The 1,153,433-nt window shown below is 34.2% G+C and overlaps 1 protein-coding gene, 2 long non-coding RNA genes and 2 pseudogenes across 10 annotated transcripts, besides 13 other annotated features; 3 read left to right on the top strand and 2 right to left on the bottom strand.

Moving 5' to 3' along the window:
* The first annotated feature begins 82,832 nt into the window (after positions 1–82,832).
* On the top strand, positions 82,833–129,534 carry TARDBPP5 (TARDBP pseudogene 5; annotated as a pseudogene).
* Positions 183,975–184,144: an enhancer, noted in NCBI's record as "experimental_87198 CRE fragment used in MPRA reporter constructs". NCBI's record gives its function as "activates a minimal promoter by MPRAs in K562 erythroleukemia cells, with activity observed for both the introgressed and non-introgressed 6:102800715 variant alleles {active_cell/tissue: K562}" and the evidence as "EXISTENCE:reporter gene assay evidence [ECO:0000049][PMID:34662402]".
* Positions 311,533–375,922, bottom strand: LOC105377913 (uncharacterized). Its single transcript, XR_942820.3, has 8 exons — positions 375,783–375,922; positions 374,956–375,113; positions 317,628–317,763; positions 316,323–316,477; positions 313,182–313,372; positions 312,592–312,784; positions 312,072–312,175; positions 311,533–311,725 (listed from the first exon to the last, which is right to left on the bottom strand). It is a non-coding gene; the product is annotated as an uncharacterized LOC105377913 (long non-coding RNA).
* Positions 352,183–352,352: an enhancer, noted in NCBI's record as "experimental_87095 CRE fragment used in MPRA reporter constructs". NCBI's record gives its function as "activates a minimal promoter by MPRAs in K562 erythroleukemia cells, with activity observed for both the introgressed and non-introgressed 6:102632507 variant alleles {active_cell/tissue: K562}" and the evidence as "EXISTENCE:reporter gene assay evidence [ECO:0000049][PMID:34662402]".
* Positions 366,193–366,809: an enhancer, noted in NCBI's record as "NANOG-H3K27ac-H3K4me1 hESC enhancer chr6:102617965-102618581 (GRCh37/hg19 assembly coordinates)". NCBI's record gives its function as "activates a minimal SCP1, AML or CMV promoter by ChIP-STARR-seq in naive and primed H9 embryonic stem cells {active_cell/tissue: H9 hESC(naive and primed)}" and the evidence as "EXISTENCE:reporter gene assay evidence [ECO:0000049][PMID:30033119]".
* Positions 366,810–367,427: an enhancer, noted in NCBI's record as "NANOG-H3K27ac-H3K4me1 hESC enhancer chr6:102617347-102617964 (GRCh37/hg19 assembly coordinates)". NCBI's record gives its function as "activates a minimal SCP1, AML or CMV promoter by ChIP-STARR-seq in naive H9 embryonic stem cells {active_cell/tissue: H9 hESC(naive)}" and the evidence as "EXISTENCE:reporter gene assay evidence [ECO:0000049][PMID:30033119]".
* Positions 372,151–372,320: an enhancer, noted in NCBI's record as "experimental_87080 CRE fragment used in MPRA reporter constructs". NCBI's record gives its function as "activates a minimal promoter by MPRAs in K562 erythroleukemia cells, with activity observed for both the introgressed and non-introgressed 6:102612539 variant alleles {active_cell/tissue: K562}" and the evidence as "EXISTENCE:reporter gene assay evidence [ECO:0000049][PMID:34662402]".
* Positions 428,063–428,956: an enhancer, noted in NCBI's record as "OCT4-NANOG-H3K27ac hESC enhancer chr6:102555818-102556711 (GRCh37/hg19 assembly coordinates)". NCBI's record gives its function as "activates a minimal SCP1, AML or CMV promoter by ChIP-STARR-seq in naive H9 embryonic stem cells {active_cell/tissue: H9 hESC(naive)}" and the evidence as "EXISTENCE:reporter gene assay evidence [ECO:0000049][PMID:30033119]".
* Positions 428,957–429,851: an enhancer, noted in NCBI's record as "OCT4-NANOG-H3K27ac hESC enhancer chr6:102554923-102555817 (GRCh37/hg19 assembly coordinates)". NCBI's record gives its function as "activates a minimal SCP1, AML or CMV promoter by ChIP-STARR-seq in naive H9 embryonic stem cells {active_cell/tissue: H9 hESC(naive)}" and the evidence as "EXISTENCE:reporter gene assay evidence [ECO:0000049][PMID:30033119]".
* Positions 462,500–463,699: an enhancer, noted in NCBI's record as "MED14-independent group 3 enhancer chr6:102521075-102522274 (GRCh37/hg19 assembly coordinates)". NCBI's record gives its function as "activates an origin of replication core promoter dependent on BRD2, BRD4, P300/CBP and CDK7 cofactors, and independent of MED14, by STARR-seq in HCT116 cells {active_cell/tissue: HCT116}" and the evidence as "EXISTENCE:reporter gene assay evidence [ECO:0000049][PMID:35650434]".
* Positions 466,816–1,143,191, bottom strand: GRIK2 (glutamate ionotropic receptor kainate type subunit 2). Of its 8 annotated transcripts, XM_047418682.1 has the most exons (18): positions 1,143,062–1,143,191; positions 1,137,507–1,137,914; positions 914,783–914,950; positions 910,262–910,519; positions 860,095–860,276; positions 854,293–854,346; positions 850,546–850,719; positions 737,108–737,251; positions 734,461–734,568; positions 718,416–718,529; positions 677,406–677,612; positions 647,036–647,259; positions 612,180–612,298; positions 608,267–608,484; positions 501,333–501,558; positions 481,319–481,569; positions 472,851–472,937; positions 471,016–471,102 (listed from the first exon to the last, which is right to left on the bottom strand). In XM_047418682.1, the coding sequence occupies exons 2-17, from the start codon at positions 1,137,619–1,137,621 to the stop codon at positions 472,890–472,892; spliced, it is 2,610 nt and encodes an 869-aa protein (XP_047274638.1). In that variant the 5' UTR covers positions 1,137,622–1,137,914; positions 1,143,062–1,143,191; the 3' UTR covers positions 471,016–471,102; positions 472,851–472,889. The 8 variants fall into 8 exon arrangements, with proteins under 8 accessions (XP_047274637.1, NP_068775.1, NP_786944.1 ...); XM_047418681.1 differs by lacking the exons at positions 471,016–471,102; positions 472,851–472,937 and adding an exon at positions 466,816–468,552 and having other exon boundaries at positions 1,142,547–1,143,191; NM_021956.5 differs by lacking the exons at positions 471,016–471,102; positions 472,851–472,937 and adding an exon at positions 466,816–468,552.
* Positions 795,036–795,571: an enhancer, noted in NCBI's record as "OCT4-NANOG hESC enhancer chr6:102189203-102189738 (GRCh37/hg19 assembly coordinates)". NCBI's record gives its function as "activates a minimal SCP1, AML or CMV promoter by ChIP-STARR-seq in naive H9 embryonic stem cells {active_cell/tissue: H9 hESC(naive)}" and the evidence as "EXISTENCE:reporter gene assay evidence [ECO:0000049][PMID:30033119]".
* Positions 819,463–820,005: an enhancer, noted in NCBI's record as "OCT4-NANOG hESC enhancer chr6:102164769-102165311 (GRCh37/hg19 assembly coordinates)". NCBI's record gives its function as "activates a minimal SCP1, AML or CMV promoter by ChIP-STARR-seq in primed H9 embryonic stem cells {active_cell/tissue: H9 hESC(primed)}" and the evidence as "EXISTENCE:reporter gene assay evidence [ECO:0000049][PMID:30033119]".
* Positions 921,455–922,318: an enhancer, noted in NCBI's record as "OCT4-NANOG hESC enhancer chr6:102062456-102063319 (GRCh37/hg19 assembly coordinates)". NCBI's record gives its function as "activates a minimal SCP1, AML or CMV promoter by ChIP-STARR-seq in naive H9 embryonic stem cells {active_cell/tissue: H9 hESC(naive)}" and the evidence as "EXISTENCE:reporter gene assay evidence [ECO:0000049][PMID:30033119]".
* Positions 1,082,699–1,083,982, top strand: LOC101927388 (uncharacterized). The gene is made up of 2 exons (XR_245565.4): positions 1,082,699–1,082,816; positions 1,083,620–1,083,982. It is a non-coding gene; the product is annotated as an uncharacterized LOC101927388 (long non-coding RNA).
* Positions 1,105,580–1,106,488, top strand: ACTG1P18 (actin gamma 1 pseudogene 18; annotated as a pseudogene).
* Positions 1,106,163–1,106,664: an enhancer, noted in NCBI's record as "H3K27ac hESC enhancer chr6:101878111-101878612 (GRCh37/hg19 assembly coordinates)". NCBI's record gives its function as "activates a minimal SCP1, AML or CMV promoter by ChIP-STARR-seq in naive H9 embryonic stem cells {active_cell/tissue: H9 hESC(naive)}" and the evidence as "EXISTENCE:reporter gene assay evidence [ECO:0000049][PMID:30033119]".
* Positions 1,137,529–1,138,413: an enhancer, noted in NCBI's record as "H3K4me1 hESC enhancer chr6:101846362-101847246 (GRCh37/hg19 assembly coordinates)". NCBI's record gives its function as "activates a minimal SCP1, AML or CMV promoter by ChIP-STARR-seq in primed H9 embryonic stem cells {active_cell/tissue: H9 hESC(primed)}" and the evidence as "EXISTENCE:reporter gene assay evidence [ECO:0000049][PMID:30033119]".

Below are 1,153,433 nucleotides of genomic sequence, written 5' to 3'. Positions count from 1 at the left end.
TTGGTTTTTTGTTCTTGCGATAGTTTACTGAGAATGATGATTTCCAATTTCATCCATGTCCCTACAAAGGACATGAACTCATCATTTTTTATGGCTGCATAGTATTCCACGGTGTATATGTGCCACATTTTCTTAATCCAGTCTATCATTGTTGGACATTTGGGTTGGTTCCAAGTCTTTGCTATTGTGAATAATGCCGCAATAAACATATGTGTGCATGTGTCTTTATAGCAGCATGATTTATAGTCCTTTGAGTATATACCCAGTAATGGGATGGCTGGGTCAAATGGTATTGCTAGTTCTAGATCCCTGAGGAATCGCCACACTGACTTCCACAATGGTTGAACTAGTTTACAGTCCCACCAACAGTGTAAAAGTGTTCCTATTTCTCCACATCCTCTCCAGCACCTGTTGTTTCCTGACTTTTTAATGATCGCCATTCTAACTGGTGTGAGATGGTATCTCATTGTGGTTTTGATTTGCATTTCTCTGATGGCCAGTGATGGTGAACATTTTTTCATGTGTTTTTTGGCTGCATAAATGTCTTCTTTTGAGAAGTGTCTGTTCATGTCCTTTGCCCACTTTTTGATGGGGTTGTTTGTTTTTTTCTTGTAAATTTGTTTGAGTTCATTGTAGATTCTGGATATTAGCCCTTTGTCAGATGAGTAGGTTGCGAACATTTTCTCCCATTTTGTAGGTTGCCTGTTCACTCTGATGGTAGTTTCTTTTGCTGTGCAGAAGCTCTTTAGTTTAATTAGATCCCATTTGTCAATTTTGTCTTTAGTTGCCATTGGTTTTGGTGAGTGAACTCCCATTCACAATTGCTTCAAAGAGAATAAAATACCTAGGAATCCAACTTACAAGGGATGTGAAGGACCTCTTCAAGGAGAACTACAAACTGCTGCTCAAGGAAATAAAAGAGGATACAAACAAATGGAAGAACATTCCATGCTCATGGGTAGGAAGAATCAATATCGTGAAAATGGCCAAACTGCCCAAGGTAATTTACAGATTCAGTGCCATCCCCATCAAGCTACCAATGCCTTTCTTCACAGAATTGGAAAAAACTACTTTAAAGTTCATATGGAACCAAAAAAGAGCCCGCATCGCCAAGTCAATCCTAAGCCAGAAGAACAAAGCTGGAGGCATCACACTACCTGACTTCAAACTATACTACAAGGCTACAGTAACCAAAACAGCATGGTACTGGTACCAAAACAGAGATATAGATCAATGGAACAGAACAGAGCCCTCAGAAATAACACCACATATCTACAACTATCTGATCTTTGACAAACCTGAGAAAAACAAGCAATGGGGAAAGGATTCCCTATTTAATAAATGGTGCTGGGAAAACTGGCTAGCCATATGTAGAAAGCTGAAACTGGATCCCTTCCTTACACCTTACACAAAAATCAATTCAAGATGGATTAAAGACTTAAACGTTAGACCTAAAACCATAAAAACCCTAGAAGAAAACCTAGGCATTACCATTCAGGACATAGGCATGGGCAATTACTTTTTAAAACACACCTGAGAGACAATATATATATCATCATGAAGGCTTCTTTCTCATGTGTCATGAGGTGGCTTTCAAATAGCATGGAATTAAGAACCAATGCTTGCTGATATGTGTAGAAGAGAGATTTAACATGATTTTTCTCTTTGTGTTTTTATATTACCCTCAAAGCTTTTACCCAACAAAAAGTCTTGCAATCAATTTTATTTGTTTCCATTTCTTTATTCCTCAAACTCAGTTAAATTTTTTAACTGATTTTTTATTTTATTTTTAATTTTTTTTTTTAATTAGCTTTATGTAAAGGAGACACTGCAAGAAGGCATTGCTTTGCTAGCCTCATATTCTGATGAACAAGAAAAAAATTTTTTGGATGAAATGTTTTATGATCAAATCAGGATAATTATCATAGCTATCACCTCAAACATTTTTTGGAACAAGGAAAAAATTTTTTGGATACAATGTTTTGTTATCAAATCAGGGTAATTAGCATATCCATCACCTTAAACATTTATTATTTATTTGTGTTGGGAACGTTTGAAATTCTCCTGGTTATTTTAAAATATGCACCAAATTATTGTTAAGTAGTGTCACTCTACAGTGCTGTAGAACACTAGCACTTATTCCTCCTATCTAGTTGTAGCTTTTGTCTACTAACTATCCTCTTTCTATTCCCACCTCTGTGTTATTCCTCTCAGGCCCTAGTAACTATAATTCTACTCTCTATTGACTGAACATTTTTATCTCCTGCTTATGAGTGAGAATATGTAATATTTATATTTCTGTGCTTGACTTACTTCACTTAACATAATGTCCTCCAGGCTCAGCAGTGTTATCACAAAGTACAGGATTTTGCTCTTTTTTATGGCTGAGTAGTATTCTATTGTATATTTCCATTCATCCATTGATGAACATGTAGGTTAATTCCATGTCTTTGCTATTGTGAATAGTGCTGCAATAAATATGTGAGTGCAGATATCTCTGACGTACTCATTTTATTTTCTTTGGATAGATACCTAGTAGTGAGATTGCTGCCTTGCCTGATAGTTCTACTTTTAGTTATTTGAGGAATCTCCATACTATTTTCCATAATGGTTGTACTAATTTACATGCCCACCAATAGCATATAAGAATTCCCTTTTTCCCACATTCTCACCAGCATTTGTTAGGTTCTGTCATTTTGATAATACCTGTTCTAACTGGGGTGAGGTGATATCTCACTGTAGTTTTAATTTGCATTTTCCTGATCATATGTGATGTTCAGCAGATTTTATACACTTGTTGTTCATTTGTATGTGTTCTTTTGATAAATATTATTCAGACTATTTTCCAGTTTTTTAAGTCTGATTATTTGTTTTCTTGCTATTGAGTTGTTTGAGCTCCTTCTATTTTCTGGATGCTAATCCCTTGTCAGATGAATTATTTACAAATATATTTTTTTTCATTCTGTAGGTTGTCCCTTCATTATACTGATTGTTTTATTTTTTGCTGTGCAAAAACATTTTAGTTTGATATAATCCATTTGTCTATTTTTGCTTTTGTTGCTAATGCTTTTGGAGTTTTTTCCATAACATCTTTTCCCAGACCAATATCTCAAAATATTGTCCCTATGTTTACTTCTAGGAATTTAATAGTTTTGAGTGTTACACTTAAACCTTTAATTTGAGTATATGGTGAGAGACAGAGATCCAGTTTTATTCTTCGGTGTTTGGATATCCAGTTTTCCCAGCACCATTTATTGATGAGACTGTCCTCTTCCAAAGCATATTCTTGTTTTTTTTAATCAAAAATCAGTTGAATGCAAGTATTAACATTTATTTCTTTGTTCTCTATTCTGTTCCATTAGTTTATGTGTCTGTTTTTCTACCAATACCATACTGTTTTGGTCACTATAGCTTTGTAGTATATTTTGAAGTCATGTAGTGCGATGCCTACAGCTTTATTCCTTTTGATCAGGATTGCTTTGGGTATTTTCAGTATTTTGCACTTCCATATGAATTTTAGGATTGTTTTGTTTATTTCTGTGAAGAATGCCATTGATATTCTGATCTATGTATTACTTTGTGTAGTATGGTCATTTTGACAATATTAAATTTTTAATCCATGAACATAGATGTTTTTTCCACTTTCTTTTTGTCTTCTTCAATTAATCCATCAGTATTTTGTAGTTTCCATTTTAGGAAATAAACATTGAGTGAAGAGGACACAAAACTGTTTCTGGTTTTGAAGACTGACAAACCAGTTTTTCTCAGATGAAATCCAAATGTCAAACCAAGAATCTCTTTTGACACATAGCTACAATTTAATGTTTTTATTTTTAAAAATTGATACACTGGTGTTCCTTTAGTTCCCTCTATGATTGTTTTCTGATTTACTTTCACATAGACTACCTTTGTATTATTTAATTTAATAACTTTTATTTTAGTAGTTTAAACAAAGCATATATCTTAAGAAATGCTTTATTTTTAATTTATATGCTTTTTTTTTCCTGCCCCATTACATTCCTATCTTGGCTTCAAACAAGCAAATTTTCTCAATTTTGAATTTAACCCTCTCCTGCTTTTATTCATAGTTTAACCACATAAAGATGAACTGGTATTTTATTTAGTTTGCCAATTTATATGATTTATATAAAATGCCAAATTGTATAACTTATATAAAATCATACACTTAAATGTACATCTATAATTTTGTTTTTAAATCTAATATTATGATTTTGAAACTTACTTATAATTAAACATATGACATTTGTCCATTCACTCGTTTATGACATTTTCATTGATTTATTCATTTACATATATATAGCATTTTTAAAATGTTTTACATATATAATTAACAAATAGAAATTGAATATATTCTAAGTGTACACTGTGATTATTTTAAATATGTACACATTCTGAAGAGATTACCACAATCAACACATCCATCGCTATACATGCTGTACACTAAATCCCCAGAACTTGTGTTATAACTGAAAGTCTGAACCCTCTGACCAATATTTCCCCACCGCCTCTGCTCTCAGGCCCCTAGCAACCACCATTCTAATCTCTGCCTCTTTGAGCTCAAGTTTTTATAATTTTTAAAAATTTTTGTGGATATATAGTAAGTATAAGTTCTTTAGATTCCACGTATCAGTGAGGTTATACAGTATTTGTCTTTTGTTCTGGCTTAGTTCACTTGTATAATGTTCATCCATGTTGTTGCAGATGGGAGGATTTTTTTCTTTTTTATGGCTGAATATACTCAGTATTCCATTGTGTATAGATACCACGTTTCTTTATTCACTCATCCATCAATGGACTTTCAAGTTATTTCCATATCTTGGCTATGGTGAATAATGCTTCAGTGACTATGAGAGTGCAGATATCTCTTTGATAGGCTTATTTTATTTCCTTTGGATATATGTCAAGAAGTATGATTGCTGGCTGTTATTATAATTCTATTTTTAATTTTTTGAGGAACCTCCAAACTCTTTTCCTTAATGGTTGTACCAATTTATATTTCTACTCACGTCGTGCAAAGATTTTCTTTTTTTCTATAACCTTACCAACATGTATCTCTTGTCTGTCTAATAATAGGTAAGAGATGATATCTCATTATAGTTTTGATATGCCTTTCTCTGATGATTAGTGATGTTGAGCACCTTTTCCTATATGTTAGTCACTTGTATGTTTTCTTCAGAGATATGTTCATTCCAGTATTTTGCCAATGTTTTAATCAAGCTGTTTGTTTTGCAGTTGTGTTGTATGAGTTTGTTTTGTATTTTGAGTATTAACTCTTTCTCAGATACATGATTTTCTAATATTCTCTCCCATTCTATAAGATATTTTTCATTTTCCTTTGTTTGCTGTGCAGAAGTTTGGTAGTTTAATGTAGTCCCACTCTTTAATTTTGCTTTTATTTTCTGTGCTTTTGGTATTATATCCAAAAATTCATTGTAAAGACAAATATCAAGTAGTTTGCTTTTATGTTTTCTTCTTGAAGTTTTATAATTCCAGACTTCACATTTAAGTCTTTAATCTATTTTAATTTTTGTATATGATATAGGACAAGGACTCAATTTCATTCTTTTCCATGTGGATATCCAGTTCTCCTAACAGTAATCATTTGAAAGACTTTTCTTTCCCAGTTGGTCTCATATAAAGAAAATCCTAACACTCCACAAAATTAAGTTTTGTAAAGTTGCAGAATACAAAATTTACATACAAAATTCACATACAAAAATTTGTTGTGTTCCCATACATTAACAAAGAACTATAAAAAAATAAATTAAGAAAACAATGTCATCACAATGGCATCAAAAATGTAATACTTAGAAATAAATTTAACCAAGGAGGCAAAGGATATTTGTACTGAAAACTATAAGGCATTGATGAGGTAAATTAAAGGATACACAAATAAATGGAAAGATAGCTCGTGTTCATGAACTGGAAGAATTAACATGGTTACAATGTCTATACTACCCAAAGTGATCTGCTGATTCAATACAATTCCTATCTAAATTCCAATGATGTTTTTCCACACAAATAGAAGGAAACTAAAATTCATATGGAATCATAGCAAATAGTCAAAATAATTTTAAGAAAAAAAAGAAAAAAGATGGAGACATCACACTTCCTGGTTTCACATTATATTACAAAACTGTAGTAATTTAAAAAGTATGTTACTGCCATGAAAGGTAGACACATAGACCAATGGAACAGAAGAGTGGACCCAGAAATAAACCCATGTATATATAATCAACTATTATTTGACAAGGAAACTAAAATATTTTAATTTAAAATTTTGGTATTGATAATTGCCATTTAATAGATTTACAGTTGTGTTGCTTTAAAAAATATGCTGCTTAAATATTCTGCAGGTACACATGTGTAGCAAATGTAAAATTTCTGGGTATTAAGGGCAAGAAGTTTTACTTTTTTAGATGACGTATTGAGTTTTAGCAGACACATTTTAAAGAAAATGTCAGTCAATGGTTTAAAAAATATATATGAGTTAAAAAGTCCTCCAGGTAGAAAGTATAGTATGTATTAAGTCTCTGAGTAGAGTTATGTCTGAAATATTGATGATGGCCAGAAAGGTTGGCAATAAAGCCATGGAGAAGATGTAAGATAAACAGTATAAGTCCTTACATGTTTACTGGCGATTTTAAATGTTTTACTTCAGTCAGTGAGGACCTACTGATTTAATAATCATCTAAAACTAAAATCATTACTTGATTGAATTTTTTAAAATATCACTAAACTCCTATATGGAGATGTGAATGGGAAATATAGTAGACATGTATTTATCAATTAAGTGTCTAAGGTGGTGTAATATAACAAACAATGAATGCTTTTTAAAAATTATATTTTGGCAATATAGACAGAAAATGATGGACAAATATAAGTGATATTAAGGGGAAGTAATGCAATTATATAAGGGTTGAGAGAGAGGTGAAGGGAGTTGTTAATATTTGTAAGTTTTCTGACCCAAGCAAATAAGTGCATGCTGATTGAATTTGCTGAAATAGGGAATATTGAAATGGATAAGTTGAACAAGAGACACTGTGTTAATGATTTGACAACAGTTTTGAACGTAGCATGTTGAGGTCCACTGGTTCATCTAAATTGAGATTTTGAGTATGTAACTAGTTATACAAATCTAAAACTAAGATGACAGGACAAGACTGAAAAATATGTATGTAAACACATATGATTTTTAATCAATACCCTAAGAATAAAAGCAATAACCTAGATAAATGGTATAGGTGGATAAGAAATGTATGGCCAGAAAACAAATTTGAGATCTTCTATTACTTGATGATTGACTTGCCAAACAAGAGTTGGCAAGAAAGATATGTAAGGAACACCAAGAAAGGTAAGAGGATGCCATGAGGAGCCTGTTATTCTTCTAGACTAGGGAAGAATGTGTTTAAAGATGAGTAGCCAGCTATACTAAATGCTGCTTTGCAGTCCAGTAGGTTAGAGAGTGAGGTCTACCCATTAGACTTAGTGGTACAGACATTATTGACTGTTTTCTTTGAGAGCATTATCTATAATATAAAGATAAGCTCAATAAGCAAGCCCCTGATCCCTCTGCATGAGGCTCTCATCATGTCTAAATAAAAGGTTTAGGGTATTTTAGACACAAAAATCAGAAGCAACTCAGAATATCAAATACATTCCACTTAAAAACAAATATATTCTTCCAAAACAAATGAACCACCGCCACCACCACCACCACCACAACAACAAAAACATCACTGGCCTTTTATTTGTTTCAAATGTTTCAAAGAAAAATTTCAATTTGTACACGTGCAAAAACAACAAAAACCCCAAACTAGGACTGACTAGAAAAAAATATTTCAAATTGTAATATTTACCAGAAATCATTATCAAGTCTAACTTGCCTAATAGTGTTATCCATTTTCACAAACTCTATTTCCAGCAGAATTCATAAGGAATTGGTGCAAACTGATGATAAAGGTCTCTTTCAGGGGGTTAGACTGTGTTGGATGACGCATAAAGGAATCATTTCAGTAAAAATAGGTAAACAATTTGGAATGTATTATTTTTCTATTATCCCTGGGGCATCATTTTAGTAGACGATTACAACCAAATGAATATTATCTTATAATTTTCTCATGAGCAGCAGAAGCTTTTATGTTAGCTCCAGATTGCTATTTATTCTCTAATGATATTTTACAGAATCCTATCAGTTCGGAGGAAAAGCTCAGGGGATCTTCAATGATAGCTAGGAGGTTCTTTTTGTTTTCTTTTTTCTTCAAATTTGCATATCTAAAATGCAAATATTTAATAGAATTGGTTAACGAGTTGTTATTTTCCGGTAATAAATGGAAAAATTGGGCTTAGGACATCAGGTCCCTCTCTTGCCTCTCTACAGTTTCAAGAAGTACTTGTCTTTGAATTATTTTCTGCCACCATCTCACTCAAAAAAAGCAGGCTACTTTCTTGCAGCACAGAGTTTACATGCCATTCCGTCATTTGAAATATCTTTAGCCTAATTTTTATAAATTATTCCTATTTAAAAATACCCAAGGCAACATTTCTACAAAAGTTATTCATTTTTTCAAAGCCAGAAAAAAGTCTTACTCCGTTGTTTTATGTGTACTAAATGCAACTTCAATTCCGTATGTAAGTTGTTCTTACAATTTCACTTAAACCTCGTCCTTTCTCCTGAAGTCAAATTAATTTTTGTAGTTTTGCTTGTTTGCTTTGTTTTATTTTTGGCATATTCTCCCATAACATCTTTTCCATTTGGGCCTCCATATCACTGGACTAACAGATGCAATTTTTCATGCTTCCTTGTGTTCTATCTTACTATCCTTTTGCTACATCCACTCCTAACCAAAAATCTTCAGCACACAAGAACTGTTTGTCACTAATTATTGTGTTACACTTGCTTGTGTACTTAAAAATGTAAAAAATAATTAGAAGTATAATTTTAGTTTTCATTATATGTAGAGAGATATAATGAGATATACACATATAGATAAAATGATATATATGTAATAGTAATACACACACACATGCACACACACAGGGTAGTTCTCCTTTATCCGTAGTTTTGCCTTTCTTAGTTTCAGTTACCTGTCAAATAAACTATTCATAAATTTAAAATTGTGTGTCATTCTGTGTATTGTTATAGTTGTTCCATTTTATTATTAGTTATCCTTGTTAATCTCTAACTGTGCCTAAATGATAAATTAAGCCATAGGGGGGAAAAACATAGTATATATAGTGTTTGGCACTAACTGCAGTTTCAAGCATTCATTAAGGGTCTTAAAACATATCCCTTTTGAATAAAGGGGACTGCTGTATACAGCAGAAAGCATTTCGCATACTCTTGTTCTTATTCTGTCTTCTTTTCCATATCTCTCCCAAAAAGGAGAGATACGCATCTCTTCTCTCTCCAAGATGTTTACTCCTATTGTATTATACTCCCATTTTCTTATTCTCCTTTTCAGTTTCTTAATCCAATTTATTCTGTGTCCCAAAATATAGTTTGCTATTATAATTTCCTCGGAGTCATTTTTATAATAGGACATTTATGAAACCAAGAGGATTTGATTTCAAAAACTTTCTCTGACACTACACAAATTTGGGTAAGTTGCTATTTATACTCCAAATTAACAAAATGAAAATAATAGTGCCCCTGTAGGGCATTACTTACATGAGTAAATTAAATTGATTCATAATTGATATTTGATAAATTATTATTAAATTTAAACCTGACAGTTTTCACATTTCAGATTTCTCTATTTCATATTACTTCAAGACTTCATTACAGGTATTAGGTAATGTAATTCTTCTTGTAATAGGGATATGAAGATTTCGTTTGTAGAGTTTCAATTAATCAAATGTCATATAACAAAGTTCATTTATTTCTTTAAACTAAAAATGGACAATATAGATTTCATTCCCATAAAAATAACTTAAATATATTATATGAGCAAGTAGCCCAGCTCTTCCACTTTCATCCTGCTGCCAACATTTTGTTGATGGCACTCAATTCTGTATGATACATAGATATTATAAGATGTAAGTGCAGCTGGCCTAGAGTGTGAGAAATGAAGCTGCTTCTGTTAGTTCCTATCCATCATGCACGTTGACATGACACATGTTACTCTCAGTGTGGACATGATTGGACATTAGCAGTAACTTATTTAGTATTATGTGGTGGTATGTTTAGCAGTGGAGGCTGCCTCAGCATCCAAGAATTTATGCAAGATATGAAAAACTAAAATAGAACATTTATTCTATACTACTGTATAGAGCTATGTATGTATTTTATCTAAACCAAATGTAATGTCACTCACCTGTTATTTTTTAATCCAAAGTCATACATCTATTTTTAAATTTTTTGACTTAATTTTTAAATGAGCTCAATAGTCATAGGCTACGCTTCTCCAAAACCTACTTAATTTTTCAATATGAGAGATACCTCTACTAAAATGGCCTGTTATGGTTTTCTTTAAACAAATTTTGATCTTGACAAACAATCTCACAATAGAGAAAACTTCGTTTTAAAAATGAACAAAATGTGTTTCTAATAAATGCATCCAGTAAATTAACCACGCTTAACATAGTTATAGTAATCTCTTTATTTTGCACATTGTAATCAGGATTTAGTTGAATTGCATGCTATTTAACAGACTGCACACCACCAATTCTTAGTGGCAACACAGCTGGATTCATTTTTCAGGATGAAAGATCATCCACTATAAACTTGCACTGCTGGTGAGACTGAAAAATACTCAGATGTAAGCTATAAATTGGCTAAAAGGGTAGATATTTCCTTGGCAACCCCTGTGTGGTATATTAAGCAAAACTGAAACATTTAATTTTAATTAGAATATTGAATTAGATTCTAAGTCAAATCTAGGACAGAGTTACAAAGGGAGCTGTCTCATTGTAGTTAAAAGTGTTCAAATGAATGTGCTGTACCCCAAATAGAACATTTAGAGAATTTCAACTAGAAAGCTATGATGGAAAGTGAATGATAAGAGATGCTAAAAATTGCCCCATGGGAAGAAAACTATGAAGGATTAAAATACTTCAAAAAGAATATAAGTGGACATTTAGATAATAATTTTCCATGCAAATCCAATAATACAACGTTTTAACATTGGTTTTTAAATAGTTTTTCTTAACTAGCCTAAATAATACAATCTTTAGTATGGTTAATATCCTTGATTTGGTAAACCTGCCTTAAGTACACATGAGAATCTAATTGATTGCATTGGACAGCTCTTGTAATCCTTTTCAAGTACTTTCATTCACACTACCTGCTTCTGCCAGTCTTGCAGCTTCTACCAGCTTCAGAACAACCTAACAGTTCTTTGCATTTGGCCCACAGCCACATAGCTCTTGCTTCCTTCTCTTGTGCTTCCTCGAGATAGAGAAATGAGATGCTGGGAGAATCCATTCAAGATTAAAATATGGACATTTTAGAAGTTCACGGCTACCTCTGAGACCCCATAACCAATAATGAATGGAAGTCAGTGGGTACTATCATTCAAAGAATGATGTACTGGTCCTGGATCAGTTGGCAGTCACCACAAAGGCTTCTTAAACTAATTTTCCATCTGTTCTTGTTTGATATCTTCTGTTACTCACTACTGCTTCCTAAAATAATTTCCCAAGTAAACAACTTCCATCTAAGCCTATGTCTTATAATGAATTTTCAGAGTTCCCAGGCTGAAATATATTTCAGAGAATAAGCAAAGACTTAAAAGAAATAGTTAAATTTCTTTTATCACCATAACAATTAGTGGTACTTAAAATATATGATAAATACCTTTTAATGTTTAGGCAATGAGTATATTATCTTCCGATATTCCTTCTTTTACATGCATCTAATTTATCTATAAATATCCAATGATTGTTTTGTGCATTGACAGTAGTCAGTTTCATCAGATTAAGGTAATTTATGTTCTTGTGCAAGCCATTGCAAATCAAAGATATTTATCAAGGTTGAATTTCCACAAAATCAATGTGGTAACATAGGCATGCTGCAGAAAATCCCTTTGATTGATAAAGAATGAAGGTAGTCGAGATAGTCATGGAATCTCCCAGTTGTATTGTACTACTTCCAAAATGAGAGTCTAACCTTTCTGGTTGAGCTGACTGTGTTTACTGTAGTTGTGATTATGATCATTGTGGGAGTCAATGATCCTCCTGAGGCAGCCACTGAGGTTTCTTGGTATATAGTTTTAATTTGTGGTATATTTCATTTGTAGTGTTTATTGAAGAATGACAGTGCTCAAGGCACTGCAACATACACTATTTTAAACGTATATAACAATGATTTTGGGAGATGATTCTTATACTTAAATAATAGAAAGAAAAAGGTAAATAATGTAACCATTTCACATTGGTAGAAAGCCACTGATTGAGATTCAAACATATATTTACCACTTCAGACCCAAGATATCTTCCCTTTTTCTTTGCTCTGATATAAGCTGGCTGCTATTCATTTCTAAGATACTCAAATTTTTCCAGAGCAATGTATTCTTTTGTAAGTTGGAATTCTGGTTCATAGTTTTGTTTCACCAATAAGTGATGGAAAAATACCCTATTCTGGCTCTACCAACTGTGTAGAGAATCATGATTTGTTGTTCCAGTTCACCTTGTACTTTTTATCACTAGTAACATTTAATAGATATATAACAGTAGTAATGGTACCCTATGTTTCCTATAGATAAATAATCATAAACTTTTTCTAATAATTACTATCAACCTTATAAACAATTGCAATTTCAGGTGACAGTAATTTCATGAAACGTTCTTTGCTTTTACATGTAGAGATAGTTGTGATCCCACTTGCATATCAAGCTCGTTAATTTATTCTGGAATCCAATATTTTCTTCCCAGTCAACTTCCTTGTCACCTGTTCTAACTGTCCTTTCATGTGAACTAACTTTCCTCACGTTATTGGTGCTCAAGGGGACACTATTCACTTAAACCTAATGAAAATGGCATCCTGTATTTGGGCAACATAGCCCGTGAATTCTATGGGGTTTGGTATTTTCTTCTGGAAAAATCATGTATCAGTTGGTGATTCTGATCTGTATTAGCCTGTTCTCACATTACTATAAAGAAATACTTGAGACTAGTTAATTTATAAGGAAAAGAGGTTTAATTGTCTCATGGTTTTGCAGGCTGTAGGGCAGCTTTTGCTTCTGGGAAGGCCTCAAGGAGCTTTTACACATGGCAGAAGCCAAAGCAAGAGCAAGCATGTCACATGGCAGGAGCAGAAGCAAGAGAGAGGAAGGTGGGAGGTGCTACTAACTTGTGGGATCTCACTATCACAAGAACAGCACCAAGGGGATGAAGCCAAACTATTCATGCGAAACCGCCCCCAAGATCCAATCACCTCTCACCAGGCCCAATTTACAACATTAGGGATTGCTATTCAATGAGAGATTTGGTGGGGACACATATCCAAGCCATATTATGCATAACTACATACCCATTGATAATATCAACTTTCTGAAGAGGGAATTACGATGAAGCCCTTAAAGTTTTATTTCAAACTCATTCAATTTACATTATATTTAACAATATGTTTATAAAATTTTAAGTATATGGATGGTAACTTTGCTAGCTTACAGTTCTTATTTTGTATCATTTATACATTTGTTGAAGATATAATATAGCAGAATAAATAAGTTCATTTACAATGTAACTTACTCAAAGAAGTTTTTCTTCAGGCATAATTTTGTCAAATATACTTATTGTCACTGTTCACTAGGCTGTCTAGGAACTTCTCTCAGTTTTTAGACAGAATGTAGTATTCAGTTGCTTTTTCTTTCTTAGGACCAAGCTGAACTATCTACAGACTTCAGATCATAAGCCACTGCATTAATGTTGTTTTAGCACTTGACATCCAGAAATCAAACTGGAAAGATGGTGGCATAAAAAATAGTTAATGCCTGTACAGAAATTCCCAGTGAGGAACAAAACAGATAGAATCAAGAGTAGAAGCATTAACAGAAAATATGACAAATTTAAAGAATATTTAAAGAATACATGGAAGTATACTGCTAGGTAGAGATTATTAAAAACTTTTTGGGGGGATCCCTTTTGTCATCCACAGAGATGAAAACCAATTTTTTATTCTGGTTGTGATGAGAAAACGAATGGAGGGCAATCTTGAGAACCACACTTAAAAGAACAAAGGCGGGCAAATGTGACGATATAAGAAAGATTTTGGCACCTGCCATCTAGTCATGTTAGCTAATACAATCAAATAGCATACTGATGCATTAGGGATGGAGCAAGAAATGATAAAATATAGTTGTAATATAAGTTTTTTCTACCTCTTAACTAAAATATTGCTTAGTGAGGAAATAAGAGACATAGAGAAGAGATCCATTTACTTGAAAATAACTATAGTCATTGAAGTTTTCTAGAACCCAAATTCTCTCCAGTGAAGATGAGTTTCCCCTAATCTGGAAGCAGAGAACCTCTCTGGAAATTAGCAAAGGTCATGAGACCACCTCTGTAAGCAAGCACTACATCAGTGTGAACAAAATTTACCACAACATTTACCAGAAAGACAACTATTTTAAACAAAAAAACCCTTCAGATATAATGGTAGTTCATAACAGACTAATTTAAAAATTAGAAAACTCTTTGAAGAGAAAATACTCAGCTACCAATTTGCCAGCATGATATACCTTGGCCAAACTTTTTAGCCCCAATCATTTCATTTCTGCACTTCTGAAAGTATATATTCTGATTAACTGAATTATATTTTTACCTCTGTAAGATTCAGTTTTCTTATAGGTAATCAAAAAAATGATAGTACTTATTTTACAGGCTTGTTGGGGTTAATCCATATGTTAATGCATGTAAAGCAGTCAAAGCAAGGTTAGGCATACAGTAAGCACTTTATAAATGAAGTATACACAGGCATATGACCAAAGATATTTATCATTGTCAATGAGAAAAACTAATAGAAGTATGAATGTGCTAAAATAATAAGTGAATTACTTATATCTATCTTACATGTATATGTTGTAATAATGTGCAGTAGTTAAAAAAGATATTTATTTAATTTATTGACATAAAAATATGTCCCTTTTAAACTGTTAAGTAAATGAAATTAGTCAAAAAGTATTATAAAGTTTTCTATCATTCTAAACATATGCCTATACATTTGCATGTATGCATGCATGCATATATATATTATATATATATGAAGTTTTGAAGTTTGCATGACAATATTTGATTCTGTGTTTTTTTCTTAGTTGGTGTATAACTCAGACTTCTTTATATCTTTAATTTTGTGTGTGTGTATATTTACAATGAGCATGTGTTTTCCTTTAAATTACAAGAAAGCTACTTGGGTTTAATTTAAATTAAATTAATAATAAAAAAATATCATTCTTTGTCTAAAAATTGGCACAGATATACAAACTAGAGTGATTAAAAGCAGTCTATAAAACAGTGCACGAGGATTAAATTTGCGTTATGTACTAGGATACCATCTCATTAAGAAAACTTTTTCATCATACAATAAAACATTCTGGAAATAAGTGAATACGGAGGGAAAATGTACATTCACGGCCAAAATGTTCAGACAAAGCTGGAGAATTTAAATTTGGTAAAAACAAAAAAAAATCCAGTCAGAATACCAGGTTACCAGCAGGCTTATTGCACAAGAGCAGAGTCCAAACTTCTATAGCCTTGGCATGTAAAGCATTTCAGATGCTGAGATGACAGAACTGCTCATAAAACCATCTGCTATTTCCTGATCCATCTGTTGGTCAGCATAGAGCCATCTGAACTCAAAAATTTTTTGGTCTCAGAAATAGCACAATTGCCATTTTTTTAAGTTGGAAAATAACAGTAGTGACTTTCAGAACAGTATTTTATTACAGTAGACCACAAAATACTCCTAATATTTTGGCTACAAATGCTTACAATTTGTACTCTTACATGATTTATAATTAAGAAAATCTAGCACTGCATTATGCCTATAAATACAAACATATGTATAAAGATATTAAGTTAAAAGCTTAGATATAGGTTAATTAACAGTAAATATTTCACAAATATATTTCACAAAGAAAAATATAAAAAGGACCAATAAGCACATAAAACAGCAAAGACTATAGACTCTCAAAATCCAAATTAAAGCCATATTGAGAAAGATACTCATAGAATGGCAAAAATAAATATAAATACTAACAACATCAATGGTTTTCAAAAATAGAGAGCAAACGGAAGTATGAAACATTGCTCTTGGAGATATAAAATGGTATAACAACTATAAAAATAATTTTGCAATTCCCTGAAAAATTAAACATTCACCTACTATATTATTCACCGATTTTACTCCTAAAAAATTAAGTCCACACAAAGACTTGTAATGAATATTCATGGTAGTTATACATAATATGAAAAAACTTGGGAAAAAAGCAACATTCAAAAGTAGGTGTATAGATAAATTGCGGTGTATTTACACAATTGACTACTATTCAATAATAAAATGAGGAAGACTACTGATACATACAAAAACATAATATGCAGTAGTATTTTGTTGATTGAAAGAAACAAGGCATAGAAAAGTATGGATTGCCAAATTTCATTTACACAAAATTTAAAAACAGTCAAAACTAATCTATGGTAACACAATGCTATATGAAGAGAGGTTGACTGTGGTGGTGGGTGGGTGGAGGTTACCGTAAGAGTGGGAATTGACTACAAGGAGGCATGAGAACTTTCTCAAGAGATAGAATTGTTTTAGATATTGATTTCAGTAGTGGCTACACAGATGTGTTTGCTTGCCAAAACATGTCTACTTGTATAATTAAGAATTGCACATTTTACTGTATAAAACTTAACAACGTTTTTTAAAGTTCCTATTTTGATCACTCTAGATACCGTCTAAAACAAAAAGACTCCTATGCACAAATAAAAAAAAAAGTGACCTTTTCTATTGCTACAGAATGAAAACACACAAAGGAACATATGTCAGTTAGGGGAAATAATGTTAGTTAATGTACCCAAAACCCATAATTTCACTGATGTAATAAAAGTTTATTTCTCATCCATATAACATAAAAAAATATAGCCAGATGTCTCCCCTAAGGATTTTGATTCCAAGCTCAGTCTTAGTTATCTTGACTCCTCTCCTTTTATCTTGTAGCTCTGGTATCCGAAATTATTTCTTTCAACTGAAGAAATGAGAGCTTGGTAACACATGATAGAGGTTAGTCTTGAAATTGATATAAATCACTTCTGTACCTTATATTGGCTAGATTTAATTATATGACATATGGATAATTATATATAGATACAGATACCTGTACAGATATAGATAGATAGATAGATAGATAGATAGATAGATAATGTAGACAGAGATTAATATAGATATATAGGAAGAGATAGATCAACATATAGATAGCCCAGCAAGGGAAGCTAGATATATAACTTTAATACATATGCCAGAAAGAGAAAAGGGAGAATTTAGCATCTAACGCTTCTCTACCAAAGAACATACTACTGCTTTTTTACAATGCTCACATTAGAGAGTAATAAAGCACATATGTAGCCTTGTTCTAACTAAGAAATGTCTTTTCTACAAATGTGTAATTTGTAGCAAATATTTTGATCAGTGCAATAGAATAAAATAAACAAACTTAAAAACCTTGTTTATGAAGAATTGGCAACAAAAATTATTTAATGTGAATTTAAAGCAATTCAAAATGTGGAATGCATTAAAAAATAATCATATAACTCAAATGTCCAGTAATTAAGAATCTGTAGGTGGTAAAGATTTCATATTAGTATATACATCTTAAATCAGAAACAGATGGCCACTGTTGTTTTACTGCCAATCATCTGACAGGCATCTATTCCATATCCTGAACCCCAAAGTCCCCACTGCTACTTTGTCATTACTTCTTTGTAAAGGGCAATGCTGCCTAGAGTGCCTCCTCTAAGGAATAAGCTGCAAAAGATTTAAAGAGTTATAAATAGTGCTTCATTGCTTTCAATACTCACAAACCAAGGGCTACCCTACGTTCAACTCAAATATGTTAATTTCTCCATAGAGCTGAAAACTCATAGGACCATGTACCAAAGACAAGATGTTAGGATAATCTTTGCATATCCTTTTCATGATTGTCTTTCAGCCTAGAAACATATGCATTAAACTTTTCCTCCACTATTTCCTCATCATATGTAAATAAGTAGTGGCTGGTAAGTTGATCAATACTGCTGATTTAAGATTAGTCAGAGCCATCCCACTAAACTAATAAAATTCCTGCTATAAGATATGGAAAATAAACAAAACATATAGGGAAGGACTTTTAAAATAAAATAGATAATATCAAAATAGAAAATATTATTTTAGTTATATGGTTTTAGGGTTTTCACCAGCTACAGAGTGAAAAGCAAATGAGACCTTATAGTATTAGCAGACTTTAGGCCAATCATTGTGTGTGTGTTTGTTTGCATATAAGTGTATGCATTAAATGGTACCTACAATATGTATTCATATGTAAGTAAATTTTATGTAGGTTAAGTGCTATACATACACTACCCAGTAGAAATTCTTAAATGTTTAACTAATGTCTGTAACAATAATTATTGCAGATAGTGATTGAGATAACAATCTGAACCGAAGGCTCTTTATTAAAATTAACATGCTGGCGCTCAGAATGTGAAGAATATTTGTAACATTTTTCCACTGCATATAAAAATATATATGTGTTGTGACAAATTATAAGACATGTCACAAGTATTTGCTATTGTTAATAAGATCACTATAAAGACTAAATATTTTAAATAAGCATATTCCATTTGTCACATTTTTGTTGTTATTTTAAGTTTTAGGTAAGAAATAGTCATAAAGGGTAACAAAATATGAAAGAGTTAAGAATAACTTCTATACATATAATTACTTTAACGAAAGTTATTTACCTAAACATATGATGACCATTACATTTTCTTTTGTTTCATCTAATTTTAATTGAAATAAACTATTCAGTAGTATCTTGCTTGGGTTTGTACCAAAACCTGCCTTTTTCTCAAGAAATACTATTTCATATTTAACCACTAACGTGGAGTACGTGATTTTCCTTTTCCAGCATGCTATTGTTGTTTCTATGATTTAGATCTAGTCTCATTTGAGATCCTCCATTATAGCTGGACAGCAACTTTCTAGTTTGAATCTAGCTGACCACTTCTTAATATAGACATACCCCTTTGTGCTGTTCCCGTTGCATCAAACTAACTTCACATGCTTAACATTACTTTTTCTGATAAATAATTTTGACTTGGCTCTGTACAGTATCTGTTCTTAAGTAGCATAAAATAGAAAGATTAACAGCCTATAATATAGTTTTTTTGTTTTATTTTGCTTTGTTTTAAATATTAATGGTTATTTTCACTATTTCATTCATTCAATCAGGTAATAAAAAATTCATTTTCTAATCTAACTTTCAGTTTCATTATTCTTTAAATGTAAAGAAAAACAAATGTTGTACATTTTCATTAAATTAAAACAGTGTTTTCCAAAGTTATCATTTTCTATTGGATTTGTAGTTTAATTTACACATGATGAAAACATGATTTTCAAATGGAAAGTGACTTTATAAGAAGAAAATCTAAAATCAATGTGTAGCCATTCAGTTTGGCGATTATAGCAGAAAATGAAAATTTCAGACTGATTTTCTTGGAAATAATTTTAAAGAGACAGAAAAGATAAGAAATAAAAGTCTTAAGTTCATTTTCAGTGAAACAAGGAAACAGCTAAAGCCTAACACTATGATTTAGGTTGGAATCTCACGAAACACAGTACAAATCACTGAGCAGTGTTCCTTTGGGAAGAAACAGAGAACTATCAAGGGACAGAAGATACTTTGCTTCAAAGTTCAGAAATAGCCAGTAAAACTATTAATTATATTTGTCAACAGTGGCAGATACGACGTGAGTCACTAAACCTACTGTGTGTGTATATGTGTGTGTGTGCAGATTGCAACAATGGGAACAGTAAATACAGACTATAGTATGGATTGGAGTAGGCAGAAGATTCTCTGTGTAAAGTGAGATTCTCAGAAGTATAAATCTATAAAATATTCCATAATAATTTTAAAAAGAGAATCAATAAATCTCCATGACAGAAGGATAATGTATAAAATTGTTGCCAAGAAGCAAAGAAAATTCTGGCCCAAAACATTGAAAACAAAAATAAATACAATAAAAAAAGACTTAATTGAATAATCATCTTTATGAAGCCGTGGTGGCACAAAAGCAAGATACAAAACCTCAGGGAATTGACTGCAGGGCAGCAAGACATGAAGAAATGTAAGTAGGAAGAGCTAAGGATAGCAAAGAAAATATTGCAGTACTGGAGGTAAAACTGGAAGAGCAAGGTACATCAGCCACTGTTCAAATAGTAATAATGAACTTTATAAAGGTTAGAAACAAGGCAATCAAGTACAGTGAAAGACAAATAAAGAGATAAAAGTCAGCCGAGAAAATAGAGTTAAAAATTAAAGAAGGTTCAAAGCATTGAAGTCCTCAAAAAAAAAAAAAAGGTAAAGATAAAATATTTAAAATAAAGCCTTCTGGTGCATATTGAAAAGATGTAGAGCCCAAGAGAAAACTAGCCCAAAATTGTGAACTGTGGCTATAATATAGTAAAGTTAATGAACTCTAATACATATAAATAATTCTTTGGGAAGCCAGGCCAAAGAGAAAATATTTTATAAGAGGAAAACACACCGTGGCCTCAAATTTTTCATAGCAATATTTAGTACGAGATGACACTGAAGCAATACCAACAAAATTCCTAGGAAAGGAAGCATGATCTGAGAATTTTATACAGTTTAAATGTCCCTTAAAAATGGAGGCAAATAAAATTATTAACACACTGGAACTAAGAAAATACTGTATTGCTCTAATAAACCTTACTCAATATACCAAGTAGCTTTAACAGAATATATGTGTTACAGTCTCTGAATATATAGAAATGAAATGATTAACATAAATTGAGAAGTAAGTGGCAAATGAAGTTTAAATGGGAAATGAAGTAAATATGTTAAATTTATTTTCATTTATAGCTGAAGTACAAGGATATCATTTAAGATAAAAAATGTATGTGTGGATACTTTTAAGATTAAGAAGAAATATATTCATGACTAAAAATCACAATAAAATTTAATAAAATTAAATGATAGAGTACAAAGTGGAGTAGGAAAAGAGATTTACTAATGCTATAATTGGTTATAGTAAGAAAAAATAATTACTAGAACAAAAATGCAAACCTTCCTAAATAACAAAATAAATAAGCACAAATGAAGAAAAACAGAAAACATCAAATTGTTGAATGTTTTTAAGTATAAAATTAGAAAGTAGAACACAAAATAACATTGTAGAAATAATGTAAATATAATTCTTAATGCATTAAATTGACCTATTATAAGATGAAGACTTGCATTTTTCTGAACAAAAGTAAATCTATAAACCATATACAAACATGTCTAAAGAAAAGCGATACATAATAATTGAAAATAAAATGTTTGCTTTTCCAACTATACACTCAAATTTAAAAGCAGCAAAAAAGTAAAAGCCAAATTCTACTACATTAAAACAGCATTAAACAGAATAAAACACCTATTTTCAGTGTCAGACATTGAAGAGTAATTATCACTTGTGTCACAAAAAATAATAATTAACCATAGTATATAAAAAACTCTTAAAATAAAGAAGAAAAACATGATCAGATGGACCAAACACATGGACATTTTATATACACACACATGCATACACAACCCTGCCCCTTACTTGAAATTGCAAATGACCCTGTTAGGCTGAAAGTGCACTGCTAAATGTGTCCAATTCCTAATTCACTGATTTTGCAAATATTATACCTAAATGGCAAAACAGACTTTGCAAGCTGGGATTAAGTTAAGAATTTTAGAGATGAGCAGATTATCCTGAATTATTACAGTAGGGCCAATGTAAAAATGATTTTTATAAGCAGATGACAAAAGGGTCAGTGCAAAAGAAAAAAAAAAAAAAGAGAGAGATACGGCACCAGAAGCAGAGGTCAAACAAAGAGAAAGGTATTTAAGTTCTAAACTTCTGTCTTTGAAAGTAAAGGAAGTAACCAACATCAAGGAATGCATAATCTGGACATTTACAATCTGGAAAAGGCAAACAATACCAAAAACCACACACACACACACACACACACACACACACACACACACACAACTTTCCTGTACCTTCCAAAAGAAACATGGCCCAGCTGAGACTGTGATTTTAAGATGTTTGACATTTAGAACTGTAAGACAATAAATGTACGCTGTTTTAAGCCAATAAGTATGTAATAATTTGTAACAGTAGCTATAGAAAATTAATGCAATCAACATATTTTTGAAAATTTGTTCTTCAAAAGATGTCAATTTAAAAAATAAAATAAACTATAGAGTGGGATAATAAAATACTAGTGTGTAGAATGTATTGTGACCTCTAACTAGTCCCTATTAGGAAGATAAACCACCAAGATATGAAGATGCCATCACATACTAGAATTGCTATAACCCAAAAGCATAAAATACTAAATGTTGGAAAAGAGGTGCAGAAACTGAATCCTCATATATTATTGATGGAAAAGTGATTTTTCAAAGAAAAGTAAAATATACACTTGTCATATAATTATTTCCACTAGGTAACTTATCTGAAAGGAGTAAAAACATAGGTCCACACAAAACTTGTTCACAGCAGAATTATTCATAATAGCCAACAAATAGAAACTTTCAAAACGCCTGTCAGCTGGTGAATGGAAAACAAAATGTGATATAACCATTCAGAAGTAAAAGTATGAACTACCAGTATGTGCAAAATTACAAAATCCCTATGGAGGACAATTTGACACTGTAGCAAAATTACTGAGTAATTTGTTCCTTAACTTAGCGTTAACAAATAGAAAAAATATACTAGATACTGAGACATCAACACTAGTTACAAAAGAGAAAAAAAGGGACATGTATACAAGTTTCGTTTTATGCAGCATTTTTTATAATAGCCAAAGCTTGAAAATAACCCAAATATCTAGCTGAGGAGGAAATGATTAATAAAATATAACAAAGTATTATGTTGACATAAAAAATGAGCAGAATCCTTGTGAACTGATAAAGAATTCCCTAATACACATGCACACACACACATATTAAAATTCTGACTTTTAAAACTATACTTTTGAAGTAATAACAGAAACACATATTAGTGTTTATTTGTGTGGGAGTGTAATTGAAGAACAAGAAAACAATAAAATGTTTAGGGACTGCTGTATATAGTGTATATATGGCATTTTATAAAATGTAATGCATTAACCAACAAGCAGAAAGTAAAAAGACATTACATTCATTAAAACAGAGTAAAGCTGAAAGCTGACTTCTTTACAAAAGTAATAGATGAGGAAAAATTAAAATAATATATTTGAACTGTTGCATATATATCTTAATTAATATTGTTTATGTAAAAAATAGAGAAATATTTGGGGATGGGGATAAAGTGATGAGGGGCCACACATAAAATAAAGGTCACAAACTCAGTATGATTAAAGATAATCCAACTAAGACCAGAGACAAGGCAAGGTTGTCTTCCCTCACTGGTGCTTTTTAATATTATACTGGAAGTCCCAGTTAATACAGTAAGACAAGAAAAGGAAATAAGAAGTGCATATGTCAGCAAGGAACAAATAAAACTGTTATTGTTTAAAGATGCCATGATTATCTATACAGGAAATTTTAAAGAATTAACAAAAAAAAAATCTCCTGGAACTGATAAGCAATAATGGCAAATTTGCAGACTAGAAGATCAAGACAAAATTCAATCACTTTCCTATATGCCAGATATTAACAGATAAAATGTGATATTAGAAACACAATACCATTTGTATTAGAAATCAAAATATGAAATACTTAAGTATAAATCTAACAATATATGTACAAAATGTCTACTGGAAAAATTATGAAACTCTGATGAAATAAATCAAAGAAGAAATAAATAAATGGAAAGATATTTCATGTTCATCAATATGAAGACCCATTATTGTCAGGATATCAGTTCTTTCCAATGTATTTTATAGATTTAATATAATATCAATAAAAATTTCAGCAGTTTATTTTGTGGATATCAACAAACTGATTCTAAAGTTTATATAGAATGGGAAAATATCCAGAACAGCAATCACAATATTAAAGAAGAATAAAGCTGGAGGACTGACAGTTCCTGACTTCAAGTCCTGTAACAAAGCTACAGTAATGAAGACAGCATAGTATTGGTCAAGGAATAAGCAGATTAATGGAACAGAATATAACTCAGAAGTAGATCTACATAAAAGTAGTCAACTGGTGTATGATAACGGAACAAAGGCAATGCAATGAAGCAAAAATAGTCTTTTCAACAAATTGTGCTGGAACAAATAGATATCCATACACAAAATTTAATCTTGATATAGACTTTACGTTCTTCAGAAATAATTGAAAATGAATTGCAGACCTAAATGAACAATAAAAATTCTAGAATATAACACAGGAAAAATATAGATGACCTTACATTTGGTGATTACTTTTTAGTTACAACACCAAAGGCACAATCTAAGAAAAAAATGAGTGATAGGGCATGCTAAAACTTTGTCAAAATTAAAAATTTATGCCCTGCAAAAGACACTGTCAGGAGAATGCAAAGACAGGCCACAGCTTGGGAAAAATATTTGCAAAACATGTATCAATAGAAGACTGTTTTTTAAAACAGACAACTCTTAAAACTCAACAATAAGAATGCAGACAACACAATTAAAAAATAGGCCAAAGACTTTAACAAATGTCTCATCATTGAAGATATACAGATGGCAAATAAGTGTATGAAAATATGCCCCCACTTATATGTTACCAGGAAAATGGTAATTAAAACAATGAGATACCACTACACACCTATTAGAATGGCCAAAATCCCAAACAGTGGCAACATCAAATTCTCTCTGTTATGTGTATGGACAGGATCGCTCATTAATTGATGGTGCGAATGTAAAATGGTACAACCACTTTAGGAAACAGTTTGGTGTTTCTTACAAAAACAAATATACTCTTACCATACTCACCTGCAATTGTGCTCCTTGATACTCATAGGAGTTTAAAAGCCAATGTCCACCCCAAAACATGCACATGACAGTTCATAGCAATGTTATACATAATTGCCAAAATGAAAGCACTCAAGATGTCCTTCAGCAGGTGAATGGATAAACTGTGGCACATCCAAACAATAGAATGTTATTCAGTGCTAAAAAGAAATGAGCTATTGAGCCATGAAAAGACATGGAGGAAACGTAAATGCATATTAATGAGTGAAAGAACAATCTAAAAATGCTACCTACTGTGTGATTCCAACAATATGACATTCTAGAAGAAGCAAAACAATGAAAACAATAAAAATATTACTGGTTGACAAAGATTAGGGGAAAGAAAGAATGAGTAGGTGAAGCACAGAGCATTTTTAGAGAAGTGAACATATTCCATATGACACTAGAATGATAGATTGATGTAATTATATATTTGTTCAAACACATAGAATATATGACACCAAGAGCGAACCCTGATATTGTCTATAGAACCTGGTTGATTTTTAAAAATTCAGTAGTTACCTAGATCTTTTTTGGATAAACTTACAAATAAATAGGATACCTCTAAAAGGGGAGCTGTTTGACAATGTCAAACATCTGGAAGATAGTGTCAAAGGATATCTTGAAGAATGGCAGAAATCAAATTTATGAGAAATTTGCTTGTCTGTAGTTTGGTTCAGAGTCATCGGTATATGCACATTTTGACTACAAAAATTTTATGTTCAAGCATAAAAATGTTAATAGTAAACTGAAGTCTATGTAAATGTGGATATTATAAGAAAAGTATAATTAGGATAACTCAGTTTCTAACTAGTGACACATATCTTGCCTATATATGCAAGCACTTAAAAATAAGGAAGTGTAACATGAAGAAGCAGCATTATCTTCTGGGGATAAAAATAAATATGAAATTAAGAAAATATCAATAAAATTATGAGAAAGGAAATTACGAAGCCTGTGAATCTTTTTCTCTTGATTACAAGAACTGTTTTTTTTCTGTTTTCTATTTCAGAATATCACCAGAAGTTATCAAGGTAAACTGATCAATCACTTTAGAGTCGCTCAGTAGAAATTTAACTTACTAAATTATACCTCGAAGTTTTCTGTGTTTTCATGAAATGTGTAAAGTCTACTTTTTAACAAACTTTCTCCCTTAGTAAAGCAAACAAATACAAAGAAACACCTTTAAAGATATATATTCTAATACAAATCTTTTAAAAATTAAAGTCATTCCTCATGATCTCTGATCTTTACTCCCCACATTATCAAGTTTAAGTTTTATAGAATGGTTTCTCTTTTTGATTTTTCTGTACCCCCGATCAATACTCTCTCAAAAGTTCTATTAATAACATTTGGACTAGGACTTGAATGCTAATATACTACTTCTTTTTAATTGTTAATGCCAAAGAGTATGAGATCCATTGTTATTTTTTGTGCTACTAATAATTATTTGCATGCCATCTATTGAAGGTTCAGGTCAATTTTGGAGATGTTACAATGCCATAAAACAATAACAATAATAACAGTAATTATAAAAGCTATATGTTTCTTAGAATCAATAAAGAACCATATAAGTTGAAATGTACTTTCCTGTAAATCTGTCTGACAGATACTAGGATTTGCAGAAGAAAATATGTTAATTAATAACAAAACTTAGGAAATAATAGAAAAGCTTAAAACTAAAAGAGAATATCAGATGATAGCATAAAATTAAATATTTTTACACATACAAATCAATGCAATTATATTGTTCAGAAAAAGCAACTCTTTCTTTTTTTTTTTTTTTTTTTTTTTGAAATGGAGTTTCGCTCTTGTTTCCCAGGCTGGAGTGCAGTGGCGTGATCTCGGCTCACCGCAGCCTCCACCTCCCAGGTTCAAGCAATTCTCCTGCCTCAGCCTCCCCAGTAGCTGGGATTACAGGCATGTACCACCACGCCCGGCTAATTTTGTATTTTTAGTAGAGATGGGGTTTCTCCATGTTGAGGCTGGTCTTGAACTCCTGACCTCAGGTGATCCACCCGCCTCGGCCTCCCAAAGTGCTGGGATTACAGGCGTGAGCCACCACGCCCGGCCAACTTTTTCTAGCAAATTTACATCATCATTGCACATTAGTAACATATTTATATAATTATTTTCTGGAAATGTAATCAAATTAAAAGATCTATCTCAAATTATAAAATCAAAAAAACTTCCTTTGATGACAAATTTTCATTCTTTTATCCATAATGTATTTTTTCTGAAAATCATAAGCAAATGCTCTATTTTTATAATTTTAAAGGAAATTTAGTCATTTAAATATTATAGCAGTCATTCTTTTCTTAGCTATTTGTGATAATTTATAAAAAAAGAATTCCAAGAAAATAGATCAGTTTATAGAATCTCTATTAATATATCTTTATTTGCTGTAACCACTCTGTTTTCATTATGGACCTTTATTCTTTGCTTTAATATCTGATAAGTCAAACCATTATCTTATGCTTGTTAATATTTCAAAAAAGTATATGTTACTATTTCACATTTCCTCTTCCATATCATTTATTCCCAAGTGTCTGAAAAGCTCATTCAAGAACATGGTATGTCATTGCACTTATGTAAATATACACTAAGGTCTTTAGTAATAATTTTTTCTATGATTTTATACTTTCTATTATATTTTTATTCAATGTTTATAAACATATTGCTATATTGAAAGAAATCTTTCTTTATACAGTCATGTGCCACACAATAACATTTCAGTGAATGATGGACAGCATATACCAAGATGATCCCATAAAATTATAATATTGTATTCTTACTGTAACATTTTTATGTTGAGATATGTTTAGATATGCAAATACTTATCATTGCATTATAATTGCCTAAAATATTCAGTACAGTAACATACTGTGCAGGTTTGTAGCTTAGGAGCAATAGGTTATACCATATAGCCTAGGTATGTGGTAGTCTATACCATATACCATCTAGGTTTGTGTAAATACACTCTGATATTCATACAGTGATAAAATTGCCTAAAAATGCATTTCTCAGAAGGTACTCCCATTGTTAATTGATACATGGTTGTAATTATATTTTCATACTGGTTATTAGTGAATTTTTTTGATTTTCATATATTGGTTTTGAATTAGGCCACATTTCTGATACCTCATATTTGTTATCATATATTCTCTGAGAGTTTCTAAGTAAAATTGAATATTATTTGTGAATGTAAATATTGTTCCTTGATTTCTAAAATATGTAACTAAATTATTTGTCATGTTTTATAGCTTTGAATACAAATAAAATATTGTTGACTTTATTTCGTGATGCTTCTCATTTTTTATTATGTATAATGATTATTATAAGTTCTGTTTAAATATGAATTTATAGGTTGAAGAAGCTTCTTCTTATCCTATTTTTAATAAGGTATTATTTTCATCAGAATGGAAATTAACATGTATCAAATTGTTTTTGCATCTATTTGTTTATCTGTGAGGGTTTTATTTTAGTTTAATCTGTTAACTCATTTATAAAATATATAATTTCTGATTGAGAACCTTTATACATCCCTTCAATAATATGTTCTTTATAATAAATTCCTTCAATAATATGCCATTATTACAGATATGGTCATAAATTTATTTTTTTCTAGTTTTCTTTGTTAGTTTTAGTAATACTTTGTAACGATTTCTATTTATACAATTTGTGACTTTAATAATACATGGGATTATTTATTTTTAAAATTTGGTAGTTACACTTTAATATTAGTTTATTCTCTTAATTTTTCTCTTTGCAGAATTTCTAATTTTTAACCAAAGTTATTTATATTTTCTTAATAAAACAACTTTTGAATATGATTGCAAAATTACATAAATAAAATAATACATTAATTTTTAAGTTTTAATTTTTCTCTGTATTTCTACTTGTATATACTTAATTATATGTTTGTGCTTTTTGGCACAGTATATTTTTTGTGTCTTCTCACTATTATATGTGCCAGAATTATATTGATGTTATTATTTATTTTAATGAATTGAGTTATATTTCAAAGATTTACTGAAACTCAGAGGTTTTCTACATTTTTTTTATTAAGTTCTTCCTTATGCTTTCTAGCCCCTGGAGTCAACAACTCATTGTTATACTACTGGGACACTGTCAATCACTGAAGTCCATACTTGATGGCATAGCCTATGAACAAAAGCCACTGCTGTTTTTTGCTCATTACACATAGCATTCTCTCTGTGTCTATGAAGTAGAATAACAATCATTCCACTGAAACTACTTTAAAACATATATAATCCTTTTTCCCCAAGGTTCATTCCCACTGTTTGTTTTCTCAACTCTTTAGTTGATTCTGAGTCTACAACTGACTCAACATTATTCTTTATGTACAGTCTCATAATAGCCTTCTGTAATGGTACTCTCCTGTGTGAGAATTGGTGTGTGGTTTTCTCCAGTTATTTATTTATAGATCTTCTATTGTTTGCTTTCTATTTTTCAGGGATTTTCCCAGTTTTTAGGCCAACACGTATACGTAATGCTGTCACCTAAGATTGTTATTGACTTAGCATTTACAAAAAAATATGTTTCTCATTTCATAGGATTTGAGCAAGTAAATCTGTGTTTAATGGATCATGTTGTCTCAATCTCTCACATAGAGTTTATATGCTATAACAATAACATAAACATTCTCTATGCTTTAAAATATTCTTATGTAAGGTAAATTTCAATCACTACCAACTGAGTAATTGCAATAAGCATAATATATTTTATTTAATCAATTTTTCATTATTACATTTAATATGTTCCATCAATCATATAAGATGGAACACATCATAAGATATATAACATATCTAATTTTATAAGTGCTTCAAATAAATTATCTTACACAACACATTTCACATATTTTAAATGGTTCATCAGAGTAAAGATCTACCAGCAGAAATGCTGAATAAAGGATATAAGTATCTGAACATGTTTAAATATATATCAGATATGCTTTTATGTTTTTATTCCTAAAAATCTCAGATGTTATAATTTATTACAACATTTAGATTGCTGTTTTAATTTTAACTCAGCATAACTTATGGGACCAATATTTATAGGAATGTTTCCTTAACCATCTAATAACTTTGTCTATTATTGTCTCACTGAAACTATCTAATAAACACAAAAAATACCCCAACACACACACACGCGCGCGCACACGCACACACACACAAACACACATATGAATAACATATTGTATCTTCAATGTTTGTCATTAATGCTTCCATATTTAACCCAGTTAAGTTTAGGAAAATAATATTTTTTCATCCTCTTTGGTTTCAAGTGTCACATGTAGACTATAGAAGGATCTGTGAAGATGTTCAATAGGAAGCACCAGGAAGCAATCTCTCTACTAAGACAATAATTGCGCTAGCAGAATCTGTCTGATGTAACCAACTTGGAACTCTGGACTCTATTGAAAACTTCCAACTCCTAGGGGAAGGCTTGAGATGTAAATTGTGGTTAGTTTACTCAATTTCAATTCTTAGCACTGTAGTAACTCCCCATCCCCGTCTCCCTAGCTCCATGACAAGGAGCCATGCTTTCAGCTATAGTATTTTCAGCTATGGAATTTTGATTTGGTTTCTTTTTAGGTTTTCTATTTTTTAATTAATATAAACATTGTAGTTATACATCATTTTCTTCACTTTCTCCATGTCTTCCTCTAGTTATCTGAACATCTTTAAGACAGTAGTTTCCAAAGTCTTTCCCTAGAAAATGTGTCATCTGATCTTTGTTGGGGAACTTTTCCATTGATTTATATTTTTTTTCCTTTGATTGGTCCGTGCTTTCTAGTTTCCTTGTGTGTTTTGTAATTTTTTGTTTAAAACTGGACATTTGTATCCAATAATGTGGTAACTCTAGAATCAGATTCTCCTACTTGCCTAGGGTTTGCTGCTTTTTGTTTTTGTTTTTTGTTTTCTTTTGATAGTTGTAGGCTGTCTCTGTGCTAAAAATCATCTTGAACTGTTAATTTAAGATTTTCTCAGGTCTTTTCTGAGCCCGTGTCTTTCGCTGGGAATGTGTGATATCTTTCTAATTACCTGTATATGTGCAATTACTTTTGATTATCCTAGTCTTTAATGTATGGCTCCTAAAGGGGGAAAAGAGAAAAAAATGATTAGAAAAGAAGGTGTTTACTCTTTAAATTCCCTGAAATTTACTTCAGCTAGAGAGAACGGAGGTTACAACAGTGTGGGGAGGGTCAAAACCAATGTTCGCCTGCCTCTTTGTCTATACGTTTATGACTGGAAGCAGCAATCTGTGATCAGATAAAAGATCTTGATATTTAAAGGGCAGTTTGTCTTTTGAACACCCCGGCTCTTGCAAGCTGTGTGCAACTGAATAGGTTGGGGATAGATGTGTAAAGAAGCTATTTTACTATTGAGGTAAATTGATATAAATTCAAATTAGAGTATGATTACTTTAGGTTGTAAAATATAATTCATGTGTTTACCACAAAAAATACCTATAGAAAATACACAATAGAAAATTTAAAAACAAATTAAACATTCACTACAAAAAATTAGCTAAATACAAAAAGAGACAGTAATGCATACCATGAGGAATGCAATAGCTATAAGCTACATAGAAAACAAATAGCTAAAGTAAATAAGTAAGTCCCTTCTTATCAGTAATGACTTTAAATGTAAATGGATTAAACTCTCCAGTCAAAATACAGATTGGCAGAATGTATGAGACCAATGATCTAACTAAATATAATTTACAAGAGACTCACTTTAGAACTAAATATACAAATAGACAGAAAGTAAATAGATGAGAAATGATATTCTATGCACATAGTAGCCAAAAGAAAGCAGGGATGGCTATATTAATATCAAGAAAAATATACTTTAAAGAAAAGATGAGATAAATAAGCAAAAATATATAACAATAATAAAAATTTACAATCCAAATAACAAGAAAATGTTTAAATGAAACTGACAGAATTGAAGGAATAAATAGACAATTTTACAATAATAGTTGGAGACTTCCATAACCCACTGTTTTAATAAATGGAACAACCAGATAGAAGATAAGAAAGGAAATAAGAACATGAACAACATGATAAACCAACTGTATCTAACATATATATAGACCAATCTACCCAACAACAACAGCATACACATTCTACTGAAGTGCACGTGGAAACTTTTCTAAGATTAATAATATATTAGGCCAAAAATTATGTCTCAATCAATTAAGAAAGAAAAATATCATGCAAAATATTTTCTTCAACCACAACAGTATGAAGTTGGAAATCAATAATAGATGTGAAACCAAAAAATTCATTAATATGTGAAAATTAAGCAGTGCATTCTTAAACAACCAATGGATCACATGAGAAATCACAAGGATATTTAGAAGTACTTGGGAATAAATCAAAATAAAAACATAACATACCAAAACTTATGGAACACGATGAGATAATTGCTAATGGGAAATTTATAGTGGTAAAGACTCACATTTAAAAGAAGCAATTTAGATCTTAAATCAACAATTTAAGAAACTTGGGGAAAAAAAGAACAAACTAAGCCTAGAGTTATTAGAGGAAGGAAATAATAAAGATTGGAACAGAGATGAACAAAGTAGAGAAAATCAACAAACCAAAAGATTACTTTGTTGTGGGAAGTCAGGGACCCCAAATGGAGGGACTGGCTGAAGCCATGGCAAAAGAACATAAATTGTGAAGATTTCATGGACATTTACCAGTTCCCAAAAAATACTTTCATAATTTCTTATGCCTGTCTTAATTTAATCTCTTAATCCTATTATCTTTGTAAGCTGAGGATGTACATCACCTCAGGGCCACTATGATAATTGTGTTAACTGTACAAATTGGTTGTAAAACTTATGTGTTTGAACAATATGAAATCAGTGCACCTTGAAAAAGAACAGAATAACAGCGATTTTAGGGAACAAGGGAAGACAACCATAAGGTCTGACTGCCTGCAGGGTTGGGCAGAATAGAGCCATATTTTTCTTCTTGCAGAGAGCCTATAAATGGATATGGAAGTAGGGAAGATATCACTATATTCTTTTCCTAGCAAGGAATATTAATAATTAATACCCTGGGGAAGGAAGGCATTCCTTGGGGGAGATCTATAAATGGCTGCTCTGGGAGTGTCTGTCTTATGCGGTTGAGATAAGGACTGAAATGCACCCTGGTCTCCTGCAGTACCCTCAGGCTTACTAGTATTGGGGAACTCCACCCTGGTAAATTTGAGGTCAGACTGGTTCTCTGGTCTCAAACCCTGTTTTCTGTTGTTTAAGATGTTTATCAAGACAATACATGCATTGCTGAACATAGACCCTTATCAGTAATTCTGCTTTTGCCCTTTGCCTTGTGATCTTTGCTGGACCCTTATCAGGAGTTTGTGATTTTGCCTTTGTCCTGTTTCCTCAGAAGCATGTGATCTTTGTTCTCCTTTTGCCCTTTGAAGCATGTGATCTTGTGACCTACTCCCTGTTCTTGCACCCCCTCCCCTTTTGAAATCCTCAATAAAACTTGCTGGTTTTGTGGCTCAGGTGGGCATCACGGTCCTACCAATATGTGATGTCACCCCCAGCAGCCCAGCTGTAAAATTCCTCTCTTTGTACTATTTCTCTTTATTTCTCAGACTGGCTGACACTTAGGAAAAATAGAACCTACATTGAAATATTGGGGGTGGGTTCCCCCGATATTACTTCTTCAAAAAGAATAATAAAATTGACAACCCTAGAGCTATATGGACTAAGAAAAAAAGAAAGATGAATTACTAAAATAAGAAATTACAGTGGAGATATTGTTCATTACTCCAGATGAAAAAATTATTTAAAATACTATGAATTATCATATGCCAACAAATTGGATAATCTAGATTAAATGAATAAATTCCTAGAAACATGAAGCCAACAAAAACTAAATTACAAAGAAATAGAAAATCTGAAAAGACCTATTTACTAGTGAGGAGATTGAATCAGAAACCAAAAATTTCCCAACAAACAAGAGCCCTGGACCTCATAGCTTCACTGATGAATTCTAGCAGATATTTAAAGAAGCACTAATAGAGTTGGGAAAACTAACCTTTTTTAAGTTTTCCAAAAACATAAAGAAGGAAAACACATCCTAATTCATGTTGTAAAGCCAGCATTGCCAGGATATCAAATTGTCTGTAGGCAAAGACATTGCAGAAAAATAAAAATAGAAACCAATATCCTGTATGAACATTGACGCCAAAATTCTTAACAAAATACTAGAAAATAAAATTCACCAGCATAATTAAAAGAATTATGTACTATGACCCAGTGGAATTTATTTCTGGAGTACAAGGATGCTTCGACACATGAAAATAAATCATGATAATATACCACATTAACAGAATGAAGGAAGAAAACCCACATAATTATTTAAATTGATGCAGAAAAAGCACTTGACACAATTTAGCAATCTTTCATGATTAAAACATAAAAAACTAGGAATTAGAGATAACCCACCTCAACATAATAAAAGTCATATATGAAAAGCTCACTGCAAACATCATGCTTAATAGTGAAAGATGAAATAAAAACTTCCCTTCACGTTAAGAACAGCAAAAGATCCCCACTATTGCCTGCTATTCAACATACTATTGGAAGTTCTAGTGAAGCAATCAGTCAAGAAAATGAAATAAAAGACATAAGAGAAAAGAAGTAAAATTATGTATATTTGCAGATGATATGATCTTATATGTATAAAACACACAATAGAGTATTATTCTGCCTTAAAATGAGGGGAAGTCTTACATAAGTGATGATATGAATGAACCATGAAGATACTGTTCTAAGTGAAATGCAATAGTCATAAAAAGAAATACTGTGTGATTCTACTTATATGGGGTACTTAAGAGTAGTCAAAACCACAGAGACAAAAAGTAGGATGGTGATTTCCAGGGGCCAGGGATAGGGAGCAAGGAGGAGTTAATTTTTAATGAGTATAGAGTTTCAGTTCCTCAAGATGTAATGTTCTGGAGATGGGTGGTGGTGATACTGGCACAACAATGTAAATGTACTTAATGCCACTGAACTGTACACTTAAAAATCGCTGAGATTGTGAGTTTTATGTTATGTATGTTTTACACAATAAAAATTGGAAAAATATCACACAGAGAAGAATAAGGGATTTCATATTTTTAACCTAACTTTCTTTCAGTGTACTCTTCAAGTCATTTCCTACTCCTTTATGAATGCTCCTACATAAAAACAAACTCTTAACTAAGAAAAATACGTACTATTTTGGGTGGCTGTAATATACTACCTCTTCTCACTCTCTTTCAAAGCCTACATTGACATCATTGAGATACCAATGGCTTTCTATTCTCCTTACTATAAAAGATCTGGTGTCATGTGTTTTAAAATGCTTTAAGGTTGTGCCCATCAGCATATACAAGAGCAGAAAATCTACCACACACTACTCTGAGAATCCACCACATATTACATGTTATGTGTTAGATATTACAAGAAGAATAGGGAACCACTCCTACTCATGAAGACTTCAAAGTTTCACAGAAAAAAAATGAAGTTTAAAGACAACTGTAATGTCTCTGAATAAGTAAATATATGGGAATAATATATGGAGTGTTTATGAAGGCACAGAGAAAAATTAGTTGTCTGCAGAAAGCAAATTTGCTTCAAAGGAGCTACTATTTGAACAGATTTTTTAATGTAATAAATCACTAGACAAGAAGGAGAGAAAAAGATAGTCTAACAAAATAAGCAATTTGCACTAAAGGACAGAAGTATGATTTAGACAGGACAGCCTGGAGACCATTGTTTCTGGGCATGATTCTTGTAAACATACATTGTGAAAGAGGAAGACAGTTTAGTAAATAAAAACAGATATATGAGAACCAGTCTTTGAAAGTTCTATATTAAGTTGAGGAGCTTGATCTTTGCTGTAGAGACAATAAAAAACCAGATAACCTTTTAAAAAGTAAAGAAACATATACCACATTGTGTTTTAGAAAAGTAGATTTAAGCATATTAGTCAGGGAGAATGGGTGAAGTAGGTATCATGCCACACTTGGGGTAATAATGAATGTGGTTTTGTTGCTGGTAGGCTGGTTCAGGTTCTCGACTTCACTGCACAAAAGAATTTGAGAGCAAGTCCAAAGTAAGAGTAGGCAAAAAAGTTTATTGCAAAGTAGAAGTATACTTTTGACAGCTAGGTCAGGGCTGGTTGCTGGAGAATGAGACAGTGCTGACTAGCACTGGGGAAACTTCTTTTATGAGAGTCTTACATGATTATTCACAAAGGGGCAGGAATGTTGTTAAGCATTGTGTGGGTGGTCTATTGGGTCCGCATGCAGCATCACTGTAAATGGTAGTACGTACATGACTTGTCTCATTAGTATTTTAAATCTCCATCCAAGGGTATATTTTTACTATTATTATGAGCAAAGTTCACCATAAGGATATGGTTCTCTGCTACTATGCATGCTTGGTCTTTCGGACTTTCTTTAACAGTCATTCCTCTTTGAACAAGGAAGCTGCCAACCATAGGTGACCACAGACATTGCCCTAGCCCCTTTCTGGAACATCTGTTTTTGACTGGGGTCCTTGTATTAACCTATTTGACCCTGTTTGTATTGCTGTTAGCCACCTGCAAGTGATCATGTCTTATTCCTTCACTAACTGCCTGACTCATTTTCCCCCTCAGAGAATTTAGGGCCCATAATCATATAGGTCATTGAGGGGCTAGGTCATTTCTTCTGTGACTTCCAGAAGCTTAGAGGGCCTGTAGTTTCTGCCTAGCCTGGGCCCAAAATTCTCTCCCTGCCTGATCTAAAGTTTCTAAAGGTCTTTTCTCCACATGTGGATGAGGAACTGGCTGGTATCCCTGTAACAATATTACTGTTAATGAATTAACAGTAATCATTATATTTGATATATTATTAATAATTAGTATAATATAATATATTAATTATAATATTATTAATATAAACAGTAATATTAGATGGAATTATTGTAATCTAGAAAAAACAAGTTTTACAGGAAGTTAAGCAAGCAAGGACCAAAAATTAGCAGTAATAAGATAACTATTAAAAGTCTGAACATAATTATATTTAGTAGAGATAAAAGAAGAAAGCTGTAGAAAAACAAAGAGGGCTCCTATAAAGAGAACTAAGATGGGGCTACCTTATGTTGAGGTAATAGCAATCTCTTTAGTCTTGGGTTCTGTGTTTACTTTTGAGAATTATACCCAGTAAGGGCACAGTTATTGCTTCCCACAGGTGGGACAAACTCACATCAGTAAAAGTAAAAGATGAACAGGCAGAGAATTAGGAAGATTAATACTACCTCCAACCTTATTCAGAGCATCATTTTGTAGTAGGAGGCTCCCAAGGATTCCTTCTGAAAAGGAGCATAGAGTTTTTTTAATTTTTTATTTATTTATTTTATTTTACTTATTTATTTATTTATTTATTTTTAAGACAGAGTCTCTCTCTGTCACCCAGGCTGGAGTGCAGTGGCATGATCTCGGCTCACTGCAGGCTCTGCCTCCCGGGTTCATGCCATTCTCCTGCCTCAGCCTCCCGAGTAGCTGGGACTACAGGTGCCCGCCACCACACCCAGCTAATTTTTTGTATTTTTAGTAGAGACGTGGTTTCACCGTGTTAACCAGGATAGTCTATATCTCCTGACCCTGTAATCCGCCAGCCTCGGCCTCCCCAAGTGCTGGGATTACCGGCGTGAGCCACTGCACCCGGTCAAGCGTAGCTCCCAGGAGTATTCCAGATCTTCAGTTGTTGATAGAGAATCCTGTGGAGGTTAAGGCGAAACAGATTTTATTCTAGAGAAATGTACTCAGCTGGCAATTCCTGGTAGTTTATGTTTGAAGTACTCAGAAACACTTGGTATGGATCTTCCTATTTTGTTAGAAGTTGGTCATCTGGTGACCTTTTTTTCATGTTTTCATGTAAATCATGTCTCCTGGTCTGACCCTGGGGATGACTTCTCCCTCAGAGTCAGGCTCAGGAAGGCCCTGGTTCCTGGGGTAGAAAAGAAGTCTTGCCCCAGTAAAGGAGTGAATCATTCTGGCATGACTAGAAATTTGTAATTATCAGGTAGTGTCAGTCTACTAGTTATAGGAAAAATAAATGGTCTTCTTTGGGGTTTGCCACTAACTACAGTGACAATGAGGAAACTAGAGGATAGAGGTCCTGAGTGGCAGGTCAAAACAAAAAGACAGGCTCCCATGTCTAACAAGAAATCACAATTCTTGACAGAACTAGAAAAAAACAATCCCAAAATTCATATGGAACTAAAAAAGAGCCCATAGAGCCATAGCAATACTAAGCAATTAGAACATATCTGGAGGCATCACATTACTCGACTTCAAATTATGCCACAAGGCTATAGTTACCAAAACAGCATGGTACTGGTATAAAAATAGGCCTGTACACCAATTGAACAGAATAGATAACCCATAAATAAAGCCAAATACATACAACAAACTGATCTTCAACAAAGCATACAAAAACAAAAAATGGGGAAAGGACACCCTATTCAATAAATGATGCTAGGAAAACTGTCAAGCCACATGAAGAAGAATGAAACTGCATCCCCATCTCTGAATGCCAAAAGAGAGTTGCTTATACTAAAAGCAACACAAGATAGATCAAAGACTTAAACCTAAGACCTGAAATCATAAACAATTCTAGATGATAGCACCAGAAAAAACTCTTCTGGACATTGGATTAGGCCAAGAATTTATGACTAAGACTCCAAAAGCAAATGCAACAAAAACTAAATAAATAAATGGTACCTAATTAAACTAAAAAGCTTCTGCACAGCCAAAGAAATAATCAGCAAACAGACAACCCACATAACAGGAGGAAATATTCACAAACTATGCATCTGACTAAGGAGTACTATCCAGAATCTACGAGGAACTCAAATGAATCAGCAAGAAAAAAACAAATAATTCCATCAAAAAGTGGACAAAACATGAATAGACATTTCTCAAAAGAAGAGATACAAATGGCCAACAAACATGAAAAAATCCTCAACATCACTAATCATCAGGAAAATGGAAATTAAAAACACAATGAGATATCACCTTACTCTTGTAAGCATGGACATAATTAAAAAGTCAAAAAACAATAGATGCTGGCATGGATGTGGTCAAAAGGGAACACTTTCACACTGCTGGTGGAAATGCATATTAGCACAAACACTGTGAAAAACAATATGGAGATTCCTTACAGAACTAAAAGTAGAACTGCCATTTGATCCAGCAATTCCATTCCTGGGTATCTACCCAAAAGAAAAGAAATCATTGTATTAAAAAAGACACATTTACATGCATGTTTATAACAGCACAATTTACAATTGCAAAGATATGGAACGTATCTGAGTGCCCATCAACCAATGAGTGGATAAAGAAAATGTGATATATATATACCATGGAATATTATTCAGTCATAAAGAGGAACAAAATAACATCTTTTGAAGCAACTTGGATGGAGCTGGAGGCCATTATTCTGAGTGAAGTAACTTAGGAGTGGAAAACCAAATATCACATATTCTCATTTATAAGTAGGAGCTAAGCAATGGAGATGCAAAGGCATAAGAATGATATAATAGAATGTCAGGACTCAGAGTGGGGAAGGTTCCGAGGGAGGGCAAAGGATAAAGACTACATATGTGGTACAGTGTACACTGCTCGGGTGACAGGTGCACTAAAATTTCAGAAATCACCACTAAAAAGCTCATCCTTGTAACCATAAACCACCTGTACCCCCAAAATTATTAAAATTTTTAAAAAAGAAATTTTCAAAACTAAAAAAAAAATCAATATGTTGCCTGCCACATCTAAACTTCATTAGTAATAAGAATCTTTTGGAATGGGGAGCTGTCAGGAGCTTTAGCCTCCTCCAGTCCTCACTTATGGTCAGTATAGCATTGGGTGCACCTTTCTCGCTTTGGAGTTAAGAACAGTTCCTCTTCCAGTTGCCTTTTCTTTTGCACTGAGGACAAGGTCCAGGTGGGATACCTTGACGGGGACAATTCTTGCTTGAGTGTCCTGGCTTCCTGCATATATAGTAATGGTCTCTTTGGCCTCATTAAAGTGGCCTTGCCCAGGGCAGCCTCATGTTGGCGGGTTGCCTGTCATGGCTAAGGCAAACAACTGTGCCTCCTGCTTGTCTCTTTCCTCTTCACATTGATCCCACTGAGCCTCTTCCACTCTGTTATGATTGTTGAAGATGTCAAATGCTACATTTACTAATTCATTCTTTGGGGTCTGGGGACCCATGGCTATTTTTTGTATTTTCCTCCTAATGTCTGTGGCAGACTGACTAATGAAGTGTGTCCCTAAGAGGACTGCCCTGCCTCAGAGATAGAGTCCACATTGGTGTATTTCTTTACTGCCTCTACAAGGTGTTTCTGAAACAATGTGGGATTCTCATCCTTTCCCTGAATTATTTCTTTGTTTATTGTAGTTATCTGGTTGGGTAGCCTACTTCCTCATTTCTTCTAAAAGATATTTTATGATCCTGTTTCTCCTATGCAAGTCTCTGCTACCCTCTTGGTAGTTCCTGTTAGGGTCCTGGTTGGGGACTGCAATGCCCCTACACGGTGAGTGACATCTAATGCATGTTTCCTGTCAGCATGGGCTTGTGCCTTGGCCCAGATTCTTTGCTTTTCCTCGTGTGTGCAACTGGTGAATAGAATCACATGCATGTCCTCCCTCCCATGTAAGTTCAAATGGCAGAGATAGAGCTTGGAATATTTCTATATACTTAGTGGGGCCCCTTTGAGAGCTGTCCTAGCCTTTGTTTGCACTGACCTAAGACTGACATAGAAAAAGGGACATGAAATCACATAGTTCTGGTTTCCCTATTCACCACTTCCCTAAGGAGAAACAACTTGGATTGAGTTGGAAAGTCCCTGTGAGACTTGAGTCCTCTGGTAAAAAACCATAAATAGGTTGATAAGGAGAAGGTAAAGGCAAAGCAGGGGTTTGAGGACTGAAAGTATTAGAATCCCCTGAAAAAGTCAAAACAGGGATAAGTGGTGTTGGTTCTGGGCTTAAAGATGGGGAACTTGAAGGAAGAAAGTTACCTAACATGGGGTCATTCATTATGTCCAGCTCCTTCAAACCCCTTTGAGTCAAGTCAGCATGACACATCCTGCACTGATCTCTAAGGGGTTTGTCTTGGTACTGAGCCATCAAGGCTTGTACATAGAGAATTTCAGACAATTTCCCTTCCCTTTTACAAAGTGAATCCACTTGCAGGATGGATTATATTTTAGTGCCTCACTGGTTGCCCAGACCTCCTGAGATTCTAATGGAGGTTTTGACTAAACAGTGTTACAATAAAAGATGAACTTCTTTCTTTTTAGTCATCGAGTTTGAAGTATGCCCAATTGTGCAGAATGTGCTCAAGTGAGGACACTGTAGGGACTAAGAATTGATTTCTCATTTGACCTTTTAAGGATATGCTGATGGAGAAATCACTGTCTTTTTATCAACCTACAGGTTCTGGCATTAAGAGTCTCCCACATAGATTAGATTTGTCCTTCACCTGACCCAAAAAAGAGAGAGAAAGAAACTAGAAAGGTGCACTGATGGGAAAATAGGAGTCCAGTCTTGCGGTCAAGCCAGGGATATCATGTGTCACTGTCCTCTTAGACTTACTGCCCAGCACTCAGGCATCCCTGGGGCCCACCCTGAGCAGATCCCTCTTGGAGGGAGCACTCATTGCCTAAGTGTCTGCAGCCCTTGGGACTTTGGAAATGAAAAGGCTTTTGGGGTCATGTAGGACAAGTAGTAGGCTAGATTTTATGATGACAGGAATGTTGGTTTCCAACTGAATTGACTCCTGTTTTTATGTTTCCTAGAAGGTGTAAATAGTCCTACCCACAGGCTTCATAGGTCCCACAAAGGGAGTCTGGAAGAAAAGATGTTTTATCCAGCAATTAAAGGCTCCCTGTATGCATGGACAAAAACTGCATTAGCCCCAGCTGAAAGCAGAGGAATCTTGACTCTTGACGTATACAGCAGAAAAGGGACAATGTATATCAGCCGTATGGGTCAGAGACAAAAGGGAAGAATGGACAAAAGTCTCTGAATACAAGCAGACCAATAAAGTCAAAACATGATTGAGGCATCAAAAGATCTTTGAAAGACAATAGGGTTAAAGGGTGAGGGACATGGAAAATGATGTCCTGAATCTAGGGTACTATTCTATCTAAAACTGAAATAATAGTGAGATCGTGTAAAGAGTCTGCACTCAGTGCCCACCGTTGAGTGCCGTATGTCTAAATTTACAGAGAAATTAAATCCCCATGCGTTGGTGCATGGGCAGTCAAGGCAATGGACCAAGAAGCAAGACAAGTTTCCACAGAGGGACACAGCTCGAGTGGGGGGCAGAATGCGGGGGAGCACAGCACAACAGTGGGCTTTACGAAGGTGATATGGATGCTTAAAATGAAGAAAAAAGTGTACAAAGGGAAGGTGGGGACACAATATAGAGAACACTAGTGGCGCTCTGGTTGACAAGAGACTGAAATCATATGTTTGAACAGCTGTTATTAGTAAGAAAAAGTAAAGATCTCCAGACATTGCACAGCCTGGACTTAAACCCTGCCACCCTCACAAGCCTCCCATCAGGAAGGGCCATGGTGGCCTAGATCTACTCGGTGTGGACTTTGAAGTCTTCCCACCTCTGCCTGTCACCTGTCAGGATGAACTGAGAAATCAGCCAGAGGGAGCAAATTCATAGAGGCTGAGGGGAATTGTTCTGGAGATTTACAAGCAAGTGAAAGAAAAAGAGGAAAGGAAAAAACTCAGTGATGAAAAATAGAATCTCTAGCCTTAAAGTGGTGAAGTTTTTCTTACCTGGTGATTCAGTCTACCAGTCCTACCTTCTGTGGTTACCAAGGTATGTTGTCAGTGGGCCGGTTCAGGTTCTTGACTTCGCCTCACAAAAGGAATTTCAGAGTGAGTCCAAAGTGAGAGTAGGCAAAGAAGCTTACTACAAAGTGAAAGTACACTCTGATAGCTGGGTCAGAGCAGGCTGCTAGAGAATGGGTAGCACTATTTGGTACTGGGGAAACTCCTTTTTTTTTACTTGATTTTTCCTGAAGGCACCAGAATGAGCGTTGTTGTTAAGCATGTTGTGGGTGGTCTTCTGGCGCCACATGTACAGTCACTGCACATGCTAGTATATACATCACATGTCTCATTAGTATGTTAACTCTCCACCCACAGGTATGTTTTTACTATTATAATGACCAAAGTTCACCATAAGGACATGGTTCTTTTCTACTGTGGATGCTTAGCTTTTAGGACTTTCCCTCCATCAGCCTTTCCTCCTTTGACAAGGAAGTTGCCAACTACAAGTGACCACAGATATCTGCCCTAGACCCTTTCTGGAACATACGTTTCTGACTGGAGGCATTGTGCTCATTTGTTTGACCTCATTTGTATGCTCTTATCCACCAGCAAGTAATCATGCCCCACACCCTCTCTAACTGCCTGCCTCAGTTGTAGTAGGCAAAAGGAGAAAGATGATGATGACTTAACCAGGAGAGGTGTAGGGAGGAAAGAAAGAGAAGATGTCTTATATTTTAAAATATTTTTTGTGTCTTTAAATAACAGTGTTACCACATTAAAGGAAAATTAATCATTATTAGGAATGAGGACAGAGGTTTTACGGATGTGAGTCCAGAGAGATCCTCTCAACACTAAATGGACAGCTCCTAACCATGCCTAGGAGCAAGAGAAGGAGATTTTGTGGAGACTACTACCTGCATGAATTCTGGAAGCATTCTACTCCCAGAGTAGAAAAGAAATACAACTGAAAATTCATGAACCTATTCATTCAGATATGAAAAACTGAGAAGTAGGAAAAATAGATGTTACGTTTGTAAACACTGTTGGTGACTTTTTCTTTCCCAGTTTTCTCCAATATTTTGAATAGTTTAGGAAAATAAACAGAATGAACAAGGACGTTGATAAAAATTTGACTTGTTTAATAAACATATCAAATTCTAGATATTTTCAATTGAGTTTCGTATCCATTCTTTTATGCAACTACCTAATACCAAATCCATTCAAATTATGAGATTTAGCTTTCATTTGTATTTCATAGGAATTTTCTGAATAACACTAAAAGCTTTTAACTTGGCTAGTGGCCAGCAAGTCCACCGCCATGTTTATTTAGGCAGATTTCCTTCTTGCATCAATTAAATAAAAAAAAATATGAAATTACCTGGAACTCACTGATTACTGTTAGTGTGTATGCATGACTGTATTGGAATACTTCTTTCGATAAGCCTTTTTATAGTAAGATTTAATTTGGCTCCAAATCAGGACAAAGCCTTTAGGAAAGCTGTTAAGTTTTTAAGGGAGATTTTTCCCTTTTCAATTTGATAATTACACATTAAAGAACAAAATCTCCAAGTGCTTCCACATTACCTTTTCCTGGCAATGGACGATGTTAGCTGTTTCTCAGGGGTGCTGTTGTGCTCTTTTTACTGGAGCACTTTAAATGATAAAAACACAATAACAGGCTCAAAGCAAAGACCAACCTCACCAATTCTCTGAACATATTACAATGTTAAAGACTCAGATGAAGAAAGAAACCCCTCTAGATCTAACTTCTCAAGTAAACTGCTCTCTGAGATATTGGCCCTAGGGACACTACCCTTATCTTCCATTTCGATCAGATGTCAATGTTAAATGTGCAACGCCCTTGGGGATATGATCAATCTAAATAATAGCCCCTGTGGGTTGAAAGAGGTTGGATACCTGCTTCATTTACAGTCTGTGCTCAGTATGTGATTGTTTCATTACAGTCCCCTGACTATTCCCTGTTGTAATATTAGCTGCCAAAGGATGAGTTTTTTCCAGACAGAAGCTAAGAACAAGTTCAAAGCCAGCTACTCTTACAATATTCAGGTACAATATTCAGCACAGTCTTTAGGCTGATTTTAGAGAGTGGTAAAGAAAGTACCTATGATGCCAGCCTTTATTTGTTCTCCAGTTTTAATCACATGAGAAAAATATAAAGCATTACTAAAGTAGGAGAGGAGATTAAAAAAGATACCATTTATTTGGGTTAGAATAGTCAGAAAAAAATTAAAAATGTTAGGACTTTCAGTTTCGGGGGGGAACTAATACAAGAAATATATTCATAAAATATCATCCAAATCCATATAGGAAAAAAATGAGAAAATTATGCGTCTTAATTAACAAAGGAAAGAAATAATTTGAAAATTATAAATAAAATTGCTTATCAAGCTGGAAATAATTCTGGAAAAGATTTCTGAGGACTTTAAAAAACATACATCCCCAGATGTTGGTAGAAGAAAATACTCTAGCACCTGTTTCTGAGAATTATCCTCATAATTTATGTGAAAATATAGCCAGTTAATAGATGATTAATGAAAGTCCCTATTATTTCACCAATTTTATAATTGCCACTGGCATAATGTCAACTTCTCTAAAAATTTTACATGATAATTTTTTCGTTTGCTTCATTAAAGTCTTTTATTGGGACTCTACCATACCACTTGTGTTTATGGTAGATAAAACCCAAAATAAAATGTTCAGAGTTTATTGACTAAATTATTACTGGCCTGAGGAAATGGTCTCTACTTGTTTCTTCTAAAACTTACTCATGGAAGTGTTAAATAGAAGACCTACCAGAGGCATTTTCGTATGTTAATAGAAAAAAATAACTAATTCACTTATAAATCTAAAAATTAAAATAAAAATCTCAAAACATCCCTGGAATGGATATTATCTTCTTTTCTTATTATGATAAATCATATAAAATACATTTTATCATTTGAAGAAATATTTTTTAAAAAGATTATCTCTGAATGCACATAATAACATGATTGTCTTACTACATTTTCAATCACCTACCTATCTCAACAAAGTTAGAGAAAGACACTGTGTAAGTCATAATTTTCTGTCCTTGCCAATTGCTCATGTAGTCAAATCTTCTGTTAAGTGATGAGAGCTACTGTGTGAAGGTTCCCTGCAGCACAGAAGAAGCCATAGAAGTGTTCTCAACACCTTTTGTTTCATTGGCTGATGAGGGTGTCACAGCAGTACTCAAGGTCTAGCAACTACCCAAAAAAATTTATATATAAAATTATATATATAATATATATATTATATATATACACACACACACGCGCACACACACACAAACACACATATATATCCCTCCCTCTAGTTATACACTCTGGGATTCCATTTCTTCCTATGTCTTTAGGTCTGAAGCATACATGGTCATAATCAACTACAAGAAGTTAATCTTGAGTGAGGAAGGAAACACAGTGAATTTTATTGATGATTAATCAAAGAAAGCTTCAAAGAGGAACTGATGTTTTACTTGAGACTTAAAAATAGTTTATTCTACACCAAGTAAAAAAGAGTGTAACTGCATTAAAAAAAATTAAACTAAAAGTTATTTTATATTATTATTTTGTATTATCTGTAGATTCACAGATTCTGCATTTTAAAAAATTAAACTGAAAGTTATTTTTTATTATTATTTTGTGTTTTTCTGGAGATTCACATGAAGCTGTAAGAAATAACAAAGAGATTCCATTTACCTTTACCCAGGTTCCCCAGATGTCAACATCTTTAAAACTATAAAACGCTGTGAACAGAATATTGGCATTAATATAGGCAAGATAGTGACAACTTCCATCATCAGAAGGATCCCTCATCTTGTGCTGTTATAGCCACACCCACTTCTTTCTCACTTCTACTTCCTCTGTAACTGGCAACCGTTAATCTCTTTTTCATTTCTATAGTCTTGTCATTTTGAGAATGTTTTATAAATAGAGCTTATCAAAGTACATCCTTCAATTTTTTTCACTCAGCATAATTCTCTGAAGATTGGTCTAAATTGTGTTTTAAATCAATAATTTCTTCATTTTTATTGCAAGTAGTATTCCATTGCATTGATATATACTAGTTTGTTTCCCTACTCACCTGTTCAAGGATATCTGGGTTGTTTTCAGTGTGGAGCTATCACAAGTAAGGATGCTGTGAACATTGATGTATAGGTTTTTATGTTAACATAACTTTTCAATTCTCTGGGATAAATGCCCAGGAATGCAATCTCTGAGTCATATGCTAGTTGCATGTTTAGCTTAGTTTTAAGATACAGCCAAATTGTTTTACAGAGTGGTTATATTATTTTACCTTCTCACCATAAATACATAAGTAGTCCAGTTGTTTCACATCCTTGTCAGGATTTGGTGTTGTAAATATATATATATATATATATATATATATATATATATATATATATATATATTTGCCATTCTGATAAGTGTGTAATCATGTTTTATGGTGATTGTAACTTGCATTTCTCGGTTGACAAATAAAGTTGAGTATGAGTTAATGTGTTTGTTTGCCATCTGTATATCTGTATTACTTCTCTCTTTTTACTTTCTGATACTTTGACATCTGGACTTTACTGACCCTGGAAAACTATCCCTCCTAGGGCTAGCCAATTCCTGGAGATACTAAACACAACCCATCTGAAAGTGTATCTTTCACACCAAACTAACCAATCCAGAGCCTGCCCACTCTACCTTCTCAATTAGGCTTGTAAACTCTGGACTGCTATTATCCTGCTCCAATCACTCCAGGGCCAGGTACTAGACATCTTAAGACAATACCTATATTCCAGAGCCCACTACAATTATTAAGACTAGTCAATTCACCAGCGTACTCTGGCTTGCTCATTCCTTCCCACAGAAACCACAAGAAAAACTCTTGCCAAGTTTTTCCTCTCACTCCCTGTGACTCCTAACAGACCCCACTGCTTGCCAATGTGGCTCTGCATGTACACTGCGCTTCCTCCTCTTGGGAACTGTGAGTGACAAAATATCTTTTTAGTGATAATCATCTCCTGATATGTTGGCTTCATCATATCTAAGAGTAATAAAATAATTTCTCTTTGTTGAATGTCTCTTTGTGTCTTTTTTTCCATTATCTATTATTTTTTGTCTTTATTATAGAGTTTATTGTAGAGTTTAGGGAGTTCTCTATGCTAACACGTTGTTGGATATGTGTCAGCTATTATCTCCAAGCTTATAGCTTGCTTTTCTTTTTGTCCTTTTAACAGGGTTTTCATGGAGCAAAACATTTTAATTTTGACAAAGTGCATTTTTTGTTTTTTTTTTTCCATTTATTGATTTTGCTTTCAGTGTCAAAGTTAAGAACTCTTTGTCTAGCCATAGGCCCTAAAGAATTTTCTCTTACTGTTTTCAAAAAGTTTTATAATTTTACACTTTTTTATTTAGCGTATGGTCTATTATGAGTTAATAAATGTATGATTGCTCTGGCTGTACCTGTTGGAAGGCTGTCATTTCTCCATTCAGCCATTCAGATGGTTTTGCACCTTTGCCAAAAGCCAGTGGGAGTATTTGTGCAGGTGTATTTCTTGATTCCCTCTTCTATTCCACTCATCTATCTATCTGTCCATCTAATTTTCCAATAACAAAATACTTGTTTATTTTATGAAATAAACTGCATAAAAAGCTATATAGTATGTGTTTTGGGAATGGGTAGACTGATCCCTCCCACTTTAGTCTCCCTTTATTTCCCCAAATATTTGTTAGCTCTTAAAGTTTTTTCTCTAATTATATGCAAATTAGAATGACTTTGTCTATATCTACAAAAAATCTTGCTGGGATTTTGATGGGAACTGTAGTTTGGTAACATTCTTCATCCAGTTGGGATCAAATCATAGCTCTCTGCCTGGCCTTTCCTGATACCACTCAAGCAAGGATGTTGAGGTATCTTTTCACAGCCCAATTAGTGTCAAAGTCCAGGCTCCCCACTCAGCTTTTGTTGATGTGTGTCGGGGTGGGGCCACACTTTTTCCGTGATGTTTGGGTAGAATAGAGTAGTTAGGTCTTACAATGTTTTGTTTTTATGTTTTATTTTTGTTTCCCTAGGAAACCCGTTTTGCTAGAGAGAACAGGTTTTTGAGGGGGAATATATTTTGTCTGAATTTGTTAGTGTTTCCAGATTGTCAATTTATTCAGCTCCAAGTTTGGAATAAATGAGGCAAAAACCAAACTAAAATAAAAAAATATATAACCTAGAAAATTCATCACCATTTATTTCCTCTCCTTCCCATCCCCCACTATGTTCCTGGCCAGTGTGGCTTTTTTCCTCATCTTTCAGAATCTTATGTTAACTTTCCATATGTCATTCAGGTTTTTTTGGTGGTTCATTTGTTTTGTTTTGTTTTTACACATATGGAAGAATAGGAAAAAGTATGTATAGTCCTTCTTTCTAGAAATGGAAGACACACACATTACAGATAAATTGATAAGGAAAATGTTGTACATACACAAAATGGAGTACTATTCAGCCATAAGAAGAACAACATCCTGTCATTTGCAAAAACATGGATGGAAACAGAGATCATCATAAAAGTGAAATAAGCCAGGCACAGAAAGACAAACTTCACATCTTCTCATATACTTGTGGGATCTACAAAATAAAACAATTGAACTCATGGAGATAGAGAGTAGAAGAATGATTACCAGAGGCTAGGAAGGGCAGTGGCAGGTGGAGTGGGGAAGGGAGAGAAGTGGGGATAGCTAATGGGTTCTAAAATAGTTAGAAGGAACGAATAAAAACTAATATTTTATAGGACCACAGGTGATTACAGTCAATAATGATAGTGATTTAATTTTACATTTTATAATAACTAAGAGAGTGTAATTGGATTATTTGTAACACAAAGGATAATGCTTGAGGGGATGGATACTCCATTAACTCTGATGTGGTTATTATGCATTGCATGCCTATGTCAAAATATATCCTGCACACCATAAATATATACACCTACTATACACCAACAAAAATTAAAAATTAAAATAAAAAGTATGTCTGGTTCTTCTTTCTGGAAATGAAAGTCACACACATTCTGGAGGTTTTAATATGATATTTTTAAGGCTGATAATCTATTTTTACATATGTACTCATTTAACTTTCAAACCTTTCTGAAATGAAATAAATGCTTCAGTCAAATGTGATTATATATTATAATATTCAAATTTTACAGTGCTCTGCCAAAATATCAAATATATCGGTCAAGGAATTACATGAACATATACTTCTGAACTTTTCACATAATGAAAGTACTATTCAAGAAAGAAAGACATGAGATTTAAGGAATAGTAGAATTAACCTAGGAAAGCAATAAAATTAAGTTTTAAAAAATGTCAATAATAATAACTGTGTATCAGACCTATATTGTGTGTTTAAGAATAGAATAGGAAGTTAAATAATTGTATACCCTCCAAATTAAGTCCCTTTTAAAATACTATTATTTATAATTTATATAATTTCAGTATAAAACTGGTGGGATAGTATAATAAATACTTAAATATGTCAAAATTGATAATAGAGTGGCTTCCTTTCCTCTCTTTCTTTCCATATTTGCAGTTTTATGATTACTCACAGAGTATTTTTATGACATATAAGTCCAACTTATCTGTTGTTTTAGATGCATTACTAAATTTTAGGTATATTGTAATATACGCACAATCCATTAAATGCTGATTATGGAAGAAATTAGTTCTTTGTAAGCTTTTTAATGAATAAAACATGACCTAGATAAAATTTAAAATGAAAAAAAATTTTGGACAAAAATGTCTTAAATAATAAAATAGGTAATGGTATTTCAAAATTTATCAAGAATGTAAAGTAATGCCTTAAAAAGGGTAAAATGTAAAGTTAAAGAAGAAACGGAAAATATAATTTGACTCATAATAAAAATGCAAATAGTATTCCCAAACCTAGCACTACCCCACACCTACCAAATTCCTCCTTTTTGAATTTTTTTAGAACATTGATAAACCATGTTTTCTGAAAAAAAAAAAAATTCTGCCTTGAAATTTTGCCATGCCATAGAAAATGAAGAAAAATTTAATTACACAGTCTACTTTGTTGGATTACCATTGAAAACCTGCTTTGAAAACCAGAGTCATCCATGGGCAATCTGGAGCAAAGTTAACTAATTATATTATGCAGGCACAATAGACTTAAATAAGCAAACAGATACCAGATGGCAATAAAAGGGCAATTATCAATAACTCAGCAAGAAAGAAGTCGCCCATATTAATTAAATCTATCAAACCAGTAGGTAGGAAAATAAATAAGTTAATTTGCATGCATCTTTAATTTCCAGATATATAAACATTTAGATAAAATATCCATCTATCTGTCAGTAGGCTTCCTGCATTACTCAAGACTGACATTCTATTTAAACACATTGGCCAGAGTAAAGGTTTTTAATTGATTAAAAATGAGATCTCAATTTATGGCTACTTATTTTGCTATATTATGACTAGCAGAAGACTATGTGGCACAGAAGGTTTTACCGTGGTCAAAATATAAAGATCTAAATATTCAATATGCTCTTGAAAATCTACAAGTATGATTAAGACCATGGTAAAACTTCCTGGAAACCAAGTTTTATCTCAATTGAATATCTACTTACTGTTATTGTCACAGTCTTCATCACAGTAGCAACATAAAAAGAATCAAAATATGACATTTGAACGGCAGTTTTGTGGGATCAAAAAGAAAACCATTTTTAAAAAGCTCATTTGGCAGCATTTGATTAAATTCAGGCCCATATGTTAGTTTAACCATGTATACCTGATGCTTTTTTGTTATGGTAACAGTAAAATCAGTCTTAGAAAAGTTGTAGAGAAAGATTCAATTTGGATAGTAGCTATACTTTCACACTGACTGCTATTTAGTTACAAGTTTATTTTCTGGTCATGATCATGGGAATTTTTTTTTCATAGAAATATGTTTAATTAACCAAAACAAGTTGAGCTAGAAAGAATATGAATGAACTTATGTCAGACTAGTTAGGCTTAATATCTGGTCATTAATAAGAGAGTGTGTGTAAAGTTAAATAAGCCAGGCACATAAAGACATATTCCTCATGATCTTACACATACGTGGTATCTTAAAAAATTGATCTTACAGAAGTAGAGAGTTGAAAAATGGTTGCTAGAGGCTGGGATGCATGGAGGGGAAAGGGAAATGAGAAGAGGTTGGACAATAAGCACAAAGTTATAATTAGATAAGAGGAATAAGCTCTAGTGTTTCATTGCACACTGGGGTGGCTATAATTAGCAATAATATATTGTATATTTCAAAATAGCTAGGAGAAGATTTTGAATGGTCTCAACACAAAGAAATAATAAATTTTTGAGGTGATGGATATCTTAACTACACTAATTTGATCATTCCACATTGTATACATATATTAAAACATTACACTGTACCCTATAAATATGTACAATTATGTTTTAATTAAAAATGAAACCAAACCAAACAAAAAAAGACAGCTTGTATTTATGGCCCAAGAAGCACTATTTGGAAAACTAATTGTCTTTTGCCTGTAATCTAATATAAAATGATATTTCAAAACCAAAAGTAACCTTGAAGACAAAGAACTTATGACACAGAAAGTTAACATTGAACATGATGAGGTCATGGGCTTAAGTTCAATCTAAAATTTGAAAAATGTAAAAGCTGGATTTAATAATGCATGGTCATTTGGATCAACGTTAACAAATGCCATTGTTTACAACTTACTCTGCCAGTCATTAGGATAAGGTAGTTTCATTTAAATCTTACGTTATGTGGCATATTATGTATTAGTGCAGTTTTTTTTCCCGTCAACTTAGGATTCAGTCTTACTACCTAAGGAGGATGTTCATTAAAGACTGTCATATAAACATTGAGAGGAATTTTGAAATCTACACAATGATTTAGGTGTTTAGCTGCCTAAAATTTGAGATAAACCTTCCTGTAAAAACTTACTGGATTATTGCAAAGTGGACTTGACCAAGTTAGTTACTTCTTACTTGGAAAATATTTATGGTTACTGAAAAAGATATCTACAAAGTGTATTTGCATTACCCCATTTGATTTCCTCAACATTACTTTGAGATAAATGAATTGTATTAACCTTGTTAAAACACTCAGAAATGGAGGCTCAAAATTTAAATAATTATCCAAATCTGTCCAACTTGAATGTGATAGGTTTAGGTTTATGCTTAATATTCAAATGACATTTAATGCCTTCCTTTTGAAAACATTTTTATGTTCATATATTTTTAACAGCAGAAAATCAGTATGTTTAATGAAACTTATTATTTATATTATTATTAGTTTAGAAAATACCTCTGTAAATATTTAAAATAGTATAATTTATAATCACCAGAAAATATAAACAACCCAAACATCTATCATCTGGCATCTGGTGAGGGTCAGTACAATGTGGGACATTCACATGGTAGAATACTACTCAGAAATAAAAAGAACCGACTACCAGCAAACTCAGCAACATAGGTGAATCTTAAATTTAAGCCAAACTCAGAAGTGAAGTGCGAAGGTTACCTATTATGTGTTCTATTTATATAAAATTTTGAAAATGTCAAAATTACAGAGACAGAAAAGAAATCAGTAGGTGCCACAGGCTGTTATCGGAGGAATAAATTGACACTAAAGTGGCAGAGAGGAAAGTTTTTAATGGTGATGGAATTATTCTAATTCTTTATTGTTCCAGGCTCCATAATTGTGTACATTTATAATGACTCATATAACTGTGCATCCAAAAAAGGTAAATTTTAACTGTAAATTCTATTTTGATAAATCTGAATTAAAAATTATATTTGTAAATTTTCTGAGTAGATGAAGATATGCAATTTTGATAATTTTTATATCTAAAGTGGAGAAATACATAATATTTTGATCTAAAAAAAGCCAGCCTCAAACATGTTCATTGACATCATTAGCAGATTTTTATTTAGAATTAACTATAGATTTGAAATATATTTTAACACAAGAAGAAATACATCAATTATAAATCTTAGTAAACAAGACAATTTTGAAGTTATTTAAAATTGTGGGTTTACAAAACATATTTTTAATTTTTTGATACAAAGTTGGTGTATATATTTATGGAATATGTAGGATATTTTGATACAGGCATACAGTGTATAATAATCACATCACGGTAAATGAGGTATCCATCACCTCAAGCATTTATCCTTCATAAACAATCCAATTATACTCTTCAGTTATTTTAAAATGTACAATTAAATTATTATTTAATATAGTCCCCCTGTTGTGCTGACAAATACAGGGGAAAGGCATCTTGAAAGTTCTACTTGGTCATTTTAGTAATGAATAGCTTATAAAATCTATAGGAAAATAAATTTTATTCTGAATCTTTTGCTCAATTATTACCCCTTTATGAATCACCTGTGTTTGTTATTGCATACAGTTTCTCAGGGTTTTGATGTTGCCTAACTTTCCAGCCTTATGCATCTTAAGTTCAAATCACTCCCATAAGTGCTATGTTCTCTTTCACTCCTATATCCTATGCTTATTCTTCCTTCTACTATCATCCTTATGTCCTCAAAGCTTTCTGGTTAACTTTTATTCATATTTCAAGATTCAACTGATATCATGGACTCTGCAAAATACTATCCTGATGCCTAGTCCCCAATCTAAATAGGGTTCCACTGCATTAGCAAAACATTCTCCTTCAATCAAAATCATATAATGGCTAATTTTTTATCCCATCACCCACCTACCCAAGATCATGAGCTCAAAGAAATTCGGGACTGTATATTATATTATATTATATTATATTATATTATATTATATTATATTATATATTATATTATATATTATATTATATTATATTATATTATATTATATTATATTATATTATACATTTATTTTTTTGAGACAGAGTCTCACTTCATCACCCTGGCTGGATTGCAGTGGCGCGATCTCGGCTCACTGCAACCTCCGCCTCCCGAGATCAAGCGATTCCTCTGCCTCAGCCTCCCGAGTAGCTGGGTTTACAGGCATGTGCCCCCACGCCTGGCTAATTATTTGAATTTTTAGTAGAGACGAGGTTTCACCATGTTGGCCAGGCTGGTTTTGAACTCCTGACCTCAAATGATCCACCTGCCTCGGCTTCCCAAAGTGCTGGGATTATGGGCGTGAGCCACTGCGCCCAGCCAGAACAATATTTTCTTTTCATATTTCAGAGGCTAGCTTAGTGCTAATTTTTTAGTTTCATGTTTGTTTAGAAAGATACATATCAATGAGCAGTTAAGAGTATAACACAAAAATAATGAGTTTCAAATTGGTGATGTATTGTCTACACCAGAAAGAATAATTGAGATAAGCTGTTCTTTTAGAAAATAGTTCTTAGACAAATATGTAGATTCATAGATATATATTACATATATAATATCTAAATTAAATGTAAAGAAAATGGTTTAGCAAAAAATTAACTTCAAAGAAAATATTACAGAGTGTTACTAAGATGAGAACCTCACTAGAAATGTCTTAACTAGAGCATGTACATATACATTAAAAAAAAAGACTGGTTCGTTTTATCATACTATATCCATATAAAAGTTTTACACAGAAGAGATTTGGTTACTAAAGTTTTTGGAATTATTAGAGCTTTAAATTTGAGAACTATTAGGACAATTTCAGAAAGGGAGAGGATAAAAATAAGTAAATAAAGGCTCATTATTTTGAAAGTTTTAAAAAGAAAAGAATTGGACCAATACTGTAGTTGTGAATTACTTTAGCAGTATATCTAATACAAAAATATGTGATACAAGTAGATTAGTGTATTATGATATTTCTGACTTGTTTAATGACATAGTTTCTAATTGTGACATGTGCTCCTTTAAGTTGTCTATAGAAAAATGATATTTAATCATGCTTGAATTTTCTACTAACTTTCTCCACTGCCCTATTATCTTTGTCATATTATGGACATGATCTTAAAATGTGTCAATCACTGTACAACTACAGCACCTTTAACTTTAGAGTTATTCTTTTGATACATTCTTCATAAGACTGACATTAATTTCTCACTCTTGGAGTATTTGAATTCTGAGAAAAAAAGTCAAATATTTACTTTTTAAGAAAATATTATGTCATATTATTACACTTAAATAGAAATCTCAAGATCAAAATAATTTAGGATCTAAGAAAATACTAATATCCTGTCAATGGTAATGTTACCCGCATGCCATCATCAGCGGGAAAGTAAGACAAGTGACCTCAAACAATGGCATAATTATTTTTTTACTACGGTCTATCTTCTGGTCTTTCAGTTTATGAGATTAAAACATAATTAATTTATATAAACACAATTCAAGATATTGATATATGTAATATCAGAATAACAAATCAGAAATGAGAGATTCTACTCATTGTCAATATGATAAATGTGTACATTCCTCTGTTAATATATTTACGAAAAGGAAAACATTAACTAAGATTGGAGTACATGAGGAAGGATAATTAATAAGTATAATGTTTAATAAAATCTCTAAGACAACAATGCGGATACTTTAAAATATGTATTGTTCTGCCAATATGGCAAGGGAAAACCTAGATAATGAATATACATGCCAATGGAACTGAACGACCAAAGTTTTATTTGCTAAAGCTGCAAGACTCTCTGGAGAAAGCTTGGATAGGAATAGTCATTATTAAGCTGAGACTCTTCTTTTTTACATTCCACGGTAACTAAGCCCCCTTTATTTTGATAAATGTTCTCTTTATGCATATTGAAATATTTAATCAGATTGGATTCCAATTTTCTTAGAATAGAAACTAATTCTGTCCATTTTATGTAAACATTGAACCAGGCAAGCTATTTGGGAAAAACACTGTGTTTTGTGATATTCCATAGAGCATTGTAGCTAAGATCATAGATGTCAGGATCAATTAAATCCTTCCTATTTAAAACAATTTAATTGCTGTGTGGATTTCAGCAAATAATCTAACATATTTCATCTTTATTGATGTCATAAGTATAATGAAATAAGAATAGTATCTATATCAGATCATGTTTTTTAAATGGAATGAGATAATGCTTGCGAATGTACGTGGCACATAATAACTCCTGGATAAATATCAGCAATCATTATCATGGACATTGTTAATCTATGCCAGTGAAAGTGTTATTGAATCCCAGAGAGATACTTCATATCAGACAAACAGACACACCTCATTTTATTAAGCTTTGCTTGTGCTTCACTTTTTTTTAAACAAATTGAACGTTTCTGCAACCTGTGTCAATTAAGTCTACAGACAACATGTTTCCACTAACATATATTTACTCCGTGTCTCTGTGTCACATTTGGTATTTCTTACAAAATACTTCAAACTATTACTATTATTATATCTGTTATGGTGATGTGAGATCAGTGATCTTTGATGTTACTATTGCAACTGTTTTGTGGCATCACAAACTGTACCCATGGAAGGCGGTGAACTTAATCCATAAAATTATGTGGTCTGATTGCTCCACTATACAGCCATTCTCTGTCTCACTCCCTTTCCTCAGGCTTTCTTATTCCCCGAGAAACAACGATACTAAAATTAGGCCAATTAATAACCCTACAATGATCTCTAAGAGTTTAAATGAAAGGAAGAATCACACATCTCTTACTTTAAATGAAAAACTAGAAATGATTAAGATTAGTGAAGAAGGTACGTTGATATCCTAGATAGGCAGAAATGCAGGCTTCTTGTACCAAAAAGCCCAGTTGTGAATGCAAAGGAAAAGTTCTTAAAGGAAATTAGAAGTTTTACTTCATGAACACATAAATGATAAGAAACAGTAATAGCTGTATTGCTGATAGGGAGAAAGTTTCAATGGCCTGAACAGAAGATGAAACCAGTCACAACATTTCCATAAGCTAAAGCCTAATCCACAGCAAGGTCATAGCTCTTTTCAATTCTATGAAGCCTGAGATAGGTGAGGAAACTGCAGCAGAAAAATTGGAAGCTAGCAGAAGTTGGTTCATGAGGCATAGGGGAGAAAGCCCTCTTCATAACATAAAACTGCAAGGTAAAATAGCAGATCTTGATGGAGAAGCTTCAACAAGTTATCCAGGAGATCTAGCTAAAATCATTAATAAATGTGGCTATACTAAACAACAACATAACAAATTTCTTGCAGATGAAACAGGCTTCTATTGGAAAGAGGATGCTATCTAGAACTTTCATAGATAGACAGAAGTTAATACCTGCTTCAGAGAACAGCCTGACTGTCTTGTTAGGGGCCAACACAACTGGCAACTTTACGTTGAAACCAATTTTAACTCACTTAGCATTCTGAAAATTCTAGGACACTTAAGAATCATGCTAAATCTACTGTACCTATGTTTTACAAATGGAACAACAAAGCCTGATGATAGCACAACTGCTTATAGTACAATTTTTTGAATATTTTAAGCCCATCACTGAGATCCACTGCTCAGAAAACAAACGCCTGTCAAAATATTACTGCTCATTGGCAATGCACCAAAAGCTCTGATGGAAATATAAAGAGACTAAATTTTTATGCCTGCTACTACATCCACCTATTCTGCAGCCCAAGAATCAAGGAGTCATTTTGGCTTCCAAGTCGTATTAGGAAATACATACATTCTATAAGGTGATATCCCACCATAGGTAGTGATTCTTGTGAAGGATCTAGGCAAAGTAAAGTGATAACCTTCTGGAAAGACTCACGATTCTAGATACCAACAAGAAAATTTGTAGTTCATGGGAGGAAGTCAAAATGTAAACATTAACAGAAGTCTGGAAGAAGTTCATTTCAATCATCCTTCTGGATGTCTTTTGGGGGTTCAACACTTCAGCAGAGAAAGTAGTGGCAGATGTGGTGAAAATAGCCAAAGAACTTGAATTAGGCGTGGAGCCTAAAGGTATGACTCAATTGCTGCAATCTCATGATAAAATTTGAATGGCTGAGAATTTCTTCTTATGGCTCTGCAAAAAAGGTGGTTTCATAAGATGTAATCTACCCATGATGAATATGTTGTGGAAGTTGTTTATTCCAGGAATAAAGCCTACTTGATCATGCTGAATTAACTTTTTCATGTGCTGCTGGATGTATTTTACTAGTATTTTGTTGAGGACTTTTGCATCTATGTTTATCAAGGATATTGGCCTGAAGTTTTCTTTCCTCATCATGTCTTTGCTAGATTTTGGCATTAGGCTGATTCTGGCTTCATAGAATTAGTTAATGAGAGTCCCTCCTCCTCGACTTTTCAGAATAGTTTAAGTCAAAATATTATCAGTTCTTCTTTATATTTCTGGTAGAGTTTGGCTGTGTATCCATCTGGTTTAGGGAATTTTTGGTTGGCAGGGTTTTTTTATTACTGATTCAATTTCAGAAATCAATACTGACCTATTCAGAGTTTCAATATCTTTCTTATTCAAACTCAGGAGATTGTATGTTTCCGTGAATTTAACCATTTCCTCTAGATGAAGGATGTTCAATCTTATAGCTTCCCTGGGCCACATTGGAAGAAGAACTGTCTTGGTCCACACATAAAATACACTAACACTAACAATAGCTGAGGAACCAATCTCTTAATGTTTTAAGAAAGTTCACAAATTTATTTTGGGCCAAATTCAAATCTGCCCTGGGCTCATGAGGCCTACAGGCCGTGAGTTGGAAAAGCTTGCTCTAGATTTTCTAATTTGTGTGCATAGAGTTTTTCATACTATTCTCTGTGGATCTTTTGTATTTCTGTGAGATCAGTTGTAATGTCATCATTGCCATTTTGACTGTAATTATTTGGATCTATTTGTTGTTGTTAATCTAGCTAATGGTCTATCAATCTTGTTTTTTTTTTATAACCAATTCTTGGATTCGTTAATATTTTGTATCTCAATTTCACTTTTGCATCTAAATTTCATTAACTTATTTTCAAATTTTAGTTATTCTTATTCTTCTGCTAGTTTGGGAGTTGGTTTATTCTTTATATTCTGGTTTATTTAACTGCAAATTTAGATTGTTAACTTGAGATCATTCTAACTTATTGATGAAGTTGTTTAGGGCTATAAACTTTTTTATTAATACTCCTTTTGCTGCATCTGAGAGATTTTGGTACGTACACAATTTTCATCAATTTCATTTTTTTATTTTTACCTTAATTTCAATATTCATCCAGGAGTTATTCAGGAGCAAGTTGTTTAATTTCCATGTTTTGGAGGTTTTCTTGATGTTAGTTTCTATTTTTATTGTACTGTGGTCTGAAGGTTTTCTTGATATGATTTAGTTTTTTTTTAATTTATTGAGACTTGCTTTATGTCTGAGCATGTGGTCAATCTTAGAATATGTTATATGTGAACCTGAGAAAAGAATGTATATTCTTTGGTTACTGGGAGGAGTGTTCTGTGGATGTCTATTAGGTCCAATTACTCAAATATCAAGTTTTAAGTCCAGAGTTTTTTGTAAGTTTTCTACCTTAATAATCTGCCTAATACTCTCAATGGGGTGTTGAAGTTATTATTGTGTGTTTATGTATGTATTTTCATGGGCCAAGAAGAACTTATTTTATAGATCCAAGTGCTCCAATGTTAGATGTTTATATATTTAGAATAGGTAATTCTTGTTGGGTTTTACCCTTTATCATTATGTAATGCCCTAATTGTCCTTCTTAATTTCTATTGTTTTAAGAAAATAATACAGTAGTTACAACTCTTGTTCTTTTTTGTTTTTCTTTTGCATGGCATCTCCAAAGACTGCAAACTTTAATGACTGGCTCATAAACTACAAATACATTGAAGAAATCCAGAGTAGCCCATCAAAAGGCAAAGGATTTTAACATCAGAAAGTGAGTTTCCAAATTAAACACAGCAAGTAAATAACTTGAAACAATTTGGTTTCTTTTTACTAAGAAAAGGAAAAGATTTAAACCAGAAACTTCTAACTTACCATTTATAACTTGAATGATATGATCTAAACTTAGCATTATATTATTAAAACAAGATAAAATTAAAAGGTGAGACTTGTTCTCAAGAGAGAAGTAAATCAACTGTGTCAAATATTAAGAAGCATCTTATTTTCTGATTAAAGCTAGGAGGACTATTATAAAGCACGATTATAACTATCTTCAATGAGTAACACAAAACATAGTTTCAACACATGAAAATCTCCTCACAGAAATAGCAATCAGGAGAGAAACAAAAACAATAAAAAATGTATCTTGGTGGATGTATGAATAATTTGATGTTGGATATATTCCAAAGAGTAGAACTGCTGGGTTGTGGCTCCTGCCTACATTCAGTTTTAGTACAGGTTTCTCATCTATCAGATGTACATGAAAGTTTTCATTATTTCTATATCTATATCCTCAGCAAAACTTAAGCATTTGTTTTGCATAATAGGTACCTAGCATCTCATTTTGGTTAAATTTTTCATTTTCTGAAGGACTAATTATAGTAACTTTTAATAAGCTTTCTGGTAATTAAATGTGTTATTTTGTGATGTCCCTCCCAAATAATTTTCCAATTTTTAAAGATTTGCTTTCTCCACTTTTTTTCTGCAGAAGAATAGCCTTTTTGATATGTACATTAATATTTGATCATGTCACTTCTGGAATGTTTTCTGATTTGATAAAATCCAAACTTTCAAATATGGCTCCTAAGTTGTGACATAATGTGGCATTTCATTTGCTATCCAAGTTCATCTCTCACTCTGCCCTACTTGCACTTAACTCTACCAATTGTATTGAGGTTTCTTCAATAAACTGAATTATCTGTGCACCTCTGAGTCCTCTATGAGTAATAAGTAGTGCATATAAAGACTAGGCTTGATCAGACACAAATTTTATGTACCTTCTCAAGTTCTGCAACAACCTTTCATTTCCAAAGGCACAGTGTGAGTCTCACCTTGGAGAAGCTGCCCAAGCTGGTTGGAGTTTCCCCAGCTAGCATTCCCTGAATGTCCCACATGATGGGTGGAGTCACTCCTCCACTGCCACCTGAATAAAAAAGCACACCACACGATAGAGTATAGTGACCACTGCAATGAATCATTCATATACCCATTCCAAAAACAGGAAACATTTCTTTAGAGGCTGTACCTATTGCCTGCTAACAACAAAGCTAAGGCTAATCTGGGTATGAGTGCTGCTTATAATAGAAAGCACTGCCTACACAAAGGTTACACATTCACCCTGTTTGCAGCCTGTGTCCAATGCCTGGTTGATAGAGAAATACTAAAACCTGGCTCCTTTTATTCATATCATGATTACTGTGAATGGCGCTATAGCTGGGCTGAGTATTCTGTTGTAATTGCATAGCTTTTCTACTTCCTCTTTCATAATTGTTTCTGAGAGCACTACCAAAGAAATTTCCTGAAAGCAAATTTCCTTCTCAGCTTCTGTTTTCTGGGGACTCTCATCTATACTCTTGAGCATCCATAGAGGGTTTTGACGATGCAATGTCATTATCAAATTTAGTGTAGTAGAGTTTGCTCCACCTTAGGGTTAACTTTGAAAATGGGAAATGAAGGTAAGGAAAGAGCTTAGCCAGTGTCTCTCCCTTCGCCCTTATCTAGATTTCACCACAGTGTGGTTTCTCCTTGTAAACTTCAGTACATTTCTCTTCACGGCTCACATGGTCATCTTTTATCATCCTGTGGCACTCTTTCTATTTCATCTTGGCTCATATTATCTTTCCCCCTCCACTCTCTGTATTCGCACATCCAAAACAATAATTATGATAATGATCAAGACTTAACGTTCTGCTTTACAGAGGACCTGAGTTAGGACAGCGACTTTTAGAGTGCAAGTAGAAATATTCTCATTTCTTTCCCACCCACAAATATCTGATAATATCACTGCCCCTTATGTAACATCTGAGACTGGCCTTAAATCTGTTCAATTACCTTGAGTTAATTAAAAACCTTTTGACAATGGCGGTAACAATATATATTTTTAAGAATCCTCTATTTGTGCTTGTCTTGTCATATTTGTACTTCTACATATGGTACACAATACTTTTGCATTAAATTAAAATAATGATAAAGACTTTTAAAATGTATATGTAGATATATACAGTGTCTGATGCTCATCTTGTAGATTTGTGCTTTCATCTGGTTATAGTTGTCATTAGCCTGAAAAACTTATTTTTAGCATATCTTTCAATGGAGATGTGCTAGAAAGAAATTCACACTGCTACTCTATGTCCAGAGAAAAAGAATCTTAATTTTGTCTTCATTTTCCCTCCTATTTTATAAGGTATTATTTACATATAGTAGAATTCATTACTTTTAAGTAAACAGGTTAATATATTTTGGTAATTTTCTATAATTACGTTACCACACCTAAAATCAAGATATAAAAATTCCCTCACTCTAACAAATGTTCCCATGCTCCTTTTCACTTTTCAGGTTTTGGGCAACCGCCAATTTGCTTTCTGTTTTTATTGTATTTTTTTCCTAGAATCTAATGTAAATGGAATTATACAGTATATAAATTTTGCATTTTTCTTTTCTCAATTAGCATACTCTCTTCTAGAAAGATCCATGTTGTTTGAATGTATGTTTCATTCATTTTTTTTTACTGAGCACTATTCTAAAGAGTAGATATGCAACAATTTACTAATTTATCTCTTGTTAGACATTTGAGTTGCTTCTAATTTGGGTTATTGTGATTAATAATAAAGACATTCGTACTTATACCTCTTTGTATGTACATATGGTTTCTTTTCTCTTAGCTAAATACAAAAGAATGAGATTGCAGGGCCATATGGTAAATTAATGTTTAATTTTATGAGGCACTGCCATACTGTTTTCCAAAGTTGCACCATTTTGCATTCCCATAATTCCCATCATCAATGTATATGAATTATATTTGCTTCGTATCATTGGTAACACATGGTTTCATCAGCATTTTTAGTTTTAGCCATTATACTGAGTGTGATGGTTAATACCGAGTGTCAACTTGATTGGATTGACAGATACAAGTATTAACCCTGGGTATGTCTCTGTGGGTGTTGCCAAAAGAGATTAACACTTAAGTCAGTGGGCTGGGGAAGTCAGGTCCACCCTTAATCTGGTGGGTACAATCTAATCAGCTTCCAGTGAATAGAAAGCAGGCAGAAAAACGTGAAAAGGAAAGATGTGCAAAGATAGACCTCTTTCTGGGCCAGAAAATAAATCGTTTTAACAATAATCAAATTTACAAAAATAGAAATCATACAATATCTGTTCTCAGACAAGAATAGAACTGAACTACAGATCAATAACAGAAAAACGATTGGAAAAATCTCCAAATTTTTAAGACATTTAACAGCATACATCACAACAATACATGGGTCAAATTTAGAAAAATTAATAAAAAATTTAAAGTATTTTGAACTGGATGGAAATAAAAATGCAGCTTATAAAATACTGGGGAACGCAGCCAGAGCAGTGCTTAGAGGAAAATTAATAGCATTGGATGCATATTAAGAAAAAAAGACAATATAAAAATCAGTACTTGAAGCTTCAAATTTAAGAAACAAGAAAAAGTAGAAGAAATTAGATTCAAGTAAGTATAAGAAAATGAATAATAAATAAAATTCAAACAGAAATCAATTGAATTACAAAGAGAAAATCAATTGAACCCAAAAAGTGGTGTTTTTAAAAAATCAAAAATTTATAAGCTTATAGCAAGGCTAAAAACAAAATACAGAAGACACAGTATCAAAAATAAAAAAGCATCACTACAGATTTTATTAACATCAGAAGGGTAAAAAAGAAACAACATGAGGAATTCTATATTTACAAATTTTATAACCTACATGAAATAGACCAATTCCAAGAAAGACACAACCCAACAAGCTCACAACCACAAAAAAGTAAGCCTATCTATAGTAAATTAATTGAATGAATACTCTTCTGACACAGAAAGCATTAGTCCCATATTACTTTGCTGGTAAAGTCTACCAAATATTTAAGGAAGAAATTATTCTAGTTACCTATATCTCTTCCAGAAGCTAGTAGCAGAGGAAATACTCCCTAACTCATTTTTATCAGGATAGCATTTCTCTAATAGCCAAAATAGACAAAGACATTACAATAAAACTGTAGATGAGTATCACTCATGAACACCAATGCAAAAATCCCTAACAAAGTGTTATCAAATCAAATGCCACAATATATAAAATAAACTATATACCACAACTAAGTGGGAGATATCCCATGTATGCAAGTCTGGTTCAATATGTAAAAATCAATTAGGTCAATTGGCAAGGGAAAAAACTTACAAGGTCATATCAACAGATGCAGAAAAATCATTTGACAACATTTGACAGAATCCCCATTTATGATAAAAAGCCTCTGTAAACTAGGAATAGAAGTGAACTTCCTTGTTTTTATAAATAATATTGTTTTAAAGTCTATAGCTAACAGCCTACTTAATGATAAGAAGCTCAAAGCTTTCTCACTAAGATCAGAAACAAGGCAAGAATGTCTCCTTTCATGACTGCTTTTAAACATTGTTCAGGAAGTCCTTGTTATGTAATAAAGCAAGAAAAAAAGAAGGTGCTTGTATTGGAAAGTAAAAAGAAGAAAACTCTCTTTATTTGCAGATGACATTATCAGCTATGTAGGAACTCCAAAAAAATCAACAACAACAAAAAATCCTGGGGATAATAAGTCACCATAGCAGAGTTACAAAATACAGGTTAGTATACAAAAGCCAGTAGCTTTCCTATAGCTCAACAATAAAAAAGTTGATTTTGAAATTAAAAATATATATATACCATTTGCATTAGTACTCCCATAAAAGATACACTTAGGTATAAATCTAACAAAATATCTAGTAGATCTATATGAGAAAAACTACAAAACTCTAATATAAGAAGTCAAAAAAGGCTAAATAAATGAAGAGATATTCCATTTTCATGGACAGGAGACATTATTGTCAAGATATCTCTTTTTCCCAAGTTGATATATAGATTCAGCATGAACTCAATCAGAATACCAGAAAGTTATTTTGTAATAATCAACAAACTCATTTTTAAGTTTGTGTGGAGGGGCAAAAGACACAAAAGAGCCAATAAAATATTGATAAATAAGAATAAAGTTGGATGACTGACACTATCCAACTTTAAGGCTTATTATGATACTACAGTATTCAGAACAGTATATTGGGAAAGAATACATGAACAGATCGAAGGAATAGAATAGAAAGCTCAGAAATAGATCTGTGGAAATATGGTCAATTGACTGTTGCAAAGAACAAAGTTAATACATTGGAGAAAACATAATCTTTCAACAAACGGTGCTGAAACTTAACTAGACATATGCTGCAAAAAATAATATCAGACTATGTTCTCTTTTCAAAAATGAACTAAAAATAGATCACCAATCTAAATGTAAAATTCAAAACTATAACATTCCTAGAAGATAACATAGAAGAAATTCTAGAAGAACTTGGATATGGTAATGACTTTTTAGATACAATACCAAAGGCAAAATCCATGAAAGAAATAACTGATAAGTTAAATGAATTAAGGATTTAAAATTTTTGATCTGGTAAAGAGCTTGATCAGGCAAGCCACAAACTGTGAGAAAATATTTTTCACAAGTCACAACTGATAATAGAACATCACCTATCATACATTAAAAAAAAAACCACTTAAAATCCAACAATAAGCAAATGAACAACCCAATTAAAAAATGGGCAAAATACCTGAATAAACACCTTATCAAAGAAGAGATACAGATGGCAAATAAGCATATAAAAAGGTGTTCTATATTATATGGAATTAGGAAATTGCAAATGAAAACATGAAATACCACTAAACATCTATTAGCGGGGTTAAAATAAAAACACAAACACAACATCAAATGCTGGTAAAGATATGGAACAAAAGAAACTCTCACTCAATGTTGATGGAAGTGTAAAATTATACAACTACTTTGTAAGGCAGTTTGGAAGTTTCTTAAAAAACTAAACATACTCTTACCATACAATCCAATTACCACACTCCTTGTATTTATCCAAAAGTGTTAAAAAGTTGGGTCCATACAACAACCCATACATGGAAGTTTGTAACAGTTTATTCAAAATTCCCCAAACTTTGATGCTACCACAGTGTTCTTCGTTATGAGAATATATACATAAAATGTGGTACATCTGGTCAATGAAATATTATTCAGCATTAAAAAGAAATAACCTATCAAGCCATGAAAAGGCATGGAGAAACCTTAAGTGACTAAGTGAAATAAGTCAGTCTGGAAAGGTTGTATACTGTACGATTCCAAAAATAGGACTTGCTGCAAATAGCAGAATTATGGCAACAGTAAAAAGATCAGATGCCAGGGGTTAGGGAAAAGGAAGGGATGAATAAGCAGAATACAAAATGTTTAGGGCAATGACACAATTTTGTATGATACTATATTGTAAGACTCATGTCATTATACATCTATCAATAATACCCAAAGAATGTACAACACCAAGAGTGAACCCAAATGTAAACCATAAATTTTGGGTGATAATGATGTGGTAATTAAAGTTTATAAGTTGTTAACAAATGTAGCACTGTGGCATAGGGTGTCAACAGCGAGAGAGGCAGTACATGTGTGGAGCAGAGGGTTTATGGGAACTATCTGTACATTCCATTAAATTTTTCTGTGAACCTAAAATTGCTCTAAAAATCAATGTCTATTAAACAAAATGTCTGCTAAAAGAAGTAGATGTTCTTTAATTCAACAATTTGGAAAAGCAAAAAGGTAAGTTGGAAATTTTGTTGAAAAAATTGAAAAAAAAAAAAGAATTCACAGGAAGAGTGAAGGCAAGGCAATTTTGTACAGCCATTCTAGACAGCAATCTGGCAGACCATTAAATTAACTTGTGAATGTACCGAAACCCAGAAATCGCACTCTTGAATTAACATGCCAATGAAACTTTCACAAGAAGCTCTAAAGATATTTTATTCAAGGATATTCATTTCAGTTCTATATGAGTTAGTGGGAATGATAAGCACCCTTCTTGAATGTCTAAGTAAAATATAATTGAGTTTGATTCAACACAATGTAAGTCTATGCTTCCATCAAAAGTAACAATTGATACATACAATGTAAACATTTGGTAAGAAAAAAAGCCTTCAGTGAAAGCAGAAGAAATAAGAGCATTATTATTTAAGGTGGAGTAGATTTTATAAAGTTGGTATAAATTCTAAGTACATTCCCTCATAAACCATAATTACATATTTTTATGATGAATATACATTTAAGGATTTATACTAAAATAATAAAAAAGATGTTTATTGTTATGAAATAAGATTTAAAATAAGCAGTGAGAAGAAAAACATAAATTGTATGCCATGAATTAAGTATTAGTACTGATTTTACTCTTCCTGACAACCTCTGTTAATGGAGGAATTTATATTACAGGTTTTTATGCTACTGGGCCATTTCATAAGTATAAAGCCCTTCCCATAAAGATGAATCCTAATATTCATTCTGCACAAAGAAGAGTAAGTACACTCGGCTGGGTCTTGAGAAGATACACAAACAAAAGAGTAAAAGCCAGACACAGTCCATTAAAATTAAGAACTTTTCTATAGAGTTTGTGATTATCTTTGAGGATTAATAGTTTTTCACTCAAGACATGCAGCATGTTTAATTTATCCATTTACATATTGAATGAATATGAATAAGTATTCATTTTAAGTAAAAAACTTTTATTGAATACCTGTGGTTCCAGATGCAAGACCAAGTACCTGAGAGGCAAAACTTTGTTCTTGACCTCCACAAATAAAGTTGAGAATATAGACAAATATCAACTGATACAATATATAACAATGTAGTTTGCTAAAGTGTAACAGAAAGAATGAGCAGAGTGTTTTAGGAGATAAGACAAATATATAAAACTATAATAGTATATTAGGAATACATTACCCTGCAAATAAGAAATCTTGACTAATGATGATTTAAACTAAATGGCTACTAATGGTGATTCTGGCAATAATTTTGGATCTCAATAATGTCTTATCTGGGAATACATTATTTTGATTTTTTTTTCTTTTCCTTCTTGGTTCATAGTCATAAATTGACCACTGCTGCTTCTCTAGGTACCATGTCCTGATCCATGTTCAAAAAAAATTTTTTTAATAAAAGGTAAAGGGCTCTTTGTACCTGAGGTTTTATCTTGATATCCCTGAAGGAAATTCTCCCTATATGATTTCTGATTGCAACTCATTGGCCAGAATTAACACATGCTCTCCTCTAGCAGTGAGGATGCTTGATTAGTTAGTATTTCCTTAGAATACTCTCCTTATAGAAGAGGGAGATAAAGAAAAAGAAATTACAGATTGGCATTGCATAAGCCAAATTCATTCTTTGTTGCATAGGAAAAGAAAAAAAATAGATGGATGATAGATAGATAGACAGACAGACAGATAGATAGTAGAAGGTGTTGTTTGAGCTTCATTTTCAGTGATAGGTGAAGTATAATCTCACAAATATTTATGGTGGACAAGGGAAGAAAAACATCCCAAGAGGAGAGACACAATTGAAAAAAAATCATGAGCCCTCACTAAAACTACAGTTAAATCTCTGTAGATGGACAAAGAAGTGTTGTTAATAGGGGTGGCACTTGAGGCTAGAATGGTAGGAAATAATTATGTCATGAGATGCCTTCTGAAATAAGTTAAGGAATTTAAACTTTAGCATAAAAGTATAGCAAATCATTAAAATATCCTTAATAACCATGCTACATGGTCTAATATGCACTGTAGAAAATTTGTTCTCATAGATGGTGAAGGAAAAATTAAAGAATTGCCAGACAGATGCCATGTAAGAAATCATTAGAGACAGAAACAAGAATAGTGAAAATGCAATTGAAGTCTTGGCATGGTGGCTCATGCGTGTAATCCCAGTGCTTTGGGAGGCCCAGGCAGGTGGATCGCCTGAGGCCAGGAGTTCGACACCAGCCTGGCCAACATGGTGAAACCCTGTCTCTACTAAAAATACAAAAATTAGCCGGGCATGGTGGTGGGCGCCTGTAATCCCAGCTACACAGGAGGCTGAGGCAGGAGAATCGCTTGAACCCAGGAGACAGAGGCTGCTGTGAGCCGAGATAGCATCACAACACTCCAGCCTGGGTGACAGAGCAAACCTCCATCTCAAAAGATAAAACTGAAGTTGGTGAAATATACTTAAGACATATTAAAGATATTGATTCCATAGGATACAGTAAATGACTAGATAATAAGTTGATGAGATAAATTGATAAAGAGAAATCTAGGATGACTGCCACGATTGTAAATTAATAAATGAGTGTCAAGTCATTATAAAACAGGAAATGCAAAAGAAGAATAAATACTGAAAGAGATGAAATTCATTTTTGTATTTGTATAGTTATAAGTGTCTCTAAATATCTAAATGTAGGTGAGAAGGTGTTAAATCAGCAGGGGCAATGGATTTTGGAATAAGCGTAATAGTTGGAACATTGGTTATAGATGAGGTTTACTATAGATTTTTATACAGAGAACTAATAATCATGCCTTAGGAAAAATAGCAATGTTCAAGGGCTATGTAAAAGATGATGGACCCATGAACAATACTTAGATGGACTTTTCGAGATATCTCAAGAATACTGGAAGGGTTTAGGGTTGCAGAATATGGCAAGAAGCATAGTAAAGTGGTTGAAATGATATGCAGAAGTCAATAATTACATAAAATAGCCTGTTAAGAATGCAGTATCGAATGTGTTAGAGAAAGTATTAGTGAGCACCATTTTACTAGAGTGTTGAGGGAAAAGCTAGACACAAGAGTGGGAAATAGAAGTGAATGTGAAGAAATAGAACCATGACTGTAGAGTATGCTCTTAAAAAATAATTTCTTAATCATATGTATATTAACTATGAGACAGTTCATACATCTCATTATACTGCCTTATTTGAATGCTTGCATTTTTAGTAAAAAAACCCTACATTTAAATGAGCTCCTTGCAGGCAGATGTATTATACCACACATACAGCAATTTTCATTTTATCTATTTAAAAACATTGCCAGAAGTCTTACTCTAGAAGAGTATGTCAAAAAAAGGTATTAATAACATGCTTTCAGTGTCATTATTTTCTTCATTATTTATTGGATTTTAAAATTTTGCTGCCTTCATATAACTTCACATCACTTATTGGGTTACATTTTAAGAAAATTGCTAGCAGCTGTGGAGATGAATTATGTCTCAATCAAAAAATAATACTAATAAAGCAAAAGTAGAAAATTGGAGAATGTATGTGAAGCTGGACTTTACAGATGAGTGCTTCTAAACTTTGAATAATGTTCAGATTTTAAAAAAAATCTTTAAATTTTATTGTCACTTTATTACATCAGATAAAATTAAATGTAATGACATTTTAGCTCTCATTCAACTATATACATTTCATTCATATATAAAAATATGTTTCATATATAATATATACATATATAAACATACAAAACAAATCTAAAAGCAAAGAATTTCAAATTATTTTTATCAGTATAATGTGATATATAATGTATTACAGCTCTCAAACAGAGCTGCAACTGAGAGCTGTAATGTGATATTAACTGAAACTAAATGTTCTTCTGAGTTTGGCATGTTATATTGTCTTTGAATTCTTCTTTAACAGTTATCTATTTCATTATAATACAATGTGCAACTTTACTTACATATTTAGATGAACACTTGTTGATTATGTTCACTTTTTTTCCTCCTCTACAATATTTCTTCACAATAGATACAGGAGCACTTGATGCTAAATATATTTTAAGTACGGATGAAAATGCATATTGACCTGAAGCAGTAGTTTTCCCTTTTGAAGTGGTTACCCAGATGATCTAAAATTTATATGTACATCTATGTAATTACTGAAAAGCCTCACAAAATTCAAACATTTCATAAAGAATTTACAAAATCACTAAAGATATGTATACTGATGATCCTGCTGGGTTCATGAAACACAGTTGGAGATTCACAGGAGATGACAAATCTAAAATTAGACAATCTTCGAATCCTAAATCTAGCTCTCACTAGTGATGTGATCAAGGAAAAGTTAAACAACCTTTATAAGACTTATTTTGTTCATATGTACAGTGGGTAAAAATAGTAATACTACCTACCCAAGAAGATCAAGTTGTTTACCATACTCCCTTTTATTCATTATGTACTTAAAATATTAGCTATTATGTTAGTTGTTCTATATCCTTATCTCTTAGAAGAAAGGATGAGGATTGGCCAGCAAGACTATGGACAGTACTAAAGAAGTTGTATTGAGCTAGCCTGGACTATAGACTTATTTAAACTGGAGAAGTTTAAATTCTGCTACATTCTAAATTAATGGAATTTTAAAAGTTGACAGTACATATTGTAGATTTCAATAGCGTACTAACCTTTACCAAGGTTAGCGTACTAACCTTTACCAAGGTTAGCGTACTAACCTTTACCAAGGTTAGCGTACTAACCTTTACCAAGGTTAGCGTACTAACCTTTACCAAGGTTAGCGTACTAACCTTTACCAAGGTTAGCGTACTAACCTTTACCAAGGTTAGCGTACTAACCTTTACCAAGGTTAGCGTACTAACCTTTACCAAGGTTAGCGTACTAACCTTTACCAAGGTTAGCGTACTAACCTTTACCAAGGTTAGCGTACTAACCTTTACCAAGGTTAGCGTACTAACCTTTACCAAGGTTAGCGTACTAACCTTTACCAAGGTTAGCGTACTAACCTTTACCAAGGTTAGCGTACTAACCTTTACCAAGGTTAGCGTACTAACCTTTACCAAGGTTAGCGTACTAACCTTTACCAAGGTTAGCGTACTAACCTTTACCAAGGTTAGCGTACTAACCTTTACCAAGGTTAGCGTACTAACCTTTACCAAGGGTAGCGTACTAACCTTTACCAAGGGTAGCGTACTAACCTTTACCAAGGGTAGCGTACTAACCTTTACCAAGGGTAGCGTACTAACCTTTACCAAGGGTAGCGTACTAACCTTTACCAAGGGTAGCGTACTAACCTTTACCAAGGGTAGCGTACTAACCTTTTCCATGTAAAATGTTACATGAAGCAAAGGGTTGATACCTTCAGTATTTTTTAATATACTTCTCCTCATCTGTGTTTTTCCTGTTGTTTTTATTCCCCCAATTGATTGCCCATCTAGCTGCAAAGTAAGTCTTTGTATTATTTGAACTATCAATAAACTATTATAGATTTCAGTCAATCATTAAATCAATATTGATGACTTCAGCCCACTCTACCCCATGAATGTGGTGTTATTTCAAAACCAAATAAAGTAATCATATTAAGACAGTTTATATTAATTTTTAAAGGACCAAAATGTCACCCACGGTATCGTTGCTTCTTGACAGTTTATTAATCTGATAAGATTTCTATTGGTAGAATATAGAAGGGATGTATTTGAACGTGGGCCTTCCTGGGATTTGCTATCACCACAGTTTCTGTCACATTCAGTTACCAGGATCTAGACATCTTATTTTCCTTATAAATGCCAAATTCATTATCTTTAGTATCTATTCCTTTAAAAAATAATAAAACACAGATATGACATGTGAGAGTTTATGAGTCAGTGCAAGGTCGAAACCTAAAGACCAGAAATGTCACAAATTTGTTTTATTTTTAGTCCCATGTCCTTTTTTCAACTTAACATAGCATCACACACATATCAGAAAAATAATATGTGGATGTAAATTAATCTAAATTAATTGTACAATCACAAACATTTACTTTGCGGTAGATAAAAAGATCTTACAAATGACCATGATCAGAGCTCAAATGCAGAATATTCTTGAGTGCATAATTACAACCCATGAGTGCTATAAGAATTAGTGAGTTAAAAGTGATTGGAAATATTTTGATGAGAAATGCCATTAAGTTCTTTATAATCTCAACTTTTTAATTAAATTTCCCAAGGAATATCATTCTACTGCTGTCAAATTCAAGTACAGAGTGTCCCTCCAATATGACCTATAGTATAGAATTAAAGCTTTTACCTCTGGAAATTACAAAGACAGTAAAGGGTGTTTTTTGTTTTGTTTTGTTTTGTTTCTTCAAAGTTAAATACATAAGATTAAAATCTGAAAAAAAGGGGACTTTCTTCACCTAGAAAAAAAAATCATGTTAATCCATTTTAGAACATGGACCTTACCTGAGAAGAGGCTGCTAAAATATCAAAATACATAAAGATCATTGAATACAGTATTTAGCAATTTACAAAACACCAGTGAAAATATAATTTCTAGGTAGAAACTAAACAAATGCCTGACTTGAAACTCAGCGGAAGTAACTGATGTTCAAACATTAAATTTGTGTAGTTAAATAGTAGAAGAGCTCTCTAGGGAGGAAATAGTTATGAAAACCTTTGTGAATAAGACATTTCCACATTTTAAGATATACATAAGGCAAATAATCTGTTTCTTTATGGTGTGTTCAGCCCAAGACACATTTATATGAATGGCACATTCAGTGATCATAGCAATTGTAATTTTATAAAATATATGAGAAAGCTAAAATTTAAATTATATTTATTTTATTGGTACCAGTACTAATTTTCATAATTCATAGAATTTAGAACTCTATCTAGGCAATAATAGCTTGGTAGCATTAAATTAAAATTAATTAAATAGCATTAAATAGCTTGGTTATGTCATTTAGTGAGTTTCTTCTTTAATTTCTTCACTAAGAACTAGTTCAAATTATCTATTAAAAAATCACAAAACAACACCATCCATCATCAAGTCAGAAGCCTGTCTAAAATTAGTACTATTATGATTTAAATTATTATAAGTTTTAACTCATAAAATGGATAACATTGAATATGTTAATAAATCTTGTTTGCTACAAAGAAAATTTTACTTTTTTAGCTTTTTCTTTTTTCTTGAGACAGTTTTGCTCTTGTTGCCCAGGCTAGAGTGCAATGGCACGGTCTTGGCTCACTGCAACCTCTGCCTCCTGGGTTCAAGTGATTCTCCTACCTCAGCCTCTGAGTAGCTGGGATTACAAGCATGCGCCACCACACCCAGCTAATTTTGTATTTTTAGTAGAGACGGGGTTTCTCCATGTTGGTCAGGCTGGTCTCGAACTCCCAGCCTCAGGTGATTCGCCCACCTCGACCTCCAAAAGTGCTGGAATTACAGGTGTGAGCCATGGCACCTGGCCTTTTTTTTTAAATTTTACTTTAAGATCTGGGATATATGTCCAGAATGTGCAGGTTTATTACAAAGGTATATATGTGCCAAGGTGGTTTGCTGCACCTGTCAACCCATCATCTAGGTTTTATGTCCCACATGTATTAGGTATTTTCCTAATGCTTTCCCTCCCCTTGTTCCCCAGCCCCCAACAGGCCCTGGTGTGTACTCTTCCCCAACTTGTGTGTGTTTTCATTGTTCAGCTCCCACTATGAGTGAGAATATGCGGTGTTTTCTGTTCCTGTGTTAGTCTGCTGAGGGTGATGGCTTCCAGCTTCATCCATTCCCCTGCAAAGTACATAATCTCATTCTGTTTTATGGCTGCATAGTATTCCATGCTGTATATGTACCACATTTTCTTTATCCAAATGTCCATTGATGGACATTTGGGTCGGTTCTATGCCTTTGCTATTGTAAATAGTGTGCAATAAACATACATGTGCATGTGTCTTTATAGTAGAATGATTTATAATCCTTTGAGTATATACCCAGTAATGGGATTGCTGGTTCAAATGGTATTTCTAGTTCTAGATCCTTGAGGAATCACCACACTTCTTCCACAATGGTTGAACTAATTTGTACTCCCACCAACAGTGTAAAAGCATTCCTATTTCTCCACAGCCTCCCCGGCATCTATTGTTTCTTGACTTTTTAATAATCACCATTCCGACTGGCGTGAGATGGTATCTCATTGTGGTTTTGATTTGCATTACTCTAATGATCGGCCATGATGAGCTTTTGTCCATAGATTTCTTGGCCACATAAATGTATTATTTTAAGGAGTGTCTGTTCATATGCTTTGCCCACTTTTTGATGGGGTTGTTTGTTTTTTTCTAGTAAATTTGTTTAAGTACTTGTAGATTCTGGATGTTAGACCTTTGTCAGATGGGTAGCTTGAAAAAATTTTCTCCCATTCTGTAGGTTACCTGTTCACTCTGGTGCTAGTTTCTTTTGCTGTGCAGAGGCTCTTTAGTTTAAGTAGATCCCATTGTCAATTTTGGCTTTTATTGTAGTTGCTTTTGGTGTTTTCTTCATGAAGTCTATGCTCATGCCTATGCCCTAAGTGGTACTGCCTAGGTTTTCTTCTAGAGTTTTTATGGTTTTGAGTTTTACATTTAAGTCTTTAATCCATCTTGAGTTAATTTTTGTATAAGGTTAACATAAGGGGTCAATTTTTTTTCTGCATATGGATAGCCAGTTTTCCAAGCACCATACATTAAATAAGGGATACTTTCACCATTGCTTATTTTTGTCAGCTTTGTCAAAGATCAGATCATTGTAGACGTGTGGTGTTATTTCTGAGGTCTCTGTACTGTACCATGGTAGTGGTACCAAAACAAACATATAGACCAATGTCTGTTTTGGTACCAGTGCTATGCTGTTTTGGTTACTGTAGCCTTGTAGTGTAATTTGAAGTCAGGTAGTCTGATGCCTCCAGGTTTGTTCTTTTTGCTTAGAATTGTCTTGGCTATATGGGTTCTTTTTTGGTTCCATATGAAATTTAAAGTATTTTCTCTAACTCTGTGAAGAAAGTCAATGGTAGTTTGATGGAAATAGCATTGAATCTATAAGTTACTTTGGGCAATATGGCCATTTTCATGATATTGATTCTTCCTATCCATGAGGATGGAATGTTTTTCCATTTGTTTGTCTCCTCTCTTACTTCATTGAGCAGTGGTTTGTAGTTCTCCTTGAAGAGGTTCTTCACGTCTCTTGTAAGCTGTATTTCTAGATATGTTATTCTCTTTGTAGCAGTTGTGAATGGGAGTTCATTCATGATTTGGCTCTCTTCTTGTCCAGTGCTGGTGTATAGGAATGCTTGTAATTTTTGCACATTGATTTTGTATCCTGAGACTTTCCTGAAGTTACTTATCAGCTTAAGGAGTTTTTGGACTGTGACGATTGAGACCATGGGGTTTTCTAAATATAGAATCATGTCATCTGCAGAGACAATTTGACTTCCTCTCTTCCTATTCAAATGCCCCATTATTTATTTCTCTTACCTGATTGCCCTGGCCAGAATTTCCAATATTATGTTGAATAAGAGTGAAGGAAACGGCATCCTTGTCTTGGACCTGTTTTCAAAGGGAATGCTTCCAGCTTTTGCCCATTCAGTGTGATATTGGCTATGGGTTTGTTATAAATAGCTCTTATTATTTGCCTGGGTATCACCAGTGGAGGCTGCAGAACAGCAAATATTGCTGCCTGCTCTTTCCCGTGGAAGCTTTGTCCCAGAGGGGCACCAGCCTGATGCCAGATGGAGCTCTCCTATATGAGGTGTCTGTCAACCCCTGTTGGGAGGTCTCTCCCAGTCAGGAGGCACAGGGATCAGGGACCTGCTTAAGGAGGCAGTCTGTCCCTTAGCAGAGCTGGTGCGCTGTGCTGGGAGAATCTCTCTTGTTAGGATCGGCTGCTCTCTTCAGAGCTGGCAGGCAGGAAAGATTAAGTTCACTGAACCTGAGGCTGCAGCTGCCCCTCCTGCCAGGTGCTCTGTCCCAAGGAGATGAGAGTTTTGTCTGTGAGAGCTCCTGACTGGAGCTGCCGGGTTTTCTGCAGAAACGCCCTGCTCAGTGAAGAGGAATCTAGAGGAGCAGTCTGGCCACAGTCACTTTGCTGCACTGTGGTGAATTCTGCCAAGTCCAAACCTCCCAGTCTCAGCACTATCAGGGGAAAACCACCTACTAAAGCCACAGTAATGGCAGACCACTCACCCCCCTACCAAGTTCAATCCTCCCAGACTGCTTTGCTAGCAGTGAGAATTTCAAACCAGTGGTTCTTAGCTTGCTGGGCTCCATGGGAATGAAACCAGCTGAGTGAGACCACTTGGCTCCCTGGCTTCAGTCCCCTTTCCAAGGAAGTAGATGGTTCTCCTGTCTCATTGGAGTTTCAGGCATTGCTGGAGTATGAAAAAAACGACTGTAGCTCAGTCCCTACCCAGTCACCCAGTTTTGTGATTGAAACCCAGGGCCTTGGTGGTGTAGGCTCACGAAGGAATCCCCTGATCTGTGGATTGCAAAAATCTGTGGGAAAAGTGTAGTATCCCGGGTGGGTAGCACAGTCCCTCACTGCTTCCCTTGGCTTGGGGAGGGAAGTCCCCTGGCTCCCTGCACTTCCCAGGTGAAGTGTCAGCCCACCCTGAAGAAGCAGAAGCCCACCCTGCAGAGGCTTACTTTCCGTGGGTTCCACCCACTGCTTAACCAGTCCCAATGAGATGAACTGGGTACCTCAGTTGGAAATGCAGACATTACCTACCTTCTGCATTGGTCTTGCTGGGAGCTGCAGACCAAAGCTGTTTCTATTCAGCCATCTTGCCCCCGCCCCCAGAAATTTTACTTTTCTTATTGACATATTTTATTTTAAATGATGCAGTCAGAAAAGTGGTATATTGTCTTAGTGGCTTGATGAAGGAGAAAAATGCCTTCAAAGCATTGAATCGATTCAAACATTTGAACTCTGGCTTTAGAGAGATGTCTGTGTTAACAGATAATTTACGTAACTTATACAAATCTTACCTATCAAATATCAGTGGAAGCATTTAACCATAAAAAAGGGATTTATGTGCTTTAATGTCTCTACTATTTGGACAGACAATGTTAAACATTTACTTTTGACACATTAAAGGGCTGTAAAAATATGACTTTATGTAGTTTCATTCTATGTGTAGAAAATCTAAAGATTTTTGTTACCATCTTCCCCAATAAAAGGTGCTGAAGTTTTTCTATTACTAGATACATTTATATCAGAATATCATGTGACTAAATTCTGTCCCAAAGAATATGGGAAGAAGTAATATATGGCATTTCTGGGCCCCAAAGTAGTCTGTAGTGCTCGTCCCGAAACACTCTCCCCATCTGCAGGTTAAACACAGAGAAGGAGGAGGCTCTACAAGTGAAATAATCACATGAAAAAAGGAGTCAAGATCAATAAATGGCTATGTCCTGAAAACTCTCCAAACTGTATGAGACTGAGGCTCAAGTGAGAAATTTCTATTTCATAAAATTTCTGAATGTTAGGTATTGATTTTATAATAGTTAGTCTACCTAGACTAATACAAGAGCTAACTCATGGTTTCTTTCTCCAGCTTCTATGCTTCTGCCATCTCAGTGGCTTTCATAGTCATAAGGATGGTGAATAGATGGAAGGGTTGGCCTTGGTAAACCCAAAGTTCATGAATAATATCCAAGATTTCAGAGGTAAATAGAATATGTGTTTTGGGGCATTGGTAAACATTTCTAAGAATGATTTTGTAATAGTTTTGTACAATATTATTTTATTATAAGTGGAATTTTTTCTTAATTTTCTTTTTAGATGCTCATTGATATTGCACAGAAATGCAACTGATTTTCTTCTGTTGATTTTGCTTCCCGTAAGCTTATGGAAACCATTTATTAGTTCTGACAGGTTTATGTGTGTGTGTGTGTGTGTGTCTTTAGTATTTTCTACATATAAAATCATGTCGTCTGCAAACATAGATAATTTAGTTTTTCTTGCTTATTTGGATGCATTTTATTTATTTAATTGTCTATTTACTTTGGCTAGGATTTCCTGTACTATGTGAGAGTGAGCATCAGTAATTAAAACAGAAAAATACTGGCATAAATACAGAAAGACAGGCACATAGTAATGGAACAGAATAGAGGGCCAAGAAATAAACACACACATACAGTAAACTAATCTTTGGTGAGGGTACCAAGAATACACAAAAGGTAAAGATAGTCTCTTCAATAAATGTTGTTGGGAAAAGTGTATATCCACATGCAAAAGAATAAAGCTGAACTCCTATCTTACACTGTACATAAAATTTAACTAAAAATGGATTAAAGACTTAAACATAAAACTCCTAGAAGAAAACACAGGGGAAAATCTTCTTAACATTGGCCCTATGATGATGTATGAATATGACACCAAAAGCACAATAAATAAAAGTAAAAACAGATGAGTGGGGATTTATCAAACTAAAAAGCTTCCCTACAGCAAAGGAAACAATCAACAGAAGAAAAAGAAAAACATGAAATGGGAAAAATATTTGCAAACCATATGTTTAATAAAGGATTAACAGTCAAAATATGTAAGACACTTCTCTACAACTCAATAGAAAACAAACAACAAGACAAAGGGCTTGAATAGATATTACTTCAGAGAAGATATAGAATGACCAATAGTTATATAAAAAGATGCTCCCTATCACTAATCATTGGGGAAATGTAGATCAATAGCAAAACGAGCTCTCATCTCACACTCATTAGAATAGCTATTATCAAAATAGTGATATCAAAGATACGAAGAAAGTAAAACCATTTACACTGTTGTTGGAAATATAAAATGTTGAAGCTTCTGTGGAAAAGAGTATGGAGTTCCTCAAAAAATTAAAAATAGGACTACTGTATTATCTAACAATTCTGCTTCTGAGTATATATGCAAAGAAACTACAACCAGAATCTCAAAGAGGTATCTGTATTCCCATATTAATTACAGTGTTACTTACATAAAAAAGATATGGAAGCCACATAAATGTTCATGGCAGAAGTATGGATACAGAAAATTTGGTATATATGTACAGTGGAATATTTTTCAGCTTTGTAAAAGCAGGAAATCCTGCCATTTGTGACAATATGGATGAACTTCAAGAGGTTATGCTAAGTAAAATAAACCAGTAATGGTAAAACAAACACTACATAATGCCACTTCTATGATAACTTTGAAATAGTCAAACAAATCGATGCATATAATAGAAAGGTGGCTACCGGGGGTGGAAGGAAAGGGAAATAGGGTAATATTACATAAAGAGTACAAAGTTTCACTTATGCAAGATGAATAAATCCTAGAGGTCTACGATGAAGCATAGTGTCTATAGTCAACAATATTGTATTGTATATATAAACATTACTAAGACTGTGGATCTTGTTAAGTATTCTAATCACACAAAAAAATAATAATAACAATAAATAAACAGGGTGTAAATAGATGACAGATATGTTTATGGCATAGATTTTGGTCATGGTTTCATAGGTTTATACTTGTCTCTAGACTCATCAAGTTGCATAAATTAAGTATGTATGACTCTTTGGATTTCAATTATACCTCAATAAAAGTGTTTAAAAGTAAAATAAAATATTTACTCAAATAATATGTACAGCCACCAAATATCCAAAATACTTTGACTACATAGATTATATTATAATATTGTTAATTATATGAATAATTAGTAATAAGTTCATAATTTAAAATCATCTACCCCTGTTAAAGAGAAGGTAGAAGTAAAATATAAAATTAGAAAGTTTGATGGAGAATGGGTCTTCTCGTACTTAACTGGACACAGCTCATTACTTGATTTATTTTCCTGGTAGAAAGAGTTTTTAAAAAAGACATGCAAAATTTTATTAGGAAGACTAAATATAAATTATTGAATATGATTTACCTAAACACACACATACACACACACACACACACACACTCACACACGCATATGCACACAGAGAGAAAAATACAAGTAGAAAAAGTCCTATTTAGCAAACTGAAAGTATGATTTTAGCAGAAATAATTCAGTGAAGATAGTAACCAAATCCCTTTAAAAGGATTTAAGCAGACATTAAAAGACAGAGAAGCACAACTCACCACTTCACAATTTTGCATCAAATTGTGTGAGGCAATATGCAGAGAACTGATAAGCAAATGAGTGAAAAATTGAACAAATAAGAGTACACAGTTTAATATTTTTTTCTGATAAAACTAGCCAAAGTATTCTCAGTATGAAATTCATCAGGTGCCTTAATGGAAGTCTGAAGGTAACCTTGAAAATGAGAGGTGCTGAATGACCCAATGATAATCTGATTAGTACAAAAATGTGTCAATCATGGAATAATTCACCTGCTTTGGCTGTTAATGTTAGTGAATTTCCCTTTAACAAAATAAAATATTGATGCATTTTAATAATAACATAAATTTATTTCCCTCTTAATTTGAGTAGAGAAATTCTTAATATGAAGTCACACTGTGAATAAAATATAACATTAAAGAATACAGTGTTAAGTACAAGAGTTTATTTGTTTCAAGAATAAAATAATCTATTACTTTGTGAATAGTTTATATACCACCATTCTTTTAAGAGAAGCTTTACACAACTTAACTGTATTGATTTCAGGGTGTTTACTGGGATATTCTTTAGTAGTAAAATGTTACACTGAACTCAAAATATGTCTTTGAATGTAATTTATCCAAATAAATATGACATTATACAGCATGAGAAGAGATGAAAATATGTGGTAGATTCAGACAAATGACTATTTTATTTGCTAAAAGATACAAATTTTTGATACTCTTCATAACATGAATGAATATTCCAGATTTTAGGCTTGGTTAAAAAAGTCGGAACCAGAAGATTCCATATGGTATGCTTCTGAGGTATATGAGCATGGGTTGGCAAGGAAGGCCAGGAGAGAACATGGTTCAGAATTTTGTGAGAAAGAAGAAGTAGCTGGGCTGCTGTTGGATCTGTAGCTGCCTCAGTGGCCCTACTGGGCTTCCTAGCAGTGGCCTAGCAGAAAAATAAAAAATATCTGCATGTATTCAGGTAACTAGAGACAAGAATTATGAGCCCATTGAAATACCATCAGAAGATGATAGAACAGTGCTGCTGCCCACGGTTACAGTCCAGTTTCCAGGGGCATGTGGGCTCCCCTACAGGATTCCAGTGTCTCAGGTATTAGGAGTGTCTGCTGGTAGAAGGAATTCTGCATGCCCCCAGTGCTGGCTGGGGAAATTTGGTGTACGTTGTCAACTATTCTGTAGATAACTACAGAAAAAGGGAAAAGACAGATACTTCATTAGCCATAAAAGTGAAAAGAGCAGTCCAGAAAACATCTGCTTTAGCAGTGTTGGGTCTCCCATGGAAAACAACTGAACAGGATCTGAAAGAATATTTCAGTACCTTTGGAGAAATTCTTATGGTTCAGGTCAAGAAGGATGTTAGAACTGGCTATTCAAAGGGGTTTGGCTTTGTTCATTTTATAAAATATGAAACCCAGGTGAAAGAATGTCACAGCAACATAAGACAGATAGATGATGGTGTGACTGTACAGTTCCTAACTCTAAAGCAAACACTGAATGAGACTTTGAGAAGCAAAAAGATGTTTGTGGGGTGTTGTACAGAGATTATGAATTCTGATAAGCTGCAGCAGTTCTTTGGTCATTGCAGAGAAGTGATAGATGTCTTCATTTCCAAACCATTCAGGGACTTTGCCTTTCTTACATTGCAGATGATTAGCTTGCCCAGTCTCTTTGTGGAGAGGACTTGATTATTAAGGGAATCAGCATACATATATCCAATGCAAGTGTAAGCACAATAGCAATAGACAGAAAAAGGTGGAAGATTTGGTGGTTTCCAGGTAGCTTTGGGAATCAGAGCGGATTTGGTAACTGTAGTGGGAGTGGAGCAGACCTGAGAAACAATCAAGGTAGAACATGGAGGGTGGAATGAACTGCAGGGTCAGGCAGTGGTTTTAACTGAGACTTTAGCTCAAGTATGGGTTCTAAGTCTTCTGGCTGGAAAATACAGACTTGGGGGGTATGGTTGGTTGGAATCAAACGGTGAAATTACAAATTTTTCTAAACTCATGGTAAGTATACATAAAATACATATGTACTAAGAACTTTCAAAATTGGTTTGTCACATGTGGAGTATATTCAGCAGTATTTTTAACATTTTTCTTTAAAAAAAGAGGAATAGCTAATGGGATTTTATAAATTTTGTTACATAAAGGGTTGAAATATTGAGTGATTGAAAGTGAAATGTGTTAGCCTAACTTGACAAATAAATAGTATATAATTGATATCAAAAGGATTCCTCTATAACATTTTATCCGTGGACATGTCAATTCTGTCCTCATTCAAAATGGAAACCATTGATTAAACTATATTCTTTTCTTCTTGTTTTAATTTAAACCCCATCATATGAATTTTTTTTCCTTAAGAAAATCTCTTTTGGAGAGATCATGGTGTCAAGTGTTTAGTTCTTTTGTTTTCGTTTTTACAAATCTCATCTTGAATTGTAGCTCCCACAATTTCCATGTGTTGTGGGAAGGACCCAGTGGGAAATAATTGAATCATGGGAGCAGTTTCCCCATACTGTTCTCAAGGTAGTGAACAAGTCTCACCAGATGTGATGGTTTTATAAGGGGAAATCCTTTTTGCTTGCTTTCATTCTCTCTTGCTACTGCCAGGTAAGAAGTGCCTTTAGCCTTCTGCCATGATTGTGAGACCTCCCCAGCCACATGGAACTGTGAGTCCATTAAACTGCTTTTTCTTTATAAAATACCCAGTCTTGGGTATGTCTTTATCAGCAGCCTGAAAACAGACTAATACAGTAAATTGGTACTGGTAGAGTGGGGTGCTTCTCTGAAGATACCCAAAACTGTGGCAGTGACTTTGGAACTGGGTAACAGGCAGAGATTGGAATACTTTGGAGGGCTCAGAAGAAGACAAGAAAATGGGGGAAAGTTTGGAACTTTCTAGAGACTTGTTGAATGGCTTTGACCAAAATACTGATAATGAGATGGACAATGAAATCCAGGCTGAGGTGGTCTCAGATGGAGATGAGGAACTTGTCAGGAATTGGAGTAAAGGTGACTCTTGCTATTGTCTAGCAAAGAGACTGTTGGCATTTTGCGTCTGCCCTAGAGATTTTGTGAAACTTTGAACTTGAGGGAGATGACTTAGGGTATCTGGCAGAAGAAATTTCTAAGTACCAAAGCATTCAAGAGGTAATGTTGGGTTCTGTTAACAGCATTCAGCTTTAAAAGGGAAACAGAGTATAAAAATTTGGAAAATTTGCAGCCTGACCATGCAATAGAAAAGAAACAGCCATTTTCTAAGGAAAAATTTAAGTTGCTGCAGAAATGTACATAAGTAATGAGGAGCCAAAAGTTAACCACCAAGACAATGGGAAAAATGTCTGCAGGGCATGTCAGAGCTATTTATGGCAGCCCCTCCCATAATAGGCCCAGAGGCCTAGGAGAAAAAAATGGTTTTGTGAGCTGGACCCAGGAGCCCCTGCCTGCTATATACAGACTTGTACTTGGTGCCCTGCATCCCAGCCACTCTAGCCATGGCTAAAAGGGGCTAAGGTACAGCTCTGACCATGGCTTCAGAGGATGTAAGTCACAAGCCTTTTCAGCTTCCACGTGGTGCTGAGCCTGCGGGTACACAGAAGCCAAGAATTGGGGTTTGGGAACCTCTGCCTCAATTTCAGAGAATGTATGGAAACACATGGATATCCAAGCAGATGTTTGCTGCAGGGGTGGGGCTCTCATGGAGAACCTCTGTTAGGGCATTGTGGAAAGGAAATGTGGGGTGGGAGTCCCACGTAGAGTCCCTACTGGGGCACTGCCTAGTGGAGCTGTGAGAAGAGCACCACCATCCTCCAGACCCCATAATGGTAGATCCACTGACAGCTTCCATCATGCACCTGGAAAAGCCACAGACACTCAATGCCAGCCTCTGAAAGCAGCCTGGAGAGAGGCTGTACTCTGCAAAGCCACAGGGGTAGAGCTGACCAGGACCATGTGAACCCACCTTTTGCATCAGCTTGACCTGGATGTGAGACATGGAGTCAAAGGAGATCATTTTGGAGCTTTAATATTTGACTGCCCTGCTGGATTTTGGGCTTGCATGGGGCCTTTAGCCACTTTGTTTTGGCTCATTTTTCCAATTTGGAGTGAGCGTATTTATCCAAATGCCTGTACCCCATTGTATGCAGGAAGTAACTAACTTGCTTTTGATTTTACAGGCTCATAGGCCAAAGGGACTTGCCTTGTCTCAGATGAGACTTCAGACTGTGGACTTTTAAGTTAATGCTGAAATTAGTGAAGACTTTGGAGGACTGTTGGGAAAGAATGATTGGTTTTGAAATGTAAGGACATGAGATTTGAGAAAGGCTAGGTGCAGAAAGATATGGTTTGCCTGTGTCTCCACCCAAATCTCATCTTGAACTGTGGTTCCCATAATTCCCATGTGTTGTAGGCAGGACCCAGTGGGAGATAACTGAATCACAGGGGCAGTTTTCCCCATATTGTTCTGGAGGTATTGAATATGTCTCACCAGATCTAATGGTTTTATAAGGGGAAAACTCTTGCTTGGTTTCATTCTCTCTCTCTTCTCACCATGTAAGAAGTGTCTTTTACCTTCTGCCATGATTGTGAGGCATCCCCGGGCATGTGGAACTGTCCATTAAATCTCTTTTTATAAATTACCCACACTTGGATATGTCTTTATCAGCCACGTGAAAATGAACTATTACACCATCATATACAAAAGTTCAATATGAAGCCTTCATTTAATCTCTGTAGTTAACCTCATTTCAAATTTTTCTGGAAGTACTTTATTGAAAGTAGTGCTGTAAAATTTTGCCATAGGTATACTTCTGTTTACATGCTTTCTCATTCAATAATTTGTCATCATGTGTCATAGGCCGCATCTTTGACAGTGGGTGTCCCATTTTTATCCATTACTGTTTATTTCATGGAGTTGTATCAATGCTGTGGATGCAAGGCTGTAATATGGAATCAGAAAGCTTTTTGAAGTTTTGCAACTTTGTGTGTGATTGATGGTGGTGCCAAGGCATGAAAAGCTAGTATGAGCGAGAAAAGGAGAAAGCACATGCAAAGACTTAGTGGAGCATAATGAATACTTTTTAACTTGGCAAGACATATATCTCTAACTTGTGGCTTTGGTGAGAGAGTGTGCAGAAAGCAATGACAGCAAATAATGTATGAATGTGTTTTGCATTCAAAGGACATCCACATCTGTTGGAAAACTTTAAGTGAAACTTTTAGTGACTTTTTTCTTATATAACCCACATTAGTTGAATGCGTTAAGTGAAACAATACGTGTATTCCCCCTACCACTTTGTCAAGTTCTGTGAATGCTGTATGGTGTGTGTTTCTTTCTGTTACTGATATGTAATTTTGCTAATGCGAACTGAAGCTGTTGGGAGAACACTGAGAACATGGACTGAACTTGTGTGCTTTGCAGGAGTACTTGGAAGCCGAGTTCGTGAGTGAGGTCAGGCATCTCAAAGAAGGGTTGAAGTTCTAATGTCTGTTAGCTACCCATAAGACTGGTGCTAGCTGCAGTTCTGTGTCCCATGCTTGGATGCTTTTTATAAGAGTTGTCAATATTGAAAATTCTTAAATAAAACTGATTTAAATAACAAATAAAAATATTTATGGATACATAATAGTTCTATGTTTTTATGGGGTACATGTGATATTTTGATACAATCTTATGGGTAATAATCAAATTAGGGTAATTGGGATATCCACCACTTCAAATATTTATCATTTATTTCTGTTGGGAACATTCCCATTCCGTTTTTCTAGTTCTTTTGATATATACAATAAATTGTTGTTAACTGTGGATATCCTATTGTGCTATAAAACACTAGATATGGTTCTTTCTATTTCAGTGTATATCTCTCACTTATTAACTAACCCCTCTTTATACCCTTTTCCCACTACCCTTCCTGGCTTCTGGTAACAATCATTCTACTTCCTACCTCTATAAGGTTAATTGTTTTAGCTCCCATATATGAGTGAAAATATGTGATATTTGTCTCTGTGTGCCTGGATTATTTTACTGAACATAATGTCTTCCAGTTCCATCCATGTTGCTGAAAATGACAGGATTTCCATCTTTTCAGCTGAATAATATTTCATTGTGCATATAAACCACATTTTCTTTATTCATTCATCCACTGATGGACACTTTGTTTTATTCCATATCTTGGCTATTGTGAATAGTGCTGCAATAAACATTGGAGTGCAGATCTTTCTTTTATATACAGAGGTAACATTTTATGTTGTTATGAACTGAATTTTCTTGAGTATGGGTTACACAGACAAATGAATATTTCAAACTTCATCTAAGAGCACACTTAAGATTTGTGCATTACACTTAACATATATAAGTGCTAATAAGAAATAAAGTGCACTCAACTAGAGTTGAATCTTGAACAACATGGGTATTAGGGTTGCTGAACTTGTGTAGTCAGAAACCCACACATAACTTTTGATTTCCCAAAAACTTAACTGCTAATAGCCTGCTGATCACCAGAAGCCTTATTGAAAACAATAAAGTCAATTAACACAGATTTTGTATTTTATGTTATATGCATTATTACCTGTATTCTTACAATTAAGTAAGCTGTAAAAATGTTGCTATAAAAATGAAAAAAAGAAAATCATAAAAAAGAAAAAATATATTTACTATTTATCAAGTTGAAGCAGATCATCATAAATGTCTTCATCCTCATCATCTTCACATTGAGTAGGCCGAGGAGGAAAAGCAGTAGGTTTGGTCTTGCCTCAGATGTGGCAAAGCCAGAAGGAGATCTATGTATAAGTTGTCCTGTACATTTCAAACCCGTGTTGCTCAAGAAAAAAGTATATATGTAAATGAATACTAAGTCATAAGCAAATACCTAAATGTAAAATGACTACAAGCAAATATTACTTTTTAGTTTCTAAGTTTGATACTCTCTGGAGTATTGTTTAGCAATCATAAAACTGCTGCATAGTGTGAGTCTGAGCAAATGAGTAATATTATTGAAGATAATAATATGTGCATTTCTCACTGTTGGGAAAGGGAGGTGCAAATTGTTTTATAAAGGGGAAAAATCAGAACAAACTCCGAGATGCTGGTTTGGAATTATGGGAATTCCTGGCTTTAAACATAGATCCTTAAGTGTATGTATAAATAATTATATGTATATGTATTATTATTTTTATTGAATAATTATTATGTGTATTAAATAACTATATGTATATGTATATATAAATAATTATATAAATGTATACGTACATTTATAAACATATAATGTATACCTACTTTATAGATAGATAAATAGAGAAATTGAGAGATAGATAGTTTATAGATGATCTACACATAATCTGTAAATACTTTGCTGATAAGATGTAGAAGCAATGGTGTGCAAGTAGCAATGAGTATCTTACCATCATTGGCTTATAAATATCATTCTAAAGTATGTAGTATCTGGCTCCTTAAAGATTTGAATGATTCCAGAACTGAGGCATAAAAAGCATCTTATGAGTTAACAACAACTTGCTATTCCAGAAACTAAAAAGGAGGGCAAATGAGGTAATGCACCTTTTCATTAACTAGATTTAACTATTCTATAATGCATATATATTATATTATGTTGTACATAATAAATACATACTATTTTATCTTCTGATTGAAAAAAAATTTTTTTTAAATCAGGGAGCCAGCTTGAAGAGGCTCCCGCTGGTCAGATATGGGACAAGTTATGCCTTAAAATAGTGATCGTATTGGCTTATACCTTTTAATATTTTCTCTGGCCAGGGGATATGCAGCATTTCTTGCAATAGCTCCTACCTGTGCCAGTAATCAATATGACTGAATTATCAGCATCTAAAAGGAGGTGCAACACTTTCTTTTAACTTTTATTTCTTTGGGATTAACATGGAAGAGCCCTGGTTCTTAATATTCATTAACATACATGTTCAGTTGCTTTAACATTCAATATCACTGCAACCAAGTAATGTACATATTTAAACTTTAAATCAACACTCACGATTTTAATTATATTATACAATTGTCTAGTGAGTTTTAAAAAAGAATTTTACTACAAAAAGAAAAAAGAAGAAGAATGAAAAGCCATTACCAAAGTCATTTTTTCAGGCACTCTTGGTAAAATGATAAGAGTGTGCAATTAGAAATCCTGGATTTGGGATTTGAGTCTGATACTTTAAAGAGCTGTGGCATTGGAGAAATCATTTAATATCTAAAATTTATTATACCTCAAAATGTGGGCAATACAAATAGCAATCATGTCTATTATAACCCCATCCCAGAGTTTTTGTGAAAGTTGTTAGGAAGCTTTTCTTAGAACTGTGTGACCGTGTCTTACTTTAGCCCTCCTTCAAGGTCCCAGTAAAATCTCTGTCATCAACGAGACCTCACCGTTATTCCAAAGTCTTCAATAAAATGTATCATTGGATATTAAATCACAAGGAAAATTCTTTGCTTTATTATAAATTCAAAGAAGCCATTGTAAAAGAAAACAAAAGCCCAAAGAAAAGTATTAATTAGTAGAGTCATGAGCTAAGTATTTAGCTCCTCAGTTTTTTTCTATTTATATTTTTGTGAGTGTATTACAAATTATTCATGCAAGAGTAATTGAATGGAAAAGAAAAATGTCCAAATATTTCTAAGTTAGTTTTATACAAGAGATGTAAAGTGTCTTTAATACTCAATATTTGAATTTTAAAAGCCAGTCACATTAGATTTCATTACAAAGACACATAAACACAAACCTATACCCATATCCCCATATCCCATTGGTGATTCATGTTTTATACCCAAATAAAACATGCTGTGATATATGCACTTGTCAATGAAAGAATAAAGTACATTTTGTCATAATTCCCAGTGAAAAAACCATTTTTCAAATAGGTTCCATGCTGAAATGATAATATAACATCCTAATGTTCTATTTTAGCAGATTCAAAATGAATACTTGGTACTCTCTCCATAGGATAATATAAATAAATGCAAATATAAATGGCTTATTCTAGTTCCACAGGTTTACAATGATTCTCAAGTGTCTCTTAAGATATGTCTCTTAAGATTATAATAATGTTATAGCTTAAAATTAAAACTTAATTTAAGCTTAGAATAGATACGTAAAATAGTACAAAGTTTTTTATTTAGATTTGTAAATACTGCGGATTTATAAGCATATTTAATCCAGTTTATTTTTTTCTCTTTAGCATGAGTTTTATTATCAAAAAATTTGATTGAACAAAAATTATTTCAAATATTAGGAAAAAAATCCTAAAATCTATATGGAACAAAAAAAGAACCCAAAGCCAAAGCAATTCTAAGCAAAAAGAACAAATGTAGAGGCATCACATTACACAGCTTCAAATTATACTACAAGGCTATAGTAAATAAAACAGCATGATACTGATATAAAAGTAGATGCATAGAGCAATGGAACCTATAACCCAGAAATAAAGTCAAATATTTACAACAAACTTGTTTTCAACAAAGAATACAAGAACATAAATTGGGGAAAGGACAGCCTATTCAATAAATGGTGCTGGGAAAGCTGGATAGCGCATGTAGAAAAAAATGAAACTTGATTCCCGTCTCTCACTGTGTGCAAAATCAACTCAAGATGAATCACATATTTATTTCTAAGACCTGAAATCATAAAAATTCTAGCAGAAAACCTAGGATAAACTCTTCTGGACATTAGCCTAGGCAAAGAATTTTTGACTAAGACCAAAAAAGCAAATGCAACGAAAACAAAAATAAATACATGGAACCTAATTAAACTGAAAAGCTTCTCCACAGCAAAAGAAATAATTATCAGAGTGAGAAGACAACCCACAGAATGGGAAAAGATATTTGCAAACTATGCATCTGACAAAGGACTAATGCTCAGAATTCATAAGGGACTCAGATCAGCAATAAAACAAACAAACAAACAAATAATTCCATCAAAAAGTGGGCAAATTACATAAATAAACATTTCCCAAAAGAAGATATAAAAATGGCCAACAAACATATGAAAAAATGCTCAACATCACGAATCATCAGGGGGATGCAAATTAAAAAAAGAATAATATACTGCTTTACCCCAGCCAGAATGGTAATTATTAAAAATTCAAAAAACAACAGATTTTAGCATAGATGTGGTAAAAAGTAAACACTTATACACTTATATGCTGCTGATGGTAATGTAAATTAGTACAATCTCAGTGAAAAACAAAATGGAGATTTCTCATAGAATTAAAAGAAGATCTACCATTCAATTCAGCAATCCCACTACTAGGTATCTACCCAAAGGAAGTAATTATGTAAAAAAGACATCTGCACACATATAGTTATCAGTATGCAATTTGCAATTGCAAAGATATGGAGCCAACCTAAGTACCTATCAACCTACGAATGGATAAAGAAAATGTGGTATATATACACCATGGAGTTCTACTCATCCATAATAAATGATAAAATAATGCCTTTTAAAGCTACTTGGATGAAACCGAAGGCCATTATTCTAAGTGAAGTAACTCTGGAAATGGAGAACCCAATATTGCATATTCTCACTTATAAGTGGGAGCTAAGCAATGAGTATACAATAGCATATGAGCCAGTGTAATGGACATTGGAGACTCACAAGGGAGGAGGGCTTGAGAGGGGTGAAGGATATAAACTACATATTCTGTACAATGTACACTACTGTGGTGATGAGTGCACTAAAATCTCAAACTTCTCCTCTAAACAATGCATCCATGTAACCAAAAACCACTTGCACCACTAAAGCTACGGAAATTTAACAAAGAAAAGAAAAAGAAAAACACCTTTAGGAGAAAAATGGCTCACAGTAGTCAACCTTACCTCTCTAGATTGCTGACTTCTCTTAGTTCCCCCTGGTTCTGTTATTCTTCACTGCCTTTTGGATATCTAATACCTTCATGTATTTTTTAATCTCATATTTGATATTTGTCCTTAAGGGAAAGGTTATAGAATTCTCGTTTTCCATTTTCAAAATCAGATATCATTTTATATTATTGATTGATTATATAAGTATAAATGTAGATATTGGTAAGATTAAATTTGAGTCCAGTTTACCAATTGCTTGCATTAAGAGTAGCTTCATTTTTATTTTCTTTTAAATGTAATAAAACATAGAAGTTCAATAAAAAGAATGTTAGTAAATACATTATGTAGGGAATAAATGTCTATTTTCTTCACACATTGGCCTCTAAAACCATTTCCAGTGCCACTAGAGAGCAATTTCCTATGCATTCAAGCTTTTCCTATGCATATACAGTATTAGATTGTTAGATAAATAAAGGCAGATGTGGATAGATATTTATAATATATAATATATATTTAAAATATATAATATTTATATATAATATATATTTAACACATAGTATATACATTTAAAAATGTAGATTTTATATATATATATATTTTAGATCTATATAAATATATAGTCCTTGGCATGTTTTAATGGGATTAAATGATACTCAATCTTCTATAATTTGAATTTATTCTCAGACAAAATATTATATTATTTGAAAAAATAATAATGCCATTTCTTTTATTTGTATATTAACAGCCACACTTTTATGGAAAAAGTAATTAAGGGAGCAGATGCCTGTTTAATTTGTGGGGACATTTTTTGGGTCCAGGGAAACAACAATGTATTTGATAGCCCATGTTTCAAAGGTTACACTGTGTTAGGGATCAAACTATGCTCTACTATATTGGGGGGGGACAGAGGACCATTTTTGTTTCATGGATTGATGATCTTGAGAAATATTTTTGTGGCACAATCATTTACACTCTCATGAAGTGCACTAAGTAGTAGCAATAATTGTTCTCCTTCAAGTGGCTTCTTGATGAATATACACTGATAAATGGAAAGCAGTTCATGAGATAAATGGATATAATGCCTTGTAGTAACTGTAGCTGAGAGACTATCTATGGACAAACATAATAGAAACAACTGAGGAGTATCTCCAGGGAAAGAAGTGGATAGAAATCCTAAATAATTAGGTAGAGTAAAAAAATCCAGGTACTTAATGGTATTGAAATAATACCACTTGATTTTTGTCCATAAACACAAACTAAGGAATCAAGCAATCAGTTTATTGAAATGATATGTGTGTATATGTGCAATTGTATTAGTTTGCAAGAAGTTTCCCTCAATATAATACTCAACTAAGAGTGGCTTCATCGAGATGGGCTTATTTTGTGTCATGAACAAGTATTCTGAACATAGAAAATAATTGGCAATGCTTCAATTGCTCAACACTGTAGAGCTACTGGGAAGTTACTTCTGCAATTCTGTTCACATTTCCTATAGAGTGCTTGAATTCATCTTTAAGCAGTAACGAAGTGCTTGGGAACAAGGCAAAAATGGACCTTACTTTATATCATAGTAAGTTAGCTTTCCCCAAAGCCCCATCAAATTTACCCTTACATCTCATTGGAAACAGTTGGTCAAATGACCACACTTACATTGCAATGGAGGTTGAGAAAGTCACCACATGACCATGGGAAAAAGAAGTACCTCATTTGTGTAGCGATATCAAAGTCACTACTAACGGCCGCACAGAAAATCTTTAAGCATGAAAGAAGGAAATAGGAAATGCCTGTTGAATAGGCAATAAATGCCACCTTACAAAAAAAGACTCCTTTAAATCAGTGGAATCTAAGGGAGGATTCCCTCCATGAAATGAGTTACGTAAGTCATAAAAAATTCAAATTCTAAGCCACTTCTGCCGCTTCTTTACGTTATATACTAGAATTTTTCGTCTTTTACTTAAAAACAAAAACAACAACAAAAAAATAGGGCCAGGAGCAGAGGCTCCCACCTGTAATCCCAGCACTTTGGGTGGCTGAGACGAGCAGATTGCTTGAGCGTAGGCATTCAAGACCAGCTTGGGCAACACGGCAAAATCTCATCTCTACAAAAAATACAAAAATTAGCCAGGCCTGGTAGCACACGCTTGTAGTCCCAGCTACTTGGGAGGCTAAGGTGGAAGAATTACTTGATCCTGGGAGGTGGAGGCTGCAGTGGGCCATGATCCAGCCATGGCACTGCAGTGACATAGTGAGACCCTGTCTCAAAAAAAGAAAGTAAAAGTAAATAAAATAAAATAAAATAAAAATTAGATGTTATTACTAACAATAAAGATTTGTAAAGTTACCCATATTTACTAATATTTAGTTGATCATTTTATTGTTTGAATCTCTTATTGTTTTTCTATTTGTTCATGTATGTGAAGCTCTGTTAGTAGAAACTCCATTGATTTTGTTTGAGAAAAAATATAATTTTGCTTACATGCAAAACAGAATTTTTTCTAAATAAGAAATACTAATGCTAAGTTGATGGTTACATTCTCTCAGTCGTTGAATGTGCTTTCATTGTCCTCAAGCTTCCTTGCTGTTTTCAAGAATTTAATTATCAGTCTGATAACAACTTATCTATTGAAACTCAATTATCTTCTCTGGCTGTCTTTTTTTCTTTGTTTTTCCGATTCAGAAGTTTCCATATGCATATAGATATGAATTTATTTATATTATTGCTTCTTCTTAAGATTCACTAGGCTTTCTGAATCTGAGAATTTTCAAAATATTCATCATAATCACAACTGCTGCTTCTTTACTTTTCTTCATTATCTCCTTATGAAAATGTGACTGTGTATGCATTAGACCATCTCATTCTCTCCTCAATATCCCTTAACTACTCTTTTATATATTTTTTCTCCTATCCACTCTAAAGTATCTGTAATATATTAAAATCCATCTTTTCATTCAGTAACTCTCTCTTTTAATATTTTGAATCTATGCTTTAGGATGTTTCTTTCATTTATAATTTACTGTATCATTTTTAATCTGTATAAAATTTGTTGCCCTTTTTCATATCTGGTTAATTCACTTTGATGATATCTTGTTGCTTAATAACATTGTGATATATTATATATACTTAATATTCTGTAGCAGATAATTCTAGTGACCATAGTCTTAGCAGGTACAATTCTAAATTAGTAGCTCTTTCAAGCTATCATTTACAGTTCCTTGTTTTCTCATGAATTCTTGACTTTTCTATCATGAGCTCATATTACTTCCAATTTTAATAATACATTTTTTGAGACCTCACTACAAACTATATTATTGCAGAGAGGATTTGGTTTTTCTTCTCATAAGTGCTTGTTAGAAACAAACAAAAAATGACCACTTTAGTCATCAACTTGTTTATTTCAGAAGTACAGGATATTAAGTTTTCTAGTTCCAAATCCTTTTAAGAGTGGACTTTTCTTAGAAACTGTAAGGAGATACTTTCATTTTTTTTCACCTTCACAGTGTGAGACAAATATTTCTCTAATCAAAGCAAGGAATTTTGTGTATTTGTTATTTATTTTGTGCTAGATTTGATGGTGGAAGGTGAACTATGGTTTAGGAATCTCTGAATCAAATTCACCCTTATATTGGCCCTAGGCATTGTCTCCTCCTCCTGTGCAGAACACATCTTAATGAGAGTAATGCTCTAGGATATCACCAGAAATCAGGTGATAAGAAGCCCTTAGAACAATTACCAGTTCCTTTACAAATTCATTTCTCCCCACTTACGTTTTTATCATGCTTTTGTCCTCTCATTTCTTCCTTATTTTAGACCTAGTAATACATTAAAAAATATGACTTCTTGTATTTCATCCAGTTTGTTCTCAGGACTTTTGAATCACATGAATTAAGACTCAGTTTAAAATTATAAATACAGACTGCCTAGGTTTGAATCTTAGCTCGGCCTTTTGCCAGCTATCAGACCCTGAACAAATTCCATAATTAGATGATCCTCAGTTTCTTCATCTGTAATTGGATTGGGGGGGGTGGCAAATAATAATATCTGCATAATGATTTGACTGTGAAAGATGCATTAGCTAACTTATTTAAAATACTTAGGACTCAATACTGCGGGAATACCTGAGAATATTGTAGAAAGAAAAAGGTCCTGTTATTTTTTTTCAATAAAATAAAATAACCAGATTTCAGAATCAAAATTAGAAAAAGTACTAATTGAATAAACATAGGTGTTTAAGAAATATAAACAATCCTCTAGGGATTAACGTAAGGATGATTTTAAATTGGTCCATTATGTAGAATCACTGATTTCAGAGAAGCACAACTGATTATAATTGGTAAGTCGGTTGAGAGTTACCATATTGCAAAATATCGTAATTCTGCCCTTTCATCATAATGTAAGGAAACAGGATTTTTAACTTTAAAGACATGGAATAAGGCTTTCCAATGTTAGAGAGTTATTAAGATGCTTATGGCCTTTAAATGTTGGAATCAGAACTCTTGTGTTTCTTTTTTTCCTCAAAGTAATTAAAGCAGTTGCTGTATTTTATGAAACATGAAAAAACCCCAACTTCTGCAGTACATTATATTTCCAAAAGAACACTTTTCTAATGAAGAAAATATATTTTGAGAATTTAATGCCTGGGTTTGGAAATCATTATCTCCTCTGGAATGTCATAACATGAAATAAGTGTATTAATATATTAGTGTGGTGATATGGGATCAATAGATTTCTCTGGTTGATTTGAGATTTCAAATAAAAGTCACAGTTAAGATGATTTTAAGGGAAAAATAATATAATATACAAACTTTTAAAACATCAGTTCACACAAACAAAAGAAAGGGAAATACTGCTTAAAACATTTTATGTGGTAACCACTTGTCACTTTTGTTATTTAACAACTATCCATCATTTTAAATTTAAAAAATTCTTAAGTTTAAGAAAACTTGTCATCTAGAAGTAAAAATAAAAAAGAATCTTTTATTTCAGGTAAGTCATTAGGATGACTCAATCACTGGGTTTGGTATGCTAGTTGCTCACTAAATATTTATAAATAAATCCATGAATGAATTATTACAGTGAATTGAAGAGGTGAATTTTCTGAACATTACCATTGTCATAAACTTTATGATATTCCAAAATTTTACTTGGTTAACTTAATTTCATTGTGAATAGTTCTCTATTCTTGCATTTTACAAAATAAGATATATACTACTTTGTATTACTTGGCTATTATTTTCCAGTTAACCTGTCTTTCTTTATTGCTTCTTTTAATCTTAAATGATTTATATCAGTTTCCAAAATACATGAATTTCACAATCATAATGCTTGAAGTTACCCTCTTTTTTTTTCCTCTCTTTTCTGCATGGAGCTATGCATAAACTATATTGCTAAAATCCATTTCATGGAGTGTTCATTTTTTAAAATATGGGATGAATAATTACATGTTCTTCTTTAAATCTGCTTCTTGTTCAATGATACCATTGAATTCTTGACCAAATATTTTAAACTCTAGAGAAATATTGTATATTCATTTATTCAACTACTTTTCAGAAGCATCTATCTCAGCAATTTTATCAGATATGCCATAATAAGGTCTGTCCTCTATTATCTATGCAATTACCTATGCTTCCATTTTTCCAAAGAAGTTTCATAGTGAAAATTATTCTCTTTTATGGAATTAGGGCAACAAGTGGCAACAGATGCACTCACATGTAATGAAGCACAAGACCCCAGTCTGGCATTGCTAGTCAAGCATTTCCACTTATAGGAGATGTCACTTTTTGCACTCAACAAGCTATCCTGCTAAATTAATCTTTGGTTGGCATTTATGTCTACTTGAAACTAGCTTGCCACTTCCTCAGTATGGCATCACGACAACCTAACAGATGGGCCAAAGGACATGCATGCCAGATGATCTGAATGACAACCAGGTTTAAATATTATGGGAAGTATTCTTTTATTCAAATGCTGTAATAATGACCTACACCAATTATATATATATTAAAAAAATGAGAAAGTGAATACTATTTCAGCTTTATATGTATAGATATTTTTAAAGTATATGTCAAATTTAAAGATAAATTACAGCCATAATTACACCTATGTGTATGCCTGTGCAGATACCAGTTAAATGAAATTAAGGCCAAGCTCAGAATGCCCAGTCCTTAGAATTACAAAGAATATTAATAGCACCTTCCCTTAGGTGAAGCGTTGAAATGCCCAAAGTCACCTACCTGGTTTATTAATCAGTGTTCTTCCCAAATATCTTATCTCAATATAGACTAAATTCTGTCCTACTCCTTGGACACTGTGCATCTTCTGGCTCCTGATTTACTGGACTCTAGATAATTCACTTTTCCTTACTTCTTACTACATATCTCTTTCATATTTCTGTCTCTTCATCTAGCTTTTAACCCTTGTGATTACCACAACTTCTAGGAACCCTGATTTTTCATGATCAGTCTGTTTGGACTTATTTTAATTTACTGCTATTATTATTTAATTTTTTATTGCTTTTTGGCATGTTAACTTCCCCTTTGAATTCATGCTCTTAGCTATTGCATCCAGTGTTTAACTGGCTTTTATTACTAGTACTTTGCATGTCTTTATCTCACTTTAGTTTTCTCTTTTTAAGTTTTTGGCCTATTGTTTATTCCTGTGAAGAAATCTCTAATTTTTTGTATTTCCCATTCTTAGTGACAACATTAGGAAAATTGTTTATAATATGTAAGCAGATTAATGCTTCAAGGTTATATTGTTAAATCTGAATATGCTTCCAAAATCATCATATTTTCTCCTGAGAGGTAGGAAGATTTAAATGTTTTATGATTTGGCTGGGTTTACCCAATACAGGTTAAAATAGAAATCTAAGGCAATTAAATAATTTGGAATCGAAAGCATTTCCAATAAAACATAATTTTGCATAATCTTATATATAATATAAATGTTTTATTGTCCTGATTCTTCTCAACTTTAAACTTGGATTTCCACTATATATTCATAACATTTTATAATTTAATTATAAAGGAATTTACATTATAATTTAGCACTTTACTTTCAAGAAGCTAAGGTTGCATGCCATTTTATAGGTTATATAAATAATCTCAAAGAGCTTAAATGTTTCCTATAGGGTCCCCAAGGAGCATCTTAAGAAAGCCTATTGTCCATTCTTCTTCACATCTTCTGTAAATTCTTTCCAGTATACTTATATATACAGCTCATTTTAAATAAATATTTTCATAGGTATTATTCAACTTCTATTAACTATATTAATTCTTAAATTGCCCAATTGTCTGGCAAGTAATAATGGCTTGATGATAAATTGTAACATTTTTCTTTAAACATCATTTAAAATAATGTTTAAAGATAAATTAAATAATTATATTAGCATCAATTTAAAGCATAGTTGACATTTGGAGAGAGAATGATTCATAGAATTAGTCAAATGTAGCCTGTTTTCTTGGGCTCTCTTGACTATCTCCAGTATTATTTTTGTAAACCACTGGAATCTTTAGTACTTCAACTTTTTCCTCTTGAATATAGACATTTTTATAACTGCTTATTGCATGACATTTTACCTAACCAATCTTTGTGATAACTAAGTTTTAGAGCCACAGTGTTATTTGAAGTTCGTGCTTAACCAAGAGAGGGAAGCATCACCTACAAGAAGCAGGCTACACACCTGGGCCAGCCCAATCCTATGACGATACCTTAGTGCGAATCGGGTTATTACATTCCACCAACTGGGCCTCACTCCTGAAGTCTCCGGATTTCTGCTATTATTACTTTAGAGATAATCAGAATTTGAAGTGGGTGCTCATTTACATTAACAAAACACAAAGAGACTGATAAAAATGCTAATAATGACAATGAATTTATATGCAGTTAAATACAATGAACAAGTGAATTGAATATGCATTTACCAATTTGCTTATTTTCTCCTTGTGGACGAATCCATATAAGAAGGCAAATTTTAATTGTAAGACTTCTTAGTGAACTTGGAAGCAGAGCAATGGCTATAATATAATGTTAACACCTACTGTCATCTATGTCAACTACTAGTTAGTATAGGCTGCTAAAAGGGCCCCACATTCATATTTAGGACATCCTCCACTCTAGCCAGAGCTTTAAGAAATGTTGCTTTATAGCTGGGCGCAGTGGTTCACGCCTGTAATTCCAGCACTTTGGGAGGCTGAGGCGGGCAGATCATGAGGTCAGGAGATCAAGACCATCCTGGCTAACAGTGAAACTCCGTCTCTACTAAAAATACAAAAAATTAGCCGGACGTGGTAGAGGGCGCCTGTAGTCCCAGCTACTCGGGAAGCTGAGGCAGGAGAATGAGATCGCGCCATTGCACTCCAGCCTGGGCGACAGAGTGAGATTCCGACTCAAAAAAAAAAAAAAGAAAAAAAAAAAAGAAATACCGCTTTGTGTATGTATGTATTTATTTATTTTCCAACCTCCCCTTGTCTGTGCCAGCACTGGCTCTGATGGACTCTTTCCTTCTTTTAGCTATTAATAATTTTATTTAGACTACCGTCAACACTTAGACGTGTTCTTTATTCTGTAAGAGTACATATTTTATTGCTTATCTCTCAGAGGGAAAAATCACTGCCCTCTCAGCTGTTTGGTTTGGAAAACTTTATTGATGATAATAACTTTCTAGCAATGTGAAAAAATAAATATTTTCTTAAATGTGTACGACTTACACACCTGGGCCATCAGAGGCTGAACTTCCAGCCTAAACTTTTACTTCAACATTTTCTTATATTTTCTAAAGTTCAATACAATGAATCATCAAAGCCTTTTAACTTTCCTCAACTCCACGCTCTCTGACTAGGTCACTGTAGGAGGCTAAAAGCCTTGCTAAGACCCTGCAGTTCTAAAAAACAAAATTAAATTTTGTAAATCTGTTTATACTTGCTTTTCCTATAAGTTTGAGTCTTACATTAGTCCCTTGAGACAGACATATCCCAACCAATTCACCATGTTTATCATAAATTCATCTTGTATTGCCTACTCTTACTGTATCAGGCCCCTTCCGCCTTCTTGTGCCTGTGGTTTTGTTTTCTCAGCAATTTCTAAAAACCAGGTATGGGCTTTTAGATATCTAATTCTAATATCTATGGACTAAACTTCAACATGTTTTTAATTAATATCACCGTCTTTGATCCCCTTTTATCTTCTTTGGTAAAGAAAAAGCCTTCTTTATTTTATTGTACTGATGACTTGGGTTCTCTTAAATAAGTGAAGAATTTTCACATACCATTGGATTTGGGCCTCATCTATTTTATAAATGCTTTAGAGGCCTGAGAATATCTTCAATTCCAAGAAAAATGTCTACATACTTGTCAGCCATCATCTCTTCTCTACCAGTTGAACATGCTATACCTAGGAAATCTGTCAATGCATTCATTTCTTTGACATTACTATTGCCTAACATTTCTTTATAAACTGAAAAAGTGACAGCACTTGTGAAATCCATATATGTGGTTGGCATGTGTCCCCTTCTTCATTCTTGCAAAGGAGCATAAGGAAATCTAGACGAAAGGTAAAGGTGCTACACATGGATCCATGTTATGTGACTAACTCCTAACCAGGAGAGAAAAGGAAAGCGATCAGAGTTTTAGCGTAACACCCCACACTGCATTTTCTACAATAAGAATAATAGCATCTGTCTGCAACCATCTCACTTAGTGGCTACCAAGAAAACAATAAGTTGAAGAAACATGTAATGTCCTCTGAAATTGTTCGAAGGAGAAAAACTCGAGTGTCATTCCAGGGAGAAGTTTAATTTACATGTCATGCAACAATAGTGGTATCATTTTTTGTTTTCTTAGTTTGTGACTTTGCTATATACATTCTTAGATTTTTGCCAGTGGACTCTCTTGGTCCCCTATCTTCTCCTCAAAAAAGGAAACAAAACAATGAAAAAAACTACACATGTACACAGACACATGCATACAAACACATCATTAGAGTAAACCTTACAATTACTCCATTCATATCTTCTTATCTAGAAATGCGATCTCATTATTTGAGGAGACAGCTAAAGTGTTCTAGGTAAAGTTTGTATAAAATTTCCATTGCTGTTAGAACTCAGTAACTTATTTTTTTAATTCTGGAAAGCAAAATCACACTGAATATTGTAATTAGCCAACTAGTAGACAGATTTGTGATTTCTAAAAGCCCAAGAAGTGAGATTGTATTGATATTAGTGACACTAGAAGGAATTCCTGCTCACTTGAAATCCCACAGCACTATATTTGCAATTCTTTATTATTTTACCTTGTATTACAATAATGATTTACCTTATTAGGCTGTGTGCTCCTTGAATATTGAGTCCACATCACATGCAAATTAATATCACTTACAGTGCCTTACACTTGGAATGAGCTTACTCATTATCATTGATATAATTTATATCAACAATTGATATCAACTCATACTCCTTGATACCAATGAACATCAATATTTGTTGTATAAGTGTCTAAGAGCAATAAACAAGGATCATCTCTATCTTGAGGTAAAATAAAATATAATAGTATGAGCATGGATCATAAAGTTGCTTTGCCAACCTTTACCATCTGAAATTGAACATGCTCAAAGTTTTTCCAGAATGTTAGGTTTACAGTATATAATGTGTGAAAATATTGTATGTAAGTTTAGAGAAATCTTGCCAAGCAGATAGGTCTTAACTTTGAGTACCTCCATCGTGGTCTAAACCTTAGCTACTTGTGTATCTATTCCATGACTTGCCATAACCTCCTAACAAAAAAGTACAGAAGGAGAGACCATGAGTTCCTGACTACCATTTGGAGAGACAATTAAAGGGGGAAAATATGTATCTATATAAACATACATATATATACACACATATATATGTATGTATATATATAACATGATTCTACAAGCAAGCTTTTAGTTCTTGCACTAATGTCCCTGACAGGTTATATCCTAGATGGGATGGATCGGAGTCTCTGTCACGCTGATAAATTGAAGAGTATTTAAGTAGACTTTTTTTTTTTTTTTTGAGATGGTGTCTCGCTCTGTTTCCCAGGATGGAGCAGAATTGCACGATCTCGGCTCACTGCAACCTCCACAGCCTGGGTTCAAGCAATTATCCTGCCTCAGCCTGCTGGATAGCTGAGATTACAGGCACACACCACCATTCCCGGTTAATTTTTGTATTTTTAGTAGAGATGGGTTTTCGTCATGTTGGCCAGGCTGGTCTCAAACTCCTGACCTCAGGTGATCCAACCACTTCGGCCTCCCAAAGTGCTGGGATTACAGGCCTGAGCCATCAGGCCCGGACTTTAAGTAGACTTTTTGAATTTTATATTTCATAGTTTCAGAGTCTAGGTACAGTCCTTTAGGTTTTTGAAGTAAGTTGGCCAAAGATGTGTAGAAATGAAGATATCTTGGGACTTGGCAATATTTGAAGGCTTGCTTGTCACCTGATCTTCAGAGATGCATGCTGTGATCCAAGCTTAAGCTATTCTGTGTGACTGTACTGGGCAAAGATGGTGTTTAATTGACACTGATTGAGCAGTGATTAACACAGGAATATTGAAAACATCTTCTAATATTTGTTTCTTTGAGAAGAAATTTGAGGGACTCTACTGAACCTTGAAAAGCATATGATTATATATATAAAATCATAATATACATAATCATAATATATATTTATATATTTATATATAACTTAGTAAAGAAGAAATCTTATACATGGTTGAAAGGAATTTTTCCCAGAGGAAGTGTCAGAACATAGAGAGCCACAGAACTAAAGTGAAGTGGACTTAGACTTCTAAATGGATTAGCCTTGGTTAAGGCCCAATTATTTGAAGAATTGAAACATGACAGAAATAAGGAGAAGCTAAGAAATAAAAGGACGATGACCAGAAAAAAAAAAAAATAAAGGATTTACTTCCCTCATTGCAAAAACAATACAGGCATTTATGGAGACTGAGGGAAGTAGTGAAAGAGTTCTCTAAAAGGATAGTCTGTTTTATGTATGCAAAGGCAAAGAATATATCACTGTTAGGGGGTTAGACATCCTATTTGAAACCTAATCATAACCTCTGTAAGAAAGTATAATTAAAAATGAACTAAAAACATCTTGTACAGATACCATTCTAGACGGATAAAAGAAACAAAGCACTGGTGGCTTCTAGAAAGTGGCAACAGCAGGCACTGAATGCTGCCGGTAAACCAAGAAAACCCAACCAGGAAACTGGACGAGACAGATGGGGAATCATGCCTCCCTGAAAAATGAATAGGAAATCTCTCCCACATTATTCCAGGTTGAACTCAATGTATGCAGGTCTCAGTTGCCAAAGTAAATGTCCTTATTGGTGAGTGTAACATTCCAAAAATAGAATGTATGCATCTTAAGCTCTGTGGGATTCTCTGTCAATGGCTTTGCCTCAGGGCTCCACATCTGCCAATCCTGGATCAAAAAGATCAAGGGCAAAAGAAGGGGAAGTGTATTAGAGAAGGGAGTGATTCATTGACCTTTCAGATAAAGTTAACTAAAAAAAAAAAAAAAAAAGAGAAGAACACCTATGAGTAAATGGTACCTGCAATAGTTTCTAGAAATATATAATATTTTTTGATTATAAAAAACTCTGCTTAATGCTGTGTGAATTTCATTTTATTTTATTTTTTGTCTAGAGGGCAAAATATGTTTCTCTGAGATAAACGCTAACTTGGAAAAGAATCTGTAAATGTTCATAAAATGCAGTATTAAGAGATTGCAGAGTTTAAAAATATATTTGATAATTTGGGAAAGTCACCTTCAGATGAATGACTGGTACTGCTTAACTGGAAACAGAAAATCCCATTGTTAAAATTGTGAGTTTTTGTGCATGTGCTTGGTCTATGTGTCTCCTCATTAGAATCTTCATGTTTTTGTCAGCTTGTTATTTCTTACTTTCCTCAATGGAATAAGATGGAGCTTTTTAGCAGTAAAAGTGTACACATACTAATATGATTATTACAATCAGCAGATTATTTTACTGGAAAATGAGTTTAAATAATTATATCAATTTTTCATATGGATTAAATATGCTTAATCAACATTTAACTTTCTCACATATAATAATTTTTCCCTTTCGTGGCAATTCCATTTTGCATTTCACATGTGATTTCTTGATTTTTGACACTTGATGCTGCTTTAGTTAGTATTATTATTTTTATGGCTGGTTTTATATTTCAAGAGTAATATTCCTGCCTTTCAGGAAATGATTTTTCTTTCATGTTAAAAGCAGAAATTATGTAGAGCTGGAAATTAGTCAGAGATAAAGAGCTAGAAATGTTAAACATTTCTAGCTTATATCTCTTACTAGTCAGGTAAACACTTTTATGTCTCTTTGGAATCTTGCATTGTGGCTCAAGGTATAAATCAAAGGAAATCAAACAACTGCCTCCCTTCTTTAGAAACAACAGCCTAAAATAAGTAATTTTAAGAAGTTTCTACTGTTATTTTATATTAAAAATAAAAGATGAGAATAGTGCAAAGCATTTTAATGAATAAAATTGTTATTTTTCACCTCTGAGATGTTCTTACCTGAATATGTCAACTAAAATAACCTGATTTTATGTTTGGTGACTTTGGATATGTGTAAGTGAACATATGAGTTTGTGTGTGTGTCTGAGCATTACTTTAAAACAAATAAATTTTATATTATATGGAAAAATTACAGTACTATTACTAGAGAATGCTACATTATTGCATGCAAAAGTTTTGGAGAGCTGCTAGGTAACAAATCCGAGATATTAACTTTTTCTTTATGTAAAAGACTTTGTACATACACCCAAAATGTCTGAAAATAGCAAAGTATAAATATAATGTGAATCTTATTAATATTTACATAATTAAACACATTATCATCCACACATATTGTATCCTTAAAAATTGCTAGTATAAGATTATAGTATGATGTAGGAACAATTCAGTGTACACATATTTAACCTTTTAATGGTAGGTTCCAAGTATCCTCAATAACATAACAGCAAAAGAAAATCTGCATTTGTCACGATACTATTTCATAGAAACAGAAATGGAAAGAAAGTTGAGATTCTGTTGAAAGGGATGTGAGCAAAAGAAAGAACTAACTGAGAAATGATATGGCATCACAGGAAGTATTTGAAGTATTCTACAAATACGTTTTATCATAGCTGCCATAATTTGTCAGATCATCTCTTAAGGCAATCTTTAAACTTTCTCTCAAAACCTAGGCTTTCATTTTAGGCTTTGCTATTCTTGCTTATAATATTTTGTCCTGCATAAAACTGACAATAAAGCAGCTATTTTATGTCATCAATTTATCGTTACATATTTATTCTATAACTAGTCACAAAAACTGCATATAGACTTCTCACGTTATATAGTTTGTCATTTTAGTAACCTTTCTAAGTCTAACAAATAATCAATAGAATGTGGTTTCACAGCCTCTCCAGCATCCGTTATTTTTTAAATTTGTAATAATAGCCATTCTGACTAATGTGAGATGGTATCTCATTGTGGTTTTAATGTGCATTTCACTGATGATTAATGATGTTGAGCACTTTTTCATAAGTTTGTAGAATGCTTATGTATCTTTTTTTGAGAAATGTCTGTTCACGACTTTTGCCTACTTTTTAATAGAGTTCTTTGCTTGTTGATTTAAGTTCCTTATAGATTCCGGACATCAGACCTTTGTTAGATGAATACTTTGCAAATATTTTATCCCATTATGTAGGTTGTCTGTTTATTCTGTTTATAGTTTCTTTGCTGTGAAGAAAATATTTACTTTAATTAGGTCCCAATTGTCCATTTTTTGTTGTCGTAATTGCTATTTGGGGACTTAGGAATTCTTTGCCAAGGCCAATGTTTAGATGGCATTTCTTAGGTTTTCTTCTAGAATTTTTGTAGTTTGAGGTCTCACACTTAAATTCTTAATCAATTTTGAATTAATTTTTGTGTGTAGTGAAAGGTAAGGGTCCAGTTTTATTCTCTTGCATATGGCTAAACCAGTTATCCAGGCACCATTTATTGAATAAGTGGTGCTTTTCCCATTGCTTATTTTTGTTAATTTTGTGGAAGATTAAATGGTTGCAGATGTGGTGCTTTATTTCTGTGTTTTTTACTCTGTTCCATTTGTCTAGATGTCTTTTTCTGTACCAGTAGCAAGCTGTTTTGGTTGCTATAGCCTAACAGTATAGCTTGAAGCCGGGTAGTATGATTCTTCCAGCTTTGTTCTTCTTTTAGGATTGCTTTAGCAACTTGGGCTCTTTTTTTGTTCCAGATAAATTTTAAATAGTTTTTTTTTTTTTCTAATTGATGTTTGTAGTTTGTGAGGAATAGCATTAAATCTGTAAATGTCTTTGGATGGTATGGTCATTTTAATGATATTTATTTTTCCAGTCTTTGAGCATGGAAAGTTTTTCTATTTGTTTGCATTATCTATGATTTCTTTCAGCAGTGCATTGTAGTTCTATTTGCAAAGATCTTGCCTCCTTGGTTAGCTCTATTCCTAGGATTGCTTTTGTGTGGCTATTATCAGTGGGATTGCATTCTTGATTTGGTTCTTAGCTTGAACATCATTAGAGTATAGAAACGCTACTGATTTTTGTACATTGATTTTGTGTCTTGAAATTTCCTGAAGTTCTAGGAGCCTTTTGATGCAGTCTTCAGGGTTTTCTATATGCAGAACTATATCATCAGTGAAGAGAGATAATTTGGCTTCTTGTTCTATTTGCATACTTTTTATGTCTTCCACTTGCCTGGTTGCTCTGGCTAGGACTTCTAGTACTATGTTGAATAGGAGTGGTGAGATTGGGCATCCTTGTCTTGTTCCTTGTCTTAAGTAAAAGGCTTCCAACTTTTGCCTGTTCAGTATAATGTTGGCTGTGGGTTTCCCATGGAAGGCTGTTATTGTTTTGAAGTATATTCCTTCAATGCCTAGTCTGTTGAGAGTTTTTATCATGAAATAATGATGGATTTTATTGAAAGCTTTTTCTGCATCCATTGAGGTGATCATTTTTTAATTCTGATAAGATGGTAAATCACATTTATTGATTTGCATATGTTGAACAAACCTTGCATCTCAGGAATAAAGCCTGCTTCATCATGGAGAGTACCTGTACTATACTGAATTACTTTGGCACTCTGTATAAAATTAGTTGTCTGTGGGGGTCCAACTCTGGATGCTCTACTTTTACTCATTGATGTATTTGTTCATTCTTTTGCCAATACCATACTGTTTTGGTTATGAAAACTTTTTAATAATTTCTTGAAATAGAGTAGTTTGATTTGTCTATGATGCAATTTAATTATACTGTTTACAATAGTATATAGTACAACATACAGAATTATATACTGTATAGTGTGTTTATGTGGAAAGATATTGCAAGTTATTTGAGAGCATCAACATGATCTAGTGATTTGAAGGTTCTTATGCTAATGCTCTATTAGTAACACAAGAAACCATTTACTAGGGATGCATCTAGTCCTTTTAATGTATCTGTATTCATAAGCATCCATATGTTGGTTCACTCACTTTTACATCTTGATAGAAATCAGAGCTTTTGATGGAATAATGGCATGACATCACAAACATGGACAAAAGCAACATAAATCTTACCAATTTTGTTTTGCCTGGAAACAAAAATATTTTAAAATATACTTTGACTTGTGTTGAAAATAAAAACAAAAATGCAATTTAGAAAGAATATCCACTGGAAAACTAATTACTAAAATTTGCATATATAAATCTAAGTACATGTTATATATGCATGCATGCACTTTCACATGCCTCCTCCTTGTTAGATGTAAATGTAGATATTGCTGTTGCTTTTTAACAATTAAATTACCACAGATTGTAAAATTTGGGGGTGGGGGCACAGGCATGTCACATTGTAACCTATAAGAAGTATCATTTTATAAATTATTAATGGAATAGACCTAAGTCATTATAACAGTAATAATATAAAATTGTAACAAAAATACTGGTTTCTAAAATCAACTAAAATGCTATATGTAAATGAATCTTTCCTTGGTAGAAAGGACAACATATAAAAGTAGATTTGAAAATTCATAGTTTTATCATGTTAATTTTAAGTAAAGGAATATTGGAAGGAGGTATTTCCTTTACCTAGATATATAGTCTAGTTAGTCTAGTTGACTATATCTTTATCTATATATATTAGAAGCATATATACCTAGATCTACATCTAGATCTAGATCTATATATATTGGAATGATATATATCCTTCTAGTCAACTGGACTATTTAGGCTATATATCTAGATAGTCAAATTGACTATCTAGACTCTAAAGTAGTTTGGCACTGTGAAGATAAATTCTGTACAATTGTTTGCAGATGTATTATTTTTGTCAATAGTGTCTTACTATACATCTCTTTTATACCAAGTGTATTTTTAATAAAATGCTTAGTTCCTCCTAAGTCACATTTACTTTTGTTCTCTGTAAAGCAATCTGTTAATCATCAGGGATGCTTCCTGTGGAAGTGTTCTAAAGTATCCAGCCAACTTTTTTTTTATTTTTATTTTTTGTTTGTTTTTGAGAGGGAGTCTCGCTCTGTTGCCCAGGCTCCAGTGCAGTGGCGCAATCTCCACTCACTGCAAGCTCCGCCTCCCGAGTTCACACCATTCTCCTGCCTCAGCCTCTGGAGTAGCTGGGACTACAGGCGCCTGCCACCACGCCTGGCTAATTGTTTTTTGTATTTTTAGTAGAGACGGGGTTTCACCATGTTAGCCAGGATGGTCTCGATCTCCTGACCTCGTGATCCTCCCGCCTTGGCCTCCCAAAGTGGTGGGATTACAGGTGTGAGCCACCGCACCCGGCCCCAGCCAATTTTAAAAGGGAAGAATCACAGGTACAATTACAGTGAAAAATCTGAAACTGATGATGGTCTTAACCCACTACAACATCTGGAGTTTATTTTTTTAAATGGTCCAAACGACTACCACTTTTACATTTTAGCATTAGTATAGAGAAATATTAAGTTACAGATGGCATAGTTATTTTTATATATGACCAGAGATCTTTAATATATCATATTACATTGAAATGGTTCAGACATATGAGCTTCCCCAAACATAAAATTCATTATGTAATTCCTGGGTCATGTTCTCAGAGGTTAGCATAACATGGAGCTCAAGTATTATTAACCTTGAAACATAAGGACAATATGAAATATAAGGGAAATAAAGAGAAAATCAATTCTCTTTAAGAAACTTGGTACACTTGTCATATATTTTTTCTAAAAAATAATGCCTGTATTCCAATTAACTTTAATGTATTTCAGTATAATTACTGTAAAATTAAACAGATTTATAGTTAGATGCATAGATAGATATGACTATTTTCAGAAAGCATACTACCTTTCTGGGCTTTTATATTATATTATATATTTATTTATTAAAATACGGGCTTAAGGCAAGGCGTGGTGGCTCATGTCTGTAATCCCACCACTTTGGGAGGCTGAAGTGGGCAGATCACAAGGTCAAGAGATCGAGACCATCCTGACCAACATGGTGAAACCCCATCTCTACTAAAAACACAAAAATTAGCTGGGCATGGTGGTGCACGCCTGTAGTTCCAGCTACTCGGGAGGCTGAGGCAGGAGAATCACTTGAACCTGGGAGGTAGAGGTTGCAGTTAGCTGAGATGGTACCACTGCACTCCAGTCTGGTGACAGAGTGAGACTCAATCTCAAAAATAAAAATAAAAATAAATAAATAAAAAATACAGGCTTCAATATATATATATACGAAGAAAGAAAAGCTGCAAATCTTCTAGTAATCTTGATGATTAGTAAAATTGTAGATAAAACATAAAAATAAGTAATAATATAAAAACAGCAAAATAAAAAATATATAAATATAAAATAGTGAATCAATTAAATATTTAAATATAGCATATCAACAAAGGCATGAGTTGTTTCTTGAATACATTTAAAAAATTGATAAATCCCTGGGTAGATTACTCTAAAATCAATGAAATTGTTAAAATAATTCTTACTTTCAGTATAAAAGCCACAACACAGCCTACAAATATACAAAATTAATAATATTATGAATATTATGAACCTATGCTTATGATAAATTTGTCAACAAACTTAAAATGAAAAATTGCTTCAAAATACAATGTTATAAAATTTACAGAAATCATGAAAATATGCAATTACAAAATTAAGATAATTTAATCCATTATTAAGCTTTATTCATAAAAAAATCACCAGCAAAGTAAATTCACCATTGAATTATTTCAATCATTGAAAAAAGAAATAACACCAATCTTACCCCCAACTTCCCAGGTAATAAAAGAAAATTAAAAAAAAATTTGCAAGGTATTTTATAAATCCATCATAACCTTGAAACTAAAATCTGACAGACATTATAAAAAGACAAAAGTCAAATATCTATATGTACATATACTTATCTCATGGGTAAATATAGTAAATTCCTAAACAAACTCATGTAATATATAACAGGAGATTTATGAAAAGAAATGATATGTAAAAATGATAATCTATCAAGATCCATGGAATTTATTTCTCAAATTCATGCATGATATGAAATTTCAAAAATAAAGAAAAAAAGCTATGTAATTTTCTCAGTGAATTCAGAAGCCATCTGTACTGAAATAAATTTGTGTTAACTTTCAACAGAAGTGATCTAATTTCTTTTTGAATTTTTATGGGTACATATTATGTGTATATATTTATGGGGTACATTATTGCCTGTCTTCTGGATAAAAGCCGTTTTAACTGGGGTGAGATGATATCTCATTGTAGTTTTAATTTGCATTTATCTGATACTCAGTGCTGTTGGGTACCTTTGAATATACCTGTTTGCCATTTGTATTATTCTTGGAGAAATGTCTATTTAGATATTTTGCCTATTTATTAATTAGATTATTAGATTTTTTAACATAAAGTTGTTTGAGCTTCTTATAGATTCTGATTATTAATCCCTTGTCAGATAAATAGTTTGCAAATACTTTTTTTTCCCATTCTGTGAGTTGTATCTTCACTTTGTTGATTGTTTCCTTTGCTATGTAGAATCTTTTACCCTTGATGTGATTCCATTTGTCCATTTTTGCTTTGGTTGCCTGTGCTTTGGGGTATTACTCAAAAAATCTTTGCCCAGAGCAATGTCTTTCATAGTTTAGTAGTTGCAGGTCTTAGATTTCAGTCTTTAATTAATTTCGATTTTTTTTTGTACATGGTGAAAGTCTAGTTTCATTCTTCTGCATATGGAATATGCAGAATGTACATCATTCTTCTGCATATGGAATATGCAGAATGTACATCATTCTTCTGCATATGGGGTATTCAGTTTTCCCTGCACTATTTATTTAAGAGACTGTATTTTTCCCAATAAAGTCTCTTGGTACTTCTGTTTATATGAATTCACTGTTATGAATTTATTTCTGGCTTCTCTATTCTGTTCCATTGGTCTTTGTGTCTGCTTTTATGCCAGTACCATGCTGTTTGGTTACTATTGCACTGTAGTATAATTTGAAGTCAAGTAACATACTTCCTCTAGTTTTGTTCTTTTTGCTCAGGATGTTTTTGGCTGTTCTGGGTTTTTTCTGATTCCATATCAATTTTAGAATTATTTTTCTATTTCTCTTTTTTTGCTTTTTTCCATCTTTTATTTTAGATTCAAGGGTTTCATGTAGAGGTTTGTTACATGGGTAAATTGTGTCAGTTAATTTTGTCACTCAGGTAATCTGCATACTACTCGACAGTTTTTAAAACCTCACTCTCCTCCCATCCTCTGCCCATAAGTAGACCTTGGTGTCTATTGTTCCCTTCTTTGTGTTCATTTGTACCAAATATAAGTGAGAAAAGACAGTATTTGGTTTTATGTTTCTGCATTAATTCACTTAGGATAATGGCCTCCAGCTCCATCCATGTTGCTGAAAAGGATATTATTTCATTCTTTTTTATGGCTGTGTAGTATTCCATGGTGTATATGTACCACAGTTTCTTTATCTAGCCAACCACTGACGGACATTTATTAAATTGGCACAAATGTAATTGCCAACCCATAGGATGATTCAGTGTCTTCGCTATTGTGAACAGTGTTGCAATGAACATACACATGCGTGTGTCTTTATAATAGAACGACTTATATTCCTTTGGGTATATACCCAGTAATGGGATTACTAACTCGAATGGTAGTGCTGCCTTTAGCTCTTTGAGGAATCACCATAATGCTTTCCACAATGATTGGACTAATTTACATTCCCACCAACAGTGTATGAGTGTTTTCTTTTCTCCACAACCTCACCAGCATCTGTTTCTTTGGCTCTTTAGTAATAGCCATTGTGACTGGTGTCAGATGGTATCTCATTGTGGTTTTGATTTGAATTTCCCTAATGATTAATGATGTTGAGAACATTTTGTTATGCTTGTGCCTATGTGTATGTCTTCCCTTAAGAAGTATCTGTTCATGTCCTTTGCCTTTTTTATGGGGCTGTTTGTCTTTTGCTTGTTAATTTAAGTTCCTTATAGATTATGGGTTATTTGTTCTTCGTGGGATACATAGTTTGCAAATATTTTCTCCCATTCTGTGGGTTGTCTGTTTACTTTTGATTTTTTCTTTTGCTTTGCAGAAGTTATTTAATTGGGTCTCATTTCTCCATTTTTATTTCTGTTGCAATTGCTTTCGATGTCTTCATCACAAAGTCTTTGCCACGGCCAATATCCAGAATGGTATTTCCCAGGTTTTCTTCTAGAGATTTTATAGTTTTAGGTTTTACAACTAAGTCTTTACTCCATGTTGATTTTATTTTTGTATATGGTGAAAATTAGGGGTCCAGTTTCAATTTTCTGCATATGGCTAGCCATTTATCCAGCACAACTTATTGAACAGTGAATTTTTTTCCATTGATTTTTATTGTTGGCTTTGTTGAAGATCAGATAGTTGTAGTTGCATAATTTTGTTTCTGCATTCTCTATCGTGTTCCATTGGTTTAGGTGTTTGTTTGTAACAGTACCATACTACTTTGGTTAATGTAATCTTATAACATAGTTTGAATATGGGCAATGTGATGCCTCTGGCTTTACTGGTTTTGCTTAATATTGATTTGGCTATTTGGGCTCTTTTTTGGTTCCAAATAAATTTTAGAATAGTTTTTTTTTATTCTGTAAATATATCATTGGTAATTTTTGATAGAATTGCATTGAATCTATGAATGGCTTTGGGCAATATAGCCATTTTAATAATATTGATTCTTACTATCCATAAGCATGGAAAGTTTCTCCATTTGTTTGTGCCATCTCTGATTTCTTTCAACAGTGTTTTTAATTCTGATTTTAGACATCTTTCACCTCTCATGTTACCTGTATTCCCAGGTGTGTGTGTGTGTGTGTGTGTGTCTATTGTGAATGAGGTTGTGTTCTTGATCTGGCTCTCAGCTTTGCCATTATTGGTGTATAGATGCTGCTGATTTTTGCACCTTGATTCTTTATCCTAAAGCATGCTGAAGTCGTTTATCAAATGTAGGATTCCGGGTAGAAATTATATGGTTTTCTAAGTATAGAATCATATCATCTACAAAAAAAAGATGGTTTCACTTCCTTTCTTCCTATTTGGGTACTTTTTATTTATTTCTCTTACCAGATTGCTCCATCTTGGTCTTCTAGTACTATGTTAAATAGAAGTGGTGAGAATGGGCATCCTTGTCTGGTTCTAGTTCTCATGGGGAATGCTTCTAGCTTTTGCCCATTCAGTATGACAGTGGGTCTACCATAAATGGCTGTTCGTATTTTGAAGTATGTTTCTTTAATGCCTAGTCCTTTAGGGGTTTTCACATGAAGGGATGTTGGATTTTATCAAAAGCCTTTTCTGTTTCTATTGAGATCTTCCTTTGGTTTTTGTTTATAATTCTATTTATGTGATGAATCACATTTATAAGTTTGCTTATGTTAAACCAAACTTTAATTCTAGGAATAATGCCTATGCACTCATGTGAATTAGTTTTGTGATGTTCTTTTGGATTTGTTTTACAAGTATTTTATTGAGGATTTTTGCTTCCATGTTAATCAGAGATATTGGCTTTCTTTTTTATTGTGTCTTTTTTATAATATTTCTTTTTTTACTGTGCCTCTCCAGGTTTTGGTATCAGAATGATGCTGGCCTCATAGAAGGAGTTAGGGAGGAATCCCGCCTCCTTGATTTTTTGTAATCATTTCAATAGCATTGGTATCAGCTCTTCTTTTGTCTTCTGGTAGAATTTGGTTATGAATCCATCTGATCCAAGGCATTTTCAGGTTGGTAAGATTTTTTTTTAATTCATTCATTTTTTGAACTCATTATTGGTCTGTTTGGTTTTCAGTTTCTTCCTGATTCATCTTGAGAGGTTGTATGTTGTTAGGAATTTATCTATTACTTCTATGTTTTCCAGTTTGTATGCATGGAAGTGTTCATAATAGCTCCCAGTAAAATTTTTATATTTCTGTATTGTTGGTGGTAATGGTCCCTTTGTCATTTGTGATTGTGTTAATTTGTATCTTTTCCTCTTTCCTTATTAGTCTAGTTAGCACCCACCAAGCTAACACCACCTCCAATGCAACAATCTTATTTATTCTTTCAAATAACAAAGTTTTGCCTTTGTTGATCTTCTGTTTGTTTTTCTCATTTTCATTTCATTTAGTTCAGCTCTAATTTTGGACATCTATTTTCTTCTGCTAGCTATTGGGTTAGTTTGCTTTTGTTTTTCCAGTTCCTCTGGATGTGATTTTAGGTTGTTAATTTGAGATTTTCCTAACTTGTTGATGTGTATGTTTAGTGCTATAAACTTTCTTCTTAACAACGCTTTAGCTGTGTGCAAGAGATTGTGGTATGTCATATCTTTATTTTCATTAGTTTCAAGCAATTTTTTGATTTCTGCCTTGATTTCATTGTTCACCCAAAATTCATTCAGGACCAGATTGTTTAATTTCCATTTAATTTCACGGTTTTGAGAGATCTTCTTGGTACTAATTTTCATTTTTGTTGCACTGTGGTCTGTCAGTGTGTTTCGTATGATATCAAATTTTTTAAACTTGGTTGAGTTTTTTTATAGCTAAGTGTGTGGCCAATTTTAGAGCATATTCCATGGGCAGATAGTCAGAACTTATATTCTGTTGTTGTTGAGTGGAGTTTTCCACAGTTTTTTTTGTTTGTTTGTTTGTCTTAGATGGAGTCTTCCTCTGTCGCACAGGCTGGAGTGTAGTGGTGCAATCTCGGCTCACTGCAACCTTCACCTCCTGGGTTCAAGTGATTCTCCTACTTCAGCCTCCTGAGTAGCTGGGATTACAGATGCGCGCTACCATGCCCAGCTAATTTTTTGTATTTTTAGTAGAGACGGGTTTCACCATGTTGGCCAGGCTGGTCTCAAACTCCTGACCTCAAGTGATCTGCCCAACTTGGCCTTTCAAAGTGCTGGGACTACAGGCTTTAGCCACCGTACCTGGCTCATACATATTCTTAAGTCCATTTGATCATTTGATTAAGTGTAGAGTTTAGGTCCCAAATATCTTTTTATATATACATATATATGTGTGTGTGTGTATATATATATACACACATATATATAAATATATGCATATATAAATATATATACATATATAAATATATATACATATATAAATATATACATATAAATATATACACAAATATATACATATAAATATATATACACAAATATATACATATAAATATATATACACACGTACATTCATATATGTATATAAGATATAAGTATATATACATATATACTTACATATACAAATATATAAGATATACATATATATAAATATGTGTGTGTATGTGTGTGTGTGTATATATATATATATATATATGGTGTCTCATTCTGTTGCCCAGGATGGAGTGCAATGGCATAATCTTGGCTCACTGCAACCTCAACCCTACAGGTTCAAGCGATTCTTCTACCTCAGCCTCCCAGGTAGCTGGGAGTATAGGTGTGTGCCACCACGTCCAGATAAGTTTTGTATTTTTAGTAGAGACAGGGTATTGCCATGTTGGCCAGGATGATCTTAAACTCCTGATCTCTCAAGTGATCCACTTGCCTTGGCCTCCCAAAGTGCTGGGATTATAAACGTAAGCCACTGCGCCCAGCCAGGTCCCAAATATCTTTGATACTATTCTACCTTGATGATCTGTCTAATACTGTCAGTGGGGTATTGATTATGTAGTTGCTTCTTAGTCCTAATGGTCTATGTACCTAAGTAGGATATTGTGGTGGCTGGTAATGGTCTTTCTTTTCCATATTTAGCACTCCTTTATGAAACTCTTGTAAGGCAAGTCTAGTGGTAATAAATTTCCTTAGCATTTGCTTATCTAAAAAGGATTTTATTTCTCCTTTGCTTATGAAGCTTAGTTTGTCTGGAGATAAAATTCTTGGTTGGAATATCTTTTCTTTAGAGATGCTGAACATGGGCCTTCAACCTCTTCTGACTTCTAAGGTTTCTGCTGAAAGGTCCACTGTTAGCAAGATGGAATTCCGTCTGTAGGTGATGCATCCCTTCTCTCTAGCTTCCCTTAAGATTTTTTCTTTAGCATTGAGCCTGGAGAATCTGATGACTATTTGTTATGAAGATGATCATCTTCTATAGTATCTTGTAGGGGTTCTCTGAATTTCCTGTATTTGGATGTCGACACCTCTAGTGAGGTTGGTGAAACTTTCATGGACAGTATTATTAAATATATTTTCCAAATTGTTTACTCTCTCTTCCTGTCTTTCAGGGACACTAATGAGTCATAGGTTTGGTCTCTTTACATGATCTCATATTTGGGGGAGTTTTTCTTCCTTTTTAAAATCATTTTTTTCTTTATTTTAGTCTGAATGAGTTAAAGAACTGACCTTCAAGCTCTGAGATTTTTTTCCTCTGCTTCATCTATAGTCCTGTCAATAATTTTAATTGTGTTATGAAATTCTTGTAGTGAGATTTTTAGCTATATTAGATTTGTTGGATTATTTCTTAAAATCGTTATTTTGTCTTCCATTGCTTGAATTATTTAACTGGATTCTTTAGAATCCTTGGAATAGATTCAACTTTCTCCTAAATCCCAATGATCTTCATTGTCATCCTGATTCTGACTTCTGTGTCACTCATTTGAACCACTACATTCTGGTTATGAACCACTGCTGGGGACCTAGTGTTGTATTTGGTAGTCAAAGAGACACTCTGGCTTTTATTGTTACTAGAGTTCTTGTGCTGGCTCTTTCTCATCTGTGTAAGCTGACTTTCCTTTAACTGTCATGCAATTTTTGAGTAGTCAGTTGGCTCTGTTTCTGGATGCTTAGAGAGAGCCAAAGTTATTTGCAGTCTTTATTCTTGGTTGAATTATTGGCCTTGGTTTCACAGGGTAGTATAAAATAACAAAGTACTTTTGATGTTGAAGCTTGGGCTGCAATCCAGTAGATGGCATTTAAGTGTAATGGCTGTTAGACAGGCTCTTAACCACCCAGCTACTTTGTATTTCTTTGCATTTGCAACTCTGCTTTCTCTCAGTGCTCTGAGAGTCTGGATTCATCTCTTACTTAAGTGCTGATAACAGATCTTGGGGGTTGGAACTTCCGGGCCACAAACCACAGCACTGGTGTGTGCTTAGGCTTTTTGTTCCTTCCTCAGCTTGGGGGAAGAGGAACTTGGACTTTGGTAGTGGCAATGGCAGAAGGCTTTTTATTTGTCGACTAGGGCTCCACCCAAGAGAAATGACGAGGAATTGCCAATCAGAACGATCAGCCAGGAGTTGAGCAACTGTGTTTCAGGCCTAAGCAATAGGGCCCTGCCTGATGAAGAGCAGGGAGGGCAGGGAGCTTATGGGAAAGATAGTCTGACCTCTTCCCTGTAAGGCAGCTTCTGCATGCTGGAGGTAGGGCTAAAGTCAAAAATTAACCAATGGTAACAAGAACACCCCGTGGTTAGATATTGATTGGTCCTTAATACCATTCTCCAATAACAGAAAACAAAGCTCCTTGGATAAATGACTTATTTTAGGGCTGTGATATAGAATATACATGGTAAGTCTGGAGCATTTTGCAGCATGCCAGTAAGCAAAAACTTGCTCCCTCACTCATCCCCCAAAAACCCATAATCATAGTATTATGCCAAAGGGATACAAGGACCAAATGAATGATAATAATGGACAAATCTGGGGAAATTTGAACAGCAATATATGTAATATGGTATTAGATTGTACTACCTTATATTAATATGTTGCTATAAAGTAAATATCCATTAACCCATACTGACATAAAAAATGACTACAGAAAAATTTTTTAAAAAGATAGAATATTTACAAAACACAGCAGAAAAATTCTAAATAAAATATGTAGATATTCCCCACTCTAGGAGGTGAGTCATAACTTTCCACTCTTAAATGTGGACTGGGCATTGTGATTTCCTTCTTGAGTACAATATTAAAAAGGGGGAAGGAGAGAGTTATTTTAGAGTAAAAAAACCTGAAAAAATACTATTTCAGCCAATGGAATAAGGAGAATATAAAACATGAAAAGTCAAATTGATAGCATGTATCCTTGTTGTGACATGTTGAGTATGGCACTTTATCTCTGTGGCCTTCTTTACCAAATCCCTCATACCATTTAATCATGAGGAAAACATCAGAAAAATCCAAATTGTGGGGCATTCCATAAAACACTTCAGCAGTGTTCTTCCCCACCATCAAGGTCATCAAAAATATGAAAAGTGTGAAAAACTGTTACAGCCAAAATGAGGCTGAGATTTAACATAATTAAATGTAATGTGGCATCCTGGATAGGATCCTAGAACACAAAAATGGCCTTAGGTAAAAACTAAGGTAATTTGAAAAAGTACAAACTTTAATTAGTAATGATGTATGAGTATTGATTCATTAGCTGTGACAAATTTAGCATACTAATGTGATATGTTAACAATACAGAAAAACAAGTTTGGAGCATATGAGAACTCACAATGCTTTTGTAAATCTAAAACTATGATAAAATTAAGTTCATTTTAAAATGTAATATAATTTGTCATTTTAATAGACTTTAAATATTCACATAATTAAATCACAGTATTTAATGCATAAAAAAGTATTAGACAATATTCAGCATATATTCAAGTTAAAAATTCTTAGCTGAGTATGGTAGCTTTTGTCTGTAATCCCAGCATTTTGGAACGCTGAGGAGGGAGGATTTATTGAGTTCAGGAGTTGGAGACCAGCCTGGGCCTGGACAACATGGCAAGAAATTGTCTCTACAAATATATATATAAATATAAATAAATAAATAAATAAATATGTGTGTATATATAAATATATATGTATATATACACACATACACACACACACACACATATATAATATATATATAAATTAGTCAGGCAAGGTGACACATGCCTGTAATCCCAGATACATGGGATGCTGCTGAGGTGGGAGGATCGCTTGAGCCCAGAAGGTCAAGATTGCAGTAAGCTTTGTTCTTGCCACTGCATTCCAGCCTAGATGACAGAGCAAGACCCTGTCTCAAAATAAATAAATAAACAAAAAAGCAACAAGCTAAATAAATAAATAAATAAAACTTCTCAGCAAACATGGAATAGAATAAAATGTTCTTATTCTGACAAAAAGTATCTGAAACATACCTATAGTCAATGTTATATTTTACAGTAATAGATGAAATATTTTACCCCTAAGATCAGGCAGAAAGAAGGCTAGAATGTTCTGTCTCAGAACCTGTACTTAACATTTTGTTGAAAGTTTTAGCAGAGCATTAAGATAAAAAACAAAGAAAATAAATACAAGCATATTGGAAAGGAAGAAATAAAATTTCCCACATTACAGATGACAATACTAACCTAGAAAATCCTACATAATCTGCAAAAGAAAAGCCCTGAATTAGTAAATGAGTTTAGTAAATTCATAGCATACAATGTAAAAAAATGTATAAATACATCTTATTTCTATATACTAACACTGACAAGTGGAAAGGAAAATTTTTAAAAACACTATTAGTGATAGGCCAAAAATCTAAATGCTGAGATATAAGTAACAAAATATGTGCAGGATCTGTGAACTGAAAACAAGAAACCAAAGACCCAAATAAATAGAGAAATAAACCATATACATGGATTGAAGACTAAAAGTATTGAAGAAGTCAGCTCTCCCCAAATAAGTAGATAAATGCAATATGTTTTGTTCTGTAGATAAAATGCAATGACAATAAAATCAACTAAGGATTTCCTTTTTATTTATCAGCAAGCCATTCCCAAATTTCTAATTAACGGTGTATGAACTAAACTTGCTAAAACCTTTTGAGAAAGCAAAATATAGTCAAGCGACTCTCATAAGTGAATATCAAACAAACTGTAATGTTACAATAATCAAAACAGTATGGTATTAGCAAAGTATAGACACAAAGATTGATGTAACGGAATAGAGAATCCAGAAAAAAGACCCACAAAAAAACATGGTTAGTTGATTTTTGACAGTAGGGAAAAAGTATAGCAATGAAAATGGGTAGCATTTTCAATAACTTGTGCTAATTATATTTATATACAATTTTAGAAATTGCAAACTAATCTATAGTGCCAGAAAACAGATCAAGGATTGCCTTGTAATTAGAAAATATGGAAGGTTGCATCGTTGAAGAAGGATTGAGATGTTTGATGTTTTTCTTTTATTAATGATTTATTGGGGCATATGTCAAAGCTTAACACATTTTCTACTTTAAATATATATAGTCTGTTGCTAAAGCTATAAACATAAAAAATTATAATAAGCAAAAATATCTTCATATTGTTATTTTAGTTTATGGTATTCATTAATTGTAAACTTTTAAAGATATATTTTAGCATATATAATATTTTTGAAAAGAATAAAATAATTATTGGACAAATATCTATCAGACTGTTTATTCGTGCTTATACCCTTTAATCCTTATTATTTATCTTCGAGACAGTAACTTTATTTTAGACATAGAGTCAGAGGTTCAGATAAATTAAGCAACCAACTACAATTCACAAAACAATATCAGAAGATTTTTGAAAAATATTTAACTGAACTTTTCTAATTACATGTATATCTCCTTAAGAATATTGGTTATATATCTGCATAGAAAATCATCCATATTTGTTACTTGAAAATATCACTCTAACTTTAATGTGAAGAACATGCTGAAAGGATGTGGTGGAAACAATTGGTTGCAGGAAGACCAACTAGGAGGCTATTTCGTTACTCAACGGAGATGACTCAATTGTAGTATAGACTAGGATAGTGGAATTGAAGAGAAATGAACGTATCCAAAATATATTTGTAAGAAATCTCATTTATGCCTATCCTAGTGACTCCAAAAGAGCATAAGAAAGTGGTTTGCATTGTGAAGAACAAGTGAAATTATTAATAATAACATCAATCATCTTTGTTTAACTTATTTGGGATTATTGCAATATATTAAAGTTACAGCCTCTAAATATTGCTTTTCTCCACTCTATCACTTAATTTAACTTACATTTATTAAGATCCTGTCTTGGCCAGGCACAGTGGCTCACGCCTGTAATCCCAGCACTTTGGGAGGCTGAGGCAGGCAGATCACCTGAGGTCAGGAGTCTGAGACCAGCCTTACCAATATGGAGAAACCCCATCTCTGCTAAAAATGCAAAATTAGCTGGGCGTGGTGGCGTATGCCTGTGATCCCAGGTACTTGGGAGGCTGAAGCAAGAGAATTGCTTGAACCCGGGAGGCAGATGTTGCAGTTAGCCAAGATCACGCCATTGCACTCCAGCTTGGTCAACAAGAGGAAAACTCTGAAAAAAAAAAAAAAAAAAAAAAAAAAAAACCACCTATCTTATTTATACTACTTAGCTAAGAAAATATAATTAAAAGCATGTTATTGCATACAAAATCTTAACAAATACCAAATCCAAAAACATTATTATCTGTGTGAATTACAGTTATAAATTTAATATCAACACCATCTGCTTTTGGAAATTACAATGCCTCAATCCCCTTTTTGTGTGATTCCTGGATACAGCCTGCGAATGAGAGGCACTAGTGAGGTATTTGTGAAGTGGAAGAAAAAGGGGGACTGTTATCCTCGAGAGGCAGTTGTAGACCTAGGGAATGTTCAAACAGCTCCAGGAAAGCTCTTGTGAAGCAATTGTTTTAGTGCTGTGGCTACTAAGGTGGCTGGCAGGGGCTTCCTCAGAATCATCGGTGCCCATGGTAATGGGGGAGCTTTCAGTAGGTTCTTGATATTCAGAACAGCTGCTGTGGAAGACCTCTAGTAAAACCAGTTGATTTGTTGCAGCAGAATAAGCCCTTCGATAGCAGCTTGTGGCTTCCTTGATCTTTCCTTTGCTCAACTCTTACAGCAGGTAAGCTTCTAGTTCCCTGTGTGCAACCTTGCATACTGGGAATACAAATAGTACCTTCTCCTCCTTACTGGATCCCATCTAATACAGTATCTAATTTCAGAAATTGCCAGACTACATAAAGCCCAGATCAGATGCATTGTTTGGTGTTTATTGTGCTTTCTCTTCATTCAGTATACTTGTATAAAACTTCTACAAGTGTTTACTAGACTTTTGAAAAATATATAGAGTTCTTTCCATTAGACTTACAATTTTTAAGCACTGAGATCTTTAACTTTGGATTTACAGTCCCTAGCACTGCAGGGCCTCTGCCTATTATCAGCAAATGTTGTGTATATTAAATGATAATTCAAATGTTTATAGTGTTAAGTGAATTTATCTTCACCCAGTTATCTACTATTATGCTGTGTATTTTGCAAATAATAAAAAGGGTGTATGACAATACTCACATGGACTGGAAAAGTATAAAGATGTGTTTTATGTAAAATTTTATATTATCCCAGCCTGGAATATAATAAAAGAATCTCTGAAACAAATATTGGGGAATTAATGGTGTGAAGCCACAGCTTGATTATTTTCAACACGTCTAAAGTTTGAGTAACCCATAATAGTTTTTGATAACTTAAAAAAGCGGGAACTTCTTTTATTCACTTAAAAGAGAAATGTGAAATGAATTCCATGAAGAAAAAACTACCCGAGGGATATTCTGAATTCTGCTATATAAAAGGTTCACCCATTTTCCTTTTATTAGCTTTGTAGACAGAAATGCAAAATTAACTAACCATGAAATTCAACACCACACCAAACAGTAACAGATGCCTGACTTTGCAGTTGCTGGAGCAAAAACCAACGAATATATTTCAAGAATTGGAAGAGAGAACATTTTGCTTCCTTTGAAAATTCAAACATTTGCATGCTTTAAACATACCCATTTAGAAAATATTCATTTTAAATGTACACTCTAGATCATTGGTGCAATATAGGAAACATTTCAAAACTCATTGGAGCATTGATCATATGTCAGACTTGCTATTATACATTGTAGACAACAGTGATAATCACATATACTTTACTGAATATAATTAAATACCGCATCTTTATGTGTGTTATTGTAGATCCACCTGCAAGGACTACATCTCTTTCAGATGAGATATTAAAATTAAGCAAAAATTTTATCTGTATTTAATGTGATGATTAAAGTTTTTTTGTACAATCACAGAATTATCAATATTAATTCTATAAAGAATTATATTGCTGTTGTGCTTAATGTTCTTTTAGAATACTTAAACTTTGTATAAAAATAACTTTGAAATTAATGATAATAAATTTAGTTTATTTATAAATCAACTGCTGCCTTAAAAATAATATCATACTCTTTGATCCAGGTATCCAATTCTTAGGACCTTATTTTAAAGCCAGATATTTAAAAAATACAATAAGATTTATATACGAACATATTCAATTAAAGCCTAAAAATAAGCTAGGTATCCAGTGATAATGAAATGATTAAATATAATTTATCTGTATATTATACAATGCAGCCATAAGAATCTGTATTTTAGAAGTAACTACAAACCAACATCAGAGGAAATTCTTACATTACAATAATGAATCAAACAACAACAATTTTTAAGAGGTTATACAATATCACCTCCCACTTGAGTATTTAACACAAATTTACTAAGAAACACTTACATACACTCAAAATCTATAATTAGTATATATAAAGCAAAATGTTAACAGTGGTAATTTGTGAGAGTTGGGAAGATATGTAATAGGTCTTTTCTTTATCTCCCCCTTTGCACATTTCTGCCTCTGAAAATGTCCTATCATAAATATTTGCAACATCAAATTAAATTTAAATTATTTTAAATTTAAATTTGATTGCCATTGTTTTACAAATAGAACTTAGTTTGACCTGCCAATAATTTATAAAATAAGCCAGATATATACTATTTAGGGAATTTATTATTATATGAAATGTGTAAATGACATTATGATACCAGTAGTTATGTAAAATCCCGACTTAGAAATTAAGAGATCACACAATTTTTATATAATGATCAGGCATACAGCTTCATAATGCTGAAATATTTTCAAGCAAATTCAGTAAAATCATGCAAATATCAATTTCTTAATAATATGCTACAAGTAGAAATTCAATGGTATAAAAAATAGGCACATTACATGCTGTCATAGATATTATACTATGGTGAAGATTATATATTTTTTAATTTATATGATTTAAACATTTTAATAATCCAAAATATTATCAGACAGACTTAGGCACAGGAGAACTGAAAAAAAGTGTACCTATCCATAAATAAAAAGTAGAGTCTACTTTGTGAATCCTTCTGGGAAAAAGAAATGAGTTCAGACATGAAGGATAAATCAAATAAAAGAGCATTCTGAATAGAAAATAGCATTAGCTAAATGCAAAATAGAAATAGTAAGAATATAAGGACCTATGAAATCCCATCATTAGAATGAAGATGACATTGATAAAGTAACACAAGCTACTGCTAGAGAGCTTGGTGGGTTCTCTTCAGGCAAAGTCTTCTAAATCATCTGAAACACACTGTCTTTTTTTCTTGGGACAATGAGAATCCACTGCCTAGTATTTTTGCCTAGTAGAGAAGTGGCATTATCTGATGTTTTAAAAAGATTATTTTCTCTGCACTGTGCAGACTGGACCAAAGAAAGGGCAGGAAATAAATGTTATAAGATTACCAAAATAAATTGAGTGTGACGATACCTGGACTATGGTTGTATCAATAAAGATGGAGTGTCATAGGCAAATCTGTGAGATTTGGAGCTGATGGAGTAGGAGAAATCATGCATGACTCAGAGGCTTCAAGCTCGAGCAACTGGGTAAATCATGGTGCTATTTCTTAAAAAACTTAACAACAGATGTGGAGAAGATTTAGAAGAAGATAATAACTCCAGTTTAACATGTTCAACTTGATGTATCTTTGTGATATGTAAGTGGAGATTTTGAGTAGGTGATTTAATGCTTAGGAATGGAATTCTCAAAAATGTCTGTGTTAGGAATTTACAAGTATCACTGAAGATCAGACAAATTTCTCTTTATGGTCTTGGACATTCCTTACAACTTGCCATTCAAATAAAATTTCTTACTTTTCTTTCCTTGGAAAAAATATAAAATTAACAAACTGAATATTAAGTAAAATACACAAATGTGTTTCTTCCAAATAACTGTGTTTCTTTCAAATATTGCTACAAAGGAAATAATAATCATGTCAAAATTCTGATGCAAAGGTTGTCTTATACATGTTCAATTACAAATAAAGTCAGACAAGTATATCTCTTATAAATGAGATAGCCAGGTTTGGATGTTACCAATAAATATATCTCAAATATTAATAGAAGTATGTGATATTTGGGGACTGTTTTTTCTGACTAAGGACTATAATTATAAAATAGGTCAAACACTGTCCAATTTGAAACAGGTTCCAAGCCTTACCATCGGAGCTTGTCTATCAGTTACAGGTAAATCCCTCTTTGCACACCTGCTTATTAAAATTAGCTTTAGTTGTTTAGAAGCCAGGAGTATTTGGAAATCTCTGCTTCGATAGAATGCTGAAAGCAGTGCTGATAGGAATTTATTGAAGAAAAAGCAAATTGTGCATTTGAAACTCATTTGTTGGGAACAAAACAAACATACAAACTCCATTATGCAATATCTGGAAACATGCTTTTCATTATGCATAAAACAATCAGTGTAAATTCTATATCTTTATTAACGCTTCTACTTTATAAAACATAAATTCTTAGGAATTTTATTTTACCTGAGGACCCAAATGTTTTAGAATATTTCCTTATGAATTAAAGTTGGTTAAATATCAGTTTCTTGAAGCATACTTTCTACTTTCCAAAAATATATAGACAGGATTCCACTATTTCCAAACTTTAAATGTAATTGTGGAGAAGTCTAAGGTCAACCTGCTTTATTTACCCATGTCATCAACATGCTTTTCTTTTTCTCTCTCTGATAGCTTGTATTCTGTTCCAATATTTCAAAGCTCTACAGCTTCACCTGAATACGTCTTGATGTTGCCGATTCTCTGTGTGCTTTTCTTCCGAAACATTGTATTTCCTTTCTATCAACAGATTTTGTTTTCCATAGGAAGGAAGAAAGGAAAGAAGGAAGGAGAGAGGGAGGAGGGAGGGAGGGAATGAAGAAGGAAGGAAGGAAGGAAGGAAGGAAGGAAGGAAGGAAGGAAGGAAGGAGAAGTAAGGAAGGAAGGGAGGAAGGGAAGGGAAAGGGAGGATAGGAAAGGCAAAGGAAAGGGAAGGGAAGGGGAGGGAAGGGGAAGGGGAGCAAAGGGAAGGGAAGGAAAATGAGAAAGAGAGAGAGAAGGAAGGAAAGAAAGAAGGAAAGAAAAAGAACGAAAGAAAAAGAAAGAGAAAGAAAGAAAGGAGGGAAAGAAAGAAAGGAAAGAAAGAAAGAAAGAAAAAGAGAAAGAAAGAAAGGGAGGGAGGGAAGGAAGGAAGAGAGAAAGAAAAAAACATAAAAATAAAAAGAAAAAAATAATAAAAATGTTTCCTCTAGTTTGGTTTTTATTCTCATATATATATGACATATATGACATATATGATATATATGATATATGAGATATATATGATATATATGATATACATATAAAATTTGTTTGTATTTTATTCCATGCTTCGCTTACATGAGTCACTGTGATGTTGAATCACCCTTTTAGTCACCATTCCTGCTATACTCTAATCCCTCTCATCTGCATAATTTTTCCTCTCCCTAATTTATCTGTTTATCTCAGACCTTTCCTCCACATCATTAATTCATTCTCATGCTGTGTCTAGTGTCCTTTGTTTTGTTGTAGTATTTATTTATTTCTAAGTTCTATAATAGTTTTGCTCCAGTTGTACTGTTTTTCAACTTTTAATCTTTTATATCTCTTTTATATTGTATTTTATAGGCCTCAAATTCTCGTATATTCTACTTTTTAACCTTTAATATTACTGATAATATAAAATATTTATTGTGAAAAATTGTGTGTCTTTCTGTAGGTTGGATTGTTCATGTCTTTTTCATATTTTATATTACTTTTTAATTTTGCAATATTTTTGTGTGATCATTATATTTCTGTTTTTTCAAATCAGAGAGTAAGTGAATGTTTTTAATCTAATTCTATTTTGTTTTACCCCCAGATATTTTATTGGTGGACTGTCTTTCTTACTTTTACTATCATGACATGTTATTTGTACAATTACTTAAAATCACCAGTTTGAAGACTATGAGCTGATGGTCTTTATCCTCTTCTAATATAGCTTGAGGAGACTGGGCCAGAGAATGGGGAACTATTTGCACTTATTCTAGTCTTTGCTCAGCTGTCGGAGTCTCTTGGGGAAAGCATTTTTGTTTTGGAGTACTTATCGATAGTGGGTGCAACAATAAGCCCATGAACCTTTTCTGGACAACCATTCTCTTCTTCAAATTTACCTACCATCTTTCAGTCACCTTTTCATTCTATTTGCAGCTAGAATAAGGGTAAATAGGCAACAGTTAGGTATGTTTTTATTTTGGCCTTATCTGTTTTATAGTAATTTGTGTAATGCAAAGGTAGTTGCTTGCTCAAAATCACTCTATTGGTGGGACACATGGCTTATTTGAAGAAACGCAAGTCCGATGTGAATGGAAATCAGAGAAGGGAGATAATGGGTGAAACAACCAATTGAGATTGGAAGAATACATAGTGGCCAGTCTGCAGGACTTGCAGAAACACCTAAGTATTTGAAAGAGTTTTATCAGGTATTACAATCTTCATGGTTAACTTTGTACTTTTAAAAAGATACATTGCAGCATGAACAGTAGATTAAAGAGGTCACTTTAGATAAGGCAGTCAGGTCTAGGATAATGATCACATTTATTTGATAGTAATGAAAACTGACAGAAGCAGGTGAGTATGAGATTGATTTAGTGGGCGAGATGATAGGATGCAGAGAAGCTTGATTAAGAAAGATAAATGAGAAAGGCAGGGTGCGGTGGCTCACACCTGTAATCCCAGCACTTTGGGAGGCTGAGGCGGGCAGATCATGAGGTCAGGAGATCGAGACCATCCTGGCTAGCACGGTGAAACCCCGTCTCTACTAAAAATACACACACACACACACACACACAAATTAGCCAGGTGTGGTGGCGGGTGCCTGTAGTCCCAGCTACTCGGGAGGCTGAAGCAGGAGAATGGCGTGAACCCGGTAGGCGGAGCTTGCAGATCACACCACTGCACTCCAGCCTGGGTGACAGAGCGAGACTCCGTCTCAAAAAAAAAAAGAAATATAAATGAGTTAAGTATTGTTATCTTTAGTAATTAAAGCTATGAGTATGAGCTCCCCTCAAAAATCTAATATTGATTGAAAAAAGCTGGGGGCTTAAATATGAGGCTTGTTTTCCAGTATGCAAAAAGATGACAAAGAAAAGTAGGGAGAAAAAGACTGCAAAAGTTTGCTTAGAAAAGACTGCAAAAGTTTGCTTAGAAAAAGACTGCAAAAGTTTGCTTAGAAAGTTAGAATGTCAGTTATTTCCTTTAGACTAGATTGGCTTCCTTAAGTAAAATATTTTCTATGCAGTAGTTTTACAGAGGGCATTAGGCTGAAGTGGTTAAGAGTAAGAGTTCTGGGCATCAGATAATTGGTCTGCATCAAACCCTGGCTCTAGATTCTCACTGTGTGTCACTGTGTGACATGTTATAAACCTCTCTATTTCTCAGTTCCCCTTGAGTATAATAATTACTTTTCATACGATAGAGTTATGAGAGTTAAAATATGTGCTTGACATACAGTAATGCTGGCAAGTGACAGCAGCCATAGCTGCAATGTCTGCCATAACTGTGAACTCTAGTGCTATGTTATAAATCTCACATTCTCTGTCAGAAACAAGCTAAAATACATAGTTATCAAGGCAAGGATTATATTTGTAAAATAATTCTAAAATTATAACTATAAAAATTACATATTCAAAGATTATTTCAATTCAATAAAGGGAAAGCATTTGGAAGTCTATGGTAATTAGAAAAGTCTGTGTGATAGTTATCAATAGGAGTTGCTTCAAATGAAGTGCTGGGTTTTAAGTATAAAGAGAGATTATTGGTATCAATTGTCTGCTACTGAATTAAAAAAAAAAACCCAGCCCAAAGAGAAATGATCATTTAATTTGCTCATAATTCTGCAAGTTAGTCATTTGGGTCAAGTTCAGATGGATGGTTCTTCTGCTGATTTCAACTAGAGTCACTCATGTTCCTTCAGACATCTGTAGGACTGCCTAAAGGCTGATGCCTTTGGTTTCATGTTTGATTCTTGAGGCTTGCTATAAGATGATTGATGTGGAGAGGCTCAGATGAGGTGATTTCTCTCTGCTCTACTCAGTTTCTCATCGTCTAATCAGATAGGCTGAGCATCCTCACAGATAGACTTAGGGCAGCAATCCAAGAAAGTAAAAATGGCATCTGTAAGGCTTCTCAAAGCTTAGGCTTAGTACTACCACAACTTCTCTTTCTCTGTACTCTGTCAAAGAAAGTCACAAGCCATCAAGAGAATAAAGAAATGGATTCCACTTCCTGTTGGGAAGAACAGCAAAGTTCAGTTGAAGAAAATAAATGCATACAGAGATGGGAGAAAATGTTTTTGAAGGGATATTTTAAATAACAAAGACGAGAGGAGCAAAGACATAACAGTAACACGAGCTATTGCATGTTGAAGAGTTGAGATAGGCTGGTCTGCTTGGGGTGAAAATCCCTTGTGAGAGATCTTTAAGATAGATAAAGTATTCACTCATTGAGTTTTTAGAACAACTCTGTCCAAGAGAAAAATATTGTGTGCCACAAATATAAGCTAAATATAAAATTTTAAATTTTAAACCATTTTAAAAAGTAAAAGGAAGCAAGTGGTAAAAGCGATATATTTGACTCTATATTAATATTTAATTATTATTATTTAAGTGGATAATCAATATTCTTAAACTGTTAGAGATATTTTACATTCCTTTGTTTGTACCAAATATTTTAAATTAGGTATGATTTTCTACTCATAGCATATCTCAATTCAGACTACACACTTTTTACCTGCACAACAGCCAGGTGTAGCTAGTAGTCAATATTTTGGGAAGTTCAGCTATAGAATGCTGCGTTTAGAATCTTTCATTTGAATATTTTAGAAATATATAGTTTCCAGCTTGGAGTCACAAAAATTACTAGCCCAGAATTATGATACCTGGCCTCTATCTCTGGCTAGGCCCCTAATGTGTATTTTTATTATAATAGCTATTAAATATCTTCATTTCTTCCTTGAAAGTAAGTGTATTGGCCAGTATTTAATGTATTTTGGACCTCTAATATTACATAATCCTCTTATTCTTAGACAGAGTCTAAAAAAATTTTGGTTTCACTGTAACGAATGTGTATAGAACTGAATTATAGAGCAACTAAAGCAAGACCGCCAATTAGGAAATGGCAATATGTTGAGTACGTGCTGAAAACAGAGAGGAAGAGGAAAGACAATAGCTAATCCTCGGAGAGAAAGGAACTGAGCCTGAGCCTAAACTTGTTAAAAGTGTTATTGACTGATTGAAAAAGAAGCAAGAAATATAAACTAGTTATCAGAAAGAGTGAATTTCAAAGTTCAGAGAGACTGGATGTCTTTACATAGTGATTGTAATTGAAACCATGGTAAAGAATCCAGAGAAACTTTTCTCCTAAAAGAAGTAAAGGAAAAAAAAATAGAACAATGTCTATACTTGGTGCCAAGGAAAAACATTAAACTATAATCAATGACAAAAGAAAAGAGCCAGCCTAGAGTACTGTAAAGGAAAAGCTAAGAAAAATTTAAAGAAGAAAAAGTAATATTTAACATTTTGAAAAGCTATATAAAATTAAGGAAGTTGACAATTAAAAGAAAAGCTAGGTTTTATAATAAAAAAGTAATTAATGATATTTAAAAGAGAGATGGGCATGAGACCCATTAACAAAACTGCTTATTCTATTTTGATGAAATGGGAGCAATGACTGTAAATTATTTCTTGAGAAGTTTTGTGGATAGTGAACAATATCTACTGACCACTGTCCATAAAAAGTAGATAAAATCACCTCAACATTGTCTATAAAAATAAAAACAATAATGGAAGTGCTAAATTATTAATTGAATTGGAAAAATATATATATATATCAAAGATTGTAGATAAGAAAGAATTAGTTAAGGAAGTACTTACAAATATACAATGATACTTTCTATGACATGCAAACTTCTTAGCGGTGATAACTTATTTCCAGATTATTTATTTTTATTTTAAAAAATCATGTGGAAGTTTTGTAAATAACAGAGACCTATCTAATTTTTACCAATTTCTCTTATATTCTTTCACACACTTAGGAATATCTGGATGAACAGACTGAAAGTAATTGATTAAAAATCAAACATCGCCCTCATTGATAAGAAACTTACTAATCCCCAAACCCTTGTGTGAAACAATTAGCAAACATTTGAGCGCTGATGTTTCTTAATGGTAAGGGAGCATCACCAGGAGTTAAGATTGCCTCTTTATTATGTGAGTAAATAGTAGTTGTCTATGCGTTTCATAACTGATTCAAATACTGTACTTTATCACCATTGAGACTCTGAAGCAAGCAGATAATGTATTTTTAACAACAGTTTCACTTTCTCTGAAACCTATATAGCTAGCCCACAGCAACAGTGCCAAACACAGTGCTGGAGGAAAAAGGACTCCTAATAGTATTATTTTTTTCCTACCTCTCATCTAACTTTACAAATGGATAAATGTTAGGAAAACAGGTAAAGAAAGGGAAGGAAACAAGAATCTGGTCTTAGAGTTTGGTGCATTATTAAAGCCTGAATATGGCTTAAAAGTAGAGTATGGTCTGAAACAGTTGCAGTTGAAGAGACAGCAGGAAGCATCACACTGACTTGGGAAAGTGTATTAGTTCTAGAGCTTACATGTATATTGCTCCTACACCATCTGGTTCCATCACATTTACCTCAGGTTGTTCACAGGCTTCCTATTGTGCATATGGACACTTCTCATAATAAATCAACCTGTTTATGCAGATAAAACTTTTATATAAACTCAGTTGCTGAACTGCTAAATTAGGACTTAGAAATATAATTAACATCTAATTGCAGGTATGTGAATTGATGTTTTGCTAAATTATAAATATTGTTCATTAAATATGACAGATATGTTCCTGGCAAGCTACTCCATAAATTTCCTCTCCTATGTGACCTAAAACTCTAAAAATATTTTTACTTATAATTAAATGATTAAAACTATTATTAGCACTATACTGTCAAATGGAAACTGTAAAAAAATTAACTGACAGATGGTAGTATAAGACATATTAATGTAACTAACTGAAAAATCTAAGGATCCCAATTTAGCAGCCTGGAAAATTCGAATAAAGAGCAATAATTGAGGTAAAGTGAGTGTCTAAGACACAATTTCAGAGTAAGAAAATATAAATAGGTAAGTTAAATAAATTTTAAAGACTCCTATTGTGCATTAAAGAGTAAACTACTAAGGTTAGAAAAAATTATTAAGAAAAATTAGATTTGAGATTATTCCATGTGGATATATTAACATGTTAATAAATCCCCTGTTATCTATTTTTGAAATTTTATTATAGTACTTAAATTAATAGGCATTAAACTTTGAAAATGGACTAATTCTTAGAATTTTGAAAGCATATATATGGTTTATAGTCACAAAACAATTAAATAATCTAGGCTTAGGAAATCCTGTCAACCATATAAAGAACACTGAAATATTATTTGGAATAAAATCTCAAGTTCACATCTACTTGGCCCCTGATACTTTGAAACTCCTACTAGTTCTGCTAATATATCTTCACAGTGAGTCCTAGCTAACACCTGTTCATGACTAGCACTGACTTGCTGCTGACCTCTTTTCTATGGACAGCAGAATTGGTGCTGATAAAGGTATGTAACTTTGGTTCATCTGCTAATATGCACAGTGTAACTGTGTTTCTTGACTCCTCTTACTGTCATAGCAGCAGAGCCCTTAGAATTTGAGAAAAGTCATCTGCTCTAATGATTACAGATATTAATCCAAATCTGAATTGTGTTTCCCTCACTATTACAGATCGGTAAGCAAGCAAGCCCTTTACTTGCTTTTAGTGAGTACTCTTGTTTTTCATTTTAAAACCCTATTCATCAAGATACCTGGAAGATATTTGCGGGGTACCTCTTAGTACTGTCTCACACATTCTTCACTCATTCTTAAGTGATTTCGCAGCCTGCGTCACATGAGTTTGGACTGCTTCCTATTCAGAGAAGTTTCTTCCGTGCTACTCTTCTAAGAGACTAGACCATTGTGCCCTCCTACTCTTCACGTGTTACTCTCCATACGCACATCACCATTTCTCCCAAAGGTTAGGTGCTCGAAAAAGTATACCTGTTGGTGGCATAGCTTGAAAATTTCTGAGTCCCATAATAAACATGTTGAGTAATGCTACACCTTCTATTCCTTCACCCTTCACTACTTGACACCATCTCTAATGAGATTCTGACATATTTATCTTACCTCATAAGTGTATAGTCAACACAGAAATTCATCCATTTAATATAATTTCTGTCTATAGAAAAAGTGGAAAAGTGGCATGAGTTCTGTTCTTTATACATCTACACTTACATGTTTGTTATTTCAAATCATATTAATTTATAAGGAAGAGATTTATTGGGCATGTTCTTAGACAGATCATTCTCTAGATTTGGAGATATGTCCAAATAAATTACTCTGACACAGTTACAGCTTAGTGTATCTTCACAAAATGACCAAATTATCACAGGTTTTTTTAAACAGAAAATTATACCCTAAAATGTCCTTCTTAGACTTGCATTTTAAATACCAATTTCACATGACATTTTCATAGTTGTCATAATGTTCTCCATGACAAGTTTAAGCTTCTTTGACAGAAGAAATAATGATTTTCTAATTCAGGCTGCATTGTAAAAACAGTGGGAAATTTTATATTTAAGAAAAATACACTTATTACCTTCTAGAAACTGAAAGCTAATCCGTTCAAAGTAAATTTATGATACAATCTGAAAAGGTAATATTGAATAAAGACTATAGATTTATCTCACTTATGTGTAGGATAAACATATAACTTCTAAGTCAAACTGTGAAACATTTGAGAGTAAAATGACGTGCTATTGAGATTACGATAGAAGAATAGGCATAAAATTTAGGCTGTCTTGATAAAACAATACATAGTCACCCTGGTTGTATAATTTTTGAAGTACTTGAAGTACTAAAGTATTAATTGAGTGATAATAAACACATCACTTCCAAGCAAGGAAGTGATTTTATAACACTGTTCTTGATTCAAGTAAACCATTGGGAGATACAAGCTTGATTTAATAACATTATTAGTTATGAAAGCAAGGAGAAAGAAAATAAAGTACTGAATCACTTTAAGGTCTGCATTAATTATCAGATATATACTAATAGTTGGAACTTAAATGTGCTGAAATTGCACATCTTCGAATTAAGAAAAACCATATTATAAATGTAGTATATTATACCATGTTAAGTCAGCAAATAATTTAAGACAATATGAAAATTGTAATAAATAGAGAAGATATTTTTAAAAATATAACATATATTTATTTCTTTTGAAAGACAACAAAAAATTGAAGACAAATATTTCCATAAAAATATATTTATTTCAAATTGTCATATTTCAAATGTGATACTTAACAATCCTCTACAAAAAGTACAGAAAAAGTCATCTTTTATTTCTTATTCTAGTGAGACTACCATCAAGCTATTTCAGCCATGTTTTTAAAAATGATAAACTTTCAGAGAAATCAAACCTTCATAATAGATATTTGATACTCACCTCATCTCTACTGAACTCATCAAAAAAATACAAAAATAGGATGATAAGAGGAAGTTCCAGGGTGAAAGCTAAGGAACAGTGCCTTCTTAATGTCAGGAATTTATTTTAGCTTAATCACATTTGACACCAAATTAAATAATAATACCTAAGGATGGATTGCATTTTTACTCTGAGAGAGTAATTTAAATTCTTTAGAATACATATTCCCTGTAGGGATAGTAACACCCTCAAAGAGGGGTTCCTTAGGATTGAAACCATATGTATATATGTTAAAATCATTTTATCTTTCTTTAAGGTCATAGTACATACATATGTATGCAGTATATCTCTGGTATTAAAATTTCAAAGGAAGTCCAGAAAATAATGTTTTAAAAGACTTCTAAGAAAGGTGACTATAATGGGAAAAAAGGCTATAATGGAGAAAAAAAGGGAAAAAGAGAAAAACTGAGAAACACTGCTCTAAAAATAGGTAAAAGAGTTTGTGGCTAGAAGAGGAAGTATGGGAGTTAGACGTAGGGACTCTCTGTGCACAGATTTTTTTGGTTACTGTGGAATTCACAACCAACTGTGGCAGGGATCTCAGGAAACAGACAGATACGCAAAAGTATTGAATCTCACCTGTGTTGAGCAGGTAAAATGGTGCTGGGGGATTTCACAAACAAGCCAAAGAAGCAATAGCTATGAAGAATCTAGGCAGAATTTGAGGGTGGATGTTAGAAAAGGATAGGGACTTGTTTGGACATGTCAAGTAGCAGATTACTGTTTTCAGTGGCATGGGTTTTGGAAGAGCTTTTCCTCAGATAATATTGATAGATACTTCATGTGCAGATTAAAAATAGTGGCCAAAGGATTTGTCACTGAAAGGAGACATTTTTGACTGCATAGAGAACTAGCCACAGCAATTCTAGCATTTGGACAGCAACTTTGCTGAATACAAACAACAACAACAAAAACAGCTGAGAGCAAGTTCTTTCAATGGTTGAAGATAAAAATGCTTGCTGAAGAAATACATTTGAATAAATAGAATACCTATTTGAAAAACAAACCTAATTACCAACTTTCTAAATACTGATTTTCTAATGACCTCATCTGATGGGAAGAAACTGCCTCTGTTATATACAATGCTGAAAAACAATGGGCCAAAATTTATACCACATGTTACTGATTCTAGTGAGGAGGGTTGTGGAGGAAGTGGGGATGGGTAAGGAGTACCAATAAAATGACTAGAAAGAATAAGACCTAGTTTTTGATAGCACAACAGTGTGACTACAGTCAATAATTTAATTGTACATTTTAAAATAACTAAAAGATTATAATTGGATTGTTTGTAACACAAAGAATAAATGCTTGAGGGGATTAATACCACATTTTCCATGGTGTGATTATTATGCATTAGATGCTGGTATCAAAATATCTCATGTACTCCATAAATATATACACTTACTATGTACCCCAGAAATAAAATAAAATTAAAATTAAAAATGTATATTGGGCATGCATTTACTCAATGCTATATCAAATAAAACTTCCCTGCATTGAGAATGGCATATCATCATTTAATACCTTTTATAAACAAAGACTAATGACTGACTACATATGTGTTTAGTATTTTAATAAGTGTACATAATTTATTTGGCAATTGAAAAAATCAATTCTAAAATAATTTCTGTAAAACATTTATTAACATTCCCATAGAATACATTGTTAGAAATATTTGATTAGTTTAAAATAATAAATTATTGCTTTTAGAGAAAAGTAAATAGTTAATCTGTTCTCACAAACACAAAAATAATGCTTTCTATATAATTTCCAAATTACTACTTTCATTCTGGTTAAGAGATATTTAATATGAATAGTATTAATCACCTCAAAAGTATCATAATTTCTGAGTATTTCTCTTTAAGCAAGTGAATCTCCTCTGAGTTGGAAAGAGGCTAACATTTAAAATGTTAAAAAATATGTGCTGAAAGATTGTAGCATCATGAAATGCTGTTAATTATTATATCATTGAAGTTTCCCTAATTAAGAAAAGACAATTAAATTTTAAAGAAAATCCTTGACTTTCTCTTCTCAAAAGAGGAGACACTCCATCCAATATGAGAGTGTTTCCATATGAAATATTTGTATAAGGTGAAGTGCAGAGCATTAATTCTATAAACCGAGAGCAATTTTGGACTATACTTTGTACCCCATCATTTGATTCTAATACTTACAAAATAATAATACTTATATAGCCTTATCACATAGACTAATAGTGAACATTATAAGGTTATTTAGAAGAATATGACTAAAAGGGAAAAACTGAGAAAAAAACTAATACAGTTTTAAACAGAATGCCTGGCCGGTTAGAATGTGATGATTTGGCAAAATATTAACAAACGTAACATTTGAATTATAACTTGAAAAAACAAACAGCTCTCCAAAATGGACTATAGTTTCAGGCAATAATTCAAGGTGCTACTATAATTATGCTTATTGCTAGGTATCATGAATAACCAGAATTATATACAATTCATTTACTATTGTCAACAAAATTGAACCCATATTAATCGCAGTTGTCTGTACTGGTACCTATCTGCTTATTATTGAAGTGTTTATATTTTAAGGAAGTTATTATAAATGTAACATTTTAAACAATTGCTGATGATAGTACTTAATGCTAAGACTGACAATTTTAAGCAACTTTCAAGGTAAAAATATTGTATTTCTTATCACAAATATGAACATCTATAAGTACATCTTGAAAGAGTGGTTACGGAGTGTTGTCATGGAAACATTTGTTTCTATGCTACTACTCCGAGAGGCTGTGGCAAAATTTCCCAAACTCCACTTGCTCGCAATAGCCTCAATAATAAGCAATAATGCCACTGATGGGTGCATTCCTCTTTGTAACACAAGTGTTGAAATTGCTGTACAATCCCTTATATTCTATCTAAAAGTGAAAAAAAAATCTATATGAATTGATGGCAAAACAGTTTTAATTCTTATATTAGTGATGGTTTACTGACAAAGATACTAGAATATAACAAATTAGTATTTTTGTAGTATATTTTTAAATGACCTATATATAATGTGTTATATTTGCTTATATATCCACATAATGGGTTATATTTGTTTTTAATTATTGATTATATATCCTTATATTTACTCTTACTTACTGATTTATACTTAGAATGTTGTCACAAGCTAGATCTAAATTTGCAATAACATGTTGGGATAGTCATGATTCATGGTAGAATTTGAATCTGAGTGATGTACATTAATAATAATTAAAATTAACTTCCACAATGCTGGACTTAACTTATTGATTTTTTTCCCAAACCATTTAACACCCAGCTTGCTCTCATCTCTTAGCCTTCATAGGAAATATTTCAGATGATGACTGTTTTGTATATTTTGAACAGTCATTCTATTAAGCAAACATTTAAAATTTCCTAATATGGTTTATCTTTGGGAATGATAATCATGTAAATAATAATTATAACACTATTGAGGTTATGCGTGATGAAAAATGAGTAGACAGACAATAATAATAACAATGCTAATATATCATGAGTATTTTCCATGTTACAGGCAGTTTGGCACTTTGCAAGCCTCTGTTCAATTTCTTAAGATGAGATTTTCTTCCTATTATAAACTTAAAAGTTCAGGCTCAGGAAGATTATATAATATGCCTAATATTATAAAATTATGTAATGATGATTACGGAAGTAGAGCGACAATTTATCTGACCCAACAGTCAATATTTTTAGCACTAATATGTACTGATTTTCAGAGCAACAGACTGGTTATTATAGTTGTGGCTAGCTTCAAGCAGGATACAAACATTAATTTGGGTTTTAAAATATAAGTAATAATGTGTCAGGCAAAAGGAATCAGTAACATGTGGTATAAATTTTGCCCTATTATTTATCCGCATTGTCAAAGAAGCCAGATACAAAAAGCATATATTGCTTATGATTCAAATTTTAAGATATTCTGGAAAAGGCTAAACTATAGTGGCAGAAAACAAAAACATAGTTACAAGTAGTCATATGTAGAAGGAGGAGATTGACCACAAAGAGCTGCAGGGACCCACTGGCGGTGATGGAAATGATTTATATCTTCGTTGTGTTGGTGTTAATATTCTGTGTACGCTTGTCAAAATTATTCAAACTAGCCATAAATTATACCTCAATAAAATGTAAGACAAGGAAAATATAATAAAAATATACTGAAATGTTTATAAGTATGATCTTTTTAAAAATATGTTCTGGAAAGAAGAAGCAATGCCCAAACTAGACACAGTTTTATGTTTGTCATCTATAGACGACTTGCATCTACCTATTTGGAGCAATCTCATTTTATACAAAATTATATCAACTATTTTCATTTAAACTGTTTGCCATAACTTTGGATATGTAACTATATCACTGATGTGTGGTACACTCATCCTTTCACAGAGATAATTCACAAAGAAAAAGATATATGACAACAATATTTCTTTACCTTAGTCCTTTACAGACAGGTGAGGAGTAATGTAAATGTGACCATGATTAATCTATTTATTCTCTTAATCATATATGTAAAATATCTAGAATTATATTTTAGGTTTTAATTTTAATTTATTAGGCCTGTTATATTTACATCTGTTCGGTGTAAATCATATATCCAGAGAGACTCACCTGTTCCTTGATTGAGCAAATATTTTTCTTTGCCTACAGTTTATGTTATACTCCCTAATTCCCCTCCATTACCAGACACACACTCATTTTAAAATGAGATTGGGCTACCTAGGAAAATATGACCTCACCAAATGAACTAAATAAGGCATCAGAAACCAATCCCAGAGAAATAGAGATATGGGATCTTTTAGACAAAGAATTCAAAATAGCTGTGTTGAGGACACTCAAAGAAATTCAAAATAACACAGAGAAGGAATTCAGAATTCTATCAGATAAATTTATAAAATAGATTGAAATAATTTAAAAAAGCAAAAATTTTGGAAATGAAAAATGCAATTGGCATACTGAAGAATGCATTAGAGCCCTTTAATAGCAGAATTGACCAAGCAGAAGAAACAATTAGTGAGCCTGAAGGCAGGCTATTTGAAAATTCATAAGTAAGAAGACAGAATATTTGGATTTCTATTCCTGAGTTACTTCACTTAGAATAATGACCTCCAGCTCCATCCAAGTTGCTGCAAAACACATTATTTTTTTTCCTTTTCATGACTGTGTAGTATTCCATGATATATATACCACATACTCTTTATCTATTCACTGGTTGATGGGCACTTACGTAGGTTGGTTCCATATTTTTTCAACTGTGAATTGTGCTGCTATAAACATGTATGTACATGTGTCTTTTTTATATAATGATTTCTTTTCTTTTGGGTAGATAACCAGGAATGGGATTGCCGGATCAAACGGCAGTTCTACTTTTAGTTCTTAAAGGAATCTCCATAATGTTTTCCATAGTGGTTGTACTAATGTACATTTCCACCAGCAGTGTGAAAGTATTCCCCTTCAACCACATCCATACCAACATCTATTATTTTTTTGACTTTTTAATTATGGTCATTCTTGCAGGGGTAAGGTGGGATCTCATTATAGTTTTAATTTGCATTTTCCTGATGATTAGTGATGTTGAGCATTTTTTCATGTGTTTGTTGGCCATTTGTATATCTTTTTCAAGAAATGTTTATTGATGTATTTTTCCCACATTTGATGAGATAATTTGTTTTTTACTTGCTGATTTGTTTGAGTTTCTTGTAGATTCTGGATACCAGTCCTTTGTTGAATGCATAGTTTGAGAATACTTTCTCCCACTCTGTGGGTTGTCTGTTTACTATACTGATTATTTATTTTGCTGTACAGAAGCTTTTTAATTGAATTAGGCCCTATTTATTTATTTTTGTTTTTGTTGCATTGGTTTTTGGAGTCTTAGACTAAAATTCTTTGTGTAAGCCAATGTCTAGAAGAGTTTTTTCAATGTTATCTTCCATAATTTTTATGGTTTCCGGTATTAAATTTAAGTCTTTGCTATATCTTGTGTCGATTTTTGTATAAGGTGACAAATGGGGACCCAGTTTAATTTTTCTACATATGGCTTGCCAGTTTTCCCAGCTCCATTTATTAAATAGAGTGTCCTTTCTCAATTTATTTTTTTACATGGTTTGTTGAAAATCAGTTAGCTCTCTGTATCTGGCTTTTATTTCTGGGTTCTCTATTCTGTTTCATTGGTCTACATGCCTATTTTTATACCAGTACCATGCTGTTTTGGTAACTATACTCTTGCAGTATAATTTGAAGTTGAGTAATTTGATGCCTCCAGATTTTTTTTGTTTTTGCTTAGTTTTGCTTTGGCTATCTGAGCTCTTTTTGATTCTGTATGAATATTAGGATTGTTTCTTCCATTTTTATGAAGAATGACGGTATTTTGATGGGAATTCCATTAAATCTGTACACTACTTTGGGCAATATGGTCATTTTCACACTATTTTTCCCACTCACGAGCATGGGATATGTTTCCATTTGTGTCATCTATTATTTCTTTCATCAGTGTTTGTAGTTTTCCTTGTAGAGATCTTTCATCTCCTTGGTTAAGTATATTACTAAGTATTTTATTTTTTGCAGCTGTCATTAAGGGAATTGGGTTCTTGATTTAATTACTGGCTTGGTCACTTTTGGTGCATAGCAGTGCTACTGATTTGTGTAGATTGATTTTGTATCTTGAGATTTTACTGAATGCATTCATCATATCTAGCAGCTTTCGGGATAAGTCTTTAGGGTTTTATAGGTGATTGATCATATCGTCAGCGAACAGTGAGAATTTGACTTCCTCTTTTCCAATTTGGATGCCCTTTATTTATCTCTCTTGTCTGACTGCTCTGGTTAGGACTTCCAGTACTATGTTGAATAGAAGTATTGAAAGTGGCATCCTTGTCTTTTTCCAGTTTTTTGGGGGAATTCTTTCAACATTCCTTCAATAAATATTAATATAATATTGAGTGTGGATTTGTCATAGATGGCTTTTATTACTTTGAGGTAAATCTCTTCTGTGTCTATTTTGTTGAGGGTTTTTATTATAAAAGGATGCTGGATTTTATCAAATGCTTTTTCTGTGACTATTGAGATGGTAATATGATTTTTGTTTTTACTTCTGTTTATGTGATGTATCACATTTATTTACTTGCATATGTTAAACCATCCCTGGTATGAAACCCACTTCATCATGGTATAGTATTCTTTTGTTATGCTGTTTGATTCCATTAGCTAATATTTTGTTGAGGATTATTGTATCTATATTCAGTATTTATTTTTGATCATACTGTGTTTTTTATTTCTTTTTTTCCTCTTAAGGATCTGATTTTAATGTTTATAGTTTATTACAACTTAATATGATTCTTGGTGTATTAAGGAGTGAAGACTCTGTATGAGTTCCTTAGTTATAGAAAGTCTTTGTGTGCTGGCTTTCCCACATGCTGGATGTAGTAGTTATTTGTGTGTGCACTAGTTTACTTCTACCATGGGGTTGGAATGGCAGGGATCTCTTGAAGCTTATCTAATTGTCTTATGGTGTACACTTTATTTATTTAATTAATCTTTCCCCATAATTTTATTTACTGAGTTGATGATTCAGGCTTTAGGCCAATATGGGAGATACGCCTGGGTAGGCACCAGTCATAGATAAAGCAGGTAAGTAGATGTAATACCTAACGATAGGCAGAGTTCCCAGCCTTGATGAAGGTGGCTGGGAGAGTTCTCAGTCAGATGTGCTGATGTTTAATGAGAATGAAGAAGGGGAGCTACCCCATCTCCCCGCCAGGTTAGCAGGAAAGCTATCCACCTCACAGCCTCATTCATGTCCCAGTGTCCTGGCTATTCATGGTTATTCAAATCAGACAGGCACCTCTTTTAATCTGTCAGAATGTTGATGTTCCAAGTAGGGAGCGATTGCGACAGGTCTGAATCTGGGGAGACCCTCTCTTGTGTGGCTGCAGTCGCCTTGAATTTTTCCAAGAAGGCTCTCTACAGGTCCATCCATGCTGTGTTTTCATGGGAGAAGATCCAGCTGTGTCTACAGTGGGTGTACCAGAGGTGACCAAGGACTCCTTCTGCAAGACTCTTCATGGTCACAGAGGTTGCCTGCCTGTTGGGGTAGAGATACAGACTTTTCCTACTGCACCCAGCACTGCAATTGTGTCTCTGCTGTAAGAAAGGTCCCACCAGCAGAAAGATCTGGGATTCAAGGACTGTTATTCACTTCCTTTTGTCCCGTAGGCTGTTCCCTTGATGTGGTGCTGTCTGCCTTCCCCTAGGAATGGGACTTTCTGAGAACCAGACTATGCGATTGTTATTGCTCTTCTGGATCTAGCCACCCAGTGAGGCTAACAGACTCCAGGCTGGTGCTGGGGAATGTCTGCAAGGGATTCAGTAATATGACCTGTCTTCAAGTCTCCCAGCAGTGGATACCAGCACCTGAGCTAATGAAAGTGGCAGGGGAATGATGTAGACTCTGTGAGATTCCTTGGTTGTAGATGGGTTTAGTGAGCTGGTTTTCTGGAATACTGGTTATACTAGTAGTGAACTTGTCCTGTGGACAGACTTAGGACCTGTGGTTAGCCAGGGTGTTACAGGCAAATGTATCACACAACCATTTTCCCCTTCTTGTGTACAGTGTTATGCTATGGAGAGGTGCTGTAATGGCCTGTGTTGGTTGGCCTCCAGCCAGGAGATGGTTCTTGCAAGAGAGCACCAGCTGCTGTAGTAGCAGTGGGGTTTGAGCTTGCCCTAAGGTGCCCAGGGAAAGTATTCTGGTTTCTCAGATGATAGGTGGGCCTATAAAGCTCTCAAAGTTCGATGTCCTTTGTGTTAAGCTACCAGGATTGGCAGAGAAATACCTACCAGATGGGGGCAAGGTTAGGCGGGTCTGAGCTCAGACTCTCTTTCGGCGGAGCAGGCCATGGTCCCTGTGGGGGATAGAGTTGGTTCTCAGGCCACTGGGGTTAATGTTTGAGAAGAGAGTATAACTGCCTCTCCTGCACAGAAGAGTTCACAAAGGGAGTGGGGAGTAGCAGGCGCAGCAAGTCCCACACTGCTTACACACAGTTGGCAAGGCCAGTCTGGCTCCTGTAGCGCTCTACTGACAGCGATGAATTTAGATCTAGACAGTCTGTGCATAGAACTCAGACCTGCCGCAGGCCATACACTTCATCGCAGAGATAGTAATCACGGCTTTCAGGCCACTCTCCTCCCTGTATCTCTGCAAGGCCAGGCCATTGCTAGTTCCTGTGCTTGTGGCTGCAGCATACTTCCCTCTTGCCCCCACACAAAGTTCTATTTAAGGGAGTTCATCCTCACTTGAGATTGTATCACAAAATTCAGTTGGGAGTTTATTTTACCCTGATTACCTGAATGGCCAGGCTAAAAGAGCTGCAACACAAACAGGGCTGAATCACGCCCCATTTGCTCACCATGTTGTGGGTGATGAGAAGGAGAGAAGAGAGAAGAGAAGAGCTGCGGTCCTCTGGGGAGACCAGACCTAGAAGCTCCCAGAGCCAGGGCTGTGACACTCTCTTTGGGGCTCTGTGGTTCTGGTGTCAAGCTTCTGGGCGCCACCACGTTCCCCAGTGCCAGCCGTGGAAGCTGCTTTGCAGTATACCTGGTCCAGCCGCAGCCTCACAGGGAGCCACTGCCCATGTCGACACCTAGAGCTGCCCACTGCATCCCTGGCTGTGTATAGTGGCCAGACCCCACACTCACTCGCTCACACACCACTAGCCGCTCCGATTGCTCTTGGCAGCTTATCAGGCCGGTAGCATAAGCCAAGCACAGCCTGCCAGGCCAACTGGGCCCAGTGGGACCGAGCAAAACTCCAGCAAAAGCGCCACTGGCTGCAGAGGTTTCCAGCTGGAAAAGCAACACAAAAAGGATCCTGTAACAGTACTTTCCTTAGAATCTATTTCTCATAATCAACTTCTTATATTTAAAAATATTTTAATAAGTATAATTTTCTCTAGTCAGTTTTCTCTCCTGTACTTTGTCCCCATCCATATACTACACTCCAAATTCAGTCTCTCAGTATCTTAAATTTGTTTTTTTATGATCATTTGCAATTGAGTTTTTACATTTATTGAAGTTTTATTATCATTATTATGGTTCTTACAGAATTTAAATAATGATCTGGTATAAACTTCGAAATACAAAGTTTTTATATGCAAAGGCATATTTTTCTCTTTAATGTTATGCTCTTATTTTAGGCAAATTTTGATTATTGAGAATTAAATTTATTTACTAATGAGAAAAAATTGTCATAAACCTTGCACTTATAAGCCACTCAAAGTTAGCTAGTGTTAATTCAAAATTGTTTTAATTAATGTGAGTTTTAAATTATTTACTTCTTTAGAACCAAGAAAAATAAAATAAATTTACTAAAATATTCAGAAATTCAAAAATAACAATAAGATACAATTAGCGTCTTTCATATAAATTGACCCTTGAACAACACGGTTTTGAACTGTGCAGGTTCATTTACACATGGATTTCTTCTGCCTCTGCCACTCTGGGGACAGCAAAATCAACCCATCCTTTCTTTTCTTCTCTTCAGCCTACTCAATGTGAAGAGAAGGAGGATGAAGACCCTTATAATGATCCACTCCAACTTATTGAATAGTAAATATATTTTCTTTTCCTTATGATTTTCTTAATTAATAACATTTTCTTTTCTCTAGCTTACTTCATTGTAAGGATATAGTATATAATATATATAACATATAAAATGTGTGTTAATTGACTGTTTATGTTATTAGTAAGGCTTCCAGTACAGTTTATGTTATTAGTAAGGCTACTAGCAGTTAAGTTTCAGGAAGTCAAAAGTTATACAGAAATTTTCAACAAGTTGGCAATTCTAGCCCCCATGTTGTTCAAGGGTCAACTGTATTGGGAATCTAAAACAAACTTGTAATTAACCATTTTACTCACTTTATTTACTTTAAAAGTTTTCTTTTTTATACGTGAGGTTATTTAAATAAGAATTAATCTGTCTTTCCTATAGTAACATTTGTACATTTGTAACATTCTTGTCTTGTACGCACATTATTTGTAGATAAGACTATTTTCCTCATTAGAATGTAAGTTTCTAAAAGGCAGTAATAATGTTTTATTCATTCTTAACTTCTCGGACATTATTTTTTACTTATTTATATACTTTACTCCCACTTATTACAGTAAAGTGTTTGATTTGACTTTGGGTAAATTTCTTAACCTTTTTTTGCTTGATTTCTTCATCTATACAATGATGATAATAATGTGTCTAGCTCAAGTAATCACTGGGATAATTAATAATATATGTAGAAAACTCAATAAATATGATTATTTAAAAAGAGAAGGAGGAGAGAGGAGGAGGCATGCAATAAATAGTTTTGAAATTAAACTTAATTTGATGTGACTCTAATGCGATCTTTTCAATGGAATCATCTGTTTAGGTTAATTAGTTAGTGTATGGTCTATGGCAGGAGACATGCATAAAGCATAAAGGTCTTTATTCTCTAGTGAGCAACTCCTATGTGCCAAACTGCCTACACATGTCACTAACATTATTATTAATAATAATACGACCTAATACTAATTGAACAATGACTATATGTCAGGCATTGTGTTAAGGTGTTTCTATGTATTTAATTTTCTAAGCAAATCCTATAAAGCAAGTACTTTATTGTTTCTGAACATACAGATGTAAAAACTGAGGCTCAAAGTGCTTTGTCCAAGATTGCAGATGTATACAGTGGGAAAACTGGAATTCAAATCCAAAATTATCTGTCTCAGTGCCTCTGCTCTTAATTAAATGTATACTGCCTCCAGCAGACTCTACATAAAATATAAGATTGGTATGCCCTTCCAGTTTAATATGTAAACAGGGTGAAGAGGTTAATTTTCTGTGAAGTACATTTTTTTCTTACCTGAAAATACACATAAAACATATCTACCTCAGGTGTCTGGCTCATAGTAAATCATCAGTGCATTCTAATATTTTTAAAATGTTGTCATCCTTAAGGAATTTAGTATTTGGACAAACTACAGTTTCAGCCAAGGTTCTCTGTTCCAGATTCATTCATTCTTACTGCCAAAAATGTAGAACATTTATTCATTTATTCCAGTTCCTTCAGTGTTACATGTATAAATTATAACAGATTTAGCCTTCTTGGCCATGGCCATGAGAAAAGATTACCTCAATATTAGGTTAGTTTCTTCGGGCACATAAAGTAAAAATAAAAAGGCTCACTTGTCTAAGACACTTTCCTATTTGACTCTATTAACATCTTTGTCACTAAACAATCCTGTTATTCCAAGTTGTAACTTGTAGCTTCTGTCCCAAGGTTGACATTGCTGATCACTGAATCACAGAATATTTTCTTTTCTAATCATGCTCCAGTTACTTTTTACATTATCCTGGGTTGTGCTCCAAGGAGATTTTAGGAATTAACATTAATCCTGAAGCGTTATTAGCTTAGAGCTAATAAAAAAACTCAGATATTCATTTTTATCATACTGTAAGTAGCTAAAATACACTAGAATTTTATGAAAATAGTTTTCAGACTTATAAATATTACACTATTATTTTTTACATTGTAATCTCAAAATAACTCTAAGGAGGCATTATGGCCTGATGGATTTTGGCACAGAATAGGCTTGGCACAATACATGCTCTCTCAAATAGTACTAATTGTGTGATCCCTACATTGTTACTTTAATTTTAGCTTTTGATGTCTACTTTTCCCTAGCTATAAAGTAGGCTAATAAAAAGGTACCTTGCCTGTGTTGATGATTAGAGATGGTATATGAATAGTCATTCTATAAATAGTAGCTATTATAAATTCAAGTTTTGTTTCTCAAAGCCACATCCTATGATATAATAATTTTTGGCTTTTTAAATTTTGTTTATTTTAATTAATCTGTGAGAGAGTTTGGAGAGAATTATTTTGATAAAAATAAAATTATTTGTTAGTATTTTTCTGTCAACACTTTTAATGTTAGCATAATTTTTTGTCAGTTATCATCATCATCATCATCACCATCATATTTTTCCCAGTAGCCTAATGGAAAATTCATAATGAGTCATAAATCTACATGAAAGTCCAACTATGTAGAAGCTATTAATATTTTATTGGCAACATAGCTGCAGCTGTCTTTACAAAAATTTAATCTTAAGAGAAGTTTTTGATTGATTTTTCTCCATTAAACAATAGAGGATATATCTATTTTCATTTTTTTCTAATATGACTTTTAACTTTACCTCTGTCATTGGATTCAGAATGGAACATTCAATCATATTTAATGGAAATAACTTATTAAATATTATAGAGAGATGACTTTGATGATACTTTCATTAATTGAAGGTTGCCATAACAACTGAAGGTCTATATTCACCACCTCATAGTTACAAAGGAAACTAGCTCCCTTATATTACCTTTATTGTAATTTGTAACACTAGCACATATGTGGAATGCCTAATTTATCTCAAGATTTTAGTGAGGTGAAAAGGACATGATAAAAAATGCAAATATAGAGGAATTATGTCTATTTTTGTTAGCACAAAGTATCACAAGTTAACTCTTTTTTTGTCCCTGAATGTCTTACAAAGTATTTACTGTTTGCAGACATAATTGCACCCTACAAATGTTTCTAAAATTGGATCTTTATGAGATTTTCTGGATAAGTTATCTATGAATTTCTTTTTAACTAAACTGAAATCCAAATATTAGATACTTTATGCAACACTTGCATGTTCATTGAATGAATATCTCATTAGAAATTAGAGAATTAATTAACAAACAAATATAAATAATTAATTATCTCTAGAGATTAACATAAATTAGGGCAGCCAGCTAATAGTCATAGTAGCAGTAGGTGATATGTCGCTCATTTACCAAATACTGAAGCAAGATATGTGGCAAAAAAAAATCTATATGATTTATTTAAAAAAATATATATTCTGATTTCAAATCCTCATTTGAATCAACTGATTCAAAATTTAAATTCAGCTTTCCCTGGGACTGTTTCTCCTATCTGCAGGACTGGTGATTATATTTAATCACACATAAAACTAAACAATGAGAAATTTTCTCTGTGATTCTATTTCAGTATGGTCAAAGGCCTTACTTTCCCTTAAATAATTTGATAGCTGCTATTAGCACACCATAATTCTCCCATTACTGTAATACTCATTTAGATTGAATTTCATTATTATTAAGAGATTCCTGGGTAGAAAAGTAAAGTCTTAATTAGTCATTTACACCTTTGTTCAAACATTTTAATAGGACCTACACTCCTCTAAAGCACCAGGCCTGCCTACCTCACCTGAACTTCTCTGATCACAATTTCCTCTGCCACCATAGCTCCAGACATACTGGTATTTTCTCATTTTTGAAAATATATTTTACTTTTTCTTGCCTCAATTCTATATAGAATTCTTCTCCCTTCATTTAAACTGTCTCCAGCTCAGTGTGATGGAGGCTTAAGCAGATAGGTCCAAGAAGACGAGGTTACCACTAACAGCTTCTAGTCTAAGGAGATGGTTCCTGTGGGAAGGGCAGGTGACCAGCATTTCTTATGTCTCCAGCCAAGGTTGCAGGGGCTTTACTTGATGAAAATACAACTGAGATGAATGGTGCTTCTTTCCTCCATCCCAGCCTCAACTTGTAGGGTAGAAGCTTTACCTTAGCTATGGAAGGCCAGGGACACTGGGCTTTGACTGTTCTCATCCAAACTGGCTCTTAGGGTAGGAGTTCTGTGCCAAGAGAGGCCACCTGAGAAGATCAAGGACTACCATCACTACTCAGTGCCTCACTAGTAATATAGACATGTCACCCCCCAGAGAAGCAGGCCACTGTCTCTACCCCAACACTGGTAAGCAGTGGTACAAAGATTCTGTCCAGGAAGAGCTGCAGACTATAATAACACAAAGTTCTGTAGTTCTTTCTAAGGTAACTGTATTTATTTGCAAGAAAGCTTAAGACATTCAAGCCTAAAGGCTCTGCCAAAATCATGGAGATATTGGTGGTGAGAAATTAAGAGGAGTATGGTCACTCCATGATAGCAATAAAATGAATGGTAGAGAGGCAAAAAATTTAAGAGAGAGGACAAAAGAGTGAGACACATAACAAGATCTCTGCTTGGATTCTAGCATGTCTCAAAAATTGACCTCAAAACTACCCCTATAAAGGGTCTAATTATCAAATGGATCAGATTGTGGGGCAATTTATGCCCCAAGGTAATGCCAAAGGTTAGAGTAGTCTGATATAGGGTACCGATAAAGGGATGCTAATATCCGGGAATGATACCAATAGAGCCAGACCCTCTAGAAGTTTTACGGAAGGACTGGGGAGAGAGGCATTCAAACAGAGTTTAGCTAAAAACCACAGGCATTCTCAGAAGTGGAAGTGAGGAGTCAGGAAGGCTGTATACATGACCAAGACTCTGCCTTCTGAGGGCTGACATGAGAGGCTGCACAAGGCAAGGTAAAGGCACTTCGGTGAAATAATTCAGCCAAGTCATTAAAACACTAAATAAGCAAACAGCAATGATAACAATGCCCAGTGAAGGAAGATCAGTACATAGAGTTGCTACAATGCAATATTTTAAATATTCTATTTGCAACACAAATTATGAGATATGCAAAATGACTATTTATATAGTTGGCCTAATAGCTACCACAATTTTAACTATCTTCTGTTTATTGCCTTTTTTATTTCCTTCTGTTCTCTCTGTTTTCTCCCTTCTGTTGTTTTACTTTTGAATATTTTATTTGATTTCATCATAACTGCTCACTTATCACATCCATAATATTTAAAAAAAATATTTAAGTAGTTTCCAATGAGTTTGCAATGTGCCTTTTTAAACATTCTAAGTCCTTCTTTAAGTAACACTATAGTACTTTCATATGTAGGTGTAGATGATGGGAATCATTCTGTAAACTTATGAGTAAGTCTCAGTTCTCTGGTGGGACTTGTCTTTGAGCCTGTGTCACAAGTGTGTCTCTAGTGTGACAGCTTCCCCCATCCTCCATAAGTGAGACAGGAAGTCTAAAGGGGGCTGATATGGGAGAAATATTTTCTTCTAGGTGGGAAAAATTCTTACATTTTCCCCTGGAGAGTTTTACAGGGATTATTGTAAAATAATCTGTATTTTATAGAGATCTGAGATCTCTAAGATCTTCACTAAGCACGAACCTGGAGGGGATTATTGCTGGTATAACCCATATAAATACTAGGGTCCTGTAAGATTGTGGTTCCCAGGACTTTCTCACTATCATACTAGGTCACACTGTCTCCAGCAATTCATAAGTTACCATTTACATGTTCCTACCAGTTTATTGCCAGCTTTTCATCTAGATAAGTAGCTATTAGCCATACCTCTCTGGATGTTCCTTTCTCTTAAAATTTCTGGGTGGCAGTTTACCCTGCAATCTCAGTCATCTGATGGGTTTATGAAAAGTCACTTCAGTTTGTTCAGTTTTTCTTGCTTTAAGAATAAGACTGACAATGCAGGGCATGGTGGTTCATGCCTATAATCCCAACATTTTGGGAGACTGAGGTGGGTGGATCACTTGAGGTCAGGAGTTCAAGATCAGCCTGGCCAATATGGTGAAACCTTGTCTCTACTAAAAATACAAAAATTAGCTGGGCATGGTGGTATGCACCTGTAATCCCAGCCAATCCGGAAGCTGAGGCTGGAAAATCGCTTGAACCGAGGAGGCAGAGGTTGCAGTGAGCCAAGATCATGCCACCACTGCCCTACTGCCTGGGTGACAGAGCAAGACTCCATCTAAAATAATAATAATAATAATAATAATAATAATAATAATAAATAATAAGACTGACAACTTCCAAACACTTTACATGCAATCTGAAAGCAGAAGTGACTCTGGGATTTTTTGGAGGGCAATACAAATACTCTAAAATTAGATTATGGTAATGGTTGCACTGCTTTATGAATATATTTTAAAAATCCACAGCATTGAATAGTTCATATTAAATATGTCACTATATGTCATGTGAATTACATCTCATTAAATGTGTGTAAAAATAGGTCTATTCAGAACATGTCCATAATATAACCAATAGCAATTTAATTTATTAATGGGTCTGAAGCCAACAAGAAGAGTAATACATCTAAATCATGTCTACTGTTCATCAAATTTGGCTTGGGAAAATTATTAACCCCTATTTTCTAGACTAGATATTGTAGAATTTGGTCTCCTTATGATCAATTTGCATCTCTTCATGATTCCTTAGGTATGATTGTTATTATTTACATTTCCTGAACACTATATTTTCAAATGTTTTGTAGATGCACTACAGTCTTTATTTAACATCTAATTAGAAGCTCCTATATATTCATTTGGAAGCAAAATACGTTTTACTTGTCTACTAAAACAGTGTAAAAATATAACTCTGGATTTCATCTCTGTTTTGAGATGTTTCATTCTACTTAACTTTAGTACAAGAAATCTAAAGAAACTTATGAAGCTCAACAGAACCATATTATGCTTTCTTAATGTCATTCAGTTCCAAACCACTCACTCTGGATTCCCGGAATGAATGCCTCTCAGCTTCATTCTTCAATCTCAACAAATATCTTTATTTCTCCTTCATCCTATTGCCATTTTTCTTGATAATGAGAAAAATTTCTCATTTTCTTTCCTTATGCATGAATCCAGAGTGTCTATTGGATATAGTTTAATTGTGATAACATTGTATTTTAAATGAAAACAACAACAATTTATTTGATATATTTTTTAAAGTGCATGCAACACACTGAGCAACATAGAGTGCATAGCGCAAAAATTCTGAGAACATATATGCTGGTCAGAAATCGGGGTTTCTATGTGAATGTATTCAATTTTATAATATAACTCAGTTTTAGTATAATTTACTGTGTTAGTCTGCTTGGACTACCACAACAAAATGCTGTACACTGTGTGGCCTAAACAACAGAAATTTACATCTTACAGTTCTGAAGGCTGGGAACTACCAGATCAAGGTGCTAGCAAGTAGATTTCATTCTGAGGTTTGTTCTCTTGGCTTGTAGGTGGTGACTACTTTCTCATTGTATACTCGTGTGAACTCTTTGTGTGTGAATAGAGAGGGCACTCTCTTTTCTTCTCTTATAAAGTTACCTTTTCTGTTTTATTAGGGTCCTACCCCTTATCAACTGAGTTAACCTTAATAACCTTCTGAAGACCTGAGCTCCAAACACAGTCACACTGGGGGTTAGAGTTTCAAGGTAAAAGTTTTGCGGGGACAGAATTCAGTCCATAGTATTTATAGTGGACTTTTACTTTATATGAACTTGAATATTCAGCTATTGCAGTAGTAGGAGTCTATTTAAATACTTCATATCATTGAAAATGTTTATTGGTGAAATTTTTAACCCTGATGCAGTTTAATACCTGACCTCTCTTTCCTTTTAGGATGATTACCAAGTGATTTATAATCTCTGCTATGACTAATTTTATAGTCACTTTTATAGCATAGTCATCATCTCTTAGCAGTTTCTGAATGCTTTTCTAAGGATATTTCATGTGTTGAGCCTGAAAATATCCCAATGTGATATTTGCTCCCAATTTCATTGTAGGATTTTCAAATGTAACTGAAAAAAATGGATTAAAACTGAATGTAATAAACAACTTCAAGTTCATCTGGGAGATGTATATAGAAGTTTGCAAATGGCAGAGGTCTAAAATACATGAGCAAATATTAAGTATTAGCCTAAGGGCATAATTGAAATGATTTGGATTCTAATATTTAAGCTAATGCTAACACAGTTTTTATGTGCAAAAATGTCAAATGTTTTAAGCATAGTAATATATGCAACATTGGAATTGTTATTTTCCTCTAAATTGCTAAAACAAAGAGTAACTGGAAATAACATAAAATTTTAGCCAACTGTTTTATTAGAGGAGATTTATTACAACTTCTAGGAAATAAAAACGAAACTAAGCAATAAAAAGATAACAGTAAAAAGACAAAGAAGAGCAAATGGTTTCAAGAATAACAGAGTAAATTAATCTGTAAATACTACTAAGACAATAAATCTTACTTTTGATCATTGTAATTAACAGGCATTTTTAAATTAAAAAATAGCTACATTGTTTAGATATTAAATAGTTAAAACTGAAGTATCTAACATCCAGGCATTTGAGATTCCAATACTTAAGTTCTTTTTCCTTAACTAAACTTGTGATGGGAATTAAGAAATTATTTTTAAGTATGTTAAGTTTTGAGTTACAAATGTTTTCTTTAAGGGGATAGTGTTAGCTGTCCAGGTAATTAACAGCTCTTTATTTTGTCATTTAATTCTATCAAAATACATTCAAATTAAGAAAAATAATCTATTCGACTTTACTTTGTTATTGATATTTAAAACTGTGTCCTTTATGGCAACACAACAAACTAAACGTTTAAAGTTAGAAGCAAAACATCTTCATGTGACTTGATGTTTCAAAACAGTTTTTCATACATTCCTATTTGTAGTGTTCTCAACGTGCTCTTTTTATGCTAATATTTCTTAGTTTGGCTCATGAACATTTCAAGCATAATTACAATAATTTGTTCTGTATTGGAATATTCAAAGAAGCATAGATAGCCTGTTCTGATTAAACCAAATTGAAGGAGGACATTTTTAGTTGCTCTAAATCACATGTCTCCTCAAGTTATATTCCATTTCAAAGGGTATAATTTCTCTATTTTGATTTTCAATGAAGTGGGGCATGGATTGAGACCTATATCTTAACTACTTATCCTCATGGCACACTTTCTACATAATTATATAGAGATCATAAAGTTTAAATTGAGACTTATATTCTTATAAATGGACATTAATAGAAACTGCTGACAGTGTTGTCCCAGAATAAGAGCAAAATATAAAGGAGATAAAACTATATCACGTGGGAAGACAATATAAAGGATTACCTCTCATAACTCTTCATATATTAAGAAACCAGCAATCTTCCAACAAAAAGGATGTAGTTTAAAGGGGGTAATTATCCCAAATCCAAATCCCAGCTAGCTATTTTGTAGATATTGACATATGAATTTAAAGTGCATACAAAAAGGCAAAGGTCTAGAATAGCCAACATAGTACTGAAAAAGAACAAAGTTAGAAGACTGACATTACCTGATTTCAATACTTATAAAGCCATAGTATATCAATATAGCATAGAATGGTGAAAGAATAGACACATGGATGAATAAAATCCAAAAGAAAAACTCAGAAATAGAAGAATACAAATATAGTTACCTGATATTTGGCAGAGATGCAAAGGCAATTCAATGGAGAAAAAAACATTTTCAACAGATGGTGATTAATGCAAAGTCCGTGTTCAGAAAAGAAACTTACCTAGACATAGAACTCATAGCTTATACATCACACAAAATAGATGTATCAGAACGACCTTATAATCCAGCAAAAATACATACCTTCTGGGGATATATCCAAAGGAAATAAAATCAATATCTCCAAGAGATATCTGCACTCCCACATTCATATTGGTATTATTTACAATAGCCACATATGAAAATAATCTAAATGTCTGTCAGAGGGTGAATACATACAGAAAATGTGTATGTTCAATGGAATATTATTTAGCCTTAAAAAGAAGAAAATCAATCAATTTGTGAAAACATACATGAAGTAAAGTGAAATATACAAGACAGAACAACAAATGATTTCTCTTATATGTGAAATCAAAATAAAATTTTTAAAACATAGAAACAAAAAAGAGAATAAAATGCTGTGAAAATCTAATCCTGCTTTATTATTATAAGGACATAAATGGGCATTATTTGCTTCTTGTATGATGCAACAGTAAGCATATAGCACTATGTGTTATTCCTTAAAAAAAAAAAAGACAAAGTCATATCTGAATCTATTTAATTCAACCTCTATATATAACCAGATCTAACTAGAGGTTGAATTAGATAGATTCAGGTATGTTCTTTTTCTTTCAATAAAGATCTAATACCTTTGTTGAAAATTTGATAACAGATTTTTTTGTTTGTTTCTTTCTTTGTTTTTTGAGACAGGGTCTCACTCTGGTTGCCCAGGCAGGAGAAGCGCAGCAGTGCCATCTTGGCCCACTGCAACCTCATCTCATGGGCTCAGGTGATTCTCCCACCTCAGCTTCCCAAGTAGCTGGGACTACAGGCACCCACCACCATGCACCACTAATTTTTTTGTGTTTTAAATAGGGTCAGGGTCTTGCTATGTTGCCCAGGCTGGTTTTGAGCTCCTGGACTCAGGCAATCCACCTGCCTCTGCATCCCAAAATGCTGAGATTACAAACATAAGCCACTAAGCCCAGCCTGAGAATTGACTTTCATAAGTGGTACCATAAGGTTATAATCACCAAATCCTGAATATGGGAAATTCTTCAGGGCAACTAATACATGTTTGTTTATTTATTTATTTATTTATTTTGGACAAACAAATGGCATTTTTCTCAAGAAAAATATCATTCATTACTTTATTTTGAATTCTGATTTTCAAAAAGCCAATTTTAAAATGCCATTCTTAAAACAAAGACAATTGTATACAGACTCGTTATTAGAAAAATTAAAGAATTAATGTTAAATTTTTTAGCTATGATAAAATATGTTCAAACAAAAATGGCTGTTTTTAAAAGAGCTTTATCAGTTGGAACCAGCATAAACTAAATTATTTATGAGTGAATAAATATGATATCTGATACTTGCTTTAAATTATTCCAGTTCCTTGCCTTTGCATGTATTCACTGCACCACCTTTCCCAAAAAAAAAAGAATGACAGTGGATAAATAAAAGAAGCAGGAGTGGTAAAATGACAAAATGTTGATAAATGTTAAAGCTGATTGATAGACACTAGAGGTTTTAATTATACTGTCATAACTCTCTGGTTTTATTATTAAATTTCCTTATTAAACTTTTTTGAAAAGAAAGGAAAAATATTTTCTGAAGAAACTTGGGTTTGATGTTGAGTTTTTAGACGTGATGCCAAAAGAACAATTCATCCATGAAAGAACAAATATACAAGGCAGAATTTCTTAAAATTAAAAAATTCTATTATGTAAAAGAAACCGTTAAGAAATAAAAAGAAAATGAGATATTTTCAAAACAAATATCTGAAAAAGATGTGTGCCAAAAACATACCAAGAACTCTTAAAACTTAACTTAAAATAATAAACTTAATTTTAAAATGGGCAAAATATTTAAACAAACACCTCACCAAAGACATACAGAATGCAAAGAAGTTTATGAAAAAAATGCTCAAAATCATTTACTGGTCATTAGGAAACACAGATTAAAACAATGAACTACCTCTTCACACCTATTAGAACTGCTGAAATTCAAAAACTTCACAATATCAGTTGCTGTGAGGATACCAGAGCAACAGGAGTGCAAAATAATACAGACATTTTGGAATATATTTTGGCAATTTCTTTAAAAACTAAAGTGCACTATTCACAATAGTAAAGACACAATCAACCTAGGTGGCCCTTCAGTGGTGGACTGGGTAAAGAAACTATGGTACATATACACCATGTAATACTACGCAGACATTAAAAAGAATGAAATCATGTCCTATGCAGCAACATGGATGTAGCTGGAGGCCATAATCCTAAGGAAATTAATGCAGGAACAAAAAAAAATACCACTTGTAAGTCAGAGCTAAACATTGAGCACACACGGACATAAACATGAGAACAATAGACACTGTGGACTACTAGAGAGGGGAGGAAGGGAAGGAGGCATGGGTTGAAAAACTAGATATTGGGTACAAAACTCACTACCTGTGTGATGGGATTCATACCCCAAACCTTAGTATCACATAATTTGCCCAGGTAACAAACCTCCACATTTGCCCCCTGCATCTAAAATAAAAGTTGAAATTTTGAAAAAAAAAAAAAAAAAGAAAAAGTTACATTTACATGATTCTGTTATCTATTGAGTATGCAATAAAATCATGTCTGAAAGAATCGTGTATAGAATAGTGTATATACCTTAATTATGCAGTGGCTCATGACTATAACTTTAGTATTTTCGAAAGCTGAGGAGGGAGTATTGCTTGACCCCAGGAGTTCAAGACCAGCCTGGGCAATATTGGAAGACCATGTCTCTATAAAAATATAAAATAACAAATTAGTCCAGCATGCTGGTGTGTGCCTGCAGTCCCAGCTGCTTGGGAGGCTGAATTGGGAGGATTGCTTGAGCTCAGAGGAGCTCAAGGCTGTAGTGAACTGTATCCATGCCACTGCATTCCAGCCTGTGCAACAAAGCAAGATTGTTTAGAAAACAAGAGAAAAGGCAAAACAAAATCAGTCAGTTTATTGCTACAAAATGCTGTGATCATCTGAGCTTTCAGCAAGTTTTAAACTTTTGTCTTGTGCAGGTACTTGCCTCTGTGTTGATGGCTGCTGACTGATCAGGAGGGTGTTGCTGAAGGCTGGGATGGCTGTGGCAATTTCTTAAAATAAGAGAACAATGAAGTTTATCATATCAATTGACTCTTCCTTTCATGTAAGTTCTCTCTGCAGCATGCAATACTGTTTTGTACCATTGTAGCCACAGTAGAACTTTCAAAATTGGAGTCAATCTTCTCTAATACTGCTGCTGCTTTACCAACTAAGTGTATGTAATATTCTAAATCCTTTGTTGTCATTTCAACAATGTTCACAGCATCTTCACCAAGAGTAGTTTCCTTCTCAAGTAATTACTTTCTTGGTTCATACACAAGAAGCAACTCCTCATTCACTTGAACTTTACCATGAGATTGTAGCAATCCAGTCACATCTTCAGGCTCTACTTCTAATTCTGGTTCTCTTGCTATTTCTATCATATCTGTCATTACTTCTTCTACTGAAGTCTAGAGCCCCTCAAAATTATCCATGAGTACTGGAACCAATGTCTTCCAAACTCCTGTTAATGTTGATATCTTGATCTCCTCCCATGAACCATAACTGGTCTTAATAACATCTAGAATAGTGAATCTTTTCCAGATGGTTTTCAATTTACTTTGCCCTAGTCAAGAAGAGGAATAATAGTCTATGGCAGCTATAGCCTTACAAAACTTATTTATTAAATAATAAGACTTGAAAGTCAAAATTACTCTTTGACCCATGGACTGGCTACAGAATGGATTTTTCTTTAGCAGGCAAGAAAATAACACTAATCTCTTCATAGTGTTATTTTAGCAGGCAAGAAAATAACACTAATCTCTTCAGAGGTCTTGTGTGACCAAGTGTGTTGTCAACAAGCAGTAATATTTTAAAAGACATTATTTCTTCCAAACAGTGGGCTTAAAATATGAAATAAACAATATCTAAACAGATGTGCTATCATTCATGCTTTGTTGTTTTATTTAAGGAGCACCGGCAAAGCATAATTGTTAAGGGCAGTAGGATTTTGGAAATGGTAAATGAGTATTGGCTTTAACTTAAAGTCACTACCAGCATTAGCCCTTAGCAAGAGGGTCAGCCTACCCTTTGAAGCTTTGAAGCTAGGCATTGACTTATCCTCTCTAGCTATGAAAGTCCTTAATGGCATCTTCTTCCAATATATGGCCATTTCATCTACATTAAAAATACATTGTTCATTGTAGCCACCTTCATCAATGATCTTCCCTGTATCTGGATAACTTGGTGCAACTTCATCAGCACTTACTTCTTTCCCTTTTACTTTTATATTACAAAGATGGCCTTTGTTCTTAACCCTCATTAACTAATCTCTGCTATCTTCCATCTTTTTTTTCTGGAGCTTCCACATCTCTCTCAGCCTTTATAGAATTGAAGAGAATTAGAGCCTTGTTCTGTATTTGGCTTTGGCTAAGGGAATGTTGTAGCTGGTTTTATCTGCTATCCAGACCACTCAAACTTTCTCCATATTAGCACTAAATCTGTCTCACTTTCTTATCTTCCATGTTGAATTATAGTGGCACTTTTAATTTCCTCAATAACTTTTCCTTTGCATTCACAATTTGGCTGTTCGGCACAAGAGGCTTATTTTTTTTTTTTTCCAATATAGGCTTTCCATATGCCTTCCTCACTAAACTGAATTATTTATAGCTTTTGATTTAAAATGAGATATCTGAAACTCTTTCATTCACTTGAACACTTAGAAGCCATTTTAGGGCTATTGGTTGACCTAACTTCAAAATTGCTGTGTGTCAGGGCCTAAGGAAGCTGGAGTAGAAGGAGAAAGATTGGGGGAAAGTCCATCAGTGGAGCAGTCAGAACACACACATTTATCAATTAAGTTCGTCATTTCATATGAGCATGGCTCATGGTTCCCCAAAAGAATTACAATGAAAACATCAAAAATCAGTTATCACAGATTACTAGAACAAATATAATAACAATAAAGTTTGCAGTATTTTGAGAATTACCAAAATGTGACACAGATATACAAAATTAGAGCATGCTGTTGGAAAAAATGCTGCCAATAGACTTGCTGGGTTGCCACAGCCTTCAATGTGTAAAAAATCACAATCTCTGCTAAGTGTAATAAAGGGAAGTATACCCATAAATGAAGTATTCCTGTAGATATTTATGTATAGATACTGGCTAGCATATACACGTGCATTTCTTTTCTGCCAGTTGAGATGTCCTAAATGCAATAACAAGGAGCGCGCCTAGCTCGTGGATTTTAATTTCTATTACCATTCCCTAATAAAAGAAACTAGAGATGCTTTGATAAATGGTGATTCTAAGACTGGGGCAGGAAATATACAAGATGAGCTTGGATCGCCTTGTTTCAGAAAGTAAGAAAATGCTCAAACAAAACAAAAACATAATGATGAGAGTATGTCAAATGGACACATGTGCCAATGTAAAAGCTTCCAATTGCCCAAACATGAGAATTTTGAATAAAATTGGTAAAGAAGTGTTGAGTCTTAGTGTATAATTTAATGTATAACATGCATATGCATGAGCTCATACTAATATAAATAAAAGGTTGCATAAATTAATTAATACCACCTATTCAGAATAATTCCAAATGATTTATATAGACATTATGCCTCTATGAGTTGAAGCACAATAACTCTCTCCTTAACAGTGGGCTGCACATTGTGACTTCCTTCCACAGAAGGAAGTATAAAAGGTAGAGGAGGAGAGGGGAGAGTTACTGTACAGTAGAAAATCCTGACAAATGCTACCTTAGATAGGTTATTCTATTAGTCTGTTTTGACACTGCTATAAAGATACTGCCTGAGACCAGGTAATTTATGATGAAAAAATGCTTAATTGACTCCAGCATGGCTGGAGAGGCCTCAGAAAAGTTACAATCATGGGGGAAGGTAAAGCGGAAGCAAGGCACATCTTACATGGTGCTGAGAGAGAGAGAAAGAGCGAGGGAGGAAGTGTCACACTTTAAACTATAAGATCTCCTGAGATCTCATATAAAATAAAATGCATAAACCTTTGAAAATTATAAAACCCGAAGGAAATACATAAAAGCGGAGCCTAAGTATATACCAGATGGTAATAAATGCTTTATTCCTATTATGGTATATAATCTCAAAAATGATTTATTGCTATTATCCCTGTAATATTTGTATAAATATATATAACCATAATACATTGATAATTAAGTATTAAAACCCCTGGAAAAATTATATAAAGAATTGAGTTGTAAAATCATATCACAAATATATATATTTATATAAATATATATAAATATATATATAAATATAATAAAATACAATACAATAAAATAAAAATATATAAATATATAAAAATATGTATGTATAAATATATATATTTATGTATAAATATATATTTATGTATAAATATATATATTTATGTATAAATATATATATATAAAATGCTACTTGAAGCCTCTATTGTAAGCTTTCCTGCTGGTAGGAAATGGTATTCTGATATTATCTAAATCTAATATATTAAATAATACCACCTTTAGTACATGTATCAGTGTCACATTAAACAACTCTTATATAATAAACCCCTCCAGTTTTCTTATAAATCCGAGAGCTATTTCCCTATTGCAAAACACATGAAATAGAACATTTATTGCTGTTATGCCAAATAAATGAGGTGAAACAACAAAGAAGGCTTTAAGTGAACTGTATTTTATGTCTTAAGTACACAGAAGATTAAATGAAAACCCAACTTGAAATTGATTCAGCCATTTTATTTATTCATTTTTCTGTGTAAGAAAGCGTAATCCACTCACAATAGAAAAAGCCATAGGTTTTAGTGTTCCATTATTTTGGTAGAATTAAGAAAGAATTAAACTAAAAGTAAAGAAAATAGACATGGATATAAAATCTGAATTATACAATTTATATTACAGAGAGGAAAAAGAAGAAAAGCTAATAATTTAACTCCATTGTAGATATAATAAAACCAAAGGGATTTAAATTTTATTGGGATAGTTTGCTTATATTTAAGTATATATTACAACCATATATAACATATTTTAAATATCCTATTTAAAATTTGACTTCTTGGAAATTTTGTTTCTAAACTTTTAAATGTGATTTTTTTCGGGGAGGGGTAAAGTATGCATTTGTTTTTTCATATATTGATAAATGTTTGCTGTCCTATTTCCTTAATCTGGATCTCCTCTTTATGCATTATTCTTATTTATCTAAAAGATCCATGTTCCCATAAAATAAATTTGATTGTATGAAAACATTAATTTGCGTGGACCCTGGTCAATGTTGACTGTTAAAAATGTAGCATATACTGTCACAAGCTATTGCCGAAAATCTGTTGTCACACATACTGAAAATCAGTTCAGTATTGAAATGGGTCACAATGATATGTTATTCATCTCTCCTTAAAATATTTTAACAACTATAAATCAGTTTTCTAGGACTATAGTATTATTTACATATGACACCAACAGAGTGCTCATTGAATAGTTCTGTTGATTATTCTCAAGTCTTTTTATTTTTTAATGGTAAAACTAGAAGGAGAAATTTGCTTGCCAATGACCTCTTTGTCTCTCTCAGTGATGCTAGGTTTTGTTCTCTCTTTAAAGTATTTCTCCCTTTCCATTCAACTATTGGAAAAAACGTATACAATTTTTTAAAAGAGAGAGGTAGGAAGGAACTTAGCTAACACCATTGCCTATACTAGCTACTGCTATATACTTTTTTTCTTACTGATAATCTATCTGGAAAACAAAACTAGTTTATTTCAAATTCTCCAGTCTTTCCTCTTTCAATTCCTTACTTTTTTCCCTACCTAATTGCCTGAGGAATCCATCACAGTCTCCTTCATGGAATTTATCATTACCTTAGCTTTCAGTGCATTATATTTTCCAAGTTCTTACTGTATTTATAATAGATGTTCCTAGTTCCCTCAATGTCTCATATTATTTTCCTAACCGCATTTCCAACAATACTCTGAGGTATCATTCCAGGTTAATCAGTCAAAGCAGTTGACCAACCTCATTTTTATCAGTGTCTGTATATCCTGTATGAGTAGCAAACTGGTTTAAATCTTCCCTTATCTCTTTCATTTGTTTCATCCTTTTGTTTCAGTAATATATTGTAAAATGATTATTTATAGTACTGACATTATTTCTGGAAATTTTTATTGGTAGGTTACCTAAAATGGGATGAGCATTACATACTTATGCTGTAGGATCTAGAATTCATTCAAAAATTGTAGAACTGGATCTTATCTTCCAAGTGACTGCAAACATGTTAGTTGAAATATAAAAAAAAAATTGGTATTCTGTCTGCCAAGGACGTACTGCATCATGGATTCTGTTTTTCATTCCATACATGAGAACTCTATATGAATCCAAAAAAAATCAGCCATTTCGGATAATGACATGCCTGGCTTCTAAGGATACCCAACTCTTGAAGTCTCAAAGGTTGAAGATCTGAAGCGCAGCAATAAAAAGGAGATAGTTTTATTGACAACATTTTTAAAGATATATACTCATGAATAATGTTACTTGATACTACATCACAAGATATTCCAGCCAAAATTAGCAGGCCTATCATGGCTCCTTCCGGACCATACAAATTATCTAACTAAATTGTACTTCCAACTAAGATTTGTCCTAAAGCAGGATTTACCACAGTTTCAGTCACGCTAAACCATAATCCAAATGTGTTAATACTATTGCATTACCTATGATCTCTAATTCTTATAGTTTTTACTTTCACTTCAGACCCATTAATCAATCAATCAAAATAATATGCAAAACAGAGCCGTGATGTGGGCCCATTTGGGATTTAAACTGACAGCCTTGTCTCCAGCACAAGTTTTTGTAAGATTGTTCTTACATGAACCAAGAAGCATGACCTCAGTGTATAATAGAGGACGGGGGGGACAGATGGAAAAAAACTACAGGGAATTGACTTTCTTTTTTGTAGGTTGTTTGAAAATAAATTATTATAGAGGTCTCCATTCTAGAATGGCATGAGTGGGATGTTGTCAGCTATGCACAATACCTATAACATTTTTAAAGTGGTTCAGAAAATAAAAACAATGTGTGTGTATGTGTGTGCACACACATATTTAGAGGAATAGAGATAATAAAGCCAAAGATGGAAAGAAAACCAAGTAGTACAAAATGAAAACAATGTGTAATATAGGTAAATAATATATTGGAGCTTCTTGTACTAGTCTTGCAACATTTTTAGGTGTTTCAAAATAATATGAAACATTAATTTCTAAAAACAATTTTTTAAATGTTGAAGAAAAAGATTAAGCAAGATGGAGAAGAGCCCGAGATTAGTTTGGAGAAATAGATAGGAATGGTATCTTCTATGGCCTTGTGGGGCATAGCTCATTAAGCTTCAACTTGAATAAGGTTTTTGTTTGTTTGTTTTTATTTGTTGGCTTTGTTATTGTTTAGGGTTTTCATAATAACAGCTATCAGCTGTATTATGTCAACTTTGTTTCCCAGTGGAAAGTAAGTTCATTTATTGACGTAAGTCTAACTCATAGCTTTTCCGTTGCTTTTAGATTTCACAAGTGTCTGGCTACAAAGCTTCTCCGTGTCCTGTTATGGCTCCCAAAGCATTGAGTAGACGATTGGAAAACTCTCTCATCTTACATTATTCCTCTCTGCTGTAAGTTCTGAGAGAAGAGATTGAGAAACAAAGGCAGTTCCTTCGTTGCAGCTTTTGGTGAGTTGACTTTTTTACTTATTTTTTAGACTCAATGTTTCTGAATGAGAGCAACAAAGAATATAGTCATGATAGTGAACAAGCGGAGCCATTTGTGCTACCTCTGATTACATATTAAGCTTTGTTTTTACTAAAAGAATTTAACTTTAGTTAACATTTTTTTTGTCTTTGTTAAGGCCAGCTAAATATTTTCCTCATGGTTAAATTTGATTGTATTTGTCATTTGTAACTAAAAAGTACTGTTTTAGAAAGTAGAATAGTTAGAATAGGCTTCTATTCAAGTAGTATATTTAAAAGATAAAAGTTCACATACATACCTAAAGTAATAGACAATAATATTTTAAGGCTTACAAAATTTATTATTTGATATGTAAAATACAGATATGACTAAGCAATTTATATCGTATATAAAATTATGGATATGACTGATACAGAAAATTAAATAGCAAGAAAAATAACAAAATTATGATGAACTTTTACTACGAACCTACATATGTAAATCATTAATCTTTTTAAACTGTGTCCTAGAATTGTCCATTTAAATAAAATGCCAAACCCAACATAAAATATATGAAATCTACTATGATCTGGTAAAAGTATTAATGACAGTCCTGACACCCCACCTCTTCAGATCTTCCCAATTCCCATCACCTTTAGAGATTCCTCAATTAACTTCAGAGATCTGTGGAGAAAATTTTAATACTAACCTAAATGATACTCAGTGTTTCCTATATTTCTCATTTTTCTGCCTAAGAAAATGTAAAAAAAAATAGTGTTTATAAAAAATTATATCATGGGATATTATAAAGTAAATAACACACTAGAAAACAAAATGCTTTTGATATTTTTAGAAAAACAAAATGCTATTGATATTATAGTTTTAAAAAATCAGTATATAAAATGTACCTAAAATATGATCTCTTAGAAAAACAAGAATGCTATTGATATTATAGTTTTAAAAAATCAAGATATAAAATATATTTACAATACAATTTCAATTTTATAAAAGACTACACTGAAATATTAAGTATATGAAAGTTGACAAAAATGTTAATAATTTGTATCTCTGCATTATGGAATTCTGAAATGAGGTTTACTTTATTTTGAAAATGCGTATGTTTTCTCTATTCTTTACAATGTATCACATCAATCTAACAATATTAGAAAAAGAATTAAATTTAGATCGCTCTCAATGATCACTGTAAAAATTTTGTTTAAATTTGATTTCAATTGTCTTTTTAACTCAAATTTTTTTCTAATAAAATTAATGCTGAAATCATAAAACATTACAGTTGAAGGAAAAATGTAGTTTATATATATATTATATATTTTTTTTACTTGAGTCTAGATAACATGAATGTCCCACAAAACACTGTTATTACATATTCAAACGATTTGGAAAATACCACATACTATCATTTACCTTTAGAGATGAATAATGATATTAGAATTTTTTAAGGTGAAAAAAACATATTTTTTACTTGTAGTATGAGTTAGAAGAGATTTTTAACCTAGGGCTAAAAGTCTGTGGATACAGCCCAATGCTTAGTACCCTGCTCTATTATTTTCAGAAAATGTACCTGGATGTTAAAGGCACACTAAAATGTTTATCATATACAGACAAATCATTAAATTTTATTTTTAAAAATGTATTAAATTTGCCAGAGATTTCAAAAATTATCACAAATTTGTGGACTCTCATTCTATTGCAATAATTAACTTTAAATAAGTACCTTTCAAGCCAGGTAAGCAATAAATGGGAGATGAGAAAGTGAGCAAGAAGAAAAATAAACTAAATGTGAATAATTTACTTAAAAACAATCAGAAGGAAGGCTTACCGTGTATCTGCATATGTGTTTAATTTCAATTAAATGTTTTGTTTTATGTTATTAACAATATTTTTTCATATTTTTACATATTTTAGAGGAACATTCACTCATATTCAAATGGTTACTGTTTTTTTTTTCCTTTTTCACATGAGAATTTTTATCAGTGCTTAAGTACGTAGATACCATGATGTCCTAAGGAAATTTTGCTTGTTATAACTATCTCTTTAGGGAAATAAAATTCCTACATGCTTATGAAAGATTCCATGGTCTATATTTCCCTGGAAAAAAATCTCCACTTATTTACTTTTCTTTAAAGTAAATACTACTGTCCCAATTTTATTTTTCATTCTCCAAATAAACAGTTTTTTAAAAAATAATTTGCACAAACATTATGGACTAAAGTTATAAACAACAACAAGAACAGATAATGAATTGTTCTTTCAAATGGTAGTTTAATGATCTTGCATGTGACCTTAGCAAACTTATCTTCCTCTAGATTAAACCTGGCTCTGAGCAGGTCATGTATTCTCTCGCACACGTGCAGAGTATGATGGAACAAATTCATTTTTTTAACCTGATAAATTCCAAGTTTCTCTTAAATAGCCCACTCCACTATTACCTACTCTACTCTATAAAACATTCGGTACCATTGGACAGAATTAATATATTTCCACACTGTGCTCTCAGGACACTGAACAAAAGTAACCAGTGACAAAACGTAAAATAAACTTTTTAAAACAACTCTCTCTAAGGAGTGCTGACTCTAAGGATTATTACTCTAAGGATTATTACTCTAAGGATTATTACTCTAAGGACTAATCTTAAATTATCCATTCGAGCAGATCACGTATTCAAAAATGGCCACAGAAATATTTTCAGTATCATGATCTTCCAGAAATGAGTTGGAATCTGCCTTATGTCCTCCCTTTGAATCTGGACAGAACTTCGTGTCTTAAGAAATATGTAGAAATGATGTTGTATTACTTCCTAGTCTAGGTTATAAAAAGTGATATGGCTTTCTTCTCTCTTTCCTCTTCTTCTTGCTCTCTCTTTCTCTCCCAACACATTTCCCACTGGAAATCACCTACTATGCTGTGAGAAAGCCCAAACTGGCACTCACAAAGAGAATGCATAAACAGAGGAATGGGGCCTCTAGCCAAGAGCCAGCAACACCCACTAGACATATGAGTGCACAAGCCATCAGATGACTCCAGCCTCCAGGTATCAACTCTTGCGTCTGTGCCCCAGCACATTGTGGAGTAGAGACAAGGCAATCCCACTACACTCTGTCCAAATTCCTGACTTACAAAAATCTAAGGGTATAATAAATGTTTGTAATATACTACTAAGTTTTGGGAAAATTTGTTAAACAGCCAGAGTAACAAAAATACACAATGTGGATACTAAAAGCCAGAAGACTGACGTGTTTTAGATATTTATTAAAAATAATATAAAAAAGAATTAGAGATGTGTGGAGTCAATAGAGTTGAGAATAACTAACACATACAATGAACTTAGATCTATATCGCAATATTGATAAAAGAAACAAAACTAGTAAAAGACACAACTTACAAGTCCAAATTCTTTGTTTTCTAAAATAATTTATAATTATTTTATTCATAAAAATTAGCAAAAATTCTTAATTTTTGGTAGTAAAGGAAAATTTCTTTACTCTGTTTATGTTAATATATTTTGAAAGTTCTGTTCCTTCTCTTTTGTTCATTCCTTGATTTTTTTTTCACGTGTAAATATATACTGGCATATCCATCCCTTCTATAATATCCATATTCTCTGTCATTATTAATAAACACCCTCAAAACTCACCACAAATACAGTTTAAATCAATCAAATTGCAAGCAGTTTGAATACCTGCAACATGTCTGTAAAATAGTTGGCCATATACTACCAGCTAGCTTTAGAGTGGCTTTTCTTTGTATCTTTGTGACCCTACAGCTTTCTGATCTTAGTTCTATGCCCAGGGTCAGGATATTGTGTCCTGCCAATGCTGTGGTGATGGTAGGAATTAATTCTCATTCTGTTCAACTATAAAAGTACCTTCCTGTGTTATAAGGTGATGACTGCCTTTCCCAATTGGACAGTACAAGAATGACATGACACTATCTATGTGGCATTGTAAATAGCGTTTCTGGTTGAGGGAGCTCAAAAATGTTGTTTTTTAGTTTTTTGCTGTTTTTTTGTTTGTTTTTTATTCTCAGTCACCTCTGTAATAGAAACTATGAAACCAAATTATTCTTTATTTTGTTATTATCCACCTGGCTAGAATTTAACCTTCATAATAGCAAAAAACTTGCCCCATCTTCACTTCTGTAATGCTAAGGACAATTTATTATATACAGAAAATGCTCAGTACATATTTTTGAGTAAATGTTTTGTATGGAAATCTTAAAATTAAAATTAATATCTGAAAAGAATGCTGTTCTTTCCATTCTTTCCCTCAATTATTCACTGTGCAGGTGTTCTTTAACCTATTCAACATCTGGTTTCTAACTTCACCTTTTTCTCTCAATCTATTAGACCCTATCATGTATTGTTATTTTCCCATGTAAGCTATTCTTCTTGTAGATCAATTCAACTAAGCCTCTATGTATACTCACAACTGCAGTATGTAAAACCACCAGTCCAGGGTAACTAAACTACATGCTATTTTCACCCCTTCACCAAGGCAACTGAACCTGACCAAAGAAAAATTTCATTGTGTATACAACGGATTTTTAACACCAGAAAATTTGAGGTTCGGCCTCCATGGTCTTTTAGTGTTACCATACAATTGTTCTGTTTTCCCAATAAGTTTAATCTATCATTATTTTCCAGGGTTCTTTCAAACCTTCTTCACTTACTCCACTCCCTACACCTACCACCTTTCCTCACTCTAAATAGATTATCTCTGATTTACTGAGAAGATAGAATCTATCAAACATAATCATTCCTCTGTGCCCATGTAGAAACTGATTGCCTTTTATGCCCAAAATTCCATCCATCTGTCCACACATCCTTTTTTCATATCTAATAAGTCACATTTGTCTTTCTCCACTTATGTTCTGGATAAAATCTACCATGTAAGTCAGCTACCACTTTACTAAAGATCTCCTGACAAAGTATTCCAAGTCTTTTATTATCTGGCATCTGTTACTATTGGCTCTTTAACATTTAAACACATGTTTTCTTGCACATTCTCTGAAAAATAGTTAATTTCTATATTCTGTACCTTATTCTAGGTACCAGCCTATATCTCTACATTCTTTCAGAAATTTGCTTTTTTACTTGAGGTTTTGCCTTCCATACTTCTAATGAATTCCTAAACTACTTCACTCTTTCTTTCCTTTGTTTCATTACCCAACCACTTCTTCATTGAAATAGTCAACTACTATAGCAAAAGTAAAAATGACATTATCATTTTTCTGTTTTGAAACCAGATAACACTTTAGCTTTCTACTTTTAATTGTGTCTTGATATTTTCCCTTTAATTTATTCCAGTAACACCATTCTGGATTTCCTGCTACTTCTCTAGCCACTTCTAAATTTAATTAATATGTTTCTTTTTCTCTTTAAACACTCTCAGTGCTTGTTGTCCTCTGGTAACAACCTGTTTTTCCTCTTGTTACTTTATTTCCTTGGGTGATATCTATATCCTCTTTTATTATTTAAATGATGATAAATTCTAAATATATATGTTTATCCCAGATCTATTTCATGAACTCCAGACCCATATATCCAGTTGCCTAATAGACATCTTAAACTTGGGTTTTCCATAAGCATCTTAATTATTAAAAACTCTAAAATTACCTCATAATTTTCATATCCCTTAAATTTTATTCATGACCCTATGTCTTAAATAGTTAAGCAATTAAGAGGACCTCCTATAAGGACCTTATGTTCTTAGTCTTACCAAACATCCAAAAGGAAAAGAAGATAATGCAGAATCCAAAAAGGAAAAAGTATAGGGATAATAAAATTTAACATTTCAATAAATAGCTCTGTTATGTGTATACAAACTTAAACCACATTGTAATGAATTTATTTTGAATTAACATGGGAGGCCTACAATAATGCTCTTGTCCCTTTAAAAGGATATCCCAATCATTCACATTTAAGAAACATGAAAATTGGCTACATTCTATTTCTCTCACATGAAAAAGCTTTAAAGAAAAACTGTAAACCAATCATAGACATGGTCTAAATCTGAGAAAGCTAATACTTATGGATGGACACACGACCCAAACTACAGCTGCAAGGTTTTACCCATAGTACCCCAAGGCAATGGTATACTGTAACCTCTAAGTCCACAACTCCTCCTGAGTGAGTGAGCTTAGACTTCTATCATGTAGGTTCATTGCTCATCTCTCCCTCCAAGATTTTCATTGTTCATCTTACTCCCAAGATTGCTGAATTCCCCATGGCTCTCAACCTCCATGTTATAGGACCCAATATTCTTCACCTTCAATCCACTTGCACCTTTATCTTCCTAATTCTATTTACTTTCTTGTCACTGACCCAGTATTCAATTTCCCTATTTCTGAACAATTTACACTTACCTTCTGGAGCTCTCTCTGATATTTAGCAAGTATTCTAAACACTCAGTCTCTTTTCACTTCCACCTTCTTCCTTTAAGCAAAGCGGAAGGTTTGGCTGAGGACACTCTCTCCCTTATGACCTTGAAGTGCTGATTCTTTATTGGTTCCTTTCACCATATACTTCAGAAATAACAGGCTACTCAGCTGTTGCCAGACTCTGTTCCCCTATAAAGAGCTTTTGTTCTGAGGCTTACTACCATTTTTTAGAACATTCTCTCCCTTTTCCTTCTGACATCATGTAATATTCCAGGCACTCTTGTTCATTTAATTAAGTCCTGGTAACCTAGATTTTATGTTTATTTGCTACCTGCCATCTCTATAATTCACAAATCCATTAGACTACTTACTCCTCAGTTTACCTATGTCTTATTTTCAATAAGTTTTCCTCTACTACCTTATTTATGTTCAAACCTGTCCACAGTGGTGACTTTTATACCTTCAAACCAGTATTTACCTTTTTGATCACAAATCTTTTCTATAAGCTTGCTTTACAGAATTCAGAACACAATCAGCTTTGGACTTCTTCAGGACCTACAGATTATTTCACCTGAATTTGCTTACTACCCATTGGAGAAGGCCTTAATGTTCCCATCAGCTTGACTAAATGTTAGAAAAGTTTACTTCTAACTGTAGGCACCTGAGTCCCATTTTCTTAGAGTACTTATTTTATAAAAGTTGCAATTGCATATTCTTTCTCTGTCCCTTTGAGGTGTAAATATTCTTCCACACTTTTGACAATTTTACAAGCCAGGAATGTCTTTCTCTAGGACATTCTAAGACATCCTTTGAGATCTAATCATCAAGAAAGATAGTGGCCCCGTTTCCCAGTATCTGTAGGAGTTTAAGAAGGCCAATTCACAAACAAATGGCCTAACACATTGACCAACTTCTTGTGTAAAATCCTTGAGTATTTTTCCATTGGCTCATCGCAGCACTTAAAACCTCTCCTGACTTTTGTTTTCAGTGGTTTTTCCATTCAATCTCTCTTCCCCATTGCAATAGTCTTAAATAAAGGCTTCCTTTCTGGTTTAACTTCGTTAGTGCAATTTTCCTTTGGCATCATTAATATAAACAAATTTATTTCTCAAACTGTTGAATTTCCTCAACATTCCTATGAAGAAATAAAACCAGAACATATCAACTTAAAAAAAGAGAAACCTATTACAAATCTTTTTACTTAAATAAATATGTATATATACATATATACACACTTATATATGTGTGTACATATATATAACTATTATCCTGATTCATATCATGTTCTTGTCTAAACTATCATTAGTTTTTACCTAAATTAGAGCAATAGCCTTTAAACTGGTTACATCCATTGTTGTACCTCTCTGATCAAGTCTTCATATAGCAGCCATATTCTTTATTGCAATGTAAATTTGACTATATTCTTTATCATCTTAAAAATTTTCATTGTAACCTATTTCCCTTGGAATAAAAATTACAATTTTTAACGTTTCACAAGAACTTGAAATATTTAGTCCCTGCCTATTTCTCTAACTTTATATTTTTCCTATGCTCATCCTTAGTCCATATGTTTTAATCACATTATCGTTCTTTCACTGTTAATCAAGCTACCAAAACTATTATTTTCTTAGGAACTCTGCAGATAATGCTTGATTTCCCTGAAAAGCTAAGTTGCACAAAAGTTTACCTTCATCCTAATTCTCACTCTTCCTTCAGATCATAGCTTATTTTCTCAGATGATCTTATGAATGAATAAATGAATGAATGAATGGATTAATGAATGAATGAAGAATTCAGCAAAGGCAGATATAATAGGAGGATGTCACCATTAAAATGACAGTATAATGGACATCGGGAGAATTTGATGATAAGTAAACAATGGTATGCCACTGAATAAGTTTCTCTGAAAAAAACTTGTTTGCAGATATTGGATACCTTGGAGTATTATTAGTAATTTGGCACAAGGTACTAAATTCGGAAGAATAAAATATTAAAATAAGTAATTGGTGGGGGTACAAGTTTTTGGACATGAGTGAGCTATTTTAAGAGATCGGGAAGAAGCCAAATAAAACCCAGGTCATTCTGATAGAGAAACGATCGGCAAGGAATCAAAATCTGTGTGCTGTATACGGATTGTGGATCTCTTTGATTGTAGGAGTCCGTAAATTCATTGTTCAAACCACCAGAGAAGAGATATGTTTTGGATTTAATATTTTTTTCCAGATTTTAGAAAACTATTAGAGTACATGAATTGGTTATTACTAAACAACTCTGACAAATTCTGACTCAACACTCTGTAATCATATGACTTAAATAAAATATGTGAGTATTCACACTAATTGGGATAAATATAAACTTAAATAGCCTCATTCAGGTCAGGTTTTCTATCCAAATACAATTATGACAAACTTCAAAAAATTGTATGTTATAGTTTTAGAAACTTTTAAGTTTTTAAATCACAGAAAAAAACAAAGAATATCAGCCTGTATTTTTTGAGAAACAGAATACGGAGAACAAATTGGAAATGAAGGTTAAGAGCTTCTATAAATAATTGAAAATGTAGATATATAATCCCTAGACTGTGTACAGTACGTTAAATCAGACTAGAAAGAATTACCTTCATGAAATTTACTTTTAAGATCAAATGAAAATGTGACAAAACAAAGTGAAAGAAAACAATGAGTGACTATAGTACATTCTTAAAAATCCAGAGCATTTAATTGTGCGGTAATATCCTGGTTTAATCATCAGACACTGAGTGTTTCACTTGCCTAATTTCTAAAATGGAAAACTGTCTCTGACATATCTAATGTCTGGAAAAAATATTTAATCTCAAAGTATATGCACTACAATTTGAAGGTTATGGACTCAAAACAGGAATTTTATGAAAATTAAGAAATATTCGATTAATAATATGTTTTGCACTTATGTGGAAATAATTGAGCTTTAATAAATTTAGAATAAAATAATTAAGAACTTTTATTTCCAATGGGAAACATTATTTTTATGAAAATATAATATTAAAATGTTTTTTCTGAAATACATATTATCATAGATTTTTAAATATTTAAAATGTTATGAAGTTATAATAAACCACCAAACTTAAAAGATTAATGAACATGATTAGCTTAAGTAATGCTGTCAATGTGGTTTTATATGCAAGAGCTTGATTTAAAATATCAAGTTAATTCCTTTATCACAGGGCATACAAAGATTTTTATGGAGTGCTTCCCTTTTATTTTCTATATAAAATTAATTCTTCTTCTCACGAATTTGTAGTTTAGTTGCTAATTTAATTTCAGTTCAAGATTGTATATGCCTTTTTAAATTTTTGGTCATAAACTCCCCATGCTCTTATTAACTTTGCATATTAGAGACCCCTTTTATACCTGGTATACTCTAAAAGAATCCTGAAATCTGTTTTTATCTCTACATTCAATCCTCTACTGCCATAGCACATGATCTCATGCCACTTGGATTGTTGTGGTATTTTCCTATTCAATGTTCTTTAATTTTTATAGGGTTCTGTACATGGAAATAAATAACTACTAAAATGTGTGTTTTATTTATTACTCAATTTATTGAAAACATTTGTCCAAAACCAAAACACTTAAATTAAAAAATCAAATTTATTTTGCTTTAAAATATATATGAAAAATTTGATAAATTAAAATTTCTAAAATTTGTCTATTTCACATTCATTCAGATGATTCTTTTGAAAACAGCATGTTCATTGTTAATATTAAGAAAGAAAGACACATCATCACCAGAGAAACTACAGATGCTAAAACATTTATAAGGCAATGTTAACAACACAAGTATATCAATAATTTTGACCACCTAGAACAAGGGTCAGCAAACCACATTCCATGGTCCAGTTCTTCCCACTGCCTATTTTGTATATTAGCTCATGGACTACAATCAATAGAAGAATAATATTTGAGATGTGGAAATTACATAAAATTCACATCAGTGCCCATGAATAAAGTTTCATTGTAACATAGCCACACATATCATTTTTATATATAGAAATGACAACTTTGATAACTTTCATTCTACAATGGCAGAGTTGAGTGGCTGCTATACAGACTTTTTATGTCATTGTATCACACTACTCTTCTGCATACTACAGATTTCAGTGAAGCAGTTGTAACTCTACAGTGTTTTAAGTTCAATTCCAAGTAATTGAAATATAATCCCTCAAAAGAAGAAACTAATTATTCTTATTCATTGACCTGTATTACCCAGTGTAGTAGATCTGTAATACATAAAAATATACTCTATTATCACTATTTATGAAATTTATTTTTTATTACATAAATATTTAGTTAATAATCTTGATGTTGACTCTTGGCCTACCAAGCTTAAAACATTTACTATCTGGCCCTTTAGAGAAATTTTTCTGACCCCTGGCCAGGATAAAATAGGCAAATTATTTGAAATACGAATATTTTGCCAATAAAGTGTAAGAAGAAATAGAAAATCTAAGTAATTTTTTATCTATTAAATAAATTGAATTTACAACTTAACAATTTTCCACAGAGAAAACTGCAGACACAGATGGCTTCACCAATAAAATTCCATAAACTATTTAAGGAAAATTTATAGTAATTCTATATAAACCCTCAGAAAATAGAGAAAGAGTATTTCCCAATTTATAAGACTAATATTTCTATGAACGGAAAAAATCATCACAAGAGAGAAAAACTATGGAACTATGACATTCATGAGCTTAACCTCAAAAGGAAATATATTAGCAAACCAAATCCAGGCATATATAAGATGAATAATGCTTCATGTCCAAGTGGGGTTTATTCAAATAAAGCAAGTTTTGGTTTATTATAAAAAATTCAGTGTAATTCACCATATTAAAAAGTAAAGGGGAGAAATTAGATGCCCATATTAGTAGGTAAAAACAGTTGATTAATTTAACACCTATTCACCTGAAAAATTAGGCAAACTAGCAATGTAAATAAAATTTCTGAATCTCATAATGATAGCTCTAGTTTTCATTATGCTTAATGGTGAAAGACTAAATGGTGTCCCCTTAAAATGGAGAATAAGTTTCAGAAATCTACTTATGTTCTAATCTGTTCCATAGACCTATATGATTCCCCTTATGATAATGTCAATGCCACCCTGCCTTGGTTGCTATACCTTTACCCAGTATGTCTTCAAATAAGACATTATGAATGCTCAAAATTAATTCTTTTGTGAAAGGTACTTTTTACATATAAATTTTAGAATGACATGGTCAATTTCTAATTATAAAATGCTATTGGTAGTGTGCTGAGCCTGTACACAGATTTGGAGAGAGCTGGCTTCTTAATATTATTGCTTAACATTTTATTTGCCAATTTTTTATTGCTAACAGTATATAGAAATAATGATTTTTTATAATTTTGTATTTTCCAACCTTGTTAAATTCACTCATTTCTAGTGACTTTTTATTAAGATCCTTCAAGATTTTCTAAATGCACAATTACATACTCTGTGAATAAATCAGGTTTCTTATCCCATTTTAATCTGGCTGTTTTCACTTCCTTTGATGCCTGATTGCACCAGTTAGAACTACCAATATATCAAATGCCACATAATAATGTTACATTTTACCTATATTTCTGCCATTTTTAGTGCTACGTATAACATACAAAATATCTTATGTTTTTGAGCTGCTAATCTCTAATTTGATCCTAAATACTTTCTCATTGTTTAATATTTTTACTTCCCATTTTTATGGCAATTCATATAATTAAGAGGAGCCAAAAACTTTCAAATTTTGTAAGAGTACTTACCAAAAACCCTCCACACTCAAGCCTCATCTCCAAAGACTTTCTCCCTCTATCTAGTTACCACAGTGACTTTGTCAGTGTTTCTAAAGCATGCATGCACCCTCTCAATTGTGAGTCTTCACCTTTGCTGTTTTCTCTCCATGGAACGTACTTACCCCAAGCAAGCCACATAACTCATCCTCTCATTTATTTTAGGTCTGGGCTCATACCTCCTTGTCAGTGAAATCTACCAAGACTATCCAATTTAAACATATCAATCCCTGTCGACGGCTCCCTACTCCTGCCAAGTTTTATTTTTCTCAATGTCACTTATTAACATTTGGCAAATACTTGTTTCCTTTCCATATTAGAATTTAAGTATTCTAAGTACAGGAGCAATTTGTTTGGCTCACTGTGAAATTCTCATAAATTGTAATAGTGTCTGACAAATTAAGGGTGCTCAACCAATATTGTATAGAAAAAAATGGGTGAATGACTAATATATTTATTATTGCAATGAGAACTCAAAATATTTTAAGTAGGCTCATTCAATATATTAAGTGTTAATTATAGTAATCTAATGTGCAAAATAATTTGAAGATTTATAGAAGGCTGTTTAAAATACAATATTTTGATAAACATTAAATATGTACAGAAATTATCCGAACCAAATGTAGCACTGGACATGTACTTTCAAAGTGAAATGACTGGCATGTTCCATGAGTTTATAGAATAAAAATATGAGAAACAAAATATTTCTTGGATTCTTTATGAAGCTGAAACCTCTCACCTAATATGGGCCAGAGATTTTGACATATGAGAAAGCATAGTCCTCCTTTTCTAATATTACAGAAAAACCTCTTCTCACACATTTCCTAGACGAGAAAGACTTGCTTATTTCTTTCGGTGAATAACTGAATATAATACATCCACCTTCATTTTTATAACCCAGGCTTATTTATTTACACCCCATAAAATTACTAGATTTTTTAAGTTGCAGAACGATTCATTAGAGTGCTCCTGAAATGATTACATGGTCAGCAGCAGTAGCAGAGTAATGATAGATCCAAATAGAGAGATGTAAGGAAGATAATGTTGCTGCATGGAGATGAACCCACCCAACAGGAAGCAACACAATGTATTCCCAGCCGGAGGTCAGCCTTGCAGGTTCCTCAAGGTTTATACAAGGTCATACCGCTGCCTGTGATGAGACAGCTGAGTTTGAAGGGGTCGCCAGAGAACTCCCAACCAGCTTGTAAACTGGGAGAAGTGTGCACTGGGATGGAGCCTTCGGAAGTTCGTCCAATTTGCAGCTGGGAGGAGCCTGGCCCCTCCTCCTCCTGGGTGGAACCTGGGATTCAATCTGCGAGGCGGGAAGTTCACTGGCAGGACTCTGGCTTCGCAGAGGGTCCCTGTTTCCCTTTTTTTACCCTTTTTGCCCAATAAATTGCATTTTTTCCTCACTCTCCAAAGTGTCTTGCAAGCCTAATCTCTCATGGCCATGAGACAAGACCCTGACTCGTAGGCGAACTAAGGAAAAAGCTCTACAACAGCTTTGGTTCCCAGAACATGGGGCTTGAGAAGGGGTGAGGGAAATGGGGACTCAAAACCTCACTGTCCCTGCTAAGCCTTTTCATCCTCAGACTTCTGAGGGTAGGGGAAACCATGCCCCCACCCCTGTTGCTCCTGGAGGTTGGGGGTCTTTACATGGCCTTTTCCTTCTTTTTTGGTGGTGGACAGTCAAGCGGGGGTTCCTCACTCCCCCACCCCTCCCAGCTGGGTATAGGGAAGGCCTTGCTTCCATGGCATCTTCCCCTTCCTTGGCCAAGTGGTTTAACTCCATAGGACAGTAATTAAGCTTCTCTCCCCTGGTGAAGGAACCATTTACATAAGAATAAGAGGTTCTTCCCCCAGGAATCATGTTTTCTTCTTCAACCAGATAGCAATTAACTTTTAAACCAGTTCTCTTTTCCTTTTAGAAGATGTACTTAGGATTGCCAAAATGATGGTCAATCTTCTTTAGGTTATTTTTTGTGAATAATGCTAATATATGTTCCAAAGTTGTATGGGATTTCTAAAATTCTAATGTCTGCATATATGCTATCAGTCATAATTAAGGTTGTTACGTTAAGTTATTGTAAACAACAAAGATAACCAAACTTCGTCAGTTCTGTTTCTAACATAAATACCCTGTACATTCTTCTATTTACAGACAATTGTATTGTTTTAATCCTTTTCAAAAGATGGTTTATAATAAACCATAGAACTTTGACAGGTCCTCTCAAGACAGGCTTCTGATAACTTTGGATATTGTGACATTGGAATAAAGGAAAATGTACAGGATTCATGAAGTGCTGAAATGTTCACGAATATCAAGCAAAACAAGTATTAACTAAATGGACTGAACTCAGGAAACTGAAGCAAATCTTTTTGGCTTTTGCTTGGAATATTGCTTTTTCTCATTTTGTTTTTCTGAGTCAAGGAAACTTATTTTGAACTATTTATGGCCTTTAATAATTGAGTAAGGTATATTCCTGTGAACAAAATTTGGAGCATATTTGATTCTCTCTGCTTGGTTCCTCTAGAATTTGAACAACTATCTGTGAGTATTCTTAACTTATGGCAATATAGTTGTTTGAGTCAGTGCAATAATAATCCATTTTTCTTTTTCAACAGGACACACTTGGAGAAACTGGTCATCTTACCAAGGCTTTGACTGGAAGGCTATGCTTCCCTTTAAGGAGTCAATCTCGACTTGCAGAGCCAATGAAAGCCCCTTGGAGAGACTGGCCTTATACCCTTGCCTATGCAGTCCCTATACAGGGTTCCTGACTGCAATCAGAGTAAAGAATGTCACTTTCTGACAGGTCTAGGAACTCAAAGTTTATCCTGGGACCTTAAGAGAAGAGGATCATCCAATTCACAGGTATTTGAGGATACAAACCTGTGGCTGGGTTCAGCTTTAAAAGTTCTTATCTGAGATTCCTTCTGGAATAGAGTTCCTTTAAAGCCAATACAAAAGACCTGTGTAGAAATAGTTATTATTGCTGCACTTTATGCAAATAATCAGGCTAAATATAAGACTAAAGTCTATTTTGCAAATGTAAGACTAAAGTCTATATAAAGTTGTTTGCAAAAATTATTGATTTTTGTTTTCATCAAGATCATAGATGATTTGTTTCCTTAACAAAAATGAGGACTGGAGAGAGAGAAATTATGTTTTAAAAGTTATCATACATTTGTCATTAAATTCTAAACTCATTAGTTGTTTTTAAGTTTTTGCCTACATTTTTAGATAAACCCTGCTTGTTCCTGTGAACCAACCAGCAATCTCTGGCTGCAGCTGAGAAAGAACAAAAGGGGATGGGTAAGGTAAAAGCCTGGATCAATATTCTAGTTCTGAGCAATTGTGCTGCAAATCTTGCCAGATAATGGGAATAAACAGGATGTCCATAACTTGGAGGTTTCCTTTTTGGGAAAGTAAGACTAAGGGAGCTGAACAAAGCCAAGCACCATGCCCCCAAATCCTAACAAGCATACCTATAGCCACCAGTTATCTGGGTGTGTCACAAGACATCCTTTTCCTTGTCAGAGGAGGAGTCAATTCCATAGCTTCACCTTAGCATTTGGCTTATGATAAGGAATCCACGCAACCCCCCTGTAAGACATATTTTTATCCCAAACTAATTTCTAAGCTTTGGGTCAAAGCCCTAGGAAGGGAAATTGGAACTAAGGGATCCAGAGAGAGACAATTACAGAGGTTAAAAGGCACAGCACAGGTGAGCATGGCTAATTCCTGCCAATTAAGACAGGCCTCTGGATAAAAGTCATGCTAGTATCCATGGCATAAATGAGGTCTAGGGAACTCTGAGGCTACTGTCAGTAGGTGGGATAGAGACATAGGTGAGAGCAGATAATTCCTATTCTCTAGGCCCTTTATGCTTCATGGGTGCAAGCCGCTTTGGCACCCATGGCAGCACCTGCCAAGGTCACTGGGTCTCGGGAATACAAGAATGGAAGAGAGAAAGAGGAAACTCTTCTCTCCCTCATGCACCCTGGCTATCTGCCAGGAAGAGACGGGCACCAGGGATGCCTGCTCTCCTCTCTCTAGATGGGTAGCCATTCTTCTTCAGTCTGTACCCCTTTCGAATGCATCCTGAACCTCTGGGACTCCTAAAAATGCCTTCATTTTTCTATCCTCCTCCTCTGTTCTCTCTTCGCTAACAGATAATTATGTCTCGGTACTACAGGATACTCCCCTCAGATGCATCCTTCAAACCGGAAAGAGTTAATTTCCCAAACCTTAAACTGATTGGTTTAGGATTGGTCTCAGGGGAAGGGAATCCAAAAGCCCAACCTGCCAGCGAAAAGGTAAAGTTTTGTTTGTTTGTTTGTTTTTTTCAGTTGGGCTTTTGGCCTCCCTCTCGCCATGCAAACTGGTAAAAGAGCCTGGGATTTTTGGTCTGTCCTTACCCCTCCCCTCATTTCATTTTGATACAGTTTTCCAATAACCTGGTTTGTCTGTTCTTGCCTTCATGCCATCAAACTCCAAAGGGACATGCAACGGGAGACTCAGATGACCCCTTTTGCTGGGCACCCTTAGATCGGCCTCTGAGGGAGATCTGACTGCTGTCTTTTCAAAACAGTACCCTCTGTCAGCAGAAAGCAGTTAGGATAGATATTTGTCCTTATCCTTATCTTTATTCCGAAGGCAGTTAGATGTACTTCTTTAGAGGGGGGAAAGAGACAGCCAAGTATAAAGGGGTTACTGAGAACCCCCCACTGCCTGTGCACTGGGAGGAGTGTGCACTGGGGTAGAGCCTCAGCAAGTTCATGCTGTTTGCAGTGCAGTGGAGCCTGGTCCCTCCTCTTCCTGGGTGGCAACAGGGATTCAATCTGCGAGACAGGAAGTTCACTGGCAGGACTTTGGCTTTGTGGAGGGTCCCTGTTTCCCCTTTTTTTCCCAATAAATTCCTTTTTTTCTCACTTTTCAAAGTGTCTGCGAGTCTAATCTCTGACGAAGAACCTGGCTGTCAGCCGAACTAAGGAAAAAGTCCTACAACTGTGATACTTGCCTATGCCTGGTGAATTCCATCTCAGCTTCAAAAAGTTGATGATTTCTGGCTAGGAAGCTGCCCTTTTATCATTATTCTAAAAGAACTGACATTAATAATCTATTACTTTTTAATGAAATGTAAACAATAGAAAGCCTTTATTATCAACAAAGACACACTTTTTTTTTCTGTAGTTACGGAAATAATTTGTGAGGAAAACAGAAGAGGTATACAAGTATCCTTAAACAGATTCTTTACCTTCTGCTATAAAGCATCTAAGAAAATCTACTTACCAAGTAAAATGTATAAACCTGTAAAAAGACAAAACTCACAATACAATGTGCTGATAGTAAAGTCTATGTATATATATTTCGCTAGGTAAGTATTAAAATAATAGGACAGGTCAAAAAATTGAAAGATATAAAACTTAGATATTTTTAAAATGTACACTTCAAAAAGAGTGAACGATATTATAGGAAAAAAAGCAACAAATAACAAATAATGCAGTGAAATTTCTTCCCACTATCATTAGATCATTATTTGATTTCTGACACCAAAATTATTGCCCCACCATTTATATATATGTGTGTTTATCAGTACACACACACACATACATACACGTACATACAAGATTTATATATATATATATACACTCTTAGTAGATGGAAGGTAAATTGTTTGTCTTCAAAAACTAGAGTGTTATTTAGCAAGCAAGCTGGAGGATTTACTTATTATTTACTTTTATAACTATTTCTGTGAGTTAGGTCCACATGCTGCTGTTTAGTGTTGCCAACATTAACATTATTCAGCCCTTTTGGTAATAATAGTTCCAGGATAATTATGTAGATAAAGTACGTCTTTATTATAGGGTTTTCTATAATGTAGAGCCTTATAATGTAGAACTATTTAACTCTCTTTTGTCTCATCTTTAATACCTCTTTTCATTGAGAAACTTTAGACAACTCCGGGTTGAAACTGAGTAAAAATCAACTAAATTTAAAAATAAAAGTTTAATTTCAGAGTGGCAAGTGTCTCATTTTTAAGAAATGAATACTTGTAAGTGAACTTCAGGAAACATATATTTTTATAAAAAAACACCTGAATGAAATTATCTACTATTAAAAACATTATCGATGCAATTTTATGTAAGTATAGATTTTTAACTTTACAAGAAAGTCCTTTGACATATTATTATATTTTCATAATACCGGTAGGATTTTTTTCTGATTAACAGTATTTGTGAACCATTTATTGAAAACAGAAGCATTTTTTTCTGATTAACAGTATTTATGAACCATTTATTGAAAGCAGTAGCTTTTTTTTCTGATTAACAGTATTTATGAACCACTTATTGAAAACAAGGGAAATTGGAAAAAGATGGAGAAATCTCAATGAAGAATTGGTAAACATGGAAGCAGAAATGTAAAGGTCAAAATTAGCATTCCTAGCCAGATACCTTAAGATCTTTTATTATTTTACTCAATCTGTTTAAATATTTTTATGTTAAAAAGTCAGAGTGGTACATATTAAAATTTTACAGTGCAGTTCGTCTTCCACAAGCACAGGCCAACAAAAAACTGAGACACAGAGAGAAACCAGAGTTACTATAAGTTAGATTGTCAAATTAACTATGACATGCTACATCTTTTGTATTCTAGACTTAAATTTTAAGAAGGAACCTTACATACCCAATATGATAGGCAGAATAAGAACTTCCCACTCAGATGCTGGCATCTGTCCACATCTTAATTCTGGAACATATGAACATATTATATCATATGACAGAGAAGAAGTAATGTGGCAGAAGGAATTAAGGTTGCTAATCAGATGAATTTAATATAGATAGATTATATTGGATTATCTAGGTGGGCCCAATAATCACGAGGATGTTAAATGCAAAAGAGGAGAGAAGTGACAGTATTTGAGTGACACAATGAGAGAAAGACCACTGGATATTGCTTAGACAATCGAAAAGGCCAGGAGTCAGGGAAATGCAGGCAGTCTGTGAAAGCTATGAAAGGTAAGAAATCAGTTTCTCCTTTTAGAGCCCCTTGGGGGAAAAAAAAATGCTCTACTAACACATTGGTTTTTAGCTCAGTTAGATGGGAGGTGAATTCATGTAAGATTTCTGACCTACAGACTGTAAAATAACAAATTCTTGTTACTAAATGTGTAATAATTTGTTACAGCAGCAATGGAAAATGAGTAATTCACCAGAAACATGTAAATATTAAAGAAAAGATTTGGTGTGAACCAAATTTATAAACTATTTTTGTAAAAATTAATGTATAATAAACTGAAAAATTAAAACTAGTCATTAAGCTGTTTTTGAATGTATTTTTATATCTACACGTTTTAAGATTCTCATTTCCTGTGTTAGCTCAGATCACTTCTGAAAAGCTCAAGATAAAACTAACATGTCACATTGTTCAGGTTTGTATGAAATTATATAAAACTACTTTTGAGATGTAATACCTAATATTCACATAATCAAATGTAAAAATCTTAAGTGAATAGTTTATATTTAATTAATATTTAAATTTTGAGTGATTTAGAACATTAACTGGCTTTAGAACCTTAAATGGATTTATATCATTAAAAACCTCACATCTTTTTTATTCTTCCTCCCAGCTAATATTTCTATGGCAATAAACTACTATTTTGAGTTGTAGTATTTTGATTTGTTTTGACAGTTTTTGAACTTTATTTATGTAAATGAAATCCGCACAGTATGCACTCTTTTTTTCCTAGGATCTATGGCTTAATTTCATATATGCCTTAATCATTATGTTGTTGTTTCAAGTAGTTCATTCTTTTTGATTGCTGTAAGGTATTTTGATGTATGGATTTATTATAATACAGAGGAAATTAAGGTTGCTAATCAGTCGACATGAAAATATAGAGAGTATTCTGAATTATCCAGGTGGTCCCAGTGTAATCAATCATAAGGATCCTCAAATGTGGAAGAGGATGCTACATGCACATACACACTCCTGTTGGGATTATGATGAATGCGTCGAATCGTTGAAAAATTGACATCTTTAAAATATGATCATCTTTTCAATGTGTCCTCCAATCTATAAAATGTTATTACCTCCATTTATTTAGGGTTTTAATTTATTTTAAATATCTCTTATATGTTTTCTTGTATCTAATGTTCATACATAAAGAAGACAACAAAGATAAAAATTCATACTCAGGACTCAGTCACTCTGGTACTATAGAATTTTAAATTTGTACCAGTGATATTATTTGAAATACTTTTCTGTGATAAGAAAATGGTAACTGAACACAAAATTTCAATGATCTATTTTATATATTTTGAAAAAATTTCAATATATATTGAAAAAAATTTCAGTGATCTATTTTATATATTTTGATGCTAAAATAGATTATTAATTTTATCAACTGCAAACAAGGGCTTAATAACACCAAATTTAACCATGTATATATGTGGTAGAAGACATACCTTTTTGTGACATTCTGCTGTACTTGTAAAGGAAAATTATTCTGCAATTGTAAATTACATTTTTCCATCTATGCTGTCTTAAAACCTGCAATATAACCTATAATTTCTCTGATTGGAATGATTGCTTGAAAAATAGTGTCTGTGTATGAAATGACACTTCTATGAAATTACATGATAAAAAGTTAAACAGTATATACCTTTCACTTTTTGCTTCCTCTTTTTGTTCTTCTAACTAAACATATATGTATATATAAATAAACTAGATATTATACACATCTATAAATATATATGCAGTATATTTATACATCCTCTTCTAGAAGACATTTGGTGAGGATATTATTATTCATTCTTGAATTGATCTCTCCATTCTCAACAACTAATTCATCATTGTCATTTCTGGAGTTAACAATTATTTATTTCTTTTTCAAAATTTTTCTATTAATTACTATTTTTTCTTAATTTCTGTATCAGCTTTTCAAATACATGAAAATGTTTTATTCTTTTACAAATGCCTAAACATATTGACAACCTACCAGTTTCAGAGCTCACAGTGTCCTGTTCTAATCTGAAATGTAGGTAAATTTCCAAACCTGGTTCTAGGACTTCCATCCGTTATTCTTTTCCTCCTTTTGACACTTGATTCTTTTTTAAAGCAATGTGTATTAGTCCATTTTCTCAGTGCTATAAAGAACTACCTGAGACTGGGTAATTCATTAAAAATAGAGGTTTAATTAATTCACAGTTCCACATGGCTGGGGAGGCCTCAGGAAATTTACAATCGTGGTGGAAGGTAAAGGGGAAGCAAGGCATGTTTTCTCAATGGCAGCAGGAGAGAGAGAAAGAGAGAGAAAGAGAGCAAGAAGGTAGAAGTATCACACACTTTCAAACAACCAGATCTTGTGAGAAGTCACTCACTATCACAAGAACAGCAAGAGGAAAGTTCACCCCCATGATTCAATTACCTCCCATCAGGCCCCTCCTCAACACATGGAAATTACAATAGGAGATGAGATTTGGGTGGGGACACAGAGCCAAACCATATTACAATATTATTTTTTTTTCTTGGTTCATCTTTTGTTTTCTGAATCAGAATACTTGATTCATAGGGACAGCTATACAGGACATAAAATTTTGAATCTTTTTACACCATTTTTTAAAATGTTTAAAGTTCAGGGGTAAATGTGCAGGATGTGCAGGTTTGTTTTGTAAGTAAACATGTGCCATGGGGGTTTGTTGTACAGATGACTTCATCACCCAGGTATTAAGCCTAGTATCCATTAGTTATTTTTCCTAATCATTTCCCTCCTCCCACCTTCCACCCTCCAGTAGGCCCCAGTGTATGGTGTTCCCCTCTATGTGCCCTTGTGTTCTCATCATTTAGCTCCCACTTATAAGTAAGAACCTACCTTATTTGGCTTTCTCTTCCTGCGTTAGTTTGCTAAGGACAACATCCGTCATCTTCATTTGTATCCCTGCAAAAGATATAATCTCATTCTTTTTCTGGCTGCATAGTATTCCATGGTGTATATGCACCACATTTTCTTTACCCAATCTATCATTAATTAGCATTTAGGTTGATTCCACATCTTTACTATTGTGAATAGTGCTGCAAAGAACATTCATGTCCATGTGTCCTGTGGTAGAATGATTTATATTCCTCTGGGTATGCACCAAGTAATGGGATTGCTGGATCCAATAGTAGTTCTGCTTTTAGCTCTTTGAGGAATTGCTGTACTGCTTCCCACAATGGTTTGACTAATTTACACTCCCAACAACAGTGTATGAGTGTTCACTTTTCTCTGCAACCTCTTAAGCATCTGTTATTTTTTGTCTTTTTAATAATAGCCATTCTGATTGTGTGAGATGGTATCTCATTGTGGTTTGGGTTTGCATTTCTCTAATAATCAGTAATTTTGAACTTTTTTTCATATGTTTGTTGGCCACATGTATGTCTTCTTTTGAAAAGTGTCTGTTCATGTCCTTTGCCGACCTTTTAATGCAGTTGTTTGTTTTTCTCTTGTAAATTTGTTTAAGTTCCTTATAGATGCTGGATATTAAACCTTTATTTTTTGGCCTATTCTCTGTCTTTGTCATTTATTCTGTTACCTTGAACTTATATGACAATTTTATTTAAACATTTTAGTATGTCCTAAATGTTTAAAGGTGATGTCCTCAAAATATTTGTTATAGCATTATAATCTTGTTTTACAGAAACAAAAATATCTTACTTCTCTGAATATACTCCTTATATTAAGTTTTGTTCCTTCTGAACGTGTGTTTGGTTTTTTTGTTTGTTTTTTCATTTTGATTTGTTCTTCACTTCCTTTCAAGTGCAAGGAGCTACTTAAATGTTAAGTGATCTTCAACTCTCTTTGCTATTTAATATTGAAGCACTGAACAGGTGACTGGGAGCTCCGTGTATATAGAATAGTGTGTGAAGGATTTGACAACCAGTGGGCTTTCATGGTTTGTGTAATTCAACATTCTTATTTGCAGACTCCCAGGTCCCAGATGTGAAAATCTATTTTCGAAGTGTAGTTCCATTTCTGCAAGTTTTGGGGATAGGGGAAATGGGCTATATGCCCGTTTATCTATTTTAAGAAAGTAAAATAGGAAAAGGAAGGCCAAAACTTCCATAGTTCACTTTATAAAATATAATTAAATATAACTTCAAACCCCTTGTCCTGTGCCTGACATGAATTTAGTGGCCTCTGTTGTCTGGAGTCCTCAGGTTTAATGTCTCCTGTGAATAAACCTCTATTTTCCTATTAAGAACACAAAGGCTTAGGTATCTGGATACTTGGTAGATAATATTTTGTTTACTTCAAGTTCAGAGTATTTCAGGGGTTCTGTAAGTAAACTGATACCTATATTAATCTCCTCCTTTTACATACTTCAATTATAACTTCTTTGGCTCTCATAGTCAATTCACATTTTTCCTTCTAGTTTCTATCTTCAAATAGTATTTTAAATATTTTATTCACTTATTTCTCTCTCTGCTTCTCTTTATTATTGTGGGATAATAAAACCTTTATTCCTCAAATACCAATGTATTAAGGTTTGTGAACAATCAGCTATTAAATGTGTACCACATTTTTCTGGAAATCTGCCTCTATGTTCCTTACAAAGAAATCTCAACAATTATTATAGGTTTAAAAGTTCCAAATCTATGCAGGTAATTCCCAACCTGACACTCCAGTCATGTCATCACTATTATCTATTCTACTGTATACATGACATCTCATTAGTCTGTTGTCACTTCAAATGCTACATGCTTTAATACAAATGTGTAAATTCTCCAACTTCTTACTCCTTATATATTTGCTTTGTTTTGGTTAATGATATCACTTTTGTCTCTATTCTCTGCATAAAACATATTTTTGGTGGTTTTTATTCTTGCTCCATAGTTAGTCACAATGCTTTATTAATTCATCTTTCTTTCCTGTCTCAGTGCCATTGTCTTATTTCCAAGATCTCTTATTCCATGCTTCATTAAGCACTTAACCAGAGTTTAGTGTCGTTATTTGTAAATGAAAAAGGTAGGACCCAAAAGCAGTAAATATTACTTTTTATACCAAGCAAATATATATGCTTTACATGCACAACTTACTTTAATGCTCACAATGTTCTTGTGATATACTTTTTCTCATTTTGGAGATCAATCCTGATCTCCAAGCACTAAGTGTATTCACTATTCTGACTTCAGACACTAATAAATAATTTTACCTGATCTTCATATAAAATGTATATCATACTGTAATGTAAAATCATACCACATGTATTCTTTGGGTATGACTTGTTTTGCTGGAAAAGAATGTCTGTAGCTTTATCCCTGTCATTATAGTTATGTATTTTTTGCTTTATCTGTTCTCTTATTAATGACATTTAATTTTTTTCCATTTTAAAATATTATGAGTATTATTGTTATTAATATTCTTGTACATGTGATTTGATGGATATACATAACATTTCTTAAGTATTTAGAAATAATATTAGTAGCTTAAGTGTGTTTTTCAATTATTGCTGCTTCTGTTTAACTGTGTCTAGAATCATTTAAATACTCAATGGACCTAGATATTAAAAATAACTTAATCACGTGACTTATACTGAATCCTGACTGTCACTGATATGAACACTGAGATCCAGGAGGGAGTTCCCAAAAGTAAGCTTTCCAAATATCAAGGAGGAAGTTGCAAGGCTTCAGATGACATAGCCTTAGAAGTTTCAAAAAAATCGCAACTGCTTCATTCAATTGTTTCAGCCAGCAACAAAGGGCAGGCCAAATTCAACTACAATTAACACAAAGGTCTGAATAGTAGGAGTCACAGTACATTAAGAAGTCATTGTTAGAGATGAACTAACAAACATATGTTTACCGTTTGTAAACTGTTGAACAGTTTTTCAAAATAGTTGCACCAATACATGGGTGTTGCAGTTCCTCCACACCCTAATTAATACTTGAAGTTTTCAGTACACACTTTCAATTTTATCCATCCTAGTGAATGTAAATAAGCATATTTTTGAGGCTATAATCTGCATTTTTAAAATGAGTATGTTGCTGAGGAGGTCAGGATTCTTACTGACCACTTGAAAATCTTCTTATGTGGCATATCTATATAAATTTGTCCCCTGTTTCTGTGTTTTAATTCTTCTGCATATTTATTTTTAGGAGCTCTTTATATATTTGAGGTATACATTCCATGTTAAATATATCCTTTGCTCATGTTGTATGCTAGTATGTGGCTTGTTTTGCTTCTTCATAATTGTATCTTTTAGGAGAAAAGTTTTAATTATAATAAGGTCCACAATATGTTTCTTTTATATCTAGTGTTTTGTATTCTATTTAGGATATTTTGACCAGGCGCAGTGTTTCATGCCTGTAATCTCAGCACTGTACTTTGGGAGCCCAAGGCAGGATGATTGCTTGAGTTCAGGAGTTGAAAACCAGCCTGAGCAACATACTGAGACCTCATCTTAAAAAAAGTAATAATAAAAATTAGACAGGCATGGTAGCACATGCCTGTAGTTCTGGCTACTAATGATGCTGAGGTGGAAGGATAGCCTGAGTCCAAGAGGTCAAGGCTGCAATAAGCCATGATTGCACCATTTTAGCATAGATGACAGAGCAAGACTTTCTCTCTCTCTCTCTCTCTCTCTCTCTATATATATATATAGAGAGAGAGAGTATATAGAGAGTATACATATATATAATATACTCTATTATACATCATATATATAATATACTCTATTATACATCATATATAATATACTCTATTATACATCATATATAATATACTCTATTATACATCATATATAATATACTCTATTATACATCATATATAATATACTCTATTATACATCATATATAATATACTCTATTATACATCATATATAATATACTCTATTATACATCATATATAATATACTCTATTATACATCATATATAATATACTCTATTATACATCATATATAATATACTCTATTATATATCATATATAATATACTCTATTGTATATTATATAATATACTCTATTGTATATTATATAATATACTCTATTGTATATTATATAATATACTCTATTGTATATTATATAATATACTCTATTGTATATTATATAATAAACTCTATTATATATTATAAAATATACTCTATTATATATTATATATAATATACTCATATATTATATACTATACTAAAATATACTATATATAATATACTCTATATAGAGAGTATATATAATATATAGAGAGTATATATAGAGTGTATATATAATATATATAATTATATATATTATGTATATAGAGTGTATACATAATGTATGTAATTATATATTATGTATATACAGAGTATATATAGAGTATATAATATACTCTATATATATAGAGAGTATATATATAATATACTCTATATATAGAGAGAGTATATATATAATATACTCTATATATAGAGATAATATATATATTATACATAGAGAGTATATATATAGTGTATATATATAGTGTATATGTATATGTGTATATATATAGTGTATATGTATGTGTGTGTATATATACATATATATACATATACACACATACACAGAGAGAGAGAGAGAGAGCCTACTTCAAGGAAGGCCATGAAGATATTTCAAATGTTTAAATCCTAGAATTATTATGATTTATGTTTTTATTAAGGCCAATAACCTGTCTCCAATTATATTTTTGTGTAGCTTTGCAAGCAAATAAAATTTCATCTATAAAAAAATCTTTGAATGCTCTATTTACTGAAAGAAATATCCTTTAAAAAAAGTGAAGGAATAGAAGTGGCTGCCTTATAGGCAGAGCAGTGACAAGCCATTGGCATTAGCCTTAAAGAGATATTATTTCTCCTTCAAATTTCAGTAGAACTTTTGTTGTAAGCCATATAAATACAGGTCTATTTCTAGAGTTTTAATTACCTTCTCCGCATCTATTTGTCTATATACTTTGCATATGTTTTGTTATGTTGAATTTTTATGCATATGCTGGTAGTGTTTTAGCCTCTAAGAAAATAGTAACTGATAAAGTCTAATCTCCATAAAATTAACAGCTGGAAAATGATAGAACAAGGCTTTATGCCCAATCCTGTGTGCCTGTACAATTTGTGTTAGTAATACTTTACAATAAAAATTTCTATGAGAATATCACTTTCACATGGAATGGTTGTATGGTTCAAACAGAATAATGAAAGTGAATTTTTATGAGTTAGAAAGCACTAAAATGACCAAATAACAAATTATTAAGATGTGGATGCAGCACTTTTCACTGGATCAGAAGACAGTTACGGGTTCTGAATGTCTCTATTAACTATATGTCATTGAGTGAGTCACTATTTCTGCAATGTAGGATATTTGGCTTCAAAAATTTATTTTGCTTACTTCTTGGCATAAAGTTAGACTACATATGTTCTAGCATCTTTTGTAGTTAATTACATTTATGTGACTAAGTTTTGACCAAAGAAATATGTGCAATAGTAATGTACACCTCTTCCAGTTCTGGCTAATAGAATCTTCCCATGAATTGTCCTCCATTACCTTCTTTATCCTATCTGCTGGTTAGATGTTAACTTACAGGATAAATCCAGAAGCCACATATTGAAAGCAGCAGAGACTCTGTAAAACTGCATTCTGAAATGTCGTTGTGAACCAGAAAACATCCTCTCATATCCCATCCTCCAAGCTGCTATCAAAACAGCATAAGCAAAAAATGAACATCCTTTAAATTAACACTTTAAGGCTCTAAGTTGTATGTATTTCAGTAGGTAAAATTGCCCTAACAAATAGATCCAAATTTCAGTGTTCAGTAAAGCAGGATAATCTTAACTATATATAAGGCTCTTATGAAAATTTAAAAACTGATAAATATTCATAAAATTACACAAATGTGTATGCAAAGTATACATATTTCTGTTATTAAAGTTTTAGGAATCCATATCATTTCTTCAAGCAGCTTTAACATAGAAAAAGTAGGGATTATATAATAAATTTTTTTTGTTACTTAAAGCAACTATATAAAGCTTTAAAGCCTTATACATAGTAGATGACTTATTTTATTGAATAATGTTATGGTAATAAATCATGTTGATGTAGAGTAAGACATTCTGGCCTCCAAATACCATCATCTTTTTATTATTTATTTATTTATATTAAATTACCAATATATTTGTATTATAATCTGTATACTAATTGGCATTTAATTTTGTGCTGATAGAGATATTTTTGAATATTTATGATTTTTAAAGTTTACCCTTTATGTGTAAATTTGTTCTTTTACTCATTACAACATCTTTAAATAACATATTAGAGTACTAGCAAAACAAAAATTACAGAATTGACACTATCTTTGCATCACAAAGAGGAAAAATGTTTTAATAATCAAGTACTTACAGTAAATTTTAGATAAAATATATATTAAAAATGCTACCTTCTATGTGTATTGCCTTTTATTATATACTATAAATTCTAATATCAGTTACAACTGTATATATAATAAAGTTCTTAAAATATAAGCATTTGTTTCAATGTCAAACCAGGTACACTAATATAAAATTTTATAATAAACTTTTAAAGTGGAAGATAATTTCTCTGTTTTATTTATATTGGAGCTTTATATTGAGGCTCTTTTCTGAGATAAAAATTATTTATGGAAGAATTCATGTGTAAAGTATAGGGGTTCAGAAAATATTCTGTAACCTTAAGCCATCATACAATTTTTGAATTTAAAGTGTCTGGTTACATCTTTTCTAGTTTGCGAAATGTCTAAAATGAACAAGAGATTTAAAAGACTAAAGAAGGTGGCATGTATGTTTCTGATTTATTTGTACCATTTTTTTTCTCTTTTTCTCTACCAGCATCAGAGTCATAAAGTGTAAAAAGTAGCATATAGCAAGTAGTTGCGTAGCTATTACATCTGTCTGTTCAGGAGCATAATTGACAGTGGTGCCAGCATCTTAGATGTTGCCTGTGGCTCTGTCAACGATTAATCTCTTGAAGGATAAACTGTCTTTAATACATTGCTCTTTCATAATCGCTTAGATTTCTGTGATATTACATTATACTACAACTCTTACTTCAAAGAGCGCAGAGTGCCTCACAGATGTTGTATATTAATTCTCAACCTCCCTCCAAGGCCAAATCTACAAAGAATTATGTCTTCTTTTTTTTGTGATAGGATTACTTTAAGCCTGCAGCAACCATAATAAAATGTTCATTCTAAATAATGTTAAATCTTTAGTCATAATTATGTGAGGGAATATGCAAAAGTAAAAATAATCCTGAGATAATTGTAATACATTTTCCATTTTATGAAATAAATAATCACATTTACTAACATAACAAAAGTAACAAAGCTGTTCACAGTAAGAATTAATTTAAGGGATACACATATCTGAATAATGAAGGTTTTACAAAGTTATTGCATAATACTATTTAGATATGTAAATTCTTTAAAGTTAATTATATATTTTTCTAAAGATATAATATGTTTTCATGAAAATATATTTTATTTGTTTTTGAGTCAGTTTTCCTCAATATGAGGTACATTAATTACATACTACCTAGGGCTTTGTCCACTCTAAGTGATTACTTAGATTAGCCCAAACCCAGTCCATGAAATGCAAAATAGAAAAAATATTTATACAGAGATGTGAACATAGTTTTGTTTTAAAATTACAGATAATTGAAGCCAATTTATAACAGATACCATTGAGGAGCATCTGCACGTACCAGGAAAATAAAATATATAATCTCAATTCACTAAGAACTATAAAAATAATATTTTAAAAATTAATTCATTGAGTAACTAGGCTAAGTGACTTCTCTAATTTATCTGGTAAGTAAATTAGCTGAAATGTGAACTAAATGTTGCATAATTTTAAACTTCCTGTGTGACTTTAATGATTTCTGTTATCCAGTGAATACCTCAAACAGATATATTTGAAGGAAAAAGCCAGAAATACACATAAAGTTGCCTTCAAAATATATGCTGAAATATCTACTATTCTCTACCAGCAGTAATAGCTGTGGGCTTGAAAAGATGATCACACTTCTGAAACACAATAGGCTTTACTCAGCACCAAGTTTATGTAGCTTTAATAATAGAGGACAACGAATACAGCACAATCAACAGAAGAGCGGAGGTCTCATGACTTTCAGAGAAGCTTCTGAACGTCCTCATGACTCAGCTATGAAACACAAGTGATCAAGATAATTGGAGCCAAGTGGATGCGGAACATCTCAGCTTAAGAAATAATCATTTTTGACATCCCTTCAAGCTTCATACCCTCTGATTAGATAGTCCCATCAGAAGTACATGACTAGCCCCCACTCGCTAGTGAAGGGCCATCCCATCAATTGTTCATTATTCATTAATTTCTGGTGGTTAATAAACAATCTCAACAACCAGATGGCTACATGGCAAACTCAACAGGATGGTCTTTATTTTGTATCTGGTATATTCCTATATATCACTTAAATACGTTTTGTAAGATTTAAACTAAGGGTCAAATTCTCAAATACCCTTGTTGTCAGAGAAAAGACTTACCAGGCAGCTGTTTAACCATTTCTTTCCAGGTCTACCAAGCTTATGTAGTTGAATTAATTGGAAATACATAAAGCTGATTCCTTACTGTCAAAGGCTCCCATAAATGTCATTTCTATTTTCTTGTGGAATGTTAAATTGTTTTAATGTTCATATAAAATCTATTCATCTAAATGTGTTTTTGTTTGTTTGTTTGTTTTTGTTTTTGTTTTGAGACAGAGTATGACTCTGTCGTCCAGGCTGGAGTGCAGTAGCGTGATCTTGGCTCACGGCAACTTCCACCTCCTGGGTTCAAGTGATTCTTAAGCCTCAGCATCCGAGTACCTGGGATTACAGGCATTGGCCACCATGTCAGGCTAATTTTTGTATTTTTAGTAGAGACAGGGTTTTACCATGTTGGCCAGGCTGTTCTCAAACTCCTGATCTCAAGTGATCCACCTGCCTCAACCTCCCAAAATGCTGGGATTACAGGCATGAGCCACCACACTGACCATAAAATCTATTCGTATATGCCTATTCCTGTCTGTTTAGGCTGAAAAGCGTTCTGAGGGTAAAGATCTGACATTAAGAATTTTTCTGTTCCCAATATTGCCTAGTTTAATGTGAAAGAAGAAAAATAAACTAGGAGGATAGGGACCTATTTTCTAATACTATTCACTAACTTTCGGACATTACAGACCTCTGATTTTTAATCTGTAAAACAAATGGGATTGACTAGATAATATCAAATGCTTTTTATACATTAAACATACTATTCGTCTCTGAGGCTAGCAAAACATCTCACACAGGTGTAACATTACTTGGGTGGGAATTTTGGAATGCATTCTTTATGGAGTGTACATTTTTCTTGCTGATAGGTAGAAAGAAAATATTTGGGCGCTAGAAAGACACCTGTGCTGTTTTGTATCTTAATTATTTATTATTTACATGCTGAGTCCCTGTAAGAAGACTGCACATCCCTGACCATTGCCATCATAGGGCTTTCTTGTGGGAGGAGTACAATTCTCTTTTCTGTTGTTAGACTTGGCCACATAAATTTGTTTGGGGTAAGAAAATCTGAGTGGAAGTAATATATGGCAATTCTGAAGAGAACCTTTAATAGTGATTATATATTTTAGTAATTTAGTTAAATTTTTCCATATGCTATAAAGAGAGCATGTCCCCAATACCGTTAATCCCATTGAAAAGACATAGTGCAGAAGCACAGCAAACTTGCAGTTTACATGTAATGATAGAGAAAAATAAACCTTTGCTTTGAAAGCCACTGAGATTACAGTTGACATCAATTACAGGTTACTTATCAATTCCAGATTATTCAATAAAGAATCTCAAAAACTATATTTATACATAGCAACAGCTCAGTAATATACATCTTAAAGGAGATTCAGAGTTATATGTATCTCATTTCACAAAAATTTATAACACTGTATAATTTAACCTCCCCAAAATATACATACTTGTATCTGGACATAATAATGTAATTCAGCCTGACATAATAACATAGAAATAATATTAACATTTGATATTAATGCATCAGATGAAAGTAAGATGCCTCAGTGGATTGTAGTTAAATTAATAAGACTTTCCCATTTGGATTTAGTAACCTTTGAAAAACCACAAACTAGATTGTTAAAACTGGAAGGTTGAAATAGACAAATTAATTTAAAAATTTCCTCACTTCAATAACTCCCTACGATTGTCCCCCAAAAATTTTGTTAGCATTGTTATTGTTAGAGATTGATAAAAATTCATTAGTAATAGATTATAATAAAGGAATAGATATATTGAATGTTCAATCAATCTCAGAATTCTTTTACAGGCTCCAAAATGTACTCAGATGAAACATAGACAATAACATTAAGTACATCTAATCAATAATTTTAAATGGTGCATATACTTTTGGATACTTTTTCCAGATTGTTTAGAATAATACATGATGAAAATACTACTTGTAGATGGTATCTGAAAATGCAGATCTTATTGTAGTTATTATATTGAAAATAGTCACTTTACCGGCTTACGTATAAAGATAAGTATAAAAGAAATACGGATATATTACTAAGTTTAAAAATTAAAAGTAAAACTTTTATTTTGAATAGTTTTTCTAAGTGGAAAAAAACTGTTTTTAGTACTTAAAAATTAGTCAATATTGTATGATTTTATAAGTATAATATAATCTTTCATCCATATGCTGTTGCCACATCAAAGTATACTCTTCAGATATATTTCCAGCTTTTATTCTTGCATTTAGTACATGAAAAAGACAAATGCCTGAATCATTTATTAATATTTCAGTAGGCAGAATAATTCTTCCCCTCAAAGATGTTTATGCATCTATTCCTCCGTTTAGACTGAAAAAATTTCTGAGGAAAAGATCTTACCCTTTTAATGCCCAGAATCTTGAATATGTTAGGTTAGATGGCAAAGGGAAATTAAAGTCACAGATGGAATTAAATTTGCTAATCAACTGATGTTAAGGTACATAGATTATCCTTAATTATCCAGGTGGGCCCATATAATTACAAGGAAACTTAAAAGTAGAAGAGGGAATCAAGAGGGAGAGCCATGGCTGCATGGGAAGGATGTGTCCTGATATTGCTGACTTTGAAGATGGAAGGAAGAGGGCAAGCAACGAAAAAAAACGGGAGGCCTCTAGAACCAGAAAAAGACAAGGAAACAGATCCTAAAGCCTCCTTTCAGAAAGGAATGCGGACATCTTAATACTAGTCCAGTGAGATCCATGTCAGACATCTGATCCACAGAACCATAAGATAAATTTGTGTTATGTTAAGCCACTAAATTTACTGTAATTTATCCCAGCAACTTCAGTAAATTAATGCAATTATCTAATAAATCTCATCGTAATTCTTGAGCAGTACACAACTTTTCTATGTTCAAATTTCATTGACAATGAAAATAAAAAGAAGAAAATAGAAAACTTGAATTAATAAAATTGAAATTAATTACATTATATCTCTAACAAATATCCCTCTCTTCACATTTTTATTAGACTTTATTCATCTACAGTTGGCAATTCACTATTGTAAATAACTGGTGTAATTTAAATAGCCTCCTAAATTATAATTTATTTAGTAAACTGCTACCAAATTTACTTTTAAAAACGCTTTGTATTTCATTGTTTCATATTTTCTCGGAAATATTTACTAGCTTTCCATTCACCAAGTAAAAAAATACATATATTTTTATATGGTACTTCATATATCTGATATCTATATTTACCTTTATGACATCTCTTAGGTTATTAAAAAAATAATTTTTGTTCCAGTTGATTTAGTCTGCTCACTAATACACAACTAACATACATTTTTTCCCCAACATTTTTCATATTGGTTATCTTTTTCAACGCTCCACCTCCGCTCAATATCTACTGTTCCTTGAGGTTCTGATGGTCATTCATTTACTCATTCAACAAATATATATCAAAGATCTAATACATATTGATTAAATAGGGTAACTTCAATAAAAGGAAAATGAAAAGAGTATAGGTTGTTATTATTTTATAAAGCAAGACAGATAGAGTATTAATTTCAATACAGTGTGATATGGAAACTTTAAGAAGTATATATAGGAGTGATAAGGACAGAAGGCAGGAAAATACTAACTAGAAAAGGGTGGGGTTCCAGGTAAGGGCTCCACCCTCAAGCCTGGAACTGTGGCCCAAAGTGAGAACTTGCTATCCCTGTTTTCTGGCTTGACTGTTGCCTTTTTGGCCTGCCCGCCCCCATCCTGTACCCATAAAAACCCCAGACTCCACTGGCAGAGCAGTAAAGGACAGAAGAGAAGCAGCCAAATGTAGGAGAGAAGCAGCTTGACTTCAGAGGGATGGCTTGATGGTGGGACTTTGGAGAAGAGCTCAGCCGGGGACAGACTCTCCTTTCCAGCTCCCCTTCCCACTGAAAGCCACTTTCTTTCCTTTTTTTTTAATTTTATTTATTATTATTATACTTTAAGCTTTAGGGTACATGTGCACAATGTGCAGGTTAGTTACATACATATACATGTGCCATGCTGGTGCGCTGCACCCACCAACTCATCATCTAGCATTAGGTATATCTCCCAATGCTATCCCTCCCCCCTCCCCCTACCCCACAACAGTCCCCAGAGTGTGATGTTCCCCTTCCTGTGTCCATGTGTTCTCATTGTTCAATTCCCACCTATGAGTGAGAAAATGCGGTGTTTGGTTTTTTGTTCTTGCGATAGTTTACTGAGAATGATGATTTCCAATTTCATCCATGTCCCTACAAAGGACATGAACTCATCATTTTTATGGCTGCATAGTATTCCATGGTGTATATGTGCCACATTTTCTTAATCCAGTCTATCATTGTTGGACATTTGGGTTGGTTCCAAGTCTTTGCTATTGTGAATAATGCCGCAATAAACATACGTGTGCATGTGTCTTTATAGCAGCATGATTTATAGTCCTTTGGGTATATACCAAGTAATGGGATGGCTGGGTCAAATGGTATTTCTAGTTCTAGATCCCTGAGGAATCACCACACTGACTTCCACAATGGTTGAACTAGTTTACAGTCCCACCAACAGTGTAAAAGTGTTCCTGTTTCTCCACATCCTTTCCAGCACCTGTTGTTTCCTGACTTTTTAATGATTACCATTCTAACTGGTGTGAGATGGTATCTCACTGTGGTTTTGATTTGCATTTCTCTGATGGCCAGTGATGGTGAGCATTTTTTCATGTGTTTTTTGGCTGCATAAATGTCTTCTTTTGAGAAGTGTCTGTTCATGTCCTTTGCCCACTTTTTGATGGGGTTGTTTTTTTCTTGTAAATTTGTTTGAGTTCATTGTAGATTCTGGATATTAGCCCTTTGTCGGATGAGTAGGTTGCGAAAAGCCACTTTCGTTGGCAATAAAATCCTCCGTATTCACCACCGCTCAATTTGTTCATGTGATCTGATTCTTCCTGGACGCCAAACAAGAGCTCTCGGGAGCTACAGGTGCAGACATGAGCTATTTAACACTTAACTGTCCACAGAGTGCAAAGCTAAAAGAGCACTGTAACACATGTCCTCTGGGACTCCAAAGGTGGCGGGTAACCCACTAGATGCTGCCGCCGGAGTGCACAGAGTTCTGCTCCTGCCAGTGCCCAGAAGGGCTCATCACAACTCTTGCACTCACTTGCCCCTGTGTTCTCCTCACACAAGGGGTTGAGAGCTGCAAGGTGAGGAAAGTAGTCACTCCTGTGGCAAGACCCATAAAGGGGTCAAGGCAAATTTCCCGTTTCAGGAGCACAGATGGATGGGGTAGAAAAATCACACTGTGGAAGTACTTTCAAAATTAATTGATATTTGAATAAGCTAATAGAATTATATAAATGTAATAGCATTAGTAGGAAAAGGTTAGGGAGAGTGTTCCAGACTGAGAGATTTGTAACCCTGTGGTTGCTTTGGGAAAGAAAACACAGACACAGTGTTGGAAAACATTTTAACATAAAAACTAAAAAGTTTTTTTTTTCTTTAATTTACTTCAATAGGCTCTTTTGTTGTCTGCTGAGAAATTCGAAGTAAATAATAAATCACTTGGGAAATATGGAATTATTTTAAGTAAAAGAATCCCATTATTCATTTAATGTCTTATAATTTACTGTGACAGTAGTACAGAGATTAAAATGTTGAAAAGGATAGCTAGGCCAGATATCAGGAGACTGGTTTTGAGGCTGTTTACCTCAAAGAAAGAAAAATACAAAAAATTTGCATACTTCTTTATTAATGAATTTCAAAGTAGTAATGAATATAAACAATATGTTCAGATATCTGCAACATATGTATTGTGATATTAAAATATCTGCTATTTCTATTGGCGACAAAGCAGTTAGTTATGGATAATACCACGGTGATTTGGAGAAGGCAACCATAATTTTAAAAGTGCTAAATTTTGTTAGATATAAGTGAAAAAAAATGTCTTTTTTTTTTCTATTCATGTTCAGGCATTTTCCAAATCGTATGTATAAACCTCAGGTTAAGTACCCTTTGATTCTAGTCCAGGTCTAGGGGTCCAGGATTAGCTACTATTCAATGCCAGCCAGAAACAAATATAATGCCTCTCTGGAGAATATTATATCATTTTCAGGCATCAAATTATATAGGTAATTTTTATACTATTAGTCTGAATATTCAAACAAAAATAATCAGAGAATATTCCAATGAAAAACAGTAAACTGCACATTCTTTTCATGACTATATAAAATTACCAAGATAGACCATAGTGTAGGCCATAAAATAACCTGAACAAGTTTTAAAATATATAAATAGTGCAAAGAATGTTCTTAGACCATAGTTTTATTAACTATAAATCAGTAACAGAAGCATAGATAGAAATTCCCAAATAATAGAAAATTAAACAATACACTTTTAAGTAGTCCACGGACCAAGTGGGAAGATTCAAATTAAATTAAAATTATTTTAACCAAATATAAATGAAAACCCAATATCAAGTTTCTGATATGCAACTGAAGCAGAGATTTGAGTGAAATTTACTGCATGAAAATACTTATGTTAGAAAAATATAACAAATCTGAAGGAAAAGCAAATTAAACCCAAAGAAAGCAGGAGGAAAATAAGAGCAGTTAGCACAGAAATCAATAAAAATAAAACCAAAAACAATACAGTAAATCATTAAAAGCAACATCTGGATCTTTGAAAAGAACATTGTCATTCATAACATTTAGTCAAAGTAATCCAAAGAAAAAGAAAGGAATAAGACAAAAATGCGAACATCGGGATGAAAGAAGTTATATCACTACTGATCTCATAGACATTAAAAAAATGATAAAGAAATACTAGCAACAATTCGATACACATGAACTTGACAATTTAGCTACAATAAACCAATTCCTCTATAAATGCAAAGTACCAGCATTCACTGAAGAAGTAAATAACCTGACTACTTTTGAATCTATTAAAGAAATTGAATTTTTTGCTTGAGAAAATAAAAAATAATAATTCTAGTCCCAAATGACTGCACTGCCAAATTCTTCTAAATAAGAAATAAATAATAAAATTTTTAACAGTATCTTCTAGGATACAGAGTAGAAGTTACCCTAGCATAAAAAGCAAATAAATGCACTAGAAAAAAACTACAGACCAATAAACTTCATGAAATATATGCGAGAATTCTCAAAATATTAGAATAAACTAATTTCATTTTAATAGATATATAATAGACAAATGTTGAAATAAATATGGATATTTGTATGTAAGTGTATGTTTGTATATATATATTTACTAGTTCTTTGCCTTAAGAACCAAAAACAAGCAGTGACATCCTACTCAGGAGAAATAATCCTAGGTCTCAGATCTTGGTTTCTCAATGCTATTCTCTAATAAAAAGTACCAAGATTCCTTGAAGAAATTACTGATTCAAATAACAGGAAAAGGAACAGCCAAGATGGGCCAGGAACATTTTGCAGTGTAATAAAGTAAGGAGGTTATCAAACAGAAAAATAAACGTAAAAGGACTTATGGCATGTCAAAAGAACAAAGGATCCAACCTCTAAGAACTACTAATGGCCAAAGCCAAAACTATCAGAACAATAAAATAAATAGCCATAATTTTTATTATATCTCAAAGAATAAAATAAATATCCATATATTCGTGAATATGAATTCAAATTAATATAGATATATGATTGAATAAAGAAAATGAAAAAAAGTTTAAATCTTCATTACAGAAAAATTCCAAACAAAAATTGTTGAAAGAATGAAGTCATAGAAAATCACCATTAGTATACCACAGTAATGATTACTGCAAGTAACATCTATTTATACATAATAAAATGGAAGCCTAATATTAAGGAGAAACACAATATTTGCATATCTCTGAATAACCTTTCTCAAAATCTATTAATTGCTGTGGTAGTTTATCATGTATTTAAAAATTTATTAATCCCACTAAAGTTGAACCATAAATTTCTTCTTTTTAAATGTTGGCTGGACTTAGTGAATTGTTCTAACAATACAGTGGTAAAAGTGAAAAATAGTAACTTTAGAGTAGAAAAATCTGGATGACACCACATCTTAACCTATGAAGTTTAACATCACTAGTGAAAAGTCTTGTTGAAATGTGTCCTCTGATATGATGTGATGAGAAGGGCATATCGCCTTTGTGTTATTATTCTAATCATAAGAAAACATCAGACAAACTCAAATGAGAGGCATTCTACAAAATTGGACCACTATTCTTCAAAATTATCGAAGTAAAAGCAGAATGAGAAACTCTCACAGATAGGAGAAAGCCGAATAGATATCACAACTGAATTCAATGTGATTTTACGGAATGTATTTTGTGGAAGAAGTCAATGGAAAGACTGGAGAATTCTGCATAATATGCATAATTAATTAACAGTATTTACCAATGCTTACTTTTTAGTTTTGATAAATGTACTGTGTTTATGTAAGCTATTAACATTTGAGAAAGCTGGATGAAAAGTGTATAGGATTTCTCTGTACTAAATTTGGAATTATTCTATTTATCAAAAATTATTTCAAAACACAAACATTTAAAAAGATGAACCACAAAAGTAACCAGAGATGAAATAAGCCAAAACTACCTAACGGAAAAATAGACGATGGGAATAGACATGGATAGAATCCAGATAATTCAATCACCCTATTCAGACTTTAGAGTAACTATAATTAAGTAAGCATGATAAAAAAAAGAAAATTTAAAATGTCAACAATAGACTGTAAACTGTTAAAGAAGTATGAAATCTTTGTTTTACGACTTGAAACTACAATAACTGGAATTAAAATCACCAAACACCATAACACTGCTTTGTTGATAAAACACTTCTCTGCTCCTATTTTACTTGACTTTCCAGAGCATTTGAAACTGTTGGCTCACTGGTTCTACTGTTCTTACTGCTTCCTATCAATTTTCCTCTTGGGCATCCAGTTTTTCACTCAGGCTTTAAAATCTGTGCCTACTAAAATTCTCCCATTATGTGACTTCAAATCTATATGCCCAAGATTTCCAAAGAAGTGTTTTATCTCATCCTACACAATTTCTGATCAGTTGCTTTGTAATGTGTATAGTATTATATTTATTACAAATTTGGCAAGCATTTACTTCTCAGATTTCTTTTACTTTTTTATCTTATGTTTTTCCAAAAAGAAAGCTGTTTGCAGACTTGTGTTCCTTTGAAAACTTAAAACTTTCAATGCTGTGATTTGCACCACATACTCAAAATATATCGACAAATGCAATTTTACAAGGAGCCTAACTATATTTTAGTGCTACATTATTACCATCCAAGAACTAATGCAAATATTCTTAGTATTTATGTCAATATCAGGTTTTCGAAATTAATCTTTAATAATCTCTTTCACTATAATGAAATCATTTAAATTGTTAATGTTTTAGAAATGACCTACTTGGAAAATCAAAATGTCACTTTTAAAAAATCTGTTATGCAAAGCAGAATTTCTGATTTATAGTTCTAAATCTTGAAGTAAAATAGATTATTTTTCTCATATTATTATATTTTACCACTTTAATTATTGAATGTGTCCAGAGATTAAAATGACTATGAAAACGAAATGCTTTTTTTCCACAATAAATATTGAATACTTAATGACTATTTTTGCTCTAAGAGGTACTTTGGGAATGAAACACAGTTGTTCAGTGCTTACACTCTACTTATCCTCTGACTTGCTAGACACCATCACTAAATATCCACTTATGCAGCAGAAGAACTAATATTGCTTGTGAGGGCAATAAGTAAGGGCAATAAATAAGGCAATCTGTATTCCTACCACAGAGCATTTACAAGCAGAATGAAAAACACTAATCAAGCTAACTAGGCTGTGCAATGATAAAATGAGATAAAGTATGAGTTCACTTTCCAAGTGGGAATGCAACCCAGAAATATAAATAATGGAAGCATAGGAACTTTTACAGTTTCTATTTAACTATTTGTCTAATTTACATATCTATTCAAATTTTTGATTAAAATCTTTGGCAAGAAGGCATTGGGAGTGGGCGGAGGGAGGATGCAGACTTTGGGCTGAAATGGGAGGAAGCTGGGAATCCTGAACAGGGTTGCTGAGCACCAGGACTCATTCCTGGCCCTGAGTGGGAAGAGGGGAGTAAAAGAGGCATGGAGTGACCTACTCACATCATCGACCTCCAGGGTATTAGCTGTAGGAAACTTTGAGACCCCCACAGGCACTTGAACTGGTAGGGAGAATTGTCCAGAGACTTGGTAAAGACAGAACTTCAGCCTGCACAGAGCATAGAGGGGATAACTGCAGTGGAGCATGGACATGTGTGCCCATCCCACAAGGCTCATCATACTCATCCAGGTGGCTGTACTTGGCCATTCTTGCATTGTTATAAAGATATACCTGAGACCGGGTAATTTATAAAGTAAAAAGGTTTAATTGGCTCACCACAGTTCTTCAAGCTGTACAGGAAGCAGGAGCATGACACCTGCATCCCCTCAGTTTCTGGGGAGGCTTCAGGGAGCTTTTTCTCATGGCAGAAGGTGAAGCAGGAGCAGGCACATCACATGACAGGAGAAGGAGCAGGAGATGGTGGAACAGGAGGTGTCCCACTTTACAACAAGCAGATCTCATGTGAACTCACTATCATGAGGACAGCACTAAATCGTGAGGAATCCACCCTTGTGACCCAAACATTTCCCACCAGGCCTCGCCTCCAGCACTGGGGATTATAATTCAACATGAGATTTGGGTGGGGACAAATATCCAAAGTATATCAGCGGCTTTAGCTTTTGTTGGTTTCTGGATCTGAACAGAGCAGGAATATTTTGTTCATGCCATGGGGCCAGTCGGATCTGAGCACTCCTGTCTGCCAGTCTGTTCCAGGGTCACTGACTGGCCACACCTGCTTGTAGCATATCCTTGGCTGCTCAGCCAAGCCACTTGCCAGCAGCCACAACTGTAACTCTTTTACAAGCAGACCACGCCTAATAGAGAGATTCTGTGATGCGTCCCCCAGGCATGCACCACCTACAGTCTCCTCCTGAGGTGCTGACTCCACCCCCACCCACCACCAGTGCTCATGCATGTGTAGGACTGTTACTGCCCCAGTGGGCATATGCAAACAGGACCCACAGCTGGCACACACATGTGTGGGACCCACCACCTCCCAGCTGCCAGCACACATTCATATGTGAGATATCAGTTACCACACCACCATTCTGCCAAAGTGTGTTTGCCAGCAACCCACCTCTGTCAATGCTATTGCCAGTGGACTGAGAACACCTCGGCCCTTCCAGTGCAACAGATGCTTAACCTTGAGAGGCCAAAGAAAAGAACCACAGACTTCCAGCCCTGCAGGGATAGAGCACACAGCACAGGAGTGATGAGCTGAGCCTTGGCCCCCTAAAATAATCTGGAAATGAAGACAATCAACTAGACCCAAGTTATACCACAGTCAAAACCTCAAAGGCATCAAATAATACAAAAGGAAAAAGCCCCACACAGAGGAGAGCAACTTCAAATGTTAATGGAACATCAGGCCACACAGATGAGAAAGAACCAGCACACAAACTCTGACAACTCTAAAAGTCAGAGTGTCTTCTTACCTGTAAATTCCCACACTAGATGCCCAGCAATTGAAATATCTGAAATGAAAGACATAGAATTCAGTAACTGTATGGCAACAAAGATCATTGAGATTAAAGAGAAAGTTGAAACCTAATTCAAGGATTCTAAGGAATCCAGTAAAATGATGCAAGAGCTAAAGACAAAATAGCCATTTTAATAGCCATTTGGTTGTTTCTTAAACAACCAAATTTATTTTCTATAGTTGAAAAACTCACTATAAGGATTTCATAACACAACTAGAAGTATACACAGCAAGACAAATCAAGCTGAAGAAAGAATCTCAGTGCTCGAAGACCAGTTATTGAAATCAACTCAATTAGACAAAAATAAAGAAAAAAAACTTTAAAAATTGAACAAAATTGGCCGGGTGCAGTGGCTCATGCCTGTAATCCCAGCACTTTGGGAGGCCGAGATGGGCGGACCACAAGGTCAGGAGTTCGAGACCTGGCTAACACGGTGAAACCCCATCTCTACTAAAAATACAAAAAATTAGCCTAGCGTGGTGGTGGGCACCTGTAGTCCCAGCTACTTGGGAGGCTGAGGCAGGAGAATGGCGTGAACCTGGGAAGGCAGAGCTTGCAGTGAGCCAAGATTGGGCCACTGCACTCCAGCCTGGGCAACACACCAAGACTCCGTCTCAGAAAAAAACAAAACAAAAAAAAAAAAATTGAACAAAACCTCAAAGAAAGATAAGATTATGGAAAGACACCAAACCTATAACTCATTAGCATCCCAGAAATGAAGTGAGAGAAAATAAGCAACTTGGAAAGCATATTTAAGGATATTGTCCATGAAAATTTCCTGAACTCCTCTAAAGAGGCTGACATGCAAACCTCAGGAAATTCAGACACATCCAGTGAGACACTACATTAGACAATAACCACAAAGCCACATAGTTATCAGATTATCCAAGGTAAACATGAAAGAAAAAAATACTAAAGGCAACTAGAGAGTAGGAATAGGTCACATACAAAGGAACATTATTAGGCTACCACTGGACCTTTTAGTGGAAAACTTACAAACCAGAAGAGATTGGGTGCCTATATGCAGCATCCTTAAAGAAGAGAAATTCCAACCAATATTTCACATCCATCCGTACTAACTTTCATAAGCAAAGGAGAAATAAAATTATTTTCAGAGAAGCAAACACTGAGGGAGTTCATTACCACCAGATCTTCCCTACAAGAGGTACTTAAGGGGGTGCTAAACATGGAAATGAAAAACTGTTACCTGTTACCACAAAAACATACTCAAGTACATAGCCCAGTCACACTATAAAGCAACTGTACAATCAAGTCTACATAACAACAATAGTTAACAATAGTTAACTATAATCCTATAGTTAACAATAGGATGAGAGGATCAAATTCTCATATATAAATATTAACCTTGAACATAAATAGGCTAAATGCCTTATAAGGCACAGAGTGGCAAGTTGGATAAATAAGCAAGACCTGACTATATGCTGTCTTTAAAAGACCCGTCCCATATGCAAGGACATTCATACGCTCAAAGTAAGGGGATAAGGAAAGATCCACAAGAAAATGGCAAGCCGAAAAGAGCAGGGATTGCCATTCTTATTTCGGACAAAAGAGACTTTAAACCAATGATGATCAAAAAGCAAAAAGAAGGGCATTACATAATGATAACAGGTTCAATTCAACAAGAAGATTTAACTGTTCTAAATACTGGAGCACTCAGATACATACAAGTTCTCAGAGCCCCGTGAAGACAGTTATATAATGACACAATAACAGTAAGAGACTATAACACTCCACTGACAGTGTTATATTATCAAGGCAGAAAACTAACAAAGGTATTCGGACCTAAACACAACACTTGACCAAATGGACCTAACAGAAATCTACAGAAAACTCCACCCAACAACTGCAGAATATAGGTTCTTCTCATCTGTCAATGGAAAATTCTCTAAGATAGACCATATACCAAATCTCAACAAATTAAAAAAAAAACTTACTATTAACCACACTTTTGGACCATAGTAAAATAAAAATAGAAATTAATACCAAGAAGATCTCTCAAAACCATACCATTGTATGTAAATTAAACAGCCTACTCCTGAATGACTTTTGGTTAAACAATAAAATTGAGGCAGAAATCAAGAAATTATTTGAGACTATTGAAAACAAAGATACAACATAACAGACTCTGAGACACAGCTAAAGCATTGCTAAGAGGAAACTTTATAGCACTAAATGGCTACATTAAAAAGCTACAAAGATCTCAATTAACAACCTAAAATTACACCCAGAGGAATTTGAAAAACAAGAAAAAATGGGCCGGGCGCGGTGGCTCACGCCTGTAATCCCAGCACTTTGGGAGGCCGAGGCGGGCAGATCACGAGGTCGGGAGATCGAGACCATCCTGGCTAACACGGTGAAACCTCCGTCTCTACTAACAATTCATTTCATAGAAAATGAAATTACATAATGTAAAACAAATAAGACATATATATCTATATGGGTAACCCTATTTGCTATAATTATCTTTCAGTTATATAATCTGTTGAATTTGAAATTAACCTGACAGTAAACAATTTTTTTAAAGTTACTCAAAACTTTTCAGAAGTTATATATAGTGAAAACATTAGGATGAGAGAGAGACAGAGATAGAAAGATTATATTCAAATAATGGAGGGCATTTTCTCTAATTGTTTGAAGCATAAGTTAGCATAGCGAAACTTACTCATTGACTACCTGCCCTTTATTCTCAGAACCAAAGTAGCATGAAAAGTAGAAAATCAGAAAAGAAAATTTAACTCACCCACTCATTTTGCCTTTAAAACCCCCTGCTGCCAGTACTCTCTATTGACCAATTTAGTGGCACCCAACCACACACTGAAATATAACTATCTCCTGAAACAGTATTTATCAAATACTCTCTCTCAAACTTTTCACTCTACATTCTTTTGAGATACCAGCTATTAGTACCCAACCCTCTAACAGCACAGTGAAATTTGGAGTTATAATTCTCCAATGCAATGTGAAACTCTTCAAAGGAAATAGAAAGAGGGAAAGATTGTGGTAAAACCATTTTGATGGATATGGAGCTGAAAGAACTTTAGATTGCATGTAATATTCTAATTTCCCAGAAAAAATTAACATTTGCCAAAGAAATAGGCACCACCTCAGCTCAACAGACAACTCAATTAATGATATTGTCAATTAGGACCTGGAATTTTGATCAGGAGCCATGTACATCAATGTCCTCTCCAAGTATACATCTGAGATACAAAATTTACTATTGCCCAAACTGAAACTATGGGTGACATGAAACGTTCAACTCATATTGTTTCTTGGCAGAGGCTGGTTTTAATTTATCCCATTTCTTAGCAAATGTCTAGCTAATGTATATATAAAATGAATACTTTTTTTAAAAAAATCATAATTAGGAGACCATATAAAAGGCAAATTAACAAATGCCAAAATAATATTCTTCTAAAGATTCAGTACAAAACATATATTTTACTTGTGTTATATATAATTGAGACCAGTCTTAGAAAAAATACATAGAAAAAGATAAAATAATTTAGACCAAATGTAAATCTCTCTCGAAATATAAACATTTACTAGCAATTATCAAAATAGCATATATACTTAATTTAAAAAAATAAAGCAAATGGTGAAGGAGACCATCAGCAAACACAAGGTGAAGATCTAGGCTGGGATATTTTTATGCTTAAATAAAAATGTTTAATCATAGAACTCAATTATTCATATTTAATTAATAACAAAAATTATTTTAATAATAAAGCTTGTTTTTTACAGAACTGTATTTTTTAAAAGGATCATTGTATATTGCCTGTGAGAACTAAAGTGGTGGAAATTTCTTTAAAACAAAGCAAATTAACATGGCAATACCATTTTACTGAGAGGTGTACTTACTTCAACATGGCTTCTAGAAAAATTAGAAATAATAACACTATTAATCTAAAATATATATAATGCAATACATAAATAATAATGTTATAAATGACAGTTAATATTTCTTGACTGCTTTATACATAGCAGGAAATGAAATAAATATTTTTAAGTAAGTCTTGGGAATCAGAAGATTTTAGTTTCAGATTTGAGTTTTGTCACTTATTAGCTATATGACCTTAGGCAATAACTTAATCTCTGTATAATTTAGGAAGTTCACCTTTAAAGTGTAATAATAATAACAAATAACAAGAAGTGCGTTGTATAGATTAAATAAGCAGTACACATGGAAACACCTGCCAAAAAGCTTATTTTCCTTTCATTAGCATTTCTGATCTAAGAAATAGGCTGAAGCCTGGTTAATATTTTCAACTCAATGGTTTCAGTGTTTATATTTATTGTAAGATTTGCTGCCACTTTAAACATCGAAACAAACACTTAAATTTCAGAAGAAGTCAGTTTCTAAGTGTTGCTCAAAGATAAATTATATAAGCAAGGATATTTGTTCACAGCTACACTACACATTTAGAGTCAACACCAAATGCCTGCCTAAAGAGAAGAAAATAAGTAGGAAGTCAAATCATCAAAAAATGTCTCTTACGAATAGGAACATTCAAGACGTGGTAAGACACTTCAAAAGACAAAGGGATGCTGACTGCAATTGTGAGTCTTTTCTTCTTTTTTTCTCAAATCTCAAAAGATTAGAAACTAGAAAGGTGAAAATGTGTAATATGGGAAAATATAATTGAGACCATAGTCTTAGAAAAAATATGTAGAAAAAAGATAAAATGATTTAGATGAAATGTAAATCTCTCTCTTGAATAAGCAAGGCAATCAAGAATGAAGAGTTCATCTGAAACTTTAACAAGGTTAAAGGATGAACACTCTCCTAACTCATATAAACTTATTGCATTATACCTTGTTACCACACTCAAACAAGAACAATCCAAGAGAGGAAATGTAATGACTGTAGTAATTAATATGTATTTTAGTTATTGTTATAAAAGCTATTCCAAAATGAGTGGCATAAAATAACCATTTTGTTGTATGGGGCAGGAAATCTGACAGGGTACATCTAGGAACATTTTTGTGGTATCTGGAACTCAACTGAAAGACTTGACTAACTATAGGTGAGTTGTGCAACAGGGGACAAGAATTATCTAGGTTGAGATAACCTGTGGACCAGTATCAGCTAGGAATGGCATTCTACTTCTTTTATGAATTCAAAGACTCCTCTGTTTTATGAGGTATAATTAACATATAATAAACTGTAAATATGTAAAATATACAATTTGATATATAAACCATTGAACTTATCACCACAAATAAGATAATTAACATAGCCATTATCCCCAAAGTTTTCTTGTGCCTCATTTTAATTTCTTCCTTCTGTTTCTACCTACGTTATTATCCCTAGGTAACCACCCGTGTGGTTTGTGTCAGCATAGATCATTTTGCATTTTCTATAAGTTTATGTAAACAGAATCCTACTGTATGTACACACTTTTGTTCTGCTACTTTTACTTCCTGTATTTTGAGACTTATTCATTTGGTTGTTAAGTATTAATAGTCTATTACTTTTTAATGTGAAACAGTATTCCATTGTGGTAGGTCAATTTGCCCATTGACAACATTGGCTTGTTTTCAGTTTTTCTATTGTAAATGAAACGACTACTAACATTTGTGTTTTTGTGTGGATACATGCATTTCTTTCTCTTAAGTAAATAGAAATAGGAAGAGAATATCAAGTATTATGGTAAATGTGTAGGCAGTATTTTAAGAAACCGCCCATTTTTTTTTTTTTTTTTTTTTGGAAATTGTGCACCATTTTATCTTGCCAGTAGCAGTGTATGAGAGTTTCAGTTGTTTCACATCACTGCTAACACTTGTTTTGCTGAGGCTTTTTAATTTTAGCTGCTCTAGTAGGTATATAATGGTATTGCATTGTGGTTTACTGTTCATTTCTTATATGACTGTGTTGAGTATTGTTCTTGAGTTTACTAGCCATTATTATATTTTATGTGCTGAAGTCAGCTCAAATCTTTTGCTTGGTATTTTTAAATTGCTTTATCTTAATAGTGAGTTCAAAGAATTCACTATATACATGCTATATGAAAGTCCTTGTCAGATATGTTTTAGAAATAATTAAAGTCCATTCTGTAGCTTTCTGGTCTACTGGTATGACAGCACCTTTGCTATGAACTATGTTTGCAGGCATTTGAAAAAATATGTATTTAGTTGTTATTGGACAGAGTGTCCCATAAATATCAATTAGGTAAAGTTGACTGATAGTAGTGTTCACATCATCTGTATCCTTATACATTTACTGTCTACTTTTTCTGGTATTGAAATCTGACTATTAATTATAGACTTTTTTCATGTATTTTAAATTCTGTATTAGGTTCATGAACATTAGAATGTTATGTGTTCTTGATTAATTGGCCCTTTTGCCACTAATAAATAACTTTAGTTTTCTCTGTTATTATTCCTCCTAGAAATTTCTGAGTCCGAGATGAATTTTACCACTATAGATGTCTAATTGATTAGTGTAGTCATGGTGTATCATTCCCCTTCTTTTCACTTTTAACCTATTTATTTCTTTAGATTTAAAGTTGATTTCTTGCTGACAGCCTATATTGAGGCTTTCTCTTTCATTTGATCTGACAGTCTTTACTTTATAACTAGGATATTTAGACAATTTATTTGTAATATGATTATTGATATGGCCAGATTTAAATTTACCAACTGGGCAGTAGTTCTTAACTTTTTCCATCTGTATTTGTTTCCTTTCCTTCACCACCCCAATCCTTTGTTTTTGCCTTTCTTCTGGATTAATTAAGTAATCTTATGATTGCATTTTATCTCCTTTTTGGCTTATTGCCTATGTTGGGAGTCCCCAAGACCACCATCAGGTTAAATGATTCACTCAAAAAACTCACAGAACTCAGAAAACTATTGTACTCGTGCTTGCTGGTTATTATAGTTAAAAGATACATATTAAAATAAGCAAAGGGAAAATGTGCATATAGCAGAATTCCAGAGAAACCACGTGTGATCGTCCAGTTTTGTGCTCCAAGTGAAGTTGTACAGAGAGTGCTTAATTCCCCCAGAAATGATGTTTGACAACACATGGAGTGTTGCTATCTAGGAAAGCTCACCTGAGCCCTGTTGTCCAATCTTTTATTTCAGGTCAGTTACTGTAATAGTCCATTTTCATGCTGCTAAAAAAGACATAACTGGGACTGGGCAATTTACAAAAGGAAGAGTTTTATTGGATTCACAGTTCCAAATTGCTGGGGAAGCCTCACAATCATGGTGGAAGGTGAAAGGCACTTTTTACATGGCAGTGTCAAGAGAGAAGAGAGCATGTGCAAGAAAACTCTCCTTTTTAAAACTATCAGATCTTATGAAACTCATTAGCTATCATGCAAACAGTACATGAAGGACCTGCTCGCATTATTCAATTATCTCCTACCAAGTCCCTCCCATAACACATGGGAATTATGGGAACTATAAGATGAAATTTGGGTGGGGACACAGAGCCAAACCATATCAGTCACATAGGTATAAAACACCTGGATGACTGACCTTAACTAATCAGTTTTTAGCCCTAGGTTTCCAGGCCTGTGATGGCAGGGCCTGCTGCAAAGGTTTCTGACATGCTCTAGAGATATTTTTCCCATTGTCTTGGTGATTAACATTTGGCTCCTTGTTACATATAAAAAATATCTTTAGCTGGCTTGATTTATCCTCGGAAAATGGGATTTTTCTTTTCCATCATATTGTCAGGCTGCAAATTTTCTGAACTTTTATTCTCTATTTCCCTTTTAAAACTGAATGCCTTTAACAGCATCCAGGTCACCTCTTGAATACTTTGCTGTTTAGAAATTTCTTCTGACACATACCCTGAATCATCTCAAGTTCAAAGTTCCACCCATTGAGGGCAGGGCAAAATGCCAGCAGTCTCTTTGCTAAAACATAACAAGAGTCACCATTACTCCAGTTCTCAACAAGTTCCTCATCTCCATCTGAGACCACCTCATCTGGATTTCGTTGTCCATGTTATTATCAGTATTTTGGTCAAAGCCGTTCAACAAGTCTCTAGGAAGTTCCAAACTTTCACACATTTTCCTTTCTTCTTCTGAGCCTCCAAACTGTTTCATACTCCACCTGTTACTCAGTTCCAAAGTTGCTTCCACATTTTTGGGTATCTTTACAGCAGCACCCCACTCTACTTGTACCAATTTATTGTATTAGTTTGTTTTCACGTTGCTGATAAAGACATACCAAAGACTGGGCAATTTACAAAAGAAAGAGGTTTATTGGACTCACAGTTCCACATTGCTGGGGAGGCCTCACAATCATGGTAGAAGGTGAAAGGTGCTTTTTACATGGCAGCAGCAAGAGAAAAGAGAGCTTGTGTAGGGAAACTCCTCTTTTTAAAACTATCAGATCTGGTGAGATTCATTTGCTATCACAAGAACAGCATGGGAAAGACCTGCCCCCATGATTCAATTATCTCCCACTGGGTCTCTCCCATAACACATGGGAATTATGGGAGGTAGAAGATGATATTTGGATGGGGACACAGAGCCAAACCATACCAGTAACATAGGCATAGAACACCTGATGACTGACCTTGACTACTCAGTTTTTAGCCACCACCCCCACAGAGGTCAAACTGATATAGTGTCCCAGGGTCCCAGAAGAACAAAAGCTGGCATTCAGCATAAATGAAATTGTTAGCATAAATTATCTGGCGTGGTCCAAGACCCCAGATTTACAATATTTTTCAGGCAGGATATTCCAGGAGTTTATTTGTTGTCTCCTAGGAGCTGATCAAGATCCAGTCATTTGTTTTTAATGTGCAGAGTTTAAACACCCCAAGATTACTGCAAAGCACATATAACTCTTAGTATGTGTGCTTACTTTAGAGTTTATAAACTCTAAATATAAATTTTAAATTATCGTAGTCTACTTTAAGGTAATATTATACATTTTTGCCTATAAGTATTAGTAACATATAAAACCATGAAGCATTCTACTTAAAAGGAAGCAATTGTCAAAACCAGCCCAACAATACGAAATATGGTAAAGATTAAATGGAGTGGAAAAATATAACATGGGCATGTAAATAGTTACAATTAAATTGAATAATGATTTGCCATTTTTTTAGATTGAACATAAGCATAGTTTATAATTTTGTTGTCCCATTTTAGATGTATATCTTAGATAAACATATACATATTCATATACATAAGCTATATGCTTATAGTAACATTGCTTATGGCAGCAAAACTATCCTTCAAAAAGAGAATGAATATTAACAAAAGACTATTACAGGGCTGTTAAAATAAGCCACAGCAATATGTATCGACAATTATGAAATGTATATATAAAATGTGATGCAAATTTGTTCAAAAAATTTAAGCATCTTTAGAGATTAATATTTACAAATGTGTACATATATGTAATTGAATATAGGTAGAAAAATAATGCAATGAATAATTCAATACTATATTTTGCTCTGGGGAGAAATGTTAGCTGAACTAAATTCAAGAAGTGTGAAAATGGAACTTCAGGAGTACTGATATATTCTCCTCTCTTAGGTTGGAAACTGGGTTTGGTTAGAGGTTTGGTGATAAAAATAAAAGAAAACTAAAGAAACAAAGGTCTCATTGAAATAAGATTCTATCAAAGAATCACAAAAATGATGGCTTTATTTTAGTAAAAGTAAAAAGCAGGAACTGATCCCTCACAAAGCAATAAGAAAGTCAGCCACGTCTCTAATTCTCCATTCCTCCATATCCCCACCTGAGATCACCAACTATATTGGGTTAGGACAATCAAACAAAAATAATAAATATCCTGGTCAGGAGGTCAAAAAGTATTAAGAACATGACCATATAACAAATATAATTAAACAGTTGCAGATATAAAAATTACATGAAACAGAAGTTCAAAATTCAAGACAGAACCAGACAAAGAAAGTAAGAAGGAGCTCAGGACAGAGGCTAATAATAAAAAGAAAAAAATCACTTTAGTAATAAAAAAGAGATCAATTAAAGGCAACAAAAGGAAAATAACTATAATACTGAAAAGCACAATAAAGGATAAAGAGGAGATGAAGAAACAAATAATTAGGCCAAATATGTATATAATTAAAAATAAAGAAAAAGATAAAAGAGTTCAGAAAAAATATGAATATTTAGAAGATCTAGCATACAAAACAGTGGAGTATCTGAACAAGAAAATCATAGCAAAAAACAGAACTACCAATTACTATTACTACTAATTCAAAAAAAATTACTGTTAATGTACTACTAATTCAATAAAACTTTTTAGGAATAAACAAAGACTTGCATCTATAGATGTACATAAAATATCAAACAAAGAGTCAGTTCTGATACATACATATTAAACTATGAGAATTAAATATTTTTAAATAACAAAATATGAGACCCTAGGCATCCAGGTGATCCAAGTCCTAGATAAAGTATAGAAAATCATGATGGCAGTATGTATCCATGAGTAACGTACAAAAATTACAGCAGCTTTTCAACATATCCAAAAAAATTCATATATATGATATGTGAGTTAAGGATTATAGACCCAGATAAACTCTTTTCATTTGTCTAAGTTTTAAAAATAACACTTAAATGTGCAGGAACACAGGGAATAATGTACCTATGACCTAGGAATCTAACCTAGTGTCTCAATTTTGGACTCTTGTTTGCATTCTAGGACTAATAATTAATGATGAGATCTGGAACATGTAAGGTTACAAAGTGAGCATGGAATATTTATTATGTGAAAGAAAGTAAGAAAACAAAAGGTAGTGAGGATAGAAAAAAAAAAGACACAGAACCCAGTTTGAAGTGCCTCATACTGGCAAAAGTTACAGCTTAAGCATTAAAAATAATGCCTTTAATTAATAGCTATAAATAAAACTTAAAAATTCTGTGCTTCCATACAGATATGCAAAAAAAGAAAAGAAAGAAAAACTTCCCTGACAATCATTTGTAGTAATTATGATACTAGCTCCTTAATCTGAAAATAGGTGATTAAAAGAAACAAATTAAGCTTTAATTCTCAATCTCAGTTGATGAGGACAGCTTTTCTTATGGAAGAAAGCCAGCTAATTAACACATAAGAAATAGCATAATTTTTTAATGTCCATTTTGCAGTGTCTGATAAAACAGTTTACTCAGGCCAGGATTATCAATAGAAACCATTAGATATTCACGTGGTGCGAAAATAACACCCTACACATTTTTTGCTATTCACAAGGTGAAATGTGTACTTTAAAATTGAAAGATATGTTAGTTACCATCTCAATCAAGTAATGTTATATAGCATTGCTAACAGATGGTCTGCACAACCTCATGTGTTTCCAGATGGACCATCACCTGTGAAGGGTTCACACCAAATAAAGCTTCACCTGAGTCTAATCAATTTTTTAAACCTACCTTCCATTTTCTTGGAATTAACACAAGATGGAGAAATCCATTTAACACTTCAAGACACAATCAGACAAATCCAGACTGTGTGACATTTTACAAGACAACAGCACTTGTCTCTTCAAAGAAGTAATGCCGTGTGGAAAATGTAAGGGAGTGGTCTGTTTCTAGATTAAAGGAGGCTAAAGAAATATTTAGTATACAAGGTGTGAACATTGAGAAAATCTTAGGCATTTTTGAGGCAATTATGATAATTTGAATATGGACTGAATATTAACCATTTTAGAGAAATAGTAATAATAGTCTTTGCTTAAATGGAATTATTATTATTTATGAAATATCATTTTTTAGTAGATGTAGGCTGAATTGTTGTTTCATGTATATGTAGCAAATGTGGCAATATGTTTAAAAATATTGTATCTAGCTGACATGCATTTAGATGTTCATTGAACTAACCACTCAGCTTGTCTATATTTTTGAAACTTTTTATTTTAAAATGTTGAAAAATTTTCTACCTCCAGCTTTTCTGTCTTCATAGACTCTTCACATTGCTGATGGAATTACCTTACTAAAGTAGAGATTCAATCAAGCTGTTTATTTCTCTAGGCTTAATTTAAGTAGTACCTCTTCTGAGATGCTTTATTTAACTCTCATAAATAATCAATTGTGTGTGTGTGTGCGTGTGTGTGTGTATGTAAGATCCCATAATTGCTTCATCTGACAATTACACAGTCCATATTCTATTTCAGTCTAGTTTTATATTTGTTTTTTAAATTATTGCTTCTTAGCTCTAATGTCTTTTGGTATTCAACTGAACTCTTAAGATTTAGTCTTTCTAAAGATCAATATTTAAGATCTATAATATCCCAGGCTCTAAAAAGTTTATTTTCTTAAGTTACTAGATTATCTAATGTAATGTGTCTGTGTTCAATTTGTTACACAAACATATTGTATATTAAAAATAATAAGCACACTGGAATAAACACATTCCAAATGTTTTTTAAAACACTTTAGCATATTATTTGAACATGGAATCAAATAACAATACCACTAAATCAAAAAACATTGTAATTATTGTATCAAATACTAAATGCAGATTTTATAATATTTATTGAAAAAATGTCAAAGGTTTAATACATTAGTTAAGATGAGAAATATCTACATTAAATTTATTATCAAAGAGTATGATACACAGACTCATACATTCAGACAATGTGTTACTATGTAGACTGAGACTCAGAATTTTAAGTTTTTCTTTTAAAACTTTTTTTTCTGACATTACTAGACTTTGTTTTTTACTTTTGTTTTAGGTTTGGGGTCTCATGTGAAGGTTACACAGGTAAACACCTGTCACAGGGATTTGTTGTACATGTTATTTCACAAACCAGGTAGTAAGCCCAGTATCTAATAGTTATCTTTTCTGTCCCTCTCCCTCCTTCCACCCTCCCCACCCAGTAGACCCCAGTGTCTGTTGTTTCCTTCTTTTTATTCTTAAGTTCTTATCGTTTATCTCTCATTTGTAAGTGAGAACATACGTATTTGGGTTTCTGTTCCTGGAATATTACAGATATGAGATGATGCCCCTGAATATGATGCCCCTGAAGATGATGGAAATTCCCATCATCTAAGCTACTCTAATATGATTCTGTTTGTGGGCCATTGAACCTATTGCTTCAGGCTTCCTAAATTGTTATTATTATTGACATTTTAATACTGTACTTTGTTGAGTGAAAATTTAGGTAATGAGTGACAATTTAGGTTAATGAGAAGTTTTGTATTTACTTAGTTCTCATTGATGTTATAGTTTGGATGACAAATCAATTCACTTAATATACAGATCTAAAAAAAAACACTACCTTATATGTGCTATTGTTTTCCCTTATTTTTTGCTGTCTCACTTGTATCTTTCTTTAATATATTTTCTTGTCATGCTCGTATTTCAGTAAGCTCCCAGCCACAGTTGCAACCATACAAGAGTCCTTAAAATGAAACAAGCACACTCCTTTTGCTGACCTTCCTGGCCTTAGCTTAGAATTAGACAACTTATTCTCTCTCTTATACCCATGGCAGAGCTACTGCCATCATGAAAAGCTGCCACATCCATATGCATTAGACAAGGCATAAATCACTGGCTGCTATGTAATGCTTTTCTAGCAGATAGAACTTGCTCACTGCTTACATCTTAACTCAGGAGACAAACAAAAGGCTTAAGAAGTCTTCTATTTGTTCTGAGGTCTTAGTTTACTCTGCCAAGTAGAACTACAAAGGATTTATATTTCTATATACTTTTTGATGATGATTCTTCACAGAAAATAATTTATATTGCTTCCCTCCTGATATGTTCCCTCTTACTCAAAAGAAATACACTTAGAAATAATAGGTATAGTTAAATTAAACAGACACTCAAATATGCTCCCAGACTCTAGTCTTTCCTCTATAGGCTAACTCTCTATAAGGATTCTGTGATTATACAACATAAATAAACATTACTGTCTAAATTGGTAGTGAAACAAATGAGAAGGCAGTCAGGCCTTTTTCTCTTATTAAATTATATTATTCCATAATTGAGGAATAGCAGCATACCTATACTGAAACATTCTTATGGTATCAACCACAATGACAGTAAAACTATGACCTTTTCTATAATCTTTTCTATTTTATAATGTATACGATGGAATCTGTGATATATGTAAATATTTAATTTTACATTTGCTAATAGTAGGACTGAGAGACCTCTTAGGTCAAGTAATTTCTCAATGTTAAGAAAACTATTAATTGACAGACCACTCTTTTATCTTCCAGATGCCACTTTTCTAGAGGCAATATACGATTATGCTAATGATTTTCATTCCGAAATCAGACTGTCTGGGTTTTTGTTTTTGTTTGTTTTCTTATTACAAATTCTAACAATTAGTAGTTGTGTAACTTTTGACAGTTTACTTAAACTTTCCATGTCTCAGTTTTCTCATATCTCATGAGATAATTAACAACTGCTCTGCACGCTTGATAGAATCAGTAAAGTGAATAGTTGTTGTGTAGGGGAGGGTAATGGGACTGTGTGCCGTTTGGTTTTCCTTGATTTGGTTTGCCTTCTTTTGTTTTCTGATGTCCTTTCTTTATTATTGTTGTGGAATTTTACCTCACTCTTTCTAGTCACCAGTGTTATACCACAGAAGCCACTGCCCAGATTTGTACTTTGTTCCATGTTCTTCAAGGCAGCAGGCATTTGAGCCGGTGCAGCATGGCAGCCTATGGTGGAGCCATTGTGAAAGGAGTGAAGGAAGGGGATGTGTTCAGGGACTCCCATGGTCCAGGGGGAGTAGGAGTGGAACCTGGCATGTACTAATTATGTATTATATGTCCAAACTACCTCACACACGTGTTTTTTTAATTTAAATTCCAAAATCCCCAGAACAAAAGGAAAAGAATGGAAATAAAAAGATTTTTCCTGTAGTTGTATATAGGTCTTCTGTTTAACTAACTAATGTTGTATTTGTCTATAAAGTATAAATATGTATTGCTGTCTTTATTTGGATATGTCAAAAGGCATATACATAGATGGGAATGCCATGTTATGGCAAAACTGGTACAATTAAACTCTGACAAAAGTAGAAAGAACAGTCATTACTATTTCTCATACATGATAATTGGGTAGGCAAAAGGATCTACTCTTCTTCTAACCTCTAGCATTTTATTTACTTCACATTAAGTCTACACTAAAAGCATCCTTGAGGCCCCTCAGGTGTCTTAACCACATCCTCATGGCCCTCCTATATTCTGTCTTCTGTCCACTGCCCATTCTCAAAGCAAATGCCATGCAGTTTTTGCTTACTTTTGTTTTGTTATTTTAATGGCAGTACCCCATACCAAATTTCTATGTCAAATATTATTTCTATGTAACAAATTACCTCTAAACTTGACATTGTAAAACAACCACTTATTTTGCTCATGATTTTGTGAGACAGGGATTTATAACAACTAAGCTAGGCAGTTCTCAATTGTTATCTCTCTTGTAGTCACTTGTCAGCTGGGGCTCTAGTCATCAGAACTTTCTAGTGGGCTGGACCATTAAGATGGCTCACTTGCATGTCCAGCAGGCTGTAAGCTGAGAGCTCAGCTGAGGCTGTTGATAAGAGCATCGGGGCATTGCCTCCCCAGCATGGTGGTGTCAGACTTCTTATACAGCCTGTTTAGGATCCAAGTAGCAAAAGAGGCAGAAGTTACCTTGCCCTTCATGACTTAGCCTCATAAGTAACACAGCATCAACTCTTGTCACATATTGTAGGTTACAAGTGTGACACAAGCCCACCCAGAATCAAGGGAAAGGAATATAAATCTCATCTTTTGATGGGAGGGTGGAGAGCTTAAAATGTAAAAATGAGTATGTGGGATTGGGAGTGTCACTGTGACCACATTTTGTAAAATATAATCTGTGAAAATATGGAATACACTTTTAGTCTTTAAAAAGTTAGTACTTTTAAATTCTGTTCTTCTCCCTAAAAAATATACTTTAAACTTTCCTAGACCAGTAATTGTTTAAATATACAAGACATAAATGATTCTCCATGTATGTGTAAATATTTTTATTTTATTATAGCAAATAATTATGTTGGCAAGCAATAAGTTTGAAAATGAAGGAAGCTTATGAAAAAATTGTGTTATAATGAGTGTAATGTCTCTTAAAATTTGATAATAAAATATAATATAGAAATCATTTCAACATAACTTCCTTGACATACATTTTTTAAGCCTTATACTTTTTCTTTTAATCAAACACCAGAATAACAACAAGGAAGTCTTTCTAGAAATCTCTTCATCCACATTGCACTAATTACCTCAAGATCAAGATTAATCAGGAGCTGGGTAAATAGTATTAGAAGATATTAATATTGTGAAACCACATGGTCATTGCAAGAGATACATAGGATATTTTAAATTAATTTGACCTATTCTCAACAAATTAATGGAGTTGCAAAAGATTTCAGTGGTAAACACTTACATACCTGGGAATTTTACAAGATAGTAAAAGGAGCTGTGGTGTGCAAAATTAGATTTATGGATCAAAATGTTACTACGTGTTACAGAGCTTTTGAAATTAATAATTATACAACTACATTTTCCTAGATGGCACAGCTACATTTTTGACATGATGAAAGTTTATCTAGCTAACAATGCATTTTAAATTGGAATCATAATAAAGTAATATGCTCTGTTTAAAAGCATGTGTTATTTCAATGGTTTAACAATTTCACACTTCCAACAAAAATATAAACAAGCTCTAGGTGAACAGGCTGGTATTTTGTATCAATTATGACTATCTTAGATAATATGGAAAAACATAACAAAAACAAAAGGTAGGCTTATCTTTCATGATGGTTGAAACCCACAGTGAGAAGTAGCTAATTTAGGAGACCAAAGCTTGGAGCTTGGTAAAGTGAAAAGCTGAGAACAGACACCGAAGATTAACAAAAATAAATAAATAAATAAAGCTGAAGAGAGTTTTGTTTGAGAAAATTTGATACCTTTTTGGGAGTATTTAAGTAGCAGAATCAGCAGCAGATGTGTATTAATTTTTTTAATACTGTTTCTTCAGCCGTAGATTAGTATAAGCAAAAAAGATGGCAAGAAAAGGAAAAATGACCCAAGATCCTGGGTAATAATGAATATTAAAAATCTAAAACAAGCAACAAAATAAATGAGATGAAAATGAGAGCTATGGTTAATAATACGGTCCAGTTTCAGATTAGAGTTGTGTTTCTTTTGAATTCTAACATCTTTCATCAGTTGTTTAACCAAGAGTTAAACAAAAAACATTATATAAATGTCCAAGAATATTATTTTTATACATTTGAAAGCACAGTTAAGTAAGCCAAACATATTCAAATGAGGTTAGATATCTCTGGTTTCCACTTCTATCCTTGTTGGATATATCTTTTCTACTTAACCCAATTATTTGTATATGGTATGACTATTTAATTCATGACAAACTTTCATACCAAAGGGAGAAACTAAAATGACCTATTTATAATTTCTACCAAAATCATACATTAGGTAATTAGGAAATCTTATCCTGTTTCTATTTTATAAGTAGTTCTGTTTTTTATTTATTTATTTATTTATTTATTTATTTATTTATTTATTTATAGAGAGGGGTCTCACTCTATCATCCAGGCTAGAGTGCAATGGCATGATCACAGCTCACTGTACCCTCAAACTCCTGGGATCAAGGAATCCTCCTGCCTCAGCTGCCCTAGTAGCAGGGACTATGGACATCCATGTCACCATGTGCCCTTAATTTTTTAATGTTTTCGCAGAGATGGGTCTTGCTATGTTGCCCAGGTTGGTCTCAAACTCCTGGCCTCAAGCAATCCTCCTGCTCAGAACTTTTTTATTAATACACGTATTTTTATATATTTATGGGGAACATGCAAAATTTTGTTACATGCGATGAATGTGTAATCATCAAGTCATGGTATTTAGGGTATCCATCATCTCCAGTGTTTTTCATTGCCGTATGTTAGAAACATTTCCAGTCTTCCATTCCACCTGTTTGGAAATATATAATACATTGTCATTAACTATATCACTGATATGGTTTTGCTGTGTCCCCACCCAAATCTCATCTTGAATTGTAACTACCACAATTCCCATGTGTTGTGGGAGGAATCTGGTGGGAGGTAATTGAATTATGGGGTGAGTCTTTCCTGTGCTGTTCTCATGATTGTGAGTATGTCTCATGAAACAGATGGTTTTAAAAACAGGAGTTGCTCTTCACAAGCTCTTTCTTTTTGCCTGCTTCCATCCATGTAAGATGTGACTTGCTCCTCCTTATCTTCCACCATGATTGTGAGGTTTCCCCAGCCATATGGAACTCTAAGTCCATTAAACCTCTTTCTTTGGTGAATTGCCTAGTCTTAGGTATGTCTTTATCAGCAGCATAAAAATGAATGAATACAGTAAATTAGTACTGAGAGTGGGGTGCTGCTGTAGATACCCAAAAATGTGGAAGTGATTTTGGAGATGGGTAATAGGCAGAGCTTTGAACAGTTTGGAAGGCTCAGAAGAAGACAGGATAATGTGGGAAAGTTTGAAACTCCCTAGAGACTTGTTGAATGGCTTTGGCCAAAATGCTGATAATGATATGGACAATGAAATCCAGTCTGAGGTGGTCTCAGATGGACATGAGGAACATGTTGTGAACTGGAGCAAAGGTAACTCTTGTTATGTTTCAGCAATGAGCCTGGCAGCATTTTGCCCCTGCCCTAGAGATTTATGAAACTTTGGACTTGAGAGAGATGATTTAGGGTATCTGGCAGAAGAAATTTCTAGGTAGGAAAGTATTCAAGATGTGACTTGGGTGCTGTTAAAAGCATTCAGTTTTATAAGAGAAGCAGATCATAAAAGTTTGGAAAATGTGGAGCCTGACAATGCTACAGAAAATAAAATCCCATTTTCTGGGGAGAAATTCAAGCCAGCTGCAGACATTTGCATAAGTAATGAGGACCTGAATGTTAATCACCAAGACAATGGAGGAAAATATCTCCAGGGCATGTCAGAGGTCTTCACAGCAGCCCCATCCATTACAGGCCTGGAGGCATAGAAAGAAAAAGTGTTTTTGTGGGCCAGGCCCAGGGTCTCCTGCTGTGTGCAGCCTAGGGACTTGATGCCCTGCGTCCCAGCTGCTCTAGCCATGGCTGAAAGGGGCCAACAAGCCAACATAGAGCTTGGAGTGTGGCTTCAGAGGGTACAAGCCTCAAGCCTTGGCAGCTTCCATGTGATGTTAAGCCTGACAGTGTGCAGAAGTCAAGAATTGTGGTTTGGGAACCTGCGCCTAGATTTCAGAAAATATGTGGAAGCACCTGGATGTCTAGGCAGAAATTTTCTGCAGTGGCAGGGCACTCATGGAGAACTTCTGCTAGGGTGATGCAGGAGGAAAATGTGGGGTTTGAGCCCCCACACAGGGTCCCTACTGGGACACCACCTTGTGGAGGTGTGAGAAGAGGGCCACCATCCTCCAGACCCCAGAATGGTAGATTCAATGACAGCTTGCACTGTGTGTCTGAAAAAGCTGCAGACACTCAACGACGGCCCATGAAAGCATCCAGGGGGGAGGTTTCACCATGCAAAACCACAGGGGTGGAGCTGCCCAAGACCATGGGAACCCATCTCTTGCATCAGCATGACCTGGATGTGAGACATGGAGTCATGGGAGATCATATTGAAGCTTTAAGATTTGACTGTCCCACTGGGTTTCAGACTTGCATGAAGCCTGAAGCCCCTTTGTTTTGGTCAATTTCTCCCATTTGGAAAGATGGTATTTACCAAATGCCTGTACCCACATTGTATCTAGGAAGTAACTAACTTGCTTTCGATTTTACAGGCTCATAGGGAGAAGGGACTTGCCTTGTCTGGATGAGACTTTGGACTGTGGACTTTTGAGTTAATGCTGATGAATTAACTCTTTATGGGACTGTTGAGAAGTCATGATTGGTTTTGAAACGTGAGGACGAGATTTGGGAGGGTCCGGGGTGGAATTATATGGTTTATCTACATCCCAACCCAAATCTCATCTTCAATTGTAACTCTTAAAATTCCCACGTCATGGGAGGAACCTGATGGAAGGTAATTATGGGGGCAGGTCTTTCCTGTGCTGTTCTCATGATAGTGAATAAATATCACAAGTTCTGATGAATTTAAAAATGGGAGTTTCTCTGCACAAGGTCTCTCTTTTCACCTGCTGCCATCCATGTAAGATGTGACTTCCACCATGATTGTGAGACCTCCTCAGCCTTGTGAAACTGTAAGTCCATTAAACATCTTTCTTCTGTAAACTGCCCAGTCTCGGTTATGTCTATCAAGAGCATGAAAATGGACTAATACAGTCACCCTACCTGCTATCAAACATTATAACATTCCTCTATGTAACTGTATGTTTGTATTAACCAACCTGTCTTCATTCCCACTACCTTCAATCACATACCCTTCCCAGCCTCTGGTAACTACCATCCTACTTTCTACCTCCACGAGATCAATTTTTAAGCTCTAAAATATGAGTGAGACCGTATGATATTTGTCTTTCTGTACCTAGTTTATTTCACTTAACATCATAACTTCCAATTTCATCAATGTTGCTGCAACTGACAGAATTTCATTATTTTTTATGGCTGAATAGTATTTCATTCTGTATATATGCCATGTTTTCCTTATATGTTAATCCAATGATAAACACTTAGGTTGATTCCATATCTTTATTTTTGTAAAGAGCACTGCAATAAACATGGTGGGTACAGATATCCATTTCTTACACTGTTATGGGTACACAGTAGGTGGATATATTTATGGGATACATGAGCTATTTTAACACAGGCATACAATGTGTAATAATCACATCAGGGTAAATGGGGTATTTATCACCTCAAACATTTATCATTTATTTGTGTTACAAACATTTCAATTATACTCTTATTTTAACATGTAAAATAGATTATTGTTGACTGTATTCACCACGTTGTGCTATGAAAAACTAAATCATTTTATCTAACTATATTTTTTTAACAATTAACCATCCCCAATTCCCCTATCCATTACCCTTCCCAGGCTCTAGTAATCATCATTTTATACTTTATCTCCATGAATTCAATTATTTTAATTCTTAGCTCTTACAAAAAAATGAAAGGATGTGAACTTTGTCATTTTGTGCTTGGCTTATTTTACTTATAATGCCCTCCAGTTGCATCTATGTTGTGGCAGAGAACAGGATTTCATTCTTCTGTATGGCTAAGTAGTACTGTATTTTCTTTATCCATTCATCTGTTTATAGACAAAGGTGGCTTCCAAATCTTAGCTATTGTGTACAGTGGTGCAATAAACATGGGAGTGCAGATGACTTTTTGATGCACTATTTTCCTTTCTTTGGGGGGTATACCTAGAAATGAGATTGCTGGATCACATGGTAGCTCAATTTTTAGTTTTTTGAGGAACTTCCAAACTGTTCTCCATAGTGATTGTACTAACTTACGTTCTCAACAACAGTGTATGAGGGCTCCATTTTCTCCCTTTTTTGCCAGCAATTGTTATTGCCTGACTTTTGAATGAAAGCCATTTTAACTTGAGTGAGATGATATCTCTGTAGTTTTGATTTGCATTTCTCTGATGATCAGTGATATTAAGCACATTTTTATACACCTGTTTACCATTTGTATGTCTTATTTAGATAAATGGCTGTTCAGACTTTTGCCCATTTTTAAATCAGATTGTTAGATTTTTTCCAATAGAGTTGAGGTTCTTATTTATTCTGGCTATTAATCCTTTGTCAGATAGATGGTTTGTAAATATTTTCTGCCATTCAGTGGGTTGTCTTTTCACCTTGTTGATTGTTCTTTGTGCTATGGAGATGCTTTTTACTTTGATATGACCCCATTTGTTCATTTTTGCTTTGGTTGTCTGTGCTTTTGGTGTATTGCTCATGAAATCTTTGCTCAGTCTCATGTCCTAGAGAGTTCCTCCAATGTTTTCTCGTAACAGTTTCATTGTTTGAGGTCTCAAATTTAATTATTTAATCCATTTTAATTTGATTGTTATAAATGGCAAAAGATAGGGGTTTTGTTTCATTATCCTGCATATGGATACTAGTTTTCCTGGCATCATTTAGTGAATCGACTATTTTTTTCCCAATGTAGGTCCTTGGCACCTTTGTTAAAAAATTAGCTCACTGCAGATATATAGATTTATTTCTGGGTGTTCTGTTCTGTTCCATACGTCTATGTGTCTGTTTTTATGCCAATACCATGCTGTTTTAGTTAATAAAGGTCTGTAGTATATTCTGAAGTATTATAATGTAATTGCTCCAGTTACATTATCTTTGCTTGGGATGCCTTTGGCTATTCTGGATTTTGTAGATCCCCATACATTTTAGAATTATTATTTTTTCTATTTCTGTGAAGAATGTTACTGGTATGCCAATAAGGATTGCATTGAATCTGTAGAATGCTTTGGGTAGTATGGACTTTTAAAAAATATAGATCTTTCAATCCATGCACGTGGAGTACTTTTCCATTTTTTGTGTCCTCATAAGTTTCTTGCATCAATATTTTATAATTATTATTGTAGGTATCTTTCACTTCTTCAGTTAATTCCTAGGCATTTTATTCTATTTGTAGCCATTATAAATAAGATTACTTTCCTGATACTTTCTCAGATTGACAGCTCTTGGCATATAGAAATGCTACTAATTTTTGTATGTCTCTTTTGTAATCTCCAACTTTACTGAATTTATCAACACTAATAGTTTTTTGGTGGAGTCTTTAGGTTTTTCTAAATAAAAGATTACATCATCTGAAAATACAAGTAAATTGACTTCTTATTTTTCAGTTTGGATGCTCTTTATTTTTTCCCCTTTTCTGATTGCTCTAGCAAGGACTTCTAGTTCTATGTTGAATAACAGCATCCTTATTGTGTTCCATATCTTAGAGAAAATGCTTTCAGTTTTCCCCAGTTTAGCATGATACTACCTGAGGGTCTGTGATATAAGGCTTTTATTATGTTGAGGTATGTCCCTTCTATATGCAGTTTTTTAAAAGTGTTTTTAACATGGAGGAATATTGAATTTTATCAAATGCTTTTTCAGCATCAATTGAAAAGATTATATGTTATTTGTCCTTCATTCTGTTGAGATGATGGGTAACATTGATTGATTCACAGATGTTGAACCATCCTTCCATCCCTGGGATGAATTCTACTTGGTGATGATGAATCATCTTTTGAATGTGCTGTTGAATTCAGTTTTGCTAGTATTTTGTTGAGGATTTCCGCATCAATGGTCATCAAAGATATTGGCCTGTAGTTTTTTTGTTTTTGTTTGTTTGTTTGTTTTTGATGATGTGTCTTTGTCTGGTTTTGGTATCTAGGTTATACTGGCATTGTTGAATCACTTTGGAAGTACTCCTTCCTCCTTTATTTTATGGAATATATTGAGTAAGATTGGCGTTAGTCCTTTCTCATATGTTTGATAAAATTCAGCAGTGAAGCCTTCTGTCCCTGGGCTTTTCTTTGATGGGAGACTTTTTATTATAGGCTTTGATCTCATTTCTTGTTATTGGTCTATTCAGCTTTTTGATTTCTTTATAATTCAATCATGGTATGTTGTATGTGTTTAGAAATTTATCCATTTCTTCTTGGTTTTCCAATTTACTGATATATAGCTGCTCATTTTAGTCTCTAAAGATCCCTTGAATTTCTGGGGTATAAGATGTAATACATTTTTTAGTCTCTCACTTTTTCTTCTCTCTTCCATTCTTGGTCTGTCTAAAGGTTAGTAAATTTTGTTTATTTTTAAAATAAACCTACTTTTCATTTCATTGATATTTTGTATTTTTTGTTTCAATGTTATTTATTTATGCTGTGATTTTTATTTATTTATTTTTTTACTAATATTTGGGTTGCTTTGCTCTTGCTTTTCTAGTTCTTGAAGATGCCTCACTAGTTTCTTTATTTGAAGTTTTTCTAGTTTTTTAATGTACACACATTGCTATAATCTTTCTTCTGCTGCTTTTGCTCTACCCCATAGGTTTTGGTATGTTGTGTTTCCATTTTCATTTGTTTCAAGTAACTGTTTCAATTTTTTTCTTAATCTCTTCATTGACCCACTGGTAATTAAGGAGCATATTCTTTAATTTTTATGTGTTTGCACAGTTTCCAGTGTTCTTGTTATTGATTTCCAGTTTTGTTCCACTGTGGTCAGAGAAGATACTTGATATGATACCAATTTTTTAAATGTTTAGGACTTATTTTGTGGCATAACATATGGTCTATTCTTGAGAATGTTCCATGTGCTGAGGAGAAGAATGTGTATTCTGCAACTGTTGTGTAAAATGTTTTGTAAACATCTATGAGGCCCATTTTTTCTATATTTTAGATTAAGTCCAATTTTCCAATGTTTCTTTGTTGATTTTCTGTCTGGATGATCTGTTCAATGCTAAAAGTGAACTGCTGAAGTCCCCAATTATTATTGTATTGACATCTAACTCTCTATTTAGCTCTTATAATATTTACTTTAATAACCTGGGTGTTCTGTTGTTGAGTACATATATATTTATAATTATTTTATGTTCTTCCTGAATTAACCACTTTATCATTATATAATGATGGTCTTTGTCTCTTTTAATGGTTTTCCTTTAAAATCTATTTTATCTAATATAAGCATAGCTGCTCCTCTTTTTGTGTTTCCATTTGCATGGAACATCATTTTCCATCATTTTATTAATATTTTCATCTATGTGTGTCTATATAAGTAAAGTATGTTTCTTGCAGGCAGCAGATAGTTGGAGCTCATTTTTGTATTCATTCAGTCACTCTATGTCTTGATTGGAGAATTTAGTTCATTTACATTCTACATTATGATTGATAGGTAAAGATTTACTACAGACATTTTGTTATTTGTTTTCTGATTATTCTGTGGTCTTCCCTTCCTTCCTTCTTCTGAAAGTAATTTTCTCTGGTGATATATTTTAATTTCTTGCTTTTTATTTTTACTTTGTATCTTTTGTAGTTTTTTTTAATTTGTGGTTAACACGAGGATTACAAATAACATATTACAACCCATTATTTTAAACTAATGACAACTTAATACTAGTTGCATAAAAAAACTAACAAACTAGCAAAGAGCAAATTAATAAAAATTCTAGTCTGGGCATGGTGGCTCATGCCTGTAATCCCAGGACTTTGGGAGGCCAAAGCAGGAGGATTGCTTGAGCTCAGGAGTTTGAGACTAGCCTCGGTGACGTAGTGAGACTCCATCTCTAAAACAACATCAACACCACCCTCTATACTTTAACGTAATCTCCCTCGCTTTTTAACTTTTGGTTGTTTCTATTTATGTATTATTATGATATGTCTTTAAAAGTTGTAGCTATTATTTTTGATAAGTTTATCTTTACTCTTCTTAGTCAAACTATGAGTAGTTTACACACCACAATTACAGTGTTATTCTGAATTTTGGTGTGTACTTACTATTACCAGTGACTTTTGTACCTTCAGATGATTTCTGATTTCTCATAAATGTCCCATTTTTTCTGATTGAAATACTCCCATTAGCATTTCATATATAACAGGTCTAGTCTTGATGAAATCCTTCAGCTTTTGTTTTTCTGGGAAAGTCTTTATTTCTCCTTCAGGTTTGAAGGATATTTTCATGGAATATACTATTCTAGGATAAAAGAGTTTTTTCTTTGTTTTGTTTTGTTTTGTTTGCTTCAGCACTTTATATATATCCTATCTTCTAAATATGTCCATATTCAAATATGTCATATCTCCTGGTCTGTAAAGTTTCCAATGAGAAATCTGGTACCAGATGTATTGGAGCTTTTTTGCATGTTATTTGTTTCTTTTCTATTGTTGCCTTTGAGATACTTTCTTTATCCTTGAGCTTTTGGAGCTTGATTATTAAATGTGTTGAGATACTTCTATTTGGGTTAATCTGATTGATGTTCTATAACTTTCTTGTTCTTGAATACTGATATATTTCTCTAGGTTTCGAAAGCTCTTTGTTGTTTTCTCTTTGAATAAACATTCCATCCCTATCTCACTGTCTACCTGCTCTATAAGGCCATTAACTCTTAGATTTGCCTCTTTTAGCATATTTCTAGTTCTCGTAGGCATGCTTTATTGTTTTTTATTCTTTTTTCTTTTGTCTCCTCTGACTGTATCTTCAAATAGCCTGTCTTAAAGCTCCCTATGTTTTCTTCTGCTTGATCAATTCTGCTTTTGAGACACTCTGATGCATTCTTTGTCATTGGGTTTTTCAACCCCAGAATTTCCAATTTATTTTTTAAAATTATTTTAATCTCTTTATAAAATTTGTCTAATAAGATTCTGAATTCCTTCTCAGTGTTATCTTGAATTCTGGTGAATTTCCTCAAAAGAGCTATTTTGAATTATTTTTTCTGCTCTGAAATGTCACATATGTCTGTTACTCTGGGATTGGTCACTGGTTCCTTTTTAAGTTCATTTAGTGAGGTCATGTTTTCCTGGATAGTTGTGATGCTTTTGTATGTTTGTCAATATCTGGACATTGAAGATTTAGGTATTTATCATTATCTTCACAGTCTGGGCTAGGTCATACCCCTCACTTTTGAGAAGGCTTCCCAAGTATTCAAATGTAACTGAGTATTGTGATCTAAAACTTTGGACTTTGCAGCCATATCTGCTTTGCAGCAGCATCAAAGTGCACCAAAACCCAGTAATATTCTCAGTCTTTAGATTCATAGAGATAATCTCATTAGTTGTCTCAGGTAAGATCTGGGAGAATTCTTTGGATTTCCAGTCAGTCTCTTGTTCTCTTCCCTTACCTTCCCCCCAAACAAATGATGTCTCTCTTCATGCTAAGTTGTCTGGAGTTGGTGGAGGTGTGAAACAGGTACCACTGTGGTCACCACCACTGGAGCTATGCTGAGTCAGACCTGAAGCCAGCATAGTACTGGCTCTTGCCCAAGACCTGCAGTGACTACTGCCTGGCTAACGCTGATTTTTATTCAAAGTTCAAGTGCACTTTAGTCAGCAGGTAGTGAGTCCAGCTGTGTCTTTCCTTTAGGGAGGGAGCTCCATTTTGTCCCATTACGGGTCTAGAAATGCTATCCAAGAAGTCTGGCGTGAGGGTGGCAAGAGGGAGAGACTCTTTCTGCCCAAGGAAAAGAGAAGGAAGAGTAAACAGGGCTTTGTTTTACAACTTGGGCACCATCTAGTCACAATAAAATAAAGCACCAAGTAGATTCCTAAAGTTTCTGACTCCAGGCTCTACCTCCTGGATAGCATTTCTAGACCCATGATGGGCCAAAATGGAACTCCCTCCGTAAAGGAAAAGACACACCATCACGCCACTGCAGCCTTTCAAATGTACCTGAAAGATATCAGTAGGGCTTCAGGGATGTGGGGATGTCTGGGCTGTTGGGACCCAGGAAATTATGCAGTGTGGTGGTGGCCAGGGCCTCAAAATGGTGCCACGTTGCAGTTGCAAAGTTCTCAGGACTGTGTGGTCTCCAGAATTGGCTCTTACTCTGGAGCAATGTCTTCATGCTGTCTCTAGACAGCTCCCTCTGCTAGTCTCAGGGTCTGCAAGGATGAAGGAGCTCTCCTATGGGTAGGATGGCAGGAGTCCACAGTGGGCATGTTGACCACTGTAGATCTCTCATTTACCTTTTTCCCACCTTGGGTAATTTCTCTAGGCTTTCCCCGTTTCTAGCAGAGCAGATTGCCTCACTTCCATTTCTTTCGATGCCTTCAGCGTTTCCTATCACTTCTCTATTGTGTTTCAGTGTTCTTCTTTAGGTGTTCTATTAAAGTGTGATTATCTACTTGATATTAGGGCTCTTATTTGTGTAGGTGGTGAGTGCTAGATACCTCTGGTCAGCCATCTTGAAGCTCCCTCTAATTCTGTTATTTACATAGAGTATTTACATACAATTTATCACACAATAATAAATAATTTTGTCACTTTTATAACACAGATTATTTTTAAATATAACAAGCTCTGGAGCTTGGGGAAAAATGCTAAAGCAATAGTTTCATTAACTAATTTCAATAAAGTCAAATCTTGTATAATAATTGTCATGGTGTTCAATCAATGCTGAATACAATTACAGAGTTATCTGCAGTTATACATAACTGCAGAGTTATGTATAAAATGCCTTCTACATCTCATCAATTTGTGTTTCCTGTAAGAGTTGCCTTAATAGTATGTCTCTAAATCCAATAGACCTCCCAGCTATTTGAAGAACTTGGTCCTTTCCCTTCCCTGAATTGAGGTTCTTTAGAAATAAGGATGAGGGAAAACAATTGATCAAAATAATTGCATTTGCCTCAAGCAGTTCAGTCAACTTTCTTATCCTTTGTGGTTCCCTCTTGTTTTAATTTCACTGCAGATTCCCTGCCCTAGTAAGGAAATGGTTCTGGCCCTCCCATGATCTTTCAGTTCCATAACTTAACCGTATTGTCTGCTTGCCAAACTCTAGTGATCAACAATTTAAAAAGCAAGCAAACCAAAAATACCTTACCCTTGTAATATACAGTAATTATTGATGGTTGAATATGTGGAGTAGCTCAATACATTAGCAATTTCCTTTATTTCCACCATATTTTACGATCATATTCTTTTTCTCTTTTATTTAAGGATAGATAGACTAGTAGATCTCAATCTTTTCTGTGGCTATTATCTGAGGAATGTAGCATATTTCTATTATTTTCAGTGAATCATCACTTAATAATTCTAATGGCAAGTGTGTGTGTGTGTGTGTGTGTGTTTGTGGGGAGGGGAGAATTAGAGTATAATTAGATGTATGTAAAGAAAATAAACTCAAAAACATTGCACCTTTATTTACAGGGAATGTGTATTGGTTGAAAAATTCATCCCACCCGACTCTCTACCACTGTGATTTTGATGAAGCTTCATTTTCTTAGTCACTGATAAATAGCAATGCAGAAGCATGAGCAAAGAGTTTTGGACCTCCACAAGGAAGGGTCAATGTTCAACATTACACTGCATCCATAACTGTTCTTCCCTTCCTGTACTCTCAGTTACATTTGGCCAGCTCCTTTCATGACACACAAATAATATTTTATCACATTTTTTGTTGTCCTTCACCAAAGTTTGACTGCTATTGTCCCTCTTCAGTTTTTCTGTTTGTACATAAAGCCAACTTTCCAATGAGAACATTTGAGTAGATGCCCATTTAGGTGCTTCAAGTACACTGACAAGAAGGTCTTGTGTGCTCAGAACAGATGGGTGTTATCTGATCCACAGTTGGCACATAAAAGTGTATATGTCAGCCAAAAAAAAAAGAAAGAAAAAAAAAGAAATGTCATCACAAGTATACTAGAGTCTTGAAAGCTTCTTCTTTTTTTTTTTTTTTTCTCTCCATGGCAAAAAACATAGTTAACTCTGGATTTAAATCTAAAAAAAATTGTAGATAAAATTGATTCTTAATGGTTGCACATAGACTAGTATGTTTAAAAGTATCTGTTGTTCACACTAGATAACCATCTCTTTAGGGACAAGGGAAAATGCTCTCTCTCCATTTTTATTAGCTAAAGTATTTTTCCATATTTTTGTCAAATATTTAAGGAAGATTTTATTGGACATGTTGCTAAAAGTTAGACTCTTCCATCTGAATATTACACTATAGTTGCTTACAAAAAACAATTAAGCCAATCAGTTTAATACCTTTCCATAACTACCAGGATGAGGTATACATAGTGTTCCATGGGGGCCCAAGGAGATACAAGAAATCCATGTGTGGATAAATCTACATGTGGATCCAGAAGACAAAGTTTTCTGGAAGAGATGATACATGAAATGAGTTTTGAAAGTTAGTAAGAGGCAGGTGAATAAAGTATGCAAAAGAGTAGGGAAGGGAGATGAAGTGCAATTCAGGAAAGTGCAAAAACATCAGAAGGAACAGGTATGTTTGAGGAAGCAAATGTAGAGAGGCCAGGTTGAGCTTGAGAGGGAGAACAGCAGGAAGGGCCTTGTTCTTTATTCTGAAGCATATGGGACCACAGAAGGATTTCTTTTACATCATCATATTTGAATTTTATAAATATCCCTTTTTCAGTAGTGTGGAAAATTCATAGGAGTGGATCAAGACTGGAGGTCCAGGTACAAGTTATACTTTGTTAAATATATCATACTGGTTTTCATGCATGTCCATGTGAAGAGACTACCAAACAGGCTTTGGGTGAGCAACATGGCTGTTTATTTCACGTGGGTGCAGGCAGGCTGAGTCCGAAAAGAGAGTCAGCAAAGGGAGATGGGGGGGGGGGGCATTTTATAGGATTTGGGAAAGTAATGGAAAATTACAGTCAAAAGGGGTTGTTCTCTGGTGGGCAGGGGCAGGGGGTCACAAGGTGCTCAGTGGGGGAGCTTCTGAGCCAGGAGAAGGAAATTCACAGGGTTAATCACTCAGTTAAGGTGGGGCAGGAACAAATCACAAAGGTGGAATGTTATCAGTTAAGGCGGGACAGGGTCTTTTCACTTCTTTTGTGATTCTTCAGTTTCTTCAGGGCATCTGGGCATATACGTGCAAGTCACAGGGGATGCAATAGCTTGGCTTGGGCTCAGAGGCCTGACATTCCTGCCTTCTTATATTAATAAGAAAAATAAAACAAAATAGTGTTGAAGTGTTGGGGCGGTGAAAATTTTTGGGGGGTGGTATGGAGGGAGAATGGGCGATGTTTCTCAGGGCTGCTTCGAGCATGATTAGGGGCGGTGTGGGAACCTAGAGTGGGAGAGATTAAGCTGAAGGGAGATCTTGTGGTAAGGGGTGATATTGTGGGGTTGTTAGAAGAAACATTTGTCGTATAGAATGATTGGTGATGGCCTGGATACGGTTTTGTATGAATTGAAAAACTAAATGGAATAAGAGAAGGAGAAAAATAGGTATAAAAGGACTAAGAATTGGGAGGACCTAGGACATCTAATTAGAGAGTGCCTAAGGAGATTCAGCATAGTCCTGCCAGCAAAGATTATTTATTTACTTCAAGAGTTTAGAGTGGCAGTTTGGGGATAGCACCAGGAGATATCAGCTGTAATGGCTTGGAGAAACAGTGTAAACTGGCAGTGTAAACAAGAGCAGGGCATGTATGAGTAGTTGAGAACGGTGAATAGGAGTATGACTAACAGATGAGGAAGAAATTGGGCTTGACTGAAGTAATGGGGGCTGTCTGTGAAGCCTTGCGGCAGTATAGCCCAGGTAATTTGCTGAGCCTAATGGGTGTCAGGGTCAGTCTAAGTGAAGGCAAAGAGAGGCTGGGATGAAGGGTGCAAAGGAATAGTAAAGAAAGCATGTTTGAGATCCAGAACAGAATAACAGGTAGTAGAGGGAGGTATTGAGGATAGGAGAGTATATGGGTTTGGCACCACGGGGTGGATAGGGAAAACAATTTGGTTGATAAGGCACAGATTCTGAACTAACTTGTAAGCCTTTTCTGGTTTTAGGACAGGTAAAATGGGGGAATTGTAAGGAGAGTTTATAGGTTTTAGAAGCCCATGCTGTAGCAGGTGAGTGATAACAGGCTTTAATCCTTTTAATGCGTGTTGTGGGATGGGATATTGGCATTGAGCGGGGTAAGGGTGATTAGGTTTTAATGGGATGGTAATGGGCATGTGATCGGTTGCCAGGGAAGGAGTAGAGATGTCCTATACTTGTGGGTTAAGCTGGGGGGATATGAGAGGAAGATGTGAAGGAGGCTTTGGGTTGGGGAGAAGGGTGGCAATGAGGTGCAGCTGTAGCTCAGGAATAGTCAGGGAAGCAGATAATTTAGTTAAAGTGTCTTGGCCTAATAAGGGAACTGGGCAGGTGGGGATAAGTAAAAAGGAGTGCTTAAAAGAGTATTGTCTAAGTTGGCACCAGATTTCAGGAGTTTTTAAGAGGTTTAGAAGCCTGGCCGTCAATACCCACAACAGTTATGGAGGCAAGGGAAACAGGCCCTTGAAAAGAAGGTAATGTGGAGTGGGTAGCCTCCGTATTGATTAAGAAGGGGACGGGCTTACTTTCCACTGTGAGAGTTACCTGAAGCTCCGCGTCCCTGATGGTCTAGGGGGCTTCTGAGGCAATCGGGCAGTGTCAGTCTTCAGCTGCTAAGGCGAGAAGATCTGGGAAGGAGTGAGTCAGAGAGCCTTGGGCCAGAGTTCCAGGGGCTCTGGGAGTGGCTGCCAGGTGAGTTGAACAGTCCGATTTTCAGTGGGGTCCTACACAGATGGGATGTGGCTTAGGAGGAATCCTGGGCTGTGGGCATTCCTTGGCCCAGTGGCCAGATTTCTGGCACGTGTAGCAGGCTGCTGTGGGAGGAGGTTCTGGAGGAATGCCTGGCCGCTGCGGTTCAGGCTTTTGGAAGTTCTTGTGTGCTGGAGATGTGGCTGGGGTTTGTCTCACAGTGGAGGCAAGGAATTGCAACTTTTTTCTATTATTGTACACCTTGAAGGCGAGGTTAATTTAATCCTGTTGTGGAGTTTGAGGGCCGGAATTTAATTTTTGGAGTTTTATTTAATGTTGGGAGCAGATTGGGTAATAAAATGTATATTGAGAATAAGATGGCCTTTTGACCTTTTAGGGTCTAAGTCTGTAAAGCGTCTCAGGGTTGCTGCCGAATGAGCCATGAACTGGGATGGGTTTTTATGTTTGATGAAAAAGAGCCTAAATGCTATCTGATTTGGGATAAAGAAAAAGGAGCATTAACTTTGACTATGCCTTTGGCTCCAGCCACCTTTTTAAGAGTAAATTGCTGGGCAGGTGGGGGAGGGCTAGTCACGGAACAAAACTGTAAGCCAGACCAGGTGTGAGGAGGGGAGGCGATAAAAAGATTACAGGGTGGAGGAGCGGAGGCTGAGGAAGATTTGGGACATAGCTTGGGCTGGCGAGGAGGGGAGAGGTCAGATGGGTCTGTAGAAAAGGAAGATTAGAAAGACTCAGTGACACTTGGGGTTGGGACTGAGGGGACAGGTGGGAGGGAAAGAAGGAAGATTTGGGACAAGTTGCACTGGGCACAGAGACTAGGAAGGGACTGATGTGTAAAAGAATGCCTGGATGTCAGGCATCTCAGACCGTTTGCCTATTTTATGACAAGAATTATTTAGATTTTGCAGGATGGAAAAATTCAAAGTGCCATTTTCTGGCTATTTGGAACTACTGTTGAGTTTGTATTGGGGTCAAGCAGCATTTAGGTTTTAGGTCAGGTGTGAGTTGAAGAGGTTTTAAGTTTTTGAGAACACAGGCCAAGGGAGAAGAAGGAGGAATGGAGGGTGGAAAGTTGACAATAGTGAAGGAAGCAAGCCTAGAGAAAAGAGAGAGTAGAGAAACAGAGGGAAGGGGTTCGGGGGTTCTTACCTTCCAGAAAAGTTGGAAAAGGGGTTGGGGCACAGAGATAAGAGGTCGGGATGCAGAAATAAGGGATTGGGGTGCAGAGATATAAGAGGTTGGGGCGTAGAGATATAAGAGGTTGGGGCATGGAAATAAGGGATGGGGTGCAGAGATAAGAGGTCGGGGTGTGGAAATAAGGGATTGGGGCACAGAGATAAGAGGTTGGGGCACAGAAATAAGGGATTGGGGTGCAGAGATAAGAGGTTGGGGCACAGAAATAAGGGATTGGGGCACAGAGATAAGAGGTTGGGGCATGGAAATAAGGAATTGGGGGTTCTTGCCCCGTAGAAAGCAGGACTTGCCGCTAAGGGTGAAGGAGAAGGGGTTGAGGGGTACTTGCCCCTCTCCCAGAAAAATGGGACTTGCCACTAAGGGTGAAGGAGAAGGGGTTGAGGGGTACTTGCCCCTGCCCCAGGAAAGTGGGACTTGACACTAAGGGTGAAGGAGAAGGGGTTGAGGGGTACTTGCCCCTCCCCCAGAAAAGCGAGACTTGCTGCTAAGGGTAAAGGACAAAGGCAGGCATCCCTGCGTGGTCTGACACCTTTGAAACGTGGGTGAATAATCAGAGAGGTGTCCCTGCAATGATTAAACACCAAAGGAAGGCTGCCTTCCCAGTCCGTGACCGGCGCCGGAGTTTTGGGTCCACAGATAAAACGTGTCTCCTTTGTGTCTACCAAAGGAATTGAAAGGAATTGAAATTAAGAGAAGGGAGAGATTGAAGTGTGGCACCAAGATTGAAAGGAGAAAGAGGTTGAGGGATAGTGAGGGAGGTTGGAGAAGAGAGTAAAAATAGGCCGCTTACCGGATTTGAAATTGGTGAGATGTTTCTTGGGCTGGTCGGTCTGAGGACCCGAGGTCATAGGTGGATCTTTCTCATGGAGCAAAGAACAAGAGGACAGGGGATTGATTTCCCAAGGGAGGTCCCCCGATCCGAGTCACGGCACCAAATTTCATGCACGTCCGTATGAAGAGACCACCAAACAGGCTTTGTGTGAGCAACATGGCTGTTTATTTCACCTGGGTGCAGGCGGGCTGAGTCTGAAAAGAGAGTCAGCAAAGGGGGATAAGGGTGGGGCCGTTTTATAGGATTTGGGAAGGTAATGGAAAATTACAGTCAAAGGGGGTTGTTCTCTGGGGGGCAGGGGCGGGGGTCACAAGGTGCTCAGTGGGGGAGCTTCTGAGCCAGGAGAGGGAAATTCACAGGGTTAATCACTCAGTTAAGGTGGGGCAGGAACAAATCACAATGGTGGAATGTCATCAGTTAAGGCGGAGCAGGGCCTTTTCACTTCTTTTGTGATTCTTCAGTTACTTCAGGGCATCTGGGCATATACGTGCAAGTCACAGGGGATGCGATGGCTTGGCTTGGGCTCAGAGGCCTGACACTGGTAGGGGTAGGTTATTGTGTCCCATATACTTTTAAATTGGCCCAGATTGTTTATATTCTTACCAAAGTATTATTATTAAAATAAGCCAAAATTGGTTTGATAATTTGTACTTCAAGCTCTAACATGGTCTTGTCTGGTAATACGGGAGATCCATGTTGCAGTTAAGAGTGCTCACATAGACACATGGTGAAATCTGACTGATCTCTATTTCCCCTACTCTGTTAAGAATCAATGTAACAAGAGCCTCTCTTTTAAGAACAGAGAGCAGGGCATTCACTAATAAAATCACAAAGAAAAATGACAAAATATGAGCAATAACATATTCTCTGTTGGTGGTGGTAAGAGAAGCATCAGTGGCACAGCAATATGTTGTACCAAAGTGACCAGTGACTTGACCTACAGGTGGTATGAGGCCCACTGCTCAACAGGCCAGGATTTGATGAAACCACTTGGGTATGAAAAGGTATTTTAGGACTACATGAAATATGTGTACAAATCCTCAAGTTTCCTATTTGCACTACAAAATATCTTAAGTTGTAGGAAGAGTCTTTTCATGGAAGTCCTATTTTTAATTTGGTAAATATCTGTTCTACAGCAAAATAGAAAAGATTTGATAAAGCCTATAATTTTGCAATGCATGAATTTGGGAGACTATTCAAAAGAAGCATGCAGGGAACTTCTTTGTTTCATTTCATAAAAATATTATTATAAAAAGCACTTTGTTGACTAAAAAAAATGGTGCCTGTGCAAAAATTTACATATTTAAAGGGAAAATCTTAAATTGAGATTACCCTTTATTTAGCAGCATTTGTTTTGAGCTTAGTTGAATTTCCATTAAAAAACAAAAGGAGGTGGGTTAACCCCTTAGATTGGGTTCCCTAAAAATAGACAGTGTTCTTGTGAAAGGAATTGACTGAGGTCATGCTCTCAGGAGAAGATTGTAGGAAGCAGGGAAAAATCACAAAAAGGAAGAAGGTAAAACAAGAATGTTTTCTTGGCATGGAGATTAATCACAGGAAAGCTCTGGAGTACAAATTATACCAAATAACTGAAACCTTCTCACTCCATGGGGCTAGAGTTTTGTACTTCTTTGGTGGAGAGGGTAATATTCTTCAACATTCTTGTTTCACCTTCCTTCCTGCGATTTTCCCTGCTTCCTACACTCTTCTCCTAAGGGCATGCCCTCAGTCAATCCCTTTCACAATACCACGGAGAGGTATTCTCTATCTGTTGAGAACTATTCTCCGGGAAGATGAGGGACCCCTGAGAGTTGTGTATTTCATTACATTTGAGTCTTCCGTAGGATGACATTTACTATAGACATGCTGGTGCATTTTAAAATGTATCAAATCTTTAAATGGTAGCTTAAAAATCATGAAAATACCTTCATATACCTATTCATCACTTTAACCAATTATTTTTTCCATTATAATTGCAGAAATGTACAGTTACCCTTTAAACATTGAGTGCTAATTTTCAAATTTTCATAGTACCGGTTAAAACCTTGAAAAATAAGGTTACATTGGAAGTGATGAAAAGTTAATTATAGCACTGGGAAAAGTAGTGCTCTAACAGCTAAACAGTAGATTTTACTTCAAGTGAAGAAACAATAAAATTGTAAACCATGAAATTCAAGTGGAGGGATGAGACATATGTCTCATGCATTCAGCCTCAACTACAGTGACAACAGAAACAGTTGGATTCTTTTTTTATAAAGACTTGAAAACGCTAATGAACATAATATACTATACAGCTCAGAAATGAAATATACAGTTTGGACTCTATTGAGACAGTGAAAATTCTAGGATTAACTCACCATGTAAAGTCCCTCTATTTTGCTTTCATACCTTCATGTTGAATTCCTTTCCATGCTGGCATGGAGGATCCTGGTGTACTCTTCCTTCTGTCTTTCTCTGGAATTCATTACCTGTGCTGATTTCTGTCCCTTATCTGACTCATACCAGATGTACAACCAGGATACACAAAACGTGCCAGGAGCACCTTCTCGTCAAGTACCAGCCCATGATTTCATAACAATTGGTCTCCAGTCCTAGTAGTTCTTTCACTTCACAAAAAAAGTATTAAAAAATTTTAAAACAGTATTTTGTAAGATAACAGCATTAAATAGTGTAGTTTTACATTCTCAGCAGTCTAGATATGTTTTATTTACAGTAGCGGGAAACTCGCATTTAATTGTACACTGACATATAATTGATACTTGCAGATTCAGTAAATAGATTTAATGTGTATAACTATCAACAGGAAGGGGGAAGAAAAGCAGAATGGCTAGAGAATGAACAACAGGTACAAAGCTACAATTAGATAGGAGAAATAAGTTCTGGTGATCTATTACATAGTAGGATGACTAGAATTAACAATAATATTCTGTATTGCCAAATAGCTAGAAAAGAGGTTTGTTTGTTTGTTTTGTTTTTGTTTTGCGACAGGGTCTCATTCTGTAGTAGCGGTGTGATCTCAGCTTACTGCAGACTCAACCTCTCAGGCTAAAGCAATCTTCTTACCTCAGCCTCCCAGGTAGCTGGGACTACAGGTGGATGCCACCATGTCCAACTAACTTTTTAAAAAAATTTTTGTAGAAACAACCTCATAGACTGGTCTCCAACTCCTGGGCTCAAGCAATTCCCCCACTTCAGTCTCCCACAATGCTGGGATTACAGGTGTGAGCCACTCACTGTGCCTGACCCAAAGAGAGGTATTTGAATATCTGCATCACAAAGAAGGTGATGGATATTCTAATTACTCTGATTTGATCACTATATATATATATTAGAGGTATCAAAACCATAAATATGTACAACTATTATGTGTCGGTCATAAATAAAATTAAATATAATTTCAAAAAATAATTGAGATACCTTTGAACGGCACTTCTCTGTGCCTAGTTCTAACATTCTTCAAAAGTCACCTCATCCAGTAGCTTAGTATTTTTTTTTTAATTTCACACATTTCTTCCAATAAGGTAAAATTTGATAACCAATAACTGAGCCAACAATTTCAACAATTTGTGTGTCATACTGATGCTTGAAAACCTCTACCTAATCAAAATCATGGGCATGGTAACTCAAATTTTTAAAATTCCTGCCATGAATTTATGCACATAAAATTTTCTAAAAAGTTTTTAAGTCAATGCTTTATTTTGTGATATCAAGTTATAAAAATTTCAGTGGCATTTAATTTATATTTTAGGTCTCTTGCCATATTAGAGTATTATAATATATCAAAATTAGTCTTTTAAATTGTAGCACAGTTGTATTCTAAATCAAATAACTTTATCAGGTATAAATAAATGCATCTTCAGTGTGCATTAAAGACAGATTATAAGTCGTTAAAAGAAATCCTTTTTCTTATTTATTTCCCTTGGCACATGAGTTTCCCAGTAGTATATCCAGGCCCATTTCTAAGAGCTCAAGTCACTGTGATTTGGTTCTTTTTAATTTTTTTTTCAGAAGTGATACAAATTTAAAACACCAAAGAATTTAATCATTCAGAATCCGTAGCAAAAGAAATAACTAAAACATTTTCACATTTACAATTATTTATTTTTCTTTGAGGACTAAGTTAAAAGATTTTTCAAAAAGGAATAATTGTTTATTAAATAAGGATTGAAGGCCTTCTGAGAAATAGGCAAGCAAGACTATTTGTCCTTTGAGATCACTGTGGTTATAAGCCATGAAGAGCTAAAACAGCTATACAAAACTAAATTAATCTGTTATATTCAGTATCAAATTTTCCCTAAAAATTAGATTAAAATGCAAGCATAACTGCAAGATACATCTCTTGGTCATGACATAAATTATTTTATTCTTAAAATCTGTGCTTTAAAAATGTCTATCACATACAGGATAGCTATCACACTCTAACATCTTTTTGTTACATTCTGCAATCTAGTGGAACACATTTGAAAAGGAATGATGTACCTGAGGTTTGCATTTTTCTCCCCTGGTTTTGCTGTCTGAGGTTTTTCATTTAAATTACATGGCCTTCGGTTTTCAACACATAAATATTAATATATTATGTATATATTATGCAAGTATATAAATATCATATATACATGGCTATATATATTATATATGCATTGCATATATATTAAATATATGTAGTATATATGAGTGTAAACATACATATAAATATGTGTATGTATATATATGCATATATACATATATGTTTTACACGCACCACATGTCTTACACAAATCTTATTTTAAATCACATAAATATGGATTAAGTCCATTCATCACAATGGAATCCAAATTTATTTTTACAGTTTTAATTTCCCCAATATTTACTACTTTTTTTAATATAATAAGAGGAGTTAGTCATTAATACACTAATAAAAGTCATATTATGGCCTTTAAATTACTGGAATTCCATCTGATTAACAATTTTTTTTCATTTTTATGACTGAATAGTATCTCATTGTGTATATGTACTGCATTTTATTTATTCTTTCATCCGTTTATGAACACTCAGATTTTTTCCATTTCTTGGCTATTGTGAATAGCATTACAGTAAGCATGGGGATGCAGATGTCTCTTCAATATATTAATTTCATATCCTTTTGATAAATACCCAGTAGGGATTGCTGGACAATATTGTAGTTCTATTTTTAGTTTTTTGAGAAACCTCCAGATTATTTTCTATGATGGCTGCCCTAATTTAAATTCTCAAGCAGAGTGTATAAAAGTTCCTTTTCTCTGAATCCTCACTAGCATTTATTTTTTATTTTTGATAGTAACCATTCTAACTAGGACGAGAGGATATTTCATTGTGGTTTTAATTTTCATTTCCCTGATGGTTAGTAATGTTGAACATTTTTTTCTCCCTATTTTTATTTTTTACTTCAACTTTTATTTTATGTTTGGGGAACATGTGCAGGATGTGCAGGTTTGCTATACAGGTAAATATGTGCCATGGTGGTTTGCTGCACAGATTATCCCATCGCCTAAGTATTAAGCCCAGCATTCATTAGCTATTCTTCCTGATGCCCTTCCTCTTCACCACCTACCTCTGACAGGTCCCAGTGTGTGTTGTTCCCCACCATGTGTCAATGTGATCTCATCATTCAGCTCCCACTTATAAGTGAGAACATGTGGTGTTTGGTTTTCTGTCCCTGTGTTAGTTTGCTGAGGATAATGGCTTCCAACTCCATTCATGTCCCTGCAAAGGATATGATCTCATTCCTTTTTATGGCTGTATAGTATTTCATGGTGTATATGTACCACATTTTCTTTATCCAGTCTATAACTGATGGGCATTTGGGTAGATTCCATGACTTAGCAATTGTGAGTAGGGCAGCAATGAACATGCGCTGCATGTATCTTCATCATAGAATGATGTATATTCCTTTGGGTATATTTCCAGTAATGGGATTGCTGGGTCAAATGGTATTTCTGCCTCTAAGTCTTTAATCCATCTTGAGTTAATTTTTGCATATGATATAAGGAAGGGGTCCAGATTCAATTTTCTGCATATTGCCAGCCAGTTCTCCCAGCACTATTTATTAAATAGAGAATCCTTTCCCCTTTGCTTGCATTTGTCAGTCAAAGATCAGATGGTTGTAGGTGTGAGGACTTATTTCTGAGTTCTCTGTTTTGTTCCATTCGTCTATGTGTCTGTCCTTGTTCCAGTACCTTGTTGTTTTGGTTACTGTAGCTTTGTAGGAGTTTGAAGTCAGGTACCATGATGCTTCCAGCTTTCTTCTTTTTGCTTAGGATTATCCGGGCTATTTGGGCTGTTTTTTTTTTTTTTTTTTTTTTTTTTTTTTTTTGGGTCCATATGAATTTTAGAGTAGTTTCTTCTAATTCTGTGAAGAATGTCAATGGTAGTTTTTAATGGGAATAGAACTGAAACTATAAATTAATTTGGGCAGTATGGCCATTTTCATGATATTGATTCTTCTTATCCATGAGCATGGAATGTTTTTCCATTTTTCTGTGTTCTCTCTGATGTCTTTGAGCAGTAGCTTTTAATTCTCCTGGAAGAGGTACTTCACTTACCTGGTTAGCTCTATTCCTAGGTATTTTATTCTTTTTGTAGCAATTATGAATGGGAATTCATTTATGATTTGGCTCTCTGCTTGTTGATGGTGTTTAGGAATGCAGATTATTTCTGCACGTTGATTTTTGTTTCTTCAGATTGTGCTGAAGTTGCTTATCAGCTTAAGAAGATTTGGGGCTAAGACAATGGGGTTTTCTAGATCTAGGATCATGTCATCTGCAAACAAATATAATTTGACTTCCTCTTTTTCTATTTGAATACCCTTTATTTCTTTCTCCTGCCTGATTGCCCTGGCCATAACTTCCAATATGTTGAATAAGAGTGGTGAGAGAGGGGATTCTTGTTTTGTGCTGGTTTTCAAGGGGAACACCTCTGGCTTTTGCCCATTCAATATGATATTGGCTATGAGTTTGTCATATATGGCTATTATTTTGAGGTATATTTCTTTAATATCTAGTCTACTGAGAGTTTTTAACATGAAGCAATATTAAATTTTATTGAAAGTCTTATCTGCATCTATTGAGATAAACGTGTTTTTTTCATTTAATTCTGTTTATGTGATAATTCACATTTATTGATTTGCATACTTTGAACCAATTTTGCATCCTAGGGATGAAGCCAACTTCATCATGGTAGATAAGCTTTTTGATGTGCTGCTGGATTAGGCCTAACAGTATTTTCTTGAGAATTTTTGCATTTGTGTTCATCAAGGATATTTGCCTAAAGTTTTCATTTTGTTGTATCTCTGCCTGGTTTTTGTATCTGGATGATGCTGACCTCATAGAATGAGTTAGGGAGGAGTACCTCCTTTTCAATTTTTTGGAATAGTTTCAGTAGAAATGGTACTAGCCCTTCTTTGTACCTCTGGTAGAATTCAGCTGTGAATCTGTGTGGTACTGGGCTTTTTTTTTTTTTTTCGGTTTGTAGGCTATATATTACTGCCTCAATTTCAGAACTCATTATTGATTTATTCAGGGATTCAGTTTTTTCTTCTTTCAGTCTTGGAAGGGTGAATATGTCCAGAAACTTACCAATTTTATTTTGTTTTTCAAGTTATGTGCATAGTGGTGTTTATAGCATTCTCTGGTGCTTGTTTGTATTTCTGTGGGGTCAGTGGTGATATTCCCTTATCATTTCTGATTGCATTTATTTGATTTGTTTTTCTTTTTTATTAGTCTATCTGGTGTTCTATCTAATTTATTAATGTTTTTCAAAAAAACAGCTCCTGCTTTCATTGATTTTTGAAGTTTCTCATGTCTCTATCTCCTCTGATCTTGATTATTTATTGTCTTCAGCTAGCTTTGGGGTTCGTTTGCTTTTGGTTCTCTAGTTCTTTTAGTTGTGATGTTAGGTTGCTAATTTGAGATCTTTCTAGCTTTTTGATGTGGGCATTTAGGGCTATAAATTTCCCTCAACACTGCTCTAGCTGCATCCTTGAGATACTGGTGTGCTGTCTCTTTGTTCTTATTAGTTTCAGAAAATGTCTTCATTTCTACCTTAATTTTATTATTTACCCAAGAGTTATTCAGGATCAGGTTGTTCAATTTCCATGTAGTTGTGTAGTTTTGAATAAATTTCTTAATATTGAGTTCTAAGTTTATTGTGCTGTTGTCTGAGAGACTGTTTATATGATTTTAGTTTTTAGCATTTACTGAAGAGTGTTTTACTTTCTATTGTGTGATCAATTTTAGAGTAAGTGCTGTGTGGCAAAGAGAAGAATGTATATTCAATATTTTGGGAGTGGAGAGTTCTGTAGACATGTATCAGGTCCACTGGAACCAGAGCTGAGTTCAGGTCCTGAGTATCTTTGTTAATTTTCTGTCTCAATGATCTAATATTGTCATTTGGGTATTAAAATCTCCCACTACTAATGTGTGGGAGTCTAAGTCTCTTTGTAGGTCTCTAAGACCTTGCTTTATGAATCTGGATGCTCCAGTATTGGGTGCCTATATGTTTAGGATAATTATAGGATAATTAGCTTTTCTTGTTGAATTGAAACCTTTAATATTATGTAATGTCCTTCTTTTTTTTTTCTTTTTTTTGATCCTTGTTGGTTTAAAGTCTATTTTGTCTGAAACTAGAATTGCAAACCCTGCTTTTTTTGGTTTTCCCTTTGCTTGGTGAATTTTCCTCTATTTCTTTGTATTGAGCCTATATGTGTCTTTGTCCATGAGATGAGTCTCTTGAAGACAGCATATTGATGAGTCTTGGCTCTTTATCCAGCTTGCCATTCTGTGTCTTTTAATTGGGGCACTTAGCCCATTTACATTTAAGATTAGTATTGTTATGCATGAATTTGATCCTGTCATCATGATGTTAGCTGGTTATTTTGCCGACTATTTTATGTGGTTGCTTCGTAGTTTCATAGTGTCTCTGGTCTACGTACTTCAGTGTTTTTTTTTCCTTTTCTGAGTGTTTTTTAATATATCTATTGGCCATTTGTATGTCTTCTTTTGAGAAATACCCATTTCTGTCCTTTGCCCACTGTTTAATGGGATTTTTTGTTGTTGTTGAGTCATTGATTTCCTTATATATTATGTAATTTATACCAACATTGGTAAAACTGGAGGTCATTATGTTAAGGCTTAACACAAACAGATGATAAATATTTGAGTTGATGGATAACATAAATATCCTGATTTGATTATTACTCATTCTATGCATCTATAAAAATATCACATGGAGCCCATAAATATATACAAATATTATGTGTCAAAAATAAAAATAACAATCTAGTTTCTTTATGGCAGATATGGGAAAAAGACAGAACATGCATATTATTTTAGACATGCAGTATGAGATATTTATGAGCATCTCCACTAGGAAAAAGGGCCAAAAGGCAGGACATCTCTTCTGCTCCTGTGAATTGTAGAAAAATGACAGAGAAAACTGACTCCAAACATCCAGTAGCATTGTGAAATGAAGGGTGAAGATTTTCAAGAAGGTAGAGAGAGGACATGCTGTGCTCCCCTTCATGTTTTGCTAGGTAGGGCCTCTTTCAGTTCCTGTGTCACATAAATGGCATTCAGAAGTTGTTCTGTGCTCTATGGAAGAATGTATGAAATCTGAGGGTGCTGTTAGTCAAGCTCGCTGGGGATTTTGCTGAAGTAAGTGTGAAGCTACCCTGAAACTAAAAGCTGCAGGACAGATAATTTGGGTCAGAACTATGGGAATATAAAATGCTGGCAATAGCCAAGGTGAGGTGATGTGACTCCTCTGGGAAACCAGATTACAGATTGCAGAATCCACCAACTTTGCCTGCAGAATGCCCAAGAATAGGTTTTGCCCAACATCTTCACTGAAAACACTAGCCAGTATACATTCCCCAAGACATGATTATACAAACTTTCATACACAGATACTATATTGGAAAGAGTCAGAGGAAATATTTGAATATGAAATACTGAAATGTCATGAACAGATTGGATTGCATAAACTAATGATGCAAATCATTTGGCCATTCTAAGTTTCTCAAGTCTCACAATACTACACGTGCAGTGTGTGTCTGTGTGTGTATGTGTACCTGAGTGTGAGTATATTTAATAGTATACTTTCCTGTAATTTCAGAGAGGAACCCATGGGAGAAGAACAAATCAATTATATAAGAGCTAAGCTAAATTTTTTTTTTGCCATCTAAATACAATGGGAGTAAATTTGCAACCTCATCATAGAAATTTAGAAATTTCAATTGAGATGACAATTCTCAAACAAAAATATAAAATGTGAGTTTGGGACATCTAGAGTCCTTTGTGCCTGATTCCCGTCACTTCCCTGGCTATCACCCCCAAAATTAGGAGAGATTTGCCCTTTCAATTTTTAATTCGGATTGAAATCAAGTCATTCAAAACATAGTATTTTTATTAGTAGCCAAATAATCAAAATACAAGGGTCTCATGATATAAATTTCCCACAAAAATTAGATTTAGCTTTAAAATATACCTTAAACAATAAATACCATTTGCAAAATTCCTTCTTTCATCTATTCCATCTCAATAATGCATTAATACTGAAAAAATGTGTTAATCCATTGTACAGAGGAAAAGACTGAGGCTCTCAATATTATATAACTTGTCTGTATTCACAGAGCCAGAAGGTCAGGATCTGGGGTCTGAATGAAGAGACAATGGCCTTTGTTTTCTATATAGTACTAATAATATCACACTTATAAGATCAGGAAAAGTACTTGAGAATTTGGTAACAGTTAAGAGGTAGTATCGGGGGAAAGGTGGAAGAAAGTCCTTGTACTGACAGACTATGGAAAAAAAGGATGTAGAAGACAGAGGTTGGGAACAATATAACTGGAGAAAAAAATGTAAAGGCGAATATAAGTTGTGGATAGTACATAAAATTAATTATTAGAATTGCTTTACAATTTAATATCCAATAAGAGCTAATGACAAAATTTTTAAATAAGTCAAAATAACTTCACTAGTCATTACCTGATCATATATATATACATATGTATATATGTATATATGTATATATATGTATTTATGTATATATGTATATATGTGTGTATATATATATGGTATATGTGTGTATTGTGTATAATCCAAATACCAATTATACATATATTATATATATAATGTATATATTATATATGTAATAAATATATATCTAAGTATATAATTGGTACTTAGATTATTGGTCCCCAGTCAGTTCATATGAAGCATAGAACAACTACGTACATTCCCAGATGCATGTCAATAAAAATTGCCATTGTCATTTTAAGGAACTTGTATTTCCTTAAAAATAGCAACATGAAATATATAAAAGTATAATACTCATTAGTAAAAGATAAATATATAGTCAAATACAGAATACTGTAATACTATAATGGTGGTGTGTAAATCACTTTTATCTTATTATAAGGGCTAAAAGACAAAAAGTATTAAGAATAATAGCTACAACAATTTATTGATCGATACACTATATAAAATAATATATATTATGACATCAATAACATAAAATGGGGGGATGTAAAAGTGAAGAGAGTTATTGTATGTGATTGAAATTAAATTATTATCACATAAAGTAGACTATTATAACTATGAAATGTTTTATGAAGCATTGGAGTATCTGAAAAATAATTTTTATAGAAGATACACAAAATATAAAGGTAATGGAATCAAAGCATATCGCTACAAAAAAAATCAACAGAACACAAAGGAAGACAAAAGGAGAAAAAAATGAGTAGCAAAAGAAGAATAAGGCATACAGAAAATAATTAACAAAATGCCAGTAATGAGTTTTTCACTATCAATCATTTCTTTAAATGCTAAGTGAATTAAAGCCCCCAATTATAAGACACAGATGGATTAAAAACACTCAATTGATTAAAAAATGAGATCCAAATTCATGTTGTCTACAAGACACTCACTTCAGATTTAAAGACACACATGGCCGGGTGCGGTGGCTCATTCCTGTAATCCCAGCACTTTGGGAGGCTGAGGTGGGTGGATCACAAGGTCAGGAGTTCGAGACCAGCCTGGTCAACATGGTGAAATCCCCTCTCTACTAAAAAAATACAAAAATTAGCTGGGCATGGTGGCGTGTGCATGTAATCCTAGCAACTCTGGAGGCTGAGGCAGGAGAATTGCTTGAACCTGGGAGGCAGAGGTTGCAGTGAGCTTAGCCACTGCACTCCAGCCTGGATGACAGAGCAAGACTCCGTCTCAAAAATAAATAGAAATAAATACATAAATAAATAAATAAAGACACACATATGCTGCAAGTGAAGGAATGGAAAAATATCTATGCAAATGTTAAACAAAAGACAACAGATTTGGCTGCACTTTTATCAGACAAAATATATTTTAAATCAGAAACTGTCACAGGACAATGAAGGAAGCTATATAATGATAAAAGGTCAGTTTCCCAGGAAAGTATAACAATTATAAGTATATATGCATTCAACATTAGAGCACCTAAATATATAAAAAAAAAATTCACAGAACTGAAGGGAGAGACAGCAATACAATACTAGTAAGAGACTTGAATATCTCACATTCAACAGTGGCTAGAATATCTAGACAGAAAATCAATAAGGAAATAGTGGACTTCACCAACACCGTAGATCAAATGAACCTAACAAACATATACAGAATATTCCACCCAACAGCAGCAGAATTCACTTTATTCTCAAGTGCATAAGAAACATTCTCCAATATAACATGTTTGGTCACAAAACAAGTCTTAGGAAATTGAAGAAGATAGAAATTATATCAACTGTCTTTCTCAATCATTATGGAAAGAAGCTGGAAATTAGTAACAGAAAGAAAATTTGAAAAAATAAAAAATATCTAGAAATTAAATAACACACTCCTGAAACCAATTGGTCAAAAAATTAAAAAAGAAAAGAAAAGAAAGCAAAAATATTGAACATACACACAGACACACACACATATACACACACACATTCTCACACACATACAACACAGACGCATACACGCACACACAGAGATAAATGCGTTTCTAACAAACTAAAAAGGATATACTCATGACAGTTACAATAATCATTTCTATTAAAAATAAAAGAGATCTGAATCTGCACTAAAACTTTTCCTTACTGAGAAAGGCAATTAGTTGCTAGAAAGGTAGCCATAAACAGCTGTCAACCCCAAAGGACTAGATTTTTGTTTATTCTTGTTGCATGGGCTTCTATTTCTTCCCGTATTTCTGACTGCATATATAATTTTACATTACAAATTTCTACAAACAAAAAAGTTTAATATAATGGAATTAATGGGATTTTATTCTTTATAAAGTGAAAAAGTAAAATATTAAAGAAAAATGTAGACAGATGATTATCAAAACAATTTGCATATGAAATATTTTCCACTGGAGTATATTAAAAAATCAAGAGAGATTAAACATATAAAGGGGAAACAATGATCCAATAACACTCAGAACACCACCAGAATTTGCCACATTCTTAAAACTTATTCAGAATTCAGTGGAATAGGAAATGAGAAAATATAGTAATGCAATCCTACATAAAAAATGTAGGCAAATAAACAATTCACAAATGTGGCAAAGCTTGATATAAGAAAAATGAAAATTGATATTTAAAACTCTATTTTCTGACAAATTAAGTGTAGTTTTAAAAAATTACATGCTTATATGTGTGTACCTCAGCAACTTTTCTTGATTACTACGTGTCATTTGTAAAGAATCCCTTAAAATTTAATACATATTACCACATAGAAAGAATTCCAAACATTGTTATTTACCTAAGTAATCAAATAGCCAGATTAAATGTGAAAGATTCTACATGTAATTATTGCAACTAAATCAACAAACTTTAAAAATATTTTTAAATGGCCTTTCATAGTTTATGAGTGAAAAACTTATTGAAAGCAGATAATAGGATAAGAATATTGTTTACTTTTGTGGCTAACTTACTATAAAAATTGCCTGTTAGGAAATATCCCATAGTACTATGCACACATTTAAACCAATCACGTTATGTTGCAATTATTTCTTTACAGTAACAAGACACAACACAAATAAATGGAAAAAATATTCCATGCTCATGGATTCAAAGAATCAATATTGTTAAAATGACCATACTGCCCAAAGCAATTTATAAATTAAATGTTATTCCTCTCAAACTACTAACATCATTCTTCACAAAATTAGAAAATAAAAACTATTCTAAAATTCATAGACAACCTAAAAAGAACCAAATAGCCAAAGCAATCCTAAACAAAAAGGACAAAGCCAGAGGCTTCACACTACCTGATTTCAGACTACACTATAAAGCTACAGTAACAAAACAGCTTGGTACTTGTACAAAAGCAGACAGATAGACTAATGGGAAAACTCAGAAATAAAGTCACACACCCTGCAACGATTTGATCTTCGACACGACCAACAAAAACAAGCAATGAGGAAAGCCCTCCCTATTCAATAAATGGTGTTGGGATAACTGGTTAGCCATATACAACAGATCAAAGCTGAACCCCTATGTTTCACCATATATAAAAATTATCTCAAAATGGATTAATGATTTAAATGTGAGACCTGAAACTATAAAAATTCTGTAAGACAACCTTGAAAATATTTTTCTCAACATCAGTCTTGGCAAACAATTTTTGGCTAAGTACCCAAAATAAATTGCAACAAAACAAAAATAGACAAATGGGATATAATTAAACTAAAGAGCTTTTGTACAGAAAAGGAAACTATCAATAGAGAAAGCAGACAACCTGCAGTATGGGAGAAGATATTCACAAACTATGTATCTGACTAAGGTATAATATCTAGAATCTATAGGAAACTTAAACCAACAAGAGAAAAATAAGTCCATTAAAAAATGGGCAAATTACATGAACAGACACTTCTCAAAAGAAGACATACAGATGGCCAACAATATATGTACATATATTTCATATAGCTAATCATCAGACAATGCAAATCAAAACCACAATGGGATACCATTTCACACCAGCCAGGATAACTATTATTACAAAGTCAAAAAACAACACTGTGAATAAAGGGGAATACTTATAAACTGTTGATGGAAATGTAAATTGGTTGAGCCACTGGTGAAAACAGTTTGGCGATTTCCCAAAGAACTTAAAAAAGGGCTACTGTTCAAACCAACAATCCCATTACTGAGTATATATACTTGAAAGAAAATATATCATTCTGCCAAAAAAAAACCACGTGCACTCATATGTTCATCAATGCACTATTCACATTAGCAAAGACATGGAATATCAAACCAGGTGCCCACCAATAATAGAATGGATAAACATGTACACCATAGAATACTATGCAGCCATGAAAAAGAATGACATTATGCCCTTTGCAGCAACATGGATAGAGCTGGAGGCCATAATACTGAGGAAATTAATGCAGGAATAGAAAACCAAATACCACATGTTCTCACTTATAAGTGGGAGATAAGCATTGAGCTCACATGGACATAAACATGGGAACAATAGACACTGTGGACTATTAGAATGTGGAGGGAGGAGGGTGGTTTTAAAAACTATGTATTGGGTATTATGCCTACTACTAGGGTGAAGGATCCATTTTCCAAACCTCAGTCATTCAATATTCTAATGTAACAAATCTGTGCAGATACCTCTTGTAACTAACAACACAAGTTAAATTTTTAGAAAATAATAAATACAAAATTAGTATTAATCATAAAAAATAATATAACTAATTAAAATACTTCTATAAGTTGAAATCACAGCCAGAAATTTATCTTTAAATCAATTCAGGAATATCCATTGTCAACAATAAATGGTATTTCAATGACTATATTCCAGATTGCCCTGGCCAGAACTTCCAACATTATGTTGAATAGGAGTGGTGAGAGAGGGCATCCCTGTCTTGTGCCAGTTTTCAAAGGGAATGCTTCCAGTTTTTGCCCATTCAGGATGATATTGGCTGTGGGTTTGTCATAAATAGCTCTTACTATTTTGAGATACGTCCCATCAATACCTAATTTATTGAGAGTTTTTAGCTTGAAGGGGTGTTGAATTTTATCAAAGGCTTTTTCTGCATCTATTGAGATAATCATGTGGTTTTTGTCTTTGGTTCTGTTTATATGCTGGATTACGTTTATTGATTTGTGTATGTTGAACCAGCCTTGCAGCCCAGGGATGGAGCCCACTTGATCATGGTGGATAAGCTTTTTGATGTGCTGCTGGATTCGGTTTGCCAGTATTTTATTGAGGATTTTTGCATCGATGCTCATCAGGGATATTGGTCTAAAATTCTCTTTTTTGGTTGTGTCTCTGCCAGGCTTTGGTATCAGGATGATGCTGGCCTCATAAAATGAGTTAGGGAGGATTCCCTCTTTTTCTATTGATTGGAATAGTTTCAGAAGGAATGGTACCAGCTCCTCCTTGTATCTCTGGTAGAATTCGGCCGTGACTCTGTCTGGTCCTGGACTTTTTTTGGTTGGTAGGCTATTAATTCTTGCCTCAATTTCAGAGCCTGTTATCGGTCTATTCAGGGATTCAACTTCTTGCTGGTTTAGTCTTGGGAGGGTGTATGTGTCGAGGAATTTATCCATTTCTTCTAGATTTTCTAGTTTATTTGCATAGAGGTGTTTAAATTATTCTCTGATGGTAGTGTATATTTCTGTGGGATCCGTGGGAAGTTCTGGCCAGGGCAATCAGACAGGAGAAAGGAATAAAGGGTATTCAATTAGGAAAAGAGGAAGTCAAATTGTCCCTGTTTGCAGACGACATGATTGTATATTTAGAAGACCCAATCCTCTCAGCCCAAAATCTCCTTAAGCTGATAACCAACTACAGCAAAGTCTCAGGATACAAAATCAATGTGCAAAAACCACAAGCATTCTTACACACCAATAACAGACAAACAGAGAACCAAATCATGAGTGAACTCCCATTCACAATTGCTAAAAAGAGAATAAAATACCTAGGAATCCAACTTACAAGGAATGTGAAGGACCTCTTCAAGGAGAACTACAAACCACTGCTCAACGAAATAAAAAAGGACACAAACAAATGGAAGAACATTCCACGATCATGGATAGAAAGAACCAATATCATGAAAATGGCCATACCGCCCAAGGTAATTTATAGATTCAATGCCATCCCCATCAAGCTACCAATGACTTTCTTCACAGAATTGGAAAAAAACTACTTTAAAGTTTGTATGGAACCAAAAAAGAGCCCGCATTGCCAGGTCAATCCTAAGCCAAAAGAACAAAGCTGGAGGCATCACACTACCTGACTTCAAACTATACTACAAGGTTACAGTAACTAAAACAGCATAGTACCGGTACCAAAACAGAGATATAGATCAATGGAACAGAACAGAGCCCTCAGAAATAATACCACACATCTACAACCATCTGATCTTTGACAAACCTGACAAAAACAAGCAATGGGGAAATGATTCCCTATTTAATAAATGGTGCTGGGAAAACTGGCTAGCCATATGCAGAAAGCTGAAACTGGATCCCTTCCTTACACCTTATACAAAAATTAATTCAAGATGGATTAAAGACTTAAATGTTAGACCTAAAACCATAAAAACCCTAGAAGAAAACCTACGCAATACCATTCAGGACATAGGCATGGGCAAGGACTTCATGTCTGAAACACCAAAAGCAATGGCAACAAAAGCCAAAATTGACAAATGGGATCTAATTAAACTAAAGAGCTTCTGCACAGCAAAAGAAACCATCATCAGAGTGAACAGGCAACCTACAGAATGGGAGAAAATGTTTGCAATCTACTCATCTGACAAAGGGCTAATATCCAGAATCTACAAAGAACTCAAACAAATTTACAAGAAAAAAACAACACCATCAAAAAGTGGGCGAAGGATATGAACAGACACTTCTCAAAAGAAGACATTTATGCAGCCAACAGACACATGAAAAAATGCTCACCATCACTGGCCATCAGAGAAATGCAAATCAAAACCACAATGAGATACCATCTCACACCAGTTAGAATGGCGATCATTAAAAAGTCAGGAAACAACAGATGCTGGAGAGGATGTGGAGAAATAGGAACGCTTTTGCACTGTTGGTGGGAGTGTAAATTAGTTCAACCATTGTGGAAGACAGTGTGGTGATTCCTCAAGGATCTAGAACTAGAAATACCATTTGACCCAGCCATCCCATTACTGGGTATATACCCAAAGGACTATAAATCATGCTGCTATAAAGACACATGCACACGTATGTTTATTGCGGCATTGTTCACAATAGCAAAGACTTGGAACCAACCCAAATGTCCAACAATGATAGACTGGATTAAGAAAATGTGGAACAGATACACCATGGAATACTATGCAGCCATAAAACAGGATGGTTTCGTGTCCTTTATAGGGACATGGATGAAGCTGGAAACCATCATTCTCAGCAAACTATCGCCAGGCCAAAAAACCAAACACCGCATGTTCTCACTCATAGGTGGGAATTGAACAATGAGAACACATGGACACAGGAAGGGGAACATCACACACCGGGGCCTGTCGTGGAGTGGGGGGAGGGGGGAGGGATAGCATTAGGAGATATACTTAATGTAAATGTTGAGTTAATGTGTGCAGCACACCAACATGGCACATGTATGCATATGTAACAAACCTGCACATTGTGCACATGTACCCTAGAACTTAAAGTATAATTTTAAAAAAATGACTATATTCCTGAACTCTTTTCCATAATTCCAAAACCTACCCAACCTACAGGTCACTCCAGATTGTGGTTCAGGTTGGGAATGAATAATTCCAGGCTGTACATGACAGGACAACTTCATTCAGTATTCTTAGCAAAATATCCAATTAATGAGAAGAAATTTCCCCCTTCATAAGTTGCTTTACTTTAGCTATATCAATTGCAGGAAAAAGCATTTTGAAATATCATTTCTATGTTCAAGTTTTCTAAGGAACCAGGCAGTTAAAAGAAGAAAGTACAATGCCAATTGTATTAAATAAATTCTTTAATACATTTCATTATTATATTATAGACAAAAAAATAAAAAAAAATGCAGCATAAATATTTTCCATATTTTTTGTTCTGTTAAGATAAAAAGTAGAGTGTCATTTTACCATTGTATGAAAAGAATTGGACTAGGTAGATAAAACACTCTTCTCAGAATAATAGGAAAGTGTTAAAGTGCTACTTAATACATTTGCTCTAAGAGTGTTCTATTAATATTTAAAGATAACTCAAGATTTTAGAAGCCAGTGGTTTCCAAATTAGGCAGTAGCCCCAAGCAGAGCTGTGAATAGATTTCATAAGGTATCAGGGTTTGAAGACTCCTTTAAAGGCTTCTAGTAAGTGCTTACACAATGTTTGGATTTCTTCTACTAGATCCCCACCAAGTGGTTGCAGTCTATGCCCCAAATACTATAGTGGCAGAGAACTCACCATCTCTTGAGGCAGCACCTTCCCATCAAGACTATTACAGAGTTCATCTTTTGAACCAAAATTTATCTTCATGTAATCATGTAATTATTTTTTATTTTTTATTTGTAACGGAGTCTCGCTCTATTGCCCAGGCTGGAGGTCAGTGGCACCATCTCGGCTCACTACAAGTTCCGCCTCGTGGGTTCACACCATTCTGCTGCCTTGGCCTCCCGAGTAGCTGGGACTACTGGCGCCTGCCACCACACCCGGCTAATTTTTTGTATTTTTAGTAGAGACGAGGTTTCACCATGTTAGCCAGGATGGTCTTGATCTCCTGACCTCGTTATCTGCTCGCATCGGCCTCCCAAAGTGCTGGGATTACAGGCGTGAGCGACCAGGCCCGACCATCTTCATGTAATTTTTAGTAACTATATCTCATTGGACCACATAAAACAATTTCACTTGTGTTTCTATTATGCAATTGTAAGCAATATGTTGACTTATGTTTCTTTGCTTTTCTGTCTACTCATTATTTTGTGAAGTACTGGAAGGCTTGATCCTCAGTTTAGTAATCTTTGTATCCCTAGCACTTAATATGGAGCCAGACACACAGTGGCTATACAGAATAAAAGATTCTTAAATAAATGAATTATATCCAAAATGCAAGCTTATTCAAAAAGCATTTTGCCAGAAAAGTGGTATTGAGAATGTGAGAAATCCTAAAAGAGTTAGTGAGGAGTGAATTAAGGGACTGCTGTTGAGAGGCATGATCAACATTGCAAACCTCTTCTTGACATTGAATCCAAAGCAAGGTCTGGAAGCCAGAAGATGTTTTATGTGGTCACTTGGGGCAGTGATTATATCCAAACAGGAAAGAATGTTCTTAGGTTGGTGGGTGTTTAAAGAGAAGTAGTAATCAAGAGTACAATGTTCTGATACTATTTTGTTTTAAGATTCACTGAGAAATTATGATAATATCAAAATTTAATGAGATTTTATATCTATTTTCTTGTGGATGCAGAATTAATTCCAAAATGTGTCAAAAAACTTTTTAATTTTTTTTTTCTATTTTGACTGTATGAATGCTTATATCCTGCCTGTGATATACTATAGTTTTAGAATATGTCACCATTGGAATAAACTGAGTAAAGAGTGCATGGGATCTCTCCGTACTATTCCTTCAAATTTTCATGTGAATTGGCCGGGCGCGGTGGCTCAGGCCTGTAATCCCAGCACTTTGGGAGGCCGAGGTGGGCGGATCACGAGGTTAGGAGATCGAGACCATCCTGGCTAACATGGTGAAATTCCGTCTCTACTAAAAAATACAAAAAAATTAGCCGGGCGTGGTGGCGGGAGCCTGTAGTCCCAGCTACTCGGAGAGGCTGAGGCAGGAGAATGGCATGAACCCGAGAGGCAGAGCTTTCAGTGAGCCGAGATGGTGCCACTGCACTCCAGCCTGGGCGACAGAACAAGACTCCGTCTCAAAAAACAAACAAACAAAAATTCATGGGAATCTAAAATTATCTCAAAATTAAATGTTTATTTTTAAACATATGTAAAAAACACAATAAGAAAGATCAAAACTATAACAAACATGAAATAGATTCATTGCATGACATACCTAGAATTTTTAAAAATGTGTTTAGACATGATCCCCAAAAAGTGGACCAAGCATCATGATACTTTTTTTTACTTGTTACTGCTACTATTGTTTACAAACTGCCTGTTATACCCACTGGCAGAAGAGGACAAGCTTCTGTGATATCCAGTTCTCCAAACCAGTGGTTATCAACCACTATGTCATAACACTGTGACAGGCAGTGAAGGACTGAGAGAAAGGGGGTGAATTAGAGCACAGCATTACATGTGCTCCAGGTCTCAGTCTTATCTCGGCTATTTATGACTATGTCTCACCCACAAGAATGAGTTGCACACTGAACACTGTCCTACGTGTAAGTCACAGCCTCAACACTGTCAAGACTGATTCAGATACACATATACCTTTCTCTTCACCATCAACAAAGTGGTTTGTAATTTAAGAATTTGAGCAAAGGTGACATTGGCTTTATTACTTACATTTACATGCCCTCAAATACCTCTGCCACTAAATAACATTTTGCTATTTCTTTAGGCATTGCTTATTTCATAAGGAATTGAAGAAATTTTAATGAACTTGAATGTCTGGTTCAAGAGAAGAGTATGAATAATTTTGTTTACTTTCTTCCATTAAAGTAATTAAATAAACAAATAAGTAAATATCCTCTTATATCAACAGAAAATATTATCAACAGGGAAAAATCCTGCAACGCAACTGATATTTGAAATAGATGCAATCAGTAGATTTCTGGAAATAGATAATATATAAGATCATCATACTAATGGGTAAAATGATATATGGAATTACAAGGGAGGAAAGAAAGAAAGCAGTTGTTTCCATAAGGGAACTACAGAAAGTGCTGTATTTAGATTACAAAGTCATTCTAAAATTGGCATTTAGACTGAGTAGGTCCACAGCCTGCTTGTCTATTCCTCTACCCATGCATTTTTTAAATGAAGACTGTAAGACTATTTTTCTTCCAGTTTTACAGTGTGCCTCCAATTTGGGGAGAGACAAATTGGAGACTTCTGATTTCAAAATGAAAAGACAAGAGTTGTCTATACCAATGGCATATTCTTTTATTCACAAATTTGGAGGGGTAGCATGAATTACAAAAGAATCACATCTAGGCATGCTTTGGTTAAATTTTAGAAAATCAAAATATAGCTCAGGTCCTGATAGATCACAGAAAGGAAAATGCAGAACCAGGTTCTTCATCAGCAATACTATGTGCAAATAATAATAATAAGAGAAAATGTTGCTCAAATTTCTGAGGAATAAAAGTATTTTCTTCAACCTATAATTGTGTACCATGAAAAATTGAGAATGCATTTTTGGACATAAAATATTTCAGAATTTTTCAGAAATATGTTAAGTAATTACTCTGGGATTTCAGAGGTAAAGTATATTGTGGATTTGCTGAGACATTTTTTAAAACTGTGATACTAACTATATAGATTTACATATACATATATGACTGTGTGTATATATATCTGGGCATGTTTTTGCATATAACTATATATGCACATAAACAAATTTGTGGTGACAGATGTATAAGAAAGCCACAAGGAAATTATCTTAAATTAGATGAGAAATTTGGAACAATACATGAAAAATAGCTTCAAGAAGAAAATGTATTGAACATCGAACACAGTGTTTCTAGTTAAAACAGAAAGCTAGTTACAGCTTTGGCTGTGTCCCTACCCCAATCTCATCTTGAATTGTAGCTCTCATTATTCCCACATGTTGTGGGGGGAAACTGGTGGGAGATAATTGGATCATGGGGGCTGTTTTCCCCATACTGTTCTTGTGGTAGTGAGTAAGTCTCACGAAATCTGACGGTTTTATAAGGAGAAGCCCCTTTCACTTGGTTCTCTTTCTCTCTCTTGCCTGCCACCATGTAATATGTGCATTTTGCCTTCTGCCATGATTGTGAGGCCTCCCCAGCCATGTGGAACTGTGAGTCACTAAACCTCTTTTCCTTCATAAATTATCCAATCTCAGGTATGTCTTTATCAGCAGTGTGAGAATGGACTAATACATAGAGTTTGTACAATAATAATAAACAGAAGAAATAGAATTGCAAACTCCAAAAAATAGAGAAGTCATGATATAATCAATATTAAAATTAAATAAAACTTTCTGTAATTTATAAATAGTCATAGCACTTAAGAAAAAAATAATCCATTGTTTAAATCTTAGAATGTTCTCCATGATTTGATTCAAAGTTGATAGCTTGTAACATAGATGATTAACTATCTTCATATTACTTTTTTTGACCTATTACTTTCATGTGTATTTATTTACTATTATCACAATAATACTATATGTATGTTAAAAAATTAAGGATTATAGAATAGCTGATTATGTTATGATGAATATTCTAATTACTATTGCTACAAAAGTAATTACTGCATAACTTAGAGGCTTAAAAGAAGCACTTTATATGATACTGAGTGTATTAATTAGAATTTGTTTAAAGTTTCCTTCTATTTTTAAATTACCTCTTTTTTCCCCTCTAGATTAACTTGTTTATTTTTCTTTGTCATGCTAGTGACATTCCCCGTATATCAAGTGAATATAATAATATCATCATGGTTATAAATAAAAGAAAAATAGTGGGAGCGGGTTCCCTCTGCTATTAGATGAATACTACTACCTTGATTGGCCTCTCTATTGAAAATAAACTCTGAGTGATATGCAAGTTTTGTGAGATGGCAGCATTCAGTTTACAACGCATGGTCCTAAATGTGTTGTAAGGCCAGGAAGGACTGGCCTTGTTCTGAGGCATTCACAGCAATACTAGCATTATTTCTATAGAAAATTATTAATTTTTTTAAATTTCACATAAAGTACATAGAGATTTTGTCAGGTAATAAACCCCTTATTAGCTCTACTCTGGGGAGGAGAGTTTAGGATGGCCAAGAAACATAGTTACACTATATAGTACTTCAAGTAACCCTTCTCAGTCCCACTCTCAGTTGTCCCTGCTGATGTCAGGACAAATAGCTAGCATTGCAATAACCAAATTGCTTCCTGCTGTTATTGCAGACACATGTTGAGGCCTTCTATTCTATCACATGTATTCTATTTCCTCTGACAAAAATAAGTAAAAATATTTTGCTGTCAATGACTACTTTTCCCATTATTTAATTATTATGGGGCCATCCACGTCTTCCTAATCTGTTTATCTCCAATGATGAGCAGAGTTAATTATGTCATTTCATAATAAAGGTGACTATAGGGAAAACTAAATATGTCGTGTGTGTGTGTGTGTGTGTGTGTGTGTGTGTGTGTTGAGGGTGGGGGATGGGTGTGCATATACATATAAACTCAAAGAATTGAAAAAGAAGGAAAAGAGTTGGGTGTCTGTAGAAATGTACTAAATTCCTCATAGTTTTATTTATGAGAGAAAAAAATAATACCAAATGAATAAATAAAAAAATAGAGGTAAAAGCTTTAGAGATAAAAATAATTACAAAAAAATTAGAAGCGAAACAACTATCTCTTTTTTTATTATTATTATACTTTAAGTTCTGGAATACATGTGCAGAATGTGCACATTTGTTACATAGGTATACATGTGCCATGGTGGTTTGCTGCACCCGTTAACCTGTCATCTACATTAGGTATTTCTCCTTATGCTATCCCTCCCCTATCCTCCCGTCCCCAACAGGCCTCAATGTGTGATTTTTACCTCCCTGTGTCCATGTGTTCTCATTGTTCAACTCCCACTTATGTGTGAGAACATGCAGTGTTTGGGTTTCTGTTCCTGTGTTGGTATGCTGAGGATGATGGCTTCCAGTTTCATCCATGCCCCTGGAAAGGACATAATCTCATTATTTTTTAGGACTGCATACTGTTCCATGGTGTATATGTGCCACATTTTCTTTATCCAGTCTATCATTGATGGGCATTTGGGTTGGTTCCAAGTCTTTGATATTGTGAACACTCTTTCAATAAACATATGTGTGCATGTGTCTTCAGAGTAGAATGATTTATAAACCTTTGGGTATATACCCAGTAATGGGATTGCTGGGTCAAATGGTATTTCTAGTTCTAGATCCTTGAGGAATCACCACACTGTCTTCCACAATGGTTGAACTAATTTACACTCCCACCAACAGTGCAAAAGCGTTCCTATTTCTCCACATCCTCTCCAGCATCTGTTGTTTCCTGACTTTTTAATGATCACCATTCTGACTGGCCTGAGATGGTATCTCATTGTGGTTTTGATTTGCATTTCTCTGATGGCCGGTGATGATGAGCATTTTTTCATGTGTCTATTGGCTGCATAAATGTCTTCTTTTGAGAAGTGTCTGTTCATATCCTTTGCCCATTTTTAATAGGGTTGTTTTGTTCTTGTAAATTTGTTTAAGGTCCTTGTAGATTCTGGATATTAGCCCTTTGTCAGATGAGTAGATTGCAAAAATTTTCTCCATTCTGTAGGCTGCCTGTTCATTCTGATAATAGTTTGTTTTGCTTTGTAGAAGCTCTTTGGTTTAATTAGATCCCATTTGTCAATTTTGGCTTTTGTTGCATTTGCTTTTGGTGTTTTAGTAATAAAGTATTTGCCCATGCCTATGTCCTGAATGGTATTGCCTAGGTTTTCTTCTAGAGTTTTTATGGATTTCGGTCTTACATTTAAGTCTTTAATCCATCTTGAGTTAATTTTTGTATAAGGTGTAAGGAAGGGGTCCAGTTTCAGTTTTCTGCGTATGGCTAGCCAGTTTTCCCAGCACCATTTATTAAATAGGGAATCCTTTCCCATTTCTTGTTTTTGTCAGGTTTGTCAAAGATCAGATGGTTGTAGATGTGTGTTATTATTTCTGAGGCCTCTGTTCTGTTCCATTGGTCTATATATCTGTTTTGGTACCAGTACCATGCTGTTTTGGTTACTGTTGCCTTGTAGTACGGTTTGAGGTTAGGTAGTGTGATGCCTCCAATGCTTTGTTTTTGTTTTTGTTTTTGTTTTGCTTAGAATTGTTTTGTCTATATGGGCCTTTTTTTGGTTCCACATTAATTTAAAAGTAGATTTTTCTAATTCTGTGAAGACAGTCTTTGGTAGTTTGATGGGAATAGCATTGAATCTGTAAGTTACCTTGGGCAGTATGGCCATTTTCATGACTTTGATTCTTTCTATCCATGAACATGGAACATTTTTTCATGTGTTTGTGTCCTTTCTTATTTCCTTGAGCAGTGGTTTGTAGTTCTCCTTGAAGGGGTTCCTCACATCCCTTCTAAGTTATATTCCTAGGTATTTTATTCTCTTTGTAGCAACTGTGTATGGGAGTTCACTGATGATTTGGCTCTCTGTTTCTCTATTATTGGTGTATAGGAATGCTTGTGATTTTTCACCTTGATTTTGTATCATGAGACTTTGCTGAATTTGCTTACCAGCTTAAGGAGAGTTTGGACTGAGACGATGGGGTTTTCTAAATATAAAATCATATCATCTGCAAACAGAGATAATTTGACTTCCTCTCTTCCTATTTGAATATCTTTATTTCTTTCGCTTGCCCGATTGCCCTGGCCGAAACTTCCAATACTGTGTTGAATAGGAGTGGTGAGAAAGGGCATCCTTGTCTTGTGCAGGTTTTCAATGGGAATGCTTTCAGCTTTTGCCCATTCAGTATAATATTGGCTCCGGGTTTGTCATAAACAGCTCTTATTATTTTGAGATATTTTCCATCAATACCTAGTTTATTGAGAGTTTTTAGCATGAAGGGATGTTGAATTTTATCGAAGGCCTTTTCTGCATCTATTGAGATAATCACATGGTTTTTGTCATTGGTTCTGTTTATGTGATGGATTACACTTATTGATTTGCATATGTTGAACCAGCCTTGCATCCCAGGGATGAAGCCAACTTTACCGTGGTGGATAAGCTTTTTGATGTGCTGCTGGGTTCGGTTTGCCAGTGTTTTATTGAGGACTTTTGCATCGATGTTCATCAGGTCTAAAATTCTCTTTTTTTGTTTTGTCCCTGCCAGACTTTGGTATCAGGATGATGCTGGCCTCATAAAATGAATTAGGGAGGATTCTCTCTTTTTCTATTGTTTAGAATAGTTTCAGAAGGAATGGTACCAGCTCCTCTTTGTACCTCTGGTAGCATCGGCTGTGAATTTTTCTGGCCCTGGGCTTTTTTTTTGGTTGGTTGGGTATTAATTACTGCCTCAATTTCAGAACTTGTTATTGGTCTATTCAGGGATTCGACCTCTTCCTGGTTTAGTCTTGGGAGGGTGTATGAGTCCAGTAATTTATCCATTTCTTCTAGATTTTCTCGTTTACTTGAGTAGAGGTATTTATAGTATTCTCTGATGGTAGTTTGTATTTCTGTGGGATCAGTGGTGATATCACCTTTATCATTTTTTATTGTGTCTATTTGATTCTTTTCTCTTTTCTTCCTTATTAGTCTAGCTAGCTATTTGTTAATCTTTTCAAAAAACCAGTTCCTGGATCCACTGATTTTTTTGAGTGTTTTTTCGTGTCTTTATCTCATTTAGTTCTGCTCAAAACAACTATCAATTGAGAGTGGTTTCAGGCTGAGGACAGAGGGAAGATGGAGAGATCTGGAGAGTTTTATTACATTTTAAATTATTTTAAAATTTATTTTTTACATTTAAAGTGTCTTTGCTATATTCTTCAAGTATGTATGTTTGCATTTATAATTGAATAAGATAAAATAAGACAGTGCCTACCTAGCACTATCTGGGGCATAAGGAACCTCAGCTATCAGATATTTAGCATTTCATCTCATTATAATGCCTTTCCTAAAGAGGTGATAGATATAGTTGGTTGTGGCTGATGTATTTAAGTTTTTCAATCTCAGCTGCAAATGTAATTTTTATTTTAAATATATTAATCATTTGTCATATCTTAGTAATATCAAACACTTTATATATTTAACTTTTTCTGTTCTGACTCCAAACATAGTAAGAAATCTTCTGACTTATTATATTTACTATGTACAAAGTGGATCTGCTTGCCCATGGAAAGAAATGTGATCAACATGTTGGTTTTAAGAATCGAAAATTTGGTAAAAATAAATTGACAAATGAATAAAAGTATCTAATGTATCAGTAAAAATACTGATATTTTTGTCCTTCTTTACCATCTAAGAAACATACAATGAGACTTAAAATATATGGATAGAAAATAGAACCTAATTAGCACTTATCATCTCATTATTAGTTTTCAGATTCAAATATTATCATTCCAGTGTAGACTGTATTTCTCTTAAAATTAAGACAAACTAATTTTGTTTGATTATGTGTTCATGTGTCAGTTTAATGCCATATTACAAACTGTGTTATATCATCTCTCATAAACTTACTTTATTTTATAATATAGAATCTCATAAAAATATTAAAAATTCTCACTGTACACCTTATAACCTTTGGTTCATATTTTAGATTAATTTCCAAATAACTGCTCTTATAAAAAGTTATAAAAAGAAACTTTATAATCTTAATGAGGAACATTTTACCAATGACACTGCTGGAACTAGAGATTACAATTTTTTTTTAATTTTTTTATTTTAGTACAAAAATGTACTATGATATGATATTTTAGTATAAAACATATTAGGCTAATATAATTAGCTTACTTTCATGATAAATATTTCAAAATATACTTTCAAAATATACAGGTAATTGAGTAGTGAAGTAGTGTTTTTATCTATATCAGCATAGATGTATTTTGGTTTGCTAAAAATGTTTAGCAAATCCTGGTTATTTTATAATCCTTCTATTCCAGATCAAATATGGGTCTTAAGGCATAAAAATGACAATATAATTTAAAAATTGTTTTAAAGTAAGAACAATGTTATCCAAGTAAAAACAAAGTCTAAGTCAATCAAATTTAATATTGACATCTAACATAATTTTAAGAATGCTTTGACTTCCCATTTTCTGAGGATTGAAAACTGTGGTGATGCTGTATTTCTTAAAACTATTTATTTATTACTAATAATTTTTATGTTTTTTCATTTATTTTACAGACTAAAGTTCACCATTTGTTTTTGTTTGTTGTTGTTGTTGTTTTCTTTTGGAAACCTCAGTATTTCATTTTGAAAAAAGAAAATACTCATGCTGCCAGGTTGCATGGATTGTGCTTGTACTGGTCTGTTCTAGAAGCCAAAAGGAAGAAAAGAGTTAACAGGTACCTTCTGGGCTTTCGCCTAGCCCCAGGGATGTCTGAAGATTTTAACCTCCATTAAATCTTCGCTGAAAAAATTACTCAATAATTTTATGAGCATTCATATTCCAGGACCACATAAATGAAAGTATTTCAGGGGTTATAATATATAGGAACAAGTAAATATTTCTTATTATCAAGATTATTTATCAAGCACAGAGGGAAAAAAGTGTTGGTGAACTATAATTGTGCCAGATAATGGAAGCTGGACTTGTCCCCCTGAAGAAGTTACATATTTATCATGAGGAAATAAAAGTTAAGGAGCTGATGGCTTCTCTCATTTGGCATAGTCTGCATAAGCTCAGTATGTCCAAAGTCACAGTGACCTGGGTACATCAGCATCTATGCCTGGGAACCACAAGACCTCTGCTCTACTGTGGCTGAAGTCTATGTATATGTGGTGCTCATTGAAGGCTATTGTGTTTCACACTTTTAATTTTTAACCTAAACTCAAGAACTACTGTTGGTCAGGTAGAGGGGAAATTTTACCAAGCAAAGTTTTCCTTCATAGTTTGTTTGCTCTAAACCTAGAATAACACAACATGCATTTGGGCCAAACTAAGCCAAACAAAACAGAACAAAATAAAGCACATCACACATTTTAAAAATTATATTAAAGTATCAAATTGTTTTTTTATGTTACTTGTAGGCATTTAATTGCTAGACTCCAATAAATATTTTTTTAAACTGGGAAAAATTTAAGTTAAATCTACATTTAGGTAAGACTCAAGTCCATTTTAAGAGATCTAAAATATGTAAAGAGTTTTGCTTATTAAAGTTAGCATTCTTGGAAAACTTTGGTCAAAGATTATTTTATGTAATGTTAATTTGCAGACTGCACATCCTTCTATGCCTTTGCAAAGTAATCAAAGTTCCTATGTTCACTAGGCTAGCTCTTATGGCACCAAAAATGTGAGAATTTATGAAGTGAAAAAGTCATCAGATATAATTAGCAGAACTGTTAAACATATGGCTCATATGCCTTAATGAAATTTCATATTTTAAATGCCTATCTTTTGTTTTAATCTACATATTTTGATGAATTATATGCTTTTTAAATTCTTAATCACTGATCTATATATCAATCAAATAATCTTTATGAAAACCTACATAATTACAAGAGATTCAACTATATATTTAATATTTATAATATATTTAATATTTATATGACTTACTTTGCATTGAAGAGACATTTAAAAGTAGAACAAATTTACTGCTAAGTTCATGTAGCATAAATATAAGAAATTTAGCTAAAGGGATTTTTAGATCAATACATTTGGTAAAGAGACTTAATTAAACACACACACACACACACACACAAGAACATGTAGTTGAAGTCCAAGTTTTTAAAAGATAAAATTCAAAATACTTATTCAGCAAATATTTCAAAATAGAATTTTCAAAATTAGATTGTTAGCTCCACAGAATTTAATTTTCCTACCTTCCTGTAATTACTTCAAATGTTTAAAGCCATATATTTAAGAACAGATGCTGTATTGAGCTATATGCTCTTGTGCCTGTACCAAACAAGAATTATAAGGATATATAATAGAATTTTCATTTTCTGGGTAATTAGTCTGCCAGAGGCCACAAGACAAGCATTTTACTTTGTTAAGTTCATTCAAACGGAGGAAAAACATTTTTGAAAAATGAAAATGGAAGTACTTACTTTGTAAGGATAATTACTTTATTCCAGAAATAATATTCCCAAAAGCATAGCTTTTATAAGGCCACAACAGTTGTTTTTCAAATTTACAGAAACCCCATAAAACATACATTAGATGGTCAATAAAGAACACTCCTGGGTTTAATCAATATCTGAAATTATCCTTAATTACACTTTATATTCTAGGTTCACTTTTTTCTTCTATGCTCACTTTAAATAAGGGGCATTTGAGGGAATTTAGTTTTTCTGTATGTATCTTGGTAGCCTTATTAATGGAAGTCATTCTTTAGCTTCAGCAGTGAAGTGAGCAAGCAGGCTCCTATCAGGCCTTGAAAGCCAGTGGTTAATGTTCAGGAATTTTGTGAGCACACTGGTAGTTTGAAATTGGAAATAGGATATTTGTACTATGTATCTTGGTAGCCTTATTAATGGAAGTCATTCTTTAGCTTCAGCAGTGAAGTGAACAAGCAGGCTCCTATCAGGCCTTGAGAGCCAGCGGTTAATGTTCAGGAATCTTGTGAGCACACTGGTAGTTGGAAATTGGAAATAGTATATTTGTACCATGTATATTGGCAAGTATAATAAATTGATTTTTTTTGTTTGCTTCCTTGTTTTCCTTTTTCTTTTCTGAAGAAACAGTTATTAATTTTTCACCAGCACAGAACTAGTGTGTTGTTCCCAATACTCAAATGTGTGAGAAATTTTTCTGCTGGCTGTGATTATAAACGGGGTGATTAGTGAATTTCTTTGTGAATTAATCATTTTTTGCTCATAAAATTCTACCCCTTCTTCTTTACTTTCTTCACTTTGTGTAAGGCCAGCTTCCACATTCCAAATATTATTTTTTACAAAGCCATCAGACACATCTCCCTAGAATGACCCTTTCAGCATAATTTCTCTGCTCCTTTACCTGATGCTTTTGTTCAGTTGAGCTCTGGTGCTAAAATTCTCTCTTCAATTTTCTGTTTCTTTGCATAGTATTCTTTGCTCCAGCCAACTCGTTCAGTTTGCTAATGCCATTGTTTTTTGTTTGTTTGTTTGTTTTTTGTTTTTGTTTTTTCTATAACATTACCCTTTTCCTTACTTAGAAATCTCTTTATGTTTTCTGAAATATTTGACTCCTACCCATTTATCAACAGTCAAACTAGTTTTTGTTTCACTGGCAGAAAAAAATAAGAGAATATCACGAAATTACCTGAATGCAAATTTATTTTTCCGCCTAGTAGTTAACCAAATGTTACGAGTAAATCATATATGATTTGAGAGGTACTTGTTAGGATAAAGAATACACAATATTAAATGTGAAATGATGTTTTGGTGACCATGAAAATGCACTTCTCAGACATCCTGCTGCAGGAAATACAGGTGACCTGATAGGGGAGGAAAAAGATTGTGCACTAGAGGAGCTGCAAGAATTGGCAACATTTAGTAACAGAAGCCAGGAGAGTATCCTGGGATTGGATTTTTAGGGTGTTATATTGGTAGGAAATGAAGTTAGAACTTAAGAGTAGATAGACCAGACATCCATTTAGGGATGCTTTCTCATGACATGGGATTACACATTCTAGAAATAACTCCAGGAGCAGTGGCTCTATATTAGAAACCAAAAAAAAAAATAAAAAATGATGATGAATACTGAGCAAAACAAAAATGCCTAAATTTCTCTGGAAGATGGTACAGGAGAATAAGGGAAAGTAAATACACTGTAATAGACATTTTGTGTGGTGCCAGAAGACACGCCAGGGATTATGTTCCATGAGATGACCAAGAGGACATGCCACTCACAAAGCCATTAGAAATCTGCTGGTAAGAGTACAAACAAAACCACTAAGCATTCAATAATGTCTCCTCTCAGCAGGACAGTGATGAATTAGGAGAGGTATTAACAGATTTGGACTCCTTAATATAGAGGGATGATGAGGTCCTGAAGTAATAGAGGCCCTATGGCAGCACTTAATCACCAGAAGCCGGGAGGCCATAGTTGCCATGATAAATAATGGCAGTTCAGAGGGACAAACAAAGAAGCTAAATCTTATGATTACAACAGTTTGGTAACCCTGAGAGAGAAATGAATGCGCAGAGAACAAGGGAACTTCTTGACATTCATAACCAGAAGACAAGAATAAAGGTGCAGGAGGCTAAGGGCAATCATTCCAACAAAATGTTATGAATCACTTGCTCAGTTCTCAGATTTGAACCAATTTTCAGATTCAAAATCCATTGACTAAAGAGGTGGCTAGGATCCCAGAAAAAAAAATCACTGCAACACCAGAATAACTATATAAAGTACTGATGCCATTTCTTTTCCAAGGGGACCTATGACTATTGAATGACCCTATGAACTAAAGAAAGATGAATATCAAGACATTTTAAGGCCTGTTTGAAACAACTGATATCGAGAAATCCAATCTACCATCATGTCCCACTTGTCAGAGTCAAGATTTTCAGGGACCAAATAATAAATGAATTCTGGCTGAAGTCTAACTCACTTGTTCTATGGACTGAGTCCATGATCATTTTCCCACTCCTGGATATATAATTAGAGTTGACATATCTGGAAGTTAAGTAACTACCACATTTTTTTTGCCCTTTGAGAATAAGCTATTACAGTGGGGAAACCCAAGTGGAAACCTCTGAGACTAAATTATAATCAATATTGCCTTCTAGAGGGATGGTTGGCAAAAATTAGTGCCAACATTAAAGACTATGCAGGAGCAGTGGTCCCTGTCATGTCATGGTTTGACTTACAATAAAATCCCTGCAGAAACAGAATGGATCCTGGAGAATCACTGTAATGAGGTCTTATTGCTAGAGAAGATTACTAGGCTGTACTGCAAACATAGGTACATGCCATAGAGCCATGGGATTGGTGAACACATTATTTCCTATTTCACTTACAAAAGAGAATCAGAAATAGTTTTAATTCATATAGAGTAGAAAATAATAGCTATTTGCCATTTTACCTGAGGAATATGAACCATTTTATCTTACAACACAATAGAGTCTGAAGAGATTTTTACCACCTGGATATCTCATGTAACATTATGCTTTATATTACAGCCATTACCTTAGCAACATCATGTTGATCCAACAGATGACGCCTGGAGACCTTGGTAAGACACATAATATCCAAAAGACACATGTTAAACCTACAAAGTTTCAGGAGCATTCAGTGAAGTTTTAGGTTCGTGTATGTAGGAGCATGCCAAGATATCTTCCTTAATGTAAAAAGCAGATCAACACATGCTGCATCCTCTACCACAAAGAAGAAGGTACTACGGAAATGACATGATGAACACATGAAAAGAGTGGCCACATAGGCAGGTCATATATAGGCCTGAGAGCATAGACTCCAAATTACCAATGCCAGCTTAGTTACTATGGCCAATAAATATCCAAATTATTAGCAACAGAGATCAGTATTCAATCTTCAAACAAAACTATCCTTGAAAGAGATCGACTTGTAACTTTGTAGTAAGTTGTTTATATTGAGTCCCTTCTATCCTAGAGGGAAAAAAATTGTCTTTATAGGAATAAATATCTCCTCTGAGTATAGGTATTTATTCCTGCATTTACAGCCTTAGCCAGCATGGAACTTATGGAATGCCAGATCCACAGGAGTAAGCATAGCATCTAAATAGGCCTCTCACTTTACAGCAGAGGAGAGAGGCCCATGACCATGGGACCTATCAGTGTGTCACCCAGAAGCAGCCATCCACGTGGAAGCCTGGAATGATCTGCTCAAGACATAGCTAAATTCGTAGTTTGGAGGCAATCTTCTGAAAGAAAGAAGTGTCATCCTTCCATATACTGAGTATTCATTAAATCAGAGATCTTTAAGTGATGTCATGTTCCCAATAAAAATAATATATTGGTCCAGGAATGAAAGGCTAAAATAGAAGTAACCTGTTTTTCTATCACCTCCAATAACTCATGGTGGAAATTTGTGGGAAAATTTCAGTCCCCACAACTTCTAGCTCTTTAGGTTTAGATATCCCCCAGGCTCCCAAAGGAGAAAGGCTCTCTCCAGGGCACACAAAGGCCACATTAAACTATAAGCTATGGCAGCCAACAAGATAGGGATTCCTCATATCCAAATACCAGCAGATTTTACTCAAGAGTTAAAGAGAAAAAAATATATGTGGAGCACAGGAGATCAATTATTGTGTCTCCTAGCACTCAATTGTCCTGTTATATCTGTAAACGAATGGGCACAGCACCAGCCTGAGAAGGGTAAGATTTGTCTCAGACTGCTCTGGAATGTTGGTTTGAATCACATCACCGGGTGATAGATGGGGGTGAGTTTAATTTCAGATGCATAGTGGAAGACCAAGAAGATGAATACCAGCGGCACCCCTAGGCCACCCCAAGGCCAACTATAGTATCAGGATCCATAGTTCATCACACTAACCTCCCTCTTTTAAGTTTACACTTGAAAGAGGGTCACATGGTAGCAATGGAGGGGCTATTTTTCAAACCTACATGAAAAAGGAGATTTTGAAACATAAGGGGTGAAATATAGTGACCATAGAAATGTACCACTCAGATTTACTGCTTTGGGGCACATACTTGACTAATAGCTCCAGCTATCATCCTGCTAATTTACCTCTGTATTCATGCCAAGGACACACTTCTCCTAGGCCACTCCTAACCAGTAACAGAGCTTGGCAGAGGAAATAGTTCTGAACCCTTCCTATGGGAAATGAAACTCCTCTCACGGGCAATTGGGGTGCATATAATTCTTAGAAATTTTCTTACATTTTGGAAAATTTCTATCAAGTATTTTCAGACATGAACTGTTACAGATAAACCTTCTATCATACAGCTACTACAGTTGTGTTCTTTACAAACTTAGGAGTCCTTCTAAATTATTTATTTAGAAAGAAAGAAAAAATATGGAAATCTAGCATGTATATGATTTTTATGCTACATTACTGAATGACAGAAAAAGGGATCAATTTTCATTAGGCATCAGTAAGAACTAATTCCTCACACTGACAATGTTATTTATGTGATAAATAGAAGAATAGTCCAAAGATTAGCTTCTGACTCTGTATGTCTCAAATCCTATTTCTCTTCCACAAATACATACTGCTGTTGCCAAACAACAAAAACTATGTTAATACAAGACTACGTGATTTTGTGTCACATTGTAGGTATGTTGACACACACTGGACAAAATAAATATTTCTGAAAGTTATTTGTACAAGAGGATAGCTGACTATTTTTTAAAAATCTGAATATAGAAATGTCTGTAGCCATATCACTCTCTAAAAATTAACTGTATCTCCAACTCAAATCCTCCTTAGTCAAATCCCACTAATACTCTAGCCTATACAATGTATGCCAGCAGCATAATAAGAAGTGTGACAGACTTTTTAATGATCACCTTTCTAACTGGTGTGAGATGATATCTCATTGTGGTTTTGATTTTCATGTCTCTAATGACTAGTGATGATGAGCTTTTTTTCATATGTTTGCTGGCCATATAAATGTTTTCTTTTCATAAGTGTCTGTTCATATCCTTTGCCCACTTTTTAATAGGTTTGTTTGTTTTTTTCTTGTAAATTTGTTTAAGTTCCTTGTAGATTCTGGAAATTACCTTTGTTAGCTGTATAGATTGTGAACATTTTCTCCCATTCTGTAGGTTGTCTGTTCACTCTGATGATAGTTTCTTTTGCTGTACAGAAGCTCTTTAGTTTAATTAGATCCCATTTGTCAATTTTGGCTTTTATTGCAATTGCTTTTGGTGTTTTAGTCATGAAGTCTTTGTGCATGCCTATGCCCTGAATGGTATTGCCTAGGTTTTCTTCCAGGGTTTTTATGGTTTTAGGTTTTAAATTTAAGTTTATAATCCATCTTGAGTTAATTTTTGTATAAGGTGGAAGGAAGCGGTGCAGTTTCAGTTTTCTGCATATGGCTAGCCAGTTTTCCCAACACCATTTACTAAATAGGGAATCCTTTCCCCAATGCTTTTGTCAGGTTTGTCGAAGATCAGATGGTTGTAGATGTGTGGTGTTATTTCTGGAGAGGATGTGGAGAAATAGGAATGCTTTTACACTGTTTGTGGGAGTGTAAATTAGTTCAACCGTTATGAAAGACAATGTGGCAATTCCTCAAGGATCTAGAACAAGAAAGACCATTTGACTCAGCAATCTCATTACTGGGTATATAACCAAAGGATTGTAAATCATTCTATTATGAAGACACTTGCACACGTATGTTTATTGCAGGACTATTCACAATAGCAAAGACATGGAACCAGCCCAAAGCCCATGAATGACAGACTGGATAAAGAAAATGTGGCACATATACACCATGGAATGCTATGCAGCCATAAAAAAGAATGAGTTCATGTCCTTTGTAGGGAAATGAATGAAGCTGGAAACCATCATTCTCAGCAAACTAACACAGGAACAGAAAACCAAACACCACATGTTCTCATTCATAAGTGGGAGTAGAACAATGAGAACATACAGACACATGGAGGGGAACATCACAGACTTGGGCCTGTTGTGGGGACAAGGGGAGGGAGAGAATTAGGACAAATACCTAATGCATGCAGGGCTTAAATCCTACATGACTGGTTGATGGGTGCAGCAAACCACCATGGTACATGTATACCTATGTAACAAACCTGAACATTCTTCACATGTATCCCAGAACTTAGAGTATAATAAATTACAAAAATAAGTGTGACAGAAGGGTAGTTTGGGTGGAAAAAAGATAGCAACCATAATGAGTTCAAATTAAAATACTTAAGCAAATTTTAAAAAATATATGAAATATAAACAATACATAATCCTGTGAATTCATTTCTACGAAGACCACCACCTAGGATCTTGGAAAAGGTCTGGAAAAACAGGTGGCCCTGAAGTTTGCATCTGAATGTAATCTTATTTTTTTTCCTTTGCCCCCAACTGATTGACTTATTTACTTCTACTTTTGTATTGCCTACCTCTATTAATAAGATCATCTCAGGCTCAAGATAGAACCCTCAAACTCATGCCTTATTTCTACCTATCATTTTTTTTTTCTTTTATCCAGGCTGTCAGAGAATTATTTATGTCTCTCTCAAACATTTTATAGACCCTATTTTTTGTCATTCTTTTTAATATACCTTATTCCTAGTCCTTTCTCTTGCTTAGAATGGTAGAAAATTGCTATACTCTCACTGAATTCTCATACTGATGCTAGAGTCACCTAGCATCAAGGAAGAGTTGCTCATATTATTCCCACACAAAACGCTGAAGGAGAATAAAGTTTAAACTACTCAGCAAGGAGTGGAAAGAGCATACCAAATTGTTTTTATTTTCCAGCTACTTTACCAAATGTGGCATGGTAAAATCTTTCAAATATCTATGCCTTGTGTTTATTCATTTCTTACACAGAATTTTTTTTTATCCTTTTATGATTTGACAAACTCCTGACATCTATCAAGAGCTAGGTCTTATGTCATCATCTGCTTCATGAAGAAGGATCATTTTTCTTCTCTCATGTCACAGACTTACTTTGTGTTTTCAATGTAATGGTATTTGTATGATATTGCTTTATACTATGATTCAATATTTTTGTTACACGAACTCTAAATTTAGAGACTGTGCCTTGTTGCCATTTATGTTTGAAGTACCTAGTAAAAATTTCATTAACTACTTCTTTAATAAATGACATAATTTCCTTACATTTAATAACACGTTGAATGCCATTTCATTTTTCTAGTGTTTGAGTCATCTTGCCAATCTGATTCTAAATTTTTGTGTGTGGAAAAAAGTTTCAGACCAAGTAAGTCTTTGTATTCCTATAATTTTGAACATATGTCTATTTTGTCTTTATTTTTCATCACTAAAAAGAAACAAACACACAAATAACTATAATAAGACAAATGTTAACAGGAGTGGACATTCGAAAGGATGAATAGTGTGCACTTAATGGACTTTGCTATTAATTACCGTGTAGATCTAGGTACCTTAGAGTGTAATAAATTATCATTATTCAACTTGCTATATGCCAAATGTTTAAAATTACTCTAATTGTCATATTTGATATGAAAATATAAACCCAAGTCCATTAGTCAAAAGGGAGTTAGGGAAAAGGGACTGCCATTTATTTAGCATTGTATTTTCACTAGCCAATATATAAAGGTTTTAAGTTGTTTGATGGTATTTTAATGATATCAATGCAAAAGGAAATATCTTTAGATACAATGGATGTTATTTTAGGTAATAATAAATGAATATAGGCAGTAGACACTGAGAGATGACAAATAGTGAATAAGAACAATAAGAAAGATAATGACACACATTTGAGAGATTAACAAAGGTAGAATAATCTGTACTCCAGGACAGATTAGATGCGGTACTGACATGGACCAAAATGGAAAAAGGCAAATGTCACATTCAAGGTATTCCTTTTTGAGGTTGAACTTACTATTTAGAATGGAGTGTAATTTGGCAAAAAAAATTAATGGCATCTCAAAAAAGATGATCAAAAGAAAATGAATAATAGTTCCTTCTCAGTGGAGTAATAGTGCTATGACCCATTTCACTTCTGTTTCTTTTACAGTTCTGTTCTCTTTGCTCTAAGGACTGCATTGTCTTTTTGAATCTCTTCTACTTTATGGATCTAGATTGAGATATATCTATTCCTCTCATCTTTACTCTTGTACGTTATTACAATTTTTTGTTAACCTGAATTGAAATATGGTTTCATTTCACACACAGGATAGCACAACCAAGTTGAAATATGGTATCAATTGGGTTAAAACAGGTGAGTTATTACAGCCACAATACAGGATCATACAGAAAGACCAAGTCTGGCATGGTAAGCGGCCAAGTGGACTAGAAGCCGGGGAGATGTTTAGAAGCTTGAATATATTTGTTTTTCCTTCAACAGAAACCAGAAAGAGAATATAGGATTAGGAATACATCACAAGTGAAGATTCCAGAAAACTGTTCAAAGGGAGAAAAGATGGTAGTAATGCAATACTGGACTCCTGAATACCCAATGGAAAGTTCAGTGTCTAGAAATACTGACTACACAGCAAAATCCTCATGTGTCATCAACCTCCATACAATACAGAAGCAAAATTAATTTCTACCACCAAATATTTACTTACCGCAAAAATTAACCTGCAAGAGTGACTGAACCCAAAGTATGTGAATTCTTTTAGGCATTGTAACAAAATAGAAATACATATTGCAGCATGTTTTCTAACCTCAGTAAACTTTAAATCCAAGAAAATGGCCCAAAATATAATAATAAAACATGCAAATAGTAATATGTAACATGAGAGAAGACTAAACAGAGAGTAAAAGGAAAAGCAGTCCCATTATGTGCCTTTAAGCAAGAAAGCCAAAGAAACAAGTATTATCAAATTCTACCTTTTTTTACTTGTATGTAACAAAGAAAATGTTACATCATTCACATTTATTGCACTTTCTGTATACCGAAGTTGAGATAAGTGGTAGTGAATGTAGAGACTTACCCTATATTTAAAAAGAAATGTAGCCATAATGATTAATTTTTTGTAGCAACTTGACTAGGCCCCAAAATGCCCATTTGTTCAAATGTTATTCTGGTGTATCTTTGAGAGTATTTCTTGATAAGATTAATATTTGAATCTGTAGACTGAGTAAAACAGATTAACCTCTCTAATGGGGGTGGGCCTCATCCAATAAATTGAAGACCTAAATAGAACAAAAAGGCTGAGTAAAGGTCCTGTGTGACTGCTTTGAGCTGGGACATCTGTCTTCTCCTGCCTTCAGGCTCAAACTAAGACATCAGCCTTTCTTGGGTCTTATTCCTGCCAGCTTTCAGACTGAACTATACCATCAGCTCTCCTGGATCCCTAACTTGCAAACTGTACATCTTTGGAATTCTCAGGCTCTGTGATCACATGAGCAAGTTTCTTATAATAACTAACTCAATAGCCTATTGGTTCTACTTCTCTGGAGAACCTGACTAATGCAGCCTGGTTCCAAATACCGTGTTCTCTGATTTTTCCCTAAATGTTTATTGTTGTTGTTGTTTGTTTTTTTGTTTTCTTTTTGCATATAGCTGGATACATACATACACATATACTAACTATATAGATTCTAACTATATGAATCACTTTGGTACACCTAATGACAAATTGGAAAGAATGTGCATCTTTTTTTTTTGGTTCTAGTATTCAATGCCTTCCTTTCTATCTTTTAAGACTCATTTATTTTTTTATTTTATTATGACTTTTTTTGAGACGGATTCTCACTCTGTCACCCAGGCTGGAGTGCTGTGGCACAATCTCGGCTCACTGCAACCTCCGCCTTCTGGGTTCAAGCAATTCTCTGCCTCAGCCTCCCGAGTAGCTGGTATTACAGGTGCCAACCACCACCACCCTAGCTAACTTCTTTGTATTTTTAGTAGAGACGAGGTTTCACGCTGTGGGTCAGGTTGGTCTTGAACTCCTGACCTCGTGATTCACCTGCCTCCACCTCCCAAAGTGTTAGGATTACAGGCGTGAGCCACCGCACCCAGCCAAGACTCATTTTACATAGAAAACCCTGCTTTTTTTTTATTGTCTGTACTAATTTTTGTTGAATCTACACTTGCTTTATAATGCTTTATTTGCTATCGCTTACAATGAATGCCTATAAATCTTATTGTTTGTGTTTTTATATGGCATAGCACTTGAATCCATATGCCATCACATTTCTCCTTAAGTAGATGGTAAATTGATATTTTAAGCCACCAATCAATCTCAGTATATTACAAATAAAATGTAATAATGTAATATTTTCTTAATTAGCTATCATATTAAAATGGTAAAACTTGGTAATATTTGGTGTTCTCTTATTTAGCTGTTTTATTCATCTTGTTTTTAATCAGAAAGCAAATAGGGTGCTCTTTGATTCCTTACCTGACACTACATACTGTATACATAGCTATGTATGTGTGTGTGTATGTGCACACGTGTCTTTATAACCACACATATTGTTGCATGTCAATTTATAATAATTACTTAAGCTAACTGTTATAAATATGAATTTCTAACCATAGAAAGCAATCCTGACTGGCTAAGGCAAATGCAAACCAGCTCTTTAATACTTGCCTGTCTTCCACTATAAAGGCTATAAAAAGCTAGGTAATTGCTTTGGTAGACTCTCTTATAGCTAGTGGTGCCAATGTGACACTTGTACCTACAATATGTAAAGAAATCTTATAATTTAGTAATAATAAGGGGAAACAATGCATAAAAGCAGATAAAATATTTGAACGAATATTTCATAAAAGACGTAAGTGGGCAATAAACACATTTTAAAATGATAAACATTAGACATCTGAGAAATACATATTAAAACCAAATTGAAATATTACTACACATCCACTAGGACTGACACTATCATGTGTTGGCGAGATTGCGAGGCAATTGGAATTTCATTTATTATTGCTTGGATGATAAAATTGTACAACCACTTTGGCAGATTATTATAATCATAATGTGTTAGGCCTTTCTCATGTTGCTGTAAGTAAATATGTGAGACCGCATAATTTACAAGGAAAAGAGGTTTAATTAGCTGGTGGTTCCACAGGCTGCACAGGAACGATGCTGTCATCTGCTTGACTTCTGGGGAGGTGTCAGGAAACTTCCAATCATGGCAGAAGGGGAAGGGGGAGCAGGCATGTCACATGGCTGGAGCAGCAAGAGAGAGAGAAAGGGGAGGTGCTACACACTTTTAAGCAACCAGATCTCCTGAGAACTCACTCACTATCACAAGAATAGCACCAAGAAGATAGTGCTAAACAATTCATGAGAAACTGCTTCCGTGATCTAATCACCTCCCACCAAACCTCACCTCCAACATTGTGGATTACAGTTCGACATGAGATTTGGGGAGGGACACAGATCCAAACCATATCAGTTAAACATACACTTACCATTATATACGAGCAATTTCACTGATAGGCATTTTCCCAAAAGAAATTAAAATATGTGCTCAAAAAAGACTGGTAAATGAATGTTTCTAACAGTTATTTTTTAATAGCCCCAAATGGAAAACAATTCAAATGCTCATCAACAAATAAATAAATAAATACAGGTAGAGTCATTTAATTAAAATTAAAGTCAAAAGGAATGACTTACTGATAAATACAGCACTATGAACAAATTAAAAAACATTATGTTGCACAAAAGAAGCCAGTCAGAGAAATGGTACCTACTGTACGATTTCATTAATATGAAATTTTAAAATCCTCAAAGTTAACCTATAGTGATAGGAAACAAAGCAGTGGTTACCAAGGGTCAGAGTGAAAGTGAGATTAACTGTGAAGAGGCAAAGGACATTTCTCGGAGTGAAGGAAATATTCAATATTTTGATTACAGTGGTAGCTACCAAAGTACATTTATTTGTCAAAATGAATCACAATATACATTTAAAATAGGGTACATTTTATTATAGGTAAATTATAGCTCAACAAAGTTGATTTAAAAGATAAAAATAATCATAGAACATTATTAGTCAGATTATCTGATATTTATAACTATTATATGTCATAAATAAAGCATTAGGTTTTAAGATGCTCTTCTTTAATATGCATTTATAGATTTTGATCTCTCTAGTTAAACATCTGTGTTAAATAGGATCATAAAATGTGTATTGTATGTGTATATGTTTTCATTTTTACCATTTCTACTATCAGAATTTAGCCAAGTATTTGAGGAGGAATAGAAATTAGTTTAACTATAGGTTTCTCTTATTTTAAATTTTGTCGAATAAGACTATTAAAAGCCAATATGAACTTCAAGAATATTCATCCCCACGGAAGCTTTTTAGTCTGCTTCAGGAGGTGAATACAAATGCAATAGTAATGTAACAATAATTGTGATAGAGGAAGTATGCACACTTCTACAGCTGATAGAAGAGTAAAATGCTTTACACTCATGCAACTACAGTAATTGGTTTGTTCTGCTCTGAGTTCAATTTAAAATGGCAATTATTTTTGAATGTGTGATTTAAGTCTTTCAAGATACATTACAGTGAAAAGGAAAAGGCTTTAGAATTGAAATGTAGACTCACACAACTAGTTATGGAGGAGAAAATTAGTGTCCATGAGATAACACTTGAACTTTATGTAGTGACTTCAATCAAGAATGAATTTGAATTTTTAGAATGTATTATAAAAGCATATGAATATATAAGACCAACCATTTAAAAATGACTTTTAACTTAAAGTTAAACTGTAATTAAAGAGAGTAAATGAGGTCTCATTCAATATGGTCAGCTGCACCACACTCTGAATACAAAAATGTCTATCTAAGTCTGTTCCAAGTGTTTTTAAATTCATGTTTTTGCAACTGTATCATTTTATATTGCAGGTAAGACTACCTAGGTTAAATGATCTCAGATTTATTCCTTTTTATCACAAATATGTGCAAATGTCATGTTTTAATTACAGAGATTTTATGTTTTAGTATCAATCTTTTCCCACTTCATTGATTCTCTTTTATCATAATTTCCCTTTTTATCCACGCAAATTTCTTCCAAATGAACTTTGTAATCCATTGCTCTAGCTCGGAAGAAAATTCTGGTTATGACTTAAAGATAAGTGATATTTTTATGACATTATATCTACCTATCCAGGAACATAGTATGTCTTTGCATTTGTTCAAGTCTTCTGCCTTTCAAGAGCACTTTATTATAGGTCTCATATATGTTTTCCACATTTTTTATTAAGTTTGCATTTACAGTTTTTATTCTGTTTTGTTTTCAAATTCTCTTTTCTGTTATCTGTAGACAAATTTTCATCATTCCTTTAAAAAATTTTTGTTGTTATGTTGATTTTATAATTTCTTATATTATTAATTCTCTTTGATTTTTTTGTGGTGGTTTTCCCTTGAATTCTTTGTATTTTCCACATACAATTATACCATCTAACCTTTCCAATTATTATGCCTCTAATTTGTTTTGTTGTGTCAAATGGCATTCTGTAATACCTCCACATAACACCAAATAGGAAGATAATGAGCATCCCTGTCTTACTCCTAATTACGTCATTTCCCAACTAAGATACTGCTTTTCATACCAAATATACATATTAATTTATATGTAATGTATAAATATTTATAGTGTGTATTACACATATGAAAATATTTGTCTATTCTTATTGAGGCTTTTGTAATAGAAAAAAGTATTGGATGTTGACAAATGCCTTATCTAGATTAATGAAGATAATATGACTTTTTCCTACTGAGCTCTATTAATATTTTAATTATATTCATTGATTTCAAAATATTGAACTAACTTTGCATTTTTTTCTTTTTTATTATTATGCTTCAAGGTTCTGGGATACATGTGCAGAACATGCAGGTTTGTTACATAGGTATACACGTGCCATGGTGGTCTGCAACACCCATCAACCCATCACCTACGTTAGATATTTCTCCTAATGCTATCGCTCCCCTAGCCACCCACCCCGAAAGGGCCGCAGTGTGTGGTGTTTCCCTTCCTGTGTCCATGTGTTCTCATTGTTCAACTCCCACTTATGAGTAAGAACATGTGGTGTTTGGTTTTCTATTCTTGTGTTAGTTTGCTGAGAATGATGGTTTCCAACTTCATCCATGTCCCTGGAAAGGACATGAACTCATCCTTTTTTATGGCTGCATAGTATTCCATGGTTTATATGTGCCACATTTACTTTATCCAGTCTATCACTGATGGGCATTTGGGTTGGTTCCAAGTCTTTGCTATTGTGAACAGTGCTGCAATAAACATACTTGTGCATGTGTCTTTATAGTAGAATGTTTTATAATCCTCTGGGTATATACCCAGTAATGGGATTGCTGGGTCAAATGGTATTTCTAGTTCTAGATCCTTGAGGAATCAGCACACTGTCTTCCACAATGGTTGAACTAATTTACATTCCCACCAACAGTGTAAAAGCATTCCTATTTCTCTACATCCTCTTCAGCCTCTGTTGTTTCTTGACTTTTTAATGATCACCATTCTAACTGGTGTGAGATGGTATCTCATTATGGTTTTGATTTGCATTTCTCTAATGACCAGTGATGATGAGCTTTTTGTCATATGTTTGTTGACTGCGTAAGTGTCTTCTTTTGAGAAATGTCTGTTCATATCCTTTGCCCACTTTTTGATGGGTTTTTTTTTTCCTTGTAAATTTGTTTAAGTTCTTAGAAGATTCTGGATATTAGACTTTCGTTAGATGGATAGATTGCAAAAATTTTCTCCCGTTCTGTAGGTGGCCTGTTCATTCTGATGATAGTTTGTTTTGCTGTGCAGAAACTCTTTAGTTTAATTAGATGCCATTTTTCAATTATGGCTTTTATTGCCATTGCTTTTGGTGTTTTAGTCATGAAGTCTTTGCCCACTCCTATATCCTGAATGGTATTGCCTACATTTTTTTCTAGGGTTTTTTATTGTTTTAGGTCTTACATTTAATCTTCAATCCATCTTGAGTTAATTTTTGTATGAGGTGTGAGGAAGGGGTCCAGTTTCTGTTTTCTGCATATGGCTAGGCAGTTTTACCAACAGCATTTATTAAATAGGGACTCCTTTCCCCATTGCTTGTTTTTGTCAGGTTTGTGAAGGATCTGATGGTTGTAATCTGTGGCACTATTTCTGAGGCCACTGTTCTGTTCCATTGGTCTATGTATCTGTTTTGGTAGCAGTACCATGCTCTTTTGCTTACTGTAGCCTAGTAGTAGAGTTTGAAGTCAGGTAGCATGATGCCTCCAGCTTTGTTCTTTTTGCTGAGGATTGTCTCGGCTATGCAGGCTCTTTTTTGGTTTCACATGAAATTTACTGTAGTTTTTTCCAATTCTGTGAAGAAAGTCAATGGTAACTTGATGGGTATAGAATTGAATGTATAAATTACTTAGGGCAGTATGGGCATTTTCATGATATTGATTCTTCCTATCCATGAGTATGGAATGTTTTTCCATTTGTTTGTGTCCTCTCTGATTTCCTTGAGCAGTGGTTTGTAGTTCTCCTTGAAGAGGTCTTTCACATCCCTTGTAAGTTGTATTCCTAGGTATTTTATTCTCTTTGTAGCAATTGTGAATGGGAGTTTTCTTATGATTTGGCCCTCTGTTTGTGTGTTATTGGTGTATAGGAATGCTTGTGATTTTTGTACCTTGATTTTGAGACTTGCTGAATTTGCTTATCAGCTTAAGGAGATTTGGGGCTGAGACGATGGGGTTTTCTAAATATACAATCTTATCATCTGCAAATAGAGACAGTTTGACTTCCTCTTTCCCTATTTGAATATCCTTTACTTCTTTCTCTTGCCTGATTGCCCTGGCCAGAGCTTCCAATACTGTGTTAAATAGGAGTGGTGACAACAGGACATCCTTGTCTTGTGTACCTTTGCATTTTTAGAATAACCCCACCTGGTCATGATGTATGAAGATTATATAAATGTAATATTTAAATAGAATTAGTTGATAAAATATGCACCAAACAATATCAAATTAATATCAAATTTCAATATGAAGTTGGATTAATTTTGCTAATAATTAAATAGAAAATTCTACAGATATATTTCCATCTTTGAGAAGCTAAAATCCATTATCCTATCTTTTAGAACAGGCCAAAACCAGCAAGTTAATTAAAAATAAAATTTCTATCTTTAAATCAATAGATTTTGGGGAAATTTTTAAAAAATTCTAATGTAAAAATCCAGCGAACCAAGCCAATATGATGTTGGCCAAATATTAAGAAACCAGAGTTTTAGATGACTATTGACAAGAAACCCACAGCATGTTCTCTCAAACATATTATGCTCGTCCTGTTAAAAACAATTGTGTGCTTGGTAAGAGATTAGGCTGATGACTTTTCATTCAGGAAGGATGTATAATTTAGAAACCAGGTGGAGATTGACTTTTTTGTAGCTGCACTTGGAGGAATTTTCTGGCCGCTAATTTGGAGAGCATTGACTAGAAGTAGCATACTTAAAAGTTCTCATCTTTTATTGAATCTCATATTTCTTGATCAAACATATCACCAATTTGTCAGAATAGCAAAGTAACTTGATTATTTACTCTCACTTGTTTTAAGATTTGTCTCTGAATTAATCAAGACCTTTATTAACAATTTCTCATTGCCACTGATCACATCATGTGGAGTTTAATCAGAGGGATTTCTTAATTATTTATAACTATGAGGTTCTCTTCAAATCTCCTTGGTGACATTCAACTGTTTTTATTCATTTGTTTAACCCTTGATCAATGTAGGTAAAATTTTGTTTGCTTTTCCCCTTTCTTGATAGCAAAAGAAAACAAAAACACACCAAAACAAACAAACAAACAAACAAAACAAGAAAAACTCAATGCAATAGTACTTGGAAAAACAATGTATAAACTTAATTTTTTAATAAGAGAAGTGTATGAACTGAATTTAAATACATGTCCTTAAATAATAAAGGAATGTGCAGCATTTAAAAATAGTAATAACTATTAATATATGCCATGAATATTCATTATAGAAGTAACTCTTTCAATAAGAGACTTATCTTCAGATTAATTTCACTGGAAATTAACTATTTTTCCCAAGGTCCTAAAATAATAAGTTGCTCTGCACAAATTCAAATTTATGCTCACTCTAGAGAAGGCAGGTTGTGTGGATAAACTGTATCAAGAAAAATAAAGCAGAGGCTTGCATAAACAAAGTTATACATATACTGATTGATAAATATCTCTATTAAACACAAAAACAAAATGAAGTCAAACAAACAAAAAAGAGAGAGCCCTGGACACATAATCAAATAGAAAAAGGTAGAAACAAAGCAAAAATTAAAACGGATCATGAGCTGCCAGTGGCCTTTAAATGTGACAGTGTAAAGGCTACATTCTTAGGCTTACCTTGGCTACTTGGTAATTCTGTAATTTAAAAAAAAAATGAAAAATACAGATACATCAATAAAAATAAAGGCTAGAGTAAACTGGAGAGCATAATATAGAGAGCTTAATGACCTATGGTGAGCAAGATAATTCTCTATTTTAGCTGTAGCATTTCAAGAAGAGGCAGAGACCACTGGAGTTCCACAAGCATTACTATTTAAGCTTATTAGAAAATAACTGGAAAAACAGATGACAAAATATGGAAGAAATGAAAAAATAAAATTATTATTCACTTATTCAATGTATAACTTTTTTTTTTTTTTTTGAGGTGGAGTCTCGCTCTTTCTTCCAGGCTGGGGTGTAGTGGGGCGATTTTGGCTCACTGCAACCTCTGCCTCCCAGGTTCAAGCAATTCTCCTGTCTCAGCCTCCCAAATAGCTGGGATTACAGCCCCCTGCCACCATGCCCACCTAATTTTTTTTGTGTTTTTAGTAGAAATGGGTTTTCATCGTGTTGGCCAGGCTGGTCTCCAACTCCTGACCTCAAGTGATCTGCCCACCTCAGCCTCCCAAAGTATTGGGATTATAGGCGTGAGCCATAGCACCTGGCCTTCAGTGTATAACAGTTAAGCACTAAATATTTCAGGCACTGTTTTAGGTTCTGGGGAGGATGATGTATAAGACAGAATCCTTGCTAATTAACCCCATTCTTGAGGTGTGACTTCTATGTTGATCACAGAACATGAAGAAATAGTTGACTTCCAACCATTATGTGTGTGTGTGTGTATATATATATATATGTACACATATACATATATATACATATACATATATATATACACATATATATACACACACACACACATATATGTATGTATATATATATATATCCACTAAACTTCAAATCCTTTCTGTTCTCACTGTTAGCATCACACAGGGCCTTGGTAGTTGCAGAGAAAGGGAAGATATTCTGTAAACACTTTAGATATCTTGCACAAGCATTCTGGCATCATCTCAGAAATATTCAGAAATTCTCCCATTTACCAGGTGTGGAAAGAGAATGGAGAAGGACAAGTAAAAATAATTCCAAGGAATAACCTTGACCTATAGGAAAACATATTGGAACATTTACTTCTATACTCTCCAGAGGAGAGACTAGGAACAGTCACCAAAATAAAGCTGATAATTAGTAATCCTAACTCACTAGGGGCTAAAAAATAGTAAAGTCAGAGTCACATGTTAGGTGGGTGTTTTAGTCCATTTTCACAATGCTATAAAGAAATACCTGAGACTGGGTGACTTATAAAGAAAAGAGGTTTAATTGACTCAATGTTCTGCATGGCTGGAGAGGCCTCAGGAAACTTACAAACATGCCAGAAGGCAAATGGGAAGCAAGGCACATCTTACATAGCAGTAGGCAAGAGAGTATGTGAAGGAGGAACTGTTCAACACTTATAAAAGCACCATACCTCAGGAGAACTCGCTACCATGAGAACAGCATGGGGAAAACAGCCCCAGTGGTCCAATCACCTCCCATCAGGTTCCTACCTCAACACATGGGGATTATGGGGATTACAATTCAGATGTGATTTGGTTAGGGACACAGAAACAAACCATATCAGTGGTAATACAAAAATCAGGAGACACATAGAAATGTTAAAATTTAAAAAAAGGGGAAAGGGAGTAGAAGGAGGAGGGCTTGCAGAAGAATGAAGAAACTAGAATCTAGAAGGAACTTATTCATGTGATGATGGAGTGGGGACAATTAGTTATCCTCATATTTAAAAAGAAAAATCTTTCACCCTGAGTCTTGATTTATCAACTCAAAGTAACCTTTGAGAAAAATATTCATATAGTCTTGTTCTATTTTTAGTGCTGCAGTTTTGGTTATGGTGAACTCAATGCAGTATAGATGTCCAAGTTCTAATTTTTTTAGGAGAGAAAGTTTGGATATAGTAATTATTTCTATGGTTTTACCGGTTATCAAATTACTGGCTCTTCATTAATATTCACCCTTTTTTTTTCTCCTTTGCAATACTCGATATGGGCTATGGCACACCATTGGCTTCCAGAGAATTTTTGCAATACTTTATTGAGTAGATTCCCAACAACTCTAGCCAGCACCCCAGTGGGACGCTTTCTGCTCTCCACTACAGCAAATTTCTCTTCAGTTAACTTTGTTATGAAGTGTGCTAAAGCAATAAGCTCTGTTTTAGGGTATTGGAGGTAAGAGGTTAAAATTGATTTAACACATTTTAACTTTAGCTTCAGATACTAGAGGTAGGAGGTTGGTGACTCTCCCAAGTCTTTTTCTTCCTTAGGTAATCTACTTCAGCCCCAGTAGTTCTGACTGTACCTTCATATCTGCTATTCCTGTTTCTTATAAATGTATGTTTATTTTTATTAGTAGCTAATTCCCCTTTACTATTTAACACATTGACATTGAATTTTCCCTGTTCAAATTACTGGTATAATTTTGCCTCCTGATGGGACCTTGATTGATATAATAAGGATGCAAATATTTATTATTAATAGATTGTTCTGTGTTAGTTATTTGAGATTAACAATTGTTCCTGCTTTTTCTAATTATTTTCCCCACCCCATCATAATAAAATCAGATGAATCACTCGGTCTTCTTTACCTTAGAGGAAGGATGCACCAGGACAAAAAGTATAATTAAAACTAAATTTGCTGTGCCAAACTGCTTAATCTATAGCAAGCTGCAAAAGATTTCTAATATAGATTAAAAGGCTGTAGAATTAACACAAGGTTAAAGTATTCCCTTATACCCTACATATGCCAACTCTCAGTCTAGATAAAAATGTTACCTTTTGTTTAAGATAAAAAGTACAGAAAGAAAAGGATGAGGGAAGAAATGGAACTGTGCCCCAAGGCCTTGACTGTTTAAAAATTTCTCTGTTGCATTTATGACTGAAAGGAAATTTGACTGGAAAATTATTGAGTTCAATGCTAATTCATTCAGACCTTACTTAACTTTTTTGAATGTGTATATACAGGCTATGCAGCCATCTGACACATTCTCTTTTATGGACTTGATGTTTTTTCCTTCATGCTTAAAAAAAGAAAAAAACTTAGTCAAAATCTAAGTAATGTTGATTAGATTGAATTGAATTTTTCATTAGCGTGATATATTGTCTTAAATGTGTAGATTCTGTTATTTCTTCATTTAAGACAACTTTTTATCTATAACACTTTTAAGATTGTTGGTATATAATCTTTTATCTAGTTATAAAATACTCTCAGCCTCTGTGATCTGTCTCGATTACCTGTCTTTGAAAACTACTATCTCCTCCAATTGTTTTTTTCTTTGCTGTGCATTTATCATTACCAAGAACCTTTTCTAATTATCTGATTGAGTTTTCTGCCTGGTGATTTTTGTTCCTCTATTGATTATATAATAATAATCTCTTTGGAGTCAAATACATTTTTTAATTATATAATTTTGCTTTTTCATCCTAATCAGTTTTCTTTTAATTGATTTTGCAATCCTTATTGCATCACCTTTTCCATTGCGTTGAGTTAGAAGTATCTATTAGAGGAGGAAAATACTTTCTTTCTTCAATATATCACTTCTACAAAAGATTCTTTCCTTCTTTACCATGCAATGTTATTTATCAGTTCATTCCCATTTTAAGTTATGTTAATATGTAAATGTTTTGCTGACTCTCCCATTACATATATTTTCTTCGAATTCATCTTTGACGTGGGTAATTCAGTCTTGTTTTATTTTGGGCCCAAATTCATTGTTGATGGCTAATCCTTGATTCAATTTCTTAATGTTCTTTGTGACTTCTTCACATAGTCTGTTTATAGTCAGAATTAATTATGAAGTATATAAATAGTTTCTTCAAATTTGATGTCATATATTTCAAACACTCAAAGACTATATACAGAGAGAGTGCTGGGAAGGCACATGAACCTGATAAAAACACATTTATCCTCGGAAAATTAATGATCTGAATAAGGTAGTATGAAACTACCAAAAGGACTTTACAAGTCTTGAGGAGAGCCAATACTGTTTTTTTTTTTTTTAATACAGAGAATATCAAGCTCAATTTGATGCAGAAGTTTTTTTTTTCCTGTCTGGGTTCAGGCTTTCCTGAAGGTAGTTGAATCCATGGTCTTAACTTAGCTGCAGAGATTATCCCCACCACTGCTTCCCTTGATGTTTCACACTTGAATAATTAGAAAGGTGCTTTAACGAAAAGTTGGAGCTGTGGATTTAGATAATATTGGAGAAAACTCCCAGTAAATTGCAAATATCTTTGGGAAGTGGTCTCATGTTAAGTCATCCATTAAAATATTAGTTTGGATTTAGAAAATCATAATGAAGCAGTGTATGTGTTTATTAGGATTATGAGTGAGATCTTTATAAAGTACCTCTCTAAATTACACTATAAAGTAGACCAGTGTGTTTAGAAAAGTGTGCGTAGCATATTTTGTCGTAAATGTACCATCTAACTCCTTAGACAAAGACTTCACTATTGACAAATTAGATATTATATAGCATTTGTTTAGCAAAAGTATATGATATCTTATATTTCTATTACCTTATTTCTAATCAACAACATTTTTAGATGTAAGGTTAGTGAATAAAATAAAATATAAAACTTGATTATAATATAAAAAGAAAAAATGCAGAAAAGAAAAATAAATCACCAACAAGAGAAAGCTCTATTAGCTTTGATGTATTTATTGCTAGACTCCCTCTTTTTCCAAGTTTAATGTGATATTTGCTTTTAATTACCATACATTATAACATAAGAATGTTGCAAGGTTATTACAAATTCTCAAGTATGTTGCTCCATCCTAAGATCTTACCTTTATCCATTTTATTACTGTTGGTTATTATAAAATTATTAGTGTAAATAAAACTACAATGCATGTTGTAGAGCATAATCTTTTGTTAAAATGTAATTTTCAAAATGTTAAAATATGAGTATCATGCAAATATAATCAATCACTCATCAAATATTTTATTCAACTTGTTGATCAATGAGGAAACCATTAAGATGTTAAGTACTGCAAAGGAAAATTTGAAAACCAGAGATAAATAAAAACAATTAGAAATGTTCAACTTAATATGTTAATAATGTAATTTTGTTTAATATCCTCTGAGAATATAAAATGTAATTGTTAGGGTTATGTTTTTGAGGTGATAAGCCCTTTTTATCTGTAGTGGATGGCATCCATTTGCTTTGCTAAGGATAAGAGTAATTTGTATTATCATTATTCAACAAAACAGCTTGTACACTTACAGAGCTATCAACTAGACTAGACATTAGAATGAAAATCGAAAGTGCAAATGCTTATATCCTAATAAATACTACGGTTCACATCCTAATTAATTTCCTTATATTAGATTATCTTAGAAGAGGCTATTATAAAGTATCTACAAAAGGATACCCAGTAGTCTCTTTTGCCCACATCTAAGTCTCAGAATATTTTTCTGACACCGATTGGCAATTCTAGCTAGTTTCAACAATAGATTTCTCAGGAATAAAATTATCACACTAAATAGAATTAATAAATAAATTAATTAATATACTAAAAAATTTACAAGATGTTTTAACAAATATAACTCCTACTGATATTACTTGAAACTACCTTTTTTTTTTTTTTTTGAGACAGGGTCTCACTCTTTCGCCCAGGCTGGAGTGCAGTGGCGTGATGTCAGCTCACTGCAGCCTCTGCCTCCCAGGTTCAAGAGATTCTCCTGCCTCAGACTCCTAGTAGTGGGGACTACAGGCATGCACCACCACACCTGGCTAATTTTTGTATTGTTAGTAGAGACAGGTTTTCACCATGTTGGCCAGGATGGTCTCGATCTCCTGACCTCATGATCCTCCTGCCTTGGCCTCCCAAAGTGCTGGGATTACAGGTATGAGCCACCGTGCCTGGCCAAAACTATCTTTATTGACATTACTAAATGGAATTAAATATTATAATATTATAATGTTTCCAAATTTTGTTAATTTTCTAGGTATAGAAAAATTTTTAATGATTATTATTTTATTTTATTATTTTCCTGAAGCTGAACATTGAAAAATATTTGAAAGCCCTTTGTATTTTTTATATAGATGTTCTCTTTCTGATCTATGTTTTTTCTAGTTAAGCTTGTATCAGTGTCTTTATTGATTGATATGAATTTATTTATTATAAATATTGATCATCTTCATACTTGTGGCAAAAATTTTTCACCTAAATTAGTGTTGGTCCTTTCATTTTAATTATAAGTTCATTGTGGTTCTGTGGTTATTATTTTGACAGAAACTTTTAAATGTTTATAGGGGCAAATCTGTTAATCTTATTTTGGTTGATTCTGCTTTTAAACACAACAGTAATATTTTCTATATATTGAGTATATAAGAATTATATATAGTAAGTTTAACTCTATTCCACCTGCTACTTTGTGCATGCTGAATATTTGTGTGTATGTTTTGGGCTGATGACCTGGATATGTATTTCCTTCTCAGATAATTCAGTCTCTTGTACAACTATTATTCTTTTGTGCTAATATAAAATTTGTACATGAATTAGTATTTATTTCTGGGAAGTTATGTCAAACTATGCTACTATGGAGTCATGACTACATTGTATTAGCATTGCTCTTCTAAGGAGAAGCTGTTTTCATTGCTTCCTGTTCCATAACATAGTTAAGTACAGTTAGAGGATAAAGGGAAAATTTCTTCCCTACTCAAGGGTGTTTATTTAACCTCCTTGTATTGGAATACACAGAGTCATTTCTCTTTAATTTTACTTATGCTAAACCCAAATCAGAATAAAACAACCCCTGAAAAATCATTCAGAAATGGATCTGTTGGTTTTATCTCAGTCTCATCAATCCATCAACAGAAAGGTAGTCACAAGGACCCCACATATTCCCATTTTGTTTCTCCACCACCTCACATTGAACAAGAGGAAAATAGTCCTCTATTTTTCAAGTAAGAATGTGAAAAATAAAGTAAATATATATTTTAATATATTACGTATGTATATAACTTGTTTATACATTTATGTAAACAGATAATTTATATATTTAGAAATGTACACATGTATCTCTTTATATGTTAATATATTTATATGTTATATGTACATATTATATATAACATACAATATATAATTGCATAAGTTATATAACATTATATGTGATTCCATTTATATATAAATGTTCCATATCTGCCATCGTCTTTTCCTCCTTTCTCTTAATTAACATCAATTACAATATTATGTAACTTCATTTAGCTGAGAAATTTATAAAGAAAAAATTGTATTTCAAAGCAAAAGTAGGTGATTACTTAAAAGAAACAACATGGGAAAAATGTAAAGCAAAATATTCCTTTGGTTTCTATTTTCATCAGCTATGATGGATGTTACAACCTACAAACCCGGAAAGAGAACGCTGGGATGAATGACAATGTTTACTTCTCCCTGTAACAGCAAATATGTGAAAAATTGGTAATTCTAAAACACTATGTAAGAGTGTATATTTTTTCAGAATTGTGAGATTTTAATATATCCATTTATATTTTAAAGGAATCATTTGTCATCCTACCTGGCTGTTGTATTTGGGCTATATGATTATTTCGACTCTGTTGACATTTTCCTGGTTGTAAGGATGTGGCATCTTTCAGGTACTGTGGCACTATATATAGTATCTTAACCATCGTCTCAACTGTGCCATAGATAGAAGGGTCATAACCCACTAGCTTCATAACATAATGTCTCTATGTACCCTAGGGTGTATTTCTTTACTCAAATATTGTTTCTTTGATTGTTCTTCCACAGCCAATGTATTTTTCTAGGGTTCATCTATCACAAAACAATTTACAGTGCCTCCCAAACCTCCACTACCTTGGAACGAATGAATTTATGTTTTCTTTGTCTCAAAGTGAGTGGCTCAAGTAATACCATATCCCTGAGGCCTTGTTCTTTAGGTTCTTTCCATTTAAAGAAAATACATTTAGGTCAGATACTGAAAAAAGGAACTGTGTTTAGATAGCTGTGAGAACTGGTGAAAAATTGCTTGGCAAGCAAACTTTGTTAGCAAAAGTTTGCTGAACTTAAGAGGCTTAAATCTTAAGTCTGCAGCTTTACATCCTTTAAGATTGCAGAATCTGAAAAGTTAATTTTAAGTAAAATAACGAAAATCTTTAATTAATAAAATAATAAAATGTTGTTATGATTTTTCAACTGTGTCAATGATACTTCTCCTCCATGAGTCTAGAAAGAAATGACACATTGTTTTCTCTCCTGTGACATTTTTATTTTATTTCATTTATTGAGACAAAGTTTCACTCTTGTTGCCCAGGCTGGAGTGCAATGGCAGGATCTGGTCTCACTGCAACCTCTGCCTCCTGGGTTCAAGCGATTCTTCCGCCTCAGCCTCCGGAGTAGCTGGGATTACAGAATGTGCCACCACACCTGGCTAATTTTGTATTTTCAGTAGAGACGAGATTTCACCATGTTGGTCAGTCTGGTCTCAAACACATGACCTCAGGTGATCCTCCTGCCTCAGCCTCCCAAAGTGCTGGGATTACAGGCATGAACCACTGCAACCGGTCTCCTGTGACATGTTTAAATGGGCTTAATACGTAATTATATACTTGACCGGCACTACTGGTCTATCGCGTAAGAATGTATTAATATGAAGAACCTCAAGGCACATTAAAAAATTATTTTGCCAATGTAATTTTGTAACCACAGAGTCAGAATGATAAGTCTATATAGTACAGTGGGGTTTTCAAATCATTGTAAATTATTTTGTGGTTAGTTGAAGTTAAATTGCAATTATATTGTCTGATTTTCGTTCCCTGTGTGGTTCTAGGTTAGGCTTGGTCACAAGAGAAATTTGTGCTAGATTTGGAAAGTGGAAGTAAAGGAGCAGTAAGTTTTCCCAACAATCAGGGCAGAGCCAAAGGCATCACTGCAGCTCACATTTACTAATTTGGCTCTGAGGTGGACAACTAGATTACATGTCCTTCTACACCTGCAAGATCTCCTCCTTTAGTTTAAGTCCCAGATTAAGCACATGTGCAGTTCTGTATAAAAGGGCACTTAGTATTTTTTGCAAGTCTTTCATGTTATCAGTGTTAAATATCAGGAGACACTGAAGTGGGTTCCAGCTCATTCTCAGAAATTCCACTTTGTCTTTGTAGATTACAATTTTTGTTTGTTTGTTTTTTGTTTTGTCATCCTGTCTGTTCTACTTTTTCCCTATTTTGCTTGAGCTTATTTTCTTATCTACTTGTATGGCTTACCTACAACACCTTCAGATTAACCACCAGATGCAGATACAGCAGCCTTCTGTAGGCTTCTTCATCAGCAGCTCTTCGGTCTTTGTTTAGTGTCTTTTTTTCCATGTCCAATAAGTCAATGCTACCACCACAGCTGCTCTCAGACTTGTGTAAGATTGAATCCCAATTATATGTTCTTTATTTTATTTTATTTTTATTTTTTGAGACGGACTCTCACTCTGTTGCCCTGGCTGGAGTTCAGTGGTGCATCTTGGCTCACTGAAACCTCCACCTCCCGGGTTCAAGCGATTCTCCTGCCTCAGCCTCCTGAGTAGCTAGGATTACAGGCATGCACTACCACGCCTGGCTAGCACCACACCTGGTCGAACTCCTGACCTCGTGATCTGCCTGCCTCCACCTCCCAAAGTGCTGGAATTACAGGTATGAGCTACTGCGCCCAGCCCCAGTCATATATTCTTAACTGTATTTCACTCATAGTGGTTCTGCCTTTCTACTCTAAGCATACTGACACATTTGGTGACAAGAAAGGGAAACTGAGACTGAGACTGTAGCCAATCATTAAAGTTAATTCCTCATGTTTCCTGGGCCCAAAGCTACAATATATTCCTCAGAATTCTCTGCAGTTTGGTAAGAAGATATTTGTCTGACTCCATAAAAAAATTTGGTAGGATTCTGTAATGCTCTCATCACTCTTCTTACTGATGAATGTAGAAGGTCCAGTGGAGGATTCTGAAGACCATGAGGATGACTGAAACATGAAAAGAAAGGAACTTGGACCCCTGAATGATGACATAGAGTGTTCCTCTCTTCCAGTTCATACTGTCTTATAACATGAGTAAGAAATAACCCTTCTTTAAGTAAATCTCTATGATTTTAGAGGTTTTTGTAACAGCAGTTAATATATTCTATCTAAAATGTTTGGAATAAAAGACTAAAGTCAGAGCTTACAGATACCCATTTTTGAAGATTTATTTTGTTAATTAAGGGAATAGATAAACTTTCTTAAAGGAGTGAGAATAAACAAATATAAACAAATCAAAGTAGAGCTTCTGAATTAATGTGGATTAGGCAGATACATTGAATCCCTTAAAAATGGACATTGTGCAAGTTAACTGTGTATCCTTATCTATATAAATCTACCCACATCCATAAGCATATCCATGTCTACAAAAACCAAAGGAAATTTGAAAGTTTCATAAACAAGCAAAATTGTTAATAATTTCTAAATAAGTAGATTGATAAGAATGAAGATGCTAGTAAAATCTTCCAAAAAATAAAAACAATGTATTTCAGCATAATGGAAATAAAGTTAACATCAGTAGATGCCAGAAGAGTTTAGAAAAATTTCTTCTAAGGTATACATGGGCAAAATAATGATACTTTGGAAATTTTAGAGTTATATTTACTATACGTCCTTTTAAAAAAATTTTAAAAGGATATTTGCTGGGCAATACCCAGGAAAAATTAATGAAAGCAAAGTAAAGACCTGGAATTTAAGATAAGGGGAAAGATAAAAATTACAGTTAAGTATAAGTTTTTCTAATAGACACAAAATATATCATTTTCATATGTAGAATTATATAACATTAAATTATATGAGCTTTGATTTTTAAAATGCATATATTACATGCAATTCCAGTCATGATTTCAATAATATCAAATTAAATAGATGTAAAATTTATGTAGAAAAATTAAAATTTACAATATAAGGCCCACAGTTTTTTAAATAGAGAAAATATCAGGATTTACCCTATCAGATTTTAAATATCCTACAAAGTTATAATAATAAAAATATTGTACTGGAACAAAGAAATAAAACAATAAAATTACATAACCCAGAAATGGACCTAGATATCAAAAGCAACAAAATAACTGATAGAAATTGTGTAAAAAATCACTGGGAGACAACACTGATGACATTGTATAACTAGATCACTTTATAAAATATAATTACCATATAAATAATAAGTTCCCAGTAGATTATACCAAATGAGATTGCAATTATGGATAACAAACCAAAACAGTAACTTAAAAAATGTAGAACTGAGTGGGAAAAAGATTTATCATAATACCCACAAAACAGAAGCAACAAAGAAAAAACAAAGGTCTTGTGTTCTGTGAAAAATAACACAACCAAAATTATTTCATAAATCACAGATCTGGAAGAGCTATTTGTAATCTCTAAAATCTTGAAACTGTAATCTTAAAAATTCACAATAAATGGATAAAGGAAGAAGAAGTTATAGAGAAATGTGTATGTATGTGTGTGTGTGTTTATTGGGTGAGTGTGGGGTACAAGGGCTAAAGGAAAATCTTTCAAAGTAAAAAGAAAAATATTAAAAACATGACAAATGCACAAAGTATTTAAATTGATAGCAGGCTGAAAAATATAAAATGAATAATAAGTATAAAAGAAGCTCTAAATCTTGAACCAAATCCTGGAAACACATCAAAACAGAACCTCTTTAAAGTATAAATCACACAGGACCTATGAAACAAAAATACAAATTAAAAAACAAAAACAAGGCACACAGGGGAAAAAATAGCACGATGAATGGAATGGTACCTCACATCTCAATACTAATATTGAATGTAAATGGCCTAAATGCTCCACTTAAAAGATATGGAACCACAGAATGGATAAGAACTGACCAACCAACTATCTGCTGCCTTCAGGAGACTCACCTAACACATAGCTACTCACATAAACTTAAAGTAAAGGGGTGGAAAAAGGCATTTCATGCAAATGGACACCAAAAACAAGCAGGGTAGCTATTCTTGTATCAGACAAAACAACCCTTAAAGCAACAGTAGTTAAAAGAGACAAAGAAGGACATTATATCATGGTAAAAGACCTTGTCCAACAGGAAAATATCACAATCCTAAACATATATGCCCCTAACACTGGAGCTCCCAAATGTCTACAAAGATTACTAATAGACCTAAGAAATGAGATAGACAGCAACACAATACTAGTGGGGGGACTTCAATACTCCACTGACAGCACTAGACAGGTCGTCAAGACAGAAAGTCAACAAAGAAACAAGGGATTTGCTTTTAGAAAATTCAAACCTATGTGTTAAATAGCCTAGGAACCAAGGGAAAAATTGTTTGAAAGTGAGGTCAAGAGAATATATACACATTAAATGATAAACTTATTAAAGAACTATCACAAAAGTGAGGGACACATAAGTAAGCTATAAAATCTAGTGATATAGACTGAGAAATTAAAAGTATAGATTAATGAAAGGCATTTATATTTTGGAGAATAGAAGGAAATTAGGTTTAGGATAGATCACACTGAGGGACTATGTTATTTATTTATTTATTTATTTATTTATTTTTTTTATTTTTTTTTATTTTTTGAGACGGAGTCTCACTCTGTCACCCAGGCTGGAGTCAGTGGCGCGATCTCAGCTCACTGCAACCCCAGCCTCCTGGGTTCAAGCAATTCTCCTGCCTCAGCCTCCTGAGTAGATGGGACTACAGGCACGTACCACTATGCCTGGCTTAGTTCCAAGTTTTTTGTATTCTTAGCAGAGACAGGGTTTCTTCATATTGGCCAGACTAGTCTCCAACTCCTGACCTGGTGATCTGCCTGCCTGGACCTCCCAAAGTGCTGGGGTTAAAGGTGTGAGCCACCACGCCCAGCCCAGGACTATTTTCTTGACCTGGGTGATGGTTACAAATATTTTCACCTTGAATTCTACATTACTTCGTGTGACCTTTGAAATCTGTTTTTTTGTTTTGTAATAAAATAGTTTATATAAAAATAAAAAGAGCCCATAAGTGCATACATTGCTCAAATTAATCAGCCAGCTCTGGTTCAGGCCAAATCAATGTTTGAAACATTATCTCTCATACCTGATACTTTTTTAGGCCACAGGAAAATTCTTCACATCTTTTGCCCTATGTCTTTAAAACAAATTTAATTGTTTCAAAATGCCAGTAAATTCTCTCTTTATATTTACTCAAAGAATAGTTTACAGATATGCACAAAAGGAGGCATGCAAGCTACTGTAAAACTTAAGCATTTTTCCATCTATTTGAAACATTCTATATGTTTATCAATAAAATATTTGGATTAAGAAGGTTTTAAAACAAAATATAAATATCTGAAAGACATATTTTTGAGAAACCAAATATTACCAAGATGAATTACAGCTATATACTATTCATGTAAAAGAAAAATAATACCAACTATAATATATAATGCAACGTGTTGACTGGGCATATGCTTATGTTGTCACAGGCATAGAAAATATATTTACAATGCTACATCCCAAACTATCAGTAATCAAATAACATTCCTCTTTTTAACATTTAAAAAATATATTTTGGAAGGAAAATGTATTTCAGTGTTACTTTCAAAATCAAATAAATTTTAAAAGTTAGTATAATCCCAATCAAAATTCCAAAAGATTTTTATGAATCCCATGATGTGCTTCACAAAGAAAATGAATTAAAATATTTTAAAATTGGAAAATTTGTTGATAACACAAGAGTTAACACATATAATGCTATGTGCTAAACAACATTGTAAACACTATACATATATTCATTTAATCATTATGCCAATCTTATATGATATACTTATTATACCCATTTTATAAGATGAGAATCTAAAAACAGAGAAATAATGGAACTTGCCTAAGATCACATAATTAGCAATTGGTAGGGTTAAGGTTCAAACACCGTATTGCTAATTATGTGATCTTAGGGAAGTTCCCATTTATCTTTCTAGGATCCATATCCGAATCAGGGTTCTATATTTCATTCCTGAGTGGGATCATATTATTTTATATATATCATAGCTGTGTGATATTTATGCAAAATAGACAAATGTATATGTGTGTATACATATACAAATATATGTGAGCTTTGCTTGTGATAAATGTGTCATTTCACATTTAGTGAACAAGGAAAGTTCTCTTTAGTATTATTAAGATAATCATCTACTTATTTATATTAAAAAAGTGTATCTTACCCCATTCCAAAACTAAATTTCAGATAAATAAAAGAATCTTGTGCTCATATGTGAATTCTAGGTTAAAAAAGATCTCACAAAGTCAGGCAAAGGATAAAGAAACCACAAATAAATTATTTTTTAATCTATAAATTTCTCAAAAACAAAATACATCTTTAAAAAGATAAAGGAGGCCTGGTATGGTGGCTCATGCCTGCAATCATAGCACTCAGGAAGACTAAGATAGAAAAATTGCTTGAACCCAGGAATTTAGAAACCAGCAACATAGTGAGACCCATCTCTACAATTTTCTTTTTAATTTAAACATAAAGAGTGTTGGCCTTACATGAAAACTGTATTTTTTTTCAGTAATTATACATTTGAAGTATTTTTATCTGACACTATTTTGAAAAGTTAAGAAAGTAAAGTTTCTTCAGGGTTTTGGGATAGGTGGGCTGGCTGATTTCCTATTTTAAGATGGTCTAAGGAAAAGGATAAAAGCCCTTCAATCAAGCTCTAGCTTATCTAACCCACAGCCAATCAGTAACAAAAGGCTCAGTAAGCTATTAATTGTAAGTTTCTATTTCAGGGGCTAACGACTTTCCTGGAGCCCCACATGTGCAGTTAGACTTTAACCTAAAGTTACCTTTTCCTCATTTTAATGCTAAGATTCATGCTGAGGGGTAGAGATTTAAAATGCCAATGTTACATGCAATGTATGAAGAAGCATGTTGATCAACTGCACAAGTGCTAGAAGACTCCTCTTATACATGCCCTGAAGTGACTCTTCCCTATGAAAAGACTCTGAGCTACGCACCACCCTCATGGAGCAGCCTGCTCCTTTTTCCTGTCTAGGGACTAGTTCCCTTGTGCACAAGCTAATAAAATCTCCTTTAATGCTATGTTTGGTAATCTTTAAAACTATTTTGCATTGTTAAATCAATAAAATTAACCACACACTTTCTTATAAACATCATATTTACTATGCACATGAAACTGACATGTCCAGAGTTTTCCTATTCATTTATCTGATCTAGTTTTTATTGAAGTAATAAAATAAATCACTACCATTTAAATTTAAAATCTAATCTTCGAAAGAGTTTTCTGAAAATAGTAAATGATTTTGATTTCTCTAACCATTTACAGTTTAAAATTTCTTTTCCAAAGAGAGTGCCTGGTGCTTTATAAACCGTAATTCTGAATTTAAAAAAAAAAAGTTTATTGAAAATCATGGATCAGGTTTGTGATAGTTTAGTACCTAATGTTATTCTTAGAAAATTTCTTCATATTTTACAATATCAAGTTAAATGAAATCTTACAAACACTGTCTGTACCTTACAAACAATACTCTATTTAACAATCATTTACATTAAAACGGACTTAAGTGAAGTTCACACAAATGCAAGTTTTCAATAAATAAGTAATGGGTATTCAGCCTGACATCAGGAATTACTGGCTGCCCAACTTGCTCTGAGGATTCAGAATATTGAGCAAAAAAATACACATTTTAGGGTTACCAATCTCAAGAATCTTGTACTTGTGTTATGCTTTAATCTTAATTAAAAAAAAAAAACTGGAAAAATAAATTCGGGCAAAATCAGGAATGGGAAACCTTATGAGAAAAATTTAATGTTAAACTTATCTATATTTTCTAAAATGCTCAAAAGCTGCCAAAATGCCCTATTTATTAACAAATATAAAATTTTAGTTTAAACTATTTTTGCACAAGTGGTTCTCGCTTGAGGATTTACCAATTTATTAATCTATTGAAGAATGTAAACTAATATCCTAAAAAACTATTTTGAATATTTTGTATTACTTAAAAGCAATTTAGACAGAATGAGGACTGAAGAATTGTGCAATTTGAATGTAAAATTTGAATCCTTAACCTTCTTAATAAAAATAATTTCTCAAAATTTTCTCATCATATTTCACAAAGGATATGAATTCGCTTTTTCTCAAACATAACAAACCAGAGAAGTGCTCCAAATGAAAACCCTAACAAGATTTATCATCCACATTGCTTGAAATTCAACAAATCAAGCTTCAAATAAAGATTTTATTAAAATATACTCAAAATTTATATATTATGATAAAACTAAATGACAAAATAACTACATAAATACTCTGAGGACAAAATAATAAAAATTAATTATGAAACTGCTCAAAATGTGAGTCAAAAATGAATTAAGTTTCGTATATATAAAGAGTGTGATGAAACTAGCAAAATCTCACGTCGGCATTAATTTAGAGTTTTACGACATTTTAAGAACTTTTTCAGTTTTCATGCCTATGTTATCTTTTGCAATTTTCCAAACAATTTCCTTCTCATCATTTTCTTGACATTTCAGTTATCTTCACAAAAAAAAAAATCTACTTTTTGCTAAATAAAAGTTGTTTTTCCTGCCACAGGGAAAAAAAATTCCTTAACTGGAGGCAATTTGAAAATCTGAACAGGCAAAGAATATGTATTTCCTATTCTGTATTGTGTAAATTCAATATGATTATCTTGCATATATTTTACTTCTCTCAGTACTGACCTTGGAGGAATCCCATCTTATTTGTGCCTTTCTCAATTAAGTGGGGGAAAGCATTTGCGCATCTCAGTGCCTAGATTTCAATACATAAAACACAATGGCTATAAGCTTCATTAATGTTTTACCAATTTGTTCCTAATATTAACTCTGAGATAGTTTTACTTCTTATAATTTGGCTTATTCCAAGCATACTATGTAAAGCATTGTTGTATACTGTGTTTCTGAAATTTCTCGAGTGGAATGCAATTTTAAACTCTGAAATATATTATCACATAGAAATTTAAGGAATCACATTATCCTCAAATAAATCTATTGTATATTATAGGGAAAGTTATTGAGTATGTTAATTATTTAAATCCTTCTTACTGCAATTCCAATCCTTCTTATTGCAAAGTTAATAGATGTAGTTTTTATTTAAAAAGCATTATGTATAACTTTATTAAAATAGATATTCAAACATTAGAATTTTAGGAGATGTATTCAGGCTAATTGAAAAAAATAGTGTGTATTAACCGTGTACCGAGCACTGTGCTATTTACCAAATATACAGAAAGTCTTATAAAATAGTTATCTCCACCAAAATAGGAGATCAGTCTAAGCTATTCATTTGATACCTCGGTTAAATATACAAAAATGGTTAATCTTATCTTGATAGATAATGGTGATTGATTAAATAACTCCCTATATTACTGAGCACTAGAACTGTCCATTCCTTAAGCAATCTGTGCTCTAGATGACCTTTGGAGAAGCAGCTAGAAAACAGTGGTCTTTAGGCACATCGCTTAAAACTCTTGGGCTTAGGTCTCACCATCTAGGTAATGAGAAGATTTTTCCAGGTGAACATTTGAGGAAAAATATCTTACATTGTATCTCTCTCTCCCTGCTAGTAGTTTGAGTGATTTCTTCAGTACCAAACAGATTCCTACACTAATTCCTCATGAACAGGTTGCATAGTTTCACTATTATGCAGTATGAGAAAATTGTGTGATTGTAATTTTATCAAATTTTATCAAATAATTGTCTGTGAAAACAAAACTTTTATTTGCTTTCACAGGTAAACATGTAAGTGGTCCCATAATAAGAATGACACCTTATCTTTTATTTTATATTTTTCCTTTAAATGTTTATTTTTATAATAATTTTTGGGGTTGAATCATAATCCTGAAAAATACAGTGCTGAATGCAAAAATACCAAATGTCAAAATCTCAAAATATCAAAATCTTTAAAGTCTAAATCATTAAAGTCAAAAATCGCTAATGTCTGAAATCCCCACAATCACAATCACAGCATAACATCATCATGTTATATGTTAGATAGAACTAGTAACTTGTCATTGTCTTTACTTGAAAATTAAGTTTGATGCATATGGATGCCAAGCTGACAGTGGGTGGACTAGTTGAATTAATTTTAGATGTTAATTTGAGATTAAGAAATATCTAGAACCTGGTAAAACAATTTGTTATGCTATGTATTTAATCTTTGCATCATTTTCCAATAACAGAGGTGTAAACTCTGTATAGAATTTTAGAAAATTCTTATTCATTTTATGCACTTATATATGTAAATGCAATGTTTGTATGATATATGTTTGTGCCCCCAGTTTCTTTCCTTGCCTTTTTTTTTGAGACAGAGTCCCGCCCTGCTGCCCAGGCTGGAGTGAAATGGCATGATGTAGGCTCAGTGCAAACTCCGCCTGCCAGGTTCAAGCAATTCTCCCTGCCTCAGCCTCCCGAGTAGCTGAGACTGCAGGTGCTCGCCACCACGCTGGGCTAATTTTTGTATTTTTAGTAGAGACTGGGTTTCTCCGTGTTGGCCAGGCTGGTGTCAAATGCCTGATCTCAGGCATCCCAAAGTGCTCAGATTACAGGCATAAGCCATGTGCCCCCAGTTTCTAACACAGAGCTCCTAAAACTCTCCTAATCTCTTGAGTTATAGGGGTGCTAAAATAGTATTTTAAAAAATATTTAGTCTTTGACATCAGTTTCACACACAGAGCTCCTTGGAACCTCCTGGGTAATAGGAGCATTTTTTCTTCCAATGAAGCAACTCTTGTTGGGCTTCTGGATAGGGGCTGGTCACCAAAAGGATTCAGCCATAATTATTGAAGATCGGAATTTTCAGCCCACTTAATACTCTGGGAATTGGAGAAAAGCTGGAGACTGAGTTAATTATTGATTACGCTGTGATTAAGCCTCAAAAAAAAAAAAAAAACCTGAAGTACAAGGTTTGGAGAGCTTCCATAATTCATACTCTGAACAAAATTGTTTCAGGTTGGTGAACATATCCACATGCCAGGAGGGTTGTGCACCTCAACTCCACTGGGACAGAAACTCCTGCAATAGAAACCCTCCTAGATCTCCATCTACATACCTTTTCATGACTATTTATCTGTATCCTTTATCCCATCCTTCGTGATAAATTGGTAAATGTCAGTATATGTTCCCCTGAGTTGCATGAGCCATTCTAGCATATTATAAAGTTTTAGGAGGAGGTTGTAGGAATGCCTGATTTGCAGGCAGTCTGTTAGACACACAAGTGACAATCTGGACTTGTAATTGGTGTCTGAGGTCAGGGATAGTCTTGTGGGACTGAACCGTTAACCTGTGGGATAGGCATTAAATCCATAAAGTTAGTGTCAGAATTGAGTTAGACTGTAGGATACTCAATCAGTGTCCACTAAGAATTGGAGAATCACTTGGTGTGGCAAAACCCCCACACATCTGGTGTCAGCTTTAAAAAATTGACAAGCTTTAAAAAATGTCGCCAGATTCTTAAACAACAAAAATCGAAGGCCTTCCCCCTCCCCAATAATATTGCAATCTTTGGAGAGATTTCATCAGATTTTTTGTATGACTTTATGCTTTCAAAAACCTCTCCCTGTAAATCATTGTGCATTTTTACATCTTCCATAAATACAAAAGGATTTAAACAAATTATTACTCTATACCTCTCATGTTAAATACTTTACTCCAGTAAAAGGATAAGTAAACCCACTTCTTTGCTCATTGCTGATCGGTTCTTCAAATGTGTCCTCAACGTTCCATAGAGAACCTACATTTGAAGAGTATATGTCAGTCATTCCTTATAATGTAAAAAATAGTGCTCAGTTTTCACAATGAAAAAGTTAATTGAGCCATTCTAAATGCAGTTAATCCTTAACAATGCAGGGTTTAGGGGCGCAGATCCCCTTCCAACTGTTGTCACAGTTGAAAATCCATTTATAAATTTTGGCTCCCAACAACATCTCTACTAATAGTTTATGTTGACTGGAAGCCTTATGGATAACATAGTCATTTAACATACATTTTGTATGTTATATGTATTATATACATATTTTGTACATTATATGTATTATATATATTCTTACAATAAGGTAAGCTAAAGAAAAGAAATGTTATTAAGACATTATAAGAAAGAGAAAATGTATTTACAGTACTTTACTGTATTTATTGATACCATAATTTTACCTTATCTCTTTATAAGATGAATCGTCTGCCTGAAATGGCAGGCAATCACAGCTGCAGACCTCAATCTCTGGTACACATCAAGCAATTTTCTTGTAATGTCATGACGTTTCTCTGCTTCTTGGAAGCACTTCCAGCATCACTAGTGGCACTTTGCATGAGTTCCGTGATGTTACTCAACGTTTACAGTATTGCACTAAACACAATGAAAAATACGTGAGAACCACGAGAGATCACTTTATATGTGATATGCAATTTACTGGAGAAATGAACTGCTCATGCAGAGATGATTAGCATCACACGGTGTTTTAAGCATATACTCGCAACACTTAAGCTCACTGCAATAGCAATGAGAAACAGCTATGGAATTATTACAGCAGTACAGTATGTACTATGGTTGATTTTATGCAGTTGTAATTTAATACTGCATCTTTATATTTGTTTACATTTCTCTCCACTGCAAATGGCACCATGTACTGTCTGTGTTTGTGCGTGTTAAGTTTTTATAAATGTTACATTTTTATTAAAATCTGTGTATAATTTGTGGTGGGAAATGATACCACAGACTTATATCTACATATATTTTTGCATACATGAAATACATAACAGTTTCTTATTTTTTGATATATCCAGGGTCGCAGTTCATCTGTGAGTTTTCTCAAGTTGTCACAAATCTCCAAAAATTATTCCCGTATGTTTATTTTTAAAAATCCATGCATAAGTGGACCTGCACAGTTCAAACCCACTTTGTTCAAGGTCCAGTGCACTCTAGCAGATGCATAATCTAATGAAATAAAAGATAACAAATTTTATTGTTTTGAATTTACAATCTGCTTTTAAGATTTTTTAAGCAAGATAGACGAAATATATTTGATTTTTTACATACTCTGAATAAAATTATTATATTACTTTGAATAACCAGTGAGTAATTTTCTCTTTTTTATTTCAAATAATATATAAACTTACTATTAAAATACAGACATGATTACATTTTAACAGCCAATTGAATGCATATTACATTTTATTTATTAAATCATTGTTTTGTTATTTGTGTTATTTTTCAAAAGCTTTTAGCAATGCAGTTTTTAAGATAAAAGCATATTATAACAAAATAACAATATACTAATACTTTCAACATTTCTTCTCTGAGGTATAAAGCATGCGAGAGCCCTCTACTAGGTAGGAGAAGAACTAGATTGTAGTTAGGAAATCACTAGTTGATTGCCATGGAAAAATGTCTTAACCTCTCAAAAACTCATTTTCTTCTTCTGACTTTGTACATAGAATAAGCTCCAGACAATCTTACAAAAATTAAATACTAGATTATAGAGATTTCTCCCAATTCATTATAAGAATTCACCCAGTTGGCAATTATCATAAGATATTTTAAAAGATTAAGAAGCAAAATTGTTGCATTTTGTGGCCATCATTGAGTCCAGTTTAGTATACCAAAATCTTACAAAATTTGTGGGCCCACTTTAAGAAAAATAATTCAAACTAAGCACAGAGTCTTGGAAGCAGCCCATGCAAATGAGAGACTCTGAAGCTTAAATTTTATTAGCTTTTGCAACATTTATAATAAAAAAAGGAGCTAGATTAGAAAGAGATGCTTAGATAAAAGTTGGATACAGTGAGAAAGAAGGAAATGTGTTCCACGACCCTGTGGTTGAAGGCAGTATAGTGTGTTCAATGAAATGAAAAAAAAAGAAAAACAAAACAAAACAAAAAAACCCTGTGTGGCTGGAATGGATGCAGCTTAGGAGAATGTGAGCATTAAACCAGATAGGTGTAAAAAAAAAAAAGTGCTTTATAGTTGATAAAAGGTATTGCAAATATTAAGAACAATTATATATTTAATATTGTCTGTAAGTTGAACAAGAGTAAATGTGCTTTGCAAAGAGGCCAGTGAGGTACACGTGGCCCTCAAAATGTAAGACTATTGTAGGCCATTTTAAGAAATTCTGTCTGCACTTTAAAACAAATATAACTCTCAGAAATTTTTAAATTGGATAGACAGGAATGAGGGTGGGGCCAATGAATGCCATCAGATTTGTGTTTCATCAAGAGTACTGTGGTGTGTTTAAACATGAATTAGGTAAATTAGATAATAATAAGAGGCTGATGAAGCAAAACAGGTAGAAATAGTAGTTAGACTGAGTGGTTTCTGGTAGATACCAGGGAAGTGATCTGATTTGAGATGTCCTTTGAAGGGAAAGTCCGCAGGAAAGTTGAAGAGGGCATTGTCTGATAACTCCTGGATTTTCCATTTACATAATAGACAAGTTGTAGAATCTAGAAGAAATGCAAATTTGAATAGGAGGAAGATGAATTCAGTCTGATTCCTTTAGCGAGAGGTGGTATGCAGACATTCAAGAGGTAAGGCCAAATAGACTGTTGGGAGGTCTACATCTGTATGGTCCAATCAGTAGCCAGTAGACATGTAGTTATTAAAATAAAATTTAAAGTTCAGTTTTTCAATCTCACTAGCTTCATGTCAAGTGCCCTATAGCCAAGTGTAGCTAATGGCTACTGTTTTAGTCAGTTCCAATATAAAAAATTTCCATCTTAGTGGATAATTCTGTGGGAGTACACTGGTCTAGGTAAAAATTCAATTTGTGATTTTCCTGCAGAAAGGGGTAAATAAAGGTGTTAGAGGAAGAGTAACGAATAGAGCTGCTACTTGCAGAATGCTATCTTTAAACAGAAGAGAAATAATGACCAGACAAGTAATGTGGAAGACCAAGGAGTTTGCATTATTAAACTCAAGGACATAAAACACTTCAAAATATGGGAAATGGTGAACAGGTCTGAATGCTGTTAAGAAGCAAAGGCAGGCCGGGTGCAGTGGCTCATGCCTGTAATCCCAGCACTTTGGGTGACCGAGGCGGGGGGATCACTTTAGGTCAGGAGTTCGAGACCAGCCTGGCCAACATAGTGAAACCCTGTCTCTGCTAAAAATACAAAAATTAGTCGGGCGTGGTGGCAGACACCTGTAATCCCAGCTACTAGGGAAGCTGAGACAGGAGAATTGCTTGAACCAAAGAGGCAGAAGTTGCAGTGAACTGAGATCGCGCCACTGCACTCCAGCCTGGGCGACAGAGCAAGACTCCATCTCAAAAAAAGAAGCAAAGGCAGATGAAATAATCAATTGTGTGCAGTAACAAGTATTTGAAAAAATAGTGAGATTTCCCATTTTCAGAAGAGTGTTATGGTGAAAGCAAGAAGGGAGTGGTTTGAAGAGTTAATGAGAGATTGGAGAATTAGTACAACATTATGGATAAAATCTTCAATACTTGGTTGTGAAAGAAAACAGACAAAGTGCAATAACTCCGGGACCATGAGTTGTCAAGTGGGAGATCTGTATATCTACATATGTATGTACATATCTATCTATCCATTTATCTATCTATACATTCAGCTTCATTGAAAGAATGTGAATGAATTGAATAAATGAATTTAACTTAAAGGATAATTATCCATTGGGAGGGAAAAGAGGTAAATATACAAGAGTGAGAATAAATAATCTATGATGTAAAATCCTGAGGAAAGAGAAGAGATATAATACAAAGCAAAAAGTGGGAAGATTATCCTGGGATAGATTAATACAATTTACCAGAGTTCCTGTGATTTTAATATTTGAGTCATCTTTGAATTCATTGGTTTTGCTTTTGTTTTTCTAGTATGAAGCAATCCAAACACCTGGTTTCCACATGCACAAAATGTATTTTACTTACAGGTATTTCTATTTCCATGCTTGTCTGTTGTTTATATTTGCTTTTCCGTGATAATTTCGGCTAACTGAGTTAATGAAGCTTAGTGAATCATGCAAGACTCCTCTGTATTTCTCCCACATAGCAGTTACTTTCCAAATGTTAACTCCTTTCCCTGTCTGAGTAAATGGAACACTATCAATGATTTAGAGTTAATAATTACATGGTCAGATTTTTGTTTTGGGTAATTTCTTCTTCAGTTAAGTAGACAATATTTCTAAGCCAAGAAAAGACTGAAGTTAGGGCAGATAGTCATAGGTAAATGCAATAAACCAGCAGAGAAATGACAAAAGCCAGTGTTGTCAGGGATGTAAATGAGAAAAGTCAAGACAATGAAATAAATAGCCACCCCCACCCAAAAAAAGAAACTGGAATGTAGAATTATCTACAATACTAAGAATTATGTTGGCTTCCTGTTTGTATTTTTTAAATCACTTAGTCTAAGATTTAATGTTAGTAACAGCATTACAGCGTGTGTTAGTTTTGTCTATTTTTGTATGCATTGATCCAGTACATAACATATGCCTACATATTGAATAGATATACATAGTATATGCCTATATATTGAATAAATACCGATTATATATCATACTCATATTAAAATCAAATTTGTATCAAAATATACCAAATACTTATTTCATGAGTGTGTAGACTTAAATTTTTTATCTCTATACAGTTTCAATTTTTTAGATATATTTGGAGATTCATACATGAATCAAGTAAACAGATATCAACCAATAAGTTCAAAATATTTCAGAAACTTGAAATAGTTAGCTCAGCTAAGTCATTATAGAGGAAGTCGTTAGTATAGATGAAGTGTAATGCTTGGATTCATTACATTTTAGAATATATAGGGATAAAATTATAGATGAAAATTATAGAAAGGAGTAAAAAATCAAGAATATTTAACAATAATAAGAATTTAATAATCTAAAATGTATTTATACATTTCAGCATGTTGTGTTTTTCTAAAATGAAAAACTATGTCTTTCTTGGATTTTCATGCTCCTCACAGAATTGGCTAGGGCTTAAGTTACTTCTTTGTCATCTTAATATTCTGCTAATTGGACAGTTTAGTCTTGAGCCTTTGCCTAGCTTTGGATTTAGTTGTATTATGATACAACTAAATGTCTCCATTGTACTGCATTTTTATTAATCATCTGAATTACCTCAAAATACCACAAATGGAACCAATCATATCATAAAATGAACATGTTCTTACTATCCATTTCTTATCTTGGCTAGTGTCATAAGTATATACTCAGTTACCAAGTCCTGAAACTTGAGGGTTCTACTGGATTCCATCTTTTTATTTATTCCACTCTTTTAGTCAGAGGTTGTGATTCATTTAAAATTTCTGTTCTGTGAGAATCTTGTTCCACTCCAGTCCACATGGCACTATTTCCTTTGATGACAAAGAAAGAGAGAAACATAAGCTTACTTAAAGGTTTCTGTAAAATGTATTTCCAATATGTTAGCTATCTCTATTTTCAATTATGCAGATTGTAAAGCCCCTACAGCCTCCAACATATTCTGAGTACCAAAGCCTAGGAATAGAGTCCATCCTGTGTTCCTGCTAAGATTCTGTGTGTACTCTCTCATCTCTTCCTTTGCCTTAATAAAATAATTGTAATGCTCTTGGAATTTTGATGGGGAAGTAATGCCTAGATTGATTTTGAACTGAAAATGTCTCTCAAATTGCATGAAGTGCCTCAGCTACAAACTCCAAGATTTTAAAAAATGACCATAACATTTAGTCTTTATTCTCTTTCTTCAAAATTTAGCCCCCAAATTTCAAGAACATATTTGGATATATTCAACATATTTTATAGTCTATGATTTTGAATATTACTTTTGTTCAACACTACCTATTTAGCAAATGCATTGTGTTTGATTCTTCCATTCATTTATTGCAAACAATGCAATATAATCCCTTTCTTTTGTTTCTTACTGCAGTCATTTCTACTACTTCAGAAAATGGAAAGGAAATATTAAAAAAAATCACCTTATTTTTCCCAAACTGTCTGGAATGAAGGATCACCTTATTCTTCCCAAACATGAATGAATATACACTGAATGATCCCAAGGTCATCATAGTATACTATTTAGAAATGTGTGCTGAAAAGTCAAGCAGGACTAAATTTAAATGCCAACTACCACAAACCAACTGGAAATATTTACAAAAAACAATAAATATTTTCAGATGTGATTTTATGCAAGAATGTGTTGTAAACACTTTAGATAAATAAGAGTCAATTTTCCTGTGATGAGGTCGCTGAAGTTAGGTCTCTTCCAAACCTCCATGGAAACCAACAACTGCTGAGCTCTCAGGCAGCCAACCTTGTATGAGGCTGAGATGAAGGACTGAGACACCGGCCCAGTAAGTTGTACTGATGCAATCACATGTCTGAGAACCCAGCCTTCTGATCACACCATGTTGCTTCTCCACACGTATTTCTCTAACCACGGATGCTGATCTGGGAAATTAGGTCTTGCACTAACATTCTGCCCATCAGAGTGCTATAGAATTTTACCTTGGAGGGGATGGTGATTTTTAATTATGCAGTTTAAATAGCCCCACAGCCCAAGGGCTGGGTCCCTCTCCCAGAACCTAACATCCGTTCTTGCTTTATCCCTTGACCTTAACCCAAAATTAAATCGTTTACAGAAGAGCCACACTCTTACCGATGATCCAGTCTCATACCTCCAGTCATTATGTGTATGTTCTCTGACCATATATTTGAAGTCTGTTGACTCGGTACTACATTCTCAGTTTTCGTTGTTATTTTCCATAATATTCTTCTACATGCAAAGTCATAACCCAGCATTATAGTTTTCCTCTATGGCTTTACACCAACTTCCGGTTCTGCCCCAAATATCCTTTTCCTCTGCTCAGTAAATACCTATTCCTTAGGTGTTTCCTTAGAAGCCAAGTTAGATGTCACTTTTTCCTTTGTGTTTTATATTGCTTTCTGAATAGAAATGTTAATAGATGAAGATAATCACTGTACCTGGTACCAGTTTTGTTTCTACATATTTCTAGAAAAACATATAAAATAATAATTTTAATTGTTTATTTGAAAGTTTTGCTCTCTCAGCAAAATAAAAGTTTTGTAAGGGCAGGCAACATTCATCATTTTATCCCCATCTCTTAGCAAGATGCCAAATCAGAGTTGACATTTTATAAATTTGTGTAAACTAAAATCTGCCATAAAAACACCACTCAGAATCTATTGTGACACAAATAACCAAAATATTTAGATAATAAAGTTCAAAGCTACAATTTGAATGAAAATGATGCCACCATCTGGCTCATCACAAAGAGAAAGAGTTACAAAAATAATCTTTCAGAGTACTGATTACAAAGTCAAAATATACTTGATAACCCTTTGAGGGAAATAAAAATTTTACCAGTTATGCTTTCTTAAAATGTCTCTTATAATTTCAAAATAATATTGAAATATTTGGATTTGAACAATGATCTAACTTTCATGGCATTGTATGGGGCATATGAGGTCTATTGAATGGCTTCTTATAGTCACAACATCTGATCTATTGGCCCAAAAGAGTACAAATTACTGCTGTCATTTTGATCTTTTATTTTTTATTTATATAGTTGAGTCTTCTTCCTAAGTTGGTAGCTTAAAACAATTGATTTAAAAAGTTGATTCCTATCCTGTCGTTTATCTAACAAAATATCTCCCTGAAATCATGGGTTGCAGTTATTTCTTAAAATACTGGCATATCTTGTACTACATGCCACATATTCTATTTTTCATGAATATTCATCTCTTCCTATACCATACTGCATATTTCTAGTTGATTGATAATAATTTATAAAGATATTTGATATTTAGTTTTCTCATTTTGGTATGTAGGTATGAGATTCAAGCACGTAGAATACATGGAAGTTTTCCTTTTCACATGGGAATGATTATATAAATAAATATTCAAAAAAAGTGCTTCAGGGAAGAGGAAAATCCAAGTGGTTGCAAAAACAGTGAAGGGGAGACAGATGCCAAGTTTGCTCATCTGTGAGGGGCACTTAAAACTAGAGATCACATTCACTAAGCATGTTAACTATTCACAGTTTTACCAGCAGAGGCACTGCCCTTAGACTGAAATTAAAATAAGAATAAAAACCAACAAGAACAAATATACCTAGAGAAAACTCATCTCAGCCTAATTAATTTTTCATTGAGCATATAAATTCACAAATGGATTTTTAAGCCAAATGTCGCATGGTACATTTTAGTTAAACCAAAAAAAGCGATTTATTTTATTACCTAAATCACAGATATAACTATAATTCCAAAATGTTCTGTAAACTGGAAATTTTCTAAAGCCATCTGAAGACAGAGAAAAACTCCAGAAAAGTCAGAAATGTTTAGTAATTTTTTAGAAATAAATAATGTATTCTCTACTTCAGCCAGAAGTTGACAAGGAAGCAAGTCTCTTTTTGTGTACAATTTTCATCATTAGAAAAGTTGCATCACAATCCCACCAAACACTTAAGCAAATGAGTTAGCATAAAATATCAAGTTGTCAAATGAGACACACAAATCAGAGACTTTACTGTTTCAAGCTTTCTTAATAATTTCAAGTAAACAAGCTTTTAAGAGGCATAGATGAAACAAGAGGTGAGGATTTTCTACGTGCCTTTCTACACACACTGGATACACCCTCTTGGCCAAGTTGAAAGTTGAGGTCTAAAGTTAAGGAAGTGTGTGGTCTCCTTACTGACACAATCTGAAGCCAATTCAGTCATGAACTATCTCCATTTATTATTCAGATAAATAAATAAATCGTGTGGCATTTTCCAGAGAGCCATCCCCTAGCAATCCAAAGATTCCAGATTTATTTATAGTAAGCAATCTTAGATCAGGGACATCTGACATTCAAGATGTTTACAGGAGCATATTTTCTAGGCTCATATAAAGACTCTTGCTGGCATATGTTATTAGTTTGCCAGAAGGTCAGTTATTAGTGTGCTCACTAGGCGATTAGACCGGGATCACCTGCCTTCTTTCTATCTCAAGTGTGTCCCCCAACCTCATGAATAGGAGCAAAATGAATTGTGAGTTGTTCCTTAACATTTTTTTTTTTTATCTAGCATACATTTAACACACCTGGTGTGAAGTGACAGCAAATATTAGCATTCCATCACCCACTTTAATTGGAAATTGGACTGACCCAATGCAGGAAACTATTAGAAACTTCATGTACCAACATGCAACAGTAAGTCACTGGATATTGGCGGTAAACTATTAACATTAAGATAAAAATTGCAAACATGGAAGGTACAAAATGTCTTTACCTTCACAGTGAACTGCTCAAGGATCTGCTACATAGCAGAAGCATGATCATATTTGTCAATTTGATTTTTTTTATCCAGAGACAACTTTTAGTTTTGAAAGAAAAAAACTTCAATTTAAAGATTCAAATTAGCTTTCCTATATTTCAATTTAAACCTCTAAAATATTTTAAATCACACTATTTAAGAATATGTAAGTTGACTTTGACAAGTTTTAGCAGTATTAAACTTGTTTTAGTTGTAATAAAAAATACGTAAATTTTCTGTAGGTACCGCATAAAAGCGTATAAAACTGGCAGAAAAAGTAATGCTGCTGATTTCAAGTTTTAAAAGGCATGTTCCAAAAATGGATAGTGAAAGTAGAATGAACATTATGCAATAAAAAGAAAAATATGCTTAACAGAAGTTTTTAATTGACTCCTACTGTCTATTATTAAATAGCATAAGTGTTAACTACAATCAGTCATACTTTAAGCTGTTGGTTTAATTTACTTAAAAATGTTATTACTTATATTTATTATTGTTTTAAACAAATTTGTATCAATTTCCTTAACGATGGGCATTTTTGAAAATTATTTGGCTGCTCTTTTGTAAAAACAGAAACAACAAAAAGGTTTATCAATACCAATATTTATTTAGCAAATGACTTTTTAAAAATTGCTTTTCTTCTAAAACTAATGAGCCCAAGGTGACACCACAAATAAATAAAATGAGTAATATAAATTAGTAGAATCAGATGTTTCAAAATTAAATTTGGGGGAATGCAATAAAAAATATTCATTCTGGCTTATAAACCTCTCATAAATGCAAACAAATATAAGTGAAGAATAATTATGATTAATATGAATTTATACTTTACTTTTATCTTTATTGAATTTATTAAAATATGTGTTCTTTCACTGCAACAGAACTCCTCAGGTTATATGATAATTTAGGAATGAGTAAATATTTTTTGAAATAATTTTAAGATTTTGAGAAATACATGATTTAAAAACTTTTTCAGCCGAGTGCAATGACTCACACCTGTAATCCTAGCATTTTGAGAGGCCAAGGCGAGTGGATTGCTTTAGGCCAGGAGTTTGAGACTGACCTGGGCAACATGATGAAACCCCACCTCTACTGAAAAAGTAAACATATAAATAAAATACAGAAACTGAGGCAGGAGAATCACCAGAGCCTGGAGAGGCAGTGAGCCATGATTGCACCAGTGTACCCCAGCCTGGACAACAGAGTGACAGACCATTCAAAAAAATAAATTGCCCCATTGCAGTCAAGCACTGCTTAATGACAGAAATATGTTCTGAGAAATGTGTTGTTAGGCAATTTCATCATTGTGTGAATATCAAGGAGTTTACTTACACAAACCTAGATGATGCAGTCTACCATACACCTAGGCTATATGATATAGCCTATTGCTCCTACAACCCTGTACAACATGTTACTCTACTGAATACTGCAGGCAGTTGTAACACAATGGTAAATATTGTGCATTTAAAAATTTAAAAGTTTCAGTAAAAATATATTACAATCTTTCAGGACCATTTTCTTATATGTGGTTCATTGTTGACCAAAATGCCATTAGGCAATGCATGACAGTATTTTATATTTGTTCTTGATTTTTTGCACATAATTTTTGAGCAAACCAAGATGAGCATGTAAAACTGTAGGCTCCCTGTGGTCACTATTTTTGGTGCCAATTTGAGAATTTGTGTTTTTATTATTTCCGCTAACATATTGTTGTGAAATCTTATAAACATTCAGAGTAAGTTTTGTTTTCACTGATTTAGGAGTAGCTATTAGAATTTCAAGATTGCTGAGGTTTACTAGTTTTATTTATACAGCCATATTTATATAGTAGTAGTTATTTACATCTAGCATACTTACAGATAGTAAACTCTAAAGTTTAAATATCACATATATGTTCAGAAAAAGAATTATTCATATGTTCAGCCATAAGGAAATATGACATTTAAAAAAATTATCATGGATAAATAAATCAAGGTATATTACAGCATTCTGTTAAAGCCAAAATGATACAGAAAGTAAAAATATCAGTGATCGCTTGCCAGGGGCTGGGTAGGATGGAAGAATGAATATGCAGAGCACAGAGGAATTTTAAGGCAGCGAAAATATCCTATGATACTAGAGTAGTGGATGCATGTCATTGTGCATTTGTTCAAACCAATAGAAGGTACAGTAGCAATAGTGAGCCATAATGTAAACCATGGATTGTGGGTGATTATAATACAGCAGTGTAGGTTAATCAATTATAACAAATGTGGCACTCTGGTGGCTCTGGTTGGGTATTTTAATAATGGAAGAAGCTATGCATGGGTAGGGACAAAGGAGCATATGAGAAATCTCCATACCTTCCTTTGAATTTTGCTGTGAACCTAAAACTACTCTAAAAAGACAATAAAGTAACAGAAAATTATTATATCATTGTAAAATTTTTCTGTGCTGTGTTCAAAATGATTTTAAAATTTTTATAATGATGAATATTGCATTAGTCAGGGATCTTTAGAGAAATAGAAACAGTAGGAGATACACACACAAACACACACACACACACACACACAAATTATATATAATTCAGTTATAGAGAAATAGATACATAGGTTTTGTTGTTGTTGTTGTTGTTGTTGTTGTTTTTCTTTTTTTGATGGAGTCTTGCTCTGTCTCCAAGGTTGAAGTGTCTTCGCACAGTCTCGGCTTACTGAGGCCTCTGCTTCCTGGGTTCAAGCAATTCTCCCACCTCAGTCTCCCAGGTAACTGGGACTACAGGCCCATGCCACCACACCTGGCTAATTTCTGTATTTTTAGTAGATACGAGATTTCACCATGTTGGCCAGGCTGGTCTCTAACTCCTGACCTCAAGTGATCTGCCCACCTCAGACTCTCAAAGTGCTGAAATTACAGGCATGAGCCACCATGCCTGGCCCAATTATATATATTATATACAGAATATTATGTGAGATAATTCTAATATATATATATGTTATTGTGAGGAATTGGCTCACATACTTGTGGAAGTTGAGAGGTCCCAAGATATGCTGTCTGTAAGGTGGAGATTTAAGAAAGCTGATGGTATAATTCCTTACACCTGAATCTGAGGGTCTGAGAACCAGGGCAGTCCACAGTGTAAAATTCAGTCCAAGGGCCAGAGGAGCTGGGATGAGATGTTCTAGCTCAGTCACTGAGACAGGGAAAGAGAAGTGACTTCTTCCTTTTTCCACCTTTGTTCTATTTAGCTTTCAAGGGATTGGATGGTGCCTACTCACACTGGGGAGTACAATCTGCTTTACTCAACCTAAAGATTCAAATGCCAATCTCCTCCAAGAACACTGTCACAGAAATACCCAGAAATAACGTTTAATCTCAGCACCCTATAGACAGTCAAGTTGATGAGTAAAATTAACCATCACAATGTCTGAAATTACATTATATATATAATATATGATATATATACATTTTTTACTGTGCTTTGATTATTAGGCCACAGAGACATTTATTTTAAGTTGACTCTGAGAAACTTTTCAGTCTATTCTTTGATCTCACATGACATTGACAAGGGCCAGATGATCTATGTATTCAGTTATATTGTAATTTACCTTTGGGATATTTTAGTGGTTTTCTTTTATTTTTAATTTGCATAGCTTTAAAAACATGTAATTTAAGGTTTAAAGGAAAATTAATCTAGAAGAAGGAGACAAATTACATTTATTTTTACTATGTATGTGTTAAAAAAGACAATATATTTTTGGATAGAAACTATAATACATTCTAAGTTGTTTATAAAGTATGGTACTAATATATATTAAGTAGAAAAAAGTCAAGAAAAATAGTTTTTACATTTTTTAATACATGTTTCTCTGTAATCTCAAATTATTTGACATTTTAGTACATAACTTGAAAATGAAGTGAGAAAGCATACATGTATTAAGCATGGCCATAATGACCACTTAAAATATTCTTAAAGATATTTTTAAAAACTCCCTTTTGTTTAGTTACCACCATTTGGAAACCACTGACACAACGTATTACATCAGGGTTGGCATGCAAGCATGTGGAATAGATTACAACCAATATAATAAATTTTCAGTTGCCCTCATTAATAAATAAAATAATAACTCCTTAAATTTAAGAGCTAAATATTTGTTTCTTAAGCTTCAGTCTTTTATAACAGAATAAAAGGAAATATATATTAGTCAAATCACATACGAAGGTTTTTAAATTTTTTTGCAAGTGTATAAATGAATTTCTGTGGCAGAAACTAGAAAGACAGAAATTTAGGATCAAATATTGGTAGGAGAAGGGCCCTAATAATTTTACTTAGGTTCTGGCTTGTAAACAGTGTTGACTTGTAAACTTGATATGTAGAATATGCTTCACCATTAACAAAATGGGCCTCTAACAGACTGTGAAAGATTATTTAATTTTGTTACAGTTCTTCCACCCTTTCTCAACATTAACTATCACAGTTAACTGGGCCTATAATATAATTTTCACCCATTGCAGTTGGTTATTGTATTAATCCCTTTTCACAATGCCGATAAAGACATACCACAGACTGGGAAGAAAAAGAGGTTCAATGAACTTACAGTTTCACATGGCTGGGGATGCCTCACAATCATGGTGGAAGGCAAGGAGGAGCAGGTCATGTCTTACATGGATGGTGGCAGGCAAAAAGAGAGCTTGTGCAGAGAAACTCGTGTTTATAAAACCACCAGATCTCATGAGACTCATTCACTATTATGAGAACAGTGCAGGAAAGACCTGCCCCCATAATGCAATCACCTCCCACTGGGATCCTCCCACAAAACCTGGGAATTGTGGGAGTTACAATTCAAGATGAGATTTGTGTGGGGATGCAACCAAACCGTATCATTCCACTCCTGCCCCCTCCCAAATCTCATGTCCTCACATTTCAAAACCAATCATGCCTTTGCAACAGTCCCCCAAAGTCTTAACTCATTTCAGCATTAACTCAAAAGTTCACAGTCCAATGTCTCATCTGAGACAAGGCAAGTCCCTTCAGCCTATGAGCCTGTAAAATCAAAAGCAGGTTAGTTATTTCCTGGATATAATAGGGTTACAGGCATTGGATAAATACAGCTATTCCAAATGGGAGAAATTGGCTAAAACAAAGGGGCTAAAGGCCCCATGCAAGTTCAAAATCCAGTGGGGCAGTCAAATCTTAAAGCTCCAAAATGATCTCCTTTGACTCTATATCTCACATCCAGGTCATGCTGATGAAAGAAGTGGGTTCCCATGGTCTTGAGCAGCACAACCCCTGTGGCTGTGCAGGGTACAGCTTCCTTCTTGGCTGCTTTTATGGGCTGCCATTGAGTGTCTTTGCTTTTGCAGGTGCACGGTACAAGTTGTCAATGGATCTACCATTCTGGGATCTAGAGGAAAGTGGCCCTCTTCTGACAGCTTCACTAGGAAGTGCCCCAGTAGGGACTCTGTGTGGGGACTCTGACCCCACATTTCCCTTCTGCACTGCCCTAACAGAGGCTCTCCATGAGTGCCTGCCACCCCAGCAAACTTCTGCCTGGACATCTAGGCATTTCCATACATCCTCTGAAATCTAGACAGAGGTTTCCAAACACTAATTCTTGACTTCTGTGCACTCACAGGCTCAACACCACATGGAAGCTTCCAAGGCTTGCAGCTTGCATCCTCTGAAGTCATGGCCTAAGCTTTACCTTGGCCCCTTTTAGTCAAGTCTGGATCAGCTTGAGCACAGAGCACCAAGTCCTAGACTGCACACAGCACAGGGGCCCTGGGCCTGGCCAGTGAAACCACTTTTTCCTCCTAGGCCTCTGGTTCTGTGACGTGAGGGGCTGCTGTGAAGACCCCTGACATGCCCTGGAGATATTTTCCTCATTGTATTTAGGATTAACATTTGGCTCCCTGTTACTTATGCAAATTTCTGTGCAGGCTTGGATTTCTCCTCAGAAAGTGGGATTTCCTTTTCTATCTCATTATCAGGCTGCAAATTTTCTGAACTTTTATGCTCTGTTTCCCTTTTCAAACTGAATGCCTTTAACAGCACCCAAGTCACCTCTTGAACGCTTTGCTGCTTAGAACTTTCTTCCATCAGATACTCTAAGTCACCTCTCTGAAGTTCAAAGTTCCACAAATCTCGAGGGCAGGGCAAAATGCTGCCAATCTCTTCATTAAAACATAACAAGAGCCACCTTTACTCCGATTTCCAACAAGTTCCTCATCTCCATCTGAGACCACCTCAGCCTGAACCTTATTGTTCATATCACAATCAGCATTCTTGTCAAAGCCATTCAACAAGTCTCTAGGGAGTTCCAAAATTTCACACATTTTCCTGTTTTCTTCTGAGCCCTCCAAACTGTTTCAACCTCTGCCTGTTACCCAGTTCAAGTCGCTTCCACATTTTCGGATATCTTTTCAGCAGTGCCCCACTCTACTGGTACCAATGTACTGTATTAGTCCCTTTCCATGCTGCTGACCAAGACATACATGAGACTGGGAAGAGAAGGATATTTAATGGAAGTACAGTTCCACATTGCCTGGGAGACCTCACAATCATGGTGGAAGGCAAGAAGGATCAAGTCATGTCTTCCATGGATGGCAGCAGGCAAAAAGAGATCTTGTGCAGGGAAACTCCCATTTGTAAAACTATCAGATCTCATCAGACTCATTCACTATCAAGAGAACAGTGCAGGAAAGACCCGCCCCTATACTTCAATCACCTCCCTCTGGGTTCCTCCCACACCACGTGGGAATTGTGGCAGTTACAATTCAAGATGAGATTTGGGGGGGGGACAAAGTCAAACAATATCAGGTATCCATATGATTTGTTTGGGCCAATGGAAGGTGTGTAGAAGAAAGAAAATGATTAGTACCAAGCTGAACACTTAATAGCTATTGCCTGTTCTCATTTGCACCTATAATGGTTCTGCCATTTGCTGTGAGAATGCATGTACTAGGAAGGTGTTAGTCAAAGAGATAAAGGAGACATTTGAGGTACATCTGTATCTAAATGTCATCCCTGCTTCTGGCCAACATGTGAGTGAGAAAATACTAATTTTGTTTGTTGCCAGCCAATGAGATTTTGATGCCGTTTGCTATGAACATTATTGCAGTAACAGTTGAACTCCAATCAATTTCTCCTTTAGCTAAATTAACCAGCCATGATAACACATTCTTCTATCTATATTTGAACATGGGTATATTGAAAAACTTACAGTGTGTTAATATGTGTGTGTGTGTGTGTGTAAGAGAAAGCTGAGTCTTTGTCCATGCATTGCTATGCTGCTTTTCCCTTCATACACTGAGAAAGCACCCACTCACTTTTGCAATGCCACATTCACACTCTTTAGAATATTTTACATAACCTACGCATACTTTTTTCCCATCCCTGCTTCTTGAAAACATTTTATTTTGTTGTTTGCTATAAAGTTTAACGTGACATTCAGGGCTTTTCACATGATCCTAACATGCAAGTCTATGCTTATGCTTTTCCTCTTCGATTCATACAAGGCAGCTCAGTTAAGGATGCCCAAATCTGTCCAAAATTTCTCACAGTTTTGCCTTTACTTATGTCATTTTCTTCACTTGGAAATTTTTCCATGTTCTAGCTTTTATATTCACCACACTTAATTTCTTGCATCAGAACCAAGGTGCCAAAGAGCTTAAATTGAACTGGATGTAACATTATATATTCCTACCTTAAAAATAAAATGCCAACTTAGAAATGATATATATAGAAAGAAAGTAAAAACAATTTTTCTCTTTTGTTTTCTTTTGTAAAGAGAAAAAAAATCAAAGAAAATAAAAGATGATTATAAGAAAGATATTGAAAAATCCTGGTTTACTTCCCACTCCCTAAAAAAAAAAATCTGAAGAAAAACATATCAAAGTAAACAGCGGATATTCTAGAAAATCTACAGTGAATACAGAGCAAAACAGAAGGTCATTTCTGTATGCAGTCTTGCCCAAAGCCAAGAAATAAAACCATAAATTATTTTTGAGATTTTGTTTTAAAGATCAAAAATAAAAAATACAAGCTATTATATTCTAGGATAAAAATCTCTTTTCATTTACTTTAGTTTCTGGCATTGTACATGTCTTTACTTTTCTTGGCATTAGTGTTCATTATTCAGAACAAACCAGTTTTAATATCTGTATCAAAGATTGATGATAAAGTAAAATTAGCTAAGTAAAAACTGTCACTTAAGCTTTATATATTTCATAGAACTTTCAGATTTGCTGGAATTTTGATAATAATAGACTAGTATAAATTTTCACATGTTAAAAATAATTTATATATCTATTACATATGGTCTTTCATAAAAATATGTGAATATAAAATTGCAAATGGCTTTTTTATGATATTGGAAAATATATATTTGCTTCAGTATAGAATCTAATTAATACTAATTATATAATTGTTTATATCAGAGCAAAACTTTAAGTTTTCATTTCCTAACCTCTATATCTGTACAAAGCAATTTTTAAGCTTATAAATTTAATATGTATTAAGAATGTGTTATATCCTTTTCAAATAAAATGCATTTTGATCTTGTATTTGACTACAATGAAGTGAACGATTGAAGAAAGTTTTAGAGTTTTTATTTCTGGTTAAGAAACATAGTAATCTGTGCAAGAGGGCATGAAGTTAAAATGATGAGATTCTATTAAATGGAGCTTAAGGAAGGTAAAGGTTGACTCTAAGAAAATTTGGTTGGGTTTTACAGAGAAACACATATCTGTGTGACATTTTACAGGCTAAAAACTTTAATAAAATAAAAGGTATTGCCATTTTAAAAGGTATTCATAGAAAATCTTCTAATATTTCAGAATTACAGAAAAACATTTGATATTTATAATTTAAAAAATTGATGTATTTTAGATAACTATCACACTTCTTAATTTAGTAACCTTAACAAAAGATCTAACAGTAAACAAAAGAAATCAATCTAATATTCTTATGAAGTCCATAGGTAAATTAAAATGGCCAAAAATTTTGAGCACTGAGTAAAGGTAGCTGACTAAAGCCTGAAGACAGACAATGAGGGAGAGACCATGTCTTGGGGTTCAATGTTCCAGGCAGAGGGAAGAGTGGGTGAAAAGCCTTTGAAGCAGGAGCATGCCTGATGTGTTCAAGAAACAGCAAAGAAGACAGTGTGGCTGGAGCAGACGATACAAGACAGAAGCAACAGGAGATGCGTTCAGACAGGAGCCAACCATGCACATCCCTGTATTTGGTGGTGGAGAATTTGATGTTTTACTCAGAATAATTTGCAATCAGTAGAGAGTTTTGAATAGAGGATTAACATGAACTGGATTACATTTAACAAGAAGCCCGTAGCTGAAGTGTTGGGAATGAATTGAACAGGAGCAAAGACAAAAGCAGGGAGATCAAAAAATAGTATTAAGTTTTCGTGATGTCCATGCCAAAAATTAAAGGAAAATGTGGACCATGGGTTAGAACCAGAATCAAATTAAAGGTGTTATGACCAGCAACCTACAGTATTTAGCAAAGCATACCACATATTTGTTAAAAATTAAAGTCACTTAAGCAAAATTTACTAACAGTTTTTACCAAATCTAACTAAAATAATTTTTAAATGTAGGATTTAAAATAAATGAAATTCAAGTAAAGCAGTTAAGAAACTGTTGATATAGTATAGCAGAGACAGAATATATATTTGGATTGTGGTGATGAACATGAAGAAATCAGCCAGGGTTTAAAAATATTTAGAACATACTGATCAATAGAATATTGCCATGGCTTACCTATGCCTTGAAGCATTAAGGAAGAGAGGCCAGGGTTTAGAATGTACTCAACTTCTAGGCTTCTGATTTGTGAAATAGAACTGATATTCAAAGGAAGAAATCTGGTACCTTGTCCCATCTACTGTTATATAAGCATGAAAATGAAAAAAAATGTACAGATATTAGGTTGGTGCAAAAATAATTGCCATTTTTGCCGTTACTTTTAATGTCAAAAACTGCAATCACTTTTGTACCAATCCAATAGAGGATCTACAACATATATCATTCTAGGTATAAACATATAGTGATGGTTTTAACACACATAGAAAGAAATGCCAAGTTGCCAGGTCTTCATTAATAGAAAGTGTATTTAATTAATATAATCATTTATAATTATTTTGACTACAGGTGATAAACTCATGGGTATGGCTGAGAGCATGTAGAGATCAAATATAAAACAAGAGAACCTAATTCAAGCAGGTGTTCTAATATTTTCTGCCATGGTGCAGATAGGATTGGCATGGAGATAGAAACATAAGGTCATCTTGTAACTGCATTTTCTATGGAAGCAATGTGGCATCCAGGGAAGCATGGGATATCTTGGCAGGATCACACTAACTTTTCCTAATTTATCCACGCCTCAAAACATGAGTAGACCACAGACCTGACAGAGAATATGATAATTGAAATTATTATCACTACACAGATTCAAAAGCATCTGAATAGAGAGGAAAACGGATTATCCAATGCCTGACAAAGTGGTTGGGGTTTTCCCTGATGCTCCAGAAAGGCAATTGAGTTTAGCTATGAAACAGATACAAGGATAGCTGGCAAGAAAGCGAGGTCAATCATAAAGCTAAATGCAGCGTCCTTGCTCCCAGGGCAACCACCTCATCAACACAGAAAGTAAACTATGCAGAAATGAAATTCCTCTGTTAGAATTGCCCAGAGCTATGGTTCCCTTGCTGTTTGAGTCACTTTGCTAAATTGCTATACAGGAAATGTAAATTTAGATCAACAAGGCTTCCAGCATATGATCTGAGGAGAGCCCTAAAATAGCAGGTAGGTAAACAGTAAGGAAATTTAACAACATACACCAACACTAATTATAATATATACAAGATGGGGTGTATATAGAAATTCAAATGTAAATGAACAGTCACAAAATACCTTAAAGAAGGAAAGAACAAAATAAGGAAAAGGGATAAATGTGTTTTGGGCTGTAAAATGTTCTGTAACATAAAAGAAGTTATCATAGACAGAAAGATTTTGTGAAGAATAATTACAAAATGCCAGCAATTATTCCTATCTTTGTAACCATCACCCTTGTTATGGAACTTTAAGGGCACTCTCAATCTGACTCTGTGCCCTGTCCTGTGATTTGCTTTCCAATGGGACATCAGTGAATGAGAGGTAAGTATTTAAAAAACGATTGTGTCTTGCAGATTATCCTCTCTTGCTGCTCATGGAATGCTGATGCTCTATAAGAGGTATGGACTAACTAGCTGGATATGAGGAACAAGTGGTCCTAGTCATGTCTATGCCACAACCCACAGCCAACCAACTGCAAGACATGTGAGTAAAGCCTTCAACAATTAGCCAGATGAAAGATACTAGCCTAGATCACCTGCACCTGAATAATCCCTAGGAAAATCATCAGCTTACGTACCTTTAAGTCCCCAAGTTTAAAGTGATTTATGTGAAATTAAAACCAAGTGATACAGATATTTATGCATATTTTTGTTTCTAACAAAAGTACAAAAAGGATGTAATCCACCTTAACTCTGTGATTATGTATTTACCTATGATTATTGTATTAGTTCATCTTCACACTGCTAATAATTACTCGAAACTGGGTAATTTATAAAGAAAAAGAGGTTTAATGGATTCACAGTTCCGTGTAGCTGGGGAGGCCTCACAGTCATGGCAGAAGGCATGGTGGCATCATACATGGCAGCAGGCAAGAGAGAATGAGAGAGCCAAGCAAAAGGGGTTTTTCCTTATAAAACCATTAGATCTTGTGAAACTTATTTACTACACCAAAACAGTATGGGGGAAACAACCCCCATGATTCATTTATCTCCCACCAGGTCCCTCCCAAAACACAAGAGGTTTATGGGAGCTACAATTCACGATGAGATTTGGGTGGGGACATTGACAAACCATATCATTCCAAACCTGTCCCCTCTCAAATCTCATGTCCTCACATTTCAAAACCAATCATGCCTTCCCAACAGTCCCCCAAAGTCTTCTTTTTTTTATTATTATACTTTAAGTTTTAGGGTACATGTGCACAATGTGCAGGTTTGTTACATATGTATACACGTGCCATGTTAGTGTGCTGCACCCAGTAGCTCATCATTTAACATTAGGTATATCTCATAATGCTATCCCTCCCCCCTCCCCTCACCCCACAACAGGCCCTCGTGTGTGATATTCCCCTTCCGGTGTCCTTGTTCAGTTCTCACCTATGAGTGAGAACATGCAGTGTTTGGTTTTTTGTCCTTGCAAAAGTTTGCTGAGAATGATGGTTTCCAGCTTCATCCAAGTCCCTACAAAAGACATGAACTCATCATCTCTTATGGCTGCATAGTATTCCATGGTGTATATGTGCCACATTTTCTTAATCCATTCTATCATTGTTGGACATTTGGGTTGGTTCCAAGTCTTTGCTATTGTGAATAGTGCCTCAATAAACATACGTGTGCATGTGTCTTTATAGCAGCATGATTTATAATCCTTTGGGTATATACCTGGTAATGGGATTGCTGGGTCAAATGGTATTTCTAGTTCTAGATCCCTGAGGAATTGCCACACTGACTTCCACAATGATTGAACTAGTTTACAGTCCCACCAACAGTGTAAAAGTATTCCTATTTCTCCACATCCTCTCCAGCACCTGTTGTTTCCTGACTTTTTAGTGATCGCCATTCTAACTGGTGTGAGCCCTCAGAAATAATGCCACATATCTACAACTATCTGATCGTTGACAAACCTGACAAAAACAAGAAATGGGGAAAGGATTCCCTGTTTAATAGACGGTGCTGGGAAAACTGGCTAGCCATATGTAGAAAGCTGAAACTGGATCCCTTCCTTACACCTTACACTAAAATTAATTCAAGAAGGATTAAAGATTTAAATGTTAGACCTAAAACCATAAAAACCTTAGAAGAAAACCTAGGCTAAAATACCATTCAGGACATAGGCAATGGGCAAGGACTTCATGTCTAAAACACCAAAAGCAATGGCAACAAAAGCCAAAATTGACAAATCGGATCTAATTAAACTAAAGAGCTTCTGCACAGCAAAAGAAACTACCATCAGAGTGAACAGGCAACCTACAGAATGGGAGAAAATGTTTGCAATCTACTCATCTGACAAAGGGCTAATATCCAGAATCTACAAAGAACTCAAACAAATTTACAAGAAAAAAACAAACAACCCTATCAACAAGTGGGTGAAGAACATGAACAGACACTTCTCAAAAGAAGACATTTATGCAGCCAAAAGACACATGAAAAGATGCTCATCATCACTGGCTATCAAAGTCTTAACTCATTTCAGCATTAACACAAAAGTCCACAGTCCAAAGTCTTGTCTGAGACAAGTCAAGTTCCTTCTACTCAAGAACTTGTGAAAACAAAAGCAAGTTAGTTACTTCCTAAATACAAGAAAGGTACAGACATTAGATAAGTACACTCATTCCAAAAGAGAGGAATTGGCCAAAACAAAGGGGCTAAAGTCCCTCTGCAAGTCCAAAATCTAGCAGTGCAGTCAAATCTTAAAGCTTGAAAATGTTCTCTTTTGACTTTATGTCTCACACCCAAGCAAAAATGGAAATCCCTTTTAAAACCATCAGATCTCGTAAGACTTATTTACTACCATGACAGCAGTATGGAGAAAACTTCCCCCATGATTTAATTATCTATCTCTGGGTCCCTCCGACAACACATGAGAATTATGGGAGCTACAATTCAAGATGAGATTTGGTTGGGAACTCAGCCAAACCATACCAATTATGATCTAGTTGATACAAATCTGTGGAAAATGAGACAAAATTGGGGAGTCATGCCTTATTAGAAAGACAGAGAGATATTTTTAAACCAGTGACACTAAATGTAAGAAGTTTTTAAATATGTTGAAAACTGAATATGTAACAATTGCAAACAACAACAAAAAAATCCCAAAATAAAAAAATGAGAACAGTAATAATAAAGGTCTAAAGCCCATATTATATTAATGAAAAGCAATAAAAAAGAATATGAGTCAGTAGAAAAAGGAAATGGCATACTTTATATTTGGATTGATACATTAGGAACTCAAAACACACATTCTTGATTAACATAATTAATAAAATATAAATCAGATGAATGATGTGTTTAGTAAATATTATTACTAGTAGACCTAAAAATAGTATATATAGCTAAGAACCTCAATCAAAGCAAAGCATGTGTAGCTATATGAAAACACAGACATATAAATTATGTGATGATAAATGTGAGGCAAATAGATTATGCAAATACAACAAAAGAAAACTAGGTCACTCAAATAATGTAAGAAAAATAAAATTAAAGGCAAAAATCATTAAAAGGTACAGTCATTTGATTTTTATAGATAGTATAACCTACAATGCAGATATAATACCATAAACTTTCAGTTCACAAGTTGAACAAAGATTGATAGAACAAAAGCAAACTTCTAACACATCAACTTAGAAGAAGAAATTAACATAATTATATGGTTGTAGAAGACTGTACCTCACTACTTCTTCCCTCTAGATATACAAATAAATAAGAAATCACAGAATCTGAGTTATTCAAATAATTTTAAGTACTAGAAAATGAAGTTTTAAAAATTAGAGTGTATTTATATTTAAATTATTATTAAAGATACCAACATGAAGAACCCAACCACCTGAAAATATTTAAACTTAAATATTTCTGAAAAAGCAAACCACAAAATTGTGATTGTACATGTTTAAAAAATAATGGTATGTCAAAAATGTTTAGAATGAATCCCAAACTATATTTAAATAAAAATGCTCAGTTTAAAGTACAGTAAGTCCTCACTTAATGATATCAATAGGGTCTTGAAAACTGCAACTTTAAGCAAAACATCTTCCAGTAGGTCCTTTAAAAACAACATTTCGTTTTTAGTGTTGTTTCATTGTGACATTGATGAGAAAAACAATTTGTTTTGTTATATATAGCTTTGCTTAAAGTCACAGTTCCCAAGAACCTATTGACGACATTAAGTGAAGACTTACTGTAGTTTCCTTCTCGAATTACAAAGAATATAACAACGTTAAGCAATCAAGGCAACGGTTAGAACAATTAAAAATTCAAATTAAGTTTAGTAAATATACACAAGAAGGATAAATGTTTTTTCAGAACATATACAGAGAAAGAATAGAAAGAGAAAATGGAAGAAGTACTCCCTTCTCCCAACCCTTTTATTTATAACATTTATAAGTTAGTCCTCTTATATTCAAATTTTCTAATAGGATTTAATTTGAACAAAGTGTTCAAAAGCTAAAAATTGTTAGAAAACACTGGTTTCAAGCAATGTTACTTGTGCATATTAATACAATTATATTAAATAAATGCCAATCAAATAAAAAATAAAACCAGAGTATATCAGCTATAGTTTTTGATAATCATACAATACCTACCAGTATAAACCTATAAATGGAATGCAAAACTTGCATTAGTCAAAAGGTATAAAAAGAAATAAAAAAGATCTTCAGGGACATAAAAATGAATTCAAGAAAATTAATTATTCATTACTAATAGAAATATTTTGGTAAATTAGCTGACAAATAATTTTTTAAGTCAGAAATAAGACAAAATGTTTATATTACTCCTATTATTTAAAATAGATTTGGGAATTCTAGCTAATACAACAGAAGAAGTAAAATATCCAATAAATGTAACTGTTGAAAAGAAGGAAATAGAATAAATATTCTATGCATATTTGGAGTATCTCTTATGAAAACCCAAGAATATCAACTGTAAAACGAAGTGACCAACATAAAAGTTGAATGATATGGATAGTTTTAAAATAGATATAAAACAGCTAGTAGCTATCGTTTCCAACATAAAAACTATAAATAATTTAAAAACAATTTTCATTGGATAATTTAATCATACACAATAACATTAAAATTCCTATGACTACATTTAAAATAAAATAGTAAAACCTATAAAATGAAAATAACAACCTATTAGGGGTAATAAAAGAATTTTTAAATAAACATCAGAAACATTTCATGTTTGTGCATAGGAAGATTAAATATCGTAGAGTTTCTAACTCTCTAAAAATGAAGCTACAAATTTAATGCAATTCCAATTGATTCTTTTTTGCACCTCAAAATATGAAACTTATTGTGTCTGTGTAAACTTGCATAGGTCTATGTGTGCAGGCATACACAAAGACACACGTCTATGAAACATCAATAGATTTGCAAAGTATGGCTTAAATATATTAACACAGCCACTTGGCAACACAAATATATTAGATTTCTTCCTGTTATACACACAATATAAAGAATATCTATGTCTTAAGGAACCATGTAAAAAGGAAATAAAAGGAAAACCACAATAAGTGAAACATGTGCACATATATACAAGGGTTATTGTTTTAATATGGTAATATTTATTTTAAACTATTAAAAAGTGACAAGAATAGAAAAAAAGGTAAAAGATATAAAAAGTTGGATACCCAAAGAAACATATAAACGGCCAATTGGCATTGAAAATTTGTTCAGTTTGGCTTAACTCATCAGGAAGACAGCTTCTTCTCCACGGGGCTAGCTAAACTAAGAGGGCTTGACAATGAAGCTTGCTGCAACCGCTGCTCCTGCTCTCCAGAAAGAAGTTTTGTAAAGACTGACTCATGCAGAGATGTACAGAGCAGAGAAATGGAGAAAGAGTCCCTGGACATGGCTGTGCTAAAAGCCAGAACTGCACAACCCTGAACTTGGGCTAGTGGGACTTTGTAATTAAATGAGGAATCAAAGTATTATTTTAATATTAAAATAAAGTTTATTTTATCTAGGGCTCAGATAAAGATGGTGGTGATTAACAAAGTTTGGAATTAAGAGATCAAATAAATAATTCCAAATTGCCTATTTACATATATAAATGTAAATTGGTAATCCTTTTGGAGAGTATTTGGCAATATTTATCAACCAACTCCAAAAATTTAAACTATCTGGACTAGTAAGACCTTTCTTTGAAAAATATCCTATGCAAATAATCACTTTGCACACAAAAATATATGTATAAGAATTTTAGCAATATAATTATTTATAATAGGAATAAAAAGAAAACTATATGTTAATAGTAGGGATTACTTCAATAAATTATGGCAAATTCCTTGAATAATAAGAGCATTTTCAGAAAAATATTTCATAAAATGTTAAAACTTTGCTGATATTCTGTTAATTAAAAATAGGAATTTTATTATGTTTCAATCTTTGTTGTGGGAAGTCAGGGACCCGGAACAGATGGATCAGCTGAAGCCACAGCAGAAGAAGATAAATTGTGAAGATTTCATGGACATTTATTAGTTCCCCAAATTAATACTTTTGTAATTTCTTAAGCCTCTCTTTACTGCAATCTCTGAACATAAACTGTGAAGATTTCATGGACATTTATCACTTCCCCAATCAATACTCATAATTTCCTATGCCTGTCTTTACTTTAATCTCTTAATCCCATCATCTTCGTAAGCTGAGGATGTATGTTGCCTCAGGACCCTGTGATGATTGTGTTATCTGTACAAATTGTTTGTAAAACATGTGTGTGTGAACAATATGAAATCTGGGCATCCTAAAAAAAAGAATAGGAAAACAGCAATTTTCAGGGAACAAGGGAGATAACCATAAGGTCTGACTGCCTTCAGGGCCAAGCAGAACAGAGTCATATTTCTCTTCTTGCAGAAAGCGAATAGGAGAAATACTGCTGAATTCTTTTCCCAGCAAGGAATAACCCTGGGAAAGGAATGCGTTCCCAGGGGAGGTCTCTAAAATGGCCGCTCTGGGAGTGTCTGTCTTATGTGGTTGAGGATAAGGGATGAAGATAAGGAGACCCTGGTCTCCTGCAGTGCCCTCAGGCTTGCTAGGATTAGGAAATTCCAGCCTGAAAAATTCTAGTCAGACTGGTTGTCTGCTCTCCAACCTGGTTTCTTTCCTGTTAAGATGTTTGTCAATAACAAGGCATGCCCAGCAGGACATGGAACTTCATCAGTAATTCTAATTTCGCCCTGGCCTTGTGATCTTGTTCTGCCATTTGCCTTATGATTTTTATTGCCCTATGAAGCATGTGATTTTTGTGACCCACTCCCTATTCATACACTCCTCCCCTTTTGAAATCCCTAATAAAAACTTGCTGGCTTTGCAGCTCAGGTGGGCATCACGGAAACTGCCGACATGTGATGTCTCCCTCCAAGGCCCAGCTGTAAAATTTCTCTCTTTGTACTCTTTCTCTTTGTTTCTCAGACTGGCCGACACTTAGAGAAAATAGAAAAGAACCTACGTTGAAATATTGGGGGCTGGTTCCCCCAACAGATCTTATTTAGAAAGATCTGTTACATCTTTCTAAATTTAAATGTTACAAGAATTACATATATAGAAAAATGGAAAATAAAAATTGATATAATAATATCAAGTATGAATATTAACAGTAATTACATCTCTGTATACAAAATATGTTATCTCAATACTTTCCCATTTAATTGCATTTATGTACCAAATGTATTTCATTGACCATCTACACATTTTTAGTTTTGATAAAAATGAATTTTATTAAAATAAGGAGAAATCCATGGAAGGACTACACAATAGAAAGAGAGAAGAGAAGCTTATCAGTTAAATAAAATAGACCCAGAAAAAAGTGGGGCAAGATGGCAGTTAGTATTCTTCAGCAATTGTCTCTCCACAGAAACATCAATTTAAACTAATATTCATGAACACACATACATATAAACTTCACAACAGCTAAGGAAACCAAGTGACAGATTACAGTACCTGGTTTAGCACAATAATAAGAAAAGACACAATAAAGGTAACAATTTTATGTTACCCATGTCACCCCTCCCCTAAACCCAGGCAGTGCAGGATGGAGAGAATTACCAGCCAACTTAAGGGGCAAAGAGGAAATAAGGATAGGAGTTTGTCTTGAACCCCTAACACCAGTCTATCAGAGTAAAAGCCAGCACTGGGCAGACCCCCACACCAATACCCTGGAATGAGCCTCCATCCCTATTTTGACACCAGCAGGAACCTATAGTCCCTGTGAGGCAAATTCAATCTCCAGTTTACATCAGGGCCAGCTGACTACAGTAGTCTTGGGCTCCAGACAATGCTCAGTAACATACAGGCCTCAATGGCAATGTGCTTCGGGCTTGACCCAGCACTTCACCAATCTACCTGAGACAAGATTCCATCCTTGCACTCCACTGATACCCCAGTGCTTAGGGTTTCTCCCTGTGCGGCAATGACCACAGCAGTCCCAGGATTAGGGACCATGCCAGGTGGGCTCCCCAGAATTTAAGAAAGGGATTACTACTGAAAAAGTTCTCAAAGCCAGTCTGGGAAGTCAGGAATTATGATGCACTTCTTCAAATGTGCAGGTATAAATGCATAGTCACAAGGATCAAGAATAATTCAGAAAACACGAAATCATCAAATGCACATTACAAAGTGCCAGTGACTGATGCTAAAAAAAAGGGAGTCATATGAACAATCTGACAAAGGATTTTGAAATAATTGTTTTTAAGGAAGGTCATTAAACTTCAAAAAATGCATAGAAATGATTCAGTGAAATGAGGAAAACAATAAGTGGCCAGAGAGATTGAAATAATTTTAAAAATCAAGCAGAAATCCTGAAACTGAAAAATACTATGAACAAAATAAAAAATTCAATAGAAAGTATCAATAGCAGAATTGATCAAACATAACAAGAATCTGTGAAAATGAATACAGAGTATTTGAAAAAATATAGTCAGAAAAAAAAGGAAGAAAGAATGTAAACAAAGAATAAAGAAAGCTTCTAGGGAGGCCTCTGGCACCTTACAAACATGGTGGAAGGCAAAGTGGGAGGCAGCACATCACGTGGCAAAAGCAGGAGTAGGAGAGAGAGAGTGCAGGGGAGGTGCCACACACTTAAATGACCAGATCTCACAAGAACTCACAATCACGAAGACAGCATCAAGCCACGAGGAATCTACTAACCATGATCCAAACACCTCCCATCTGACCCCACCTCAGGCACTGGGGATTGCAAGTGATCATGAGATTTGGGCGGGGACAAATATCCAAACTGTATCATTCCTCCTACTGTGTAATAGAACACCAGAACTTACTTCTCCTAACTAATAGTAACTTTACATTCACTGACCAACCTCTCTCCACCCTTCTCTCCCCTCAATTTTCCCTAATCCCTGGTAAAAACTGCTTTACTCTCTGCTTCTATGATACTACTTTTGTTTTTTTCTTCAGGTTCCATATCTGACTGAAATCATGTAGTATTTTTCATTCTACAAAAAAAGATGTTTTTGTTTATCCATTCAACAATAATTTTTGGGGCCTTAGATGATTTATTTAAAACTCCCTTATTAAGTTGTGTTTGTGTGTGTGTGTGAGTGTGTGTATGCGTGTGTGTTGCCTTAAATTTACTAAGGCTTCAATTAATGGTTCTAAAAATTAAAAACAAGACAAAACATGGAGTTAGCTCTGGGTATTGGCCTATATGTGGATATCCCATAAGCTGTTTATAATTTGGTCATTAGAAACCCACATGCTGCTTTGGCTGTTACAAATTTGAAATTAGTCATATTTTTGTGCTTGCAGCAATTTCACTGAAAAAAAAATGTAACTGATTTATATTGATCCAAGTAGTAACAACTACATTTTTGGCTCTCCAGTTGGTTCTTTTAAAAAATTATCCTCTATTTAATTAGTTGCCTTTAATTAATTGCCTTAGTGCCTTCACTAGGAAATTTATTCTGGATTGCTAACCTGTATAATCATAAGAAAAAATATACCAAAAAACCTAGGTATCTGCTCAGGTGACTCACTGAACAGAAATGAAGTGAAATCAGCATTTTCAAGGGATAATCCATACCTTAAAGGGAATGCTTCCATGTCTTCATTTATGTTCTGCCTTCCACCTGGATGCTTTTCCTCTCTCTTTTCCCTAGCTAATGTTTATCATGCATGCATTTGTTTAAGTTTCACTTTCTCAGGAAAATTTAATTATGTCACTAATCTATCCAATCTGACCAATTCCTTCCCCATTCATTAAAGCTAAAGTACAAGGCCCTACTGGATAAACACATGTGTCCTTATTAGATTCCCGACATCACATACCTCACCCTCTCCTTCTCTCACTCCTAACAGTGGGCTATACTGCCTTCCTTGCTGTTTATCAAACATACAAGTCATATTCTTTTCTCAGGGTCATGCCATTGCTGTTCCATCACTGGGTACACTCTGTTCCAGTTGCAACAAATCTAGCTCCCCTACCTCATTTATATCTTTCCTCATATGTCATTTACTTAATTTTGTCTAATCCAAATATTCTATTTAAAATGAAGTTCCCCAATCATGCATCAAACTCATTTCTGACTTTATTTTCCTCCATAACACCCATCATTATCTGTTATATCATACTGTATACTATACCCTAGACTATTAACTTCGAAAAGACAAAAAAATTTTGTCTGTTTCATTGACTGGTGTATCCACACCTACACTCCATAATACTTGGAATAATGCCTGGCTTGTAGTAAGTGCTCAATAATTACTTTTGAGTAAACAAATGAATGGGTGAATTATTTATATTAAGGACTTTTAACCGGAGAATTGTTGATTCTATCTGGTTTACAGATTGGCTTCATAGGCTCAATGAGTCTCTTGAAATTGATTATAAAAAAATATGCCTAAGTCTGCCTGTGTAATTTGTGGGAAATGTGTGGGTAGCTATCATAAATATGAGATATAAGAGACTGCAAATGTAATTTACTTTTCAACATTCAATATGTTTTAGGTGCTCAAAATGATATTTGACATTATTACTATATTGAATGGTATATTCCTGTTTATTCGTGTTTCTTTCAATGTACTACAATAAAAACTTTTCAAAAATTCTGAACTCATGGTATCTAACATGTTTAAACTTATATTATCTCATATTTAAAATAATCTTTATTCTTATATTATCAAGCATAAAGCAAGCTAGTATTGCTCAATAAATATTTGATGAACTGGCTGGATGTGGTGGCTCATGTCTGTAGTCCCAGCACTTTGGGAGGCCAAGGTGGGTGGATCACTTGAGGTCAGGAGTTTGAGACTAGACTGGCCAACATGGAGAAACACCGTCTCTACTAAAAATGTAAAAATTAACCGGGTGTGGTGGTGGGGGCCTGTAATCCCAGCTACTCAGGAGGCTGAGGCAGGAGAATTGCTTGAACTCGGGAGGCAGAGGTTGCAACGAGCAGAAATTGTGCCACTGCACTCAAGCCTGGGGTGACAGAGCAAGAATCTAACTCAAAAAAACAAAAACAAACAAACAAAAAATTGATGAACTCTACAGTATATTTACCTTCCCTTTTTTTTTTTTTTTTTTGAGACGGAGTCTAGCTCTGTCGCCCAGGCTGGAATGCAGTGGCGCCATCTCTGCTCACTGCAAGCTCCACCTCCCGTGTTCATGCCATTCTCCTGCCTCAGCCTCCTGAGTAGCTGGGACTACAGGCGCCCACCACCGCACCCGGCTAATTTTTTGTATTTTTAGTAGAGACGGGGTTTCACCGTGGTCTTGATCTCCTGACCTCGTGATCCGCCCGTCTTGCACTCCCAAAGTGCTGGGATAACAGGCGTGAGCCACTGCGCCTGGCTTTTTTTTTTTTTTTTTTTTTTTTAAGATGAAGTGTCACCCTGTCGCCCAGGCTTGAGTGCAATGGTACGATCTCAGCTCACTGCATCCTCTGCCTCCTGGGTTCTAGCAATTCTCCTGCTTCAGCCTCCTTAGTAGCTGGGATTACAGGCATGCACCACCACGTCTGGCTAATTTTTGTATTTTTAATAGAGATGGGGTTTCACCATGGTGGTCAGGCTGGTCTTGAGCTCCTGACCTCAGGTGATCCACCGGCCTTGGCCTCCCAAAGTGCTGGGATTACATGTACAGTATATTTAAAATGTAATTTAAAAGAAAAATAAAACTAGTTCAATTTGTTACACTGAATGAGTACATGCCCATCTCCTCTTATGCCCAAGACTCCATTAAAAGCAGATAGATGGAACAAAAGTTAAGACAACAACCAAAACGAGAACAGGATGTGACTATTATTGAACACAGAATTGAATTACATTGTTGGAAGATGGACAATGAATAAAGAAGCAATGTCTAACAAAGACGGGTTTAGAAGACTTGGGCCTCTAACTCTCAGAAGGGCTAAAGTATACCTGGGATACTTAGAACTTCAAAAAGGCAGGCATAATATGATAACAGTAAAGAGGAAAACTGAAATCTCAAGATTACTTAAAAATCTATAGCTAAATATTCATTCCCATAAACCTTCCACACATAAACTCCATACTCTACCCTATAACCATTCTTAAAAGTACCTTCGGGACTGATTCCACCACCACCACCACCACCACCACAACAACAAAATAAACCAAGGAAGAGAAAAAAATACAATCTAATAAATTATGGCTGAAGTCCAAGATGTCAAAAGATCATGATGGAGGACTGACATTAGCAAGACGGTGGACTAGGAAGTCTCTTTTTACTCACAGAAACACCAAGTCACAGAAACACCAATATATGGACCATAATGCCACTGCAAGAATGCTAGAGACTGCCTCAATGTATTTGACAAGCTACAGTACTCAGGCAAATGTAAAAGCAAGAAGAGTTTCCACAAAAGGGGAGGGAAAATTCATAATGTTTTGTACATCCATCTATACCCATGTGCAACCAGGAGGAAACTTCTCATATGGGGACTCTTCTTTCATGACAGAGAAGTATAATCTGTGAAATAAAAAAAATCACTAGAAAAATTAAAAGGCAAATTTAAGCAAGCAAAAGCAAAACTCAACAAACTTAAAAATAGGACAATTAAAACTATGGAGTCTAACAGAAAGAAAAAAGACTAAAGAAAACTGAACAGAGCCTATGGGACCCGTGGACGTCATCAAGTATAACAATATACACATCGTGGGAGTCTTAGAAAGGAGCAGAAAGATATTTCAAAAGAAAAATACTCGGAAAAATCCCAAATTTGAGGAAAGACATAAATATTAATATTCAAGAAGCTCAAAGGACTCACTTAAAGAAATCTACACTGGGATACATTTTAATCAAACTTTCAAAGGCCAAAGATTAAAAAAATAATTTTAAGAGCAGCAAGAGAAATGCAACTTTTCAAATACAAAATATTCTCGCTAAAGCTATCTGCAGATTTCTCTTAAGAAATATTGGAGGCCAGAAAGCAGTGAGCTGATTCATTCAAAGTGCTAAAAGAAAATAAACAACATACCCCCCGCTCAAAAAAAAATCCCCATTAACCAAGAATCCTATTATCTGGCAAAACTGTCTTTCAAATTGAGTAAGAAACTAAGACATTTCCAGATAAATAAAAGCTAAGGGTGGTTGTTACCACTAGATCTCCCCTGGAAGAAATGCTAGGAACAGTAATCCTTGGAATCCAGCTTTGAGGAAGTCCAAACTTCCGTATGAAGAGGCCCACATAGAAGAGAACCAGGTGTTTGTTCCACATTGATAAGAAATTAAAACACACATGCTTGAAAAGCTACACACACACATATATTTAAATACATACAGATGCTCCTCAATTTACAGTGGGATCATTTCATGATAAACCCATTTTATGTCCAAAATATATCCCAAGAAACCTATCACAAAGTCAAACAATCATAAGTCAAACCAGGGTAAGTTAAATACTATCAAGATATGCAATATATATTGTCATAATGGATACACATATACATGTTATACTTGAATTCCAAAGCCACATACTTTGTGACTCGATTACTTTACTTCTCCTTATTACTTCTGGAAGACCTTCCTTATCTAATTATTCAAATTCATTTTTAAAATAAATGAAGGCTGGGAGCAGTGGCTCATGCCTATAATCCCAGCACTTTGGGAGGCCGAGACGGGCAGATCACGAAATCAGGAGTTCGAAACCAGTCTGGCCAATATGGTGAAACCCCATCTCTACTAAAAATACAAAAGAAAATTATCCAGGCAAGGTGGTGCCTGCCTGTAATCTCAGCTATTTGGGAGGCTGAGGCAGGAGAATCGCTTGAACCCAGGAGGCGGAGGTTGCAGTGAGCCAAGATCGCACCACTGCACTACAACCTGGACAAGGTCACAAAGCTTACAGTTTATATTTAGTTTATGAATAGAGGTAGTGGTTCCAGAAATCAGAATGACTTAAGTTTGGGCTATGTTGTTATAGGTGGTTGGCCTTGGCATATATCTAAACTGTGGCCTCCATTTTTATTTTTCTTTGACAACATCTTTTAAATATTGTAATAACTAAACTTTCTTATTGTGTTAGCTACCTGAACCATAGACAGATGATACTTGTAGTAAAATAAGAACAGCGTAAAGGTGATGAAGAAGGAATTGGAATGTAAATGTAACGCACAAACTTACATATATTTAACCTTTGTAACAACCCTTATAAATAAATAAATTGGTGTTCAAAGAGTTTATCAAAATAACTGAGATTTAAACTCAAGTATGAGAGTCTTCAAAGTCCCTATTCTTACTACTGTACTCTTGTGTCTTACATGCCCAGCCCACACGATCTTGTAAAATATTAAATAAAATCATGTAGAATCAGGAAGTGTTCCACAGCTAATATATTACAGAAAGTTGAATATAGAATCATGCTTATGCCAAATATTTTATAAAGTACTGCTACACAATGTGCGGTCTGGAAAACCATCATCATCATCTGGATGCTTTTTGGAAATGCAAGACCACCTCTGAGCTACTAAATCAAATATCTGTGATTGGAGCCTAGCAATCTAGTATTACATAAGGTGATACTAATATATTCTCAATTTAGAAACTAATGCCTTACAGTACTTGGAAGACAGAAGCATCCACTTAAAATTTCCTCTTTTCATAGATACAGAGACTAAAGATAAGTATATTTTATCCTTTGAAGTTCTGATAATTAACAAGTGGCAGAGCCAAAATTAAAATCAAGATATTTTGATTACCAGTTAAAGGCAATTCAGTAAGATTTCACTTGAAACATGTCAAAGTTTGACTTTAAATAGCATAAAAGTTTTGTTTCAAACGAAAGAATCAAAATTTTATATACACATATAAACTTATCTAAATATGCTGAAACGACAATTGCTCTTGCAAGGGCATTTGCAGAAAATTGAATCTCACTCAGCAGGCTACCAAATCCAGCTGGAGTAGGGCAACGACCAGGGAGGTTCACAAAAGAAACATGCTAAGGATACATTGAGCCAGCATGAACTGATGAGGCATGATTATAGAGTGTTGAGACATAATCATAGCATAAAGAACAGACTAGAGTACCGAAATCAGAAATATGACCAAAGGCTTTGCAAACATCTGCTTTAACCCAACTCAAGATTACTATTCACATTTGCTCAGGGTAAAACAATCTGCTGGTCACACTTTATCAAACTTAGATGTCAATTTTGAAACATGAGAGTGGAAAGAAATACATATCTGCATATATATTCAAATGTACTTAAATACTCAGAAAAAACATTTTAAATATAGGTAATAGATAAAAACGCAAATATATAGACAGGTATGGCATTTTAGTATTCCTGATGTCATGAAATTTCTATTTTAACTTTGGTAACTTTGGGGAAAAAATTGGATACCATTGTCTTCACTTGGAGATTGGCAAGTACTTTAGCCTATAAATTATCCTTAAAATGTCCAAGAGCAAATAAAACTTTTCTTAAGACTTCATTAACCATTCTTACTTGAACAAGGACTTTTCTAAAATGTCCAAAAAGTATATAGTCTGCCACTAGGGACAGACACCTACCCTATTCTTCTTTTATGTCGGTGTCCCTGCTGCCAGTTCTATCTTTGGAAGAAAAGCAGGACTATATATCCCAAATGCCACTAACAATCCTGTGGAAAGGAAGTCACAGGCTGCTGAGATTGTATATAAAAATATTATGTTTTGGCTTCCCTTAAAAAAATCTAAAAAGAATGCACTTACCTTCCTGCAAGGCAACAATTAACACTGACCTATTAGTGGTTGCCATGTTGCAGAGACAAGGGCTCTTATTTTGCCACAGTGCCCACCTTAGTTAAATTCATTCTATTTTATAATCTGTTTCCCCCTGTACATTTATGAGCTTATCTTTGCTGTGGGACTTATAGAAATAAGAGTTCACTTCAGATAACAAGTCATCCCCAATGATTTAGGTGGAAGTTTGCCCATAATTACTTTGCTACTTCATGAATAAACTACCTTCTGATGATATTGATAGCTTAGAATGCAAATGCTGCTTGTACTCATAGTATTCTTCTCCTGAATATCCAATAACATTACTTCTTACTTTAGGTTGAAAATAGTAAAATAAATAAACTATTGATAACTGTAGTTTAAATTACAAATGTAAATTAAAAACCTTTTCCCCTATGTTTTAATAAGATTATTTAAAAATTATACCACCTCTCCTCTTTGGAAATCTAAATTTCATTAATATTGCCAGCAATGTTATTCCAATCATCTCTTTGTACATAAGGGAATCAGACTGGCATTTGCTTTTATTCTATTTAAACATCTATGAAGAACAAGAGTAAAATGATAAATATGCTAAACGTATATTTGAATTGCAATTTAATACAACGCCTAGATTTTATGTTTGGAGAGTATTCCTTTGGCAATAAAATAATTATCATTTAAAAGAACTAGAAAAGCTGAGAAATAATACATATTATTCAGCTTTCCTCTCTACTCGTTTCTAAGAGCTGTCTTTGTTCTTCCTTCTGGGCATGAAATGAAGATAAGCCACTCTGACTTTCTCCTTCTGCTCATTTGTTTCTTCTGGCTATGGCTGTTCCTGAAGGAAATAGAAAGTGTCAGGAAGCTGAGAAAGCAGCTTATATGTTATCTGGGCTGGTTTTTCTGTTCTCTGCCTGCTCAATAAGAAACTGTGGAATAATTTCCTCTCTTCAGTACTGTTAGGGTTCTTTTGGGCAAAGGGGAAGAAGATACATTCTTTAAAAGTTTCTATGTTGAGATGGTTTTAGGCTCACAGAAAGGTTGCAAGAATAATACTGAGAGTTTTTATATCTATTTCAACTAGCTTCCTCTTAACAACTTATGTGACCGTAGAACTTTTATCAAAACTAAGAAATTAACACTGATATAATCATGATATAATCATATTAGCAAAAACACAAAACATATTTAAATTTCATCAAAGTTTTTCTACTGTTGCCTTTTTTATGATTTAGAATGTAAGCCAGGATCTCACACTGCATATTCTTATTATGCCTTCTTAGTTGCCTCCAATCTAAGAGACAGTATGGGTCTTTTCTTTAAAAAACCTGACATTTTTGAAACATAGTGACCAGTTATTTTTTGGAATGTATTTCAACTTGGATTTATCTGATAGTTTCTCTTGATTAGACTGAAGCTGTGCTTATTTGGACTGACATAGTAGAGCGATATGCCTTTCTCAATTAATCTTATCAGGAAGATATATGATGTTCCTATGTCTTATTACTGATGATATTAACTTTGACCATTAGGCACTTGCTAGGATTCTCCAATGTAAAGTTAACTATTTTTTGCTTTGTAATTATTAAATATTTAATAGGAAATACATCAAGACTATGTAAATATCCTGTTTCTGCTTTAACTTTTTTTCACCAATTTCTACATTGAAAAGTGGATTGGCGATTTTTTAATTCTTGCTTTCCTTCCATCATTAATATATGAAATTCTTCCATAGGAAATATTTGTCTATCTCCTCCATCTATTGATTTATTTTGTCGTTTTTTGTATTATATAGTCCAATGAGTTTTTATTTTATGTTGGGAGGTATAATTTAATACCATTGTTATAGTATAAGGTATTTCAACTTTGGCTATGGGGAGTTGTTTCAGAATAATTCTTGCCTCCTTCTGATATTACCTGTCCTTTTAAAAGCTATTTTTAAGCAGTTCCTTATGTTGAGGCAACATAAAATGCTTCAGGTTCACCTTGTACTTTTCCTGTCTCATTTCTGGAACTGCCGATTTTCCAAGGAGTCCACGTTCCTTTTAAAGTATAATGGTATTTAGAAACCAAAATCTTGTCTGTAGATGATGTGCTCATTGTTACTATGATGTCACTGCTGCTAGCATTTCTGATTGGATAGAGCAAGGGTATATATCTATATATCTCCATATATCATATGTATCATAATATATATCAATATGTTATATAAAATACATATAATGCATAAATATTTCCACACATACACATAAACACAGTAACTAGTTCACTCATACATCTGTATAAATCTCTCTATATACAAAGAGTTTATTTGATGCTTCTCATTTCAATCCAGCATCACAGAATTCATTTTGGCCTTTCCTTTTTTCTGATTTATAACTGCTTATGTGCACGGTGAGAATATCTTTCATTATCTACAATATATTTACTTGTTTGTTCAACCCTAGGAAACAAATAAAGTAGCTTCAGAATTCCTAACTCATAGTCTTACGGAAAACAAATTTACTAACTAGAGTACAATGATTGCATATGATTATTTTTGTCTTATGCTATATAATATGCAGTCAAAATTCTGTTTTCTAAAGTCCGTTAGTTCACTTCCTCTCTTTCCCATCAGTGGAGGAAGTTTTAATAAAGATCTTGAAGAATTTCACTAAATCTAAAGCTAAGAATGCATCTAAACTTCCACAACAACTAGAACCAAAAACCTGAATATTATAAAATATTACTTAACACCAGCTGTTTTCTTACATCACTTTTTCTTGTTCTAAGTAACTAGTACATTGATTTTTCCCCCTTTAGCATTCGTTCTGTATGCAAACCATGTCTTTTCATTCTTCTGTTCTTTCCACATGTTAGGAAACAGGTGCATGTCAAGCCCTGGAATTTTACATGTTAGGCCTTTATCCAGCTCCCTGTTCAAGCCATGGAGAAAGTTGCTGGTAAAACTGGTGCTAGGTGGGTACTAATCTGGCATTCACTTTGGTGATCATCATAATTCATCTTTCCAGCACAATAGTTGTCTGTTATTTTTCATATAAAATTCTCAGAATGTCCCCGCTTACCTTATATTTAAGATTTCTTAAAACTACACCAAAACCACACCAAAAACCTCAAAAAACAACACCAAATCTACTCATCTCTCCCACTATTGGTAGTCACTTATTGCTATGTTTAGTTCAAGACTCCTTGACAGTGTCACAGACAGTATTCTCTGAATCCACACTCTCTATATATTGTTGCTATTTCATCTAGTCAGTCTCAGTCTTTCTTTGATTTACTTCTTCTCTATCTTGAAGCATATGGTCTAAATCAAGGGTCAGCAAACTTTCTTTTCAGCAAGGCCAGTTAGTAAATATTTTAGGCTTGATACTCATACAGCCTCTGTTACTACTACTCAATTGTATCACTGTAGCACTAAAACAGCCATAGCGCCACATAAATAAATGTGTTTTGGTTCCAATAAAATTTATTTATAGACATTGAATGGAATGTGTATTTTATTATATTTGTATGCTATGAAATATTATTATAAAATTTTTCCCACAATTAAAATGTGTAAACCATTTTTAGTTCACAGCTTGTACAAAAACAGGCAGTGGCCAGGATTTGGGCAAAGAGCTTTCATTTGACAATCTCTTGTCTAAATAATAAATTTAGCCACTTTCAAAATACCTGATACACAAAAGTGAAAGAAAAGCAGAATAACCATAGTAAAGAATTCCACTCAGGGAAAGAGATGCATCGTGCCTTGACCATTGATTCTAAATGTCCTATTTAGTAGCTTCTCAAACAGGGATAGTGAATCTCAGAGGTGTGTCCATATTAGCTTGCCTTTCTTAGCAGATTGTTCCCACTGGAAGGCTTTTTCTTATGAAAGTTGAATTGTTTTTCCTACTTTTACCTAGTCATTTTCTACAAATTTACAACAAATATCTATCTCTATCTAGCAGCTTTTATGTACCAAGAACATTTCTAGACCTTTTGGATATAAAGTGAACAAAATAGACAAAAATATCTATATTCGTGAAGCTTACATTCCAGTATGTCTTTTGGTTAGGATTCAGTAGAGACAGATATCAAAGAATAAAAACAATATAAAATTAAATTACATGCTATCTTCTAGGGGTTGAGCATTACGCAAGAGAAAGAGTAAGTGAAAAGAGAGGAGAAATGAGATGGAGGTGGCCAATTTTCAATCAGGTAGTCAGAGCAGATCTCACTGAGAAGGTGACATGAGAACAAATGATTTGAGGAGGTGAGGGAATTAAGCTTAGGAAAATCAAGGACTGAAAGTTTCCAGGAAAGATAAGAGCCATCACAAAAGTCCTAATGTCCCAAGACTAATGTGTCTGAGGCAGAGTGAGGCAAGGCAAGTATAGCAGGAATGGAAGACAGAGGATTGAAACAGAATGTTCTGATTTAATTCCATGGAGACAAATAGCTTAGCTAAACAGGTACAAGCCAGAATATAAAAAGAAAATGGGATAGAGAGAGAGAGAGAGAACTGTTACTCTTTAATAAAGACATGACCTCAGTGATTTAGATGTTAAGGACATTTCATTAATAAAACTTTTGGGCAATCCGTTTCTTCAATTTTACCTCTTGTCTTCTCTCTCCTTTCCTTTAATCTACTTAGGATGTGTATAACCTAGGGACAGATGGAAACCTCAGTCTCATTGAGTAAAAGGGAAAAGGGAGGGAAGGAGGGAGGAGGAAAATAAAGAAGAAAAGGAGGAAAGGAAAAATCAATAAAGGAACAAAAGAAAAGGTAAAAACTGTACTACTTAAAAGAGATTTTTATATATATTAAATAGCCTCAAGTAACATGTAGTAAACTCAAATATTCTCATTCTAACAACTTATTAATATTAGAAACTTCTCTTTAAAATGAGTATAGATCTTTCCATTTTTATCAAGTGTCAATGCTATCTGGTTTGAGGCTGCATTTTGAATAGAACATTAAACAATCCTGATGGTATTAGAATCTGAAGTTTTAATAAAGTTTTCAGAATATGAAATTATTAAAAATGCAAAAATAATAACTCCTTTGAAAATCTATGAGGGATTATTTCTAATTTCACAGAATCATTAGGGCACTCTGTATATTCCTTTGATTTTAGTATCTCCTAGCTCATATGTGAAAATTTTGTTGCCAAGCAAGAAGGTTAATAGTGCATGTTGATTCACTTCTAGGTTTGGTGTTCCCAAGTAATTACAATTTTTATCTTTTCTTTTTGAACAGAAATGAAGTATTTCTAAATATTACACAATCTGAATTTTAATGGCTACCTAGGGCAAAATGGGGCTTATCATAGTTCCATGATCTTTTTGACTATGGAAAGCATGAACTACTACTCGTTAATAAAAACATGACCTCAATGATTTAGATGTTAAGGGCATTTCATTAATAAAAGTTTTGGGCAGTCCATTTCTTGTATTTTACCTCATCTCTTTTCCTATAATCTACTTAGGATGTGTATGATCTAGGGACAGATGGAAACCTCAGACTCTTTGGGTAAACAGTCATATAAACATAAATGCAAAAGAGAAAGCAATGTAGTATGTCATGAAATACTTTCATTTATTACAATAAGCACTTTTTTATTCACAAACTTATTTTACTAACTTTTAAATTATTTTTGCTTTTTACTTCCCATTTCTTCTTTCTGGATACATTTTTTTCTTCTTCCTGAAGTATTTAATGCGCTATCATGAGGGCCCTGATTAGAAATATTTCCAATTTTTTGCGTATTTAAAATTATCTTAATTAGCCCTGGCTCTTGGTTAGGGGATACGGGGTTCATAGTTCTTTTCCTCATCATTTGAAATACATTACTCTGTTGTCTTCTGGCTCCTTAACAACTGATAATAAATTTTAAAATAATAATAAGTTGCAATCTCTAATATATATCAGTTTTTCTCTACATGCCAGGGATGGTTCTGAGGATTAAGTGAGATAATATGTGCAAAGTGCTTAAATGAGGAGTCCAAGGCACAGAAAGATGGAGTAGCAAACAACTGAGCTTGCACAACTTAGAAATCACTGAACAGAATTCGAGTCCAGGGACCTCTAACAACAAATGTGTTGCTCATGTGAGTTGTATTGTCCTGTAGTTAACCTGCCTTTATCACCTGGTAGTTTTAAAGGTTTTTTTTTTTAATTTTTTTCGTTAGTGTTTTACCTTTTTACTAGAAAATGTCTATATCTAAATAGCATTTATTTCTACTTTATCTTCTCAGCACATACTGGTTTTCTTAAATCTAAGTCTCATGTTTCTCTTCGATGCTGCAAAATTCTTAGTCATTATCTGTTTGACTATTGTATTTTTCTCATTCTGCTTTATCTTTATACAGCAAATAATAGTTGTGCAACTGTGCTTCTCATTTTATCCTTCCTCTTTTTATTTTCATTTTTATAATTTTTTTCTTCATTCATCAACAATACGTTTATTCATAGTATGTCTTAGAATATATACTTATTAATTTTTATTAATTTAATAATTTTCTCTCCAGCTGTGTCATATTAGTCTCCAGAAAATAGTCAGATTAGCCAATCTACTCTTCAGATTTTTAATTGAAAAAAATAGTTTTTATTCAACTAATGTAAAAAAATACCTTTTTTCACATTTAAGATTTCTTATTGCTTCTTTTCACATGTGTCTCTTTTTTCTTTGTTTATTGTTTTCTTTTATTTTTTTTGGAAGCCTTTCCTATATTTTGAAGATATAATATATATACATATATAATTTCAGATTATTTTGTTGACTCCAGTTCTTTGGAGTTCTACTCTATTGATTGCCCTTTATGTTGCTGAAATTTCATCAGTGTATTAATGTCTTATAATTTCTGTTTAAGTGTTTATCTTCTGTGGAAATGTTTACCCTTCAGCTTACCTAAATCCTGTTGCTTGGTTGCTTAACCTGGCATACCTACAGGCTGTCATCCATCCATCATTCTTTTATTTAAAGAAGATGTTATTCCAATTTGATACTTTTTATTTTTTTCTTTTTAAATCCTGGCTTCCCCGTGTTTTTCTAATAAAAAAAAACTGTGAAAAATAATTACAGAATGATAATAGAGGATTATTAGCTTGCAGGGAGCCTATATAGTACTATAAATTGTTTCATTCTCTCTTGAAACAGTTCCTCATTGAAATGCATGTTTACTCTGAAAGCACTTGAAAATCTAAAGCTTCTCTTATTTCTGGTGATGTTTTAAAGGTTCTTAAAGATATGTCAGATGCATACACCAAAAAATACCTCTCAGAATCTGAAGTACATTTAGAATAATCCGTATGAAATGACATGGCAATATAAATTCTTTTCTACTTGTAAGTATACCAGGATACAGAACCTAATGGAATATTTATAATATTTTTTAGTTATTTATTATTGTAGAGAATCTTTTAAAATATTAAACTGATATTAAGAGTATTGATGTCTAAGTAAAACATATTATTACAAAACAGTAACTTTGCTCATTGATTTTAGCTAAATTTACAAAGTAAGAGAGCTGCTTCTAATCATTGCAATTGAACTACACTTACTTTTTCAGGATCACTGACAACTCTAGCTGTCATTATAATTTTCTGTGAAATCATAGTAGCAAACTTCTTTTACTATGTAATCAGAATTATAAAAATGAGAAAGAAATTAAAAACAAAGAAAGGGAGAAAAAACAAGGAAAGAAGAAAAAAATAAAATAGATGACTGTCACAGCAATAACATTTTAATAATGTAATATATTTCGTTTCTTCTTTTATATCCTCAAACTTGAATCCCATAAAAATTCACTCATTACTTTTGTTGTAAAGACAACTTCAAAACCAATAAATAATTAAATTTCATAGAAACAATAAAAACCTATCATTGTTTTTAATTCTTCTTCATGATATATTTGGATATAACAATATTATAACTGGTTTGTTTTTCTTCAAATTTAAGCGCAATGATAATTTCATTAGCAATTCAGTGATAAGTGTTTTCTGTTATTACTATTATTTGTTTTACAGTTACAGTTTAACAAATATCTTATATCCAGATTTTAGAATACATTAAAAATAGTTTTTAATAGAATATTTTAATTTCATGGCATTTCTTTGTACACCATCCTTTCTGCTTATTTTCAATTAGGTGTATCTCATCCTTTCTGAGGTAAAAGTTTCCATACTGGTGATCTTTGCATTGCTCTTCTGCAGAATGTCAATAAATATGTTGCCATAGATTTTTTTCTCAAATAAACTTATAAATTTCTGTGTTAAAGCCAATCATGCTTCTGTGTTAGAGAAGATTTTAGAACTTTTAATATAACATACATTGTAATCTTATACATTTTGTAGGACTTTAGCACATTCATTTAACATAAGACCTTTTATTTAAAGAATAATTTAGTATTCAATGACATTTTGAAAAATACTGACATAGGTCATTGTATTGATCAGAATAGTTTGGCTACGCTTCAGTAACAAACCAATCCAAAAACTATAGTGTAAACAAAAGCTTGTTTGTATTTTTTTCTCTTTGATACTACAGGAGAGCTCTGTTTATCCATGATTATTGCTGAGGGAGGCTTCCATTTCAACATACTGCAACATAGTTTGCAATGACAAGGAAAAACAGAGAAAGCTGGAGTGTTGATAGCTAGCAAATAAATGAGTGGTTCCAAAATGACACATGCAACTTTTAGAATTAGATACATGAGCTGGTTATGCCTAAATTCAACAGAAGGGGAAATTTCTCCTCAGCATAATCAGAAGTAGAAGAACGCTGGATATGGGTAAATGTTGGCAATGTTTAATAGGTCTTCTAATGTTGTCTGTAGTATGTTAAATCTCTCTGGATAAAGAGAAGTTTAGGGACTGTATTTTTGTAATACAATGTTAATAAATACAGTATTAATGATAAGTACATTATTGTGAGTTTATTTTGTGCCAAACCTGTATTATGCATTTTCTATGCATTTCTTTTTAAATTTTCACAATAAATTAAAAGAACCGAGCATGGTGGCTGATGACTGTAATCCCAGCAACTTGGGAGGCTGAGGTGGGAAGAGTGCATGAGGCCAATAATTCCAGATGAGCCTGGGCAATATAACAAGACCCCATCTCTAAAAAACAGTCCCTAAAATAATAAGTAATTAAAATATCCTTATAGCATTTAAAAAATATTTATATCATGGATATAGGTAAAGGATGACTGCATGCCTTTTCACAATCACACTAGTGTCTCACATGACTAGCCCAGAGTTCTCTGATTGTCTGAGGTTATATAAATTTTATTTTATTTACTACTGTCTATTGACTGTGTTTTGCAACTCCATAAGCATAGATACTGATTCATATAAAACTGATAGTACTACAGATGCCTCATGTCAGATAGCAATGCAAGTGAATTCTTAGTGAGAACAATGCAAATCGAGATTCAAGCATGCTGAAGATTTTACTCCAAAGCTTTTCATTATTTTTTATCGCCCAATAGAGCACCAACCAGTTTCACCTGTGATTTATAAATTTTATTCCAGCACTCTATATTCCTGTGAAAATAAAAACTTTCTTTTTCTCACATTTTTAAAAGTAATCTTATTATCCTTTTGGTTTCTCATAAGATGTTTAATATATTTTGACATTAATTTATTCTATATTTATATGAGAATTATGCTTTTAACTTTTTGAAAAGGGCTCTTCGAAAATTTAAATGCCCTGATGAGCTGAGGCTAAAAGAAGAAGGTATAAAATTGCTAATGTTGTAAGATAAAGATCCTAGAACTGTTCTTGATCTTGAATACTTCTGTGAACCACACATTGGAAGGAGTAGTGCTCATGTAAGGAGAGATAAGATAGAAAACACACAGAGAAGGCAGAGAAGAAGTGGAAAGAGCTGAGCATGGTGGCTCATGCCTATAATCCCAGCAACTTGAGAAGTTGAGGTAGGAGGATTGCCTGAGACCAGTAGTGAGATGGGCCTGGGTAATATAGCAAGACCCTATCTCTAAAAAATCGTTTTTCAAAAAATTAGCCAGGTGCACGCCTGTAATCTGATAGCTTGAACCCAAAGACTCAAGGCTGCAGTGAGCTATGATCACGCCTGTGAATAGACACTGCAATCTACCTTGGATGATAGATCGAGACCCCATCTCAAAAAACGGAAAGAGTCTTGACATTTTTCAAATAATTGATTCTACTCTTTTTGGAAATTCAGATCCAATGTTTGACTTTCACTAGACAGCCTAGAATCATTATCATAAATTAAGCGTGTCTTAAAGTAAAGTAAATGATTTTATTTGGTTACTTATTTGTAATGCCACCTAAAATACAAAAAACATTAAGGTTTTTCAACTAAAATATACATCAAAATATGTAGATAAGTGAGTGTAAGTGCAATGGATCCAAAGAAGGATTCTGCATAATGGATTGACAAACACTAGCCATTTTGTTCATTCCTATTGTCTCTAGAGCACATGCTAGAGACCCATAGGAACTGGAGGCTTAAAGTGAATGGTATAGACATTACTTTACCAACCCACATATAACAAGTGCCTGAAGTGTGGAAGCCCTGCTCTTGGGGCTTGACAAATATCAATGAACTCAGCTGACAAAAATCTCTCTCCTCACAAGAAGCTTATATTTTGGTAAGGCGTTGCTCTTAGTAAAGCTTGTTCTCTTTACTGTGGCTTGCTTTGCCTGCCCTCAGATATACGTGAGAGAGTACTAGATTACCACCAACTGGAAAGACATTCAGAAACTGGGAGTAAAGTCGATGTGATGGTTAATTTTAGGCATCAACTTGACTGGATTAAGAGATACTTAGACAACTGGTAAAGTATTATTTTGAGGTATGTTTGTGAGGGTGTTTCTGGAGGAGATTGGTATGTGAGTTGGTGAACCGAGGGGAGAAGATCTGCCTTCAATATGGGTGGGCACCTTCCAGTCACCTGGTAACCCAGATAGAACAAAAAGGCAGAGGAAAGGTGAATTCATTCTCTCCTGAAGCAGGAACACTCTTTTTCTCCTGCCCTTGGACATCAGAATTACAGGCTCTCCAGCCACTGAGCTCCAAAACTTGCACCAGCCTCTCTGCAACGCCCACCGGGGTTCTTAGGTCTTTGGCCTTGAACTGAGTTACACCACTGGCTTCCCCAGTTGTGATGCTTTTGGACTTGGACTGAGCTACGCTGTCGGCTTCCCTTGATCTCCAGCTTGCAAGTGGCCTATCATGGGACTTCTCAGCCTCCATAATTATGTGAGCCAATTCCCCTAATAAATCCTCTCTCATATATCAATCTTTGTGTAGATCATATTGTTTCTGTCTCTCTGGAGAACTCTGACTAATACAAGGGATGTTCTAAGTCTTCTAACTCAGTACCATTGCTGGGAATCCTTGCCAAGAGGCAAATGAAAATATATCTAAAGAGAAGACTGAGTCCCCAGGCTTAGTATGAAGAAACAGAGCCAAAATAATGGACTCAAATTAAGCAGCAAGATTTTATAAGATTCATTGATTTCAGTTACCAGCAAATGGAATTCCTTCAAATAAAATTGCTCATCAGTAAAGTTTTAAGGATTAAAAAGTTTAAAGCTAATTGATGCAATTTATATTATTTTTGAATGATTGATATTCTATAGAAGCATCCTGAATTTACTGAAAGCTTTAATTAAAATATGTACATGATTCATATCTTTAGGAGCTTATAATTAGGCTATGTAAAGTTGTGAGGAAATAAATAATGGTACAGAGTAGAAGAGAAAAAAAAGTCCAGAGGGATGAGCAAAGTCGTAGATACTGCAACTGCCAAACAGCCCAGATTTGCTCTAAGCCTGTATCTATACACTTGACATTCAGATTAAAATCAAATCCCACTTTAATGAAATAATTTTATCATCAGTTTCTGTCTTTCCTTATTCAGTAGCTAGCTGGTAATAGCAATATGTTAATAATCTACGTTCAAAGCAAACTTTGAAATAAGGAGTTGTAAAATATAACTTTACTCATGCATCATTACCTTTTTATTAAGCAGATTTTTTAAAAAATCTGTGTCTATTCTTTCTACTATGATTGTATTAGTAAGATAGTCAATGCCTTAGTATCCTGTGGAAAAGATAAGCAAATCCAAGGAAAACAAAAAGGAGAAAGGAATATCTAATTCATAGAATCTCAGAGTGTAGAGGGAAGAGGAAATTTAAATATAGTTTAAATCAACTCCTCTCATTATTAAGATATATATATATATATAAGTAAAGCCCAGATAGATTGGACACATGCATAGAGACAGCAATAGACACAGATATTCGAAGAGTAGAAACTGGAACAGGAGCCAGAAAGACCAGTACAGTCTCACAATTGAAGAAGATACACATACAAACACTCTTAAACTTGTAGAGATGTGCACGCACACACCCACAGACACACACACACACACACTCGCAAACAGATACAAACTCTCTCACACATACAGAGATAAATACACAAACGTGGAAGCTCTTTTTTTTTTTTTTTCAATTTTTTTTTTATTATACTTTAAGTTTTAGGGTACATGTGCACATTGTGCAGGTTAGTTACATATGTATACATGTGCCACGCTGGTGCGCAGCACCCACTAACTCGTCATCTAGCATTAGGTATATCTCCCGATGCTATCCCTCCCCCCTCCCCCCACCCCACGACAGTCCCCAGAGTGTGATATTCCCCTTCCTGTGTCCATGTGATCTCATTGTTCAATTCCCACCTATGAGTGAGAATACGCGGTGTTTGGTTTTTTGTTCTTGCGATAGTTTACTGAGAATGATGATTTCCAATTTCATCCATGTCCCTACAAAGGGCATGAACTCATCATTTTTTATGGCTGCATAGTATTCCATGGTGTATATGTGCCACATTTTCTTAATCCAGTCTATCCTTGTTGGACATTTGGGTTGATTCCAAGTCTTTGCTATTGTGAATAATGCCGCAATAAACATACGTGTACATGTGTCTTTATAGCAGCATGATTTATAGTCCTTTGGGTATATACCCAGTAATGGGGTGGCTGGGTCAAATGGTATTTCCAGTTCTAGATCCCTGAGGAATCGCCACACTGACTTCCACAATGGTTGAACTAGCTTACAGTCCCACCAACAGTGTAAAAGTGTTCCTATTTCTCCACATCCTCTCCAACACCTGTTGTTTCCTGACTTTTTAATGATTGCCATTCTAACTGGTGTGAGATGGTATCTCATTGTGGTTTTGGTTTGCATTTCTCTGATGGCCAGTGATGATGAACATTTTTTCATGTGTTTTTTGGCTGCATAAATGTCTTCTTTTGAGAAGTGTCTGCTCATGTCCTTCGCCCACTTTTTGATGGGGTTGTTTGTTTTTTTCTTGTAAATTTGTTGGAGTTCATCGTAGATTCTGGATATTAGCCCTTTGTCAGATGAGTAGGTTGCAAAAATTTTCTCCCATTTTGTAGGTTGCCTGTTCACTCTGATGGTAGTTTCTTTTGCTGTGCAGAAGCTCTTTAGTTTAATTAGATCCCATTTGTCAATTTTGTCTTTTGTTGCCATTGCTTTTGGTGTTTTAGACATGAAGTCCTTGCTCATGCCTATGTCCTGAATGGTAATGCCTAGGTTTTCTTCTAGGGTTTTTATGGTTTTAGGTCTAACGTTTAAGTCTTTAATCCATCTTGGATTGATTTTTGTATAAGGTGTAAGGAAGGGATCCAGTTTCAGCTTTCTACATATGGCTAGCCAGTTTTCCCAGCACCACTTATTAAATAGGGAATCCTTTCCCCATTGCTTGTTTTTGTCAGGTTTGTCAAAGATCAGATAGTTGTAGATATGTGGTGTTATTTCTGAGGGCTCTGTTCTGTTCCGTTGATCTATATCTCTGTTTTGATACCAGTACCATGCTGTTTTGGTTACTGTAGCCTTGTAGTATAGTTTGAAGTCAGGTAGTGTGATGCCTCCAGCTTTGTTCTTTTGGCTTAGGATTGACTTGGCGATGTGGGCTCTTTTTTGTTTCCATATGAACTTTAAAGTAGTTTTTTCCAATTCTGTGAAGAAAGTCATTGGTAGCTTGATGGGGATGGCATTGAATCTATAAATTACCTTGGGCAGTATTGCCATTTTCACAATATTGATTCTTCCTACCCATGAGCATGGAATGTTCTTCCATTTGTTTGTATCCTCTTTTATTTCCTTGAGCAGTGGTTTGTAGTTCTCCTTGAAGAGGTCCTTCACATCCCTTGTAAGTTGGATTCCTAGGTATTTTATTCTCTTTGAAGCAATTATGCATGGGAGTTCACTCATGATTTGGCTCTCTGTTTGTCTGTTGTTGGTGTATAAGAATGCTTGTGATTTTTGTATATTGATTTTGTATCCTGAGACTTTGCTGAAGTTGCTTATCAGCTTAAGGAGATTTTGGGCTGAGACAATGGGGTTTTCTAGATATACAATCATGTCCTCTGCAAACAGGGACAATTTGACTTCCTCTTTTCCTAATAGAATAACCTTTATTTCCTTCTTCTGCCTAATTGCCCTGGCCAGAACATCCAACACTATGTTGAATAGGAGTGGTGAAAGAGGGCATCCCTGTCTTGTGCCAGTTTTCAAAGGGAATGCTTCCAGTTTTTGCCCATTCAGTATGATATTGGCTGTGGGTTTGTCATAGATAGCTCTTATTATTTTGAAATACGTCCCATCAATACTTAATTTATTGAGAGTTTTTAGCATGAAGGGTTGTTGAATTTCGTCAAAGGCTTTTTCTGCATCTATTGAGATAATCATGTGGTTTTTGTCTTTGGCTCCGTTTATATGCTGGATTCCATTTATTGATTTGCGTATATTGAACCAGCCTTGCATCCCAGGGATGAAGCCCACTTGATCATGGTGGATAAGCTTTTTGATGTGCTGCTGGATTCTGTTTGCCAGTATTTTATTGAGGATTTTTTGCATCAATGTTCATCAAGGATATTGGTCTAAAATTCTCTTTTTTTGTTGTGTCTCTGCCTGGCTTTGGTATCAGAATGATGCTGGCCTCATAAAATGAGTTAGGGAGGATTCCCTCTTTTTCTATTGATTGGAATAGTTTCAGAAGGAATGGTACCAGTTCCTCCTTGTACCTCTGGTAGAATTCGGCTGTGAATCCATCTGGTCCTGGGCTCTTTTTGGTTGGTAAGCTATTGATTATTGCCACAATTTCAGCTCCTGTTATTGGTCTATTCAAAGATTCAACTTCTTCCTGGTTTTGTCTTGGGAGAGTGTATGTGTCCAGGAATTTATCCATTTCTTCTAGATTTTCTAGTTTATTTGCATAGAGGTGTTTGTAGTATTCTCTGATGGTAGTTTGTATTTCTGTGGGATCAGTGGTGATATCCCCTTTATCAATTTTTATTGTATCTATTTGATTCTTCTCTCTTTTTTTCTTTATTAGTCTTGCTAGTGGTCCATCAATTTTGTTGATCCTTTCCAAAAACCAGCTCCTGGATTCATTAATTTTTTGAAGGGTTTTTTGTGTCTCTATTTCCTTCAGTTCTGTTCTGATTTTAGTTATTTCTTGCCTTCTGCTAGCTTTTGAATGTGTTTGTTCTTGCTTTTCTAGTTCTTTTAATTGTGATGTTAGGGTGTCAATTTTGGATCTTTCCTGCTTTCTCTTGTGGGCATTTAGTGCTATAAATTTCCCTCTACACAGTGCTTTGAATGCATCCCAGAGATTCTGGTATGTTGTGTCTTTGTTCTCGTTGGTTTCAAAGAACATCTTTATTTCTGCCTTCATTTCCTTATGTACCCAGTAGTCATTCAGGAGCAGCTTGTTCAGTTTCCATGTAGTTGAGCGGTTTTGAGTGAGATTCTTAATCCTGAGTTCTAGTTTGATTGCACTGTGGTCTGAGAGATAGTTTGTTATAATTTCTGTTCTTTTACATTTGCTGAGGAGAGCTTTACTTCCCAGTATGTGGTCAATTTTGGAATAGGTGTAGTGTGGTGCTGAAAAAAATGTATATTCTGTTAATTTGGGGTGGAGAGTTCTGTAGATGTCTATTAGGTCCGCTTGGTGCAGAGCTGAGTTCAATTCCTGGGTATCCTTGTTGACTTTCTGTCTTGTTGATCTGTCTAATGTTGACAGTGGGGTGTTAAAGTCTCCCATTATTAATATGTGGGAGTCTAAGTCTCTTTGTAGGTCACTCAGGACTTGCTTTATGAATCTGGGTCCTCCCGTATTGGGTGCATATATATTTAGGATAGCTAGCTCTTCTTGTTGAATTGATCCCTTTACCATTATGTAATGGCCTTCTTTGTCTCTTTTAATCTTTGTTGGTTTAAAGTCTGTTTTATCAGAGACTAGGATTGCAACCCCTGCCTTTTTTTGTTTTCCATTTGCTTGGTAGATCTTCCTCCATCCTTTTATTTTGAGCCTATGTGTGTCTCTGCACGTGAGATGGGTTTCCTGAATACACCACACTGATGGGTCTTGACTCTTTATCCAATTTGCCAGTCTGTGTCTTTTAATTGGAGCATTTAGTCCATTTACATTTAAAGTTAATATTGTTATGTGTGAATTTGATCCTGTCATTATGATGTTAGCTGGTTATTTTGCTCGTTAGTTGATGCAGTTTCTTCCTAGTCTCGATGGTCTTTACATTTTGGCATGATTTTGCAGCGGCTGGTACTAGTTGTTCCTTTCCATGTTTAGTGCTTCCTTCAGGAGCTCTTTTAGGGCAGGCCTGGTGGTGACAAAATCTCTCAGCATTTGCTTGTCTGTAAAGGATTTTATTTCTCCTTCACTTATGAAGCTTAGTTTGTCTGGATATGAAATTCTGGGTTGAAAATTCTTTTCTTTAAGAATGTTGAATATTGGCCCCCACTCTCTTCTGGCTTGTAGGGTTTCTGCCGAGAGATCCGCTGTTAGTCTGATGGGCTTCCCTTTGAGGGTAACCCGACCTTTCTCTCTGGCTGCCCTTAACATTTTTTCCTTCATTTCAACTTTGGTGAATCTGACAATTATGTGTCTTGGAGTTGCTCTTCTCGAGGAGTATCTTTGTGGCGTTCTCTGTATTTCCTGAATCTGAACGTTGGCCTGCCTTGATAGATTGGGGAAGTTCTCCTGGATAATATCCTGCAGAGTGTTTTCCCACTTGGTTCCATTCTCCCCATCACTTTCAGGTACACCAATCAGACGTAGATTTGGTCTTTTCACATAGTCCCATATTTCTTGGAGGCTTTGCTCATTTCTTTTTATTCTTTTTTCTCTAACCTTCCCTTCTCGCTTCATTTCATTCATTTCATCTTCCATTGCTGATACCCTTTCTTCCAGTTGATCGCATTGGCTCCTGTGGCTTCTGCATTCTTCACATAGTTCTCGAGCCTTGGTTTTCAGCTCCATCCCAGCTCCTTTAAGCACTTCGCTGTATTGGTTATTCTAGTTATACATTCTTCCAAATTTTTTTCAAAGTTTTCAACTTCTTTGCCTTTGGTTTGAATGTCCTCCCATAGCTCAGAGTAATTTGATCATCTGAAGCCTTCTTCTCTCAGCTTGTCAAAGTCATTCTCCATCCAGCTTTGTTCCGTTGCTGGTGAGGAGCTGCATTCCTTTGGAGGAGGAGAGGTGCTCTGCTTTTTAGAGTTTCCAGTTTTTCTGTTCTGTTTTCTCCCCATCTTTGTGGTTTTATCTACTTTTGGTCTTTGATGATGGTGATGTACAGATGGGTTTTTGGTGTGGATGTCCTTTCTGTTTGTTAGTTTTCCTTCTAACAGAGAGGACCTCAGCTGCAGGTCTGTTGGAATGCCCTGCCGTGTGAGGTGTCAGTGTGCCCCTGCTGGGGGGTGCCTCCCAGTTAGGCTGCTCGGGGGTCAGGGGTCAGGGACCCACTTGAGGAGGCAGTCTGCCCGTTCTCAGATCTCCAGCTGCGTGCTGGGAGAACTACTGCTCTCTTCAAAGCTGTCAGACAGGGACATTTAAGTCTGCAGAGGTTACTGCTGTCTTTTTGTTTGTCTGTGCCCTGCCCCCAGAGGTGGAGCCTACAGAGGCAGGCAGGCCTCCTTGAGCTGTGGTGGGCTCCACCCAGTTGGAGCTTCCTGGCTGCTTTGTTTACCTAAGCAAGCCTGGGCAATGGCGGGCGCCCCTCCCCCAGCCTCGCTGCCGCCTTACAGTTTGATCTCAGACTGCTGTGCTAGCAATCAGTGAGACTCCCTAGGCGTAGGACCCTCCGAGCCAGGTGCGAGATATAATCTCGTGGTGGTGCGCCGTTTTTTAAGCCAGTCGGAAAAGCGCAGTATTCGGATGGGAGTGACCCGATTTTCCAGGTGCCGTCTGTCACCCCTTTCTTTGACTCGGAAAGGGAACTCCCTGACTCCTTGCGAGACGTGGAAGCTCTTTTTAATGTCTGAGGTAAGGATGCATTATTTTCTAATGTATCAAAATATGAAATTTCAATGATTCAGTAAATATGTACCATATTAAGGACCTACCTTAGGCCAGGCACTTTGTTGAGTACTAGAAAATGCAGTACTTGCCAATGTATTTGTCTTTCAAAATAAACAAAACTTGTATGTATAAAGCAAAGGTTATAATTTTTTTTTTATTTTAACTCAGTGTAGCTGTAATAGCAGCCAACATTTATTGAGCAGGTAACACTTACCGGGCACTACATAAAGCACTTTATAATGTTATCTTATTGAATGCTCCTACCCACCCTCTGGAGTAAGCAGTATTACTATCCTAATTTTTGTTGTTCTTGTTTTATTTTATTTGACTTTAAGTTCTGGGATACATGTGCTGAACGTACAGGTTTGCTACATAGGTATACGTGTGCCATGGTGGTTTGCTGCATCTAACAACTCATCATCTAGGTTTTAAGCTCTGCATTCATTAGGTATTTGTCCTAATGCTCACCCTCCTCTTTCCCCTAACCCTAAGACAGGCCCCCGTGTGTGATGTTACCCTCCCTGTGTCCCTGTGTTTTCACTGTTCAGCTCCCACTTATGAGTGAGAACATGCTGTGTTTGGTTTTCTGTTCCTGCGTTAGTTTGCTGAGGATGATGGTTTCCAGCTACATCCATGTCCCTGCAAAGGACATGAACTCATTCTTTTTTATGGGTGCATAGTGTTCCATGGTTTATATGTGTCACATTTCCTTTATCCAGTCTATGATTGATGGGCATTTGGCTTGGTTCCAAGTCTTTCTATTGTAAATAGTGCTGAAATAAACATACATGTACATGTGTCTCTGTAGTAGAATGATTTATAATCCTTTGGGTATATGCCCAGAAATGGGATTACTGAGTCAAATGGTATTTCTGGTTCTAGATCCTTGAGGAATCACCATACTGTCCTCCACAATGGTTGAACTAATTTACACTCCCACCAACCGTGCAAAAGCTTTCCTATTTCTCTGCATCCTCACCAACATCTGTTGTTTCCAGACTTTTTAATGATCGCCATTCTAACTGGCAGGAGGTGATATCTCATTATGGTTTTGATTTGCATTTCTCTAATGACCAGTGATGACGAGCTTTTTTTCATGTTTGTTGGCCACATACCTGTAATCTTTTGAGAAGTGTCTGTTCATATCCTTTGCCCACTTTTCGATGAGGTTGTTTGTTTTTTTCTTGTAAATTTGTTTAAGTTCCTTGTAGATTCTGGATATTAGACCTTTGTCAGAAGGATAGATTACAAAAATTTTCTCCCATGTTTTAGGTTGCCTGTTCACTCTGATGATATTTTATTTTGCTGAGTAGAAACTCTTTAGTTTGATTAGATCCCATTTGTCAATTTTGGCTTTTGTTGTGATTGCTTTTGGTGTTTTAGTCATGAAGTCTTTGCCCATGCCTATGTCCTGAATGGTGTTGCCTAGGTTTTCTTCCAGGATTTTTACAGTTTTAGGTCTTAAATTTAAGTATTCAATCCATCTTAAGTTAATTTTTGTACAGGGTGTAAGGAAGGGATCCAGTTTCTGTTTTCTGCATATGGGTAGCCAGTTTTCTCAGTACCATTTATTTAGTAGGGAATCTTTTCCCTGTTGCTTGTTTTTGTCAGGTTTGTCCAAGAGCAGATGGTTGCAGATGTGTGGCATTATTTCTGAGGCCTCTGTTCTGTTCCATTGGTCAATATATCTGTTTTGGTACCAGCGCCATGCTGTTTTGGGTACTGTTGCCTTGTAGTATAGTTGAAGTCAGGTAGCATGATGCCTTCAGCTTTGTTCTTTTGCTTAGGATTGTCTTGGCTATAAGGGCCCTTTTTTGGTTTCATATGAAATTTAGAGTAATTTTTTTCTAATTCTGTGAAGAAAGTCAATGGTAGTTTGATGGGAATAGCATTGGATCTATAAATTACTTTGGGCAGTATGGCCGTTTTCATGATATAGATTCTTCCTACCCATGAGCATGAATTTTTTTTCCATCTGTTTGTGTCCTCTCTTATTTCCTTGAGCAGTGATTTGTAGTTCTTGAAGAGTTCCTTCACATCCCTTGTAAGTTGTATTTCTAGGTATTTTATTTTATTTGTTGCAATTGTGGATGAGAGTTCACTCATGATTTGGCTCTCTGCTAGTCTATTATTGATGTGTAGGAATCCTTGTGATTTTTGCACATTGATTTTGTATCCTGAGACTTCGCTGAATTTGCTTATCAGCTTAAGGAGATTTTGGGCTGAGACAATGGGGTTTTCTAAATATACAATCATGTCTTCTGCAAACAGAGACAATTTGACTTCCTCTCTTCCTATTTGAATACCTTGTATTTCTTTCTCTTGCTTGATTGCCCTGGCCAGAGCTTCCAATTCTATGTTGAATAGAAGTGGTGAGAGAGGGCATTCTTTTCTTTTGCCGGTTTTCAATGGGAATGCTTCAGATTTTGCCCATTTGATATGATGTTGGCTGTGGGTTTTTCATAAATAGCTCTTATTATTTTGAGTATGTTCCATCAATACCTAGTTTATTGAGAGTTTTTAGCATGAAGTGGTGTTGTATTTTATTGAAGGCCTTTTCTGAATCTATTGAGATAATCATGTGGTTTTTTGTCATTGGTTCTGTTTATGTGGTGGATTATGTGTATTGATTTGTGTATGTTGAACCAGCCCTGCATCCCAGGGATGAAGCCAACTAAGTTTCATAAGTGAAGGAGAAATAAAATATTTTACAGACAAGCAAATGCTGAGGGATTTTGTCACCACTAGTCCTGGCTTACAAGAGCTCCTGAAGGAAGCACTAAATATGGAAAGGAAAACAGTAACAGCCACTGCAAAACACACCAAAGTATAAAGAACAAGAACACTATGAAGAACTACATCAACTAATTTGCAAAATAATCAGCTAGCATCATGATGACAAGATCAAATTCACACATAACAATATTAACCTTAAATATAAATGGGCTAAATTCCCCAGATAAAAGTCAAAGACTGGCAAATTGGATGAATAGTCACAACTCATCGGTGTGCTGTATTTAGGAGACCCAACCCATGTGCAAAGACACACACAGGCTCAAAATAAAGGGATGGAAATGGAAAGCAAATGGAAATGGAAATGGAAACCAAAAAAGCAGGGATTGCAATCCTAGTCTCTGATAAAACAGACTTTAAACCAATAAAGACCAAAACACAAAGAATGGCATCAATGTAACAAAGTAAAGGGATCAATGCAACAAGAAGAGCTAACTGTTGTAAATATATATGCACCCAATACAGGAGCAGCCACATCCATAAAGCAAGTTCTTAGAGACCTACAAAGAGATTTAGACTCTAGTGACCTACAAAGAGACTTAGACTCCCAGACAACAATAATGGGAGACATTAACACCCCACTGTCAATATTAGACAGATTGAGACAGAAAATTAACAAGGATATTCAGGACTTGAACTGACCTCTGGACCAAGCAGACCTAATAGATATCTACATAACACTCCACCACAAATCAACAGAATATATATTCTTCTCAGCACTGCATAGCACTTATTCTAAAATTGACCACATAATTGGAAGTAGCACACTCCTCAGCAAATATAAAATAATGGAAATCATAACAAACAGCCTCTCAGACCACATGCAACCAAGTTACAACTCAGGACTAAGAAACGCACTATAAACTACACAACTACATGGAAACTGAACAACCTGCTCCTGAATGACCACTGTGTAAATAACAAAATTAGACAGAAATAATGAAGTTCTTTGAAATCAATGAGAACAAAGAGACAATGTACCAGAATCTCTTGGACACAGCTAAAGCAGTGTTTAGAGGGAAATTTATAGCAGTAAATGCCCACATCAGAAAGCACGAAACATCTTAAATCAACACCCTAACATCACAATTAAAAGAACTAGAGAAGCAAGAGCAAACAAATTCAAAAGCTAGAAGAAGACAAGAAATAACTAAAGTCAGAGCAGAATTGAAGGAGATAGAGACATGAAAAACTTTTCAAAAAATCGATGAATCCAGGAGTTGGTTTACTGAAAAAATTAGAAAAATAGATAAACTGCTAACTAGACTAATAATGAAGAAAAGGGGGAAGAATCAAATAGACACAGTACAAAATGATAAAGTGGATATCACCACTGACCCCACAGAAATACAAACTACCATCAGAGAATACTATAAACACCTCTACACAAATAAACTAGAAAATCTAGAAGAAATGATTAAATTCCTGGACATATACACCCTCCCAATACTAAATCAAGAAGAAGTCAAATCCTGGAACAGACCAATAATAAGTTCTGAAATTGAGGCAGTAATTAATAACCTACCAATGAAAAATAAGCCCAGGACCAGACAGATTCACAGGCAAATTCTACCAGAGGTACAAAGAGGAACTGGTACCATTCCTTCTGAAACTATTCTAAACAATAGAAAAAGAGGGACTCTTCCCTAACTCATTTTATGAGGCCAGCATCATCCTGATTCCAAAACCTGCCAGCATCATCCTGATTCCAAAACCTGGCAGAGATACAACAAAAAAAGAAAATTTCAGGCCAATATTGCTGATGAACATCGATGCAAAAATCCTCAAAACAACACTGGCAAACCAAATCGAGCAGCACATCAAAAAGCTTATCCACCACAATCAAAGTTTATATTAAGTTTACCTGTACTTTAAGGGTATGATTTCTAATTTTGACTAAAGTCTAATTTTAAAGGAATAAAATATATTCTAAAATAATATTTTCAGAAAATTGAAGTTGTCGACATGAGTAACATGCCATGCTAAAATTTCTTTTAGGAAAAGGCAAATTAAGTTAGAGGTTTAACCAGTCTGGCCAACATAGTGAAACCCCGTCTCTACTAAAAATACAAAAAATTAGCCGAGTGTGGTGGTGATGTGCACCTGTAATCCCAGCTACTCGGGAGGCTGAGGCAGGAGAAACACGTGAACCCGGGAGGCAGAGGTGGCAGGGAGCGGAGATCGCGCCACTGCACTCCCGCCTGAGCAACAGAGCGAGACTCCATCTCAGAAAAAAAAAAAAAAAGAACTTCAAAGCAGAAAGAAGTCACCTATGGTCAGAAAAGTGAGACCTACAATTTGACCATGAGCAAGAGAGCAACTGAGATAGAGTAGACAAATGTGCGCTGATATCTGTGGGAAAAAATTGGGAGCTGGGGTTGTGCCAGCGCATAAGGGGTAGTAATAATTAGCAGAGTGATGAGAAAGGTTTTAGAAATTACAGTAGGGTTACATCCTGGAAGGTCTTTGAAGTTATTTTAAATTTTCATTTTAATTATGTGAAGAATCTGAAGGCCTGTGATCTGTGGACTCAGAATCCAAGTGGCTTTAGAACACTTAATCTGGCAGTCATCTGTGGAATAGATCAAAATGGGAGAAACTGGATGCACACAAATGAATTTTATACCTATTGCAAAGGTCCAGATTAATAAATTTTTATGTTATTACTTCTTATGAGTTTCAATGAAAGAGGATGTAATTTAATATAAAATGATACCCTGGTTCACGTAAACTGGATATTTTATAGTAAACTTCTAAACATCAAACATTTAGTGTTTTAGGAATGTCAAAAGCTGTAATAAAAAATCAATGCAATATTAAATCTCCTATTCTACATTATAGCAAACTCATAACTACTATCAACTAAATGCTTTGAAAGTTCTTTAAGGAACATTATAATAGAGTTTTTAATGGGAAAAAAAGAAGGTCAGTTTCACAGCAAGAGAGGTCTCCACCAAATGATAGGAGAAATTTACAGTTCACTGCCTTTTCTATAGTGCATTTTTTGCTTCTATTTCTTACTTGAGTTTGGGACAGATAACAATGGCGGGTGGAGGTAGCAAAGGTCAAATTGCTTTGAAGGTGATGAACTAAATCATTATTGAGAAAAAAGAAATAATAGAAAAGGCATGAGGAGTATCTCCAGGGACAGAAATCTTAAAATAAACTATTTGCAGCTGTACTACACAAAAACTGGATTTCTATTCTCATAATTTTGCAATCAATCCTTGAATATCTACTCTAATTGGGGAAGTAGTGACAAATTCATTTCTAATTCATTTGTATGAGATGACTGACTCAAGGGCACTTGATAATATTCATAGCCTATTGAGATTCTCAGAGGACCGTGTTCTGATGATCTAATACCAGTATTCCAGTACCGATTTTTAGTTCTCTTAGAATGTCCTTGAGAAAACTGCAAAAAGGAGTGAATAAGGCAGACAAAAGAATATTCCATTTTAATTCATTAACTATAGAAAATAGTACATACATGTCAACATCAACTAAAATACCATTTCGCAGGGCTGTCCTGAAATGTGCTACCTAGACAAAGTTGGGGATTAAATTTTCGAATGGAAACAGGTGATCTTCTAAAAACTTACATAAAATAAAATCTAAATCAACTTATTATATGATGAATTATAGGGTATATATGTCGATTCACAATCCAACTTCAGATACCTACAAATTTTACCATTTCCCATATTTAGATCAGTTATATTTGCAGAAAGTAATCTGTAAGGAGGAGTGAGCTCTCTTTCATTTTACATAGATAAGTATATGTATGTTATTCACAAGTCAATTTTCAATTCTGTTGAAAGTTGTGTATTCTAATTTGAGAAAACAATATGTCAATAATTTGCCTAATAATTTTGCCTAATACTTTGCATACAGTTTGAAGAAGTTCAACAATAACCTAAAATCCTCACCAGTCAAACAGTGAAATTTTTTGTCCCAGGCCTATGGCCTTCAGTTGCAGCCAATGCTTCCCAAATGTTAGGAGGGCCTTGTGTTTTGGAGAGCAGATTTTATCTAAACTTGCCTATCTTCCAGTATGGATAACTGAGAAATGAAAATAATTTTGGTCATATTCATAATTACAAAACAATACTGACATCAACACTTAAAGATTTTATTAAACTTCTTTGTTTAAAATAAGCCTTTTGTTAAAAATAAGTAGGTGAAATAAGTCCGTTGTTTTTTAAGCCATGGATAAAAAAGAAAACGACAGATGTTTTAAATTATGTAATCCAAAGTTGTAAATTTACTATGAAGTTTTCCCTAGGATATGAAGCTCTTAAGAATAAACCTGCTCTAACTAATGTAGTGCTTTTTAATGATGTAGTTCTCTTCAAACAAGCTAGCACTGCTTTTCAGAAAGTAATCCAAAAGTGCCAGCTCTCTCATGCACTTGTCTTTCTCTTCTCTCTCTCTCACTCTCTCTCTCTGTCTGTCTCTCTCTCTGAGTTTAGGTTCGTTATCAGTTTTGGACATCATCTTTATTTATATCTAGCTTTGTGACATACAGGACAATACCTATCTGGGAATCCTAGAGGAAGGGTAAATATGGGAATTTCACCTCTGAGGGAAAACTCGCCAGTGCCCTTGATGTTGTTATCACTGACTTGCCAAAGTGACTAGTCCTCAAAGCAGTTGGAAGATAGTTGAAAAGTAGAAACCCCACTTTGCAAATGTCAAAGTGAACTTTTTGCACCTTTGATGGGATCCGTATACAGGTCAAATGACATCAGAAGCATTGGGATCTGAAGTAGGAAGCTTTTCCTTCCACCTGGGGGTGTTGCTCTGTCTCCTGAGGGCCTTTCTTGCATAGAGAGGAATGTGTGCCTGGGATTTTTGCAATATCTTTCTTAATCATTGCCACCTTGTGATAATGCAGTTGCATATATGTTTTAATGCAAACTAGAAAAATGCTGGCATTCCATTCATAGTAATAATATAAAGTTCAATTTTAAGATATGCAAAAATAGCAATAATATGAAGAAAAATATTAAGTAAATAAAAGTGCAAGTGGTATAAAGACATGGTAAAAATGTCATTGTTTTACCTGAAGAACTGAAATTTGGAAAAGTGATGCAACATTTTTTCAACTGAGGTTTTTCTTCTGGTCCACCACGTTATTCAAATAACTCCTTCTATTTTCTTGATAGTGGTTTCCTCTCTTTACCTGTGCTTCTCAAGAAGTATGCTCCTCTTCTCATTATCCTATATGTGGTGCCAAAACAAAATATAACAAAACAAAAAAGAAACAAAAAACATTGACCCTATGCTATGGTCTGAATATGTGTGTCCCCCTAAAATTCATATGTTGAAAATGGATCCCCAATGTGATGGTATTAAGAGGCAGGGCTTTTGGGAGGTGATTAGGTCATAAAGGCAGAGCTCTCATGAGTAAGATTGGTGCTCTTATAGAAGAGGCTCAAAGGAGCTTGTTTGCTCCTTTGTGAGGAGCATGTTTGCACCATGTGAGGACAGAGTTAGAAAGTGCCATGTATGAAAGAGGAGATGACCTCTCAACAGACATTGCATCTGCCAGTGCTTTGATCTTAGACTTTCCAGGCTCCATAACTGTGACAAACAAATTTTCTCTTTATAAATGCATCAATTTATGGCATTTTGTTGTAGAACTCCAAACAGACTAAGACACTCTATTTTCTCAAAACATATGAATTAATTTTCCCTTTGTGATACCTGCTATTCACTTTAAGCACCTGTTATCTCTCTCTCAGACCAATCCTCTATTCCTCTGCTGGTCCCTGAAAGTCCAGGCATTTCTCTATTTCAGACTTCAAGTCATCTGTTTTCACAAAAGTACTTAATAGTACAGATCAAATAGTACAGAGAACATTTGAAATATTTTTACCTGGTCCTTACCATGTGTGTATCAATTCTCTGGACATCCCCCAAACCTTCATCTCCAACCATACTTAGTACTTGCTTCTCAAAACATCCGATGCACTTTCATAACTTTGCTTCTACATGAAATGCACAATCTCTTTCTTCTGTCTGGTGCACCCTGACTTTTTCTTCATGACTACCTCTTTAAAGAATTCATTCATGATTGTCTAGGTCATAATATGTACTGTCTTCTTAGCCTCCACAGCACTGTAAGTAATTTTTCACATCCATTTTTCATTTACATTGAATTTATTTAGATTCCCTTTGCTTTAATATTTTTAATTTTCCTTTTTTATTTTTTGTGAGTATGTAGTAGGTATATATATTTATGGGTACATGAGATGTTTTGATACAAGCATGCAAAGTGAAATAAGCACATCATGGAGAATGGGGTATCCATCCTCCCAAGCACTTATCCTTTGAGTTATGAACAATCCAATTACACTCTTTAAGTTATTTTAAAACATTCAATTAGTTATTATTGACTATAGTCACCTATTGTGCTATATCTTATTCAAGTATATATTATTTACTCATTCATGAATAGTATGTCTTATTCATTCTTTCTATTTTTTGTACCCATTAACTATCCCCACCTGACCCCACCCCCCACTACCGTTCCCAGCATCTGATCACTATCCTTCTACTCTTTATCTCCATGAGTTTAATTGTTTTAATTTTTAGATCCCACAAATAAGTGAGAAGATGCGATATTTTTCTATGCCTGGCTTATTTCACTTAACATAATGATCTCCAGTTCCTTCCATGCTGTTGCCAATGATTGGATCTAATTATATTTTTATGGCTGAATAGTACTCCATTGTGTATATGTACCACATTTTCTTTATCCATTTATCTGTTGATGGACACTTAGGTTGCTTTCAAATCTTAGCTATTGCAAACAGTGCTTCAACACATATAGAAATGCAGATGTCTCTTCAATATACTGATTTCCCTTCTTTCAGTTATATACCCAGTGGTGGGATTTCTGGATAATATGGTAGCTCAATTTTTAGTTGTTTGAGGAACCTCCAAACTGTTCTCCATAGTGCTTGCACCAATTTACATTCCTCCCAGCAGTGTACAAGTGTTCCCTTTTCTCCATGTACTTGCCAACATTTGTTAATGCCTGTCTTTTGGATATAAGCCATTTTTATCTTTGGTGACATGATATCTCTTTATAGTTTTGATTTGCATTTCTCTGTTGATCAGTGATGTTGAGCACGTTTTCATATGCCTGTTTGTTATTTGTATGCCTTCTTCTGAGAAATGTCTATTCAAATCTTTTGCCCAAATTTTGGCCAAATTCTTAGATTTTCTTTTTTTCTATAGAGTTGTTTGAGTTCCTTATATCTTCTGGTTACGAATCTCTTGTCAGAAGGGTATTTTGCAAATATTTTCTCTCATTCTCTGGGTTGTCTCTTCACTTTGTTGATTGTATTCTTTGCTGTGCAGAAGCTTTTTGACTAGATGTGATTCCATTTGTCTATTTTTGCTTTGGTTGCCTGTGTTTGTTGGGTATTGCTCAAGAAATCTTTGCCCAGACCTATGTCCTGGAGATTTGCCCCAATGTTTTCTAGGAGTAGTTTTATAATTTGAGGCCTAATATTTAAGTCTTTAGTCCATTTTTATTTGATTTTTGAAAACGGTGAGTTAGTTATCTAGTTACATTCCTCTGTGCATGGATATTCACTTTCTGCAGTACCATTTATTAAGGAGACTGTCTTTTCCACATTGTATGTTCTTGACACCTTTGTCAAAAATAGTTTCACTGTAGGTGTGTGTATTTTTTTCTGAGTTCTGTATTCTGTTCCATTGGTCTGTGTGTCTGTTTTTATGCCAGTACCACACTTTTGGTTACTACAGTTCTGTAGTATAATTTGAAGCCTGGTAATGTGATTCTTCCAGTTTTGTTCTTTTTGCTCAGAATATCTTTAGCTATTCTGGGTCTTTTGTGATTCCGTATAAATTTTAGAATTGTTTTTTCTATGTCTGTGAAAAAATGCCATTGGTATTTTGATAGGGATTGCATTTAATCTATAGATTGCTTTGAGCAATATGGACTTTTTAACAGTACTGATTCTTTAAATCCATGAACATGAAATATTTTTTCATTTTTTGGAGCTCTCTTCAATTCCTTTAATCAGTGTTTTATAGTTTAGATTATACAGATCTTTTACTTCTTTGGTTAATTCCTTTGGTTAAACTTCTTTGGTTAATTCTTTGGTATTTAATTTTATGTGGGACTACTGTAACTGGATTATTTTTATTTCTTTTTCAGATCATTCATTGTTTGTATACAGAAATGCTACTGTTTTGGGGTTGATTTTGTATTCTGCAAATTTGCTTTATTTGTTTATCAATTCTAACAGATTTCCTGTGTAGTCTTTAGGCTTTTCCAAATATAAGATCATATCATCTGCAAACAAGGATAATTTGACTACTTCCTTTCTAAGTAGATGTCCTTTATATCCTTCTTTTGTCTGATTTGCTTTAGCTAGGATTCCACTAATATGTCGAATAATACTGGTGACAGTGGGCATTCTTGTTGCATTCCAGATCTTAGAGGTAAGCCTTTCAGTTTTTCACATTCACTATGATACTAACTGTGGGTCTGTCATATATGAATTTTATTATTTTGAGGTATGTTTCATCTATTCTCAGTGTTCTGAGGGTTTTTATCATGAAGGGATGTTGAATTTTATCAAATACTCTTTCAGAAATGATTGAAAATATCATATGGTTTTTAGTCTTTATTCTGTTGATATAGTATACATTGATTAGTATATGCTGAATCACCTTTGCATCTCAGGGATCAATGCGACTTGCTCATGATAAATGATCTTTCTAATGTGTTGTTGAAATCAGTTTGCTAGTATTTTGTTGATGGTTTTTACTTCAATATTTATCAGAGACATTGGCTTGTCATTTGTGTGTGTCAGGGGTGTGTGTGTGTCTGGTTTTGGTATCAGGGTAATATTGGCCTTGTGGAATGGGTTTGGAAGTATCCCTCCTCCTGTATTTTTTGGAATAGCTTGGGTAAGGTTAGTATTAGTTTTTCTTTGAATGTTTGCTAGAATTCAGAATGATGTTATTGGATCTTTCCTGGGAGAATTGTTATTACAGCTTCGACCCCATTACTTCTTATTAGTCTGTTGAGGTTTTGAATTTCTTCCTGGCTTAGTCTTGGTAGGTTGTATGTACCTAGGAATTTGTTCATTTCTTCCAAATTTTCAAATTTATTGACATATCATTGTTCATATTAGCCACTAATGATTCTTTGAATTTCTGTGGTCTCAGTTGTAATGTCTCCTTTTTCATATCTGATTAATTTATTTGAATCTTCTCTCTTGCTCTTTTTTTTTTTTTTTTTTTGCTTAGTCTAGCTAAGGGTTTTTTCAATTTTGTATAACTTTTGAAAAGACCAACATTTTGTCTCATTGATACTTTGTATTCCTTCTTCATTTCAATTTCATTTATTTCTGCTCTATCTTTATCACTTCTTTTCTTCTACTAATATTGGGTTTGATTTGCTCTGGCTTTTCTAGTTCTTCAGGATGCATCATTAGATTGTTTATTAGAAGTTTTTCCCCCGGTTTTTTTTTTTTTTTTTTTTTGATGTAGACACTTACAGCTATAAAATTGCCTCTTAGTACTGCTTTTGCTATAGTCCATAGATTTTAGTATGTTGTGCTTGCAATACCATTTGTTTCTAGACATTTTTCAATTTCCTTCTTAATTTATTTATTGACCTTGTCAATTTTATTGACTGGTCATTCAGGAGCATATTGTTTAATTTCCATTCATTTGTGTAGTTTCAAGTATTCCTCTTGTTATTAATTTCTAGTTTTATTCCATTTTGGTCAGGGAAGGTGTTTGTTATTATTTCCGTTTTTTGAATGCTTTAAGAGTTATTTTGTAACCTAGCATATGGTTTATCCTTGAGAATGATCCAAATGCTAAGGAGAAGAATGTTATTCTGCAGCTCTTGCATGAAATGTTTTTTTAAGTATCTATTAGGTCCATTTGGTCTAGAGTACAGATTAAGTCTAATGTTTCTTTGTTGATTTTCTGTCTGGAATATCTTTCCAATGCTGAAAGTGGGGTGTTGAAGTCTCCAGCTATTATTGTATTGTAGCCTTTAGCTCTAATCATATTTTCTTTATATATCTGGATGCTCCAGTGTTGGGTGCATATATATTTAAAATTCTTAAATCCTCTTGATGAATTGACCTCTTTATCATTATGTGGTGACTGTCTTTGTCCCTTCTGTTAGTTTTTGTCTTAAAATCTACTTTGTCTGATATAAGTATAGAGACTCCTGCTTTTATTTTGGTTTCCATTGGCATAGATTATCTTTTCCCATTTTTTTTATTTTCAGTCTATGTGTGTCTTTGTATGTTATAGGTGGAGTGCATTTCTTGTAGGCAACAGAACAATAGGTCTCTTTTTTAATCCATTCAGTCTGTCTTTTGATTGGAGAGCTTAGTCCATTTACATTCAATGTTATTATTGATGAGTAAGGACTTACTTTTGCCATTCTGTTATTTATTTTCTGGATGTTTTGTAGTCTTCTCTTCCTTTTATGTTTCCTTCCTGTAGGGAAGGTGATCTCTGGCAATATGATTTAGTTTCTTCCTTTTTATTTTTTGTGTGTTCATTGTATATTTTTTGGTTTGAGTTTCCCATGAGGCTTGCAAATACTATCTTATAACCCATTATTTTGACCTGATAACAACTGAACATTATTTGCATAAACAAGCAAACAAGCAAAAAAGTAAACTAATAAAAACTCTATGCCTTAACATTGTCCCCCAGATTCTTAACTTTTTGTTGTTTATATTTCTATCTTATTGTACAGAATATGTCTTGAAAAGTTATTGTAGTTATTAATTTTGATTGGTTCATTGTTTAGTCTTTGTTATTAGGATAAATGTAGTTTACACACAGCAGTTACAGTGTTATAATGTTCTGTGTTTTTCTCTGTGCTATTACCAGTGAGCTTTGTATATTTGGGTGATTATTTATTGCTCATTAATGTCATTTTCTTTCTGATTGAAGTACTCCTTTTAGCAATCCTTGTAGTACAGGTCTAGCTAGTATTAACTAAATCCTTCAGCTTTTGTTTGTCTGGGAAAGTCTTTATTTCCCCTTCGTGTTTGAAGGATATATTTGCTGCATATACTATTCTAAGGTGAAAGGTTTGTTTGTTTGTTTGTTTGTTTGTTTGTTTTCAACACTTTAAATATGTCATGTCATTATTCCTGGCTTGTAAGCTTTCCACTGAAAAGTCTGCTGTCAGGCATCATGGAGCTTCATAGTATGTTATTTGTTTCTTTTCTTTTGCTGCTTTTAGGATTATTTATCTTTGACCTTTGGGAATTTAAAAAGTAAATGCCTTCAGGTAGTATCCTTTGGATTAAATCTGCTTGGTGTTCTATAACCTACTTGTATACTTGTATATTGATGTCTTTCTCTAGGTTTGGGAAGTTCTCTCTCATTATCCCTTTGAAGAAACTTTCTACCTCTATCTCTTTCTTTACCTACTCTTTAAGGCCAATAACTCTTACATTTGCCCTTTTGAGGCTATTTTCTAGATCCTCTATGTGTGCTTCATTGTTTTTTATTCTTTTTCTCCCTCTGACTCTATATTTTCAAATAGCCTGTCTTCAAGCTCACTAATTCTTTATTCTGCTTGATTAATTCTGCTATTAAAGGTCTTTGATGCATTCTTCAGTATGCCGATTGTATTTTTCCCCTCCAGAATTTCTGCTTGATTCTTTTTTTTATTTCAATCACTTTGTTAAATTTATCTGATATAATTCTGAAATTTTTCTGTGTGTTATCTTTAATTTCTTTGAATTTTTCTCAACACAGCTATTTTGAATTATCTACTTGAAAGGCCACAGATCTCTGTTTCTCCAAGATTGTTTCTGTTGCCTTGTTTAGTTAAGCGAGGTCATGTTTTCCTGGATGGTTCTGATGCCAGTAGATGTTCTCTGGTGTCTTGGCATTGAAGAGTTGGGTATTTATTACAGTCCTTGCTATCTGGGCTTATTTTTAGCATCTTTCTTGGGAAGGCTTTTCCAATGTTTGAAAGGACTTGGGTGTTATCTGTATATATAATAAGCTGTATCTACTTTAGGGAGCACCCCAAACTCAGTAATGCTGTGGATCTTATGGATTTATACAAATATCCCCTTGATGATTTTGGACAAGTTCCAGGAGAATTCTCTGGACTACCAGGCAGAGATTCTTTGTTCTCTTCCCTTTCTCCCAGATTCTCACTCTCTCTTTATGAGCCACTTAAAGCTGGCAGTAAAGTGACACAGGCACCCCTGTGGCTACCACCACTATCACTGCACTGAGACAGGCCTGAAGCCAGCACAGCACTGAGTATCACCCAAGTTCTGCTGTAACCACTCCATGGCTACTGCTTATATTAGCTCAAGGCCCTGGGGCTCTACAATCAGCAGGTGGCAAAGCCAGCCAGGTCTGTGTACTTCCCTTTGGGTTGGTGAGGTCCTCAAGCCCATGGGTAGGTCCAAAGTTGCTGGCCAGAAGTCAGATACAAGAGTCAAAAACCTTAAAATTTACCTGGTATTCTGTTGTACTGCATCTGAGCTGGCACTGAAACCACAAGATGGAGTCCTTCCCATTCATCCCTCTCCTTTCCAAAGGCAAAGGAGCTTCACCTCTTAGCCACCACCACCCCAGGCCATGAGTCATACACCAGACTACCAGCCAATGTTCTTTTAAGGCCCAAGGGCTCTTAAATCCCCTTGTGTTGAATGCTGCCTTGCCTGGAGCTCGCCCTTCAGGAAAGTGGGCTCCCCTCTGGCCCAGGCCAGGTCCGGAAAAGCTGTCCAAGAGTCAAGCCCTGGAATCAAGGACCCCAAGGGTCCACTTGGTGCTCTGCCTTCCGAGGTCATGCTGATACTTAAGGTGCAAGTCAAAGACCCCATTTACTTTTCCGTCTGTTCTTCTCAAGCAGAAGGAGTTTTGCCCCATAACCACCCCACCTGGTAATGTGCTGAGTCACAACTGAAGCCAGCAAGTCTCAGAGGTGCATCCAAATCCCTCAATGTAGTACCTGAGTATCACTGCTGATTATTTGGGGCCCAAGGGCTCTTCAGTTGGCAGGTGATAAATGCTGCCAGGACTGGGTTCTTTGCTTCAAGGCAGCAGGTTCCCTTCTAACCCACTGTGTGTCTAGAAATGTCATCTGGGAGCTAGGGTCTGGAACGGGGGCCTCACAACTCTGTGTTGTGCCCTATCCTGCTGTGGTTAAGCTGGTATCCAAGATGCAAGACAAAGTCTTCCCCCCTCTTCCCTCTTTTCTTCTCAAGCAGAAGGAAGGGGGTCTCTTTTGGAGCCACGAGCTGTGCAAACTGGATTTAGGGGAGGAATGATGCCCTCACCCACTTGGCTGTCCTAGTTAGTGTCTCAGTAAGCTGCATGCTCTCTCAGTCCACTGTCTCTGGGCCTAGTTTAGCACTAGGTCTCACCCAAGAGTTGCAGTCTTTATGGCCTAGACAGTCATTCAAATTTACTTGGAAACACAGAGTGCTATAGCCCTTGGTGGCAAGGTTTGCAGGCACTCAAGTTCAAACTACTGGGATCGGTAATTCCTCTCTGTCTACGGTCAGTTTCAATGCTCCCGGTTTTCCTTTCTGCTCTAATAGGACACCACCGAGTTCAGTGTTTCAAAATTGCTATGTTCGTTCTCCCTCAGTGCTCAAGAGACACTCTCTGCAAGCTGTGGCTGCCTGGTGTTGGGGAGGTGTGGCATTGGCAATCACAACTGTGTTTGCTATCTATTCAGTGCCTCTTTCAGTGATAGGAAGGTAAAACCAGGTACTCTGTGTGCTCACCTGATTTTTGTTTTTTATGAAGGTGTTTTTTTATGTGCAGATAGTTGTTAACTTGGTGTCCTTATGCAGGGGAAAATCGAGGGAGCCTTCTATTCTGCCATTTTGCTCTGAATCCCCCCTAGATTCCATTTGTTTTTAGAAAAGCCTGTCATTTTTAATAAAGTTTAAATGTGCACTTTTAAATCGACATTCACATTTCTCCACTTTTTCATACTATTTTCACTCCAAACTTACCTTGTTTTATCCTACTCTTTGTCATTTCTTTCAGACTCAGAATAATTCAGGCATAATTTTTCATTGTTTTTCCTTCCAGATGTTTGAGGAAAGGAGGTGCCATTATGCTGAGAATGAATGTAGTCAAATTATTTTGTGATTATACAGATCTGGTTTTGGATTTTTATCCAGTGCTGCCTGGCTGTGTGAACTTGGTCACCATTCATATCTATTTCAGAGAGAATTGGTTACCATTCATATCAATTTCAAATGAGAATTCCCTTGTTTATAAATAGTTATAATAATACTCACCATTCAGGATTTATTTTATTTTATTTATTTATTTCGAGACAGGTCTCTGTTACCCAGGCTGGAGTGCAGTGGCAAAATGATGGCTCATTGCAGCTTCAACCTCCTGGGCTCAGCAGATTCTCCAACCTCAGCCTCTTGAGTAGCTGAGACCACAGCACGTGTCACCACACCAAGCTACTTTTTTTTTTTAAATTTTTTTGTAGCAATGGAGTTTCCTTACGTTGCCTAGGCTGGTCTCGAACTCCTGTGCTAAAAAGGTCCTGCTGCCTTAGCCCCCCAAATTGCTCAAATTACAGATGGGAGCTGCTGTGCCTGGCACATTATTTGGGATTTTTAAAAGATGTATGGATTAATGGATATTAAATGCTCAGCTAGTAATAGGCATTAGAGTATATTACTTCCTTTTGGTTTCCTCTTGTGTATGTCTCAATACAAGTAAAGAAATAGGCAAAGAATATAAACCATTTAGAGTAACATCTCTACACTGGACTTTAATTACAGCCTTTAGAATTTTTTTATGATTCATACTCTATGATGTTAATATCCTAAGGGTTTTGCCTGTGAGAAACAGGGTGGTACAGTGAAAGAGACTTGAGTTCTAATCCCAGCTGCATCACTCCCTTGTTGTGTGACTCAAGGCAAGTTAATTAAATGCTCTGGGTTTCAGTTTACATATCTATAAAAAAAATGAGTGTAAGAATGCTTACTCCTCAAAGGACTGTTTAAGGTTTAAATAAGATTGTGTTTGATGTATAGTTATGTAAGTATAAATGATGATCTGGGAGAACATAGACCTAAGGTTAAGCTGTTTCACAAAGTAGAATAATATGGCATTCAGACTGTCACTATATTTTATAGAATAACCTAATCACTCCTAGTGGAAGGCTCTACACTCTACTTCCCTCTGTAATGTGCTCATCTTGTCAGCACAGTCAACACAAACAAAAAGTTAGCTGAATCAACATTTTTTACAATCTTATACACTCTTTTCTCTTCATTCTGTTTTTATTTATTCTGTTCTTCTTGCCCCTTGTGAATATATATATTTCTCTATGTATATACTTTTTATTTCTCTCTTTTATTATTCCCATGGTTCACAACTCTGGCTATGTATCAGAATCATCTGAAGAGCTCTAGAGAAAATATGAATGCCTAAGTTGCACTCCAGATCAATTGGGTCAGAATCTCACAATTGTTCTCAAACTTTATTATGCATCAGGATCATCTGGAGTAAGACTCCAATATAAGCACTTTAAAAAAAGTTCTCACAAGATTCTGATGCATACCAATGGTTGAAAACCCCTGTTATGCTTTCCTTGACTTTAAAAGTTACTCATTATTACTTTTTTTTTTTTTTTTTTTTTGGCAGTCCCACCATTTTCAACCCATAAGCCCGGACTTGTTACTTTTGGTTGTCAAGATAGTAGGATTAAGCTCGTTGTCTGTCAAGCAACCCAATCATCTATAGATTATTTTTACATTCATTCAACACTTACAATTGAGATACATTCCTTGCTATGAAGGATTTCCAGGCCTAGTACAAGAAGTAACAAATAAACACAAATTGAAGTATAATATAAATGTGCTTAACCTTTGAGGTGGAAGCTTAAAGAGAAGGCTCATTCTCACTGCATACACCATGCAGTGTTGAACTCAAGTCTCAAATTACAAGTACAAATTTGACAAGTGAGGCATGTAGGGAAGAACATTCTAAAACATATTCTTTGTTTTGTTTTTAATTTTTATTTTCTTAGAAAGATGCAAATTATAGGTACTTAGGTACTTAATTTATTAGAAGAATTTTATCATAAGAGATGCTTGTCACTATGTGATCTAGGCTGACAGTGAGACACTTGGGTGGGGTGTAAGTGGGGAAAGGACAAATACATTTAGTCAAGCTATACTGAAATCTAGTACAGGCTTTAAAGTCAATGTCAGCACAAATCCACATTCTATAACTCAGAATAATCCTTACTTCGCAAAAAGAGCAATAGGACAGAGGTGCAAAAATTTTCATCTAAAAAATTTATCGTTGCTATTTATTGTTGAGCCCCTCTAGTGCCCCCATTGCACTTGGCATCCAGCATTACTTATGCCTGGTCAGTACTAGCCAAGATAGGCTATAAATCAGGCTTCAATCCTGACCTCTGTTGGTGCCACTGAAAGAATAATTAGCACCTGCACCGCAGGCTCAGATTCCCACTTTGCTGCCTGTCTATGCATCATTTCAAGTAACAAACAAACTACTTCTGCTGCCTGCTCTGACCACCTGCCATCCCATTCCTTCATCATTTCTCTAAACATAACCTTTAAAGGTAGTCTAAGATGTGGCAGACAATCTAGCAGCTTTTATTTTGAAATACATAGTTCATGTAGCTTTTCGTTTAAATTCTGAGTGCCTATTTAAGTGATCCTTTGTAATATTGCCTACCTGCTGAATTGTTGCTGCCAGTTCCCATATTTTCGCTATTAACAATTGCTAGTGCTGCCAAGTCCCCTTTTAAATATCTGAAGAGAGTATGCAGTTCAAATACACTTGTTAAAAACACAAGAATGCTTTATTTGTTCGGGTGACTCTAGCACTGATATAAGTAATATCTGCATTGATCCTATCTGATATTTGCAGTGAATATTTAAATCTTTCATCTGCTTTAGTTTCTAATCCCATTTCCCTGAAACATATAACTTGTCTGTGTTTACCAAGTTGGTTCCATCAATAACCTCAAATTGACCTCAACAAATCTACAATATAGAAAAATAATTATATACACCTTTTTTGTAATGCATGCAATGTAAAAATAAATATATTTTGGTTTATATATCCAACATCAAATAGAGTACTTACAAAAATCCAAAATTTTTATACAATCTAGTCTTAATTTACACTTAAAGAAGCCAAGATCCAATACTATTAATAGTGGATCCTCAGTGAAAGAACCAAAATTAAAATGTCAGAGTTTCTGACCTCACATTTAGGAATCTTTTTATTAGTCTTAATTTTCCCAGGGCTTCTTAATAAAACTTCGTAACAATGAGAAAGGTAATGTGTATAACTAAAATAAAATTACAGACTATTAAATTAAAATGTCATCTTTTAAAAATTTTTGAAGTTGTACATGTGCAAAAAAAGTAGTTGATACTTTTGCTATGTCTGTTTATTTGTTAAAGATGCTCTTCCAGAGCTATCATAATTTATTCATTCTGCTTTAATGATGCCATTTTCTTCACTTCTAATTTGACAACAGTATTCACTTGTCTCTTTGGTGGATTATAGACAGCTGCAGAAGAGAGATCCAACTGCATATTGGCAGAAGCTCATAGACATATAAGGCTGTTTTGGGTACAATTGCAGTTTAATTTAGGCTGATGAACAAATACACCAGAGTTTGCTTGTCAGGAATTTGGCCACATATTTTGCTGAATATTTATGTGCTTCTAAATTTCTACAATTCTTAAGAAATATAATTTTTGTCTATTTCACATTTTGTATATTAAAGAGCTTGGAGTTTCCTCATTTCTTTTATAAACTTTCGATTCTAAGGTTACATGGTCCAAGGTAAAGTGTTTACAGATGAGAAAACAGATCCTGAGTGGTTAAGGGATAGTTTCAAAATTACACAGCTAATTCACTGGACATCTAAATTTCAGTATTTCCTGTGTATTCTAACTGCCACCAGACAAAGACTTTTTAGTAGGCATAATTAAGCAAGTATTATGTTTGGAAACTATATATTTTAATATAATTCCTGGCTAAAATAATGTAAACATCATAATTTCTATTTCCCCCTTATTCATTTATCTGACCTCAAATATCATGTAATTTTATAATAAATATGGTGCTCTAACACCAACAAATAATTGTTTTTTTCTCTATTTTGTATAACTGTAGTTAGATATTTACTTATCTAAGAGTCTTAGCATTAGATTAAGTCTGAGAGCTCATCTGTTCCTGTCTCCCTCTAACTTTGTTAATATTCTGCATTATCCTACTGCGTGAGTTAACCAACCTCTCTGAATGCTTTAAGTAGCAACAAGCTCTGTGAGGCAAAATTTCCTTAGCTAGACCACCTTAATAGAACCTGGGATTACTTTATTCAATTAGCATATATTTTTGTCTTACTATGAGCCAGATGATTTGTTAAACACTAAGACAATAAAAGGAGAAATAAGTCATACTTGGAGACATCAGTTGCTCATAGTCTAGAAGAGACAAAAATAATGTTTGCATGCAAATAAGCATAATGCAAATTAAGACTAAGCTTTGTAAAAGCATTTAGTGAAGTATCAAGAGCTAACATTTCCTGAATTTTTTCCTCTGTGCCAAACAATGTCCACGTAAGGGTAATAGGGGCTCAGTGAGGTAGAGACTGTCATCTTCTACATATTATTCATAAAGATGCCAAAGAGCAGAGTGTCAAATACTATATTAAAGCCACACAAAAAGTTGGTGGTGGATCTGGAATTCAAGGTAGATTGTTTCTAAACTAATACTTCCACAATGTAATATCTTACCAATCTTAAAGGAAAAGGAAAATTAATAGAGTCCAACGTGTGTTTAAAAAATTCATGATGTAACAATAAAGTGGACAAAAATTGACAAAAATACCCCTTAGATTATGGACAATAAAAGTATGTCCATTACAATAAGATGACTGTGAGAGAATAAAGCAGGAAATGTGGGCTGCAGCCAGATTACTAAGAATCTAGCATGCCAGCCGAAGGTGTTTGCTATTTATTGAGAAGCTATTGAAATTTTAGAGTGTAAAAAATGACACAATCAGAACAGAGTTTCAGGTAAATTCACTTTGTAGGAGTCTGAGATAATGTTGGATGAAGCCAAAGATGGAAAAGCACATGGGTTCAATGGTGGCAGTGACAATGAGAGTGATTTTTTTTTTTCCATGAGCCAGCATATTTCTCTCCAAGTTTTTGTTATATTCTCGGTTAGGTATCTATCTTCTAGAGTGATACAGGCTATGTGCCCTGATATTTTCTGAGGTTACATGAAAAAATGTATCTTTTGATGTATTCAAATTGCAAGCTATTAAGATTATTTAATACCCTGCTTGCTAAATCTCTCATTCTAGAAACCAAGCATATAAATGAATATATACTTCTAGGTTCCTCTATACAAGTAATATGTACACCAATAGCACCAAGACAGCGGCTATATATCAGATTTATTAATATTTTCAGGATTTATACAAATGTATTAGAAAAAGTTCCTCGATGCATAATTCATAGTAATACATATTTTCACTTGATTAAGTGATTTATGGGAAAGATAGGTGGAGCATTTGTAGTCTGACAATTGGAGTACAGAAAAAAAGTTGTGTGAGATCCAGTAATATGGAAAAATATATAAAAATTGATTATGCCAATTATTAAGGAATTTATAGATTTAGGAGAAAGATAAACATTTACCCTCAATCTATATTGCAAAACTACTTGACATTAGAAACCAAAATCAGTTACAACAAAAAAGATAGTGCTCTAATTTTATAGGTTGTCTGTTTACTTTATCGATAATTCTTTTGTTGTGCATAAGCTCTTTAATTAGGTGACACTCATCATTTTTTGTTTTTGTTGCAAATACTTTTGGAAATAGTCACAAATTATTTGCCAAGGTTGATATCCAGAATGGTATTTCCTAAATTTTGCTCTAGGACTTTTATAGTTTAAATCTTACATTTAAGTCTTTAATACATCTTGGGTTGATTATTGTATATGATGAAAGGAAGGGGTTCAGTTTCAATCTTCTGGATATGGCTAACCAGTTATTACAGCATCACTTATTGAATAGGGAATCTTTTCTTCACTTCTTGTCATTGTCAACTTTGTTGAAGATCAGATGGCTGTAGGTGAGCGGCTTTATTTCTGGATTATCTATCCTGTCCCATTGGTCTATGTGTCTAATATCCATGATCTATAAGGAACTTAAGCCATTCCACAAGCAAAAAGGAATCCCATTAAAAAAATGGGCAAAGGACATGAACAGACAGTTCTCAAAAGAAGACATACATGTGGCCAACAAATACATGAAAAAATGCTCAATGTCTCTAGTCATTAGAGAAATACAAATGTAAACCACAGTGAGATACCATCTCACACCAGTCAAAATTACTATTATTAACAAGTCAAAAAATAACAGATGCTGGTGAAGTTACAGAAAGAAGGGAGCAATATACACTGCTGGTGGGAGTGTAAATTAGTTCAGCCACTGTGGAAAGCAGCTCAGTTTTAAGTTGATATTTCTGTTGTCAATTCTTTGAAATTTCTCAAAGAACTTAAAACAGAACTTCCATTTGACCCAGCAATACTACTGCTGGGAATATACCCAAAGGAAAGTAAATTGTTCTACCAAAAGGACACATGCACTCATTATGCATACTCATGAATATTGCAGCACTATTCACAACAGCAAAGACATGGGATCAGCCTAGATGTCCATTAATAGTGAACTGGACAAGGAAAATGCAATATATATGCCATGGAATACTATGCAGCCATAAAAAGGAATGAAATCATGTCTTTTGCAGCAACAAGGATGTAATTGGAGTCCATTATCCTAAGTGAATCAACGCAGAAACAGAAATTCAAATACCACATGTTCTCACTTATAAGCAAGAGTTAAACATTGAATATACATGGATACAAAGATGGGGAAAATTAGACACAAGGGACGACTTGAGGTGGGAGGCTGGGAGAGGGATGTGAGTTGAAAAACTACCTATCAGTTAGTATGCTCCCTACCTGGATGATGATATCATTTGTACACCAAACCTCAGTGGCATGCAGTTTTTACCCATGTAACAAACCTGCACATATAACCCCCTGAAATTAAAATAAAATAAAATAAATTTAAAAGACAGTGTTATATTTGCTTTATTTATGCATCTATGTATGTATGTATGTATGTATGTATGTATGTATGTATCTATCTATCTATCTATCTATCTATCTATCTATCTATCTATCTATCTATATTTTTCACTTAAAAACTAGATCCTAAGACACTCCTTTTGCCAATCCATTTATTCATTTTAAATATTTTGAGGCTTAGTGGCAAAATCCCTAAGAATGTATACACTAAGTAAACCATCAACCTCAATTTATTCTAAGAATAAAATAATGGATATGTGCCATAATGTTACCATAAAAAAGTTTAGTATATCATTACCAAGAGCAAAGAAAATTGCAGAATTCATTAAATAAGTAGTGCCTGGAAGAATTTAGAAATTATTTTGGTAAACGTATATTTAATAAATTAAAAATATTTCAGATAAAAATTCAGGCTATAAAACAAGGGAATGATATAATTGTGTGTATATCTAACATATATACAATATGTTAATTCCAGTTTTCACTGGGTGGTACCCTCATAATTTCCATGCTTTTATTCATTTAGAAGATTTTCTGCACTAGGACAACTTAGAAAGCTATAGTTTAATAGCTTTCGTCTGAGCTGCAGAAATGCTTTTGTTGAGCTGCAGTGAGCCATCCTTTGAGAATATTTATTTCACTGATGTTTTCTTCAATCATGTTTTTGATTATGACTTCCATTTCAAATTTTCTGCCTTCACAGAAACACATACAATTTTCAGCTCAGATATCTGCTTCTTCCATATATACTAGCCTCTCACTAATCATTTTTGTTCATTTTTAAGCAATCTCTACGAATGTTACCCTGAAAGTACACATTCCAATTTCTACACTATTTATTCATCTTTATATTACTGTGATATTTATATTATGTTGTGATATATTTAGTTGATTTTCATTCATTCATCTCACACACAATGTGTTATTTTTTATCTCAGTTTATATCCTCTTTATGTTATTCATTTCTCTATCATGGCGGGTTGCTTGAATATTATCAATGATGTAAATATATTTCTAAATAATCTTGCTAAGGTAAGTTTTATTAAATAACTTTCAGAGACCTCTGTGATTATACCCTAATCAAGATTATATTTTAGTTATAGAGTGTTCATTAAAGTTTACTGGTTGTTCTGCTCATTCAGAGAAATATATGTACTCCACTTGGTCTGGAACCTTAACTATTGAGGCCTGCTCAAGTCTCCTTCACAGATAAGCTTACAAGCAGGTTGAAAGCATAATTCCTAGCTTGATCCCTAATGTCTAGTAAGCATTCTTGAACCAAGATTATCTTACTAGTGTAGCATAGTTAAGAGCATGGATTTTGAAACCATAGCTTGAGTTCCAACTCTGCTACTTTCTATTTGACCTTGAATAAGTTACCTGAAACCTTTGTGACTCAATATCCTCATTCAAAAATGAAAATAAAAAGAATACCTTCTTTATTGGTTGTTGTGAGAGTTAACTAAATTAATGTGTATAAAGTCCTTATATAATATTTGTCTAGCCAGGTGTGGTGGCAGGTGCCTGTAATCCCAGCTACTGGGGAGGCTGAGGCAGGAGAACCGCTTGAAACTGGAGGCAGAGTTTGCAGTGAGCCGAGATCGCACCATTGCACTCCAACCTGGACAACAAGAGCAAAACTCCACCTCAAAAAAAAAGAAAAAAGTAATAAAAAGAAAATTTGTGATTCCATTTAAAACACAGGCAATTAAATATTCAACTCATTTCTCACTAAAAAATAAAATAAAAATACTGTTTGTCACCTAGAAAGTGCTATAAAAATGTCGGCAACTATTTTTATTTCTCTCCGTCCCTACCTCACCACCACTGTTTCTTGACTCTCTGGAAACCTAATCAGAAAAAGAATAAGAAAAAAGATCATCTAAAGTGTATAATACCTCTTTATTTGGACTCCTCTTCCCTCTCCCCTGACCTGTAGCTTAATAATTGTGAATAATAGACTTTTGGAGAAGTGACTTCCTGCCACACCATCTCATCCAACCTTTTTTTTCCCATTGCTCTATGTCTTGTCCAGATGATTTTGTGATTTGTCATTTTCAGGTGGTTATATATACATACCAACAGGGATAGTGATGGTGGTATGAGAAAAAGCACTCTCAGTCACTCAAAACACAATATACATGATATAGAAATGTTCTAGAATACTTCCATTAATTTCTCCTTTTTATCTATTTTTTGAGCCAAGAATCAGACATGATAAAGAAGTGGAGGATACAAACAAATAAAAGAACATTCCACGCTCATGGGTAGGAAGAATCAATATAGTGAAAATGGCAATACTGCCCAAGGTAATTTATAGATTCAATGCCATCCCCATCAGGCTATCAGTGACTTTCTTCACAGAATTGGAAAAAACTACTTTAAAGTTCATATGGAACCAAAAAAGAGCCCACATTGCCAAGTCAATCCTAAGCCAAAAGAACAAAGCTGGAGGCATCATGCTACCTGACTTCAAACTATACTACAAGGCTACAGTAACCAAAACAGCGATATACACGGATGGAACAGAACAGGGCCCTCAGAAATGATGCCACATATCTACAACCATCTGATCCTTGACAAACCTGACAAATACAAGAAATGGGGAAAGGATTCCCTATTTAATAAATGGTGCTGGAAAAACTGGCTAGCCATATGTAGAAAGCTGAAACTGGATCCCTTCCTTACACCTTACACAAAAATCAATTCAAGATGGATTAAAGACTTAAACGTTAGACCTAAAACCATAAAAACCCTAGAAGAAAACCTAGGCAATACCATTCAGGACATAGGCATGGGCAAGGACTTCATGTCTAAAACACCAAAAGCAATGGCAACAAAAGCCAAAATTGACAAATGGGATCTAATTAAACTAAAGAGCTTCTGCATAGCAAAAGAAACTACCATCAGAGTGAACAGGCAACCTACAGAATGGGAGAAAATTTTTGCAATCTACTTATCTGACAAAGGGCTAATATCCAGAATCTACAATGAACTCAAACAAATTTACAAGAAAAAAACAAACAACCCCATCAACAAGTGGGCAAAGGATATGAACAGACATTTCTCAAAAGAAGACATTTATGCAGCCAAAAGACACATGAAAAAATGCTCATCATCACTGGCCATCAGAGAAATACAAATCAAAACCACAATGAGATACCATCTCACACCAGTTAGAATGGTGATCATTAAAAAGTCAGGAAACAACAGGTGCTGGAGAGGATGTGAAGAAATAGGAACACTTTTACACTGTTGGTGGCACGGTAAACTAGTTCAACCATTGTGGAAGTCAGTGTGGTGATTCCTCAGGGATCTAGAACTAGAAATACCATTTGACCCAGCCATCCCATTACTGGGTATATACCCAAAGGATTATAAATCATGCTGCTATAAAGACACATACACACATATGTTTATTGTGGCACTATTCACAATAGCAAAGAGTTGGAACCAACTCAAATGTCCAGCAATGATAGACTGGGTTAAGAAAATGTGGCACATATGCACCATGGATATTATGCAGCCATAAAAAATAATGAGTTCATGTCCTTTGTAGGGACATGGATGAAGCTGGAAACCATCATTCTCAGCAAACTATCGCAAGGACAAAAAACCAAACACCGCATGTTCTCACTCATAGGTGGGAATTGAACAATGAGAACACGTGGACACAGGAAGGGGAACATCACACACCAGGGCCTGTTGTGGGTTGGGGGGAGGGATAGCATTAGGAGATATACCTAATGTTAAATGACGAGTTAATGGGTGCAGCACACCAACATGGCACATGTATACATATGTAACTAACCTGCACGTTGTGCACATATACCCTAAAACTTAAAGTATAATAAAAAAAAAAGAAAAAAAAAGAAGTGGATTCACTTGTTATCTTTCAGAAAACAGAATTACTACATTTTCCCCATTGTTGTGTGTTTATCTAATTGGTATTTTGTGTGGTTGTTTATTGATTTCTGCAATCCAGATCCATCATTTTTGTTATTAATAGATATGTTTCCTAAATGCTATTAATAGTTCAAATCTCATATCTAGTTTGGGTTTCTGTTCTATGTCTTCTAATTTTGATATATATAGAGAGAGATAAGAGGCAGTAGCAGGTGCTGCTGTTCAGATTTAACTTTAAGATTAATTATAAGAGTCCATTTGCAAGGATTTGGAATTTGGAGTGGCAATTGTTTTTTTTTTTTTGAAAAGCAAGAGTAATGAATTATGATTTAAAACATTTAACACTACCTAGGAAGGTAGCAATTCTGATACATACTAACTTTCCTGACAAGAGGCCGCTAATATAAACAGTGTGAATTCCACAGTGAGTAAGATGAAATTTAGATGGATAGAGAGATCCTCTTCAGATGAACTTTAGTTGATGACATTGATGACTAAATGAAGAAAGCTGCTGAATAGGGACAACAGAAGATTCCTGTTTTTCTAGTGGAGAAATATTGGGTCTTATGTTGTCATTTAATGGGATAACAAATCATATAAAAGACATAGTTTTGGGAATTAATAAGTCAAATTTTAGAAATTCTGGATCTGATATGCCTTTGGGCATCATATTGAAATTGTCAGTAAGCTAATAAGAAAAAGAAAAGGAGTCTGGCCATGTTAGCTCGCATTTTATTTAATAAATATTTTATTTTGCATACTCCATGACAGGTACTGAAAAAAGACTCGTGCTATGACAATGAATAAGGCAAAATCCTCTCTCTCTTTCCTGCCAGAGACTTTATTTAGCAGCATGAGCCAGGAAAAACCACACAGTCTGTCTCTGATAAAAGTAATAAGTTAGGTTTTGTTAATTAAAAAAAGTGTTTTTGTCTATTGTCTACTTTGTTTTATTACTAAACTAGCAAATAATACACAAGAGGTCTTAAAGGATATGTTAAGAGAATGGCTTCCTTGTTTTTTATGGGGTAAGCTCAAAGTTCGAATTGTATGAAATAAGGAGTGAAAAATACACCATGCAGAGCAGCTCAAAACTGAGGACTTACTGTCTTAAACACCATTTTACCCAGAAAGTACTACATTAACATTCAAATTTCTACCTAAGGATATTCTTGCTATGTCATAGTTACACATTTTGCATTCCATTTTTTTAGCATGCCACTGTGTCTATTTGAGGTTTCACAAAAGCAGGCCTAAGTGTTCCAATCACAGATGGCAATAGCAATTGAAACCTAGTAGAGTATATACTTCATGTAAAAGAGAATAATACAGAAGACTAGTCTAGTACATGAGTCATTCATTAATCCAGTCTTGCTAAGGAGAAGCCACAATGACAGCATAATGATATGTCTTGAAGACATGAAAGGCTCTGGAGGATTTACCTTCTGGGAAAAATAAATTGGCATAAACAAAAGTCTAGAATAAAGGAAGAGTTTGGGGATAATTAGGAAACACTGTGTAACTTAATATGGCTACAGTGTGGTCTTCCTTTCCTTGGATCTTCAGAGATAATTAATTTTAAAGGTATACCTTATGCATTGTAATTATAAGGAACAAAATTATTTAGTTTCAACAATTGAACTCTTTAAAAAGTGGCTTCAAATCTTGAAGAAACAGCCAAGAAGAATAGTTAGTAATTTGTGATATGTTCTAATTCAGAGTTTAGTTCCCAGTTCCGCATTCAAATAAACTCCTGCTACTCATTCTGACAATACTAGATACTATTTATTAAATTTTTTAATATATCACCCTTCAGAGTAGGCAGGGTTTTTTTTCAGCATCCATGTGGAAGTTAGCATTTTATGTGAAATGTTTTTTTCTTTAGCAATAATCACGAGTATAGATAAACAATTTTGAACACCTTTTCCCTCCATAATTTGTATACCTCATTATAAGAACAAACGTAGTGTCACAGAATTTCAGAAGTAGAAGAAACTTTAGCTAATCCCTCGTCTGACAAAACTGAAGTCCTAAGAGTAATTAACTCATTTCAATGGTCACATAAAAGTTTGAACATATTCTACTGGCCAGTGTCCACACCATTTTCCAGAACTATATATGTGGTAAAATTATATAACCACCTCTAAGTATATTTCTCTGATATTCCTTTGCTTTTCATATTGAAAATATTTCAGCATCCTATATAAAGATGCAATTCCTGATTGTCGTAAGGGACTTTATAAACAACAATATCCAACTGGCATGGCAGCAACATCATCCCAGGTAATGTTACCTCATTTCCAGTCTTTCTGATCCAGTTGACCAAACATATGAGTGCCCAAACCTTTCTAAAATGCCTTTTTTATCCATTAAAAACATAGTGCTGTAATTACTGCATATAAAATAAGCTTCTATGGTAAGTAATTTGACCTCCAAATATTGTGTCTCAAATAAAATAGAAGTTTGTTTCTTTTATAAAAGTCTAGAAATTGGTAGGCAGTCCAAGATGGATAGACAACTTGGTTCCATAGGATTTTTCTTAGAAACACAGTTAAATTCCAACTTGTTCTGTTATCCTCTAGTGTGTTGTCCTTTTCTGCATGGTCTCAGTTGGCCTTGCTTCACTTTTGTGTTTTTATCCCAAGTAGGTTTGTAGGTGTACATGAAGAAGTGAAGGGACAGTATATTCCCATTAAGCAGATGTAATAGTACAGATTCAAAGAAGCAAAACCAGTAGGATACAAAGACACATAAATGCAATATTTTATAGTTTGGATATTTATCCCTATCCAAATCTCATGTTTAACTGTAGTCCCTAATGCTGGGAGTGGGCCTGGTGGGAGGTGCTTGGATCATGTGAAGCAGATCCCTCCTGGCTTCAGGCTGTCTTCATGATAGTGAATTCTTGTGAGAGGTGGTCATTTAAAAGTGTGTGACACCTCCCCCCTTCACTTTCTTTGTTCCTGCTTTGGCCATGTAAAGTGGCTGCTCCCACTTTACCTTCTGCCATGATTGTAAACATCCTGAGGCCTTCCCAGAAGCCAAGCAGATGACAGGACGAAGCTTTGTATAAAGCCTCAGAACCACGAGGCAATTAAACCTCTTTTGTGTAGTAAGTTACCCAGTTTCAGTTCTTTCTTTATAGCAATTCAAGAATGGCCTAATACAGAAAATTGATACCAAGGAGTGGGGCATTGCTATTAGGTTGGCAGAAAAGTAATGGCAAAAAACACAATTACTCTTGCACTAACCTAATATAAAGATATCTGAAAATGTGGAAGCAGCTTTGAAACTAGGTAACAGGCAGAGGTTGGAAGAGCTTGGAGGGCTCAAAGAAGACAGGAAGATGAGGGAATGTTCAAAATTTCTTTAAGACTGGTTAATTGGTTATGACCAAAATGCTGATAGTGATATGGACAGTGAAATCCAGGCTAAGGAGGTCTCAGATGGAAATGAGGAACTTATTGGGAACTGGAGCAAAGGTCATTTGTGTTATGCCTTAGCAAAGAACTTGGCTGCATTCTCTTCATGCCCATTGGATCTGTGGAAGTTTGAACTTCATAGTGGTGATTTAAGGTATCTGGTGGAAGAAATTTCTAAGCAGCAAACTGTGGTTTGGCTGCTTCTAACTGCCTATGCTTAGATGTAATAGCAAAAGAATGACTTAAATTTGGAACTTATATTTAAAAGGAAAACAGAGAATATAAGTTCGGAAAGTTTGCAGCCTGGCCACGTGGCAGAGAAAGGAAAAGCTTTTTCAGAAGAGGAATTCAGGCAGACTTGGAGCAACCACTTGCTAGAGAAATTGCATAACTTACAGAGAACCAAGTGTGTGCTTAAGCCAGGAGAATGTGAGAAAGGCCTCAATGGCATTTCAGAGACTTTTGCAGCATTCCCTCTCGTCACGGCCCAGAAGCCTAACAGGGAAGAGTATTTTCTTGAGCTAGGCCACAGAAACACTATTCCCTACATCCAGGACACTCTGGCTCCAGTCTCAGCACAAAAGGCCCTAGATACTGCTCATGCCGCTGCTCCAGAGAGCTCAAGCTGCCATAAGTCTTGCCAGCTTCCACGTGGTGTTAAACCTGTGGATATACAGAGTACACGAGTGATGGAATCTTGGCCTCCTCTGCCTAGATTTCAGAGGATGTGTGGAAAACCCTGAGTGCCCAGGCAGAAGTCAGCTACAGGGGCAGAGCCCCCACAGAGAACTTCTACTAGGGCAGTGCCAAGGAGAAATGTAGGGTTGGAGCCCTCACACAGAGTACCCATTGGACACTGCCAAGTGGAGCTCGGAGAATGAGGCACCAGACCCCAGAATGGCAGTTCCACTGGCAGATTGCATGCTGTGCCTGGAAAAGCTGCAGGTACTCAATAACCTGTGAGAGCAGCCTGAGGAACTGAATCCTGCAAAGCCATAGGAGTTGAACTGCCCAAGACCTTGGAGCCCTCCCCTTGCACGAGCGTGTTCTGGATATTAGATGTGGAGTCAAACTAGATTATTTTGGAGCTTTAGGATTTAATGGCTGCTCTGCTAGGTTTCGAACTTGCGTGGGGCCTGTAGCCTCTTTGTTTGGGGAGATTTCTCCCTTTTGGAAGGAAAGTGTTTATCCAATGCCTATACTCCCATCATATTTTGGAAGTAGTTAACTTGTTTTTTCATTTTACAGGCTGATAAATGGAAGAGATTTGTCGTGTCTCAGATGAGACTTTGGAGTTTTGAGTTCATGCTAGAATGAGTTAAGACCTTAGGGGACTATTGGGAAGGCATGATTGTATTTTGAAATGTGAGAAGGATATGAAATTTGGGAAGGGTTGGGGCAGAAAAATATAGTTTGGATATTTGTCCCTGCCCAAATTACACGCAGAGATGTAGTCCCCAGTGTTAGAGGTGGGGCCTAGTAGGAGGTGTTTGGATAATGGGGACAGATCCATCATGAATAGCTTGGGCCATCTCCTTGGTGACAAGTGAGCACTTCCTCTGAGTTCACGTGAGATTTGATCATTTAAAATTGTATGACACCTCTCCCGTCACACGTGTTCTCTTTCTCTCTCGTGCCTGCTTTTGCCATGTGACCTGTGCCCTTCCCCTTCACCTTCCCCTATGATTTCCCCTAAGCTTACTGATGCCACATCAGAAGCTGAGAAGATGCCTATTGCCATGTTTCTTGTACAGCCTACAAAACTGTGAATCAATTAAACTTTTCTTTATAAATTACCCAGTCTCAGGCATTTTCTCAAATCAGTGCAAGAATGGCTTAAACACACCCAGCTGAAAATCCCTTAATTATGGCAGAAGAAAAAAATAGGTTTTGACAAATAACTGGTTGTCCTCCCCTGTTCTAGAAGATTCGTTGGTTAAAATGTTTCAAAATTGGATTAAAATATTTTAATTCACATTATTTTGTCTAGTAAATGTTCATCTCAAGTTTTCTCTGTTTAACCTTTCAATTCCAGTTATTCAGAATTTCTCATTATCTTTTCTGTATAGCTTGTTTCTCCTCAGTCCTTATTCCTGGACTTCACTCTTATCCTTCTTTCTCTTCACCTGAAATATACTTTTTTATTTTTTTCCAGCAATACGGTTGTTTACTTTTCTTAAAATACACAACACAAACATTCACATAAGATCTATCCAATTTATTTCATTCTACACATACCTTTTTCTCATTTGTCATTCCTTCAGCATCAGATATACAGTCATTACTTCAGTATAATATTCATTATTTTAACTTTCTTCTTAAAAGTTTTTATTTAGTGTATTCATTAATCGTATTTTTCTCTTTCCTTTCTCCTTTTCTTTCCATCTCTCTTTAAACCTAGTGTAAGTAAATAAAACAAGATTCACTAGTTGAGTAAGATTTTGAAGTTTTGTTATTAAAAACACTAAATGTTAGCAAGATAAAAAGCTTTATTTGTACATAATTCATGCAAAGCTAATTACAGATGTAAAGCTTCCCCTTAGAATAATAAATCCAGTAAATCCATGATGAAAATTTGCCAGGATAGAGTGAAAAGTTACAATCAAAATATAAGGATTTGTTGCTATCTCTCTCTGAGAGAACCAGCACTTTGGGGTAAAGAGAAAAGTTAAGAAAATACTGACAATGTGATAGTGGAAGTGTGGAGTAGGAAGGAAAATTGAAAAGAAGGGACAGCATGGAGATTAGGGTATGGGTATCTCCAAAAGGCTCTTTTAGATTTATTCTGCTTGAACTCACAAAGCACATAAGGGAAGAGTTGAGAAAGGTTTGCAGTATATTCCAGCTTCTTCCTTATCAACAATTGCCTACTTGTGAATTGCTTTTTACTGTTACCTACCAAACTTTGATGAGATACCTAAGGTATCATGTGAGGACACTTCATCTTTCCAGGCAAATTGTAATGTTCACAAGAATAGGGAACACGCATTTCAGCACTGAGAACTACTGAAGGCACAATTTTATTGAATGTTTATTAGTTACTCAAAAGTGGACAAACTTGTGAGTCAGGACTTTATAATAATCCTTGGACTAATATTCTTTCCTCTGATTATGTGACTCATGTAAACAAGACACTCTTTCCTCCATGTGACTCTTCTGAACACCTTCATAAAGTTCATGATAAGGTACAGAATATTAAGACATTTATAACATTTATCTCACATTTTCTCCTCCACTTACAAGAGGAAAAGAATCAGTAGCTACCTTTAATCTTTCTAAATCCATATACAATCAGCTTCCTTCCATTTCCTGTCCTCCTTTCTAGAGCTTGACCTTTATTTCTGTTCCATTAGTAAATGGGTTTGTGTTTGTTTCTACTGGCCAAAACCTCTTTTGCTTAGAGGGAGGAGAAAGAGATCTTACTTATATCCTCAGAAATCCATTTGCTTGATGGAAAAACTTATACTACAGAAGGCCAGAGAAGAAAACTGCCCTTCTGGGGTATGTGACCTATCCATTGCTGTTCCCTAGATGTTAATAAAATAATACTTTATTTCATAGTAGCATATAGCTTTGAGTGTATATGGAAACCCTATAAAGTAGCAGTCTAAATGATAAGATTAGGAAACTAATATCCTATCCCTGACACCTATCAGCCAGATGAGTAAAAAAGGTCATTGATATAGGTACCAAATTTTCAAAGACAATTCTCATTAATTTTTTTATTATCCTCATTTTGAAATAATGTGACATAACCTGTTGTCATATTAGAGGATGATATCAAGAGCTCTACAAAAATGTGGTTATATTTATTCTTATTTGCATGAGTCAATTATTCAATTTAATTGCTAGCACAAGGGCCAGACATCTATCAGAGTATCCACTATAAAGCCATGTCACACTGACGTTTTTTATTTGTGCACCTATCCCCTTTATTCTTTTTTCTCCCTCTGTACCTTTCTCTTGCTTTCTACCATCCTTCTCATTTTCTTCCTACCCTGTGAATATTTATGCTTTCACAATGAACTCATAGAAACTCCTTACCTCTGTAGCTTAAGAAAAAAGCAGGTGCATACTTAAATTTAGCCCAAAACAGACTGTATTTTCCACTTTTCAACTAGCTGATTTTATATCTCATAAACAACACTCAGATATTCTATTTTGTTTTCCTTTTTATTAAGGCCACTACTGGGCAATAAAGTGGCTGACTCTGTCCTCTCAGCACACTTCAGTGAGGCTACTTTAGCACCATGTGTGAGTTGGCAGCACTTTAAGAGACCAGTGATATGGTGGTATATTGTTGGGAGATTATCAAGCCATATCCACTGAGATTGAAAAATTCTTTAGAAACATTGGATGGAGAAAATTAAATGAACTGACAACCCAGAAGAGTGTGTTACTTAAGGGCCGTGAAAATACTTGAAAACTTAATTATGAAGAAGGATGTGATGATTCTAGGCCAGGAGGTCAACTTCTGACTTTGACTCTCATGGACAAAAAAATCCTTTTATGTGAAATGAAATTCATTAGACATTTTCATTAAGTTTCTTATTACATACTTACTAATTAAAAGGTTTTTTAACCTTTAAATGATAAATTACCAGCAAATACCTCCATAATATTCACATGCCTGGCATAATGTCCTTTAGAGCAAAATGCAGCAGCCATAGCATTATGTATTAAGAAGGGAAATTGAGCTCTTCATAAAGTACTGAAAATATCTTCCTCTGGTATATTCCAAACACAGATCCCTAAGAACACTCAATTAATAATATGTTGAGATATACGGGTGCCTTACTCACTAATCACACGATAAAAACATAACATACATTCTTTTCTGCTTTGTTTTTCTTTTTTTAATGTCTAATCTCAAAATGTAAATTTGCCCCTACAGAGAACATCAAAAGACAAATTCCCTTAGTGGCATTTTACAATTAATTTTAATATCCGTAAATTAAGCAGATAAATTATTCTAGTGGTAGCATATGCAAATATGTTGCTGCATATCTTTGAAGTAGCTGTTATTAAATGTAGATACCATCTCTGCTTGGGGCTGAGTGTTAAAATAGGTTTTACAAAATAACAAAAGATGATGTATGTTATTTTCCAGATAGTTCCTTTTACTCAATAGATTTTCTTAGACAGGAAACACAAAAATGCTGTATCTCAAGTTCCATAACTTATATTCATGGAATGTGAGTGTAAGTGTGAACAAAGATTTTAAAATAAATAATGTCAATATTCAATCTAAAGAAGAAAGACATAATTAATACTGGAAAAATCCATCTCAAATCAAAAATCTTACTTAAGAAATTTGAATTAGATATGTGAATTCATATCTAAATGAATTATCCCACGTGATAAAAACTTGTAATATTTTCTGCACCTGTGTTGCATTTTTAAATATCCCCCCAATTCATAGGAGAATTTTAGTCTAAGCATAGCAAGTTGACCATTAAGTATAACTAAAGAGTTTTCAGGGAGTCATGATATTGAAATCTGGGGCACTAAGGTAATTCCATGGAGTAGACATATTGGTCTTGGCTAGTTTCATTCCAGGCAAATAACACGATAATAAGAGCAATGCTACCGAAAATCTTTAAGCAAAGATTATAGGGTAATGGCAGAAGAAAATATTCATGAATTGTGGAAAATGATTTAGCAAATAAGATTTCCCAAATTCTGGAATTTATTATTAAGTAGGGTACCCCAGAGGCTGTTAAAGCAATAATCGAATCCTCTTCCTATTTTTCAGAGTTAATACATTGGTATATCATCATATTAATATAGATAAGCAAATTTCTATAAAGGATATGGCAATAGTGTGTTAGGCAATTTGGAATTAAGTTAAACAAACATTCTGATGATTCAGTTCCAATGGAAGGTAATAGTTGGTGGAATTCTTTAGCCTTTCTCCATGTCTCTGTCCTGTTTAACATTTTTCTGGTGAACAGGACACAAGCACAGAGGGAATATTTAGTTGAGAGGTGGTTCCCAAGAGTGGTAAGATTAGTTAATGAGTTGTGATTTAAAAAATAATAAAGATTTCAAAAGTCCAGGGCACATATTCATGAGGAAGAAAAACTAGAAAAAAAATGACAGGTACAACTGTGCTCTTATAATTAGGCTTGAAAGCCATATTTCGTCAATAGCTCATGGCCAAAATTGTGGAGAAAAAAAAATCTAGGAAGATGTTTCCATTTCTAACAATATGACAAACTACAAATCCTGAAAAACCTTGCTATTAAAAAGCAACAAAAATAGATAAATATTTTAAAAAATATTTTATTTCACAGATACTAAGGTGAGATATTAATTTCCCCAGGAGCTGGATCTAGTTATTTTTTAAAAATAGCTTCATTGAGGTATAATTGACGTTGAATAAACCACACATATTTAAAGTGAATGACTTGATAACTTTTGAAAAATATATAAACTTATGGAAAACTCACCACATTCAAGATAATAAATGTTTCAATTGCCCTGTAAGTTTTCTTTTGATCCTTTGGAGTTCCTCCCTCATACCCTTTCCCACATCCTACTTCTGAGGAAAACATTGCTTTGCTCTGCCACTATATATTAGTTTGCATTTTCTAACATTGTGTACACATTACAACATACAACATGCACTCTTTTCTTGTTGGACATTTTTAATCAGATTAATTAATATGTGATTCATTCATGCTAAAGCATGTATCAATAGCTCAGTTTTTATTGCTGAATAATATTCTATTATAGGAATATTTCACAGCTTATTTAGCCATTTACCCAGTGACAGGCATTTGATTTATTTCTAGTTTGTGGTTATTACAAATAAAGCTGCAGTGAACATTCATGTACAAGTCTTTGTAGAGATATGTTTTCAATTCTCTTAAGTACATATGTAGGAATAGAGTACCTACATCATGCAGTAAGGATATAATTAACTTTTTAGGATACTGCTAAATTTTCTATAGTTGTAGTAACATATTACATTTCTACTAGCAGTTATACAAGCTCTAGTTCCTCCACAACTTTGCCAACACTTTTATGACCAATCTTTGTTTTTTTAATTGTAGCTATATTAATACTTTTATTCTGGTATTTAATTGTGGTTTTAACTTGCTTTTTACTAGTGACTAATGGTGTTGAGCATCTTTTCATCTGCATATTTGACATCTGCATATCTTCTTTGATGAAGTGACTGTACTATAATTCTTAGCAAAGCATCAAGTCAAACTTTTGGCCCATTATAATTCAGTTATCTGTTGTATTACAAAATTTTAGATTTGTTTATTGTATTACATATTATATATAATGGTTACAGAAAAATATGACACAAATAAAGAGAAAAATTTATCAAAAATGACAGATGTTAGAATTAACAGTTTGGATTGACTGATTTTTCTCCTCATTATGTGTCATAGTTTTCCGATTTTTGCATGCTTTGTAAATTTTATTTGATTCCAATTATTATGGTTTTACCCTTTTAGATATTGGACATTTCTGTGTTTCTATAAATATTCTTGAGCTTTTTCCTGCAATGCAGTCAAGTTACTTGGAAAACACTTAATATTTTTCCAATCTTGCTTTTAGGATCTCTAAATGGGTGCTTAGTCTAGGAACATTTATTCTCCACTTTTGAGTCATTATTCTTTTCTATACTCTATGTAATATCTCATGAATTATGGCTTTTTCCAATCTGGCTGGTAAGAACAGGTACCATTCCTGAACCTTTGTGTGCAATCGGGACTGTGGTCTCTGAACTTTGGAAGACAGATCTTTATACATATATATATATATGGAAACTTCATATGTAACAAGGAGGTATTTATAATCAGTGGTGAAGAAAAATATCAAAAGACATGCTAGAATAAATTTCTAAATAAAAAATGTTTTTCCCTACTAAAGCAAAACAAAACAGAATTATCAGTACCTGCAATTCCAAATGGATTTTTAGTTGAAATGTGAAATACAAATGCTTAAATTACTTCACAACTATGTAGAAAATATATTCATTATTCTGGGGAAAGAAAACTGTTTTGTTTTTATTATGAGCAAGATAGGCAACCTATAATAGGAAAAAATGATAAACTAAATTACAATAAAATTATAAAATTTTGTTATCTTAAGACACTATAAAAATGAAAAGACAAGCTTCACACCCCTTCTACCCCCTGCCAATAGGAAGGAAATATTTCATAAGATGTAACAGAAACTCTTAGTGCATTTGTATACAAACTAGTATAATTGTTTTTTCAAATTAGTAGGATAAAAAGAATCTAATAGGAAACTGAGCAAAGAATATGAGTAGGTGTTTTACTCAAAAGAAACACAAATAATAAATATAAGGAATGATGTTCAACATCAGGAAATGTATATTAAAGCTACAACAGGAAAACATTTTATACTTAACAACTTTGCAAAATTTAAATGTTTGCCGAGGTTGTAGAGAAGAGTAATTAACATACTGACAGTACAAGTGTATATTGATACCAGCGCTTTGGAAAATAATTTATCATTAGTTCTTAAAATTGACTATTTGTCTGCCCTAAACAGGCATGAGTACATGTTGTACATGAGTACAACACAGTAACCAGAAGAATAAATGTGGAAATTCCACTATGCAGAAAAAGTACCTGTTGGTCAGGACCTGGTGGTGAAAGTGTAGGGAAGATAACAAATTTAAGGACAACAATAATCCAACTCATGTGGAAAAGGAGCAGCAGTCTCACTTCAGGTTATCTGAGTAATAGTAATAAAATCTAAGGAAAGATTTAAAAACATAATAGGGTTTCAAAAATTAAGAGGTTTGTATGTGGAATCATTATATTTACTATCTGTGGCCACAGTAGCAAAACTATAGCTAGTGAATAAATGTTCAAAAATGAAATTTTTGCCTAATTAGAGGAAGAATGTTTTTTTAGAAAAATAAGCCTTCAATATATTGCATTTCAAAAATAAAGGGACATAATATCTTCAAGTTTCTCCTAAATAATTTAGAAAACAATTATATATATATACACACACACACACACACATATACAGACTATATATGACATATGTTACATGTCATATCACATATATATTTGTCTGTATATATGTGTGTGTGTGTGTGTGTGTATTTGATCATTGAACAATGGGGGGTTAGGGGTGACAACCCTCTGCTCAGTAGAAAATTCATTTATAACCTTTGATTGCCTAAAAACTTAACTACTAATAGCCTGATGTTAACTGGAAGCCTTATCAATAACATAGTTGATTAACACATATTTTGCATGTTAAATATATGCCATATTCATAAAGGAAGTTAGAGAAAAGAAAATGTTATTAAGAAATAACAAGGAAGAGAAAATATATTTATAGTATCTTGCCGTATTTTCGATACAGTACATAAACTTCTAGAGTTTCAACATAAACTTACAATAGTGTTGTCTGTTTTCAAAATGAGTTGTCTGAAATGGCAGGCAACCACAGCTGCAGACAGCCATCTATGATATATATCACTCAATTCAACTTTTTCTTGTAATGTCATAACTTTTATCTGCTTCTTGGAATCACTTCCAGTATCACTAGGGGCACTTCATATGGGTGTCATGGTGTTATTCAGGTTTATGGTTTTGCACTAAACATGATGAAAGGTATGCGAGAACCAAAACAGATCACCTTTTACTACAATACGCAACTTACTAGAAAGAAAACCTCTCATGGGGAGATGACTATCATCACATGGCGTTTTAAGCTCACAACACTTGTTCTCACCACAATAGCTACAGGAGGTGGCTATGAAATTATTGCAGTAGTACAGTATATATTACAGTAAATTTTATGAAGTTATGAATTAATATTGCATTATGTTTGTTCACATTTCTCTTGCATAACTTCATAAAATTTAATCAAGTCATTATTAACAAAACAGTAATCAAAAAGTTTTTTACTCATGCCAATAGATCTTATGGAAATGTTTATTTTATGATAAAAAATGTTAGAAAAGAAACTTAAATATCTTCAAGTAAGAACTTAAATGAATATGTGAAATTCTAAGATGGTTTCCAAAAGTTCAAAGCAGCAGTCTTAGAAAGTCGTTTTGCATTTTATTGGCAAAATTAATGGTTCTGTAAAGCAGAATGAATATCATCATTTACTTTTTTAGTTTTTTAGTGTGTTTTTTATTGTTTTTGTGGGTACGTAGTAGGTGTATATATTTCTGAGATATTTTGATACAGGCATACAATGCTTAAGTGGAAAGTTTAATGATTGTATATATTAAACCCAAGCAACAAACAAGCACTTACACATCTGTGATAGATAGAATTCTAAGAGGACCCAATGTTTCCTACTCCCTGGTATTCTCACCTTGTGTAATCCCTATTCTCAACATTGAGCGTCATCAAAACCTGTGAATATCGTGGGATATTACTCTCATGATGAGGCTACTAATCAGTTAGTTATGAGTTCATCAAAAGGAAGATCATCTGGTTGGGTCTGATCTAATCAGGGAGCCTTTCTTGTAGTCAGAAGATAAAATGGAACCCTGCAGCAAGAACCTGGGAGGAGAGCTAGGAAATAAGTGCTAAGAGCAAACCCTCTGACAGCCAACCAAACAACAGGGGCATCTACCTTTCCTGAAGCTACAAGGAAATGAAATCTGCCAACAACAATGTGAGCTTGAAAGTGGATCTCAACTTCAGAAAGGAAAGAAGCCGTAGAGACAGATCAACTTGATTGCCTCCTTGTGATACCTTGAATGGAGGACCCAGTTAAATCATGCCTAAACTCAAGACACATGGAAACTGTGAGAAAATAAATTTGTGCTTTAAGTCTGATATGAGTTGGATATTTGTCCCTTCCAAATCCCATGTTGAAATGTGATGCCCAATGTTGGAGGTGGCGCCTAGTGAGGGGTGTTGGATCATGGGGGTGGATCGCTCATGAACGACTTGGGGCCTTCCCCACAAAAACGAATGGCAATGAATTCATGCAAGATCTGGATGTTTAAAAGACTGTGGCAACTACCTCCTCTTTCTCTCTTGCTCCCTATCACGTGATATGCTGGCTCACTCTGCTTTCTGCGTCATCAAAAGCTTCTTGAGGCCTCACCAGAAGCAGACCACATGTTCGTGCCATGCTTATACAGCCTGCGGAACCTCGAGCCAAGTAAATTTCTTTATATATTACCCACCCTCAGGTATTCCTTCATAGCAATGCACAGTGGACTAACACAAAGTAATTAAATTTGTGATAATTTGTTAATATAGCAATGTAAACCTAAATAAGAAAAAAGAATAATGCAAATTATCTTGAAGGATAAAGTGGTGGATTATGTATACAAAGAAATAACCCGACTTTTTAGTTTTCTTGAGAGAAAGGTTTTGCTATTTGTTTTGTTTCAAGCAGTGCTCATGTTAAATGAATGCACCGTGTCCACAACACTGACATAGTTTTTTAGAAAGTTTTCGGAGGTTGTTGTGTTTTTATCAACCTTTCATTTATTTGCAATGCCAGAATCCTGATAAATCTTCCTCACATAGGCAGATCCTATAGAAAATGAAAGAAAGTGCAAAACTCTTAAGCTACAAAAAAAAAGATTGTAGCTTTCCAGTAAAAGTAAAGCTACTGAAGTGGTGTTTTTGTAATACTATGTATCTTAGGAATTCAAAATATTTCATAAAATTTAAGTTTTATGGTTCAATACTTTAATAAATAAAAAATGTACTTTCTAATGCTTTCTCCCTCGCAATTTTTTCATCTTTTTCTCTCACAAATACTAATGACTTACTCCTGCATGGATAACAGTGAGCACTTCAAAGGGCCTTTGTTTACACAGTATGGTGGGAGGTATGTAAAATCCAGCTATTTGAAAGACACAGCTTATCTTTTGTGATAGTGGAAAACAAACCATTTTAACATATCCTATAGTAATATCAATTAGATTTTTATTAAAAGCATCACACTCTCCATTACTTTTGTTTCTCTATAAATATTACATCAAGTTCTTAACTCCTTTTTGTATTGATTCTTCTGTTAAAACATGGAAAGAATCTGCTTTTCACTATCTCCCTCAGGTTTCATACTCAAATAATCTCATTTAGCAGTTTAGGAAAACCTTAACTGCAGTTTACACAATCTTTCTAGCAATTTAATATCGTCATATTAGACAAAATCAGAAGAATTTGGAATCATATTTTCAGGTTTCCTTCCTAGATTAGTCCCGCTTCATTAAATTGGTATTATTATTCCACTGTCACGTTTTTAAAATTAAATATTATAGTTAATACCTGCCAGGAATTTGAGACACACTTATTGCCAACTCACCGTCCAGGATGTCTATACCACCGTAGACTCCCTCCAACATTGTGGGAGTAGAAGTATGTCATTGTCTTGAATTACAACAAAATTGATGATTATTATGTTGTAAATAATCTTCCAGTTTAATACACAACATAAGGGATCTGAAAATACTATTAATGCTGCATTTGTTTATTAGTAATATTGTTACCTATTTTTATGTGTATTCATCATTTATTCTTTCTTCTGTGCTAAATAGATTCATGCCTTTGCCCACCTTAAAATGTTTGCTATTAATTCAATTACTGTGTAAATTTAGACAAGATTCTCAAAAGAACACTTAAACGCTTCTTTTCTATGCTTCTCCAAAAAGACAATGTACAAAGAAAAAATATTTGCTTTCTCAGTGGGATCCATGTTAACATATTTAAAATTATAAAATTACATTTATTTTGTATTGTTAAATTAATAACTGTTCAGTTTGGCAATTATCAATAGACAATGACTCATGATTTGTTCTTTTAAAAATCCATATTTACTGGAAGGTAGTATTCAAAAGATAAAATTACATAATAAAACTTAGCAGAAAGGATTGGTATTTAACTTTATTGATGTTACAATCAATATAATCAAGTTTTCTCATATCTTATCTCTACCACTAAATATTGATTTTTATTCAGCATAAATGATTTTCTTTCAAGTTTTAATATGCTTGCTAATATAATGTATAATAATAATTATTATATGTTTAAGAAATTTACTATCTTTTATATAATTGTTTCTATGCAAGTCTTTTTCTATATCTCTCTTCTTCCCCAGTCCAGGCATTCCAACAGCTAAAAAGGATTGAAACAAAATAGAAATATTTTTGAACAGAGTCTATGGTTATAATGTACTAAGATTTAGCATCTAGATAATTCCAATCTATGAGGTTATAAAGCAAAATAGTCGATGATTTCAATAAGTATTATTATTATACCTGTAATTTAAAAAACATACTGTATACAGTGGGTTTGAAATAAAAATAAGGCACTCCAGCTAAAAAAAATTAAATAATTTATACAGTTTGTGGAAAACATTTATCACTAAAGAAAGTAAACTTATCATAAGTGCTCTAAACTTCTCCTATCCATAATGTGCCAGAGGAGATTACAAATTATCTCTTTATGTTTTCATCATATATGTAATTATATGTATGTATATAATCTGCATTATATATGTGTGTACATCTATCTATATATACAATTTGCATTCACAGATAGTTTTAGGTTTCTAACACCTCAAATTATTTTTAAATGCATATACTTAAAGATATTTATCACTTATTTTAAAGAAAGTATATTAATTTTTTATTGGTGTTGTGACAAATTATTACAAATATAGTGGATTAAGATGACACTCATTTATTTTCTTTTAGTTCTGGAGATTAAAAGTTTGAAATGAGTCTTGCAAGGCTAACTAATATCAAGAGGTTGCCAGGGCTGGTTTCTTCTGAAGGCTTCAGGGAACAATCTGTTCCTTTCCTATTCTAGCTTCCAGAGGCTGCTGGCTTTCCTTAGCTTGTAGCTCCATCACTCCAATTTCTGTTTCCTTGGTCACATCACCAACTTTTCTCTCTTGTTTCTTATTTATTTATTTATTTATTTTTGAGACAGAGTCTCGCTCTGTCACCCAAGCTGGAGTGCAGTGGCAGGTTCAACCTCCACTGCAACGTCCACTGCAACCTCCACCTCCCGGGTTCAAGCAATTCTCAGCCTCCCTAATAGCCTGGATTACAGGAATGTGCCACCACACCCAGCCAATTTTTGTATTTTTACTAGAGACAGGGTTTCGTCATGTTGGCCAGGCTGGTCTTGAACTCCTGACCTCAGGTGATCCGCCTGCCTCGGCCTCCCAAAGTGCTGGGATTACAGGCATGAGCCACCAAGCTCCCGCCTCCTGCTTCCCTTTTATAAGGACTGGTGATTACACTGTACTTGCCTGAATATTCCAATATAATATCACCATCTAAATATCTTTAACCCAATCACAACTGCAAATTCCCTTTACCATATAAAATAACATATTGACACCTTCCAGAGATTAGAACATGGATGTCTGTGAGGGCCATTATTTAGCCTACCACAAGAAGCATCAATTTAACTTTTAAAATGAGAAAATACGATAGAAATTTCTGTCTGGAAATTAGTAAAGTTTTATCTACTCTTTGAAAAAGAGGTCTATTTTTTCACATAATAGACCCTAATGAACTATATATTGCACCATGCAGAAATCTGTCTTATATTTTTTCTTTCTGAAATTTCAACTGTCAAAATATTGTTAATATCCTGAGAACAATTTGATACATTTATAATTGATCTATTTTTGCCCATGCTTTTTTTTTTACTAAATATGTATTATTCTCTTCTACACATACAAATATTCAGAAAATAAGTATAAGGAATTACATTAAGTAAGTGAAGGAAATTCACTCTCAGCTCTTAATATACACTGATTTTTCAGGTTGAAGGCTATCTTTACTACCAGAAGGACTGTAAAGTATGCTTTAAAAAGGGAGCTCGTAGTCTATAGAATTCATAAAATTTGAGGAATATACCTTAATCTAGAGTCTGGGGATTTTCTATCTTCATGGATTTCTTCTGCCTGTACTTATCACACTATTTGGCTTTGAAAGAAAATTATCAGCAAGGTGCTTAAAGAGCAGGAAATATATTAAATAAGTAAGTAAATGTTTATATAAAAATATTCTCAGGTCTGTTGGGTGTTTTCATGTCTCACTATTTAAATACTCCACTTTGAGTTATTCTACTCTGCCCCAGCTTCTGCTGAAAACTTGGAATATAAATATAGTATTAATTGTATTTTGTAGAACACAGTCTTTATTTTAACTAATTGTGATTTATATTCGCAATACAAAATAATTTTTAGCATTTGCTGTTTCTCTTAATGTAACTATTTACTCCCTAGGTGGAAAAGTTAATATAGTAAAGTAGAGAAAAAATTATGTTTTCTTAGATAGACTCAAGTTAACAATATAAGTAAAATATGATATAACATCTTATTATTAATATGATGTTAATAATATTAATTATTATTAATATCAATAATATCAATATTAACAATATAATAAAATATTTCTTAGAAAATGAAACATTTCAATTAAAGTTGAGAATTTTAAAACATAATTTAAAGTAATAGCTAATCAGATATGTTTAAATAAAATTATACACCCAAGTGCCTGCACATAATCATGTTTACTTAATGATATTTAGAAATAATGTATTGACTAACTACTTAATTCATTATAGTAACTACTATTTTCATCCTGTTCAGAAAATATTAATTAATCACCTATTATTTGCTGGGCATTATTTTAGAAACTGGGTAAAGAGCAGTGAATAATCTTACAAAATTCCTACCTACACAGTGTCTGATGGAGCCAGTTAGCATGGCTCATCCTAAGAGCTGATTGTGCTCACCTTGTTACAACCTCAGTGGCACCACATTTATGACTTCCAATTAGCCATGATGGAAGAATTAATGCTAAAGAGTAAATTGTATGGATTTAAATATATCAAGTAGAGATATTGGTGGAGGTGGGAGATTATGAACTTTCTATTGAGATTTTCTTTTTGATTTTTCAGAGATCATAAACTGAGAGTGAGGATGTAGAAGGGAGTTGCTGATTACTTTAGAAGATTAGAAAATGTAAGAACTGATCATCTAGGAGAATGGGAGAAAAGTATTATTGTCAAATAACATTAAGGTTCCTTTTATGTTGCAGATGGAACACTCAAAATAGAATAACTCAAAAAGAATTAATACACAAAGAGGTTATTTACAAAGGTGCAGGTGCAGAGAAACTATAATGGTTAATGCAGTATGTCAGGGGTAGAATGTTCCAGGAATTCACTGCTAGTCTGAAAGACATGAGAAAAAGAATTGCTAAAACTGGGAGAAGCTACTAGTAACTGAGAACACTTACTAGAACTGGTAGAATGGCAGCTATCAATGACATTTCCGCAAAAGACAGACAGCTCAAGATAAATTTGAGGGAGGGAACCAAGAGAATAGATTATCTGTCTTCACTCTCCCCATTTCCCTCTGGTTGCGTCCTAGGGTTTACCATTTGTCAAATCGAAAGTGAAGTTTGAAGATGTAAGGGATCCTGTTGATAGAATCCATATGCCTTGATCTTCTAAGGAAGCATTTAGAAAGTTAAAAAGAGTGGACCTCCTCTTGAGGCAATTAATCATAATTTTAAAGTTAGAAAAATCAATACACTTATTTTCTTCAGCCATGTTTATATTCAGACAAAAAGTAGCAAAAAAGCTGGATTTCAGTGAGGCTGCAAATTATGGCAGTTTGAGAAGACCAAAAGACTTGTTTATGCAAAATAGTGTTTAAAACTCAAGAGTAATCACAAGAAAGTATTATTGTTATTATCATTGTTAACCTTTTGTTAACTCTTAAGGAGAGAACAGAGGACACTCACAAACGAAAGAGAGTAAACCAAAGTTTATAGGTCTTATTGAGGTTGAAGGATTGTTAGAACAGAAGTACTAAAGGGAATAAGCTGCAAAGAAATCAGAAAGTGCTTGGGGGGTGGGATATTTAAAATTGAGATTATGGAGATGTTGCCATTTTAGTAACAACTAGCTCTAGGATATTTTCCTGTTTTAAGTGGCTAAAAAGGTGAAACAAAATCACTGGAAGAGAGGGAAATTTAGAAACTGTAAATCAGGACATTTTAGGAATCAAAGATATCATAATCTGAGTAGTACAAGAATGAGTAACAGCCAGTGTATTAATCAGGAATCTCCAGAGAAACAATCAATAGGATATACGGATGAGAGAGAAAGCGAGAAAGAGATTGAGATTTTAGAGTTGGTTCACATGATCATAGAACCAGCAAGTCTAAAACAACAATAACAAGATTTTTATGAGTTTTTACTCATAAGGTGCTTTTACACATTATCATTTTATTATAATCATTTCATAGGTAGTGTATTTGTACTATGTATTGTTGAGCTTGATCTTCTCTGAATGAAGAGCCGAGAAGTACAGCGTTTCACATTACAGACAGGCATGTCCAATTTAATAATCGCTTTCCAATTTTATCCTTAAGGCCATGCTGTCCTATTATTTAAAAATTGACAGAAAAAATGTTTTAGAGATTTTTAATGAAAGCAGAATTGCAAAGTTGTGATTATGGTGTATTGAGAGTGATTTAATAGATAATAAAAAATGATACAGTCACAGTCCAAAGAATTTCAGCATTTATTTTATGTCTGTAAATATAAGATGATAGCACCAGAGTTTATATACAAGTTTGCAGAAAGGTGACATGTTATTTTAGATATACTTACTTTATGATGTTGAGAGGAAAAAGTTAACCCAGGTGATCATTGAATCTATTGTATTATTTTAAGGATTTAGCTGAGAAGCCTAATTTAAATGTTTCTGGTTTATATTTAAAGGCAGAAAAATAATTACTTCGGTATTAATCCTAAACATTGAATCTTTCCCCAAATCAGGGTGCCATTATTTTTAAAAAACGTACTCAGGTACAATCGGCATACAAAAAATTGTTCCTATTTAATGTATACATTTTGATGATTTGGAGAGATGTATACAGCCATGAAGCCATCACCATTATCTATGCTCTAAGCATATTCATCACCTCCAAGGATTTCCTCCTGCCCTCTGTATTATTTTTTTCTTCAGTCTCATTTTTTTCTTTGTATAGAGAAGTGTAATAAACTAAGGTAGTAATTTTAATTTCAAAATAACTAGCTGAGTATTATCAATATGTTTACTTGAATCTTTTGAACACAATGATACAAACGATTTTGAAAAATAAATTTGTTATTGTTGGGTTTCTGCCACTTAAAATATTCATATTAGGACTAAATATTTCTCTCTATTGTTTAAACATTTTGTAAATTAAATTGTTCTAACACCCTGTTAAACAATTTATTTCCTCTATGTCTTACATTCTACTGTTGAGCCTGTCCACTGAGCTTAATTCAGTTGGTTGTTTTTTCAACAAATAAATATATGCCACTTACGTGACAGGCACTACTGAATCAGAAATGAAGTAAGCACAACATCAGTTCTCAAAGTGATCTCAGCGTAAAGAGAGTGGAACCCCAATGTAGGGGTAATTATATAGAGAAGATGAACTTCTATATACATGAGTAGATTTGGGGACAGGGTGAAAGTCTACTCTACTTTAGAATGTTGTGCAATATTTATATGCGTACGTTTCTCTTGAAAGAGTGACTTCATATGTTTCATTTGAAAAGCAAAAGGCCCATGACTCCCAACAAGTCAAGAACTACTGCCTTAAAGGAGGAGTAAGATTTAACTAGAGTAAGAGAAGGCAGGTAAAGTTTCCTAGGCAGACGGGGCAGGGATGAGTAAAGATACAAAGACACAGAGAATCAGAAATAGATCACAGAGCCCAATGTGCTTATCATAACACTAAACTTTACTTAATCATCAACAGAGAGCTATTGAAAGGATTTAAAGCAAAATAAAAGCATGTTCAAATTTAGGCTTTAGAAAAATCACTTGGACAGTTGCATGGGGGATGAATCAGAGAACTAGACTAGAGGTTTATAGACTAAATAGAAGCTTGATACTATACTCCAGGACAGAGATGATGATGGTCCACATGGAGAAGATTATGTGAGAAGATCTGATAATGTAGGAACTAAGCATCTAGGAGAATGAGAGAAAAGTATTATTGTCCAACAACATTAAGGTTCTTTTCATGTTGCAGATGGAACACTGAAAATAGAATAACTCAAAAAGAATTAATACACGAAGAGGTTATACAGTAAATAGAAGCCTGGTACTATATTCCAGGACAGAGATGATGATGGTCCACATTGAGGCAGTGTAAGTAGGGGTGCAGAAACAGAGATGGATTTCAGATACATTTAGGATAAAAATGATAAGTTGATATGATTGATTGAATAAAAGAAATTTATGAAATCTATAAAAGTCTATATAAAAGTGAACTTTTCCTTCTAGCAATATGGAATAACAGATGCTCTGTTTTAGGATAGTTTCCTTGGAAAACAGCTTAAGGCAAAGCTTATATGCCACGGTTTTATTGAGAGGTGGAATTATAGGTAAGAAAGACAATAATGAGAGGAAAGGTATTGGAAGAAAATGCAATAGACTGGTTAGTTACTGAGTTGGTTCCACTTCACAAGAAAACTACTGTTTGCTCAGTCACATGAGATGTGTAGAAACTCTGCACATCAGAACACCCTGGAGGTTGAGAGAGGCAAAAGGCACTTACACATTCTTTCCCATCTTCTGCTTCACATAGCACAAAGCTTTCCCCAGGAAGCACTAAATCTCTTATGCTTCCGGGATGTGTTAGATAATTTGGTCAGCTGCTGGAGACTGCAGATCCCATGCCCAGAGGGGAGGCAATTCATGTAAGTCCAGAAGTAGCGGAAGAAGTCAAAGCATCCGTGAACCTAGTCATGGCAGGCCTGTGTACTGGAACTCCTTGGGTTTCCACTACAGTTGTCATAATGGGCCTGTAAAAAAGCCCCTAGGCTTAGAGGTTGTGGCAAATTGACTTTCATGGGTGGCCAGACAAGGCCTGGGTGGCAGCAGCCGCTAAATACAGCAACAGAACCATTTAGAGAATCCACGCTTAATACCGCAATCTGAGAAAAAAAAAAAAGGAGGAGAAAGTCCCATTCTTCATCATGGTAGCCAGCTACAATCTCCTAAAAAAGGCATAACTATAATTATGAATCAAAAAATTGCCATCTCTTCTGAATCTTTCTTTGTTGTCACTCTGACTTTAAATCTTTCTCTCTCATCTCCTCCTCATTCTTCCTTTCTTTCTTGTTCTCTCCTCTCCTCCTTTTCTTCTCCCCTTTTCTCTTCTCTTCTTTCTGCTTTTTCCTTCCTTCCTTCCCTCCCTCCCTCCTTTCTTTTTCTCTTTTCTCTCTTTCTTTTTCTTTCTTTCCCTCCCTCCCTTTTTCTTTTTCTTTTTCTTTCCTTCCTTCTTTCTTTCTCTTCCTGTTTGTCTGTCTTTCTTTCCTTCTTTCCTTCCTTCCTTCCTTCCTTCCTTCCTTCCTTCCTTCTTTTTCCATTTCCTTACTTCCTTTTAGTTCCCTTTTATATTCCTAATGGAAAATCGAGGAAGTCACGTCAAGAATCACTGTTATATTGAATGTTAGTAAACTGAGAATATAGACATATCCATGCTTTTTCAAAAAAGCACCATATGAATTTAGATAAATTTCTTTTCCCATGACCTAATTTTAATTTTTATTGTTAAAATTTAATAAGTTGGAAATACCTCACATAACTTCTGTTCACTTTGACTTGGTATTTTGACTCAAACTTAATTATTTGTAGAAGATAATTTTTCTTAATTTTAATATCAAGCAATGAGAAATATATAGTTTATACAGGTGAAAGAGGTTGGAAAATCCATGAAATAGAATGCATCTTTTTATCTGTGGATGTATCTCTACATGTGTGAAGAGGAGCTGGTTCTGTTTCTTTTTTATTTTCATATTATAGAAAAATAAAATGTTAATGTGAAATCAGAGTGTATTTAGAAACTCAATAATTGGAACTTCATGAAAAAGAAAGATAAACAAAAATCTCTTATAAGAGCACATATTTTGAATTGATGGGAGCAAGAAAGACAGGGCAAATGAACCAGAAATCAATATTGAACTTGGATAATTACAAATAGAAACAGATCAGAACTCTCACTATTATCATATAGGACTTAGGTACTTAATACCATGATTAGGAATTTAGCTTTATTTAGCTATTTGTCCATTCTTATGTTCCCTTCCTTCTAAAATGTTTAAATAAGGTTCTGTTTTCATAATTGTTTCACCACCAACATTTGAATATATAGTCAGAAAATGAATATATAGCATGGCCTTTCAGCTACTGTGTTGGGGAGTGTTTGGAGAGGGGTTCAAAGCATGCCACTGTGAATGTCCTCCAAGAGCTGGAAATAAGTAATGTGGCATCTCAATTTGTCAAGCAGTCCATAAACCATAAATAGGTTTATGACTATTGTTTTGTCATATTATTAATATGACACTATTAATAGTGCACCACTCAGTCTCGAATGTGTTCTAGTGTGGATGATAAAAAAAAGAACTCAAAAATGAGGGCAAGAAGATTTCCATTAGGTAATTCAAGTATAAAATTAACAGAATGGTTCAGATTATAGGTAGAAAGACTCATCTTAAAGCTAGAATAAGAAGTAATTAAAGGTAAGCATTCAAAATAGAAAGTAAGAAAGAAAAGTGTTCCTGTTTGAAGATAACATTTGCTTATGTAGAAAACCCTAATGACTCCATAAAAAAAGCTGGTAGAACGAATCAACAAATTCAGTAAATTTGCAGGATACAAATCAACATGGAAAAATCAGTTGTGCTTCCATACAGTAACAATAAACTTTATTTAAAAATTAGAAAAACAATGTAATTTACAATAGCAAAAGGAATAAAATACTTAAACTTAACAAGGAAAAGGGTTGTTTACTAAAAACTACAAAGCACTGATGAAAGAAATTACACTAAACACAAACAACTGGAAAGACATTTTGTGTTCATGAATGGGAAGACTTAATATTGATAAACTGTCCGTGCTGCCTAAAGTGATCTATAAATTTCATGAAGTTCCTATTAAAATCTCAATGGCAAGCCACCATGGCACATGTATCCTGGAACTTAAAGTAAAATAAATAAATAAATAAATAAATAAATAATCAAGTAGAGTTTCTCATCTGAAAAAAATATAAATTATTGTATTTGTCTTTGTATTCAAGAATACGATTCTTGAATTTGTGTTTTTTTCAAGATGGCAGATTATAGGATTTTTGCATACTTCTGCCAATTCGAAATATTGAGATAGTGCATAAAGATCAACTCTGTGAGCTTTAATTCAGGAAGGAAAATGGGAATCCACTGGAATAAGGAAGGATATCCCAGATTCTGGGGAGGAAAATGCAGACAGATAAACCCTGTGATGGCATCCACCTGACAAAGGTGAGTGAGGCCTCAAGACATGAGACATGCACTGTGACTCACCTTTTCACTGGGGATCTAAACAACCCAGGCTATGGGAAAGAACTTTGTTTCTTCCAAGCCCTGGAGCTAACTTGGGAGGGAGACTTAAAGATTCTGTGAGAAAAACACACCAGGAAAAGCTACAGGCATTTTCCCTGACATAAAACTGAGAGCAGCATGTTATTTTTAATCCAGGGACAAAGTCAGCCATTCCTTAGTGCCTCAACAGTGTAGCTGTGCAGGCATTTTAATCTCAGGCCAGAGATTGAAGTGTCTGCTCTGGAGCACAGTAGGGGTTTCCACAGCCAGTACTGTGGAAAGCATCTCAAAAGTAGGTACTTGAATTATACTGTCTTCTGTCACAGGCCTGTGGTGGGAGGAGAGTTGCTACAGTTGTAGTTTCTCCTGGACAATAAGACTTGCAGCCAGGGCCAGCTCGGTGACCTAGAATCAGTCTTCATGTGTCATTGTTGGGTGTCCTAGCCTGTTTCCCTGAGATCCTGGTGTAGCAGGACCCTCTTCACTCTGCCCTAGGTAGAAATCCAAGCATTTAGAGCACTAACTTGCCTGGACCAGAAGCTTGAGCCAACCCACCCTTCCAACCCCGCTACGTGTCTGCTCCACATGTCGGCAGATCTCCAGGCATTTGGAGCACCTGCTCACATGGACTAGCAGCCTGAGTTGGCCTACCTTCCCAGTGCAGAGATCCTGTGCAGGGGGCCCTCTCTGCTTCATGTCCAAGCACATGTTTAGGCACTTGGAGCACTTGCTCACCTGGTTCAGCTGAGCCTCCTCACCCTTCATGGGCATAGATTTTAGTGCAGCAGAGCTCTCTCCACTCCATGTCCAGGCAAATCTCCAGGCATTTGGAACACTCACTCACCTGAATCAGCAGCCTAAGCCACCTCAACCTTCCTGGACATAGATCACAGTGCAATGAGGATCTCTCTACTCTACACCCAAGCAGATCTCCAGGCATTCAAAGCACCTGCTTACCCAGACTAGAAGCCTGAGTCAGCCTACCCTTCCTATGCATATACTCTGGTGCAGGGGAATCCTCTCTGCTTCATGCCCACATAAATCTTTAAGCATTCGGAGCACCTGCTTGCCTGTTTTAGCAGCCTGAGCCACCTCGCCCTTCCTGTGCAGAGATCTGAGTGCAAGGAGGCCCTCTCTGCTTCATGATCAGGAAGATCTCCATGCATCTGGAGCACTCACTCTCCTGGATTAAGTGTTTAGGCTGTCCCCATCTGTGTGCAGAAAATTTGGGGTGAGTTTTCTCAACTCCATACCCAGGCACACCTCTGAACGCTTGGTGGCTGCCCAGTTGATTCTCCCTCAATGCTGGTTCTTGTGCCTGCTATTGAGGGGTCTATAAGAGAACCTGCCTGGTCCAGACCTGCCCATCTTGCCCCATTCCCCCCTGGGCTGAAGAGGGAGCTCAGACCACTGAGTGCTCCATAAGTCAATCCATTGCCTAAGGTAACAGAGAAATTCTCCAGGTAAACAAGGATGAAATATTTACCCAGCAGCACTGACTACCACAAGCTCTGACCCATCGGGGCCCTCTACTGGCTTGTAGGTTGAACTTCACATAATATAAACCTGCTGACAGAAGTGCATAGGGCTATAGAAGCAAAGCCAAAAGACCCTACACAATATTCTCTGCAATCACACCACCTGGTAGGGGGTGGGGCGGAGGGGAGAGAAAGGGGAAGGAAGAAGAAAATAATATCATGGTGATAGAAAGAAAAAAATATCCTACCTGCATGAAAAATTTACAAAAATTACAAGTGCCAGTATCGCAGATGAGAAGGAACCAGAGCAAGAATTCTGCGAAATGAAAAATCTGAATGTAGTGATACCACCAAAGGATCACACTAGATCTCTAGCAATGGTCCCTAACCAAAATGGAAACTCAGAAATGACAGATAAAGAATTCAAAGTATGGATTTCAAGCAAGCTCAATGAGATTCAAGATGAGGTCGAACATCAACACAAATAAACTCTTCAAGCAATCAAGGAAATAAATGAAGAGATAATCATCTCAGAAAGAAATGAATTGGAGATTCTGGAATTAAAAAAACTTATGGAATTTCAAAATACAATTGAAAACTTTATTAATGGACTGGACCAAGCGAAGAAAGAATTTCAGAGCTTGAAGAATGATCTTTCAAACTGATCAACTCAGAGAAAAATAAAAAAGAATTTTTAAAAATGAACAGTTTTGAGAAATATGGGATTTCTCAATACGTAAAGCAATGAAACCTGTGAACTACTTGCATTCCTGAGAAAAATATAAGAAAAAAAACAACAACTGGGAAAACATATTTGAGGGAGTAATTTAAGAAAATTTTCCTAATCTTGCTAGAGAGTTAGACATCCACATTCAAGAAACATCTAGACAACACCTGCAAGATGCTATACAAAACTAACATCACTAAGGCAAATAGTCACCACACTGTTCGAGACCAATGCTAAAAAAAAAAACATAATAAAGGCAGCTAGAGAAAAAGGTCAGATTATGTACAAAGGGAACCACATGAGGCTAAGAGTGGATTTTTCAGCCAAAATCTTAGAAACCAGAAGAGACTGGGTGCCTATTTTCAGCATTCTGAAAGAAAAGAAATTCAAACCAAGAATTTCATATCTCACCAAACTAAGCTTTATAAGTGAAAGATAAATAAAATATTTTCCAGACAAACAAGTGCTAAGGGAATTCATTACCACTAGATAAATTTTATGAGAGATACTTAAGGGAGTTATAAACATAGAAATTAAAAAAAAAAAAGATACTTACTACCACAAGAAACACACTAAAGCATGTAGTTCACAAACCCTATAAAGCAACTACACAATAGAAACTACAAAGCAAACAATTCCATGATAGGATCAAAATCTCATGTATCAATATTAACCTTGAACGCTAATGGTCTAAACACCCCACTTAAAAGGCACAGAGGGCCAAGTAGGATGAACAAAGAAGACCCACCTTTCTGCTGGCTCCAGGAGTGCTATCTCACATGTAACAACACCAATAGGCTCAAAGTAAAGTGTTGGATAAAAATCTGTCACACAAATAGAACACAAAAAAGAGGAAAAGTCACTATTCTCATATCAGATAAAACAGACTTTAAACCAACAACAGTAAAAAGTGACAAAGGAAGTCATTACATAATGATAAAGAATTAAATTCAACAAGAAGATTTAACTATCCTAAATATACATGCAACCAATATTAGAACACCTCGATCTATAAAAAAAATTACCTCTAGACCTAAAAAAGACTTAGACTGCCACAAAATAATCTTGGGAAACTTCATCAACCCACTGACAGCACTAGAAAGATCAGCAAGGCAGAAAGCTAACTAAGAAATTCTGTACTTAAATTCAACACTTGACCAGTTGGACTGAGTAGACATCTACAGAATAATTCACCCAACAGTCACAGAATATACATCCTCTCATCTGCACACGGAACATACTCCAAAACCAACCACATGCTTGGTCATTTAGCAACTCTTAATAAATTAAAAAAATCAAAATCATACCAACAATACCTTCAGACCACTGTAGAATAAAAATAGAAATCACTACGAAGTAGATCTCTAAAGACCACAAAATAACATGGAAATTAAACAACTTGCCCCTCAATGAATTCCAGTTAAACAACAAAATTAAGGCAAAAAAAAATCTTTAAAATAAGTGAAAATAGAGACACAACATACCAAAATCTCTGGGATGTAGCAAAAGCGGCATTAAGAGGAAAGTTTATAGTACTAAATGCCTACATCAAAAAGTTAGAAAAATCTCAAAATAAAGATCCGACATCATAATTTGAGAACTAAAGAAACACGAAAACCTAACCTAAAGCTACCAGAAGAAAAGAAATAATCAAAATTAGAGCAGAATAAAATTGAAACCAAAAAATTCAAACAAAGAATCAGTGAAACAAGGAGTTGGCTGTTTGAATAGATAAACAAGATCAATAGACCACTCTCTAGATTACCAAAGGAAACGAGAAACTGAAGTTATTGATTTTTTTTTTCTAAAAAAGCATTTTGTGTTACAAATTTTCTCCTGTGATTGGATGTAATTGCACTAAACAAATATTGAAATGTTAGGTTTCTATTTTCATTTAGTTTAAAATATGTTTATTTCTCTTTTGATTTTTTTCTTAGGCTCATAAATTGTTTAGAATGTAGTATTTTTCTATTATTTAAATATATTTAAATTCTTGAATACACTGAAATAAAATGTTATTGATATCCAACTCAATTCCATTGTGGACAGAGGATATATTTTGTTTTACTTAAAGGCTATTTAATTTAATAAGACAGTTTGTATGGTTTAATGCATGGTCAATCTTGGTAAATATTCCATGTACACTTAAAAATAATGTGTTCTGTTCTTGTCAGTTGAAGTGTTTTATAAATGTTAATTAGACAAAATTCATTGATGGTAATGTTCAAGTTTTCTATACCCTTACTAATTTTTGACTATAATTGAAAATTTGCCTATTTATGTTTGAAGTTCTGTAAAAACTTGCTAAATATACTTTAAAACTTTGTTAATGGGTATATAAATGTTTAAAATTGCTACATGATCTTGATGAATTGAAACCCTTATTTTCATGAAATAAACTCCTATATCCCTGGTATGATTATTTGATCTGAAATCTATTTTTTTTTCTGATATTAATGTTGCCATTTGAACTTTCTTCTGGTGTTAGCATAGTGTATCTTTCTTTTGTTCTTTGATGGCTGACAGATTATAGTACCTAACTATAAAGTGAGTTTCTTGAATGTAGAAAATATTGTTTATTTTTTATTCAATCTAACAATATTTTCCTTTCAATTGGATAATTTGGAAGTTACATTAATTATGATTATCAATATGTTTGAATTTACATCTACCCTCTTATTATTTGTTTTCTTCTTATTGCGTATGATATTTCTTTCTTTGTTATTTTTCTTCTGATGTTTTGGGATTAATTGAGCAATCCTTTTTAGTTCATTTCAACTCTCTTGTTTGCTTATTAACTATAATTTTGTTGTTTTATATTAGTGGTTGTTTTGCATCTATTGTATATATCTTTAGCTTAATATACTCTCTCTTCAAGTGATATCATGCTACTTCATGTATGGTATAATGACCTCAGAGTAGCTTACTTCAATCTCTCCTCTCCAGAGCTTTGTGTTATTGATGTCATGTATTTTACTTTTCATGTTATATTCCTCAAGAAAACGTTCTTATTAGTTTTGCTTTAAATAGTCAATTATTATTTGAAGATGTTAAAAAATAATGTCTTTTTGTTAACCCATGTAGTTGCCAATTCTAACACTCTTTTATCCCTTTTGTAGATCCAGTTTTCCTCCCCTTATTTTTCTTTTTCTAGAAGACCATTTAACATTTCTTTTGGTGCATATATCCTTTTGTCTGAAAAATGCATTATCCCTCTTTTTTTAGAAAAATATTTTTACTGGGCAAAAAATTCCAAGTTGACAGATATTTTCTTTCATTATTTTAAAGACGTGGCTCCACTGTTTTATGCTACTGAAAGATAAGAATTATACCAAGGTATATTATGCTAGTTAACTTACTTAATAATGCTGGGTATACTAGCATTGTTTCTGAAAAAAAAAAAGCCACTTGTCACCCTTATATTTGCTTTTTTTCCTCTTATTGCTTCTAAGGTTTTCTGTTACTGGGTTTAAGCAATATGACCTTAATGACCTTAGTGGTTCTCATCATGTTTCTTGCTCTTGCAGTTTATTAAGCTGGTTTTATCTGTGGCTTTATAGTTTCACTCAATTTGGATAATTTTCAGCTCTTATTTTATTTCTTCAAATAATTTTTGTCTTCGGTCTTCAGGAACACCATTCACACATCTAGTTGTTCAGTTAAAGTTGTCTCACAGTTCATTGTTGTCTCGATTTTTAAAAAGTTTTTCCTGTCTGTATTCTATTTTGTAAGCTTCATATTGCTAAGTTTTAATTTCACTAATATTTTCTTCTGAAGTGTCTAATCTACCATAAATTTCATCCAGTGTATTTTTTCTCTGACATTGCAGTTTTCATCTCTAGGAGACTGTGTGTATGTGTGTGTGTGTGTGTGTGCGTGTGTGTGTGTGTGTGTGTGTGTGTGACTTCTCGACTTAGGATCTTCATACTTTAATTTCTTTAACATATATATATATGTTTTCAATGCTATTTAAATGATTTTTATCATTTATTTCATTTTTAGGTCAGTTTCTATTGATTTACTTTTCTTTTCACTTGGGTAGTATTTTGCTGCTTCTTTACATATCTAGTAACTTTTTTTGGATGCTGGACATTGTGAATTTTATATTTGTAGATGTTGGATATTATTTCTTCTTGAGATTTCTTTCAGAACACAGTTACGCTATTTGAAAATAACTTGTTATTTTTGAGTCCTGCTTTCATGGCTTTAATTTTTATTTTTTCAAGAGGAAACATTGATCTAGTATTAATTTCCCTCACTGCTGAGAAAGACCCTTATCATACTCTAGCTAACAGACCAGCAAATATTTTTCTGTAAAAGAAACATGTATAATTGTATTTATATATAATAGTGCACAGTTTATGCTTGGTAAGTCATATATGATTTCTGTAACATATTTATTTGTTTCTATGTGTGTATGTTTGCTTTTTACCTCTGTTTAATATGTACAAATTATTTATCTCAAATTCTATCCCAAAATAGATCATAGGTCAGATTTGACTAACAGGCCAAAGTTGCCAAAGCCAGCTCTAACTGATCACTGGAATAAAAAGATTTTCCACTTCAGCTATTGTAAACAGGTATTATTTTCTGCCCTTTGTGAACTTTAAGTATAATTTGCCCTAATTATTTTGTGTGGTTCTTTTGCTACCCTTGTTTAGGTTTCTTATACACATTCATTAATTACATACATTAATTATATACATTAATTAATTAAAATACACATTAATTATACACATTCATTAATTAAAACTATTTACAGATTCCTAAAGAGTAGACTTTACAAATTTCCCAAGTTATTTCCATGTGCAGTTTTCTCTTTTATAGAACTCTTTCCTGTGAACTTTTTCTGCTTTGAAATCCCCAGAGCCACAGCTCTACATCTTCAATTCAGAGACTGCTGACTATTGTACCTCAACAAATTGGTCAAAAATCAATTGTAGATCCACTTCAGGACTCTTTATTCTGTTCAATCAATTCATTTGTTTATCCTCATGCCGATACCACTTTATCTTGATTGCTATAGTTTTATATTACATCCTTAAACTAAATAATATATGCCCTCCAATTTTGACAAGAAATTGTTCATATTTTTTTATTAACATGTATATTTTATATATACATGGGAGATACCAGGGAATGAGTAATTCTCATAGAGGTGAATTTGAATTACAGCTTATATAGCATCGTTAACAAAGTAAAGGAAAATTTTAGAGAAGCGACAAAACAAAGGAAAGGAACTTTGAATGTGCAGAATAGCAACTTGTGGAAAGGTAAACTAAGGGCAATTAACGGCAAGTTAGGAAAGCTGGTTAATGTAGATTCCACTGCTACCATCTCCACCGGCTAATGTTGTCTTAAAGGGTTAACATTTCTTCTCTCTGGTAGGTGAGGGCATGGAAACCCTTTGCCTTTGCACATTTATATCCTGCTTTTAGGCACATGGAGGGCAGAGTGCTTTCCTGCATCTCCTCCTTCATTGCCTTTGGCTCAATCATCCTGTATACCTTGGTGTGGCATATTCTGGTTTCCAATAGGCACAAAAGTTCCCATGTCTTACACCTTACCGGGGTTTTCAAAGCACTACTCAGATGCAGAAAATTTGATATTAACAAGGTTAAGAAGCATCAACCAACCCCTCTCTGTTTCTTGATAGCACCTTTGTTACCGGAAAGGGGCCTTTCATGCGTGTCCCTGTGAAGAGACCACCAAACAGGCTTTGTGTGAGCAACATGGCTGTTTATTTCACCTGGGTGCAGGTGGGCTGAGTGGGAAAAGAGAGTCAGTGAAGGGAGATAAGGGTGGGGCCATTTTATAAGATTTGGGTAGGTAAAGGAAAATTACAGTCAAAGGGGGTTTGTTCTCTGGCGGGCAGGAGTGGGGGTCGCAAGGTGCTCAGTGGGGGTGGTTTTTGAGCCAGGATGAGCCACAGAAAGGACTTTCACAGGGTAATGTCATCACTTAAGTCAAGGACTGGCCATTTACACTTCTTTTGTGGTGAAATGTCATCAGTTAAGGTGGGGCAGGGCATATTCACTTCTTTTGTGATTCTTCAGTTACTTCAGGCCATCTGGACATATATACGTGCAAGTCACAGGGGATGTGATGACTTGGCTTGAGCTCAGAGGCCTGACATTCCTGCCTTCTTATATTAATAAGAAAAATAAAATAAAATAGTGTTGAAGTGTTGGGGCAGCGAAAATTTTTGGGGGGTGGTATGGAGAGAGAGAATGGGTGATGTTTCTCAGGGCTGCTTCCAGTGGGATTAGGGGTGGTGTGGGAACCTAGAGTGGGAGAGATTAAGCTGAAGGAAGATTTTGTGGTAAGGGGTGATATTGTGGGGTTGTTAGAAGAAACATTTGTGTAGAATTATTGATGATGGCCTGGATACGGTTTTGTATGAATTGAAAAACTCAACGGAATAAGAGAAGGAGAAAAACAGGTATAAAAGGTCTAAGAATTGGGAGGACCCAGGACATCTGATTAGAGAGTGCCTAAGGAGATTCAGCATAGTCCTGCCAGCAAAGATTATTTATTTACTTCATGAGTTTAGAGTGGCAGTTTGGGGATAGCACCAGGAAATACCAGCTGTGATGGCTTGGAGAAACAGTGTAAACTGGCAGTGTAAACAAGAGCAGGTCATGTATGAGTAGTTGAGAACGGTGAATAGGAGTATGACTAGACAGAAGATAGTAGGGATGACAACTTTTTGGGGCACAGTCTAAGTTGGTCTGGTGTCTGGAATGAGACTGGGGCCTAATAAAAAGGAGTGTCTATACAGGAGCTTAAATGGGCTGTACCTTGTAGCATCCCAAGGACAGGCCTGAATTCTGAGAAGCGAAAGTGGTAAAAGTATTGTCCAGTCCTTTTTAAGTTGGTGGCTGAGCTTGGTGAGGCATGTTTTTAATAGACCGTTAGTCTGTCACTGAATACTAAGAGCCTGAAAAGATGCCTGGCTGATTTGACTAATAAAGGTTGGTCCGTTATCAGACTGTATAGAGGTGGGAAGGCTAAACTGAGGAATTATGTCTGACAGAAGGGAAGAAATGACTGTGTTGGCCTTCTCAGACCCTGTAGGAAAGGCCTCTACCCATCCAGTGAAAATGTCTACCCAGACTAAGATATATTTTAGTTTTCTGACTCAAGGCATGTGAGTAAAGTCAATTTGCCAGTCCTGGGCAGGGGCAAATCCCAGAGCTTGATGAGTAGGAAAGGGAGGAGGCCTGAACAATCCATGAGGGGTAGTAGAATAGCAGATGGAACACTGAGAAGTGATCTCCTTGAGGATAGATTTCCATGACGGAAAGGAAATGAGACGTTCTAAGAGACGGGCTAGCGGCTTGTAACCTACATGGAAGAGGTTATGAAATGACGACAGAATAGAATGGGACTGTGAGGCTGGAAGGAGATATTTTCCTTGGTCTAAGAACCATTTGCCTTGTGTGGGAAGAGATTGATAGGTGGAAGTTTCAGCAGGGGAGTAGGTGGGAGTGACCGATGTGAAGGAGAAAAACTGGCTGTGAGGGACAGAAGTTGGAGAGCTAGCTGCTTGTCTAGCCACCTTATCAGCATAAACATTGCCTAGAGCAATGGGATCTGATGTCTTTTGATGCCCCTTGCAGTGAATGACCCCAGCTTCCTTTGGAAGTAAAGTGGCCTTGCGTAGAGTTTTTATTAAAAAGGCATTAATGATGGAGGACCCCTTGTGTAGTGAGAAAACCTCTTTCAGCCCATATGACCACATGGTGGTGCAGAATATGAAAGGCATATTTAGAATCAGTATAGATATTGACACGTAGTCCTTTTGCAAGAGTGAGGGCTTAAGGCAACTAGTTCGGCTTGCTGAGAGGTAGTGGAGGGGGGCAGAGTGGTAACCTCAATGATAGATGTGGAAGATACTATAGCATAGCCTGCTTTTTCTGGTGAGTGGCGATTAGTCCTGGTGGAACTTCCATCAATAAACCAAGTGTGATCAGGGTGAGAAACAGGGAAGAAGGAAATGTGGGGAAAGGGGGTGAACGTCAGGTGGATCAGAGAGATGCAGTCATGAGGGTCAGGTGTGGTATCCGGAATAATGTGGGAGGCCGGATTGAAGTCCGGGCCAGGAACAGTGGTAATTGTGGGAGACTCAACAAAGAGTGAGTATAGCTGAAGGAGCTGGGAAGCAGAAATTATATGCGTCAGGTATGAGGAAGAAAATAGATTTTGGAAGTTATGAGAACTGTAGAGAGTGAGTTGAACATAGTTTGTGATTTTGAGGGCCTCTAAATGTATTAAAGCAGTGGCAGCTGCTGCACGCAGACATGAGGGCTAGGCTAAAACAGTAAGGTCAAGTTGTTTGGACAGAAAGGCTACAGGGTGTTTTCCTGGCTCTTGTGTAAGAATTCTGACCATGCTAACCATGCCTAGGAAGGAAAGGAGTTGTTGTTTTGTAGAAGGTACCGGGGTTTGAGAGATCAGTCGGACACGATTGGCAGGGAGAGCACATGTGTTTTTATGAGAATTATGCCGAGATAGGTAACAGATGAGGAAGAAATTTGGGCTTGACTGAAGTAAGGGGGGCTGTCTGTGAAGCTTTGTGGCAGTACAGCCTAGGTAATTTGCTGAGCTTGATGGGTGTCAGGGTCAGTCCAAGTGAAAGCAAAGAGAGGCTGGGATTAAGGGTGCAAAGGAATAGTAAAGAAAGCATGTTTGAGATCTAGAACAGAATAATGGGTTGTAGAGGCAGGTATTGAGGATAGGAGAGTATATGGGTTTGGCATCACGGGGTGGATAGGCAAAACAATTTGGTTGATAAGGCGCAGATCCTGAGCTAACTGTAAGGCTTGTCTGGTTTTAGGACAGGTAAAATTGGGGAATTGTAAGGAGAGTTTATAGGCTTTAAAAGGCCATGCTGTAGCAGGTGAATGATAACAGGCTTTAATCTTTTTAAAGCGTGCTGTGGGATGGGATATTGGCATTGAGTGGGGTAAGGGTGATTAGGTTTTAATGAGATGGTAAGGGGTGCATGATCTGTCACCAAGGAGGGAGTAGAGGTATCCTATACTTGTGGGTTAAGGTGGGGGGATAAAAGAGGAGGATGTGAAGGAGGCTCTGAACTGGGGGAAAAGGTGGCAATGAGGCGCAGCTGTAGCCCAGGAATAGTCAGGGAAGCAGATAATTTAGTTACAGTGTCTCGGCCTAATAAGGGAACTCGGCAGGTGGGGATAACTAAAAAGGAGTGCTTAAAAGAGTATTGTCTAAATTGGCACCAGATTTCAGGAGTTTTAAGAGGTTTACAATCCTGGTCGTCAATACCCACAACAGTTATGGAGGCAAGGGAAACAGGCCCTTGAAAAGAAGGTAATGTGGAGTGGGTAGCCTCCGTATTGATTAAGAAGGGGACAGACTTACCCTCCACTGTGAGAGTTACCCAGAGCGTCTGTGATGGTCCTGTAGGCTTCCGAGGCGATTGGGCGGTGTCAGTCTTCAGCTGCTAAGCTGAGAAGATCTGGGAAGGAATCAGTCAGAGAGCCTTGGGCCAGAGTCCTGGGGGCTCTGGGAGTGGCTGCCAGGTGAGTTGAACAGTCCGATTTTCAGTGGGGTCCCACACAGATGGGACGCAGCTTAGGAGGAATCTCAGGCTGCAGGCATTCCTTGGCCTGGTGGCCAGATTTCTGGCACTTGTAGCAAGCTCCTGGGGGAGGCAGGCCTGGAGGAACGCCTGGCCGCTGCAGTTCAGGCGTTTGGAAGTTCTTGTGTGCTGGAGATATGGCTGCGGTTTGTCTCACAGTGGAGACAAGGAATTGCCTTTTTTCTATTATTTTACACCTTGAAGGCGAGGTTAATTAAGTCCTGTTGTGGAGTTTGAGGGCTGGAATTTAATTTTTGGAGTTTTATTTAAAGTTGGGAGTGGATTGGGTAATAAAATGTATACTGAGAATAAGACGGCCTTTTGACTTTTTGGGTCTAGGGCTGTAAAGCGTCTCAGGGTTGCTGCCAAATGAGCCGTGAACTGGGCTGGGTTCTTCATATTTGATAAAAAAGAGCCGAAACGCTAACTGATTTGGGAGAGGTCGGATACAGAAAAAGGAGCATCAACCTTGACTATGCCTTTAGCTCCAGCCACCTTTTTAAGAGGAAATTGCTGGGCAGGTTGGGGTTGGGGGGCTAGTTGCAGAACAAAACCGTAAGTCTGACCGGGTGTGAGGAGGGGAGGTTATAAAAGGATTATAGGGTGGAGGAATGGAGGCTGAGGAAGAATTGGGACCTAGCTCAGCCAGGCAAGGAGGGGAGATGTCAGATGGGTCTGTAGAAAAGGAAGATTAGAAAGACTCAGCAACACTTGGAGTTGGGACTGAGGGGACAGGCGGGAGGGAAAGGAGGAAGATTTGGGATGAGTTACATTGGGCACAGAGACTAGGAAGGGACCGATGTGTAAAAGAATGCCTGGACGTCAGGCACCTCAGACTGTTTGCCTATTTTACAAGAATTATTTAGATCTTGCAGTATGGAAAAATTGAAAGTGTGGTTTTCTGGCTATTTGGAACTACTGTCGAGTTTGTATTGGGGTCAAGCAGCATTGCAGAAGCAAATAAGGCATTTAGGTTTTAGGTCAGGTGTGAGTTGAAGAGGTTTTAAGTTTTTGGGAACACAAGCTAAGGGAGAAGAAGGAGGAATGGAGGGTGGAAGATTGCCTATAGTGAAGGAGGAAAGTTTAAAGAAAAGGGAGAGTAGAGACACGGAGGGAAGTGGTTCGGGGGTTCTTACCCTCCAGAAAAGCAGGAAAGGGGTTGGGGCGCACAGATACGAAGTTGGGGCACAGAAATAAGGGATCAGGGTGCAGAGATATAAGAGGTTAGGGCGTGAAAATAAGGGATCGGGGTGCAGAGATACGAGGCTGGGGTACTTGCACCTCCCCCAGAAAAGCGGGACTTGCCGCTAAGGGTGAAGGACCAAGGCAGGTGTCCCTGCATGGTCTGACACCTCTGAAACGTGGGTGAATAATCAGAGAGGCTTTCCTGCAATGATTAAACCCCAAGGGAAGACTGCCTTCCCAGTCCGTGACCAGCGCCGGAGTTTTGGGTCCACAGATAAAACGTGTCTCCTTTGTCTCTACCAGAAAATGAAAGGAATTGAAATTAAGAGAAGGGAGAGATTAAAGAGTGGAAAGGAGAAAGTGGTTGAGGGATAGTGAGAGAGGTTGGAGAAGAGAGTAAGAAGAGGCCGCTTACCCGATTTAAAATTGGTGAGATGTTCCTTGGGCTGGTGGGTCTGAGGACCTGAGTTTGCAGGTGGATCTTTTTCATAGAGCAAAGAACAGGAGGACAGGGGATTGATCTCCCAAGGGAGGTCCCCTGATCCAAGTCACAGCACCAAATTTCATGTGCGTCGGTGTGAAGAGACCACCAAACAGGCTTTGTGTGAGCAGCATGGCTGTTTATTTCACCTGGGTGCAGGCGGGCTGAGTCCGAAAAGAGAGTCAGCCAAATTGTTCATATTTTTATATTATACTTGTTCTATATAAATTATAGTGATTTATTGTCCTTCAATCATTATATTGTTAATATGTATTCTCTCTGATTTTTGTGATGTTTTGCTAGAAGTTAATATTTTTAATTTTTTCAAAGAACAAATTATTGGCTTTTAAATGTTTTTCTAATGATTGTTTATTTCCCATTTCATTGATTTCAATGTTTATTATTACTTCAAAATCATTTTGCATACTATCTGCTCTTTTTTAAGCCTATTAATGTGAATGCTTAGATCATTAATTTTATTTTTTTCTTTTCTTGTATAGACACCTAAATTATTATAAACTGTTTTCTACATTCTTTTGTAGTTCTTCTCTGACTATGGCTAATTTATAAGTGTGTTATTTAATTTTCAATTATTTGCAGATGTACTAGATATTACATTATTAATTAAGCTCTTGATTTCTATTAATACCCTGTAGTCAAAGATTACAAAACTTTTAATTTTACTATTAGTTTTTTTATGAGCCAGTGATATAGTTGGATATGTGTCCCTGCCCAAATCTTATGTTGAAATGTAATCCCCAGTATTGGAAATAGAGCCTGGTGGGAGGTAACTGGATCACTGGAGCAGGTTTCTCCTGAATGGTTTAGCACCATCCCCTTGGTGCTATCCTCTCGATAGTGAGTTGCTGCAATGTTTGAGTATTGAAAAGTGTGTGGCATCTTCCCCCTCTCTCTTTCTCCTGCTCTAGCCATTAGATGTGCCTGCTCCCATTTTGCCTACCACCATGAGCAAAAAGCTCCCTGAGGCCTCCCAAGAAGTAGATACGACCATGCTTCTTGTACAGCTTGCAGAACCGTGAGCCAATTAAGTCTCTCTTCTTTGTAAATTTCCCAGTCTCTGATATTTCTTTATAGCAATGTGAGAATAACCTAATACACCAAGAAAATGTTCTTGTTTAGTAAATGTTTCATATGCACAAAATAATGAGAGCTCTACAACTGTTGCATATAGTGTTCCCTAACACTCAATTAGGTCAAATGGATTAATGATTTTCAAATTTTCTACATCCTTGCTGACTTATTTGTTATATGAATTACCAGGAAAGATCTTTAGAATATAGGTTTAAACCATGATTGTTTTCACTGTAATTATGTTTATCTGTGATTGTGAATTTGGATTTATCTATTTCTTGCCTTAGTTCTAAGAATTTTTTGCTGTTACTGATTACATATGCATTTAATAATATTATATCTTCTTAATGAATTAATCATTTTATTATTATGAAATGTTCCTCTTTTTCTCTAGTATTGTTTTCTGCTTTAAATTCTATTGTCTCTGATAATAACATAGATGTATCAGCTTTTCATACATATACATAGCTTGTATATATATATACACTGTGTATATATGTATGTGGGTATATATATATTTGTGTTGTGTGTGTACACACACACAAACTATGCACTTTATTTACTTTAGAAAGAGTCTTGGCTCCCTGGCTTCAGCCCTCTTTCCAGGAGAGTGAACAGTTCTGTCTCGCTGGTGTTCCAGGGACCACCAGGGTATGAAAATAAACTCCTGCAGCTAGCTCGGTGTCTGCCCAAACAGTCACTCAGTTTTGTGCTTAAAACCCGGGGCCCTTGTGGTGTAGGCACCCTAAGAAATCTCCTGGTCTGTGGGTTGTGAAGACCATGGCAAAAGCTAGTATCTGAGCCAGATAGCACCGTCCCTCATGGCATGGTCCCTCACAGCTTCCCTTGGCTAGGGGAGGGAGTTCCCAGACCACTTGTGCTTCCCAGTTGAGGCAATGCCTCACCTGCTTCTGGTTGCCCTCCGTGGGCCGCACCCACTGTCTAACCAGTCCCACTGAGATGAACTGGGTACCTCAGTTGGAAATGCAAAAATCGCCCACCTTCTGTGTTGGTCTCGCTGGGAGCTGCAGACTGGAGCTGTTCCTATTTGGTCATCTTACCTGAAGAACTAGAAAAGCAAGAGCAAATAAATTCAAAAGCTAGAAGAAGACAAGAAATAACTAGGATCAGAGCAGAACTGAAGGAGATAGAGACATAAAAAAGCCTTCAAAAAATCAATGAATCCAGGAGCTGTTTTTTGGAAAGATTAACAAAATAGACCGATAGGAGACTAATAAAGAAGAAAAGAGAAGAATCAAATAGACACAATAAAAAATGATAAAGGAGAGATCACCACAGATCCCACAGAAATACAAACTACCATCACAGAATGCTACAAACACCTCTACACAAATAAACTAGAAAATCTAGAAGAAATGGATAAATTCCTAGTCACATACACCCTCCCAAGACTAAACCAGGAAGAAGTTGAATTCCTGAATAGACCAATAACATGTTCTGAAATTGACGCAGCAATTAATAGCCTACCAACCACAAAAAGCCCAGGACCAGATGGATTGATAGTTAAATTCTACCAGAGGTACAAAGAGAAGGTGGTACCTTTCCTTCTGAAACTATCCCAAACACTAGAAAAAGATTGACTCCTCCCTAATTCATTGTATGAGGCCAGCATCATCCTGATACCAAAACCTGGCAGAGACACAACAAAAAAAAGAAAATTTCAGGCCAATATTGCTGATGAACATCAATGAGAAAATCCTCAATAAAATACTGGCCAACTGAATCCAGCAGCCCTTTAAAAACTTATCCACTCTGATTAAGTTTCTTTCATCCCTGGGATGCAAGGCTGGCTCAACATAGGCAAATCAATAAATATAATCCCTCACATAAACAGAACCAATGAAAAAAACACATGATTATCTCAATAGATGCAAAAAAGGCCTTCAGTAAAACTCAACAGCCCTTCACGCAAAAAACACTCAATAAACTAGGTATTGATAATGGAACATATCTCAAAATAATAAGAGCTATCTATGACAAACCCACAGCCAGTATCATACTGAATGGTCAAAAGCTGGAAGCATTCCCTTTGAAAACTGGCACAAGACAAGGATGACCTCTCTCACCACTCTTATTCAACATAGTATTGGAAGTTCTAGCTAGGGCAATCAGGCAAGAAAAAGAAATAAAGGATATTCAAATAGGAAGAGAGGAAGTCCAATTATCTCTATTTGCAGATGAAAGGATTGCACATTTAGAAAACTCCATCATCTCAGCTCTAAAACTCCTTAAGCTGATAAACAACTTCAGCAAAGTCTTAGGATACAAAATCAATGTGTAAAAATCACATGTATTCCTGTACACCAATAATAGACAAACAGTCAAATGATGAGCAAACTCCCATTCACAATTGCTGCAAAGAGAATAAAATACCTAGGAATACAACTTGCAAGGGATGTAAAGGACCTCTTCAAGGAGAACTACAGGCCACTGCTCAAGGAAATAAGAGAGGACATAAACAAATGGAAAAACATTCCATGCCCATGGATATGAAGAATCAATGTTGTGAAAGTGGCCGTACTGCCCAAAGTAATTAATAGATTAAATGCTATTCCTATCAAACTACCATTGAATTTCTTCACAGAATTAGAAAAAAAATACTTTAAATTTCATATGAAACCAAAAAAAGAGCCCATATAGCCAAGACAATCCTAAGCAAAAAGAACAAAGCTGGAGGCATCACCCTACGTGACTTCAAGCTATACTACTAGGCTACAGTAACCAAAACAGCATGGTAATGGTACCAAAACAGATATATAAACCAATGGAAAAGAACACAGGCCTCAGAAATAACACCATACTTCTACTACCATCTGACTTTGACAAACCTGACACACACAAGCAATGGGGAAAAGATTCCCTAATTAATAAATGATGTTGGGAAAACTGACAAGCCATATGCAGAAAACTGAAACTGGACCCATTCCTTACACCTTATATGAAAATTAACTCAAGATGGAATAAAGATTTAAACATAAGACCTAAAACTATACAAACCCTATAAGAAAACCTAGGCAATACCATTCAGGACATAGGCATGGGCACAGACTTCATGACTAAAACAGCAAAAGCAATGGCAACAAAAACCAAAATTGACAAATGGGATCTAATTAAACTAAAGACCTTCTGGACAGCAAAAGAAACTATCATCAGAGTGAACAGGCAACCTACAGAATGGGAGAAAATTTTTACAATCTACCCATCTGACAAAGGGCAAATATCCAGAATCTACAAGGAACTTAAACATTTACAAGAAAACACAATCCATAAAAAAGTGGGCAAAATATATGAACAGACACTTTTCAAAAGAAGACATTTATGTGGCCAAGAAACATATGAAAAAAAGCTCATCATCACTGGTCATTAGAGAAATGCAAATCAAAGCCACAATGAGATACCATCTCACACCAACTGGAATGGCGATCATTAAAAAGTCAGGAAACAATAGATGCTGAAGAGGATGTGGAGAAATAGGAATGCTTTTACACTGTTAATGGGAGTGTAAATTAGTTCAACCATTGTGGAAGAGAGTGTGCTGATTCCTCAAGGATCTGGAAGTAGAAATACCATCTGACCCAGCAATCCCAGTACTGGTTATATTTCAAAGGATTATAAATCATTCTACTATAAAGACACATGCACACGTATGTCTATTGCAACACTATTTACAACAGCAAAGACTTGGAACCAACCCAAATGCCCATCAATGATAGACTGGGTAAAGAAAATGTGGAATACTATCTAGCCATAAAAAAGAATGAGTTCATGTCCTTTGCAGAAACACAGATGAAGCTGGAAACCATCATTCTCAGCAAACTAACACAGGAACAGAAAACCAAACACCACATGTTCTCACTCATAAGTGGGAGTTGAACAACGAGAACATATGGGCACAGGGAGGGAAACATCACACACAAGGGCCCTTCGGGGGTGGGTGGCTAGGGGAGGGATAGCATTAGGAGAAATACCTACTGTAGATGACAGGTTGATGGTGCTGCAAACCACCATGGCACATGTATACCTGTGTGACAAACCTGCACTTTTTGCACATGTATCCCAGAACTTAAAATATAATTAAAAATTTAAAAAAGCAAGAGTCTTGCTCTGTTGCCCAGACTGGAGTGCATTGATGCCATCTTGGTTTACTGCAACCTCTGCCTCCCAGGCTCAAGTGATTCCCATGCCTCAGCCTCTTGGGTATCTGGGAATACAGGTATGCGCCACCACGCCTGGCCAATTTTTTGTATTTTTAGTAGAGATGGAGTTTATCCATGCTTTCCTGAATGGTCTTGAACTCCTGGCCTCAAATGATCAGCCCACGTCTCCCTCCCAAGGTGCTGGGATTACAGGCGTAAGCCACTGTGCCTGGTCTATATAATTTATTTTCGTCTTTTACTTTCAAACTGCCTTTATATTTATAGTAAGTCACATATAAAAAGTATATCTTTGGAGTTTGCTTTTAAATACTTCGATAATCTCTTTTAAATGGAAAAACAGAAATAATTGACTCTATTGGCATAATTGTACCCATCCCTTGAAAATTCCTGATCTACAATAGCCATGTGCAGTTTCTATTACAATTGTATTACAAGAATCTACCAAATTACTGAGGAAGCTATCTCCTCTCAAAAGAAATGCAAGAGGTTATCTTCCAGAATCAGAAAAGGAAGAATGTTTCTTTAACCATAAACTAATTTCTCTGTGCTGATATTCAGCAGAAACTTTTTTTCTATAGTAATACACTTTCTTATTAATGTCCCATCATAACCGATCTCTTGGCAAGTTTTCATATGTAAAATATGACTTGCAAAATCATTATAATCTGATAAGAATATTGATTTTTCTGTCCTGTGAATTTTTTTAAATTAAATAAAATAAAAAGTCATAAAGCATTTTTATTGTTTATAAACAACAAATATGTTTATAGTTAATTCCTAATATGTACATGAGGAATTTAAACCAAATATAAAGCAAAATATTCTGTGTCATGTATACAAAATAGTAAATGTGTTTACATATGTTGCTGATACAATGTTAAATATAATAATTTTATGAATAGCCCATTCTGCTTTATTTTCTAATAACTGTCATTGGTAGAATTGCTGATTTTATTAGTCTTAGTAATAATGCAATTTGAGTGTGTTCATGTCATTTTAATTTTTTCATAAGCAATTCAAGCATAGATAATACCTCTTTAATTATTTTCTGCCCTCTGCCTTTAAAGGAAAAATAACATATACCATATTTTTTAAAAAGATTATTTTACTTTCTGTTATGGAGAAATACATAGTTTGATTTACTTGCTATCTTGCTTCGTCATATCTGAAAGTTAAGATAAAATCTTTGATAGCATCATTCTATTTCGTAAAAATTATTTTGTAATGGTCAATGCAACAGAAACAGGAACTAAAAAATTACCAGTTCTATAAAGTGTAATCCTCAAATATTTATCAATATAGTTTTATATTGCACTTTACTCTCTGGCTCCCTGAGCACAATCATCACACCTGGAGATTCACTTTCATCAGTGTATACAGAGTCATTTTATATTTAACCTGTTAATCTTTTTACAATTCTGATATTGTTCTACGTTGTGATATTTTATAATTGTATTTACCACCATGTTTATAGTTTGTTAAATTGCTCCTTGGTCACTTACACATTTTTGAAAAGGGAAATTAAAACACAACACACAACAGTCACCATAAATGTTACACATTTAAAACAGTTTGAAAGTACCTGAAATCACATGTCAAGACAGAATGTAATGCAGCCCTATAGCAAATATGCAATCTTCTAAAACTTTGGTTGTTAAATACATTAAGAAGTTTATGAGAATATAATAATCCTATATCATATTTTGCAATGCACGTAAGACAATTATTATTGCATTATTCTATGAAGCAGCCAAACCACTGCAGCTCTTAATAGACTACTGGGAAACACAAATAAATGAATATCAACAAATATTTACATAGAGTTCATTTCAGAATAATGGCTCTCAAATTTTTTATTGATAAACACCTGAGAGTACCACTGTGTGCAAAGTTCCCCAATGAACATTTTATATTAGCTGCTATAGAAAATAATTTATATGAAAATTTTCTGATCTAAATGTAGCTCTTCATCCTCCCACCCTGATTATATCATGGATTTAGATAATTGTCAGGTTTAAAGTTACTTTGAAATTTAGGGTTAAAATATTTTTGTTGGTTTGATTTTATTCATAGTATTTTTTGAGATGTTATACCTTGAATTTTTCTCCAAAAATCAAGAAAAGAAGGCTGGGAGATAAAGACGTAACCACTCCTTTTCTCCCCACAAAATGATCTGAGGGCATGGTACTGGATACGTAAGATATAATTACTTAAAATCCACATAACATTAGAAACTACAGGTGGAAACGCAGAGACCAAGTAATTTACTCAAATTCATACCATTAATTGCTTGGATTCAAATTCATGATTATTAGAATCTGAAACCCTCACGCTGCATTACGTTGCTTCTCAAAGGATAGCAAAGATACAATTTTACACACAGACTAAACTGTGTGTCAAAGTGCAGTTCTTAAACAACTTGTATTGGAATAATTTGGATTACTAGTTTAAAATATAAGGCATTTCAATTTCATTAAACAATATTTCTTACTGAGACCAAATATTAAATTTATCCTCAACCACAGCAATATTTCATTGCTAATATATTGGAGCTCAAACTAAAGTCTACTTTCAATTTGTTCTTTAACTAAATATCAGAAAATTTTTCTTATTCATACCAAATACATTTTTTGGCTTCACAGGGGATAATTTTTAGTTATTGTATTCTTTAAAAATATAGAATTAAAAATGATTTATGTGGTTATCATGCAAGCTGTGGGGTCTACATATGTTCATTTATATGTGGTTTGTGATTTATCCATACATGTTTACAGATTAATTAATCACTGCTCAAGTCCAGTTTTAATCCACTGACATTCATGTATTTATATTCATTTAACTTTCATATCTCCATTTATCAAAAATATTAAATTTTGGCAATTTATTTTAATAGATTTCTAGAACTAGAACTTTATTATTAATACTTTTATTAAGTATAAAACCTCATTTTTTTCTTATTTATAATTTCCTATAGATTCACTTACTTTTGAGATGCATAATAACATTCCTCACCAATTACTGACTGTCCGGATGAGTATTAATTAAACCTAAACACAGATGTGTGGTTCATTGAGAATTGTGACAAACCTTGGAAGAACTCAAAGTATTAATTAAAATTTTTTTTTAATATTATTATACTTTAAGTTTTAGGGTACATGTGCACATTGTGCAGGTTAGTTACATGTGTATACGTGTGCCATGCTGGTGTGCTGCACCCACTAACTCCTCATCTAGCATTAGGTATATCTCCCAATGCTATCCCTCCCCCTCCCCCCACCCCACAACAGTCCCCAGAGTGTGATATTCCCCTTCCTGTGTCCATGTGATCTCATTGTTCAATTCCCACCTATGAGTGAGAATATGCGGTGTTTGGTTTTTTGTTCTTGCGATAGTTTACTGAGAATGATGATTTCCAATTTCATCCATGTCCCTACAAAGTACATGAACTCATCATTTTTTATGGCCGCATAATATTCCATGGTGTATATGTGCCACATTTTCTTAATCCAGTCTATCCTTGTTGGACATTTGGGTTGGTTCCAAGTCTTTGCTATTGTGAATAATGCCGCAATAAACATACGTGTGCGTGTGTCTTTATAGCAGCATGATTTATAGTCCTTTGGGTATATACCCAGTAATGGGATGGCTGGGTCAAATGGTATTTCTAGTTCTAGATCCCTGAGGAATCACCACACTGACTTCCACAATGGTTGAACTAGTTTACAGTCCCACCAACAGTGTAAAAGTGTTCCTATTTCTCCACATCCTCTCCAGCACCTGTTGTTTCCTGACTTTTTAATGATTGCCATTCTAACTGGTGTGAGATGGTATCTCATTGTGGTTTTGATTTGCATTTCTCTGATGGCCAGTGATGATGAACATTTTTTCATGTATTTTTTGGCTGCATAAATGTCTTCTTTTGAGAAGTGTCTGTTCATGTCCTTCACCCACTTTTTGATGGGGTTGTTTGTTTTTTTCTTGTAAATTTGTTGGAGTTCATTGTAGATTCTGGATATTAGCCCTTTGTCAGATGAGTAGGTTGCGAAAATTTTCTCCCATTTTGTAGGTTGCCCGTTCACTCTGATGGTAGTTTCTTTTGCTGTGCAGAAGCTCTTTAGTTTAATTAGATCCCATTTGTCAATTTTTGTCTTTTGTTGCCATTGCTTTTGGTGTTTTAGACATGAAGTCCTTGCCCATGCCTATGTCCTGAATGGTAATGCCTAGGTTTTCTTCTAGGGTTTTTATAGTTTTAGGTCTAACGTTTAAGTCTTTAATCCATCTTGAATTGATTTTTGTATAAGGTGTAAGGAAGGGATCCAGTTTCAGCTTTCTACATATGGCTAGCCAGTTTTCCCAGCACCATTTATTAAATAGGGAATCCTTTCTCTATTGCTTGTTTTTGTCAGGTTTGTCAAAGATCAGATAGTTGTAGATATGTGGCGTTATTTCTGAGGGCTCTGTTCTGTTCCATTGATCTATATCTCTGTTTTGGTACCAGTACCATGCTGTTTTGGTTACGGTAGCCTTGTAGTATAGTTTGAAGTCAGGTAGTGTGATGCCTCCAGCTTTGTTCTTTTGGCTTAGGATTGGCTTGGCGATGTGGGCTCTTTTTTGGTTCCATATGAACTTTAAAGTAGTTTTTTCCAATTCTGTGAAGAAAGTCATTGGTAGCTTGATGGGGATGGCATTGAATCTATAAATTACCTTGGGCAGTATGGCCATTTTCACGATATTGATTCTTCCTACCCATGAGCATGGAATGTTCTTCCATTTATTTGTATCCTCTTTTATTTCCTTGAGCAGTGGATTGTAGTTCTCCTTGAAGAGGTCCTTCACATCCCTTGTAAGTTGGATTCCTAGGTATTTTATTCTCTTTGAAGCAATTGTGAATGGGAGTTCACTCATAATTTGTCTCTCTGTTTGTCTGTTGTTGGTGTATAAGAATGCTTGTGATTTTTGTACATTGATTTTGTATCCTGAGACTTTGCTGAAGTTGCTGCTCAGCTTAAGGAGATTTTGGGCTGAGACAATGGGGTTTTCTAGATATACAATCATGTCATCTGCAAACAGGGACAATTTGACTTCCTCTTTTCCTAATTGAATACCCTTTATTTCCTTCTTCTGCCTAATTGCCCTGGCCAGAACTTCCAACACTATGTTGAATAGGAGTGGTGATAGAGGACATCCCTGTCTTGTGCCAGTTTTCAAAGGGAATGCCTCCAGTTTTTGCCCATTCAGTATGATATTGCCTGTGGGTTTGTCATAGATAGCTCTTATGATTTTGAAATACGTCCCAACAGTACCTAATTTATTGAGAGTTTTTAGCATGAAGGGTTGTTGAATTTTGTCAAAGGCTTTTTCTGCATCTATTGAGATAATCATGTGGTTTTTGTCTTTGGCTCTGTTTATATGCTGGATTACATTTATTGATTTGCGTATATTGAACCAGCCTTGCATCCCAGGGATGAAGCCCACTTGATCATGGTGGATAAGCTTTTTGATGTGCTGCTGGATTCGTTTTGCCAGTATTTTATTGAGGATTTTTGCATCAATGTTCTTCAAGGATATTGGTCTAAAATTCTCTTTTTTTGTTGTGTCTCTGCCTGGCTTTGGTATCAGAATGATGCTGGCCTCATAAAATGAGTTAGGGAGGATTCTCTCTTTTCCTATTGATTGGAATAGTTTCAGAAGGAATGGTACCAGTTCCTCCTTGTACCTCTGGTAGAATTCGGCTGTGAATCCATCTGGTCCTGGACTCTTTTTGGTTGGTAAGCTATTGATTATTGCCACAATTTCAGATCCTGTTATTGGTCTACTCAGAGATTCAACTTCTTCCTGGTTTAGTCTTGGGAGAGTGTATGTGTCGAGGAATTTATCCATTTCTTCTAGATTTTCTAGTTTATTTGCATAGAGGTGTTTGTAGTATTCTCTGATGGTAGTTTGTATTTCTGTGGGATTGGTGGTGATATCCCCTTTATCATTTTTTATTGTATCTATTTGATTCTTCTCTCTTTTTTTCTCTATTAGTCTTGCTAGCAGTCTATCTATTTTGTTGATCCTTTCCAAAAACCAGGTCCTGGATTCATTAATTTTTTGAAGGGTTTTTTGTGTCTCTATTTCCTTCAGTTCTGTTCTGATTTTAGTTATTTCTTGCCTTCTGCTAGCTTTTGAATGTGTTTGTTCTTGCTTTTCTAGTTCTTTTAATTGTGATGTTAGGGTGTCAATTTTGGATCTTTCCTGCTTTCTCTTGTGGGCATTTAGTGCTATAAATTTCCCTCTACACGCTGCTTTGAATGCATCCCAGAGATTCTGGTATGTTGTGTCTTTGTTCTCGTTGGTTTCAAAGAACATCTTTATTTCTGCCTTCATTTCGTTATGTACCCAGTAGTCATTCAGGAGCAGGTTGTTCAGTTTCCACGTAGTTGAGCGGTTTTGAGTGAGATTCTTAATCCTGAGTTCTAGTTTGATTGCACTGTGGTCTGAGAGATAGTTTGTTATAAGTTATGTTCGTTTATATTTGCTGAGGAGAGCTTTACTTCCAAATATGTGATCAATTTTGGAATAGGTGTGGTGTGGTGCTGAAAAAAATGTATATTCTGTTGATTTGGGGTGGAGAGTTCTGTAGATGTCTATTAGGTCTGCTTGGTGCAGAGCTGAGTTCAATTCCTGGGTATCCTTGTTGACTTTCTGTCTCGTTGATCTGTCTAATGTTGACAGTGGGGTGTTAAAGTCTCCCATTATTAATGTGTGGGAGTCTAAGTCTCTTTGTAGGTCACTCAGGACTTGCTTTATGAATCTGGTTGATCCTCTATTGGGTGCATATATATTTAGGATAGTTAGCTCTTCTTGTTGAATTGATCCCTTTACCATTATGTAATGGCCTTCTTTGTCTCTTTTGATCTTTGTTGGTTTAAAGTCTGTTTTATTAGAGACTAGGATTGCAACCCCTGCCTTTTTTTGTTTTCCATTTGCTTGGTAGATCTTCCTTCATCCTTTTATTTTGAGCCTATGTGTGTCTCTGCACGTGAGGTGGGTTTCCTGAATACAGCACACTGATGGGTCTTGACTCTTTATCCAATTTGCCAGTCTGTGTCTTTTAATTGGAGCATTTAGTCCATTTACATTTAAAGTTAATATTGTTATGTGTGAATTTGATCCTGTCATTATGATGTTAGCTGGTTATTTTGCTCGTTAGTTGATGCAGTTTCTTCCTAGTCTCGATGGTCTTTACATTTTGGCATGATTTTGCAGCGGCTGGTACCGGTTGTTCCTTTCCATGTTTAGCACTTCCTTCAGGAGCTCTTTTAGGGCAGGCCTGGTGGTGACAAAATCTCTCAGCATTTGCTTGTCTGTAAAGGATTTTATTTCTCCTTCACTTATGAAACTTAGTTTGGCTGGATATGAAATTCTGGGATGAAAATTCTTTTCTTTAAGAATGTTGAATATTGGCCCCCACTCTCTTCTGGCTTGTAGGGTTTCTGCCGAGAGATCTGCTGTTAGTCTGATGGGCTTCCCTTTGAGGGTAACCCGACCTTTCTCTCTGGCTGCCCTTAACATTTTTTCCTTCATTTCAACTTTGGTGAATCTGACAATTATGTGTCTTGGAATTGCTCTTCTCGAGGAGTATCTTTGTGGCGTTCTCTGTATTTCCTGAATCTGAACGTTGCCCTGCCTTGATAGATTGGGGAAGTTCTCCTGGATAATATCCTGCAGAGTGTTTTCCCACTTAGTTCCATTCTCCCCATCACTTTCAGGTACACCAATCAGACGTAGATTTGGTCTTTTCACATAGTCCCATATTTCTTGGAGGCTTTGCTCATTTCTTTTTATTCTTTTTTCTCTAACCTTCCCTTCTCACTTCATTTCATTCATTTCGTCTTCCATTGCTGATACCCTTTCTTCCAGTTGATTGCATCGGCTCCTGAGACTTCTGCATTCTTCACATAGTTCTCGAGCCTTGGTTTTCAGCTCCATCAACTCCTTTAAGCACTTCTCTGTATTGGTTATTCTAGTTATACATTCTTCTAAATTTTTTTCAAAGTTTTCAACTTCTTTCCCTTTGGTTTGAATGTCCTCCCGTAGCTCAGAGTAATTTGATCGTCTGAAGTCTTCTTCTCTCATCTCCTCAAAGTCATTCTCCATCCAGCTTTGTTCCGTTGCTGGTGAGGAGCTGCATTCCTTTGGAGGAGGAGAGGTGCTCTGCTTTTTAGAGTTTCCAGTTTTTCTGTTCTGTTTTTTCCCCATTTTTGTGGTTTTATCTACTTTTGGTCTTTGATGATGGTGATGTACAGATGGGTTTTTGGTGTGGATGTCCTTTCTGTTTGTTAGTTTTCCTTCTAACAGAGAGGACCCTCAGCTGCAGGTCTGTTGGAGTACCCTGCCGTGTGAGGTGTCAGTGTGCCCCTGCTGGGGGGTGCCTCCCAGTTAGGCTGCTCAGGGGTCAGGGGTCAGGGACCCACTTGAGGAGGCAGTCTGCCCGTTCTCAGATCTCCAGCTGCGTGCTGGGAGAACTACGGCTCTCTTCAAAGCTGTCAGACAGGGACATTTAAGTCTGCAGAGGTTACTGCTGTCTTTTTGTCTGGGCCCTGCCCCCAGAGGTGGAGCCTACAGAGGCAGGCAGGCCTCCTTGAGCTGTGGTGGGCTCCACCCAGTTGGAGCTTCCTGGCTGCTTTGTTTACCTAATCAAGCCTGGGCAATGGCGGGCGCCCCTCCCCCAGCCTCGCTGCCACCTTGCAGTTTGATCTCAGACAGCTGTGCTAGCAATCAGCGAGACTCCGTGGGCGTAGGACCCTCCAAGCGAGGTGCGGGATATAATCTCATGGTGCACTGTTTTTTAAGCCCGTCGGAAAAGCGCAGTATTCGGGTGGGAGTGACCCGATTTTCCAGGTGCTGTCCGTCACCTCTTTCTTTGACTAGGAAAGGGAACTCCCTGACCCCTTGCGCTTCCCGAGTGAGGCAATGCCTCGCCTTGCTTTGGCCCTCGCACGGTGCACGCACCCACTGGCCTGCGCCCACTGTCTGGCACTCCCTAGTGAGATGAGCCCGGTACCTCAGATGGAAATGCAGAAATCACCCATCTTCTGCGTCGCTCATGCTGGGAGCTGTAGATGGGAGCTGTTCCTATTCGGCCATCTTGGCTTCTCCCCCTGATTATGGCATGTACAAATGAGAGTAGCAAATACAAACAACATCAAGGGAGGTTCCCCACAGATAATGGTTGATTTACTGCCTATACTTCTTTTAAATTACTTGTTAATTTTTTGAGTTTACTCAGCAGGTCAAGTGAATTAAAAATAATCACCACTCACAGATCAGTCAATTAAGTCAAAATGATTGAGAAATTGTCTACATGGAAGCATAACAAAAGCTTTTGAAAAGGCTAAGAACTTGGAATGTGTGAATAAAGATGACTTGTGACAGAGAAACTAGTAAAAAAAATTGATAATTGTTTCTCCTTAAAAGAGAAAGAAAGTATGAGGAGGAGTGTAGTCAACCTGAAGCACAGAAAAAGAAAATTCATGGCACAATGCAAGGTATAGTCCATGTGCCTCCAGTGCTTTCCCAGGACATGATGTCCTGGTCCACTGGTAGGAGATTTTATTCTCTTTTCAGGCAGGCGTACAGTGTAGAGATCCCTGATGCAGTTCAGGAAAAAGAGACCTTGATGCTTCAAGCTGCTAAATGCTATAAAACTTACCAACTATAATCTGAGTCTTATATTACCAGCAAGTTTTGTGTCACTTCTGAAAATAATAATTGGCTTCTATGTAGGTTTTCTCAAATGGTAGAGAATATCTGTCAAATCAATATACATTTAAAGTATATTTCACTGACATTTATAATATTTCATTCAAGTTAAAAAAATATTGTGATTTACTTAGATACTGTAAATTGGTACAATCTGAATTCATATCTACAAATGACATGGTTACTGGAGGTAGGATGCTGGAATTGAGAGGCAGATAGAGAGCCTCACAAGGCAATTTTTAATACCAGAGGTTCTCTGACACAGATTGGACGAAGCAGTGAGAGAGATTCATGACAGGCTTATTAGGTCTAATGAAGGAAGGCAGTTTGATGATCAAATTCAGGCAAACCAGATGCAAATGCAAATCCTAAAATGAAAGTAATATAATGATTTACTGTAGTTACTCAAGATTCAATAAATGAAAAAGTTTGGAGAAAAAAATCCTCTTATTCTAGACTTACACAATGTAATAAAGTAGCCACTAGCCTACATGTCACTATTTATACTTAAATTTAAAACAGTTAAAATTAAATGAAATAAAGTTTTCTGTTCTTCAGTCAAACCAGCCATATATCAATGCTTTAGAGCCACATGTGGTTAATGGAGAATTTATTGCACAATGTGGGTCTAGAGCATTTCCATCATCAAAGAGAGTTCTATTAGACAGTGTTGCTACGAACTGATGCCCTTGAACATTGCTAAATAGTATAGTAATTTTCATTTGCATGAATATGTCACCTTGGATTAAAGATAAAGCTCCCAAAAAGACAATTCCACTGAAGCCAAAACCTCTCAAAACAGACGAAATATAATTTCTAAACTTTCAAAACTTGTGATTTGATCTTGGACTGTGGTGACATCAAGGTATTGTGGAAATGTCCATTTTTTTCTCATTGGAGTCTCTCCCTAAAACTTCAACCAATTGGAGAGAGTATATTTCTTCTAATTATTCATGGATTCATTTATTCACTCACTCATTCAAGACATTGAGTGTAAGAAATATTTACTGGACAGTGTGGTAAGAGGTAGAAATACAAAGATAACTGAGATATAGATTATTCCTATAAGAACCTCATAGCACAGACACAGAGACATGCATGCAAGAACATTATTCCAACACATCATTTTTAAACACATAATTTTAAAAAGGGCCATCCTGTTGGAGGGTTTAAGTGAAAATGAGACCAGAGATAAAAAGATAAGTTAATGTACTATGTCTGAACAAAGGCAATGGGAGACATGATAGAAAGATAATAGTTTCAAAAACACTTAGGGGAAAATTAATACAATTTAACGATAACTGAGTGTAGGGGTTAGGGATAATAAGGTGTAAAAGATAATTATCACAAATTTGTTGTGGCCACATATTTTATTATACCATTGTAAGATGTAAGCCTCCACACTGCTGTCCAAGCCAGTAAACCTGAGAGTTATCATTGATTCCTCTCTTATCTTTGCTCTGCAAGCAATTATGTCTTATATACTCTAACTAATTTCTCTTAAAGTTGCTCAAATTTTTTCATTCCTGTTTCCATTGATTTAGGGTTTTGGGGTTTATTTTTCAGTTTTGTTGTGTTTTGTTCTTCCTTACAGAGATTGAACAGCAGTCACCTCTTTTTTCTCTCTTTCTCTCTCCTTCCCTCTCTCTTTCTATTTTCTTTTCTTTCTTTCTGTAGATTTTTTTTCTGGCTTCAATCTAAAGTCCTCAAAATTGAGATCCCTCTAAACCCTTTCTTACCCTGATGCTGAAGTGATTTTTTTTTCTGTAAAATATGAATATAATCAAATCACTCCCATTTAGTATTTCAATGCCTGTTCATTCCCTATTGCGTAAATTTGAATACTACAGAATGACATTCCTTAAGGCCTTTTCCTTCCTTGCCTCATATATATTTACAACTTCAAATGTAACCTTTGGAAGATATTTAAGCTTTAACAGTTTTCTGAATGAGGAATGGTCTTGTTCTTCTTTTTTGTCTTTAGACTTATCCCCCTAGTGGCAATGCTTACCCCAACTCCAACACTGCCTGGTTATCTTTGTTGGTGTATAAATATTTATATTTATGTTGGTGTACAGTCAGCTTATGTGTTACCTCCTGAGGAGGCTTTTCCCATTCGTGCTTCCAGGCCCCCGTCTGGGTTGGATGCCTTCCCTGCAAGGTCATACATTCCTGTGCATGCCTTGTAGGAGCACTTTACACTATGGGTGGTTATCCATTTGCTGTAGTATGTTTAATCTGTGCTCTTCAGCATCTAGTAGAGTGTCTAGTGGTGACTTTAACCAGGTTATGGAACATAGGAAGAGGAGATTGGGTGGGGGGGAATCTATAAATGCCCAATGAGCAGTTTCATTTAGTTATCCAACAATGAGAGAAATATTCTAGGCTTGATACGTAAATGTTGGAGTAATCAAAATCTAGCTTGCAATAAAGTTGCATAAAATGACCATGGAGAAACCGTATGTTTAGAAAGACAAGAAGATAGGCAGTATCCCTACAGGAATTCTTGATTTCCTTTCACTCTAACATAGAAAACACAAAACTGAATAAAAGATTCACTTACATTGGTAACCCATGCTTTCTTCCATCTTTCTATGTAATCATGCTACTTGCTAAGTAATATTAATACAATTTTACATGATATTTTCTTAATATGATTAAGTGTAATTTCCTGAATTTTCAACTTCACTCTCCTAACACTTTCTTGTCACCAAATCACCAGTATAGCCTTATCTGTCACCCTCTGCTTATTCTTTGCCTATTGAGATTTCACTATTAATTAGAGTCTTATTATTCTCTTGAGATGCCACTGTTCATTGTTTTCTTCAACAAGTATTTGTTGAGAGTCTAAGCCTTGAACTTGTTTTGCAGACACACAAAAAAAATTATGTGACAAAGAATAAAACATTGTCTTTATGCTGCTCATTAAACTGAGAATTTTTCTCTAAAGGTAGGCATGAGAAAATTTTCATTTTAACATTTAAATTTCATTTAAAATCAGCAAAATAAGACTTTGTGCCTATAGATACATTCGTTTTAAACATTTTATTTAAGGTGGCAGGTCATGAATGCTTTTATGAGTTTTTTGGAACTCTTTCTAAGAACAAGACTGCCCAAATTATTCTTTAAAAAGTAAAAGTTAATCACGTAACTCCCCTACTTACAATATTTTTGCGCTTCTGATAGCACTTAGGAAAAAATGCTAAATTCTTTTACATGAGTGTCAAGACCACTAACAATCCAGCTGATGGTCAAATTCCAATCTTCATCTCATGTCATTCTTTCCCTGCTATGTTTTGGCTACACAAAACTTCTATTTTTCTTGCCTCTGTGTTCTCATATATGCTATTCCCTGGGCGGTACTTACAAAGAACTTTCTTCCTTCCTCTCTCTTCTCGTCTAATCTCAATTTCATAATTTAAGTTAAACTTAATATTTGATTTACTCAGAGACACCCTTTACTCATGAATATAATTGCATAACCTGTGCTGCTCCGTATTCATTATGCTGAGTAATTGGTTTAACATGTAACAATTTATATTAATCGGTATGATTTTTGTACAATGTTGGCCTGTCACTATACCATAAAGTCTATCAGAAAAATCAACTCTGTGACTGGGCGTGGTGGCTCAACCTGTAATCCCAGCACTCTGGGAGGCCGAGGTGGGAGGATCACCTGAGGTCAGGAGTTCAAGGCCAAACTGGCCGACATAGTGAAACCCCCCGCCATCTCTACTAAAAGATACAAAAATTAGCTGGGTGTGGTGGCATGCGGCTGTAGTCCCAGCTACTCAGGAGTCTGAGGAGGGAGAATCACTTGAATCCAGAAGGTGGATGCTGTAGTGAGCCAAGATCACACCATTGCACTCCAGCTTGGGGAACAGAGTGAGAGTTTGTCTCAAAAAAAAAGAAAGAAAGAAAAAGAAAAGAAGAAAAGAAAAAAAAGAAAAAAGAAAAATCAACTGTGAATGCTAACCATTAAATTTCTACCCAATGGTATAGTATCTGGCTCAGAAGAGGTGTTTGGAAAACATTCATGTAATTAATATTCTTCCAATTTATATTATTTAGAAAGGAATCTATCATAAATCATAATGTATATACTCTCAGCTAGTTTTGACAAAGATAATAATATCAAAGGTGACAAACAGAGTTTACTTCTGTAAAGACTGAATAATAAATTTAAAAAGTCACGAGCATGGCAGCAAAAGCGAATCCTTAAACTATATCATTATCCACTCAATACTATCAAAAGTGACTGATGTGTATCAGTTCTGTGTCTGTTGGTACTATAAGTACAGCAATATTTTCATGCTTTCCCTACTTTAAAACTAATATTTTTAATTTTTGTCAGCCTAGAAAATGCACACACAATCATATCCAAAAGGAAAGTTTACGTGGCCACAATCAGTGAGTGTATACTATATGAAGGACCCTATATTAAATGCTGGAAGGCTTCAAATAGATATCGTTTATGAATGTCTGTGAGCTAGACTGTGAAAAATAAGCAGTGCTCATTTTCAGGAAGATAAAGGGATAAGACTCTTACAGGGAGAGCAAATATAGGATATTAGAAAATTCATGAAAAAATATTATTCAGTTATTTGGTATGTCTAAAACTAAACATACAAAACATACATATGAGTGCAGTTGAGGGAAATAATACTAAAAATACAGTTTGGAATCAATTTGTGGAAGGTTGGAAATGTCTCTAAATGGTATGTCAAAACTAGTATTTATATCATAGATAGTATTTGAAATTCAAAGATTTTTGCAGTTTTCAGCAAAATAAAATTATCAGGGTTCATTTTGTAAACAACTATACTGAGAGTAAATAGTGGACTGAGAAGCATAATGTTGGAAACAGGAAAACTAGATGGAAGATGTTTGTATTAGAATAAACAAAATACAATGAATGCCTTGACTTTGTATAGGCATGTAGAAAAACCCAAATATTTGAGGGTATGTACTCGTTATTTTCTGTGGCTCCATCACAGTTTTTTCCTGGGGACAGATTATAATTTATATGTATCTTTGTAATTTGAGGGTCACCACGGTTTCTAAAACATAGGTAGGTTCAATAAACGTGTTAAATTAAAAAAAAATAAAGAATATTCAAAGGCTATCTACAGGTCAGTATGAGAACCAATAAAAGTGAATAAATAAATCTGACTGTGAACAGGGTCACAAAATTGTTAATATATGTGAGTCTTAAAATATGAAATCACTACTAGAGATGAAAATAATCCAGAGAACAGCATCAGTAGACAAGAAGAGAGATGTATGTACAGGACAGGTGCACAATAGAGACTGGAGATCTAGACAAGTGCTGAGAAGAAAGGGGAAATAATTAGGTGAGGATAATGCTGTAAGAAACAATCTCAAAGGACTGAGGCAAAATGAGTAATGACACATAGGTTGGAAACATTCCCTTTAAAGTTAGGAAAAGAGAAAGATGTTTACCATTACCTATTATAATCAACATTGTATTAGAGTTCACAGACAGCTCAATAAGCAAAAAAGAAGCTTCAGAAAAAAAGAGTGAAAGAAGAAACAAGACATTCATTGTGTGCATATCATGTGACTCTTTACATAGGAAATCCAAAATAATCTAAAAACAAATATGTAGAAATAAAAGAGATTAGCAAGGTGGCTGAATATATTTATATACATAAAATATTGTTTTATTTTAGACACACATAAACATATAAATTGCATTCTTTTATCTAAGCAAGAGAATATAAAATCCGTATTTTTTAAAAGACACTATTTGCAAATGCTACAACACCTATAAATTATAAATTATCTAGGGATAAATAAAATAAATATATGTGGGAACTTTACATAAGAAATTATCAAAAAGAAAAAGACAAGTGCTTGTGGATAAGAAGATAATATCAAACAAATACAAATTCTCCTCAAGTTGATACAGAGATATGATTTCATTCCAAATAAAACTCTAAAAGTTATGATAAACATGTTTGTGTAAATTGGTTTAATCTGAAATTTAGGTGATGTGCCAACTTACTTCCAAAGACAAAGAATAAAAAAGGGGGATTTCCTCTGCCAGAATAAAATAAAATCTTATTATAATGCTTTATTAATTAATTGATGCAGTATTTGTATAGTGAACAATAAATTTCCAAAGGGAATTAAAAATAAAGCCCAGATACAAATCCATGTACAAATGAAATATTGGTATGTTCCAGATGTAGCTTCACAGATCACAAGGGGTACTGTACAACAAATTCGGTTAAGGAAAATGATTATGTAGATGGGGAAAATGAAAGCACATATTGAATCTGAATTAAAACTGAAATCATAAACTAAATTTTTAGAAAAACATATGAATAAATTTCATTTGTTATTAAAGGAAACATTTTTAAATGGGGTATCAAAAGTGCTTAAAGTGTAATAATAGATGGCAAATTTGCTACCATTAAAATTGGCAAACCTCTGTTCATCAAAACACACTTTAAAAAAAGTGAAAGATACAGTTATGCATCACTTAATGGTGGAGATACATTTTGAGAAATACATCGTTAAACACTTTTGCAATTGTGCAAACATCATACTGTGTACTTCACAACCATCTACACCGTGAGAACAAACCTAAATAAAATAGCCTACTACACACCAAAGCTACATGGTATACTCATTATAATTTTATGGGACAATTGGCGGATACGCAGTTAGTTGTTGACTAAAATACTGTTACGCAGTGCATGAGTTGTACGTAGGTAACATGTGGAGGAGAAATTTGCAGCAAGTAAAATAACAGATTAGATAATATCAATAGTACATAGACTTCTAGTAATTGAGAAAAATAAGTCAATAAGAAACTGGGTAAAATACTTGAATAGATTTTTCACAAAATATGAAACACATGTAGCTAACACCCATTGGAAAATATTATTAGCATTAGTCACAAGCAAAAGGAAAATCAAGACCACAATAGCATCTGCACATATTTGATAAACAAAGACCTTTTTTAAAAATCTGACAAGAACACAGGTTGAAGAAGGAATGTATTATCAGATTCCAAAGTGCTGATTGGTACAGCAGCTTTGGCGGTGTTGAGCATTAACATAAACCAAGGCTGGGATACATATGTATATACATAAAATTTTAACTCAAGAATATCAGAAGACTTAACAACAGTATATGTACTAGCAGAGTTTATAACTTAAAATATTCTTAAATACGAACTGGACAATAGATAAGTAATTTATAGTAGGTTCACATCTATTAATAGATATTGTGCAGCAGTGTAAAACAATGAACAAGAGTTATCAGAAGAAAATATAAACAACTCTTAGTAACATAATTTGAAGATTAAACCAGATGTTTCCAAAGACAAAGTATCATACTTGTTCTCTCCTTGTCTCTGCAAATTCTTATTTCCACTGTGTTTCTCCTGGAGGTAAATAGAAGAAGGTAGAATATAATGAAACTACTGAAAAACTTGGGAATGGTGAAGACAACGAGACAAAAATGAGAGTAAAAGACATTTCTGTGGAAATGAAGAACTAAAAAAGATAAAATAGGAGCTTTTGTTCAGAGACAGTAATTTCAGAGTTTGATAACTGAAGATGAGAGCATATTCCTTATGGCACTGAAAGCAAAGATTTGGCTAGATATGGGGGTTACTAAGATGGGTTTGGTGCAAAGGAGCCTCAGGATAGTTATTGGGTCACTATCGGGAATTACAATGTTGGTGGTGGTGGTGGTGATTGTGGGGGTAGTTTGCTTCAAAAAACTGTTATTGGGCCAACCACAGTGTTTCACGCCTGTAATCCCAGTGCTTTGGGACGCTGAGACAGGAGGATCACTTGAGGCCAGGAGTTCAAGACCAGCCTGGCCAACATAGGAAGACCTCATCTCTAAAAAAAATAACAATAATAATAATAAAATAACTGTTATTTTCTATGAATCTTATTTCATAGTCTAAGAGCGTCTCTGAAAATTTATAAATATATGCTATGACTGTATTTATTCAGTGGCCTAAGCCGTGGGAACTGGACCATAGTATCTTTCACCAACTGAGCACTCCAGTCTTCAGTAGCAAATTACCAAAAAAGCATATAGGATATCTGCACACCTTTATACCAATATGCAATATTGGTTGAACAGTAGAAAATATAGCATTTAGAGTGGTGCATTCATCCTAAAACCACTCCAGAACACAGCCTTAACAGCAGGAATCTGTTCTTCCTTTTCAATCTCTTGTAGACCTCTATCTAAGTACAGATATGATCTCTATATAAGTAGAGATCAGGCATTCCTTCTATACATGTTCACAGAAAATTATGCCGTAGATAGGGAAGACTTCCTAGGCCAGCATCAACCATATTTGACCCACCGAGTGAGCTTCCTTATTGTGCAGTATGGCAACTTCCAAATAATATATAGATCTGTGTTACTTAAAACAGTGGTAGGAAGACTAAGCTAAGAACCTTCTTTGCCTGGATTTGGTTGGTTAATGTTCTAGAAGTGAAGTGCAAGTACCAACTTCAGTACAAGATTCTAGCCAATGTTTTAAGAGGATATGACACTGATTTCAGCTTGATTCCATTTTCAGCAATGGCCCAACCTGCCAGCAGATGCTTTTCCCAGATACTCTTCATATTTACAATGTAAATGTCATTACATTTCTTCTGGAAGTCAGGATTAGTGTAACTTAATCATGTTCCCACAGCAAGGAAGTTAAGAATATCTTCATTTTTCCATCTGTAGGGCATTAAGGGCTGCAGACAATTTTCTATCGATCACTCTCTGGGTAACATGGAAAAATGTTAACGTTTTAAAATGTCATAGTCTTATTTCTCTATCTCCTATACAAGCCTCCCCTTCTTACCCAACAGTTAAAGTTTAGAGAGAGTCAATGCTTTCTTCTAGACCCTCATTTCTTCTTACAAGGTATTCTTTACTGAGACAATCTTGTTTACATTCTCTACATCAGTTAATATCTCTAAGATGCTGACTTTGATATACATGTATTTTTTACCAGACTCTAGTTCATGCATTATGATCAATTTCCTACAAAATATTTTTGCTTAGATTTTCAGAGATGTCTCTAAAAACTAAATGCATCCTCTTCCATTCAAATCTAAAATATTATTACATTTTATTCTATTTCCTATTTCAGTTGATAATAGCAGGTGAGACAGCCATAAATCTGGTACAGATTTGCATAGTGTAGTTGGCATCGCTAGTTTTCAAGAAATCAGTTTTTCTCGCCTTCCAGGCTAGAACCCCCTATGGTGCTTGTGAACCCCTTGAAGTAGGTGAGGACCATGTGACTAGGTCCTGCCAAATAGCCCTGAGGGTGACAAAGGAGGAGACCTAATGATGAGATGAGGGGATTGAAAGATTGAAGTAGCCTGGATTTTGAATTATTACCGATGACATTAGCCATAGAGAGACATTCAAAAACCCACAGCAGAATTTTCATGAATGAGAAGTAAGCGTTCATTTTGATAAGCCGTTGCAACGTCATTATAGTTTGTTACTGTGACCAAATATAATGGTTAAGAATATCAGAGTCATTCTGGCTGGTTTTGAAAACTGTAATACTTTAAGAAATTAATTTAAATTCTCCTGTCAGTAGTTTCCTTATTTATATAATGGTGATAATCCCAGTTCTTGCCTAATAGGGTTGATCAGAGAATGGGAGGAGGTAATTTATGCAAAGCTCTCATTATAAGTTACAGAACAAAAATTGTTAGTCATCTTTATATTTATTATTTAATTCACCATGAAATGTGAATTTTTGTCAACTAATTATTTTTTAAATGTGTTTCTGTTTATCTTCAGTGCTACCAGTTGAGTCTAATCTAAACTAACATGTCTTACCTGAACTTACTGATATGGCTTGCTAAAAAATCTTCATCCCATTATCCACTCTGGTACCTTTTAAACCATTCTCCAATTTCCTGCCTGGGTGGTCTTTACAAAATGAAGATATTGTCCAACAATATTCCTTCTGCTTAAGAGATTTAAACAGTTTTCCATTGCTCTTTAGATAAGGATCAGATCACTAAGGTATGAGCTTGCTAAGATCTGGTCCCTAGCTATATTTTAAATGCATCTCCTATTACATGGGGTCATGCTATGGTGTTCTATCGACACTGTCTTTCAGCTCCTCAAGAACATGCCATGCTTCCTCCTGTCACAGAACTTTTATGTAAACTTTGTTAGAATCTGGGAAACTCTTTTGTTGAGAACTTGCTTCTCATTACTCATAGCTCAATGCAAACATCACTTCTTCAGAGAACTCCACTCCATTTCTGTAGCCAAAATAAGGTTCCTTTATTATAAACTCTTGTACAGCAATACACCTTTACTTCCCATTATCTGTGGAAAAAGACTCAAATGCACTTTCCTGTAAACTTTTAGGAAAGGGCTAAATATTTGACCCTTGGCTCTGTTTGTTCCAAAGTTAATTGTTACAGCACAGTTTACTTCTACCTTGCAAGAAAAGCAAGAAACTTTTTTTAAAAGCACTGCTGAAATATTTTATTGTCCCTATGTAAGCACAAAGGAAAACATTCAAACAAACAGGACTAATACAGGTCAGGAAAGAGTTCAGGTAAAGTTATGTTGTCATATTTTGTATATAATGGGAAATTGCCAAACTGAGTAATGGAGGCCAATAATGTACTAATAGCATAGTTTATGTCTCCATGTCTGGAAGAATCGTACCCTATGCCAAGGTTTAAAGCCAATAGAAGTTAGATATGCCTGAGACAAAAACAAAAATCTATAATGTATTGCAGTATACAACTAGATACTTCTCTGTGTGTCCTTCATAAAGACGAACAAGATTTTCATATTTTCAGCTATTAAACGGTACTGCTTGAGTTCCACTTTTTTTTTTTTTTGAGACAGTCTCATTCTGTCCCCCATGCTAGAGTGCAGTGGTGTGATTTCGGCTCACTGCAACCTCCGCCTCCCATGTTTAAGCAATTCTCCTGTCTCAGCCTCCCGAGTAGCTGGGATTACAGGCACGTGCTAGCATGCCAGGCTAATTTTGGATGTTTAGTGGAGACGGGGTTTTGCCCTGTTGGTCAGGCTTGTCTCGAACTCCTGACCTCAGGTGATCTGCCTGCCTTGGCCTCCCAAAGTGCTGGGATTACAGGCGTGAGCCACCGCACCTAGTCGAGAACTTCTTATGACAGCACATTTCAGTTTAATGTATTTAGCAGCTTATTTAATAAAGCTTGGCCTCTTCTTCTAGACTCTAAACTATGAGAGCCAGTGCCATGTCTATTTTTGATCATCATTTTATACCCAGTATCTAACACAAAATCTGGTTTATAATGTATGTCTGCTGATTTTATTTAACACAAATGAAGACATACATCATTGATGGTGGCAGGGCACAGGCCAATGATAATCATGGTTTTTAAAGAAAAAAATCTTGAAAATCAGTAATAGTTAATATAAGGTACATAATTATTGATAACTAAATGAAAGATATTCTGCAGAGCAAAGAGATTGCCAACTTCTTTCTATTATGTTTTAAGACAAATGGCATCATAAGGGAAAATCTAGGTTTCCCTTAGGGAAACAGGTATACGAAATGTAAAAGAAAACAACAAGGTATGAGTGAATCTGAGAAGAACAGAATGGTTGACATAGCACAGTAAATGATCAAAGTAGGGAGGCGTGTCAACAGAATAAGATAGAGTTTGACTAGTGGAGTGAGAGACCAGAAAATACCAAGAAGCACAGAGGCTACAGTTTGTTTTCTCATGTCTGTTTACACTGCTTCTTTAATAATAGAACCCCTGACTTTTACTGACACAATACTGTCTGAATTAAAGTCCACATTACCCAACCTACCTTCCAGCTAGGCGTGGGTGTATGACTGATTTCTGACCAGAGGAATGTGAACCTTGTGGAAATTGTCTTTACAAGGAAAGGGCAAGACTCATTTTTTTCTTTTTTTACTTCCTCTTGTGGAAATGTGGATACAATGTTTGGAGCCACAGCAACTATCTTAAGTCATTTAATGGCCTTAAAGGCTGAGACAGGAGATTAATGTTAAAAAATTCCTTAAAACATTATAGAAGAACATAAGTGTATTGTGTTTTTCAGTAAGAGCCCTTAAAAAAGGCTCTTATTCCAGGTAACAGTGAAGTATTGAATACATGAATCTAATGTTGCTCCCTACTCAACTACGATAATTACAGTAGAAAGATTTTTTAAGTGCATAAAACCTCAAGAACAACAAGAATAAGGAGAAAATGTCAGCCAAATTTTAGAAGTAGAAAAACACATGAACAAATTATAGTTACCTAAGCAGACTTGAAAGGGTTGCATCCCAAATGGGCAGTGGAAAAAGCTGAGAACCAATCAGTTACACCACAGAATCCTCAAAAGGCAGAGGAACCAGCTGTCCAAAGTGCATTAATAACTAGTAGTATAAGTGGGGGCATAAAATAAGGCAGATGTATTAAGTGTAGTTTCAAAACCTTTAACATGGATTTTGATCAAGATGAGTGAAATTTAGGAGAGATTTTTCAATGTGTTAATGATACTAAATTAGACATGAAATTTTGCAAGTTAACCTTAAGGTTAACTGTATTGCTCATTAAGAGTGTTATACTTCTTGCAAGTATAATATTATAGAAATTTTTAGTTGAAATGTAAGAAAACAATAATCATCCTTTGTAAAGAGCAGAAATATATTTGTTTAATGTCTCTTTTATATTAACCTCACCATAAATGTGAAAACAAGATACAGTGTAATGTAATGCATTAAAAAGGAGTCTTAAAAATCTTACAGTTCAGCATGGTTCATTAAGAAAGTATTCCCTATCTACATTGTAACACATGTTTCTTTAGCTTTAGAAAATAGAAACTGGAATATGTTGAATTAGACCTCAGCCCCTAGGGTATAAATTACACTGGCTTCCGAATTTATCATCATTTGACAGATACTAAAATATGAATCTTCCCAGTTTCAAAAATGTTCTTGAACTTCGTTTTGTGATTTAAAAATAAAACTCATATATTCGTTTTATTCTGAAAGTATTTCCTTTATATATAGAATTAGAAACTTATTTGGTGAGAAGAAAATATTGTCAATACTTATTATATCATATTCCTTTCAATTACAAGAACAAGATCTGCTCTGTCTTCACTCTATTTGAACCAGAGTAGTTCTAGTTTTTATTTGCTTCCTGTATTAGATTTCTGCATAATATTTTGTTTAAAGAGAGGGCTCTTATTCCAGGTAACAGTGAAGTATTGAATATATTAATCTAACGTTGCTCCCTACTCAACTATGACAATTACAGTAAGAAGATTTTTTAAATACACGAAACCTCAAGAACAATGAGAATAAGAAAGGAGAAAATTTCAACAAAATTTTAGAAGCAGAAAAACAAACAAATAGTTACCTAAGTAGACTTGAAAGAGTTCTATCAGTATGTTCAGCTCCCCTGTTCTTTGTTCTTCATTTTAAAGTTTAACTTTCTCGTTCTCGTCATCTCCTTGCCCCTAGTTTCAGTAAACAACCCCCTCCTAGCCTCTATCACCTGCTCCATCCTGTGTCACCCCTGGTCACCTGCTCCATCCTGAGACACCCCTGGTCACCTGCTCTGACCTGAGTCATCCTGAGTCACCTGTTCTGTAACTGACCTTCCCGCCAAACTACTCGCCCCACCATTCTGGCTCCTACGCCTGCTCTCTTTAAAATAGCCAATCGGAATTAGCTTTGACTGTGCGTTCCAGCCCTAGCCAACAGGGGAACAACACAACAGTAGGGGCTACCTGTGTCAGGAATAAGAACCCTTTCCTCTCCCTTGCTCAGGTGTGCTCTCACCATTGCTCCATCCACGAGGTACACCCTTCTATAGAAGTGAAATTGCCTGCTGAGACAATTAAAAAAAAAAAAAAGAAAGGGTTGCATCCCAAATGGGCAGTGGAAAAAGCTGAGAACCAACCAGTTACACCAGAGAATACTCAAAAGGCAGAGGAACCAGCTGTACAAAGTACATTAATAGCTAGTAGTATAAGAGAGTACATAAATTAAGGCAGATGTATTAAGTGTAGCTTAAAAATAGTGGATCCTGTGTTACATCCTTCTTCACTCCTAGGAACTTTCCTGCTGCGAATCCAGCAAATCTCTAGAGGAGAACACCAGATTCCATTGAAAGACTGAGCCTTATATTTAAAATAGCTTGATTAAATGACCACAGTCATTCTGAATGCAGAACGCAGAGATCCTAAACTCTCTTAATTGATGTTTAGCAGAATACTGGCCGTCAGAGCCTTAATCTCCAGCCAGGAAAGTAAAAGACACTTCCTGGGGGAATCGAACAGGCCCAAAAGAAAAGACCCAAAGATAGGGACATTTGGAAGGATTCCTCGGCAAATAGGCCACCTGGATTAATCTATGGTAATGCTCAAATTAGGTAAGTATTCTTCCCCATCCTGCTGTAGAGTGATATAGAGCTTCTAAATCAGATTTTAGTTTTTCTTTCTTTATCATAAGCAGGTTGCTAAAATTAATAAACATCTGAAGAAAACTCCTAATATGAAAGACAGAAATCTAACTAAGCAAACAGAATAATGCGACTGAAAGGAAACATCTTTTTGGGAAGAAGGGAATGTCAAAAGATTACCAGTAATGTCTTCAAATATGTAACATATATCACAGCCATAAAACAAGAACTCATAGAATTTAAATCAGTTGGGCAGAAATGAAAAACTCAACACAATATTTGCAAGATAACAATGAAACAAATGAGAAATAGGAGAGCAAAAATAAATTTAGATTCAAAAGTTCAGGAATTCCAATGTTAAAAGAAACCGAGCTGTTTAAAGTGAACAGAGAAAGCAAAGAAATAGTGCAGAAAGTTTTCCTAAAACTGAAATTTTAAAAATCAGCATGAACCCAGGACAATGAATCAAAGTAGATACATGGCTATGATTGGTATAGTTCAGGATGCTAAAGATAAAGAAAAGATCATACAAAATTAAGAAAGTTAATATTTTAAAAATTATATACAAAGAATCATGGATCTAACTTCAGGTTTTCTGCAGTAGACTGATAATAAAAAAAGCAACAGTAGAATGCTTTCAAATTTATCCAGGAAAAATATTTTTTCAACTTAGAATTCTATACTTAGTTTCTATACTTAGCAAAACTATTAATTATTTATTAGGGTATAATGAAAGCATTTTCAGACATGAACTATCTCAAAAAAAAATTGACCTCAGTCACCCCTTCTTTAGAAGACACCAAAAATAGAGAGTAAATGAAGGAAAGGGAGAACACATGTTAGAGACATCAGGAGATTCACCATGGAGAGAGAAAAAGGGAATCACCAGAAGGTGAGAGAGCTGGGAGGAATCTTGCATTAATAATTGTGCTGCAGACACAGAGGCCTGCCTATCAGTCCATATTGAAATAGTGTGACTAAAATTACAGATACGCTGAGGACTGTCATAACCAAAGTCCTCACTGCCATTGTACTATCTTTTAAACCCAAAGACAAATTTTGCAGCTTAGCCTGGCCCATATTATTATTCACACTTTGCTTGGTCACAAACTGGTGAAGTTCTTCTTGTACCTTTCATACCCTGTTCTCTAAAATGACTCGGTACTCTTTTCTCTCTATGGAAGTATTCTGCTTAAATTTATATCTGAAAGTTAGAAATAAGCCAAAATAAGCCTATAATCTGAATACATGGAACAGCCACAGCCCACTTCCTCTGAACAAGTACTTTGGGACCACATTACAGTCAGGTGCCATGATTCTGTTGCACACATGTGTTGTATACATTCTTCTATATATTTTATAATAAACACGCATTTAAAAGTATTGTGGTGCTAAAAATTCTTTGAAATAATTAGTGCTTTATACATACACCCATTCTATAATAGCAATAAGGACATCATACTTTAAAAATATAACTTAGTTGCAAAGTATTTAAAACACTGCAATCAATAAAATATTATCATCCCTTTTACATATTTGTAAAATAATATATGTCCTCTTAGTGTTCCATAGTGGTTAGGGTTATCAGCTATAAATATTTAAATATCTCTTTGGTGTTCTCAGAGTGGTTCAAATTATTTAGGTATGTTAAATGAGAATATAAATCCTCAGTGTTTTCATCCTGATTTGGGTTATTTAGCTGTGGCTTATGTGCCTCCATTGATGACCGAGAGTTTAAGGTTATGTTGCTGATTAGAATACGTGTCCTCTTCCTCTCTCTTACAATTTCAATGTACTTCAGAGAATAATGCTTACTCAAATATACTGCCTTCCCAGAGAAGAGATGCTCTTTCAAAGTTAAATTTTACTTTAAAGGTAATTATAATTTATTGGAATTAATATTAGTACCTCATATTGCATAAGCCCCACAGTAGAAAAATATCTGTTTTGGCAATAATGTAGATACCTTTTAGGACATTGACAAAAAGTAATACTATACATTGTTTATATATTCTATATTACTTGAAAAGTTGAGGGCAGCAGGTTTTTTACACTCTTCAAAGTTCACTAATTTAATTGAATTAAATAAATGTCAAATTTTTGCAAAAATTTAAGTAACTATTTAGTGATTAATTAAACATAATTAAAGTTGTCATTTCCTGCCTATCATTTAAGATTGGATAATACAATACGAAACTGATTTTTAAAAGTGCTTTAAAGTCTAATTAGAATCTGATTTATAAAAAGCTTAATATTATCCAAAATCTGAACATTTTTATGAGGTATGTTATTTGAGGATATTTGCCACCAAACCAATGCTGAGATTTTTAGCAGTGCTTTGTGCAACTCTCTAAAATTATATTTTGAGATAATTATCATTGACATATGAATTTTAACTTAAAATGACCATGAGACTAGAAATTTAGAAAACACTTGGATATTTAATTTAGATGTCAGGCACTTTGATTATGCAACTTTTGTGAGTTAAAAAATACTTCACAGAACTTCTTATTTTTTTCTTTCTGTCAGTGGTTCTGATTATAATTGTTTTGCTTAGCAAAATATATGTTACAATTTATCATTTTAAAAAGTTCCTATTGGTATGTGAACATCTATGCCACATCATCACTAAGTGGAATATTAGACCTATCTCTTTCTCTGTTTTATGCTGAATTACATTAAATTATCAATGTGCAAGGAATTATTAAATAGCATATGAGTTGAACTTTAAATGTTAGTGATCACTGTACAGTCTTATACAACCTAACTTACAAAGTCAATATCCTCTCATTGAAAAGGTAATATCATGTCTGTCACCTCTAGAACTACTGTTTGTCTTATTTTAACTGCTCTGAACTTAAGATTACTTTTTATATCCCAGTCCAGCTTTTCCAGATCTGAGTAGGTCCTCCCCCAAGCATTTTTCTTCTTTTCTTCAGGTAGTTGGGAAGTGGCCATCCTTGATGATCTAGAAATATTTAGGATATGTGCTTCTCTTAATGTAAAGAAGTATATGGTGCATTCATTACACATACAAGAGAAAAATGAAAGACAAAGCTGAAAGTAAAATGAACATAGTTTTAATGATTTTTTTTAATTTTGTGCATTGGATTCAAACAGCAAACTGTGTGCACTCAACTGTTATCACAATGTTGTCAAGAGGTCTGTGTCTTTTACCATTTTACACACAATTGTTCATTACAGTATGTTGTCAGCCTCGTGGAAACCAGGGGTGTGGCATGGTAAGCAGTGGTGGTAGTGCACCTAGCTTTTATATTATCTAACTTGAAAATATTTCTCTTCTATGATTCCTTTTTTCTTGATAAAAATAGTTTTCACCAAACGTTGGTGGTGCACACGCACTACCATTCATGCTTGACATCACACCCCTGACAGGAACACATGTTCTTGTTTTGTTGATAAAAAGTATTACAAAAATTTCCATACAAAAACTATTTTCATAGAAATCTTGCATTTCCACAAATAAACCTGAACATTTTTTGAAAAAAAACTGTTCAAGAATTTTGTTCATTTAACATTGTGACTGTATTGATAAACGCAGTCCACTTCCAAGTTCTCTCACAGATTTTTCTATAGATGACCAGTCCCCTTTCTCGTATCACTGAAATCTGCCCATGCTCCATCAAGTTCATTTACAGCAGGAACAAGGGTTTGGATTGCTATGTCTGAATGTTAGAATGAAAGCTTTAGTCTTCCACACAGCCAATACTCGGCCAGTTTTTACAACTTGAACATTGCAAAACATTATCCTTTTAATTCAGAATCACTGAACCAACTGCTTTTATTATTATTATTATTATTATTATTATTATTATTATTATTATTTGGGATATGGGGGTTAGAGAAAAGGTGTTGGGGGAATAGGAAGGGATCTGGTAGAATTGCATGTTAAATCTTCTGCCTTAGGGAACTTAAGAAAACATTATTTCCTTGATAATTGGCATTTCTATCTCAATCAGTGACACAGACTGTCAAAAAAAAAAATAAGAAAAGAAAAAAGGAAAATAAGTGATGAACATCTGCTTTATATTCCAACTGCCATGGGATTCAAATTTGTTTTGCATTACATTTTTTCACATCCTATAAACACATACTTTGCATTCAGACAATAATTATACTGAGTAGTTGGGGGCTAGTAACATCATCACCTCTATGATCTGGGTGTTCAGAAGACTGTACTGTTTCCTGTAACACTACAGTTTTTGCTGATTCCAAATATTTATATTCTTAGTGACACTTTTATTGGTTGCCCTGTTGGGCATTGATATTCCATCTCCTGGCAACAGTTGAGCTTCAAAAGGAACCTGTAATTTCTCACTGGACTGCATTTGAAATCAGCCACAAAATGCGCATGTTAACATTCACTCAGAAGAAGGGAGGAACCCATGATTAACAGTGTAACCCCGTGTAACTTGGTTGATCCATGATGCTTGTAAATCAAGTCTGATCATTGCAACTGCTTAGATCACAGAGTCTCTAGTTCATAGACACAGCGGCATGAGGTAACTCATTTTATTTTGCACAGGTTGCATATTTCCACAGGAAACATTCTGGCTAAATTGTTTGGAAAAAGACGACAGTTTGTGCTTGGGTGTTTGGCCTCCCAGCTTTATGCCATGGTTTCTTTACCTGGCAACCTTCTGTCGTTAAATGTGTGCATGTTGATAACTTCTTCTGTTTTCACAATAACTGGGGCCTGTGGCTTATGTTTTAACCGACGCTGGCACTTCAGGGACATCCTCAATTCTTCTACCATGGCACTACAGAAGGACCTCTACAGAAGAACACAGAAAAATTAAATATTACAAGATACATAAACTGTAACTGTCCAAGATCAATATTAAAATCATCCTCAACAGACTTGTCACATAACATCCTTGAAGGTTTGAAAATTTTCATTGTAAAAGTTATAACAAATGTCACACTTTAAACACTCAACCCATGATAATTAAAATATTCTATAAAAGTGGGCTAGTTTAAAGAAAATCTCCACCCGATACTGAAATGAACAACCAGCTAGTAATGTATATATTACACATATATTAAATAAAATTTTCCTATGACATTATATAAAAATGATTAGCATGACATAGACATCTACTTTAAAATTTAAATACAATGACAATTCTATACCAGAAACCCATTCTTGATACAAAAAAATAGACAAATCATACTACTTTTCAGATCACAAGATGAGATATGCAAATGTTGTTTGAACATTGATTCTTCATTGTACATCTCAAAACAAAGATAGCACTCACACAGACATAAAATATGGAAAACAATTTCTGGCATTTCATTATGTCTTTTTTGTGATTATGCCTATAGAAACATTGACAGTGATTACAAACAAATATGACTTAATCATGAAATGACAAATTATAGCATGTTAGACATCTACAAACAAATATTAACTTTTTTGTCATCATTAGCTTGATAACTGAGAGCTGATAATTTATCAAATGAGAAAAAATATGACCCTATGTTGCTTTTGTCTTAGTTCCCATCTCATTGGAAATAGATTTGCTAGAACCTCTGTTTATCTGGGGCTTATTGTTACAGCTCCTCAAAATTTATATTGTAGAGTCATATATATGAAACAAAATTTTGTTAGTGTCTCTCCCCAACTGATTGAGATACATGTGAAGACTTATTTGTGCGTTAGCTGCTTTATTGATTATGAACTTAGACTATTTCTAAGACAACATGATGAAAATATTTAAGACCATATGTGTGTCATTTTCCGATACATATTTACAGTTAGGCAGGAAGAAAAATTTCAAGAGCTCTGTTCCACAGCATGGCCACTATAGTTAATAATAATATATTATTGAAAAGTGCTAAAAGAGTGAATAAGTGTTCTCATTGCAAAAATAATAAATATGTGAGGTAATGCATTTGCTAATTAGACATATCTAACCATTCCACAATGTATATATACATCAAAACACGTTATATATGATATATACATACAATTTTATATGTTAACTTAAAAATACATTTAAAAAATTGTTTTCATAACAGTTTGTGCCAGTCTAAACATACTTTGAATTAATTAGGTATCTGTGTGTCAGAGAAAACTGATTCAGAGAGAGGTTGGATAACTTTCTACAGTTCACACCTAAGATTCCAGCAACATATCCTGATATATCTAGTTTTATGATTTTGACACTGCTCTATTACCTTCCTGTCAATCTCTGGCTATATCCTAATTTTCCTTTGATGGACTCCTTAAAGAGTTTCCTTAATGGTCTTCCTAATTCTACGTCTACGCCACTCTTCTGTAAAGGTTCACAATTACCCGGATAATCTATTTTTAAAATATCAATTATTAATAGCATTTTCTCCTTTAGGAAACAAGTCAAACTCAAATCTATTATTTTTTTCCATCATGACTTCTCTGATCTAGCCCTCTTCTCCCTTCCCCACTGCTTCCATCTCTCTCTCTTTCTCCTCACACTCCCTTTATTGGTGGGACTTCCATTAATATTTTTCCTTTGTTTCTCCTTGTTCTGGTACCCTGCTGAGTTCTTTCATCTTTCACATCATCCCAACTTTATCCCCTACCTCAGGACATGGCTCAAGTTTTAACTTAATTAGGAAGCCCTTTCCACTTGACCAGGCACATTCTTTTGTTTTCACAACTTGATTTTGTTTTATTCTGTCAGTATTTTCCACTCATTATCCTGTTTTTCTGTCTGGCCTGCCAGTGCTCTATGTATCTCTCTCCCTGAATTGTGTAGAGCAGAGGTCAAGTTCTCACGGCACTGCTTGTACACACATAAGCTCTTTAAATGTTGATTGAATTAACAATAGATACACAGGACTCTAATATTTTAATTCTTATTTAACAATGTTTCTAATTCAATTGCTTAAAAAATTTTCAGGTTTAGAAACCTAGTGAAAATATATTGCATACAATTAATTTTGCCTAATAAAATTAGGCAAAACTTTAGCATTTGTTTAATAACATTAAATTAATAAAAATATTAATATATTAGCACTTGTAATGGGTGATGATTAAATGTGACTTGTGAATTCCCCATTAACTACAGAGTCATTGCCATGCATTATGTATTATGTGTTAAATTATGCAGTTCTGCAATTCATGAATTATATTTCTATTAAAGGATTTATGTGGCACCTGACAGCCAGTATATGGAAACAGTGTTTCTTGTTGCTTAATACCTACTATTAGATGTACTTATTAAGAACATGATGATAATGATGATGAAGATGGTGATGATGACAACACTGTAGAAATGGAAACTGACTCCAAAATAGGGAGGAATACATAGTCTTGAGGTAACTTAGTCTTGGCTCTCTGTTGAAACATTTAACAGAAGAATTAATTAGATGACATAACATGGTCAAAACTTGATCCCGTTGACATTTAAAATTGTTATAGGACGTGTAACATTGAATCGTTTGAAATAAACCTTCATTTAAAACCAATAAATTTCCCAAATCTTCAAAAATTTATGACACCTTCTTCTTGGCAATCTCAATTTTCAGATATTTTGGTTACATTACTTTCAAAACAGAATAGAGTATAAATGTTAATTAATAATTTGCCTATAGTAAGGGAGTAGGCTAAGTAACTAACTTTCTTAGGAAAAAATCTTACACATGTGCATACAAGCTCAACTATGAAATGACTCAATATTATTTCTAGCAATTTAAGAGGTAAACTCTGTGTTTAGTACCCCATACTTACTTCAGACTACAAATAAGAACATTTAAAACCATTTTAAGCAATTTCATATAATATTAAGTTTATATTGCTGAGTAATAGATAATGTAAATTGAAAAAAGCCCATTCTAATCAATTACCAGAATAGTATTATCTTTTATAATTTGAAATTGTCTTAAATAAATTATATTTACAAATTTTACAACTATCTCAAAATTGTAAACATGTAAATCACCATTGTCGTCATAGACTTTATTTAGCTTACAAAGCCATTAGAAAGTAAAAATTTAATCAAGCAATCTTTCATAAGTCAATCAATGGTCTCGATTACATAATGACAAAATACAAATTTTATTAATTTTCTCTTTGAATAAGATGAATTTTGCCAGCTCTTTTGTTATTTATCAATGTAAGTTTACATGAAAAATAGGTTTATTTAGGTTATTGATAAAGTTACTGTGAGACGATAGGTTCTTTTCTCATTTGTAGAATAATTCTAACCCATTTTAAAACTTGATAATCTTTAGATTTGAGCAAGATTTTACAATTAACATGGCAAATTAAACAAATTCAAGGATATCACAAAGAACTGTTCATTTATGGTACTAGAGCAAATATACATTCTTTTCTTTTTGTTTAAAGGTTTACAAGGCAAATTCCATATCTTGATTTATATAAGTCTCTAAAGCTGAAACTATACAGAGTTTTGTGAAATATAATTGTTTCCCTGTGCTGTACATTGCCCAAAATTTACTGTGTCTAACTTTTAAGTAAAATTCTAACGTATTATCATTAAGTAGAGACAAATTGTCTTTTATACTTTATATAATGATTGAAATTTATTTTAAATCTTTTTATTGGACTATGAAATAAGTCTCAAAACCCAAGTGCACTAGGCAGTAATTTTCCTGGTTATACTAAAAAAAGAAGAAAGAAGAAAAGAAGTGGAGAAAGAAAGAGAGAGAGGGAAAGAGAGAAAGAAAGATGGACAGAGAAAGAGAGAAAGAAAGAAAGGAGGGAGGGAGAGAGAGAGAGAGAAAGGAAAGAAAGAAAGAAAGAAAGAAGGAAGGAAGGAAAGAGGAAAGGAAAGAAAGGAAAGGAAAGGAAGGAGGAGGAGAAGGAGAGGAGAAGGAGGAGAAGGAGAAGAGAAGGAGAAGGAGAGGGAGGAGAAGGAGGAGAAGAAGAAAGGGAAAGCTGGAGGGAAGAAGAAAGAGAAAGACAACTATCTTGCTTTTAAAATCACTATTTAGGGGTGGAAACCCACGCACTGTGTCATTAAATAAGGTCAGTTCCTTAGGATGAAAACAACAATAAAAATGTTTCTCCACATTAATATAACAGACTACAAAAAGAAAAAAGAAAGGCACAAGGATACTAACCATTATTAAAAACCTCTTTTAGTAAGTTTCAAAAGATTACTAAACAGTGTCTGGATGGTATGGTGGCACTAACCAAATAGAAGATTCCTGAAAATGAAAATTTAAATCTTTGAGCTGTTAGCATGTATAATTGCATTTAAATTAGTAAAACTCTTAATAAAATTCATTATATTTAATTAGTCAATTTATATTTACACATCTCTAATTCTTGAAACAATGTAGATCTGGAAATCTTGATAGTATGAACTTGGCCATATTTACATTGCTTTTTTATAGAGCTTTTTTTTTTTAAAGAGCTCTATTTTGTATTTTGGATGTAATAAGAAAATACATAAATAGTCCACAGGTAAATGTTTTCAAGAATATCATTGTTGATGTTACAGAATATTTATTCTTAAAAGCTTAACTTCCTAATTAAAAGATATATTTTTATAATAACATGATGTGACAGCATTTGGAGAAGCACAGATTTCTTTTTATATTAGAAGTGTAGTTGAAATCATGCTCCACATTGATAATTGACATATGTAGCTTCATTTTAAAGTTAAAACCATTATGTTTAGCAATATACTTATTTTTGAAAAACAGTATCTGAAGAAAAATAACCAGCATGATTTAACTTTTATGCTCATCACTCTCTTTTTGAATATATGTATTCATTGGTCAAGAAATATCATAAAATATGTTACTTTCAAGCCTGCATTTAGTATTTATTTTTAAGGAGGAAATCCTATTTTGTGTATCTCGCTGGCCTAATTTTGATAGTATAAAATAACTAAATGATATTTTAGTATTCATTCAGAATAATTCCTAACCATTTCTACATACAATTTCTACTTATCCTACTTGGAGCCTACCAAAATTTGAGCTACTCCTATCAATGGTATCTATAAGATACTATTGTACCTCAGTGGTCTAATATATTCTAGTACATATCAACCAAACTTTTATTTTGTGTTTGTCATTTAAATTATTTGTTAACTAATTATGGATATACTATATATTCTTAGACACTCTCCAATTAATTTCTGACTCTATAGGCCATTTGCCCAAGAATAGTAAGTCACATGTAGTGGAAACAAATCAAAACAGTCACTGTGATTAGTTGCAGAAAATTATTCTACCACATTAGATAATAATAATAACTAAAATGGAAAAAATATTCATAGGATATAAGATATAATATTTTACATAATATTGGTGTGTTAAATAACAAAAATAAATGTCATTTAATGTGACCCGTTAAATTTTTTCTTGTGAATATAACTGTTTTGATTGGCAGCCTTTTAAAAACATCAAACAGTTAATGCTATACATCAGAAGTATGAATTGACCTAAGGCTATATGAATATAACAGTGAAGCAATGAAAGATGGAAAATGACTGGCTAAATCACTCATGTTAAAAAAATATATACAACCTTGTTCTTGATATTTGGTTTTAGAGCAGCTATCTTTAAAAAAAAGTTTTATTATTTACATAAGCTATTCAGCAGTCAAAAGAAACTTTACATGTAGCATCTTTCGTGATCCTACTGATCACTGTAGTTTTATAGCTAGAAAAAATTAAAACTTAAGAAGTCAAGTTATATATCTAACTAGTCTCAGAGCTAAGACAGGAACTCTATTATCTTAACTTCCATCTATGAAAGCTTTATCATATTAGCCTGCCTTATTAATGATGATTTCATTCTCAGCTGAGCTTTTTACCTGGACTCTATTCTTGCTAAATGTAAATTTTTTGAATACTAAATTATACAGCAGACAGAAAAAAATTATGAGGGCAAAAGAAATACATATCTTTCTTAGTGAATTAAATTATAAATCATGTTATGCTTTAGCCTGGATTATTTCACAATGATAAACATTATCAAATATTAAAATATTCTCAGAAACCTTTACTCTAACAGAAACAGTTACCCAATATCCTCATATTGTATTTTGCAAACACAATGGGATGGAGAAAAATTGAGGATCATTATACACTTTTAAATTTCCCCTACTTAAGCTAGTTAAAAAAAAAAATAAGGTCTGACAACACAACTTTAATCAATATAGCTGTGAAATGCATTTTTAGAAAAAATAATACTAATCATCACATTTTTGCTAGTAGTCATAATGATACGATTTTTTTTAAGAGTTACATCCAAATAACTAATGCTTAAGCTAGAAAACTTTCTTTTCATAAGGTGTGGCAGTTAAAATGTATCAGCTTTACAAATAATAATAATGATATTATTTTTAAAAGAGCTGCTTGTTATAAGCCAGTTATGTGCAAAGAAGCCCTCTATGTATATTAACTATCTTAATTAATTCTTAAAACACCGTTTTTATGGATTCATAACTTGTTTATTCATTGTTTCATTTATTTATTTATTTAAAAAGAAGAATAGAGAGGCTAAGTAATTTTATCTAAGGTTAAACAAAGTTATGTTTCCAAGTCTTTTTAATTCCATAACTCATGCTTACTATCTAGGAAGGTGAAATTATTAGGCTGCTTATGACCAAAGCCCATAATCTGTTTATCTAATTCAAACTCCTAATCCATATATTTCCTTAGTGAAAAATTCAAGGAGGAAGAATAGTTAAATATTCTGCCTCCATTCTGTACAGCTTGATATGGTTGAAACACTGTTAGACTAGGCATCTTTGAACTTGGAAAACAACTTCACCCTTGAGATACTTATTATCCTCATCTGTACTATATAGATGATAATATTTACATGGCTCTTAGGGTAGTTTTGTATTCAAATGTGGTATTACACTTTAAAAACTAAAGTCATTTATAAAAATAAGGTGGTAAAATTATCTATTAAGCTATTATTTTAATTAAAAATAATTATTTGTGGGGATACAAAGAGTATGGGTTATCATAAACAAATGACCTAAAAATCCTTTAGCTGATTTGGAAGTAGATCAGTAAGCAAAATGAAGATTGACACCTCATTTCAAAGTACAGTATTTTATATTTGTATATCAAGACATTTTAAAAATTCATCCAATTAGTCATTATATAGATCATTCATGGAAATTGAAAGACACTCAGCTCTCAAAGAAAGGCAGTGATATAAAAACAATAAAAAAATTGACATTTGTCCAAAGTTTATTTATACTTTTTAACTTGTGAAGAACAAGTTAAAAAATTAATACATAAGGTCTGACAAGAATCAACACAACTTTAGTCAATATAGCTGTGAAACGCATTTTAAGAAAAAGTAATATGATATTATTATATAATTATGCTTTACAGCTATAATTTTTACACTGAAAATTTACTTAGAAATTTTAACTTCTGTAAAATTAAGTTCAGCTAAAATTTCTTACATCAAATGTAATTAATAAAAAGTATAGATATCTTATAGTTTCTAAAAAGGCATTACTGGGCAAAACATAAATATTGACATAACATTTTTACTGATAATTTATAACACTGTTTGCATTCCTATACCTTACCCCAAAAGTATATTCTTCTAAAAAGCATTGCTCCTGTTAGAACTAATTATTTAAAATTTTAACAGCAGCTTATACGTAGCTATCTGTAAACAACCTGTTTTCATTCTTCTGTTTCCATGAAATACAGAATTAGTTGGCTTTGCTACGTGTTTTCCTTATAAATGACCTTTAAAATAGGATCCCTAGTCTTGCGTGTTTAAACTAAACCCTCTGATTTTCTTCTTATCATCCCCCAAATTGAAATGTTTTGTTCATTTGTGCTTCTACTACTCTGATTTATAGCTGTATTCCAAATTGGTTATTCCTCTAAACACTGAAGAACATTCTATGTTCCCTCACAAAATGTTTTTGAACTATCAGTGCACCAGAAAAAAATATAATTATTTAGAGATTGTCTTAGGTAAAATTTGCCAGTGTTCTATAATAGAAACAGCTACATTGACCAAAGTAGACTATGTCCTAAAAAAACAACAATACCACATAGATTTAAAAATACATTTTAACCATTTTAAAGACAACAAAAATGTGTGTTCAAGATGGGACACCTATTGCACAAATTCAGTATCTGAGCAATAATTTATATATATATATATTTTATTTCTTAGACATATTTACTTAATTTACACTTAATAAGAAATGGAGTGCTTTTGGCTTCATCTTAAGATTTTTTTTATGTCAGGAAACTCAATAATTTATATCCAGACAGTTCAATAAAAACAATTTGTATAAGCAAATACATTTTCAAATACATGGGAAAAATATTCTTTCTATATACAAAACACACAAAAAGAGATCAAACTATAGAAGTTATGTTGCTGTTCTTGCTGAAAACCTAAAAAAAGAAAAATTATGTATGTCTGTTAAAAGTAGACATATGCAAATATTTAAGAAATGCAGAATTTTAAACAATCCATGTTATAAAAAGTTTATAAAAATTAAAATTATTATATCTTATAATTCTTGCTTACAAAGCCAACATATTATAAATATTATCAGAGAAAACAACAAAATTCAGTATATTAAGCAGCTTGTTATAGCCAAAAGTAAGTCTTAGAAGAGGGACACAAGATCTTTCAACCAAATCCATACACCCAAAGTGTGATAATTGTCTCAGATACACAACAGTTTCTTGGATTGCTTTCTCAGTGAAACTTCAGTAGAAATATCTTTAAAATCACAGAAGAGATAAGGCAAAAAGAAAAATAATTATAAAATGCATGTGTTGATTAGTTACCTTTTCAGACACATTCAGATGAGAAAAGGTTCTGAGTATTTTAAAAGTTTGAATAAATAAAAAGCAATGTGTCCTTGAGGCATTAATATTTACATCACAATTAAAGCCATTTTTTATAAAAATTATGATACACCATCTTGTGGTTATCTGAAAGGAATGCAATTTCCATTTTTAAATGCTTGAAGGTCCACATATTTCAGCTTTATTTTCTGTTTTTATTTTTAACCTGCCCTCATTTAAAAATGTGAAACTTTGCATATTAATCTTTATCCAACAACTTATGAGAAAGCCTATCATTATCAAGAGCTATTTGTTTTCACTAGTATTTACAATATGTATTATAAAAGGCATTTTATTTTCACCCATAAATTAATATATTATAATTTTATCATCATTAAAAGTAAGACTTAATATGGAAAGATATTCATTATTTATAAATTTTATTCACAAAGTTCACATTCAGCTAAACTTCATATATATTATATCTGACATATCTGACAAACTATTTAGTCACCAATACATTCGTGCTTTCCTTCAATGGGCAAAACACAATTCATTGTAGACTTATTTATCAATAAATATTTATTGAGTAAATAATGGATCTCACAAGTGTTTACCTTATTTTTGAAATATAAGACATCTAGGTTAAAGACACAATTATGATAAGTAAAAGTAAACTGAATTTCTGTATGTTCTCAAATGTATGATAAAATCTAGGACTATCGTATGGCTAATTTTAATAAATTAAGTAATGTGTTAAACAGCCATATAGATCATATAGACCAACCTAAATTTTCTTAAGAAAAATGAAGAACTGAGCCCAAGAACCTAATTTATCAGAATAAATAAAATGAATCATTTCCATTAAATCCATAATTATTTAATTTACTATTTTGAATTGTATAGAAAAATAATTTGTTTCTTTATGATACTTTTCTTAAAAAGTTACTGCAATCAACTTCATTCTTAATTTAAATGATAGGTAGATAGGTAGGTAGGTAAATAGATAGACAAATAGATAGATAGGTAGATAGATATTATGCCACCAGGCACTAATTGAGGCCTTGGAGATACAAACAAAAAATACTAGGTATTTGTCCTAACAGCAAGAAGAATTTAATATGTGAAAAGGCACCCATACACAGAAGCCAACAAACAAGAATACAATACTGTTAATGGGATAATGGAGATGTGCTTAGGGGTTCGCAGCGTGAAGATATCTAGACTTAATGCTGAAAATGGTTTGAAATGAGCAAAATACCTTCCCAGCTTTCTCAAAAGGAGATACATGTTTTTAGATTATGACAGTACCTGAAATAAACTAAGTATAAAGATGAGATATATGAGTCACATTTTTTTTCATTGCAATAGGAAATGAAAATCTACTTCCACTTCTTAGAAACAAGCTATGCTCTGTGCCCAAACCCATTATACCTTTTGATTAGGGAAAGCTTTCTGGGCAAGTTAATGTCTCATTTTAAGTGCCTAATATAAAATGTTTGTGAGAGTTTGCAAGGTAAAATAATAGACAAGATTTACTCCAGTCAAAAGGGAGAGTATAAACTTGGGAAATTGAGAGTTAAAATGTAGTGTGGCTGTAGTAAAGGTGCAAATTGGAGAGGAGCAAAAGATAAAGCTACAGCAGTGGACAGGGACAGGTGTGAAAGGGTCTCATCTGCTAACCTAAGGAATTTGGATTTCTTTGTGGCAGCTATGTAGAAACAGTGTGCAAAGCATTGTGAAGTGACTATAATGCTCATGTAATATCCACTCAGTTATTTCTTTCTAGTGCAATGTTAATGCTTCATTGTTTCCGTTTGAAAAGGTACATTAATTTTATTTTTCTAATTTTTAGAGGATCATATAGATCCATAGAATGTCAAGAGATCTGGGTAATATCTGAAAAATTCAACTAAACGTGTTCGTAATAACAATGAAGCACGATACGTTACAAAATTAAATCCTCGCATCATTTGTTTTTGTTTTAACCAGATACTTGTAAAACAAAACTGCACTAAAGATACGGCCTAGCTAAATCAAATGAATGGGACACATAGAGGTAAGCACAATAGAATACCACATATCATCAAGAGACTAATTCGTTTTACTTTAATACTGAGCTATAACTTAAAGAAAATTATTACATATGGATTATTTGAGGTTCCAAGTAGAAAACCCATATTTATTCTATGATTTTCATTCTTATATTACACATTAATGCCTTAAATACCACATTTACTGACAAATTAAACCTGAAATGATAATTAATGAGTTAATATTTCTTCTTTGGTTAGCTCTTTAGATTTAGTTTCAAAGTTCATTTTGACACTTTAAAAATGATTATAACATAAAAAGTGTACTTAGACACACAAATGCAACCAATATTTGAGTTAGCCAAGCAAGCATAAATAACAACCTGAATGTGTTGTGAAAACAAATCATGTTATTTTCTGAATTCTTCAAAAACTTTAATTTGTTATTTCAGTCATAGACAAAATGGGGTTATAAAAATATACATTTATGATAACATTCCTCAGTGTCAAGTACTGTAATCAAGCAAAAATGTACAAATACTGTATCCAAAATTCTGATTCCAGGAAGGATAAATAATTATGACATAAGTTATTAGAGATAAAGGAGCATTTTTATTTTCAAAAATATTTCTAAAGGTACAAACACTTCAAAGAATATTAGAAAAAATATTTACCTGGTATTCCTGTATGGCATTATTTTCAAAATACCTCTTTTTCGCTCTTTGTATTTACCAACTAAAGTTCATAAACCTCTTAAATATTAAAGATTATATCATCTCACTCTGCCACAGTGGTTAAAGTTAAGTCTAAAATATTGTGAGTTTCTTCAAAAACAAAAGAGATGTTTACATACAAAAGATTAAATAATGTACTAGAAGACTTTAAACTGTTGGTTTTGTCATATCCAGAGCAATGAATTTGCATACAAAAAGTATCATGTAGCATCTGAAAGAGTTATTTTCCTAGTCTTCATCATATTTATAAAAATGAGGAAATTATAGCACTAGAAATATAGAATCTGAATGAGGTGACAAACTTTTCAAGGATAATACAAAAAGCATTTATACAAATGACTGCATTCAAATGCAAAATATAGCAATAGCCTCAATATTTTTGAAGTTTATACATATTTTTAGAAGGACTCTGGTACAAAAAAACAAAGAACTGATTAAGAATACTATTAAATGGCAAAAAGAAACTATACTATTTTCACACACTCATTAATGTAGAAAATTAACTGTAATTTCTCCAGTGAAAGCTAATATCTTTCTTAAACTAGAAATTTATTGGACTAAAGCTATTCAGATAAAAACTTACTCTCTAACTTGAAACTGTTAACCCATATTGTATATAAAACCTCATTTTTAATCTGCAGAGTATTTTTTCTTTCATATTAGTTTCTAATTTTTACTCACTTAATTAACTGTATCTCATCATATACCACGATGAAATTCAAACAACAAAAGTTTATTTTTTAAGTCTGTAATAAGAGTAGAAATAGCTATTTTTCCTGAAGCTGGCTACAATTAAACATATTAAAATTAAATAAAAAATCATAAAGGTGACCATGAGTCTTTCTGTGAAATTTCACAAAATATAATATTTTGTTATGTAATGAATGACATAAGACAATTTAGAGCAATAGTTCTATGCATTATCATTAGTTGGTAACATAAAAACTCTTTTGGTTTGTGTTTTATTGTAACAACAAAAATTGTTTTAAATTTAAACTGAAACAAGTAACATTTACCTTTTCCAATTGAGCGTTTTTTTTGGATTTGTATAAAAATTCTCCCACTGCCACAAAAACTGAAAGCACCAAGCCGGCTGCCAGAACAATGAAGATGCCACCAATATTCTGAACCCCCAGGGCACTGGCCTCTTTGCTCTCCTCTTCTGGGCAACCATTGCCCCTCCACCATTTCTCCTTCATCATATGCAGTTTGCCTTCCTCTTGCAGCTGAAGAATTGCTATGGTAATTTTGTCTCGATATGGAGAACCTAAGAAAGGAGAGGTTATGTTAAGTATTTCAAGGAACCTGAAATTTCATAATTAAAGGTTAGCAAGATGAGAGGAGGGCAGAGATTTTTCAAAATGCTTCAAAGTGTGCCAATGTTTTTTCAGAAGAGAAAAACAACTGGAAAAAACACATAGACGTTTAACAAGATCATTAAAATGGATAGCCTTGCTAGATATTGAGGAATTAAATGAATTTTGTTTTAAGAAAGAATATGTCTCCTAAAAGGTGGACTCAGCTTACAGCATTGTAAAACAGTAAGAAAGAATCCACAAAGGAAAACGGATAGAGTGCAAAGATGTTTCATTCATATCTACAATTTATTCTACACTGAAACCAGAGCACTGATAAAACAGCTATCTCTATTTTTAGACCAGAAAAGTTGTGAAAAATTGGTGTTTCCAAAGATTAAATGCAGTAATTTAAGGGAATAATTACTAATAAGCTGTATTCAATGGTATCTTTTACTTAGCAGATAATGGGCAGTCACTAGTATCTGTTATGTGATGTGCATAACAGAAGTCACAGGTTGTATGGACTTAGATAATTTAAAAATCATTATGGTGATTTACTTTATAAATCAAGGGGCATACAGCCACGTATTGTAAACATTTGGGGCGTTGTTCCTTTATCAATTTATTTTATAGGAGACAAGGTTTTATTTTGTTTTTTTCCAGTGGAGGCAACAATATAAATAAAACGTATTGTTTATGCTAATGGAGGTACATACTCATCTGCATTAGATATTACATGATAAGTAATATCTGCTAATTCATTGACCAGAAACATATAAAAATATTGAAGCACATGCATTTTTCTATATCTGTTCCAAGGGATTGGTTTTATTCCTTTCCCCCACCCAGAAATAGCCTGCTTCTAAAGTGTGATCTTTTTCCTAAGACACTATACTGCACATTCCATTTTTTGTGTACAAATTCACCCATAGTGTTTTCCTGCTTCCAGAAAAATATTAAACATTTCAGCTTGTATTCAACATTGCCTGTAATTTTGTTTTGATTTAAATGTGTCCACATCTATACATCTCTTTTAGTGAGAGTAGGCAATGTAAAAGTAGAAAGACGAGAACCATAGAATGTAAGTAACCTGTTTAAAAAGTTGGACAAATGAAGATCTACCAAACTCAACTGAAAAGTTGTTTAACATCATCTTTTCTCTACTTAAAAGCTGTAGAAGTTTATGGCTTCTCTACATTTTTTACAGCCTTCCTAAATAGGGGCATTGCCCATTCCTATAATTAGAACTCAAATATTTTATTTTCATTATGCAAGAATTCTTAAGTATATTAGGGGAATTTCTGCTTCTCAGTTTCTCCCCTGTGCTCTTCTTAAAATACTAATCTAACATGAAGGTGCAGTGTAAATTCTGCCCCTTAACCACTTCAGATTTCAATATATTAGCCCAACTTATACTACTTTCTGTCTTGATCACTCACTGGGCATTCAGCCTAGGTTCCCTGGTATTATTATTTACCTGTTGAGATATGTTCTATTTTCCTAAATACATTACAAGCTTTTTTGTATGGAGGCTATCTATTATCTGTCTGTCTGTCCAATCAGTCCATCCATCCATTTATCCATCCATCCATCCATCTAACAGATATAGAAAGATGCATGTGCTTCATTATTTTTATATGTTTCTGGTCAACAAATTAACAAAAATATCACTTATGTAATATCTAATGCAGATGAATATCTACATCCATTAGCATAAACACTAAAGAACACTAATGAAACATCCATCCATCTGAATTCTCAATCATTTTTCAAATCATAGGCTCTCAGCAAATGTTTGCATATTCTGAGGAGCATAATAACTGACTAAAAGCATTTTAACATAACGTAAGAGCAATAACATGGTGCTTGAGTCTCTGTGATATGTAATAAAACACCATAAACTAAGGTCATTTTGCTTGACTATTCAGTATTTATTAATTTGCTATATCTAGCATGGTGCCAGTTGAAAGATCAATTTTATTCTGATAATGATATATTTTCCCTGCAAAATAAATGCTTACTTAATGGGGAAGAGTATCTCCATTTTAAACAGAATGATAGTTTATCAAATTTCTTTGAATTAGAAACAGTATATGCAACAAATCTTGTGTTGATAGTGTTTGTGAAAATGGCCACACCTGGTTATCAAAAAGTTGTAATTTCTTTTCTTTGTGTGTGTATGTATGTGTGTGTGTGTGTGTGTGTGTTGTTGTTGTTGTTGTTTGTCTTTGTAGACAGAGTCTCGCTCTTTCACCCAGGCTGGAGTGCAGTGGTGGGATCTTGGCTCACTGCAACCTCTGCCTCCCAGGCTCAAGTGATTCTCCTGCCTCAGCATCCTGAGTAGCTGGGATGACAGGTGCCCGCCACCTCATCTGTATTTTTAGTACAGAGGGGGTTTCACCATGTTGCCCAGCTGGCCTTGACCTCCTGAGCTCAAGCAATCCACCTGCCCTGTAAAGTGCTGGGATTACAGGCATGAGCCAAGGTGCCCAGACTGTAATTTCTTTTATATAAATATAATTATAAGCAAGATTTGTGAAGGGTGATTACTTGGAAAGTAGACTTTCAAATATAGAAAATTCTTAATCCACTTAAGTATTTATTTTGTGAGAGCTCATTTCTCATTTTGAGAACTATTGAAAGAATATAATATTATTGCCAACTCACTATATGCACCAACTGCACTGGGATGTCTATTCCAGTATCTTCAAACACTATATTCTCCATTACATTCTCAAGAACAAAATAAGACACAAATAAACAAAAGCAACCTACTTTTCAGCAAGTGAGACACCGCTTGACTTTTCGCCAGCTGAACTTCCTATTTCCAGCATTGAATGTGAATATACAAATTTCCCATTGCTAGCAAACCTCAGCACACTTGCTTTTATGAACATAGGAATGTTTAAATGATATTTGATTTGAATCAAATGTACAAAGTTAATGGGCTTATTAAGGTTTTAAACAAGATGAAATAATATAAGGAATATAATCAATGCCAATAAATCAATGACATGTTTTACTTGTCCTTCCATCATTGATCTAGTTTAAGTATTTTTTAAAAGGACAAGTAATTAAAAATGAATTATTACTTATTTGATACATAATTTGATGCTCCTTTGGAAGTATTTCTACAAATATGCCAGCTGAAGTCAAATGTGGACTGAAATTTCAGCTAGATGAAAAATCTCAAGGACACATTGAGACCAAAGAACGAAAGAATCTTCCATTCTCCCTGTGACATGAACAGCCATGCACTTAACTCTAATGAAGTGAACACTCATTAATTATGTAGATAGAGACAGTTCCTCCCAAGTTCAAACTCCCACATGAATCTGTATGTTGGCAAACAAAGAACTGATGTTGCTGAATGTCAACTGAGAGAAGCTCAGGAGTCACACTGTAAGGTCACCTTCAAGAAATATGTATATGTTTTCAAGGGGCCTCTAACTTTAATTAGAAAACACTAAGGAAATTATAAATGTGTCTATTAGAACATGCATCATTGTAACTTAGAGTCAATTTTCAAACTGTTAGGAGGACAGACAACCATAAATGAGTGGAGGAAGGTAGACAAAAATATCTGGAAAACTGCAACACTCAAAATAGACGGCCTTCAGTTGCAGTTTTACTAAAACCTTGTGAGACTATATGGTCACAGGGTGACCATATATTTTCACTTTTTTGTCAGATCATATGAAATATTTTGTCTAAAATTCACACATTTAAAACATTGACAAATAAATTATTTTAAAAAATTCAGGATAAACCCAACACTTTTAAAGCCAAATTAGGCCTTGAATCTTCATTTCAATCTCTAATCTTTGGTACTTTCTATATCGCTGCTCTCAGTGGGACTTTCTTTGATAATTTAAACAAATTCTCCATATTCACAGTAAGGAACTCATGTTTGTAAATTATCTTTTTACAAGTTGCCAAAAGATCCCTTTTACCAAGTAAAAAAAAGTCCTAGCTTGCAGAGAGTGGAAGGAAGGAAGGAAGGAAGGAAGGAAGGAAGGAAGGAAGGAAGGAAGGAAGGAAGGAAGGGAGGGAGGGAAGCAGGCAGTCATAGTACATACAGTTATTACATAGTGAAACCTCTTCATATGTCAGATGTATAAGACCTGATGCTCCAAATGAGCCCTCAAAGGAGGTATAGAGGCAGTTTCAAGTGACATACAATGACAGCGTATGGATGGGCACATAAAAACTACAAATGTATCTATCCAGAACTTCCTCAACAATAGAGTTATTGTCTCTAAATGTCCCTTTTATGTTAAACTTTAATCAAATATTTTTATGTAATATTGTGATTTCATGAGAATCTCTCCCAAGACATAGATTAAAACTCCTTAAGAGATTAAACTGTGATTATTATAAACAGTAAACACAAATCTCACCAAATATTTCAGAGCTAACTTGCTGGGTTTATTAAATTGAGTTATTCTTATCTTTCTTCTTTATTTCTTTCCTTGCTTCCTTCCTTCCTTCTGTCCTCCCTCCCTCCCTTTCTCCCTCTACCCTCCTTTTCTCCTTTTTTCCCTCCCTACTTTTTCATTCCTCTGTGTTCCCTTTCCTTTTTCTTTTTCTTTTTTTGCCTTTCCTGTACTCTCTTTTTATTTCTTATTCCGTTTTTTTTTTTTTTTTTTTAGACCGAGTTTTGCTCTTGTCGCCCAGGCGCTGGAGTGCAGTGGTGCCATCTTGGCTCACTGCAACCTCCGCCTCCCAGTTTCAAGTGATTCTCCTACCTCAGCCTCCCGAGCAGCTGGGATTACAGGCACCCTACGCCCAGCTAATTTTTGTATTTTTAGTGGAGACGGGGTTTCATCACGTTGGCCAGGATGGTCTCAATCTCTTGACCTCGTGATCCACCCGCCTTGGCCTCCCAAAGTGCTGGGATTACAGGCCTGAGCCACCGTGCTGGGGCCCTGTATTCTTTTGTTCCCTTCCCCTTCCTTCCCTAACTTCCACTTCCCTCCTGTGCTCTTCTCTCCCTTCCCCCTCTATCATTCTTTCCCTTCCCCCTTTTTTCCTTCTTCCTTTCTTTCCTCTCTATCATTCTAGGAACCTTACTTGTAGAATGAAATGTGCACGTAGTTCTAAATACTTAATTTTAAAGTTTAAGTCTATTATATACAATATATTGATTTATTTCTTCTATAGCCCTTTTACTACCCTGTACAAACTCTCAATTTTACATGCCAACATTTTTCTCTTTATCTTATTTCATTACGTCTAGATAATATAGGACTAATAAAGTAAATGCAGTCAGCATTTCTTTTAATTCTGAGGGAGGCTTATTCATTGATAAATAACTTTTCTTTAAAGGTTGCACAGCAAATTGTCCAATAATGAATATACTGAAATCACATTATCCTATATTTAAAAATATATACTGAAATCAATGTATCTTATATTTAACATGCTGAAATTGCATTATCTTACATTCTGGAAACCTCTCATTCAGCCTTTCAAATGTTTCTTTACTTTCAAATCAAGCTTCTGTATGCTTTAATCAATTACAAGGGTCAGAAACAAAATCATTCTTGCTTTTTATAATATATCTCCTTCTAAAACTCTTTACAACAGTATTTCCCAAACTGGCTATTCCCACATGCACTTCTGTTTTTGGTAAATGTACATCTGTTTGATTTGTAAAGGATTACTTGTACAAATAATCTTGATTAATACTACATATCAAATATATCTCATGCAAATTCACATTATACATTAGCAAAGTAAAGGCTTCCATCTATCTATTAAAGGAAAGAACAGAAAAAATTAAATAAAACTTGTTTCTAATGTTTAAATTTATTGTCGGGGAAGAATTTTTCCCTCTCGCTTATTAATGTCCCCATAAATTCTTTTCTTTTAAATTCAATTTGTATGGCTTTAGAAACAATAATTACTATTAATACTTATTGTAAAGTAAGATAACCTTAGATAACAATTACTATTGTTATTACATGTGTTCTCTCTGTGGAAAATATGTTGCCCCTTCATTAGATTTTTCTGTCTGACCCTATGTACTCTCCTTTCTGCCTTTGAACTTACATATTGTGAACTCACAGCTTACCAATTTGTATTTTTTGTAGGTTCCCTTTTTCATCTATTGCTCCATATGCTTCATAAGAATTCACAGCACACTGCTTGTATTAAAACACAGTTCCACAACTGGCTTTGAAGTCTATTTGCAAGATAATTTTGTGGGACAAGAGTTATAAGAACACTTTAAATATAGCTGTATACTAAAATTGATGAAACCAATTTTTGAAAAAAATAATAAAAATATGCTTTTTGTTCTTCCTTAATAGAACCCAAATCCTTCATACATTTTGTTAAAAGTCTAAAGGGCTTACTGGGTATTGCTTTTTTTTCATATGACATATCCTCTCTGGCCACCTCCGAAAGGACATTTGTTTCTTTTATTTTATATTCATTAGTTATTCAGATATTGTAATTATATTATATTACATGCTGTATATGACCTAGCATTAGGTAGTGGTTTGGTACTAGTTGCTCGCTTTGGTTCTGGGAAAATATTTTTATGAAGTAGACTACTAATAATATTACATTTCTTCTAGCTTGTCATTACTCCAATACATTATGTCTTTTTTGTTACAGCTATTCTAACTAGTGTGAGGTGATATGTCACTGTGGTTTTAATTTGCATTTCCCCAATGATTAACAATGGTGAATTATTTTTCATATATCTGTTAGTCATTTGTATGTTTTCTTTTGAGAAATGTCTATTCAGGTCCCTTACTCATTTAAATAATTTTTTCTTGCTATTCAGTTGTCTGAGTTCTTAATATAGTTTTGATTTAACACCTTATTGAGTGTGTGGCTTGCAAATATTTTCTCACAATCTCTAGGTTGTCCCTTCGCACTATTATTTTTTTTCCTTCCTTTGCAGAAACTTTTAGTTTGATGTAATCCCATTTGTCTATTTTTGCTTTTGTTGCCTGCACTTTTGGGTTCAAATCTAAAAAAATATTGCCCAACTCAATGTTGTATAGTTTTTGCCCTATGTTTTCTTCTAGTACTTCTACAATTTCTGACCTTACTTTTAATTCTTTAATGCATTTTGAGTTGATTTTTGTATGTGTTGTGAGAAAAAGACCAAATTACGTCTTCTGCTTGTGGATATCCAGTTTTCTCAACGCCGTTGATTGAAGAACTGTTTTTTTCCATTGGGTGTTCTTGATAGTTTTGACAATTGACCATACAGTGTGGGTTCATTTCTGCACCCTCCATACAGTTCCATTGGTCAATATGTCTATTTTTTTCTTGGGAGGGGGGCAGTACCATGCTATTTTGATTACTATTGATTTGCAGTGTAATTTGAAATCAGATATTGTGATGCCTCTAGCTTTATTTTATTTTGCTCATTATTGCCTTGAGTATTAGGCCTTTTTGTAATTTCACATAATCTATAGGATTGCTTTTCTATTTTTTATGAGAAATTACAATGAAAGTTTAAGAGAGTTTACATTAAAACTGTAGATAGCTTTGGGTAGGAAGAAATATTTTTTTTTTCTTTTTTCTTTGAGATGGAGTCTTGCTCTGCCACCCAGGCTGGGGTGCATTGGTGTGATCTTGGCTCACTGCAACCTCTGCCTCCTGGGTTAAAGCAATTCTCCTGCCTCACCCTCCTGAGTAGCTGGGATTACAGGCTCACACCACCATGCCCAGCTAATTTTTTGTATTTTTAGTAGAGATGGGGTTTCACCATGTTGGCCAGGCTGGTCTCGAACTCCTGACCTTGTGATCCATCCAGCTCGGCCTCCCAAAGTACTGAGATTACAGGCATAAGCCACCGAACCTGGCCAGGAAGAAAATTTTTAACAATATTAATTCTTCCAATCTATGAACATAGATATCTTTCTACTTATTGTGTCTTCAATCTCTTTCAGTAATGCTTTAGAGTTTTCAGTTTAATGCCTTCTTTTTCTTTCTGATTTTGAGTCGCCTCTCTTTTTGCCCTTAGCCTAGTAAAAGGTTTGTCTATTTTGTTTATTTTTTTAAAGAAGTGACTATTGGGTTTTTTTCCTATGGTTTTTCTATTCTCTGTTTGATGTATTTCTGTTCTGATCTTTATTATTTACTTCTGCTAACTTTAGGGTTTAGTTTGTTCTTCCTTTTCTAGCTCCTTGAGGCATAATGTCAGGCTATTTGGGATCTTCGTTCTTTTTAAGTAGAGGCATTTGTTGCTATAAAGTTCCCTTATAGAACTGCTTTTGCTGCATTCTGTAGGTTTTGATATATTATGTTTCTACTGTCATTTGTTTCAATATATTTTTTAACACTCCTTTTGATTTTTTATTTGACCTACTAGTTGTTCAGGAGCATGTTGTTTAATTTCTACATACTTGTTAATTTTCCAAGATTTCTCTTGTTATTGATTTCCAGTTTCATACTGTTGTGGTCAGAAACAATACTATACATAATTTCAACCTTTTTGAATTTGTTAAGATTTGTTTCATGGCCTAAACTATGCCCTGTCTTGGAGAATGTTACATGGACAGTTGAGAAGAAAGCACATTCTACTGTTCTTGAATGGAAAGTTCTATATATGTTTGTTAGGTTCATTCCATATAAAGTTTTAATAGTCCATTTGCACACTGCTATAAAGAACCACTTGAGACTGGGAAATTTATGAAGAAAAGAGTTTTAATTGACTCATAGTTCTGAAGGCTTCACAGGAAGCATGACTGGGAGGCCTCAGGAAACTTACAATCATGGAAGAAGACTAAGGGGAAGCAAGGACCTTCTTCACATGGTGGCAGTGGGTGCAGGTTGTGGGGAGAAGTGTCACACTTTTTAACCATCAGATCTCGTGAGCACTCACTCACTATCACAAGAAGAGCATGGGGGAAATCTGCCCCCATGATCCAATTAATTCCCACCATGTCCCTCCTTAAAATGTGGGGATTACAATTCTACATGAGATTTGGGTGGGGACAGAGCAAAACAATATCAAAAGTGCAGTTCAAGCCCAGTATTTTCTTGTTAATTTGCTGTCTGGTTGATTTACCTATTAATAAAAGTGGGGTATTGGTGCCTTTTACTATTATTTTAATTTCTTTTTTCAGTCCATTAATATTTGCTTTATATATTCAGGTGAATCAATATTTGGTGCATATATATTTACAATTATTATGTCCTCTTGATTTATTTCCTCCTTTATCATTAAATAATGACCTTCTTTGTCTCCTATAAATGTTTTTCACTTGAACTCTAAGTATAGCCATCCCTGCTGACTTTTGGTTACCATGTGCATGGAATACATTTTCCATCACTTCACTTTCAGTTATGAATACTCTTAAAGCTAAAAAGAATCTCTTATATGCAACATGTAATTTGATCTTTTTAAAAATACATGCAGCCACTGTATGTATTTTGATGGAAGAATTAATTTACATTCAAGGTTATTATTGATAGGTAACAACTTACTCTTGCAATTTTTATTCATTGCTTTTTAAATAAAGCATTATTTTAATTTGCATTTCTTTTATGACATATGATATGGAGCATCTTGTCATATGCTCTCTTGGTATGTGTGTATTTCCTTTGATGAGGTGTCTGTTAAGATCTTTGGACCATTTTTTAGTGGGGTTGTTTATTATGATTGTGTTTTAAAAGTTCTTTGCATTATTAGATAATTATTTATTAGGTATGTCTTTAGTACATTTTTTTTCTTCTCTTGATACCAGATGATTTTTAACCTCTCTTCTCTCATTTCTACATGAACAGTGTCATTTATAGTTGGCTAAATTCTTCCATGGTCCTGATATCTTGTACCTCATCCTATCCTCTAAATCTAGAAGAAATGAACAAAATGGATTTGAGATGCTCTCACTATCTTTTTCCTTTTCTATGTACACCTTTCCAAAACTGGAATGTAGATGGAAAGAGAAGAGAGAGAAGTAAGAAAAAGGTAGCAAAAGTAAAAGAAGAGTTATCATTCTTACGCCTGTTATCAAATAGAAGTAATCTTTTTTGCTTACCTTTCCTGAAGACTAATTTATTATAGTTTCATCTGTCACATAATTCTGTAACACATTACCTTGTTTATTTGTAAAAACTTGCTAAATTTTATGTAGTCTTTGTTACACTGAGAACTCTAGCAGGGCAGGGGTCATGGTTATATTGTTCACCATTATATACTTAGGATCTCACAGCTACGCTAAGTAATATTTATGTACTCAACAATAGTGAGACAGTATGGGTAAAAATTGATTCATTTATGGTCCTTGCCATTAGGACACTCATATTATCATCTTAATGGAGAAAAAGATACTTTAAAAATTGTAATATTATATACCAAATACTATATAGGAATATCTGAAAATGTGCTATGGTTCCAAAAGAGAGAGATCATATATATTTCTGTGGCAGCCTAGGAAAAGTGTGTAAAGAGATGAAAAGGTCAGCATAAGAAATTTATTTGGATGAGAGAATTCAACCAGAAAATTGGAGGAAGAGTGAAAAAAGGTAAACTCAGGCAGAAGGAAACCCAACTTGTTTGTATTGTTATCAGGTTAGATGTAGGGAAGAGGGGATAAATTCAGAAAGGAAATGATATGGTTTGGCTCTGTGTCCCCACCCAAATCTCATTTTGAATTGTTCTCCCATAATTCCCATGTATTGTGGGAGGGAGCCAGTGGGAGACAATTGAATCATGTGGGTGGTTCCCCATACTGTTCTCGTGGTAGTGAATAAGTCTCACGAGATCTGATGGTTTCATCAAGAGTTTCTGCTTTTGCATTTTTCTCATTTTTCTCTTGCTGCCAGCATGTAATAATTCTTTCACCTCCCGCCATAAATCAGAGGCCTCCCCAATCATGTGGAAATGTAAGTCCAATTAAACCTCTTTTTATCCCGTCTTGGGTATGTCTTTATCAGCAGCATGAAAACAGACTAATACAGGAATCTTAAGATAGGTAAAAGAAAGGGATTGCATGACATTGTTAGGAGTTAGTATTTTATCTGATAGCTCGAGAGCACCACTAGAAAATTTTCAGCAAGGTACTGATTGAACAGATACACAATGTGAAAAGATTATTAGGTATCAGAAAGATTGGTTCACTTTTATCTGACACCATTTGGTGATTAAAATGTTATGGATTGATATATTTTTAAAGATGAAATTACTCTTTTTGTATCCTTATCATTTTTGCTCATGAATTTCTTATACTTCTATAAAATTAAGGTCTTTCAATGGTATTCCTCTGTATGAGCCCATTTTCATGCTGCTGATAAAGATATACCTGAGACTGTGAAGAAAAATAGGCTTAATGGCCTCACAGCTCTTTGTGGTTAGGGAGGCCTCACAATCACAGAGGAAAGTGAAAAGCACTTTTTACATGGTGGTGGCAAGACAGAATGTGAAAGAAGTAAAAGTGAAAACTCCTTATAAAACCATCAGATCAGGATGTGGAGAAAAGGAAACCCTTGCATACTGTTGGTGGGAATGTGAATTAGTGCAACCATCATGGGAAAGATCCATCAATTTTACTTCTATGTATTTACTCAAAAGATTTGAAATCAGTTTGTCAAAGAGATGTGCACATTCCGTTACTCATTGCAGCACTTTTCACAATAGCCAAGTTATAGGATCAACCTTATATTTATAATGGATCAGAGAATAAAGAAAATGCAGTACATATACACACAATGGAATACTATTCAGCCCTAAAAAATAATGAAATTCTGTCATTTGCGACAACCTAGATGAAACAAGAGAATATTATGCTAAATGAAAGAAGTCAGGCACAAAAAGACGGATATCACATATTCTCACTGACATGTGGGATCTAACACATTTGAACTGATAGAAACAGAAAGCAGAGGCTGGAGGGTTGAGAGAAATGGGGAGATGATGGTCAAAGGGTAAAAAATCTCAGATAAGAGGAACAGGGTCTTTTTAAATCTATTGCACAACATGGTGAATATAATTAGTAACAGTGTACTGTACATTTCAAAAATTCTAATAAATTTCAAATGTTCACACCATAAAAAAGTATCTGAGGTGATTGATATGCTAATTAGTTTAATCATTCCTTATTGTATTCATAAATCACAATGTCACTTTTACGTCATAAATATACACATTATAACTGTTTAGTTTAAAAAATTTTTTTAAATAATATAAACGCATTCTAATTGAAGGAATATTTATAGAATATGCAGGAAAATATTCAGGTACCTAAGATCATAAAGGGAGATGCTTATATATGGCATATAAAATGTATCAATGAAGAATTCAAATTATAGAGTATATGTATTAGACAGTTGCCTTTTATTAATATTCTGTATATCCTCTAACTTGTGAAAAAGAAAATGTTATCAACCTGTAATGAAACAGCCAACTATTTTTACTGGTTCTGACATATTTCATATATATTAGTTAAAAGTGACTGGTGAAATAGATTTGCTGTCATATTTCTTGAGTATTAAACCATGAAACTCTGACACTAAGTATGAAAATAGAAATAATTTTATCCTATAAACCCTACCTTTCTTATGATTTTGCCATCAGCAATCATTAGAATAGTGTTAGGAATGGTTATGTCAGCAATGATTTCCTTACTATTATGCTTTTTTCCAAATCTAATGTAAAATTCCAAGGAAAGAATTATAAGAGTTGGACCATTTTATATTAAATCATTATCCTGATTAATCATTAAGAACCCTAAAATTGGAAGAAAAAAATATATCTTTTTCAAGACAGTGAACTACCCATCCTTTAAGTATTGCTGAAGTCCCTTTTGCAATTTGGTCTGTCTGCTTTGGTCTCACTAAGCTCCAGCTATCTAAGTCCCTGCACTAATAACAGGTATTTGTTTATGTCCAATATTGCATTTTTCTCTATTTTATGTCAAATTTGTTTTTCCTTATCTTTCTTCTAAAAAAGAAAGATGATTTATGTTTATATTTTATGTTCATTATTTTACAGAGCTAAGCAGGAAAGAAAGAGTAATGAAATTCTTGTAGATTGGTCAAATGTAAAGAAAATATACAGGCCTTTGGAGATGATTTTTCTCCTAGTATATCTTGAGCTCTGTTTACTAAAAAGATTGTTTACTAAACATGTCTTTAGAGATGATACTTCTCCTAATACATTTTGAGCTCTGTTACTAAAAGTTCAAGACATGTTTGGAAATGGAAAACCATTTTGCTTGTTCAGATAATGCCTTATGATAGGAATTTTCTTAACTTTATATAGTAGATATCAATCACTCTCTTCCCACAAAATGATAGTTATCTAATTACAATATACTGATTGGCTGATGGTAAAATCCCAGGTAGGTTTCATTAGAAACAGGTTTCCAGCTGGTTAACAGTGGGTCATACTAATACTCTGCTTTCTCGGCTATATATTTAATATCCCTAAACATACAAAGACAAGACAGTTCTAAAAATGTATAAATAGAGACCACTAACATATTCTTTCAATTATTAGAGAACATTTCTTCAAAACACTTTTTTTTTTTAATTTTCTAAAACCTCGTATTAGAAGTGATCAAAACATTTCTTTAAAATTCTTTATGCTACCTATTCTGATTCAAGTACTAAAAATATAATATGCTCAATCTTTATCACAATCCAATTATGTGAACATGGTTATATCTGCTTATACATGAGGACACTAAGTGTAATAGGGACTCAGTAACTTCTTCAGGTTTCATCCAGGTGAAACTAAAATTTGCACACAGGTCATCTGACTACAAAGGCCAAAGACTCCATGCAACATGCTATGAATATGTCTGTCACATGAGGGTCAGCAAATGCAAAGCATTTGGGTTTGGTATTTAGAACAAACATTTGACTAGCTTTTTTCTAATAAGAGTGACTCCTCATTGATCTTACCCACCTCTGCTAACCCAAGGACAACTATCTGACATAGTCTGACAGTCTGTGGCTAACTGATCTAAAGTAAAATTTGAAGCCATGGTCTTGGACTAATAAGTAAATGAATTAAATGATCCAATCTTTGTGTATAAAATCTGTCAGAACTCTGTTTTATGAGAATTATCCATTTCTACATTGTTTGGGTACCATTTGGTCAACATTTACAATATTAATCACGGCTGTTCACAGTGGTGCTCACAATTCATCAAATTCCCTGTTGAAGCCTCCTAGATTGTAGCATGCAGCCTGTTAATGATGTCTGTGGAGCAGGCATAACTTATTGAGATGCTTATGTTTTCAGTGACATATAATCTAGACTTAACAAATATGCCAGGAATGTACAGCTTGAACAGGTGTAATTTGAGTTTATTTGTTAATTCAGTCTCTGAAAATTATTAGATCTAGATTTAGCCCTGCAAAATCACTTCAAATATTAAAATTGTGCTGCTTATGCAAAGGGAAAATAGAATGCATTTTAATGGAAGGGCTGACCTGCAGAAAGATGAATAATTTGCATCAATTTTTGTGCATTATGTTAAACTAATGAAGACAAATGTATTCATTCACTTCAGTAAAGCTGAAAAACGGAAGGCTGGCAATTTTATGCATCTATAATGATGAATATTTCAGTACTTATTATATCATAAATTGAGAATTTTAGAAATGGATGGTGAATAAAACAGGGAACGACATTCTTCTCATACTGATTTCTATTTTTACAAACATTGGCATCTGCCTCAAACAAACAACGTACCTCCACTGGTACCAATTCTACATCTCTTACCTCACCAAATAATGAGAAATTTAAAAATAAAGAGTGAATCTTAAGCATTTAACATTAGAAAACAGAAGTAAAAAAAGGAAATTTCATTTTGTTTATATGTCAAAGTAGTGTACTTCTACCATAAAAACTCAATGTTACATTTTTTACTTTAGGCTAATTATGGGTAAGTACATTATAATTTGATAAAAGTTACTTGAGGATTATTAATGGTACTACTGCTTTTTGATATTCATAGATAATATTGTTTTAAAGCATTAGCTTGTAAAGGTAACATTAAAGTCAATTACTAAATAAAATATACCCTAATATTTCTAATTAAATCAGTAAATATGAGAGAAAATGTATATAACAGCTTTGTGTATGGCTAAAATTATTTTTAAATTTAATCTTCATATTAAAGGGCATTGTAAATATGTCCACTTTATCTTTACATTCTTCATGTATAGTGTGTATTTCAGTAATTCTCTATTATATGACTAATTCATTTTGGGTTTTGTTCACAGAAATAGTTACTCACTGTTAAATAATTATACACTCACTGACTGGAATTCACTATTGATTTAATCCCACAAGTAAAATAGAAACAACTGAAATTATAGAAAATTACATTATTAATAATATGCACAAATATGAGCACAATTCCCTCCATCCCTTTTTCAGCTGCCACATACAATGCTTGTTGTTAAAGTTGTGAGGAACTAATACATGAAAGAAAGAGGACACTAACTCATTGCTAAACATAGAAATCATCTTAATGAGACCCTTCAGTCATTTGATAATATTTCTACCAAATTGCATAAAGCAAAGCAAAATAATACCAACTGGCCCTAATGGAATTTTTTCTAGACTGCTGCTTTCCTACCAGCTCACGGACTGCTGAGTCTGCCTAGTCCTCAAAGTGCAATATGCACTCAACATTTGAAAAAGAGAAACCAAGAAGGCTTTTAAGTACAGGCAGTCAGGAGAGAAGCAATGCAGCCAAAAATGCTATTAAGGAGGAGAAATGTTCCCAGTTCAGATAAATAGATTATCACCTATGGTGAAATAAGAGACAAGACGGCACCTGCTCACACAATTTAGACATTCCTTAATGAAACTGCTATGATTTTGCTCCTTGCTTTTAACTCACTCCGAGCCTTTAAAAATATTGTTTTGAATGAAATAAGAAGTTCAGTTAACTTACCAAGTAAGGTCTCCTGCAACTTCAAAAATCTACCACACAGTAAATGCCACATTAAAATAACGTTGCTGCAGTCAGGAAAACTATGAAGGAATTTAATGTCACTCCAAACTTAATTAAACCTGCTTAAGCTTATTTAGCATTTACTTTCACATCATTGTTGATTGCTCCACTAAGCTATTTTTGTGTAAACAGAGGTTCCTTAATTAAATAGCTTATTCTGAGTCATTCAGCGATCTCACAGCACACTTTGGGCAGTAATGATCACACTCAGAGTGATGAATGGTGATGGGGAGGCCCCTAAATGAATCAATTAGAAGGAGGCATGGCAGGCTAAGAAGATAATATATGAATTTGGGGGAAAATGGGGCAGGGGTGGATATATGCACAATTTTTAATTTTTTTTCTGATTTCCCACTCAAAAAGACTCATAATATTTCCCGTTTTAATCTCCTCATCAAACCACATAGGCTTTCTTGAAAATACCTCAAAATCTGAGCAATAATAAAAGCAAAGAAAAGGAAGTTCCCCTCTTTGATCACATATAGGATATTACTAAAGGTGAAATTTTCACTATGGATTATAGCTCCTGAATATATAAATTAAAAAGCCTGGGGAACTTCTGGAAGTAATCTGAGTTTTTCAGAACCTTAGCCCATATTGCTCTGCTTTGAATATAGCTATTCTCATTAACTCTTGCTGAGAAAGAGCAAGAACCTCAAGGAATATTTTTCACACCTTAATGAATTCCTTTTTTTTGTTGTTGTTTATAATTAAGTACAATTTTTAAAGTAAGTAAGTAAGTAAATATATTAACACACTATTATCATTTTCAGTATGCTTCAGCAATGGTAACATAAAAGGCAAATGCTAATTTCCCAGTTGAGAAATGCAGATTATGATAGTGGCTGAAACAATGAACAGCAAAAGAGAGACAAATAAATATCTCTGCCCTTATCCAGACAATGGAAACCAGGAGAGAGTGATAGCAATATATGAGTCTCATCCAGACGATGCAAACCCGGAGAAAATGGTAGTAATATATGAGTCTCACTCCTTTCAGAAATGATACTAAAACATGGGTTAATTTATTTCAGCTCTTCCCAAATGAAACTATAGGATAATGGCAGCCTAACAGACCCCTGCTTCCACCTCTCATAACTACTTTAAGAGTGTGCCTGATTTTTTGAATGTATTCTAAGACATCAGCTAACCATATTTCTCCATGTAGTCTAGCCTAACTTAGACGAAACTCTGAGAATCTATCAAGCACATTATTTGCCAAATTATTTAGCATTTAAATGGACCTGAGATATACAATCCTCTTCTTTTACTAGTTTAAAAAATTAGAGGCCATAAATTTCAAGTTACTTGTCCAAGAGCACAGTAGTGACAAGAATAAGTTCAGAATATCAGTGTGCAGAATACTGCATGATGATATTCATAGCACATTATCAGCCTCTTCTTTTAAGAGTATATGATTTTTCCTAGGAAAAAACATATTTCAAAAATTATCAAAGAAGTTGTGCATCACAAATTCCAAATAACTGGTGCATTAACTCATGAAGTTTCTGGGTTCAGTATGCATTTCTTATTGAGGGAAAGAACCATAACTGACCTAACTATGCAGAATGCCAAGATTTGAGCACTCCCATCACACAGAGCTAGGGCAATAAACCAAAGCCTTACTGGCGATAAAGGTATAATTTAACACATTTTGAGAAGTAAAAAAATGTTTCTCAGCAATATAATTGTGAAAACACAATCATTTTAATACATTTATAGTATATTAAAATTAATTGCCCAATTTTGAATTTGTACATAATATTGGAATAACAGGGACAAAGCTTGAGGAAGCCTTTCCCTGGTGCAGGTAATAAAGGGGGTATATTTTCTGTGGAGAATTTAAAAACAGTGGCATCCAGTATCATTATGCACTGGGAAGTCTAAAACATGTAAAATATAAAATATTCCTCCTCCAAAATATCTTTTGTTGGTCTAAGTTCTAAACAATTATTGTTGAGTTTTAACAACTGAGCTTTTATTGACTTTTTCAAATTAGCAAATATTTATATTTAATTCTTTAATAAGTATTGTATTCTACCTGGAAATAAAATTGGACAATTCCAATTACACCATTAACCCCTCAATTATGTGGACTCAGCTACACTTGCCTATTTTGGGAGTAAGAACTCGTTTGTTTTTTTTCATTTCAATAATGACTGCACAATTATTCTTTATTATGACTCTACTACATAAATGCAAGAATTAGTATCTCAAAATTTTGTCAAAACTAATTCGAGCTTTTTTTAAACCATAATACATTTCAGATGATTTTCCAAATGTAATATTATTTATTTAATATTAAATTTTTTGGTAGAAAATTATTGGACTTCCTAGACTTTTCAGAGTTGCCAGAAATCAATGATCGGTTTTAACCAAGTCATTGACAAATTTGCAAAAGTAAAGGTCCAAAGCATGTACAGCATTATTAGATATTACTGTGATAAATCATGAATATGTTTTCCCTTTTCTTTCAAAAAGTACATTGATGTAATTAAAATATGCTATGACTTTTTTCCCTCTGTACAATTAGTTTCCTGTTGCTACTCTAAAATATTACCATCAACTTAGTGACTTAAACCAATATAAAATTTATTATCTCACAGTTCTATATGTCAGAAGTCCTAAAAGTGATGTCTCTGAAGGACTGTATTTCTTCTAAAGGTCACCTGGCATTTCTTGGCTCATGGCTTCTTCTTACATCTTCAATACCAAAAAATAATATCTACAAATCTCTCTCCTCTCTCTTCTTTCTCTTTCTCTCTCCCTCTCTCTACTTCTTTCACATCCCTGTCATAATCACATCGTAACTATGACTCAACCCTACACTCTCCCTTTTACAAGAGCTCTTGTGATTACATTGGACGCACCTGGTTAATCCAGGAAAATCTCCCCATCTCAAGATCCTTAACTTAATCGCATCTGCAAAGTATCTTTTGCTATGATACATATTCAAAGCATATGCTATATTCAAAGTATATTGCTATAAAGTAACATATTCAAAGGTTCTGGGGATTAAGACATGGACATCTCTGGGAAGCCATTATTCTGTCCACTACATGTACACATGTACTGTAATGTTTTATATATATATGTGTGTGTGTGTGTGTGTGTGTGTGTGTGTTTACTTACGGCACCATCATATACATATTCATACATGTTTGTATATATATAATCAAGAGTTTTATTATGGTTTTCTGGAAATTACAATTCATTATCTCATTTGATTATTTTGACTAAAAATGATTTGCCATATGAAAGAAGGGGGATGTTAAAAATAATCCTTAGTGTTAAATATTCTAGATATGTCATTGGTAAATAGTCTTCTATTTCTACCTTCTTTTAAGTAAAACAATTCTGATAATATTCATGAGAGCCATTTATGCCTCACTTATTTTCGTTAACTCTCTAAGTCAAATACTATATTTGTAAGCCACAAATTTAAAAAAGTAAATTGTTACAAAAACTTTAGTGTACTCATAAAACATTTTTTGAATTTAAGATTGAAAAGAGAAGGTTAGCTGGGTTATACTGTGTGTTTTTCAACACTGATACAGTAAAAATATCTACTGACCATTTTGATAGAAATTATTTTTTCCTATTTTTGACTTATCTATTCAGAAGAATATGTCCAAAATGATAACCTGCTTTTATACAATCAGAGAGGTAGCAGGATGCATTTGGTAAAAACAAAATTCCTAATGGCATACGTGGACACACTATTTTTCCCCTGTCTTACAGCAACTCAGATTAATGAACAAAGAACAAAGAGCTGACATATAACCTACCCATGGGAGTGCCAACGCCATAACCTTTAGAGTCTATAAGGCCGCCAATCTGTGTCAGGTTACAGTTCCGCTGGGTAACAAACTCGATGGTTGTTGACTCCATTAGGAAAGCATAATCAGAGGTGAGGACTCGCTGGATTCCTTCTTCATTACTTTTGACCAGCACTGACTGCCTTCTGCTACTCATAAAGGCCCACATTTTGTCATACGTGGAGATTTTTGATTTCTGAAGAAAATAAATATAAGTTGGTCACGAGAAAGTTATTCTTTAGTTTCCATGTGCTCCTATAATGCTTAGACACAATGAACTACATTTACTTTACTTGTACCATCTTAATATAATTTTTAAGGAATATATATATATATATATATACCAAAAAAGTCTGAATCTGTATAATGACTGTCTCATAGCAATTTCTCGTCATATTTCTAGGTATAGTATAGATTTATTTAACAAATATATTTTTAAAAATCTTCATGTTTAAAATCACATCCCAGTAAATCACTGAAAGCTATACATACAACAGAAAACAAATGATTTATAAGGAAGTTCTTTGTGCTTGTCTCTTACCTGAGTATTTCATATTTGTCAATATTTCTTTACAACAAACGTGGAAGAGAGAAATACTGCACTCAGATTGACACTGTAAGACTCCAAGAGTTTGTTTGTTTTCCCCCAACTTGGGTTAACGTAACACAGATGCTACATTAACCCCCAGGGATACACAAAAAATGTATGGGTTGAAGAGACGAGCAGAATGTGTTACAAATAAGGATGTTACAAATAAAGATGTCTACATTTCCACTGAGAAACAATTTGATCACCTCAGTACTTCTTTAAGCTGGACTTCAGAAATCTATTATTCAGGCCTACTAAATAACTAAAGATTCCTGGACCAATACAATTGAATAGTGTTTATATCCAACTGAAAATTCTCAGGAGGGCTTTACTAGAATTTTATTACTAAAAGAAGAAAATAGGTTTTGTTCAGAAGGCCCTGGTAAAACATAAACAGGAAAAACGTTAGCATCTGCTCCTTGAAAGTTCATCTGTGAAACCCTTATCATCATTTAATTATTATATTATACAAATACCAAAAATAATCCTGAAGTTACAAACACAGGAAGGATATTCATCATACTGCTTGTATTATCATAAAAAGTTAAAACTCTTTTCAAGCAAATAGATATGGAATATTTTTTACAGTTTAAGTGTGCTTTTATTTCTACATGTGCAAGGAAATAAATGTGATATTACTACTACTTCCACTACAAGGCAGGCCCACAATATTACAGAGAAAAATCCTGGCACTGTTTCAATGATAAAATGGAAATAAGTACCTTATGATTTACTAGGAAAAAGAAAAAGGTACAATGAGTGCTCTATAAAGACAAGGACAGAATCAGGGCTAAGACCGGGTAGAAATGCAAACCTTTGCTCCCCAGTGAAACACTGAACATGCCTGCCTCATCTTCCCAAAGTGCTAGGATTACAAGCATGAGCCACCATGCCTGGCCAAGATAATTATATTTTATAATAGTACACAAATCCATTCATTGTGAATATTTTACTGTAATCCATGTGATAAACACATCAAACATTTTTTTTTAATCACAACTGAAAACCAACCAACTTTAAGACATGTTGCTACTGTATCCTTTACAAATGTATATAGTTTCATGTTAAATTACTAAGAACTATCATATTATTTCACATTTGAAATATCTGATCTACAATACTAACAGTTAATTGGTGTAACAAGAATTTTACAAAACATAAACTCACTTAAAATTCTTGAAATACTTTCCAGCACTGATTTTTCATTTCTTTAAGCATTTCTATTATTTTAATGGCAAAATATATTTAGATAGAAAAGTCACCCAAACTGTTTTAGTTCTCATAATAAATATGAAAGCTCAGTTTAAGAAATATGATTATCTGCTGGTCACCTACCAGGAAATAGGTAACTTTAGAATACACCCTCACTCCACAAATGTCCAGAGATAGTCAGTTCTAGATCCCTTTCAAAGCCAAAATAAACATGGGTTTAAAAAAAGTAGAATTTATTGAAGGGATGTTTTAAAAACAGTTACATTGTTACAGCCTATCTCCGAATAGCATGATGACTCCCCCAACCCACTCAAGCAGGTACTAGAGGTTTTATTCTCTGGAGAGGAAGCAAGAGCATGCTGGACAGTTGAACCAGGGAAGACCATATTAAAACCAGAAGAAATAAGTTGAAATCCATAACCACTGTTGAGACCAGTCAGCCTTATGTCTGTCTTGATTCATATACTTCCTCCAGAAAGAATAATAGAATTTTTTTCAAGCAAAATAAATATTAATAGTAATAATAAAAGTTTACACATATATAAATTTTAGCATGTGCTAGATGCTATTCCAAATTATTTACAAATACTAAAATTTTTAATTTTTATAAAAATATGTAGGTATTTTTGTACCCCTTTTATAAACAAGAAAACCAAAACACAATGATGTTAATGATTTGCCTAAAATTATATGGCTACTTAGTGGCAAAACCAGGACTCAAACATGGGAAGATTTCCTACAAGTTTCATAATCTTAATCAGTGCACTACACCAACTCTATCTAAATATACATTTCATGGATTTTCTAACTAAATTACCCACTATATACCCCACAGTGAAACTCAGTTTTTCAGCTTTGAGTAAGCACCTAGAGTTTGCAGTGAGCCTTTTAAAATCTATTAAATATGATCAAACAGCCAAGGATAACCAGATACTTGAGGAGAGCCTCCAACTGAAAATATAAAGACTAAAGCAAACAGAATGGCATAAATGATCCTCAAAGTGGTAAGAAATATTTTACAAATGCAACAAAACAAAAACTCAAAATGCATTCTCTTGCATTTACAACATCAAGAACTCTCTAATATGAGAGAAAGCACTCAAGAGATGCTACCTTGGATATGAACTCGATGGGAGGGATAATTGAAGAAAGTATTCTTTGGCTGGGGCACCATGAGCTAAGGAACAGAGTGCTAGAAAATGATAGCAAAATAAATAAGGAGTAATGAAGGTGACCTGAAGCCTTCCCTCAGCTTTTTAAACTTTAGGCAGGCTCCTTCTGACCTCCAGGCCCCATCTTAAGCTCACTCAGTCCCTTATATGATTCAGATAGCCTAAGCATCAAGGTATTTTCCCTCCCCTCTCGTAGATAATTTACTGCCGAATTCTTGTAATTGTAAATTCTTTATTTGTCCCTTTTAAATGTAAATCTTTTTGAAAGGCTCTTGGCAGTTTTTCAACACCAGACTGTCTTTCTAAAGGGCCTGGACCCAACCCTTTGAAAGGTAATCATCAAGGAAGGAGGCATCTCTATCTTCCAGTCTCTGTGGAAAGGTAGAAACCTAACTTCAGACAGAGGGTCCCTTCTTCCAAGTTGTAAAACTACTTTCTGTGACGAAGATATGAGAAAGTTTATATTTCCCTTGGATAATCCCAATTAGCAAACACATATGGTCATAATCCCCCATACCCACCCAATTGTTGTTAAAAGCTCTTTCACCCTTAAAAACTCCCAAACCATCCTTTAAAACTCTCCAGAGTTTCAGCCCAGTTCAGAGATTGACTTCTGATCTCTCTCTTCCTTTTTGGAATAGAAAAGTCTTCCTTGTTGGTTTAACTTTTCCCAGTGCAACTTCTGCTTTCACAGAGCCAAGTTACTCTTTTATTTAAAATACGTGTATCACCATAGAATACTACACAGTCATAAAAAAGAACAAAATCATGTCCTTTACAGCAACATGGATGCAGCTGGATGGAGGCCATTATCCTAAGTGAATTAACACAGGAACAGAAAACCAAATATTGCACGTTCTCAGATATAAATGAGAGCTAAACATTGAGTATTCACGGACATAAAGATAGCAACAATAGACACGGGGGATTACCAAGGGAGGAAGATGATGGGGGCAACGGTTGAAAACATATTGCAGACTATGCTCACTACCTAGGTGACATGATCAACTGTACCTCAAACCTCAGCATCACATAATGTACCCATGTAACAAAACTGCACATGTATCTCCTGAATCTAAAATAAGTTGAAATTATTAAAAATTTTTAAAATAAAAATAAATAAGTAAAATATGTGTATTGAATTACTTTCATGTAATAGGCACAATTTTAGACACTGACCAGGGTCCAGGTTTCATAAATAGTTAACATGCAAGAACAAAATATGCCTTAATCATAGGAGCAGTGAGAAGTGAAGGCAATTATGAAGCAGATTGTCTATGGATGATGAAATCAGATTTGCATTTTGAAGAGATCACTAAGACTACAATGGATGTAAAAAGACCATTTAGAAGCACATAGCATCAGTCTAAGGAAACAGTACTTGGACTCTGGAAATGGTGTTGGAGATGGAAAGACATCCAGAAACTCAAAGGGGGTGTGTGTGTGTGTGTGTGTGTGTGTGTGTGTGTGTGTGTGTGTGTGTGTGTAATGCATAATACTTGGTAATTATTGAAATATAAAAAGAAGAGGTTTAGGTTGAACAAGTCCTTGGTTTCTGGTTTACACTTGAGCATTACTGACAGAGGAAAAAACTGAAAGAAGATCAAATTTTAGGGGAGAAAGATTATACCTAGTGAGTTGGGGACCCATGAGGAACATTCAAATGGATCTGTAATATGAAGTTAGACATTAAGTCTGGAGTTCAGAGGGGATATCAAAGCTAAAAATGTAGATTTTGAATGCCATATTAGATACAATTGACCAAGTCGTGGATAGATGTGGAAAAAGACAGGAGAGGAAGATAAGATGAGTCCTAGGATTAAGGCTTGTGGAATTTTGAATTTCACCAGCTGGCATAGGAGGCTGAAACGTAAAAAGAGTAAACAGAGAAGGAAGAAAATCTAAGTACTGCATAAATTAAGGCAAGAGAAAGTTGAGTGAGGAAGTGGTCCCTTGTAGTGATTTTGCTAGAAAACTACAAACAATGAAAACTGAATAATTTCCTTTGGATATGGCAACAGAGAGTTTCTTGGTTATTTTAGCAAGGGCTAATTGAGGGGAGTGAAGCTCTTAGAAGTCACATCAAAGTGGATTAAGAAAGGATTTGAGGAAAGTAAACTGGTAGCAGTAAGTGCCAAAAAGAAAAAAAAAATAAAATAAAAAGTACAACCCTGAAGATGAGCAGATCCAGAATAGCAGATAGAAGAATATTTTGGTTTAAGTAAGATTTTAAAAGATTGAAGAGATTTGAGCATGTTTAAATGCCAATGGCGGATGTTTCAAAAGAAAGGAGAGGTTTAAAATGTCAGAAAAAGAAAGAACAATCAATAATGCAAAGTTCCTTTGGCTAACATCTCCCCATTTCATCCCCTCAAACCCCTGGTAACTACTATTCTACTCCCTGCTTCTATGAGTTCAACTTGTTTTACATTCCATGTGTAAGTGAGATCATGCAGCATTTGTTTTTCTGTGCCTAGCTTATGTCATTTAACATAGTGACTACACATAATTATACTGCAAATTTATACTTGAAAGTTGCTAAGAGAATAGATCTTAAATATTCTCACCACATACACAAAAATACAGGATAATGGATATGTTAATTAAACTGATTATGATAACTTTATATATATGTATGTAGATACAGATAAGATACCAGGAAAGACGCAGGAATTGAGACTCAGCCTGGCTCTGTGCATAGCTGCTGTCAAATTTATTAGGAAAGACTCTCCAACACTGTAAATATATACAGTTTTTATTATTTTATTGAGGTCAACTGTACCTCAGTGAAGCTGAAAAAAAATAAGGCAATGTTCCTAATAAGGTGGGTCCTGAGTAGAATAAACGAGGATTTAGAACACTGCCATTGGCTTGACCTCTGGTTTGAAAATATTTATATTAAACACCCATGGGGTCATACTTCCACTGTAAAATATATTGTGTAAGGGGAAAATAAGAAGACTTAGCTAGATTTATTTTTAATAAAGCAAAAAGTTGTTGAACATTCTCAAAGTTAAATAGATTATAGGAACTTGAAACGTAAAAATCAATAAATGGGAGCTGTACAAGTTAAAGAAAAGGAATAAAAATGCACTTAGGATCAGTGATGAGGTAAAAATGAAATTAATCAAATATTTCTATGTTGAATATGAAAGTTGTATGCAAATTGACATAGAAGAAAGGAAATATAAAGTTGCAGTATAAACTAAAGATTATACGTGGAAAACAACCGGCATGTTGAAGGAGCCACCTGTAAATACATTTTGCTCCATCACCTGTAACAATGGCTAGTGTCTTTCAGTGAAGTAGATACTGATCATTGCCAAGGGACCTGATTAAAATCAAACATAAGGACTAAGCTGATCAGCCAAAATGTCCACAGTCTTTGAAGGTCCTCTGGCCACTGTGATGAGAGAAAGTGAAGACTGAGACAGAACACCAGGAAAGACTCAGGAATTGAGACACATCCTTGCCCTGTCCATAGCTGCTGCCAAATTTATTAGGAAATACTCTCCAAAAGAATGTAGTACCTAAGAGAAATATATAAAATAAAAGACAGGTAGTAAGCTAAGCACATCATAAAATAATTTTCTATTAGCAAATAATTGAGGTAACAACAAATTAGAGGATCATAAAGAGCTCACCTTGAGGGTAGCCAAGTAAAAGATAAGAAATAGTTAAAATATTTTTCTTTCCTACACAGTTGAGAGAACCAAAGCTCCTTGCCTTAAAAAAAAGTGAAAATAGATAAAATTCATGGCATCATGATTTTGCAAAAGAATTTTAATTACATAAAACATAAAAAGATTATAACTTACCTGACAAAAATAAAAAAAACGATTTCTTAATTATTATCCTTATAGTTATATTATACAGAGTAATTAGCCAGATAAAGCCAAGAGAATCAATTAAATAATGTCTCAGAGATATTGCATGAAATGCATATCTTAAAAAAAGCACTGTAAGAAAAATGCATTTTTAAGTTTTCGTAAATCATCTTATTTTCCCACTAAACTTATCCTATCTGCCACTAAAAATACTAGAATGTATTTCTATTTTATTCCTCCTTTCCTTAAAGAAACTTATTTTTCTATGTTATATTAGATGGATTTGGGATGTCAATGTTTAGCAATGTTTATTTTATAAAAATGCCGAGGCTTGTAAGCCGATTTGTTTTTTTCTACATCAGCACAAACCAATAAAATCAGTTCAGAAGACACTATCTGCTTATAATAGCAGTTTTCATGGATTGTGAAACATCAACAAAATAATGTATTTTTGTCAAAAATAAACTTTAAAGGAATAAGAAATACACCCCCTTTTAAAATTCACAATTGCCAAATGATTTTGTGTATTAAAAAGAGCATACAATGTAAATATTTAAAATATTTTAAACACACATCTAACAATTTAAAACTTATAGACATTTTAGTTTAGTTTCTGCTAGAACACTAAATAAAGTTTGCAACCTGGAAATTATTTGGCTCTTTGCAAGTCTCAAATGACTAACAAATTTTAGGGTAAATTTCTTTTCTGAATGTTTTAGTGAACTGGTAAAATATCAGTGTAAGAATAGTGCTTTGCAATTTTGTTTTAAATTTCTTCGAAAATATTATGAAAAGCTAATAAGGTAAGGTTTACTCTTGAACCACTTGCATAGATCTTCTTTTCTTTTACTGGGAGCAACATATTTGACAAATATAAAGGTATCTTCTTTTTAAAGATATCTTAGGTACACAAATGGATTCCTCACCTTTGTTCATTTTGTTTGCTGTCAAAAATAAATTAAAATTTAGAAACCATCTTATGCTCATTGAACTTGCTTTTATGAACCTGACTGTCTAAAAGTGATAAGAAAATAACATTATCAATATTTGTGTAACCTCCTAAAGCAAGGATTTAGAATTAACTTTTTAAGTATGTTCTACAGGAAAGGTTTCTCCATGAATGAAATTTAAAACCTTTAACATTAATTTTGTTTTAAATGTCATAACAACAACACATCCACCATGCAAAGAAAATTGAATACTATATTGTAATATGTTTTGTTATACATAATATTAGAAATGTTGACTTCAGCTCAGACACCTTAAAAAGTTAATCAGGTGGTACAACACCCAAAATATCTTGAAGTAATCTGAAAAAGACTTTATTGTTAACAAATTCTATTTCTCTTGAATTAATAAACAGACATTTATAAATAAAAGTTTTACCTCCTAAATAATCTGGCAGAATTAGTTTAACATTGGTGTATAGATTAATACAGTAAAATTGCTAAAAGCAAACTAATTTCTGACTTTTTAAAATTAACAATGTAAATTTTGTGGTATTTGGTACTAACTCAAATTATTCTTTTTCAATAAATTTTACATGACCAATTTTGTTTATAATGCTAACTTAAATATTTGGCTATAGTGCTATAATAATAATTCTTATTTTGTTATGAAAAAGTTACATGTAATAAGCCCTAATGCTCATAGCAAGGTCTCCCTTGGTAAAAGAGATTCTGGCTGAGATTTCCATTTTAATTTTTTATTACAGAAATAAATTACCAACAATACTGGAACATATGTGCTAGGTAAGAACAGCTGAGCCCTATCTGGACTCATCTGACCTTGGTCACTAGGAAATTAGAGTTAATTCAGGGAAACAAGACTGAAGCCATATGTGGTTCATATCAAAGGTGGATCTGAGTCCAGTGCAGTGATCTGAAAAGCATTCAGTTGTTAGTAAACCTGTCAGCCTTGGGATAATTCTGGCAGTGTTATCTCAAGGCATCTGTAATCTCTTAAAACAGGATATTTGAAGGGAAGGACAATGAAACAGAGAGAATTGCTCTTCTCAGTGTTAGTGTGAGTTAATAGAGGAATAAAAGAAATCAGAGTGACTAAGCATAATAGGATAGGCAGCAAGTTTAGTATCATTTGGTGCAGTTAAAGACAGTTATCCTTTTTAGGTAGTTGAAACAGCATTTGATAGTTCATTGTGTACCATTCCAAGTATCTCATAATGAAGGTTCATTGCATATTATCTTTTAAATGAGATGTCTTCAACTTTCCTGATCAAATATTTTCTTTTCTTATAAATAATAGCCATCAAGAATATATTTTACTGTCATGTGGACAAACTGAAATACAATTAAGAAACTTTACCACACTGGGTCAATGAAGGACCTTGGATAAGCCATAATTTCTTTTCCCTACCTAATGTAATAAAAAGCTTCTTTAACAATATCGTGGAAGTATTGTGATAAATAAATGAGAAAACTCATCTAAAGCCATTTTGACAGTCCATAAAGCTCTGTAAAGATAATCAGAATTTATTCTCGTTGCTTGTTTTACATAATCAATCAAAAGAGAAACACAGTACTTGTACATGAGATGACTGTAGCATATACCTACTGTCTTCATATATATATATATATATATATATATATATATATATATATATATGTAAGTGTATATGTATATGCCTTTACCATTAAAATAATTCTTAATTTTTTAAGGATAAGGAAACTTGTTTTCCCCTCTATTGTTATTTAATCACCCTAGTAAGCAAGAATAGAAAAAGCACCCTGAGCTTTTGCTGAGGTAGGAGCTTTAACCAACATGGCCCTTAACGCCAGGCCTTTTCAGGTGAGGAGACTTAGAGGCACAAAAGTTTTAGTTTAAAACTCAACTTATTCTATTTAATAATTCACTAGATTATTCATTCAATCATTTGATCTATCATTCTAATATATATTGACCACCAGCTTGGTATAAATAACCATGCCACGCACTGTGTGTGCGTAGATTTACCAAAAACAAAACATGACCCCTGTCCTGGCAAAGCTTAAAGTCTTATAATGCATTACAAGTACACTGAGAATTAAAACATATCACAATATGAGTATGTATAAAGTAGTTGATGATTATATTAATCATTAATTTACAGCACATTTTAATTAGGGGTACAATTTAATAGAGGGTCTTTGACTATGCTGTTTTCTCTAGCTGGAATGCATTTTCCCTGCATATCCATGTGCCTCGCTTCTCCACTTCCTCTTGATGTTTGCTGATACATTCCTTTTTCCAGAGAATTTCTAATATTTACCCTATTTAAAATTAAAACCCTCGACTCACCATATATATACCTTATCCTCCGTCTATTTTATTTGTATTCATACCTCTTAATGACTAGGTAGTATATTATGTATTTCCTCTTTATACTTATTTATCTGTTCAATTTCTCTCTCTTCCTACTAGAAGAAAACCTCCATTAATGCAAGGATTTTCCCCTATCCTTATAGCTCTTGTATCTGGAACAGTGTCTAGTATATCATAGATATCAATAGATACTTATTGAATAAATTAGAAAAAAATGGATAAATGAATGACTAGATGCATACAATGAAATTATTCCTATCATGCTGGAGTTTAGAAGACAGGCATATTACTTTCAGCTCTAACATTACAAAGCTAAATGATCTGTAGTGAGTAAGTTTATCTCTCTAGAAGTCAATTTGTTCAATTGTGGAATAAACGGATTAGACTATATAAATTCCAAGATATTTTTCAGTGGAGATGGTCTATATATCCATTAATATTTATTTATTTTTGTTTTTTATTTTTATTTATAAATAATATATATATATATCATGGCACATGTGATAATTTAATACAGTCATATAATTTGTAATGATCAAATCAGTTTAATTAAGAATAACTAGACTTGTACTTATTTTTCTCATATTCTGTTCATGGCTTCATTCAATAAGAAAAATATATGTATATATACCTGACCCAGCTTTAAAGCAAAATAGAAGGATAGCCACATTATTGCTCTACATAAATAATTTTAAATTCTATTTAATTTTGAGTACAGCTTTAATACATTAATGAAAAATGTATTTCACACTCCACATACATCAAGAATGGGAAATGTATCCTTGTTTCTTTCCTACTTCTAAATCACACATTCCACACTCCTCTTGAAAGGAAGCGAAGGTACAAAACCCTGTTCTTTTAAGGTTCGAACCATTCAATATTACTACCTGATTTATTTTACTACAGTCTTCTATTCATTTCCTGGATACAGATGTTTGCTTCTCCTCAGTGATGAACTAGTAAATGTTTAACAGTTGTCTCTCTGGAAAAGGGAGACTTGCCCTGATTTGTAGTGTTTGCCAATTTTTATTTGCTTTATTTTTACTTGTGGTACTTGCTGATTTTATATCCACTATTAATGATTTCAAGCTACAGGTATTATGTCAGCCAAATCATAAAATTTCTGTAAATTTATTTCCTGAAAGTCAGTACAAGTCATTTCCAGCCTACCTCTGTTTCTCTTTCACCAGCTTGAAACTGACAAGTCACTCAGAGTCCTTCACACAGAGTGCCCTTCACACAGGACTCAGAGTGACTTGTCAGTCATTCAAAATCATTACCAACACTTTTTTTAGTGCTTCAGCCAATCATGGTCACATAACACTATTTTCAACACCTGAATTTACTTTACTTTCAAAATGAATTACTCAACTTTCCTGCTCTATGATTTTAGACTCTTTTTTCTCCCCACTTTGTTTATTCAGTTTCTTTACCGGTAATATTTTCCAATCCCACTGGAGCCTCATGCGCATTAAAGACCTACAGTCTTACAATTCATTAGATTTTTCTCCTTTTTTATATTATACCATGTTCAGATGATTTTTCCATGATATAAATCTCAATATTACTTTTGCCAATATCTTAAACTCACTAAACTCTCTCTTTCCTTTGAACTGTTTAACCCAACCCCAGCCCTGGAGTAACTCAACTATCAATGTCTTCTGAATCTGAAGCAGCACAGCATTGCTGGAAAAAGTGGTACTAACAAGAGTGAAACTGAAGCACATGTTCAACCCTGCCCAGAAAGCTTAGTATCTCTTTCAACTTATTCTCTACAACGTCAATTTCAAATTGCTCCTTTCCTGACACTCAAAACTTTCTGTGGACTCAACTCACTTTTAGTAGTTGACCTGGGTTTTACTTTACAGAGAAAAATAAAACCATTTATGGAAACACACTCAAAAATCAATCCAAAACCTTCTTATGTCAAAGACCATCTGTCAAAATCTCTCCTCTTCTCCTTCTGTTTGTTACCCTACAAGCCACAGCGAATCCTTCATTTTCTGCTTTAAATTCCATCACATTCTTACATTACTTACAGGAATCTTATATAATTATTTCTTTCTTTTTTTACCCCTCCCTTTTTACTGACAACATTTAAACATGTTCAAGCCTTTCAGGTCTTATTTTTCTTTCCTCTAGTTAACATACTTTCCACAGTAGTTGCCATACTTTCTCTCTTCCCTTCACAACAGAATTAATCAAAGAATTTTATTCATAATTTCATTCCCTTATTTTCTAATTAGCCCACTAGATTCCTTAGTGAAATAAATCTGAGAAAATATGCCAATGATCACCATATATTTTAAATTTAAATTAATTTTTTTGGACACAGGTTACTTGGCCACTCTCCAGTATGCCATTCTCTTAACCACTCCTGCATTCTTGCAACACTCTAACAACTTCTCACATCCACCACTGTCCTTTTCAATCTGTTCACTACACTGAGACAGGATGATTTTCCTAAATCTCAATCTTGATCATATCAACTCTTACTTTATTAACTCACTTATAAAGCTCTGTTACTCTTAAGATAGAAAACATGGCTCTCTATTATGCTAAAGATTAAAAAAGAAAATAATAACTGATGCCAAAGCTCTAGCAGGCACAGCTAGTTTTCTACCCATTTGCTCTATAAATATTTGAAGAAATGAATGAAGTGACTGAATCAAGTGATGAAGGTACAATGGCAATGGAACACTAGATTATAAAAAATATAATATTGAAGATGTATCTTCAGAAAAAAAATCAATAATACATCTTTCTTAATTCTGACAGTATGAACTTTGCATAAAGTTATTATAGAATAGCTGAAGGAAACATTCAAATTAATCATGAAAATGTATCCAATTTCTTTTGCATTAAGATAAGTTTGTTTGTTTGTTTTTAGAGACATGCCGTCACTCTGCCACACGGGCTGGAATGCAGTGGCACAATCATGGCTTACTCACATTTGGATTACCAAAATGTAAGGTACAATAGTATGCAAAAGTAACTAGGAAACCAGGCTCTCAAAGTATAGTCACAGAAAATGTATGTGTGTACCTGTGAGTGTATGTCTGTATTTAGCCAATTTTATCAAATTTTAGAATAAGAAATAACTACTTCACTGAGAAATGACTCATGGTTTTAATTCATTAACAACTGTGTATGGAGTTTTTTTTTCATGATTTATGGACTCTGTTTTGAAATACTACACAGTTATATGTATATAAGTTACTTGTTAAATTTTTATATATAAATATATGTTGTGTGTGTGTGTGTGTGTGTGTATGTGTGTGTTATATAGACAGACTCATTTAAAAGGAAAGAAAAAGAATGAATTTTAGGAACCAAGAGAACTATGCTTCATAGAGCCAGTGAAGTTTAAAAATAATATAAATTATTTATATTAATATCTAAATCTACCCTTCTAAAAATAAAATTTTTGCATATTTATATCCATAGTTTTTTTTTTTTCCGAATGTATCAGCATCCTGGCCACGTTGTGTTTGAAACAAGTGAAGAAAGGTCTACGCTACTATTTAAAACAAAAGTGACACCCGCTCACAAAACTAACATTTTAAAATTCAAAATTCATTCTAGACTGGGTGAAGTTTCAAGGACACTTTAAAGAAATCATAATTATAATTCAACCTTCTTAATACATAAGCAGGGTAGCTCAGCTGTGACTAAAAATGTATGAGAATTAGATATGGATGAATTTAGTTAAATAAAAGAAACATCACCTGAAAATATGGTGCAAACTGAAAACTGAATATAATATACGAGTCTGAAAAAATACTAATAAGCCTCTAAAAGAACAAACAGTAAAACTCTAGGACATTACCTCTATTATTATTAATGGGTTTTAATATTTTACTTCAAATATTAATTAGCAAACTACTACCTGAAAGCTATTGAATAGCATTAGTGAAAACAGTATTAAATATAAAAATTATCTGAAATAAAACTAAAGTTCAGTCAACATAATGTAGATGATTTATTTGTAATATATTTACATAATTATCTTGTAAAGAATATTATTTTAACTGTCTATTATCAGATAAACTAAAAATAAAGGAACTAGTTTACCCTCAGTTTTCTATGAAATAAAAATTCAGTACTCACATTTATTTCATTTCCTTATAAGGATTTTATAAAAACAAAGATTTATTTACTCTGACACTTAATAACTAGGGAATCAATGCCAGTAATAACAACATCTTAGACTGTAATACAATAGTATTTGAACTTTTACTTTAACTATTTGTCTTTATCATTCAGATTTTCTATCCTTCCTGAGAAAGCTAACATAAAATGTGAAATTTTTCATAAAAAGCATTATCATTTTCATTAGAATGTTTCTTACCATCTTTACTTCCCATATGAGTGTTGTGACCATGTCTAGGAAGCACATAGTTTTCTATAGAATGAAAATTTAAAACAACTTCTTTTTATATGAATATTCTCAAATATGTACATATAAATTGCTGTTCCATTTTTAAAATAGTCACTTTATTTTAAATTTGCTTGAATGTTTCAAGTTCCTCTTTTGAAATTGCCTTCAGATGTTATATTGTTCCTTCGGAATATCCTTATTAATAACAATTCTCACATTAGGATAGTCTTTCTTTTTGAAAAATGTCACGGTATTTTAAGTAAAATAATGCATAAGTTATATACTATTTTTGTAATTGTTCTAAAAGCAGGAATAGCTATTGACAAATATTCTCTGATCAAACTTTCCCAAGGCTTTCGAACCTTCACCTAGGCACATCTATGAACTTCTTTATAAAATCCAGTTTTAGCAAAGAACCCTGTTAAGTCAGTTTAGCAAGAAGCTCCCATTCTTAATGTCCAATGACCCAAAATAGCTCACTGGGTTCCTCATTCTTCATCATCCGGCAAGGGATGTCTGATCACCTTGGCCTGTCTTCAGCAGAATCTTCTTAGGATGGTTTAGCTAGAATCTCCTTACCCTGATGTTTCCTTTTACTAATTTTTCACCTACTGAGCCTCACTCTGCTCCATGGCTATAAATTTCTACTTGCCCATGATGTATTCTGAGTTGATCCCAATATCTCTTCCCTACTACAATATCCCATTGCAGTGAACCCTAAAGCTATAGCAAAGGTCCTGAAGAAAGTCTTCCATACAATGTTTTAACATGTATCACTGATTTTTTTTTCTTTAACACTATAAATAAAGCAACTAATTCTTATGTCATAAGCAAGGGTATTCTAAAAACAATTTCAGAATGAAAGGTCTAAGAGTTTTCTTAGCAATCATATCAAAGACAGGACCCTGAGATACTTACTCTGTGGAATGTCATTTACTTCCTGTAAGGACTCTACATTATTTCTACACAATATAGTCTTTTTAACCTAAAGAGGACTTTTTTAACTAAACATCTTTATTTATATAGCAGAAAACAATATTTTTAAAAATGCTGCATCTGTCTGAAATGTTTTTAGCAACTGTATGGGTAATATGATGATAAATTTGACATTTCAATTGATGCGCAAAGAAATCATGAGCATAATACACTAAGTAAATATGAAATAGACAACCATTAGACATTTCATAGTAGGAGATCTAGAAGCAGTTAGATGGTTAATTTAAAAAGGGATATATAAAGATGATTTTAAAAGATTAAGAGTAGATATGTCAAGGATGATTTGTTAGAAGAGAGCAATGCTCTTGCTGTGATTCCCAATATTCCTTTGCCTTGGTTGGTATGTGTGTAAAAGTAAAGCTCATAATCCTAAACTGGTTGAAAAGTGATAAACTGAAAAGACTGACACAAATCTCATGTATAGATTGACACAAAGAAAGCTTGTACCTCATACAGTTAGGAAAGCTGAAGAGTAAATGCCCACCTGTGAAAAACAACTGCACTCCTTTCATTCCTTTCTGGAAAGGCAGAGAGGTGTTTGAACACTCAGGATAAAATGTGAGCATCTGAGTAAGAATGTTAGTCTGGGGCCATTGTGATAGTAAATTTTCCCAAAAGAGCAGTTGCAGTAGGAAGAGGAAGTGCATTTTACAGTTAGCATAATTTCAGTATTTGCTGAGGTAAATGTCACAGCTACTTCACCAGAGCATTTCTGTTGATTCTAAAAAGGCTGCAGATGTCCAGGAATGCTGCCTTTGCTATGAGGATTTTCCTGTAACACCATCCATCTAAAAGATACCATGTTAAGAAGGTATCAAACCAGATGTTAAAGACTAGTTTTGAGATGGCAGTTTGACTGACTCTAGCCTTAAATTTCAGCTGATGCATCATTTTGACTTGATAAAAGTAAGCAGAACTGCTAGCATAACCAACTGATTTGCCAGAGCAAATGCTACTAACAAAAATCTATTTAAATAAAGCCAAGTCAAATTTTATCTATTTTTAAAAGTTTATATAGCCAACTGAAAACACAATACAAAACTATTATTTCAAACCCCTTCGCAGAAAAAAATAATTTAAAAATTTATTTTAAACAAAAGAAAATGACATGTCTCAGAATATTTTGTGTTGCTTACTTTTAGAAAACAAGCTGCATTCTTACTACAATCATTAAACATTAAGATTTAATTGGTCTTTCCTAGCAACAGTGCCATTTTTAAAAATACTGCTTCCAGCCCAGCATTTAAGGAGCTCAAAAGTCTTTATTATGTCTTACCAAGTAAAAAGGTAAACAAATTGAAGAGTCAACAATGCTTCTTAGATTTTTTAGAGAAGAGATGTCACAGGGCAAACTGCTGTCCCCAACATTAGAGAGCCAGATAGGTGGATATAGAGAACCACAAATTACTGAAGCAGATATCCATGAGTAGAAACCTCAATGGGGACAAGTAACACTGAGGTGGAAAATCCTAAGCTGATAATTAATTGATGAATTGCTGGGTGCCAGAAGTGGGGGGAAACTAAAAGATAAACTCTAGGGGAACCCAGTCATGGTGCAGGACCTATTTTGAAATACTTCACCATATATTTACTGTCCTTTTTAACAAGGCCAGTCCTCAGGAGAAATTCTTTTACCAGAGCCTAAATTGCTGGTGTTATATCAGAGCCTAACATATTTGGCGAGAAGGAAAATACTCAACTCAAGCTCTGTCTATTCTTCCATGGAGTAGAAGGGAAATACACAATTCCAGTTCCTTCCAGTCATTCTGCCTCACCTGAAACAGAGGAGGGATCTGCGAGATTGTAGACCAGAAGCAGAAGCTCACCAAAAGCCTGAGATCTAATAATAGGACTGGAAAAAAGTTACCCTCCCCTTATATCTTCCCACTACATTATTAATAGCCTATTTACTACAGTTACATTTAGTACCTCATGTCTGCCTTCCAACAGAAAGTTACAAGGCATACTAGAATGCAAAAACACAAGTTTGAAGAGACTGAACAATTGTCAGAACAAGAGTCAGATATGGCAGTAAGTTTGGAATTATCCGGCCAAGAACGCCTAAAAACTATGATTATTTTTCTATGGCCTTTAATGGAAAAAGTAAATAACAAGCAAAAAGAGATTGACAATGTAAGCAGAGGGATAGAAATTCTAATAAAGAAATGCTAGAGATCAAAGGCATTGTAAAGAAATGAATAATGAGACTTTCATGGTTTTAGTAGTAGACGGGACACACCTGAGGAAAGAATCTCTGAACTTGAGAATACAACAATGGAAAATTCTCAAACTGAAAAATAAAGAGAGAAATATACTGAAAATAATATCAGAACAAAATATCTAAGAACTGTGGGAAAACTATAAAATATATAATATACACAGAATAAGAATAGCAAAAGGAGAAGAAAGACAGAAAGGGGCAGAAAAAGTGTATGAGGCAATAATGCCTGGGCATTGTCCTCAAGTTAATGTCAGATATCAAACTACATATCCAGAAAGTACAGAGAACACAAAGCAGGACAGATAACAAACCAAACCAAACAAAAAAACTATACCTAGGAATATCATATGCAATTGATATGGTTTGGCTTTATGTCCCCACTCAAGTCTCATCTGGAATTGTAATCACAAGATGTCAAGGGAGGAACCTGGTGGGGAGGTGATGGGATCATAAGGACAGTTTCCACCATGCTGTTCTCATGACAGTGAGTGAGTTCTCACAAAACCTGATGGTTTTAAAAGTGTTTGGCAGTTCCCCCTTCACTCTCTCCATCTCCTGCCACCTTGCTTGTGTGGTGGTTTTATTGTCATCATGTTTTCAGTTGTTTATTATGCCAACTTGTTTGTGTGGTCTAAATATACAAGTGTGTTTTGTAGTGACTAGCAATTGTCTTTCCTTTCCATATTTAGTGCTTCTTTCGGGAACTCTTGTAAGGCAGGTCTAGAGGTAATGAATTCCCTCAGAACTTGCTTGTCTGGAAAGGATCTTATTTTTCCTTTGCTTACGAAGCTTAGATTAGCTGGATATGGAACTCTTGGTTGGGAGTTCTTTTCTTTAAGAATGTTGAATATGAGGCCCCAATCTCTTCTGGCTCATAGAGTTTCTGCTGAGGTGTCCACTGCTAATCTAATGGGCTTCCCTTTGTAGGTTACCTGTCCTTTCTCTATAGCTGCTTTTAACATTTATTTTTTCATTTTGACCTTGGAGAATCTGATGATGATGTGTCTTGAGTATAATCTTCTTGTGAAATATTTTGTGGGAGTTCTCTGCATTTCCTGAATTTGATTGTTGGCCTCTTGAGCTAGATCAGGGAAGTTCTCATGGATCATATCTTGAAATATATTTTCCAAGTTGCTTTTATTCTCCCCGTCTCTTTGAGGGACACCATTGAGTTGTAGATTCAGTCTCCTTATCTAATCCCATATTTTTTGGAGGTTTTGTTTGGCCCTTTTCATTTTTTTTTAAATTTTTTTTGAATTTTTTTATTTATTTTTTTTGTATTATTATTATTATACTTTAAGTTTTAGGGTACATGTGCACAATGTGCAGGTTAGTTACATATGTATACATGTGACATGGTTCATTCTTTTTTTAAAATTCTTTTCTGACTCTCCTATTTCAGAAAAACAGTCTTCAAGCTCTGAGATTCTTTCCTCAGCATGGTCTATTCTGGTGTTAATACTTGCAAATGCAATATAAAATTATTATAGTGTGTTTTTCAGCTTTATCAGATTGGTTATATTCTTTTTCTATACTGGCTATTTTATCTGTCCGCATCTATAATGTTGACTTTGCTTCTTTATATTCGGTTTCAATGTTTACCTGAACCTTGATGATCTTCATTCCTGTTCACTCTCTGAATTCTATTTCTGTCATTTCAGCAATCTCAGCCCAGTTAAGAATCCTTGTTGGACAACTAGTGCAGTCATTTGGAGGAAACACACTCTAGTTTTTTGAGTTGTCAGAGTTCTTGTGCTGTTTTTTTCTCATCTTTGTGGGCTGATGTTCCTTCAGTAGTTAAAGTTGCTGCCCTTTGGATTTTTTTTCTTTTATCCTATTTGATGACCTTGGGGGTTTGATTGTGATATAAGGTGGGTTCAGTCAACTGGCTTCATTACTGGAAGATTTAAGGGTGCCAAGGCTCAGATCAGGACTCCTGGACTGGATTTTCTAAATCTGATTGGGGAGCCATTGATATTAGGTTATAGCTTTGATTTCTGGTTCCTCAAGGTTAGGGACCTGCTGTGCTGGAGGCGGTGAAGTGCTCCTGGACCACTGGTCACAACACTCTGAAGGGTGGTGCCAGCCAAAGCACTTTGCAGGGCAGTGGCAGTGGGATCCATACTCATTTGCATGTGCCAGAAGCAGTAGCAGCAGCAGCACGGTGGAGTACATGCATTTAGCTGCTGTGGGGTGCTAGTGGGTGCCAGGGTGCTGGCCTCTGTACAGGTGTTGGCCGCAGCAACAGTGGCAGTATGATCTGGGGGGCAAAGGACCTGATAGCAACTGTTTGCACATCTGTACTCGTAGCAGTGTTAGCAGTAGGGCAGGGCTCTGGTGTAGGACTGTGTGTGTCCACACATATCAATACTAACCTTGAATGTAAATGGGCTAAATGCCTTTAGTTAAAAGGCACAGAGTGGCAAGTGGGTAAAGAAGCAAGATCCAATGGTATGCTGTCTTCAGGAAACCCATTTCACATGCAATCACAGTAACTGGCTCAAAATAAAGGGATGGAGAAAAATCTACCAAGCAAGAGAAACAAAGAAAAATGCAGGGGTTATAATTCTAATTTCAAACAAAACAGACGTTAAATCAACAAAGATAAAAAAAAAAGAAGGGCATTAAATAATAGTAAAGGGTTCAATTAAACAAGAAGAACTAACTATAATAAATATACATGCACCCAACATAGGAGCACCCAGATTCCTAAATCAAGTTTTTGGAGACATTCAAAGAGACTTAGATTCCCACAAAATAATAGTGGGAAACTTCAACACCTCACTGATAGCATTAGACAGATCATTGAGTCAGAAAATTAACAAAGATATTCAGGACTTGAAAGATATTCAGCAGTTGACCAAATGGATCTGATAGACATCTAAAGAACTCTCCACCCCAAAACAACAGAATATACATTCTTCTCTTCTACACTTGTCATATACTCTAAAATCAACTACATAATCAGATATAAAACAATCCTCAGCAAATGCAAAAGAACCCCCTGTCATACCAACCACTCTCAGGGACCACAGCACAATAAAATAGAATTCAAGACTAAGAAAATTGCTCAAAACCATACAATTAGATGGAAATGAAACAACATGCTCCTGAATGACTTTGCAGTAAATAATGAAACTAAGGCAGAAATCAAGAAGTTCTTTGAAATGAATGAGAACAAAGATATAACATGCCAGAATTTCTGGGACACAGAATTTCTGGGACACATTTATAGCACTAAATGCCCACATCAAAATGTTAGAAAGAACTCAATTTAACAACCTAACATCACAATTAAAAGAACTAGAGAAGCAAGAACAAACCAAGCACAAAAGCTAGGAAAAGACAAGAAATAACCGAAATCAGACCTGCACTGAAAGAAACTGAGATATGAAAACCTATTCAAAAGATCAGTGAAGGCAGGAGTGGGTTTTTTGAAAAAAAAATTAATACATAGACCACTAGCTAGACTAATAAAGAAGAAGGAGAGATGATCCAAATAGCCACAATGAGAAATAATGAAGGGATTATTACCACTGACCCCACAGGAATACAAATAACCATCAAAGACTATTATGAACACCTCCTTGCACACACATGTGAAAATCTAGAAGAAATTGGTAAATTAATGAATAAATTACTGGACACATACAACCTCCAAAAACTAAACCAGGAATAAATTAATTCCCTGAAAAGAACAATAATGAACTCCAAAATTTAATCAGTAATAAGTAGCCTGTCAACCAAAAAACAAGCCCAGGACCAGAGAGAATCATAACCAAATTCTACTAGATGTACAAAGAAGAGCTGGTGCCATTCCTACTGAAACTATTTCAAAAAATTGAGGAGGAAGCGCTCCTCCCTACCTTATTCTATGAGGCTGACATCATTCTGATACCAAAACCTGGCAGAGGTACAACAAAAAAAAGAAAACTTTAGGACAATATCCTTGATGAACACTGATGCAAAATCCTCAACAAAATACTAGTAAATTGAATCTAGCAGCACATCAAAAACAAATCCACCACAATCAAGTAGGCATTTTCCCTGGGATTCAAGGTTGGTTCAGCATACACAAATCAACTAATGTGATTCATCATATAAAAATAACTAAAGACAAAACCACATGATTATCTTAATAGATGCAGAAAAGGCTTCAATAATATTCAACATCTTTTCATGTTAAAAACTCTCAACAAATTAGATATTGAAGCAACATACCTTAAAATAATAAGAGCTATCTAACAAACCCACAGCCAACATCATACTAAATAGGAAAAAGCTGGAAGCATTCCCCTTGAAAACTGGCTCAAGGCAAGGACGCCCTCTCTCACCACTCCTATTCAAAATAGTATTGAAAGTCGTGACAAGAGCAATGTGGCATGAGAAAAAAATAAACGACACCCAAGTAGAAAGAGAGGGATTAAAAGTATCCCTGTTTGTAGATGACATGATTCTATATCTAGAAAGCTCTGCATTCTCAGCCCAAAAGCTCAATAAGTTGGTAAACAACCTCAGCAAGGTTTCAGTTACAAAAACAACATATGAAAATAACTAGCATTCCTATACACAAGCAACAGCCAAGGTAAGAACCAGATTAGGAATGCAATCCCATTCACAACTGCCACAAAAGGAATAAAATATTTAGAAATACAGCAAATCAGGGAGGTAAAAGATCTTTACCGTGAGAATTTCAAAACACTCCTCAAAGAAATCAAAGATGACACAAACAAATAAAGAAACATTCTATACTCATAGATAGGAAAAATCAATATCATTAAAGTGGCTATAATGCCCAGAGCAATTTACAGATTCATGCTCTTCTGATCAAGCTACTAATAACATTCTTCACAGAACTAGAAAAAAACAAAATTTAAAATTCACATGGAACCAAAAAGAGCTTGAATAGTCAAGGCACTCCTAAGCAAAAAGAGCAAAGCTAGAGGTATTACATTACTGACTTCAAACTATACTACAAGGCTACAGTAACCAAAACAGGGTGGTACTGGTACACAAACAGACACATAGACCAATGGAACAGAACAGAGAATCCAGAAATAAGGCCACATACCTACAACCCCCTCTTGGAACCAATAAACAATTAGAACAAGGTTTTAGGATTCAAAGTTAATATACAAATGATAGTTACTTTCCTATATAGCAGCAAATGTAATTTGAAATTAAAAACAAACACATTACTATTTGCATTAGGACCCTCCAAAATGAAATACTTAGGTATAAATCTCACAAAATATGCACAAGGTCTATTTGAGAAAAAGTATAATACTCTGATGAATGATTTCAAAAAAAAGAATCAAATAAATGGGGAGACATTCATGTTCATGGATAGGAAGACTCAATATTGTGAAGGTGTCAGTTTTTTTCAACTTTATCTATAAAGTCAACACAATTCTAACCAAAATCTTAGCAAATTATTATATGCATTGTGGCAAACTGATCCTAAAGTTTATATGGAGAGGCAAAAGGCCCATAATACTCAATTCAAATAAAAAAAGGGAAGAACAAAGTAAGAGGGCTGACACTACCCAGTGTCAACACTTACTGTAAAGTTACAGTGATCAACATAGTGTGGTATTGGTGAAAAAATAGATAAGTTGATCAATAGAACAAAATAAATAGACCAGAAGTATGCCAACATAAATATAGTCACCTAATCTTTGACGGAGGAAAAAAGGCAATACAAAGGAGCAAATAGTGCTAGAAAAACTTTAAAAAAAGAAAAATGAATCTAGACACAGACCTTACACGTTTCACAAAAAATAATACAAAATGGATCATAGAGTGAAATATAAAATACTAACCTATACAAATTATAGAAGATAGCAATGGAGAAAATCTAGGTAACTTTGGGTATGGGGATGACTTTTTAGATATAACACCAAAAGCATTATCCATAAAAGAAATAACTTGGGCCTGGCGTGGTGGCTCACGCCTGTTAATCCCAGCCCTTTGGGAGGCCAAGGCGGGTGGATCACGAGGTCAGGAGATTGAGACCATCCTGGCTAACATGGTGAAACCCCGTCTCTAGTAAAAATACAAAAAAAATTAGCCGGGCGTGGTGGCAGGTGCCTGCAGTCCCAGCTACTCGGAGAGGCTGAGGCAGGAGAATGGCGTGAACCCAGGAGGCGGAGCATACAGTGAGCCGAGATCGCGCCACTGCACTCCAACCTGGGTGACAGAGTGAGACTCTGCCTCAAAAAAAAAAAAAAAAAAAAAAAAGGAAAAGAAAGAAAAAAAAAAGAAATAACTCATAGGCTGGACTTCGTTAAAATTTAAAACCTTGCTCTGCAAAAGACAATGTCAAGAGAATGAGAAGACATGACAGACTGGGAAAAAAATATTTGCAAAAAACCTTCCAATAAAGAACTATTAACCAAAATATTCAGAGAACTCTTAAAATTTATGAACAACGCATTTTAAAAATGGAGAGATCAAAACAGACACCTTACCAAGGAAGAGCTATGGATAGAAAGTAAGCTTATGAAAATTTTTTAGCATCATATATCATTAAGGAATTGCACACTAAAACAACATTAAGATTCCACCACATACCTATTAAAATGGCTAACATCCAGAACACTGACAACATCTAACATTAGTAAGAATCTGGAACAACAAGAACTCTCACTCATTGCTAGTGGGAATGCAAAATGGTGCCATTTTAGAAGACACTTTAGCAGGCAGCTTGACAGTTTCTTATAAAATCAAACTTACTCTTCTCATATAATCCAGCAATCATGTTTCTTGATATTCACCCTAACGAGTTGAAAACTTAGGTTCACTCAAAATCCTATTCATGAATGTTTACAGCAGCTTTATTCATAATTGCCAAGATTTAAAAGCCACCAAGATGTTTTTCATGAGATGGGTGGATAAATAAACTGAGGTACACCAACTCAATGGAATAAGTACTATTTATTAAAAAGAAATGAACTCTCTACCCAAGAAAGAAAACACATGAAAGAAAATAAAATTAATATTACTCAGTGCAAGAAGCCAGTCTTGAAAGACTACTTACTGTATAATTCTAACTGTATGATATTCTGGAAAAGGCAAAACTATGGAGTCATTAAAAAAAAAAAAGTGATTGTTATGGGTTAAGAAGAAGGGAGGGGGCCCGGTGCAGTGTCTCACGCCTGTAATCCCAGCACTTGGGGAGGCAGAGGGGAGAATCATGAGGTCAGGAGATCGGGACCATCCTGGCTAACATGGTGAAACCCAGCCTCTACTAAAAAATACAAAAAAATTAGCTGGGCATGGTGGCACATGACTGTAGTCCCAGCTACTGGGGAGGCTGAGGCAGAAGAATCGCTTGAATTCAGGAGGCGGAGGTTGCAGTGAGCCTAGATTGCACCATTGCACTTCAGCCTGGGCGACAGAGTGAGACTCTGTCTCAAAAGAAAAGAAAAAAGAAAAAGAAGAAGTGGGGGGAGGAGGAGGAGGAGGAAAGGAGGGCGGGATGAATAGGGAGAACACAGGATTAGGGCAGTGAAATTATTTTGCATTACACTATAATGGTAGATAAATATCATTAGACATTTTTCAAAACCCAAAAAATACAATATCAAGAGTGAAACAATATAAACTATGGACATTGGGTGATAATCATGTGCCAGTGTTAAGTCCATCAATAGTAACAAATATAACCATTCTGGTGCAGCATATTGATAGTGGGAGAGATTGCGCATGTGTGTTGACTGGTGAGTATACTGTAACTTTCTCTACTTTCTGTTCAATATTGCTGTGAACTTTAAAATGCTCTAAAATAAAGTTTATTATTTATATATGTATATATATACATGTTGCTTAAGTTTTCATAAAGCTGTAGTTACATATTGCACTCAAGCATTAAAAGCATAAATACATTCACATGCCCTGCTTTTGTATTTCATGGTTTCTAAAATCTTTTAACAAGGTAATACTTATTAATGGTTTTTCCCAGAAGACTGCATACACTCAATTTACCATGCATCTCACACACAATAATATGATTTTCTACCTAATATAGTATAGTTGTTGAGTGTGTCCATGTATCTCATACATAGCAAAATTAGGCAGTTTACACCGTAAGAGTTTGGAAAAGTAAAATCAAGGATGGGGAAACAGGTATAGGCAAGAGTAAACTCATTAGTTTGATAAGGAAACTTAGAGTATCAAAGACTTTTTGTATATAAAGTTTTAGGGAGTAATTAATCCAGAAGACATTTTCTTACATCTAAAAGCCTTGTCAGTCTATTACTTCCCTTTACTGCAGCCACTTGGGGAAAGAGAAGTTCTTCCTTTTTAACAGTTTCTGTTGAAGGTATTTCACAGAGAGAGAAGTGGAGATGCATGAAGAACCTTAACGGAAGTCATATGAACCTGCATTTTAATAATCCAGGACAAGTAATGTTACAGAATTAAAGAGCTATAGTTTCAGGAAATGCAAATAATCTCTTAAATTTAAACAACTAGAAGTAGAAACTGAATAAACTTGAAATTTATATAAAAGCCCAACAAGAAATAATCATTGTAATAATAATAAAGTAAGGCACCATTCAAAATGGAGCAAACAAAAGTAAGTCTGTGATACAGAACCACAAAATGCAAAATCAAAAGGATTCATTAGTTGTACCTGACAATTATTTTTCAATTTATGTGTTCAGAAAACATAAAGTACATATCTACATAAACCATCTAGTAACCATAATAAAAAACAATCTAATAAATACTTAGATATACATTCTCAAAATAACTGGTTGTACAAATTTATTTCAATTAACTTATACCAATAATACTTTTTGATGTTAATTTTAAGTAATTTGATCTAAATCTGTTCTTCTGTTACTTAACGACACTAAAAAGTTTGTTCTTTAAACATAATTTAACTATGGACATGTGTGTATACATGTATATTACATATTATTTATTTACAAAATATGTATAACACAACATTTTGAAGTTTTTTCCTTGAGATTTATATTATAATAGCATGGTTCTGGTTATAAATGGCTGTATAGTAACTATTATTTTTCAAAGTCCTGAAGCACTCACTTTCAGTGAGAGTCACTATGATTCACTAGGAGTTTGCTATGGATTCATTAGGAATCATAAAATTATTTCGATCAGATAAATACTGTTAGAAAATATTTTACAGTTGGAAAAGACAAAAGTGAAGCCTTAAATTGTTCACTTAGTGTTAGCATCTCATGTTTTAGAGGCAAAATTCCTTCTAGAATTCAATTCTTTAAATTCCCAGAGTTTATTATTAATGATGGGTCACACGAGTCTTCTTTGTTAATTGTAATTTGTGCTTACCTCTTGGTGTGTCCATATAAAATATTTTTTACTTTTCTTTATCATTGAAATACTTTGTTACTAGTTCTCTGTCATCAGGCGACATTGCTTTCAACTTTGCTGAAGCCATTAAAATTGGTTCCATCAAACAGCTTATGCCTATCTTGTAAATTCTCAAAACTACTCCATTCTGTTTTTACCCTCTCTGTTCTGTTGCCTGGTCATGTGCTGTTTTGTGTCTTCCAAGTCCTCTTTCTAAAAAGCATGCTTTCTCTTTCTTGTCTTTTTCTATCTTGACCTTTCAAGTTGTTCCTTTCTATTTGTACACTGAAGCTTTAAAGTCACAGACCAATGGTTTCCTCACATTCTTTAGCTAGACTTCATGACATCTGCCCATCTCCTTGGCATAAAACACTTTACTTTTCTGGTTCCACCTTTCTAATCTACTTTAAAATTTTGTTGTTGTTGTTGTTGTTTTTCCTTTTCCCTGCCTTCTAACTTTTGATTTTCTTAATATTCTACCATTGCCTTTTCTTATCAACTTCACCTTGGTAAGACCATCAGTTTAAAAACTAGAATAATAATGTGTTAATGGAACCCCTTTCCCTTACTTATACTTCAAATGTAGGGAGATTTTTTCCTACATTTAGGAAGGATAGAGGTATTCCCCTAAGGGACAATAAAATGTCCAATAATTTATTTAACATTGCCATCTACTTAATCCCAGCCTCTTAAACTAGACCCAGCCCAGAGTGAATTAAACCTCTTTCCTAAGAAAACTTTCTTTTTTGCAATTTGTATTTATATAAATGGCATTACCCTTTTTTACTTTCCTCCACCACTATCATCTAATATGAAAATTTTTGATTCCATCTGTTTCAACAATTGCATTGTTTCAATGCAATTCAATTCTTCAAGCTTAATACAAATGGTTTATGTAATTGTTCTCATGCTATTTGGTGGGAGGAAAACAAAATGTAGTATTGCCACCTCCATAAATACAGGATCAAAAGAAGAATACAACTATTATTGCTGATGATGCAAGGTAGAATGAGTACTGTCACAAAGTGAAGGTGGCAGGAAAAGAATATTCTAACAGCTTGCAAACCCTGCATTTAAATATTTATGTCATTTATCTTTCCTTTATCCAGTTTTCAAATTTTACTTTATTTCAGGACCTAATTACTTCTCACTCAAACTCACACTATGAATTTTCTTACATAGGTCTCATTTCCTCCCATTTCTCTCCTTTTCAATTACCTTCTCAAAATGTATTTTCTTATCTTCTCACTCTGCACAAAACAGTTACAATCATGACTTTCTACAAACTCTCATGGGCTACAACCACACTTCATGTAGAGTTATCTTTAAGGAACCATCCATATTCAATTTGGTATATTACTGTTACTGGAAACAATTGTCTTAAAAACTGGAATACGTTTTGTTTACAATTGTATCATGCACAACACCCAATCTAGCTTTTTATACATAATAGGTTCTTAAAAATATACATTAATTTTCACAGAATTAGGAGTATTTCTAAATTACTGAAAAGGGTCTCATAAAGTTCTTCAACAAAATTAATATTAATTATTTCCATTTAAAATTACCCAGAAAATATGCATTTATTTTTTGTCAAATGTATGTTACACGAACATGATGATAATTATGATAGTAATATCAAACAATAAGATATGATTATTTGCGATTTTATTATATTAGAACTTGCAAATATATAATTCATTTGATCTCCCAAAACATTATTCCATAAACATGCCATGAAAAAAAATGACAGGGCTTGTAGGGGTCAAGGGGCTTAATAAGGATCATTATCTCAGTATGACAGTATGCTGGACCAGGCGCAATGACTCACACCTATAATCTCAGCACTTTGGGAGGCCAAGGCAGGAGAATCACTTGAGCCCAGTTGTTTGGAACCAGCTTGGGCAACATGGCGAAACCCTGTCTCTATAAAAAATACAAAAATTAGCCAGGAGTGGAGGTGTATGCCTGTAGTCCAGCTACTCAAGAGGTTGAGATGACAGAATTGCTTATGCCTGGGAGATCCAGGCTGCAATGAGCTATCATCACACCACTGTACTCCACTGTATGTCTCAAAAAAAAAAAAAATATATATATATATATATATATAAAAGGTTTATCATCTTTTCTCAAATCAAATACCCTTTCTACTAACATTTCCTAACTATTGTACCAAGAAATAAAAGATAGCCTCCTTCATTTTCATTGAATTGCTCTGGGATTCTATTCTACAGAATTAAATAATTTTTGAAAGTATTTATTTTTTATTACACAATGTTATATTTTTTTCTGCACTAATGTTATGAAAAATATTTACTGAGCAGAATTCTTGGTGCTATGGGCTAAATTGTATCCCCCTCAAATTCATTTGTTGACGTCCTAACCCTCAATACCTGAGAATGTGCTTGTATTTGGAGATAGATGCCTTTAAACAGGTAATTAAGTTAAAATAAGGCCATCGCAGTGCACCTTAATCTAACTAAGCTTGAATCTTTATAAGAGGAAATCAGGACACACATGAGACACTAGGGACACGTGTGCATGCAGAAGAGAGACCACATGCATCCACAGAGAAGGTGGCCAAAGAGAGAGGCTTTAGAAGAATCCAACCCTGTCAGCACCTTGATCTTGAACTTCCAGCCTCCAAAACTGACAGAAACTTAATATCTATTGTTTCAGTTACCCAATCTATAATATTCTGTTATAGTAGCCATACCAAAGTAATATAATACACTTGGATAAGAAATAAAATATATTTTCACTGATTACGTTTGAGGTTTGGCGTAAAAGCAAATTTACTGGACTAAATGTTATGCTTTAAGCATTCCAAACAATGATTCAATGAAAAAATTAATGAACAAGATAAGTGTTTAATATACCAAAGATAAAGCTTATTTTTATGGAAAGGTTATATAAATGGAAAGATTTATATAGGAAGGCCAATAAAGAGATTTATTCCCTCAGGGTTATGCATAAGACTGAGTCAACCATCAATTGTTCTTCTTGGCCAAGAATCACACTTAGGCATAGATCCCGAGCTCAATGATTGGACTCTGGCATTTACTCACTTAAATTGTATAATATCAATAAAATTATGCTAATTTATAAATAAGAAGTCCCAAATATATAGCCAAAATAAAGATCACAACTTATAGATTATATATTAATCTTTTATTTGAAGATCAGCATTTTAAAGAACTTCTTTCACAGAGTCTCATATTGTGAATATTTATAAGATTATATGATTGTATGTGTGTATTATGTCTATACACATATATATGTACATATCTTAGAGGGAATTGTGTATATATACTTATATAAATATACATAATATATATACTGCACATATGAAATATTATCCTTCTATTCTAGTCAGTACAAACATAAACCAAAAGATTAAAAATTCAGGAGTAACAAAATATGTAAAAAGAAGTACATGAGAAGCTGCTATTTCTTGACAAGAGTATTAATAAATATAGGCTACTGTTCTCCTGCCACCTACACAAATTAAAAAATATTTTTATGCCAGAAATTAATATTAAAATCTTAATAATTTCCTGGAAATGCAAAAGGAATAGATCCTGCTGTGGACAAAAGAAAGAAAGAAAGAAAAAAAAAATGCACTGGAGAAAGGTGGTGGGGGGGCAGTTTAACTATAACAATATAATGTGAAAAGCTATTCTATATAAATACATTTCTCTCCTTCATAGTAGGCACATTATACTCTGATTCTAAGGAGCTGAAATAACATTAGCTGATCTTTGTATCGAGAAGTGAGAACAAAAACAATGTTGCACTAGAGGGCAGACGGAATGAAGGATGAGCAACAGGTATATATGATGCTTTCACTCCCAAGAATTGAATTGCTTCTGACCCTCTGTGATCATATGGTCATTGTATGGATTTAGTAATTTTAACTTTGAAACATAAATCTTAGAATTAAGCAGGCCTTAAGTGGAGGTATAGAAACATTTTCAAAAGGACATGTTATATTTTAATATAAGGAGGTGTGTGGACAAATGAGACCAGATCATAAAAGCAGTAGATTTGTACTTTGAGGCATCCCCTACCTCACTCTCTAACATCCTAAAAGCTTTATAAGGTATAAACCAGAAACTAGTCTTTTTCTCCCTCCCCTCAGTTTGTTATTATGATCTGAGGTAGATAATGGTTCCAAAAAAAAAAAAAAAATGAACTTACAGGAAAAAAAATGGATATATAAGGGACATAAAGAACTATAAAGGACAGCATACTGAACAAGAGTAGCAAATTAGAATTAATGAAAAATATGAATGTAATATAAAATAAGCATACAAATATAATCAAATAAATAAAACTCAAAAACGGAGTATGAACAAATATAAATGCAAATATAAAATACATTGGTGATACTAGATGATAAAATATGGTAGTTGAAATAATGAAAGAAATAAATGTGCACTTAAAATTAAAGAAAGCTTACATGAATACAAATCTACAGAAACATAGATGGAATTAATAAGAGAGAAAAAAGAAAATATAGTTAACAAAAATAAAACTTTAATACCTAGTCAATATGATTATATTATAAATCAGATTTATAAAGTTTTCAGACTGCTAAGCACTATAGAATTTTTAAAATTAACTTCTAGTTACACTATACAGAAAGTTCTGAATTCTCTTAAAAAGGAAATTATATCAATTAAAAGGAACAATTATTAGATACTTATTGGTTTTCACAACAGCAACTCTAGATGTGAGAAGTCAAAGGAATAATATTGTTGAATAGTTGACAGAAAATATTGTAGTCTAATTTTTTCCAGCAAACTGGCAGATATATGCAATGACAAAATAAAACAGCCTTTGTCATGCAAGGACAGCTTTTGTTAATAAACAATATACTATAGAAAGAAAAAATAATTTCAATATGTCATATATTTGGGATATGAATAACAATAATCACTAAATTATTTGTTAAAGATTAATGCCATCAACATAAATAAGAAACAAAGTTTTAAAATGATTGTAGTATGTTTATTACAATCAAGAAATTTATATAATATCAATATGATATGTGTTTTGGGTGTTGTGATATCAGTGAGCCAGAGGATTCCAAGATGATTCCAGGAAGTAAATAGCAAAATAGAAACATAAGCATGAGTGCGTGTATATATGCACTCGCATTCCATTTGTCCCATGTTTATTCACACATATATGTATATGTGTGCAATTCCATTTATCCCATATATAAATATACATATATATGAATAAACATAGGATAAATGGAATTGTGATAAACAAATGAATATAAAATGGAAAAGCTGTAGTAAATCATAACACAAATGTCATTAAAGCTAATACAACTAAGTTAAACTTATATCAAGGCACTAACTTCAGATTGGATAAGAAAAAATATTCTAGGTTTCTGAAATCTATAAGAGATACAATCAGAAGAACAAAGAAAGTTTAAAAATAAAAGCATTGCAATTTAAATAAGACAATTAAAATCAAAGAATCCTATTCAAGCCACTGTATAATTAAAAATAGAACTTAAGTATACAAATCATAAAGGATAAAGTCAAATTCCATGCAATATTTAAACATAGATGAATAGAATATAACAAGTATAAATCTATATATATATCTAAAAATGTAGCCTTTTTATATATTTATAAATAACAACTGATGAAATTATAGGTAAAAATGAATACATCTGTGATAATAGGTGGGATTGTAATGAGAGTTTTTTTTATCATTGTTCTTTCAGTGACTGAATAATTATGAAGGAATCAATAAAGAAGTGTACAAATATTTGATTATTGTATTCAATATGTTAATGTACATTACCCAAAATAACCAAAAATAATTTTATAGCATAAGTAAACTTAACAAAAATAGACCTTGTAAAGAATACAATGAAAGCATTAATAAATTGCAACACTCAAGAGCAGATAATATGTTCTCAGTGACTCATTAAATAGAATTAAAATGCAATAAAAATAGCTAAAAACATATATCCATACATACACACATATGTGTATATAATTATATATACATATATGTGTATATACTGTGTATGTATATGCTAATATGTATAATATACATATATACATATATATAACATAAATATATACATAATATATACATGCACATATACTACATACATATATAATATATATAGTATGTATATATATACACACACACACACATATATACACACACATACATACACACACACATAATCCAGGCATTTAGCTTAAAAAATCAAGCTCATTGTGATAGAAGGTAGACCAATAAAATCAAAATAATTCCCCTAAATAGTAATAATCAAATATCAATAGGGCTAGTATCATATAAATAATAATATAAATTATCAAATATCTAGGAATAAAGAAGAAAGCTTTAAAACTTTTAAATGGCTTAGACAAAACCTGAAGGAGATAGACATTAATAGCATTCCAAGATAAGTTCACTTTTTTTTAGGTATCCACTCTCAACAAACTTATATGCATTTTAATAAAATATATTAAAACTATTAAGCCTTGTAAGTAAAGAGTCGAAAAACTTTGAAATTAATTTCTGATAAAATTAAATTAGCAATCAAATTAACAGAAAGATAGCTAGAAAATCATTGATTACTTAGAAAATAGCACAATTTCATATAACAAGTGAAGGAAAAAATCAAAAGAGAAATTTAAAAGCATTCTGATCTGAATGAAAATGAAAATAAAATATATAAAATATATCAGTTTTAGGTACAGTAGTAACACTATGTGAAGCAGTAGCACTACACGACCAGACTGGAAAAGATAAGAAAAGATTCAAATCCAGTACTTCAACTTCCACTTAAGTATTCAATGGCAAAGACTTGGAACCAACCCAAATGCCCATCAATGATAGACTGGATAAAGAAAATGTGGCACATATAAACCATGGAATACTATGTAGTCATAAAAAAGAATGAGTTCATGTCCTTTGCAGGGACATGGATGAAGCTGGAAACCTTCATTCTCAGCAAACTAAGAGAGGAACAGAAAACCAAACACCGCATGTTCTCATTCATAAGCGGGAGTTGAGCAATGAGAACACATATACACAGGGAGGGGAACATCACATACTGGGGCCTGTCGGGGGGTGGGGAACAAGGAGAGGGAGAGCATTGGGACAAATACCTAATGCATGTGGTGCTTAAAACCTAGATGACAGGTTGATAGGTTCAGCAAACCACCATGGCACATGTATACCTGTGTAACAAACATGCACGTTCTGCACATGTATCCCGGAACTTAAAGTAAAATGAAAAAAAAAAAAAAATAAAGAAGAAGAATGCCTGGAACAGTGTTGGGCACCTAGCGGGCATTTGGGTTTTTGATTAACTAATTGAATGTTATGTTATGTTATGGCAAATAATGACTTTCACTCACTCACTATTTAGAAGTATCCTGAAGTATCTATATTTTTTCAAAATTCAGCTCAATTATATATTTTATTGGAAGTGGAAATAATATGAGGTAAAGAATGTCAGGATATCAGAAAAAAAAGAATTAGAAAAAGAAAAACAAATGAAACCAACAGTAAGCAGAGAAAGGACATAATATAGATTATAGTGGAAAATGATTAACTAGAAAACAGACATATAGAGAAAATCAATGAAAATCTAAATCTGACTCTTTCAAAATGTCAGTAAAATTTATCAGGCTTAAACTAGATTGATCAGAAACAAAAGAGAGAAACACAAATTACCAGTAGCAGGAATGCGAGAAGTGACACCATTGTAGATTTTACAGATATATTTTTAAAAATACTAATAAGGCAACATTGTAAAAAACATTAAACCAATAAGTTCAACAGCATAGATAAATGGACAAATACTTTGAAAGACACAAATTACCAAAGCTCACTAAAAATAATATGGATAACCTAAGTAATCCTGTAGTTATGAAAAACAGAACTTGTCATTAAAAACAGAAAACCAAATACCTCATGTTCTTACTTCTAAGTGAAAACTAACCATTGAGCACCCCTGGATGTAAATATGGGAACAATAGGCACTGTGGACTACCAGAGGGGTGAGGTAGGGAGGAGGCATAGTACCAACAGGTAGTTGGGTACTATGCTCACTACCCAGGTGATAGGACCATTACCCTAAACTTCAGCTTCAAGCAATATTTCCATGTAACAGACCTGCATGTGTACCCTCCGTATCAAAAAAAAAAAAAAAAAGCCTTCAACAAAGAAAACTCTATGCCCAGGTGATATCACAGTATCATAATAAATTCTACCAAACATTAAAAAAAATTTAAATAAACTATTCCAGAAAATTGAGGATAGAATATTCTTAACATGATATAAAACAAACATAACCGAAAACAGAACTAGCAAACAACAGAAGCAAACTTTAGACCAATATCCCTCATGAACATAGATGTAAAAGGTTTTCAGAAAATGTTAACAAGTAGATTCAACACTATACAAAAAAAAGACCAATTTGAGTTTATCTCAGGAATACAAGGTTGCTTTAACATTAGAATAAAAAAGAATATCATTCATCATATACACAAATGATCATCCCAATAGATTTCTAAAAAGTATAAGATAAATCGAGCTATTGTTCCTGATTTTAAAACACTAAAAAAGAATATTTCAGTAAAGAAGAAAGGAAAATTCCCCAACCCGATATAAGTTACCTATAACAACCTGAAGCTAATATACTTAATTATGTAAAAATGAATGTTTTCCCCTTTGATAGGAAAAAAGGAAAATACATCTTTTCTTACTATTCCTAGTCAAGTTTCCAGTCAATACAGTAAGGCACAAAAAACTTATATAGTCATTTGGATTGGTGGGGAAGAGGAAAACCTTTTTTTTCCATAGACAACATATTACTCTACAAAAAAAAGAAAAATCTTCTTGAACTAATAAGAGAGCTTAACACATGTCTCAGGATACAAGATCACTATTAACAATCAATTGTGTTTCTACAAAAGTGAAGTTTTTGAAAATACCATTTACAATAGCATCAAAATTATGAAATACTTGAGGATAGCTGGAAAATTTGTGTAAGATCTGGAAACTGAAAACTAAAAAAGTATTACTAAGAGAAATTAAACATTAATGATGAAATACAGTCTGTTTATATAGTAAAATTATCAATTTTTAAGATGTCAATTATTCCCCAAATGATCTATAAATTCAATGACATTCCAATGAAATTTTCAGCAAGTATTTTTATAGAATTTGGCTTGCTGACTCTAAAGTTTACATAGAAATGCAAAATATCTAGAATAGTGAAAACAGTTTTGAAAAAGAAAAAAAGTTGAAGGATATATACTACCTGACTTCAATAATTATTACAAACCTACAGTCAACAAGACAGTGTAGTATTGTTATAGAAAAATGCAGCAGATTAAAGAAAAACCCCACTTTGGGAGGCTGAGGCAGGCGGATCACCTGAGGTCAGGAGTTTGAGACCAGCCTGGCAAACATGGTGAAACCTAGTCTCTACTAAAAACACCAAAGTTAGCCAGGTGTGGTGGCACACGCCTGTAATCCCAACTACTTGGGAAGCTGAGGCAGGAGAATCGCTTCAACCAAGGAGGCGGAGGTTGCAGTGAGCCAAGATCATGCCACTGCACTCCAGCCTAGGAGACAGAACGAGACTCCAACTCAAAAAAAAAAAAAAAAAAAGAAAAGAAAAAAGAAAAACTCACACATATACGCTCAAGTGATTTAAACTAAATGCAAAGGAAATTCAGTGAAGAAAGGATAATCTTTTCAAAATAAATACTGTCATGTAACATTATACATTAAGGAAAATTAAGCAAAAACTTTCATCTATACCTTTATCGTGTACAAAAAATTAACTCAAAATGAATCTTAGAACCATTTTTAAGCCTAACCCTATAAAACTTCTAGAAGAAAATATAGCAGGAAATTGTTGTGGGTTTGAATATGGCAAATATTTCCTAAATAAGACAACAAAAACACAATCCGAAACAGCAAAAAAACCCTACATAAATCAGGTTTCATTAAACTTGAGTGATTCCGCTATTCCAGAGCCACTTTTAAGAGGATCAAAAGACAAGTCATAGACTAAGATAAAGTAGCATAGATAAATCTAAAATATTTAAGCAAAATGAAAAAAGAAAGACAAAAAGGAGCACAAATTGAGTACACACAGTAATGTTCCTTTATCTGCTGTTACATGGTTACCTGCAGTCAACTGTGGTCCACAAATACTAAATGGAAAATTTCAGAAACTAACAATTCATAAGTTTTAAATTGTGGCTCACTATACAATTTGATTTATATAAAATTTTAGAAAATGCAAACTAATCTGTACTGACAAAAAGCAGATCAGTAGTTGCCTATGATTAGGAGCAGTATTGAGAAAAGGTGTGTGGTCCATATTACCAAGGGATACAAGGAAGCTTTTGGGAGTGGATAGATATGCTCACTATCTTCACTGTGGTATTTTCTCGCTGATGTATACGTATGTTAAAAATTTCAAATTTACATTTTAAACTTGTGAAGTTTATTGTATGTCAACTTTATCTCAATAAATCTGAAAGCTAAAAATAAAGCAGATTTTTTTAGTTACTTGGCAAATGTATTCCAAAGTTTACATATCATAATAAACTTCCATAGAAGAGCAAATTTTGAAAAAGAAGAAAAAAGAGGAATTAGTCAATATTAAATATCCTACTAAAATTTTTAGTAAAAATAAGTGGAGCTAAATAGAAAAAAAATCAATAGAATGTAATTAAGACTTTGGAAAACAGATCAATGTAGATGATATATAGATGATAGATAATAGACAAATATAGACAGACAGATACTTTGACACATTAACTGGCACCACAAATTGATTAGGAATGAATTAACACTGTGTGGTGACTCTTATTAAAGGATAGTTTCTGACAGCAGGAAGTTGAAGTCAATGAAGTTTCCATCACTAGGAAATAAATACTATGTGATGAGCAGGTACTGTATAAAACTTGTGGATTAGAAACAATTAACAATTAATAATCACATTGAGTGAAAACTAAAACAAATATATACATTTAAAATTTAAAAATACCAAAGATGCATATTAAAAGTACCAGCATATATTCTTTGAGGATATAACCATGATAAAGGACATACACTAATGTACGTTAGAGTGGTTCATTACGTAAAGATAGTGGGGGCATGGGTCTCAATGGGGCTGAGAAGGTAATAATTAAAATTTTTAAAACTATTTTTCAAATAAAAAAGAAAGACCTTGCATAGACTAATAATAGTGCAACTTAGGAGTGAGATTAATCCAACTCACTATACCTATAAATAAAAGAAACAAAAGCAAACTTAATTATTCTTTACCTTAGTTGGTTATTGTAATTTTTTTCTTAGAATTCTACTTTTTACAGAGAAAAAAGATAGAACTAACACTTTTAACAAGTTACACGTTTCTGTAAAATAGCATGGAAAAGAGTATCAACAAATAATTATTTTTTAACAACTCAAATAACAGATGTTATCAGCAGCTCAAATGTGAACAGATAACAACATAACTGAAAGTAATATTTTTAATTGAGTTACATCCAGGGCTTAAAGCCATTTGAGATATCTGAAAAATCGAGAAATTCTATCATTGACAACATTCATGAAAATTGGCCAATGGTGGAGGAAACTAAGTTTCTAAGTAGTGATTCAATATAACAAACCCACGGCCAAGCCTTGGTGAGTAAGTGTAAGGGGCACAGACCTGTGGGGCAGGATTTTAAGGCCAACTACAGGACTCTGTCCCTCACTTCCTGCTTCTTGAATAAAGTACATCAGATTAAGACATAAGCAGATGCAAAATACGTCTACTCTTCAGCAATAACGTGTTTGTCACTGGTGATGCTCTGTCATATATGGGTAATTTTCTAAAAAATACACATTTTGTCCATTTTGTTTAAGTGCTCTGAACAAATGAAAATACCTTTGTGCACAATCCAAACATGAAGATCCTCCTGCTAAGAGATTTTAGTAGAAACAGCACTTTTTGGCATTTTTTTGGTTATCTGTAAAAGTAATTAATGAATAATTTGGCCATGATTATCAAATCCAATAGGAAAGAAAGAAGCATAATTAAAGTAGTTAAAAACATTATTTCTTCACCGTTTGAAATATCCTGACATACACACTCTGTTGTCAAGCATTTATCCCTAAACTATAATGGCCTCTTTTGATAGAAAATCTAATGTAATAAAAAACAGGAAATGAGATCAAAAGTATGAAGTAGTATTTATCAAAATGTTAACTGCCTGCATTACCTTTTATTTTAGAAATGAACTTCGGCATAGCCAGAAATTTAGAACAATTTTAGAACAACCTTAGAACAATGAATTGAGTAACATTAAGGTATTATATGTGGGAGAATCTTCAATAACACTTGAAGGGATCAAATCTGAAACAATTTACTCAGCAAGCTCACGGTGGATTTTTAGTCCAGTCACATGCAGTGATGCTACAAAGACCTTGCCGTTCTTATATTCTCCTTGAAATATCTTCATTTCTAGCATACTATGAATTTATCTAAATAGAATTGTATAAATTTTAAGCCCAAATAGTTATTGGGATTATATAGAAATAATAGTGATGTTAGTATGTTGTTTAAACTAGACTTAAACAATTTTGTGAATAGGTATGACCATAGATTTTTCATTCCTGTCTTTTGCATTCTATAATAGGATTGTCAGATACAATTTTCTCCAGGTAATTTGGAAAGATTATGTGCCATTCACACACATAAATGCACACACACATACACACCCCATCACATCTCGCATATGTATTATATATACATACTCTAGGATTGAAATATTTGAACAAATCTCAACCTCTGTCAGCTCTTTTCTTATTTGGAAATAAATTAGAAGAATAATGATCTATTTTGAAAAGACGTTGATGAGCATTTAAAGCAGTCTGCTCTTTGCTGTCAAGTAGTATCAATAATTATAACTTTCTTGACAAAATAGAGTTTTGAAACTGGATGAAAGAGTCAATATCATTAATGTCAAGAGTTTATTTCTGCAGAGAAATACATTGCCTTCAAAAAAAAGGCATGTTTTAAAATACGTTCAGTTGTCATACCACCAATTTTAAATCTATGGAATCAAATGAAATTTGAAATGTTACTTGGCTTTATAGTCAGTTATTAATTTAATAGGGAACACAGCCTAATGCCCATTTTGATTTGTGGTTCTCCTAGTCAGACCTGCATTCTGATTAATCAGTGGCTGATTAAGCACCCAATCTGACTCAGTTTCCATCAAGCAAGTTACTCTCTGTTCTCATCTCATGTGATGGCTGGCATGTCAAACCTGAGTAGTTTGGAACTACCATGGGTTCATTTTCACATAGTGTAGTGTCTTAAATTTGTGTAGACAACACTCAGAAACATTCATAGACAATTTAGTAGTTTTCAAATAAGATAAAATAATAAGAATCTATATCACAGTAGTGATCAATATTCACAAGGTAAGTTTTCCAACTTGTGAATCATTAAAATGACATATTTTGATGGTAACAAGTTAATATGATCTGATCAACCTTGATATCAAAATTACTTATCCTGGGTATAGCCTACTTCTATTTTTCTCTTATTTCTTACTGTGAGCTATAGTTATGGTTGCCCTATAATTTATTGTTTAAACCAGGACAGGAGAGTGAAATAGGGCACAATTAATTATCAATTCAAGATGCTATGTATTAAGTGAAATTTTCTGGAAAAAATGGGGCATATGTTCATCCTAGCTCTAATGGAAAAAGACAAAGCACAGATGGTCAGGAATCCTAAATTCCAGTGCTAGTTCATCATTTGCTAGGGGAGAAATCCTGCACAAACCCCTTTATCTATCTTAGACAAAATTTCCCCTTTATAAGTCAGAATACTAACTCTTGCTGTGTCTAATTTCCAAGATTATTGTGAGTTTAAAAATCACATAATTTAATAAGAATTCAGTCATTTTTGTGATATAAAAAAAGTATTTAAAATGCTAGTTCATTTCTACCATAATTTTTATAATTCAGGAGCAAGAGAAAAACAAATTATTCACTATTATTGCTTGAAAACCATACATATGCATGAAAAAGATTTATCATTTCATTTGTTATGAATTATTTCATTTAATGAACACTGCTATGTATAACATTATGTACTAAAAATACAAAGGAAGATAAAATGAGGCTAGAAATGTAGTTAAAGGTCCTATCATTTGGAACCTAAAAAAGCAGATGTTGAACTTCGTATCATGGAGAGATTAGGAATGACTATTGGCATAAAGTCCAATTATACAATAATCTAGGATGCTTGAGTGAAGTAATGGGTGGCATTATGAATGGACAGAATGTAATATTTGCCAGTAGAATGTATATATGTATACATTCATTTATAATGTATGTATTTGTATATAATGTATATTAATGTATATATCTGTATATAATGTATATATTTATATACACATTTGTATATATGTATGTATATACATTGTATGTAATGTATATATAGATATATACATTTGTTTATAATGTATATATTCATATTTGTATACAATGTATATTAATATATGTGTGTATAATATATATCAATGTACCTATTTATATTAAATAATAGAGCAAATACATTATTTGCTAGTAGAACATATATATTTATTTTTATTCTGTATGTTAACATATATATTAATATATATATAGAAGCATGCATATATAGCCTAATATGATGGAAGTATAATAGATTTAACTATATTTCAAGAAATAGTATCTATGCATAGATAGATAAATATGTACATATTTCTAAAGGAGAAGAATCAGGAATTTTAAAATTTCTTTCCTCATAGAACTATGGCATTATTTTTGCTATAACCATTTACATAAAGTACTATATTGTTACAGATATCAAAAATGTTCAAATTTATGGTTGCTTATGAAATTGTCATTAGATTTTAAAGCCTGTGAAGAAAAGGCCATACATATTTTATCATCTTTGAATCTTCTATAGTCCTGGAAATATAGTTTACCATGTCAACTTTCAATAAAATGAATTAATAGTAAGTACATCTTAAAATAATCCAGAGAAAAATAAAACTTTAACACTTCAATAAGATAATTGGCAAGTAAGTAAATATATCTTCCTTTTTACTTTGAGAAAATAGAGTCACCTATTTATCCAAAATGTAAATAAGATGGAAGAGATTAATCATAGGTCATGTAATGACACAGTAAGATTTTGTGTTTCTGTTCTTCTTTCCTTCCTCCTCCTCTTCTTATTCCTCCTCATTCTTTTTTTTTCTTCTTCTGCTAGAAAGCAGAAGAAGAATATGTAGAGTAAGAATGGTTTGATAGAGGAAAAGAATGTTATTGGCTCTCTCCCATTCAGGATTTGTCAAAGAGGGATTTAGCAAGCTCAGAATATACAATTTACAGAAACATTTTTAAAGTCTTATAAATATTCAAATCACCTATATTTAATTATGGAAAGTATCTTATAAAGACATCTTTACAATTATATGTGCACACATATGCACATACTGCTCTTCTGTGACATAAAGCAATATCTAAATTATGTGTTAAATAAAATCTGCACACATTTAAAATCTCCTTTTTAAGGAAGCTACTTTAATCTTCCAAAGTAGTGAAATTCTTCAATAAAAGCAAGTTTTATAAGTTTATTTAATCTTTACAAATATTCCTTCCCTTTTCCTGTTGATTTTTTAAAAGTTTAGTTTAGATAGTTCAAACTCAAGTGCCTCTCTTAAAAAGCTCTACTGAGAAGTCATTAAAACTTGCCCACTGTGCTTCTGCAAACTGAATCTGATTTTGTGACCTTCCTATTTCACTTTAAAAAAAATTCAATCTGTCTGAAATCACTAGCTTAGTTCTTTTTTCGTCTTTACCAAAATCCTCTCTATTGACCTCGGTTGGTTTGACCCTCACCCACATACAGTCTGATTAATACCAAAGTGGAGCTGCATTAAGCATTTGCTTTGACGGGCTCATTATTTTTGCTCTTTGTTATTTTTCTTTGAGTCCCTTTTGATATGTATGAATTCGCTGAAAACTGCCAAGAGGCTTATGGTGATCTTATGCCCCACTAAATAGGCTTTTATCTATGCAATTTAAAATGGTACAGCAATATTAGAATATATCACCCTTTTTACTTTGAGAACGTAGAGCAATCTATTTATTCAAAGAAATCAAATAAGAGGGAAGAGATTAATCAGAGGTCATGTAACGGTGTCTTTCCTTGGGAGCAACATCCTGAACCTTTGTAGAAAAGCTGTTTACAGATGATTTCTGCAACTGACTGATCTGCTTCTTTATAGTTCTCTCTTAATTAACATAAATATTAACAATATTAAATACAAGGATGCCTGCACAAATACTAAATACTTCAGTTATTGCAAATAATGCAAATACACTGTGCAGCAATCCAACACTAAATGGCATCCCTGAAAACTTCTACCATTTTTCCAAGCTCAGTACCAGAAACGTAAAGCTATACATTTACATATATCCTCTTTTTCCCCATGACATATATAGTATGCTTCACATGTACAAATATTTCCAGGAAAACTCTGTCATACATGATATAACTTGGCATTTCTTATTCCCCAAAAGCATGTTGATATGGTTGCTAAAGAAGCAAGAGGAAAACATAGAACTTTTAATGTCAGTTATAAACAAGGTATGCAGAAATTTGCATGCTGCTACCAACAACAACAGAATCATATATGCAATATTTTCTTTTTTCTTACTACTGAGTACTAAAGTCTAATTATGAATATGAAAGTATTTTTGTTTTTTCTATTTCACAGATAATAGATTAGGCATTGAATTAAACACCACAGATAATTAGGGGGCAATTGGCTATAATTTTCTGAATTTTTTTGAAAGAATTTTCCATTGGTACATTAAAGGTGTAAAATATTTTCTTTTTAATATTATATTTATTTTGCTAACATAAAAACCTAGTCTTATAAAAAGCTATACAACAAACACTTCTATTTATTTGTGTTTCATATTTTTCAATATTATTATTTACAAAACAAAAGAAAATATGCAACAAATTGTAAAAAAAAAAACATAGCAAATAAGATACTAGGCTTTGGAGTCAGACATTCCAACTTCATACTATTACTTGCCTGTCACTGAACAAGTTACTAAACTTCTTCAAGCTTAAATTTCCTCACTTCTGAAATGGGAATGAAGAGCTGAAAAAAATAATTTATGTGTAAGCTATTTATCATAGTGTCTGGCATACGATAAAGTCTCAATAAAGAGTGAAATTAATAATCATTGTGTGATTGAGACTCACTAGCATTAGAAACTGGGATGATAGTATCACATGGAGGAAAACTATCAGAATCCATACTTGTTATTTTTGTCCAGCTTGTTCTATTATGAATCAGTAAGAGCAGCTTATGGAAAATGACCATTCATGCTTTAGCATGTGCATCTTACATCTATAGAATCTTTCCATGATATCTTTTGTGGTAAATAAATATTTATTGATGTAATTTATTATTTACTTGTAATAAGGCATTTAGTATGCACCTTTACTATTGAAATGAAGCAACATTAGGGTTTTAAAATGTTCCTTTTTATGACATAGTCTCTAAGGAAGGTCAAAAAAATTAAGAAATTAATGACAATGAAATAAGTATCCCCACAATGATCCTATTAACTTATTATTTATGTCCATTGTAATTTTTCATTATTTACTTCCTTAGACATAAGAAAGTGATTTCCAAAACAAGACACTAAGGCACCAGCTGAAAACTAGAAGCACCCTCAAAATCCTCCCTTTCACTTCCCTTAATGAAATTAGAATAAGAATTTTGAAGGAATTGCTGCTCATGAAGTTGCCTGACATGACACACAGACTTACATTTTCATAGCATGTTCTGTCTCTCTCATGCTAAGTTTTCATTTCCTGCCCCAGAGATATTCAGGCTTCAAAGTGTGCAGTTACAAGTGATGAGGTTCATTCATTAGTTTCAAAGAACAAAATATTAAGTGGAAATTGGAGTGAGAAAATGAACAGAGATATAGTACATAGAGGCATGGACTAGAGGCTCTGAAATAAGGCCTGAGTTCAAATACTGGGTCTGGCATTTTAAATCTGTATGACTTTGGGCAAGTCTTTACATCCCATAAACCTTAACTTCTTTATGCTTAAATGTGAATGTGGATAATAGGAATGCTCACATTGCAAGTTGGTTGTAAGAATTGTAAGAAAAAATGCCTGTAAAGTGGCTAACACAGTGCCTGGTGTACAGTGAACACTCACTGAATAAAGACTCACTGTACTATTAGGGTGGCAGCAATAAATCTTTCCTCCCAATAAGAGGGAATGCAAATGTTAGGGGCCACACAGAACAAAATATACTGCAATTACTCAATGTAATATTCACACTGAAATAAAAAATGACAGTTTCAGAGCAACTATTCTTGGAAGATGACTTGTTTCTTTGATCCAATCTCACATTTCCTCTAATGATTGATGAAGCATAATCTAAATTACTATTAAGTCCTTCTTTCCACTGTAGTCATATTTAGTAAATGAGTGCTTTTAAAAATTAATTTGATAAAAGTGTTCAAAAATTATATATATATATAATTTCATGGTTTCCACAAAGGAAATAGAGAAACTAATATTTATTGCATATCAATGAGGAGTTTATTAGCCTTCTTTAAGTGTGCTTTATAATAAAACTGCAATATATACAGAATCCTGCAAAATAAAACTTTTTAGCTCCATGGTGTATTGAAGAAACCAAGGCTCAGGTGAAGCATTTTTACAATGTAACATAGTAATAAATAAAGGTCTGTGAGTTCTTATAAAATAAATCATTACTTAAGGTCACTGAATTTTCTCATATGGACAAAATCCATGGCTAATCCCAAGCTAATTAACTAACTAATTTTTCTGCTTTTCATTTGCTTTTTTTCCTACAAATGAATTCACCTTAAAAAGTGATATCAAGTAAAAATGTCCTAAGTGACATGAAGAATTTAAAAATCTAATGCTTTATCCGGGCAAGCATATCTGAATCCATAATGCAGATGAGATACTCAAAGACTCTAACTTAATTAATAAATACCTTTCGTACAGTAAGAATCTTAAAATATCAAAACCAGTGTGAATTACTGTGAAGTGGACTATTTGCAAGGATATCCAAAAATAATTAATAACCTCCTGAGGGTCTGGTATAAAGGAACATTTTAAAACCCTAATGTTGCTTCATTTCAATAGTAAATATGCATACTAAATGCCTTATTACAAGTAAATAATAAATTATGTCAATAAATATTTATTTACAACAAAACATATCATGGAAAGATTCTATAGATGTTAAGATGCACATGCTAAAGCATGAATGGTCATTCCATAAGTTGCTCTTACTGATTCATAATAGAACAAGATTGACAAAAATAACAAGTATGGACTCTGATAGTTTTCCTCCATGTGATATTATCATCCTAATTACTAGTGCTAGTGAGTCTCAATCACACAATGATTATTAATTTCACTCTTTATTGAGACTTTATCATATGCCAGACACTATGCTAATAACTTCCTGAGGGTCTGGTATAAATTCATTATACTTTGACTTCAAAATTTGGACTGAAAAATAAATCTTGAAATCTATAGTATTTATGCAGTTAACTATTTGATTTTATTCACATTTAACACCCAGACTGTGAATTTGTTGATGTAAATTAAATTTCTCTTTAGATCATCAGGAGTGTATATCCACAGGCATTAATTAAAGTTTAAGATCAATCTTTTTCAAGCCAGTTGGTTAGACCCCTGGCATCCATTAACCACGTATTCTAGGTACTTACAAGAATTGACTGATAAGCCTATGAGGCAAGCACTTTTATTAACCCCATTTTACAGATAAGTCACAGAGCATTAAGTAGCTTGTCCAAGGTCAAACAACTAGTATGTGGTGAACCAGAATTCAATTTAGGCAGTGCAGCCCCAGAGCTAATATTCTTTGTCACTGTATTGTGCTGCCTTTTATAGAGAAAATTAGAGCTAAAAATAACCTCAGACTGCCTGAGATAAAGTATTACAATGCTATATATCTTGTACTGGTAAAATACTACATACTACAGATTCAGATATTAGACTATTCATACAAGAAGTCATTTCAAAAACCAGTTTTTCAACACACAGGTAGTCCCCCAAAATCATAATGGTGTGAGGAAATGTATAAGACATAATGATTAATTTTTAGTAGTCACTCACAAAACATAAACACACATATATCTACACATACTCATGAGAATGCTCTTGCATGTGCGCGCACGCGCGCGCGCGCGCGCGCGCGCACACACACACACACACACACACACACACACACACACACACACTATAATACTGGCATAAGCCCTGAGCTTATCAGTTCTCACAGTACTGAGTTATTTGAAGCAGTAGCTGAAGGAGAAAAAAGGCAGTTTTATGATCCGATAAAAACAAATAGTAAAGAGACGATGCTCTTTAAATAGTTTCCAAGGTAACACGTTATGGACTTGGAATCTATAAATAGGGGTATTGAGGAGTCTAAGCTCAGGAAAAAAGAGAAATTAATGCTACTATTTCAGAAAAATGAATGTAAATCAAATGAAAAAATTTAAATCTGTTAGAAACAGAGAAAAGTTATAGAAATTGTATTTATGTTGATTACCTACACATATTACAAATGTTACAAATCTATAATTACTAGTTTAAAAAATGAAGATATTAAAATATAAATTCATAAATTTAAATTTCCATAAATTGATTAATATAATTAAATATAACTATATACTTATATATTATTGTCTTAATAATTAGTATACATCTAATTAATTGTAATACAGGAAGCTAATAGTGTTTAATAGGATGTCATTAATAGGCTTAGTATATATTTAATTAATCCTATATGTTTAAATTAAATATCATACACCTAATAAGAATTGAAAAGGCAGTTAAATTTTCATTACTTTTACAGAAAGCGAACTTACTATTAAAAAGATCAAAGATATAACTGCATTATGCTTGCAAATAAAACATGATAGAAATTACTAAAGCAAAACTATGTGATTAATAAAGGATTACTACTTCTTTGTTTTCGTTTTGTTTGCATACTATTAGAATTTATTTGCTATGATTCTAAAGAACCAATGTAAAATGTAGCCACAAGTGTTTTTTCACCAATGCCGTCCACACAAAAAATTGTTCCCAAAAATTAGTATAAAGGGAATGATAATATTCATCTCTTGTAGGGATATGTAGACTAAGGTTCTTTTTTATTTTTATTTATTTATTTCAGAGACAATGCCTTTCTCTGTCACCCAGGCTGAAGTGCCGTGGATTGATCATATGATCATAGCTCATTGCAAATTTGAACTCCTGGGCCCAAGCAATCCTCCTGCCTTAGCCTCCTAAGTAGCTAAGTCTACAGTTGCGTGCCACCAGACTCAGCTAATTTTATTTTATTTTTTAATATAGCTGGGGTCTCACTGTTTTGTCAAGGCTGATCTTGAACACCTAGCCTCAAGCAATCCTCCTGGCTTTGCCTCTCAAAGTAGTGGGATTACAGACATGAACCACTGTCCCCGGCCAGTTTTAAAACTAAGATTAGCTTTTAAATGTTTTTCATCTTTGTAATGAACTTCTGTTTTTGAAAGGTTCACTTAGTCAACCAGTGAGTGCTGGGGACTGTTTCAGGCATGAACTGTAATAGAATGAAGCTTTACTAATTGTCTGGTGCCGATACTCATAATCAGGTGTAGACATAATACTCTTCCACAGTTCCGTCAGTTCATGCAAGGAAGTGAAGTACCAATGCATCAAAACAAAACTGAAAATATGAGTTTTTATGCTCAACCATACCTAATAGAAAAAGCAAACAAACCTCTGTATTTTTCATTATGGTATCATTTAAAATGCTTTCATCTCCTTATGACTGTCAAAGCTAATGCAATTAAAAAAGAGAGCTGTCACGTTCAAACTATGCAGAAGAAAATATGAAAACTGAGTAATGTTTGGCTAGCTCAGGTAAAGTAACTAGTAAAATCACACTACCACATTAACTAGTAGCTATATCACTTTTTCTGAGTGTGAAGTATAACTCTCTCACATACACAAAATATAATGAATGTAAAATTAAAAGAATACTTTAAGAATAAATCTCCATTATTCATAATTCTAAATTCTATATTCCTTTGTTACTTGAAGAAATAAAAAATAAGTCTACATTTGGGGGATTTATCATTATAATCCATGAAAATAAAATCATATTTATGAGTGCTCTGAAAGAGTCAAATGGCATTTAAATCACATCACGAGTGCATCTAGTTCAATTTAATTGCTAATTTGCAAGAGGTTGAAATCCAGACATTGAGATAAAAGTGCATAAATTTATATTCAAATGCAGTTTCTCATAGTATAAAATGCATGTGGCATAAACTTTAGGTGGGAAATACTTTTTAATAGCATCAGGACAAAATATGCAATGAGTTTTACAATATATTACATTATATTATTTTCTCTTTTTAGAAAGGTATATGGCATAATTTTGTAATGAGGGGAAAATATTATATATACACAAAATTTGACATGAATTAATTTCCAGATATGTTTACCTTATCATTGACTTCCATTCACCATTTTCTCTATTTTATTATTACTTTCTTTCTTAATTTTATTTTCCACACCCTTCTACTACAATGTATATTATCTGCAACTATTCTAAGAACCTTCTTTTAAGACTATTCTGGATTATACCTTCACATTTTATCCCACCCAGTGATTATCTTTTGACCTCTATTACTAAGGGCTAAGAGTATTATGTGTATTTATAATCCCAGAGTTTGTCTGGTAAGGATGAGCCTCGTTTATGGACAAACTGTGCTTCACTAAGCAAAGCTTACACACAATGCATACCAAATATGGTCCCAAACTTGCAGGGATATATCAGAAGGCACAAGTTCTTCAAATCAAAAGGAGACTTTATACCCTATATTCAAGAAGGATGCCAAAAGCCAGAATGTCACCAGGGAAGATAAGAAACTACTTCTCTACATTGATAAAAGGAGGTGAAACTTTATCATATTATAAGACCTAATATTGAGGTGCTTGCTGGCTTCTGGGATAAATGTTCTAGTTAGAAAGAATAAACAAAGTTTCCTTTAATGATGTAACAGCATGTAGCCTAGAATACAATACAAAAATACCCCTCAAGGACAAAATATAATTTATAGAAGTGTTTTCTTTGGCCTACTTTTTTTTCATTGAATTTTAATCCTTGAGGGAATGGTATGAAGTTTTAAATTTACTTCAATTCTACCACTACTGATTGTCCAGGACTGGCACAATCTACTTCAATTGCTTATTCTCTATTAACCGAGGTTAGTTATGTCTAATTTATAGCAATAAGTTTTCCACTGTGTTATGTGAAGCCTTGGGTTTAACAAAGAAGTCTCTGGGGTTCCACCAGAGAGGAAGATAAGATGTGAAGAAGGAGCAGATCATGGGGCATTGAAGAACTCAACTTACATTCACTGTATATATTGGCTATCTATGTATTACTATTTTATTTTAAAAAGCATGCATTGCTTCTATAAAGAAAAAAGATGTTTTGTAATTGCTGTACTAAAATGTAGTTTAATTTCATTATTGGGGTCCGATATAGGGATCATCTTCCTGAAAAAATGTTATGAAAAGACCATTTTTACTTGCATAACTCTCTTTAGATTGATTCTGAAATAGAGCAGCCTTTTACTGACTTCCTTTACAGAAAAGATGCTGTTAAAGTTGAAGGGTGTGTGTGTGTGTGTGTGTGTGTGTGTGTGTGTGTGTGTGTTTTAATGTGTATTCCTGCACATATAAACCACAAGTATATCTGATTCTACTAGAGTAACTGCATCAGTTTAATTCTTCCTAAGTAACTGTTGCGGAGTATTTCAGAGCTGGAAGGAATCTTAGATGTTCAGTTGTGTCCAGCAAGTATAAATAAATTTAATTAAGTTCCAGTCAACGGGGATGCTAATAAAGATGGATTTTTTGAGGGGACAATTCTTTCCTTGTCAGACACTTATCTTATACCCAAGCAAGGTAGTTAAGAATTCCTTAGGGTGACTGAAAAAAAATCTCATTTCCTACATTTCCCATTGACCTTTCTACTGGGGATGTTAAACCCTCTAGTTTAGAATCACAGGTTATCATTTAAATTGAACATGGGCCAAAGCTCTAGGTTCAAAGTGCTGGTCTTTTCCCATTAAATAAGCACTTATAAGGTAATTCATAAATTAATAATTTAATATTTTGAGAATTTTTAATTATTTTATCCATTTGACATGTGAATATTAAAACTTATTACAAGTTACTTTCATGTAGCTGTAGTATATGTAGAGCACATAAGTTTTTTTGAAAGCCTGGCTTTGTTCTGTCTGTGAAATTACTTAGTTTGCTTTTTTTCTTCAAAATAAATGTCAACGATGTTTATGCTATAAGCAATCTATTTTCCTACCTTGCTATAAGCAAACATATTTCCAAAATTTTCAAAAATATATATATGGTGATTCTCAAATTTGTTTTCTAAAAGTAAAGACCAGTGTATGAATTTTAAGTATTGGAAGTCTAAGGTTTCCAAAAAGTCAACAAACCTAGTTTAAGGGATTAGAAATACATGGTTTCTGTACATTCCTAGGACAACCCTATTCAAACATAATGTATTTTCTTTGAGATTGATAAGAAATTGTAGATATTTCAGGTGAGAAAAGTTAAAATTTCTGTTTTGTGCATACCTTGTATGAAATGTAAGAGGAATACCAAGTAAATCTGCCATTAAAATATATTTTTATCATTGAGTTATATATTTTCTATCCCAGATAATAATATATGCCAATGGGTCATTTAACATTAGAAATTCAATAAAACATGAGGACATGTATTAGTGTGTTTGTAAAATAGAGAAAAACTCTAGGTTTGCAGTTACACTAAGGATTTTTGGTGGATGATCTAAAAGTTGATGACATTCACCAATGTGAATAAAAAACCGGTGATTAGAGACATTGTGGCAATACTCTGCTTGTATTACACACAGACCTGTCTACTCAAGATTGGTATGGCAGAATTAAGATTAAATGCTTAAACTAACATGCAAAAACAACCATCATTTTCTCTAACTAACTTCATTTTGCTCTGGAAATTTTTATTTCCAATGATAATGGGGCATGTGTAGGGAATTTGGGAGTAGGGATAGAAAACCAACCAAAGGCAAATTGCTGAGTAGACTTGCCAAGTTTATTATCTTCCAATTTAAAACTGTCAGTTTACTGTACATATTAAATCAATTGAAAGTTCAAGCTCGTTGATAATAAGGTGGCCATTTATTGTCCAAATGGATAATTTTGCTAAAATAAAGACATTACTTCATTCATAGCAGGTGAAAATTAGGAAAAATGAATATATGGATTCCATCTTTTAGGCATGTTTTTCCCCTCTAAGGGAACTTCCCTGTTCCTCCTTTTTCCAAATATAGAATCAGAGTATAGAAAGAAGCTGATTTACCTTTGTGGAAGTAAAGAGAGGAGCCAAACCATGTTTGGCTCCCATGCTGTCTCTAAGTTCTTACATGCTGCAATGAGATGCCATTCATCCTGTAAGGTAACGGGTACCTGAGGGCTTATGTAAGTGGTGCCACTTGGATCTTTTGAAGCATTTTGCTGTAGTCTACACTTATGTCTAATCCAGACACCTTTTGTTTCAGTTGTGGCACTGAAGAAATTCTGGATTCTCGTACACATTGAAAAAAAAAAAAAGAAGAAGGGGGTAGTAGCAGCTAATTCTGAGGAAACAGATGTTTTGTTGTTGTTGTTTTTAAATTCAATTTTTCTCTTCTTATTCCTGTAAGCTTCACTATCCAGGACCAGAAAGGCTTTCTCCATTTTTGCCTTTTAAATTACACCCACGATTCACACAAAACCGAAAAAGAGAAGCTACTCTTCAGCTTCTTAAATGGCTGCTCAGTCTATTGCCCCAAATTAAAACTGAGCAACTTAACTACCATATCTGCATGATAGAGTGGCTGCATATACAAAAAGCACAGAGTTGTCACTTAACTCCATATAATTTTATTTTTACCAGAAAATTATATTTCTGAAGAGACCATTCAGGTAATGAAGTAATTAGAGAAAGACATGGGAGACAGACATGAAAATTACAGTATTTGCCTTCTAAAAGGAAAAGACTATACTCAAGATATCTGCAACCACAAAAGTTAAGGATTAAAAAGACCACCCACCAATTCTATTTGCTGAAGTTTGATGACAAATTGATATAAGTGGATTTCCCTAGCTCCACCACAAATTGTAAGATTCTAGTATCACTGTGTTCTTCATATTTGGCTTCAAATAGCGAATGTGAAAATATAGTGCCTGGCAGGGACTAATTATTCAAAAAGTGTTTGTTTTTTATATTTTCTATATTTTTCCTCCCATCTATCTAACCAGCTATGCATCCATCTAATTATTCTACCTTTGATTTTCTTTCTCATTTTGCCTAACCATGCACTTCTATCTTTCATCTGCTCAACTAAGAAAATCAAGGCCATCCAAGAGAATTGTACTTTCTCATCTTCAACTTGAAATATACTTTTTTTTTACCTCCACTTTCTTCTCCTTTGCCCATTTTATCTCAGAGGAAGAGAAAGCACTTTCTTTTCCATTTTTTCTTCCCTTAAAAACTTTTCTCTCATGCAAGGCCTTGTTCAAATAATAGATGCTCTGTAATTCTGTCCCCATCTCCCTCCTTTCTTGATTTCCCATTTTGTATTTAACCATCATTTTTTGAATTCCTAGAAAAAGTGCGTCATCGTTGTACTAACTTTCTTTTTTCCTAATACCACTGTATTACATAGCTGAAACCTTTACTAAATTGTAAAATCTTTGAATTAAAAGATAATTTATCTCTTTAACTTGACTATTAGTGTTTAGTAGACTCTGGATAGTGAGGATGCTCAGTTGATCTTTGGGCTGAATGATGAAGATGATACAATCAATGCACTGTATTACCTTTTAAATTGCCACATCCCTGTACCTCCAAGTGAAGGATCTCAGCTGGTTTATCCCAGGCATCTAAAATGTAAAACTGCCTTATATCATGATTTCATTTAGATCAATTCATAAACTAAGAAGCATATCAGAATATTTTTGTTAAAATAGTATTATACAAAGAGAAAAATTTAAGTCCTTCATGCCCAAAAAAGATAAATATATTTATAAACTTGAAACAAAATAGAAGGAGTGAGTGGGATGATGTCATCAACCTGCTTGGGTCTGCTTCTGGGCAGGCATGGCTGGGAATTCAGCTAATGTGGTTAATGGAACACATGTGTTCCAGGCAAGGTGGCAAAATGGAACTTGGATCACTGTTTCACATAACAGATTAAGTGGAATTCTGTTGCCTGGGAATAAGCCTTATAAAAAGCTCCCCAAGTAGGGATCCAAGAAAACAAAAAGGAAAAGATAGTTGACTGATCAGAAACTAATCTAAGTTGCCTGTTCTAAAAAAAAAAAAAAAAAAAGGAAAAAATGGGAGGGTAATGGTTAATTTGTTACTTCAGTGCTTATACTTTTAAGAACTGTAATTTTTATTATTTACTATATGCTCTGTTTATTTTCTTATAACTAATACAAATCTTTTAAATGACTCCACGTGGCATTATAACTGTTTCATAAAACCATGATTAAGCTGTATTAGAAACTTGAAAAGATCTTATTAGATATTTAGAAATCCAAATGAGGCATTTTATACAATATTAATATTATACAAGTATACACATCATATCCTTAAAAAGTTCTGACCAAAGAAATGTGCATAGTTTGGTGGCACATAGTAATGAAATAGGAAATACTACTGACTTACTAATAGTTTAAAGATTGTTGGTTGTACAATTTATTATAGAGATAAGAGCAAAGGTTGTAAAAAGTCTTAAGTTAGCCATAATACTGCTCTTATATTCCTCCCCTGCTTTTCAAATTCTTCTGACACTAACAAAAAATACTTTATAAATCTAAGAAACTCCAATTCTACTGATAGATCTCTAAAATATTGCTTCCCTCAAAAAAGAGCTCTCCCTCTTCTCTCAGACTCAAGAAAAGCAGTTGGATAAGTAAAATGGTAAAACATTCTTCCTTCATCCCACTGGAAAGAATCATTTGTACTTTTCAAATTATCTTTAAAGATTTCCAAAAATATTTGCTCTTTGAACAGCCTCAGAAGCTCTGTGTTTTGGGAGGGTATGGGATATAACAGGGAGTGGAAGAGCACTATGTAGAATGCAGGCTTCAGATCCTTATCCATTCATTTCCTTCTGTCTGACATGTTTCCTCACCCGCTCACCAGCATCCTTTCGAAAAAATGTTAAATGTCACTCCTTCAAAGAAGCCCCTCTGACAACTGAAGCAAATCTAAGCCTCCAGTTACATACTTTCCTGCCAAATGCACTTCTCCACCACAGAAATCGCCACAGCTTTAATTGGTTCTTGCTTGTGAAATAACTGGCTCTGTCTCTTTCCCATACCGTACTCTCTGCTGCAGCAGGAGGACAGAGACTAAGCGCTCGCTGCTGCACCTGATGCTGAGCAGCAACTCAATGAATATTTGATGAGTGAATAAAGAGAAGGTAAAATATTTATGGGCTTAACATATAGAAAATGTCTAACTTAGACAAATTACACTTTTTCGTGTCCCTCTATCACCAAGATGAAGGGGGTGTGCATGCTAGAAGAACTAGCTTCACCAATAGACTTTACCTACCAAGTTAGAGCTCTTGCACATTCCTCCCACAGCAATCCAAAGTGAACCCTGGACAACCTCACCTCCATCAAGAGGGATTAAGAGGGAGCCATTTCTTCTTACCCACCTCTGCTTATACTCCAACACTCACAAGTTTTCCAGGGTGCCCTCTGGCATTCAGCAAATGTCCTTTCATGCTCAATCTCTTCTGTGAACATTCTACTCACCTTCCACCTTTAACAGATAAGTCCTGAAGGTGGTGCTTCCTCCACCATCCTTTGCAGCGGTAGCTATTTGTTTCAATATCATGGGATATTGACTCTCTTTTTCTATCATTGCCCTTTTCACACCATTTTCCTCTGTTCATCTCTAAACTCTAACATGCTTTAAAATCTCATGTTATCAGGTCATAACCTGAGCATTGCCATTACTAAAAACTGCAACTCTTCCATAATAGTTTCCTGTAGTCCACTCTCTGACTACTACTTCCTATTTTTCCAACAATCTTTCAGTCCTAAAACTTTCTTGCTTTCTCTTACCCTTTGTTTGCTATCATATTAACTGAATTTGGGAGCATAAAACTGGCTTGTTCCTGTTTGTTTTTTACTATGCAAAAAACGGTTTATATGATAACTGGATACACTAATTGGTTGAAAATAAGATATGTTATCCAAAACTGACCATGGAAAGTGGGGTATTGTGGCTCATGATTAGGATAACATATGGAGATAGGAATAAAATAGCAGTTGAGAAATATATCCATTTGTCTGCCATTAAGTAGTATTAGAAACTGGGGGAGAGGGGAGATTTAGAGACAGCAGCTTATGCTGCAAAATAATTGTCATTTATTTATTGTTAGTAAATAAATACAGCTTTTCTATTGAATAGAAAACTGATCATTAGCAAATAATTCTAAATATTATATACATAGCTTTTATAAAAGTGAGCCAATTATTATTTATAACCCACTGACATTGTTTAATTCAACTACTTTTTCATAATATTTCTATGGTTGTAGGTATATCAGCAATTCTACCAGAAAAAAACACAGGGAAGTTGGCTTTTATTTTCTAACTTCTTTCTGTCAGAAACTGCCAGATTGCTTCAAATGTATGACACAAGATATTAAAGATACAATGATTACAAAGTGAGTAATGTTCAAGGAGAAAAAAGTAAGATGAATAGTACCAAACAGCTGCCAATCAGAATTAAATGATATGATGAGGTTACTGCCTGACAGTCAAGAAAAGGACAACTCAATAGCAATTATATTACTATATTTAGTCATTTCATAACAAATGCCATTTTTAAAGTTCCAGATCATCCATGGCAGAGATGTGCATATACTATTCTTAAAACTCTTTATAATTACATATAGAAATGTATAATTAAGTGCATATAACAACTCTCAGTTCCCTGATGAAGAGACCACTCCCCTGCCTTTAATCTTGAAACACCTGTGATATACAGACTTTTAACCCATCAAATTTGATCCATAACACACTGATATCCAAGCCATACTCTGCATGAAGATCAGAAGCCACCTGGAAGCTAGGCTTATGGACTTAGTCTCTGACTATAGAAATATGTGGGGCTCAGAAAAAAACCTCCTATCAGGCAGGAATGTAACCATCATGATTTTAAGATTTTTTACATCCAGATTATAATTTAAACCACTTTTTTTCTTCTACAAGTAAGCATATGGATTGCTGCATCTAACTCACAAGAATAACTTTGTTCAGTCCATTTCAAGTATGTTTGTCATATAGTCCACCTCCAGGAAAGTTTCTCGAGGAGCTTTATTTAGTAGGTGTCATTTTCTAAATAGAGTATTTCTAGGAAAGAAAGCAAAACAAACCAAATAAAATAAGTGCGGTCAAAAAAGGCTTAGAGGATTGTGTGGAAGAGGTGGGATGCCTGAGAAGATGAAGCACGCAGGTTTTAGAAGTCTTCCACTAAAATCTCCCTTCCAGAAAATCCTCCGTGGAAGCAGAGTTGGCCGACAGCCTCCAGCACCTTGGGGTCCACAATGGCTTTTACTCCAAAGCCACACATCCTATGCTCTGCTCACAGCCAATGACTAAATATGGTGAGGTCTATAAATCTGGGCCATGCCTGCCTGATGTGGGATTTTTCCAAGGAGAAACATTTGCCTGGGGACTCCACATTGGTCTGGCTGAGGCTTTTGCAGAATGCCCACGTAGTCATGAGTTTCCTACCAAATATCCCTTCCTTCCTTATCTCCTTTCACACATGTCAGGGCTGAATTGCTGTCTGAAGGCATTCTTTGCCTACTTCTGCTTCCTCCCCTTCTTCTTTATCCCCCATAGATAGTTCCCAATAAATCTTGGCTCTTCTAATTCCATCTTGGCATCTGGTTCACAGAAGACTCAGACTCATAACATAACATAACATAACATAACATAACATAACATAACATAACATAGCCACTAATAAATAGGTATATACTACATTCTATTTATTTCCTATTATAGCCTCTCTTGTAAAAAAAAAATAATAAATCCCTCTCCTATTTAGTTCACATCATATGGCTTTATAAATTCCTTTGTCACTTCATTACTGTCACTGCCTACTTGCCTGGTTACTTCCTCACTCATTTAAGTCATTAGTACCTGTGTCATCATGTTTTCCACTCCAATTTTTTATTTGATACCATGACAATTACATGTACACATGGACAGCTAGTTAAAGGCTTAACTTCTTTGTCTTCTGCAAAATTTTCCTCCATTCCACTATTCCACTATTCCACTATTCCCCCACTCTTCAGTAAGTCATTCTACTGCACAACTACAAATTCTGTCCTCTTACTTATCTATTTGGTTTATCCCACTACAGTTGTTTTTTTTTTTTAAACAATGAAATTTCTGTCCACCAGACATTTTTCTCTTCCCTATGCCTCCTCTATTTTCTAATGTCACTTACCTCTATTCTAAATCCATATTCCACAGACCATTTTTTTTCTTTTAAGAAACAGGATGTCTCTTTGTCACCTAGGTTGGAGTGCAGTGGTGGCATGATCATAGCTCACTGCAGCCTCAAACTCCTGGGCTCAATCAATCATCCTGCCTCAGCCTCCCAAATAGCTGGGAATGCAAGTGTGTTACCATGCCTGGCTAATATTTTTATAGAGACACGATTTCTCCATGTTGCCCAGCTGGTCTCGAACTGCTGGGTTCAAGTGATCTTCTCTCCTCAGGCCCACAAAGTGCTGGGTTTACAGGCATGAGCCACCACACCCAGATGCACAGAACACTTTAAACTGCCCTTTTTTTCCAGTAACCTAAATTCCTCAGCTTTGTTATCCTGTTGTCACACTCATCTAAACAATCTGGAAAAAATATAGCCATTTATTCCATGAGTATATATAAGCTACTCAATTCCACTGAGAAAAATATATTACATAACAGAAGATAAATTTCTTCAGTGGTCTCCAAGTTCCACTGAGTGTTCAAAATTGCCCTATGTTTACTGTTACCCAGTGAGTTCATCTCCAATTTCTCACTGTAGATCTTTAAACACTTTCCATTTTCCTGAAATGTCGGATCTTGCTACCTTTCCCTTCACTTTGACCTCTTTTTCCTCCTCTCCTTCTAATACAATGACAGACCCCTCTACCTCTACCCTCCATCCAAAACTAAATGATTTTGTTTTTGTATATCATCCTCTTCAATTTTCTCAGGGATGTTATGTTATCAATTATTCCCTGTCTTTATAGTTTTTAAATCTCTTCTCTCCTTGCTCTTTCATAATTTAACCCCAAAGAAAAATAGATTAAATAGATGACAGTTGAATGGATGGATGGATGGAGGGATAGATAGATAGATAGATAGATAGATAGATAGATAGACAGATAGATAGATAGACAGACAGACAGACAGATAGACACATAGATAAAATAACTGTTTACAAATAAATGGCCTAAAAACTACCTGACTCCACCTGCCCACCTTGACCTTCATTTTTGGCACACTAGGTCTTTTTCCACTCTTAGGCCTTTTCCACTTTTTCCACTCTTATTTTCACACATGCTGTTTCTATTTCCTCAAGTCCAGTTTTTCCTCACTTACCTCAAATTGGGCTTCTGCAATGAATTCCATGTCAGAAAGTCCAATGGATTCCTCTTTATCCTTGTCTTGCTTGACATCTCAGCAGGACGTAACATTCTTGATCACAACACTTTTCTTACAACAAGCCCTTTTCTTGGTTTCCCTGATATCACACTCCACATTACCTATGTATTTGGCTGCTCTCTCAATCTCCTTTTTTGGGTTATTTTCCTATTAAATCTTGGTGAATTAAGTGCCACAGGTCACTGACTAAATACCTGTCTCTTCACCCTACACTTCCCCAGGTGATTTCATCTATTCCCAAGATTTAGATTACTTGAGTTAACAACACCAAACCTAATCTCTCTAGGCCCATATTCTTATATTCTTACTAGATATCTCTGTGTGGAGGGCTCATAGGTATTTCAAAGTTAACAGACCCCAAACTGAAACTACGATTTTTCTCTACTATTTTCCTTTTTGTGGTTCTATAACTCACTCTGTGGAATCAAAAAATCATCCTTGACTCCTTCCTTTTTTTGTGCTTCCTATATAAAAGAAAGAAACAAAATAATCAGCACTATTCTTTTCATGTTTGAATATTTCTATATAAGATTTTTTGTCTTCTTGATCCTACCTTACCCTATAATTTACCCTTAATTTTTACCTAACTCTATTTTTATTTCAAGTCTCAGTTAAATTCAATTCGATTTTTAAATAAAACCTATCTTGAGCTTCCCAGTTTGATTGATTAACTGTTTTATATATGCCCCCTTATATATTGCTGTGATAGTTAGTTTTATGTATCAATCTGGCTAGGTTAGTACCCAGCTATTTAATCAAACACAAATCTAGGTGATGCTTGAAGCTATTTTGTATGTGTGGCTAACATCTACAATCAACTGACTTTAAGTAAAGGAGATTGTCCTTGATGATGTGGATGAGCTTCGACCAATCAGTTGAAAGGCATTGAGAGCAAAATCTAAGATTTCTCAGAAAAGAAATTCTTCCTCAATACTGTAGCATTCCCCTGCCGGAGTTGCCAGCCTGCTGGCTTGCTTACAGATTGAGACTTTCCGAAGTCCCTATAATTGTGTGAGCCAATCCTTTAAATTAAATTTCTTTATGTGTGTGTATGTTCTGTTTTTCTGTAGAACTTTGACTAATGCAGTTTCTATAGCACCCGCCACTTTTTTAGCTAGCATTCAACATATGCCTAATAGTATCTTAACATTTATCTTCTCTATGATATCATAACCTCAAGGAGGGCAGGACGTATATCTACTATTGATCAATTTCCACAGAATCTTGCACATTTTCTGGCAGACATAGTACGTACTCAAAAATTATTTTAAAATAAAGTATAAAAGATTTTGCATGTCTTTTTTTTGTTTGGTACTTTATAATACTCATTGGTATTATTTACATTTTATAAAATGAATTTTTATTCACAATTATTTACAAAAAGACAAGATGGCTAAATTTTCCTAGACATAACCAGTTAGATTTGTATAGTAGAGACTCTATTATTAAAAATAACTTTCAGAACTTGGAAGTAGTATAATTTAATAAAGTATATGTTGATTGCCAATTTAAAGGGACCAATTGTACGAGTCATATAAATTAGTATATCCAAATGTATATTTCTTCTCAATATATTACTATGTATTAGTTGGGCTAAACTGTATTGGGAAGGTTGAGCACTTGTAAGACCTCTCCAGAGCCTTAGATATGTTATTGTGCATTGTGATTCACTGCAATCAGATGTGCTATACAATGCATCATTTCTCACACCTATTTGATAACAATAATGCTTTTAGTTCGTACTGTATCTGAAGGTAATAGGGTTCCAAAGAATGAACTTTGAGTAACACTGATGATTGGATGATTTATTTATAATGCTATTTAGGGCAATTTCCCCCCAATACTTGACAATATTATCACATTCCTGATCCTTTAAAATTATCATTTAATATAAACAATCTTATAATTGGTAGTATGTTTAAAACAAGATCTAAAAGTAAACATCTTGAGGTTCATAAAGATTTCAAAATATCATAGTGATTCTAAATTTCTGAGGAAAAGGCAGCAAAAAACTTTCTCCTGAAAGGTTATGGTAGTGAGAATCTTTCTATGTCTTGCATTATAAGTTTTAATGTGTCTTTCATTGTAGAAGATCTTTATGTTCTTGCATTTTTGGATATTATTGAGATTGAATGTTTATTACGCATACTTACAACTATAGTCATAAATGTATGTAAAAGTGGTGTCATTTATTAAGGAGTTATTGCTTTGAAATTTTAGTGTTTAGAAACATTACTTCAAGTGCTTGCTAAAAATACTGAATTCTAGATCCAACTCTAGAGTTTTTGATACAGTAAATCAGAAAAAAATGGCTCAGATTGTACATTTTTAAAAAGTCTTTCAGATGATTTTTCAGCCGCTGAAGTTTTTATGCCCTATTATGTCTGAGAGATAGGTCATATTTCTATTAGTAACACTGGCTCACTAATTTCATGATTAAACTCTGGGCAGAGAGTTAGTCCCTACTAGACATAGAAAAGTGTATTAGATTTTGGAGCCCAGAGAGCCAAAGTGATCATAAGCAAAAAGAACAAAGCTTGAGGCATCACACTACCTGGCTTCAAACTAAACTATAAGGCTGCAATAATCAAAACAGCATGGTACTGATACAAAAATAGACACATAGATCAATGGAACAGAATAAAGAACCCATAAATAAAACCACACACCTAAAACCATCTGATCTTCAACAAAGCTGACAAAAACAAGCCATGGGAAAGGGACTCTCTATTCAAGAAATGGTGCAGGGATAACTGGCTAGCCATGTGCAGAAGAATAAAACCATACTCCTACCTTTCACCATATATAAAAATCAACCCAAGATTAATTAAAGATTTAAATATAAGACCTTCGACTACAAACCTAGGAAATACTCTTCTTGACATTGACCTTGGCAAATAATTTTGGCCAAGTCCCCAAAAGCAATTGCAATAAAAGTAGGACCAAATTAAAGAAACTATCGACAGAGTAAACAGACAACCTACAGAATAGAAGAAAACATTCACAAACTGCATCCAACAAAGGTCTAAAATCCAGAATCCATAAGGAACTAAAATAAATCAACAAGCAATAAACAAATGATTCCATTAAAAAGTGGGCAAAGGACATGAACCGATACTTCTCAAAAGAAGACATACACGCAGACAATGAATATGAAAAAATGTTCATCACCACTAGTCATCAGAGAAATGTAAATCAAAACCACAATAAGATACCATCTCACACCCGTCAGAACGGTGATTATTAAACAGACAAAAAACAATGATGCTGGTGAGGCTCGGGAGAAATAGGAATGCTTATACACTGTTCGTGAGAATGTAAATTATTAATATTTCAGCCACTGTGGAAAGCCATTTGGAGATTACTCAAAAAACTTAAAAACAGAGCTACCTTTCAACCCAGCAATCCCATTATTGGGTATATGTCCAAAAGAAAATAAATCATTCTACCAAAAAGACACATGCATTCATACATTCATCACAGTGCTGTTCACAATAGCAAAGACATAGAATCAACACAGATGCCAATCAATGGTGGAACAGATAAAGAAAATATGGTGCATATATACCTTGGAATACTATGATGCCAAAAAAAGAACAAAATCATGTCCTTTGCAGCAACATGCATGCAGCTGGAGGCCATAATCCTCGGTGAATTAATGCAAGAACAGAAGGCCAAATACTGTATGTTCTCACTGATGACTGAGAGCTAAACTTTGAGTATACATGGTCATAAAGATGGGAATAATAGACAATGTGAACTACTAGAAGGGGAAGGAATGGAGACAGGCAATGGGTGAAAAACTACCTATTGGACACTATTCTCAATACCTGGGTGACAGGATCATACCCCAAACTTCAGTTACAATTAAAACTATTTGTATCTACCACTGAACAAATGTCACAAATATACCCATGTAACAGATCTGCACGTGTCCTCTGTATCTAAAATAAAAGTTGCAATTATAAAAATAAAAGAAAAAAATAAGAATTTTTGAAGGATGTGACACAAATGTTTAGAAAATAACCTTGACATGCCCACATAACAGAATCTTTCCAATGGATAATACATTTTCCATTCTATCCTATATCATCTCCCACTGGGAGTACCTATTCTTAAGTATATGGAAACATAATACTGCCTTGGTTTACAGATGTTAGACCGGTGTTTCAAAATAAAATGTTTACAAGAAGATTACATTTATTTTCTCTTAATATAAACACATATATCACTGTTGCAGAAATACATTTTTGTTATAATTAGAAAAATGGTTGTAAAACTAAATAATATAACAACAGGAGTACTTTTTAGCTAACAAAATATATTTGAAATAAAAAAGAATGTTTACAGATGTGAATATATCTCATTGGCTTTCTGTTTAATTTGATCTACAAATATTTTCCAATTTCTGAAAAAATTTCAAAATTCACAACTTTTTCTAAAATTTAGAAGTACAAACTCCAAGAGAATTTGAAATACACAGCAAGGAATGCAGTGATAAATACTATGGAAATCATCTGCCTTTCCTACAGTTCCCATTATGCCAAAATAATGCTGAGCTTCTGGAATCATATTTGCCCTTATAAAAACAGAAGATTAATTGACAATGATTGTCATTTGTATCATTTGGATATGCCTTCATTTTTTGCCTTCACTTCTGCAAAATTTGTTTTTTCAACTTAAACTCAAATTGAGGTAGGAGGTGGGACTTGACTCAGGAGGCAGGACTTAACTGCAGAGACAGGACTCAGACATTAGATGAAATTGAGGACCAACTAAATACAATTGCAGGATGTATTTGCAGAAAGAATGTTTACAGATGTTCACATCTGTAAATATTGGGATGGGGCATGAGTAGCTTTCCATAAGACATGCCCACCAGTGTGCCATGTCGTTTACCCTTGCCAGAACAACACTCAGATGTTACTGCTTCTTTAAAGAACATGACAATGACCTGATGACTTGGAAATTACCACCCCTGTCCTATAAATGTCTGCATAATCCACCATTTAATTTTCATATAATAAAAAGTGGGTATAAATACGACAGCCAAACTGCCTCTGAGCTGCTACTTTAGGCACACTGTCTGTGGGGTTGACCTGGTCTGAAAGGAGCAGTACCTCTACAGCTGCTGTATACTGCTACTTCAATAAAATTTGTTGTCTAATAACACTGGCTGCCTAAATTCTTTCCTGGGTGATGGCAAGAACCATCCTGGGCCAAGCCCAAATTTTGGGGCTTGCTTGCCCTAAATTAAAATGTTGAAGCTGCTTGAGATGGCCACATTTTTGCCCCAAAAATCCTAGAGAAAAAAAAAAATCATTACTCTGGCCCTTTGGCATTAGATTTGATTGATTGGTTTATTTTTTAATTTATTAATGAATTCAACAAATTTTTATTGAGGAAAATCTCTGTGTATAAGGTTTCAAACACCAAAAAAAGGGCATAAAATGCTGTAGATATAAAAATAGGCATGTGATTTCAGTGGGATTGGTCTAACAGGCCTTTACAAAGTGCTGACAAAATTGAATTAGGTGAGATGGTTGAGAACATTATAGGAAAAAGAGACAGAGCTACACATGCAGAACACACTCTCCAAGCCATATAATAAATTGAAGATAGTAAAAACAAGAGGGTTAATATGGTGGTTTTAAGCCTAGAGCCATTATTATAACTCCAAGTCTTTCACATACAATTTGCAAACCAAGCAGTTGCTGACCAAACTCGTATGCTGCTCCTTATGATTACTCCAATTTATGTTTTATGTGGACTTATCTAAGACACACAATCCTATATATGTAGTCATTGACATTTCATCTACAAAGATTAATGTGATGGATTAAATATTATGCATTAAGACTAAAAGTATATCCTATGAAGACAAAAATAATTCCATTAGTGAACAAAAACTATCAGTTCGGAAATTATCCTTTCATATGCTCTATCATAGTTGTCAAACAGCGGCAATTGTCTCAGTATTACTCCTTTATTCTTTGTTATTTTTATGAGTTGAAATCAATTATTTGAGGTCATTGTTCATATTTTCATAGGCCTTTCTCTTAAAAAATAACAAGTGAAAATTTGGGGAAAAATGAACCTGAAATTAAAAGTAAGCCACTGAGAAATAACATAAATTAAACAGGCTATAGAACAAATATTTTGAAGCTATACAAATTCAAATATTTTATCATTGAACTAAAAAATGCATAAACATAACTTCTAGCATACTTTCACTATTCATATTTTAAGGAAAAGTGTTACATTCTTCTTCAAATGCATCCTGTGTAGAATATTAATACAATAGCTGTTTGCCACCCACAATCATGCATTTAAAAAATACACAACCCAACTCCTCTTTTCAACAGTTATAAATTATATGTGGTTCATTTTCTTTTATATTGTTGTTCCCTACTTCTATAACATGTTATTCTAAGGAAATATATTTTATGCTTGCAAATATTTTATTCAGTCACTTTATTATAATTCAAAATGTTTATATAGTGTTAAGATTAAATATTACTTAAAATTTATTGTCATGAGTCTTTAATGTTTAAAATATTCTTCTCTATTGAGTTACAATTAAAACTATTTTTAGCCCACAATTGGACAAATGTATTCATTGTGTTATGAACAATGAATAAATTTATATTGGAAATGCATCTATTATGAAGATAAGGGGTAGGTTTACAGTATCCTCATTTTAGAAGTCTTCTTAAACATCAATACTTCTAATTAATATTTTTGTGTATGCCACAGTGATTTTTTCCCCTCAGAGAACACACATTTTTGATGGGTGGATGAAAGTGTGATTTATGTTTACCAAGTTCAAGAAGTGCAAGTGTGAAAGGAAAGTGAGAAGATAAGGCGAACATAAAGTATGTATCTTTATGTTCTCAGCCAAATCAATGTGAAGAAACAAATCTTGAGACTGAGGATCTAGAAATATTAAAATGATTGTTTCATATTGTAGAGTGCTGGATATTACCTGCATACTCTCCGGGGATTGTCTGATTCCATAATGATATGCTCCTTTGACTGACCTTCTATTGACCAGACTAGTAGCAATTTTGTAGGAGTAGAAGTTGTCATGTAAAAAACTGACACTAATGCAAATTATTCTTGTTAATAGCAATGCAAATTTGTTTTATTCAGTAAAGAAAAAAATTGCTTTAACTCTGTAGGAAATATAACTCCTAAACATCTTATTTTATCACATATAAAGGGTTTTAAAAAGCTTTGCATCTATTAGCAAATGCATTTCAGCATTCCTGATTGTGTGTACCTATGTGTTTATGTCCTTAAAATTCTCCTTTGAACCATAATTAATAATTGAATAAAATCTTCATCATGTGTTCAGTTTATATTTGCATAAGATGCATGGTTTTTTTTTAACTTTTGAAAATTATATTTTATTGTTTCACTTGACAGAGCCAAATAAATTGTATTACTGGAGAAGGGCACATTCAAGGATCTTTGAGTGAAGTCACATCTTTTCTAGTTCTCAGAGAGAATCTCAAGCGTCAATAGAACTTTAATTTTCCTGACTCTCCAGTTCTTTTTTCCTCCTATTTCTCCTACTGTTTATATGGTGGGGGGTGGGAGGGGTTGTTGGTTTGTTGTTGTTTTGATTTTTATTTCTAGATCTTGTTGGTGCATAAATTATCCCCCATTAGTGAGAGCAATGACTAAGATTTTGGTTTTCTGTTCTGACCACTTGGTAATTTCTATGAGATGAATAATGAAACTCTATTCGTTATTGGGTTAAACATGAATGAGATTCTGGTTTGTTGGCTTGTTGTTTGTTTACCTGTTTGCGTAGATCTCAAATCAACTGGGAAAGTGTTTCCTGCCCACTGGGAAGGAAAACACCTGATATCCGGACTAGAAAGTTTTTGGTTGGGTTTTCGTGTTCACTTTTGACCCGTGACTGAAGTGATGAGACTGCAGGTACAAGTCGTCTTTGTGACTATGCAACTGTGTTTGAAATTGAGAAAGGTCTTCACTTCTATATCCAGAGGATAAAAGTACATTAAATTGTGGCATCTCTTAAGCTAAAGAATCACTGTTATAATTTATTTTTAAAAAGTGCTTATGTAAATTGAATATTCCCAAATACATAGAATATTTTAAAATAATTTCTAATACATGAATTGTGATAACCTCTAAAAAATTCCCCAAAGGCATTTTCTATAAAATATCAAATCGCAACTGGTTTAATAATGATTTAAAGAAGAAAAACAGTTATATGACTTTATATAAAGTATCAATGTTAAGTAATATACAAGTAGGCAATTTAATTTTTATAAGATTTAGGTTTGGTTCCTCATGAAAAGTCTATTTAATCTGAATTCCTGAAAGTTTGTATACTAGGTTACTAATAAAATAAAAATGTATTCCTATAAAAATGTTTAATATTATAAAAATATATTTTAAAGAAGTTGAATCATAATTCTCTCAATCTTTTTATTTCAACTATAATTTTGTTTTATAGTTTGTCAGCTTGAACAAAATTTTCAAGATCTTTAGGTAACTTAAAACTTAGCTTAATATTACATTGAGTTACTTATCATGAATACATAATATCACAATAAAACACTATAAATTATTGATTACCAAGCATAAAATTAAGTTTATTTTTATTGTCTACAAAACATGAGTACATAACAAGTACTGGAGAGTATAAAAGAGGAAATTGTATTTGCCTTGGATTATAAGACTTAGCTAAAAATCAACCATTAAATTGTTAATATTTTCCCAGTTTGCTCAGTTTTGATGGATTTATTCATAAGATATCCTATCAATCATAATCTCAGGACACAGCTCAGAGCAAGTGAGGAGGGGATGGGCCTGTCAAATATTCGTCCCTCTTCCTTTATCCATTGAATCACTTATGCATTGACAATTTCTTGAGCACCTATCACAGGCCATTGATTGCATTATGTGCTCAGGGGAAACAGATGACTAGAACATTCAGGTCCTCAACATATCCTGTTATAAAAGTTAAGATCTGAACAAATAATTAATTAGAATAAAGTGGATTTAGTAATATGCTTATTTTCTTACAGGAACTCCAGCCTTGTCAAACTCTATTACTTCTGTTACTCTCAAGATCTACTTGGGCATCGCAACATTCATAATATATTTTTTAAATTTCTCCTTTACTTCTGCCCTACAGAAATCAATCACTTCTCAGGACACACCTAAAACTTTTGTGTCTTTTATATTAAACTTCTGCTATAATGCAATTATCTGTTGACATATTTGCATTACCTAAATAAATTGTTTTCTTCCTTAGCTAAACAATTTGTTAAAATACAAAGTACATTGTTTCATAGGGGAGAATAATTAACTTTAATTTGGGAATGCCATGTAAAATATACATTCTGATAATGGCAAAATGACGGTAGACAAAGAATACAATTTTCTGATGAGGAGAAAATTTACAGATTATTTGTATCAAGAATTTGGCACATAAAGTTATACACAAAGTACATGCAGTCACGAAATATTTATTGGTTATATACTAGTTTCTATGCTATCTAATGTGGATTACAAAGAAATCCAAACCACATAACATCATAATTATTATAAAAAGAATAATAGATTATAAACTACCTTTAGGGAAACATATCAGTTATTATTGAAAATTGTTTTATACAGACAAGGATTATTTTATCAAATATATTTTTCTCCAATTAGTTATTATACTCCCTTTCTCCTTCCTTCCTTCCTCCTACCTCCTATACTTTACCTCATTTGAGATTTACTCAAATGAGGTAAAATTAACCAATTCCACAGACTTCAAATTTATGACTGATGCTTTGTTACTAACAAGTAATGGCAAATATACTGTGAAATCAGAAGTATAAAATGTCAATACATTATTGTGTCATTCAAAAACAATTGTGTGTGATAACATGCAAGGAGAATATGTTTTCACTGAGCTATATCTTACATAAATTATTACAAAAATAAACATTACTTTTTTTATTAAGACTAATGTGAAACATTTTACAGAGGTATTATTCAACCCAAGGAACAAACTGCAAAATGAGGGAGAACAATGACAGATAAAGCTGAAGATAGACTCTCTGACTTGTTATAGAAATGGCATGATGAGAGTGACAGATTTGGATATCTGAAAGAAAAACAGGGAACTAAATTGTATTGGATAGCTTTTATGAGCAGACATTGAAAAAATAAGGTTTACAAATTTTTTCTAAGCAAATATGCAAAACAGCACTATACACCTGGTACTTTATCCAGTTTTACAGGAGGACACCTAAGATGCAAAGCAGTTAAGCACATGTCCTGAGATCAAAAAATGAATAATGAAGTATAGTAAATTCTTATAATTTTATGTTGCCTTGGTGTTCATTTTGAATACAGGTTTAAGTTTCTTATAGCAAAAGCAGGGTTTGGTCACCCTTGACTCAGTTTCCAGTTCTACACCACACCCAAATGCCTCAATCCAGAGGCTCCAGATAAGAGCTTAGATGCATCTCTCCTGCCTAGCAGACCAGGTTATCCATTTTCCGGCTACTTCCTTTAAAAAAACTATTCAGGTATTTTCCCGCAAACTTAACATAATCTACACCCTATGCCCTTATGTATCCTGCTAATTGCCACATGTTCTCTCTCTCTCTATGCCTGACTCTACATTTCTGCCTTGCATGACCTGGAGACAGAGAACTGTCCTCCTGACTCATTGTGTTCTCCCTGCCTAGGATCCATAAGTAAAAAGTCTTTGAGCTTGTTTCTTACTGTGGTGGTGTATCAAATTTGCACCTTCCATGCAAAGAACTACAGCTTCCCCAGGCCAGAATTTCCCTGGGATGCCAGGAAGAACAAAAAGTCAGGATCCCAGTGCTGCAGCAATGGTTAGGCAGGCATAAACTGAACAGGGATCAAACAAGAGCCACAAGGGCATCTTCCAATATAAACACCTTTCCTGTGTGCGAGACCCCCTGGTCACGGGTTTGAGAACTAGACATTAGGCTGCCTAGCAGGTAGAAGTAGTATCCCACAAAAGTCACACTGTAAACACCCATGTCTAGTTCTCCTTCATTTCCCAATAGGACAGGGTTGCTAACAGGTCTGGTACTGAAACCCCAATAGCTAGAGGCTCTTAAAACACAAGGAAAATCCACTTCTAACTGGGATCAGAGGACCTTCACAAACCTCCTCTCCAGTGAAACATTCACAATTGATAACAATAATATAATAATATACATATATGTTATATCATACACAAAATCATGTACCTAATTATACATATATGTGTTAGCATTGTTTTATTATATATCATGTATCTATAATCTTATATATGATGTTATATGTGTAATGATATAGTATGTATATATTATACATTAATGAAATATAATTATGTATATATTATATATCTACATTTAAAGTCTCCAGAAATTGTTCTAAGATATACAGCAAATTATATGTATTTTTTTTCAAGAAACACAAATCTCAGTAACAATAGCAAGCATCTATGTAATTTGAACCTTAACCCATACCCTCCTTCCCATTAGCTCCAGAGCAGTGGTGCATATTTTGCCCAAGAAGAGAGCCAGGTAATAAGAACTGAGAATTCTGAAGTTCTGCCCAAAAGAGTTAACTTTATTTAGAAAAGAATGTAGGCAAGTTCAAGTTGAAGGGTACTCTCTGAAATAATGGAAATTTTATTGGTAAGCAATTAAGTGGAGACTGCTAGCTCCATGATGTATTGTTGGGTTTGCAGCATATATAATGATGTATGGTTGGGTTTGGAGCATATATACATATAATATGTACAAAAATTAGAGCATAAAATGGATAAGAGGAAATAGAGCTTTCTAGGATTGTTTCTATATTAAACTAAATAAGTGGCCGGGCGCGGTGGCTCACGCCTGTAATCCCAGCACTTTGGGAGGGCGAGGCGGGTGGATCACGAGGTCAGGAGATCAAGATCATCCTAGCTAACACAGTGAAACCCCATCTCTACTAAAAATACAAAAAAAAAAAAAAAAGAAAGAAAGAAAGAAAAAGAGAAAAAAAAGAAAGGAAAAGAAAAATCAGCCAGGTGCTGTGGCAGGCGCCTGTAGTCCCAGCTACTCGGGAGACTGAGGCAGGAGAATGGCATGAACCCAGGAAGCAGAGCTTGCAGTAAGCTGAGATGGTGCCACTGCACTCCAGCCTGGGCGACAGAGCTAGACTCCATCTCAAAAAAAAAAAAAAAAAAAAAAAAAAAAAAAAAAAAATCCTAAATAAGTATAAATATGAAATAGATTCTTATAAATTAAGATATATAAGTCCTAAATCAACCACAAAGAAAATAACAAAAAATACAAAGAAAAATCATTAAATTAAAATGTTACACAAGAAAATATTATCTTAATGCAAAACTGGTAAAGGAGAGAGGACAAAAGAGACATTAGAAAGATAAAAATTAATTGGCAGATGTAAATTTAACTATATCAATAATAACATTAAATTCTAATCTGTTGTACAATCAAATCAAAAGGCAGTTTATCACACTGGATTAAAAATAAAAAAAAAATTCAACTGCCTGTTTTATCTAGAAAACCCAGTTTATATTCAAAGATACAGGAAGGTTAAAAATAAAGATAGCAAAAGATATGTCAGGCAAATGGCCATCACAAGACAGAGAGGCTATACAGAAATAAGGAATAGTAGGTTTGAAAAACAAAAACAATCACTAGATATAAAAAATATATTTTATAGTTATATTGAGATCAATTTTGTTATTCTAGTTTAATAATGTTAATTTATCAAAAAAGGAACAATTATAAATATATATGCACCAAACAACATAACCCCAAAATATGAAGCAAAAAATTACAGAATTAAAATGTGAAATGGAGAATTAGCAAAAAGAGTTGAGGACTTCAGTAGCTCACTTTCAATAATGGATAAGACAAATAAGCAGAAGTTCTATTAGGAAATAGAAGACTTGAACAACAATAGGATAGATAGAACTAAGAAGTCTTTATGGAACACTCCACCCAAAATAAAGCAAAATATACACCCTTCTCAAGTACACATGGTACTCCAAGGTAGTCTACATTCCAGGCCATGAAACAAGCCTCAATACATTTGAAATAATTCAAAGCACACAGAGCATGTGCCTTGCTACAATGGAATAACATTACAAATTAATAACAGAGTTGAGGTTTTTTTTTTCAAGATGGCTGACTAGAGGCATTGAATGCCAGTTTTCATAAAGAAGAACCAGAGTTGCCAGTTAGTAATCACATCCTGAGTGGAATACCGAGGGAAGAGTGCCACAGTCTATTAAAGAACCCATGGGAAAAAGCTGGGGCACACAAAAAGAAGGAAGCAAGAGTCTGGCAGAGATTGACCCCTGAAGATCTTGGAGTCCCATGGATAAGGTAGATGGGGGTACTTTATGCTCCCCTCACCCCTGTGTCATACTGCTGATTTCTGGAATGTCAGAGAGCCCCTCTGCCCTCATGAACCCAAGTACTGCTGTGGGTTGTGTTTACAAATTTCTTGAGGGCAAAGCACTAGGCTGCTAGCTCATGCAGTTTTACCATCCCTCCACTCTCAAGACCCAAGCTGAGGTAGTAGGTGCCATACCAGTTGGGCACATATTGTGGATCTCTATCCTACCCAAAGAGTCTCAGCTCTTGCCTCAACACCAGTAGATCCCTTATAGACATTCCTTAGAATCTACTTGGACAGCAGCAACCAGAAAGGACCAGCAGGATAAAGGGGAGCTGTGGGATTCCCGGAATTCTAACGTTCAGGGTGAGCTCTCCCTAGGGGAAGGGAGAGTGTCACATGCCGAAGTGCCCTTGGAACAACAAAAACCGGAGTGTGCACTCTCCTCTGCACAAGAGCTCCCCACTTGTGAGCTGAAGATTACTGCGCCCATTGCATGAGAAATGTGGGCATGGTGCTAGGCTATGTCAGGGAGAGTGTGGTTCCATCCCAGCAGCAGGTGGCACTGGTGCCTGGGAACAAAGATGGATAGGGGGACTTCTGCCTGCCGACCCACAGCTGCGGATGCAGCTGCAGCTAGCTGTTCTTTCGTGGGGGGCGTTGGCATGGGTATGCCTAGGGAGAACCATTATAGGACTATTAGGAGGAGTTGCACTCCCACTCCTGGTATGTCCATTAGCCCAGCTTGCAAGAATGGTGGAGTCCATCCCTCACTCTACACAGAACAGCAGCATTCCCGCTGCAGAGTACAGGTGAGTGAGCCACAAAGCTGTCTGTTTGGGGTTGAGGAAAGAGGTTTCTCCCGAGGTCATTTTGTTGGTAGCTATGGGGTAGGGATTTGCTGGAACCCTCAGTTACATTGAGTCCTGAAGATGAACTACAATGTCTATCTGAAATGAAAGTCCTGAGCCCTGGAAGAAGGGTGTGATGTGGAGGTTGACCACTTTCCTGCCTGCCCATGATGTGGAACTGGGAGAAACATGGGAGGCTTTCACTATAACCTCTCCCTGTCACTCCAGTCAAGGTGGATACATTAACTTATCATTGGGGTATCTGAGGGTGAGTTTGGTGGTCCAGCTCTGCCCAGCTTTGTCCCACCTGTACCCTTCAGCAGGGAAGTCAGGACACCAGTCATTTGACAGACCAGCCCACTACATGTGACAACAGAGCCCTTCTCAGTAAACAAAGATCAAGTATATACCACAGACAGCTGTTACCCGTAACTACCACCTAATGAACTGGAGATTGGACTGCACAATCAAATTAAAAATCTTCTGTCAGAAGAGCATTGTGCTGCGGAATAAGGTAAGTTTCCTGAGACTTCCATAACCTCAGTCCCACAGAAGGTGTTAGTCCTGCTCATAGGCCGAGTACATTGCTACTATAATCAGCATTTGAAAAAGCCACCACATAAAGGAACTGTATTTATAACCAAGGTTATCTACAACCAAGGAACTCATACAGAGGCTTGGCCCCTGAAAGCACCCAGAATTGAAGCCAAACAGCCCTACACAACATACATTACAGTTACGCCCTCAAGAGAAAAAATTTAAAAAAGTACCATCTAAAAGAAAGTAAATTAAAAAATAAATGACAATTTCTCCAGGATGAGAAGGAACTAACATAAAAACTATGGCACCATGGAAAAACAGAGTGCTTTAACCCCTCCAAAGGAACACACTAACTGTCTAGCAATGGATCCAAAACTAAATGAAAATTCTGAAATGACAGATAAAGAATTCAAAATATAGATTGTGAGGAAGCTTAATGAGATCCAAGAGAAAGCTAAAAACCAAAGAAATCAGAAGAAAAATCAGGATGTTAATTAAAAATTATTACAGATAATTTTTAAAAAAACAGAACTTCTGAAAATAAAAAAAATTATTGAAATAATTACAAGATACATTTGGAAGCCTTACCATTAGAGCAAGTAGAAGAAAAATAATCAGAGCTTAAAGACAAGCCTTCTGAATTAACCAAGTCAGACAAAAAAAAAAAAACAAAACACTAAAAAAAGGCTTTGAGAAATAAAAGATTACGTAAAGTAACCAAACCTATGAATTATAGGCATTCCTGAGGGAGAAGAAGAAAAAGCTGGGGAAACTTATTTGTGGGAACAATCCAGGAAAATGTCCCTGGTCTGGCCAGGGAATTAGGTATCCAAATACAACAAGCTCAGTGAATACTTGGAACATACTTTACAAGATGAAACTCATTATCACATATAGTTATTAGGTTATCCAAAGCCAATATGAAGGAAAAAAATCCTAAAAGCAGCAAGAGAGAAGTGTCTAATCACTTCTAAAGGGACTCTCAACAAAATTTTCATCGGTGTTAAAAACCTACATTAGAAAGATAGAAATATTCCAAATTAACAACCCTAACAAGTCCCTCAAGGGAATAGAAATTCAAGAGCAGACCAAACCCAAAGCTCAGAGAAGAAAAGAAATAACAAAGATCAGAAAAGAACTAAATGAAATTGAGAACAACAAAAAAATACAAAGGATCAACAAAATAAAAATTGGCTTTTTGAAATCATAAACAATATTGATAGATTGTTAGCTAGATCAACCATGAAAAATGGAGAGAAGTCTTAAGCACAATCAGAAAAGATAAAGGTGTGACTACAAGTGATACCACAGAAATACAAAAGATCATCAAAGACTGCTATGAGTATCACTAGGCATACAAACTAGAAAAACTAGAGAAAATTTCTCCTAAGACTGTAACAAGAAGAAATAGAAATCTTTAACAGACAATAATGAGTAATGACATTGAATCAGTAATGAAAAAATTGTCCAACAGATATGAGCCCAGGACCAGAGGGATGTACAGCCAAATGTTACCAGACATGTGAAGCCATATGATTGCCACATGAAGCCATTGATACCAGTATAAATTTTACTATAAAATTGATCAATTTTATTGATGGTATCAATCAATTTTATGGTATCAATTTTACTATAACTGTTGCATAAAATTGATGAGAAGAGAATCCTCCCTAACTCATTCTATGAAGCCAGTATCACCCTGATACCAAAGCCAGGCAAGAATACCACAAAAATAGAAAACTATAGGCCAATATCCCTGATGAATGTAAACACAATAATCCTCTAAAAAATACTAGCAAGCCAAATGCAACAGTACATCAGAAATGTAATACACCATAATCAAGTGGGTTTTATTTCAGGGATTCAAGAATGGTTCAACACATGCAAATTAATAAATGTGATTCACCACATAAACAGAATTTAAAACAAAAACCATATGCTCATCTCAATAGATTCAGAAAAAATAATTTTATAAAATTCAGCACCCATTAATGATAAAAACACTCAGCACACCAGGTATCATATAAACTTACCTAAAATAATAAAGGCCATATATAACAAACCCATAGGCAACATCATACTAAACAGGAAAAAGTTGAAAACATTCTCTTTAAAAACTGGAACAAGACAAGGATGCACATTTTTACCTCTCATATTCAACATAGTCCTGGAATTTCTAGCTACAGGAATCAAGCAAGAGGAAGAAATAAAAGGCATCCAAATTGGAAAAGAGGACGTCAAATGATATATGTTAACTGATGATAAAATCTTACAACTGGAAAATCCTAAAGACTATCCAAAAGACTTCTAGATTTGTTAAACAACTTCAGAAAAGTTACAGGATACAAAATCAATGTATAAAGGTCAGTAGCATTTCTATAATCAATAACATACAAACTGAGAACCAAACTAAGAATGCAGTCTCACTTGCAATGGACCCACACACACACACACACACACACACACACAAATATGTAGCAATACATTTAAACAAGTAGGTAAAGCTCTCTAAAAGAAAAAATACAAAACATTGATGAAAAAAACTGTAGATGACACAAATGAATGGAAAAACATTCTATGCTCATAGTTTGGAAGAGTCAATATTGTTAAAATGACCATACTTCCTAAAACAATCTACAGATTCAATGCAATTTATATAATTTTTCACAGAATTAGAAAAAACAATCATAGTATTAATATGAAACCAAAATATAGCCTGAATAGCCAAAACAATCCTAAGCAAAAATCAAAGCTTGATGTATCACATTACCTGTCTAAAATATACTACAAGGTTACAGTAACTAAAACAGCATGGTGCTGGTATAAATAGAGACACATAGATCACTGGAATGTAATATAGAATACATCAATAAAGCCACATACCTACAACCAACTGATCTTCAACAAAATTGACAAAAGTATACACTGGAGAAAAGACATCCTATTCAATAAATGGTGCTGGGAAAACTGGATTGCCATACATAGAGGAATGAAACTAGATCCATATCTCTCACCATATACAAATTAACTCAAGATGAATTAAATTCCTGAATGTAAGATCTGAAACTATAAAAATTCCTGAAGGGAACCTTTGAAAATGTCTTCTGGACATTGGCCAAAACAAACAACAAAAAATTATAACTAAGTCCTCAAAAGCAAACACAACTAAAACAAAAACAGACAAAAGGGACTTAAACTAGAAAGTGTCTGCACAGTAAAAAATAAATAAATAAATAAATAATAAAAATAAATAAATAAGAAAATCACAATCAAAAGACTAATAACCTACAGAATGGAAGAAAATGTTTGAAAACTATGTGTGTGACATAGGGCTAATATCCAGAATTTACAAAGAACTCAAACAACTCTATAAGACAAAAACAAGCCCATTAAAAAGTGGGTGAAAGATTTGAAGAGATTTTTCAGAATAAGACATACAAGCAGCCAAAAAAACATGACAAAAATGTTCAACGGCACAAATTATCAGAGAAATGCAAATTAAAACCACAGTGAAATACCATCGTACACCAGACAGAATGGCTATTATTAAAACCTCAAATATTAACACATGTTGTAGCACATTTAGAAAAAAGTGAATGCTTATACACTGTTGGTGGGAATGCAAATTAGCATAACTTCTGTGGAAAACAGTATAGAGGTTACTCAAAGAACTAAAAATAGAACAGTTATTTAATCCAACAGTCACACTACTGGGTATATACCCAAAGGAAAAGAATTCACTATATCAAAAAGACACCTGAACTTACATGTTTGTCACAGCACTATTCACCATAGTAAAGTTGTGGAATAAACCTAAGTGTCCATCAACTGATGATTCGATAAAGAAAATTATATATATATATGTATATATCTATAATTCTTATATATAAAATTCTTATAGATATGTATAATTTTTATTGATATATATAAGAAAATTTTATATATATATACACACATATATACACACACATACACCCCATGTAATACTACTTAGCCATAAAAAAGAATGAAATCATGTCTTTTGCAACAACATAGATAAAGCAGGAGATCAGTATCTTAAGTGAAATAATTCAGAAACAGAAAGTCAAATACCTCATATTCTCATTTAAAAGTAGGAATTAACAATGGGTACACATGGACATAGACAGGGTAATAATAGACACCGGAGCTATGAAAAGGTAGGAGGTTGGGAAGGGAGTGAGGATTGAAAATTACCTATTGTGTACAATGTTCACTATTGGGGCGATGAGCACATTAAAACCAAGACTTCACCACTACGCAATATATCCATGAAACAAAACTGCACTTGTACCCCTGAAATCTTTAAAAATAAATTTAAAAATCTCAAGTTCGTGGATCAAAAGACATAATATTGTTAAGGTAACAATATTCTCCAAATAGATATAAAATTAATATCTCATGTGGCTTTTTGCAGAAATTGGTCAGTTATCCCAAAATTCTGATAGAAATGAGGACTTAGTCATAAGTTTTTTGCTTAGGCCAAAGGGTAAAAACAAAGAATTAATAACAGAAAGAAATAGATTTATGGAAATTTAAAATGCGTTAGTAATTTAAAGATAAAAGAACACATCACACTGACATAAGGACATATTATTAGCTGAATAAAAATACGTGACATAATAAAACTTGTAGGATGAAGTTAAAGCAGTGCTTAGAGAGAAATTTATAAATGTAAATGATTATATTTAAAAAGAAAAATGACCTCATATCAATGACCTAACCTTCAACATAAAGCAGTGGAAAAAGAAGAGCAAAGTACACTCGAATAAAGCAGAAGGAAGAAAATAATAAAAACTAGAATGAAAACTAATGAAGCAACAACTTGAAAAAGAGAGAGAATCAAAGAAACACAAAGCCAAGTCTTTGAAAAGATCAACAATACTTACAAACTTTTAGCAAGAATAACAAAATTATCAATATCAGAAATGAAAGTGAGATGATTGCCTACAATCTAACAGAAAAAAAAAGGATTAAAAGGGAATAATATGTATAGCTGTGTGGCCACAAATTAGACAATATAGATGAAATGGATAAATTCCTTAAAAAACACAAACTACCAAATCTGACTGTAAAAGAAATGGGGGGGAGAGAGAGAGAGAGAGAGAGAGAGAGAGAGAGAGAGAGAAGGCCTTGCTCTGTTGCTCAGGCTGGGACTCTGGGTGTGTGGGAGCATTCCACCATGCCTGTCTGCTTTTTTTTGTTTCTCTTTTAGATATGGGAACTCACCTCACTTTGTTGCCTATGGTAGCTTTGAACTCCTGGATTCAAGCAAACTTCCTGCTTTGGCCTCCCAAAGTGTTAGGATTACAGACATGAGCCACTGTGCCCAGGCTGGATATATAATTGTTAACACTTCCTGGAGATAAAAGCTTAGGACCAAACGGCTTTACTGGTGAAATCCGTCAAACATTTAAAGCAAAATTAATACCATTTCTTCATAAATTATTCCAAAAAGCAAAAGAGGCAGGGACACTTTCCAACTCACTCCATGAGGCCAGTGTCAACCTGATATCAAAACCCCCCAAAAAAATCACAAGAAAAACAAACTACATATCAATATATCTTATGAATATAGATGCAAAATGTATCAACAAAATACCAGCACACTGACTCCAGCATCACAGAAAAATAATTATACACCAAGACCAAGTGGGATTTAATTAAATAATGTGAGGTTGTTTTAAAGTGCACAAACAAATAAATATAATATATTTTATCAGTAAAATAAAGGAAAAATCAGAGGACCATCTCAGTAAACTCAGGAAAAGCATTGACAAATTCAGTACCTCTGGAGTGATTGAAAAGCACTCAATCAATGAAGGAAGGGAATGCCTTCAACATTGTTTAAGGCATCTGTGAAAAATCCACACCTAATGTAATAATGGTGTAAGGAAAAATGTTTTCCCCCGATATTAGGAGCAAGATAACAGTGTACACCTTTCTCATTTACATTCAACATTATACTGTAATTCTCATATTGCCAGGCCATAAAGGCAAGAAAAAAAACACAAAGGCATCCAGATTGGAAAGAAAACCTTAAACTATCTCTCTTTGTAGTTGACAGGATCTTGTATATAGGAAATCCAGATATATCTACTAACACTTTGAGAATTAATAGAAGAGTTCTAACCCACTGCAGTATGTAAAATCACTATACAAAAATCACTTATATTTCTATATATAAAATTGAACTATCAGAAAATGAAATTATAAAAATTGTTATATTTATAATAGTATTGAAGAGAATACAATACAGAGGGATCTATTCTTTAAAGAAGTGCAAGATCTAATAATAAAAGTGAAAACACATTGAAAGAAATTAAAGAAGACCTAAATAATTTGAAAAACATCTCAAGTGCATGGATCAAAAGACTTAATATTGTTAAGATAACAATACTTCCCAAATAAACATAAAATTAATACCTCATGTGGCTTTTTGCAGAAATTTGTCAGTTATCCCAAAATTCTTATAGATGCAGGGAACCTGACATAGTCAAAACAATCTTGAAATAAAAAAGGAAACTGATGATCTTCCTAATTTCCAAACTACAGTAAGCAAGACCATGTGGTATGTAGATATGGATAGACATACAGATTAATTGAAAAGAATTAAAGGTTCAGAAATAAACCCTTACATTATGGTCATTTCTTGTTTTACTAGAGTACCAAAACAATTCAAAGAGGGAAAGAATAGTCTTCAACACACTGTGTTGGGACACTTTGATATCTACATACAAAGGGATGGAATTGTGTTTGTCCTTCACATCATACACAAAAATTAAATCAAAGTGAATTGTAGAACTAAATATAAAAGTTAAAACTATAAAACTCTTAGAAAAAAATATAGTAGTAACTCTTTAGGACCTTGGGTTGGGAAAAGTCTCCTTTGATATAACATCAAAAGCAAGGATCCAAACAATAAATAATTATAATAAATGTCATTAATAGTAAAAGCTTTTGTATATCAAAGGACACGATGAACAAAGTAAAATGATAACCCAAGAATGGAAAAATAACTTTTGCAAATCATATTTCTGATGAGGGATTTCTATCTATAAAATGTAAAAATACTCTTACAATTCAATGATAAAAAGACAACCTAATTTAAAAATGAGCAAAGGATCTGAATAAACATTTCTCCAAAGATATACAAATGGTGAATAAGCACATAAAAGATGCTCAACCACATTAGCTATCAGGGAAGTACAAATCAAAGCCATGAGGAGATAGCACTTTCTCACACTAGGATGGCTATAATCATAAAAACAGAAAATAGTAAGTGTTGGTGAGGATGTGAAGAAACTGGAGCCCTTGTACACTGCTAAAGGCAATGTAAAATTGTGCAGCCATTTAGAAAGTAGTTTGATTTTCCTCAAATGGTTAAACATATATTTACCACTTGACCCATGAATTCTGCTTATAGACCCAAGAAAAATTAAAATATACATCTACCCCAAAACTCATACATTAATATTTATAGCAGTATTATTTATAATATCCAAAAAGTGGAAGCAATTCAAATGTCCATCCTCTGATAAACAGATAAATAAAATTTGTTATATCAATGTAGTACAATATTATTCTGCAAAAAGAAGAATAAAATTTTGATACACACTGAAACACAGATGAAAGTTCAGTTAAAGCCAAAGAGCATTTATTCTATATCACTGTTTACATTAAATATTCAGACTAAGAAGTTTTATAGTCAGAAGCAGATTAGTGGTTTATTAGGTATGGTGGAGAGTGGACATTTTAAGTAAATGGGGAATGATTGTTAATGAGTACATGGTTTATTTTCAAAATGTTGAAAAAGTTTTAAAAATTATTGTGGTGACACTTTGGGAGGCCGAGATGGGCAGATCAAGAAGTCAGGAGATCCAGACCATCCTGGCTAACACGGTGAAACCCCGTCTCTACTAAAAATACAAAAAATTAGCTGGGTGTGGTGGCGGGCACCTGTGGTCCCAGCTACTCAGGATGCTGAGGCAGGAGAATGGCGTGAACCCAGGAGGCGGAGCTTGCAGTGAGCCAAGATCGTGCCACTGCACTCCAGCCTGAGAGATGGAGCGAGACTCCGCCTCAAAAAAAAAAAAAATATTGTGGTGATTATGCAGTTCTGAATATACTAAAAATTCTTGAACTTTTTACTTTAAACAGGTGAATTACATGGTATATAAATTACATCTTAATAGAGCTTTTATTTAAAAAAAAAACTGAACAAAACTTGGAACTATAATTCAACTCTGCAATTGCACACTTGGGCTTTGGTCACATGGAAAGAAAAGCTAATGTTCACACAAAACCTGTACATGGATATTCATAGCAGCTTTGCTCAAAATAGCCAAAACCCCAAAACAACCCAGTTGTACTTCAACCAGTAAATGCTTAAATAAACTGTGGTAAAACCATACCATTGAAGGTTACTCAGCAGTAAAAAGGAACAGACTATTGATTCTCATAACAACCTGGATGAACCTCCAGAGAATTAAGCTAAGTGGAAAAAGCTAATACCAAAAGGTTACATACTGGATGGTTCCGTCATAGAGGATGATTCCATTTATGTAACATTCTTGAAGTGACAAAATTGCTGAAATGGAGAACAGATTAGGCACTGTCAAGAGCTAACGAAGGGGATGTGGGAGAAAAAAGGTTATGACTGTTGAAGGAAAACATGATGTGTTTGTGATGACGGAAATGTTACCTGTCTTTTCTCTAACAATGCCAACATCGTTGTGATAATGTCCTATTGCTTTTCATGATATTACATTGTGGGACTCTTAAAGGCTATGTATTAGTTACTTCTCATGCTGCTATGAAGAAATACCCCAGACTGGGTGTAAAGAAAAAGAGGTTTAATGGACTCATAGTTCCACTTGGCTGGGGAGGCTTCACAATCATGGTGGAAGACAAAAGAAGAGCAAAACATGTCTAACATGGCAGCAGGCAAGAAAGTATGTGCAGGGGAACTACTCTTTATAAAATCATCAGATCTCATGAGACTTATTCACTATCACCAGAACAGCATGGGAAAAATCTGCCCACATGATTCAATTACTTGCCACTGGGCCACTGGTTCCCTCCCATGACACGTGGGGATTATGAGAGCTACAATTCAAGATGAGATTTGGATGGGAACACAGCTAAACCATATCAGTCTACATGGAATGTCTCTGTATTATTTCTTACAGCTGCATATGAACCTACACCTAAAGCAAAAATATTTAAACAAAACACGCATATACTGAATCCTCAATTTAAACCCATTTGTGCATTATACCAAAAGCCATTCCATTTACTTCAACAATTGATTTTACTATTGGCAGTGTCTAGAAAGTGGTAACAGATAGTTGAAAGATGAATTCTATCAGATTTGACACAGGACTAAAGGTTAGTTTCTCAACTCTCTTAAATACCTTTTATCCATCATGTTAAAGAAAATAGAAAATACAGGATTTCTTCACACTTCATGGGTTATAATGATTGCAGTTTAGATGATACTTTCACATATATGCAAATACATTTTAAAGCATTAAAGATTATGTATTTCCAGTTTTAAAAGGTGTTTGGATGACTGCACTCAATGATTTCTCTACTAACATCACAGTAAAATATATTAATATGGTAAGACACAACAAATGACGATTCACAACAGAACATTGGAACTGACACACAACTTCTTGCTGAAGTCTGAAATAAATGTCCTTAACTACAATGACGCTTAAACTTTATTAAAAATAAAATCTATGGCCCGCCCTTGCTTGAAGTCAAATGCTACTACCATGTTGAAAGGTGTTAGGCATACCATTGTTTCTTTGTCTACACTATGCCACCTATAAGTTCTCCCTGATCCAGTACACTTAGCAGTTATCCTTCACCTTTGTAGATATTAATTTTGAATCCAGTGGAATGTGTTTCCTGGCTCCCACTACTGTTAGTACTTGTATTCTGTGCTAATTTAGAGGCTACAAAAAATAAAGACAAAATAAAAAAACATAAAGAAAAAAATGAAAAACAAAAAAATAGAGGCTACAACTGATAGGAAATAACTAAGCAAGTAGTGGGCAGGGAAGACTGTCCTATTCCAGAGGCAGGTGGGAATAGTCTTCATTTGTCATGAAAATGTGGGGAAGATAAGAGAAGCCCTAAAAAGGGGGCTGCTTCATCATTCAGAGTATCAGATTTAAGGTCCTGAGGGTAAGAGTCCATTCTATCTCAGGCCCAAAGAGCCATGTTAAAACACAAAACAACAATTTTGGATCCTGAGATTGATAACTGGACTACAAAGTTTGCATGTAGGCCTGCTTTCAAGTTTTAGTAGAGAGAGAGGTTTATTCAAGTGACCTCTGGTCAACCACAAATCCCAATCAAATTCCTCTCACCAAAGATTGAGATAAACATAAAGCTATAAAAATTGGTCCAAAAAACAAGAAAAGGAGTATTATCTTGATAACTTAGAGGGAGAAGAGATTTTAGAAAATGATTTATTACCAGCAACAACAACAAAATGGAAACACATTTTGTAGTCCCAATGTGATACAAGCCTATAAGACTTTTTGAAACAGGTAGAAAAAACTTACAAAACAGGCTGATTTTCTTAAAATCAGGAGATTAAAATGAGAAATAAAAAATGAGAAAGTTATTTAATAAATAGAGGTCATAAAACCAATGTCAGATCTCACTCATTTCTCATTTTCTCATTTCTGTTCTGTTCCTGAACATGAAATCAGCATGATTGAGACATATAATATTTTCAAAAAGATGAAGACAGTGTGGTGATTCCTCAAGCATCTAGAACCAGAAATACCATTTGGCCCAGCAATCCCATTACTAGGTATATACCCAAAGGATTATAAATAATTCTACACTTATAAAGACACATGTACACTCATGTTTATTGCAGCACTATTCACAATAGCAAAGACTTGGAACCAACCCAAATGCCCATCAATGATAGACTGGATAAAGAAAATGTGGCACATATACACCATGAAATACTATGCAGCCATAAAAAAGGATGAGTTTATGTCCTTTGCAGGGACATGGATGAAGATAGAAAGCATCATTCTCAGCAAACACAGGAACAGAAAACCAAACACCACACATTCTCACTTATAAGTGGGAGTTGAACAATGAGAACGCATGGACACAGGGCAGGGAACATCACACACTGGGGCCGGTTGGGGATGGGGGACTAGGGGAAGGATAGCATTAGGAGAAATACTTAATGTAGATGACGGTTGGATGGGTGCAGCACACCACTGTGTATATCTATGTAACAAACATGCACATTCTGCACATGTATTCCAGAACTTAAAAGGATAACAAAAAAAAGATAATCAAAGAGGAGTTCCTAGACCTGACAAGAAACCTGAGTGTGTAAATTAAAAGAATTTGATAAATTTCTATTATAATCAAATCTAGGCATTTAACATGGTTATAAGGCTGCATTTAAAAATCCTATGGAGGCAAAAGAAAAGTGTTGGTACCCACAAAAAAAAAAAATCGCAAAAACACAACAACAACAACAAAAGCTCTCTTATTCTCCCTTTCCATCATGGATAGCCAGAAGAAATGATGAGACAAGATAGAACATATACATTATTTTTATCATAAAGTTAAACTGTTGATAATTTATGAATCAATGGGTGTGTATATTTGAATTAATAAAATAAGCAATTATTTTAAGTGGTGGGTTTATATTTTCAGAACACAAATTTAAACAGTGGGTGTGCTACGACTGGAGGAAATTACACATTTGATGAATAGTCAAGTAACTGCCATGTCAAAATTCTGTAAATGTGCCCAGGTGCAAATTAAATTTGCCCTGAGTTTGCCTCATATTGGCAATTTGATATCTGTTTATTTACTTTCTTTAATAAATAAATGAAATTTGATTGTTTTCTTGTTTTGCTTTAAAACCCTTTTTAGGCCAGGCACAGTGGCTCATCCCTGTAATCCCAACGCTTTGGGAGGCTGAGGCAGCAGGATCACTTTAGCCTAAGAGTTCAGGACTAGTCTGGGCAACGTAGTGGGACCCTGTCTCTATTTAATTAAAACAATAAAAAAACCTTTTAACATTTTATTCTGGGTCTGAAAAATCTGCTTGCATATATATTGTATCATATATATGTGTGTATGTGTATATATATAACTATATAAAACTATATTATATATAACTATAAATATATTTATATATAACTATATTATGTATAACTATATATAACTATAACTATATATGTGTGTATATATATATATATTAGTTAAGGAACTGATCACACGTTAAAATGGCACTGATGGTTAACACTGGCTCTGATTTAGATGTAAAAAATAGTAACTTGTGGCTTATGTCACTTACTGGGTAAACGGAAGAGACTTTAAAAAAAAAAAGACAGTTCTAAGATTCTTCAAATCATTTTCTGTTTTGAAGACACAGGAATAAGGACATAATAAATATAATTACTCAGTATTCATGCTCCTACCCAACCATTCTATCACCACTGCCATATAAAACTTAACTCCGTTTTCCTGTTTGTTCTTGTATTTAAAAATAATGTATTTGTAAAACTTCTCTAAAAAGTCAATTTAAAGGTAATAGGAATATTTTCCAAACAAATAAACTGAAAAATAAAATAAGTGTAAATTCAAACTGAGATTAGAGGCCATTTTTTAAAAATAAACATTTGTCAAATATTCCAAGGTTTCTACATTTTGGTAAACGTTCACACAGACTTCATTCCAATATGAAGACTGCCAAGCACTCATTAGACCTAATCAGGTATTACCTGAAATAATTATTAATAAAAACAACATTCTCCTAGTTGGGGTTAAGCATGTCTGACAAATATCAAAGGATAAAGTGTCGATGTAGGTGCTCAGGATTATAGTCATTTAACACACCTACTAATGTCTGAAAGATTACTTTCTGAACATGTGTATTGAAATATAACATTTGGGATCATGGTGCGGACCTCTCATGTCTAATTAATGCCTTTGTTATAATAAGAGGCAGGCTTTCAGTATCCAACACATTTTTATCCAAAATTATATGCATGTTTTAACAAAGCAAACAGAAGGAAATAAAACTGACATATTTAAATAAGCAAGTGTTTCTCTTATATCACATTTTCTCAGCTTTACTACAACATAATTATTAATGAGCTGAATGCCATTAGCATGAATCTCTGTACTTATAATGCTCCTTAAAAAATACTTGTTTTATAGGTTAAGAAACTTAGTGGAATGCAGACTGCATACAATTTTTTAAACCAAATTAAAATAATGATATTCCAACATTTAAGTCTGTAAGATTAAAGTTTCTTTGTTATAAACATTTTAAAATGTTTAATTCCTGTTATGATCAAAACAATTCAAAATAAAATAATGATAATATTTCCCTCATTAAAAATTCTCAATACTCTATAATTCACACTAAAAATGAGAATAGGAAGAAGAATCACCCAGTTACATATTGTTAGTATTAAAAATTACTTCAATGTCTCTAAAGGGTGTTGTATCAAGTGATCAAGACAATTTCATTCATTTCAGCTTGATTAAACTTTAGGCATGCTTCTTCTGGACTCTAAGCCCCTGACCTCTCTTTTCTCAGAGCACACCTTTGAAAAATTATAATCGTAAATTATTTCTTTGACTCTTTTGGAATGTAAATCTTTTTAAAAGTTTCTTGCTAATATTACAAGGTAGCAACGTTTTGCTCAAGGTCCTAGGAGCCCTTTTTGAACTGTAATCATCTAGGAAGCTAGTGTCCCTGTGTAACATTCTCTGTGGGAGGGTAGAAATTTAACTTCAGTGGGTACCTTGCTCCAAGTTGTAGAACTATCTCCTGTCATGAAGATATCAAAAAGTTTGTTTTCCATTGGGTAGGACCAACTAGCAAAAATAAATGGTTTACAATACCACTCTGCCTCCATCCCCCTCTCCAACTTTTAAACACCCTCCAGTCCTTTGAGCAGTAGAATTGAGTTCAGACTGAATCCTGGCATCTCCTCTTTACTACAATAATCGCCTTGCCTGTGTTAACTTGTTCTGGTGCAGTCATGGCTTCGATGAAGACACTGTCATATTCCTTTAATTCAATGATTAGATAGTTTGTTACGTATTTACAAATAAGCATTATTCATAATAGCTAATTAAAAATCAAAATGTTTCTTTTCTTATTTTTTTTTTCAACAGCAATCCAAGACTAAGTGCAATGAGGTGAATACGACTCACTGCAACCTTAACCTCCCAGGCTTAAATGATCCTCCCACCTCAGCCTCCTGTGTAGTTGGAACTACAGTCATGTGCCACCACACCCTGGCTAATGTTTTTATTTTTTGTAAAGATGGGGGTTGTTGCCCAGGCTTAGAAAATCTTCTGAAGTTATGTTTATAGCATTGCCCCAATTTCATTACAGATATAGGTATGTGTGTGTATGCACACACATACATATTATATATATCAGAAGATATGTGTGCATGTTTGTGTTCTCATTAATAATTATTGTCTTATTTCCATTTTCTTCACTTTCTAAATTTTTCTTAACATACTAACTTTACTAATCTCAAAACACCTAATGTTATACAAATTATGTTTTGGAAAATTATTCTGTGTATATGTTATATTTTGTAACAATTAGGGTATGTAAAATGGTTTATCCTGGCTTATTTTACTTATATTGATTAATTTACTATATCATAAACATGATTAAAGATTATGATTAATAATCTTATATTGATTAATTTACTTACAAGGATTAATTTGCTATCTCATAAAAATGAAAAAAAAAAAAAAACAGTAGATAGAGAATCTATTATCTACCAGAATGCTCTAGTTACTAAGTCTTTGACCTCATGAAATTCACATTCTAGTCACAAGAAGAATAACATAAATGAAAACAATGAATTTAGAATGTTATCATGGAAGGAACATGTGTTATAAGTAAAAAGTAAAGAGAAAACTCACTTTACAGAGGAGTTATGTTGATTTATTTGTTTGTTTGTGATCCCTTTAAATACTCTTAGGAAAGTGATTGAAATGGAACAACTGATGATGCAGACAAAATAGTAGTAAACTTATAAGCTTACTAAATGGCTTACTGATTAAATTAAGGTGTTGAGCTTACTAAATGGCTTACTGATTACTTAGATTAAGGTGTTGGCGATAGATATGGAGAGCTGTGAATAGCTTTTAGATGCAATGTATTTTGAAGGTACAACCAAAAGTACATGCTCATGGGTTAGATATGAGAGGTGAGCAACAGCATTGATGGCATTGCCCTCTGTTAGAATGGAGAATAATCATGGAATGATGAAACTGGGAACAAATAAAGACTCCATTTTGAATTTACTGGATTTTAAGTGACTATGAGACATTCTCAATATAAAAATTATTAGAGAGATGTTTCACATTATTTTAGTTTTGAAATCCAACGTAAATTTTACACTGAAAACATATCTCAATTCAGACACTAAATTTTCATTTAAGACGCTTAAGTTGTATTGATTGCATAAACCTAAAAAGCTAAAAAAAAATCAGTTAAAATACTAGTTCCATATACCCAAGTTGTTTCAAACAAATTTCCAATAATTGAACTAAGTACTAAAAGCAATTTTCCTGTAATATACACAACATGTTGGTAAAACTTGTTCATCTTTCTTAACTTTTTAAGAATTAATTTGGCTTCAAAGCACATATTCTTGTTCAAAAGTTATGTCTGTTTATCTTTCCAAGTGAAGTAATTTACTAATGCTTACATCAACTAAGAATTATTAACACTGAAGTCAAAGGAAAATTGTATAAACTGAAAATCTCTAAATTTATCAATCTCAAAACAAAGTTTTTAAATTTTACATGTAGTTTTTGAGACTACAAGTTTGCTATAATACTGCTGACAGCAACTAAAATCTGTATATTGACTCTTTAAAAAAATGTGAAAAATCACTTTTATTGACCTTTATTATGATAATTTCCTATTATAATGAATTATTACAGCTTTCTAGATAAAAAATATTTTTTTCTTTTGAAATTCAATTTAGTTTGCTTTTGTTCAGTGTGATATTAGCACAAAAAACATAAAACAAACTATTATTTTTATCTTTGATTATTGAATATCTAGAAATAATTTAATTTCATGCATCTTTGAGTAGGAATAGACAATACAGTAAATCTTTGTATTCTTTGACTCAACCAAAGAGCAATTTGGCAAAAAATTACAAAACCATTAACATTTGTTATCTTCTATTTCTTTCAATAGTTCTACAAACTGGCAATGAGTCATAGCACTTACACATATACACTAAATAATATTAACAACTGTGTCTATGACACTTGTCACAGAGTCTGCTTCAGAAAACTGAACACAAATAATTTCAGTGTCATATAGTAAAGCTAAAAGGATTTATTAGTTCATTTTCACACTTCTATAAAGAACTACCTAAAAATGAGTAATTTGTAAAGAAAAGAGGTTTAATTGAGTCAAAGTTCTACATGGCTAGGGAGAGCTCAGGAAACATATGATCATGATGGAAGGTGAAGGGGAAGCAAGACATGCCTTACATGGTAGCAGGAGAGAGAGAAGGGGTAGGTGCCACACACTTTAAAATTATCAGATCTCATGAGAACTCACTTATGAGACAGCATTGGGAGGACGGTGCTAAACCATTAAAAACCGCCCTCATGAGCCAATCACCTCCTGCCAGGCCCCTCCTTCAAAACATGGGAATTACAACTCTACATGAGATTTGGGTAGGGACACAGAGCCAAACCAATCATTCCACCCTTTCCCCTCCCAAATTGCATGTCCTTCTCACATTTCAAAACGCAATCATGCTTTTCCAACAGTGTCCAGCATTAACCCAAAAGTCCAATCCAAGTTTCATCTGAGACAAGATAAGTATCTTTTGCCTATGAGCCTGTAAAATCAAAAACAAGTTAGTTACTTCCAAGATACAGTGAAGATCTAGGCATTGGGTAAATGCTCCCATTGCAACAGGGAAAAACTGGTCAAGACTAAGGGGCTACAGGCCCCATGGAATTCCAAAATCCAGTAGGGCAGTCATTAAATCTTAAAGTTCCAAAATAACCTTCTTTGACTCCATGTCTCACATACAGGGTATGCTGATGCAAGAGGTGGGCTCCCAAGGCCTGGGCAGCTTTGCTTCTGTGGCTCTTTAGGGTACAGCCTCTGCAGCTGCTTTCACGGGCTAGTGTTGAGTGTCTGTGGCTTTTCCAGGTGCAAGATACAAACTGTTGGTGGATCTGCTATTCTAGAGTCTGGAGGACAGTGGCCCTTCTCTCACATTTCCATTAGGCAGTGCCCCAGTGGAGACTCTGTGTGGGGGCTCCAACCCCACATTTCCCCTCCACACCTACTGCAGGTTTTCCATGAGGGCTTCACCCCTGCAGCAAATTTCTGCCTGGACAGCCAGGTGTTTCCATACGTCCTCTAAAATCTAGGTGAAGATTCCAAACCTCATTCTTGCCTTCTGTGCACCCACAGGCCCAACACCACATGGAAGCTGCCAAGGTTTGGGGCTTGCACTCTCTGAAACAATGGCCTGAGCTGTACCTTGGATCCTTAGAGCCATGGCTGGAGCTGGAGTGGCTGCTACTCAGGGTGCCATGTCCTGAGGCTGCACAGAGCTGCAGAGCTCTGGACCTGGCCCATGAATCCATTTTTTTCCCCTCCTAGGCCTCTAGGCCTGCGAAGGGAGGAGCTGCTACAAAGATCTCTGAAATGCCTTGGAGACATTTTCCTTATTATCTTGGCTATTAACATTCTACTCTTCTTCATTTATGCAAATTTCTGCAGCCAGTTGCTTAAATTCCTCCTCAGAAAATGAATTTTTCTTTTCTACCACATGTTCAAGCTAAAAATTATCCAAACTTTTATGCTTTGCTTCCCTTTCAAACATAAGTTCTAATTTCAGACCATCTCTTTGTGAACATGTATGACTGTATGCTGTTAGTAGAAGCCAGGCCACATCATGAATACTTTGCTGCTTTGAAATTTCTTCCACCAAATATCCTAAATCATCTCTATCAAGCTCAAAGTTCCACAGATCCCTAGAGCAAGAGCACAATGCCACCAGTCTCTTTTCTAAAGCATTACAAGAGTGACCTGTACTCCAGTTCCCAATAAGTTCATCATCTCCGTCTCAGACGACCTCAGCCTGGACTTCACTGTCCATATCACTATCAGCATTTTGGTCAAAACCATTCAACAAGTCTCTAGGAAGTTCCTAACTTTCCCACATATTCCTGTCTTCTTCTGAGCCCTCAGAATTGTTCAAATCTCTTCCCGTTACCTAGTTCCAAAGTTGCTTCCACATGTTCAGGTATCTTTAGAGCAGTCCCCTACTCTCCTGGTACCAATTTCTATATTAGTCTGTTTCACAGTGCTATAAAGAACTACTTGAAAATGGAGATGATGCTAAACGATTAGAAAATGCCCCCATGATTCAGTCATCTCCCATCAGGCCGCTCTTTCAACACATGGGGATTACAATTTGACATGAGATTTGTGTGGGGAAACAGAGCCAAATCACATCAAGGAAAAACATCAGTCTTTTGTTTTAAAATTATAATAAATCTGTGTTTTTTTTTAACCTAACATAGCTAGAGCATCCATCATCGTGACCATCTTGTAATAAACTAAATTTTCTATTTCTAGCTGAAATTAATATTTAATAGCTGTAAGAGATACAAAAAAAACCTATGCCACTAGTTCTTTATTTATTTCAAAAATTGAAATTTTTCTCCTAAATCTGGGAGTCATTTGAGGAAAAAATGTACCCAAAGTATTAATTGGACAGTTTCTCATATTGTATACTTCATTCTAATCTTAAAAAAGGCACTGGTTTGCCATTTTTAAAAATTAGGATCAACTGATTTTTCCTATTGTTAGAAAGCTATTGTAAACTATGGGCAATTTTTTAGTTGATTAATTAAAGATCTTTTGCTTATTTACAATATTTCTTTTAATCTCATTTTTACAACTTTGTAACAAACTAATCATAATTGAAATAACATATGTTACCATCTTTCCATCCAAAAATGGTCTCTTTGTTTAAAAATCCAAGCCATTGTATAACAGTCCAAAAGTGTAACTTCAGACTCTGTCAAAACATATTTTTAAATGTATTGAACATTTGACTCTAACTTTGGTTAACTTCCTTGTTTCTTTTTTTTACTATTAAGAAAAAAAAAATTGCATATCAAATTCAGTTTGTATTTTCTGAGAATGTATGTTGATAATGACCAGTTTAATATCTTAAAAATATATATGTGACAAACAACTTTTCCATTTTGCTTTGTTGCAGCAAATTGCAATGTTCATTCATTGTGAAACCAGTTAACATATCCTTATCCAGACTCTCTTATTCTTTACTCTTCCAGTTGTAGTACCAGTTTCTACATTTTCATTTAATTCTTCTTAATAGTGTAACTTCATTTTAAATTAGAAATTTGCCCATATGTATTTTTAAACTAGAAAAATAATTTAATTATATTTTGATTAAAATAATAGTATGCATTTCAATTTAATAATCATATGGTTTAGATAGTTATAATTGTAATTTATTTCACCTACATAAAATATTCAAATAAACACATTACAATGTTACAGTAGTACATAGAAGAAATCATTTAAACTGAATCAAATCATTGCCACTGAGTACATCACTGATGTGTTGGAAACAACTCATGCACAAATCACATGCTCTATAATACAACATCTTATATGAGGCAAAGGTTAAAATGAAATATATGTTTAAGTTTATTGCAAAAATGTCTTGCACTGCTTTGGTTTTAAAATTTCAATTTAATAAAAATTAAATAATTGAAATTTCATATTTTACTCCTCAGTGCACTAGATGTATTACATGTGCTCTATAACCACACATGTTTTATTAGAAGCCATAAGAAAATAAAAATCTAGTTTATTCCTTAGCCTTACATAGTAAAATTTCTTGGAAGAGTTTTAGAGTACACTACTACTTTTGATACTTTCGAAGTTTGTGGAATTCAAAGAAGGGAAATAAGACAAAATACTAAAGTGTTTCTCTAATGGCTAGTAAAAGTAAATCACTGCAACCTCATTTCCAGGACACAGCAGGGGCAACACATTAGGCCTGAGATTAGGAAAGAAACATCACCCAGAATAAAGATGAGTGAGAAAGGTAGACGTGACAGCTATTACATGGTTACTAACAATGCAGAAAAAATAATAATAATAAATAAAGATGGGAACAGGTTAGCCACTATTTTTATTTTCAAAATGCAATAGATTTACTTGTTTCAGCTGTAAGAGTTTGACTAAAATGATTATGTACACTCTGGCATTGGTAATAAAAATCAATGAAAGGGCCACTTGCAATTGTTAGGCCCCCAGGGAAACAGCAGTCCTGAAAGTAAAGCCTGGAAGACTTGATGCTACTCATAAGCTGCTTCATTAAAACAAAAGCCACAAACAGTGATCTCAAGAATCCTGCCTGCACAAAAATTAGTTCTCAGCCAGCTTCAAAGGCAGACATATTTCTAAATTTGGAAGTGTTATCCTTTTGCTAATACTAGTATATTTGGCTTCTTGTGAAGAACTTTTGCTGTTTATCTGAAAGTTAATTATTTTTTTTCTCACAAACATACATTTGTTTCTAAATTTCCAAGGGGGCTTCTGTCACAATCAACACTTCCTTCAACACAACTCTCATCATAACTATCACCACCAAATTGGGGGCATCCTTTCTGAAACACCTCCCTAATTGTTAAAATTTTCCAGGTAGATCATAAAAAAGGTCGTGTTTAATAAAATTCATTTCACTCAGTCATAACCATCTTGGGTTGTCACCACTTTTCATTCTGACAATATGGAATCCTAAGTCCCTCAGTTTAGTTATATCTATTTGTTGGAGTCAGGCTGGGTTTTTATTTTCTGGTTTTGAAAGAGAAGGCTGACAAAAACTCTTGAAGAATGTGAATTGATATATTTAAAGTCCCACGATGTTGATTTTGCTGTGACCATGGAACTGCACTAAAATAATAAAATCCGTTTTAAAAGATTGACTATCTGTAATGTGTACATGGAAACAGATTCCTGATGTACTTTATCTTTTCAGTGAGATTAGAGAGTAATCCAGAATATTTGTTTATTAATAATCTAAAATCAGGACCAAATTATTAATGAAATGAGAATGCAACTGAGTGTCAGATTGTAGCATTAACCATAGGTAACCTGTATTTGCAAAAGTACGGTATTCATATTGGGGGAAATGGTTTCATCTGCTACCGAAATTTAACAATTCAACATTTAAGCTCCTCACAATAAGGATAATAGCAAATATATATTGGGAATTTAGTACATGTTCAGTGGTAATACGAACAATATATAAGACATATACTCTCGATTTATCTATGGGAGATAAATTCAAAAAAGCAGAAACCCAGAGAAATTAAATAAATCTGTATTGATTGAGGAATGTAGGATTTCACGCCACAACTTGGTCTATGCCTTTAATAATTATGTTAAACTATTATATTGACTCAACAATAAATTATATCCATTAGTAATGCTGTTTCCCAATTCTTTGGCTTTTATTAAATTGTTTTTGTAATAAATTGAAATGAACCATAAGCTCATAGTGTTCTGAAAACAGTCAAGGGACCTACAAAGCAAACTAATATAATGTGTAGCTTCTAATTAGCTGTAATTACAATACTTAATAAATGAAACACCTACCTTTAGAGATAATCAAATCTTTTCACTGAACTCACTTGTGCTATGGTGTATACAATAGGCTAATGACAATCAGAAGCATAATTCAAATACTATCAGGAAATGTAAAAGTACATTTTATCGCCAACCCTGAACTATTCTTTCTCTAAATAGATTTAAGATGGAAACTGGGTATAGAAAAATGAATTATATAACCATCCATAATTTAACTCAAATTAAGAAAGCATACCTTATTCTTACAGAACACACTCTTCATGTACATACACACACAGACACATTCAGTCATCTGGAGAGTTCTTTATTTATAAAATTATTAAAGTACTTCTCTGAATACACATCAATCAAAGTGCTCACCTTTGTGCATTAGGCAATTAAACAATTCTAGGCACTGCCACAGCCACTAATATCACAGCATAAAAACAAAGATTCAAGTTGTTTCAGAATAAGATCTCTTTAAGAATAAGACATTTACCATCAATGTTTGACCAAGTTTAATTTCTTAAAGCAGTATTTTTGAGGAATTTATTATATTCAGTTTGCAGTTATCAACACTTATGAACAAGCACCAAAATTTATTTTGTCCTTTTCCTGATCTATCTGGAGTTAAGGGGAAGAATGTAAAATAAACAGAGATGATTTATAAACTGTGCTTCATCCTTGCAAATATGCATGATAAAGTGGTAAGATTATTGAGCATCAGAAGGGTGCATCACTTGACATCTTGCTTGCTCCCAAGGGGAAAAATAGTACAGTATTATCTTTAAATAAGAGTCTAATATTGAAGATGGCAGTAGCAGCAAATAATAGTAAATCTCCTTTTGCTTCATAAAGAAAGAAAAAAAAAACTTAACTAGTATGTGGTATCTTCAATCAGCTCTTAATAACAAACAACAAAGTGATATTACTGTTTTTAGAATAATGTGGCTTTTGGAAAGAGACAGGAAAACAAATGAACAAATGAAAATTCAGCTGACCAAAGATGCTAATTAGTCTAAAATGCCTTTGCAACAAAAGAATAGCTTCTCCCTGAAAAGACAGCATAATAATGTGGAAAATCAAGACCATTAAACTGCCAAGGATATTTTAAATTAAGTACAAATTTCAGGATATTCACCTTGTAATTAATGGGCTATCTAAGAAATGAGAACAATATGTCTTTGCTGATACTCAAAAGTCAGAGCAGCAACACCCCCCACCCCCAAAACGATCAATAGATATTTCATAGCCACAATGTCAATAAGTATAATTTCCTCAAAACATTAACAAAGTAGAGTCTGGGTTTTTTTGTTTGTATGTTTGTTTTAAAAATACCAAATGATGCTTCTATTCAGCAATTTATATAGAAGAAATGGAATTTGTCATTTTAGTTTTTTTATGTAAGATATAAAGCACTAAAATTTTTAGAATGTCAAGGTATTTTTGGATAATATTTATCTCAGCCTATTTTTTGCATCCAAAATATGTCCTTCTTGAATTTCCTTCAGAATGTTGCCTAACCAGTGGCTATGAACTCTTGCAGTGACAACTATTATCCATTATCCAGCACTTGACATGTTAGCTCAACATCACTGTATTAACTGACTTTTGAGTTTTCTCACTCCCTGTGGGGCCCTCTCTCCTAAGACTGATGAGTTGGGACACAGTGTTTGAGCTGCCAACCTGACTTGACAAACAGCAGGAATGGTCCTTGCACAGAGTAAAGGAGGGAGGACAAGGGAGGGAGAGAACCATAGCATACTAGTGTATGCTGGAGTGGCAGGGCCTCATGCACATGTTTTCCAAGGCAATTAAAACATTGTTTCTCAGATTTTACACTTCAGTCAAGCATACAACTTCTTTATTCAGTTAAAGCGCCCAAAGCTGCGTTAATACATATTGCAAATGTAGCAATTAGAAAAGGATTAAACTTCTGTCCCTTAGATATTTTAGAGAGGCTACTTTCGAAGATAAAAGTTGCTGCTCCTTCCAAGTTTAAATACGCTAAAAACCTAATCACTTCTTATAATTCCTAAAATGGTGTTATTGCTTTCTTTTTAACCATTGAATTCACTCTGGCAGAGCAAGAGTAATAAAACTCATCATATTCTAATTTTCAGACAGCTTGATAAACCCAATGTTCTCACTATAGATAAAGTGTAATGAAGCACTTTCTTTCCCATAGGAAAGTCTTTGACTCATATGCTTTCATGCCAACTAGCCTTCACATCTGCTGTTTCACCATTGATGGCTTTAACTTGGCATGCTGAACTAGTGTCTGATGAAGCAGCTTTACTCAAAGGCACCATTTTATTTCTTGCAATGGGAACATAGTAAAATGGTGTTGGTTTCCTGTAGTCCTTATGCAAATCCCTGTAATAAACATAGGATCAGGCCTCACGTACAATAAATTGTGTGTTAGATGAGGAAAGGGGGAGGGAGACAACCTCTGGGAGTAAAAATAACTTCCTTACTACACAAATAAATCAAAGACATAATAAATAGTCATGTTTTAAATATTTATATCAAACATGACCAATTTATATTAAAACTGTATTAGACACTAATAAAAATATAATGACACTTTAAAATACCAACCTTATTTTATTGAACAAAATACTACCACGTAATCTAATGTTAACATTAGTGAATTTCCCACATTCGATATTTCAACACCATTAATAAAGGAAAAATAATTTGGGAGCGTTAGGAAAATTATATGACTATAAAAATCTTTACTGCGATATTTCTTCCAGACTTCTAGAAAAAAATGTCTGATGGACAATGAAGAACACAGCAACATGAACAAACAAAAATTTCATTAACAATATTAACCATTAACCTAACCTTACTGCCCAGATACATTGGTGATCAACCACATCAAGCTTTTATGTTTTGTTTAACTCATTAAAGCACAAAGAAAAAAAAAAGATTATCTATAAACTTCAATATGTGAGACAAACAAAAAATTAAAAATAAAGTTTCTATGTGTCCTAAACAGCCATAGCTATTTCCTAATCAGTAATTTGTGAGCAAGTTGGCAAGAATAGTTTTTGGCTTAGAAGCCTAAGTATATTAGGTATTTCATCTTCCAAGTCAGAACAGTATGTCATGTTTGAGGAACATTTTGTTTTAGTTTAGATCTGCAAAGGAATATTGAGGGGTTCTCAAGTAACACAAAGCAATATGTAAATTAGAATTGTGTACTAATTTACTTTTGCCAGTTAAAATAGCGCTTTTTTTCACAACAAGGAAAGGAGCAGAAGTAGTTCACTAAATATTATAGGGTAGTAAAATAAGCTCAGGCAAGAAAACTACATGAACACAAATCTCAAAGCTCTTGCTCAGAACCCAATTCAATATAAATCTATAGAGTAGGCCAATTAATACCATGTCCTTAATATCACTTAAAAGTCATCTCTTCTTAATTCAGTCTCCATTAGGTAAACACAAAGTCTCATGTACAATTCTCCCAAGTCTCAAATATGGACCTTTATGCTTTCAATCCCCATGATAGAAAAACCTACGATAAAGGTTTACAAAGAAAAGATGAATGTTCATTCCTCAGGTCCCTGAGAACATGTATTTTCTCAATTTTCACTTAGACATACAAAATAAAATACATCTCTGAGAAACACAAGTGCTCAAAAGGGAAAAGACTCCCTATTCAACTCAAAATAAATAAAAATGACATGAGAAAAAGCTATGTGGCTAGTTAATAGCACCTAAATAAACAAGCCAACTCAAGTGAGTAGCTATTTACACATCCTCCCTATACTTACTGAAGTACCATAAAGAATTTCTAATTGTCATATTGTAAAAGCATTCCTTCTGGATAGTGGTGGAAAATTATTAGAATCCGCGTAATAGTAAACATGTGCAAACTAAAAGACATAACCTGATTTCTAACCATGTGCTGACAAATAATTATTAAACCTTTTCCTACAGACAACTACACTTAACTAGAAATCTTGCTATATAAAATATGAAAAACATTTAAAGAATAAGCTCTAAAACCAAACATATCTAAAATTCAAAAAAGTTCTAGATAATATTTCTCATCTTTAAATATTATTTTTAGGTTAATTTTCTGCATATGCAAAGTGGAACTTTCAAAATATTTTACCACCAATATAGCAAGAGGAAAATAAACATTCATTTCAGAAGACATTTTTCAATGTGAAAAGCACACTATCGTTGCAATTTTGAGAATTTACTCTGCTAATGAGTAAATCTCTTCACAGTAAATATATTATACTTATATTACCACCATTGCTCTAAATAAAAACGGACAACAATTCTGTTTTGCCTATATTTACAAAATTAGGAGCAATCTCTAATGAATAGTATATGTTTTTAGATCTAATAAGGACTTGCAGTAAACTACCAACTTTTTACATTTTATCTCTCAATGGAAAAGTTACTTACATTCTTGTAGTATACTGAAAGCAAAATCACTCAAGCTCTCAAAAAAATTATTGCAGGCATGCCACACTAGCAATTCAGACTTCAAAACATATACTATCACCCCACCATATACTATCATATACAATCACCCCAGCATAACTTAATTTTAGAAGACTATTGAGCTGGTAAGATCAGAATAAGTGGCAGACTATAAAGAACATGTTATAGCTGTATCTGCCCCAATGCTGTAAGGCAAATGTTTTAGAAACTTAATATAATCAAGCAGTTGAGGTCATGTGGGTGAGCCAAAATGATCAATACACTTAGCTCTTTTGAGTAACGATGGTTTATGTGACGATATCTTTGGTTATTACCTTTATTGTGATACTATGCATTCCTTGGTTATAGCCGTTATAATTAATAAGTCACTTAACCTCTTTGTGGCCCAGTTTCCTCATCTGTTAAATGAGCATAATGATAATTGCTTCCTACCTTCCTTAGAAGTTGTCTGAAGATAAATGAGCTGGAATTTAGAATGTACTTTGCAGAGGAAGGCTGTAAAAGTTAAAGGAAAAAAAAAGAAAGGGAGAGAGAGACAGAGAAAACAAGAAAGAAAGAGAAAAATCTCCCAAGAAAAATCCTCTTTTGCTCAGTACCAAAAATTAAAACGTTCTACCTAGGATGGAATAACCCACTTGCTTTTCATTCCTAACTTCATTACCTACACTTCAAAATCAATGACTTTTAACAGATAATTAAAATAGGAAAGCTATAGAGGGCTCTATGTTTTGAATAAACCTTTGACTGCCCTGTAGAATAATAAAATTTTGCACATAATCACGTTATACCTGAAAGCCTCTGTCATATGTTTTCCATCAGTAAATGTAAAATTCATTGTGCCAATGGATAACTGTGTGGAATTTGACAAAAGTAACAAGGTGCTGCAATAAAGAAAAGCTGTGGCATTGATTTAGGGCACACATAGCAGATAATAATCAAATCATCATTTGGGGAGGCTGGGAAAATAGGAATCCATGAATACAGGGGAAAATATTATTTTTAATTACACGTTGTAGTTGTAGTGACTTGAAAGATAGAAAATGAACTAATAATCTTTTGGATTTAGCCAAAAGATAGCCAAACAAAATGACAAAATGTTCAAAGTATCAGCTGGCTAGTTTTAGCTACATGTAAGGTAGGACAAGAAAGAGATAGACGAGTAATCAGTACAACAGCAAGGAGATGGAGAAGGAAAAAGAGGAGGAAGAGGAGGAGAGGAAAAGAAAATTTAAAAGTACTGACCACTTTGCAAGCTGAATTTAGAGGTGATGTAGAGGGGATAAAACTTGCATGGTTGGATAACAAACGTATTTCTAATCTTCTGCCAGCGAAAGTTCTTAAAATTTTCTCAACGTGGCCACAAGGCTTAATTAAGAATCAAATTAAGCGTGATGCCTTAGATGCTTTCTTAGAACCTCTAAAAAAGTCAAGGCAATACCTTGTAGATTTTCTCATTTGGATAAAGATCCTCTAGCCCAAAGTAGCAACGATTCAGTCTGAAGAGAGGCATGCCTTTAAAAGAACGGCGTGTGTGGCTTTTACAGTATAAGTAGATTCAGTTAGACACATTTAAAGGTTAAGAAGAAATTGTACTGGTAAAAGCACTGTCACCCTGGTGTAGAAGGAACTGAGTCTGTAAATGTAGAAACTTGGGCTCTCAAGTTTCTGTGAGAAGGACAGCTGACTTGGAAGATAAATAAAGGTTTATGTTACATGTCACTAAGTTTTTGGCTGTTTGTTAAGCAATATTCTGGTGGCAATTAATAATTAACACAAGCTCAAGACATGTAAGTTCAGTGCCAAGAACTAGAGATACAAAAATGAATGATATAGATTCATTCAATCCCTATTCTCCTGCTGTGCAGTAGAGTATGGAAACATACAGGAACCAAGAAAACATATCTTGGATTAGTAATTTAACAATAATGTAAGTTTAAAAAAAAAAAACTTCAAAGAATGTAAAAGAGGAGCACTGTACCCAGACTGGGTAGATTTTGGTATGAAAAGGGTCAGGAGAGTTTCCCTGGAATAAGTGATGTATAGATTAGAATCTAAGGAATAAAGAGAATATAACCAATTAGGTTGGTAGAGGTGGATGGGGATGAAAAAAGAGCATAATGGGCATTAGAGAAAGAGATGTAAAGGTATAGAATGCAACACAGGACTAGGAATACATCAATTTGGATGGAGCTTACATTTTTAAAATATGTGCCAACATTTTGTTTAATGACCATACAAAAGAGCACATGTTTCTTCCTTTGATACTATATCTTTTAGATGGACATATGTATTAGTGCACATAATAAAGTCAGAGATTTCAGGTAGGCCAAATCCAGACAAATAATTTCTAAAAACTGGAAAACTTGAGTCATGGATTTCATAGAAACAAGGGCACTCGGTATCATTTTGTAAAACATGTGACTCACTTCAAAAATACAAGCATTCTCAAAAAAAGCCATAACACCTACAGGCTATAGCTGAGTGATTTTTGATCCTATAATGTATAGGCTTCCATTCTCCTAGCCTTTATACTTCAGGGAGAAAAGAATGTTCCTGTTGCTTGGTAACATGTTGCATAATGGTTAGCCCGGGGGTGAAACTTCAGTTCTAGTACACTAAATTCCCAGATTCCAAGTAGGTTTTGACTCCTCCTTTAATGTTTCTTAATAAAATTCTTGGACTGTCATCCATTTTACTATCTAAATATGATTAAGAACATATTGGTGATACCATGCAGTTTTCTATTGCTTACATGAAAATAATGTGAGAACCACTATCTCCTATTTTGAATTATTTTTTCCAGTCATGGCTTTACATTTATCTCTGAGGAGAGTCTGTGTGGTGTGTAATGGATATAGAAAAAAGAAGGAAGAATTTTTCTTGAAGATAATATGCTTTGAGCACCTTGAGCTCAGTGAACAAAATCAATCATGGTCTTTGGAAATGGAATTATTCGATGTTGAAGAACAGCTATGTAACTCTGCTATGTCTTTGCAATGCTGAGGATTTACACCCTTTAACACCAGATATCTGGAGCCAGCTCTTCTTGCTAGTAGTAACAAAACTGTATCGTTTTTTATAATAATTTTCTGGAAGGAAGTATTCCAGAACAATTAGTTAACAGCAAGGTCTTGCTAAATTAGTAAAAACAAGATAGAGATTCCTTTAGAAGTCAATGTCTTAGGGATGCTTCCTAGAGTGTTTGTATGTGTGGCTGTTAAATGAAAAATGAAAGAATTGTATAAAATGTAAATACACTACAAAATAGTCTCTGGTTCACTGTACAGTTTCAAAATGAGTAGGTAGTTTTTGAATTCCAGACTGCTAGAATTTTTTTTAAATTTCTTACCATAGCTGGAATAACTATACACTTAAAAAGTGAAAACATGAAATTGAAATTGGAATCTTTTAAGGCTACATTAAAATACCAAAAATATCAACATTTAATGTAGTCTTGTGAGTTCTAATTTTCTTTTCCTAGTTTCAGTAGGAAAATAGAACTCAGCATGTGATAATATTAGCAACATAAGGTAGTTGTCAACTTAGTAATTATCACTGTGTGGTTTTTATTGTGACTTGTGTACATTCCAAATACAATTCTAAAGAAATAATATATGTGCTGTTGGAAATAGAAAGCTGTGTCGTGTCGACTTTCTCAAGGTGCTAGAGGCACTCGTGTTTGAGAGAAAAACAAGAGATAAAAAAGAGTAAGAAGAAAAGTCAGTAGCAAGGAAAAGTGAAAGTAGGCAAAAATTGCATAGCAGAAAGCAATTGAACTATTAAAAAAAGAACGAAAGAATGAAAAGACAAAGAATTAAGAAAATAAGCTTAAAAATAAAAATTTTATAAAGAAAAAATACATATGTTTGGTAACTGATTTTTCAAAAATGAACTTTGCTACTAGTATATTTGAACTTTAAAACAAAATATTTGAGTCTTCTGGAAAAAATAAAATTAAAACGGAAATGTTTATGAACCAGAAATAAACACTTCTGGTGTCAAATTTTTGTGTTAGGTACAATAGGTTGTATTATTATATTTTACAAATTCAATTCAAAAGTCACTTGGATATTGGAATAAATTAAATGCATCACGCATTCACTTCCTTCAAGTTGTTGACACTAACAACGCACGTTTAGCAATTTCAGCGACTTATTTATTTTATTTTATTTTATTTTTTTTTTTTGAGACAGGATTGCACTCCAGTTGCCCAAGCTGGAGTGCTATGTCGCCATCTTAGCTCACTACAACCTCTGCCTCCCCGGCTCAAGTGATTCTCCAGCCTCAGCCTCCCAAGTAGCTGGGAATACAGGTGCATGCCACCACACCACACTAATTTTTGGGCTGTTTGTAGAGACAGAATTTTGCCATGTTATGGAGGCTGGTCTCAACCTCCTGGGATCAAGTGATCCACCCACCTTGGCCTCCCAGAGTGCTGAGATTACAGGCACGAGCCAACGTGCCTGGCCTAGCAGCTTATTTCTTTATAAAAACACAAAAATATTAACACGTTTGATAAGAAAGGAAATCTTATAAATTCTCAATATTCAATTAAGAAAAACTGATCCATCGCAATTAATATAGTCAAATAGGACCATACTGAACGTATTGTTTTGCTTATATTTGATTATTCAATAAATTTGATTAAATAACAGTGATTTTCCAAGTAAATGTGAAATCCATATCCAATACTTAATCTAGTCATATGAGAAATTCACTTTGAAAATAATTAAATTTTAAATATTTGACTAAATCTAATTTATCTTATTTTTGGGGGAATTGGATGTCCTCCAGAAATTTATTTTAAAGTTAATTTTATAAAAATTTTTACAAAGTTGCATAATTTGACAAAATACTGACTTAAGTCACATAAAACCAAATTCAGTGATGTTTTAAGTTTATTATTCTGTCTCCAACTAAACCATAATCTCCTCGATAGTGAGAATTAGAATACTCAATGTGTCGTGTAACTTCTGGCACTCGATAGAAACCTGATGAATGCTTCATGAAATAATTTATTTTATAGCTTGAATTAATCATTTTTTTAAAAAAAAATACTATTTCCACTGTACATTTGAACTGCCAGTTGTGTTTCTGTGAACACAGAAAGAAAATATCAATGTTTTAAAATTTGCCCAACCTACAAAAACTGTAAAAATACTTGGTAAGATACAAAAGGAATTATAAAGTGGTAATAGCTACCTAAAGTGAAATCCCTCAACTGGTCTACTTTGGCCCAGTGAGTAGGCAAGAGTAAGGAGAAGAGAGAAAAAATAGACGAGGGCAAGGCACTCTATATGACAGAAACTTTTTACAAGCACACTTTCATTTAAATGTTCCACAGGGCTGTCTCTCTGGAAACCACTGTGAGTTCAATGGGACAGCCCCTTTCAACTCTGTGTCTCCCAGACTATTACCTTGGTGAACGTATAGATAATAAGGACTGTCTCTGTATTTTCAGCCCTTAAATCTTGCCTCATTTCAACAAAAGTAAATGTACGTATGGGAAACATTTTTCCGAGTAATTATTCTATTCTTCTGGAATAGCAAAGTTTTGTAGAATCTGAACATCCTACTATTACAGTTTCAAAAAATACATTTTGTTTTATTCAAAAAGAAAAGCTTACTGGGAAAAAATGTTACCCTTGGGCTGATTTTCCTCAAAACAGGAACAAAATATTGTAAAGCAAAACCTCCTTAGCATTTTCAGAGATTAAAATGATTGGTCTTGATGAGCATACGTTCAGTTGTACACCTCTCCACCCCTTGAGGTATATGCTATTATTAAGAATTGTGCACAAATAATGGCGTTGTTACACTCTTACATTTGTGAATCGAGAGAAGTTTGCGCTCTATCATTTTAATTTGTAAATTTTAGGTAACCAGCAGAACTTACCTTGAAAAAAGTCATGGTTGCACCATCCTCTACTGCTCCATATTCTATCTTGGTTTGTTTAGCTAAATCATCAGCAGAGTCAATAGGGGATTCCATGCGTTCCACTGTCAGAAAGGCGGCTAAGTTAGCAGTATACGAAGAAATGATGATAAGTGTGAAAAACCACCAAATGCCTCCCACTATCCTGGTGGACAGTGCTTTGGGCATGAGCTCAGAACCTAACAGAGAGTGGGGGAAAGGTGAAACGAATATAGAGAATTTGATCAGCAATCAGATACTTTTTGTCACAGTGGCAGAATGGAATCACTGTGTAATAAAAGCTTAAATCAAAGATTTACATATTTCTTTAGTAAGCAAGCAACAACCATTGGGAAAGCAGAGGCTATTTTCAGAAAATAGACAATCTTTTAGGACATTCTTGTTTAAATATAGTGACAGGAGACTCATGTTCTACCTGAGATGATGCAAAGTTCCAATTAAAATATTAATGAGTAAACATTTTTAATAAAAATAGCATTAGAAGAGATTTTTTAGGCTTTCTGGTTTATAAACCACATTTATTGTTTTTTCATATTTTGTTAGTTATGAGGGTTTCAGAGGAAGTGCTTAAATATACTTTTGGATCCCTTTCTTAAGCTTTTTGTAAATTTCACTTTTCATGTGCATGTAGCTCAAACATTTTGTCTATCTTGTTATTTTTAAAAGTTACGTATAATAATAAAATAACTACTATTGCCCACATTTCTTGAAATGATGTGGGGTTTTAGTGTAATGTTTATTTTAAAATAAGATAATAAATTATGTTCTCCTGTATAAGCAAGGATCTCCCATCACTATGGTTAGCATCAATTAAAAAAATTAGAATAAGAATATATAGCTAAATTGTCACATTTATTTTTATACATATATAAATCTTTTATAACTATATCAGAATGTACGGCTGGAGTTGCCTGCTCATGATCTTAATAAAAGAATGGGATCTGAGAATTATATTTTACTTTTGACTATTATTAATTTTAATTCATTTAGACTATAAAACAAAATCCTACCAATTTAAAATTTGGTCTGTTATTTAAATTTTAATTACAGCTTACCACATTGTTTATATTCTTAATGCTTAAATAAACATATATCAGTATGTGTGATTTTTTTATAAGTAAGGTATACTAAATTTGTAGATATGCATATATTACTGTTCACTTTTAATCATTTTGAATCTATCAAGAAAGCATAGACTAAAAGTACTTAATTTTATTTGTGTTTGAGTAAAATGGAATGAAGCAAAGACGGACTTACAGTCATATCTTTAGTATAATCTCTGATGCAGTAAGGTAACACATCTTTAGATGGAATAAAAAATAAAACAAATTATTCATGTGAAGCTTGAAAAATAAGTGGTATTATGACTGCACTATATCAAAACAGCCCATCTTATACTGCAGTTCATCTTACCATTGCAATTTCAAACAAACAAACAAAATTTTAAAAGCAGACAAACTTGGACATGACAGCCAACTCCAGCTCCAGATTCTGCCTACAGCTCTGTAAGGAAAAAAAAACAGAAAAGTACCTTTCTGATGTAGTTGCTCCTAGGCCCTGTCAGACACACACTCGGACACTGAAACACTAAATACTCCCAAGATGATGAGCAGCATTGGCTGCCTATTTTGCTTTTTTTGTGTTTTGTTTTGTTTTGTTTAAACAACAACACCAATAAAGTCAAACAAGACTGGGAAAGAAAAGAATAGTGGAGACATTTGACATAAATGGCCCAATTACCACAAGTTCATATCTTACCCAAGGACTTAAAGCGAGTACCTCCTAGTCTTGTGAATCAGAGCCTGGTTAGGGGCTGACTGTCATGTACTCAAGGTAACGTCATGTCCAGCACTATATCCCACTAATTCCTGGGAAGCTGGGCATCAGCCAGAATAGTATGGGTTCCTCTTTCATGTATCCACCAGCAGTGACGTAGTTATGTGGCGAAGCAAATGTATATTTGAATTTTTCATTGCTTGAATTGCTTGTCATTATCTTCAGAGATAATAACATAGAGTTTTACCTCTAATTCCTAAATACTACTAATAGCAAGTTTGTCCTATGAGCATACAAATTCTCAAAGACCTCCAAATATTTTTTTAAAATATAAGTAGAAAAAAAGAATGTTTTCTTTGTCAAAGAGATATGAAACTTTTAAAACGAAAGTCTTGCTATGGTCAGATGTTTATTATGAGGATAACTCCCTCCAGACTACTAATTATTAACAGACGACTAGCAGTTTTGCCTGGGTGACTTGTATTACTCAACACTACTTATAAAATAACCTTGTGCCATATGACGGGCTTTTTCATTCACTTCTGTTATTTTGAAAGAACTACAATAATGTCTTCTAAGGGTAGAGTAAGCCTAAGGGAAAAAAAAAAAAAAAAAAAAAAAACCCTTGGACCCAAAATGTAAGAAAATGTAGGAAAGGAAAAATATAACTACTGATTCTTCATTTGAGTTATTTAGAAAGAGATGCCACAAACTTAGGTTAGCTCATGTAAAAGTTTTCTGGATTTTCAAGTTTTAGGTTTAAATATTCATAAACTATATATAAAAATATAGTTTACATATATATTAATAATTATACAATAAACATTTCAATTTAGTAGGCCATGCTTACAATATGTATTAAAGATTATTTATTGGTAAATTAAACTTTTTCTTTTGACATGTAGTTATGTATTTTCACTTTAGGAAATAGTTTATAAATGAAACAGTAATGAATTAATGCATTTCTGCATAAAATTAAACATGCAATAGCACGATGCCTTTTTTAGAAACAACATTTTATAACAACATAAATTTCCACTTCTTCAGATCTGTAATGCAATCACTAAATGAATTTCTTCAAAGTGGATATTAAATACACAACAAAAACTTAAAATCAAACCTTATGATAGGTATGATAACTCTTATGAAGAAATATGTTTTTTTTTCTTCCTTTACTGTCAGTTTTTCAAATTTGGGATTTTTTTGCTTTATTTACTAATTTTAAAACTTTAAAATGTTACATTTTAAATTGGCAAAACTAGTCTTAGACCTTGACTAATAAAATATTTTATTTTGAGTAATAGGTCTAGCATAGCAATTTGTTAAACTTTATTTAAATGTGAAAAGATTAATAAAAGAAACCATAGCATCAAATATTAAAATTCTGCTTGAAAAAAACTGAGACTAAAATAGTAGATTCATAGTTACATATAAACCATTAAGACGTATTAGTACATGTATTATCTCATTTTCTAAGATATAGCCTTAATTTTAACATGTATATTATAAAGTTTAAATAATTACGAAAAAGTATTTTTGCATGCACTTCCGAGCATGCAATATTTTATATTCTTATATGCTATCAAATGCAGCTAATATTTTACTCAAAAAGTTCATGTTTTAATATTTTAACTCTTCAAATTTATAGGCAGTAAATTTACTAATCATGCAATACAAATGCATCTAATCACCAAGAATTAATATGAAAGAGAAGATTTTACATCAAAATGAGACAAGAAACAGGAGCATAACACTGTATTCTTGTCTCAAGGAGATGTAATCTTTGTAGTAGTTTAAATGCAGCTTCTGGCTAATGATCAGGTTAGCTTGGTTATCTATGAAATAATGTATCTACTGTAGGTTAAGGAAAAAAATAGATGAGTATACTCTATGTGGATTTGCAAAAGCTAATTATTTTCTCAGAATCTCTCTTGAATGGGATTTGAGAAGGCCTAAATGCATTAGGTCGATGGAAAAGCTGGATTATGGTTACATGCACAGAGGCACCCATGCAAGCGACTTGTGCCAGCAAGAGCTGTCACCCCCAGCAAAGAGTGGGACATGGTGCCCAAAGGAAATAGCAGGCTGAATCGTATACCTTGCTGCATGAGAGCTCCAACTCCAAACCAGAAACTATTTAGCAAGGTAAAATTGTTTTCCACCACGTCTGAGTCAGGGTTGCAAGGGTGTGGATTATACCACTCATAAGGACTAAACCTGTGGTAATTGACAGAAAAAAGAATACATTTAAATTGCAGTGGGAAGAAATTCTATCCAGCATTTTTTGCTGCAAAAGAAACAAAAAGACAGATAAGTTTAAGTAGAAAGCAGAAACAGACATTTTTACAAGATTTCATATACGTGCCTGCAAGTGTTCGATTTTAAAGATCCCTGTCCTTATCAGCTAATTTCCACAGTAAGAAATTGCATTTTCTTACTATACATTATTTGTTAGAGGAAAATCTGTATATCAGTAAACCAATAACATTTTTTAAGACTTAGGCATTGTATGTACAGGATTTATAAAAATTTGAAAGCTAGAAAGTCATTAAAGTAGAAAACAAACTTAGTTGTGAAACATTTTTTAAAGACCGTAGAGTATTTTAAAGACAGAAAAAAATATAAAATCATCATAAGAATTTTGCATGCTATAATAGAAACCACCAAAGTAACAGAGATTAAAATAATCAATGCAGAATTATGTATCTAACAAAATGATTCTATGAATTTACATATTTATGTGTAAAATCTCAACTCTAAAGAAACAAAAAAATAAGAATCTACTGCATTCTAATACACGCTTCTGACATTATTATAGGTTTCAGAGAACATGCCAATCAGCATGATATCAAAGTATCAAAGCGTTGTGGTTTTTTTTTTTTTTTTTTTTTTGGAGACAGAATCTCCCTTTGTCCCCCAGGCTGGAGTGAGTGCAGCGGCACAATCTCGGCTCACTGCAACCTCCGCCTCCTGGGTTCAAGCGATTCTCCTGCCTCAGCCTCCGGAGTAGCTGTGACTACAGGTGCATGCCACCACACCCAGCTAATTTTTTGCATTTTAATAGAGACAGGGTTTCACTGTGTTGCCCAGGCTGGTCTCAAACTCCTGAGCTCAGACAATCCGCCTGCCTGGGCCTCCCAAAGTGCTAGGATTACAGGCGTGAGCCACCGCGCCGAGCCATCAAAGCAGTTTTAGAAGCAGGAATTCATACTGAGGCTCACTGTTTTCCATTTATTATTTTGTTTCAAATCTATAACTTATCTGAACCACTATTTTAAGATTTAAAAAATCAAATCTAATTTTTAAGGCCAGTTGTAGATGACTTTAGAAATCTTAACATCTCTAATGTAGTTCAAACTGAGGACTTATTAAGGTGCAAATAATTTATGCTAATTATAATCCAGATATATTTATCAATTAATGGAATTATCCATAAACATTACACCCACAATTAAATATGCTTTGTCTAATTATTGAACTAAAAAAATATTTTTCCCAGTATTTCAAATTTTAAAGCCACTCTTTTATAAACCAAATTAGAATATGTCCGCTTTGTGAAAGCATTAAAAAAAATCTTACATCCAATCAAAGTTATTTGAATAATGTATCCGTCACTTCAGAGAGCTCAATTTTCTTCACAATAATGTTCCTGACATATGAAAATTCAGAAGATTAAACAAATCATTTTCATCTTTCTAATGCAATTTTAGAACACCCTTGTTTTAATAGCCTATCCTTGACAAACAAAAAAGTGTTTTGTTTGGTTCTCTAAGTTAAACTGACACACTAAACAGAAAGGTTGATTGAAGAGTAAGTTGATTTGTTGTGTCTGACTGAAATAGAACTAGCTTTGGTTTTAGACATTTTATTTTCATTTAAATTCCCTTATTACTTTCATGCTAATGAGAATAGTTTATACACGTTTTTTAAAGTATTTCCAAGTAACAGAATGTTGGCCATCAGTCTTTATACAAGAATGTGTTCTTTAAAAAATATTACCGCTTTAAATTAACTATCTAAAACATTGATTGCTCATGAGAGACAATGTGATTTAGTGGTTAGATCATGAACGGGCTCTGCTGCTAGAGCACCCATCTCCATCCCTCACAGCCATATGCCATTAGTTCCCCTGCCCAAAGCATGAGAAAAATAGGAAGACCTAACCCATAAGCGTATTCTAAAGGATTGTATGGGTTAATGTAGTGCCAGCAGGTGGCAAATATTCAATACTTTGACACAATAATAGCAAGTAAATATTATTAGATGCTATGACTTCAACTATAGTTATTCAACCTCCAATTTTAATTTCTTGATAATTAAAACATATTTTTCCTACTCTTAAAAGTATATTAGCTATTAACATGAAACTGGTCTATAAAAGCTAGATTTAGTTTTCCCATATGACAACTCCTAGAAACATAGCTAAAGATAGTGAGACTGTGTAATTTGTTTGACTGAGATCACTAGTTTTTTCATAGAGTTCCTTAAGCCCTGAAGTATTATATAGATGTTTCAAGGGATTCCATGGGAAATGAGAGGAATGAGACGTGGTTGTAGGGTTGGGGAGATATCCAAATTTATACATATACATTTGAAAAATTTATTTTCTATTTTCTCAGACTATATAATCTGAAGAGGAAGGAAAGAATGGAAGGAAGGAGTGAGGGAGGAAGGGAGGGAAGGAAGGAAGGAAGGAAGGAAGGAAGGAAGGAAGGAAGGAAGGAAGGAAGGAAGGAAGGAAATGGAGAAAGGTAGGAAGGAAGAATCTGGGAACACTGACACTGGTTTCAAGGAAGTCTCTTGTATAATTTATTCAAAAGAGAAAAAAATAAATGTTTGGTAAATTGATATTTAAATTAAAATAATGTACATGTTTTACCTCACATTCTCTGCTTTTTTTCTTAAACTGAAGATATCCAAAAGGATAAAGCTTCCAAAAGATACAAATACAGGCTAAGAAAAATGGTCTCCAATATGAATTTCCAATTTGCTCTTTATGGCAATACTTGGGAAGCTTTTCCTCTTTCTCAATTTGATTCATTACCATTCCTCTAATAGTGAGGAAAGGTAAGTCAATTCTTTTTATCTCCGATTCCCACTTTCAAGCAATATCTCCCAACACACACACACTCTTACTCACTGGCCTTGCATTGCTTTGTCTGTGGTCTACCTTATCTCTCTCACATTAACGTGAACACAACTCTTATTCTAGCTCCATTATTTATTTTTTTAAGCTAAATCATCTCACCCCTCTAAGATTGACTGTCCCACTGAATTCTATCTTCCCTGTTTCCAGATCTTGCTTCAGTATCTGTCCTCATCTTCCAACTCTTTCGGATTCACTTTTTAAATTTAAATCATAATTTAAATCAATTGGCCTCCAAATTAATATTTTTCTGCTCATACAATTATTTGTTTCCCCAAATATATATATTAAATCCTATTCACTCCCTTGACTTAAAGTGAATTTCCACTGTCCTGACAGTAGACTCTCCAATACCACAGTGTCCTATATTAATTCACAATTTTTACTAATTTTTCTTTTATTACATTTCTTATCTCTGTTAATACCATCACCTGCCAGCATCCTTAAATGAACAATTGCAGTGGCCCTGCCACTAGCCCTTAAATCACTTAGGCTTAATATCCTTTGAATCAACTTCCATTCTTTATATTTCTTTGCCTCATAACCCAAAACTCCAGCAGTTGTCAAATTATGTCGGTAAACTTCTAGAATGTCTTTTTCATTTCTTGCCCTTCCCATTTTCTGTTTATTCCCATTGGCACTATACTAGTTCAGGCTGTCATATCCATAGCAGTAGTCTCCTAACTGGACTTTCCACTTTTTATTCAAATTTCTAATCTCTATATACCGCTTCCCAGTTGATTTTAATGTGGAATAATTCCCATAATATCACATCTCTATTTTAAAAATCTTTAATTGTGTCCATTGTCCATATATAAAATATCCAGACTTTAAACATGGAATTCAAGATTCTTCACACTTTCCTTCAAAAACATTTCAAGATTATGATCCACTTTTCTTAGCAAATGTGATCTCTGACCCCCCTTTCCAAAAAAAAAAAGCCCTGTATTTATTCTTATTCATTTCTTTGCTCATATTGTCATTTACCCTGTAATTCCCTACTCTTCACTCCATAGATATTCAAATCCTACACCCATCCTTCAATACTACCCAGTACTACCATTCAGTAACTTTCCTCATTCTCTCTTCATGGAGGATATCTATAATAGAGACTGATGACTATCGCTCAGTATTTGTTTTCCTCCTTGGGTTTTAGTAGTAACATTGATGCCCAGCTAAAACTGTACTTCTCATCTGCTCTTGTTATTCAACCCAATTTGAGCCACTGACATACGATTAGAAGCAATATGCACAACTTTCTGAAAATTCTCATTAAAGACATTTGCCCTGGAATCTTCCTCATTTTAGGAAATGGTGCTAAATAGAGAAGTATTAGAAGCCCCTTGCTGAGGAAAACAGAGCTGTCCCACCAGAGCTGGACTGTTCTCTCGATTGGGGATGAGAGAGAAATAAATGTCCACTAATTCAAGCTATTTTATTTTGGGCTGTCTTCATTAGAGACGCTTAACCACTACTTGTGTAACCCAAGTATATCTTTCTTTTCTCCATATTTATAAAATGAAGAGGGTCAAGTCATACTTATCACAGCCTGGTTTCTTCACTATAAATTAATGCACATCTTTTCCCTTTTCCATTATATTGTAATTGAATACATCCCAATACAGTTCTTTATTTATCTTTGCATCTCCTCAAATTTTTAGCACAAGGTTTTTAAAAAAGTGAGCATTTGAAACATATTTGAATTATTTGTATGTTCCTTTTACTTCTCTCTTTCTTTTTCAAATTCTGGCCAAACATCTAAAATGATTATTCTCCTATATCTTTACACCTAATTTCTCCTTAATCCTAAACTTCCATTGTTTTAAAATCTTGCTTTTAAATCCATTGTCTTGTTCCTCAAATCTACTTTTTAACCATTTTTGAACTTCTAATACCATTATTATTGAATGATGCCTTCCCTTTGAACTTCTGACATGCACCCTTGTTTCTCACTCTCTGCCCCACTAACAGATAATCTGTCATGGCTCTGTTTCAGCTCTCAAAACTTTCCTTCTTCCTTAATCACTTAACACACTCATGACTTTAACTTCTATACTGATGATTACAAAACTCTCTTAATTTACAGCCATAAATTCTCCCTCAATGGATTTCCATCCATCTCTGTAACTTCCTACCTAGGTAGCTCACCATTACCTCATGCTTAAAATGTTTAAAATTGAACCAAATAACTTCCCCCATATTATCTCTGTTTCCCAATTTCTCCTTTTCTAAATTGATGTGTCACTTCTCTGAGCTCTTGAGACTTAAAGTGTATCTTCTTTTACTATTTTTACTTAAATACAAACTATGCTTAAGACATGTCAACTTTTTAAAAATGTATCTTTGATTCATCTTACCGACTTCATTGCACTTTTGTTTCCATTCTTAATCACGGACTTTCTAAAACTGTCTCTACTTGATTCTCCTTTTCTCCATTTTTGTCTTGTAAAACTATCCTCATATTAAGTTATGCATCATGAAACTCCCCTTGTGTAGAATCAATATCTATTAACTACTGAATTATTAGGTTTAACTTTCTCTGTCTCTGAATTTCAAGGCTCAATATAATATGACTCAATATTTTTAACTTTATTCAAACTATTATGTAGACTGGCCCATTGTCTCATTATGCCTTTGTTTATGCTGTTTCTATTAAGTGAAAAGTCCTCTTCCTCTTCAGTTAATTCACCCAACTGGCTTCTATGCTACTCCTTTCTGAAATTCCATAGTGTTTGCTTTTGCCCAAAAGTTGATCTGTTTCAAATATCTATTTATCACCTACTGTCTTTTGCTGTACTAATGTGATTTCATGTATCAATTTTGTATTTCCAGAGTTTCATGAGGCCTTTGAGAGATGGACTTTTAAAAATCATTCTCCTCCTCCTCATTATTATTAGCACTTGCATTACTTCAGTGCCTAAAAGAGGCATAATAGAATGACTACAAGTTTTGAGACTGGAAGGTTTGAATTCCAGCCAAATACATACTTTGTATGTGGTGACAGATCACTAAATCTCTCTGAGCTGAATATTTATTTCTAAAGAGGAGGCGGGAAAACTCAGCATGAGAGATAATATGTGCAAAGCCGTTTTCAAACTACATATTGCTACATAAATGTTAGCTGAAAGTATATAATCCTTGTTTAAAGATTTCTTACTCTAGACCTTTAGAGCAAAGAAATAATTTAGAAAATATATAAAATAATCTACTACTCATTGAGGGAATACATTACCATTTTTTGAAAAAAAAGCTAATTCAACATTAATTTGAACACTTTGTCATATCACAGGCAAACTACATTACAACTAATGAAGAGTACAAAAATGATTTTTATAACATATATAATTTTAAGCCAATTAGTGATATATTTTACACATTTGAACACTTTTTTTCCTTAAGCTGAAATGGCCTTTCTAGAATGTGTCCTATTTATATGTCAGAATTTAAATTCAATATGTGTTTATTTTTTCATCATCATCATTATTACATAACAATCCTCAACTTTCACGTGTTATGAAAAATTCAAAGCAAATCTTGTTTAAAAATTTAACAGCAGTTAACGGTAATATTCTGGTTTTTTTGTTCTACTTAATTGCTTTGTTGACATATTAATTCCCCACCTCATTTTATAGATGGGAGTAAATGGATTGGAATAGGGAAAATAAATAGCTTTTCACATTAATTTGTCTTAAACAAAATAGACACAATCATTTTCAAAATCAAGTATAAACAAACATTCTAGTACGAGGAATACAAAGTTTTTTTTTTCATTACATACTATTTTCATATTTACTGTGACTTTGTTTTTCTTTTCATGGGCATATAGTTAAACTAATAATGTGAAGACGTGATCTCTTACTACTTTTTACTTTAATTTCCAAAGTAATTTAAAAATTCAAAATTTGATATTCAAATTTTCAATTGTTACTTCTGTATTTGTGGGGAAAAAAGAATATTTTGAAGGATGATTACTATTTGCTAAGGAGTGGTACACTTTGTTGAATAAAAATATAAAATTCTCAAAAGAAAATACAGTAGTCCTTCTTAATAAGAGAAGTTACATCATCCAAACTTAAAAAAAAAAAGGCAAGTGACAAGGTAATGCTAACTTGGTTATTTAGGAGAGAAATGGAAAACAGGTAATTGCTACACTAAAAACCCATATACGTTAAAAACTTTCACAGAATGACTATAAGCCATGTTTTCAGGCTCAACTCTGGATTTTTTTAAAATCATCCTACACTTCAGCTATGCTCAACTTTTCAGCATTATTTAAATGAGCCATGTGCTTTTTCAACATAGGTGATCAGGCCAGTTTGGTGCCAACACAAGTGAGCATGGATCCACTGGTGTGTTTGGCATTTTCTTGAGAAGCAGAACGTGGAAATGGACTTCATAGTTGTGTCTCCAGTACAAAAGAAAATAGCCAGAAATGAGAGAGTATTTTTAGAAATTGGATCTAGATGGACTGAGAGTTGCTAGGGTAACTCTACTTCTAGGGTATGAAATTACTATTAGTTTAACCCATAAATGGCCTGAGAAGGGCCAGTTATAACAACTATCATACTTGGCAGAAAATTAGATTAAATGTCAGGAAGAAAGGAAATGAGGTCTCTACAGGCTTATCAGATAATAGACAACCTTACCACCTATCTGTTAAGTACAATCTGCTGAAATTATGCCATTTTCATGACATCTGTAGTGGGATCAGGCATAAAATGGGAACATCTCAAGCCTTTGTAAAGCAGACTTGCCTGCGACTAAAATTGTTTAAAACAAGCCATGAAAGAATAAGGTGAGGCATTACAGAGATGGCAAATTTAAATAATAAACTATTGAAAATGTTACATATAATGAATAATAACATCACCTGATGTTTGTGTCACACTTGCCAATTATGAAACAAACTTAGCTATATTGTCTCATTCTGAACTGTAACAAATGACTTAAGAAAACTATTACATTAGTATAAAAATTCAGTTTTGTATAAATCAGGTATCTCTGAAGTGCACAGAAGGTTTGAGTCAGGTCTGTAATGGAGATCGCCTGTGAAAATGTTCCTACTCTCTTATTGCAATCCATTCCAGTCAGCATTTCAATCTTTATCATTTCCCATAAAACAAGAAAAGGGAATTCCTATGATCTAATTTATTCCTAATTATAGAGGAATACTATTTCTAGTTTTTCCTACTTTCCAATCAATGAGTAATTCCTTAATTTTCACTCGAATAGAAGACTTCCTGCTTCATCACTTTTTAACATATTTATATCCTTCACTATGTAGAACCAAATCATGCACACTGAGAGCATTCAATAATTAAGATTTGGTCATAAAGTCTGTGATATTATCAGAATACAAAAAACGTCACAAATGCTCAAGAAAAGATCATGCTTTAGTTAATAAGTGTATTAACTAATTTCTATTAAAAATATTATGGAATAAATGTTATTTTTTATTTACTGCCATATCAAGCCTAATAATATAAATATTTCAAATGTTAAAATTAAATAATATATGCATAGATATGAAATCCTTAAGGAACATTCAAATTTACCTGAAGCCTAAACTTTACAGTATTATGTTTGTACTATATTTTAACATTGCCACCTGAATTTGAATTATTTTTCACATGGAATAGAATATTGCTATTTTTTACACTGTTAGAAAAAGTTATCTCTTTAAATCCATGAAGAAATACTAAAAGCAAGAGCCCCAGCAATTTTTCTGAAAGATCACAGTATCTCTCAAATGAAATAAATCAAATTAAAGGAATTTAACTAAACATATTTGAAGAGAGGGGGAAAAAATACCTTCCGGGATAGATTGCTTATTTTTCAAAACCATTAATTTTTAATTGACATTGATTTCAGAAAATAAAATATTAAGAAGTAAGCTTAAAACATTGTATGTGTCTACGATAAACAATTATCAAACATAATGTCATGTAACTTTGGGGAAGGCACCATATCAAACTCACTGCCATTACATTCTTTTATAATATCCATATGAAACTCAAGGATTCACTACAAGAATCTTCTGTAAAAATATCCTTGCCACCCTGAAGTTTCGTCTGTGCAGTTATCTTTTATAATGTTATTACAAGTCTAAGAAATAATTTCCTAAAATACTGTTTTATTCCATAGTAAATAAAATAAAGGTTTCTTTTCAGTGGCATGCTCTGCAAACATACCAAATTATCCTGTGAAACTGTGTGATCTTCTTATATTCAGCAAGTACCACTTCACTTTTAGGTTTTATTATTTGTTTGCTTGTTTTTTTAATTTTTTACTTTCTTAATGAATAATAAACAATCTTCTTAGCCTGAAAATTTTTAGTCATCATTCCAAATACGTAGTTTATGTAACCTGCATGGCAATTTCTTTCAATAAGAATGGTTGTTATTCTGTTATCAGTTGCTATTATACATCTTCTGTTGTTAGTTATAAATAACATATATCCCAAAATATTTTTATTGTTCAATAAATTATCCATATTACTTAAAAAGTAATTGTGTGTGCATTAGTTTTGAGTCACACAGCCCGTATCATTTTTTCTTTAATTGTACATATTTAAGTACTTTTAGAGTTAGTTTCTAAGGAAAAGATTTTCCTAGCTATAATTAATTTCAGTTACCTTCCAAATCATTAATGAGCAGGATGTTAGTTAAGGCTATAATGCGTTTTCTATACTTAGATGTAAAAGGCTTCATAATGTAAAATGATATGGTGATGTTTTGAAGTTGGATGAAGTTAAACTATGGTTAAGAAAGGAATGAAAGTAATAAAACATTTAGAAAACACTTTTATGTAAGCTAAGAAATAATATATCAGTTTACAATTTAGGAAGATGGTTTTAAATAAAATAAACACAACTGAATGTAAATATATTTGGTTCAATTGAATATAACTGAAAGCTCAAGAAACCTGATATCATACACTCATAATCCCATTTGATAAGAGTAAATAAAAGTGAATGCAGCATATTAGCTAGTTAGCACTATGCCAAAAGGTTTCCAATTAGAAAGAGTAACACTTGGGTGTGGTGGGGGGGCAACACATTGTCAGGATCAGTAATACGACTCACACTCCAAACCAAAGTAACTCCCACATTGCAAGGACTATAATGTCGACAGATTCTTAATATAGTCATTATCATCCATACTAATATACAGCTAGCCTATTTGCTCTTTTCTTGGAATAGCCCCTTGCCGATTTTGGATTAGCTAGAATATCTATATAGCTGAATTCACTGGTATCTCACCAGTGCTCAACCCATTCCATATTACATCTGACCACAGATAGATGTAACTGGGGGTAATGCTATACTTCATACTCAGCATGACCAATATCAAATTGATCATGCTCTCCATACCAAACTGACAACCTGTCTATATTCAACCAATGTGGCAGGTAATCCAAGCATTGTCCCACAATCCAGATTAGAATTCTTAAAATCATCTATCTTTTTCTTAAATATCCACATCTAGTACATCACCAAAGTTTATTGCCTATTTTTTTCAAAATAATTCCTGAATTTGCCTTTCCATTTTTATTTCACACTCCCCTTATTACTACAATTTTTGGTGGGCTCTAATTACCTCCAAACCAACACATCTCCCTATCTTTTGATTCTCTCACCTATATCTCTTTTGTCTTTTCTATTTATGACTATTAAGTAAATCTTCTCAAACTTTAATACTTTTTATTCATTGATCAAGAATCTGCAAGAAACCAATATTTCTTTTTTATAAACTCTAACCTCTTCTGCCCAATATTCAAGGCTTTAGAAAGCTGAGTCATATCATTTTTTCTACTATGCTCTAACAAGAGTCTTATGGTTTATCTAAATAGATCAAAAATATCTCATACATGACACTCATATAACATCTTACATAGCATTCATATTAAGATCTCTTTACTTTGTTAATGTTCTTCCTCCCAGGAAAAATGTTCCTTTATTACAGCTCATTAATATTCTACTTATATTTTAAAGCATAATTCACTTATTGGATGATACACTCCTTGAAAGGTAAATATGCTACTCCATATTTATTTTAGCCTCCTCCACCTAAAATGCTCACTTCATTATTGCCCATTTGATATCATTTTCATATGTTAAAGCCTTAATTCACTTACTAATAGATTAAATGAATGAAGTATGTCATTTTAATTTTACATCTCTTACAGCATTAGAACAATACTGAAAATAGAATAAGTGCTCAAAAATACTATTGTTTCATTGGGTCCATATACACAGAAAAATGAAATTCTTTAGCACTTTGTTCAGTGTTATGTAGAATGTAGATGCCAGTGGATGTAGAAGATTCAGAGCAGAGCTGCTTTTTCCATGAATAATTATCATACTAATGCTTTTCAATAAATTGCACACAGGAGTTCCTTGGGCATAATAGAGGTATTATAGAGTTAATAAAACAATCACTAAAATGTATCTGTTCTTCCGTGTGTATTTTATTAAGCGAGAGCAATGTAGTAATATTGATAGCTAGTAAATTTTGGACACTTTGGACAAAGAGTATTTGTATGAATTCCTTGTTTACCCAGTCTACCTGTCTTTTTTGTGATCTACTTCTTGAGCAGATTTATTTTGTATTTAAACTACTGATGGAATCAATCTTACTGCTTTAAATTCAAAAATAAAATATATCCAGAATCATACTATTTCTGTGTTTTATCGAGTAACATATTTTTCTGAAAAATAAACAAAATATCAGAATGATTATTAACCTATAAAGATAAAGAATTTTTAAATGAGCTTTGCATTACTCTCATCTTAAGTGCAAGTTTCTTCAACAGAATGAGTGGTGGGATCTAAAATATGACTGGTTTGTAAACACTACCTCATAAGATGCATTTCCTTTAAAAAATAAAGAGAAATATTAAGAACCTCAGGCCACTGCTGGATGGCCAGCCTCAGTGGAAACAGCACTCAGAAAAAGTGGGAACAAGGTATTTTTTAATGACACAAGGAAAAACAACATGAAACTAGATGAGGTGGCGTGGAAATTCTAAGAAACAACAGATCTCTTCATGAAACTGAGGAGTAGGCACAATAATACCCACCCCTGTTAGCAGGATTTTGGCTATCAATGAAAGCACTGCTTTTAAATGTGCACGAAGAGAAGCGAGTCTTAGCCATTATTCAGCCTTTTCAAGCCCGGCTTTCCCACCACTGGTAATCATTGTTGATAACATAATCTTTGAGCATGAATTAAGGAGCTGCACGTAAATACTAAGAGCTGACAGGGATGTAGGCCTGAGACTGGGAATCCCTTTCACACTTATTAATGCTAAGTAGTGGGAGCTAAAACACTTCTTAAGAGAGTCTGTTAGAGTTTTTTGCTGCCTTGAAAACGAGTTTTTTAAAGGTTCTGCTCTTCCTCTGATTACTTGTTCTATTTGCCAACCATTTTTTTAAATAATGTTTTAGGATGTCTGTGCAAGTTAGCCGTATACCCAATAAAAAATATAATTGATAGTTGTCTTGATACAACAGATTATATAGTCTTGTCTATAGTGCTGATTTCTCTCTCTCGGTCTCTGTGTGTGTGTTTGTGTGTGTGTGTTTGTGTCTGTGTGTGTGTGTGTGTGTGTGTGTGTGTGTGTGCGTTGCCCCTGGTAATCACTAAAGCTTCTTTCTAGAATTGATAACCCACAAGTTTATTATCTTTTTGAAAATAAATCCTTACTTATTATCTATTCACTCACAAGGGTAGACATTACAAGGGTAATTACTTAAGCAGGACAGGATTTTGTAAAACCTTTATTATAATAATGCAATTAAAGCTCATGATTTTCAACTTACATACTTAAATTATGTGTGTGTATTATTGTGTAATAAGATGAGTCACTTCACCTCACTTTTCCTCCCTGAAAAATGATCATATTAGACTAAATGTTCTCAAGTTATTTTTACTCTTTGAATGTTGTTTTACGTAGAAAACAAACAATGTTTTGTGAGAACTTTGGATGGGACCATTATTTGAATAGTATTAAAGGCAAATTTTTGAGAATAGGGGCTTCCAGTAAGTTAAGATTCAATATGAGGTAAAGGAACGGCAATGTTAAAATAGTTGATTAAAAATAAATCAAAGTGTTACAAATAATGATTACCTTTAAGTTTAAAGGCTGTCTAGGATAATCTTTAAGTCAGCATCTCCCAAAATAAAACATTCTGAACCAGTAGCAGATACAATAAAGCTACCCAAATACATTTACAAGAGTGGATACATATTTTCCTGAATTTTATAAAACTATAAATAATAATATTCTTGATTCAGTAAAAATCAAGAATCTATTGATGAAATGTAATACCAATTTGGTCTGATCATTTGACTGATTCATGTAATGAGGCAAACAGTTTTGTAATTGTGACAGGCACCTCATATTGCTGGGGAGGCTACAGTTAAAATTCTTGGCTATAGCCCCAACTTCCTGATTGGCATTCATTATTCCTTCTTTCTTCCTCTCTTTACATGCTTACCCATCTCAAACTAGCTCTGACTTTTCCAGATGTAGTTTATCCTCTCCTTACCAGCTCATTTCTCCCTTGTTTACTGTATCCCCAACAGAAGACAAAACAGCCCTTACATTTTATATGGTAGAAATAAGAAAGCAATAATACAAATGCAGTGTTTGTTTGGCTGCCTCTCTTTAAGGGGCCACTATACATATATGTGAAGTAAATCCACTGAAGGGTAAAACAAAAATTATCTTAGATAAAGATACTTGAAAAATTATTTATCTTAGATAAAGATACCTGAAAAATTATTAGCCAATGCTTGTGTATGTGTGTGTGTGTGTGTGTGTGTGTGGTGTATGTTGGTATTATTTTACTGTGACCCCCTTTAGTTATAGTCACCTAATTCTTTTCCTGTAATTTCTATGGCATTCTGTAGCTCTCTAATGATCTTCTTTGTTTCAATTTCAAGATAAATGGTAAGATCTATTATTTAAAAGGCAGATCTATTATTTTATTTGTATAAAATAAAAAACAGAGAATACACCTGAAAGTCATATGATTCACATGTACAACATGCTCAAATATACAATATGATTAGGTCTATGTTCTTTCCTTATAAATAAGTACTATGTATTTACCAATGAAAAACCTCACAAAATTATACATTGCTAACACTTGATTTGAACTGATGACATTCATATTTAACTATTTGGCTTCTATCTCCTTTCACTTTAAGAATGGAAGAATATATTTTTTCTTATGTTATTACTTATGGCCAAAGCAAACATTAGAGAGTATAATAATAGTAAATTAGTAACAATTGACTCAAATTTAAAATCAAGATTTAAAAAAACCAAACAAAATCCCCCAGTCACTTGGGCCATATTGCTAGATAGTCATAAAAATGACTGTTTAATTATAATATTTTAACTTGCAGATAATAGTTTTTAGTGCAAAAACTGACTAAACTGTTTAGCATATACAGCATGTTTATGCATTTGATTATAAGCAGACATTCTATTTTTAATTTAGAAACATATACCACTGCCAATATTTATTAAATGTTTCTGATTCTTTATAAAGATATTTAAAATAATTTAAGTGATTCTGTTTAATACTCAAATTCTATAACTACATATACTAAGAGTTTTAATAATACATTATTTTTAAAACAATTACTAGAGATTTTATACAACACTTCTATCAGTTTATCTGTTCTCAAAACTCATAACATTTCTGATTTTATCAGATTTTTATTTCTGATAGTGCTGCATTATATTATTTTACATAATTAAAATTTTTTATTCTCTACATGTAGATGTTAAAAATTGCATTATTTCTTAATGCCTTTGAGAATTGTTTATGAATTCTGGTTAATGAGAATTAATCTATATATATCTATTCATTGTGTTCTGTATTACACAATGCATATATATCTGTATGTGTGTATATGTACACAGATATACAGAAACACACTTACACACATACACACATTATTTTTTTCAAAAAGGCAATGAACATATTTTATGCATTTCCCAAGGATGCTTTTTTCTTCTTCATTTTTTATTCATTTGAGGAGCTTTACTTATCCAAAGCCAATAAAACAGGAAATGTGCTCACGAAAGAAGGCCAAGAAGTCCATCTGTGACTACTCATTTCTTTGAGCTATCAGTTATTTAATTTCTCAAAATATTTTTTCATCTCAAGCTTGACTATCTACTTCACTAAACAAATAGAACTGTTCCAACTTCTTATAGCAGTAGACACTTTTTTCCCTAAATCCCAAATGATCTTTAAAAAAAAAAAAAAGAAAAAGAAAACCCTATCTTCCTTCAGCATCCAAAAATTTTTTACTCACTCTGAAACCCTCATTGCAGGCATTTAAATTATTCCTTCCTGTTCCTATTTATAGAGATTTATAGGACATTATAACAATAATCATGTTTATATATTTTTTTCTTATTTGGTGTACTTCAGTAAAATCTGTCCAAATATTTACCATCAAAATCTCTTTTATACTGATTATGAGGTCAATTATTTTTATTAATAATATTTTATCCCTGTGTAACAGCTGGTAGTACCTTAATAAAAGTTACAGAATAACCTTTGTGTTTTTTACTTTGAAGTTGGGTTTTACTAATAATTTCAAACACTGTTTAAAATTATTTTTTTGAAGAGAATCCTTTAATTTCTATACTAGTTGAGAGCCCTATTTCCAGTCCTCTTGCACCTTTGACTGTGTGATCTCTAGTATGTCTTTCAACCACTCAGTGCCTCAGTTATCTTATGTATAAAACAAGGGAGGGGCATAAAAACACCTTTTCATTCCAAAAGAATTTTATGATGTTCTCAATATGATTGATATTTCATTTGCCTTAGTTTGTCTGAATGTGCTATGAACATTATATCTCCATTTTTATCCTTCCTATCTTATCTGTCTTTTCATAGAAATATTTTTACTTGAATGTATGCACTCATTTGTTAAACATATTACACTTTGCAAATTTATTAATTGAAAGACAGCAAGTTTAATAAATTAGCCTACATTATTTTATATAATTATTTACTATTTCTTGTAAGTTCTAATATCTATTTACTCTCTTCCTCTTCCCTGGATCTTTTTTATGGTAACATTAACTTATAGGTCCTAAAATTTTTATATAAATATAGCATTATAGGTAAATATATTTATCTGTAATGTACTAAAAAGATAATAATCAAGGAATAGGTAAATTGACTACAACAAAAATCTTTCCTCCTTCAAGTTAGCTTAGATATAAACATTCATATATTATCTAAGCTGCATGAAGGATAATAAGGAAAAAGTTCAATAAATACTAGTATGTAAAAATATTAGGCTGGTGCAAAATAATTGTGGTTTTTGCCATTAATTTTAATGTACTTTTGGCAAAACCGTAATTATTTTTGCACCAACTTACTAGCTGCACATAATAAAATGACTCAACAATTTCTTATTAAATCTAGTCCAGCTTCAAATTTTTATTTATATTTTAAAACAACCAAATACAATATAATAAATAAAATTTTCTTCTAAATTTAATCTTTACTAAATGACAGCTCGGACAGAATGATGTAGGACTGAAAAAACAGTGGCCAAATCATGCTGAAAAGCTCCTATCAGTAACTACTGAAACAGTAGGAAGAGAAAGAAAGGGGAAATTCAGAAATGTGCTCTTCATTCTTACAGAAAATGAAGAAGGAGGAGGAAGATAAAAGGGGAGAGGAGGAAGAAAATTCCAAAGACCCTGAAAAACAGTGAGTGAATGCACAAAGATTAGTGTCTACTTAATGTCTTAAAGGATAAATGAGGAAATAAGTGAAAAACTAAAATGTAGCATATTGCTACACACTACATAGCTGATAGAACTCTAAAGTTTATGTCGTAGTCATATTTTATGGATTGAAACCATTTTAAGATCTTCTAAAAGAAGAAAGAAAAAAAGATAAAAAAGAATAACCTAATACCTAAAGTAACATTAAATATTATGAAGAAACAGATTCCTCTTAAAAACCGCAAAACCCAATGTTAGCTACGAGTATTAAAGTCCTGCATGCTCAAGACTTAAACTTTGAACTTTACTTACAGTTGTGAAAGTAAAGTTCTGTCACTGGGTGGCTAAATGTTGCTTTCGTACTGTGGTGCACTGCAGGCGGTCACCAATCTGGCTCCAGTTCTATGATTAAATATGGATTCTTGTTAGGTCATCTTATTTCTTTAAGTTTCAGCTTCTTCATTCAAGCATGAGGTTCCAATAATGATATGCTCAGCTTTTTTTTTTCTTTTAAATCAGACAGGGGCCTAGAACTCCATAGGTTTATTTGAAATGCTGTATGCACTTTTATCGTTTTTAATCACACAATTAAGTTTCCCTAAATGTCTTAAAGCATTCAGATGATGTTTATAAACTATTCTTGTTATTCCACTAACCTAATTTGGTCTATTTAAAAGTTTTTCAAGAACTTAAGACTTTGTATTAGAAAATAAAATACCTATGTCCCAATGTCTTATTTAAATGTTATATATCTAATATATATTCCTTAACATGTTGTACAGTTGATACACTTCTTTATACCTCTGCTTTCAAAATATCATATCCAGAAGATTTTCAGAATTACATTCAGCAGTTTCATTAGCTTTATACTGCAAATCTCTGAGAAACTGTTAGCAAAATCTTTATGATTGTAGTCATTTTACCATGTTATTCAAAATGCTTCTTGCCTTTGTACAAAGTTCACAACTGTGCAACAAGTGATAAGTTTGTAAAATAACATATGAGGAAAAATAGCAATCAACAATTTGTTGTTCTTTGCTGTGCTACCACACTCTAGTGCGGACCAGTATTTATGAGGTCAAGTAAATCAAATCTCAGGTAGACAACAGGTGGTTAATAGAGGCAGAAACTACAAATAAAATTGCTACTTGTTGTACTCCGGTGTATTGTTTTTAGATACATTATAGACAAATATACCATTAGGATTACATCCTCTGCAGGCAATTCTCAACACTGAAATGCCATCCATTCTTATTAACTACTTCTTGAGCCTGCTTTTTATGCCTTTTACAGTGCTATCTTCAGGTGGACTAATTGAATAGCATCTGGTGCCTTCCCATGTACATTTGTCCTTTCCCAATAATAAATTTTAAATCCCTCCACTTAGACAGAACATGCATTACGTTTGCATTTCTCCACACTTCTTAGTGAGAGCATACTCAAAAATTTGGGAGTAAATGGTTTTAAGTCTCTGGAGTTTACAGTCTTTATCCCAAGGTTTAAACACACACAAACACACACACACACACACAGATCTTGTTTTATAGTTATGATTCAAGAAAGTTTAATAATCTGCAGGAAATTCTTTCACACAAAAGTCCTTCAAATTCCCTGGGTCAAAAATGAAAAGAGAAATTGCTAATTGTCTCTAGACAGGCAATTTTAATATCACTACAGTCAAGCTTTCAATATTCTAGGCTCACATAGGAGCGGAATTCACTAGTTATTTTCTAGCTTTTTGTACTATGGTACATGTATTCCAAAAGAAGTAGAACATTAATCATTAATTTCTCTCAATGAGTGGAATTTTTGAAACAATATTTTGTATATGATTTATTATACAATAAAATATCTAAACGCACTTTAATATTTGAGTTAAGAAAATCAAACTATTTTTAGTTGCTGTATTAAACTACAGCATATTTTCTTTAGTTGCTCTAGTAAAAACTACTTTTATTATCCAGAATATTTATTCATAAAGTCATCATTTCCCCATGTAGTACTATTCCATTTAATCAAACAATAAATAAAAATTCCATTTTTTATTTCTGAAAGAGTAGGTATAGTGACTGGCAGGTTATTCCAAATATATACATATTAGAAATTATGAATGAGCGAGACATTAAAAAATAAATTTTGCACACTGATTTATATGCTAATACTTATTGATAAATTGATGCATGGATGAATAGAAATAGGTAGGTAGATGATTGATAGATGTAGTAGTAATAAATTTTAGGTGGTGAAAAGATCACTAAATAAAAAAACAAGTGCATTAATGTTTAGGATGGAATATGAATTTATATAATCTCAATCTAGCTATAAATTATGATAATCAGTTTAATGTTTTGGATACATGCTGTTTTGTGTGTTATGATCACAAACTAAATAAATAATATAACTTTACTAACTTTAAGAAACAAACAACACTTGGTCAAATTTGAGAAAGAATAACTGCTATTTATGAAGCTTTTGTCTAACGACATATTTTATTTGGAGTAAGCTAAAACTAAGCTATAACACTTCCCATTAACTATAAATGAAATTGTATAAAAGGAGTCAGAAAGCTGCAAATGAAAGATTAAAATGAGTGAATGCCTTGCAGGATGGACCATATAATCCTTTGATAATTGCATTCATTTTAAGATGAGCCATTCAAAATTGCTACCTGTCCAACCTACACAAGATGAGCAAACTAGAGACATGAAGATAAAAATTGCTAGTTGTCTCTAAACAGACCATTTTAATATCACTACAGTCAAGTTTTAGACACTCTAGACTCACATATGAACTGAATTCACTACTTCTCTTTTAGCTTTTTGTACTATATACTTGTATTCCAAAAGTAGAACATTAATAATTGTCATTTCTTGTCTAACATGTAAATGAGATTTAAAATACAATGACCTTCTTTCAGTTCTGCTTGTACATTGTTTGTCATAAGCTAGACTAATAAGACTCCAACAAAAAGATTATAATCGTAAAAAATGTATAGTTTCACAACTGTGGATGAAATTAAAATCTACATAATTAATCCACCTTGAGTACTGATCATTTATAAAGAATAGATAACTAATTTCATTCTTGCAATAAACACAAAATAAATTATCAACTGTTTTCTAACATACTTTCTCCTTTACCACAGAAGGTAATAATACTAACAAAATTGGACTTTACATTAATCATATGCTTGCTTCCAAATTATGATTTGACAGTATTAAAAAGGGGAATTTGTTTGCTAGGTTGTGAGGATTTTTCCCAACTTTCTAATGATTTCATAAATTTTTATGCATTTAGAAAATTCTTAAGTATCCAATGATTATCTTTTTGATTAATAACAAAACTTGAATTTCTGACCAAGTTCACTAATAAATAATAACAGGTTGTCCTAAGACCAGCCATTTTTTTAAAAAATTAAATGACTTTAATTTTATAACTAAATGTAAATTTACACATTTATTGTATGTACTTTCTTAAAAGAAGATATTAAAAATTGAAGCAATGATGTTGTTTCAGTAATTTTTTTAAAAACTTCAAATTGTTATCTATACACAAGTTCTATGAAGTCATAAACTATCACTTAAATAGATGTGACACGATCTTATGCTTCCATGTACATCAGCAAAATGAGCACTGATAATTCCATTAGGAATCAGGAGACTAGATTCTTAGTCTTGTTACAAGTGATTTAATCAATTTAGAATGTGTACGATGAAGATAAAAAAATTGAAGTGAACTTATATGTTAAAGCAATGCTTCACATCTTTGATTCAGAAAGTTAACTAATAGAGAACATAAAATTAGAGATAATAGATTAACAGAGAAAAAAAAAAGGCCCCATGGCTAAGTGTTGGGGCAATGCTAGTTCAACAAACCTAATCAGATTTCTTTATTGCAAGAATTTTCAGAGCCTTTAATTTGTTAATAGTGAATTCCTAAAAGAAAACTCTACTACATAGTTCTCCTGACCTTATTTGATCATAGAGATATTTTCCCCTAGAAACAGCTTAGTATCTGATGATTTGTAAAAGCTCTCCTAAAATATGCTATGATGCATTTATATTATATGGGCATTATGAAGGGTATCAATTTACCAACTATTATTTTTTTTTTTGCTCCAACTTCTTCATGGCTATAGAGAAGTTGGGAAAAACATTGATGTATTTGAATATCCCACATCAAAATAAATCAGAGTTATTTTCTACAACATTAAAAATTTACATTTTGGTAGCATCACTTAAAATATTAGAGTAATGATTCATGTTTCTTACACAAAACTAGTTCGGCAAATTTGAATTTCAACAATATAAACCAGAACCAGAAAGAAAGTATAACAGAAATCTAAGACATGAAATACTTGCACTTACTATTCATACGTTGTTTACGTTTCATTAACTTGTTTTAAAGAAAATGTGGTTTAAAATAACAAACAAGAAGGGAGCAGTTATACTGCTTAGAGACAGGCATTCTGATAACTGATGACAATGAAGGAAAAAGAAAATTTCAGAAATGAGCACTTGAAATAAAAATTTTGAGAGAATTGCATGAGTGATGAATCATTACTTCACAATTCAATAAATCCCTATGGGCAGCCACTGCCAATAACATACCCAATAATATCACTTTTCTAACAAAAGAACTGAAGTGGCAGTAAGCTCAGATAAAAGAAAGCCATTTCTGCAGCCTCTCTTGCAGCTAGGGCGATCTAAGCAAAATAATTCTAGTTAATAAGATATACAGAGAGGAAGCATCTCCTTTCTGAATAAAAAGGTGAAGACTTTTGCAGGTTGCTCTTTCTCTTTTCTCCCTTCTTCCCAGCCTGGGATACAGATAAAATGCCTGGCCTTTCAATGGGTATCTTGTAACTATGAGGATAAAAGTCTCTAAGAATGATGTAGCAGGTAGATAGAGGTGTTAGGTTCCTTGATAACACCTTTCAGCTGCTGTTTCAATTTTGTCTAATTTGAGACTATGAACACAATCATCCCCTATTAATTCAAACAACATGGTGAAGTTTCCTATTACCCGCGAGGGAACCTATTTCTTCTAATACAGGCCCTGAAGCTATTACTGAACTTTCAGGTAAAAATAATTGATGTTTATAATATTGCAACTAAATTATCTTAAAGAGTTTTATTCCTTTAAGAACTTTTGGTTAAAAATTATAAGCAGGAAAGAATATGTTGTAGTTAAAAAAATTTCCATGTAAATAGTTAAATTTTTGTAATTTAGTATTGAAAACTCAATAATTAAGAAAACATTAATATTCACAATGACTCATTCCCTGAAAACATCATATAGCTAAAGTCTTCCTGGTATAATTTCTCTTGTCCATAGATATGTTCATATACAGTTAACTCAAAAATGTTATGCTAATTGTTTAGGTATAAACTTATTTAAATGAGCAAGAGGATAAACTGACATTTACTTTAAGTTTAGAATTGTTTCCGAGGTTGTAATTATCTTAATAACAACTTAACTTTTTACTTTTGCTTTCAAGGCTCTACAACCTTGTCATTATCTTCCACATATCCTTCTTCATACATTGTGTATATTTGTATGTCAATACATTCCACCCGAACTACCTGCTATTAACTTTTACAGCTTACTGTTTTTCCCTTCTCTTGAACATATTACATATTAGTGGTATCCTAGGGCCTGCTCATTCTGGCTTGCAATAACTAATTTTGCATCTCTTTTCCCAAATCTGTATTCGGTGACCCTCCCATTGGTAGTTTGATATTTGTTATTGTGGGAATATTTAAACTATGAAAATTGGCAAATGCTACAAAGGAAAGCCCTTTTCACTGCCATAGCCAATTATTAAACTATCATCACATCACTGAACAATAAATATCATTTAAATTTTTAAGCCAATTTTATAGATGATTCATGAATTGCTCGACATTATTTAATTGGTAGTGTTAGTACCAGAAAGTTACCAGATGTACATGGTGAAGTAGAAGGATTTTTGTACCTAACATTGTAATAATATGCTATTAAATGTATTATTTAGTAGATCCAAATGAATTTGAAAGGCTTAGTGAAATGATAACAATGATCAGTTCTACTGATTTGTAATATGTTAGTGATAACAAATTTAAATCGTGGTCAATTTTTTAAAATACATAATCTTAATGAAAAATAAATATGATTTAGTCTTAAATGGATAACTAAAAACAATAAAATAATCAACTTTAGAATTTATGACTTCTAACTTCCACTTAAAATTTATATTTGTTATAGGAAATTAACTTCATCAATAAGCTGATTACAGATCCTTATGACTTATTCTTATTACTTAAAGTTATAATGGTATACTGTATTTTAGTTTATTTAATGTAGCCAAGATTATTCCTTATTGTTATGAGATTATTATTTTATGAGATTGTTATGGGATTACAAATTATTATAATCATCTATTGATCATTTTATAATAAGATTTCTGAAGAAAAGTCATAATATTGTTTGCCATGAATTCAGGCAATTTTACAAATGTCAAAGTAAAATAAAAACTATAATTAGACATTCAAAACTGGATTCTATTTTTTAATATACAATGGCTATCATGTAGTTCCATTCACTGGCTATCAATATACATTTTTTTTCTAAAACACCCAATTGTCCAATCAAATTAAGAGTGGCTTTAAATTGAGAATAGTAAGGAAAATGGCTCACATATAATATTACATAAAAAAACATAGGTTTGTCTTGTAAAAAATTATTTCTTACCAATATAGCTATTTATTTGCAAATAAAATACCAAACTTAAAAAGTAGTTATTTTAAAAGAACTATGAGAGTGATTTACATTTGAATTAATCACAGGTCAAAAGCAAATGTTTAGCTTGCAGTAAAAACTTGCTAAGGATTTTAATAGCAGTAAATCCAGAATTAACAGACTTCAGGCAGACTGTCCTCAGATAAGTCAGAAGGTCAAGAGATTTCTAATAATAAAAAATAAAACTATGCTTTTTTTAAGAAAAAAAAAAACAAGGACACTCAGTAAGTAAATGATGTTATCAACAAGGACTTGAAGCTAGCATTGGAAAGGATAAAATCATCTGGCCATTTAAATTGAATTAACTAATATGCAATTATCTGGATGACACAAAAATAGCCACAGCTACCATCAAGATATAAGGCACGTAAAGTTTTCTTTTTTGCAGGAAATTTTACCTATAAAAATAATTTTTATAACATCTTTCACAAAGCTGAATGACTTGTGGGTTTTCTACATCCCCACTAAATAAATTGGAAATGTCTTTTGAAAATAGACACTCTATTGTATCAAACAAATCAATAAAATATTTTAAAATTATATATATGCATTCTATACACAGTTTACTACCTAAAACAACTGAAATATGTTTGGAAATCATGTATTACTTTTGTTTTCAACTAAAATATCAAAATAAATATATATTTTGTAGTTGTTGTTGTTGCCCAGGCTGGAGTGCAATGGCGCGATCTCGGCTCACGATCTCGGCTCACCGCTACCTCTGCCTCCCAGGTTCAAGCGATTCTCCTGCCTCAGCCTCCCTAGTAGCTGGGATTACAGGCATGTGCCACCACGCCCGGCTAATTTTATATTTTTAGTGGAGACGGGGTTTCTCTATGTTGGTCAGGCTGGTCTTGAACTCCTGACCTCAGGTGATCTGCCCACCTCGGCCTCCCAAAGTGCTGGGATTACAAGCGTGAGCCACAGCGCCTGGCTCCAAAATAAATATGTTTAAATTCTTAGGTGGATGATTTAAAACATTATTTTTAATATCTTCCTAAATATTGAAGCTCTAATTGAAAATTGAAGTAGTAATATCAACATTTTAAAATAAATACACATTTCTCTAAGTATGAATCTTATTTTTGTATGTCCATTTACAAGCAAAATTTTCTCTATTTTTAATGTTTCTTATTTTGTAAAATCACTAGATTATTACCAGTTTCCAAAACATATCTTCAGTCTAGTGAATTGCTGAACTTATACTGAAATACACCTCCCAGCACCCCCCATTACCAAGAATAGTAAGGGAAGCAGGGAAACACTTACCTAATTTTATTATGTTAAAATAATATTCAGGTGCATATTCTGAACCAACTTAGATGACAGTTGTAGCCCTATTCTGTTTATAACTTTATCATGCCAGTAACATTCAAAACCTACAATTTCACCTTTGCTTCAAATATTAAGTTTATCCATTTAATAGGAAAATTTACTGCAAATGCGTTCATCTCATTTTATCATCTCAGGTGTAGTCAGAAGCCCATGAGAAAGCGAAATGTTAAAAGTAATTAATTTAGGATTTAACATCTCTTATAAAGAATAGCAGGAAACTATGTTATATCCAGGCGGGGAAAGAGAAAAATCATCCTTTATATAAGTTAGAAGGTATTAAAACTGAAAGTCTGTTTCAATCAATGCTCATTAAATAAAATAGAAAAAATAACTATAGGCTTGAAATGCAAATACATATAATAACTTCATTAATATGGTTTACTGTCATTAGGAATGAAACGTGAATTTCTGGGCTTCCAAACAAAATTTCAAAAATGAGTATAAAATCAACAAGTTTCTTAGAGAGATAACTTTATATTTTCATAGTCAGCTTTATTACACAAGAGCTAACTAGAAAAACTATACATATTAAAAGTTAATAGAATAGTTTGCATGGTCATTTGTTTTACTAATTATATTTATATACGAAATAGATCAACCAAGATATTTCTATCCAAAGATATTGAAATTCCCATTACTATTTAGGACAGCCACGATATTTTTTCTTAAAAAAAAAAAAAACAAAAACAACAAAAAGAAACCTCTCTCTTTCTATATATGTATACCCAACAGGATTGATATGAAAACAGTTTAACTTGAATGATGTAATTATGTAATGGAATGTAAAAAATTATAGCAATTAAGGTGTTGTGAGATGCTCTAATGAATGAAGTTACACTGGTTGATGACACTATATCTCCTACTCATTAATTATTTGGATAGAGTGCATAATTTTACTTAGTATAAAGAAAGATGTGATTTATCACTAAAATTTTGTCTGTACATTATTATTTAACATTGATATTTCTCTCATATCCATGAATTATGAAAAAACAATACTAATACCACTTGAGTCTTCAGAAAAACTCACAATGTTGTTTTATTCTTTTAATACACGTAGCTAATAATTTTCAGGGAAAAAGTGTTAGCATTTCCAGAGACTAGCTTTATAACACGTAGCTAATAATTTTCAGGGAAAAAGTGTTAGCATTTCCAGAGACTAGCTTTATAAAGCAAATCTACACATTTGGTTGCTAATGTCTCCTGTCTAGGTGCCCAGTTGATTGGAAAGTTTTCAAGCTTTCTTATTTGCAATCTAAAGAAAAAGACATACTTCTTAAGTACAGCTAACTAAGGATTTTTTTTTCAAGGAATTATCTGTTACTGTAAAACCGTATACTACTAACATGTAGTAAAAATATTTAATAGAGCATACTTTAAATAAAAAAAACTGCCAAGTTTCTAAATTTTGGGAAGAAAAACTAGAAGGTAAAGTTAACATGATAGGCAAAACAAATCAAGTGATACAAATGCTTTTCTGAATATGTTTTCCATTTTCTTCTAAATTTATTTTTTCTTTAGTGTCACATTCTTCTTCATAATAAGTTAAAATTAAAAAGTGTTACAATAACAGCATTCAACAAAAAGAAAACATCTCTAATCTCATTTGTGGTGAGGGTGAGGGGCTGGGGGCTGCTATATATGTATTTATTCCTTAAATCATATCATAAAAACACACAGTTACTAATTTTAAAAAAAGGTAATAAATGAATCTCTTTATAGTTCTCAAATATAATCTGGCTACTGTTGACATGCAATACGTATTAGTTTTCTTCTTTTTTCTCTCAATTGTCCCTCACCTGACCCACCACTCTGGTACAAGACTGCATAGACAACCATCCATTTGAAAGGACTCTTACCCCAAATAATTTACAGCAAAAGGACAGCTTTATCCAAGTAAAATTGTAACTAATTTAAGTGTCATGTTTGGCATTAAAGAAAAAAAATACTGACCTATTTTTCTACATTTCTCAAGACAATTGCCTTTTTATGAGCACAGTACTCCTAATCATTAAGACATACAGAATGAAAGAAAAATACCTAGTAAACAATTCTTTATTTCTTCATTATCTTTATGTCACTGGCTTCCTGCACAGACTTCACTTTTTAAAGGTATATGTTCATATAAAAGATGTCGCCTGTCTTTACTAGACATTGTGGATTAAAATATTTCATTTAAAAAAATTGAAATTTTTTAAAGCCACTGATTTTGCTGGAATAGTTGTTTCAGATTGAGAAGACCTTTCTTAGGTTGACTGAGAAAGCTTCCAAAAAGACCAAGGGCACCATTTTTCCAGTGGCTATGGAAAACAGAAGTGAAATTTTGTTTTGAGAATTACCACAGACAGACCAGCCTGGAGAGGTGTATTCTTACAAGCAATTCACAGTATTCTGCCGCTATGAAAAAATGTTGCTATCTAGAAACAACAAAACATAAAAGAAAAAGTGTATCACTTGGTAAAAAATGATTGTTTTTCCTTATCCTGTTGGTTCTTAAAAGACACCTCAAAAAAATATTTATTCTGGTCCAAAAAAAAGGAAGAAAGGAAAAAGAAAAAAAGAATAAAGTGGAAGATAAACCAGTATTATTCTTGTCCTATTAGCTTCTCAGCTTGAATTAGCTAGTGAGAAATGTATAAAAGACACATTAGTAACTGCCAAAGAACCCACTACACTCCATTGTCCAAATCTTTAAAAAAATTTTTTATACGTGTGCTGCTCTTATCAGATGTGTGTGCATGTGTATGTGTCTGTGTGTGTGTGTGTGTGTGTGTGTGTGTGTGTGTTAAATACAATGACATGTTCCATAAAGAATTGATTAAGAACAGAGGTGCCATTTTTTGGTAGCAAATATAAGAATTTAATAAGCGTTGTACTTCAAGTTTTAGCACTCTGAGTTTCTTCATATCACCCCATAAACTGTAACTTATTATAATTAATTTTGTGATTTACTGAGCTAGACATTATGAAACTTCTAAATGGAAACAAATCATCACAGATGACCATAGTTCTCAGAAGTTCATTGGCCAAGATATTTTTCCAGTGGAAACACTTAAAATGACTAGAAAGAGGAAGTCTTTTTGCTTCCAGGAGTCTTTCCACTCAATTCTGGTGATGGAGGCAAAGAAGGATACAGAGGCCAATAATTTATCCATAGAATTTGAAAAATAAAGATGGGCTATCAAATTTCTGCTCTTGCGTTTATACTTAATTTTGGCCTAACAATAAATTATATTTATGTGAAAAAAATAATTTGTAGATTGATGTAGATACTTCTAAAAAATAAATAAGCATGTTTATCCTTAAAAAATGCCAACTAGCATTTGATTACAGAAAATTACAGAAAAAGCACATTAATTTTAAATTGCCTTTGTCTTACTCAATTTTTTCTCAAATCTTTTACACCTGTAAATGTCTGGCATAATTTAAAAATTGAGAGGTGGAAAATATGTTTGATTTCTCCTCTGAAGATTAAATTATCTTCTTTGTCCTACATGGATACTTTCAGTCAAGAGCTCTGTTGCCTCAATTACCTCAATACCATATTTATCACAACTGAAAAGAAGTCATTGATTCAACTTAGTTTCAATTGGTTTGGTTCTACTAAAGATACAAACTAAGAATTTTTTCTGGGTTGGTGACTCCACATATACTTGCAACCATAAACATCACTGGAACCACTAAAATAAAGAGGTACATTGTAACAAAAAATAATAATTTTAAAAATATTATTTAGTGCAGAAGTAGCCTCATCTACTATGGAAATATTTTAATCCACAGTTTGAAAATATATCTAATTTTCATCAATGTTTACTTTTAGGTCCATAATTTAGATAAATATTTGTCAATATTTAATCAATTTTAGCAATCACTTTAATATGTGACAGGCATATTAGCAGAACAGCACGTATTTAAAACTAAATTTTCAGTAAATTTTAGGAAAATTGCTAAGTGTGAAGAATAATAATAAATAGGCTTTTCTGCAATTTATTTAAGTAAAAAATAGGACATTAAAAATAAAATATATCTAAAGTTATGTTATGGAAAGTTAAAATTGAAATCGTTTTTTTTGGTAAAAAGCTGGCAAGTTGGTGGCAAAGACAAACAACAAAATTGGCATTTCATTTTAATGTGACAACAGTCGTTTTGACAGCGGATTAGTTTAACACTGAACATCCCACCAAAACAGTTATCTATTTTTAAGTGCATAATAATTCAATGTTGTCCTTCACCGTACATTAAATGTCACCCATCACTGTGACAAAAATATGAAAGCTATTGCACGCTAGTCCATAGCTGAGATCAAAGCTGTTAATGTAAGCACTTTGGATATGGTTTTCTAAAGTCAGTTCAACCATCAAACAGTTAAGCCAAAATATAAAGTTAAGACAGTGTTGGTGGTCACTGTAAATAATAAACCATTGAGTAGATTCTGGGGAGTCCATGCCCTGCTGCCTAACCCACTAATATGATAGATAATATTCTAATACTCTAAAAATAATTAAAGGCAATTATATACAGAAATGCACAAAAAATTCCTATATTCTTTTAACTTAGAAAAATGTTATGCATGTAACACATTGAATATTCTTTGATTTACTCTTCTAGCTAAGAAGTCCAGGTTACTTAATACTGTTTGCCTTCCTTTACACTTTCTCCTCTATTTGACCCTAATCATTTGTTCATTTAAATAGCCTAATGCATTTTTATGTAATAGTACTCATATTGCAAAATTTGGTATAGTAATTTATTCTCCAAAGTTTATTTGTATTTGTAAATGCCAATTTCAAAATAAGATATGCACTATTAAAGACTTAGTGAATAATTATTAAGGTTACATCAATCCTGTTGGAGGGATATGTGTGTACCATTATTCCTTTCTTTTAGGTTTGGTCTTCAGTTATTCATCTCTGTACATCAAACTGCTAAGAACCCTAGACCAATAATGAATTTCAGAACAGCTCAATTTTCTTGGAGATATATATGGTTAAGAGGAAAAAAAACCTAACATATATGGGAATTTTAATGGAGTCATTTTATAAACATTTTCTATTATATCAATAGTAGCTTTAGTTTAATAAAATAAATATTTGAAGCAAGGTGAAAAATATATTTTATTATTAATGTAAGGGGTGGGTGCCCTAACCAGACTTTTTATATGACTAACTGCCATCTCTATAATCATATGCCTAGGTGAAAGAAAAGAGAAAGAAAAAGGAGGAGAAAACATTTAGGGGAAAATCTGAGTAAGCATGAACCCATCCCGGACAAGATTTCTTCCTAATTCTCTGTCAGCAAAGAGCTACCATTAGAATTTTGGGATAAGGTCATTCTATGTCTAGAAAGCACTATCCCAGGCTAATCCTTACTCTTAATTAACATTCAGAGCTAATTCAGATAAGCATGCTGATTATGTCATTATGCTATAAATAATAATATAACTGCTTACAGGAGATCATAAAATATAAAACTATATGGAGACAAAAACCAACACCATACATCTCCTTCTCAGTATTGGTTAAATATATTTAAAACATTTATTAAGTATTCTTAGATATTTTTTCTTAACATGTGAGGGGAAATTTTTAAAAGGCATTGACAAAATAATCTACTTTTAAATCCAATTTTAAAAACATAAATTCTAACAATTATTATTAGATCTTAATTTGTAATAAAATTAATATTATTAATATGATAGTAGAGCAGATATTCAATAAGCTTCTAATCTAGTAGTCTAATGACAACATAACAATCTTCCTCATATTTCCTTTCTAGTTGTATGTTTCTCTCCAGCAAAATATATATTACAAGATATTTTTCAGAAAAGCGTATTTAAAATACATGGCATTCTTACAGAATTTAAGATGATTTAAGTATTATTATAAATTTATTCAAGGGTAATAGATATATATTGCCAGATATATGCACTGATTGTGAGTTATTAGTGAAAATAACATATTCAGTTGGGTTCATTCTGGGATTCAAGCATTTGGCACAACTCTTAGTACTTACGGGTAGCCAATAGATATTGTTGAATAAATAAATGAATAAATGAGAAATAAATGTTTAATATTTTATGGGATCTAATTAGTGCTTACTAGAGGCTCAACAAATATTTGACTAATTGAGTGAGCAGTTGATAGAATAATTAAACAAAAGAGGAAACAAAACCAATCAAAGGTGTGGTTTGGTAGCTAAGAAGATATAGCAGGTTAATTGTAATAATAATAACAGAAATGACATCAGATAATGACCAAAACAAAAGTAAAATTAATAATGTTGAGAAATTTTGACAATATTTAAATCACTCATTATAATTTAGTTTTGAGATACAGCGTTTTTATTCCTAAGTATTACATAATTCCCTAACAGTTAATATTATGTAGATTCCAATAATTAATAAATACGAAATCTGTTATTAAAGTGGTAGTTATTTTATGCCTTTGTTTCTGTGACCTTCAATGAAAATAAAATACATACTTAAGAATTTTTTGAAACATGATCTTTCTTTTATCTATAATTGTTATGGAGACAAAGAATATACTTAAAATACCATATTAATTATGATATCAACAATTATGTCAATGAGTATATCAGTGACCTCTATATGACATAAGACATAATTTTTTCGATAGGTAAAATAAAAATGCTAAAGGAAGCATTAAAATAAATGTATTTTAAATTCTAACAGATAGTGATTCCATTTAAATTACAAAGGCAATTAAATTATACAGTTTAAACTTGAACATTTTATTTGCCTTTGCATGTCACAAACTTCTTTTATAGTAAAAGTTCAATACTATGTCAGAGTATATTTTAATTAAACAAATTCATTTGATTTTTGGATGTTCAGAATTTAAAATTTAAATTGACCATATTCAGACTTTGCTTTTAATCTGATTTTTCAGTTTTATTTTTTCAAATTCAGAAATATTTTAAACAAGATTATTTTAAGATTGAAAATTGAACAAAATATTCTGAGAAAATCCAGAAAATATTTATCCTTGTGTTATTACTTTACCAAGAATCTCTAATATTATATATTGCTTAATACAGTTTGTCTACCATTATTACTTAATGCAATATCTATTAATTCACCCATAAATGATGATTTAAACTTATTTTTTTATGAGGCAATTTGTTTTGAAATTGTGGAATAAGAAGCTGAAATAGTATCATTTTCCTATCTGTTCACTTAAAAACTATGACAAAATATAACAGTAACATTTCAAAATATAAAAGCAGTAGCAGTAAAAAAAAAACTGGTACATTAGCTGACTTTATGTTCTCAAATAGGATGACATACTTGAATTTCTTTCACGTAAAATCAGTACAGATTACCATAATTATACAGATGCTGTCTATGATGGTTTATCAAGTGAGTTACAGAAATATTTTGAAAAGTTAGATAAGTGCATATCCATCCATATGCCTCTATTTGCAAATGTACTTTTTTAAGCTAGAAAGGAAACCAGATGTTTCAGTATTTGCTTTGAATCTAACTTCAAAAGCCGTGGGCTTGGAAAATTAGGAATAACTAAATTTCCTAATACAAATTTGAAGTAACCCAAAACTCTGTGTCTAAGACCTCCAGAAAAGTACTGTTAGACCTAATTCAGCTTGACTAATGCCCACACAGTTACCTCGAAGTTGTCTCATGACACTTTCGTCTAGGCTTTATTTCTATCCTCCTGGGAAATTTGTTAATTTAAAAAAAAACAAGGGTACATGCAAACATTAAGGAAGACTTTTTGTATATTTTGGAGTATTTATTTTTCTGTTTGACCTGTGGGCTGGCTGAAGAGTTTTCTAGGCACTGAATTGCTTAATCTGAAACTCTTGCACTTATTTCTCTGAACACATAAACTAGAGTGGCTGTGTCTGTCACTATAAAAAAGATGCAGTTGGTCTAAAGATGATAAAAAATGTGAAGGCTGTTTTATTTTCACAGAAGGTAGAAAAAGCTGGAGCTAAAATGTTAGGAACTTCATACTTCAAATTCTCATTACTGTGGGGAGAACCCCAAAAGTCACATAAAATTTTAATAAGCTCTACTGTACAGCTTCAAATGCTATATGGCAATATGCTTCCAATACATAGTTTTAGGCAAATGCAAATAATAATTATCTGAAGAACACAATTCTTAATATCTAACTAATTAGGTAAAAATAATGCATTTGTAAAATAATTACATATAAATATGTAAAAAATTATCTGTGTGCAAATATATAAAAATATAATCCACCTTTTTTTTTTTTTTTTTTTTTGAGATGGAGTCCTGCTATATCTCCCAGGCTGGAGTGCAGTGGCACGATCTCGGCTTACTGCAACCTCCACCTCCCAGGTTCAAGCGATTCTCCTGCCTCAGCCTCCCAAGTATCTGGGACTACAGGTGCACACCACCACGCCCAGTTAATTTTTGTATTTTTAGTAAAGACGGGGTTTCACCATTTTGGCCAGGATGGTCTCAATCTCCTGACTTTGTGATCCGCCCGCCTTGGCCTCCCAAAGTGCTGGGATTACAGGCGTGAGCAACCACACCCGGCCAATATTATGCTACTTCTAATTGATTTAAATCAATTTTTAACTGAATGAACTAAAGATTTTTATGGCTAGAAAAAAAATACATTACTTCATTGGAAAAAAAAAAGTTTAATTCCTTATTGAAAAATGAGTTCGATTATTTACAAATACCCTTACTGATAAATTTATCAAAAGAATCCATGTAATGTAATTGAAAAGGCACTGCATATTTAATTTTGTTTATACAGCACAAAACATATATATATATATATATATATATATATGTACACTTTATAGGTATTTTTATCTCCATGAAAAATTATGTGTAGAATTCTAATTGATTTTTAATTCAGAGTTATCTTTTTGATATTTAAAAAAACGTAAAAATTCAAAGAATATAATGAATATGTGGCTTAACTCCATGTCAATAGAGTCATCAGTCCTGAGGCACAATACTAATCTTCTTAATTAAAGCAAAAGTTAAATTAAATCATATTGACACAATCTATCAGTTGAAAGTTTGATAGTGAGGTAGGCATAAATAAACATGATTATAAATTTACACCTCCGAGAGTAAAATAAAGTAATACCATCAACATAGATTGATCTGTATCACAGATTTTAAAGGCCACTATTAAAATATAAAATTTATATATTTTTCATTTAGGCATTTTTTCTTAATTTTTATTATTTATAGAGATAGAGTCTCCCTATGTTGACCAGGCTGGTCTCAAACCCCTGACCTCAAGGCAATCCTCCTATCTTGGGCTCCCAAAGTGTTTGGATTATAGGCATCAGCCACCTTGCCAGCTTGGCATTTTATCTTCTGATCCTATGACTTGAAACATACCCTACATGTCAATGACAATAAAGTACTTTTGGTAATGACATTTATTCTGTGAAAAAACAAGAAAAAAACCACAAATATTATGTAGAATACTAAGGTAGTCCTTTTATAGTTAGAATGTTTATTATAAATGTCTTGGTTCCTTAAAAAAGGCCTCCTTTTAAATTTTAGTACTTTGGTTTTTCTTATAACTGAATTATTAACTCAAGTTAGTAAAACATGTTATTTTAGTTTTGGTTCTTCAGAAATCTTCGAAGTGAGGCAATGATTCATTTATCATATTGATTTAAAAAGCTTTTATATTCTGGTTAAGAAAACAGTAATCCCTATAACACTTATAGCTTACTGACACAACCAGCATGCTCTCTGCCCACAAAGACAGGACAGTACATTTTAATAAATGAATGTGATTCTTAAAATTTCATTATTTCTCAGCACCCCATGGAAAATAAAGAACAGAAAAAGTAAAATTGATTGTGACTTTTGACAATTATTAGTTAGATAAAGGAGGTAACAATTGCCAAAAAAATCACAAAAGTGAGCATGTTACCTGGCTATGACAAAGAGCACACAACTGACACCCAAGTAAGCCAGCAGAATATACATCCAGATATCAGGGGAGAGAGGATTCAGGAAGGAGAAGACGCCTGGGTTTGTACCATTGGGCTTGCGGTACAAAATACTTATTCCAAGTGTCATAAAGGGCTTGGAAAAGTCGATGACCTTCTCTCGAACATAGGTAATAGCCAGTGGAGCAACTGCAAGGTCAGCTTTCTGTAGACAGAAACAAACAAAAAAAAAAAAAAAAGAAAGAAAGAAAGAGAGAAAAAATTGATTTTCAGTCACAAGAAAAAATCAGTAATCAAATTAAATAAAACAAAGGCTTTACACTTAATTGCCTCAGTAACGATTATGTTAAAATTTAAAGCATTCCTTACTCTGAAGTAAAGAATCTGATTTATTGCACTAATCATTTCTATGTTCTTCTAGATTAGCAAATCAGCATTTATTGGAAGTAGATATAGAAAAAAAAACTTCATAGAATTAAAAAACTGAAGAAACTATTGTACACTCAGTACATGAATTATGCTACTAGACTTTTCAAAATTGCTTTTATTTTAAACTTTAAAAATCTATTTAATATTAATTATTTTCTTAATACATTGGTCAAATTATAATAGTAATAATAACTACATCAAATTATATAGCTGAGAATTAACAGACATTTCTGATTTTAAAATATAGAATACAGTTAAAAGATTTTAGTCTTTAAATAGTTAAAATATTGTTTGAAACATCTCTCAGTGTGATTCTGTTTACTACCTCTGAATTTTGTTTCTATCCCTCTAATTTGTTTTATATTATTTAATGAAAATCCTTGCAGCCTTGCCTAAATCGCATTAGGAAATGAGTTTTTCCATTTTCACAAAGTTGCTAATTTTCCACAGTAGCTTAAATATGTTGAATTAGTAATGCTTTTCACTCACCAGGTTATAATCATCTGTCAAAGATGAACTTAAGCTCTAATATATTGTAAGAAATAATTACAATATTTTAAAATAATGAAAGCATCTGTGATGAGAAGCTATATTGCTACATTCATTTTATTATTAATAAATGTAAAAACTTTCAAAGAGTAAAGAACAAAATGTTCACCGTCAAGAGTTAGAGAAAGACATAAAAAAATGAAATTATCCCTCCATGTTTTCTTGTCTCAGGCAATGTCAAAGGACTTAACGAAGAAACTTAGAAAAGTTTGTTGACAATATTATTCTCTGTGTGTGTTTTTGTGCATTTGTGTGTTGGTGGTGTGCAGAGAAAGAACATTGAAATGCTTGGAAAGAGTATCTTTGAGAGGGGCTACGGAGAAAGATATTTCTCTAAAAACTAGGAAGAAAAAGGTTTTAAAAATTCTGGGGGAGAGCATCATCACATTTCATATTCATAAATCAAATAAAATATCAATTTAAAACAATAATTGCTAATATTCTTTAGGTAGCTGCTGTACAACAGCACTATGTTAAGAACTTCACAGGAATTGTCACATTCCCCATAAAACTTACATAATCCTACTATTATTTCCTGTTTCAGATAAGGAAAATGAAACCTTGCGAAGTTAGAAAACTTGTTCATTTTCATAGAGTTAATTAATCATTGGAACCAGGATATAAAGTCAAGGTGTGGGAATCTATACCTAGAGTGTAACCATGACATGCATCTCAAAAACCAACAATGGAATCATAGAAGAGTCATTCATTCATTCATTCAATAATTTGTACAGATGGAAAGGGAAATATATAGAAACAACTCTAGTGATTGATAGATTACAGTCTTTCAGAATCTAGAGGTTCAGGTGTAGAGTGCAGACAGAGGGAGTATTTTCTGCAGGAAGGAAACAGCACTTCCTCTAAGACGTAAGGGAGAAACTAAAAATTGTTTGAAAAAGTGAACAACTTTGTTAACAGAAATAAAGTAGTTGATATGGTTTGGCTCTATGTCTTCACCCAAATCTCACATTGAATTTTAATCTGCACGTGTTGAAGGTCGGGCTTGGCGGGAGGTGATTGCATCATGGAGGTGGTTTCTGATGGTTTAGCACCAGTCTTCTACTGCTGTCTCCTGATAGAGTTCTCAGGAGACCTGGTTGTTTAAAAGTGTGTAGCACTTCTCCCTTCCCCCTTCCCCCTCTCCCATGCTCTGCCACGTGAGGAGGGTGCTTGCTTCCCCTCTCCTTCCGCCAGGATTGTAAGTTTCCTGAGGCTTCCATAGCCATGCTTCCTATACAGCTTACAGAACTGTAAGTCAATTGAACCTCTTTTCTTCATAAATTACCCAGTCTCAGGTAGTTCTTTATAGCAGTGTGAGAATGGACTAATGCAGTGGTATTTTAAGAAATATAGACTTCAGGTAAAAAATGAACATAAAGTAGTAGTTTGTCTGTGTTTGGAGGGTTGACTACACAGCACAATTTATGTATGTGTTACTTCATTCTGTAACCTCCTTTCTCTTAGGCACATGAAAAGCAAAATTTTGTCACATACAAACCATATAAGCGAATATGCTATAAAGTGGTAACTTTTTATTTTTTAATTGACAGATAAAATTTTATGTATTTATCGTACACAACAGGATGTTTTGAAGTACATATACATTGTGAAATGACTAGTCTAGCTAATTAACATATGCATTACCTCACATAGTTATCATTTTTATGGTGAAAATACTACATCCACTCTCTTCTTATATAGAATATTAAAAAATTAATTTCATAGAAGTAGAGAGAAGAGGCCAGGCACGCTGGCTCACACCTGTAATCCCAACACTTTGGGAGGCTGAGGTGAGCTGATCATGAGGTCAGGAGATCGAGACCATCCTGGCCAACATGGTGAAACTCCATCTCTACTAAAATACAAAAAAAAAAATACCCAGGTGTGGTGGCACACGCCTGTAGTCCCAGCTACTCGGGAGGCTGAAGCAGGGGAATCACTTGAACCCAGGAGGTGGAGGTTGCAGTGAGCCGAGATCGCAACACTGCACTCCAGCCAGGCAACAGAGGGAGACTCTGTCTCCAAAAAAAAAAAAAAAAAAAAAAAGGTAGAAAGAAGAATGGTGGTTACTAGGGGATGGGCTGATTATAGGGGTAGCGGGAAAGGTTGTCAAGATGCTGGTCAAAGGAAATAAAACTTCAGTTGGATAGGAGAAATAGGTTCAAGAGATCTATTGTATAAAATGATTATTATAGGTAATAATATATTGCATTCTTGAAAAATGGTAAAATATTTCTAATTCATATACAGCAAAAAAGTTAGAAAAAAATTCAAATAACACATATTAAAAGAACACAGCTACATTATTCCAAAAAAGTTGTAATATAGGAATATATTAATAGGATTGAATAGTCATATATTAAATTTTAAAATTTATTTAGCATTGCTTAAAATAAAAATTCTATTCCAAATATGAAAGAGAAAAATAGAAATTATGTAATACTATAATACTTTTAATTATGAAAGATATTAGCCACTTAAAAAAAAGGATACAGATAGACACATTCAGACATTTCATTAAAAGTTTAATATACAAACAGACTGTATTACATCCATACAATGGAATAGTATTATTCATTTATAAAAATAAATGAGCTTTCAAGCCATGAAAAAGCATGGGGGAAACTTGTATGCATATTGCTAAGTGAAAGACACCAGAGAATTTAGAGGGTCAAGTTCAGAGCCTCTGAAAAGGCCATGTACTTTATGATTCCAATTATATGACATCCAGGAAAAGGCAAAATTATAGAGACAGTAAAAGATCAGTGGTTGCCAAGGATTCAAAAGAATTGAGATAGTGCTGAATATGTGGAGCACAGAAGGATTTTAGGGTGGTGAAACCATTGTGTAGGATGCTATAATGGTGGATACACATTATGCATTTATCAAAACTCATTAAAATTGTACAACACAAAGAGAGAACTCTAATGTAAACTATGGACTTTAATCATAAATGTATCAATAATAAATCATCAACTGTAACAAATGTACTACACTAATGGAAGTTGTTAATAATAGGGGAAAATGTGTATGGAAATGGAAAGGGAGGGGGTCCAGGAAAGTCTACTTTCTGCACAATTCATCTGTAAACCTCAAATTTCACTAAAAAATAAATTATATATTTTTAAATAACAATATGTTGTTTTTACCATATCCTCAGTTAGTAGATATATTGTGTTAAAACAACTTTGCTGTGTTTGCAGCCCTGGACTGGGAAGGTGGAAGGGGAAAGAAAAATGAATATCATAGTAATAGCTAGCATTAATGTGTCTATTATGAGGGAAAAATGTGCTATATTATTTGGAAGATTTTCACCTCTATTGATACTCACTACAACCCTACAAAATTTGTAGTGTGATTTCCTTTTTACAAATGAAAAACAAAACCAGAATAGCTAACCCGAAACCTGAGATCTTAAGGAAAGTATGGCTCCAAAGATGACTTAACAATGCTCATTTCCCACTATTTTTCTGTACAACCATTCAAATATATCATATCCATTTCTGTTGTTTTACTGGCTTTGTTATTTCCCTGCCCAAAATGATATTCTTTTTTCTCTAGTATTCGAATTCTATAAGACACATCTCTGGTTCTTTTCCTCCTGAATACTCTATCCACATTAATTTCTCTTCAGTGAATTTGTATATAATTTATAAACAGAATCATGTAATTTAACATGTAGCAATAATTTATGTTGTGTTATTTCTGGTTATTTCACATATAAGTCAACCAATAAGATATGAGAAATTTGAATGCACATATTATTGTAACTGTATTGTCTCAGTTCCTGTGAGAGTAAAAACACTTGAAAGCCGGCAGGCATACCCTTCGATCAAAGCATGTAACTCTAAACTGAGGGAATGGTAAAGTTTCCCTCCCTGGAAATCTAACAAAGACACCTACACAGCAGCTATCTTATTAACTTAATAAGCACTAATTTAATATTCCACCATTCTATGTGAAACTCTTCCAAATTGTCTTATTCATCTTTGTGATCATAATGAACCTAACATCCCTAAGGCATAGGATAAAATTTGACACCAAGGAACTGCTTAGTAAATGTTTGCTGAATACAGTTTCAATTTAACTTACTAAAATTTTCAAAGAAAACCACTCAGAGAATTTTTAATTGAAACTTTTTTCTAGTCTTACTCTAGAAATAAAATTTATTTGTACAATAATATAATTTCAATTGAACTAACCATCTAGATAGAACAGATTAATTCTTTTTACAGAGTTACATAACTAATAGCAATCTACTGATTATATCTTATAAAGCAATGGTAAAAATTATTGGTCTAATTTCTGGAAACTTAAACCAAAAATTAGATAACAAAGCATATCTTCATGAATGGCACAATGACTCCAAATTTGAATATGTTGTGAAGCTTTCTTCTTTATGAAGTTTCAGAAATCAAAGAACATAATGATCTTATTTTTATAATACATGATCTCATCAGTGAAACATCTTATGCATACTTCTAAAGGTTCTTGCAGTTTAACGCTGGAAAATCAGTTCTAAACGTTGTTTTCTTTTCCATGATGTTGTTAAATGCTTAATAAAATGGGTAAAATAATTAAAGTAGTAAGTTCATACGAATAAATTGGTAATATTTATTCTAACTAAGACACTTAAGCTAGTTAATTATCCATATTCAATATAATGTCACATGTAAGTAATACCACGCATTCCTAAACTCTCCACAATGCATAATGTGAACAAATAATTTGTCTCTGTGTACACTTGAAAGAAAACACAACTCAACTTCTGTACACATGGCACACCATCTCTGCCACTACCAACCTAGTCACATTGCCTGAACTCTTACAATGGACTCCAACTGGTCCCCTATTTTCATTCTTGCCCAACTAGAATCTCTTTTCTATCCTAACTCCAGAAGGTTCTTTCTAAAACACATACCAGATTACCACTTTCTGCTCAGTATCCTCCAATGACTTATAGAACATGTTTGCCTACAAAGCATTGCAAGATATGGCTTTATCAACATTAGTTCCATCATTCTTCTGGTCTTTCTCACTGTTGTTTCAACAACTCTGTCTGCCTTGCTAATCCTCAAGTGAGTGTACACATTCCTTTTTCCAGGCCTTACGCTTGCTATTCCCTCTCCCTGGAAAGCTCGTCCCTTTATACACACAAATGGCTTATTCTTTCATTTCATTCATGTGCTTGCTTTGATGTCACTTTCGCAATGGGGTTTCCAGAGCATAGTGGTTATCACATTTGCCTGACAATTACTCAAAGGGGTCTTTCCTGAACACTCATTCTATCACTCTTTATCTCCATACAGTACTTTAATTTTCTTCATGAAATGTGCCATAAACAGACATTGTCACTTGTCAGTCTTTTTCTATTAGAATGTAAGTTCCTTTTGAGTAAGGAGTTTCACTGTTTTGCCCAATTCTGTAACTCCAGTGTCTAGTACAGTGACTGGCACAAAGTAGTCACTAAACAACTATTTTTTGAATGAATAAAACTATCACTATTGCACATGGTAATTCTACCCTCAGGACCCCCTTTATTATATTATTATTATTATTATTATTATTATTATTATTTGCCAAAGAGAATACTCTTGAGGTTTGTATTTTCATTGATTTTTTTTCACCCAAATACTTCTTTTAGATTAGCTGTTGGGTCATTTTTGTTGTAAAGACCGCATAGTAGTAAAGGTAGGGATATTTAATAAAAACGTCCTTGTACTTCAACCCTCCCATCTCTCCAACAACTTCAGCCCACTGTTTCTGTTGAGGTCTCCATCTCTGGCAGCATGAATGAGAAATGCTGGATTATATGGTTAATACTGGGATCATATAAAAGGATAAAAAATAATTTTAAAAAATGAGATTTTTTATGTGCATGATTTTTAATTTTTGCTATGATAAATAATAGTCAATAACTGCTAAAATGTTTCATAAATATCTCTGTGATTAACTGTTTTAGTTATTACCATAAACAAGTTACCGCATATGGTTATGTCAGCACTCACTAGGTATTGTTTAAGAAAAAACTGATGAGATTAAAGCTACGTAAGTTTAAAATATAAAAAAATTAAACTTGTTTAAATTGTATATTTCCCATACTATACAAAATCTAATATGTATTTGCAGTTTACAAAAACATAAACTTATGTTTTAGAAATATTAATTTAGTTCATTTTCACCAAACCAAGTAGTTACCACACAGTGCCCAACAGAAAGAAAGTAAAGTGGGCAATTGAGTTATAAAATTCAGAGATTTCCCTCACACTTGTAGGGCATGAATAGGAAATCATTTAAAAAAAAAAAGTAATAGATTTAGCTGCTGCTTCAGCACCTCCTTCTTGCTAATGGTGAAATAAGCCTGCTAATAATTTCAAATAATATTGAGTAAACTTATCAAACTTGCCATTAATGACAATGAAAAATAAACTTAACTGATGTCTTCAGAATAACTATGGGTCTAAAATGTTTCTAGAGTTTTGGGGGAGGATATTAATTGTTTTAGTTTAGTTTTGTTTTATTCCCCACCCAAATCTGATTTTGTTGTGCACTCTCAATTGTATGCTTCATAAATATTAATATTTCTCTATACTAGAATTATTATAATATTTCCATGGAATAAATGTTGATATGGTTTGGCTGTGTCCCCACCCAAATCTCTTTTTAATTGTAGCTCCCTTAATATACAGGTGTTGTGGGAGGGACCCAGTGGAAGATAATTGAATCATGGGAGTGGTTTCCCCCATACTGTTCTCATAGTAATGAATAAGTCTCATGAGATCTGAAGATTTTATAAGGGGTTTCCCCTTTCACTTGGCTCTCATTCTCTCTTGTCTGCCACCATGTGAGACATGCCTTTTGCCTTCCCCCATGACTGTGAGGCCTCCCCAGCCACATGGAACTGAATTCATTAAACTACTTTTTCTTTATGAATTACCCAGTCTCAGGTATGTCTTTATCAACAGCGTGAAAATGGACTAAGACAAATTTATTTACTTATTTATTTATTTTTTAGGGACAGGGTCTTGCTCTGTCACCCAGGGTAGGGTGCAGTGGCTCAATCATAGCTCATTGCAGCCTTAAAATCCTGGGCTCAAGGGATCCTCCCACCTCAACCTCTTGGGTAGGTCAGACTACAGCCATGCACCACCACATCTGGCCAATTTTTCTATTTTTTTTTTTTTTAGAGATGTGTTCTGATAATGTTGCACAGGCTAGCTGGAATTTATATTTAATGCACTAGACAAGTTACTTTTGTTCCCTAGAAAAATATCAGTACGCAGAAATTTCCTGTTTTCTTCACAGTGATAATTCCTAAAAGACTAAACTTTTATTTAAAAATAATCTGAGATCTTGCATATCAATACTCCAAATATGTATTATTTCTATTATTATAATAGATATTACTATGTCTGTCATTTTTATTGTTCATGAGCATAGTGCTGCACTAAACAATGTTTCTAATATTTTCTGTTTCTGATTTAGCTATTACTGATTTCTTGATTCTGAAGTAATTAGCATCTTTTGAAATCACAATTTAAGTGAAAAAAGTTATTCTGCCAAAGATAATTACCTATATATAAAATATGGTGTTACATTCTATAATTATTATATTTAAACATACATAAAACCAAAACAAGGCTATTACTTAAAATGTAATGTTATTATATATTTATCAAACAAGTACTTGAAAAACATTAATCAAATAAAACACAACTATAAACAATAAAGTAAGTCCACAAAATTTTTTATGGTTATTAAATTTAAGACTTTGAAGATTGAGATGCATATATAAAAAGTTTTATTTGGCCTAAGTTTGTAGAGTGACTTCAGTACAAATACAACTCTTTTCTGAAAATAAACTACTAAGACATGAAATGAGTAAATAGTTTAGTGATTGTTTTGCTTTATTTTTAGTTGCTGAAATGAAGACAATATGTTGCATATTTTGAGGACAAGGAAAACTAAGCTCTCTTTTTATAAATATATTTTAATTGAAACAATTCAGATGGAATCTCTGATATCAAATATAAAGTAATATGTTGTGGGATGTTGTTAGCTACTATGTTTGAATGCTACCAATTCTTATTATTCTCATATGTTCATGCAGTTTTTCCAGGAATAAAATGAAGTAATAATCAATCAAATTACTCTTCTGTTTAGATATAAAAATAAGACTTGGAACTAAGACAAAATTATAAAAATGTTAAATATCCCTAATTTCAGAAGGTAATTATCATCCCTTCACTAGTTAAAAGAGTTCATATAAATATATCTCATAGTAAAATACAGTAAATTTCTATTTTCTCGACTGTGAAATAATATGACAGAATCTATTAATCAGTATCCACTGATAGACTTGGCAGAGTAAGAATGTCAAGATATTTAAACATGATCCCTCCCAGAGCTTATACACAACTCTTTGAAGCAAGAAATACCCAGAGAAACTATAAGAACACAATAAATTATATAAGCAAGAGATCAGTGGAGTGGTTAGGAGAAGATTTATGGAATATTTGAGATAACTTATGAGTGAGAAAGAGCAATATAGCAGTAAATAAACACAGATTCTGAACTCATTAGTGACCCAAACTGTCCAATTAGCAGCCACAATGTTTTTCTATATTTGGTTACCCCAAAGAAGGGTATATTTAATCTGCTAGTCTGATGAGCAAACCAAATATTCAGGTCACTGGAAACAACTCAAGGATCATAGCTAGACATAAGAATAGCCTTGAGTTCTGCCCACTAACCAGAATGATCACATTCAGTTTAGTTTTTGTGTAGTTGGCTCTGACACTAGATAGCCACAGTAGTCCAAGGGACAACATGATGTTTCAACTTGTCGGTTATTTAAAATAAGCCATATGAATCTAGGGCCCTATTGAGTCAGCAGTTTTATTTTTAGGCTATGGGTTGGTGGACAAAATTTCCTCCAATTTCTTGTAAAGTCAAAACGTCACTGATGCCTGTCTGGCTGAGTTTTTGAGTTTCACTGCTTGAAATCGTGAGACCTCACTTTCCATTTGAAAGTGAACTTCTGTGGTCCAAGTTTACCTACCCCGAAATAGGAGTATCAGCCCATAAAGGCACACAGTTTCTGGAGTTCTGGGGCTACTTATTTTCATGCTAATACAGCTTCTTCCAGTTGCCCAACTCAGGGGTTGGATGGGGTAAAAAAAAAAAAATGTAGTGAGATCAACCAAATTAACAAGCAAGCAGAAATGATTTGAATTTTCAGATTATTGATATAATTGTCGCTGTCCTTTAGGTTATGATCATGACTATGATGTGACTTTAGGACTAGGTGGCTGAGAGGTTCAAGAACCCAAGAAGCATAGAGTCCAGGGTAATGGATGAGTCTTCCGTAAGGACACTGAATTCAAATAAAACTATGAAATTGGCTCTCTTAAAGTGAAAGGCTATGAGTCCATTCCCAAAATAAATGGTGCATATGTAATTGTGATCAGAAAGTGAGTAGGTGATAACATAAGAATGAAAGGAATGGTATATCCAGAGAAATGAGCCTCAAAGAAGCATGTATTTTTTTCTGGGTTCTAGAGAAACCATGAATTAAAACAGCAATGGGAAATAGGTTAAGCATTAGGGCTATTTAACTACATTCCACTTTGTCTTTCTTTGTGTACATGGAATATTGTACTCTTTTCTTACCTTTAAGTTGAGCACAGTAATATGGTTTACCTTGATCAAGGAATGTAAGCAGAAGTTGTGTACTTTCACTTCTGCAAAGAAACTTTTGAGAGACGGTCTGCAGTTCACCATGTTCTCTCATTTCGCTTCCCAGAAGTAAAAGCACACCACGTGGTAGTGGCTCCATCAGCCTGAGTCCTTGAGTGAGAAAATATGGAACAGAGCCTTCAGCTGACCTATGCTTTATAAGCAGTGTTAATGAGAAACAATCTCTGTAGGTATAAACTACTAAGATTTTTGAGTTTATAACAGTAAAATAATCAGTACATACTGCTTGATCCAGGTAGTCAAAAGAATCTGAACCAGACTCTTAAAATAAGTGGAGTGTGAGAGACAGAGCAGCCAGCACTGGCAGAGCTACGGAATGAGCAGTTTGAATAGAAGAGAAGTGAAACAAGATAGCAAATAATGAAGAAAGATTAGGAATGAAGGGAGATTACTCATAATGGAGGACACTGAGAATTCAGAGACGATAACGAATGACTTGTAAGAGAAAGCGTGATAAGTCAGAAAGTCAACAGAGCTCAATGTGTTCTGGAAATAAAAATACAGAGAGAGTTAAACAGACCAGAGAGTCTCAAAATTGTTTAAAATATCTAATAGTAATAAATTTGTGAGGTATATTGTGTTTAGATTAACACAGAATCTTTTAATGTTTAAAACAAAACACTACTGGGAATACAAATGGCAATTTCTCATGGCCTCCCATGTAATTCTCAGACACACTGATATTTTATGAAGGGGATCAGTTACCAACCTTCTATTCTTCCTTCACTCTAATTTTATATGCACTAGACTAAATAGAAAAAAAAACTTGACACTTTGAAGGCTCCATCCCTAGATTCCATTGAGAATGCAAACTTTTACTTATTTGTTTACTCTATTGATAATTTCCATGGGAAATTGGGTAAATGGTTGAGGAAGTGAGATGCCTGAGTTTATGTTTTCATTTATATCAGAAATTTTGCTATTATTTCCATCAAGAAAAAAATACAAATGACAGCTAACATTTATTCAGTACATTAATATAATATAATATAATATAATATAATATAATATAATATAATATAATATAATATAATATACCTGGCACGATTCTAAGCACTTCATACATTTTAGGTCATTTAATCATTACTATGAAGTGTGTGCTTTCATCAATGCCCTTTTTTAAGTGAGAGAAGTGAGGCTCAGAGAACATAACCAAGTTGTCTAAGATCACACTTCAAATAAAGAGTGGAGGGAGATTTGAAAACTTGGCTGATTCCCAAGTCATTCTACAGGTTACAGTTACAAAGCCTTTTAAAAAACAAAATACATTTGATGGACTGTTTATCTCTCCACATAGAATGAAAATGTATTAAGGAACAATGAATTGAAAAATAGAGCTCAACAAAAAAAGCAAACATAGATGTATCAGTTCCTTGCTAAGTTATCAAAGTTAATATTGACATTTAAACATGAGTTGTTGTCCTTGACAAAATACTGAATCTTAGTCTATTCAAATACTTATTTTGTACTCAGATGTTTTTATTCTTTTAAAACTATTTTTAACGTACATATACACACATAAATGTCATATTTGTATAGTCATCTGTTGATATCCAGGGGAAATGGGTTTCAGGGCCCCTGTCGAATACCAAAATTCATCGGTGCTCAAATCCTTTATATGAAGTATATAGTATTTGCATATAACCTATGCACATCCTCCTGTATACTTTAAATCATCTCTAGATTGCTTATAATAATTAAGTCAATGTAAATGCTATGTAAATAGTTGTTATACTGCATTGCTTAGGGAATGAAAAGCAAAAAATAGTCTGCATGTTCAGTACAGACACAACTATCCTTCCCTAGCCCTGGTATTTTCGATCCCTAGTTGATTGAATCTGGAACCCAAGGATAAAGAGGGCCAACTGGCCAACTGTATGTATTCATAAACATCTATATGCATATATACTCTACATATATATGTGAAGTATAAAAACATAAACATAAACATATATATATGTGTGTGTGTGTTCGTCTGTGTTTAGTTGTAACATTGCACCAATTACTTTAGGAAAACTATGAAGCTCATTTGTTTCTTAAGTGGCCCATAATTTGTATAGAGGGAATACAAAAGCATATCAGAATGCTAGTATTATTATTTGTATGCATATTACATACTCTTTTAATTAACAAATTCAACTTCACCTGTTATGACAAACCATAACATAAGAAGCTTATGTATAGAGATGTAGGGGAATGAGTCCATTTATAATAACATACCTAGAAGTAACATACTGTTGACTTAGTGTAGTGAAATAACCTAAAAATACTGGCCACAAGATTCATTATAAATCAAAAAGTTCTTTACACAATGACTGATTGATTTGAGAACAGAAGGATGCTGGGTGTTTTGTTACTAAGGCTATTTCTGGCAGTCATCCAGGAATTACAACTGCACAACCTTACAAACAGCATAGAAATTGACTATTTTAACAAAGGGTCTCACCAGGATAATGAGTAGTGCACATTAAATCTCACTGTGCATTGATAAGCTCTCTTTGAACTTTGCTAAGCTTCCAACAATGGTGACAGGCCTCTGGCACTTTCAGAATAAGTGGGCCCTGAATGGTGCTGCAGGGATGAGGTTTTGTGTGTGTGTGTGTGTGTGTGTGTGTGTGTGTGTTTGTTTTTGTTTTCTAAGGAAACCATATTTTAATCATTTAGACTTGTTTTCATTTCTAATTAGATCTGGGTTCTTAAGAAAACTTGTGAAATACCAGAAAGGAATCTATCACAATTATTATTTATAAAAAAGGATCCAGATTCTTTTTTAGATTAATCTTTAATGTTGTATATTTAGGTCCTAAGGTAAGAAAAGCTTCTGCAAACATTTTAAAGACATTATAAGGAGGAAAAATGTACAGGTTAGGTTATATGAAATGTGTAACACTTCATTTTAGCCTACAAAAATGACAATTTCGTGTTTCAAACTAATTTTACTATTTACATAATTAACAGGCTCACCTAAACATGTTTTCTTCTTAAATTTTGACTTCCTAAATACAGGCTTCTGATTTTATGTGAACTCAAATTAAGTTTTTATTTGTAATGTTGATCCCAAGATGAGAGATCTTTACACACACACACACACACACACAAACACATAAACACACAATATATATGTAATTCTAGAAGAAAACAGGACTCCACAGAAGACTGTCTATAAGAAGAAATAAATAATAAATGGCAAGTAAAGCAAACAAGTGTGTAAAATATGTTCAATCTAAACACGAAAGAATCAGATTAGAACTAATATAATAGCAGATGTCAGCAGAATGGTTGATCAGTCTAAGCTTCCTAAGGTCCTTGTATTGTTTGGAAGAAGGGTAAAATATTGGTTATCAATATCTTGTTAACTTTGCTGGTTAAAATTTCCATAAAAACCCCTAAAGAATAAAGAGAAATAAAGCTTATAACTTCCAATTAATGGAGGGGAAAAAACAATGAGTCAAAAGAAAACTCATTCAATGTAAAAGAAGTAAAGAGAAAAACAAGAAGAAAGCAAATTTAGAAAACAGAAATGAAATTTTCATCAGAAATAAATAATTACTGTGTTACTACTTTCTTAAGTTAGGAAAAGTAGTTATTTCTGTAAAAAAAAAATAGCCTACTCAATTGCACTGTAACATCTTTGAGACATTTCTGTTTTGGCTGAGCAGATATATGATGGTCTACCAAGCAAAATGAAAGAAAAAATAGTATGTGTAGATTATTATCTCTAAGAAAGGATGCTCCGATTCTAAATGACTAGCGATAGTACTTAAAAAGAAATACCCCCAAGATAAAGGACAAGAGATCTCTTATTGAGGTTTTGTCCTTGGTTTCTTGTCCACCGATTTGTAAATTGGCTTCTAATTGCACCTATCAACAAGGATTAAGAGGAATGGGAAACACTCATCCTTGTTACACTCAGATTAAAAATTAATGTCCAGTTTACACAAGGCAGGGATGCCCTCTCTCACCACTCCTATTCAACATAGTGTTGGAAGTTCTGGCCAGGGCAATCAGGCAGGAGAAAGAAATAAAGGTATTCAATTAGGAAAAAAGGAAATCAAATTGTCCCTGTTTGCAGTGACATGATTGTATATCTAGAAAACCCCATCATCTCAGCCCAAAATTTCCTTAAGCTGTTAAGCAACTTCAGCAAAGTCTCAGGATACAAAATCAATGTGCAAAAATCACAAGCATTCTTATACACCAATAACAGACAAACAGAGAGCCAAATCATGAGTGAACTCCCATTCACAATTGCTTCTAAGAGAATAAAATACTGAGGAATCCAACTTACAAGGAACGTGAAGGACCTCTTCAAGGAGAACTACAAACCACTTCCCAACGAAATAAAAGAGGAGACAAACAAATGGAAGAACACTCCATGCTCATGGATAGGAAGAATCAATATCGTGAAAATGGCCATACTGCCCAAGGTAATTTATAGATTCAATGCCATCCCCATCAAGCTACCAATGACTTTCTTCACAGAACTGGAAAAAACTACTTTAAAATTCATATGGCACCAAAAAAGAGCCTGCATTGCCAAGACAATCCTAAGCCAAAAGAACAAAGCTGGAGGCATCATGCTACCTGACTTCAAACTATATTACAAGGCTACAGTAACCAAAACAGCATGGTACTGGTACCAAAACAGAGATATAGACCAATGGAACAGAACGCAGCCCGCACAAATAATACCACACATCAACAACCATTTGATCTTTGACAAACCTGACAAAAACAAGAAATGGGGAAAGGATTCCCTATTTAATAAATGGTGCTGGGAAAACTGGCTAGCCATATGTAGAAAGCTGAAACTGGATCCCTTCCTTACACCTTATACAAAAATTAATTCACGATGGATTAAAGACTTAAATGTTAGACCTAAAACCATAAAAACTCTAGAAGAAAACCTAGGCAATACCATTCAGGACATAGGCATAGGCAAGGACTTCATGTCTAAAACACCAAAAGCAATGGCAACAGAAGCCAAAATTGACAAATGGGATCTAATTAAACTAAAGAGCTTCTGCACAGCAAAAGAAACTACTATCAGAGTGAACAGGCAACCTTCAGAATGGGAGAAAATTTTTGCAATCTACTCATCTGACAAAGGGCTAATATCCAGAATCTACAATGAACTCAAACAAATTGACAAGAAAAAAACAAACAACCCCATCAACAAGTGGGCAAAGGATATGAACAGACACTTCTCCAAAGAAGACATTTATGCAGCCAAAAGACACATGAAAAGATGCTCATCATCACTGGCCATCAGAGAAATGCAAATCAAAACCATAATGAGATACCATCTCACACCAGTTAGAATGGTGATCATTAAAAAGTCAGGAAACAACAGGTGCTGGAGAGGATGTGGAGAAATAGGAACACTTTTACACTGTTGGTGGGACTGTAAACTAGTTCAACCATTGTGGAAGACAGTGTGGCAATTCCTCAAGGATCTAGAACTAGAAATACCATTTGACCCAGCCATCCCATTACTGGGTATATACCCAAAGGATTATAAATCATGCTGCTATAAAGAAACATGCACATGTATGTTTATTGTGGCACTATTCACAATAGCAAAGACTAGGAACCAACTCAAATGTCCATCAATGATAGACTGGATTAAGAAATTGTGGCACATATACACCATGGAATACTATGCAGCCATAAAAAAGGATGAGTTCATGTCCTTTGTAGGGACATGGATGAAGCTGGAAACCATCATTCTCAGCAAACTATTACAAGGACAAAAAACCAAACACCACATGTTCTCACTCATAGGTGGGAATTGAACAATGAGAACACTTGGACACAGGAAGGGGAACATCACACACTGGGGCTTATTGTGGGGTGGGGGGAGGGGGGAGGGATAGCATTAGGAGATATACCTAATGTAAATGAGGAGTTAATGGGTGCAGCACACCAACGTGGCACATGTATACATGTATAACAAACCTGCACGTTGTGCACATGTACCCTAGAACTTAATGTATAATTTAAAAAAAATTAATGTCCAGTTTAAAAATCACTTGTGTTTAACTACCTCAATACTTCCTAAATAAATGCATAATAAGCATTGGGGACCTATATAACTAAGATTCAGAACCAGAATCAAGAAATCTTCACTATGGTATCACTGTCATTTGCAGCTCTGCTAAGGAGTGAACCCTGCTTTAAATATGTTCAATGTTTTTCTCAGTTCATAAAGCTCGGCTCATAAATCAGCTTATTATCAACCTATAATTTAAAATTCTGACTTTCAAAGGATTTAAATTCTCATTGAAAACAGACATAAAATTACTTAATCTATTTAATATTTGTGTAGAAAACAAACATAATTTATGTGAGGAATTATGGAGTAAGTAAATGATAATAGGGAATAAGATGAAAAAGATGAGATACAATGTGAGGTGAGTACATGCTATTCAGAGGGGATGGGAAGGGGGAATTATTGATGAGTGCTCATTTGAACCTACAAAGAGGTGAAAGAATAAAACTGATGGTAATATGGTTTGGCTGTGTCCCCACCCAAATCTAATCTTGAATTGTGGTTCCTATAATGCCCATGTTCGGTGAGTGGGACCAGATGGTAGGTAATTCAATCATGGGGGTGGTTACCCTCATGCTATTCTCATGATAGTGAGTGAGTTCTCATGATCTGATGGTTTTATAAGGGACTTTTCCCTGCTTTACTCAGCATTTTTCCCTGCTGCTGCCATGTGAAGAAGGACATGTTTGCTTCCCCTCCACTAGGATTGTAAGTCTCCTGATGCCTCCCCAGCCATGTGGAACTGTGAGTCGATTAAACTTCTTTTCTTCATAAATCACCCAGTCTCAAACAGTTCTTTATAGCACTGTGAGAATGGACTAATACAGTAAATGGTTACTGGGTTAATGTTGGCCACATTTCTAGGTCAAACCATGAATAAGAAATTGGATAGACACGAATTTTATATTCCTGGGTGATTGCAATGTGAAGTATACAATTATTATGAAAACCACATTGAGATACCATCTCACATCAGTCAGAGTGGCCATTGTTAAAAAGTCAACAACAACAAAAAATAACTGATATTGGCAAGGCTGTGAAGAAAAAGGAACACTTATAAACTGTTGGTGGGAATGTCAGTTAGTCCAGCTGCTGTGAAGAGCATTTTAGAGATTTCTCAAAGAACTGAGTTGAACTATCATTTGACTCACCAAATCCTTTGGATTTACACCCAAAGGAAAATAAATTGTTCTACCAAAGAGATACATTCACCTGTATGTTCATCACAGAACTATTCACAATAGCAAAGACAAGGAATCAACCCAGGTGCTCATCAACAATGGATTGGATAAAGAAAATGTGGTACATTTACACTATGGAACTCTACGTAGCCATAAAAAAGGACAAAATCATGCCTTTTGTGGCAACAAGTGTGTAGATGGAGGCCATTATCCTAAGCGAACTAATGGCCAAAAAAGAAAACCAAATATTAGATGTTCTCACTTATAATGGGAGCTAAACATTGGGTACACATGGAAATAAAGATGAGTACAATAGACACTGGGGATTACTAGAGTTGGGGCAAAGGGGGCAAATGTTGAAAAACTACCTACTGTGTGTGATGCTCACTATCGGGGTTATGGGATCATGCACACTCCAAACTTCAGCATCACACAACATAGCCATCTAATAAATCTGCACATGTAACCCCTGAATTTAAAATAAAAGTTAGAAAAAGAAGACACTTCATGAAATACTTTTAAAAAAATAAATATATAAATAGAATGATTATGAAAGCATCAAAACAGACATGAAATTTTCATCTAGAGTTTGGTTTATTCTCACTGTCCTTTCAAAGAGTAAATACATGTAATACATTCTAGAAATGATCCATCCAAAAAGATTTTATTAAGATGTTTAAAAGATAAACCATGTGTTGCCCAGGATGACTTTTTCTTCACATGCTGATGCTAAAATCTTTACTTTTATATTGATTATACTTTTATTACAGCATGTACTATATTTCCTTTCTGCTCCTGCCTGACAAAAATGCTATTTTTGATAGTGTATATAGGTAATCAAATCTCATTTGAAGTACGCCAATATAATTGGTAAAAATTCTGATTTTTGTGTATGTTTATTTTGCAGGATTTAAAGATAAAACTTCTTTGTCCAAGTGTCTTACCCTGTTTTTCAGAACACGTGCTCTCAAATTATCTCATCGTCCAATATATCTGACAGTATCTGCTTAAGAAATACTTGAAAATGACTTTTTATGAGTCTATGTTTTAAATATTATGTGTTTCAGAATGCCTTTATCTATTATTCGATAGCTATGACATAGTGCTCTACTTCAAAACTCTGTTAATAAGTTTACCAACTTTACCCAATTTTTTTTTCTGAAGGAAAGTGTGATAATATTATAGCTATGGTTTCAAGTAATCACACGTACAATGTAAAGTTAATTGCACTCCTTTAGTGTGGAAAGAAAAAAAGGGTAGGTGGATAATTTATATCTACCCATTTATTTGGTAGATATTTATTGACCATCTTGACTACGTGTAAAGCATTGTGGCAAGTGCTATGAAAGATACCAAGAAAATCAAATCATTCCTGCCTCAAACAAGACATTGACACCTACACAGAGGAAACAAAACATGTACATCAATAAAATATAATGCTTGGGAAAATCCATTTGTGGCATATTCCTGATTATAAGTAGTTTTATACATTGAATTGGACAAACTGGCCTGGATGGAAAAACAGGATTTATGCATTCAACAAACACTCATTTTCTACTGTGTATTAAGCATCATGCTAAGTCCTAGAGATATAGTTACTGCCCTCCCACAGCTTATATTCTAACTAGGAAAGGACCTTAATGATGTATGTATTGAAAGCCACAAAGTAAAATGAGAATATTTTAAATCTAAATGTTGGTAAAAGCAAATTAATCTACAGTGAACAAAGATAGTTTAGTAGATTACAAGGTATCAAAATCATTCATTTTCATGGAAGTGAAAATATAAGGACATAAAGGATAGTTTAATGCTGTTTAATATTAAACTAAATACTGTCACATAAATTCATAATTGAATTTTTAGTTGAATAAGTCCTGTACCTACTGGACTAGCCCAAATTGGGCCTGCTTAGTTGGTAACAAAATGTTGAGTTACCTTTCAGATATAATAAAACCAAAATCTGCAGTTCATGTAGCCTAGGCATGCACAATAGAAAAAGCTTTGATCTCTAACAACACCCAAAACCAATCAATATTCCCCTCTATACCGGTAAAACTGGGACATGACTGGAACCTGAATACTAAAACTCTTTCAGAAGCAAGGGGTCCCTAACTTGAGGAGACAGATTTGAATCCACTCCTGTCTCCTTGCTGACTACTTGCCTATTCGAAAAAAGGCAAATAAAGCCCTTTTTTCCTCAAAAGCCAGTGTTTTGTGCACACTGGACAGTGAGACTATTTGCTCTATAATGGTCCCACAGACATTACTTCTGATTTTCAATGATCCAAATTGGATAATGTTTAAAAAATACAAAAGACTTGATCAGATGACTATCATAATAAAATACGTAAAAAATAAACTCCAGTTCAGTGGCCATATCTTTTGCAAACTGAATTTCCTAGAAGAGCCACAAAACCTTAAAATGCAATTAGATGTGATCAGGAAATTATATGGATGAAGGCACATGATTTTGGCACAAAACAACAGTGGTTAATGTTAGTGTAATTACATATTAGCATACCAATACATTTTCAATAAATTCTTCTTAATTGAGAAAACTAGATCTATTTTCTTCTTAGGAGAAAAGATGTGAAAACTTTCTTTATGTTAATTCTCCCTCCGCAAATTGTCTGAATCATATCAGTTCATTTTAAATTGAATTGGCTTTCAAAATATTTAAATAAACCTGACCAAGTACACCGTTTTGGTCACGTGTGGTGTTACATAAGATAACATCCCTCAGGTAGAATACGTGCTTCAATTAAATGAACTGCAGCACTAAAAATAGTGTATTTGAAAAAGCATCTGTCATTTTTTTCATAATTCAAGCTTAAAGACTTCCCTGACCCTTTCCCTTGACAAAATTAGATATACTCCCTCATGTTTCCCAAAATATTTTCAGAATATCTCTATTGTTGTACTATCTAAAGTATATAAAATGTATTTAATGTTCATCTCACCCAGGGTTTGTATGTTTCTCAGTACCTAAAAATGTGAATGGCACAAAAATGCTTAATGAATAATACTGAATTTTTTTCCACATGGGAATATCATGAAGAATATCTTATTTGAGCAATTTTTTTCTGAAATTTCTATTACTCAAATTTACTTTGAAAAGAAACTTTATGCAATTTAATGTGAAAGGAAAATCCAGTCACACTGAACAAATTTCTATAGCATTAATACATTTCATGCTATGATTTTCCTTTTTTTAATTTTTTAAAGTTTTGTGGGGCTTTTTTGTCTTTCTGTTTAGATTTGCTCTATGCTCTAAAGAAAATATCACCTTTAAAAAAGCCACTTTTTTATATCTGTTTTCAGTTACATTTATTCTGCTGTTATGGTAGTAATAGATGCAAATCAGTATTTATTATTTAATAACACACAGATGTTCCATATACCACAGATAAACAAATTTTTCGGCCCACTGCTTCAATAGTGTCATTGTAAATTTACTATTTAAATTACATACAAAATTTTTATTACTGACTTTAAATAATACTAGATTTTGGACATGCTTCCTCACAGAATTCCCTTGCCCTTAATTTATATTTCTATTTTCATTTTTACATACATTTTGTTTGAGCGATGAAATTCCCAATTTCACGCCTCTTCTACTCCAAACTGTTTTTCTTTATTTAAGAAGACATTGAAGCTTTTTTTTTTTTTAAGAAGCATTTCCTGACTACAGTAAGGAAAAGTTTCAATGCTCTGTACTGCATAACAAATTAGTTGCTTCCAGTTTGTAGGGGCAAAATTATTAATAGGATGGATAGGAGTGTCCAGAAGTCTCCATTTATAGAGGTCTCTATAATGTCAATTTAGTATTTTACTTTCTCTCAATCTTCAAATTATGACCAAAACATTTTTTACAGACATTTTAAGTAGCTTAAGTTCAGAAGTCATATTTAAAGGAACTTAATAGTGTACATTGGGGGTATTTATTCAATAATTCATGATACAATTGCCAAATAAAATAATCCTTAGCTCTGGTTTTTGCTATAATTTTGCAATTAATAGCAAATTAGCAGAAGATTGTTATTAGGGAAACAATTTCTTTTAAGTATTCTCAGAATACATCACAGCAAAAAAAAATTTAAATTTAAAAATATATATAAATATTTCTAAACATAATATTAATTTTGGAACTGCATGAGAAGACATTCTTTATTATATTAGTACTGAAAGAAAAATTAAACACTTAACATACCTTTTTTAATAAAATATAGTCATTTATATTTGAGAACTATTATTACTGCTGTGGTTACTGTGTGTTTCTCAGAATATATATTCAATAAATGGTTGTTGAGGCTCTATCCTGGGATAATTTCTAATGAATCATAATCTAGTATAGCATAAATCAGAATTACACTGATCTGTGATAGACCATGTTTCTGGATTAAATTTCAAAATATCCTTGTCACTGAAACCAGTTTGTTTATATCTTCAACAGCTCACTGTTTAAATTCACGTTGAGAAAAAAAGTTTAAAAATATATTAGCCCTTTTAAAAAATGTTATATACTTTTCATAATTCCTAATGTCTCTATCGTCTGAGATTATAATCACAGAATGTCTCCTTAAAAGTAAAAATTACTTGCTTTTCAAGTTGCTTTTTTACAAAGAAGAGAAAATTACTGGCATACATGTTGTAGCAGAATTTGGTGTGTTGGGGGGAGGTACTGCTTCAGAAAGGGCGTAAAAGGAATTCAGGCTTTCACTTAAGTTGAGGTCCAATCAGTATGGACTTAATAAACAAACCACAAGTGGATGAAAGAACTAAATCTGAGAAACAAAAACATTAAGAATATTAAAAAATAGGAAAATATCTTTTTGAGCTTCAGTTAAAAAAGAATTTTTCCAACAAATCACAAACATCACAAGCCATTTAAAAAATGACTAAATGTGACAAACTAAAACTTTAAAACTTCTATATGAAAACACACACACACACATTCACACACACACACACACAATGAAATTAAGAGATAAAGTCTTAGCTGGGGAAAATATTTGCATTATAGGCATTCAGAAAATATAATAAATTACTATATGTTAATAAGAAGGAATGAAGTAAATGGGGAATTCAAAGAAGGGGAAATTAAAAAGCCTATAAATATGGAGAAAAAGAATGGCTAGTTATGAGTATCTGAAAATTAAAGCAATTTGATTCTATTTGTCCCCAGACTATTTGACCAAATTCAAATAGTCTAATGTACTCTAATAGTCTAGTCTAAATGTCTAATCTCAAGTACTAATGATTTTGCAGAGGAATAGAAATTCTTATAAACTATTGGTAGAAATGTAAATTAGTAAAAATTTTTTGGAGAAAAATCTTTTTAATATCTAATGAAATTTGTTTTTCGGATGAGGTTGCTAACAAAATTGGAAAGAAAATACATGAACTATGATAAACAATTCCTTGTTCATATATTTCACATATTTATGGGGTACATGAGATGTTTTACTACAGGCATGCAATGTGAAATAAGCATATATTATGGAAAAGCTTTTGCATAGGTGCTATGGAAGATAAGATGTGCATCTTCAATTATAGCATTTTGAATGTTTATCAGTAGAAGACTAAATAAAAATGATATAATCCTGTTACATGGTACTATTGAACAATTTTGGTTACACCTGGAGAGGGATGAGGAAAATGTAGTTTTATATTTTATGACTGATGTGGAAAATACTAAATCAAGACAATTATGGTGAGGAAGGCACTTCAACATTATCTGTAATATTTTATAACTTTTACATTAAAAGAGACACTTGAAGCAAAGTTAACAAATATGTTAATAGTTGTCACTTTGGGGTCATAGGAAATTATAAATTTATACTTGTGATTTTAGTTGTTTTTGCCAACATTTTAAAAATACAATAATAATAGTGTTTCTACTCCCCAACAGTTTTTATTTGTTGTTGTTGGTTGTAATTTTTTTTTATTATTTGTATTTCTTTCTTTTTTTTTTTTCTTTTTTTTTGAGACGGGGTCTCACTGTGTTGCCCAGGCTGGAGTTTAGTGGCGTGATCTCAGCTCACTGCAACCTCTGCCTCCCAAGTTCAAGTGATTCTTGTGCCTCAGCCTCCCAAGTAGCTGGGATTACGGGAGTGCACCAGCACACCCAGCTAACTTTTTTGTATTTTTAGTAGAGACGGGTTTTCACCATGTTGGCCAGGCTGGTCTTGAACTCCTAACCTCAGGTGATCTGCCCACCTTGGCCACCCAAAGTGCTGGGATTACAGGTGTGAGTCACGACGCCTAGCCTTTTTGTTTATTTTCACAAGAAGTACTAGAGTTCCTCAACTAGGATGCAAAATTAAACAATGTGCTGTCAAAATTTAAAGCTATGGCTGTGCAAGTCAATTCCCATTTAGAATAAACTGCTTTTGATTTAGTGTTTCCATTTTTGTGATAATACCTGGAGCCTTTTTAAGTTCCCTGAAAAACAAATATTTGATTTCCTTTCCAACATATAATAAAAGAGCAATCAGGAGGCAAAAGCAAAGTGTAGTGAGGTCCTCCAAGGCTCATTTATGAATCATAAAAGGCTTGATAATATTAAATACCAATTGCAATGCCAAGGCAGCAAGCTGGGAAGCATTCAGACAGCTGGAAATCTGTGGCATCGTGAGTCTTCTTAAAAATAATGTAAAATACTGAATTAGATTCCAACAGACTTCCCATTTTACTATAGTTGTTTTCTAAGCTGAAACAGAATTTCTTTCTCATTCCGGTTTTTTAAGAAAACCTGTCAAATGATCAAGTTTTGTTTACTTCTCAAATTTCACAATTGAAGCTACAAAAATGAACATAATTTAAAAAGTAAGCATTTATTGCCCGATGCACTCTTTTACCTACATCAAATGGTTAATTATATTAAAACACAAATCTCTTTAAAGACAAAGAAGTTGTAAAGATGTTTGGCACTTATAAAAGAGCTAAACTTTAAATGTTACTATTTAGATAACTTCTCATAGTCCACACAATTCTAATGGGGTAAAGGAATGGATAATGTGGCTTTAAAAATCTGTTTTTAAATGCCCCTTTTCTCTGATAACATTATAGCACACATTTAGTCAATTATTTGTTTTAAATATAATCATGGTTCAACAGTAATCCTGTAAACTAGCTCATGGGGTTGAATAGACAAAATATAGCAACATTCAAAAACATTGGCACCTTTTTGGATACATTAACCATAATAATAATTTTAATAGTAATAATAATAATAACTACTTTTCTTGAGTATTTCCTATTTGCCACTCAGCACATTAAGGCCTATGCAATGCATTCATGTCCCAACTTAGAGTTTACTTCTCAAATCTGATTTGAAAACCCATTAAGTAGCTCAGTCTTAGAACTGTTTGTATGCTGTTTCTTTAGTTGCAACCCAGGTTAAGTAGCAGTTTTTTGACTAGGGCTCAGGTTTTAAAAAGGAAAAATTTGTATTTATAGGCATGAGATTATCCATCAGTGCCAGGAGCTTTTCATACACTGAAGCATGAGGGGCCTAATATCTACAGAGGGATCTGCATCACTGTCCTGAAGCATTTAAATTTTTCCTACTTCCTGTCATTACGTTTTTCCTTCTGTTGTGTCTCCTCCAAATATACCCAAACTCTGCTGTCTCACTGATGTATTTAACTAAGTTAAAGAAGGCTATAGTCCTGCTCTATTCTCAGATATTAACATTTAATCCACATCTTCTTTTTTTTTTTTTTTTTTGAGACGGAGTCTCGCTCTGTCGCCCAGGCCGGACTGCGGACTGCAGTGGCGCAATCTCGGCTCACTGCAAGCTCCGCTTCCCGGGTTCACGCCATTCTCCTGCCTCAGCCTCCCGAGTAGCTGGGACTACAGGCGCCCGCCACCACGCCCGGCTAATTTTTTGTATTTTTAGTAGAGACGGGGTTTCACCTTGTTAGCCAGGATGGTCTCGATCTCCTGACCTCATGATCCACCCGCCTCGGCCTCCCAAAGTGCTGGGATTACAGGCGTGAGCCACCGCGCCCGGCCAATCCACATCTTCATTCAATGAAGTGAGTATCATTATTCCCATTGTATAAATGATATAAGTCACTCAAGACAGAGTAAGAAACTTTCCCAAAGCTACACAGGAGAGTAAGAGAAAGAGAAAAGTTAGACACACGGTGCCCAAATTTGCACAGTTAAGAAGTAACTGTAGATCTGTTGAATGTGAGTACTCAGTATTCCCTCACACATTTTATCAGCATTATGACAGTAGGTCAGAGATTCACCAGCAGAACACTGGCTTAAGGATATTCTGAAATTTTGCCTCCAGCTGGGATTAGTCTGTGTGAAAGATGAAAGGACAAAGAATTTCAAGTAATAAGGAATGTCTATGATTAAGTGCCAGAGGTAGTAGTTTTATAGGTGTCGAAGAAAGTAGGCTTTTCAGAAGAATAAAATGGCACAAAAAGCTTTTTGGAGTACAGCCCCAGCAGAGAACTCTGGGGATGGACATTAAACAGTTGACAAGAGGAAAGAACTGAGGACTGTGCAAACCATCAGGTGTCAGGGGACTATGAAAAAGAAATTAAAGGCCAACATGAGTACTTGAAATTATATACTGTAATCTTTCAGTATCTCTGCAATGATTTCAGTGAGAAAGCTTTGAGATAACATTGCTGATTAAATGAAAATCTGACTAAAATGTATATATGCATTCCTGGAGATGATATTAAAGGCAGGAAGTATATAATAGAGACATAATAAAATGGCAAACGTATGAGCTACATGGGCGGTGAAAAACTAAAGATGGGACAGATCTGAGATTTATTTTCAACCTGCCCCTACAGAAGATTATGAATGCAGCAAACTGATATGATAAAATAGCATCCTAATTTAGATTCAAATCAGTTTGATAACTTTCAAAAGTTATCAACTTTTTATAGCTAACCAAAAAATTTCAAGTCATCAATCACCAATCATCATAAAAACTCAAAAGATGATCAGCCCAATGGAAAATCTGCTAGGACTGAAAGAGTAGATTATTAGTACATAAAGGAAAAACAAAATAGATTGTTTGCTTCCATATTTTTTCTGTAGTAGGACATATATTATTAACATTTTAAAATGTATCAAACTATGAGTTTCCACAAAATTTATTTTTTCAAGTGTATTTGAAGCCAGGCACAGTGGCTCATGTCGATAATCCCAGTTACTCCAGAGGCTAAGGCAGGAGGATCCCTGGAGTCCAAAAGTTTGAGACTAGCATGAGCAACATAGCAAGACCACATATCTAAAATAATAATAATAATAATAAATAATTAGCTAGGGATGTTAGCATGTCTACCCACAAGGCTGAGGCAGAAGGACTGCTTGAGCCAAGGGCTTCAAGGCTGCAATGAACTATGATTATGCCACTGAACCCTAGTCTAAGTCACAGAAAGATTCCGTCTCTTAAAAATATATAAATATAAGGAGAATAAAATGTATTTGAGAAATGCTGGAGTAAGATCCTCAAAGATTTAAGAAAGAAAATGAATCTCTTCACTTTCAGTCTTACATGTGAAGGAAATCAAAATATTTCACCCCAAAATATGGCTTCCTGGTATAATGAGTATTTTAAGTTAAAAATTCTTGGGAATCGATGATCACTAGGAGAGACTTTTTTTCCTATCTACAAAAAGTCAGAATTTACCTGCCTAGGAGAACAAGTGTTCTTGTTTCCCTCCCTGTAATCTCATTATCCATTACAGGAAAGAAAACAAAAAATCTAACCACATCTGAACAGACCCTTTTGCAAGATAATCATTGTCTTCAAGCATCATTTAAGTTCTAAAAAAAGGAAACTGTTTACAACTTAATTTCTGTTCCGTTGTAATCATTTATTGCCCCTCCATAAAATTTATTCTCTTTGCCTTCTCATAAACTATTTTACCAGGATCCAAGCCCCCATTCTCGTTGTAACCTCAAGATAGTAATATAAGCTTCTGTACTTCTTTGGGAAGTTGAGTTTTCATTCTGAAGGGTCCTGTATATACAAGTTAAATAAATTTGTATGTATTTTCTCTTATTAATTAATCAGCCTCATTATCAGTGATTTTCATCAAAACTTTAGGGGTCAAGAGCTTTGTCCCCTGTATGTGTAATTCAAATTTGCGAAATATCAAACTCTAAGTATAAGAAGGTCCAAAAATGTTTTGATTTTATCTATAATGACTATTTTGAGTTTGTTTTAATATTAAGAGTAATTTTCAAAAAAATAAGGGTGTCCCTGCTTTGTTGTACCCTAAATATTATTTGTTTTGTTTTTCTTTATCTTGCCTATTGTTGATCGAACAGTGAATTTGACTCTCTACTAATGCTTCTCTATGTTTAATTAATCTTAATATAAAACTGCCATTCACAACATATAGGTCATTTAGGTAGGAAAGCACTGGTATATTTGTGACAGCAAAGGATCCAGTTAATAAACTTCACTACTAAAACTTAATACTGATCTCACTGACTATGATTAAATTCAAATTTAATAATTATAGTGCTATAGTCCCTACAGATTTCTCATTGTAATACCATCTAAATGTTTATGTTTTAGCCCTCAACACAAACACTCATAAATACTATAGTAGAAGACAGAACAAGTAAGAAGACACTAAGTTTGGGCTTATTAGTTACATCTCTATTTATTGATTATCTACTATATGTCAGACGCTGTGTTAGAAAATTCCTATATATCATTCCTAATTATTAAAATGATATAACTTATCTCTATCTTATGTTTCAGAAAGTTAAGTTTCAAAGTGTTTAAGGCAGTGTTTTCAAGGCATGCAACTGCATAGTTGAAGAATTAGGATTTGAACTCACCTTTGCCTTACCAAGTGCTCACGAGCACACTATTTTATGGAGCCCTACCGAGTATGGGAAAGTGGAGAAGAGAGGATGATGTTTTCAGGGAAAAGGTCTTTTTTCAAGGACTAACAATACCTAATGCCTCAGAAATTCACTTTCTCCTAATATCTGAGAAATAAAAATAAATCCAAAGCCCCTAAAACAACTGAATGGACCTTTTCCCTGCCCAGGGAACCCCATAGTAACCTTGAAAACTGTATTCTCAGCCATGACAGGAGGCCTCATTATACACCAACCTCTCACTAACTGCCTTTAGACTTTTTTCCCTAAAGAAGACAGCCCTTTCAGAAGACTTCACCACTGAAAACAGAAAACAGCCCTTTCGAAAGACTTCACCAGTGATATCAACCAACCTTGATGCTGCCTTTCCTTATTTTGCCTGTTAGACCACGACCATTGAATGGCTATAGCCATCTTCAGAGAATGCTTAGTAAGGATTTTCATGTCCTGTGCTTCACTTTTTGATGCCATAGGGCTGAAAACTCCACCCTCACACCATGCTAATGCCACCATTTTTGTACATGGAATCCATGGAGAGGCATGTTCATGTTCATGCACAAGTTTCTCCTTTCATAAATATTCATGACTTCTCCTATATCCCATTGGGGAAAATATAATATATATATTCAGCCATCTTGCTTAGCATAAATTCCTGTTCCTTTTGCCCCTCCCTCAAAGTATCTGCTTTTGGCTTCCAACCAGAGACTATGCTTCCCAACCTGTCTGAATGGCCACCGTGCATGCTGCAACCCTTTGTAAGAAACAAAGTCTCCTCTTCTAAATTTATAAATTATACTTTTTAAAAGTTAAGATGTCTATCTGAAGTTGCATCTTCATATTGTACCACCAAGAACCATCTTGTTTAGATCATAATGAATTTGAAAGATCATACCAAACCCTGTATGCTTAAGGTCCTCTTAAGAAAGAGGGATGGAGAATAAGAAGGTGACAAACATGTTATTTCTAAAATAACAAAGACTTGCAATTGCAAGAGCTAATTAAAAATACTAAATACTAATTAAATACTAAATTCTAAAAAAAGGCCTGATTCTTCCAACTGAAAATAAGGAAAGAAACACCCCTCCTCACCCCTTTTTCTTAGAATACTTACTTTAAAAACTCATAGGTCATTTCTCCCTCTCTGTTTAAAAATGTATATAACTCCTTTAAAAGCTAATTAAGCCTCTTGCCAACTTTATGGCCCAGGAAAGCCTTTCTCAAGGACCTGGGAAGTATCTCTTTGAAATGTAATAATCAAGAGAGATAATGTTCCATCTCTCAGTTCCTGTGGAAAATTTAATCTGTTTACATATATAGGGCTATATATCCCTCTTAGATTCTTTACATTTAGTGACAAATACTATCTAGCTTAAATAAAATTATTGAAGGAAATACATGCTTGAAATATATCACTACTCTTTGTAGTTATTTCATATACATCAACAAAAGAGTAAACCTTGTAGCAACATAACAAACTAATAAATCATGAGGGAAGGGACTTACATGATCAATTAGTTCACGAACCATTCCATTCCATTGTCCATTGGCATCATCCTGGGCTCCATATTTCCCATCTTCCACAAGTCTAATTTCATATGTAAAGCCAAGGATTGTAGATAACTCTCTGAGGAGATCAATGCAATAGCCTTCAAATCGATCATTACCATAGAGAGGTTTGTCAGACTTCTTAAAAAGGACATAAGGCTCTTCCTGAAAACATTGAAAAAGAAGAAAAGAGGTAACAGTTAATCATGAAACTCATCATCAGAATTATTGCTTTTCTTAGAAGACAGAAATTTTCTCATTAATTTAGGACAACAGTCAACTTTATTTTCTTCTAATTATAATTAATGAAGTCTAGAATATTAAAAGAAAATTCAGGTTTTATATGAAATAGTAGTGCTTTACAAAAAAAACTTAACTATTGTAATCCCACCATGACTATATAACAAAAATATGGTATATCTTATATCTTATGCCATAAATCTTATTATATATAACCAATAATATGTGATATGTAATATATGCTATATAATACATCATATCCGACATCTAATTTCACCATGATTATAATACCTCAATTTGAATTATATCATTTAATCAATATCTGGTATGCTGTTTCCATGGGATCTATGGATAAAATTAATGAAAAAAATTGCTGACTAATTGCCTACTATGTGCAAAGAACTGGAGTGTGGACTTTTTATATATATAATCACATTTTGTCCCAACAACCATGAAAATTACAACTACTATATTTAATTATAGTTTAAAAAGTAGTAGTTTACTTTAAAATATAGATGAAGAAGGCCAGGCACCATGGCTTGCACCTGTAATCCCAGCACTTTGGGAGGCCAAGGCGGGCAGATCACGAGGTCAGGAGATCAAGACCATCCTGGCTAACACGGTGAAACCCCATCTCTACTAAAAAATACAAAAAAAATTAGCTGGGCGTAGTGGCGGGCGCCTGTAGTCCCAGCTATTCAGGAGGCTGAGGCAGGAGAATGGCGTGAACCCGGGAGGCGGAGCTTGCACTGAGCCAAGATTGCTCACTGCACTCAAGTCTGGGTGACAGAGTGAGACTCCGTCTCAAAAAAAAAAAAAAAAAAAGAAAAAAAAATAGAGAGAGAGAGAGGAAGAAAGTGATCTTTATCAAGTGCTTATGCATTCATCCAACATAATTTTATGGAGCACCTATTGTGAGCCAGCCCTCCTCTATATAAATAGAAATCCTTGAGCCATGAAGTTCATGATAAAGAGAAGAAAACAGTTAACAAATGCCTAAACAAATACAACACATATTATCAGATCCTCCTAAGTGGTATAAAAACATAAAATAGGTCAATAGAAAAGAAAACAACTGCAAGGTACTCGGTAAGATAAGAGAAGACAAAATTAAGTAATTTCCTGAAAGTCTTTTCAGAGAAGGTAAGAGACGAAGTATAATCCAACAGATGAGAAAGAGTCTAGACACTTGAAACTCTGAAAACAGAGTATTTCAAGCCAAGGACACAGCATGGTAAAAAGCCCTGAGACCAACATAATATTGGAGTGTTTCAGGAAGAGGATAATTGGCAACAGTGTGACAGAAGTCACATCCAGTAAGTGAGTGAGTTGGTTGAACAAGATCTGAATAAAAAAGGGGTGAGGAGCCAATTTTTGTGAGGCTCTGCAAATTAGGCCCTATGAGAAATTTGTATGTTTAACTAAGTGCAAAAAGATTCCATGCATTAGCACATTTTATCGAAGGCACTTGCACATGGTATGGCAGACTGTGCTGCTATGAATAAACCAAGGTGCAACAATTGGTTCTGCTATTCACTATTTGCTTATGGGCAAAGCCCCTGTTATCTTAGAGGAAGCTATTACAGAGTGAGAAAAGTTAGGATACTCCCATGCCAGTCCACCTAGGAATGTGCTCACCCTCTTCCCCAACCCCTGGAGAACAACAGTCATCCCATGAGAGCTATCCTAAAGGAGTTTTAGACATGACAGCCATGTGTCAGCTTGCCCACACTCAACTAAGAAATAATCAAGATTATTTTCATCTTCCTTCCCATCTCTGTGGACTTACCTTATCTCTATACAGTTGTATGCACCCTGCAGCCTCACCTCCTGTTATTCTGACCCTTTCTAAACACTGCCACTGTGTGTTAGAGAAGTCCTGGTCAGAGATTGGCACGTTGTTTCGTATCTTCACCTGATTTTTAGAATGACCATTTTATCTCCCTGCTCTGCTGGACTGTACCCTGATGACATTGCTTAGCCTTCAGCTCTCTTTCCTACAGACTATTTTCATTTACCTCCACATCCCTTGGAGACAGAGGCACATTTGGTGTTTTCCCTGCCCCTCATTGCTGTCCCCACACCATTTTTTCCCCTGCCTTGTGCAGTAACTACTGCTCCTCTGAGACTCATTCCACCCTGCTAGACCAGGCTCTCTCTCTCTACAATTGCTGTCATTCAATGAAATCTGGTTCAAAAGTTTTATTAAGTAGGAAGAGAAGCCTTTACTTTTCAAATATTTGACTACTGGATGGTAATTTTGCTCTTTTTTCAAATTCTTATTATTCTCGGTATATTCAAAATCCACCTACATGAAGTATCCAATACAGCTGATCTCTTAATTCTTTTATTTACTCATTACCAAATTATTTCCCTCATTGAAGTCTAGTCTCTCTTCCGCATGGTCAAAACTGCAGCCTGCATTTGTCAGAAAATTAGTTAGGATTTCTAACAACCCACTCATCCAACTCATTGTTTAATCACACCCACGCCTGTGCTCTTCGATCACATAAAGACCCCCAATTCAGTGAACTCACGTTTCCCTACTATTTCTCAATCCTCTCCTGACTTCACTTCATTATCTGGCCCCAAATTCCATGGTCCATTATTATAATTCCTCAGTTAAATGTTTATGTTCCTAAAATTAGTTATGAGCTCTAACCTTTTTTCTTAAATTTTATTCCTACTTTTTTCTGATCCACACACATCAAATTCAATAACATCTTTATCCTGATGACCTCAAAATTTATATATTAGGCCCACACTTCTTGCAAGTCTTAGGCACACGTATCCAATAGCACTTGTCAGCATGATTTTATGTCTCATAGACATTATATTACAGCTCACATTTAACATGTCCCAAATATAATTCTTGTTTTCCCCAAAACTTTTACATGTTTTCAGTTTTCTCTGCTTTTAGAAAATGGCACCATCGTTTACTCTGCTACTCAAACTGATTTGTGAGTCATCATCTTTGCTTCCCTTTCTTTTAGCTCATTTGATACAGAGAAACACAAGGGATCTTACTGAAGGATACATTGAATTACCTCCCCACTACTACTTGAAATCATCACATAGATTCCCAATGTGTTTAGAATAACATTCAACATCATTGCCATGGGCCCTAAAACCTGTTGTTCTACCACTTGCTCTCATCTTGGTGAAAGGCTTCACAACTCACAAAACTGATTAAGTCCAAAGCCAGGCAATCATTCTCAAATTCTGTTTTATCCTTTGTAAATCCTGCAAATTCTCCCCTCAAAATATATACTGATTCTACTAATTTCTTTACACTGTCCCCTGCTAGAATCATGGCTCATGTAGCCTTTATTTCTTATCTGAATTCCTATTGTAACTACATCTTTTACTTTCCATTTCTGCCCCCCCTCAGTCCATTCTCCCCAGAAAGTCGTAGCAATCTTGTAAAAACTAAATCTGCTTTTATTGTGCATTTGCTTAAAACCCAACAGTGGCTTTTCATTAAAACTGGAATAAAATAAAAACTGTTTATGCTGGTCTTCAAGGCCTATTCTCTTTGAACTTAGCTTCTATTCCCTCTCTTTCTCATTTTATTCCAGGCATTGGCCTTCATTTTGGTCTTCAAACTTGCCAGATTTGTTTCTAACTCCACGTCTTGGCTCTTTGCACTGCCTTTTTATTGATTGATTGATTGATTGATTTTTCTGACAGGGAAGATCTATCTTAAGATCTTCACATGGTTGTTTTCTCGTCATTTAACCCTATGCTCAAGATTCACCACTTCAAAGAAACCGCATATATATGTTACCTCTTTCCTCTAAGGTACTCTCCATTATTCTACCCTGCTTTGTTTTGCTCATAGCACTCATCCCATCTGAAGTTTTGTTTATTTATCTTTTGATGTATGTGCAATTCTTTCTTCCCCTATTATGACATAAACCCATGAGTATAGAGGAATTAGAGATTATGTTCATTAATTTATCTCAGTGCATAGAAGAAAATGACTGGCAAGCCGTTGGTGCTCAAGGCACATGTGTTAAATGAATAAAATATTCATCATAAAGGCTTAAAACTTACCTTTCTCTCTCCAACTCTATTTTCTTTTCCTTAAGGTCTAGATATCCTGTTTTCTCCCAGATTCAAAAATACAAAGCTATTTTCCATCTCAAAGCCCTTTACCTGTTGTTTTATCTGTCTATAATGCTCTTCAAATGGTGAGCTCTTTTGCTTCCTTTAAGGCTCAAGTTAAATATAAAATCTTTCCTTTGGTTCTATCTAAAGAGAATCTTCTCTGTTATTATCTATCTCATTATTTATTTTCTCACAGTACTTAAGTCATTTTCAATTGTTTTACTTGTTGGCTTACTATTGGGTTTTTGTCTCACTCTCCTAAAATATAACATTTATATGAACTCATTATAATATCTTCCATGCCTAATACAATGCCTAGCATATAGTAGGTGCCCAGTAAATACTGATTGGATAAATTATTGATAAATTAGTTACTTCTATAACTCAATTTTCTAATTTCTAAATATATTTAACAATACATTTAAAGTTGTTAGGGGAATTAATTAAAAAAATCCTGGCAAAAATCAGCTTCTTAACATAATTTCATTATTTCAGCTTCCCAATAATTTTTCATGATTCTTTTTTTTTAAGTGATAGACTTAGGCTGGGCGGCACAGCTTACACCTGTAATCACAACAGTTTGGGAGGTCGAGGTGGGTGAATCACATGAGGTCAGAAGTTTGAGACCAGCCTGGCCAACATGGTGAAACTCCATCTCTACTAAAAATATAAAACTTAGCCGGGTGTGGTGGCAGGTGCCTGTAGTCCCAGCTACTTGGGACACTGAGGCAGAAGAAGCTCTTGAACCTGGGAGGTGGAGGTTGCAGTGAGCCGAGATTGTGCCATTGCACTCCAGCCTAGGCAACAGAACAAGACTGTCTCAAATTAATTAATTAATTAATAGACTTAATTTTTCTAGCAATTTTAGGTTCACAGCAAAACTGAGCAGAAGGTACAGACATTTCACATATCTCCCTACCCCTCCTAGAGGCCTAGTTTACCCTACTATCAACATCCAGCACCAAATCAGTACATGTTCACAACAGACGAACATTCACTGGCACATCATTACCACTCCCAGTCCATAGTTTACCTTATGGGCACATTCTTGGTGTTGTCTATTTTATGAGTTTTGACAAATGTATAATGGCATGCATCCACCATTGTAGTATCAATACAAAATAGTTTCAATGCCCTAAATATTCTCTGTGCTTTTACATATTCATTCCTTTCCCCACTCTAACTCCTGGCAACCGTTAATCTTTTTAGTAGCTCCAGAGTTTCGCCTTTTCCAGAATGTCACATAGTTGGAATGTGGCCTTTTCAGATTGTTTTCTTTCACTTGGTAATAAGCATTTAAGTTTCCTCCATGTATTTTCATGGCTTGATAGCTCATTTCTGTTTTCTGCTGAATAATATTACATAGTGTGAATATACCACAGTTTATTTGTCCACTCACCCACTGGAGAAAATTTTGGTGGCTTCCAAGTCTGGGCAATTATAAATAAAGTTGCTATAAACATCCATGTGCTGGTTTTTGTGTGGACATAAGTTTTTGGTTTATTTGGGTAAATATCAAGGTGGATGACTGCAAGATCATATGGTAAGAGTATGCTTAGTTTTGAAAGAAACTGCCAAACTGTCTTCTAAAGTGGCAGCCCTGTTTTCTATTCCCACCAATAAGAAATGAGAGGCTTTGTTGCTCCACATTCTTCCTAGCATTTGGTGTTGTCAGTGTTCTGGATTTTGGCCATTCTTGAGGGTATACGGTGATGTCTCATTGTTGTTTTAATTTGTAATTCCCTAATGCCATATGATGTTAAGCATTTTTTCATATGTTTCAATGCAGTCTTATTGGGACTATTTTCATTTGACATTTAAATTTTCAAAGAGGTTAAATAATTTTCCCAGGTCACATAGCTAAGAAGAGGTAAAGAACAACTAAAAGAGGCAACAAAATAAGAGGTTTGAACCTAGGTTTTTCAACTTCCACAATACCTACTTTTCCCACTATTTTAGGTTGCTTTCTACATCGTAATATCGTCTGGGAGAAAACCGTATATGTTGGATTTTTAAATTGAATCAGATGGGAATCAGAAATTAATCTGTTAACTACATCCAAAGCTACATATTTGAGCTTAACATAAGTAAAAGAACAGTTAGGATCTTGTCTGATTTTTATGTAACATTTGATCACATATAAACTTTATTCCCCAGGGGTACACAAAGTACTGCAAATGTAACAGATGTAGTGCCCTTCCACCCAAGAGGTTATCATACCCTTTTGCCTCACTACTCTTCCTGGCCTGCTAGTCTTTCAAGTAGATAACACATTTCCATAGATCATAGTTTATATGCCCTTGTTATATTAGAAAGGGAAGAAGCCCTGTGGTGAAACAGCTTTCTGGTACTGAGTATTCACTTTTCAGACATATTTAGGTGTTTCTTTTTCTGGTGCTCCTGCAACAACTTTTGAATACTTTTACCATAGCATTTATCATACCAAGTAGTAGGTGATGATTTATATGTAAGCCTTCTGAACTAGACTTGAGCGATTTACTCGGCAAAATGGTTACTTAATTTTGCTTCAAAAGCACCAAACATCCCCTGGCTCATAGCAGGCTTACCAATAAAATGACTGCTGAAATGAATTGAATAGAAACGAATTGTTCTGGTCAACCGGGGAAGCCAGGGAAACCTGAACTTGAAGGAAAAAAATTGAGACAGGTAAGTTCCACTATGAGGCTCGGGCATGATGGTAACAAATCCTCAAGTCACTAACCCATGTGTAGAGGGTTAAGGACTTGAGGAGAATATCATATTCCCTTGCAGAGTAGGGGAAAGACTGAGAATACAGGGTTGGTGGAATGGGAAAAAAATAAAGCATGTAGGTATAGTAAATTAGCTCTATTGATTTCATACTTTTGTTTCATTTAGGTTATGATTTTCAAATACAGAGTTTGTTTTGTTTTGTTTTGTTTTACTTAAAAGGAACAAAGATCGACAATTTGCCAATCCCCATGACTAAGCAATAGTAATGTTTAACATTTCCCAAGCACTTACTATGTGCCAAACCCTGTTCTAAATGCTTTACTTGGATTATTTCAATTGTATTCTCCATAACAACTACATGAGGTCAGTAATATTATATCTATTATGAAAAAACTGAGGGAAAGGGTGTTAAGATTTTTTTTTTTTTTTTTTGCCCATAGTCAACAGCCAGTATACAACTCAGCCAGGCTGACTGCTGGACCACTTACCCATCCCTCCCATACTTCCTTGATTAAATAATTCTTACTGACCATTTCCAAACTCCATGTGAATATAAAATTGTAAATAGTTCATTACATAATTAAACACCTGTTGTATGACTTTTTTTTTTTTTAGTTAACTGGGATTAGCCACTGGGCTATATTGTATGCAAAATGGTATTAATTATTGAACAATGCCATCAAGACAACTTTATGGAAGAAAATAAATAGTAAATATAAAATACACAAAATTCATTTTCTACCTGACAAATCATCTCATTTCTAAATAAAAGCACACCTTTTTAACATAAAGTATTTTAAGAATTTATAAAAATAACATCTATTAAACTAATCAGATTTAGGTAGCAACATATGACTATCTAAAAATGCTTTTTCTTCTGTTTGCATTGTTAAATTATAATTGTCTCTATTTTAAATTAAATTATATTCCTAAGTACTTTTTATTTATTTTTCACAGAAACTGACTTGAACACTGGATAAAATATAATCAAAGTTGGTGTTAGGAGTCTGTGAAGCATATGAGGGATATATGTGTGCAATAAGTGAAAACAGCAATATAATTGTAAAAGTTATTAGGCTATTTAAATCTTATTACTCTAACTTGTCCTACTAGCCTCCTACCTGTTAATTTGATTTCCTTCACCTAAAGCTAATAAGAAAACTTCTGTCATAGGCAAATAAATTTGTTGATCCCTCTGAGATTAAAAAACCTACTTAGATATATGTCTTCAACAGGTTTGCACATCACTAGAAAAAAATATTTGTGGTCTGAGTGCATCTTTTTAGTATTTATGGATCTCCACAATGTCAAATATTACTCTTCCCATATTTAATTCTGATAAGTAAGATGCAGTTTTCTTGCTTTGATTCCTATCTCCAGCTACACTGTGTCATGGGATAGTTTTACATCAAGTTATGACTCTCCTTTAAGCTCTCTTTCTCTGTTTCACACGGTACAAGGATAAATAATAACCTCACGTAAGAGAAGAAAAATGGTACCAAAAGCAATTACTGCATCACATACCAAGTTCATTGAATAATATGATAAAACTCTCCTGGGCAACTTAACTGATTTCTCATATAGTCTTAAATCTCCACATCAGCATTTGCTAGAGGTAAAGGCACTTCATTCCACTGGCATCTGTAATAAGGATTTGTCAGCATTTCTACTATCAACCCCAGTTTTAAGGAACCCAATAACTCATATATTTTTATCTGCATTAGACTGGGAGTTGGCACAGAATGAATCCAAAATGAAGTTCTGAAAAAGTAAAATACATTTTAAGGTTGAGGGTATAAAAATGTTTTATTTAAATATAATAAAACTTTTAATAATGTTTAAAGCATATAACTCATGTATCTCTCAGCTCTTATCTAGGGCTCAATTATCTTTTTCATATGTTAACCCTGAGATATCAGTGTCTTACTCATGCTACTTAAAACATAGGGACATTAAAATGTAAATTAATTTTAATGTGATATGTATAAAATATCCCCTGCTATTACAATGATAAGAATAAATAAACCAATGTATTTACCCAAGCATACACTGAACTCTTACTCTGTCCCAACACTCTTCCAGGTGCTAGGTATACAACACTGAACAATGAAAAACAAATCAAAACAACATAGAAAAATTCCTGCCCTTATGAAACTCCCAATCTAGTGGTGAATTTGAAATCCCTACCAATTATATATTATCCTGTATTTATTTACACGTCTACTTTGCTTCATTAGTTATCAGAAGTGGAATGCAGAATGTTCTCACAGGCTACGTTTTTGAGAAACAGGGACATGTGTCTTGTTTTAGAGCATTGTGGTGAATCTCAGAACACAGGATGCTGTAGCCCACAAATCATTTATTTTGAAAAATAGACAGGTATATTCAGGTAACCCCAGTCTTGTTCTTGAATTTATCCTTATGACTAAAAAACTTGTAAAGTTTATTTGTGGCAACAGCTGAAATTCCAGTTTCTTAAAGATATCAATGCATTTAGAAAATATTACCTAATGGTGCCTTTTTTTTTCCTTAATGAACATAGGGTTGACCAAAAAAAAAAAAAAAAAAAAAAAAAACCCTCCTTTTTTTAAATAGCATCCCTATGGGCCAAATGAAAAAGACATAATGGTTACAAAAAAATAATCTAAGATTAAAGTAATATTACGGCAATTGAAACAAAACTGAGCAGTTCATATTTTCCTGAAAATAATTTATTTCCTTCTATTTTCTGAGCAGTGTGTTCAGTCTCTATATCTTATTACTGCCCTCTTACTGAAGGCATTAAATCATAACTAGTAAGAGGGCAATCTAGTTTTTATAGAGTATGGAAATCAAGGCAGATGTTAAGTTGATTGAAAGTAGAAGGCTGATGAATGGGCAACAGAAATAGTGGAACAATTATGCTTTTCAGGAAGGTGAGTTGGTTCATTATAACTATCAGACTTACACCTTAACAACAATAAAATGAAACAGACCTCAACATATTTCCCCCTAAGGGCTCAAGAGGTGCTCAGGATAATGCAGAGGGGACAGTCACACTTTTAAAAGGGAGATTAAGGATGAAAGGTATTACTATGGACAGCAATGTTAAGGAGATGGAACAAAGGATAACCCTCTGCCCTTTTTCGTTGGGTTAGTTTTGGTTTGGGGGTTTTTCTTTGTTTCCCTTTCTACCTAGACCATGCTTTACTTGAATTTTCCCAAATCTTCACTTGCAGTCCTCTCATCCAAGCACAGAGGATAAACATTCGGAAAGTCTGCTTTACTAGATAGTATAAGGCAGCAAGTTTTAGTTACCTGTTTTAACATTCTTTTCAACCCTGTTTAATATTATTTTTATTTGATTTCAGGCATCTAAACTAAAAATTTTTATTAGATAAAATTTTCATGGATAGGTTTACTTTTATTATGGGTAAAAGGTATTCTTCTCAAATGATGAAAAACACCCAAGAAATATAACTAATGCTTACAAAGAAATACAAGCAGAATAAAGGAAGATTTTCAGCAAAGATAAATTTTTCTCTCACAAAAATGTTATCAACTCATTACTCTAATAAGCAACACTCTTGGGTAGATTTAGCACACATACAGTATGATTTGATCAAGGGATGGGGGACAGCTTATAAACACCATGAGAATGATCCCCAGTAGTAATATATGTGTTTGATTGGCATGTTTATTGATAATTGACTACCGCCACTCCTGTATTTCCATAGTAACCTCTAAGTGAAAAGAGCAACTCCAAAGATGATCAATAAATTACCATGATTTTCTAAATTTTTATTTGAAGTTTAACAAGATGCATGTAGATATCTATATTGGAATACCTCGTGTTAAAATATAAATATTTTGGATGTATTCATTCATCCATTCATCCACCAATTTAGTCATTAATACATTCATGAAACAAATGTTTTTATGTAAATTCTGAATATAGATATGTAGACTAGAGGTTCAAATTTTTTCCTTTAAAGACCAAATAGTAAATATTTTTGGCTTTATGAACTATATAGTCACAACTATTCAATTCTGTCATTATAGTGTGAAAGCAGCCATAGAAGCAGTTGATAAACTGGCAAACCATCAGAATCAATTTTTAAATAACTCTAGAATTGAATAAAAACTTACAACGACAAGGAAATGTTTAGTGAAGGGAAAAACTACAGAATCTTGGTTGGAGAGCTCTGTGGCATATTAATTTACCCTGTTGATACTATTTGATACTCCTCAGCTCCACAACAGTCTTGAAGATAGTAGCCTGCATTCCTGATGCAGGTCATACACACCATAGGAAACCATATGGACCTTATTCTTACAGAATTGTTACGTATTTTAACCTGTGTGGTGGCTCCCAGAGGGATGGGCTCAAGGACTTGCCATTGGTTCATCTGCATAAGGAGCTTCCCTAAGGCTGAAGCTGCTTCACACGTGGTGTTTTTTGTAAGCATTTAAAGGCAAATATATTACCTGCCACCTGGTGGGTAAGAGGGAAAAGTAGGGGCAAGAAATAGATTGACCTGAAAGCCTGAGACAGAAAGACTAGGGAGGAAATACTTGGGGGCACTAAGAGCTGGGACAAGCTCCCGTATAGTCAAGGGAATCTAGCAGTCCATGCACATAACCAGTGGGGGATGTATGCTCAGAAAGGACCTGACAAGACCCTAAGCCCTTACCTCTGGCTAGATTCAGGCTCCATGCAAGCAGGAAGGAAGAATAGGGCAGAATTGTAAACTGCCTGGCTAAACAGTAAAGGAGTGCCCCAATATACAACCAAACTACAAAGACGGGAAGTTTGGTTTTGTTTCTTGTTGTTTTGTTCCAGGAGTTTAAGGAAATCTCTGTCAAGTTACTAAGGTACTACTAACCTAACAATCACACATTTCAGTGGCCACCCAGAACAAAAAATACAGACTTTACAAAATTAATTTAGCAAGGTCACTAAACAACAAAGAACTACAATAACCAGTAAACAAAAAACCCTGGGTGAGGGGAATATCTTATTTCTAGAGTTGCAATATTATACTGTTTAAAATGCCCATTTTTTAACCAAAAAAAAGTGAAAAATACAAACAAGAAAGTACAGCCCATTGACAGGAACAAAGAAATTAATAGAAACTGGCCTTGAGAGAAACCAATGAGTTGCAGAGGAAATTAGAAGGGAAATTAGAAAATGCTCTGTGATGAATGAAAACAAAAGCAGAACATATTAAAACTCAATGGATACAGTGAAAGCAGTCCCTCAAAGGGAATTTACAGCTGTATATATCTACATTAAAAAGGAAGAAAAATCTCAAATAAGTAACATAAATTTACACCATAGAAACCTAGAAGAATAAGATCAAACTAAACCTGCAGGTAGGAAGAAAAGAAGAAAGATTACCTCAGAGATAATAAAAGAGAGAACAGAAAAAAAAAATAGAGAGAAGCAATGGAACCAAAATTTGATTATTTGAAAAGATGAACAAAATTAACAAATCTTTAGCTAGACCAATCAAGAAAAAAGTAATAGCAAAAAAAATCAGATGAAAAAAGAGGGCCTTTGCTACCAATTTTGTAGATATAAAAAGTTTACAAGAGAATCATAGAAATAATTACACATCAAAAATTAGACTACCCCAATGAAATAGACAAATTTCTACAGAGACACTGCTATCAAAACTTCCTCAAATAGAAATAAAAATCTGAATATATCTAGAGAAAATAAAGAGATTGAACCAGTCATCCAGAACCTCCAAAGAAAATCCCAGAACCAAATAACTTCACTGATGAATTCCATCATCATTTAAAGAAAATTCAACACCAATCCTTCTCAAACTCTTCCAAATAATAAAACAGGAGGGAACACCTTCTTGTCCATTCTTTCAGGCCAACACTACCCTGATACTAAACCAGAAAAGACTTCACAATAAAAGAAAACTACATACCAATGTCCCTTAAGAATACAGATGTAAAACTTCTCAACAAAATAATGAGAATCATCTCTTGAACAAAGGGCATTGGGACAACTAAAAATCTACATGTAAATGAATGAAGTTGATACTTACCTCACATAGTACACAAAAAATTAATCCAAAGTTATCATGATCTAAATGTAAAAGATAAAACTATAAAACTCTCACAATAAAATATATAGGTAAGACTTCATGATTTTGGATTTGGCAATGGATTTTTTGATATGACACCAAAAATACAATCAACAAAAAATATATAGATAAATTGGACATTATCATAAGTGAAAACTTTTGTGTATGAAAGGACATTGTCAAACAAATGAAAAGACAAACTAAAGAATGGGAGAAAATATTGTGAATCATATAACTGATAATATTCTACTATTCAGAATATATAAAGAACTCCTACAACAACAACAACAAAAAAAAAACAATGCTGTTTAAAAATGGGCACAGAGCTTGAATAGATATTTCTCCAAAGAAGACATATAGATGTCAACAAGCACACAGAAACATGCTCAACATCATTAGTCATTAGGGAAATGCAAATCTAAACCGCAGTAAGATACCACTTCACACCTACCAGGATGTTTTATAATTTTAAAAATGAAAGTAACAAGTTGGTGAGGATATAGAGAAAATAGAACCTTCATACATTTGCTAGTGAGAAAGTGAAATTGTGCAGCTGCTATAAAAAAAATATTGGCAGCTCCTCAAAAAGTTAAATATGGAATTACCATAAAACTCAGCAATGCTATTCTTAGGTATATACCCAAAAAGATTAAAAATTGGTGTTTAAACAAAAACTGTGAACCAATGTGCATAGCAGAACTTTTCACAATAGCCAAATTTTGGAGATAAACTGAATGCCAATCAGTGGTTTCACAGATAAACTAAATGATGAATATGCATAAAATGGAATATCATTTAATCATAAAAGTATTGAAGTATTGATACATGTTACAGCATGGATGAACCTTGAAAATATTATGCTAAGTGAAAGCAGGCAGACACAAAAAGCCACACAGTACATGATTCTAGTCACCCAGAAATATCCAGAGTACGCAAACCATAGAAAGAGAAAGCAGATAGGCTATTGCCAGGGCCTCATGGGTAAAAACAAATGCAAGGCTGGGCACAGTAGCTAACACCTGTAATCTCAGTGCTTTGGGATGCTATGCAGGGAGAACTGTTTGAGGCCAGGACCCACTTGGGCAACATAGCGAGACCCCATCTGTACAAAATAAAAATATTAGCCAGGCCTGGTGGTGTGTGCTTGCAGTCCTAGCTACTTGGGAGGCTGAAGTGGGAGGACTGCTTGAGCCAGGAGTTGGAGGTTGCAGTCAGCTATGATAGCACCACTACTCTCCAGCTTTGGTGACAGAGAATGGGACCCTGTCTCAAAACGACAACAACAACAACAACAACAACAACAAACAAACAATGAACGCAGAATAAATGATTAATGGATACAGAGTTTTCTTTAGGGGTTATGAAAATGATCTGGAACTAGATAGTGGTGATATCTGCACAATATTGTGAACATACTGAAAACCACTGAATTACATACTTTGGTGAAAATGATGAATTTTGCATCATGTAAGTTTTACCTAAATAAAAGAGAAAATACAAAAAACATGTATCTAGCCCTCTGAACTTAGTTTGCCAAACGCTGTACCAAAAAGAAAAAAATGAGACATGTCATGTGTCCTCAAATTGCTATGATATACTATAAACACAACATAATAATGGGCTATTTATATGTGCCATACTCTTACATTATGTGTAAACATCTAGCACAATCATATAATGGAAAATGTATGCTATGTTAAAATCTGGACCAAATTATTTAAAACTAGCAAATGCTTAAGATTGTTCTTTACTAGTGCTTATGAGCAATTACATTTATTCTATTAATTTGATCAGACAAAACTAGTGCTAATAATGGCTCATTATTTTCCAGTTCTAGTACCATTCACAAGCCATGTCGTTCTTTGAGAAGGAATCTTCTACCACAAATTTATTCTCCTATTATTCAACTGTATTACACACATATTGAGAAACATCATATTTCCTTAATTCTGTAAACATTCTCCCATCTTTTTTCCTTATTCTTGCTTTTCCTCAACTCTGAAAGTTTAATGAGTAATAGTGTAAATAAGATAATTTTCCCCTTAAGCACAGAATTGAGGGGACTATTGTATCTCTCAATACCCTTCATTTAAAAAGTAAATTTAGATCTAATTTCTCAAATATTTTATTACATTTTTTCTAAGAGTATGTTTTCTCTTTACACTTTCAAATTATCATCCAATAAGTCTGCCTTTACTTTCTTTTTTTCTTGATTACACCCTGTAAAATTAAAAATGAGGTCATATTAGTATCTATTTAATCATTCATTCAGTATAATCTATTTAATAGATATCTAAAATGTTCCAGGTGTTGTTCTATGTCATAAAGATGAAAAGGCTAAAAAGATATGATATCTACTCTTAAGGAACTCAATGGTCTCATGAGAGAGATAGAAAAGTAAATAGGTAAGTATATGCCAAGTCACAAGGAAATAGCCTTTGAATTTGGTGCCCAGCCTTGGCTACACATTAAAATTAAAATAAACTTAAATTTTTTACAATTAAAATGCAATTAAAATTACAAAACTGAGGTCTGGGCCTTACCCCCAGAAATTCTGATCTAATGCATCTGAGCACTACCTTAGCATCATTATTTAAAAATGAAACAAAGCAAAAAACAACTTCCTATGTGATTATAACGTGCAGTTGGGCCAGATTCATGGGGACGTGACCTGTGCTGTGGTACAGGGCCCAACGTTTCAAAGGACTCTGCTTTTGGGTTTTCTGCTCTGCTAGTGTCCTTTTGAAATTCTTAGTACTTGTTCAACAAGAGATCCCTCATTTTCATTTTGCACATGGGATAGAAATTATTTAGCTGGTCAAATATGCAGTCAAGACAGATAACTATGGAGTTAAAGAAGTGGCGTAGATGGAAATACTTTGAAGAGGGAAAATGACTCATGTGGATGATGGAAAGTATAAATAGTTCTGTAGGACTTAAGTGAAGAAAAGTGTGGAGCAAGAAAGACAGGGGGATACAAGGACATGAAGGCCTAAGTTAGGAAAAATCTTTACCCCCACAAACTCTGACAAACTATCCAGATATAATTATTGCTGATTACCACTCTTTGAATTCATATCCTGCTTAGAATGGCATTCCATTTCCTAAAATTGTTTTAAAGCATCTACCTAAAACCAATTTTGGTGTAATAAATGAGGTTGAATTTTTTTTCTTCAATATTCTCTTTATGTATTTTTCACTACTTAAAGATCGAATAAATTTGAATGTATGAAAGAAAGATGGAGCCAATCGAAAAATGAAGACATTTTGCATCCAAAGATTAGAAGGTGGAGTTTTCAATGACTAGAATTCTATTTCTTTTAATTCACTGAACATTTTGTTTGGAGGCCCTCTGGTGTTAGAAAGGAGATTCCAGTGTTTGCCATCCTCTACTTCTGTTTGTTTCTCCAAAACAAATGGAAACACATTGATAGAGAAATGAATTAGAATAAAGAACTCAATACTAACTTGCTTTCTACCCACATCCCACTCAAAAGTTGATCAGACACTGGAAAACTCCTTCAATGTCACTGAATATGCATGTAAAACAGACATGAAAAAGATCTTGTGCAATGAGAATTATTCCTCAATGATCAGTAGTAGTTAGCCACATCTGTCTACTGAAAGTTCTTTTTCTATAATGAATAGTGAGTTTAACTTTCAGCTGCTGCCTTTTGTAATCAATAAAATAAAAAAAAGTTTTTTGAATACCTATCATTTTAAAGAAAATACTCTGCTTTAAGACAGAGTTGCTTCTCTCAAGCACCTTTTAATCTAGTTGAGGACAGAGAACTTGTACAGAAAAATATAAACTAATACTAAAAGTTTGCATTTAAATGCATAAAGATAACATTTTATAGAAAAAAGGATCATTAGATGTGAGAGAAGGGAAAAGTAAAAATGTCCCAAGTCAGTCAGTTAAATCATCCCAGAGGAAAAACCACCAGAAAAAGGTATGAGTAGAATGAGTATGAATTAGGTAAATGGAGATAAATGAATTTCCAAGCAAGAGAAATGAATTGAGAGAGGATATAGAGAAGAAGTTCACCAACACATGGCCTGAAGAAGAGGAATGGTGGCCCATAAGGAGAAAATGTTAAAAAACATATTAGAAAGTCCGGGGGGAAATAGCAACGAAGAACACCATTTATTATGTTTTAATTTTAGATTACCCTGTGGTCGTTAAAAACGATCACTCACTGACAATTTTGTGCCAGGAATGATGTTATATAATTTATAAATTTTTATCTCTAATAGAAACAAACTTCAAGTTATTCATTATTATTATCCCCACTCCAGTTATGGCAACTTACCTAAAGTAAATCAACTACTAAGTGGCAGGCTCACGATTCAAAACCAGATTCTGACTTCCATTTTTCCATTCAACTCGCAGACCTTACTGAAAGCTTCTTTTCAGTTAGATATTAAATCCAGGTACCAAGTGTCAACTAATTATAGAAATGGTCTGCTCTTCTGCTAATTATTGGTAGGGTATGTAGTTCATAGATTTGCACGTATAAGTGAATTCCATTATAAATATTTGTAAGGGCTTCAAAATCGTCAGAGTCTAACTTATTGTTTTCCACAGTGTATTCTTCTGAGAAATTATGCCCCAAGTTTTAGTTTCAAAAAATCTTTCTGCAGGCTGGGCGGGGTGGCTCACGCTTGTAATCCCAGCACTTTGGGAGGCTCAGGCAGGTGGATCACTCGAGGTCAGGAGTTCGAGACCAGCCTGGCCAACATGGCAAACCCCCATCTCTACTAAAAATACAAAACTTAGCCGGGCATGGTGGTGGGTGCCTGTAATCCCAGCTACTCGGGAGGCTGAGGCAAGAGAGTAGCTTGAACCTGGGGGGCAGAGTTTGCAGTGGGCTGAGATTGCTCCACTGCACTCTAGCCTGGGCAACAGAGAGAGAAACCGTACCAAAAAAAAAAAATCATTCTGAGATATTCACAATGCACGTGAATTTGTTAAACATTCAGTGATAACAAAACCTAACAAACTTTGCTGCTTAACCCAGTATCCTCTAAAATCTATTTAAGTACAGGATAGTTTTAGGGTGTGCCTATATATTTATACCTATCAGAACTGTGGAGCACACTGAAATTCTGATGTAAACAAATAGTAAACACGGAATGCTATTGCTCGAGGGCACAAAAAGTGTGTGCTTCACTTTGAAGGTACTGTTTTGTTTCTCTTCAAGGTCAGGGAGTATCATACTTGCCAACAATGTAAATTTAAAAGTTAAAAACAGCAAATACAAATTTTGAGTTTTTAAAGACATAAAGCTGTGACATACATGAAAATAAATATTTTAGTGCCTTTGGCTATAATTATATTTGAATGTAGCATAAGGTATTCTTCATATAACATGAAATGTTTTTCAAACAACTATATGGCGAAAGCATTTCTTTCTTTTATTAATCCTCTGATGAAGTAGTGAAAAAATGTTTTGTTTGCTTTTCCAATATGAGATTACTCAAAGTAGTTAAAATAAATTCATGCTTTTTGTTTGTTTGTTTTTTTAATCAATTACTATGTAGAACTAAAGCTAAGAGAGCTCAGAATATAAAATTTATAGGATTCAAGTTAAGAATATTCATTCCAGGTTAGGCACCTAATTAATGTCACTATATATAAACACCTAATAAGAAATATGCCTAATAAAATAATTGACTGATAAATGGATAAACCAAGGACTCATCTGTTATTGTGGATTTTTATGTTAAAGCACTGATTCCAGTGATGCCAGCAAGACAAAATATGTGTGTTTTCTATGAGAGGAAGAAGTCTGTAACTTTCTTTTTGAGTCACTGTAGTGGGGTTAATTGGAGTCAGGATATAGTCTGTCATTAAGAGTATCCAATAAATCTCAAATGAAGAGAAGTAATTAGAAATCAATGTCAAGTACTCAAGTTGTAGTTGAAAACACAGAGATCAGGACCTGGGAATCCGATAAGTATCAGGAAATGAAGTTAGGTTGCAGGTATCTGACATATTCAGGATTTACTGGTTTTGAATGTCTCATGGCTGTCATCTTACAATCATCATTTCCCAATATGCTTAAAGAACTTGTGAGCCAGACTCAAAGGACATTTTATTCTTTTAATCCCAGATGCTTTTTACCTTCTTTGGAAGCCCATAATTTATAATTGTTTGTCAAACCAAACAGAATACAGTAAGTTTTAGGACAGAATCACTGAAATAGTGTCAGGAGAAGAAAGAAATGTCCAATAGTGTAAATGTACTGAAACACGTATGTGCTCCCTGAGTGAACTATCACACCATTATTCATGAGACCAACCATCATCTTAACTCCAAAAGTTATCTCCAAGCCAGAACATTCTCTTGAGCTCTGGAATTACATATCTAACTGCCAACTAGATCAATATATTACAAGAAAATAAAATGCAATATGTTCAAAATTAAATTCATCCTGTATTATTTCAATTCTGCTTTTTTACCTCAATCCCATTTCCAGTCATATTTATCAGAAAGATGTCTTCCTAAATTCTGACTTCATAAAGTCCAATTTGCAAATGATATATTCTTCATTTTTCCCCCATATATCTTACAAATCTGATTTCTTTCCCTCATCCCTTTAGAGTCTTCCATAATTCAGATCTTATCAGCTTGTATTCTTGCAATATTTTTTGGCTGTTCTCACCAAATCTTGTCCAGTGAACAACAATTCCACCTTCAAAACTAAAAGGGATCTTTAAAACCCCCAACTTGATCATACTGTTCATGTATTTTAAATCCTTCAAAATTTCTTTAATATCATAAAAACTAAATTCCTTCAGGAAACTTACAAAGGCTTTCTACTTTGATGTTGCCTATCTGTTCACACTCATCCATCACCAGTCCCTTACATTTTCTGTGCTACATCAGTGGTAGACTACTTAGAGTTATTCATATATCCTAAACTCTTTCACACATCTGTGCCTTCAAATATACTTTTCCCCACTATCTGAAATATCTTACATTCCTTCTTCACCTAATAGACTCATATTCCTAAACCAAATACAGCTCAAGGATTGGTGAAAAGTAAGCACTGGCATTGCCTCTACTGGCACCCAACCAAAGTAGTTGTGAGGTTATGAGCAAAGATACAAATTCAGAACAGTGAAAGTCAGAGTAGCCTGGAGTCTTGCTAAAAGTTTGTAGGCACAAAATTCAGATATGTACAAAAAATTGTGTTTGAAGGTAACTGGTAAGTTGTAGGCATTCTTGTAAAAACAAACAAACAAACAAACAAAACTGGTGCAGGAGCATGAACCTGGCATCAAAAAGAGCCTCATTCAATTAAAAAAAAAAGCATATTCCAGACTATTTTTAAGAAATAAGCTGTATTTCTGGGCACAGTGGCTCAAGCCTGTAATCCCAGCACTTCAGAAGGCCAACGTAGGTGGTTCACCTGAGGTCAAGAGTTTGAGACCAGCCTGGCCAAAATGGTGAAACCTCGTCTCTACTAAAAATACAAAAAATTAGCCAGGCGTGGTGGTGGGCAGCTGTAATCCCAGCTACTTGGGAGGCTGAGGCACGAGAATTGCTGGAACCCAGGAGGCAGAGGTTGCAGTGAGCCGAGATCGCACCATTGCACTCCAGCCTGGGCAACAAGAGCAAGTCTCCGTCTCAAAAAAAAAAAAAAGTTGTATTAATAGAGTGAAAAAAAGAGGGTTAGCTGTTGGTAATGAATTATGTTTAAAATAAATGAACTCTTGAAATGGAAAAATTGCAGATACAAAATTCCGTCTGTGGTCTTATTGATACGTAGGTAATACCACAGTCTTACTGTGACAGTGTGTTTCCACTGGCACAGCAGGGTGGTCAACTTGGCTTACACATGTGGCTGGAATCCATGACCTTTTTGTTACACATTGAAAATATATAGAGTTACAGGCAATTGATTAAGGAATCTTGGTGGGTTGATTTCTTTTTTCACCCATCACTAGATTAATGGCTGTGGCCTCTATAACAAAATACAGATTAACAAGAGCAAAACATACAAATTTATTTAATACAAGTTTTACATGACATGGAAACCTTCAGAAATGAAGACTCTCCAAAATGAAGTAAACTTATGTACTTTTATGCTTAAGTTTGATGAAGAATGGACAGTTAAGGGGAAATAGGATTTGAGAACAAAAGGGTAGGATCTAACAGTAATAAACTGAGGGAAACTTAGCAAGAACTGTTTGTTCATATTCTTCTCTGTGTCCCTGTGATTTCAGAGATAAGGATGTTCTTTTCTTCCAAGTGTAGGGAGGGTACCTCTCAGATGAGAGTCTTATGACGTGCTTTGGGGGAGAAGGGGAAAAGAAAGTGACCTTCCTAGACTTTCTTAATACCACGGAGACACATTTGGGGGTAGCATGTCCTGAACCCCATAAAGAACTTTACCTATCATTTTTGAAGAATTGACACTAAATATAAGGCCCCAGGAAACCAATAATCCTTGATTAACCAGAGACAGTACAAGAAATATTTCATTCTTCTCCCCAACAAAAGTCCGTGTTCAGAGGTCCATAATCTGTACCAAGTAGTAAATTAGGTAGAAATTTCAACCCATTTCTGGAGAACTACCCATTCTTTTTGTCCTGACCCTGGCAGAAAACTGAAGAAGTAATTGAATTGAAGTGGCTCTAGATTCGCAGAGATTAAGCACTATGTTGAAATCTAGAAGACTAAATAAAAATGTGCATCAGCCTAAAATTAATTCCCCAGACTATTTTCCCTTTTTCTTTTTTTCCAGCTTTATTGAGGTATAATTCAGAGATAAAAACTGCATATATTTAGGGCTTATGAAACAATGTTTGGTATATATATACATTATGAAATGATTAACACAATCAAAGTTGACTAACATATCCATCACCTCACAGTTAACCTCTTAGTGTGTGTGGTAAGAATAGTTAAGATCTAATCTCTCAACAGGTTTCAAATTTGCAATATACTATCATTAGCAATACTCATCATGTTGTAGCTTAGATCTCCAGAACTTACTCATCACACGACTGCAAGTTAGACAATCAGTAGAATCATGTAGGGAGATTTCAGACAATACTGTCTGGGTTTCATCAACCTGAATGTCTGGATGTGAGACCTGGACATCAATGTTTAAAACAAACAGAATCTATCTATTGTTTACATGGTACTTGGAAGTCTAACCGTCAGATGACCAATACTCAGTGATACAGACAATGAGAAATGATGGAAAGGAAATTACCATGTTAACTAATGTTAAGAAAATATCTCAAGACTGAAGGAACTGAGTTTCTGGATTGAATATGCCCAACAAGATTCTGGACCAGTGCTGCTGAATAGAAATATAATGCAACAGGCCAGGCATGGTGGCTCACACCTGTAATCCTGGCACTTTGGGAGGCCGAGGAGGGCAGATCAAAGGGTCAGGAGTTCAAGACCAGCCTGGCCAATATGGTGAAACCCCATCTCTACTAAAAATACAAAAATTAGCCAGGCGTGGTGGCGTGCATTTGTAGTCCCAGCTACTCGGGAGGCTGAGGCAGAAGAATCACTTAAACCCTGGAGGCAGAGGTTGCAGTGAGCCAAGATCACACCACTGCACTCCAGCCTGGGTGACAGAGTGAGACTCTGTCTCAAAAAAAAAAAAAAAAAAAAAATATATATATATATATATACACATACATATATATATATATATAACTATATATATAGCAACAAGCCCCAAAAAGGAGCACACATATAATGTAGCTTCTGCTAATAACCATATTTTTAAAAAGTTAAAGATGAATTCAATTTCATCAGTTATTTTCTTTAACCTAATATATCAAAATATTATCACTATCATTTCAACATGTAATCAATATAAATTTAAGATATTTTACGTTTTTAAATATCATGTCTTTGAAAGCCAGTATTTATTTCACACTAACAGTCATCTCCATTCAATCAAGCCAGGTGTCAAGTGTTTAATAGTCATATGTGACGAAGCTACCGTATTGGACGGCACAAATCAAGACTCTAGAGAATGTTCAACATAATGAAGTTTTTAAATTTTTAAAATTCATTTTTAATTCTATACACAAGAGTATATCATTAGTGAAGTTTCCAAGCTTCAGAAATAGAGACAATCTTGAAATTGTTCATAGGAAGGAAAAATACAGGCCACATACAAAAGGTTAAGAATCAGAATGACCTGTGAACAACTGCAACAGCAGAAAAAGGCAATGGAGTAATGCCTCCCCAAAAATTCAACCTATAATTCTTCATGGAAGACTCAATGTTTTTGGGCATATAAGGTCTTAAATTTGTACTCAGCAACCTTTCTCAGGATGCTATTACAGCCTTTAACAAAATGAGAAAATAATTCAAGAAAAATGCAAGAATAAGATCCAGGAAATGGGGCTGTAGCACAGAAGATCGGTAAAGAAAATTCCCAGGAGTATGGTGAAAAAAAGTCCTAGCTACTTCAGAGGCTAGAGGAAAACAAAGCCATGTTGCAGCAGGAAAACATATAACTTCAGGGTATGCTTCCAAAGACATAAAAGAAACTCATAGGCTGGGCGCCATGGTTCACGGCTGTAATCCCAGCACTTTGGGAGGCCGAGGCGGGTGGATCACCTGAGATCAGGAGTTTGAGCCTGGCAAACATGGTGAAACCCCATCTCTACTAAAATACAAAAATTAGCCAGGCGTGGTGGCGGGTGCCTGCAATCCTAGCTGCTCGGGGGGCTGAGGCATGAGAATCACTTGAACCCGGGGGATGGAAGTTGCAGTGAGCCGAGGTCATGCCACTACAATCCTGCCTGGGCGACAGAGTGAGATTTTGTCTCAAAAAAAAAAAAAAAAAAAAAAAAGGAACTCATAGGTAATCTGTACCTCTTTTTATAATGGGTAGTTTTTTCAGATTGGTAAGAATTTTGGAGGATGAAGGAATGACATTTTCATAGAAAACTGTCAAATAAATTTAAATCACCCTTACTTAAACCCAGCCTGACAAAAATCAACGTATAAAAACAAATTACAAACATAAAGTGGAGAATAGTCTTGTAAGCTTTAAACAAGTTAAAATAAAACTGGCTAGCCAGAATAAAACCAAAGTTAAACCAATGAAAAAAATATCAAAATTGCTTTCAAGAGGAAATGTGAAAATTGAAAAAATTTAATGTTTCAGTCACTTCACCAGGCAATAAATGAATGGAATGAAAATTAGTAAACATACACACTTCATTTAAAGATACTTATTGGCACTAGTCAAGTTAAGGGACAAAAAATGTGGAAGTTGACTTTATGTATGTATGTAAGTTTTTATTTATTTAGAGACAGGGTCTCACTATGTCACCCAGGCTGGAGTGCAGTGATAAGATCATGGCTCACTAGCCTTGATCTCCCAAGCTCAGGTAGTACTCCCACTTCAGCCTCTCCAGTAGCTGGGACCACAGGTGCATGTCAAAATTCCTGGCTATTTTTTTTTATTTTATTATTTGTAGTAATAGGGTCTTCCTATGTTGCCCTGGCTGCTCTTGAACTTCAGGTGTCAAGTCATCCCAACCACCATGTCTGCCCTGGAAGGTGATATTTAAAAAAACCATGAACACTAGCTTTAATAAACAAAATTGTCTAAATTTCCCTAAATAAAAAGAAATGTGTAGATGTTAAAAGTAGTTTTTTAAAGTGTATTATTTAAATGAATTATTAAATAACTGTTATCTGAAATCCAAAGTCTGGTTTGATTTAAGCGATGAGTGTTCTGCTTGATTTCAAAGCACTCTGGTAATCACTAGCTATACAACTTTTAATTTATAAATATCTTCAAAAGACTTGTGAAAGAAAAGTTCAGCCTCATATGAACTTACCACTAAGTGATTAAAATCAACATAAATAAATGGAGTACTTAAATCATAAGAGGCTGGGAAATAGACGCTCCAAAAAAACCCAAATAGCAGAAAGAAAAATAATAAGAAAATGCTGAAAAAATAGTGAAGTACAAAGTAGGAAGGAAGAAAATGGCTAAACAGTAAACATGTCTTTTAGTAAAAGCAACAGTAATAAAATAAATTTCTTCATCAACCAAATTAAGAAAAAAGGGAAAGAAATTTTAAGCCTCAAAGAATTTTATGTGAGAAAGAGATTCAGTAAATTGAGATTATAAAATTTATATGGTGACATTATGTGAAAATCTATGTTAATAAATTTGAATACCTGGTTATATATCAGTGCACAATATAAAATTGATTCAAAAAGAAACAATAAAATGAAAAGGCCAATAAGCATAAAATAAATTATGAAAGCTACTGAAGCATTTCTTCCAGAAGAAAAAAATACTTTGGAATTTTTATTTTTCACCTAATATAAAACAATAAAACAACCTCATAATCCAAAAACTGCTTTAGACCATAGTAAATGCTCTGAAACCAGTTCATCTTCATTTAAATGAAGTTAGCATAACCCTGATATAAGAAACTAGCAAAGTAGTTAAATATTGTAATTATTGAGCAGTCACTAGTGAATATACCTAAATATAATAGAGCAAACAAAATATAGCAGTTCATGAGAATATTTTTTAACCATTACCAATAATAGCTTATTGCTGGAATATAAGTATTTTTGCCATTCAAAAATTAATTAATATATTAATCATAATAAGTACAATTTGAAAGTTAATGACAATCTCTGTAGATTATCAAGTTATTCATTTGTATTTAGTGCCCATTCTTGAAAAATAATTTATTGAAAAAGTATAAATAAAAGGTTTTCTTGAGCATAAATCTATTATCATTGTTAAGAATAATAAAAGAAAATGCTGTTAAAACAAGAACAGGCCACTTTGGGAGGCCGAGGTGGGTGGATCACGAGGTCAGGAATTCAAGACCAGCCTGGCCAAGATGGTGAAACCCAGTTTCTACTACAAATACAAAAAAAAATTAGCCGGGCATGGTGGTAGGCACCTGTAATTCCAGCTCCTTAGGAAGATGAGGCAGGGAATTGCTTGAACCTGGGAGGCGAAGGTTGCAGTGAGCTGAGATCATGCCACTGCACTCCAGCCTGGGCGACAGAGCAAGACTCCGTCTCAAAACAAAACAAAACAAACAAACAACAACAACGAAAAACAAGATCAGGCATGAAGAGTAAAGTTCTCACCAAAGGGCATATAATTAATGAACAATTAATTGTAAATCTCTTAAATACAGGAGCATTTCCATAAATTGACTCAAGATAAGAAAAAAATTCAAAAATAAGATATTTTTCTATATTTATAGCATTAAAAACATTCAACCACAGAAATCTATCCCAATAAAGTCTATTTGTGTATTCTATTGAAATTGTGATAGTTCTCCTTTAACGTTATTTTAAAATATCACTTTTAAAATTGTATTTGTGTTGTTTCTTCTGAATTTTCATGAGAATTTCATCGGAAAGTTGAGATGAAGCAAATATTTCACAGTAGTAATGAGGATAGCTTTCATTATGGACATCTAGACAGTTCTTTGATTACAGATTTGCAGATAATTTGAATTATTTGAACTCTAAAGCCAAAACCAGAATTTATAATAATGGGCACCTGTATTGAAAGAGTGGGTTCAAGATTTTAAAAAAATGAAATGTATATTACAGAAAAACAGGCTCTTAATGCAGGCAAACTTTATGTTTTGTTTCTTCAGTTTCTGTTTTTCTTTAGATCTCACTCAGAACATCATACGTAGCTCTTCTAAAGTATCTGTCCAGCCACGTCTTCAGCTTGACAGCTGGCATAGGAGTGCCAGGCCACCTGCCAAGTAAGAAGCCAAGCCATGCTCAAATACTGTCAAGCAGAATGAAGAGCTAATATTCTTATGGCCTAACTTTTAATAATTTGTGATTATTGGTTGGAAATGATTGTTCTTACATTTATCCTAAATTGCTTCAGAAAATGTTTCTTTTTTACTATTTAAGAACATTTCATAAAATTATTTATTATTATGGTGAGAAATAAAAGAGTTTTGGGGTTTTTTTCTTAGATAGCCAATTATTTGTTAATGAGCGTGACTAAAATTGTGAGTCTTATAACTGTAAAACAATTTTTAAAAGAGTTTCAAATTTATCAAGATTAGAAAACAAAATATATTTAAGTGCTAATTTAGCTGATCATTTAGAAAAGTTTCAGAAATTATATAAAAAGAAATGCAGAAGTAAAGATTATTACATTATTTGTAAATGATTCCTTTATACTGCATTTATTTTCATTCATTAAAACTGTATTTTTAACCTGATGAGATTTAATGGGAATCTAGTATCATTAACATTTATAAAGACTGATAACTTCTTTTATTTCCAGAGCCTACAGATGATACCAAGCTTGTGATTTAAATTATTTTAATAAATACCACCACTAATCTAAACTATATTTTAGGCATTCTAAAATAGTCTTCAGTTATTTTGTTCTCAGTTAAATTTTTTAAGTTTTATAAATGTACATAGCAAAACTGTGATCTCAAAATTGGAAAGGGGTCATATATTTAAGAATATTAGTTGACAATAACCTTAACTACTAGTATTTTCATTGCATATCAATAACTCATACTCCCGTAAATGCTACAGGAAAAAATACACAGAAATTGAATTGGACATGCCAAAAACTAAGTTCTAATTCACAGTCACAAGAAATGACCAACAAGAACAATAATAGGTAACTATAAATAATAATAACAGTTGATTGATATTATTCCACTGACAGGACAGTATTATTTTATTTCTTTTTCAGTATCTGTCATTCCAACAAATGTACTCTTACTTCTGTAGAGCTAAGAACCTTCTTGTCATTGTCTGAGTCCATCTTTCAATTTCCTCCTATTCACTGTGGCTCTTCAAGCCTGAATTCTGCCATCCCTAATTAGTGTTCATGTCAGAAGCCATGGTGCACCACAGGTTATCAAAATTAGAAGTGAGAATACCAGGAAGAACAAGAAAAGAAGCCTCGAAGCTACCATCAGTACAACTCAATGTTTTCAAGAAAAGGCAACACTGGAGATGACTGGTTTGTGAAAATCAAAAACTACTGATGATAATTATCTCCACATGGGCTCATATATGTTTTATTGTCTGGAAAAAAAATCCTATTTTGATATCTCGATACTATTAAAAAATCACTTTCAAATGAACTTTCTACATATAAAAGGAATAACTATCATAATCTAGAGTTTGTGTTTTATTTTTAAATTATTTTTTATTTTAGATTCAGGGGTTACATGTGCAGGTTTGTTACATGGATATGCTAAGTGATGCTGAAGTTTGGGCTTCTCATGACCCTGTCAACCAAGAATGTGGTATCCAATAGGATGTTTTCAAGCCTTTCTTTCTTTCTCTTTTTCTCCCTCCCTCTTTGGAATTTCCAGTATCTATTGTTCCCATCTTGTTTCCATGTGTACCAATGTTTAGCTCCCACTTATAAGTGAGAACATACAGTATTTGGTTTTCTGTTTCTGTGTTAGATTGCTGAGTCACATGGCAATTCTATTTTTAATTCTTTGAGAAATCTCCAAATTGCTTTCTACAGGGGCTGAACTAATTAGCATTCCCACCAACAATGTAAGCATTACCTTTTTTCCCCCACCTCACCAGCATCTGTGGGTTTTTTTTTTTACTTTTTTAATAATAGCCATTCTGACTGGTGTGAGATGGCATCTCACTGTGGTTTTGATTTGCATTTCTCTGATGATTAGTAATGCTGAGCATTTGTTCATATGCTTGTTGGCTTCTTGTATGTCTTCTTTTGAGAAGTGCCAGTTCATATTCTTTGCCCACTTTTTAATGGGGATATTTCCTTTTCTTTTTAAGTTCCTTTTAGATTCTGGATATTAATCTTTTGTTGGATGCATAGTTTGCAAATATTTTTTTGCATGTAGAACTTCTTTAAGTAGGTCACACTTGTCAATTTTTGGTTTTGCTGCAGTTGCTTTTGAGGACTTAGTCATAAATTTTTGGCCAATGTCTAGAAAAATATTTCCTTGGTTTTCTTCCAGGATTTTTACAGTTTGAGGCCTTAGATTTAATTTCCTTGATATATCTTCAGTTACTTTTTGTATAGAGTGAAAAGTAGTGGTCCAGTTTCATTCTTGTGCATATGGTTAGCCAGTTTCCCAGAACCATTCATTGAATAAGATATCCTTTTCCATTATTTGTTTTTGTCGATTTTGTCAAAGATCAGTTGGTTGTAGGAGTGTAGCCTTATTTCTGAGTTTTCTATTCTGTTACATTGGTTTATGTGTCTATATTTATACCAATCCCATGCTGTTTTGGTTACTGTAGCCTTGTAGTATTATTTGAAGTCAGGTAGTGTGATGCCTCTGGCTTTTCTCTTTTTGTATAGAGTTGCCGTAGATATTCAGCCTCTTTTTTGTTTCAATATGAATTTTAGAATAGTTTCTTTTTCAAATTCTATGAAAAATGACATTGGTAATTTGACAGGATTAGTGTGGAATCTATAGATTGCTTTGGGCAGTATGGACAATATAATGATATTGATTCATCCAACTCATGAGCATGAAATGAGCATGGAATGCTTTTCCATTTATTTGTGTCATCTTTCAGCGTGATTTTGTTGTTGCTGTTGTTGTTGTTTTGTCTTTAGTGCTCCTCATAAAGACATTTCGCATTTTTTAATTAGGTGTATTCCTAGGTTCTTTATATTTTTATGGCTATTGTAAATGGGATTGCATTCTTGATTTGGGTCTCAGTCTGAATGCTATTGGTGTATAAAAATGCAACTGATTTGTGTATGTTAATTTTGTATTCTGAGACTTTGCTGAAGTCATTTATCAGGTCTATGAGTCCTTGGAGGAATCTTCAGGGTTTTTTAGGTATAAAATCATAAATTCAGTGAAGAGAAATAATGTTACTTCCTCTTTTCCTATTTGGATGCCTTTTATTTCTTTCTGTTGCCTGAATGCTCTGACTAGAACTTCAAGTAAAATGTTGAATAGAACTGGTGAGAGTGGATATCCTTGTCTTGTTCCAGTTCTTAAGGGCCATGCTTCCAACCTTTCCCCAGTCAGTATGATGTTGGCTGTGGGTTTAGCATTGACAGTTCTTATTTCTTCAATGCCTGGTTTGTTGAGGATTTTTATTATGAAATGATGTTGTATTTTATTGAATGCATTTCTGCATCTATTCAGATGACCATATGTTTTTTTCTTAATTCTGTTTATGTGGTGAATCACATTTATTTATTTGCATATGTTGAACCATCCTTGCATTCCAGGAATAAAGCCTACTTGATCATGTTGAACTAATGTTTTCATGTGCTGCTGGATTTTGTTTGGTTACATTTTGTTGAGAATTTTTGTGTCTATGTTCATCAAGAATATTGGCCTATAGTTTTCTTCTTTGTTGTATCTTTGCCAGATTTTGGTATCAGGATTATGCTGCTTTATAGAATGAGTTAGGGAAGAGTCCTTCCACCTCAAATTTTTGGAATAATCTCAGTAGGATCTGCACCAGCTCTTCTTTGTGCATATAATAGAATTCAGTTGTGAGTCCATCTGGTCCACAGCTTTTTGGGTTGATCAGCAATAATGATTCAATTCCTTTGCTCATTATTAGTCTGTTCAGGATTTCTGTTTTGTCCTGGTTCAATCTTGGAAGGTTGTGTGTTTCTAGATATTTATTCAGTTTCTCTGGATTTTCTAGTTTGTGTCCATAGTGATGTTCATAGTAGTCTCAGGATCTTTTGTATTTCTGTGGAATCAGTTGTAATATCACATATGTTGTGTTCAGTTGTGCTTAGTTGGATCTTCTCTCTTTTCATTCTTTGTTAATCTAGCTAGCAGTATATCAATGTTGTTATCCTTTCGAAGACCCATCTTTTCATTTCATCGATCCTTTATATGTTTTCTGGGTCTCCATTTAGTTTTGCTCTGATTATAGTTATTTCTTTTTTACGCTAGCTCTGGATTTAGTTTGTTCTTGTTTTTCTAGTTCCTTTAGGTTGAGATTAGGTTGTTAATTTGAGATCTTTCTATCTTCTTGATGTAGGCATTTAGCACCATAAACTTTCTTCTTATCACTGCTTTTCACACATTCCAGAGGTTTTGGTATACTGTGTGTCTATTTTCCGATTTCAAAGATTTCTTTAAATTTCTCCCTTAATTTCATTGTTTGCACAAAAATCATTCAAGAGCAGGTTGTTTAGTTTCTATGTATTTGTGTGGTTTTGAGAGTTCCTCTTGGTGTTGCTTTCTATTTTTATTCTACTGTGCTCTGAGAAGATGCTTGGTGTGATTTCAGTTTTTTAAAACTTATTGAGACTTGCTTTATGATGAAGTTTGTGGTCAATCTTAGAGTATGTTATGTGTGCAGATGAGAAGAATGTATATTCTGTGGGTTTTGGATGGAAGATTCTGTAGCTGCCTATTAGGTCCAATTGGTCAAGTGCCAAATTTAAGTGCAGAATTTCTTTGTTTTCTGCCTCAATCGTCTCTCTAATTCTGTCAGTGGTGTGTTGAAGTCCTTCACTACTATCGTGTAGCTGTTAAAGTCTTTTCTTGGGTCTAGAAGTAAGGTTTTATGAACGTGGGAGCTCCAATATTGAATACATATGCATTTAGAGTAGTAAATCTTCTTGTTGAATTTAACTCTTTATCATTATGTAATGTCATTCTTTGTACTTTTGTACTATTGTTGCTTTGAAGTCTATTTTATCTTTTTATCTAATACAAAAATAGCAATCCCTGTCCTTTTTTTGTTTTCCACCTGTGTGACAGATCTTTCTCCATCCTTTTATTTTGAGTCTATGGGTGTCATTACATGTGAAATGGTTCTTCTGAAGATAGCAGAAAGACTGATATTGGTTTTTTTTTGTTTTGTTTTGTTTTTTTAATCCAATGTGGGGCTATGTTTTAAAGCAAAAACAAATAGTATGCCAGGCTTATAGAGCAATAACCCTAATAAGTTTTTTAATAAACCATGCTTATTATTTACTTTTTTAAACAAAATTCAAGTACATTCTGAGGCAATCTAGAAAAATTCTTTTATTTTCTTCTTTTCTACTTTCTTCCTCAAGTCTATTAAGCAAAGGCAATCTTTGCCAGGAGTGATTTTCATACTTACACACACATAAATCTTTCATAAACTATGCAAGCATAATCATATACGTAGTTTCTGCAAACTGTATTTACCTTATTTCAGAAACATAACTTTAGAGAATTTCAAAATGTACAAAAATCTAAGTCTTGTTGGCCATAATTATAATTCTAAGAAAAGTTTCTGTTTTTATCCTGTAACTATAGAAAATCTACTGGGATTTGGGAAGATGAGAATAACTTCTTTCTCCCTGAAAAGTAATATTTACTTACTGGAAATTGTAGTGAGTCTTATGGAAATAATGATTGTGTAATAGTTGAACTCGACTTTCAAGAAAAAAAAGGTGAGTTTTGCTAGTTGTGCTGTTCACCAATGTTTCAAGAAAGGAATTTACTGATGTCAGAGTAATATATCTTAAGGGAGGATTCGGCATAGTGACTATCATTCATGCTTGTATTAAGAAAAAACGTCATTTTTTTTAAATGGTATGCTATTAAATTCCTTCAGTTGGTTGTTACTATCTTTCTGCTGATAATTTCTATTTTGGTCATTAAAATTTTGGGTAGTTTAATTTACAAGGGAAAGATAGTAAGAAAGAAAAAGCTGAAGTTTGAATCAATCAAATGTACTATTTCATTGTGGTTCCAGTAAAAGGTTTGATGGGAAAGGAGACTGTACCTATTAGCTAATCTCCAAACAGCATTTCATCTCTGAATCTAATTTATTATCCCCTTACATAAATAATCAAGATTTGACTGCTCAAAAGTCATTGCCAACATCTCCATACATACTTGAGTATCATTCATCATCTCCTTTCCCACCATCCCCATCACACGCTGTGGCAGTGCTATCATCCCTGCTTCTAGGCTTTTAACCTTTACGTCTTCATCCACATTCCTCAATAGATTTTTGCCCTATCTAATGCATTCCCAAGAAACCTTATACTTAGTTTTTAATGTTGCCATCTCTTTCCTCTTTCCTATAAGTACAGTGCCTCTCAAAGCAGACTCTAAAAATAATCACCCATTCAGTAGTACCCATGAACAAATCATATCTCATTTGTTCAAAATGTTCTTGATTACTTCTCTGTTGAACTTTCTTAGAATAATCTACTCTTTCTCCTTTAGGTACTTGAATTGTGAGTATGGGTTTTAAAGGGACTGAGGAATCTAAGAAAACACACCTCTGGCTGGGGTGAATAGAAAGGTACTGGAATCATAAATAGAGATTGAAAATATAGGCAAAATCAGCATTGTGAGTCCTGAATCAAAGAAGGAGGTTTGATGCATGTGGAGCATGATACTGTATATCTAAGTGGATATATGTCCAGTAAGTAATTGCAAATTTACATTTGAATCTCAGTTCAAGGTTGTAGCTAAAATTCAGATTGTACAAGTGTATATGGTCCTATTGTGATAACATCTTCCTAAAAAAATGAGAATGTTAAGGCAAAAATATTTCATTTTCACATATTTTGCTAGTGGCTGAGCTGAATTCAAAATTCAGATTTTTCTATTCATTCTTTTATACAAAACTTAATATACTGATCATAATAAAATAGTCTTCAACCATTTTAGTATTGACAATTATAAAATTGTCAATTTTATAGTATGGACAATAATGTTTGGAATAAAAAATAACATAAAGGCAAAACTGCTTATAAGTCTTCATCATGGTAGTTAATTTAAGTCAGATTTAATAAAGGACAAAGGAAAAAGAATGTGTATATGAAGTAAAAAATGAGGTTCTGGCACTTAGAAGGCTTTAGAAATTAAGACCCTAGGATTTTCAAAATTATACCTAATTTTACATCAAAACTCATGACTTTCTTTATTTCTTCTTTCTCTACCACCATCAATAGTTTTATATTTGACTAGCTTTGTGGAAGTCTCTGAAAATATGAGAAATAAAATACATTTGAAATAAAACACACTGAGTTATCAGAGCAAGAATGAAAGAGAGAAATGTAGTACCAGCACAATCTCTGAAATAGAAGAAAAAATATGGTGAGAAAAAGTGTGGTTGTCTGAACAAGCTGATTGTAGGAATGGGGTTGGAGAAGACTTTAGTTTGAATGAGTCACTCTTATCTCGCATTTTAATATGTGACTGAGATTGCTGAGAAGGAAAATATTTTTCTTCTTTGTGAAGTTGCAGTGTCTGGGTTTCCAAGCCCAAATGCTATGCAACTCTCTAAGAACTTCATGCTTGACAGTCCTTCTACCACAATGGAAAGACGAGAATCAGAGGGAAAACTTATTGCAGTGGCAGATTTGAAGCCTTAGAAAAAAACTGCTTTTGTTGATATTATAGAAGAAGCTACAGAACCACTTAGGGGATAATTCGGTCACTTCTCTCTTTTGTACTGTGTACTTTTCAATTGTCATTGGAAATTTGCTTCCCAGTAAGCCTTCCGTATCTGTGGGCTGTGACACAAAAGCTTTACAAGCTTAAGCAAGTAAAGTGGATACTGTAATACCTTCCACAAAGTACTGGGAAAATAAAAAATACGACTAAGTTTTCAGGAGCAAGTACATTTGTTAAATTCACTGAGCCACTGGGGAGAAGGAATCTCCTTGACAATAAATGCTTTTCTGAAAAAGTAACCAAATGCATAGTCATTTGTATGCTAAAGTGTTACTAGTCAACAAAAGAAGGAACATGTGCAGTAGCATTTAAATGCTACTAATCTTTTGATGGACAAAAATTAATTATTATACAGGCATAGCACAATGAGAAACACTCAACATAGTCAGACAGGAGTGAAAAATGTCTATCGAAAACTAAGAATTTAGAGGAAAAAGTAGGCATTTCCTATATTAACTTGAATAATTGGAGACCATTATTCTAAGTGAAGTAACTCAGGAATAGAAAACCAAACACTGTATGTTGTCACTCATAAATGGGAGCTAAGCTATGAAGATGCAAAGACATAAGAATGATACAATGGAATTTGGGAACTTAGGGGAAAGGGCAAGAGGGGTGTGAGGGATAAAAGACTGCAAAATTGGGTACGGTATATACTGCTTGGGTGATGAGTGCACCAAAATCTCACAAATCACCACTAAAGAGTTAACTCATGGCCGGGCATGGTGGCTCACACCTGTAATCCCAGCACTTCGGGAGGCCGAGGCTGGAAGATCACCACAAGTCAGGAGTTCAAGACCAGCCTGACCAACATGGTCACCGTCTCTACAAAAATACAACACCATCTCCACAAAAATACAAAAAATTAGCCAGGCATGGTGGCAGTGCTTGTAATCCCAGCTACTCAGGAGGCTGAGGCAGGAGAATCACTTGAACATGGGAGGCGGAGGTTGCAGTGAGCAGAGATCATGCTACTGCACTGCAGCCTGGGCGACAGAGCGAGACTCCATCAAAAAAAAAAACAAAAAAAAAAAAACAGAACTTACTCATGTAAACAAACATCACCTGTTCCCCCGAAAACCCATAGAAATAAACAAACAAATAAATAAAATAATACTTAGTCCCCTGATACTTCCCATAGCTAACAGCAGCAGCAACAAGACCAGGTTACAAACTGAAGGTTTAGCACGTTATACTTTAAAATCTCTCTACTACTTGCTCAAAAATTGTATTTTTGTTATTATTTTTGACAATTAGGAACTCATATTTTAACAACCTCTATGCAATAAATAAAATCATCATAAATGAAAATATAATTTGAAAGATAATAGTTCTAGTTCCATTAATAACGATAAACACAAAAAAACAGAGAATTTTAACAACAACCGAACTTGAAATTCAAAGATGAAAGAGGCAATATGGAAAATCACAAACAATAAAATTAGGGCATAAATAGAGCTGAGCTTTAGGCATAGACCTGTAGTTGACGATCCATAAATCTCCAATTTTATATCATAAATCTTAATTCAAAAATAAAAAAATATATAAAATAAATGTTTAATGCTCTCTATGTAAATTTACTGCATAATACAACTATGTACTGTACCCGTACAATGTACTGGGTCTAGGTCATGTTATTAAAGTGGAGTAAAAACATGTGTAAACATTGCAATTCTTAAGAGAAAAAATGAAGTGAGCTCCTATACCGTCTTGATTGCCCAGGAGAATCTGAGATTATAGTTTAAAGAGAGTAAAAGAAAACTAAGTACTAAATGAGGGGAGTGCAGAGACTAGAAACCCAACATATTCACGCAAGAGTAGCCTAAATAATGTTCTCCGTAGAGAAAAAATGTTTAGATATTTGGAGGCACATCTCTAAGGGCATCACAAAGTTCTAGCATATGTGGGACTTCTGGATGAGAAACATTGCTTTAGGTAAATAATTATCAATCAAGATGCTATTTTGATCATAAACTATAAGTGTTAGCCTTTTCTATATTTGACCACTAGAATTTTCATTTTATAGTATCAGCTGCTCAGGTTGGATAAACAGATTGGTTGAAACCCTACAACTACTCCACCTTCTAGTTGTATGGCCATGAGTAAAATACTTAGGCTGTATAAACATCAGCTTTCTAACCTAAAAAAAAGAAAAAATATATATATAATACTATAAATAAGTAATGGTGCTAATAGTGTCTACTTCAAAAGTTTATTATTACAAGTAAACGAATAAATCCATGGATAGTGTTTCAAACTATGTCTGGGACACAGTAGGCATGTAATACATGTCTGCTATGATTTTTTGTAGTGGACCATATTCATACATTTATACTGGAAGCAGCTGAGAAGCAGATCGAGGCATTAGCACCAGTCATAATGGTCTTTCAATTCCACAAAATTTTCCAAGCCCTTTCCCGCTTTAGGATGCTTGAATATGCTGTTCTCTTCGCCTAGAATACTCCCTTGCCCTTTCTTCACCTTGCTAATTCCTCCTCAAACTCTCAGTCTCAGCTGTCTATTCTTCTACTGTGAGTCCTAACCTGACTTGCCCTTCCACTCCTGACATCTAGTATAACTCAAAATTACCCTGTATATTAAGGCACCGTATCATTTACTTTTCTTTTATATCTTAATTATAAGTTGTATGTGTTTGTGTGTGTGTGTGTGTGTGTGTGTGTGTGTGTGTGTAAAACTCTCCATATGAATTCCTGCCATTTTCTAAGTTCAATAAGGGAAGCGATCATGTCTATTTTGTTAGCTTTAAATACAGTGCTTAGTATATCATTATTATTCAATACATATTCATCAAATAAAATAATGAATAAAATTAAATAAGTGAATGAATAGAATTCATGAGAAATAGAGCTGATTATAATTAGCTTGTGGATAGTGCTGAATTCCAGAATACCTCATCATTTTTTAAAGACACGTAATAAAAATGTTGAACAAGAAGCACAAGTTAACATCTCCTTGTATCTCCTTCCCATGATAGGGATATGGGAGAAATGTCATTATTCATAATGTAGCCAGAATTTCCTCTAAGATATTTCAAGAGAAAAGGGCAAAATAATCATAACATCAATCAAAAAATCATAATTTCTCCAAAAATACAAATAGAATACCAGTAAATTACATCAAAAATAAGCTTACATAAATAAGGTACATAATCTCTTCAAATCTGTTCTTTACTTGACTATGGATATGTTGAAGTCAGAGTATTCAGAAAAAGGAATTTTTTTTTAACTAAAAGGTATAAAAATAAAGTGCCTTATTTTATCCTTTTAGGAAATATTAGGATCTTTTAGAAACAAGTAGTTGGCATACTCTAAAATATAAATAACCTGTTTATTAAAATGAGAGCTTAGTGCATCTTCCATAGTTGATCTTACATCTTATTCATATGGAGTAATAATCTGAGCTATAGTTCTTAATCATGGTTATAGATTTGTGTTACCTGTGAAAATTAAAAAAATCAAAGTGTCCAAGATTCAAAGTCCAGAAATACTGTTTCAAATGGTATGGGGTACGTTTTAGGCATTAGTGTATTTATTAAAGCTTTAGAGCTGACTCTGATATGAAGATAAAATTAGATACCACTTCTTCATAGAGAGATATAAACTTGATTATGATTGAGAAGCAATATCTGAACACTTCTCAAAAAATAACACTGAATACTGAAGCAAGATTGAGAAATTATATGGGTACTCTTAATCACCTGCTTTATTTGTACTAGATAATTTTAATAACCTGCACACTTGAAAAATATTTAAATATAGTCATTTGAAAGTTCTGTACTTCGTCTAATTTCCCATTTAATTAAATATCATTTATTTAATTTAATTTGACAAATATTTATTGAGCTCTTGCTATACCCAAGGCACTTTTCTCCGACATTGAGAAATCAGAAAGTGTAAAATTTGATTATAGAGCTTATGTCAAGTGGAAACACAAACATACATAGTTTTTTAATTAAAAAAATGATAATGCCATGATGGAGTATTCTGGTACATAAAGTATACAAACTTCCTCCTTCTCCCCAAGACACAGGCAACTTAATGGAGCTGTCAAAGATTTTCATGAAGTGGGTAGCATTTGAGATGGATACAAGAAAATGAATAGGATTTTTACTGCAGAACATAAAGAAGAATTGAGCAGGCTGGGTGCAGTGGCTCACGCCTATAATCCGAACACTTTGGGAGGCTGAGGCAGGCGGATCACGAGGTCAAGAGATCGAGACCATCCTGGCCAATATGGTGAAACCCCATCTCTACTAAAAATACAAAAATTAGCTAGGAGTGGTAGCGCGCCTGTAGTCCCAGCTACTCAGGAAGCTGAGGCAGGAGAATCGTTTGAACCTGGGAGGTGGAGTTTGCAGTGAGCCGAGATCATGAGTCTGCACTCCAGACTGGCAACAGAGCAAGACTCCATCGAAGAAGAAGGAGGAGGAGAAGAAGAAGAATTGAGCGAAGATTTGGAGCCATAAAATAAGTGATGTTTTGAGGAATTTGGCTAGATCAGGAAGATGATAGAAAGGAGTGTAGGGGCCAGATTACTGAAGGCTACAGATGTTTTCTACCCAGAATTATTGATCCTATGATCATTGCAGAGGTACATATGGTATAGAAACAGAAGACATAATCTAATTCTATTCCTCCAAGGAATGTTTAGTGATATTTGGGAAAATAATGCACACATGAAATAAGAATAGCATAATATGAATATTAAGTCATATATTACTGATGAATACTATATCTCAGAAATTGAGATAAGCATATTGCAGAGCAAGGGAAGAGCATTCACAAAACTATGTAGCAGGCTAACTGGTTATCCCAATTCAATTAAAACACACGGTTCCTGAAAGAAAATAATGGGAAGTGAAGATAAAAAGGTGAGAGAGAGTAAGACCATAGAGGACCCTATATATAAAAATTTAAATTTGTTGGCTTTTTAATGGTCAATAAGGATTCTCTAACAATCTGTATAACAAAGAAGTAGAGAAATGACAGGATTAGATTGTCGTTGTTGTGTTGTTGTTGTTGATGTTGTCCTTGTTCAAGCAGTCACCATTTGCCTGGAACAGAATTAGACTTTTATGGTGGGACTTGGGTGCACTGCAAAGGAGGAAAGCCACAGGCAGAAGAAATAGTTACGTGGCTACTGCAATAGTCCCAACAGGAAGTAATGAGATCCAGAACATAGTGGCATGTAGATCAGAAAGAGGATGTGTAATTGTACTGTGAGAACATTTTGACTGAAGAAGAGGGCTAGGTTGGTGGGTATGGGAGTTATCTTTGAAAAGAAAGGAAGATAGAAAATTAAGTAAAAGGGTGTCTTAGACGTTTGGATGTGACAGAGAGAGCGAGTATCCACTGAGGTCCTTAGCCACAGATTGGTTAAAAACTTTATGACTTTCATCACTGTCACTTCATGATTATCAGCTTTGCTTCATTATCAAAAGGCTTTAACCCAAGCTACTTCATTTTGACATGCCTACAGATCTGACATCCCTCGTTGCTACTAAAGGGGCAAGAATATATATTCCTCATAGCTTGATTTCCCACCATAAATCAAATTTAGAAATTATATAAATGCTAAATGTTCATGGTAGTTTGTTCTAGATATTACTCTCAATTTTTACTGACTACCTGAGGATTAATAAGAATGGTCATTGATAAGCTTATTTGGTAGGTGAAAAGTACTGACTAAATAATGTAAGAGCTATTTGCTTATCCTAAATTAAAATTCCCTTTTGCAAATGACATAGTGGGCATAAGCGAACATTACTGTGTGATCTAATTAAAAGATATAAATAAATATAAGAGGGGTAAAAACATCTAGCTTAACAATATTAAGTCTGTCAGTGCTGAAAATATTTCTGGCTTTAAAAAGCACTTGCCATTTGGTTACATTAGGGAAATTCATAAAGTAAAATTAATTTTCCAAGATGAAAACAATAAAATTGAAAATAAAGTTAAAATATAATTATAATGAGAAAAAATTCTGAAAAATAAGTGCCATGCCCTATGAAATATATTTGCGGAAAATAAAAGCAGAAGCAAAGTTCACTTTTGGCTCATCACTTAACTATATTTATAGAGCTGCACGTATTTTTCAAGTCTTGACATTGACAATTCCTCAATAGTAACTAATTTTGGAAAAATGAAAAGATTTCCAGTAATACATTAAGCTGTATTATTAGTCAACATAAACAGCCCAAACGTTAATACAATTTAGATCATTTAAGACTAACAAAACTGTGACTAAATTAACATTGACTCATCTGTTGTACAGTAATTGCTAAATAACTGTAAAATACATTCTGTTCATTGCTGTTCCAATTATAATGTCCTTTTCTATGCACTTCTGTGTTCATCTACATTTAACTAAGAATAATGGAAAAGCAAATACTTACCAAAATGGTGGTAACAATCAAAGAACGATTGGATAAGGAATCTGTGATGTTCGCTGGCTTTCCCTTTTGACTTTCTGTCATATTCAGGCCACTGGCTGGATCCCACGTTCCAATCTATAAAATAGCATATGTACTTTGTAAATTGTCCATCAGGCACGTGGTAGAGAGTACTGCAAAAGAAAGTTAAGATTGCTAACACTTATTATTCACCTTTGCTGCATTGTCTGCTGCCGTTAAAGTAAAGGCAGCTTGTTTAAAGCATGATTCACGGCTCTGTGAAGTGTGTTCAGTGAAGTGTAACATTAAAGAACAAAACGATCCACTGAACTTCTCCAGTCAGTGTGGGAGCTTAATTTTCCATTCAAGCTTTCATTCACCAAGATAAACCACATTTGATGATACCTTGATAGCTGGCTAGAAACTCATTAATGGCATACATCTTTTACTGTAATGGATCTATTTCATCCTCTCATAAAGATAACATGCCATATTATACAGACAAAGCTAAAAGACAGCGCAAAATCTAGGGATCCAAGATAAATTAATAGGTAAAGGTAGGCTTAAGGGAAGCATTGAATAGTATTTTGCACTACCCCTGGTGGGATAAGACCATGCCCAGAATTATCTTTGGAGATTTAAAAACGCATCTTTGCACCTTTTAAAGTGCTCCCAAGAAAGGAGAAGACAGTAAAATCTGATCTGAATAACACATTCCAATACTTTCTTCTGTGATCCATTTAATATGAATTTTAATTTAACTAATATCTTCTGATAGATTAGGTCATATACTCACAGTGTTTAGACATTTTGTATTCACTGAACACAGACTATGAGATAATGCAGATAAGCCTCCAGAAGAAACACGTAAGCACAGGATGTCACAAAATGCATTCATTAGATGGTTTATTGACACTTATACCATTGCACTATCATATAACAATGATCAGCAGCAAGGAAGAGCAGAGGCAAAAGAAGATGTGAAATCAGTTCTTTTTCCTCACTGTCTCATACCCAGGAGTAATCAATAACAAAATTTGTCTTCCATACTCTCCTAGACAAGTATCCAACTTATTTTTCTCAAAGAAAAGGAAAACTATCAAATTATCTTTAAAATAAGTCTTTGTATATAAATTAAGTCTTTTTAAAATGGCATTGATTTAGCAGGTATTATTTACTCTGTTCTAACTAAATATGCTAACAAAGGTCCCATCAGCATAATCTCTTTGCCATATTTCCTCATATGGAGTTAATTTTCCTCTCACCATTAAATTCTGTATATTCCTGATGTTGGTGTTAGGAAGGAAAAAGTCAAGTAATTCAGTATTCTTTCCAAACTAAACCACCTACTGGCCAATTTACATTTCTTTACATTAGACTATGCTTATGACAATGTCCTAAAGATGGAGCCTAATTCTATTTCAGAGTCAATAATGAAAGGCTTCAGGAGCCAAGCCGGTCATATCAATGTGAAACATGATAATGTACAGGGCCGTAGTAAGAATTTCTATGCAAGTATGTGCAATTTTTAAATCTCACAAAATGTCAAGACACAGTAGAAAGGAGGGGCCACAATCCCAATCCTGCTTTTCCAACAGCTGTGTGCCTTGGGGCTGCATGTTCCCAGAGCAGGTGCTTTAGTTGAGTTTCCGGTAAGGCACCACCAGGGCTAGTAGAGGGCCTGCTGGGGACCTGGGTAGGGAAGGATGGAGGGGTGTCAAAACTAGAATGCCTGTTGACCTGCTTAAACTATTTAATTTTTTAAAAATTAATTAATTTATTTATTTATCTATTTTTGAGATGGAGTCTTGCTCTGTCACCAGGCTGAAGTGCAATGGTGCAATCTCTGCTCACTGCAACCTCTGCCTCCCGGGTTCAAGCAATTCTCCTGCCTCAGCCTCCCGAGTAGCTGGGACTGCAGGCGCCCGCCAACACGCTCGGCTAATTTTTGTATTTTTAGTATTTTGTATTTGTATTTTTAGTTTCACCATGTTGGCCAGTTTGGTCTCGATCTCTTGACCTCATGGTCCGCCTGCCTTGGCCTCCCAAAGTGCTGGGATTACAGGCGTGAGCCACTGTGCCCGGCCAAAGTGTTTCAAATTTAAAATCATTTGCAAATACTCTTGGCTAAACAAGACACATCTGCAGATAGTATTTTGCAGTGAATGACTGTCACTTTTCTATACCTGGTCCATAATTAATACCTATCATGCATTTGTTCCCTTAGATTTTACTTTTTTTTTTAATATAAATTGGCAAAATAGCTAAGATTTTCAGATGTGTAATGCTACCAGTGAAACCACTGACAAACATCATTTGTTCACTGTCGTCTATCTAATAAAACCTTAGAAAGTTTTCAACTTTCTAACCAAGTAACTAATACAAAGAATTTCCCATTTCACATAATGCCACCCTCCATTATTACTTTTATAAAAATAATTTAGCTAAATGTTCACTCAACTTACCATCTGAAAATACTTCTCTAGTTTCATTATTGGTTAGTTGCTTTTCTAGTTTTTTTGGAGTTCTGACACAGATGAATATTACATGAATCTACAATTTCCTATATTCACAAGTATTAGTTATCCTCTTTTGTAAATCTCAGCTTTCTTAGCGTAATATTATGACATTTCAGAAATATCAGTGGCTTTAATATTTTAAGTCAAATAAAATTTTAGATATTCCTAGATTGTCAACTACATGATTCAAAACTTTCTTCCATTGAGGAAATTGTCACCAGAGGTTTTGTTTTGTTTTAATGGCAAAAAACATGGACAAAGTGATAGCAATCTATTTTTGTCTATTCGGGAACCACTATTTTGTCATATGACTTGATCAAGCCTTTGAAATACTTTTTTTTTTTTTTAGCTCTGAAACGCAATTAAGATGCTTAAGCACTGTTGACCTTACAGAATTGTTTTATATATGGTGACTCTACATCCTGGTTTGCCCAGGTACTGTTTTCATTAATAATACCCTCTTGTACAAATAAAAAATATCATGATTTGTGTAATAAATTATAGGGCCATTCTAATTATAAGGATTCAATTAGATACAAGAAATATGAAAGTGCTTCAAAAGTCATAAGGAGCTATAGAAAATTATGATTTTATTCATTTTTATTTTATGTTCTGATTGGCTCTTTGATTTCTTCTTGTGGTCAGAAAAAGAATGCATATTAATTGTCATGAGATTATAAAATATGCAGAAGATATAAGAAGAAGATCAATTTAAACTTTGATCCTATGAATACACCCAGAGTCAATCATGGTTAATATTGTGGTCCTATTTTTTCCTGTCATTTGTCTTTCCACACACATTCCTTGCACAGTTTCCATCATAGCCTTGTTGTTAATGGCCCAGCTTTTATGGACAGCGTATTTGACTGCCAGGATCCTATGTCCACCACTTAACATCAGGTGACTCGGGTACATTATTTCTTTGTGTCACAATTCTCCCATCTGTAAATGGGAAATAATAGTATCTACTTCATAAACTATAGTGAAGATTAAATGAAAAAGTATTCAACATAGTGTGATTAAATGAAAAAGTATTCAACATAGTGTGTTTATAAGTATGCTATAATTATGACAATTACTAATTATATTCTGTTTATACACTATTGTGAGCATTTTCTCCTGGCACCAAAGATAATCAAATCCATAATTATAATGACTACACAAAATGATCATATGAACATATCGTGATTCAACTATCATTGTTACAAGGCCTTAGTAAACACATTTATTTATAAATATTTGTTCACACATTTTATCATTTTAAAAACAGATTTCTAGAATTAGAATGACTGAGCACAGATAATCTGAGTTGTTAAGATTATTACTATATGTTGCCAAATAACTTTCCAAAATAATTTCTCTACTTGTTATCTTTCCCTTTACAGTTCATGGTAGTTTCCATAAGACAACTGTATAACAATTTAGCTTTTAATAGTTTGAATAACATCAGATTATATTATAAAGGTTTATAATTGTCAAGTCTTTTAACTGTAGATGGTGTTATTGATAAAAATAACTGTTTTTATTTCAATTACTTTGTTTTACGTAAACTCTCAATATATATTATTAATCACACTTACTTTACCTCCATTATTTGTTTCTTTGCATTTGCTGATAAATCATTATATATATTTTCACTTTCAACATATTTCTCATTTTGTTGGATTTTTTTATAATTAGTGCCTTAGTAGATTTTTTCAATGTCCTAACTTTTTCTCTTACTGAATCTTATCTTTATTTAGCCTTGCTCCTTTCACATTGTTTGGTGTTTATTATTTACTTTCTACTCCTGGAAATTTTCCTATGGTAATTGGGAGATAAAATACATTTAAGTCTACTAATGTGTATTATCAGCTTCTGTTTGAAATATTACTATCATGCTGAAAAACGAATATTCAGCCATAAAAATTGAAATATCTACTCTACGAAAATTATCTATGCTTTGTCCCATTCTGCTGCCACACATACTGATTCACAGTTTTAGTTAACATTTTTTTTTTTTTTTGAGATGGAGCTTGCTTTGTCCTTCAAGCTGGAGTGCACTGGCACAATGTCGGCTCACTGCAACCTCTACTTCCTGGGTTCAAGCAATTCTCCCCACCTCAGCCTCCCAAGTAGCTGGGATTACAGGCACCCACTACCATGCCCAGCTAATTTTTATATTTTTAGAAAAGATGGGTTTCACCATATTGGCCAGGCTGGTCTTGAACTCCTGACCTCAGGTGATCTGCCTGCCTTGGCCTCCCAAAGTGGTGAAATTACAAGCATGAGCCACCGTGCCCAGCCGGTTTTAGTTAATTTAATGTGGGGTTGTAAACACTGCCTCTCTTTATTTTGCTTTGTGTATTATGAATTATTTTGCTACAAGGAAAAGGTTGTAATTTTGATATAATTTGTAAAGTCATTATTCAAAACTATCTTTTTTTGTGCTTAACTGAATTTGATGTTTACTAGGATATCTAGCCACAGTTTCTTCTGAGTATTTGCTTTTCACTTATCATTGTACTTACACAAGATAATTTATTATAAAAGATAATTATGTGACATACTTTTATGGTTGCAGACTTAAAGGTATTTTTGCTGCCTTCTTATATAAAGAAAACTTAGCTAAATGAAGACCTATTATATCAGAGCCGTCTTCCTTCAGAGCTAAGTTTTATTCATTTTTCTCTAGTATTAATGTTGCTCAAAAAGACTGAGAGCTACCTCATATGTATTTTGCTATTGGTGAATATTTTTTCTTGAAAGTCTTCAGTATTATCATTTGGAAATATTAAATCTCAACAAGTACATATGTGTGTGTATATGTGTGTGTGTGTGTGTGTATATGTGGATGTTTACATATGTCTATGTAGATGTATGCATGTATCTCTATATATAGTACATTTATGTATATGCATACATAGCATTTATGTATATGTTATATACGGATGTGTATATCATGTATATATGAACTTTTTGCAAAATATGTTACCTAAAGACTGAGTAGAAAGAGAGAGAAACAATGGTTCTTTTCTTAAATTGTCAGAAATATAATGCATTTCTCCATTTTCTGAACATAGACTTTGTTGCATCTTGTAGTTCTCAATTATTTGTGTCCTCATGTCTTCTATAGAAGGTGTACTCTTTCCCTTTTCACTACCTTATGCATGTATCTTAATTACTGTTTCAAAATATAGGTAAAACAATTCCTCCTCTGTGCAGTAATGGATGATCGTTTATTACGCTTCCATACACAGCAATTTAGTTATGCTTTTACTTACTACAATAAGTATCATATTATATTTTAACTGTTTACTTATCTCTGTCTAGTAAAAACTAATTCCCTACGGATGGAGACTTTGGCATACTCATCTTTTTACCCCAAGGCCTTTGAATATAGGACATCCTACGGGCTTTATATGTGAGATCTCTGAACATACTGGTTATATAACCAATAAACGTTTTATTTATTGAACATAAATAATAATATTTATTGAACAGAAATAAATGTTTTATTTTCCTCATCTCAGAAATGCCACTTATGTATTGCTTTGAATCCAAATTATATTTCATTTTTATTGATCCTGCTGTGTTAAACTCTAAGTGCCTTCACAAAACGAAACATTTCATCAATCTTTAAATTATATAATAAATATCCAATGAATATTTATTGAATAAATAAATAGAGTAAGTGAGTGAATTACTCCATGATAAAAACTTTCAGACTTTTTTGGTTGACTTTCCAATATCATTCATTCATTTGGCAAATGTTGAACATACATATGTGTCTATTCTTTTATAATTACATATTTTGTTTTCCATATTTTATCTTCATGTTTTTTGTGTTATTCTTAATGTTTTAAGATCTATCTCAATATCATATTTAATGTTTGAAATATTATGCCACATACCTTTACTATGAATTTCCATTTTTTCCTAATTATATTTTATAAGTATTTTAAATAAATATTTTACACTATAGGTTTTGTTTTTCAGGAATGTGTAAATTATTCATATAATTTTGTTTTATAAGTATATTTTCTCTTTGGTTTCTGTGTATTTTTTTCTAGGTAGAAAACAACAGTTTTCAGAATAATTTTTAAATTATTTATCTTATTAATTAGTTGCTTCTTTATTGTTTATTTGTTTATTTTTGGTGACAGTTTTCTCAGTACAAATTTTGTTTTGTAACTCATATTACTACTTTAAATCCAAAAAATGTTTCTATTTCCTCTATTGGGCTATATAATTGTTAACCTCTGAAAGTAGCATCTTTTCTTCTAAAGATGCATGTTAGCTCTGTTTTGTGTACACCGGATCAATGTCACACATTTCTTATTTTCTATGAAATTTATGGAAATAATTTGCTTGATATGTATACAAGAAATTTTTCAAGTAGGAACAAAATAAACATTCCCAGTTAGTTTTAAAAATATTAGTTCCAAATAAAGTTAAATTTATTTTAAATTAAGAAATAATTTAAATTCTCCACTAAAAAATACCTGATACAAATCTATCAAAATTCTCTTTATACTTTCTTACTGGCATTGACTCACAAAATATTCACTGGATGTTGGTAGATGGAAAAAGAAGCAATATAGTTTTCCATTAGACAACAATGTAAAAATGTAAAAAAGAAAGTTATTTGATTGTACATTGTTTTGACTTAATGTCAGGAGAATGTGTCAGCCTTGAATAAAGAATATAAGCCATAGTTTTCCACAGAGATCCTGTGTGATGATAATGAGAAACCACACTGTACATGGGTTTCCAACAGTCTTAGCACAATGCAGACTCTCCATCTTAGAATATGTTTGCTTAAAGAAATTTCTTTCCAGTAATGAGTTGCCCCCAACCATATGACCTACAAAGTATAGTTTTCCTTGAAGTATATTGACTACTTCCCTTGGAAAAAAGTTGGCACCCCGATAGTACTGTTTGAGGGAATTGAGAAATAGAAAGCATAAGAAAGAGATTTATATTAAATGCTGATTTACGTATGAAAGATGTTTCCTGCAATTGACTGAATATACACTAGTGGACTGTTTATTTCTCTATTAACTCATATACCTATTATTTCTGAAAACCTGGGTTTCTCAAGCCAATACAATGCATGAATATTGGGTACAGAAATTTTTTTCAACAGATTAGTTTTCTCACTATTAGTGGGAAATTAGAGACTTTTGTTTTCCTTACTTCACTCCTTCAAATGATGAATAGTTAAATGAAAAGTAGAGATAGTTAGTTGCATTACCGTCTAATAACCCTTGACACCGAAGTTTAATAACTGTTTACTTCCATTGAACTAAGTGTTGAAAAGAGAGCACTTAAGCATTGGCACCTGAGCTCTAGAAAACAAAAAGAAATATTTTACAGCAAAGCCTATGTGCTTCCTGCCAGCTAGAATTTGAGTCCAGAGCAATTGTCTGGAAATTGGCTGACCTTCAGATATAAGTTAATTGGCCTATAAGGATAGGGCAAAGAACGCTTTCGTAATCAGCGTCCTGAAACTCTCAACTAGTGTGCATAGGATCTCGGATTTTACCATTCGAGAACTATAGTGCTAATATGAGTACAATAAATCAGTAAGTATATAATCATCTCATGGAAAGGAATTAATAATCTAACTAAACACTGATTTTTCTCATTTAAGATTTTTATTTTAGTTTAGGGCAATTTAATGCTAAGCACAATTAAAGAGTTAACAGACAGGTTGTGATTTTGATTTTTTAAATAATGTTTGAATTAATGAATTACATGTTCCCAAATATGAAAATACGATACCATTCAGTTAAAAGCCATTTTTCCACAGATAAAAATGTAGGTCAGATTTGATTTGATTTGAAATCAAATCAATCAATTACAATTATGTTATATATATCATAATTGTAATTTATACATATATATATGTTAATTCAAATTTAGTGGTTAAAAGAAAAAAGCCAATATTTAATATTCATTGGTGGGCCAAAATAAGACTTTTTGGGAACCAAAACAATAAATTCTGTGACCTCAAATAAGGCAATCTGATTGATTTCTAAACATAAACATCATTCATAAATAGTTTTCTGAAATATTTTATCGTCCTGAAAGTGTAAAGTTGCCAAACAAAATAATAACTATACACACTGACACACAAAAATGTCGGTACAGTTCTGAGACAGGGTTTATAATGAATTCTATATAAGAGTTAGACAAATTAAATGGCTAACATCTCCAAAGAAAGGCAATAGGCTTGGATCCTGCCCAGGAAGTATTTTTGTTTTTAGAGAAGCAAACATCACTTTTTGACTAATTTAAAGTTTACGAGTTAACATCACCATTAAAATTGCTTTCGTAGAGGAAGGCAAGATAAATCTCAGTTCCTGGACAAGTTGGGGGTCACTGTTGCCATGGGCACTGGGTATATGTATCAAATGCCACCAAAGAGAGGAAGATAAAAACTGCCGTGCATCCGGTTCTAGAAATCTATAATTAATGTAAATTTCACCTATCTGAGGTAGATTTTCAGATTTAGATAAGTTCAGAAAATTTAAATTCCATTCAGGCACCTTTTTCATATGAAGTTTAATGAGGGCAGGAGTCAACAAGTAAAAGAAAGGTCAATAGTAAAGATTTCTGTAGAAATAACCACTTTTTCTTCAAAATACATACTTTACAAAAAATATTCAAAAAGCACTTTGAAACATGTTCTAATTCTAGAACACATAAGCCTGTAAACTCAGGCAGGCAGGGTTTCACTATCAATTCTTATCCTCCTCATATATTATCAAGATAGTTGAGTTTTAGCAAAAAGTCTGTGGATTAATACTAGTCTCTATACTGGTGGATGCAAGCAGTAAATATTTAAAAAGCATAAGTGTTAAAAGTTAAAATGAAGCTTCACATGAAAGTAAAATATGACAAATTTAAACCTTTTAGAGGTGTGTAAATGTGCAATATATTGCTTTATATTATTTATAAATACTATTTATAAGACATTTACAAATTATTTTTATATTTATATTATTAACTATAGAAATTGACAAACATATATTTCATAAAATGTCTTTCTGTATTTTTTTTTAAGATTTTCCCAAAGGATACACAAACTAAATCTGATTTTATTACAAACCTACGCTGGGGCAAACACATTGTGATTGTTTTTTATAGTCCCAAATGCTTCAAGGTCCCTCAGCACTATTTCTGTCCAAAGAAATTTATCAGTTTTATCCTTTCTATTTTTCAAAGTTAATATAATATTAATACATAAAGCCAATTTTAATAATGGTTTATTAGAGCCTATCTGCTGAGGAGATAGGGAATTCTATTCTCCAATGTCTATTTTCATTTAAATATCACACAGGAGAATATCCACAAAGTAATCAGATTGGCAAAATTTGATGCTAGAAAAAGGATAAGAGAAGTACACAAGAATAATTTTAATTTACACCTGTACTTAGAAACAAATATTCTGTAGTACAATAAAAATTATTTTGAATAACCAGGAAAGTGTAACAGTAAAAGACTGACTTTTTTCTCTTGGAAAACACACGAAGTACTTTGTGGTCACATAGGAGAGTTTAAAAGAAAATTCAATCATGAGTTAAGATTCAGGGATTTTATTATTGCATTACAGTTTCCTATAGGAAATTCTTTTCTAAATTTAAGTGGTTGTTTTCCCAAAAATGGCTTCTAGGTAGCTCATCTTGCAATGAAATTGCACTATTTTATATAATGTCATCAACTCAGTCTAAACCCATTTTGTGTGGAACTCTTCCAACTCTTTTTGCTGTAAATGATATCCTTTTGAAGTTACAGTCTAAGATCTTCCTGAATATTTCTGTAACATCTTATGCCATCAGTTTTGTGTTTTCTTCCCTCTAGAGCTGGTCTTTCCTAAGCACATAGCTAAGCTTCAGGTGATGGAACAATAAGGATAAACCACTTCCAACAATAAGTTACATCCTGGTTACACATTCTAAACAACAAAAACAAAACAAACCAAAAAAACAATTTTATTGTTGGTGATGATGTTTTTATATTTCCTCACAAGTAAATTTTTCCTGCTTCTTTTTATTTTTGCTATTCTTCTCCCTCCAAATTACTTCAGTAATTCCACTCACAGACTGAATACACAAATAGACAATGACCAAACCATGTGTGATGACAAACTATGACCCAGAAGCTCTGGAGTGAGCACCTCAGGAAGCCAAACACAATCTCAGCAGGCAATCTACCCAAAACAATCAGGATTCATCCTATTACTTCCAGTTTCCCAATTTTTTGCCACCCTCCAAATCAGAACCAGCCAGAGAAAGTCAAATGTGCCCCCCAAAACCCATTATCTAGGTGCCCTGCTTTGTTAGACCAACTCCAGTTTCCTCATGCCAGCAATCTCCAATCACAGCACACCTGAGGTCTTCATTTCTTTCCACTATGAAACTTTTCCACTCCCCTGCTTGCCTTTGAATCCCTGTTTAATGCAAGTGATGAAGGCTGTCTCCCTTCCTGTAGTAAGTTCTGAATAGTAACTTCCACTTGTTCTCATTTGGGTGAGCTTTGTTTATTTCCATACTGTAACTTGTAAGGACAAAAAAGGAACATTTATAAATAGAATGTTGAGTTTTACTGTTTAATGTAATACTGGAAGGTCAGAGAGTTTTTAATTGTGCCATGAATGGGGCCAGATTTACCACTGAAGCAATGTGGATCCTTACAATTTCCGACTTCAGGGTGACCTTCTGCAATCTAAAATCCTTTACCCACTTGAAACATTGACCCATGACCCCAACCCACTGATCCCTTGACTATTGTCTTTCCCTGTCCTCATGTTGGAGGTATAGAGCAAAGCTAGGAAAAGCAACAAACTGTGCTACAGGAAAATAACTCTGCATCAGACACTTGAGTAAGCGTTCTGTGTGAAGTATCTCATAATTTCCATAAAGATTCTTTATTCATTCAACAGTCAACAAATATTTCTTGAGTACATACTTTGTCCTCAAGACAAAGGATACTTTGCAAAGCCTTAATATATAGTAGTGGAAAAGGGAGCATATATTTTCCATCTAGTAGGTCTTGCACTCTGGCTAGGGAGATAGCCCTTTTATAAAGTTCACGTGAATAAATAATTGTGTACTTTGATAGAGTCAGAAATTAAAAAGGGCAGAGCATTAGGAGAAATTTAAACTTGATTAGAGACTTAGAGGAGGCCTATCTAAGGAAGTAATATTTAAGATGATACTACCAGGATGAGTAAGAGTTCCCCAGGCAAAGGAACTGGGAATGGATATTCCTGGCTGGGAAAACTGTTTCTATTACTCTATGCCAAAGTGATAAGAAAACTTTGTTTTCTTGAGGAAATGAGAAAAAAAAAAAAACCCTCTGTAGGTAGGGCAGAAGAAAATATCTGAGAACATGATGACATGATGAGAGGTCACTGGTGCTTTGGATTTTATTCAAAACACAATGAGAATCTATGAAAGCATTTAAACAGAGGGATGACAGGGGTCAATTTCCTTTTAAAAATATCTGCCTGGCTGCTGTGGTTTAGGGAATGGATTATAACAGAATTGAAGAGAGAGGCTTGTGGGAATTCCAATGTAGTTGTACAGTTGAAAGGTACTATGGTTATGATTCAGCAACGGATGTGGTGAGAGATGAATGGATTCTAAACATATTTTGAAAGTAGAATACACTATATGATCCTTGAACTGACCAGAAGAATTCAAGCTTGGAAAATCACTTATTCTGTTTTCCTTTTCCTGTTCCTGAGTGCTCAATACCAGCCTCTCATAAGCAAAAGTATTGCCTGAACTAGGCAAAGTCTGTAATAGTACCTACTGTCTTTCCCCCTTCTTGCCCTCCCCTCCTCCATTGAAGGCACTGCCATGGTCCCAGAGAGCTTGTTTGCACAGAAGTGGCTGGCTGTGTATACAGTATCGGTGATCTTTTTGGGACCACAGTGAATTGGGCTGGGTTCCAATTAAGGCTTCTGTTATAATAGAGTAGAAAGAATTCATTTGATCTATGGACACCATCTAAGTAGAAAGGATGCCCATCTCCACTCCAGGCTCAGACACTTGAGCATGGCCCACCTTTTCCCATTCATCAGAAGCATACTGGTTTCTTCCTGGTTTATCTGCTCCACAGTTGTAAACAACAGAAGCATAGACTTCCTTCCTGTTAACTGTTTTCATCCTGAAGTTCATGTTTCCGAACATTATGTAAAATCTATCATGTCAGTGACATAAAAACAAAATGACCTTCTTTTCAGCACTTATTACTGCCCAATCTTATAATTTTATAAGTCTAATGAGTCTATTTATTATTGGCAGGTTTCCTCTATTAGATTATAACCTTCATGAGGGCATAAAACAGACATTCCTTCCATATTTGTTAGAAGATTAACCTACTAAATGAAGTGTGCTGGTCTAAGATGACCAAGACAGAATGAGAATGAAGAAAAGGCAATAGGCATGAGAAGAGGGATAAACCTAGCACTTTACATGTTTTCCTTCTTTATTTTTGTCTCTCAGTCATGATAGAACATAATTGTTAAATTTTAACGATTAAAATTTCTAGCATCAATTTATTTCAAGATGGTACTTCCGGGTTCTTTTAGAGGCCATAGTATTCTCACTTCAGACTGTCCAAGAGGGCAGCCCTTTGCCCTGCACTTTTTTTTTTTTTTAAGGTGATGAATTTGGCACAGAGAAGTTCGGTGGCAGGATGAAGTTCACATGCTTAGTTTTGATAGAATTGGAACTGAAATTCAAGCCTCTTGGATCACCATCTATTGGCCCTTCTAAACTGTGAATTCCATCAGGGTAGGGATGCTGTCTTTTCCATCTATGGGTTGGTAACTATACTTTCTAGGCAGAAAAAAAGTCAAGTCAATAACACTCAGTCATCATGAGGCAGATAACTGCTGTTGCCTCATGATTCAGTGTAAGACGCTGTGTTTTAGAGAGATTAATAAATTTGTCCACAAAAAGTAAAGGGCAGAGTGAGAATTTGAGCCAAAATATCTCTGAATCTAGACCTTGAGCTGTAAACTATTCTACTAAATTTAAAATGAGGACTTTTTGCTACTTAGCAGCATTTTGTTCCTTCTAAGTCAAAATCAAGTCTGTCAAAATGGAATTTTCAATTTTTCTTAAGAACCGACTAAACTTTACCGCTGTCCTTTAGCTGATGAGTTCATGTACAAATTTTCAAGGATATTGAAAACATGTGATGTGAACTTTTTGCTCCCTTTCTCTTTAACTTACCTCCACCCATCCTCGGTACCTTATCTGTCTTTTCAGGGGAAGGTTTATGCCAGTTTATTTCTACTAGTAATTCCCCTACTTGCTAATTCATTTTCCAATATTTGAGTTATGCTTTTATCCCTGGTATCTCCCTTTTCCTACCTGGCTCCTCCATTTCTCCTTAAAAACATAGTCCAAATGCTTTGCTAGTCTTTGAACTAACAACATTGCTGATGGTTCAGTTAATGCCTTCTGTCACAAACTGTTTACTCATCTCCACTTCCTATTAGAATGGTTTTAAATTCATGGCCTCATACTAAAATTATTCTAAACTATATTATCTTCCCAAGTAACCCATAGCCTTCAGGGCTATTCTTTCTTTAAACTCACATTGTGTTCTAATACCCTGCAAATATCTTGGACATGGTATCTATGTTATGACTAAAATCTAGCATTTTAGCTTTATTTGTATGTGTATGTGTGTAATGATAAAATCAAACGCTATGTTTGTGTTTCCCCATACTTCTACTTCCTTCTAAAATGACTGATTTTCTAACAATCAATAATTCAACATATTCAAAGGCTAATTCTAAGTACTCAATTGACTATGACTCTTGATTAATTATATCTTTTATCAGAAATTATATTTTTATTGGTCTTTTGAAAGCTTGAAACATATAGCTTTTGATTGTATTTATTTACAAATATGTATTATCTTATCACTGTACATGAAAAGCCCCTTGAGGATAAGGACTGAACATAATTAATTCAGCAAAATGAATTTTCAGATTTTAGAAAATAATATAAAATATTTATGAAATCTCAGAGCAACCTGAACAACTCACACTGGTTTACCTTGCTTATCAGTGTGATAGATCATCATATGTACTTGATAACCATTATATTCAGGCGTATCTGTAAGCCACAATGGAGCACAGAGAAAATTTTGTAATGTTTCATTTATTTTGAATTCAAGACAGGAATGGATCTATGGTAATATGAAGAGCACTGCCATTTTATGCAGATGTATTGAAATGTCAGCAATGGTCCAAATTCCTCCTAGTGATTTCGATATTTCATAAATAAATAAATAAAGTAATAACATCTCCAGTAAACAGTAAGATAAACTCCTCACGAGCTTACTGAATTCTACCATTATCAACTCCAGTCTTGGACACAGACTAATTTTCTCATCTGGAGAGTGAGACAGTTAGGAAGGGACTGTCTCATGAATATTTGGGTTCCAGTTTATTATAAAATATTCCTGACTTTGCTTGGTCTTCACAAAGTGTACAGTTTGAAATCCTCAGTGGCAGGAGGTAACAGCTCTATCAGTTTGAGTCATCAGTTGGTCATAATGTATTTAAAACTGTCTTGGGGACACTATCAAAAATGCAATTTTACTCTGTCCTGGATGGTTTGAATCAGCATTCAAATATGCTGTTATCTTCCAGACTAAGAAAGCCCTTCGTAGGTCTCAGCTTTCCTCTTCAGTTTCTGTCTAGAAATAAAGCTGCATGTTTCATTGCTGGGTGAAATATAAGATAGCTTACTATCTTCAAAGCAATATTATCTCAGTCACATATAATTTTTCTCAAGTTCTTATTTTAATAAGATCTAATAAGATTTAATAACATCTAAATAACATATAAAAAGATTTAATATCTCTTGTCAATTATCAATGAATCTATCAGAAAAATATCTAAATACATACATTATGTATTTAAGAAAACTCACACTAAAATATTCATTAAGTAGGCACATACCCACATTCTTTGGGTGTTTTACCACAATCCCTAGCAATAAAATCAAGTAAGATAGATCCAGTGTGGTATGTTACATTTATGTATATACCCTAGTTACTGTGCATACATGAATTCAAATATTTCACTTAAATATGACTCAAAAAATAGAAACATACTTTTATATTTAATTTCTTAATGGCCTGCTCCAAGTTGGAAAGTCTATGCAACCATAAGTGATTATAAGCTGCATGTATAAAGACCCATATTAAACCAAATATTTTCTAATTGCTATATTAAACCTTAAGACTAATTAACATTATATGCACTTCAAACATTATATGCATCAGAAAAATCTCTAGTTAGAAAATAAAATATAAAATTGTCTTAAGATACCCTTTATCCTTGAATCCTAATTGTCAATTATTATATTCAATATAATGAATTAACTATTTATTTTTAGAGTTACTCAATAAAGTTAAATGTCAATGAAATGTGACTACAACAGAGAATATTTGTCTTCTTTGAGATATGTTTCATTTAGTAATTAAAGCAAATAAGCTCACTGAAATACCTTTTCTAGACCTTCTTCCTTCAGACTGATCACATCCAAATCAAAATCTGTTCTCAAGCCATTGGTTTTGTTGAAAGTTATTCTGCCTGTGAGGCCTTCCCAATGTGCCTATGGGAATAGAAAAACATTGATAATAAATAAGTGAAGAAAGATGGAATAAACATTTTTTCACAAAAGTAGGAAACTTATATTCATTACTTTTCAGTTTACATTGCTAGAGATTTTTAAAATATTTTAATTTTCTTCTGAAATTTGAAAAATGTTTTTCTACATAAATTATCCTAGTTTCAGCAGAAAATTTACTATAAATTTTTCATTTTATACAATGCATTTTCCAGTTACAATTTTCTGTCTAGGAGACATTGTATTATTATGTTTTAAGTAGTGTACCTCTTTAACTAAAGTGAGAAGAATTTAGTTACTTTTTATGGTGTATGAGATATTAAATATCTCACTGGCAAATACAGTTAGAACTACTGTTATAAAATCCCACTACTAAATTCATAATAACATGAAAAGGAACTTATTACAATAAGAGAAACTGAATCCAGGAAAAGCTATGTTATACTAACTCAATTATATACATTCCCCCTAGCTTTCCACTAAGTAAGGGCAAGGGAAATGTATTATAATTACTTCATATCAAGATATACTTCATGGAGGAGATGGGAATATAATAATCTAGCTGTATAATATGTTCAACCCTAAAAGGTGAGTAAATATCTGGACTTTTTTAACGTAAAAAGTTTTCCCATTCTGTTGGTTATAGAACCACAATTAGATGTTTTCCATTGTTTGTCATTTGGAAATAGCTTAGGAAAAAGTAGTTAAATACAGAAATTTTCAATTATAAAATGTATACTCACAACTAAAATGTTTAAAATAATATAACCAAGACCCAAAAGAAGTAAATATCAGTAGATTAAGGGTAATATTTCAATAAGGATTTGAAATTAATATTACTAAATTTCTGAGGCTCCATATGATATTTGGATACTTATGTGCAAGATTCTTAGTTTTCAGCTAATAAATTACAAATGAAATAGAAAAAGTTTAATACATATTCATAAACATATTGCAACATGTCTTTGCTAAAGTTAAACATGTGTTCACTGGTTTGGAATAAGGAAGAAAAAAATATTTTTAGCCTAATGGCTTCCAAAGAAAAACTTTCAAGTGACTAACCAAAATGGACAATAGTATAAAAGTAAACAAAAAGATCAAGAAGTACAAGAATAGAAGTGTAAAACAGAAGAACAAATCTGGGGTAGAGAGAGCATAAAGAAATGTATACCAGGTGAAATTGCACAAGTAATTTTATCACAAATTCAATTCTGAACTTCCTAGCAACCAAAACAAAGAAGAAAATATGATAAAAACACAATATACAGGGTCTATAATTTAAGACATACCAGCTGCTCAGGAGAAAGAGCTTTTCCTGGCACTGAGACCTGAGAGAAATTTCTCCTGTTGGTCCTCATAAGGGGGACACTGTGTGATTTAGTGGACAAGATTCTCAATTACACCCTACAATAAATACAATGGGGAATGTCATACAACTGCTTCTTTTAGGGCTGCTTGACACGTCATTGTTTCAATAATCTAGTGCTGAGTTCAGAAAAATCAATTCTTCATCTCGCCAGACCTGTGGACTGTGTCTACAGCTCACTAAGTTTCAGTTTTAAACCAGAAGTAAATGTTAGAATATGGGGCAACTAATAAACTGCATATTCTTCGAAACTATTAATTCATCTACCTGAGAGTTTGATAAGAATTAGACAAAGAAAATTCATGGATATTCAGAGATACTTAATTATGATCCTATTTGCACTTTTATTTTCATGATGAATAATTTATTACAAGATGAACTGATGATTTATTTTAAGCCATTAATAAAAAATTTCATATGGTAATAATACCTGTGATATTTCATTGCAAAGATTAAGGCACAGTTAAACTTTCATCTATGAAAAGTATTCTAAGTTAACAAAGGACTTTCTTTTTTGACAGGAAAAATATATACGTATACATATTTGTATATATATGCATGTATATATGTATGTATGTATGATCTTCAAAAACTTTTTCTCACTATGAATATTCTTGATCTATAACAGACATAGTCAGAAATGATATATGGTCATAAGAATGGTTGCATTATATAACATGGAGTAAATTTTGCACTTTGATTAATCCATACATTCTATTTTTGTTAATTGTAAATATAATTTAAATAACTAGACATATTTAGGAACAATTAATCTGAATAACTATACTTGAAGCCTCACAAATTAGGTATAATTTTGCTGTAGTGCAAATGACATTTATGTTAAAAATGCATTTTATATTTTGTTGCCTAAAATATAAACATTCCTTTATTAATCTATATCTCTACATAAAGGAAAAGTAATAAAGATTCAGAAAGGTAAATGCTAACCCTCATAGATACTTTGATAGATATTTTGTTTCCCCTCACCTTTCATTTGGTATTATTTAGTAAAAATGTTAATTTTGCTTATTTGGAGTAAGAGAGAAAATTTAAATTAAACATAAAGTAAAAGGACACTTGCTAGAAAAACCACAATAATCTCACTTCATTCAGCTTGACAACAAAAGAGACAAGGCAGATGTTCTTCTCCTAACTTACCTCTTTAATTAGACTCATAAAGCGGGTCCCGAAGCGCCAGGGTTTATGTCGATTACACTGCAAGGAACTGACTGTCATCTGGGGAAACTGTTGAACGGCCACAGACACCACATGCACAGCATCATACATTAGAGCAGCATCAGTCTGAAAAGCAAGGGAAAGGGAAATTTATAGTCAATATAACTTGTAGAACTTGTGGTAGATGGTTTGCAAGGAGGAAGAGGGAAGAGGTAAGGGAAATATATATCCCATTTTTCTTTGTATAAAGAAGAAAACGTTATCTCTAACATGCTCTCGTTCTCTTAAACAAGACATTATGATCAAATTACTACATCAGCTCCATAAGAAAATTTGACCTACCCTCCTTTTCCTGAAATAACCCAATTACATATAGTCCTAGTACTGCCGTTGAAGTAGGACATGTATGAAGACAGGCTTTATTTCCTTTTTGTCACTATCTCTGATTCTTACTCTGTCTCACTTATACACACACACACACACACACACACACACAATGAGTACATTGCTAACATTTTTAATGGTCACATAAATTACATATTCTATATAAAAGTAAGTAAACAGTTTCCTTTTATAGGAAGAAACCAAGATTTTAAGGGAGACTTACTTAAAACCTTAAATTCTTTCATTGTTTTAATCTTTTAGCTTTAAAAAGATATAAACCCTGATCTTTTTCTTCAACTTAAATTTTCAAAAGTTTCAATCTCAGAAATGATGGTAGTTTTGAATCTCAATAGCTGTATTACCCGCTTTTCAAGAAACTAAGCTTAATCTCTTGTACGGTTTCCTTTCCCCAAGATTTCCATATGAATAAAAGTTCATTTGGCTTCTCAGGTAAAACAAATATGAATTCTACTGTGTTTGCACCTGCTCAAATGACCAACCACTTTGGAGGTTGATGATAAAAAAATAAAATGTTTATAAGTCATAACAAAACAGAGGCTCAGTGATTTTCAAGTGCTGTGTTAAATGGACCCTCACTCTGTGTTTGACAGATCGATGCCAGGCTTACTACCTAGAAAAGACAGCCACACTGACAATGCTCCTAGTAATGAACTTTGGCCATCTGCTTGGCATGCTTTAGAATAAAAGCATATATTTCCTCTTCTCATTCACACAATTAGTGAGCTGTGAAATGAATAGGAACCCTGTAGATTACAGCATTTGCCACAATACAATACAAAATGAGTATACACAGTAGCTTTCAACCAAATGGATCCTAAGGAGCTATACCACATAAAATGGAAGATGGCTAAAGAGCACAATGCAATAAGAGAACATAATAATATTATTTTATAGTTCATAAATCTCTTGGGAAAATAACTCAGATTCCAAACCTTCATTTTATAAATTCTACTGACTATTTTCACATACCCTGAAGGATGCATAGTGAAAACTAGTAGTGTTCATTGAGGCATACATCCTGAGCCTGAGGATTTGACTGATATTTGTCTCTGACCCGAGTTAATATTCAGAGGACATATTACATATATTACACAGGTAGTCACAAAAATCATCAACAGAATTGGGAAGATACATTTTGAGCGTTTTAAAATATATAACTGTCAACAGAAAGGGTAATTTTGCAGCACAAAACGTAAGAGAGCCTTAAAAATATTTATGTTTATTTTAACCCAGTAATTCCTCTTTCTGGAATTAGCATTAAGAAAATCGGAGCTAAGAATGAAGGCTACATATCCATTGTTTTGTTTTTAGAAAAAAAAAAAAAAAGAGTGGAAATCTACTGAATGACCAAAATAGGGAAATTTCTAAATAAATTCACGATGTTTTCTTATATAAGCACTAAAAAATCATGTTTTGAAAAATACTCAACTAGATGGAAATTAAATACATCTTAAATGGTGTTGTGTTAAATTAGATTTAGATTATACAGAACTGCATTTCCAGCATAAATCATTTTATATATATAAATGTATAAATAATGGTTTTATATATAATATATAATGGTTTCATATATTATATATAGTATGTAATATATAATATATAATATATAAAACCATTATTAATATATAACCATTATTTTATATATAATATAAACTATTATATGTAATATATACATAAAAAAAATATATAATGGTTTATTATGGAAATACAGCATAATATATATTTACTTTATAAATATATGTACAGATAATATATATTTATAGAGTAATATGAAGTATTACCTTATAAAGCAATATATATTTATAAATTAAATAGAATATCTAAAATACACATGCATGTATACTTATATATGGGTAATTAATATATTTACTTTATTCTCTGAATAATAGTATAATAAAAAATCTATTGTTAACATTTTATAAATAACAAAACCAAGGTTGGGAAAAGTGAAGAACTAATTGAAATCACACAGCTAACAAGTGGGGAAGCCCACCCTCCCTGTTCAGGAATGCTTTTGGCCACCACTACATACTATATAAACAACAAAAACAAGAAAACACAATAAAATAATAATGTTTAACTCTTGTGAATTAATCATGAGTAAAATTTTTATTTCATATTTTCCACAGTTTTTAAGATTAACACGTAATGTATGAGGAAGATTACAAAAACTATAGCAGTTATTGCCAAGATAAAAATGTTGATCTATTATGGAAAAAATAACTAAAAGAATACAATCTATAATATTTCTAATTCCAAGTTTTCATGAAAATTGCTTTTCATGACTTACTGACATATAGATAATCTAACAGGACATACATAAAAATCCTAGAGTAGTAACCTTATTTAATATGACAATGCTAGAAAATAATTTTGCCTAATTAAAAATCAAAAAATCTTTTCTGGTATATAGTTTCAGTTTCAAGATCAGGACACAGTAGTTGCTAATAAAACTCTTTGAAATCTGTTATTTTAAGTACAATTATAAAAATTAGATAATATTATTAAACTATAAGATAAATATAGCTGGGCACAGTGGCACACATCTGTAGCCCAGCTACTTGGAAGGGTAAGGTAAGAGGATCACTTGAGCCCTGAAGTTTGAGCCCAGTCTGGGCAAAATGGTGAGACTACTGTCTGTAACAATAAAATATAAATCCTTGAGAAAAAGGTACAAGTAATCTAAAAGTCGCTGATCAAACTACTTCTGGATTTCCCAGTTTAAAATATCTTTACTTATAAATCAATAAACAGAACTTCTGAAATACTTTCTATGATATTTTCTCCAGTTTGGGGTACTTTTTGGTTTTAATTTTAGACTAGTTGTTTTGGTGATATTATGTAGATTTTTCTATTTATATTTAATATCTTGTCAGATTAAACTATTGTCTTCTTTGTAAAATTGTGTGTCTATAAATCTCCTTCCTTTGAAAAACCGTGTGAAAATTCTAGTGCTTCAGAAATGTGGTTTCTCTTATTCTCACAAGAATGCTCACAAAAATGTGCCTTCTCTTATTCTCACAAATATGTGAAAATCTGTCTTCTATTAATAATATTAATAGCCAACATTCATTCAATATCTGTGTGTGAGGCACTCTCCTTAAATTAATTCCTTTAATTTCCATAACCATTATTCAGGTGCAATCCCATCAAGTATGTGTCAAATAGGAAACCAAGGCAGACAGCAGCTAAGTAACTCAAAAAACAAACCATAGCATATAGACGTAGAGCTGGATTTAATCCATATAATCTGTCCAAAGTTTATATCCTTTTCTCTGGGTTTCTCACTCAACACTCTATGGTTAATAAGCAAAGTAGTGAAGGTGGTTTTGTAGTTACACAATGTAACAAATGTCAACAAGCACTTGAATGCATAAATCTCTATATAATTTTTTCATAAATACATAATGAAAATGCACTGCAAAATAAGAAAAGGTAGAGATTATAGAAAACTGGTAAATGCATATTTGTAAAAAAGAAATACATTGTTATACCTGGGGCATGGAGATTGCCCTGTCCTATTCACCACAGCCTATTCCCATGCACCCATCAGGGGACACTAAGGGCAGGCCCACACCCCTGGCACTATCCCCCAAGTACCCAAGCATGCCACCCAGGGACCTGAGAACAGCCCTGCCTTGTTCACCACTGCTGGTGTCCGTGCACTTCTCCTGAGGGCTGGTCCATCCAGCCTGTTGCAGGCACTGCAAACACCAGTATGTGATGCCTGAGAGTCCAAGGGTGGTCCCACCATCACTACTGCTATTTCTCATGCCATGCATACTGCTTAGGGGCCCAGGAATTCACCACACACATGCCCACTGCTGCCACTACTGAACCGAAGCAAGCTTCCTGGAGGCCCAACAATTGGCCCACCTGAGCCCACTAACACACGTGCCCTTGTATGCCACACAGGAGCCTAAAGACAGGCACACTTAGCCCACTGATAACACCACTGGGCCTCAGGACTGAACTACCTGGCACTCCTACACCCAGTAAAATTTCAACACAGTCTCCACTAATAATCACAGTCTAAGAAACGGAAATCACAGACACCACTGATGCTGTAAAAATCATATGAGGACTATGCTACTGCTAACCCTATAATCAAAGCGAAAGTGCCCCCTCAACCAATACCATAGATAAATCCATAGGAAAAATTTTCCCTTATGAAAATCCATCCAAAAAAATTGAAAAAAGCTGGCCGGGTATGGTGGCTCACATCTGTAATTCCAACACTTTGGGAGGCCGAGGTGGATGGATCACCTGAAGTCAGGAGTTTGAGGCCAGCCTAAACAACATGATGAAACCTGGTCTCTACTAAAAATACAAAAGTTAGTGGGTCATGGTAGCTGTGGGCCTGTAATTCCAGCTACTTGTGAGGCTAAGGCAGGAGAATGGCTTGAACCCGGGAGGCAGAAGTTGCAGTCAGCCAAGATGGCGCCACTGCATTCCAGACTGGGTGACAAAGTGAGACTCCGTCTCAAAAAAAAAAAAAAAAATTGAAACAAGCAACTATTACACAAAATGTGTAGATATCAACATAAGGACAGAAAAGGACACAAGAAATAAAAAATCCAGGAAGTATGACACCTCTAAAGGAGCACAATAATTATTCAGCAAAATATTCAGTGAAAAATAGATCTATGAAATGCCTGAAAAAAGATTCAAAATAATTATAGCAAAGAAGCTCAATGAGACACAGAGAACACAGAAAAACAATACAAAGAAAAAAAAATCAGGATATTAATGAAAAGTTCCATAAAGAGATAGACATCATATAAAAGAACCAAACAAATTCTGGAACCACTACAGAAAACCACTAAACCGCAATGATAAACAATAAGAGAGAAAGAAGGGAACAAACGATATACAAAACAAACAAAAACAATTAAAGAATAATAACCTTTGATATAAACACAATAAGGTGTTCATTTGAAAGATATGACTAGCTGAATGGATTTTTTTAATGACCCAACTATATACTGCCTACAAGAAATTCATCTCGGGGAGAAGCCAAGATGACCGAATAGGAACAGCTCCGGTCTACAGCTCCCAGCGTGAGCGACGCAGAAGAGGGGTGATTTCTGCATTTCCATCTGAGGTACCGGGTTCATCTCACTAGGGAGTGCCAGACAGTGGGCACAGAACAGCAGTGCAGTGCACTGTGCGCGAGCCGAAGCAGGGCGAGGCATTGCCTCACTCAGGAAGCGCAAGGGGTCAGGGAGTTCCCTTTCCTGGTCAAGGAAAGGGGTGACAGACAGCACCTGGAAAACCAGGTCACTCCCACCCGAATACTGCGCTTTTCTGACGGGCTTAGGAAATGGCGCACCAGGAGATTATATCCTGCACCTGGCTCGGAGGGTCCTACGCCCATGGAGTCTCGCTGATTGCTAGCACAGAAGTCTGAGATCAAACTGCAACGCGGCAGGGAGGCTGGGAGAGGGGCGCCCACCATTGCCCAGGCTCACTTAGGTAAACAAAGCAGCCAGGAAGCTTGAACTGGGTGGAGCCCACCACAGCTCAAGGAGGTCTGCCTGCCTCTGTAGGCTCCACCTCTGGGGGCAGGGCACAGACAAACAAAAAGACAGCAGTAACCTCTGCAGACTTCAATGTCCCTGTCTGACAGCTTTGAAGAGAGCAGTGGTTCTCCCAGCAGGCAGCTGGAGATCTGAGAACGGGCAGACTGCCTCCTCAACTGGGTCCCTGACCCCTGACCCCCGAGCAGCCTAACTGGGAGGCACCCCCCAGTAGGGGCAGACTGACACCTCACATGGCGAGATACTCCTCTGAGACAAAACTTCCAGAGGAACGATCAGACAGCAGCATTCGCGGTACAAGAAAATCTGCAGTTCTGCAGACACTGCTGCTGATACCCAGGCAAACAGGGTCTGGAGTGGTCCTCTAGCAAACTCCAACAGACCTGCAGCTGAGGGTCCTGTCTGTTAGAAGGAAAACTAACAAACAGAAAGGACATCCACACCAAAACCCATCTGTACATCACCATCATCAAAGACCAAAAGTAGATAATACCACAAAGATGGGGAAAAAACAGAGCAGAAAAACTGGAAACTCTAAAAAGCAGAGCACCTCTCCTCCTCCAAAGGAACGCAGTTCCTCACCAGCAACAGAACAAAGCTGGATGGAGAATGACGTTGACAAGTTGAGAGAAGAAGGCTTCAGATGATCAAACTACTCCGAGCTACAGGAGGAAATTCAAACCAAAGGCAAAGCAGTTGAAAACTTTGAAAAAAATTTAGACGAATGTATAAATAGAATAAACAATACAGAGAAGTGCTTAAAGGAGCTGACGGAGGTGAAAGCCAAGGCTCGAGAACTGCGTGAAGAATGCAGAAGCCTCAGGAGCCGATGCGATCAACTGGAAGAAAGGGTATCAGTGATGGAAGATGAAATGAATGAAATGAAGCGAGAAGGGAAGTTTAGAGAAAAAAGAATAAAAAGAAATGAACAAAGCCTCCAAGAAATATGGGACTATGTGAAAAGACCAAATCTACATCTGATTGGTGTACCTGAAAGAGACGGGGAGAATGGAACCAAGTTGGAAAAAACTCTGCAGGATATTATCCAGGAGAACTTCCCCAACCTAGCAAGGCAGGCCAACATTCAGATTCAGGAAATACAGAGAACACCACAAAGATACTCCTCGAGAAGAGCAACTCCAAGACACATAATTGTCAGATTTACCAAAGTTGAAATGAAGGAAAAAATGTTAACGGCAGCCAGAGAGAAAGGTCGGGTTACCCTCAAAGGGAAGCCCATCAGACTAACAGCGGATCTCTCGGCAGAAACTCTACAAGCCAGAAGAGAGTGGGGGCCAATATTCAACATTCTTAAAGAAAAGAATTTTCAACCCAGAATTTCATATCCAGCCAAACTAAGCTTCATAAGTGAAGGAGAAATAAAATACTTTACAGACAAGCAAATGCTGAGAGATTTTGTCACCACCAGGCCTGCTCTAAAAGAGCTCCTGAAGGAAGCACTAAACATGCAAAGGAACAACCAGGACCAGCCACTGCAAAATCATGCCAAAACGTAAAGACCATCGAGACTAGGAAGAAACTGCATCAACTAATGAGCAAAATAACCAGCTATCATCATAATGACAGGATCAAATTCACACATAACAATATTAACTTTAAATGTAAATGGGCTAAATGCTCCAATTAAAAGACACAGACTGGCAAATTGGATAAAGAGTCAAGACCCATCAGTGTGCTGTATTCAGGAAACCCATCTCACGTGCAGAGACACACATAGGCTCAAAATAAAAGGATGGAGGAAGATCGACCAAGCAAATGGAAAACAAAAAAAGGCAGGGGTTGCAATCCTAGTCTCTGATAAAACAGACTTTAAACCAACAAAGATCAAAAGAGACAAAGAAGGCCATTACATAATGGTAAAGGGATCAATTCAACAAGAAGAGATAACTATCCTAAATATATATGCACCCAATACAGGAGCACCCAGATTCATAAAGCAAGTCCTGAGTGACCTAAAAAGAGACTTAGACTCCCACACAATAATAATGGGAGACTTTAACACCACACTGTCAACATTAGACAGATCAACGAGACAGAAAGTTAACAAGGATACCCAGGAATTGAACTCAGCTCTGCACCAAGCGGACCTAATAGCCATCTACAGAACTCTCCACCCCAAATCAACAGAATATACATTTTTTCAGCACCACACCACACCTATTCCAAAATTGACCACATACTGGGAAGTAAAGCTCTCCTCAGCAAATGTAAAAAAAAAGAAATTATAACAAACTGTCTCTCAGACCACAGTGCAATCAAACTAGAACTCAGGATTAAGAAACTCACTCAAAACCGCACAACTACATGGAAACTGAACAACCTGCTCCTGAATGACTACTGGGTACATAACGAAATGAAGGCAGAAATAAAGATCTTCTTTGACACCAATGAGAACAAAAACACAACATACCAGAATCGCTGGGACACATTCAAAGCAGTGTGTAGAGGGAAATTTATAGCACTAAATGCCCACAAGAGAAAGCAGGAAAGATCCAAAATTGACACCCTAACATCACAATTAAAAGAACCAGAAAAGCAAGAGCAAACACATTCAAAAGCTAGCAGAAGGCAAGAAACAACTAAAATCAGAGCAGAACTGAAGGAAATAGACACACAAAAAACCCTTCAACAAATTAATGAATCCAGGAGCTGGTTTTTTGAAAGGATCAACAAAATTGATAGACTGCTAGCAAGACTAATAAAGAAAAAAAGAGAGAAGAATCAAATAGACGCAATAAAAAATGATAAAAGGGATATCACCACCGATCCCACAGAAATACAAACTACCATCAGAGAATACTACAAACACCTCTATGCAAATAAACTAGAAAATCTAGAAGAAATGGATAAATTCCTCGACATATACACCCTCCCAAGACTAAACCAGGAAGAAGTTGAATCTCTGAATAGACCAATAACAGGAGCTGAAATTGTGGCAATAATCAATAGCTTACCAACCAAAAAGAGTCCAGGACCAGATGGATTCACAGCCGAATTCTACCAGAGGTAAAAGGAGGAACTGGTACCATTCCTTCTGAAACTATTCCAATCAATAGAAAAAGAGGGAATCCTCCCTAACTCATTTTATGAGGCCCGCATCATCCTGATACCAAAGCCGGGCAGAGACACAACCAAAAAAGAGAATTTTAGACCAATATCCTTGATGAACATTGATGCAAAAATCCTCAATAAAATACTGGCAAACCGAATCCAGCAGCACATCAAAAAGCTTATCCACCATGATCAAGTGGGCTTCATCCCTGGGATGCAAGGCTGGTTCAATATACGCAAATCAATAAATGTAATCCAGCATATAAACAGAGCCAAAGACAAAAACCACATGATTATCTCAATAGATGCAGAAAAAGCCTTTGACAAAATTCAACAACCCTTCATGCTAAAAATTCTCAATAAATTAGGAATTGATGTGACGTATCTCAAAATATTAAGAGCTATCTATGACAAACCCACAGCCAATATCATACTGAATGGGCAAAAACTGGAAGCATTCCCTTTGAAAACTGGCACAAGACAGGGATGCCCTCTCTCACCACTCCTATTCAATATAGTGTTGGAAGGTCTGGCCAGGGCAATTAGGCAGGAGAAGGAAATAAAGGGTATTCAATTAGGAAAAGAGGAAGTCAAATTGTCCTTGTTTGCAGATGACATGATTGTATATCTAGAAAACCCCATTGTCTCAGCCCGATATCTCCTTAAGCTGTTAAGCAACTTCAGCAAAGTCTCAGCATACAAAATCAATGTACAAAAATCACAAGCATTCTTATACACCAATAACAAACAAACAGAGAGCCAAATCATGAGTGAACTCCCATTCACAATTGCTTCAAAGAGAATAAAATACTTAGGAATCCAACTTACAAGGGACGTGAAGGACCTCTTCAAGGAGAACTACAAACCACTGCTCAATGAAATAAAAGAGGATACAAATAAATGGAAGAACATTCCATGCTCATGGGTAGGAAGAATCAATATCATGAAAATGGCCATAATGCCCAAGGTAATTTATAGATTCAATGCCATTCCCATCAATCTACCAATGACTTTCTTCACAGAATTGGAAAAAACTACTTTAAAGTTCATACGGCACCAAAAAAGAGCCCGCATCGCCAAGTCAATCCTAAGCCAAAAGAACAAAGCTGGAGGCATCACATTACCTGACTTCAAACTATACTACAAGTCTACAGTAACCAAAACAGCATGGTACTGGTACCAAAACAGAGATACAGATCAATGGAACAGAACAGAGCCCTCAGAAATAACGCCATGTATCTACAACTATCTGATCTTTGACAAACCTGAGAAAAACAAGCAATGGGGAAAGGATTCCCTATTTAATAAATGGTGCTGGGAAAATTGGCTAGCCATATGTAGAAAGCTGAAACTGGATCCCTTCCTTACACCTTATACAAAAATTAATTCAAGATGGATTAAAGACTTAAATGTTAGACCTGAAACCATAAAAACCCAAAAGAAAATCTAGGCATTGCCATTCAGGACATAGGCATGGGCAAGGACTTCAGGTCTAAAACACCAAAAGCAATGGCAACAAAAGCCAAAATTGACAAATGGGATCTAATTAAACTAAACAGCTTCTGCACAGCAAAAGAAACTACTATCAGAGTGAACAGGCAACCTACAAAATGGGAGAAAATTTTCGCAACCTACTCATCTGACAAAGGGCTAATATCCAGAATCTACAATGAACTCAAACAAATTGACAAGAAAAAAACAACCCCATCAAAAAGTGGGCGAAGGATATGAACACACACTTCTCAAAAAAAGACATTTATGCAGCAAAAGACACATGAAAAAAAGCTCATCATCACTGGCCATCAGAGATATGCAAATCAAAATCACAATGAGATACCATCTCACACCAGTTAGAATGGCAATCATTAAACAGTCAGGAAACAACAGGTGCTGGAGAGGATGTGGAGAAATAGGAACACTTTTACACTGTTGGTGGGACTGTAAACTAGTTCAACCATTGTGGAAGTCAGTGTGGCGATTCCTCAGGGACCTAGAACTAGAAATACCATTTGACCCAGCCATCCCATTACTGGGTATATGCCCAAAGGACTATAAATCATGCTGCTATAAAGACACATGCACATGTATGTTTATTGCAGCACTATTCACAATAGCAAAGACTTGGATCCAACCCAAATGTCCAACAATGATAGACCCGATTAAGAAAATGTGGCACATATACACCATGGAATACTATGCAGCCATAAAAAAATGATGAGTTCATGTCCTTTGTAGGGACATGGATGAAATTGGAAATCATCACTCTCAGTAAACTATTGCAAGGACAAAAAACCAAACACTGCATGTTCTCACTCATAGATGGGAATTGAACAATGAGAACACATGGACAGAGGAAGGGGAACATCACACTCTGGGTACTATTGTGGGGTGGGGGCAGGGGGGAGGGATAGCATTAGGAGATATACCTAATGCTAAATGACGAGTTAATGGGTGCAGCACACCAGCATGGCACATGTATACATATGTAACTAACCTGCACATTGTGCACATGTACCCTAAAACTTAAAGTATAATAATAAAAAAAAAGAAAGAAATTCATCTCACTCGTAAAGACACATATAGACAGAAAGTAAAGGAATGAAAAAAAGATATTCTATGCAAATGAAAGCCAAAAGTGAGCTGGAATAGCTATACTTATATCAAATAAAACAAACTTTAAGTCAAAAAACAGTACAAAGAGACAAACCAGGTCATTATATAATGACAAAGGGATCAATTCAGCAAGAGGACATTTCTAAATATTTATGCACCCATCAGCAGGGCACCTAAATATATAAAACAAATTTTATTTGATCTAAAGAGACAGACAGACTACAATACAGAAATAGTTAAGGACTTTAATATCCACTCTCAACATTTAACAGCTCATCTAGGTAGAAAATCAACAAACATCAGATTAAAACTGCAGTTTAGCCAAAGGGACTTAACAGACATTTACAGAACCTTTCATCCAACAACTGCAGAATATACATTCTTCTCATCAGCACACAAAACAGTCCAGGAAAAACAATGTAAGGCCACAAAATGTTTCAACAAACTTTTAAAAGTTGAAAAGGTGCAAAAGTCAAATATCTTATCAGACCACAATAAACAAAAAAATAGAAATCAATAACAAGAAGAATTTTTGAAACTCTACAAATATATGGACACTAAACAGCATACTCTTGAATGACCATTAGGTCATGGAGTAAATTAAGCAGAAAATCTAAAAGTTTCTTGAAACAAATAAAAATGGAAACACAACACATCAAAACACACCGGATACAGGAAAAGCAGTGTTAAGAGGGAAGTTTATAGCAATATGTATCTACATCAAGAAAATATAAAGATTTTAAATAACCTAATGATGCACCTCAAGAACTAGAAAAGTAAGAACAAATCAAACCTAGTATTAGTAGAAGAAAAAAATAATAAAGATCAGAACTGAAATAAATGAAATAGAGACTTAAAAAATAATACAAAGGATTATTGAAATGAAAAGTCTTTAAAAAAAATTGACAAACTTCTAGTTAAACTAAGAAAAAAAAGATGAAAGACCCAAATAAACAAAATCAGAAGGTAAAAAATGGACATTACAATAGATAACACTGAAATACAAAAAAATCCTAAAAGACTGTTATGAAAAACTATGTACTAACAAACTCAAAAATTTATAGGAAATGGATAAATTTTTAGACACATACAACCTACTACCAACATTGAATTAGAAAGAAGTAGAAAAACTGAACAGGCTAATAAGAGTAACAAAATTGAATCAATAATAAAATGGCTTCCACCAAAGAAAAGCCCAGTATCAGATGACTTCACTGCCATATTCTACCTAACTTTTAAAAAATAATTAATACCAATTCTACTCAAACTACCTGTTAAAAAGCAAGAGGAGATAATTCTTCCTAACTCATTTTATGAGGTCAGTATTATGATACCAAAAGCAGACAAGGACACAACAGCAACAACAACTGGTGAACATCTATGTTTTGTATCTATGTTCACAGGCAAACATCCCTGGTGAACATAGATGTAAAAATCCTCAACAAAACAGTAGCAAGCTAAATTCAACAGAACATCCAAAAGGTACTACAACATGATCAAGTGGAATTTATTCCAGGAGCTCAAGGATGGTTCAACCTGCATAAAACAATAAATGTAATACATCACACCAATAGAATAAAGGGTAAAAATCATGTGATCTCAACAGACACAGAAAAACATTTGATAAAATTCAACATTCCTTCATAATATAAACTCAACAGACTAAGCATAAAAGGAACATGCCTCAGTATAACACAGGCCATATATGACACACCTACAAATAACATAATGTATGGGAAAAAGCTGAAATCCTTTCCTCTAAAAACTTGAACCAGACAATGATGCCCACTTTTACAACTCCTATTCAACAAAGTACTGAAAGTCCTACTCAGAGCAATCAGACAACAGAAAGAAAGGACACTGAAACTGGAAAAAAAAAAAGTCAAATTGTCCCTTTTGCAGGTGACATGATCTTATGTTTTAAAAAACCTAAAGACTCCACCAAAAACTCTATTTGGCAAATTCAGTAAAGTTGTAGAACACAAAATCAACAAACAAAAATCAGCCATGTTTTTATACACAAATAACTAATCAGCCAAACTATCAAGAAGGTAATCTCATTTACACTACCAACAAAAAGTAAAAAACCTTAGGAATAAATTTAACTAAGGAGATGAGGAACTCTACAATGAAACCTACAAAAAATTGATTAAAGAAATTGAAGAGGACACAGGCAGATGAAAAGACCATGCTCATGTATAGGAAGGATTAATGTTGTAAAAATGGCCATACTACCCAAAACAATCTACAGATTCAACACAATTACCACCAATATATCATGACATTCTTCACAGAAATAGAAAAGAAAAAAAACTTCTAAAATTCATATGGAACCAAAACAGCCTGAATAACCAAAGCAATCCTGAGCAAAAAGAAAAAAAGCTGAAGGCATCACAATACCTGACCTTAAAATGTGTTACAAGGCTATAATAACTAAAACAGCATGGTATTGGTATAAAAACAGACACATAGACCAATGAAACAAAATGGGCAATCCAGAAATAAATCCATATATTTATAGTCTACTGATTTTTGAAAAGGAGCCAAGAATATACGTCGGAAACAGAATAGGTTCTTCAATAAATGGTACTGAAAAAAACTGGATACCCATAGGCAAAAGAATGAAACTAGACTCCTATCTCTCATCATATACAAAAAATATTGCAAAATGAATTAAAGTCTTAAATATAAGTTCTGAAAGTATAAAACTACTAGAAGGAAACACAGACTAACACTCTAGGACATTGGTCTAGGCAAATACTCTATGGCTAAGGACCCAAAAGCATAGGCAATTAACAAAAAATAGACATATGGGACACAAAAAGCCATATGGGACATAAAAAGATTCTGCACAGCAAAGCAAACAACCAACAGAGTGAAGAGATAACCTGTTGAATGGTAGAAAATATTTGCAAGCTATTTGTCTCACATGGGATCAATATTCAGAATATAAAAGAAGCTCAAACAACTCAACAGTAAAAAAAATAAATAAATAAAAAATCCCATTAAAAAGTGGGCAGAGGATGTGAACAGACATTTCTCTAAAAAGACATAAAAACAGACAACAGATATATAAAAAACACTCATTATCACTAATCATCAGGGAAATGCAAGTCAAAACCACAATGAAATATCATCTAACCCGAGTTTGAATAGTTCTTAAACAAAAAGACAATAACAAATGCAAACCAAAAACATGGAGAAAAAGGAACTCTTATACACTGCTGCTGAGTGTATTAGTCTGTTTTCACACTGCTATAAAGATACTACCTGAGACTGGGTAATTTATAAACAAAAGAGGTTTAATTGAATCAGTTCTGCATGGCTAGAGAGGCCTCAGGAAACTTAAAATCATGGCAGAAGGCAAAGGGGAAGAAAGGTATGTCTTACATGGTAGCAGGAGAGAGAGAGAGGGATAGCAGGGAAAACTGCCACTTATAAAACCATCAGATCTCATGAGAATTCCCTCACTATCATGAGAACACCGTGATCCAATCACCTCCCACCAGGTCTCTCCCTTGAAACATGGTGATTACAATTTGAGATGAGATTTGGGTGGGAACACAGAGCCAAGCCATAACATTCCAATCCTGGTCCCTCACAAATCTCATGTACTTTTCACCTTTCAAAACCAATCATGCCTTCCCCACAGTCCCTCAAAGTCTTAACTCATTCCAGCATTAACCTAAAAATCCAAGTCCAAAGTCTCCTCTGAGACAAGGCAAGTCCCTTCCGCCAATAAGCCTGTAAAATCATAAGCATGTTAGTTACTTCCAAGATACAATGCAGGTACAGGCATTGGGTAAATGTTCCCAGCAACAGCCCGAGCTGTACCTTGGCTGCTTTTAGCCACTGCTGGAGCTGGAACTGGAGTAGCTGGACATAGGGCACCAAGTCCCAAAGCTGCATAGAGTAGCAGGGCCCTGGGCCTGGCCCATGAAGCCAATTTTTCCCTCCTAGGCCTCTGGGCCTGTGATGGAAGGAGCTGCTGTGAAGGTCTCTGATATGCCTTAGAGACATTTTCCCCATTTTCTTGGCTAGTAACATTCCGCTCCTCGTTACTTATGCAAATTTCTGCAGCTGGCTTGAATTCCTCCCCAGAAGACGGGTTTTTCTTTTCTACCACATGGTCAAGTTGCAAATTTCCCAAACCTTTATGCTCTGCTTCCATTTTTAAACATAAGATCCAATTTCAAACCATCTATTTGTGAATGTATATAACTGAATGCTTTCAGAATAAGCCAGGTTACATCTTGAATGTTTTGCTGCTTAGACATTTTTTCCCACCAGATACCCTAAATAATCTATCTCAAGTTCAAAGTTCCACAGAGGGCAGGGGCAAAATGCAAGCAGTCTCTTTGCTAAAGCCTAGCAAGACAGACCTATACTCCAGTTCCCAGCAAGTTCTTCATCTGCATCTGAGACCACCTCAACCTGTACTTCATTGTCCACATCACTATCAACATTTTGGTCAAAGCCATTCAACAAGTCTCTAGGAAGTTCCAAACTTTTCCCCACTTTCCTGTGTACTTTGAAGCTCTCCAAACTGTTACAACCTTTGCCTGTTACCCAGTTCCAAAGTCACTTTCACATTTTCAGGTTATCTTTATAGCATTACCCCACTTTCAGTACCAATTCTCTTTATTAGTCCATTTTTCACACTGCTATAAGGACACTACCTGAGACTGGGTAATTTAGAAACAAAAGAGATTTAATTGACTCACAGTTCCGCATGACTGGAGAGGCCTCAGGAAACTTACAATCATGGCAGAAGGCAAAGGGGAAGCAAGATATGTCTTACATGGTGGCAAGAGAGAGAGAGAGAGCATGCAAATGGGAAACTGTCACTTTGAAAATCATCAGATCTCATGAGAACTCCCTCACTATCATGAGAACAACATGGGTGAAACCATCCCCATGATCTAATTATCTCCCACTAGGTCCCTCCTTTGTCATGTGGGAATTAAAATTCAAAATGAGATTTGAGGCCGGGTGCACTGCCTCACGCCTGTAATCCCAGCACTTTGAGAGGCCGAGGCGGGTGGATCACAAGGTCAGGAGATCGAGACCATCCTGGCTAACACAGTGAAACCCCATCTCTACTAAAAATACAAAAAAAATTAGCCGGGCATGGTGGCGGGTGCCTGTAGTCCCACCTACTCAGGAAGCTGAGGCAGGAGAATGGTGTGAACCCGGGAGGCGGAGCTTGCAGTGAGCTGAGATCGCACCACTGCACTCCAGCCTGGGCGACAGTGAGACTCCATCTCAAAAAAAAAAAAAAAAAAAGAGATTTGAGTGGGGACACAAAGCTAAACCATATCACTGGGAATGTAAATTAGTACAGCCATTATGGAAAATAGCATGGTGCTCACTCAATAAACTAAAAATAGAACTACCATGTGATCTAGCAATCTCACTACTGGGTATGTATCCAAAGGAAAGGAAATCAGTATATCAAAGGGATACATGCACTCCTATGTTTATTTAACACTATTTGCAATAGCCAAAATATGGAATCAACCTAAGTGTTCATCAGCACATGAATAGGTAAAGAAAATGTAGGATATATACACAATAGAACATCATTTGACCATGAAAAAGAAATGAAATCATGTCATTTGCAGCAACATGGATGGAATTGGAGGTCATTATGGTAAGTGAAATAAGTGAGGCGCAGAAAGTAAGATCACATGTTCTCACTCCTGTGTAGGGGCTATGGAAAGGTTGGTCTCATGGAAGTAGAGAGGAGAATGATAGCTACTGAAAACTTGGAAGGGAACCTGAGTATGAGAAGGACAGACGAGGAGAAGTTGGTTAATGTTTACAAACTTACAGTTAGATAGAAGAAATAAGTTCTAATATTTGATAGCAGAGTAGGGTAACTAGAGTTAACAACAATTTATTGTATATTTTAAAATAGCTAGAAGAGAGGATTGCAATGTTTCCATCACAGAGAAATAGTAAATGCTAGACATAGTGAATATCCCAAATACCGTGACTCGATCATGCTAGAAGTAGTGAATATCCTAAATAGCCTGACTTGATCATTACAAATGCTATGGATGTAACAAATGATCACATGTACTCCATAAATATGTACATACATTAAGAATCAATAAAATAAAATAAAGGGGACTCCAGAGAACTCTCTAGCCCTCTTTCTGTCATAGGAAGATGGAACGAGAAGTTGGGTGTCCAAAACCTAGGAGAGGGCTTTCATCAGAACCCATACTGGCACTTTGATCTCAGACTTTCAACCTCCAGAATTGTGAGAAATAAATTTCTGTTGTTTATTTTAGAAAAAAAAAAACTAATGTATGAATATGGTTCAATAATAGGTGGGTTAAAAAGTTACTAATATTAACTAGGAACAATTTCATGAAAAAAATAGATTTCTGAACATATGAAGGATAAGATAGCATAAATCCAGGAAACTATATTATTAAAATATTTAAAAATTTAGAAACAGAAAAGGTAAATATACATACACACATATACAAACATATATCATGCACGCACACATATACATAATGTATGTATGTATATGTATGTATGTATATACCAGAGGGGTATGTGTGTATGTATGCATATGTGTATATGTATGTATCTACTACAGGAGCCAGAACACATTATGGTGACTGGTGAATAGAATTTTCTAAAAATATTAAGCACTCTTGTAGGCAACACTAAATTGATAGTATACCCCCAAATACATATCTCTACAAATCAAAGGTTATCAAGCTTAAACATTATTTGTCCCAAGGAACATTGAGGTAAAACAAATAATTTAAATCATCAAGTATGGACAGGAATGGTCAAGTTAGGAACCCACATTTCCAGTCGTTGTCCTGGAAGGAGCCACCACACTCCTTTCAGAGGTTCATAATGTCACTGATTGTGACCAATTATTAGTGAAATCTGATCACTATAAGGATAAGAAAGAAGTACCTATAAATGATTGTATAAAATATAAGTATGGAATTACATAGAGGCCCAACAATGCCTAGAAAAAGATAACTGAAAAAATAACATATAAAGTAAATAGAAAAAAACAAAATAAACAAATACAAATTAGATTACAAAAAGAAATTATAGAATCATATAATTCTAACAAATCCTGAACTGAGCAGGATGCAAACATTAGTTCAGAGGACAAAATAAGTTTAAAAAGCAGCAATTTTAGTCTTTATTTCATGAGTGTCAAAGGACATTCTTATAACCCCTAGCAATATAACACTTTTTAAAGCCCTCTTCAACATTCTAGTTTGCTTCTATCCAGTTGCTGCTCGGGAGGTTTTCAAAGGGCAAAGGCCCTAGTGTATCTTTCACGCTGGGGCCTAAGAGGCGTCTCTTACACCCAAATTTAGAGATTGATTTATCTGCTTTTGCTAAATCTTCATCCTCTCTTATTGACTCTATAATTCCTTGCCTTGACTCTTTTCTTAATGGAAGAAAACAGGAGAAAAGAAGAGAGGGGTGGAACAGAGGAAGAGAGAAGTGGAGGGGAAACACAGGTTAAATTATATTATCATTTTTATAATATTATTATTACAAAACAATAATTATTTTAATTCAAGTTATATTGAGTCCTTAACTCTGTGCCACAGAACTGTGCTGATTTCTTTACATGCATTATCTCATTTAATTCTCACAAAGACCGTATGTTCTAAATGATATTACTACAAACATTTTTGAGAGCAGGAAACTGAAGATAGGAAGGTTAAAGTAATTATTTCGAGGTCTCATGAAAGATTGGCAGAAATAAGATTCGGGCAAATCCTAACCCTTAGAATCACTGTCTAAACAATTATAATCCCTGCCTCCCCTAGGCCATATTCCCACTGAAACTATGATGGGCAAAGGAGGGGAAACTAGTGGGAGAAGATCTCACAGTTTAGGGGGTGTCTTACGAATACCAGGCTAGTATGGTTCCACGGACCATGGAGAATACATCTCTGAGCTGGGATTCCAATAAAAGTTATTGTAGTCCCTAAGTCAAATCTTGTCTTTTTCTTATACATTATAGCTACCTCTAAAGAATGCTTCAGGGTTCAACATAACTCTAATTTAACCAAGTAAACTAAAAATATCAGTACAATTTGGTTATTAAAATCCATATGAGATAGTTAGATAAATCTGTGGTCATTTACATCCTAAACTACAAAGGCAAGACAAAAGCTAAGCAGGGGTTGGGAGTAAATCAATAATGAAGATAAGATAATCTGTTCTATTTTCTCTCTTTCAACTACAATTTTATATATATATAGAGAGAGAGATTTATCTCTCCAAGCATAATTATATATGTGTATATATGCATATGGATTATATACATTATATATTATACATACACACACATACCCCCATATATATGGGCCACACTTAATGGAAAGCTAGAAGAGAATATCTGTTCCCTCTGAGGGTATAGTGCAGCAGAAAGAAGCTCAAATTAGGTAGGTACCAGCCAGACAGGGCTAATGTGACAGCTAAATGCAGCCCTACCTGCTTCACTGCTAGTTCAGACGCCTGTCAACTGGAATGTGGGCTGCCTTTCAGAGCTTACTTCAGACTAGATTGAAGCTATTTTTATTTCCAAAATAAGTTAGTTAACCTACAAAAAATGTTTTTCAGCCAAAAACTTGTTTTGTTTTGCAAACCTTTAAAATTGTGCAATATTGTCCTACACATTTTAGTAAAACTATAGTGATCTTTCCAAATGGCTGGCTTGAAAAGAACATAAGAAATGTCTGCAAATATATTTAAATATTCATTAACCTTCTTACTAGCTTATTGCTTGGTGTATCTTATACCTAGTCAAATTACTTTTAAGAATGGAATGTGTAACAGACAAACAGGCAGAAGAGTGACAAATGCTAATTTCTATGGCTGAGCCATTGCCACAGAAATAGGCTTAGTCACTCAGTACTATTCCATCCATCAACTAACCTCATGACTGATGAGTCTTTAAGGTATTAAAAAAAACAGTAAAATCTATGTATGCTTACATTTTCCTTATACTTTGGAAAAATTCACTACATATTTTTAAATAATTGAAGAATTTAAGAAATTAGATGTTCTAAAAAGTTTCAAATAAAAATTGACATTAATATTTTGATCTTATATATATAATTAAAATATCTCCAAATATAAAAAACAGAAATAATAGATTCTATGAATAGTTAAAATATTTATATGTGCTTAGATTTCATTTACAAAATAATCTGATACTAAGCAGTAATTACCAAGCTACCAATGTCCAGGTTTAATGCATATGTTATTTCTGTTTCTGATTCCTATCACATTATACATTTCCTTTGTAAAGGTCTAAAATAGGTGCTTCAAGAGTTACACAAAAATTAAAACATAGCTTTTCTTTGAAAAAAGTATGAAGACAATAGAAACAAACAATTCCAAACTATGTACAAATACAGAACAGAACGTTAGTATATCAAATTTCTCAGATGTACTAAAAATTTTTCTCAGCAAAAATCCATCAAAAATGTTTATTTTTTTCTTCTGGTGAGAAGTCATTCTTTTGGAATGACTTTTGGATACCTCCATTGAATTTTGACTGGGAGAACTTAGAACCTAGTATTTTCCAGGTTATTCTGTCTGTTGTACCAAGCACGGTTATATTTGTGATAATATTTCACTCTTTGCTCAAGACTTGTTGTTTATTAGCACTCGTGGCCTGGGCTACAAATGCTTTCAATGTTGAATGCAATAATTTATATCTAAATATAATTACTCTTAAGAGTAATTTAAATATGTGTAGTTTATAATGTGTACATTTTACTCTCATACATCTATTAGAAGTTAAAGAGTGATTCACCATTTTTCTTGGAAGATGGTCCATTGATTTCATTTTATTCTAGAACTATCTAGAATCCTAGCAAATTAAACATCACTAATTTGTATCTTCTTTCTTCCTTTTACATTCTAGTTTTAATAAAACTGTTTATATTTTTCTTGCCTTTTGTTTTTCCTTTTATAACACAATCATCTTTTGGATAAGAACAATGTCTATCTTTTTAATACCTCACATAGTATTCCATACACTGCCTTGCCTGTAGTAAGTGTATAAAAGTACTTTTCAATAAATGGATGAATTCAACCATAAAGTTCATTTAAACAATAAAAGAAATAGGTATTTGGGAGCTCTGAATAACAATCACACTTTGCCATTTAGCTAGAATGTATTACCCCCCAGAGGTACAGTGAACCAAATCTGTCAGCAGCTCAGACTGGAGAGGAATGTGAGTAAAGCCTCTGTCCCGTTTCTAAATGAATTTATAGTAACAGTTCCTTGAACACATTTATCTTTCCATTAAGTAAGTGCAGGCAGGTCCCCTTTGAGATCCGAATGCTAGCTGGCAGGTGGCAGATCCATTCTGGAACTCCTACATCTCAGATTTTGCTCATTTCTGAATTCCCATTTGAGGTACAGTGCATAGCAGAAAGAGCTGCATGGTCTAATAAATAGAATAGAAGTTTATGAATTCTGGATCTTTCACTGACTTGACCTTTTTACTAAAGAAAATAATAAAAAAAAATCCCTATTGCCTTGTTTCCTCATTTTATCATTGAAAATTAAATATGATGATCTAAAGATTTTCTTGCTTGAAAAATTACTTTAAAAATCAGATAGTTTCAGGAAAAAAAATACAAATGTTAGTTCTTTAGTTAGATAATACAGATATTAACAGTGATGGGCAAAGAGGTAGATCCTGACCTTGGGATCTCCCTTGCACAGTCAGCACAAGCCTAAATGGGACAGACAATCGCCCACCCCTCTGAGCAAGAAGGAGGGGGTCACACATGGAGAACAGGCTGGTGCTCACTCATTCAGCTGGCACACTGCACTGAGCACTCTGCCCAGCACAGAGCAGGTGTGCGGTGGCTGCTAGCTGAACTGAGGGACTGATGAAGAAATGCCCTCAGACCCAGTCGGGAGCCAATTGTCAGAGACAATTCTCCCAGTTACACTGCAGCTGCCATTATGCTTTCTCTGTTGCTGGCTCTTTGTATTACTCTGAAACAGAGTTCTTTACCAGCAGCTGCGTGGACTACACAGACTGCATGAGATAATACATTAAAGCAGTTCGCACAATTCCTGGCACATGGTGCATAGGCAGGTGTTGGACGATGATGGCGATGATCACCAGAAGAGCGGTAATCTCTTCAGATGGATACTCTCCAGAACAAGGAACCAGTTTAGAAAGTATAATGCTTCAACCCTTCTGCACCCACTGTTAGCCTAAATGGGAGAACAGGCCTCATGCTGTTTAAAACAGCAGATCAGGTTCTAGATGGCAAAGGAGCATGGAGGAAATTAACATATAATAACCTGATCCCTACACAATGTGTTATGTACATGACGCTACAATTCAGTTGAACTCAGAATGCCAAAAAATAAAAAATTGAGTACATATAAGTTACTGACAAATTTAGAATTCAAGAATAAAGATGAGTGGTAAAATATTATAATGTCTTGTATTTAATATTAAATGAAGGACTGCTATTGCACAGATAATTTCACTACAGCATGTAAACTTGGACAAGTATGACTATTATTTTTTCTAGTCTTCAGTTTCTTCATCTATAAAAGGAGGGGATTGAATCAGGTGGATTTTAAGGCATCCTGTGGCTAACATTCATATTACTAGAAAATCCACATTTTACTCTGATTTTATACCGGTTTTGTAATATAACCATAACCCTTATTTGTCTGTCTTCTCTGCATAATTATTTACTCTTTACATTCTACATATGTCTGTCTCTCTCCATAATTCTTTATAATGTTGTGTGCTTGCTTAACAAACTATTGTATGAACATTTCATACAAATTAATAAGGGTAATCAAAAGTAATTATTCTTAGGCCATTGACTGTGTTCATATCCTAGCAAATTACTGCCTGAACAAATAAAACCTGCCAATATTTATATTATGGTCTTTTCTTTGTTGTTTCACCTTCATTGCTGTTAAACTTCTCATGTACATTAAATCTCAGCCTGGCCTCCTCATTCTTCGAAGAAGAAAACTAAAATTCTTTCTTTCCTACCCAAAGTCATTCTCCAATATTACAGCATTTTACCTCCTTTTGCCTCCTCTTACACAGTGAAAACACAAATCTGCTTATGACTTATGTTTTTGAACTACCAGAGAGATTTTATTACAAATTAAATGCATTAAAGAAAATTTCAGAAACTGCATGATGAAATACCTTTAAAAATATATGAATTTTTAGTGAGCCAAGATAGTGCCACTGCACTCCAGCCTGGGTGGCAAAGTAAGACCACATCTCTCTCTCTCTCTCTCCATATATATATATCTATATTCCATATATATACACATATATAATTTCCATATACACACATATATATATTGTTTCCATATATATATGAAGAAATCTGTATCTTCACACTTTGCCATACAGCTAGAATGTATTACCTCCTAGAAATACAATGAGCCAAATCTGTCAGCAGCTCAGACCGGGGCGGGGAATGTGAGTACAGCCTCTGTCTTGTTTCTAAATGAATTTATAGTTTATTATAAATAAACTATACAGTAATGTGTGTGTGTGTATATATATATCTCACACACATATATATACATATATATACACACATATATATATAAAGATTTTTGTCTCTACATGTGTGTCATTGAGTACCCATGAGGGCTGAAAGGAAGAGACAAATTGATGAATTAGGAAGAATATTCAAATTCAGCAATGTTCTGAAGATCAAGTAAAGTAGGCAGCACTGAGTGATAGTGGTTGCTGAGATTCAGATAAGAAACTGTCTTGGCCAGAATTAATGTCATGAATAATTAACAAATCCATTTGTTTAGTGTTCCTGTGAATTTGAATAAATGTCTATGTCTCTCCAAACCAGTGCTCTCTGGCTTAAGCTGAAAGCTACCAAAAAATAGTGATTGCCAATTAGCTTATTTTGAACAACAACCAGTAAATACAGCCTAAAATGTGGCTGACACTAATTTTAACAATAAGAGTTTCCATTGGCCCTTTATGTTTATCTTACACAAATACGGGCTTTCATTCTTTCAAAAACTCTTGTTGGATACCATTTTCTTTAACAAGATAATTTTATAAACAGTATTATTTCCCTGTAAGATTTTAAAGCTTCATAAGGAATGATGTTCAATACATGAAGTTTTAAAGTTATAAATGTTAAAGCTTCAGAAAATGACTACTTTGCCTTTTTCCCAAGAATAGTATATACTTACCATACATATTTTCTCTATAACTTTTCTTTCTGATATATATATCTTTTAAATGTACCATTCCGCAAGCAGAAAATCCTATTTGTTTTTACTGCCACATTATCTAAACTCCTTTAAACGTTTATACAAAAAGTCCAAGATGTTTAGATAATTTTCAAACATCATGTACAGAAACTCTTCACTTTTTAAATATAAATGATTAAAGGACAGCTGTGAAGCAGGTAAGAAAATGCCAACAAGTTTTCAATTAAAAGTTCCATTTAACTAATGTAATTATTCTTACCTAATTAAATTTTTTTTACTAAGATCAGTCCATTGAGATATCTCATTCTGTTTTAAAATGTTACACAAAGCTCTTACTAATGTCCATGAACCACATTGTATTGATGAGATTGTTAATGAACTCTCTAGCAACAATGCACTGGCCTTAATAATTTAGAACCTGTTAAATCTTGTCCGCTTTTTACTACATTTGGAACCGCTATTGATTTAGAGAAGAGTCAATACCAAGGGGAAGTATTCTTTGCACTTCCAGCTGGTCTCCAATACATCCAATTATCTTGATATTTGCAGCTCAGATTAGGTACTTGCATTTAAAAATTTATATTCATCAATGTTGTTTATATTTACCTTTTTCAATATGATGAATTAAAATAGATTTTTACGGTGTTAACAGACTGTGATTTTTTTCTAAATTTGGGACCTAGGTGTATGCAAACCAAAAATACACTAGAAATTTAGGTCCATGAGTTCAAATATTCACGTAAGTATTAATTCCAAATGCCAATAAAAACTGATAACCTAAAAATTAAATTATAGCAAAGGCCATCTGTAAGCATGATTTGAAAAAGACTTAAAAAGTTAGAGAGATATTCTGAAAAAAATGAAACAATACATATGCAAACAAAACATATCAATATGCATCTTTTATGACTTTTTATGTTCTTATTGTGTTTAGCTTTCTATCTTGTGCTCATTACTCTACAATAATTGTAGTAGCAACTTGTCATAAAATTTTGAAAAAGTACAATTTTCATAGAAAGAATATGAGATTTAGAGTTTTAGCTTTTTAATTTCTTAGTGGCAATGGGAAGTCATGTTATCTTTCTTAGCTTCATTTTCCTCACCTTTAAGTAATATGGTAAGCTACCTCACAGAGTTGTTGTAAGAATAAAGTTAGATAAATTTATAAAAGTATGAATTATAAAGCTTTTTAAATATGTCATAATTATAAAACAACTTAACTGAAAATCTCAAGTATGTTAACAACTGATAATATCAATTTAGATGGGACAGAGTTTTTGGTTTTGTTTTTTAAATAAGAATTGATTTCTACACTCATATTTATAGTGTACCTCAGATCCTTAACTTGAAGACCTTCCATCTCTTCACTAGTTTTTTTTTTCCTTTTTTTTTTTTTTTGAGACAAAGTCTTGCTCTGTTGCCAGGCTGGAGTGCAATGGCACGATCTCGGCTCACTGCAACCTCCTCCTCCCGGGTTCAAGCGATTCTCCTGCCTGAGCCTCCCGAGTAGCTGAGACTATAGGCGCGTGCCACCTTGCCTGGCTAATTTTTTGTGTTTTTAGTAGAGATGGGGTTTCACCATGTTAGCCAGGATGGTCTCGATCTCCTCACCTCGTGATCCGCCCGCCTCGGCCTCCCAAAGTGCTGGGATTACAGGCATGAGCCACAGCACCTGGCCCTCTTCACTATTTTAATTAACATAAATGTTTCCTATTTTGAAAATATATTGCTTTAACTAATTATTGTTTTATTGCCATGAGGAAATGCCTCTGCTTGCTCATTCTTAGTTCTCTTGAATATCCCTGCCCCATATGAACATACACTTTCTCATTGTGTTGTTTCCTGTGTCTGTAAGTGCATTACAGTTTGATTTGGTCATTCAACAACACTTATGTTATTAATGTGTTACTGACAACAAATACAATTATGTGGTTGGGCAATAAAACTTGGAAATCAAAGATGATTTAGTTCTTTGGAGTACTTACAGTATGTGAGTGGGACAAACAAGTAAACCAAAATTTTAATGCAATGCCATATGCAGGGTAATAGAAGGGTACTTAATTTCATCTGGAGTAGTTCCTATCTATTAATGTTAGAGAGTAGTCTTTGCTTCAAAGATTTTTCTAGCAACATCAATAGCTTCAAAAAATAAAAGGAGTGGAAAAAAGCTAAAGAATCAAAAGTTGAGAGGAATGGTGGCATTAGGGAAGAGATCAAACCAGAAGTTTCACTAGTTTTTTTCAAGATTATACTTTATTCATTTTCTGAGATTCCCAACATCTGCTTTCAGGCTATTAAAATATTCTTGTCCTTTTAGAGGATAAACATTAAAGGATTTATTTAAGTTTATTCTTACTTCATCTTAGAACTGATCCATGTGAAAGACTCAAAGAGTAGAATATGGAACTCAGAAGACCAGGAGTATGGTCCTAGTAACTCAGTGGCATCTTCAGTGGGAACTGTTGTTCTGCCTTCTCAACATCTCTTCTTACTGCAGCAGAATCCTCTTCCACTTCAGTCCATTTCCTGCTTTAATCTCCTAGCTCCAGGTATAAACATATATTTCAGGCCTTGTCACAGCTATTGCTTCAGGCATGGCCAAGTGAAACAAGCTCAGCTCATTAGTTAAACCCAAGCTTTTTGAGGAAGCCATTAGGAAAGAGGTACTTTCTTTCTTGTGGGGTCCCAGACTGGTGGATTATAAACCTTGATGCCACCTTTATATCTCCCTCTGAGAATGAAGCCAGTAGAGAAAAGAGAGGAAGTGGGAGAAGAGGAACCTGTTGATAAGGACTTTCTTTGGGCACCTGGATCCAGCTATGTTTGAAGACAAATTATCCTGTACTTTAAAAGAAAGATAACTATAAACACACATGCACACGTATGTTTATTGCGACACTATTCACAATAGCAAAGACTTGGAACCAACCCAAATGTCCAACAATGATAGACGGGATTAAGAAAATGTGGCACATATACATCATGGAATACTATGCAGCCATAAAAAATGATGAGTTCATGTCCTTTGTAGGGACATGGATGAAGCTGGAAACCATCATTCTCAGCAAACTATCGCAAGGACAAAAAAACCAAACACCGCATGTTCTCAATCATAGGTGGGAATTGAACAATGAGAACACATGGACACAGGAAGGGGAACATCACACAACAGGGACTGTTGTGGGGTGGGGGGAGGGGGGAGGGATAGCATTAGGAGATATACCTAATGTAAATGACAAGTTAATGGATGCAGCACACCAACATGGCACATGTATACATATGTAACAAACCTGCATATTGTGCACATGTACCCTAAAACTTAAAGTATAATAATAATAAAAAATAATAATAAATAAAAATAAAATAAAACAAAATAAAAATTCAAAAAATTGCAACCTCAGGCATAAATGGGTTAATAATGAGTCCAGAACTGGGCTTCCATAACCGCTTTATTTCTTACATCTGTGTTCATTTAAATGAAGGTTCCAGAAATTTGTCTAAAAGGATAAATTGCAAGTGAAAAAGTATTCAAATGTTTAATTCAAATAGAAATTTAAATCAAACCACACTAGCTATTTGTACTTTTTGTCTATAAAAGTTATACAACCCGTTGCACTGAATAAAAATTTTTAATGAAAAAAGAAAAAAAAGAAAGATAACTAATATGCTTCTTTTTGCTCTTAACTAATTTTATAAAATTTTAGACAGCTCAAAATGAAAGAATCAAATGATAACAGTCTTAGAGTTTAGTTTCTTCAAGGCAAAGTGATATCATTACTTTTATCTCCATATAAGTTGGAATATACATTTAAGGAAAATGAGATGTGTATAAAATCAAACCATAAATAATTATACATATTAAAGTACTAGACAATATAATAGGTACATAAAATAAATTTACTGAATATATTATCTTCTGATTTTTAAGACATTTTTGTAGAAAAACATTCAATTTACTAGGAAAATTTTAGGCAATCACTAAACTATTCCTATAGTTTTGTAAAGGCACAAAATGGAATATGTGAGTTGGTGCAGAAGAACACACTATACCTGCCAAAAATACATGGATCTGAATTTTGTTTGAATCAACACTACCCTTCCTATTGTGACTATGCAGGTTCAGGAATAATCAGAATGTGTACTGAAGCCAAAAACTTTAATGGTACACTGCTGTGAACACTAATAAGAAAGAAATCATAAAGGACTCCAAAAACAAATGCCAACTAATACTCTACAATGCCCTTTTAGCCGGTAGGTCAATAGACTGACATCAAAATTGGAAATGACCAATTAAGCTGTATCAGTTAACTCTTGACATTTATACTTCTGAGTTTTATACTTGATGAAACCAATTATAAATCACCAACCAGGACATAAAAGACTTTCATTACAACAACAATTTTTTTGCACTGAATCGTATGCCATTTAGGAAATTAATTCAAAGAAGACAAAGAGCAGTAGGTGAGGTGATGACACTTTACTCAGGAAAAATAACAGTTTGATAACCTTCACCTGCTTCATCTGATGACTAGCAACAGCTGCAGCCAAGGTAAGACAGGGTGGTGACGTATGGGCAAGGACTCAGAGGAAAACCAGAATGAACAGCAACTCCACAGATAAATAAGCAACAGGAGGATGTTAGAAATGTTTTTAAAAGCATAAGAATCATCACTAGAAAAAACAAAAAAGACATTTCAGAAAAAACAAGGCAGTAACGATAGACTTGTGAAAGGTGTCAAAATCAAATGAGTCACTAATGTTAAAAAATGAACAAACAAAAAGCCCTGGCAGAACCAGAGAACACTGTAAAGAGAAGGTTACCATTCTTGTATGTCTGATAACAAAAAAATACAAAATCCACAATCTTGCACAAAGGCCATCAGAACCTTACACAAAAACATATTTCTACAAGGGCATTTGCCCAGCAACTGCCTGTCTAACCTCGGACTGGCGATAACCTTGTTATTGGTCTCTGTAGCCAAAGGTAATTATTTCAGAAGAATTATATAATCTTCCTGCTTTTTCTCTTTGAAAACCTCTGTCTTCCTTTACCTCCCTAACTATGTGCATAGTTTACTTTGACGTGCATATTCCCATTACAATGCTTTATTTTCAAATAAATACCTTTTCTTTTAGAGGGCCTCTCTCACTGTTACTTAGGTTGACAGGCTATAGCATAAAATATTCTTTCCTCGTTATTTGGAACAAACAAGTATATACATTTATTTAGAAAGAAACTCAAAAAGATACTCATAATTTGTTTAATCTTAACCTTGAGTTTATCTTGTGGGCTAGATTTGAGAATCCAGGAGAAGAGACTCCTATAAAGCATACATTTACTCAAATAGCTATCATAGCACCTGAGTATGTCCAATGAAGCTCAGCAAAGGGCTCTTAACTATTGAGTAGACTTCTGTATTTCCAGGGTTCACAGCATCAGATAATATTTCTTCTCTTCCTCTGCATTCCTGACTCTAAACTCCTCCACTTCCCTCTTCTGCAATTGTATATCCTTTAGTGTCTTTTCTTTCTGACCTCTTAAAGGCTACCCAATGAATATACACATTCTATTGCATTTTGAAAGAAAAATTACTACAAAGATACTTTCATTTATGTCAAATGGTGAGCAAAATTCAACATACTGTATACTTGGGCATTTGTATCTACTTTTTTTTCCAAGGAAAACAGTACAAAGATATTACACATATCCATCATGCAAGGTAGAAGATTAAAGTTTACTTTTATTTTCTTATACTTTTGAAATTAACCAAACCAGAAGGAATACCCTTAACCAAAAGTTAAAAGCATGAAGTTTAGTACAGATATAAAAAAATCAGAGCAATAATAAGCATATCAGCTATAATTTTAGCCTCTTAGGTCAGTTTTTAACTATATATCCTAAATGATAATCTGTCTTTTTTTAAATCAGAAAAATAGTAAATATTTCACAAAGAAGTTATTTAGCCACAAGGTTACTTTCTATAATACCTACCACATGGCACTGCAGTAGGCACTTTAAGATATTATTTAACTTAATTTTCTTTAACAATCTCATGATATAAACAATACATGCCAAGGAGCCAAGGCTCAAAGCACTGAGTAATGGGCACACCTAAAATCTAAACCCAGGCTATTAAATTCCAAAGATTGTGGGTTTTTTCTATCTAAACCATGAGGTTTAGATAATAGAAATTACTGTGATATATAGCTGTGTGCCTAAACAATATGATTTAGGCATCTATTTTAGAGTTCAGTGTCCCTCATATTAACATAATACAATGTGCATTATGAAACAAAGATTATGGAAGACAGCTTTCATTCTATGTCCTCTCTTGATGATAAAAATTTACTTTCCTCATCTAGAGGTGAGAGAGAATCCATAACATTTCTAGGTGAGAGAAACCATAATTTGCTCACCAGACACAGATGAATAATGATGTGCTAGCAGCTATGATTAGGTGCTAGAAAAAGGTGGTAATATCACTGGGGAGAACAGTCTGAAAATGCATGTCAAACACCAGTTGGGACATTGTAGTTTGACTTGAGAAACTTATTCCATGGAACAAAAAAGGAAAAATGTACATGGATGCATTTACAGATGTGTGCATGACAACATGGCTTATATTACTTGAAAATGCAGCAGCCTTAATGTTTCTCAACAAGGTTAAGCAATTTATGTTGTGTTTCTATAAATAAATAACACTATTAAAATTATACAGGGTGAGTGTAGTGGCTCATGCCTGTAATCCCAGCACTTTGGGAGGCCAAGATGGGTAGATCACTTGAGCCCAGGAGTTTGAGACTAGCCAGAGCAACATGGTAAAACCCCATTTCTACTAAAAATACAAAAATTAGCCAGGCATGGTAGCGCATGCCTGTGGTCCCAGCTACTTGGAAGGCTGAGGTGTGAGGATCACTTGAGCCTGTGTGGTACAAGTTAACAGTGAGCTGAGATTGCACCACTGCACTCCGGCCTGGGTGACAGAGGCAGACCCTGTTTCAAAAAAAAATAAAAATAAAAATAAAATAATTATCTAGACCTATATTTATGACATAAGGATGGATGTTAACATTTCCATACTCATAAAATAATATATTCCTATTATAATGCATTGTAATAGTACAGAATTATATCTAGTAAAACATTTCAGATCCCACCACCCATGCTCCTGACTTCCTCAGAGGTAATTATTCTCAACAGTGTGGGCCTACATAGACCCAGTCACACACATATTGTGTTTATTTTTATTATTTTAATCAAAAGTCAAATATACAATAATTTGCTTTAAAAAAATCTAAGAATATATTTTTCCAAGTTAGAATTAATAGATATACCTCATTATTTTAACAAATAAATGTATTTCAACTATGCATATTCTTAAAATGTACATTATTTAGGTGTAAAACAAAATATAGCTTATGACTGTCATATTAAGTATATCTTATCCATCTATCTCCATAAATACATAAAGAAAGAAAGAGAGATCATAATAAATCCAAAATGTTTATAATGGTAATGGGATTACAGAAAAGTTTACCTTTCTTTTTTATATTTCTACATTCTGTGAGAAGAATACTCTCTTAAGGAGAAAAAAAGGTGAATTGATTACTGTTTGGAAGAAAATTAAATAACTAAAGCACAATTTTACTCATGATTGATATGTAAGAATTATAAAAGTATTGTGCTGATAAACCGCAGAATTAATGGACCAAAAGCAAATTAAAATTTCAATTAAAAGTAGCAGTTATTTCTTCTGAATTCTAGATAGTATTCAATGTTTACCTGAGTTACTTCTAATTTCTCAGAAGTTTACAAATTTCCCCTCTTTTCATATGTAAAGTCAACCAGAAGTAGGAGTTAGGCACCAAGATTGCTAGGTTACATAAAAAGAATTGCCTAAAAGCCACATCAGTCTAAAGACAATCCCTTTGGACACCTACAAACACCAGCCATGCATGCCATCTTATCTACTGTGTCAGGAGACATAAACAATTATTTTCCAAAAATGAACATCAAAAGGAATGTGGTTAATCAAGTAGTATCATAAAGCTTTTCCACAAGCATTGTTCTGTTAATTAACATCATGTCTATTTCCTGCAAGTGAAGGCCCAAACCTAAATTAAATTACAGCAGCACTTGCTAAGAATGGGGCTCATTTGGAACAGGACTAATATGCTTTCTTTCTGTCTTGAGCAGAGTTGTGAGTAGGAAGCTCAACTTCAGAGGACAACACTCCCAGAAGTCATTTGGCCATAAAGACATGCTGTAGTAAACTAAAACACAGTTTGACAATTATCTGTCATGACTAGATGTTGTAAACTAGAATAGTTGTTTTAGGTTTTATATCCAACTTTATCATAAAAAAGAATTTGAGGTAAGTGTAGAAGATATTATTCTTCCAATTGAATACTATAGAACTTCAACAGGTGCTCATTTATATCAAACATTACTTTAATGCTTCAAATATTTCAGGAACTCTTCAGGATATCATTTTTATATCCTCAATTATTAAATCTTTAAACACAAGATTCTTTAAAAATTGAGGTCATGATTAGAAACATACACTTAATAATATAGCTACTTCACTTTAAACAAAATTCTAGTAAATATTACAATTTTTTTTTTCAGGTTGCTCTAAAAGCAACCTGAACAAAAGCCCAAACATACCGAATAGTTATTATAAACATAAGTGGAATAAGTGCATAAAATATATCAGGCAAATATGTTCCAATGATGCTGGACTTTGTTCATCATTTTCTTAAAATAATCTCTTCAAATTAGAGAATGCTTTAGCTTGATGTTTGGATCCTTATTCTAATTAATGCATCTTGCAAAACAAAGACATTTTAACATACTTTAATCAAGAACAGTTTAAATGTTAATGATATTAAACTCATATGCAACATTTTTTAAATTTAGGCTTTGTGATACAATAAAAAAAGGATTCCACAAAAATAAATGACTCATAGCTTTTTTGGAGAAATTAAGTTTAAGTAGATGTATAAGAAAATCCAAATTTGCTATCTGCCATGTTTCTAATTTCTAGATGAAGAGTAGTTTTAATCACATGCACTCAGATGAAACCCTACTTTAAAATAGTGCCTTCCATTTATACAGACTTTCAAGAATACCAGTTATAAAATTAATTTCCGCTTCGTGGAGAGGGAGAGAGAGGCATTGGTTTCATAAGAAAACACTCCTTGAAGGAAAAAAATATCTTGACTATTTTCATGTGACTTCTCCAGACAGCATAGCAGGTACCTGCCTCCAGGCTAGGCAGATTAATTTTGGGACTAACACAAGTAGCTTTTGCAAAATAAATGCAGTCTCCAAAGCTGAAATGCAATCTGAAATAATTGAATCATTCCACTATTCTTCCTAGAAAAAAAAATGATGTGTCCAATAGCCATTATCATTGTTATTTATATATTACTACATTAACATATACATAATGTCATTTAGATTCAGAAGGAATTCAGAGTGAAACACACATTAAAAAAGCACACACGCATTCAGTACTCAGCTGCCCTATGCTAGGCACTAAGCTAATGCTAGAGAGATAAACATAAGCAAGATATATGTAGGGTCTGCCTTTATGGAGTTCACGCCCAGTAAAATGTAGGCAATTGAAGATGCAGTACAAATTAAGGTGAATAAATGCTAAAACTGAAATGAGGAACAGGGTGCTATAGCATGCACATACAAAAAACACTAACTGAAATTAACTTGGGGGACTCAGAGAAGGCTTTCAGAAGAAAGTGATGTTGACACTAAAGAAGTCTAAGAGTTAGGTGGAGAAGGAGAAAGATGTGACAGCTCAGAAATGAGAGACAACAAGACAGTGTTGAGAAGCTGAAAAATGTTCCTCATAGATGAAGCACCAGTGAAGGTGTGGATTTGCAGTGATAATGGATGAGGCTGGAGAAGGTAATAAGTAATAATTAACAACAAAACACACACACACACAGAAAAATGAAGATTTCGTCAGCCATGGCTAGGAGCGTAGATTTTATCTGTAGGATGAGTGGAAGATATTAAAGTGTTTTCAGAGGACAGAAATGATCAGATTTACTTTTAGGAAAGAGCACTTCCTGAGTGGGGAGAATGACAGACACATTGGTATAATACTAGAGGCAGGAGATCCTTCAGGAAACTCATTAAAAATAATCCTAGTGACTTCAGCCTGGGTAACAGGGTGAGACCTCAACTTTAAAATAATAACAATGATGATAATGAAGAGAAGGGAGGCTACAATAACTCCCAGGTTTATTAGTGTTTGGGCCAAAGGGAAGATGGTCATAATATTCACTGAGATAAAAAGTAATGCAGATAAATGCTATTAGAAATACACTTTCACATATTTCTTCATTCTCTCACCTTGCTTTTCTTCAGAGCACTTTTCACTTTCTCATCTCTCTCTCTCTCACACATACACACACACAGAGTGCTGGTTATCTTTTCCCTCTTCTAAAACATAATCTCTATGTGTATAGAGACTTCATTTGACTGCTGTATCCCCATCAGTAATCAAGAGGTTTCAGGAAGATGTCACGGAAGATGATATTGAGTTTCCAAACTTGCAAGTGGAGGCGTCTGGTACATGAGTTCATGGCTCAAAGGAGAGGTATGGACCTGGGTTATAAATTTGGAAATCATAAATTTATGAGAAGGATTGGAACCACAAGAGCAAATGACACTCAGGAATAAAGGTAAATTGAGAGAAGATAGCCCTGAGATTCTCTGACATATAAGTGATGAAGGAAGAGAAGCATGAGAGAGAGAGACAGTGAATACAGAGAACCAGGAGATACTGGTGTCAGGGAAGCCAAAATACAGGATTTAAAACCTTATTTAAGTTTCTGATCTTGGGATCACCTTCCTTAAGGACAAACGTTTATCTCTTTTCTTGTCAAATCAGATAATACATTCAAGTGGTTTTTGTTCTTAGACTTATTTGTGCAAACACCGGTACTATTTAAATACTGGAAGCAAACAAGGCTGGCTTCATAATTTGCAGGGCCCAGGAAAAAAAAACAAAAAAACAAAAAAACGCATGGCCTCTTTTCCAAATAATATTAAGAATTAAATAAGGTCCCATGTGACTATATAGATCACACACCTATGAAACTAGTCCAGAAAAATATCTAACATATTTTAAATTTCAACTAAGTTTAGATGAATTAACAGGAATATGTTATTTTTCATAAAAGATTTATACTATTTCATCTGGCCAAATTTCTTAAACCTTGAGTGAACAAAGAAGAAGAATTTCCCCTGGTTACTTATTTAATGGCATGAGATGAATTCAAAAGGGGATTGATTTTAGTAGAAAATACAGATGATTTTGATTGGCTAATAAATTGAATAAGATGCTAACTTCCACATAGTAAGAAAAATCAGACAAGAAATGTGTGTCTTCTGGGAGACATAGACATTCATAACACATTCAAACAGCTAGTTAATTTGTGTTGTTTAATCAGATATCAGCAACTAACAAAGAGTGACTAAATAAGACTTATATGCCATTTCTAGAAACCTCACATTCAGAGTGGTTTTCAGGATTGAATAAATTAGGACATTACACTGACCCAGAGCTTTGGCACCCAGGAAATCACTCAGTTGTTAAAAACAAATCCTGCTACTCGAATGTTCTTACCACATTGTCATCAAATCAAAGCAGTAGGGACAGCCACTTTGATTTTCTGCCAAGACCCTCAATCTGTACATTGTCCTTTTGTCATTTCTTGTTCCTCTGGAGGATGGCCTTGATGTTCTTTGAAACATTATTTCATTTGTACATGAGCGTCTCCAAGGAACGCCCAGCATGATTTGTCCTGGCACTGTGGCCTCTTGTAGACAGCCCTGGAATCTATACCTGCTGTTGAGTCTGTCTGGGCTGACTCTAGGAGATCTACAATCAAAAGCCAGCTCTTAAGTCTGATGATTCAGTCACAAAGAAGTGTCTCAGCAAAACAAATACATTTTTAAAAATCCAAAATGTACTGAAAATATTATACTTTGATGGTCACTTTAGTTTGCTTCTAGATTAACCTCATGGGTATCTGAAACTGACCTGCCTGACATGTGTACTTTTTAGCTGAATATTAACTGGACAAGAAAGCTGTAATTAGCATCTTGAATTAGAAAAAAACTTCAAATCCTGTCAAGGCACGTACTTAATGACACCATTTTAGACAGAGTCATTTATCAAACTAGACCAGGCAAATGTTGGTCTTGTCACCCTGAATACCTGGATTCAAAGGCAAATTAAGAGCCTAAGTCATTCACTGTCATTCAGAAGTAATTAGGAAGAACCTAATTTTAAAAAAGAAAGAAAGAAATTGGGGCTGGATGGTGGCTCACACGTGTAATCCCTGCACTTGGGGAGGCTCAGGCAGGATTATTTGAACCAGGAGATACCGGTGTCAGGAAAGCAAAACCCAGCATTTTGGGAGGCTCAGGCAGGATTGTTTGAAACCAACTTGGGCAGCATAGCAAGACCCTGTCTTTAAAAAAAATAATAAAATAAAAAAATTAGCCAGGCTTCATGATGCCCACCTGTAGTCCCAGCTACTTGGGAGGCTGAGATGGGAGGATCATTCGAGCACAGGAGTTTGAGGCTGCAATGAGTTATGATAGTGCCACTCTACTCTAGCCTGGGCAACAGAGTGACACCCTGTCTGAGAAAGAAGAGAGAGAGAGAGAGACAGAGACAGAGACAGAGGAAGAGGAAGGGAGGGAGGAAGGAAAGGAAGGGAGGAAGGAAGGAAAGGAAGGGAGGAAGGAAGGAAAGGAAGGGAGGGGAAAGGAAAGGAAGGGAAGGAAGGAAAGGAAGGAAAAGAAACAAACAAAGGAAAGAAAGGAAGAAAAGAAAAGAAGGGAGGAAGGAAGGAAAGGAAGGGAGGGGAAAGGAAAGGAAGGGAAGGAAGGAAAGGAAGGAAAAGAAACAAACAAAGGAAAGAAAGGAAGAAAAGAAAAGAAGGGAGGAAGGAAGGAAAGGAAGGGAGGGGAAAGGAAAGGAAGGGAAGGAAGGAAAGGAAACAAAGGAAGAAAAGAAAAGAAGGAAGGAAGGAAGAAAGGAAGGGAGGGAGGGAGGGAGGGAGGGAAATGGGGGCATTATTGTAAAATCTGATTAGGTAAAATCTTTGCATCTGGTTTTGTTATAAAAGTATAACCTTGAAAAATCGTGACCAGAAAAGCTTTCAGTCTGAGTTTGAAGAAAGGCAAAATACCTTAAGGTCCTATTTTAGTGAATTATTGTGTAAGATAGTGATTTGTTGCTTCAGTGTGGAGTTTTGTTAATTTTTTAGTCTGGAAAGGAATATTGCAAAATAATGTGGGAAAGCTAAAAATATAGCCAACAGAGATAGAGCATGTGTGCTATCATGAGCTCTGGAGAAATGAAGGGGTGGGGCCACAATTGCAAAATATTGTTTTCCCAACTGATTTCCTAATGAGTCAGTTATATTTGCCTTTAGGGGAACCTGTATTAACTTAAAATAGCTGCATGGGGAAAAAAAAAGAAGAAATGACTAAAAATCATTAGAGTCACACAGACTTAAGTGTTCTTGCTTTCCCTTCATTTTCCTTTATTATTGCTCAGCACCAGACATACCACAAAGGCCACCCAGCAATTCACATTGTTTCCATTTGTAGCCATGGAATTCAAAGATAGTGGCCCTAGAGACTATTTCTGTGTACAGGTATGCTTGAAAAGACTAATGTGTGATCCAGCAGTCCTCTTCTCCCTGAATGCTATGATCTTTCTAGATGGAGTCAAAAGAGGACACTCAATATTAGAGTTCTTTGAACCATTTAACTGTCTTTGGATAGTTCTGTTCAGATTCATTTCTGAAGAATCACTGAGACTTCATGTCATGTCCATCAACTAAGAGCTGACATTTGATTCTTATTACTATTTAACATGTATTAAGTATCTCATATGAGACAGACACTGTGTAGATGATATAAAACATAGCTGTCAAAGTCAAGAGATGAAAAATTAATTTTGTATGACAGTGTTAACTTTTCATAGATTGTACTTGATAAGCAAAAATCTCAACATAAAATAGTACACAGCTTAAGAGGCATAGTTTGTGTTAACCTTGATTTATATATAATTATATATAATTAAATATATAATTATATAATTAAATATAATTAAATATATAATTATATATAATTATATATAATTAAATATATAATTATATATAATTAAACATATAATTATATATAATTATATATAATTAAACATATAATTAAATATAATTATATATAATTATATATAATTATATATAATTAATTAAATATAATTAATTATATATAATAAATATATAATTAAATATAATTAATTATATATAATAAATATATAATTAAATATAATTAATTATATATAATAAATATATAATTAAATATAATTAATTATATATAATAAATATATAATTAAATATAATTAATTATATATAATAAATATATAATTAAATATAATTAATTATATATAATAAATATATAATTAAATATAATTAATTATATATAATAAATATATATAATTAAATATATATATTTAATTCCATAATCTCACAGTCATTTAATTAAATATCACTGAATTCATATTTAGGTAGTTTATAAAAACTTTCACAGGTATTTCATCACTCAACAATGTTAAACATTTTACATATACATATTTTTGTTTAAAAAATAAAATGCTGGCCGGGCGCGGTGGCTCACGCCTGTAATCCCAGCACTTTGGGAGGCCGAGGCGGGTGGATCATGAGGTCAGGAGATCGAGACCATCCTGGCTAACAAGGTGAAACCCCGTCTCTACTAAAAATACAAAAAATTAGCCGGGCGCGGTGGCGGGCGCCTGTAGTCCCAGCTACTCGGGAGGCTGAGGCAGGAGAATGGCGTGAACCCGGGAAGTGAGCCGAGATTGCGCCACTGCAGTCCGCAGTCCGGCCTGGGCGACAGAGCGAGACTCCGTCTCAAAAAAAAATAAAAATAAAAATAAATAAAAAAATAAAAAAAATAAAATGCTGCATTTATCTAGCTAGTGATTATTAAAGAAACCTTTTTTTATTTTTTAAAATCTTATTTTAAAACAGTCAATTATTGAAATTATTCATGGATTTTGAATAATTACAAACACAATTGTGACTGTAATAAAATTATTTATATCATTAAAAACTAATATTAAATGTTGGCTGGTTAATACACAACAAAGGGCCTTAATGGTGTCTTTATGACTTGAACTCAAATGACCATTGCTGAATCTGTTCTGCACTTAACAGCCATATGTCCCCTGGTAAACAGTAACCTCTCCAAACCTCATTTGTCCAAGGTATAAAGTAGGTGCAATAATATCTGCCCTACTTTCTCCACTAGGTGTAATGAAGCTCAATAGATACAATGTGTATTAAAACACAGCTAAATCTCTATACACTCAATAGTTGCTGCTGTTTTGTTATGCAAATAAAGAGACATCTAGCTTTGGGGGAGCCTCCTTCTTTTACTCAGAAAATTGTTTTACAACCCCTACAAAAAAAGGAAAATAAAAAATAGCAATTGTAGGTCTTACAGTTGAGAAAATTTTACTAATGTAACTCATTATAATCTTCAATAGCATGTTCAAACTGTTTAATACTTCTTTACATAATTTAAAAGAAAGGGAAAAACAAAATAAATTTTAAAATATTTCCCATTTTAGGTAAAGCTCCAATGGAATCAATCATTACAGATGCAGAGAATATGCCTAAGAATTTTTTAATATGCTACTTGATATGCAAAAATGAAACTCTCTGAGACAGCATGTTGTCAAGCATCATTTAGTTTGGGAGGACTTTAAATGAATATTACAAAAAGAAGACTGGTCCTTTTTCCCTGAATGCAAAATACTTTCACTTACAGTTTAAAATATTTTAGCCATAATGGTGATATGATTTTAGTAGTATAGTTTTACTCTTTTGAAATTAAACAAATAAAGTTAAACAAAAGCTTTTAATAGTTTCAAGTTTATTTATTTTGTCTCCAAAAAGCTTTCCTATGTAAGACAATTATTTCCAAAGAATGAATTAAGAATAAATAGCTTTTCAAAAAAAGAATGATTCCCCCAGTTTATCACGTAATAAAATCTATTACCCCTGAAATCATTTCACTTAATTCTCACTTGCTCTTATATCCCATGCTCTATTCTGCTGAGTGAAATTTAATAAATCTCTCAGTTCAGGATTAAATTTTACTGTTTTATGAACTGTTAAATTACATTGTATTCTTATTAAAACTGGTGTTCTTTCACTCATAGACACATTCCCAACTGTACCCTGGGGCACAATTAAACAAACAGCAGAGATTTTGCTTTCAACATTGGAGTATCTTCCAACAGGGAGCAATGGATGAACACCAGCAAGTTATTTAACTATAAACAATGTGCACTTAATAATCCACATATGCTTTGAATTACATAAACTATATTTTAAGGAGGATAATATATCAAATGGATAATAATCCCCACATCATGCATTCTGGCTTAGTTATAGCAAGATAAGTACTGAAATACACTGAAAAAAATATTAAAATGCTTTAACTCATCATTTATACACTATACTTTATACTCAACCTACCTTCATTCATTTATTTATTTAATTTTTAATTTATTTTAAGGCAGGGCCTCATTCTGTTGCCCAGGCTAGAGTGCAGTGGTACAATCTTGGCTCAATGCAACCTCCCTCTCCCAGGCTCAAGCAACCCTCCCACCTCAGCCTCCCAAGTAGCTGGGACTAGAGGTGCTCACCATCACACCAGGCTAGTATTTTTTGTAAAGTTGGGATTTCACCATGTTGTCCATGCTGGTCTCAAAATTCCTGGACTCAAGCAATCTTCCTGCCTCAGCCTCCCAAAGTGCTGGTATTGTAGGCTTGTGCCATTGCACCCAGTTGTGATTATTTCTTAATGCCAAAAATAAAGCTAGCATTTATAATTCAGATATCAATTCTAAGCAGAAAAAAACTACTAAAATGGACAGACTGAAGTAAGTAAAAGACAAAACATTAGAGAAATTGCTTTTTTAAAAGAAATGAAGAAAATGTTATTTTCCATTTGCAGACCACTAGGGTAGACTTTTCAAACTGTACCTGGAAGGATCTCAATTCCATTAACACAGGATCTCCATGCCTGGATTTATGAAAGAGAGGCCTTAGTAACTCAGTTTGTGAAATTACTCATGTAGGAAGCCAGACTTTATTGTTTGAAGCTGGACTCTATGTCCTTAGGCGAATCGCTCATCCCCTTTGAACCTCAGTATACCAATCTATGAAATAGAATGATAATTGTATTTATCTCATCTGCATGTTGAGAAAAGAAGTTAAATGTATTCCCACTGTAAACTTTTAAATGAAATAATGCATGTAGAGTGCTTCACTAGACTAAACATCCAGGAAAACATAGTTATTATTATCACTATGTATAATTGTCCAATTTTGTTTACATTTTAATAATTTAACATATTCATGATTTTTCTTCCTTACTATATTGTTTTCCATGAAGAACTGAACTTTTAAATTTAAACTGAACTTAAAAATTTAAATACATTAGGTACTGTATAAATATTAATTGATTTATTTGTAAAATGGTTGCCTAAACCCCAATCCTCATGTTTAAAAATATTTTTCTTTTGATAGATAATGTAACAAGTGGCTCTAATATTCACCAGTTCAAAGGCCACAAAGCATAATAATCCAATAATATAATATCAATGAGAGGGCATATATTTTCTTTTCTCATTCCATGCTAACCATATATGTCCCATTTAAAGCTATTTAAAGCAAGATTTTTCTGGAACGTGAATCTCAACCACTAGAGTTTTTACAAAGTAATTACTTACAAGTTTCAGAAGGTCGCTTTTCAAAATTAAATGCATATCTAATAAGATGTCTTTGCTTTTAAGAATATCCATTTGATTTAGGAAGTGTGAGGATTAATTCTTAGTAAGTGCAATAGCAAAAAATGCCAAATTTTTTATCAAACTTCATGAAAATTGAATAAATTCATAAATATTGACTGGCAGACAAGACAACTCTGTATTTTAAACTAGTACATTAAAGCCTACTTGTCTAAGAAGTTGTAGTACTCTTGTATTTGCAGTTAATTCAACACCAAAAATAAATCTTATTTTTAATTTCAAATGGTCATTTAAAGAAATTATTTTCAGAGAGCGCTTGAATGTTTATTTTTATACCAAGCCCTTATAAACTTGTCCTTTATGAAGAGTTTATGGCAACCTTCAAAATGACGTTTAGTAGAACAGCCTCTGAGATTCATGATTGGCATGAAGGCTTTGCTTAGGAGAAAACGTATCTTTTAAACAGTGTTGGAATAAAATGTTTAAATGTTGTAAATGTAACCATTTATAAATGTAGATATTTCAGATTATTTTCAGATTATAAATGTAACCATTTATAAATGTAGATTATAAATGTAACCATTTATAAATGTAGATTATAAATGTAGATAAGAAACTTAATTTTCTAAGATACATTATCCAGATTCTGTTTAGGACAGTGGAGGGAAAGCCATGACTTAAACTTTGTTCTTTCTCCCTTGGTTCTTATTACTCCCTTTTGTTCTTGTGTGTGTTTGTTCTTGACTCTAATTTGTTTTCTAAATATCCCAGTGCCTCCCTCAGTTTAATTAATTTTCTAACTACTCCCTTAGGGAAACTTACCTCTTCTGCTCATCTTGTCTGAAACTGTGCAGCAGCAGCACTAACAAGGAATGGCATCATGTTGGCTTCAGATGTTATTAAACAACACAAAACCTGGGGGGGAGGGAGTTTTATACCACCTATAAAAGTCCTCTAGTATAAAACCTTTCTAATGAAGTGCCCACATGCCCACTCTTAACAGAAAGTATTCCTTATAAACATTTTCCCCCAGGAGTTAAAGTCTTGGCGTTCAACAACTAATTGAAAAAACACAATTTCCATTATAATAATGTTTCATAAAATTGCTTTCCTAGGATGAAATGCACTATATAAATCAGTTCTGTCAATAAACTAGACACATCTGTAAGAGAATAATATATTTCACAATATTTAGTTACCACTTTGTCATATTGTATTAATGTTACTATAGTGCTGCATCTGATACTGCTCTGTTCCAAATGTCAAAAACTTATCATACACACTTAGTAGATACACTTTTAAATTAGGTTTTTATTAGTGTGTGGTCTGATTTCTCATGTATCTGACGAGCTAAGGCAGATAACACACTAGTTTATCTGGAAGATGGAACTCATTTTCTCCCATTATATCTCCATGAGGAAAAATCTTCTCGAAAACTCTCTAGAGTCTAGACTAGGTAGAAAAGATTTTGAACTCATATAATATGGCTAGGAGTGAATTTAGAAATGATTTATGCGGCCGGGCACGGTGGCTCATGCCTATAATCCCAGCACTTTGGGAGGCCGAGGCAGGCGGATCACAAGGTCAGGAGATCAAGACCATCCTGGCTTAACATGGTGAAACCCCATCTCTACTAAAAATACAAAAAATCAGCTGGGCGTGGTGGCGGGCGCCTGTAGTCCCAGCCACTCGGGAGGCTGATGCAGGAGAATGGCGTGAACCCGGGAAGCGGAGCTTGCAGTGAGTCGAGATCGTGCCACTGCACTCCAGACTGGATGACAGAGCAAGACTCCGTCTCAAAAAAAAAAAAAAAAAAAAAAACCAAAAAGAAAAAAGAAAAGAAATGATTTATGCTAATCCTGTCATAAGGGACAGTGAGTTTAAGTGACTTGTTTTCATGTCTTTTCTTCTTGTTCCTTGCTTTCAGGATCAACCTGTTGGTGTCGGCCATTGGCCACAATTCAAGCAGAGTTAATTTTAAAAGGCTTCAAGAGTGCCTACATCGCTGAAAGGATCAAGTTCATATTCTCCCATGTGGATTATGAGGCCCTTCATAGTCCAGCCTCTTTTCATCTGTCTTTGTTTACATTCCGCTATCCCTTACTCCTCTGATTCCCATGATCCATCCATACCGAGTAACATTTCATTTCCTCACAGGAGCCAGGTTTTCTTACCTCTGAGCCATTGCACATATCGTTTCTGCTATCTGGATCACTCATCCCTCGTTCCCATAATCCAGTTCCTAGTTAGCATAGGCTGCACCTCCCTGATCATCCAGGATTTGAGTAAGGAGCCTCAGCTATGTGCTAACCTAGTACCCTGTCCTCCTTCACATAGCACTCATCACATTTTATGGATAGTAATTGCATGTGTGTCTATTTCCCTCGTGAGACTGAATGTTCTGTGGGGAAAAGGATTATAGCTCTTTTGGTTACATTTACATTATGATTGGTTAGCATAGGTCTACTGTAGGGTAAACACTTACAAAATATTAAGTAGATAATTGAAATGCCCCAAATCAGACAGCTACGTAAGACAGAAAATCTGAACTAGAATCCAGAACCCATATCCTAAATCATTTTACTGTCTCCTACAACATAATAGCTTTGTTTCCTTAAGCAACTTTGAGATAGAACAATCTAATTATGCACAAACATATCTCAGGCACATATTGCCTTTCAAAAGAGATTTACTTTGATACAAATTAAGATACCTTTTGGAATAAGATTGTGTTTAACATTTGTAAAAGCTAATTACATCATATGAATACTTTTACAACTAAGTCTTGAATTCTGAAAATACATAATAAAAGAAGATAAATCAATCACTTTACCAACATAAATTTTATGTAATCAATACTATATACTTATAGGAGAAGAAGTTATCTAAGAAATATTGTGATATTTCTTCTCCAGCAACTATTAATTGGATATTTTCTTCCATTTTTATTAAAAAAAGTAATTTATCTTTATACTTCATCCCATAGCTAAATCTATGTAAATTACAATATTGGATAGCTTCAATTAATTCAAAAACATTAATTAAAAGTTTTAAATGTAATATGTGGAACAGTCTTAAAAATTAATATAATTTTAATTAACAAATTATTGTATCCAGTAACATAAGACTGTATTTCAATTGATTTTATTTGTACTATTATTTTAATATATTCTATGCTACAAATATTTTATATTACTATACACAGTAGAAAACCCCAGCAATGCCTTATTAATATGTTGGAAAACTATCAATTATCATGCAGCAAAAATAGAAGACCCACATTTTCACTAATATTCTGTTCCTTTTTTTTCTTTTTTTGTCATATTAATATTAATATAAAACCTAACTGGTTAGTAATTATTGATGTTCAAAGAGTCCTTTAAAAGTAAAGACATAGAAATAAAATGAGTGTTCTTAAGTATATCTGGAAACAGTTAGTTACCTTTCATGGATTGTATTCATAATTACGTATCTAGTTCATTTTCCCCACAAAGACTTCATACTCTCCATAACTTACAATGCATCAGATTATATTGTGAGTTTAAATTCTAGATCTTAAGAAAGAACAAAATGATTTCTTCCTTTAAAATGCCCTTGCTTCTTAGGAAATCTTATTATATTCATAGGAATATTGCAGCAAAAGTGTTTTGGAAGTTGGACATGGTGATCGTGTTATTTTCTTTTTTTTTTTTTTTTTTTTGAGACGGAGTCTCGCTCTGCCGCCCAGGCTGGAGTGCAGTGGCAAGATCTCGGCTTACTGCAAGCTCCGCCTCCCAGGTTCACGCCATTCTCCTGCCTCAGCCTCTCCAAGTAGCTGGGACTACAGGCGCCCGCCACCACGCCAGGCTAATTTTTTGTATTTTTAGTAGAGACTGGGTTTCACCGTGGTCTCGATTTCCTGACCTCGTGATCCTCCCGCCTCGGCCTCCCAAAGTGCTGGGATTACAAGCGTGAGCCACCGCGCCCAGCCCGTCTTATTTTGTCTTGATTTAAAATATTCAGTTTTACCATATTGCAGACCAATAATTCAAAGTTTACCTTCTAATATAAGTTCTTTTGTCAGTTTGTATCATACGTCTAACAATATTTTCTCTTTCGGAGATTTGTGGAAATACATCTACAGTATTTTCAGGATGATATTTTAAAACTACTTAACTTTGTACAAAGCTTTGAATTTACTGTGTACTCTTACATATGCAATATTATTGCTCATATTTATTACAGTTACAACATATGTTCATGTTAGTATTGGTATTCTGAGACTCTTATGTTTGTTTTTGGAATAACGCAAATGACTACATAATATTCTAATTCTACCACTTCTGTTATCACTAAAAACCTAGATTTTTCACTGTCAGGGAAAGGAGATACAGACATAAAATAGAAGATTAAATTATTGTAGTTCTAAATTTGAGTTGGAATTATCAAAATAAACTCTTAATGGGTTTTATAATTTAAAATGAAATGAAATAAAATATTTTCCAGCTTTGTCTACAGAGAAGCCTATGAACTGTGACTAAGTCGAAAGCAATGAGTACCACAGTGCCTGTATTACAGTTTTGATGTAACAATTCCCACCGAAAGAAACCAAGCTACTTTGATAAACTGCTAATTTAGGGCTGGGGCAAAAATATATACAAGATAATTCTGGAAAATCGTGTTAATACTCAACAAAAGACACTATCAATGAGAAACAGGTCAGAGTCAAAATTATTTTGAGGCTCGTTGAGGAGGTTCACAATGACCAAAATAAAATAATTAAAACTCAAAAAGAACAATCATGGAAAAGAATTGAAGCACAATAAATATATTTATTTATAGTTTGTAATGATACAAAAATTAACATATAAGGTGTTGTAAGATGATAAAGAACCAATTTATCATTTTGAAAAGTGGTAAATAAAGGAAAATAAGCATTTATTTTTTTCTTTTCTACATGAAATTGTATGAATGGGAAACTAAATAGTACATAGGGAAGGTTTTTCTTTTAGAAATATTCCAGCTAATAAGTGAGGAGAAAGTGAAAGAAATAGAATCTCCTCATTTAGCCCCTAATGAATTAATAAAGCTAGATAGTGATCATCACTGGTTCCTAACATCACAAGAGACACAAACATTAACAACCTTCTGAGGGAAGAAGACAGTATCATCTATGAAGTAATTTTGCACGAGAACAAACAAACATATCCAACGTTAAGTGTGATTAAGCCTCTAGAACCAACCACCAATTTACAGAAAATATAGAGGACAGATGAACATGTTGAAGATTATCATGGGGTTGCAATCAGCAAAATCCAGATGGTAAAATAATGTCAACCTATTGTAATGGATGGACTTTATTTGAATCCCTATTCCAAAAACCCAATGGTAGGGGGGAAAAAATGAAGTTTGTAAGGCAATTGGAAATTAGATCATTGTATATTTGATGATGTTAAAAAGTTATTAGTTTATTTTAGGTAGTATTCTGGTATTTTGGTTATATATGGTTTTTAAAGCCCATATTTTTAGTAATACAAAACATAATATGTATCAATAAAATGATGTGATGTCTCGGATTTACTATGATATAAAATGGAAAAGTAAAGTGAGAAGGACAAAGAAATAAGATGCCATAGTGAGTTCATAATTTTTGAAACTAGGTAGAATACATGAGGGTTTGTTATTACTATTGTGTCTACTTTTGTACATATTTAAAATTCCCCATAATAAAAAGTAAAAATAAAAAAAAAAGAAATTTAGAAAATAGCTAGGTGTGGTGGCTCATGCCTGAAATCCCAGCACTTTTGGAAGCCAAGGTGAGAGAATCACTTGAGCCCGCAAGTTTGAGACCAGCCTGGATAACATAGTGGGACCCCCATCTCTACAAAAAATTTAGAAGAAATAGATACATAAATAAGAAAAAAGAAATTTAGAAAATAGAGGTGACCTTACAAATTTACAGTTAGTACATGGTAAAAGAGGGTCTCAATGTTTTGCTTCAAAATATAGTACTTTTTTCACTGTACCACAATATCTCACAATGATGAGAGAATTTAAAATTATCTACAAATTAACTGGCAGTATTTTGAACCATTTGCCCTGTTAATTCTAGAAAAGTCATGAAATGTAAGTTAAAAAGCGGTGAATGAAATAGCCAGTGGGCCTGAATGAAAGAACATGGAAAGTCTATTATTCCTCTACCAAGCTCCTGTCCAACTGCAGCTAATCCACAAGGCTTAACCTAACCCTCTATATAGTTACAACCCTTCTCTTTCTCTCTCTCTCTGAGCATTCAGCTACTAACTTTCCCAAATCAAGGAGTCAGAAACTACAGAAAAATAATTGCATAATTCTCCCTGAATGCTTTTTCTTGCTATAGCATTGAGATATTGATAAGTCTTGTTACTATAGCTTGTGCTATAGATATGTGCAATAGGCATGCTGCTTTGTCTGCCATTAATCAGCTAGCCATGGAAGAAATACTAGCTATGCCACTGAGAGGACAAAGGATTCCTCTACAAGGTTTGATGCTTTTATTTACCTTACTATTCCCAATGAGTATGATTGAATGGTTTTCAAACACATTTATCTGGGCCTCGGTGAGAAGGGTAAAATAAAGGAAGCATCATGGACACATCACAAAATCTGGCTCTTCAGAAGGGCAGCAGTATTTATTGTGATTACAGAGAAGGGACTTTGGAGTCTAAGAAACTTATGTTCAAATCCTAGCCCTGTCACTTACCTTCTGTGTAACACTGGCCAACTTGGTCCCTTTAAGCCTCAGTATTCACAAGAGCAAAATGGTAAAAATAATACCTCAACCGGGTAATTATGAAGGCTACATGAGGCAACTTTAGGTACGATATTTATCATAGAAACTGGCACACACTGCTGGGTGCAGTGGCTCATGCCTATAATCCTAGCACCTTGGGAGGCCTAGGCAGAAGGATCACTCAAGGTCAGGAATTCAAGACCAGCCTGGCCAACATGGTGAAACCCTGTCCCTACCAAAAAAAAGTAAAAATTAGCCAGGCATGGTGGCGAACATCTGTAATCCCAGCTACTTGGGAGGCTGAGGCAGGAGAATCAGTTGAACCTGGGAGGCGGAGGTTGAGGTGAGCCGAGATTGAGCCACTGAACTCCAGCCTGGGCATCAGAGTAAGACCCTGTCTCACACAAAAAAAAAAAAAAAAAAAAAAAGAAACTGGCACACACAAGTTTTCAGTAAGCAATAGTTAGCTTGTGTTGCTACTGCTGTTGCTATTAAAAGAAACCAAGAAGTTAGAAATATTGAATAGTTGCCTTGATTTAGGAGTCTTGCTTATTTACCAAAAAGAGAAAATCACTTTTCTCCATACAGGTCATACAGAAGTAAAATGCATAAATTTATGAAAAATGTCCATTTTTTAACCCTCATTGATAGACTACTATCATCATTTTTAGGAAGGAAACGCACATGTCAGGCTTTATTACCAGACCTCAGACCAGGTTTTAGGCCAGGCTCTGGAACTAGGAACTGGATAATGGCTGTGGACAATTTATCTAACTTCTCAGATTTTCAGCTTTAAATTCTGCTTAGCAAAAATAATACTTCTGGCCAGGCGTGGTGGTTCATGCCTGTAATTCCATCAATCTGGGGGGCCGAGACAGATGGATCACTCAAGGTCAGGAGTTCAAGACCAGCCTGGCCAACATGGTGAAATCTTGTGTCTATTAAAAATACAAAAATTATCTAGGCATAGTGGTGGGCACTTGTAATCCCAGTTACTCGGGAGGCTGAGGCCGGAGAATCGCTTGAACCCAGAAGGCAGAGGTTGCAGTGAGCCGAGATCGCACCACTGCACTTCAACCTGGGTGACAGAGGCAGACTCTGTCTCAAAAAATAAATCAATATATAAATAAAATAATACTTCCTTTGTTAAGTGTAAATTTAATAATGTACATAAATTTGTTTTCTTATTCCAGGTGCTTAATAAAAGTTAGTTCCTTTTCTTTGCCCTAATTCAATTCCTTTAAAATAAGAAAGATGAAAAGCCAGATTTAAATTACTGCACTTGTTCTTTCCAAGCAATTGCAAATTTAGTATTTACTGTCAGGCTAAAATGTTGGAGTTTTTCTAAGCCAATGTCTTCTTCCTAGACAAAATAAAATTATCTTTAAAAATGTTTAATATATGTATATATATGTTTTATGATGTAACATGTATAATGAATCAGAACATAATTTGTAAGTCAATACATGTACATATATTTTGAGTGATAGTCAATCAAACTGCTGGAGACAATTGTCCTGGCGAATAGTCTCAGTTTCTTATTCAACATTTTTTCAACAGCTGTAGAGTATCAGATACTGTGATATATACTGGTGATACATAAATCAATAAGCCTGCACTAGCAGGACTCAGAGTCTGGTGGAAAAAGATAAATTTATATAAATATTTATAATGTAAATAATGAATTAAATACTACCTAAATTGAACCATATGTAATTATAAATATCAACCATTTTTTACCAAAAAATGGCAATTTGATATGGTTTAATTAATATACTTAATGTCCTTTTTAATGTCTTTTAGCTGTCCCAGAATTTCCCAACATTAATTTGTCCTTTAATTTAACAAGGATGATTAACTCCCAGAATACAAATTTTATCACTACTAAATAATTTTTATTTAATTATCTGTTTTGTGCTAAATTGATGAAAGGAATTATAGAACCAAATTATGACTGTATTTCATGACTTTCCCTAACAGAGAATGCATCTTAGTCTACTTCATTTCTAACAACCTCCAGAATAAGAAATAGCTTATTCTGACATTTTTATTAATTTGACTGCATGAATATCTTTCAGATATGTACTTTCCATTTTTAACATCATGTTATAACTTAACCCAACCAAGATTGCCCCTTGTTTTACATGGTAGTGACTGCAGTAACATAATTTTGCTTATTTTTACCTAAAATATGAACATTTTCAGGAGAAATTCTAGCAATTGCAATGTCAGTTCCCTTTGGCTGCTATCTCTTTCTGATTTGGCACTATTTGAAATCCTCCTGCAGAGACTCTGGCTGTTGGCCTCTATAGCACACGGCCTGCCAACCACAGAACAAAGTAAGATAAGATTGTTGTGAAATAATACCCAAAGATAAAGTCTGTTTTGCAGTTTTCTCTCTTTCATGAGCTGTGACCTCAAAGATGGCACAGTATGGGATACTCTTTCCCTCTATTTTTATCAATATTTAATTCTTATTTAGTAATTCTGATATAATTTAAGTCATCCAAATAACAATGAATGATGCATCTACCAATATTGTCTATAATGTTGTTATAAAATAGTGCTATTAATCTTTGAATTATTTCAGAAATATATTAATATTGACTCAATAAATTAAGATGTACATATATCTTAATTTTATTACAGATATAAAACATAGAAATTCCAAAACATACAAAAATTCAGATATTAATTACTTAGGATGAAATAACAGTTTATTTTCAGAAAAGAATGAAGGCTATCTAATTGAACAAAGCTAGTCATTCACCAAGGAGAATGAGTAAATTTTATGTAGACTTGACATGGCCAAACAGAAAAGCCATTGCCTTTCTGCAGCATGTATCCAGGACATAATGGAAAAACTGCCAAGCCTTATCACACCTGCTGACAACTATCCATGCCTGCTGATTCATGTGGGTATGAATGATGCCATCATAATACACATGCAAACCATTTTTAGAATTCATGACATCCTAGGCAGAAAGCTAAAGGGTTCCTTTAAAGGGTTCCAAGTGTTAAAATTCTTCCTCCCATTCAATGTGTGATTTAGGAAAGGAAAAATGCTGAGCAGCTGGTTATATAGATGGTGGCAGAATCATGATTTAAGATACCAAACTTGGTGGGGATTTGTGACTTAGAAAGTATTTTCAAAGGGACACGGAAGACTTATTTCTCTGGTGAACTGCTGATCTAATTCAGAAGATTTAAACATAAAATTTATGGGAAAATAAAAATAATATTAAAATGTTAACAAGGGTTATAAAAATATAATAGATATGACACAGATAGAAAAACATTAGGGAATTTCCCAAAGCATTCATAGGAGAACACAACCATATTACAGAAAATACCTTTGTCCTCCCATAACTATATATCAACAAGCGGGGTATTACAATAAAGAATATATGGGTGTGTTTGGGAGTATATATGTGTGTGTGTGTGCATACACATATGCACATATGTATTTACAAAGGGAAACTGAGGGATTCAATATTAGAAAGTGGAAGTGAAAATGTATATCTTAATAGAACAAACAAGTCAATTTGAAGAAGAAAATGGGTAACAAAATCTGTCTTATCCACTGAGACAAAAATTTGAAGGTAGGCCAGGCGCAGTGGCTAACTCCTGTAATCCCAGCACTTTGGGAGGCTGAGGTGAGCTGATTAGTTGAGGTCAGGAGTTCAAGACCAGCCTGGCCAACATGGTGAAACCCTGCCTCTACTAAAAATACAAAAATTAGCCAGGCATGGTGGAACATGCCTGTTATCCCAGCTACTCAGGAGGCTGAGGCAGAAGAATCAATTGAACCCAGGAGGCAGAGGTTGCAGTGAGCCGAGATCATGCCACTGCACTCCAGCCTGGGCAAAAAGTAAGACTCTGTCTCAATAAATAAATAAAATATTTGAAGGTAGCAGGATGTTAACAATAAGACTGGAATCTAAGTTGCACTATTTGTGAGGATGATATACACTACCTGGTTAGATGATTAAAATAGATGACTATTCTGTATTTATACCACCAAATGCTAGAGAGATTAGTTAGACAAATGATAGAAAGGAGACAGAAAAAACAGTACTCAATTCTCCTAGAATTATTATTCAACTAAATAAATTAATTTCTTCACTTGCCTAGCTGGCTGGCAATTTAATGCCTCAGACAACAGAGAAAGCAGTAAAGTTACTTTGGGTCAATAAGGAAAAACTCGTGGTGAAGTTGGAATGATGAGACTCCGCGAAATATAATTTGTTATCTTGACATTCTGAATAATCTTGGGGAAGGGTGGTTAGGAGACGAGAATTGTGGGATATAACCATACATTTAGTTCAAGCTTTAAGTCATATTTCAAAACTTTCAGAAAACAGAAAGACCTAAGATTCTCATATGGTGAAATAGCTCAATCACAAAATATTAAAATGGAGTTATTTAAAAATTGAAGTGTTACAATATTAAATGATCCTGATGAGGAGAGAAACTGGGAAACATCTAAAAATATAGCTGCAGGGAGAGCACCCTGAAGAGCTAAGGTGTTAAAAGAACACTGACAACAGAAAAAGAAAAAATAAACATGGCTAATTTTTTTTCTTAGTTTTAATTTTGTAATGGGCATGAAATTTTGAGACTAGTTGAAAGAAAACTAAATTTTATACTGTGATTTCATATTGCCCATCTATTATTCATACATAAAACGTTTCTCAAAAAATATATATAAAATATTTCTCAATCCATCTCAACGAGAATACCAAAAAGCCTTTATAATATGTATAACTTGGCCAGGTGCTTTTTAAGCAATACATGACTGTATTGGTAATCATCAATAGAATGCCAGGCCCATCATGCTCAGCTGTTTTCTATGAGGGTCTGATCAAAAGTCCAGCCCATGTAACTGATTCTTCATAGAGTACTCAATGTGATGTGAAGGTTATTCATTCTGATATATTCCCTAAAGTGTATAAATCCAAAATTTTGATCTCCAAATCTAGATCAGGTTTATATTTCGCTACCAATAGTTATCCTTTCACTGAATAACAAGTTGATATACCTTCAGCTTTTTATCAAAAATTGAAAAAAACTAAATTACTCCATGAAGAATGTTAAGATCATGTTGTTTATTAATCCTTATGTTAGCATTCATTTAATAAATTTTTTACAACATGAAAAAATATCTTTTCAAATGGACAAATATAATAAATAATTTCCCTTTAGTTATGGGAATTGCCTAAAATACTTTGCTTGCTTTTTGCCTTACCTACAAGGAAGCTTAGAATTAAACAGTGCTCACAATTTGCAGTTGCAAACATATGGAACCAGCCCATATGCCCATCAATCAACAAATGGATTAAGAAACTGTGGGCCAGGTGCAGTGGCTCTTGCCTGTAATCCCAGCACTTTGGGAGGCCAAGGTGGGCGGATTACCTGAGGTCAGGAGTTCGAGACCATCCTGACCAACATAGAGAAACCCCATCTCTACTAAAAATACAAAAAAATTAGCCAGGCATAGTGGTGTGTGCCTGTAATCTCAGCTACTCGGGAGGCTGAGGCAGAAGAATCGCTTGAACCCAGGAGGCAGAGGTTGCAGTGAGCTGAGATCGTGCCATTGCACTCCAGCCTGGGCAACAAGAGTGAAACTCCATCTTAAAAAAAAAAAAAAAGAAAAAGAAAAAGAAATTGTGATATATATATATATATATATATATATATATATATATGCGCGCACGCACACACACACACACACACACACCATGGAATACTACTCAGCCATAATAAAGAATGAAATAATGGCATTCATAGCAACCTGGATGGAATCGTGGAATTGGAGACCATTATTTTAAGTGAAGTAACTCAGAAATGGAAAACCAAACATCGTATATTCTCACTAATATGTGAGAGCTAAGCTATGAAGAGCCAAAGGCATAAGAATGACACATTGGACTTTGGAGACTCAGAGGAAAGGATAGCGGTTGGCAAGGGATAAAAGACTACATATTGCTGGCTGGGCACGACGGCTCATGTCTGTAATCCCAGAACTTTGGGAGGCCGAGGCGGGCGGATCATGAGGTCAGGAGATCGAGAACATCCTGGCCAACATGTTGAAACCCCGTCTCTACTAAAAACACAAAAAATTAGCCGGGCGTGGTGGCGGGCGCCTATAGTCCCAGCTACTCAGGAGGCTGAAGCAGGAGAATGGTGTGAACCTGGGAGGTGGAGCTTTCAGTGAGCCGAGATCATGCCACTGCACTCCAGCCTGGGCAACAGAGTGAGACTCCATCTCAAAATAAAAAAAGACTACATATTGCTACAGTGTACACTTCTCAGGTAATGGATGCACCAAAATCTCAGAAATCACCACTAAAGAACTTGTTCATTTAACTAAATACCACCTGTTCCCAAAAAACCTATTAACGTTTTTTAAAAATTAATAATACTCATATTAAGCAAATATAATGGCTACCTAACACTTGCTTTAAGTATCTGAAATTTTTAATTATTTTTAAAGTAAGAAAAAATATGGAAGTGATAGGACATACTACATAGGGCACTTGTTATCATGAATGAAATTGAGGGTTGATGTTATTTTTAAAGACCAGAAGGAGAATACAAGACCACACAACTCCATTTTGATTACTTTCTCTGTGGTAAGGAGAACAAGGTGTAGATAAAAGACTATGGAAAAAACTATGGAAGGAAGCCTCTAAAGGCCAAGATAAAGAAGCATTAGGAAGACAGCTATTAGCTGGTCTAAATAAGTTTCCATATAGAAGTGAATTGCATCCCAACGTGTTAAGAAATTTTTCATATAAGATGGATTAAACCCTGCTTAAAACAAGGGCTGACCTGATTAGGCCCACCAAACTTAACCCATCTGGCTTGCTTTTAGCTGCTTGCTTCTAGTTGATTTTAAAACTTATATAGCTAAAAGTCACATAGCTAAGCGATATAAACTAAACTTTTCCTAACTTTCTTATAACATCGCTGAGGTGTAGGTCACCATGGTAACGATTGTTTAAGTTGTTTTTCAGGAACTTGGTCAGCTCTTGTCCAATGCAAGCTGGTTGAAACCACTAACCCTCCAGTTGGGCTGGTGTAAATGTCCAATAGGTGACCTTTTGTTGTCCAGGGACTAAAAACTCCACCCTAAAATCATGCTAACAAATACCATTTTGTAAACATGATTCCCGTAAAGAGCCACGAAGCTTGACTATGCTCGTATAGATCGCCAGTTACCTCACTTTTCCTTAATCTCTCTAAACCAAAAATAAAATTCTAATCTCCCCCTGTCAACCATGTGAATGGACTTCGTCCTCAGCCAGGGCTCTTAAAATTTAACCTGAGAGACGGTTTTAGGCCATGATGGGAAGTGGGGGGTCTAGCATGCCTCATTATACCTCTCCGGCATTAACATCAACACAGACTTTAAGTATGATAAAAAACATTTTACAGCCTATTCTCTTTGAAACCTGCTAGCTAAAAGCTTCATCTGCATGGTAAAACTTTGGTCTCTACAACCACTTATCTTAACCCAGATATTCATTTCTATTGATCCCAGGTCTTTAGACAAACTCAGCCAATTGTCAACTAAAAAATGTTTCAATTTATCTATAGCCTGGAAGCCCTTGCCTCAAATTGTCCCGCCTTTCTGGACCAAACCAATGCATTTCTTAAATGTATTTGATTAATGTCTCATGCCTCCTTAAAATGTATAAAACCAAGCTGCACCCCGACCACCTTGAGGACGTGTTCTCAGGACCTCTTAAGGGCTGTGTCATGGGCCACAGTCACTCATATTTGGCTCAGAGTAAATCTCTGCAAATATTTTACAGAGTCTGACTCTTTTTGTTGACACCTCAATCATCTTACCCCACACCTTAGTCCACCCTGATTCTTTATCCCACAAATATCCCTAAACCACATCTTCAGGAGGCAGATTTGAGACCTGTCCTCTCACCTCCTCACCTGGCTGCCTCATGAATAAACTCTTTCTCTGCTGCAAACTTGTCACCTTAGTGATTGGCATACTGCGTAACAGGCACACCAGGCCTGGTTCACTGTCACTGCTAGGAAGCTAAAAACTATTAAAAAGATATACATTTGCTTTTTCCAAAAATAGAAAAAAGTATATTCTGATAATCTTCTTAAGCAGAATTGTATGATAGCTTATTAACCTCAGTAGAAGTCTAAAGAGAGGCTGTTACCACTAGGGCATATTAAGAACAGTGTGGTATAACAGAGTGTTGACCTTGGAGTCAGGTAAACCTGGGCATACTCCCAGCTTTGCTATTTATTAGCTGTTAACTTTGGACACATTACTTGGCCCTGGTAAATAAAACTGGGACATAATGAGCACTCAGTAATGCCATGCTTAAATTATTTGCTTTTTTGGTGTAGTTGTGTGTCATTTTCTCATTTTAAGAGTTATCACATGTAAAGAGATCACGGTTTAGCATAAAGATTATTTTCAAGTGAAAACATTTGAGCTACAGAAAATGAAAAAGAAATCTTATCTGAACATCCCTTATCTGATTAAAGCAGAATGTCCTGAAAATATAGCTCCCATTAACTCCCCTGCAAGGAATTTCCTGTGAATTCAGCTGCCATGGAGACAGGCTTCCTATTCTCATTAGCATCAAAAAGCCCAATAAACTTTCCATACGTTTCCACTGATGCCCTTTTAAAAAAATACATTTTGTTAAAATGGTATATAAAATGTTAATTTTGAGGATTCAGTGAGTTACTCATCACTGAGTACTCCTGAGGGTTTGCAATGTACATATACATAAACACTGTCTTTTATTCTGCTAATCTATCTATCGTCAGTTAACTCTCAGGACCCCAACCATTTGAACCTAAGATCATAGAGGAAAAGTTTCTTCCTAACAGATGAATTCTGCAGACAAGTGTATCTGGATTTCAACAGAGAACTTAAGAAAACTCTAGTAATAGTTGGTCTATTTGAGTGGATTCCTTATTATTGAATATTTGGTAGTTCTTGACCCTATTTCCCATTAGAATCATTTGGTGAATTATTTAAAATTCCAACACTTAGGCCATACCTCAGTCCAAATTATACAGTCAAGGTTGACAACCAGTGTCCTCAGGGAAATTTCCTAGTTGCATACTTGCATGCTTGTGGCTTTCCCTGACCTTGTCCTCCTCAAAGTAGTGGTTGTATTTTATTTGTTTATTGTTTCTGTTTTTTACCTTGAGTGAGAAGCATAAAAGCCAATTAAATTTGCAGATGTCAGGCTGATATAGATTGGATAATTGTCCCCTCAAAAATCTCATGGTGAAATGTGATCCCTAATGTTGGAGTGGGATCTAGTGGGAGGTGTTTGGGTCAGTGGGCAGAACCCTCATGAATGGCTTCGTGCTTTACCCATGCTAATGAGTAAGTTCTTGCTCTATTAGTTAACAGGAGAGCTAGAGGTTAAAAAGAACCTGGCACCACCCCCTCTTGCTTCCTTTCTTGCCAGCCGGCTCCCCTTCCTTTTCTGCCATGATTGAAAGTTTCCAGAGGTCCTCACAAGAAGCAGAGGCTGGCTGGAGCCAAGCTTCTTGTACAGCCTGCAGAACTGTGAACCAAAGAAGCCTCTTTTCTTTATAAATTACCTAGCCTAAGGTATTCCTTTATAAAAACACAAAACAGACTAATACGTATGTTTAAACATGGGGTCAAACCTAACAAAGAAAAACAAGAGCAAAAGTTACGTTCTGAACATAGCTTAAAAATAAAGTGAAAATAACCACTACACAAATGTAGAATGCAGTTGTGGACTTAAAAGCATTAGTTCTCCTCTCCCCCTTTTCCTTTTAAAAATTGCTGTTATTGGGTATAAATAATAATGAACATTTCTGTTTTTCATCTGCCATGCACTGTTAACAACCTTCCTATATGTTACTTCAATTAGTCCTCACAACAACCTCAGGAACAGGAAATACAATGCTATTTTATAGCCAAAGAACCACTCAGAAACATGGAGTATTTGGGAAGGATAAGCCAGTGCAGAGAGCAGGGATTTAACACCAGATCCGGCCAGCTGAGCCAGTGTCCCACACTATACAGCCACAGCAGATTTGGACTGGGTTGGATCTGCCAAAAAGCTGCTGGGAATTTAGACTCCAACTTAACTTTGAGTCAAACATGAATTCTCAACTCAGGCAATCGCTTTCCCTTTCTCCACCATATCATTCCCAGAGAGCAAAGTTGATTCTGCGGAGGGCAGGGGATAAATCTGTGATGTTAGCATTTCATAGGTGAGCAACTACGAAAACAATGTCTATAAAGGCTCTTTGAGGGTGGGGGATGATCATGAAAAAAAAAATCCCTGCTCCAAAACCACAGATTTAACAGCCTCCTTATACTTTTCGGGTTAGGCCATGTCTTACAGAAAATTGTGTGAGGTTTGCAGTGAAACATGACACATACTGGCAAACTGGAGGGAGATTTACCAGGATAGCACAGGGGCCTGCAATTTTTAAGTAGGTTAGAGGAGAAGAAACATCAAGTGATGGAAACAGTCACAATTGTGGCTCCTCAACTTCAAGAATATCTGAGAAATATAAATCTTCCTTATAATTACCTAATTTTTTAAAGAAAAAATATAACATTTTAAAAGATTATCTTACATTTGCTATATCATTTCTTCATTAAAAACAATGAAATAAATTAAGAAGGTAGACTAGTCCTTATTTAAGAGAAGCTGCCCAGAGGTGAAGTACTTTGCCCAGGGTCCTTGAGCCAGTCAATAACAGAGCCTGAACGAGAACCCAAGTGTGCTACTCACCGTCCACTGCTCTTTCATTTATCACAGTGTCACAGCATTTCCCATTAAGAGTCCTCACAATTCTGAAACCCACAAAAATGGCAGACCAGCTATAAGATAGATTGAATAATGTAATAAACAAAAATTAATGGAAGAGTTTTAAATAAATATACCCTCCAATCACCCACTGAGGGCCTATGTGATTTATTGATGTTCGTGTTCTCCAGTGGCAGAAACAAGAGAGTAAAATCAATAGCATGCGATAGTCCATTTGAAGTTATTAATGTTCTATTCAGTTGAGAAACTTGACATATTCAAAAAAATCTTACTGTGACTGTGACATTTTGTAAATAGTCAAGAACCAGAAATAATTTAATCATGTAAGTAATACATCAGGCTCTTGCCTTAATTAGCAATTCCATAGACAGGTTTAGAGTGAATGATAGACATCTGTTAAAAGAGAAACAAGGCTTCTACATCTGTGCGCTATGCAGACTGCTGTCCTTGAGAAAGCTTTAGAACCCTTGCTCCTGCTGCCACTCTTACCACAGTCCCGTTTTCTATTTTACTTCACAGCACTTATCATCACTAATATTGTGTTATGTTATTTTTCTTTATTGTCTTTCTTCTCTCTCAAACTGTGGTTCTTTACACAGGGTGATTTTGCCACCCAAGAGACATTTATTTGGGCCCTATCAGCGTATATTAGGTAGAGAACAGGGATGTCACTAAACATCCAACATTACATAGGACAGTCCCCCACAGCAAAGAGTTATCTAGCCAAATTGTCAGTAGTGCCAAGGTTGAGAAACCCTGGTCAACAATGTCAGATTTGTGAAAATAGGGACTCTTGCTTAATATTTACCATATAAATGAATGAATGGATGAGTGAATGAATGAGACCAGTGTCTCAAAGGATAAAGTAGGAATGGGATAAAAAAAGCTGTGAAGATAGGGCAGGTGGGAACACTAGAACAATCCTCAGGGGAAAAATACAAAACTGCAATTTGCATATAGTATCTAAGTACAAAGTCTGAAAATAGGCAAAAGTTGACATTGTAATATCAACTACTTAAGAATTTTCTCCATGTAACTTTAAGCTGCTTCTGAAAAGAATTAAAGAGAGAGATTATTTTCAGGAGTATATATACATATATACATGTAGTTGACAATTACAATTACAATTGACAATTACAATTACAATTGACATTTGACAATTGTCAATTACAATTGACATTTGACAATTGTCAATTACAATTGACATTTGACAATTGTCAATTACAATTGACATTTGACAATTGTCAATTACAATTGACATTTAATGTGTCAATTGTATATTTTTTCCTATGTTAGGATAATTTCCTAATTATTCCTCACAATGGTTTAATACCAAGTTACATATTAGAAGAGTTTTGTCTGTTTCTCTTCACTAAGAAAAAAAAGAAGACATATGTCTCAATCTCTATCTTCTTAGGCCTGATATTTGTAAGTAGTCAATAATTCATTTGCCTCCAGAGCTCATTTAATTATTCTCATCCTAAATATCCTGTTGACATTGAAAATGTTTCCTGATTTTAATCAATTCTGACATGAATTGATTTTTGTTCAACCTTTTCTTTCACAATGCACCATTCTCTTTCACATCTACAGCCAAAAAAACCAAAAGCCTATAAAAAATCACTTTGTAGACAGATGTAAAAATCAACATAAAAGCAATAAAAGTTGAAACGCTCATTAAAACATAGTGCAAACCTAAAGATCAAATGTAGTCATGGTTTCATTACATTTTTCACCATGATACCATGTGATATTGTTTGGATCTGTGTCCCCACCCAAATCTCATCTTGTAGCTCCCATAATTGCCACATGTTGTGGAGGGACCTGGTGAGAGATCATCAAATCATTGGGGCGAGTCTCTCTCCTGCTGTTCTTGTGATAGTGAATAGGTCTCATAAGATCTGATGACTTCAAAAATTAAGTTTCCCTACACAAGCTCTCTCTTTTTGCCTGCCACCATCCACATAAGATATGATTTGCTCCTCCTTGCCTTCTGCCATGATTGTGAGGCTCCCCAGCCATGTGGAACTATAAGTCCATTACACTTCTTTCTTTTGTAAATTGACCAGCCTTAGGTATGTCTTTATCAGCAACATGAAAACAAACTAATACTGTAAATTGGAACTAGTAGAGTGGGGTGCTGCTGAAAAAATACTGAAAATGTGGAAGCAACTTTGGAACTTGGTAACAGACAGAGGGTGGAACAGATTGGAGGGCTCAGAAGAAGACAGGAAAATGTGGGAAAGTTTGGAACTCCCTAGAGACTTGTTGAATGGCTTTAACCAAAATCCTGATAATGATATGGACAATGAAATCAAGGCTGAGGTGGTCTCGGGTGGAGATAAGGAACTTGTTGGGAACTGGAGAAAAGGTGATTCTTTTAGCAAAGAGACTGGTGGCATTTTGCCCCTGACCTAAAGATATGTGGAACTTTGAACTTGAGAGAGATGATTTAGGGTATCTGGTGGAAGACATTTCTAAGCAGCAAAGCATTCAAGAGGTGACTGGGGTGCTGTTAATAAGGGAAGCAGAGCATAAAAGTCTGAAAAATTTGCAGCCAGTCTGACAATGCAATAGAAAAGAAAATTCCATATTCTGAGCATAAATTCAAGCTGACTACAGAAATTTGAATAAGTAACAAGGAGCTGAATATTAATCCCCAAGACAATGGGGAAAATGTTTCCAGGGCATGTCAGAGGTCTTTGCAGCAGTCCCTCCCATCACAGGCCCAGAGGCCTAGGAAGAAAAACTGGTTTTGTGGGCCGGGCCCAGGGTCCCCATGCTGTGTGTAGTCTAGGGACATTGTGCCCTGCATCCCAGCTGCTCTAGCCACGGCTGAAAGGGGCCAATGTAGAGCTCAGGCTGTGGCTTCAGAGGGTGCAAGCCCCAAGCCTTGGCAGCTTCCATGTGGTGTTAAGCCTGTGAGTGCACAGAAGTCAGGAAATGCGGTTTGGGAACCTCTGCCTAGATTTCAGAAGATGTATGGAAACACCTGGATGCCCAAGCAGAAGTTTGCTGCAGGGATGGGGCCCTCGTGGAGAAACTCTGCTAGGGCAGTGTGAAAGGGAGATGTTGGGTCGGAACATCCACACAGAGCCCCTACTGGGGCACTGCCTAGTGGAGCTGTGAGAAAAGGGCCACCATCCTCCAGACCCCAGAATGATAGATCCACTGACAGTTTGTACTGTGCACTTAGAAAAGCTGCAGACATTCAACACCAGCCCATGAAAGCAGTCATGAGGGAGGCTGTACTCTGCAAAGCCACAGGGGCAGAGCTACCTAAGACCATGGGAACCCACATCTTACATCAACATGACCTGGATGTGAGACATGGAGTAAAAAAAGATCATTTTGGAGCTTTGACTGCCCCACCAGATTTTGGACTTGCATGGGGCCTGTAGCCCCTTTGTTTTGGGCCGATTTCTCCCTTTTGGAATGACTGTATTTACCCAATGCCTGTACCACCATTTTATCTATGAAGTAACAAACTTGCTTTTGATGTTACAGGCTCATAGGCCTAAAGAACTTGCCTTATCTCAGATGAGACTTTCGATTGTGAACTTTTGAGTTAGTGCTGAAATGAGTTAAGACTTTGAGGGACTGTTGGGAAGGCATGATTGGTTTTGAAATGTGAGGGCATGAGATTTAGGAGGGGCCTGGGGAGGAATGATATGGTTTGGCTCTGTGTCCTCACTCAAATCTCATCTTATAGCTCTCATAATTCCCATGTGTTATAGGAGGAATCTGGTGGGAGATAACTGAATAATAGGGATGGGTCTTTCACATATTGTTTTCATGATAGTGAATAAGTCTCACGAGGTCTGATGTTTTTAAAAATGGAAGTTTCCCTACACAAGCTCTCTCTCTCTGCCTGCTGCCATCCACCTAAGATGTGACTTGCTCCTCCTTGCCTTCTGCCATGATTGTGAGGCCTCTCCAGCCATGCAGAGCTGTAAGTCCATTACACTTCTTTCTTTTGTAAATTGCCCACTTTTGGATATGCCTTTATCAGCAGCCTGAAAGCGGACTAATACAGTATGTTTTCTAAACCCTGTTATTTCTGAGATATTGTATAAATGTCAACATATTGAATACAATAGGAGCCAAAAAAAAGTTGATGGTACCTCCAGGGCTTCCCTTCCTCTATCCATCAAATACTGGGTGCCTTTTCATCAGATCCTTTATCGCTACATTTTTTACATTCTCTACCTAGGAAATCTTGGCCTGTTACAACATGTAAGTCTATCCCAGACTACACCTCTGGACCTCAGACCTGCACCACTTAAACTTCATAAACCTAAAACTAAAGTCATCCTCTTCCTATAAAACTTCCTTCTTTCTTCATTTGTGGTAAATCACACACTACAAATATATTTGCTAAATCTAGCCACTGGCCACCATTATTGATCCCTCCCTTTTATTCTCTCCTCATATCAAATCAATCTCTCACTATATTTCAAAACTCTCCCATTCTCAATGAAGACAAGCTGGATCAAGCTGGAACTCCACTTTCTTCTCCATGAAGACAAGTTGAGATCAAACCACAATTTCTAACTACAGTACCACCTTTCTCTCTGCCTTTCCTCTCAACAACCCAAACTTCCTCATGTCCTTTTAAAAAATAATAATAGTAATCAGATTACCTTATTTACCTCCTTAAAAATCACCAATGGGTTGTCATTTTCCTTAGGACAAGTTCCCAATTCTTTAATGTGTCCTTCAGGGCCCTGTAGGATCTGCTCCAGCCTCTTTCTATAATTCCCCCCACCCAAGGTCTTTACCTCTAGGCTCCCTGTGATGGTTAATTATATGTGTCAACTTGACAGGGTCATGGGTACCCAAATACTTTGACAAACATGATTCTTGGTGTGTCTGTGGGTATGTCTTTATATGAGATTAACACTTGAATTAGTGGACTGAGTAATTGTCCTCCCTAATGTATTATAGGTGGGCCTTATCCAATCATTTGAAGGCCTGGATAGAGAAAAAGGGCTGACCCTCATGTGCTGAACAGAGAACTTCTCCTGCCTGACTGCCCTGAGGTTAGACATTAATGTTTTCCTGCTTTCTGACTCAAGCTACAATATTGTCTCTTTTTAGGTTTTGAGTCTGCTGGCTTTTAGACTGGAACTATAACATTAACTCTTCTGGGTCTCCAGCATACCAACTTCAGATCTTGGAACTTCTTAGTCTCCATAATTGCTTGAGTCAGTTTCTTGTACTATATTATCTGTTGGTACTGTTTCTTTGGGGAACTTTGACTAATACAGATTTTGGTAACAAGAGTGTGGTGCTGCTGTAACAAATACCTGCATATGTGGAAGCAGCTTTGGAACTCAGTAGTGGGTGGAGGCTGTAGGAATTTGAAGTGCATACTAAAAATATGGGCATTAATTAAGTGGTGATAATAGGAAGTTAAAACAAATTTTAAAGAAACATAAAAATATGAGTGTTAAGGGCAATTCTGGTGATGTGTCAGATGGAAATGAGGACATATCAGAAACTGGAGGAAATGTGATTCTTGTTACAAATTAGCAAGGGATTTGGCTGAACTATGTTTTAGTGTCTTGTGGAAGGAAGGACTACGAACAATGAAACTAGATAATTAGCTGAGGAGATTTCTAAGCAAAGTATTGAAGAAGCAGCTAATTTGATTCCTCCTGACTGCTTATAATAAAATACAAAAAAAAAAAAAAAAAAAAAAAAGAAAGAGGAATTAAATCAGGAATTTGTCAAGCAAAAAAGAACCAGACCTTGAAGATTTGGAAAATTCTCAGCCTATTCATATTACCAGAGAGAGAGAGAAAGCTTGTTCTGAAGAGAACATTAAAGATGTGGCTAAAACTTTAATAAAGAAATCATGAATGACTGTGATGAAGTTAATCAGCCATTCCAGCAGAGTCCAGGAATAAAGACAGGATTATGCCAGCAACACTGCCAGTTTTGAACTAAAAGGAACATAGTAAAAAAGACAGAATGAAGGAGGCCTAAATTTGCCTTGTTAGGATTTGGGCTTGTTTGGGACTCCCACCCCTTTATTCTTTTCTATTTTTCTATTTGGAATGGGGATGTTTATCCTATACCTGTTCCACCATTGTATTCTGAAAGCATATAATTTGTCTGACTTCACAGGTTCATATAAAAAGGAAATTTTTCTCAGGAAAGAGTAATACTTTGAGTCTCACCCATATCTGATTTAGATAGTATTTAGATGAGACTCTGAACTTTAGAGTTGCTGCTGGAACAAGTTAATACTTTGGGTATTTGGGTGAAATGAACGTATTTTGTATGTGAGGACATGAATTTTGGGGTGTCAGGGGCAGAATGCTATTGACTGACTTGAGTCTTCTCAAAATTCATATGTTGAAGCCTTAATTTCCCAATGTGGTAGTATGTAGAGTTAGGGACTTTGGAAAGTCATTTGATTTATTATATATGATCCTGAGAGTGGGACTCTCATGATAGGATTATTATCCTCATAAGAGGCAATTCTAGAGACCTTGCTCTCTCTTTCTCTCCAGTATGGGAGAACCCAGCAAGAGGCAGCTGTTTGCAAGCCAAGAAGAAAGCAAGGAGTGGGGTGAGGAGATAGGGAGGATGAGTCTGCATAGGGCAGATCAAGCAGAGGCTGGTGGACTTCAGTAAAGGAGATGATTGCAAGGTTTTGAGCAGGAAAGTGAATGCTCAGATTTACTTGGCTTTTTAAAAGGGTAATGTAAGAGAAAGGTTTGGATTTAGACACGCTTCTTTCCAAAATGCAAAAATAAACAAATATTAAGTTCTAATAAAAATTCCATTAATGAAAACACAGAGGCAAAGTATAAATATTTGGCCAGTTCTCTATATTTGATCTTTTGCCTTGGGAAAAATTCCACAGCGCATTATTTGTAATCGAGTTTTATAAAAATGAACCATGAAATAAAGATATATATTGCTTTGATGAAAAAACTAACCCTTAAAATAGTAGTAGAAAACAACCAAGTCTTTTCTCTTTTGAAAACTAAAAAAAATATGATTGTTATCACTTAATGTAAAAATCTCAATAAAGTAATGTTTCCTAAAAATATAATCTAATTAATTTTTTAAAAATATCATTTCCTCTACCCAGGAACTCTATCATTAATCAAACCCTTACGTATTTCTTTAAAATCCAAATAGGAAGTTGATTGTCTCATCTGTAGAACAAAGACAAGACATCATCCCAAAGGACTAGATCAATTGATTAGATTATGTGAAATATTAAGTTTGATGTAAAAGGAATAACCAAAATATAAAGCAATTATCACACTAGGAAAAAAAAGGTGTGTGTGTGTGTGCATATAAACACAAAGAACTGACAAATGTATTATATAATAATTTTTGTGTTTAGGATTTCTATCTTTTGTAATGTTCAAGATACGCTGTTCACTACTCATTTGAAAATGATGAAATGAGTGTTATTATGGTTCTCTAGGTTTTTGCCCTTACTATTTTTGAGAAAAGATTTGTAATTCCTAGGAAAACTATGTATTATTTATAGCACTCTTGGTCTTGGCAGGCCAAGATTATGGTTCTATGGGATACAGTTTAAGATTCTGTAAATTGTAGGTAACTGACATACCTATGAATTCTGTCTTGTCTGTTAGAGGTTTTAAGTGACTTTCATACTCTTTTTTGTGGAAAATATTTTGATGCCATTTGCATATTCCTAGTCTATACATGTGTCTGTTCCTTAGATTCTTTTTTGAATAGATTACAACATTTTCCTGGTTCCCATGTGAGTTAAATAAAACATTTAAAATGTGTTCATTTTTATATCTGTATAAGAGTAACAATTTATAGCTTTTTATTTAAACACTATTATCTATTCTGTGCCTTATATAATAGGTATGGTATAGGTTATTTGCCTCCAAACTCCCTAAAAGAAACCCTATGTGCAAATGTTTTTGTCATTTGATTCTCCAGGTTTTTATTCTAAAACTTACACTCTATTTCATTATATAGTCTTTGAAATTGTATAATCGCATTTACCTTATTTTCCCAATTATAATGAACTAGGGCAGAAGCTTTGTTTATACATTATTTTCACTCCTTCCTAAAGTTCTTAGTACAAAGAGATTTTGATGGTCGTTCCCTTTGTAGCACTCAGCATAAAAACAATAGAGTAACTGAGGGCAGGCATGAAAAATAAAGGCATCAAAACAGTTTCTTTAGCAACTGGGTTAGGGTGGAATTGTCCATTGATCAAAGAGACACAATTTCACTTTCAGTTTAAATGTATTCCTTCCTAAAGATGAGTAATACTTTCTTCACTGCTCAGATAATTTCTAAGACTTAGCTACTTGGACTGCAACTGCATAGAAGTACTTGAAAATTTGCTTAGAAAGAAAGTTGAAGAACTATGAATAGTAATCAATCATCTATTTTGCATTTCAATGCAGTGATAAGATTTGATATCACTTTGACGACTAACATTCAAGTAAATCGCAGTGTGTGAGAAGCATAGTTTACTAACACTTCAAACTCAAAACAACTCTTTCCCCTCTCTCTTCACTCTTTTTAAACACTAACTTTGTATCCTTATTCTCTCAAATCATGGTTGATCCTCTCATTTTTAAAAAAAAATCTGAATCTTGCCCAGCTGTGAAGTATGTTTCTCTCTTCTTGAAGTTCCTCTCTCTTTCTTTTCTCTATTATCTCTTTATCTTTTCTCTATTTCCTCCCCTTCCACTTTCACTTGTCTCTTTTCTTGCTTATGATCTATATCAAGAATGTGACAAAAAAAAACAAAAAAGGGTGAAAGGTGACCAGCATAAAACAATGGCACATATCAAGCAGTATGTATCAATTATTATACAGCAGTAATAACAATGATTTTATAACTTTTCCATTGGGCAATAAATAGCATACCTGCCAGCACTGTTTTTGTTCATTTGTTTCTCTTTTTACTTCAGTAGTACTGGTGGGGAAAAAAGGGAATGTAATTTAAAAATCCAGTGAGAAAGTAAATACTTCCCATAGAGACCCATTAACCTTGAACTCTTGAGGCTATCCCCTGGCTGTCTTACAGGACAGGACTGGAGCAGGTTTTATATAATGTATTCTTAATTTATATCTCAGTCTTAACTTCTTTCTTACTGACACAGAAATGCACAAATATACTTTAGCTTCTGACTTTTACTTCTGGATCCTTTGTTGATTTAGTCTACTCTTTAAGGACTAGGGGCTCTCTACAGAAAATTATTTACTGCCTCGAATTTGGACATGATAAAGTACATCAACATATCTAGATTCTGCCAAAGTAAACTGTGTTTTTCTCTAATGAAATGAAAAATAAGCTAATAAAAGACAGCCTGGTTCATTCTTATTTAATATTATGAAAGCCTTTAAATTATATTTTATTCACTGAAATTTATAGATCTAAAAAACCTAAGGCCATTTACAAATAACTTACAAATAATTATGTAAACAGTGACTCAATAAACAACTAATTGCCACTCATCACTGCTGTTTAGTAGAATTATGATATAGATAATGCCTGTGGTTTTTGACTATTTTTAAAAATATTGTTAAAAGTAATGCTTAAAAAGTCCAAATGTTCTATTTCCGAACAAATATTGTTAGACAAATCTATTTTCACAATACAAATAACAGGACATATCATCACATCAAAACTATGCTTCTATGATTGATCTTTTATGCATGAGAATGAGAAAAATTGGAATTCTCTCTCTCTCTCTCTCTTCCCACACCACGGTCTTATTTCAGTGATCAGTAAACTAAAGCGTTCAGGATATGACGCTTCTTTGGAATGATAATAAACAAGTAATATTTCAGTTAGTAAATAAGGACATTTACTAAGGTAAAATATAACATATCTAGAAAAGCCTACAAAACAGAAAATTCCTATATGTGCAATATGCAATTTACTAATATTGAGTAACAATATATTCTATAATTTCATAATTAGTACGTTCTATACATACTCCATGGAACAATTAGCCAAGGAGTTGCAATGATGGCAAAATGATAAAATTAATGTCTAAGGCAAGCTTTGTATAAATCTGCATGTGTGCATCTATGTGTATGTGTGTGGGTAGATGCATAGATTGATACATAGGTAGATCTATAGATAGAAAAATTAGAAAAGAGGAGAAAACATACTTCTCTCTAATTAAATGCATAATCATGGATGCTGATCCATGTTACTGATGCTAAATGGTTTTTACTTTAATGAGCCATTTTAAATGAAATGGTTGCCTGCAATTAGACATCTGCAATCCAAGGAAAGCAAGCCAACTCTACTCTAGCTGCCAGAATTACAGTGCATTCCTCAGCAGGACAATGAAGAGAAAGGATAATTGTAATTATAACATATACATCTTTAGTGTTCTGTGGTTGGAAGAGTGTGCAAAACAAGGCTTCTTAATATATTTAGTTGCTGACTGCTAACAAAGAATTGTCAAAAAAAAATTGCTTTTAATACAACTATATTCCATTAACAGTATTGCCAACCAAAGCCATAAGACACCTATTTCAAGGCAGGAAACTGCATAGAATGAAATGGTAAGTGACTCTTACTTTTTATAGCCTCAGTTATTAGTTTGGGGTTGGGCAGGTTATGGTTACCATGTTCCTGATTGGAAGACAAATAAAACATACCTTAAAATATCCAGATAAATATCAACAGAATTACACTTGTCATAGATATTTCAGTCAATTAAGGCAACATGTATATCTTAATAATAACAACACTGAGTGCTTACTCTGTGTATTGTTATCTCCATGTTATAAATTAGATAATCCAGGCTCCAATAAGGTAAGTAACCAAGACTACACAGCTAGTATATGAGTGCCTGTCAGAATTTAAAACCATCTGGTTTTCTTTAGAGCCCATGCTTTCAACCACTCTATTAAGTTAAATAAATAACTAATTTCATTTTCTCTTTTTAAAATAAATGTCACGATGTCAGAGATACAGCTGCAAATTTTGGCTGTGGCACTCTACTGTGATGTGGGTAAGTTGTGTTTTCTCTTGTATCAAACGGAAATGCAAGTATCTACCATGCAGTGTTACTGATAGAATTTAATGACATAACATACATGTTTTATTTAGCACATAGTATATACTCAATGGTTTGATATACTATTGTTACTTAGTTGATGTCAGTTTTCTGACTCAAATTATACCATAGCTGTGATAAGTTAACCAAACTAGTTTCAAATGTCTTCATTTTGCTTCCAAATTAAATACTTGCTATTACCTCAATAAAATAATTATATGTGATAAGTTAACCAAATTATTTCAAATATCTTCATTTTGCTTTCAAATTAGATATTTTTGATTATCTCAATAAAATAATTATATGAATTATTTTAAAATCAATTTTTTCTGCATTTGGACAGGTTCTATTTGGCAATTTATTCATAATCATCTGCACATGAGTCATTCCTTAATTAGGCTTTGATGCATTTAATTAATAAAAATAATTATTTTATCATTTTTTGTGCTAAACATTAGCCTGTGTACAGTTCCCACCGCTAATATATATGCATACATACACATTGCTTCTCATGCACATAGATAACTCTCAATTATATATAGGCTATGTCATTGTATGTGTTTAAGCCCTCATTTCTATAATAGAAGCCGCATGGCCATTTTCCCCTTAACTTCTCACTTCACATTATCACCTCTTCTCTTATGTATTTTGTATTCTGTGCACAGATCAATGGGAAGTGGACTGCACCCTAATTATAGCCACAAGAAAAACCACTGAAACTAAACTTTCAAATAACTCCATTTTTCTCACAGGAAATGTAACAATGAGCCAGAAAATTATTAAAAGATAAAAAGTTGAAAGATAATGTACAACAAGTGATATGCCTATCATGTACTTGTCTGGTGAGCAATGCCAGCTGAGCTGTAGGAAGTTGACCAGCAGCACAGGAGAGCAAGGCCAGGTTGCCCACATGGAGTCTTTGCAGACTTGCTGTCTTGATGAGGTTTCTATGCCCTCCAATAATTTATTGTTTAAAGTACACTCCAGTATCAAGCATCCTGCGCTATTTTCACTAGCTCTGTATTACTGGGGACAGTACTACTTGAAATATGAATTATAGCATCTATTTTCTTCTAATTTTTTGTTCTCCAAAGGGTTGCCTATTTCTGTGTATCAAACATAAGGAGCACATAAATCAGAATTAATAGTCTCATAAGGTTCAATAAACATATCCTGGGAAATTAATGTGTTCACTTGTTAAATATAGCTTATTTCCTGGTATTCAATACATATTTAAGTGATTGTATATATATGAGAATGAATTCATAAAAATAATGTTTACATTTTACCACCACAAAATAATATTTAATCTGAGACATATAAAATGTCAGATACTAAAAACAAAGAGAAAAATGCAAGTTAGGGCAAATATTGTTAAAAATTAATATCTGTAATACTTTCAAACAGGTAGAGAGTTTATGTCTACAGATGTCAGTCAGGCCAACAGCATAATAACTTCAGAATATAGTATCACTTTGTCTGCTTTCATGACTTGATTCCTATGTTGTGGAGATGTTATAAAAAACAAAATGATTAACAAGTACAGGTTTTTATTTAGAAACATAAACTTATTCTTTTGCATTGTCCATGTTGTTTTCAGTTTTTAGCGTGTATAAAAGACACGTAATTTGACCAAACAGAAGATAGTTGTGCATATAAAATGCTAAAAATACATACTGCTCACATAATTTTATAATCTTTTAATATACATTGTTCAAATATGCAATCATTGCTTGGATATTTTTGACAGTATGTTACTTTGGATGTATGTTCTACTTTCTACCTGTCTTCATGTGTAGGTACTCTAATCATCGATATAACTGTCATAGGTTTAGTTCCTATAAAAGCAAGTGATTATAAATGTTTATGCTCATTGCTGTCCCAATTGATTCCTGTTTGTATGCATATCTGAGTTACGAGTTTATTATTAAAACAGAACTAGAAGCAATTCATGAAGACATTATATATTAAGTTCTCTTTAAGCGTTTTAAAATGCACCAGTTAGATTATCAATTCATTTTAGTACCTTTCATTAGCTTCTGGAAAATCACTGCTATAATCTTCTGAATCAACAGACACTATCTTTGCACTAGCAAGTCTTGATTTTCTATTAAACATAGAGGCTAAGCAAGCACAACCACTTTTAATGAGGATTATATCTTTTCTCTGGACACTGTTTGCATAAAGCGTTATCCAACATAGGAAGATTATTCTTCAAATCTCCTATAAAGAGAAAATTACAATTACCTAAGACCTATCTTAGCACTGTTATATATATAAGTGCAGTTTTTAATCTTTATGAGGTTTTAAAAGTCCTGAAAAGTCAATGGCTGTATTTAAAATTAATTGTTTGACTTTAAGATTTAGATATTTTTATTAATTAAATTTATAGAAAAAAATTGTTATAAACTAATCTCAATGAAAACTTTATGCAATCATCATGTAATTTACATTATGAAAAGCAAAAGAAAAATTCCCTTCTTTAAGGATGTATGGAATAAATATTCATTTTCCTTGTTGGGTCAAACATTCAGGTGAACACAATATGTCATTTGAAAAACATCAGAGTTAACGACAGTCTTTGGACTGTCAGTGACCAGTACAAAATGATACTCTCTTGAATTCTGTCCAGAAACCTGGAAGCCTACAGATATTGAAGATTAAAATTGTACACTTAATCTTAGCATAGCTAAGGTAAACATGTATTTAAGTCAAAACTAATCAGTGAGCCATTCTTATGGTGATGCTACCTGTAACATAAAAATATTACATCTTTTCTGAGATGATTTACTCAAGAACATAAAAGAAAAATGTCTTCTATACAAAAAACAGTGAAAAATACTAAATCAATGTGTCTATTGTCCCACAGATATACAAGGCAAATACAGATGGTTAAATTATCGTTTCCTGAGAAATTTCCTAAACATTTGAATAATATCTTCTTCTACTATAAGACAATGTGAATTCAGATTCAGTGGAGGTAGTTTAGAGAAGATACTTCAGAAATTACAATAGAGAGGACTCTATAATTAACATTTTTGGAATCCCACAGAACTAAGATCACATAGCCTTCAAAATATATCGCAATCAATTACTAAAATGTTTTCCCAATGGTGTTGCTCTTGGGAAATCCAACTTTTTGGTAAAAGGTACAAGAACTAGGGAAAGAAATCAATAGCTGCAAAAGTTCACTTTGAAGGAACAGATTTGCTGAGTATAAGGGCAGCCACTTAATATATGAATGATTATTACCCGTGTAAAGCCATAAGCCCGGATCACTGTGGCAAAGTAACTAGTAGATTTATTGAATTCACAAAGTAAAAGAAAATAAAACTTTTATGAGAGTTTAATGTTGGAGGCAATGGGAACATAGCAGACACACTAACTTACAGAGAGCAATAAAGTGAAAAAGAGACAGAAAAGGCAGGTTCAGGTCACAGGAGTCCTTCAGTGAGATACCCATGGGGTAAGGAAATGTTAAACAGAGTGGAGAGAAGATGGAAAATGCTCATCATTTCAGCCCTCAAACCTCCTATTTCTCAGAACTCTTAGATTTTTCAGGCATATCACTTATTCTGTCACTGAATTAGGTGTTGTCTTAATCATTTAAAGTATTTATTCTCTCCCCAACCAGATACCAATTTCTAAATATTGGAATTGTGTCTGGACCATCTTTCATTAATGCCTCCTCACCTACCCAAATGCTCTTATGCACAGTTGATGAATCCCATAAATCTATTTTAAATAGTGAATAAAGACTGTACATAGGTGTCTATCAATAGTGGATGGAGTAAACAAAATGTGTTACATGTACACCATGGAATCCTAGATAGCCATGAAAAAGGACAAAATCATGTCCTTTGGAGCAACAGGATGCAGCTAGAGGTCATTATCCTAAGCAAATTTACTCAAAAACAGAAAACCGAGTACCACATGTTCTCACTTATAAGTGGGAGTTAAGCATTGGGTACACGTGGGCATAAAAATGGGCACGATCGATACAGGAAACTACCAGAAGGGGAAGAGAGGGAGGGACACAAGGGCTGAAAAACTACCTATTGGATACTATGTTTACTATCTGGGTGATGGGATAACGTAAACTCCACACCTTAGCATCACACAATATTCCCATATAACAAACCTGTCCATGTACCCCCTGAATCTAAAATAAAAGTTAAATTTTTTTTTTTATAAAGACTATACCTAAGGCAAGGGTGGACATATAACTTATCATTCAAACTGAGGTATTTTGAAAAGTGAAAGAGGGTATTATTAACTACTACCCTATGACAACCAGAAATGTCCAGGGCAAAACAGAACATATGATCTTCAACCTAAGATAAATATGGCTAGTCTACAACTTTCTTGAGAGAAGAGAAATTTCATAGAGTACATAAAATATACCACTGGTTATACAAATATATCTGTAACACTACACAATCTAAAATAAGAAAAAGATAACAAGAAGAGGTAAAGCAGAAAGGGTTTATCCCAACATATGTTAACATTATCTTTGAGAATTTCCTCCATAAGACATGACAATCAGTTAGAAAGAGAGAAATCTAAATTCTCCACTAGCTGTCTTATGTTGCCCAACAGTGAAGTCATATTTTGAATGTGTATCTATTTAGTCTTTATTATATAGATGCTATTAGCCTTCAAACATGTTTTATTAGACTTCACTTACTATTTATTCATTAACCAGTTTAGTTGTTAGATTCTTCAGCTGTGAAAAGAAGGGATTAACTAACTGATCAATAAGGTTCCTTCCAATCCTAAAATTATAGTCCTATAATTATAGGTATTGCAGTGTAGTGCAAAATGTATCTTACAGCCATGGAGGAAGGCAGCTGAAAGGTATTTCTCAGATAAACATATGTTCCAGTTTCTAGTAATTGGCTGACTCAAAAAATGTTGCAAGGTATTTTGCAATCTACTATTATTTTTGAGATTTCTAATTTTCTTTTATTTTTAAATCTTAGATGCTACAGTGGAAAACTTGTCATTTTGCCACTATGACTCATAGTTGTACAATGTCTATAATGGAATGGATAAACACTGTCTTTTAGTTGTCCATATATGAACATTTTACTTTTGCAGTTTATATAGATTTATTTTTTGTGAAACACTATGCCTGGAGAAAAAAAAGATAAATCTTTGACATGAGTCACTTTTTATCAACCCTGGCCATGGAGAAATTACTTGTTATCCTTTGCATTTGAAGACGACAATACTGACTCACTCAAAGTAGTGCATATGCTTTGAATTCTTTTTTCTAAAAGTGAGCATGGACTCTAACTACTCATTCTTTCTGTCTCACCTACTCCAGGCATGACTAAGCACAACTTTCTATAAGATGTCTGGTATCAGAATGCAATTTCTAAATATGATGTTTTTAAAATGGGCAGATGTATCCCTGATAAGAAGGATTGGACCCTTAAAAGGACTGGCAGTAAAAATGACAGCATCCTCTCCCAGATTATTCCATGCTGATCACATCTTAAATCCTTTGCTTTTGCATCTTATTTGTTTCTTCTGTCAGCTTTGGCCCCAGACTTCCTTGGATTCTGACTCTGGTTCCACCATCTTACATATTTCCTTAGACTAGGAATTAGACATTTATCTCCTCCCCACCATCTCATAATATTTTATTCCTTTGGTCCTCATCTTGCCTAACAAAAACACATTTCAAAACTGGGTTTCACAGTTGGCATCCATCCCTCTTTGTATACAGTCCAGATACACTGTCTGGTTGAGAAGAAGGTGAAGCCTTATAAAATGGAACTAAAATGTAGTTTGAATCACTAATCTTGTGCTCATTAACACCATATATAAATTCCTGAGCTATGAGTTGTTATCAGATCTATTTACCGTATTTATACAAACAACCTCAATAGTAGTAAAAATTGTGAAAGACGTAAGTATAAACACAATTAGATCATGTAGATTCAAATGCACAGGTATTACTTGGATCTGAAAGTCAAAGGAAGATAAAGCCATCATAATTAGTACAATTCAATATAGCACTATAAGGTCAAATTACAGAAATTTTTTTGTTGTTGTTTGTTTGTTTTTAATGGACTACCTAATAGAAAGATTTAGTAGATATCAGTTCTAGCCTACTCCTGGTATAAGTAACCAATAAAATCTTTAGGTAATTACTAATCTCTTCATACCATAATTTTTCTCTCTTGAAAAGAAGAATATTGCTAATCACTATAAATCTTTCAGAAATGTTCAGGATGTAGTTGTGAATAATAACAATTATAAAACCACCATATGTAGTTCTCACTACTAGTATATTTAATGAAGTAGAAACATCACTTCATTACTCCTTCCCCCTTTAATGAGGTTATTAAAGCACAAATGGATTAAAGTATTTTTAGAGTTGACATAGATTTAACTTTCTTACAAAAATAAATCGGAAAAAAAGGCCTAAGTGAAAATATTGAGTTCCTTGAAAAGCATGAAACATATTGAAATTAAGAAGTAATTTCTTTTTTTTGTGAGAAGTAATTTCTTAAAGGCAAGTAAAATAAATGATATATACATGTAGTGAATTAAATAATATATGTGTTCCATGTAAGTATGTCAGAATTCCATAGGGTTAAGAAAAGTCAAAGGCATGAAATGCAAACAACAGAAAGACCAGAGAAAGTGGTATAGTTTTAAAAGAGGTAATAAAGAAAAATGAAATGTAGAACAACTTATTAAAGAAGAGAATATGCAGTAAAAATAAAAACATATTTATTATTTATTTATGTATTTTTCAGACAAGATCTTACTCTGTTGCCCAGGCTGCAGGGTGCACTTGGAGTGCACTGCAGGGTATTATGTATCCCTGGAGTGCAGGGGTACAATCATGGCTCATTGTAGCCTCTACCTCCCTGGGCTCAGGTGATCCTCCCATCTCAGCCTCCCAAGTAGCTGGGACTACAGGAACACACCACCACTCCCAGCTAATTTTTATTTTTATTTTTGTAGAGAACAGAGTCTCTCTATGTTGCCCAGTCTGGTTTCGAACTCCTGGGTTCAAGTGATCTGCCCATCTCGGCCTCCCAAAATGTTGGGATTGCAGGCTGAGTCACCCTACCTTGCTGAATACATTTTTATAGTTTACTTGCATGCTATTTGTTGCTGTAAAAACTGCCTTTTAGAATAGAAAAGAGACATCCACAAGTTCTGACAGCAAAAAGTGAAGCAACAATCAATAAACTAAACTGTCCTGAGTACCTATAGAAGAAGCTGCCTGATTAAAGGAATTGTAAAAATTATTAAAAATTTATCATTCTAAAAAACAAATGGACATATTAGATAGAACCACCTATCTGAATGGTTACATCCATACATTCAGTGTTGCTATGCTTAATCGCCAGCTTGCTTAATGATCAATCTCCCAAAACTTGGCATGAACTGTATTTTTAAGATGAAGGAACCTAGACATCAAAATAATGCATATCTGGCATAAAAAATGCAAATGCTAAGATTCTGGCCATAAAAATTTACAGTATTGTCTGAAAATAATTCTGAAAACAAAAAATTTCATCCAGCAATAAAATAAAGGTGAAGTACAGTTTTGCATTTTATTTTATTTTTTTAGTAGTTTGCAAATAAGTGAGTTTAACTAAAACTTTTTTTTTCCTTCTAGGACCTTTTAAATTTGTTTTACTGTAAGACTATTTGAAAATTGATATTTCCATACCTAAGCAAATCTTGGATGACTGAATCATTATTTGTCTTATTTTCAAAAGTACATAAAAATAGATGTGGTATGACAGAAAATGATGTTAGTAAATAAAGACAAATAGTCCAGAATGGACCAAGGTACTTTCAAGACCTATGGCAGAAATACCAGGAATTATTAATAGACAATACTACACTTACACATTTTAATTTAAATCTAAATTAATCAAAATTCTGTTTGATGAATATTTAAGAAGAAACAAATTAACTGCTATGCTTAAACAAATGGTGAAATGAGATAAGCATATTCAACATATATGGTATGAGAATATAGAACACATAAAAGATAAAGAAGAGAAAAAATAATTAATGGGAAAATGTTTTAAATGGTAAAAGTATATTGGCTATTTTATATCCAAATCACAGTTTGAACGGACAAACACATTTTTTATTTTTTTCTGACAGTGTGGGCTGGGTCTGTCTCATAATCATGTTGGATATACATTCAAAATGCAGTACCCTTTTTTGTAAGTTTGATACAGCTCCCTAGAGGATGAGTGACACAAACGAGGGGGTGCAGGGGAGAAAGAAAAAAAAACGAAATCATCCTGAACTACAATGAACATTCAATAAACACAAAAATAAGTATCTTTTTTTCTTAAAATGAATGAGTGAATCAATTGCATTTTTCTTTAATGCAATACTTGGTGTTTTTTCTCTCCTTTTCTCTTTCTCTCTCATCTTTTTTCTCTCTCTTTCTTTTTGAAAGAAAATGTATGACCTAAAAAATCTCAGAATACCTTGTGCTTCTTTGTGAAATGAAAATAAAGAGCAGCACCATCACCACAGTGGCTGTAGGAGGAGAGTCAATGGACTATTAAATGGGAAATCATCTGTTTTCAGATTTTACTTTGCCACCATTACTTCCCTCCAGTGAGCTGTTATCTGGCAGAGGGGGCCTTAATCGCCTCCTATGCTGGCAGAAAACCTTCATGCATTTAGCACAGCTATTCATATAATGTGCAATCACCTCCACACAAAAATTCCAAATAAAATATATGTTTTCCCAGCACAGCAGTGCCATTAGTGCATCTAACTGCCCACTGAACTCCAAAGTCCTAATGTTATTATATTCCAGCTTGTTGAAGGCTCATTATTTTATCTGAGCCTATTTGATGGTTCACAGATACTTAGTTAATTTTCCCTTTTTTTCTTTCTCCCATTGGGTGTTAGTCCCTTGGTGTAAGACATACAGAGACATAAGTAAATGACATAAAATCAAATATTACCACTAAGTCATGTATATAGTTTGGCTAGCAGTGAAAGTATATTTTGTTAACAACTCCTCTGCTCTAGCTGCTGTATAGTTAATGGTGAGAGAATATGAAAGCAAAACAGCAACCAATGGGCCTGCAGAAAATGTGCTTGCTACTTTCCCCAAACAGCTGCTATTTGATTCAGGAAATCTGCCATGCAACAAATTAAAAATGCCTAGGACAATTATGTATTCATCAAAAAAAAAAAAAAAAAAAAAAAAAAAAAAAAAAAAAACCCTTGCAGCCTGTTGCACATTTCAGAAAATACATTTAAATGGCTTCTTTATATTCAAATTTAAAACATCATATATATTGTTCTTTGAAAGTAGAGTAAGAAAACCTTGGATTTGAGAAAGAGAAGATGGAAATATTGAGATAAATATATGCTTTATATATCCTTAGGTTTATATTCTGCTTAATAATTGCAGAAACTTTTCTCCATTTGTATTTTCTTTACAGACACAATTGTGTTATTAGATAAATTGCACAATAAAGTGATGACTATTCAGAGCATGAAGATACCAAGTCAAGGTTGAAACCCTTGCTTGGTTGAGGATCACATGTCAGATTTGGTATCAAATCTTCACCTCTAAGAACACAACAGGACAAACCCAAGTGACCTCTCTGGGCCTCAGTGTCTTCCTGTAAGAATAAAGGTGGTGAACTGTTTGATATCAAAGGCCCTCACCTGTTACAAAAAAGTAGAATCCTTGACATATTGGCAGCATGATCTCTCGAAGATTTTTCACAATACACTGGAAGGGACACAGTCTAGATAATGGAGGGATGATGGTGGTTGGGAATATGGAATTTATAATCTTTTAATCTTTTCTCCTTCAAAAGAATATTGTAGCTTGGAGGCAATTTATAGTACTTGCATACTTCTTCAATTACTCTTGGGATATCAGTATTCAGTAACAGTAAAAAGATTTTTTGTATACAAATTAAGATCTGAATGTCTGACCTTTTCTCTGATATGTGATATTTGTCACTTTTTCCATAGAAGTGTTTATAATAAAATGGTTCTTATAATTTACATCATAATTTGTATCTGGCACCCAATGGTTTTCTAGTTATTTTTTGCTACAAAGATTCTCCCTTCTCCAATGTGTTATAATCTCCTGGAAAACAGCCAATATGATTTCTCTTTATTTTTCTTAAAGGGCAACTAGAATAAGATAAGTGAAATTGCCAACAGCAGAGTTGATCCTTCCTAAGGTATTCAATTAGCATCAGTTTTCAATTATTTTTTATTACATTTTAATGAATAAAATATAAAAATAAACATTGTAAATCCAAAAAATAATTTGGTGGTATAGACAAGAGTATAATACCTGGCAAAGAAACATAGGTAGAAGGGTAAATAATATTTTATTATTAAATATGTTTTCATTATTAAGAAGAATGGCTAATATAACTTAATATGGCATTGTGTAACTTATAGGAACTAGCTATTTATGGACCTGGGTAGTATAATTTAATAAAGACTAAAGGCTTTCCCCAAGCACATACAACTAAACTGCTTACATACAGACATTTTGTTAAATTCATAAAAACAGATTGCTAGAGGATAAAGATTTAATATATTATTGTGAATCTCAGTTGCCATATTTTCAATGAAAAATTTAAATTGACACCTTTTACTTCAGGTAGTTACATGTTCAATTCAGTACATATTCAGTACCGAATTACTATTCACTGGCAATAATTAAAGATAACATTCAGGCAACTGCTTCAGTCCTATTATGGAAGAAGCTAGTACATACATGTCTTGCCCCTAATTCCACTAAATATATATAATGGCAAAGCCATATCTTAATTCCTATTGCAACAAGTGACTCTTTCCTAAGGAAAATTCTTGTAACATACTCAAGGAATTAATTTCTTCCCAATTAAGAGAATGTCCTGTAAATTCTAGATACAACAAAAATTAGTAGTTTAGGCTTGAATATATCCATTTTTGATAAATATATTGTCAGCGTTAACACCGATGTCTGAGAGAAATCAGAACTTTCTTAAAGTTTTATTTTACTTTAAAAAAAAGTGTTATTATTGGAGAAAGAATGAAAGATGAAAGGCAGTTTACTTTCTCCTGAAGGTTTGTCAGTCATTATACTTAAATTTTTTCATCCAACCCCCTTCGTTTTTTCTCTGCTTTCATTGTTTGCTCCTACTCTTGACTCCTTTTTATATACCTCATTTACAAGGCTTGCTAAACCAGAAACACCCCCAGAACAAATCCAAACACTTTCCATTCTTCTTTCAGAAATCCATTTCCTTCACAAAGCTACTTAATTAGATGGAAGTAAAGTGCTAATTTGCTAAGGGGAAAAGATCATTTGCATATCAATTTACACACTTTTCTCCAAGTATTTGTAATTAGAGAGCAATCAACAAGCTTTTGAAGGCTGATAGAAAAGGGGAAATGATTCCTGTGGAGATTAAGGAAGCAATAAAGTATGTAGAGGAATGGGCACTGGAAGAGGAGCCAGATGGCCTCAGGTTGAGCAATTAATTTAACCTTTTGGAATCTCAGGTTTTTAGCTATAAAATGGGAATATGCTTACTTTAAACCTTTTGTTGTGGTTGTGGTTGTTATTTGTTTTGTTTTGCTTTGTTTTATTATTATTCTTTAAGTTCTTGGGTACGTGTGCACAACATGCAGGTTTGTTACATATGTATACATGTGCCATGTTGGTGTGCTGCACCCATTAACTGGTCATTTACATTAGGTATTTCACCTAATGCTATCCCTCCCCCCTCCCCCCACCCCAGGACAGGAGGCTCTGAAGATTAAGCTCAACACCTATAAGGGCCCAGTACAAAAGCATTGTCTCTCCATAGGTTGTCAGTGGAGTCCATAAGAAACTATTCTTTTAACCTGTTTAACTCATGTACTTTTCTGTATAAACAGGAAACAGTATAGCTACTCCAGGATGGTTGGAAATTTAAACAAGACTAAATATTTAAAATATCTGACACTAAGGAATTCATAGATAGTATTTACAATTACTATTTTAGTTCCAGATTTTATTTATTGCCTTCTTTCATTATAGTATACCTTTCCTCTTCATTAGATTCCACCAATTAACCTAACTATATTTATTATTTATTATCACAGGCCCTCAGATTTCCCCTTTTCCCTTTGACTATTAATTGATTATTAATTAAACACCATTCAGAGATGGAGAAATATGGTCTGAAAGAACATAAGAAGTTATCTGGACACTAATTTCCACAGTATTTTATGAAGCTTTAGGTTTATTCATAGACGCTCAGGAGCTAACATAGGAAGGTAGAAAATGTAGAAACAGGAAAAGGAAGATAGAAGGGGAAGCAGGTAGAAGGTGGAAGTGGAGGAAGCTATAGGATGAAGGAGGTTGAATTTCAAGATTTCTTTCAGCATTTCCAACAATGACACTGTGTTTTTGTCTCTTGACTAACAGAGTTTTGTTAAAACACAAACAACATATTTAGGCCAAACATTATCCTGTATTTAGAAAATATAGGGTCAGTGATGACTTGTTTAGAATACGAAGCAGGTTTATAAACTAAACTGGAGTTAGAACCAAAATATCAGGGTTCTCTTGCTGTGATTCTTCCATATTAAATCACGGTCATTTATTTCCAAACTTCTTCCACTTTCCTTCCTTCACTTGCAACTCTGCTGATTTGTCAGGAACATCAGAAATAATTCTTTTTCATAACATGGGATTAATGAAGACTGCCATAAAAACTCCCACATACCTAGAACATTTATGGGCCGTTGTTTGGACTATATTATATTCTTGGTATAGTTAAAGATGTTGGTTTGATCTTTAAGTCCCTAGACGTAGACCAAACTAAAATACTGACAGTTTATGTGTCTGTGCTGTTATGTGTCCCCATGACTTTGGATAAGCCAGTTTCTTTCCCTACAACACTCCCCATTAGTCTTGTCTTTCTTTCCTCCTGTCTGCCAGGGAACTCTTCATCTTCCAAGTCTCAGGTTAGCCTCAAGTCCTCTTTGACTTGCTTCAGTTCAGGTGGGGGATCTGTCCCTATCATGTCCTGTATCTAGGTAAGCACTTAGCATCCTGAATGACATTATTTGTCTTCAGGACTGTTTATGTGGGGTCATAGCACCCAGAAAAACATTACATTATTTTATCTTGAATTAGCCTGTGCCTACCAAAAAGGTGAGCAAATATAAACATTTTAATGACGTTTCTGAACTTAAACAAATTGAGAAGAAACTTTATAATCTTTATGAACATTTCTAAATTTTACTTATAACACTTCAGGCAAAGCCTATATTTTTTTTTGTGGTATTTTATATGGTTCCTTTTCTGATCCTGGAAATAAATTGTAAAACGTTTGTATATGAAATAATATTAGAGTTAATATTGAAGCTATTCAAATTCTCTCTTAATATTAATTTTACTCACATTTTATAAGAGTGTATTTGTTTATATTATAATTATCATTTAAACTGGAAAAATGCTTCAGATTTTTAGTGTATTCAATATCATAATAATTTGTTTGCATTATAGACTTTAAAAAAATTAATTCCTCTGATTTGAAATTCAAAGTAACAATAATTTCTAAGAATTTTAACTGCAAAGGTAAGCCACATTAAAAACAAAAATAAGGAAAACAGCTACAAAGCACAGGACTTGTGACAAAGAGAAAGGAATTAAGAAGCGAAATGATAAAAGTGAAGTTAGACATTGTTTGTGATAAAACTTACATGAGAACGTGAGAACAAGTGCTTTATCTAAAGCAAACCAGCAGTTGTGTGTGAACATCTCTAAAGTGAGCCTCCAGGGAGAAAAATCCAGTGGATAATTCAGAAGATAATATTTTAAAAGTTGATACCAGAATTTTAAAAGAATTTATCTGGAATACAACATTAAAGTCTATTTTTTTTAAGCTCAAAAGTGGTAACTGAATAATCCTCTTAGAGAAAGAGATGTAAAGTAAGATACATCAATATATTTGAAGCATGGCAGTCCAGGAATCTAAAAACATACTCATTTCTGGTTGCTCATGGCCCATCAAATAAAAGATCACAAAAGTCTTGTGGAAAGTGTTTCCAACAGGTATTGTAAGACTTAACTCATTAATTCATTTTAGTTTTGAACATATGATTTACATTTTAATTTTGGAAGTATGTCTTTTTGGTTCTCCTGACAAAAAAAAGAACTTTACAAATGCTAACGTGCTTGATCAGCTCTGGAGAAGCACTCTGGTAGCCTACCTCTATTCTGTATGACCCCTGCAAATAATAAATGCATATGTTACTCTAAAATATACATTTCTTTGCATTTTAATATAAGAAAGAAAGGTGGATCTTTATTTTACTAAAAAGAAAGCATATTTTGAAAGCAACACATTTTACCTGACAATTTAAATAAAAAGTGTTCTAATTTTAACTTACTCTAATATGAAGGAAAGAAAGCAATTCTTAATTCAAGCGTAGGGTGAAAACACAGTGTATACTTCACTTTTATCCCATTTTCATATTTTATAGAATAGAAGATGATAAGGCAAAGGATGCTAGGTTGTTCTTTTTGCTTCAGTATAGAGATATGTTTAAAAATACTACTGTTAGAAGGTTCACCTTTCTGTCACAAATGTAATTATAAATTTGACTATTTCTATCCAAATCATTATAAAAAATGTTTAAAAGTCCTGATTACCAAAGAGAGTTTAAACATTAATACAGAAGCTAGCAAGAAACAGTTGTTTGTCATGCAGACTTAGACTGAGCTGGAATGGAAATGTCAAAGTAGCTTCTTCAATAAAGAGAAACTGATTTATCATAGTCTTTTGCTGAATATCTTATTTTGCTTAATAGACCACATGCTTGAAGATAATAAAGCCCACCTTGAATCTTTTCTTTGATAAACATATTTCTTCAGTAATATCCATTTTTTTAATGAAACAGAACTAATGAATGACATTAGGTCATAAACAAATAATGACTTTCAGTCTTCACGAACCGAATTACCTGAAGAAAATTAGCATTCAGGATGACCAAGAAAGCCATAGTACTGTTTAACAAGTCCTTAAGGAAACCGAATTCACATGAGTTATAAAATTTAAAAAAGAAAAGGTCAGGAGGTTTTTTCATGCATACAAATCAGTAATGATGACAGATACCATGCCTCTAAGTTTATTAATGGTATAATTTTTTAAAATAATAAATGGTTTCCACAAACTAAAAGACAGTGGATGCTGGCCTTTCGTCATAGTCCCATTGGTTTGCTGACAGCCTGCCCTCCTACGCTTTGAAAGAGGTACTGCTTCCAGCTATTCTCTTATTCTTTATTCTTTGTGACAAGTCTACATTGTAAAATGAAAAATTAGAGTTTTTTTCTGATCTTTACCAAACATATTTGAGGTATGTTTTTGTCTGTACACTCAATCCAATACTGGTAGGGAGATAGGCCTAACCTTTTGAAGAGCTCTACTTTTTATGAGGAAGCATGTAAAATATTTGAGGAAGAAGAGTCATGATTATGTGATTGTGCCTTTGTGTGGAATTTAAAGCCTACAAGAGCTTCTTGCCTAAAGTCCAATTGGAAACTGTAAATAAGATCTAAACAGTATTCTGTTGAACAATGATTTGAGCAAGAATTTTCTAGTCAGATAATGATACTGGATGCATTTGAGAATGCTGTATCCCTCAATGGTGATAAAAGTAGAAATTCAGCTCTGATATCTTCTTTCTCATAAGCACTTTGCCACTTTAATGCAGTATTTGGATAGTTTTAAATCTTTATCTGTAACAAAAATCAATACCTTATTAGAAAAAAATAAAATACGTATTGCATAGTTCACTCTTTGGAGTCTGGCTTTCTCAGACTCATACATGTATAAATACACTAATGAATATTCGACATTTTATGACAAAGTTAATATTTTTTATTGCAGTCCACCTTAGTAAGTAGTTCACACCTATTGCCTGTAAGAAAAAAAACTGAGGAAATATATAATGATGTTTGAAATCGTGCTTCTCCAATTCCAATGGGCATATAAATCACTGAGGATCTTGTTAGAAGGCAAACTGATTCAGTAAGTATGGGCTAGAGCCTGAGATTCTGTATTTCTGCATGGATGTTGATGCTGCTGCTCAGTGGACCACACACAGGGTAGCAAGGTTCTAAAAGATAGCAGTCAGCTATGATCCTATGGCCCAAAAAGGGAACTTTAGTGTGTTGAGGAGCTAAATATAAAATTTTCTATGATTGGTTCCATTCAATTTCAAATATCTTTTAAATTATAATTAAAAGTTCTAATTTCAGCTTGGTTGCAAATTTACTCAATCATTTGGGGTAAGTAATTTGACCCATAGGTAGGGGATCTTTTATAGTTTCTATTTTACCAGTTGAAGGAAGTTTGAAGTACAAAATAAATACAATCTTTAAATCAATTGTTATAGGAATATTGATAGAAACAGCTACAATAAGAACCTTTTCTAAATGTCACGTATAATGCCACAGTCTACTATTTTTGAGGAAAAAAATGTTATTTACTGGCTTTCATTATGTAACATTTTGGCCAATTGTAGCTGATTTGTGTGCCCAGAATACATGAAAATGCCACTACATGTTTTTAGTTATGATACTTTCAGTTTAGACCTTAACAGAATTTTCTACTATCTTGATTTATCTGTCATAACACACTTCCTCTTTTGATCTTACATGTATGTCAATAGCACTCTGTGACATTTAAATTCTCATCACAGCATTAAAAACATTTTATTTCAATGCTTTGCTTCAGAGGGTTTGGATATAAGGTCACTTGTTTCCCAAGGAAGTAAAGTATAAGTAAGAACAAAGCTATTTAAACTCAATCATCCTCTTTAATACGAAGTATTGCATTATAGAGTTTATTAATAGTTAATATTACTACTATATATTTAGAGAGATCATATGTAAGTATATGGTCATGAATATTACTCTTCAGATTTTATATTAAAATCATGAATTTTTGTATCTCAAATTATGGAATCAAATTTAGAATACAGATGAAGAGTAAACTTAGAATATTTTTAAAATATTATTTTGTGGGCATTTCTATATATTTGGCAACATATTTACTATACAGTCAGTGAATTTCATCATTACATTGCATTTGTTTTAAATAATGTTTTTAAGTATTTCTAATTTTAGTCATAAACATTCAGAGTTTATCTTCTAAAATTTAGCAGCCAATTAAGTTACCAATGTAAAAAACAGTAAATGTTAATTGGGATAGAGGGGTGCAATAACAAAAGCCAACACAGAAAAGGTGTTTTTCCCTTGTGAACTTCCATGGAATCTTAATGCGACACTCATCAAGGGAGAAGTGGCTATTTTAGGGTATCCACACAGCCACTTCAGCAAGGTTTCATCCACTGAATAACAACTTCAATGCTACTAATACTGCAGATAGGTGCCAAAGTCAACCAAAATAAAAATAATCTGAGTAAAACAAGATAGCTCTTCATAAAAATTATCTTAAGGCTTATAAACCAGATATGAACATACTTATTTAAATAACTTTTCCCCTTTTTATCTCAATTTCCCTCACTTTTTCCACAGAAAATATAATAATATTTCCACCCTGGTGCTTCAACAAAGCATGGTGCTGAGCATGAGGACGTCTTGTGACCCCAGGTGAAGACAGCCTACGCGGAAAGGAAGGAAACTGTAGGATTGAAACAGTGGATGAGCTACAGGAGTGGCTATGAACAACCCTCAGTGATAATACTCTCTTGCTTACAGCCAGCCCCAAATAAACAAACCTTTAGTTATTATAAAGTGTTTTGTTTTTATCTTTAGATTAAATATGACAAAAATATTTACAAAAGAGAGAATAGAGGTTTCAAAGTCCCACCACTCTTGATTCAAACTAAAATTTCTGCAACTGAAAACATTTTACATATATTTAACGCTAGATGTTTCCAAAATACTTGCATAAACATGGTCACATTTGATCTTCACAATCACCTTTTGAGGTATACTTCAAAGCCCATTTGACTGATGAGAACACAGAAGTTCAACTCACCATTCCAAAGGCCCACAGCCAGTAAGCAGCAAAGCCACAACTAGAATGCAGGCTTCTGACTGCCAATCCCCTGTTCTTCCATCTCACCTTTACTGCCTTACACTCTACAACTGCCTTGTCATCACAGGAGATGACATTTACAATGCATTCTATTTGAAAAGAACTCCACAATGAGGAACATCAGAGGGCTCTTCTTGTACTTAAAACATAGTAAATGTAATTCTGATCAAATCAACCTAAGACCAAGTATCTCTAACAGTGGCATTGATCAATGTTTTGTAGGAGTATTTGCCTCTTATGATATAATTCCCAGAGTTAATAATAAACTCAGAACATCCTTGAATTGACACTGTCAGAAAGCTATTTTCCATCTAGACCAACTGCGTATTTCAGCAGCACGGCAAACCCCTATGAGAGAAAGGCTGAACGTTAATGGCAAGAATTCTCAGGCTTCTATCTCATAGAAATGGTAGATGATTCTGTGCCATCCTAGGTCTATGCCAAACCCTGAAGCTGAGAGATAAGAGGTTAGCCAGAAAATAGAAACATATGATTTGAACCCTGCAATCCAGATACTGCTATAGCCATAAACTTAAATACCTACCCCGCGCAAAGCCCAGTTATTTGGCTGGGAGGATGACACCTATCTATTTCTTTAATGGAAGATTCTTTTCCTTCCATTTTAAAGCATTTTTTTTCTATATTAACTAGAGAATAGCTGCTTAAATCCTTTTATAAAACAAAGTAAAGGATAACAGGTAAGTATGTTGGTAAATAGACAAACATGCATATATATGACAAATGTGAAACTTCTCTGCCTTTTATCTAATGAGATTCATTTAGTTTTAAATGTATTAGGTATCTTTGTAATTTTACTTTTCTAATAGACAGAGTAATAAAGTAGTGAGAATGCTCAATTTGGTGACTATGAGGGTAAAGAAGCACTCTAAAATGTTAGAGGTGGGTTTTAGTTTTCCTGGACTGCCTTAACAAATTACTACAAACTAGGATGGCTTAAAACACAGACATTTATTTTCTCAGGTCTGGAGGCAAGAAGTCCAAACTAAGGTTCCTGCAGGGCCACGGTCTATCTGTTTTATATCTTTCTCATAGTTTCTGGTGTTTTGCCAGCTACTACTCATTGGCTTGCAGTGAAAATGGAATCTCTGCCTCCATTTTACCTTGTGTTCTCCCTGTTTGTCTGTTCTTCACAGGGTGCTCTCCTTGTGTGTGTGCCTGTGTTCCAATTTCCCTCTTCTGTTTTAAAAATTATTTTTAAATTATCGTTAATATTTATTTTTAAATTTTAAATTGACTAACTATGGTGGTCAATATATTTATGGGGTACAAAGTAATGTAATAATATATACAAGGAAATCAATTATATTGGATTAGGGCCGACCCTAATGAGCTGATCTTGACATGATTACATCTTCAAAGACCCTATTTCCAATTGAAATCACATTCATAGGTACCTGGGGGTAAGGATTTCAACATATCTTTGTTGGTGACATAATTCAACCTATAGCAGAGGAAAAACTGGAAAACTGTTAGACAAGGTTTGAATAGCCATTTGAAAATATATGTCAAAAATTAAAATATGTAGAAATTTTGATCAAGTGTACCCTTGCTAAGAATCTATCCTAAGAAAATATAAATACTCTTATGGAGATTCATATATATAAAAACAGATTCTTCTTAAAATTGTTTATTAAGTAACGGAAGACAATCAACATATTTATCAGTAAATTAGCATATGCCCATATATTGTAGTAATTTTAAAAGAAGGTAAATTTTAAAGAGTGACAATGGGCATGAAATTAAATTTATGTAAAAATGTATGTGTAGATGGATTTACTCACTAAAAATTATGAAAAAATATATATCAAACCACTAACAGAAGTATCTTTGAAGAGTTATATTATCATCATCCAACTTTATATATTTTATTAAAATAATAATGTAGTATCACAAAAAGCAACTAAGATAATTTTAAATATATAAAGTAAGAAATGTTGAATAATGCTGATTTCCATTTCTTTAAACAATGGAATTCTTCAGAGAAGTTTTTATTCTCTTTTAAACATTCTGTATCTCAAGTTGAGCTCTATATTGTAGAGTTTATGGTGTAGTCTATTAAGGAATTTAATAGTGTTAAATACGGAATAAAAGATTCCATCTACTAAGAAAAATTCCACAGCTGCTATCCAGTTGTATTTTGGGACTTGTTTATTTTTTCATTCATTTATTTTGTCTGTAACATTTATTTACTGTTGTATCCCCAATGCCCAGAAAAGCAATTGGGAACCATATATTATTTTTGCTTAAGGAGTGAATGAATGCAATTTTAACTAATTAACAAGGGAAGAGGTAACACTTGATTTACTTGCCTTTGTATCAGCAGTACCAAACACAGTGCTTGGCATTCAATGAACATTCACTGTAACCCGTTATTGAGCTTTCATCTATATTACTGATCAATGATAACGAAAAATAACAATGAATTCTCATCTAGAACTACTGAGAGATCTTGCAATCTTTCTGATTTTTTTGGTGAGAATCAAAGACTATACATCAAATGCTAAATTATGATCTATTAATTCAGGTAAAGTAAGTTGAGCACCTTTCCAGAGCTCACTGAGTATGAGTGCCTTGTCACTCTTTTCCCGCTTGCAGAATTTTACTTTCTGGGGGACTATTATCACAATTCATATATATATATATATATATACACACATATATACACACACACACACACACATACACATATATACATATATATACACATATATACATATATACACACATATATATTTTCACAATTCTATTACATATATAAAAGAATTTATATATATATTTATATATTATATATAATATATATAAAAGAATTGTGATAATGTATATAAAAGAATATATTTATATATGTATACTGCACACATAAGTCATATGGATATTCTTAACTCAGTTATTAAACCTATGTACCTTGCTGACTGACTGTATTATTTTCCATACTTGCTTATAAGTTTCTTCCCCTATTTTGTTGAACATTGCTGGCATGCCTCATTGAAATGCAATAACTATCTTACATTTATGAATTTGTTTCTTAACAGCATTATGAGTCAAATTAGAATATGTGCTTATTCATTTGCAAACATCTATAAGCCCACACTGCCCCACAATCAGGATATATGTTTTGAGATTTGATTTAGTAAGGTTTTTGTTGTTGCTTTTTAAATTCAGAGCCTATGATGCAGCCACAGAATCCATCTTCATTCTCTTACCTAATAACACTTATACACTTATAGGACATGGCCTATTAGGGTGAACATATTAACTAAGAAAATTAAGAAAGAAAATCCATATCTTCTTAGCAACAACTTCACTGAAAGGCCCAAAATACATATATTTGATGACTATGAAGAAGCTCTGCTGAAACTGCTACTAGGAACATAACTGAAGGACAGCCTCTAGCATCTGCACCTTTGCATACACCACTGTGTTCAGCAGGCTGCTCTTCAGATAGGCTGCTTCCAGCCAGTGATTGAGCTTGGCAGCCTTGCTAGAACAAGACCATTCCTGTACAAAATTCCTCTAATGAAAAGCTGTGGCTCTAGGAATCCCCATTGGCCTGGCTAAGAATTTTGGCATAGTTGTCTGAGACTTTTTCTATCCAATCCTGTCTTCCCTCTCTCCTTTTACAGGTTTCAGACCTATAGCACGGTCTGAAAACTGTCTATTCTAACCTCCTGCCTGTTTATCTTTCACAGGCATATCTGCCAATAAATCTGTTGTGCATCTAATCTCATCTTGTCATTTGTTTCATGAAGGAGAAAAACAGATACAATATTTGATGATATATACACCTATTATATACTCATAATATAAAATAAATTTTAAAAAGCCATCAATGTTTGCATAGTATAGATACACATTTGTAAATATACAACAATATGAGAAAGAAAATTTGAATTTGAATAACAAATATGTCAACAGACATATATCGGGTGTTATATTTTTAGACTGTGATGGCACCTACTTGATTTAATTTTATTATGCATTGGTTAATATTCTCTAGCATATTCAAAAAGGTTTAATTTTTTTAAACTATCATGTATATAGCAATGTATTTGGTAGAACAAAGACAAGAAAATTCAGCTTTCACTATGAGATCTGAAACAAAACATGATAAATCTGTCTCTGAGTGATGTCCTCATGATGTTCATCTTTGAACTAATAACAAAAATCAAAGCCTGAAGCACATTCACTGATTTGTAGCTGAGTCATTTATGGGGCAATACAGAGCTGCTAAAGATCACAGAAGCATATTCTGTCCAGTTTTTGTGCATACATTTTGATAAGGACAAAATATTTAATACAGTAGCAACAAGAAGATTAAAATCTGCATGTCTCCTTACATATTTTTTAACATTGCTGATTTGTTTTTTTATTGTTGCACTTCTTAAAGAATTTATTTTAAACAGCTAAAAAAGAAACAATGCAGTTTAAAGAACTGTATGTTCAACATTTTAAAGTATCAAAACTGATAGAAAAATTAATTGGTGTGCAAAATATTCTTATCACACTTAACTTTGTCATTTGATGACAATTATAAATGATTGCTGTTTTACATTGATAGCATATTAAGACAGCAGATTCGGTTGCAGTAACCGTCACTATTTTAATTTATTTGATGCATTTGACCAAACTGCATGTTTCCTTTAATTTCAGGAAAAATTCCACCACATGTACATGTACATTTTCCATAGAGCTATTCCTACCTCTCTCCAAAGTAACACTTGTATCTTACAAAAAGATACAGTCATTAAAAGAAAATGTTCTAATAACCAATGACCAGTGAAGTTCAATACCCAGTTGTAAGGAGAGTTCATATGCATTTCGTCTAATGATGTGAGGATAAGTAATGTAGTATACCTGCATCTTAGCAATAAATATGGTAAACTTTTGGTATTTTTGTAGAACTTTATACATGTTTCACAGGAAAAAGGAACTACCAAATAGGCTACAGTTAAAAAAAAGAAGAAGAAGAAGAAGGATAACAAAGCTGAATTAAGGTGCATTACTTTACTAAGCAAGCAAGACAAGGCTACATTTCTCAAGAAAAGAAAAAATAGTTCAGGTTATGTTATACACATTAATGCCAAGCTCCTGCTTCCAAATTAAAAACCAAGTTAAAAGAAAAGTAATCTAAACTTAAAAATTTATGACATGGTTTCTCAGAAGGAGATAAAATTCTACAAAAATCTATATTACATTTTAACATTCATAAATATATAAATATAAATATATGTAATATAATATATAAATATAAATATATGTAATATAATATATAAATATATAATATAAATATATATGAAAGTTAGAAATGTGGATATAGATACATTTTATATATAAAAAATAAAGGCCAATTTATAATTATTATCAATTTTGGCTGTTGAGAGAAACTTAATAGTTTAAAAATGAAGATGATAGAACTCAATGTTTCCTTGTTTAGTTATAATAAAACACTTGATATCTTTGAAGTGTAAAGAAATTATGTCTGATAAAATATTAGAGGCTCATATTTAAAAATTCCACATTTGTTTCATGGAAAGAACCTCCTTTACTATTACTATTTCTGTTACATGGGTTTTTTTCGGGGGGTGGGGAGAAGGGAGGAGGCTACATATTCTGAAAAAAGACTAGCCCACAAAATAATGGCGAGATTCAATTCTATTTAAATTGTTAAACAAATAAGTCTAAATAACTTTCTAAGAATTATTATTGATTTAAAAACATAATGAATAATAGTATGGTACACATTGGAGAGTGTATAAATTAGTTCAGCAATTTTAGAAGACAATTTAGAATTGCTTAATAAAATTTAATTGTATCTTTTAATTTTTGCATGCATCTTTTAATTTTAACAAATCCCCTATCCTCCCAGCCCAGTGACTCAAATGACCCTATTCCACCTAATTTTCACCCCCTTGGAGAACTTCAATCCACATTTTCACTGTCCAGCACCTCACACATTCCCTTACTTCCATTCTAACTTCTATGATTTGGTATTATAATTATTTGTTTATAAATACTGGCAACTCTTTTAGGTCTTATTCTCCATCATGGTCTCTTAGAGAAATTAAACTCATTAAATTTAACTATTTGCTGACTTAACTGTCCTTCTGGGTTTAGTAGGATGCAGTTAACTGAAATCACTTAACATTTATGGCCCCTAATCTCAAGTGGGCCATAAACCCAGAAAATGTTCCATATTTCCCCAGAATATTCACTTTCCCACTTTCCAAAAAGATAATTTTGCTCCTATTGCCCCTTCTTAAACCTTCTAAATTTCTCTTCCAATTCAATTCCATTTCTGCTGGTATACTCACTTCATTTTTCACTAATAAAATGGAGAAAATGAGTCAAGAACTACTCTGCTGTCCTGCCCAAATTCATCCACCCACCTGCATCTGAATTTCCACACTCTGTCTTCTTTTTTTTTTTATAATGCAATAAACAATCCCTGCTTCTATCTAAGACTAACTCCCTCTAAGTGTCCCTTCCTTAGATTTCAGCTTTGCAAGTATCTTCACTCTTTCCTGCAACATTATTTTTTCCTTCTCTACTGGAATATTTATACCTATATAAACATGCCTTAATTCAATGTTTAAAAAAAATTTATGTGACTTTATGTATCTCTTCAGGTTCATTTCTATGGTATCCTAAATTGAAACCCCATTGAAATAACTAGTTAGACTTGATACCTCTTCTCTCTCACCTCACATTCCCTCAATACAGTCCAGCTTAGCTTTTGTCCCCAACATTCCAAGCAGACAATAGTATTGAGGTCGCTAACAATGCTTTCGTGTCAAATCAAAATGATTAGTTCTTCAAGCTTACCAAAATTAAGCAGTTCTCATAGCTTGATTTGACACAATTGACCATGTCCTTCTCAAAACACTTTCTTCTCTAGTCTTCCTGAAATTAGACTCTTTTTGTTTTTCTTCTACCTTACTGCACATCTTCAATCACCTTTGCTTCTCTTTCTCTTCTTGACTTCTAAGATCACTCTTTGGCACTCCTCTATTCACACTATACCCTTGGATAATCTTAACCAGTTTCTTAGCTGTAAATATTATCTATGTGCTAATGACTCACAAATTTATTCTACAATCCTTTCACCTGAGTTTCAAACTCGTAAAACATTACCCATCTCAAAATTATTCCTTCCCAAAATAATTCCTTCCTTCACTCAACAAATATTGATTGAATGCCTATTAATGTGCCAAATACTGTTAGAGGCTCAAATAATACACTAGTAAACAAAACTGCATATTCCTGCTTGGATATCTAATAGGCAATTCAAATATAATGCATCAAAAGGATACCCTTGATTTTTCTCATCACAAATTATGAAAGAAAGGCAACCTATCAGTGTGCTGGGTTACCTTTTCTTTCCCTCAGATGCACCTTGCTTGTTTCCATCTCAAGAAGTTTGCAATTGTTCCTTCTGCCTAGGATGCTTTTCTGATCAATATTTGTATGGCTACCTATTTCTTATCCTTTAGGACTTACTCCACATATATTTTTCTCCCATAACCCTAGCTAAAGGGCCTTCCCCACACCTAAATCACTCTCCATCTTCTTATCCTAATTTGTTTTCTTTCATTGTTTATATTTTCTATGTACCACATAGAAGGTGAACTCCATCTAAGTCACCACTATAGCTCTATTCCAAAAACAGTGCTTGAGACATAGCAAATTTTAAATAAATGTTAAATTAACTTAAGAAAACATTAAGCAAGCTGTGTATACCATAAGATCCTACTTTTAATGAAATATGTACAAGGGCACAGAAAATTTATTATAAATAATTTTCCAAAGTAATCAAAGCTAACATTTGGCCAGTTAAACAGTTAAGGCATATATACTTCAAAATTTCTATGTTAATGTACAACATCTAACTGTAAATGTATTCCTAAATGTATTAATGTAGAGCCAAGACCTTTTTCATGGGTCTGCTGATTGAATTTCCTCTTCTGTTTTGCATAAGCTCCAAACATAATGGATTATCCATGATTTTCAACTTGTTTCTTTTAAGTGAAACAAGAATAAAGAGATACTTGCAAAGTACCTTTATCAATTTTTTTCATGCAGTCATTTGAGTTTTCATAGAAACAATGTTATGCTTGCACTTTTATTTAACTGTTTTATGTAATGTTTAATTGAATTATGAATTAGTAGGTACAACAAGAATAAACTGGTTATAGAAAAATAAGAATACCAAACCACGGAGTCAAAATACAGAAACATGATAGTAGCCTCCTGATGGTGAGTTTTCTCACTTCTGTGGATGTCAATCAGTATATTTTAACCAGTGGATACAGAGCTTTGGTTACTCTTACAAATCGGTTAGGGGAAGGTGGGTTAAGAGAACTTCTACTGGTCCTTAAAATGATAATTGTCATTTTCTTTGCTTGGTATGTTAATAAATGGAAAATTGTAATTGTCTTCCACATATTTTTATAGCTTACAAATTTGCTACAGTACATAATATCTATGTAATAGTAAATGTTCAAATTATGATGTTTTAAAAGTGAGTAATATCTATATTTACCTTGAGATTTTGATTGTTTCAAATTTTAGTTAAAATAACACTTAAGTGAGACTTTCAAATCAAGAAAACTGTGCATAATTTTTGTCAGTTAAATTCATGTGCACCTGCCTTAGGGGCTAGAGAAGTTCATATTTTAAAGACATCTCACAGTCTTTAATTTATCACTTATTCACTTCCCTTTTCCTTTTGATTTAGTAAAAAAATTGGAAATAGGAATAAATATTTGAAGGCTGCGAATGAAATCTGAGAAGTTTATTTGATAGACAACATTAGCAAGAGTAATATTTTGCTTGAAAGCCGGAACCAGAATTCAAATTAACATCTCTTCTCCCAAGGCATTATTCGTAAGACCCCTGACACAGGTACTACGAAGGCACAGGCTGTTCCGGCATGACTACTGAGAAACAAGGGCACTAAAGTATGCAGTAATTCTTTGACATTCAACACTACTTAAATTCTCTCAGCTTCTGGAGTCACTTAGTCTAGGTGGCCAAATAGGTTGACTAAGTCTTTTTCTCTGAAGGATTGTAAACATATGCTCCCAAAAGTCTGAAATTTTTTTCTCCATTTCTGAAACAAACAGAAAACTGAGTCATTATAGAAATGAGAAACAATTTTTCAGCTTCCAGCTTTTTGTTGGACCTCTCTTCCTTTAAGGTATTACCATCATCTCAAATTTTCCTGTTTGCAATCAATACCATCTCCTTTTCAAGCTCCCTGCTTTTGCAATAGCCCCACTTCGGTGAAAAGCACTAGAGTCTTCCTAGTCACCTAAGCTGCAAAGCTCTAAGGCCTCTTTTGTCTCCGTACTATCCTTCCCTATCTCAAAAAGATCTTCCCATTCAATCATTCCTTTGAGCCCCCTGGGCTCTATACCAGTCCTTATTAACTCAGGCTTGAATTGCAGGAAGCCTGCTACCTGCTGGAGTGTGTCTTATGCATTCACACAGAGCCACCAGATATGCCTTCCTGGAAGCAGGATAGGGCAGGAAAAGCACAAGTTATCAAGTTAGAAGGGACTGATCTTAAACGCTCAGCCTTAACCTTACTAATCAAATGTCCTTGAGCAACATGCTAAATATATTGGCACCTCAGTCCCATCATCTGTAAGTGAGAAATAATGCTCATCCTACAGCATTTTTGTGAGACTTAGAGTTAGTGTAAGGCAAACATATCTTTATATAATCACCACAAATTGCATGATATTTAGCAAGGCATGGTAAATGATATTACTTTTATTGCACTCTCCTGTTCTAACATCTTTAATGGCTTTCCATTATCTTCTTCCTAAATGGCCTTCCTACTCTCATCTATTTTTATCAAAATGCTATTTTATGTTTATATTTATACTTGAGATTCAGTTTGAGCCCTATCTTCCCCCAAATTCCTTTTCCAATAACATCAAACTGTCAAATTTTTATAACGTTTATAGCAGGGGTGTCCTGTACTTAGTGATGCTAAAATAATAACAATAACAATTATTATTATTATTATTAATTTAGTTCTATGTGAAAAGATAGAAATATCAAATTCTCTTTGTATAGGGATTTTTGTTTGTTTGTTTGTTTTGTGAGACAGAGTCTCTCTCTGTCACTGAGGCTGGAGTGCAGTTGCATGATCACGGCTCACTGCAGCTTCGACCTCTCAGGATCAAGTGATCTTCCCACCTCAGACTGCCAAAGAGCTGGGACTACATGCGTGTGAAACTATGCCAGGCTAATTTTTTCCATTTTGTTTGTAGAAACGGAGTCTCAGTATGTTGTCTATGCTGGTCGTGAACTCCTGAGATCAAGCAGTCCTCTCACCTTGGCCTCCCAAAGTGCTGGGATTACAGGCAGGAGCCACCAAGCCCGGCTTTGGTGTAGGTTTTCATATTGTGAATGGATTCATTTAGTGACTTTTTTCTTTTAAATAGATTAAAGTCAACTTTGCACCTTCTCTCTGGTAGCCATGTATATTTGGCTTTACTGAGACTACTCTCTCCTCTGTTTCTTAAATTGCAACTATATACATGGATTTATAGACACTGCTCTGTCCTTCACTCCTTAGTAGTACCCAGGGCTTGAAAGTTGCTAGAAAGAAAGTGGAAAAATTTACAAAGAATCAAAGAAACTCCTAGGAGAAAAACAATCAAGACCACAATCCAGGGTACCTTTGAGGGACTGAGGATGCTCAAGTGGAGTTAGGTGAGAGAACACATTCTCAGCTGAAAGTAAGTACAGTGTAGACAAGGCCTGATAGTCTCAGAGAAGAGCTGGATCTGGAAATAGCTTTTGACTGATATGGGGGTCCTAACTCAGCCACTATGGGCAGACTCAGAGGTGCCTTTTGTTGCATAAAGAACCAGATAACTAAACAGCTGGAATAGTGGGAGTCCAGGTCAATTTGAGAGTAAATTTGAGCTCTAGTACTAGTGATGAGTGACCAGACAGGATGTGAGGAGACAATTGGCAAAAATGGCCTTCAACACTCAAGGCAATGGAAGAAAGGATAAACAGAGATAACCATTTGACTGCCATATTTTCAGCAGAAATACCAGGACCCCAGGTCTGGCAGTAACTCTAGCACTGTGGTAGCACTTTCTGGAGTACTTCAAACCTGGCAGCAGCTATGAAATTCTCTAGCTTGAATAGAGTACATATGTGCTGAGCATCTTACAATGAAACCTGTGGTTCCATCAACCAGTCTGCTCAACCTGATCAAGTTTCTGAGTTTCTTTGACTTATCACAGGAATGTAGAATTTTATCCAAGTCCAGTGAGGTAACTACAAAGGGAGTGAACCATTCTTCATGTTAATTGGGCACATAACATTCTCAAGTTGTGTCTTTATGTAAAGTTATAGTTATATCCTAAACAAAAAGTAGATAAATGCTCATCTAAATGCACTGTTTTCTATATACATTTCTCACTGCATGCCAGCATATTTTTTCCAATGATTTAAGGCTACGTTTCACTTGTCTTATTAAACTGATAATTCTTCAAGTGCAAACATCATGTAATCTATCTATTTATTTATATTTTTCTTATCCTTCACATGATATAATACCATACATTGCATAGAGTAGATGTTCAGTAAATATTTGGAGAATGAATGAATGAATAGCAATACATAGGAGGTTTTTTATGAAGGATCGATTTGGTACCATTTCAACATCTGTGTCTGTTTACTAACTTCACTTTCCCCTTCTGGTTCAATTTGGTCACAGGGCATTCTGAAGATTAATGAATAAAATATGTATGAGTTCTTTTAGAAAGGCAAATGAAAGATCAACATAATATTTCCTCTGCATAATAAAGCAGGAGAATTCCTAATATCCGTTAGGCAAATTCACCCTAAAACTCTTCATTTCATTTTTGTCTGAAACATTCTTCTGATTTATTAATGTGGATTTAAAAAGTATTGGCCAAGCATATCTTGGAAATTAGTGCATCAGAGTAGATTCTTGACCATTTCTTAGGCCTTTATATCACAAAACTGCATAGGCTACATTTTTTAAAATTTGCCTTTCTAATGTAAATATAATTACTCAGATAGTGTCATGAAAAAAAAGCATCAACAATTTGATATTAAACTAGCTATGTCATGTTCATTCATTTAGTTAATCTCACCCAGAGCATTAAAATAAGCAACTACCTACTCTTAAATTTAAAAGTAAGTAAATATTTACACAGTTGCATTCTTATTCAGTTGTCGCTTTTGTATAAACAGGGATCAAAAGATCCTTTGAGAATGATGAACTGTACTCAGAACATAGTAGCATCTGCACTAAAGTGAAGAAAGGGCATTTATCTTGAAACAAATGGATATCACTTATGGAGGATCAACTACTGGCCAGACACTGTCTTCAAGTGGTGCCAGAGTTATGTATTCAATCTTTAGAGTGACACTGTGATGTAGGCTGGTTTCATCGAATAGCTAAGGCAACTGAGGCTCAGAAATATTAAACTGTTAGCAGAAGTTTACAAAGGAAGGAATAAGCAGACTGTTTTCAAGAGTTAGGTGATTTAGATTACAAAACTCTTGCTCTCAGATGGAAATAGAATATATTTAATAGTCTTCTACTACAGGCATGAAAAACCTAACCAAAAATCCATCCTTTAATTCTGTGTCCAACAAGCCATCTTTTTAACTTAAAAACGAAATGATCTGACATTGAGAAAAAATGATACATATCATTTTCATAAACTTCTACCTAGACTTAAATATCTGTTAAATAGGGATATGTTATTGTAATAGCACATTTTAAATCATTGTAATTGGGCTCATTTTAAAAAGAAGACTACTGGATTCAAGTTTTAAGCAGATTCTGTATGAAAGCTTCTTATGATTGTATCCAACACACACACACACACACACACACACACACACACACACACACGTACACCCTAAGTATCTACTACAGTGATTTTGCATACAACAGATGATAATTAATGCTGAAATAATGAATCAGTTAATTAAACCACAAGCACTCTGTCAAATTCTATGTTATAAGTCACAGGGCCTTTAAGAGGAGGCAATAATATAACTCATAATTATAAAAAGCCAGGTAGGTTTTCATCATCTTATATGTGAATTCATTATCCCTTTTGATCCTTATGACAACCCACTAAAATTTATTATTTCTATTTGACGAGTGAGGCTCAAAGAGATTAGGTAACTTGCCTAAAGTAATAGCATTAGAGAGGTTTGGGAATGAGATTCAGATATGGCTTGTGACCTCTATGTATGAGTTTAGTCTGTAAGGAAAGAAATAACAGGGTTTAGTAGACCAACTAGCTACCACCTTACCCAAAACTGGTGTGAAATTCTATAAGGTTAAAAATGAAGCAAAAAATCTGGCTGCACATCTAAAGTAATTTTTTTTTCCTGGTTTCTAATTCATCATGCTCAACTTTTTCCTTTAGATGCTTAAGGATTCTTTTATATTTGCTTCTGACAATAGTTTAGGGATCTTTCTTTCTATATATAACCTGCCTATTCTATGTTTCTGAATCTATAAAATGAAGATGATAACTGCCCCATGATGTCTTGAGTTAATAAGGCAGAAACAGCAGTAAAATGCAGTAAGCATTAAATACAATTCACAATTTAGGTTATTTATATTAGATGTCAAATACAAATAGTAACATTCGCTGGTAGCTAGACTCAGAATTTGTATAAAGTCATTGTTTGGGTCACTATTCCTAGGGCCACTGTATACATCCTAACATCCTTAAAATTCATATTCTTTATATATGCATATACTCTTATTTCTAATAACAGAGTTGAGTACTTTTTTGGATCAATTAGGCAGGAGAAATTCTACACTGGTGGGATCCAGAGGTAGGTAATTTAAAACAAAAGAAATGGAAATATCTACTGAGGTATATATTTATATTAAAACATCAGAGGTAGGATTATTGTGCATTATATATAATATAAATTTTATTATATGCCAAGTTCTATATTTATGATAGTTTTTAGAATCTCTATTTTTAAATAAAATTCCTCTAAAATTGAACATGACTAAAAAAAGCTGCAATGTGTTCATTATAAATCACAGCAGGGAAAATTGTTAAATTTCTTACAGACATATTGATTCTAAAATTGATGCAATCTACAGTTACGTGTGTCATTTGTTTTTTAATATTTTAATAGTTTATAGCTAATATTTAATAACAAAAATATACCAAAATCTGATACACACAATTGATCCCCTACTTAACGATGGTGCAGCTTGTGATTTTTTTTATTTTATGATGTTGCAAAAGCCATATGCAAAAAGTAGAAATTGTACTTCAAGTACCCATACAACAATTCTGTGTTTCACTTTCAGTACAGCATTCAATAAATTCCATTAGAGATTCAACAATTTGTTTTAAAATAGGCTTTGTGTTAAATGATTTTGTCCAAATGTAGGTAAGTAATACTTACTTAATGTAAGTATTCTGAACATGTTTAAGGTAGGTGAGGCTAAGCTATCATGTTAGGTAGGTTAGGTGTATTAAGTGCATTTCTGACTTATGATATTTTCAACTTATGATGGGTTTATAAACATGCAATCCTGTCATAAGTCAAAGAGCATTTGCATATACTGAGTGTACCAAGTCCATGTATTATAAATGCTTATCCTATTAATACTGTGACCAGTGACACTGTCTTTCTAGTAAATAGATATAGATATGTATAAATAGTATAGTTTAGTACATAGATAAATATAGGTATGAATATGATTAAATAGATAAATATGAATATTGCTTACTATTCACAAAAGTGCGTGCTATGGTTTGACAGTGCCCCCTTCCAAAATTCATGTTGAAACTTAATCCCCAATAAAACAGAATTAAAAGGTGTGGCTTTTGAGAGATGATTAAGTCATCATCACTGCATTAAGCACTCATGAAAGAGATTAGCAACATTATAAAAGAGCTCCAGGCTGAAAGGACCACTCTCTTGCCCTTTGGTTTCTCCCACCATGTGAGGACACAGTGTTCCTCCCCTCTGGAGAATATAAGAGGGTGCCGTCTTGGAAGCAGACAGTTGCTTTCACCAGACACCAATCCTGCCAATACCTTGATCTGGGCTTTTTGGCCACCAGAATTGTGAGATAAATTTCTGTTTTTTATTAATTATCTAGTCTTAGGTATTCTGTCAGAGCAGCACAAACGTATTAAGATATTACCTAAGATAATATGATAATATGAATTTAGATATAAATAAGAATTATATATTTTTATATATTTCCCTCTTATTTTATATTATTTATATTTATATAAAATCATATATAAATGTAAGTATTCAACTAAATGCAAATTTTAAAGACTGGGATGAGGCCAAGGTATTTTTTTATATGGCATTGGTTTTAAATTTTTGGGGGGAGGAGCCAAAAACAAATTCCAAAGATTATTCATAAAACTGAAATAATATGGGAAAACCTATAGCTTTGATAATTACCACCAGTCTACTCCATCTTAGTTCATCCCAAATACAACATATAGTTTAGTTTGGTGTATTTTTACCCTGAATGCAAACTAGTAGCCAGAAAACATATTCTATACATTTTAAAAATAGATCCACTCTTCCTTCTATGATGAGAGTGCACTATAGTTACAGTAATAAACTTCCTTAGCCAGAACTTTGCTGTAGGATATTATGAATATTTGAATAATAAGATTTCTTATTTGTAGGCCTCAATTCCATCTCTTACTCTCTCTTCTTTAATAATTTCAACCAGTATTTGATGCTTTTTAATTATTTTGATTTTCTATGTTAAATGTAGAATATTTATAATTATCTTTTAATTAATTAGCGTGAAAAAACATTATCCCAGATTTATATCCCACTGTTTCCCAATCCACTCCTTTAACTTACAGCATTGAACATTATGTCAAACTTGCTGTTAACTTCATTCTCAGGTTAGAATCTGAGTGCCGACCCCAGTGAAATAATCCATTCTCTATTTTCTTGACCATGTTGTATTTCCTTTACTTTGTGCCCTGTACTTGCTTTCTCAAGTTCAATGCCTTGTTACCTCAATAACCAGCTTGGCATTTTTGTTTTTCAAGGTCACATTCATTGCTTTTATTAATTCTACCTTGATGCCACAGTCCAGATGCAGATGTGGAGTCTTAAATCTCAGAATGTTGTCAGTTCTCAGACTCTGCAAAGTTGGACTTCATGCTCTTGTCAGGGCATTGGGCATCACCTCTTCTGGGTGTCCTTGACATTGACTGTCCTTGAGGGGCCCTCCTTCCTGAACGTCACAAATTTCTGTCTAGCTAGACTTCCTCATATCATTGGTGATTCGTCATATCCACGTAAAACCATATAGCTGTTGAAGGAGTTCAGGATATGCCACCCCAAAATATGCCACTTGTTGGATCATATACATATACATATGATATAATCATATCACATGATATCTGTACATGATCATATACATATATATGATATAGTCACATATATATGCATATGATCCTACAAGTGCCATATTAGATATATATAATTTTTTATTTTTATATAATGTTATATGTATATATCTATCTGCTCACAATTTGCCACCCCTAAAAGCCTAAATCACTTTTCCTTTGTATTGGCACTTTTCTAAAAAGATATCTTTCTTTGTTAAGAGGCTAATAAGTCCACGTTCTAACCACCCCTTGAGCTATTCCCATCTGAGTTCTTCAGTGTGAGTAGGTGCTGCATACAACAATGAACTTCAGTTATTTTTTCATGTTAGTCTGTCTTCTGTCAGAGGTCCCAGACAATGAACAAACCTAAGACAGGTAAAGTTTTTTTTTTTTCTCCCCTACATTTTTAAATATAAAATAAGAGACTGAAGAAAATTGTGTGCAGAAATGTATTTATCCTTTATAAGTTGGTGTCACATAATATTATATCAATGCTTTGAAGATAAATTTTGCTCTTCAGGGTGAAGGGGAAAAAATCTCTCTTGATTTACCCTTACTTTTCCCAAGTGAAAAGTTTGAAAATTGACCTATAAAAATAATATGACCATAAAGATAATGCTTCACTGCAACTGCCATTTTTCATGTAAAAAACAATTACTTAAAATAGAAATTCCATATCCATCAATTTTAGATGCTTAAATGCTGCTTATTTAATCTGTGGATGAGAAAAGGCAATTAGACGAAATGTTCTATGTTAATAAAACAATGGAGGTTTTTAGGTCATCTCAATTATTTGTATTTAGATTTAACTTGTAGCTTAGTGCATCTTAGAAGATTAATATGTACATAAAATAAAGAAATATAGTGCCATTCTGTTATTCACATTCCATGCTCCATGTCCTTTTACCATTCATTAAATCAAGCATATATAAATGTAACAAATGTTGTACTTATGACTTCATTACATACTCTGAAATATACAAGTATTTCTGCCATATTTTATTATATTATGGACCCCAAAATGTTTTTTCTGTGGTAACAACAAGAATAAGGCTAGTAGTTATAACATTTATGTTAATAAATTTTGTGAAATGTTACACATTTTTCGACAAAATACTAAGAAGTTATGTTAAATTCTTGGTAAATATATGTGTGTCTCTTGCTATCATAAATGATTACGGAAAACAGGAAATTTTAACAAGAATTTTCAGGAAGACAGGAAAGAAGATCCAAAAATACAAAATTAAGAAGCAATCAACATCACATTTTGAACATAATTGTTATATCAACAAAGATTGTGAAGTGATCAGAAAAACAGTTACTATCTTCTGATTTTATCAATTCCCTTAGTTATTTGATGAAATAGAGGTATTGTCTTGATTACCAAATCCTGAGTGCCTGGTATCAAATCCTGTGTGCTGCATACAATACACAGTATTAAAATTGATTTTTAAAAAGTTAATTCATCAATTCATTATGTTGCTACTCTTTATTCTTTTATTTTGGTGATTTAGTGCAATATAAGATGAAGCCAACTTTTTCAAAATGCTTCACCAATTTAAAAAATGTTGAGTTGGTTTGATCCATTACTTGCCAAAACCTTATATTTATATTCATTTCAAATGAATTAAAGAAAAACAGCTAAAATTAATTAAGACAAGCAAATAGCAGCAAAGGTGGGCTTGCAGTTGTTCTAGCAGTAAATGAAAAAGCCTGTCTGTTCTGTTCATACTTTATTTCTCTATGGTTCTATTTCCATTGCTTTTTTTTTTTTTTTTTTTTTTTTTTTTGAGACGGGGTGTTACGTTGGAGTTTAGCTGGGTGAACACTGTTCACTGCAGCCTCAACTTCCCAGGCTCAAGTGATCCTCCCACCTCAGCCTCCCACATAGCTGACTACAGGCCTGCCCCACCACACCCAGCTATACAAGTAAATCTTTATACAGTAACAAATGATTACTTGTGTCACCTTAGTGGATGAGCTAAATTCCTGCTGTAAGATGTATATACAAGATGCTCATTTTTATTTTAAGATACTCAAATAAAAAAGGAAATTATAAAGTCTGGGGTCTGTGGTCTGTTATTATAAAGAAATAACTGTTAGGGCTTTAGAATTAAAACACATAAAGACTCACCTCTCATAAACATTATCTCTTCCTTTGTAAAAAGAATGGGAACTACTCTTCTAACTTACTATACTTTCACTATTTAATCAAAAGTATTTCTAATGGCCGAGCGCAGTGGCTCATACCTATAAATAATCCCAGCACTTTGGGAGGCCAAGGTGGGTGGATCACTTGAGGTCAGGAGTTGGAGACCAGCCTGGCCAACATGGTGAAAACCCATCTTTAGCAAAAATACAAAAATTAGCCAGGCGTGGTGGTGTGCGCCTGTAATCCCAGCTACTCGGAGGCTGAGGCGCAAGAATCTCTGCAATCTGGGGAGGCAGAGGTTGCAGTGAGCAGAGACTGTCATTGCACTCCAGCCTGGGTGGCAGAGCGAGACTCTGTCTCAAAAAAAAAAAAAAGAAAAAAAAGTATTTCTAAGCTTCTGTCATTGAGACTAGCCTAATTACATCTTCTAAATGATTAGATATATTGATAATAAAGTACAAGAGGGCAAATAAAATGCTCTCCAACATATATTTGGGGAAATTAGAGGAACTAATGATTAGAACACAGATGTAATATGATTAAAATAAATTAACAAATGCATTTATTCAATCAGGCAGTCACTCTCTCATTATGAGCTCCTGTTTTACACCAGGCATTAAACTAGGTATAGGGACTTCAAAGATTACAATATCTACTTCTTGCTTCAAAAGAGCTAACAGTCTATTGAAAAAGTGATGTAAAAAGAAACTAAAGCACTAGAGTTAACTTTCAACATGGAGTTATACATAAAGTGCATAAATAAAGGACCACACATATAAAATATCTGGAGGACTCAGCACATTCAATCTAAAAGGTAACAGAAAACCTGAAAATTAGAGTATGAGTAGGAATATGCCAAACATTCAAAAAAAGGTAAGTGGTTTAAATAATGAAGTATCCTATGCTGGAATAGGTGATACATGATGAGTGACAACACATCAAAGGTGAGATGAGAGGGTGGCTTGGTGGAACAGGGAGCAAGCAAATATGAGGCTGGACAAATTGGAAAGAGCCAGACCATAGAAGGCTTTTTAGGCTTGGCAAATGAGCTCAAGTTACACCTAGTAAATGATGAGGAGCCATGAGCAAAGTTCTGAAAAAAATCATACTAGAAAGAAGGTGAATGTAGGAGAGAGATGTTAGGAGTAGGACTTCAGTGAGGGGATTATTAGGAAAGCCAGGGAATGATCATAACTAAGATAAAGTTCTGGGTTGAAAAGATGAATGTAGTTAAGAAAAATATTGATACAGTAAAATTGACAGTGCTTAATGATTTTTGAGGTGAAAGGAAATGGAGATAGCGGTTGGTGTCCAGGGTTTAAACTTCTAAAACAGTAATATCCCTATAGAAACCCAAATGATATAGTCTATCAATATGATTATTATTGATTTGTGTAATACATTTATATTATCAAGGAAATATGTGGTATTATCTATCAGCACAAGAAAAAAAATACTGATAATTAAATTAAGCTACTGAATGGATTACAGGTACATTGGTATTAATATGCATATGTATATTAGAACCACTGGGAAGGATTTCTGGGATATAGCTAGACTGTTTAAAATGTACTCTGAGGTGTTTGTCTTTACCTGAAATTGCTGTAAACTCAATAAATCAATAACAAGTATCACCATTGTCGGGCTCTGATTGGCACTGGTTCAAAAGTGAATTCTCATCCTATAGTAAATGTGCTACATAAAGGCAGACAATGTCTGGTCAGAGGACTGGGGAAGATGTTATCTGATTTTGCAATAAAGAACAGTAGTAACGCTCATTGAAAGGTATTTGCACACCTCTAGGAGCATGAAAAGATGGGAACACAATACAGAATGCAGAGTATGGAAAGAGTTTTACAATAAGGGGTTTATGTCTGGGAAGTTCAGAGCACTAACTGGATGGCATTGTGTGGGAATGGAGAAAAGTGGGATATCATATGTTAAAAGAAAACCCTCATGTGTAAAAGAAGAGTGTTGAGCTTTATTTCTTCCTCCTTAACTAGATCAGGCTTGGAAGTACTGTGTGAGTTGGTTCCTTGGTTGGGTTTATACCAAGTGAAACTAAAAATTTTACTGAGTTACTAACATTAACATCTTTAATATGATGACCCTAGACTGCAGAGAAAGAAACTACAATGGCAAGCGAAGTGGTTTTGTATTCAGTAGTCATTTAACTGATAAACAGTCATCTCAAAGGCCAATTAAAATCCTAACTCAACTAGAAAAACTCTTATGAATCCAATTTACTGTTTCCTTTTATAGCTCAAACATGAAGAAAGGATGTCAAAGTCTGAGCACTATGATCTTACACAATGGCAAATGATTATGATACTGATAATAATAGGTCTTGCTCCAAGCACTAGAAACTTTGCTGATAATCCCATTTCTTTATGGGACTATAGGGGATAAAAAGAAAAAGAGATACATAAACACTGAGATCTCATGAATTGACTGAAGGGAATGTTGCCAATGCCACAATGCCAGGCTATAATTCTTTTTTCTCTTTTTTCTAACTAGAATCCTCTTAATTTGCTGACTATATTCATGGTGGAAACAGCTTATTAATTTCTTTTCCTAAACATTTAATGACTTGTGAAAATGCTTACAATTTTAAATTGAAAAGAAAAAGAATACTTATGTAAGACATAAATATGCCCACATTTTAATACAGAACTCAATTGGTTTTATTTTAATAACCATATGCTATTTTATAATTAAGAATTAATGTTACATAATGAAAATATTTTATGTATTTTTTTAAAATTTTGGTACAATGTTATATGATGAAAGGATTTTAAAATATATTAATTTTCCAAAAGGGAAATTGTAAAAACAAAATCAATCTGCATCTATTTTGAAAGAAACCTTTATTTTAATGACAAACTTCATATCTACTTTATATTTAAGAACTATACCAAAGGAAAGAGAATTGCATGGAAAATTCTTCTAAATAACTCAGAATCCATGGTTTATATATAATGCCCAGGATTTTTAATAGACACATTTTTTCATCAGTCCATTTTCATTTTAACATTTTTCCCCTTCCAAGAAATCATCTGCCAGTTCAACAGGGAAAAGCAGAAGAGGAATAGACTCGTGCTAGAAAGAGAGAATGCAAATTTGTAATTCTCCTAATATCCTCTCTCTTTTTCCATATTGTAGAGGTTAATTCTCTCCAAGAGCTTCTACCTTGGAAATTAATACATCATTCTTTGTACTTATCTGTCTTTCAATAGTTTACATAAGTTGCCACAAATTAGGGATTACTTCATTTCGGGAGATGATGTGTAAAGTCACAGAGGGACTCACATAGCTATACAGAGTGTACCAAAGTAAAATTGAATAATTTTTATGATTCTGATACATGAAGGGGCACATTAGTCATTGGACTTATTTATCTGTGGAAGTAAATATATAAAAGTGTAAAATTGTGCTGATATCTACTGATTTACTTTTCTTAAAACCATTTAATAGTGCTATTGAAAATAAATAATAAGACATTCATCCTGAAATCAAAGAATTGTAAAGAAAGCTATTATAATATATAAATATTTTTATATAATATTTAAATATTTTTATATAATATATATTTTTATATAATAAATATTTTTATATATTATATAAAAATATTCACATGATCATAACAACAATTTAAAGGATAGCATACATTATAATATTAAAAAATCACATTGTCTTAAGTTTCAAAAGTTTGATTCACCATCTTTAAACTGGTAATAAAATATAACATTTATAATTTTTTCTAGTTTGCATTTTATTTTAAATCTGGCTCCACTTTGAAGGAAAATATTTTAATTTTTAAGTTATTTAGGTATTTTCCTCTCAATAAAAATTCTCAAACATAAGTTAAAACTAAACTACTAGAACTGTTCAACTATCTCTTTATGCAACGAAGTACAATTTCCCTATAGTGTTTCTTTTAAAACAAATTCATACGGATATATTTTGAAATTCTAGTAGGTGATTTTTCTCACAAACTGAAAACAAATGTATTTTTTGTTCCATCAGAAAGTTGATGCCTTTAGGCTAACCATTTCTTCTTCATAGTCTCTATGAAGGCACTCAATTTGTATTACAAAACCTTCTAAGGATAAAAAAATCAAATTTTCCTTTTATCCCTACAGTATCAAAAACAAGCTTTGAAGCTATTGAAGTAATTAATGGAAAAATTACAAGCATAATAGAAAAAGCTTTTCTACATACATGTAAGGATAGAGGATGTTTTTGTTTATAAATTCTCCATTTAGACTAATACTCATTAAAAGCAGATGGTAATTTCCTATGAAATGTAAATATCACCCCACTGCTAAGCTATTTCCTTAATTATAGTGATACTTTAGTCTGTAGAAAAATGATTTAATAAGAAAACATCAGGCATTTATAATTTTCAAAAATAACATGACACATACCTACCAAGTCTGACAAGGTAGACACTAGCCACATTTGGCTACTACAGAGTAAATATGACTGAAATGTGACTACTCTGAATTAATATGCATGATGTCAAATACATACCATCTTTCAAGGATTTAGTATAAAAAATATAAAATGTCTGAAGTCATAATTTTTATATTGATTACTTATTTAAAAATAATATTTTTACATAGTAGCTTAAACAAACACTGATTTTTACCTATCTTTTGGAGGACACAGTATAAGAAAACTTAAAATTATGTATGCCTTGCCATTAGATTTTTATTGTAAGCATTGGTATAAACAACTAAAGTTGTTTGGCATAAACAACTAAGTTATATAAGAATATACCCTTCTTTCATAGTTTATGCAATAGTGCCGCTTCTGGGTTTAAACTGGGACTTGAAAATGACAAATGTGATTATTGATTAGTCTTCAGCCTTAAAGAGTGAGTAAGCTCATGCGAGAATTTTGTGTGTTTTGTGTGACATAAGTCATTTATATAACACCAGATACCAGAAATCATCATGTTGAAGAGTATTCGTATATTGATAGGTAAGATCAGAAGGATAACTACCAGATGTATGTCTTCTTTCAGTCTCTCATTTCTCCCATGTAGGGCACTAATTAACTTTACAGAAATTCCTATGTTGTAGTACCCTGGTGATAGTTGTAATGCCTTTTGAGATACTTGGATGGAAGCATAAGCTTTTCATATAAAATTGATTTAAAAAAATTGTTAATACAAGTATTTGCATTGTAGCTCTGATATTTTGCTTTTAATGTCAAACAATTAAACTGAAGTTTATATGTATGCATATAAACCCAGAAGTTCATATGTATGCAATACTATTTAGAAACACACAAACTGATCTTTAAGTGGGTATTCATACCGTCATAAATCCATCCAGCAAACCTGAATCGGGTTTCGGAGGTGCCTGCAATCGTTCCATCGACCACTTTTCAATGATGGAGGAGACTTGGGTATTTTCTGTATTTAATATTCTGAACCCTGTCATGTTAACACCACTGTATCGGTAGGGCTCAACATCAAGAGCAAAGAGGTCCTGAAAGACAAATGTTATTGTGTTGTTATTATGGACAGAGTATCTTCACAGGCATGTATTACTGAAATAGTCACTTTTTTTGTTTTTTTTAGGTCACTTAACACCTTTGTGTCAAGTGACGTTAAACATCACAAATCACCAAGATTCAAATAGACTGTCCTCATGCTTTGGCATTGCAGAGATACATGCTCCGTATGTAAAAATCTATGTATATATTTTATTCTAAATCCGCCAGTGAAACAATGGGCTCTTCTACAACTCACATCTAAGATTTGCAATAGCTTTCTTCTCTCTGTTTAGGATAGCTTGCCCTTATTTTATGTGTTAATATTTTGCTTTAATTTTTTCTGTGTCCTGCTTCCTCGCCTGGTTATTGCTGTTTTTAATTTTTTTTTTGTCAGTGTTTCTTTGTTTGATTGTTGTTTTTAGAAAGCAAGTCACAAAATACAGCTTCTAACTAATGAAAACTGTATGAAAGGTGTGAAAAAAATGCTAAGGCCAAGACTAGCCTTTTTGGTTGCAGAAACAATACAGTTCCTTCATCTCATGTCTCACACCTAGGAACTTCACTATAAGTTTCCAATAAACACTTTATGCCTGTTGCCCTTTCTAGTCTGTATATAGTGAACTTTCTTGCTCTGCCCTTTAGTTGTCCCAGGAGATATGAGGCCAAAGCTATCATGGAAATGGATGCCACCATGAAAACATCCAGCATGTGGAGTTTTGCCCTCTTTCTAGTTGGCATAGCTAACCCTCGAACTTATGGACAATATTGAGAATCAAGGCAAGATTAATGCCATTGGTTCTGTGAACAGCTTGCCTCAGACTCATACAGCTACACAGGCTAGATAATAAGAATACAATTCAGTGGAAAGCAGCTGGCATTGGCCTGAGCTCTAGTCTGTGCTATGAAAAACATAGGAATCTTTAGGTTTTTATTTTTTAATGTTTACAATCTAGCCAAGGAGATAGGAAAGAGGTGAATAAATAAAGGATGGCAATATATGCCAAGTGGTAAAAGAGTAGAAATCATAAATGCAAAAGAAGTCAGAAGCAAGACAAGTTATTTTCAATTTGTATGGTCAAGAAAAACTTCACAGAGCAGATGGGATCTTAGCTGTGATGAGGCTCAGAACATGCTACCCCCAAATATGGTACTTGGCTATAGGAAATTGAGAAGACACAGAAGCAGGAAGGTCACTCTGTGACCTTATCCCACCTTTCTCCCCTGAAGTGGACCATAAAAGAATTCTCTGACCTACCCCCACAGAAAGGAGGTCATAAGACTCTCATTCCAGAGGGATCCAGCCCTATACCTGGAGGTCAAGAAGAATCTCAACAATTTGGCCTTGCTAAGTTTTCTGGATTTATTGCCATTAGATCATAACCTCCCTTTGTCCAATAATTTTCCTACATAACTATCTACTCTTTATCAAACCAAAGCAAAAAAAAAAAAAAAATCCAGATTTTCCCATTTCTTTGAGTCTTCATTTCTGATGGCTTTTGTGTCACATAAAATTTATATTAAATACATTTTTAGGTGTTTCTCTTGTCAACCTCTCTTTTGTTATAGAGATCTCAGCCTTGAACCTCATGAAGTGTGAGGAAAAGAAATCTTTTCTCCCCTACAGCTGCCATTAAAGAAAGACCGGGCTGATGATTGACAAAAAGAGAATTCAAAGTGTGAGTGGAGACACAAAAATTAGAAGATATAAAACCTATTCAGGAGACTGATCCACATCAGTTCAGCTATAAATGAGAATTCCTAAAGGAGAATAGTAGCAAAAGGAAATGGGAAAGTTCGATTAGGATCAAAGTATAAAAGGCCTTCAAATGTAGGCCTATGAGTTCTATGTATCCTAAACTAGTTGTTTCATTTATTTTCCCTATTGAGAGATACTTTTGATTTCCCCAAAATCTTACGCTTATGCTGAGTTGTAACAGCACTGAAATATAATTTGCTGATGAGGGAATGCTCTCACTTCCTCTCCACCCCCACCACTAAGTTTCTTACAAGCTGCAAAAAGTTGTCTGCTAGGAAATAATATAGAGATATGCCAGAGCCAGCTTTGCTATTTTTAAGTAAAATACATCCTACTGCATGAATAATCTCCTTTGGAGGTAAGAGTTGTCATCACAGGAAGCTATTGCAATCAATTAAATTTTAATAATCTGATCTGGCAGCTTCAAGACTTCTAGAAGCAAGGAGACTAACTGGAAGAATTTCAAGTTAATGAAGAAAACTTTGGTTAGACTGGTTGTTATGGGAATGGAGAAGATAGATGCTAGAGACACTACAAAGGAAAAATCAGTAAAATTTTGTTGGTGATACAGGAGTCAACAAAAGTTGAAATTTTTAAGATAATCAGAAGAGACGTCAATTCAGAGGACACTAAAGTTTAAATATTTCGAAATTATCTAATGGCACAACAATTAAAAGTGTTTTACAGTATACAGTAATTCATAAATATTACATAGAACATTTAGACCTCATTCGAACGAAGATGTTAACTGAGGCTCTAAATACAAACCAGTTCTGAAGAAAATAATTGAAGAGAAAATAAGATTGGATGAAGTCCAAACTTGGAGATACTCATATTTGGGACATGTGGAAGAAAGAATTAGTAAAGAGACAGCTGTTTTACAGAGAAAGAAAGGTCAGGATAATGTATTGATAACAAAATGGAGCTAACAGTAAGTTTGATACAGGTTAAAGTCAGATTTTCATACATTATAAGGGAAAATTGTGTGATGGGTATGTGAAAACAAAATATAAAGGTAACATTCAATTTGCTGATGGCAAATTAAAGTATATTGACTTTTTAAAAAATCTAACTAAATACAGGCAAAAGCAGAATAGAAAATGTAATCTACTGAAAGGACAGCTTCAATACATCTGATTTTCAAAAAGTGAATACAGCTGAGATAACATAAGAATTTGTGCTTTTCTTGTCTTATTCTTTTCTTTTTTTTTTTTTCTAGATGGAGTCTAGCTCTGTCGCCCAGGCTGGAGTGCAGTGGCACTGTTGGCTCACTGCAACCTCCGCCTCCCAGGTCCAAGCAATTCTCCTGTCTCAGGCTCCCGAGTAGCTGTGACTACAGGCACCCACCACCATGCCCGGCTAATTTTTGTATTTTTAGTAGAGATGGGTTTCACCATATTGGTCATGCTGTTCTTGAATTCCTGACCTCAGGTGATCCTTCTGCCCCGGCCTACCAAAGTGCTGGGATTACAGAAATGAGCCACTGTGCCCGGCTGAATTTGCGCTTTTCTAAAGCACTGATTTCTCAGGAAACTAATTTCAAGATCCATTATATTCTGAAAGTTCTCTAAAGCAACATAAAAATAAGATATGCAATATTTTGAATTGATATCTGAAATGATATTATTTCAAAATCATCAGCTTCTATTAAGAGTTGTCCTCTCTGATAATAATTTTGGTGGAGTCTTATCAAATTAAAATATAACTACAAAGGAATCAGTCATAATACTTCTTACTAAAAAACCTATTTTTCATCTGAAAAAGTCATAATAATAAAATTCAGAACATTTTGTTTTAATGAAGTACTTACCAGAGTGGTAAAGATATAATGATAGTATTCTGTCATCATTCCCATAGCTAATGCCTAAGGAAAAAAAAAAATTACTGAAGGTACATATTTCAGGAAAGACAGTATGTCAGTAATTCAAGTGAGAACAAAATATAGTAGGATGTGATAAAGAATCAACCTACAATATTCATGTTACATACAATTAGGTTAAACTAAATCTTTTCCCAGTAGTTAAAGATTAGTGGTTACTGAAGGAATTTCTGAAGCAATTCTCTAGATAGAAAAGCTATTAGCTGAATGTTTGCAATTGTAAAGCTATGGCTTAACACATTAAAGAAGGCATTAAATTTGACACAAAACCTGAAATTAGCACATCTTAATTTGTTACATTCGTAACGTCTTCACTACAAATACTCCAATGAGGAACACCATTTTATTTTAATGAACAATATTACTGAATTAGGAAAAAAGTGCTGCAAAACACAATGCCAACAGGCATTTATTTTAGCTCTTTAGAGACATTTCCATAGCATTAATGAAGGAAATGTAAATTACCACTCTTATTTAAAAATTACATATAATTAAAGAAATGTTTTTGTTGTTATTAATAAACTAGTCACAAATTACTGTGTTTTATTTCACTCTTCTACAGTCCTCATCAATTTTAGACTGTCAATCTTAAAAACAAGGACTTTTGGGTTAGAACTTTTAGTTATAACAAGTGTCCATGTCATTTTCTCTCCAAAAATAAGAGAATGCTTTTGAAATAACTGCTTATCAATGAACAGCAGTTGGCAAGGATAATTAAAAAACAATGCATTTTTAGTTGAATGAAGAGTTCTTAGTAGGAAACAATTATTCTCAGGTACATCTAATAGCCTTCCAAAAGCCACTAACTACAAAAACTCATTTATGAAGTAGCTGCCTCAACTACATTCTGCATATAGAAATTAATGGGTTAAAAAATAGAAGGAATAAGATCTAGTATTTGATAGCACAATAGGTTGACTATAGTCAATAATAATTTAATTGTATATTTTAAAATAACCAAAAGAGTATAAATGGATTGTTTGTAACATAAAGGATAAATGCTGGCTGGGTGCAGTGTCTCACACCTGTAATCCCTGGACTTCGGGAAACCAAGGCAGGAGGACTGGTTGAGCCCAAGACCAGCCTTGGTAACATAACAAGACCCCATCTCTACAAAAAAAAAAAAAAAAAAATAGAAAAGAAAAATAGCCAGGCATGGTGGCACATGCCTTTAGTCCCAACTACTCGAGAAGCTGAGGTTGAGAGGGTCACGTGAGCTCCCAAAGTCGAGGCTGCAGTGACAGAGCAACACCCCATTACAAAACAAACAAACAAAAAACAGGGATAAATACTTGAGGTGATGGATATCCCATTTACCCTGATGTAATTATTACACGTTGTATGCCTGTATCAAAATATCCCATATACCTCATAAATATGTACACCTACTATGTACCCACAACAATTAAAAATAAAAAATAAAAATAAGAAAAGCATCATGCTCATAAATCAGCATTAACCAGTTAGGTAGGATAGAATTTGTAGTTCTGCAACATGAATTCTTTAAGAAGGAATAGATATTTGTGAAAAATTTGGAATGTATCAAATATATTTAAAAAGGGAGAAACATTGGTTAATGAAAGGTGGCATCAAAGAATTGAGCACAGGAAATTTAGGTATCAAATTACCAAATAATATTTCTTCAGTGGGTAATACTTATATAAACCAATAATATTCGGATTAAAATTTCATCTCAAGCAAAATAAGACAGAATTTCCCTTATTAAATACAAATTTACAAGATCATATTTGTAGAAGGCATTCATTGCTCCTGATGGATATGTTCAGATGGCTCCCTATCTCCAGTACCATTCAATGACAGCTCAATATTATGCTTGGCAATTTTTTTTACTTTATCAACTCTGTAGGTATAGAACTAGAGATAAAGGTAATTGAAAGAAATAACGATTCAGATGTATAACTAAAAATAATACTTATATAATGCTTAAAATTTGTCAGATACTATTCTAAGCACATTACATATTTAAGCCTCATAAAAACCCTAGAAGTCAGTCCTACTATTATGTTCATTTTATGGGTAAGGAAACTAGGACATGAAAAGAATGAATAAACTGTCCAACAAAGTGAGACAGTGAGTAAACATGGACTCCAGGTCTCTAATGTGGAGTTTGGAATCTATGTCATTTTCTAAAGTGGTATATTTCATATTCTCAAAGTTGTAGAACAATTTTTGACTCCATGCATTCTAAAATTTTTGCCTGTTCCTTCCTTGAAAATTTGAAAACATGGACGTCTCAGGCAAGTGCATCAAATTCTGCTTTGGTGTAGGGGAAGTTGTTGAGGAGATGGTGGAGAAGAAGATGATTTGTTCTGACATATGTATTTCCAATGGCTACAGGTTTTTCTTCATCACCTTGAGAAGAAATCTATGAGGGTAATTGGAGTCTGTTTCTGGCTTTCATTGACCTTCTCTCAGCTTTTGATTTTGAAAACAAGGATCAGTTAATGTGCTGTGATATATGACGTAGAAAACGCTGGGAGGCCAGGCGCGGTGGCTCATGCCTGTAATCCCAGCACTTTGGGAGGCCAAGGCAGGTGGATCACGAGGTCAGGATTTCAAGACCAGCCTGGCCAAGATGGTGAAAGCCTGTCTCTACTAAAAATACAAAAAATACGCTGGGCGTGGTGGCAGCTGCCTGTAATACCGGCTACTCAGGAGGCCGAGGCAGAGAATTGCTTGAACCCAGAAGGTAGAGGTTGCAGTGAGCCGAGATCGCACCATTGCACTTTAGCCTGGGCGACAGAGCCAGACTCCATCAAACAAACAAACAAACAAAATTGGAGGTAGAAATAGTAGTTATTTTTGATTAAGTACCTACATTGTAACCTTACTCAAAAAGAATGAACAACAGGAATACTCTCTTAAAAGATTAGTTAATAATTTCCAGTAGAATTTTTTTTTAAATAACTTGCTCTGGATCTGGTTTTAATTATAGCATGTCTTACTGCTACTTTTGAGTGAATTGTATGCACACTTCAAACATATTAGAGAGAATAAAATCAGTATGTTTTTATGCACAAATAATATAATAATTGCCTCAACATAAAAGCGGTTGTCATATCATCTCTCCTAAAAGAAATACTACAGATTAAATTTTCTAAAGTCAAAATATTATTAGAAACCCCAACATTAAGCTGGTGTAGTGCTATGCTATATGATGAATTAACACATGCAGTTATCTAGGCAGATAATATGCAACCAGTTTATTTTTCAGGTAAGATCCAGAAATCATATTGCTCAAGGTCAACAATATGAGGGGGGCCTATACACATTTCTTCAATTTTTACTTTATTTTACTTCACACCACTGTAGGATTTTATTAGCATTTTCTTTTACATTTTTTCCAGGCTAAAAGTTTTTATTTCACACTCTCTGATCTAAACTTTGAAGTTCCTGATTACTATTTTTTCCCTGTGATAGAATGTCCTTGTGAGGTTTTACTTCAGAGGATCTTGGCTCTGCCCTAGGGTATTTTCTTTGATAAATCTGGATGGAGGTAGAATCATCTGCTATGGAGGCATGCATGCCAATTAGTGTACTCAACTTGCCTCAGAGGAAATCTACTCAACCGCAAGCTCCACTCACTTTTAAAGCTTTCTAGCAGGAAAACTTCAAATTCACTGTTGTTCAATACCTAGTAAAAGCTCAATCAGTTTAAATAAATAAATTAAATAAATTACACAAACAAACGCACAAGAGTAAACTGATTAAGGCCATTTATTTTTCTGCATAGTCCTATTATTCATTCTTGGATGAAGCCAGACTAGCTGAAAGCTCATCTATTTTTGCTCTTCAACTCCTATACCATGTCTTAGGAGTTCCAACATCAGTGAATGTTCAGGAATCTCAGAAAAATTTCACAAATCACAAAATAGGACCCTATTAAATGCACTGCTGAATTTCCTAGAAGCTATTCACTTTCTTCTTGGTTACTAGAATAACTGGAAAATTCAAATGTGAGACAAAGTTAAAAATAACACCACCATATTTGTGGTCTTCTGGTATAGGACCTCAGAGGATGCATACTGTATAATAATGTCGCTCTGGATTCATCTCAACTTTCATATTCTCATTTTACCTATTTTCTAATTTTTCATCTACTGACCTTGTTAAAATTACATTTTTCTGTTATATGTATTTAAATATTCTATTATTTCTGTTTTCCTTTTGCAAACAAAGCATGTTTGCAAAGAACACATAAGAAAACAAGTATAAAATAATAAATATATCTAATAGAAGTCAGAAAGCAAGTTCAAATTTAAAGGTGACAGGCTTCTCACCTTCCAGATAGCAAAATAGTGAGAGTTAGTTCTTTAGAGAAAAGACAGCTGATCATTTACATACTTACTAGAAGCCTAGAGAAAGCAGCCAAAGCTCTGTCACTGAAATAGCTTAGTGCCACTCACTCCAGGAGTAAAGGAAAGGTCTCTTTTCCAAGCCTGTGTATTCAAACCATGATCAGGAATTGTTTGGGAATTATGTGAAATAAATCTTGACTCTAGAGTTCAGTAGTAATCTTAGTGCGTTGTTTTATTTGTTGCCAAAAAAACCCAAAAACTCTCATATGCTTCATTATCCAAAGATAAAACTATAGCAATTTTTCAAATCAAAGTAAATATTTTACTGTGAAAATCAACATTTATATTGGAATATTGGATAAACATCTGCTTAATAAATTAACCATGCTATAACAGGCATTTACTATTGGCAGTTATATTTAACGGGATATAATTTGACATCTGAATCTGCGTAACTCTCCAGTAGAAATATTTTGTCCTATACATGAGAGGTTTCTAAATGACTGACTAGTTCCAAGCTACAAAGGTGTCAGCTCAGTGTGCATAAAAGAGTTTAAGAAACAAAATCCAAAAATTTGTGTTCAAATCCAGGCTCTACTACATAGTAAGTGTAGGGCCTTGTTCTGGCCATTTAACTCCCAACTTCAGTTCCTTCATCTGTAAGATATGGACTGATAATAATTTCTGTTTTCCAGTTTGCTGTTAGGTCTGAATAATGCTGACATAATACTAAAAGATTTCACAGCTACAAATTGTTTTGTTTGATTGATTTAGAAGGTTTTGTTTGTTTGTTTGGTTGGTTGGTTGGTTTTTGTCAGGCAATGCTTTATTCTGGAATGAATACTTGTTAACATCATTAGGTTGGATATCAATCCCTCTGCTATGTTCTTGCTACTTGACATTGGTCAAGTTACTTGTTCATTTTGGGACTCAGTTTGTCTGTAAAGTAGAGATAGTCCCTACTTCTTTTTGTTGTAGTGATGATGAAATAAGATCAAATATATAAAGTCTCTTACAGTAAATATCAGGTAAATGGTAAATCTATTACATCTTTTTCCTACTGGCTGATTGTAATGAGTGAGCTGCTCAACTGGTTGACTCTTAGTTCCTTCCCTCATTTCAAAACAAAAAGAAATAACTATCTCATTAATCAACTATCTCATTAACCAACAGCATTGCAGTCATTTGAAAATAACCTCCAAACTTCCAACAACCCGTTTTGAAGATCATCAATGTTTACATTACTTTTCTTTTAAGACAATTAATTAAAAGCAATTGTCAGACTTTCTATCATAAAATTACATCAAGGTTATTATAACTGATTGCATAACAATAATATTTTGATTTAAAAGAAGATCATATTGTAAGTGCAAGTTTATGAAGAAAACAAGAATTGAAGTAATTTAAAGGTTACCTGTTTTAAAATGCCTGCTGCCATTTCATGGCTACAATCAAAGATTACATGAAACTCCTTGCCTCTTTTCATTTCTTTTAGTAAGGGTTTTGCATCCTTTGTATCAGCAGGTAACTGACGAATTTTGAGTCGAAGATTATACCTTGATGGAGCTTTGATGAGCTCTTGCAAACGAATGAGACCTTTAATTAAAATGGAAAAAAAAAAAAGAATATTAGAGATAAAAAATAGAGTAGGGCAAAGAATCAGAAAACACTCATTAGAATGTATAATTTTCTTCTTATTTCATTTTAATTTTTGTGGTTACATAGGTTTGTATATTATAAACTACATGAGATAGTTTGATACGGCCAAGAACGCATAATTTTCTTGACCATGTATAAGTGTATTTAATGGTGCAACTTGAAATTCCTGTTTCAAAACAATTCCATATCCTCTGTTATTTTTGTTAAAATAAACATTTCTCAAATTCTTTAAGACATTTTTCAAGTTATAAAAGAAACACATGACTAAAAGTTAATATAAATAACTTAAATGTATAAAAAGACATAGAGTAAAATAGTTTCCCTTTATACCCCAGTTCTACTCCCCTGCAGGCTGTCACTATTAAAGGCTTGAAATACTGTTTTTCCATAACACGTTCTGTGCGTTTACACGTGTACACACATAGCTTTGTTTGTATTGTATTTTACATTAATAATTGTTTTGTGATAATGCCTTAGAGGGCCTTGTAAGTCAGTGATTATTATTCTAGATTGCCTTTAATGAACACTGTGTTTTATCACGCACCTAATTTATGTAACTATTCCCTATTATTAGAAACTTTGGTTACTTGGTTTTCATCGTCAGTAACATGTAATGTTCTGGTGAATAACCTGGAAACTCAAGTTGGTGTATATGTAACAGTGAAATAACTTTCCTTAATAAAATAGATTTTAAATAGCCTGAACCATAATTATTTTAAAAAATAATGCTAACAATTTTTGTATTGTTTTCTAGTTAACAACATTAAATTAAAAAGTAAATATACCTGCACACATTTGTAAAGTAAGCATTCTCCTAGAGAAGTACCTGATAATTAAATTAAAAATATATCACATTAATGAATATATTTCCAATAAGTCATATAACTGTGATGCATTTTAAAATAAGAGAAAAATTATTGAATGTATTCCTTTATACAGTCTTCAAGTAATGAAACACATTAAAGAGCTGACACAAAAGATCCACTATATAAAAGAGTGTGAAAAGAAAAAAAGATCATCCAATTCCATTGCAGCTTGGATCAAATGAAGCAATTTTCTTTTCTCCTTCTACTCTTTCTTCTTATCTTTTAAAAATCTCATCTCTATACTAGTATCTATTTCTATTTTCCCTGAAAAACTACCTTCATCAATACAGTATGACAAACAATGATAAAGCAAAATATTTGTAAATAATCAGAAACTGTCTCTTTTTCCTTCTCTCTGTTTCTCGAGTGTGTGTGTGTGTGTGTGTGGTGTGTGTGTGTCTGCGTGTGCGTGCGCGTGTGCGTACATGTACTGTCTGTATGTATGTATACATACCTGTTACTTAACCTTTTTGAAAACAGGAGTAAATATAAATAAAAATAAATGGAGGGTAGAGGGAAGAGAGGGATGGAGAGGGGATGGTCAGTGGGTACAAAGTTACAATTAGAAAGGAAGAATAAATGCTGGTGTCCTGTTGCTTAGAAGGATTACTATAGTTAACAATAAGGTTTTATTTACTTCAAAATAGCTAGAAGATTTTGTCTGTTCTTATCACAAATAAATGATAAATGTTCAAGGTAATGGATATGCTAATTACTCTAATGTCATCAGTACATATATACATATGTCAAAACATTACATTATACTCCATAAATATGCAAAATTATTATGTATCAATTAACAATAAAAAATGTGAATTCACAAATATACTTGGTATATTTTGTTTTAAAAACACATGGCCCCATAAAGTTGCTTCACTGTAAGTTATACAGCTTCTACACCTAACAGCTTCTACACATAACAGCTGCAAAAATTGCATGGTAAAATAGTATTACCACATTTTGTTTTGCAAAGTTAAATATTTACTAATGCTATTTAAATAAATACTACATAAAAATTGATATTAAATGCATCCATTAAACATACTACAATAAGTTCTAGAGAAGTAAGATGTGTTTAATGAGTACAGGTGTTAACATTGAGCTGTAAAGAAACAAAAATAGGTACTTGAACTTGTAATACCTGCTAGAGTTTAATGTTCGGCTATGACGTCCTTCCAAACATATATGTACAGAAAACTATACATTCAGAAAACTATATATTTCTTTGAACATGGGAGTGCTCTGCTACTAAATTAGAGTACATTTTACAAGGTAACTCTTTAACTACTTTTTATAAATAAACCAGAGTATTCTTGCAGTAAGTCAGTAGTTCCTACACTTTGAAAGGTGTGGCAGTAATCTGTGGAGCTGCTTACAATCTAAACAACCAATTTAGAATCTTCAGAGGGTAGAACTCATGCATGCATATTTTAACCAATCTTCCCAGATGACCTTCTTGGTCATAAAAGAATGAGGCCAATTTCCAAATATAGGCCTGGTTTCACCTGGTTTTAGGTGTCATACGAGAGCCAGTCTTTGAACCACTTTGGCATAGCAGTCATACAGGATAGTAACTATATTATACTAACAGGACAATAAAATAATTAATTCAAAGCAAGATTCTCAACTTCATAAAGGTGAGTCAGAAAACCATAAATACAACTAACTGCAGAAAAAAGAGAAAAAATATTCATTTAATAATGCATCTAACAAATGTGTATGACTTATAATCTTCTTACTGTAAGTCCAACATTGTTCTCAACATTGGGTAGAACAATTCTGAGAAGTGTCTTTTCATGTCATTTGCCCATTTTTTAATGGGGTTATTCTTTCACTATAGAAAGACAAAATCAGATGAAGTTTCTGTGCATACAATACTAAAAGTATACAGGGGAAAATGATATTAAGCAAGTAACTACAAATGAAGACTGGCAAATAATATTTTGGTTGGAAAGAACACATCATTGAGGAATCATATACAGGATAATCTAACTCAGAGTGGGAGGACTCAGGGGAAATTATTCCAAAGGAGGTGACATCCAAGTTAATACATGAATAAAAAGAGAAAGAGTCAAAGGAATGCATATAGAAGAATAAACAGTTTTTATATACTGTCATGGAAGTGAGGGAGCAGGTCAGAGAATCTTATGAAGCAAAGAAGAATCAGTGACAAGCCCAGCTGTAGATGCAAGCACGGGGCTGCTTCAGAAGCTTTTGTAAAATACTTGAAAGAATTGGGGCTTTAACCTAAGAGCTGTGAAAAGTGCCCACTTGGAATCTGTAGTTCAAAAGAATTGCTCAGATTATGGAGGACCGATGAGAAGAACCGGGGAAAGAAATAGTTGGATTTTTAATAAAACCCATGCTGGCTAGTGTGAGATGGTATCTCATTGTGGTTTTAATTTGCATTTCCCTAATGATTAGTGATATTGAGCATTGGTTCATATGTTTGTTGGCCACATATATGTCTTCTTTTGGAAGTGTCTTTTCATGTCTTTTGCCCATTTTTAAATGAGGTTGATTATTTTTTGCTTGCGGACTTGAGTTCCTTGTAGATTCTGGAAATGAGACCTTTGTCAGAGATATAGTGTGCAAATATTTTCCATTCAGAATGACTATTATTAAAAAGTCAAAAAGTAACATGCTGGTGAAGTTGTGGAGAAAAGGTGGGAATGTAAATTAGTTCAGCCACTCTGGAAAGCAGTCTGGAGATTTCTTAAAGAATTTAAAACACCATTCAACTCAGCAATCCCATTAATGGGATATACCCAAAGGAATATAACTCTACCATTAAAAAACATGCATGTGTATGTTCATCGCAGCACTATTCATGATAGTAAAGATGTGAAATCAACCTAGATACCAGAAAATGTGGTACATATACACCATGGAATGCTACACAGCCATAAAAATGAGACCATGGCCTTTGCAACAACACAGACAGAGCTGGAGTTCATTATTTGAAGTGAACTAATGACTGAAAAACTGCCTATTGGTATTATGCTGATTACTTGGGTGACAAAATTATGTGTACACCAAACCCCCACAACACAAAATTTACCCATGTAACAAACCTGCACATGTACACCTGGAAACTAAAATAAAATTTGGAAAAAAAAACACATAAAAATAAGGAATAAAATCAAATCGTTAGAAGATAGTAGTGATAATGTAAGAGAGGTAAGATGCATAGTCAGGGCAAAATATCAGGCAGAAAAAATGTGGATGGAATACTGAGATATTTATAAGAAAAGATGATTGAGATCACTTGGTGAGGAAGAGATCAGAGTCTGGGAAGTTTCTGACTTCTGGTTGGGCATCTGGAGAGAGAGGGTGCTTTCACTGAGTGTGAGATCATGGGAGGACCATACAATTGAGTCAAAATGAAGGGAGTGATCAGCCATGTCAAGGGTTGCTAACAAACAAATCTCAGTAAGCACTTTTTAAAAAATGATTATTGAATTTAACAAGATCATTGCTGTTCCAGGCAAGGGTAGTTTCAGAAGGGTTGTGCGGGTTGGTTGTTGTGTCATCAGTGGGAGGGAGGTAAAATACAAACCGCCACTCAAAATCACCTTCATATATTTCCATAAGATAGTTTGAGCATCCATCCTAGCCATATCTAATACCCTTGTAGGAAAGTATCAGCCCCTCTCTAATCGATCATCAGTAGCAGATCCATGAGACACCTTAATTTCCATGTCTTCTAAATGAAAGTTTTATCTAGATCAGCAGCTCTCGAAGTGGCTCCACAGACACCTGTACCCTTCAGAAGGGTCCCTGAAGTCTAGCTATTTTTAAATAATACTAAGTAGTTTTTGTTGTTGTTTTTGATATAGTCTCAGACTCTCACCCAGGCTGGAGTGCAATTGCGCGATCTTGGCTCACTACAACCTCCGCCTCCTGGGTTCAAACAATTCTCCTGCCTCAGCCTCCCGAGTAGCTGGGATTACAGGTGCCCACCATCACACCCGGATAATTTTTGTATTTTTAGTAGAGATGGGGTTTCACCCTGTTGGCCAGACTGGTCTCGAACTCCTGACCTCACGATCCACCCGCCTTGGCCTCCCAAAGTGCTGGGATTACAGTCGTGAGCCACCGTGCCCAGCCCTTCTTTGTTTTTTTAACTTCCATTCTCTCACACATGTGCAGTGGAGTGTTCCAGACGTTACAGGACATGTGATGTTACAACAGATTGAATGAGGAAGCAGATGTGAAAATCTAGCTGCCTCCCATTAAACTAAATAGTAAAGAGACTTATAAGTATATAAAATAATGCTACCCTTCTCACTTTTTTTTTTGTTTTGGAACATCTAGGTACTTATCATAAAAATATAATATTTATGTGAAGAGGTAGTTTACTATTGTTATTAAATAACTAATAATGAATTTAATGTTCCAATTTTTATTGCTAATATGGTATCAAGGAATATAGCACATATTTCAAATACTTTTAGAGTTATTCAATAATTATTAAGGATGTAAAGTGGTACTAAAACGAAAATGTCTAAGAATTGCTAATTTAGATTACCCCTAAATTGTTCCCATTTTAAATTTCTATCATTCTCACAAAATTATTTCCATAAATGCAGAATAATCAAATAACAACCCTAGGTGAATAAAGAAAATAAAAATTGCTTTTGCCCTACTTACCTCACAAGATTTTGTGAGCGTCAAATGTAAATTTGGGGGATTTAGTCTATTATAGCTGGGGTGTTGGGTTTGAATCTCAGTTCAAAATTTTACAATCCGTGTGGCTTTGTGCAAGGCACTATGTTACTCTCAGCTTTGATATATTTTTCTCTATAAGAAGGTAAAATCATCTATGGTTTAACATGTAAAACTCTGAAAAATAAACTGGCATATATTAGACTCTCAGTAAATGGCTGTTTGTCATTATGTTTATATTGGGTAACATGGGAAAATATTGTATTAAAAATGTACTAGCTACTATCTCTATTTTTGGATGATATTTTGACACTGATTTAGATAGAAAACCTAACATTAGAATTAAAAAACATTAAGAAATTAACTCATTGCCAAAGGAAAGGCGTTATATAGTTACATATTAGCTCATAAGTTTTGAATTGAAAAAGCTCAGCTGACCCCAAAATAGAAATTTTCTGAAAATAATGTCCACAAATAGTTTTTGTAGAGTTCATCCTAAGGATAAACACTGCCAAGTATTTTCAAGTCTCTTAAGAGCTCATGTTGATAGTCCATTGAGCCATCAGGTACAATAAATGTTTACTTATTCTCTTCACACTCATACATCTCTGCTGGCATTAATGTAACAGATTTCAGTTTGCCAGTTTCCCTGGGGAATAACATTGAAGAGTGAAAAAAAGATAAAAACCTCACTACTAGTAGGACCTGCCGTCTCCTACTTAAAAATTTGAGTAAAATGTTATCTTCATTCATTCATTCCACATATATTTTTTGCACATCCACTATGTGTAAGACACTGATCCTAGATAAATATAATGACTGGAATAATATTACTTATTCAGTCTTCAACTGCATGAGATACAGTTTGACTCTGGCATTTTTTTTAAGTACAAAAGCAGTTTCTATAATGCTTTTCACATTCAATGTTTTAAAAAAAATGGCTTACTATTTCAATCAGACAGAAACAGTCTAGAGAACAGTTTAAATACAGAATGCAGAATCATTATTTTTAAATTCTCACTTTCCATCAACTCCTGCACCAGGAGTTGCTTAGAATCTTCTCTTAGCTTCTAAGCCTCTCTTGTTCTGTCCCATGATATTATTTCTCATATTTCCATATTTATTTTCATTCTTAATCCTTTGCTTTCCTTATTCCCTGACATTTAGATACAAGTCTCTGAATTCCATTATTTAGCACACTCTAGAAAAATGGAAGATGGTTGACAAAAAGAAAGATGCATTCAAGACATCCAAAAAATAGATGTTTATCCACCCATTTTATGTGAAATACACAAAGGCATTCCTGTAGTATAACTTATGTGGATGAAGGTTTTTATCCAAAGAAGTATGGACTTAAGTAGCAGCAATGTTTTTAAATTACATTATTGGCTATATATTTATTTCTGTGGGTCTATATCCATCTTTTCACCAGCCATGTCTTCTCTTTGCAACTCATCATGTTCTAAAAATGCCAATTGCAGAAAAGATTACCCTAATCAGACATATCACACACAAGCAAATATGCATACTTGGTAAAATGAGAGGTTTTTCTCTTTTAGGAAAAAATAAGTCTCTCAAAATAATTGAGATGGTTTATATGTCTTCCTATCCTACAGTCCATTGGTCAAAATGAAGAAATCAATGGACGCTTTGATTTGATGAAATAAAAAGGCAAAATTAATTTTGCTGAAAATGTGGTTAATATAAATAATTTACAAACAAACATTTTCAGAATTATTCTTTACTAACAAATTTGGTGCCTATTTAAATTGTTAAATTATTTAATGACAGAGTAGAATTATAACTCCTTAAAACAGCCTTTTAATTAAAGTGTCCCCTTCTTCCCTAATGTAATTAATTGATGTAATGATAGTAAAAAACAAACAATCTGCACAGATGGGCTCCACAAAACCTTCTAACAAAAAAGGGTACCACATTGCAATTATCCTTATATTTTGGTAGATGAGTAACATTCTATTACCTCTAATTCCTTCACTAAGAGTACAGTACTGTTATTTTTTTTTAACCTTTTTCTACTTTTACTTATTTCAGTAGTAGCTGAAATCAAGGTTTGTCTTTATCTTACAGGGACAGAGGGCTGAGCTGCTCTTTTAAGAGACTGTCATCAATTTAGCTTTTAAGGAGAATCCAGGAGGAGACATTTATGCACACTGCAGCTGGCACTCTCTTCTAAAGAGATTAATCACACCACTTCTACGGCAGGCCTCGACTACCCTATCCCCAGGAAGGGAGTCCCAGGTTTCCTCCCATACCCAGGTATCCATTTTGGCAGCTACACAAACTAGTGATTTGCCACCTGGCTTAATCATCAGGCCTATTTATCATTTCAGTCAGTCTTTATGCAAGCTCAGACTCAACCCAAAATGCATTGTATTATAAGCTACACAAAAATGATTCATCTATATTCCATGTTTCATCATCATCTTTTTTTTTTCAGTTGAGAAAAGATAATAATTTATTCAGAAGCCAAAGTATGGCCTTTCAAAGAATTAATTTTATTAGAATGTATGTGGGCTACAGAAATGTTTTAAAGCTAACTAAATAGTGCATATGTACCAGCTATGGATTTTGTAATGTGTGGCAATGCTGTAAAAATAGAGAAGAGAGCTAACTATAATGAGAAAATTTAAAATGGTTTGACACAAGTAGTAGATTGGCACTGAAACAAAATCCAATCTCCAATTTTTTATCAGCCATTCTCTCCTTCTGGAGGTGGGTGGTGATGCGGATTTTTTCTGTACAGAGAACATTGAAAACAGAGATAATTGGGGCTTAGAGAAATAAGAGAGAAGAGAAAAGGAAATGAAAGGAAATCTTCAAAGAGTTTTTCACCTTCTCAGAGGAGGAAAAGAAAGCTATACAAAATAGAATTGGAGGGCTAGTCTCCTTGGGACATACTCAAGTCTGAATGCTAATTTTACAGAGATATTGCCTTCTTTCTTTGAAATTTTCTTTATTTTAAAATTATGATATAACCTAGTAAATTGAAGACCCAGAACATGTTAAAACATTTTAGCTTGATACATTATAAACCAAGTGGCAAATGAGTTTTAACTTGCATGTCAGGGATAATTGATTATTTGTAGCTAAATGAAGCACTGTGCCAAGAATCTTTCTGAGTCCAGTTCTGTGTCTAGGGGCATGTTTCAATACGGGATCTGACCCAGGTGGTGGGATAGGCATGGTGGGATTATATAATGGTTATCCCCATATTAAAATCTCTTGATTATTTTTAATGATATTAAATCATATCCATTATATTGTTTTATTAATGGCAAAGCCCTTCCACGCTTTGTAACAAAAATCATAATAATAATACAGTATAGATGATACATTCTAGGCACTATGTTCTCTTCGAAGCCAGGACACACTTGATAACCTTGAACCATGATACATTCAAATAAATAGAATTCCAGCAGGAATTCAGACCTTTACAATCCCATGAAAACATTTTAAAAGTGTACAAATTTATAGTCAGTTGCAACTAAAATCCTGTATTTTTTTCTCTTCTCAAACACACCCAAATCCTGAAAACACACTTTGACACTTAATACATGTACATGTGTATGTGTGTACACACTTAGAATCATACACATACATACTTCCTTTGCTTCTGTTTTCCTGGAAGTCTAGTTTACCTCTTCCCTAACTTCCTTCCACAGGAGAATTCGGCCATTATGTTTTTGTTTTTTCTACTCCACTCCCATTTGTAAACTTCCATACCAGAAATGCTCACAACCCTGATCTAGCAAAGCAGAAGCCTCTCAGGAAAGCCTAAGTGGGAGAGTCACTAACTAGACACCCTTTTGTAGGTAAGTCATGGAGAGCGGCTGAAACCCACAGGATGATCTTATATGTGGCATAACAATGTCAAATTTTAGAATCATATAAGTGGCATGGCAGCCCGTGGCAGGCAGATTCAGGCTGAATCCCAGGTCATTAACTCTCTCCTGAACAAATATAGACAAAGGTATTTAAATGTTTTAAACTTTAGTTTTCTCCCTTATAAGCATTTGATAATAATAATTATTACCATATAGGAAAAATCAAATGAACAAATCACTTAGCACTGTGCTTGGCACATGTTAACCCTTTTCATTGGTTCTGTTAACTGCTTTTCCTTTGGATCCCAGGATGGTATATATGTGTCTCAACAGGCCCTACTTGATCTCAAAATCTTGCCTGCAGTCCTGTAAGGGGTATCTTTATCAAAATGTTTTCATTAAAACCATCTAAGTGAATTTTACTTTCTGCTAGGACTCTAATACACTGTCTGTACGCTGGCATATCTCTTACCAGTCCACTTTCTCAAACTCTAGACTTTTAAATTCACTTTTCTATTTGGCATCTGTGTAATAAAGAATTAATTTTACCTAAAGAGAGATCCGGCCTTTGCCATTAGCTCCTGGGAGACACTCTCTAAGCCTTTGCCATGTCCTATCTAACAAGAGTGCTTTTGTTTATTTGGGCACCTTGGGCTAACAATGTGATTAGTCAAACAATGTGATTCATGGTAGAGGCTTTGAGCTATGTGGCATCAGCTCAAGTTCTGGAGGGGTTGGAGACTACAGGTCAGCCAAGTGGGTGGCCAGTCATGTCTACATGATTAAACCCTAATAAACACTTAAGACATTCAAGCTCTAGTGAGCTTGCCTAGTTGGCAATACTACATGCACATTGTTACAGGTCATTGCCTGAAGAAGTGAGCACTGTCCACAAATCCACTGGGAAAGAACAACTGAAAAGTCTGGGCACGGACCTCTCCTGGACTCTTCCCTATGCACTCCTTCCGTTGGCCAATTTTAACCTACATTGTTTTGCTGCTATAAATTGTATCCATGAGTATAACAGCTTTCAGTCCACTCTGTGACTCATTCTAGCAAATTATCAAACTTGAGAGTAATCTTTGGGACCCCTGAAATTGCAACTGGTGTCAGAAGTGAAGGTGGCCTTGGAGGCCCTTGAACTTTTCAGCTGGTGTTAAAGTGAGGGTGGCCTTCAGGGTGCCTAAATAATGCTACGTCTCTATTTTGATGATTAATAGATACTACAAACAGTATTCCCAAACTAGTTCTCCATCTCTGTACCCTCCAAAGCTGCTCCTCCCTCAATCATCTCTAAGTAGGATAACAGCAACTCACCTTTCCAGTTACTCAAATAAAAAATAGAGGTGTCACCTTTGATGGCATTCTTTCTGGCACAACCCATATCCAACATTTTAGAAAATCCCATCAGATCTACCTTCAAAAATACCTAGAAAATGACCAACTCTTACCTCTTCTAACATACTGGACTAAACTAACATAGTCTCTCAAATGGATTCTAACAAAAGCCTCCTAACTAGTATTGCTCCTATATATTTGTATATCCAACAGCAATTCATAACCTTTAAGGTTTATTTTTAAAATATAGAGAACTTAGTGACAGAAAGGTGGGAATAAAGAAGGCAGGAACTTGCCAAGGATGTTTTGATGCAGTATTAAACACATGAAATCACCTAGGTGAAACCATATTCAGTGTCTACTAGAATATAAAATTTTAGATTTGACTCAATATACAATGAACTCCAAAGCAGACATACACTATGACAGTGGCTGTGCTTCTCTTGGCCAGGTGGAGGGAGTTACTGTGATTCCAAACAACCAGTCTTTTCATAGAAAATTGTATAGTAAACAGCATGGAGAACAGAATGCAGTCCTACTAGGTGGTGTCTTAGATATAACCAGAAGTTTCAGGTTCTGGATGGGGGAAGCAGTAGGGTTAAGGAAAATGAAGTGGACAGAGAGTGCCAGAACTCCCATCATATGATTGAGGCTGGGCCCAATATGCAAGACTAGCCCTATAACAATGCCAAGGAGCACCTACCTGGTCATAGCCAGGGCTAAACTGAGGTGTTATATGGAGTGTATCTGTGATTCCAGCAGAGAAATGTTAAGGAAGGCAAGGGCTAAGATATTTAGCTGTGTCCCCACGCAAATCTCATCCAGAATTGTAGCTTTCCTGATCTCCACATGCCATGCGAGGGGCCCAGTGGGAGGTAATTGAATCATGGGGGTGGGTTTTTCTATACTGTTCTCATGTTAGTAAGTCTCACAAGAACTGATTTTTTGTTGTTGTTTTTTATAAAAGGGCTGTTCCCTTGAGCATCCTCTCTTGCCTGCCACCATGTAAGATGTGCCTTTGCTCCTCCTTAACCTTCTACCATGATTGTGAGGCCTCCCCAGTCATCTGTGAGTCCATTAAACCTCTTTCTCTTTAGAAATGGCCCAGTCTTGGGTATGTCTTTATTAGCAGTGTGGGAACAGACTAATACAGGCTGCCAGCCTGATTATGACTTATAAAGTCAATATGCTGTTTCTGTTTCTGCTTTCACTGATATGAAAAAAAGCAATTATGCCATTATCAAAAAGTAAGCAGTGCTTTTGGCCATGCCAAGGCTAAAACCTTTTGGCTTCTAACACTTTAGGGTCTAAGCTCAGTATATGCTAATTTCAATTTTCTCTTCAGAATATTTCAGTTTGTGAGAAGCCAGTAAAATTAATGTTGCATTTTAATTCTATCTCTTTGCTTATTGCTATTAAAATTTGCTTGCATCTCAATCGTGAGAGAAATAAGCACATTAGCGACTGATATAAGAGCTGTGCTTGCTGGAGCACCAGTCATGGACAGTGGCTTAGTTCTTTGCTGACCAAAGCCTAGACCCATCCTATTATCTATTTCTTTTTTGTCCTGTTTGTACAGCTGCTGCACATGGGCTTATATTTGGTATAATGAGATGGGGCAGATAAAAAGTTGGACAGTTTAGTGAAAAAGCAGTTGTATTTGTCAGGACTATCTTGGTAATATGTGCAGGCCCAATTCACACTACACTGAGCAAAAAGGTAACTCATTGTCTCCCATAACTGAGAATAAACTCCAGGCATGGTTGAAACAAGGAATTCTTTGTTTCTCTGTTCTCTTTTCCTCTGTTACCTTAATTACTCCTTCCCTTTTTCCCATTTTATAACACAGATGACAATCAGAATTTCACACTCATAAAAAGATATTTTCCTCAAAAGTTCTGTCAGTATCCTAGGAAGGCCTCTGTCCCAGACTGGTGTGATTTGGTGGGAGTAGAGAGTTGCAGTTAGGTTAGATGCCTACCGAATGGCATCAGTGGGTGACTGAAGCAGCCTCGCCTGAACTACATGGACTGCGAAGATTCCCTCAAAGGGATTCTGGGCACACAGACACCTACACAAACACAACCCAGAAATGCATCACAGCAATGTTTTAGAAACTCTTTAACAGGATTATTGTAACTTTGGTCTGTGTGCAGAATTTGGTAATATTTTGATTTAATGGTTGTTTATAATCAGTCACTCTTATTTTTCACCAAACGGGCATCTTTTTAAAAGAAGACACAGAGGTAGTTGCTTAATAATTAAACAAAGACAACAAGCATAATCCAGAAGCATCCTGTATATTTCTTCTCCTGTATATTTCTTCTCCTACTTCACCATACTTCATCATCTGCTATCCTGGCGGTGTGACTGACTCACCCTCAGTGGGACCAACACACTTCATTGTTCAATTCTGATGGCCACTTCACAGGCACTTTTGTCTCCTGACAACCTGTTCAGATGTACGCCTGTCTTACTGTCGCTCTCACTGCCCTCTCAGCTTGTGATAACCCAACTTCAGCTCTCCAGACAGCGGCTGATTAGGTAGCCTGCTGTTCTTTAATCCCCACTTGTGCTCAAGTCAATGCAGTTATGAACGGCAAATGATCCTTCACAGCTCTTATTCTGGCTATGTCCCAGGATGCTGCTGTTATTGGTTTTATACTGGCACTTAATACATCAAATATGATTTAACGTTGACATTGATGAAAGAGCTTATGATGTTTTATGTTGCTGGGCTCATGACTAACAATTATCAGAACTTTTATGTCCTGGTGGGAATGCCAAGTAGAACGTAACTCTTTAGAATCTCAGGTTTTATTTTATCTTCTTGTCCCAGAAATAATATCATCAACCCCAAAGTCTTTAGTAGTTGTGCTTATTGAACATACATGTTATCTTATGAATGATTAAAAGATGTAAATGTATCAGGAATACATGACAGCACATATTGTGTATTTTGAATTGAGAATACAGAAGTGAAATTAAAAAATATAAATGGTATATGTTCACCACCTGTGAGATTATAGGGTGGTGGTGGTGAGACAGATATGCAAATCATTTTTCTTCAATGACTTATGTACAATAATGTGAGAATCTCCAAAGCACGATAGAAGTGTTCAGAATGGGTAACCATTTAGCAAGTGGACAAGGATGGGTGATTACTGTAGAAATAGAAAATAGCATATAGAAAACACCATGGTATGAGAACATAAAAAGTTAAAATGTCTTCTGTGGTGTTTGGTGGAGAGATGGGGAATCAAGCAGAAGCTGTGACAGTAGAAGGTGAGGCTGACCAGTAGCTGGTAAAAAACACTTATGAAGGGTATCATGTTAGACTGCACTTTCCAAGAGAAGGAGTTTCATAGTTGCAATCAGTTAAAACATAATTCAGGATTAAGCTAAAAAATAATTTGACTTAAACAGAAAAATCTAGGCAGTTTCTTGAAACTCAAGTGTGGCAATTCAGTAAGTCCTTAGAAACAGAAACAAGGAGAAGCGAGCCTATGAAGATGTCACCTTCTTTCACTTCTGTTCTTCTTAGTGTTTCTGTTTCATTATTTTCTTTCTAACTAGACCAGCTTTCTCTGCTTCACAGTTCACACAGAAGACATAGCCATCATTCAACTACTGAGTCCAGCAATTGGAAGAGACTAATCTTTCTTCATCACAATTCCAAATTTCTAGAAGAAAGAATATAATTGGCCCAGCTGTTTTAACCCTTGGTATAATCAACTGCAGCCAGGGGCATAGATTTACTTTAATGTATGAACATTACTGCCTGGGCCTTACCTCTGAGGGTGAGGAAGCTGGAGTATTCTGTGAGTTAGGTAAATACTTACCCTGCCCACTGTGAAATCACTGAAGAAATTAAGAATGATATAAACAAATTTTCTTGTTATAAGATCACTTTGGTAACTGGGAAGATGGCCGAATAGGAACAGCTCCGGTCTGCAGCTCCCAGAGAGATCAATGCAGAAGGCACTGCATTTCCAACTGAGGTACCCAGCTCATCTCATTGGGACTAGTTAGACAGTGGGTGCAGTCCACGGAGGGCAAGCCAAATCATGGTGGGGCATCGCCTCACACGGGAAGTGCAAGGGGTTGGGGAACTCCCTCCCCTAGCCAAGGGAAGCCATGAGAGACTGTGCTGTGAGGAAAAGTGCATTCCAGCCAAGATACTATGCTTTTCCCACAGTCTTCACAACCACCAGACCAGGAGATTCCTCAGGTTCCTACACCACCAGGGCCCTGGGTTTCAAGCACAAAACTGGGCAGCCATTTGAGCAGACACTGAGCTAGCTGCAGGAGTGTTTTTTCTTACCACAGTGACACCTGCAATGCCAGCAAGACAGAACCGTTCACTCCCCTGGCAAGGGGGCTGAAGTCAGGGAGCCAAGTGGTCTAGCTCAGCGTATCTCACCCCCACCGAGCCCAGCAAGCTAAGATCCACTGGCTTGAAATTCTTGCTGCTAGCACAGCCATCTGAAGTCAACCTGGGATGCTTGAGCTTGGGGGCAGGAGGAGCGTCTGCTATTACTGAGGCTTGAGTAGGCAATTTTCCCCTCACAGTGTAAACAAAGCCGCTGAGAAGTTTGAACTGGCTGGAGCCCACTGCAGCTCAGCAAAGCCACAGTGGCCAGATCGCCCCTCTAGATTCCTCCTCTCTGAGCAGGGCATCTCTGAAAGAAAGGCAGCAGCCCCAGTCAGGGCTTATAGATAAAACATCTGTCTTCCTAGACAGAGCACCTGAGGGAAGGGGCAGCTGTGGGCACAGATTCAGCAGACTTAAACATTCCTGCCTGCTGGCTCTGAAGAGAGCAGCAGATCTCCCAGCATAGCATTCGAGCTCTGCTAAGGAACAGAATGCCTCCTCAAGTGGGTCCCTGATCCCCATGCCTCCTGACTGGGAGACACCTCCCAGCAGCGGTCAACAGACACCTCATACAGGAGAGCTCCAGCTGGCATCTGGCAGATGCCCATCTGGGATGAAGCTTCCAGAGGAATGAACTGGCAGCAATCTTTACTGTTCTGCAGCCTCCACTGGTGACACCCAAGCAAAAAGGGTCTGGAGTGGACCTCCAGCAAACTCCAGAAGACCTGCAGCAGAGGGGCCTGACTGTTAGAAGGAAAACTAACAAACAGAAAGGAATGGCATCAACATTGACAAAAAGGAGGTCCACACAAAAACTCCATCAGAAGGTCACCAACATCAGACACCAAAGGTAGATAAATCATCTAAGATAAGGAAAAACCAGCACAAAAATGCTGAAAATTCCAAATACCAGGATGTCTCTTCTCCCGCAAAGGATCACAACTCCTCACCAGCAAGGGAATAAAACTGGAAGAGAATGAGTTTGATGAATTGACAGAAGTAGGCTTCAGAAGGTGGGTAATAACAAACTCCTCCGATCTAAAGGAGCATGTTCTAACCCAATGCAAGGAAACTAAGAACCTTAAAAAAAGGTTAGAGGAATTGCTAATTAGAATAACCAGTTTAGAAAAGAACATAAATGACCTGATGGAGCTGAAAAACACAGCACGAGAATTTCATGAAGCATACACAAGTATCAATAGCTGAATCAAACAAGTGGAAGAAATGATATCAGAGATTGAAGATCAACTTAATAAAAAAAAATGTGAAGACAAGATTAGAGAAAAAAGAATGAAAAGGAATGAACAAAGCCTCCAAGAAATATGGAACAATGTGAGAAAACCAAACTTATGTTTGATTAGTGTGTCTGAAAGTGATGGGGAGAATGGAACCAAGTTGGAAAATATTCTTCAGGATATTATCAAGGAGAACTTCCCCAACCTAGCAAGAGAGGCCAACATTCAAATTCAGGAAACACAGAGAACACCACAAAGATACTCTTCGAGAAGAGCAACCCCAAAGACACATAATCGTCAGATTCACCAAGGTTGAAATGAAGGAAAAAATGTTAAGGGCAGCCAGAGAGAAAGATCTGGTTACCCACAAAGGAAAGCCCATCAGACTAACAGTGTATCTCTCTTCAGAAGCCCTACAAGCCAGAAGAGAGTGGGGGCCAATATTCAGCATTCTTAAAGAAAAGAATTTTCATCCAGAATTTCATATCCAGCCAAACTAAGCTTCATAAGCAAAAGAGAAATAAAATCCTTTACAGACAAGCAAATGCTGAGACATTTTGTCACCACTAGGCCTGTCTTACAAGAGCTCCTGAAGGAAGCACTAAATATGGAAAGGAAAAACTAGTACCAGCTACTGCAAGAACATAACAAATTGTAAAGACCATCGACACTATGAAGAAAGTGCATCAACTAATGGGCAAAATAACCAGCTAACATCATAATGACGAGATCAAATTCACACATAACAATATTAAAATGTAAGCAAAAAGAACAAAGCTGATGGCATACTGCTACCTGACTTCAAACTATACTAAAAGGCTACAGTAACCAAAAGAGCACGGTACTGGTACCAAAACAGATATACAGACCAATGGAACAGAACGAGGCCTCAGAAATAACATCACACATCTGCAAGCAACTATCTGGACAAACCTGACAAAAAACAAGCAGTAAGGAAAGGATTCCCTATTTAATAAATGGTGTTGGGAAAACTGGCTGGTCATATGCAGAAAACTGAATCTGGATCCCTTCCTTATTCTTTATACAAAATTAACTCAAGATGGATTAAAGACTTAAACATAAGATTTAAAACCATAAAAACCTTAGAAGAAAACCTAGGCAATATGATTCAGAGCAAAGACTTCATGTCTAAAACACCAAAAGCAATGGCAACAAAAGCCAAAATTGACAAATGGGATCTAATTAAACTAAACAGCTTCTGCCCAGAAACAGAAACTATAATCAGAGTGAACAGGCAACCTATAGAATGGGAGAAAATTTTTGCTATCTATCTATCTGACAAAGGGCTAATATCCAGAATCTACAAGGAAGTTAAACAAATTTGCAGGAAAAAGCAAACAACCTCATCAAAAAATGGGCAAAGGATATGAACAGACACTTCTCAAAAGAAGATATTTTTGCAGCCAACAAATATATGAAAAAAAGCTCATCATCACTGTTCATTAGAGAAATGCAAATCAAAACCACAGTGAGATACCATCTCATGCCAGTTAGAATGGAGATCATTAAAAAGTCAGGAAATGACAGATGCTGGAGAGGATGTGGGAAATAGCAATGCTTTTACACTGTTGGTGGAAGACAGAGTGGTGATTCCTCAAGGATCAAGAAACAGAAATACCATTTGATCCAGCAATCCCACTACTGAGTATATACCCAAAGGATTATAAATCATTCTACTATAAAGACACATGCACACGTATGTTTATTGTGGCACTATTCACAATAGCTAAGACTTGGAACCAACCCAAATGCCCATCAATGATAGACTGGATAAAGAGAATGTGGCACATACACACTACGGAATACTATGCAGCCATAAAAAAGGATGAGTTCATGTTCTTTGCTGGGACAAGGATGAAGCTGGAAACCATCATTCTCAGCAAACTAACACAAGAACAGAATACCAAACACTGCATGTTCTTAGTCATAAGTGGGAGTTGAACAATAAGAACACATGGACACAGAGGGAGAACATCACACACCAGGGTCTGTTGGGGGTGAGGGACTAGGGGAGGGATAGTATTAGGAGAAGTACCTCATGTAGACAATGGGTTGATGGATGCAGCAAACCACCATGGCTTGTGTATACCTATTTAACAAACCTACATATTCTGCACATGTATCCCAGAACTTAAAGTATAATAAAATAAATAAATTAATAAATTTTAAAAAAGAGATCACTTTGGTTGCATATCTAAGGATGGGTTGGTAAACTAGGGTATATTGAAATAGTCCAAGTTACTAATAGAAAGGAGATTATCTTGCATTTTAGCCTCTATCAGCATAAGTGAAAGAAGAACAGGGATAATTCTCTCTATACTCCCCCTCATCCTAGATTTGACTGATGCCCTACCATGTATCTATATGCATTCTCTATTATTTATTTCCCTGGAAATAGAATTTCTTATGAAAAAAAAATTTACACCCTTAACTGAGGCAACCTGTGTTGAATTTTTGAATCTTGACATTAGCTCAAAAGACCTTTGGGTTGCTATCAAACATATGCCACATTGCTAACATAATAGACTCATAATAATCAAGATCATAAGACTGGAATATAACAGGAGAAATTCAATCCATTAATTTATAATAAAAATACAAAACCTGTTCCAGGCGTGCCAATACTCAAATTGGCCATTGCTTTCTTGAGTTATACAAGAAACCATATCATAATCTGAAGGTTGCTTAATGTTAATTTGAAATCAGGGCAAAGGGAATTGGCTCAATGTATCAGTCTGTTCTCACACTGCTATAAAGATACCACCCAAGACTGCGTAATTTATAAAGGAAAGAGGTTTAATTGACTTTAAGTTCCCCATGGCTGAGGAGGCCTCAGGAAACTTACAATCATGTTGGAAGGAAAAGAGGCACATCTTACATGGCGGCAGGACAGAGAAGTGTGAGGAGCAAAGGGGGAAGAGCCCCTTGTAAAAATATCAGATCTTGTGAGAACTCACTATCACAAGAACACCATAAGGCAAAGTACCCCTTCCACCAGGTCTCTGCCCAGACACATGAGAATTAAGGAGATTACAATTCAAGATGAGATTTGGGTGAGGACACAAAGCCTATCAATATCACTCAGTAAATGTAATAATCATAGATAACATTTATTGATAGTGTGTATTTTATCCACATGAACTCTATGAAGAAGAAATATTGTCAGCCCCACCTGCAGATGAAGTTAAAACACTGATATCTGGGATATTATTTTGAAAGGCCCATGGCTATTAAATGGCAAAGCCAGATTTAAACCCTGGAAGTCTTTCTCCAAATATAGTACTTAGTCTTTGCCTCCAGAGTGCAATATAACTGGCCTTATTGGTAGTAAATGTTAAGGATCTATTTCCCGTTAACAATTTTTGGAGAAGTGTTGTGTTTGGTTTCCTCTGCAAGCCTCTGCTTTTAAGAAACTTAAATGTCTGACTTAAGTCCTCTTTCTGATGGACATTTTCTTTCTTCTTTCTTTGGTTATATTGGTACCTTCAGTAAAGATGTAATACAGCCTTAACTGGGAAGCTTTCTGTGTTTTTTAAGGTAGCTTTGCAACTTTTCATAGATATTCATTATGTGTTAATTTCACAGTTTAACTATCAAAGGGCGATTTAAATTCCAAATGTTTCCAAAATACTTTACTGTTGCCCTTAACAATGACAATGGCTACTAAATTTGTGGTAAAGGTTGAATATTATCTACCTATATGTTTGGGCAGTAGAATTATCCTATTTGCTGAAATGAAAAGTCTAGCCTTGTATTTAAGCATAAATCATTTTTTTTAATTTCTAAACACCTATTCCAAAATATTTTTAGAACATTTAAATATTTTCTTCATTGCTATTGTCTTGAATATTTTTCTCTTATGCCTTTCTTATTGTCATTTATCATTTCTTTTTTCTTTTTTTTTTTTTTGGATGGAGTCTCTCTCTTGTTACCCAGGCTGGAGTACAATGGTGCAATCTCAGCTCACTGCAACCTCTGCCTCCCAGGTTCAAGCGATTCTCCTGCCTCAGCCTCCCAAGTAGCTGGGATTATGAGCACCTGCCACCACACCCAGCTAATTTTCATATTTTTAGTAGAGATGGGGTCTCCCCATTTTGGCCAAGCTGGTCTCAAACTCCTGACCTCAAGTGATCCACCCACCTTGGCCTCCCAAAGTGCTGGGATTTTGGGCATGAGCCACCATGCCCAGCCTGCCATTTATCATATCTATCACTTTTCAAATCTTTACCACTTTCCCGTAAATCAACTAACTTAATTTTTCAGTCCTAATAAGATGAGAGAAGGGTCCATCTCATACTAAGCTCTTCCCAAACAATAAGCTGATGCATACCACAGCCTCTCTCATAACTGATATTAAGCAGTGGTCCTTGTAATTCTGTAGGGAACTCCTAAAAACTAGGGCTAGTTAGCACCCCTTCCCATGCACATTTAGATAGTTATACATTGTTCCCTACTCCTATTCCCTATCAACATTATGTTATCTTGTCATGTCCACTGGTTGGTACCCTAAGTACATGTCTATGGTCCATTGTGTTTTATTCTACATTTTAAAAAGAAAATAAAAATATACCATTCATGATTTATTTTTGCTTTAATGCAACTCAGGATTTTTGAGAATGATATTTGATAATATTTATGACAACTTACTACGAGGAAGTGGTTTTTTTTCTTCGTACAGGAAAATGAGGCACAGAGACTTAAGCAAATTGAAAATTACTTTAATAAGTGGCAGGTATGGATTTTATTCTTTGGTGCAGCTGTATTTTTCTTGTGAGTAATTGTTCTTAAGAATAGGTGGTAAGATTAATTGAATTAGGTTGGGCTGTCCTGTTTCTTTTTGCCAAATCTGTCAAAATATCTAGGTAATGATCTGCCTTAAGAAGAATTTAGCCATTTACATGATGGGTGGAATAAATTTCTACAAAAAATTCTTACTCCACCAGAAATTCTGGCCAGCATACAAATTCTGCAATCCATGTGTTCAAACCTAAAATACTCTTATCACATTTACACATGTGATTTAATCTTCCTAGACAGTTGGAGGAAACCTATGAACTTGAGCTTTAGGGATAGGAATGAGTATTAAATGAGTACCTTAAAATCAGAGAAATGTGGAAAATTGTTAACTTTTTATTAGTCATTTGGGAACCAGAACTAGAAGAATCACTGATTTGTCATACAAAGTTCCACAGCTATAGTTTTATAGTATTCAAAGGTCAAAGTTAGTTGTACCAGGACACTCAATCCCCATATATATGTCATCTGCAAACTTCCTGACAAAATTTTTAATTTCAGTAAAAGACACTAAGTTGTTAACACAAGGAAGAGCTGAGAGTAGTACATGCAAGATGAAGAGTGGGAATTGGGAAAGATTTCAGAGCAGAGGTGGATAGGAGAGTGGGTTGAGCATGCAAAATGGTTCAGCAGGTAGACATCTGGCATAGAGGTTAAAGTGGAACAATAACCCAGGTCTCAGCTGTGAGATGTACCTGACATCTTGGGTGGGTGGGACACGGGTGAAGTGTAAGTTGGAAGTAGCCTAGTTGAGATAGAAAACCAATGCAATAGTACAGTAATACTTCTTCCCAAATGGGATCCTAAATCCAGTCATAAAATTTGCCTTATTACAGACTGGTGCTGGTATTGAACATATTACAGAATGGGGAGAGGAGTAGGGAGAAAAGAGTCAAATAGCAGCAGATGCTGTGCAACCTCAGTCTCCTAGCCATTCAGGCTCTAGAGAATGTAGGCCAACTACCTGACCTTGGGAAAGGCTCTATTAGCTGGAAGTATAGAAGCAGACATCAGAAGAACTAATCTGAAGGATAGGACTCCAGTCAAATTCGTTGTGATTCAGGACCAATCAGCTTCTAGTTCTAATACAGGACTGGGGAAAAAAAGTAAAATAAAATAGGAACAAACATCACGATCCCAGTTGTATCTTTATATAGTTGTGAGTACCAGGGGGTCACTACTAGATACAATGACCTTGATTTTAGAGCAGCAGATGAACTCTAAGCCCCACTCATATGGGGTCAAGGCTTATGCTAAGTTACCTGGTATTCACAACTTTTGACATTAGATGTTTATTCAGTTTTCAGCAAATATTTATTAGGCAGCTACTGTGAAGTAGATGCTATCCTAGGTACAAAGAATACCAGGATGATAGAGACCTCACAGTTTAAACGAGGAGACAGAAAATAAACCATCAGTTGTGGTACATTATGAAAAGTATTACCATGAGAGAAGTGCATAAGCCGGTATAATTTTCCACTAGAAAGATATTTAAAGTGCCAGGTGCAGTGGCTCATGCCTGCAATCCTAGCTCTTTGAAAGGCCGAGGCAGGTGGTTCACCTGAGGTCAGGTGTTTGAGACCAGCCTGGCCGACATAGTGAAACCCCATCTCTACTAAAACTACAAAAATTTAGCCAGGCGTGGTGGCAGGCAACTGTAATCCCAGCTACTCAGGAGGCTGAGGCAGAATTGCTTGAACCTAGGAAGTGGAGATTTCAGTGAGCTGAGATAGTGCCACTGTACTCCAGCCTGGGCAACAAGTGAGGAAAAAAAAAAGAAAGAAAGAAAATAAAGATGTTTTAGACAAAATTTTAAAGGACTCTGAGTTAAATCAGCAAAGAGGAGGGCTTGACTCTTGAAAGAGTAGAAAAATACTCAGGCAGAGGGAACTTAATGCACAAAGACGTTAGTAATGAGACAGCATGACGAGTTTGGGGAACTGCAAATAGTTCACTTTGCCTGGCATTGATCAAGGAGGAAACATGGTAGTGAGAGATCAGGTGGTGGGGAGTGAGGGCGCAGGGTGGGGGTGAGGAGTAAGCAGAGGCTGGGCCATTATATAGGCATAGGATGACAGCTCCAAAGGTCAAGACCAGGTAGCTAAGTAAGTTAGGAGTCTAGAGTGTGTGTTGCCAGGGAAGACTTTGTAGAATGAGACAGGTATGACGTTCTGAGGGGATAATTTGATACAAAATAAGTGAGAGCTGCCTGGGGCAAGCAATAATAACAGAAGTCTGTCAGAGAGAGTCCACTCTGTAACCCCCATGACTTGTCCTTCCATGGGCAGGCTCTACTTTCACTCTTTAAATCTGTTTACAACCTCAAGGCAACTTTCAGCACGTCTTGACATTTTCCATTAGCAAAACTACAAGTGTAGATTTTGGTGAAAAGATAGAGAGACAGAGGAGAAGGTTTATATCACAAGTCACAATGCACTCCCCACATCTGTCTTCTTGGCTACGTGATATGTAGTCTTCTTCCCCTCATGCCTTGTCCAGTTCTCTTCCTCTTTCCTATGGCAAACACAAACGCATTTCAACTCCTCAAGCTTAAGCACCAGCTGACAAAGAAGTCCTGGAGGCCTATCCACTAAGCAGGCTTATGAAAGAAATCACAAATAGGGTCTCTCCTTTGAGGAAACCGCTTTGCTACCTGCTATAAAAAATAACATTTCCTTTGTATTGTTACAGTTGGTCACAATTCTCTCAATACTGCATTATTAAGTCTTCCTTCTCTCCTGATTTATTCCCAGCAGAATATAAACATACTGTTATTTATTTAATTTTAATTAAGTTTTATCTTGACACCAATTCCCCTGCCATCTATCACTTCATTTCTCTGCTTTTCTTTGTAGAAAATATTCTAAAAATTGTTGTCTGTATATATAATCATCAAATCCTTGCCCCCGCCTTAATTAGTTCAGGCTGGTATAACAAAGTACCATAGACTGGATGGCTTATACACAACAGATATTTCCTACAGTTCTAGAGGCTGAAAGTTTGAAGTCAGGATGCCCGTATCATCAGGTTCTATTGAGAATCTTCTTCTTAGTTGTGGAGGGCCACCTTTTTGTATCCTCACAGATAGAAGGAGAGTGAGCTAGCTCTCTGGCCTCTTATGGTAAGGACACTAATTCCATTCATGAGGGCTCCACCTTCATGACCTAATTACTTCCCAAAGGCCCCATCTCTAAGTGCAATAACACTGGGATGAGAGTTTCAATATGAATTTAGGGGGAACACAAACATCTGGTGGACTGCACCTTGCATTCTCACTTAAGCTCACTCTAATCAAGTTTTAACCTCCATCACTCCACGGAAACTTTTCTTGGCAAGATTGCCAATGACCTCCAGATTGCTAAATTCCACAGCCAATTTTCAGCCTTCATTTACATGACATACCAGCAGTATTATTCTCTGCTTCTTTGTCATGATTTCTTCACTTGACTTTCAGGGTACCCCACATTTTTAGTTTTCTTCTTATCTTAGAGATCATTTCCTGTCATCTCCGAGTCTTCTTTGTTTATACTCACTTCTGTGATGATCTCATCCAATTTCATGTTTTTAAAACTACTCTCAAATGAATAGTTCATCCCAGACCCTACTGGATCTTCAGACACCTATATCCAACTGCCTACTCCATCAGATCTCCAGTGAGACGTTAGTAGGCACCCAAAACTTAACATATCCAAACACAGCCTTCCCAGTCAGCTGATGGCAACTCCATTTTTTAAGTTCTCACTTTAATGTATATCCTTTGCCTGGAATGTTCTTCTGTTTATCCACATGGCTTACTCTCTCATCCCCCATGACCACCCTATTTAAAATTGTAGCCCTCCCTTAAGCTTCAGATTCCTCTTGCATTGCTCTATTTTTTTCTGTTGCACTTATCGCCTTCTAACATACTCTACAATTTACATATTTATGACACTGATTTCTTATTCTCTGTCTCCCTCCACTAGAATATAAACTCCAGGGAGGCAGGGATTTTTGTCTGATTAGTTCTTGGCTGTATTGCAAGTGATTAGCACATGTCTAACACATGGTAAGAGCTCAAATACATTTGTTGAATGAATGAATGAATGAATGAAATGGTCTTTAATCTTCAGAAGCTTGTAGTCCATTTGGAAAAATAAATTATATGTTACAAAAAGAATATCTGCCAGTACCAGACAAAATGTGCCAAGTGATAAGTGAGTAGAATAGACCCAAAATGCTAAGGCATTGTTTTTTCTAAGGATTCAGAAGACTGGGCTCAATTTGAATTATTCATTCTGGGGAAAATTGATCATAATCTAGGAAAGTGAAGATGAGAGTGAAACATTTTAGATGAGAGCAATTTAGGGTCTCAATTCCATTTCATTTCTGAATTTAAAAGAAAGCTATTTGTTGCCAAAAAAAAAAAAAAAAAAAGAAAAAGAAAGAAATACAAAAAGAGTTCATTCTAACTGGAGGTCTCTTTCTTCTTTGTCTGCAGAAGTGCAAAACAATGCTCCACTAATGGGTCTTTTGTTTAATGCATATGCGATGGCTGTTACTAGGTGCTAGGGGGTGGGGAATGGGTCGTGGGATGTACTGAAGGAAAGAAGAAATTGGTCTGTAAGCCCCATTTCAAATCAGATATTTTTCAAGTCAGTTAACTGCAAAATAAAGGGGAGAGGGAATTAAAATAGTTCCTTAGAAACAAAAGAAAAAGGGAAAAGCTTTTAGCAAATGTGAAAAAATCATGCTGGCATTGATAATGGGCCACTTAGGAGTGATTATTTCTAATGGAGCAAAGAGGGAGGGCAGATAATGGGAGGTTCAGGCTGGAGTCTCCTCAAAGAGACCCTGGGCTCACCAACCATCACTTTTGCTTGGGGCTTGACCTGACTTTCTGCTAATGCACCTCACTCCCTGCATCAGCTGTTTCTGGGCACAGCTGATTATGGATGAAACAGTTTTTGGTACAGCTTCTCTTTGTCGACTGAGTATTCTTTGACAGGGGAATTTGGAGACTTAAACTGAAAAGGAGGTGGTTAAAGTTGATCTTTGCTCTAAGATTCCCCTCTCTTATCCTTTTCCTCACATTGGTGACCCCTCTGGTGCTTCAGAAACCAAGTGGTCAGCACGCCTTTTTCCTCTCCTTCTAGCCAAACAGTGGAAAATATCTTTCTGGTCATTTAGATGGATATCCTTACTAATTGGTTTCCAATGTTTCCTTTCTTGGAATTATTAGTATTTTAAACCTTTGCACTTTAGTTATGGTCAGAAAAATCCTATGTGCTCTGAAAGGGAAAGGAGAATTTAAGTACCTAAGTTCATTCTAATAAAGAGGTCCAACCTGCTTTCAGGCTGCTTTGGTCAAAGGAAACAGTAATTTGTCTGGACTCCCCAGGAAGCCCTGTTGCAAAGAGCTTGTCTAGGAGCACTTAATGAGCCTTAACTGTGTGAAATTTACTTCTAGAAGATCTAGAGATGGAAAAAGGGATCATCTGGCTTTTACTGATCTCCTTTGCAGTCCTAATGTGTAGTTTCTGCTCAGACTTGGTACCAAACTCCACCCACTTTCACCCTTCTGCACCTTTCCCTTCCTCAGCCCACAGCATCAGTTGTCAGTGATCCAGAATCATACTCTGGGCTTTCTCCCTTTACTCTTAGCTGGCACCTGGTCTAATTTCCCTGACTCTACCCTGAAGCACAGTAACACTGCTGGTGCCTTGAACATTTTATAAACTCATTTACCTGTTTGCTATAATCTTAAATCTCCAAGATTATTATAAGGAGGGTATCCAGAGTTTAGGAAGGTGACTCAGTTCGACTAATTTATGAGAATACAGGTAGGAAATTAAATGTGGCTTGTACTTGTATGTAGACTGGGTCTTCTAGAAGGGTGAAAGCTGATTATCAGCTAGTAAACATCTCTATGATGTACGAGCTGTTGGTTGCTGTCTGTAAGATCACTTGTTAAACATGTTTAATATTACTCCAACCCACGTGATCCAGAGGAAAAGCAGTGGCATGACAAAAGCATGGACTTAAGATTGAGTCAAACATGGGTACCAAGCACTGTGTGACCTTGGGCACGTTGCATAACTTCTTTACTTCTTCAATGCTCTCTGTGAGTTTTCTGTACTTCCTGAGGGGATTGAGGTGATGGAAATAAAATATGCTATCACAGTTTCTGGAGCTAGTATTATGTCACTTGTTTGTCTTTTGTTTTTATCCCAGGACCTAAACTACCTTCTTGAAAGGAAGAGAGGAGAGAGCACAGTTAGAAGGAAGCTTCCGGAGAGAATGATTCTGGTAAGTACTCAGAACATTTAGTGATATGGTTTGGCTGTGTCCCCACCCATATTCTCACCTTGAATTGTAATAATCTCCACGTGTCAAGGGTGTGGCCAAGTGAAGATAATTGAGTCATGGGGCAGTTTCCCCCATACTGTTCTTGTGGTAGTGAATAAGTCTCACAAGAACAGATGGTTTTATAAATAGGAATTCCCTTGCACAAGCTTTCTTGCCTGCCACCATGTAAGACATGTCTTTCCTTTATCTTCCACCATGTTTGTGAGGCCTCCCCAGCCAAGTGGAACTGTGAGTCCATTAAACCTCTTTCCTTTATAAATTACCCAATCTCAGGTATCTTTTTATTAGCAGTATGAGAACAGACTAATACATATAGTTTCTTCTCTAATTCTCTAACGATATAAATAATTTAAAAAGTAGAATTGTTATCTCAAATGATAAATAAATGAAATCAAGGGTTGATAAACAATCTTTATGCTTTGAATTCAATCTTTAGTTTATCATGTAAATTGTTATTTGGATTGAAGACAGTGAATAGCATGGTGCATGGTATGTTGGCTCATCACTTTAAAAAAAACTAAAAAATATTTCAAAGGAAATTTTTATATTCATTTCCCAGAGAAACCATGATAACTTAGGAAAAATATTTCTACATAGATGTAAGGTAATATGGCCTAACAATTCATGGTTTCTGATGATTAAATTAATAGAATACAAAAGTAGATCTTGGAGAATCTGGATCAATAAACAGTTTATATCACTTTTGGTGTAATGCAGATCTCAAATGTGTCCTTTATTTTTGTATTCCTAGAACCTGGAACAGTGACAGGCATTTAGTGTGTATTTAACAAATGGTTATGTGAATGAATATAATCATCGGTAGTCCAATTCCACTTCCAATTGTACTGAGTCTATTTATAGTAGTTTCTAAGATATAGACTTCTAAATCATATCTAAAGTTACAGCATATCTTTACTGCAAGTCTGAAACATAATTATTTAATGAAAAATAATGATTAGAAATATACTCAAATGAAGCCAGTGATCCATCAGGGGTGATGTTGCCTCTAGGGGACATTTGGCAAAAAGTCTGGAGATATTTTTAATTGTCACAACTGGGGATGAGAACTACTACTAACATCTACTGGGTAAAGGTTAGGGATGCTGGTAAACATTTTACAAAAAATAGCCCCCCATGACTTCAACTAAACAGCACCAAGGTTGATAAACTCTTGCCTAAGCCATGAATATTTGAGACTAGCACTTAGCACATCACAGTGATATGTAATGTTGCCTTCTGCTTCCTACACTGAATGATTAATATACTAGTTCATAAGATGTGTTTTCCAGTCATTTAGGTACATTTTCTAATATTGAACTTTATATTGCCTGCCCTTTTAAAATATGGCAGAGGCTATTCATCTTTAGTTAAAAACAAATAAATAAAAAATACAAATAACTGAGTCGTATGAAGTACATTTTTATGACATTATGCATCCTTCTTGTAGTGACATTATGCTGGTTCAGATATAATCTGCATCCTTTCTAAAACTGGAGACACTATATACCATTTACTCATCTCTGCTTGTGCCTTATTTATATGGCTGTGATTTCTTATATCTCATAAAACAAAATATTGGCTTAAAGTGCACTTCTATAGCCTGGGAGAAGGCCTTGGATCTTCAAAAATGCATACAGTGCAAAAGTGGCAAAGATTATAGCAAACAATTGCTTCTATTTAATGTTTTCCACATGTCTTAACTTCTGTCTACCTGGAGTTAACTGTCTACAGTGGAGCTCTGTCTTGAGGAGATGTGTAGATAGCTGTGGACCCTAGCCTCTTGTTTAGCATCAGCTGCAAAGTCTCTCCTCATCTACCAATACACATAGAAGCTTGTTTCTTTCTGTTTTACCTCTTTGTTTTTTACATTTTGTGTCTGTTATGAACAGGTATAGCGTTCAGTGAAGAACCTGACTATTAGATTCAACATTTTGGGTTTAAATCCTTATTCTGACACTTGTACTTTCCCTCAGAAAAGTTTCATAACATCTTTAAGACTCAGATTTTACATTTTTTTATATAGGGAGACTAAACAGAGTTGCCATGAAAACAGAAAAACGAGAAATGCATGCTAAGTGTTTAGACTGTTACTGGCATGCAGCGAGCTTTCAATAGCTGTTGTTGTCATGATGATTATTATGTTTACCTCTCATGTTTTATATCTCTTTCTTGTCTCTCTTCTCTGTGCTCATAGTAATGAGGTAATTTCCTCTCCAAACTCTGTTCATCTCTCCTTTCCTCTCCTTTCCATCTATTCCTGTTTGAGGGATGAACATTTCAAGATGATGCTAGCAGAGACAGAAATGTGGCAGTTTTAATTTCTCTATCAGGCGGGAGATTTAATGTATTCCACTGACAAAGAATCTCAAAAGTAATGCCCAATTGCCTGTGGTGATATCTTTTGCAAATTTTGAAATGTAGAGGAAGAATATTTACAGAAATATTGCTGTTGTAATATAAAGCAATTTAATATGTTATTCTTACTTTTTTGGCTTTTGTTTTCAATTTTATTCTAATTAAAGTAAACTAAAATATATGTACTTAAAGTGTAAAATTTGATTAACTTTGACATTATGATATAATTACCATAGTCAAGATAATACATATTTTCATAACTAAGGGTTTTTCCTGCCCTTTGTAATTATGCTTACTTTTTACCTTATCTGAAGTCCAGGAAGTAAGAATTTACTAAATTCAGCAACATATGTAAATCTTGTCCTGGCTAAACTAGATGCACAGCATTATAATTAGATCATCAAGAAGATACAAAAACTTTCTCTTTTAAAATCCAAGTAGGGGATGTAGTTGTGTCAGAATATAGTTATTGGACTCTGAACTGTATAGTATTTATCTATTAGTTCACTCCCCAAATGTGCATTAAGCATCTACTACAAGCCATGCCCTGATCCAGGAGGTGAGGACACAGTTCTAAAGAAAACGCATTCTCTGCCCTTGTGGAACAGCTTACTGGGGAGAGAAAAGTAAGCTTACTGGGGAGAGAAAAGTCTTATGAGAAGAATGGGCAGTCACAGTTTACACATCTTAATGTAATGCAAAAAGAAATGGCAGAAATATAAAATGTTGTCCAAAGCACTAGGTGGCGATAGAATTTATCACCAAAAATGTATAAATATCATATATGCATAATAAGCCTTCAAAAATAAAGATAAATTTTTATTATTAACTGTAGTGTTAGTCAGTAAAGAGCAGAAAGGATACTAACATTCAACATAAATGTGCACTGATGCATCTTAAAATATTCTATTACCATTAAAATTCTTAGAAGGATAAGGACTAATCAAGAGCAATAAAGTTCAAGCTTTTTTACATAATGCTGCAATAAAAACCCATCAACTTGTAAAATCAGATCTATAAAAGAAAATTTTCAACTAATTGAACAAGTTCATTTATTTTTAAAGAAAATGACAAATGGCATACACTTGCTTAAGGGAGATGGAGAATTATTACATTATGCTTTAGTTTTGTTGAACAAAAATGGTTTATATTTTGAAGGTATCAAGTATTTTAAAATTTTGATAAGCAAACCTTTAGAAAGACAAACGGCCTCTCCCATCTTTATTGTTTAACGTACTATGTGCCACTTATTTTATATACCTTGTCTCATATGAGATTCAAAACAACCTTGTTATGTATTGTAGTTTCCCACTTAAGAGAAAAATTGATGATGGCTAGTTATAACACAATAGCTACTGACAGGGAAGCTAATCTCCTGAGAGAGAGAGCAACAGCATATACCTTTAGCAGAGTAAACATCTGTCACAATTAAGTAAATAATTGACATGATGAATTAAGCTTCTTTGTAACACTATAGTTTAAGAGGTAAATATAAAAATAGTTACAATGACTCATTTGGGTAAGATTATGGTTGATTTTAGTTTTTTTTTTTTTCTTCTTATTCTGTTATCAAGGCTTTCTACAGCCATTATTATGTCTTACTTGTTGTACAGTCAGGATAGGGTAAGTTATGTTTACATGTCTCAGGGGCTAAACAACAGGCAAGTTTATTGCCGTTCCTATTGTTTGTCTAGCATGGATTGGTAGGGTGGCTTTGCACCTTACAGTTACTCCAGTACCTCCATCAAGAATCATGTTCTCATCATTACTATAGCATGGAGAAGAAAATGTGACAAACTGATAACTGACTTTTGAAACAGTCACCAAGAAATATTTCAGTACTTTGCTCACATTTCACTGGCAAAAGAAAATCACATGGCTTTGCCTAACCTCAAAGAGGGTGAGAAAATGCAATTCTGTTCTATGCCTGAGACCAGAGCTAGATATATTTGGTAAATAGCACCAATAACTACAAAACTTAATAACCTTTTAATGTTCTAAATACATTATATGAATTAAAAATTCCATACTCAAAAATTCATTATATCACTTTTTCCTAAAAAGTTAATTGATTCTTGGTAAGCAGCATTATGAGGCCTAAATCAAGACTGTTCTTTGGAACCTATTTATGCCTCCAACCTGTCCAGTGATATTTAATAATTTCAAATTCCAGCCACAGCCTCTTCTACAGGGCTGCTGGTGACTAACCTACTTTAGTCTTATATGGTTATATGCTCTGATTTTCAGTCTTGCCAGTCCCTTCATGATCTCTTTTGATCCATTTGTCTTTATTCTTGGGCATCTCTAGATGATGTCTGGTGTATCAACCTCAGTAGATGTTTCATCATGCTACCAGTTCACCATACCATTTCACAGCTCTGTACACTTGCATTTCCTATCTTACCTACTCTTAACATTACTTGAGACCCAGTTTAAATGTCATCTCTGTTTAGTTCTCCAACCAACTGGATCTCCTTGATTTCAACTTCCAGTTTGCCATAACACTTTTATATAACTCTCTTTTAGCATTTATCATACTGTACTGTAATTTATTTGTAACACTAGTGTTTAAGTATTTGGAGAATCAAAACATCTTATTCACATTTGGTTCTTCTTTGGCCAAGGAAGTGCTTGATAAGATATTACTTTATATAGTTGTATATGTCATCAGTATATAAAGTTTATAAAGAAAAAATAATTTTCAGACAAATAAGGAAGTGAGCTCAAATTAAAGAATGTGATGGACCCTAACTGAAGCAGCAAATGTACTGCTATAGAAAGAATCTATGTTAGTTGATTGGCTACTAAATAGACTAATAAATTGACAAATAAATGTTGTTTTATTTATAAAGTATATTTTAGTATAACTCAAATTTCCTTGGTTTTAAAAATATGAGTACATTACTCAAAGTGATCTATAGATTTAATGTACTCTCTATCAAAATTCCAATAAAATTTTTTGCAGAAACAGAAAAACTCAGCTAAAACTTCATATAGAATCTCAAGAAATCCTGACTAGCCAAAACAATCTTAAAAAAGAACAAAGTTGGAGATCTCATAGTTCCTGATTTCAAACTTATTACAAAGCTAGTTAAAACAGTATGATACTGGCACAAAGGCAGACATATAAACCAATGGAATAAAATAGAGAGCTCAGAAATAAACTCTCACATATGTGGTAAAATAATTTTCATTTTCAACAATAAACTCTAACATATGTGGTCAATAAATGACAAAAGAATAGTCTTTTCAATAAACAGAGATAGGGAAACTGGATATCCACATACAAAAGAATAAAGTTGGACTCTTACTCTTCAAGATAGAAAAAAAATTAATTCAAAAAACATAAAAAACCTAAATGTAAGATCTAAAACTATACAACCCTTAGAAAAAAACATAGGGGAAAATCTTCATGACATTAGATTTGGCAATGATTTATTGAATATGACAGCAAAAGTATAGGTTTAAAAAAAGTAAAAATAAACTGGATTATGAAATTTAAAAATTTGCATCAAAGGACACAACCAACAACGTGAAAAAGCAACCCATGGAATAGAAGAAAACATTTGCAAATAATATATCTGATAGTCAGTTAATATCCAGAATATAGAAAGAATTACTGAAACTCAACAACCAATGAATCAAACAGCTAAAATAAAAAAATCAGCATACAACTTAAACATTTCCCCAAATAAAATATTCAAATGATCAATAAGAATATAGAAATGTGTTTAACATCATTAATCATGAGGGAAATGCAAATCAAAACCACAGTTAGATATCACCTTACACCCATCAACATGAGTACAATTAAAATATATATATATGTTAGTGAGGATACGGATAAGTTAGAACTCTTGTGCACTGTTGGTAGGAATGATGTTATATCCATTATGGAAAACAGTATGATGGTTCCTCAAAAAGTTCAACAGAGAAGTAATATATGATCCAGCAATTCCACATCTGGGTATATACTGAAAAGAATTGAGAACAGGGCCTCAAAGAGATATTTGTTTACCCATGTCCATAGCAGCATTATTTATAATAGCTAAAAGGTGGAAGCAACCCAAGTATTTGATGAATGAATGAATAATATGTGACACATACATACAATGGAATATAATTGAGCCTTAAAAACAAAGAAAATTTCGACACTTTACAACACAGCAACATCGATGAACCTTGAAAATACTATTTTAAGTGAAATAAACCAGTACAAAAAGACAAACACTGTATAATCGATTTCTATGAGTATCTAGAGTATTTAATTCATAGAAACAGAAAGTAGAATGGTGGTTTCTGGAGACTATGGAAAGAGAAATGGAGAATGGTTGTTTAGTGCATACAAAAGTTTAGTTTTGCAAAATAAAAAAGTTCTGGAGATTGGTTGCACTACAATGTGAATATTTTTAACACTACTGAATTGTACATTTAAAAATGGTTAAGATGGCAAATTGTATGTGTATTTTACCACAATTACAAATTTTAAAAATCTGAATACAAGATTATGGTACTGTTATACATGTTCTAAGAAAACTACAAATGTTTAAGTGTCTCTACTCTGAAACAGAATTCTGTTTTATTTTGCAAAATTCTTTAAAAGTTAAATTAAAAAGTAAAACTATTTATATATGTATATTAAATGAGTACTACAGTATTATAGAACAGTTTTACAATGTCTTTGGTAACCAATTCTATTCTCCTAAATAGCGAAGCAGTTACAACAATAAATTAAACTGTACCAAGAAAAATGCAAACAATACCACAATAGATCACTTACTGTGCATGTAAACTTTGTCCTGCATAATTTGGATTTACTCTACCCCACATAAAAGAAAAAAGTCATTTTCAAGAATTATTGTTTAATGGCAGAGAAAACCATTCTATTTATCTCTGGTTTGCCAGTAGGCTCTGTGAATGCTTTTTGATCTTTGCTGTAGGCTAAAAGCACACGGAATCCTTTTTCAATAGTGTAAAAGCTCAGACCTGGACAATGTTTGGAAACCCTTTAGATTTGTCTTCTTAACACACAAATACAAGTATCTTTGCTAGGTTATTTCCTAATATATAGCAGTTGTTTTCTTTAATAATAGGAAAATTATGTTTAAAATTATATTTTAAATATTGATCTAGTCTCTTCGCTGAATTTCTAATGGCATCTGATGATATTTAAAAGAAAAAAAAGCTCATCATTTGTAATTTTCGGTCTCTCAATATGCCAGCAAGACAGCTCTCTGACCTTCAGCCATATTTTTGGAAAAGGAATTACAGCTTGTCATTTTTCATTGTGTTATTAATAGGGTAATTAACAAGTTAGTGTTAAGATTTTAAGAGCTGACTTAATTTTCTTTCTTTAATGCCAACTCAATTATTTCAATTGGATAAAAAGTTCATTGTGAGAGTGGAATGGGGAATTTGAAAAAAATACTTAAATGACAAGTCAGAATCATTGCACATGTAATTAATTAGTACTTTTTGTACATTTTTTAAAAGTTAAAAAGTAAAACTATTTTTAAATTTATATGAAATGGATATTATAAAACATTCTAGTAATATCAGATTGTTTTAAATCTCAATTTATACTTCACAATTTTTACTGTATTTACAGGGGACTGTTCTTCCTTCATATTAAAGCTAATTCAAAACCATTTTGAATACTCTTAAGGACAAGAATATTTAGCAGAATAATTGCTACTCAGTGTTGAAGTTCAGACAATTAAGTGTTTTTAAGAAGTGATTAATAATTTTGTCAGTGTTAAATCACTAAAAAATTATGCTTGTTTAAACATTTTAAATTTGTTTTACATACAAAATGATGCCTTTGTTTATCATATTGATAAGTTTGACTTAATGTCAATTTGTTTCAAAATATGAAAATTTGTATATTGGTCAAGATTGGCTAGATCAGTGATTCTCAAGTGGAGTTACTAAACTAATGGCATCACGATTACCCAGAAACTTATTAGAAAAAGAAATTATTAGGCCACAACTATACCTATAAAATCAGAAACTGGGAGTCAGTCTAGCAAGCAGTGTTTTATCAAGCCTTCCTAATGTTTTTAATACACATGGAAATTCAACGACAACTTGACTGGGTTATACTATAGTAAAAATCATCCCCCTTCCCAAATCACAGTGATTTAACAGAACAAGATTTCATATCTCATAAAAGCCAGGTCTGCTGTAGGTCCAGATAATTCTCCAGGTTAGCAATCTTTGATATTTTGGCGGTATTTTAGGATGCTTTGAACTTGAGCACAATTGCTATGTTGGGAAATGAATGAGTTGGAGAGGAAGAGCAAGGCAATTAAATGCATCCACCTGGAAGTGAACAATGCCACTTATCACATTTCATCAGCTAAAGCAATCCTCTTGGCCACAGCAAGGATTTGGAAACTGCAACTTTTTGAGGTTTAGAAGTGAAGATAACCAGAGATATTGGTAAATGTGAGGAATGCCTACTACAATTAGCTATGTTTCCAAATGCAAGCCCCTGAATATAACTCTAGAGTTACTGAATCATAGAGATTTGCCTAGGAATCTTTAGTTTTAACAGTAGCCCAGATATTTTATTCTGTGTTATGAATTAAATTTAAAAACAAGTGCTTTGAGTTATAACTGTAAGATATGTTACACAATAAGTTTTGTTTTCTCAAAAGAAAGATTACTGGGCTTACAAAAATACAAGTATTTATGAATAGTAAAATAATCCCTTTGGGGATAAGAAGAGGTATATGTTAGGCTTTGTATTTTCATTAGGGTTTGTTAGTCAGAATTCTGTTTGTAACAAGATATTATTAGTACGCATTTAATGCATTCATGCAAAAAAATTATTTGTTTGGTTCCTTTTTGAGTCACTGAAATACTATCCTAGTGGATACTGTTCCACTTCTAACTTGGAAGAACTCTGGAATGGACAATTAGCCTGTCTAGAATTTGAGTTTTAATTATTTTCTTGCATTCTGAAAAAGTTAGATGCTTAGATAATGTTATCTCTGAATATACCATATATACTATATATTTAAAACAAAGTAAAGTTTATAGAATGTTGAGTAGCAAATATTAGGTCCCAGAAAACAGAAAACTGTGTGTATGTATGTATGTATGTATGTATGTATGCATGTATTGAGATGGAGTGTCGCTCTCTCGCCCAGACTGGGGTGCAGTGGCACTCAATTTTTATGTGGACAAGTCCTTACACTGAACTATAAAGAGGAGAAATAAGTCTAACATGGTCATTTATTGAATACTTAACTAAAAATAAGTGATTCTGTATCAGAAATACCTCTAAAAAGTCTAGATCCTATCTGGATTAAATTTAAACCTAGGTTTGATACATGTGATACACTAGGTCAACATAACTGTCTTATAAAATCAGTTATCTGGCTGTGCTTGGTGGCTCACGCCTGTAATCCCAGCATTTTGGGAGGCCGAGGAGGGCAGATCACTTGATATCAGGAGTTTGCGACCCGACCAACATGGTGAAATCCCATCTCTACTAAAAAATACTAAAATTAGCCGGGCATGGTGGCACGTGCCTGTAGTCTCAGCTACTCAGGAGGCTGAGGCAGAATAGCTTGAATCCGGAAGGTGGGGGTTGCAGTGAGCCGAGATTGCGCCACTGCATTCCAGCCTGGCGACAGAGCGAGACTCCCTCTTAACAACAAGAAAAACGAACTTTTACGTGGACAAGTCCTTACACTGAACTATTTTTTGTTTGTGTATTTGTTTGAAACAGAATCTGACTTTGTTGCTCAGGCTGGAGTAGGGTGGTGCAATCATGGTTCACTGTAGCTTCAACTTCCTGGGCTCAAGCAATCATCTCACCTCAGCCTCCTGAGTAGCTGGGGTTACAGGTGAGTGCCACCACACCTAGCTAATTAATTTTTTTTTTTCTGTAGAGACTAGGTTTCACTATGTTGCCCAGGCTTACACAAAGCTATTTTAAAAGAAATGACATTATTGTTACTAAAACAGTAATGAAACATCTACATATGTCATCATATATCTACAGATCTACATACACACACACAACAAATGACAGATGTCACAATAGTCTTCTTTGGTTTTTAGATTTTCCCAAAACTCATCATCAAAACTAAAACGTGGCTCCTTTAGCTCAAAATTCTTAATCTATTTTCCCCGTGGTTATATTTTTTTCTCCTTGCTTTTTCTGAAACACTTTTCTTTAGATATGGCATAATTGCTTAGTTTATTCAAGTCTTAGTTCAAATGCCATTTTCTAAATAAGGTATTTTCTGGCAACCCTTCTTAATACTGCAATATTTCTTCCCATGTACTCCCTACACATCTCTCCTGCTTTATTTCTCTTCATAACACCTATCACGTTTGATACTATTGTGTACACATATTTATTTTGTTATTGTTTATCACCTTACATTAGAATGTAAGCTCCATAAGGCAAAGAATTTTTATCTATTTTGTTTACTTATATATCTCCGGTACCTAGAACAGTGCTGACACATACTAGATACTTGATAATTACTTGTGGAGTAAATAAAGTAATAAAACAAACAAACAAATCAGTAAATGAATAAATAGGTAAATAAATTGTAAGATATTTAGAGCTTCCATGACCAGGACAGCATCACTCCTGCTAAATTACTTATGTGAGGATGCTAAAAATAAGACTTACTACAGAAATGAAGATGAACTATTTTATCTACTAAAGTAACTCTTGCATCAAGAAATAATATTCTAAATATTAGAATATTTAGAAATAATTTATAAATATTTAGAAATGATATTCTATTTTAAGGTACATCTTACAGGTGATGAATAGGCCACCAAATGGGAAAGACACATCAGGCAGAGAGGACAACTTGTGCACAGCAAAGAGATTGAGACAGCATAGCATGCTTGGTAAGAGAGAGCTATAATTATTCAAGGAAAGCTGCAGCACAATATTAAGAGAAGGAATACCAGAAATTTAAAATCAGAGAGGCATGAGAGTGTCAATGATGGACACTGTATGTGTCATGCCGAGGAACAATTCGTTTTTCTCTGAACTGGGGAGACTATGAACAGCTTTAAGCTTGGGAATGACCTCATGAGACTATCATTTCAAAAAAAGACCCTTTTCTCTACGTCAGGTAGACACATTTAAATAGAGTAGCAGGCAGGGCGTTGTTTCAGCACTAAATGATATTAACTAAGACAGGGATAGAAGCTAGGAGTAAATTTGAGAAATGTGAGATAAAAATGGGAAGTCTAAATGATCAACTGAAAATAGAGGGTGAGAGAGAGGAAAGAATCTAGAATGATCACTAGGGATCTGATGTGGGCAACCCAATAAAGAGGGAAATTCAGGAGTAAAAAGCAAATTTCGGGCAAAGATACTGAGTTTGGCTTTTGTTATGTTGCGTTAGATGTACCTATGAGACATTCAAATAAAGATGATCAGTGATGGCTGGAACTGTGAATATGGAGGTCAGTACAAACAACTGAAAATGTAGATTGGTGAGTCTACAGCATACAGGTACAGAAACACGAGTCAAATGAAAGGTTTTAGGGAGAACGAGGTAAACAATGAGAAAACAAGACTGGGAATAAAATCTTGAACAACATCATGAGTTAAGAAATAGGAAAAGAAAAAGGAGTTTAAGAGTATGACAATGGGAATAAATGGCCAAAAAGAAGGAGGTAACACAGATAGAATGACAGTGCAGAAGCCAAAGCAAAATAATTTTTATTTTTGCCCTGAAAAAAGGAATGGTCAAAATTTTCAAGTGTTTCAGAGAGATGATACAAGAACTATCCTTCCCACTTCACCACATAGAAAGGAAGATAGCCAAGAACAAGGAAAGGCTGTAGGGGGCAGGAGGGCAGTACCTACCAAAAATGTGCATGCCAATATGCTTAAATTTAGAAAAATGTAAATTAAAAAATGGCAGTGTTTGACTATCACCAGAATTATTCTTCCTTCACATTTCCCCGCCCCCCCAAAATGCAAATATTATTGAGGTTTAGTATAAGACTTGCTCCTTCTACATTTTTAGATCTAGTGTGGATTTATTTCACTATCTACAGAAACATGAATTGTGTGATTGCTACAGATTCAAAATTTGATTTTTGTCTTTCCGTGTTGGCATATATTTTAAAGGTTTTAAAACTTGAGAATTAGTCCTATAAACATATTTGTAAATATTCACTATTATTTAATCAGAACCCAAGAAATAATTTTCTTTTCTTTTTTTTATTATACTTTAAGTTATGGGATACATGTGCAGAACATGCAGGTATGTTACGTAGGTATACATGTGCCATGGTGGTTTGCTGCACCCATCAAGCCGTCATCTACCTTAGGAGTTTCTCCCAATGCTATCCCTCTCCTACTCCCTCACCCCCTGACAGGCCCCAGTGTGTGATGTGCCCCCTCTGTGTCCATGTGTTCTCATCGTTCAACTCCCACTTATGACTGAGAACATGCGGTGTTTGGTTTTCTGTTCTTGTGTTAGTTTGCTGAGAATGATGGTTTCCAGCTTCATCTATGACCCTGCAAAGGACATGAACTCATCCTTTTTTTTATGGCTGCATAGCATTCCATAGTTTATATGTGCCACATTTTCTTTATCCAGTCTATTATTGATGGGCATTTGGGTTGATTCTGTCTTTGCTATTGTGAACAGTTCTGCAATAAACATACGTGTGCATGTGTCTTTATAGTAGAATGATTTATAATCCTTTGGGTATATACCCAGTAACGGGATTACTGGGTCAAATGGTATTTCTGGTTCTAGATCCTTGAGGAATCACCACACTGTCTTCCACAATGGTTGAACTAATTTACACTCCTACCAACAGTGTAAAAGCATTGCTATTTCTCCACATCCTCTCCAGCATCTGTTGTTTCCTGACTTTTTAATGATTGCTATTCTAATTGGTGTGAGATGGTATCTCATTGTGGTTTTGATTTGCATTTCTCTAATGACCAGTGATGATGAGCTTTTTTTCATATGTTTGTTGGCCACAAAAATGTCTTCTTTTGAGAAATGTCTGTTCATATCCTTCACCCACTTTTTGATAGGGTTTTTTCTTCTTGTAAATTTGGTTAAGCTCCTTGTAGATTCTGGATATTAGCCCTTTTTCAGATGGATAGATTGCAAAAATTTTCTCCCATTCTCTAGGTTGCCTGTTCACTCTGATGATAGTTTCTTTTGCTGTGCAGAAGCTGTTTAGTTTAATTAGATCCCATTAGTCAATCTTGGCTTCTGTTGCCATTGCTTTTGGTGTTTTAGTCATGAAATCTTTGCCCATGCCTATGTCCTGAAAGGTATTGCCTAGGTTTTCTTCTAGGGTTTTTAGGGTTTTTGGTCTTACGTTTAAGTCTTTAATCCATCTTGAGTTAACTTTTTTCTAAAAAAATTTTTATGATTGCTTAAATAGGAATAAAAAAATAAGTTCAAGCATAACCAACTGTGTGGAAATACTACTACACCAAGCTATGTAATCAAGTATATCCAAATAATTAAGTTTAACTCATAATTGCTAATTGTATTTGCACTTGGAATTAGAGAACACAGCACTTGAAGCTTGTATTTAAAATGTACAACATATAATCATCTGAGATCCAAATTACCCCACTCCCTAAAATAAAATGGAAATTATTTGATTGTATGCTTCATAATATAAAAATTATCTTATTCAAAAATTAGTGTCTTCCAGGAATATACATTTTTATATTAACTTTAATTTTATTTTATCCTATTTAAATATACGTGCAAGATAAAATAAAATGAGTTTTCACTATTAATTGACTTTCCATTATATTATGCTAACTCCAAAAGCACACAAAAATGTATCTAAAGCAATCTATAAGTATACTTCATCCAAATGAATAAAGTTAGTGTTTTAAGAAAGTGTTTGTGTTTTTGCTTAAGATAAAAGCTTTGGCTTTTTTTTTTCCTGTGATCGTATCATAGAAATTAGTCTAGGCTCAATTTGGTAAATATTACTATTTCTAAAAATATTACTGCTTTTCCTTCACTAATGAAAAGAATGTACATTCTGTCTGTAAGCTCTTCTCATGTCTATATTTATCTCCATGGCTGCCCACCTACTAACTCATTTCTTTTGTACTATCACCCTATTTTTATTTCATTGTTTTTTGTTGATTTTCTTCATTTCCTAATACTACAAAGAAGTTCAAATGAAGGGCACAGCAAAATGCCAATGGAAGCATTATATGCCTGCCCAGACCAAGTTCCTATTTTTAAGATGAATTTATGATATATACAATACCACTGAATGATAGCAAGTGAATATTTCATAGATGTTTCAAACTTCATATGTTAAGAAGCAGACACCGTCTTCTCTCTTGAAGCTGTTTTTCTTGTTTTCCCCTTCTAGGTAAATGTGCCACTGATTAGTATCCCCAACTAGGAACATAGAGTAATTCTTATTTCCTGTCTTCATCACTCCTTCCCGGCAACCACTTACTAAATTCTACAATCTGTATCTCCTAAGTCCTCTTAGAATTCTTCATGTCAACATTATTCCATCAAAATCTTCTTAATTGAAACTGTCATCTCTTTTCAACTTGGCTAATTCAGGAATTCCCCTGCTTCCAGTGTTGCCCTATTGCTCTCCATATCTCATATCCCCAACACATTCTCCACACTGCAGTCAGAAAGCCATTACCAAAAATAGTTCTAATCTTGCCATTATCTTGCTTAAAATAATGATTTTTAAAAAGAGCCAAAAAAAACCCCCACAAAATAAAACAACAACTAACATCATGTAACAGTATTTAACAGAGTAGATTCTAAAGTTGACTGCCTAGTTTCAAAACCCAGATCTATCACTTATGTGCTATGTATGTAACCTTGGGCAAATTACTTCAACTCACTGCATCTAAGTTTTCTCATATTAAAATAGTGGGATTACAAGCTACGTGTTTCTTCTGTTTCTTTCCCAGAACTCTAAATGATATGCTCTTTGTGTGTATGTGTATGTGTATTTGTAGAGAAACAGACTGGAAAGAAATCTAAAATGATTAACTTGATAGCAAAAAATCTTGATTATTTTATCTTATTTTTATTAAACTTTATTGTAGTTCCTGAATTTCCTATAATAAACAAGCATCAATTTCAAAAATTGTGAGATTAATAATTTCTTTATCATAGAGTTTAGTGAAGAAAAATGGCACATGGCCCATAGCATTTATATTGTTGAAAGTTTTAAATTCTTGTTATGTTTCCTCTATGAGGCACTTTACACAACAACAATCCTGTGAAGTATGACACATATTATCCTCACCTTATACATGCATCAACTCTCAGACTGTTAGTGGTCAAATCCCTTGCTAAAAACTACACGACAGGGTCAGGATTTCAGTCTAGAATGTCCTGATACCAAAGACCGTAGTAACCACAATAGTCTAGGCTGACAGATGGCCCTCTATGTCTTTTTCTGAGTTTCCAGGAAAAAGGTGAATGGATATATGCCAATTTTTGAGGCATTCCATGGTGGTTTGAAAGCAGGCTCACATCACACAAACATCACTGATATTGCTATAACCATGTAGATTCCAGGGCAGGGTGGGCAAGAAAAGGTGGACTTGGTAGTACAAAGCTCTCTGTGATCTCTCCTACGCTAGCTTTTTATAAAATCCATTGATCATTCCTCATCTTCCTTGTTTCTGTTACTCAGTCATAATGAAGTGCTTGCAATTTCCTGACAAACTGGCTCCCTCAGTCATCTTCACATTTACACATGTTGCACACTGTAGACTCTTCTCCAGTTGCAGCATTTTACTTATCCTTCATGATAATTTTATAACGTCACTTTCTCTAAAACTCTTCTCCATCCTTTCCAGGCAGCTTCTTCTCCTGAGCCCTTCTTCTCCTGAGATGTCATGATGCTGTTTTCTTGCCTCTCTGTGCACTTGTTACACTAGAGTGTAGTGTTATTCTCTCCTAACTTACTCTACTCTGAGCCCATGGAGAAGGTCAAAGTTTTATCTATAATTCTTGTCCCCTCTGCCTAAGATAGCAGCTGGTATACAGAAATTTAATAATTGCTCAAATAAGAATACATATATATGTATATACTCACATATATATGTTTAACTGCAGTTGAAATCAAAGAAACACAATTCACTCGAGCTTTCTTATAAAATTTTTGAAATCATAAAAGAGTCATGTCCATATATCTGAAAATTATGGCTGAATCTATTTATTCCTTGGCAAGTAGTTAAAGGCTACTTAACCAAATTTGACTTTGGCAGAATACTTAACTCATTGGAATTATCTTGCTTAAAAATGGATATAACACATCTTCCTATTATTAAGAAGTATTAAGGTACTTCCACAACCAGGCAACATTCTAGATGCTGGTGATAAAACAGTGAGCAGCCTTAGGGTTCACCCTGCTCAGATGTGTGGTTGATCCAGTAGAAGATCCACCCAAGAAAAGCCATTCAGAGTGTGATAAGAGTTCTCATGGGGGTGGGGATGGTCATGGGTGTTTCCATGGTCCTTTGGGATGTGTTTGGAGAGACCTATTCCAGACTTGAAAGCAGGGGTCAGGGCAGCCTTTCTTTGTGACACCCAAGCCGGATGGTATGCCTGAGTGTGTTTGTGCAAATGTGCACATGTACGTGTGCACTTCATGGCTAGGAGGAATAGGATCAGAAAGAGAGCTTCCCAGGTAAACAGAAGATTATTTTCAACAACTAAAAGGTGTCTACTGGCTCAATTTGAAATAAATTAGTGGGGGATTTGGACTCAAATATCACTGGACAAGTATAGGGGCTACATCACACTAAGCATTGTAAGTCTTCTTAAAAATGCCTTAGAGGAATGAGAAGCTATTAAGAGGGAAACAGATCAGAATTGCATTTTTAAAAAAATTACACTAACTGCAATGGAGAGACTAGAAAAAGGGAGACCAGTTAGAAGGCTGTTAATCATCCAGCTGACAGAGGGAGGTGATTTTGACCTAAGAAGTGGTAGGGGGTAGGAAAAAAATAAAAGATTTGAGAGATCATACAAGTATAGAATTGACAACCGATTGTTGTCGAGCCAAAAAAAGAAAAGAATCAAGGAAGATGTTCATGTTTCTAGTTTAGGCTCTGGTGAGCAGGAGAGCCAGTCACTGGAGATAACAGGTATGATGTCATGATCACCTGTTTCCTTTGGGACACACAGAATTGTTTTGAAGATTAAGTGAAATAGTTTACGTGACAGCAACTAACACAATGTCAATTCATAGTGCATTATAGCTCATTTCTGCAGGCATTTCCATTCCCTTCTTGTATTTTCTGAAGTTGTACCAGTAATTTAGTAGCAAAACTGGGAATAGAATCCCATGCTTCTGTTTACCAGTCCAGAGTTTTTTTGTTAATGGACTGCTGATCTATAAACAAAGATGAAACACAGGGATTTTAAAGCAAATATGAACAACTTATTCTGGAATTGCTTACAAGCTGTCATCTAGCCAACTTATTTTTAGTTTATATTTAAAATGAATCATATGTTCCAAAATGACTGACAGAAACACAGCTTTGTTTCTGAAGCCAATTCTTTTCCATCATTTTTGGACATCATTCAGAGCTATAACAGACTTTCAGCGTGTTTAAAAGCATTCATCCATGACAACAACAAATGCTAATTATCGTAAAAAATAAATAGCTCCTGTTAACATCATTTTAAGAATTTATCCTATTCCAGCACTATATTTCATTTATCATCCCATCTGTTTTGGGGGTGGGAACAAAGACTGGATGAAAGTATAATTATCATGTATCAAACTGGACAACACAACAAAAAAGAAATGAATACAAATGGGAGCAACAGCATACATAATAAATAAATATGGAAAGGAAAAAGGAAATATGTAAAAAAAAAAGCACATGTGTGTTTTGCAGTAAAAGCAGATACATAAGTCCATCATAAAGACAGTAATGTTTATTTTATTGTGTATGAGGTGGAGTTTTTCCCATTTCAGTTCACAGTAAATTTCCTATCACATCATCAAATAGTCATCTTGCTCTTTTGAGAAGCTGACAAATTCTCTTTGCTGAATTCTATCATTAAAACTATACCTTGCAAATATTCACAAACTATGCATCAAGCAAAGGTCTAATACCCAGAACCTATAAGAAACTGAAATAAATCAACAAGCAAAAAACAAATAACCCCATTAAAAAAGTAAGCAAAGGACAGGAACAGATACTCCTCAAAAGAAGATGTACATGCAGCCAACAAACATATGAAAGAAACGTTCAGCATCACTAATCATCAGAGAAATGCAAAACAAAACCTCAATGAGATACCATTTCACACTAGTCTGAATGGCTATTATTAAGAAGTCAAAACAATAAATGTTGGTGAGGTTGCAGAGAAAAAGGAATGCTTGTACAGTTTGGTGGGAATGTAAATTAGTTCAGCCATTGTAGAAAGAAGTTTGGAGATTTTTCAAAGAGCTAAACATAGAACGACATTTGACTCAGCAATACCATTACTGGGTATATACACAAAGGAAAATACATGATTCTATCAAATAGACACATGCATGCATATGTTCATTGCAGCACTATTCACAACAGCAAAGACATGGAATCAACCAAGATGCCCATCAATTGTGGATTGAATAAAGAAAATGTGGTACATATACACCATGGAATACTATGCAGCCATATAAAAGAACAAAATTATGTTCTTTGCAGCAACATGGATGTAGCTGAAAGCCATTATCCTAAGTGAATTACAGAGGAACAGAAAACCAAATACTTCATGTTCTTATTTATAAGTAGGAGCTAAACATTTGGTACATACGTACATAAATCTAGGAAAAAATAGACACTGGAGACTACAAGCGTGGGGAGGGAGAGAAGAGGTTAAGGGTTGAAAAACTATCTATTGGATACCCTGTTCATTGGGTGATTGGTTCAGTTGTACCCAATGCTCAGCATCATGCAATATAGCCTTGTAACAAACCTGCACATGCACTCCCTGATTTTAAAATGAAAGTTGAAAAAAATTCTACCTTGAGACTTTGACACATAAACAAAAAGACAAAAAGTCTACTATATATTTATAAATACATTTCAAAGGGACTTTTCTGCCTTCGAGTCAGTTCTATCATATTAAATAATCAAAGTTCTCAAAAATGCTGTAAAGTAAGAGGCAACAATTGGTCTGTTACAAGTGCAATTATCCCATTGCAAATAGTATTAAAAATATGAGTTATTACATGTCCCTCAATAGGGATTAGAAGCTCAACAAGGGCTGGGCCTTTGTTTCCTTTAGTGGCATATAATTCCTTTCGTGGCATTTAACTCTCCCTGGCATGTATCAGTTGATAATCAAAATTCATTGAATTAAATGTTGCATAAAATGGAACAGCAATATGTTTTATTCTTCAGAGGATTTCAAGACATATTTATTCTATGAATAATTCTGTAACAATTCTAAGTTAGCATTACCACTTAACTAATCAGACTTTTCAAATATCCAACTGTCTATGTCACCTTCAAAGCCAAGGGAGTGGCAAAGTTTCCTTTAAATAGTAACGAGTAACTAAATAGTAAGCATTTTAATAAATTTGAGGTCAGGACTCCATTAAATGTATATAATCAACTAGCTATACATATGTCCCTATTTATATTTGCCTCAATGATATAATTGAGAATATAATTTAAAGCAGGAATAGAACAAATACATGAGGCTGTATTTTACCAAATTATTGTAGGACCTGATTGCAAATCCCATTATCTATTTAGTGAATCACTTAAGACCCACATATATTAAATAAAAATGCCACACATGTGCATACACGTAGGATTGTGAATAAAGTTAATATGTCTGTAGACATTTTGAATACTTGTCAATTTTCTTCTTCCTATGAGGAGTTTAAGGATGATAATTAATACAAAATATCACATGTATGATGTACATACCTGTGTGCATGCACATATGTATATAATGTATACATTATAAGGATATATGATGTTTGGACAACCTATACATGAATTACATCAGGAAGGAATGGAGAAGTAAACAATCCACAGATTAACAATGCACATGTATCTATATTTATATAGTTTTGTAGATGACCATCCATAAACATAAGTGGACCAATTTGCAACTGAGGATCCCTTGGATCATTTGATTACACATACTCACAGAAATCATTCATATAGAACCTGACATTCAAAATTGGAACACAGAACTTTACCAATGACAAAGAAGTAATGATTTAGGAAGAAAGCAATATAATAAATTTAATAGGTTTAATTTGAGCTAACAGAGATCAAACATACTTATTTTTAAGGACTCTTAATAATGTATTCCTAATTTTTAATTATTTATAAATATTTCACATTTTAAATAAGAAAACAAAATTACTCTAATTTGTATCTAGATGCATTTCACTCTTTCTTATCTAATTGAAAATGTTTTTGAAATTATTTTCCCTTTTTTTAATCCTGTAGCTCCCAGTTTCCTATTCCCTTGAAAGAGTTCTTATCTGTCAATTTGCAGATGACCAATTTTATTGGCAAATGGGCAAATTTCTGCACAGAGTTCTATATACTGCATGCATGAACAAAATGTGCTCCTGGCATACTTTGAGAGAATTTAAATTCAAATGAAATTCAATCTCAATGTAATTATGAAAGTATAGCGAAGTGTCCTAAAATAAAATGTTTTTATGTTCTAATTTAAAGAGCACTGTTTATATTGTTGATAAACATCTTAAAGTAAAATTAATTATCACTCTATAGTAAGCAAAATAGTATGCAGCTGCATCACCAATGTAACTTTCAATGAAAATTAAAATTTCATTTTTGTTACTTTATTGTATTTCTCTGAGACTTGTTTTTAACTGATAATTCAAGATAACCATTTGTATGCAAAAATAATAAAATGCATTAACATAAGAAAGCAGACAACCTGTAGTTAGCAAATATTTATTAAAATATTCCTTTAACTCACTGAAATAAATATCATTTAGTAAATTCTATTTTCTAAGTCTCTAAATGACATCTACACAAAAGCAGTTCCACAAACTTGAGTGTTTCAGTGAATATTATATTGTTCCACATATGAGTAAAAACTTTTCTAACCTTAACATGCCTTATAAAGTTTGTTACGTTTTATATGCATTCTTTGCACATAAACAGCCAGATAAAATAGTAAGGCATAATTCTGAATTTCTTGGCAAGTTTCACTGACTCATCACAAGGCTTTGCCTTGAGAAACTACCCTAGCAAAAACTTCATAGCAGAAAAATTCTTTAAATAAATATTTCAGAATGGGTCCAGTGGCTCACACCTGTAATCCCAGCAGTTTGGGAAGCCAAGGCAGGTGAATCTTTTAAGGTCAGGAGTTCGAGACCAGCCTGGCCAACATGATGAAACCCTGACTCCACTAAAAATACAAAAATTAGCCAGAAGTGGTGGCGTATGCCTGTAATCCCAGCTACTTGGGAAGCTGAGGCAGGAGAATCGCTTGAACCTGGGAGGCAGAGGTTGCAGTAAGCTGAGATTGCACCCTTGTATGCCAGCCTGGGCGACAGAGTGACTCTATCTATCTGTCTATGTACACACACACACACACACACACACACACACACAGAGACACACACACGCACACACACACACATTATTCAATATGATCTAAATTGTTAGACCATATTGTTTTTGAATAAATTGTTTTTGAATACATGGATTCTTACTTTTTAAATGACTGGAATTCTAAATATATATATACATATGTGTGTGTGTATGTGTATGTGTACGTGTGTGTGTATCTATCTATCTATCTATAATATTGTTTACTACATCTATCTTTCATCCAACCTACCAAACTAGCTGATCTTTCACAGGAATAAAAAAATGCTTATTTTACAAATACAGAGAAGAAGTATTCAACATAGGTATTCTTTGTTTGGATATGTGAAATTAGGATTGGTGTTTGATTCTGTCTTTCTACCCCTTAGCTGAATTTTCAAAACTCAAAATAAAGCACATAAGAATACAATAAGAACCTGGAATGGGCTTCAGAAAATTATCTATATTTAAAGCATAGCTCCAAAAGATACTGATTTTTCTTACCAGTGCTGTCATCATACACAACCGTGACGGTTTTCCACTTGAAAAACTGCACCAGGTCTAAAATGGCACGGCTGAGTGAAGAGAAGTCTGGGTAGAGACTGACATAGAAGGAATCTTTGTTGTCTGACACCTGGTGCTTCCAGCGGGTCTGTATGTGGGGAACTCCCAGAGCATTGCAGATGGACTGCACTGCGTTTGCTGATGAGCTGTGTGAAGGCCCGAAGATGGCAGCCACCCCAAGAGACAGCTGATCACAGGCTGAAGAGGAGATAAAGGTCTGTCAATAATGAGAGGAGAGGTGCCAGTGTGCCAACAGATACCACATTATTATTTTAAACCCAAAGGTATCATTCTCAAGAAAGATTTGTGTTTTTAAAAAATATATATCTACTTTTCACTAATTTAAAATTTTGTCTGACTCTGAACACTTTCCGTTTGTTACAAGGGAATTAACTCACCCTGCAGCTCAATGTTCAAATAATTCTATAAATAATGTCAGGGGAGGGAGACAGGCAAGGAGAGAGAGGATGAATATTTTTTAATTTAAGGGGGCAGTGCTTGTTTTGGAAGACTAGTTTATATGAGGGGAATGAGGGAATAGTGCAGCTTCTCAAATTCACTGAACAGTTTTTACATTTTCCATTTCTTAATCAAAAGCCACATGGTTCCCCCTTTACTCGTGCAATTAGCTATGCTCACACACAGATGAACATTTCCACCTATCTGATGATACATGTCGGGTTATGCGAACACTCAGCCACACAAAACCTGCTATAGCTCTTAGAGAGTGATTTCATATGGATCAGTCACACTGAGTAGAAAAACAGAAAAGTCATTAGACAAGTACTCAGTCATCTTTATATATTTGGCTTTTGGATGCTATAAGTGTTTTCTATTATTCTATTTTTTAAAGTTTGTATTTACTCACAGAAAATTTTATTCATATCAATAATAACCACAGTAATTAAGAAAGGCATGAACAAACTAGAGGGTATTCAGATTAAAATAGACTGTGCCATGACCTGAACTTTCTATAAGGCACACTGACACAAATAGCGAGCTTGGGCCTAGAAAGTGAGTAATTATTGGGAACACAAAACTTATCTTTAAATATATGAAGACCTGGCATGTGAAAGAAGCTTAAGTTTGTTTCACTTGATGGGCAAAGGGGAATTAGAAAAAAAATAGAAGCTTCCCCTGAATTTTTACCCACTTCATATTTATTTATTTATTTATTTATTTATTTATTTATTATTTATTTTGTTGATATAGAGTCTCAGTCTGTCGCCCAGGCTTGAGTGCAGTGGTGTGATCTCAGCTCACTGCGACCTTTGCCTCCCGGGTTCAAGCGATTCTCCTGCCTCAGCCTCCCGAGTAGCTGGGACTACAGGCACATGCCACCAAGCCTGGGTAATTTTTTGTATTTTTAGTAGAGACAGGGTTTCACCATGTTAGCCAGGATGATCTTGATCTCCTGACCTCGTGATCCACCCGCCTCGGCCTCCCAAAGTGCTGGGATTACAGGCATGAGCCACCACACCCGGCTATTATTTTTAATTCTAAATAATGGCCTCATGCCATGGTTCACACCTGTAATCCCAGCACTTCGGGAGGCCAATGCAGGAAGATCGCTTGAGACGAGGAATTCGAGACCTGCCTGGGCAACACAGTGAGACCTCCTCTCTACTAAAACAAAAAGAAAAACAAAAACAAACAAACAAAAAGAAACAAAAAAAAATTCAGCTGGGCATGGTGCTGTGTGCCTATAGTCCTAGCTACTTGGCAGGCTGAGGTGGGAGGATCACTTGAGCCTGGGACATTGAGGTTGCAGTGAGCCATGATGGTGCCACTCCTGGCCTACCTGGGTGCCAGACCAAAACTGTGTGTCAAAAAAAAAGTAAACCATGTTGAAAAATGAAATAGTCTTCCCCAAGAGGCAATGGTTTGCCCATCACTGCAAATATTTAAAGGACAGAGAAGGATTGTTACTGAGCTTTAGGCATAAATTAGGTGTTCAGACTCAATTCCTCCAAAATGGATAGTTTATTATTCTACCGTGTGAAAATTTCTGCTATTTTCCCTCAGTTTTCTCCATAAAATATAATATTATACGTGAATTAAGCATGGAAATATTTAATAATTAAGTAAATTATTGTCAGAACACTTGTTTAAACATTCTTTAAAAATCAATATGATCTAAATAAATTGTTTTTAAATACATGGATTCTTACTTTTTAAATAACATGTGGAATTCTAAATTAGTATAAATGGTGGCTAGACTTGAGAATTTTTCACTCAACATGAGATTTTAATTCATATATACTGAAGATAAATGATCTTCCTTCACCAGGTTTGTGACAAATCACAAACCAAGAAAAGCTAAAAACACTGAATTAAGTTATTTAGAATGTTTCTAAGTGTGTTTCAAGCAAGATTAGAGCTTTCGGTTATCAGAAGAGTTATTTAAAAATATATGATTCAAACAATAATTCAAGCTCTAATACATCAAAGTATTTATTAATTGAGCAGAACAATACTACCCTTTAAAACTATAACAGAAAAAAATTAGATAAAATGTCAAAAGGTAACATCTCATTTATTATTATTTTCTTGCATTGGATAAATAATTACATTTTTAAAATATCTAAAGTTATTTTATAATTAATCATTAACAATATTATCAATATATACATTTCTTGATAAAGTTAAAAAAATATTGGCTCTGTTATATTATGTTTTTATGTATTGCTGTGTCCTCCAAGCAGTAATAACTCAACAAACAAGAGATTCAGAAGATAAAATCCAAACCATGACATTCACAAAGACAGTTATTCATACACTTATTTCAGCTTTTCCTAGCTTCAAGCCAAAGTGAAATGATGGATTTGATTCCCAGTGAGTTTTTATTGGGTAACAAAGCTTGTAAATTTCTTATAATATTTTGGTCAAACCACATGACTTTATCAATTCATAATTTTGCTAGGGCATTCCCAGGATAGTACTCTGTTGTGAGAACATCCGAACCTGTGTTTTTTTATGCTGTTCATTTGAAATCACCATTAAGAAATCTACTAATATTTTATCTATACTGCACTCATACTCCATATTCTTTGATCAAAATGCTTTCATTAGAGGCAGAACTTCTTCTTCCTAATGGAAACAATCATGAACTATGCCACTAATCAAATGTAATAGTCTTGAATTAATGATTTATTTTGCAATTATGATGACAAATGTAATATTTCACAGTTACCTTTAACCTTTTTCTCAGTCTTCAAAACCTTTCATCACCTGACAGGCTCTGAAATGTGGAAACTTATTTGTATTCATAAAGATATGAATTCAAAGGGCATGCAAAGTATGGCTTTGATAAACACTACTTAGCTGCTGGGGGAAAAGAAGGATACTTTCATCTCGAGAAATACTGTACCTTGTCAGCTACCATTAATATTAATGAGCTTAAACAATTTGCACTAACCTGGAATTATAAATAATTATGTACATTTCCACCAATATAAGGTAGCTACAGTAAAACCATATTAGCATTACAGAAAGGCAAACATTGTTTTAAAATATAATGTTAGAACAAACACTTTATAAGCCTTTTCCTTTGAGAAAAATCTTTATTATAAAATTTAATTCCTATTATATAAATGCTAACTATGCAAAAGAAAAGATCACCTACTATAAGATTATCTACATATATAAGAAAAGATCACCCACATAAGACTATAGAAGCACCTCTCAAACACATTTACTACTGACAGCTGTCTGGTTAAAATAAATGCTTTAATAATAGTTTTCTCTATTGCCTTCCTTCATATATAAATATTAAATTTTTATTCCACCAAATTATTTTTCTTTTTATTCTTTTTCTATATTTTTGACATTTACAACAGTTATAACATGAAAATAAAACTCATAAAGTATTCTAATTATGTCCTTATATAATTCAGTTTTTACATAATCAGCCATTTATTTTCAGTTACAAAAAGAAATATTAGATGGTTAAAATATGAGCATGGAATATACATAAACTAATGGTTGTTTAAAATTTTCCAATTAAGTTTCAATATATGCTGACATTTTGAAGTCACTTAGAACCACATAACTTTCAAGGTAGCCAATCAATTGAGACCACAGTAATAATATAATGGGATTGAAAGATAATGCAAATAAAGATGTAAGAATGGATTGCAAAATTGGTAAAATCCACTCATATAAATTTTATATTTGTGGGTTCTTAAAAATAGGAATGCTTCTATAATAAGATGGAAGGATCAATAGAAAAAAAATTTCACTAACAGATGTAATTGTATTTCATGTTATAAGCAGATTTTTTGCAAGAGGAATTATACTTTATCTTCTCTGATAAAATTTATATGCATTTTGAAAATAAATCTTTGCATGCAAATATTCCTAACAACTTATTAACTGTATGTTGAAAAATAAAAAAATCTCTTAAGAATACCTAGAAATTTGAATTCCAGGAAACAAAGATGTTAAAAATCTATCAATTACCTTTCTTGGATGCTTCAAAACTATCATAAAGGTTTATCTTCTGGGTATCATAGGTAAGGGTAGTATTGGGTAGCAATGTTCTGTTTCTGTTAATTGTGTTCACAGCAAATCTGAATGCAAGTTCCTCAGCTCCCATTGGGCCAGATTCCACATATTCAAAAATACCACCTGGCAAAAAGAAAGAGAAAAATCATAAATTTTACAAGAATAAACATAATTTTCACAAGATAAAGAAAATATCAGAAGTTTTCTGTACTTTTATATATGTGCAAGTGCATTTGCGTGTGTGTGTGTGAGAGAGAGAAAGAGAGAGAGAGAGGGAGAGATTTAAGTACATGGGGTGTGTGCTTACTTTATGAACTTTGGGATATTCTCTTTTAGCCACAGCCATACTGGTAAAATTGCCTTAGTATTGCTGCCAAAATTTAACATGATACAAATATGATTTGGACTTTTTTTCTTTAGTTATTACTTATTTTAGGGCCTAGGTATAGAGAGGTCTTGACTTAAGTACTGAAATTTATCCCCCCCAAAATTTGTAAACAGTTCCAGAATAATCAATCCTCTTCATTGATATATACTATAAAATTAAGCATTGAAAAAAATGTGTTAAATTCCGTCTCCATTCAGAAATCAAAATTCTTTTAAACAATTTTTTTTCTTTTTTAAGACAGTCACTCACTTGCCCAGGCTGGAGTGCAGAGGAGCGATCACAGCCCACTGCAGCCTTGACCTCCTTGGGCTCAGGTGATCCTCTCACCTCAGCCTCCCCAGTAGTTGAGACTACAGGCGTGTGCCATCATTTCCAGCTAATTTTTGTATTTTTTGTATAGTCGGGGTTTCACTATATTGCCCAGGCTAGTCTCAAACTCCTGGGCTCAAGCCATCTGCCTGCCTTGGCCTCCCAAATTGTTGGGATTTACAGGAGTGAGCCACCGTGCATTTATTGTGTTAAAAGCCCAAATTATTTGCAAATTTCAGCATCTTACTTGCGAGAAAAGAGAGTTAGCATTTTGCTAGTTGCTTTATTCTAAGTCCCTTTTAAGAAGACACTTGACATTTATGAAGGATGCCTCTCCAAAACAATGCAACTCCTTTAATCAATGAATAAAACTAGTATATAATTTTGGCCATAGAGTATAATTTTAAAATATGTCCCTTCAATTTGTGACCTTCCACCAGCTCTGTCTCATTCCAGTTCCCTCACTCTTGTCACAACCTTCCTTCTCTCTAATATCATTGCTCTCTCGTTAGCTGGGAGTGACCCAACTGAGGCCTTTGCCTCCAAAAGAATCATTGTTGGTTTGAATAATGAAATAAAAGGTGGAGCATCTGATTCCTAATCCCCTCCAACCTCTGTCCTTAGGAAACAAGTACTTTAAAAACGCAGAACATTTATCTTTCTTCCTTTCAAATTTCACACCATGTACTCCCCGTACAGTCATTCATAAATTAAACTTTCTTGAATAAGCTATTCCACATCTAGCAATTCATACCTCATCAAAGATATTTTGACACATGAATGTCAGGTGACTATACTATTAGCAAACTACCTATTATAAATTAGTAAGAAGTCGTAATGTTGTAACAATTCCTCTAACTATGAGGAATTAGGACTCAGAATAGACTAGAGGGGTGAGGCAAATTTACATTCAGGAACAAGATAAAAAATATTATTTGATACCATATTCATTTGAAATATTTCTCTTATTCTGGATTTTAACCAATTTAAGGGTGTACTTACTAAAACAATCAACTTGTGAAATGGCACTCAATATATTTGAAGTCTTTGGTGACTTATGTTAAGCAAAAGGATAATAATTATATGTGTCTAATGGGTGTAAAGAACTAACCTAGATTCCTTCTGTGTATGTGGAGAAGAACAGTGGTATTCTTCTTTACTCTCTACCCTTATATATAACATTTATTTGGAGCTAGACCGGGTTTAACATTCTGGATTTGCCAATTGCTATCTGTATAATTTTGGGCAGTTGCTTAAAACCTCAGTCTGAGCTGCCTCATCTCTGAAAGAAGAATGACAAGGGAGGTTACTGCATAGAATTGCAATAAAGAATAAATGTTAGCATGTACAAAACATTTAGAGTGGCTGTCACAGAGTAAGCACTCAACAAGTATTTGAGGTCACAATGAACCTTCAAAGCCATCCAAAATAGCATTATTTTACAGGAATTACCCCTCTGGTCAAAGATCACATAGCTATCAAGTGATAGAGCCACTAGTAGAATCTGCTCATGCCTGACTTCAAAACCCTTGCCTGTTCCACTACAAACTAGTAGTTTTCTGCAAAATTTCAGTCAGGCAAAATATACAAAACTTCCTAAAATGTGAGATAAGATGACTTAATAAGACGTAACTAAAAATGTAAGATCTTATATATGAAACAGAAAAATAGTTAACTAATTGTAAGGTACTTGTAAAGTTAAGTAGAAATAAAGAGAAAATTATAGAAATGCAAGCCTTAAGTGGTTTCTTGCTGGCAAATAAAACAAAAAACTGAATCTTCTACTTTTTTCGTTCAAAATGGTAGTTTCTATGTAATAAAAGTATGCAATAAAGATCATATTTTATAATATTGGATCAATATTTTACCCAGTTATAATATTGAATCAATATTTGATGATACTGAATTGAAACTTTCTTATTCTTTATCAATCTTTAAAATAATAATTCAAATTCGACTTTAAGTTTACATATTTATCACAAGTTTGAATGTTTAAAGAAATCTTTTTATTTCCTTAGGATAACCCATTTTCCACCTTAAATTAAAAAATAAATAGCTATATTTTATTAATCCAAGCCAGAGTTTAAAATTTTGTAATAAAAACATCCAGATAACGCAACCTTTTAAGACAAAATATAACCACCCAACAATGTTAACTAAAGAAAAGAGATAAATCATGAATAGCTTATTACCCCTTGTATGTGGAAGGAGATGAAAAAAATCTAGTAAAGAATTGGTTTCCAAATAAAGTTAGATTGGTGTTACAAACTATTGAGGAGAAAGAACTTTTTAATTCTATTTAAAAATTCGGAAAATCTTACTATCATCCAACTTAGTAATTGTTCCAAGAAGAAAAAAGTAGATTCACCATACTAGATAGTATAAATGCAATTGATAATTATTTTTATTTAAAAATACTTTTTTGGAAAACAATAAAATAATGAGACTTTATTAAGATAAAAATCACGAATGAACAGTAAATTTTATATATAAGAGGAGGAAGTTCCATTAAGGTCAGGAAAAAGATAAAATGTCTACAATATCCACTCTTCTTTAGTATTTATTTTCATTTCATAACATATAGAGAAGAGATACAAATGTGTTTTGCCAAATATGTTTGACTATATCAATGAAAATACCAAAATTGAAAGGATTTATCACCAACAAGCCTCCACTAAAACAAATACTAACTAAATCAAGTTCTATAGGCAGGTTATTGATTACAGAGGAAGCCACTACATTGCTTCAACATGTGAAGTATACGAGAAAATACAAACACATGGGTGAAAATCAATAAATTTGGACTATAAAAAGAAAGAATAGGAATGACTGATGAAGTTTATGTTTAGAATTAAAGTGTATGGTAAGTATAATTAAAAAAGCAAAAAATGCATAAATAGAATTAAAGGATTTTAATGTTTTAGCAGTATTTGGAGAAATACTATGTTCAGAAATAACTGAACATAGTAATTCAAGAATGCATTTTGAATTCTAGGACAAAGACTAAACAAATAATGAAATAGTATCTGATGAAAAATTAATAGAGAAAAATAGATAAGTAGAACACAGAATCCATAGTTTTCCATCTATATAGACAACAATATTAAAGTGATAATACTGCAGTTCTAATAAAAAAGGATTGTATTTTCAATAAATATTTCTGGATTAAGTAGATAATTATATAGAAATTATTTCAATCATACATTGAAATGTGACATTAAAAAATAAAGTTCAAAAAAAAGCTAAGAGAAGATGTTTTAAAAGAAAACAAAAAGTGATGCTTATAAAGGTAAAAATGTGACATATTAGACTTTCTTAAAATTAAGAACTTCCTAATCAGAGACACACACAAGACACACACTCAACAGACACACACACGTGTATATGTGTGCCATAAACAAATGACAAAACACACACACACATATATATACACACACATATATATATGACATTTTCTTTATATCCTATAAGTAGAATTAGTGGATTCACACATATATACACACATTTAGTAGTTTCACGTGTGTGTGTGTGACAGAGGGAGAGACAGAAAAGACTTCTCTTTTAAAGAATCTACAAAAAAAGAAAATGGCAGTCAAACCAACAGAAATATGGGTAGAAAATTTGAACAAGCATTCCCCAAAAGATAAGTTGAAATGGACAATGTACATAAAAAAGTGATCAATTTCATGGTATTATGGAAAATGAAAATTTAAACCACAATTTGAAACAATTTTATATACACCAGCATGGCTAAAATGAAAAAGACAAACTGGCTCAATCAACATTGAAAATTGAGTGTCTGAATCTTCTACCACTGAAAATATACAAACTCTGTGACACAGAAATTTCACTCTGGGATAGCTGATAAACATAAATCTGTACATAAGTTCATCAAAGCATATGTGCAAGAATATTTATAACAACATGGAAGACCTGCATCAATAAAGAACTACATGCAATAACATGAGATGAATCTCACAAACAAATGATTGAGTGAAAGAAGCCAGACACAAAAGTATACTGCTGCATGATTTCATTGTTCAAAAAGTTCAAAAAATGTTAGTGGTGGGAATAGCAGTAAGAAGAGAGCATGATGTGCTTTTGGGATGCTGGTGATGATCTGTTTCTTAATCTGAGTGCTTGGATACTTATTACTAGAACTTTACTTGTATCATGTGTGCACTTTACATAGATCATTCTTTAATAAAATTTTACTTTAAAAAACAATTGTATGAAAGTGCTAAGGCCTTTCTAAGTTTGAAAACACAAGCAGTAAAAATAAAGGCAATATTACTAAATGTAGCTTCAATATTTGAAAAACATCTATGCATCAAATATAACGAAAGACAAATATGAAAATATATGAAAGTATATTAAATATAATACATTTTACAAGAAAATAATATATTCAATAAAAAAACTAGCTACTGAAAACACAACTCCAGTAGAAAAACTGGCAAAGAACATAAGTAGATAATATTCATAAATAATAAATGCAAATAACCGCTAAATGTAAGAAAATGTTCAAAAACAGGAAAAGGGAAAGGTTAATTAAAACAATGAGATAGAATCTTTATGAATCAAATGTATTGAGGTGTAAGAAAGAGCACAGCTGAATAGAAAAATAAATCGACACAAACTTTATTGAAGTCCTTTTTTTAAATCTATCAAGCTTTAAAAATATCACACACTTGAAAGCACTAATTCTACTTACAGGATGGAAACTTAAGGAAAATGTCACTGATTTAGCTGCAAGGATGTTCACTTCTTTATTTATAAGAACACAATGATTCAAAATTTTCTAAGTATACAATGGTAAAAGACTTTTTACAGAAACTATGGTAGATATACTTAATAAAATACTATATATTTAGCCATTTTAAAATTATTCTATAGAAGGTATTTCATGACAAAATGCTTCAGAAGTAGTTATAATATGCCCTTATGCATAACAATATATTAACCTTGGTTCATTTTAGATGATAGGCATTTGATTAATTTTGACTTTCTGATTTTTTATTTATTTGTATAATTTAAATAGCTAACAATGGAAATATGTTAATCTTGTTATTTAAAAAAATGAATATTCTTCAAAATGAAGCTAGAATATTAAAGAGTAGCAGAAAACAGGACAGTGAAAGGTGAAGATAAAATCTCAGGGTGTTTGTGTCTTTGCTTCATTTATAATGAGAAAGACTTAACATATTTATATGCAGAGGGAAAGAACCAATAGGAAGAGAAAGCTAAAAGGTAGAAAAGAGAAGGCATTAGTGATGGAGCCAGGTGTCTCAGGAAAAAGAGAGGATCAAATCCAAAGCATGGCAAATAGGCTAAGCCTAGGGGAGGAGGACACCTTATTCACTCCAGCAAGAAGCAATTATCTGTAATCTGCAGATGTGAAGATGGGCAGGAAATCAGGGGCATATATACTTCATGTATTTTCTTTGTAAAGTGAAATATAAGGCTCTCTATATTTGATTCTCTGAGGAAGATCTCAGCTGGTTTTTATAATTTTAAAAGAACATCTTTGATTTTTAAATTGCTATTATAAAATTGAATGGCAAAGCATTTTTTCCACCTGTTCATGAGCCTGCAAAAGGATAATTGTTCACATGATTTTAAACAAGATGTTTTTCTTTCCTATGACTTGAAAAAATAATATCCATTTTGTACTGGGAATCTTCTATAAAACTGTTTTCTCCTAGAATTATTCTTTTTATTATAATGTCAGGATTGTACATAGTATTTCATAAGCATGTGATCCATGAAGAGATAATTGCTCTCCTGAGAGTTCATAAATCATGTTTGATGGATAAAATATATCTCAGAATAATAAAGGACTCATAAGACCTATATGATCTTAAAGAAGCATCTTAGTAATCAATAATTTTGTGCTCTTTCTAGACTTACACCAAAATTCAACCAGTTTCACATTTTCAAGAATCTGGAGACTCCTGTGTAGTTATCATCTAATTCCTTATTCTCCATACAACACAAGCAAAATGTACTGCTTTCTCATACTTACCTTGAACTTTTTAGGTTCAAAACATCATCTAAGAAAATCATTCTCACAGCTTTATCATTGTTTTATTTCTTAATTCAGGAAGGGCCATCATATCTCACATAACCTCTATATCAAACCATAAAATGCCCGCAATTCTTTTTCCAAGCTTATATTAAAAGTTAACAGTTCTCTTCACTACAAAAGGCTTGTTAAAAGAAGAAAAAAAGAAGGAGAGGAGAATACCTTTCTTTTTCATGGGCACAATTGCCCTCCTTTGTTTTGTAGATATAGGAAACCAAATGTCAAGTGATCCCTGGTTTACACAGAACACTCAGTGCTGAAACTTTTCACATCACAGTCTCTGACTCACAAAAGAACTTCACTACTTAAGACTTGAAATAAAAGATTAGTCAACTGCTAAAGCCTAGTCAATGCCTTTCTCTTTTAAATCAATTGTAACTACTACTGAGGACTGTATGACTCATAAACCCATGATGGATGTACCAACCAACGTCACATCTAACCTCTGAGACTTTTCAAATAGGTCTTACCTTAAAGTGAGTACAATCTGTGTTTTGTAGACTTTAATTTAATAAAGAAACTGATGTTCTAAATGGCACACCATCTGTTATCCTCCCAGAAGATATGTTGATTTTCTCCATCAAATGTTATACCAATCTTATTTCCTGTCTAAACAATTGCAAAAGGTTCCTCTGCATTTTAATTTTGTACAAATCATTATCCAAAGGACAAAATCATCAAGCTTCTTTAATTTTTATACAATATAATGCCAAAGGACAATGTTACATTGGCCTTTGGCTATTAAATGACATGCCATGGATATTAAATGACATTAGGGTATCATTTTTTTCTCCTTAGGCAAAATAATGATATAGTGGTTATATAAGAAAATATCCTGACTCTTAGGAGATCAAGTCTTTAGGTATGAAAGAAGTATCATAAACAAAAAACTGGAAAAATATAAGCAATTGTTTAATCAAAGTGCTTATGAGTGTTTATTTATACAATTGTTTGAACTTTTCTGTATGTTTAAAAATTCAAAATAAAAGTTTGGGGGGAAAAGAAAATGGACAAGAAGAAATAAAACCCCAATACTCATTTTGTTCTTAATGCATATTTTTAACAGACTTCTCAAAATGACCATTAAATTAACCTGCAAATATTTACATGTACTATGCACTAAAATTGCACTATTATCCTGAGTGTAAAAGATGGAGTCTAAGAATCATACAATCTGTAAATCATCTGGTCTACTCATCATTCAGATACATAGATTGCCTTTATTACTACACATTGGCCTCCAGGAATGACAAACTTATCATCTGAAGCAGTCCCTCACCTCTCTGGAGAGCTCCAGCACAAAGTTCTCCCATATATTAATCCATCCCCTGTTTTCCTAAAGTTTTTAATCATATCTTTTTATTGAGATACATTTAATCCCAACTTAAACATGATTATCTTCCAGAATTTGAAAACATTTCATCTTCCTACTGCGTTTCTTTCATCTAGCCTAACACTTTGAAATTGTTTAACTGTTTGTCACATGACTAATCTGATCCTTTCGTTTTTCTAGTTTTTTTTTTTTTTCTGAACACAGCCTAGTGTGTCCACAGTTCAATGTTATACTCCAAGTGTATCCAAGCAAAGCAAATTATGAGAGAGTGGCCAGCTCCATAAGTTAATGTATTATAGATAAAATACTGGATTTTTTTAACAGTACAGTATCACACTGCTCATTCATCTTAAGCTTATTGTTTAAAAAGTTTATGTTTGTGATGTACTTTTTTAAAATTTTTTTACAAGTATCCCTGATTAATATCTTTTACTTACAGTTGGTCTAATTTTCTAATTAAAACCACTTGGGGCCTAATTCTATCATCAACTGTTATTATTAACTTATTCAACATCTAATGTATCAAGGTAATTTACTAATATTACAAAGGTATGTGAAATGTGTTTCTTTACCTTCTGCCTTTAGGTCATATTCAGTTTTGCTTTTATATCTAAGTCAGTGATAAAAATCATAAGCCAGAAAGAGTTAAAGACCAAGCAAAGCTTTAGACCATAACCTCATAGATACCCCACTGGAGTCTGTCCCTATTGTTAAACTAGGTAATGGTCTTCTTAATTATTCTAGCTAACAGTTTATAGATTCCCATCATTTCTACAGGAATGTCACTGTAAACCTTTTCATATGCTTGACTAAGTCCAGAAGTTCTATGTCTTCCACACCACAACAATGCATCTCCACTGGATTTTTCATGGATACTTGCACCTATTCTAGCTTTTTTCAGTAGTTTATAGCTACTACAATCAAAGTCATTTTTATAACGTGAAACATTGATCTTATTATTCAACTTCCTAAAATCTTTCAATGACTAATCTTTAAGCTTAATGCTATTTACAAAGTTTTTCATAATTTGTCTTCTACCTTCCTTTCCAACCTCTTTTCTTACCACTCCCACTTCCCCAGTCATACAGCCATATTAAACCACTTACCTTTACCTGATTGAACCAAAATCAAATGCCTCCATTGCTTTCCAAACAGGGCTCATCTGCCCAGGAGCCCAGCTTCTTCTTACTGACCTATGTACCTACACACACACACACACACACACACACACACACACACATTAACACATACATCTGTAAATTTATCTCTCATTGTGAGCTTTTGAAATAGTCACCTTTTCTGGGAAAACATTCCTCACTGGTCCTAACTGCACTGAACTAATTGTGTCTTTGCTTTATGTGCTCAATGTTCCAGACCCCTTTCAAACATAATGCAAACTCCTGCAATTTGAAGCTAAAGAAATTTAAATAAGTATGAAACATGTTTACACCTAAGCTCAATCTCATTGAAGAATGAAAGTTCCTAACAGTCAACATTTATTGACATCATACGCTACATCAGGCACTGTGTATTTTACAAACATTAATAAAAAGTCATCAAAAAGTTTATTTGACTCACGTTTTCTGTCTTTAATCTATTTCCCATCAAATAAAATTTATATTTTAAGTCTGAATATAATAATATTTAAGTTGTCCCAATTACTGAGTCTAAGATTTGTTTTTCTTCTTTATGTTTCAGTCCTGCAAGGTAGATTAATTCTTAGTCCAAAGAACCTGCTTCACTGAGCTTATTGAATTCTGCTTTAGCAAGACCGTGAAACAGGTCTAGCATCCTCAGTGCCTTCCTAAGGTCAGTTACACAGTTGGCAAGTGATGGATGCTGGATTAAGACACGAGGGACCTCAGTCCAGGCCCCATCTTTTAATTGCCATTCTGTATTGCTTCTTGCTGGGTAATATTGCCACTCTTTATCCTCAACTTCTGGCTATTTTCTCAATAACTTTCCTCTTTCTAAGTGGTAAATACTTTGTTTCTTTGAACAAATTCTAAGAGTTTTATGTCCATATAAACTATGACTATAACAATTTGAAATTAATTTTGTGTGAAGTTGGTGAGTGCCTAAATGTATGCTGGTTAAAAAGTGAAAACAAAAATAAAACATATATACATGTGACCCGTGGACACACCATGGAAAAATAAATAAGTAGGTGACAGCTTCCCAAAAGGTGATTATGTGGAAAGTATATAGCGTAATGTACTCATTTTCCAGGCGAGGAGGAGTGTCTGGTCTCCACTTCACGCTGAAAAATATCTCCCACCCTTCCTACTTGCTTTTGAGTCATTTGAGCCATGAAACAACAGGTATTTTTGATTTAATAAAAAGACTGGCTCCAGTATTTTCAACCTTATTTCTAATGACAATAACCTTCTTCATTGTTGCTAAGTTATCTCATCAAAGCATACACATTAGCACTTTGTCAATATTTCAGGTGAAATAAAAACTATACAAATATGTAACCAATGAAAATTTTGTCTGCAGAATGTCCTGGAATTTTCGAAGTTCTAGCACTCTCTGCAGTTCTTCAACTAGAGAAGACGTTAAAGGTCCACTTGCATACATCTTCCTACATCTATCATATTCTCAGACTTGTCCTGGGCATTTGAAAAAAAGAAGTTGCTGATACAGTCCAGAATAAAGAATATGAGTGAGAAGTCAGTATATAAACTGAAATCAAGTTGCAGGAAATAGTGTAATAGCCCCTTGACAAAGATTGGTTGTTTTCTGGCATGTAAATGTGCTTTCTTATTTTAAAAATAAATAAGCTTTTACTTGACAAAGCTCCTACACTTTCCAACATTATTTTTCAGTAGTGGATGGAAAATAAGTGTTGATTTTTCTTTCTATAAATGGACCATTAAAATCCAAGGGAGGACTTCAAAATACACATGCAAATAATATTAATTTTAAAGTAGAGGCACTGCACACTGAGAAGAAAATTGGGAAATGGCTACTTAAATGTTAGCAATTTACAACCAAGAGGGCCTGCATACTGATTGGGAAGGCAGACGCTTGAATAGTATCAAGATATAAATAGAACTGATCAAACTGAGATAACAGGAAAGGTAGTCACATAATTATAATATAAACAGTATAAATAATACCAACTATTTGAAGGTAAAAAGCATGTGCTTAATCGTACTTATTTAAAAGAAAATAGGTCAACCAAATGAAAAGAAAAGGCGAAAAGTGACTGGATGAGCAAGCCTCTTCACTCCCCAGACCTCCATCATCTCTTCTGCAAAATGAAGGGATCAGGTGAAATGATCTGAATATCAGAGATTTATAACACTTTAATGATTCTAAAACTGCCTTAAGAACTGCACAGTAAATTGTGGAAGAATAATGATTCTGAATTTCAGATCTGGTTAAATGCCAGTCTTTTGCAAATATGGGACACTTAACTCTCTCTTTTGCAAAAAATACATTGATGTGAGAAATCATCTGCCAAAATATTATGAAATTCAATCAATAAAATATAGATGCAAATATGTTTTGAGTTTAGAAAGATGATTTAGATATCATGAGTTTAAAATGAAAGTATTAAACATTCTAGAGTTTTAATCCAGAAATAGTAATTTAAAAGATGGCTAGCAAGTTAATATTTTATAAAAATGCAAATTAATTTAATAGTATTATTCATAAAGCAATCTACATATGTAATTTGATATTATATACAAAACAGTATCTATTATTTATATGGACTATAACTTTAAGATAGGTCCTTCATTTCTTCTTACCTATTTACTTTGCAGTTTCTTTAAGCAATATTTTAATGCTCTTAGGTGGAATATTTACTATTATATATAAATGTATATTTTTGTGTGCTTATTATTTTATTTTGTTTTAAATGAAGGAACAAAGAAGAGTAAAACAACTGTTTACTTCTATATTTTCTGGCAAAGTTTCTTAAAATTCTTAAAATTACTTTTGGTTTCCCCCTTTTTAAAACTATAGTATTAAATTATCTTGAGATTGCTAAAATATTAACATTCATATTACATTAATAACACCTCATCTTCTCCTTCAAGAAGCCTACTTCTCTATAAATATCTATCTATTCCTCATATAGATTTCAAGTTCCCTCTCACACCATCTTTTTCATTCCTTTTTTCTACTACTTCTGACAGGACCAAGGGTATAACCTTCTATTACCATACATGGTTCCTCTGAAAACTCTTTGATGGCTTACTCTTCTTTGACTTATCGGACTTAACTTGGTGCCTCACATGTAGTGTGAGTTTTTAATAAATGTTTGGAGAATCTCACTAATATGGAGAAGAAATATGAGAGTGTCTCATGTATTAAAACAAAATGAAGTTTTAAAGCCATATTTTTGTATCAACATCATATTAAAATGTTGTAGAAATTGATCAAATGGCCATTATTTTCCTTTTGCAGGCAACTAAGACAATCATGGGGATCACACTGTGTTCCTTCCAGAAATCCAGAAAGCCTCAGGTATTTGCTAAAGCCTTTTGTTAATTACAAAATGACATGAGTTATTTTTATAATTAGAACAGTCTGTGGAATAGAGGATATATCTAATGCTAACTAGAATTTATTTTAAAAATTCTTACTCTTTACAACTAGTTTCAACATACAATAATAGGTATTTTTTTCCTGTGAAATTGAAAAACTGAAAGAACCCAAAGCAGGTGTGGGAAGAAAATATTGTAGAAAATTGTCCAGGGAAAATGTAAATGTATAAATAAAGAGTTAAAGTTTAGTAACTTTTCTTTTCTAAACATCTAACTCAAAAACTGATTGTGGAAATTCGAATTGCAGATAATGTAGCTAATCTAGTAGAGATCTAATGCAGAAATAATGTACATATATGAGTTTGCATGCAAACTAATGCATACCCACAAGGACTCATATAAAAGCAGTCTGAGGAAAGCTTTAAAAACCTGCTAGTTAATCCAGAGTGAAAGTAGACCAGAAAAAAATACAGTGGTGTGACACTGTCAAACAAAGCAGGTCACTGACCAAAATGTTTACAGTGACTTTGTGTAGACATAGCTTAAACAAATGTCTCAAGATCAAATGAAATGACCCAACTGTAGACTATGGGACTTTGTGTGTTCAGGGTGGAGAGTGAGACACACACACACATACATACATACACACACACACACACACACACACACACACCCCTCTATGAGAGATTTCCATTAAAAATGATAATACTCCTAAACATCCCCTGAGAAGTGAACTGCATATTTATAATCAAGCAAAGGTTTTAAAGCATTTGTTCTAAAATTCGTTAGTGAGAATTATTAGTCTATAACCTCTTGTGCATTTACTCCATGTTGAATGTGCAGCTCTTAACTGAGTGTAACACAGTAGGTGCTCAATAAGTGTTTTTTGCATTAATATAAATATAATGATATGTAGAGTCAAGGAATAATCTTTGAGCAAGCAATTTTGTATATTTCTATTAGTAAGAAAGGCAAATTACATAGCTATTGAAGAATTAGACAAATTTTACTAGAAATAACACATGTTCAATTATATTCATAGAAGAACTATTTTTAATTATGAAATACAATTGAAACAATCTAAATGTATATCATCTGGGAGGAGATTCTACAATAGCATTGTAAACCACCAGAGGAATACTGTGCAATCGTTAAAATGCATGGTTAAATTTATATTTATTGATGTGGAAAAATATTCAGAATATATGGCTAATAAAATAGGAAATATTGTATAGTGATTAAAGATAAGGGCTCTTGGAGTCAGTTGGCTTGGGTTCACAGTCCAGTTCAGCCTTTCTGCTGAGTGGCCTTAGGCAAATCACTTCATTTTTTATACTTCAGTTTTCTATTGAAAAAAATTGCTACATTATTTGTATAACCAAGTACTAACCAGTAATTTTAAGTAACTTTAAATTTTTAAATAATTTTAAAATAATCTTTTAAAATGTCCTCTGCTTGCAGCCAAGCTGGTACTGGCAAAGACAATGATAATTCTCGTGAGAAAGGTAATCTTGGTGTGGTGAAGAGGGTTTGCATGGAATCAGAAGAATGGGCAAAGGTTCCTCTGCAAGGTGAGTTCATGACCTGCCCCTAGGTAGGGTCTTCAACTAATCATTCATTTTGGGAAAAGAATGATGAAAGTAACATTCATTTTATTAATTTGTACCCAAAAGGCTCTTGGTTCCTTAATCCAAAATTTATCAAGAGCCTATGTAGGTGATGCTGATTGCATACCAAAGAACTACTGTGAAATATGCCTTGCTAGCATGAGGTTATCCTGACATTATCAGCTACTTTAAATAGACACTTTTCTGTAGCTTCTAGAATGCTTAAACTACTAAACAAATTGCTGTAAAGGTTAACTTAATTGATTCCAAGAAAGACAAATAACTCCCTAGCTGGGAGCACCCATGTGAGAACAATAAAAAGCAAGCTCTCTTTCTACCTCTGGTAAGTTAAAGAATAACACGTTTCAGCAGCATTTTCAAACATTTGCATTTGCATAAAGCCACAGATCAGAAGAGTGACTTTTATTGCTTTACAATTCAAAATCTACTCTCATTCACCATTTCAGTTATTATAACAGATGTTCTGATCCTCATTCCCAGGTCACTGTGTACAGTGTACATGTTTATATAATTACAAGAAAAAAGAGGTTAACACATTGTGCCTCGTCCAATCCTGTCAAAATGAACCCATATAACGCTTCACACAGGGGAACAGCAAAAGAATAAATGCAAGCACTATAAATATACATAAGCCACAACTGAAACGGTTTCCCAACCCAACTTTCAAGAATGGATTTCTCCCAATAGACACATAAGAGCCAACATATATCCTTATCTGCCTAGTGTGACCTAGTTGAAGGCAGCCTAGAGGCAGAGATGGAATTTCCACTACATTTGTAGGATGTCATGCATATTTATTTAGGTTTTAGCAGAGGACAACAAATATCTCATATTCCTAATTTGAGTAAAAGCACCATTTGTTTTTCTTCTCACATACCTGTTTGTGACACAGAAAGCGTGGCACAAAGTACACCTCAGAGAAAAGCTAGAAAAGGTTATTTATGGACAAATTCATGGAATAAAGATACTGAGAAGACAGTACAAACTTAAACAAAGCCATTTTTCCTCTAATGCAGGAAAAGGCTTGGGATGCTAGGTACACTGATTGCATCTAAATCCACCTGAGTTTTCTCTGGTACCTTTTGTTTGCATTTTATATATTTAAGTGCTAATACAAATATAAGGTGTCTAAGCATAGTATACCATACTTATATGAACTCACAAGAAAAATTAAAAGTCATCTTACTTATGATAAGTGCTTAACAAGGAGGTGGCTCAGAGTCTGGGGTTCTAGTCCTGTTTCTGCTATTATTAGCCAACTGAACTTTAAGCAAGTTAGTTAAACGTTCTTGGCTTTAGTTTACCTAGCTGTGATCTGAGGAGCTTAAAGGTCTCAAGAGAAAGAAGGCTCATGCTGTTCTATCTAACTCCAGCGCCCAGCACAATGCTGAGCACATGAAAGATACTCAATGATTCCAATATTCATGGAAATGAATGAGGTCAGTATTTAACAGATCAGTGAATAAAGGTACCCATAAGACCCTTGCCAATCTAATCTATCTATGACATTAGGTGATTAATTTTCATAACAAACGACACGTTTAAAATTAAATCCTATTTCTGAGAAGAATGTGTATTTTCTGAAATGGATAATCACAGTGTCTAGAAAGTAATATTACAGCACCACAACCTAAGTCCCCTGTCAGCCCAGTTTGAGTCATGTACCTGTCTGGAGGAAGCAAAGTTAATATAATGACTTAGCTGAGTCATCCAGTGAGAGCCCAGTAATATGGGCAAAGTTGGAGACCTCATCTGTGATCAAATTTCCACTGGTGGTGACTTAATTAACCATTGACCTTGTACTGAACAGCAAAAATCATAACTATGGATTTCTGTCAGCCTACTGCCTTTCTTGTTAATGCCACATCTTACCCAAGAATAGGAAGTGAGCTCTACTTTCTAGAAACAGAAATGTATTTGAAATAATCCAGTAATTATATTTCTACCCTGTGATATTATTATGTTAATCAGTTGCTCTCTACAAAGTAATTCTCTATGGCTTTTATTCAAGGTTAGAAAAAAATGATTAAAAAGAAATAACACTGATTTGAGCCTCTACCAAGGTCATCATTGAAGGTATATAGTCACCTTCTAAATATCTACATAAAAGGAAAAAATGTAGTTAAAGTGTTTTTGTTTGTTTGTTTTTTGGAGACGGAGTTTTACTCTTGTCACCTAGGCCGGAGTGCAATGGCACGATCTTGGCTCACTGCCACCCCACCTCCTGGGTCCAGGGTAGTTAAAGATTTTAAAAATCAGATCCAACATGTAGCAATTTAAAATATAATCATTTAAGCTTTTTTTATTTTAAATACCTGTGTTAATATGGATAGATATAATTATTTAAGCTTTATTTTATTTTAAATACCTGCGTTAATATGGACAGATATTGGAAAGAAGACGAAGAAAAAAAGGAAAGAAAAAGGAAGAGAAGGAGGAAAGTAAGAAAGAGAATACAGAAGAACTAATGAATCCAGAGCACTTGGTAATTAACAGTTTCCATAAGCATGCATGGATTCACCACTGGGTAAGGAAAGTATCAGTACTGATCCATTTTTCAGATGAGTAATCAAATCTCATTCAGAGAAATTAAGTAACTTGTTTAAGATCACACAGCAGGGATACAATATAGCCAGGACTTAAATTCAGGCCTTCTGAACATAAGCATCAAGCCTTTCCTTTGTATTTCAGCCACAACATATGCATTGTGTTGAGAGGTGGTAAAAAATATAAATAGATTTAAGGAATGAAAATAGTAACAATTTATCTGTCATAGGATGATATCCAGCCAAAAGATAGGTGTCAAAATTAATGAAATTGTTTCATTCACTAATTATGTAAGATTCCAAAAATCATTAGCAAGGGTAAATCCTTCCCATTTTACTATATTGTTCTTGTCGTTTCTCCAAATTTCTACACCTATTTTAAATTTGAAGATTCAAGCTACCTGCTGGTTTGGGGACTTATATTTAATTGTGCCTAAAAAGGGAAGCTAGTCAATATTATGTTTTAAATGTTACTTATTACTACGAAGAAAATAAGATATCATATCTTGCTTAGCAAAGAGCAGGAAAAAATGTTCATCATCAAACAGGTCATTACATATCTAAATAAATTATTGGCTTTTTAAACTATCATTATGTGGATAATTAACCAATCTTCTTGTCTTCTAACAGCCCTTCAAATAGCATAGTTTATCATCCTCGGCTCTGAAACTTCCCTGTGGCCATTGATTAAAATGAATAAAATGAGTGTTACAAAATTTGGAAAATGGCTATTCTTCTCAAAGGCTGTATTTACTTCTGTTAAATTCCAACAGCACTTAAAGCTATGGCATTCATCACTTAATTATAGATCGTCTTGCCTTGTTCTTTATTTCTGTCATAGTTTCATGTGTATTAAATTAGGCTCCCAAGAAATCTCATGACTGCAGAAGGGCAAATGGAAGATGCCTAAAATTTTTAAAATTGATTTACTGTTGGCTGTCAATATCATCCATTGGATATATCCATATACATGCAGCTGGTGTTGTAATTATATATTATATGTTATATTTCTATTTTTAAATACTTTAATTTTAGGAACAGAGAATTTAAGCAGAGTTTTCAAATGGTATTAATGTTTTAATGAGAAACAAAGGGTTCAATCTGCTTTTTAATTTTCTGGGATAATTTGTAACTAACCTTTTCTACTCCTAACAAAGATAAATCCTCGAAAGAATTTTAATTTTAGTACAGTGCTAGTATGCTAATATATATTTTCAGAAAAGTTATAAAGACAAAACTTTTTTACTTTATATGAGTATTATCAAAGTAATTATTATACTTTATATTTACATGTTATATGGGCACAGTACCCCCTCACCACTAAAATCTACTCTGAATAGAAACTGCAGTTGTAAACCTTAAAAAAAAATGCATGCACATAATTCTTTTTTCTTATTCTTAGCAATTATAAAAGTAGTTATGAACAAGATTGCTGGCCAGATGTGTGAAATTCCTGGTTGTTAAAGCCCCAGCTCATAGCCTCTTCTTTAATGAAATATGTCACACAATACATAGTTCTCTAATATCATTTAACCTATAAATTGTGCTTCTGACCCTTTCATCACTCAAACAGAGAATACAAAGAATAGAATTCATTATAAATTCATGGAGCTCCTAAAACATGAAAAGATACTAGTTATAATTCATTCATGAGTTATTTTCAGTTTATGAAGTTCTTGCCAAAAGAGAGTAAGAAGCAAAAACATGTTAAATCATAAAATTATATTCAGACTTTGCGGAGAGTAGCCTTTAAGTTTTTTTCACAAATAGCTTTAGACCCAATCTCACTCCATTCTTAAAATTAGGTAACTCTTCTTTCTCATCACATGAACTTCAGTAGCCCAACCAAAATTCTTGCTTTCCAAATCGTGGTTATTTATTCCTCTCTCCTCCAATGATCTACAAGACTCTGTCTTATCCACCAGCTCATACTTCTATCCTCTTTCTTCAGTCCTCTAATAAAATTCTCACCTCCTTCTAAGGTTATTGTGATTAAGTTAGGTAAATTAACTACATATCCCCTTTGGCTTGATGTCAACATAAGGGAACTTGTGAAATTCTACTGTATTCAGTTGATACTGTGGGTGTATATGTTGATTATTTACTCTCTTAGGTCTATTTTACATCCAGTGTTTTCAGGTATATGATAAGATCTTTAAGATTAGGGATTTTGTCATTGATTTGACTTATGTCTGTTCAAAGGAAGATTATATATTAAAATAATAATTTGGACCCTCAAAAGGCAAATTAAGGCAACAATCGAATGTAGTCAACAAGAAGTAGGTTGAGCATTTCTGTAAGACCCTGCTATAAGAAAGTAGAAGATATAGAGAAGATAGAGATGATAATCTTGTTCCAAAAAACAATTCTGTTTGATTAGAGCTATGACTAATATGATGCAAATCACTCAACAATTCAAATAAAAGTTGACTCCATATTATATTGAACATTGTCCTTTGGGAGAAGTGTGAAAGCAGGATTGTTTCTTTCTATACTGATTCTAGTTAAGCACTACTTACTGGCTTTTTATTTTATTCTAGAGTTATATAACAAAACAAGGAAGGGTGCAGGTACAAAAGTATTCTGAGTTGCTTGACTCCAATCCAGGCACTGAAACATAGACCTTCTGCAAGTCATATAACCAATGAACTCAAAGTCTTCATTTGTAAAGTGTAGGGAGATACACTGTATAATCAATAAATTACCCTCCATTTCTTTAAAAAAAAACTAATCATTCATTCTCTCCCTCTGATAATCAGTATAATTCAAATTTTTAAAATGTAAGAAATAATGAAATAATTTCTGCTTAAGAGGTATTATCTAGTATCTTAGACTATTAGAAAAAGAAGAATTGTTTTTCTGCTCAGTAAGGTAAAACCCTATTTACTGTATATATACAATGAAAGTGCAGAACATACTCTAAGACCAAACACATGCTTGGTCACAAAGCAAGTCTCAATAAATTCGAAAAAAATTGGAATTATGCCAACCATACTCTCAGACCATAGTGGAATAAAAATCAAAATCAACACCAAAAAGATCTCCCAAAACTACAGAATTATACAGAAATAAATAACTACAACTTGCTCCCAAATGACTTCTGCATAAACAATAAAATTAAGGGAGAGAACAAAATATTCTTTGAAATAAATGAAAAGAGATACACAACATATACCAAAATCTCTGGATGCAGAAAAACAGAGTTAAGACTAAAGTTTATGGTGCTAAACACCTACCTCAAAATGTTAGTAAGATCTCAAATAAACAATTTAACATCACTCCTAGGGATAATAGAAAAACAAGAACTAGCCTAAGCTAGCAGAAGAAAATAACTATAATTAGACAGGAACTGAATAAAATTAAGACCCAAAGCCCATACATAAAAAATCAATAAAACTAAAATTTGGTCCCTTGAAAGGATACACATGATCAATAGATTGCTAGCTAGATTAACCAAGAAAAAAAGAGAAGCTCCAAATAAGCATCATCAGAAATGTCGAAGGTGGCATTACAACTGACCCCACAGAAATACAAAAGATCCTCAGAGACTATTATGAACACCTATATGCCTACAAACTAAAAAATCTATAGGAAATGGATAAATTCCTGAAAACACACAACCTCCCAAGACTGAATCAGGAAAAAACTAAAACCCTGAACAGATCAACATTGAGTTCTGAAATTGAATCAGTAACAAAAACTACAAATCTAAAACACCCCAGACCAGATGGCTTTACAGCCAAATTCTATCAGTTGTAAAAAGAAGGGCTGGTACTAATTCTACCAGAACTATTCCAAAACATCAAGAAGGAGGGATTCCTCCATAACTTATTCCGTGAAGCCAGCATCATTCTGCTACCAAAACCTAGCAGAGACACAACAAAAGGAGCAAAACTACAGCCTAATATCCCTGGTGAACACAAACATAAAAATCTTTGCAAAATACTAGCAAACTGAATCCTTTAGTACATCAAAAAGTTAATTCACCATGCTCAAGTAAGGTTCATTCCTGAGATACAAGGTTGGTTCAACATATGCAAGTCAATAAATATGATTCACCATATAAAAAGATTTAAAACCAAAAACCATGTAATCTCAACAGACACAGAAAAAGCATTTGATAAAATCCAACATCTCTTCATGATAAAAAAAAAAAAAAAAAACTCAACAAACTAGGCATCAGAGGAACATACTTCAAAATAATAAGAGCCATCTATGACAAACACACAGCCAACATCATACCAAATGGGCAAAAGTTTGAACCATTCCCCATAAGAACTGAAGAAGACAAGCTTGCCCACTCTCATCACTCCTATTCAACACAGTGCTGGCTGTGGCTAGGCCAGTAGTGGAAGTCCTAGCCAGAGCAATCAGGAAAGAGAAATAAAAAAAAGGAATACAAATCAGAAAAGAAGAAATCAATCTGCCTTCACTGATGATATGATTCTATGCCTAGAATACCCTAAAGACTTCACCAAAGGGCTCCTATAACTGATAAACAATGTTAGTAAAGTATCAGGATACAAAACCAATTACAAAAATCAGTAACATTTTACACACCAATAATGTTCAAGCTGAGAGCCAAGTCAAGAATGCAATCCCGTTTACAATTAGCTTAAAAAAAATCCACAAAAAACAAAAACCTTCAACTACATGTAACCAACAGGGTGAAAGTTCTCTACAAGAAGAACTACAAAACACTGTGTAAAGAAACCACAGGTGACACAAACAAATAGAAAAACATTCCATGCTCATGGATTGAAAGAACCAATATTGCTAAAATGGTCATACTGCCCAAAGCAAGTTACAGATTCAGTGCTATTCCTTTCAAACTACCAATGCCATTTTTTTACAAAACTAGAAGAAAACTATTCCAAATTTCACATGGAACCAAAAAATAGCCCAAAAAGCTAAAGCAACCCTAAGAAAAAGAACAAAGCCAGGAGCATTACATTATCTGACTTCAATCTGTACTATAAGGCTACAATAACCAAAAGAGCATGGTACTGGAACAAAATCAGCCACAAAGACCAGTGGAAAAGAACGGAGAACCCAGAAATAAACTTGCATACCTACAGCCATCTGATCTTCAACAAAGTTGACAAAAATAAGCAATGATAAAAAGGACTCCCTATTCAATAAGTTGTGTTGGGATAGCTGGCTAGCTATATGAAGAATAAAACTAGATTCCTACTTTTAACCTTACATAAAAATTAACTCAAGACAGATTAAATATTTAAATGTAAGACCTTAAACTGTAAGAATCCTAGTAGAAAACCTAGGTAACATCATTCTGGACACTGGCCTTGAGAAAGAACTTATGATTAGGTCCTCAAAAACAATTTCAACAAAAACAAAAATTTACAAGTGGGACTTAATTAAATTAAGGAGCTGCAGCACAGTAAAGGGAACTATCAACAGAGTGAACAGACAACCTACAGGATAGAAGAAAAGAATCACAAAATATGCCTTTTACTAAGTTCTAATTCCAAAATCTATAAGAAGCCTAAACAATTGAACAAGCAAAAAACAACCCCATTAAAAAGTGTGCAAAAAAACATGAACAATTTTCAAAAGAAGACATACATGTGGTCAACAAGCATATGAAAAAAAGCTCAATATCACTGATCATTAGAGAAATACAAATCAAAACCACAACGAGATACCATCTTACACCAGTCAGAATGGCTATTATAAAAAAGTATAGAGGCTAGCAAGGCTGCAGAGAAAGGGGAACGTGTATACATTGTTGGTGGGAACATAAATTAGTTCAGGCATTGTGGAAAACAGTTCAAAGATTTCTCAAAAAACTAACACACAACTATCATTTGACCCAGCAATCCTATTACTGGGTATATATCTAAAAGAAAAGACATAGTTCTACCATGAAGACACATGTACTCGTCTGTTCATTGGAGTACTATACACAACAGCAAAGACAGGGAATCAACCAAGGTGCCCATCAATAGGGGACTGATCAAGAAATATAATACAGGTACATCATGGAATAATCTGTAGCCATAAAAAAGAACAAAATGGTGTCCTTTGCAGCAGCACGGATACAGCTAGAGACCATTATCTTGAGCAAATTAATGCAGAAACTGAAAACCCAATACCACATATTTTCACTTATAAGTGGGTGCTAAATATTGGATGCTCATGGACATAAATATGGAAGCAATAGACACTGGGAACTACTAGAGTGGGGATGGAGGGAGGGAAGGGGACAAGGGTTGAAAAACTAACTGTTGGATACTATGCTGACTACCTGGGTGATGAAATCATTAATATCCCAAACCTCAGCATCACATAATATAGCCACATACAAACCTCCACATACACTCATGAATCTAAAATTAAAATTAAAATTATTTTTAAATTGTACAATTTAATGTTGAAAAATAGTGAATTGAGCCCTAAAACATAAAATTATGATGATCACTTTCCACAGGAAAGAGAAAATTAACTGACCAAAATGAGGACATAATAGCCTCTGGTGTTAAAAAACTGCTACTTGCTTTCTTTAGCAGGGAAGAAATAATTTTACTTTAATTGCTGACTACTGAATTCCTTGTGGTGGTCCTATTTGGCTCTGTTTAGTGAAAGTCATTGTAGAATACTTTTTTTTCCTTTTGGTTTTCCTTTTCCTTTTTTTTAAATTTTTTTTCTTTCTTTTTTTTTTTTTTTTTTTATTAAGGAAGAGAGCCCTGGAGCAAGACAAAAATGTAAAATAATATTTAGTGAGAGCTTTCTACCACACCATGCTTTTCTAAATGCTTTACATTCACCAATTCATTACAAGCTTGCAAAAAAACAAATAAAAATGTAACTGGGGAAAAGAAAAGTAAGTTTTCTAAGATTACAAAGCTAATAAAGTAGAGGAAGACTTGCACCAATAAAGTCTCAGTCTGGAGTATGCATCTTTAAATACTGAACTGGTGTTGCCCGCAGGATGAGTTGAGACAAAGGAAAGACAAACAGTTCTGCTAACAACGTATTAAAGGAGGTTGTAGACAAGGGCAAATGAACTAGGAAGAAGATTGAAAAGGGGGTATTGAAGTGACTAGCTAGCTCAGCAACAAGCCAGGTTTATATACAAGCAAGAGAGAATACAAGTGAAAATGCAGAAGGAAAGAGAGAGAGCATTATCCAAATGACTTTTAAAAATAGAAAGGCTTACTATTCAGTTCAGTTGAAAAGTTACTAAACATTTTCTAGCCATACAATCAGTCAGTACATTCTGTCATAACTGATGTCTTTGTGTGGGTGGTATTTGGGATAATCAAGGACTAGAGATTTTGTTCATATTTGGGGTGATGTCATAACAGCTGCCCGACCAGATTGAGATGAGAGAATTCAGAGAAAGCAACTATAGCCAGAGGTGACTCAGTAAAATACCAGCGCCACCGCAGGACAGAATCCTCAAAGATGTTGAAAAGGGCTGAGTGGCCCTGATGACATCTTGGTTATTCTTCAATGCTGTCTTTTTAACAACTCTTCTACTAAAAACAGAGAACGTCCTTGCTTTGAAATGGAAGAAAAGGGTGAGGCCAGGGGCACAGAGTATGCACAGGAATGCTGCAGGAAACCAAATGGGCTCTGAAGGCTTCACATTAACTTTGTTTAAAACTGAAGAAGTTCTAAATTAATTCATTCAACAAATTAGTATTCAGAATCTTCTTTGTGTCAGAGAATAGAGCATTGAACAAAACAGACAAAAATTCCTGTGCTCATGAGGTTTACATTTCAATGGGCTTAAATTCTGATTCAGTATTAACTACTAAAGACCTTAAATAATGGTGAACCAAACCCTGTCTTTTCAGTATACACTAAAATCAACACAAAACTTAAGTTCAGATAGGGATTTATTTAAATTTACATAGATACTTTAAAAATTATGTCAACTTTTATTGAGATTCAGGGAATACATTTGCAGGCTTGTTACAAGGGTATATTGCATGATGTTGAGGTCTGGGTACAAATGATTCTGTCACCCAGGTAGTAAGCATAGTACCTAACAGGTTTTCAACCTTTCTTCCCCTCCCTCCTCCTCCCCTCTATTAATGTCTACTGTTCCCAAATTTATGTTCATGTATACCCAATATTTAGCATCCACTTATAAGTGAGAACATGTGGTATTTGGTTTTCTCTATCAATTCACTTAGGATAATGACCTCCAGCTGCATCCATGTTGCTGCAAAGGACATAATTTTGTTGTTTTCTATGGCTGCATAGTATTTTATGTTGTATATGTACCATATTTTCTTTATCCAATCTACCATTATTGGGCACCTAGGTTGATTCCATGCCTTTGCTATTGTGAATACTGCTGTGATTAACATATAAGTGCATGTGTCTTTTTGGCAGATTAATTTACTTTCCTTTGGGTATATAGCCTGTAATGCGATTGGTTATTCAAATGGTAGTTCTATTTTTAGTTCTACATAAAGACATTTTAAAAAAGAGTTACCTACTTTGGCTATACTGCTCCAGGGATCACTGCATTTTTATTGAAGAAAAGTACTCCTGGGTTCTAGAAGAGCTTTAATTGCTGCTTCCATTTCTTTCTCCATGCAGTTAAAACATTGCCTCTATTTAAGGGTTTTTATGATTACTTTTCTGAGAAAGTAGTCAAAAGTAAATGAGGTGCTACTAATTAACTCTAATCTAAATCTAGAGTATCATCAAGCCCACTTCCCATAGACACCAAATTATAAATTTCATTCACTCACCCTTTAAGAAAGAGTTTATGCTTCCCATTTTGACTATCTCTTGATTCTTCCTATCATCTATTAAAATGTAGAAGATAATACCAACCATACAATACAGAGTTGTTGTGATCTCACAGGATAACACAAATTAGATGACCTAGAATGCTAGACCCTAGTTAAAAAAGAAAAAACAACTGATACTTCTTAGAAGTTAAGCCTCTCAGGTAAAAAGGTAAATTTCTAGGTGATGGTTGTTAGCAAAGATATAAATAATGAAAAAATTAGCTGAATCCTGCGTGACACCATTCATTCATTTATTTTGCCTGAGAGGAAAAAAAAAAAAGGACACAGCAAGAAAAAAAAAAAGGATTAGTTTAAAAACAATTCTGCAAGGGTCAGTTGACCACTGATAATGTCTTGGTGGCATGATAACCCAAAGGCCTTGTGAAAATATGAATGCCTGAAATCAGTTTAAAATTTGAAGTTGTTTGCTCTGTGATTCATGAGGCTAGAACTCCTGGAGACCCTCACTCTGTTAGTAAAAGAAATTTTCCTCACAACATGCTTGCCTTCATGGATTTGCAGCTGAAATTTAAAAAAGCAAAAAAAAAAAAAAATTTTAATGAATTATATTTAGCTGAACACCGGGGCAGAGGTAAATAAAAGGGTATAAAACACATAGGAAGAAAACACTGGTATAGAAGAAAGTCAGAACCATAGGTGACCAAGAAAATATAAGGCCCATAAAAACTGGGTCTGTGACAGACTGATCTTAAGCAGATTCAAGGAGTTGGAGACTCCAGATGACTTCTAGCATTTATATGTGTATGAATATATATATATATATATATATACACACACACACACACACACATATATATATACATGCACAAATATATTTATGTGTATATAAATATGTGTTTATATATATGTCTGTGTGTGTATGCATACACATGTGTGTGTTTGTACCTGTGTGTGTGTATATATATACACATATAAAATCCCTATTCTTACATTCAAGAAAGTCATAGGACCATGCTAATATGGCTTGTTTTGAACTACATAGAATCTGGCATCATCTGGCTGGAATGTCAGCAATCTATGGCCCTTAGGCCAAACTTGACCAGCTATCTGTTTTTATAAATAAAGATGTATTGAAACACAACCACACTCATTGCCTTATATATTGTCTAAGACTACTTTTGTGCTTTTACAAAGCAGAGTAGAACAGTTGCAACAAACCATATACCCCCAAATACTGAAAGTCTGTAACTACCTGGTCCTTCACAGACAGTTTGCTAACTGATCTGTACATCACTCCCCTCCTTCTGTCTGTCTCTCCCACCTTTCTTCTCTCCCTGTTTTCCTCCCTTTCTCCTTCCATTTCTTGCCTTCTTCCTTTTTATTCCTTTTGGTTTTCATGTTTTTGACTGATCATCACATTGTCAAAAGTGGCTATTCTAAACTTTTTAGAATTTTAAAAGTTATTGAAAAGTCTATGAATGCCTACTTGAGGTTTCTCGGTACCTTAACCTCCCTCTTTTATTCATTTGTATATTCCAAAGCTTAGCCACCAACATTTGCCCTGATATAAGATCTTCCAGACTTTGCTATCTTGCCCACATGCTTATTTGTCTAAAATTTTTCTTTATTCTCCCTTAAAGTATAAAACAACATAAGAAAAAAAAGAGAAAAAAACACAAAAAGATGTCTCACCAATTCTGATTCCCTGTAATTCACCGCCCTATCTGCCTTCATCCATGCTTTTAAACTACAAATATTTCTTTAAACATAACTCATATGTCACTGCCTCCACTTTGTTACCATCCACTTACACTATAAATGCCTTCAACCTGGCTTTGCCTTGCTACTCCACTGAATTTTACTTAGAAGCTACCAAGAGCCAACTTGTCACCAATTTTGTTTTGTTCTTCATTAAGGTCTTTTTGGTAAGGGATTTTCTTATATCTTTATTGAAACTCTATACTCATTTTGTTTCTGAGACTAAAAATTCCACTAGTATTCAAGTAAAATACAACTTTTTCTCAAACATATGCTATATATTTCCTTGCCTTAAACCCATTTTATGGTTGTGCTTTCTTTGAAAAACTATGCTTTTTGTGTGGCACAAGCACTTTCTACTCCAAGTTGTGATATAATACATCCATCAAATATAACTCCAGGAGGATATGAAAATGTCTTTTTTATTCATTATTGTGTCTTGAGCATCAGTTACATGTTAAATACTAAATAACAACGGAATAGATGTATTTACTCTCTGAAAGAAAATTCGGAGATCATCTATTCCAACCCCATTGACTTTCCTATGTTGAGAAAATAAATTACTGATAAAGCCGGCACACTCAAGCCTGTTCCAGTGCTTGGTATAACATTTTAGTGCTACCTCTATTACATTACTAAATTGGCATGGAATGTTTTCCTTTTCAAGGTATCTTAAGAAAAGTAATAACTCATTTAATTAATAAACTCACTTATTACTTGTGGATTATCAGGAATTGTGAATTTAGGTTAATGTTTTATCCCAACACCTGACATTTCATAATACATTTTTTGTTTTTTACATATGCTTTTATTTCTTACAAGATTTTTTCATGTGATGTAAGCATCCCTGGATATATGTACATTTTTCATGGGGAGGCATATTCATTTTAGAGAAATACTTATAGCGCAATCTATCTGAAAATTCTGTAAAATTTTCCAATAGCATGAGAAAAAAGAAATATCCCCCAGATGTGATATTATACCTAAAGTAACATATGAAGCTGTCATCTGTTCAAAAACTAAACTTTGCTCATTGGGAAGTAAAAAATGAAAAAGTCAACTTTAATATTACTTGGAGTCATCTTTTGGCAGCGTAATCTATAACACCTAATTTTATGAGTTTGTATTGCCTCAAATATGAGCTCCCACACATCCTACTAAAATCTGTTGACTGCCTTTCTATTTTAGGCTCTGTAAAAATAGAAATACACTCTGTAGCTTGAAGAAGTTTATAATATTGTGAGAGAGGAATAATAGCATTAAGCAGCTGGGCTTTAGTTTTCACATCTAAAAATGGAGATGAAATTCCTGTCCTGCCTAGCTCATGGTATGTTTGAAAGAGTCAGAGGAACAGTGAAAGCACTCTGTAAAATATAAATAACTACAGAAATCTTAATTATTATTATTATGATGCTCATTACACGACAGCAAATTATTAAAGATCAGAATATATGAAACAAATAGTGAAGCTTTGGGAGAAATCAACTTAGAGCAGAGAGTTAGGGAAATCTTTATGAAGGAAGTTGCTTCTATTCCCATCATCACCTCCATCACTTTATATCCAGACTGGAAATTATCTATCAGTGATCTACTGCCCCCAGTTACTTCCTATTCTAAATCTATTATGCCAACACCAAACCAAGTTCTTACTTAGATCACAATCATTGTATCAAACACCTTCAAACACCCATAGGATGCCAGAAGCAATCTAAATTCCTTATTTGGAAATATCTCAGCCTTATCTCCAACTGTTCAGTTTTTCTAACTCTCCACTCCAGCTAAACTCCTGCAGCAACAATTGCCTATATCATTAATCTGGTAATTTGTTTTTATTTGTTCCAGCAAATAATTAATGTGGCTCATTTGACAATTAATCATGTGATGTAATTCCTTACAGCATCTGTTCTGCTGTTGCATCAAGCTGTTACTTATATTTTCATTTCCTTTATACAGTTGTCATTTTCTCATCTCTCAATGAGACATCAGTGGCCATTAAAAATTAAGTGTTTTAATCTTCCACTTCTTCCCACACCCAAACCCCCCAAAGTCATGAATATAATTTTGCTTCAATTCAATCCTAGAAATTTATTGCTGAACAATTCTGCAAAGCCCAGTCCTTCCTGCTAAAGAGAGATGATAGACGTAGTGCTTGTCTGTGAAAAAGCAATATATATATATATATATATATATATATATATATATGTGATATTAGTAATTCTATCCCATGACTTCCAGAATCGCTTTCAACACTGAAGGATACATTCCTTCAGCTGATGGAAATGTTGTCAGCTGGTCTTCCCAGGAATTGCCTCAGCTGAAGTTTTTTACCAAAGCATACCTCCTTTCTAGGTAACTCACATCTAATAACTGATCAATGCCAGGATGTCAGGATATAAGGACACAGATCCATCACCCCTACTTGTGACAACTGTGAAGGGGTCATCACAGCTTCGGAGCATTCCATTTGCCCAATCCTGCTTTTTTTCCATTTCCCTATAGAAATTCCTGCACAATAATATCCACTTCATAGTCTGCTTTCCAATTATATTAGTCATTTCTTTCATTGCTATAAAGTAATACCTGAGGCATGGTAATTTATAAAGAAAAAGTTTAATTTTGGCTCATGGTTCTGCAGGCTGTACAGGAAGCATGATGCTGGCATCTGCTCCTAGTGAGGGCATTAGGAAGCTTGCAATCATGGCAGAAGGCAAAGAGGGAGTAGGAAAGAGATTGAGGGGAGACCCCAGACTTTTAAACAACATCTCAGATGAACTAATTGAGCAAGAATTCGTTCACCAGCAAGGAGATGACACTAAGCCATTCATGAGGAATCTGCCCCCATGATCCAATACCTCTCATCAGGCTCCACCTCCAACATTGGGGATTACATTTCAACATGAGATTTAGAGGGGACACACATCCAAACCATATCACCAATGAATATAATCTCTGACTAAAAATGTAAAATAAATACAAAGCCCATTGTATTTCCCTTTTTCATTTGACTCCCAGAAACTCTTAGCTAAACCTTAAACTCAATTAAGGTTAATTGTTATTCTGTTTGCTTTATAGTCATTTCCCCACCATACTTCATTATTTCACTGTTAATATGTTAACAGTACATTTCTTATTGTTAACATCACTGTTAATCCACTTCTTCTATTTTAATATGGGACTATTATATACTGTTCTTATCAAAATCAGTCTTAAAACATTTTTTAAATATGTGAAAAGAAAAAAATAGTCTTGAGAGAAGAAAATGAGAGAAAAAATAACTTCCCCATAAAGAAGTATAAAATTCCACAAAGGTTCATAGTTTAATATTTCATTGGAAACATGAGAAATACCTCAATAAGTTGATTAGAGATGGCTCTTGAGATATGATTTGGCAGATAAAGAGTAGTAGATAATCTGCATGTGGGGAGGGTAGATAAGCTTGGAAAGAATCATGACCTGAGCTAGACCATAAAGGATGATCGGCATTAGAAGAGCAAAAAAAAAAGGAGAGAAATACTAAGTGGAAATTATAGTAAATCCAAGTTACAAAGGTAGAAATGACCATTATGTAGACTTATGCGGAAAAATTAAAAAAAAAATGGAACAAAAAAGATTCACCATTGCTTCTGAAATCAATGCTGCATCTAGAAAGTCAGAACCTTTCAGAGGATTCTGAAAAATACATTAATTTAAAAATGCAGGTCAGAAAAATGCCATATATATAATAAATATAAAAGTCCTTCGCTATTATTTTAATAGGTGTCCAAAAGCATCCTCTTTATTTCATAGAAAAGGATGATATTTTATTTTTCTGCATAGGGAGGTTTCTGCCTTCCGACCAACTTCTTACATGGTCCATGTGTTAGTCAGGGTCCAGGGAAGAGACACAAACCACACCAATAATTGAAGCAGGAAAAATAAAATTTCATGTAAAGAGAGTTATTAACTAGTAAAAGATAGTTAATGTCTAAAATGAATTTTTAAAAATCTAAAAAATATAGGCATTGCAGATTTAGGGAGAATATTGTACCTTAGGGTTAAGTGAGAAAACCCAAAGAAGGGGCCAAATTGTAAGCTCTCCCATCCCTCTTCCATAAAGATGATATTAAGATCTCGTTAGGAAGAGTATGACTACAGCACATAGGATGACAAAAATACGTGTGAGGGTATCCTGGGTCAGAGCTGGTGTGCTGAAAGCTGCCCTTCAGGTTGCCTACAATGTTCACTGAAGCACTGTGGGCTGGAACGGGTATATAGAAAGCTGCCTTCTGAATCCCATGGGATGGAGTCAGCCAATCACTGCTGGGGTGCTAGAGAAATTTTCCAGGGGTTGGAGAACACACTAAAGGCCAAGCACCACAGTCTCCCCACATACCTGTCCCCACAGGCATTCTACAAAGAAAAAAGGAATCATACCAGAACTTGGAAGAGAAGCCTTTTCCTCTGCTATACTGTACATTGCTCTCCAATGCCCTTTATTGACAAAACCTAACACTGAGTTACCTGACAAAGGAGAAATGTTTGTAGGGCCCAGCTTCAGTATCACAAAGCAGGAAAAAAGAAGAGTAGATTTGGAGCTGAGATGCCATAAGCAGATAACTGGTACAGTCCATCACAGAATTAACTTTGGTAAATGATATTATAAACAACAATAACAAATTGAGGAAAAACAAGCCTGAGTTTCCTTCAAATATACTATGTTTTTAAAATAAAGAAATATGCCTAAATGTATCCTGAGTATATTCCATAGACAGGAAAATACAGTTTTATATACAGTATGTAGTATAAAGCAAAGACAAAAATCACTCTACCTTTTGTAGTACATCAAATATTAAAATGTTATTTTATCCAGGTTATTATTAGTTTCCCCTTCAAGTAGGTAAACAAGTTGAATTAGTAAATAAATAATCCAGTTACCCACAATTCTTGAGTCCCAAATCTTTGTTTCCAAACTACTTCTCTCCATGGCTCCAGATATATTTAATCTATCAGCTGCTGGACATCTCTATTTTGATGTCCCAATCATTACTTCCAGCTCCAATGTCCAAATCTCAGTCATGAGCTAGTAAACCAGTTCTCAAAAAAATAAAAACCAATACTGAGCATATTTTCTGAGGTGTAAATGTTCTCAACATGGCCTCTTTCAAGCTATGAAAATTTAATAACCATTAAAACTATCCTCATGGATTAACCTGGAGGACATTATGTTAAGTGAAATAAACCAGGCACAGAAAAATAAATATGACGTGATCCCCCTCAGATATGGAATCTAAAAGAGTTGATCTCATAGATGTAGAAAGTAGAATGGTGTTTACTGGCAGCTAGAATAGTTGTGGTGGTGGGTGGGTGTTGGAGAGATATTGGTCAAAGGTTACAAAACTTCCGATAGGTGGAAAAAGTTCAAGAGATCTATTGTGCAACATGGTGGCTATAGTTAATAACATACTGTGTTTTAAAAATATTCTAAAAGAGGGTAGACGGTGTTGCCACCACAAAAGTAATAACTATGTGAGTTAATGCATAATTAGCTAGATTTAGTCACTCCACAATGTATACATACTTCAAAACATCATGTTATACATAAATCCATACAAAGTTATCTGTTGATTTTAAAATAAAAACCACAACAAACAAAACTGTTGCTAATTACCTGTTCAGTGTCATAGTGAATCGCAGCCCCCTCCACTCCACTATCCAAGCCAGAATGGTAGGTTTCATCCCATATTCTTCTGCCCATTCACCACCCAATCACTCTTTATTAATTATAAATGACATAATCATTATATTAATTCTTAAGCTTTGTTTTTCCCTAATCTGTCACTTGCCTTTATTCCCACTGCTACCACCTTACATTGTGCCATTTTTGTGTTTCCCTGGGCTCACTGGTATTCTTGCCTTCAGTATGTCTTTTCCACGTATTGTTCACTTAAGCTAGAATGATCTTTTTTTAAATATATACATATTTTTATTATACTTTAAGTTCTTGTGTACATGTGCATAATGTGCAGGTTTGTTACATATGTATGTATGTGCCATGTTTAGAATGATCTTTCAATGCACCCAAATATGGGCTGCTTCACTTTTTTTCTTTTCTTCTTTCTTTCTTTTCTGTGTGTGTGTGTGTGCGTGTGCGTGTGTGTCATGCAGTTTCCCTGTGTTGCCCAGCCTGGAGTGCAGTGGCTATTCACAGGTGCAATCATTGTGCACTACAGCTTCAAACTCCTGGGCTCAAGTGATCCTCCTGCCAGAGCCTTCCAACTAGCTGGGACTAGAGGTATGTGCCACCAGGCCTTGCTACTCCAACCTTATCTTAGAACAATTCTGTGGCTTTTTGATATGAACATAAAGATATTTATGGCTCTTGATAACCTTTCTACATTTATCCTGAATTGTACCCTGATCCTCCCCGCCCCTGCACACCTCAACCTGCCTCTTCTCCAGTCATTTTGAACTATTTGCAGCTCTCACATGTGACTGCTCTTTCTGGCTTTCAAGCTTTTACATATACATCTTTCCTTGGATTTGGTTGTTTTTAGTTTATGCTTTTTTCTATTTTTCTTATCGATAGCCTGATCAATTGTTTAATTCCTCCACTCTATTAGCTTCATAGTTGCATCTATTTACATTCTGATGATCTTTACATTTTAGGTTATATTCATATTTTACACTAACAAAATAAAAGACTAATGGAAATGTCTATTTTGCCCCCTAACACAAAGAGCTGAGAATGCTTGTACTGATCTTACCCATGATACCCTCTTATTCCTCTTGTATTATATTTTCCTCTTTATTTTAGCTGCCCCAAAGTTATTTTTGAGCCATTAATTATTTAAATTTGCCTATTTGTTTAGCAATTCTTTGTTCACCCTTGCTCATGTGTCACCTTTTCCACCTAGTTTCAATTTCTTCTTCCTGAAGTGCATTTTTTAGTAGTTCAGAGAGTGTCTGTGCATAGAAACCTCTGCAGTCTTTGTTGGCTTGAAAATAACTGTACTTTAGCCTCAATTTTCATCACCAATTTAGCAATTCTGATTTAGAGTTCTAGTTTGAAAATTACTCTTCTCAGCAGTTTGAAGATACCATTCTATTGTTTTCTAGCCTCCAATGTTGCTTTCTAATACCTGTTGTTCAACTAATTATAACTTATTTGTTCATAACATCAATACTTAAATTTGCTTTTACATAATCTGCTCAGAATTAACTGTGGTTTCCAATCTGAAAATTCATATATTTTATTAATACTGAAAATTTATCTATCATTAGCTCCTTAAATATAACTGCTTCCTCATTCTTTCTCTCAGCTCCTTCTGGAAATCCTATTTCAGATAGGTGGGTAGGTAGGTAGGTAAGTAGGTAGGAAGGATGGATGGATGAATGGATGGATGGACGGAGGGACAGACAGACGGACAGACAGATAGATTGATAGATTCTGTCATTTAATTCTCCGTATGTCTTAATTATCCTTTCATACTTTCTACCTCTTTTTCACTTGTGTCACATTTGGGGAATTTTCCCCAAGTTTTGTTTCTTGGGCATAGTTCTGTCCAATTGTCCCTTTAAACCATCTCTTATATTTCTAAATTTTAATATCTATAGTTTTCATTTCCAGCAGTTCTATTTTGTTCTTTTTCAACTTTGCCTGTTCATTTTTTCTTTCATATTCATTTTTAAAACCCTATTTTTATTTACATTTCTTAGTTTTTATACATATCAATCCATTCAACAAATTCTAGAATTATCCTCAACCCTGTGAATAAAATGGACAAAAAGATTCTTGCTGCCATTGAGTTTAAATCCATATTTCATGTTCTTTCCCAGATTGTCCCATTATTTCAGGTTCTCAGACATGGTTGCTGACTCTTCTGTTTTTGATATCTCTCTTTTTTTTTTTTTTTTTTTTTGTTAAGACAGAGACTTGCTCTTTTGCCCAGACTATAGTGCAGTAGCAGGATCTCGGCTCACTGCAAACTCTGCCTCCTGGGTTCAAGCAATTCTCATGCCTCAGCCTCCCAAGTAGCTGGGACTACAGGTATGTGCCACCACACCTGGCTAATTTTTTAATTTGTTTTTTTTTTAATTTTATTTTTAGTAGAGATGGGGTTTTGCCATATTGGCCAGGCTCGTCTCAAACTTCTGAGCACAGGCAATCCACCTGCCTCAGCCCCTCAAAGTGCTGGATTACAGGCATCTACTTATGATTTCTAACTCTCAGTGTCAATGACTTTTGTCATGGTGCAGGGTGGAGAGGGAGTTGGACTCATCCTGAGAGGGAATTTTTTCCCTATGGGTCTCTACTTCCAGGTAGCTTGGAAATGTTCCTTCAGAGCAGTTTTGGATTTGGCCCTTCCAGATGTCCAAGGTGTTTCATTGCCTCAAGATCACTTTTTATGTTACAATGTCTACTTGGAGATCTCTGTACCATGAGGAGAGTAAAATGTATACATTATATGCTGTGTAAAAACAAACTTTGAATTTTTATTTCTTAAAGAATTTTTTTTTTCGATTCATACTCTTGGGTAGAGTCAAACTTTTCTTTCTCTGAGTTATTTTTTAGTCTCTGTTCCATGGAAGACTCATCTATTTCAGGTTTTGGCTTTATGCAGGCGTTTCAGTTCCAAATTTATGCCCTACACTGACCTATTGCTTCTTATTCCTGGGTGAGAATAGAAGCACACATGGCTAGGTGTAGGCGCCCAGCTTCAGGACTAAACTCCCAAACCTCAACCCTAAAACCCAGCATTGCATTGTTACAGTAACTTGCAATGTGAATGAGTTGGCTTTAATCTCCCTCTTTTCTTTCCTCTAATTTTATATTTTAATAATAGTAATTTAAAAATATACTTCCTCCCTTGTTCAAAAGTTAATCATTTTTTGTTTCCAGGAGGAAAAATTTTATGTTAGCTTGCTCCACCACATGATTGTACAGCTCTTACCTCTAATGATACTGTTATTCCTGTTTTGTATTTTACTTTTGTCTTCACTGTAGCTGCCTCAAACTTATTTTCTGAATCATCTATTATTTATATTTGCCTATTTGTTTGCCAATTCTTTGTTCATCATTGCTCATAATGTGTCACCTTTTTCCACCTGGTTCCAATTTCTTGCAGTGCATTTAGAAGTTAATCCATGGTCACTTATACTCTTTGCCTAGAGCACCATATTCACAAGGCCCTTAATATGAAACATCAATTGCATGTGTTCTTTAAGTGGAAACAATTCTATGAATACCCTGTATCACATTTACCTCATTATGTTGTGCTACCTTTTTATTTGTATTGTATCCTCTTGAGGATATGAATTGCTTGAGATTAGGGTATGTAAATTACTCATTACTACAAGATGGCATAGTACATTTGACTCTGTAGCCACTATTTGTTGAATGACTGAATGATTGAATAAAGACATGAATATGTTTTATCATAGTGGACCAGTGGACTAACATTCTTGTACACTGAATATACACATACTCATACTCACATACGTATATAAACACACATATACAATTTCAGACATTTTAATATCTATTTTAAAAAACTGTTCTAAAGTTTACCAAAAACACATAGCAACAAATGATTTTGAAAATTCGATAACTTTTGACCAAACGTCTATCTTACTAATTTATTAATGTTGATTATTTTGGGGAAATCTCAATTCTTTACATTATAATCATGCCTAAGGGTTATAAGGAGATTATTATAAACTTGCTCAATTATTCATATAGCTGAGAAATAAGTATTTGAGTTGGATTTTTCTACTTCACTTTTCAAATGAAAAGGTACTTACTCAGAGCTTAGGAAATGAGAAATGCTGGTTTACTAACGAGAATTCTCTTATATGTAGTTACATCTCCACTTACTGAAATCTCAACATTTCAGTAAGTGGTGATGTAACTACATAAAAGAGGATTATGTAACTAAAAGTCAGGTTCTGTAATCTTGCATTTTTGCATTTTTGATGTGTATGTGTGTACATAGTTGTAAATAAATCACAACTGTAGCTAGTTGCGAATGCCTCATTGCACTTATCCATAATGCCAGTTCCTTCTCTTTCTCTTTGAGTTTTCTAGGTATATTATAACTTTGGGTAGTTATGCTGATTTAGAAGATCTGTTATATTCTCTAAAGATGTACAAATTGAAACAATTGTACAGTACAGAAGGAGCTAGTAACAACTTTGATGCTTATTTACTTCACAGAAGAAATGATTCATTCTTTTGACTTTGTTCTTCTAGATTTTGTTCCTCAAATAGTCCTATATTCATATTTCTTACAGCATTAAAAATGTTAGTTTTGCTACTGTCTCCTAATGCTAAGGAAATATTTCCTGATGTACAAAGCAGACTTTTTTAGTCTTATTATGAGAAAAAAAATAAGTTCTGTGAAATTGCATTAAACTAGACCATTTTTATTTGAAAACCTGAGAATTGATTTTCTTGAAGAAAAATCTTCCTCTAGAGTGAAAGAAACAAATTCTACTAATGCATAAAATAATTTGAATTGTGTTTGAGTAGATGGGCACAACTGAGAGGAGAAAGTTTGCCTTATTTTAATATTGCTCTTAAGTGACCTGCTTTGCATCACTAAATCTAGGAAAGTAAAACTGAGTATTACAAATGAAGTGGAATTACAAGATTTCTCTATCTTATAAATACAAATTCATTTCAAAATGTTATAATCATATTTTTTCTTTAACAGAAAAATATTAAAATAGTACATACACACAAAACAAGATCCATTTACCTTTGTATTTATGCACATGACATCAACTGCAGCCATCATGCCAATACTCAATGACAGATGGTATATGATATAAAGAAATCTAGTTATATACATATATATCATATAAAATCTGCCATATTAAAAAAGCTTTTGTTCACATCAAAGCTGCTTTTAATTTTCTCTGCCAGAGTAAGCAATTTATTAGGCAATATGTTTGATGAGAGCAATTAAATTCCCATCTTTCCAGGATGGTAGCATCTTTCATGGACAAGACATACAACATCAAACAAAAGCACCAAATGAAATGAAAGGACAAAAAAAGCCAGTTGCATTAGTTATCACTAAACAAGTTTTTTTCTGTCCCCAGCTGTCAAAATATAACAATGGGCTACTTTGCAATAATACTTTTCTATGTGGAAAATATGCAAGTAATCATCCAACAAAAAAATCATAGGTTTTTTTCATCACTATATAGGGCCTTAGAAAACATGTAGCAAGTCCACTATCTGATGCATCATAGTTGAGGAAGCTAAGGACTAGAGGGCAAATTGTACAAGGCTCTTTGAATTGCAAGCATCAGCAGTTCACTCAGGCAGTCTTAAATAATGGGGATTTATAATGTAGCTACACATGGCAATAAGGCAGAAAAACATTCTCATAGGAATCAAAGAAGAGAAGTTTTACATTGTTCAGGATCCACACAGCTCTTTCTCAACTTTTTGCTCCAAAAGCCCTAAGAGCTGGAGTTGGTGCATCTTCCTGACTTTATGACACCTTCATTAACGTGGCTTAGGTATCCATTAAGTGTCAGCTTCTCTCAGTGTCTTTTTTGACTAATTATCCCTCCACCAGCCGACTCCCCTTTATTGGCTGTATTATCTTCTCACCTCAATCAGTCTTTTCTCAAACATCCACTAAACATTTGCTTAATCACAGCTTCTCTATACTTGAAAATAGCTGTAACTTCTGCTTCCACTGCTCCCTCATGGCCTTTCTCTGCCTCCTGGCCTTTCTCTGTTATGCCTCCCTTGGCCTTGCCTGATTGTCTCCTTATTTCATTGTTCAATTTTCCAGGAGACAAAACCTCATTCATCTGAGTAATCTGTACTGTTTGAGAGAACAGGGCTTTCCACAACAGGCTATTCACAGGACTCTGCCCACTGCAGATTGTAGTGGCTATGGACAAGAAAGAGGTTAGAAAAGTGGGCAAATAACATGAAAACCACATGGTTTCCTCTGCTCAAGGAATAGGTACACAGAAGCTTCCATTTGTCAGGAATTGTATGTGAACTATACAGTTCCATTATACATAACTGAAATCCTTACTCCCTTTATGTGTGTATTTCATGCTCTTCACAAATTGAAATGTAGACTATCCTCTGTACATTACCAACGTGTTTTCATTTCCATGTAGATTTCCTTATGTTGTACTTTTTGTCTTATAAATCTTTCAATTCCCATCTGTATTAGTCCATTCTCATGCTGCTTTGAAGAAATGCCTGAGGCTGCATAATTTATAAAGAAAAGACATCTAACTGACTCACAGTTCTGCAAGGCTGAGGAGACCTCAGGAAACTTACAATCATGGCAGAAGGCACCTCTTCACAGGGCAGCAGGAGAGAGAATGAGAGCCAAGCGAAGGGGGAAATCCCTTATAAAATCATCAAATCTCTTTATCCAGTCTATCATTGATGGGCATTTGGGTTGGGAAACCATCATTCTCAGCAAACTAGCACAAAAACAGAAAACCAAACACCACATGTTCTCACTCCTAAGTGGGAGCTGAACAATGAGAACACGTGGACACAAGGAGGGGAACATACCGGGGCCTGTTGGCCTGTTGGGGAGTAGGGGGCTAGGAGAGGGATAGCATTAGGAGAAATACCTGATGTAGATGATGGATTGATGGGTGCAGCAAACCACCATGGCACATGTATACCTATGTAACAAACCTGTACGTTCTGCACATGTATCCCAGAACTGAAAGTATAATAAAAAATAAAAATAAAAACAATGAAAAAAAAACCCATCAGATCTCATGAGAACTCACTATCACAAGGACAGTATGGGGGAAAAGCATCCCCATGATTCAATTATCTCCACCTGGTCCTACCCTTGACATGTGGGGATTATTATAATTCAAGGTGAGATTTGGGTTGTGAGGCAGAACCAAGCCATGTCACCATCTTTTTTGTCTGAAATCCAACCACACATTCAGGGCCCATTTTTAGGTGTCAGTTTCTCAAAGACACCAATCTTATTTCCCCTTAGTATTTTACTTCTAACATTTTATTTAGTATTTTACTTCTAAGAGTTTATGCCATTAATATTCTATCTTATACTACAGACAGATATTTGTGTGTTTCATCTCCTAAACCAGATTTTAATTTTCTGGAAGGCATGGAGTATTCTTATTTCATCTCTATCTTAAGCAGCACTTACACTAGTGTTGTATAGTTAATGCTCAGTAAATTCTCACAGAATATATTAATTCAACCATTCAACAAACATTCATTGAGTGCCCTGTGGTGGGTAATATTAATTGGATTGAAGGATGCAATAAAAAGACTAGACTGACTTAGTCTCCCAGACTACATCTTTCTCCCATGCTGGATGTTTCCTGTCCTCAAACACTGGACACCAAGTTCTTCAGCTTTGGGACTTGGACTGGATTCCTTGCTCCTCAGCTTGCAAACGGCCTATTGTGGGACCTCAACTTGTGATCCTGTGAGTCAATACTCCTTAATTATATATACATATACATATGTATATACACACACACACACACGTGTGTATACATGTATACACGTGTAGATATATGTGTATATATACACATATATGTGTGTGAGTGTGTGTGAATGTATATATATGCGTATATATATGTGTGTGTGTGTATATATATATATATGTATATATATCTCCTATTAATTCTGTCCCTCTGGAGAAACGTAACACATGCCTAATGTGTGCTGGGCACTATTGTAGAGTCTAGAGATACAGTAGTGACTGAAAAAAGGCAAAAATCCCTACTCTCTTGAAACTTACATTCTATCAGGGGAAAAATAAGTAAAATATAGAGGATGAGAGAGGGTAATTATTGTTATGGAGAAAAATAAAGCACAGAAGAAAAATTAGGAGTGCTAGGAGTTGGGCAGTAATTTTAATAGAATGATCATGCAAATCATCACTGAGAAGGTAGCATTGGAGAATAGGCATAGATGAGGGGAATTGAGAGGGAACTATGCAGATAACTGAAGGAAGTGCATTCCTGGTAAAAGGAACAGCAAAGTGTAAACTCCCAGAGGCAGGAGCATGCCTGGCATTTCCAAGAAAGGGCAAGGAGGTCACAGAGGCTGAGAAAGGAAGAGAAAGATGGTAGGAACTTAGGGCAGAGAGGTTCGGGTGGGAAGTGGGGGTTAGTTAGGGCCTTAGAGGTGCTTGTTGGGATTTTGACTTTTTCCAGAAGAATGCTATAGTGCCATTCACACTTTAAAAGAATCACTTTGAATATTGTGTTCAAAAGAAACAATGGATAGATGCAGGTGAACTAATGGGAGGCTCCTGTAATAATGGAGATGTGAAATAATAGTGGCTTAGAGTAGGAAGGTAGTGGAAGAGGTGGTGAAAAATGGTCAGATTCTGGACATAACTGTAAGGTAGAGCTGACAGATTTGACTAACAGATCACACATGGGGTATAGGGGAAAGAGACAATTTAAAAATGACTTCAAATGTTTCTGGCCTGTACAGTTGGGAGGTTGGGTAGCCATTTGTTAAATCAGGGAAGATTCCAAAAAAACCAACCAACAAAAGAACCAACCAGCCAAACAAAATCTCCAGGTTGGCTGGGAATAAAATAAAGAGTTCAGTTTGAGATGTCATAGAGAAAGTTGGCTGTAAGAATCTATATTATAGGGCATTAGCCAGAGATGAGATACTAATTAGGAAGTCATCAGATTGTGGCAGTATTTAAAGTTACGAGAATTAGATACAATCATTTGAGAAAAAAAGTTGTAGAATAAGATGTGAAGAAGTCCAAGGACTTCAAGCCTTGGGGCTTTCCAAAATGTAGTGATAAATTAAGGAAGACTCCCAAAGGAGGATGAGAAGAAGTAGTCATAAAGTTGGAAAGGAATTTAAAAAAGAATGGGACTGTAGAAGCCCAGAGAAGACAATGTTTCCAGAAGAAAGGGTATCAAATGCATTTCTTTTTTTTTTTTTTTTTTTAAGACACAGTCTCGCTCTGTTGCCAGGTTGGAGTTCAGTGGCATGATCTCGGCTCACTGCAACCTCCGCCTCCTGGGTTCAAGTGATTCTCCTGCCTCAGCCTCCTGAGTAGCTGGGACAACAGGTGCACACCACCACACCCAACTAATTTTTGTATTTTTAGTAGAGATGGGGTTTCGCCATGTTGGCAAGGATGGCCTTGATCTCTTGACCTTGTGATCCACCCGCCTTGGCCTCCCAAAGTGCTGGGATTACAGGCATGATCCACCATGCCCGGCCCAAATGTATCTTTTAAACTGTTAGAAAGATAGACTAAGTGAGGACAGCCATTGCAGAGAAGAAAAAGAAAAAGAAAGAAAGAGAAAGAAAAAGAAAAAAGAGAGAAAGCGAAAGAAAGAAAGAAAAAAAAGAAATAAAAGATAAAGAAAGATAAAGAGACAAAGAGAAAAGAAAAGAGAGCATGATGAAACTGTCTGCAGAGCATTTTGGAAGCAATCTTCCTGACTAGAGATGGAAATACCTTAAAGTTATTATGGTATTATGAAAAGAAAATGAATCATGAAATATACAACCTTCATTTTGAATCTTAACTGCTGCTTTCTAAGTTCATGACCATGGGAATATATACTTCATTTCTTTGACTCTCAGTTCTCTTATCAGCAAAAGGAGAATAACACTATATGTATAACAAGAGATATTATACTGATCAAGGGAGTGTGTGTGTGTGTGTGACATCAGGCATTTACTATGTGCTTTTAATGTGCCTAGTGTTGGTCTAAGTACACACATATAACCTACATTTACTTTATTTATTTAACAATATTTTGCTAACTTCTGTTACATTTTACAGATTAGGAAAATGAAACACATCTAAAGAAGTTAAATGCCTGCAGTCACACCTCAGAAAATGGTAGGAGTTGTGATTCAAACCAGTATGATCAGGCTTCAGAATTGCTTTTGAAAACTGTTTTATTTTGCATCTCAATGGATGGAATTTATATGTTGCTGGATGTATAGTAGATATTCAATAAATGTTCACTGAATTTGAATGTAGGACATCAACAACAATTTTATTCCTGAATCTAGAAATGAGCCTTCATCAAATAGTTCTTAGGCAGTTTAGAAAAGCACCCCATGAAGCCAAAGAGGAATATTCAGGTGGGGAAGGTGGGAAGGCCAAAGGGTGTAATTAAGGCACTTACAGGTAGAGTGGCCACAGCTGTTCTATCCCCTCCTGGCTACCTCTCAGATTACCAAGCAAAACCCAAATGATTCTGAAGCAGTCCAAATGCACAACCAGATAGTTAACATCCATTTCCTTGTTCAAATGCCCCATATGCTAGACTCTGATTAGCTCTCTTGGCACCAGCACACATACCAATCTAAGCTGGTTGCTTTCCGGCTTGTGGTGCTCTTTTATAAAGTGGAACTGAGACTCAAACAAAATGAAATGTCAGTTCAATGCCAAGACTATTTTGTTCTTCCAATTTTCAACATTATAGAAAATACATAGGCAGAGTTCAGATTTAACCTGGTACTGCTGAAGTGTTCCTGGGATCCCTTCAGTAATACACAGAGGGCATATTTCAGTACTCTCTTGTTCATTTCTTCTAAATTGGGCACACTTTTATATTAGCCAGGAAAAGAGGGAATGGAGAGCATTTAGTGTTATGAATAAATAAACCTGTGCATCCCTGGCTGTAATGAAATGCACTGTTGAAAATAAATATAGCCAATGGCTTCTAGGGTACAGATGTTCTTTCCTGGATCAAGACGCAAGTCTCATTCCTTTCTAAGGGAGAACGTGAGGTGAAGAATTGGGTTTGGAGTGTCATCCATCACACTGCATGGATGAGCTGCCAGTGCATGCTGGGAGCCAAGTTTGTGATCTAGACTTCAACCTTTCGTAGGCATTCCCACCTCACCTTCTACGTTGTTCCCATCCATTCCCCATTCCCCAGGAACACAGGAGCTCTTCATTCATTAGATTAATGGCATCTTTCCTTTGGTCCCTTCTCTCTCAAGGCTGCTTGAATAAAGGAAATGAATATACATTGTGTTAACTTATATTTTCCTAAGATTCACGCAATGTAAGGAGAGACCTGGGTAATATTTTAGTAAGTACTTTATCATCTTCTCAAGGAAAATAAACTTTTAAAGTCATGCATTCTTCTGGTTCATTCTGTTGACCTATGTTGATTCATAACACTGTTTAAGATAAACAGATCCACTATGTGTACTCTAAATAGCCAACACTCTTGTTTTATTGACTATTTTTGTAAAATACTTGACTTTATATTAAAACTTTAATATTTGGATTGAAGGCTCATAGAATTATAGGTGTTCTAATTTGAGGTTGACAGATTATTTTCTTATTTAGAAGAAAAAATATGGTTTCTGAGAATACAAAAATTACTCTAAATATTTTTTTAATTAATTTTCATGATTTAGAGAATGTTCTCATAAAAATATTGTGTCATTTAAAAGCATTCAATGAATGCTGTTATTATGTTATTTACTACCATTCATATAGCTTTTTATGACATATTGCTGACCTAACAAATAAAAAAAGTCACTTTAATTAAAATTCCTTATAGTGCAAAAAGGGTCAAGTAATTAGTTTTCTTTAAGAACTCCCTATGTCAGATGCAAAGTTACATTTAGCCTGATGTTGTTGTTTTTTTTTTGTATCCATATGCAACTAACTGTAACCCAGATATCAAAGAAAGCAAACAAAATCTAATCATTAGTCTATTACTTGATATCTAATGACATCTTTAAGAAATCAAACATTTATTCCCTAAGCACCACTATAAAGACCTTTCTTAAGCAAGGTTGAAATCCTTATCATTTGCTTCTAAAGACAATCTGATTAGATTACGAGATATAAAAACATGATGTGTTCATTATATGTTTATTCAATGTGGCCTCCGCTATGTACTACAAGGACATTTTTTTTTTCCTGAAATGGATCTTGTTTGTGTCTCTCTAGTACTTGCCACAACAAAACACTTAGATAAAAGTGTACATTTAGAAAATCAGCAAGCAGGCAGCAAAAATTTTTTATGTTCAGGTGCCTTATGTTTGTCAGCAATTCTCCTCATTTACACAGAAAAGTAATACATATATGCCATTTTTCTTAAATAGATACCTAAATATGTTTGATTCTGGTAGAAAAATAACAAAAGAGCTTAACTTAGCATTTGAAAACCAATATAAAAATTCATTTCTATGCATAATGTGACAGATATTTGCCATGTGTATCACCTTAGATATTTTCTTAAAAATCTTGGTAAACACATCAGTTTCCTGCATACAAATGCCAGGGTGGATCATACTTACATAATATAAATAGTAATTTCCTCTGGGCAAAAGGAAAAAAAAGAATATTGATTTTATTAATTTTATAACTTGTATTCATCCCAGAGGAATATTAGGTTTTGATGTCTTAACAATTATCACCTCATAAACATCATAAATGCCACCATGATAATAGCATTGACTGAGACTTTCATGCAGATTTCCAAAATTCTTTCAGGCTCAAAAATTTAGAGCAAGAGTCCTGGTTTGAAATGTCCCTTGGAAATAGTGACTTCCTTGTACCCACTGCCAATACCTGCTGATATTGAAAGTGCTTAGAGACATGTTTTTCCTTCCTTATCAGTGGTAGCTGAGCATCCTGTAGAAAATGTGTGGAAATTTGATATACTAAAAGAAACACCCCAATATACATGTTTAATGTGATATAATATCCTATCATAATATCATATATCATAATATGATAATATAATTTCAAACATGTTTATTATATCATATGCCCTATTAAATACACAAATTCTAGACTCAAACATCTTGGTTGTTTAGCTGTCTGACAATTATTTACTAACTAGGCTTTCCAGAAAAATCTCTAAATTGAAAGAACATGGGGTGATGAGGTGGAAAAATCAATTCTTACATAGGTTACACAAAAAAGGAACCTTTAAATGCCAGGTGTGGGCATGAATGGAAACAGAAATAATGATGACAGAACATGCAGACCAGGCTGCAGATGTTAATTTAAGACAATTAATGCAAAGTTAGACCAGCCGCAAAGCTCAGAAATTAATCTTATGGTTTACGGTGTAAAGATTATAAAGCTAAGGCTTAATGGTTTTCATAAAAATAAAAACAAAATTACCATGTCTTTGAGAGAGTCCCAGAAATATATTCAACTAATAGAATTAAGCAACAGAACACTATCTATATTTTCTAGGTGAAATCATGATTCAACAAAACCACCCAATATGCAAGAAAGCCATATTCAGATATGTTTAGTTTCAGATTAACAACAAAACAGTTATATTTACTAATGTAGAATGGTTACTCCACAGAAATGTCTCAAAAACTGCTGAATGGAGACAATATAAATGTTACAGACTTTATGCTATTTCCTACATATACTTATTAGATTTTATTTAAATAAACCTTTTTTTCAGAAAGTAATGTCTAATTTTTCTGCCCATGTTAATTAAAAACTTGGTCTGCTACAAAAAAATTAGAAAACTATTACATTTGTAATTTATTTGAATAGTATTATATCTATAAATTGTATGCACTGAATTAATGTAATATTACTTACTACTATCTTAGTACAATGTTACCATCTATCATAGAGGAACTTAATTTTTTGAGAGTTGGGGAGAATTTCGTTGTACCTATCCCTTATCTTTGAAAATAATGAAAATAAAGTGGCATATATTACAGGTAAGAGGCAATAAAATTATTCTAAAATATGAATAAATCATATGACAATATTAAATAAATATTAAATCATATGACAATATTATGCCAAACACTTTTAGTAGGTGCAACATATTTGCATTTGAAAGAAGTAACTCTTGATAATATTGTTAGAGGTATTTATTTCAATAGAATTTCCCCAGCATATAAGAACAGCATTTTCAATAAACATAAAAATTTTGTATTAAATATATTATTCTAAATTATATATCTGAAAGCCTAATGATAGCTAACTTAATAGTTGAATTTATTAAAAATAGGTTACCACATAATATCTGTTATTTTACACCTTAGACTTAAATCTTAAATTTAGCCTTAAATTTGCCATTCTAGATTCACATTCTTTTCTATTAAAATATCCGAGTAAACAGGTTTTATAATACTTAGAGTAGCATTCTGCTTTGTATTTGTCTTTACAAAAGCAAGCCCTGTACATGCTGGTAGTAGGTAGTCCGAAAACACAGAGATGAGAATTATTAATAACTTAAAGTGCAAACTGGGCATTACAATTCGTCAATTTTTTTGCCATGGTATATTTTATTGTCTAAAAATTGGGTATAGAACTCTTCATTTACATGTTTGTTTTTCCTTCTTAAAAAAAAGGGTTAAAATCTTACATTAGTGCTCTTTAGAAATATATATACATACATAACTGTTGTATAAATAAGCTGCTAAAGTGTATATATACACTTTATATATTTATATATAAGTATATATAATTATATATTTTTATTTATCATATATTCATAATATATTAAATATATAAATATATACAGTGTATATATATACACTTTAACAGCTTATTTATACAACAGTTACCTCAACTAAAATTCAAGCTCACATTTGCTGTTTTAAAATTTTCAGTTGCTTTGTATTATCCTTGTATTTTTAATAAACAGTATATATAAACACCTATAATTTATCCTTCAAAACATTTCCTTCCATTTTATGTATCATGAAATATTTTTATATATAATCTCAATAGAAAATACAATCAAGACCTAAAATTCTATTCTCAGTATAAATTAAAATTTTGAGTGCATTAAAGAGAAGTAAAAAGAGTGACATGATGGTAACTGCGTGCAAGTTACATGATTTCTTAGGGAGAAAAAACATCAAGTCTAGTTAGAGTTTAATATTACTGACAAAAGATTTTTATAAATTAAAGGAAAATTTCTCTAGAACAAGCTTTTAAATTCTACCATAAAAGAAGAAAAACACCCCCACTTTTGTTGTCACTTTTGTTGTAGAGAATTAGGGAATTCTCAATTTATATTGGTTAAATACTGAAGGCTTATTTGTATTTACAGGTTACATGAGCCCCTGTGGTGTCCAATGAAAGAATTCAAGTGGTCTGTAAAAATGAACACCCTGGAAAAAAATAAGTATATAAAATGAAGGAGTCAGATTCAGCAGAAATAGATCTATCACAAATATTTTGTCACAATGTATCCAACACTTTGCTGAGCCCCAGAGATTTAGAAATGAATAAAACTAATTTTGGAATTTGTTTACAGATGAGTGAAAATGATAGAAATCCTCCAGAAGGAAAAGAACTGGATTATGAAACAACGTGAGTATTAGAGCTGATTCTCTGCAAAATAATTAAAGAGGAATGTGTATCTCAAGGCCTGTGGCTTCTTTCAACAATTAGCTTTGTTTCTTCAGACTGCTTTTGTCCCCATCAACATGCTGCCTCCTGGTTGCTCAAGGTGAAATCTGCTCCTGAGCAATCTATGACCAGTAGTCTAACCAACCCCAAGCATGTCTGAGTAAACTACAAAAGACAAACATAGACAATAAAAGATGATTCGAGCAAAGTTTGAGGTCTTCCTTTATGCCAAAAACTTGTAGTAGGCAACACCTTCACTAAGCACCACCAGACATCACAACCATCACCACACGTGAATTATCAAACTTAAAGTGTCTGGGTGTGGTGGCTCACCCCTGTAATTCCAGCACTTTGGGAGGCCGAGGAAGGTGGATCACTTGAGGTCAGGAGTTTGAGACCGGCCTGGCCAACACAGTGAAACCCATCTCTAGTAAAAATACAAAAATAAGCCGGGAATGGTGGCAGGCACCTGTAATCCCAGCTACTCAGGAGGCTGAGGCAAGAACCTCTTGAACCTGGGAGGCAGAGGTTGCAGGGAGCCAAGGTCGTGTCACTGCAGTGCAGCCTGGGCCTGGATGACGGAGACAGACTCTGTCTCAGAAAATAAATAAATAAATAAATAAATAAATAAATAAATAAATAATAAACAACAATAACAACAACAACAAAACACCTTAAAGTGATTCTAAAAAAAAAAAAAAAAAAAGAAACTGAGGCCAAGTACAAGAAAATAATTTCTATGGTAGAAAATAGTACAGATGCCTTGAGAAACACAATAACTCAGGGTACGTTTTGAACTACAGCATAGAAAGTCTCTACTTCCCCTTATGCTTGAGTCACTCTAAAAGGAACACACATCTACAATACATTTTTATCTTTAAGCAAGAAATCAAAACAACTAACCTTGGCCTTGTGATGGCAAAGCATTTCCTATTCTACTTTTATTTGTTCCCCTCTTTTTAATCATAAATTGAATTTGGCTTCAGTTTAGCACAAGTATTTAAAATGCTTATAGCATATTGTATTACGCACACTTACAGTAAAACATTAACAACAAAAACTAGTGTTATCACAATGATTGCAAACTCAGAAATAATTATGATGGGAGAAAGAGCGGTGGTATGAGGAAGTGGTAGAAATATACTGTTTCAGAGTTAAAAATAAGAAAAATAAAAGTACCCGTTAAGCACCAAGGAGAACATAAAAAGGCATTAGAAAGAATTTGCTACCAAATATTGTGATAATTTGTTTGCTAAAAAGAAGTACCTCTGTGGCTGCTAATATCTGTGTAAGAATTTTTTATTAAAATAAAAAAGCAACTTTTTTTAAATGACAAAGCTAGAAAGTAACAAAAAATCATTAAAAAAGATACAGAATAGTAATCAAGATCAACAGTGTTGAGAATCACAAAAATAAAGATTGGCCTGTAACAGTATATACTCTGGCAGCAGACAATAAGAACACTGGTTTGAAGATGATAGACTTTCAAATACTTTGTGTAATCTTCCACCTTTTTTCTGTTTTGTAAGCATTTATATTTACAGTTATCATATTATTGCATGAGATTTTGTTATATACAGATATGTTCTGCATGGTTATGTATAGATGTCCATGACAGTTTATTTTCTATCAGAGATAATTTAACTTTTATATTATTAATTATTCCCTTTTAATACCATTTACAATTGATTTTGGTAGTTCCCTACTGATTTCCTGAATTTAGGAAATATAGGCCATCTTCAAGTAGGCACAGTTCTACAAATTATCTGCAGAAAGTATTTATACTCAATTTTAAAAACATCATCATCATATATGCTCTTTTAATTTATTAAGCTATAAAATTTGGGTTAAAGCATTTCCAGGCCAGAATCACTAGATATTTTGGAGAAGTAAAGGGAAATAAAATACCTTTCTTGCACAGAATCAATTTAGTTGTTCCCTTTGCAAAATTAATGCAAACTCATCAGTGAAAAGATAAACTAAATATGAATTAAAAACACATGGCAAAATTTTTGCAAAATTAATGCAAACTCATCAGTGAAAAGATAAAATAAATGTGAATTGAAAACATGGCACTAAGAAAATGACCAATCTTTTTTTATGTTACTAATCAGTTTTTATTATTTTTATTATTATTATAGTACTTTATATTCTGTGATAGCAGTAGGAGATATACCTAATGTAGATGTTGGGGTGATGGGTGCAGCAAACCATCATGGCACGTGTAAACCAACTGTTTTTAACAAACATATCAATACTGATCACTGTGACTAAACATGCAAGTTAAAGGATATTGCTTTCATTTTTGCAAACTGTTTATTTTTAAATAGCAACCTAATTCTAAGATGACAGTTTTCTAAGATACTCCAAAATATCTAAATCTCACATACACAAAATACTGCACATAGCAGCCTAGAATATTTAATCAAACTCTACAGAAAAATCACAAGAACTATCCTTTCAATTAAATTAAATAATGCTAGAAGAAGAAAACAAGATTAAACAAAAGCTCCCTTCACAACAGACCACAGTAGACTTGGCATTTAATTTACCTTTTCATGTCATTTTCACGGAAAAGTTAATAAGGATTAATCATCCTTCCAAACAAGTCTTCCCTCCATTGGCCTGAGAAAGTTACTCAACTGTCAATAAAGTCAAGACTCCCATCCAAGGCCCTGGAGGTCAGCCAAGTTCACTCTTCTGAGACCACAGGGAAAGGTTTGACCTTGATCAGACATGTGCAAATATCTGCTAAAGTGTTGGCATTCAAGTCAGGGCAAATCATGTCCAGCAAGGAAGAGTAACTCAAATTAGTGGTTCTATCGATGATCCTCCAAGTTTAGGTACATGGAAGAACTTCTTAGGTGAACTGCCATTTAATTTTTCAATAAGGTACTCAAAGATGTGTCCTGCATTTGGGACATCCCTCACTGGAGACCATATTGTCCCTTCAGAGAGGGAGCTGGCAGGGGGAGAAGGGGGAGGCTGGGCAGAAAAGAAAGGAAGAAAGATAGGAGGAGTGACAAAGGAGAATGAAACTCTATCTTTATTTATCCTGATTTGTCCTTCTCTAGTTTTCACACTGCTCTCACTATCTGCTGCTTGTAGAATATCATCACCATTTCTTGAGCATTTATTAAATGCCAGAAGGCTCAAGTGATTTACATAGATTATCATATTCATTCCTTATACTTACCCTACAAGATTAATATTACCCCAAGTTTACCAGATAGAAAAGTAAATTTTGTAGCGGTAAAATGATCTTTCCCAAACTGTATAGAGATCATGGAAGTGGGAGGACTGAGATTCAAACTTGAGCCTATATGTTTTCAAAGGCTGCTCTCTCACCCACTGCACTAATATCAACTACTGAGGAAGACAGTCTTAAGCAGTTTTTGCATGTTTCAAGCATCATAGCCATTTGATTGCATTTTCCATTCTATCTATATTACTACAAGTAGCTGAAGCTTTAGTGCTTCACAATAAACAAAGTTCAAAGATTACTCTGATTCAATAAGAAATGTTTGTGTTAAACTCAATGTACTATTTATTTAAGAAGGCAAGAAAGAAAGTAATTCAAAAAGATTTCCAGCAATAGTATTTAAAATAAATATATCCAGGCAGAGGAGGTTAACCTTTAGTTATCTAGGAATTTACTCACCTTATTACAATCATTCCTTCCGAAAGGATTTAGGAGGCTAAAGATGTACTCTAATTAATATCTATTTTTCATAAGCAATTAGCGTTTTTGTTTAAATTAATATTTGGTTATTCTTTGGATAGAAATATCAACATAAACATAAAGAATTCCCTGGACTATTATTTGGGTAACATATATGAGGTATAGTAAAAATGTATAAAAATTAGATCCTCGTACATGTATATCACTAGATATACATGTGTTTACAAACACACTAAATATATTTGGAATAATTCAGCAATAAAGTTAAGCCACTCAGCTTTATAATATTTATATTTATAAATTTACTAAGCAGATTATTTACTTCCTGTGTAGATTTCAAGGTATCAGCCATAAAAGAACTTCTATTGGGAATGTAGTTCCGTTTGGATCATAAAGTTTAACATCTACTTAATTACTTTTAAAAGCTTTATTTATAATATTATAATTTTAAAAATACCTTTTGAGACTGTTAGCATTTTTGCTTAATTTTATTTTTCCCTTATATAATTTATGTGATTAAATGTTTATCGTTTATACTTTTCAATACTAAAAAGTAGGGTTTTTTTGAATTAAAATTAAAACTATCTGGGAGGCTAAAGTTCATGTAACCTATATTTGTTACAAAGGACTCAGAATAACAAAGCTATGATTTTGTACAGAATGTATGTGTCTTTGCAATTTCAGAAGTCTCTCCTCCATTGGTTTATACTCACAGCTAGGGACAAACGTGAATATTATGGCTCTCAAAGCAAGACTTTTTCATGGAGGGTCCTTGTCTTTGTAATTGCCTCCTACTCCAGCTCTGTAATGGTCTGTTGAAACACAGGACTCCAGGCAAGTTTATTTTCATGTGAAAAGGAACATAGTTATATGACAGCTTCCATTGCTGTAGAATAATGTAGTTGCATGCTGCACTATTTTCTGTAGACTTTCATATGTGACTGGATAGACTCGTTATCAGAATTTTTAAAAAACCAAAAAGTTTTAAAATAATTTTTAAATAACCAAAAAATCACCTAAATAAAAATGTGTTGAAGGCAAATTTTAATAACTTTTAAGATAGTTAGAAATGGTCACAAGGCTATAAAAATAAATTTTATGGTTGACATTTGCATTGCACAGTAAGATTACCAAGAGTTTAAAATCCTTAGTAGCATCATTTACATCTTCAAATTACATTTATTATTCATCCTCTTATAACCAGATGCAATTCTAAGATTTCTTTAGGATACAAGTACAGTCTATATGCTAGAGGACATTGTTTAGTAAAGTAGATAAACAGAAGAAGGGATAGTCATGTAAAAGGGTTAGGCTCAAACCAGGATTTATATTATAATCAGTGGTAGTAAGCTGAGACTTGATTGAATCTGCATTTCTCACTCATCAGATTATTTGCAACTTTTCCAATTAGATAATTGCATTTAATAGAAATGGTACCCATGGTTGTGAGCATGTCAAGTGCCCAAAGAAGCACAAAGGATTTAGGTTACCTTGGCATTAGTCCTTGTTTATGCTCAATGTAGAATGTTGAGCAGAAACATGCCTTATAGTACAGTACAGAGAGCTGAGAAAATCAAATGAAAAAATGATGTGAAATAGTTTTGAAAAGAAAAGATTAACACTTATGTTTAGTATTATTAATTTGACAAAAAAGCTACTTAAACACAAAAGTACTTCTTTTTTTCATTTACTAAGATAAACAACATATATTCTATACAATTCTCCCAAGATTATTTTTACAAAGTTAATAAGATCAATAAAGTTCATACTGGTTAGAAACAAGAATATTAAATTATGCTTTACATCTAAATATTTGCCTTTGTATTCTACATCTACAAGTGGCATATTATTTTAAAAGGTAAAATTAGTTTTCTCCTATTTGTTTTATAAAAATTATCTTATGATGGTAAATAATTATTTTAGACAGTAAAGAACAAAATGATACTTGTATAAGCAAATTCAGAAGATGAGTTAATAATGGATTCAGGATGGTAGTATTCAATAAGTTGACATATGGGATGAACCTACCATGCTCTTCCACAAAATAACCCTGGTTACCTCTCTAAGAAACAGAAGTGTAACTTTATTGATTAAGGTTTAGATTCCAAACAGGTAGGCAACTCAAACACCAACTCTGTTTCTAAAGAATTTCTGAAGCTGGCAGCATTATAGCTGGACTTAGAATGATTCTTGAGAGTAAGTTTATGAAACAGGATGTTATTCCATTTGCCCAGAATGTGAAGTTGATAAAGAAAATATGTGCTATAGAGGAAAAACAGGTAACACCTAAGCAATAAAAGATAATATCAGTTTTGAGATTTGATGTAAATTTAGAAAAAAAATGAAGAATGCTTGGAGTCTTTAAAGAAGTCAGTGACATGACAGATTTGCATTTGTGAAGTTAATATGGCATTTATCTTGTAAGATGCATTGGAAACAAAAGACTTTTTGAGATATAAAATGATTTAGAAAGTACTACAATATGACAAGAGAGATCATGGAATCTTGAAATAAGATAGAAAGAATGTGAATGAACAAGAATCAAACTATAAGAAAATCGCAAAATAAATATAACATTTCCCATCATGAATGCCATCAAAAAATATTTAAGGTGCCTACTACAGTGGACAGGGCACTCAGAAAATACAATGAAATATATGTTTGTAGGTAAAACAGTTTCTGACCTTTATATTGATGATACACTAAAAATTACAGAGCTTTCTAGCTTCCTCGCTCTGTAATTTTTAAAATGTCTCCCAAAGAAATTTTTATTTAATAGATATATATTTTATATGATAGTCATATATACATATATAAATGTCTATTACATTTATATTTGTCTATTATAGAAAATGTATGTATTTAATAGACATGTATATATGTATACATATCTGAATATATGTATATATGTCTATCATAAAATGTCTATTATATGTATATGCCTATTATATAAAGTCTATCATATATAATAGACATTTATATTATATATAATAGGCATACATATGTCTATTATATAAAAATTTATATAGAGAATAAAAAAATTTTCTTGTTTTACTTAATTCACTGATTGATTTTGAAATGGCTAATAACTGATAAAGTAACATAAGACCTTTTGGTTATACTAATGATATTTGAAATTTTTTCATTTTTAGACTGGATGAATATACTATGGAAAGATACATTAGTAAAGTTGTTGTTTCTTAGTTTGACTTTTATTAACAATTCAGATTCTAATTTCTTGAAATTCAAAATTGTTATACTAAAAATTTTAAGGCAAGACTCTTTTTTAAATATTTAGAAATTTAAAAATTTGTTAAAGGAGAAAATTTTTTAAAGGAGAAAGTCTGCATACAGCTAGATGTTTTTATGTGAACACAAGTAAGTAGCTGTAGTGATATCTTTCCACATAGTATTCCCTCAGAAAGTATTTTCTTCAATACATTTGAAGTTTAATCTAGTCACATTCTGCCAACAGATCAAACTTAAGATTTCAAAATATACACTACATGTTTTCATATGTATTATGATCACACTTACCAAAATTGGCTTCATTTAAGAAGACAGAACACTTGTACAGTTGGCTCTTGAACAACATGGGTTTGCACCTGCACAGATCCTCTTACATGTAGACTTTCTTTCACCTCTGTCACCCCTGAGACAGCAAGACCAACCCCTCCTCTTCCTCCTCCTTTTCAGCTTACTCAGTATGAAGATGACAAGGATGAGAACCTTTACAATGATCCACTATCTACTTAAATAGTAAATATATTTTCTCTTTCTTATAATTTTAATAACAGTTTCTTTTCTCTAGTTTGCTTATATATATATATATATATATATACACATATATATATATATATAAAATAGGTATATAAAGATAAAGATTGGCAGAATTATATTGGTAACATATAATACACAAAATATGTGTTAATCTACTGTTCATGTTATTGTTAAGTCTTCTGGTCAACAATAGGTAAATAGTAGTTACATTTTAGAGGAGTCAAAAGTTATACATGAATTTTCAACTGTGTGGGGGTCAGCACCCCTATCCCCTGCATTGTTCAAGGGTCAACTGCATATGGATTTCTGACACAGGTAGAATTTGATTAAATCTAATCCCTAAAATAAAGTAGTAAATATTTATTTATTGACATGAAATTTCTTTTAGTAGTTTCTTTCCTCACTGTTTATACATTCAATGCAATCTTCTTTGTTAAATAATTTGCACACTAAAAAAGGAAGTGGAGTGAATACATTTACATCACCATTGTCATATTTTACACTCAGGTGAACTGAATAATTCAAAGAACATATAAAAATGCACTTTATCTTTAGAATTATATTCATTTAGAAACTCTTCAAAGTAGAAAAATTAGAGAATTTAAAAATAAATATATTGTGCTGACTGGTAAAGACTGAACCAAACACTTTCTTTACAAAGGTTGGGAAAAGTGTGTTTTAAGAGTCATCAATATTTTCTGCTTCTAGGATAAAGATTGGCAGAATTATACTGGTAACCAACTAATCCCTTGTTGTTCGAGGAACCACTTTAGAAGGGCCTATTTTTCTCTTAGAGCTCTATATATACTTCTTTTGGGGAAGGTCTGAATACCATGAGGTAAATCAAGTGCAGATGTTTCAGACCGAAATGGAATGTGTTCTGTTTGGTAATGTAATTGGCACATCTTTCAGGACAATCCAGCCCCTGTACATTATGTTAAATATATTCCTCCTAAATCTTAAAAGTCTAGATTTAAGTAGCCTCATTCCTGAGACATATTTTTTTGTAACATTTTGGGGAATATGGATGAGACTATTGCAGGAGGGAGAGAGAGTATAATCATGAGGCTCCATTCCCTCACCCTACAGAATGAATGGAATGAACAGTGTTGTATTGGCAGAGTGTAACATACATCGGAGTGCTATTGTCCCATACACATGTTCCTTTAATCTGAACAAATCAAGAGTTTGGGAAATGTTACTTTGCACCAAGAGGATCACATTGGATCCATGGTACCAGATCATATGCTGAAGGAGCTGTGAGGTAGGAAATTCCCCTGAAAGGAATAATATGATGAAGAAGTTAATCTGGTGGAGAAGTGCAGTGGGGTTTATATAGCGCAAGGAGGCACCTTAACTTCTTCCCAGTGTCTGGTAGAAAATGAGATGACAGTTTGGTCAACTCTCCAAGGCAAGTAGACATTTGAAATACTTACATTAGGGAGAAAGCCGACTCCTGCCTGGTGTCTTTGCTAGACATACAGGCACAGTGAGCAACTTGAATTCAGGTTGGGCATCTGGCTCTTGAGATGAACCTTTGCCATTTCAGTTGATGTTACACTCAGTTATTCTTTCTTATATTTTCAAAAAGGCTTTGATACAGTCTCACTTCTGTCTGTGACCTGATCTTAATTTTGCTGTGAAGAAGTAGGAAAGTGTCCCAAGTTTTTACAGAAGTGTTCAAAGAGAGAGCCTCACTCATTCCATCCCCATGCCACAGCTGTGCACAAGAGAATAGCGTTCTTCTGGGGGTCATTGTTAGTGGACGCAGTATTGTAACAAAATAAGAAAGAAATGTAAATGCTTGTTTTAACACACATGAAGCAGAACACTAGAAACCTCTTAAAACCAGCTTAAACGTGACTTGAGGAGACATGACTTCTAGCAATTAGCCTAATGATAATTTGAATGTAAAAAAATAGGTGTGTTGTATTTTGTATTCAGCCTTGGCGGGTGGATCCAAGATGCACATATTAAGCAAATACTGAAGTAGTTTACTGTAATATTCATAAATAGTATGGTAAAATAGAAATATTGAATATTACATCTCTTCTATTAAATTTTTGTATTGTTTGTTGCATTTTTTAAAGTATTAAAGCTTATTTTTTTTTGTTTTTCCCATAAAAGAAAATAATGGAAGACTAAAATGTGCTAAAATCAGAAAGACAAGGATAATGGCTCTCCAAGTCAACTTCATAGGGTTTACAGGAAGAGTGTTTAGATAATGTAGATGAAAAGGTACTTTACACTTTAAAACATCATACAAATATTAGATAGTCCTATTATTCCAAATTCCAATTTTAAAATGTTTTACACAAAAATGTAAAGTATGATGCCTTATATTTTTCCTGTGACATTTATAATTTATCAAATCTCACTTAAAATTCAGATATTCAGCCTTTAAAAATATTTTTAAATGGAAAAATTGTGTGGGATAAAGGGGTAAAAGCATTTGCAAAAATCACTGATTTTTCTAATTATGTAAGTACCTAAGTACATCATTGGAAAGCATCCAGCTGAAGTTAAATTATTAAAATGAATGCTCTACATGGTACAATATAGGACAACACAATGTTTCAACAAATCTGAATCGAATTATTAAGATGTTTTTTGGAAATATTTGCTTCCTTTCATTTATGATTAAAACTATGTTTTCAGTGAAAAAATATATATTTTCTGCTCTCAGAACATGTGTTTTGATCTTTTACAATTCTCAATAATTTATCATTATAAGATACTTAATAGAACCAAAAAGCACAATTAAAGAAAGAAGCCCTGCCTGATGGTTCACTGTCTTATCCTTCATGCCTCAGTTTTCACTTGTCTAGTTCATTGTGCTTAAAAACATGTGTCGCATATTAGCAGGTGAAAAAAGGAATATTATTTCATCAGGAGCAGGCAAAATAATCAAGGATGAAAACTGATGGAATTCTCAAAAAGCTGGTAGGAGCAGCTGCCCTATCAAACATATTTTTTAGTGAATTTGATGTCTTAGTGAGAGAAGGTACAGCCCCATTGCAAGCATAGCAGCTTATAAAGCTTCACTGCCCCTTTCCTCATATCTACTAGTTTTGTTTAAAAAGTATCATTACACAGAACCAAAATGAAAATTACAGAGACCACAGATAGATATTCTAATTCAAGTATGTGAAAAGTAAATTATTAAAGTGCTACTAAAAGTGTTGTCTTGAAAAAGAGATGGGAAATATCATTGTTGAGTATATGGCACTCAACTTGATGTTTTACATATATTACATCATTTAATCATCAGAAGAACATTCAAGGATAGATATAATGGGAATTATGGGCTCAGAGAAGAAACTTGCACCCAAACAGCTGCTAAAATCTCAAACTGGCCGGGCACGGTGGCTCACACCTGTAATGCCAGCACTTTGGGAGGCCGAGGCAGGCGGATCACTTGAGATCAGAAATTCAAGACCAGCCTGGCCAACATGAAGAAACCCCATATCTACTAAAAAAAACTACAAAAATTAGCCAGGCCTGGTGGTGCATGCCTGTAATCCCAGCTACTCAGGAGGCTCAAGCAGGAGAATCACTTGAATTCAGGAGGCAGAGGTTGCAGTGAGCTAAGATCAGGCCACTGCATTCCAGCTTGGGCAACAGAGTGAGACTCCGTCTCAGAAAACAAACAAACAAAAACTCAAACTGTGTGATGCCGTGTCCATTATGACAGAACTGTCATCTGTCATCCTGGAGAATAAGCCACCATGAGTCAAGTAAAAATCAGGATAAAAGCTCCCCTAAAGTTTTTTTTTTAGGGAATGATAGCAGATCTAAATTATTTTATTTTCTGACTATTTCTGAGAGCTAACTTGGAAGGGGCATGAGAGAATACAATAGATTTCCCCCCTTTTCACAGACATGCACTGAGCCAAAATTAAAATAAGGACAGGCATAAAGCTTTGCCATTGTTTTCTGCAGTTCTGTCAGGTTAGTGGGGATAATAACCACTAATTCAAGGTAATGTTTCTTGACCACTATCTATACTACAACTAATTTAAACCATCCTTTTATAAGGATGACCCCCACATATTTTTTCTAGCTCAGATAAATCTAATGTTCTCTGATTTTTAATATCTATCTACCCACTGGACACCTTCACTCGGTGCCCCAGGCATGCTGGAAACTACATGACCCAAAAATTAAACTCTAATCTTTGTCCAAAATATTTTTGTCTTGAATTCCTTATATTGTGAAATATTTCTATAACCCCTTCCCAAATTCCAAACACCCAAGTCCAATTACTCCCTCTTGCATGCCTAATGATTTCCCTTCTAGTCCTCAAGTTCAGCAGATTTTTCCTCCAGTGTATCCTCTTTTTTTTCTGTATTTTTATTGATATATAATAGTTGCCCACATTCTGGGAGTGCATGTAATATTTTGATATGCATACACAATGTGTAATGACCAAATCATAGTAATTGGGATATCCATCATCTCATAATTCTTCTTTTCTAGCTATTTTGAAATCTATAATAAATTATTGTTAATTATAACTTCCCTACTATACAATCAAATACTGGAACTTATTCCTTCTATCTAATTGTATTTTTATATCCCTTAACCAACTTCTTTTCATCCCCCCCTTCTCTCTTCCCCTCCCAGTCTTTGGTAACCACTATTACATTCTCTGCCTCCATGAGATCTACTTTTTTAGCTCCCAATTCTGTAAATTTCCTCATGATTTTTCTTGGACTGGAATCCTTTTAAGCCCATTACAAACTCTATACATGCTCTAAGACCAGCTGAATGTCACCTTTCTTAAATGAACTTCCTTGACCTTCATCTTTGGACAAGTTATCTCAAACATCAAACACATAGCTTCCTAAGAGACTTTTTTTATATTCTTTAACAAAAGAATACACTAAATATATTGAAACTTCATATGAAAAAATCTGCTGCTGGGGTCTATGTTTGCTATCTTTTGTCTCATTACTTAGGCCAGTGCCTGGCCCATAGCTGAGGTCCTCAATGAATAACCAATAAAGGCATGTATAACCAAGCCTAATTTATCTCTCATTCTCTCTAGCATAGACATTAGCCTTTTACATTTATTTTCCCAAGTCTATATTCTTCAAAACATTAACTGTGGTAGGATTTTTGCTAGCACAGTGATGATGAGAAATGAATAGAAATGGCAAGTTTGGAACTGTTAGCAATAATGTGATTTAAAATGAAGTTGACAAATAGTGAGATTTCATGAGGTATTTTTTCCATTTATGATTTTGTTTTTTTTCTTTGCTTTGAAAGGAAAAAAAATTTACTGATACAAAGGGCATCAAGTTACCTTAAAGAATTTAGAGCAGCTGAATTACTTAAATTATGTCTTCTGAAATATTTGCCAATAATCAGTGTGCAGTTTTAACAGTATATATTGTTGTTTAATTATCAATTTTTTTTAAATGTCCAGTTTCTAATTATCTACAATGTGCTTCCAAATGATAACCAAACCAAGTTGTAAGATGGCAAGACTGGAATAAATATTGTCAAGATGGTGAAAATGCTATACTGGCATTGGAAACAATAATACACGATCTTTAACTTTTTTAAGACTGAATATACTTAAGAGCCACTCACAGATCACTAACCCTAAAAACCTAAAATATATTTTTACTACAAATAAAAGTAACTACAAAATTGCCCATTAATTGGTTAATTTATAAAATCCAATTCTTATCATATGTTATAAAATTATAAAAAATATTTTCAAGATAAAATCCACTGCAGACTAGTAAAGGAAAATAAACTTAGAATATTAGAACAATCTACCACAGTCTCTTGACACTCGTCTGATGGAGGCGAGTGATGCTCTTCCACAAATTGTTTATTGTTGGCAATACTGGAGAGGGGTATTGGGTTCTAAGGACTACAGTTCTACTCTAAAAACTAATTCCTAACCATTTGTTTAATATCACATCGAATCAGCTGACCTATTCCTCTGCTATGAAGCTTCATCAAGTTGGAAAAATCTTCTAGAATTTGTGCTTTGTCCATATACCCTTTGCCCATTACCAAATTATCAATCTGATTTAGCTGACTCTGCTATAGGATCTCAAAAACTGTGGACTTTCTTCTATCATCATATCACCCCACAACTTGTATTTGTATTTATCTATCTACTGCAGAGCCTTTCACACTGAACTATGAAGTAAGTAAAACCAGCAGTTGTATTCAAAGCATATGGATGTGTGGGGGTGTGTGTGACAGCTAAATCAGATTGATTATTTGGTGGAAAAGGGAAAGAGACTCAAGGAAATCACAAATATGTGTAATTTACAAAGAAGGAATTTCTCTTTCATTGCTATTAAAATTATAAGGCAGTTAAGGATGGAGGTATTAAATAATAAATATTTGAAAAGCATTATGTTCCCAACCTTCTTGGGAGTAGCTGATTGTAAATATAGTGAAGTCCCTGTCTTTTAGATACTTACAGTTAAATAAATCTGTCACATATAATTGTAATCTCCAAATAACTTAAATACCTATGGTCAACCTAAGGAGCATTAAAATTTAAATGAGAGGTTGCAATTAATCATTCAATGAATTGAAGGCATATAGAGTAGGAATACTTATGTGGGGAATTTTAGGACTGGAAACATAGGTTGTTACAAGATTATAGAGAGCTTCAGTCCTGGACCGTGTCAAAGTTGGATTTTATTCTGTAGATAACTGAATAATATGGAAGATTTTGAAAAAATAACTTAGACTATAACTTATTAAATACACTTAGCTATATTTACTTAAACTATATTTTAACTCTGGTATAAAAAAAAACTGGAGAAGAGGCTGCAGGTAGTGAAATAATCATTAAAATACTTAAATACTAATTCTGACAAAAATGTGATGGCATAAACTAAATGAGTATGAAAATAGGGATCAGAAGACACAGCAAGTATTTTAAGAGAATGACTGACTGGATGTTAGGGGTCATCTAGACAGAGGAAGTAAAAATTAGTATAATACCTCCTCTTGGTAACCAAAAGGAAGGTGGAGATAATGAACGAGATAAAGAATACAGAAATAGCAAAGAGTCATAAATATACGGTGATCTGTTTTATTTTTACCATATCTGGTTTGAGGTGAATTGACATACAGAAAAAGAAAAAAAATCACATTTGGCACTCAAAAGAGAGGTCATCAGGGACAGGAAGATTTTAGACAACTGCAATGTGCAAAATATAATGGTTGAAGACACAAAGTAGACAATATCACTTGGGACAGAACATAGAATGACTTCACATGAAAGAAGAAATGTTTTTGAAGAAAATTGTCTGAAAACTAGCAGTCAACATAGAAAAAAAAAAAAGAAGCAAAGGGGAGGAACAAAGCCAATGGAAAGAAGTTTTAAATCTGGACAATTCAACCCTAAACTATTTCCAAATTCCCACCATACACCCACCCCTACCACATTCCCAGGTGTTATAACCACACTATTTCCAAAACACGCTGTACTTGTTCCCAATTCTGTGTTCCCTTGTATAGTACAAGGGAACTTAATATACCTAGAGTTCTCACTCTCCGCTAATTCTTTCAAATACCACTTCCTCTGTGAAAGTTTCTCCACTCTTTGCCCCACATTGTCTTACTTGTCACACAGTTGTGTTAGAGCACTCAGCTCCCTGTATGGTAGTTGGTTTTGTGTATGTCTCCTCCATTTAAATGGAAACTCCAGGTTGGCATATGCGGGCCTTAGCCATCTTCTAAACCCGAAGGCCTACCACCTAGTCAACACCTAAAGAATGTTTATTGAATGTGGAAAGCTCAAGTGGACAGTAATGATACAGCCTTCTGCATGGTTGAGTAGAATGAGAGCAGAGATTAAGAAGCTAGATTTGGCTATTTAGAAGGAAGAAATGACCTTTAGAAAAACAATTGCACTTTAGTGCTGTGGGTAGAAGCCAGATAATAAAGGACTCAGGAAGAAGTGGGTGGTAATTAGAGAAGAAAAACTGAAGATCACTGTGTCTACAATTTGCTACCGAAGGGCAGTTGAGGTATGAGAGAGTAACTTTAAGAAAACCAAAAGTTTCCTGCAGTTCAGCCAATGAATAAGGGAAGGAATTTTAAAACAGGGAAATCTTGATCAAATTTATAAGCTGAGAGAATATACATAAGCAGTGAAATAATAGGCATGATTGTGTAATGTTAGGGAGAGATAAAGAAGGCATTGGTGCTAAATGAACAGGTAGCTGAAGGAAAACAGGAACAATTCCTTCTCAGATGAGAAGTTAGTAAAAAGAAAGAAAGTATCTCAGTAGAAATTTTCTGTCATAGATGGGAAAAACTAAGAGACTTCTATTCTTATAGAGCGGCTTCTGTGAATAAGGGGTGCGTATGTTGCTGAACATGAGTAGGAGTTAGAAAAGCAAATATTTAAAAATGGGATGGACAAGAAAAGAAGGCTACATGATTGTATTATCTAGAAATAAAAGAAAACCCCACTTTATTAAACTGTAACACAAGTATTTGAAAGTTCTGTGGTTAAGTAGCAAAATAATAAGCCTCACATCTCTTTTGTGCATAATAGGTGTTTAGTTAACAAAACATCTCAGTTAATAGAGAGCTGTATAAACCATGAACTAGTTTAATAACCCAGAGATATTTTTTAAAAATTGCCCTTAACAACAAAACCATATAAATCTTCACTTTATCTTTGCAATAAACAAAACTTCAGGATCTTACGCTGATTGAGAGTCAAATTTATCACCTGTTATTTTCGTGGTACTTGAATGGTCTAACAATAAAAGCCAAAAAATTTAAAGTCAGTAGAAATCTGGAAAGAATAATTAACAGTGCATGTTATGAACATGTTTATTATAATCAGTTTTTATTATTTTCAAATATTAGACTATATTCATTCCAAAGCCAACTTTCTAAGCATTTAAAACTACCTTTTGTAGAAAAATGTGGGTTAAATATATAGAGAATGAAACACCTAAAAGAGAGTTTTTTTTTAAACAGCTTTAAAAAACAGTGATGTGAAGTAAAAATAATTTAGGTACTGTATAGAAATATTTATTCAAACTTCAATGACATAAATATTTTTACTTACTCTAATCCATTGTAAAGTACCACAAATTCACCAAATTATTTATCTTTTTAAAAATATCACCATTAAGAAGTCTCTGAAATACAGCAGAATGGTTAAGAGCCTGAGGTTTGGCATTAAACCGACCTGTTTGAATACTCAATTCACTATTTACAAGCTAAGTGATCTTGGCCAGGTGCTTACCATATCCCACACCTGTTACCTCTTTTGTGCAATGCGAATAACAGCAGCAATCTCACAGGTTTGTTATGAGGATAAAACAATCTGCTGTGTGTAAAACATTAATAAGAAATGTAGCATAGGGTAAGCTCTTAATAAATGGCAGCTATTATCAATAATAACTTCTTATAGTTCAATAATTTTCCTTTGGCATGTTTCTTCTATAATTGAACATTTAAAAAAATAAAATACAAATGAACAGCTGTTCATTTTGTGAAACAATTTTTTAAAAATTACCAATATATCTCGGGAGGCTGAGGCAGGAGAATGGCGTGAACCTGGAAGGCGGAGCTTGCAGTGAGCCGAGATCGCGCCACTGCACTCCAGCCTGGGCGACAGAGCGAGACTCGGTCTCAAAAAAAAAAAAAAAAAAAAAAAAAAAAAAATTACCAATATATTACATAGTGCAATTGTTGTATTTCTTGACAAATCAACTTAAAAATATGTATAATATTAGTGAAATCTGCTAATAACCCTACGAAAACTCAATAAGATTACATGTTCATTATTTTAAAATTTTATAGAAAAAGATACCTTCGGATAATTTTCAAAATGTCATGTCTTTATGAGCATTTATGGAGATATAAAGATATTTGCAATTTAGAGACGCATCTGTGATATATATAATCACTAAAAATAAAAATGTAGTAATTCAAGAGAGCCTACTGACAAAATGTTAACATTAAAGATTGTAATAAATTACTGAAAACTTCAGTGTCTAAGTTCCATTCATAACATTGGTCTTATTGTCTTCTTTCTCCTTCATTACTAAGTAATTTATTTTGGTTTTCTTTCTTATATTAATACACAGTGTCCTTGTGGTTAGTTAGGAATTTATTACCCCATCATAAGACATTTTTGTCAAAATTCTCCACTCATAACCTATGTTTTTATTTGCATTTACCTCAATAGAAACAGATAAAAAAATTGAGTAATGCAATCAAAAAGATCAAATGCATAATGTTTTTCCACTTTATAGATTGACTCATGAAAATGTAATTGAAAAAGTAACATTTAATGAAACAATTCATATTTAAAATTTCTACAAACATTATAATTCTGAATTAAGTAAATATGCTTTATAAATTCTCTTTTTAGAGGGAAATAATGTACCCAATAGAAAGACTATTACATAAAATTTTAGATGAAATTTTTAAATTCTATATGTGCCTTTTTCCTGAGTATCATTGAAGTCCCTATTCCTCTGGATATAGGAGTTAGTCTGAAATATCTACATGTTTCATATGCAAATATGTCAAACTTGACATTGAAAGGAAGAGCCAAGAACTACTGAGCCAGATGTTTTCTGAAAATCAAGAGAGGCTTCACATGTGTGCTGCTTGCCATAAGGGGATAAGGTCCACTAACCTTCCCAACGACCCTATAATTACAACAGAGAAGTGGCTTGGCACTAGCTATACTTCCCGGCACAGCACACCTCTGCATAGCCCAGTTACTGTGTGAAAAGCTCATTTACTCTGAAGACTAACAGGACTTTTCTTTTGAGGCACTAGCATAAAAGTAAAAGGGGTTACCATAACAGAAGCAGTAAAATCCAAATATCAACCTCTGGTGGAGAAGGAAACCTAAAAACTACTTTGTTAATGGTAAAAGGAGTCTGAACAGCATATTTCCTTCAACTTTACTAACGTTTTTCTCTAATGTTTCCCAACTGTCAATATAAAAGTTAATCAGGAATTATGTGGAAATTAAATTTACTTGCAATTCACTATTTTAAAATCTTTTCTATGTAGCTGTAAGATCACTGAGTTATACCACAGCTCCATCACATATTATCTATTCAGTTTTGAGTGGTCACATATACCTATGGTTGATTTTGGGGGAAAAAAAAAAGTATTTAAATCAGTTTATTTAATAACAAAGCATCCTTCTTATGCGCAGGTACAATTTTTTTCAGCAAGCCTGCTTCAAGAACATACTCAGAACTAGGTATTTTGGTGGTACTATAGGTACTAAAACAGGAAGAATAAATAATCCACAACCTTACCCCTAAAAGCCTACAATCTAGTGGAGAATAGTGTCATAAAGTCCCATTAACAGAGAATTTCAAAGCTGTATTGATTGCCATGATAGTGATATATCCAGAGTTTGATGGACAGTTCTCAGAGGTCACCTAACCTAGCCAGGAGTAGATATAAAGGCAGAGGGCAATTAGGAGAAGGGATTTGAGTGATTTTTTTATTTCTTTATATATCCTGGTAGTGACACTCTAACACACATATCTTTTAAAATAATTCCACCTAGTATCCTCACAGCAACAAATTAGCATTTGTAAATATTTTAATTGGCTCTTTGGGTGTGTTGCAAAGAACAAAAAGTCACTTTAGTCACCTCTAACAATAATAAAAATCTTGTGTCTCTGAATGCATGTTGGGGTGGTCACAATCTGAAGGACACAGACACTAACACGAACTTCAGGAGCTTTGGCAGCTCTGTCCCTTTGTGTCTCTCAGGGCCTGGTTGGTCTCACATTGGGTCTCTATTCTTCCTGCAGAACCGGGCTCTTTTTCTTGTGATTTCTCCTTCTTTGTAATTTCAGCCATAACTTTGCTAATTCTGTTCCTACTGCTTATGGTTTCACTCTCTACGTTTACATAGATATACACAGCTCAAATTCTGGTGCCAGGTCACATATAGAAGCATGTGTTAGCTGTTCTTGGGTCAAGATTCCACCCAAATCTAGCAGTCAACTATGGACAGGGAAGTGGCCCAAACAACACCCGTCCACTGAGGTGACTGCGTCTGTCAGTAGATAGTTCCTCTGGAAGGCGGTATGGGCAGGCAAGTACAAAGTGAGTACTGTGATTCAAGGCGTCTCCTGATAAGGATAAAGGTACATTCTGCTTTTTCCTGTTTTAGCCTTTGTTCTTATTACTTTAACTTTTAAATTCTGACTCTTTCCAATTTTCTAAAATTTTACCTATGGCTTGCAGAATCAGATTGTTTTAGCTAAATCCTCAAACATCTTTGCCCCACTGCCTTTCATAACACAAATTTAACTTGCTCATACAAAGAAGGAAACTTTGACCTTGGCCTTATTAGTTCTGTGCATAGATCACCTAAGTCAATGCCTCTATCTAGTAACCAAATTACAGTTGGGTTTAAACTCCCTGTGATCATTTATGCTATAACTTTATAATTAAACTTTTGATGGTGGTATTTTTTTCATATAAAGAACTATTCAATCATTCATTAGATATCTACTGAACATATACTAGCTACCAGAAAATGTAAATTCTTAAGTTAGGTTATAGCAGAGTATAAACAAAATAATTCTTCACGAATCAGAAATGTATACAAAAGAAAATATTTGAAATATGACAGTTCCAGGAACTCAAACATATCCCTTTAATTAACACATTTTAAAGTAACTCTTTCTATAATACATTGATACACCCTAACCTTTTAATTGAGAATGCTGAAAATATTTAATAGCTTTCTAATGAAATAGGACAATCACTATGCACATTAATTGCCGTGCCATATTAAACCTATAATATTCAGTATATAAATCTATTGTAGTGTTTATGACATTGTACTCAATTGTTTTCTTTTTCTGCCTCCTTTCTAAAAATGTGAGCTTCTTAAAGACATTTTATGTTTCCTTCCAATGTTTGACAGAGAACTGGCCTTGACTGTTAAATGAATGAGGATAAAATATTCACTGGGGTAACTTTGAGGCATAAGTAATATGGTCATGTACATTTTCAATATGATTACAAGTGGAAGTTAAAGAGCATTACAATTGTGCAGAGCTGCCTAAACTTATGAAAATCTAGTAGTTTGAACTTCAGACATAGAGTGTTTTTTAGAGTATTTCCTATTGATCATCTTTAAAAACCAATGAAACAGTAAAAGGATGCCTCAGGTGGCAGAAGAGACTTTTTCATTAGTGGCTTTTGAAGTGCCTAGAGAAATAAGCTTATAATAGAATGCTGAGTACATCACCTTGCCAATTCTCAGGTGCACAGATAGCAGGTTAGACACATCTGTCTGGGCAGAGCATCATGATTAGTGCCACATTATGTGCAGTGAAGCATCTCAAAGACCAACAAAGCTAAATGCACACACTGATATTTCCCACCCATATATAATGCCATGAAGGAGCAAGGCCAAATATTGAATGGGGAGGATTATCCTTTGAGAATTTCCAGTGATTATCATCTCTAACCCTTTTATTATTTTCCCTCTAGAAATAATGCAGGGTTAGGAGGGGCTCCCTGGGATTTACCCTAAAGAAACCCAGCCAAAGCAAAAGCAGGAAAATATGCCACAAGAGTCCCATAAGATACTACCAGCTGGAAAAAAGCAAGGAACAGAGATCCTTTGGGTTAAAGTTTAGGACTGCCTTCTTAAAACTAGAAATTTGAGGAAGCTAAATACCACCACTTCAGCCCTCCAGCACCAAAAACTGCCCAGGGAATTTCTGTATAATTCTGACAAATCATTTGAAAACTTTCAGCTCAAATTTTCTCAACTGCCAAATGATAGGAATTTCTGAGTTGATTTGTGCTGTATCTTGAATTTACTCCCACTTCCAAGGTCTCCTCTTTTCTAAAGTACAAGTAGATATTCTTCTATTACCCTCTAGTCATGATACTGAAAAAAACTACACATGCATCCACCCATTCCCAATTACTCTACACCACAACCAAGCCTGAAGACAGACCAAATTCAGGTTCATCCAATATTTTTCATTTATTAACTTACTTATTACCTTACTGCCTTAGGTCAGCACTATGCTTGGTGCAGAAGCTTTACACTAATCTTCCCCAATCATAATTATTGCCACCATATCAGGAAGCAAGAAGCCATAACATAATAATGTTTTGTCTAGTATACTAAAACTTTGCACTATCTGTTTGGCTTTTGTGACAAGATAGAATTCCAAGAATGAAAACGAGCAAAGTGAAGGAGAGAATTAACATATATAGGCATAAAGATAATGCTCGGGAGGAAGTAAGCTCACGTCTCAGTGCTGAACTCTTTTTGGTAGTATAAGTCTTATAGGGGCAGAGGCTTTGTCTTCCTTGTTCGCTTCTATGTTCCAAGAGTCCAGAACAGTGCGGGACACATGCTGAGTCCACAACAAATTCTTGTTTATTAAATAAATCAATGAAAATAATTGAGATTCATCCAGGCCCGGATATGGCCATGTCCAATGACTAACTAGAAAAATATTTAGGCTTTTAGACCATAAATGTCCTGCAGTGTCTTCTTACTCCTCTAAAATTTTATCCCACCCTCAATTTCTAGTTCTCCCATGTCTGTGGATAGTGATAAAATGAATAGTATAATAAATTATGCATACCTAGAATGGCATTCAAATATAACTTAGAAGGATTTATGGGCTTAAGTCACCACCACCACCCCCCATCCTTTAGAACCAGGATATCACCTAAAATTTCTGTTTGCAAGTGCTATACGAAGCTCTCCCAAATGAGAACTATACCTTAAACAGTCAGCTGAAATCTTGCTGCACACCAGTTCCAAAAAGAAAAAATCTGATATTCTTGCAAATTTCATTCTGACTGGTTTCTAAAAAAGCTCTCAGGAAACATGCATCTCTGAGGATAACAGAGTAGGGAGAAGTTTGAGATCACAGTGATCTTGCTATAGCTGCCAATCTTTGCAGAAACTGTAGTCATGAGGTGAGCCTTAGGTGAGGCTGAGGCTCCATTAGGTCATCAGAGCAGGGAGCAGAGAAGAGAACAATAAAATTCTCCAAATAATAAGACTTACATGATTCTATGCCAAATGGCTTCCAAATTATTTAGTAATGCTTTCATTTTATAGGTGAAGAAGTAGAAATCAGAGAGATAAAGAAGCATACTCAAGGTTACTCAACTTATTAGTGGCAGATGGGTATTCTCTTGGAATCATAAATGCTTATAAAGGAAAACTGTATCCACAGCACATTAACACATCGCGCTACAGTCTGCTTTCAGTGTATATGCAGGCACATGCTATTCACTGTTGACTAGAAAGGTAAAATTGGGCCAAATAATATTTAATTCCCCACTGTAATAGTAGTTTTACATTCCACGTTAAGACAGCTGGCATAATTGAAGACAGCTCGGAACCCCTGAGGATATCCAAACTGTCACAATTGGAGAAAAGATTTAAGTATCCTGCAGTGTAGGACCTACTCAATGACATTACAAAGCTGTTTCAAATATCATCTTTGTTGGATCCTCAATATCCAATCTATGAACAATAGACATAATTAAACATAAAAAGCTGTAAATTAAGCAAACTAAATGATGGAGCAAATCATTTCATTTTTGCACCTGTGAAGTACAGTATGCCATTGTTATTTTCTCAAAGGAAAGAGAACAGGCTCTTGCATGGACAATTATCAAAAGGGTTCAGAGCAGTAGCAGCTATAATGGACAATAAATTTCTTTCCAAAGACTAAAAAGATATCAATGAATGTAGTTTTCAAGTCAAAGTGAGAATACACAGCTGCCACCACAGATTCTGTTTAATGTATTTCAATGTTACTAATTGAAATAAAAATTAAGGTCTCCTATTCTCCTGCTAGTAAAAAATGGAGAATGCAGAAAAACAATTTCAAGTTATAATTTTGTGCATCTTAGCAATAGAGCTTTTGGCTCAGTTTGTGCTTGATAGCTAATAGAAAATGATTTGTGCAATGAAGCATCCAGCCTAGAGAAAACTGTACAAAAGGAGGTGGTGTGATGGTTAAGAGCATGGGTCCTGGAGACAGAGGCTTGGGTGCAAATCCTACTTGGCTACTTTGTGAGTAGCTTCAGAAAAGTTATTTGACAACTCCATATCTTCTTATCTTCATTGGCAAAATGGGGATAATTATAGTTCTCACTTCACTGGATTGTTGTGAGAATTAAAAGGCACCAAACTATGTAAAGCACTCAAGACACTGACATTCCACGACCACTCAAACAAGTGTTAGTTTTTATTACTTTGGTACTGCATATGATGTTTTAACTTAAGTCAAAAAAGAGCAGATACCTAAGTTTCTCTTCTTACCCTAGCATTTTGATGGCTGATTCATACAGCATCAAGGAAATTTTATCCATAAAGTGGTTCTCTAAAAACTTAAACTAAAAGAAAAAAATTGCTGCATTAAAATCAGATAAAATTAAATAAAAATATATTATAATGTATACTGGAAAAATATTGGGAAGGTGAGTAAGGTCATTGTATATATATTGCCAGCAGAGACACACAATGTCATCTTGAGCCAGGATTGAACTAAAAGAGCCAAAGAAAGATCTGCCAATGAGCCCACCATGAACTAACATAAAACCACCTGCAAAATCCATTCAAGCATCTGTCTCCGTGAAATGCCAAGCCTTCTCCTCCCACCCTACCAGGCTGGCCCCATCTACCACAGAGAAATACTACATACAATCTTTTTTTTTTTTTTCAGTTCATCACTACTAACCCTCCTTTATTTGATCATCCAATGAGGCATTATGTGATATCCCACACAGAAACCCATTCTCTTTCATGCCACAATGTATGCTGTATGTGTTTCTTCTTCTAATTCAGTGCCTGACAAAAAGAATCATGATGATCCATGTGTTTGAGAATTGGACACTTTTAATATCCCCTAAATTAATCCTCAAGTTTTGTTCATATCCTGAGAGATGGTCAGGAACTCAAAACTTTGATGATATAAATGATAAACATAGCATCATACACTCAATAACCATCTGGCCTCTTCCAAGAGATCAAAATAAGGAAGGGAACATGGACTATCTATAAGGAGATGTTCAAACTATAAGTGTTCTCTGAGGCCATACAGAGGTAAGAAAAAAGCATGAGGAGAGAATATACTTCTACATATCCATACCTATAACTGAGGATAGTAATACTACCTACTTCATACGATTTTTGTACTTATTAAATGATTCAATAAATGTAAAGTGCTTTGACTAGTTCCTGGCAGATCCTAAGCACTCAACAAATGCTATACATGATGAGAGGATGATCATGATCATGATACAGTGATGATGATGACAATGATGATAAAAGAAACTGCAGCCCTCAGAAATAATGCCACATATCTACAACTATCTGATCTTTGGCAAACCTGACAAAAACGAGAAACGAGGAAAGGATTCCCTATTTAATAAATGGTGCTGGGAAAACTGGCTAGCCATATGTAGAAAGCTGAAACTGGACCCCTTCCTTACACCTTATACAAAAATTAATTCAAGATGGATTAAAGACTTAAACGTTAGACCTAAAACCATAAAAACTCTAGAAGAAAACCTAGGCATTACCATTCAGGACATAGGCATGGGCAAGGACTTCAGGTCTAAAACACCAAAAGCAATGGCAACAAAAGCCAAAATTGACAAATGGGATCTAATTCAACTAAGGAGCTTCTGCAGAGCAAAAGAAACTACCATCAGAGTGAACAGGCAACCTACAAAATGGGAGACAATTTTTGCAATCTACTCATCTGATAAAGGGCTAATATCCAGAATCTACAAAGAACTCAAACAAATTTACAAGAAAAAAACAAACAACCCCATCAAAAAGTGGGCGAAGGATATGAACAGACACTTCTCAAAAGAAGACATTTATGCAGCCAAAAGACACATGAAAAAATGCTCATCATCACTGGCCATCAGAGAAATGCAAATCAAAACCACAATGAGATACCATCTCACACCAGTTAGAATGGCAATCATTCAAAAGTCAGGAAAAAACAGGTGCTGGAGAGGATGTGGAGAAACAGGAACACTTTTACACTGTTGGTGGGACTGTAAACTAGTTCAACCATTGTGGGAGTCAGTGTGGCAATTCCTCAGGGATCTAGAACTGGAAATACCATTTGACCCAGCCATCTCATTACTGGGTATATACCCAAAGGATTATAAATCATGCTGCTATAAAGACACATGCACATGTATGTTTATTGCGGCACTATTCACAAGAGCAAAGACTTGGAACCAACCCAAATGTCCAACAATGATAGACTGGATTAAGAAAATGTGGCACATATACACCATGGAATACTATGCAGCCATGAAAAATGATGAGTTCATGTCCTTTGTAGGGACATAGATGAAGCTTTAAACCATCATTCTCAGCAAATTTTTGCAAGGACAAAAATCCAAACACCGCATGTTCTCACTCATAGGTGGAAATTGAACAATGAGAACACATGGACACAGGAAGGGGAACATCACAGACTGGGTCCTGTTGTGGGGTAGGGGGAGTGGGGAAGGATAGCATTAGGAGATATATCTAATGTTAAATGACGAGTTAATGGGTGCAGCACACCAACATGGCACATGTATACATATGTAACAAACCTGCACGTTGTGCATATGTACCCTAAAACTTAAAGTATAATAAAAAAAATCCAAAAAAAAGAAACTGCTAATAAAAAATGCACAGACTATTATAGGTTCGCAATTTGCGTAGGATAATTCAAATATTACGCTCATCCTTTGTTTTCATGATTTCACATGTTGTAGGAGAAAGAGGGGAAATACTATAATGTAGATGGCAGGAGTTTATATCAGAATGAGGCATGAGCTAAAGAAACAAAAACGGCCGGGCGCGGTGGCTCACGCCTGTAATCCCAGCACTTTGGGAGGCCGAGGCGGGCGGATCACGAGGTCAAGAGATCGAGACCATCCCGGCTAAAACGGTGAAACCCCGTCTCTACTAAAAATACAAAAAAATTAGCTGGGCGTAGTGGCGGGCGCCTGTAGTCCCAGCTACTTGGGAGGCTGAGGCAGGAGAATGGCGTGAACCCGGGAGGCGGAGCTTGCAGTGAGCCGAGATCCCGCCACTGCACTCCAGCCTGGGCGACAGAGCGAGACTCCGTCTCCAAAAAAAAAAAAAAAAAAAAAAAAAAAAGAAACAAAAACATGAGAGTTGGAGGAAAACAGGCCAGTGTATAAAACTGGCTCTTTTAAGAGGCACTGCAACTATGGAATTATCAATTTAATTAAGGAGATAATATTATAGAACAATATTAACTAATACATAGGTAGCACTTGGAATATGTCAGGCATTGTTCTATATTCTTTAAGAGACATTACTAATTTAATCCATGCAACACTCTTGTGTGGTAAGAACTATTGTTATCCTCTGAAACTAGGGCATAGAAAGATTAATTTGTTCAAGGTCTCTTAGGTGATAAGTGTGAAACCGGGATTTAATACCTTCAGTTTGTCTCTAATCTGTGCTCTTAACTGCTTTGCTACAATGCCCTCAATATATGAAATAAAATACCTTTTTGAGATCTTTAACACTTAAAAGTTCAGACAAATTATGGGTGGAGATATAGAAAATTCTCAAATAAAAGGCCAACATAAAGGTATCAGGTTAATCATTAGGGGTGATTATTAAGCAGTGCTTAAAATGAGTAGATTCTGTCCCAAGACAGAAATATTTATCACCTTTTCTGAAATCATTTTTGAGATAACCGCAACATCTTATATTCTCACTTTAATAATAAAGATGTTTAGTCCAGAAAAGAATTTTCTTGTGTTTATTGTTATTCCAGCTCAGCATCACTCTTGCCTATAGAGTAGAATGATAGGCAGAAATAATCCAGGCACTTTTGAGTCGAAATCTAAAAGTGAATAACCATGAAAAGTTCATGCAATACATTTAAGTAAGTAAGGTAGACATTTAACTAAATTCAGCTGCATGGAAGAGATGAATGGGGCACTGGATGCAGGAGAATGAAAAAAGCTAGAGGGATCAGCTCAGAAAAAAAAAAAATGTTGAGAACTAAATGGCAGCACAGATAAGCAAGAATTCTAACCTCTTGGAAATAGGAGAAAGGAGTTAAAGTAAGAAATCAAAAATCAGATGTATAATACAGCTAATTATGAAAGGGAAAGCTAATTATAAGATTCAAATATATCATTAGAAAATCGCTATGAGAAAGACTTTAAGGTTTGTGACCTAAGGATTGTGTAATATGACTTTAGTTCTAGTCTTTCAAGTTGAGTCAAAATTAAAATCTTTGCCTAGTAAAAAGTTGCTTGTATGAAATAATAGTATATATGTTTGCACTATTATCACTTAACAAATTCACAGTATATTTCCATATTCTGTAAAATCAAGCCAAGTGTCTATGAAACACCGCAAGATAAAGATTTACACAAATCTAGCTAGGCACATTTCCTTGAAGATTTGAGTAACATTTTACTTTTATCTTTCAAAAAAACTCTCTGTATTATGCAGTAAAATGAAAAATATGCATACAACTTAAAAGAGAAAACAGACTCCCAAAAAATTTTCTCTTAAAATAAGCTACTTTAGATGACTCAAACTGGAAATATGTACACGGCCTACAGGCTTTTAGAAAATCTTAGAAGACAAAGTTTAAGAAGCACTGGCTTTGTTTTGTGAGAGAAAACATTAACAAGATGGTGCACTACAGCTTTCTATACACCTCGGAGGTAGATAACAGAAGCACTCATCTACTTAAGCAGTCAGAAAAAAGGCATATTCTCCATAAGCATCTCCCCAGTGGCATAACTAAATATTCCTAGAAAAATATTGTAAAATTATGAACATCATCTAAAATTAAGAAACAATTTGAGGAGGTGTCCTTAAATGTTCAAGAGAGGAGAAACTTCAGGGGAAAAGAAGGAAAGAATGGCAAAGATGAAGAAACAAATGTTCAGCTTTGAACATACTACTTAGAGAAATAGAAAATATATGTGGCGATCCATCCTAGGGCGGTCTTTATTATTTTACAAAAGAGCAGAATAACTCCTTTATATTTAAAAGCACTACTGTATATTTATTTCATGAGCACAGCTCAACAAAAGGTTTAGAAGAAATTGGCAGATTGTAACATTGAGAAGACCAGAGTTTTAATTTCACCTCTACCACTGCCTTATTGGATGACCTTGAACAAATTAATTAACTTTTCTAAATCTCAGTTTCCCAAACTGCATAGTGAGCAGAATAATAACAATATCAAAGGGCTATTGTGAAGATTAAGTGATTTAAAATGCGTAAGAGCATAGAGCATAGCATAGAGGAGGCACTCAAAGGTTAGACGAATTTGAACAAAAACTTAGACATAGCATAAAGAAGAAGGTATACTACAGGTACAGAGCCAAAATAAAATAATAATTGAGAGAAGAGGCAATGAAGTGAAGCGCTTCAGTGGTGATTCATACTGGATCCACAACAATGTTAAAAAGTCTTCGAGAAGCAACAAATTGAGTCACTCACACACTTCCAGGGCAGGACCAAAACCTGGTTTTCATTCCCCCGGGGTACACAGAAGGCCTAGTTCGATAGGGAAATATAATTCTCATGGAGTTTCATTCAGCTTTGTATTAAATGATGACATGTGACAAGAATGCCTTAAACTTATGTTTAGAATGCACAATATCTTATACAGATGATCTATCAGTTCAAGCTCTATTAATTTTCTCCAGCATAGTTTTCAATGATAAAAATATTGCCACTGGGTGATCTTTTTCTCCAAATTGTTATTAAAAATAAAAGGTGAATGGAAGAAAGGGAAAAGGGGATGGAGGGGATATAAAAAGGAGAAAAAACTATATTGGTTACAATGTAGTAAAAAGGGATGAAAGTACCAGAATCAGGGTTAGTATTGTTTTGACACTCTTCCATCAAGAAAACCTAGTGTCTGTTTATTTTAAGTAATTACAGCCCTGTGTTCTTGACATATGCTCAACCAGCGTCCCACTGAGATCACAGCACTTCTTCTGCTATATTATACTCTGCTTACTCAATCATTTTCTATCACTGGGCATTGTTTGGAGCTCTTCACTAAAAGCAATATTTTGGCCATCCCCTTACTAAGCATTTCTCTGTAATTGACAATTTATTGTTTGGATTATATTTTCATTTATTTAGCAAAATGTATGTAGCATTGGCTTTGGGCCATTCACTGTTTAAGCACTTTAAAAATAATATCTCATTTAATCTTCCTAACTCTAAGGGCTAAGAACTATTATCCCCATGTTACATGAGAATACACCCAGTCACAGAGAGACTGAATAACTTGCCTAAGGCCACACAGCCACATGGCAGAGCTGGAGTATAAACACAGGCTCGGGAGGCCAGGCCTTTATACAGTACCATATGTCACCCTTCAAATAGGATTAAGTGGGTTAACACATATAAATATCATGGAATAATATCCAGCATATGGGAAGGCATAAACAAATGTTAGATATTCTTTATGTTTTTGTGATGGTATTGTTCAGATCATGTATGAATATATTTGGTACTGGTAGGGTTTATTTGAAATGTCCCCATTGGCCAAAACTATTGCCCACCTTTTGCTTATTTGTAGAAAGGTTTACATTTTCCAGGTTGTTAACTGGGATATGGTTTAGAATAAAAGAAAAGCCTCACTAAGTGAAGTTACACTGGGGCTTTGACTTCTGATGGATCTACTAAGTTTGTCATTCTGGCACAGAAGAAAATAAGATTAATCCAACAAGAAGTGTTCTTCATGGAGTCACATTGATTTTTGTCTGCATTAGATGTTCTTCCAGGTGCTTACAAAATTGATCTATTCCAGGTAAGCAGGACATCCATCATTTTCTGGGTTTGTCCTTTTTTTGTTTGCTTGTTTTTTAAATGGCATTAAGCTTATGTGTTCCTAAGCATATATTACAAAAGCACACACAGGAAAGAATCCAATTTTCTATACAACAAAATTTTTTCCTTGTGTTGCTTAACATATATGTCATTATCCATTAAGAGAAGGTATCATTCTAGTACATCTAGGGTACTTTCTTACCCTCCTTGACACAATCGGCTTGAAATCTAAACACATTACAATCTTTAAATAGCCTTTGATGACATTCAAAACAAAAAAAGGGCATAATTATTGGTGTAGCATTCTTGATATCACTGAATTTTCATTTCATATGGAGACATTAATTTTTCAAAATTTAGTTAATTTTCTGCTTGAGCTGTGACATCACTTACACGCTCATAGTTATATAATAATAAAACTCTTCCAAAAAGCTCCAAATGGCTCATGTTCTTCCAAAACAGCTATTTGTAAGTAGCGTCTAAAAATTGCTAACTCGGTAATGTTTTGAACTAATGCATAATATTTTAAATACTACAAACTATAATATGATCTTTTATGCATATTTGCTGATGCAATTTTTAGAATGTGTTTTAAAGGAAGATGCTACAATTTCTTCTAAATACTGTGCATCAAAACACCTTCTTGCTACAGTGACCATTCTTTAAATACGCCTGTTATTGATAAAGAAGAATCTTTAGAGATTAGGTGACCATAAAATGCAAAGAGCCCTGAATTGCTGGTGATAGTTATTCAAATATGGATACAGTGAACATACATAATAATATATATGCAATTTGTTTTTAAGATAGTTATTTTCTGATTTTTATAAAAATTTCAGCCTCATTAACAGCATTTGAAATTCTCTTATGGTTCTTTTTTTTTCTTTGAATTTACAAGAAAAATCTCTCAAAGCTCATTATAAACTATGATTAGTTCTACTTTTGAACTGGATTTCATAAAAGCTTTAAAGGATTCAGATGAAAAACCTGATTATTACAGTTTCCCTAGAAACACGGGAAACAGTAAAAACACCTTAGAATCCAAGACTTTTTGGCAGTATTTTACAGTCCATCTGCTGTGTTCAACTATTATGAGAATACAAACAGAATAACTATCATTTAAATATCATTGTGTATAATTACATTTTGCTAATAAGTAAAAATAATTTATATTGTCTTTATGATCTGTAACGAAATAGTACATATTAAGGAAAGCAGGAAAGGAACAAAAGAGAAGATGAAGTGAGGGAGAGTGGGAGAATAAAAGAAAGGAAAGGACACAAAAGGAAAGAGGGAATAAGAAAAAGATGAAGTTTGCATCTCCATCACTATCCAGTGGCTGGCATGTGTTTTAATAGCTTTGGAAGATCAGAGAGTCAGCAGCTTGCTAAATTGCATCCCTCGTATCTATGAAAGGGGGTTCCATAAGCTTCTAAACTGTTTTACTTAAGTACATTCACTCATTTATTCATTTGTTTTTTAACAAAATATGTACTACACAAAATGCTATGTGCCATAGGATGTGGGAGAGGCTGGAAACTTAATAGCGAACAAGACATAATTTTGACTTCAAGGATCTTAGAGATCACTGGGGAGACAGAAATAGATTGGAAAATTACTAACTGTTTTATCTGCCCAGCATCCTTTCTCACCTTCATCCCAGTTTGTTTGTTTGGTTGGGTTTGTATAAGGGTGTAGTGTGTGTGTATGTGTGTGTGTGTGTGTGTGTGTGTGTGTGTGTGTGTGTGTGGTTGTGTGCGCTGGGGTGTAACATCTGTTACCCGGTCCTTTGGGCGACTTCTAATTCCTAGCCCATCCCATCTTCGATATAACACTCTCAGCCAATATTCTTACTGAACCTTGGTTCTGGTGGGTCTGGAAGTCATAGTGCTTGGTTCTCCTCTCCTACCAACTTCCTTTCTAATTCACTGCTTTGGCCACAGAAGTGTTATGACTTAATTTAAATCAATTGGTTTTCCATGGAAATTTGAATACTGAACACAGACATGTAGCAATAGAAGTGTTTTAAAACTGAGACATCTACAAATAGTCTGCAAATTCTACTACTGAGATTCAGGGCTGCCATGATTCCCATCTTTCCTCAAGACTTGATTTCCATTTTTCATTAAATTTTGCAAACTACAGATATCCTCCCCCCAGATCTATTATTCTTGCTTGCACTACTTAAATTGGTCTTAAAATTCTGGTGTATTAATGGCTCTAATATATCATGTAAAGTATCAAGACTACTCCCATGCATTAGCCCAGAAAAACAGATGTTCTGAGCCTAATTCTTTATGGAAACCTTACTTAAGCAAAAATCCAAGGTCAATATAATTACATTATATCTGTAAATCAAGGAAATTTAAATTAGAAAGAACTTTCAGGCAAGGTCATCCAGTCTCTTATTCACAGTTTTAGAAAACATCTTATAACTAGAACTGCTTGAATATACCCACTAGTGAGCAATTCAAACTGCACAAGACTGTAGTTTCATATTTGTATGCTTCTAGTTATCAGAAAGACCTGACATTTAAAGTTTGCTTCCTCATACATTTTTATCTAACTTTCCTTTTTTTAATTTTTCATTTTTGTGGATACACAGTAGGTGTATAAATGCAGTACATGAGATGTTTTGATTCAGGCATGTGAGGTGAAATAATCACATCATGGAGAATGGGATATCCATTTCCTCAATCATTTATGCTTTGTGTTACAAACAGTCCAAATACACAATTTTAGTTATTTTTAAAAGTATAAATTATCATTGACTATGGGCACCCTATTGTGCCATCAAGTACTAGGTCTTATAATGTTTATGTAGCTTTTCAATGAAAATTATGTTCTTTGCCATGTCCTACAAAGATCTAAACTTAAACTGACACTGGCACTATCAAGCAGTCTTTTTATATGCACCAAAGTAAATTGTCAGAATAAACTCAAAATTCTATAAGATGGAGTTGCAAAAGAATGTATATCTTCATAAACCACAGCTTTGACCACAGAGAAAAATAACTATTTCTGAATGAATATCTAAAAATCAGGTGAAAAAAATGCCAAGAAGTGCTGACCTTTCATGGCAAGCTGCCAAGAAATATTACTTTATTGGCAGGTGGAACAAATTCAAAGGCCAAATATCAATGGATGCACACTTATTCTCCAATTTTTAATATGAATCGATGAATCTTAAAGAACTTATGAGATAATGTAGCTAAAGCCCTATCAACTTGCTGCGACAAAACTGAGGCATGAGAAGAAACTTCTAAATAAAGTTGCTGCCACTTTTTGAAAATTCAGAGCTCGAAGGTAAAATTTCTGGTATGTTAAAATTAAAAAAAAATCCTACAGCCAAAACAAAATTTTTTTCATGTACGAACATGACTTAGGACCTTGAGAATTGTGTTTATGACTCAGCCATGTAGAATCCAAAGTATGAAACACAAAAAATAATGTACTTAGAGATGTCATGTTAGCAAAGAAAATAAAAGATAAAAGAAGGCCCACTAGAAACCTACATGAAGAAATGTAGATAATGTAGATTGTCTGTTACTTACTACTACTATCCCTCCTAGGCAGATGACTTTATTGCAAATATCCAAACTGTTAACTTTAAAACTTTAGGCAATTAATCTGAGATGACACTTTATAGTTGATATAAATACTCAATTTTCTGATTTCATCATGTAAAACTTTAAAATAAAAGCCTTCAAGTATTCAGATTACTTCCTTTCTTCCATTTCCATGATGGCTTTATTAACATTTTGGAATTTGGAGTTTAGATTACAGTACTTTATATTTGTTGGATATTCCTATCGGGGATGTCTTTTCACCAAATATTTATGTTTCTGCTATGTATGGTTGCTATTACAATCTGGTAGTTATAAGTTTTCAAAGAACTAAATAAAACTGAAAGGTAAAATTTGCTATCTACAACAGAAGTGAACTGGCCTTCAGAAGCTTTTATTTTTATTTTAAGAGTCTGTGTTAATCATTATCTAACTAATGGTATGAAGTGACAGTTCAATTTCTTTGCCTCTAAGTAATGATTATTTGTTGATTGATTCAATATTCTTTGATTTGCTAGATGAACCCTGAAATTCTCTTTTTTTTTCAACATGCCAGATTTTTCCTTTGTGTGGTACTATATCTGACACGTTCAAATTATAATAATAACACATTTATCAACAAGTTAGCAATCTAGCATTCACTACCACATAAAATTTGGTTGGAATTCTAAGCTGACAAAGGAGGTCTCTGGATAAATTTCACAAAACATTCATCAAGGCAACAACATTTTAATTATCAGAAAAATCTCAGATATTTATTCGGAACCCATTTGTCCTTGTTCTACAGACATTTCTAACACAGTCACATATTCACAAATGGTAATTAAATGAATAAAACAAAGAAGCAGTACTAACCCCAGTGAAGCCACAGTTGACAGGAAGGACACACTATAGCAGACAAGGATCCTTTAGAGCAAATACAAGCAGGGTTGAATTTAAAAAAAAAAAGATACTGAGGGCATTTGTGTGTCAATATTACTGACTCACAAAATATTATCATTGATAGTCTTAATTATGAGCTCAGGCTGTCAAGATAAATTTTAATTATGTTTAACCTACTATGTATAAGAAAGTCAAGAATATAATGTCTATCATAAAACTTTATAATAAGCAATTAAAACTTTACTTATTTGTAAAAAAATTTACCAATACTTAAAATGGTAATTTTAATTATAAGAAAAATTCGGATGAGAAAATAATGTGTTCTCTAGTATTATCAAATAATGCACAATGCCACATACAAACACAGAGATCAGGATAGTTTTTCAGAACTACACTTTACTGTCAAATTTATATGTGTGCCTGGAAATTCAGTTGCCATCACTAAAATTAGATTAACTGATTCTAAATTCTGGATGATGCAATTGAGCATCATAGCATCTTGAGACAGTTCTAGTCCTGCAAATATAAGCCACTGGTGTACTTTACAGTAATAACACAAACCAAAATCATACTGTAAGCAAAAGATTCTAGGTTATGATATGCTATTATGAACAGTCTTGTTGGTTTCAAATGTTATTGTTGTGCATACATTCTTGTTTCTATGGCAATAAGTAGTTCCCTTTATTGTAGCTTTTATTGCAGTCATTCTGAAACTGAATAGTTCATCTCCATCATATTTCGGAATACTTCTTGCAAACAATACTATGCAGATGGTTTTAGGAAAATTTTAGTATGATAGGCATGTGCTAATAAATATCTGCTCACAGCAAGGTATTACCTCTAGCTTTATTGAATTGCTTTGTTTGATGGCAGTGGCATATGTAAAACAGTCCACTCGAAAATAGGAGTCTTAGAATTCCTCTCCAGCTGCATCATTAATGATTTGTAGAGGTCATCTAATGACTCTAGTCATGTTTCTTCAATTAAATAGAAAACTAGAGAAACTATTGATAGTTCTCATAAGTTCATAGGACAATTTGAAATCCTCTCACATCATTTCATCTTGCCAATAATATTACCTTCTCTTTGTAGCACAGATGCCCATCTGGCCACAAACACTGGAACATAGATAAATAACTTAAAAAAGCCATTGCTTTAGCCTCTGTCTCCCCCCAACATATAATCTCCCTGATTTGCTTAAACACACACACACACACACACACGCACACACACACAAACACACACACACAAACACACACACATTCTACTCTTATTTTGGGTACATAAAACAACTTATTAAAATGTTGATTAGTTTTCCATCTACTGGCTTTTGAGGAAATAACAATGAGCCCATCTGGCTGGAACCAATACTCATTAAGCAAAATAAAGTTGTTTCAGTTGATTTGTCAACAATATGGGAAAAATACAATTTCCTTTTCAGTGTTTATTGAAAGAATAATATTTAATATGAATTCATATTTGATATGATTTTCCAATAACAAGGAACCAACAAGGAGATCCAAGAGTCCTCCACGGGAATAAATAGATCAGTTTCAGGAGCACTTTAACTTCTCCGGCCTGTTTGGATATTGCTTCTAGGTCTATTAGAATAATATACTAAACATTACTCCAGAAAACTAAAACAGCTAGCATACCTCAAAGTATTTTGACCATTTCTACAAGAAACCAACACCATACCACTTGGTTCAAAAGCCATACATTTAGAATTTTTATCTTTTATTCCTAATGAAGATAAAAATTATAAACACAATATTTATGGGTAATATTAAGCTCATTTGGATTGCAATAATGGGACATTGATTAAAACTAGAATAAATTTGACCTTTTGACTAAGAATTATTATCCATTGGAAGAATCTAGCTGAATGTGTATGAACAACCTCACTGAAGGAAAATTTTGATAACCATATCAATAATCTGATTATAATCCAAAATAAGTTGGTAAATATTTATCTAAAAATATAAAAGGCAATTTTGCAACCAGAAGTAAAATCACATTTTTTTCAAATACTACTTTTATATTTTATTGTGTATCTCTCTATCTAAGTTTTTGAAACTTTAGCCTGGGTATAATTTTTACTATAAGTCTTAAAACGTAAAATAAAGCAGAACAAACCTAATAGCAATAAGATAATTATAATCAAAGAAATGTAATCCTTGTTAATGTCTTTTCTAAGTCTTTTGCTTTTTGTGTGGTCCTACCCCTTATACCCCAACTCTTAGATTTTGTGTCTGGAGAAAACTGAATGTGTAGATTTCCTTCAGATAAAACCTAACATATAGGGTGAATTAGAAGATAAGCATGCTGGAACAAAAAAAAGAGATACGCCTTAAATCATTCTTGAAAATTGCATACTTTTTTTCTGGTTTAATAGCCTTCTATCTAAGACGCTGTAGAAACCAAGTCATCTCTGACGTACAACATGAATAGAGTATGTTGAAGCAATGTACATCATCCCTGAACGCTTTTTATTATTAGAAATAGTGGGGCTTCAAAAGCAAGTTCACACACATACACAAAAAAACTTTTTTATCCTTTCAAAATGTCAAAGAAACAAATGGGAAATTGAATTAATAAAAGGTAATCAGTGTAATAATCTCAGATGACTGTGAAATTATTGTTTGTCCCTCAAGATTTCCTATCTGCTACCATAAAAGTAGGAAGAATTAAGTTCATCAATTTAATGAGATTTTAAAAAACGTTAGAACCTGCTATCAGGCTATATACAGTATCTCTGAAGCATGGCTTGCTAATTGGTTTGATGTTTTGTTTAAACATTAAGGTGTGTGTGACCAAAACATTTGCACAATACTTCGTTTAGGTGCTTACTGTCATTAAAAGCAGCATTTTGCAGCAACGAGATGTTCTGTCTTCATAAAATATGTCAACATAATGAAAAAAAGGGAAAAATCACAGCAAGTGAATTGTTCAACATAACTCATCCATATCATATATAATTATAATACAACAATTGCTCCTTAAGTAGGAAAGAAATCAACAATTGTACAATGTGGCTTTTTAAATTTTTCATACTAGAGTTAATTCAGTGGGGGGAAAGAGGATGTGAGCAGATATATTAACAACTGAAATAAGAGCATTGGTAATTGTTTGATTACCACTTTAATTAAAAAATGATCAGCCATTTGTTATTCCCGATTTCCCAAACAAAGCCAACCTGTGATACAGTTCCCTAGCCTCTACTTTATTTACATTGAAAACAAAAAGTTATCTAACATGGACAGGAAAAGAATTATGCCTTAGATCAAAAAGTGAATTTTCATTTTCATGTGGTACAACCAAGCAGTTATATTCTGTTAGTTGACAAGTACGATATTGCTACCATACTGATGTAATCTCAGTTTAAGTCCAATATTTCATGAATGTTTCTCATTTCTAGCCAAGATTTAGAGATATCAACAGTAAACACATCATGCCTTTATAGAGGTTTTCGTTCCCCTCTGACACACCATTTTAGTGATACATTTTGTTACATTAATAGAATTCTGTTTTTTTTCACAAGACTGAAGCAATACCTAGTCATTTTCAAAGAAAAATCATACTTTTTGCTACTTGTAGAGAGTGTAGGGTATTATGCCACAAAATGAAACTACTTTGCTTTTAGTCATAAGCAATACGTTAATGATGTAGCACAGAGCTCAGCAAAATAATGTCAAACTAATCTGCAATCTGCCCAGAAAAAATGAAATGTCAGCCAGTTCTACCAAATGGCAAATGGCTTTGCTGTTCAAGTACACGGCTTATAAACCTACTGGTTTAGAGTAAGAAAAAAAAAGAGGAAAGAAAAATCAAAAGCTTTGAAAAAAAAAGTCATTATGATGGTGAACTTTTATTCTCTGTCAGAGAAAAATACTAAGATTTTGTTGATGGCGTTTTAGTTGGTGAGTTTTGTTGTTTTAGTGCAATTAGAATGATTCATTTCGTAGCTCAAAGATATGCTACCATTTTTGAGGGTTTATAGGATAATATGCTTCAAAGGAATTATACATAGACTGTCTTCCTCAAACTTTGTTAAAAATAGCCCTTATAACTAAAACCACTAAGTGGAATTTTGTACATATAGTCATCAATCTGTGCCAATGTTCACAAGAGTTTCCACAGATTGCATTAGGAATGCATCTCACATAAAAGACTAGCAAAACAACCAGGTTCCTTTAGATCATTTGGGCTGACTTTGAAACCACTTATCACAATAATCAGATGTAGACATAATATTCTGTGGGTAAGAAAACAAAAATAGTGTATTTAGAAACAGCATAACTTAAAAAGTTATTTACTTCCTCAAAAATCTAAACACCACAAATTGGCTGAAGCTTTTCTGTATTAAAGCATAAAATGAAAACATTGAATACTGTTTTTTAATACCAGTGTCTAGTCAGCAATGTCAAACAAATCTCATGCCAGTCATTCATAATAGGAGATGCATAGTTGCAAGGATCTGTCTACTGAAAGCAGACTAAGGCTAGAAATACCACTAAAATGTATATTTCAAAAAAAAAAAATAAAACTATGTGTATCACAAATGCTGCTTCTGATTAACTTAATCCATAACTTTAGTGATTGAGGAAAATATCTGTATTATCTTGGCCTGCTTGCGATGCTTTTGTAAGTATTGCTTCTCAAATCTGTATTTTTTCCCCTTAATGTCAATGAGGCATGAAGGTATGAAAGGAAAGAGGGTGTATGATACTCAAAATCAGAAATTCACAGCTAGAAAAAGACAAATGCAAAATAAATATGAAATGTTATAAAGCTATATTCAATCAATTCCAGTAACAGCATACCTGGATAGTCATGGATGGTATTTTATTCTGAAGGCAGATGTTTAATTTCCTTCATAATGAAAATAAGTGGTTCAATGGCTGTCGCATAGTAAAATCACTGAACTCTTGTACCTAGGCACTTACATTCAAACCCAGAGCACGATTCACATTGTCTCTGCACTGCCCTATCAGCATGACTGGCCTAAGGCATTGTCAGCATGGAAGGTGTGATAGCCTCCCATGACATCTCAGCTACATCAAAAGACCATTTAAAATTTCTGAACAGGCTTGCCTTCTCTGAATAGTTTTGTAGATTAAAAATCCTCTCATAGGCACTATGATACCTTACAAAGGACATCAGAGGGAGGGTACAACAAAGTGTGAAAAAAAATCTTTCTCCCAAACTTGACTCATGCCTCTTTTGCAGCCCACAAGTTAACTGATTTTAAATTTCTATTTTTTTCTCTGATATACATCAATGCTTTTTTTTGTTCTAATTGATACATTAATCCCTATACTGTTATTTATGCTTGTACACTTGTATTACCCCTTCTTAATTGCACTTCTTGGAGACTTTCTCACTTCTTGTAGTCAGGTAAACTTAATCCAACTAAAGCATCACTTCCCAAAGGGCATTTATTTTAAGGAAATAGGAAGAGCATCCCCTGCACAAGAGATCTAAAAGTCAAAGTGCTTATCATGGTATTTAAAAACCTCTATAAACTGGCCTCAAAGTAGTTTCACAGTCTGATTATAGATGATAAGCATGCTAAAAGCTAAGGATGAATAGAACCTATGTTGATAATGTCATGGAAAAGTTGGAGATAAGTTGAACCTAATTGTTCATTTTGTTTTAAATATAAATTTCCTCAACTTATTTATTTTAGCCTCCCTTCTGTGTCTTTTTCATCCTTTCTTTTCCTCATATCCCTTTCCTCTATGTAAATATATTGAATGATTCTATCTGCACAGCACTAAAGATATAAAAATGTGTAAGACAAAGTCCTTTCTGTTTTCATCTTAATTCTTTGTTGTCTTCTCACTTCTTTAAACTCAAGTCTGCATTTTTGCATTGGTTTATTTCCAATTTTCCATATACTTCTTTAGGTCTTCTAAGATCTCTTTAGGACTCTGAGATTCTTTTTAAGATTCCATTATATATATATACATATATGTATGTGTGTGTGTATGTATTCCATCATAACATATATTTTACCACATTTACTAAAACTGACTCTTTAGTATCTTATTCATTAAACTTCGAAATCTGTCCCTATTCCCAGCTCTTTCCTAAAAGTGTTATATTAAGGACACAAATAAAACTTTAAAAAAAAAAAAGGTCTCCCCAGACATCATTCTTTTATGCAAAAGGTGATAAATATTTATTATATGTTTGCTATCTGCACCTGGTGCAGGACTAAAAATAACTAAGTCTCTATTCTATCGGAATTTATAGTATAATTTTCTGTTCCACAGGCATGTACATGCAATAATGTATAATGGAAACAACACATGGCAAAAGGTACATAAGAGGAGTGATCAGACCTATCAGGTGATGTTAGAAAATGTTACTCAGATAAGAATGTTAACTGAGCTTGTTCTAAAGATGAATGGGAATTCTTCAGAATAGAAGAAAGAGCATTATAGAGAAAGGAAGTAACCAGCTTCAAAACAGCATGGAGTGTTTGAGGAGCTGTGATTAGGTGAATGTAGTTGGAGCAGTAAGTGGAAGAGCATTGAAATTAGATAGATAGACCAAAACACAAACGGCACCCCACCACAGAAAAGAGTATGATTTGTAACCTGAGAAATTGAGAGTCTTTGCAGCATTTGTTAAAGAGAAAAATAAAAACAATACTTAGGTTTTATAAAGACAATTTTGTTTTCTAATGGGCTTTGGGATATAGATAAAACTGGAGCCAAGAAGACAACTTGGTAAGTTATTGCAATGTTCCAAGAGCAATTATGAGACCTGGAATCAACGAGTAGCAGTAGGAGATCATGGGGGCAGAATGAGGTATCCACTTGTGAGATGTTCAGGAAGTAAATCTGATAGAACAAGGATCAGATTTAGGACACGAGGATAGCTCAACATTCAGATTTCTGATAGCCTGGATAATGGTGCTATTAACCAAGATAGGGCTTAGGGAGGAGAAACAGACTGCATGTGGAGAGGCATGATGCATTCAGTGTCATAATCCTTGATTTAAGGGAACTATTCATAATGCCATTTGGCTTATCTGTAATACAAAAAAGAGACTGCCCTTTCATTTGGAAGTCTCTGGTAATAGGTTATAAACCTATATACCTATATCCACATAGGTGGATATCTCAAGCAGGAGAAGGAGGTTCTATTGTAATTATACAGTCTCCTTTGAGGACTTCAACTACCTTATCTTCTATAACAACTTCTAGAAAGACTCTCAAATATATGTTACTTGTCACTTTTCTTTTTCATTTATTCATTTAAACAATTTTGAGCGCCTATAATCAGTACCAGTTATATATACATAGCCATATATATGTATGCCTATGTATACGTATATACGATGAGACCTGGTCCTTTTCTTTTGGAGGAAAACAATAAAAGCAAATAAAATTTTGTAAATTCTATATTAGAAGTATGTATAATTATATGGGACTATGGAGGAGTCTTCAATTTTGACTAAAGGAAAAGATGGGACTTGACAGAGCTCTTGATCCGTATTTCTAATGGGTTTATCAGATATCCTGGGATACTCTATGGCACTTCAAACTGATAAGTCTAAAACCAACTGAAGCTTTAACTGTATAACTTTTGATAAATTGCTTAACCTCAGTTTTGTTTTCCTACATACAATGAAATAAGAGGAATAAAAATGATCACTTTCAGATCTCACATTCCGATTCTCTGAACCTTTATCACTAATGTGTAGCTCTTTTGAAATTGCTTTATTTAAGCTAATGCTACCAGTATTCGTCAATGGCTCTTTCCTCCCCTTTGCCTTCCTTACCCTTTCAGTCTGTAAGTTCTGTTCATTCTCCCTCCAAAAAAACTTATGGTGTCTCTGCTGCACTTTCATTCCTGATGCTACTGTCAAATTCCATGTCATGTTTGCCTCTGTAGATTATTGCAGTAACCTCTTAAATGTCATCCATAATTCCAGTGTCAGTCACCAAAAATTTCTTCTAAAGGTTGTTTCCAGAAAAACTTCTAAATAAGGGCTTCTCAGTAATCATTACTCATTCAAAAACTGCAACTGCCCCCATCCATACTTGCCTATTAGATAAAGCCAAATTTGTATTCTTCAAGGTTTTCCAGGATCTGCCAACAACTAGTTTCCAACTTTATTTCATCCATATGTATCCACCTTATTTTTATCTCATTTCTGCTTCCACCAACTAGATTATTTTCGTGAATACATAACCTATACATAGCTATAATTTCCTTCTAATTGTTATGTTTTTCACTAATGTATCTGTTTAAATATTGTTCAGAATGTTTTTTGACATGGCTTTTAAAATACTTTGTTTCTTTTATAAAATTGATTCATAGTCGCTGTAAATGACTCAAACAGAAAAATGCAAAGAATAGGTAAAACTCATTTGAAATTTTACAATTCAAACTAAGACAATTCTCTAGATTTAAATATATGCAAACAATTATATACAAATAATTCATACTTTATAACTTTTGTTGCTTATCTTGCTCTCTTTAATGCACCAGCATGTTGCAGTTATCCAGGTTTAAAAAATGTTATTTGAATCATCATTTTACTTCCACATATTCCACTGTATATAGACTCAATATGTAGTCAGCATGTACCAGAAGAGGATACAGGCTGGCATCTGTCCATCCTAAAAAGTCAAACATCTACTCTGAATTGTCAGTGTATACATTATACTGGCTGTTACATATTTTTTAATGTCTCTCTAATTTTAGAAGTGCCATTATTTACCTAAGCAGTCTTCCCTTGATGGACAACAAAAGGCAATACTTTAATCAATTGTTAATAAAAATGAATTGTATTTATCCTTTGATATACTGCTAAGACAATTTCTTCTGTTAAACCATTTTCAAATTCCCCAGCTAGAAATAATCTCCATCCTTCTTCTGAATTCCCATAGGACTTTGTCCAGGCCTCTGCATTCATCACTTTCAACCTTGGATTCTAATTATTTCAGTCTTCTTTCCCTAATAGAATATAAGCTCCTTTAGGACACCAACCCTCTTTATAGATTCCACAGTTGTTGGATCGATGCCTCGCACATTATAAACATTCAAAACTTGTTTGTAGAATAAATGGTTGAATTAATGAATATCAAAAAATAGATCAACAGAGCACACTATATCACAAGGGCAATTCAGCATTCAGCATGTTGAAATTATTTGTAAATGCTCAAATAAATTATGTAACTTATCCTAAATTATCTAGTAAGTAAATTAGCAACTCTCAACGACATTAGAAAGAATAAGGAGAAAAACCTATCAAATAGCAATTTCTCATAAAGCAATTAGAGAAGCAATTAATGAGTGGTGAGCCTTGGAGACTATAATGGAATTATCGGGTGAGAATACATTCATTTAGCTATCATTCCTCTAAATGCCAAGCAAAATTCTACAAAGTTCATTCACTGATGATGCTCTGCTGTAGGAAAGCTGAAAAACTGGAGACACATAAACTGAATTGTGTAAACTATATTTTGAGTTTTGCCATGGTCAGTAGATCCCAAAATAATTTTGAAATTTAAAGAGATATAAGAAGTGAATAATAACTCAAGTTCAATTTCTGCAGGCATGGGGTTCCTAGGCACTCCTACTTTTTGTTAATGAGAAAGAAATTCAGCTTAATACTCCATCTGGACCACTTATCAGACAGAGTGAAAGGCATGGATTTTGCCTTTAAGAGAAGATATTCATAGGCTAAGCCATAAGATCACTCAACCTCATATTTTAGCAAGTTGTCTTTTCTCATTGCCAGTTGCATTGTACAGAAAATCCCTTCCTCATCTTAAATTTCTTAACCAAAAGAATGCTATGAGTCTGTAGTATCATCATGTACTGCATATAGGGAATGGAGGAAAAGGACAAAATGAGTTATGGTTTCTGGACATATCATAATTAGGAAGCAGATTTGGTATTTTCTTCTTTAGAATTTCAAGTCAACCATTTAACTAAACCTTATTGTTTTATGTGTGATCTCTGTTCAGTTCTAATTGAACACTAGGACCCTGATATAAGCCGGCTTGCCCGAAAGTGAGCCTGAGCCAGTAACACTTTGAAAACTGCAGAGGTGTGTTTGTTCCCATCCTTATGGATGCTTGTCATTCTATGGTAGAGTCAGGTTTGGCTCAGGAACATCAGAAAATATAATAGAGTTTCACAGTTCCTTACCTGAAATTTGAAAACCTAAAAAGTCTGAACAAAAAAAAATTGCTAGCTCATTTCATAGCAAAACCTAACCTTAATTGACCTGAGCTAATTATAGTTTTTATTCTTCCCACATAATGTAACTATTTTACAGACTTGGCTGTGGAAATATTAAAGTGTTTAAGAGTTTCTACCCCAAATCCTATAGTGGGTGTTATATAATATAGAGTATACATAACTTCTAAAATCTAAAATATTCTTAACTCCAAAACTCATCTGGCCCCACATGTTTTACATGAGTGACTGTGGACCTGTAATGATAATAGCTAATATTTACTAGATGCTTGCTTAGTGCCAGCACCAGTCTAAGCACTCTGTATTAATTAGCTAACTCAAGATTTAATTCTTCTTTGCAAGAACTCTATGATTATACACATCTTACAGTTGAAGAAATTGAGTTAAAGTAGGTTCAGCAACTCACACAGCACACTAAGTGGTAAAGCTGGGATATGAACCCAGCAGTCCTATGCCATAGCCCACAGACCCTACAAATCCATGCCACCCCTCCATGATTTGTTGGAACACATCTGTCCTTTGGAATAATTAACCACTCAAGAATTAACTATTTTCCTTGGTCTACAAGGAAAAATAAAAAACAAAATCATCCACCAGTTCTCTCTCTTGCCAAAATTTTCTTAGAGAAAAAGAGTGGATAGATAAGAAAAGAACACCTATTTTCCTATTATTTTCCAGATAATTCTACTGGGTTGTGCATACTAGACTGTACCTCTAAAGTATAGCCCTTGAACAAGCTCTTAAGATGACCACTTCTGGCATCTTCTGATGAGATCTGAAAAACACCAGAAAAACCACTGTGCACAGCTTGCTACAACCCACAAAGCCAAGGAAACAAACAGGTGAGGCTGACATTTATCAAAATCACAAAGTCGAGAAGTGGTTGACATGTTCGGAAATAAAAACAATTTCAAACTACATCACTTCCGTTTTTAACTGAAAATTGACACTTTAATTTTAGTTCCAAATATCTCATGATCATAATATATCTGCCTTGATAAGAGGTATCTCAGACTGTCCTTTTTTGGTGAGCTTTGGGGGATCCTGAAACCTCCTAATCATTGTTATGAGACCTCCTTTCTTTTGTTTCTGAAGGAAGTAAAGGCTATGGGCCTCTAATCTGAAAATTGATTGGTGGAATTTGATTATGATACAGCAGTTTTCTGTGTTTTAGCAAGCACTTTAGGAAAAAAGAATAATAACATAGCAGTTTTCATTTGGATGACAGTACTGTGTTTAAACATGTGACTGATCTAGAGTTAACTTTTCTAAAAGGATGAGCAGATTGTTTTTCCTGCAGTGGGGCAGCAGGGTTTGAGACTCAGATCTCCCTGCAACCTTTAATATGATCAGATGCCTAGTGTTTATAATCTGTCCACTCTCTGAAAGGGTAGGGCCAGACTTTGCTGGAAGCAACAATAAAAGGACATGAAAACATTCATTCTGGAATAGCCTAAGGGTATGGGAGACAGGCCATGTCTGTGACACTGATGTACACCCGTTGGAACCTGCTAGGAGAAGTGTTGCCTCCTCTGAACCCCCGGAGAGGATTCAGCTTTCTACAGGACCCATGGTGTGCATCTGTTGGAACCTGGTAGAAGTGTTGCCTCCTCCGAACCCCGGGAGAGTATTCCGCTTTCTATGGGGCCCATGGGCTAAGGGGGTGATTCCACTTACTTCTTTGTATCAGTTTATGCTACAACCTGTGTACAGAGATGAGAACTACAACCTGTAGCTTCCTTTTTTGACTGGTGATCATATCCTTTCTTTCCCTCTGTATGGTAAGAAGTGACAGGCAGCATTAAGCTCTACCACCCTTCCTTATAGCATCACCCATTTAGAGGAAAATGAAACTTCATCAGCTACACAACTGAAGTTAGAAAATTAGTGCTAACCAATATATCAGCCCTTAATTAATCTGCCACATTTAAGGTGAGAGAATATAATAAACCAGCTACATTTTGTGATTTTTGATTACCCAACAAGTTATCTCAGCAAAGGTATTAAAACTAATTTATGTTTATTTTTTCTAGTTTAACATTAAAAAATAAGCAAATGCATATAGTTTTCTAAATATACTCTAATTATTAGCAATTCTAGCCTAACTCTCCCATCCAATTTCTATTTTTAAAAATTCTATCAATTAGTATCAGGTTTTAAAAGTCCTAGAGTTGCCAAATCATGAATTGTGTTACAAGAGCAAAAACAGAAGCAAATCAATACCCTATTAATAATATTAATAATGATCACAGTGATTAAGGTTTTTTCTTTTCTGAATTGAAGTCAAGGGTGATTGTGAAGGATAACACACAGTGAGCCATCTGCACTGAGGTCGGACAGATAGAGCAGTTGGTCTCAGTATACATCTAGGAATCAATTCTGCTCTGCTGCTCTTTCCAGACATCATTTCAGTCGCATCTTCTGGTTTATCCACGCTGATCTCTATGATCCTGATATATGTTGCTATACTTTACTCCCATTTTATTCTTCACCCTGTCACACCTTCTACAGCACAGGTAGTGTCTGTTTCCTTCCATTTTATTCATCACAGTATACAGTCCTTACAACAGCATTGTACTCAGAAGAGAAAGTAGGAAATTGTGAGCGTGATTAATATGCAAACTGGATAATCCTCCCTCATGTAACAGAATTGACAGCATGTAATTACACATGCACATTATTTTCATAAAGTTGTTCACTCAGGTCATGTTTGAAATTCACAGCGAACTTATTTTTTATAAAGTGGGGGCTGTGAAACAAGGAAGTTTGACTCATCCTAACGCATAAGGAAATTAAAACCCAAGTATAAAACTATATGAATGATTTCAGCAGTTTGTTCTTACCTAAAATTCAAGAATGGGTCCTTTAAATGTATCAGGTGTTTGAAAATAAGGAGAGAATTGTTAACTAAGATCCTATATGTTGCACTGGATGTGTTTTCCCCTATTTTTACTGTTTCCTACACATCTGATATCATAGGACTCAATTTTCCAAAAGGTTAAAAGGTTATAATTTGTTTCCATTACCAAGAACTCACACACCACCATAATCATCAGAATACTGAAACCTTAGATTCCGTAACTCACATAGCTGTCTTAACCCATACAGCTGACCACAAATATTAGCCTCCAAGATGAGTATTCATCCTACTGATAATATAGATCCCTCCTAAACATAAACTATCATTTTTGTGTAATTGAATATGTGAGAAAGAGCAGTTAAAGTGTGTTCTTCTTAGACTAACATTTAAATGTATGTTTGCATAAGCTTCTTTAATGTAACTTCTCATCTGCTTTATATCAAACTATATCACTTCAGTTCTTAAAAGCCTATCAATAATTTGGTATCATATAGACAAAAACTCCAATTAGACTGGTGAGTTGAATGTTTCATACTGCTTTCAAGAACACGCAAGTGGGGGCTCAGTGTGGTGGCTCACACCTGTAATCTCAGCACTTTGGGAGGCCGAGGTGGGTAGATCGCCTGAAGTCAGGAGTTCGAGACCAGCTTGGCCAACATGGGGAAACCCCATCTCTACTAAAAATACAAAAAATTAGCCAGGCGTAGTGTCAGGTGCCTGTAATCCCAGCTACTCGGAAGTCTGAGGTTGGAGAATCGTTTGAACCCAGGAGGCGGAAGTTGCAGTGAGCCAAGATCACGCCATTGCACTCCAGCCTGGGCAACAAGAGCGAAACTCCACCTCAAAGAAAAAAGAAGAAAAAAAAAAAAAAAACGAACATGCAAGTCTTAAGTTTCTTTCTGACTAATGTGAGGAGGAATCAATTTGTAAAATATTGTGGAGCAAGGTGATCAAATGTTAGCCAAACAATTAGCAGTCTACTTACTGTCTACTATTTGGGCATCACACTATGTGGGCCTTGGGTTTCTTCTACATATCTATTAAATCTCATAGTCTTAGATTTAAAGGAGAAAGACAGAGAGTGAACTAGAAGCACAATGTGTCAGACACACCTATAGTGAATAAACTTGAGTTGTATCTTAATTTTCTAACACCAACTCCCTTAGAAATTATATATCTGTGATTGATATATATATATATATATAAAATGGGGCATTGACTATATTTCTACTGTTGGTCAGGATAGACTCGAATATGCTATGGTAACAATAAAACCCAAAAACCAGTGGTTTTAGGCAAAAGTGGTTTATTTCTTACTCATGCTGCAACACTTCTGATTCATATTGGCAAGGATCTATGTTGATGGATTCCCTATCATGTTATGACACCCTTTCTCAACATAAAGCTTCAAATTTATTGAAGATGTGAGAAGGAATTATGGAAAAATCAAGTATAAAATTCAAGCTTCTTTCATAATTTGTCCCAGAAACAATAAACACCATTATCAAACAGAGCTCATTGATCTGAATTAGTCACATGACCCTACCTAGCATAAAAAGACCTAGGAATCAGCTGGGTGTGGTGGCTCACGCCTGTAATCCCAGCACTGTGGGAGGCCAAGGCGGGTGGATCGCTTGAGGTCAGGGGTTCGAGGCCAGCCCGACCAATATGGTGAAACCCCATCTCCACTAAAAAACTATAAAAATTAGCCACACGTGCTGGTGAGCACCTGTAATCCCAGCTATTTGGGAGGCTGAGGCAGTGGAATCGCTTGAACCCAGGAGATGGAGGTTGCAGTGAGCCCAGATAATGCCACTGCATTCTAGCCTAGGCGACAGAGTGAGACTCCATCAAAAAAAAAAAAAAAAAAAGACTTAGGAGTCATTATGTTCTATTTTTGTAGTCAAGGAAAGAGAACTTAGAATGCTGATGGGCACTATTTATGTTTCTACACCTACTTAATCAATGTAGATATAGTAGAAGATCTTTATACTTTCATCAGTTTGGAATGGTCTTCTGCCCTTTTCAATGTGCCCAAGCATTTACGGCCCAGATCAAATGTTACTTCATTCATAAAATTTTCCTGGATATTCCTAGCTTTAAGATACAGTTCATGATCCAGAATTCATAGTCCCAGTGTGTATCCCTTATGCTGTACTTCTACTTCTTCCTTCAACAGTTATATGTACATCTTATCCCTAACAGATAGAGATGGTCATCTCTTTGAGGACAGAGATCATGCCTCATTCCTTTGAATTGTCTTCTCCCATTTTTCCTCCAGCAAATTCCTAGCATCGTCTTTACCATGGTAGGTCTATAATAAGGGTTTTGTTAATTGGGTGAGGGAGGAGGTTGACAAAAATATCATGGAAAAATTATTTCTGGCTGCCAAAAGTCGAAGTTTTCTCTTACTTATACTGAGAGATAATAATTCCCTAAGATGGATTTCCTCAAAATAGGTCAAGCATATAAGATGTTCTAAATATATACTTGATTCATACATTAATAATTTATTTGTTGCATACCATGTGAAAATCATACATGAAACCATGGGAGATCCAAAAGAAATCAACATAAATCCAACTTAAGCATTTAGCACTCTAACTGGAAGATTGCAAGCCATAGAAACTCATTAGTTCATTAATTTAATAAATAGATTAAATATATAACACATATATATTTAATATATAATAAATATATTTGGCTGGTTACTGTTTGCCAGTTAATGTGGACAAAGTGGAGAGAAAAAGCAGATGTAGTCACAGAAGTCATGGAGCCATGGAGCTTACAATGTAGAAGGGGAAAAGTTAGACAAACAATTCATTATAATAATGACTATGAAAAAGAAAGAACACGTGGTTATGAGAGCATCTGGAGAAGGCTGAGGGCAGAACAGAGATCAAAAAAAGACAAGAAAATGTTTCATTTATGCAAGGTTTAGTGGACATGACTAATGCCCACCAACCTTCTTCTTCTTGAATACTTGGGCAAATTATACTTCCAGAAATAAGTACTTTAAAAGTGTTGCATGATTTTTCATGCTGTCTTTCTCTGTGCAGCTATTGAAGGGTTACATGTTAAGATGGAAGTATCACAAGATGGAACAACTGGAAAGCGACACATTAATGACAGCAGTTCATGACAGACAGACATGTCAATCCACGATAGGCTTGTGTGAATGAGAATAAAAAGCTTGTTATGCCAAGTCACTAAGATTTAGTCTTTTTGTTTTAATGCATCATAACATAACCTATCTGGATTAATACACAGAGACTCAAAAGGAGAAACAGTGATTAGCTAAATGAAAAGAGCAGGAAAGGGGAGAAGAGCTGCTGTGTTAAGCAAAAGAATCAACTGTGACAAAGGCCTTGGGTCAGAGATAACAGGTGCTTTTGAGAAACTGAGTAGATTTAACTTCATGATTTAAATTTCTGCTAAAGCATGTAAGTAACGAGTTTCTAGAAATTTTGTTCAAAGTGGTCTTTTAGCCCTAAAATTTTGATAACTGCTAAAGAGATGCAAGGTATATATTGAATGTACAGTTATGCAACTTAAGGAGAAAGTATCTCCATAATACCTTCAAAATATTCATTAAAAACAAATGCCTGAAATAATTACTAATTTCTTTAAATAGAAAAACTTGCTTACATTAAATATCTTGCTTTACTGTTTAGATAATAAACTAAATCCAAACAATGCATTTTTCTGGAAGATTAAACATTCTTATTTTATACATAAATAAAATAAAGCTGAACTTTTTCTATTTGGTTATTTCCTATCTTCTGAGTGCATAAACCAGAAAAATATAAGGGGGAAGGAACAGACATTTTACACCAATGTACAACCACAACTTAATTAAAAATAAATCTAATTTACTATTAAGAAAACTAGACAACAATTATCCTCTGCATAATTGTTTTAAAGTAAAAAGTATCTTATTTTACTTTATTTCATATTATTATTAAAAAAATTTTACGCTATTCAAATTCTGATAAACACTAGCAATGTTTTACAAATTTTTAAATCTTGAACAAAAGAAATTTTAAAACTATAATTATTGTGGAAACAGATTAATGTTGCCAATTAATATAGTACAAGATTTGAGAACAGACATAACAAAAGACCACAAATGAAGATATGCATGAACATGCTTTAAATGGTTAATTTCTGAAACAAATAATTTCAAAAATAATACTTTTTGAAACATAGAAAAAATATTGTAAGTATGGATTAGCTTATAAAGTTAATTGTCTTAATAGTTTTATTTTCAATAAATCTCAATAAATAGACCTGCTATTAAAACACAATACAAAGTCTATTAAAGCACATTAAGGTTTACTATATACAATAGTTTTCTTTTTCCCGCAAAAATAAATGTGGAAATTCCAGGTACTAGAAATTAAGATTGACATTTATCTTTGAAACTGTAATTTTTATGCTTTCATTTCTTTAGAGAAACTATAGAAAATGGTTACAAACTTTTTAATCTGGAAGTTCTAATTTTTGAAAACTCATATACATAATTAGGTAAATAACGAAAAACTGGCATGGTCAAATATTACACATTTGCTTCTTTTGCTCGACCAACTAATTTTCTTTTAAATGTTTTTTTAACCTGGATATTCAACTTCCTATGTATAAAAAATATAATATACAAATGCATATATAAATTAGCAATTTTGAAAACTTTGAGTTGAATATATTTTCCATGAAAACAATCATACATAAAATTGACTTTTTTCTCTGAGACCGCAAGACATTGCTCTGCATCATGGCACTGCAATCATGTCATGTGCCATTGCATAGCATTGTATTATAGAGAATATTTAGGAGGTTAGGAGGTTGTGTTATGTTCTACTAAATCTATGTCATCACTTGGCTTTTGTTTGTAGTTTTAAAATTCTTCAGATTTTCTGCTATTTTCTCAGAAAGAAGTCGCCGCACAATGCCAAATGAAACTGGATACCAGATAAACAAGAAGTTCTTGGTCAGTTTACTGCATTCAATGAGATTTGAGAGCTTTAAAAACATAAAACAACCAATGTTTTGATTGTTCTCTATTCCTTATATGTCTTTTACTTCCTCTTCTCATTTGGATATCCAACACCTAAAATATTGAATGCATAATGGCTGTTTATTAATAGCTACTCTGTCCTCTTTATATATTACATATTATTTCTGAGGCTTACTGAAATAATATATAATGTAATATATAATGTAATATATATTGTAATATATAATGTAATACTTCAGGTATTAGCCTAATGCATGAAAGAAAAAACAAATAATAAAGACATTCAAAATTAAGGAAGAAATTTTCCTAAGATAATAGCAGTTAACTAATACATTTAAGAAAAAGTTTGAAAAAAATCCTTTAGAATTTTGTGCAATGAAAAATATTTCTCTTCCATTTATAATAAAAAGAAGATTTATCATGTAATTGATTATTCCATACACTATCATTATTTACAGTTTATTAATAAGAATGGACTAAAAATGTGAAAAAATAATTTTGGAATGCCCTTAGGGTCTTTGTGATTTTGAGACAATCTATGTCTTCCAGTCAATGTCTTAAGATAGATGTCCTTCTCATGTATCCTTCTGTGGAGAGTGGATAGATTAGCTTGCTTCACAAACCATGCCTTAATCTCAATTCTTACTGATTATATGGTAAAAGAAAACAAATAGGCAAGTCATCAAAACTTCTCTGTATGTATCCTACCCATGTTGGAAACCATAAAATTATTTAACAGAGTCAAATGTGAAGGTGCAGATACTCAGTTTAACTGGTTCCACCTCCAACCAAGAGAAGTTCAGAATTTACATAGTCTGATTTTTTTGTATGCATATGTACAGTTACAATTTAAGTACCGGCAATGGTTCATAATTTCTCCTATTTTTATATCCATCAAAAACTCAATCAAATAATGTAAATTTCAGTACAATGGGGAAAAAAAATCCCACTTTCTCTCAAGATTTATAAGATATTTTGTATTCTGGGACTTAATTAGAAAATATTCTGGTCACAATAAAACAACGTAGCTAAATTTCAGGCTCTAAAATGGGTTTACCAATCTCAAACTTTCACTGGCAGTGTGACTCAAGGAACACTGTGAAATCTGTCTCTTCATGTCAATAAAAAAGAAAAATAGTAGTATTCATATCATGGGTTGGTTTTGTGAAATGAAATAATGTAATAAAGTACTTAGAACCCTGCCTGAGATAGAGTAGTATCACCAGCGCAAACACACACACACACACACACACACACACACACACACACACACACACGTTTAACTCCGCAATGCGCCATTAGGGCTGCTTTATGTTCCACCCTCTCCATGAATCTTTTTCCAAACTTTCTAGCCTCTGTAAATATGTCTCTACTCTTCATTTATATAGCACATATTTGTGCATGCTAGTATACCCGAAATTGTAGTAAGGAAATGTTGTGGAAGATATTAAATGGCAGGCTGACGAGATTATTCTTAGTTCAGAGGCAAGGCTTAGCCATTAAAATCTTTTGAACAAGAGTAAATTCTAGAAGTGTAATTCCTAAGCTAAAGAGCATTTATATTTTATACTCTTACATGTCTTGCCAAGTTTTCCTCCTGAAAGTTCTAACAGTCTCGACTGGAATCAATAATGCATCTATAAATGTAACACTTGTTTAAAAATCAGCATTTAGTCTTAAAAAGCAAGCTTTTTCCACCCTTTAAGGGGACACTCTGTTGGGTCAGATTCTAAATCAAGGAGCACTTCCTAAAGTGGGTTCCTGTAGGAGATATTCAGGACATCGACCAAATAAGCTTGGAAAATTGCTTAGTCAAGTAACTTTTATAGGCATCTTTATTGCAGGCCTCCTCAGACCCCTTAATATGCTAGAGTATGCTGTAAATCTTTAAAAGAGCTATATAGTGGGCCACGTTTCTCAAACACATTTGGCTGTAGAATCTTTTTCCCAGATCATTTCAAAGAAATAATGTTTCATAGAATACACTGGGACATGCTATTTGGTACCTTTAATTTTGTCACTTACTCATACATCAGCTAATATTACTATCTGTTTCACATAGAAAATTGATTGCCTCTCCAATATGATGGGAAGCCACTTACCTTGTCTTACTTATTCTGCGTAACAACTAGCACAGTATACACTGCAGAAAAGGTGTACAATAAATCTTTGCTGATTAGCTGACAGATTACACCTTTAAAAAAAGAAAATTATATATGCAAGAAGTTCAGAGTACATAAGAAAGTCAGCCATTTTCATCTTTTTAACTAAGGAAAGTACTTTTTGCTTTTATCACACACCGAAGTGTCATTAAATGCTATAATACATTAACAGTGACTGTTTTTCTCTCTAACTAAAATTAAGCAAACACTTGCCATAGCACTTTTTTTTAACTTTATTGCCAACATATTAGTCTTAAACAAAACGCATTCCAATAAATGCTCCATCTTACAATTTTAATAACTCAAAAACACTTGGGGTCTCAAAACATTCATAATAGCTTATTTGTGAGAGATAAAAGTTATTTTTCATGTTTAAAAAAGATTAGCTTTAAGTTGGAAAGGCTGCAATGAAATTATTCACATAATGGTATGGTGGTTAACAGACACCAAGGAGTCAATTCAATTCATAAGTATGAGAGCTGTAAAAGACCATAGGGTTAGTATGTGCTATGACTACCAAGACCAACATTGACTCTTTCCCTAAACATCTTTTAAAATACCGTTAGCCTAATAAGCTTCTTTATTACATAGCCAAATATTGCTTGAGGAACTGAAAGGCAATGAGTCAAATCACAACTGTTGTTGCACACCACTGTAGAAGAAACAAATATTACTAAATATCTGCTTAGAAGGCAACACATTTTCAGTAATCAAAGCAGAGGCCTAAAAGTCAAATATGTTTTTGCCTACTTGTCTATTGCCTGATGGAAGCACATTATGCTGCTTGTTTTAAAGTACAGTATATCTCTAGTTGGGGACCTTTTGTGCAATGCTTAAATTTCCTACACAAGATAAATACTATATTTATTATTTTAGTAAAAGCTAAAAAAAAATTAATTATCTCAAATGTTCTTCTTCTGTAAGATACAGGTAAAAATTCTTGATCGTCTACTGTGAGGACCACCGCATTTCACAGATGTCTCTATAGTCTACGGTCCTTCGCTCTACCAGCTGAGCTATCAAAGGGTGCAGGAGCACCCCATTTCAAACAATATAATTCGCTTAACACTTAACCTCCTTTCTCAGTGTGAAAACAGAGACTTATGCAAGATAAGTGACTTTCTTAAAGTTTTACAGCAAGTAAGTGACAAGTCTGGGTTTCAGGTTCAGAGGTGGCCTGGTTTTAAGCCTGTCTTTTTTCTTCCTCTACAACATGCTGGCTGTCCTTCACATTTTTATGCCCTCCCACAAAGTCTGCCATTTAGCATTATAATGTTTCCTATTAAATATGAAGATTTGTTAAATAAAAAATTAAAAGTGATGAAGATAAGTACCTTAATTTAATGTATTCAATTAGAGCAGAGAACAGAAAACATATCCAGAAAATAAGGCAATAGACTATTGCCTATGTAGTGACCTGAGAATTTGCCCAATTTGCTCCATGAAAGAAGTCTAGCTGGGAATACAAAAATACATACTGTTAATTATCAGTGTCAAAACATAGACTGTGTTTCAGCATATGAATTTTTCCAACATAGTAAAAAGATGTGTTATCACTGAACATATATATATATTAAGGGTTGACAAGGCCAACTTGTTAAACAGATGAGGATATTCAGTTTTTATATACTTGCCTTTTGCTGGGAAGGCAGCCAAATTTCTAACTGAATCTATGAAAGTCTATATTTTATTATAGCTACATGCATATAAATGAACAGTGTATAAATTATAGGCAGTTTCCTTTTAGTTTATTTAAACTGTAAAGGATTACTGTACCATTAAGAAAACATTCTCAGGTCTTAGGTTTAAGTCCTTAATCCATATTTTGAGTTGATTTTTGTATAAGGTGAGAGATGAGGATCCAGTTTCATTCTCCTACATGTGGTTAGCCAATTATCCCAGTATCATTTGTTAAAAAGGGTGCCCTTTCCCCACTTTATGTTTTTGTTTGCTTTGTCAAAGATCAGTTGGCTGTTAAGTACTTGGCTTTCTTTCTGGTTCTCTGTTCTGTTCCATTGGTCTATGTGCCCATTTTTATACCAGTATCACACTCTTTTGGTGACTATGGCCTTATAGAATAGTTTGAAATCTGGTAGTGTGATGTCTCCAGATTTGTTCTTTTTGCTTAGTCTTGCTTTGGCTATGCGGCTTCTTTTTAGGTCCCATATAAATTTTAGAATTGTTTTTTCTAATTCTGTGAAGAATGATGGTGGCATTCTGATGGGGATTGCATTGAATGTGTAGATTGCTTTTGGCAGTATGGTCATTTTCACAATATTGATTCTATCCCTCCATGAGCATGGGATGTGTTTCCATTTGTTTATATCATCTCAACTCAAGATGGATTAAGGACTTAAACCTAAGACTTGAAACTATAAAAGTTCTAGAAGATAACATTGAAAAAACCCTTGCAGACATTGGCTTAGGCAAGGATTTCATGGTCAAGAATCCAAAAGCAAATGCAGTGAAAACAAAGATAAATAGCTGGGACCTAATTAAACTAAAGAGCTTTTGCATGGCAAAAGGAACAGTCAGCAGAGTAAACAGACAACCCACAGAGTGGGAGAAAATCTTCACAATCTGTACCTCTGATAAAGGACTAATATCCATAATCTACAACAAACTCAAACAAATCGGTAAGATAAAAACAAACAATCCCATCAAAAAGTGGGTTAAGGATATGAATAGACAATTCTCAAAAGAAGATGTACAAATGGCCAACAAACATATGAAAAAATGCTCAACATCATTAATAATCAGGGAAATGTAAGTTAAAGCCACAATGGGATACCACCTTATTCCTGCAAGAATGGCCATAATCAAAAATCAATAAACAGTACATGTTGGCGTGGATGTGGTAAACAGGGAACACTTCTACACTGCTGGTGGGAATGTAAACTAGTACAGCCACTATAGAAAACCGTGTGGAGCTTCCTTAAAGAACTAAAAGTAGAACTACTGTTTAATCCAGCAATCCCACTACTGGGTATCTACCCAGAGGAAAAGACATCATTATTCTTAAAAAATACTTGTACATACATGTTTATAGCAGCACAATTCACAACTGCAAAATTGTGGAACCAACCCAAATGCCCATCAATCAGCCAGTGGATAAAGAAACTGTGGTGTGTGTATGTGTGTGTGTATAAATATTTGATGGAATCCTATACAGCCATAAAAAGGAATGAATTAACAGCATTTACAGTGAGCTGGATGAGATTGGAGACTATTATTCTAAGTGATGTAAGTCAGGAAAGGAAAAACCAAACATTGTATGTTCTCACTAATATGTGGAAGCTAAGCTATGAGGATGCAAAGGCATAACAATGATACAGTGGACTCTGGGGACTTGGCGGGAAGAGTGGGAGGGAGGCAAAGGATAAAAGACTATAAATATGATGCAGTGTATACTGTTTGGGTGATGGGTGCACTAAAATCTTGCAAATCACCAATAAAAAACTTACTCATGTAACCAAGTACCTCCCGTACCCCAATAACCTCTGGAAAAATAAAATAAAAAGAAAACATCCTCTGTTCTACCCTCTTTCAGGAACTGAAGATTTCTTCAAAAATTATACCATGTCGTTTTAGAATTTCAATATTTCTATGAGTCTACATAAAACAGCGACCTTACTTTATTCTCAAAAAAACTTAAAGAGACATGTTATCATCACTTTATACATTTCCACAGTGCATATCTTTGTTGAAGGGGTAATTTAACATTATGATCTTGTTCTATTCCACTTTCACTCTTTCATAAATGGTAGAATTGCTACACAGCTAGCTCAAAACACCAGTGTTTCTATATAGTTTAGATTGGGATATTCAATTTTTAAATAAGGAAATATATGATATTTTGCTTTTTACTATTAACCCTAAAAGGAAAACTATATTAGAGAAATTATAAGTTTAACATTAAATGAGTTCTTTAAAAAATAATATTTAAGGGGGACCTCCTCTTTCGGCTCTGGATCCCCCTCTCCCTTCCCTGTCTCCATATGGGGGAGCCTCTTCCTTCTGCTTTCTTCTTCCTTCTTGGCTATTAAACTATCTGCTCCTTAAAACCACTCCATGTGTGTCCGTGTCGTTTTATCTAAACTGGCATGAGGACCAAGAACCCTGGTGTTCCTCCAATCGTTGGAGCCATATCACTTGTGTCTATGATTCATCTGGAGTTAATTTTTATGCAGGGTATGATATAAGAATCAAAGTTTTCTTTTTAAAAAATACAGATATTCAGTTGTTTCAGCACTATTTGTTGAAAAGATTATCCTTCCCCAATTGAACTACCTATGCATCTTATAATTACCTTTGGTTATCTTGTAATCTCTACTTAGGGCTGTGCTCAACTTTTCATTCATAAAATTGTTTATTTCTGTGATCTCTTTTCTTCTCTTGATCGGTCTTGCAAGCAATTTGTCTATTTTGTTGATTTGTTTCCAAAGAACAAATTTTTTGATTTGTTGATCTCTACCTTATCATTTTTTCCCTATTGTACTAACTTTCACTTTCATTTGTATTATCTCTTCCTTTTTAATTCATTGGATTTACTCTCCTGTTCAATTAATATAATGTTTTAAGATAAATACTTATCTGACCAATGATCATAGTTTTATTGCTAATATAAGTTATTAAGGATAAACATTTCTCTCACAGCACTACTTTAATCATATCTCACAAATTCTGGTAAGGACTTACTCCTATCTAAGGTGTCTGGGGAGTCATGGCCTACAAATCACAAATTCGCATCAGACAGGTTGGGTTTTATTTAACCCTATATATCATTATTTACTTTCCAACCTGACTCTGGCATAATATTACAAGATAAAGAAGAACATCAAAATATTTTACTCAAAAACATGCTTCTTAGCCATATTTTGAAATGCCCCTGCAAAGCTGTTCTTTGTGGGGAAAAATTTGCATCTATGAAGAATCTGTATTAACATAGCTAGATCTTTTTCTTCCAGACACTCCCAATCCTAAAGAGATTACCTAAAATCTAAACAGGAAACATCTGTCATCCTATTGTCTCTAAGGACAGCCACTATAAGACTTCAAAAGAACTTTGTGCTGCACAATCTTTATTTTTAAGCTGAACATTACCTTTTTATCAATCCTGGGTCTTTAGAAAAACTCAACCAATTGTCAAACAGAAAATATTTAAATTCACCATAGCCTGGAACCTCTCACACCCCTTTGAGTTGTTCCGCCTTTCTGGACCAAACCAATGTATTTCTTAAATGTATTTGATTGATGTCTCATGCCTCTCTGAAGTGTATAAAACCAAGCTGCACCCCAACCACTTTGGGTACATGTTCTCAAGACTTCCTGGAGGCTGCGTCATGGGCCATGGTCACTCATATTTGGCTTAGAATAAATCTCTTGAAATATTAAAATAAAAATAAAATAATAATATTTAATGGAAAGACTGTAACAAGTGAGAGGGTGTCAGACAAGAAAAAAACAGCAAAGCAAGAAAATAGTAGTAGTACTACACACATGAAAATCATTATTTACAGTAATCATAGGAAAGATATTGTGACAAAACTTGAAGCTAGAAATTTTCTTAAGTGTGACAATGTTATTAAAGGAGTGAATTTCTTGAAAACGACATTTAAAATATAATGATTCTTTATAATACTTAGTATTGAGATGTAGGTGATCATAAACGCCATTTATGCCACACAGAGCTTTGCTGATTATTTTATGGCAAAAAGAAAAAAAAAGTTGTTGATTGAAAAAAAGTTAATACTATGAAGAGAATGTCGTAAAAGTGGATGTTTAGAAATATTTTAATTATTGACATATTTGACAGCATTTTGAACACATTTGCCAGAAATGTTTAAGTTTAGCATCATGTGGCTACTTTACAAGAATAACTGATTAACTTCAAGTGAGATGGAAATGCATCAGTTGAATTTCATTAAAAATGTTGGCATAATTTTTAGCCAACAATTTATTTTCCACTTAGATCTATATATTTTTGTGAGGAAGCATTTTTCAGTCATACAGCCATTAAAATCAATAAATCAAACTATAGAATCAGATCTTCTACAATTCAAAATGTTTAACAAATTTTTAAAAAATAATGGTTCATACTCAATTGCATTACCTATTTCTGTTTTAGCCAAAACAAAAATACCATACTGTATATACATATACCATACCATATAAACATACCATGAATGAAACTAAGTTTATTATTTAATCTTTATCTTATTCTTTTAATTTTATACCTTACATATTTTATAATGCATATAATATAGAACAGGTATATAATTAATAAATGAATATAATGGCAGTATCCTTAAAGATATTTTAAGTATTCATGTATGTGTGTATATATATATATATATATGTATGTATCTTTTTTTACAAATAGAGGTATTCAGTGATAAAGCTTTTAGAAGAATATTTGTATAAATGATACTTCTGGAGACCAACTTTTTAGATGCTGTTTCCATTGGGTATCTCACTAGCTCTGCTTTACTGTACAACAATACTTAGTTGAAAATACCAATAATTGTTCTATAAACTCAATTCAAATTCAGTCATTGATCATAGGTGAGTTCATAAAAAATTCCACACTAATCTGAACCATTTTCCAAGCTAATCATTTTAACCAACATAAAAACAAATCATATATGATTATCTAAATTATCTTGAATGTTGTTTTATCATATAACTATAATTTAAAATGATCTTAGAAATCAGAACTACCATTTTCACTTGATCTTAGCCAATAGGCTGAGAAGCGATAAAACTACCATTTTCTATTTGAGTTTCGTTATTTCCTTACAAAGAAATGTTAAGACAATAATCTTTTTATATTTGTTTTTCTAATAATATAAATTTATTATTCATATATTTTATACATTTGGGTGTCCAAAATGCTTAATATATTGAGTTATATGAGATGTATACATACATTTTAAATAAAGATTAAATAAACTTCACCTCTCTCTATAACAGATTTTACTGTGCTAAACCTTAATTTTATTTGTGCCACTCAGAGCAATCTAATTATAATATTTTACAGAACTGTAAGGCATCTTAAAGATCTTCACTGACAGCCTCACTTAAGGAACAAGGAAGCCAAGACCAAGAAACTTGGTAGTTAAATGTCAAGAAGCCGAGTCATGTAAATCTTATCCAGTACTTTCCAATTAAACTGCATACATGGATGAGATCTATGGTCAAATTAAAGTGTAATGATTTGTTATTGGGATAGAGAATTTCCAAGGATAAATTCCTAAAGTATTTATTTTGTTGTAAGCTACTTAACATCAGAATTCCCAGTTCCAAAAGATATTTACCTGGTGCTAGAGCAACTTCCCTAAAGCCCAGATAACTGGATGTTTGTAAAAAGTCCTACAAGTTTCCTGTAATGTTACCACTTAATGCAACATGTGATTTGATAAAGTCTCCCCATGCTTTGTGTTATAAAAAAGCATAACATCTCATCTTTTGGCCGATCATTTTGTTCTTTTTTATATATCGTAGTCTATTGGATATTATTTATTGCCTGCCTGGTATCCACTATCCTTTTTTTTAGTAATAGCAGCCCTATTTTTTTGTTTAAAGATCTCCTCCTGGCCAGACATGGTGGCTCATGCCTGTAATCCCAGCACTTTGGGAGGCTGAGGCAGGTGAATCAGGAGGCCAGGAGTTCAAGACCAGCCTGGCCAACATGGTGAATCCCCGTCTCTACTAAAAGTACAAAAAATTAGCTGGGCATGGTGGCAGGTGCCTGTAATCCCAGCTACTCGGGAGGCTGAGGCAGGAGAATCACTTGAACCCAGGAGGAAGAGGTTGCATTGAGCCGAGATCATGCCACTGCACTCCAGCCCAGCCTACAGTGTGAGACTCAATCTCAAAAAAAAAAAAAAAAAAAAAAAAAAAAAACTCCCCAACTGGGATCATGATCTGACATAGCCAAACAAAATGATTGTGAGCCAATACAACACAATTACACTTTTGCTGAGAATGTGGGAACAAAGGCAGTTTCAGAAAACCTTAAGATGATGGGATTGGAAGTGCTACAGCAACATTTCAACCATGACCACCAGAAGCCTGAGAAAATCGCCATCATACCCACTCTAGTGCATCCTTGCATGATAAGCCTCCCATCTCTTTCCATAGCTGAACCCTTGACAACACTTCTTCTGTAAACCTGTGGAAGCCCTCACTCTCCTACCAAAAACAAAAGCCACTTTTTATGGACATGTTTGCCCAATAGAACCAAAACATTCCAATCCTTTGCTTAAGAAATAAGCACTTTAATGTCATTGAAATGTTTACCTATATCTCTTTAAAAATTGAAATCTTATTTTAAGTGGAATTTAAAAAAATTTAGAAGTATACTTTAAATGACAGAAAAATTTAGCCAGTTAATTAAATAAATGCATATTTCACAGAAATTCACATTTATTTCTTAAACAAGTAGCAAAAAATCAAACTACATAAATTTAAAATACTTTATGAATATTTGGTTCTTTTTTGAAAAATTTTGAACAGAATAGATGAGAGGAAGAGACTGAAATGTGTTCTGCATACAATAGTGACATTTCTACAGTCAACTCCCATGATTCATACTAAGAAAGCAAAGTAAGAGAGCAGAAAATACCAATTTGTGAATAATCCAAATATCATTTGGAATCCATGTGTTGCTTTCTATTTGATTATGAATACCCTTGATGTTTTGGAATTTACAAGCAAGACTCTGAACTAAATAACAAAGCCAACATTAATATCTAACTCAGACACATATGGAAAATTTTCCAGATTCTTCATCTTCTACCTGGAAAATTTCCAGGCAGAAATTCCATCCCAGACTAGAGAAACAAGGCAGACTTCTGAGTGTCTCCACAATTTCTTCCTAAGCTTTCAATTCAGGATAAGAAGATGGCAGCACATTTTGTTTCAAAAGATATTTTCTATGAGTTGAATTGGAGAGCTGTCTTGAAACACTTTCGACCTTCAGGTTTTAATAGTTAATTCATTTAAAAATTCAGTAACTCAGCACACACAATGTTCTAGGACTAGGAAATTAATCGCTCAGTAAAACAAATCCAATTTGCATACACTGAAGGCCTTATCTTTAAGTGGCCTTAAATCCTACTTAGCACTATCCTGGATTTAGACACATAATAACCACTGTGGTCAAGTTGGTAAGGTGTCTGTGTACATTATAAAATTTAATCCTCACAGCTCTATCTGGACAATATTATTAGCTCCATTTTTTTTTTTTTTTTTTTTGAGACAGAGTCTCGCTCTGTCACCCAGACTGGAGTGCAGTGGCATGATCTCGGCTCACTGCAAGCTCCGCCTCCCTGGTTGACGCCATTCTCCTGACTCAGCCTCCCGAGTAGCTGTGACTACAGGTGCCCGCCCCCATGCCCAGCTTATTTTTTTGTATTTTCTTAGTAGAGACGGGGTTTCACCGTGTTAGCCAGGATGGTCTCGATCTCCTGCCCTCATGATCCACCCACCTCGGCCTCCCGAAGTGCTGAGATTACAGGCGTGAGCCACCACGCCCAGCCTACAACACCATTTTATAGATGGAAAATTCACACTTGGCAAAGTTAACTAATTTACCTAAAGTCCTAAAGATGGAATGAAACATATCAGAAATGGAATTCAAAGTTTCTCTAAAATATGACACTCTTTTCAACATATCAAACTGATTTCCTAGGAAGGAGAAGGATTAAATAAAAATAATTATAATGTTATCCAGGCCAAGGATCTCTGCATAAGCATAAAGATTTCTCTGTAATAAGCTATGTAACAGTTACTTCATGGAATTGATGCATTTGCCTTAACATCTTAGTATCTTGACAAGAAAACTCCTAAGGGTAGGATAATATATAAGCTTATGAAATAAAGCAAAGAGAAATTAGACAAAATTAACAAAAAAATCAATATTTTCTATATAATCTGTTATATTAAGCTTTGCTTTATCACATTTTCTAATAATATTGAGGGATGACTTAGTCTCAGGAACGTCCTTAATTTATTTAACATTTTGTGCTTTCAGAATTTGTACTAATTGGATTAATAGACACATTTATCCTCTTGTTTTCACTGAACTTAAAGGTCTCAAAGAGCAGAAACTTATCTCATTTACTGTGATACCTTAGCAACACCCAATATACTACCTGACAGGTAGTGTGGGAAGTCAATAAACATTTGTTATATTTATTTTTCTCTTATAAACTTTAACCTGGTCTGAATTGGTCCTGTCACTGAAATAAAAATTAAGTAGTGAAACTTAAAACATGAATCTTTAAAACAGGATTACTTAGTCCTTCCAAAAAAAAAAATAATAATAATCAGTAAGGCTATTATTTGGTCTCATGTAGACATAACAACCATCTAATTGTCTAAATTTCCTACTTCATTACTTTCTTTTAAAGCATATACAATGACAAACAGGCAGAAAATTATTGTCTTCTACTTTTTTCTATTATATAGTATTTGATGCATCCAAAATAAATGTTTATGTAAGCTATGAAATATAATGATAACACTAACTCTTGTGATCCAATTTGAATCCTAGAATATTGCCATTACCTACTTTCTCCCCAACATCAGCCCCTTGCCTCCCTTCTGGGGGCATGATCCTGATTTTGTGTTTACCATTCTTCTTGCCTGCTCTTTAAAAGCAGCTTTACAACCTATTTGTATATTGCTAAATAAAACATAGCTTAGTTTTTATTCTATTTGAGCTTTACAAAAATGGAACCATACTCTATGCTGTCTTCTACAACTTGCATTTTTCTCTCCATGTTATAATCCTGTAATTCATCTTTATTTTAGCTACAATCTATTCAAATGTATGTCCACCAAATAATGTTTCATTGTATGAATAAACTATATGTTCATCTTTTTTAACTTTAAAGATTTAGGTAATTTTTTTTAAACCTAAGTTCTCAATCATTGACATTTCAAAAGAAACGTAGCCTGAATCCCTGTAGAAAAATTCTGAGAAAAATCGATAGTAGGAAATATTTCTAATGTATGAATAAAATAATATCATGGGTATTTTTAAGCATACATACAACAAATAGATATATCTCTAAGGCAATACCCAAACTATGTCTCTGAACTCAGTTAACTCTTCTGCTCCATTGATTAGCACATCTATTAAAATCAAGTGCTCTAAATTAAAGTAGCTATATTTTTGGTTAATATAAAAACATTTTTAACTAACAGATTTTCCAAACTAATAGCAATGATATATGTAATTTTCTGAAGGAGGTTCTATGAGGAGTGTATGATTTCAAGATTCCTAAAATAGTCAAATCAGTTATAAATTTTTCCAAAGTCCATGGAAAAGGAAACATCTGACTCTATGTTTAATTAAACATAGGAAAGAGTTCAGGTAAACATAGTGGTCTTAACTGCCTCCAAACTTCATGGGATGTCATAGGCTCTCCTTTCTACTTTCTCCAGAGAGTGGTCTGAATAACGCAAGTGAACATTGCTTTAATGATACTAAAAACAGAGTTTTCAGTGAATCATTCTAGCTTGATTTAGATAAAACTCAAATTTGCACAATGGTTAAGTTGATATAAAACCCTAAAATTCACTTTGTATCATACTCATTTCTGCAAACTTTCCCTCAAATCTTTACCCAATTCACAGATCCCACAAAATATGCATATAGGTTTATGCATAGCTGAATACATAAAACTATTATTTAAAATACTTCATGAGCTAACAGTATTAACATCTGCCTTTAAAATTAGAAAGCAAAGTTCGACTGATGTATATGTCATTAGTCTACGCAGTTAAGAAATGAAAGTAAAAACACCTATAAGTGACCATTTTAATTTCATTTTCATGGAACTCTGATCATGGACAACACGTATATTCATCTGCTATACATAAAGTCAAATCCATGAGTAGAAGTTTAAAAATTCTGTCCTGAAATCATATATTTAGAAATATCCATACTTTTACCATTTTAAAAACCATTTAAATTAAATATGTTTGGCACCATTTAGGCAAGAACAAATATTCTATAGGGTTCAATATTATATTAAAGGATTAAGGCAATGAGGAGGATATGGATTTTTGAATTTTAATATGAGATTAAGATTTTTCAAAAAGAAAATATTTAGTCCAACTTCTTTTACTTGGAAGAAAAAAAGTCCCACTAGTTGAACCTAGTCCTAAAACACATGAACAGTGTTTTTAACTTAAGAGCAGCCAGTGAAGGAGTTCAGCTAGTGGATGTTAAAGCCAGACTCCCTGGGCTTAGACCCCAGCTTTGCAAATGAGCTTAGACCTCATCTGTAAAATGAGAATAATTATTCTACATATTTCATTGAATGAAAGCAAGGATTAAATTGGTTAATTTATTTCAAAGTACGTATAACAATGTCAGCTCATAATGAGTACTCAAAAAGATTTATATTTTGATTACTTACTTGCAATTTGTTAATCTATGCCTATTAACAATATATTCGATCCAAATTTAAAGCCTTTTTGCATGTTTTAAGATTGACTTTTAATGTATTTAGCTTTTTAAAAAAACGTTTCTTATGGGAATGATTAGAGATCGCCACTACTTTTGCTCCATTTTTCAGATGAAAAACAAAATGTCTTCTGATTTCTAGTTTTTTTTTTTTTTTTCTAATTTCTTCAAGCAGTTTCTGTCTATACAAGTGACTCTAAGTCTTATATTCTTCAAGGTTCTATCAGAGAAGTGTTTTGACAATCATTCTCTCGTCCCCAATTTCTCTTCACTTTAACTGGGTACATTAGCTACTTACACCTTTGGGACTTTGTCAAACTAGACCAATAATTTGAGAGAACTAGTGTGTATTCAGTAAGGAAATGTCTATGCAATTATGGATAGTATTGCTCTGGCTCGTTATTTCAGTTTTCCATGTCTGGTATAATAGGACCAATCATATTTTTAGTTTAGTGCCATTGCTAATAACTACAGGAGCCACTGACACCTGAAACATTGAAGGAGAAAGAGTTGGCAAGCTGAGTCAATATGTGAAAACACTCTTCAGGCTTCCCTAAGAAAATATTAGACTGCCAGCTGCTTAACTGAGGAAAGCTTCGGCAAGTCATTTGCAACTGACATAAGTTTGAGCAACATTTTCAAAGGCAGCAACAAACGAATTTCTCTTGGCACAAAACGTGCCAGGTACTAGAAGACATGAAAGCAGAATAACTGAAAACTGGTAAAGAAAATGAAACAGAAATGTATGATAATTGAACAATGTGAGTGATTTAAAAAATGCAATCCTCAACAATTTAAGATATCAAATTGACCAAATACTAAACATAGTAATTTTTAAACTTAATGACAAGTAAAAAAACGACAAAAAAAAAAACAAAAAAAACTTAATGACAAGTAGCTCAAATGCACTTTATCAAATGAACTTGTTCCCTGAAAACAAATATAAAATGATGCTTAGTCTACCTATTTCAAAAAGTACTGACTTAACAACAAGTTTTATATCTGACTTACAAAAAATAATCACTTCTTATTCCTCTCTGCAACTCACCAGGATTGTGTCTAGGGACACATCATTTTCATACATATTTCTGATGGTATGTATGAAATGCACAGTTTACACCAGGAGGATCCTAGGCTACATAAATTCTGGGCAACTTCTTGCTAGAGAAAAAAAGTTACCTTATTTTTTTATATGTTATCTCATAACCTCCACAAAGGCTTTGTTAATGAAGGCAACATATAATAAACAGAGTATTTTATGTAATATGTTTAACTAAAGGTTCCATTACTAAATCCAGTGTGTCAACTACTGATTCAGTTTATATCTCTCTATATATGTAATATATATAATGTATTACATATTTTATATATAGTAGCCACCCTAGTATAATTTATATTGTTGTTCTTTTTCTTAAATACATGACAAACATTGAATAGGAAATTTTCTTTTCAGTTTAAAAGGTATTTCAGATTAAAAAATACAATCTGAAAAAAATTACCAAAAAATCCTATGGTGTTAAAATCTAAATTATGATATAATGCATTTTTCTGACTTTCCTATTGTGGCAAATTTTGCTATAGTCATATAATAAATCAGAAAAAAATATAGAAATGTAGTTCACCAACCTGGCAACATGATTCATATCCTGATACTTGAGTGTAATAATTTATGCCAGACTTAGTATCCCTGTTTAAACATACGATTTTAAATATGTGTTGTGTATGTCTCAGGAAAGTATGCTAAACACAGTGCAATATTTCAGTTGTTTCATGGATCAGTGCAATAACTTAAGTAGGACCAAAGATAAATATGCAATTTAGAATATGACCCATTTTCCACTTTATACATATTATATTGATATGTAGTGTTAGTTTACTCATCTATAAAATAAATGTAGTATTTAGAAATATCTGGTTGTCGATTTTGTATAAATTATAGGATAAGTCTCTGAATTAAACAATGATGCTACAAGTCACTTTCTCCATAGTTTGAACCTTCCAGATAGTCTCTACATAGTATTTCTAGATAAGCCTACCTTGTCTTCCCACAACCTCCTGCTGCACCATCTTGTTTGCTTCTACAATCTATCCTAGTGTTCTAGCATGGAAGAAGGCATAGAGTTTGGTTGGCAAAAAGGTCCTAAGCAAGGTCAAACTTATTACTAATTAAGAAACAGGGAAAAGTGTTAAAAGAACATGAGGAATTTTGTTCAAGCCATAGAAAGAGAAGACAGAAACACTCTAAAATTTACATAAATCATGAATGTAATAAATGTAAACTGCAAAATTTACAAAGTTACCCCTTTTGACCATCATAAATCTCAGCAAAACATCCAGAAGAATGTCAAAACTAGAGCAACATAGCTTTTTTGGAAGCCTGTCAGGAAAAACTAAATATAAAATGTATGCCTAAGGAATGGAATTGATTTGCTTTTTTCGGTTAATCACTTGAAGCTGGGATGTCTACCAAAAATGATGACTTTGGATAGGATGACATATTATTTAAAATTGTCTTTAAAAATCAATAAGATGCAACAAATTGTAGGACAGTGCCTCTTTCCCCCCTTCTTCCTCCTTTCTATTCATAGCCAAATGTCTTGAAAAGGAGTAGTCTACACTATCTGTGCTCTCACCTCCTGCTCATCAATTTATTTATACCTTTTCCTCACAACTCCATTGTAACTGTTATCAGCAAGATCAGTAAGTATTTATCTCTATGCTAAACAAAACAAATGCTCATTAAAAACAAAACAAAAAAAACACTTAAGGTATTTGACTTCTCTGCAGAGTTTGACATGACTGACCACTCCCTTTCTTCTTAAACTTTGTCTTTCCCAGGCACCAATAATGCCACAGTAGTCTCCTGGTTTTCCCCTATTTGGTTAACTCCTTGCTTCTCATCACCTACAGCACATAACCCCCACCTCCATCTGTTATTCCTCAATAGAGCAGCCATCCTGTGTCGGGGAAGAGAATGAGAATAGGAGCTGGGGAGGGAGATGGCAAATGCAGCTTGAAAAAGTCCTGAAGTCCTCCATAGAATTTATTTATACTCTAGAGTATCCTGCAATCTTCCACTTTGAGTGAGATAATGAAAACCCTGAACTAGAATGATGGCAAGGGGATTAATAATAGTAGAAAGTAAGTTTTTTGCCATTGAAAAACTGTAATTGTTTATTTGGTCTTTAGTGTTTCAATTCGCACACTGAATTGGAACCCATTCACCAATACCTGACAGCTAGATATCCTATCAATCTCTTCCCAAAAGGAATCACTTTTAATAATTGAGTATCACTTTACTGTTCTTCAAAGTAATTATGATAACACACAGGAATTATAAAATGCATTAATGAATATATAATGCAATTACATATATATTCTTATACTTTTACATAATGTAATACTTTCAATATCTTGTCTAAATCATTTATTTTCATTTTTTATTTTCTATGTCTCGGAAATCTTTTTATTTCAGTGCATTCACATTCACATTGCATGACTACATACACCAAGATTCATTTAACTTCTCGCTAATGATGGATATTTAAATGTGTCTAAAGTTAACTATTATAAATAATGCTCAAATGAACATCTTTGTGTATGTGTGTATATATATATCTTTTTGTACCAATGCATTTCTGTAGCATATGTTCCCAGAAATGATATTGCTGACTCAATGGGAATGTACCTTTCAATATGTATTAGGTGGTACCAAATTGCTTCATAGATATGTTTTAATAATGAATATTTTTACCAACAGTGTAGGAGAGTACCTGCTTCCCTATATCAATTTCATTAATTTTGCAAAATTACAAGCGTGTAATATTTCCTTATTGTATCAGTTATTATCACAATATTACAGATGAGAAAACTAAAATTCAAAGATGCTAAGGAACTGGCCAGCACAGTGGCTCTTGCCTGTAATCCCAGCACTTTGGGAGGCCAAGGTGAGCAGATCACTTGAGGTGAAACCAATATTCTGAAACCTCATCTCTACTAAAAACACAAAATTAGCAGGGCATGGTGGCACACATCTGTAGTCCCAGCTACTCAGGAGGCTGAGGTGGGAGGATCGCTTGAACCCAGGAGACGGAGGTTGCAGTGAGCAGAGATCAAGCCAGGGCACTCCAGCCTAAGTGATAAAGTGAGACCCTGTCTTGGAAAACAAAACAAAACAAAACAAAAACATGCTAAGGAACTTTCCCATGGTCACATAGCTAATCAGCATTAGAGCCAGGTTTCAAATCAGGTTACTATAGTTCTTTCTACAGATCCTGTTACTTTAAAACAAAACAAAAAAGTACAAATGGATAAGCCAGATGCAGAACCTGTAGGACATGTTGACTGGTAATTGCCTCACTTGTCAATTTGAATGTAAAGCCCATCAGAATACATCTATACACAATGAAGTGTGGCCATTGAGTGGATAAATGTGACATATGTTGCCATTTAAGTATCTGTGCAGCAATTATGCAATCTGCAGTCACAAGCAAGATAACTGGTATAAGTAATTTGACAAAAAAATGTTTACTATAATGATTTCAAAGTTCATACAATATGCATTATATTAACTGATCTTTGAATTTTTATTAATAACATAGTATAGAAAAATGAAACTGGTTTCAGTCCTCAAGATCCCTTGGTAGTTTTGAAAATTGTCTAAAATGAGATGTTTAGAAAAGTTCTCCCTATTTAGTGGAATTTTTAAAATCCTCTCCCAAATTTGTTTGCATAGAATCACACATTAATGCTGAAATACAGATTGAAGTAGCTGACAGGTTTCCTCAGATACTTATTTTGTTGTAGATGGTTCTTATATGCTTGTCAAGGGATTTGGTTCTCAAGCTGAGAAAAAAATCACTGTCATTAATATTCAAAAGTAATTCAGCATTATAATTATCTCAAGATATGTGGTAATCCCCATTTTTGAGAAAAGAACAATTTGAAGAAAGTTATCAGAATTTTTGAAGTACTGTTAATATTAATAAGACTAATTATAATAATAAATAGCATCAAGCACAGTCAGTGAACTAAACATTTGGAATAACTTATATTCATTTATACTAAAACCTTGCAAGGTAAATATTGGTAAACTGAATTTACAAATATATTCAATCTGATCAGGTCATAGAGCTGAGTTGGAATCTAAACCCTGGTTGTGAAATATTAATAACATGAAGTCAATAAACATAAATACAAGTCTTTGAAGGATAATAATTTCCAAACAATAATTTTAGTCTTATATAGTTGCTTTTATAGTATGTACTTTCCTTCCGTCAATTATAGAAGACAAGGGTACTACCAAGAAAAAACAAGTTCACGCTTTTTCTTCTAAGCTCTAGTTGACCTATTTTAAGTTTATTAATAATTAGAGACCGAAAACTTTGAGTATATTAAAATTCATCATGATCATGTTGAAAATCATTCACCAAAAGTAGTTATCTGCAAAGTCACGTTAACTTAAAAGTTAGTTAACTCTCTGCTCCATTAAATTTAGTTCTATAAAAGAACAGCATAGTTATCTAGAAAACCTATAGATTACTCTAAGTCTCAGCAATATTTAAAAAAATATCTTATTCACATAAATCCCACATATCTGTGAATCATAAATTCTAACTTATCATTATGATTATAGACCTATACTTAGCTGAGAATCTTGAATCCCTAAACTCATTTGGTTTTTAAAAATTTAACCACAACAATTGGTTTTCTTTGGGAAAAAAACACAACCTTTCTATGTATACATAATCAATACTGACATTTTGATATAAGATAGAACTTACTTTAAGGCCTTTAATCCAGAATTTACCATTATGTAAATTAACTCCTGTGTCAAAGCATTTCACTTTACAGTGTTTCAAGTTCTTATATCCATATGTGATGTTAAAATTACAGCAAATCCAAGAGCCAGAAAGTACACATTATATAAATGTTATACTACCTATAACATAAATGACACCTATAATATCATAAAAAAACAAGGATAGCCAATCTGGCCCTTTCTGCTGCTTAAAATATCAGTTCACTTTTGCCCTATCACCCATTAACTGATTAAGAAAGTAAACAAATATTCACTGGAAACCAACTGATTGCCAAGCACTGTTGTAAGCTTTCCAGCATGGTCCCCACCCTAATGGATCTTACAACGCGTATATGCTTACACTAAGCTAATAAACCTAACATAGTATATAAGTTATACTATATTAGGCATAGTATATACTATGACTTAAATCTAACACAAATAATATACTCCAATTTGAAAACAACAAATTTAATGGCAGAAATCAGAAAAAAAGTTAAATGTTAACTATTACAAATTAGCAATGATTTCTGGAAACTTAACTTTCTCCAAAAGGAAACAAAATAGGATAAAATAAAAAGATAAGGTAGGAAATTTAAGAATCATAAAATCAAAGCACATTAAAAAGTACTTAAATATCATTGCCACTTTTATAAACCAATATAGTCCTAAGCTTTATTTGCTGCAGAAGTAATTCAATGTTCTAAAACAAATAAAGCCTTATGTTATGACAGCTATAAAATGTACTAACATATCAATAAAAAAATATAAAGTTCCCTGGAGAAAAGAGTACTTTTTCTTTCAATAGCATATTTTAGATTCACCAAAGCATTTTTATTCGGTAAGCGTAAGAAAATAGCAATGCTATTTTAAATATTATCAACTTTTCCTAAATCAGACTTCATCATCACATATCAAAGTCTTTTGTGAACACACCTATCTTACAGTATTTATAACAGTATTAATAAAAAATAAGGTTGTCTAACGTTTAAGTCTTTAATCCATCTTGAATTAATTTTTGTATAAGGTGTAAGGAAGGGATCCAGTTTCAGCTTTCTACATATGGCTAGCCAGTTTTCCCAGCACCATTTATTAAATAGGGAATCCTTTCCCCATTGCTTGAAACATTAGACCTAAAACCATAAAAACCCTAGAAGAAAACCTAGGCATTACCATTCAGGACATAGGCATGGGCAAGGACTTCAGGTCTAAAACACCAAAAGCAATGGCAACAAAAGCCAAAATTGACAAATGAGATCTAATTAAACTAAAGAGCTTCTGCACAGCAAAAGAAACTACCATCAGAGTGAACAGGCAACCTACAAAATGGGAGACAATTTTTGCAATCTACTCATCTGATAAAGGGCTAATATCCAGAATCTACAATGAACTCAAACAAATTTACAAGAAAAAAACAAACAACCCCATCAAAAAGTGGGCAAAGGATATGAACAGACACTTCTCAAAAGAAGACATTTATGCAGCCAAAAGACACATGAAAAAATGCTCATCATCACTGGCCATCAGAGAAATGCAAATCAAAACCACAATGAGATACCATCTCACACCAGTTAGAATGGCAAGCATTCAAAAGTCAGGAAACAACAGGTGCTGGAGAGGATGTGGAGAAATAGGAACACTTTTACACTGTTGGTGGGACTGTAAACTAGTTCAACCATTGTGGAAGTCAGTGTGGCGATTCCTCAGGGACCTAGAACTAGAAATACCATTTGACCCAGCCATCTCATTACTGGGAATATACCCAAAGGACTATAAATCATGCTGCTATAAAGACACATGCACACGTATGTTTATTGCGTCACTATTCACAAGAGCAAAGACTTGGAACCAACCCAAATGTCCAACAATGATAGACTGGATTAAGAAAATGTGGCACATATACACCATGGAATACTATGCAGCCATAAAAAATGATGAGTTCATGTCCTTTGTAGGGACATGGATGAAATTGGAAATCATCATTCTCAGTAAACTATCACAAGGACAAAAAACCAAACACCACATGTTCTCACTCATAGGTGGAAATTGAACAATGAGAACACATGGGCACAGGAAGGGGAACATCACACTCTGGGGACTGTTGTGGGGTGGGGGGAGGGGGGAGGGATAGTATTAGGAGATATACCTAATGCTAAATGATGAGTTAATGGGTGCAGCACACCAGCATGGCACATGTGTACATATGTAACTAACCTGCACATTGTGCATATGTTCCCTAAAACTTAAAGTATAATAATAATAATAATAATAAATAAGGTTGTAAAACAGTGAATGCTTAACATTAATTTGGAATATTCAATAAGCCTATTTAAAACATTTTAGCCATAAATTTATATTTCTTATTTTAAAGTGAAATTTCATAACACTTTAAAATTCAGAACTTAAAAGTTAACTTTAAATTACCTATGAAGGTAAGCATATGATGCTTTTAAAATAAGAAATATCTCTCTAGTACTAAGTATGAAACTTTAATATGTTAGGTATATAAACAAAAACAATAAGCAATAACAAGATGTATAGTAGGTTCAGCATTTTTTTTCAGCTTTATCCTCCCATCTGGTGGAACAAAAATGTTATCACCTTATTTAAAATGTGACAATCAAAACTGCAAAATGTCATATTTCCACAAAACTCAATAAGAGTGAATAGATCAAACTAAAGATCTACACTTGTATATATTTCTGACTCATTCATTTGGTCATTCATTATTGCATTAAATCAACAAAATATTTATTGAGCACATGCTATGTGCCCAGTACTATGGCACGTATTAAACACAGAAAGTTGGAAAGTTAGACATTATCCCTGACATTATGGAGTTCATCATCCAATGCAGGAGGTTCAAATTGAAGAAGCAAATGGAAGGGTGAGTACAGAATTCCAATGCTGTGGTAAAATCTATGAAGGAAGCAAAATGAAAGGTGGGAGGAGAAAAAAAAACTAGATGGGGTAGTGTCCTTAAATTGGCTTGCTTAATGAAGCAGATTATTGGAAAATGAAAAAGACAGTACCTTGGGGTGTGGAAAGGAATTTAGCATGCTTGGAAAGACCAGAGTGACTGGAGCAGAGTGAGTGAGCAGAACATTAGAGGAGACAGGGTGAATTAGATCTATTTAGCTCTTGAAAGTTGTATATCTTTTACTTTAATTATTTTTCAGCCTACTTAGCCCCTTTTACCAAATATAAAACCATGGGTCATCAAGCAACAACGTTATTTCTCAAACCATGATAAAAACTATTCCAAAGGTTTATTTGATCAGCCTTTAAATCCTTAGGTTTTCAGCAAAATTGAGTGAGTTATATTTGGGTCTGAAACATAAGTGACTTTCAAGCTCAGGATAACTACAGATCTTTTTAAAATTTGAAAGCGAACTCTAGTTAGTAAATAATCACTTAAACATTACAAAACCCAAAAATACATGTTTGTCCATGATTTGTTTGAAAGTTATAAGTTATATTTCATGGGTGCTTACTCTCCAACCTTATTACTTTAAAAAGGTACAGATTGTGTTTATCTTGGTCACTGAAAATGAAGCATTTTTCTAAATGCCAATTTAATCATTGTTGACAAAATATATATCATGCATAGTGTTTGTGCAATCTATAATTACAAACTGACACCCACTGACAGTTCAGAATAGTTTCTATCCCAGCAAGTAGTTACAAATATTGAAGACCATTGTCTGATCCCATAAGGCATGTCATTAACTTTCATTATTACTAATGGCAGTTACAGGCATACTTCCAAAGTAAATCACAGCCATTATGTCACATCACTGCTCCTAACAATGTTTTATTATCAGGTTGAAAATTTTTGGTCATGTAGGCATAGTGTTATTTTATTTTTTTTCTTTAGGAAAAGTCCAGGGCCAGGCATGGTGGCTCACGCCTGTAACCCCAGCACTTTGGGAGGCTGAGACAAGCGGATTACCTGAGGTCGGGAGTTCGAGATCAGCCTGGCCAACATGGTGAAACCCCATCTCTACTAAAAATATAAAAAATTAGCCAGGTGTGGTGATGTGCGCCTGTAATCCCAGCTACTTGGGAAGCTGAGGCATGAGAATCGTTTGAACCCAGGAGGCAGAGGTTGTAGTGAGCCAACATAGCGCCACTGCACTCCAGACTGGGCGACAGAGTGAGACTCCATCTAAAAATAAAAAAGAAAAGAAAAATTCAGATATGTAAAATACCAGCACACATCCTTCCTTTCTCCTCTTATGTGCTTTTGTAGTCAGTATATGATTTAGGAAAGAAAATAAAATCAGTTTAATATTTAGTTAGAAAAATCTTATGTTAAAAAAAAAAAGGTGTGTTTGTATAATGGAACCCAACATTGGTAAGTAAAATGCACATCTCCAATATACCCTGTTTGAGGTCTGAACTGATAACAAACTTTATAACTTGACATGAATCAGAAGCCTTAAAAACATTTATAACATTTATTCAGTAATTCCACATTAAGATATTTGTCATAAGAAGATAATCAGAAATTCATGTGACCAAGAATTAAGAACCATCTTGGGGAAGTCAACAAACTTTGCATAATGTATGGAAACCAATCCAATTTTATCTGCATCTTATTTATTTATTTATTTATTTACTTATTTTGAGACGGAGTCTTGCTCTATCTCCCAGGCTAGAGTGCAGTGGCAAGATCTTGGCTCACTGCCAGCTCTGCCTCCCTGGTTCACGCCATTCTCCTGCCTCAGCCTCCCGAGTAGCTGGGACTACAGGTGCCCGCCACCACGCCTGGCTAATTGTTTTGTATTTTTAGTAGAGACGGGATTTCACCATGTTAGCCAGGATGGTCTCGATCTCCTAACCTCGTGATCCACCCGCCTCGGCCTCCCAAAGTGCTGGGATTACAGGCATGAGCCACTGTGCCTGGCCTTTATCTGCAACTTAAAGGCTAAATGAGAGAATTAATACCTAGGAATTTAGATAAATAGATTTGTAGATAGGTAAGTGGGTAGATGATAGATACATACACAATATAGAATATATGCAAATAGTTTATATACTATAGAGAACATAATTGATATAATGGAAAAAGTCTGAACAGCATATACCAAAATATTGACAATCTCTAATCAAGAGATTATAATTTTCCTTCATATATATATATATATATATATATATATAAATGCATATATAGGTATTACTTTTTATTTCATTTATTTATTTATTTGTGATAGAGTCTCACTCTGTCTCCCAGACATTGGCTCAATCTCAGCTCACTACAACCTCCACCTCCCAGTCTCAAGAGGATCCTACCACCTCAGTCTCCTGAGTATCTGGAACCACAGATGCATGTCACCATACCTAGCTAATTTTTTTGTATTTTTAGTAGCGACAGGGTTTCACCATGTTGCCCAGGCTGGTCTCGAACTCCCGAGCTCAGGCGATCTGCTCACCTTGGCCTCCCAAAGTGCTGGGATTACAGGCATGAGCCACCATGCCTGGCCCTGGTATTACATAATATGAAGTATTGTGTTTTTAAATGTATTAAGATGTATAATATTTATCCTGAGCTAAATAATATATTCCAAGTCGTCTACAATGAATACTAATTCTTATTAATTTTATAAATAATATAATCAGTAAAAGTAATAATTGTTAAAGTTTTTAAACTTCAAGTGTTCTAATATACTTTTTAAAAGTATGTTTTTTAAAATAATGTAATGTAATACAGTAAAGAAATAACTGAGTAGTTTAGCCAAAATTATAACTCTTTTAAATTTAATTTATTTGAAACTGTAACCTACAATCACTCTGGACTGATTCAGAATGGGTCTTTGAGTAGAATTTTTCAAAATGGGCATTTAACAGTTCGAGCAGTAGTAGACCTCAAAGTTCACGTTTATTGAAGACTTAAGGTGACAGTGACAGGTAAATTTATGTACTGTGACTGAAATGAACTGAATTTTTATAAATTCAAGATTCATATATAAATGAGTGTTACTCCCTTTAAAATTGTTGCCTTAGGATGTAATATACTAATAAAACTGTTTCTGCTGTGTATATAAATAACATTTATAAATTGCTTGTATAAAAATATCATATATATTTTATATAATAAATTATATATATAATTTTTATATATAATATATACATTTTTATAATTTTTATATAATATATAAATTATATATAAAATATATATATTATATATAAATACATATTATATATAAAATATATATAATAACCTAAGGATTTAGAGACTGATCAAATAAAACTTTGAAATAGTTTTTATCATGGTTTGAGAAATAATGTTGTTGCTTGATGACCACCCATTTTATATTTGGTAAAAGGGGCTAAGTAGGCTGAAAAATAATTAAAGTAAAATATACACAAATTCCAATAATATATAATGTTTTTATAGAGGCAAAGACTGCAAACTGCTGAAGCTACCTGATTGGACTTCTGCTTTTCCCTGCAGACTCACTCTACTTTCTCCTCTATTCCTGACCTTGTTTGAAGGCTCTTTTTTCCTCCTAAATTACATTTATTAAAAGCTTATTTAGTGATGATTTATTGATTAGTAAATATTTCCCAAAATTTGTGGTCTGAGAATGTTTCTATTTTCCAAGTTTTTGAAAAATAATTTTGATTATTATTTGATTCTATGTTAACAGTCATTGTCTCTAAGAAATCTGAAGATATCATTTTACTAACTTCTGGCTTCCATTGTTTCTATCCAGAAGTTAGCTGTCAGTCAGATTTTGCTTCTTTGTAGGCATTCTGTATTTTCTATCTGGTTGCTCCTAAAATTTTTTTGTCACTTCTTGATACCGTGCAGTTTCATTGTAATGTGTTTAGGGAATTTCTTTTTTGTTAGATTTACTGAATTTGAGAATTTGCGCCTTTTGATATTTCCAGAAACATCTTCCCTGTTACTCCTTTGCCTATTGCTTCTCTTCTCTTCTCTTTATTCTCACTGGACAACTTGATTAATTGTATATTATGTCTTCTTATTCTATTTGTATATCTAAACTCTTCTCTTTCTTGTCTGTATTATATTCTGGATAATTCCTTAGATCTTTAAGTTCACTAATTCTGTTAGCTGTGTCAAATCTACTTTTGAAGTCATCTATTGTGCTCTTAACCTCAAAATTATATATATTTTTATTTCAAAAATTCTACTTAATTCTTTTTCAAACCTGCCGGTTTATTTCTGATAGTCTTTTTTTCTTGTTCCTTTGCTAAACCACCAATATCCTCTTTTATTCTCAGGAATATGATAAACATATTTGTTTTTCTAAATATAATTGTAATAGTCACAGTCTGCGAAGGTCTGATTCCAGAATTTGTTTTCTGTGCTGTCTCTGGTGATACTTATTACATCACATATTTTGTGATTTTGTTTGTTTTTATTGTGAACTCATGTCACCAGTAAAGTTATATAAAATTTATTTGTCTTTAAAGTATAGTACTCAATGGCTTCCTGGAGAAATGTCTAATTCCAGGTCTGGGGAAGGAAAAGTACAAGTTTATCCCAGAACATCTTGTGCTATATAGAAAGAAAATCCTCCAGATCAAAAGAAGCCATATCAAAAAGATACAGGAGACAACTTAGGACAATGTGGCCTTCAAAAGAATAATAACATTAATTTATTATAACTCATAGAATTTTTTTTTAAAAAAATGAGTCCATAGTCATTTTTGAGAGAGAGAAATGGGTTTGAGGAAAGAGGTTCATTCATTTGTCCTTACTAGAGATGACTGGTATGCCAATAACTTTCTCTGAAGTTGGTAATTAGAGGGAAAACAATAAGCATTTACATTTTAGGAGGAACTGTGGTTTATTCCCAATTGATGATTACAGATTAATATCAGCTAATAAATGTTAACTATCAGCTAATGAATATGAAGTCTCAATAAAATAATTGATTCAGTTAGTATCATTATAGGATGTTTAAACTAATAAGTAAAAGGTAATCTAGATATAAGACTTTCAACTGGAGACAAAGTATCACCCTAATAGAAACTTGATAATGCCAAAAGCAATAATAAGTACATTTATTTACAAGGAAATCTAGTAATTACCACCTTAACTAAGTGATTAACCTTAGCCTTACTAATACTGCTACATCCTAACTTCTTGTACCTCTCGATGAGATGCAATATGAAGTATATAACAGAAACAATTTTTGCACAAAAAGTTTAAGCTATACCTAATACATACATACATGTAATATATATATATGTATACACACATATATACATTCAAACACACATATATATATATGCAAACTATGATAGAACCCCAGCTAGTGAAAACAATGACTATATGATTTAGCATCACCCAGGGAAATCTGAATGTAGATTAGCATGAGATAATATTAAAGGATTATTATTAATTATGGTAGTTGTGATAAAGATAATAGTATAGTATGTAAGAAAGTACTTTTTGGAGATGAATGCTGAAATATTTTTGGGTAAACCATCATGATGTCAACAACTTACATTCAAATGCTTCAATAATGAGATAGAAAATAGAGACAGAGACGGGAGACAAATATAAAGCAAATTTGGCAAAGTGCTGACAATTCATTGAATTTAAGTGGTAAGTATGCAGGCATTCATTATAATATTCTTTTTATATTTATATGTGTGAGTTTTTGATAATTAAAACATATTAGAAACATTGAAAAAGTTAAAGGGCATTTTTCCAGTGAAGGTTTGTGTTTGCTTCGGCCAAATTTCTAGGGCTCAATCCAAGAGGACCTAACTATATTTCTGACTTGAGGTTTTTCAGGCCATCCACATTGACGGTATAAATTTCAATCCCAAATGAATGTGAGGTTTCTTTTGTTTGTTTGGTTGGGTTTTTTTTTTTTTTCTTTTTTTCTCCTAATCCAGAAACAAGGTCTAGAATGACAAACAAACTGATTTCTTGTTTGTACAGACAGGCGTTTTACTTCTTCTTTTCCTCATTCATTCATATTAGCCACTTGAGGTTACAGCTTTATGGATGATGCATTCCATTCAACTTTTGCCTTGCTAAGGCCCAAGATCTGTTCCTGACTTTCACATGTATGACTCATGGATGTCTACAGGTCATCAAGGAGTGGTAGACACCTGTCTGAATGCCAACTTTCTCACCGTTTCTAATCCCTGAAGACTTTTCTTACTTTCTCACAAGATCAGTTATGTTTTGGAAAAGGTGTGTGTGTATGTGCACGCATGCATGTCTGTTATTCCCTCCATCATCCAGTTTGCCTTATTACCAGAAATGAAAATAAAGATTCAAAAAGAATTTCATGTGAAGGACTTAGTACAATACCTATATTAATCTGAGGATTTTGTTTTGTTGTTGTCATTGTCATCACTTTCCTAAGGCTACTGTGCTGGAGTTGTGCTATTGGTTTCTTTGTTACAAGAGTTAAACCCAGGGCAGGCCAAATATCAATAGGGAGAAGTACTTCTAGTAACCTAATTTAAAAACTATTAAAATCAACAAGACAACGATACCTTTTATCAACATTTATCTTACGTTAATGCCTCTCTTCAAGACAATACTTTCCTATTAACACCCCCAACGTACTTCTTCACTTATCTATTGTACACACATTTCTGAGTGAAGCTAAAGTCCCTTTCCTTCTACTCTGCCTTTCTTAACCACCTCTGCCTCCTTTGAACACCTGTGGCAATTCATGCCTGCACTATACCCCTTCATGGGTTCAGACTCATAAAGAGGTTAAGAGCACAGGGTAGGCAAACTGCCTAGGGTTTGACTCTTTCACTAATATATGTAGGCTCCATATCTTTGGAGAAGTTTCTTAAATTTTCTATATCTTTGTTTTCTTATATGCAAACTGGAGGTATTAGTATTCCCACTTATAGGACCCTGTTGATAACTAAATGAGATGGCCCAAGAAAGCTGTTTAGCATAGCACAGTATGTTGCATAATATGTAGTAAGTTCTAAATACTTAATTATTTAGTGCTTATTTTTATTACATATCTCTGTATGTCTATGTTTCATTCTTCTGTAAAGAGTAAAAAATTGTTGTAAATAAAGACCATGCTGTATCCTCTGTGTCTTTTTATGAGACTATCATATTGCTGAACATACTCTTAATTAGATTAATTCTTATTAATATTCAGATAACAGCTATAGTCATTTAAAAATATCACTAGCACTTTAACATTTTTTCTTTCTCTGATAATTATACTAAAATGTTGGACCTGGATGCTTCTCTTTCAGAAGCAAGGAATGTCATATTTTCAAACTTGATAAAATATACATCTATATAGTACCTTTATTTTATTTCAGGCTGCTAAGAAAATATTTGCCTAACCTTAGAAAATATGTTGTCTAATGCTGGGATTTCATAATCCACAATGCTTGTCAGAGAAGTATTGCTGGATATTTCAGCTTATCTGGAGTCCTTAAAATCATACCACATACTTAGAAAATGAGAGTTTTACAGAGGAACACTACTTGCCTGGATAAACCTGGATAGTCATTTCAACAGCCCCTAAAAAAATTTCTTTGACTCTTCAACAACTAGATTACAAAACACAGTAAATCAGTAAGTTCACCAAGAAAATTCTAACACTATGTTATCATAGTTGGCAAAATGATACTTTCATGGATCCAGCTTCTATGGAAGTGTTTCAAAATACTAGCATATTCTCAAGAATAAAAATGAATGAATCAGTGTGGGCGGGCGGGGGGAGGATAAAAGTGCCTATATGGGTGCTCTCTGTGTTTTAAATGAATGGATTTCCACAATAGAATAATTAACTGATCTACAGACACTTCTTCAAATCTTATTAGAGAGTTCCCATGGAATATCAAGTGCCCTGTTTCCACTTTTCAAGTTTCTCTAGCCATGGTCACTTGGAAAATAGTATCTGTCTGGGATGATTGTCATCACAATTTTTACTCACAGAATAAAGCTGTGTATCATCTCCTTGTTCAAAGAGTAAACCCTCTTCCCTAAATATTTATGACATTTTGGCACTTGACATTTGAAAAACAGCAGAATGGGGGGTATTCTAGAAGTAGGTTTATATTAAAAAATTAAATCTGGTGGTCATTTATTCAAAAGAGTAACATTTTAAAATTTCCCATTAAAATATAGTCAACTATCATTACTTTAGCTAAATCTATTTTAACCAGAATTGAATTTTTCTAAATATTAATCATCTCTGAAAACACTATGCCGCTTCTCTTGCATATAACTTGTGAGATCCTTAGACCCTCAGAATTATAAAGAAAACTCCAATAGTTTTATTTACATGTTTTTTGTACATTCATCCCCTGTGGTCTTTTTTCAACCTCACCTACTATGTTTTTACAAAGTCATCCATATCAGAAATGCAATAACAAAAAAAACTTTGAAAATTAAATAGAAGCATTAAAAAAAGTGTTTATTTGTGAATATGAGAACCTAAATAAAATAATTTAGATACAATTTGGGCTGAGCAATTTGTTGTAGATGAGGAAACACAAGCCCAGAGAGGAAAAGTGGCCTAAGTCATTTATGGCAAAAGCAAAATTGGAAATCAGGTTCCTGCAAAACCAATGAAGACATCCATCTATCGATCAATATATTAACTGGAACAATTCCCAAAAGTGAAAATAATTCTCTTGATGATCTCTCTGATAAACCTCACACAAAATTCGTCTTCACCTTTTACATGAAAATCTTTAACAAGTTTACATTATAATTATAAACACTGTTTTCTTCTTCTGATAAAGATATTTTCCTACACAATGAAACAAAAGAGGTTTTAAAAAACCACAACTCATGACCTCTTTCACATTCTCTGCCTATGTAACCTATGAAGACATTGCATTGACTTTGGGAGTCATAAACTATGGAAGTTATACTTCTACTACTAGAGAGGACTTTTAAAGCTTTTCTTAAGCATTCTTTATATTCTTTAATAACAGTTAAACAAGACAGAATAATTTGGTTAAATAAAGGCAGGATGATTATAAGGAGACTAGAAGTTACTATAAAATTATTATTAGAAGCACTAATGATGCCTAAAATATTTTAAGACTTGATCATGTCTACTTAGAGCTTTTTTATATTCAATTTTCAAATACAATCTAAATAGAAGTAAAAAGATGAAGACTTGTAACTTTATAGTTGACATCCATCTGAACATAATTTTTAGCCAAAAATCAAAAGAAGGTAAAAATACAGATTTTTTTTCCCGTAGTGGATAGTATTTTTTCTGCTAATAAAATAAAATAACATTTACTCAGGGTTAATGTGTGATTTTCTATGTGATTCTTAAAAATATATATTCTAAGTCTGCTTTTCCCCTACAAAAAGACAAGCTCCATGAAGACCAATAGTTTGATCTTTTTAAATTTAATGCTGTATCCATAACACTAGAACAAAAAAGCTATAATTACTACATAGTATTGATAAATATTTGTTGAGTGAAAAAATTGATATAAAAACAAGAGGGGCTACCATGTGTAAGTCACATTATGTGTGTTACTATGTGTAAGTCATATTATATTTTGTGTACTACTGTATATGCAAGTCGCACTGTGTTTTTCCAGTAGTTTGTTTTATACATATTGGTGATTTTCATATCTTAAAAGATGGCCCTGAAGGTTCTTTGTCAAAAGAATAGAAAACAAGTATCCTCATAAAAGTGAAAAATAATGACTTCCATTCATGCATATGATCTCATTTTATCTTTACAATAACACTGTGGTGGAGATGGGACTAATATTACCTCCAGTTTTAAAATGTAGTACTGAGGCTCAGGAGGTGAAGAAATTTGCACACATTTGTAAGGCTGGTGAGAAGCAGCCGTCCTAGAATGGTCAGTGTCTTTGAACTTTTAGACCAGTGTTTCATGGAAATAAAACTCATGGTTCATAAGAAAAATAGCCTGGGATATTGTAATCTCATACTAGCAAAAACATTATTAAACAATAAATGTTACATGATTATGATTAATATACTAAAGCATTACTTATTACTAAACATTTGGGACAAAATATCACCCCGTCAGAATATAAGACTGACTCTACTCAAAGGCACAGTAAGTAGTCATCTGTGTGGTATGAATTGAGGGAAAGTACCAGCCTTTATTTCCCTTAAATTCTCCCCAATGTATGAAACTGCCTGAAAAGGGGTAAAGGCATGAGTTAAAGACAAATATTGCCTGATAATAGTGCTGTCCATAGTTCCCGATTTCAAAGCCTAGTATGCTATAACCAAATATTTGTACAGGGTATTTAGAGACTTAATCTTGTTCCACATAACTACATTCTTGTCAGGACTTGGTGCTATTTCATATACTTCGTTACTGAGAGAGACACTTGTAAATCAAAATACCTCACAGTTGCTGCAGAGAATCTTACACGTGCAAGTATTACAAGTTGATTACCTAAGCCTAAACTATTCTTGATTATTATATATCTAACAGAGAGCTCCACTGATTTATTGATGTTGAAAAGTGGAAACAGATTTGATAAAATTGATTTTTGAAGCCACTTTTAGTTTCAATAAACAAAAGATCATTAAGGGCTCTCCCCCTCCAATTTGGTCTCCCTTCATCCACCAAAGAATTGGTTAAGGTGGTCCTAATGCTTAAAGTAAACACAAATATATCTTCTAGGTGCTCTACATTACAATAGTTCCTTGCTCAAATGTCTTAGTGGCTTCTTCTCATAAAGAGCTCAGAAGGAAAACCCCTTAATTTGGCAGACTTTCTATAATCTACTTAGCTTCCCCCCCCCGCCCCACCCCCTCATGCAACCTTACCTGCTGCTTTTCAAGTTCGGCTACAGACATGCTGATCTGACAATAATCCCATGGAAAGCTGGCCTCACAAATGCTCGGTTACTACTGATTCACAGACTTCTTCCCTTCAAATCCTCTCAAACTGCCTATTTCCCTTGGAGATATCACTTCTCCCACCACTTGAAGGCTTTTATTTTACTTAAGTTGTTCTTGTTAAATATTCTAGGGAGAGGAGACTGAACACACCAAGGCATGGTATTCCTCAGTCAATTCTTCTCCCAGCGAAAATCTTGACATGAGACTAAGGCTCACCAATACTCACCAATTCCATCACTAAAAGGTTGATTGATTGAATTTCATGTAATTATAAAACAGCATAACTAGAAACCCATAGGTTTAATATAATGCTTTATAGACATACCACCAGCTGTCCCTTAAAAAAGTAAAGCTGTTTTACTAAAAAAAAAAAAAAGCGCAATGGTGCAACTGTGCCTGCTAATTACGTTTTATACCAACCAGAAAAACTGCAGCATAAATTGAAAATATAAAGCTCCTTTGGATCATGTATCATAGTTCAGAAGAACTATCACTTTTCTTTGCCTATTATGCAGAAATGTTGCTATAATTGTATTTTTGTAAAAGAAATATTCATATTAAAGACTTTCATTTTATATTCATCTTTTATCATCCAAGTATATTTCAATATAATTGCTCTTATCCCTATAAAACTTCCCGGACCGTTGTAATCAACTCTACTAATATTTATGGTGCAAATCCTTTTCTAAATTCTGTAAGAGTTACTTTTCAGAATTAATGACTTAAACAAATGACTAACATACAAGCTTATCAACATATTTTATATAAATATCACAAAGTTCCCCAAAATTGTCACAAATATGTTTTGTACTTAGTGATTTAGTAGTTCTTAAAAGTGAAACAAAGTTCCTATAAAGAAAAATATTTATGCTTGGAAGGTTAAAGAAAAAGTATTAAAGTTAATTTATTATGCCTAAAAATAATTATAATGCAATGCAAAAGAAATGCTGGACTGGACTGGAATCACAGTCTTGTGATATAGCCCCACTTAGCCACTAGCCAGCTGCTTCATGTGAGGAAAATAATTTAACCTCTATGATACTTAAATATTCTCATCTATAAAGTGAAGAAACTGAGTTACCTCTTTGCTGAATTCCCTGCACAATATATTATTCTAAATATATAACTAGTTTACATCATTTGGAGTAAGATATAGGATTTAGTATACTAATACTTAGACCTATTCCGTTTGCTGAAGCAAATGATCTGTGTTTAGTCAAGGTTGTTGTCATTGTACTTTGTAAAGTCAAAGGTATTTGATGCTATTTAGTTTTCCTGATAGGAGAAATGTGTTTCAATTGAATTATGATATGCCTCTGCAGCCTTATTCCTTCAAGACCGGAGCAGTCTGCTGTCTGTCAGGTACGCCAATAAAAGTGATAAATGTTTCCAGTGATTAAGTTATTTGTCAATAATAGAAGCATTTTGAACTTATAAATTCTGTACCTATAATTTCATACTTGTCTAAAATATATAATCTACCTAAGCATTGAAATAAAACAGGAATCATTGAAAAAAATCTAGTAGGCTTTCTATGTTAAAAAATGTACTTTACCTCAAATTTCTCTGACACCTGAAGAAAATCCCAATAACTCACAATAATGATAAATCATGAAGCTTTCACTGCCTTTGAGATGGTTGCTTCAATATTATCTTAACATTACCTACCTAGACATTTCCTCATATCAGACATAAATACCAACTTAGCATATCCCATATATATGTGTGTGTGTGTGTGTGTGTGTGTGTGTGTAGTTACATATATACATTTTAAATGTTATAAAAATACAGTGTAAGAATCAATTAGCAATATTTAAAATGTTTTAAAAATCATTTTTACAAACTCTGATAGCATCCCCAAGGAAATCTTTTCAGAAAATACAATGGAGGATAATATGCTAAAGTAGTAATATTCAGGCTGTAGTAGGTCTTGGGGCAAATATTCAACATTCTCTTCAGCTTTCATTGAAAAACTAAACAAACCACAAATAGCAGGATAGTTTTCCCTTTGGAAGGAGATGGTTATAAATGTATTAAGGAGCATAACATATGCTATTAAATATGGATGGTGAATTATTCATATGTGCTATCAAAAGAGCCAAGCAACTGGGACTATTATCTACTCTACTAAAATTCTCATTTTATTCTTTGTTGTCTTTTGCAATCAGTAGACTCATAAAACTATCTGTTGTAAATGAAGACAAGGTTGACTACAAAGTTATAAAGAGAAAAAAGATTCAGGTTATAAACCAATGCTGACATATTTCCATATGCTTAGAAAAGTCTATACAACACTCTAACTGGCTGCCCAATATCTTTCAATATAATCTTATGTTGGCAAAATATTCATATTAATGCCCTACTTTATATAACTCTTCTGTTGAGGAGAAAGGGAAAGTGAATCAATAAAAACTAACACAGGGTCCGGGCATGGTGGCTCACGCCCATAATCCCAGCACTTTGGGAGGCTGAGGCGGACTGAGGTCAGGAGGTCAGGAGACCAGCCTGGCCAACATGGCGAAACCCATCTCTACTAAAAATACAAAAAATTAGCTGAGCATGGTGGTGGGCACCTGTAATCCCAGCTACTCAGGAGGCTGAGGCAGGGAGAATTGCTTGAACTGGGGAGGCAGAGGTTGCAGTGAGCCCAGATCGTGCCACTGCACTCCAGCCTAGGCAACAGAGCAAGACTCTATCCCAAATAAATACATAAATAAATAAAATGAAATAAAAACTAACAAAAGGAAATAGAAGAAACAGTTAAAAAAATTTTTCAGTTAGATAAGTTTTAACGGGGATTATAATTAACAATACACATTCTGTTTAAAAGACATAAATAAGCAAGAATATGGTTCAGAAAACATCTAGGGTGGCAACTCAAGAGCTTCAGAAGTGGCATATTTGAACCCACTACTAATCATACTACAAATAATCCAAACTTATTGCTTATTTAATCAATGTTCTTTGCTAGTAAAAATCACTATGAGAGATGGCATTGTCCCTTGCCTTGCACTTCCTCTGTCACAGTGAAAATTCTGAAGATAGGTTTCAGAGAGTAGAATTCCATAAGTTATTGAATACCCCACTATAAGCTCTGTATTGGTTCAAATCTATGAAGAAACAAAATAAAATTTAGAAATTGCGACCACTGCTTTAGAAAGATATCTGATTTAAAAAAAAGTAAGACTGCCACAATGCATTTGTAAAGTTGTTGCTATGTATTTGTAAAGTTTTTCAACATCTTTAAATTGCACAGCTAATATATAAAAGTACACATTGAATACAAATAATTACACGTTGGATGTAAATAATTGTTTATTAATACTACCAAATAAAAAATAAAATTTAGTTTCACATTGTACAATTTGTTAAAATAAGAACTTTAACACTGTGAAATGGGTTGCAAAAGATGGGGATCCACACTGGGCAGTTTGGCTTTCCCAGAGAAGGTTATACCAGCTGTTTTTCAATGTGCGTGGGAGGGTGTTGCTTCCACTACATCCTAAGTCATACTGAGTCAATGATCTCATTCGTTACTTCTTCCTCCTTCCTACTTCCACTACCTCAATTCAGGCCTCCTATTTCTTATCTATATTAGTCTAATAGTCTCTTAACATGTCTGTCTTTTTTTCTCTGTGCCTCAAATCTACTTAAACTTTCCTACTCTACACACACATTTTACATTTCCATAACTTCCAGAGTAATTTTCCCACTAGATTTGCTCTGATAACACAGGGCTGCATCCTATCTCCAATCCTCTGCTCACAGTGTTTTCGCTGCATAAAAATGCTTGTCGCTTTTTGTCTCACCCACAAGAACGTATTATTTAACACCGAGCTGGTATAACCTTCTCTGGGAAAGCCAAACTGCCCAGTGTGGATCCCCATCTTTTGCAACCCATTTCACTCAAGGCAGCATACTACTATCAAAGATGTATCACTGATAATCCCTGTTTTGCCTGTCGATAAAGCAGGTAAATCAATTAAGAAGAGGGAACATGACTCATTTTACGTTTCCAGTGCTAAGCATAAACCTGACAATAGTAGGTGCTCCATAAATATTTGTTGCCGGAATGAATCTAAGTGAGAAAGTTACTTAACTGAGAGGAATACAATTATTAGACTTTGACTTCACTAGTGTGTATAATAACCAATGACGTATTTCTGCTGTCATTCACTGTATTAGTCCATTTTCACACCGCTATAAAGAAACCGGCTAATTTAAAAAGGAAAGAGGTTTAATTGACTCACAGTTCTACATAGCTGGGGACACCTCAGGAAACTTACATTCATGGTGCAAGGTGAAGGGAAAACAAGGAATCTTCCTCACAGGGCAGCAGGAAGGAGAATGAACGCAGAAGGAACTATCAAACACGTAGAAAATCATCAGATCTCGTGAGAACTCACTCACTATCATCAGAATAGCATGGGGGAAACTGCCTCTATGATTCAATGACCTCCACCTGGCCTCCCCTTGACACGTGGGGATTACGGGGATTGCAATTGGAGAAGAGATTTCAGGTGAGGACACAGCCAAACCATATCACTCACTGATTAGATAAAACACCAAGCACTTCTACATGGCAAAATATATTTAAAATACTTCTTAGGTTAATCTTGGTTACTGTAGTTCAAAAAATTAAATTGTATTTATCAGAAAGTATTAAGTATTTAATACCCAAAATAATCTGAAATTAATACTCAAAATAATCTGAAATTACCATTTCAGTTGGTAAAAATAAATACAAACTTTAACTGAACAGGAAATTTTAAAAAATAAATCATAGTAAAGCATAGTTTTGTTAATGCTGTCTTAGAAGTAATGTCTTCTAAATATGGTATTATCAATAGCTAGAGCATTACTTCTATATTTCCATGGATACACTCCACACTTCCACATGTAGAGTGGGAACTATTTAATTATTAATTGATAATGGTCACTCTAATTATAGCAAAATATGAGGGCTCCTTTTGGATTTGCTTAGAGTGCACTGGCTGAAGTAGAATAGCCTTCTGCATTAATTTCATATACCAAAAACAGCCTATATATTCCATTTAAAACAAAAAAACAGGTTTCAAAAATAATACTATTAGCTTCTAATCCCAACTAAAAAGAGTTTCTGAAAAATATCAGAACAGTATATGGCCTCAGTTACACTAAAGGAAATCAATGTCAGTGTGTCACCAAGGATGTTTTTTTACATGAACTTTAGAGTAAAATCAGTCAGGACCACAGTTGTTTTTACATCAAAAGTATCCTCAGGTTTAGCGATAGGCTTGTCCAAAGTACATTTTAATTTCATGTTTGCCAATATCACTCTCATTTGTCAACACTCTATTCATGACTCCCCATTTTGCTTACTTACATGGTTACTCTATGATCAGGTTTTTTTACTGCTTTCAATTTCTCAACAATTGATCCCATGTTTCTTTACCAATATTTGTCATTATAAAACAGATCTGCCTTTTTTAATGGGTTAATATTTCCAGGACCAACAAAAAGAAGACTGAAGAAGAGGCAAAGCCACTGAATAAGGCACTTTGCATTTATCCCAGTTTTTTTTCTTTTTTTAGCATCTAGTACAATCTTGAGTTGGCAATCTACAAAGAAAAATCTTGGTAACACACTAAAATAAAAGTTCTATCTTAATACTTAACAGCTGGCACAAGGATTTCCATTAGGGAGGAAATTTTCTTTGTCTGGGAGATTGCCTTACCAACCTATAGAAAGCAATATTTTGGCAGAGGTGAAAGCCAAAGCAACAAAGCAACAGTGAGGCTTTGTAGGAAGTAGAAAAACAAAATTTCCTTTGTAGTAGAAAAATGAGATTTTTTTTTTAATCCTGACAAAAGAGAAAGATAGGATGCTAAGAGAGGAAAAAGGGAGAGAAGCCAATGGAATGCTATGAAGTTTAGGCCAACTGAAATCCTGACAGATATTTTAATAGCAGGATTGACTGACTTCCAATTTCAGTCATTTGAATTGATGTGATATAACCCTCCTCTCTTGTCTCTCCTACCATCATCAGGAAAGTTTACTGCTCTTGAGAATAACTGGTGTAAATGGTCGATTTGTGAGCATTGATGAAGAGACATGATTTCCTCTCTGAGTTGAAGTGATCCATAACAGAAACCTCTCCAGAATAAGCAGAAATGCTTTGATAGAATGAACTTGAGCATATAACCTTTCCCCACTCACCATGTTCCTTTGTAAATTTGCAGAAATCTTAGGGAAGGAATTGGACTACCATGCAGTATGTTAGGGGAGGCTAAAACAATGTTATTTGAATTTTCTGCTGATATATGAGTTGCTTTATAGATTTATGGGAGTTGACAAGTCCCACTCTTCTCCCTATTAAATATACTGTGATTTTTGCCTATCAAATTTGTAGTCTTTTCAAATAAAAAACCTTAAAACAGGAAATTAAAATATTGTCTTAATAAAATAATTCAAAGGATAAAGAAACATTGAAAATGACAAATGTTTACATTTAATTCGCAAGAGTGAAGTATTTGTCAGTTTTTACAGGTAAAGGTTAAAAAGACATGTAAGCACTAACCTTTAACAAATGGTATGCACAAATCCCCAATAACAAAACCTAATTCATTAAATAGATAAGTTGCACATTCATATTGATAATCTACTTATTGTTCCAGTAAGCAAGAAAAGAGTTGAACTTAGCCCATGAAAAACCATGCCGAAATTACAAATAATAACTTAATCAGTAAAAGCTTTTAGAAAACTCAAAAATACCAATATTAGTTTTAAAAATTAAATTACTGTTTTATAGACTTCAAATTAAAGTTTTATCACCTAATTGGTATGTAGGACTATTTATAAACATATATAGTAAATCGCCATGATAATAAATGATTAGGCTGGTTTTTCAACATGCCATACTCATATTAATCTTAAAATATAAGTAAAAAAATTCTCCCTCACTGAGAAGGGAATATTTAAATGATATAACCATCTAACAAATATCACTTACAGCCCTGTTAAAATAAGATATTCTCATGATCAATGCTAATAAAGTTAGACTAAATGGTACAGACTGCTAAAAAGTAAAGGTTATAGAGAAAAATTACGTCAAAGAAATGAGATTAGTGACTGTAGCAACAGAAATGAGAGCTTGGACATGTCTAGACATTTCCTCTCTGATTTGTATAATTGTGTAAAACCAAGTTTTTAAAACCAAAATAAAATGAGAACAAGCTGTCAACTTTCTGGTTCATGACTACACATTTTTTTGGTTTGTTTTCCACATGCCAGTTGTGTCTCATTTTCTCAATGAAAAAGATCTGCTGGTTTTGTAGCTACCATCAGCATGAAAATCTATTTCAATAAAAATGCCAATACATGTCTGAAAATTAAGGGTATGCTGCCACAAATAACATACAAAAGGCTAAATATGACCAAAGAATGTAAAGATGGTGGAATGAGGCAAAATGGATGTTAAATTCATTAAAATTAGTCTCAGGCCTCAATTTTTAACACTACTGCACTTTGGGAGGCCAAGGTGAGCGGATCACGAGGTCAGGAGATCGAGACCATCCTGGCTAACACGGTGAAACCCCGTCTTTACTAAAAATACAAAAGAAAAAAAAAATATTAGCCAGGTGTGGTGGCAGGCGCCTGTAGTCCCAGCTACTCGGGAGGCTGAGTCAGGAGAATGGCATGAACCCGGGAGGCAGAGGTTGCAGTGAGCTGAGATCGCGCCACTGCACGCCAGCTTGGGCAACCGAGTGAGACTCCATCTCAATTAAAAAAAAAAAAAAAAAAAAACCAAAACAGAAGTAAAAGAACAAGTTTGTTCCTTTGTATATAATGTAACTTATAAAAAGTTTCCACATCTGGTTATATTTATAACCATTTTAAATTCTTTTAATTTCTTAATCTAGTTGTCATTAATTATGATTTGTTTGTAGAACATAGAAAACAAAGGAAAGTAAACCTTCACTATAATACACAGGACCCGAAGATCTAACAATAAAGTGTTATTTTAAGATTTTGTTTGTCTTTTCGAAACTAAAATTCTGTTGGTAGAACCAGATTTTTGAAGTACCTAATAATTTTCAAGGACTCAAAAAAACCTAATCATGCTAAAATTCAGGATTAAACATTGTATTCATTAACTTTTCCTAATTGTTAATAAATTAATTAATCATAAATTCCATTAACATTATATACTCTTATTCAAAAATGTACTTTTTGGTAAAGGTAATTGGTAGTCCATAATCTATCAGCCTTTTCATAAAAACTCAAAGATACTCACTGAGCCATCTAAACTTAAGTTTCATGTAGTGTCTGGCACAGACAGTATATGTTTCAGCTTAAAGGCATTCATATTTTTAAAAGCTACCTCTAGTGCTATTTCTAAGAATGGCAAGCAGGACATACTGACAGATTTCACTGCTATTATGATGCAATTCACAATATAAATGTAAATTACAGTCTAAACTAGTAAAGAGGGGAATCAATTAGTGCTTAATCTATTTGAAGTTCTTTCTAAAAGTCTCTAAGAATGAAACATACCTCCCTTCTGTTGCTCATTTGATATTGGCATTTCTATGTGGCAGATGGTGACCTTATCCCTGTGCTTCAGCTAAAAAGATTTTTATTAAGGCTAAACAAGTGTGAACAGTGCTAATTTCCTGCAGCAGGCAGATATGAATAAACCTCTAGAATGAACGTAAGTACCCTGCCTCACCATATGGTTAAGATCCACATCTTGCCAACAGAATGGACTGAAAAGTAGCCAACTTGCTTGAATTCTGCCCTGACTCCCATGTTTCATCGTAGCCACCCAATCAAAGAACAGCTACAGAGGAAGGGAGATCAAAATGGATAAGAAACATAATTTGACAAATTGTTTGGTGGGCTAAGCTCTCAAGAAGGGCCATTGTGGGCAAATTCTGAAAAATAAAACATTGACCTGTCAATATCCCTTACCGTTCTGATGATGTCTTGCTGCTCTTCTCCCTAACACCAACATACTAACCCCTTTTCCTTAACTCAGAGCCCAGGTATGAGTGATACTTAAACATTGTTCTGGGCATACTACCCAAAACTGCCCCTGTAAGTGTATGTTCCATGTCTTGAGGTATCTTTTAAAACTTAAGGACTGTATGCAACCCACTTAAAGAAATACAATTTCACAGACCCTCTAGTTTTACTTTATTTTATACAGTTTCTTAAATATATAAAAACATAAACTAGGTAGAATCTTAGGGTACTTTAGGCGATAGAGAGTTTAAAAATGCACAAAACTTTAAAATCTCTACAATTAATATTTAAATTAACCATTGTTTGCTACTCTGGTATGGTAAACCATTGCTTAAGACTCGAATATTTTAATAGTATAGGTTCTTTTAGGTTGGCCATGCTACTGCGCCTTGGATGCTAACCCAAGATCCCACTGCTTTCTCTTCCTGAACTATTGCAAGAAATTAATTCATAGTGCTTAGCTTGACATCACTTGGTTGAACATAGTGTGCATGGAATAGTACATGCCTAACATGTGGTCATCTCAGTGGGTTAACCAGTGAGGCAGAACATATGATTTTTAATAGGCCATCAAAATGAACCTCAAAAGTTAAACATTTTCTTTCCTTCTTTACCCTACAAAAATATAATTATCATATAGGTAAAATTCAGTGAAATCTTTCTACGTGCCAAGCTTTTTAATGAGTTTTTCCCAACAATCCTATACAGTAGGTACTATAATTATTCACATTTTATAAATGGGAAAAAAACCTAAAATCATACACTTATGATGCTCATAAACTCCAAAGCCTTTTGCTTTAATTACTCCAATACACTCTCTATCAACTTGTTCTCAGCTAGCTGTCCGTTTGAAAAGTTCCCACCAATGAACTCTCCTTAAAGAGCTGGCTTCTTATCTTGAGAATATGTGCATTTTTCACATCTTTTCCTCCAAAAATGAATAAAAATAAAAGTAAAAATAATAGATTGGTGGAGAAAGAAATATTTCTCTAGTAGTGAAACATTTCATAGGGAAGATGTGTGAAGACAATACAGCCACATAGATAACTGCTTGTTCTCCAAATAGTTCAATCTGATTGTACTAGAGAACACACAGTAGCTGAATCCATTTACAGTTATATACTAAATTCATCATATGGTATTCCTGAGATTAGTTGTGCATTTGATAAATAAAAGAAAAAGATGGGACAACATTCTTAATTAAAATTTGTCAATGCCTCACTAAAACAAAACAAAATTTGAAATGTTTCAGTTTTTGACATACTCATATCCATTTTGTCCTTCCACAAAATTTTCCCAGATTAAGCATATCAAATGGGGTATTACCTTGGCTCTTTTGTATATATTTACCTAGCATCTAAAAGTATTTATCCTTTATAATGCTCCTCTAATATTCAACTACTCTTCTACTGTTGAGCTGTACAACCTATAAAATTTTTGTATGTTTTAGTAGGTATCAGTGATATATCTTCTTACATTCCACTCAGCCACACAAATATCGCCTTTTTTAGATTTAAATTCTGAGGCTGTATAAACTTTATGTCATTAAGACATTTCGTATGCTACCCAATAGTACTATATATAAACATAAGATTATTGAATAACTTATTTTTCTTCCTTTTGATTATGAAAAAAGAGTTGCAGTTTACACTGAGCTCTTCAAAAAGTGCAACACTGAAGTCTAGCAGATACAGAAACAAAACAGACACACACAAAAAAACAGAAACAAGTTTTCAATAAAGAGAAAGACATTAAAGTGAAAAAATAGCTCTTTATAATTGATACATTTCTTAAATTTGATCCAACTTTTAAACTGGCTGAAAATTAGAGTGTACTAAACAACTTTTTATTAGCCTAATTCCTTTTAAACTACATCCTCTCCAATACATTTCATGTACAATGTTAATATATATTTTTATCCATCATTTCGGTGGACTCTGACAAATACAATATTTGCAATGTCAAAAATAAATTCAGTGATGTGCTTGCTCACCAAGTTGACTTTTTTAAATTTACTAGACACAAGAGGATGATAGAATTCAGTCAGTGAAGAAAAGTGTCAGATCTCTAGGGCACAATACACCTTCTCTAAACGTGTGTCAGTTTCTAACACATATTAGCCTTTAAATATGTTATTAGTCATCAGAGAGAGTCAGGGAAAGCAGATAAGAATTTCTTTCAAGAACTCTTTCTAAGGCCTCAAGGGAAGTCTCCTATAATTGATCAACACAAGAGTTACACCTTCTGGTTATCTCAGAAGCACAAATGATCCATGTAATGAAGCACTCAAGTGTTTGGTTGGATGGGACTATGGGAAGAAGAAAAATCTGTCAGTTGCATGAGTGAAAAAAAATCACTGATGTAAAGATTTACATTTTAAATTTTACTACAAGTGTATAATTCTAGATATTGTGATTAACAGTATTATTATGTGAGCTTCTTTTAAAAAGGAACTATGGTATGTAATCAAATTAATTACATTACTTTTAAAAGATATCTAATATCTAATTTGTACGCTATGACTTGCGTAGCTAACAAAGTAAAAAACAAAAAAAAAGCCTGCCACTCTCCCATTTTTCTCCTGTGGAATCTCATTTCACTGACTTAGATATAACAGTGATAAGCTTAGTATGAATACTAAATAAAGGATAAGGGCCTTGGATTATGATTATCATAGAAATAAGATTTTACAGGAATAGTGCCTTTATTGTATATTACTAGAAAAAGCTAAAGCAAAAATGCAAAGTATAATATTCAAGCCTGAACTTCTCATAAGTCAAATATTTTAATTGGTCAGATAAATATTCAGAACATTTATTATAATTAAAATGAACAACACAATACTAAGTAAGAAATATGTGTTAAAGCTTTTCCCTATATTTTGGCCATCTTGATCCTCCTCAAAGAAGCTACAATTAAATACTCTGTGCAGTTTAAGAAATAATGCCCTGGCTGTTTTAATCTTCAGTTCCAAATGAATATGACATTTCTAACTGTAAAGAAATTTTAAATATATACATCTCAATAATATTTTATTATAATTTACTCAGTCAGTTCAATTATTTTAAATGATAGAATAATAGTAACACCTGATTTAGCACTAAATTATCAAAGTTCTTTGGGGTGGGTGAAGACATTGACCTAACAGAAGAGAGTTTTGCTACTGCTTTTCTGTCTCTTCACTCCAAATCAGTTTACAACCACCTCCTCTGAGAGCATTAATATGGGATTCATTGGTAGGTCAGTGTATGGGAGAGGAGGCTTAAAAAGAACTAGGTAATGAGACATGTGGCTGATGAGTTAGAAAAAACTAGGCAGCAGGTTTTTTAAAAATCATATAACAGTGAGAGTATGCACTGTCCAATATTCCCACAAAATTTTACATGAGTTTAATTTGCAATGTGTAAAATAGCACAAAATACAAAAAAGCAACATCTGCTGTTCATTTTTTGTGCCTTCTATTTAGTGATCGATCACCACATCTACTCCTCAAAGCTATGAATGTGTTTTACTTTATGACAGAGCAGATAAATAAAATGTGTTACAAACCTAAGGGCACCCAGTACGTTGAAAATATGGGCAAAAACAGTCCCATAACTGGCAGCAAAACCAACTGATTCAGTTATTATTTGGTCCTGGAACAAAAAGTACAAGCTATCTCAGAAGTGGGAAAAATAATATATAAGAATTAGTCATTGGAATAGTTAGTTCAATTTAAAATTTATTTTTAGTTGTTGGAAAAAATATGTGTTTCCTAATACACAGTGTCAAACCAAAGAAAGCATATAAGACTAGCTTGGTAAATTAAGTCCAACAGAATTTTTTACATGACTATTATTTATATTGTTCAATAATAAAGAATGACACTCTAATTGTTTACAAAATCCATGTGGTAAATAGGGAAACATATAAGAAAAACTCGGGTACCATTTGTTCTAAAAATCTAAAAATTACTAAAATTCTTAAAAGAAGCAATGAGTAAATACTACCTCAAAGCTAAAATAAATCATTTAATCCACATTTTTAAAGTAGTGTACCATATTCTAAATTGAAAACAAGGAGCTTTAAAAAAATAAACAAGGAAGGAAGGAAGGAGCGAGGGAGGGAAGGAAGAAAGGAAAGAAGGAAGGAAAGAAGGAAGGAAGGAAGGAAGGAAGGAAGGAAGGAAGGAAGGAAGGAAGGAAGGAAAACCTAGGATTCATTGTTTTTCTGCCTGAACCTCTATTAGAGGTGTAATAATATATATATTATTTCTTACAACATAAGAAATCATACAGAAATGAGAGAATTTCCTTCAAATGGGCCAAGTAGACACAAGACATGAACATATAGAAATAGTCTCGACCTTAGTTTTCAAACCTCTTTTCCTTTCCTCTTCATATTATTCTGAAGTTTCTATTAAATCAAAAAAATTGAAAATAAATACAATTTGTTGCTTTCCAAATTCTGAATATATACCATTTCTTATTCTGAAATGAGTATCAGTCTTTAAAATTAGCAATCAAAGAACTTTGAAAGCGGACAGTGTAACAAACTGCATAATGATTTTAAATCACAAGAAGGAATGGCTGCATATCAGCTAATTGTAATTATGTATTGTGCCTACTCAAAAAGAACCTGAAATGGAAATTGTTTATTCACACACTTAAAAATAAACTTTGGTCTTCACAAACTTCATGAATTTTGAATAGTATGTAGGCTGTATGTAATATCTTTCAAGCCATGGGAGGGGAGGCTTTCCTGATTTTAAAGAAAAAAGACAACCACACAGTACATTTGTATTTCTGTAAATATGTTTTGAATATATTTATTTTAAATGCATATATTCAGTATGGGAAATCTATGATGTGTCTCTTAGGACTCCACATTAAATACTGAGGTCAAAATAAATAACTCTGGATATTTTGAAAAATACCAGAACAAAAGGTAATCTGTAGCACCTTTTCCCAAACGGTATTATATCTCTACAGGGAAAACAAATTCAAACAAAAAATAAGGCATAAAGGAAAGGACATCTTTGAAAATGCAATATTTTTGGCATGGAAATTTCCAAAAAGAAAGCTATCCCAAAAGAGAAGCTTTACAAAAAATGCAGATACCTTCAATCACAAGCATGCCATCTGAAAAAAATAAAAGATAAACTGTAATGACACGTTTTTTAGATAAATTATTGCTCTATGGCAAATAAATGCTATAACTGAATAATCCAGGTTAAATAACCATAAAAATGTTTAGCAATACAATGAAACACCCAAGTTCTTTTGAGAAATACAAGATTTCAAATGTGGTATGGCAAAAAAAAATCATTCTTTAATGAAGAAAAAAATTTATGGACACCATGACTTTTATTGAACATATAGCTCATCTTGAATGCTTAATATATTGACCTCTTTTCTGTTCATCTATATACATAATAAACTAAACTTGAGCTATTAATGAAAGAATCATACTAAAGGGGAAGATTTCTCTCAAATTATTGCCAACTTACAGACATGTTTATGCTTTGTTAACATATACATGCTTAAAGGTTTAATGATTTTTAAGTCATCCAGTTAATAGATGAAGAAACTAAAGATTTTAAATAAATGTATCATATTTTAAGGACTTCTCAAATGATAACTATGAAAGTGAAACATCAATGTCAACCTTAATTTTAAAGAGATAAATATTGTAACAGAAATCAAAGCATCTCAGTTTCATGTTAACTAGTATTTATAAAAATGTTTAAAGTCATTTTCATGGCTCTGGTGTTTAGCTGTAAGATATGTTTATCATTGTTCCTGTAAATAATTAGATTCCAGTAGTCAAAATAATTAACTCAAAAACATGTAAAGGTCTCCTTTAACAGAGCTGCATGAAAGTTATAGACACCAATCATAGTGAAGTAATAGGCTATTGGGGCCATAGTGAAATTAGGTGGCACGTGACGAACATTGATCAAACACACTAAATTATTGACCCAATAGCATTTTCTTAAAATTTAGGATTAGTATTAGTATTAGGTATAATATGAGAGATCGTTTAATCTACCAAAGCGTTATAGATAGGGCTACTAAATAAACCTCAGAGAATATAAAGGAATTGTCCAAAGTCACCTATTAGTGCAGTCACTGAAAAGAGCCTAGATTTGAATGTGGATTTTCTGATGTCAAGTCCAGGACTCTTTCTGATGTGTATGCAAATAAAAAATGTTAGTTACACATTAAGAGAAAAAAGTGAAAATGTGGAACTGATAAAACCATAGTTATTATTTTGCATAATGACACAAAAAGAATATCAAAAGGTAAGAATATTTATATTTGAGTTATTATATTCAACTTAATACTTGTCCTCAAATGCATACTGGTATTTATAACATCATGGTTGTACTATAGATCATGCAGTCCACTAAATGTTTTCAAATGTATACATTCCATGTAGAATATTTGCTATTTCGTTGTGAAAAGTTAGCTAAAAATTTGATGGATTGTTTTCTCTACATTTTTCTTGCATTGATGATTTCTAGCATTGATTATAATATCAATGTGTCAGAGGGTAGTGAATAGGGCATTTCCTGTTTCTAAGAAATTGGTGGCAGCTTACAGACTGAGGACAAAGACTCACAAAGTCTGAGTATAATGATCCTCCTGCAGGGCTTGAACCATCACCCTACTCTTCCCCCATCCCCAGGATATAAAAGGAGAGAGCTAGGAAGGAAGAGAGAGAGTTTTCAGAATCAGCCTAGTGAGAAGGCTTCTGAAAAAAGAAAGAAAAATTATCACATTGAAGGATTCGCTCAGAAGAGGAGACAGGCATTTCGCTTCTCATTTGGAGATCTGCTTTGGCAACAAACTTACTGATTCTCCCACTACATAACTGAGCAAAGAAATTGGAAAGAGATGTCATACTGAAGCAACAGAGGCCACAATAAAGAAGCTTGCCCTCTCACCAATTGCCATGGCAAGAATATAAGAGTGTCTCTCAGGGAAAGTGAAAGAAAGCCAACTCAAGTCAGCTAGAACTCTACCAAAAGCTATCCACCATTAAGGAGATCCCAGAAACTAGGGGTTGTGGAGCTGCTAACGTGGGTAGTCCAGAGTACTGCTTCAGTTCCGGTGAAGCCACTGGGACAAAATTCACTGGAAATATTTGAAAAGAGTTTGGGTGGTCATCTTTCAGAAAGGTTGAAGGAAGTTTCACATCCAGCCAGTTGTCTTTTGTCAAGGGACTGTCCAATAGGAAGGCCCCACAGAGCCACTTAAGAACTTGTATGTGCCCCACACCAGATACATAGAGGGAATCAGCTCCCAGGTAGTAGAAGCCAAAAAATCATTGACCAACAACAGAAAGAACTAAAAAAGCTATGACATAAGTGGAGAGGGCTCCTGCCCTCACCTCTTGCTTTTCCACAACAGAGAGGACCCAAGTCTTGAAGAGAAAGAAAGAGGACTATTTAGATGAAGATTAAATCCCCAACATCTGTATCACTTCATGAAATCACGCCCCACTTCCCTCAGGCCTGCAATTCAGGGATGGCACAGGATAAAATAGAAGTGAGATATTAAACTGGATGGCTTTTAGGAATTAAAGTGACTGTAAAGTTATAGAATCTGTTCAGGATATTATTAAACGAAGAAAAGGGAATACTCAATACAGCAAGGGTTAAAACATTGACTGGAGAAGAATGAGGCCAGTTAGAGTTTTATATCCCACCATGTACTAAATTTATACAGGTAAATTAAACTGCCTTTACAAATGTTTAACTCATTGATTTTAAACATTAGAAAACAAGTAAATATTAGATATCAATGATATCATTTCATCATCAGGAATAACAGAAATTCTATTTGGACAGTATATTAATTTAAACGGGCCCAGTGGGTTAACATTTTCTAGAAGAAAGAAGAAAAGAAATCATATTGTCTATTTTAAATAATTTCCTTTCACTAGCATGGGTCTTGTATTAAGGAGTGTGGGAAAGGTAGCTGTCTTCTCTTGCATGCCAGTAACAGTTTTTCCTTTTTTTCATTTGCATGTTTTAATTTTACAATAAATAGTATCTTACGTGTGAAAATAGTTTAGATCATTGATCCAGATCAGTTACTCTAAAAATATTAGCTCTGATATTTTTGAACAAACCACCTTGTTTTCTCTATTGTGGGTTTGTAACCACACAATTTTCTAGTTGGTGGATATTAAAGAATACATAGTGAACTCCTCATTCAGGCTGAGAATCTTCCCTTCAACCTTTCTGAAAGATGACCACCCAAACTCTTTTTTAATATTTCTGGTGGATGCTGTCCCAATGTCTTCACTAGAACTGAAGCAGTATTCTGGGATACTCATTTTTCAACCTTTGGGTCTGCATTCACTGTTGTCCAACAAAATGAATATAAGTGATATGTGTTGGTACGACAAGTGGGAGAGGGCAGGTAGAAGGAAGGAGTACATAGGAAGACATGGTGTTATTATCATGAGGAACCTTATAACATATATTGAAGTTTTCTCTCTTGATTAGATTTTAAGTAAACTATTACTTCATTCTGTGGTTTACTGGATTATCATGGCTTAAGAAAAACTCCTATATCTTGTTAAGTTATACTAGGATCCAGTAAGGCCAGTTGTACAGGAAAATGTGACCTATATCGTACCCGTTTCAAAGAGGAATGGTTCTTGTAACTATTTCAAAAGCACTTCAAAAGCAAACTAAAAACTACAAGAGGCAACCATCCACATTTTACAAGTCCTTGGCCTAGAACAACATTTTCAACTTTTTTTTTTTAACCTAACTAAAATCTGCCTGGAATTTCCATTGTAATTCCTATGGATAACTGCTAAAGCTTTTGGTCCATGCCAAAGTGAAAACATACTATAAAAAGACATGCCAGCTAACTGGAATTGAAACTTAGATTTCTATCTGCTCTAGTCCCCTAGTATAAACTCTTTAAAAAACTGAATGTTTTCATGTGAAGATAAGCATTAGTGAAAGAATGAAAAGTAAAACTGAACTGATGAGCCCTCTCCACTTACCTCATTGCTGTTATAGTTCTTTCTGTGGGTGGTTAATGATTTTTTGGCTACCACTACCTGGGACCTGATCCCCTCTGTGTAGCTGGTGTGGGACACATGCAAGTTCCTAAGAGGCTCTGTGGGTCCTTCCCACTGGGCAGTCCCTTGGCAAAAGACATCTGGCTGGATGTGATTTCTTCCTCTATCTCACATTAGCTCTGCCTGAGGCAGTTCCATAGCTCCTACTTTCTGGGATCTCCTTAATGATGGATAGGTCTGTTGGGTAGAGTGCTGGCAGACTTGAAGTGGCTCTCTTCTCGTGCCCTGAGAGACACTCCTACATCCTTGCCAGATTAAAAAAAAAAATATATCGTGGGCATGCAAAAAATGAAACCTCAAAAAAAAAAAAATAAGGAAGGACTATGAAAGCAGCCCACACTGGGTATTTATAAATGAAATAAAATCTAGATTGCTTTTCATTATAGAGGTTCTATATGTGTATTCATCATGTGAACTGAAGTGTAGCATAAGTTTGTATGTAGATGTTTCACTGTATTGCTGAACTTGAATAATACAAGAAGGTGGGAATAGAGTAGATAGACATCTTAAAATATAATCACTCGGAGTGTAAAAAATATTTCCCTGTAAGTGTTCTAACACAAATTTTTGCCCTCTTTTCTTCCCACTATAGCAGTAACAGCAATATTGAATAATGGAAGGTCGAGCTCTGGGTTTGCTATTAAAAATAAGAATGAAAGACTTTAGCTTACCTTAAGCTTGCATTTGAATCATTGTGCATTTTTACCAGGCTACATAGAGGCTCTGGAAACTTTGTCTCAGATCCAAACCTTGAAAGCTTTGTATCTTTTATAAAATCTCTGATTATATTAATGAAACTATTCCTAATTGGCTTATCTATGTTACTTTAGCATCTGGCAGTTTTACAGACTTGACTAAAAATATATGTTTTAAAGCCTACTACTGTATAATTAAATGAAAGTTTGGCTTTATTCAAAAATGCAAATGAATTCTTGGCTTTTTCTCTTATTCACTTTTAAATTATTTATATGTAGTCCCCATTCATAGTGCTTTCTCTGGTCCAGAAATTATTCAATTTCAACAAATTTCCAACTGGTTTAAAATTTTACAAAGAAAATGGCTTTAAATTATACAATAAAAACATACTTCTGTTGCTGGAAAAGGGTATAAAATATGTCTTGTGGTATGAGATTGGCCAAACCAAAAATGAATGAATAGACATTTCATTTTCTTGTGTCATCTAAGACAGCTACTATCATGTATATTAGCGGGTGCTTAGATCAAATCTCAGAAGAAAGAAAATTATTTTTACAAGTTATTTAAAAGCAATAAATGAACACCTTTAAAATTCATCCATCCTTTAAGTCTCATCAGTCACAAAGTAAATGTTTATAATTCCATACTTTATATAGACAACAACAAACATTTCTAGATTTCAACCTTCATCATCTGCAGGAGTTTCCTGCTAAAACTCTTGAAAGCACACAAACTCCTTCAAAATACATCAGAGCTTTTGTGGTTGCCTGAAATTGCTGATGCCTCTTTTCCTCTCCATAAAGGTTGACATCTGGAGAAAGTTATTTATATCCTGAAAAAAGAATGAATGAAAGACGATATATGCTACATGACAAATGTGAACACAGAAAAAGCTTTTTTTTTTTTTTAGAAAAAAGCAGCCTTTTAAAGAGTGCCAGCTTTGTTGTTAATATTTCGAAGTAGCTAACAAATATGTTTTCACTAATGCAAAAATAGTTTTATTTACACAGCAACTGACTACTAATTGTGAAGTAAATATATGCTACAAGGAATCTCCTATTGAGTGTTGGTCATTCGTAAGGCTGTTCAGCTCATTGAAATGTTCCTGACAATAGTAATATAACAATATTAATCAAGTTATGAAAATGTCACAAATTACATATTAGCTTTTTATTTATATATAATAAAAAATAAAATAGAATTATATTAATGAATATTATATCAAATCTCATGCATTCATAAACTATAACTGTGCTTCTTGGAGGTGAATAAAATTAAATTAACACATAATTTTAGTTTCAGTGGAAGAATGAAGTTTAAGGAGTTTCAAGGTGAAGAGACCATGACCCAGAAAGAAACACTTTGACGTTGCCACAACACTGGCAATGACAGAAGGAAATATTTTGGAAACAACTGAATAAGTGTGAACCATATCAGCCTAGAGTGTCAATGACAACAACATTGACTGGAGGCCAAGACTTAAATAAAACTGTCTTTGATTGATTGTTGTTCTTGTTCTTGTTTTTCAGCTCATGTGGGAAGACAATCTTACCTCATGCTTTTAGACATTGCCTCCCTCTAGTCAAAACAGCACTCAACCCCCATAAGACTTGAATTAACTTAATCTTATTCTCCAAATTAAAGATAATTTTCTTTCTCAGAAATGCTGCTAAGTACTTGACCTGACTGGAATCTCATTATATGTGGATTGCCTTGATTTAAATAAATAACATCGGTGTCCCGCTTGATGTGTCTCAGCTAGAAGAGTAATATTTTTGCAACTGCAAAGGTTTTAGGAGAGTCTTGTCAGTGTGGTACCTGGGCCTTTTAACTTCAGATCATCTAGGCAGCTCAACAAGAATGGAGAGCCCTGGATTTCACCGCAGATCTACTGGGTGAGACTCTCTAAATCTGAGGTCTAAAAACATACTTCTATAATAAGTTCTCCACAATAACAAAGATATGGAATTAACCTAAATGTCTATCATGGGTGATTGGATTAAGAAAGTGGAACATACATACAACAGAATACTATTCAGCCATTTAAAAAAATGAAAACATGTTTTTTGCAGCAACATGGATGGGACTGGAGGCCATTATCTCCAGTGAAAAAACTCAGAAACAGAAGGTGAAATACCACGTTCTCACTTGTAACTGGGAGCTAAATGATATATATACATGGACATCAAGTGTGGAATAATAGAAATTGGAGACTTGGAAGGATGGGAAGGTTTGAGGGGGAAGAGATGAGAAATTACTTAATGGGTACAATGTATATTATTTGGGTGATGGTTAGACTAAAAGCTCAGACTTCACTCCTACACGATATATTCATGTAATACAACTATACTTGTACCCGTTATGTGTATAAATTAAAAATAAATAAAAATTAAGAGTCAGCAGGCAAAAAAAATTATCCAAGGAAAGTCAAGATCCTTCGCTTTCAGATATTATCCTGTTAGCCATATTGCATTTTTTGGAACTATTAAAGGGAGTGGTGCAGATGATAAAATAGTGAAGGAAGAGCTCAGGAGTCCTGTTATCAAGATTGACTTAGAAAGAATATTAATCTAATTCAATTCCCCCATATACTTAGTCTCTGCCAGGTATAAGCCCTTTAAAAGGCCTATGCTGTTCTTCCTCGAAAAATCCACCACAAAGTCTTTTTTATAAGAATGTTTGGGGCCGGGCACGGTGGCTCACGCCTGTATTCCCAGCACTTTGGGAGGCTGAGGCGGGCAGATCACGAGGTCAGGAGATTGAGGCCATCCTGGCTAACACGGTGAAACCCTGTCTCTACTAAAAATACAAAAACAAAATTAGCCAGGCATGGTGGCGAGTGCCTGTAGTCCCAGCTATTCGGGAGGCTGAGGCGGGAGAATGGCGTGAACCCGAGAGGCGGAGCTTGCAGCGAGCCGAGATGGTGCCACTGCACTCCAGCCTGGCGACAGAGTGAGACTCTGTCTCAAAAAAAAAAAAAAAAAAAAAAAAAAAAAAAAAAAAAAGAAAGAAAAAGAAAAGGTAAAAATTATAATGAAGCACAATGCAGTGACTTATAATGACAGGCAAAGTTTATGCCTCCACCACTGCAATTGGCTCCTGCTCAGGAGGGACTATAAAAAATGCCTAAAATATGAAGTAGAAAGTAGTTTTATTAATCATACTTTCTTCAACCTGCTTCATGCACCTCTGCTGTACATCACTAACTGAATGCTATCATTGCCAAAGCCATGGACCCTCTCCTTAGGCTGAGCTTGTGTAGGATATCTAATCTTCCAGATATTCTGCGTTTTGCTAGTTGCCTTGATTGCTAGCTTCGAAACCTGTGCTGCTGCTCTGTTCCACATGTGCTCTTTGGTTATTCTTATTCATACACACTTCATGTAAGTGAGTTTCAAGTAATAAAAACAATATGCAGCAAAAATAGAGGGTATTGTAATCAAGTAATTCGAGGAAAGGTTATGTATCTTATATATTTTTTCTTTTGGAGATTTACTAGTCACACTATGCATTGAAGGACCAGGGAATTCTTGCAGTAAGGAAAAATCTATAATATATTATAATCCACCCTCGCAGACATACCCAGGAACAATACTTTGCATCCTTTAATCCAATAAAGTTGACACTCAGTATTAACCATCACACAAAGTGAAATTTTTTTTTTTTTAATTACCAATACGATGTTCACTAGTGCTCCTCAAAATTGATCTTGGGAAATACTACTTTCCATGCATGTTGGAGTCTCTTTGCCTTGTGTCAATGATCTGATTCTACCTGTGTGATAGATATTAGAGCCCTGGAGTCATCCTTGGATAGAGGCAACGTCTTGGAGGTGTCTGCCAGGAAACAGGTGTACATAAAGTGGTTTACTGAGAAAGAATTATGGCATTTTAAATCGTTTTATTAAAATTGATTTTAAGAACTTCCCCAAAAGACCAGGCAGTATGTTGCCACAATCCAACTGAGTTATCTAGTTTGATGTAAAGACAAGCAATGTGTTAATAAAATACACATTGGAATAAAAATACAATTTATATTCTTCCTATTTCAGTTCCTTTCATTCCAACCATTATGTCTAGCATCAAGACAGTCAATAACTCTCTTGATTAGAAAACCAAAATTACTTTTTTCACCATAGATTTCTCTAAAGAAATAATAACAACCATTGCAATCATAAGGCATTTATTAAGTAATATTGTGCTAAACAAATATTATTCAAAGATATTTAGGTATAGACTACAGTTTCTTTTTTTAACTCATACTTTTTGTGTGTCTTGCAGACTATGGATACTGTCTCTAAAACACTGCCTGTAAAATGTCTCTATGCTATTATATAATGTTAGCAGAATATTGTTTAAAATAATTTGTCATATTGCTCCACTTAATTCAAATTTCAAGCAAAACACTTTGATAGATGATTTGTCAAAAAGATAAGTGTCTGAAATCTTTAAGATGGCTAACCATTGATTTATGGTGTTTTAATGCATCAATAAAAATATATATAGGCTTTTTAAACACAAGAATCTTCAACATTATATCTCTTCCTTACATAAGAAAGATTTTTCTCAGCATAACTCAGATGTTCCAATTTGATGGAAGTATTCTTTCCTAGCAGACCTACTCAGCAGTCATCTAAATCCATTCCCTCCTTTCACTAAACCCCACCCTCGACCCAGTTTCAGGATTCCATGTGGGATGTTTATCTGTTTATCTCATGTGGGATGAGCAATCAGGGCTGAATGTTACCAGTTCCCTTGGACAGCAGCCCTGCTTTTCTGCACACCATCTCTCATTTCTTCATTCGCAGTTTACTTGGGCTACATTCTCTAAAAATTTGCTACAAACACAGGCACAGGCCTGACTTTAACTCCCAGGAGCACAGATAAAAGCAGATCAGTGTGTGTAATGATACTAATAGGAAATCTAATTTTTAAGATGTCCTTGTACCTATAATTTTTTTAAGAAAAATAACATTTTATACTATAAAACAGAGAAATTGTGTCCCCCAAATCTTCCTGGTCTTTTTTAGAGTAGTATCTTGACTCTATTTTTGCTGAAAGAAAAAGCTCAGTGACATTTTCTCCAAAACCAAAGGGACATTCTGCCCTATTAAGTGAATTCAACCTTCTCCTGAGAAACAGAAAATATGCTGTCAACTTTAAAATAACCATTTCTTATAACACTCCCCATGGTCAGTCATCAATTTTTAAAAACTGCTTGGGTCTATGTTCAGATGGAGCACATTGCTATATCAGAAAAATATGTATTGAGGGACACCGGCGCAGTCAGTAGCAATGTATAGTTCTACCATAATCATATATAACTCTTATACAGTGTTAGGCCCTAATAATTCTAACCAAACAACACATTAACATATTAACATTTAACACCCTGAAAGAGGTATATTAGTGTCTCTATTTCACTTGAGCAAAATTAAGCACAGATAGGTTACATAAATTCCCCAAGATCACATTAAAGTATACGAAACTAGGTAAATCAGAACTGAGATTGAAAACCAGGCAGCCTTGTGAATCAATTCTCAGCTTCGTATGTCTTAAGAATAGCTAGGAATGTCAGGGAATATAACACTCCAACATGCTGGTTTTGTAGAATAACTATTAGAAGTGGCAAGAATTGGGCTTTAGGACGTATAAAACAAAGTTTTTCTCAGTTCTTTTCTTTATCCCAATTTAACCCAACTGATATTTTCCTGAAAATCCCTAATGAGTGCTGGTAATGGAGAGCTTATGTTAAACTCAGTTTTTTCAGCCTGGGGTAGGCAGAAAAATGGCCTCCCAAATATGTTCACGTCTTAATCCCTGGAACCTGTGAATATGTTACCTTACATAATAAAAGGAATATTGCAGATGTGATCAAGAGTTAAGCCTGAAAATGTGGAAACCATCATGGATTATCTGGACAGTTCCATCTAATCAAATGAATCCTTAAGAGTGAAGAACTTTTCCTGGCTGAATCAGAGAAATGCAATGCGAGAACTAGACTGGCCACTATTGGTTTTGAAGATAGAGGAAGTGGGCCATAAGGTAAGGAATGTGGTGGCATCTAGAACCTTGGAACAACCTTTAGCTGCAAACAACAAGTAACTAGGATATCAATACTACAACCACGATGAACAGAATGCCACTAACAACTAGAATAAGCAGAAAACATTATCTCCCCAAGAGTCTCTCAAAGGAATGCAGTCCTGATTATACCTTAATTTTACCCCTGTGAGACCTGTACCCAACTTCTGACCTACAGAACAGCAAGATAAATTTGTGTTGTTTTAAACCATTAAGTTGCAGTAATTGTTATATCAGCAAAAGAAAACTAACATGTGCACCCAGAAGCAACATTTGTAAATGTCCACATGGTTTCATCTCCAGTATTTAGCAACTAGGAAATTAGTTGACTCTTCTGTTTTAATTAAAGAATATTAAAAGAATTATCACTTTATCTCCACAGTGTATCATCCTGTTATCTTCCTTTCTAATTGGTGATGTCTACGATAATAACAGACACATTGATACTAAAAGTATGCTGTTAAAATACTTATATTTTACCTCTAACTTTCATCACAAAATGACCACCTACATAAATTTCATTATAAGGAGTCAATTTGTTATTAAACCAAAATTTAAAAGACAGATGACTTTTCATCAAAGAAAAAAAATGACTGATTGTGAATGTCCTCTGCTTTCCCTCAGGCTTCTAAGGACACAAAATTTGATGTTAGAGAGCCCATGTTTAATTCTTGCAGGTGTCCTTCCAGAGAAAATTAAGGAAATGCATAGTGAAAATTGAAGATTCTCTATATGGAGATAACCCCCTACTGTTCAAAGATTGAATGCAAATTTCTCCAGGATGAGGTTGCAAATATCTATCTATTCAAAATAAGCCAAAGTGTTAATGTGCTGTATCACTCTTACTATAATAGAAAAGTAATCCAAACTGCAAAGGACTATTCTAGCCAATTTGCAACAGTTCCTGTTAATGATAAGAATGCATGTTGCCACAAATTAGATTTTCAACTTGTGTTACATTACCAATACAAGTTTATTTTAAGGTCTACTCATCTATTTAAGAAGAAACAAACTTCCCAATTCAGAAATAACACCTAGTATCTATATAATTTTATCAGAATGTGGTACACTGACTCTTAGATTTATAAAAGTTACTCTAGAGGGATACTTTTTCTCCTTTGAACATTTGTCCTTGTGTAAACAGACCTAAATGGCCCCAGAGAAAATACAATGACACACTGCTTGAGAGATTTGAGGAGTGAAAAGCTGGGGAAAAGCCAGAAAAGTTTTCACAAGGGAGGTGATACTCAACTGTGGCTTTGACACTGTCGTGGCACAACTAGACACTGGGGAGAGAAAAAAGGGAGTAACAGGAGAAGCAGAGGCAGAATTTGGAAGTTGTGGATAAGAGCAACAGATGTGCGGCCGGGCACGGTGGCTCATGCCTATAATCCCAGCACATCGAGAGGCCGAGGTGGGCAGACCACCTAAGATTGGAAGTTCGAGACCAGCCTGACCAAAGTGGTGAAACCCTGTCTCTACTGCAAATACAAAAAATTAGCTGGGCGTGGTGGTGGGCGCCTGTAATCCCAGCTACTTGAGAAGCTGAGGCAGGAGAATCGCTTGAACCCGGGAGGCAGAGTGCCATTGCACTCCAGCCTGGGCAACAAGAGTCGAACTCTGTCTAAAAAAAAAAAAAGCAAGAGATGTGTAATTTCTATGGTCCAGAGCAGAGTACAATAAAATGAGGTATGCATGAGGACACTCTAGAGTGAGCCTTTATATTTCGGTACTCATTCGTTAGCCACCATGAATGGTCCAATATTGTTGAAAAAATGTTAACCTAGAACTTCCTATAAAGTTGAGGGTTTTTTTTCTTTGTTCATTTATTTGTTAGTTTGTTTGCATAGTTAAGGTCAACCTCTAGGAAGAATCACCACTACCATTTCCAAGTAAGCTGTACCTTCTAAAAAAATGCGTAGCTTCTGTCTATGACTAGAACTATACTGTGAATATGCTAACAAAGACTGGGAAAGCAATCTCAGTAAGAGTATATTATGATGGATTTCCTTAAGATGCATGGCAAATATATTTGTGCCTTATAAATGGAAGACTAAATGGTTTCTTCACATCAGAAATTGTAATATATGGCTATTACTCTTTTTTGTCTTTGGACTGAGTCTAACATGTTTTAAAATGACAACATTCAAAGGTTCAATTCAATTTAGGTAATCATCAGAAATGTCAGCTGTCTTTCAAAGGACCTTTGGAATCTGCCAAATTAGGCTAGAAATCATGCATGGATAGTTTTCATTACATGTGAGCTGACACTTTCTGCTTCTGGTCAAGAAAACCACATTAAAAAAAAAAAATGGTGTTCTGGGGACCTTAGCTTTAGCGCCTAAATAACACAGAAGCAGAAAGCAGCAGAGAATTTTTCCCCCATTATTACTCCAACTTTTTTCAAAACAAAAATTTGGATGCATCAAATTTTTGTGGTTTCTGAAAATATTGAAGTCACAGAAATTTGCGGTCATAATCACAAAAAAGATTCAATCACAGTTTGAACACTTTTACTTTTTAAATTAATACAAGCCATATTCTCATGGATTAAAAGTCAGTTTAAAATCAAGAAATCTTTGGCCTCATGAAATGAGAGGTCCTATGTTTTGAGAAAAATTTGACATGGTAATACCTACTCCATGTGGATAAATGAGTTCTTCACGAGGAGCCCAATTCATAGGAATTGGCCAATGTACCCCCTTCTTGCTGAAGAGGCTGCCGTCCTAGTACCAGATACGATTGTCTAGCAGAGGTGGACTGGGTTTGCCAGCACTCTTTTGTGCCAGGCAGATAATATGGAAAAGATCCTGACCCCAGATGGAGTTTTGTATCTGCAGTGCCTAGAACACAGACTGAGTCAGTGAATGTCAGTTACATCAAAGCCTCTCAATCAGTGCACCATTGGAGGCTGCACTGCAGGAGGCTGGGACAGCCCCAGCCCTGGGCCAGCAGCCAGACTCCTTCAGTTTATCTAAGCAGGCCATGGGAATCTGATTAATTTCTGTATACCAAAATTTGAAAAATATTTGGAGCACTAAATTAAAAGAATGTGTATTCCCATCAAAGAAATATCTAACAAACTGGTCAAAAAGAGATTGGTTCATGGCTTTTCACAAACATATTGTGATGAAATAAGTCAGTTGCATAAAATTCTTAAAATAATAATATGGATAATACTTTTTTAATGTGAGGATTTTTCTGGAAATGTCCTTTAAAAAAAAAAGATCCCTTCTCAGAAGGAAAAAATATATATAATATGCAACAAAAATATTTTAATCCAGCATCATAGCAATAATAAACTATCTACTACTTACAGAACACAAATCTATCTCATAATATTTTTCAAATATGCACAGTGTGTTTTCATGAGAATACTTATTTTTCAACAAGTCTTTAAAAATGATGGCTTAAGTGCTTTTGCTTTCTGCTTTTTAAAGTAATTTACTTTCCAAGTCTAAATATAATATTTTATCATTTTAAATAAAATTATTATGGAAAGATTTAATGGTTTTAAATCTACTGTAAAATATTTTCCTGACACATTGAATGATCCTTACCTTTGCTTTCAGAGTAGTAGCCACAGGATTCTGTGGCATCTAGGGAGTGACTGTTTAATCAAGCATGGCTACTTGTAATTTCTAATTCCAGGTCAACCTTGTTTGAAAGAAAATTCAAAGAAGTAAACTGTGAAGCACCAAAACTGTAAATTTTAATGTAGTTAAAATCCTAAATTCAATAAAAGAAGATGAAAGGACCCACTACAGCTTTTAGCAAATAAGTATAATTTCAATAGGCTATAGATTATATTTAGAGAGCAAAAATGAACATTTATTTTTAGAAGTGAAAAAGTCAAAATGATAATTAAAGCAGGTTTAGCCATGAAAAAAATTAAATATTCCATCAGAACAAAATGTGGATAGACTATCTTGGCCAATAAAGATTACATACGGATGTGAAAAAAAATTGCTGAAATCTCAGGTATGTCAAGTGCCATACTATTAATTTGCATTTGGTATCATCCTGTCATAATTTTCAAAAGCAATTACACCACTAAATGCACATGAAAGATAACAAGCTTTGTAATCAATAAGTGACCTCAAGAGAGGTGCAAATTTATCAACATATGCTTATTCCTCACCAAGTTTACCATACCCTCTTACAATTACCTAGTTTATAATATTGATGTTGATATTAAAATTATGTACACAGGGAAAAACAGACACACTGAATTTGTTCATAAATTCCTATGCAATGGCTTGATTACTGACAGTTACATATCTGCAGCTTAACAAGCATGTCATTTTTACTTATAGTCATAGCTTTGCCTAAGCATAAGCATATATGCAAAAGGCCATGGTGTTCCTTTTAGAATTGTTTAGGAATCAATCCAATGATTCAACTAAACAAAATAAGACTTTTTGCTATGGCATACTTAAGTTGAGCAACTAACTTCACTCTGTTTAGGCAGCCTCCCAAAGAATCCAGAAATAATTATCTGTACTCTAGATTTGTCCTCTAGTATTGCTTGTCTTGATATGACTCTATCTAGGAAAATCATACTTTTTCTTGCCTAACTAAAATAAGTCTGAAAATATTTAAAACTCTTAATATTTAGATAAAAATGCACACAGCTACAAATGAAAAGTCTTAATGCAATAATCCAAGATGTATAAAATAGGAACTAAAGAACATAGCTTACATTCTTTTTTAAACTCTATGGTTTTTTTTTCCAAATTAAGCTTGTATTCACACACAAAAGCATACCTGCACATATACCAAATACACATTTGAAGTTCAGTTGAATAATGTTATTTTAATTCTTTCAACAAAACTTTTTGAGCATTTACTTATGTGCCATGTATTATTTTGTAGGTACAATGGATATAGAAAATGTTTATTTCAGATAATTACTGGTTGTTTTACTAAATTACTACTCTCCTTTTCAGAATTTGATTTTCAGGACAACTCTCACTAGTGGACACCATGGCCCTCCTCTCCTCACTCCCTACCTCCAAGTAGCTTCCTAGATAAACAATATTCAGCCAAGCAACATTGAATGTAAATCATCCCAAGGAAAATATTCCTCCTCAAATTGAAAATGTGTGAGTACCTAATTCTGCATTTCACTTAAGCATTTCAGACCTAATTTCTGGGTCCTAGGACTTCATAATATTTTTTCTTATTATTTCAAGGCCATATGTCACCAAAATTATAATGTTAGTGAAGTTTTCCATTAGAGTTTTCTTACATGCACATATGCCTTTCAGCATCCTTCTCTTTTTTTAAAAAAAAAAAAAAATCTGTCCCAATTCCTGCTAATGTCCAACAACTTAAAGGTAACCAGGACCCCCAAGACCTGCCCATTATTAGAAGCTTTTTGTGTTCCAGATCAAGTTCATGAATCAAACATGCCATGTTAGCTTTTTGAGTTTTTACCTCTCAATTCTGGAAAAACTACTAGCTGTTTAATTCAATTATATAATAAGCAGAACTTGTGCTTATGGAAATGTAATTCTGGTTCTGATGACATCTACCATCGGAGATACTATAGTACAATCAGATCCCATTCAGCCATAAAACAAGTTATCTCATTGAGTCATAAATACCGTTATTTTCTCTCCTACTAAACCTGATTACTAAATCTGTAACATATTTAAATAGAGACTCAACATTAATCTGGTTTTATGTCATGTTCATATGATGTTTCCCAAATCAAACCGTTATCTACCTATATTACCCAAGTAAATGTACCACTAAATAAAAATACAGAAAAATTACTGGACACTCAATTTATAAGGACTCCCCGAAATAGTCACTTTTTTTTTTAAATTAACTTGGGAAGTATATTTCTAACCTAGGTCTAATGATTTTAAGGCATGGCTCCTATAACACTATTAATAATGTAGCCTGCTCCATGGCATTCTAGAAGCAGGGTGATAGGAACAATTCAGCAAAGAATTGAGGAAACTAGAAAATAAGTTTAAAAAGGTTATCATCCCACTCCCAACCCCAATATCCTTAGAAGAATTTTTCCCTCTTCCCACTCTAGTCACTTAAGAAGCATTGTTTTGAATTATGGCATTTTGCTTGGAGAGAGGAGACTCAATATACAACATATTGCTAAACTCATAAGAAAAAAATAGAACCAACATTTCAAAACACATTACCCACTTTTAATTTCTTCTCTTTTATATGCACAAAATGCTGTAGCAAAAACAAATTAGTCCACTTAGCCAGAAAGTCAGTTTCCTTTCCCTGCCTCAGCCTGCCATGCCCACTAATCCCCATGACCCACTACCCTTATACATACAGACTCCCCAAAATAATAGTTTTCGTCCTGTTATAACCAAATCCAGTAGGTAAAATGTAGAAGATTTTATAAATTATTGAGTCTTAAAAATTATTTCAAACTGCTGGTAAAATTCAGGATTATGTTTTTTAAAACATTAAAGAAACAACACTGTTAAAGGTAATACATTGCTGCATACAAAATTTGTGAATACTTGGGTATGTGAATTTTGTAAATGTTCATGGAAAATGTCTGAAAATCTTGAAAATCTACCAGGCTTATACCAATAAGCTTAAGTTCCTTCTCTTAGCAGAGCACTGAAACCAATGCTCATGTAATCCTCGCAGGCTCTCCCCAGTAAGATTTATGCCTCACTGAAGCAAAAAACAACTTTATGGTTTCCCACAGAGAAAGCTATTGGAACTTTTCTCAAACACTACAACATATAGAGCAGAATTCAGTAAAAGCTAATGGTTTGGACTGACCAAAGGTTTAGTTTTAGAAATAAAAAAAATCTCAGTATAGGACAAGCAGTCTCATGGCTGGACCTATTGCTATAACCAGTTAATCTCCTATGTTGAAATCTGAGCATTTAACTGAAGGGCATAAAACAGCACCTGTGACTTGAGACCGCTGAACTGGCTTAATGGGTTCTTCCCCTGACGGGAAGGTCTAGCATGTTTGTCTATACTCATGGGAGGGGCAGGAGTGAAACAGTGGCAATTCTCACTGGTATCTCATAAATTTATATTGAATTGCTCAGACTGCTTTGAAAATGCTCCATGCCATAAATCATAGATCATTCTAGTATCACTAGAATCTATGATTATAAACAAAGAGCTTTTGGAATTCTGGAATTTAAACATTCTGAATAGTTTATTTGTCTTGACGGAAAGTAAAAAGAACAAACTTGTTTTATACAAAATCAGATGCTCCAAATGGTCAGTTGATGATGATACCAATCAAAGAAAACTAAGGAGGAAGAAAAAGAAAACAGGAAAGAGAGGAGGCAACAGGAAAATCGGCCTTCTTCCTTCAGTCTACGGTAGGAATAACTCAATTGTCCCCCTTCTTCAAAGGGTGTGAATTCAGCTTCTCCTTCTTTACTTCCTTTGTTTCGTGTAACGGTTATTGGTGTTGGGCTTTTCTGGGTTATTCCCTTTTTTATATCTTATGCTTTGTTCAAACAATTGGGAATCCTCAAAGTCTGTCACTGGAAATTAAGAGCATGTTTTATATAGAATTTAGCAATTCTACATTTTGAAGAAACATGCCAATGAAGTAGGCGTTAAAAATAATATAACAAAATATATTGTATATGTGATAAAAGGGTGCTTACAAAATCACGGTACAGACATAAAGCACATGAAATCTGATAGTCTACATACTTCATAACGTTACATCCTGGGGTCATTTCCAATTGACATTTCAAGAAAAGGTTACATTCATATTGCCCTAGTGACTGAAAAATCACAAAAAAGTTAAGAATTTAAATGTATCACTACTAATAAGACGGTGGAAACTTTTCCTTATTAAACTAGGTTAGCGCTATCAATTTAAAGTATATTTCTGACAGTTCAAGCACATTTTTTGGCCATGTAACACGTCTGCAAATCTTAAATGGTTTCACATTTCTCTAAACCGTAATAAGAGCATAACATGAATATTTAAGCAGCTTAGCTTTGATATAAATATATTTGTTCAGGATATGCTGGCAGCAACCCAAAATGTAGTGTAATACCCTCAAAGCTGGCAATTCCAAACTCATTTAAGAAAGCAGATAATATAGGCTGGCAGCATTAAAGCAAATAAAGTCAATTAATTTTTTTCTTAATTTGTTTCCTCTAGCTTGAAATTGCCAGGGATGGATAAATCTGAAGATGAATGAAAAAAAGAAACTACTGGGAACGGAACAGAAACAAAAAAAAAGGATGGGAAATCTGAAGCTGCTATTTCTTATTCTGATCTTAATAGCAGGATACAGTTGAATAATAACATTATCTATTGGAGATCACTGAAATGTAGGGAGGGAATTCCATTTTGAAAACTTTAATATGTAGAGAGTCAATACATCATTTTCACAAGCAATATCCTTAGAAGAAAGGATTTTTTTTAGAACTATCATGCTACAGAAAACTGCATTTTTATAGTAACTGAAAGATGCAAAGTTACTGAAAAAATAAAACTGCCATTTTATTGTATTGCCATTAATCACATGGTTTGAATTTTGATTACTTGTAGAGACTGAGACTATTAAATGGTGGAATATTTCTATGGACAACATTCAGATAGTATTCTCAATGCTTCACTACTCCCTTAACCCATTTTGGTGTACTTTAGAAATGTAATACTGTCGTTGTTGGGTTTTTTTTAAAACACAAGAAAGCAATAAACACATTGAGATAGAATCCCCCTAACTTGCTCTCCAATAAAAACAGACTTTGCATTATTTAGTTTTTGCTTGAAGGCACTTCAATTTTTGATGCCTAAGACTGACTTAAGCATTGAGCAAACATATCTTTGTATGTATCATTGCCACCTTTTTAGGAAAATAAAATGTCATAGTGTCAAGCAGTTCTGGAGGAACTTGAAAGCAGTGCCTTATTTGGTATTTTGAGAGCAATATTTCTCAAGCCTGGCTACATGCTGGAGAACTTTTTAAAAAATGAAAAAAAAAACACAAAAATTTCATACACTGCAAGCACAGAGCAATTAAACAGCGATGTATTTGGGTGAAACCTCAGGCATTATTATCTTTTAAAGTTCCCCCATGATTTTCATATGCAGCCAAGCTTGAGAACCACTGGGTAAGTTATTCTTAAAGTGTTATTAGGGTTTTTACTATTGCTACATAAAGGACTCTAATCTTTAATTAAATCAAGGAACCATACTATGCTGATTATCAATACTATAGCCATGTTTCTTGAAGAAAGTGTTTAACATATGGAGATCCGTATGCTTCTCTTAGATACCCATATGCTCTGCTTCTATGTATGTTATTGAAAATACTATTTTAGCCTTTGTGTCACTTTCATAAGAAACATGTCCTCCATGTTTTGTGAATTGATTAATAGAAAGGTATTAAATATATACATAGCATGATTTTAAGTTAATACAAATATTTAAAGCCATAATGAAAAGAAAGCCATTTATTGGGAGAAAGTATTGGCTATTAGTTTTAGTACTAGTGAATACTGTTTTACCCTCGAATAGGTGTGAATATACCTTAACGTTGGATATCCAAAGTGTCTCCATAGGAAAGTGAAATAATATAAAATAAGTAGCACAAAATAAAGTCTCTAACTTTCACTAAAAGAGTGATGAAAAGGAAACTGACTTTGGCAGGCACATCTTCTGGCCAGTCACATTAAATATATTATTTCACCTTTCTTAAAAAACAAAAGTGGGAGGTATTTGGCACCCCCCCCCCCCTCAGAGATAAATAATGGGCTCTCAGAAAAGTTAGTAATTTGTTCAGGTTCACAAAATAATTAAATTTAAAAATGGGGTGCAAATCCAGATTTTACCTTTTACTTTTTTTCTACCATTCCATGCTGTCTTCATGAATGGTGGCTTTTGTATGGTTAATTTTCCATAAGACAACAGAAACAAATATCTCAAAATAAATTCCACATAATTAGTCTAGTTTTATTCAACCAATTTATTGACTGCCTAATATAATAAATGACTGCTAGTAGCTATGAAAGGCATAAGAATGATAACCATACGGCCCCTGTCTTCAAAGATATTAAATACAAATAATAATTGATAATAGAATGTTAAGAGCTATAAGAGAGATATAAAGCAAGGAGTACTATATAGCATCTCATAGGGAAGAGAAACTAATTTCCACATCAGAAATCAAGGAGGCTACGGAATGACAATTGAGCTCAAACATAAAGATTAAGTCCACATCAGAAATCAAGGAGGCTATGGAATGACGACTGAGCTCAAACATAAAGATTAAGTAGAATTTCCGCAGGATAAGGAGTTTGAGAAGACTGTGCAACGATTAATCTAAACAGGATGAAGAATGATTTAGAGACTGTTAAGTAAAGGGATCTGGCTGAAGTATAGAACACATGAAAAAATAGAGCGGGAAAGGAGATTCAAACATTGTCATGGGATCAAAATCAAAAGACCTGAAAGCTATGTTAAAGTTTATCAAATAGAATCCTCCAGTTTTACTCTGAGGAAACTGAAGCCCAGGGATATTTAATGTTTCACCAAATATCACACCAGTAATAACTGCCAGAGCTAAACACACACAAAAAATAAATCTCTTACTCTACTCCCTCAGTTTCTTCCCCTACCATTTCTTCCTCTCTCCTACCTTTTTCCTTCTTTTCTTTACTTCTCTATTTTATTCCTTTTTTCTTTTTCCTTCATGTCATTTTCTTTCTTTGGGGGATTGGAAGGGTATTTTTGTTACACCATATCAAAGTACATTAAATAGCAGGATAAAAAGGATGAACTCTATTATGTAGGCAACAGGAAACACCGAGTAGTTACTGCCACACTCAAGGGAACCAGTTACTTGCAAAATACATGTTCTCTGGTGTACATCAGCTATTAAGCCAGCTGGGGTCTGGACCAGAAGTTCTAAAGCTGATATTAAAATTGTCCCTGGTACAGAATCACATCCTTGAGGAGGTCTTGAGACTTCCAAATTTCTGGAATGTTCAGTGACTTTCAATCTGCCATATTTCTTAAACTCCAAAGATTCAATAACTTAGTAACAAAGAGATCAATGCTACAATAACATAGTACAATATTGTAATAAGGTTCACTCCTCAACTTACTGTGGATTCATTTAAAAAAACCTATGATGGCTCTTGTCTTGTTTATAGTCACTGTCTATTATTAAATCTATTATTACTAATTAAATCTATTATTACTAGAGCTACAAAATTTCAAGCCATCTGGATGTGATATGTGATTTGTGAATGATTTCCTAGATTTCTCTTGCTATCTATGATAGAAGTCTAAGAACTAGTAACCTTGAGGGCAGTTACATAATTTCCCTGAGTTGCAGAATGACTTTCAACAGACTCCGTAATATTTTGGAGTCAAGTAGTCAATGTATTGATTAATAAACTTACTAGAATAATTTATAAAGAACAAAAAATGAACAAAGAGTGAACAAGTCATGATGTTCTCTAATTTTCTTTAGCTTTTTCCAAATCGGAGAATTTTCCCATTTTCCAGCTTTTTCCCAATGCTTTATCTTTGAATTAATCGTCTCTACACTCCAAGAAAATCACGTACAAAGTCCCCCATCAGACATTTCTCCCTTTGTGTGTCAAAATATTAAAGGCATCTGAAATATCTGGAAAGTATTATTTGATTAACAAACAAATTGAAAGTATTCTACCATCAACACCAAGCTATATAGATTTTTAAATACAGTGTCAAAGAATACTATGCAGAATACTCTGGAGACACAGAGACACAAAGGAGAATCTGAATCAACAGAATTTGCTAAATTCCACCAGTTTATTATCATTAGATCATACTCTCTTTGTCCAATCATAATTCACAACTATCCACTTCTTCATCAAACCTAAGCATGAAAGTACACAAGTTTACTTGTTTCCTTGTGTTTTCATTTCCAAAGCCTCCCTTGTTGTGTAAAATTTATATTAAATAAATTAGCATGTTTTTCCCTTCTTAATCTGTCTTTTGTTACAGGTGCCTCAGCCTACATTATACATACTGCTGAGTGCTTCACATTGGCCTGGCTTTCAGGAAGCCTGGAGCTAAATTATGTTTGGTGTCGATTTCAGCTATAAAGTAATGCAGTTGTTTTTAAAAATTAAAAATTCAGAATAATATGAAATAAGAGATAAAAATCACTTTATATTCTTACAAATGAGAGAGATACTTGTTAATATTTTGGCAGTTAAATATTTTACTTTTGTTATTGACATTTATTTGATTACAAATGAGGTTAAAATTTTGGTAAATCAATACCATTTTTATTCCTTAAGAGAATTTGTATTTCTTGATATGTGAATTATTTCTCTTCATGTCTTTTGTCAATTTTCTTTACTAATATTTAAAGATTTTCCTCATAAACTCATAAGAAAACTAAACATAATGGTAATGGATGTATTTCTTTCCAGTATATTCTCTGCTTTCTTTTTATCTTTTAATAGTGTTCAAATATCCCATGAACAATAATGTAATGAACTAGTCTTCTTTTCATTACTAAATGGATGATGTAATCTTTCTTGTATGATAATTGTTTTTCTAAAACTTAGAGCTCCTTGAGATTATAAAGGACTTTCTAGCCATATGCTTCTACCCAAAGTCCAAGCTATGGACTTTAGTTCTAATGCTTGTATTTTAAATTGATGTGTGTTTCTGTGTTTGGAAGAAACACAGTGTGTCTGTTCCTTTCTCTCAGGCTATATCTGTGACTTCTTGCCAATCTTTTTGTTGCTGTCAATAAAACCCACTTCTTTCCTTTCATTCTCATGCTTCAAAATGGCTCATCAACCAGAAACATCATTTTTGTTAGAATTCCATATATATGACTAAATATATGTTGCAAGTATTTCATTAATATATAAATTTTGTGTCCAATCATATGATTATATAAATAAAGAAACTGAGGCCCAGAGAAATGAACTGATTTCCCTATAATCGCTTTACTGCCCACTAACTTATGGTTAGTTCAAATTTGGGAAAATAATTTGCACAATTTGATTGACTAAATATGTGTGATATTTAGATTTTTCCCCCATAAATAACTTCTTACACTTTGTTTCAGATCTCAGACTTAAATGTACTTGCAAAATATATTTATCAACTTATTTTGGTGCTCAGATATATGGACAGTTTAATGTTTGAAATCAAAAGTATATTTGACAAATATCCTAACATATGTATAATACATGGATTTTGGAAATAAAGATATCACTGTCCAAACTCTTGTTAAGAAATTTGAGGAAAACCTATGTAAAACATAAAAACAACAAAATATCCTGTGTTAGGTAGACTAACTCTAAAACAGTACATATTATGAAAGATTGATGCCTCTAATTAATCAAAAATTCAACAAGCCAATGCTTGATCTGGCTGCCTACATGTTAATTCAAGCCTGAATTATAGCATATAAAGTAATGCTCACATTATGGTCATGCTCATACTCTGTGCTACATGATTGAGTTCACTTCTAAGAAGTACATTTGTAATTGGGACAATGACAAGAGAATCAGGGAAGGAGACGGGATGACAAAAGGTCTGGTAACTACACTATAGAATGGCTTAAGTTACAAATCTTAAGTACAGCTATTCACATGAAATTGACATTAGTTCTATTTGGCCAAATGTCAATTTACGGATTTAGGGAAGGATTTTCTAACAATATGAATTGCCCCAAAAAATAATGGACTTTGAAGTACATAATGTCTCATCAATAGTTCAAGATGGTCATAAATAAAAATCAATCTGTGAGAGATATTGTAAAGATGTCAGAACTGAACTACATGGGAGCTACACTCCTTCTAATGTTCCCTGACATACATAGAAATCTATATATTTCCAGAAATCAGTAAAACTTACATTTCTACATATGTCATAAATATCCTAATATGTTAGGTAACCAATAACTGGCTGATTACAGCTTCCCATTTATCTATTTATACTATTTATAATCAAAATTCCTGAGAGAACTGTTGTTCTAAATATATGAAGAAAGCAAATATAGAGCTCTCTATTTTTGAAACCGATGTTATCCAAAGGGCAAATATGTAGACTTAGAATTACTGGGTCAGATTCTATCAAATGCCTGAGAAGAAATCAAATTTATAACTTAAGGTTCCCCATGGAAATTTGTGGAAAGAGGCAAAACTTCCTAGGAGGACATATTTATAAACCTTAGGTACCTTTTTCCAACAATTCCCCTCCAAGTCTCTAAGATTCTGCTTCTAAGATTCTTGGCCTTTTCCCACTGCAATGAGATATTAATGCTTTAGAAAGCTATTATTATTAAAGTAAATGTTTATATCCTTCAGCTGTGTTGAGAAAAGAAAAAAAGTAAAGGGCTACTGTAATATATATATACACAAACATAATATATACACACATATAAAATATATATAATATATAAATATGTAAAAATGTATACATATATATAAACATATAATATATAAATATATAAGCATATATACACACATAAAATATATATTATATATACACGTACAAAGTATTTTCCACACTCAATATGTCATAGTCAAAGCAAAAAGAAACGGTGATTGAGGTGGCTCTAGTAAGCCATGGGTAGTATTTCCATAAATTCTCTCACAAAAAAAAATACGACAAAGCCATGTGTATAGAGTGTTTTGAAAATTGTTTTGGCATTTAATCCAGTTATCCTTCAAAGTACAGGATTTTTAAAGGCAATATTGAAAATATATTTTTCAATATTCAAGAATAGTTTGAAGTTATTCTTTCAAACAGGTGATGGTAAAGTGATCTATCAATATATTTTCCTTTCTGAGGGCTTGTTCAGAAACATGTCTTACTAGCAAGAGCTTGACTATCTGATGTAATCAAGCTCTTTTACAAGATGACAATTTTATGCTACTAAAACCATAAGGTTCTTAGTGTATAAAACTTAGTGTATAAAAAAACTATCACTGAAGAGGAGAGGAATCAATGACACTTTAAATCTATTCATTGTAACAAAAAAAATCATTTTATTATCGTCGTAATAAGGAGTGTATTCTTTATAATGAAGTGTAATAATGAACTGATGAGCTGCATAGATAAAAAGGATGAAAAATTCATAAAAGTCCTGTGAATAACCCATAAACTCACTCAAACCTTTGCTATCAGGAGTATACTTCTAAATTTGCAAAATTTATCATTCAATTTAATTTGGTGCCTCATAAATTTATTCTGCCTAACTAGATACAGAGCAGTGGACTAAGTACTACCTGGGATACCAGGATCATAGAATCTTATATAGTCAGGATTATTAAAAATAAAGATTTCTGGTTACCAAGGCCAACAGGAACAGGCCAGGTGCTGAGTGGATAGAGGTAACACAGAAGAAAGTAGTATTTAAGCTAAGTCTTAAAAGTTGAGGAGGGATATCACAGGCAGAGATCAGAATGAATAAGACACAGAGGTGGTAAAGCATGAGATGTGCCTATGGAATGATTATAATATTAGGGCCTTATAGATGTAAAACTGTATTTTAACACACATTATCTCACTAAGTATTTGCAATGTCCATTAGTGTAAACAAGGCAAGTATTTTGGCCTCATTCATAGGTAAAAAGTCGCATAAAAATAGTTTCTATGTGTGCCATGAAAGGAAAAATCCTGGACCACATTAGTGAATGAGTCAACTACAGATGGGAAAAGTGGCTAGATCCCAAGTGCTGTAAAACTGCAAGAATTTGCTATAGAGTTAGTCAGGCAGCACTCATTTGGGTCCATAGCCCACGTTAACAGAATTTGTTTGCCCATTACAAAAGACACAGGAGAATAACTAGGGCAATGGAAAGATGAAAGAAAATTGGTAGAAGATCAAAGGGACAATAGATTCTAAAGTGGTTACAAATGTACTTTTGAAATGGCTGTCCCTGGAGTACAAGCTGAACATTTAAGCAGGCAAACCAGAATGAATAAGATGTAAGAGGGCATATGAGAAGGACAGAAGGACTCGGGGGAGGAGATAAATGAGAAGTTCATTATGGAAGTTGGAGTAAGATGTTGTGGTTCACAGAAAGTATGCTGAGTTATAGTTCTCGGATATGGAATATGTTCAAGTAATGAGAGTGTAATCACAATGATAGGAAGCTCAGATTGGCTGAAGCTTAATAGAGACAACCACCATCAGCTTTTAGGAGGTGGAAACCATGAGAGAGCAGGGTCATCAATGGTCATCAATATGAGTACTAAGTCTCTAAATACAATGGCAAGAGAAAGCCATTGAGGAAGACTAAACCAAGTCCTTAAGTTATTGAGGAAAAGGAGAGTAGGATAGTGCAGATCAAGGAGTATTCTGAGCCTGCCTCTCAGTTCCAAGATTCTCAGGGAATTGATAGAGAAGCAGCCTGAACAGGAAAGGAATGCCAAGGATGCTGTTACATACTGGGTATATAAGAAGGAAGAAGAAATGTCTGAGAAAAAAATTAAATCTAAGATTAGATTGGTCCCAATAGAATGAGACATGCAGCAGCAAATTAGGGGAAATTAATATATAGCAGATGCGGTGGACTGGCCCCAGGGGCCTGTAGAAAAGAACTGGCAAAGATAAGAAAACAGAGGTATATGCTGATAAAACAGAGAAGCTTTTATCTAAGGGGGAGAAATGATCATGATTCAGTAATGAGGCAAGGAGTAGTGAGCAGACAGAGAGTAGTTAATGAAGAAGCATTTAGTACCATCAACCATGTGAGTCTTTTTTCTTAATCTGAAAAAGTACAGATTTTCAATAAGAAAGGATTGCAATTCCTGAATTGAAAATTTTTACTTAATAAACAAATAGTATACTCCTATAAGAAAATGCAATTAAGGAGAACTTTGCATATAAATTGAAGGAATTCTATGAACTTGAATCATTATACCTTTAAAAGAAAACTAGAAGCCAACAGCCACCAAAGGCTATTATAAAACCATGTTTTCATTCTTAATTTGGAAACTTTAATACATTTTACAAATAGTATTTTTAAAAACATATTGCTACATTGCCAAGGCTTAGAGATAAAACATGTTGACCAAATTGAATATATTACTTAATATAAATCTAAAATATTTTTAAAGTATTAAAGTAATAGCTATATGAATAAATACAAGAGCAACTTCCACTCAGACTTTATCTCAGCATATAGGAAAAATTCTACCTTGAGAAAAAAAGAAAATAATTTAAGAATAAATACAATTTAAGATGAGTCGGATGTGGTGGCACATGCCTGTAATCTCAGCACTTTGGGAGGCTGAGGTAGGAGGATCAGTTGAGTGCAGGAGTTCAAGACCAACCTAGGCAACAGAGCAAGACCCCGTCTCAAAAACAAACAAACAAACAAACAAACAAACAAAAAAACCCGGAAAATCAGCTGGGCTGGGCACGGTAGTGCATACCTGTAGTCTGAGCCAATTGGGAGGCTGAGATGGTAACACCCCTTGAGCCCAGGAGGTAGAGGCTACAGTGAGTCATAATTGGGCCATTACACTCCAGCCGAGAAGACAGAGTGAGAGCCCATCTTGAAAAAAATAAAAAATAAAATAAAATAAATTTTAAAATAAGAATAAAGTAAAAATTTTAAAAGAATAAATACAATCTAAAATTGAGGTATGGCAAATTACATTAGATATAGGGCAAATGTTTTCCGGTAGTATTCTTATTTCTAGAGTAAGTAATCAAGGAAAAGGGAAAACTATTACCTTGATTCAGTTCAGAATCTCCCAAATATATGCACATATTCAAAAGATGTATCCTACTAAAAGTTTCAGAAATAATTTTCACTGATATATAATAATATTAATCATTTCTTAAATGATTCATTTAAATATTTTCTCATCTGAAATGAACCTGCCCCACTTTAGCTTTATTGTTGTCTCAAAAGATATGGTTGAACAAAATTGAATTCCTTGATTAAAACTCAGAAACCTGTATCCACTTGTTTGCCCTGATGAATCATCACAATACTGCCACATAATTTATTTTGATGTTTAATGTATTCTGCTTTTTCTATCAATCACTAGGTATTTTTAGTGCTTTTCTGTATCACAGTATTTCTTTTTGTAAATTAGAATTAAATTATTTAGTTTCCAGATACTTATTTTCCACATTTAGAGACATTTTGCCCTTTATTTTATTTCAAGTAAGCTGTTTGATTCTTGAAAAGTAAAAGTAATATTGTACTTTACTCACTTTATTTACCTATACATAGGATGTTTATTAGCTCCCCTTGTTCCTTAAGTAACTATGTGCCTCTTATCCCAGGTGCCTTTCCTTAAAGACCCCTTTCGTACTTTGAATTTTTAGAAATAGTGACACCTTGACAATCTCAAGGTGATCATTCTGTGATGCATTCTATTACACTGAGAATAATAAGAAAAATGAAATAGTGTGATGCAAATGGAGGTAGTGGTGGAATCAAAATTATTCATGCACTATTCTATTGTAAACATTATAGGAAAAGAAAGAGTAAAACTGGAAAAGAATCTTATGTTATTTATTTGCGGATTCAGTCAAGACTTGCTAACAGGAGAAGTAGTAAATACGCTAATGCAAAGAAATCTGGGAAAACAGTCCAGACGGAGCAAAAACCGCCACCCTCAGAACAAATCTGCCTACTCCCTACTTTTGTGAATAGTTACATTGAATCCCAGCAGGGACCAATCATTTATGTATTGGCTACGGCTACTTTCATGCTATAAAGGTAGGGTTGAGTAGTTGCTACAGAAATCATGTAAATATTTACTAGCTGGTCCTTCACAGAAAAAGTTTGCCAACTCCATGTCTAGGTTCAAAGTGGTTCTCCATTGTTCTGTCCCCTCCATCACTCTTTGTGTTTTATACTTCCTTCTAAACCCTATGTCAACAAATAAAAAACTTAAGTTTGCAGCGTGTCTTTCAAGAAATCTGGCAGCATGTCAGGCAAGTATTAAGGTTCGGAGACAGCCAAGTAAAAAAGGGCTCCCCAGAGAATCTCCAACCAGCCGGCGCACTGACTGGCAGGATGGGGTGAAACCTTGGGAAGTTCCTGCTGTTTGCAGGGGGAAAGGAGCCTGGCCTCTCCTGTTCCTGGGTGGTAACCTGGGATTCAACAGGTGAGGTGAAGAGCCTGTTAGCAGGACCCCATCTCACTTTGCTGTGTTATTTTTCCTTTTTCCTTTTCTCCCAACAAACTCCATCCTCCCCACCCTTCAAAGTGTCTGTGAGCCTAATCTTTTCCTGGTCCTGTGACAAGAACCTGGTTTTTGGCTGAACTAAGGAGACAGTCCTACAACATTTTCAGACACATCTGTGGCCAAAGCCGGGGTTTCATGCTATCCTTTTCTGCCATCCAGCAAACCTTCAAATCTCAATCAACGTTTCTTCTCTTTTTAAAATTACCTCCACCCACTCTTATCTCTTGGAGTTTTCCCTCTCCCAAGAATTGGAAAAATTCTGCCCTGTTCACCCCTTTTTTTTTTTTTGTATCTCCCAAAAGACAAGTATACATATCCTTTCACTATAAGAAGTTTCCCAGACTACTTTCTTATGTTCTGTAGCTTTGGCAAAGTAAAATAAAATAAAGTGGAAGCTAAACATTGAGCACACATGGACACAAAGAAGGGAACAACAGACATTAGGGCCTATTTGAGGGTAAAAGTTTGAAGGAAGGGGAGAACTGAAAAACTACCTATCGGGTGTTATGCTGATTCCTGGATGACAAAATTATCTGTACACCAAACCCCATACATGTTTACTCATGTAACAAACCCTGCACACATACCCCTGGAACCTAAACTAACAGTTGAAAAGAAAAAAATGAGGCCATAAAGACTCCTAACTTCATTAAGCTTTTTCCAGACTTGAAAGTCTATCAAGGTGGAACTATTGATGTTTGACCGCGCCAAGCATGTAAAGAATCTCTTAAACTGCATAATACCGTGTTCTGGGTAGCACAAGCATATACAGTTTTAAGATAAAAGAAAAACAAAAAACTTGTTCTCTCACCATATGCATGAAAAACAACTTGAGATCTTCTAGAAAAATTGGAAATGATGACTGCTTTTTGTTTGTTTGTTTGTTTACTTACACTGTGGTATCAGAACAAAATTTTATTCACCAACATTTCAGGAGATTCAGACTGGTCTGGTAGGGCCTATTCCCTCAAAAGCAAGAATACTGTGATGACAAGGGACAGAGAGTAGACTACTCAGAAAGAATCTCACAGCGAGGACCAACCTGCATGGGGTTACTGGCTTTTGGAAAGAGCTGAGCTGGAAGAGAACACAAAAGTCTGAAGGCCTGGGCTGGGTGTAGTGGCTCACGCCTGTAATCCCAGTGCTCTAGGAAGCTTGAGGCAGGAAGATCACTTGAGCCCAGAAGACCAAGGCTGCAGTGAGCTATGATTGCAACACTGCAATCTGTCCTGAGCAGCAAGACAGAATAAGATCCTGTCTTAAAAAAAAAAAAAAAAAATTCAGGCCTGCAAGGTAGAAGATAGACCATCTAACACTCTCCTTTCTGTAATCTTCAGTAAACAAAAAACAAAAAAAAAAAACAAAAAAGCATTTCTTTCTCGTAGAATCTGACAAGGAGGCTGAGGAGTTTTTGGTCCTAAAGGCCCTTGCGTATTTAGGAGGAAGGGCGCAGACAAACACAGGAAGTTACAAACTTTGAGCTGCTTTAAACCCTCAAACAGAAATATGAGTAAATGTGTCAATATGTTTTAGGGCAGAGAAGGGCCCTCTGTTGGAATCCATTCATCAATTTTATTATTATTTTTTAACTGAAAAGAACTAGAAAGTATAGTTTTTGGACAACTGCATGGGTGCAGGTTCTATCACACAGACAGAAAGATGTACAGCTTTCAGTTCCTTAGTCCAGTTACTTCCAACTGGGCATAATAATCTTCCTCAAATGATTTTCCTTCAAAGTTGATCAGTCTTAGAATTAGTTGATTAACCAGATCAACTGCACAAGCATTTGAACTAGGGTTCTTGTGGCTCTGAACCATTGGGTAAGGAAATAAAGATTCAAGTGCCTCAGCAGGATTATCTTAATAACTGATTAACTTAATGCACTGAGCTAAATTATGACTTTGTTCATTTCTTCATAAAATCTGTTTTTTCTGTCCAGTTTTTGTTAATGTCAATTGAACCTTGTCAAATAAGATTGGCCCATGCTGTGTCTTATACCTAATTCTGTTGAATTTTTTCTCCGTCCAATTTCACCTTATTTCCTGTTGTTTTATTGTTTTAGTAGATTCTTTTTCAAGCACTTTTCCAGGGAAATATTTTTCTTTGATACCCCATCATTTTTTCTACAACTGCATATTATGATCTTACATATATTTCTTGGAAATTGTGTTATGTCTTCCATTGGCACTTACTAACTTTTTTAAAAAATTCCATAACAATTTGGTCATAACCTCACCGAAGTGGTCATCTTCCAATGAGAACATTATTGCCATAGTTGCAGTTTTTAAACCCAGATTCTCACTAACAATAACAAATGAATATTTTCTCAGGAATCTTTTCAGGAGTCTTCTTTTCACAAGACTCTCTCAAAGATAAAAATTATTTATTTTTCATAAATTGCATTTAAGTTCAAGATAACTAGGTATGCCTATATAGCCCAAAATTCTAAACCAGAAGTCCATTTAAAAATAATTACATCATAGGTAAGATAGCTACTTATAATACCTATATCTTATATAGATATTTTCTTGTTTTTGTTATTTCAACTACAATGCATTTCCATTTTTGAAGTAATTATCAATATACATATTTACATGTATAATGATGGCTTTCATTAAGGAAATTGAAAAGGAGAGGGATATTTATTGAAGTCAATATTGCATAATGGAAAAGTCCCATGTCTTTAGAATCAGAAAATCATGGCTTTAAGTCCCTAATTTTGTGAATTTGGGTAACCTAGTTAGCTGTAAAATGTAGTTCATCTAAAAGATAAGACTGGGGATAGATAATTTTCTCATAGGGTTGTTGTGAGGATTGGATGAGATAATTGAGATAATACTTGTGTAATGAAGACTTTGAAGCTTCATTACACACTACATGGCTGTTGCAACTATGCCTGCTTTCTGAGGGTAAAGGCCTCAAGATGCTCTTTATGCATAAAGCTGTTACTTTGAACCATGGGCATCCAATGAAACCATCTCTGCTTCCCAGGACAAAATAAACTGGGTAAGGGATTAGTGCCCAAACTACAGTCCCATGGAACAATGAACAGTAAGAATAATCCATATGATATAAACATATATAGACCCAATGAGATACACTTTTAGGATTTAGAATACTCAGCGCACCAGACAGATGGTCACTGAGCTTCAGCTGTACATTGAAAGCAGCTGAGCAATTGTTTAAGATATCTATGTAGCCTATTTTACATCTCAGGTTTAGAAGTTCTGAGATAAAATTGGGACTGAAAGTAACGGACACCAAGTTGACCTAAAATATAACAAACCTCATTAGTTCTATACACTTATCAACAACCTCAATAACCATTGTTATTATTAGCACAAAAATCAATGCAGTTTACAAAAGTGCATGTTGCCTTATAACAAATTTGTCCTTTCTAGGCAATCTAATCTGTTCTCAGGAATTCAATTGTCATCTGTGTGGCAATGGCTCTTAAATCCCCCAGTCTGTGACTATGATTTTAAAGCACATTGTTCCTTATCAATTTAATGCGAAGAAATACTAATCATACTTGACATGTCACTTTGAAATCTTACCTTATATATATTTACTGGAAAGTAATGATTTCACGCATTTATTAATCACAAATATGGACTCATTAAAAGAGTGTGCCAGAACGATGTTGAGCACATTTCTTGATGGCAATCTCACAATGTGGCTACATTATTTTGGTCTTTCTAAAGGACTCTGTATTGGAAAGAGTTTCCAATATATATTCCATTTACGAGTTCCACACATATTGATAAGTACGATAGTGGAGCTATTTACAGGAGGCATTATCTTTTAGAATTATAAATCTCTCAAATAAAATTCATCTAAAGAATTAAAGCAATTAAGTTAATGGCCAGTGTCACTTCAGAACGTATCATTCTGGTCAATTATGTCATTCTATGAAAAATTAAAACATTTCAGTTGGCTAAGATCAAGACAAAAAAAACAACAACAAATAAATGTCTTCCCTTGAGCTAACCAAATCCTAATGAACTTCTAAAGCCCATTTCATGTCCCACTTCTTCCATATCTTCCCTAATCACTTACTTTAACCCACAAGGACTACTAACATGCTAGAATTACAATGAGACTTAATGTCTATATAACAAATGTGGCACTTAATAAATACCCCCATTAAACCTTCATTTGATGGACAATATGTAGATATAGAAAGACTTTGTGATCCAAGCAAGGTATCATAGCTGTTTGGTAGCAAAACTAGGACTACTAGAATTTAGGAGGCTTCCTGTCAAGTTTATTTCCACTAGTCTACATTCTCCGCCCACTGCTTCATCCTTTATTTCCTTTTGTATTTGTTTTTGCCTCTCACAATTAAAGCATAAGATCATCGAGGGAACAAGGGTGGAGTGAGGAGTGATCTTGGAAGGGTATATAAGGGAAGTACCAGGCACTCTATTAGAATGATTTGTGTGTCATTTATTCTACTTGTTACAATAACCCTGTATCTCTCCCTATTTTACGGGCGAGGATCTGAAGCTCAGAGGAATGATGATAGCTGACAAGCTGGCAAGCTGGACAGATGGTCACTTTGGGAAAATAAGTAGTATTATACTGTATGTACTGTAAGTGAATCAATATGCTACTATTGCCCCCACTCCCTAAGGTATTAAGAATGTATCCACATTTATTTACAACACTTTCTTATTCCTAAGAAATGTCTTGTGAAATTACAAGTTGTTAAAAGCATAATAATGAAGAAATAGAGAAGGAAATTTTAATCACAATATTTAGTCTACAGCAACAAAGAATATTAAAAGGATCTTTGAAGTAAATGGAAATAGACCAATCCTTTTTGTCCTAATTCACACCGTTGTTGGCAGTTGTGAGGTACATTAGATGCTCCCCACATGATGTTTCTATTATGTAGCTAGACCATTATCAATAAAGGGAAAAGGAATATATTTGCTAAGATTTCCATTACCTAAATAGGTCTCATGAAGGAATGCAGCAGGACATTTTTGCTAATGCCTTTCATTCTGTTTGTGAAAATGGAAACAGAGGATTTTTCTCAGTATAGAAATAAGTCAGCCATGTGGTCTATTGTTGCTTGCTTGCATCAAGTGATAGAATATCTCTCCTCAGTCTTTAGTAAATTTAGGCATTTTCTTTGCCAACCATTGGCTGTAGTAAGGACACTGTGAGTTTTAATATTTTAATTTGTTTACAAAATAGTATAAATATATATATATATATCCATATAGGTATTGAACTCTAAAATTATTTTTAAAATTCATGCAATACATAACTGTAAACTAGATCAAGATCTCTACTTTAAATATGATGATTTGAGCCATTTTAATCTTAATTTAGACGAAATTTACAATATAATTTTAAATTATATAGGACTTTTAAGTATACATATTTAACAAACCTGCATGTTGTGCACATGTACCCTAGAACTTAAAGTATAATAATAAAAAATAATAATAATAATAAACTTTAAATCATTATTGACTTTTACCAAATCCTCCCCAAAACTCTATAAAATAAGAAAGGAAAACTAAAAGATCTTAAATCTGGTGATTTAGTTCTACAAAAGATTTATACATAAAATGAACTGAGAAGAATCTGAAAATTTGCTGAAGATACCAATTCCCCAAATTATATATTCTCTATCCAGACTAGTTCTTGCTCCCACATAAAAATCTTGCTCCAGTAAGAGTGGGGGTAACATAAATCATAGGATCTAAATATGGAAGAAACCTAATTATCTACCACACCCCCACTCTATTCAAGTTTTGCTACAGAACATTTTTCTTACAAGGCAAATGCTAAATGTCTCAGTACACAGCCTTGCAGCTAAAAAAATTTTTTTAACAATGTCACTAAGAGTTCAGTATAAAAAAAAAATCATTATCTTTTCAGTCAAGCTTTCTGTTTTGTGCACTATCCTGAATCACTCAAAAAACATATTGTAGGAATAAAATATACATGAACCTCTGAAAACAGAGTTTGAAAAAATAACTTGAACTTACTGCCTATTTATCTCATAAAAATGAATAATTAGTAAAATGTAGCTATATTAATATTTAAGTATATACACATGTACATCAACTTATTCAAATATTTTAATCCTGAAAAACTGTACTCTGAATAGATAGGAAGTTTATTAACCAAATCTTGTTTCAAATGCTATAGGCAAGATTACGCTAACAGAGAATCTTAGCTTGAATTTTGAAAAGGATAAAGAATATAACTTTTTAAAAATATATATGCGCACATTTGAATATTTCCATATGAAATAAAAGAAGGGAAGAATAAAGAAACAAATTAGGAGGCCACTGCAATTATTCATGTGTAAAAGTAATGAGTACCTGTCTATGTATGTAAAGACAAGCTAGATCCAGGAAGCTTTGATATTGAAAAGTCTCCAAGTCCTGAAAAAATGATTAAACTTGAGAAGTAAGGGAAGAAAAAAGTCAAAGACAAATCTAAGATTCTGAGTCCAAGTGTCAGATGGAGAATGTCAATGGCATTAATCAGAAGAGAAAGTGGGTTCTGAAAAGAACAAAACAATGATCTTTGGGCACATGGATCTTGAGATATCAAAGGAAATTTTAATAGCATGGAAAGAAGACACAACTAGAGATAGAGATTTAGAAATCATGTGTGCAAAGGAAATTTACTAAGCCACTGGCATGGAGATCATGGAAAAGGGAGACGCCTGGAGATGTCACCAACAAACTGGGAGAAAAACAACTTCTGGACCACAATGAAAAAACTGGAAAAGTGGCTTATTTGGAGGAGGGGATTGAGGGGAAGGGGGTTGCTATTCCCCAATTTTAAAAGTCTGTTTTCAACTTTCTTTTATTGCCAAAAAAAAAAAAAAAAATCACCGTGTGCCTTCACAATGTAGTTAATTGGGAGAATTGTCTAAATCTTGGCATGGTTTAAGCAGGACAGAGATTGAGTCCTGAAGGGAGTGATGTCAGTTCTGAATAGCAGAAAGTGCCACATCAGACAAAGGTAAGGATTATTCCATGGTTCACAATAACTTCTGGGGAATTAAGTGCAAGACATTGTCACACTGCTGAGTCACACTATATTAAAAAAAGAAGAATAGAAAAGTACACTCATTGGTTCTGGATGAAAGCACTCAAAAACTCTGCTTTAGAAACTGTTGTACAGCAAGGAAAAATGGAGTCAATGGAAAAGAAAAAAATAATAACTCTAAGAGTTGGGACTATGTGATCTATTATTTTCTTTGAAAGTGCAGGCTCAGTTTGTGCAACCTAAATCTCTCTGGATAGAATTTTCTTTTCTCCTTAGGCTCTTCCTCAGGAGCAAAAACAGATTTGCCAAGTACCCAGGGTCCTCACGGGGCAGCTGCAGAGAAATAAGCAAAACATTATTTATTTCCTTTGGTTTATGTTTCCCTTTCAGGAATTATGGTGAACAGCTGGGGAGAGAAGTGCCCCATTTACAGTGGTACCACCACTGACATGTCTCACCTCAAGAACAAAGGGCAGCCCACCATGAGGGACCGGGTGTGTGACATGTTAGATAAACACAGAAAGGCCAGGAAAATCCCCCTAATGTGTAAAAGGATTGGTCTCATTCCAGAAAGTAGTAGGAAAATAAAATATTTTAAATCTTCACATCCAGAAGGTTAATATTCAAACTGTTAAACTCGATAGAGCTATAAAATTTTACCCAAGATTCACAAACTCCTCTGATGGAAAAATGTATAAATGACATATTTTTCTTCTTCTTCTAACAAAAAAAAAAATATTCAAATTAGTGAGGAAAGTCTGCATGTCAGAAATTCTGTTCACTGAATCAGACACCTACAAAGTATGTGAAAGTTTGGACCAAGACTTTGCCATTGAAGATCCCTTCTAGCTCTGAAATTCCACTATTTCGAGTTTGCCTGAGAAGAGAGAGACTTGTATGAGAACTCATCTCTCAGGCCACGTCACTCTTTAGGGTTGATTACAGAGACTTTCCTCACAAATGGTCCTAGGATATGTATCCCATTGCATCCTCTCTTCCTCACCTCCAATTGGAGCATGGGCTGAAGGCCTCTAGAACTCTGCTGCTGTTAGTCCCAACTCACACACAGGAATAAGTAGCAAGCAGGAAGCCCACTTTTGTGTTATTTGCACGTTAGTGTCTAAAACACCCCATGGCCACATGCTTTTCTATATTTAAGGGTGACCTTTAAGTCACATCTATACCCGTGTCAGCGGGCTACAGTAAAATTTGGGGCCACCTCGTTGCAGTGACAGGTCATGCACTATTAATTCTAGCATAGTACAGGCGGACTTCAACTCTCTAGTCGCTATTTTAAGATCTATTCCTGGCCTGTACGACTCATAAAATGTTCCTTAAGCTACTCTTGAGAGTAATTTACATAAGCAACTGGTGATCATTAATTGGGTGACTGCAAATATAGGCAAACAGGGGATAAATAAATGTAGAGTTTTCTCTTTTAATCAAACCGTTCACTTCTAGATTCAGACTAAAAATGTTCTCATCTCTATGGGCCATTGCTCTGTTTTGGAATGTTAAATGCAAAGCAATATATCTTGCTCTTCAGCATAAAGAAAATACAGTTAAAACAATAAGTAAGAAAAAAAAAGAATAGTACCTGAGGTAGGAGATTTTCAATGAAGAAAAAAAATAAAGATAATTTTTAGACACATCAGATCAGACAACATAAAAGGAACAAAAACATAAGCAATAATAAATATTTATTGCACTCCTACCACTTGCAATGCACTGAGCTGAGGCCATTACATCTGTTATCTCTTTTAATACTCATAACCATCCTAAGAAGTAGTTGCTAATATTATCCTCATTTTTATAGATGAAGAAATTAAGGTTAAGCAATTTGCTGCACGTCACGCAGGTATAAAAGCAGCAAGTCAGGCCAGTCTGCATTCTGGGCTTTTCAGCCTTGAAGAAGTTAGTTGATTCAGTCCTGCCAGAAGGTAAATTGAAAAGAAATGGAGGTAACTTGCATTTCTCAAGTGTTTTCTAGATGCCGAGCACTTTATTGGATACTTTACATACTTTTTCGTGTCTATGATTCTCACAACGGCAACAAGAGTAGTTATTATTACCTTCATTTTACAGAAAAAAAATCTCTTGGGATTTTCTGGGATTTTCTCTTGGGATTTTTCAGTTCTAAAGCCTCAGGGTGAGGTGCCATGAGAGGCCAATAGATCTCAACTCAGCGTTTGTGTCTCAAACACTCGACCTCTGAGTCTCTTTTGGCCTGACCACCTTATGTCAGTTTCATTCCCTTCTCTTCCTCCTCCTCCTTGAAATTACAGAGTCTGGAAAGGGGGTAGATCTTTCTTCCTCTGTTTTATATGTATAATGTTTTAATAGTGGAGAATGTTCACTCTTCCACACTTATTTGTTCTTTGTTGGTTTGCCAAAGAAGAAGAAAAAAATATTTAGATGATCCCTTCTCAAGAAAATAGCCTAGCTTATATGGTCACTATTGTGCTCTTTAATCCTATTCTTGTGTGACAGAAACAATATTATCATTATCTTTTTCATAACAAATTCATCATACCCTCCTCTCACCCTAAGCAGATGAATGCCTAGATAGATTAAAATGAATTTTTCTTCCCAAAAAGACAAAATAGAAGTGCACATTTGTATTTAAATATCACTTTCAATATGTAGGTATCAATCTCCTCCTGTAGATTATGAGAATATGGGACAGAACCCCATTCATCTTTGTATTCCTACAACCTGTTAGGCGTTCAATAAATGTTTACTTAGTGGATTGTCATTGGGTATTATCTGGGGGGTAAATATCATTTACTCCAATGTTTGCAACTGATATTATAGTATAAATTAGTTTACCAAAATAACTTAAGAATACTCCAAAGGATTAAGACACTAGAATTCCGTAAGAGCAAAGACTCATCTTTCTAGTAAGCACATAGGACAGAGTCAGAGACAGCATAAGGTTACAGTAAATATTAGTTCAATGAATGATTCAGGAAGCAACTCTTCCTAGGGGTGGCAGAAAAATATATAAAATATAAAATATGGACGAGGGACTTGATTAAATTATAGGCAGGCAGCCCCAGGAGAAGGTCCTGGCAAGAGGGAACAAATATGAGAGCATGGGGTATCTGCAGGGAGCAGGGCAGGGTCTAATGAGAAGAGCAACAATTAAATAGCCACAGGGTTCTTAATTATGCGCAAGAGTATTAATTTCTTTAAAAATTGCTCAAAGTGTATTATTAGCTTCTTGTATGTGGACAGTAAAAAACAATACAGAGTCCGCTTTCTAATGAGGCATAATGTTTTGTTGGGAACACATCTCATGGAGTGTTAGATGATTCCCCATGCCAGCTATCCATGCCTGAAAAAAAGTGCACGTGGGTCTACACTAAATGGGTGATGTTATCATGGGCAGGAAGCTTTATGCCCCTTGAACCACTTCAGTGTTGGAAATGTCTCCCCTTTAATAATACTATTAAATCAGTAGTTATAAAGTATCCATGCAGGCCAAGTAACAAAGTGATAACCAATATTCCATTTTTCAAATGGTCAAACTGATGCTAAAAACAAGTAATATGTAATACCATAAGTTAACTTTGTTTTGGTCACACATTCTCTTCTATACATACAGAAATACACCAAACACACACACATCAGGTAACACCTTCCTTTTTTTTCACTTGCCACTGCCAACCCACTCTCCATGGATCACAGTGAAAGAAGAGCCTCACAGCACTTGTCCTTGACAATGGCGCCACATGTGCCAAGCCGGCTTTGCTGGGGATGACGCCCCCAAGCCATGTTCCCCTCCATTGTTGGGCGCCCCCAGCACCAGAATATAAACTCTGTCAGAGTAAAGACTTGTCTTTCTAGTAAGCACACAGGACAGCATCAGAGATAGCATAAGGTTCCAATAAATATTACTGGAACTGAGCCAGAAGGACTCCCACATGGGTGAAGAGGCCCAGAGCAAGCATGGCATCCTGACATTGAAGTACTCCTTCAAGCACAGCATTATTTCCAACTGGTACAACATGGAGAAGATCTGGCATCATACCCTCTGCAATGAGCTGCATGTGGTTCCTGAGGAGCACCCAGTGCTGCTGCCCGAGGCTCCTCTGAACCCCAAGGCCAACAGAGAGAAGTTGACTCAGATCATGTTTGAGACCTTGGATACCCCCTGCCATGTATGTGGCACCCAGGGCCATGCTGTCCCTGTACACCTCCGGTAGTACTACTAGTATTGTCATGGACTCTGGAGATGGGGTCACTTACACAGTGCCATCTTTGAGGGCTATGCCTTTCCCTAGGCCATCCTGCACCTGGACCTCATGAAGATCCTCACATAGTGTGGCTACAGCTTCACCACCACTGCCTAGTGGGAGATAGTGCGCGACATCAAGGAGAAGCTGTGCTATGCTGCCCTAGACTTTGAGCAGGTGATGGCCACCATGGCATCCTCTTCCTCCCTGGAAAGGAGCTAGTTGCTGATTTACGGCTAGGTCATCACCATCAGCAGTGAGAGGTTCTGGTGTCCAGAGGCGCTTTTCCTTTTTCCTGAGAATGGAATCTTGAGGCATCCTTGGGACCACCTTCAACTCTGTCATGAAGTGTGGTGTGCACATTCACAAGGACCTATATGCTGACACAGTGCTATCTGGAGGCACAATCACATACCTGGGCATCACTGACAGGATATAGAAGGAGATCACTGCCCGGACACCCAACACCACGAAGATCAAGATCATCACCCCCACTGAGCTCAAATACTCGGTGTGGATCAGAAGCTCCATGCTGGCCTCCCTTTCCACCTTCCAGCAGATGTGGATCACCCAGCAGAATAGGCTGTGAGCAGATGTGTAGCATTTGCTGCATGGGTTAATTCAGAACACTTCATGCTAGTCTCATGAAACTAGAGTAAGCCTTTGAAAAGAAATTTGTCCCAGAAGCTTGTATCTGATTACCAGCACTGGATTATAAAACTTGCTGCTGATTTTGACTTTGTATTGAACTTAACTGTTCCCTTGGTATTTGTTTAATACCCTGTATGTATCTTGGATTTAAACCCTTAGTACATGTAACTCGGTCACTCAGTGGCTGAGGTGAGAACATGATTGTGGAAGAAAAGTCCGTGGTTTGGTGAGTCTGTGTGCCCAGCAGTCTGTCGATCTGTGCAGGTATTAATGTGTCAGAGCTCAGTGTTCCAGGATTTCTCTAAAGGCTGGCAAGAGCTCCTGAACCAGTTGTTTCTGTCTTGCTGGTCTACAAAGGTTAGAGAAGTCCAAGCGTTAGGACCCAGTTTCCTTTCTTACCTGGTGTTTTCCTGCCAGAACACCGTGGGCTGTTACTTGCCAGGAGTTGAAAGTTGTCTGCATTAATACCTGTAAATTTATTCATCCTTTTAATTTATGTAAGATATTTTTGCACACTATTCTCAATTCTTTAAGAAATGACAACAAATTTTGGCTTTCTACTGTTATGTGAGAACATTAGGCCCCAGCAACACGTCATTGTGTAAGGAAAAATAAAGTGCTGCTATAATTGGAAAAAAAGAAAACAGAAAAAAAGAAAAAAACCCTCTCCATTTTTTTCAGGAAGTCTGTTACATTTTTCTTCCTTCTTATAGGCCAGAGACCTCTTTATGGCTCCTTACCAAGAACTTTTCCAGGTTGCCACTGAGAGAAAAGATGTTAATTATCTACTTAGCACTTTCTTTTTAGGCTCTTGGTACTAACTGCTCCTCATTTCTCTGCCAAGATAATTCTTGGTCTGTGATCAGAGCTCTGAAGCCCTTATGCTATCATTCTGACTCACAGCTGTGAATTACCCTGCTGAAAATATAAGGGAAGAAGGACAGTGCATATGTAGTTAGGGTGTGCACTACATCTCTCTCTAGTTAAGTGTTAATGAAACATTACGAGCAACAAGGGTATCATGTCTCCTAGTCCTATGTAAATTCTCTCATTCATCTGCAATTTGATTCCCCTCTGAACGTGCCATTTACAAAATTGAGGACCTTGTGGTTCCTGAATTAGGAATAACAAGTAAATAGCTGCTTGTAAAGTATTTTGACTGAAGATCCGGTTCAGTTCATATGTGTCATTCTCAGTAGGTATTATGGGGACACCAAGGTCACTATGACTTTGCTATTCCCAAGAGAACATATAATTAGATTGCAAAACACACAATGTTTAGTAAGTTGGACTCAGGTTGAGGTGCAAATGTCAGCATTTTAAAGTTGTAGTTAATTAAAAAGTCATTGAATTTTTCAAAGTCTTTGTCTTAGAATTCTAATGCAGCAAGTCTGATAAGAAACCTAAGAATTTGAAAGGAGAAAGAACAATGATAAAACATATTTAAAAGAATGACAGTGTGATGCAGTGGAAGAGCAGGAAGACAGGGATGTGAGCAGAAGTCTAACCCCCTGTCACCCACCTGCAGACTAACACTAATTACTTCAACACTTAACGTTCCTTAGGAGAGGAAACAAGGCTACTGAACAAAGCCTTAAGATGTCCTTTGCTTTTAAACTCTATGATTTTATAGATTCTCATTACATATTTTTAAACTAATATATGTATTTTCATTCAAACTTGGTTCTTTGTCAAAGTTAAGGATTCTATATTGTTTAATAATGTTAATAATTTCCTTACGTAACTGCAAGAACCATTTTTTATTTCAATATAGTTTTTTAAATCAACATTTCCATAGGTCTTCTAAAAATCAAATTAGAAATAATAGAATGTGATATTCTTTAATCCTACTAAGATTTTTAAAATTATATCACAAATGTTAAATGACCAAAGCCTTAGGCCTTATCTTCTGTGTTGGCAACTGACTGACAAAATCCATTCATTTTTGTTCCTCTCATTTAATTCTGTAAAAATATCTGTAACCAGTAGAAATGCATTTCCCTCACTTCAATAAGGAAGGCAGCATTTTTAAAAACTGCATGTTAACAAATCAAAGCTGTATTAAAGAATTTTCAGTGCCTAACTAGCAAACAGAGTAGACAACAAGGTAATTGTCAAGCTCAAGGGAACTCCAGATTTTTGTTTTATTTTTAACGTGTTTCATATTCAGAAATAATTACTGTGTGTTGGTCTGGTTCACATGAAACAAAATCGCTGACATTTTTGTTCATAGGTGATAAAATGTGGATTTGTAATTCAAACACAGATATTAATTCCTAATGAGCTAATTAAAGAAAATCTAATAGCAGGATGTGTTAAGCAAAAGATGACTCCAGAACTACTTTCCGAGTACATACATCTGAAGGTTAGAAATTAGCAAAGCATTTAACATTCTCAAAAATATTACCCATTGCCTCTGTGATCCATCGAAGCATCCCAGAAATTTTACATCACAGAGACCACCAACATCTTTTAGCTGTGAATTGCTAGCATTTATTCAGTGAATGAATAAATGAATGGATAAATGGCAGACAAAGTGACTGACTAACAGACTGACTAAACACAGAATGACCCCACTGGCTGACTGAATGACCAATTCACCTAAATGAATCATTTAATTCTACCCAAAATTTTATATTTTCATGCACACAAAATTTACCGATACAAAGTATTGCCATAATTCAAATCTGGTAATTTGTAATCCATATTCAAAATTACCAGGGAGCACAGGTACATTCTTTGCTAGAAAAATAATAAAGTACTGAATTGTGCCAGCTTAGTTGTTCATTCAGCAAATATTGACTGGCTGCACTTTACGATAACAGCACCAGGGTATGGATGCAGAGATGAAAAGTATATAGTCCCTGCCTTCATGCACATTTTCCAGCTACTTAGGTAACCATATGTAACTAAATATATTCGTGGATAAAGTTAACTATGAAAAGGGAAGACAAATATGTAACTTCCAAAACAGGATTATTTAGATGAACCACAGAATTTCAGAAAAGCAGAGCAATGAGAATGGGGATGGCACTTTATAAAGGTTTTATTGAATGTGGAAGAAATTTCAACAAAAAGTTCAATGAGTGGGAGGAGCGGTGTCAAGAAGTAGGCACCTGGCCAATGCTGACATTTAGTTGTCATGCCTTGGTTCAGCTGTAGAAGTTGTTAATATATTGAGATACTTCCATACCATGTGGTAATTGGCTTCTGCCCCAACCTTCCCCAAGGCCTTCCTGCCATCCAAGCTCCACAGGCCCCTCTCATGGGGCCTCTCACAATTAAACAACTAACATTTTAAGGCATGGCTGGCTCCCTAAGACCTGACTCCAGATTGGGATATGTGTCTGTGCTTTACAGGATATTAAGCATATTATATATCACCCTTAAACTAGGCCTTTAAAGAAAACATAGCATATTGTTTGGATTGTCTAGAGCACAGAGGACCGCTGGAAAGGGGTCTTAAAAATCTGATTATGTAGGACTTTAAATGCCAGGCCAAGCAGTTTGAATTTCATTTAGCAAGCAGTATTATTGAAGCTGAAGGGTGAAAGGGAAGAAAAGGGAAGGAATCAGTAGGAGCAAAACCATATTTTAGGAAAATCAATCTGGCAGTAGTGCATAGGATAGATTAGAAAGAGAGAGGCAGGCACAAATATGACAGGGGCTACACCATTTGAGTGCCTGTAGACAGTAGATCCTCTGTAAACTTTTTAATATTTGATACTTTTATTTTTCCTGATACTACTAATATTTTTGTATTGATACATAATAGTTGTATATGTTTATGGCGTACATGTGATATTTTGGGAGTAACAAATAGAATGGTGGCTACCAAAGGCTGGGAAGTGTAGGGAGGAGGGGGGATAAAGAGAGGTTGGTTAATTGATACAAAAATACAGTTAGATAGAAGAAATAAGTTCTAGTGTTCAATAGCGTGGCAGGGTGACTATAATTAAGAATTTATAGTATGTTTCAAAATAGCTAGAAGACACTCTGTAATCTTCCCCATAACCATGTTGGTTAAGTACTATAGTATTACTCATCTTACACAACAGAGACAAGGAGAGACATTAAGAATCCTGCCACAGGTCACACAGCTAATGCATACATAACAAAGCTGAGGTTTTACTCCCAGAGGTCTGGCTCCAGAGCCCATCACCTTAAGCACAGTGTTGTACTGTGTCTCAATACACAAAGTGGAAGATTATTAATAAAGACTGGAATTAGGAATTTGAATGCTTAGCGAAAAGATGTAATGATCACAATATGGCCACCTCTCAATAGATGTGGGTAAAGAAGAAAAAGAGAAATCAAAGATGCCTCCAAGCTTTCAAGTCTGAAAGAATGAAAAGTCCATCAACAACAACAAAAAGGAAATTCACGAGGAAAAACTAACTTGTGAATAATAGATGGCCTCAGTGCTAGTGAGACTTGCCAATCAGTATGCCCTTCAAATCCTGGAGAGGAAAACTGATGCTCAGAAGACAGGACAGAACTCTCCTCAGGAATAACGCAAAAGGAGTGTTAGTAGAAGCCAGGGGAATGCTGGGCATGCAGAGAGCAGAGTTGACAATTCTCAGAGAAATTTAGATTTTAAAGGTCTAGGAAAAGAGCAAACAAAGCCAGTAAAAATCAGTCTATCATAAATTTGAATTGGCCTGTGATACATGAGTTGATTGCAAGAAAATTCAATTGTTCAAAAATAAATATGCCTTGCTGTCTTTAAAACTTTAATACAAAGTGAAAAATGTAGGATAACATTGTATACAGTTACAGTAAAAATTTGGGAAAAAAGATGCATTTTGGAAAAACACGAAATGGAATACGCTGAAATACTATCAGCAGTTGTGTGAAGTTGCTCTTGTGAGTGATGTCTTACTCTCTCAATTTTCCATGTTTTATGCAATATAATTATAGAAATTATATAATAAAATATACTTGTTAAAATATAATTAAACTGGTACAACAGAGTGCTAGTCAACAGTAGTATGACTAATTGTTCTACAGTATTTATTAAATCTAATGTCTCTACTAGTTTTTATGCTTATCTATAAAAATTTGGATAAACTAGTTCAACCATTGTGGAAGTCAGTGTGGTGATTCCTCAGGGATCTAGAACCAGAAATACCATTTGACCCAGCCATCCCATTACTGGGTATATACCAAGAGGATTATAAAACATGCTGCTATAAAGACACATGCACATGTATGTTTACTGCGGCACTATTCACAATAGCAAAGACTTGGAACCAACCCACATGTCCAACAATGATAGACTGGATGAAGAAAATGTGGCACTGCACATGTATGTTTATTGTGGCACTATTCACAATAGCAAAGACTTGGAACCAACCCAAATGTCCAACAATGATAGACTGGATTAAGAAAATGTAGCACATATACACCATGGAATACTATGCAGCCATAAAAAATGAAGAGTTCGTGTCCTTTGTAGGGACATGGATGAAGCTGGAAACCATCATTCTCAGCAAACTATCGCAAGGACAAAAAACCAAACACCACATGTTCTCACTCATAGGTGGGAATTGAACAATGAGAACACATGGACACAGGAAGGGGAACATCACACTCCGGGGACTGTTGTGGGTGGGGGGAGAGGGGAGGGATAGCATTAGGAGATATAACTAATGCTAAATGACGAGTTAATGGGTGCAGCACACCAACATGGCACATGTATACATATGTAACAAACCTGCACATTGTGCACATGTAACCTAAAACTTAAAGAATAATAATAATTTTTAAAAAATGAAAAAAAAAGAAAATGTGGCACACATACACCATGGAATACTATGCAGCCATAAAAAATGATGGGTTCATGTCCTTTGTAGGGACATGGATGAAGCTGGAAACCATCATTCTTAGCAAACTATCGCAAGGACAAAAAACCAAACACCACATGTTCTCACTCATAGGTGGGAATTGAACAATGAGAACACATGGACAGAGGAATGGGAACATCACACATCAGGGCCTGTTGTGGGGTGGGGGGATGGGGGAGGGATAGCATTAGGAGATATACCTAATGTTAAATGAAGAGTTACTGGGTGCAGCACACCAACATGGCACATGTATACATATGTAACAAACCTGCATGTTGTGTACATGTACCCTAAAACTTAAAGTATAATAAAAAAAAATAAAAAAAATTCTGAAGAAAAAAAATTTGGATAGAGCAAGATTCATAGCACTTGTTATGAATTTTATTGCAAGTTGAATCTCCTGTTTCTTTACAGAAAATAGTAACAACCCCCAAATACATATATTTTCCATAGGAGAAATCAAATCCTCATGAGTAATCATTATAATCTTTACTCTGGCTGTAGACATTTACCACTCCCACAGCTACCTTACATTCCATATAATTTCTTTTTTCATCTATCCATGAACATTTAGGTTGTTTCCATATCTTGGCTATTGTGAATAATGCTGCAATGAACATGAGAGTGCAGCTATCTCTTCATGATTCTGATTTCAATGCTTCTGAATAAATGCCCAGAAGTTGGGTTGACTGATCATAAGGTAGTTCAATATGGGATTAGTATCAAAAGTTTTGAATAAATGCTTGGAAGTTGGATTGACTGATTATAAGGTAGTTCTATAAGGGATTAATATCAAAACTGTATAAGAAGTTCCTACAACTCAATAGCAAAAATAACAAAAACAAATAACCTGATTTTAAAGTTGGCAAAGACATGAATAGACATTTCACCAAAGAAGATATACAAATGGCCAACTGGTAAATGAAAAGATGCTCAACAAAACAACTCATCAGGAAATTGCAAATCAGACTACAATGAATGATATCACTTCATATCTGTTAGTCTACTTTCAAAAATAAATACATAAAAAAACAAGTGCTGTCGAGAATGTGGAAAATTGGAACACTCGTATACTGTTGTCAGGACTGTAAAATGGTGCTGTTGCTATGGAAAACACGAGGGAAGTCTATCCAAATTTTAAAAATAGAGCTTTTTAAAGTATACCTAAGAACAAGTTTCTCTTCCCTACTCACATGAATAAAATGGGGGTCTCTCTTGATATTCAAAACTAAGTTAGTCTGGAAAATATACTCAGCTGTGAGCTCATTAGAGTCACTGAAGAACTCACTATTTCTAACCTTTGGTATCTAAGAGTGTTCAATTTATCCAAGGGTTTGTCTGAATGGGGGTGGATGGATAGAGAAAGAGAGTAACATACAAAGACCGGTGTCTCTATATTGGTCATTGTTAGAGTCAGCTGAATAGTCAGCAGTGCCTTCAGACTTTTATATTTCAGCATGTGCTAAAGTGCACAGCCCATCTGCATCCCATGTGGTAATGAATTATAACTGAGAGAACACTGAAGTGTTATGACAACATGAAAGTTCAGATGAATTCCCATAAGAGCCATAAGAAAAAATGCACTGTAAACCAAGGAAAATATACAGAACTCCACACAGAGTTCTAAGTGATGTCCACATATGTATTCACATAATTATTTTTTCTGGTTGAGTTCCAATGTTGAATAAATCAAGGGGAAATATATGTATGATACTTAAATCATGTCATTTGATTTTTCAATGTTAAGAAAATATTTGGGGGCAGTAGATTGAATTTATATTCAAAAGTGTCTCTTTGTTTCTTCTTCTTTTTTTTTTTAATCTTTTTACTCAAAGGCAGGGGTGGAGTAAATGTGAAAGCCTGGGAGTATTTCCTTCTAATAATATTCTCAATGAAATTTTAAACTTGAAGTTTTTCTTTAACAGATCTGAACAAAAAGGACTTCATCAGGTAGGTCACAAAGCTGTTAAACATTGGGAATCAGAACCATAATGATGCTCCAAATTAGCTTCCCCAAGGAGGAGACTCTGGCCGCAGCCTTTGTTAAGTGCTGTAATGTGTAGTGAGTAAAATGAATTATTCATGTAATACTTGAGCCTACTCTGGGAATTTCTGAAGGACTCCAGGAGAAAAATATGATTTGTCTTTCAGGTGATGAGAAGAATCTGGATCCTAAATTCAAGTAAATAATACAATCCAAGAGCAGCTTGCATTGATTTCATAACCTTTAGAATTACTCCCCCTCAGTTAAAGCAGAGGAATGTAATTTAATCAATTGGGTAAAAACCTGTGCCGATTATGTGAACACTCCTGAATTCTCAGAGGTGGTACTTCCATTTCTGATGCATGATATGCATTTGGCTTGCCTTTAAGTACACAACTGCTGCTATTTGTGTATGTGAATTATTTCTCCTATAACAAGGCCAGAATAAGAGTTGGGAATTTAATTCAAATGAAGTATTAATAATAGGAGCAACACTTTTAATGTCATACAAAAGTGTCATTGGTAACTTAAAAGGTAAATTGTCACAAAGCATTCTTCTTCTCCCTAAATACCTTCAAATTCCAATCTCACCATGAAATTTTCCATCAAATTATTTTCTAACATGTTACCAATGGAAGGGATGAAATTCAAGTGAGATTTGATGCTCACGTACTTGAGATTGCTTAAAAATCCTATTGTTGTTTCTCTAAGAGATCATACAACAGATGTTTATTCCCTTTTCTTTGGAAACTTGGTGGAACAAATAACCTTGTGATGCTTCCAAAAAAGCAGGGATTTATTCAACCTGCCTTATTTGTACTTAGGTGTTATTTTGGAGAAAAAAAACAGCTTTCCTTTTAAAAAATTAAGAAAATATGAACCCAAGATGATCTGACTTTAAGACATTACTCAATAAAGTAATGTTCTTTAACCCTTCAGGACTGAAAACTGTCTTAGTAAATGGAAGATTATTAGGAATGTCTCCCTTTCTCCCTTTGGAATGACAAAGGATTAATGAACATATATTAAGGAGCACCATTTCTCAGGCTTGGGGAGACGCAGACAACTGGAAGGTCCCACATTGCCTTCATTCCCACTGACCTCCCAATGACCCCTGCTTCCTCCTCTTTCTTCCGTGCGAGTAAACCCTAAGCCAACTTCTACGATGCTAAAGGCAGTGCCATCCTCCATGTCATGCTGCGTAGCTTACAGGAGAGAGAAAGGCAAAGTTCTGGAATAAAGCCTTTCCTGAGACCTTGCCACCTGCCCACAAAATGGAGCTCCTCAGAGCAGAAGGTAGCAGCAGATCAGTATCTACTTGGCCAGCTAGTGGAGGCAGACCAAGCCCTACCTTAGACATCCCGAGTTGTCCCATGCTGAGAAGTGGACTTAGTGTACTCTTCCCATCCAAACATGGCCTCAAAGTGAACAGAGCCATCCTTGGAGATAAGATGACAGAAGGGGAAGAAAAGGAGTCCAAGATATAGGGTTTGACAGTGCTGTGTCCTGAGCACTGAGTCCAGAGCACTGGCCCCATGTCTTTTCCTGCACGCCAGTCCCTGGATCAGTTTGTCTCCCTTGGTTGGTATCCATCTCTGTGATGAAATGTTAACCCTTTTTCCCCTCTAATTGTGCCTCTAAACATTTCATTCTTTTGGTAGAGACCTAGAAACTCTAATACAATATAAATACCTCTAAAAAAACCTTCATATTTGCACATCGTGGAACTTTGCCAGTAAAGAGTAAGCTCTCTGAGGGTAAGAAGCATGTCCATTTCTGCTCTTCCTGAAAACCCAGTGGCTCACACAGCACCTGACACAGAGTTGCTGTTTAACAAATACATTAGGATAATTAGGGGTTCTCAAGCTTTGGTGGGTATGAGATTCACCTAAAGGTCCTGTTCGGGCACAGATTGCTGAGCCCACCCCTAGTTTCTTTTTTATGAAATCTGGGATGGAATCTGAGAATCTGTATATCTAACAACTTCCCTGGTGGTACTGATGATGCTGGTCCAGAGGCCACATTTTAAGAACTTTTGTGTTAAGCCACATGAAATGACCATTTTTCTTGGTCCACAATGTCCAAATATTAGCAATTTCATATGGTTCAACCTCATATGTTTATGAGTTAATATTTATGAACAAATCGTTAAATATAATGTAGGTATTTATATTCTTTCTTGAGCTTACTCCTGTTCAAAAGCAAGCAAAAGTGTACATGGAAAACTAGATAGCATGGGCTCAGGAGCCAGACTGACCTACATTTGAATTCTTACTCTGAAATTTACTGGGTGGGAAGCCCCAGGTAAATAACTTATCTTTCTGTATCCTCAGTTTTCTGACCTCTAAAATGAGGGCGATCAACTTGCTCTGAGGATTGGATAATATAATGTTTGAAAAACACTTGCATTGTACCTGCCATCTGTCAGATATCCAACAAAGAGTAACCATCATCATTATTAATTTCACTGTTATTATTATCTTCACATTGGGCTGCACTCTAGAGGTTAGAATACAGCATATTCTTTTATGTGTTTTATTTGGGGATGAAGTGAACCGGAATTAGGAAAGGCTGCTTGAGGGTCATCTGAGAAGAGCAATGTCTCATCCTGCCAAGGAAAACATTTTTGTTACAGCATGCAACACCTGCTTTGGTTCTGACAGTGTGATTGGAGAATCTCACATCCCAATCAAACAGTAGTGAAATTCAACTACATTCAAGTTGTTGAAGTGAAAGGAACATAAGGCAGGGTCAGAAGCCTAAAGCAACTTCAAATTCCTCAATATTTAGGACATTTGGAACAAATTACTTAACCTCTCTCAGCCTGTTTCTTCCTCTGTGAAGGGGAATTAATGGCACCCAGTTTCTAGGCTTATGATAGGGACTAATGAATACTGCGTGTGTAAATGCATATAAAATGCAAAGCACTATACAATTATTATCTACTTGTGTAGAGAGACAGTCTCAGTTTCAGCCACACTATTGCTCCGTCCCTCTAAATCCACCCTCACATGTCAGAACTGTGTGTTAATATTTGGTCTATAAAATATGTCCACTGTAGCTGTAGAGAATCTCTCTCTCAGGACCTCAGCCACCTTTGTATGTTCCCAAGAGGCCCAAATACCTCCACCCCTCCCTAGCCTCTTTGCACAGGCCTGAATGAGCTCTTAATTATTGAATGAAGCTACTGGCTACACAAAGAAAGAGCTACACTGAGATAAGGGTGGTTGTAGGTAGAAAGAACTGTAAATGGGTCCTGGAAAGGTGAAAGGTGTGAGGAATAGGTCCTACATCCATGGGGAGAATAGATCATGTGACAGGAAAAGTAAGAAAACTAAATAAAACCTGCTCGTGCCTCAGTTGAGAAAAAAGAAAAACAAAAAGTCATCATAGCTGTCTACCCCAGAAAAAGAGTCAGATAAGAGTAAGTAAGAGGAAGATTAGTGAAGGATGTGTAAGAGTCTTTCTTCTTTCCTATTTTGGCAGAGTTAAGATACACCTCTACTCTTAAAGGCCAGGGAAGTCATGTAGACATTATATTAAAAATATTATTAACAGCCTACTCAATAAATTCTGATAAAGATTTTCCATCCTCTCGCCATGTCATAGTGACCCTGCTACTGGGGCTTTCAAATAAATGAGAGAAAATTGAAAATTACATGAGTTTGAGGACTCATTTTATTTTGGATTTTATACATGTCACTTTGCAGATGCTGTTCAAATTGCTATTTTTCATTCAACTGATGTTGAGAGAATTGACCCTTCTTTTAGGAGAGTTTAAGGGGAAAGGAACAAACAGGGTAATCGATAACAGGGGTTTGCAGAAAAAGCAAAGTGGTCTCCTCTCCCACCTTCCTTCCCTGCCTAACTATCACCCTCACAGAAAGCCCCAACCACCCCCACCATACTCCCTTGGAAAGATCAGGTGGACAGATGTCTTTTGTGACCAAGCAACCTGGAAAAAGGAAAATGAAGAAACAAAAGACAATCGTTTGCAACATTTAGAGTCTTTGACGTCTGTAGAGCAGTATTCTGGTTCATGGAAACCCAAATCTAAGGTTTTACAAATGTCGATAGAAAAACTATCTTCACCCCACCCCTCGATACGTAATCTAGTACCAGTCCATAAAAGGGCTGTTAAACTCTGCACTGAGCACTTAATAAAAATGGACACTTTTATCCACTGCCAGAAAGCAACAAAAGAACTCCTGTATGTCTGTGGAGATTCTAGGATTATGTTTAAATGGATAATAGAAAGACAAACACTTGCTAAAATACTGTCTGTTACTCCCAGAATCACTATACTAATACCCAAGCCAACCAGCACAGAAAAGCCTTAACACACCATGCAATTCAGCTGCAATTCATCACTGCTGCTATAATTACAGGTGCCTGCCTGCCTTCCTCCTCTCAGATCTGTGGATAAAAGCCTAGGGCTGAATTTGTATCTCAGCTGCACAGAAGCTGACGCTAGTAGTCAATAAACACACAGAACTCTGCATTTGAGAGACAGTCTGTTGTAGAACATAGAGCTAACCTATTGTTCAACAGTTCTTCCACACCCAGATTTTCAGGATAACAAAAAAGAAAGGGAAGTTTTTGGATGTTTTCTACATGCAAGGACTTTATTTCTCAAATAAGAAAAGTGACATTCAAATGTTGAGTAACTTGACTAAGGTTACACACTTTGTAAGTGGTGGAATTTCTCCTAGAATCCCAATCTTTCTGACCACATTTTCCGTGCCTTTTCTAGATCAGATCCTACTATTGCCAGAAGCAATAGTAGGTTATTAGCAACTGGTTGGGTTCTCATAACTTGCAAAAGCCTCTCAAAGGCTAACATACGGCAATATTTAAGTAATTCTACGCCCACATCCTTTTAGGGGGAGGTGGAGTGATTAAGATTTAGGATTCCACTGTGATTATATCTGTGTGCAGGCAAAGTAGAAAATGCAGAACTTAAAGGCAGCCTAAATGTGTTAAAGACAAATCTGATTGACTAGAGGAGGCATGTTTAGGAGGGCACAGAGCAGCAACACCTAGAATTTCTAGAATCTCTATCTTATTCAAATGGGACTGAAAACATTTGTGCTGAGGTTGTATAGGCTCCATTAGAAGATGGGAATGATGCCCACAAGCCACATGGAACTTCACCTTCTTACATACATGTAAGTCACTGATATGGTTTGGCTGTGTCCCCAACCAAATCTCATCTTGAATTGTAGCTCCCCTAATCCCCACATGTTGTGGGAGGGACCTGGTGGGAGGTGATTGAATCATGGTGGCATGTTTTTCCCATGCAATTCTCATGATAGTGAATAAGTCTCATGAGATCTGATGATTTCATAAAGGGCAGTTCCCCTGCACACATTCTCGTGCCTGCTGCCAGTAGCTTTGCTCCTCCTTCAACTTCCGCCATGATTGTGAGGCCTCCCTAGCCATGTGGAACTGTGAGTCAATTAAACCGCTTTCCTTTATAAATTACCCAGTCTTAGGTATGTCTTTATTAGCAGCATGAGAACAGACTAGCACAGTCACCTTTAGGCATTTTTGCTGCACTAACATTGAAACTACTTCCTTTTTTCTGAGCAGGCCAAGATGTAACTCCTTCCAATGATGAAGGCTTCTCCCAAATATAGAGCCCAAGAGCTAATCACCACCAATTTCCTACTCCATAGATGACAACATTAGTCTGTCTCAAAGGCAATGGCCACACATTTTTATATCATTTTACTAGGGACTTAATGGATGTTTAATGTGTCCAATTTTTAAAAATATGATCTATAATTAAAAGAACAAATAAATCCACTATTATAAAGAATATCTCTTAAAGGAAAAACTGGGTAAACTCACCTAGCAACAAACCCTGAGGAATTATCCATTTCAAAATGTTAATTGTTATGTGGAAGTGGTTTTTGAAGTTCAATTTAATTTCCTGAAAGCCCCAAACAACTTCATTTCCCTAAAGAAAATAATTAAGCATCAGAGATGACAATGTGATTAGCAAGTGAGACACCTGGAATTTGCTTAACAAATCAAAAAGCAAAGAGAAGTCTGATTTTAAAACTGCTGCTGCTCCTCCCCTGCCCCAGCCTCACCAGTACTGACACTGAGGAGACATCCCAGGAAGCAAGCAGGGAGAGGCAGGCCACACTCCTCAGCCTCAGACCAGCCTCAGACCAGCTCCTTCTTCTCCCCTCTAACACGGATCACGCCTAGCCTACAATTGTAGAAAACTACAGATATTCTTATGTTATCCCGTAAGTTCCCATCTAAATGTCTGTTTCCTGTCTCCACAGATCACAAGGCTCCTGGTTGACAAACTGGCCCTTTGTGTTCCTAAAGGCCACCTCACTGGCCTAAAACACTTCACAGGACTTCTGCAGGGGTCCAACCACCCTTGAAGAGACAGGATAAGACCTGGAAGCATCAGATCTAAATTAGCTGAAACAATTACAGAAATCAAGTACTTTCTGTGGTGAAATTAATTAAATGATTGATTGATTGATTGACTGGTTATGCTAGCACTTATTAGGGACTTAGGTGCCACACACTTTACTAAGTACTTTGCGCATTTTATCTATTTTATCTATTTTAATTCCAAGGAATACTTTTAAAGGGTAGATAATATTATCATTCCCAATTTATAGGTAAGGAAACTAAAATTTAGGAAGATTCATTAGCATATTCCAATCATATTGCTCAAAGGCCGGAGAGCCAGTTTCAAATTCAGGTATATATGATTCTAAAACCCAAGCAATAGAGGGATTGGTAAATAAATTATAAGCACCTCTGTAATACAAATTCAGACACTTAAAAATTGTTATGGAAAAATACGGCCGGGCGCGGTGGCTCAAGGCTCTAATCCCAGCACTTTGGGAGGCCGAGGCGGGTGGATCACGAGGTCAGGAGATCAAGACTATCCTGGCTAACAAGGTGAAACCCCGTCTCTACTAAATATACAAAAAATTAGCCGGGTGTGGTGGCGGGCGCCTGTATTCACAGCTACTTGTGAGGCTGAGGCAGGAGAATGGCGTGAACCCAGGGGGCAGAGCTTGCAGTGAGCCGAGATCGCGCCACTGCACTCCAGCCTGGGCGACAGAGCAAGACGCCGTCTCAAAAAAAAAAAAAAAAAAAAAAAGTTATGGAAAAATACTTGACGACAGAAAAATGTCCACAATAAAGGGTTAAATGAAAAAAATTAACAAAACATATACAGTAAGATCAAGGATAAATATAAAATATTACTTATGGTGAGATAATGGGTGATATTTATTTATAATTTTCTATATATTTTCTATTTTCTACAATAAACATGTATTACGTTTTAAATCAACCAAAATATTTGTTTTAATTTTTAACAAGAATTAATAGAAACAAAATGATAACAGTGATTATAGCTGCATGGTGTAATTATGGGAGGTTTTATTTTCACTTTCACACTTCATATTTTCCAAATAAGCTACAATGCATTACTTTATAACAACACACACACACACCCCACACACCACACACATATACACACCACACACCACACACACATACACACACACACACACACACACAAGTTTAAAACTCTACAGAGCTTTTTTCTGAAATATTTAGTCAGATGCTTGTGGCAGAGACTACCAGTGGTCTTTCAACGTGCATATCCCATATCTTCTACAAGAAAAGACCCTGAGATGTTTCAGCTGGGTACATTTTCCATAAGAGGAACTCAATTCCCAGCCTTCTGTGCACCAGGGAATAGCTATTTGACTAATGGGATGTGAGGTAAAATGACGTGTGCAACATCTAAAACGTGTCCATCCTGCTGCTGGGAGGGTATCTGCGATCACTACAGCATCCTTTTAGATCATGCAAAACAACATTCCTTAAAGATGTAGACTAGAGAGCTGGAAACAGCATAGACCCCAGAAACTTACAGATCCAGCATACCATCCCTGAAATACCCAAATCTGCAGAGAGACATGAGAAGTGAACAACTACCTTTTGTTTTTGCTTTGGGGACTTCCAGGGGGGATCTGTGATATGTCACCGAATCTACATCCTGACAAATACAGTAACTAAACACTTAAAATAATTTGGACTAGTTTTAAAAATAATTTCATATATATAATCATATAAAAATACAGAAGAAATAAATTAATGGCATCACTATGATTTGATACTAGAGGTCTAGTTGAGGGTTTCTGGTGCTGGGGGCAGTGGAGAAAAGGAGCACAAATGCATGGTCATTCTAATCTGATAGCAAGAATAAAACTTCTGAATGAGGTCCTCAGTGGATCCAAGTCTTAGCACAAGATGCAAACAACAGGTTTAGAAATACTTTATTCTAAGAACTGCTAGATGCCTCCCTTCATGTTAGAATATTTACATATTATTGTGTGCACTTGTCACACTGTTTTGTATTTATGTGGTTACCTATGTCTATAGAATATGATATCCTTCTTGATGCAGAGACCAGTTCTTTTTATTTTCAAATTATTGGTGTCCTATTGCTCAGTCAAGTGTCTGGCACATGGGTAAGCAGTTAAACATTTGTTAAATGAATGATTGAAAGAATAAATAAATGAACAAATGGCAAATTTTATGACTGGTTGCTTGTATAAATAAAGACTTGAACAAATAGCAAATTGTATGACTGGTTGCTTGTATAAATAAAGACTTGAAAATATAATAGTTGTGTATATATCATAGTATAAACTCTAAATGTTAGACAATAATCATCTTCAAATATAAATACATATTGATAAATTACATTAATTGTGGATTTCTTTAAGGTTACTAAGATAATCCTTCAATTATAATAAGAAATTGAATTGAAATACTGAAACAGAACCTATAGAATGAAACTGAAACATATACATCTTGATGCCATTCAGAACAAAAACAATCAGGATCTCATTAGGATCCCCCATGTAATGTATTTCTAAAAATAATCAAGCATGTTTTAGATAAATTTTTATATTTACTGAAAGTTTTAATTATATCTTGCTTTTTCAATTACTTTGTTATGCAAATAATTAAAAAACCAGACAAGACACCAATGCTGAATAAATATTTGGTGAAATGAATGGCAATTTAAATAGAAAATGGAAATGAAATTGAAAGAGTTAATAGGAAACTTTCAGCATCTTCCTTCACAATCAACACATAAAGCATTTGTTTGTTGTCTGGTAAATAAATTTAACTTCATCTCTCTTTCTTGAAGAATAACACCCCCAACACACAAAGAGAGGAAGGGAGGGAGGGGTGAGAGAGAGAGAAATTATACTAAATAGGGGTTTAAATAGGGGTTTGTTATTAAGATATAGCTATTTTTTGTAGCCAAGTTTAGTCATCTTACACATAGTACAGAGAAACAATAAACAAATTTAAAGGTTAAAATTCTCTCCACAGTTTACTCACAAACTATACTACCTTGAAATAGGTAAAATTCTATCCTAGTTTTGTATTTTAAATGCTGATATAGTCTGGCTACCTGCCAGGAATTAAAACATGTATGAAATTCAAAGAACCTTGGGAAAACCTTTCCATTAACATTTACTTGTGGCTATCGGGTTTAGTAAAGTCAGACTCTTACCTAAAGAAAATAAATGAATTATTATTCTGTGTTGTGAATTTTTTTTCACATTCTACATTTACGTATATCAATTTATCCCGTACCAATAGAAAGGTCAAAGGTATAGTAATCCTAGAACCATAATTAGATGAATATATATGAATGTAAGCTACTGTGAAATTTATATCATGTAGAAGGATTTTTCATAGTTTGTCTTCCAGAGAACTGCACACCACTGGATGCATTTTCTTGAAATTACATATTTACATGCTCTCAATTGCTAAATCACCTATGAATAATTTATTATTAAAAGAATTGAAAATATTTAGACACATATTGCTAAACATAGCTGAGTCCAAAAAGAAAGCTTCTGAGAAATAATGAAGTTAACTTGAGTTTTTTCTTCAATATTTATCTTAAAATTTCCATTAGCATGTGATTATCATGATATTAATACTTTGGAATCTCTATCCAACCTATAATCATGCTACTTTTAAATCATACTGTCAGTAAAGTGTCTCCTATACAGAAGTCTGTATCTAGATGGCAAGTTTAATTATAGGAATATATTTAACAAACGTATGTGTTTCACCGAGGAGGCAATCAATACAGAAAACACTTAGATATCAATAATTTAGACAGATAAAAACCATTTTTATTTCAATACTAAATCAGTATATGCAATTATTAACAATTTATCTACCTAAAACAAATATATAAGAATATTCTGGTTTAATTCCAAATGTAGTGTCCACATTTTATGTCTCAGCACCATGATGTAACAAAGGTCCAGAGAGTATAATCAGAGCATTAGGGATGGGAATGGGGGTGCCATGGTATTGTCCAAGAGATTTCCATGTTTTCTAATAAATACCATCTAGGCTGGACATTATTTTCAGCCTAGATTCTGGACCATTAGGATGTATTCATGGCAACTGAAAAGTTGGAATCCTCTCAACTACAGCAAATGTCTGCTGGAGTTCTTTTTCTAAGTCTGGGAAAACAAAGTTTTAAAATAATCTATTAGGGGATCCTTTAGTGTGGGAGATTGAGAGAGGAAAGTCTCACAACCATACATCATATTAGACATTATTTATAAAACAACACCTGTTTAAGATCCCTTTGGGCTATGGGGTTGGTTGTGTGGATATAAATATTCTAAATGATTAGGTTTTAAAGAATAAGCCCTTGAGTGGTGTTCTGAGAGTCCAACACTCTGTGTTCTGTGAAGAATTATAAAATATCTAAGCCCCAACTGTTATCTACAACATTTACTCATTGTTTTTCATCATCTAGACATGATTATCAACTGCTAATTCCGAAAGCTGATGCCGCTGCTCATTATAAATAGAAGAATCATAAACTTAAAGGTCAAAAACTTCTTAGGATTATCTAGCACAGTGTGTGAGATCTTTATTTTGTTTAAGTACAGTTACTTTGGTAAAATAAATAAAGGGACTAAGAACCACCACATAGAACTATGCAGTTATGCACTTGTAACATGCTAACTAAATCTAGTAACATATTAAACTATAGAATTTCTAGGTTTGGGGACCAGACATTTAAATTATGTAAAGCCCCTTTCCTCTGATATAAAGTTTGAGAACCACTGATTAGATCAAATTATCTTGTCAATGTTTGAATTTATTCTGCAGAATGCCTATCTAAAACATATCTTTGCAGGAGGCAAAACTTGAATTAGATTTTGAAAGATAGTTGATACATGGAAGAGCAAAAGAAAGAGAAATGAATTTAAGGGAACAAGCTGAAGATGAATCATTGGAAGATCACCCCTAATCTCCAGGAAGTCTTCCTGAGTGATCAACCCAGAATCCTTAGGGAAAGATGAAAGAATGGGACACCTTTCTTCACCCATTAGAGGCAAAAATTCAAAAATATTCTTCATATATTCCAACATCCGCTCTGCATCATGGGAAGGCTGTTTCCAGAAACACAAAAACTAGACTTGAGCTTAAGCTAGGAGATTGTTTTTCAAACTGTGCTTAGTCTAGTTGCCCTTCAGATAAACGTAAAAATCTTGAGACTGATTGTCCTCCACCTTACCCTTGACAGTTGCAAATTACTGATTAAAAACTAAGTATCTTCAACAGTCAGGCAATTTTCCCAATAAACTTTACATTTTTTTAACTTTGACTTTAGGTTCAGGGGTACATGTGCAGGCTTGTAATACAGGTAAATTGCATGTCGCTGGGATTTTGTGTACAGAGTATTTATACATTGAAGTTTAAAATTTTTTAATTTTGCAAATATAAAATTGTATTTAAGTTCAATACACCTTTTCAAATGGTCCTGTGGATTCTCTGGCATGGTACCACTGCTCAAGGAGGTGTAGGTTGTCCTCTCTTGTCTCTCCCTAGACACTTCTATGCTGATCCCCCAACACTGGGCTAGATCTTTTTTTTTAAGTCAGTTTAGAGGACACTTAAGGAAGAATGCTGAGGTTAGTGGTCTAGGGGTGGTACCAAAATCTGTTCTACCTTAAAAAGTAAGCACCAGAAAAATTGCCTAAGCAGCCAATATAACAACTGGAAAGTCCCATACATCCATCTCAAACAACTGTAGCAAATCCAAGTGTTTATGAAACTTTCCTGAATCAACACAAATGGATCAAAGATAGTTATTTATATGTTTGCAAACCTTGAAATAACTAAAAGTTCATCATAGGCAGATGCATAAAGAATGATGTATATATAAAAATCAGAAAATACTTGTGTAGGTAAACTAGAACAATATACTTATGAAAAAGTGAAAAAAATTTAAACCACAGAACTTGGCATGATTTCTTTGTTCATTATTTGTTTTCAGTTTTGGTTTGTTTCTTCTGATGTTGTATATATTTGAGAACACCAATTAAAGTCATGATGTTTAAGGAAGAAAAAGAAACTACAGACTTACTCTTCTATCAAGTAACTAAATCAGAAGTTTGTTCTATTAGTTAATAAATCCTTACCAACCTATTTGTAATAATTGAGGTATATTTCAAGGAAGATTTTTAATGAATAATTTAGAAAAGCTGATTTTCTTAAATATACACAGTTTAAGAAGTTAGATACAATATTCATGAGTGATAATAAATATTATTTTATTCCACACATACACAGTAAATAAACAATTTTTTTTCAACTCTAAAAGGCCTTTTCTGCTAATAAACTCAGAGCTCTACACATTTTCCTATTAAATCCAACATTATCTATTATCCTTGGAAGTTAAACAGGTAGCAAATAATACTCATTCTTCAGACAGGAAAGTCAAGGGCCAGAAAGATTTACTTATTTTTCCTAATTTATGAATATTAGATGACAAAATCAAGAGTAAAATTCATGACCCAAACAACTAAATTCACGGTCTAACATCCTGAGTTTGTGTAGAATCAGAAAATATTACTAAAAATAAATCTATTCTACTAAAGTTGTCTTAACTTTTAATTCTATTTATTTTAAATTCTGATTTTAAATAATTGATAGACATATTATGTATATACATTCATGAGTGCTTAACAACAGGAATACATTCTTAGAAATGCATCGTTAGGTGATTTCATCATTGTGTGAACATCACAGAGTGTACTTACCCAAACCTAAATGGTATAGCCTACTATATACCTAGGCTATATGTTACAGCCAATTGCTCCTAGGCTGCAAACCTGTCTAGTATGTTACTCTGCTGGATATGGCAGGCAATCAGAACACAATGGTAAATATTTGTGTATCTAAACATTTCTACACAGAATATATACAGTAAAAATATGGTATTATAATCTTAACTGTACACACACACACACACACACACACACACACACACACACACACACATACACAATGTTTCAGGTAATAGAAATGTCTTGGAACTAAACATAAAACATTGAGAATTCCTTGGGGGCAATTTACTGTATCCCTCAAAGATGTATATAGTACTTGTAAATTGTTCTCTAATGCATTTTCCTTAAGATTAATTGGTAACTTTTCCTTGCTTAATCATTTGATCTGGCCATGTCTTAAGAAGACATTCCTTTATTTCCTTTCAGAATTTTGCTTTGGAATTATCTGGGTGATGTTTAATTTTATATGTCAACTTGATTAGGCCGTGGGTGCCTAATGGGGTGCCCAGCCATTTGGTCAAACAATTTGGGTGTGTCTGTGAGGGTGTTCTGGTATGAAATTAGCATCTGAATCAGTAAAATAGTAGATGGAGCAAAGAAGATTGCCCTCCGTAATGTGGGTGGGTTTCATCCGCTCAGTTGAATGCCTGAATAGAGTGAAAAGACTGACCCTCCTGAGAAAAAAAGGGAATTCCTCCTGCCTCACTGCCTTCAAGCCTGGGTTTTCTTTTTCTTTTTTTCTTCATGCCTTTGGGTTCAAAATGAAACACTGAATCTTCCTGGACCTCAAGTCTGCTGGTCTTCAGGCTAGAATTATACCACTGGGTCTCTAGCTTTCCAACTGCAGATCTTAGGACTTCTTAGCATCCATAATACCATAATCATGTAAGCCAATTACTTATAATAAATACCCACACCCTCCTCTTCTCTCTCTCTCTCTCTCTCTCACTTCCTCCCTGCTGCATGTGTGTATGTGTGTTTTCTATTTCTCTGGAGAATTTTGACTAACATAATCTTTGATCTGAGCTCAAGAACTTCTTAAAGGTTTCAGTGATCAAGGACCAAGATGTGTCTTTTGCTTCCATTTCAGTAAGAGAAAGAAGATCCACTTATTCTTCATAAAATGTAAGCAACACACTGCAAAATCATTTGACTGCTTATTGCACACCATGTCAAGCCCATCCTCTATTTTCAATTGCTTTCCAGTGGCTACACACAGTAGTCTAAACCCTGTAACCTAAATATTAAAGCTCTGAAAAATCAAGGCCTTATCTATGCCCCTTCAGTGCTAGCCCATTATCTGTCCCAACACTCATTTTCTTAATTTATGCCTAAATTCCTTTTCTTGTGCTGAGTCTTCCACCAATGATACATTTCCCCCTTCTTTCTACCACACAATGTTTTCAGGCACCAGCCAGAATCCTATCTCTTCTGGAAAAACTTAAGCCCGCAATAATCTCATTTAAACAACTATTGTATATATTTTCTGTACCATACAATTGGTACTTTAATATGTACATATCTTTTCTCTTTAACTGGATTACACAATCCTTAATATCAGAAGCTAAGTCTTAGAATTCTGTTTTCCAAATGCCTGCCACATAATATGTGCTCACTTTAATATTGTTGAATGAATGGATGCAGCAAAAGCTTTGACACTGAGTAAAGGAACAAGTAAGCAGGTATGCAAGAGGCTGATAGAGCTACACATTAAGGAAAAAAAAAGAGAAAAGAGCAATAACCCATGAGATAATGTACTAGGAAAGAAAAGGTAAAGGAAACAAAGTAGACACATTTCTAGGGGAGCTACCAGATTTCTTTCTAAAATGGATTCAAAGCACAGGGAGTCAGAGGCTACACTGAAAAAAACAGCAAAATTCAGTTTTTTGAATTTTGGCAGCCAGGGTAATCATGTTTTGGTATAAAATCTGACATTAATTGCAATTTAGAACAAGCTATTTAACTGTCCTTGGCAATTCACCTCTAAACTTAAGACTCTAAACGTGGGGACCTTTGAGTTCCCCTTTAGCTTAGATAATCCAGGATTCTATAGTTTTCATTCATTTTGAGAGAGTTCCCATTTCATTTCTTCTGGGGAAGGAAGGACCCGAATGTACTAAAATCTATGATGAATTGAATGCAGGAAGCTTCAGAAAGTAAAGGGAGAGGTAAGAAAGGAAGGATTAAATGACAACATAAAATAGACCAAATAGCTATGAATATACTGAAATTTCAGAAGCAGAACATTACTTTAATATTTGTTTTGTTTATTTGATCATGTTAGCACAATATTCTCATTGTGCTAGGTCAAGGACTTAGACTGAGACTGAGCTGGAGACACAAATGAGAGCTAGAGGCAACATCTTCCAAATTCTTACTTTAGTTTAATAATAGAAAAGTAGCTAATTGATTGAAAAGGAGGTAAAAAGCATTAAAAATCATTTTGATTGGAGAAAATGTCAATGTAAGAATATAATTTACATCTTATTTAAAATAATCACTTATGCTAAAAGATTTGGATTAATACAAGCAAAATATCAATTTACAAAGCATTGGGATGTCTGGCGGTAAATTTGAAAAAGACTGTGTATCAAATGTCATTTAACTTCTCTCTTTTCTCAGCCTCCCTTCCACACCCATGCTAATCACTCAGCACTCCCTTAGGCACCCAGTATTTTCTTCTGTATCTGAGCATCTCTGTCACAGACAGTATCGATCGATCCTAATAAACTCATCCTAACTCTACAGTCTTGAGACTATGTGTTCCTCTTCCAGAATATACTTGTCTTAAAATAAGGCCATGGAACAGGGCAATACTTAACCAAAAAGAAAGACTGATAGAAGTATATGTATCAGTAGAAAAAATAACTAAAAGACATACCCTCCCCAAACCCTTTCAGATCTTCACAAATGGCCCTGCTGTCTAGTGACCTTTCTACTAAATCCAGAAAAGAATTTTCAGTTTTTAGCTAAGAAAATAAAGAGTTTAAATTAATCTATAGGCAGAAACCTAAAAACCAAATACTATATCTGAATGCTGCTATCTTTGAAGAGGATTCTCAAAGCCCAAATGCAAAAGTAAAATTAAAAATTAAAAAAAAAATCCTGCAGAAAAGTTTTTAGAGTCTTTTCTAAACTCCCCACTCACTTTACCACAAATTAGTTTTATCAGGTTAGGTAACTGTCACTTTGAAAATACAAGAATATAACATAGTTTGCTTTAAGGGTGTGAGGCAAGAGGCAAATAAACCTTACTTATTTGGTGATCAAAGAGATGTGAGGGAAGCAGGTGTGCCTTAGAGGAACTGTGAAATGTGAATGGGCGAGAAGGTAAAAATGAGACCACATCCCCCCTCACCTGCTGTATGCTTTTGCTGTTTACAAATCTGAAGTTTAAAAGCTTTTTTCAAAATTGTATACAATTAAAATTTGGGAGATTTTTATACAAAAATTTGGTTTCATGTTATTCTAGAAATATCTAAGGAACTGACAACTCTGAGTCGGCAATGCCACATGGCAAGAAACAGGTGGAGTGAATAATCTCATATGTGACTGAGGCTTGACTTTCACCTTGGGACTGATTGTACTTCAATGTTCCCAATGTTAAGCAGTGATCTACCCTTTCTTCAGGGGCAGAAGGGACTTACTACATTGAAGTTTAATAATCTGAATATAGAAGTTTCAGCAAGAAAAAAGGTCAGGATTTTAAAAACAACCTAAAATAGATCAAATACCTATTACTCTATTGAAACTGCAGAAAGAATATTCCTTTATTGTCTCTGTGGTTTCTCTACTACTGACAAGCTTTCTTTATATGAAAAAATACCAACAATCAAATTTTAAAAGAAAAGTCAAATTTTCTTTCAGTTATAGAACATAGAGAATTTATCATCAACACTTACCCTTCAACACACTGTATATGCTCAATTTTAAATGCCTTTTTTTTTTCAAATGAGAAAGATCTATAATTCCATTTATTAAATCAGCTCTTAAAAATGTTTTATTATTGAAACTTGGTCCTAAACCTAGGTTCACAGTATATGATAAAGGTTTGAAGAAAGCTTATTTAACCTACATTAAATCTTGATAATGCATTAATGAGTCTTTTAAAGGGATAATTTTAATTCCCCAATCTTCAACCATAAAGACTATATAGTGCTAATCTGCCTTGCCCTTTCAATTAAACTTGTTAAGGGCGTTCTATTTAGTCAGCACCCTGAATGGACCATTAAAATTCTTGTTCGGTAAGAGTTGTGTTCTGTGCTCTGTTGTTTTAAATTCCATTAAATCCAAATGGTCTTTATCGCCCCATGACCGCTGTGACTTCAATCAGCCAATTTAATTACCTTACAAAATTGTCAGCAGAAGCAGCAAAGAAAAACAGGAAGCCCTATGATGTTATCAGATTGAAATCTTCCTCTTCAGTGTTTAATCTAGACTAGTCAATAATGATGATGTGCACCTACTTCCTTCCCTTTCAGGGGTTTCTGACCTCACTTTTCATGCTAAGATTTAGGGTAGAAGATTCAATTGAAGCACTTCTAACACTTTGATAACTGGACTACAAATTGAAAGCCCTTTGAAGCTAAACCTTCACTACCCAAATGAAAAACAATCAACACTTAAATTTCAATATATCATACCATCCTACTGAGGAAAATCAGGGATCTCCTGCAAGCCCTAAGTATTAAGCATGCAGTAGATTAATAATTTAAGTATGTTACATTTTAAAGACAGTAAACTAGTTTCTAATCTGATGTGCAAAAATGTGCACTGACAATTTCCAGGCAATAAATGTAATTGGGGCTACCATAACAAAGTCAAATCTTAATAACTGAAGGACAAAGTGAAGTAATTTCTCTCACCTGAACGTTTAATTTCTACCACAAAAGAGCAAGGCATTTTCTTTATCAGAAATTATGATAACTAAATGGCATGAAAGATTATGTCATTGTTATCATAGACAACACTTTATGTAATGGTGAGAAAACTTGAAAAGGCTTTGATAATCAATGATACATCATCGTTTGATCTATGGTATTTTCCTTCTTCGTGTGAGAGGAATTCACATTAACTTTCCCGTGCTGAGTAAATGTTGAAAGAGTGTCATCTGAGAATTTAAGGAATGAACACATCGTAATGATCACTTGCATTAAACCAAAAAGCAAAGCTAGTCTGAAGAAATGTCTACTGACGTATAAACCATGTTCGCTTCTGAAAGACAATCTCACAAAGCCAGAAAATGTGTTGAGTTTCATGTATCTGGGTAGAGAAAGCGTGCAATTTCTAGAAGACAAAAAGATCATTTTTCAAAGTCATTTTCTGAAATGATTGTGCCTCTTTTGATGGATCACATCAAGTTATTCTTTGAAGCTTTAAGAGTAAGTGAGAACTTATGAGAAAAACTGATTTTTTTAAAGTGTGATCGTTGTGTTGGCGATTCTTGGAATGATTTCTCTCCCTTGCATTCCACAGCTCAGCTAAGCAGGTGTTCAGGCTTTATCTGTTGCAGATAGTAGCCGCTATTACTCCCCCATCCCCGCCTCCCAAGAGTCAGTTTTCCTGCTTCCAGATGTAAGGCCACTCCTCCCTCCCGCCCACCTCACCTCTCAAAGGAGGAAAAATCTCTTTCAAAGAATTTGTAGAGTGGCGGCTTGTAAGCTCAGTCTCACTATTCGATGTTGCAGTACATCTGCTACTAATTATTGTATCTGTGAGCAAATGGGATGCCCAGCAAAATAACGGGATTTCCATAGGAACACTTTCTGTTCTCTCTCACGTTGATTTTATCCCACAACGTATAGGTGGTCCCTTAAACTGGCTGTGTTCACCTTCTTCGTGTACGCAAGGAGGTGACTGTGTGATTGCTGTCCCACAAACAGGTGGTCAGTGTGCAGTGCCAAAGAGACCCCAGCGCGTCTGGGAGGGAAGACTTCTGCTGGGAAACCTTTAAGAGAGCAGTTCCACTGGCTTGTCTTTAAGAGAAAAGTTAGGTCGAAACATCAGAAGGGAAGACATGGCCTACCATATGCTCAGCAATTCGGCAAGGAAACCTTGGAGATGGTGCCCAGGAGCCTAAGTTTGGGTTGATGTCTTTGCTACTGGAGCTCTAAATTCCAGTTCAGATAAAGATTTTGAATGAAAACCTGACCTTGAAGATCGGAAACAAGTGATAGCTTGGGGAGTGATTTCTTAAAAAGGATGCTTAAACATGTGAGGGCTCCCGAACGGTGAACCCTAGGCCAGCCGGGCACACAGCCGGAGCTGGCTTCTGAGCTCCCTCGCACTTCCGTACAGGCTGGGGTCAGTGCATGCCCGGAAGAGAAGGACCGGCTAAAGTAACAAAAGAAAGGTTCAATTACCTCCGCCGCCGCAGTTCAGCTTAGAGGCCGTGGAATTGGTCACACCCCCGCGGACGGAAGAGTCCCGCCTTCACCCTATCCTGGGGCGGGCAAGGCCGGGACGCAGCTGCGGCGAAACAAAGATGCCTCATTTACATACGCTGGGACGCGCTGGATGCCCTGTGCCCGCCGCGCCAGCGCTCTGGAGACGCCTGCCTGGGAGAGTCGCAGGCTCTGCTCCCAGAAAAGCCGGCCAGAGAACATCTGGCTCGACCTAGGGCAGGAGAACTGACTCTCTAAAATGCACCTTGCCCGCCGGGTGGGCACCCAGGAAAACCCAAGTTGTCCCAACACAGGATCAAAGGCGGGGTGACAACCAAGACTCAATGTCAGGGGCTCGCCCGCCTGCCTGGAGGTGACCCTTGGTTGACCCTCAGGTCGCTGCCATAGAGCCTCGGGGCAGCACCCTAGGGTCGGTGCTCCGGATACCTTTTCTCAGAGATGTTTGCTGAGCGGCTGCAGAGGAGCAGGCCAGCCTGTGCAGCCAAGTGGGAGTCGGCTGAGGCTGGAGGTTAAGGGGGAAACAGGACAGAGACGCTCCTGGGTGTAACTGCAAAGTTTTCTTGAGCACTAGAGAGACGTCACTGTGCCAAATGCACCCGGAGGGCGCATGTGTCTTAGTGCGCGCGAGCGCGTGTCTATGTTTGAGTGTGTGTGAGAGAATGTGTGTGTGTGTATGTGTGTGTTATTGTGTGTGCCATACAGAGAGGGAGAGGGAAGCGCGGGGAAGAGGGTTGCGCACGCTGAAGACGGGCGGGGGAGGCGAGGGACGTGGCAAGGGTTCAGCACTCTAAGCGGGGGCTGCCCCTCACCTCGCAGGAGGTGACAGGAGGACGCTGGGTCGAATCACAGTCCTAGCGGGAGCAAGGGGAAGGATAACACAGAGCCTTAACTAGCGGGGAAGGGGGGCTGGGGTGGCCGCCTGGGCGGGCTCCGCCGTTGCCATAGCGCCGCGGCGGAGGCGCCTGGCGGCTGCCGGCGCCTAGCCACGCCAAGGGTGGGGGATGGAAGGGACACTGGATGCTGCCTCCCCAGCAGAGGCGGCGGGTCTCTCCACCACTGGGGCAGCTGCGCCACGTGCAACTCCAAGCTCTTCCCTTCCAAGGCACGGGTCCAGGGCATGAGGCACTGGCTGGACTTTTGAGCCAAAGTTGAAAATAACCATTCTCAAGAGTGGCTTATACGTGCTCAACCAACCATCCAATCCACTCAGAACGTGTTTATCCCAGAAGAAAATAAAACTCCCACCATTACATCAAAATAGCCCCAACAGGGAAATGTTCCAGTAACAATGTACACAGTCCTTCTTCCCCACAACTTAGGTCAGAAATCAGAAGAAATGCATCTCCACGTGGAAGATGTTTTAAGTTAACGTAGAAAACAGCAGGTTATCTAGAAGCTGGACTGTTGGTTTAGGGTTGTCAAGGGACTAGTGTGGAGATCTTTGCCTACTACCGTATTTCTTAAAGACATTTTTAGTAAGCATTGGTCTAAGAAAGCTTGTTTGTGTGTGTGTATGTGTGTGCGTGTGTGTGCGTGTGTGTGAGAGAGAGAGCTCTTTTGGAAAGCTGCTACGCACTCTGCTACAGTCGCCAAGATTTTTAATATGAAGATATGAAATGATCAGCGAGTGTAACAATCTAGTGATTCAGCAAATATTGTGCTGCAAGACCAGAGCGGCAATAATTAAATCCTTAGAGTATTGGTGGCAGTTTTCCGGCTCCAAGTCTTCTTTTTTCCATCTAGTCGGCAAACACACTTAGTAACGCACACTCATTCACAAACACACTTCAGAATTCTTCAGGATTCCACATAATTAGGATGAAATACTCGAAATATTGGGCAAACTACCATACTGTAGCACTTACCATATTTGAAGCCTAACTGCTGAAAACACACACACAAAAAACACACATGCACACACACGCGTGTGCGTACACACACATTTCCAATGGTATACGGACCTGTTTAATCCTGTCCACAGAAACAATCATTCCTGTGGATGCTTGTTGCTAAGAGCAACGTGCTTAAGTACCATCTAAAGGCATGAAAAAAGCATGAAAACTACTACAGTGGGAATCCAGCTATAACCCAGTGCCTCTTTTATCATCAGCAGGCTTTTTGACTGTGGGCATCTATGTGTATGTGTGGTCGGTGAGGTTCCCTTTTTGAATGTATGTGAAACATCCCTACCTTTGTTCTACAAAGCCTAGGAGAGATGGTGAATTTTATCATTGGGGGGATAAAACACACACATGGTAAAATGGAAAGACAGGAGATGCTGTTGGCATGATAGAAGATGCAGGCAATCACTCTTCAGTTTAAATTTGACCGAGTGACTTAATGTGTCTGCTTTTATCTCAAAGACAGATGCTCAGGATTACATGGTGTCCTGCACTCTTTGGTCTGAATCCACTTGAACTGTCAGAGGAAGTGCCTACAATGGGAGCATTTATCCTGTTGGCTTTCTCCTTTCTTCCTCTTATCTGCTTTAGGGAACTTTCCCTGACTAGTTCTGCTCCTACTAAAACTCCTTTGGCCATCCAGAGAACCTGAGCATCGCCCACGCTTCATTTTCTCCAAGCAATCACTCTGACCCTCTGACCAGGGTTTCCACTGGAATCCCACGTTTAGATTTTCCTTCAAGCTCCAAAGAAACCCTGATTCTTAGAAAAGCAATACATTTCCATAAAAAAATGTAACTACCTAACGTCTTTCGTCTTGCCAAAGTGAAAGATGCAGACTTAGTCAACCCTCCTTAAACAACTACTCTTCCCCACCGCCCCAGATACTATCCTTCATTAATTAGTCCATAACGTCCAGAAAGCTGTGAGAGGGGGACTCAGCAAGTTAAAAACAAACAAAATGCCGTTCTAATTTTGACGCTATTTCGTTCCAGCTAAGTAGCAGCCTCCCTGTGTTAAGTAGAACCTCGAATCTTAGAACATTTTTTAAAGCTCTGCATCCCAGTAAGGGCACCAGGGACTGGAAAAGCGGTGAAAACAATCGAAAAGGCTCTCTGGAAAAAGAAATCAAAAGGGTTAGTACCTTTCATTTGCACGTGAGAACTGCCCTGGTCACTGGCGGAAGCGGACAGGCGCAACTCGCCAAAGAGTTACCAGGTGTTAACTCACCAGCCCCGCAAGCTGAGAGGCGTGCAGCCCCGGCGCGCACTTTTGCGCGGACCGCGCACCCCTCCAAGCTCGCAGGGCGCCGGGGGAGACAGGCGGGAGTGGCGGCTGACCGTGCCTCCATCGTCATCATCATCTCCGTGGCAAGCTACTGTGGGGAGGTAATGCAGAGACCACTACCACACATTGGCCCTCCCTTCACCCTCCCGCGGCTAAAAATAAAAATAAAGAAGAGAAGAAATGAAAGCACAAGGAGTTCTTTAAAAGCCCCAGGAGACGACAGAGCAGTGAGCAGATCAGAATCCACGGAGCCCACCGCCAGGCAGAGCGAACCGCCTGTTTACATCCGGCTGCCTGGGAGCGGATACCAGGCAACCAAGAGAGATGGGGAATCTTACCAAATCTTAATACATGTGTGGTTCCTTGAGAATATCCAATCCACAGTAAACAGAGCAGGAGTTTAACGGTGCGCCTGAAGACTGGATTACTTAGAATCGGGAAAATAATCTTCATGGTGTTTCTGTGCCCACACGCACGGCACCCACTTCCCCGATCTAGCGTTCGGCTCCTGGGTTCGGGTAGAAATGAGGATGCGTCGAGTGGTGACCGCAGACACGATCACGGCATGGTCATAGAGAGAGGAAGGAGTCTCCGCTTCCCAAACCCATTAGCAATCGCTGCATGTTCTTCACTCACTGCGCCAAGGAACAACCTTCCACTGCAAGGAATGGTGGGACATCCATGTTAGTCGGAGAGCATCCGGGAGAAATCCAGCACGCACACCCACAATGTCCGGCCGCGCGAGCCTGTGAAAGCAGAGGAGGAGGGAAATCAGTAGGAAACCCAGCCTTGGTAACGGACGAGATGTCGATAGCGAGCCACAGCCCGGCACAAAAGGCGCTTTGCTAGCAAAGGTTTTGCCAGGCCCTATTCTACTGCACTGCTGCACAGCTTCTGACGTGAAGCCAAGATTAAGTGAGAAAGACTGAGATAGCTGCTCTCCTCTTAAGGCTCCCGGCCAGTGAGCTCCCCAATATCTATTATGCAACCGATCTGACAGCCCGCCTTGAGTTGCAAGAAAGAAGTAGGATTTATTTATGGGGAGAACATTGCTTTTATTTTCCATGAGTATTTGCTGAGAGAATGACTGGTGTATGTAAGCGGACTTCTTACAATCAACTGATGAATTTCATTAAATTACTAGCTAAATCAAAGTCAGTTTGTCTGGGAACTGTAAAAAAGAAAGTGATCTAAGACGGAGGAATTTACTGCAAATCTAACTTGTGGTTAGATTGAAAGAGTCTTATTTATACTTTTATTTTGACCAGGAATGAATATAGATTGGAATGCAATTGGAGAGGTAAACCCACTCTTTAAAAACTTGACTGGGGTATTCCTTGATTGCTACCCAGAAGTAGGAGAAATTTCTTCAGTGAACTTTTATGGGAGAAATCTCAAATTAAAATGGAGAAGTTAAATTTTCCACCCATTTTTTAAGCTCAAAGAAAATAATTGTGCATATATAAAAACAATGATGTTTGAATGGGTGCAGCAAACTCTAAAGCCTTCAATAATTTATGCCCAAATTTCTTCGTATTTTGGTTTTTTGAACATTCTTTTTCCTAAAGAGGCAGAATATGAGATCATAGCATGAGCGACATTGAGTGTTACAGATTCCTCTAAAACTGTCTTATCATTTGCTAGTTTTCTGGTAGGAATATTTAGAGTCACTAGGTAGTGACTCTCTTGGCTTTCGTTAGGAGTTTATTCAAGAAATAAAGTACAGAAATAGAATTTCTTTCAACATAAAAATACATTTTTATTATTAAAATAAGTAATATTCTGTCTATTTATTAAAAATATACAATTTTAATATTTTACACTAAGTAAAACTAACTTGTATAATAAATATATATTGTCAACATTTTTAAAAGATTAAACATCACAAAAGGCAAACTGTTGGACCTATATCTTATCATTAATCTATTTTTCATAACCAACTAACAGGGCATAGGTTAAATCTCACAAAAAAATATCCTATCTGAAGGCTAATTTTTAAATAAGGAGTGATATGAGTGATATGAATATTCGACTTGCTATTTTTTCCTCCAAACAGCAAGAAAACACTGTAATGTTTTCATTTCCTTACAGCGATTTTTTAATTTAAATTTTCTTAAGATATTATAAAGTGCTAATTTAAAGAGAAATCTACATTTTGCAAAGGCATTAAGTGGCATTGATTTTTTTTAAGATGGAGGCAATAACTGCAGTGTCAAAAATAAGTATCATGAATGGCTAGTTCTGCAGTATAGCAGGCAATTCAATCAAATAATTCGACTGTTCGAGCACCTTAAAAGGAACACCTAGTGCTAAAACCAAGGGTATCTAGCGACTCCTTCAGTCCATGTTTAAAATATCTCTTATAAAACACATACACAGCCCAACACGTTCTGTCTTCTATTTGCTGTCTCATTTATTCCATTCTGTTTGTTCATTTTCTTTTTGATCCTAGCAGAGATAATAATGACTGCCAGGGGAAAAAAATAATCCTTCACATTTTTATCTGCCAATATAACTGATATCTACTACCTGAAAATAGCATGTTTTATTGTGACTAATCAAAATACTGAAATTTCACAGTGTAGCTGGCATTTATTGGAACCTGAGAAAACAAAATGTACCACATCTCTTTGTTCATGTATTCCATTAATATAATGACATTTTACATTATGGTTGCAACTTTTGCACTTGAAACTAGTATTCTAAACTATTTATTTTGGGGGGTTATTTGGATGTCTAGTTGGAAAAGTGAAAGATCAAGCCTCTATATTCATGAAGTTATTACACAATAAATTAAACAGTTAAAAGATTGTACTTTTTTAATATTAATTGATCCCCAAAGAACCAATTTTGCACATATGGTAAATTAGATTCATTTACATCCATCAACTCAGTTGAAAGGCTTTAGCACAACAGACAGCAATTCCACCTGTCCAGTTGAACTTCTAAAAGACTGGAGACGACCTTTCTTCAGGACCACGGACAGCGCTCCTGGCATTCATTATTCTGGAGTAGTACATTGAAAGTAGCACAATAAATAACTAACATGATATTTGAGTGACAATGTGTAAATTTCTACTACACAGAGTAAAGGAATTGGAATTATTGCATTGTTCACATTATCAAGAGGACTATTTTATCAACTGTGTTGTGTGTATTTTTCAGTGCAATTGCTTGATAAGCCCAAGATGTAGTTATCTTTTTTTGTAATAGGGCATACTGTTAAAAAAACTACTTATATTAATTGTGAGATTCCTCATGAACACTAAACTACTTGATTGTCAGTACAAAAAAAAATTGCTAGAAAGACCACAATTCAGAATGCCAAATAACATGCTGTCAATATTCAGTGGCTAAAGACATTTTTTAAATGTACAATTAGTTATCACTTTCAATTCTCCACCTCCAGATTTCCATCTGTTACTAGGGTAATGAGATTAATTCTTGTTCTTTCACATTAAACTCACTCACTTCCTGGGGGGGGGGGGAATGCTAAATTTACATCCCTATACTACAATAAAATGATTTGGTGGCATAGTTGATGCCTTAACATGTGGCAATTTTGAAGTTATTACAAGTTTCTCCCCAATACTGATACCACACATCATAGTTCTGAGGTTATATGAAGGATTAATAAATTCCTTACACAGTATTTCACTGACTAGATTTAACCCTTTTAAAAATTGTGTCAGTTCTGTAATTTGCTTCTTCCTTAAAGGAAAGAGAAAACTACTGCTATTGGATATCAGGCAATTATATATACTTAGTAAGATTTATATATTTTATTCTATGGTCTCATTTTTTTCCTCATTTTAACCATATGGCACTCTTTATTTCTATGAGCCAAAGCTCTGTAGATTCCAAGGTCAAAGCAGAGATAACAAACTGCAAAAACACACATACACGCACACCCAGAGAGAAGCTGTATTTAGAAGTATACCTCAAAAAAATCATAGAAGGCTGACACAAATATCAAACCTATGATAAATTGACAAAGAAGAAAATGCATATCATGTTAATGCAAAGCTTCTTCCAACAATAACAAAAAAACCCACTAGCTTCATCTTTCACTATATTTTTATATTTGCAGATACTAATGACCTCTTATTCTTGGGCACTATTACTTGAGAAACAATTTTAGTTTCCTATTCTGCCAGTGAAAATGAATCTTATTCTAGTTAGCTGCCACCTGCTGGGGTATGAGAAAATGTGTAATAATCTTTATAGCACAACATTTAAAAAGACAATGCCTATACCTTTTGCTGGAAACAGCAAATACATACCCCAGAACAACCTGAATTTCAAAGATGTTTCAAAGGTTCTTACATGCCATAGCTATATTTAAATTTTTCACATGGAATTCTTACTAAGGATTCCACTTGACTTGTCACGGAAGTCCTGCTGTTATGTGACATTTGAAAAACCTCATCTTATAGTAACACCTAACCTATTATTCCATGCAAGTGGCCTGTTGCATAGCAATTTAGCTAAAACAAACAGCCTGTTTATACATGGCATTAAAGATCTCAGAGAATAAAGTCAGGACTGAGTCAGGTTTCAGTTGAAATCACACTGTTGCATACTTGCAACTCACTCTTCTTAACTATGCATGCTGTGGTATCCCTTATGATTCTGAACACATTATCAGCTGTTCCAGCAACATTCTGCTGCATTGATGATTAATGACATTTAGAGTTTTGATTAATTTTTAGACACTAAAATAAGTGTATCTTAATTAACAAATTGAAGTGGAATAAATTTACATATCCCAGAACTTTTTTTTTTAAATTTCAGCCTGTGTGATTTTCAATGGGTTTAAATAGGAGAAAACAAACAGATAAGACTTCCAAACATTGCTCAATTCTCTATCACCTTGCTCTTGTGCATTTCAATTTTTTGTTGTTTGTTTGACTCAAAAGTTTTTAAGGCCACTGGAAGTTGATAGGCTGCCTTGGTGGTTACAGGAATAGACTCTATAAAGTTAGAAAGTAATGAACTAAGACAAATCAAGATTGAAATACAATTGCATTTATTTCAGTAACTAAACTGACTAATTAAGACTCAAATGAACCAATCATCTCTCGTGAAATGAAAATAATCATCAATCCATAAGATAATTTCTGATGACAGAATACTTACAGTATGGAGATGAATAAACGATAGAAGATAATCTGTGCATTACCAAAAGGCTACTAATAGTAAGTTTTCTAATATTCCCCATTGCCTAAATTGGAAATTATTCTCTAAGGAGCCTCAGCTCGGTCGTGTTGTTTGGTAAAGAAACTCTATCTCCTTAAAGGTAAAAATATCAGAGGATGTGGTTCGTTAAAAGTTCTTGAGGTTTATGATCCACCCTGGTAACACTGCCCACTCCTTACCCTAATGGGACGCCCTCCAAGTTTTTTCAGAAGCTCTTAATACGGGTGCCGGTTAAAATAAATATACTTCCTCAGCGCAGAACTAAGGAGTAGGGTTAATGGAAGGATGGGTGGGCAGAAGGAGGGATGGGGAGTTCGTCAGACCCGCCGGCAGCCACACAGCTTCTTGCCATCTGTCTCATTCTCTTCGCCTCGCGTGAGTCCCCGTAGCTGAGGCCACTTCCTGACACGTCCACTTCTTAAATCATTTTATGTGGAGAACATAGGCGACTGCAGCCAACAGAGCCACTTGCATGCTTGACGGGAATTGGCTGAGATAAGCCCGACAAAGACTCGCAGTGAATCCGTCCAGCGGGCGCCCCGAGCGCACGGACGTCCGCAGCGCTACTGTTCGCCTTCTTCCTTCTCTCCAGGTGGAAAATGCCCCTCGCCCACCCGCAGTCCCTCCCGTCCTCTTGAAAACAAACACCTCGTGAAGGAGCCCGGAGTGCAGCCCACAGCCGGGGAGTCCTTACCTGGAGCTAGGGGTGAGGTGGGCGGGGAGGGGGTGGGGTGGTCCTCGGGGAGGAGCAGCCGGAGGAGGTCGGGCGGAAAAGTCCCCAGCTACCAGACCGACCAGCGCAGCCGCCGGCGCCGAGCGCGAGTGACGGCAGCGGCGAAGACGGTGACCGAGGAGCAGCAGCGGCGGCGGCGGCGGCAGAGACAGACACGCCTCCTGGCGGGGGTTCCTCGCCTCTTGCTTTAAAGGCGCCGCGCTCCTTTCCCCGTGGCCCCTGCACGCTCCTGGCCGCCGCGGCCACTCGGGGGCATCTCCCACCCCTGGACCACAGGAGCTAGAGCGAGAGAATTCCTGGTGTCCCTAGACTTGGATGTTACGAAGCCTCCGGCTGGACTTCGCTCCCTTAGCGCACACCCGCCTCCTGGGATGGGGAGACTAAGGCCAAGATGCTCTGTCAGGGAGTGAGTGATGCATGCAAAGCGCCGAGGAATTTGCCTAGCCTTGGGTGGTGACAACACATATAAGGAGCCCAAACACATTTGCTTCTGGGTGATGGCTTTTATGCCTCTCCGAAACCATAGCAACGAAACTTCTCCACTGCCAGGGCTTGGAGGGCTGCTGGTAGTCTCCAAAGTGGACCTCTTAGTCCAACTACGGTCATTTCCCTGAGGTTCGCAAAAAAAGATCTTGATCTGCGCACCCTCCCACCCCGACCTCCAGCGCATAGAGCAAATGCGCTCTGGTAGCGCTGCTGCGGGTATTCCCTCAGATGCTGGGAGTCACAGTGCCCTGCTCCCTGCCACCATTATTGAGAACAGATGCTTGGAAATTGACTTTTCCTGAGTGTTAGGAGGTCGGGCGGGCTGTCTCTGTGTATGTATGGCGCCTTAAATAGCAGACTCCCCTCTCCCCACCAAACTCCCGCCCAGGCCCCGGAACTCTCAACCTAAACACATTTCAGAAAGAAGTTGGATTCGAGATCTAGTGGGCGCCGAACCTGAGGTCGCAGACTCCAAGATTGGAGACAGGAGTCTGGGAAGCAGCCCTGGTTTGGCGGCCACTGGTCCAAGTTCTCGGGAGGACTCTTTTAAAGGCCAGAGATGGGGAGGGGCAACTGAGTCCCAGAGTCTTCCCGCAGCTTGGCTTCCAGGGAGGGGCTGGCGGCGGTGAGCGCACCAGGCTCTCCCTGCTTCACTGTGGAAACGATTAGCTTTTGCAAACAATCCCTGAGTTCCGCTCCTCTGGGTCGGAAAAGTCAACATCTATTCAAAACCGTTGCTATTTTATCCTCAGCCCTACAATATTAACTGGAGCTGAGTTTAGCAGTTTCCCCCAGAGGAAGTTGGCCAGCTCAGATTCGCGAGGAGATTTAAGTGAGGCTAAGCGGGAACAGGCCAGGCGCACTGGGCTCAAGAGACCATTTCAAACGGGCTGCATAAAGAAGGGGCCAGGGGGGATTCCACGGCTCTGCAGTCCCCTAGCAGTTCCAGTCCCTGGTGGTTCTCCACTATCTATCTAATTCCGAGGTCCGGGAATTAGAGAGGCTCTGAGTCCCCAGGGACCCGTTGTCTGAGCTGGAGACCAGAACTTGCCCTTTTGCTTCCTCCTTCACTGCAGCCCTAGTAAAGTTAAGCCCTCGCCGGACCCTGGCGCAGCAGGGCCATGTTCCACACCCTGAGGCTAGCGCCTGGCTCAGAATAGCTCTGAAACACAGAAATTCAGTCCTGCCAAAACCGCCAGTCTTTCCCTCTTGGTCACCATCCAGGACTCTCTGCGCCCCGTTCCCCACAACATGCTTACTGAGCATTCCTGGGTGGGGCAGGGTTGGGGGGAGGGGGACTGGGGACTTATGTTAAGGAGAGATGAGTTAGTGGCAATGGAGAGTCCATTAGTCATTTGAAGATCCCAGGGGTGGCTGGGCGGCTCCCTTAATTAAGTCAACAGCAGCCTTGTTCTACCCAGTAAATAAATAGTCAATGACTCTATTGTGCATCCTGGAGCGGGCAGCACAGACGCGTGACCGGTTCTGGGCGCCTGGGCTCCAGCTGCTGTGACCTGCAGCCTAATGGGCCCTCGAGGCACAGCCGAGTTTGGGCCAGGCTCCGAAAAAATGCCCCATTCTGTCCCATTCCTCCATGGGAGTAAGGAAGATAACTTGTCTACTGGCTAAAGACTCTCTCCTTGTCATGATTACATCCACCCACTTCCAGGCAGAAAGGAGCAAAACACCAGCACGAGCAGATTCCAGTGGAAATCCCTGAGTGAAGGCACCCAGCTCTTGTGACAACTCTGAGAGTGTAGAACAGAGTGTGTCTAATTTGACATTAAGTGTTTAGCATAGAGTCTGGCATGCAGTAGGTGCTGGATAAAGAATGGTACTGGGATAGACCTTCCGCTTTCCACACTGTTGCCCCCAGACCCACATTGTACTTGGGAAAGGAGAGGCTTACTAACAACTTCCTGTTAGTGCTGTGTATGATTTGAGAGCCTTGTCACGAATCTATTTTTTTGAAGCAAACAGGACACACTTGTAAAGACAGAAATAACAAGTCCCAACAACAGCATAGGAGAAAATAGGAGAGAGCTGGAGTGTAGAACAAATCAAAATTATGCATGCTGTGACAAATTAATTTTCTCAATAGCAAAATATTATCTAGATTCCAATGAGAAAAACAGACTAACAAGGGAGCATTAGACACCACACAATCTATTTAACCCTTCAAAAATAATTCAATGCTATAAAGAAATATTTTTCATGATTTATTTTAGGATTTAGGAAGTTAAACATTTAAGGAATGAGATCTCAAGTATCTTCTCGGGCAACCATGAAGCTTTTTTTTCTTTTATTTCCAATCACTCTTAAGGTTTAATCTTCTAAAATTTAGAAGGTTGCTAAGTCCTTCAGCTACAGTCTTATGCAGGAACAACATCCCTACTTACTCTCTCTTGCCCGGCTCCCGCCCTCTCTTTCTTCCCTCTCAAAGTGCTCTTAGAACATTAGCAGCTCAATATTTCAATTTCTGAAGACACAGCAAAGACCAGTCTGAATTCAAGCTAACTACCAGGATGTTTGTTTGTTTTGGCTTGATTTTGTTGAACTGAATGTAAAATTGAAAAGTATTATTTTGGATCATCTCATTAAACACCTTCATTTTATAGATGGTAAAAACCAAAGTGAGAGAAAAGGAGTGACATACTCAGGATGTGGCAGAACTGAGACTGCCTTCTAACTGTGCAGAACAGCATCAGGCCGTCTCTTGTAGTCTCTTTCAAAACTTAGACTTATATGAAGTCAAGACTTAAAGACATTTCAAGGAAATCTACTCTAGTTCAGTTTTCACAGACCTTTCTCTCATCTGAAAACAAAATGAACACATGTGCAATGACTTCAAAATTTTACATGCAATAATAGGAGATGCACAGATGCCTTGAAGGCCATCATGGGCTGGTGAGGAGCTTCTTCACCCTAAGCTGAGAACCACCAATCTATTCCAACAATGTGATTTTAGAGATGAGAAAATCTAGACAATGAGAACTTAAAGAGTCACAGAGTGAGTTAAAAATAGTTCTAGGACTAGAGACCCGGTATCTTGCTTCCCACTTATTCCCATTCCCTCAGGTCATTTTAGCCATAATTGGACATAAACATGCTGAAGAAGAAATGAACGGATGTCCTTGATTAGTCAAGAAAGGATGGGACCTAGTACAAGAAGAGGGGTTTACTTTGGAATAGGAGAAGGACCAATAAACCCTAGTAATAGGAAGGGAGGCACAGTATATAATGCAGATGTCAAATAGTTTTTAAGTGTGGTGTTGAGGGTCTATTTTTCCTACATGCGCTCCAAAGCCCTATGCTGGGCTACTTTGCTCCATAGATACCTTCCTTACCACTCTCTGCCTTCCACTATCCTAACTCTCACGCAGATGACTGTTTTGCTTGGTCTCACTTAAATAATTTAGTACTGAATTTTTCAGTAAGGGAAGGGAAGGAGAAGAAGAATAGGAACAGAAAGAGGATACGAGGTCCTGTTGTTGTTCTTTGTGTTTTCTTCATGACGTAAAAGTAAAAAGCAAGCTAAGAGTCTTGAGTAGGGAGAAAGTAATAGATGTTTAAGGAGAATGGAGAAAATGTGGCATTTTTATCAGGAGCATTTTATCAGGAGTGTGAAAGGATAATAAAATGTAGTTGGATACTTGTCCAACAGTCAGGGCCATTCTACCTTGATGACTTAGGAATCTTTGAACATTTCAAGAACTCTCATTCTTCCTTTCTACCAGTATAAATCTTAGGCTCTTTAGGTTACAATACTTGGCATTATCTCCCCCCATCTACTCCACTACTGTTACCTCTTCCCTTACCAATTCCTAAATCTCCAAGTCCTACTTCAAAACAATTGAAGTAGCTAATTATAAGATCGATGTAAAAGTAATTCCAGTTTTTAATAACTTACTTTTTTTTTTTTTTTTTTGAGACACAGTCTCGTTCTCTTGCCCAGGCTGGAGTGCAATGGCACGATCTCAAGCTCACTGCAACCACCGCCTCCTGGGTTCAAGAGATTCTCCTGCCTGAGCCTCCCACATAGCTGGGATTACAGGCACCCACTGCCATGCCAGGCTAATTTTTTGTATTTTTAGCAGAGACAGGGTTTCACCCTGTTCCCCAGGCTGGTCTTGAACTCCTGAGCTCAGGCAATACACCCACCTCGGCCTCCCAAAGTGCTAGGATTACAGGCATGAGCCACCATGCCCGGTCATAACTTATTCTTTTAGCAAGTATTTATTGAGTACCAACTATGTTCCAGGGAAATGAAGACACAACAATGAGAAAAAAAAATTGAGACAATACACCTTCTATGACATTTCTAAAACCACAAGGTAACTTCTGTTAGCAAGATTATGATATTCTTGCTTTCACTTCTTTAGAAAGTACTAATAGAAAATCAGGAATGTATCAGCAGAACATACACAAGTGGCATCCCTTAGAGAGGTATGTTGTACCAGAAAATATTTTGTGCTAGACTCCCCACCCTACCTCCAAAGAAGAAGTAAAGAAGCAGTTATCATTAGGAGTATGGAAAAGTGGAGAGAAATGGGAAGGCATACAGGGGCAGAAGCATACATTTTCTCAAAGCACAGGATCTAATTTGTCAAATAATAAGGAAACTCCCAAATATATATCCTCAGGACTATTCTCTACCCACCTATGCTCTCCACTTTTTTTCTGGGCGCTTAATGCAAGGATTCACGGAGAAACAAATTATTATTTGTCTAAAATCTGCTACATTCTAGGCAGGCATACTTTTGCATAAAATACTACATTTAATTATTTGAATGGTCTTATCAAATGCAAAATTCTCATTTTAAAGATGAGTAAACTAAAACAGAAAGAGTTCATGTAATTTGCCCATGGATGCACAGCTAGTGAAGATAGAGCTAGTATTCAACTCTGTAGTTTATTGCTCTTGCTGGTACATCAGAGAAGGTAAGTGGGAAAAAAGTCATATCTATAACAGCTCTCTGTTTCAAATCAGAAAGGATTTCAGATGTTGTTTCTAAGATGCAAGAGATAAATCTCTATGAATTATACTGGAATATGAAGGGCTAGAGAATATGGAGCAGCTCAGATTGAGTAGATTTTCCCCCCTCAGTAATCCCCTGAGAAAAGGCTTTGGAGCCAGAAATCAGAAGAAGCTTTCTCTTAGAGAAAGCCAGCTTAAAAGTAAGTGGAGAGATCTTGCTTTCAGCTTTTATCAGAGTTCAAGCAAACTCCCAAAACTTGAACCGATCCCCTAACAGTGTTTTCAACAGATCCTAAATGATACCACATGCCAACAGCATTTTTTGCAGTAAGCGAGAACTGAAGACAAAATCACTTCTGGTAACAACCCTTCATCCACAAAGATAATGTCTTTTTAGTCATTCCTTCCATGAGACAACCTATGCTTATTAGTTACTAAAATTGACTATGTAACTGTCCAGTGGAGACGGGCAAAATAGACACTGGAGATGATTTCTAAGAGTGTTGTGTTCATGCATTGTTCCAATAACAGTATAGAATTCACTGGATATGTCAAAGGATTCAAACCAACTTTGTAAACTGGTTCAGAATGTCAAACCAAGATTTATATTCATTTTCATTTCTATTTATTTAAGCTGTACAACATGATGTTTTGATATACATATACATAGTGAAAATTTTACTACAGTCAGCTAATTAAGATACTCATCCCTTACACAGTTAGGTTTTTTCTTTCTTTCTTTCTGTTTCTCTTTCTTTCTTTCTTTCTTTCTTTCTTTCTTTCTTTCTTTCTTTCTTTCCTTCCTTCCTTCCTTCCTTCCTTCCTTCTCTAGTAACGAGAACACTTAAGATCTAGTCTCAGCAAATTGTGATTGATTCAGTTTACCACAGAAGAAGTCATTTTGATACAGAATTAAGACTGTTTCCTTAAAAAGTTTTTCCTGGAGGGGTCATCCATGTTGCAGAAAGCTACTAAGGAGGGCCTTTAGAAACTGACCAGGGTGTCAATAGATTTTCTTCCTCTAATTTAATGTACTGACTCTAATTAGAAAATTTTCAAATCTTTTATTGCAGGTGAGCTCAGCTTCAAGGGCTAACATTCATTAAGGATATGGACACTCTGCTAACCACTTGCATTTCACATTCCTTCCTACAGAAGGATCACACGGGCTGCTCTATCAGGGTTGCTATGGCCTAGTGTGGATGTGCACTGTTGGAGAGTACACAACAGAGGTAATGGAATTCAGTTATGGTTTTTAATTCTGCAAATTAATGGATGAGGCAATAAGTTTAAAATGAGAGGAAAATGAACAGAGAGGAAGCTAGAATAAAAATGTAGGCCCATACTCTGTATGATAATGAAAAGTGTGAAAATCAGAAAATAAACTTTTATTTTGCAATCTGTTGTCCTAACAAACTTTTAATACATAACTGTTTCAATCTGCTTCCAGATCAGCATCCCTTTGTAAACACATGTTAAATTTGAGTACAGAGAGATGGACAATTGCAATGCATCACTTAACTGCATCAATATTTTATGTAGTTGATCATATAAAAATCAGAAGCAGATTTAGTGTTCTCTGTGGACTGTAGGGACTAAGAGTTTGTTGACCACATTTCCACTTCATAAACAGAGTTATCCAACCAAGACTTGTTTAGAAACTAGAAATGTAGTCAAACACACTGTCCCTGATGCTTCATTTACTCTTCTAAGCCAACACATTGATAATTTTAGAGCTATTTCTACAAAACTAGATACATACATAATTAGGAAAATAGGAGAAAATAATCTATAATATGGAAAGTAATAATATATGATAATTAGAAACTGATATTTTGGTGGATAAATCAGAAGAAACATAGTAATTTCTATATTATGTTTCAATATTCACTCATTTAAAACAGTACATAGGTTTTATACTTACATGCATTTCACTATATTTATAACATTACAGTAAAGAAATTAGGTCTTGAGCTCCAGTTGTCAAAAGCCAGAATCATGGAAGTTAGTCTCAGCTATAAGGGGGTAGAATCTAGAATTTACAAATATTTTTCACTTATTTCTCCCATTTTATATGTATAACTAAAAACTGTCAAGACGTATATATTATCCTCATTTTATAAATGAAGAAAAAAAAGTACAGAATAATTTTATGGCATAGCGAAAACAACACCGGACTAAAAGTTCCATTAACTAAACATGCATTTAAACGTAATATCTTTGGTAAGTCAGTTAATTCTCTTATGCTTTCGTTTTCTCACTTGTAAAATCTGGAGCAAGAATTTATTTTGAAATCTATGAGGTCCCTGTAATTTACAAAAGTAACGATTTCTTGGCAGAACAAGTATCACATTATAGTCACTGGTAGAACAGGGGTAGAACTCAGGCCTCTGGACTTTCACCACAAACTTGATGATAAAACACATCTGAAATCAAGAGCTAAGCTACAGAAGATATACAGGTCTTTGCTTTATCCTTCATGCAAAGTCATCAGAAACATGCAAAACTCACGATCTAACTTAAAAATAAATCTTCCTACAAAAGAAGTGATAAGTTTTGTTCACTTAGCAAAAAGCACTAAAAATACTAATTTAATCATTTTGTGCCTAAAGTTAGTTAATGTATAAAAAAGCAATACCACAATGATTTTTATAAACATTCTTTGATTAAACTCAATCATTTACTTACTCAGTATCTGGACCCAGGCAGCTGAACATTTCTAGAGAAAATTAAACAACTGGGCTGTATGGGGCTGAATAGTGAGTGTCTCCCCCAAATTCTTGTCTATTTAGAACCTATGAATGTGAATGAGATCTTATTTGGAAAAAGAATCTATGCTGATGTAATCAAGTTAAGGAGAGGGTATACTAAATTAGGTGAGCTGTAAACCCAATATAACTTGTGTCCTTATAATAAGAGGAAAATTTAGACACTGGAAAATATAGGAGGAATGCCGTGTGAAGGTGGAATAGGGATAGGGATAGGAATGATGCATCTACAAATCAGAGAACATCGGGGTTGCCAGAAACCACCAGAAGCTAAGACGAGTTTAGACAATTTTTCCCTCAGAGCCCTCAGATGGAACCAATTTGCCAACAACTTGATTTTGGACTTTTGGCCTCCAAAACTGTGAGAAAACAAATTCCTGTTGTATCAGGTATCATCTGGCCAAAGGCAAGTGCATTGCTCTGTTGACATCTATTCTTATATCATGACACATACATACTTGATCTTCCAAAAGATGGCATGACCCTGCTTTCTCTTTTGAACTTGTGTTCTGGATTCTATACTCTCTCACATCCTCAAGCATTCTAATCCTGTTATATAGCATCTTCTTCTTAAGAAAAGAAGAAAATAAGTTTCCATCCCATGTCTCTCTTCAGCTACAGCCCCATTTCTTTACTCACCTTCACAGTAAAAGTTCTTGAGTCCTCTGACCTTGTTTCTATTTTCCTACCTCATTTTTTTCACACATGCCACTTGAGCATCTATCTCCTCTATTTCACCAAAACTGCTCTTGCAAGATCACCAGCCTCCTTTGTGTTGCCAAATCCTTTGCTGCTGTTTGTGTCTTTACCTTCTACACTCATAAAGGGCATTTCACATCTGTAGACCAACTTCACTTTTTTGAAATGCTTTTATAATTACTATTTTAATATTTATTGTATCATAATTTTCTGTTGTTCCTTTTCAGTCTCCTTTGTGGGCTTTTTTCGGCTTGCTGATGTCTAAATGTTGGAGTGATCCAGTTTTAGATCTTTTATACTCCCAAGTGGACTAATTTAGCGTCATGGCTTTTAAATACTGTCTATATGCTAAATACCTATTTTCAGTTTTTATCTCTCTCATGAGCCCTAGCTCTTATACTCAGTTTCATTTGAAGGTCTAATAGGACCATGTTCCAAGCAGAACTACAGCTGCACACCAAACTTTTACTTTTAGTCTACCCTATATTAGTAAGCAGCAGCAACATCTATGCCATAGTCCAAGTCAAAATTCTGAGTCACTCGTGATTCTTTTCTTTGTCTCATTACCACCCCCATCGCCAATTCATCACCAAATCCTTCTAGCTATCCCCCCAAAATATATCCAAAATCTGCCCATCTTGTCATGTTTATCATCATAACCTTGGCCCATGTCACTATCATCTCAACCTATGCCACTGCTATAATATATAAAATTGTATTATTGCTTCTGCTCTTGCCCCTGTGATTCATTCTCCAGGTAGCATCAAAGTGATCTTCCATTATTACATCTTTCTGCTTAAAACCCTCTGATACTTGCCCTATTCAATGAATTTTTGTAATGCTTAACTTTTAAAATGATCCTACAAAGGCTACTCATCTCTCTAACTTTATTTTATTTATTTATTTATTTATTTTATTTATTTTATTTATTTTATTTATTTATTTATTTATTTATTTACTTGAGACAGAGTTTTGCTCTTGTTGCCCAGGCTGGAGTGATGCAGTGACATGATCTCAGCTCACCGCAACCTCTGCCTCCCGGGTTCAAGCGATTCTCCTCCCTCAGCCTCCCGAGTAGCTGGGATTACAGGCATGCACCACTACGCCTGGCTGATTTTGTATTTTTAGTAGAGATGAGGTTTCTCCATGTTGGTCAGGCTAGTCTAGAACTCCCATCCTCAGGTGATCCACCCACCTTGGCCTTCCAACGTGCTGCGATTACAGGTGTGAGCCACTGTGCTTGGCCTCTCTAACTTCATTTCTTACCAATCTCACCCTCTCTCACAATGGTCTAGTTACATTGGCTCTTACTCCTTTTCTCTGAATATGCTATGCTTCTTCCAGCCTCATAGCCTTTGCATTCATGTGTTCTCTATGCTAGATTTCCTGTTCCCTCTGTTGA

This window comes from Homo sapiens, chromosome 6 (assembly GCF_000001405.40).
Source record: "Homo sapiens chromosome 6, GRCh38.p14 Primary Assembly".
Lineage (NCBI taxonomy): Eukaryota > Metazoa > Chordata > Mammalia > Primates > Hominidae > Homo > Homo sapiens.
The sequence above is the reverse complement of the archived record's forward strand: the minus strand, read 5'-3'. Positions and strand labels throughout refer to the sequence as shown.

Coding starts and splice junctions, on each gene's coding strand:
- GRIK2 (XM_047418681.1), bottom strand. CDS start 1,137,621: ATGAAGATTATTTTCCCGATTCTAAGTAATCCAGTCTTCAGGCGCACC. Junction 850,720..854,292: donor ATTATATCTTTACCACTCTG/GTAAGTACTTCA, acceptor TTTGTCTTTCAG/GACCTCTTTGCTCTTGATGT. Junction 647,260..677,405: donor TTCGTGAACTAATTGATCAT/GTAAGTCCCTTC, acceptor TTCTGTCTACAG/AAAGCTGACCTTGCAGTTGC.